The sequence below is a fragment of the Ambystoma mexicanum genome, chromosome 7p, assembly GCF_040938575.1.
Source record: "Ambystoma mexicanum isolate Mex_15411 chromosome 7p, UKY_AmexF1_1, whole genome shotgun sequence".
NCBI classification, from domain to species: domain Eukaryota; kingdom Metazoa; phylum Chordata; class Amphibia; order Caudata; family Ambystomatidae; genus Ambystoma; species Ambystoma mexicanum.
Genome location: NC_090939.1, coordinates 804,793,750 through 805,854,577, shown reverse-complemented (window position 1 = coordinate 805,854,577; position 1,060,828 = coordinate 804,793,750). Strand labels below are relative to the sequence as shown.

At 45.2% G+C, this 1,060,828-nt stretch overlaps 1 protein-coding gene across 1 annotated transcript; it reads left to right on the top strand.

The window, feature by feature from the left end:
- The first annotated feature begins 413,498 nt into the window (after positions 1-413,498).
- On the top strand, positions 413,499-1,058,478 carry IL18RAP (interleukin 18 receptor accessory protein). The gene is made up of 11 exons (XM_069636930.1): positions 413,499-413,770; positions 636,187-636,334; positions 744,341-744,611; positions 755,895-756,072; positions 756,197-756,374; positions 772,739-772,807; positions 786,781-786,904; positions 813,436-813,590; positions 815,976-816,119; positions 989,572-989,754; positions 1,054,538-1,058,478. The coding sequence occupies exons 2-11, from the start codon at positions 636,196-636,198 to the stop codon at positions 1,054,891-1,054,893; spliced, it is 1,797 nt and encodes a 598-aa protein (XP_069493031.1). The 5' UTR covers positions 413,499-413,770; positions 636,187-636,195; the 3' UTR covers positions 1,054,894-1,058,478.
- The last annotated feature ends 2,350 nt before the right edge of the window (positions 1,058,479-1,060,828 follow it).

The following is a 1,060,828-nucleotide window of genomic DNA, read 5'->3' as shown; positions in this document are numbered from 1 at the left end:
TTTTGCAAAGTGGAAACGTTCTTCTGGGTTCAACACATAGGGCCTCATTACGACCCTGGCGGAACGGGTTAACGGGCTCCGTTAAAGGAAGCGGACCCCTTAAACCCGCTCTGCCACATTACGAGGTCCCCTTGCGGGGCCCCCTAAGGACGTCTAGTAAAACCGGGTCCCGCAATGGGAAAAAGGAGTTTACAACGGGCCACTCGTAATCGGCCCGTTGTTAGCTCCCTCCCGCATTCCCATTCAGCCCTTTGGGGGCTGAAATGGGAATGGGGAAGGTCCGGCCCGGGTTCCTGGAGGGAGGAATTACCGGGCCCTCTGAACTCAGAAGAGCCCGGTAATTCCCCATTCTAGGAACCTGGACCCGATTTCGGCGGCTACCGCCGAATTTGTAATGAGGCCCATAGACAGTGGGAGGATCCACGGAGGAGAGAGCAGGCAAGGAGCTTACAGGCGCAGGATAATAGGCACAATGGCAGCGCAGCACAGCAGAAAGTGGGGGGCTGGCACAGATGGAGATGGGAGCCTTGAGTGCAGTAGAAGATGACAGCCTCGAGCAGAGAGATTTAAGTGAATAAAGAATGAGAAAGGAGATATAAGCTGGTGGAGGATGGGAGAGCGTGGCTGTTCACCTCAGACACGCTAAAGGCATGTTGGCGAAGAAGGGCACCACCGCCCTGGGTACAGAAAGAGAAAGCCTGTACACTAGGAGACTCCTGGCCGAGGCAAAGAGAAGATTAGGTGCAATTTGATAGGTGTGTTTAAATCACAGGCATGTGTGTGGGGACGAGGGGTGTTACAGACTATTAGCAGAAATGTGTATATCTATATCGCAAACTGATATAATATCCTAAAGACTTCTTTGAGATTGTAAGCATGAAGTAGCGGACAGGTCCCTAGGGCAACTTGTCGAGGGGCTGATGCCTCTTAGGTTCAGCCGGAGGCGACACTAGTTGACCCTAGGCCTGTTGGTATGACAACGGTTTGCAGACAGATGCTAATGACTCCCGGGTTGCAGCTGCTCTGCCTGCCTTGCATAGCACTCCCACGGGTCTACTTTAAATCTGACTTTAAATCTTAGTCCTAAAATAAACGGCATTCTGAAAACTGTCTTTATATGGGTGTGTTTAACGCTTTCAAGTATAGTGGTCAAGTCTCGAGGAGATTCTTAAAGCTCATGTCAATTTGCACTGTTAATATATCGACATATTTAGTATTATGATCAGATCCGATGCATACAACAAAGCAATATTTCTGTTCCTGAAAATTAAATATTCATGCATAATCGCAGCTTGCTATATGATTAGACCTCGGGAATTATGTATTCAAGTACCTAAATGTCCACGGCGCCACTTAACCTGTGTGATCATTTATCGCACTATGCCTTACCTTTCCAAATTGCAAGTCACTGCAGGTGATTGTGGCGCTATTGAAAGCCTCACTATAGTGTTGCTCCATAAATACAAGTACTAGTGACCATTGTTGTATATTGGGTTTAGTCAGAATGCACTGTGAATAGTAAGGGATACCATCATGTGTCTCATGCATGATATGATCTGATAGGTTATTTATAACATGCTTAATACCCAGAGGTTTCTAAGCGCGGACCCAGAGATAAAGCCTGTGTTGCTCGTTGTCTTCTTGCTTCCAAGGCGAGCATGTTGCCCCTGAGCTATCCTCCCGAGACTAAAAGGCATCGCATGAAAAGTTTCAGATATTAATATTTGGCATTTCTTTATTATTTTCATATGCTGACATTTAGTCCATTTAAAAATGCTCCAAATGTTTAAAGATAGCCAGAAACTGGTGCATGGAGGTACAGTGAATTTCCCAAGACTACACAACATGGTCAAGTGTAGGGAGTCAGGATTAGATGCCAGCTCTCATGAGACCACAGTCACCAATTTAGCACTAGATCCCGAAAATGAGGAGGCATACTGATTTCAATGAAAAACCCTACATTTCCCATACAGTTAGGATCTCTCAAACATCAGAAGGTCTAGGACCGCACTAGTTCCTTTGTGAGGCTAGTAGGGCTGTCGCTGAGCCAGGATATATGTGGGAACCACACCCACAGCTCATTGAAAGTACATTAATCTTTTCCCACCAACCTTCCAGTCATGCCACCTTTGCAGTGACATATGGACACTATAGTACTGCATTCATCTTGGTTCAGAATACCGAATGCAAAATAGACCTTCCAATTAACCCTGAATTTTTTGGGGTCACCTGCTCTGGAAGCAGTTGACCCCCATGGCATGTATTATACTCTTCCAGGGACTCCAATGGGTTCTCAAATGATAAACACAACACATGTCTCCCACCCTGACAACTCAACGGGTTGAGCGGTACAACATGATGTTAGTACCTGATATTCAATGGCAATACCTGCCATGTGTATACCTGACATAGGATGTGAGAGTCTGACATTTGATGATAATACTTGTCATAAGGAATAAGCACCCGGCAATTGAGGCAGTACTTGGCATATGAAACAAGTATATGGACATTTGATGGTGCTGCCTTTCTGCCAATGTCCGGCATTCAATGTGAGAACCATGCACAAATTGGCAATTACTTTCATCTAATATATACCTAGGCCTTTGGTTGGAGTAAAGGTGAGCAAAGTGAGCACTTTCCATTTAATGTAACAATCTGGATATTTTCTGTGAGTAAATAGCCTGACATCTGATTAGAGAACATGTTTTTTTAAGTCAATAATTGTCATTTAATGTGAGTGTGTGGGATCTAATCGAAATGCCTGGCATGTGTGTTCTCCCAAGGAATCTTTTGGGGAACTGGCATACAATAAAAGTCCCTGCTTCCTAATGGAAATACCCTGTGTATGAATTGAGTGTATGGGCATGTAATAGGAGTGCATGTCATATGAATTGTGAATATAGCATTGGAGGGCTAAACCAGACAGGTGACCGGTGAATAAGGAATTTCATGGAACTGCATGCAATATGATGCAAGTACAAGGCCTTTTGATATCACTGCCTGGCATGGTATGGGAGTACCTGACATCAAATGATAACACCTTGCATGTAAGATCTGTCATTTAGATGGCATACTTATCATGAGTACAGAGGCATGGTCTCAATACTAGATGTGCAATGTTTATCTGGGCATTCGATTGAAATAACCTACAAACCCGAACACAATTTCACTGTACAAAAAAATCAATCTGTTGACTTTGCCAACGCTAATTTATATATGTAGGTCCCATACTGGTTGAGAGCAATGGAAGAATGCTATACTATTTTACAGGATGTTGTTAAGGATTTCAATCAGGCGATACACTCTGCTCTTGGCCTAGTGTACACCGCAATGGAAAACTTATTTGATATATAGATTCAATTATTTGAAAGATGTACCACTTGTATCACACCCCTTACTTAAAAATACCCCAGGTCATGCAGGACCAGGAATCAGGCTGGATTGTAAAATGTATTATTTATTTATTTATTTAAGATCAAAATCACAATATATATTTTAATAGGTAAACAACAATCACCCATGGGGTGACAGAACTCTGAATAATATCTTCAATACACTAAGTAATGAGCAAACCAATGTAGCACAGATAATAATACTTTTGTGTTGGTTTCAGATCAGATAGCACTATGATTAGAAATTCCCCCTGCAACACCCCTCCACCCACCAGTAAGACAATTTAAATAAATGTGAGGAGATAGCAGGTATTCAGAAATAGTACAGATCAAACAGTGTCTCACTTACCACTTGCCCCCTTACAAAGAAAGAGAAAAACGAAGTGAGCTTTTCAACTGTCAGGATTACTATTAAAGTGGCTGAGCAAGAACTCTAAATGTGCGGAAAAATGCTTAAATTATTATAAATTCCTATGGGAGCTGCTTTGAACAGTTACACACAATCACCAGGAATGATTTAGTCCCAAAAAACATTTGAAATCTTAAAGTCCAGGTCGGAAACAAATGGAAGCTATTTCACTCATGTAAACATTTCTAAAATGGGAATTTGTGGCAAACTTTTCTGTGCGTGATATTCACGATAATGGGAGAATTGCACTGTTTTGAAATGCAGTATTGGGTTCTATTGATAGCTATGGATGTTAGGTACAAGTAGCAGTTGAAATTGTCTTTCTATCACAAAAACAGAGGGAGTTATAGAGGCTTTAGTAAAGGTCGTTTTTGAGGGATAGGCGTGAGAATGGAAAGAGGCTTCAGTTTTAAAATCAGAAAAATATTTACTATGGACTAGAGCATCCAAGCTAAGCCACCAGGACGGCACAACGTAAGAGTCAGGAGTGATTCGCGACTCAGTCCTAGTTCATCGCTGTCAACCTTGGAGCACTAGGCTGGTCACTCGAACGAAATTAATAGATCAAAGTTCACAAAATAACTAGGAGAAGGATGCTTTTACAGATAGACAGAATTAGAATTCACTATGGATTTATACAATGTTACTGATTATGGAAGTAAGGAGAAGTCAGAGGTTAGTAGAGGACAAGATAATGCATGGTAATCAACAGTTTGTAGCTTCCTGTTAATGCTGACAAAACAAATAAGATTTTGGACAGTCAGGATTCTGGACCATTGAATCAGATCTATCAGGGACGGACAGCTGGGCACATCGGACTGGACCGGTTCAGCAAGGCTGTCTGGTTACAGCACGGCACATGAGAGCATAGCATCTGCCCTTCTTGGTTCTCATTATATTTCAATTCAGCAGGAAAGCATTAACAGCACGCCCAGCTGTAAAATGATGCTTTGCCTATGCTTTTGGGATTCTTTTCTAGAATTTGAGGCCCAGCTGAGAATGGTTCAGCTATGCATAGGCCTTTGCTTTGCCAAGTTTCTGGAGTCTGGAACAAGGAAGATGTAGATTTCAGCAGCAGAGCACTCCGCCAGCAGTCAGGAGATGGAACAATTGTAGGAGTCCCTATGTGTTGTCAGCTGTCCCTATTTATTATAGAAAATGACATCACAAAGGGGGTGTGTGGGCGGCTTTGCTAAGCTTGCCCCTGTGAAAGGTGATTGGGTCAGTATCTACTCTCTGTCTTGATAGGAGGAGAGAAACAGAGTGTCATCTTTATGGTATGATTATACGATGCTGAGAATCCACCTCTAGCCACTGGAACACAAAGTCTAATTTTGGCAAAATACCTATTTATACATGAACAACCTCTATAAAAATCACATACACAGATTGCATATTTTATGGAGTATCTGCTTCTCAAAATACCACAGCTCTGTGACTTTGTTTTGCCTTTCAGCAGAATTTTGTCAATTTTGTAATGAGAACAGGTTCCAATATTTCTGTAGCTTTCCACAAATATGCATGTTTACCATGGGAATGTGGGTATAACGTTTCACAATTCTAGCAGAAATACAGTCCCCATAAACCACATTTCTTGCCATTCCTGTTCAGTATAAGCTACACGGTGGTACTAAGTTTTCAAAGGTAGTGCTAAAAATTAGGTTAATTAATCTGCCATTTTCTGATTTTGCATCCCTTCTGATAATAAGTTATACACCTTCTAAAAATGTCCATTACATATCCTGTTAACACCAAATGGTCATTATGTTTCACTCCTTGAAGCATGTGGCGCCCCCTCCTTAGGAATTTTCTTCTGTCAGCTAGGAGTTTCCTGAGCTGCAGCCGTTTTATGACCTTTTACACCTTCAATATCCTGGGTTGGAGGATGTCCATTGTTTTGTCCTGGGCTAACCAGCCATTAGCACCTCCCCGTGGGTTTCAGCTGAGACAAAGGCCCTCCTTCTGGGATAAAGCTGCTTTTCCAGTTCTTGCAGCTCAGCCAGGTTTAATTCAATTGTTAAATTCTTTTGGCTTTACTTTAGCACAAAACAAACTTGTTGCACCAAATAACAGATACAATTCTCATTCAAGATTTTAAACCTAGGGGATCAAAAACATCTACAATATGGGTTACTATCAGTAACAGGCCTCTTATATTGCAAACATTTGACTTTCAGTTTATAACATGTTAAAGTTTAATCAGGAAGGCCCCTGACAGCTGTCATCACAGGTAGCCTTCTGCTGCACAGATATATTTTTTTACAGATCCACAGACAAGCCACTTTTGCTTTGGAGATCTCTTTTGGCTCTTAGCCTTTCAGGACCTTGTAAGCTCACAGTGATTCCTTAAACTAAGTGAATTGTAGCACCCAGCGAGAATTTTGAATATTTGGAAGGTGTTCTGTACCGGTATTCTGAAGTTTCAGCATCAAAGAAAAGGTGATTTAATGCAATATTCTGAGTTTCATTTAGCAAAGCACTGCTTTTTCATTCTGCACTAGACGTTCAATTGTTGTGGAGCCCAGTGACACATTTCAGTAGTGAGAGCTCTGTTCCACCACTGACAACATGCATGGCAGATTGGGCAGTCATCTTTTTGTGCGTTGAAAAGCGCGATTTTCAGGGGTTTTGGCACGCACAAGGGTTTTGCAGCCATTTTGCTGTTTCTGGCACCACCATAACAGAGTGGTGCAGCATAGCAGAGCAAAAGTGGGTCAATACATCCCACAGAGCCCCCCTCCCAACTTGGTTTTGACCGCCCATCAAGTGGAAGTCGGGAGATTAGGATGTTCTTTTTCTGTCCGTGTGGAGAATTTCAGTCGCTTCTCCCATCAGTGCTTGAGGCGACACGCTCTCCTTGCCGGTTCTGGTCAGGAGGATTGCGGGTTCTGGTATGGTGTATTGCTGGTTCTGGTTGGGAGTATGGAGCGGCACTCCAAGCTCCTTGGATCTTTTCTCCCGGTGCCTGAGTGGTCCTCCTTGGTAATCCTTGGGATGATTCTTCGTCCAGATGCTAGAAGATAGAACAGTGCATGGTTATGGATATTTTCCCACTACTGTTTCCACACGTCATCTGGGGAATGTCAGCAGTGGGAAAGACATGTGCATTGATTATTATTGGTGATATTCTATGTTTACTAATGGTCCTAACACTCTTCTTGCACATACACAGCGAACATTTAGTGATTCTTCTGTTTCCGATTTCCCCCCTCTGGGTTTCCGGTTGACTCCTCTATTTGCCGCAAAGTATGCCTGGGATGGCAACTCTTCAGCTCGTTTATGTTGACCCACGTGTCTTCCCCCTCTGCCAAACTGCCCTTGGGGATGAGGATTCTGTAGGCAACTGTGAGAGTCTGACAACAATTTCAAAAGGACCCCGCCAACTCGGGAGGAATTTTCGCTCTTTGGCTTGGTTCCTTTGGAAATTGTACAAGTAGACCCAGTCTCCTACTTGATGATCCTTTTTAGTTGACTTAAGGTCATAGTGGGTCTTCATACTGGTTGCAGATCTTTGTAGATTATAGGCAAAAAGCATGTTGAATGTGTTTTCTCAGATTCTCAACATACTCATGAGTTGTGGAGGCATTTATCAAGGTCTGCTCTTGGGTTCTGTAGAGCAGATGCTGGGGTAGCACCATACTTCATCCAGTCATCAGCTCAAATGGAGACATTTTTATTGCAGAAGAAGGGGTAGATCTGATGGCCATCAGGACAAGGGGTAATTGAATGTCCCAACTTGGCCCAGAATGTGCCACAAACTTTTTTAATATGCTCACAATAGTTTTATTGTACCTCTCAACTGCTGGTAGGCAATGTGGAGTTTCCTTTTGAGCCCAAGTATCTCCCACATCTTTGTCATCACTTCACTGGTGAAGTGGCTACCTCGGTCTGACTCAATCCTTTGGTGTAGTCTAAAACGCGAGAAGATGTGATTGATGATCAGGGCAGCTGCTGTTTCTGCCTTGCAATTTGGGGCCTTGAGACATTCCACCCATTTAGTGAACAAGCATGTTACGGTCAACATGTACTTGTTCCCCGTAGAGGAGCGAATCACGTGCTCGATAAAATTGACTTGCAAATCTGACCAAGGCAGTGTCATTCCCCTCTTTTGGAGGGGAGCACAGTGTGTGAGTGATGTTGGCTGAAATTGTGCACACACAAGACATCCCTTCAAGTATTGGTCGAAGGTCCTGCCCCACGTGTAGACAGTATGCAACCTCTTGTAAGATTTCTAATGTTGTATGAAACCCCCAATGACTGGCTGTGGCCGCATCATGGGCATGACTTAGCATCAGGCTTCGGTATGAGGTAGGGACCACCCACTGGTCATGGCCAGATATGGATCTCCTCACCAGAAAACCGTCTTGGATTCAGAACATTTTTGGACATTTCATCAACACTCTGAGGTCCTCCTTCCCAATGTAATTGCTATCCATCAGGGGAAAGTTCTCAGGGTCCTCAATGTGTTGATAAAAATACCAATTATTGGATCCCCCTTTTGAGCCGTAATCAAATCAGCATCTGGGGTCTCCTTACTCCATTGTGCAGTTGACAGTTCATTGTGAGCATCTGTCTTGGATCTAGTGAGAGCAGTGACCTGGATTTTCCACAACAGGGACTCGATCTCAAGTAGATCCCCTTGGATGGCTCTGGTTTTGGCCAGCTTACCAGCTAGGTAATTTCCAGTTGTGTCTGGTCCCTCTACTTTAGAATGACCCTTTATCTTTTTCTAGTAGATGGTTATCCCATTCGAGGTGACCAGATAATCAATATTTTGTATCAATTTTCTGTGTTGTAAAGGTTTATTTTTAGCACATAGCATGCCTCTAGTTTTCCAGTTAACCAGGTGCTCCACGAACCCGTTCCGTACATAATTTGAATCAGTGATTATGACCAGTTCGTGGAGTTGGTGTTGGACGGCAGTGAGGATGGCTTGATGCACAGCCATCAGCTCTGCCACGTGACTAGTTCGGGACCGATTTTGTACCCAGCGGAGGGTTCTGGGGCATCATTCACCCAGGAAGGCGCACCCATCCACATAGACAGTGGGCATTCCCTCACACTTGTCTTCTTCATAGACTTAGTGTGGGGAATTAAGGTATGCCTCCATGCTGTCCTTGATTTTAAGACTTTGGTCCTCGAGACAGTTTTCTCTGGCACAATCATGCAAGTCAGCCAGACCTTGTGCAAGGGGACTCTTCTTGTTTTGGCCATATCTGACCTCCACAAGAAAGCCTTGCCTTGCCAGAATCCAGGAAGTAATTCGAGAATTACTCACATTTCCAGCCCAGATTCTGTCACTTTGAAGATATTTTGAAAAGGTTTGTGTGGAGTCTCCACTATGATGTGTTCCCCCTGGATGAACGGGCAGTAATTCTTCAATGCCCACACCATTGCCAGGAGTGCCTTCTCACAATCGTTGAATTTTTCCTCCACAGAGGATAAAGTCTTACTCAAATAAGAGATTACTTTATTGACCTTGTCATGCTTTTAATATAATACTGCAGTTAAGCATGTATTTGAGAACCCTGTCTCCAAGAAGAACTCCTTGTTTTTGACAAGGTAAGCTAGGCAAGGGGCTTGTGAGAGGCTTATTTTGAGTTGTCTTACTGCCTCGGCTTGTTCTGGACCCCACTCCCACTTGACCCCCCCCTTCAACCGATGGATCAGGGGTCTTGTGATCTCTGCGTAATCCTCAATGAACTTTCTGGTGTAATTAGTTAATCCAAGGAGGCTCCCTAGTTCCCACAGAGTTGTGGGGTCTTTTATTTTCTGGAGTGCTTCTTGTGCCTTTTGGAAAGAGAGTTTTGCACCAGCAGCCCTCAACTGGGTCAGAATATAAAGGATCTCTGCTATGTGTTCCTCCAAAGTCGAGCTTTTGATTAGAACATCATTTACACAGGCCAGGTTACCCCTTTCAACCAATTCGGGCATGGCCTTATGCAGAAAGATGTTAAATACATTGCTGGAGTTGATGTATCTGAAGGGAGTCCGGGACGAAGTGTACTACTTCCCCCCTGAAGGTAAAGGCCAGCTTGTATTGGTTCTGCCTACTGACAGGTACATTCCAGTACCCATTGGTCAGTTCAATTGCAGTGAATACCTTCGACCCTTGGATCTGGGCCAGCCCTTGGTCAATGTAGGGAAGAGGCCATCGGGAAGTATGGACACATTTGTTGAGCTCCCTTAAGTCAGCACAGAGTCTCCACTGGCTGTTTGGTTTCAAAATCCCCAGCACTGGATTATTGAAGGTGCTGTGGACTGGACGAATTATCCCACGGGACGTAAGGTTCTTTATTATTTCAGTAAGGGACTCCAATGATGCGAGAGGCAAGTGATATTGCTTCACAAACACTGGAGTCATGCCAGGGTCCATTGGAATTGTTGTTGGGTGGATGTTGGGGCGACCACAGTCATATGAGTCCACCACAAAGAGATCTTGAAAATCTAAGAAAACTTGTTTCAATTTTAGCTTTTGCTCCAGAGTATCACATGCATCAGCTAGGTTGACTCTCTCTTCAACCATCTGCCGGAAGCCCGGAAAGACTTCTGGTTTGGCTATCTCAGCTGCCTCCTCGCAGAGGGGACCTGGCCTAGCAGTTCGGGCTGGGCTGCTACCATTGGTGGCAGTACCTGACTGATTTGCATATGGCTGGACCCTTTTTGCAATGGCGCAGACAGGCTACAGAACGGTGGTGTGGAAGGTTGCCCAGTGCAATGCCAGTGGTACAGATTAATTCAAAACCTTCCACCCATCACTTTTGTGCTTACTGTTTGTCTCACTATGTGAGAGAGGGTATGCCCGGACGTGGGTCCCTTGCTCGCTGTGCTATAGGGAACCAGGCTGCACCTCACTGAGGAGGCCCAACAAGGCCGAAACATGTCTGGGGTTGATTGTGTTTCCGTGCAGAGGGGACCTGGCCTAGCAGTTAGGGCTGGGCTGCTACTATTGGTGGCAGTACCTGACTGATTTGCATATGGCTGGACCCTTTTTGCAATGGCGCAGACAGGCTACAGAACGGTGGTGTGGAAGGTTGCCCAGAGCAATGCCAGTGATACAGATTCATTCAAAACCAGCCACCCATCACTTTTGTGCTTACTACTGCAATTACTGTCACATCTGGGATTTGGTTATTCTGGAAGTGGAATTTAATTTGGTCAGGTTTTTGTTCAACCATGTGGCATGTGCCATTTAAACTAACATGGTTGACACTATGTTTTAATTTTATTGGTCGGTTAGTCTGGGTCCAAAGGACCTTGTTTACACAATATATGAGGGGCGACAATCTACGCAGGATGTCATTCCCTAATAAACATGGTGTGCCCTCTGGAGTCATAACTATGACTGGGTGCTTCACCTTGTGTTGCCCAATTTTAATGTCTAAATCTGCAGTCCCCTCGACATGAATTTCATTCCCATCGAAGTGATGAAGTTGTCCAGGAAGAGGGGTGAGAGGGATTTGGTATTTCTCCCCCTTCCCGAATTCAGCTGATCAAAGGCCCTTTTTGACAGAAGGGTGGCTTGGGATCCAATGTCCACCAGTGCCAAAATTGTACATTGCCCCTGTATTTGGACCGGGGCATAAAATCTTCCACCCTTTTCCTCAAGGGGGCAAAGATAATGCACATTTTTAGCCAATTGGTGGGTTAATTTCTTTGCTTTGTATTCTGACAAAGGGGTGATTTGGGCAGGATTTTGTTTGGGAGCTTGGGAACCTGTAAGAAAAAGGTGGCAATTGGATATGGGGGAAGTTTTGGGCCCCCTTGGTTCTGATTCTGGGCTGCCCCCCCTTTTTGGAGGCAGTCAACAGAATTGGTTTGAACAAAGGGATTTTCTTGCTGGTCATTCTGGGGTTTGATGATGGGCGGTTTTAACTCAGTCCCCACATCTACCAAGTCTTGATCAGGATCTTTGGAGACCCATTTTTGTTTGGGAGCAGTTCCCCCATTCCTGAAGGAGAAGATCATTTTCCCAGAATCCTCTGAGAACCCCCTCTCCTTCAAATTGGAAGATTTGCACATCCTCCACAAAATGGGCCTTTTTAGGCTCTTTATTTCTCCTACCCACCCTCTGTTCCTTAGTTTGACTTTCGGGGGCAGGAGAATATTTTCCCCGTTCCTGGGTTTCCAGGGGCTGTTCACATGTGGGGAAGGAAGCTTCCTCTAATACTTTACACCTCTCTTCACCCTGTGCCTCCTCCCTGGGAACCGGTGGGTTGTCGGAGTTCTTCCCCTGTCATTGTTCTGGAGCACCAAACCCTTGATTTGAGGAGTTCTGAGTCGCCATGCTCATCTGAGGTTTCTGTTGAGCCCTCAGCATGCGACCCAGATCCTGTGCCATGTTCTGGACCTGGTGCTCCAGTTGGGACACCCGCTCTGGCTGGTACGGGGTCCTCTGGTTTACCCTTGGTCACTGTCCTTTCTCCCATAATACCCCTGGTTAGGATAGTTTTGGTACTCCTCCACCCTTGGCTTCCCCTCTCCCAGATTGGGTTGTCTGGGCTCAGGAAAGTGGGGAAAGAAATAAGGGTTGTTTTGGGGGTTGGTGTTTGGCAGTTACCGGGGAAAGAAACTCAACCCGGCATTTGGGGGATTACTGCTCTCCTGAGGAAAGTGAGAAGGGAAGTTCCCTGGGTTGTCAGTGGTTGGATCCCCCCCTTGGGCTGGAGGAGTCCACACATAGCCCAGGATGGGTTGTTGCCCTTGTAACAGGGCTGATGTAGTCTGGGGAGTTAGGGGTCCCATTTGTGGGGTTACCTCCCTGAATCCCTGTTTGGGATTGGCCCGAGGGCCTTCTGGATCTGGGGCTGGTAGGATTCTGCGCAGGAATATTTTTAGGCCCCCCCATCTCCAGATCCAAAATGTGGGCAACCTTCACCTCCACCACCTTAGCAGCATCAGGGTTGTTGGTTGGTTTTGGGCCTTTGTTAACACTTTTACTTTATAGTGGATTCTGCACTTTGTAAATGTGAGTTGCTTGTTCAATGACCCAGTCTAGTGATCTTTTCTCATGAAAGTGCCTCACTAGCTGGGTCATAATGTTTTTAGGTAGGGCATGAAAGAAGGCATTGACAAATTCCCTGCTGTCTGTGCGCACCCTCCTGGTGGTCTGCGCAAAGGCATGTTTCAGTTCTTGGACAAATTCTTGTGGGGCCTGGTCTTCCCCACATTGCAGATTGTAGGTTGCCTTGCAGGCCTTTTGAGGGTTTCTATGGATTGAAAAATGCTTTAAGATGGCTACCCAACAGGTGGACCGTCTTGAATGGTTCTGATCCTCCAGCCCCGCAAAGAAGCTGGAGTATTCAGGTGAAAATGTCCACTTTACATACTGAATACAGCTTTGACTGTCCTTCAGGTGGAAAGTCTTCATCATTTGCTCAAACAATTTGAGGTGCTCCCAAACTGAATATTTGGCATTTTTATGATAGGGCGTGATGACGCTCCGAATAACCTTGATTTGCTTTAGGGGATCCTTCAGTAAGGCTCTCTTAACTTTGTTGGCCTTTTTAATTTTGGTCACCCTAGTCCACTCATCCTCTGACTCAGAGGCACTGCTACCAGAGGTGGCTGTTTGATCTTCTAGCCTCTCGTAATTCGACGGGCTTCGGAATGGCTGGCAGAATGTGAGGTCCTAGTCTCTTGAGACCTGTGGTGCTCAGAAGAGTCTCCTCACTCTCCCTTGCTCCCAGGATTGGCTGAGTATCCCCCCACCCCCACTGCCCTACCTGGGAAAAGGTTTTTAAGATTCTCTTAGTGGGCCTATCTTCATGGAATTCCCCAACAAATTTGACTGACTGATCTCTAGGTAGGTGATATTTTTGAGGATCCAGTTCTCAGATTCTCCCCTCACTGGAGTCTCCCTGATCAGAGAGGTTGGCCCTAATATTTGGGAACCTGTACATAGATGCCCTCCCATCCATTTCTGGGAGGTGTTGATCCATCAGTCCCATATTTTCCATTGTGTGGGATTCTACCATCCCTGTGGCCCTTGGTTCATATGAGCCGATGGAAATGGGGGTGGCAGAGTCCAAGGAACTGAAGGGATTAAAGTCCCTGATGCCAGGGCTCCTGGGTTATGCTCAGGGGATGCCCTCTAACATCGTACCTCGTCTTTTTCAGCCCCTATTTCCCGATGACATGGCAATATCTGACCTTTTTGCTCCTCTATTAAGGCCTTACTGGTCTGTATGAGTTGTTATTGCATGGCTATCTGTCTATGGAGCATGTCACTGTTTTCACAGAGAGCCTCATTGTCTCTCTGTGCTTCCTGCCTGAATTGGGAGTATTATGCCAATTTTTGCTGCAGGAGACTCACCTCCTGAGTTCTAGCATCTTTGGCCTGATTGCTCTCTCCCAAGGCATCTTCTACCCTTCTTGTATGCTCTTGTAGCTTTACATATTTGTTTTTGACTCCACTTAGGTCCTGGAGGGCCAACTTTCTTTCTTTGAACCTGATTTTTAACTGGCTCACTTCCTGGCCTTAGGTGTCCCTCTCTTGACATAGAGTTCCCCTCTGCTCAGCCAGGTCATCCCTTTGTTTTCTAATGGCATATCATTTCTGGTGCTCCTCATCAAAATCTGTTTGAGTGTGGCGCTCCTTCACTATTAATTTATTATTTTCCTCCTTTAGTTCATCAATCTGACTTTCTAGGGCAGTTATCTGCCCTGAACAGGCTCTATTATAATGTAATTACTGCTCCAGCTTTTGTTGGATCTGTTGTAGAGAATCCAACCTTTCTTGAGACTCTTTTTGCAGTGTCAGTAATTTGGTATCTTGCTCTGACATCTGTTTCTGCAGGAAATCCAGATCTTCCTTTAATTTTGTCAGGTGCTGTCCGGTTTCTCTCTCTGATTCTTGGATCTTTTGTAGCCTTTGCTCTGCAGAATCCAGATCAGTTTGGGTTTTCTCTAGGGATTGTACTTGCCTCTTTGCCAGATCTAGGCTTTCAGCATTATTTTCCTGTATTACTCCAATGTGGCGGTACAAGTAAGCTGCTATTTTGGCAATTTTACATTGCTCTTCTTTTAATTTTGGGGCCATATACAGTTCACTAAGTGCCTGGTGTAATGGACCCTGGTCCTGCCATGTATCTAAGTCTATGGCAGTGACTTGTTGTTTGATTTCCTGCAGCCAGACTTTCTCATCCTGCTCTGGCCACTCACCCCGGACAAACATTTTGTGAAGAAGGTGTTCCCTAGCAATAGTGATTTCCACTGGGGTTGTCATTTTGGAAATATCTATTTCCTAGATGAATTATTGCAGGGTAAATTTACTTTTTCAAACAGGCCTGATTTCTAGAGTATTTATTTTAGGGGTGCTTATACAGTGTAACACAGTACTCACACCACACAAAGTATTATTACTCTCGAGGTTAGACTGCTGTGTTAGACTGTCACGGGTGGCAATCAATCAAACCCCGGATTCGAGCCCCCAGATTTGTTAAGGATTTCAATCAGGCGATACACTCTGCTCTCGGCCTAGTGTACAGCGCAATGGGAAACTTATTTGATGTATAGATTCAATTATTTGAAAGATGTACCACTTGTATCACACCCCTTACTTAAAAATACCCTGGGTCACGCTGGCCCAGGAATCAGGCTGGTTTGTAAAATGTATTATTTATTTATTTATTTATTTAAGATCAATCACAATATATATTTTAATAGGTGAACAACAATCACCCATGGGGTGACAGAACCCTGAATAATATCTTTAATACACTAGGACTAAGTAATGAGCAAAACAATGCAGCACAGAAAATAATACTTTTGTGTTGGTTTCAGATCAGATAGCACTATGGTTAGAAATTCCCCCTGCAACACCCCTCCACCCACCAATAAGCAAATTTAAATAAATGTGAGGAGATAGCAGGTATTCAGAAATAGTACAGATCAAACAGTGTCTCACTTCTCCCTTCCCCCTTACACTGAAAGAGAAAAACTAAGTGGGCTTTTCAACTGTCAAGGTGACTTTTAAAGTGGCTGAGCAAGAACTCTAAATGTGTGGAAAAATGCTTAAATTATTATAAATTCCTATGGGAGCCGCTTTGAACAGTTGCACACAATCACCAGCAATGATTTACTCCCAAGAAAACATTTGAAATCTTAAAGTCCAGGTCGGAAACAAATGGAAGCTATTTCACACATGTAAACATTTCTCAAAATGGGAATTTTTAGCCAACTTTTCCGTGTGCGATATTCATGATAATGTGAGAATTGCACTGTTTTGAAATGCGGTTCTCTGTATAGCTATGGATGTTAGGTACAAGTAGGAGTTGAAAGTTTCTTTCTATCACAAAAACGGAGGGAGTTTTAGGGGCTTTAGTAAAGGTTGTTTTATCAAGATAGGCGCAAGAATGGAAAGAGGCTTCAGTTTTAAAATCCGAAAATATTTACTATTGTCTAGAGCATCCAAGCTAAGCCAGCAGGACGGCACAACGTAAGAGTCAGGAGTGATTCGCGATTCAGTCCTGGTTCCTCAATGTCCACCTTTGAGCGCTAGGCTGGTCACTCGAACAAAATGAATAGATCAAAGTTGACAAAATGACTAGGAAAAAGATAGACAGAAGATTTTGGACCGTCAGTATTCTGGACCATTGAATCGGATCTGTCAGGGACAAACAGCTGGGCCCATCGGACTGGACAAAGTCAGCAAGGCTCTCTGGTTACAGCACGGCACAGGACAGCACAGGATCTGCCCTTCTTGGTTCTTAGGATATTTCAATTCAGCAGGAAAGCATTAACAGCACACCCAGCTGTAATATGATGCTTCCCCTAGGCCTTTGGGATTCTTTTCTAGAATTTGAGTCCTAGCTGAGAATGGTTCATCTATGCATAGGCCTTTGCTTTGCCAAGTTTCTGGAGTCTGGAACAAGGAACATGTAGATTTCAGCAGCAGAGCGCTCCACCCGCAGTCAGGAGATGGACAAATTATAGAAGTCCCTATTTGTTGTCAGCTGTCCCTATATATTATATAAAATGACATCACAAAGGGGATGCATGGCCGGCTTAGCTAAACTTGCCCCTCTGAAAGGTGATTGGGTCAGAGTCTACTCTCTGCCTTGATAGGAGGAGAGAAACAGAGTGTCATCTTTATGGTATAATATTATGATGCTGACAATCCACCCTAGCCACTGGAACACAAAGTCTAATTTTGCCAAAATACCTATTTACACATGTGCAACCTCTATAAAAATCACTTACACAGATTGCATATTTTATGGAGTATCTGCTCCTCAAAATCCCACAGCTCTGCGACTGTGTGTTGCCTTTCTGCAGAATTTCGTCAATTTTGTAATGAGAGCAGGTTCCAATATTTCTGTAACTTTCTACAAATATGCACGTTTACCATGAGAATGTGGCTATAAAAATTCACAATTCTTTCTGAAATACAGTCCCCATAAACCCACATTTATTGCCATTCCTGTTCAGAATAAGCTACACAGTGGTACTAAGTTTTCAAAGGTCGTCCTAAAAATTAGGTTAATTAATCTGCCATTTTCAGATTTTGCACCCCTTCTGATAATAAGTTATACACATTCTAAAAATGTCCATTACTTATCCTGTTAACACCAAATGGCCAGTATTTGTCACTCCATGAAGCATGTGATCACCCCTCCTTTGGAATTTTCTTCTGTCAGCCAGGAGTTTCCTGGGCTGCAGCAGTTTTACAACCCTTCACACCTTCAATATCCTGGGTTGGAGGATGTCCATTGTTTAGTCCTGAGCTAACAAGCAATTAGCACCTCCCTGTGAGTTTCAGCTGAGAGGAAGGCCCTCCTTATGGGAGGAACCTGCTTTTCCAGTTCTTGCAGCTCAGCCAGGTTTAATTTAATTGTTAAATTATTTTGGCTTTACTTTAGCAGAAAACAAACTTGTTGCATCAAATAACAGATAAAATTCTCATTCAAAATGTTAAACCTATGGGATCAAAAACAACTACAATATGAGTTACTATCACTAACAGGCCTCTTATATTGCAAACATTTGACTTTCAGTTTTTAACATGTTAAAGTTTAATCAGGAAGCCCCCTGACAGCTGTCATCACAGGTAGCCCTCTGCTGCACAGAGATTCTTTTACAGATCCGCAGGCAGGCTATTTTTGCTGTGGAGATCTCTTTTTGTGCTTATCCTTTCAGGACCTTGTAAGTTCACAGTGATTCCTTAAACTAAGTGAATTGTAGCACCCAGCGAGAATTTTGAATATTCGGAAGGTGTTCTGTACCGGCATTCTGAAGTTTCAGCAGCAAAGAAAAGGTGATTTAACACAATATTCAGAGTTTCCTTTAGCAAAGCACTGCTTTTTCCTTCTGCACTCCACTTTCAATTGTTGTGGAGCCCGGTGACACATTTCAGTAGTGAGAGCTCTGTTCCACCGCTGACAACATGTGTGGCAGATTGGGCAGCCATCTTTTTGTGCGTTGAAAAGCGTGATTTTCAGGGGTTTTGGCGTGCACAAGGGTTTCGCTGCCATTTTGCTGTTTCTGGCACCACCATAACGGAGTGATGCAGCATAGCAGAGCAAAAGTCGGTCAATACATCCCACAATGTGTTCCTTTGATATTAAACAATATATGTTTCTGGATTGACTGTGCATATTCAATCCACAGTAGGTACAACTTAAGTGCTCTTTGAAAATATATACCTGCATCCTAAAATTATATTTGCTTTAAAATTAAAAGGTGTTTCAAAGATTATTTTATAGCTAGACTCATTTCTTTAAGGTCATGCTAGATCAACATTGTTGTTTTTCATTTTTAAAGAAATTGAATTTCTCTTAACATGAGTATTTATTTTTGCTGAGTATAAGAATTACTACTATGTTTTTATGTTTGCTATGCTTGTTTGTTTTGTGTGAACATTAATTTAAAATGGAACTTATTATTTTTGTGTTAAGACTTATTTGTTTAGGTCACATGACACAATAATACAATAAAAGTTGTGGTTTTAAAGCCCAGCCTGTTGGCCAAAACTTCTCCCAGCCCTATTTCTGGAGCCATTCTTTCATTCCCAGTAGAGGGATCTTCTTTCCAGGCTTGAGAGCCATTAAATAAACTTAGTGGGGCTGATTCATGGAATTATTTGCACGGAAAAATGGGGATTTGTGCACCAATCAGCCCCAGTGTGTTTACAGCACTGAGATGATGACAAAGTCAACACCCAGAGGGTGCTTAATACTTTTCAGATGGTGCCAAATTGTATTAGGAAATATAGCCACAGACGCATAACTACAGGGGGTGCAGTTGCACCAGAACCAAGATGGCCGCTCTTGTTTAGAGCCCCCGAGTTCGTGGCCAACTTGGACGAAAATTCTCCTGCTCTCGTTAATTCTGCAATACCTCGGAGCAAGTATTGTGTTGCCGACAGCTTCAGTGACAGTTCGGGGTGCCGGCGTCCTGGCTCATCTGAGGAATGGCACATATTTCATGTCGGCTTTGCCCTGGCAAGCCGCAGATACCGGCCAACTGGACCACCATACCTAGTGCGGTCTGCCTCGGTCCACTGAAGCCCTGCTGTCTTCCCACTCCCCCTTGGGGATCACCGGCTGCAGCATTATGCCTTGACACCTGGAGCACTGCCCGGCGGCTGCTATGTGATCCCAGTCACTGAGCTGCGGGATTAGGATCTGGCTACCTGCAGCAGTGTTTCCTTCGCGCCCCGAGACGTGCTGTTGGGGAGAAGTTGGGCCCCCACCAGGGCTTCTTGGGGTCCCAGCTATGGGAGGCCCCAACACCTCCCATTTTGCCCAAAGAAATGCAGCAGAGTCCCAAGCAGGCAGCTTTTTTTTTCTGGGCAGCAAAAAAAACACACACAGAGTTTCGTGCACAGTGAACATCCAGGCTCCGTCTCCCCTGGGGCTGGCTTGCAAGCCAGCTTTGTAACACACTGCAGGCTGACATCACAGAATTGGACCAGCTCCCAGAAACCTATCTCCTCCTGCAATTGGCTGCTAAGTGATAGGTTACCTATGGAGCCCTTATAGGAAGCCTGATCATTGGACATTAGGTCTTTGGCGTCAGTGGCTGGTTTAACTGTGCTACCCCCATTACATAATTCTAAAATTGTTGCATTATGAACTTGTTCCAATTAATTTTAGCTTGGACAGGCTTTTCACCCCTGGACCCTCAGCGTTCATTGGCCAGAGCTGAGCCATTCTTGTTACAATTATGTTTCAAATGATGTGGGGGTCTTTGCGAAAATGTCTTTCGTTCCCAGTGGATTACTCATATTTGTGAAGAATTAAAAATGCTTGTCTGCCAGAGATCACTGTCGTTCAAGGAAGGGAATCTTATCTTACTGTAAGACCTTGACTGCTGCTGGGTTTGCGAGGCACATTGCTGAAGGCAGCACGAATCCCCACTGCGGCTGGTGTTCAGTGAGACAAATGCACTTGGCTGTAATTTTCCTAAAACATGGCTTTACACTGTGCCATTAGATCAGGTTAATTCTTATAAGCATCTGCAAGCCTTTAAAGAGGAATTCTTGTGTTTTGTAGATTCTGGTATTGCTGCTTTGGGGCTAATGTAGCATGTAGGTTGCAATGTTGGTGAAGTGGGTGTCTTTCAGCATATTTGTCACCCATGGGTGCGCTGGGGCCTGGTTCAAATGATAAGTGCGTTCCTTATTCTTCCTGCTGTTCTTTCTGTCGATGTACCTGGGGTGAGGGGCAGGAGTTTGATCTCAATTTTCCCTCTTCAGTCCCCTCTCTGGTCGACTTGTCGACCACACCACCAAGCAACATTCACCTCCTTCCGGTCTGCATATCTTTTTCAATTCTCTGAAGTGTCCATAATTGTTCACATTATTGTCAATGAACAGTACATGCAGGAGTGTTCTACTTCTGCCTTCCACCACACTCACTTCCCTTCATACTTCCTCGGATCACAGGGAGTGTCCACCTTTATTACTGCTGGAACCATGCCGCACACCGCTATCTTCTCCCTTGGTCCGGCTCTTCCTTTCACCATGTCTCTTATTTGCATTCCGATCTCTTCTTCTGTTGATCTCTCACATCTTGCAATGGATCTTGATCTTGCACAATGATGCTGCGCTCGGTGCTAGTGCTTCAGTAATCACCTTCAATCGACCAGCCAGGCATGATGGCATCCATGACTATGGAAACGCTAGCCAGTTCTTGTCTTTCTCTGTTCACATGTGTTTTCTGCTGAACAGTCTTTTGTGTGCTGGTACTTCATCCAATGTTGCTTCTGTCTCGCTCGAGAAGTAGTTCCCCCCTCTTTTCACTCCTCTGTCTGTTTCTCTTCTTCTGTTGTTTGGGCTTTTTGTTCTTTGTTCAGTCACCTCCTCTTCCTTCTGTTGTTTTCCATCTTGGGGAATGTGTTATGCTCCACATCTTCCTTGGGCATCACCAACAAGGGCATGCTGATGTACACTAACAAACATTCTCCTCCGCAATTCGGTGGTAGTTTCTCTTGAGCTTTAGATGCATATGCTTAATAGTAGTCCATAAGCACTGATGTTCCTGCTCTCACCTCCCTACTTGTCTCAACCTTCTTGCATCCAGCATGTTTGTCCACTTCTTTTCACTTTTGTGCTGGTAACATAAGGCTGGTGCTTTCACAGTATATGTCCTTCTTCATTCTCCACCCAAGTCACCATCTTTGCACTTTTGTCCCACTCTGTTAGGCACTTATCATATTTCCTCTCTTTATTTTTTCTTCTCTTTTTTTGTTTCTCTTTTTTTTCCTTGCAGCTTGCTCACTGGTGCATTTGCTAGTTTTTTCTTATCTCTCTGGCCACTTGCTACATAGAGTTGTTCTTCAATGAGCTGCCAGTAGTTTTTCATCATGGGTAGTGTATTGATGTAATCTTCTTTCACAGGGATTGCCTCTTTTTACATCAATCTCAATGTTGCTGTCTTCCCTTGCAATCTTCTTCACGTTAGGAACACTTTGAGATACATGGGCATCGTGCTTTGCAGTAGGTATTTCTGTTGCAATCAATTCTCTCAAGGCACTCAAGGCATAGGTAATTAAAGAGCAGTCAGTACAGCTCTCCCTAGTGGTGTCCCTACCAATTTTGTACATCTGTGCATGTTGTTGGTTACTTCTGCTATGTGTGTGAGGTGTATGTTTTACTCCCTTCGTGTCTGCAGTTACACTGTGCTTACCTCTCCTTACTTTGGCAGCACAGTCTTTTCTTCACCCTCTGACACAGTAAGTCTTCCTGCTTGGGTTAGGGAATGTTAGTAGGTGGTACAGCGGTAATGCTCACTATTACATATTATTTTCAAATGACCACCCCCCCATTATTCCGTTCATCATTAACAGTCCCATCGTGATGATAAAAGTCCTTATTTGCTTGCCCATGACCACTTACGCTGCTGGGTCCTTGCAGCTGATGAGATGATAAAGTTGCCCGCCTGAAAATCCCAAGAAAGGCGTTAATACGTTAGTACTTGTTAGTAACAACATACTGCGCAAACTAAACAATCACTAAGGGCAAACATGAACCCTCCCCCGGACATTTCTCATTGAGGGTTTCTCAATGTGTGTCGGACAGTATATGCACTGTATTCAAGTTGGGGGAAAGTTTGGGCTTTGTATTCAATGGAAGCAAGGAAATATACTTCAGGGAAACATGCTCTAAGGGGTCTGAGTTTTCTGACAGAGTGTGCAAATTGAGTGGGTAAAGGCTTCAAAATGGTTGAATGAGTAGGCCTCAGGGTGACTAATGGGAGATAACATTAAGGACATTTCCTACACAATTCTAACAGCATACATATGCAACAACCTGCATGTGCGAAGAAAAGAGAAAGAACAAAAAGTGTTATAGCTGTCGGGTGCACAAAATATCATTTTAATCCTGTTTCGGCATGCAATGCACACTGGGGTGTTGGTCCCTATTTTAGCTGCTTGTGTGCGTTGTACCATAGGATGGCCGTGTGTCCCTAACTCGAGAGTGTTTGTGCTGTCTTGCAGTTCATGAAAATCTGTTGCGTTGGCCCTGTTTATCGTTGATCCCTTGTTGCCAGGGTGGCCACCGCCTTTGTAGGGCTTGACGCCTTGCACATCTAACAAAGTTTGTCAGGAGGGCAAAATGTCCCACTCTAGTCCCTAACCATTGGAAATGTAGTTGTCCGTTATCTCCACACCTGCCCTGGCTCCTTTGTATCTGGCAAGAAATGAAAAAGAAGCGTTTGAGACCTGAGAATTGACATATTCTTCAATTTCTTGACCTAACCTCTATGCACTACTCTTACACTATTCAGTGTCCTAGTGGGAGGAGCCAAGGGTACATTTATGCACCATCCTGGCTCCACCTGGTGGGTGTTCAATGGCAGTCTGACCGTAAATTGTTACACAATTCGAAATTTACCTGAAACATGGGTAGACAACCACTATCCTGTAGCTGTATCCTTAACACATCTGGATCATCTGCACTTAATTTAGGTGAATATACGCATGACACACTTGGATCATATATACGCAATTTAGCTGCTAGTGTACAAATGGGCCTTTGAGTCTTTATATTTACTGTACTTTTGCTTTAAGCTATTTATAGTGTGCGCCTTTGTCCCGGGGGACATTAGGCACTGACAAGCTAAGCAGGGAAACATCAGGGTGGTAAATCTGTCATATAGGGTGGCTGTGTGTCTAAATTAAGAGGATCATGTTCCTTAGTTAAGATAATCACAGGTTTTTTAAATCTTTCTTCTATGGCTCCTCTCACAACTTCTCAGGGCGTGCCCCGGAGTGAACTGCAGACACTTTAAGCTGGTACTAATGAAATTTGCTACCAAGTATTTGCTACCCTCCCTTTTTATCTCTTTTTTCTTTTTGTTTTTGTTCTCTATCAATCCTAACAATCACTATTTACTTCCATGCTCTGTATCCCACCCCATGTCCACTTGTTAAACCCTCCCTACTCACTCAATTACTCATTTAAGTCTAGTATTTTATTACTCCACTACTTTCATTACTGTTGCAGTTAAACAATATATTTCTCCCCCCATGATCTACTCCCACATTTTAATACCAACATTATTCTCCAATTCGTGCAGATATGACCTCTTTCCCTATATGTGTTGGCTAAGGCATTTGTTCCAGTGCTGTTTTCAAAAGCGCTAGTGGCATTACCACTTGCACTGTGTTATTTTGTCGCCAAATGGTGTCTGTTGGGAACATGGATCATCCACCCTTTAACCTTAGTTCTCTCCTCCCGTGGTGAACCATCAATGAAATGCACGCCCCACCCCCCTCAAGTGCATCTTTCCCCACCTTGTGTGTCTCATTGAAGGGCTCTGTGTTATTTGTGTATGCATGAGCCCAGTCTCCTCGCTGAAGGATGTGTGCTCATAATATAGCTCAATTTACTCTCTTTCAATGCACTATCTTTACAAACCCCCCTCTGTACTGTGCACCCCCAGCATGCCTAAACAATCTTCCTTACTTTCAGCATGTGTATGCTTAGTGTTAAACAAGGTGTGGCTTTGTCTGTGAATAAAATGGTCATATCCAGTCTACTCATGATGTCACAAATGTCCCTTAGTTAATGCATGGCCTAGTCACCCCACTGTCACCCAGAAAAGAAAGCTTTTTGTTACCTATTCCACCCCTATGCAATTGTTCTCTGCAGGATTGAGTGTGCGTGAGTGTGTGTGGCAGAGTGAGACAAATCAAGTTTGTCTTGGGCTGTCCTATTAAGAGTATAATGTCAATCTATTTCCTTTGAAAGGGTTGTTCCCCACCAAGATGACCCCTCCCAGTCATGTAAGCGGTGCTGTGCTATTGTGTCAGTGTTCCGTATGGGTGCTGACTGCTGTGCAGTGCCCCTGGGTTGTGATGCTTGTAAGCACTGGGGTAGTGGTGCTGTCATTTGTTGTGTCTGTGTCTGTACATGTAGTGGTGACAGTGCTTGTGTTGGTGCTTGTGGTGTCTGTTGAAATGATCCCGTCCTGCCCCATGTACCCTCCCCACATGGGTGGTGCGTATTGTGGTTTTTGTTGATACTGCTATTGTTATGCTGGTGCGTGTGAGTTTGGGCTGGATTTAACTGCCCCTTCCATTGCATACTTTAATAATTTATGTTGTACTAACTTGTCCTCATCTGCCTTTCTCTGCCTCTGCTTTTTGTTTAACCATCTTCTCTTGCCACAATCTACAATGCACATGTCAATTTCTAGTGTTATACTTCCTGCCTCCCTTCCATAACCCCAGGCATGCTGCACCACCCCCTACTGAGTCTCTATCATTTTTGGCTGTGACGTCTTATTCAGTCCTTCTCTCCTCCTCCCATCTCTTCCTTCCCATTCCAGTGCAACCCACTCACTGACCACTTTTATGGCCCGTTCATCCTCCTGCTTTTGTACCCATTCCCTTGCCATCTATCCCTTCTCCACGCTCTTTTCCCATAAGCTCCCTCTCTTCCTTCCTCCTCCATTCCTTTCTTCCCTTTCCAGTTTCCCCGCTCTCTTCCTCTCTCTCCCTGCACTACACTTTCATTTCCCAGTCCCTCTTCCTTCTCTCTTCTCCCTCCATTTGCTCTGCCCAGTCAAGCTTTTTGTGCTCCTTCTCCCCACTCTCTATTGCTATGGTTACTCCTTGCACCTCCCCCGTTATCTTCCCTTTAAATTTAATTCCTCTGTACCTGTGCCTTCACATCGGCTTTTATGCACTGCAGCCCTCCTTTGCTTGCTCATGTGCCACTATTGGGTTGTTCTGCACCTTCGTGTTTGTTCTCCTTAGTGTATTGTGATGGTTTGTATGTCGTTTTTAAATGTCCTTCTGCTGCTTTAAATTCTCTCATAGAATGCATTCCTTTCTTACCATCTGTGTCCTCAAATATTACACTCCCGGAGGTGCAGAAGGGTGAGACCCCTCTTCCCTCTGCTCATGCTGGTACAGCATCTGCTGATGCCTCGCCACTTTCCTTTCCTTCATGCGCCACAGTTTAACTGTAGTCAGGTGCGTTTCAGCCTCTTTCCCGTGTAAGTGCTGTGTATGTGTGTCAGTAGCAATTGGTGCACGCCTCTGGAGAAGCCCCCTGTGGGCAGCCATGGTGTTTTTTATTTTCCTTCAGTACTTTTGAATCATTGCACACTATATTTTACTAACTTACTTTGGCATGGAAGCTGTGTGCTACATAACAGGTGAAGGGGAGTAATTTCTCTGCTACCCCTAAATGCATTATGCTTTTACCTCACCTCAAGTTGATAATTTCAATAAGCTGCTGTTCAGGGAGCAAAAGTTAGAAAATAGTGTAACATTTCTCTTCTCTTTTTTTTCTTAAATTTCTATGAGCCTTCTTGGCTCTGCACCTTAGCCAGTGCACTCCATGTGCAGCCCATCTTCACCAAACCATTTCCTTCTCCAGCACACCCCCACAATCTTGCGCATGTGTCTTCCACACACCGCCTCTGGGTCACCTCTCCTTCCTCTCCAAAACCACAACTCTAGCTCCTCACCATCAAAAATCGGTACCCTATGCATCAATCTAAAGGTGATGTCACCAAACTAAAAACACCGTACAAATGAACAGACAAATGTGCATACATAGAACAACAACCCATTGCTTCCAACCCCACAAAGATCCCAAAATAAAACCCCACAATCCCCACAGCTGTCTTCCCACTTCAACTAGAGCAAGGTAATCCACAATAAACTCTTATAATCAACTGTGCATGCTGCGTAGCCTCGCATGTGATACGCCCCCCACCAGGGGGATCTCCACCAATACGCCTAATTTTGCGACAATGTACAATCACCCGCCACCCTATTTACAATACCTCCCCCCAATTCCTATCCAGACAATACAACTTAGAATTTCTGCAGTATACTGATCAACAATACATTCTAATACTTTAAACATTTGCCCATTGTTACCCCACACAATCACACCCTTCCCTCGGTCCATGTTGCTGGTTGCTTGAACTTGTACTTACATTTACTATGCTACACTGGCACTTGCTCTGCTACCGGACCCCGCATCAAGGCACTTCACCGGACCCCTTCTCATGCAGGGCTCTCACCTGCCCTCAAGCGGGGTATTTCCAAGTAGCCCCCGATGCCTTTAGCCGGTTATGCGTTTTCTGGTGGTCTTCAGGTGCAGACGAGGGTCCCACAGCTTCCTTGAGTCAGCGGCAGGGAGGGCAGTTCAATGGAGGGCTTGTGCAGGCAGTGCCCATTCACCAATGTCTACAATGAGCAATGAGCCTCACAAAGGGCATCAACTTGTTGGGGAGAAGTTGGACCCCCACCAGGGCTTCTGGGTCCCAGCTATGGGATGCCCCAACACCTCCCATTTTGCCCAAAGAAATGCAGCAGAATCACAAGCAGGCAGCAAAATGTTCCAAACTGCGTTTATTTCTGGGCAGCAAAAAAACCACACAGAGTGTTTCGTGCACAGCGAAAATCCAGGCTCCGTCTCCCCCGGGGCTGGCTTGCAAGCCAGCTTTGTAACACACTGCAGGCTGACATCACAGAATTGGACCAGCTCCCAGAAACCTATCTCATCCTGCGATTGGCTGCTAAGTGATAGGTTACCTATGGAGCCGTTATAGGAAGCCTGATCATTGGACATTAGGACTTTGGCATCAGTGGGCTGGTTTAACTGTGCCACCCCCATTACCTAATTCTAAAATTGTTGCATTATGAACTTGTTCCCATTAGTTTTAGCTTGGACAGGCTTTTCGCCCCTGGGCCCTCAACGTTAATTGGCCAGAGCTGAGCCATTCTTGTTACAATTATGTTTCAAATAATGTGTGGGTCTTTGCGAAAATGTCTTTCGTTCCCAGTGGCTTACTCGTGTTTGTGAAGAATTTAAAATGCTTGTCTGCCAGAGTTCACTGTCGTTCAAGGAAAGGAGTCTTATCTTACTGTAAGACCTTGACTGCTGCTGGTTAGACAAATGCACTTGGCTGTAATTTTCCTAAAACATGGCTTTACATTGTGCCATTAGATCAGGTTAATTAATGTAAGCATCTGCAAGCCTTTAAAGAGGAATTCTTGTGTTTTGTAGATTCTGGTATTGTTGCATTGGGGCTAATGTAGCATGTAGGTTGCAATGTTGGTGAAGAGGGTGTCTTTCAACATATTTGTCACCCATGGGTGTGCTGGGGCCTGGTTCAAATGATAAGTGCACTCCTTATTCTTCCTGCTGTTCTTTCTGTCGATGTGCCTGGAGTGAGGGGCAGGAGTTTGATCTCGATTTTCCCTCTTCAATGCCTTGAAAAGTCTGCTGCCTGGGACCACTGTGACCTTCTACCACCAATACTGTGGACTGGAAGCAGAACGCTGGAGCCTCTCTACACTGGCCCAATCATTAACTCCTACTGCAGCACACCCTCTAAGCAGGCGAGGCTGGCAGAGACAGTGGATCTCCGGGGTGCAACATAATGGTAGGCGAGAAACTTTGTCTCGCTCAGTTACCAGAAACCATTTTTAACAGTCTTTTCCCAGCATTATACTTGATTTTTGGGCTCTTTCTGCCTCCTAATTTCCCCTGCCCTGAGTACTTAACTCTAAGGTGGTGCCACCCCAGGCCATTACCTGTGGTACTGTGTGGGCCCCTCACGGTGCCGGCTTGTCTCATATTGAAAGTGGTGGACCCCTAAATGGGACATCTAGCACCTTGGTAAGTGTTTTGTGCTCCCTGCGCTGTCCCAACAAGCTCCCCCAACCTCTCTGGACCAGCATCACTGATTTGGCACCATATATTACGCTGGCCACACAATCCAGCTGGTTCCCTGAAAGCAGTCACTGTGTAGCAACCTACCACACCATCGGAACTCGTGACTGAGGAGCTTCACTTCACTCTGGGCCTGCATTAACCTGCGTTACCCTAGGACATCCATCTGCCTCATGGTGCAGGGCCCCCTGCCCCCAAATACCGGCCTGTCTACACTGGTGAGCAACAAACAGGCCACTGCTGTTACTCTGCTGCAGTACATTGCATAGCCCACACAGTCCATCTCAGGTTTTGAGACCTCGATAGCTGCCTCATTGAGGGTGGTGCAGCGGCCCACTCCACCGAAGTGTGGACCTGTTTCCGCTCTGTTCAGCCCTGTGGAGGTAATTGAACCATGCCTTGACCTACTTCATTTCCCTCACATCACTGCTGTGGGGCGGTACAAGACCACATGGATAGAGCCCACCACACTGGTGGACAATAACTGGCCTGTGATACCTACCACCGGGGGTGAGCTCCCGACCCACTGGCTGTTGTTCTAAATTCTTTACAATATGACAAAAGAGAGTGCCAAAAATCAATGTTCCATTAACCAATATACCAAATCTACTCCCAAACCATTGACAATTGGCAAACCGTCTACAGTTATGGATGCATCAGCATTCTCAGTGGAACCTACTGAGACTCAACTCATGATGGCTTGCATGCAGGAGGGGTTTGCCAAAGTGCACAGCAAACTCGATGATATAACCAGCACCATTGATTCCATAAAAACGCGTATCGACAAGACCAACCATTGGCTGGCTGAAGTGCGAGTGGGCACTGTGGAAGACGATGAGCCTCATTACAAGTTTGCCAGTCCGGAAACAACGGTGCCGGTAAGCTTACCAGCACTGTTGTTTCCGTACTGGCAAACTACGAGTCTGCGGGCGGGTTGCCTTCCCACCCGCCAGGTCTGCCCTGGTGGGCAGAACGGCACCCACCCACAGACTTTCACTGAAACACTGGCACCATCATTGATGGTAGCAGTGTTTCAGTGGCCCCCTTTCCCACTGAGTCCTATGGGACTCAAATGGGAATGGGTGTTTTTACCGAATGCCGCTGCCTGACTTATCGGACCGCCAGGGCTGTAATGCCCCAGTTATTCCAGCAGGTCAGGTGGCGATAAATCATCACAAGTCCGGCGGCAGCCTGCTTGTTTTACTGGCATGACTACTGCCGGACTTGTAATGAGGCCCAATGTGTCCATCATGAGGAATGAGCTTTCCACTCTGTCCAGGGGGTGCTACAGGTGGAGAAGAAGAACAACGACCTGGAGTCTCGCTCCCGCTGCATTATTCTACGCATTATATGTGTCCCTGAAAGTAAAACTGAAACATCACTGGAGCAGTGGATAGAGTCCACTCCACTGCCACTCCTGGGGAGTCCAACACTGTTGCCACAATTTGCAATTTAGTGGGCCAACATATCCCTGGCACCTAAACCCAGAACCGGTGCACCTCCACAACCCATCATAGCCTGCATTCTCAATTGCCGGAACTGTGATGCGCTCCTTCGTGCAGCTCGTGAGCATTGTGACTTGATGTTGGGCTCGAACAGGATACACATTTACTCCGACTTCTCGTGGCTTTCCAGCAAGAGAGGAAATCCTTCCTGGCAGTCAAGAAGCGACTCTGCGATGGCAAGTTGAAATATGCAATGCTATACCTAGCGAAACTGTGTGTTGAATGGAACAGCAGGACTTTATTTTTTACATTGCCTGACAAGGCTATTAAGTTCCTTGATGAGGTCTTGCCAACACCGTGAACACGGAAAACGCAACCCAAGATAGGCCTTGTAGATGCTCCTGACTCTCCTTTATACTTGCACGTCCTGTGGTTAGACCTACGTGACAAAATGTTACATACTTCCTCTTTCATGTCGGTGTCCCTGGGGATGTTGCAAGCACACTCTTTTCTACTTGCTTGATTCCAGCCGATAATAAGTAGGTTACCCCAATTGGGGTTATTGTCATAAGAAGCATGCAGACATTAATCCTTCTATCTGCATCTAGGTCCTAAATTGGCCCGATGGGTCCAAGTGGCCGCTTCCCCCATACAATATTGCATTGATAAGTTGGGGTGGTATTTGTGGGATTGTATCCCCCAAGTTTGTAGGAGGATGAGGGAGGGGGTGGTGAGGGGTGGTTGGGGTTATTAAAGTTGTTAAAATTACACTTGACAACCATGACACTTACAAACAATAGAAAGATGAGTGGGAGAGGCAGGCTGGCAGCGGGGGAATGGTTGGACCTAGACACTACGAGGGTGGACAGTGTTACTCTCCCTCCTCGCATCTAGATTGGGGACATAACCTGCTGTAGTTGTAATGTCCGGGGCCTGGATAACCCAATTAAATGACAGAAAATACACTTGTATGTCAAAAGGCATAAGGTTCAAATCCTATACTTACAAGAGACACATGCCCTCTCAGTAATCTTTAAGGGGTTTGCCAAAAACTGGGGGGAAAACGATTTTATACATCCTACTCATCACAGTCTAGGGGGTTATGATTTTGATTCACAGTTCTCTCCCATTTCAATGAAACCAGGCAAGAGCAGACCCATTAGGTAGATATGCCTTGGTGTATTGAACTCTGGCGGGCAAAGAGATCCTGCTGATGAATGTGTATGGGTCTAATGTGGATGATCCTCAATTTAATGCAGATACCATGCACAAGCTTCCTCGATACCCACTGGTCCCTATTTTGAGGGGAAGGGGATTTTAACACCATCCTAAATCTGGAATTGAATAGATCCACCCATGTCCATAGACCCCCACCCGAGCCGCCTTCACTATCAAAGAAAGTATACGTTCCCTAGAATTTGTGGATGCCTGGCGGGCACTGCATACTGACGACCGCTCATACACTTTATACTCCACTGTCCATGACTCCCTCTCCCACATTGACATGTGGATCATTTCTAGCACATTGCTTGGAGTGTGAAAGATGTAACCATGCTTCCTCATATCTACTCTGACCATTGTCCGGCTAGCATCTCCTTGACCCTGCCGATGCTCTCCAGGCCTTGCAGCAACTGGCGCTTTAAACCATTGGCCCTGCAAGATTCTGCATTTGCTCCCACTATCAACGATCAGGTCCACTTGTTTTTAAAAAAAATAATGTAGGCTCAATGCCCACATGAAGTATACTCTTGGAAGCTTTTAAGGTTTACATCGAAGGTATCGCGATGTTGGCAGAGTTCAGTGTCCTCAAGGCAATCCGATATAGCATAATACAATGCAAGAATAGACTGCGCTAACTTGAGCAGTTATTGACCGGTGACCACCCCGCAGCCATGCCTGCACATATTAAAGAGGTTGTAGACTCCTTTTGGGCCCATGCAGAAAGCAAAGTAAACATTTGTATTACTCCAATTGCTGCAAGGAAATATGTAGAAGGGGACAGGCCCGGCAGGCTGCTTGTATGGCACGGCTGGAGAATGATAGTGGAAGAATCCCGCTCGTACGGGGCACATCAGGTAACCTGGTCCACATGCATGCAGCCATCAAAGGGGTTTTCACAGGGTTCTAGCAAGACCTCTATACCAAATACCAATAAGGACACATGTACACGAGAAGAGATGGACAGGTTTCTTGACACACTCCCACTCAGTCAAATATCACAAGACACCATGGCCCTACTGGATCTTCCAATCTCGATAGTCCACATCACCCAGGTGATTGAACGCCTTCCACCTGGGAAGGTCCCGGTCACGGATGGCCTAATAGCTGAATTTTACAAGCGTTACAAGGAGACCCTTGCCCCATACCTCCTCCAGTTCTGGCGTGAGTCTCTTGAGTTCCAATCACTTCCATGCACCATGCAAGAGGCAGTCATCAAGGTCTTGCAGAAGCAGGGTAAACCCGCAGAACAGTGCGGCTCATATCAGCCCCTGTCCCTAATTAATACTGATTTGAAAATATTCACAAAGATACTGGCTATTCGATTGATGCCCGTTATGCCGTACTTTGTTCATGCAGATCCGTCGGGATTCATCCCTGGCAGGACCATGGCACTTAACCTCCGACACCCCTTTAATATACTGGCACAGATTGACCCTAAGGCCCACACAGTAGAAGCCACATTAGACATTCAAAAGGCTTTAGACTCCGTCTCATGTCAATTCATGTACGCCGTATTGTCAAAGTGCGGGTTTGGTCAGGGGTTTCTCACGGCCTTACACCTGCTTTATACTGCTCCAGTAGCCAGGGTCAATACAAATTACTGTGCTTGCCATTTAAGATAGGTTGTCGCACACATCAAGGCTACCCTCTGTCGCCTGTAATATTTGCCATTATAACTGAACCCTTGGCAGACTAAATAAAACTCAAACATAGATACCACGGGCTACCGATGGCGACTGAACCACAGATTATCTCCCTATACACATATGATTCATTAATATACATTCGGAATCCCCAGGAACATTTAGGGCCCATAATGAAATATATCCAAAATTCTGGAGAAATATCATGTCTCTGTGTGAATTGCAGCAAATTTGAACTCTTTCTGCTAACAGATATCAATCTCCATCCCGCCGACCTACAGGGGTTCCAGTGGGCCCTGGCATCTATACGCTATTTGGGCGTGATGGTAACTAGACACGGCCCCACACTGCATGACTGCAATTACAACACATATATGACTCAGCTGCAAGCCAAGCTTACCGGCTGGGCCCCGCTCCCCATCACAATAGCAGGCAAAATTGTGCTCCTTAAAAAGACAGTCCTTCCTAAACTGCTATATCTCTTCCTTAACCCCTTAAGTGCCAGGCTTTTTATTCAAATCTATGCAAAAAAGAACGAGCATACTCATCTATGGCACTGTGGCCCAGGCAGCCCTTTTTTCAGTAACTGGAGAGCGAGATCTGAAAATTCATATGGCACTCTGGGGTGGTACGATTGAAGTGGGACACATTAACACAACCATTTGACAGGGCAGGGTTTGCTGCCCCCAACTTTGAGCTCTACTGGATGGCTGCACAGGAACAGTACAATTCCCTTTGGTTTAGCAACAACCCATCCCCTCCTCACATACTGCTAGAGAGACATTTGGTGGGAAACAGGGACCTGCGCTCATTGGTTTTGCCGGATGTATTTGCCGATGATTGCTGCTTTGACCCTGCTACCATCACAGCGCTGGCCTAGTGCAACATATGGAAGTCAGTGGATGAACATGCCCCATTTCATGAGTATTTTCCCCTATGGAATTGTGTAATACGGAGGCCTGCGCAGAGATTTAAGAAACTATGGAGCTGCTTACCAACTAAGCCTGAGAACAGTACACGACTGGGGTTCACACTAACAGCGGGTGACAGTCGTAGCCGAGTGTCATCCCCATATCACTTAATCCAAACATGTTCGGGTGTAGTGCATCACAAAACACATACTAAAGGGGTGGGGGATCTTCAACTAGACATGACAGATGATCTCTGGTTTGACATGTGCAAACAGACCCAGAGGATATCATTCAACTCCAGTTTTCAACTGCTACAGTTTAAAGTGTTACACCAGTACCACTAAACTCCAAATATAATATGCATGTTTTCAAAGTAAGGTGCTGAGGCATGCCCACGCTGTATCCTCATTCATGCTGGATGCTTAGATATGCTGTGGGATTGCCCACAGCTTGCAACCTTTTTGGGCAATATGTGTGCAACACTGTCCGAAAATTCTGATACACACGTCCTCCCCGTTCCGCTGTCAGTGAATTTGTATGATTGTGTCTCCTTCTTGCCAAACGTTGTATTCTTTTGCGTTGGACAAGTGTTCATGCTCCTAACATAGATCATAGGCGGAAAGATGTATCATGGGCCAATGACATGGAAGAGCAGTGGGTACATTTGCAACCGCCCGAATCACAAACAAGAGACATTTGGAACCCCCTCAGACTGTACCTCTTGCGCGCAGCGACAAATGCAGACAGGACTCTGTCTCCGCAATTTACTTGAATTGTCCCCTCAGTGTTAAACCCCTGAAATGGGAACCATGTCATACCATCTTCCTTCTGTGATCATGTTTGCCCTACCAAACTGTGTTTGTTTGTTTGTTTGTTTGTTTGTTTGTTTGTTTATTGATTTGTATGGCGCACCTAACCCAAGGGCAACAGGGCGCAGGCAAAAGATAATTCGAAGCTTACAATGTTGCAGAAATATACACTTTGGAGTAGTAATAAAAGTAATCAGGATTACAGGAATAGGAAATATACAAGTCTTCATGCATACAAAGTCAATATCTAAACAGGGTAAGTATACAGATATGTACAGGGCTATTGGAGGCGGGTAATCCTGACAAAAAAATATTCAGGGTTACAGGATTGAGAGATATACAAATCTTCATACATAAAAAGTCAATATCTATACAGGAGGTGAATGTATAGGTGAGTGCAGGGCTGTTAAGGGCGAGGGCAAAATCGCGAACAAAGGTATCAAAATCTATACATAGGTGTAGAAAGTGCAGCTAGATACAAGGGTTATTGGAGTTGAGGTGGCTGATGAGGTGTCTTCTAAAGTGCAAATATGGTTGGTCAGCTCTTAGGTTGTGTGGCAGAGAATTCCAGAGCTTGGCAGCTTTCACCGGGAAACTGTTCCCGCCAATGGTGGAGAGTTTGAATCTGGGAATTATCAGACGGTTGGAGTTGATAGTTCTTGTTTGTCGGATGGAGGACTTTCTCTTTACCTTGTCCATCAGATAACTGGGGACGGCATTGTTGAGGGCTTTATGGGTTAGGGAGGCCAACTTTAGTTTGATTTTGTTGTCTGTGGAGAGCCATTTCTGTTGGTGTCTGGTGGCTGAGATATGATCTCTCTTGTTAATGCCGAGGGCAGCTCTCAAGGCATTATTTTGTAGGATTTGAAGCCTGTGGATAATGGCTTTGTTAGCACCGCTATAGAGGGCATTACAATAATCAAGCCTAGATAGTATGAGTGATCTTGCCAGGATCAAGCAGCTGTCATTGGAGAGGAATGGTCTGCCTGCCCTTATTAATTTGCAAGTGTACGCAGTGGTAGATGCTAGTGAGTTGACCTGTTTGGTGAATGACATAGTGGCATCCAGATAAAAGCCAAGGGTTTTTACTTCCCTGGATACTCTGATGAGATTGCCATCTATGTTGAATTCGGCATATTCAAGGCCTAGTTTGTTGATATTAGCAGGGGTACCTAAGATGATGAGCTCTGTCTTGTCGTCATTCAGGCATAGACCATGAGAAGCCATCCATGCCTGAATGATGAGATATACCCTGTTCACCAACTCACTGTCCTTACTATGATCCCCTGAAAGTGGGAGGAGAATCTGAGTGTCATCAGCATAGTTAGTGTAGGTGACACCCAGATGGTCCAGATCGTCGAACAGAGGTTTGGTGAAGATGTTATATAGTGTGGGGGAGACACATGAGCCCTGCGGGACTCCGCAAGTAATAGGAGAGGGGTCTGCTGCTACTGAAGGGGAGAAGACTCTCATGGTTCTCTCACTCAGAAAAGATTCAATCCATTTGATAGCTTCTGGGGAGAAATGGGCAGCTGAGTCAAGGTATCTGCAGAGGACCTTGTGGTCGACAAGGTCGAAAGCCGCGGAGAGGTCGAGTAGGAGGAGGAGTGCTGTCTTACCCTTGTCCCTCAGATCATCAATTTGGGTTTTCAGATCAATAAGGGCTGTTTCCGTGCCGTGTAATGGGCGGAAACCTGATTGTCTGGAGCCTAGTAACTTATGTAGTTCTAGGTATTTTTGAATCTGGACATAGGCAACTTTGTCCAAGATTTTCAGTAGGAAAGGTACCGTTGTGATGGATCGGTAGTTGGTGGGGATGAGGGGATCAAGCGTCTGTTTTTTGAGGAGGGGGAGCACCCAAGATTGTTTTAAGTTGGAAGGGATACTGCCTGAGGAGAAAGAGGCGTTTATGAGTTTAGAGATAAAGGGCGACAGGTCTCTTGCTGCGTCCTTTATTATGTGTGCAGGGCAGATATCGCCTTTGCAGTTTGATGGTTTAAGAGAAAGGATGATTTTCTCAACCTCCAGGGTGGTGGTTTTAGAGAAGGTGAATGAGTTGGTGTGTGTACTTGGTGAGGCATTGGGCGGAGAAGAAGGAGGGTGTAACACTTGTGTCTATACTCTTTTGTCCTCTCATCTTTACTGACTCTGTAAAAGGTACTGTACTGTGTTTGTTGTGTAATGTCAAGTGTTTTAATAAAGAAAGTTTAAAAAAAAGAAACATAACTGTATCCAACCATCAATAATGGACTCTGCGATAAAACTCACCACTTCAATAAATTCCCTCAAACTGCCATATCAAAACAACTTCCTTGTTTCTGTCACAACTCTTCCTGATCCCTGTACAAGGGCCTAGAAGCAAACAAGCCTAGGTATAAGCACCCCCAAAGCAGCAATTTGGAATTTAGGCAACTTGTTGAAGGAGTGTGAAGTGGATCAGGCAGTTTATCTCACTCCACATTGAAAATGCATCCATAGGATATGTCCTTTGCAGCCAGGGAAGACAGTTACTTTATGATATTTCATCTAAAAAAATAAACCTGCCAGGTTGAGGTTGGCCATGCACACCAAAGAAGATATATCGAACAGCAACATTGAGGATTTTGGTGCAAGAACACATTTCAAGTACTGAAACCACCCTGTAAGCTCTGCTTTGGCTCTTCTACGAATTAGATTTTAACCTGCAAGCCTGTAATGGAGCCCTGCACTCATAGCGAACACATTGACCTATTTTTCCAGCGTAAGTTATGTGTCATTAAACAACTCAAAGTGTCACTCTCTGCCCTACAAGCAAGACACTCTGACCCGCAAAGAAGAAACAATGCTGTTAGTATACATTTTGACATCTGCCTTTAAATGTAATTTTTTAAAATAATCAGTCAATTAACATTTTCTAAGTGGTTTACTCAATGCTTAGAGAATATTTGAACTGTTTCTAGAAGTCACATTCTCACCATTGCTTGATAACTGTTATTTAAACATTGTAATTGCTTCATAAGTGCTTGAGAAATGTTAAACAATCATTTCACTTTGTCTGGGTTTTGAAACATGCTTTGTATGTTTTGAAATATCCTGGAGTGGCTGTGTGAGAGCTGCAGGGACGAGGGCCTCATTACGACCCTGGCGGTAAGGGGTTAACGCCAGCGTTAGCTGCGCCGACCCCTTACCGCCAACTACGAGGTCCCTTAGCGCCATGGCGCTTTTAACACCTGCTTTTAGCAGGTGTTAAAATCCATGGCGCTAAGGGACCATGGAGTTAATTACGCCACCGTAATTTACGGTGGCGTAATTAACGCCTTCCCCACTCCCATTATGCCCTATGGGGCAAAAATGGGAATGGGGAAGGGTAAATGGGGATTGGGGACTTACCGCCCCGCCGACCTCGGAATGGGGCGGTAAGTCCGCCAACCACCATGGCGTAAACGTAGTTTACGCCATGGTGGTAAAGTCACGGCCCAGGCGGTAACTTACCGCCTGGGTCGTAATGAGGCCCTCTGTGTTTTGGCCTTAAGACAAATTCCGGTGCATGTGTGGTAAAAGATTAGGTCAGCCCGGCAATGATTCAAATGTGTGACCTGTAGCTGTTAGTGTTACCGCTATGATCAAGTGATCCTTCCATGCTGCATCCTCAGCCTACCGGACCACTGAACTAGACCGTCCCAATGGCCATCCAGGTCTGAAAAGACACGCAAGACGGAGCTGCTATGATATAACCTAGGCCACAGCTTTCCTTTCCTTCACCATTTCTTCCATTCAGGCCACCCCACATGAATAGGCGCCCCACCTGCTGGCTAACCTGCCTAGTGCAATTGTCAACTATCTCTGCATCCTATGAGGCAGACCCTCTGAAGTGATTTGGGTCCAATACCACATCTTCTGATCTTGATGTACAAGAATAAGAAAACCTAGGCACTGCCAAGTTATACACAGACCATCTGACCAATCCAGACTCTAGATGAAGTCGTTTTTAATGTCCCACCCCCAGATGAAGTAGCACCCCGAAGGCTCCTCAAAGAAATCGTAACAGCCAAGCCACAGACAGTTGCCGAAACATCACATTGAAAGACAGATAAGCCAAGGGCCATTGTCAAACGGTTGTAAAGGGTTCCCAAGTGGTAAACCCTCAAAATATATGTTTTAAAAGGTTGACCTGCATCATGATTCATTTCTTGTCCAGTCTAAACCAGTATCACAACCACCACACGTGTACTTCATATTGTGTGTCTACGAGTATTAAGACAATTTGTGTTTTTCACTGTAACTAATGTGATGAGTTATTGTACTCTTTTTAATTTGTAGATACCACAATGCACCTCAGACTTTTTTGTTTGCAAGCTCACTGTAACCATGAGCTAAGTAACCTGACTGTATCTAAGGTGATTTCATGCAACATCGCCTCGATGCCCTTGGGCTGTTAGTGCTCTTTACAAATCCAAATAAAATAAATAAATAAAATCCTGTTAGAGACCATTGCTTTTGTTCATTTATGTTCCAAACCACCTGTTTTTATTAATGCATGGGTTTATTGTTCTATAATATTTATTGATGAATAATAACACGTTTTGAAAAAATAAAGAAATACAAATATGTTCTTTGTTTTAAGTTTCTCTTTATGCATTCAAAACATTTGAAAATATGCTTTTTTATTATGCAAGCACATGTTGGGAACCTACCTATGTATGCTGACCTTTGAGACTGCCATAATTGGAGGCAAGGCATGCAATCAGTGGATTTCCTGTTGTTTTGGGCGTCAACTCCCATTGTCACTCACGGTTGGTTATGATGCAAAGTGGTTGCGGTCATAACTGAATTTTAACATTTTTCATGCCCCCAACATGCCCCATGCACTCCCTGGCATGTGTTAGCTACAAGACTGTAGTTGAAATCAAAACCGTTGCAAGATCATATAGCCAAGGAACCTAAAGATACTTCACTGAAACAACATGTCCAGATGTTGCAAGAACAAACTTGAATAAAAGCATGGGATATGTTATCCAAATATAATGTTACACAAATGTGTTTTCACACCTCAGTGTAGTATATACATTGGATATGTTGATTCTTAACTTGGTCCATACGTCATTGTTTAAGACTAAAATAGCATGTACAGTGAAATAGGCAAACTGGTAATTATAGGGCGGAGATAGCCACCCTATTGTTAAGGTGAGGCAGAGACGCATAGGAATCCCTCATAATTCTATTCTTAATAAACTTTCATTTGAGTAACAGATATGGCCGAAATATTGAAAGTGATTAAAAAGTCTGCGGGCCTCCCCAGACTGTAAAGTTTTGTTCAAAAATGAAAATGTTGTTATGCGTCAATGTTTTTTTCCCCCCAAAAGTGCAGCCTACTTCTCATTTAATTTTCCATAGAAAAAAAGGTAAATGTATGCCAAAGCGCACAGCCTAAACCACTGGACGGATTTGGACGAGGTCAGAAACAACTTGGGCACATAGCGTTGACTTGCGATCCTTTTGAGGTTTTGGGTTGCAGTGGTTATTTAAAAATTTGAGGTAAAAAGGCATGGCCCCTTCCCCACACAAATTGCAGTTATATCTCCCATGGTGTATTGCAGGATCATGGTTTTCAGAAGTGAAATGACAGTCATCTTGTTTTTCTCTCAATGCGAGAGATATGTGTGCTATAGCCGAAGCTATGGGAAAATGAAACACAGTAAAAAGCTATTTGCAGATCACGAACATACAAATGTCATCGGGGTACAGATGAGGGGATGGCCAAAGGGCACTGAGTGAAATTTGGCAGTTGTAGGGGCATAGGGACCGAGTTTGCAGCACAAAGCATTCTGTAGCCGGGGCTATAGCTGCGAATAGCCGACATCTCGATGAAAACTGTGTCACAGAATCAACGTGTGTTCTGGGGTGAAAGAGAGAGAGCAGGGGAGATGATGAGGCCATCTGTGGTGTGGCGGGAGCATGGCACAGAACAAGGGAGCAATTGGTGAAGGCCAGGGGGGCAGGGAAACATTTTTTCCTGCCGTTTTGATGATATTTGCGGCTATATTCGAGGCTAAAAAGAACTACAGATAGCCATGTGTATGTGTAGATCAGTATGTGCAACTATATAGTTTGGGGTGTCAGTGTTTTATATTTTTTGAAAGTATCTTGTTTAAGTATAGTCTTGTTGGGGGTGAAAAATCACTGGCCATGGCCATGATCAGAGTCTTGGTAGGTATTAGAGTGTCTTTTTTTATTGTGGATGTGTGTTTTCAGACTTTTGAGCATGTGAGACTTTGGAAAGAAATAGAAGAAAATAGTTTAAAAAATGTATATGAAAAGGAGGAATTGTAGTGCTGTTTCAGATGTACAATATAATCTATTTTAGGGTTTGTATTTTTATATTGTGTGGCTGTGGAATGTTAGCCTACCTAGTTTATTGTAAATTATGATATCTGCAGTCTTTCCATGTTTCCAGGTAAATGATTCCTACATTGAATTTCAAGTAGTTTGTATGAGTGGGGTATGTATGATGTGTGTGTTGTAGTTGCGAATTGGTTGATGGCGCTGTTGTTATTATTCGCTGCAATGCTCTTTACTGGTAGACATTAACACAGCACCCCTCTGTAGCCGCAGCTGTATTAGGACAAATGACATGTCATGTGTTTGTGGATGTGTAGCAGCCGTTGCTCAGGTAGGCATGCACACAACCCTTCTGTAGCTGCGGCTATATTAGGACAAATGACACGTGTGTTAGTGGCCGTGTAGTAGCTGTGGCTGTAGTTGTGGACATGTCTATAAACATATATTTTGTGTGCATTAATCATATGTTCCTGTCGACGATACAGTACAGATTTGTCTTTGTCTAGGTTATTTTATGTACTTTGTTCACTTATTTCATTCAAAGCTTTGAAGGCCAATTTATTTTGGGTTTGCAGAAACATGTTTGTGTGGCCGCAGGTACAAACCAAGACCTTTAGCTGCGTTGAATAGCCGCGACTATGAAAGAGGTTAGGTAGGGAGAACATAGATTTCTGTCAGTTTTATTGTTTGCTATTTGTTGTTATTACTTTTGCATTTCTGTAGGGCTTAGTGATAGTTTTTGCTGAAAATCTGTCAGCCATGTTCGTAGTTTAATTGGTACATAGTCTTCCTTTTGTGGTATTCATTTTGGAAAGTATGAAAGCCACCATTTTCTGCAGTTTTGTCCTTTTGATTTTTGAACTCTCACTGTGCACATGGCAGGAGTGTGACTGATGTGAAACTAAGTGTTAATCACCATTTACATTTTTGAAGGTTTATTTGCAGTGTTGTGTGTGATAGTTAAAGAGTGCACTGCTATCAGATGGTGTTATTCATTTGCTGTGTTTGAGTGGCAAGTATTTTTTATTGTGGAGATGTAGCTTTTGTATTGGTTATTAAGATTGAAAGTTGTTTGATTTTATTTCTTGTACTTTTAATGTATTCTGATTTGTGCAATACTTCTGGGTGTTTGGAGTGTCTTGTGAGGTAGTTCAATTGATGGTGTTGTGCACGTTTATTTTTGTAATGTGCTTATTTTTGTATTTTCTTGTAGCTGCATTGTTATGATCATCCCAGTGGATCTGCAGTAGATGGTGTACACATAACCCCTGTGAAAGGTGAACCTATATTCAAAAGACAGTGGTACTGCTGCTGCTGGACGTAGGAGATGGATGGAAAGCTTTCTTAGTGACCTTTCTAGGATTTGCAATGATGTTTCAAATGAAGTGGAATATCTCCCATTGCTTAATTGTGCCATCTCCCTTAAACACCCATTTTCAGCATCTTTTACACATGAATTACATCATGTTTAGAATGGGTGTCAGTAAAATGGGTGTCAGTGTAGTGGATGCCACTGCCAATGTAGAGGGTGCATTTCCAGTTGGTGTTGGAGGTGCTGCTGGTGGTGCTGATCTTCGTCTATAAAATTATTGGGACCGTGTATTTTTTCTTTTATGATGTTCATGTGCTTTATGATACTCATCATCGTCCCAGTGGATTCACATTAGATAGTTAATCATTATTGATGTCCCTAAACTTTAAGACGGGATATGGGAAGGTCCAGAGCATAGAACTTTGTTGCAGAAGGTGCACAGTACCTGCTATGCCTCTTTTCTTGAGCAGTGTTCCTTTACTTTAAAGAAGCGCCAACTGTCTCCATTTTTTTCATACCAGTTTGCTTCTTCCTACGTGGTGATGGATTATCGAACCAAATGATAACGTTGTCACTACTTGAGACTTGAATGGTTTCTTCATCTGTTCGAAAATATTAGAAATATTTTTAAACAATCGAAGATATAATACACATTAACAAGATTTGTGTTGGTTGCATAGTCATTTGAAAATAGTTAGATAAACTATATCTGTTTGGTGACTTGTTCTCCAAATTTGCTTATCTTACCCTATGTTCTCTTGTTCTCCAAGTTTACTTAACCTTTCCATCCTGTTTCCTGCATGCAACTAGTATACTGTTCTTTGTTTGTTTTCACCCAGTTTATATATAACAGTTTGTTTTTTGAAGTGGTATTTTCTTATAGTTTTTTATATTGTTGTATGTATATTTTTTAAAATTCAAGTTGCATTTATTTTCCTAATGACCCAATGATTCGTATGTTGAAAGAGAACAACAGTGTCCTATAGTTGTACCTTTCATATAGTGCATTTGATGCACTGCATATAAAATATGAGAGTTATAAAAACGTGTGCATAAAATTGTGTTTAGAAAAGTATGTGTGTCATTGACCTGAATCTGTTTTCTTTTTTTTCAGATAGGAGCATACACTTTTAAACATATATGTGTAGCCACGGCTACGGTTTAGCTGAATGGGTCATCGGCATTTGGAGACTTGGGTGACTGCAGCAACGACTGGGCGGTGTCCTAGGCACAATTCTATGACATATGTCTGTGGCTATGCGTGTAATGTGTGGAAAGTGCATTCTTTACATACTTATTTTTTGCAATGTCTTTTGTTATTAATATGTTGCAATAACTCCATAAGAAGAAACAAAGGCAATAGTATAGTCGCAGCTATAAGAATTGGGGCGTAGTTGGTTTTTTGGATAGCCGTGGCTATACTTCATTTTTGAAAAAAATTAATTAACTGGAATTTTTTTTTACATGTAATAATAATAATAAATTAGCATTTATATAGCGCTACGAACCCTCAAGTATTTGAGCGCTGCTTATTATTACCCACAGTGTGTGGGGCTCATTTATCGACCGTGGAAGGATGAAAGACTGCCGAGATTCAAACCTGCGTCAGCAGGCTCTGTACAGATGTCAAAGCAAGCACTCTACTCGCTGTGCTATCGGACCGGTTCGATATTCAGTGTAATATTCGTAAACAGTTTTTGTAAGAGTTACAATACTTTTTCATCATTAATAATGCATATAAATGTATATACTTCAAAAGGGTAAATAAATATTGAAAAACACTTTGTTGAAAACAAAACAGGTTTATTAGGAGGGATGTTGTTGTGTGTTTTCTTTTTCTTTGAGTTGGAACACATCTTCTTCCTTAGCCCAATTATCTGGATTTTTACTGTGCATGATTTGTTTTAAATTTTGATTATCTTTTTTATTTGATCCTGTTTGTTGTGTTGTTGAACATTAGATTTTTTATCTTCTGTCAATGAATCCATAATTACTGTTGTGGGTACTGTTTCTGGTTTCTGGTGTTTCTTGCTTGATTCTTCTTGATACTTTTGATAATTTGCAATATTTTTAAACACTTGAAGATATAATACACTTTAAAAAATGTTTATGTTGGCTGCATATACTTTTAAAAGTAGTTAGATAAACTATATCTGTTTGGTAACTGATGTTTGTTCAATAACATATTGTTACTTCTCTAAATTTCATACAAATAAAGAATGTACCCACAGTATCCTGAATGTGATGCATTTTCTTCTGGTTCCTTTTCTTGAGTATCTTCTTTTTGTATGTCTTCCTCTGTTGGATAGTTTTCCTCAAGCCATAGAGGAAGATTACATGAGGAGAGAAGGTGGAGATTCTTGTATTTATTCTCTGATTGATGTGGTTGTTGCCAATAGGATGACAAGTACTTCGGATGCTGTTGAATGTTGAAACTATCTCAGTATGTATTTCTTTGAGTGACTTTTAAATATGCCAATACAACAGTAGATTATATTGTTTTCTTATATTAAGATTTTTTCTACATAGTACATTTTCATTGTTTAAGGGCGAGGTGTACCTTCAGGAGATAGTGCTGTTTTTGTGGTAAATATATTGTTTTATTTGATATTTGAAAATGGAGTCAATTTCCGAAGGAGAGGAATCTGTTTGTTGAGAGGACTGTGGAAATGTTTTTGAGAATGGAGTTCATAGTGATGTTGAGAACATAGGTGATGAGTTGCCAAAGCATTGGCTTACAATGTTTTGTTGTTTTTACAATATTGTTTTAGATGAAGTGTTTGAAATGAGCGGTATATGCTGTCACTACTGAGAAATATATTTGACAGCGAGCACAGATTTTTTTCTCTTTGGGAAAAGGAAATTAATTAGTCATCTAAAGAAGAGCATAGAGAAGTTATTCAAAATTATCTGCATCATCGTATAGGGGAAGAATATTTTTCTGATTGAAAATATATTTGTTCATGATATGTTGGTAAAAGGAACCAAAGGCTCTTTTAAGAGCCACCTAGAGAACTTTTAAACTGTTCTTGAAAAAGAAAATACCCTTTGAAGTCTTTTTTTAAATAATAGCTGCTGTGTTGTCTCAATTAATACACTTTGGGAATATGTCTTGTTGAATGTGCCATAATGTTACGGGTAGCCACGACTACTGACGGTTGACTTGACCCGTGGCTGTACCAATCGTACTTCGGACTTTGTGAGCTTTGGTTGCAGCGGGTATGAACCCATTCATTGTACCTGCAGATACACCTTTCTTTATTTTGGTGCAGTGATCATATTATATCATGGATGTTTTTGCACAGATTTGTACATGTGTTTCTGTTTGGATATTCCTACCTGAAGGATAGTGTGAGTTTATTTTCAATTCTTTGTAATATGAGTTTTTCGGTACATCTGATAAAATGTACGTCTAGGCGCGTGTATAGGCAGACTTTCATTGTGTAGCGGGGGTTATAGCCCTGGCTATGAAATTTTTAAAAATTTGGAAAAAATAAAAGATGTTTTTAATGTAGTGGGCATATATATCACACACCAAGCTAGATTGCCAAAGGGTTTATAGAATGCTTACTTAATGTTGTTAGAACCAAAGTTTTAAAATATATGTTTTATATTCTTTGTTGATATAAACATGCAAAATAAAAAATTAAAATGGAAGAATAGGTTAATAAGTGTGTTATTTAAACTAGAAGATAGTTTGTTGCGAGGTGCAGACAGTTTATGAATTAATTAAACAGTGTTACAAGTGTACAAATAAGATAGCATTTGGCCGAATGGCTCTAAAAAGCAGAATGGTTACAGATTTTTAAAACAGTGTAGTTCTTTATAGGACCTGCATGGTTCATGGGTATGAAGATGAGCCTATGTGGGCTGGATACAGGTAGGATGTCTTGGTCCATCAGTATTGGTTTAACAACCAGGTTTTAAGCACTTTTTTGCTCTAACTACAAATAATAGTTTTATGGAAGGATTTAGATATGTTGGGCCTCATCATGAGTTGGGCAGAGTGGTAAAATGCAGCAGTAATGCTATTACCACTGCATTTGCTGGAGGTAAAAATCTCCCCTTTCTTTCTGTTTTCAGTGTTATTAGCATGGGGCTAATTACGCCAGCGCTAATCGTGCTAAGAAACCCCCATTCGGTCCAATTGACCCAATGGGAATGTGGATTTACTTCCCCACCTCAACTCGGGATGCGGCGTAAATTGCGCTGGACTGAGTTGCAGTAACTCTAATACCATTGGGTGGTAACCCAGCGCTATTAGCACTGAGATACCACCCAACCCCTGATGAGGCCCATTGTGTCTTACTTGTTTTGTGTGTAAGTGGCCTGAATAAGGACAGACAATATTTTTAAGACGTATTCCAATTCAATTAAGAAATTAAAATAGACTAGTTTAAGTGTTAGTTTGTTCATTGTTTAAAGACTTCTATTTGCAGTGTGGACTTTTATAGAAAAGTTGTTTAACATGTTGTGTCAACTTTTTTATTTTTATTGTTGTAGTTTATAGAAAATTGTCATTAGCTTCTTTTGTGTGTATGTTGCCAAAAAAAGGTTGCACACCAATTTGAAAAGAAGTATTCTAATGGCAATGTAGAGATAATTATTGTATTTTAAAATGAACTTTGATTTCATGAAACAAGTATTCCACACTGCACAAATATCTGTTCAAATAGAAGTTTTAAATAACAATTTCCATTTTTTTAAAATTTCAAAGAAGATGTGTATATTTTGAAATGTCATTATTTACTTCTTAAGTGTGTATGTGGCCAAATAAAGAACGCAGACAGATTTCACAGGAAGCATGAAATGGCATTTGTTAGGTTCTTAGTGTAGTTTGTGGCTTAATGCATTTGCACACACAGAAGTTTTTATTGTCTACGTAGTATTTGAAATATTGGTATGACTAGACTTCAAAAAGATTTAGGAGATCATCACGGCCTTGGCTGATTTCCTCCCAGCTCTGAGCTGGGGGGAAATCCGCCGAAAATGTGCCGATTTTCGGCACTATTACCGCCGGCGGGAAATCCGCCAGCTGTAATAGCGCGGAAATTCCCCATTGGGCCCAATGTGGAATGAGGAATCCCCAAATGGGCCCAATGGGGAATTGGAACGAACCACTGCACCAAACCCGTGATCCGGTGCTATTAGCGCTGACGGTTCCGCGGTAGCGCTGATAACCCCAGAGCTAATAGCGCTGGCCCTAGCGTTCAGCTTGTGATGAGGCCCTTATTCTCAAAATAATGTTACAAGGTTGGCATGTCTTCATACATTTATTTGTAAAACTGAAGACATACCTAGTTTATATTTCTTGTATTCCTGATTAAGGTTGCATAAATTAATCTGCAAATTTTGCATCATTTAATATAAAATAATGTTTATACAGAATTGAAACAAAGTTTAATTTATTGATATTATGATGTTGAAACATGTTTTGAAAAACAATGTAGTGAAATGCCTTTAAAGGTGCACAAATTATTTACATTGTGGGCAATTCTATATAGAATTTGCTGATGCAAAACCAGTTTCATGGATACCTAAATGGTGAGTGCAGTTGAAATAACCATACCACATGTATTTTATATGTACTTCACACTATATACACCTTCTCTTTGAAACTGTTGTTTTAATCTTTTTGACATAATGTTCATTTATACAATTGTTAACATTCTTACTAAACCTATCATATGGAGATACTTGTAGAAAGTGAGATAGAATATAATTTGTAAATTTATATTATTGTTAAATATTTTACATGCAAGTTTTTTCTCTCCAATGAGAAGCCTTTTTTCCCTCTGTAGCCTGATTGATGCATACAACCTTTATTAACTGTGTACTTGGAAAACATTCAGTTGAACCTTTCACTGCTGAATTTTTAAAAATCTGCAAGGAACTTGCCAATTTTACTTCTGCCTCTACTTCTCCTCTACCTTCTTAGGCCCACTGCACAGCCTTGGCCATCTACTTCACTACCAAAATGCAGGACAACCTGTCCTCTCTCGCTTCTACCCCCATTACCCCCATTGCCTGGCCTCCCTTGGCTCCTCTCTCTATTTGCTCTCTTCCGTCACACCCATAGCACTGTAAGAGGCCATCAAGACAGTCTGCTCTATGAAAGTCTTGTCCAAACAGATGCTCCTTTGTTCCTCTAGAACTATCAATGACAACATTGCCTCTTTCACTCCGACCTTGGCTGAGTTCTGTAACCATCCTTTGCCACTGGCTCCTTTCCATCACCCCTCAAGCACTCCCTTGTGCACCCCTCCTAAAAAATCCATCTGCAGACCCTTCCTGCCCGGGTAACTACCGCCCTATCTCCACTATCTTGGGCAATCTCTTGGAGAAGCTGGATATCTCCCAACTAATCCATCACACTGGATCTGTTGGCTGTCTACACAACGACCAGTCTGGCTTCAAAGCAGCCAGAGGCATGGAAACTGCTCTCCTGAACACCTGTGATGAACTGCTCTAAAACCTTGATTATGATTCTCCCTCCATTCCCATCCTCCTTGATCTATCCTCCTCCTTTCACACAATCAATCATTCCACCCTCATAAATCGGCTTTGTGAAACCCCAGGCATCACTTACTGGGCATTGGATTGGTTGAACGCCTTCCACTCGAATAGGCCCTCTCAACTTCAACTGGGCCCACTCCTCTACTCTATCTCACTCTCCACTTGTGGTGTCCCTCAGGATTCTATCCTCTTGCTGTGGCTCTTCAACATTTACTTTGCCTTTCTCGCCCACCTAATCCCCACCTCATTTTCAATGCTATGTTGAGGACACTCATCTCTCCTTTAAGCTTCCCTACTCTTGCTCCTCCCTTTTGTCTCTCATTCCTGACTGTCTGACTGCTATGTAGGCATGGTGTGCTTCTATTGTTCTCTGCCTTAATGTCGCTAATACTGAGAAGAGCCTTCTCATTGGGACTCGTGCTCCTCCTACTCCCACTCTCTGGCAACCTTCCTTGAGCCACCTCCCCTCACCCTATTGTGAGACAAAAAACCTGGATGTCATCTTCAACTCCTCTCTCTCCTTCTCACCTCACATCACTGACCATGTCAAGAAATGTAATTCTCAGCTTCACCTCGTCAGAGGCATTACCCCTTTCCTCACCTTCCCCCACAAACTCAATGTCTCCAGAGCTCTGGTTCTCTCTAGGCTCAACTATTGCAATAGCCTCTTCCTCAATCTGCCTCTTTCCTCCCTCCGCCCTCTTCAAGTAATCCATAATAGGACTACAAGACTTATCCTTGGCCTCAAGCCCATGGACCGCTTCTCTTCAGCCCTAAAACCTCTCCAGTGGCTCCCTATGGCTGAATGTATCAAATTCAAGACCCTCTGCATCATCCACAAGGCTTTATGTGCCCAGGACCACACTACATCCAACTCCCTCTCCCTAAATACCTCCCAGTTAGAATGTTTCTGTCTTCTAGCTCTAACTCTCAGCAAGCCAGGCATTTCTGTAAGCAGAGAGTGTGGGGTAGGTTTCTTTCCTCAGCAGGAGCCTTCCCCAGAAATGGCCTTCCTTCCCCTCTCTATCTTAAGCCAGATCTCCTTATATTTTGGAAGCTTCTCAAGACCTTCCTTTTCCTGTCCTCCTCCCCACTCCCCTGCTAGTTCCACCTGCTTCGAAGTCTAGTGGTCTGTAACCCTCATGGCCTTACTGGGGCAGGCCTTCCTTTGACCCATATCCACCCTTGACCACTTACCAGCACTTGCCCTTGGTCACCCTTCCCCGACCATCCTACAGGGTCTGTTGCACCTCACCTCACTCGCTCTAGTTAACCCCTGTCCCCTTCCTGAGCACTTGCCCAGCCCCTTGGGCCCCTTCCCCTTGTACTTCTCCCTCTTCTCCTCTCCCTGTACTTTCTGTATTGCACTTGCATGATCGAATGTCACAAGACCTGGTAGGAGCATTACTGTTATTTTCTCCCCTGTACCCCCCTTGTCTTGTGGCACATGGAACTTTTGATGCATAGACATCGTACAAATGCTCAATAAATACATACAAAAAAAATGATTCAGTAGTTATGGTTAAATTGCTGTTTCCATAGGAAGAGCACTTTTTGGGCGGCTTATAACTTTGCTTTCCCTGGACGAATCCTCACCAAACTGTGCAAAAAAAGTATATTGCCCACTCTGAATTTTTTGCAAAGTCTGGTGAGGTTTGGTCTAGTGGGGGCAAAGTTATAGGAGGGGTCCCAAAACTTCTTTTTTTCCCTTCGACATAATGGGAAAAAAATTGCTCACGCCTACAGCCCAAACCGTGGACGGATTTGCACCAAATGCGACAGGAGCAGCGGCTTGGTCCCAAAAGCGTGCTTTTTTTAATTTGGTGTAAATCCGTCCAGTAGTTTTTTTTTAAATGACAAAAATGTAATTCAAAAAAATGAGTGATATCTATGTCCGCTTCGCTCTGTGGACAGGACACGGATTGGTCAAGCGGCTTGCGTGATGTCCGTGGACATGTGATGCGCTCTTCCATTGGCTGCGGTGAAGCTGCAGTGCATCGTATTTTCAGAGACGCCCGCCATCTTTGTTTATCCCATCGAGAGGCTTTATTAAGAGGAGCGGGATCTGCCGCCTGCACAGTAAGTGTCTCCCTCCTGTTCCCCCACCCCCCGCTCATGTCCTGTGTCTCCTCTCATGCCCCGATTCTTTCTCCTGTTCCCCCCACACCCCCACTCATGCCCCGTGTCTTTCTCCTGTTCCCCCTACCCCCTGCTCATGCCCCATGTCTTCCTCCTGTTCCCCCCACCTCCCGCTCATGCGCTGTGTCTTCCTCCTGTTCCCCCCACCCCAATCATGCCCGTGTCTCCCTCCTGTTCCCCCCACCCCAGCTCATGCCCCGTATCTCTCTCCTGTTCGTCCCACCCCCTGCTCATGCCCTGTGTCTTCCTCGTGTTCCCCCCACCCCCCGCTCATGCGCTGTGTCTTCCTCCTGTACCCCCCACCCCTCGCTCATGCCCCGTGTCTTCCTCCTGTTCCCCCACCCCCTGCTCATGCCCTGTGTCTCCCTCCTGTTCCCCCACACCTGCTCATGCCCCGTGTCTCCCTCCTGTACCCCCCACCCCCCGCTCATGCCCTGTGTCTCTCTCCTGTTGCCCCCTAACCCCCGCTCATGCCCCGTGTCTCTCTCCTGTTACCCCCACCCCCGCTCATGCCCCTTGTCTCCCTCCTGTTCCCCCCACCCCCCGCTCATGCCCTGTGTCTCCCTCCTGTTCCCCCCACCCCCTGCTCATGCCCTGTGGTGTCTCTCTACTGTTCCCCCCACCCCCCGCTCATGCCCCATGTCTCTTTCCTGTTGCCCTCCACCCCCCGCTCATGCCCCGTGTCTCTCTCCTGTTCCCCCCACCCCCGCTCATGCCCCGAGTCTTTCTCCTGTTCCTCCCACTCCCCGCTCATGTCACGTGTCTCCCTACTGTTCCCCCACCCCCCACTCATGCCCCGTGACTCTCTCCTGTTCCCCCCACCCCCCGGTCATGTCCCGTGTCTTTCTCCTGTTCCTCCCACTCCCCGCTCATGTCACGTGTCTCCCTCCTGTTCCCCCCACCCCCCGCTCATGTCTTGTGTCTCCTCTCATGCCCCGTGTATTTCTCCTGTTCCCCCTACCCCCTTCTCATGCCCCATGTCTTCCTCCTGTTCCCCCCACCCCCGCTCATGCGCTGTGTCTTCCTCCTGTTCCCCCCACCCCAATCATGCCCCGTGTCTCCCTCCTGTTCCCCCCACCCCAGCTCATGCCCCGTGTCTCTCTCCTGTTCGTCCCACCCTCTGCTCATGCCCTGTGTCTTCCTCGTGTTCCCCCACCCCCCGCTCATGCGCTGTGTCTTCCTCCTGTCCCCCCCACCCCCCGCTCATGCCCCGTGTCTTCCTCCTGTTCCCCCACCCCCTGCTCATGCCCTGTGTCTCCCTCCTGTTCCCCCACACCTGCTCATGCCCCGTGTCTCCCTCCTGTTGCTCCCTAACCCCCGCTCATGCCCCGTGTCTCTCTCCTGTTCCCCCCACCCCCGCTCATGCCCCGTGTCTCCCTCCTGTTCCCCCCACCCCCCGCTCATGCCCCGTGTCTCTCTCCTGTTCCCCCCACCCCCCGCTCATGCCCCGTGTCTCTCTCCTGTTGCCCTCCACCCCCCGCTCATGCCCTGTGTCTCTCTCCTGTTCCCCCCACCCCCGCTCATGCCCCGAGTCTTTCTCCTGTTCCTCCCACCCCCCGCTCATGTCCTGTGTCTCCTCTCATGCCCCGATTCTTTCTCCTGTTCCCCCCAAACCCCCACTCATGCCCCGTGTCTTTCTCCTGTTCCCCCTACCCCCTGCTCATGCCCCATGTCTTCCTCCTGTTCCTCCCACTCGCCGCTCATGTCACGTGTCTCCCTACTGTTCCCCCCGCTCATGCCCGTGTCTCCCTCCTGTACCCCCCACCCCGCTCATGGCCTGTGTCTCTCTTCTGTTCCCCCCACCCCCGCTCATGCCCCGTGACTCTCTCCTGTTCCCCCACCCCCCAGTCAAGTCCCATGTCTCTCTCCTGTTGCCCCCCACCCCCCGCTCATGCCCGTGTCTTCTCCTGTTCCCCCCACCCCCTGCTCATGCCCTGTGTCTCCCTCCTGTTCCCCCCAACCCCCGCTCATGCCCCGTGTCTCGCTCCTGTACCCCCCACCTCCCACTCATGCCCTGTGTTTCTCTCCTGTTGCCCCCCACCCCCCACTCATGCCCGTGTCTGTCTCCTGTTCCCCCCACCCCCGCTCATGCCCTGTGTCTTTCTCCTGTTCCCCCACTCCCTGCTCATGCCCTGTGTCTTTCTCCTGTTTTCCCCCACCCCCAGTCATGCCCCATGGCTCCCTCCTGTTCTCCGACCCCCCGCACTTGCCCCGTGTCTCTCTCCTGTTCCCCCCACCCCCTGCTCATGCCCCGTGTCTCCCTCCTGTTGCCCCCATCCCCGCTCATGCCCCGTGTCTCCCTCCTGGTCCCCCCCACCCCCGCCAATGCCCAGTTGTGTTCTCTTTATACACCCCGCCTTCCCTTTCCATGGTGTCCATCTTGGTCAAAGATTTTCCTTCCTGACGTCCCGGTTTGGGAAGAAAAATCTTTTTTTTTACCACCCCGGGTTCCCACTTTGAGAACCGAGGATGCTAGTGGTCTTCATCCATTGAAAAGGACGTTGTGGTTACGTGGCACTAATAAAAACCTATGAAATTCAGTAAAAATAAATGTGTTAAAGGGACGTTATGGTTAAGTTGCACTAATAAAAAACTATGAAATTCAATGAAAAAACTTTGTTAAAGGGACGTTATGGTTAAGTTGCACTAATAAAAACCTATGAAATTCAATGAACAAACTTTGTTAAAGGGACGTTATGGTAAAGTTGCACTAATATAAAACTATGAAATTGAGTAAAAAGACTTTGTTACAGGGATGTTATGGTTAAGTTGCGCTACTAAAAACCTATTAAATTCAGTGAAAAAACTTTGTTAAAGGAACATTATGATTAAGTTGCGCTACTAAAAACCTATGAAATTCAGTGAAAAAACTTTGTTAAAGGGACGTTATGGTTCCAAGTTAAACCGAAAAACTCTTGAAATTCGCCAGTTATGGTAAGCTAAGCAACCATAACTCGCACTGCTAAGACTAACACCCAGGACATCAAAGATTACATCACAAATGTCATTGATGACATCACTGATGACATCACATGTCTGTCTCTCTCTTTTTTCCTTTGCTGACATATCTAGGCCACACGGTTTTCTTCAGTAACAGTCATCAACTAAAAATTGTAAACGTACTATATTTGTAGACTTATCCTTCAAGTATGTTCTTACAGTAATTCGCTTAGGGTCCAGTCATATAATATGAAACATATACATAGGGGAAGACACAAGCTTGAAAGACAGCAATCCTTTCTGTGCATTAAAATAATCAGTAGAGTTATCAGCACTTTCAGATAGTTCAGTTGTTTTCTTATTACTATACTTTCCCTGTATATGCTCATATTTGTATACATTGTACTCACACTACTTTCCTTAGGGTCCAGTCACATCATGTGATACATATACATAGGGTAAATAGCAGCTTTGAAACAGAGCAATCATTTATTAGCATAAAAATAATCAGTTATAGTTATAATTGTTTCTGCTATTACTTCTGCTTTTTTGCTTACTTCACTTTCCCTGTATATACCCATATTTGTATGTGTTATTGTGTCTTTATGTTTTGTCTGTAATAATGCAATTATATAATACTTGGGTTTTATTAGCTACTTATTACATATTTCACAGTACACAAAACTCTAATAAGAAAACAGTTATCATTTCATTATTCAACATATCAACATTATGAATATTATACCTTCATCATGTATGCTGCACACAATGCCTATGTTTCTGCATGAATAGCTTACTATACTGTAAAGAACTTCATAATAGAATGCTATTTATATCAATGAATTGTTTAATGCACTACGTAGCTCATGATATTTATTCCAATGATCGTTGACACTTTTTTCTCAACATTATAATAAGAATACCTTGTACAGACATTTCATGAAAGTAAATGCACATGTGATGTCATCAGTGATGTCATCAATGACATTTGTGATGTCATCTTTGATGTCCTGGGTGTTAGTCTTAGCAGTGCACGGTGGTGGCGCGAGTTATGGTTGCTTAGCTTACCATAACTGGCGAATTTCAAGGGTTTTTCGGTTTTACTTGGAACCATAACGTCCCTTTAACAAAGTTTTTTCACTGAATTTCATAGGTTTTTAGTAGCGTAACTTAATCATAATGTTTTTTCACTGTATAATATATATATATATATATATATATATATATATATATATATATATATATATATATGTATATATGTACAATGCACTTATGTATACACACAGATCCTATCTGTGGTTACAGGGCCGATTCAGCAACATTATAACCACAGTTAGAAGTTAACATTTTGGGGATTTGTGTTACTCAAAATGCATAAAATAAATTACAATAGATATTGTAACATATTTGTGCAGTCTGTGTTTAATTTCATCTATTTTTGTAACTAAAAGGGTGGCCCTTAAAAGTGCTGTTTTGGGGGGGGGACAAGGGGGTGGAATAGGGACGGAAAATACAAAAGGATGAAACATAAAACAAAGGGAATTAAAATAAAAGGGAATATACACATATTGGGGGTATTTTTTTATTTAATTACATTTTTTTAATCTTTTTCTCAAAAAATGGGGGTAGAAATGAACACTTAAAAAAATTAAGGATGACAACCTGGTGTTTAGATATGACCTTGCCCCAATCCTTTGTTGTGGCATCTCACGAGGCGACCTAATTGTGGCACAGGCAACACAAATCACTTAAACAACTGAAACATTGGGCGCCAGTAATATAGCAACAGGTGGAATTGACATTGCTGCAGAAGTTGAGAGTTCATTCAATGTTGGTGGTGTCCCACTGGTGGATGGAAATGTTAGAGGTGGTTCTGATTTCCGTGCACTTAATGGATGAGACCCATGTATTTTAATTGTGTGGTTCTCATGCATTTTTCAATATGCTTCGTCCACATCGTCCAGTGGACTCACACCAGATGATTTATCATCACTGATGTTCCAAGTCTTTGTGATGGAACATTTGACTATCCACATCTTAGTGTATTCTTGCACAAAGTGCATTGTATGTCCTCCATCTGTGTTTTAGAACAGTTTTTCTTTCACCTTGAAATATCGTCAGCTGTCTGCATTGGTCTTTATTCCAGTTTTTTTCTTCCGGGTGACGATGGATTGGGGACCCAGAAAACATCATCGCTGCTGCTATCAGTATTAAACAGGGGAGGAATATAAAATAACAAAAAATGCAAGACTAAATAGACAATGCCACAAAGATTTTTTAATAAAAGTAAAATAAGGTAAAACTAAAAATAGACAAATTGAACAAATCACATGACAAGGGAAGAGAGGATTATGTTAAAAGTGAGTACAAATGATTAAGAATTAAGGGTTAAGTCACCAAAAGTTCTTGCAGTTACTTTGATATCCATTTACCAACAAGCACTGATTGCAATGATCAATTTAAAGTACATTTTTGTGGGTGTGGTGATTATTGGCAATGCACTGCCGTGCGCCATAATTGGTCACTTTCGCATGAAAGCATCATGTCATATTTCGTGGGCAAAGCTGCGTCAACAAATTGCACTGTGTGATTGGTCCATTTGTTGATGTGGTTAGGGGTCATGTGTAGGGGCGTAACCACAGCATGTGATCCGACTAGCTGCTGCAACAGTTGCAGAAACGTGTTGCTGTTTCAATACAGCACGCTGTCTGATTGGGCCATTTAGCATGCATGGATTTCGGCACACACCTTTGTCATAGCCGTGTTGATACATCGCAGCATGCAATTTGCCCATTTGTTGACGCTGTTCGGAGTCATGTGTGGGTGTTTAACCACAGTGCCTGATCCGATAGGCTGGTACAACAGCCGTGGAGACACATAGCTGCGTCAATGAAATGTCTAGTGTGATTGGTCCTTTCCTTGACATGGCTTACGGCCATGTTCAAGAGCATAATCTTATTGAGCTGTGCAATTGGGCAATAATTTAGGTGCGAACACACTCTTGTGCTTCGGTGTACCCACGTGTATGGCAAACGATTCCCAGTCGGTCTAACTGTGTAAGCTCAGTTATACACCACACCCAAGCAACTTTTTCTTGTTTTCTCTCATTTCTTTTTGTATCTTGGTGAACTTGATTGGAAGCCTTCAGGAACTTTCAGAAAACAGTATCTTCATTTATTGATTCATTGTGTACCTTTCTTGTTCCTATACCTTTCTCCTCTGTCTTGTGATTTGCAATGTGTATTTTTTTTATTTCAATTTTTTTTTATATTAAATGACAGTCTATTTTGTGTTGTGATCTTTTGCAGTTTTAATTTTTCCTCCATGGTCTTACATTTCAAAATGTCTGGGACCAACAGGGAGGATGAGGTGGTGTGGGTAGCTTTGGCTTCACCTCCATGAAAAAGCAATGTGTGCAGAAAATAATTGCTGACAATTGGCAATATTTTCAGGTGAAGGACCAACACAGCAAGAAAGAGATTGAGGAATTGATGTGCAATTTCTCTGGAAATGTTTTGCAGAGACGACCTTCAAACAAGCCATCACAAATTTTAGGAACCTCAACATTGATTCAACATCTTGTCCGAGGACATTGGAATGGAGTGGACAAATCATATAGGAAGGCTCATGTGAAACTGAAAGTCAAAGGGCATGGTCAATATCAGCACACAAGTATCTGTCATCTGTGCTGTGCTACAGTCTTCCAATATTATCAATAGTTATTTTCCACAAACCAACACTGAACATCTTCCCATGCTGCCTGCACTTGATCTTTTAAACTGTTTGGTAATGTGCAAAACATGTCACAACTAAATCAAGGTTGGAGATGCCACCCTAGACTGTTTGGGCAGGGCTGTTTCAGAACACCAGGCCAATTATCAATGCTAGTAATGCTTCTTTTACCCCATTCTTTAGAAGAAAAAAAACACAAAAAATTGTACAAAATATAAAATGCAAAAAATAATAAATGTTCCTTTTTTTACATGTTGTTATATGTTTGAATCCTAATGTTTTTCCCTTCCCAGATCCTACCTCTATTTTCCTAACCCCCAAACCGGTGCTTTTCATGGCCAGCTTTTCAGTTATAAAAATAGGCAATAAAAAAACACCATATAAATAGATCAAAGATGTTTAATTGATCCTTTCAATACAGTGTGTGTTAAAGAAAGTACAAATGTATGTATAATTTAATGTAACCACAGGTATAATGACTGCCTACACCCAATTGGTAGCAACGGCTATGAGAAAATGTGTAAAAAAAGATATATAGACATATGTGTGGGCGGTACTCTAGCAAAGTTTTTATTATAGGATACATTGAGTGTAGTCTTAGTACACAGTTACTATAACACTTTAAAAATGTTGTAATCATTGATAATCCATATAAGTGAAAATATTTAAAAGAGGTAAATGTGTATTCAAACAAAGTTTTACTTGGGGGAATGTGGTTGTGCAATTTCTTTTTCTTTTACTTTGTACACATGATACATCTCCTTCATTAGCCCAATTGCCTGGATTATCACTGTCAATTATCTTTGGAATGACAAAACCCTTGAAATAGAAGGAAACAAAGTTTAATTGCAGGGACGTTAAGGTGAGAACTTAACTCAACAAAACCCTGGAAATTCAGTTAAAGCCACATTAACTTTGCACCGCCTGCTGCACAGCCTATGACCACAATGATGACATCATAGATGACATCACTAATTATGTTACAACAGGAACCGGCATTAGCATGGCCTTCAGCAATGGTCAGTGTGTATGGCCAAATATATTAATACATTAATACATTAATGGGCACTAATCATGGCCTTCAGTCATGGACACTAGCCATGGCCCTCAGCTATGTGCACTGTATATTTTAAAATACTAACTGGCCACCAACCATAGACTTTGTCCTTCACCAGTGGCTACAGCCTTCAATCGGGTCCACTGTATATTATATGCACTAACCAGCTACTAACCATGGCCCTTAGAACAATACTGGTCAGTAGCCACAACCTTTGCTGTGCCCGCTATATATTCTAAGATTTAAATGAGCTACTAGGCATGGCCTTTGACCATGAGCAGCTGTGCATCTTTTGTCAATGTCCACTGTATATTTTAAAATACTAACTTGTCAGAAACAATGGCCTTTGGCAGTGGCCACTGTGTATTATACACCACTAATTAGTCAGTTTATAGGGCTTACAGCCCTGCTCTGACTCACACGAGTCTCCTTGTGTTTCAGAGATAACAGCAGAATGCATATGGAGATTAACAAACAGTGTAACCTGACCATCGATCTGCGAGACATTGAAGAGGGGACAGCATCTGTCATGAACATGTATTGGATTTCTGGGTGTTTGGACTACACCCAATTGATGACACTCTGGAAGGGTGCGCGTTCCTTGGCAACCTCGCAGTCTCCCATGCTAATTGTCCCAGATGTCAATCTCACCACAATCAGTGGGCCTCCATGTCAAACCCAGTCCACCGCCTGCATCAGTGCCTGTAACGCTCTTAGAGCTTGCAACATCATTGATGCAGTAACTATTTTTCCCAGGACTCCAGTGACAGACTAAATGCTATTCCAGAGGAGTTTAGGCTGTTTAGTAAAACCAAGAAATTATTTTGCCCCCTTATTGCTCCAGGTCTACAGGCAGTGACAAATGCAAAATGGCTCCAAATATCACATTGGGAGTTGATTCCCTTGCAAACATCAGAGAAGAGTTCAGAACAATTAGGTTGACCACCCTCCAAAATAGATACATACTTGACTTACTCACCGCCATGGATGGTGGTGTCTGTGCAAAGATAGGTAGTTCCTGTTGCACTAACATACCTTCCAATGACGCAGATAATGGCATCTTAACTTAAGCTGTTCACTCACTACACACTTTGTGCACACAGATGGAGAAAGAAGGGGGGTCACGGAGCAAGAATGGTGTACGTCTATGTTTTCATGGGTTCTGTTGTGATGGGTAACATATTCAAAGTGCTGATTCCTGTCCTTGTTCTGTTGCTTATCCTTCTTTGTACCTGCCAACTGGTTATGGGTTGCTGAAGTAAATCATATTGACATGGGAATGCCTATGATGTCACTTATGCTTAAAAAAGGTGAGGCCATTCCCCCTTTGAAACATGTCCACACACAGACAGACAAAGGCAATGGTGAATGTTATGGTCCCCCTCCGACCCAGAGAACTATTGGGAAGAATATGTTCACTGCACAGGGGATGGGATGGGGTTGATGTTTGTTGATGCATACCCCAGAGGAATATGCAGAGCACAGAGGCAATCTGCATAATTTTAGTAAGGTATGGGTACCAAAGACTGATTTGACAAGATGAAAGAAGCAATTAAGATAGTTGATGAATTAACAAAAGTGGAGAATGTTGGGATGCAGGTGCAACACCCTAAGTATGTAGGGAAGTACAGGCTGTGGAAATTCTGTTAGCATGAAGATTTGTTCATTTTTAATGTCAGTGTTTCTGTCATTTGCCGCAGCATTTCAGCCCATTCTCAAACTGTATTTAGTTATGCCACTTTCTATCAAGAACCTAGTGGTGGAATGATGGGAGCAAAGCTATTGTTACTAGTTTCCATTAGCATAAGGGCCTCTTGGGACACTAACCAGACTACTACCATTTTTAAGTAGGTCCTGTTAGAGTATGTAGATTTCTGTTATTTAGGGCACTAGGATGCAGTTCTGAGCCTCTGTCTTTCCATTTAATTAAACTTTTTTCCTGCTTCTGCCAGTGAGTGTTCAGCATGCCACGGTCCTTGGAGGAAGGGTGAGGGCCAAGGCGTTCTCAGGAGCTGTGAGTGAAATTCAGAATATCAGTTTGTGTTCTTAAGAATAAACAAGTACAATAGTTGTGAAGGACATGTTTTGGTGTGAACAAGGCCTTGAGTAGAGACATTACCAAAGCGTCAAACTAGATCATGGTAATGCTGCCCCCTATGGAATGTTGAAACAACTGGGTCTGCAAAAGAATGGCTTGGTAGTACGAATACATGTGAGAAATTAGCATCCATGCTGTGGAGCCTCAGTTACATTTTTGTGAAGCCTTCTGGTTCCAAAGAGATAGCCAGAATAATGTGTGCTAGGGATAGCAACATGTTTCAAAATGGGAATAGCAAAATGTGTTGCAGAGTAAACTGCTATCAGTCCTGGGAAGTGTCTGAATTGACAAATTGGCTGAGCTCATGGGAGAGGATATTACTGTGCCCAATTTGCTTAATTCACTGTTCACACATCATTACATGATTGGGTCATTTTGGTGGGAATGCCCATCAGAAGTTACGTGAACTTGTTTTGACCAATGAGTGTATGCCATTGTAATAAATGTTATTTGGATAACTTTAGCCAATCAGGATAGAGTATTTCCTGCTTCCTTCACAATTAGGTAATTCGTAGGGGCCTGCACTTTGGATGATCACAGTATTGTATTGAGCAATCATGCATGCTAATGTATATTGTGTTTAGATTTCTGAATAGGTGGGAGCCAATAGGAAATGTGGGATTAACATGTACCTGATACCTCTCTTTACATTCTGTAACTCAAGTAACATTATGAGTTTGAATGGAGGCAACATTTTAAAATGGCTCATCCATGTCAAAACAATTCTCTCCAATTTGGATAGGGATGATCTCTGAAACAATCCGTGTGGCCGTATGCCTTATGCCACAGGGATTACGTGTGTAAAACTATGTATGAACCAGAGAGCTTGCAAGAATGTAATTGTTGATGCTGTTAATTTAAAATTGGTTTGAGAGTAGAATATAGAATGGAGTGAGGATTTAAATCTCATCTAGATATTATCTGCCTGCCTTTTGAGAGATCCTTGTATTTGTGTTTCTGTAGAGCCTGCCTACTGAGAAACAAAGCTTTAAAACAAGGTAGAATTGTAATTTGGGGCAGTGGCAAATCATTATATGCTGCAGTTAAATATCCATTATGCAATTTGATGGCATTTTGTACTGCTTGTCATCATGTCATTTTAACATCTGTATTATTTTAGCCATATGTATGCTTACTTATAACACCTGTTTGTATTTTACCTGTTTTACTTGTGTATTAGTATAGGTTGTTATGCTTGAAGGTTAAACACTGAATACAAACAAATTGACTGACTCACCTGTAAATCAAGGTGGGTGGGTCGAGAGTGTTTTCAGTTTTCGGTTTTTAGTTCTATGGAATGGGCTGACCCTCCTGGCCATAATTTGAATGTACTAAAGGTGTTTGTCATTGCAAATTGTGCCCTCCTTTGTTGTTTTCTTGGATTGATTTTTTCGATTGGTTTTTGGGCCTACCATACACACCGCTCTCCACTTTCTACTTTAAAGCTACAACTCAACTAACAACGCCTCTGCTTCTTCCAGTACTCATTAGCCACAAAGATCCACTCATTACCCAACTCCCTCACTACTCACACAATTCCTTTGCTACTTCCACACCCTCATTATTCATTATTCACACAATTCCATCTCCATCTATTTCTGGTTGGTAAAGGCTTCCTATTGGCTTTCTTAACAGTTTGGCACACAATTTAATTTCATAAGTTGATCATATTTTCCTCATGTGACAGGGGGTGTTTCATGAACATTTGGTCTCATAATCATATTTTCCTCTGTAACTCTAGACAGATATGTTTCCCATCAATGAGATATAGATTTCCATATGTGCACATTCAAGCCAAATTCAGGCATATGAAATTCAGGCATATGGGAATTAACGGTGCACAATTAATGTCGACTGACTTATTAATATTAACATTTACATCATTTATCAAAAATAATACATATTAATATATATATTTGGTCACACTTTTGGGGGGAGACTCTGACAGTTTCAGAACACTTATCTGTTTGTTTCTAAACCTGTGCATTATAAATATATACCCAAATGATGTTTAGATGCAACAAGAAATGCAATTTAAATGGTTCACTTTATTCCCGCTGAACCGTGCAAATGAAAATCTTTTGTTAGCATAATGAATCATGTCAGGATTCTCAGGAGCCCTCTGTGAAACTAATGATTAATAGGAGCATTTGACATGTCCCTGTGATTCACCTCCCATTCGCTCTTGCATATGGTTTTTATTTCTAAGCTAATGTCAATAGTTTAATTTTCATTGTTTTGGCTGCCTTTGAAGCTGCAATTCTGGAGAAAGATGACCCTCTACTTTGTGATCATCCCTTGTTGTATCAGATCAGGAGAGCACAGTTTGAATTTCATTGAAATGTAAAAGATATATTTTTTTCAAGGCCTAAGCATGTGGTATTTTTGTTGGACTGGGCTTAATGTATTTCTTTGATGAAAGATAAAGATATCTGTTTGTTCTCCAGATAGTCGACCTAATTTCCTGGGGGCCCAATCTCCCACCCCTATTCTTGTGCTTCTCATGCAAGTTGAACTGAGGTTTATCTAGTTAGATTATTTATAGAACAGGCACAAACTGTTGTTGGCAAATCCAACATTTTAGACAATGTTATTTTCAAAGTATGTTAAGCAACAATATACTCTCAGTACAATTTCTAACAGTCTAAAATGTAATGATGGATATTTGATTCCATTAAAAAAATGCTTCCCTGAAGTAACATTTGTATCACAATGACTTTTTTAACATCAATTCTTGAAATAATAATACTTCTGGATACATATGTTTGCTGCTGGAAAAATAAGTTCTTTTTATATTCAACCTTATTTCACCAGCTTTGAATGAAATTCATTGCAATTTAAAGACAGTGACCTTTTTCAAATGTTTATTTGTACTTGTAACAGGAGCTTTAGGATTTTCCTGTATGTCCATTTCTCCCGGTGTCACAGGATCCTGTGGTCCATTTGAAAACACATGGAATTATTTCCATGTGATTTGCTACAGAATGCAAGCTGTTTGACTTTCTCACATTCTGGGCATGTGCAATTCAATAGCTATTAATTATCTAATGTTTTTGCAGAAATGTGCTTCCTGTGCCTGGTGTTGCCTATTACATGAGAATGTATCTATCTGTGTTTCACAGTTACACAATGTTCATGGTTTTTGAAGACAAATGCATTACTTGTAAGTAAAACAAGGCACAAGTTTGCCACCTGATGTCATAGTTGTAAATGTGTGTATTCTATTTTTCGTGACAGTATCTAACTACTTTTCAACATTAACTACAACACAAAATGCATAGTTACCAATTTCAAAAAAAGTATTCTGAAATATTTATCCGTATTAGCTCTTTTTTCTTTTTACCCAAAGATTAGAAATGTGCTACGGCACCACAAATATAATACACATTCATGTTGTGCAACACATGTTACATACACTATCTTATTTTTAGTGTCAAACATGTGAATGGTTCTTATATTTTGCATATCATGTTCCACAACTAATGATATTTTCTTTTTTTACAGAAATACTGTGAAATATTACAAAGTGTTTCAGATTCTGTCTTTATCTGTGCAAGACAACACTGAGACTCCAACTTGAAAATGTGCACAGCTTCATCAAGTACGCTCTACTCTGAGAATCTCTGGAATGTGCTAACCAGTGCCAGGTTACACTGATCCTAGTGCTTCAAAATTCCCAAACCACACCCAGAAATGTATGATCATTCCCAAACAAATGTGGACCCATTACTAGAACACACAAGGCCCCAGACCTCCTTTTGAAATGCTCATATGCAGTACACCGTGCATCAACAGTGCCATGGAAAGTTGCCCACAGTACAAAACCTAATCTGTGCTACTCACCATACCTAACTTTAAAATATTCACAAACACCAATCACTACATCATCACTGCCATTAAAATGCAAATTCATCCATGTGCCCTTAAAAGGTGTCAGGTTATACTGAGCCTAGCAATTCAAAATGTTCAAACACACAAAACAATGTGAGTAATCATTCCACAAGAAGAGTAAACTCACTGACTTCTACCAGGCCACATTCCTACACATGAACAAATGTTCATTCTTTGCATCAAAAAGGTCAGGGAAAAGTTCTCCCGCTCCTGGCTGAAAACCCGCACCAGCAACTGGGTCAGGAAAAATACCCAGTGTGCTTAATATCAGCTTGGTGCCATTTAGGGATTGAGCCCCCTGATGTCCATTGATTATCTGTAGCTATTAACCACCTCGGTGGAAGGGCTACTAGTATCAACTTTTTCCCTTCAGATGCTTCAGCTAACTCAAACTAAAGGCCATGTCAAATTAATTGTGCTTTTGCTGTCCAAAGACAGACCTCAGTGTGTTAACATATCCCTGAGATCTTCAGCCAGCCCATAACCCATCCAGGAGAGCACCCATGTGAAAAGGGTTGAGGACGAATATCACCCAATCAGACTAATTGATGCCTTTCATAAAATGAAAGAGTATTTTGGGAACTTTGGGACAATCACATTTGCTTTATATATGACACATCTGTGAGAGAGATTGAAGCCTACAACCCTTCTGTTCACATCAATGAAATGTGCACAAAGGCAGGTTGCATTTTAATAACACCTGACAAGTAAACTGCATGACAAATGTGCAAATTTGCCTTAGAAGCCAGGCCCTTCCTGTCCTGCCTTGTAGAGAAAATGACAAAGAAACAGACGTTAAGTGGTCAATATTGAAAGGACATCATGTTGAGTAAAAATTCCTATCCATGGAACAAAGACTGATCTTCAAATCTCAATCACATATTAAAGGCCTCAATGAGGATCTATAATTTCTGTGAATGATTTAAAGAAGGTAAGGTCTTGTAATAGTATTAGTGTTATCCTGAGTCTCAGAGGATATTATGGCTTTTCACCATAAGCATTTATAGAAGTACTATAGATACACCACTATACCAAAACACTGCAGTATTTTGCTAGAAGGGGCTTATGCAAATCATTGCATGTATAAGAATAAGTGGAATGTTAATACATTAGAATGTGTAACAATGTCTAAAAATGATTCCATATACAGCTGTGTATAGACTTCACTAGCCTTGGTACATTTGTGATACACAGTTTGTTTCAATGTGCTGTCACAAAAGAGGCATTTCATGAGGAGAAAGGGGATTGAAGGTGTGTAGAGAAGAACACATGTAAACCAATAGAACCTTTTACCAATAACATCTGTTAAGAAATAATTGTGCTCATGAGTAGGCACAACTGTATGATACAAAGAAATGTTTCTACAAGTACAAGTGGTATTTATGTCAGAGAATTTCACACATTTAAGGAGTCCAACGATTGTAGTAGCGGCACACATTTTGGAATAACAAAGTTTTAAAAGAAAGGTCTGTACCTATGTATTTGGTACCGGAAACAAGATGTAACATCTTCCCACTATTACGGCCCACTAGAATACAAGAAACAGGATTTGGTTCTCACATGGTTTTATCAGGGCCCACATGGAGGATTGTATGTGTTTTGTATTTTGAGTGCAGAAAGTAGCCAGCACTGTTTCATTAGTTGTGTGGATACTCGTTGGTTGGCAACCTGCTGACATTCTCTGATAAGTATTTCTGGGTTAGTTCCCGCCCACAAGTACCTCAAAGTGAGCTGACGGTGAAGAGACCAGCCGTACATTTTGAACTTGGCTTGAGCACCAAACAAATTATAATCAAAAGGTAAACATATTTCCTTTCGATTGGGCTGCTCACATTTGCAGGCACCCAGACAATGAACCAATCACATGTATTGCTCTCCCTCAGAGTAGTAACAATGTTAATGCCGCTTTTCCCTTTTCCCTTCTCATTTATCTTTTAGATACCAGCGTGCTTGCTCAGTTAAATAGACACAGCACGGCTTTTACCACCAGAAGTGAAGTATAGCTCACTTTCCCTTCCACCCTAATCGGTGCATCTGCACTTCAGCCTAACAACGGGTAGTGTAAGTAGATATAGCATTTTATTTCCAACTTGGCAATACTCAGCCAGGCCCCATATTTGGTAGCCTGGTGGCCCTCCCCTCCACCCCCCATTTAACAACTCAAAGAATTATATATGCATTTTACTTTCTTTTGACAAGTCCCATTTTTTGCTGCTTCAGTTATTGAATCAAGGCTGCTTGTGATCACGTCAAGGAATCAACCCTGACTCCTATCATCATTTGTGTTGATAGACAGCCTTAAGATGTAACATTTGTATATCAAACATGTTTACTCAGAAGAGCACAAACATTGTGCATGTACTTACAACTGACTGTGGGTAATCTTGTTTTTATAGGCCCTTTGTCACACCAACTGATCAGAGCCCCTGAAGAAAATTCCAACAACCACCTGGGAATTGAAACATGTTGGGCAGTATTGTAGGATTTTGTAGCAGACTAATGAGTGTTGGACTATAAAGAAATAATTCCTCCCTTTGTATTTTATTCATTCAAACATCTGGGATTTCTGTTGTTTTGGGTGACAAGTTCCACATGTCGTGAACACAGGCATATTGTTTTAGTCACTTGATGTTAATAATGTGCATCACTGCATGTTCTGTTACACACAATGAAATATATGTGTTCATGTTTGTATGTATTTATTAATATATAAACCTTTTCAATTGTTCATATGTTCATGTAGTAACATTCCTAGTGTCTACAGGCATATTTGTTTCACCTGAAACACCACTTCAGGAAGGTTAATAATTTTGGAAGAGAGGTATTGGACCGGCTGCAGCAACATTTGTAGAATCTAAGACAGCTTCCCTGTACCACACTCACATCAGTGCTCTCGACTAAAATAATGGCTGTGTGCTACTCAGAGTGGACTGAGGGAACAGTAACAGTGCAGTATATCAAGTGTCTGGGTTACCTAAAGCCAGATGTTTTCATATATAACACAAGTGTAAAAGACACACCTTCGAAAAAGACAGAGTATATCACGTATGTGCTTTATTTTCACATACATTCCAACATTTTTCCCAATGGCTGGTACTTACCAGTAAGACCTTTGAGAAGGTCATAGGTGGTGTCCTACTTGATTTCTCATATGATGTCATCACTTATGGCAGCAGACATAGAGTTGTCCTATGTGATGTTATCAGTGACGTCCTTTGTGACATCACCAATGTGCTTAGGGCTGCACAATGGGATCCTGATAGTTAAAGCGGCATAGCTTCCAAAACCTGCTGAATTTTAGGGGTGTTGTGGCATTAAATCGGCACCTTAAAGTCACTTCTACTGAAGTTTTTTCACCTTCATAGTGCTTCCAATAAAGTTTTTTCACAGAATATATGTATGTTTTTTGTTTTTATGTGTTTGTATAACTGTCCCATGTGTAAAATACAACAGGCCTTTCATATGCTCATTACATAGCAGTCAATTCATGTTACAAACAACCCATTTAAAATTTTACAAAATGTTCTATTTAAGAAACAAAACAAGATATAAACAGGGTAATTCATAGAATTTCGCAGAAAAGTGTCGCAAGCGGCTGGCGCAGAGTGTCCGCGTGCGATTGACTGCGCCAGGCACGTGCGCTAAAACCGATTTCCGCGCACAGCGTATTCATGGATTTTAGGCTCCCAAACCAGCCGTGGCGCAGAGTATCGCAGCGACCCTGCAGCAGCGCCAGTAACGCCCCCAAGAACGCCCTCGCGCAAGGAAAAGCCATCAAAATCACTAAATCATCGCAAAGGGCTGCGCTAACCCTGGACCAGTTTACAGGGCTGGCAAACAAGGAACGCAAAGCGGGTAACGTGCATATCAGGGGTACGCGTGAAGGTATACACGCGATTAGCCAGGGTACGTGTATTACAGGGGTACGCGGGAAGTTTGACACGCGATTGGCCAGGGTACGTGTATTACAGGGGTATGCGGGAAGTTTAACATGCGATTAGCCAGGGTACGTGTATTACAGGGGTACGCGGGAAGTTTAACACGCGATTAGCCAGGGTACGTGTATTACAGGGGTACGCGGGAAGTTTAAAACGCGATTGGCCAGGGTACGTGTATTACAGGGGTATGCGGGAAGTTTTACATGCGATTAGCCAGGGTACGTGTAATACAGGGGTACGCGGGAAGTTGAACACGAGATTGCCCAGGGTACGTGTATTACAGGGGTAGGCGGGAAGTTTTACACGCGATTCGGCTGGGTACGTGTATTACAGGGATGCGATTTGGCCAGGTACGTGTATTACAGGGGTGCGCAGGAATTATCACACGCGATTTGGCTGGGTACGTGTATTACAGGGGTGCGTGGGAATCATCACACGCGATTTGGCTGGGTACGTGTATTACAGGGGTACACGGGAAGTTTTACACGCGATTCGGCTGGGTACGTGTATTACAGGGATGCGATTTGGCCAGGTACGTGTATTACAGGGGTGCGCAGGAATTATCACACGCGATTTGGCTGGGTACGTGTATTACAGGGGTGCGTGGGAATCATCACACGCGATTTGGCTGGGTACGTGTATTACAGGGGTGCGTGGGAAGTCACACGCGATTAGGCTGGGTGGGTCCTCACAGGTGTTCCCTGTACACCCTCCACGGCCCCTGCAGGCAGCCTACAAAACAGGGGACTACCCTGCACACCTGCTCATGTCCCCCTGCACCCCCACCCCCCAGCAGTGCAGGGGCAGCCTCCACCAGGCCCCCACCCATGCCTCCCACCACCCCCAACCCCCAGCAGTGCAGGGGCAGCCTCCACCAGGCCCCCACCCATGTCTCCCACCACCCCCACCCCACCGCCACCAGGGGCACCCTCCACCAGGCCCCCACCCATGTCTCCCACCACCCCCACCCCCCCCCGCCACCAGGGGCAGCCTCCACCAGGCCCCCACTCATGTCTCCCACCACCCCCAGGCCCCACCATCCAGGGGCACCCTCCACCAGGCCCCCACTCATGTCTCCCACCACCCCCACCCTCCCGCCACCAGGGGCAGCCTCCACCAGGCCCCCACCCATGCCTCCCACCACCCCCACCCCCCCGCCACCAGGGGCAGCCTCCACCAGGCCCCCACTCATGTCTCCCACCACCCCCACCCTCCCGCCACCAGGGGCAGCCTCCACCAGGCCCCCACCCATGTCTCCCACCACCCCCACCCCCCCGCCACCAGGGGCAGCCTCCACCAGGCCCCCACCCATGCCTCCCACCACCCCCAGCCCCCACCATCCAGGGGCACCCTCCACCAGGCCCCCACTCATGTCTCCCACCACCCCCACCCTCCCGCCACCAGGGGCAGCCTCCACCAGGCCCCCACCCATGCCTCCCACCACCCCCACCCCCCCGCCACCAGGGGCAGCCTCCACCAGGCCCCCACTCATGTCTCCCACCACCCCCACCCTCCCGCCACCAGGGGCAGCCTCCACCAGGCCCCCACCCATGTCTCCCACCACCCCCACCCCCCCGCCACCAGGGGCAGCCTCCACCAGGCCCCCACCCATGCCTCCCACCACCCCCAACCCCCAGCAGTGCAGGGGCAGCCTCCACCAGGCCCCCACCCATGCCTCCCACCACCCCCACCCCCCAGCAGTGCAGGGGCAGCCTCCACCAGGCCCCCACCCATGTCTCCCACCACCCCCACCCTCCCGCCACCAGGGGCAGCCTCCACCAGGCCCCCACCCATGTCTCCCACCACCCCCACCCCCCCGCCACCAGGGGCAGCCTCCACCAGGCCCCCACCCATGCCTCCCACCACCCCCACCCCCCCGCCACCAGGGGCAGCCTCCACCAGGCCCCCACCCATGCCTCCCACCACCCCCAACCCCCAGCAGTGCAGGGGCAGCCTCCACCAGGCCCCCACCCATGCCTCCCACCACCCCCACCCCCCAGCAGTGCAGGGGCAGCCTCCACCAGGCCCCCACCCATGTCTCCCACCACCCCCACCCTCCCGCCACCAGGGGCAGCCTCCACCAGGCCCCCACCCATGTCTCCCACCACCCCCACCCCCCCCTCCACCAGGGGCAGCCTCCACCAGGCCCCCACCCATGCCTCCCACCACCCCCAACCCCCAGCAGTGCAGGGGCAGCCTCCACCAGGCCCCCACCCATGTCTCCCACCACCCCCACCCTCCCGCCACCAGGGGCAGCCTCCACCAGGCCCCCACCCATGCCTCCCACCCCCCCCCAACCCCCAGCAGTGCAGGGGCAGCCTCCACCAGGCCCCCACCCATGTCTCCCACCACCCCCAACCCCCAGCAGTGCAGGGGCAGCCTCCACCAGGCCCCCACCCATGTCTCCCACCACCCCCACCCTCCCGCCACCAGGGGCAGCCTCCACCAGGCCCCCACCCATGTCTCCCACCACCCCCACCCCCCCCTCCACCAGGGGCAGCCTCCACCAGGCCCCCACCCATGCCTCCCACCACCCCCAACCCCCAGCAGTGCAGGGGCAGCCTCCACCAGGCCCCCACCCATGTCTCCCACCACCCCCACCCTCCCGCCACCAGGGGCAGCCTCCACCAGGCCCCCACCCATGCCTCCCACCCCCCCCCAACCCCCAGCAGTGCAGGGGCAGCCTCCACCAGGCCCCCACCCATGTCTCCCACCACCCCCAACCCCCAGCAGTGCAGGGGCAGCCTCCACCAGGCCCCCACCCATGTCTCCCACCACCCCCACCCCCCCGCCACCAGGGGCAGCCTCCACCAGGCCCCCACTTATGCCTCCCACCACCCCCAACCCCCAGCAGTGCAGGGGCAGCCTCCACCAGGCCCCCACCCATGCCTCCCACCACCCCCACCCCCCAGCAGTGCAGGGGCAGCCTCCACCAGGCCCCCACCCATGTCTCCCACCACCCCCACCCTCCCGCCACCAGGGGCAGCCTCCACCAGGCCCCCACCCATGTCTCCCACCACCCCCACCCCCCCGCCACCAGGGGCAGCCTCCACCAGGCCCCCACCCATGCCTCCCACCACCCCCAACCCCCAGCAGTGCAGGGGCAGCCTCCACCAGGCCCCCACCCATGTCTCCCACCACCCCCACCCTCCCGCCACCAGGGGCAGCCTCCACCAGGCCCCCACCCATGCCTCCCACCACCCCCAACCCCCAGCAGTGCAGGGGCAGCCTCCACCAGGCCCCCACCCATGTCTCCCACCACCCCCACCCCCCCGCCACCAGGGGCACCCTCCACCAGGCCCCCACCCATGTCTCCCACCACCCCCACCCCCCCGCCACCAGGGGCAGCCTCCACCAGGCCCCCACCCATGTCTCCCACCACCCCCACCAGTGCAGGGGCACCCTCCACCAGGCCCCCACCCATGTCTCCCAACACCCCCACCCACCAGCACTGTGGGGCACGTGGCCAGCAGAAGTGACAAAGCATGTGATTGGTGAAAATGGATCTACACGCAGGAGTGACAAAGCGTGTGATTGGTGAACGTACACGCCGCGTAAGTGACGCTGTACGTGTGGGCCAGTATATAAGGTACATGTAGAACACCATTTCCTTGTACGTGCTTTTCGTGGAGAGCGAGTGGGTGAATTCTGTACTTCTTGTCGTTTCACACGCGATTTACTTCACGGCGTTTCCAGTTCGTATTCCCTGTTACCTCTGACAGCTTTTTCTCTTTTTTCTCTTTTACTGGTTTACCTGGGCCTGTTCCCTCAAACAGTGTCCCCTTCTACTGTTGTCCTTGTCCTGTCTTCTCAGACAGCGTACACATCTTCTTTTGGCGGGGGTTTAGCCAGCCAAACGCGCTCATTTTTCACGCTCTTTTACCTGGCAGACGGTGAGTCACGCACATATCCAACTTCTGTGCTTGCCCCGTGTGTAGCCTGCCCCTTCAGAGGTCATTCTAGGCTGCGTGTGACACGCATACATTCATTCTTGTGTTACTGGGTGCCACAGCGTAGTGCAGGTTTTTCTTTCTGCACACGTGGTCTAGGAGGGGTTGCGTGCACGTCATCTCCCTTTTTTGGGCCTCCTGCGCGTTGCGTGACCCGTCATCTTTCCCCAGGGGTTACAATCAGCCGTGCTAGAGCACTAGGGTACAATTACCATCTGGTACCCAACCCCTTTGACCCCCAATTGCCCAGGACAATTGTCTACAGCCACTCCCATACGCACATTAATATCAGTGCCATGGCTGGGAGGCGAGGATTCCGTAAGGGTGGCAAAGGTGGAAGAGCCACAAGTGGTGGCCGTGGTGGATCCGGTAGGGGACGTGGTCGTAACTTGCAGGGTGAGCCTGTCCCCCCATGTGTGGAGGACCAGTCAAGGGCACCCATCATCCCCCCCCCTCCCTCCTCTCCCCCCCTCCCGTTGAGGCTGAAGTGGCTGACACCATCCATGCTCAGCCCTTGTTGGACCAGCCCATTGTGGCACCAGACCTGGCTGACTCCATGGCTGACTTCCAGGTCAGCAGGGCTATGACACGTGCGCTGGTGCACGTTGATGCCATCATGCCACGTGGATCTGGGGCAGCAAGGTCATCTGCTGCACCAAGGAGGCAGGGCGAAGAGGCTGCAGGGGCAGCTGCGGCTCCATCCACCCCAGCCCTCACACACCCAGCCAGGACAGTGTCGGTCCTAGTCCATGCTGCTGACATTCCCCCTGACACCATCACACTAGAGCCAATGCCTGCACCAACTCCCATGCTGAGTGTGCAATCCCACACTCCTGATACAGAGTCCACCAGGGCTCCTGCCCCTAGTGTCCAGAGCGGCGCAGGACACTCAGGATCACCACCACCTTCCAAGCGGAAGAGGAAGAGTGCTCGTCCGGCACAGGCTGATGCCCCAAGACACGGCTACACAGTCCGGCCCGCCCAGGAAGCCCAGCTTCACGAATGACGAACTGAATGCACTTGTCGAGTATGTGTCCGGACATGACAACGAGATGGTCATTGTTGCAGGATCCAAGACCACACCTGCACAACGCCAGGCACACTGGCAGACCGTTGCGGACATCGTAAGTGCCCTTGGAATCGTGAGGCGCACAGCCAATGATTGCTATAAGCGCTGGAATGACCTAAAGCGCAGGGCAAAGAGTAAGCTGGCCTCAAGTCATGCCGCAACTCTAGTGACTGGAGGTGGGTCTCCAGTAGTAGACATGGAACTCACTCCACATGAGTCAGTCGCTGGGACCTACGTCACGGAGGAACAGATCCAAGGCGTGGGAGATCTGGCTGATTACGAGGCATTGTCCGGTGAGTGCACATGCATGTGTGTGTCATCCATGTGCATGGTGTGTGTGTGAGGGCTTCTGTTCGGGTGCCAGGTGAGAGTGTGTGCGTCTGAGTCGTATGGGTCAGCCATGTGCTTCATGCAATCCTTCCTGCGCAGCTGCATTTGGCCATAGCAGTATCCCTTCTGCCAACAGTAGACATCTAGCACAACTGCACGCCAGTTGCCCTTGAAGTGTCACCTTGACACAACATATTTGCTTCTTTTTCACTGTTCATTCAGTCAGTTTGTTTGCATTCCACCACTTTCACTAGGCATGTCGCTGTCCACTAGTCACATGTCTGACATGGCTATGGTAAAGTGGAGTGACTTTGTTACCTGGATATCATTTGTACACACATGTCCCTGTGCAATTTGACCATTTCAGACTGGCAGCTCCAGGTGAAAAATCTGACCTGTTAGAATTAGAAAAGCTATTACATGCGGGAACTGGACTGAATGAATAGGTGCTGCCCTCCTCTCCATCTTCACTCAATAGCAATGGTACATGCCATCTGTGTGATGGCATGTGTGTTTCACCTGCCAATCACAGGCCAATGTGTGATGCCACTGCCAGGCAGCATGCAGACAATGTGTTCATCTTCCATCTTGGTGTCATCAGTGTGTGCCATTTGCCTGCACTTCATACGCAGTGAGGGTGCATGCATGGGAGGGTTTTAGTCATGTGGGACATGTGTCAATCAAGTACTGGTTCTCTTGCTTCTCAGCCCCCAATGTGTGCCATGGTGCTAATGCCTGTTTCCATTTCTTTGTTTACATGTCTTTGCAGGGGAAGACGCACCTGATACTGCTGGGGTTGTGGAGATGGCGCAGACCCAGGAGGTGTCCCAGGGCCGACCAACCACCAGTGAGGGATGTGGTGTGGTGGTGGGGGAGAACCCACAAGTGCTGCAGGTCGTGCTCTCAAGGGGTGTCTCTGGCTGCACCTCCCCCGAGCTGTACTCAGGTGTTGATTCGGATGAGACCTACGTGCCGTTGCAGGTGAGTGTTCCAGGGAGGGATTCTGTTCTGTCTCACCCACCTGCACCAGGGTCAGTACCCTCCATGGGGATGTCAGTGTTGGCAGCTACGCCTTCGATGGTTACGGATGCAGGGTCACACTCCGCGACATCTGATCCTGTTCCTGGGCCAGCAGATCAGAGGGGGAATGCAGTCCTGCAGCCTCAGGCAGTGCCGGCACAGCAGGGCGCAGTTCGCCTTGCCCCAGACAGGTGTGGTGCCCGCCGACGTGGTGGCCGTACGCCACCCGGCAATACCGCATGGGAGCAATCCATTTACGGTATGGCTACCCAACAGGCTGCATCATCCGAGATGATGGCTCAGGCCATGGATAGTGTGGCCACTTCCATTGTCCCCCCAGAAAGGCTGATGGAGCGACTAGAGCAGGCAACCGACTCCATCTGCCAGTCACACAGGGAGGACATGTTGGGGTCCAACAGGGACAGGCGGGCGGCACTGGCGACTCTGCAGGAGGCCATCTCCATTGAGTCCCAGGGCCACAGGGAAGCCCTGAGGCAGGAGCTCCTACACCTCAGGACGACTCTTGTTGAGCTTGAGGCTTCAACACACCAAAGGACAGAACAGCAGCTGGAGCGTCTCACCCGTACGCTCTCAGCTGAGATGCAGGCAATGAGGGCGGAGGTCCGGGCATCCCGTGAGTTGTTGCATGGGGACCTCCGCACACTCATCCTCCAGAACCAGACCTACCACACCCGCATGCTTGCAGCCATGGAGGAGCAGACTAGGGCCTTGCGTGGGCTGCCTCCCATAGTGCAACCACCTCCGGATGCAGCTGCACAGGGTGATAATAGCGACAGCAGTGATACTCCCACAATAGGGTAGCCGTGTGGGCCATGAGCCCATGGAGGTGTTTTATCTTCCCAGGATCCACGCAGGTGGGTTCTGGTGTGCATCCTGTCCTAGGACCTCCTGGGTGGCCTCCCCAACCCCCCCGGGCCCATCAATGGCCATTTTTGATTGTTTCTTATTTTTATTTTTATTTTGATTTCTTTTATTCCCAATTTTTTTGGGATGATCTGTTGGCTTCGATCTGTTGGCTTTGATCTGTTGGCTTCGATCTGTTGGCTTCCGTGGTTCCTGTGGGCATACGCTGCATTGTGGCTGGGCACATGCAGGCTTGTAATGTATTTGGTTCAGATGCTTGGGTTTGAGTCACACACACCCCTCCTGCTTCCCATTTCCATGGGCTTGCAAAGGGTGTGCCCAAGTGACAGTGAATTACACAGTGACGTTGGACTCCCATGAGCTGTGTGGCCAGTCTGTAGTCAATACTGTGTATACATTCATAGTGCATATTGCTGTTGTGTTGTACACTGCATGTTGCATTGATGTGTAACTCTTCTTCTGTGTCTACCTCCCAATTTGCAGGTCCCTTCCTCAAGTCCACACAAGGACCTCTAGTCTGGAGATGGGGACCATGTTGGCAGCAGTGCACCTACAACTCTACATGGCGCCAACACTGCACAGTTGGTAGTGGTGGGAGTGCAGGCATTTCCAGGGGGTGAGACTACTAATATGTAACATTTGTGATGTCATGTTAATGGTACTACGTGCTCAAGTATGTTGTTGGTCCGGCATTGCTGTGAGCATTTCAGGTGTTGCAGGTTTCTAATAGTGCCACTGTACATAGTGAGAGTGATGTCATGTTGTGGGGATTACTTTGTTTACCTGCAATTAGCATGACATGGCACGGTGTGTCGTGTGGCAGTGCTGGGGTTGGGTTGGCTGACATGGCACAGTCCTCTTGTTGCATTTTGCAAGTGGGTATTCATTTTAGCTGCTTCAATGTGTAACTTCACAAAACTGCATTGGTGGTGTCTGTGTGGGTAGGGATGCACACATTGTGACACTTCCAGGTGAACAATCTCAGGCTGACATGGTATTCCCGGTTCATTCTCCAGACATTCAGGATCAGTGTCAGGTTGAGTCATCATTGATTGTCAGATGGAATGTGCCAGGGCAGTGTGCACTCCACAGGGGTGTGATTTCTATGTGAAGTAATTAGCCACTAGCTGTGTACGGGCTGCCTCCCCCCATGCCCTTTCCCCTCCCATGCGCAGCGGCTGTGCATGTGGTTGGGGATGTGGGGCCACCACCATGTCCACGGCCAGGCCCCGGCGTGTTGCAACGTTGTGCAGGACACATGCTGCCACTATGATCCTGCACACTACTGGGGGAGCGTATAACAGCTGCCCGCCAGAACGGTCAAGGGAGCGAAAGCGTGACTTTAGCACTCCGAATGTGCGCTCCACTATGCCCCTGGTTGTAATGTGGGCTGTGTTATATCTTACCTGGGGTGGCGTGGTGGGGTTCCGAATTGGCGTCATCATGTGGGGGCTGAGAGGGTAGGCACTGTCCCCTGTGGAGGTGGGGATTGGTATCATTGGTGAGGTTGTGACCTTGCTCAGTATCCAACATGCATGCATGTGCAGTGGCATACATACTCACCAAGCAGCCATGTATCGCCATGCCGCCCAGCTTCTAGGTCCCGGCTTAGGGTGGACATTCGGTAAATGAAGCTGTCGTGGGTGGAGCCGGGATAGTTGGCATATACTGAGGTGATGATTCCCTTGGCATTACATGCTACCTGCACGTTGATGGAATGCCAGTGCTTGCGGTTCCTATAGATGTGCTCAGATGCCCTGGGGGGACGTAGAGCCACATGGGTGCAGTCGATGGCACCTAGCACTTTGGGGAATCGTGCCACTGCGTAAAAATCCAGGGCGGCAGCATGCCTTTCTGCAGGTGTTCTGGGCAGGTATATGTGCCTGCGGACTGATGGGCGTGCAGTCATGATGTTCAAGACCTGGTGTAGGCAGCGTGACTGGGTGGCCTGTGACACCCCACCCACTATGGCACTTGTCCGCTGAAATGATCCAGTGGCTAAGAAGTGCAGTACATTGAGGACCTTCTCCAGGGGGCTGAGTGCTTGGGAGCACAGGGTGGGTGATGTGAGGTCATCCTCCCACTCACTCACCAGGTCCAGTATGATGTGTGGTGGAAACCTGTACCTCCCATACACCTGGTCATCAGGCATCCCGAAAAGGCTGGTTCTGGGTGTGAATATTCTGGCCCTGACTATCCTCCTCCTCCTCCTTTGGTAGCCCACTGCCACTGCTGCTAGGAACAGTATGTTCATCCTGGCGTCTGAGCTTGTTATTGTTAAAGTCCGCAATTTTATGGTTTGCGCGTGTTCTAGGCGAGCGTGTGACCCGCGCACCCCTGGAATCCAGTTCCCAGTCCAATAGCGTGTGGAAATTCACACGCACCACGGGATACAGCGTGTGACCCGCGCACCCCTGGAATCCAGTTCCCAGTCCAATAGCGTGTGGAAATTCACACGCACCACGGGATACAGCGTGTGACCCGCGCACCCCTGGAATCCAGTTCCCAGTCCAATAGCGTGTGGAAATTCACACGCACCACGGGATACAGCGTGTGACCCGCGCACCCCTGGAATCCAGTTCCCAGTCCAATAGCGTGTGGTAATTCACACGCACCACGGGATACAGCGTGTGACCCGCGCACCCCTGGAATCCAGTTCCCAGTCCAATAGCGTGTGGAAATTCACACGCACCACGGGATACAGGTTCGCTGACGTACTTGCGTGTGTAAGTGGCCGCGCACCCATTAAATACACGTACATAGGCCAATCGCTTGTACGCGCACTTTTGTCCAATTACACGCGATGACACTCTGACGTGCAGTATCTCCACGTGTGCCCCGTCATCACGTGCTGAGTGGGGAACACCCGTGCGGGTCACGTCACAGACGCGCTTACGCGCTGAGGGACTCTGGTCCAATAGAATCGCGTATGCGTGCTGACGCGCTTACGCGCTAAGGGCCTTTCCTCGGATTTCACGCTGACGTGCAGGATATTCACGTGCCAAATCACTCCGTATCAAGCTGGCCACGCGAAAACACACGGAAGCCCACGCTCCTGCCCAGAAGGCCGAGTTACTGCCCCCCAGTGCCCCGAGCAGCCTCCCACGTGCCATCTGCTGCTACCTGCCTGCCTGCCTGCCTGCCTGCTGCCACCGTGCCCTGCCATTTGGTGCCTGCACATCAGCCATCTGCAGGGGTCCAGTTGCTGTGTCCACCCCTGCTGGAACTGAAGACTCCCGACTGGGATTACATCGCTCCACAGCCCAGCCCCAGGACCCAGTTGCCCACCCACACCTGCCTCTGGGGTTGCCATGTCGGGCACTTCCACATCTGGCACCAGTGGCAACCCCAGGCCAGAGGGGCAGAGGGGCACCAGCTTCACTGTCACCGAAGTTGGTGTCCTGGTGGAGCATGTCCTGGGGCAGTATGATGCTCTCTTTGGATCGTCCCGCGCCAGCAAGGAAGGACGGCAGAGGATCTGGGCCGACTGTGTGGTTGCCATCAACGCGGAGGGGGTGGCAACCCGCGACGTCCTGAAGATCAAGAAGCGCTGGGAGGACTTGAGGTCCAGGACCCTTGTGAAGGCCCGGCGCCTCGTGGAGGGGGGCCTGGGCCGCATGAGTTCCATCCAGATGAGGGTCCTGGAACGCGTACGCCCAGCGCTCCACGCCCAGATCCTTGAGAGGGAGGCCCGTCTGGAGTTGAGCGGTAAGTGTCCATGCATTACTGTGTGAGACAGGGCATGTTGCGGTGTGCTGGTTCTATGATACTTGCCTGTATGTGTGCCATAGGCCATGTATGCATGTATGTGTGCAGAGACATCATGGTAATGCATGTGCGACCAGTGATGTGTGATGCACATGGTTGTTGCATGTGTTGAAATGCCGCATGGGGAGCCCTATTCAGATTTTGAACATGAGAGCATGCCAGTCTCTGTACCTGGACATGGGTGGGGGTGAGGGATGGGTGCTGATGCCAGGTACATATATGGTAGCCATGTCTGTGTGCCTGACCTGCGTGTCTGTGACTTGTGCATGCCATGGATGCATGACACATGTGTGTGACAATGCAGAGATTCAGTAAAGCAGCCAAATTACACTTGTATCCGCTGTGTTTGGTGTGTTTGGGGCCAGATGGATGTGACTGAGGTGAAGTGTGTGCATGTGATGGGCATGAGCCATGATGCATGTGAGTTACATATCATTGAATGTTTCAAGAGTCCATTGGACATGCATGGAAATGTCCATGGCATGCACCATGCCTGTTACTGTGTGTGTTTTGCCTGGACTGACCCATGTGTTGTGGAGGGACATGATGGAAGTATACTTTGACAGTGGTGCTCATCTGCTATTGCTTCCTGTCTAGGGGACCATTGTACAGTGCCCTGATGCTTGTGTTCTTTGTCTCCCTCTACGCAGCGGCTAGTGAAGAAGAGGGCGGAGACGGCACTGTGGAGCAAGGCGGCGGGGATGCCCCCACGGCTGCAGCGGAAGGGGTGGGTGAGCCCCCACAGGGGCCTGCTACGGTCGGAGACGGTGAGGAGCCATCCAGGTTGGTGGTTTGCACAGAGGAGGAGGAGGCCGCCACTGGGGCACACATGGGGCCTGGTGGGGGCATCCCTGCTGGTGCAAGTGGTGCAGTCCAGGGCCAGGGGCAGGAGGCAGCACAGGTCACCGTGGAGGGGCCTGTGCATGTCGCTGTCCCTGACCCTGTGAGTGCACCACCATGCACCAGCAGGGATGCCCCGTCCCAGGCCTGTCCGCAGGTAGAGGGGATGTCCATGTCACCTGACTCCCCTCCACCTGCGGACGTGGGAACCCCTGGCCGTGCGGAGAAGGTCCTGATTGGGGTCGCGATGCGCACGGCTGTGATTCGTGATGCCGTGCGTGCTTCCCGGGAGGAGCACGCACGTCATCACGAAGTGCACCGTGCCGACGTGGCCCAATTGGGATCGGCCATGTTCGGGGGTTTCCTGCATGTGTTGGCCAATGTGGCGGCCCTCTCCTCCTCTGTGCAGGCTATCCACCAGTCGTTCTTCTTGCCGTCTTCCAGCCCAGATGCCACCAGGGCCCCCTGTGGACCTGCCCCGACCAATGCAGCCAGCTCGGTGGGGATCCCATCCCTGCCACAGTCGGGAGTCAGAGATCCAGCAGGGGTGGACACCAGAGCAACTGGACCCCAGCAGATGGAGGATGTGACGGCATCATCGGGCAGGGCACGTGCACGACGGCGTCGGTGGTTTCCATCAGCCTGGATGCCGTCGTGCTGGCACAGGCAGTTGCGTCGGAGGCAGCAGCAGGCTCAACGTGGGAGGCATCATGGCTCGGGGCCATCAACATCAGGGGTGCAGGCATCGGCCGGAGGGCAGGAGAACCCTGGAATGGGAGTGGCTTCCGTGTGGGAGAGGTTGTGCCAGCGGATAGGTGCGGAGCGGCAGCGGGCAGAGGAGGAACGGCTCACGATGGTCAGGGCGGAGGACTCCATGCGGAGGGCGCTGAGGCGGGCTGAGTGCCTCGAGGGTCTTCGCAGGGAGTTTGAGCTTGACACTGCGTTATCCCTGCGGGACCTCGGGGCCAGGGAACATGCCCGCCTCCAAGCCATTGACCAGGAGTTCGATGATGCCCTGGCCCATGACAACAACCAGTGAGCCGTCCGAATAGCCCGCTGCCTTTGTATATAGTTGTATAGTTAGGGTTAGGTTTCCTTTGTTTTTTTGATTTTTTTTTGGTTGCGATTGGACAATGCACCACTTTTTGGTTTAATTTGGTAGGGCTCATGGACCCAGGATGATCTTCTTCATTGGCTTATTTTAATTTTTCAGATTATTTTCTTGGACATTCATCTTGTTTTGTTTGATTTGCTTTGTGTTTTTTCTTATTTCATTTCCATTCTACTTGCTGTTAAATACATATTATTTTTTTAATCTTCAATGTGTCGTATCATCTCATTGCTTTCAGGCATGTCATGTTGGGTGTTTTGTCATTCACTTGCAGCCATTGTGTGTGACAGACATGTGTTAAATTGCATTATTTAAATTGGGGGTGTAACATGTAATTGCCTTTGATATGTGGGTGGGTGTGATAGTTGGTTGGGCCTTTTGGCAGGGGAGGATGGGCATTACGGACATGATTGGGGAATGTTGGGACCCAGGTGCAGGGGGGCATGGATTGGACATGGGTGGGGGCCTGCTGGCAGGTGCCCCACAGTGCTGGGGGGGTGGGGGTGGTGGTAGACATGAGTGGGGGCCTGGTGGAGGGTGACCCTGCACTGCTGGGGTGTGGGGGTGGTGGGTGACATGAGTGGGGGCCTGGTGGAGGGTGACCCTGCACTGCTGGGGTGTGGGGGTGGTGGGTGGCATGAGTGGGGGCCTGGTGGAGGGTGACCCTGCACTGCTGGGGTGTGGGGGTGGTGGGTGACATGAGTGGGGGGCTGGTGGAGGGTGCCCCTGGTGGCTGGGGGGTGGGGGTGGTGGGAGACATGAGTGGGGGCCTGGTGGAGGGTGACCCTGCACTGCTGGGGTGTGGGGATGGTGGGTGACATGAGTGGGGGCCTGGTGGAGGGTGACCCTGCACTGCTGGGGGGTGGGGGTGGTGGGGGACATGAGTTGGACATGGGTGGGGGCCTGCTGGCAGGTGCCCCACAGTGCTGGGGGGTGGGGTGCAAGGGGACATGAGTTGGTGTTCATTAGTTCAAGGAGACATGTGCCTTTGCTGGGGGGCATGCCCATGGTGGGTGGGCTGCCTGCGGGACATGACCAGGGATGCAGGGTAGTCCCCTGTGGTGTGGGCTGCCTGCAGGGGCCGTGGAGGGTGTACAGGGTACACCTGGGAGGACCCACACTGTCAAATCACATGTGGAACTTCCCGCGCACCCCTGATATACACGCGCCCAGGCTATTCGCGTGTGGAACTTCCCGCGCACCCCTGGAATACACGCGCCCAGGCTATTCGCGTGTGGAACTTCCCGCGCACCCCTGAAATACACGCGCCCAGGCTATTCGTGTGTGGAACTTCCCGCGCACCCCTGAAATACACGCGCCCAGGCTATTCGCGTGTGGAACTTCCCGCGCACCCCTGAAATACACGCGCCCCCAGCCTATTCGCGTGTGGAACTTCCCCCGCACCCCTGAAATACACACGCCTAGGCTATTCGCGTGTGGAACTTCCCGCGCACCCCTGAAATACACGCGCCCAGGCTATTCGCGTGTGGAACTTCCCGCACACCCCTGAAATACAGGCGCCCAGGCTATTCGCGTGTGGAACTTCCCGCGCACCCCTGAAATCCACGCGCCCAGGCTATTCGCGTGTGGAACTTCCCGCGCACCCCTGAAATACACGCGCCCCCAGTCTATTCGCGTGTGGAACTTCCCCCGCACCCCTTCCCGCGCACCCCTGAAATACACGCGCACAGGCTATTCGCGTGTGGAACTTCCCGCGCACCCCTGTAATACACGCGCCCAGGCTATTCGCGTGTGCAACTTCACGCGCACCCCTGGAATACACGCGCCCCCATACTATTCGCGTGTGGAACTTCCCGCGCACCCCTGGATCTTCCCGCGCACCACTGTAATACACATAGCCCGCTCCCCCAGGCCCGATCGCGTGAGGAACTTCACGCGAACCCCTGTAATACACGTAGCCCGCTCCCCCAGGCCCGATCCCGTGAGGAACTTCACGCGAACCCCTGTAATACACGTAGCCCGCTCCCCCATCACGCGAACCCCTGTAATACACGTAGCCCGCTCCCCCAGGCCCGATCGCGTGAGGAACTTCACGCGAACCCCTGATATACACGTAGCCCGCTCCCCCAGGCCCGATCGCGTGTGAAACTTCACGCGAACCCCTGTGATGCACGTACCCTGCTGAAATCGCGTGTTAGACTTCCCGCGCACCCCGGTATACACGCACACGTATTTTTTGTCAGCGGGTGTCCGTGTTTGTGGGTACCCCTTTGCACGTCATTTTTCCTGGAGGGCCACAGTATGGGACATTGATCATGGCAGTATATAGGTGCGATTTGTTGGCGCACCTTTTGGCGCACATTTCTTACAGCCGCAGAGACGCTACCGCCTGCTTTCTTGTGGCGGTCGTGTTTGTGCCTGTGCGCTGGTTTGAGCGTGCGCTTTTTTCCCCTATTCTATTCCATGAATACGTGTTGTAGGCGAGCGTGTGGGCGTTCCGCGCACTTGTGCCCTGTACTTCCCCCGTGACGCCCACGTTTTGGCAAGTTGTTCCCCATTCCGAGTGTTACGCCCGTGTTCCGCCTACTTTTGTTGCGTGCGCCGCGCTATGTGCGAATTTCGCTGTGGCCTGTCCAATTTTCGGTGTGACCTGGCGCACGCTGTTAGATGGCCTGTGCGCCAACGTGCGCCGCGCACTTTTTTATCGCACATCCGCTGGTTTTCTCGCGCACGGCCTTCCATGAATCGACGTGCGCTGCTTTTCGTGCGATTTTCGCAATTGCACTGCGATTTTCGCTATTCCACTGCGAATCGCACGTTTTTGCCCACTTGCGCCGCGCTAATTATTCCATGAATCGGCCTCAAAGTATGAAGATATAGTATTAGTAAAACTAATAACCATTAATCATTTACATTCATAAATTATATATTTATCCTCAATGATCTCTAATTATACATCTCCTGTCCTTGCAGACCCCTATCATTAATTGATTAATTTTATGTGTTCACTTATTGATGCTTCTCGCAATGTTGATACTAAATTCTCTATCCCCTGCCACATCCAAGTCATGTGGTATAGGAATGAGATATTGTTGCCTTCCACATATCTGTTTCATAACTCTGTTGGGAAATTTCCTTAGCATTGACCCCACTGTGTTGCGTTATGGGTTTCATGCTAATCTCATACAGTGCTTTGCACTCTGTCAGCAGGTGCTTATCATTTTCCATAGTCCAATTTTAACAGTCACTTCTGATTATATCAATGTTGTGCCAAACTCCTGTTATTTCCCCAGTGGGAACTAAGTTGTATTTTACAGTTAGATAATCTCTTCTATGTAGAGGATCGCACAACTAATCGACACACAGTGGTAATTGTCTATGTGTTGGGATACAATTGACGTTTTCTCTTGCTTGCTCATAGTCATACATTTTGTTAGTTTGTTATCATGTTTTTGCACATGCTGTGATTCATATGATTGTTAAAGTTACTAAAACACGGCTTCCATCTTGCAGCCATTTTGAAAGCAGATTGCAAGGTGCAGGGCAAGTTATGACATCCCATATAATTCACGTATGCTAGGGACTCACTCTCAGACATTTCGTACTTCTTAATCATGAAGAGTCTACATTGAATGACTACTGTATTGATAGAAGTTAACAGCTGCTCAATCGTGAGGTACTCCACTGGCAGACTCTTAGCTAAGTTAAGGATAGCTCTCAAGCAGTAGCTTGCCATCCTAGGAAGCTCTCTCTGTCTACCTAGCGACCTAGAGATCATATTTCAGTACCATATACCATGGTCGGCAAATCTTGAGGAGATAGATTTCCCTCAGCGTGTCAATTGTAGCCTGCCAATTATAAGTTAAATAGTATTGGGGCAAGTTCACACTCTAGTTTCATTCTGGTGTGAGTTGGTATTTCCTTGCTTAACAAGCCACTCTGTTTCTTTCTTACTCTAACTTGTCTCTTTCCATACCAAGCTCTCCCTATTTGTAATACGCCTGGGGAGATACCACACTTGTGTAACTTAAGTCAAGGCCCTTGTTGTTTGAACATGTTGAACGCGGCACTAAAGTCCATAAATGCAGTATATGTGTGTAGCTTGTATCTGTCTATCCCGTGTTACACAAAGGTGGCTAAAGCCATGAGATTAGTCATTGTAGACTGACCACTCCAAAATCCTGTCTGATTATTGGGGATCATTTTTCACTATTTGCCCATTCTGTTAGTTCTTTTAGTATAACTGTCCCAAAAATCTTGGCAGGAATTTCTAATATTGCCAGGGTCCAGTAACTGTAGTATAGTGTGTGCGAACCACACTATAACATAAAAATGAACAGTTGGTGAAGGATACTTCCCCATATGTCCTGCCTATCTTTCAGTAGCTTGTTACACACTCCATCTAGGTCTGGGGTGCGAGTATTGCGATAGATCTGATAATCTTGATTATGTCTTGTTTGGTGTTATTATAAGTCGAGCTGGCCATGCTCAGGTCTGGTAACACAATAGGTGGAAACAATAGTACCAACAGTGTTGTTAATGTATGTTGCTTGGTTTGTCTTTGGCACATCACAGCCCACATGATCCCCTAAGGCACTTATGTGCCGGGGCTGGCGTCTGTGCAGCAGCTGCCCGCAAGATCGTTTGAGTGTGCAGGTTTAGACTGCCTGCTGTTTATTGATTATTCTAAAATTGCAAATCCTTTAATGGGAACAGTGCTTGGGTGTAGTTGTGCTTTGTTTATTGATTATTCTAAAATTGCAAATCCTTTAATGGGAACAGTGCTTGGGTGTAGTTGTGCTTTTAGGAAATATTTGTATCAGCTTGATTGGTTTATCTACTTATCTTCAATCATGCAGATTTGATAGGGATCAACAATTTTGAAATACATTAAGATGTAACAGATGTTGTAAAACTCAGACGAATGCTGACCAAGAAAGAAATCTCTACACTTGAGAACCTATACTCATCTGCTCCATAAATGAAAACATCTTAATATTATGGACAGCTACAAAAGGCCTCAACACGAGTTGGGCTGTAGCCCTTAAATGCACCTGTAACACAGTTACCACCTCATTAAAGGACTCGCCTGATCACGAGTTGGGTGCTAAATGGTCTGTATTACCTCCAGCTTTTTGCTAAAACTACATATAGTGCCCGTTTTCTGCACTTTTTGTGCTAATAGTGCTCCCCCCAGCCCCTTTGGGTCCAATGGACCTAATGGGGAATATGGATTTCCAGCCTTACCACTACTCGTGATCCGATGCTAATAGTTCTGAACCAAGAAGCGGTATCGCTATGTGTTTTGGGTGGTATACCGGCGGTATTACTGGCGGGATACCGCCCAACTCGTGCTCAGGTACAAAGTGTTTTAGGCACACAGAAAGACATATGAATCATGACAGTGTGGCTAGATGGAATCAATGCATATCAAACAACAGGCAATACCCACATTATGTGGCCCAACATGTTGGGGAAAAGGCTTCCATATTGGAAGTATAAACAAGAACATCTGTGTGCCACATTTTTAGGAAAATTACCTACAGCAATATAAAGGCACAACATCATTGTAATAGCACACATCAAAGTCTTGGTGGAAAGAATTTATTTGTGATTGTTAATGAGTGTAAACTTTTTAATATACTCATTAAGTCCTCATTTCTTTTTAGTTGAAGAATCCAATGTTGTTCAAGCAGCGATAGGTGGTTTTCAAATGAAACATTTTTTGTATCTGCATGCATGCTGTTTATCACACACCAAGAAAAGTTAACTTCAGAATGTTGATTTCGCTGGTAGCGTTGTACTAATGGTCCTTGACAATTAATGGTGTGAGTGTTGGATTGAAGTACACAAACATGTGCACTCACTGTGCTTGTGGCGATTCTCACATATATTTGTTTTCATGGACATACCATTCAGTAGATCACATTTCCTGTTGCCAATTAGTGTGATTTTGAAGTTCACAGATGATATTATTGGACTGTAATGAAAGGTACTTCTTTGTGAAGGTGAATACTGTGAACACCCTCAAGAAGAATCCCCTTTTCAAGTGGAAGATTACACGCTTCAAATGTGTTTCCTTTTTTTTCTTTATCTGTTGTGGTCATGTAGACATTTATCTCTCAAATTGAAGCACCTTTTCAGGCCAAACACAGATTTGGGTGAGGGAGTTTTCAGTTTGGAAAATCATTGGCAGTATTTGAAGATGGTGGCTTTAATTTACCCCATGTACCATGCAAAGGTGTAACACAAGTCTAAGTGCCTCTTTCTGGTTTGCTGTTATTTGTGGCTAGATATACATCACATTTGTAGTTGCAGCCTCTTTTGTCTACCTGCTTTAGCATAAAACCAGGATAACCTCTGTTGATTACATTCTTACAGAGGGCATTGAAATTAACCAAATAGTCACTCATTTTTTAGCATTTTTTATTCCTAACATTTGTGTAAAAGGAATATTATCTTGTTGGAATTAGGAATGGTGACTAGAATAGAATAGCTACACATGTCTGCCCATGCACCTGTTGAAGAGGATGGTTTGGAGAGTATCTTCCTGATGATGAATCACAACATATAAACACTGAATTTCTTGTGCATTTCAATGCATGTTGAACTCCAAGGGACCTGATTTACAGAAGCGATTTATAATGGCACAATCCCATGTAGATTAAGAGTGTTCAACCATTGAATACAAATTGTTACCAGTGTAATTGTCCCACACCATGAAAATGTCACCTATATAATTTTTCCATGTGAGCATTTATAGATGACATTTATCTCAAATTTTGACATAATTATATTTGTAGTAATGGTGCAAAGGAAGTATCCACAGTAGCCTTAATAATTTGAAGGTAAAAACCATCACCATGTTTTCAACAATGTAATCAAATATACATGAGAACCTCAATTGGTTCAGCCCGGTTCTGAAATCCATACTGATTTGTATAACACTATCTTGGAGTTAGGCTTGAATTTAATGTAGTTATCATTTACAGATTATTCAATTTCAATTAAGTGTATTTTAAGAGATGTTTTCCTCACAAAAGCCCACATTGCAATACCAGATTTATGGCAAGGAAGTGTCTGTATGGGGACAAAGGTCAAAGCCTTCAATAGCATGCTCATTTTATCAAATGTTAAAGAGCATGGACAAATTAACAATTGGGCATTTGATCTTTGGTATACTTTGGGGCATGTTCAAAAGATCTTGGGTTGGGTTTCCTACATTGTTTTAAAATTACTTAAAACCCCTGCCCTTCCCTATGCCTAAATAAATCCCATTTGCACTTGAGTTTTGCCCTAGGGTTATTACTCTGTGTATCTGAATATGTCACCCACCTCTGTCAGTTCTTTCTGTTTTGACCACTTCTGTTTTTAACTGTGTGGTTAAAAGAGGAGATCAGACTATAATCTTCTGAAATACAAGGATACATCTCCTTAGTGGATTAAAGAGTGTTTTTTTGTAATTTGGTTGATTTCTTTTAAAGATGAGTGCCTTTAAATGGTTCTATTTTCAGATTGATGTTTTCCAATTTGTTTTACACCTCAGGGGTCAGATCATAGACACCTTGCACTGGTGCAAGTGCTATTGTGTATGGTATCAGCACTACATCAAAGTTTGCTACAGTTCAAAAAACATCTGCTTTGAATTCATTAAAGAATGGGTTTTGCCCTTGGGCAAGTGTGCCCTAGTGCTAATACAATACAGAATTGCACTTGCACCGGGGCAAGGTTTCTGTAATCTGGCCTCAGGTGTTGGAGGATTCTCAAGGTATGTATGTTCTGTTGTCTCTAGCTCCACTTGTGAATTCAGGGAAATCAGAGAGGATGTGTTAATAGTGTGGTCCATCAGTTCCATAAAATATTTGTTAGCAATTTGGCTAAATCCTATTATGCAATCATCATCATCTCGAAGCAACATCTTGGATCAAATTGACTTCCATATACTCTATAATAAGGGCACCATGCAGTTCAGTGCAAAAAATGTATTTGTCAATTAATTTAGTGTGTTGCACGTAATTGTCTGGTCCGTATCACAAATTATTTGGCCAAATAAATGCGCAAATTTCCCTTAAAAAAGAATTCTACTTCTGCCCGTGATATTTGCCAGCATGGCACTGAAGAACTTCACCATGGTGTGCTGGCTGCTGCTCTCAATATAATTTACTGCTGCCCTTTTTTACTATCCCATGCTGCCCACTGGTGTCCCCCAATATATCGTGATTGGAGTTCGTATTCGACCTTCCTATTCGGCCTCCAAGCACAAATGTTCTCACGTACTATAGGTGCAAACAAGGCCCTGAAAACACTTCATTGTGCATCCAGTGACCAGGTATACATGGGCATGCCGAAGTGAAATCTCTGATGTGTCGGCCCACAATATATGCCAACATAGCCTGTTAAACACGTGCTCAAACTAGATGTTGATATCCCCAATACACAACTGAAATGTAGACATAGGTATCTGGATATGATCTACAATCCTAAGGTAAGTATACCCCAATGCGTATTTTACGGTTTTAGAAATTCAAAAATGATCAAAAATGATCTCTCAAATACTTCAAATATAGGAGTTTTGGAGTATTCCCATTTGATATGTGTACCTATTAAAACACATATATTGATTAGACTACAAAAAAAAGACATATACAAATACTATTGTATAATCAACCACACAGGTACAGCCTCATATTGTTTTTCTCATCACAAATATAGATAGACACATGTCAAACAATCAGAATACACATTTAAGAAACAAATCACATACTAAGGTAAAAGATTCAATTTCACTGACTATAAAGCTTGTTCTGGCAGAATGTCCCCTCTGCCTCTTTCTGATATATACTGTCTATACGCATGTTCTGATATATTTTCTTTATAGTTATAGAACCCTAGCAGTTTGGTTGAAGTTAGATCTTATGTTAGATCTTATTTTTGAACCAGCAAAGAAAATAAAAAACAACAGCAGGAAAACATGTTGAAGTCGGCATTATTAGAGGTTGTTGGAGTGAAAGCACAGCACTGCAATGCATTGGACCATTTTGTGCTTTGCTTACTTTAAAGCCAGGTCTCGCTGAATTTTCTAAAAGGTTTTTCATTTCAGGTGAAGACTACCGGGGCTGCTGCAATCTTAGCTGTACTCAATGGGTTGTGAAGAATTGCAGATATTATTAAACTAGAATGACTTCTGTGATTACAAATATTTTAGTAAGAAAATCTGCCAATATGTAATGCAGGTAGTGCTTTAAGTGGGCCTGGCCCCGGCAGTGTCCAAAAAATGGGGCCCCCGGTCCCACTACAACAATGGCGAGACACATTATGCCACTGCTCTGGCTGGCTGGCACTTCTCTCAGTCAGTGTAACTTCCTCCTGTGAACTCTCGCGTGAGGGGTCACAGGAGGAACTTACTGTCCTTTTGTTTCCCCTCCCCAGGACACTGAAGTGTCTTTGACCCTCGGTGAACCTGGGGACTCCATGCCATATTTCAAGCATTATAAAAGATGGCTTGAAAAGTACACAATTCAAGCCATCTTTTATAAAGCTTTTCCGACTGACAAAGACGACTCAGACATCATGCATTTATATATTTGTTTGCGTACATTACTATGGTTTGTGTACTTACTTGTTTAGCCACGCCCATCCCCAAGCAACACCCCCAAATTAGGCCCCCCCTCGATGTCTTGGCCAACTTAAAGCCCTGAATGCAGGTGCTCTAATTTGACGTTGTCCCAGACCATTATCCCTAGCATACACACTCACTCATCAAACACACGTATAGGAGAATGCATACACAGCTACACGCTCACGTACATACGCACACTGTGAAGGATTGTCATCTGCCTGGGTATAAAAATCCTGACTTTTTTGATCTGTATCAATAATAAAACTATGTGGGTAAACCATCTCAGATAAAGTGGTCTGCTAAGCAGACCCCTGTCCAGTAGACGCCATGTCAAAAGCAGATTGTACACCTGTGCCCTGCTGCCATACGTTCCTGAATTGCAGCCAATGCTCTCCTGTGACACATCAGGTTCAGAGGTCACAGGAGCCCTGGTTGACAACTGCTGTCATAGCCATATCACTGCAGTACAACAATTGCATTTAAATCTACACCACTGTTCCTAATTCAATATAAATTATAATAAAATACCGACATGGTGTCAGGGTAATATGGAAATATAATCCATACCTAGTTTTGGTATGGTGGTGGAGAGTTCACATAATTATCAAAGACTCATCTCATTTGTAGAATAGCCTGTGAGCTCAAACCTATATGAGAGGCTATGTAGATTTCAGGAGCCTGCCTTTCTGCTTTCCAGTGGATGAAAAAGGGAAAGATACATGCATCTACTGACTCAGGGACGGGTGTTAATGCCCTCCTTAATAAGCTTGGGATCTCACAGTTAGAGATGCCCTGAGAGCCTATCTTCAAAGAGCCAAGTTCCATCACCTAAGGCCTACATCAAGGCCCATTCCCTCATTCCCTCTTCCTTCTTCACCCCGAGGACCTGCAATGACTATTCTGGAGGCTTCCTGCTGCCTCACCCTGCTCAACTACAGTGCTCAGCTGTACCTGGATTAAGCTGGATTTAAAACTGAGTGAACATGTTGTTAAGGCATCATTATTGACAAAAAATCGAAAGTATGATAATCACTTGTTTTGTTCCTCTGCTTCTCCCTCTACTCCAACCCACTCCCCTCCCCCACCTATTGTTAAATTCCAGCGCTACCTCAATTGTTGCCAGGCACATTAATGTAGCCGCTTGTCTGTCTCACTCTCCTTGCCACCTCCCCCTCCTCTCATCATTGTCAATAGCACTTACACGATCTGAAATGTTGCTAGGCTGATTATGATAGTTATTTTCACATTCTGAATGTATCAAGGACTTGTAAGAATGTCACTGTACTCTGCCTTGTCCTCACCCTGCCTTAACGCGCTTTGAAACACATTGTATAGGCGCTATATAAATAAACATTTCAATTCAAAAGTTATGACAAAGGCTGCTTCACACAAGGGTTCTGGACATGAGATAGCCTTTGAAGTTGCAAGCTGGGGAAGGGGTGAAGTTAGGAGCCAGGGAACACAGTTGGGTTGGTAAAAGTGTTCCTCCATTTTACTTTTCTGTGGGATTTTCCCTCCTTCCTGTCCCCTCCACTTCCTGTGGAAAAAAGGCACTCTGGGAATTGCATCAAAAGGCAAGGGTTACGTATCACAAGGACAGGGATCAAACCACTTAAATCAGGATTGCTTTCCTTCAATCCCATGTGGGAGCTTTCCTATAAAAGATGGGGTCTCTCACCCGTTCTTTTCTTTGAATTACTTTTGGACCATCCAGGACCAAAGAGAGAATTCACTTAGACCTCTCTCTTTTGGGAGAGTTGATCTTTCCAGAAACCTCAGCCATTGACGCAAAGAAGAAGTGTTTCAAGGAAGAGGTAGGCTCCTCTCCCTGCCTACCACCAAGTCCCATTGGGAGTGAATATTGCTGAGGACCAAGGCCTACCACTCTGCTTGCAAACCTCCATAGGGTGGGAATGCAAAGGCTGAGAAAAGACTTACCTTTTCCTAGAGACCCCTGCAGTTGGTCTCACAGCATCCTCAGATCCACGATCCCTGTTTTCATCACATTTAGCTGTTCAATCCATGTTTGCCACACTCAAACCAAAAGCCCAATGGTGCTCTTTTTGGTACTCTCTCAGATTTCAAACCACAGCTGTTTCACATCTGTCAAACCAGCACACTGTCACCTTGCACAAAGCAAAATACATCTTCTCTTCATCTCGAAAAATGAGCTCACTGTTCCGGATTACTTCCATCTGTTTACTCTTTGAACATCGCACTGGAGTATCAGGATTACAGCTTTGAACTGGCTGACCTCCAGTCGAACTGCTGGGGCATTGTGTCACTCGTTGACCTGCACTAGCAGTAACCAAACAATTCTAGCCAACTCAACATTTGAACCGACTCTGGTGAGCCATATGAACTGCATTGCTTGAACGCTGCACTTGAAATGCACCGAGCGCCTGCTTCGACCCAAATCAATGCCAGGATTGTTGTCTGTTGTCTGTCTCCTCTCTTTCGTCTGTGTGCGCCCTGAGGCCTTTGGGTTAGTGGCGCAATACAAGAAGATAGATAGATAGATAGATAGATAGATAGATAGATAGATAGATAGATAGCTCACTGCGTACACCAGTAGAGCTCGCCACAACTGGCCGAGGTTGGACCTGCACCTTCAGCACATCAAAGCCTAGTTCAACACCTTCGAACCACTGACATTGGAATCGGGTACTTTCAAAAGTGATCATGTCCCACTAGTTCACCTTTTGAGATACAAGAGACTGGTTCCCCTTTGCAACTTTTTCTAGCCCGACATATCTGTTTAAACACATTGTTGCATTTCTTTGCAAACAATTGGCCTAACTGACAGACGTATTTTATAATGGCCAAACCCCATTGGAAAACAATCTGTGAATAAGGGCCAAAGTATCCAGTGTGCTTATACATTTCAGTCCTCCATCTTCTGCCTTCTTTTACAAGGGTGGGCTTTTGATACCGTTGTTAGCAGTTGTATAATTGATTTGTTTAATTAAAGTGTATATATTTTAAAAACTTGGTTGGTCAATCTTTTATTTAGGAACTGTGAGCTATTGCCGGTTGCAAGGCTACAGGCCCTCCTTCTGAGAGTATAGACTTCCCTCGGCGACATTTCTACAAAAGGCGAAGGAGGTCTATCTTTTAGCTCTGCACACACACCCACGCAGCCAGCATTTCCCACACAAACCCAGATGAACGCGTTTATCTGTTTCGCTTTCATCAGAATTTATATTGAGACGCAGGCGGCTGATACTCAAGAAAAAGCGCTTTTTTAACAAGCTCGTTTGCAGGTGCCTCCTTCCCCAACATAGCAACATAGCAGGGAATGCATCATAGGCGGGTCACCTTCCAATTGTAATCAGTGGCGTCACTAGAGGGTGTTTATGGGGGGGCCGGCCCCCCCTGTGAAACCCTGTGCACCCCTCTTGTGCCCCCACTACCTAAGACGAGCGGTGACCATGTTCGCCCCCTACTTTTGTCTGTGCCCCCCTACTTTTGTCTTTGGCCACCCTCTGTGCCCTTCCTAAATTTGATTCCTGGCGACGCCACTGATTGTAATGCTATCCTGCCCACATCTTGAGTGCTTTGACATTTTTAGAAATATGCACGTTTTTGACATGGCTGATATTTTAAAACACCAGAAGTCGAAGGGGAGCTTAATAGGTGGGGGCTGTGTCAGCAAAAGGCCATCGAAGTTTGGGATACTTCTGACGGAGGACTTCGTGTGCTGAACTGAGGGCGAATATTGACAGTTCATTCCATGCATGGCGCCTGCCGCACAAGTAATAAGATTCCTATTAAAAAGACACTCATCCAAGGCATTGTGCAAACTAAATCTAGACGTGTTTCTTCATTCTGAAAGCGTTTCCCAACCTAGAGGTCACTGTGTCATTCTGGGCTAATTGAATTCAACCCAGTCTTCTGCAAAATTCAGCTGAGCTGTATCCATGTCCTTCTTCACAGACCACGTTTCCTCTTCATAAGTGTGTAACAATGAGAAGGCCACTATATAAAGCCTCAATGACGGTCAGTATTTAAATGCAAGAATTCCTAATTGAGGCTAAACCACGTCAAGAAAATCGGCTCACATTTTAGTCGTTGCCAGTAGAGTTTACTTCTGTGGGCTCTGCAGAGGTTGTGGACCTCGGAAGCATAGTTTTTCTCTTTTTCTTAAAAACCATGCCTCATGTGGTACTTTAAAAAAAAAATAGTTGAAGACTATGCATGCAAATAAACATCTCAGCTATACAGACTTGGCTTTGATGAATGTTTGACATTATTATACTACCAATGGCTTTTGTGTAACATTCATATTGAGTAAAATGATCTTCCAATAAATAATGTATGTGCTCTAGTTTGGCTTTGCCCCACATCCCTGCCTACAACTCAGCACATACGCATTCACTCATCACACACGCATGCACTTGTATGCACAGAGACACAAATAGGCACTTAATCTTAGGCATATTGTACTTGCTCGCAGACACCCGCACCTCTCACATGCCACACCTCACCCTCTCTCACATACACCATATAGTTTCTTTTGCTGAGACCGACACAGTAAGTGCGTCGCTCTGTTCCCTGTGACCTCACCCACCTCGCCATTGCCCAGAGCTCATGTGCCAATTTCCAGTGCATCCAGGAGACCCTTCCTCGCTTTTTCTGCTAGGATTGACTCTTCCATGGGTTAGTTGACCCGGAAATCCACAAGCCCTTCTCAGAGCTACCCACCACGCCTGCTCACTACAGAAGACACAACAGGATGGTGGGTGTTTTGGGGTCGGCCAGTCCGACCCCATGGTGGTTGTTGTGCACTTAGATGCTTGGTGGCCCGTGTGGGCCATGACGCAGCGGGCAGCATTGGGGTGCTAAAAGTCACGCAGACACTAAAGATTAGTATCGCAGCAACTGCTGAGCGGGAAACCGCTTGGACCTTTTATTAGCTTGGTTACAGCACATGTGACCATTCAACATCTGACTCAGCAAGCACCCTCCGGTGGTTTCATGTGTTAATATCCCCGCAAAAATATTGCCATACAAAAATATCGCCATATTTTTGCAGCAATATTAAGGCATGGAACCATGGGTGACATCCCCGCAACCGCTGCATTATCTTTAAAGGAGCGGGGGACAACCCCACAACCCCCGCTCCCAAAAAAACTAAAAATGCCCCCCCCCCCAAAATATCTCCTATGGCCGTTCCAGACGACCATATATATATACGGCAATATTTTTGGTGGGGATAATATGTAGTTATACCCCATCGGATGTAGTGGAGAGGTCACAACATCCCATGCCAAGGGTGTAAACCCATTGAATTACACCATAACAACATTAAGTAGCCAGCATTTTTTGTCACACATACAGTCTGCTCTGCGATGATAGTAAAAACGACAGAGCACGTACGACAAGTCTCCGTACAGGGCCCTCTTTATGCATGAGACCATGCAGGATCGCAGCATTGGATGATCATCAATGTCCCTAGTTGCACCTGATGCACAATGTCATATGATACATCTCTACGTTTAACAGTTCTTTAATTAGTTTGGCAGTCGGTCAAATGGTCGCAACAAACATGAGGGAAAACTTAATAAACAGGGGTATGGGAACTCCCACAAACAGCAGGGTACCCAGCCACTGGGTCCACTTTAAGCATGCTGATCATGTGCAGGATCGCAGCTCCCAACATACATAATTACTGGGACTCCTTTGAGCCTGTTAAAAACAATACAAGCTCACAGTATCAAATGCGCATCATTACAGCGTCCAGTTGAAGCAGTTAGAGCAATGCAGAACAACTGCTTGACATAGCACACACCATTGTTTGTCGGGAGCAGGGGACATCACAGGTTCCTGACACATGCTGAGGTCACAACAGTGGGGACATGAGAACCCTCACAATATACAGTCTGTGACGGAGCTGCCCCATTCACACTCACAAGCTGGTGCCCACAATTACATAGTTGCCAATATCACCCGTTCCAATCTGTAGCTGCTTAGTCAGTCCTGTTTTTTTTCTTTGCATTCTGGGACTTGTAGTCTGAGTTTTATTAATGGGAATGGTGGAACTACAAGCCCCAGAATGCTCATACTCAAATCAAAAGTTATTAACAATTTTTTGAGGTTCCTGTGGGAGTCCGACTCACCTTAACTATAGGGCAGCTATCGCCGCCCTATAATATGATTTAGTTTTTTTGAACAAAATAATAGAGATAGGACTGAGAGTGGTGTGGTGCATCAGCCATTTTTGTCTCTCCATTGTAATTCATGCAGCTATTGACCCTTGTAGTGTGGAGGTATCATAAGCCTGAAGGTAATGGCATAGTTGCAAACATGACCAATTCCAATCTGTAGGTGCATATCCAGTCTAATCCTTGATTGTTTTGTACTCAGACACCATTTTATTGCCTTTTGCTGAATTGCATTTTGATGTTTGTAGTCTCCCAGCAAAGACAGAGGGAATTATGCCACAATTGTATACTTTTTGCCTAACATAGTTCTGCAAGGATTTAATTCTTTGAGTGACAATATGGTATGTGTACTTTTCAAGTTATCTTTATGAAGCAGAGTATTGTTAAAAGCCAGAAATGGGCGTGAGGAAGGAAACTTATGAGAGGGCAAGTAAGTCATGAGTATTTGCCCACAATGTAGCAGGAGAGTTTGCAATGCTGGACACTGGTGCAGTTATTACCCCCGGATTGTGGCTGCTTTTCAGGGCAAAAGTAAAGGACACATGTGTGTGGACAGTGTAACATTATTTTTTAGGTTGGCAAGCTCGCTCAAGTATTTGGCTACCAGGATCTTAATCAGTTTGTCATGCTCCCAGTGCAGACGCTTACTCACAAGACCGCAGGGACTGGTTTCATATTGTGATTTTGTTTTCCAGGCAAAATTTCATGATAGATTGCTGGGTTTAAAAGGTGAGCACATGTTATACTTTCCCAGCAAATGGTATTGAAACATTTCCTCTCTCAGGTAATTTTTCTGGTGTTCATTACTTTTTTTAAAAGTACATTGCTATTTTGTCTTGCACACTTTCTTCTAAGGAGAAGGTCTAATGAACTACATTTGTATATTTAACTTTACGATATATGTTCACTTACTGTGCGTATATTCATGGGTACCAGCATTTGATTTGGCAGCAAAAGTGCCAGGCCATATGTTATTCTTGCAGCCGGTCATTTCTTTCCCTTTTCCGTGCTGCTTAAATGGGGTTAGTTGGGGTTGTGCGATGTATCTCAATGGACACCAAAAGACAAACCATAAAACAAGGAGCTTGTAGCACGCTGCTTAACCAAAGTGTGTGATCCTCTGCAAATAATTTAATCTCACTGCGCATTGCCTAAACACAGTGAGGTCTCAAAGCCTACAATCGTTTAGACATAGTAAAAAAATCAAAAATGCAATTTTACAGCTACAATGGGATTCCCATCCATGCAGTAACCAGGACCAACCTTGATTAGCTTCAAAGCAACGAAAGGGCGAGCCCCCTCAGGGCATGCAGCCTAATAAATGAGCCCACCGTACAAGACCACTTAGAGCAAAATGGCCTGAGGGGACCGGATATTTCCTCATTTTGAAGCTAAGTAGGGTTGGCACAGGTTACTCTATGGATGTGAGATGCTGTATGTTTTCATAGTTTTAACTATCTCATAACACATAATCAATATTTCTTTTTTAAACTGTGATACTGTCAGTCCTTGATTGTTTTGCACTCAGAGACCACTAAAGTGCCATTTGCTGAATTGCATTCTGTCATGTGTAGTCTCCCTGTCAAGATGAGTGGAATAAAGCCAGAATACACTTTTTGCCTTACATGGTTCTATAAGGATGTATATATTTGAGTGAGACTATGTTATGTGCAATTTTCATGTAATCTTTTTAAAGCAGAGTATTGTTGAAAGCCAGACACAGGCATGATGAGGGGAAATGTGAGGGCAAGTAAGTCATGAGTATTTGCCCATGATGTGCCAATAGAATTTGCAATCCTGGACACTGGTGCAGTTATTTTCCCCTCGTTGTGGCTGTTTTTCAGGACACAATTAAAGCACCCATGTGGGTGGACAGTGTAACTTTTTCAGAGGGTTGATGCAACCCCTTGGGCTTTTTAAGGTTGATTAGCTTGCTCATCTATTTGGGCTATAAGGATTTTACTCAGGTTGTCATGTCCCCATTGCAGACGCCTGCTCACAAGACCACAAGCACTTGTTTCATATTGTGATTTTGTTTTACAGGGAATATTTCATGACAGATTGCTGGGTTTAAAAGGTGAGCACCTTTTAATACTTTGCAGCATATTTGTTGGAACATTTCCTCTCTCAGGTTATTTTTCTGGTGTTCATTACTTTTTTTAAAGTCAGGTAAACCTCCTTCCCCTCTTGTGGTAACGTGGGCCGAGGGCAGGCTATTCACTTCAGGAGTGATGATGGATAGACAGAAGCAGTCCAAACAAAAATAATAATTTTGAACCAAAAAAACGAAGAATGCCCAACCAAGGTACTATAAATACAGGATATTTAATTAACCTAACAAAAATCAACACAACTTATAAAAACACTGAGAAAGCAGACCTTTGAATGAAGGAGCGCTCAGGCAAAGATGTCAGCAGCAATTGTCAAATGTATTCAAGATGTCTTTGAAAAGGTAAAGAAGGTTATGTTATGTTATAAGAATTTGTTAAGTGCACGTTTGCTGAAGGCATCATGGCGCTGGGCGCCGAAGGCAGAGAGAAACAGAAAGAAGAGTTTAGAGTAGTAACATTTCAGTTTACACTGTAATATGAGATGGTCAACAATACTCTGCAATCTAAGCAGGAGTTCATTCCAGGCGATGGCGGCCACGATAAAAAAGGCACACCCCCCTGACCGGGCCAGCCAGAACTAAGGGATGTCTATAAGAAGAGCTGATTGAGAGCGAAGGAGCAGAGTGGGAGAGTAATGCACACATATGGCTTGCAAATAGTCTGCATCGATACCATAGAAGGCCCCGTGAACAATACACATAGATTTAAACATAACACAGGCCTCAACGGGGAGCCTATGGAGTTGCCTCAGAAGGGGGGACATGTGAGTACCAAAAGGAGGGCGAAGGGTAGATCTTGCTGCAGCATTTTGTAGAAGTTGTAGCAGCTTAATGAGGTAGTGAGATTGCCCCAAGTAGAGCGAATTATAGTAGTCCAGACCACTTAATACTAGTGTGGCCGCCACCGGGGCTTGACAGGCTGTAGGGATAAAAGGAAGGACATTCCTCAAGACCCAGAGTTTGAAATAACCAGTCTTACAAACTGCCGCCACCTGTTCCTCCAAGGTCAAAGAAGCCGAAATTTTAACCCCCAGGTTTTTTACTGACAGCACGGGTGTGGGACGAGGGCCAAGTGAGGTTTTACTAGCATTGATCTGAAGCCAGTTAGATGACATCCAGCTACTCAATTCCTCCAGGCATTTCCTCAGTCATGCAGCAGTCTCGGTCTGAGTCAAGTATAACCGGAATAGAATCTTCCTGTAATCCACATAGGAATAATAGAGGAAGCCATGGCCTTGGAGAGGAAGGAGAAGGAGTCTGCTGTAAACGTTTAACAGGATCGGGGAGCATGCCGATCCCTGTGGGACCTCACAAACAAGGGAGATAGGAGGGGACCGAAAAGGTGGGAGAGATACCGACTGGGTCCTATCAGGAAGAAAGGCAGTGAACCAGTCAAGACCATGACCAGAAAGCCCAGCGGCAGACATGCGGGTGAACAGGGTAGAGTGATCAACCATGTCGAAAGCTGCTGAAAGATCTAAAAGGAGGACGGCTCCGACACCACCCTGGTCTACCAGGCGTGCTAGGTCGTCCACCGTGTTCAGGATCGATTCCGTGGCACACCCCAGCATGAAACCAGACTGAAATACATCAAAGTATAAGGAAGATTCAAGGAAATCGGAGAACAGCGGGGAGACAAGAACTTACATTACTTTCATCATGCAAAGTAGAAGAGAAATAGGCCGATAATTGGCCAATATTTCAGGGTCCAAGGAGGTATTTTTTAGCAAAGGGATGACCAAAGCATGTTTAAGAAAGGGCAGGATATCGCCTGTGGCGAACAAATGGTTGACCACAGACGAGATGTGACAAATCATATCACCAGATAATTCCTTTTAGAGAGCCAGGGGTATGGCATCCGCTGGAGTGGCAGACATGAGGTGCTGGATAGCTGATAAAATATCAGCATCTGAGACGTGAGGAAAAGTGGACCACATCCCTAATGGAGGGAAAGGTTCAATATTAGCAGTTTCAATAAAAGACGCCTCAGCTTTTATGTTATCTCTAATAGTGGATATTTTTTCCACAAAAAAGGAAGACAAACAATCACAAAGGCTCTGTGAGGGGGGCACTGAAGGGTGACCTGTCTCAGGAGCAGAAAGGGAGTGGACCAGGTCGAATAGGGCCTTGGTTTATTCAAGGCCATCTCAACTGTGTGGCTAAAGTAAGCTTTCTTAGCAGTGAGGATTTCTTTCTGGTATGAGGAAAGGGCATTGCACTAGATAAGTTTGGCTTCCTCCGAATAGGAGATGCACCATTTCTCCTCAGCTTGTCTACACTGTAGTTTAATGCATCTGAGCTCTTTAGTAAACCAAGGTTCAGAGAGACGTTTTTTTTGTTTGCACATTTTTTCAGGTGCTAACATTTTAGCTGTTGCTATAAAAGCGGCTTCCAAAGAGTCTATGGAGCAGTTAACTGCCTGCCCACAATGTGCTTGCAGGAAGCAAGTTACTTCATGATTAGCCACCCCACGCCAGTTGCGTTTGCTGATGGCGGCCTTAGGCTGGTGGTAGGAGGGGGTCTTTTCGAAAATCGAGAGGGGAAAAGAAAATGGTTGGACCAGGCCATCGGGATAGGATGGGCTGTGTCAGTGCTTGTGTCTGGCACGAAGATAGGATCCAGTGTTTGCAAGACAGTGGGTAGGTTCAGTTACCCTCTGAGGAAGCCCAATGTCAGACATAAGGGCCATAAAATTGGCAGCTTGCCCAGCAATTGCAGAGTTGGTGGGCAGGTTGAAGTCACCAATGACCATCACACGAGGGTGTGTGGTTTGTAGTTCCAGCACCAATGCAGGAAATTGGGTGCAGAAGGCGTCATCAGTGCCTGGAGGATGTATACCAGCAGAATTGACAAAGTGTCATTAGGTGATGCTAGGATATGAATCAACATGCATTCCATTTTGAGGGAGTTTTTCAGGATCGTGCTAGATACCTCATATTTAATATCATGGATCAGGGCCATTCCCCCACCAGTATGAGTAGCTACACGGTCCAAATGGACCAGAGCATAGTTAGCTGGGAGTGACTGAACAATAGAGGGACCTGACATTTCTCTTAAACGGGTCTCAGTGAGAAAGAGAAACTCGTAATTGTTATGGGATAAGAGATCATAGCAGCCCATAGTGTGGGCCACTATGCTACGGATGTTGAGAGGCTACATTGCAGAGCCAGTACTCGTTTAGTCCCAGTGGCAATAGAGGGTAGTAAGAAATCACTAGGCCATTTCGTAACAGGAGGTGTCAGTGATAGTAGGACTTTGCGTTCTAACTTACTTACTAATTTAGTGCTTAAGGTTGGGCTTACAAGTCATTAGCACATTTAAGCCTGTTGTGCTTCCCAATGGCAAGTTGACATTAAGATGATCTGATGTGATTGCGTCCAGTGGATCGAGTTGGTGTTAGAGATGGGTCATGTTGATGGCCGTTGAGCTGTCTGATTTTCACTATTTGGGACTAGGCCATTTCCCATACTTTAATGACATATAGTTATGTCATGAGGCTCTGTAATTGTTTATACAATATACACATTTAGGAACCGAATCACATACTGACAGAGATAGAGCAAGAGTCTGGGCATTTCTATCCTACGGAGGCTCCTTTGAAATCCCAATATACCTCAGCACCCCAGTAACCAACATTTGGGGAGAAGGAATGGACTGGTCTTTGAGTAGACCTTCCCTCCCTAAACCAAAACCTGTCTAGTGCTGGGTGAACGACGGAATGTGTCAGCTGTGCTTCAGCACCTGTGTTATTTATTACTATTTTGTCTGGGGCTGGCATTGTATTGGTACAAAGTTTTAAAATGACCCTTCATAATGCATTCCTATATAGATCCTATTCATGACAAGTATTCTCAACAGAAAATGGCACACTATCCTAGGCCCAACCTATAAACATTGGACCATCCACACCCTCCTGACCTCTTAGACCTGAACCTTTTGTAAGTTGATGGAACTAATACACGTGGTAAGTGCACATGTTGATGGCTTCCAGTGGGGTGAGTCACTGTTGAAATGATGCTGCTGCAGGATTGAATCAGCGTTGAGATATGTTAAATTGATGGGTCCAGCAGATCAAGTCAGCATTCCAATCAGGTTGCACCAATTCTGCCATTTCATCAAGTTGACATTGAGACAGCAAAAAAGCAAATAAGTGGTTTGAAACGCAAGATTACCAAAGGCATCATTGCAGGTTCTGTAGCATCTCGTAGTCAGTCAAGCCCAGTTGAGGTCAGTCTAAAAGCATCTTGTGGTGGGGGCCAGGCGTTGGACTGCATTGGGTGCTCTGAGTAGATGGGAGACCCAGTTCTGTATATTCAAGGGTAAGATGAGTCCTTTGTTTTGCTTCTCCATACCACAAATGCTACCAGAGAAAACCTGCCGGCATCATTGAACTCCATTAAGCAAGATCCTTATTTCAGTATACAGGCAGAAGAAAGGCATTGGTCCACATCAGTCACCTCTATATGCCTTTTGGATGGTGAAGAGCATGCCTTTTCTTTGGAGATCTGTTATTGCCTCTACGTCACAGGGAGTTGGAGCATTCTGTACTCCTAACAGCGTTCCAGATGAATCCTTCTTCAAGTATGGTCCAAGATGAATCCTAAAAGAGGATGGTCTCAGCCTTCCTTATATAGGCAAAATACAGGATACTGTAAGAAGCGTTTGCCATCTGATGTCATACCCAGAGTTCACTTTCTGCAGGAAGTGGCTATGGAGTCAGAACGTTTGAGAGCCCTGACAAGAACCAAGATGGTGTGGACTCTCTTTGGACTGAAGCTCCCTCCAAGGACAAGCTAACTCCAACCCTTTGTCCTGCCTGCCTACATCAAAAGGACTCAAATAATCGGCACCCTCTTTGAAGCAACATTTCCCAGCTGAACCCACAGGGAGTGTTTCTGTTCCCTGGAGAATGTGAGGAGTCTTTTCAAGAGGATGAAAGAGAAGACTTCCGGGAGGGATCTACATGGAGATTTAGGTATGGCCAGTCCAAACAGCTGGATATGCACCAAGCCCTTGTTTGTCTGTTTTTTTATTTGTAATGCACAACAGACCTGAGGGTATCAGGGAGCAGGAAACATGAATATTTTCAGCTTAGGGTTACATGGTTAAAAGCGTTACACAAATATAATACAGTCAAGGTTTGATTACAACAACACAATATATACATAAAGTAACCAGATTGGAGGACAGTGCATAGAGAGGGAGGTACAGCATCATATAGTCTATTTACAGTTTATTGTCTGTTGTCCATTAGCAGTGCAGCTAAGTAGGGATAGTAGGTCAGTAGCTGTCGTTTATTTAATGGTAATTTTCTTTGAACCAGTTAATGATATAATGCCTGAAGTGGGAATATGAATGGTCTGCCCTCAGGAAGGGAATTCTAATGAGACACTAATCTGTCATTACAATTGATTGAGTATGGCTGTATAATTGTGTAACGCAAGAAAACACCATGTCAAAACCAGGCATGGACTATATTTAGTTTTTACAAAGTGCTACCAGGCTTTTGAGGCACATAATTATTATATTTTGAACCAGAGGTGTGTAAAGTTAAAGAGCCACCACTGTCTGTTGTAACCTTGCATTCCAGCATCTGTGTTCAGGAATGTACATGTCACATGTGGGCCTACTATGTTGTCACTATATGGCAATTGATGGGGGATGTCAATAGAAAGTCTCAACACAGATGCATGTGTGTACTATACTTTTTGGTATGGAGTATTATGAGAGTGAGGCATGCTTTGCAGATCTCAATTTCAGAGGCAGAAATTTCAGGATAAATGTATTGCTATTTTTTTTCATATATCAGTCTTTTTCACCCTCACAGACAGTAATACATCACAATTATATATAAAATAAATGTTGTAATATTTGTATTTTCTCTTTTGAAGTCACTCTGAGATATTATGCCGTTGAGCTGTCTGATTTTCACTATTTGGGACTAGGCCATTTCCCATACTTTAATGACATGTAGTTATGTCATGAGGCTCTGTAATTGTTTATACAATATACACATTTAGGAACCGAATCACATACTGACAGAGATAGAGCAAGAGTCTGGGCATTTCTATCCTACAGAGGCTCTTTTGAAATCCCAATATACCTCAGCACCCCAGTAACCAACATTTGGGGAGAAGGAATGGACTGGTCTTTGAGTAGACCTTCCCTCCCTAAACCAAAACCTGTCTAGTGCTGGGTGAACGACTGAATGTGTCAGCTGTGCTTCGGCACCTGTGTTATTTATTAATATTTTGTCTGGGGCTGGCATTGTATTGGTACAAAGTTTTAAAATGACCCTTCATAATGCATTGAATTTTTCTGGAGATTCCCCTGACCCTGCTTTACCAAATTCTAGTAACGTGCGCTTTGACAAAATTGCCTAGTATAGTTATTAAAGATGCAAACTAAATTGTAATTTAAATGTATTGTAAGGTCTGACATTGAAGAACTGTCAGCCTGACATTGCAGTGCATTGAGCCAATACATGTTTCGGCACAGCGTCTGCTTCATTGCGAGGTTGGAGGTAACCTTGACGGACTACCGACAAGGCTACCTCCAAACTTGCAGTTGGGTCCGGCACCTGCGAATGGGCAATTACCGGGCTATTTCGGCCAAGCCGGACCCGGTAATTGCCTTTTTGCGGGTGCCAGGCCCAGTACATCCCCATTCCCATTTGGGAGGGTGGTAGCACCGGTAAAGTTAATAACGGTACCAGTGCTACCATCATGTTCAGCTCACGGGTGCCAGTACAGCCACCAGGTCAGACCTGGTTGCTGCAAGGGCACCCACAAGCAGAACTCATAGTATGGAGGTACAGTAGCAACTGTGCCGGTAGCGATACCAGCACCATTGTTGCCTTACTGTAATGCTTGTAATGAGGCCCCTCGGAGTATCGGTACTCCCATGCTGTCATTGCTTCCAGTGAAATGCAACCGTTGCAGTTTCTCAGTTAAACATCAAGTACTTCATTTGATATGTTCAGTGTTCCCCTGACACTGGCTTGGGGCTGCCTCCTTTTCAATTCTCATTTTGATTGTACGCCTACATAATTTAAGCATGACCCACATTAGTGAAGATATCTACGTTTTCCATCAACGGTTTTGTGAATCAATTTTCCAGTGTCAGACTGATTTAAAATGCAGAATTTGCCTCACCCTAAATTCGTGAGATTCACAAGCCAGCTTTTTATCAGTTTATGAGAGGTACTGAACTTGCTTCTGAACCTTCACTTCCTAAAAGCTGGAAAAGCTCTGCATTTGTAACTGAACAGCCATGTTCAGCCTGGAGGCTGGGCTACTAAAATCTTGGCCCAGGTTATCTAACATTTCACTAGTGGCCTGGTTATATTAAATTTACCCGTGTCCAGAAAATAGAGTAAGTCAATTTAGCAAGCATTTTATATATAATTGTTATTCATAATGATGAAAATGCACCAGACTTGCTTTTTACTATGTTTGCTGAGGAAAATATAAATGTAGGAAACACAGTTCTTATCAAGATGTACAGCAGAACTATTACAAAAATAGACTGAATCCATGTGCAAACCCTAGTACAAGCATTTTTAGATAACAAGGATTGGGGCGAGGACTGTTTGCTGAATTTCATATGAGCTATGCAGAAAAATCAATGCTAAGAGCATTCACTCAATTTTTGTAACATGAATATAATGAATATAATGAATATAATGATAGCTAATATGTATAATATTTGCTCTATTTTTAGGAGTGGGACAAATATTACTTAATTAGGTCCCAGTGTTCCTGCTTAGGTAATAAGGAAATTGGGCAAGCAGGATTTGTCCAAGGCCATGATATCTGAAAATGTTTGTGTAGCACAAAGAAAGCGTGTTTGTTCTAATGATAGCATGGTTAGATAACATGTATTGGAGCAACACCCATTTGCTCCATTCCCTATTGTATAACCGTTAATGTTGGTACTAAATTAATATGCTCCATGTTTTTGCACAAGGGCAACTTTTCGGTAATCTGGTACCTGAAGTGCAGCAACATTGCCATGGATATGGGTGTTGGGTAGGTTATGTGAACAGCAGCGATTTTCATGACAACACCTATGTTTTGTGACTGTTCACTGCCACAAACTTTGCTTCTAATACGCATTGCAACAAGTTCTGTCTTCAGTTTGAATTGCTGTGTGTCTTGGTTTCCTGAATTCAACAGGTGGTGGGAACTCCCTTTCACGGATTTTTAAGGTTCATTAGCTTGCTCATGTATTTGTGCTATAAGGATTTTACTCAGGTTGTCATGTCCCCATTGCAGACGCCTGCTCAAAAGACCACAAGCACTTGTTTCATATTGCGATTTTGTTTTACAGGGAATATTTCATGACAGATTGCTGGGTTTAAAAGGTGAGCACCTTTTATACTTTGCAGCATATTTGTTGGAACATTTCCTCTCTCAGGTTATTTTTCTGGTGATCATTACTTTTTTTAAAGTCAGGTAAACCTCCTTCCCCTCTTGTGGTAACGTGGGCCGAGGGCAGGCTATTCACTTCAGGAGTGATGATGGATAGACAGAAGCAGTCCAAACAAAAATAATAATTTTGAACCAAAAAAATGAAGAATGCCCAACCAAGGTACTATAAATATAGGATATTTAATTAACCTAACAAAAATCAACACAACTTATAAAAACACTGAGAAAGCAGACCTTTGAATGAAGGAGCGCTCAGGCAAAGATGTCAGCAGCAATTGTCAAATGTATTCAAGATGTCTTTGAAAAGGTAAAGAAGGTTATGTTATGTTATAAGAATTTGTTAAGCGCACGTTTGCTGAAGGCATCATGGCGCTGGGCGCCGAAGGCAGAGAGAAACAGAAAGAAAAGAGTTTAGAGTAGTAACATTTCAGTTTACACTGTAATATGAGATGGTCAACAATACTCTGCAATCTAAGCAGGAGTTCATTCCAGGCGATGGCGGCCACGATAAAAAAGGCACACCCCCCTGACCGGGCCAGCCAGAACTAAGGGATGTCTATAAGAAGAGCTGATTGAGAGCGAAGGAGCAGAGTGGGAGAGTAATGCACACATATGGCTTGCAAATAGTCTGCATCTATACCGTAGACGGCCCCGTGAACTATACACATAGATTTAAACATAACACAGGCCTCAACGGGGAGCCTATGGAGTTGCCTCAGAAGGGGGGACATGTGAGTACCAAAAGGAGGGCGAAGGGTAGATCTTGCTGCAGCATTTTGTAGAAGTTGTAGCAGCTTAATGAGGTAGTGAGATTGCCCCAAGTAGAGCGAATTATAGTAGTCCAGACCACTTAATACTAGTGTGGCCGCCACCGGGGCTTGACAGGCTGTAGGGATAAAAGGAAGGACATTCCTCAAGTCCCAGAGTTTGAAATAACCAGTCTTACAAACTGCTGCCACCTGTTCCTCCATGGTCAAAGAAGCCGAAATTTTAACCCCCAGGTTTTTTACTGACAGCACGGGTGTGGGGCGAGGGCCAAGTGAGGTTTTACTAGCATTGATCTTAAGCCAGTTAGATGACATCCAGCTACTCAATTACTCCAGGCATTTCCTCAGTCATGCAGCAGTCTTGTTCTGAGTCAAGTATGACCGGAATAGAATCTTCCTGTAATCCACATAGGAATAATAGAGGAAGCCATGGCCTTGGAGAGGAAGGAGAAGGAGTCTGCTGTAAACGGTTAACAGGATTGGGGAGCATGCCGATCCCTGTGGGACCTCACAAACAAGGGAGATAGGAGGGGACCGAAAAGGTGGGAGAGATACCGACTGGGTCCTATCAGGAAGAAAGGCAGTGAACCAGTCAAGACCATGACCAGAAAGCCCAGCGGCAGACATGCGGGTGAACAGGGTAGAGTGATCAACCATGTCGAAAGCTGCTGAAAGATCTAAAAGGAGGATGGCTCCGACACCACCCTGGTCTACCAGGCGTGCTAGGTCGTCCACCGTGTTCAGGACCGATTCCGTGGCACGCCCCAGCATGAAACCAGACTGAAATACATCAAAGTATAAGGAAGATTCAAGGAAATCGGAGAACAGCGGGGAGACAAGAACTTACATTACTTTCATCATGCAAAGTAGAAGAGAAATAGGCCGATAATTGGCCAATATTTCAGGGTTCAAGGAGGTATTTTTTAGCAAAGGGATGACCAAAGCATGTTTAAGAGAGGGTAGGATATCGCCTGTGGCGAACAAATGATTGACCACAGACGAGATGTGACAAATCATATCACCAGATAATTCCTTTTAGAGAGCCAGGGGTATGGCATCCGCTGGAGTGGCAGACATGAGGTGCTGGATAGCTGATAAAATATCAGCATCTGAGACGTGAGGAAAAGTGGACCACGTCCCTAACGGAGGGAAAGGTTCAATATTAGCATTTTCAATAAAAGACGCCTCAGCTTTTATGTTATCTCTAATAGTGGATATTTTTTCCACAAAAAAGGAAGACAAACAATCACAAAGGCTCTGTGAGGGTGGCACTGAAGGGTGACCTGTTTCAGGAGCAGAAAGGGAGTGGACCAGGTCGAATAGGGCCTTGGTTTATTCAAGGCCATCTCAACTGTGTGGCTAAAGTAAGCTTTCTTAGCAGTGAGGATTTCTTTTTGGTATGAGGAAAGGGCATTGCACTAGATAAGTTTGGCTTCCTCCGAATAGGAGATGCACCATTTCTCCTCAGCTTGTCTACACTGTAGTTTAATGCATCTGAGCTCTTTAGTGAACCAAGGTTCAGAGAGACGTTTTTTTTTGTTTGCACATTTTTTCAGGTGCTAACATATTAGCTGTTGCTATAAAAGCGGCTTCCAAAGAGTCTATGGAGCAGTTAACTGCCTGCCCACAATGTGCTTGCAGGAAGCAAGTTACTTCATGATTAGCCACCCCACGCCAGTTGCGTTTGCTGATGGCGGGCTTAGGCTGGTGGTAGGAGGGGGTCTTTTCGAAAATCGAGAGGGGAAAAGGAAATGGTTGGACCAGGCCATCGGGATAGGATGGGCTGTGTCAGTGCGTGTGTCTGGCACGAAGATAGGATCCAGTGTTTGCAAGGCAGTGGGTAGGTTCAGTTACCCTCTGAGGAAGCCCAATGTCAGACATAAGGGCCATAAAATTGGCAGCTTGCCCAGCAATTGCAGAGTTGGTGGGCAGGTTGAAGTCACCAATGACCATCACACGAGGGTGTGTGGTTTGTAGTTCCAGCACCAATGCAGGAAATTGGGTGCAGAAGGCGTCATCAGTGCCTGGAGGATGTATACCAGCAGAATTGACAAAGTGTCAATAGGTGATGCTAGGATATGAATCAACATGCATTCCATTTTGAGGGAGTTTGTCAGGATCGTGCTAGATACCTCATATTTAATATCATGGATCAGGGCCATTCCCCCACCAGTATGAGTAGCTACACGGTCCAAATGGACCAGAGCATAGTTAGCTGGGAGTGACTGAACAATAGAGGGACCTGACATTTCTCTTAAACAGGTCTCAGTGAGAAAGAGAAACTCGTAATTGTTATGGGATAAGAGATCATAGCAGTCCATAGTGTGGGCCACTATGCTACGGATGTTGAGAGGCTACATTGCAGAGCCAGTACTCGTTTAGTCCCAGTGGCAATAGAGGGTAGTAAGAAACCACTAGGCCATTTCGTAACAGGAGGTGTCAGTGATAGTAGGACTTTGTGTTCTAACTTATTTACTAATTTAGTGCTTAAGGTTGGGCTTACAAGTCATTAGCACATTTAAGCCTGTTGTGCTTCCCAATGGCAAGTTGACATTAAGATGATCTGATGTTATTGCGTCCAGTGGATCGAGTTGGTGTTAGAGATGGGTCATGTTGATGGCCGTTGAGCTGTCTGATTTTCACTATTTGGGACTAGGCCATTTCCCATACTTTAATGACATGTAGTTATGTCACGAGGCTCTGTAATTGTTTATACAATATACACATTTAGGAACCGAATCACATACTGACAGAGATAGAGCAAGAGTCTGGGCATTTCTATCCTACGGAGGCTCCTTTGAAATCCCAATATACCTCAGCACCCCAGTAACCAACATTTGGGGAGAAGGAATGGACTGGTCTTTGATTAGACCTTCCCTCCCTAAACCAAAACCTGTCTAGTGCTGGGTGAACGACGGAATGTGTCAGCTGTGCTTCAGCACCTGTGTTATTTATTAATATTTTGTCTGGGGCTGGCATTGTATTGGTACAAAGTTTTAAAATGACCCTTCATAATGCATTCCTATATAGATCCTATTCATGACAAATATTCCCAATAGAAAATGGCACACTATCCTAGGCCCAACCTAGAAACATTGGACCATCCACACCCTCCTGACCTCTTCGACCTGAACCTTTTGTAAGTTGATGGAACTAATACACGTGGTAAGTGCACATGTTGATGGCTTCCAGTGGGGTGAGTCACTGTTGAAATGATGCTGCTGCAGGATTGAATCAGCGTTGAGATATGTTAAATTGATGGGTCCAGCAGATCAAGTCAGCATTCGAATCAGGTCGCACCAATTCTGCCATTTCATCAAGTTGACATTGAGACAGCAAAAAAGCAAGTAAGTGGTTTGAAACGCAAGATTACCAAAGGCATCATTGCAGGTTCTGTAGCATCTCGGAGTCAGTCAAGCCCACTTGAGGTCAGTCAAAAAGCATCTTGAGGTGGGGGCCAGGCGTTGGACTGCATTGGGTGCTCTGAGTAGATGGGAGACCCAGTTCTGTATATTCAAGGGTAAGATGAGTCCTTTGTTTTGCTTCTCCACACCACAAATGCTACCAGAGAAAACCTGCCGGCATCATTGAACTCCATTAAGCAAGATCCTTATTTCAGTATACAGGCAGCAGAAAGGCATTGGTCCACGTCAGTCACCTCTATATGCATTTTGGATGGTGAAGAGCATGCCTTTTCTTTGGAGATCTGTTATTGCCTCTACGTCACAGGGAGTTGGAGCATTCTGTACTCCTAACAGCGTTCCAGATGAATCCTTCTTCAAGTATGGTCCAAGATGAATCCTAAAAGAGGATGGTCTCAGCCTTCCTTATATAGGCAAAATACAGGATACTATAACAAGCGTTTGCCATCTGATGTCATACCCAGAGTTCACTTTCTGCAGGAAGTGGCTATGGAGTCAGAACGTTTGAGAGCCCTGACAAGAACCAAGATGGTGGGGACTCTCTTTGGACTGAAGCTCCCTCCAAGGACAAGCTAACTCCAACCCTTTGTCCTGCCTGCCTACATCAAAAGGACTCAAATAATCGGCACCCTCTTTGAAGCAACATTTCCCAGCTGAACCCACAGGGAGTGTTTCTGTTCCCTGGAGAATGTGAGGAGTCTTTTCAAGAGGATGAAAGAGAGGACTTCCGGGAAGGATCCACATGGAGATTTAGGTATGGCCAGTCCAAACAGCTGGATATGCACCAAGCCCTTGTTTGTCTGTTTTTTTATTTGTAATGCACACCAGACCCGAGGGTATCAGGGAGCAGGAAACTTGAATATTTTCAGCTTAGGGTTACATGGTTAAAAGCGTTACACAAATATAATACAGTCAAGGTTTGATTACAACAACACAATATATACATAAAGTAACCAGATTGGAGGACAGTGCATAAAGAGGGAGGTACAGCATCATATAGTCTATTTACAGTTTATTGTCTGTTGTCCATTAGCAGTGCAGCTAAGTAGGGATAGTAGGTCAGTAGCTGTCGTTTATTTAATGGTCATTTTCTTTGAACCAGTTAATGATATAATGTCTGAAGTGGGAATATGAATGGTCTGCCCTCAGGAAGGGAATTCTAATGAGAACTAATCTGTCATTACAATTGATTGAGTATGGCTGTATAATTGTGTAACGCAAGAAGCCACCATGTCAAAACCAGGCATGGGCTATATTTAGTTTTTACAAAGTGCTACCAGGCTTTTGAGGCACATAATTATTATATTTTGAACCAGAGGTGTGTAAAGTTAAAGAGCCACCACTGTCTGTTGTAACCTTGCATTCCAGCAGCTGTGTTCAGGAATGTACATGTCACATGTGGGCCTACTATGTTGTCACTATATGGCAATTGATGGGGGATGTAAATAGACAGTCTCAGCACAGATGCATGTTTGTACTATACTTTTTGGTATGGAGTATTATGAGAGTGAGGCATGCTTTGCAGATCTCAATTTCAGAGGCAGAAAATTCAGGATAAATGTATTGCTATTTTTTTTTCATATATCAGGCTTTTTCACCCTCACAGACAGTAATACATCACAATTATATATAAAATAAATGTTGTAATATTTGTATTTTCTCTTTTGAAGTCACTCTGAGATATTATGCCGTTGAGCTGTCTGATTTTGACTATTTGGGACTAGGCCATTTCCCATACTTTAATGTCATGTAGTTATGTCATGAGGCTCTGTAATTGTTTATACAATATACACATTTAGGAACCGAATCACATACTGACAGAGATAGAGCAAGAGTCTGGGCATTTCTATCCTACGGAGGCTCCTTTGAAATCCCAATATACCTCAGCACCCCAGTAACCAACATTTGGGTAGAAGGAATGGACTGGTCTTTGAGTAGACCTTCCCTCCCTAAACCAAAACCTGTCTAGTGCTGGGTGAACGACTGAATGTGTCAGCTGTGCTTCAGCACCTGTGTTATTTATTAATATTTTGTCTGGGGCTGGCATTGTATTGGTCCAAAGTTTTAAAATGACCCTTCATAATGCATTGAATTTTTCTGGAGATTCCCCTGACCCTGCTTTACCAAATTCTAGTAACGTGCGCTTTGACAAAATTGCCTATTATAGTTATTAAAGATGCAAACTAAATTGTAATTTAAATGTATTGTAAGGTCTGACATTGAAGATCTGTCAGCCTGACATTGCAGTGCATTGAGCCAATACATGTTTCGACACAGCGTCTGCTTCATTGCGAGGTTGGAGGTAACCTTGACGGACTACCGACAAGGCTACCTCCAAACTTGCAGCTGGGTCCGGCACCTGCGAATGGGCAATTACCGGGCTATTTCGGCCAAGCCGGACCCGGTAATTGCCTTTTTGCGGGTGCCAGGCCCAGTACATCCCCATTCCCATTTGGGAGGGTGGTAGCACCGGTAAAGTTAATAACGGTACCAGTGCTACCATCATGTTCAGCTCGCGGGTGCCAGTACAGCCACCAGGTCAGACCTGGTTGCTGCAAGGGCACCCACAAGCAGAACTCATAGTATGGAGGTACAGTAGCAACTGTGCCGGTAGCGATACCAGCACCATTGTTGCCTTACTGTAATGCTTGTAATGAGGCCCCTTGGAGTATCGGTACTCCCATGCTGTCATTGCTTCCAGTGAAATGCAACCGTTGCAGTTTCTCAGTTAAACATCAAGTACTTAATTTGATATGTTCAGTGTTCCCCTGACACTGGCTTGGGGCTGCCTCCTTTTCAATTCTCATTTTGATTGTACGCCTACATAATTTAAGCATGACCCACATTAGTGAAGATATCTACGTTTTCCATCAACGGTTTTGTGAATCAATTTTCCAGTGTCAGACTGCTTTAAAATGCAGAATTTGCCTCACCCTAAATTCGTGAGATTCACAAGCCAGCTTTTTCTCAGTTTATGAGAGGTACTGAACTTGCTTCTGACCCTTCACTTCCTAAAAGCTGGAAAAGCTCTGCATTTGTAACTGAACAGCCATGTTCAGCCTGGAGGCTGGGCTACTAAAATCTTGGCCCAGGTTATCTAACATTTCACTAGTGGCCTGGTTATATTAAATTTACCTGTGTCCAGAAAATAGAGTAAGTCAATTTAGCAAGCATTTTATATATAATTGTTATTCATAATGATGAAAATGCACCAGACTTGCTTTTTACTATGTTTGCTGAGGAAAATATAAATGTAGGAAACACAGTTCTTATCAAGATGTACAGCAGAACTATTACAAAAATAGACTGAATCCATGTGCAAACCCTAGTACAAGCATTTTAAGATAACAAGGATTGGGACGAAGACTGTTTGCTGAATTTCATATGAGCTATGCAGAAAAATCAATGCTAAGAGCATTCACTCAATTTTTGTAACATGAATATAATGAATATAATGATAGCTAATATGTATAATATTTGCTCTATTTTTAGGAGTGGGACAAATATTACATAATTAGGTCCCAGTGTTCCTGCTTAGGTAATAAGGAAATTGGGCAAGCAGGATTTGTCCAAGGCCATGATATCCGAAAATGTTTGTGTAGCACAAAGAAAGAGTGTTTGTTCTAATGATAGCATGGTTAGATAACATGTATTGGAGCAACACCCATTTGCTCCATTCCCTATTGTATAACCGTTAATTTTGGTGCTAAATTAATATGCTCCATGTTTTTGCACAAGGGCAACTTTTCGGTAATCTGGTACCTGAAGTGCAGCAACATTGGAATGGATATGGGTGTTGGGTAGGTTATGTGAACAGCAGCGATTTTCATGACAACACCTATGTTTTGTGACTGTTCACTGCCACAAACTTTGCTTCTAATACGCATTGCAACAAGTTCTGTCTTCAGTTTGAATTGCTGTGTGTCTTGGTTTCCTGAATTCAACAGGTGGTGGGAACTCCCTTTCACACCTTCCTGTTTCAATCATTTAGACGTCTTATTTCTTTCTCCTCAATATGACCCAATGTGGTAACATATTCTTTGCTTTTCTCACACCTTGAGTGCCATCTCCTCCTTATAATCTGTTGCTCCTTACAAATGGTTGGTAACATCTGCAATCGTGGTGAACGCGTGTGAAATAGATATATGCAGCAAGACCTTCCTTCTAATCAAACAGCACATTTCTTACCTTGCATAGTTAGTTTGGTTAAATGTCCTCTTAGCCACAGTTTAACATCTTAGTTTACTAATCTGATACAATTGTCTCTTGGCCCGTGTGGATTTCTCAGTAGTGAGCAATTGCCTCTGACAGGTCAATTGTCACTACGCCCATGTGGATTTTTTACTAATAAACACTTGCCTCCGACATGTGACCAGAATGCACTGCTCAAAATGTAATGCTGAAGCATGTCCGTCTCAGCCAGTCCCCCTTCCAGGCTGTATAGATTAAGTACAATTAAATTGTGTAATAACAACATCTTTTTTTTTCTTCGCTTTCATCCAGGAGCAATACTGCATGAAGGACTTTCTATCTAAGAACATGCATCATTGTTATTACAATTGTTACACAGCAAAGAGTTTTGGAATTTCTTCCACTGACCCTAAGCTTTTTCAGAAATAGGAGAAAGCTACTATATGAATTATCCTTTAACTAAAGCCCATAGGTGCAGCTATATAGCCTGCATTCTTCCCTTGCACATGTAAAACCTCGTAGCTCTTGATTTCATTTGTTGCCGACATTTAATAAATCAATTTCTTTTTTTAAATGTATCTTATTGAATGTGGTGAAATGCTGGTTACAATTACTTTAGTAAACAAAATAAAAAGCAAAACAAAGGACAGTAACTACATTACCAGTAGTACAGGTAGGCAATCATAACCCTCTGAAGTGCACATGAAGACACCATATACAGAAGCCAACAGGGATTCGGTCAAGTGGCACAGCGAGTAGAGCGCTAGCTTTGACATCCGTGCCGAGCCTGCTAACGCAGGTTCGAATCCCGGCAGGGCCAAACTCAGCCTTTCATCCTTCCGAGGTCGATAAATGAGCACCATACACCGTGGGTAATAATAAGCAGCGCTCAGATACCTGAGGGTTCGTAGCACTATATAAGTGCCAATTTTTATTATTATTATTTCTGGGCACCTGCACTTATTGTGCAAGTCTTGAAGATGCTACATCATGCATCTGAAACATAAGGCAAGGGCAAGTGGGCAGGTATATGGGAGGAGGGAAAAGGAACCAACAATGTTCAAACATTAGCATTGCCAATACATTAAACTCAATGTCAAGTGATATTGCTGCAGGCATATTTGTGGATACACACAACACAGTTATGCCTCCGAAGGCCCAAATTAGCCTTTAGACAAAGTACAGCTAATCTTGTCACTAAACAAGGTTATTTGCATGTTCGAGGGGCATATATGTCAGCATACAGAGCATGTAGCCACATTTCTAAGAGGGGATCTCTTGATGTGCACACATCCTGGGTGAAGGCCAAAGCTGGTTTTGAATACCTGTGTAGTACATTGTTGGACAAATCCTGACATTTCCCTTTTTGCCACAGTTTTACCACATGATCTTAGCTAAAAATCTACAGACTTTGTACTGTGCATTTCATTCCAGATGCACACTTACTTGTCGGTAAAAGCCAAAAACAAACTAGACACAAAAATAACCGCCACACGCTTTCACATACACCTTTATATTCACTCATCAGAAAGAACAGATAGACAAACCAGTTCATAGTTGGCAAGCATGGAAACATTTGCAGCACGTGTTTGCATTAGACACATGTGAGAATATAAGAAAACACATTTTGCAACACCAATCATTTTGCATTGGGTCAGCATAGCAATTCAAATTTCAGTGATTTCCCACCAACCTGAGACGTCTTACTTAGCACTCATTGGCTATGAAAGTAATGCAGCATAAATACAGTTTCAGCTCTCGATTACTCCCTTACCCTTGCCTAACACTTTATTAGTAACAAGAATATGAGATCATTAGATTGGTGATTTTGAGATTCTGACCCCTTCTGCATTAATGAAGAAACCCTTCAGGCACATGCTTTGGATTCTGGCTACTTTGTTAATCCTTTGGTACTAGAAAGATTAAAACAGTTCTGCCTTCTGTGTCCGGTCTGACACTTTGCCAATTAAAAGACCCTGCATTGTCTTATTTATACTCACACTGCGCTCTCAGCTTTTTTGGAATGATCGTCACGCTTTGACTCAACAGACACTTCTTGCAGAATACAATTTCAGCTAATTTCTGCCAGGTCATTGACCCTGATTAAAAACACGGACTTCAAGAAACACTCTCTGCCGTTGCACCGATCACTACCCCAGTGGAGAAAGCCTAAGAGCCAGCTGTGCAGGATAGCCCCTACTTTCAGTCAGCCAGCAGCCTTTCTCTTTTTCACCAGCAGTTCCCCGAACAAGACCAAAAGACCAAAGGGCCAAGACCAAAGACACCTCCTGCTTCCTTTCTCCCTTTTTTAAACCTCTCAGTGAAAACCACCTCTCAAACTATGTCTCCAGACATTTCGTTATCATTTGCCAGGCTCTTTGCGAGTGCATCTGTCATCTGTCATACCATGTGCCAGAATTTGCCCTGGACCGATTCTGCCCCCTTATGATTCTGCTCGCTGAACTGTCCAGCCCCTGGTTTAAATGACCTTTGGATGGCATTCTGCTTACCACAGCCTCCTAATAATGTGGAACATCTTTCCTCTCAACAAGCTCCACACAATGAATATTTATTCTCAAGGCTCATTGCGCCTTTGCACTGCACATGCTGCCTTGCGAAGCACTGCTGTTCAGCTTTCAATTTTACATTATATTCTGAAACTGGCAAGGATTATCCAGTGGTGTTTGTGCACCTGCTGCCCATTAGTGCACTCAGATCCTGTGGCCTAACACATCTACCCACTCAATTCACCCCTATTCTAAATGTTAAAAGCCAATGTCACCCCTCCTGTTGTCCCCAATACTAAATGTTGGTAACCAATGTACTACAGTTTACAGAACACAATATGCTGTACATGATTTAGCTTTCCTACAGTATTCATGCACACATACATTCACATTCAAAGAAATAAACTCAGGAGACTCCCATCTGGTGGAGTTGCACAGTGTCCTTTCCACGTGGAAAAGTTGTCATGGGAGCCCGGTTTTCCAAAATATAATAATTTGACAAAAGTTCCAGATTAAAGTCAGTAATATCAATATGGTGAGACATGCACACCATGCTCCACCAATAAACTTTGTTTATTTCTAGAAATGTTTACTGTTGTTGGTTGCCACTTAATGCTGATTGTGATCAAGAGGATGAAGAGTCTGGGTTTGCTTTTAGTCAATCTCTCAATCCCAACAACTCGTGATGAGGCCCAGTGTATGATAGTTTCTGCGATGAGAATATCACTACTCTTTCCTCTACTGTCCGCTTAATATATGGTGACCACATTTCTATCTCATTTAGCATCACCAGCTTTTCCAAAACCCTCCAAAGGACCCCCAATACTCACCAGACAACAGAGAAGGATCCTACCACGCCATCCTCCTGTACATTCTCTAGCCATTCAAACCTGATGTTGCAACTGAAGCTCAGAACAGAACACCAGATGACCAACTCAATGACATTAACAACTAGAGTAACACATTCTTGGATAGCATATCACCAAACATGTTTTTGAAATATCCACAAAAAGGTAAGTCTCCAAATAGTTTACTTCCAAAATGGATTGCATACAAAAGAGACACTTGAGAAAATCTCGAGAAGATGAAACTTCTGTACAGTAATTTGTGCTTACCCTTGACTATTGTGCTGAAATCTAGTAGCAGAAACTAATAGAGAAACAAAATGCCATTATTCAAACCAGTGCAGCATGGCCAGAATGATGTCTTCATAATCATCCAAGAATTCAACAAATATATAAGAACAAAATGTATTTCAGCAACAAAATTCAACACATACAAGACCATATAGATAGGAAAGTACAAACAGTAATATACTAATCTATGGATGAACACCTATAGATTCTTCCATGACATTTTTCACTCCTTTCAAATCCAACAGGCTTTCTAGGAGACCCTGCTCCCCTACATTTACAAAACTATAACTAAGTAAACATGATTTGCACCTGCCCTTCTATCTCATTTCAATGCCACTATCAAGCAGGGGACCATGTTGCTTGCCTTTAAAACAGCCTTCCATAAACACATCCTCAAAAAACCCACTACGGTCCCAATTGAGCACAGCCTAATACCGCCTTGTCCCTAACACAGTTTTCAACGTCAAACTCCTTGAGATATTCATTTACCAATAGCTTCAGGAATGTGCTGAGATTAAAAACCATCATGGATTCAAGCAAATGAGAGAAACAGAATCCACACTTTTCTCAACTTGGAACATGCTAGAGAACAATGCTGAAAACAACTGAACCAGTGAATTAATCCATCAGGAATTTCTTCTACATTTGCCATCATCAGTCATGAAATTTGCATAATACGGTGAGAGCACATAAGGGTAAATGGAGACCCTTTGCTGGCTCATGTCCTTCCTGACAAAGAGAACAGAACAACTCCCATGCCCCTGTTAAGATCATCTCCTTGTAACCAGCAATGCAGAATACTACAATGTTCCAGTCTCTCACCTCTTGTCTTTAGCATACAAATGACCTCCCACATGGAGATCATCAACAAAATGAGCCTACCATGATTCAACTGTGCAAATGACATGCATATTGTTTGCTAACTCACCAGCGACCCAATAACGAACAACGTCAACTCATGCCTTGCACATGTGAATGATTCAATAACCTCTAACAGAATTACACTCAACCACCGCAAAACAGAATTCATGATTTGTGGTGCAATACCAAGTACCCTGCTGTGCTTTGTAAAATGGACCCTTACCCAAAACCATTGTTTGCTTTCAGGGAATCTTGGAAGCACATTGGGCAACTATCTTACACTATCTTACAATAAAGCCACCATCTTGAACAGTTGGTCTTCCACCTTCTCACCTCACAATGCATCATGCCTGACCTGACCTTCACTGACATGACTATGCAGTAATAACACATTGCGAATCCTTCATATTAAAGATTTGAAGAGGAGGTGCCAAGCACCTTCCACACTCCAGCTACCCCCTTCGAAGTACCAGGTATGTTCACGCCAAAATATGTGATATATGGAGAACAGATAAACCAGCAGAGAGCAGCAGTTGGGCTCTGCCAAGTGCCTATCAGAATACAAGCACCTTTTGAAGTACCGACACCTAAGGAAACCTAGACAGTAAGGTACTGATTGGGAAAAATATATCTACAGGCATGACAAAATGACGGTTGTCAGAATTTATTACCCAAAGAAGCCAAGAAGATACTAAAGGAAGACGAATGGTGACATCATGAGAAATCAGACTGACACACATATAGAAGATATAATGACCTAAGAATACTGACAAAGAGACTAAATATAATGGATAGGTGACATCTTGAGCCTAATGTGAAACAATTGATTTGAAGATGAAGAAACTTATGCCATATGCACGATGAAGATATTCAGTTAGTTTAAATGTGTACAGATGCAGGAAACCGCAAGAAGCGAAGAAATTGTGAAGCTTGCTTATGCTTAGTAGTAAAATAGATTGTGGCATGCACCAACTATACATACATATACCTCAAAGGCACTGTATAGATGAGTGAAAATCCACTATGCACATGAGCAGAATGGAACAGAGGTTACTAAAGATCTCAAGAGCTGGAAAAGGTCAACAGTGGATACAATTAGAGAGAAAAGAAGTTCAAAAAGGTCAAGATAAGCCACAGATGGTGGAAGACTGGCAGAATTAAATCGAATACACACAATTGCATAAAGAAGAAGTCGATTTCACAGTGTCCTAATCACATGGCAAGGCAGGCAGGAAGGGATGAGACTTTCACACCTACGCATGGATCCTTGCCATACCCATACTCCTTAACTTTCTCAGACCAAGAAGCAGACTCGAGGCCAAACTACAAAGAAGTTATTGACAGATGACCACTGAGGTGTTGATTGATTGTAACATAATTGGAGTGAAGCTGGGGTGCAGACACACTCCCTGCATCTGGCTGACTGTTCTGCATGCTGCTAGATGTGAGTGGAAATTGGGGTTGATGCCAACCCAATCATGGTGGACCGTGTAATCTAGGGTACTATAGTAAGTAGAACCAATGAAACATCATACTTTTAGTGATGTTTACAGTGGCCATTTTGAAGGAAGGGCTTAGTTGCCCCACCTGACGTTGATTATTCAATCCCCTCTCCCGTTACCACACACATTTACAGTACCTATGTTAAAGTTACCTTCCTATAACCGATCACGTTGCATGTTAGGTTTTTAGGATTACGCATCAGTGATGATGAGTTTTTGATATAAATACTGTGTTTTTTCTGAAATTAAGTGGAGTTTGAGTGGTTGGTGATGTTCATTGAACTCCCTGTTTTTTATACTTCTCATTAAAAGGACTACCTTTGCCAAGCTATTGAGTTGTCATTATCATTTGGTGCAAGAGTATGAATCTGCATCCCCATCTATCTTGAGGGTGCTGCTGCTCATCTTAAAGTGCTGTTTGGAGACCCCCAGTTTTATGGGCTGGCTGGAGTCCATCCAGTTCAGATTCTAAAGTAAACATGGCACATCATTATGATTTCATGCCCAAGTAAGTGCCCTAAAACCTAATATGTGTAGGTAAGCCAATACATTATCCTTAAACTCCTATAGACTAACGGATCCTTAGGGACTTTATATGTATTTTCTTGCAGATTATTTAAAGTGGTGCTCCCAATTGTAATTAAACAACGTTCAAATTGGTAAGATCGGCAGAAAATATCTATTTTACTTATTTAAAATATGTTTGAACACATACAAACTTATTTAACCAACATTGCTTTTTTTATTTTTCTACCTCATTGTTCCCTGTGTTTCTCTCTCCCTTTCTTCTCAGAATTGTGTTTTACTTTCATTTTTTTCGCTTGTTATCCATTTCACAATTTGACCTGGCAATCTCTATGGTGCCGATTCATGGAATTATTTTCATCGAAAATTGGAGATTTGTGTGCCAATCTGCATTCAAATTCCCATTCAGCGTTTCATGGAACCGAATGCGTGAAACTTTTTTTCCGGGACTTGCATGGATTCCATGCAGGCCTGGCACGTCTCTGCGAGTGGACAATCACCTTGCGCGAGACTCCAAGCAGAGAGTAGGCCAGGCCTACGCTGCAATCCAAATAGGCGAATGGGACATTCAGAATGAGGAACAGCACTTAAAAATGTGAGCGTGTTGAGGGATGGTCCATGACCAAGCAATCGCACACCCATACCAACGCAAATACAACCGTATTCATGGATTTGAACTCAGAACATTGCTTCGCGAAAAATCACATGCAAACCCCAGGCCCCATACGCCACATGATACCAGGCGTAAAGTCCAAAGGCCCATAGGAAACAACAAGCAGCCAAAACACTGATAATACAGGTGACAGTACGTACAATCGCATGGGTGCCCCCAGTTATGAACACTCATAATGTGCATGCCCTCTGTAAGTTACAATCATCACCAGTCAACTTGCGATCAGCACTACTCAACTTGTGGGCTCTCTATAATGTACGGTCAGCAACTCATAACTCGGGTTCACACAAGTTGAGCGGTGCTGATCGTAAGTTGAGTGGTGCTGATCATAATTACAGAGGGCATGCAAGTTGAGTGATGCTGATTGTAAGTAGTGTCACTGATCGTAACTTATAGAGGGCATGCAAGTTGAGTGGTGCTGATTGTAAGTTGAGTGGTGCGGATCATAAGTTGAGTGGTGCTGATCAAAACTTACAGAGGGCATGCAGGTTGAGTGGTGCTGATCGTAAGTTGAGGGGTGCTGATCGTAATTTGAGTGGTGCTGATTGTAAGTTGAGTGGTGCTGATTGTAAGTTGAGTGGTGCTGATCGTAACTTACAGATGGCATGCAAGTTGAGTGGTGCTGACCGAAACTTGGGTGCACCCAAATTAATGGGTGATCACACGCAGTTCTAAGGGGTCCTGGATGGTGGGGCGAAGATAGGCGCAAAGGTTGTTGTGTGCTTTGTGTGGGGGCGTGTTGTGGGTATTCCGGCCATGACTTGCATACACGGTTACTTTGTGTGAACAATTCCATGAATACGCGGAGCGTGCAGAAAACCTTCTCTGCACAGGCTTGCCCAGAGTTATTCTCAGTGCACAGGATCTGAGGGATCAAAGCACCCTTTTCCATGAATCGTGCCCCATGTCTTTCTACCATAAAAATAGACTACATGGGTCAAAACATATGTTGGCTATTTCACAATCTGTGACTATCTATGTATACATCATCGTTTCTGGAATAACTTCGTTCAGTCCGGGGATCGAGCCCTTTTATTAAGCAAGCATATCAGGGAGCATTGAAGAACTATTAATGTGACAAGTCTTCTTCATTTTTCAACTACATTTACGCAATTTCGCCTTGAGGACGACCTATGGTCAAAACACGTGTCGGCTGACTTTGTGTGGAGACATGCAATTAAATAGAACCATTACTTTCAATATTATGGATCCAATTTATCATTTTACAGGACATTAATTCAGGGCAGAGCGCGTTTCTGTGTGTAACTTTTATCTTTTCCAATTATTTACTGGGTAATTGGTGGGAACCTAGTACAAAGACACGTGTAACTCGGCTCAGTGCACCCAATTGAGTTCAATGAGTATAGCGCACATTCAAGCCTTTACTCACCCAAATCTCTTTTCAGTATACATCATATGCACACATTTTCAGCTATTATGCAATCCCTATAAAAGCATTATGCTATAAGTTATTTTCTGTATTATGTTATATTTCTACCTTCTCATGACTAGCTGCATGTTTTTTTGTATTATGACTCTTCTTGCACTAAGGCGACAATCCCAGACATTTAAGCAGCATATTTCATTAATCTTTGGTACCAGAAAGAATAAGGAAATAATGCTCTTTGTGCCCAATTCGACACAGAGCCAATCAGCCTACAGAAAGAGCCTTAGTTACATATTTCTTTTGGCTGCAAACAATACTCACCAATGCAAATTGTGTCTTTTAGATGGGCCTGCTTCTGCTCTTGCCCCAGGGGGCACAACCTTCCTTCTTCTTAGCTATGCACAACGCATTCCTCGATTGCCCAAACTCTGCCCAGGATCACACCTGCAGTACACAGTACTTGTTCTTGTTAGGACGCCGCCCCCGAGATCAGACACTGTCTTTAAGGAATTCCCTGCACCGCTCTCTCTGCCATTTTCCAAAAGATAGTGAGTAGACGCATTCACCAGCAGCTCAAGGCACCAGGTTTTCGCAACCTCCCAGTTTCAACCAGGAATAGCAAGACAACCAAAGACTTTATTTGTGGGAGTTGCAAAATTAACAAACCAGTGCAAAGGTTTCTCAGTTGATTTGATCAGAGGCAGCAGAGCAAGTCTACTAAAAAACCCAAAGATTTTCAACTCACTGCAGCAAAAAGCTCAGACAACTTAATCCAAAACAAAGTCAAAATCCTCATTTTTGTGTCCTGCACCTTTTAAACTCTTTTCAGCCAACACTATCCCCATCATATGGGTCTCTCTGTGTTCTTCAACATTTTCCCTCCTACGCCATGATGTCACCTATTACCACCCCTCCTTGGTGGAATATGCAAATGTTTTACTTCCTTCTATCTGTGAAGGGTCAGGAATGAAACTAGGACACAGGTGATTCAGGAGTTTGTCCATACACTTTTATCAAACGAAAATGGGTGTGGAAAATGTTTATTTAATTTATTAATGGGGTATTTATGATGCACCTATATGCAATGTGCACGATTCATGGAATTAGTTATGTGGGAAATTGGGAATTTGCGTGTCAAACAGCGTGTGCAAGTAATTTTTCCGATTAATGGAATTGTCTGTGTGGGACGTTCCCATACATTGTGGTGGCTTTGCGCAGGTTTAGCACGACTCTGAGGGAGGCAAGTGCATTGTGGAAGACACCTTGCAAAGCGTGGGTGTGGCCTATGAAAGGACCAGAGTAGGGGGCGGAACACGCAAAATGACGAAGGACAAGGAAAAATGTGGGCATTACGAGGGATAGCCACAGGGAGTCCATAGAATGTCCCATTTTCGCACAACCAAGCGTATTCATGGATCTGTTTATGTAACCTTTTGTTGAGGAAATGGCAATTACGGGGGACCCCATGTACCCGCACAGGGATGAGGCCTGGTTGGTGGGGTTTGCAGGCAGTTTTTCTGGTGTGCATTGCTTTGCACACAAGGTGTGCGCAAGATCTGTTTCCAAGGCTGGTATGGCTCTGCATGTGGGCGTGTTGTGGGTGTTCTGGCCACGGCTTGCGCATAGGGTTACTTTGCATGAACAATTCTGTGAATACGCATGGCACGCACATTTTTGTGACGGGCCACACAATGTTGTTCTTGGCACACAGGCCTTGCAGGATATATGCTCACCTTTCCATGAATCAGACTCAATGTGTTTCGAGGCGCAACAAGACGAGACAAGGGGGAACAGGGACAACACAAAAACCATCCTACTTGGTCTTGTGACATTCGGATTGTGCAAGTGATGTAACGAGAAGTGCAGATGAAAGAGGAGGGGGGCCCATGAGCAAAGGAAGTGCCAGGGGAGGCCGGGTCGACAGAGCCAGGGGAAAGCATAGATTGCAGGAGAAGGAAAGTCCACAAGTTAAGTGCGAGGTAGAGGGCTGGAAGGGCTACAAGGCTGCAGGCCCAGCCAGGCTAGTGTTGGGGAGGGGCCCAGAAGGGCAAGTGCAGGTTGAGGGGGTGGGGTTCAGGGGAGTTGAAGTGCAGGGGTAAACTGGACTAGGGGGGCCAGTGCCCTATAAGTCTCTGAAGGAACCAGGCAGCCAGTCAAGGGCATACAGGGACATTAGAAGAGGAGGGGGAGAGGCAAGGAAGAAGAGAAAAGGAAGGTCTTTAGAAGCTACCAGAATTTAAGAAGATCCGGCTCAAGTCTGAGAGGGTCAGGGAGGCCATTTCAGAGGGAGGCTCCTGTAGAGGAGAGTGATCTACCCCCTACTCTCTGCTTGGAAAGCCATCTGATCTGCAGAGAGTTAGAGCTAGGCGACCAAAGGGCTAGAGCAGGGAGGTATTTAGGGAGAGAGAGTTGCATGTAGTGGGATCACAGGCCCCAGAAAGCCTTGTGGATGATGCAGTTGGTCTTGAACATGATCCTTGTAGCAACGGGGAGCCAGTGGAGAGATTTCTCGGGTCCTTGAGCTTGAGGCCAAGAATAAGCCTCGCTTTCCTGTTCTGGATTAGTTGAAAGGGGCGAAGGGAGGAGTTAGGCAGATTGAGGAAGAGGCTGTTGCAGTATTCCAGCCTGCAGAGGACAAGAGCTCTGGAGACAATGAGTTTCTGGAAGTAGGTGAGGAAAGTAGGTGAGTAAATTCGTAATATAGTTACGAATGCCTCTGAGGAGGCACAGCTGAAAGTGGGCTTTCATGGCAAGATCTGTGATTTGAGGAGAGAATGAGAGAGAGGAGTCGGAGATGACATCAAGGTTTTTTTGCCTTACAGGAGAGTGGGGGGAGGGGTCCCATGGAGGGAAGCCAGAGTGTGGAAGTGAAAGAGGGAGCAGGGGACCCAATGAGAAGGATCACTGTCTTACTGGCATTAAGGCAGAGATTGTTAGCAGCACTTGAAGGAGAGCTGTGTGTCATCCGCATAACACTCGAAGTTAGGAGAGAAGGTGGAGATCAAATGGGCTAGAGAGGCTAGGTAGATGTTGAAAAACCTATACGAGAGGATAGATCCCTGAGGGACCCTGCAGGTGTAGAGTAAGATGATGGTGAGAAAAGGGCCCAGTTGAACCTGGGAAGGTCGTCACATGAGGAAGGCGGTCAAACAGTTCAGAGCCAGGTCTGTGATGTCAAGGGTATCACAGAGCCAATTTATCAGGGTGGCATGATTAACTGTGTCAAAGGCAGAGGAGAGGTCAAAAAGAATGAACATGGAAGGCGATCTGGAAACAAGGTTAAAAAGCAAGTCTTCCTGGGTTTTCAGGAGAGCAGTTCCCATGCCTCTGGCAGCTCTGAAGCCAGACTTGGCGGTCTTGGAGACAACCAACAGATTCAGTGTGCCAGCTTCTCCAAGAGTTTTCCCAGGAAGGGGGTAATGGAGACAGGGTGGTAGTTTGCCAGACAGGAAGGGTCTACATAAGACTTTTTGAGGCAAGGGTGCACAAGGGAGTGCTTGAGGAATGAGGGGAAGGATCCAGTGGCAAAGGAGTGATTGCATGAATTGGCCAAGACTGGAGCAAGGGAGACAATGTTGTCCTGGACAGTTCTGAGGGAGCAGGGGAGCACTTGTTTGGATGAGACTTTCATAGAGCGGACTTGTCTAGAAACCTCATCAGGTATTATTGTAGAAAAGAGGAGAGTAGGAGGGGAGAGAAGAGGGGGAAAAGGGATGCCTGAGAGTGGGAAAAGGTAAAGCGTGTAGAGTAGAGGAGCATGAGGACAAGATGTCCTGAGTTTTAGAATGAAGTGAACGGCCAAAGAAGTGCAGATGGCCAGGTAAGGCAGAGGAGAAGTGGAGACTGCAGTAGGGTTGGTGAGTTCCTTGCAGATTTTGAAATGTTTTGCCATGTTGTTAGTGGCCACAGAGATGCAGACTTGGATATAGGACATCTCCTTCAAGCAGGTGGAGTCTGTATTAGCTTTGGAGCAGGCAGCAGGCCAGTTTGTCAGAGGATGTGCTCGAAGCCTGCCACTTCTGCTCAGCTGCTCCACACTTGCATTTAGTTTAGTTTAGTTTAGTTTAGTTTAGTTTAGTTTAGTTTAGTTTAGTTTAGTTTAGTTTATTTATTTATAGAGCGCGTCCGAACCCTCGGGTAGCTGGGCGCATAATCATATGGACAACATAGTTACGTATCGTTGTGCACAGCAAGAAAAGTACATACATTCAATGGTACAGACAGATGGGTGAAGTACATAACAGGTAAAAAAATACAATAGATAATAGCGGACCGGGTTACATGGTGATCCGTTTCAAGGTATAGTTAAGACCTAGAGGCGCGTGAGTAATTTCAGAGCGGCAAGGTCGGAGTCATACCAGGAGTTGCACTTGGAGGCTGATTTCATGCGGATCCAAATGACAGGGGAAAGGATACACAGAGTGTTGGAGATGGAGAGTTGAAGGTTATTAAGGGCTGTGTCACAGTGAGAGTTAGTGGCAGAAGTAGAAGGGGGAGTGACAAAAGTGGCAAGTGACACTCGTTTCATAGGGCGAATGATGAAGACAGGGGACCCAGGAGGTTCAGGCGAGCGGACAGGAGAGTATGATCAGACCAGGAGACAGGAGTAATGAGAGGGTTGGAGTTGGGGATGTCTGAAGAGATGCGAGCTGCCAAGGTGTGTCCAGCTGAGTGCATTAGGCCAGACAGAAGAATGGAGAGGGAAAGAGAGTCACATAGGTTGCAGAAGACCCCAGAGGCCACATCAGAGGAGTCAAGGTCAATATTGACGTCTCTAAGGAGGAGAACCTTGGAGGAGGATGCCAGGAGAGAAGAGGTCAGGCCAGCCCATTTAGCAAGGAAGTGGGAGACCTGGCCCAGGGGCCTGTAGATGGTGGCGAGAGTCAGAGAGAGACCAGTAGAGACACCAGGCCTGTGGGTATGATAGTACCAGGGACCCACTCAGGAAAGAACAGGGCCACTCTGACCACAGGATCCTGTAACCCTCAGGAAGGAGAGTGTCAAAACTTGTGACAGAGCTGACAGTGAACCATGTCTCGGTGAGAGTGAGGATGTCTAGGTCAAGGTCTTCAAGCAGGTGGCAGATGTCAGAGGAGTGTTTGACAGCAGAGCAAGAGTTGAGGGTAGCTAAGCGAAGCTGGTTCCCACTTTTGAATGTCTTCCAAGGAGGGTTACAGGATTTTGGTATACCTGACTGAGCTGGCAGAGGGGCCAGAGGGGTGGCAGAAAGGGGAGTGGCAGTAGAGGGGAGGACGTTGATGAGAGATGGAAGATGTCTATCAAGAAGGAGTAGGTTGGGCTTTGAATCCCGGACCATGACTGTGCCATTTAGATAGACAATAATCATGACCCTAGAGGACAGGAAGGATGCCAGGAGTACCTCCCAATGGGTACCACCATGGATGGAACAGGAAGAAAAAGGGGAGACCACAGAGACAATTAGAGGAATCCAAAGGTATGCAGAAGGAACGACAAAGAGGATGTCAGTGAAAGTCTACCTGGAACAAGTGTTGATATAGGTGTCAGCGATGGACAGGCCTGGATCTGAGACCAGGAGATGTTGTTTGAACTTGTTACTTCCATACATCGACGGATGGATAAGATAGGTGATACAAAAAGCAATTCGAGAAGATAGGTGAGATTGAGAGCACCATTGAGGAAGGGTGCAAAGAGAGAAGGAAGGGGGAGAGAGGGAGGAACCGCAGGGCACATACCAACTACAACCATACAGCAATGCAACAATCAAGAGTCAAGTGTTCAGGGAGGTAAAAAAAAGGCCTAGGCTACATCATACAAAAAGCCTCTCTGTCCCTGCTCTAGAGGTTTTTTCGCTGCCTAAAACAAAACTAATGGGTCGGTCCTTTATCAAGTTGTGTAGAGTAAACTGTCATGTGTCCAAAGTACTATTCTGACCATCACATTCTAAAAATAAACTATAAGGTGAAAAGGGAAATTTCCTTGGCCTTCGAAAGTGTACAAATGTTTACAAAGGAACATGATTAACTCCAACTCAAAAGTTCCAGAAGGATAAAATTCAAAATTCCAGAGGATGGTCCCCTCTGGATTTTTCTTCAATTAGCTATTACTGGTTTCTTTAAGTTCCTTTCAAACAAATATATTTAATATACAAAGTATCTTGACTGAGAGTCTGATTTCTTATAGACTATCTGGTGTGCTCTCTTGTCAGTTTGTCTTCTTATATCTTGACAACTCTCAATCACACTCTTTACTTCCTGATGTTTCCTAATGTTGCACTAGTGGCCTATCAGTAATTTCATGAGGCCCTATACAGTCTCATTTTTCTATGAATTACCTATTTATCGCATAATAGACCCAACCTGAGAGCTAGCCTGCAGAGGGTATAAGATGTTCTTTTCTTCCATCCAGGTCTCCAGGTGGGCCAACAGTTACTTACTCCCTGCATCAAGCAATGATATTGGGTGGTAGTTCCTAGGGTCGTCTCTGCTGCCCTTTTTTCACAAAGGGACAATTTCGACCTGGGCCCATGTCTGAGGGACAAGGTTTGCAAAAAGAGCTGTGTTAAAGAGCTTGGTGAGATAAGGGGCCCATGTTAGGGGCTCTAATTTATAAAAATCTACCAGTACCTTATCTGGGACAGGTGCTTTTTCAGCTTTTTGACTATTAAGAACCATATTGGGAGTGCAGCACAGAGGCTCTCCACATTCCAAAATCTATCCTCATCCTCAGAGAAATCCCCACTGAGTAATACCTTCGGGCTACTCAAAAGTCTCATTCTCAAGATATTAACTCTAACCTTGAGAAGATCAAACAGTTTGAGTTCTGTAACTTGACCTGGTGTATTGTACACAATAATAGTATTTCAGATCCATTCCTAGTAATCAAGTGAAGCTCCAATGGCTCCTTACATGTGCAGTTGATCTATTGTACTTTTGTATCTAGACAAGCTTCAATCCATATTAAAAGACCCACTCAGTCTCCCATGCCTTCCCTTTACTACTGGGTTCACGAACGTTTTGTAGCCCTGGAGATGGATTGCCTCTGTTCCTCAGGTCTCCTGCAGACATATAAAGTTGTGGCCTCTTACAAACTTTAACCACTGGCTATCTATCATGTTTCTGGACAGCCCTGCTTTGTTCTAAGATAAGATGTGCACCACTTACTCCACTGACTGACTGAATGCTGATTCCAATGGGGCACCTGCAGCAGCACGTTGGTGTCCCATGTCCTTCAGGCTCACTGCCTCTGCTTAATGGTTCCCGTCCTTCCCGCGGCTCTCACTTGCCTATGCCGCACACCCCTGAGCTCCAACAATGCAAAGGCTGCTCTTTGGTACAGATGCCGGCCAGGAGGCCATCCCACCTCCTTTCGTGTTCCTGCGACATAACGATCTCTGCAGGCTGCCTCCCTCAGTTTCTGCCATTGGCTGTATTAGCTCCATGGACCTAGCATTCGCCCAGCCGTCACTCAGTCTGCACAGAGAGGACTTGACCTCTCCAGCCAGCTCCTCCCTGTCAGCTGTCTTTGCTGTTTAAATGTCCCGCTGTCAATATGTGCTCAGAACAACAAGAGCGTGGTTTATGTTCTGGGCCTTCACTTATCTTCATAACTTCATAACTTCCTCCTGGCAGTACTTCTATCCTTAGAAGTCAGTTTGTGATAACTTGTAAACCGAGTCTGGGAAGGGGTTCTTAGCAGTATTAAATGTCCAGTGTGATGACTTGTATGCACAGTTTGAAGAGGTATTTTCAGTATTTTTAAAGTATGAATGAGGAGAGCTATACTAGTATGCCATAAAGGCATGGGGGATTTAAGGTGCATCCTCAAAAATATTGGAAAAGGAGTGATGACACAATCAGATTCATAACATATCCTTCCTTCATTTGCCTTGGTATTAACAATAAGTGTGCTCTTTTCAAGGACTGTTGCACGGTTACATCGCATGCCCTCAATCTTTTGCTCCACGTTCAGCTTTTTAATTCTGCTTTATTTTGTGCCTGCACTTTCGTGGCTTAACAATTCTAACCCACTCCATGCCCAAAAAGTAAGTGGTAGTATCAGTGTACTAAACTACACACAAAATATACTGCATATATGCTTTAGATCATAAGCTCTACTGCACTCTTTTGTAAGAAAATGGACCAGAAATTGTGACTTGATTTGGAGTTACTGGTTTTCCATCTCGTACCACTCTGAGTATAACTGGAAAAATATTTGTCACATTTGTGTTTTAATTGGACTAAGAATTGGGATGAGTTGCTGATGCATATCATATGATTACTATACATTCTATTACAGAGGCTGCATGTAAAACTCAAAGTCTTAGGGCCTCATTACGTGGAAGACGGTAGGGGCGTAATGAGGCCGGTAGAGCTGCCGGCCCCGTTAACCCCCTACTGCCTCATTACAAGGTCTGCTCAGCAGACCAGGATGCTAACAATGGGCCCGTCATTAACGGGCCTGTTGTTAGCATCATCCCCATTCTCATGGAGCCCTATGGGGGCTGAAATGGGAATGGGGATGTACCAGGTCTGGGTTCGCTGAATGGGGAAATACTGGGCCCTACAAGGTCGCAATGGCCTGGTATTTCCCCATTCAGGGAACCCGTACCCGGTAGCCGGAATGGGGAAAGCCATGCCACAAAAAGCAGCATGGTTGCCTCCAGGGTCGTAATGAAGCCCTTAAACTTGTTTCTTAACCAATTTCCGGGGGACTGGAATAGCCACCATTTTGTGTTTAATTCTACAGCCAGGTAACCCTAATACGTGAAAGTTTGGCGTGACCGATCTATATATTTCCCACTTCTTTAACAAATTCTAATATCACATCCAATCAGTTCATCTCCACCAAGAAAGCATTAGCCAAGGCTTATAGCAAGAATAGGAGACTCCAGAAACTGCTAAATATTTGTGCTAACAATATGCTGACAAAAAGAGAAAAGGGTACCAGAATATTAGGTTTAGGACATAACATGCTGCTCCAGTGACAACCTGAAGATACCAGGTCCTTCTACATTGTTCCCCCACATTATTGGACCCTGTTCCTGCGGACAGCAGGGTACGTTCAGTGACAATAGGCCTCCAGTTACCATCCCGTATGTGGGATAACAACGTAGAAGGACTTGGTATCTTCAGGTTTTCACTGGAGCAGCATGTTATGTCCTGAACCTAATTAAAGAAGTGGGAATAGTTTAGATCGGTCACGCCAAACTTTCTCGTTTTAGGGTTACCTGGCTGTATTGGGGGCCAACCACAATGGTAGGGAGCATGGCAGCCTCCTTGCCACACTAGCTAAGACTTATTATTATTATTATTATTATTATTATTATTATTATTATTATATTTATATAACACAGACCTTAAAATAGGTTTGACCACAGAGCTAGGATCAGGGTTACATTAACAGTCAAGAGGGTTGAGGGGCAGACAGTAATAGTGTGTCTGCACACAGACCAATTCACGTACTTGCACTGTGTTGAGTTGCAGATTTTCATTCAGTGGCTGGTAAGTAGCCTCAGAGTCTAGGCATTGTCAAGGTATAACTGAAATAACAAGATTTTCAGCTCTTTGCAGAACAGGAAAAGGGAGTGACTGGTCTGGAATTCTACTGGGATGTAATTCCAAAGGACCGGATCATAGCATGAGAATGATGGGCTCCTGGTTATCTCCTCATGGGCCTCTCTCGTTTTGAGCCTCTCAAAGTCCTATGTTACAATCTCCAGAGGTGATGAACTTACCTTCCAGGTTCAGTGATTTACTGGTAACAGAAACTTTGTATGTGTAACATGACTTTTAAGCAAGCAGGCTTTTTGATAGTATGGGTCACCAGTGCAGCTTGCAAATGTTGGGAGAGAGTTGGTCAAACTTGCTTGCCCCTTGAAGTCACTGATGATGAGGTGCACATGGTATGCCTCTGTGTTAGAAGGCTGTTTCCACCATTTTTGTGAGGGATTACCATTGCCTGCACTACCATTCAGAAGTCCTGGTGTGTGCCTTTGTAGCTTTGTGTTGTGAAGCTACATGGAGAAAGACACAGACAACAGATTCAAAATTCTACTAAAAGTAATTTATTAACCTTTAAGTCAGGAGGGTTGAAGGTCTAAGTTGTCTTATGCTAAGGTGGAATTTCCCTACCTAAAAAAATGAATGATAGTCGTAGTCAGTAAGTTCAACTTAAAAGGCTGTCTGTGTCCAAAACCTATACGAGCCCTCACAACTAAAGCTAAACAATGTGTAGGCATGTCAGCATCAAAATAAATAGTGTTCCAAATAAAGTTCTGAGGTTCATCTAGTTTTGGGCTTACTTTCCAGCTCCTCTTCCCCAAGATCAAGACAGCTCCAAAAAGTCTCAAAAAGGAATCTCGTGGGGGGCGGGGAGGGCGGTGGTTTCAGGGGGCGTAATGGGGGTTTCCTTCCCCAACAAAACAATACAGTTCCAAAATGAGTCTCTGGAGCCTCCTTCGCCAAGACAACAGCTTGCTCGGCTTAGCAACTTGTACTGAAGGTCAATCTCTCAATATTCATAAACCAGTTTCAGGTCATCTTTATACTCCTTCTAGTTATTGATAGTTCACACAGATTGCTTTCTTCTGCTTCACTTCAGCAATCTGTTTCAGGCACTTGCTCTTTTCCCTTCACCACATTGCTCTTCTGCTCCTTAGCAATTTTCCATATTTGTCATTTCATCAGATTCGCTCTTAACTTGCAATATATGGTATTCGTCTGTTTGAGGTATTTTTGGGTGGTATTTGTGGTTGGTGGTATTTTTGGTATTTCGTGGTTTAGTGGTGAGCCTAACTTCAGAGTACCACCTAATACCTGTTCTTGTACCAGGGCCACTAACTTAGTCAGATACTCCAGTTTATAGCGATTTTGAGATCTCGCAAAATGCAGGGGAAACAGCCGTTTTGCTCAAAATGCTGCAAAAATGGCAGTTTTGTGCAAAAACAGCATCTTTAAAAAGGCACGTACAGCGAACTGCTGGCCCTACTCACCTTTAACCCATGCTGAGGGACGTCGCTTACGCACTTAGGCCCTTTCCTCGAATAACACACATCTCCACACGGACGTGTGGTTTTTTCACGTGCTGATCCACTATGCACTCGTGTTGAGGGAAATGCCCGTGCGCGATACGTCACAGACGCGCTTATGCGCTAAGGGCCTTTCCTCGAATTACACGCTGATGTGCACTTTTTTCACGTGCCAAATCACTCCGTATCAAGCTGGCCACACGAAAACACACGGAAGACCACGCACCTGCCCAAAAGGCCATTTTCCTGCCCCCAAGAATCCCGAGCATGCTCCCACCTGCCATCTGCTGGTGCCTGCCTGCTGCCCACGTGCCCTGCAATTTGGTGCCTGCACGTCAGCCGTCTGCAGGGGTCCAGAAGCTGTGTCCACCCCTGCTGGAACAGAAGACTCCCGACTGGGATACCATCGCTCCACAGCCCAGCCCCAGGACCCAGTTGCCCACCCACACCTCCGTCAGCCAGAGAGACAGAGGGCCCCCAGCTTCAGTGAGAAGGAAGTTGGTGTCCTGGTGGAGCATGTCCTATGGCATTATGATGCCCTGTTCACACCATTGCGTGTTGACAAGGAAGGATGGGAGAGGATCTGGGAGGACGTCGTGGTTGCCATCAACGCGGAGGGGGTGGCAACCCGCGACATCAAGCACATCTGGAAGCGCTGGTAGGACTTCAGGTCCAGGACCCTCAACAAGGCCCGGCCCCTCGTGAAGGCAGAGGATGCAGAGGGGTGCAGGGACCACCTGAGCAACATCCAGATGAGGGTCCTGGAATGCATAAGCCCAGCCCTCCACGCCCAGATCCTTTGGAGGAAGACCCGTCCGGAGTCGAGTGGTAAGTGGCCATGCATTGCAGTGTGAAACAGGGCATGTTGCAGTGTGCTGGTAGTCAGATACTTGCCTGTATGTGTAACATAGGCCATGTATGGATGTGTGTGTGCCAGGACATCATGGTAATGCATGTGAGACCAGTAATGCGTGAACCACATGGATGGTGCATGTGTTCCAATGAGACATGGGGAGATGCATGCGGAATGCACACATGAATGCATGCCAGTCTCTGTTCTTGGACATGGATGGGGGGTGAGGGATGGGTGCTGCTCTCATGTACATGTATGGTGTGCATGTCCGTGTGTCTGAGAAGTGTGTGCGTGACTTTGAAACGCCATGGATGCATGACACATGTCCGTAACGATGTGTAGATTCACTCATGCAGTGCTGTCACCGCTGTATCCACTGTGTCTGTGGTGTACGAGTCATGATGCATGACCCTCCGGTGATGTGTGTGCATGGGATCAGTATGAGCCATGATGCATGTGAGTTTTAAGGCAACATTTTTGTTAACAGAGGCCCTTGTACATGGATACTGATGTTGAATGCATGCGCCGTGCCTGTTTCTGCATGTGTATTGCGTGCATTGACCCATGTGTTGTGGAGGGACAGGATGGAAGTGACGTTTGACAGTGCCACTCATGTGTTATTGCTTCCTGTCTAGGGGACTATTGTACAGTACCCTGATGCTTGTGTTCTATGTCTCCCTCTACGCAGCGTTGAGTGAAGAAGAGGGCGGAGACGGCACTGTGGAGCTAAGCAGTGGGGATGCCTCCACCGGGCGGCGACGCAAGGCCCAGCCACCCTCTCAGGAATTGCCATCATCCGGGAGAGAGGGGACTAGTGCCGCGTCTGCCACTACGGCTGTAGCGGAAGGGCCGGGTGAGCCCCCACAGGGGCTTGCAATGGCAGAAGACGGTGCAGAGACATCCAGGTTGGTGGTCTCCACAGAGGATGAGCCCGATACTGAGCTGCACATGGGGCCTGGTGGGGGTAGTGCCACTGGTGCGAGTGGTGCAGTCCAGGGCCAGGAGGCAGCGCAGGTCACCGTGGAGGGGCCTGTGCATGTCGCTGTCCCTGACCCTGTGACTGCACCACCAGGCCCCAACAGGGATGCCCCGCCCCAGGCCCGTCCGCAGGTAGGGGTTAGGCCCACATCATCTGCCTCTCCACTACCTGCAGAGGAGAAGTCCCATGACCGTATGGGCTCCGTCCTGATTGGTGTCGCGCACGTGTGTCATTCGTGATGACGTGCGTGCTTCCCGGGGGGAGCAGGCACACCATCATGAAGAACTGCGTGGCAACGTGGCACAGTTGGGAGGGGACATGGTCAGTGGGTTCCGACATGTGTTGCGCACTCTGGCGGACCTCTCCTCCTCTGTAGAGACTATGCACCAGTTGTTCTCCCTGCCGTCTTCCGGCCCAGATTCCACCAGGGCCCCCTGTGGACCTGGCCTGACCAACACAGCCAGATTGGTGGAGATCCCATCCCTGCCACAGTCGGGAGTCGGTGGTCCAGCAGGGGTGGACATCCCAACAACTGGAGACCAGGAGATGGAGGATGTGCAGGCATCATGGGACAGGACACATGGACAGCAGCAGCAGCAGGCTCTAGGTGGGAGCAATGATGGCTCGGGGCCATCAACATCAGAGGGGCAGGCATCGGCCAGAGGGCAGGAGGACCCTGGAATGGGAGTGTCTTCCATGTGGCTGTGGTTGGGCCAGCGGATAGATGCGGAGCGGCGGCGGGCGTTGAGGCCCGGCTCACCATGGTCAGGGCAGAGTTCGCCATGCGTCGGGCGTTGAGGCGGGCTGAGTGCCTCGAGGCAACTCGCAGGGAGTTGGAACAGGCCATGGATGCATCCCTGCAAGACCTCAGGCCAGAGCAGAGGCCAGCCTCCAGGAGATAGACATGGAGTTCGATGATGGCCTGGCCCACAACATCACAGAGTGTGCCACAGGACTTGCCCGCCGCCATTGTATATAGTTAGTTAGTGATATGTTTCCTTTCTTTTTTTTTTCTTTTGGGACGCTTGGACAATGCCCCACCTTTTTGTATATAATTGTAAATTAGGTAGGTTTTTTTTTATATAGGTTTCATTTCATTTGTTGGGCTCATGGACCCTTGTTGCAATATTTGTACATAGTTGGACAGTGGATTTTTTTAAATACATAATTTATCCTCACCATGGATCAATGGATTTTTGAATTTTGATTCCCTTTGGATTTACTTTGTTGGACAAGGATTTTTGACAAACTTTATTTTGGATTCATTTGGATTGTGTCATCATTATTATTATTTTTTTGATATTTTTGTGCACAATACATTTTGATTTCTTACTTCCATGTGTGGTATTTGCTCTTTGGTTTACAGCATGTCACAATGTGGGTTTACACAATCACTCGCACCCAGTGTGTGTGTGTGACGGACATGTGTTGATGTGCATATTTGACTTTTGGTTAGTGACAAGTAATCAGCCTTTCAGTGTAGTGTGGATGGGAAACTCGGTTGTGTCTGAAGAATGGGGTGGTGTGCAGTGGGATTTTGTTGGACATGAGGCCCATGAATGTGCATCTTTATGACATGTTGGGTGGGGACCTGAGTCGGTGTCTCCTGGCAGGTGCCCGTCAATGCTGGGTGGGTAGTGGTGCTGGGGGACATGAATCGGGCCTGCTGGCAGGTGCCTGGCCATGCTGGGTGGATGGGGGTGCTGGGGGACATGAGTCAGGGCCTGACCCTCAATGTTGGGTGGGGATGCTGGGGAACATGAGTCGGGGCCTGCTGGCAGGAGCCCGTCAATGCTGGGTGGGTGGGGGTGCTGGGGGACATGAGTTGGGGCCTGCGGGCAGGTGCCCGTCAATGCTGGGTGGGTAGGGGTGCTGGGGGACATGAGTCGGGGCCTGCTGGCAGGTGCCTGGCAATGCTGGGTGGGTGAGGGTGCTGGGGGACATGAGTCGGGTCCTGACCCTCAATGCTGGGTGAGTGGGGGTGCTGGGGGACATGAGTCGGGGCCTGCTAGCAGGTGCCTGGCAATGCTGGGTGGATGGGGGTGCTGGGGGACATGAGTCGGGGCCTGACCCTCAATGCGGGGTGGGTGGGGGTGCTGGGGGACATGAGTCGGGGCCTGCTGGCAGGTGCCCGGCAATGCTGGGTGGGTGGGGGTGCTGGGGGACATGAGTCAGGGTCTGCTGGCAGGTGCCCGGCAATGCTGGGTGGGTGGGGGTGCTGGGGGACATGAGTTGGGGCCTGACCCTCAATGCTGGGTAGGTGGGGGTTCTGGGGGAAATGAGTCGGGGCCTGCTGGCAGGTGCCCGGCAATGCTGGGTGGGTGGGGGTGCTGGGGGACATGAGTCGGGACCTGCTGGCAGGTGCCCGGCAATGTTGGGGGGGTGGAGGTGCAAGGGGACATGTGTCAGTTCTCACTTGTGCGTGGTGACATGTGGGCTGGCTGGGGGGCTTCGACAGGGTGGATGGGATGCCCGTGGGGCATGGCCAGGGGTGCAGTGTGTTCCCCTGTGTTGTGGTCTGCCTGTATGCTCTGGGGAGGGGGGAGAGGGCACAACTGGGAGGACACATACTGGCAATTCATTGGGGCACCTCCGAAATACACGTACCACACTCGCACAGGGCCAATCACATGGAGAACTTCCCGTGCATCCCCGAAATACACGTACCCCACTCGCACAAGGCCAATCGCATGTAGAACTTCCCGCACACCCCCGATATACACGTACCCCGCGTGCACAGGGCCAATCGCGTGTGAAACTTCCCACGCACCCCCGAAATACACGTACCCTGCTCACACAAGGCCAATTGCATGTGAAACTTCCCGCGCACCCCCAAAATACACGTACCTCACTCGCACAAGGCCAATCGCGTGTAGAACTTCCAGCGCACTCCTGATGTACACGTACCCCGCTCGCACAGTGCCAATCGCGTGTGAAACTTCCCGCGCACCCCCGAAATACATGTACCCCGCTCGCACAAGACCAATCGCGTGTAGAACTTCCCACGTATCCCGTAATACACGTACCCCGCTCGCACAAGGCCACTCGCGTGTAGAACTCCCCACGCACCCCTGTAATACACGTACCCCGCTCGCACAGGGCCAGTCGTGTGTGAAACTTCCTGCGCACCCCCGAAATACACATACCCCGCTCACACAAGGCCAATTGCGTGTAGAACTTCCCGTGCACCCCCGAAATACACGTGCCCAGCTCGCACAAGGCCAATCGCGTGTGAAACTCCCCACGCACCCCCGAAATACACATACCCCACTCGCACAGGCCCTATCATGTGTGAATCTCCCCGCGCACCCCTGAAATACACGTACCCCACTCGTAGAGGGCCAAGCGCATGTATAACTTTCCGTGCACCCCTGAAATACATATAGCGCGCTCACACAAGGCCAATCGCGTGTGAAACTTCCCGTGCACCATCGAAATACATGTAACCTGCTCGCACAAGGCCAATCGCGTATAGAACCTCCCGCGAACCCCCGAAATACACGTAGCTTACTCGCACTGGGCCTATCGCGTGTGATTGTCCACACGCAGCGGGGTACTTGTATTCGGAGGGGTGCGCAGGGAGTTTTATAGACATTTTCGTGGTTGGGGGGCTGTATGCTGGTCCACTGGCTTGTGCGCCATGTACGGGATTTGTGCGCTGTTCATGGCGCACGGGGAGGGGTTGGGGGGGTAACTGGCGCTGCTGCAGCGGCGCTGCGCCACTCTGTGCCACGGCCGGTTATGGATGTTAAAATCCATGAATATGCTGTGCGCGGAAATGGATTTTGGCGCACACGGCTGGCACAGACTGCTGCACGCGCACACTGTGCAACAGCTGCGTGCGCCACTTGTGCGCTGAATTCTATGAATTACCCCCAGAATGTCATGTGCAAAGCACGATATCTCCTTGACATTTTAAACCTGTGTTTCAAAGATGAAAAGGAAGCATGATAAGCACAACTCATTTGCAGATACTTTTCCTGTGATGAATGATGTGCTTCAAAATGCTCTTCTCTATAAAACGGAGCCTTTCCTGCAATGGCTAAATCTTACTTTCACAAAAAATAGAAATGTCTTCCTCTTCCAGTGACATCATTCCATCAGAACCACCTCCCTTTGTCAATCATCTTCGAGCATGTGATTATTCTGAGCTGCTTGGAATGGCAGCAAAACAGATGAGTTACGTTTCCCTTGCCCTGTGCTTTCCTGTTTTGCAAACTTATCAATGGGCTCATTTCAAGCCACAACGAGACGCAAAACGGATCTTCTTTTCATGTTTATTCTTCCTGCATTTCAAATTAACTTATCACAGCACCAATGCCTAAACATTCAGTTATCAATCTGCACCAAAATGCTTACACAACAATCATGAACTGATTTGCTATGAATGTTAATAGGGGATGTGTCTCATAAGTTAGGTGGATAAGGTAAATTAGTATATGTTAGTCTTATGGTCCAAAACAATTCAGTCCATGACTGTGATATGGAGTAAAATCCATGTAGTGCAGCATCACATTCAAATTCATATTTAGCAGGCATGTGTTTTGCACATCCACAGTATTGACATCTACTAGATTCAGCCTGAGTCCCCCACATGAGTATCACACTACTGATTACTGCCAGGGTCAATGTCTTATCCTTGTTCAAATGTGTAGCCCTAGCTAAAAAGTTGAAATTCAGCGTCACCTCTCCCTACACGTTGGGAAATAACCAAAATCACTGCAGAAAAAAAAACATACAGTTATCCCAGCTTCAATACAACTATGTGATCTTGGGCACACACAAAAAAAATCAATTGTACCATGATTTTAACAGCTAACTCAATCAAATTAAGTTCAGAAACATATATATGTTTAGAATTAGCTTGTTCCTTTCAAACCGAGTGAGCAGCACTCTCCACAGGATCACCAAATAAAATGATCAGGATTCGCTTTTGTTGATTTCTCCATTTCTTCCTTTATTAGTAACAAAAAAGTCGGGGAAACAAATCACTGCTCATAAAAAAAAAATATTTACGAAAAAAAGAGTCAAAACCATCATATTTCCGTCCTCCCAAAAAGTAGCAAAAAGATTTTGCTGAGGCGTCTACACGCTTTGCGGATAACTTTCCGCTTGCTCACAACAACAAATGCCTTTTTCACACAGATCATTTAAGGAAAAAGAGAAGGAGAGTGTTGGTGTTAGCTGGCCAACAACCTTTCGTGTCAGCCATGTCAGCCATCTTTAAATGCGGACATGTCTAGTCTATTCCTACATGTTTTCTATCGTCTGCCTTTGAACACAGTGCCATTTCTCCAATAATCATAATGATAATGAATATGGTGAACATCAAACACATTTCCATCTGTCGTGAAAAAGGCCCAATAGTACTGTATGTTAGGTGTATTTTGCCACTTAGGTCTAAAACACTTTGCCTCTTTGTTACCAAGTGTAGAAGACAAACAAAAATAAGTTAGAAGGCCAACGGCTATCACAGCATTAATACCAGCCCACAATGATGACATCACAAACACATCACTGATGACATCACTAATTACATTGCATCAGTAACTGGCATTAAGCATGGTCTTCAGCCATGGTCATTGTGCATGGGCAAATATATTTTAACACATTAATGGGTACTAGTCATGGCCTTCAGTTATGGACAGTGGTCACAACGTTCACCCATGTTTACTGAATATTTTAAAACACTAACAAGCTACCAACCATAGATTTTGGCCTTCACCAGTGGATGCAGCTGTCAACAGTGTCCACTGTATATTATAAACACTGAACAGGCACTAGCCATGGCCTTTAGCACAATACTGGCCAGTGGCCACAACTTTGACTGTGCCCACTATATATCCTAACATAAATGGGCCACTAGCCATGGCCTTTGATCTTAATCAATTTGGACATCTTTTGGCCTTGTCCACTGCACATTTTAAAATAATAAAATGCTATAAGCAATGGCCTTCAAGCATGCCCACTGTATATTATATACACTTTCCAGCCACTAGCCTTGGTTTTCAACACAATACTAGCAAATGGACACAGCCAGACTGTATATTCTGACATATTAATGGGCACTAGCTATGGCCTTTAACCCTGGCCACTGACTACAGCTTTCAACATTGCCCACTGTATTTTAAAACAGTGATAGCTACCAGGCATGGCTTTTAACAATGCACATTAGTATGTTTGCACACTAACCGACAACTATCTATGGCCTTTGATGCTGGCCAGTGACCCAATCCTTTGTCATGGCCAAGTCCACGACCTAAATTGTTATTAAAGTGATCAAAGTTTTCATGAGCTAACTTATAAATGATGGTGTGTCGAATTCCATTATTGATGTAATCAGTTATATACAATGCAATTTGTGCTGTCACCAGTGATGGCATCAGTGACGTGATGTGTAATGTTATCAGTGTTCCCATACAACATGTAATTAGTGATGTTATCTGTTAGTCATCATTGTGGTCATGGTCTGCGCAACAGGGGGCGCAACGTCAAGGTGGCTTTAGCTTAATTTCCAGGGTTTTCTTGCATTAAGTTCTCATTTTAACTTCCCTGCAACTAAAGTTTTTCCTTGAATTTCAAACGTTTTATTACAATGTATTGTACACCTTTATGTCCCTGCAACTTAAGTTATTTTGTTGAATTTCAAAGATTTTGTTACAACGTATTGCTCTCCTTAACGTCCCTGCAACTAAAGTTTTTTCCTTGAATTTCAAGGGATTTGTTATTGCATATATTTTTAGAATGCTTACAGACCACTAGCAATGGACTTCGGCCATGGACAGTGGGCATGGCCTTTGGCCGTGCCCACTGTCCATTTTAAAATGCTACCAGACCATTAGCCATGGCGTTCGAATTGCAGGCTTTGAGAACTCACAATTGTTTTAGGCAATTATTTGCCATGGAACACACACTTTGGTTAAGCAGCATTCACCAAGCGGTACATCCCTTTTCGGGACGATCGTTTTGGAGCGGGCTGATTTGGTACGTCCATTCTGCCGCAGCGCTCATTTTGGCCTGCCCTTTATGGCACGAAAGCCATTTTGGCACAATGGATGTTTGAATGTGGCTGATATTGCAGCCACCTCTAAATGCCCTCATGCTAAATAAGATCACAGGACTGAAACGAAACAAACCTTGCCACCTCCCACTTGCGTTGCTTTTTAAAAATTAAATTAAATTAGTTACATTAAAAAAAAACATACAGCCTTTCACCCTGGCCTGCCAGAGTTTGAGGCCCAGCATTTAACCACTGGGCCACAATGGCTTGGTGCTTCGCACGTCATACATTTCATAGTTAGCCTATGACTTATTATGTTCACTGATAAAAGGCTAGGTATGAAACCTGTGAAAATCCAAACAGTAACATCATTGTAGCATAACGGTTAAGTGTAGCGTCTCAAAAGCCTTAAGGCCAGGGTTCTCTGATAGCAGCGTTCAACATAAACATGATCATTTTTATTTCATTTTTTCTGTTTTATAATGTTGCCTAGAGACAATGTAGTCCTCATTTTGCGTATATGCAGTGTAAGGGGGAATGAGTGGTGTGAGGGTGTGCAGGTCATCTGAGAGGTTGTGCCGGCAATGTGTGTGTGTTTGATGTGAGTGCGTGTGTGTGCATGGTGTGAAGCTGCTTGTGAGGGATAGTTGCATGCAGTTTATAATGTTGCAGTAAACAAATGTGTTTCATGTTTAATATATGTTCAGTTCTACAATGACTGTGTAATATATATGTCCCATCCTGTTTATAAGCTTGCATTAAATAAATATTTTTCATGTTTAATCCATATTGCAAAATGCAAAGTGCCTGAAGGTTCATCCCAATTGCGACCTCTCGCACCAAAACATCCTTTTGCCATGAGGTACAAAATGCAAACTGCCTGCAGATTTATGCCACGCCAATTGCGACCTCTCATGCCAAAACATCCTGCCCCAACTGGCCACGTCTAACTGGGCACACCCAAACAGAACCTGCAGTGAAACAGTCAAGCCGTAAGGGCGTGCACATAACTGGCCATGCCGAAATGTCCTGTCCCGTGATCCATGCCCCTTCTTTTATGACTGGTCTCTTAGTTACTGTTGTGATACATCACACAACCCCAACTAACCATATTTAAGCAGCACGGAAACTGAGAAAAAATGACCGGCTGCAAGAATAGCATCTGCCCAGGTACTTTCTGCACCCATAGCGAAAATCAAAAGTAGGCACCCATGATTATATGCATGTCAGGGTTCCGTCTCAGAGGACACACCGTTGCTTCAGATCTCCTTTCTCATGTGTTGGAAAATCGATGCACCGAAGTAAACAACCCGATGTCTCTGGGAAACTCTACTTCCCTGTCCAGACCTTTTGGAGTTAAGCAGCACACACATAAGCCTCAGTCTATGGCTTCCTATACGCACGCTCATTCTTTCAGAGAACGCTATGGGTTGTTATGGAAACGCTGGCTACCAATGCACAGACGTTTCCCACTTGGATTACAGTTACGCGCTGTGCGTGCTATCAGCTGTTAGTGATATAAGCTCCGCCATTCCTGCACGGCGCTGCTTCTGAATTTGTTTCTGTAAGCTGCCCTACGTTTGAACTCTTGTTTCCTGGTATCTTGACTCCTTGGCCCATCTATTGGACTTCCTCTTCTGTCTCCTGTCTGGCTATGGTATTTGACTCGGAACGTTACCTGGACTGCTCCGGTTCCCCTTTGTGCTACTGCTCTCTTCTGTTGCCGACTTCGGACGGCTATACTGGAATGCTTTAGGATTTCCCTTTTGGATTCTGCCTGTGTACTCACCTGACTCTACACTTCAACGGTGCTTGGGTCTTCGCATTAGCGTTGGGATTTCTGCAGACTCTTTCTGTGGACATTGGCGCATCAGCGCAAGGATAAAGGACTTGGTTTTAGGCGTCCTCGTTTCGGCGGTATCAGGGAACCTGTTGTTTTTGGACCTCCTTCACAGACGTCTTCGTGCCATCGGAATAGGGGTGCTACAAATATCCTGGAACCTTGTTCTTCTTCTACTGCTACTGTTTCTACTTGGGTCACTCTTCGACTCTTTCCAACTTTCGGTAAGCAGAGTGCACGTTCACCATCATGTTATTTTGTTTAGACATATTGCCTGTGTAACAGTCTGTTCTGTTTCCCAGGGTTACACCATACGTCCTTGCTTGAAACTCTAGACTCAATTAACAACGTTCTAGTGAGTACTTTGTCATTTCCTGTTTAAATTCTCCATCTGTCGCTGCCATTGTACTAACCATTTGCTTTCCTTTGCAGCCAGCTATGTACCAGGGTGTAACTCATTTTTCAGGCAATACTCACCTCAATCTGTCCTTTTATACTATTGAGGGGTATATTGTCAGGAATACTAAATTGCTTCACGATGTGTCAAGCCACCACTTCTGACTTAGCCCTTGGGTATAACAATGCACAGTACTTCTTAGCTTCAAAGTGAGGAAGGGCCCAGCCCCCTGTTGCTCTAAGTAGTAACTTTGCCTCTTTTATTAGGCACCATGGCCTGAAGGGGCTGGCCTTTTCCTCAGTTTGAAGCTAAGCACGGTCTGTCCTGGTCACTGCATGGAAGTGAGTCCTCGGTCACCAGTGATTTTTGACCTCAGTGTTACTGTATGCTGTAAAAATATCTATTTTTTGTATTATGTATAAAACATTGCAGGCTTTGGGAACTCCCAAATGTTTTTAGTTAATGCCCTGTGTGATTAAAGTATTTGCTGAGGATCACACACTTTGGTTAAGCAGCATGCTACAAGCCCCTTGTTTTATGGCTGATCTCTTGGTGACTGTTTTGATACATTGCATGACCCCAACTACCTACATTTAAGTAGCAAAGAAAAGGATCAAGGTTGGGCCTAGTAAGACCTTTGTTTTGTTTTCCCTTATTTCCCTCCTTTGCCACATCGCGCTCTGAAACACTTGTGTGAGAGCGCGATAAAAACAAATAAAATATCAAATATCAAATAAATACCAAAAATGATCGACTGCAAGACTAACATAAGCTCAGGTACTTTTGTCCCTGTAGCGAAAATCAAATCCTGGCACCCATTAATATACACAAAGTAAGTGGTCACATATTTTAAAGTGAAACATACAAATGCACTTCAATTGACCTTCTCATTAGAAGAAAGTGCGCAAGACAAAATAGCACTGGATGTTTAAAAAAAGTAATAACACCAGGAAAATAACCTGAGTGAGAAAATATTTCAATAAATATGCTTGCAAAGAGTAAAAGGTGCTCACCTTTGAAGCCCAACCAAGTAAAATTAAATATTCCATGGAAAACAAAATCCCAATATTAAACAAGTGTTTGTGGTCTTGTGGGTAAGCGTCTGCACTGGGAAGATGACAACCTGAGTAAAATCCTGGTACCAAATACATGAGCAAGCTTGCCAACCTCAAAAAAAAAACAAGGGGTTGCATCCACCCTCTGAAAAAAGATTACTCTGTCCAACCACATATGTCCTTTACTGATACCCTGAAAAGCAACCACAATCAGGGGAAAATAACTGCATGAGTGTCAAGGATTGCAAACTCTCTTGCCACATCGTGGGCAAATACTCATCACTTACTTGCATTCTCATCATCACAATGACGTGCTCCGATGCCTGAGGGTGCCAGTATTCTGCATCTGCTTACCAACATGCAGTTCCAGGCTATGCCTGTGACCTGCAGAGTGCATTTGCATGCCGGTGATGTGTAGCACATCTAAAATTGTGTCTGCCTCTTTGAAAATCACAATTTGCATATGAGCGCACGTAGCTAGCAGCATCTATGCCTGAAACTGCTGTTTGCACACTTTCTGTCTGTTTCGTGCATCTAAAGCAGCACACAAATTGAACTCAAGGCCTTTCAGGATTCTACTAGCCTCCCTCCTTTGGCCTGTCCTGGCTCCCCCTCCCATTGGTTGCCTTCAGCTTCATCAGCCAATCGTAGAAACCGGGAGGCAGGAGCCGGCCCATTCTTCTATGGCCCTCTATGAATGCCCGTGTCTGCTACAGGTATGTCATGGTCATCTGTCATGCTGTGAGTGCCCCCATGTTCACCTGTGTTGCTGTGAGTGCCTCCCACTCCCCCATGGTTGCCTGTTTTGCTGTAATAGCCCCCCACAACCCCGTGGTCACCTGTGTTGCCGTGAGTGTCCCCACCATGATTTCCTGTGTTGCTCTCAGTGCCCACTAACCCCCCATGGTCGCCTGTGCTGCTCTGAGTGCCTCCCACCCCCTCATGGTTGCCTATGTTGTTGTGAGTGCCTCCCCATGGTCGCCTGTGTTGGTGTGAGTGCCCCACCCTCCCTTTCCCTGTCCTCCCCCTTTCACTCTCCATGTGTTTGTATGTTGCTGCTGTCTTGCAACATGGGGTTGGGCAACATGTTTGTGCCACCTAAACTGACTCTGCATTTGTATTCTGCTGCTGCCCTGCAACATGGGGTTGGGCAACATGTCTGTGCCACCTACACTGACTCTGCATTTGTATGCTGCTGCCGCCCTGCATCATGGGGTCAGGCAAAATGCTTGTGCTATCTAAACTGACTCTGCATTTGTATGCTGCTGCTGCCCTCCAACATGGGGTTGGGCAACATGTTTGTGCCACCTTAACTAACTCTGCATCTGTATGCTGCTGCTGCCCTGCAACATGGGGTCAGGCAACATGTTTGTGCTACCTAGACTGACTCCGCATTTGTATGATGCTGCCTGCTGCAACATGGGGTCAGGCAACATGTTTGTGCTACTTAAACTGACTCTGCATATGTATGCTGCTGCCACCCTGCAGCATGGTGTCAGGCAACATGTTTGTGTGGTACCTAAACTGACTCTGCATTTGTATGCTGCTGCCACCCTGCAGCATGGTGTCAGGCAACATGTTTGTGTGGTACCTAAACTGACTCTGCATTTGTATGCTGCTGCCACCCTGCAACATGATGTTGGGCAACATGTTTGTGCCACCTAAACTGACTCTGCATTTGTATGCTACTACACACTGCAATATGGGGTTAGGCAACCTGTATGTTTTTTTCAAGCACTTAAGTAACTAAGCATGCCGCCTTGCAACATGGGGTAAGGCAACATGTATGTTTTGGTGAGTTTTTGCAAGTACTTATGTAATTAAATATGCCTTTTGTAACAGTGATACGATGCCCAAGAGCTGTTGTGCGCTTTATAAATGTAAATAAATAAGTTCCCCTCCTCATTGACATGTCTGACTTTCAACAATACTCTTCATTATAAAGCTAACTTTAAAAGTACACATACCATAGTGCACCTCAAATGTATAAATCCTTATAAAACTGCGTTAGGCAAAAGTGTACAATTGTGCCATTATTCCTCCCATCTTGACTGTGAGACTATAAATACCAGAATGTAATTCAGCAAAAGGTTAAAAAAAATGTCTCTGAGTGCACAACTTTTAAGGACTGACAGTAGTACCATTTTAAAAAAAATAATGCGGATGCTGTGTGTTATGAGATATTTAAAACTCTGAGAACTCACAATGTTTTTAGGCAATGCGCAGTGAGATACAATTATAAGCCATGGAGCACACACTTTGGTTACGCAGCGTTCTCCAAGCAGTACACCCCTTTTCAGTGCCATCATTTGTCTTGGGGCATTTTGGGATGCCCATTCCGCTGCAGCACCCATTTCGGCACGCCCTTTTTGGGGCATAAACCATTCCGGCGCTGTTATTTTGATGCAAGGGATGTTTGGATGTGGCTGAGATTGCAGCCACGTCTAAATGCCCTCATGTTAAATAAGATCACAGGACTGCTCTGCAACAAACCTCACCTCCTCCCACTTGCATTGCTTTTCTTTTAATGAAATTGAATTGTAAAAAAACATGCAGCCTTAAACACTGGTCTGCCGGAGTTCGAGGCCCAGCACTTACCCACTAGGCCATAATGGCTTGGTGCTTCCTAAGGCATACATTGCATTCTTTCCCTTTAATTTAAAATGGTCGATGATAAAAGGCTAGATATGAAACTTGTGAAAATCCGAACAATGACATCATTGTGGCATAATGGTTATGCACTGTGTCTCGAACTCCTTAAGGCCAGGGTTCTCTGTTAGCAGTGTTCAGCATAAATGTAATTTTTTTTCAATTTCATTGTTTCTGTTTTAAAAACATGTGGATGCTGCGTGTTATCAGATATTTAAAACTTAGAAAACATACAGCATTCAGGACTGTGGACTGTCTGGCATCCATGCAGTAAACAGGACCGACCCTGCTTAATTTTTTCACCTGCAAATCGCTTTTTAAAGTGTTTCATTTTCCCATAACCTCTGATATAGCCACAAATATCTCAGGCATCTAGAGAAAAACAGGATGATGGTCGTTTCATTTCTGAAAACCATGATCCTGTAATGCACCATGGGAGACATAATTATAATTTTTGGGAAGGGCGCACTATCTCTGTCAAATTTTAAAATAACTGTAGCATGGAATAATTCCAAACCAAGCATGGATCACAAGTCAGTGCTTCATGCCCTAGTTGTTTCAAACCTGGTCCAAATCCTTCCAGCGGTTTAGGCTGTGCGCTTTGGTAAAATGTGACTTCTTTGTCCATGTGAAAATTAATGGGAAGTGGGACGCATTTTTGGAGAAAAATTAATATTGGACACTTAATATATATATATTTATTTTAACAAATCTTTACAAAACTTTGCAGTCTGGTGGTGCCCACAGACTTCTAATCACTTTCAGAATTTCAGCCAAATCCGTTGCTCAAACCAAAAGTTATTATCAATAGAATTTGGGGGGTTCCTATGTATCTCCGGCTCACCTTAACTACAAGGCGGTGACCGCCGCCCTATAATATATATTAATCTTCTGATCACTTTTGCCTTTTCTTTTTTAAATAAGTGATATCCTATTTAATTTCTTCTTTTTTCTTTTTTATATACTTTTTTATTTTTTAGAATCTTTTGTATCTTTTATTTTTTTTAATAAATAAGTAATTAAAAATAAAAATATCATTACATTCAAAACAACCATGAATCCATATAGTTGTACCATTGGCAGCAGTCTAATCCTGAAAAGTCAGTGTAAAAATAATAATAATAAAATAAGATGTTTAAAATCTCTTCAGGCCAAACGAGAGTTCAGTCAGAATATTAAGACTCTTGTCCCGAAAATGATCTTTGGTGCAGTCAACCTCCATCCTCTGAAAGTGGGACTTCCGTCTGGGGTTATCCTCTTCACCCTCTTTTTCAAGGGGGCTGCATTCCAACGGTTCTTCAGAGATCTGGTGCACTCCAACTCTCAGAGCACTGGTGGGATAATCAATTAATTTCTAGAGCAAAGAGAAAAAGTCTGATTAAGAATAAAGTACATCGATGCATTCATTTTTCCATTTTCATTTGGATATCTGAAATAAAACAAAATTAATTATGTATATAAATGCAGAATATGCACCAAAATACAATACAATGCAGCTGGGACACCTCGTCAGGACCGTCTGAAAATAACATTAATTAAGCACAAAAATAAAACACAGCACTTTTCTAGACATATGCTTCAAACACATCCAATCTCAACACAGCATTTAATAAAAATAAAAAAAATGTATCTAATCATACTCACCCTGTGATACTACATTCCACCTTACCCGTCTTTTATATGTACATCTTAGTTACCTGCTATACCCTCTTTTTTAATTATCTATTTATATATTTATTTACTCCAATACTCACCTCAATCTGTCCCTTTGTACTCTTGAGGGGTATATTGTCAGGAATACTAAATTGCTTCCCGACGTGTCAAGCCACCACTTCTGACTTAGCCCTTGGGTCTAACAATGCACCGTACTGCTTGGCTTCAAAGTGAGGAAGGGGCCAGCCCCCCTCAGGCCATGTTGCTCTAAGTAGTAACTTTGCCTCTTTTATTGGGCACCATGGCCTGAAGGGGTTGGCCTTTTCCTCAGTTTGAAGCTAAGCAGGGTCTGTCTTGGTCACTGCATGGAAGTGAGTCCTCGGTCACCAGTGATTGTTCACCTAAGTGTTACTGTATGCTGTAAAAATATCTATTTTTTGTATTATGTATAAAATATTGCAGGCTTTGAGAACTCCCAATGTTTTTAGTTAATGCACTGAGTGATTAAAATATTTGCTGAGGATCACACACTTTGGTTAAGCAGCGTGCTACAAGCCCTTTGTTTTATGGCTGACCTCTTGGTGACTGTTGTGATACATTGCACAACCCCAACTACCTACATGTAAGCAGCAAAGAAAAGGATCAACGCTGGGCCTAGTAAGATCTTTGTTTTGTTTTCCCTTGTTTCCCTCCTTTGCCACATCACGCTCTGAAACACTTGCGTGCGAGCGCGATAAAAACAAATAAAATATCAAATATCAAATAAATACCAAAAATGATCGACTGCAAGACTAACATAAGCTCAGGTACTTTTGTCCCTGTAGTGAAAATCAAATCCTGGCACCCATGAATATACGCAAAGTAAGTTGTCACATATTTTTAATTAAAACATACAAATGTACTTCAATTGACCTTCTCATTAGAAGAAAGTGCGCAAGACAAAATAGCACTGGACGTTTAAAAAAAGTAATGAACACCAGCTAAATACCCTGAGTGAGAAAATATTTCAATAAATATGCTGGCAAAGTATAAAAGGTGCTCACCTTTTAAGCCCAACCAAGTGTAGTTAAATATTCCATGGAAAACAAAATCCCAATATTAAACAAGTGTTTGTGGTCTTGTGGGTAAGCGTCTGCACTGGGAAGATGACAAACTGAGTAAAATCCTGGTACCAAATACATGAGCAAGCTTACCAACCTAAAAAAAAAAACAAGGGGTTGCATTCGCCCTCTGAAAAAAGATTACTCTGTCCAACCACATATGTCCTTTACTGATACCCTGAAAAGCAACCACAATCAGGGGAAAATAACTGCATGAGTGTCGAGGATTGCAAACTCTCTTGCCACATCGTGGGCAAATACTCATCACTTACTTGCCTTCTCATCATCACAATGACATGCTCCGATGCCTGAGGGTGCCAGTATTCTGCATCTGCTTACCAACATGCAGTTCCAGGTTAAGCCTGTGACCTGCAGAGTGCATGTGCATGCCGGTGCTGTGTAGCACATCTAAAATTGTATCTACCTCTTTGAAAATCACAATTTGCATATGAGGGCACCAAGCTAGCAGCATATATGCCTGAAACTGCTGTTTGCACACTTTCTGTCTGTTTCGTGGTGCATCTAAAGCAGCACACAAATTGTACACAAGGCCTTTCAGGATTCTTCTAGCCTCCCTTCTTTGGCCTGTCCTGGCTCCCCCTCCCATTGGTTGGCTTCAGCTTCATCAGCCAAACGCAGAAACCGGGAGGCAGGAACCAGCCCATTCTTCTATGGCCCTCTATGAATGCTGTGTCTGCTACAGGTATGTCATGGTCATCTGTGTTTCTGTGAGTGCCCCCATGGTCGCCTGTGTGCTGTGAGTGCCCCCATTCCCCCATGGTTGCCTGGTTTGCTGTGAGACCCCCCACAACCCCATTGTCAGCTATGTTGCTGTGAGTGGCCCCACCATGATTTCCTGTGTTGCTCTGAGTGCCCCCTAACCCCCATGGTCGCCTGTGCTGTTGCGAGTGCCCCTCAACCCCTCATGGTTGCCTATGTTGTTGTGAGTGCCTCCCCATGGTTGCCTGTATTGGTCTGAGTGCCCCCACCCTCCCTTTCCCTGTCCTCCCCCTTTCCCTCTCCAAGCGTTTGTATGTTGCTGCTGCCCTGCAACATGGGGTTGGGAAACAGGTTTGTGCCACCTAAACAGACTTTGCATTTGTATTCTGCTGCTGCCCTGCAACATGGAGTTGGGCAACATGTCTGTGCCAACTACACTGACTCTGCATTTGTATGCTGCTGCCGCCCTGCAACATTGGGTCAGGCAACATGCTTGTGCTACCTAAACTGACTCTGCATTTGTATGCTGCTGCTGCCCTGCAACATGGGGTTGGGCAACATGTTTGTGCCACCTTAACTGACTCTGCATCTGTATGCTGCTGCTGCTGCCCTGCAACATGGGGTCAGACAACATTTTTGTGCTACCTAGACTGACTCTGCATTTGTATGATGCTGCCTGCCTGCAACATGGAGTCAGGCAACATGTCTGTGCTACTTAAACTGACTCTGCATTTGTATGCTGCTGCCACCCTGCAGCATGGTGTCAGGCAACATGTTTGTGTGGTACCTAAACTGACTCTGCATTTGTATGCTGCTGACACCCTGCAACATGGGGTTTGGCAACATGTTTGTGCCACCTAAACTGACTCTGCATTTGTATGCTGCTGCCACCCTGCAATATGGGGTTAGGCAACATGTATGTTTTTTGCAAGCACTTATGTAACCAAGCGTGCCACCTTGCAACATGGGCTAAGGCAATTAAATAAGCCTTCTGTTACAGTGCTACGATGCCCAAGAGCTGTTGTGCGCTTTATAAATGTAAATAAAAAAATAAGTTTCACTCCTCACTGCCATTTCTGACTTTCAACAATACTCTTCTTTATAAAGCTAACTTTAACAGTACACATACCATAGTGTTCATCAAATGTACAAATCCTTATAGAACTATGTTAGGCAAAAGTGTACAATTGTGGCGTTATTCCTTCCATCTTGACTGTGAGACTATAATTACCAGAATGTAATTCAGCAAAAGGTAAAAATAATTGTCTCTGAGTGCACAACTTTTAAGGACTGACAGTAGCACCATTTAAAAAAAAAATAATGCGGATGCTGTGTGTTATGAGATATTTAAAACTCTGAGAACTCACAATGTTTTTAGGCAATGCGCAGTGAGATACAATTATTAGCCATGGAGCACACACTTTGGTTAAGCAGCGTTCTCCAAGCGGTACACCCCTTTTCAGTGCCATCATTTGTTTGGGGCGTTTTGGGATGCCCGGTCCGTCGTAGCACCCATTTCGGCATGCCCTTTTTGGGGCACAAGCCATTCTGGCGCTTTTATTTTGATGCAAGGGATGTTTGGATGTGGCTGACATTTCAGACATGTCTAAATACCCTCATGTTAAATAAGATCACAGGACTGCTCTGCAACAAACCTCACCTCCTCCCACTTGCATTGCTTTTCTTTTAATGAAATTGAATTGTAAAAAAAACATGCAGCCTTGAACACTGGTCTGTCGGAGTTCGAGGCCCAGCACTTACCCACTAGGCCATAATGGCTTGGTGCGCCCTAAGGCATACATTGCATTCTTTCCCTTTAATTTAAAATGTTCGATGATAAAAGGCTAGATATGAAACTTGTGAAAATCTGAACAATGACATCATTGGAGCATAATGGTTATGCACTGTGTCTCGAACTCCTTAAAGCCAGGGTTCTCTGATAGCAGTGTTCAGCACAAATGTAATTTTTTTTCAATTTCATTTTTTCTGTTTTAAAAAAATGTGGATGCTGCGTGTTATCAGATATTTAAAACTTAGAAAACATACAGCATTCAGGACCGTGGACTGTCTGGCATCCATGCAGTAAACGGGACCGACCCTGCTTAATTTTTTGACCTGCAAATCGCTTTTTAAAGTGTTTCATTTTCCCATAACCTCTGATATAGCCACAAATATCTCAGGTATCTAGAGAAAAACAGGATGATGGTCGTTTCATTTCTGAAAACCATGATCCTGTAATGCACCATGGGAGACATAATTATAATTTTTGGGAAGGGCGCACTCCCATCTCTGTCAAATTTTAAAATAACTGTAGCATGGAATAATTCCAAACCAAGCATGGATCACAAGTCAGTGCTTCATGCCCTAGTTGTTTCAAACCTGGTCCAAATCCGTCCAGCGGTTTAGGCTATGCGCTTTGGTAAAATGTGCCTTTTTTGTCCATGTGAAAATTAATGGGAAGCGGGATGCATTTTTGGAGAAAAATTAATATTGGACACTTAATATATATATATTTGTTTTAACAAATCTTTACAAAACTTTGCAGTCTGGTGGTGCCCACAGACTTCTAATCACTTTCAGAATTTCAGCCAAATCCGTTGCTCAAACCAAAAGTTATTATCAATAGAATTTGGGGGGTTCCTATGTATCTCCGGTTCACCTTAACTACAAGGCGGTGACCGCCACCCTATAATATATATTAATCTTCTGATCACTTTTGCCTTTTCTTTTTTAAATAAGTGATATCATATTTAATTTCTTCGTTTTTCTTTTTTATATACTTCTTTATTTTTTAGAATCTTTTGTATCTTTTATTTTTTTTTAATAAATAAGTAATTAAAAATAAAAATATCATTATATTCAAAACAACCATGAATCCATATAGTTGTACCAGTGGCAGCAGTCTAATCCTGAAAAGTCAGTGTAAAAATAATAATAAAATAAGATGTTTAAAATCTCTTCAGGCCAAAGTGAGAGTTCAGTCAGAATATTAAGACTCTTGTCCCGAAAATGATCTTTGGTGCAGTCAACCTCCATCCTCTGAAAGTGGGACTTCCGTCTGGGGTTATCCTCTTCACCCTCTTTTTCAAGGGGGCTGCACTCCAAGGGTCCTTCGGAGATCTGGTGCACTCCAACACTCAGAGCACTGGTGGGATAATCAATTAATTTCTAGAGCAAAGAGAAAAAGACCGATTAAGAATAAAGTACATCGATGCATTCATTTTTCCATTTTCATTTGGATATCTGAAATAAAACAAAATTAATTATGTATATAAATGCAGAATATGCACCAAAATACAATACAATGCAGCTGGGACACCTCGTCAGGACTGTCTGAAAATAACATGAATTAAGCACAAAAATAAAACACAGCACTTTTCTAGACATATGCTTCAAACACATCCAATCTCAACACAGCATTTAATAAAAATAAAAAAAATGTATCTAATCATACTCACCCTGTGATACTACATTCCACCTTACCCGTCTTTTATATGTACATCTTAGTTACCTGCTATACCCTCTTTTTTAATTATCTATTTATATATTTATTTACTCCAATACTCACCTCAATCTGTCCCTTTGTACTCTTGAGGGGTATATTGTCAGGAATACTAAATTGCTTCACGACGTGTCAAGCCACCACTTCTGACTTAGCCCTTGGGTCTAACAATGCACCGTATTGCTTGGCTTCAAAGTGAAGAAGGGGCCAGCCCCCCTCAGGCCATGTTGCTCTAAGTAGTAACTTTGCCTCTTTTATTAGGCACCATGGCCTGAAGGGGTTGGCCTTTTCCTCAGTTTGAAGCTAAGCAGGGTCTGTCCTGGTCACTGCATGGAAGTGAGTCCTCGGTCACCAGTAATTGTTCACCTAAGTGTTACTGTATACTGTAAAAATATCTATTTTTTGTATTATGTATTAAATATTGCAGGCTTTGAGAACTCCCAATGTTTTTAGTTAATGCACTGAGTGATTAAAATATTTGCTGAGGATCACACACTTTGGTTAAGCAGCGTGCTACAAGCCCCTTGTTTTATGGATGACTTCTTGATGACTGTTGTGATACATTGCACAACCCCAACTACCTACATGTAAGCAGCAAAGAAAAGGATCAACGCTGGGCCTAGTAAGATCTTTATTTTGTTTTCCCTTGTTTCCCTCCTTTGCCACATCACGCTCTGAAACACTTGCGTGCGAGCGCGATAAAAACAAATAAAATATCAAATATCAAATAAATACCAAAAATGATCGACTGCAAGACTGACATATGCTCAGGTACTTTTGTCCCTGTAGTAAAAATCAAATCCTGGCACCCATGAATATACGCAAAGTAAGTTGTCACATATTTTAATGTAAAACATACAAATGTACTTCAATTGACCTTCTCGTTAGAAGAAAGTGCGCAAGACAAAATAGCACTGGACATTTAAAAAAAGTAATGAACACCAGCTAAATAACCTGAGTGAGAAAATATTTCAATAAATATGCTGGCAAAGTATAAAAGGTGCTCACCTTTTAAGCCCAACCAAGTGTAGTTAAATATTCCATGGAAAACAAAATCCCAATATTAAACAAGTGTTTGTGGTCTTGTGGGTAAGCGTCTGCACTGGGAAGATGACAACCTGAGTAAAATCCTGGTACCAAATACATGAGCAAGCTTACCAACCTAAAACAAAAACAAGGGGTTGCATCCGCCCTCTGAAAAAAGATTACTCTGTCCAACCACATATGTCCTTTACTGATACCCTGAAAAGCAACCACAATCAGGGGAAAATAACTGCATGAGTGTCGAGGATTGCAAACTCTCTTGCCACATCGTGGGCAAATACACATCACTTACTTGCTTTCTCATCATCACAATGACATGCTCCGATGCCCGAGGGTGCCAGTATTCTGCATCTGCTTACCAACATGCAGTTCCAGGCTAAGCCTGTGACCTGCAGAGTGCATGTGCATGCCGGTGCTGTGTAGTCCATCTAAAATTGTATCTGCCTCTTTGAAAATCACAATTTCCATATGAGGGCACCTAGCTAGCAGCATATATGCCTGAAACTGCTGTTTGCACACTTTCTGTCTGTTTCGTGGTGCATCTAAAGCAGCACACAAATTGTACACAAGGCCTTTCAGGATTCTTCTAGCCTCCCTTCTTTGGCCTGTCCTGGCTCCCCCTCCCATTGGTTGGCTTCAGCTTCATCAGCCAATCGCAGAAACCGGGAGGCAGGAACCGGCCCATTCTTCTATGGCCCTCTATGAATGCTGTGTCTGCTACAGGTATGTCATGGTCATCTGTGTTTCTGTGAGTGCCCCCATGGTCGCCTGTGTTGCTGTGAGTGCCCCCATTCCCCCATGGTTGCCTGGTTTGCTGTGAGACCCCCCACAACTCCATTGTCAGCTGTGTTGCTGTGAGTGGCCCCACCATGATTTCCTGTGTTGCTCTGAGTGCCCCCTAACCCCCATGGTCGCCTGTGCTGTTGCGAGTGCCCCCCAACCCCTCATGGTTGCCTATGTTGTTGTGAGTGCCTCCCCATGGTTGCATGTGTTGGTCTGAGTGCCCCCACCCTCCCTTTCCCTGTCCTCCCCCTTTCCCTCTCCAAGCGTTTGTATGTTGCTGCTGCCCTGCAACATGGGGTTGGGCAACAGGTTTGTGCCACCTAAACAGACTTTGCATTTGTATTCTGCTGCTGCCCTGCAACATGGAGTTGGGCAACATATCTGTGCCAACTACACTGACTCTGCATTTGTATGCTGCTGCCGCCTGCAACATGGGGTCAGGCAACATGCTTGTGCTACCTAAACTGACTCTGCATTTGTATGCTGCTGCTGCCCTGCAACATGGGGTTGGGCAACATGTTTATGCCACCTTAACTGACTCTGCATCTGTATGCTGCTGCTGCTGCCCTGCAACATGGGGTCAGGCAACATGTTTGTGCTACCTAGACTGACTCTGCATTTGTATGATGCTGCCTGCCTGCAACATGGAGTCAGGCAACATGTCTGTGCTACTTAAACTGACTCTGCATTTGTATGCTGCTGCCACCCTGCAGCATGGTGTCAGGCAACATGTTTGTGTGGTACCTAAACTGACTCTGCATTTGTATGCTGCTGACACCCTGCAACATGGGGTTTGGCAACATGTTTGTGCCACCTAAACTGACTCTGCATTTGTATGCTGCTGCCACCCTGCGACATGATGTTGGGAAACATGTTTGTGCCACCTAAACTGACTCTGCATTTGTATACTGCTACCACCCTGCAATATGGGGTTAGGCAACCCGTATGTTTTTTGCAAGCACTTATGTAACCAAGCATGCCACCTTGCAACATGTGGTAAGGCAATTAAATAAGCCTTCTGTTACAGTGCTACGATGCCCAAGAGCTGTTGTGCGCTTTATAATTGTAAATAAATAAATAAGTTTCACTCCTCACTGCCATTTCTGACTTTCAACAATACTCTTCTTTATAAAGCTAACTTTAACAGTACACATACCATAGTGTTCATCAAATGTACAAATCCTTATAGAACTATGGTAGGCAAAAGTGTACAATTGTGGCATTATTCCTTCCATCTTGACTGTGAGACTATAATTACCAGAATGTAATTCAGCAAAAGGTAAAAATAATTGTCTCTGAGTGCACAACTTTTAAGGACTGACAGTAGCACCATTTAAAAAAAAAATAATGCGGATGCTGTTTGTTATGAGATATTTAAAACTCTGAGAACTCACAATGTTTTTAGGCAATGCGCAGTGAGATAAAATTATTAGCCATGGAGCACACACTTTGGTTAAGCAGCGTTCTCCAAGCGGCACACCCCTTTTCAGTGCCATCATTTGTCTTGGGGCGTTTTGGAATGCCCAGTCCGTCGTAGCACCCATTTCGGCATGCCCTTTTTGGGGCACAAGCCATTCCGGCACTTTTATTTTGATGCAAGGGATGTTTGGATGTGGCTGACATTTCAGACATGTCTAAATACCCTCATGTTAAATAAGATCACAGGACTGCTCTGCAACAAACCTCACCTCCTCCTACTTGCATTGCTTTTCTTTTAATTAAATTGAATTTTAAAAAAACATACAGCCTTGAACACTGGTCTGCCGGAGTTCGAGGCCCAGCACTTACCTACTAGACCATAATGGCTTGGTGCTTCCTAAGGTATACATTGCATTCTTTCCCTTTAATTTAATATGCTCGATGATAAAAGGCTAGATATGAAACTTATAACTGATAGCAGTGTTCAGCATAAATGTATTTTTTTTCAATTTCATTTTATCTGTTTTAAAAAAAATGTGGATGCTGTCTGTTATCAGATATTTAAAACTTAGAACACATACAGCATTCAGGACCGTGGACTGTCTGGCATCCATGCAGTAAACGGGACTGACCCTGCTTAGTTTTTTGACCTGCAAATCGCTTTTTAAAGTGTTTCATTTTCCCATAACCTCTGATATAGCCACAAATATCTCAGGCATCTAGAGAAAAACAAGATAGCGGTAGTTTCATTTCTATCATGATCCTGTAATGCACCATGGGAGACATAATTATAATTTTTGGAGAAGGGCGAACTCCCTTCTCTGTCAAATTTTAAAATAACTATAGCATGGAATAATCCCAAACCAAGGATGGATCACGAGTCAGTGCTTCATGCCCTAGTTGTTTCAAACCTGGTCCAAATCGTCCAGCGATTTAGGTTGTGCGCTTTGGTAAAATGTGCCTTTTTTGTCCATGGGAAAATGTACGGGAAGTGGGACGCACTTTTGGAGAAAAATGAATATTGGACGCCTAATATCTTTTTTATTTTTTAACAAATCTTTACAAAACTTTGCAGTCTGGAGGTGCCTACAAACTTCTAATCACTTTCAGACTTTCGGCCAAATCCGTTGCTCAAACCAAAAGTTATTATCAATAGAATTTTGGGGGGTTCCTATGTATCTCCGGCTCACCTTAACTACAGGGCGGTGACCGCCGCCCTATAATATATATATTAATCTTCTGATCACTTTTGCCTTTTCTTTTTTAAATAAGTGATATCCTATTTCATTTCTTCTTTTTTTCTTTTTTTATATTCTTTTTTATTTTTTAGAATCTTTTGTATCTTTTATTTTTTTTATAAATAAGTAATTAAAAATAAAAATATCATTACATTCAAAACAACCATGAATCCATATAGTTGTACCAGTGGCATCAGTCTAATCCTGAAAATTCAGTGTAAAAATAATAATAATAAAATAAGATGTTTAAAATCTCTTCAGGCCAAAGCGAGAGTTCAGTCAGAATATTAACACTCTTGTCCCGAAAATGATCTTTGGTGAAGTCAACCTCCATCCTCTGAAAGTGGGACTTCTTTCTGGGGTTATCCTCTCCACCCTCTTTTTCAAGGGGGCTGCACTCCAAGGGTCCTTCGGAGATCTGGTGCATACCACTCTCAGAGCACTGGTGGGATAATCAATTAATTTCTAGAGCAAAGAGAAAAAGACCAATTAAGAATAAAGCACATCGAGCCATTCATTTTTCCATTTTCATTTGGTTATCTGAAATAAAACAAAATTAATTATGCATATAAATGCAGAATATGCACCAAAATACAATACAATGTAATGCAGCTGGGACATCTCTTCAGGAGCATCTGAAAATAACATGAATTAAGCACAAAAATAAAACACAGCACTTTTCTAGACATATGCTTCAAACACATCCAATCTCAACACAGCATTTAATAAAATAAAAAAAATGTATCTAATCATACTCACCCTGTGATACTACATTCCACCTTTCCCGTCTTTTATATGTACATCTTATTTACTTGCTATACCCTCTTTCTTAATTATCTATTTATATATGTATTTACTCCCTGAACACTTTGGGCTCATAGTTCCATTTATGTACTCACCTGTTTCACCCCTCCTTTCCTCACATACCATTACAAAGATATACACAATTACCTAATCTTTCTCTGTTTTTGACCCCTTTACATTCGAAGTTGATATTTTTCAAAAGATTTACACCTACTTACCTGTTATGGTGAGTCTATTTGATATGCATGTGCTTCATTTCTAAAACATAACTACATTTCTCACTCCCTGGTTTCTCCAATTTGTTCAAGCCTTTTTACTTCATGTTATGGGTCGAAGGGCTTAATCTTGTTAACATGGACAAATTGTTCCACTTTTAACTCTCTTTCATGTTTGGTGATTCTCTAGATTACAGATGAAACCTTATCTACAATCTCAAATAGGCCACACCATGATGCAATACATTTGGAGTTTTTATGTTTACCTTTTCAAAATTGAACTTGTATATCTGGTCCCCTACCTCATATTCTCTCACAGACGTGTTCTTATCATAGTATGATTTTGCACTGTCAGTGGCTTTTTCCAAATTGCTCTGCCAAATACAAAAGCATATTGCAAGTGCTTTCTCACTTCTTCCACACATTCATAGATTGTGGATGCATTTACAAGGACCTGTTCATTTTTTCTGTAAAGTAGGTGTTGTGGCAATACAATTTTCCTACCTGTCAAAATCTTGTGGGGTTTGACATTTGCCGATATAGATGGTGTTGACCTGATAGCCATTTACACCAAATGAATTCACAGATCCCAGCTAGATCCTGCTTCAGCTACAAACTTTTTTATCATGTCAATTATTGATCTATTACACTGTTTCACTCCCCCTGAAGAGGAGGGTTGGTATAAAAAGTGCAACTTCCTTTTCACAGCCAAGATTTGCCATATTCTTGTCATTACTGCACTAGTGAAATGGCTTCCACAGTCAGATTCATTTCTCTGGGGTAAACCAAACCTTGGAAAGCTATGATTGAATAACAAAGTGGCCATGGTTTGGGCACTGCAGTCTGGGGCTGGAATATATTCCACCCATTTGTACATTAAACAAATGACCATCAACATATACCCGTTTCCCCTTGATGAACTTTGCACAGGCCCTACAAAATCGACTTGCAGATCTGAGCATGGGAGTGTCAAACCTCTTTTCATTAATGGTGCTCTGTAAATCGGGGAAGCAGGCTGAAATTGCACACACACTAAGCATCCCCTGGTGTAGAGTTCTATATCCTGTGACATGTGTTTCCAAAAGGCATAATCTTTTAAAATGTCCAAAGTTCTCTGAGAACCTCTGTGGCCTGCAGTTATGGCATCATGGCCATGATCTAACATCAATCTCTAAAATGATAAATACAGTACTCACTGGATATGGCCTGAAACAGATTCCCTAACCATCAGCCCATCTTGTAATCAAATTCTCTTTTTATTTTTTAACAACACCTTCAGCCCCTCTTTTGCTTTGCAGTCCTCTTCAGTCAGAGGATTGTGTTCTGCATCTAGCCAGTGGTTGTAAAATGCGTCTAAAATAAGATCCTCTTTTTGTTCCATAATCAGATTTTGATTAGAAGTATCAAAACTCCACTGTGTCACAGGGCTGGCCAATTGTTTTCGGAGATTTGGAGCATCCACCTGGATTTCACCCATCAGGTGTTCAATGGGAAATAACTCACCCATCACAGCCACAATTTTGGATAATTGATCTTCCTTATCATTTCCTTCTTTTTCTTTCCCTGATGTTTTCAAATGACCACTTTTGTTCCTCCAAAGGATGACCATGTCATTTACTGAAACAAGTATTTCATTGGCTTGGATAATTTTGCCATGTTTCAGTGGTTTCTTGTTATGTGAGAGCATCCCTTTCAATTTCCAATCGGGTAAATACTCCACAAAACTATTTTGTGTGTAATCAGAATCAGTGACTAAAACTATTTATTTAAGTCTATTATCTACTGCTGTAGATATTGCCTTATAAATGGCGGCTAATTCTGCAACTTGACTGTTTTTTGGGCCTATTTCATTCAATCCACCAGTTTCCTATGCCTGCCACTAGTTCTTATTCAGAATAACTTTCCACCTGATATGCACCTCCATCTACACACACAGTTCGGAGATCCTTAAATGTTTCTTAATTGAAATCCTTGTGTGGGGATTGCTTAAATTTACCTAAATCTGTTTCTATTTATTTGTCTTCAGGTGCACAGCTGCACAGTCATGTAATACTGCTAACCCTTGAGCAACTGGGTTCTTTTTGTTGTGTCTATATTTCACCTCCACTGGAAATCTCTGAAGTGCTAATTTCCTTGATGTGATTCTGTCATGGCCACTGGGCAAGAGCCCATGTCTTCATCACCTACAGGGTCCAAATGGAACCAGTCCTGGCGCCTCTGGTACCAAGCTCATAGAAAAGTGTGCTTTGCATACTTTGTGCCTAAGGCCCGTGCATCAGGGCTGGGCGTGGCCATAGAGGATCATTGGGGAGCACGTGCAAGCCCCTCTGGGACTGGCAAGGTAGAGCCATGAGCAGTGCCAAAGGGAGGGGCCGGGGCCAGCCTATTTAAGGTCAACCCACCCACGTACTGGCGCTTCGTGTTAGTCTGCTTTCTGCAGCGTAACACTTACCGCCGTCCTTACCTGTTTTCCCTGCTCTTCTCCTCCTTGTGCATCTTACCTGATTCTAGCTACTCTGTTGCTGAAGGCGCATTTAACCTGATTCCAGCCACTCCATTGCTGAAGGTGCATCTTACCTGATTCCGGCTACAACATCGCTGAAGGCGCATCTTACCTGACTCCAGCTGCACCATCGCGGAAAGTGCACCTTACCTGTCTCCAGCTACACCATCGCTGCACGCGCATCTCACCTATCTCCTGCACTCTATAGTCTGCAGCGCATCACATCTTACCTGACTCCCACCAGCGTTGGAGCGCTTCTTCACCTGATCCGGACGTCCAGCTACACGGGAGCTTATCTTCCATTCTTCATCTTCGCAGAACCTCCATCCTGCAGCCGCGAACCGGCCTCTGAACAGCCAGCCTCTGCTTGACGCTGCCAGACTTCTCCTGCAAGAAAAAAGAACACAACAGGTTAGGAGCCATATAAATAACTAACGCTCGGCCGTGCCATACCTAAGCCTAGCTTCATCATCCTCTGGGGAATCACTGGACTCGCTCCAAAAATCGCGACTCTGGGCAGCCATCTTCACACCTATAGAGGAGAGAAAAAACATCACAAGCATTAGGAACTATAATCACAGCAAAATACATTGCAAGAATTACAAAAGACATTAATTAACGAACAATAATCATTGCTAAAAGACTCACCTTCTAAGTGGTTGGTCGCAGCCGGTATGGATCGCCAATTCCATGGGCCAGTGAAGCAACTAGGTCCACTCCAAGCGCCCCTGCTACAAGAAGCAGGACGGAGAGCTCAGCATTACAAATAAATAGGTGAGCTTGCATGGGTAAACGCTTGCGCAATTTGTTCTGGCACAAAAGGTTCGAGGGGAATCATGACACCACCACACCATTCTCATTGCCTCTCATCTTCTCTCAGGGGCAATATCATCACCCAGAGCAGTGGATTCCGCAGCAGCTGGGGGAGAGAGTCGATCCAGGGGAGCCAAGTCAAGGGAGGGCTCCAACCGTGCCACAACGTCCCTGCAGAGACCAGGTGAGCGTAACAGAACGCAAAGCCTCTCTGAATCTCTGCCTGGGCCTAATGGAAACCTCTGAAACCGACCAGTTGGCCCAATTACTGAGGGAGCTGCAGGCTGAAGTGTATGACTCTAGGCAAGAGACCAATGCATTGAGGAGAGACCTTATATTAGCCCAGGAACAGATGGATAATTTGGCAAGGCAAATGCTCCAGACACATGCAGCACAGGTTCCGTTACCTGGGACTGCACCAACTCCTTTGCCACAACCCTCACCACCAGTGCAAGTGGTACTTCCAGGGGCAGCCCCACTGGCTCCACCAGAGCATTTCTCTGATGACCCAAACAAATATGCTGTATTAATGAACCAGTGGCGTCTCCACTTTTTGTGTCGACCTGGGGCCTTTCCTAACGACAGCGCAAGAGTTGCCTTTGTACTTTCATATTTGGGATGCGGTGCAACTGACTGGTCCATACCATTAGTAACCCAGGATGATCCAATACTTCGGAATTTTAGGGAATTCCAACGGGAATTGAAAAAATTGTTTGCCAGACACACCCAAGGACAAGCCTCAGATAACAAATGATTGTCTCTCAGACAAGGAAGCCACGACTTGTTGACTTACATTGCCACCTTCAACCATCTCATAGCACAGACTAATTGGCCTGAGGACAAATGTACTACACTTTTTTACCGAGGGCTACGTGGTGAGTTAAAAGATGTACTAGCTCAAGTGGTCAACCCGCCCGAGTGTTGTACTGAATATATTAACCTGACAGTGCAATTGGACCATCGGTTACTGGACCAAAAAATGGACCGCACGAGGGCTGAAGGAAGGTCAGTTTACATGTGACCTTGGGACAATCAAACCAGAACTCACTGAACCCATGCAAATTGGGGGATTACGAGACCCTATTTCTAAGGCTGAAAGGGAGAAAAGGAGACAACAACAACATTGTTTATATTGTGGTAAAGCGGGACATTTCCTCCAAGATTGCCCTATAAAACCCCATAAGAAGATGGTAGATGCCACGGACAATGGCAATGAAGAAAAGGAACAGAAGTCGGAAAACTCGGACGCCTGGCAAGTTGAGGGGTCCACTTGTTGAGCGGAATAAAGAAAGTTGTACAGACCTCACACCTGGTCATCCCGGTGTTATTAATCCATCACCAGCAACCATCAATGTACATGCTCTAGAAGCCTAGATTGATAGTGGATCAGAATTTGACCACACAGATAGGCCTTCCGCTTCAGCAAAAACCACAACCGGAAAACGTCACTGCCGTGGATGGCTCTCAGTTGTCTTCCAGTCCAGTAACACAACACACTGATAAGGTGATGCTGATATGTCAGGATGGTCATCGGGAAAGCATTTCTTTCGATATTATAGGGGCCCCCCAGTTCCAAATGCTCCTAGGAATGCCATGGCCTGAAAGCCATAACCCAATGATTGACTGGCGCAAAAGGAAGCTGACCTTCTCTCAAGAATGTGCAGAGCGTTGCTACCACAGGGACGTGAGGAATCTACAACTCAAGGTGAAACCCATCCTAGGAATTTCTGGTTCATTACCCTCCGAATACCAAGACTTTTTGGATGTGTTCCAAAAGGAACAAGCAAACACTCTGCCTCCACACAGAACTTACGACTGCCAAATCGATCTGGTCCCAGGAGCACAAATCCCTTGCAGCAGAATTTACGCTCTGACTGAGCAAGAGAATCAGCATCTGAGAACATACCTAGATCAGTACCTAGCCAATGGGTTCATCCGCCCATCCAAGTCCTCAGCCTCCTCAGCTCTCTCCTTCGTACCAAAGAAGGAAGGGGACCTCATAACTTTTATAGATTATAGGGCATTGAACCAGATTACTGTAAAGAACAGACACCCTCTGCCACTCATTCCAGAGTTACTCGATCAAGTGAAGAATGCTCGAATCTATACAAATTTGGACCTAGGAGGAGTTTACCATTTGGTAAGAGTGAAAAAGGGTGATGAATAAAAGACAGCATTCCAAACGAAATACAGGCTTTTTGAGTATCAGGTTATGCCCTTTGGATTATGCTATACACCAGCAGCATTCCAGTGCTTTATGAACAATGTACTTCATGAACTGTTGGACGTCTTTGTCCTAGTATACATCAACAACATTCTCATCTACTCAGCATCCAAGTCAATATCATGTGGGCCATTTAAGGGCTGTTTTGGAAAAACTTTGTAAGCATCGGCTGTTTGCGAAATTGGGAAAATGTTATTTCCATGTCACGGAAGTCGAGTTCTTGGGCTTCATGCTTATCCCACGAGGGGTTCACATGGACACTTGCAAGGTGGAAGCTATTCTTCAGTGGCCATCTCCAACATCGACCAAGGGAGTGCAGAGCGTACACGGATTTGCCAATTTCTACCGGTGGTTCATCCCGAGATTTTCTCAGATTGTTCATCCTATCACTTCTTTATTAAAAAAGAATAAAAAGTTTCCTGGTCTCCTAAAGCTGAAAAAGCCTTCCAGGAATTAAAATTGGCTTTCACATCAGCACCCGTTGTTCAGCATCCTCGACCCAACCTGCCCTATGTAGTTGAAACCGATGCCTCCAGCGTGGCCATGGGGGCGGGATTTATCACTAAAAGACCCGGACACGGGGCAATTACACCCCATAGCATTTTGGTCCCGTAAGTTTACTGCACCGGAGATGAACTATGCCATACCGACAAAGAGTTACTAGCAATTTAAGGAGCTCTTAAAACCTGGACACACTACCTCCAAGGAGCTAGACATGCTGTTACAGTTATCACGGACCACCGTAATCTGCAATATTTAAAAACTGCCAAGTCCCAATCTTCACGTGAGCTTCGATGGGCTCTTATCTCCGCAGAGTACGATTCTGTGATTACATACAGACCAGGAGTGGGCAACGGAAAAGCAGACGCTCTGTCGCGAATGGGAGAGGACAAGGACGCATTTATAACATCAGAACCAGTACCCATCATTCCTGAAGAGCAAATTCAAAACCAGATCACAGTAACCGCCTGCTGGGAAGACTTGAAGGTCGACCTCCAGTCTCAAATGGACCAAACAGCCCAACAAGAATGGTTAAATAAGGGGGACCAGTACTACATCAAGGACAGTTTACCCTATTTTCAGGGGAGACGATATATTAAAGAAAAAGGAACACAAAAAAATTAAAGCACATTACCACAAGTCTTTAGTGGAGGGACAACCCTGAATTACTAAGACATGGGCCAAAATCAGGAAGAACTATTGGTGGCAAACCTGGAGAAAGAACGTTGTCCAATTTATTGCAACCTGCGGTGTTTGCACGCAACAAAAATCCCAAAAGTCAAGTCCCACAGGATTATTGCGTCCATTGACTATACCACCAGCTCCATGGCATACGCTATCCATGGACTTTATTACAGATTATTACAGATTCACAACCCTGTGACGGATTCAACACAATTTTAGTCGTGGTAGATTTATTCTCCAAGATGGCATACTTTATTCCACTAAAAGGACTTCCTACTGCTGGGACTCTGGCTACTGTATTCTTAGAACAAGTAATCAAACTACATGGTTTCCCCTCGGTACTGATTTCAGATCGAGGAACGCAATTTGTCTCAGCCTTCTGGAGGAGTTGTTGTAAGATAGCGCAAATCGATCTTCGCCTATCCACCAGTCACCATCCCCAAACCGATGGTGGAAGTGAGAGGACCAATCAGACGCATAGAGCAGTACCTGAGATGCATGCTGCAACAGATGGAAGGATCCTGGAAAGACATTCTCTGGTTGACTGAATTTGCCTACAATAACTCTACCCACACTAGTACTGGACAAACCCCATTCTATATCATGAATGGTCGACATCCTCGGATGTCCTCCTTTGATCCGCTTGATGAACTAGAAATGCCTGTGATCACTTCTCTACATAAAACCATTATTCAAACTCTTAAGGAAGCAACCAAGAATCTAACCGAAGCCAAGGAACAACAGAAGAGGTTTGCTGACAGGCATAGAAGGGAAGCTCTGCATTACCAAATTGGCGATAAAGTATGGTTGGCATCCAGAAATATACCTTTAAAAGGACCTTGGGTCTTCCGTCCAAGATATCTTGGACCTTACCCCATCAAGGCCATCCTCAATCCTGCTGCTGCAAAATTAGATCTACCCACCAATATGCAAATTCATCCATTGTTTCACATTTCCCTCCTGAAACCTGTGAAACCAGAGACTACAATAAAAAAAACCACCTGAGCCTGAAATTATCGAAGGGGAACCTGAGTACGAGGTTAAAGACATTTTGGACTCCAAGATAGTATGATCAAAACTGTACTACTTAATCAACTGGGAGGGTTATGGACCTCAAGATTGCACTTGGGAACCTGTTGAATTTGTCCATGCACCTCAACTAATCAGGCGGTTCCACCGTAATAATCCTGCCATATGAGGACCAGAGAGAAGTACGCCCGGGAGAGGGGCCATGAGGGGGAGTGCTGTCATGGCCACTGGGCAAGGCCCCATGTCTTCATCACCTACAGGGTGCAAATGGACCCAGTCCTGGCACCTCTGGCACCAGGCTCATAGAAAAATGTGCTTTGCACACTTTGTGCCTAAGGCACGTGCATCAGGGCCGGAAGTGGCCATAGAGGATCATTGGGGAGCACGTGCAAGAACCTCTGGGCGTGGCAAGGTGGAGCCACAAGGCAGGGCCAAAGGGAGGGGCCGGGGCCAGCCTATTTAAGACCAAACTGCCCACATACTGGCGCTTCACGTTAGTCTGCTTTCTGCAGCGTAACGCTTACCGCTGTCCTTACCTTTTTTCCCTGTTCTTCTCCTTGTCGCGCATCTTACCTGATTCCACCTACTCCATCGCTGAAGGCGCATCTTACCAGATTCCAGCCACTCCATCACTGAAGGTGCATTTTACCTGATTCCGGCTACTCCATCGCTGAAGGTGCATCTTACCTGACTCCAGCTGCACCATCGCGAAAGGCGCACCTTACCTGTCTCCAGCTACACCATTGCTGCACATGCATCTCACCTATCTCCTGCACTCCATAGTCTGCAGCGCATCGCATCTTAACTGACTCCCATCACCATCAGAGATGGAGCGCTTCTTCACCTGATCCGGACGTCCAGCTACATGGAGTTTATCTTCCATTTGTCATCTTCACGGAACCTCCATCCTGCAGCCGCGGACCGGCCTCTGCACAGCTAGCCTTCACTCGATGCCACCAGACTTCTCCTGCAAGAGAAAAGAACACAACAGTTTGGGAGTAATACAAAAAACTAATGCTCGGCCGCGCAATACCTAAGCCTAGCATTCTACATTAAAAGCCAAACTACCATCTAGTTCAAAGGCTTCATCATCCTCTGAGGAATCACTGGACTCACTCCAAATACTGACTCCGGGCAGCATCTTCACACCTCTAGAGGAGATAAAAGACATTGCAAGACTTACAAACTACAATCACGGCAAAAGACATTGGGCCTCATTACGACCCAGGCGGTAAGGGGTTTACGGCGGCATAAACAGCGCCGACCCTTACCGCCTGATTCCGAGGTCCCTTAGCGCCATGGAGGATTTAACACCTGCTTTTAGCAGGTGTTAAAATCCATGGCGCTAAGGGACCTTGTTGTTAATTACGCCACCGTAATTTACAGTGGCGTAATTAACGCCTTCCCCACTCCCATTATGCCCTATGGGGCAAAAATGGGAATGGGGAAGGGTAAATGGGTTAATGGGGACTTACCGCCCCGCCAACCTCGGAATGGGGCGGTAAGTCCGCCAACCACCATGGCGTAAACGTAGTTTACGCCATGGTGGTAAAGGTACGACCCAGGCGGTAACTTACCGCCTGGGTCGTAATGAGGCCCATTATAATTAACAAACAATAATAATTGCTAAAAGACTCACCTTCTAAGTGGTTGGTCGCAGCCGGTCTGGATCGCCACTTCCATGGGCCAGTGAAGCAACTAGGTCCACTTCAAGCGCCGCTGCTACAAGAAGCAGGACGGAGAGCTCAGCATTACAAATAAACAGATGAGCTTCCATGGGTAACATACCTCGTTCTGGCACGAAAGGGTCGAGGGGAATCACGACACCACGCCATTCTCATTGCCTCACATCTTCTCTCAGGGTCAATATCAGCATCCAAAGCAGTTGATTCTGCAGCAGCTGGGGGAGAGAGTCGATCCAGGGGAGCCAAGTCGAGGGAGGGCTCCAATTGTGCCCCAATGTCCCCGCAGAGACCAGGTGAGCATAACAGATTCTTGACTAGTCCAAATTTCCTGACTTGATCCTTTTACTTTGCAAAAATTGAAGAGGCTGGAGATCTGTTTTAACAATCTCTCACTCCCTTGAATTATGGGACAGAAATGTTGTAATGCCCAGACAGTGGTCAGAAGTGCTTTTTTACATACACTAAATGTTTGCCTTGTATGTATGCCTTGTATGTATGCCTTGCTGGCATATGGAATGGTTTTGTTATCTGCATCATGTTTTTGGTATAACACTGCTGACATGCATTGATCTGTGAATCCTATTTCTACAAAGAAATCCTGATTCATTTTACTGGATATGCCAAACATGGTGCTTTCATTAGACAGCCTTTTACTTGGCCACTGCCTCACTTTGTTTCATTTCTCATTTCCAGGGTACAACCTGCTTCAGTGACCTCATCAAAGGTTTTGTAATCTCTGCATAATTTTCAATACATTTACTGCTGTATCTTGTCATCCCTAATAGACTTTATAAACCTTTCAAATTTGAGGGATCTTTTCCTTTCTGAACATGTCTGTCACTTCATCGCATAGGAAGATTACTCTTTTCCTGCACCACTGCTTTCTGTAGAGATGCATTTGCCTCAGACTTCTGTAGCTGGCTGAGTACATTCCTAATTTCATTGAAATGGCTTTTCAAATTGTCATTATTGATTAGCACGTCATACACATAAGCTTTTGTTCCTTTACAACTGCATCTGGGAGTGCCTTGCTCAGGAATATGCCAAACTCAGTCCCACCATTGACATACTCAAAAGTAGTCTGGGACCATGTATATTGTGATTTGTCAAATGAAAATGCAAAGAAATGTTGTATGTCTCCAGCTAGTGGCACACACCAGTATCCTCTTAAATCTGCACACAAACACCATTGGCCATTGGGTTTTAGAACACCTAATATGGGAGTATCTGATTGTACTATGAACAGGCCTAATAATGCCTCTGCATTCTAAATGTTTAATTATTTTAGTCAGTGACTCCAGTCGTGCCAGGGGCAACATATATTGTCAGACAAATACCAGCGCCATACCATGTCCTTCTCGTAGTGTGGCAATATGTAAATCGGTTAGCCCACATTCATAGGCATCTTTCACAAAAACCTGTTTGAAATCCTTAAATAATTTCCTCAATTGTTTTGTTTCTACTTCAGTTGCTCAAGCATCTGCAGCCTGAATCTGCTCCTCTACCAATTTAGAAAACTCTGGGAAATCCTCCAAAGGAGGAACTTCTGTGCTTTCTTATAACCATGTGGCAGTGTTTATTTAGAGATCCACTACCCTCAAATATTTTGGAATATTGACTTCCACTTCAATATGCTTCTTTTCTCTTTTAGCTTCACCTAATTCAAATAGGACACCAGCATACTGAATACAGCGTATAATTGCACTTGGCTCTAAAGGGTACACAGACTGAACTTTGAAGATTCCATTTGGCTCAGAATCCAATGATTATGGTAATTCACCCTTTGCAGTCACAAAGCTTTGAGGAATATTCCTAATCACTGGGTTACTGAAATCATCAGTGTAATAAGATGCCTGTACTGCCATTCCTAATGCTGTATGTTCTACCAAATGAATGTATTCACACCCTTTATTGTCTACCAGGATTTGAATTGGACCATCCCCAAAGGCTACCAATGTTGTATATTCACATCCTAATCCTTGCTGCTTTATGGATTCTTCTAGGCATATACATGCATCTGGATCTTTCATCTGTTATCCCGTACTGTATTTTACTGCTATTGTAAATTGTGTGGTAAATCTGGGAATGGTAAAATCCTTTTTGACTTGAAGTTTAATTGCATATGGCATTATTTGGACTCAATGGTAAGCTTGCCTCTTGTTTTATTCAGATGAAGCTCTACCCAATCTGGACCAGACCTTTTGATTTAGAAAGTACAACACCATACACATTCTATGCATGGTGTCATTTCCCATATATAATCCGTTTTGTGTCCCGCTTACAATCCACACATTTTGAGAATGCTTTTAGAAACAATTGTGATCTTTAGCATGTATCCTCCCACAATTCTTTGTCCCAATTGAAGGTCATCTAGGCCGAAGGATATGTTGATTTGTTTTATTTTAAAATGTAGGATCTCCTCTCTGTCAAGTATTTGCCTGAGTACCGTTTCATTAATGAAACTCCTTTCCTGCTCACGTGCCAAAGTGGCTTCAATCATTTCTGAATGCCCATTCACATGGATAGGCATCCAGGGTTGTCCTTCTCCCATGTGTATCTCCGAAATTGTTGAAATGCATTTTTCCTGATCCGACTCTGGAGTAATATTTGCAATGTGTTGTCACCTATTTCTGTTTGGCAGTTTTTCATAATGTCTAAAAAAATCTCCAAAGATGCTTCTCTTTTTCTCCTCGCATTTCATCCTGACATATGAGGATGACAGTGATAACAACAGTCTGCCATTCTTTTACACTGTTGCTTTGGGTCATTATTAGCTTAGGCTTCAGTGTTTATCTGGCTAAGGACCACAATACCCTATTTACCCCATCAATGAGGGGTGTCAGTCTCCTCAGGCAATTTCTTCCTGTGTGTAATGGTATTTCATTGATGGATGTGAGCAACACTTCCAGTCTCATCCTATGCTTCCCTATATTTATGTCAACCTCAGTGACACCTTTGATGGGTATTTCCTCCATATTGAAGTTGTGCACAGGACCTTCACTTTGCCTCACATTTACATAGTTTTGTGAGGATCTCCCCTCTTTGATACTTTGCATCAGTTCCTTTCACACTATTGTTGCTTGGGGACCTGTGCCAATCATAGCAAACAAGTTAAATTTCTCTTAAATGGTGAGGGGAGCATAATATCTATCTTAAACGTCTTCTAGTATGCATACCAAGTGTGTATTGTTACAGATATTGGCACTTACTTTTCTCAGATCAGCCTGGCTTTTTGCTAGGCCAAGGGGCATATGCAATGACTTTTTACCCTCCTCTTTGCCATTTCTCTTTGTATTTCTTTGTCTATTTGTCTGAGCTCACAGCCCATTTGAAGTGTAGCCACTGGTTCATTTGGGACCACCAGTATTCACACCCTAATTTCCCATTGTTATTTCCCCATTGTCCGGGTCCTCTCTCCTTACCTCCACTCTGAAACCTATTGGCTATATCTTTTCAAAAGTGTCATGTGTCAGCATGTCAGTCTCTGGTGTGTGACACTTATCTGCATTGTGCACAGTGCCTGTCATTTCTGTCTCTTGTAATATCTGCGGTTCAAAATACTCCTCAGGTTACTGACCTCAACCTGCCTTTTGGGGAATTGTTATTTATTTGGGGTTAGCAACAGTATTTTGATTATCAGGTAAGGACAAACTGGGCCTCATTACACGGATGGGCCTCATTACACGGTAAAATACCAGTACCGGTAAATCCTTACCGCCTTACTACGAGGTCCCTTTGCGGGTTGGGGGATTTAACGCCTGCTTTTTGCAGGTGTTAAAATCCAACCCGCAAAGGGACCTCGGAGCTAATTACGGCACCGCAAAATTGTGGTGCCGTAATTAGCGCCTTCCCCATTCCAATAGAGCCCTATGGGGCAGAAATGGGAATGGGGAAGGGCAATGGTGGAAGGGGGATTTACCGCCCCTCCAACCTTGGAATGGGGCGGTAAATCCCCTTTCCACCAAGGCGGTGCCGGTATTTTACCAGCATGAGCCATGGCGCTGATAGCGCCATGGCTCACCGCCTACCGTGTAATGACGCCCACTGTGTTGATCCTGACTCTTTGTTTTGTGTTACATGTTCACATTGCATATTCTTTTTAAATCTACCTCTCTGTTCTTTGGGTTTTTCTTGTTCCTTTTCTCCTATTTGCTCTTCATCTTCACAGACCTGAATGGTCTGGTTCAACGCCAAGTTAAACCACACTTGTGTGTTATAATTCCCTGGTTCACTTTCATTCGTTTGTTTTCTTTTTTTTTTTTTTTAATCGGCAAGACATTCATTATTTTTATTCACAAATTATTCATGGGCATCTGTGTTTTCATCAGAGGAGAGGTGACGAGCCAGTCACTTGTTGTCGCCAAGTGCAAGATCACTCCTATGACCTTCTGCACCTTCACTTGTTTGTTGCTTTTTAACGGCACATAATGTTCCTATTTGTTCAGGCAACATTTTTACTTTGACCTCTAAGCACTGAAACCTGTCTGTGTCTCTAAATTCCGCTCTTTGTGTTCTGGGCCGGTAATGGTTGAATTCACACTGATTAGGCCTGTTCTGGTACCTTTCAGGAGACTGATTTCGGTTTGTGTTTCCCTGAATTGTCGTGACTCAGGAGGTGGAGAATGTGGGGTGACAATCCTCTGACCATGGTCAAACCATATATTGGCGGTGTACATATTTCATATTTTGCGTTTCATTTGGTGGGACCTGCTGATTTCTATTCTCAATGAATCTATCCATTTACCTTGGTCTTTCTTTGTGGCCACACACCATTATGTTTGGGACAAATCTACTCAGGTGCCCGAATTTCTGGTATGGGCCGTTGTACATCAGATTTCTATTGTTATTTAGGCCTGGTATATCATGGCAAAACCCCACTCTGAGAGAAATATCTAGGTAACAAGGAGTAATGTAAGAACATCTGTTGCTGGTTTCAATGGATTGGAACATAGGAGTCTGACGGGGTGTTCTCTGTGGAGACACGCTCCTTTGATTATGTGTCATATCATTCTTTGTCTGAATTTGGGCTGATTCAAGCAGCATCTTAACAGACTTTACCTCCAAAATCACTGGTGTGGATTCCTTAGACCTTGATGTTGCCTCTTTATCTCTAGGCCCCTCCTCTTTCTGATTAAATATTACCTCATAGAGTTTGGTCGCCCATTCAAATATCAATTCTAATGGTTTTTCCCTGTCGAATTCACAGATTAATTGGAAGACAATTTATTTTTGGAGCCCATAGAAATACGCAGTGTTAAATTTGACTGAGTTAGGGTTAAAGGTCACATCAAAACGTGAGAATGGCCTTTTTAAGTTTTCAAATAGCTGGCAAGGTGATTTATTTTGTCGTGCCATCATGCTATAAGCAGCTTTCTTGGCTTGCTCTATAGACTGGTAGGGCGAAAATTGGCATCTAATTTCTTTCTCAAAATCTGCCCATGACAAATGTTCCTATTCATTCAGACCACGGGTAACACTAGCAGAAGCTGCCTCTAGAGTGAGGTGAACATACCGTCCATATTGTTCCCTAAGAAAATGAGGGGTCTTTAATATATTATGGACTGCCTCCAAATGATGTCCTATGCAAAAATCTCTGCCTTTTTTGAACTGTCTAATAAAAGTCTTGATAGAATTCATAATTTTTAAAGAAGTACATGGTGCATTCTGGTATTCTATATGCGCTCATTCATGTTCTCTTGTGGTTCAGAATGTGTGTGAGCAGTTGCAGGTGATTCAGACCCCAACATTGGTTCATACCCATGCCTGGTCACGTCGACAGCTGCTGGTAAATTTGCCTGGCTAGGGCTATGACCAAATTCAGTTTTAGTGAACCTGGTACATTGCCGCTTTTCTTGAGACTTAAGTACAAAGATTTGCTGTTTCAATTCCCTGCACTGCATTTGAAGCTGCTGTGCTTTGTTTAAAAAATTAGACTTCTCATCCCTCACTATATTGATCATCACTTGCAATTCTTTAATCTGTGTCTGACAACAGTGAACTGTTGTTGCTTTTTCTTCATTCACATCCAGTAATTTAAATATTTCCTGCTCCATGGTACGGAATTCCTTTCTCTTTCACTATCATCTTTTCTAAGGGTCTGAATTTCTGAAATTGTGACCTCTTTATCCTGTCTTGCATCATCCAATACTGTTTTAAAATTATTTAATTCTTGCTCACTTCCAGCAAATTGTTTGTCCCTCTTTTAGGAACTGTCCGACACCCTCATGCGCGCTGCATGCCTTGCCCTGTTACTACTCAGACGCTTATCTGGTACGGAGGAGAAGGCTGAGCACGGTTCGTGAGTGGGCAGTTGCCAAGCTACAGCCAAAGACGCTGATGGCACAAAGTGTGACCGTCCACATCAGCATGTAGCGTACTGAATTTGATGACATGACCAGGAAATACAAAAGCCTGCTAATGAAGATGGTGCAGTATTGGTGCAACTGTTTCATACCGTTGAATCCAGGAACCTGTGACTTGGCTCTCAAGTCTATTGCAAGTAGGTCATTAGTGTAGATGTTAGGTTATTACTTTGTTATTGAAATCCTTCCTCAATTGATTGACTCTGGATTGATTCCTGAGGATAGGTACAACACAGTAGTGCAGGTCTAGAAAGGTAATCCTAAAGTTCTTTAATGATCTCATAGAATATAGAATATATACTGTAGAATATATGTGTATATACTGGGGGCTTCATATATTACAGTATTTACCTTATTTTCCATACAGCTCCTGTACTCCCCATTTGATGGTTGTTAGGAGGTGTGTCACGTAGCACTTCCGCCAGCTTAAAAGGTGAACACTGTATTTCTCTGGTTTGAAGCACATACCTCTGTGCTCCTAAGAGACTCCCCAAGCTTTCTACACTATGACCAGGTGAGTGTAACACTCTCTGAGCTAGCCGGGCATTAAACTTGGTACATTTGGCCTGCAATTGCATGTCTAATTCCCCATCTAAATCATCTTGCAATTTGCTAATGACCTCACTGTTTTTTCTTTGCAGCTTTATGGATCTGTGTAGCAGAAATCAAAGTTTTGCGCACAGTCTTATGATGCAATCTTTTTCTTCCTTGTGCCCCAATGCTCGGAGCGGTCTAAGGAGGCATGTTTGCACAATACGTCTGTCATCAAAAATACCTTCAGGTGCCTCTTTTCCCACTTCAGTGCTAATCGTATTTTTCCATGTCATCACATTTTCAGATGGCCAGGTTGCATATGCATATAGTTTCGCCTCGAGGTGATCTGATAACTCAAAAAATTCTGTGTGAATCTAAGAAATGGTGGTAATATTGCCAATAACACTATGGGCCTCATTACACGGAAGGCGGTAATGGTTAACGGCCACCGTCAATGGTAACGGTGACCGTTAACCATTAACGCCTTACTACGAGGTCCCTTAGCGGGTTGGTGCTTTAACGCCTGCTTTTTGCAGGCGTTAAAAACCAACCCGCTAAGGGACCTTGGTGCTAATTACGGCACACCAAAATTTCGGTGCCGTAATTAGCTCCTTCCCCATTCCCATTATGCCCTATGGGGCAAAAATGGGAATGGGGAAGGGCAATGGTGGAAGGGGGAAAAACCGCCCCGCCAACCTTGGAATAGGGCGGTAATTCCCCTTTCCACCAAGGCGGTGCCGGTAATTTACCGGCATGGTCCAGGGTGCTAATAGCACCCTGGATTACCGCCTTCCGTGTAATGAGGCCCTATAACAAAAGTCAGATGTGCACACAGCACTGCACTAGCTCACAGCTCTAACTCAAAAAATGAATGCACAATATGGTTGTGCTTTATGATGGAAGGCCACGCCCAGTAATTACTTTACCACTTCCTGGCCAACGCACCAAGATGTTACAGGTATTTTTGGGTGGTATTTGTGGTTGGTGGTATTTTTGGTATTTTATGGTATAGTAGTGAGCCTGAATTCAGAGTACCGCCTAATAACTGTTCTTGTACTGGGGTGACTAACGGTAAGCAATGACTGGACTTTGTGCTCTCTAAACGATGATTTCATGCCCTTGTTGTATTATATTTACAATACCCTGTTATGCCCTTTTGGCTTGCATCTCAGAATACATTTACCATGTACTTAAAATGCTATCATTCACTTAGAGCCCCAGAGAAGAACTCACTTCACAGTGATCAGTTTGTTTTATATTTTTACCACATGTGATAAAATGAATGACTGCCTGCGGTAAAATGAATGTACCACCTGCTCTGCATCAATCTGTATGCCAACCCAAGAAACCTGAACACTGAATAAGTACATTGAGGCTATGTCAAGGTTTTCCTGGATTCTTTATCAAAAGTTAAAAATATGCAAAATAAAGAACGACATGTGCAATCCATGATATTCACAAGACATTTTAAACCTGCATTTCAAAGATGAAAAGGGTACATAATAAGGACAACTCATTTGCAGACACTTTCCCTGCAATGAATTATGGGGTTCAAAATGCTCTTCTGTATAAAACCAAGCCTGCAATGGGTTTTAAAACATTAATTTGCGACAATGCCCAGAGTTCTGCCAAAGTTACATTTGACCTTTGCAACTAAACTTGGTAGATTATAAGCTTCTGTCACATCTGAATGTTATCGCATTAATGGAGAAACAGGGACACGGCTGTCTACATTTAAGGTATACAGTGCAGCACTTAAAAAAATGAATTACCCACCCTACACTATCTGATCTCACATCATTCACTCCCTCACACCTCAATTAACAGAACTCACCAAAAGTTGACTGTGTGTTTTGCTCAAACTGCCCACAACCCCAGTGTAGTTGCTGGACAGCAGAATTCCTTTTCTGGTTCACTCCCTCTGCACTTGAAAAGAGCCCACAAAGTTCTCTAGTTCTCTGCCAGCCTTTCTGCCTTTTTCTGCCAAACGCTTCTCCCTGGGTCAGTCAAAGATTAAGAGTGCCAGAGACTGCAAACTCTTCTGATAAAACTGCCAGCCAAGGAGCCAGAGAGAGAGAGGCAGCCCTCCTGCACCGTGCTACTTAAACCCTCTGAACTAAGACTTCTCCTAATGTAATCTTACTTTCATAAAATTAAGAAACGTCTGCCTCTTCCAGTGACATCATTCCATAAGAACTACCTCCCTTTTTCAATCACCCGCTAGCACGTGATTTTTCCGAGCTGCTTGAATTTGTCTGCAAAATGGATTAGAGAGTTACATTTCCCTTGGTCTGCTCTTTCCTGTTTTGCATACTTAACAAGGGGCTCATTTCAAGCCACATGAAAACAGCAAAACGGACCTGTTTATTCTTCCTGCTTTTTATAATTAACTTATCACAGCACAAATGCCTAAACATTCAGTTATCCATCTGCACCAAAATGTGTACACAACAATCATGAGCTGATTTGCCCTGAATGTTAATAAGAAATATACTATAAGTTAGATGGATAAGGTAAATTAGTATATATTAGTCTTATGGTCCATGACAATTCAGTTCATGACTGTGATTTGCAATAAAATCCATGTGGTGCAGCATCAAATTTGAATTCTTTTTTAGCAGCCATGTGTTTTGCACATCCACAGTATTGACATCTACCAGATTCAGCCTGAGTCTCACACATGAGTCTCACAATCGTACTCTTATTCTTGTTCAAATATGGAGCCCTAGCTAAAATGTGGAGTCACCATTGACATTCTGAGTCACTTGTCATTACAGCTCTTCACACCAACTTGTTGTTTGCACATTTGTTTATTAAAGCTTTCATATGCTAATCAAAAGCTTTCACTCAGTTTGGTATTCAATATGTTCCAGTTCTTATTAGCTCAAACTTTGCAGTCATCATCAAAACCATTTACTTTGGTTCCTCGTATCTTGCACTTTGCGTCTCGTTCATTTGGCATTCCTTTTTTGCCACATAACAGCCCCAGGAACGCTCCTGTTTGAGTGATCCCTTGTCCTCACTAACCGGTATTCAGTGTCTCCAATGGGTGGCTGTCGCCTCCTGCTCTGCTTCGCGTACATGTCCTCGGTGGACGGTGATCCCCGTTCATAATTCCCTCCTCTCTCTCTCTGTGGATTGCCAGAAGACCCGCTCACATCCGGCGGACACTGCGGTAATTTACAATGATCCGTTTTTTTCTCCAGCCCACAGCTTGCAGCAGGCACCATGCAGTAAGGCTCCCAATAGTGTGGCCATCGCACAACCCTTCCTGGCCCTAGTGCCAGTTTCTTCCAGTTCACGCTGGTGTCCTGGTTTGTTGACAGGACCCCCCTCAGCTGCCTCATACTCTGCAGGATTTCTACCTCTACAGGCCTCCATGCTGGTCTCTCTGTTCCCTCACAATCCACCTTTTATACACCTGCAACCCCTTAACAGGTTGCAGATGTGAGCATTCAGGGCCAATTGCCTGATCACAATTAGTGAAGCATTCTGGGCATGCCTGACCCCGGGGGATGTTGGTTCTCAGGTGGAAAAGGGGGATACCATCTCTCACCTGTGGATATCCTATCCCCAAGGACCCTCCGCCCAGGTGATCCTCCCTGGCATCTCCACCCCTAGGGTCAGGATTCAAAAGCAATGGCCTTTCCCTGGCCACATGAGAAGAGGAACCAAGGGGAGTAGGTGTGAGGATTCCCCTTAGGTTTCTCACAGTGTTGTTCAAAGGATAGGTTGCTGTCCACAATAATCTGAGAGATTTTTCTGAGTTGGTGAGTTGTGGGGTAAGTCTGTCCAAGATCATACCATCCAGAAACCAAGGAATGGGAGCCTAAAAGACTTTGGTGACTAGTGACACACATTATGTCTCTAGAGTTAAGCTTCTTAGCAGTCACTTAACATACTTTTTTATAAATGGAGCAAGGCCTAGGCTGGCATGGCTAGGGAACCCTAACTTTTATGCATGTAATGTTGTCTTGCATTTGTATGGTGCCTCCTGCCATAATTCAAGGTGTTGAAGCGCTGTGCATGTCCGACTGGCTAAAAGAGGAGTATAAGGGAGCATTCAACAATAGGAGAGAGGAGAAAGATTGTTGTATGTAGTTGGGATCAGAGGGAGGATAGATAGGAGGCTGTTGAAGAGATGAAAAAGATGGAAGATCTACGTGTGCAGCTGGACTGAATGGATCGTGGTACCCAGCTGTATTCTATGTGGTTCAGCAGAGGAAAGGGGAGATAGCCAGAGAGAGGTGTATGCTTATACAAAGGGCATCTGTCTGGATTTACTCACTCTGTGCCATGCGCAGGGTCATGTGACCATGAGTTACGAAGAAGGGAGCTCACAAATTATAATATGGAATTCATGGAAGAATATATGGCAATGAAATGAATGAGTTGATTCATCTTACCTGCAGTCTGGTGTGCCAATTGAGAAAGGAACCCATCCAGAGTCCACTCAAGCAGTACCACACGCAAGAACTGCTGAAAGGAGAATCCCACAGGTCACAAAACCCCCCATCCACCCACACAATCATGGAGAAAGAAAACCATACAGGGACAACTCAGCTACTATCCTCCAAAAGATCCTCTGAAGGAGAATTCTGCCGAGCAGCACGTGGTAAGCCTCCCTCTACCTATACCACATGCTAAACTGTTGTAAAAGGAAAAACCTGCAGAACTCACTATACCACCTTCGAGACAATGCATACATGTGATCCCCTGAAAAACCTCACTGTGTTTCACTCTCCCAGCCCCATGGTAGTGACACTCCACGCATATCACTCATATGACTCTTAAGGAAGGCACTCCCTCAAGTGCCACTGCACACATACCACACACAAGACTCTGTGAGAAAGAGTGTCCTCCAGAGCCCACTGCACATATACCACCCATAAAATGCTGGTGGGAAGGACAGCCCACCATACAAACCACTTATGACACTCTGCATTTGGGAGAGACCCCCACAGCCCACTCCAGAAACACTATCCATTGGACACTGTGGGAAGGATATCCCTCCACAGTCCACTATAAATACCACCCATTAGACTTTGGGGGAATGAGAGCCCTCCACAGACCACTATACATACCACCCATGACTGACATTCTGTGTGAAGGAGAGCCCTCCACAGCCCACTATGCACACTCCACCCATGAAACTCTGTAGAAAGTAGAGCCTGTTCTGTGTGTTTCACTTAAAGAATCCCTGATGATAGGAGGCAACTTCAGGCCCCACTCCATAAATACCACTCATCACTGTATCCTGGAGAAAGATGATCATGCAGGAACTCACCTGCAATGCCCTCAGATAAGGAGGGCTATGAAGGCCCAATCCCCCCATACCACTCATGAGTGTCTTTGAAAAGAAAATTCAACAAGTCATACACCAACTGTACCACCTTCAAGACCCTGAAGGAAGGAGATCCGTATAGGGCCAACACTTCCTGGGCCCACATGGACCCTGAACCTCTACATTTGGATGCTCAAAATCTAAAATCCTGATCTCAAAGTCCTGCACCAAAACTCTGCACCTTTGACACCCTGAGGTTAGTCTTTCCAATTGTGGACAAATGCACTACACCCACAACCAAAAAACATATGCTATTTCCCTGCTTGCTTGACAACCCAAATCCAGGCCAACAAGACATTGTCCTTCCTATTTGGCACCCTTATGCTGAACCTAAAAACCATGCACCTGAGTAGGGTATACATCTATTGGTATAGCTGAGTGTCATCCCCCTATTATGGTGTATTGGGATCTCAGAGTCAATTAGGAGTGCATCCAGGGGTTCCATGTGTAGAAGTAATAAGACTCTAACAAGGATTGAGCCATAGGGTACACCACAAGTCACTGGGGAGCCTTCCAACCTCGGAGAACCCAATCCGAACAGCCTGTCAAATTTAATTTGGTCTGCAGGTAATGGACACTCTGTTAACGTAACTCTCCTCACTTTCGTATATGGATATCAAGTCCTTAAGCCATCCCTGGGGTGTGGGGCCTCTCTTGCCTTCCAGCATTTAAGTATGTTCCTTTTGGCCATTGCACCCGTCACTGTGAATAGTCTGTGCAACTTGACTGCCACTTTTCCTATATCTCCTAACAGGTATTTCAGTGGAGTGGCTGAGATATGTATCTCTAGTATGTCGCTGAGGATGGTGGCCACCTCTTTGCAGAAATGACAAATCTGTGGGCATTCCCAATACATGTGTATAGAGTTTGCTTCAATGGCGTTGCATTTGGGGCAAAGTGCTTGTTTGGATCGGTTGAATTTAGCCAACTTACTTGGGGTTGATGTGTAAATGATTTAGCATTTTGTACTGTAGCAGTCCAAAGTTGTCACAGAGGGAGATAGACTTGGTGTATTGACAATACTTCGCCATTGTGAATCTGCGATCGTTACGTTCAGGTCCTTTTCCCACTTAGCCTTCATTGTGTTTTTGGAGGGGGTATGTAATTGTACGACGTTGTATAAGGTGGAGATGCTGCCTCTGAAACCCTTGTGAGTCATGACGCTTCTCAAGAATGGGTGGTGGGTTGGCTCGGATTTGAATGACGGCCATTTGTTTCTACAAGCTGCTCTCAGTCGATAGTATTGTAGTGTTATAATAAGTCCTGCCCCGACCTTCCCCTGAACCTCTTCTAAGTGTACAAACCTTTCTTCTGGGATTAGGTCTCCCAGCAGCATTTCCTTCCTAGGGCCCAGCCTTTCTGCAGTATCGTGTCCAATGTAGGCACTAGGTCTGGGTAGTGCCATAAGGGGGAGAAAGGCCAGTGTGTTTCTGTGCATTCCATTCTATGGAATAGTGCTGTCCAGGCCCGCACTGTGCAGGATTCCGGGTATACCTCACCCATGTCTTTCTTTGCTTTGGCATAGATCATGGATTGCAAATTCATGGGAGCAACTGCAAATTTCTCTGCCTGTGTATGGGCGTATTGTTCTGTATTGTGAGTCCAGCATTTTACGAAGTGTGCTTGTGCAGTATGGTAGTATGGCAAGAAATCAAAGTTGGAGGCGAGCTTCTGTAATTTATCTAAGAATTTCTGTCCGGGCCGAATCGGGATATTACCGAATAGATATAATAATTTGGATACTAACCATTTTAAGCTGAGCTATTTGGCCGTATAAAGATATCGGGAGTTTGTTCCAGACATTCAATTTGGTCTCGAGTAGCGTTAGGTAGGGATTTGTGTATTTCTTGCATCACCGGAGGGAGGTTGGTCTCGGGATCCCTTATGTATAGCATGGTGTAATCGGCATAAAGCAAGATGAATTGAGGGGGGGGGGCTGATGCAGCTACATCATCATGTGTGTTTGTGTCGTAAGCCTGCCGCCATTCCCTCTATAGTGAGGGCCAAGATAAGGGGGAGAAAGCAGGCAACCATGCTGTGTGCTTCTATGTAATGTGAATTCAAGTGATAGTGTCTTGTTGATACTAATTCTGGCCTTAGGATCTTCATATAGCAGTTGACTAAAGCTCAGGAACCCGGGTCCGAACCCCATTTTACATAGTTTGGCATACATTTACCTCCAGGAGACCAAATTGAATGCTTTCTCAGCATCGAGTGCGATTGCCACCGTTATATAATAGCGAAAAAACAACACAAATTCAAGGAGGTAGATCATGAGGGGATGAATCCAGACTTATCTGGATGTATCAGTTTATTCATGTAAGGTAAGAGTCGATTAGCGATCGCCTTGGTGAATATTTTGGTGTCCGCCTTTATCAGGGATAGGGGGTGGTATGAAGTGGGCTTGTGCGGGGGCTTAAGTGGTTTGAGTAGGACCGTTATGATGGACTCTCTCAGGGACCCTGGGAGCTTGCCTGTCCCGAGGGCCTCCTCCTATACTCCAGCATTATGGGGGCAAGTTCCATGGTAAAGCTTTTAAATAGGTCTACCAGGAGCCCATCCGGACCAGGTGCTTTACTGGCTGCCAAGTCTTTAATTGCCTGCCCGACCTCTTCTGTGGTGAGGGGGAGATCTAGGATCTCTCTTTCGTCCCGTTCTAGCAGAGGTAATGGAAACAAGTCCATATATCGAACGAGTTCTTCTGCTGTCACTTGATCTGAGTTTGCGTACAATGTATTGTAGAACTCCCTGAACACCACATTAACCTTTTTGGGCATCTGTGTATACTATTCCATCTGACCCCTTCAACCCTGTGATAAGCCTAACCCCCTGTTCAGCTTTGATGAGGTTAGCCAGGGATCTACTTGCTTTATTACTTCCCCAATATCTCCTAGCCCGAATCAGGTGTGCAATATACAATATGTCCCTTTCAGCAAGGGATCTAAACCTTGTTAGTTGTACTTGCAACAGCTTGAGTGTGTCGATCCCAGGTGATCGTGAGTATGTATTTTCTAGGGACTTCAGTGTGTTTTCTGCTTGGTTGAGTTCTCTCCTTATTTCCCACAATGTCCCCATTGAACTTGACAATAGGTGTCCTCTTAGCCAGACCTTAAATGATTTCCACACAGAGGCTACCGATCCCACTGGGCCCATGTTGCATTCGAAGAAGTTGGCTATGTCTGCCCGTAGTGGCTCTATCACCGAGTTGTCCCTCAAGAGCGCTGGCGGCATTCGCCAAAACACCATGGACTGCTGTCATTAGGTCTAATAGGACTAATGAGTGGTCAGACATTCTACAGGGTAGTATGGCACATTCTCTCACCCCAGGGATGTACTCGGGGGAGCACAGCCAATAATCTGTATGAGAACTGGAGTTATGCACATGTGAGTGAAACGTGTACTCTTCCTGTACTCTTCCTGGGTGGGATGTGTCTCTCTGCATGCGTCAGACAGGGGCAGTATGGACATACCTTGCAAAATTGTCAGTGCTGCTTTAGTATGACTTTTGTGGCCTCTGGACATCCTGTCTTTCTGTGGATCGAGGATTGTGTTTAAGTCCCCACCCATATTGCCTTGGTCCCTCCCAGTGGTGTGATCAGTGCAATAATCTTTAGGTAGAACTCCGGGGAGTCTATGTTTGGACCAGAACTAGCTCTTCATTGTTCATTACACCCCATACAATTACGTATCTGTCTCCTTCATCCACCTTCGACCCTGTTAGCTGGAATCCGGTGCGTTGATGAATAAGGGTCAAGACCCCTCTGGCTTGTGAGGAAGAGTCAGTACTGATTCATATCGGACCCCAGTCACAGGCGAATGATTCCACTACTTTTTACTGGCATGTGTCTCCTGCAATAGAAGGATATCAACCCTGAGCCTTTTGACGTAAGCTATAATTTTCCTTGCTTTTATTGGGCTTGCTAGCCCTCTAACGTTCCACACAGGAGCCTAGTCCCCTGGTTCAGCCTGGGTGCCGCCATATCATATCTGCATACATATCCTTATTCAGTACATGGACCTTCTGCATATTTTGTGCCTTATGAAACCGTCAGCTTTTTCAAATAAACAAATTCCCCCGCTAATCCCTCTCCTCTTGTCTATGCTCCATTTTGGCTGTGAGTTATGGTCCCACTGCCCCTTTATTCTCCTTAGGCAACAGGCCTCTCCCTTCCCCTTCAACCTACCCTCACCATCCCCCCAACTGGACAGTGTATCTGTCATGGGTATCAGGCAGGTAGTTGGGGCAAGCTGGGTGGAGGCTTGGCAGGCCTGGCAAAGGCACACAAAGAACCCACAACAAATCCCTCCCTTCATTCCTTCCTAGTGTTTGTAGTAACTTACTGGTTACCACTTCCTGTTGCCAAACAGGAAGTGCATGAAAACTCATGAGCTCTCTAGTGTTTGGGTGTGGCTGGCTATATAAGCCACACGCAAGATTCTTCCAGTGCTTCGTGCTGCTTACTGTGAGCTGTATCAGCAACACACTTGCCGTGCTCTGGATCAGCCAGCATCTGGTTACCTGCTCCGGATCATCCTGCTTCTGCTTACCTGCTCTGGATCATTCAGTTTTAGCTTACCTGTTTCTTATTCCATGCCACAGCTATCTCCAGTCAAGAGGGAACTTCTACACCGGCACCTGTAAGAACAAAGAAGAACAGCGTTAACACGCGCACATCAGTAATGCTGTGCATACTCACCGAATCTTCCCGTGACGCTGGAATCCAGGTTAGTTGCACGAGCGCACAAACCCCTGTAAGAAAGAAGAGACATTATTCACTGCGCTCGGTCTAATAACGCAGACACTTATTTCACTGCGCTCTCTCTCTCTCTCTCTACGCAGTGCATACTTACCAAGAGCCTCTGTGCAAACTTACCTATTCACCAAGTCTACAGTAGCGCTAAACTCGGACTTGAGTCGCTAATACTACATCATTTCTCCTGCAAGGGAAAGGGAGAGACATTACCAGGCGCGCTCGAATTGAAGGCGCTGCGCAAACCTACCAGCAGCTAGCTTCTACACGCAGCGCTACTCTCCTACAAAAATATTGGCAAACAAAGACAATATGGACAATTATGGACACTCAACATTATCCGCGCAATGTTCACTTGTGGGAAAATCTTTCTAGCCAGTAAAGAAACTGGCACCTTGAACTCTCGGCCTCGCTGTGAAGGCATAAAACAGCGTTTGGCATTTGAACTCAGCCTATAGACATTGGCACCAATCACATGAGTGAATCGCACCCCTGCAAATGCAGGATGGAGTGCACACTCTACTAAAGATCAAGGTAAGCCCATAGGGGGACATCACAGCACACAGTAAAGAGAAGGGAAGGGTGCAAGGGAATCGGGTGAATTCAGGTCTGAGTGTACACCTTGTATTTGACAGGTATCCCTCCGGTTTAAACAGGGGAAGTGAAGACTCAGGGTCAAGGGAGGCTCGTCCATCGCTCCTGCAGAGACACAGGTGAGTGTGACAGAACATGAAGCCATTCTCAATACCTCTGCCCGAGCGATGGAAACCTCAGAGGTAGACCAGATTTCCCTATTGTTAGGTGAACTACGGGCCGATCTGCATGCAGCCCGCTCAGAGACAAATGCCTTAAGGTGCGAACTGGTAGTCAACAGGGACAAAACAGGGGATTTGGCAAGACAGCTCTTACAGACCCAAACTGGTGTAGCACCCCTACCAGGTGGAGTTCCACAAGGGCAGCCTACTGTGGTACCTGTAGCCACACCCGTTCAGGTATTGCTTCCAGGCAACATCCCTTTAGCACCCCCGGAACGCTTCTCTGGGGATCCTAAGAAATTTGGAGGGTTCATGAATCAATGCTGGCTACATTTCAATATGCAAACCAGACACCTTTTTGAACGACCAAGCTAAAGTAGCTTTTGTCCTCTCCTATTTAGGATGCCATGCGGTGGACTGGTCTGTCCCGTTAGTGCTTAGGGATGACCCTTTACTGAGAAATTACCCAGGTGTTCAGCGTGAACTGGAAAAACTATTTGCCCATCGGACTCGAGGTCAGGCCCTGCATGATTAGCTACTCTCTCTGCAACAGGGTGATCAGGATCTAATCTCATATGTCGCCACATTCAATCGCTTAATAGCCGAACCAGGTTGGCCAGAGGAGAAACAAATAACATTATTTTATTGAGGACTGAGAGGAGAATTAAAAGATGTCTTGACGCAAGTAGTTAATCCTCCCGAAGATTGCAGTGAATACATTGACCTAACTATGCAACTAGACCAGCGGTTACAGGATCGCAAGGCCAACTGAACCAGATCAGCGCATAGACCAGTGTATGTCCGACCAAAGGAATCGTCCCATCGACAGGCCTCAGAAATACTCTCAGAGCCCATGCAATTGGGTGTTCTCAGGGGACCACTCACCAAGGCAGAGAGAGAACAGAGGCATCAGGAAAAACTTTGCTTATATTGCGCCCAATCTGGTCACTTCCTCCGGAACTGCACGATTAAGCTCCCACAGAAGACAATGGTGGTACTAGATAACATAGGGAAAGACACAGGTGCGGTAGCAGAAAACTCCATCGCCCGGCAGATGTAGAGGTTGGTCTGTCGAGCCAGGAACGGAACACTCAGATCTCACATTTCAGTATTCCTGTGGTTTTGGTAGACCCTTCACAGCCCACCCAAATGCATGCCCTCAAGGCTTTCATTGACAGTGGGGCTATTGGGAACTACCTGGACATAAACACTGCAAAGACCTTGGGATTAGCATTCCACCGTAAGGACACCGCAGAAAGCGTGACAGCTGTGGATGGCACACAACTCCTTTCGGGACCAGTAACACAGTGTACTTCCACCATAACCTCAATCTGCCAAGATGGCCACAAAGAAAGTATTAGATTCAACCTTATCCCTGCACCACAATTCCACCTGATTCTTGGGATACCGTGGCTAGAGATGCACCACCCAAAGATAGATTGGCAAGATAGAACCTTACTCTTTTCCACGGAATGCGCCTCTTGTTACGACATCAAAGGGATAAAATGAAGCCCATTGTTAGCTTCACAGGAAAAGATAGCAGGTTTGGGCTTGGTGGGCACTTTACCAGAGGAATACCAGGAGTTCCAGGATGTGTTCGCGAAGGAGCAAGCTAATACTCTACCACCACATCGAGTTTACGACTGCCATATTGACCTACAACCAGGGGCAAAAGTACCGTGCAGCTGCATTTATGCATTAACCGACAAAGAAAACACTCATCTATGGGCCTACTTGGATCAATACCTGGCCAATGGCTTCATTAGACCATCTAAGTCAACAGCCGCCTCCCCACTCTTCTTCGTACCGAAGAAAGAGGGAGGCTTAAGAACGTGTATTGATTACCGGGCCCTAAATCAGGTCACCATAAAAAATAAGTAGCCGTTACCTCTGATACAAGTACTCATAGACCAGGTGAGACAAGCGAAGATTTTCACCAAGCTAGACTTATGTGGCGCATATCACCTGGTACGCATGAAGAAAGGGGATGAGTGGAAGACTGCGTTCCGTACCCGCTATGGCTTGTATGACTACCTGGTCATGCCATTTAGGCTTTGCAATGCCCCGGGTGCGTTCCGGAATTTTATGAATGATGTGTTACGGGAACTCCTCGATGTCTGCACAGTCGTCTACATCGATGACATTCTGATCTATTCCACCACTCCCCAAAAGCACGTAACCCACGTGCAAGCTGTACTCCGCAAACTGTGTGAAAACCAACTATACGCAAAGCTAGAAAAATGCTCCTTCCACGTCACCGAGGTGGAGTTTCTGGGTTATGTACTGAAACCTCAGGGGATCAGGATGGACAATAGAAAAGTGGAGGCAATCCTCACTTGGTCCTCACTCACGTCTGTAAAGGGAGTACAGAGTTTCCTAGGGTTTGCAAACTTTTATCGATGCTTCATACTAGGATTCTCACATATTGTACATCCAATAACATCCTTGCTGCGCAAACACCGAAGGTTCGAATATACACCAGTGGCAGAAGAAGCTTTCCAAGCTCTCAAGGAAAAATTCACCTCAGCCCCAATTCTGCAACACCCACAGCCCGATTTACCATACATTGTGGAAACGGACGCTGCAAGCATTGCCATGGGGGCCGTATTGTCTCAACAAAATCCTGAAAGCGGATGCCTTCACCCCATTGCCTTTTGGTCAAGGAAATTTTCCCCAGCAGAATGAAACTATGCAATTTCTGAGAAAGAACTCCAAGCAATCAAAAGCACACGGTGCGAATGGAGACATTACTTACTAGGAACAAAACACACCATCACAATAATAACAGATCATCAGAACTTGCAATACTTATGCTCACCAAAAGCTCAGTCTTCTAGGCAGCTCCGTTGGGCCCTATCCTTAATGGAATACGGAATACGACTTTGTAATCACCTACCACCCGGAGTTAAGAACGGGAAAGTGGATGCGTTATCCCGCATTGGCACAGGAGAGGAAGTCTACAATGCCCCTAGCCTGGTGGAGATCATACCCATCCATAAAATTATCTGCCTCTGCATCGGCCCATCTCTGTTAAATACTCTGCAGGAAACAATAAAAGAAAATATGTCTCAAGAAGACCTACTGGCTTGGGACCCAAAGGGAGATCAATTCACCATTCAAGACAAACTACCATACTACCAAAAACACCTCTACGATTCAACTAAGGATCTGCAACAAGCAATAATATCAGACTACCATGACTCGCTGTTAGAAGCCCATCCGGGTATAGCCAAAACCATGAAGAGAGTAAGCACATCTTATTGGTGGCCAAATTGGCGAGAAGATATTGCCACCTACATAGGCACCTGTGAGGTGTGTGCACAATACAAAACATCCAAGCAAAAACCAGCTGGCCTCCTTCAGCCAATCACCATTCCGCCAGCGCCCTGGCACACAGTATCAATGGACTTTGTCACTGATCTACCTGCTAACTCAGGTTATAATACCATCCTCGTAGTAGTGGACCTCTTCTCCAAAATGGCCCATTTCATAGCTCTAAAGGGTATTTCCTCGGCTCAGACCCTGGCGCAGGTTTTTCTAGATCGAGTCGTCAAGTTACATGGATTCCCTACCATAATCGTTTCTGACAGAGGCAGCCAATTTGTATCTCAATTTTGGGAAAAATGTTGTACCCTGGCAAGAGTAGAAGTCCGTCTGTCTTCCAGTCACCACCCTCAAACAGACGGCCACACCGAGCGCACAAACCAGACCATGGAACAGTATTTGCGCTGTCTATTACACCATACAAGCCAAAGCTGGACATAAATTATATGGATGGCAGAGTATGCCTAAAACAACTCAACACATTCATCAACCCAAGCAACACCCTTCTTTACTATATACGGTCGAAACCCCAGAACGTCGGTCTACAATCCGCCAGAAAATATTGAAATGCCCGCAGTAAAGAATCTACATGCCAGCATCATGAAAGCAGCCAGAGAAGCCAGCAGGAACCCACAGCAAGCCAAAGAAACACAGAAAAGAAACGCTGATCGCCATCAACGAAAAGCCCCAGATTATCAAGTGGGAGACTTGGTCTGGCTGGCAACTAGACACATTGCTTTAAAGGGTCCCAAGAAATTTGAGCCTAGATACATCGGCCTGTATACAATAGAAAAAGTAATTAATCCAGCAGCCATGAGACTGGCGTTACCTGAACATATGCGTAAACATCCCGTATTTCACGTGTCACTATTAAACCCAGCACACCCAGGAACCCAAACTTCCACACCTCCCGCACCCATACAAGTGGGTGAAGAAGCACCAGAATATGACGTAAAGAACATATTAGATTCCAAACAAGTACAAAAGACGCTGTATTATTTGATTGACTGAAAGGGGTACAGACCCCAGGAAAGATCATGGGAACCCAGCAAGCACGTGCATGCCCTCGATTGGTGTGGAAATTCCATCGGGACTATCCTGAGAAACAAAAGCCCTCATACACACCATTGGGAGGGGTCTTGAGGGGGAAGACTGTCATGGGTATCAGGCAGGTAGTTGGGGCAAGCTGGGTGGAGGCTTGGCAGGCCTGGCATAGACACACAAAGAACCCATAACAAATCCCTCCCTTCATTCCTTCCTAGTGTTTGTAGTAACTTCCTGGTTACCACTTCCTGTTGCCAAACAGGAAGTGCATGATAACTCATGAGCTTTCTAGTGTTTGGGTGTGGCTGGCTATATAAGACACACCCAAGATTCTTCCAGTGCTTTGTGTTGCTTAGCGTGAGCTGTATCAGCCGCAAACTTGCCGTGCTCTGGATCCGCCAGCATCTGCTTACCTGCTCTAGATCATTCAGCTTTAGCTTACCTGGTACTTACTCCACGCCGCAGCTATCTCCAGTCAAGAGGGGACTTCTGTAAGAAGGGAACCTGTAAGAACAAAGAAGAACAGGGTTAACACGCGCACATCAGTAATGCTGCGCATACTCACTGAATCTTCCCGCGATGTTGGAATCCAGGTTAGTTGCACGAGCGCACAAACCCCTGTAAGAAAGAAGAGACATTGTTCATTGCGCTCGGTCCAATAACACGGACACTTATTTCACTGCGCTCTCTATCTCTACGTTGTGCATACTTACCAAAAGCCTTCATGCAAACTTACCTAACCCGACTCGAGGCATTAATACTACATAATTTATCCTGCAAGGGAAAGGGAGAGACATTACCAGGCATGCCCGAATTGAAGGCGCTGTGCAAACCTTCCAGCAGCTAGCTTCTACACACAGCACTACTCACCCACAAAAATACCGGCAAAGACAATACAGACAATTTTGGGCACTCAATAGTCTCTGCGCAACGTTCACTTGTGGGAAGGACTTTCTAGCCAGTGAAGAAACTGTTGCCTTGAACTCTCGGCCTCGCTGTGAAGGCATAAAACAGCGTTTGGCATCTGATCTCAGCCTACCGACATTGGCACCAATCACATGAATGAATCGTGCCCCTGTAAATGCAGGATGGAGTGCACACCCCACTAAAGATCAAGGTATCCCATAGGGGGACATCACAGCATGCAGTAAAGAGAAGGGAAGGGCCCAAGGGAATCGGGTGAATTCAGGTCTGAGTGTACACCTTGTATTTGACAGGTATTCCCCTGGGTGAAACAGTGGAAGTGAAGATTCGGGGTCAAGGGAGGCTCGTCCATCACTCCTGCACAAGACACAGGTGAGTGTGACAGTATCCCCAAACCAAACTCGCAATAACTGCAACTGTGGGTGCTCTGTGTGGCCACAACTGTACATTTTAGATCAATCCGCACATAGGGAGCTGCTGTTCTAGCCTCTTGCAGATTGGGAGTACCTCAGATTCTCTGGCCATTAGAATATGTTTGTGTGTCACCCTGAGATGATAGGCTGCCATTGTTCGCTGGTGCCATAATATTGCATTCTATGTACAACATGGCCTCCTCTGGTGTCTCGAAGAAATGGGCTCGACCGACATGTTGTAGGTGGAGTTTTGCCAGGAACATCATGGCATAAGGGATGGATCGTACTCTAAGCACCTTCTTGACTTGGTTGAAGGTGTGCCAGGCTGCCTGCACCCTGTTTGAGAAGTCTGGGTAAATGTGAATCCTTGCTGAATGGTATGATAGTGTGCCCTTCTCACGGGACAGGCGGCAGAACAGGTCTCTGTCCCTGTAGTTAAGTAGGCGCGCATAATAGTGCGTGATGGGGCGCGAGGTTTGGGTGGAGGGGCAAGCGGTCTATGGGCCCCCTCAATGAGGAATTGTTGTAAAAATTCCTCCGCGTATGTCTGCGGGGCACAGATACCTTTACGTTATTGCACCTCTTACGAGGTGCCCAGGTGCAGTGAACCACGGCTCTTGCATGGGATTAGTTGTGGTCTTTTGCCGTGATTTCTGTATTTATAGAAGCAAGTCCACCGATTTGTCATGCCCGTAGTGCCTTTGAATGGCCCCCTCTTCTGTTCTGTTGCTGGGTGCGTTCTGCGCTTATACTGTGTGGACTTGGGCGGTTCTGAACTCCTTGGGTCTCTTGGTTGGATATGTCAGCATCTCTTTTGTGGCATTAGCTTAGGCATATTATGGATGCTTGGTGATCGATGCCTGTCGCCCCGCGTGTGGCTATGTGGTCTTGGCCAGCACTGCGTAGGAGGGAGCTTGGCGCGGTGTTAGGCACATGGTGGGTGGCTCACTATCTTATTACTGAAGCCCAGACACTGTCTTATGAGCGATGTCTTGTGTCTGGTATCTGGTGTGGGCTCGGTACAGCCGTCGGGTTCTTCCCCTCTGCGCTCCGGGCTCAGATGAGGGTGCTGCAGTTTCTGCCGTGTCTGCCCCGGGGGTGTGTGGCAGGGGTGGTGAGGGGTTTGCAGCATGTTCTGCTGCCTCCTTTGTTCGTGACTTTATCTATTATAAGCAGGTATGAGCCAAAAGTGCATAGCATGAGTCGTGTATCCGGGAGCCACTGCCACTCCTCCTCGTCCCACTTCAACATGTGTCTTATTGGGTTGCACTGTGCACCGCTACACCTGTGCCGCTGCTGCGGTTAAGCGGGCTTGTGACACCCACCCCAGCAGTTATCTATGCTAGTCCGTACCTTCATGCACCGCTTGTTAGAGAGATCCTTCTATCCTTCCATTCCGCCGTCCCCTGTCTTCGGAAAAAAGGGTATCGGACCCCAGCACCTGCACTGCCTGTGTGATGTGGGAGCACCCACTATACTGCCTGGATGGGATCAGCGGGTGCAGTTCGCTGCTCCGTCTGGTGGTAGATGGGCCGTAAGGATCACCTGCATTCATCCCGCTGGCCGTTTGGGGCTTGACGAGGCGCAGAAAACCTCTGTCGGGTCTTTTTACTTTTACGCCTTGTGGTTTCACTCTGGTTTTGCACAGCAGGCGCCCACAATGTTCCGTCACCAGGATCTGCCCGCAAAGTCTGTCAAAGTTGCACCGATCCGCAGCATAGTTTTATAAGGATATTAGTGTCAGCGCAGATCTATAACTAGGTGGCCATCTTTGTTGGCGCACAACAGTGCCCCCGAGGGGAACCATTTTATAATTGTTCCTGCAAAGCCCATTCTGTGAGTAGACAGTGAGAGCAAGAGCAGTGTGTCATGGTTTGCCATGTTAAATACAGCCAAAAGGTTGCAGAGAACTTAAAGGCATGTATTATGTTTATCAATAATTTAACAGGCTTTATAGACCACCGTTATCATGGCTACATTTGGGGCAGAAGACGGAATGATAATCACTAATCATGTCAAGATGGTGAATCCTAGCCAGCAGGTGATTGGTCAATACTTTCTACATGATATTTTGAATGACAGGGAGCTAGTTAGTGGTTGGTAGTTTGTCAGATCCTGAGGATGAAGGTTCGTTTTTTTTCAACAGGGTGCATATCAGCCGTTTTTTTAATGTGCCTGGAAAAAGGCCTTTGCTAAACGATACATTGACTATCGTGAGAAATGCAGTCATGTTGACCTCACTAAGTCTTGTTGTGCATTGCAGAAACACCCAACTCAATTTTGCTTGCTGGACAAAAGAGTAGTAAAAAGCTGTGGCGTTCTCAGCAAGAGTATCCACCACGGGTCAGGGATTTTTTAAAATCTCCCTGTGAATGAACAAGACCCTTCTTGGTGGAAATGACCTAATCTCACCACACATGCAATGAGAATTCAGCCACTGTTTCTCAATGTGTCACCACAAACTGAATTGCAATACAAATAAGCACATTCAGTATTTAGGTGACCCACTATTTTTGGGAAAATGGATATAACAAATGTCAAATTCAATTTTCAGTATGGTATTGTATGGTAATGTTTAGTTGTATAGCGCTTATACCCAAGACAGTGTTTCAAAGCGCTCAAGGAGGGCCCCAAGGAAGGAGAGGAAAACAACGGTCATTCAGAGCCCTTGAATTTTTGAAGTACCCGAAGTTGTTATAAACTCTGAAAGAAGATGAGACATCAAAGTGATTTTAAGAAAGACCAGAGGATTATTGGACCAGAGCTTGATACAAGTACATACCAGCTGAGTATAAATGAACTGTTGGAGCTACACTAGTTTATCGAATTGTATTGGGTTCCTTTATGAAGGGCTTTATAGAAGGCGAGCAATGCCTACCAATTGACAGTCTATGAAGTATCACTTTTAAACATTACGATGTTCTTGGGTGATATATGAATGAGTTCCTTATTCAATATGTGTTCAATGTACAATTAATTGGACTGATTAAAACATGGATTTGCTATGATTAGGGCTGGGTGAAATTACCACTGGCAAAATGGAATCAGGTGTATTTTTATTATTTCCCTTTTCCACAAAACTTCAGAAAAAAAACGAAATTTAAATGGGCAAAACACCCCCTTTTCCACATATGATTTAGTTTTTCCAAAATGAAAATGAAAAAAATATGATTTATTGGATAGGAATAAGGCCTAAAACTGCCAATCCGCAAGTGAATTTAGCATATTTCCCACATTGTGCCTGGGTTCTTCCAACTTTTCCACAGGATGTAATTTACCATTTTGGCCGACCCCTAGCTATGATCACTAAAGGTTTTTATGGGCATTAAGTGATGTTTTATGACAGGCTAGCTACTCATAGGCCATTTGCTGATCGGCATGTAGGGTCGTCTGCATCACAGTTGGGTCACACGTGTGACAAGTGCTGGTCAGTAATGGGGGCAGAAGCTGACAATACTTAGTCACAGCTGTTCCTTTAGACAAAAGCGGTAGACACTGGGCTTTCTCCCATTCGGGAAGGATGAAAGTATATTTCTCTAAGGTACCAGATAGAGCTTCACCTAATTACAGCTTATTCAGATGGACTTCTTCAATTGGTTTTGGGTTAGCCTCTTCTTCCAAAAATGGACAAGGCAAATTAAGTCTCTCCACGTTTATGGGGAAATTAGGTGAGGGGACAGAGCTCAGCCGAGGAGATTCATAGCCAAGTCAGGAATAGCTAAAATGTTTAGGAGGATATTGCAACAAGAACGTTACACATTACCATGCATTAAGTTATGGCACACTCTTAGTGTACCAACACAATTTACTGTTGGAAATGTGTCAACTCTGCCAGGGAACTGGTGCTCCGTTTAGACTGTTGAATAATGACAAGAGGGTACACTGGGCACAATAACTCAAAAAAACTATCAGAGAATGATAATATTGTTGTCAAAGTAGGCAACAAGTATACGTTTAGACAAATACAAACGTATGTGCATGCATAAATAATTGTTCCAAAAGCAAACAATGCATTGATGCTTTATCTGGCCAACAAAGTTATAGATTTTTGTACACTGCTTTTGTGGTGGTCATATTCCTAACACAACATTTTAACGGAGGAAACCAAGAACATTAAGCTAAAAGAAATGTATTTTGCAAAATTGCGACACGTGTAAGGTTTATGCTTTAGCATTTGTTCTCGAGCAAAGAATCAAACGGATAGCAAATATCTCCAAAAGTCCTTAAAATGTAACATTTAAAATAAAAAAAAGGGAATAAAAACGGAGGCTCGTGCTACTGCCTGTGAAGGATAAAGTGAACTAGGTTAGTGGACAAAAGGGAAGTTCCTGTGGCAGGTCCTGCCATTTGTGGTCAGTTTCCAAAGCGGACTGCACAACTACATTGGTTTCAAAAGCTAAAAATGATTAGGAAAGTGCATACGAATCATATCAATGCTTTCACATGCTGCATCAGGCAAACAAGAGCATGTGGACTTCACTCTGTAGAGGTCTGAGATATGAGCAATGTCAAATTGTACCACCCTGCTATTCTAATACCACTCAGCGCCATTCGAAAGTTGAAGGTGTTTGATTTACTTATTTTTTTTTAGTTCGAAAAAAAAAAAGATATAAAAGAAAATCGATTTTTAAAGACAGCTCGGAGACCGCTCCATGGGATTTTTCTAAATCGAACTGTCACACCGATGGACGCCCCTAGGATAGTGGGAGTTGTAGCTAAAAATATCTAAAGTGCAACAGTTTCCAGACAACTGCATAGTAGATTTCCAAAGGTTCAGAAAGTTCAAATAGTATTAATGGCAGATAGTTCCAAGCTCCAATCCTCCTGATTTCAGTTACTAAAAGTTCAGCCAGTTCAACGCCTCTCCAAAGCTGAAACACAGCCTGTTGGGAATGTAAGATATCGTGCTTCTATATACTGATGAAGTTTTAGTTTAGCAGTCCTGACTGTCTTCAAGAGTTTTCTAAGAAAGGGTGTTTGCTGGATCCAAAGAGGCCTTAATTCAGAATCTAAAAGACTGCAATTGAGTTCTAGGACCAGATACAAGACCAAAGAGTTATTGATAATGACTCTAATCCAGTCTTCACAGCAGGGAATAATAATTGAAAGTATTCTGGCAGGCCAAATTCTTTTGGTTGTCTGATGTTTTGCTTTACAGATTGGTATAAGAGCATCTGCTCGAGAAAAGGTGTCTTATCCACACCTGTAGTGCCAGTCTAAAGTTAAATCCCACAACAAATGATTTAATTCATATCTTCAATGGCTCCAGACAAACTCAGATCCAGAATTGTATTTGCTCACTGTTATGAAGCTTGGCTGATTCACACCCCAACATTCATGAAATGTTCTCCGTCGGATTAGCCACAAGCATTGTACTTCCTTCAGGATGCATCACCAAAGAAACCCACGCCACATAGTACAAACTCTGGTTCAAAACTCTGGGAGCCACACTTAAAAAGCATCTTCTTATCAAGTGTGCGGGCACATGTGGGAGGTCTAAGTGCCCTTCTTACTGGAGTTTACACCACTCTGATGCCTTTTTAAGAGAATCCTGCAGGGCATCACCATGCTTCTTAAGAGACAGAAAGTAACAATCATGTCACCTACACTGTAACTGAACAAGACTGGCAAGTCTTCTTTAAGACCTGCTGCATTGCCTGCCTAGCTATCCTGACCAAAGCAAGTTCCTAATTCGCAGAATAATTGACCATATGAGCAGGCCCATGCAACAAGCCGAACATCATCTAACTTGAAATTAACATGAAATAAGGCCCAGCAAACAAACCTTCTGAAAGTATGCACCATGACTTTGGAAACATATTCCACCGAACATGAAAATGCATCTCTAGAAGGATTAGCTCACTAGCTCTACACAAGGAACCATTTAGCTTGCCGGGTCCCTGTGCTGCATTACACTCTTTCACTGCAACCACACTGGACTTAAACACCTCTCAAGAAACTGCCTTGAAGACTATCCACAATCCTTTCTTCAAGCAGTCGATAGCCATTCAGACAGAGGGAGATCAGCACCTTTCTCCTTCAGAAACATGTCTCTAGTAAGGAGATCTGAAGGGTAGCCACATGGTTATTTTGCATGCATTCTTATTCTTAACATGTCCAATGAGCATATGCCATCACTACTTAGTGGATTTATTTGTTACTAATGGTTGGAAATGTACAAGAGCAGGGACTTGCATGTAGGGAAATGTTAATTCTAGTCAACTACAGCTTAGGACAGTGCTTCTCTATTGCCATTACCAGGCTCCCCTCAATGCATCATTGGCTCAAATCTTCCAGTGCTGTATTCTGTGTTTTTGTATCATGTTCAGGTGGCCCTTTCAACATAACATCTTAATATAGTATCTATCATTATTGTGACCACAGTGTTCTTTGCAGAGCTTGATCCAATACACAAAGAGAAGCCAAATTGAAATCAGGCAGTGTCAGGCTGCATCGTCGCCAATCCTGTGCAACAAGAACACACTGGTTTCCATGGAGGCTGCGTGCTGTTTCTCAGCGCAGAGGGTGATAAGACTAGCATATCCAGCAGATGTCATGGGTGCACATTATGAAGGCATGTCATGCGACCCACTCAACGAGCGGCCGGTACCATCTGTAAACTAGGTAGAGGAAATGGGAATGGTGCTTCTCAACATTGCTGTCCACCACAGAGTGGCGTTCTTGAGTTTGTATGTGTTGTTTTTGTTTTTCTGCATAACTAAACCCTGTGCCTGGTGACAAGGATTACTGCAAATCAGACCTTCCATGCGCCATTCTGCTTGGAGATTGTTCAGACCTCAGCCTGCTCACTTGGATTACCTATGGTTTGTCCTGCTTGCTTTTTTCCCCTCTCAAGTATATTCCTTGGAATTGTTTTGCCCACCTTTCTTTTTTAACTCGTTGCTGTGTGCAATTTTTTTGATTTCCTTTGTCTTCGGTGGAGTACTTACTTTGGAACTATCTCCAACTGGCTTTTATGTCCAAGAGAAAACCTCACTTTGAACCATCCGGTTTACTGGACATCTTGGCGCTCCACCCTATCTTTTGTTAGATGTGCACTTTCGTGCCGTTCGGCCATTAGGACCTTCAGGATTTGTGTTTTTTTCTTTCCACTAGTTAGAGAAGCAGGATTTCTTTGCCTATGAACTGTACCTTACTGCCCTTTCTGAAAAAAAGTAGTAAGAGTATCTCTTTCGCTCTAGTACATTAATGTAAGGTATAGAGGGCTAAGGCGGAAGGGTAGGGCATTTTCCTGGGATCTTAGTTGTTTGGTAAGATCTTCCCTGCACGCTGAGCTACACTGTAACTAGGAATCTCGTAGTCATCTTCGACTCCTCCCTCTCCTTCGTCCCTCATATTCATGACATTTTCAAGAAATCCCACTTTCAGCTCTTTCTTCTCAAAGGGACTCTACCCTTCCTCACATTCCCACAGAGATTCAATGTTACCCCTGCTCTGGTTCTCTCGAGGCTAGACTAATGCAATAGCCTCCTCCTTAATCTTCCTTCAGCCACCCTGTGTCCCTTCAGCTAACCCAAAATTGAGCAGCAAGACTTATCCTTGGCCTCAAGCCCAAGTCCGAATCTCTCAAATCCTACAAAGCCTTCACTGGCTCCCGGTCTCAGCACTGATTAAATTCTAATCCCTCTGTATCATACGCAAGCCTATCTGGGGCCGGGGACTGCTCTACCTTCAATGCTTTCTCACCAAATACTCTCCTTCTAGACTCCTGCGTTCCTCTGGCACCAGCTCCCTGTGTGTTAAATGCTTTGCTAAACAGAGGGCTTGGTTGGCTCCCTCCTGTGGAACAGCCTCTCTCTCCCTCTGTGTTTTGAGCAAGACCTTAAGTTCTGAACGAAGACTCAAGACCTTTCTCTTCCTTCTCCTCCTCTCTTCCCTGCTAAGCTTACAGCAGTGTTACTGATGTGCAAGTCCCTTAAGTGTCCTCAGGGCATTGACCCCCCACATCTCTCATCCCAGCCACTGTCTTTCAGCTGCACTTAATTGGACTCACCCTACCCATGGGTTGTTGCACTTACTTTCTTCTCCTTTTAGCACTTACCCTTAACACTTCTCCATGAGCATCATAGCACCTTATCCCTCACCCCTCCCCCTCTGCACTTGCACGTTCTGAACACTCACAAGGCATAGTAGGTTTGTCTCCCCCTCCTTTTATTCTCATTATATGTTGTACTATTAATGCAATTATTTATCCTTGCCGTAATTCATTGTCTACCTTCCCCTGTTCCCACCCTGTTTGCCCTGTGGGTGCTTTGAAAGAGTTTTTTGATAACTGTATAAGCACCTAATAAGTGACCAATACATAAATAAAGTAGTAACCCCTCGGTATCTTTCCTTGCAGTGATGGGTGAGTGCCTTCTTGCATTCCTCTGCCTTTTCGCCTGACTCCTCTCCACACATATGTTTCCTCAGCATGTGTGGTTGGGTCTGGAGGAATGGCTGCTTCCCATAGAGCAGTGTTAGCCTAAAATAAGACAAGGAGAGGCACACATTTAGCTCCAGCCACTGCGATTTACCATGGACGTCTTTTCCCAAATCTTTCACCACTTGCCGGGGTGAAACTTCTTTTGCCGCATAGCATATTCGCTACAACATTTTTTTCTGGAACAAAGATATTCCTTTATCTGTCGCTGTGTGGCTTTCTTCTTGTAATAGACATTCTGTAAGTAAGTAAGATGGGCTTCAGGAAGTGTCTTAATCCATTTCCTATTCCCAAACTGGCATGCACAACTTGTGTGCCTTCAATGCTTTGTTCCTGAGCACCACTTGCCTAGTTATAGGTTTGTTTGGACTTACATGCACAAACAACAGCATTTTCTTAGCAGATTTGCATCATGTTGGGACATGGGATCAGTGAGGTTTAGGAGACCACACTCACAAAAAAGTCAGTCAGGGTCCAAATCAGTCAGCAGATGTCCTGGAGCTCCTATTGAATTAAGATGTGGAAAGTTTCAAAAAAGCAAACCTTTCCAAACAACTGCAAAATCCCTCCCATTAACAATTAGCCTCAAAATAGGTCCTCATGTTGGCAAGTCAAAAAACTCTGTTAGATTTTGATGACAAAATGCCAAAGAGGAAATGAGTAGTGTAATCCTCCAATGTTCACAAAATGTTTAATAAGCAGAGCAAACATTCTTCTACAGCTTTCCAGTTAAGTATACTAAAAAAACATAACCTACTTATTTTGGTGAACTAGCCTTCAACAGTGCCCTAGAATGACCTTTCACATGACTCCTGATCTGTTGCCAGTGTTGTCTCGTGGATTGTTTCTTTCCATTCACTCAATCCATTGTTCCTCTCTCATGTACTTCTGACTTCAACCTGCAACCCTTTCTTTGATTTGGTAGAGTCCACAACTGTTACTCTTGAAAGCTGTATATCATGTTTGTTCGGAAGAACTAAAATAGGGGGTTTCTTCCCATTCCTTTATCACAGAAAATGGTGGTCTATTGAACGAACGAATGAAGGGCTACAACATGTACATTCCAGACAAATTTAAAATGATGACTCCACTTCAGATTCAATCATCCATTATTAAGTGGACTGACTGTATTCTCTAGATCTGAAGACCATCACCTCTCCCCTTCTTCTAACCCCGCTACAACTTAACCAATATTTCACCATGCATAACCCTATACATGTGATCTCTTGCTTCGGGAACATCTTGCAAACCCAGTGCTCTTCCCTAATAGAGCGATTGTTTCTGATAAATAGATATGGTGAAAGCGTCAAAACTAGTAGGCCCTTTTGAGCACCTCCCAAATACATCATGAAACCACTCATGAGCTACACTTAGCAATGAGACCTTCTCTCAGGCATACTAACTAACCACATGTCTGACACATGCATTTCTACTACCACAATCATATACCATCTCTCTCCTAAAAATGAGTTTGCTCTCTGAATATTTTTGTTGGTTTTGTCTAATCTATTCTTTCTATGACCTCCGACCCCTACTCTTTCCTATCCACAGGGTGTCTGGCGACACCCTAGCGGGGTCACAAAATGCCACCTTTTGGACAATACCAGATGCCCTAAGACAGCTATGATGGGGGCTGTATAAATATTATCTAACATAACATATATCCAGAAGCATCCACAGGGTTCCCAGTCATTTGTCAAACACCATAACCAGCCTTCATAACATGCAAGTGTGATGGACCATGATCTCACATCACAAATCTAAATAGCTAAACAGCCATATTTGGATCATTTGCCATCTACCCACCGTAGGAAGGCAAATAAATTATACAAATGACAAAATATAAGTGTGTTTCAAACATGCAAGGACGAGTTTCTCCTAGGCCACTTCTCCGCAACATTTAACACATTCAGGTTTCTCCTAGTCCTCTTGGTGCTTCTCAGCATTCATGTTTCAGTTCACACCTAAAACTGAGTTCTCAGCATTCAATTTCAGGTCTCGACTAGAAATCGTTGGCATCAACTGTACCATAGACATCTGTTTTTTCAGCACTACCTTATTCAGGTTTCTCACAGAACTCAAGTTACTCAGAATTCAATTGCAGGTTTTTAGACCTCTGATTTCTCAGACTGCAGTTTCAATTCTGACACAGACCACTGGCAGTTATCACACATAGGTTTCAATTACAGGTATCATGCATCGACTTTAGCAAAGTGTCTACCATATACCAAGTGGCAGCCTGCAAGTCTCAGCAGGTAATGGTGAGGAATATGCCCCTCTCCTCTCCTTCCTTTGCCCAGGCTGGGATTACCCACCCTGTATGTTCATGAATTAATTGTATGTCTTTGAGGTTGATCTTTCTCACTTCTTCTGTTGAGGTGCTGCAAATGTTGAAAATACAGAAGTAAACCATCAGTAATACACAATCAGGGATAGGAAAGCTTTAATGTATTTCCTTCTAGTGAGAATATGAGTATTTCTTGCAGCTTATCCTTTCATTTGTTGAGGATGAATCAGACTATTTCCCCACATAAAACACAACATATTTAACAACATTCTGGGTTAAGGGGCACTTGCAGGGATTAACTGTGACTCTTGCCACTCTAAGGGCCAGTACTTTAACATGTAGGCGGTACATATGTTCAGCCCAGTTGTTGCTATATATGTTGAGTCCAAACCTCTTCCTGCTCTCACAGTCTCCTATAGGAATGTTACCTCCTCTAGCTTATTTATAGGTTCCACCTCACACTTCAGTGATTGAATAACAGACATTGCTGTGAGCTGCTAGAGATTCCCCTCTATAGTCAGAATCTATCACCCTTACTTTCGCATCTACTGAATGCAGGAGAGCCAAGTAGGACTTCTGGGTTATCCCCCCATATTTTTCAGTGGGTAGCTGGATATCAACTCTAGCCTTGGCTTACACTTCTCACAGCCAGAATAGTGATCAGTTCTGTACTAAACACGTCCAGCACAATGAAACCTGGAGTGAGTCACAGTGGTAGTTTCACATTCAGGAAGATATGGGTGAATTTCAAGATCGTATCAGGGGAGTGGCATTGGTGTCACAAGTTTCTCCCCTTCTCACCTCTTACTCCTTACTTGCGACCTTCTTGGAAGTGGCTTCCTTCATTCTTACTGTCTGGGACTTGTACAGACCTGGACGCCGGTCTTCGGATTCCAGTATGAGGTCTGTTGCCTTCCACTTGGAAGCGTTCAGTATTCAGGACGTGGAACTTGGAAGGAGATGACCCGGCTCGGAATGGAGCTGAAGCGCCGTAGGACCAAGCACAAGGTTAATCCAGGAATTGAGTACGCAAAGGGAAGGAAAGGGAACGAAGGAGTACCAGGAAGGAGGGAAGCAAAGGAATCAAAAAAGGGAGCGCGAAGCGAACTTCGATAACGCACGTCTAACTACACCAAGCAGTAACGCTGAGACGCGCAGTGCCGCAGGGGCGTGGTTCTTTTCTAGGAAGTCGAGAATAGCGTGGAAGGACTGGTGTGCAGCGTTTTGGAACTGTCAGCCATGCTGGTAGAATCACAGAGTTCATACCGCGGTGCATCATGGACCATGAAGTCCAGAATGGACGAATTCGGCGGTTCATGACAATTGGATTTGTGTCTTTGTAGCAGAGATTGAATCCGAATTCTAACAACACCTGCAGAAAGGTAGAGTAATGAGACAAGAAATGCAATATATGTGTGTTGCAAACAAGTGTTTTTATTCCACGTTATGTCAGGGAAGTATTTGGAACAAAGATATTTAGGTACTTGGGAATTAACTGCAAATAAAAGGGATTTTACAATAAGAATGTGTCAGGGATAGGGAAGAACATTGTGTTTTACTCCCGGTATGTCTAAAAACGTCAATGTTTCTTTCCCAGATCAGGAAGTTCATAACCTACTATGAAAGAGCCCTTGTCCCACCGGCTACACCTGATTCTACAAAGCAAAGCCCAAAGATGTAACCAACAGACAGATCCAAACCTAGTTTTAACAAGTCCTTAACTTCCTGTCTAACCCTGAGCTAAAACATAAGAGATCTCATTTTCGATGAACTCGTAATTTGGCAGTGGTGACTTGGTATGTTTGCACTCAGGCATAACCAGGTCCCTGCTGCCAAATTCTGGTTATTTGCCTGGCAGAGTGCAAATATACAGGGAAGAAGGCAGGGTACACCTTTAGTTGCTCCACCAAAGTATTAGTAGGCTGAAAGATGAAATTCAGAATAATGAAAGTATATGTTGAATGAACTGCATCTTTTAGTTGTTACCACAATATTAAATAAAAATAAAAAAGTGGCCACATTGCACCAAGTTGCAACATCTGTGTCTCAGCAGGAAGTGGTGAGCAGCAATTCCTTCTCAACCTGGTCTGCGTTTACCTCTGCTCCATTCACTCAGTCTCTTTTAGAGTGGCTTAAGGTGTGTATCTTCGTACCACCACGTGTGATTGTTTGGTGTTGCTAGAGTGCTGTGTCAAGTATCAACAGTGTGCTCTTCCCTTTCTTCCCCTTGTCTCTCAAATGCATAACAAGAAAATTATCTTGGTGGTTAATTACCAGACTACTCTCACCTGGCTTTATTTTTGTGCTACCTTGTCTGCGACATCTTTGATTCGCACCAGTAGCAGGTCTCTTTTCTGAGACATCCTGCTTTACCCCATGCTCGGGGATTGTTCTGTGGCATCACTGCTTGACTGTACACCTTGCGGTCATTCTGCTTTTTGTTTCTCCTCTACGGGTACACTTTGGACATATTCCTATTAAAGCCTGTGGGTTCTTTGGGCCTGAGAATAGTTGTGGTACACTTTAATGTTGTCTTCTCTCTTATGCAATGTCTGCAAGTCCTAAAGCGATATAAATGACATACTCCGAGTTGGGGATTGAACCCATAGAGGTCCTAGGTGGGTTAATACTGCATGTTAGTGTAGGTGGTGAGCCTGCACCATCCCACTCCATCCATCCTTTGAGTGGCACATCTGGTAGCAGCTGGACCAACCCAGACCCTAGGGGCTTGCCACAAGCATAAAACAGGATGGGTTCTGAGTACAATAATACCTGTGTACAATAGTTTTCCTATCAATCAGGAGACACATAAGGATAAATACTGCCAGTACCAGTTCAGAACATTCACTGTACCCACAATTATTGACACTATTGCCATTAGGTTGGGTTGAACTGTGAGAAGAACAAAGTCAACAATTTCCATATGACCAACTGACTTCAAGCATAAGAAATACAAATCCATGCCATTCAAAACAAGCAATAGACAGATCACTGGGTGCATGAAACACAGGATGCAGGTACTAGATGCCCCTTGTGTAATCACTACACTCTTCCGCACACGGTTTGTTTTGAAATGCCTGCAGATTGCATGACTGTAATACATACCCATCCCTTTTTGAACACTGGAAGTGACAGAATGTCACATCCTTCACAACAGGTAAACAAAAGCCAGGAGAAATAAGTAGACAACAGAAGAGCAGGCACATCCCCATCTGCCACATCTTCCCCAGCAGCGCTAGCCTCCTCTCACACCTCCACACTGCTGGCAGTCACCAGTAAACAATGTGCAACACACGATTTACAGCCTCCTTAACTGTGGACAACACCATAAAGCACTTGGGCACACTGAACGCCAGCACCACCCCCATCGTTAGTGCCAATGATACTGTTGCTGCTAATACACCACTGTCATCACCAACAACTTGCATTTTTTCATTCAAAATTACAAATCCAATTCAACTTGTGCTATACTTTCCCTTTCAATGAAACAGTTTGTGACAGGGTCTCTCAAAATACTTTTCATTACTATCTGGGATTAAATAAATCACTGGGACATTTGAATACATACTTTGGGAACATTGCACTCATGTTTGGTTTGTCTTTCAAAGATGCAGGACAGTTAAGGAGAACTGGTTTCAAACAGCAGCTCCATGTGTGCGCCTCCTTTCAGTCTTCCCACCTGCTCCTAAAATCCTTTTCAGGTAATATGGTTCCGTCTATGGTAACATCTTTTGAAGAAACAGTTTTGGGTGGATCAGAGCCTGAGAGTGTTTCCCTTCAGTTTCTAACCCCAGCCCCCAAGGGCCCTCTCCTTGCTGTAACTGGGCCATTGCATTATCTATGTCATAAGGGGATTTACCATATACGAGTTACCCCTACCCTCAGGAGGAGAAATCAAAATGTGACTGAAATATTCATTTGTCCTATTATTCCTGTTATGGACGTGTGATATCAATAAGAATTATATATTCAAAATCGCTAAAATATTCTGAATCCAGAAACATCATTTATTTTTTGTTCAATGCATGCATAACAAAGTTATTAAAATATGGCATTGTGTGCATAATGCAAACATGTGTGTGTATCTTTGCTGCGTACTTGTGATCTGTGCTTTCCCACTGAATCTAATTATGTGTCTTGTGTTTTAATCAGTCGAAGGGTTCCAGAGTTGTCAATAAAAAATGTATTTCCTCTGGACCTCTGTGAATGCACATTTGTAAAAGGCTGATTTTGGAAATGTGCTATCTGATTTAATTTTAATTGTGTTGGCTTGTCCCTCTAGCCCTCTAACAATAGAAACAATATTTCGGAACACTAGAATGAATTAGGAATTTATAATTTAATGGCTGAAGCTTAATGTAACAGAAATGTTATTTATGGAAACTTAATGTCCTGCAACCTTGTGGGTTAGTGTCTGTGTAAGCATCTGCTACTTTGCAGGTGGTACCAAATGTGAAGCAGACACATATCCATCTATTCTGAAGGCAGCCTTCCACATTAGCTTTTAAAAATAAAACCACAAGAACTCTGAACCAGGAATACATTGGTCTTGTTTTTCATATTTTTGAAAGTAGACCCATTTTCCAAGTTGACACAGCTGGGCTCAAAACATGCTCTGCCCCTTGATTAAAGTGATTAGTAGTGGTGCTTCGCCATACCTGTTTTCCAGAAAGTTGACACTTGCACAAGCATGCAGTTTTAGGTGAACCAATGTTCAGAGCTTAGTTTCACAGAATGTATAAGCTACATGAGATTGTGTCCCATTTAGGAATGCTATTCACATAATTTGTATTTGTAATAACACTTAAATATTGTATTTCTCTGTTTATTCATAATAATGACATCATTCTAGTTTAATATAGAGCTACAAACCAACCCGTTTTTAAATGCTGACATAACAGTTGATGTTATTATGCAACTGCGTTGTACTCAATTTATCAACCCCCTCTAAGGTTGATAAATTGATTACGATGCAGATGGATAATTATGAGTTGGCCTACCAGGATTCAAACCTGCATCAGAAGGCTACCCACAAATGTCAGAATGAGCACTCAGCTCTCTGTGCTATCTGCCCAGCCAATATATTAAGTATATACTAGACACCCTATGTGGTTCATAATACATGTCTACTTTCTCTGTCTCATTCCTTGCAAAATACTAACATTCAAGTTGAATAATTTTGCATTTTTCATTTCACATGATAAACATACAAAAGCACCTGTACATTACGTAATTTCATTAATGATAAAGTCTACAATCATAGCATGTTTGCTCTGATTATTTGGTATTGCCATGCTTAACATTAATAACAAGATAATTCAGTGGACAGCCATTCTGAGTTTGATTTATTCATTAGAGAGCATTACATTTGATCAAATAATATATAACGCAGGGATGGAGACGAGGGTGGTGGGAGGAAATCGTCTTGTTGCTGCCAGGAAACGTGATAGCGTTCAGAACATTTATCCAGTGATCATTTCTGTTGCTTCATAGATGTGATTTTAGTGATGTATACTAGCATAGTAAAGGAATAATGAATGTGTTCAAAAATTATTGTCAATACCTTTCTGCCAGATCATGCATACTTCTGTTCTGTCGGCATGCCCTCCCCCATTAGATTGTGTGGGAATTGTGGGATTCAGTCCCTTCTCCCGTGGGGGGAGCCTATCCTTATGAGATTAGGGAGGTGAGCCTGCTATGCCATATTCCCCCTAGGGATGGTGGAAAGCGGGATCTCACCGGGAGTGACTCCCCTGAAGATAAATATCTATCTGGCACTGAGAACTGTAAACACCAAGGAGTGGGAAAGAATAAAGAACTGCCTGACACAGGGATGAAGAAACCCAATGGAATTAGGCTGAGCAAAACACCAACATAAAGAAAATAATTTTGCTGGAAACTGGGGAAGCCTTATTATGGCATCATAAACGTGGTAGGAGAGAAGCAGACATAGAGATGAACCAAGTAGTTGCAAATGGGCTAAAGGGAGGCAGAGATGTTGACCTCCAAACAGCCAAGAAGCAAGGGGGAACGGTGCCCAATGAGCACTTGTGTGGAGAAAGCCTACAAAGAGGCCACAAAGTGGATGAGCATCCCAGCAAGGGCTCACTTGTAAAAGGTGGTGGCCAGAGGATGGTAAGAGAAGAAAAACCTCTCCTTGCCAGTACCATCAGTGGAGGGGTATCCCAAGTAGTCACCAAAAAGGAACTGAAGCAGGGAAGTGAAAGTTTCCCGACGCATGGTGCCCAACAGGAGAACAACGAGAGAAATCCTCTCTGAGCTGACACCACAATACATGAAGTATGCTGAAACGGACTTGGAAGTAGAACAAATGGAGTCATGAGAACCATCCTGCATCAACAAAGTGAATTCCTGAAGAGGGACATCAACCCAATGACACAACCCCAAATCCAGGAAGGTATCTGGAATAGCTGGAGACCTGGGTGAGGGGAGGCTAAAGCAACTGGCTTAAGTGTAATTGGCAAGATAAGAAGACTGAGAATAACTATGGGCCGCTTCCTAGTTGTCCCAGTAGTACTGAGAATCATAAGAAGAGTGTAACGCTCACCTGGTATCCATGGGGACGTCACTCAGCCTGTTCTGACCTCTTACGACCTCAAACCCTTCACTGGAGGCTATTCGACTGGATACTGGGCCTTGTTTTCTTGGATAGTGTGCTCTCCGTCCTGCTTTCAGCGCAGGGGCGCATTGATTGATGCGGGCTCGTTGCTGCCTAGTTACTTCACTGGCAAGAGTCCGACATGTAAGTATAATGAGTCTTTTGAACAGTTCTCTAACTTCGTTCCTTTCCTTCCTTAGATGATCGCCGGCATCCGGGGATGGCGGCGCGCTGCTGAAATGAGTAGCGCTGAAGGTGAGTGAGAGCGCGATGTGCGATGCACCCCTTTCGTATTTGCATTGAACTGAGTTCTTTTTCTGTGTCTTTTAGGTGCCGCAACGTTTTCAGCATGGATGCCGGTTATGAAGAATAAATGCAGTGGGTAAGCGCAGTATGTGGTGCCTCTAGATGTTTCCACGCTAACCTGGGGTGTCTTTTCCCTCTTGCAGATGGATGAGAAGTTCCGGAGACAGAGTTCCCCCAGAGTGGCTGGGATTCAAGTAAGCGTTTGAGGCTCATACAGTATTTAAAAATATGCGAAGATTTGCAGAATGCTTACTAATGCCTTTTTTCTGTTCTTTTCCCTTTTCCTTATAAAGCGGCGTGCCGGGATGGGAATGACACCGCCGAAGATGCCCACAGAACAGAAGGAGCGATGAATGATGGGCAGAAGCGCTGCAAGGTAAGGCTGTTCCTAGCAGTGTTCTTGTTCTTGCAGGAGCTGAGCGCAGAAGAAAGATGCAGGCCTTCTGGAGACCAATCCGAACACGGTGAGTGTCACGCTGCAGGTGCAGAAAATGCAAAGCATGTTTCTCAGCCTGGGTGTGGCTTAAATAGTCTCTGGGTATCCCAGGTGTCTCTGGGCTGAACCACACCCAAAAGACTAAACCCCACATGGAGTTCTGGGAACCGAAACATGCGGGGGCATCCATCATGTCCCCATCAATGCACTACAAGTCCAATCCCCAATGTTATCCAATGGGAGTGAGTGAGTCTGGTGCCACAAGCGCCAAGTCTGACTCGAAGTGGGTCTTTGGAGGGATGGAGAGGCCCTTGAGGGCCAAGTAGGTGATCGTGGCATGGCTCCAGCCTGATATCTTGAAGGGCTGGGAACATGAGGGGCAGGCATCATGACAAAGAGTGAGAATAACTACGGGACTCTTCATACTCATCCAATAGTTTTTAAAACCTTAAGAAGAGGGAATCTGACCCCTGAGTGCAATACACAGATCATACGGAGGACACAAGGAAGCAAAGCCTGCAAGTAACAGCACCTTGATGCCTAAAGGCTGCTGTGCGCTATACAAATGTAATAAATAAATAAAATAAAATGTGAATTTGTCATGGCAGTTTGTCTACATGCCCAAAATACAAGTACTCTCCCTTATGTGGGTGTACTTGAATCCTGGCAGGGTGCTGGTATGTAGCACCATGGCATCATTAGTTGAACCTGGGAGCTGTGCACAAAAGTGGGTCATGATCAGATTGGCTTCATACATCATCTGTATGTTTATGGAATTGTACTGTTTTCTGGTCTAGTGAAAATGCACACTACTTCCTGGTTTGGCATCAATGATGCATGAGGCTGCAGTCATTTTTGGTATGTGGGCTGTCACTTAATAACATGCATTTGTGGCATACATCTGAGGTAGGAGGGTTTGCATGGAAATGTGATTTAACTCATGTCTCATGAGTGTATCCAGTTCTTGATATGATAAGTCATTTATAACGTGCCTGTGCACATGTGTTTATAGGTGTGACAAGACAAGGAAGGGAAGACAGAGGGAGGACAAGACAAACAATCTTTCTAAGCCTTGTGTCATTCAGATAATGCAATTGAAAGAACGAGAACTGCAAGGGGAAAGGGGGAGTGCAAGGGAGAGGGGAGGGGAAACAGGGCAGCAATGCTCTGAGTAAGTGCATCCAGGGCGACGCTGCTATGGGTAGTGCAAGGAGAACAAGGGACTCTAGGGTTCCAGTTTCAGCCGCTAAGTGCATGGTAGGCCCAGATGCATTGCAAGGGTGACTGATCAAGAAAGAGCCTGGTACCTAGTGAGACTCTGTGGATAGTTAAGCCACCAGTTGTTACAGCACACAGGTAGGTCAGGTAGGTCAGTGGAGGGAGAGGGAGAATGCAGGGGAGAAGAGGAAGGTTTTGAGCTGCTACCGAAAGTTCAGGTGGTCTGGCTCAAGTTTGAGAGGGGTAGGGATGCCATTCCAGAGGCATGTACCTGCAGAGGAGAGGGATCAACCCGCGCACTCTTTGCCTGAAGAAGTGTCTAACCCTTAGAGAGTTGGAGGTAGCAGAGTGAAGGACTCAAAAAGGAAGACATTTTGGAAGAGAGCATTGGATGTAGTGTGGGCCCTAGCCCCAGAAAGCCTTGTGGACAATGAAACAGGCCTTGAAGTTGATCCTTGCAGCCACCGGGAGCCAGTGGAGAGATTTCAGGGCTGGAGAGATATGTTCCCTGCACTTGAGGCCAAGGATAAGTCTTGCACTCTAGTTCTGGATTAGTTGCAGAAGGCGGAGAGCAGAGGACGGCAGACTGAGAAAGAGGCTGTTGCAGTAGTCCAGCCTAGAGAGAACGTGGTCTCTGGAGACACTGTGCTTCTGGTGGAAAATGAGAAAGGGAAGAGTCCCTTTGAGGAGGTGCAGCTGGTAGTGGGACTTCTTGGCGACGTCCAAGATTTGAGGAGAGAAAGAGAGAGAGTGGAGTTGAATATGACAATAAGGTTTTTTGCCTCCCAGGAATGCGAAGGAAGAGGGCCCAAGGCGGGCGACCAGAGTGAGAGAGGGAAAGGAGGGGCAGGGTTCCAAATGAGAAGGATCTCTATCTAACTGGCATTAAAGCAGAGATCGTTGGAGGTGCACTAATCCTGAATCACAGATAGACAGTCAGGAATGAGCGAGAGACAAACAGAGGCTGAGGGGAGCCTGAAGGAAAGCTCAGTGTCCTCCGCATAACACTGAAAGTGAGAGGAGAAGGTAAACATCAGGTGGGCCAAGGGGGCAAAGTAGAGGTTGAACAATCAGAGTGAGAGGATAGAGCCCTGGTGAACACCACAGGAAGAGAGAGAGAGGTGGCAGAGTGAAAAGGACCAAGTTGGACCTGTGAGGGCCGGTCAAAGAGGAAGGAGATGAGCCACTCCAGGGCCTGATCCATGACGTCCAGGTTCTCATAGAGTCGATTGATCAGGATGGAGTGGTTGACCATGTTGAAAGCAGAAGAAAGATCGAGGAGGCGGACAGAAGGAATGCTGGAATCAAGGTTATTGAGAAGATCTTCATGGGTGTTCAGGAGAGCAGTTTCCATGCCTCTGGCAGCTCTGAAGTGAGACTGATGGTCATGGAGACAACCAACAAATTCAGTGTGGAGCGTAAGCTGGGAGATGGTCAGCTTTTCCAAGAGTTTCCCCAGGAAAGGGGTGATGTAGATTTTGCAAATGTTTGCCGGGCAGGTAGGATAAGCAGATGGCTTCTTGAGGAGGGGTTGCACAAGGGAGTGCTTAAGGGGAGGTTGGAAAGTTCCAGTGGCAGAAGAATGATTACAGAAATTGGGAAAGGCTAGCGCAAGGGTCTCAATATGGTCCTTGATGTTCTGGAAGAGCAGGGGAGCCAAGGTCGGGCTGGGCCTATCGGACATTCGGCCACAGGCTGAATCACTTGGAGGCCCAGAGGGCCAGTTTCATAACCCACCACCCTGGACCGGTTTTTGTTTACAATATTTTTGTAACCTACGTTACTTTAAGTTATGTAAATTACATTGCTTGCAGCTTGCCTGCAGGCTGCTGGCTGCGGGCTGCTCCACCAGCCAGCTAGAGGCGCGGATGCATGAATGAATGCAAGGTAACACCTAATTGTTAACTTGCTTTAATGAATGCATCAAAATAGAGTAGGGCCCCCCGCAGACCGTGCTAGTGTGCCCCTGAGCCTGCCAAGCCATCCGCCAGTGACACCATTGCACCAGTCAGGATGCCACTGAGGCAGCTGGCCCACTCCTACAGTGTGAATTTTAACATATACATTTTCATGTTGCTTCAGTTGCAACTTGCAAGTGCAACAATTTGTTCTGGGTGGTGGGTGAGGTGGGTTTGGCTGATCCTGACTTGTGTAAGCCGAGAGGCTAAGCTTGTGTGCCATGTCATTATCAAGTCAACTCAAGATTGCTTTTAAGGGGGTGGGAAGGTTGTTGTCTGTTGCTGGGATGGCCCGGAGGCCCCGGGCTGTGCCTGTATGAGCGTGAGTGCTCCAGGCTCACCTCCAGGCCTGAGTCCTGCTATATTATCCTCCCTCAGGGTTCACGGCCGAGTGGCATCATGCCTCCTCCTGCAGTGACACAGCATCACGTGTGCCTGTCCCGTGATGCGCATTGGTGGTGTGAACAGAGGCAGAGCTGTGCCTGGATTGGTCTGGGTACAGCCATAGTAGTCACACCCCACCATGAGGCAGCAGTGCATGCAGGAGCGCAGGACAGAAGGGGACTGGGAGGGTGCACAGGTCAGGTGGATGGAACACTCTGTCTGGCTGCATTGGCTGCCTAGCCAGAGGCCAAACAGATGCCTGCTGCCAGTGCAACCAACGCAGAATAAGGCCTAGCTGTTTGCCAAATTGGCAAATGAGGAGCCCAACTGGTAACTGGAGCTGCCTCTGGCCCTGGCTGCTGCAGCAATGCCCCACCAGCCTGCGCCCAGGCCCTCCAGGCCCATCCGAGGACACTGGACTAGCACTGTGTCTCACACCGGGCCAGCGTGTTTAGCCTCAGCCAGTGAGTCAGTGAAGTCACACACTAGAGGTAAGCAAAAAAACAACAAAACAAGGGGCCTACTGGGTTGCTGCTGCGGGTGCCGGGTGGGTGACACAGGCAGCTAGGCTTATCATGGACAACGAATGTGGCAGAGGAAGAGCTGGCAAATACTAACAGGTGTCTGGCCATTGATCCAATAAGACCTCGAAAAGACTCTCTATGCTTACCTGAGATTGGCCCTGGGTTCCCCACGTCTGCTCTAAGAATGAGTTCTCTGGATTGCAAATTAAGGGGCTAATAGTGGAGGCAGAGGGAGAGCTTGGGTAGGGGGTTGAACGGGTGCCAGCCAGCTGGCCACGGAAGGTGCTTCTTGGCGTCCTATGGATGGAATCATGTCTGTGGGACACAGACTATATATGTTGACGCAGCCAGCTCTCTCACATGATCGAGAAACAAGTGTTAAATCCTCCACATGTGTAACATGTCAATGTCTTTAAAACGAGTATGTGCTATTTTTATCAATGACCACTTTCCCAAATATGTGGTGGATTTGAAAGGTGCATGACATTTTCTGTGTAACATTAATTGTTGAGACCTGGTTAGCTTAACTATCATGCCAGGGACCGAGGCTGACTGTCCCCACTAAGCTACCTTGTGATTTAGTTATAGACATTGTCATTGCATTTTTTGAGCCAGGATCACCTGTTTAATTTACTGCTATTGCTATGTCCTTGTTTGGCATTTGGATATGTCAGCTTTCAACCATTATAATGTTTTTGTTTCACATATGTAATAGCACATTCACATGCATACATTTGTTTGCCACATGGCAGTGATTGCAGTGACTACCAGACTGCGTGGTGTGCTTTTGAAGGTTATATTTGGGCACTTTATGGTAAATGCTAGAAACAAGGGAGGTGCAAATTTAAAATGGTAATCTTCTAAGAAATTCAATACACATGTGTAGATGAGGAGCCAAATGCCTCTACAGAATGTCCGGCACCCATACTACCTATATGTTGGAAACCGGAAGTCGTGACCTGTACAACGCCAGTAATGGTACCTATACCACAAAGAATCTTTGAGGCAAGATATCCATTGAGAAGACCCTATGTGAGGTATCCTCAAAGAACGGATGGGCTCTTAGGGGAAGCATCTGAAGAAGTATAAATATGCAAACAGAAGAAGCTGGTGACGTCACGGAAGGTGAATATGATGTACTAAAAAGGATGATCAGAGGAGAAAATGCATACACGATAAGGAATCTAAGGTCAAATTGAAGAATCTAGTAAGCTTTATGTGTGGAACGAAGATTGCACGTGTGAACTTAAGATGTTTTACAATTGTACAGACGCTGCAACGCAAGTAGACAAAGTATTCTTAAGGCTCGCTAAAGACAATATGGAGACTGAAGGCGGTGCTGCCAACATGTTATTAAGTTTTGGACATTCAATTACATCATTTAATAAGCGAGCTTCCATATAAAAAGACGGATTAATGATATGTGGGCTGCAGCGAAGAAAAGGTTCAAACTCGAAGCAAGACTGAAGAGGTTGCCTGGCTTGGTGTCAAGGGTTGAAAGCAGCCAACAAATCAGCTGCGAAGAACAGTAGACGTGAGAAGCCAAGGCATCCCTTGTTAAGTTACAAAGAGAACACAATGAGTGCCAAGTTTTTACGTTAAAGACTATTAAATGCTAGAATATGAGCAAATTCACGGTCACTGAACATGTGAGCTGAGGATGAAAATAGACGAAGAGCATGGTGAAGCAGAGTGGAGCTAGTGAGTCCCTATACTCCCTTTTATTCCCACAGGCGAGAAGCTACTACAAGGCCGCGTTCAAAGGCAGAATGAATGGCAGATTGCATGAGTGATGGGAGATACTAGGCTAATTGGGTGGGGAGATATGGTAAGGCTCACACACCACCAGCTGTGGTGCCAGTTTATGTGCTGCTAGAGCAACGAATATTCCAGAAGGGTACAAGATAGCCAACCAATTGTAGAAGGCTGTATAATGGAGTGCTTTATAGTTTGAGAGCCAATGAAATGTTGTGTTTCTAGTAGTTATTGAGGATGACTTGCACTATGACTTGCACTTGGGGAGGGCAAAAGTGCCCACCTTAATATAGAGGCTTAATCACAATCCCATCCCCATATAGAACGTATACTTAAATGTTCCCCTTAAACCAACCACAGTCCCACATAGGTTTTCTAGTTTGCCACGTAGTATGATGTCATGAAGGATGAATTTTCATTATATAACTGTGATTTTTACAAACTGCGTTGAGAATTGCTGTGCAACGTCTGTTGTACTCCCTCTTTTAGATAATTGTTAATAAAACAGTAACATCTGCAAATTTTCTGAATCAGTCTCATTATTTAGTCTGAGAGGTTATTCTCTGTCCCATCCATAGTACGACATATTACCTTGAGTAAAAGGGCCCTCAGGTTCACATGCTTTTGCTTTTTTTGGGGGGGTAAATGTTTATTATTCACAGATTTTTTATGATTGAACTGAATCAGTGAAAAGGGTAGGAAACCTATCAGTGAGCATGAAAATACACAATATCACATTCAGAAAAGGGGCTACTTGTGTAAATTGGCAAACATTTCCTGACCCATAATTCCCATGAAACATCAAAATAAAAAAATAAGTATTAAATTTGCATGTCTGCAATGGTGACTTTATTCCATGTATCTCCAAAGACAAGTACCGATACATTATTCTGTATTCACTGACTAACTGGGCACATACTTTATAAAGTTAATTTGTAGAAACATGATACTTGAGCCATTGTGGGTGGATATCGGGAGAAGACTGTTTGGTGCTTGCCTGCAAATGAGGGGCTCTAGGTGGGTGGGTTTCTCCAACTGAGATCCTACACATGATGAGCATACAGGGGAAATGTGGGTAAAGCTGGGGTGATCAGAACAGAAGGATCTGTCAGAGAGTGTCTAATGATGCGGTTGGCACCAGCCACTGTTGTACCACCTGACACAGTTGTGCAGTGCCTGAGAAGGTGCTCCTATATGGGGGTTTTGTAGCCAAGCCCCAGCTCACTTGGAACCTAAGCTTGAATTCTGAATGCCCCTCCAGTGCTCTGGTTTTGAAGCTGTCCTTGGATTCTCAGTCTGTGGGATTTGATTTTGTGACTGACAAAGTGAGGTTATATCATGTTATTATTTGCCACAGGTGCTGCATAGGCTACTGCTAAAACTGGGTGTTTGCAATTGCTGCTGCTGAGTCACATGTTCTGTCAGCCCTGGTTTTTCCCCGCTATTGGTCATGGTGCCTTCCTTCTTCCATGAGGATAGTGTGTGTGCTGCAGAGTTTTGGGTTTGTGCTGCATGGATGTAAGGTAACCTCCTGTTCCTAACCTTCTTGTAATGCACAATATTACGACCCAGGCGGTAAGTATACGATATTACCGGCATGGCGTAACTAACGTTTACGTGCTGGGTCAAAGCCGTAAAAAGTGGGACATTACGACCCATCGTGCACGAGCATTACGCCATGCCGGTAATGTAAACTGCGCCATGGCGTTAATGCCCCCAAAACGGCACCTACCGGCATCGTATGCCGCGCAAGGTGCACTACCGCCACCCCGACCACCGTTCATAGCGGTGACCGTAGTTAGCGGTCACCTCAATTAGCGGTGACCATAAATAAGCGGAACCGGAAGTAGTGTCATCGCGGCGGAACGGGAAAGAGCACGGCGGCCATCTTTGAAAACACAATCCAGTGGCATCCTCCGCAACGAGTGGACATCCGAGCCTGAGACCCGACAAATACCATCAGCAACCTTCTTCCTGCAAGAAAATGCCTAAAGTTGTTAAAAAAGCCTGTGACCATCAGCGGCAAGACCGTTTCACCAGGGAGGAGCTTAACATGCTTGCGGAGACCCTCCAGGAGAATGCCGCAGTGGCATTCTCAAACCAAATGACCAGACCGGCCATAGCAAAGAAGAAGGCCATATGGGCCCTAGTAGCTCAGCGGGTTAGTGCTGTGGGAACAGTACCCCGCAATGTGAGACAGTGCTGCAAGCGGTGGGACGATCTCTGGCTCTGCGTCAGGAGCATCCTATCGGCAAACAGGAACCTGGGCATGGCAACACGGGGAGGATCTGAGTCCCCAATTAAATTCCAGCCCTGGGAGGAAATCTGTGCCTCCACAATCGGCATTGAGAGCATAGAAGGAGTAGGAGGAATGGAGAGAGGAGCCCCGACATCAGGCGATGCAGGTAGGTGGCTCAAATCAAGCCATGCAAAAGTCACCAAAGTCCATTCATGTGAAGTACAATGTTGCCCTATAGTGTAAATGCAACACATCAGAAGGAGACTGCCCACAGACACATCCGATCTCCACCCTGTACACATGCAGTATGCACACCCCTAACTGCAGGCACCCACATACCTCCATGCTACTTCCACACAAAAGGGAGACAACCTGTATGCCCCTGCCTCAAATGTGCCGCATGTACTAACTGATAAGATGTCAGTCGTCACAATGCCCGCCCAATGTCCGCAGACCCATCAATAACACTTTCCCTCCTTTGCTCCACCACAGGCTCAAATTCCGACCTTGAGGATGAGGACACCACTGCCTCCACACCTGCCAAGAGGGCCAGGACAACAGTGCCAACACCACAACAGTCCACCTCTGCCGTACCGAGGAAAACCCCACAGCAGCCAAAATCCGTGCCAAGAAAACAGGACAGGGCACTGACAGCCACCCCAGCAGGCAGCACAGTAGCAGCAGCGGACATTACCCAAATGGTGGCCACAGAAGGGACAGGCTCTGCTGCAAGCAGCACTATTGGGGAAACTGCTGCCATTGCAGCCTCCTCCGACAGCGATGCAGGGATTATTGAGGAGATTGATGTCGGAAGCCCCACTGCCCACCCTCATTCCCCCTACCTGTCCCAAAGCAGCCCGCATGCGGGTGCCACACAGGGGCAGTTAGAGGATGAGGATTGGCCAGGCTCTCCATCCTCGGTGCAGGAGGTGAGCAGCCCAATGGGAATACCACTCCCATTATCCATGGGCCAGAGAAACCAACAAACACTGGAGGAGATCGTCACCCGGCAGCAGCAACTCTCCTCGCTCCTTACTGAGCATGTTGCCGAATGTGGGGGGGCAAGGGCAGCAATGGAGAAATGCGCGGAGACAGTGAAGGCTGCTATAGAGTCCTCCACAAAGGACATCTGCGCAGAACTCGCCGCAGTGTGGCACGTCATCTCTGGACTAGTTCAGACAATTCGGGACATGCGTCCAAATGAGCATGCAGGAACCTCCTTGGGTGCCAGTTCGACACCAAGCAGCCCCATCCGCCGATCGGGGAGAAACCTGCGTAGCACAGGCAGGGGTGCCCCGGGGGCCAGGGGAGGGGGCTGCCAATAGTGGCCGCACAGTGGAGAAATCCAACATCAGACACTGCATCACAGACTTTCTCACACCTTTTTAGGGATTCCAGGGGGGAGGGGGGAGGGGGGAGTGGGTGTGTTGGGGAGTTCAGGGGTGAGGGGTGAGGGGGAGTGGGTGTGTTGGGGAGTTCAGGGGGAGGGGGGGAGTGGGTGTGTTGGGGAGTTCAGGGGGGAGGTGTGAGGGGGGAGTGGGTGTGTTGGGGAGTTCAGGGGGGAGGTGTGAGGGGGAGTGGGTGTGTTGGGGAGTTCAGGGGGGTGGGGGGAGTGGGTGTGTTCAACAAAATCACTTTTACATTACACTTTTCCTATTTGCACAAATCACATGTGTGGACATTGCTCATTGCGTATGTGTGATTTATTGGTAAACAGTCCCCAGTGTCCATATAACAGACGCACACAGTGCCACAATCATCATCTCCAGGTGACACCCCCCATCCACGTGTGCTAGAATAATTGGTTGATCAGAGTACTACGCATTTCACGCCCCTCCTGTGCATCGCCGCCTCCATGAGGTGCTGCCCCATCCCCACCCTCATCATCCTCATCGTCAGGTGGTTGCAGTTCTGCGTCAGGGGGCAGGGGCACATTTCGTCTGACGCACATATTGTGTAGCATGACACATGCCATGACGATCTGTGCCACCTTCTCATGGTGGTACAGGAGTGCCCCACCAGACATGCTGAGGCAGCGAAAACGGTGCCTTCAATAGGCCGAATGCCTGCTCAATCACCACACGGGTACGTGTATGTGCACGGTTGAAGTCCTCCTCGTGCTGGTTCTGTGGGTTCCGGACTGGTGTAAGGAGCCACCTCTTCAGGGGATAGCCTGCATCACCTGTATGTGGGCGAGAATGTATGTGTCAGTCATGACGTCTATTTCAAAACATGACGTGCCACCATGGCTTGCATCCAACTGTTACTTCGGACCTCTATTAAATGCACTAATTGATTCACACTATGCGACCGGTATATGCTCATGGCTCTTATGGACTGTTGTGCATGCCATCAACCAATGTATGCAGGGGGGTCAAGTGCCTTGTGAGTGCCCATCCACTGTGTTCGTTCATGCCGTTTGTTTTGGTGGCCTGGCACGTGTCCTGTGATGTCAATGCTCACATCATTGCAACATTGCTGTCAGCCTCATCATGACCCCAGTGAGCAATACTGATGTTGATAGGGACATTTTGTGGGCCTTGCTGTCTGTGTGATGGTGTTTTGATGTTTCTGTCTGTCATGTGCCTCCTTCGTGCGCAGTTATGGGGGACAGGCCTTTCAGTTGATGGTGTTTGGTGACGTGCATGTAGGTGCATTTCGTTGAAGTCAATGTGGTGTGAATTGGTACAATGCACTTGCAGATGGTTGTGTCATGGTTGGGACACACCTTCATTCACGTGGTAGGGCTGCATACATCGGGCATTAGGTTTAGTGGTGTCAGCTGAAGTTTGTGCTGCTTTAGGCTATGATCTGGCTCCGTTCTCTCTGCTACTCACAGCCAGGTGAAATATGCATCATTCCCCCCCCTTCCAGCCAGGTGAAGTATGCATCACCCCCCTCCCCCTTTCAGCCAGGTGGAGTATGCATCACCCCCCCCCCTTTCAGCCAGGTGGAGTATGCATCATTCCCCCCCCTTCCAGCCAGGTGAAGTATGCATCATTCCCCCCCCTTTCAGCCAGGTGGAGTATGCATCATTCCCCCCCCTTCCAGCCAGGTGAAGTATGCATCATTCCCCCCCCTTTCAGCCAGGTGGAGTATGCATTGGTACGTCGTTCACCTACCCACTTCACATTTCCATGGTCATGATATGAGACTCACTGAGTAGCCAGGATCTTGGCCCTGCATGTCGCTCCATGTAGCGTGGTATTGTGGAGTTCGAAGGACCATTGAATCATGGGATGCTCCGGGGAATCGGGCACAGCAATGTGTGATGATCCTGTTGGAGTCACAGACCATTTGCACGTTGATTGAGTGAAATAGTTTACGGTTGCGGTACGGTACCTCCATGGCATGTGGGACCACCAATTCCACATGGGTGCAGTCGATGGCACCAATGCAACCAGGTATGCTGGCTAGTGCATGGAAACCCTTCTTGGTGTTTGCAATCTCCTGGGCAGACCGTGGTAATGAGATGTAGTCATCTGTGTGCTTGAGGAGGGCATCGAGCACTTGGATCAGTGTACGTGAGAATAATGGTTGTGAAATGCCATGCAAGTGTCCCACTGTGTGCTGGTAGGTGCCTGTGGCCAGGAAGTGGAGTACAGACACTACCTTCAGTAGGGGTGGGATGGCGGTTGGTGTTTCTATCATGCTGACGATGTCATTGTGTGTCATGTCTACGATGGCGGTGATGGTGTCCCGGTCCAAACGGTACAGGGTGTTGATCTGCTCAGCGGTGAGGTTGAATGGACTGGCTCTGATGCGTGGGATTTTGGGCTGCCTGCGTGGTGCCACTGGCTGTGCTGGTGGGGCTTGCTGGCCCTGCCTTGCCCTCCTTCTCCTCCTGCGTCTCCTCTGTGCAGCCTGTTGTTGTTGTTGTTGTTGTTGTAGTTGAAGTTGTAGCACTTGCATTGCTATCAGGTCCTCCAGCGCCAACATTGCTAGTCCTATTGGAATCATTGTGGAGTGTGACTGGGTGTGGGAAGGGGTGGGGTGTGCTCTTTTTGTACTTCCTGAGTCTGTATTGCCTCCACCTGTGCTGATTCTGTGCACCTGTGGCAGCTGGATTCACTGCACAAGGCCCTTTACGGTTGGTTCGCGATGGCGTAAATAGCACCATGGCGGTAAGGTACTTAACGGGCTGGGTGATGGCGTTAGGTGCATGTCCGCTTGGGTCGTCATTCGCGTAGCTTTGCGTCATGCCAGTATTTACGGTGTGGCAGGTCGCGTGCGCGCGTCCTTTGTGCAGTTAGCGGCAGCGTTAACTACGATGCCGCTAATGGCATCGTAGTTAACGGTCATGGGTCATGATCGGACCTAGCGGAAAACGATGCCGGTAATCATTTACCGGCATCGTTTTTCACTTACCGCCTGGGTCGTAATGAGGGCAACTGTCTTCTTAGCGTCGTGATACCTCCGGGTCTGGGCGCTACCGACAAATACAATAAATAAATACATAAATAAATGGAGTCTCTGCACGTCATGTATTTGCCCAAATAATAAACACGGGGCCTTTTGAAAGCTGCCGATTTTATGAGCCTTGGTCTTTGGGTGTGAAATTGTCCTGCATTTTAAATGTAACATTCTGTGACAGAACCGTGACCAGGTCTCAAGTTGTGGTTACACGCGAGTGGACAGAGAGTTCCCCCACTTTTTTTCAGAGGACACCTTGATATTCTAATTTCTGGTGATGCCACATTCAATATTGGTATGTTATTGGGCCCCCACATTTCTTTAGGACTTGAACCCTGAGGAAACCTAACACAGCTTGAGCGGGATGCTCTCTCTGCCCCCCTTTGTGGGGGGTTTAGACTTTAGAAAAGATGCATACTGTATTTTTCTTAGGTACCCCTTGTGATGCCTAGAAACTTAATTATTATAGCATATAGGGAGTCCAAAAAATGCAGCCTACTGTGCATGTTTAGTAGCTAACTGCGGCCTCGCTAAATCTCCTGCATGAGTACATGCACGTGAACAGCCACATGCGGCCGTGTTAGACATATCCACTAATAGTAGCACTCTCTTGCAGCATTTGAACAGCTACTATGACACATCCTGGCACAACAAAATCGCAGGAGACAACACTCTGGGGAACAACTAAGCTAAGTGCTGCACTACCTCAAGCGTGTTTATTATGCTGCTGTTCTTTTGTATACTGTGATAGTGATATTATATGTGTGTGTGTAGAGTCAGAAGCAGGGATGCATGTTTGTAGGAGTGCTGTGTAATAGCTTGCTGGAAGCGTGCGCAGTGGTGAAAACCGTACCATAACATCCCCAACTTATCCGTAACCTCTCCCTAAACTTCATTCCGGTATTCCTACTTCCCCCCTTCCTATCCAACCATTGTCACCTAACCCTCCTTCCCTGCTGGATTGCGGAGCCCTGCATAAGCATCGATTTACAGGTCCCAGAACCGCAGTGGGGGTGGTTGGTTCATGCCATTCCTGCGCCTCAGAGCTATGGACCCTGTCACAGAACTGTAAGTGTGCAAAGTTATGTTATTTTATGAGTTGTGTTGTCATGTAATATTCGAGCATAAATACAACCGGCAATGTACTTCCGGTGTCATCATATGTCTGTTCTGCTTATTAAATGCAACTCTATTTTCATTACTGGTGGCAAGGAGTAGACATGCTTGGAGTCTGGTTGTGAAAATAAGTATTTAGCTATGTGATGATGTTGTTTTTTTTAAAAGAACAAAAGGAATGTTATCACTTTCTGAAGCTTTTACACAAAACATAACATGCAACAAAAACATTAACCCTTCATAAGTATTATCTTCTGTAAAGTCGTGAATTGACGCTATTCGCGGATCATGGTTTGAGGGGCACTTATTTTGAGGCGAGGGTTGGCAACTTTTATTTGGGTGTCCACACCTATTTCTTATCCCAGTCGGATCCTGAAGGGAGCAGCTGTGTGGACGACACTTTCATGGATCGGACAGAGAGAAAGAGGAGAACAGAGGAGGAGAAGGAGAGATGGCCAAAGGAGGGCTGAGAGAGGAAGAGGGAGAGGAAGAGGAGATAGAGGTCAGGACTTGGACCAGCACTTTGAGGAAGGGTGACTGGGACCTCACATGCATCATTCTACCAGTGTGGCAAAATGTGCCCAGGGCACAAATGTGCAGGAGAGCCACAATCATAACCGTGGGTGGGATTGCAATGCCCATAATGATCCCATTGTGGAATTTTGACTAAATCAGGGTTAGCACATTTTAAATGGTATCCTTGTTGAATTGTTAGCGTGTTGTTATTTGGGCACAGCTTAGTGTACATGTGAAAGATCTGAAATGAGGTATAGACAATCTCCATTCACAGGTCTCTTTTTGCCAATTGAATTCCAGTATATTTGGCTGCAGCTGCGCTGTGCAGCTTTGCATATCAATCAACAATAAGTAGCAGGTCGCGGATGCAAGTGTGGGTGGGAGGGTATGTATGTTGCTTGTAAGTGTGTTGGGGAAACAATTGAATGCACTCGTAGCAAAACCTTTCCTCACCTCCATGCATTAATCTCCATCTCTTAGGTGCAGTTAACAGCATTCTTTTTTGTGGAATTAAGACGCATTTGATGGTATTTTAGCAGTATTTCACCTCACAGTATTCGGTATTTCACATTTTCATTTTTGGTGATAATTCTTCCATAGGAGTGGGAATGAATGACAAACGATCTGTATGGGTGATTTTTCCTTTGCAAATTCCCTCATCAGAATTAACGATGGAGATACAGACACCTGATTTGTAAAACTTAGAATTAGGATGAAAGTTCAAAAAGGTGGTCATTACTTTTACTTATACATTTCTGATTTTAGACAAGACTTTTAAACACACTCATAGCTCCCCATCCAAAATTAATAAACATGCATATCCACTAGTTGGGATACGCGGGCGATATTGTCATTCTTGATAGAACTGCTGTCGGCCTACAAAGGCCATTAAATGCATTCACGGATTGTTCAGAATCGAATCAATTTATGATCAATCAATTTGCAACGAAAGTGATGTGTTGCAAAAGGTGAAGAAGCATTGACAGAAACACCTGGACGACGAAGGAATGAAACTAGATAAGATTTGCATACCCCGGAGTACTGATCACCCATGACACTAATCATGATTTACTAAGGAATCAGATGTTAAAAAAAATAAAAAAAGAGATTCTTTAATATTAGGATTTGTTTCCAAAAAGAAGGCAGGATGTCTATATTGGGGATTGAAAAGTTTTTCAAAACGTGCATCCCGGCACATTATATGGAATTGAGATATGCATGTCTGAAGATACTGATTGGCTAAAGATCTTTGAAGGACATTTTTGGCATACCATACTAGGCCTGTGGAAGGGCACTCCAATTGAGACAGTTTGATTGGAACTAGGTCTCACTTCATTATTAACTATTTGTAAGATTAAAAAAAGATTACTATTGCTCAAAATGTCGAATGATGGTGAACACAAAGTATTAACCCTTTTTGGAAATTACATAAAAGAGGACAAGTTCAAAGATTCTTGAAGGAGTTAATTAATCCATACCTTGCATTCCATAATGAGAAAGACTGGAATGGAGACCTTGAATTGAACTATTGGTTTGCCAAAAAAGATATAACTGAAAAGGTATTTATCTTGGATCACATTGCGAATATAAACTATGGGCCTCTTTACAAGTCTGGTGCTAACCCTGCCGGTGCTACCGGCAGGTTGCTGCCGGACTTACAATATTTATCAGCGCCTGACTTGCCGGAAACACTGGGGGATTATGAACCTGGCATTCCGGGAAGTCAGACGGCGGTAAATAGTTAATTCCCATTCCCATTTGATTCCCATACGACTTCCGTGAAACTCTGCGGGCGGATGCTGTTCCGGCCGCCATGTCTGACCCTGGCAGGCGGGGTGGCACCCGCCCACAGAGTCGTACTGTGCCGGTCTGGTAACAACGGTGGCAAAAGGCTTACCAGCACTGTTGTTACTAGACCGGCACAGTTGTAATGAGGCCCTATGTCTCTAAACTGAGTAAACTGAGAGAATGTATTCACAATGATGGTCCCCTTACCTTGTCCCAGTCATTTACCTAATAGTCACCACCAATGGAAAATTATGAAGATTTAGTCTTCATTTGAGATTAAAGATGTCGGATCTTTGATGGACACAGGGGCATGGAGTAAAATCCCCACGAAATTGAGAATATGCTGACTGTTTTACACCAATTGGGAATGCACTTGCCATCGATTGAGCCAATATCCGCTTGTTAATCAAACATTGTTTTAAACACTATAGTAAACATTCACATGAAATGTCACTTGTCGTCTTATATTTTCTCTGCTAGATCGATTGTATTTTCGAATCTGATATTTGGACTCAGGAAGTTGATTTTACCTAAACTGTCTTCGGGATAATAATCACGAGATAACATTGATCACTAACTGCTGTTATTTTATTACATCTGAGATCACTAAATGATTACATTTATTAGGATGCTATGACATTAATTGATGTCTGTTTATGTGTGTTCGTTTTTAATAATAATAATTTGGCACTTATATAGTGCTACGAACCCTCAGGTATCTGAGCGCTGCTTATTATTACCCACGGTGTGTGGTGCATTTATCGACCTCGGTAGGATGAAAGGCTGAGGTTGGCCCTGCCGGGATTCGAACCTGCCTTAGCAGGCCCTGCACGGATGTCAAAGGGAGCGCTCTACTCGCTGTGCCACTTGACCGGCTTGACCAGCTTTGTATGTTATTACTTCTGATTTTGTTTATCAATTTATACTGATTTATGGTGTTTAAGGCTAACTTGCTTAGCCATATTACACCTAATAAAACTAAAGAAAAACGGCATTAATACGATTGCTGTGACTTTTTGCCATTACCACAAAACAGTTGATGCAGCCCAATGTGTTCATTTACAATAAATGCAGGTTCTATGTTATAAGACAGGCTGGTCTTTCAAGCAACAGCTTTGCAAAAGCTCTTTTTGTTTTCCGTAAGCATGTGTATTTGCTGTGATAGTAATGATTTTTGTCTCACTATGTGACTATAATATAACAATGTTGCTACCCAGCAATATAATGTCTTCAGAATGACTACAGAGGCAGGGTTATATTTCCCCTTCATCATCATCGTTGCCTCTCACACCTGTGACCTAATTAAAACCTTCTCTGAACAACCTCATCATGACCTGAAGATATCCGGAATAAAGATGTGGTTGGTGGTTTTGAGAACGTCATGACTCTTAACAGGAATGAATATGTGTGTCACCATGCGCCACCCACCTCGTAGTGGTTTATCTCTGCCATCTTGCCTCGTCCCCTTTATCTCCCTGTTGCCACTGATGAGGTTTATCATTCATCCCTTCAACAGAGTTGCTCTTGTTGAAAATGTATACCTGTTCTTCTGCCTTGCCTCATCAGGAAAACAAGCTGATACACTTACAAATCTGAACTAAAAAATCTTCTTGTAAAAAAAATAATGGCACCTGATTTATCGTCCTACAGATACAATGGGCTTGACAAATTCTGCAATAAATTTGGAAAACTACTAAGCAGCGAAAAGATAACAAGATGGAGGACACATGTTGCTGCCGACAGCCAGACTCAGCGGGCTGGGACACAGATGCCCTGTGGATTTCCAGTCCAGGTGCTTATTGGGATTTCAGATAGGTCAGCAATGTTGGCACTTGACCACATTGTTTCTCATTTATTTTTGTATAGCTGGATGACACTACTTGGGAATGTTTGACTTTCAAAAGCTTAAATAATACCCTGTTTTGCAGACCTGACTTGGAAAGTACACAAATAACGTGCTAAAGCAGCATGACAATAATTTGAAAAATAAATCCATTTGAAGCATGCTATACAAAAAGAGCATGACTGTAGCTTTATTTTGTCCATCTTAAATGGAAGTCTACAACTACCTTAATAATAACTGATCTACTGCTGCATATCAAAAATGTATATACACCCAACTAAAGAAACTGGACCTTCTTACAAGTTCAGTGTTAAATTGTCTTTTAATGCACACATCTACAACTAAATTAATTTAGTGTTACTGCCACTTTGTCCCATGGCATTACCACTGGATTTCAAATGACACCATTGGGGATTTTTGGTGGATTTAAATCTGCAGTTAAAATGCCATTTTTTGCCTCAACACCAGCAAAACAGGGATTCTCCCTATTGGGTCCCTGCACCCTACTTCTTATGACATGATATGATACGATATGATATAATATGGCATTTATAACGTGCCTGTACACAAGTGCTTGCCTTCACACTGGTCTTCCTCCATGGGCTATCCCCCTGCCCCCATTCTGAAGCTAGGAATCTTTAAGTCGTCTTCATCTCCTCCCTTTCCTTCATCCCTCATATTCAGGACATTGTCAAGAAGTCCCACTTTCAGATCCTCATTCTCAAAGGAACTCTACCCTTCCTCACCTTCCCACAGAGACACAATGCTACTCGTGCTCTGGTTCTCTCCAGGCTAGACTACTGCAACAGCCTCATCCTTAATCTTCCTTCGTCCACCCTGCGACCCCTTCAGTTTACCCAGAATAGGGCAGCAAGACCTTTCCTTGGCCTCAAGCCCAGGGACCGCATCTCTCCTGCCCTACAAAGACTTCACTGGCTCCCAGTCTCAGCACAGATTAAATTCAAATCCCTCTATATTATCCACAAGGTTATCTGTGGCCAGGGACCACTCTATCTTCAGCGCTTCCAGATCAAATACTCCCCTTCTATACGCCTGCTTTCCTCTGGCACCAACTCCCTGCATGTGAAGTGGTGGTCGATCGCTTTCTTAGGCGGGCTCCCTGCTTTGGAATGGCCTCCCTCCCTCCCTGCGTCTTGAGCAGGACCTCCTTACATCCTGAAAAAGCCTCTAGACCTTTCGCTTTACCTCGTCCTTCTCCTCTCTTCCCTGCTAATCATACAGTAGCGTGACTGATGTGCAGGGCCCTTATGTATCATCGGGGCCCTGACCCCCCCACATCTCTCATCCCAGCTGCTGTCTATATACTGCACTTGCTGAGGCTGACCCTCCCACGGGAGGTTGCACTTAGGTTTTTCTTTTTCTTTTCTTAGCACTTCACCCCGAGCACTTCTCCATGAGCATCACAACACCTTTCCCTTACCCCTTATCCTCTCTGCACTTGCACATTCTGAACACTAACAAGGCATAATAGGTTTGTCTCCCCACCCTGTTATTCTCATGATTTGTTTGTACTATTAATTCAATTATTTATCTCTGTTGTAATTCATTGTCTATCTTCGCCTGTCCCCACCCTGTTGCCCTGTGGGCACGTTGAAACAGTTTTACTAATTGTATAAACGCATAGGAAGTGACCAAATAAATGTAAATAAAATAAATTAGGTGGATGATTACCTCCAGTTTATGGTGGAGGTACATTCTCCACCTTCCCATCCTAATGTGTTATACAGTAGTATAATGAGGTCCATTGAATGATATGATCACCGGATTAAAATCCTTGTTTGACACAGAATTGTAGATTTGTATTCATAATGAAAAGAGAAGAATTTGAAATTCTAAAATAAAACACACTTTATTTGTGTCGAACAAGCAGGTATGAAAATACGCTTGCTGGAAACATGTGGCACTTGGTCGGTCCAGTGCATCTTCCACTCGAATGCTCAGCCTAAAAAACAAGAACAGCGATGGGCTAATGAATGGAACTGGAATGCTAGAAGGCAATCTTTTTCATCAAATAACGTAAAGCACTATACTCTGAGTGAGACAAAGTAGTCATTCCGAGCTTGGCAGACACATACCTAAATTGAGGACATGCAGTAGTGACTGGGACTGCACTGTATGGCTGAGGAACATTGCCTGGTTAAAAGAAGCATTCAAATATGAACACTGCGTGCAGTGTATAACTGGAAAGCAGTCACTGAATGTGCCCATTCCATTGCTGCATGTGCTAAGGCAGCACCTTTGCAGTAGAACATAAAATGGCGACCATTACTATGCACTAATTCATCCAGAATCCCCTCTATTTAGTATCACCCATGAAAACTCAACGTCTTTTAATTTCTTCCTTAAGATATCAAGTGAAAGAACTGTATGCAATTAGAGAGCACTCCAAAGCTTCAGTTCCCGCATAGAGAATGCCTGGCCATCTTTGAGTGCAAAACGGAAGTGCAACACCGCCAAACAGCCAAGATGCTTAGATCTGCAGCATTGAGAGTGAGCATTCATATCTAATATATACCAGAAAAATGGTGGCGTCAACGAGAACCAACAGTAGTAAGTAAAGCAAATGGTCTTGAATGTAACTCTCTGCTTCTCTGGAAGCCAGTAAAGGTGAGTCAAAAGTGGTAAGGCATGCAATGTTTTCCTAACTCCAAAAGACAGAAGGGCAGCCACATTTTGAAGGCTCTGAAGACGGTATGGATAACAGTCAGGCAGTCTCAAATACAGAACTAGCATTATCTAAACTCGAAAGGACAATTGCAGAGGCTGCCACGAGTGTCAGAAAAGGGAACGCTTGCTGAAGAACAAAACACGTAAAAAGCATGGGTAATATGTGGTTCACAGGAAAGTTTACAATCCAACTTTACTGCCAAGTTCGTAAATACTGGGTTAGACAATGCCTGAGGAGACATAACCAGGAGCCAAAAAGAGTGAACTCCAGAGGTCCACTTGCTTTCCAAAAACCATAGCCTAAGTCTTGGCTGTGTTGAGGCATAAAAAATGCAAATGCATACAATTACCAATAACTCACAGGCTTCTCTGAAAGGTATTTGAAATGGTTTCTTGATCTTCATCTAACTGAATAAGGAGTTGTGTATCGTTTGCATTTGTTATGAATGCAAATCCGAAAGATGTTATTAGCGAATTTAATGGTTGCACATAACTGTTAACTAATAAAGGTGACAGTGTGGATCCTTGCCATACCCTACATTTGACAGGTCCTGAGGATGAGAAACATGGAGCTATAGGGACGACATTTTGCCTTTCCAACAAAAAGCAGGGAAACCATCTCAGACCCATTCCACTGACACCTGCCCTATTAAGCCGATAAAGAAGAAAATCACAGTCCACACTGCAGGGGTGCACAACTGATTTTGACAGAGGGCCGAAAGTACCTTACATGATGGCTATAGTGGGCCGAAAAGTAAATGTGGGCGGGGCGGTAGGCAGGGTGTGGAAGGAGGCTTTTTCAACCCCCAATTTGTATTAAATACATGGAAAAAGAACATGTTTTTGAGGGGTAACGATTTTTATTTGTATTTCAAACTTACATTTTGTACTACACATTTTCCATTGTTATAATGTATTTCTATTTAGTTATTGTATGTCATCTGTTTAATTAAATTATATATATTTTATTGACCCTTGATTAGACATTCTGTTATTTTGGACTACTATACTTTGCTGTTTGGGTTGCGCAAGAGGAGTATGGCCTTCACTGAGTCAGGTTTCCTCAAAAAGCAAAGGATGTACATCTCCTAACTGCCTGTTTTAGCTTTATGATTGGGTTCACACTTGGAGTGCAGCACTATGCCCCATGGCCCCCACCCTCAAGCAAACACTATGCCCCATGGCTCCCACCCCTCAAGCAAACACTATGCCCCATGGCTCCCTCCCCCAACCAAACACTATGCCCCATGGCCCCCTCACCAATGATGAGTCAGTCACATATTAGAACGAGAGGCACCAAAGCCAGAGGGCCTCAGTTGTTATATATCCATGGCTATGTACATATTTCCCTACAAATCTAACATATATATATATACACACGGCTGGCATGGTCAATAAGGCTATATATATATATATATATATATATAGATCTACAAGAGGTTAAGACATGTTGTCGATTCGTTTTAATGGCATCCTGACATTTGCTGAATCAACAGCATTTATTTGTAGTATTCCCATTTTGCCATTGCCCGCATACTTTCAAAGTGGGAAGTTACCCCTTTCTAGGTAGCATAAAACTTCATCTGAATTTAGGGGAGGGTAATTGTAGCAAATATAAGGAACGTAAGTTCAAGTCTAATAAACCTTTTATAAGTTTTCAGCTCTGCTAAATGTTGATGAGAGGTCAGCCAGTCATACTGATTAGCTTTGATAATAAATTCCTTTTTAAGGGTATACAAGTCCTTACTGCAATCAGGAGCCCAGTTTACGACCTCAAAATATAGTGTAGCTGATATTCATAGTAAAATATACAGACCTGTACCCCCACCCCCCAACTCAGCACACAAACTCTCAAGCATGCACCCATACAGACCCGAACCCCCCATCCCCCACCTCAGCACACAAACTCTCCAGCATGCACCCATACAGACCCGTACCCCCAACTCAGCACACAAACTCTCAAGCATGCACCCATACAGACCCGTAACCCCCAACTCACCACACAAACTCTCAAACATGCACCCATACATACTCTAAGCCCCACTCCAGCACACACACTGAAGCATGCACCCATACAGACCCGTACCCCCAACTCAGCACACAAACTCTCAAACATGCACCCATACAGACACAAAGCCACAACCCCAGCACACACCCTCAAGCATGCACCTATACAGACCCAAACCCTCCACCCCTCAACTCAGCATACAAACTTTCAAGCATGCACCCATACAGAGCCAAACCCCCACCCCCCACACCCCAACTCAGCATACAAATCCTCAAGCATGCACCCACACAGACCCAAACCCCCCAACCCCCAACTCAGCACACACACTCTCAAGCATGCACCCATGCAGACCCAAACCCCCACCCCAACTCAGCATACAAACTCTCAAACCTGCAACCATACAGACTCAAAGCCCCCACCCCCAACTCAGCATACAAACTCTCAAGCATGCACCCACACAGACCCAAGCCCCCTCGGCCCAACTCAGCATACAAACTCTCAAGCATGCATCCATATAGACCCTGCATCTCAACATACACCACACTTACACTCCAAAACAAACATTCAGGCAGACCCGACACCCCTGCATCTCAACATACACTGCACTTGCAGTCAAAAACCAACATTCAAGCAGACCCGACACCCCCCAACCCCAACATACACCACACTTAAAAACAAACATTCATGCAGACCGAACCCCCGCCTCCGCATCTCAACAAACACTGCACAAATATACAAAAACAAACATTCATGCACACCCGACACCCCACACCCCGCATCTCAAAAAAACACTGCACAAACATGTTATGTTATGTTAGCGGTACTTGTATAGTGCACCGTCACCAATGGAATTGGTCCCCAGGTGCTCTGGCGGATCTGTAAAGAAGAAGGGTGGGGTTAGGGTTAGTCGGGAAGATGGGAGAAGGAGAGTGGGAGAAGTGGTGTGCTGTTGACAGCTTCAGCTCGATATACACCGAGTGCTGGGCTTTTGTGCTAGTATCGGATCGGATGAAGGCCTCGAGTGCTGTGGGTGAAGTTTATGTGTTGTTGCTGCAGTGTTGTCAAGTGCGTGCAGATTGCTGGGAGAGAGATGGTTGTGTGGTTTGTGTGGGTTTAAGTATGCAGAAGATTGAGGGTTTGGTTAGTGGGGTCTGTATCCTGGTTCAGGTACTTATGATTCCGTTAGAGTTGTATACCTGTGGGTTCGGATGTCGCTGGTTCCTCATGGGCCGACTTGATTAGGTGGTGTTGCGCTGATCCAGCTGTATCCTATTGAGTAAAGTTTGGATTGGTGGGTGTGTCTGAACCTAATCTTCAGTTGTGGGACTGGGTGGGTGATATCTATTCTCAGGTGATCTAGTGTGACCTTGGTCGGGTAAGGCTTTGAGTGGTTCAGGGTCGGGGTCGTGTTGAAGTGTTGTCCTAGTGGATCCGTCTTGGTGAGTGTGTGTATTCAGATGTTCGTATCCTTCTTTCCTGACTGGTTCTTTGATTTCCGTGGGGTGAACATCCTTGGGACTGTTGTTTAGTTGTAGTTTTGTATGGTGGGGCATTGTGCTTCCTGCTTTGTATTGGTAGAACATGTGTAGTGATGAAACATTTTGTTTCTCACCCATTACATTGGGTCCGTGACGCAGTGCTTCCTTTCCCTCTCTATGTTTGTTCTAAGGGCTATTGGGGAAGGTCATAGCTAGGTCCTGGTTCACATGATGATTTGTTCTAGTCTTTCTGTCTTAGTTTGCTATGTTTACTGTCTTTGGTCGTATTGCGACTGTCTCATTTTTGGTCCTTTTAGTATGCCGTGGGATATTTACCTCAGCTTTTCCCATTGATTGATCCGTGCGCATCGCGGTTGCTCTACGTTCATTGATGTTTTTAGTTATGTCGGTGCCCCTGTGGCCAGTCTTTCTAGTTATGACGTGAAGAGCCAGGTTTTGAGTAATTTCCTGAATAATAGGTGGTTTCTTGTGTTACGTATGTACTTTGGAAGGTCGTTCCAGGTTTTCGGGGCTTGGTGAGAGAAGGAGGATCCTCCAAGTTTTCTTTTGTTGTAGGGCTTCGGTTCCAGGCGGATGTCCATGCTTGATCTGAGCGTTCTTGTTGGTTGATGTAGGCGCAGTTTGTCTCTTAGGAACTCAGCGACTTCATTGTGTACTGCTCTGTGCGTAATGCACATTGTTTTGAATTTTATTCGTTGTTTTATTGGTAGCAAATGTAGTGCTTTCAGCGCTGGTGCGGTGTGTTCTCTTTGGGGTAGTTTCATAAAAACATAAAAAACAAACATTGACCCGACACCCTCCCACCCCCGCACTTCAACAAACACTGCACAGACATACAAAAACAAACATTCATGCACACCCGACACCCCCCACCCCTGCATCTCAACAAACACGGCACAAACATCCAAAAACAAACATTCATGCACACCCAACACCCCCCACACCTGCATCTCAACAAACACTGCACAAACATACAAAAACAAACATTCATGCACACCCGACACCCCCACCCCGCATCTCAACAAACACCACACAAACATACAAAAACAAACATTCATGCACACCCGACACCCCCCACCCCTGAATCTCAACGTACACCGCAACAAACATACAAAAACAAACATTCATGCACACCTGACACCCCCCACCCCGCATCTCAACATACACCGCACAAACATACAGCAGAACAGACCCGACACACAAACACAAAGAAACAGACCACTTACATGACGTGCTGGAAGGCAGACTAGCTGGAACACTGGCGAGGTAACTGGAGTAGTACTACGGCTGGCGTGGCAAGGCTGAAATGCCTTCCGGCATCAAGCCTTATTGACCATGCCAGCCGTAGTGCTGGCACTCCATTGGTGCAGCACACATGCACCGCGTGGCTCGTAGGAGCTACGTGGTGCATGTGTGCTGAGACAATGAGGGCCAGTGTTTTGTTCTGCCCAGAAGAGAAGAGATTCAAAGACTTTCCTAATGGAGGGCGGCCGATGCTGATTGTGGGCAACGCTCCATTAGGAAAGTATTTGTGCCTCGCGAGCCGGACTAAATGGCATTGCGGGCCGCAACTGGCCCGTGTGCTGTATGTTGTGCACCCATGGTCTACAGTGTCAAAGGCAGTGGAGACATCTAAAAGGAGAACTACTGCTCGCCTACCTTAAAATGACATTTTAATGTCATCGAGAATGACCAACAACACTTATTCTATTCCACATTAAGTGTTGAACGCAGCTTGTCCATAATGTAGTACACCAACTTTCTCAATATGCTTTTGTAATTGGGTCGCTACTGTGGCCTCCAGACCCTTCGTGGATGCTGGAAGTCATGACACAGGACAGCTGCCATCTGAGAATGTAGGATCTAACTAAGTTGTTTTGTTTTAAAGGAGATTAACTATGAGTAAGTAAATTATAGAAGTACAAAAGTCACCACAAGGACAGTAATTTTTGTAAAAAAATGTTATTGTAAAATTTAGTTTATAACACACTTTTATTACAGTACTTTCATTAACACAGAGAGTTTATCATCTTTTTCCATTTTGTTAAACCTACACCCCCCCATTTAACAAAGATTATTCTTCATCAGTGTAAAATTCAGTGAATTTCATTCATCAACTGTCAAGATCACATCTAGGTAATCAATTACTGCACATGTTAGCTGGAAGTTGTTGCCTGCTAGCATCATGAACCAACACTCCTCCATATTTCCATTTAGGGGGAGAAATTTACTTAGGAAGGTGTTTCTTTGATTAATTAACTCTGCACATTCAATGATCAGATGTTTGGACGATCCAACTGCGGCATTACAAAACCTACATAAGTTGTTCAAAGTGTCTTTATCATGTTTGGAGAAGATGATCTTCTTTGTTTTATATAGATTTATCTGCAATCTCAAAAACTCATCTCTGTGATAGCATGAGGGAAATGTTGTTAGGTATGTTGGTGTCTGATCTATTCCTCGTGCAACAGGACCATTGTGGAGTGAAGAAGCTAGTTTGTTGCATTTATCACAATTTTGAATCCAATTCCACCTCCTTAACTTTTTCTTTGCAGCTTGAGGATTAAATAGGACTGTGTCCATGGAGACATCTTCCTGATTGAAGTTTTTGTCGATCTTTGCCGCCCAATCCTTTAACAGTCCAATATGCAATATCTCTGTTGTTGAGGATAGAATGCAATAGGAGGGAGGTGTCGAGATTATTTGCATCTTCCTTAAGGCTGGCACAGATTTCCATCGGACAGTTCCGTGTAGAGATTCCTGGCACAGTTCATAGCAGATTGATTTTATTGACACATTAGAAGGTAGTTTAAGAGGTTTCCGTCAAAAGAGGCCTTCGAAATAGCTCCAGAGCTCTTGACTTATGTTCAATCCAGCTTCCCTTCCAAAAGTGATGGTTGGTACTACTTTTTGAGTGTAGAACAACAGTACAGGTTTTAGAGTAAATTTTCCTCTGGGACCTCCATATACAATTAGGGCTACAGGTGTAAGCAAAAACAAACCTTTGGTAGAAGTCTGTACTACACAGTTTAGTGGTAGCAGGGCTGAGCAGTCACGCTTATCTCAAGAGGGATGTGAGCATTACAAGATATCACACAGAGGATTTACAATCACAGTGGTTCAAGTAGACACTTATACTCAAGGTTTCTTGGTAAAACACGTATTAATTTATTTACACAATCATTTATGAAACATTCACTAGTGTTAGGCAACTTAATAATATACACAGATATACTTCAGTACTAAACCAATAAGTTTCTGAAAAAGTTAGGCTCCCATGAAGTGGGAGCAAAATGGCACTTCAGTAACTTCCAAAAGGAGTAAAAAGGCATAAAGTAGCAGAATAGATTACATATACTTAGTTACATATACTTGGTAGACAGTGCAAATGGTTTCAGGTCACCAGAATAGTTCAAATCAAGTCAATAGGCCAGGGCAAAGTCAATGTGCTAGTGTTCTGGATAAGAAAGAGCAGTTTTAGTATCAAACGGTAAAGTCTCTGAAAAAGTTCTTAGAAGTAGTTTTGGCGAAAAAGAATCATATGTTGAAACCTGAAACCTCCATCTCTGTCTTCCACAACAACCTCAAGACCACTTTCCTCAACGAGTAATGCAACTTCCTACCCTATTCCTGTCATGTATATTGTAATATAAACACAAATGTAATATAACTATATTGTAAACTTGTATATATACTGTATCCCTGCCCAAACTGTTCATTATGTAGCATATGCATTATTCATGACTCTGTAACTAAGCATTGTACTGTAACAAGTGCCACGATGTCCTCGGGCTGTTGTGCGCTATATAAATATCAATAAAACAAAACAAAACAAATATGTTGGGTCACAAGCTGATTAGGCCTGTAAGGTGGGAAAGTTCCACAAACTTTCACTGTGAGAGAGAGGTTTTCTCAATCGAATGGGCACAGTACCTTATTTTGAAGAAACGAATGCTGCTAAAGTCGTGATTTCCTAGCAGTTCCAGCAGGTCTCACTGTTCCTGAGCCTCAGTCGTGAGGACAAGAGGGAGGATGTCAGGGGACTCCTCCACTGCACAGGATCATCGAAGAAAGCAAACAAGATGGAGTCACTTCAGTTTCCAGCACTTTACTTTAAGACATTTATTATGTGCATACATGGACCCTGGGGCTTTAGGGTGTGGCAAGACACACTCAAGATGAATTCAAGTAAACCCTAGGGGAAACCTATTTCCAACTATCAATGTGTAAGTTATCTATGAGAACAGGAGGGTTTTCAATTTCTTTTTAAATATTTCCGTAGATTCCAGACTTCTTAGATCTGGGGAAGATTATTCCATACTTTCGGAGCAATTACAGAAAAGACTGTGTTCGCCATTTTGGCCGTGCAACATTTTGGGATGGTAAAAAAAATTCTGATTGTTAGATCTTGAAAGAAGCTGGTGTCCCTCTTCCTGGTTGATCCTAACCAGCCTTGAGAATGGTATCCAGGTGTCTTACAAGTTGATTGGTCCCTCCAAGTCAAAGGAAGAAGCCGTCCTTGAAGGAGCTTCTCTGTCGAATGGAGTTTTGGCAATCCGGACCTGCAGCAGGGCTTCACTGGGCAAACCAATGGTCCAGGAGTTGCAGCAGCGGCCCTCTTACAGCTCGTCTTTGGTTCTTTCATTCCAGTGGTCGACTCTGCTTTCCAGTCCAGGAGACTCGACTTTTAAACAGTTATCTCCCATTCATTCCAGCTTACCTGTCACTCACCCAGCAGGGTGGCTGTCCTTGCCGGACAGTCAGCCAGCCAATCACGTCAGAGTGCATTTGGGTCTCTTAGGAGACTAAGCACAGGGAATTTCGGGCACCTCCCTCACTTCCTGCCCACTCCAGACACTCAGAAGCCAGAGGCGGTCTTCACTCCTGAAGCCTGCCAAAGGCACACTAACAAAGGGACCAAACCTGATTTGGCGCGCAGAGACAAACTCTAGAAGGACCTTTCCAAAAAGAATCAGTGAAAAAAGAAGACCGGGATCTGTTTAACCCCTTAAGTGCCACCAACGAGCCGGCTCGTCGGTGACAAGCGCTCCAGGTTTCCACCGACGAGCCGGCTCGCCGGTTTAGGCACTCTGTTTTGCTCGATCCCTGCAACACAGGGATCGAGCAAAACTGTAATCCAACCCCCGGGCTATGTGAGGGGGAGGTCCCCCCTCACTGCCAGGGGGCTGGATTACCTTCAGTTTCATGTCAGCGTGCGTAACGCACGTCGGCGTGAAACTGAAAGTAAATTCCCCGCAGTAGCCATTTTCGGCTGCTACGGGGAAGATAGAAGGTAAGAGACCTTCTTGCTCTGCCTCGATCTCCGGCTGTATTTCAAGCCGGAGATTGAGGCAGGTATCGTTGGAAAGGGGAGATCCTCCCCTTTCCAACGATACCCCATGTGTGGCATTGCTGCCCACGGATCAGGCGCAGGGCGTGCGATCCGTGGGCAGCAATGCCACCGGATCAATACAGATCCGTTTGTGACGCGGGGGAGGGGGGTTGCTTACTAGGTAAGCGGCCCCCTTCCCCCGTGGCCTCAAAGCATGGGGCCACAGCACCAGAGACCCCTGGGGGCAGATGATCACTGCCCCCAGGGGTGAAAAAAAAATAATAATCGAGGGATGGGGGGAGGTGGGAGTGCGTTTGGGGCCCTGGGGCCCACTAGACCACCAGGGATATGACAAAAAGTGGTGTCCCTGGAAAGGGGAGGTTCTCCCCTTTCCAAGGACACCACTGATATCACGCATTGCTTATCACGGATCAGCGCAGAGCGCTGATCCATGACCAGCAACCCACTGGACCACCATTGATTTGTTTGTGAGTTGAGGAAGGGCTGCTTCAAGTAAGCAGCCCTCTCCCCCCCAGCCCCCAAAGCATGGGGGCACATGCACATGAAACCTGGGGCAGATGGCTGACCATCTGCCCCCAGGGAATGTAAAAAAATAAATAAAAATGATGGGAAAAGGGGCTGGGGTTAGGGGTGGGGGTCGGGGGCCACTAGCCACCATGGATTTTTTACTGATTGAAAGGGGGGGTGGCCCTTGCACCCCAACCAAGGTAGAAGGGGGCACCACTTGTAACCCTCCCTGGGGGCAGATATCTGCTCCTACGAAGGGGCATCTGACCCCAGGGAGGGATGCATGAGGTGGGGCCCTCCATTTGGGGTGGGGCCCTCCATTTGGGGTGGGGTTGGGGGCCACCCCCCGTTGCAGTACATCATTTGCTGCCAATTTAGGGTGCTCCTAATCCCCCCTAAAATGCAGCCTACAATTTTGTATTATTTGTTTTGTTTACCCAAATTCGCTTGGCACAGATGGCCACATTAGTGTGCCAATCTGCCCCCAGGGTGCCCAAACCCTACTGCCCCATCTATTGGCTGGGGGGGACACCTCATGCAGCCCTCCCTGAGCCTCCTAGGAAGGGTGCATGATGTGCCCCCCCCTCCGTTCGGTGTGGGTGAGGAGAGGGCCACCACAAATGGTGGGACAATCCCCCCAATAGATGGGGCAGTAGGGTTTGGGCACCCTGGGGGCGGATTGGCACACTAATGTGCCCATCTGCGCCAAGCGAAGTTGGGTAAACAAAGAAAATAATACAAAATCGTAGGCTGCTTTTTATGGGGGGCTGAGGGCCACCCTAAATTGGCAGCGAATGTTATACTGCAACGGGGGTGGCACTCACCCCCCCACCCCAAATGGAGGGCCCCACCTCTTGCATCTTTCCCTGGCGTCAGAGAGGGGGGCCCCACCTCATGCATCCCTCCCTGGGGTCAGATGCCCCTTCCTAGGAGCAGATATCTGCCCCCAGGGAGGGTTGCATGAGGTGGGGCCCACCATTTGGGGTGGGGGGTGAGTGCCACCCCCGTTGCAGTATAACATTCGCTGCCATTTTAGGGTGGCCCTCTCCCCCCACCCCAAATGGAGGGGGGGTGTACCACACGCAGCCGTTTGTAGGAGGCCTGCATGAGGTGTCCCTGCCACCCATTTGGGGTGAGGGGGAGAGGGCCCCCAATTGGGTGGGGCAGTAAGGTTTGGGCACCCCGGGGCCAGATTGGCACACCAATGTGCCCCTCTGCACCAAGGCAAGTTTCGTAAACAAAGAAAAAAATGGAAAATGGTGGAACGCTTTTAGGGGGGCTGTGAGGCACCCCAAAGGGTCTGGGAAGTTTCTAATGGGATGGGGCATTGACCCCCTCTCCCCCCAGCCACAATGGAGTGGGTGCCATGTCATGCAGCCCTCCCTGGGACCAGATATCTGCTCCTAGGAACGGACGCCTGAGCCCAGGGAGGAGTGCAGGACAGCCCCCCCATAATCTGCCCCTGGGGAGGGCTACATGAGATGGGCCACCCCTCCAATTGGGCCATGTGTGGGTTCCCATGGGTATCCTCTTTTGGAAAATGCGTGGGGTTCTCTGTTTTCCTTGCTGGCTTCGACACCCTAGGCCCAAATCTGTACGTTGCCCACATGAACAAATTGGGCAGTGGCGAAAGGCTTGGGGTTACCAGTGGGTTACCCTTTTCCTTTTGCGCCCCCGGTAGGTGCACCCACACATGTGAGGTACCGTTTTCATCGGGATACGTGTGGGGACACGGGAAGGTAGGCCATGTGTTGTTGGCCGTGTGTTTCGGTGGGTGGCCAGAGCGAAATGTCTGAGAATTGTCTTCATTTCCAGCCAATTTCAGAGACATTTCCCTGTGTCCACTCACCGAAACACGTCGCCAACAACAGATGTCATACCTTCTCGCGTTCCCACAGGTGTCCAGACAAAAAAGGTACCTCACATGTGTGGGTGCACCTACCGGGGGCGCAAAAGGAAAAGGGTAACCCGCTGATAACCCCAAGCCTTTCGCTACAGCACTATTTGTTCATGTGGGCAACCTACAGATTTTGGCCTAGGGTGTCGAAGCTAGCAAGGAAAACAGGGAACCCCATGCATTTCCCAAAAGAGGACACCCGTGCGAATGCACCGAGGTCTGACTTGCGCGAAGCGGCCCAGAATTTATTACCCAGAACCCCAGACAAAGTGAACATTGTGTTTTTTCCCCACCAAATATCACACTTTGTCGGGGATTGTGGCTAATAAAAACAGGCGCAACTAACCACAAAGCTTAGCACTGTAAAAGTTAATTTTGAACAATTCAAACTATGGAAAGTTACAGCCAGGAGTCCCTTTCTGCAAAAACTGCTGATTGTTTAAGAGTTCTTTGTAGACATAAGGATCTTCCTGTTAAAGGCAAGAAGATAGAACTAATAGAAAGATTGTTAGAAAACCAAAGTCTGGGCAGTGGTTCAGAGGAACCTATCTCCCCAGCAAATGTAGACAACAGTGATGAAGGTAATATGGAATAAAGTATTGATAATGTTGTTGTAGATTCAGAAGAGGAAAGTGAGGCTAATGTAACTGTCCCCACTGCCCCTCTGCCTGCTCTAGCACCTCAAGCTATGTCTACTGGACCTGTGTCAGGTCCCACATTAAGTCCTGAATTCATTGAAATAGAAAAAAAGTCACTTGAATTAGAGTTCAAAAGAATTAGTGCCCAATCTGAACAAAAGCACCAAGAACTAAGGCTCAGAGAAATGGAGCTTAAGCATGAGCTAGAGATGAAGAAATTGTTTGTTGAAAATACTTCTCTCCCCGGATCCTCTAGGAGTTCCAGTGCCAAAAGACCCCAGATGCCTAAAGAGATTGTGGGTATGTATGAACCTAAGTTGGATGTGTTACATTGGTTGGCTATATTTGAATATAATCATGGGCTCCAGGACATCACAGGGAATCAGTTGCTTCCTTGGTTGTTCTGTAGACTCCCCCCTGTTGCATCTGATGTGGTAATGGAGTTGGGAGAGTTGGATAGGATGGATTATGAATGTGTGAAGCTAGCTTTAATAGCTAGATTTGGGAAGACCCTTCCCCAGTACCTTAAGAGGTTTAGGACCCTCAAAAAGCATGATGGTACCCCTTGGGCTACCTGGGTTAATGAAAGTTTGAAGAACTTAGAGGGATGGTTTAAGGGTTACAGAGTGAACACTTATGAGGGAATGAGAATTCTTGTGATGTTGGAGTCAATTTATGATGCCTGCTCTCCTGAGCTCAGACAGCACTTAGCTGATTCAAAGGAAATAAATTCTAGAAAGCTAGCTAAGGCTGCTGACTTGTGGGTTGCCAACAGGGCTACTCGCAAGGATTCAGGGGTCCCTCAGAAAAAGGATGAGGGAAAGCAGCCACCAAAGTGAATCCAGAGAATTCCAATACCTCCCATACCAAAGAGGGCCACAAACAACAAAATAACCAGGGTAAGCCACCAGGGAAACCCTATCAGGCTAGTGTACCCTCTGGTCACAAACCAGAAGGAGGACAGAACAAGCCACCATTCTAGAGAGCATTTGGAACATGCTATCTCTGTGGGGCAACTGACCACATCAAAGGAGATCCCAGATGTAAGGGTAAACCTGCAGGGATCAGCACAGTCTCCTTAGCCTTCACTCCTGAGGAGGAAGTACAAGTGGTTAGTGCTCACTTTGAAGTCTTTGCTGAAGAACCCTTGGGTCTTCAAGCAACCGTATTCTTAGAGCATATGGGTCTTGTTAGCAACCAGAATAGGGAAATCTATGACTCCCTCCCAGCAAACTCTAAGATATATTATATGGACAGTGTTCTTGTCAATGGCCAGGATACACCTGCCAGGAGAGACACTGGGGCTAGCAGAACAGTAGTGGATGAAAGCTTTTTCAAACCTGAGGATGTGGCTAAGGAACCCAAAGGTCCCACTAGAAATTCTGGAGGCCCTGTCCAGATGGTTCCTATTCTACCAGCCCTCATTCAGTGTAATAACATGACAGTGAGGATCCCTGCCAGGGTTCAGGGTTACTGGATACTACTTTAGGAGTAGCATCCAGTAACCCCAGGCCTCCCAGTATGGAGACACAGAACCTAACCAAATTGGCTAGAGAGGCCACCTTAAGGGACTACTCTAAACCTGTGGGAACCTCTACTGATAACCCGACTACAAGCCCTGGTGTTAGTAAGTTGACCTCTAACCCAGGCACATTTCAGGCTAACATGTTAGGGAAATGGGAGCCCGAACCAAGCTCCATCATTATTTTCCCAGTTTTAGAGTCTCTGACTCCCCCTGCTTCTGAGGAAGAGGAGGATAGACCATCTGGACCCCTACCTAGGCCGAAGAGAACTGGTAATTCTCAGTGCTGGTGGAAAACCAGAAAACAAAAGTCTAAGGCCAAAAACCTTCAGACTGTTGGACCTTCTACTGAAGACTCCAAATCAAATCCTCGTATTGGGAGTGAAACTCCTGAAGTAGGTAAGGTAAGATCTAAGAGGAATGGGAAGCAGGTACATTGCCTAACCCCAACCCCTCCAACCAAGAGGCCTGAGATCCAACCTGCTCCCAACAGAGAGGTGGTGAGGAACCTTGGAGGCCCCTCTAGATCTAAGGGAATCCTATATAAGGACCGCTTGGAAAAGCCTAACACAGGTTCAAAGGTTGTGCCAACTTCTGAGGGACTGGTCAACCAGATCCCCTATAGATTTAACCAGGATGATGTTCCTCAAAGGGTTTGTAGGTAATATAGCTTACAAAGGAAGACCTTTGATTTATTCATTGAACACAGGCCAAGGTGTCACCACCAAAATGCTGATGGTCTCTGTAGGATGTTTTTAATCGACTAGAGGTATGAGATTCATCCAGGAGTGGATTCAATCCTCCTGTCCCTTAGTCTGGGGGGCGGGGGGTTGAGTGTTAGCGAGAATTCTCTTATGAGGCTAATTTCCCAAACCTAGTAAGTCCCCCAGCTGCTTTGCTGGATATTTGGGGTTTGTTTTTTTCTCCTGCTAAGAGTGAGACTCTTTTCCTCCCACTCTTAGGCATGATTTGAGTGTCTTTGACTCTGTATGTGCTTATGGACTATGGGGTTTCTTTCTACTACATAGGGTATCATCTATTTCTTTTATGTGTGTGTTACACAGCACCATCAGTGCAGTGACACAGGGGTGTCATAGTGACCCCCAAACATAGACTCCATAACCTGAGACTGACTACTGTCTCCCAGGGCATGTAAAGTGACCATTGACTTTACTAGTCTTAAATTGTGAACAGAACCAGTACAAAGCATCATATTGTGGAAGTACTGGAAGGGGTTAATTATATTGCTCCTGGGTCTGTTTGCAAGAGGGCACTGTCCAGTCCCCCCTTGCCGAGTTTCTGGCTGGTGGCAGTTGTTACCACGTGAAATATTTCACCCGAATATTCTCTATGGGATTTTCCCATTGATTTTAAACGCACCACTTTTTGGTGCAATGTTAAAGATACCGCTGGTTTATTAATTTAATATTAAATCACTGGTTGGGTCTTTTTGCCAGAACTCGATTCTAAAATGGTGTTTGTGTCAGTCTCTGTAACTCTGACCAAGGTCGAGCCCTTTGTTCCACTATTTTGGCGGGCTTCTCCACAGAAGCCCTCCAAATGGTGCCACGGGTGGAGGGGGGAATTGGCACCCTGGACTGCATTGCCTCGGCAACCCAAGTCGCACTCTACTCTGATTGGCCCAGTGGTGAGCCGCCCGGCTCACCACTTAGCATGTGTGATTGACAGCTAGGCTGATGAATTGCGGTTTTTCTGCATAAAAGCAGGGCCTTTGGGACTGGAACTTCAGAAGTCGCCACAGGCCCTAAGAATCCGAAGAGGGCCAAAGCTGAGCCATCTGCAACGACGACACCACCGGTGAAGCCCTGCTGCAGCTACCTCACCACTTTCCCGACGACAAGAGAAGATCTTCTGCTGGATGAGTCTTCTTCTCCTGAGCTGGTGGGATCAACCAGTTCACCCTTTTCGCCTTCCAAAGACGGCCCTTGGTCGAATCGCCCGTGCCAAGCACCCCGGCGGCTGGATAGCCAAGCTCATCACTTTTGACCGCGAATAAAAGGACCGCACCTTTTAATCGGGAACTCCGCGGCTGGTTTCATCCCTGTGCAGTGCAACGACTCCACGTTTCCTCCACGATGAGATTTTCTCTTCCCCTGGTCGGAACCATGAACTTCAATCACTGCCAGGAACAACTGCCCCCGCTGGAGCTTCCTTCCCCTTTAAGGTACGGTGTCCTACCTGGCCTCCCTTTCTACAGATTGCTAAAGGTGCCACTTAAATCCTTGGCTTCTAAACTGGGTTGGCTCCAGGCCTTCTAACTATATCTTTTGAATCCACCCAACCTCTTTTGAACACTCTGCAAAGACTTTCAGTGCACTTTAAACCGTGTGATTCTGGGCACATTTCGCTTTGCTCCATTTAAAGTGGGCCTGGCCTATGAACTTAGGCTCTACAGTATAACCTGCCTTTCCCCCCTTGCTCTGAACTCTTAAAAGTGTTTGTGAACTGTTTCATTTTATACTATTGTATACTCTGCCTTTTCTCTCCCTTTTTAACTTAAACTATTGGAGTGCCATCTAGGTTAAGCGCTCGCTTCTGTCTTAACAAATAGTTGTGCTTTAACCCTGACTTGTCTGATAGTTACTAAGGGAGGTGTGTATACTTACCTGTGTTTTAAAATTACTTTTCATTGAGAGTGCTAGTGTATTACTTAAAGTGTGTTTTAAATAAATAATTATATACTTTTTATACAAAGTTCTGGTCAGTGTTTGTTTGCTCTGCTGTGTTTTGGCCTTATTGTGTATACTCTACACACTTCCCTACTCTTCTTGAGAGAGTTCTGACTGCTCAGCCACAGCTACCAGGTAAATCTGGGTGGTGCAGACTGCTACCAATTGGGTTTACTGCTTTCTCCTGTAGTCGTAATCGTTTTGCAGTGTTCCCCAAGGCAACTGCACAGGATTCTGCCTAACATGGAGTTATCTAAAACCCCATATTCAAAGAACGCAAGTGTAAAACACACATCAAAATACATGAAAGAGTGGGAAAAAAAGCTCACACTCTTTCCAGGTAAAAAAGAATCAAGTCCTCAAAATCTAGCAAAGTTGCTGGGGGTCTCTAAGGTGAAGGGAATTAGCACATTTATGAGAATTCTCCCTAACAGAGTGTCAGATTTCTCATTCTAGTTATTAAATCTTGAGACCACTCCTATTCGCAAATGGATTTATTGAACAGGAAGCCTAAATAGCGTATACAGTGGGTGCTCTCCAGGTATTCACCTGCAATGCTCCATTTAAAGTTCTTGCTTCTTTTCCCCAAGTTTGATCCAAAAGTCAGAATTTTTTAGTTCATTATATTTATTTCAAGGTCACTTTGGTGTAGGTACTCTTGAAGATTGGTTAGCAGCCTTTGCAGCCCAATTTGAGTTGCGTCCATTCGGACGAGATCGTCAGCATAAATGGCCCAACTAATTTGTTGCTCATTTATTCGAGGTGGGAATGACTTTGTCTCCTTCAGAGCTGTTGGCAAGTCAGCAATATACAATTTGAAGAGTAGGCCTGCTAATGGGCATCCCTGCTTTACATCCTTTTTTGTTGGGATTTTGTTTGTAAGATCGCTTGCCAAGGTCCACAAAAGTGAGGAATAGCTTCTTTCCCCCTTTTAAGGTCTCCAATTTTAATAGGTTGAGCAGAAGTAAATCCAGCTCGGTACCTACGCCCTTTGTGAATCCTGTTTGACGGCAATCTATATTACCAGCATTGGCGGCCCACAATGAAAGTTTTTGGGGGAGAAATGCTGCAAAAATCTTCCCAATGATGTCCAGTAGGACAATCGGGCGATAGTTGGAATGATCGCCCCAATTGCCCTTCTTGAAAATCAGTACTACCACTGCAGATTACCATGACACAGGGAGTTCTTTTATTATTGAAATCTTTCAAAATAGGACCTCTATAAATGACGCCCAGTGATTTTTATTCAGCTTTAACATGATGTTTGTGAGGCCATCTGGCCCAGAAGCTTTTGAATTTTTTAATTTTCTATCGCCAATGAAATATCCTCAGTTGACTCGCATACATTCCATTCTCACAAGTTACTGTTGCTAAGGCCGAACTTTTAAATACATTGGCAAAGTGAGTAACCCATGCATTTGCATTGACACCATTGGTCATCATTGCATTTTAGTTCAGTGATCATTCGTTTAATATCGTCCAGATGTGTTTACTGTGAAAGTTTGCAATTAATCTCAGAATCACTTCGGCTCTCTCTTGGTCATGAATTAGGGCAAATGATTTCAGTCAGTTTCGATATTTCTGTCGCCTTTTCTTGATTAACTCAATTGTGTTGCCAGCAACAAACAGTCTTTTAAAAAATGTTATATATTTATGCCTTTACTAATCTTCGCACTAAATGGATATTTATTAATTTGAGAAATGGTTTTAAACCCACATTTCCTGGTATTGAATTGTACAAGGTGCGGGGCATAATTTACTTTAGTAGTCGGGGAAATATTGTCAGAGGAGATGTTTGCACTTAAGACTGCTATTTGTTGCTTATTGATCCATAGGCTATTTGCTCCTTGATTGATTTGTAGGTTCTCAGAGTAACTAGCCAATGGGTGACTAGTGTTCATTTGCCATATTAACTTGACCGCATCATGATCACTGCTGGTTAATTTGATTGTTGACAGCTTGACTATTTTGCTGATCAAGTTTCTTGAGGACCAGATGTAATCCAAAGATTTATGACTCTGGTTCTGATGCCAAGTATGGGCAGCAGGGATGCCTCCTCTTGTGTGGACATTTAGCATTAGGCAGTTTCTGATATCTAATTCCAATTTCCACCGTTGCCCTCGCTCGGTTTTAAGGTTGTTTTGGTTTACGTCCAAGATTCTCAATTGCCTGTTGTTATCAAACCATGAGTAGTTCAGATCGGCACAGATGATAATAGTGGGAATGTTGAATTCAATCATGCAGTGATCTATGATGGTACTAACTGATGTAATGAACTTTTCGGATGATATCATAACCGGATTCCAGTATGTGTTCACTATAAGAATCTGTCTATTCGTGTTAGAGTCCAGTTGAGTGCTTTGTAACATTGGGCCTCATTACGACCCGGGCGGTAAGGGATTACCAGTACCGGTAAGGGCACTGGTGCCGGTAATCCCTTACCGCCCAATTCCGAGGTCCCTTTGCGGGTCCTCCCTTAACGCCAGGCGTTAAGGACAGGACCCGCAAAGGGACTTTGGAGCTACTAACGGTACCGCAATTTGCGGTACCGTTATTAGTGCCTTCCCCATTCCCATTGAGCCCTATGGGGGATCAAATGGGAATGGGAAGGGCCATGGTGAATGGGGAATTATTGCCCCCACCAACCTTGGAATGGGGCGGTAATTGCTCCATTCACCATGGCGGAATCGGTAAGGTTTTGGAGGCAACCATGGCGCAAATAGCGCCATGGTTACCGCCTGGGTCGTAATGAGGCCCCATGTCTCTTGCACAAACATATTTGGATTGACAGATTTGACCACTTTTCAATTTTGATTGTTCTTTATCATTGTCACCAATCCAGAAAAAGGGAGGCCTGTTAAATTTTCCCAGCAGCATTGTCAGGTGTCTTGACCCACGTTTGAATTATTATGCTACAACATTTGGTGCTGTGGGCTTAGAAAATCCAAGATGGCCGAAAAGCCCACATTGGCGCCAGAATCCAGGAAAACTGCGCAGTTTTGGGCACACCAAAATGTTCGCCTGACCTGCCACCCACCAGTGCGAGCGTGATGGGCCAGAAGCACCATGAGTGAAACGTGGTGCCAAAGGAAAAACAGCAGTGCCTGTTAGCTCAAAAAGCGCTTTGAAATCACATTTGTTTCTCTGAAATGCAAGCTCAAAATGCCTATTTCAAACATTGCAAGATATTCAAAAATCTTATTGAACACCAGCAGACGTCTGGTAGAATGAAGTCTTGTGTGCATACGAAATCTGGAAAGATGAAGAGCCTAAAATAATGTTCATAACAAAACTGGCTGAGCTGTGGATGTCAGCAGCTTAAGTGAAATTGGACTTAAAGCCACTAAAATCGAAATTGGTTAAAATAAATGAGTGATTTACTTTGGAGTGTCACATAGGATGCAACTGTTTAAATGTCATAGTTTTCAACTTAGAATCAGCATTCTAGTTGCATGTGTCAAAATTGTATGTTTGATTTGAATGAAGAAAAACTGGAACAAAAGTGACATTTGGCTGAAGCCTGGCTTAAAGAGATTGAATTCTGCCCGGCAACTACCCCCGACAGACGTTGAAACATGCCCAGCAACTGCATTCACAGGCCTGGCTGCCTTCTGCTGTTCCCACCAAAGGAGATCCCACCTCTTTGATTGAATTAGGGGAGGATTACCTGGGACTGCAGTAAACAGAACAATGAACTTTCCTTGGCTCAGGCAAATGCTAAATCAGGGGGTCGTAAATGGCTTCCTCTTGGAAGGAAATGGGAGGGGCGCTGCCTCTGGGAGCCACCTGAGCTGGAGGCGGGGACAGACAGAAATTACCCCATGTGCATTGGAACCTAAACCACACCTGTCTGGGCTAGAGCATAATTTTAAAAAGATGGATAATTCATAGTACGGAAGTGTCAAAATGATGTAAATAATATCATTATTTCTGTGATTTATCTGTGCACATTTTATGAGGTGCTAGGACTCTGTGGTATGTTCCGGGGAGTAGAAGCGGAAAATAGGGTGTTACTCCAAATGTACGTATGTTAAAAATCTGACACTTCATCATCTGATGCCCATATTCCGTGCGCACATTTGTGTAAATTCTGGAAAAGTTTAGAGGTTGTGTTCTGGATGAAAAGGGCAGAATTCTGTCAGAAGTGAACACAGCATCTTACAAAGACAGGGATTGGATGGTTTGGCGCTACAGAAAATATGTTAACTGGACATATAATATTAGAAAAATTGTACATAGATAAATACGCATTTGGATCAAAAATAGATTTGTGTGCAAAGTGACAAGGGGAGTGTTCTTTCTGTATGCCATAAAAATGACACCGGATGACTCACAACTCTGTTCTCCAGTGAGAGCACAGAAAATCCGCTAACCTATCAGGATCTTCGGAGGGTTGGGCATAGAAAGTCAGCCTTCCAACCCACCTTCAAAAGACATAAAAAGGACCACTGAAACCCAGGTAGGGACACTCACTTCCCACTTCAAACTGATTTCCTGCGAAGCGCTTTGCCAGAAGACTCCAGAACCAGAACTTAGAATCCAGACTTCAAATCCAGAAGACTCCATAACCAGAACTTAGAATCCAGACTTCAGAACTTGTAGCAGAGAGGCCTAGTCCACAAGCTGAATCCTTCAGAGGCCTCAGAATCCAGCAACCTAACCAAACTATTTAACAGCCGGGCAAGCTGTTTGATTCTGGCCTAGAACCCTGTGCCAGAACCCAGAAAGCAGAGATGATCCAGACCGCCATGCAGTGCCGATAGAAGACCAGACCCAGACCAGACCGCTGTGCAGTGCCAGAACTTTTGCCAAAACCAGAGACCCAGACCAGATCGCTGTGAGCAGAACCGGTACCAGAGACCGTCCGTGGCGAGTGAAGCCCAAACATGACCAGATCTTGACGGCCTATTTCAAATTTATAGTGTGAGTACCCACAGAACTGTGCATAGTCATCTCTTAGTTTAAAATAATCTAATTCAAACCATTTCCACCTATTTAAAACTGCATCATAGAAATCGTGTGTCCATTCTGTGATTTCAAACCTGTGAAAGTGTCAATAGCCATTCTGAATCATTATTTCATTTCTGAAATCTACCGCCACAAAATCGTTCGTATCGTTTGAACCGCGTGTGCTAGGAACGAGATTTAATTTTCATATTAAAGCTAAGATCCTCAGCTTTCCAACAAGCCCGACTTTCCACTCCTTATAGTTTTTCTGTAATCGCGCTCGATGCACTCGGAAAAAGTGCAGCGAATTGCAATTTGAATCGAATTTCTCCACCTGTCAAAATCGCTGTATTTTGCTTCCATTGCTGAAATTCGTTTTCAACCTGATAATCCCTCATGAATCATTGCTAGTGTTGACCTGAACCAATCTTAAGTAGCTATCACCTACCCTGAATTTCCTATAGGGAATTAAAATTTAAAAGCATACCGGTTGATCTAAGCTTGCTAGGGGGGGGAACTAGAATTTGTATTGCATTTGATTATATTCCTGAAAATTGTGTGCTCTTTTCCATCTCTTTATATTGCATAGGGGGGGAGTGAATTGTCAAAAGAAAAAGTGATTATATTATCTCTTGTTGAAACCATATTAGTTTATTTCTGTGCTGCATTCTTTTTCATCATTGCATTTCCTTGAAACCATAAAAGTATTCTCAGCTAGCTTATCCTTTCTCTACCAACTCCTAAGTGATTAAAAAAGTGTGCTAGTGTAATATTATCCGCTGTTGATCACTGTCATATTCATAAGGGTGCTATCAAATATTAATTTATTCATAAAAGTGTGATGTATATATATATTGTTTAATTTGTAAAATAAATCTTTTAATTTGCAAAACAAACCTACTTCTTGGCTCAGTGAGGTCAGGGGGATTCAAAGAGAGGGGCGTTATACAAGGGTTTATCATCCAGATCTATGAACTTGTCGTAAAAATATATAAATAAGGGCTTCCCTTGGGCATCCCAGGCTAGGCATTGACTCAGTTGGAGTGCTGAATTGAAGTCGCTTAACAGCATCCGTTGCGAGTTGGTAATTTTCTGAGCCAGGTTACCTGGAGGTAGATCACAAAGTTGTTTTCAAGCATCTGGCAAGGTTCATGAAATAAGTGCATGAACCCTCGTGCGTTCCAAGAGATCAATGAGCACAGGTCACCTTTCTGATCGACATTTAGCTAATTTTGGTTTTCATGCCGTCCAGTAGCAGCGGTCATCTTTTGTAGCAGGGCAGACCGCTGGAGTGATGCGCTGTTGTCAGAATGCGTTGCTTTTATATGGTTCCACAAAACACTTCTTTGTTGTTCATTAGATGACTGAGCGACCGGACCATGTCAGGGACTCACAGAACGTTTTTCATTTGCAACACTAACAGAGGATAATTCAAAACCAAAGAAAAGGAGTTCATCCTTTGCTTCCCTTAATATTTTCTCAATAAATTGGTATTTGACATGTAGAAAAACCGAATCGGAACGATTTACGGAGGGAAATTCTACAAGGGCAATGTCTCCTGATGTGATAGTGCACAGCGAAGGAATACAGTGAAGCAAGTTCATTTTATTGCGCCTATTCAGATTGACCTCTTTTTTGTCTTTAAGTATGTTCTCCAATTGTAATTTCTAATAAGGGGCTTCTAGGGGATGCTTGAAGGGATAGTCCACATTTTCTAGTCATACTCCTTGTTTTTGTATTTAGGCTGTATTAAGCTTTGGATTCAGACTTGAAATCAAACTTTTCGCTTGAATGTCATTATGTTTACCTGAGGCCTTCTGCCTATTTCCAGACGAGGAGAGACTTGGAAAAATCTCTTTTTGCTGGCATCTTAGAGATTCAATGTTGCCTTTTGAGGATTCGACGGTTTTTCCCGTCGGTGTTTGTGATCTTCTTACAGTAACAGAAATCTGGCTACTATTGTTGATGGACTTGTCAACAACTGTGTAATCAACACCAGAGACATTCTCAATGTCAACCGAGTATGTGGATAGATTGCAAAGGTCGATTGAGGTTGGAGAGTCTGAATTCGATGTATCTTCAAACTCCGCTCCTGCTCTTTTGTTAGGGTTACACTGATCAGTCAATAAATGCTGGGACGGACTGATGGTTTTGAGAGATCTTTTCATTTTGGACTGGAGCAAGGTCTTGGATGGTCGTTCAAATATTTGAGGTGGAGTTGACAGATTTCTAATACATTTTTTGGAATTGCTTGAACGGAATTTAGGGCCAACACTTGCCTTCTCCTTTCTTGGTTTTGAGGGTATCTTTGGTTGGCCATGCTTCGTGGTATTTCCATTAGACATCAATGTTTTCGAGGCTCCAGAAAAAATTCTGAAAGAAGGTTTGGTAGTCAGATTGGGCAATACAGGAATATCTGGATTGCCTGGATTACCTCCATGTGGACGTCTCGCCTCGGCCGAAACAGGAGGAGTAGATGAATCTAAATTTTGCCTCAAATCTTTCGCATCTCTCAATGCCGGTTGTGACGATGAATTAGAACTTTGAGCAAGTTCTGTCATTTCTTTCCAATTTTTTTAGTGCAATTTTTCAGGGCCATATGCGACAGCGTTTGAGATGGTCATCAATAAAGGGTCACGGTTTCAGCCTGTTGCTGCCAAGAACGTGTCAATTTTTGGCAGGGTGACTGGCTTTAAGTTATTTATTTGCAGAGGAGCCAAAGAAGTTAACATATTGCATTTTGGATTACATGGCCAAAGATGGATTGATGTTTCTGAGGGGGGCTTAAAGTTGTGTCTCATCCATTTAGTGCAGTCAAGAACAGCTTCTATTAAATCAGATTTTTCTGTTAACTTATTCCTTGCTAAGTCACTTAAACTGTTTTGCCATTTTAGTGAAAATTCGGCTTCTCCATCAAGTCGCTGTTGTAAATGAGTTGTAAAGTTTTCCAAGTTAGAGAGTTTGGAATTAAAGTTGGCTAACAGATACCCATGGTCTTTCAATGTGTCGTTAAGTGACTCATATAACTTCACTTCACAAATGGAATGAGCGTGATGGATGTGGCAGCTAACACATTGTTATGTATTTGAATTCCCACAGCTATGGATACATTGCTTTTGTTACTGGCTTCATTGTCAATGTCAGCTTGACTAGGAGCCGCTGGGATACAGTTTGATTTCTGCTCCAAAGTCGACCAAGCATCATGTGAAAATCCGATCCGAGACGCAATAGGGTCTTTACTCATTGAAGCTACCAGAGCTTGTTGAGCCAGACGTTGTTTTGGTGCGGGTGTCATGCGTTTTGGTGCAGATGACGTTTGAGACACAGTCCCAGCGTGCAGCGTGCTCATCAGCTCTTTTAAGGTATCTTACCAACTCCGCCATGGAGAAAGGGGGAATTACCACCCCATTACAAGGTTGGCGGGCGGTAATTCCACCTTCCTCCATGGCCCTTCCCCATTCCCATTTTTGCCCCATAGGGCTCAATGGGAATGGGGAAGGCGCTAAGTACGGTACCGCAAATTGTGGTACCGTACTTAGCACCAAGGTCCCTTTTGCGGGTCCCTACTTTAACGGCTGGTATAGACCAGCCGTTATGGTCGGGTCCCGCAAAGGGACCTTGTAATCAGGCGCTAATGGGTTAACGGCACCGCAGCCTTTTACGGCACCATTAACCCATTAGCGCCAGGGTCGTAATGAGGCCCATTGTCTGCCACAGGGCTACGCCTGTGTTTCGTCATGAGATCTGGTCCCATGCCATCTTTATGCCTTGTTGGAGAACTAACATTCATTCCAGAGAAACTTTCATTAAGTCGGTCTTGTAACATTAAGAAATCTGTTTTCAAATGTTCTGAAAGGCATGCTTTGTGAACTGCAGGGTCGTAACAAAGCAGACTGTTTTGTGAACAAGTCTGCGCAGCTGGTGTTATTAGGCTCGTCAAGGAAGAAGGTTCATACAAAGATGCCTGGAGAACGTTAACAGAATTACTTTTGTCCGATGGAGGAATATTTTCAGCGTTTCGAGCTGTGCCATCAGCACTCATGTGTGGTATCTGTGTTGCCATGTATGAAAAAAACACACAATGAGGTTACTGATGCAGAAGGTGAGTGTCTATCTGGTTATTCATTTGATGAGTCAGCTTTTTCCCACACACTGCATGTCAAATTTTCTGTGGAAAAGGAAAAGCCGCTGGTATAGTAGGCATGAATTTGTCAGTTGTTAATTCATTGAACGTGTATCTGTCAGTCACATCAAATTATTTTTCACTATGGATAGAACACTGTTGGAATACAGATTTCTAATAGTTCTGTGTCAGTAATATCAAACAGGGATTGAAACAGTTATGTGTTTACTTCAACCAACTGAACAAATACAGTGTCTGAAATAGCATCTGTTACACCTAAGACTTTTACCCCGTGCTCGTTTGAGTCTATGGTTGAATTTAAGGGAGCCAGAATGTTTGAGTATATTGCAGAATTCAAGTCCGTGAGTTGAGCTGCTGATAAGGCAGAAAGAGACAAAACCGGCGGAAAAACCAAAGCCGTGTCGACAATGTTTTTTGAGTTGCTCACCTCTGTTTGGAAGTCTTGGGGTTGGTCAGTTTCCAACCCTACGTCGATGAAGCAGAAGCTTTCGACGGGTCAACGGGCTGGGAGCATAAGCCATATGTGATCGTGCCTCACGTTCTAAAGCGGACTGGAGCAGACTGGACTCTCCACAGACACACGCATGGCACGAGGCGCCGGGAGTCAGCTTTTGAAGGAGGTCCTTTCTGCTTAAAGGAACAGTGCACAATTGCAGTGATGCACCGTAACACATAGCTGCAGCTCTTCACAGTAACAAAAACCCAAGAGGACTGGAGCAGACTGCACTCTCCACAGGCTCACGCCCAGCGCTATGCGCCGGGAGTCAGCTTTTGAAGGAGGTCATTTCTGCTTAAACAGGGCACAATTGCAGGGATCCACCGTAGCACGTAGCTGCAGCACCTCACAGTAACAAAAACACAAGAGGACTGGAGCAGACTGGACGCTCCACGGACTCACCAGTAGAGTAATTTAAGTGGCATGCTTTGTAAAATAATGGCAGAAAGCCAGTCAAATTATAAACTAGCCTACTTTGCAGACCACAGTGCTCTTGCATTACGCACTACACATCCCAGAATGCAACAGCAAAACCACACATATATCATTATGAATGGCATCCATTTGTCAATCAAATGAGTATTGATGAAAAGGTAGGCAATAGTGCAAGGAGTAAACATCACACACGTGGGAGGATGTGAACAAGGTTGTATACTAATTGACCTTTTCACAATTGACCTTGGGAGAATTGACCTTGGGAGAATTGACCCAATTTAGAAGGTCAATTAGGACATATATGCGGGGGGGAAACCCCCCGCAACCCCACACCCAATCCAAAACCCCCCTCAACCCCTCACCCAATCCCCTATTATTTATAATCCAAAACCAACCCAATACATATATAACATAAATAAAATAATATAAAGGTCAATTGTGCAGAAGGTCAATTAGGAGCACTATAATTAGGTCAATTGTGCAAATGGTCAGTTGTAAAAGGTCAATTTGGGTAATACCGTGAACAAATATGTAGTTCCTATCCATGCCAAAGGGGATTCTGTCTAGAGGCAGATGAATACACCATTCATGATAACTGCCCTTCCGCCAGCCCAATATCATGAAGGTCAGAAACGCTTTTCACTGAGAGAGCCATATCAGCCATACCCCAAGAGCAAATTACGAAATCAATGTAAGGTGAAGATGACAAAAATTACCAGACTTACGATAAAAACATACATGCATCCATTAGCCATGAAGCACACATGCACACAATATGAAGAAAACACACTTGGTCAATTATGCATTTAATCATGAAGAATATTGCTTGCAACCATATTGACACGAACAACATAACTTAAGCAATGTATACGCTGGAACGCAACACGAACAAGATATGTATGTAGCCCACTAACATAGAAACACAACAGTAATGGTCAGCCATCTTTTTCAAAATGGAAGCAGTAACACACATTAAATTTAATGGAAAGCTTCAAGGCTTCATGAACGTTAAACTGTTGAAATCACTGGAATACGGTTTTGTGCAGAATGCAGGCAGTGCTGCGCGGCCCCTTCCAAGGTTACTGAAAGATTAGGAAGGATGTGGATGTGCAGAAGAAAACATGAGATAACAATTCCCAAGGCATGAAACATATTTCTCTAAGATTAATTAAAGAACAACCAGCCTTTGAATGCCAGGTGCTGAAAAATTAGAAGTTAAAGCCTCATAAGGAATGGATCAACTAAGTCTCTAGTGGTTAGAAAGGTAATAATTCAGAGCCTGGTCCCCTCACACATGACCCATAATTCAAGAACAATGTGTATTCATTAGCCCCAGACACAGATACACACCTGCATTGCCTCCCCACATATTCCCAAAGGTATGGTGCTGTGCAAGGCCATCTACAAAGAAGTTGCCCAAGCTTATGTCCTAGGAATAAGAGATGCTATCTTTTTCAATTGAATAAAAGCAGTTTCCGGACCCTTTTCCCCTCTACCCCCATGTTGGCCTCATGTGTTGATAACCTGTCAGTTATTCAAGGTTGGTCAGTAAGATGACAACCAATGAAAACACTCTTATGCCGCCCAGTATATGTTGCACTAACCAATGAACTACTTTAAAGATTACATTTATTCTCTATTATCAATCTAGAGGTTGTCCCAGGTGGAGTCATAAGATATACAATCGCCAATTAAAGAACAAACCCATATACAATGTGTTTATATAGTCTATTCCCGTAACCATTCTCTCATCCCCATAGGTTTTTGTAACCAAGATTGTGATGTGACGTCAATGTTGATGTACTTTTCATTTTTAATCCAATGTTGTGTCTAAAAAAGTCTGAGAGCTTCAAGAGTCTGTTTGCTTTTATGCTGTCCCTGCTTTATTGGATTGTTAATAAAGCAGGTTTTGCCATTTACCTTCAGTATTTCCGTTATTGAGTCTGGGATTTCCAGGCCTACCCTTTCCGCTTAAACTGGGGTTTTACAGAGCATCATTACAATTCTAAAGAGACTATTCAGGCACGGAGTATCCCTCCACCATTTGCTCTAGTCATGGATTGCACATGTGTGGCCACAGAATGCACAAATTATCATGGATGGTATTTAGTTTGCCCCATGTCAGGCAACTCGTAGACAAGTTTCACTGCTCAACAAACATTCTCAACACTTTACTTTAAAAGATATGTCACTCTTATTGGCAGCTTTATGTGAACATGTGTGCAATGTTTGACATGTCTTAGCTAAGTGTTCTTACTGTCGGTAAACTTGAACTCAGAGGAGGAGACCCGGTTTCTTAACTGCACTCATCGAACTGTATCATGTGATATTTGAATATGTTGGCTTTTATGCGACATATCAGGAGGTGGGTATTGGTGCACACAAGGGTGCATGCCAGACAGCTAGCGCACCAACAAGAGTGCACAACACCTGTAACTTCAGAAACCGACCATGAAGCGACTAACAATGAGGCGGTAGGTGAAAAATAATTATGTGGACTGATTGTCAAAGTATAGTGAGATAAAAAGACACTGCAGCCTTGGCCAACAGCCAACCAAAAGAATGGAGGCAGAAAGCCCAGAAAGGGAGGTGGGTGTTGGGAACTTAGCCTGCTGGGGACCACAGGCAGAGTGTCAATTGGGTGGGGGTCAGAGCCTGGAAAAACAAATCCCTACATGGGTGTTTGAGGGGGATCCCCAAAACTATTCCTAATGCAAACCTTGCTATAATGGGTAAGTGAGTGGGGGCTCACAATGGGTACGTGAGGCAACAGTGCTAATCCAGGGACCATTGGGGATCATTCAAAATAATTGTGTAGAAATACATTATTCATATCATTGATAAGTGAATCTAGTCTCAATCATCAAAATCTAGGTGACAGCAATAGCCTTTTTCTTTTATAATTTTCCCATATTGTCCTGTCTTCCCTGGGGATAACATAGTGACAACGAGAAGGGGTAAAGAGGAAAGGTGATAGTCCAAAGAAATACAAACAAATGGACCAAAATATTCCCAACATATCTTGCATAAGTCATGTATGGACATGGTCAGAAAAATGTACAGTCTGTCATGACAGTACGTATAAGAGGAACAAAGTGGCAGTATTAATTTATTTGATTTATTGTGATTATACATCAGGTAAATTGTGTTTCAAAGTGCCCACAGGGAGGGAACATGGGAATGAAAATCAAATAAAGCAATGAAAGATAGAGACGGACCTACTGGGCCTTGTGAGCATTCAGAACATGCAAGTGCAGAGAGAGAGAAGGGATGAGGGAGTGGGGGGTAAGTGCTAGGTGTATCAAGAAGGAAGAGCTAGGGAGTGAGCAGCTGTAAGTCCCTATGTGGAGTGGTCAGCTGCCAATGAATATGTGCAGGCCTATGGTGGCATAGGCCAGTGGGTGCCAAGGGAGGCTGAAGGCGATTGGGTGTGGGAGGCCAGGACCCAGAAGGACACATAAGGGCCCTAGTTGCCAATCTCAGAAACTGTGGGGTTTAGCAGAGGAGGGAGGAAGGGAAGGAGGAGGTGAAAAGAAAAGTCTTGAGGAACTTCTGGAATTTGAGGAGATCCAACTGAAGATGAAGAGGAAGGGAAGGCTGTTCCATTGGAGGGAGCCTGCTGAGGAAACAGATTGGCAACCAGCTTGCTGTTTTGTGAAGCGCTTGACACATCTGGAGGGGGAGTATTTAGTGAGAGCAATTTGTAGACAGTGTGGTCTCCATCCCCAGACAGCCTTATGGATGATGCCGAGGGATTTGAATTTGATCCTTTGAACAAGCGGCGGCCAGTGGATCATTTTTAGGGCTGGAGAGATACGGTCCATGGGCATGAGGCCAAGGATAAGTCTTGCAGCCCTATTCTGGATTCGCTATAGGGTTTGTAGGGTAGAAGAGGGTAGATTAAGGAAAAGGCGATTGCAGTAGTCTAGCCTAGAGATAACCAAAGCTCTAAAAACATGGAGCTTCTGGGGGAAAGTGAGGAAAGGAAGATTCCTTTGAGGAGGTGGAGTTGAAAGTGGGATTTCTTGGCAAGGTCCTGAATGTGAGGTAGGAAGGAGAGAGAGGAGTCGAAGATGATTCCAAGGTTTCTGGATTCAGCGGAAGAATGGAGAGAGTCCATAGAAGGTGGCCAAGGTGAGGGGAAGAAAGAGGGTGCAGGAGTCCCAGTAGGAAGGATTTCAGTCTTGGTGGCATTGAGACAGAGATCATTGGATGTATACCAGGTCTGGATGGAAGATAGGCAGTCTGGAGTGATGGAGGAAGTAAGGAGAGGGACAAAGGGAAGTTTGAAGAACAGTTGTGTGTCATCTGCGTAACACTGGAAGTTAGGGGAGAAGGTAGAAATGAAGTGTGCAAGCGGAGCAAGATAGGTGTGAGGATGTTGTGAGGATGGGCTGCTATCAGGATTATGAGGTAGGCATCTTTCATATCCAGGCAAGTCAAGCAGCCCCCAGAGTGCAGAGTACCAGCAAGAGGGAGCCCCCATCCACCTTTAAAAGACTTATGACGGGTTGCATATTTGATTTATTTATTTATTTATTTATTTTAATTTTTAAGCACTGCGCTACATGACTGAAGGCCTCAGACCGCAGCAAGCGAGAGGAAAGGAAGGCAACAATAGTGCAGAAGATCAATCAACAAAAGGAAGTTAGTCAGCCAGATTAAAAAGAAGAGTTTTTGTACTTTTCTTAAAGACTGTCAGAGAGTGAGAAGCTTTAATGGCAGGTGAAAGGGAATTCCATTCACACACGGCATGGAAATTAACGGTAGTTTCTCAACATTTTGGTCAAGCGAAAGTGCGGTTGAAGTAGCTGAGAGACATCAGAGGAGTGCAGCCCCCGACGGGAGAGTTTGGATGGTAGTCTCCTGGAAATATAAAGAGGTGCTTGCTTATGCTGACATTTAAAGGCAAGAGACAGTGTTTTATGCCTTATTCTCTGCCTGACTGGAAGTCAGTGTAGTTTCCTCCTAAATACAGTTACATGGTCACACCTAGAGTGCCTGAATACTGCTCTTGCAGCCCCATTTTGTGTGGTCTGGAGGTGATGGAGATTAGCTTGTTAAGTGCCTAGTAGTAAACTATTACAATAGTCTAACCTTGAGTTCACAAGCGAAGAGGCCAGAAGCGCTCTATTAGCAGTAGAAGGAGAAGGCCTAATCTGATGAAGCAGCTTCATAGCGTGACCACACGATGAGCGTAGCTGTGAGACCTGTTTCTTCATAGATAGTTCTGCATCAAGATACACCCCAGGGGTTTTCACAGAATTACAGACTGAAATGACAGTGCTCACAATTACAAAATGGGAGTATTGGGTACGGAGCTTCTTAAGGTGAGAGCTGGACGCCATGATAAGAAGCTTGGTCTTAGAGTCATTAAGGGCGAGAGAGTTTTCCGCCATCCATATCGGAATTTTATGGCAAACACATTTTTATTGTTTCTGTGTCCTTAGTGGATACTCCAGATAGTTTAAAGAGGATCTGGGTGTCATCTGCATAATTGCCAATTAGACACTGTAGGGTATTTTGTGGAGATTTGGGGCCTGACGGTATTTTCTTACCGCCGAAAAATAATTTAGCAACAATCACTCCTTGTATTCAGATTGGGCCATGTACAACAATAATACAGTGGACATGCATTATTTCAGCACCCAGACATGCATATTTGGTATGCGTGGTTGGTATGCGTGGTTGGTGGTATTTTGGTGAGCATAATTCCCTTGTTTTATTTGTGGCCCCAATGTCCAGAATCCCTTATCTTTGCTTAGATTTTTCGTGTAATCACTAGAGAGACCTCAGGCCTACATTTCAGGAATACCACATTTTCAGTGTTAGTGTTAGTGTGCCACCATGGGCGATCTCACTGACTTATTTACGACAGAGAGCTATATGTGGTAATTTTGTGGTAATTTCCACTACCTTATATACGGTAGGGAACTATGTCCAGAGAGTCTCTCTTCCCGTTGGCTCATGTACCTCCAACGAGCTATGCTACAAACAGTCACTCACAACTGTCCATACTGAATATGATCATGCACACATCTGTCTTAAAATGACAATTGCACTGTTTAAAATCTCCCCACATCATCAGCACTGTATTGGTAAATATAAAACACACCACCCGTCTGCTTTCAAATATTATTCTGTATTATAAAAGTTGCATTTAAACACGATCTCACTCTTTACAGAAATAAATAAAATAGCACAGTAACAGCATTGTCTGTGATACACTGAAAAGAGAGTGGCGGAGAAAAGAACTCAATTTGCAACATTAACATGTGATTAAAGCACAGGAATCTCCTTTCCTACACTGACTGAATATTCTCGTACACACTCAGCCCCCACACTTCTGTAATTAACTTATCTGTTCAGCCCGAGTTTTCTTCAGCTGTTCTCTTTCTGAATGTGGCTCCCTTGAAGATTAACCCCGGTGAAAACAAGCGTCTTTCGTTCTCAAACCGGGGTTATTGCCTGGAGCTCTCAGCTTTTTCATCAGAAATGCTCCAACCAGGAAAACAGGTCCTTCTCCCAGCTCTCCAAATCCCGACTGTCCTCCCTCTCTCTTCAAACTCCCCCCAGCAAAACCCTCATCACTGCCTCTAGCATGATACTTGCTATGACGCTGCTCCAATCAGAAATTAATCATGCCACATCCTCCCTCTCTACACAATGGCTCCTTTTTACAGTAACCATTTGTAACCAACTGATTTCCTGTATCTTCGGGCCCTTGGCTTCCTAAGTTATGTGGACAGAGCAGCAGAGAAAAAGAAAAAAAATGAATGTGCGTTTAAAAGTTCACTTTCAGAGTAGGCCTATTTCTGCAGTGGAGACACATTTTTATTAGTGGGTTATGTTAAATTCAGTTTTATTAGTCAGGTTAGTTATGAATACTGTTAGTTATTATTATATGTTAAAATCGTTTTTGACTGAATAGCCTGTCTTTCCATGTTAATCTGGTAACACATATAGCAATGCACCGCACCCATGTGGTGGTGCTGCATAAAAAAAATTGCTACCTGTGCAGTAGTGCTGTACTCTGTGCTGTAACACGCCAAATATCCTTACATACCGTCCTTTTGTTTTTAGAACTGGGCTACAATCCAAGCCAATTCCTAAAAACAACTTGTTCTTTCTTTTTTCTTTTAAAATGCATGTGTATTGGGATATCTTTCTCTTCCTGGCGTAGCTAGTAAAATCAGTAACATTTTCATTTTTACTGATAGCACAATCAACCATCCACCCATGATTAGCACCAGGACAGCCAAACCCACTATTGAGCGTTCCCCCCAGGTTCCCCAATTAAATCTTTACACTTCTATTATCCCCAGATTACTAATTGTAATATTGTTTTTTCTCAAATTCATTTTTATAACATGTCTTTCTTTGTGATTCAATAAATATTCCACATCCGGGTCTATTGGAAAAGTATCCCTTTGAAAAAAATCGATATTTTCCACTTGGCTTTTCCAAACATCATTTGTTACATGAAACAATGTTAACCCCCCAATTGACACAATTGTATCCTTTGGAACCTGTAAATAAAAAACATTATATTTCACCTGTTTAACCACGTATGTTCCATGGTTTAAATGTACTACCGTCATGTTCTTTAAACAGGTGCTGATCAACCATTTACCTCTGACCATCTTAGCCTGTGCCATTTCTTCACTCCCCATATTGCTAATAATCACTTCACATCCCTCTGATATACTTGGGTGAGATTTCAAACCACAAATAGCATCTGTGGCATCAGGAACAAACGGTTTACCTGGACACATATAATTTTGTTCTTTAAATTTTACACATGTTTCCAGGCTTGGTATTAAATAAACTTCAGGTTCCCATGACTGAAATGCCACCACTTCTGGAGTCTTAATCTTAATAAATGTGTCCTCTTGCCAAAATCCCACGTTGTGTACCCACTTCGTTTGATAAATAAGTTCAGGGGCTACATATGGGATGCATAGCAAAAATCCGATCTCTAGTCTTTCCAAGTCCACATATAACGGCATTGCATTACCCATTTCGAATGCAATTTTTACCTGTATTATATCAATTTCCCTCCTGGTCAATCTTTCTATCATTTGACGAATAATATCCTGCGAAACAAAATACAAGGGGATCCTTGAATCAATCAGGACAATATGTCCTTGAATCAATTGTGAAACTGCAGTTTGAACTTCTCTCATATAATTCGTTAATGGTCTATCAACAGGACTCATTGTGTTCAATATTTCATTTAAAGTTCTGTCATGCTTAAGTATTATTTTAGTCGCCCGTTGCATTACATCCGCGTGTTCATTTAGAATGATTGCAGTTTCATTTATGAATCTTACTTGTTCATCCAGTCCCCCTCTAATTCCATCTAATGTTTTTTGTATTATTTCTAGGTCAATACTCAGTTGTTGCGCTTTAGTACTCAGTGTTCCTACCGAAATAGAATTGGCTGTTGATATTGTGGTACCTATTATGGCTCCAACTATAGACATTACCATTGATATCGCGAGCATCACCGCACCTCTCTTTCCTCTCTTCTTCTTAATGTCTGCTGAATTCACAAATGTTTTTTCCAATTGCATTAATATATCTCTTATTGACTGCTTAGTGTCCTCTTTTCTTATTTCCAGCCACTCTTTAGTCTGTTCAATCTTAATTCCGGTATTGTTCAAGTGTTTTTCAATCAAAATCTCAGGATTCAATGGTATGTATATATTTTGGAAAATCATCCTTCTATCACTCATGATGAATCCTGGTGCCTCTTCCACCGCGATACCAGATGCTGGTCCAGGTTCAATGACAACCTGTGCTTCTGAATTCTTGAAGATCCCTCCAAATATCATCATCATTAACCATATCATCGGTATCATCTTCAATGCTGATTGCTTTGCAGTCTTGGTCTTCACCCCTCTTTGGGGCTTTCCTGGAATCCGTCCACGTGGGCTCCAGGACTCCATCGTCTCCCGTGGGCTCTGATCCCGGAACCTCCGACCAAATAATGTTAATTTTCTAAATCAAATAGAAAATAAACAAATTAAGTACATAGCACAATACTAACTTCACCCTTTTGCCAAAAATAAAACATGCTTGGTAAAAATATTTCGTTTTTTTTTTTTTTTATTTTTCTTTCTGAAATTAAACACAAGTTAAAAGAAAACAAGCACATATAAAACAGCATTCAATATTTAATACATTTTCTCTCTGCACACCAACCATGAGCGTCCATTATATATTTTTATTTATTTATTTATTTATTTTATATTATATATTTTTACATATATTACAGTCTTTATGTGCCATTATAACAATCAACTTTTTAACTTCTTTGTCACTGCCTCCGAATTGTACCCATTTATTTTCTCTTTTTGTGTTCAAGGGACTTTATCTGTTTCTACATGCTCAAGCTGCCTGATCTCATGTCTGGGATGGCATGGTTTGATTTGATTTACATGGACAAACTGCTCTATTGCCGTTTCACCTTCATTTTTCAAAATTTTATAAACTACAGGAGAGACCTTATCTATAATTCGAAATGGCCCCTGCCAGGCTGCTAGAAATTTAGAATTTTTCTGTTTACTTTTTCCAAAATGAAACTTGTACACCTGATCCCCTACACTGTATTCCTTTAATGATGTCTTTTTGTCATAATAAGACTTTGCACTGTCAGCAGCTCTTTCCAGATTTCTCTGCACAAAAGCAAATGCATGTTGCAAATGCCTCCTCAGTTCATCAATATATTCATGAACTGTGGATGCACTCACAAGTGTCTGCTCATGTGTTCTGTATAGTAGGTGTTGTGGTAACACCATTTTCCTACCTGTCAAGACCTCATGGGGGCTAACACCTGTTGCCTTGGCAGGAGTTGATCTGATTGCCATCAAAACCAACGGTAAACGTAAATCCCAGCTGGAACCTGCTTCTGCCACAAATTTCTTTAAAATATCCACAACAGACCTATTGCTTCTTTCAACTGTACCTGAAGACGCCGCCCGATATGCGATATGTAGTTTCCTTTTCACACCTAGTATTTGCCATACCTTACTCATTAGAGTACTTGTGAAATGACTTCCTCTGTCTGACTCAATTCTTTGTGGCAACCCAAACCTTGAGAACACATGGTTCACCAGCAATGTGGCTGCTGTTTGCGCACTACAATCTGGTGCAGGAATGCATTCAATCCACTTCGACATCAAACATACCACACTCAAAATATAACGGTGTCCCCTGCTCGACCTTTTTAAAGGACCTACATAGTCTATTTGCAAATCTGACCATGGGAGAGTTAGGCCTCTTTTCATAAATGGTGCTCTATGCATTGGTGAAGCAGGTTTAAATTGGGCGCATACTAGACATCCTCTAGTATATAATTCCACATCCTGGGACATATGTGGCCAGTAAGCATAATCTTTTAGTATTTCTAATGTTTTTTGTGAACCTCTATGGCCTGCAGTTATGGCATCATGTGCATGGTGTAGCATTAGTCCTCTGAATGAAAGGGGTACTACCCACTGTATTTGTCCTGTTATGGACTCTCTAATCATGAGTCCATCCTGTAATCTAATTCGTGTTTTGTTCTTTAATAACACCCTCAACTCTTCTTTTCCCATACAATCATTTTCTGTCAAAGAATTTTGTTCGGGATCTATCAAATGATTATAATAGATTCCCAAAATTTGATCATTCTTTTGTGCCTCAATCAAATCTTGGTCTGGCGTGTCATGACTCCACTGCACCACCGGTTGATCTACCTCCTTTGGTGCTTTAGAATGTGTGACTGCATCAATTTGTATTTCACCCATTAAATAATCAATAGGTAGCAATTCTCCCATCACAGCCCCAATCTTAGCCAGGTGGTCTGCCTTATCATTTCCCTCCTTATCCTCTCCTGGTGTTTTTAAATGCCCACACATTTTTCTCCAGTATATTGTTAACTTATTCTCTGACACCAATTTGTCTATGGCTTGTATCATTTTTCCATGCTTAAGTGGCTTTTTGTTGTATGTAACCATGCCTCTTGCTTTCCAACCAGGCAAATACTCCACAAAGCTATTCCGTGCATAGTCAGAATCAGTCACCAGGACAATTTCACCGAACTTTTTATCAACTGCAGTAGCAATTTCTCTATAAATGGCTGCCAATTACGCCACCTGACTGCTCCTATCTCCAATCCTCATCCCTATACTGGGGACACCTTCACATTTCAACCAGACATTTCCTATTCCTGCCACTAACTGTTTATTACTGTCATTTCCAATGTGAAAAGCACAACCATCCACATATACAGTTGGCAAATCCTTGCATGTTTTTTCATCAAAAGCTTTGTGTGGTGATTGTTCAAATTCCTGCAAACTAGTTCCTACTTCCATTTCATTTGGTATTTGTTCAGCTGCATAGTCATGTAAGTCAGCTAACCCTTGAGCGATTGGGTTCTTTTTATTTTGTCCATATCTCACTTCTACGGGAAGACCTTGTAATGCCAGCGTCCATGAAGTGATTCTGGATTGCGCTAGATTACCTGATCTAATTCTTTTACTCTCTAACAATTGCAAAGGTTGGTGATTTGTTTCAATAATCACCTTTTCTCCCTGAACAATGGGGCGGAAATGTTGTAGCGCCCACACAGTGGTTAATAGGGCCTTTTCACATTCATTAAATTTCATTTCAACTTGGGAAAATGCCTTACTTGCATATGCAATGGTTTTGTGATTCAAATCGTGTTTTTCTGATAATACTGCTGACATACAATGTTCAGGAAAACCTATTTCTATAAAGAAATCCCTGTCCTTTATGGGGTATGCTAAACATGGTGCCTTTCCAAGACATTCCTTTAATTTAGCCACTGCATCAGACTGCTCTTTTTCCCATTTCCAGGGAGTATTCAGTTTAAGCAGTTTAGTCAATGGTTGAGTGATTTCTGCATAATTTTCAATGAACTTTCTGTTATAGCCTGTCATCCCTAATAAACTTTTTACTCCTTTCACATTTTTAGGATCTTTTAATCTGTGTATGGCCTCTATTTTCTTCTTTTGTGGATTTAGCCCATGTTCAGTCACTTCATGCCCTAGAAAGTTCACTTTTTTCTTGCACCATTGTGCTTTTTGCAAAGATACTTTGGCGCCTGCTTTCTGCAATTGGCCAAGTACATGTCTTATTTCATCAAAATGGCTTTTCAGGCTTTTATTTTTTATCAGGACATCGTCCACATAAACTATTGTTCCTCTTTCCGCTGAATCCGGCATGGCCTTTCTCAAAAATATGCCAAATTCACTCCCACTATTGATGTACCCGAACGGAGCTCTAAGCCAGGCATATTGAGTCCTGTCAAATGTAAAGGAAAATAAATGTTGTATCTCCTCTGCCAATGGCACGCACCAATATCCAGAGGTGAGATCTAATGTGGTAATTACATTTGAACCATGTATCTGAGCTAGGCCCTGATCAATGAATGGCAGTGGCCATCTAGATACTGGTACTCTTTTATTTAACTCTCTCAAGTCTGCACACAGCCGCCATTGACCATTTGGCTTTAACACACCTAAAATAGGTGTATTGGATGTGCTATGAATGGGCCTGATTATTCCCCGCGATTCCAAATTTTTAATAATCTCTGCCAATGATTCTAAACATGCCAGCGGTAGTCTATACTGGCGTACAAACACTGGATTTCTGCTACACCCTTCTGGTAGTGTGGCCACATGTAAATCAGTTAAACCACAATCATAAGCATCTTTTGCAAATACATCCTTAAGCTCCATAAATATCTCCCTCAGATTGTCCCTCTCTTCATTGCTTTCACACGCATTCGCTAAGGAGATCTGTTCTTCTACCATTTTGGAAAATTCTGGAAAATCTTCTGGTAAGGGAATCTCCGTGCTTTCCTCTAACTGTGTGGCTGTGTCTTTTTGGAAAGCTGCCACTTTTAAATATTTTGGCATATCAGCTTCCACTTCAATGGGCTGATTTTCTGTTTCATTTTCATTTAAATTAAATATTATGCACTCCTCTTGATGGCAGCACACTGTCTCATTTGAATCATAAGGATACACAGAATGAATTTTAAATATTCCTTTGGGCTGAGAGTCCAGGTGTTCTGGCAACTCACCCTTGGCATCTACATACTTTTCAGGAATATTTCCAATCACCATGTTATTTAAATGTGCCGTATAATGTGATTTTTGTATGGCCATTCCTAATGGGGAGTTTTCCTCTAAATGAATATCCTGACAACCTTTATTATTTACCATAATTTTTACAGATCCTTCACCAATATCTACCAATGGAATGTATTCATAATCCAGGCATTGCTGTTTTATGGATTCATTCAGGCATACAAATGCATCAGAACCTTTCATCTGCTGTCCATTTTTGCATTTCAGTGTTATTGCAAACTGTTTTGTAAATGCAGGAATAATAGTATCTTTCCTCATTTGTAATTCGATTGCATAAGGAACCAGTTGTGCACAATGATAAGCCCTTCTTTTGTCTTCAAATTCAGGTGCCGGACTACCTAGGCGTGACCATATTTTTTGATTAAGGAAATCTAACACCATACACATTCTGTGCATGATGTCATTTCCCATGTAAAATTCATTTTGTGCTCCACTCACTATCCATACATTATGGTAAATTGTTTTCTGCCCAATGCTAATTTTAAGCATGCATCTGCCTGCAATTCGGTTTTCAAAGTCTGGACTGTCCAAGCCAGAAACATATTGGTTTTTAATCCTAAATCTCGGGATTTCTTCCCTCTCCATTATTTTTTGCAACAATTTCTCATTAATGAAACTCCTTTCATGTTCAAGCGCTAAAGTGGCTTTTATTGTTTTAAAATAGTCATTTATACTAACATGAACCCATGGTTGCTCATCTTCCATGTGTATTTCTGCCAGAGTGGTAATGTGTTTTTCTGAATCTGTTTTAGGAGTAATATTCTGTTTGCATGTTTGCTCTTTTAAATAAAAACGTAATGTGTGCTCATCTATGGCAGTCTGCCAATTTTTCCTTGGGTCCAAGTATATTTGTACAGGTAGTTTTTCATTGTTGCTCTGCATTTTGTCTTGACACATTAATATAACAGTGACACTGACAGGCCGATTCATGGAATAATTAGCGCGGCGCAAGTGGGCAAAAACGTGCGAATCGCAGTGGAATAGCGAAAATCGCAGTGCAAGTGCGAAAATCGCACGAAAAGCAGCGCACGTCGATTCATGGAAGTCCGTGCGCGAGAAAACCAGCGGATGTGCGATAAAAATTGCGCCGCGCACGTTGGCGCACAGGCCATCTAACAGCGTGCGCCAGGTCACAGCGAAAATCGCACAGGCCACAGCGAAATTCGCACATAGCGCGGCGCACGCAACAAAAGTAGGCGGAACACGGGCGTAACACTCGGAATGGGGAAATACTTGCAAAAACGTGGGCGTCACGGGGGAAGTACAGGGCACAAGTGCGCGGAACGCCCACACGTTCGCCTACAACACGTATTCATGGAATAGAATAGGGCAAAAAAGCGCACGCTCAAACCAGCGCACAGGCACAAACACGACCGCCACAAGAAAGCAGGCGGTAGTGTCTCTGCGGCTGTAAGAAATGTGCGCAAAAAGGTGCGCCAACAAATAGCACCCATATACTGCCATGATGAATGTCCTATACTGTGGCCCTCCAGGACAAATGACGTGCAAAGGGGTACCCACAAACACGGACACCCTGACAAAAAATATGTGTGCGTGTATACCGGGGTGCGCGGGAAGTCTCACACGCGATTTGGCCGGGTACGTGGATTTCAGGGGTGCGCGGGAAGTTCCACACGCGATTCCATCAGGGTAGGTGTATTTCAGGGGTGCGCGGGAAGTTCCACACGCGATTCCATCAGGGTACGTGTATTTCAGGGGTGCGCGGGAAGTCCCACACGCGATTACAGCAGGGTACGTGTATTTCAGGGGTGCGCGGGAAGTTCCACACGCGAATAGGCTGGGCACGTGTATTTCAGGGGTGCGCGGGAAGTTCCACACGCGATTCCATCAGGGTAGGTGTATTTCAGGGGTGCGCGGGAAGTTCCACACGCGATTCCATCAGGGTACGTGTATTTCGGGGGTGCGCGGGAAGTCCCACACGCGATTACAGCAGGGTACGTGTATTTCAGGGGTGCGCGGGAAGTTCCACACGCGAATAGCCTGGGCGCGTGTATTTCAGGGGTGCGCGGGAAGTTCCACACGCGATTCCATCAGGGTAGGTGTATTTCAGGGGTGCGCAGGAAGTTCCACACGCGATTCCATCAGGGTACGTGTATTTCAGGGGTGCGCGGGAAGTCCCACACGCGATTACAGCAGGGTACGTGTATTTCAGGGGTGCGCGGGAAGTTCCACACGCGAATAGGCTGGGCGCGTGTATTTCAGGGGTGCGCGGGAAGTTCCACACGCGAATAGCCTGGGCACGTGTATTTCAGGGGTGCGCGGGAAGTTCCACACGCGATTACAGCAGGGTACGTGTATTTCAGGGGTGCGCGGGAAGTTCCACACGCGAATAGCCTGGGCGCGTGTATTTCAGGGGTGCGCGGGAAGTTCCACACGCGAATAGCCTGGCCGCGTGTATTTCAGGGGTGCGCGGGAAGTTCCACACGCGAATAGCCTGGGCGCGTGTATTTCAGGGGTGCGCGGGAAGTTCCACACGCGAATAGCCTGGCCGCGTGTATTTCAGGGGTGCGCGGGAAGTCCCACACGCGATTACAGCAGGGTACGTGTATTTCAGGGGTGCGCGGGAAGTTCCACACGCGAATAGGCTGGGCGCGTGTATTTCAGGGGTGCGCGGGAAGTTCCACACGCGATTCCATCAGGGTAGGTGTATTTCAGGGGTGCGCGGGAAGTTCCACACGCGATTCCATCAGGGTACGTGTATTTCGGGGGTGCGCGGGAAGTCCCACACGCGATTACAGCAGGGTACGTGTATTTCAGGGGTGCGCGGGAAGTTCCACACGCGAATAGCCTGGGCGCGTGTATTTCAGGGGTGCGCGGGAAGTTCCACACGCGATTCATTCAGGGTAGGTGTATTTCAGGGGTGCGCGGGAAGTTCCACACGCGATTCCATCAGGGTACGTGTATTTCGGGGGTGCGCGGGAAGTCCCACACGCGATTACAGCAGGGTACGTGTATTTCAGGGGTGCGCGGGAAGTTCCACACGCGAATAGCCTGGGCGCGTGTATTTCAGGGGTGCGCGGGAAGTTCCACACGCGAATAGCCTGGGCACGTGTATTTCAGGGGTGCGCGGGAAGTTCCACACGCGATTACAGCAGGGTACGTGTATTTCAGGGGTGCGCGGGAAGTTCCACACGCGAATAGCCTGGCCGCGTGTATTTCAGGGGTGCGCGGGAAGTTCCACACGCGAATAGCCTGGCCGCGTGTATTTCAGGGGTGCGCGGGAAGTCCCACACGCGATTACAGCAGGGTACGTGTATTTCAGGGGTGCGCGGGAAGTTCCACACGCGAATAGGCTGGGCACGTGTATTTCAGGGGTGCGCGGGAAGTTCCACACGCGATTCCATCAGGGTAGGTGTATTTCAGGGGTGCGCGGGAAGTTCCACACGCGATTCCATCAGGGTACGTGTATTTCGGGGGTGCGCGGGAAGTCCCACACGCGATTACAGCAGGGTACGTGTATTTCAGGGGTGCGCGGGAAGTTCCACACGCGAATAGCCTGGGCGCGTGTATTTCAGGGGTGCGCGGGAAGTTCCACACGCGATTCCATCAGGGTAGGTGTATTTCAGGGGTGCGCAGGAAGTTCCACACGCGATTCCATCAGGGTACGTGTATTTCAGGGGTGCGCGGGAAGTCCCACACGCGATTACAGCAGGGTACGTGTATTTCAGGGGTGCGCGGGAAGTTCCACACGCGAATAGGCTGGGCGCGTGTATTTCAGGGGTGCGCGGGAAGTTCCACACGCGAATAGCCTGGGCACGTGTATTTCAGGGGTGCGCGGGAAGTTCCACACGCGATTACAGCAGGGTACGTGTATTTCAGGGGTGCGCGGGAAGTTCCACACGCGAATAGCCTGGGCGCGTGTATTTCAGGGGTGCGCGGGAAGTTCCACACGCGAATAGCCTGGCCGCGTGTATTTCAGGGGTGCGCGGGAAGTTCCACACGCGAATAGCCTGGCCGCGTGTATTTCAGGGGTGCGCGGGAAGTCCCACACGCGATTACAGCAGGGTACGTGTATTTCAGGGGTGCGCGGGAAGTTCCACACGCGAATAGGCTGGGCGCGTGTATTTCAGGGGTGCGCGGGAAGTTCCACACGCGATTCCATCAGGGTAGGTGTATTTCAGGGGTGCGCGGGAAGTTCCACACGCGATTCCATCAGGGTACGTGTATTTCGGGGGTGCGCGGGAAGTCCCACACGCGATTACAGCAGGGTACGTGTATTTCAGGGGTGCGCGGGAAGTTCCACACGCGAATAGCCTGGGCGCGTGTATTTCAGGGGTGCGCGGGAAGTTCCACACGCGATTCCATCAGGGTAGGTGTATTTCAGGGGTGCGCGGGAAGTTCCACACGCGATTCCATCAGGGTACGTGTATTTCGGGGGTGCGCGGGAAGTCCCACACGCGATTACAGCAGGGTACGTGTATTTCAGGGGTGCGCGGGAAGTTCCACACGCGAATAGCCTGGGCGCGTGTATTTCAGGGGTGCGCGGGAAGTTCCACACGCGAATAGCCTGGGCACGTGTATTTCAGGGGTGCGCGGGAAGTTCCACACGCGATTACAGCAGGGTACGTGTATTTCAGGGGTGCGCGGGAAGTTCCACACGCGAATAGCCTGGCCGCGTGTATTTCAGGGGTGCGCGGGAAGTTCCACACGCGAATAGCCTGGCCGCGTGTATTTCAGGGGTGCGCGGGAAGTCCCACACGCGATTACAGCAGGGTACCTGTATTTCAGGGGTGCGCGGGAAGTTCCACACGCGAATAGCCTGGGCGCGTGTATTTCAGGGGTGCGCGGGAAGTTCCACACGCCAATAGCCTGGGCGCGTGTATTTCAGGGGTGCGCGGGAAGTTCCACACGCGAATAGCCTGGGCGCGTGTATTTCAGGGGTGCGCGGGAAGTTCCACACGCGAATAGCCTGGGCGCGTGTATTTCAGGGGTGCGCGGGAAGTTTAACACGCGATTTCAGCAGGGTACGTGTATTTCAGGGGTGCGCGGGAATTTCCACAAGCGAATAGCCTGGGCGCGTGTATTTCAGGGGTGTGCGGGAAGTTTAACACGCGATTTCAGCAGGGTACGTGTATTTCAGGGGTGCGCGGGAATTTCCACACGCGAATAGCCTGGGCGCTTGTATTTCAGGGGTGCGCGGGAATTATCACACGCGATTTGGCTTGGTACGTGTATTACAGGGGTGCGTGGGAAGTTACACACGCGATTAGGCTGGGTGGGTCCTCACAGGTGTTCCCTGTACACCCTCGACGGCCCCTGCAGGCAGCCCACAAAACAGGGGACTACCCTGCACACCTGCTCATGTCTCCCACCACCCCCACCCCCCACCATCCAGGGGCACCCTCCACCAGGCCCCCACTCATGTCTCCCACCACCCCCACCCCCCTGCCACCATGGGCACCCTCCACCAGGCCCCCACTCATGTCTCCCACCACCCCCACCCCCCCAGACCCCAGGGGCACCCTCCACCAGGCCCCCACTCATGTCTCCCACCACCCCCACCCCCCACCATCCAGGGGCACCCTCCACCAGGCCCCCACTCATGTCTCCCACCACCCCCACCCCCCCAGTCACCAGGGGCACCCTCCACCAGGCCCCCACTCATGTCTCCCACCACCCCCACCCCCCACCATCCACCATCCAGGGGCAGCCTCCACCAGGCCCCCACTCATGTCTCCCACCACCCCCACCCCCCTGCCACCATGGGCACCCTCCACCAGGCCCCCACTCATGTCTCCCACCACCCCCACCCCCCAGCAGTGCAGGGGCAGCCCCCACCAGGCCCCCACTCATGTCCCCTATCACCCCCACCCCCCCGCCACCAGGGGCACCCTCCACCAGGCCCCCACTCATGTCTCCCACCACCCCCACCCCCCCAGTCACCAGGGGCAGCCTCCACCAGGCCCCCACTCATGTCTCCCACCACCCCCACCCACCCCAGTCACCAGGGGCACCCTCCACCAGGCCCCCACTCATGTCTCCCACCACCCCCAACCCCCACCATCCAGGGGCACCCTCCACCAGGCCCCCACTCATGTCTCCCACCACCCCCACCCCCCTGACACCATGGGCACCCTCCACCAGGCCCCCACTCATGTCTCCCACCACCCCCACCCCCCAGCAGTGCAGGGGCAGCCTCCACCAGGCCCCCACTCATGTCTCCCACCACCCCCACCCCCCAGCAGTGCAGGGGCAGCCCCCACCAGGCCCCCACTCATGTCCCCTATCACCACCACCCCCCCGCCACCAGGGGCACCCTCCACCAGGCCCCCACCCATGTCTCCCACCACCCCCACCCCCCAGCAGTGCAGGGGCATCCTCCACCAGGCACCCACACATGTCCCCCTGCCCCCAGGTCCTGACGATACTCAATCATGGCAGTAATGGGCAGCATACCCAGCACAAACACCCAGGCAAGGATTGCATCCACCCACATAATGAATGCAATTACATGATACAACCCCAATGGCAAGTATGTAAATGAACACATGTCCGTCACACACACATACACAACGGGTGCAAGTGAATGTCAAAACCCATATCATGACATGTATGAAACCAATGAGAAAATACCACAAGTGAAAGTTAAAAAAACATGTATTAAAGATGAAAAATAAGTAAACAAATCAAACATACAACAATGGGGATAACAAAATAAATGGTCCATGTCCGAGAACAAATGTAAAAATAAAAAAAACAAAGTAATCCAAAAACAAATGTTGTCCAAAGCAATGTCATGTGGAAGGAAAATAATGAAAAACCATTTCCTCATGGTGAACACAATAATCAATAAAAAAAATGTTTCTTCAAAAAGCAAACTATATACACGAATATTCCAGGGTCCATGAGCCCAACACCATAAATGAAACCTACTACTACCTAATGAAAAAAATATCTACAAAAAAGTGGCCATTGTCCGAGCGGTCCAAAAAAATAAAAATGAATAAAGGAAACATAACACTAACTAACTAAATAACTATATACAAAGGCAGCGGGCAAGTCCTGCGGCTCACTCAGTGATGTTGCCGGCCAGGGCATCATCGAACTCCATGTCGATGTCCTGGAGGCGGGACTCTGTCCTGGCCCCGAGGTCTCGCAGGGATAACCCCATGTTCAGCTCAAACTCCCTGCGAGCTTCCTTGAGGCACTCAGCCCGCCTCAACGCCCGACGCATGGAGAACTCCGCCCTGACCATGGTGAGGCGCTCCTCTTCCGCCCGCTGCCGCTCCGCACCTATCCGCTGGACCAACTGCTCCCACACGGAAGACACCACCATCCCAGGGTTGCCCTGCCCTCCGGCCGATGCCTGCCCCTCTGATCTTGATGGCCCCGAGCCATGATGCCTCCCACGTCGAGCCTGCTGCTGCCTCCGACGCCACTGCCTCTGCCAGCACGACGGCATCCAGGCTGATGGAAACCACCGACGCTGTCGTGCACATACCCTGCCCGATGATGCTGTCACATCTTCCATCTGCTGGGGTCCAGTTGCTGTGTTGTCCACCCCTGCTGGACCTCCGACTCCCAACTGTGGCAGGGATGGGATCCCCACTGAGCTGGCTGCATTGGTCGGGGCAGGTCCACAGGGGGCCCTGGTGTCATCTAGGCCGGAAGACGGCAAGGAGAACGACTGGTGTATAGCCTGCACAGAGGAGGAGAGGGCCGCCAGATTGGCCAACACATGCAGCAAAACCCCGAACATGGCCGATCCCAATTGGGCCACGTTGGCACGGTGCACTTCGTGATGACGTGCGTGCTCCTCCCGGGAAGCATGCACGGCATCACGAATCACAGCCGTGCGCATCGCGACCCCAATCAGGACCTTCTCCACATGGCCAGGGGTTCCCACGTCCGCAGGTGGAGGGGAGTCAGGTGACATGGACATCCCCTCTACCTGCGGACGGGCCTGGGACGGGGCATCCCTGCTGGTGCATGGTGGTGCACTCACAGGGTCAGGGACAGCGACATGCACAGGCCCCTCCACGGTGACCTGTGCTGCCTCCTGCCCCTGGCCCTGGACTGCACCACTTGCACCAGCAGGGATGCCCCCACCAGGCCCCATGTGTGCCCCAGTGGCGGCATCCTCCTCCTCTGTGCAAACCACCAACCTGGATGGCTCCTCACCATCTCCCACCGTAGCAGGCCCCTGTGGGGGCTCACCCACCCCTTCCGCTGCAGCCGTGGGGGCATCCCCGCCGCCTTGCTCCACAGCGCCGTCTCCGCCCTCTTCTTCACTAGCCGCTGCGTAGAGGGAGACAAAGAACACAAGCATCAGGGTACTGTACAATGGTCCCCTAGACAGGAAGCAATAGCAGATGAGCACCACTGTCAAAGTACACTTCCATCATGTCCCTCCACAACACATGGGTCAGTCCAGGCAAAACACACACAGTAACAGGCATGGTGCATGCCATGGACATTTCCATGCATGTCCAATGGACTCTTGAAACATTCAATGATATGTAACTCACATGCATCATGGCTCATGCCTATCACATGCACACACTTCACCTCAGTCACATCCATCTGGCCCCAAACACACCAAACACAGCGGATACAAGGGTAATTTGGCTGCTTCACTGAATCTGTGCATTGTCACACACATGTGTCATGCATCCATGGCATGCACAAGTCACAGACACGCAGGTCAGGCACACAGACATGGCTACCATATATGTACCTGGCATCAGCACCCATCCCTCACCCCCACCCATGTCCAGGTACAGAGACTGGCATGCTCTCATGTTCAAAATCTGCATAGGGCTCCCCATGCGGCATTTGAACACATGCAACAACCATGTGGGTCACACATCACTGGTCGCACATGCATTACTATGATGTCCCTGCACACAAACATGCATACATGGCCTATGGCACACATACAGGCAAGTATCATAGAACCAGCACACCGCAACATGCCCTGTCTCACACAGTAATGCTTGGACACTTACCGCTCAACTCCAGACGGGCCTCCCTCTCAAGGATCTGGGCGTGGAGCGCTGGGCGTACGCGTTCCAGGACCCTCATCTGGATGGAACTCATGCGGCCCCGGCCCCCCTCCACGAGGCGCCGGGCCTTCACAAGGGTCCTGGACCTCAAGTCCTCCCAGCGCTTCTTGATCTTCAGGACGTTGCGGGTTGCCACCCCCTCCGCGTTGATGGCAACCACACAGTCGGCCCAGATCCTCTCCCGTCCTTCCTTGCTGGCGCGGGACGATCCAAAGAGGGCATCATACTGCCCCAGGACATGCTCCACCAGGACACCAACTTCGGTGGCAGTGAAGCTGGTGCCCCTCTGCCCCTCTGGCCTGGGGTTGCCACTGGTGCCAGATGTGGAAGTGCCTGACATGGCAACCCCAGAGGCAGGTGTGGGTGGGCAACTGGGTCCTGGGGCTGGGCTGTGGAGCGATGTAATCCCAGTCGGGAGTCTTCAGTTCCAGCAGGGGTGGACACAGCAACTGGACCCCTGCAGATGGCTGATGTGCAGGCACCAAATGGCAGGGCACGGTGGCAGCAGGCAGGCAGGCAGGCAGGCAGCAGCAGATGGCACGTGGGAGGCTGCTCGGGGCACTGGGGGGCAGTAACTCGGCCTTCTGGGCAGGAGCGTGGTCTTCCGTGTGTTTTCGCGTGGCCAGCTTGATACGGAGTGATTTGGCACGTGAAAATCCTGCACGTCAGCGTGAAATCCGAGGAAAGGCCCTTAGCGCGTAAGCGCGTCAGCACGCATACGTGATTCTATTGGACCAGAGTCCCTCAGCGCGTAAGCGCGTCTGTGACGTGACCCGCACGGGTGTTCCCCACTCAGCACGTGATGACGGAGCACACGTGGAAATACTGCACGTCAGCGTGTAATTGGACAAAAGTGCGCGTACACGCGATTGGCCTATGTACGTGTATTTCATGGGTGCGCGGGCACTTACACACGCAAGTACGTCAGCGCACCTGTATCCCGTGGTGCGTGGGAATTTCCACACGCTATTGGACTGGGAACTGGATTCCAGGGGTGCGCGGGTCACACACTCGCCTAGAACACGCGCAAAGCATACATTTGCGCACTTTAACAATAACAAGCTCAGACGCCAGGATGAACATACCATTCCTAGCAGCAGTGGCAGTGGGCTACCAAAGGAGGAGGAGGAGGATAGTCAGGGCCAGAATATTCACACCCAGAACCAGCCTTTTCGGGATGCCTGATGACCAGGTGTATGGGAGGTACAGGTTTCCACCACACATAATACTGGACCTGGTGAGTGAGTGGGAGGATGACCTCACATCACCCACCCTGTGCTCCCAAGCACTCAGCCCCCTGGAGAAGGTCCTCAATGTACTGCACTTCTTAGCCACTGGATCATTTCAGCGGACAAGTGCCATAGTGGGTGGGGTGTCACAGGCCACCCAGTCACGCTGCCTACACCAGGTCTTGAACATCATCACTGCACGCCCATCAGTCCGCAGGCACATATACCTGCCCAGAACACCTGCAGAAAGGCATGCTGCCGCCCTGGATTTTTACGGTGTGGCACGATTCCCCAAAGTGCTAGGTGCCATCGACTGCACCCATGTGGCTCTACGTCCCCCCAGGGCATCTGAGCACATCTATAGGAACCGCAAGCACTGGCATTCCATCAACGTGCAGGTAGCATGTAATGCCAAGGGAATCATCACCTCAGTATATGCCAACTATCCCGGGTCCACCCACGACAGCTTCATTTACCGAATGTCCACCCTAAGCCGGGACCTAGAAGCTGGGCGGCATGGCGATACATGGCTGCTTGGTGAGTATGTATGCCACTGCACATGCATGCATGTTGGATACTGAGCAAGGTCACAACCCCACCAATGATACCAATCACCACCTCCACAGGGGACAGTGCCTACCCTCTCAGCCCCCACATGATGACGCCAATTCGGAACCCCACCACGCCACCCGAGGTAAGATATAACACAGCCCACATTACGACCCGGGGCATAGTGGAGCGCACATTCGGAGTGCTAAAGTCACGCTTTCGCTCCCTTGACCGTTCTGGCGGCCAGCTGTTATACGCTCCCCCAGTAGTGTGCAGGATCATAGTGGCAGCATGTGTCCTGCACAACGTTGCAACACGCCGGGGCCTGGCCGTGGACATGGTGGTGGCCCCACATCCCCAACCACATGCACAGCCACTGCGCATGGGAGGGGAAAGGGCACGGGGGAGGCAGCCCGTACACAGCTAGTGGCTAATTACTTCACATAGAAATCACACCCCTGTGGAGTGCACACTGCCCTGGCACATTCCATCTGACAATCAATGATAACTCAACCTGACACTGATCCTGAATGTCTGGAGAATGAACCGTGAATACCATATCAGCCTGAGATTGTTCACCTGGAAGTGTCACAATGTGTGCATCCCTACCCACACAGACACCACCAATGCAGTTTTGTGGAGTTACACATTCAAGCAGCTAAAAAGAATACCCACTTGCAAAATGCAACAAGAGGACAGTGCCATGTCAGCCAACCCAACCCCAGCACCGCCACACGACACACCGTGCCATGTCATGCCATTTGCAGGTAAACAAAGTAATCCCCACAACATGACACTAGTGTCACTATGTACAGTGTCCCTATTAGAAACCTGCAACACCTGAAATGCTCACAGCAATGCCGGACCAACAACATACTTGAGCACGTACTACCATTAACATGACATCACAAATGTTACATATTAGTAGTCTCACCACCTGGAAATGCCTGCACTCCCACCACTACCAACTGTGCAGTGTTGGCGCCATGTAGAGTTGTAGGTGCACTGCTGCCAACATGGACCCCATCTCCAGACTAGAGGTCCTTGTGTAGACATGACGAAGGGACCTGCAAATTGGGAGGTAGACACAGAAGATGAGTTACACATCAATGCAACATGCAGTGTACAACACAACAGCAATATGCACTAGGAATGTATACACAGTATTGACTACAGACTGCCCACACAGCTCATGGGAGTCCAACGTCACTGTGTAATTCACTGTCACTTGGGCACACCCTTTGCAAGCCCATGGAAACGGGAAGCAGGAGGGGTGTGTGTGACTCAAACCCAAGCATCTGAACCAAATACATTACAAGCCTGCATGTGCCCAGCCACAATGCAGCGTATGCCCACAGGAACCACGGAAGCCAACAAATCGTCCCAAAAAAATAGGGAATAAAATAAATAAAAATAAAAATAAAAATAAGAAACAATCAAAAATGGCCATTGATGGGCCCGGGGGGGTTGGGGAGGCCACCCAGGAGGTCCGAGGACAGGATGCACACCAGAACCCACCTGCGTGGATCCTGGGAAAATAAAACACCTCCATGGGCTCATGGCCCACACGGCTACCCTGTTGTGGGAGTATCACTGCTGTCGCTATTATCACCCTGTGCAGCTGCATCCGGAGGTGGTTGCACTATGGGAGGCAGCCCACGCAAGGCCCTAGTCTGCTCCTCCATGGCTGCAAGCATGCGGGTGTGGTAGGTCTGGTTCTGGAGGATGAGTGTGCGGAGGTCCCCATGCAACAACTCACGGGATGCCCGGACCTCCGCCCTCGTTGCCTGCATCTCAGCTGAGAGCGTACGGGTAAGACGCTCCAGCTGCTGTTCTGTCCTTTGGTGTGTTGAAGCCTCAAGCTCAACAAGAGTCGTCCTGAGGTAAAGGAGCTCCTGCCTCAGGGCTTCCCTGTGGCCCTGGGACTCAATGGAGATGGCCTCCTGCAGAGTCGCCAGTGCCGCCCGCCTGTCCCTGTTGGACCCCAACATGTCCTCCCTGTGTGACTGGCAGATGGAGTCGGTTGCCTGCTCTAGTCGCTCCATCAGCCTTTCTGGGGGGACAATGGAATTGGCCACCCTATCCATGGCCTGAGCCATCATCTCGGATGATGCAGCCTGTTGGGTTGCCATACCGTAAATGGATTGCTCCCATGCGGTATTGCCAGGTGGCGTACGGCCACAACGTCGGCGGGCACCACACCTGTCTGGGGCAAGGCGAACTGCGCCTTGCTGTGCCGGCACTGCCTGAGGCTGCAGGACTGCATTCCCCCTCTGATCTGCTGGCCCAGGAACAGGATCAGATGTCGCAGAGTGTGACCCTGCATCCGTAACCACCAAAGGCGTAGCTGCCAACACTGACATCCCCATGGAGGGTTCTGACCCTGGTGCAGGTGGGTGAGACAGAACAGAATCCCTCCCTGGAACACTCACCTGCGACGGCACGTAGGTCTCATCCGAATCAACACCTGAGTACAGCTCGGGGGAGTTGCAGCCAGAGACACCCCTTGAGAGCACGACCTGCAGCACTTGTGGGTTCTCCCCCACCACCACACCACGTCCCTCACTGGTGGTTGGTCGGCCCTCGGACACCTCCTGGGTCTGCACCATCTCCACAACCCCAGCAGTATCAGGTGCGTCTTCCCCTGCTAAGACATGAAAACAAAGAAATGGAAACAGGCATTAGCACCATGGCACACAATGAGGGCTGAGAAGCAAGAGAACCAGTACTTGATTGACACATGTCCCACATGACTAAAACCCTCCCATGCATGCACCCTCACTGCGTATGAAGTGCAGGCAAATGGCACACACTGATGACACCAAGATGGAAGATGAACACATTTTCTGCATGCTGCCTGGCAGTGGCATCACACATTGGCCTGTGATTGCCAGGTGAAACACACATGCGATCACACAGATGGCATGTACCATTGCTATTGAGTGAAGATGGAGAGGAGGGCAGCACCTATTCATTCAGTCCAGTTCCCGCATGTAATTGCTTTTCTAATTCTAACAGGTCAGATTTTTCACCTGGAGCTGCCAGTCTGAAATGGTCCAATTGCACAGGGACATGTGTGTACAAATGATATCCACGTAACAAAGTCACTCCACTTTACCATAGCCATGTCAGACATGTGACTAGTGGACAGCGACATGGCTAGTAAAAGTGGGGGAATGCAAACAATCTGACTGAATGAACAGTGAAAAATAAGCAACTATGTTGTGGCAAGGTGACACTTCAAGGGCAACTGGCGTGCAGTTGGGCTAGATGTCTACTGTTGGCAGAAGGGATACTGCTATGGCCAAATGCAACTGTGCAGGAAGTATTGCATGAAGCACATGGCTGACCCATACGACTCAGGCGCACACACTCTCACCTGGCACACAAACAGAAGCCCTCACACACACACCATGCACATGGATGACACACACATGCATGTGCACTCACCGGACAATGCCTCGTAATCAGCCAGATCTCCCACGCCCTGGATCTGTTCCTCCGTGACGTAGGTCCCAGCGACTGACTCATGTGGAGTGAGTTCCATGTCTACTACTGGAGACCCACCTCCAGTCACTAGAGTTGCGGCATGACTTGAGGCCAGCTTACTCTTTGCCCTGCGCTTTAGGTCATTCCAGCGCTTATAGCAATCATTGGCTGTGCGCCTCACGATTCCAAGGGCACTTACGATGTCCGCAACGGTCTGCCAGTGTGCCTGGCGTTGTGCAGGTGTGGTCTTGGATCCTGCAACAATGACCATCTCGTTGTCATGTCCGGACACATACTCGACAAGTGCTTTCAGTTTGTCATCCGTGAAGCTGGGCTTCCTGGACGGGCCGGACTGTGTAGCCGTGTCTGGGGCATCAGCCTGTGCCGGACGAGCACTCTTCCTCTTCCGCTTGGAAGGTGGTGGTGATCCTGAGTGTCCTGCGCCGCTCTGGACACTAGGGGCAGGAGCCCTGGTGGACTCTGTATCAGGAGTGTGGGATTGCACACTCAGCATGGGAGTTGGTGCAGGCATTGGCTCTAGTGTGATGGTGTCAGGGGGAATGTCAGCAGCATGGACTAGGACCGACACTGTCCTGGCTGGGTGTGTGAGGGCTGGGGTGGATGGAGCCGCAGCTGCCCCTGCAGCCTCTCCGCCCTGCCTCCTTGGTGCAGCAGATGACCTTGCTGCCCCAGATCCACGTGGCATGATGGCATCAACGTGCACCAGCGCACGTGTCGTAGCCTTGCTGACCTGGAAGTCAGCCATGGAGTCAGCCAGGTCTGGTGCCACAATGGGCTGGTCCAACAAGGGCTGAGCATGGATGGTGTCAGCCACATCAGCCTCAACGGGAGGGGGGGGGGGGATTATGGGTGCCCGTGACTGGTCCTCCACACATGGGGGGACAGGCTCACCCTGCAAGTTACGACCACGTCCCCTACCGGATCCACCACGGCCACCACTTGTGGCTCTTCCACCTTTGCCACCCTTACGGAATCCTCGCCTCCCAGCCATGGCACTGATGTTAATGTGCGTATGGGAGTGGATGTAGACTATTGTCCTGGGCAATTGGGGGTCAAAGGGGTTGGGTACCAGATGGTAATTGTACCCTAGTGCTCTAGCAAGGCTGAATGTAACCCCTGGGGAAAGATGACGGGTCACGCAACGCACAGGAGGCCCAAAAAAGGGAGATGACGTGCACGCAACCCCTCCTAGACCACGTGTACAGAAAGAAAAACCTGCACTACGCTGTGGCACCCAGTAACACAAGAATGAACGTATGCATGTCACACGCAGCCTAGAATGACCTCTGAAGGGGTAGGCTACACACGGGGCAAGCACAGATGTTAGATACGTGCGTGACTCACCGTCTGCCAGGTAAAAGAGCGTGAAAAATGAGCGCGTTTGGTTGGCAACACCCCCGCCAAAAGAAGATATGTACGCTGTCTGAGGAGACAGGACAACAGTAGAAGGGAACACTGTTTGAGGGAACAGGCCCAGGTAAACCAGTACAAGAGAAAAAATAGAAAAAGCTGTCCGAGGTAACAGGGAGTACGAACTTGAAACGCCGTGAAGTAAATCGCGTTTGAAACGACAAGAAGTACAGAATTCACCCACTCGCTCTCCACGAAAAGCAGTACAAGGAATTGGTGTTCTACACGTACCTTATATGCAGGCCCACACGTCCAGCGTCACTTACGCGGCGTGTACGTGCTAGGCCCATTCCCACCAATTACACGCTTTGACACTTCTGCGTGTAGGTCCATTTGCACCAATTACACGCTTTGACAATTCTGCGTGTAGGGCTATTTCCACCAATAACACGCTTTGACACTCGGACGTGTCACGCAACTTTTTCCTACGCGTGCACGTGACTTCATAGACGCGTATACGCGTTTACGCGCTAAGGGCCTTTCATCGATTTACACGCAGACGTGTGGGATTTTCACGTGCAAAATCACTCACTATGTATCAAGCTGTCCACGCGTTTACACACGAAAGACCACGCTCCTGCGCAGGAGGCCAAATTACTGCCCCCCAGAGCCCTGAGCACGCTCCCACCTGCCATCTGCTGCTGCCTGACTGCCTGCTGCCCACGTGCCCTGCCATTTGCTGCCTGCACATCAGCCAGGGGTGCTGTTGCTGTGACCACCCCTGCTGGAACCAAAGGCTCCCGACTGCTTTTCCGTCGCCCCACAGCCCAGCCCCAGGACCCAGTTGCCCACCCACTCCTGCCTCTGGGGTTGCCATGTCGGGCACTACAACATCTGGCACCAGTGGCAACCCCCGGCCAAGGAGGCAGAGGGGCACCAGCTTCAGTGCCAGGGAAGTTGGTGTCCTGGTGGAGGATGCCCCTAGTGGCTGGGGGGTGGGGGTGGTGGGAGACATGGGTTGGACATGGGTGGGGGCCTGCTGGCAGGTGCCCCACAGCGCTGGGGGGTGGGGGTGGTGGGAGACATGGATGGGGGCCTTGTGAAGGGTGCCCCTGGTGGCGGGGGGGTGGGGGTGATAGGGGACATGAGTGGGGGCCTGGTGGAGGCTGCCCCTGCACTGCTGGGGGGTGGGGGTGGTGGGAGACATGGATGGGGGCCTTGTGAAGGGTGCCCCTGGTGGTGGGGGGGTGGGGGTGATAGGGGACATGAGTGGGGGCCTGGTGGAGGCTGCCCCTGCACTGCTGGGGGGTGGGGGTGGTGGGAGACATGAGTGGGGGCCTGGTGGAGGGTGCCCCTGGTGGCTGGGGGGTGGGGGTGGTGGGAGACATGGGTGGGGGCCTGGTGGAGGGTGCCCCTGCACTGCTGGGGGGTGGGGGTGGTGGGAGACATGAGTGGGGGCCTGGTGGAGGGTGCCCCTGGTGGCTGGGGGGTGGGGGTGGTGGGAGACATGGGTGGGGGCCTGGTGGAGGCTGCCCCTGCACTGCTGGGGGGTGGGGGTGGTGGGAGACATGGATGGGGGCCTTGTGAAGGGTGCCCCTGGTGGCGGGGGGTGGGGGTGATAGGGGACATGAGTGGGGCCTGGTGGAGGCTGCCCCTGCACTGCTGGGGGGTGGGGGTGGTGGGAGACATGAGTGGGGGCCTGGTGGAGGGTGCCCCTGCACTGCTGTGGGGTGGGGGTGGTGGGAGACATGAGTGGGGGCCTGGTGGAGGGTGCCCCTGGTGGCTGGGGGGTGGGGGTTGTGGGAGACATGGGTGGGGGCCTGGTGGAGGGTGCCCCTGCACTGCTGGGGGGTGGGGGTGGTGGGAGACATGAGTGGGGGCCTGGTGGAGGGTGCCCCTGGTGGCGGGGGGTGGGGGTGATATGGGACATGAGTGGGGGCCTGGTGGAGGGTGCCCCTGCACTGCTGGGGGGTGGGGGTGGTGGGAGACATGAGTGGGGGCCTTGTGAAGGGTGCCCCTGGTGGCGGGGGGTGGGGGTGATAGGGGACATGAGTGGGGGCCTGGTGGAGGGTGCCCCTGCACTGCTGGGGGGTGGGGGTGGTGGGAGACATGAGTGGGGGCCTGGTGGAGGGTGCCCCTGGTGGCTGGGGGGTGGGGGTGGTGGGAGACATGGGTGGGGGCCTGGTGGAGGGTGCCCCTGCACTGCTGGGGGGTGGGGGTGGTGGGAGACATGAGTGGGGGCCTGGTGGAGGGTGCCCCTGGTGGCTGGGGGGTGGGGGTGGTGGGAGACATGGGTGGGGGCCTGGTGGAGGGTGCCCCTGCACTGCTGGGGGGTGGGGGTGGTGGGAGACATGAGTGGGGGCCTGGTGGAGGGTGCCCCTGGTGGCTGGAGGGTGGGGGTGGTGGGAGACATGGGTGGGGGCCTGGTGGAGGCTGCCCTTGCACTGCTGGGGGGTGGGGGTGGTGGGAGACATGGATGGGGGCCTTGTGAAGGGTGCCCCTGGTGGCGGGGGGGTGGGGGTGATAGGGGACATGAGTGGGGGCCTGGTGGAGGCTGCCCCTGCACTGCTGGGGGGTGGGGGTGGTGGGAGACATGAGTGGGGGCCTGGTGGAGGGTGCCCCTGGTGGCTGGGGGGTGGGGGTGGTGGGAGACATGGGTGGGGGCCTGGTGGAGGGTGCCCCTGCACTGCTGGGGGGTGGGGGTGTTGGGAGACATGGGTGGGGGCCTGGTGGAGGCTGCCCCTGCACTGCTGGGGGGTGGGGGTGAAGGGGGACATGAGCAGGTGTGCAGGGTAGTCCCCTGTTTTGTGGGCTGCCTGCAGGGGCCGTGGTGGGTGTACAGGGAACACCTGTGAGGACCCACCCAGCCTAATTGCGTGTGATAATTCCCGCACACCCCTGTAATGCACGTACCTGCCCAAATCGCATGTGAGAATTCCCGCGCACCCCTGTAATACACGTACCCAGCCGAATCGCGTGTAGAACTTCCCGTGTACCCCTGTAATACACGTACCAAGCCAAATCGCGTGTGATAATTCCCGCGCACCCCTGTAATACACGTACCTGGCCAAATCGCATGTGAGAATTCCCGCGCACCCCTGTAATAAACGTACCCAGCCGAATCGCGTGTAGAACTTCCCGTGTACCCCTGTAATACACGTACCCAGCCAAATCGCGTGTGATAATTCCTGCGTACCCCTGTGATACACGTGCCCTGGCTAATCGCGTGTAGAACTTCACGCGTACCCCTGTAATACACGTACCCTGGCTAATCGCGTGTATAACTTCACGCGTACCCCTGATATGCACGTTACCCGCTTTGCGTTCCTTGTTTGGCAGCCCTGTAGACTGGTCCAGGGTTAGCGCAGCCCTTTGCGATGATTTAGCGATTTTGATGGCGTTTCCTTGCGCGAGGGCGTTCTTGGGGGCGTTACTGGCGCTGCTGCAGGGTCGCTGCGATACTCTGCGCCACGGCTGGTTTGGGAGCCTAAAATCCATGAATACGCTGTGCGCGGAAATCGGTTTTAGCGCACGTGCCTGGCGCAGACAATCGCACGCGGACACTCTGCGCCAGCCGCTTGCGACACTTTTCTGCGAAATTCTATGAATTACCCTGTAGGTATGCAGCTATTCTGGAGATATACCTCCACAGCATCATTTGTTTTGGCAACGGTGTGACATTCATTTATATTGCTGTTTTGTGATTTTAGTTTCTTAGGCCTCAATGGTTTTTTGGTTAAGGACCACAGCACTCCATTCACCCCATCTATTAGAGGAGACAATCTTTTCAGACAATCTGTCCCCATCAGAAATGGAATTTCACAAATAGATGTGATCAATACCTCTTGTTTCATTCTGTGCTTTCCTATTTTTATGTCAACCTCAGTTACACCTATGATGGGCACCTCCTCCCTATTAAAGTTATGCACTGGGCCTTGATTTTCCTTCACTGTGATCTGACTACGTGGGGGTCTCCCTTCATTGATACTCTTTACCAGCTCCTTGGACATAATTGTGGCCTGTGCGCCGGGGGCAATCATAACAAAGGTGTGGCATTTTTCTTCTACAGTGATGGGCGCATAATATCTGTCCTCAACTTCCTCTAATACACATAAGAAATGTGAATTCTTACTTATTTCATGGCTCACCTTTCTCAGGTCTTTTTCACTTTTGGCTAAACACATTGGTAAATGGAAAGACATTTTTCCCTCCTTTTTACCCATTTCTGCGCGAGAGACTTTATTCATTTCTCCATGATCAGAGGTTTTTTGGAGTGTGGCCACTGTTCGCCCATCCATCTGGGTAACATCAGAGACCACATTACAACCATCCAACTGAACATGTGTAACAACATCATTCATCAATTTGTCATTTTTTAATTCTGTGCATTTGTGATCATTTATTGTGATACCAGCCCTTTCAGCCTCTTCAAAAATATGTGGCTCAAAGAATTCTTCAGGTGATTGACTTGTACCCTCCTTGTGAGTATTTCCTTTTTCTGTCTGTGTTTGGTCATTGTTTTGCTTGCCCAGGGAAGGAGCTATAGCATCCCCACTTACTCCCTGTCCACTGGTATTCCCCATGCATGAGTCATTTTTCTTAAGTCTGTCCCTTTTTTCTTTTGGAATTCCTAATGTTTCTTTTTCATTTGTACACATCTTTACTGTTTTATTTAGCTCTAGATTAAACCGTACCTCTTTTTTAGAATTATTTGCACTTCCTGTCACAAGTTCATTTACTGGCACTTTCACATTTAATCCATTAGGCATCTCAGAGTCGTTATGCAAAATTTTATCAGAGCAATCTGTCATTTTGGCACTGCAGTTATCATGAGTACTTAGTCACTTTTCGGAAGCCCCCCGGTCATTGCTATGGCCATCAGCCCCCTCTTTGGAAGGTTGATTTTGCGCTGTACAGAGCTTTCCTATTTGCTCAGCTAACATTTTCACTTGGGCCTCAAGGCACTGGAACCTTTCCATCTCTCTAGGATCCTCTTTCTGTGGTCTAGGTCGATATTGGTTGTTTTCCCCCTGATTGGATCTATTCTGATACCTCTCAGGTGAATGATGTCGGTTGGGATGGTTTCTGAACTCTTGATTCATTTGTGGAGGGGAGCGGGTTGCACCCATCCTTTGATTATAATCCCCTGGTGGGGAATCATTGTACTGACGTGGATTGTAGTTCACGTTTTGCCTCATGTCCTGTCTCTCAGATTGTGGGTACTGGCCCCTAGGTTGATTTCCATTATCAGTAAATCGATCCACATATCGGGGCCTATCCTGATTACCATATATCATGGTGTTGGGATCAAATCTGCTCTGTGTCCCCAATGACTGGTAGGGACCATCATTTCTTTGATCTTGATTTTGTCTCTGGTTATTGTTCATACCTGCCATATCAGGCCGATATCCTACCCGGGGTCTGTCCCCTAAATACCTAGGGCTGATGTACTTCTCTATTACTAGGATCATGTGATTGGAACATTGGTACAGGAAATGGCGATCTTTGTTGATTACCCCTTTGTTCAGGTGTCACATTATTTTTACCTTGGCTTTGAGCAGACTCAAGGGACATTTTGGCTGACCTGATTTCCATTACTGTGGCTGAGGGTTCTTTAGATTTAGGTCTAGTATCTTTCATTTTATCACTTTCTCTACCCTGACAATAGAGTACCTCATATAGTTTTGTGCTTTGATGTGCAATCCATTCAAGGGACTTGTCACGGTCAAATTCACGGACCAATTGGGATATGATGTCTTTCTGTAGCCCATAGAAGTATGCAGTTTTAAACTCATTGGATATGAGTCAAAAGATACATCAAAGCGAGAAAATGCTCTTTTTAAGTCTTGTAAAAATTGGCGAGGGGATGTATTAGGTCCAGCAGTAATTGTGTAAGCGACTTTCTTTGCCTCCTGCAATGACTGAAAAGGAGAAAAATGACGCTTATTTCTTTTTCAAACTCCAACCATGTCATATTCTGCTGTTCATTTAATCCCCTTATGATGCTGGCCGTCGGGGCATCAAAAGTTAAATGAAAATATTGTCTGTACTGTTCCTTAGGTATCTGGAGTGCTTTAAAAATGTCATGCACCGCTTCTAAGTGATCCTCAATGCAGCATTCACCTCCCTTTTTAAATGGTTTGATCAAGGCTTTAATAGATTTCATTATTTTTATGGGGCTACTTGTTGCAATGCATGGAATTGCACTATTTTGTGATTCAATCCTGTTTTCAGGTGTATGAGATTGGTGGCTGCCCCCAATGGGAGTATCAAATCCCCCAAGGGCGCTGCAACCAAGTTCAGTCACCGGCCCAGTCACTGGAGCACTAGCTCTTTGGGCAGAGCTAGAATTCACCTCCACTCCATTGAATGTGGTACCCTGCCGCCTCTCCTGGGACCTGGGAATGCACATTTGCTGTTCTAAGTCCTTACACTTTTTAAGGAGTCTGTTGGCTTCATCTTGCAAATAGTTGTTTTCACCATTCATCTTATTAATCACCTCCTGCATGTCGCACATTTGCATTTGGCATTCATTGAACTCTTTATTTCTCTTGTCTCTTTCTTGAATCATTTTAATCATTTCTTGTTCTGCGCTCTGGAGATCACATTCTTTTTCACAATGTTCTTTTTGTAAAATCTGCATCTCTGAAACAACCTCATCTTTATCCTGTCTAATGTGATCCACTAAGGCTTTTAAATGTGCCAATTCTTGCTCACTATCTTCAAATTGTTTCTTGCTTTTGGATAACTGAGTATCAAAGTCTCTGCATTTTAATTGCATGTCTTTTTGGCATACATCCAATTCCGCTCTCAACATTTCTTGATTTTTACTTGCCCCATCTAATTCAGTCTTTAACCTGTTAATTAGCTGAGTATCATTCTCTTGCATTCGCAGGGACTTGTTTAAAATAAACCATATTTTGCCGCATAGCCGTATTAAACAGTCTTTCTCTGCACTTTTATCGGCTGCATTCAATAATCTTGTAAGGCAGACCTGAATTATGCTGCCTTCTGCAAAAATATTGTCTAGTTTTTCTTTCTGCACCTCACCCTGAATGCGGTTACTCCATTCTAACGTGCTATTCGACGACCAATTCCCATGTGCAAACAACTTTGCCTCTAAATATTGCACTAGATCTGAGAATGTGGTTTCCCTTTGTGACTTCTGAAATTCGCTTTTAGTGGCACACTGCTATTATAAAATGGATTCCCTTTAATGTGCAAATGGCAGTGTGAGACAAGCTTGCCACGCCCAGTAGGTACTCTATGATCACTTTCCCGGCCTGCAACGCACCATAACGATGTAGGGTATTTTGTGGAGATTTGGGGCCTGACGGTATTTTCTTACCGCCGAAAAATAACTTAGCAACAATCACTCCTTGTATTCAGATTGGGCCATGTACAACAATAATACAGTGGACATGCATTATTTCAGCACCCAGACATGCATATTTGGTATGCGTGGTTGGTATGCGTGGTTGGTGGTATTTTGGTGAGCATAATTCCCTTGTTTTATTTGTGGCCCCAATGTCCAGAATCCCTTATCTTTGCTTAGATTTTTCGTGTAATCAATAGAGAGACCTCAGGCCTACATTTCAGGAATACCACATTTTCAGTGTTAGTGTGCCACCATGGGCGATCTCACTGACTTATTTACGACTGAGAGCTATATGTGGTAATTTTGTGGTAATTTCCACTACCTTATATACGGTAGGGAACTATGTCCAGAGAGTCTCTCTTCCCGTTGGCTCATGTACCTCCAACGAGCTATGCTACAAACAGTCACTCACAACTGTCCATACTGAATATGATCATGCACACATCTGTCTTAAAATGACAATTGCACTGTTTAAAAATCTCCCCACATAATCAGCACTGTATTGGTAAATATAAAACACACCACCCGTCTGCTTTCAAATATTTTTCTGTATTATAAAAGTTGCATTTATACACGATCTCACTCTTTACAGAAATAAATAAAATAGCACAGTAACAGCATTGTCTGTGATACACTGAAAAGAGAGTGGCGGAGAAAAGAACTCAATTTGCAACATTAACATGTGATTAAAGCACAGGAATCTCCTTTCCTACACTGACTGAATATTCTCGTACATACTCAGCCCCCACACTTCTGTAATTACCTTATCTGTTCAGCCCGAGTTTTCTTCAGCTGTTCTCTTTCTGAATGTGGCTCCCTTGAAGATTAATCCCGGTGAAAACAAGCGTCTTTCGTTCTCAAACCGGGGTTATTGCCTGGAGCTCTCAGCTTTTTCATCAGAAATGCTCCAACCAGGAAAACAGGTCCTTCTCCCAGCTCTCCAAATCCCGACTGTCCTCCCTCTCTCTTCAAACTCCCCCAAGCAAAACCCTCATCACTGCCTCTAGCATGATACTTGCTATGACACTGCTCCAATCAGAAATTAATCATGCCACATCCTCCCTCTCTACACAATGGCTCCTTTTTACAGTAACCATTTGTAACCAACTGATTTCCTGTATCTTCGGGCCCTTGGCTTCCTAAGTTATGTGGACAGAGCAGCAGAGAAAAAGAAAAAAATGAATGTGCGTTTAAAAGTTCACTTTCAGAGTAGGCCTATTTCTGCAGTGGAGACACATTTTTATTAGTGGGTTATGTTAAATTCAGTTTTATTAGTCAGGTTAGTTATGAATAATGTTAGTTATTAATTTTCAAATGTGTCTCTTGCACCATAGGCATTTCAGGTGAAAAATAGTGTGCATTTTTGAATGTGCATGTGTGCTTTTAACTGTAAAAATAGATTTGCATCTTATATGTTAAAATCGTTTTTGACTGAATAGCCTGTCTTTCCATGTTAATCTGGTAACACATATAGCAATGCACCGCACCCATGTGGTGGTGCTGCATAAAAAAAATTGCTACCTGTGCAGTAGTGCTGTACTCTGTGCTGTAACACGCCAAATATCCTTACAACACCCAGATCATCCAAAAGGTCAATAAATGATTTTATATAAATGTTGAACAAAAGGGGCAAGAGACAAGATACCTGCGGTACACCGCAGGACAGAACTATAGGATTGACCAGGGCTCCAGGCACTGCTATTCTAGATGTCCTAGGACCAAGGAAAGAGGCCAACCAGTTGGCAGCAGTTTCCAAGCAATTTTCCACAGTCAGCAATCTGTTATGTAGAAGTTTCTGGTCAATAATGTCAAATGGTGTGATAGGTCTAACAATAGCAGAAGCGTTGGATGACTTTTTTCAATAATATCAGTTATATTAGATTTAAGATCTAAGAGAGTAGTTTTTTGTGTGCCATAATGGAATCTAAAATCTGACTGATGGCTGTTTAGCAAGTTATTTTCCTCTATGAAATTCTGGAGCTGTAAATATGCAACACTGTCCAGAATCTTCAAAAGATAAGGCACATTAGTGATGGGCTTGTAATTTGTTCGAGCTGCAGGATCCATTGTGGGCTTTATCAGCAAGGGAGTAACCCAAACATCCTTAAAGATGTCAGATACAGTGCCAGCTCTGAAGGATACATTAATCATTTTTGTGATTCAATGGATCAGAGCATCTAGAGAGCCTTTCAAAATGTCAGAGGGGCAGGGGTCCCACAGACACGAGGTAGATTTCATGCTCTTAAATATTTCTAGAACCTCATCCTCAATGCAAATATGAAAAGTGAACCTGGGAGTAGTTGTAATTGAGTCTGTATGTGCGTTATCTGTAATAATGGGCTCATTGTTAGAGACTAATCGAGTCACTTGTTTAGATATAGACAAACGATGACCCGCAATTTTATTAGCAAACTCATCTCATGAATGGACTCGCACCATAAGGAGTCTTTGACGATAGGTGGAAAAGATCATGAGTGACTTTCAAATTCCTTCATAATTCTAAAAAGTTCTTTAGAATTGGATTATGCATAATTGATACCTGAATTATAGGTTGTCTTTTTTGCTTCAAGAATAGCATATTTTATAAAGTTGAACACTTTTTTTTATAGCTCTCAAGAGTGGCAGAGCAGACATTTTTCCTCCATTTATGTTCTAGAGCTCTTTTTACCCTTCTTGATTCCCAATCTCATCTTTGAACCATGTTTTCTTCATGGTTTCCATTTTCAATGTCTTTACTTTTTCAGGAGCAAGAGTATCTTATTGTCTTCCTAATAGCAGAGGATAGATGAGAGGCCAGAGCAGAAGAGTTGACACTAGCATCGATATGCCCAAATTTTGATGTAACAATAGCAGAGAAAGCAGTAGCCAAGATGTTCATAGTATCACAACATGTTATTTTAACGCTTGGGTTGTTGTCAAGTCCAGATGGGACGTGGGGAGGATGATATCAGTATTGACAAAAAAGTGGTCAGACCAAGGACATAGTCAAGTACTAATGGCGGTGTTTAGAACATTATGCGACAGAATCCAGTCCAGTATATGGCCATCCTGGTTAGTAGGGCCCTTTACCAGCTGTACAAATCCTGCTGCTTCCAAAGAAGAGAGCAGAGATACAGATGAAAGATCTGTTGGATCATCAGCCCATAGGTTAAAATCACCCAACAATATTACTGGGCCTTAGCTTTAATATTATAGTTGAGTAATTGCAGTAATTGTTCTTCAAAACACGGTAGGGCATGAGGAGATTTATAATGAGTAAATAAGGTGAGAGATGTATTTGGATTTATTTTCATTTTAATAACAAGGAGTTCACAACCATCCAAACACAAGTTGTTGGATGAGTAGCAATCAAGGTGAGTTTTCACAATAAGCGCAACACCACCACCCCGTTGGTCAATACGATCAGCACAGTAAATTTTATATCCAGCTGGCAAAGAATTTTCAATGGCAATCTGTGCAGCATTGTGTTGTCACGTTTCCGAAAGGGCATTAACATCAAGATCATGAGTTACAATATAGTCTTCAATCTCAAAGGCATGTTTTACCAGGGAACGGGTGTTAAGTAGAGAGATATGTAGATGATTATTTACATATTCTTTCGCAATATGACCTTTGCTGGAGTTCAGTTCCAGACGAGCAGTCCCCGGCAGTTCTAGGAGAAGGGTGGAGGGATTTGACAGTGGGGCACAACTAGCGTCCAAATAAGTCAGCCCCTCAGACTTATCCTTGTGTCCGAATCTGGTAATTGCTTGGAAATCTAGGATTTTAGGGGGTGAGAGTTCAATAGAGTGAGAGTCAATGGTAGGGATTGATTAACACTTTTGAGGGTGTGCCACAACACGGTTTTCCGTTGCAGTAACATTTTTCGTTTGAGCGCGTGTTCTGGGCTTACCGGGCATATTTAAGGGGAATGACGGCGAAGTAACAAATTAAGAATACCTTTGTCACTTTACTAAAGATGGAAGCTCGAGGAGACTAAAGAAAATGTCACGACGGGTCTCCAGCTGCGTCCTCCGACTCCCTGCACTTACATCACACGAACCGGCACAAACTGGCTCATTCATGCCTGTGAACTAAATAAGAACACAAAAGAACAACAGAGGGAACAGGGAACTGTAGTTCCTAATATTCAGTGCATGCACAGACTACTAGGTTCTGGTATAAATTGCACAAAATACACAACAAAAGTAACTACGAAGGTGTAGACCCAGGGAAGGCAGGAAGGGGACTAGCAAATATTTAAAAGCGCATAAGAAAACATACAGAGCTGTGATAGAATACAATACAATGTAACAGTGCAATCCATGTTGTTTCTTACTCTGTCACCAATCAGGCAACAATCAGCAATACCTTTGTGCCTAGGACTCAGGGACCTAATGTTTGCACTAACCACTTTAGACAGAGCCAATATACATTCCGATCCATCCACTAATAACAGGTTTAACTAAGAATTTACATTTGTTTTGTCGAGTAACATCACCCGACACCTTGATTTAAAGGGGTTCAGCCCAGGACACAAATATATTTAGTGCTGAACAAATAACATGCTATGAGCATTTCCGTGAGTCATCTTGTGTTTTAAACTAAACTATTTGGCAGCACAACAGCCTTCTGAGACATAGAGCTATACTGCTTCAACACGTTGTCTGCAGCAGCATGAACAAGCCATAGGGCAGGCACGCCATTTGTTGCATTGTGACCCCTCCTGGGAGCATGGTAGCTCCCAGGATGTTGTAAGGGGTCATGTGACAGTAGCCACGTGACCAAGATAATAAAAGAAGCGAGCTGCTTCCGGCTCGGCAGTCTCACCACCATCTGGCTGACTCCAGCGTCGTTCTTGGTTAGGCACCATGTTGGTGCTGCGCTGCATGCGCTGGGCCCAAAGACGGGGCCCAGTTTGAGCACGGTGCCCCTGCCAGGCAACGCCGTCCGGACGGTGCCCCTGTCGGGCAACGCCGTCTCTGTGGGTCCCCCAACCATGTGAGGCGGGTTGGGGATGCAAGCCGGGGCCGCGGTGATCCAGTTGCACCCGGCCATGTGCGGAGATCCGGATCAGGTGGGGTGACCCCCCCCACCCCTTGTGTCCACGGCATGAACGCCGCCCCTGTGGATCCCATCGGGTGCCCCCCGACATGCGTATGGGGCTGCCCGGTGACCCGGAGCAGCCCCCAACAATGGAGACGAGGGTATGGGCCCCGTGTGCCCCAATGAAGATATGTGGCGGGCCCGATTCCAACTGGGCCCACAAGAAGGCAAACAACGATGGTGAGTTGCCTGTTTGTCCCCTGAGGGGGACGGAGGAAGTCCGCGGCCGTGCCGCAATGATGTGAGTTGGCCTCGGGAGGAGGAGCTGCTGCTGTTCCCCGTGGGGAGGAGGAAGTGCTGCAGTGGCCGCGTGAGCTGCCCCCCCTCGCCCATCTGTGGGGGAGGAATGTCCCAAGGAGGGGATAGGCGGTGCGGACTGCGAAGTGACCAGCGGCGAATGGGGGGCTGCCGCATAGCAGAGATGGCCCCGAAGCACGAGCAGCGTCGGCCGCAACGCGTTCACCGCGCTGTGGCCGCCAAACAGATGAGGCGGCCCCCTCGGGAGAGGGAACTCGCTGGCGGCTGTGCCTGAGCGCGGAGGCGCTGCCCCTCCCCCACCAGGAGGGTGGCCGCCCTGAAATAAAGGGACAGGGGAGATGCCCGGCGGCCTCTCCCCAATCGCAGTGAGAGGTGAGCTGCCCTTTCCCCAGCATGCCCAACAGCACTGCTCGCGTTTCACCACAGCGCTGGGCCGCATGAAGGAGGCACACGAAGCGGTCCCACCCCCAACTGGGCCTGCAAGAACAAAGGGAGAGGCTGCAGCGATGAAGAGGAGCTGCCTCCTCACCCCCTATCAGGAGCCGCGCGGCGATGTTCTCTGCCCCTCCCCCACTTGCTGGCTGCGGCGATGGGCGCTGCAGGAAAAAAGATTAGGCGGGCCCAGCACCAACTGGGCCCGCAACGACAAGGAAGGGTTCGCTCCGAGGAGCGGGAGGAGGACATGCCCGGCTGCCCCTCCTGCAACTACAACGAACGGGTAAGCTGCCTGCCCCTCAACGGCATCCCTGCCAACAACAGTGGCCGAACCGCGAGAGCCATGCGGAAATGTCCCACCCCCATGGTGAGAGGAGAAGTGCTCCGGCGGGAGCCAAGGAAATCAAAAGGGAGCTGGGTTGCGGCCCCCATCCCGCCGAACAATCGGAGAAGTACGGGGCTCGCCGAACAGCTGAGGCGGCCCCTTCCCCCACTCACGGGAGGCAGGCCCAAATTCAACTGGGCCTGTTAGGAAAATTCGGCGGCAAGCATGGCCGGCAGAGGCCCCGAAAATGGATAGAGGAAGCGGCCCATTGCCACCTGGGCCTGTGTGCAAAAGAAAATGAGGGAAGAGGGAGTAGAACGAGTGGCCTGCTGCCATGGCACCATCACAGGAGCACCCAAAACTGTGGACCTGGCCGATGTGGCCCCTGGGCCTCCCCAGGTGCGGCTTTGCCGGCCCTCGTGTAACTTTTGGTGGGTGTCCAGGGTGAACATTGGGGAAGACCCGAACTGGTCTCCTGCTGCTCCACCAGTGCAGAGGATGGGCATCGTCATCGACACCCCGGGAGGTCCGAGAGCCGGCCGACACTGCCAGGCTTGGAATGGCCCCATCGGGCGGAGAATGTTATGTGGTATACATCTGCACATAGAGAATGTTTTGTGTGGTGCCAGTGACTTGAACTGGTGGTTGTGTGTTAGTAGGACCACTCACCCAGGTTAATAAAGGGTGTTTTAGTAGAGTGGTCATAGGAGCAATAGTGCATAGTTAGTGGTATATGTCTTGTGTTGTTGTTCATTAAAAAAAATGGAGTGGTGTTGCATTGTGACCCCTCCTGGGAGCATGGTAGCTCCCAGGATGTTGTAAGGGGTCACGTGGCAGTAGCCACGTGACCAAGATAATAAAAGAAGCGAGCCGCTTCCGGCTCGGCAGTCTCACCATCATCTGGCTGACTCCAGCGTCGTTCTTGGTTAGGCACCATGTTGGTGCTGGGCTGCATGCGCTGGGCCCAAGGACGGGGCCCAGTTTGAGGACGGTGCCCCTGCCAGGCAACGCCGTCCGGACGGTGCCCCTGTCGGGCAACGCCGTCTCTGTGGGTCCCCCAACCATGTGAGGTGGGTTGGGGAGGCGACCCTGGCCTGGGTGCCCCCAGAGCCGGGGCCGCGGTGAGCCGGTTGCCACCCAGCCATGTGCGGAGATCCGGTGATCCGGATCGGGTGGGTTGACCACCCCACCCCTTGTGTCCACACCGTGAACGCCGCCCCTGTGGATCCTGTCGGGTGCCCCCCCCAACATGCGTTTGGGGCTGCCCGGTGACCCGGAACAGCCCCCAACACCATTCACGCCCCCTATGACGTATGAAGAACGATCTAAGCTCACGCTGTATGGGACACAGCTGTTCCTGCCAGCAACAAGTGGAGAGGCAAGCGAGATGATTCGGCTTTTAACACAAGTAAGCGGCCGGGAACACAAGGCTTTAAGTAGCATTAGCTAACTCTGGTTCTATCAAAAAATTGCCCAAAAATTGTTGCGAAGTGAGCACGAGATGGGCAATAGGGCTATCAATAAGAACAAATGACTGTGGATTTTTCTGTGTCATTGCAGACTATGAAAAGCACAAATTAACATGCGTGATGCACTAACTGTATGTGCTGCCTCAACCACCAGTACCCACCAGCCTCCAAGCAGAAATCAGTAGCTTTTTAGGTAGGTGCTATGCGAACATCCATAATGGATTTTCCTTCATGGGCACCTCTAGGGTTAATAAGCACATTCATGCCGAAATTGCAGGTGCACACAATTGGAAGTTGGATCTTTCGCCTCTTCACAACCTCCCCCCACACCCTCAGAACCCCTATTCCTGCTCTGCAGTATGGGCGTTTGTAATGATTAAGGCACCATATGGTCTTGATGGCAAGACACAAGCATATAGTTGCATTGTAAACAACACAGCTAAAACCATGGCGACCATGGCTAAGATGGTAGACTGCAGCATGTGTGAGTAACTCATTGCTTTCCCATCCGTCTCCCTCTAGGGGACCGAGGTGACCGCCATATCTGTACAAGCGGATACATGCTGGAGTAATACCATTGTCTAGAAGCAATTATGACATTATCCACAATCTGTCATTGAAAATGGTCGACCCTATGGATCGTGAGTTCCTCTCATGATCATAAAGATATCCATAGAATATATCTAGGACACTTAAGAAATCAGATACACTCACTGGTTGTGAGTGTTCCATTTAAGTTATCCCTACACAGAGGGACATTTTAGTGCCCAAGTGTACGATTTGCCATCATTTGGAGCCTTCAGATCAGAGGGTGAATAAAATCCCCAAAAATCCTCTTGTAGTACGTCTCCCACAGATGCAGACAAGACATGATCTAATAACAAGTCCAGTCTCATGTTTTCCAGGCATGCTTTGGGTTTTTATTTGACAGTATGATACAATGAATGTGAAAAGTGGCGATGAGGGACAGATTCTCTCCTGCTATCCCTATTAGATAGCAGCGCACCACCGACCACCTAGGGAGAGCACCCCCCACAGGGTCAGGGCTTGGTTCTTTTAGGGACAGTTTGAATGTTGGTTTGGTTTGACTGTATGTATGAGTATGCTATTCTGAGGTAAATGACTTGCTGCATGAACAGTTTTTCTGTGTACAAATAGACGATAATAACGGCAGGATAGCAAATTGGGCTCTTTGATCATTGAATCACCTCTCCTGATGTTTTTCTAGAGACTGACAGCAGTACATGGGGACTGTGTTTCTCTTTGAACTTGTGTCTTATAGTAACAGACACTCTTGCTCGCTGATTCCAGTGATGTCAGCAGTGCATGGTGGTGCCTCCACTCTGTGACAATGATGACAAACAAGTTATGACTCAGGGAAGTCTTTGTCCTATTGTTCATTCCACATTGCTGCACTGACGTTCTTGGAGGGGTTTCTTTTTCTGCATACTGTGAGGAATCTGAACATCCTCACAGTAGGTGTGTGGTCACCTGGTATTCTTTGAACATTGAAGCCCTGATGAGTCACTTACTGACACCAGGGACTGATGCAATTCTTCAGTTAACTCAAGAGGAAAGTCCCGTTTATAAGAGCATGAAGGTGGCCCATCTCAGGAAGATATGTACAACCCCACCAGGAGGGTGGCCGCCCTGAAATAAAGGGACAGGGGAGATGCCCGGCGGCCTCTCCCCAATCGCAGTGAGAGGTGAGCTGCCCTTTCCCCAGCATGCCCAACAGCACTGCTCGCGTTTCACCACAGCGCTGGGCCGCATGAAGGAGGCACACGAAGCGGTCCCACCCCCAACTGGGCCTGCAAGAACAAAGGGAGAGGCTGCAGCGATGAAGAGGAGCTGCCTCCTCACCCCCTATCAGGAGCCGCGCGGCGATGTTCTCTGCCCCTCCCCCACTTGCTGGCTGCGGCGATGGGCGCTGCAGGAAAAAAGATTAGGCGGGCCCAGCACCAACTGGGCCCGCAACGACAAGGAAGGGTTCGCTCCGAGGAGCGGGAGGAGGACATGCCCGGCTGCCCCTCCTGCAACTACAACGAACGGGTAAGCTGCCTGCCCCTCAACGGCATCCCTGCCAACAACAGTGGCCGAACCGCGAGAGCCATGCGGAAATGTCCCACCCCCATGGTGAGAGGAGAAGTGCTCCGGCGGGAGCCAAGGAAATCAAAAGGGAGCTGGGTTGCGGCCCCCATCCCGCCGAACAATCGGAGAAGTACGGGGCTCGCCGAACAGCTGAGGCGGCCCCTTCCCCCACTCACGGGAGGCAGGCCCAAATTCAACTGGGCCTGTTAGGAAAATTCGGCGGCAAGCATGGCCGGCAGAGGCCCCGAAAATGGATAGAGGAAGCGGCCCATTGCCACCTGGGCCTGTGTGCAAAAGAAAATGAGGGAAGAGGGAGTAGAACGAGTGGCCTGCTGCCATGGCACCATCACAGGAGCACCCAAAACTGTGGACCTGGCCGATGTGGCCCCTGGGCCTCCCCAGGTGCGGCTTTGCCGGCCCTCGTGTAACTTTTGGTGGGTGTCCAGGGTGAACATTGGGGAAGACCCGAACTGGTCTCCTGCTGCTCCACCAGTGCAGAGGATGGGCATCGTCATCGACACCCCGGGAGGTCCGAGAGCCGGCCGACACTGCCAGGCTTGGAATGGCCCCATCGGGCGGAGAATGTTATGTGGTATACATCTGCACATAGAGAATGTTTTGTGTGGTGCCAGTGACTTGAACTGGTGGTTGTGTGTTAGTAGGACCACTCACCCAGGTTAATAAAGGGTGTTTTAGTAGAGTGGTCATAGGAGCAATAGTGCATAGTTAGTGGTATATGTCTTGTGTTGTTGTTCATTAAAAAAAATGGAGTGGTGTTGCATTGTGACCCCTCCTGGGAGCATGGTAGCTCCCAGGATGTTGTAAGGGGTCACGTGGCAGTAGCCACGTGACCAAGATAATAAAAGAAGCGAGCCGCTTCCGGCTCGGCAGTCTCACCATCATCTGGCTGACTCCAGCGTCGTTCTTGGTTAGGCACCATGTTGGTGCTGGGCTGCATGCGCTGGGCCCAAGGACGGGGCCCAGTTTGAGGACGGTGCCCCTGCCAGGCAACGCCGTCCGGACGGTGCCCCTGTCGGGCAACGCCGTCTCTGTGGGTCCCCCAACCATGTGAGGTGGGTTGGGGAGGCGACCCTGGCCTGGGTGCCCCCAGAGCCGGGGCCGCGGTGAGCCGGTTGCCACCCAGCCATGTGCGGAGATCCGGTGATCCGGATCGGGTGGGTTGACCACCCCACCCCTTGTGTCCACACCGTGAACGCCGCCCCTGTGGATCCTGTCGGGTGCCCCCCCCAACATGCGTTTGGGGCTGCCCGGTGACCCGGAACAGCCCCCAACACCATTCACGCCCCCTATGACGTATGAAGAACGATCTAAGCTCACGCTGTATGGGACACAGCTGTTCCTGCCAGCAACAAGTGGAGAGGCAAGCGAGATGATTCGGCTTTTAACACAAGTAAGCGGCCGGGAACACAAGGCTTTAAGTAGCCTTAGCTAACTCTGGTTCTATCAAAAAATTGCCCAAAAATTGTTGCGAAGTGAGCACGAGATGGGCAATAGGGCTATCAATAAGAACAAATGACTGTGGATTTTTCTGTGTCATTGCAGACTATGAAAAGCACAAATTAACATGCGTGATGCACTAACTGTATGTGCTGCCTCAACCACCAGTACCCACCAGCCTCCAAGCAGAAATCAGTAGCTTTTTAGGTAGGTGCTATGCGAACATCCATAATGGATTTTCCTTCATGGGCACCTCTAGGGTTAATAAGCACATTCATGCCGAAATTGCATGTGCACACAATTGGAAGTTGGATCTTTCGCCTCTTCACAACCTCCCCCCACACCCTCAGAACCCCTATTCCTGCTCTGCAGTATGGGCGTTTGTAATGATTAAGGCACCATATGGTCTTGATGGCAAGACACAAGCATATAGTTGCATTGTAAACAACACAGCTAAAACCATGGCGACCATGGCTAAGATGGTAGACTGCAGCATGTGTGAGTAACTCATTGCTTTCCCATCCGTCTCCCTCTAGGGGACCGAGGTGACCGCCATATCTGTACAAGCGGATACATGCTGGAGTAATACCATTGTCTAGAAGCAATTATGACATTATCCACAATCTGTCATTGAAAATGGTCGACCCTATGGATCGTGAGTTCCTCTCATGATCATAAAGATATCCATAGAATATATCTAGGACACTTAAGAAATCAGATACACTCACTGGTTGTGAGTGTTCCATTTAAGTTATCCCTACACAGAGGGACATTTTAGTGCCCAAGTGTACGATTTGCCATCATTTGGAGCCTTCAGATCAGAGGGTGAATAAAATCCCCAAAAATCCTCTTGTAGTACGTCTCCCACAGATGCAGACAAGACATGATCTAATAACAAGTCCAGTCTCATGTTTTCCAGGCATGCTTTGGGTTTTTATTTGACAGTATGATACAATGAATGTGAAAAGTGGCGATGAGGGACAGATTCTCTCCTGCTATCCCTATTAGATAGCAGCGCACCACCGACCACCTAGGGAGAGCACCCCCCACAGGGTCAGGGCTTGGTTCTTTTAGTGACAGTTTGAATGTTGGTTTGGTTTGACTGTATGTATGAGTATGCTATTCTGAGGTAAATGACTTGCTGCATGAACAGTTTTTCTGTGTACAAATAGACGATAATAACGGCAGGATAGCAAATTGGGCTCTTTGATCATTGAATCACCTCTCCTGATGTTTTTCTAGAGACTGACAGCAGTACATGGGGACTGTGTTTCTCTTTGAACTTGTGTCTTATAGTAACAGACACTCTTGCTCGCTGATTCCAGTGATGTCAGCAGTGCATGGTGGTGCCTCCACTCTGTGACAATGATGACAAACAAGTTATGACTCAGGGAAGTCTTTGTCCTATTGTTCATTCCACATTGCTGCACTGACGTTCTTGGAGGGGTTTCTTTTTCTGCATACTGTGAGGAATCTGAACATCCTCACAGTAGGTGTGTGGTCACCTGGTATTCTTTGAACATTGAAGCCCTGATGAGTCACTTACTGACACCAGGGACTGATGCAATTCTTCAGTTAACTCAAGAGGAAAGTCCCGTTTATAAGAGCATGAAGGTGGCCCATCTCAGGAAGATATGTACAACCCCTGAGCAATATCTTACGAGCTCAGAGAGCTCAGAAAGAAAAGTAGGCAGACATTTGAAGTGTTCACACACTTACTTATCATTGAAATATCTGAGCGGGTGGGTGTCTGGTAAAAAAAAAAAAATTGACACATTTAATGGGATACACAATTTGATTGCGTGTGAGCATGTATTGAAGAATTGTGAGGTTGACCTACACCAGCATCTTGAGGACAAGACTATTACCAACACTAGGGAGCTTGCAAAGGCTGCTGACAGGTTTGTAAGTACTCAAGCCCAGAAAAAGGCTCAGGTGAGCACACCTAAACAAGAAGAGAAATCTTAAGACTAAAAAGGTAACAAGTGGTGGGGGGGACAAAGGTCCAACCCACTCCTTTTCGAAGTCAGGTCCCCAAAAGAATGAAGGAAAATCCCAAAACCTTTGTTCAGCCGTACACACCGAAAAGGAGAGTGCATGTACCCCTAGCACTGGGACACCTACATTCTCACCACCAAAGGTTGTTTTGTGTGTAAGGAGCTGGCCTTACCCAAGCAAGCCAAAGTGAATGTTGGACTCATAGAGGAGGCCATCATTAGTGTGGGCCTCCTAGAGGAGGACTTCTGACTAGGCCAGGGAATGACTGAATGTGGATTGGTTACACTGAGGTCCAATGGTACCGGCTCTCCAGAAGAGAGCCAAGTTACCAATAATACTCAACTGAATTTAGAACAAGTGTATAAAAATGGACACAAAACTCCTGCGGCCAGAGACACTGCAGCTACCCTCACTGCTGTTACCTGGTAGTGGGTACAGCCAGGCCAGTACATTGATGGGCCTGATTATAGCATCCATGGGTTTGATGGAAAGAATAAGTGCCCCTTGGGGATAGTAGAGTTCGACTGGTGAAGTAAAATGAACCAGCACTGTGTATCGGTGAAAGACTCCATCCCTGTCCCTTAACTGTTGGGTAATGACCATCATGAGCCCGAGATAGTCGTGGTGGCTACCAGATTGAGGACCAAAGAAGCCGCCAGATTGAAGACTCTCAGAGTCTTAGGGCCTGGAGTGCTTCCAAAGGGCTTGTGTGAGTATCCCCTGGTCCAGTTCCACAGACAACTGAGTCACCTACTCCTCTGCAAAAGACTCAGTAACTCCATAGTTGCCTGGCACAGCACAGATACCTGAGGTGAAGGACCAGGTGAGGTCATATCATAAGGGCCTCCCCAAGCTGGATAAGTTTGCATCAGCTGGGGGACCAGATCAGACTGGCTTATGTCCAGAAAGAGTGTCCCACTCTGGTGTGCCTCCAGAAGCAGGTGGAGGTGCAGGCTAAGGGCGAGGCCCCTAAGTGGTTCAAAGTTTATTGAGAGGATTGACTCCTGTACAGTGAGCCAAAAGACTTTGAGAGTGTGGACGCCAGAAGGTTGGTGATACCAATGTTACAGTTCCTTTTGGATTTGGCTCACCAAATTCCTTCAGTGGGTCACTTGGGAGTGACTAAGCCATTGGACTGGGTGTGCGCACTTTTACTGGCCACAGTTCAGTATAAAAGTAATTTGTCCAGATCTGATTGATTTGTCAAGTCAGGCTGTGCCACAAAGGCCTCCTTAATTCCACTACCTGTGGTTGGGCAGTCTTTTGAGAGAATAGGCATCAACATTATGGGTCATTTGGATCCTCAAATTAGTTCAGGAAACATAAATCTTGGTAAACCACGCCAAAAGTTACCCTGAGGCTCACCCTCTGAGGAGCATCAAAGCCTCCATGGTTGCGAAGGCTTTGATTGTGTCATGCCTTCAACAACGCTGCAGCCACGGAGTCGGCTTACCCTTCGCCATTCGGCTCCTCGCTGACTCTGTATGTATTCTGGCCCAGCTGCTCCCCCGCTCCTGCCTCTCCTCGTAGTGGGCTTACTGATCCGTTGTGGAGACCTTGCCATTTGCGGTTCAAGCTGCAGTCCCGTTGGTGTTTGCCTAGGTGACTGCTTGACGCTCAGAGAGCACTCGCTGCTGCTCACATGATGAATAGGAGGTCACGTATTCTGTCACATATTTTGCAACCAGTACAAAATATGCGCATGGCATGACATCCGCTGCTTCTCAGCTGTGTCTACGGCTGTCTTTTGGCATTCCTGGTTACTCATTTTGAATCTTTATCTCCTGTTTACCTGACCTATGGCTACGTTTTCCTGGATTTTTCTACTGGATTTTCCAGATTACTTCTTGTGCTTGACCTCGTTGACCTATTTTTAGTCCACACAGTAACTCACGTCTTGACAGACTGAGAAACCTTTCTTACCGTGTGAACTATGGATACAGCCTTGAGGGATCCAGTGGCTACGTTGGTACAGGCTATCACGGTATCAAGGGCGGACATTTCTGGTGCTACTACGGCCATACATCAATGCCTAGATGCCATACAGAGCGAGCGCCATGTCCTTCTCACCGATCCAGATTTTGCCTTGGCCGTCCCAGAGACATTTCATGTTGACCCCAGGAAGTTCCATACTTTCATCAACCAGTGTAAGTTACACTTCTTGTGCCAATCTCAGGCGTTCCCCAATTCCACCACCAAGGTTTCCTTTACCCTTTCACATCTGAGTGGCATAGCGGCAGCATGGGCCAACGCCCTTCTAGAAAGCAACAGTCCTGTTCTTTACGATTTTGACCAACTGGTGGCTGAAATGACCAGAGTTTTTGACATGCGCTACAAGGCGCAAACTCGGGATCTCAAACTACTGGACTTGGTGCAGGGCAAAGCTAGTCTCATAGAATACATCACTTGGTTTAATCAACTGTCTGTTGAAACCTCTTGGCCTGAAAACAAAAAGGTCATGGTGGTCTACAGAGGCCTTAGTGATTGAATGAAGGACACCTTAGCAGTAGTACCCATGTTACCCATCCAATAGCCAGAGCTAGTGGACCTAGCCCTTCAGGTAGACGCCGGTAGATCAGAGCAAAAGGCTGAGTCTAGTAGGTCCACTTTTCTCCCGTTTTCGGCTCATTGTCCTTCTGTTGAGTCCTTAGGGGAACCAATGCAGATCTGGGATGTATACGGTCGGCTGACTCCCACTGAATGAGAACAACGCCGCTTGTCCAATGCCTGATTTTACTGCAGTCTGAATGGCCACCATGTGAAAGAATGTCCCAAGCTGCCTAAAAGACTGACAGTTTTTCATAAAGCTCATCCCTAGAGAAGGGGGCACCGATGAGCCCAGTTCCAACCCCTTCTGCTCCTAGGCACACCACCAGTCCCACGGCTCCAATGGTGCTTCAGGCCCTCCTCTTGTCCTCTGACGACACCAAACACACTGTTCGTCTAGTAATAGACCCAGGAGCCATAGGCTACTACATTGACACGTCACTGAATCTACCCCAGCAAAATAAGAGCAGACCAGAACCTGTACAAGCTGTGGACGGATCCCTGTTAATATCGGGTCCTATTAAACAGCAGACTCTGCCTCTTACACTTATCATTTACGATACACATAAGGACATTTGACCTAATAAACACCCATCAGTTCGGAATCATTTTAGGCGTCCCCTGGTTGAGGGAACACAATCCACTGATCGACTGGTCTCAGGGTCATATTTGCTTTGAATCTCCGTACTGCCAAACTTTAGAAGTGTCATGTCCATCTCTCACCCATGTAGTAAGTGCCATCATACCAGACATCCCTCCGGAGTACCATCACTTTGCCATTGTCTTTGACAAGGGATGTGCCGAGCTCCTTCCACCTCATCGGCTGTACGATTGCCCCATAGATCTAATCCCGGGGGCTGAGATACCATGTGGTCCTCGGATATACTCACTATCACCGTCTGAAGAAATGGAGAGTACATAATGTTGTCCTCCGCTTAGACCGTATCAGGCCCTCTCAGTTGGACGCTGCAAGCCTTATCTTCTTTGTATCCAAGCGGGAAGGTGACCTTCATCCTTGTGCGGATTACAGACGTATGAACCAGATCACCATAAAAGACTGGTACCCTATCCCACTGATCTCCCCTCTACTCAAACAGTTAGGCCTCGCCACGATCTTCACTAAAGTGGACCTAAGGGGATCAGAAGTGGCGATGAGTGGTAAACAGCCTTCTGCACTCGGCACTGTCTCTTTGAATATACCGTGATGCTGTTCCAGTTGTGCAATGCCCCTGCTATATTTCAGCACTTCATGAACGATATATTTCACAACATCATTGATTCCTATGTTATAGTTTACCTCGATGATAGCTTGATCTTTTCCCCGTCAAACCAGACTCACATACAACATGTTCTGGAGCTTCTCACCCGTCTCAAGGCCAATTCCCTTTATGCAAAACCTGAGAAATGTCTCTTTCATGTGACCGAAATAGACTTCCTGGGGTTCCTCATCACCCCACAAGGTCTTTCTATGAACACTGCTAAGGTAAAAGCCAGCCTAGAATGGCTCGTTCACACTACCATCAAGGCACTCCAGTTATTTTTAGGCTTTGCAAACTTTTACAGATGCTTCCTTTCTGGCATTTCTACCATTGTTTCTCCCCTGACAGAACTCACTAGTCCTAGGAACCCTTTCACTTGGACCACGTTGCATCAAGAAGCCTTTGATACATTGAAGGTGGCTTCACTACAGCCCCCATACTGCAACATCCTAATGCTGATCAGCCATTCATAGTAGTGGCTGATGCCTCATCCTTTGCTTTAGGAGCTGTCCTTTCACAGTCCTGCCCGACTACCGGCTTGTTGCATCCAGTGGTGTACCACTACCGTAAATTCACCCCTACTGGAGCGCACTACACAGTCACTGAAAAAGAGTTGTTGACCGTGAAGGATGCTTTTGAGGTCTGGAGACAACACTTGCTTGGGGCTAAGTGGCCTGTGACAGTTTATTCGGACCACTGGAACATCCAGGATTTGGCTCCCTTGAAGTGTGTCAACAGACACCAGGTCCGATGGCACCTGTTCTTTTCTGCTTTTGAGTTTGTCATGCGGCACCGTCCAGGTGTGGTTCATGGCAAGGCAGATGCCCTTTCACGCATGGTTTGGGGGACATGCTCCCTGTGTTTCCTGATACCCTTCTAGACAAGTCACATATCATTTGCTTATGTACTCCTCCCTTGCCCTGGCTAACTGATGTACGTCAATGGACCTCCTAACATCCAGAGAAAATACAAGACTCGAATCCTGTACTTCTTGAAGGCCTTCCCTTTGTCCACGACTGGTTGTTTTAGCCCACCATAAACACACAGCTACGAGCCTTGGAATGGTCCCATGATGCTGCTGTCAATGGTCATCCTGGGCAAAAATGCACCCTGTCCCTTCTCCAGCATTGGTGTTGGTGGCCCACCATGCTGCGGGATGTTAACAACTATATTGACAACTGTTCCATCTGCTCCCAATGTAAAAACCTCAAATCTAGACCACTAGGGCTCCTACAACCCATGCCACTTACTCAGAAGCCCTGGGAAATAGTTTCCATGGATTTTGTCACTGTTCTACTGAAGGTACAGGGTTACAACACCATTTGGGTGGTGTTAGAGAGCTTCACTAAGTTGGCTGGCTTTATCCCTTGTGTAGGGATCCCGTCAGCACCTGCCTTAGCCAATCTCTTTTTTCGTAACATCTTTTGTCTCTTTGGTCTTCCTTCCACCCTGGTATCAGACAGAGGCTCCCAGTTTGCTTCTCGGTTTTGGAGGGCTCTCACAGCACTTCTAAGCTTCAATTCACATTTTTCCTCGTCCTATCATCCAGAAACAGACAGTCAGACAGAACACGTGAATTAAACACTTGAACAATACTTACAATGTCTATATCTACAGTATCAGGGTTCCTGGTATCTGATTCTTCATCTTGCAGAGTTTGCATACAACACACCACATTCTTCCACAGGTTTCTCGCCATTCTACTCTCTGTACGGCCAACACCCCAGTATATTTCCTTTATCCAATCTCCTCCACTCCCGCAGCCTGATGCTTGTCTCAGAGATTTCACAGTGATTCATGAACAGACCCTTGCCCATCTTCAGGCCGCCATGTGCTGTTCAGCTGGCAAGAGGTGGAGTCCAGCTCCGCTCTATGAGGTCAACGACATGGTGTGGTTATCTACCAAATACCTCAGCATCCTTGGGTGCCGGAAACTGCTTCCTCGTTTTGTGGGTCTATACAAGGTCATCAGGGTTATTAATGCAGTCTCATATCATTTTGCCGTACCAGCATTCTGGCGAGTTCATCCCATTTTCCAGACTACCCTCCTTAAACCCTGCTCTCCTACCACTTGAATAGTGCTACCCAATGCACTCCCTTTGCTAGGTTCTGCCAATGAATATGAGGTACATGCCATCATGGACTCTTGCATCTGTAGGGGTCAGCTTCAATATCTCATTGATTGGAAGGGTTACAGTCCAGAGGAATGGTCCTGGGAACCCGCTGATAATATCCACACCCCGGTTCTGGTTGCCCATTTCCATCGGGTTCACCCCTTATGCCCATGGGGTCGTGGGCCATTGAGGGGGGATTCTGTCATGCCCTCAACAATGCCCCGGCCACAGGGTTGGCTTAGCCTTTGACATTCTGCTCCTTGCTGATTCTGTATGCATTCTGGACCAGTTGCTCCCCCCGCTACTGCCTCTCCTCATATTGGACTTGCTGATCCATTGCGGAGACCATGTTGTTTGTGGTTCAGGCCGCGTTCCCATTGGTGGTTGCCTTGGCGACTGCATGACGCTCGGAGGGCACTCTCAGCCGCTCACGTGATGCATAGGAGTTCACATATTCTATTGCCAAGGCAACCAGTATAAATGCGCGCACGGCACGACATCCGCTGCTTCTCAGCTGTGCCTACGGCCGGCGTTTGGCGTTCCTGCTTACTCGTTTTGACTCTTGATCTCCTGTTTACCTGACCTCTGGCTACGTTTTCCTGGATTGCTCTACTGTATTTTCCTGGACTTGTTTTCATCAGGTTGTTCGTCCTACTGGATTACTTTTTGTGCTTGACCTTGGATTGTTTAATGGACTGCCTCTGGACACCCTCAATTGAACCTTGCAATTGAACTTCCTTTTCTGCACGTTTTCTGGGACCTTTTTCTCAGCTCAGCTGGTGGGTCACCTCTTGCATCCAGTCACCCTGGAGCTCCCTCTGGTCACTGGAACCAGTTGCCACCTGCACTGCACCACGTTGGGTGGGGAAGCACATCCTGTACATCGGGAGTTCTTCAACATTCCCCATTTCGGCGCCTGTTCACAGACTCTGTGCAGGTCGGTCAAAGGGCTGGTTTTGCATGTTATCAGCTCATAGCACACCTTGCATAGTTACTTACCTGCTCTGTTTCCTTTGCAGCCATCTGGAGAACCAGTGCTGTTGTTCCAGTCACCTGTGATCTCAATAACCGGTCAGAGAGTGATCATAATCTCTCTAACTGGTGCTTGGGGCCGGAGGTATTTTTAGTCCACATGGTAACTCACTCTTGACAGATTGGGATATTCTACCCTGCTGGCTTCCCCAAGGAAGTGTTTCTGACAGGGGATTACACTTCATATCAGCATATGTGAAGGCTATGTGGGAAGAGTGTGGAGTAACCTACCAGTTCCCTACATCCTTCCATCCACAAACGGATGGGCTTTTTGAGTTGTTGAGTGGTTTAACAAGATCCTGGAAGGCATCATAGGTGTCTTGGAAGAGCACCTAAGGAGAAAATGGGATATTCTCTCGCCATTTCTGCTGTTCGCCTACAGTGAGGTGCCACAGAACGCAGTAGGGTTTAGCCCCTTTAGACTTCTGTTTGGACACCCTGTACAAGGTACACTCAGTTTAGTGAAAGAGGGATGGGAGGGCAAACGCTTATCTTCCACACGAGATGTGGTGGACTATGTACTTGGCCTTCGGTCTAGAATGACAAAGTACATGGAACAGTCAGCGAAAAACCTAAACGCCAGTCACGAGCTGATGAAGCACTGTCACGGCCAGAAATCCACAGTGGTGGTCTATTCTGCAGGCCATTGGGTGTGGATTATGGAGCGTGCTAAACCCAGTGCCCTTCAGGACAAATTTAGTGGGCCTTACTGTGTGCTGGAAAAAATCAGTGAGGTAAAGTATCTCTTTGAGGTGAAAGGACCGAAACAGATGTGCAGGGTCTTTCACATCAACCAGCTAAAACTCCATTACAGCTGGGATGGCTTGGTCATGGCGTTGGTGACAGATGGAGAGACTGAGGAGGAGACCAATCCACTCCCAGACCTCCTGCTCACTGAAGCCACAGATGGATCACTTGAAGGTGTCAACCTTGCAATAGACCTGTCAGAACAGCAACTGACAGACTGTTACTGTTTACTGGGACAATTTGCCAGTCTGTTTTCACTGACTCCAGGTTGCACAGATTGGTGCACCCATGATTTGGACACTGGAAACAGTAAGCCGGATTCACTGGATATCCGATAAGGTCAGGGACACCATCAAGGATGACGTTTCCAAGATGCTGTCCCTAGGAGTGACAGAGCTATCCCACAGCCCGTGGGCTAGCCCAGTAGTACTCATCCCCAAAAATACCAGTGGTGGGAAGACTTAAGTCTGCTTTTGTGTGCACTACAGGGGGCTCAATTCTGTCATGAAGACAGATACTCACCCCATTCCTTGGGCAGATGAGCTCATTGACAAGCTTGGTGCTGTCAAGTACATGAGTACCTTTGACCTCATGATGGGGTACTGGCAGGTCGGCTTGATAGAGGGAGCGAGAGAGAGGTCAGAATTTTCAACCCCAGAAGGGCACTATGAGTTTACTGTGATGCCCTTTGGATTGAATAATGCCTCTGCCATTTTTCAGAGGATAGTTAACCAGGTTTTGCCTGGACTGGAAAACCTCAATGTCACCTATTTAGATGACATTTCTTTGTTCAGCCACACTTGGCAAGATCACTTATTCCACCTGAAACAAGTGCTTCAGGCGCTGCAGAGCGCAGGTCTGACTATCAAGTCCACAAAGTGACATATAGCGCACGGCACAGTGACTTACCTAGGCCAACTGGTCAGTGGAGGTAAGAAACAACCTCCCGAAGTAAAGGCACTACCGGTCCTTCATCAAGGGGTATGGGACCAATGCCATGCCCTTAAATTAAGTAACTTTCAAGAAAATGCCAAAGAAAGTAACTAGGACCTCCACCTGTCAAACATCCTTTCAGGATTTCAAAGATGTATTCTGCAGGGCCCCAGTTCTGAATGTGCCAGACTATGGTCAGCAGTTCATTTTGTAGACCAAAGTCTGTGATTTTGGAATTGGAGCAGTGTTAGCGCAGCTGAATTCTCAAGGGGTAGAGCAACAAGCTGGCTACATTAGCAGGTGATTGACAAAAAGGGAAAGGAACTGGGCCGTCATTGAAAAAGAGGCTTATGCTGTTATGTGGGCAGTATAGAAGCTTAAACCCAACATCTTTGGGTCACACTTTACTACCCAAACTGACCACCCACCTCTTCAATGGTTAATGTCCCTAAGCTTTTGCGTTGGGCCATATCCCAGGATTGGATATGGACATACAGCACATGCCAGGCTCCCAGCCTGGAAATACAGATGGCCTCAGCCAGTACTTTTGCCTAGATGATGAACCAGATCCTCATTAGAGTGTTGGTTTACATGTTGATGCTTGGGGGATTTCGACATCCACACAGTGGGTGTGCGCTCACCTGGGACTTTTTGAACTTTTTAAATAAAATGGAAGGATGGCAGACCAACCTCAAGAAAATATGTGGGGCTAATCCATACACATTTTTCTATGCTCACAGAATGACAATCTCATACACCCGTGTACTCTAGCTGGACACGGCCTACAGGCACAGTCCACCCTGTCATATTTAGTTGGCATATGACAGCCAGGGATATAAGATGCATTTCCAGAAGGGAAAGGACCAAGTCCTCCCCAAGCCATGGCAATCCTGATTAACTAATAAAGGCTCCATGGATCTGCCCTGCTCTTTTGTTGGTCCCTGAAGCTGGTGACATTCACATACCAATTTGGGGGTAATTCAAACAGGCTCACATGGGGCATGGCTGCAGAGGTTTACAAAGGAGACAGGAACCACCAACAACATTTCATATGCAAAAGTGCAAATCTGAAGACATTTCCCACCCTCAGTATCAATGACAGTGAAGTGTCATGTCTGGGACTGCATGTTTACAGTAGTCCACCACGCATGGGGACTCCATTTATAAAGTATGATAATGTTGTTGGTAGGCGCCAGAGAGCCTGGTCTGACCGCAGCTTCAAGGGAGACCTGCCCCTTTAATCAAGAACCACATAGAGATCCATTAGCCAGAGAGACTCTTTGATCAACAACAGACAGGAAGATGGGTGGGACTTAGTATCACATGTTTTTACCTTTCCTGTGGCAAAGCACTATGGTTGGGACCTCACTCATACAGGAGGTGGTTAGTGGGGACCACAGGATCGGTTCATTAAGGTAGGCTTAGCCTACATCAATCACTGTGGCCCATTTGACTTTAACTGATGTCTGAGACCCTTTTTCAGCAGATCATCTAAAGGCTTTGCAAGAAGTAGCAACAAGAACTCATCATTGGACCCTGGCTGACAGTACAGTCTGCCTTACATCTTCCATCAGTGAAGGAAGGTCAGGACCTCCAAAAGGGAAGCAAGATCCCACCACTAAACATCTTCCAGGGAACAGAGGGAGAAACTGAATCAGAGTACCCTCTAGCCACTTGAGAACCAGCACCGAGCCAGCACACAGCGTGCCCTGCTAGGCTCTGCAGCAAGATTCCTAGTGTCATGATTTTGCATTGCCATCCATTCCTTTCAGCCTGGAGGATTTGTCGCCAATTGGCGGCGTCCATTTCTACTTCAAACATGGCTGCTGCACAAAAGAAACTAGTACGCTCTAGTAGCGGCTTTGTTAACATCGTCATCATTTAAGCGCCGTTGAGACATATGTTCAGTGCGTCTCACCGCTCAGTGTGGTTTGCCGTGCTCAGCGCTTGCTTGTGTTCCCTTCTTGTCTTTCATGGTAGTGCTGCTCCTGTGTTGCGCTGCTTACCTTCTGTACTTCAGCTCACTCTCGCGTTGCCGCTATCTTGCTACTTCCTTCTTGTTACTACATCGCTCCTGAACTTGAACCACTGGACTTGAACATTTAATCATCTTCTGGCGGCGGTGGCGCCGCTCGCCTGTGTGAAATTCTATTGTTTCTTCCTGGACTCCTGGATTTACCCTTCCTGGATATCCTTCCTGGAATCAAGACTGCATGGACTTCCCGGGCGCTTCTCAGCTCTGCCTTACTTAGGTAGTTAACCTCAGTGCTAGCCTTGTTGGTTCTAAAAAGCAGGTTGGCATCGGGGGAGCATCGCCCTTATCTCCACAAACCCCAGTCTACAAAAAAGAAAGAGAAGACTCCCGTAAAGAAGAAGTCCTCCAAGACGAAACAGGTGAGAAGAGAATCTAATTCCTCTGATTCTGACACCTAGGTAGGAAGTGCCAGAAGGTCTCTAAACCTGAAATCAAGGACAAAGCTGCTGCTTGCAAAACACTCCTCAGGTTTGGACAACCTAGAACTGTCTGTGGTATAAACGAAGTAGATGTTTTGAATGCAATCTTGACTGGACAGTCACTTTTATCAATGGTTAATAATTGTATTTTCGCTGTGTGGCAACTAACCAATGATCCACAACCTTTCAGAGATAAACCTGCCATTCCATCCACATTATCAAAAATTGGACAATCAGGTTTGGAATTTGCTTTTGTTTCCAATCTGTTCGGATCCCTAATGGTGTATTAGAGGTTTTGGGCTGATTGATGGTTTAGAAACCGATATGTATCCCTGGATCACTGGTGCCCCAGAAGATGATTCCTCACACATACCATAGCGATACCCTAACTTTTTGCATTGGGAATTTAACATTATAATTGGGGTCGCCTTCATCCGTGGCCATTTGATATTCTAGTGACAAATGAGTGGATTTGAATTTCTTTATCCCCCTTCAATGCATCGTGGCTCTTAAAATCTGTGTCATGAGGGTTTAATGATCAACGTGCAAATGAGCTCAAATACTGGGTCTTCATCCTGTATGGAAAAAGCAGGAGTGGAAAGATTTATGATGAGCACTTTCACTTCCCTCCTATAAACTTTCTCTGGGACTTCTTCTCGTATGTGGATCCTAGGATTCAGGACAATGCAGACATGCACTATTCTCCCACTTGTCTCCAAGAGTTGTACCTTTAGATCAATCGAGAAAAAAAGAAAGTCTCAATGAGCATGTGCTGCTACTCTTTTGGCATACCTGTCAGTACCCGCATCCCACAGACTGGTGTGGGTGCAGAAAATCACACAGGCCATTTCTCTGTTAAAACCAGATTATGATATCTGCAGGCTCTCATTCATGGAATCCAGTTACTTCAGTGGCATGCAGTGGTTGTTCCGTTTTGGATTATTGATCACAAACCATTTGTTCCGTCTAAAAGAAGTCCTTGTCTTATTATTTTACACATATCCTGGTATTTACTTTTTTGAAGGGAGCATTCTTTTTTCTATGTATTGCTTATAATTACAAATGTGGATTTACTCTCTCCAGGGCCAGTCCAACTCATACATTCTGCACACGTATGGGTAGGTGTTTCAATAGCTCACATGTTGACATGCAGCCATTAAACCAATGTTTCTATTGCTAGGAATGGGAGATAGGGGACTGAATCAGGACTACATATCAGGTATGGTATGCCTTTGGAGGACAGAAGTATCCCAGATTGGGCATAATCATAAAGAATGCCTGGGTACATTTCAGACTGTGCAAAAGTAGGCCGGTAGGTAGGGGTAACAAAGTCCCTGCAAGTGACAAAAGCAGAATAGGGCTGTTTATGGATAATAGAAAGCCAGTCAGAGAGTGTGCGATTCAGGGAGACAGGAAATGTGTGCTGCTAGACTGAAACATCAATCATGGGACTCATCTGAATTCCACTGGCAAAGGTGATGTATGATATGAGAGCAGGTAGTGGGTGATTGCAAATTTGTGTGGGTGGGAGTCCATAACATGTGAGTGACACAGCAATCTACCATCCAGTGCACAAGTGATGTGTCCAGTCCACCCATCCACAGTGATGCCCCATCTCACCACAACAACAAAGCTAAATGCCCACAACAGTGAATGAAGTGTGGACAAATACACATTGTATAGCAAGTGCCAAAGGAACACCTAAACATCAGTAGACAATTAAGGAAATTAATGTACAATAAACATCACCTCCAGTAGGAAATCTGCAGAGGCAAATGAGATGACAGTAGATAAAACACACAATGAAAACATGTCGGACATGTGGCAATGCGCATACACAAGTGAGTATGCATCCCCAATGAGAGACTACAAACACCATCACGAGACATCTCACACATCTCCACCACCATACGCGTGTGTACACCATTACACACACAACAAAAGACTTCACTCCAACAACACCAACACACTGACACCACACGCGCAGTGGCCCTGCACACGGAATGGAATCAGATAATCATATGGTGCCCCATCAAGCTGTCTGATGTATACAGTGTGAAACAAGCTATTTGTGCTTTTAGACCCGTTGTTTTAATTATTTTCCTCTCAAATCCATTTATTAGCAACTGTGTGCAATTTTTGACTATCATAGTGAAATCGTTCCGTTATTGTTTTAAAGTATCCATTTCATCTGTTTGATCTTTGTTTGAAGCAACTACTACCTCTAACTTGCTTTAGCAGATTTGAACTACAATACCCAGGAGTATTGTAGTCCATGTGCTTTTGTATTAACTGAATGGCGCGTGAGCACCATTGCGTGACAACAAGCCGGTCTGTCCCGGTCCGCAACGCATCTGGGAGTGTCGGTATTTGTCTGGATGACTCATAAGGATTTTTTGGCACTTTCTGCATACTTTTATTACTTTTAAGTCTAATATGCATCCTTTAGATGCCATTGCTGATACTGGAAATAAACTTACCACCCAGCCTACTCTGCAACCATCATTAAAAGCCCACGGCCATTACATTAAGTTCCTGAGACACTTTTCTTCACCTCGCAATGCCATGCTAAAGTCGGGCATAGCACATGATACTAACGTGCCAGATATTTTTCCCTCTACTCCCTCGACCATGTATCTGTACCTAGATCCACATTATGTTGCATCCCACTGCTATAATAGAGAATCTGAATGCTAAGCAGGATACTATTACTCATGGCAGCCTGCTATCTAACACACTGGACGAATCTCCTAATAATGCTTTACCTATTTCCTCTCCCAAATGTGATAAAACTGACATCTTAAAAGTTGCTCTCCTCAACACCCGATAAGCAGTCAGAGATGCCACTGAAGTGGCCATTTAACCCTCATGCATGACCTGGAAATGTGTTGCTTGAAAGAAACATGGTTCCCCAGTTTCACTAATCATACTGCCCAGCCAGCTAGCTACCTTCCCTGGTTCCCTGGTTATAATATTACCCACACTGCCCGGAGGAAGGTAGGGGAGGTGGTGTGACAATCATTTTAAAAAGTTGCTTCAACATTCACTCTCTCACCCCTAACACCCTGGACAATTGTGAATATTTATCTATAATGCTACAGATTGATCACAATACCTCAATTAATATTTTAACTCTCTATCGCCCAACATCTGCCACAACTACCTTTGAATAACAACTTCTAGCCTTGATTGCAGACCTTGCTAAGCCATCATTCCCTGCTATTATCTTGGGTGATTTCAACCTTTGGGATAACAATAGTAAGGACCATCTTGCTGCTTCTCTGCACTCCTCCCCCCAGACTATTGGTTTCAATCAAATCATTAGTGAGCCCACTCACAATGCAGGCCATATACTTTGATTAGATACTGAATTGCAATTTGGAAACTTCCATGCCCAACATCTCATTATACCCCTGGTCAGATCCCAGTCTCATAACCTTTGAACTACTATCTCCTGCTCATTACCAAAAGGTTAATATTAATCAAAGACAAACAATCTGAACAAGAAATTTACAAAGAGTTACTCCTGAGGCTTATGAACAAGTTGGTACCCCCATGTTAGCTATTCCTACCCAAACCAATGATATAAATACTTTCACTCATACACTCATATTTGTATGCATATTACTGCTTTGGCTATTGATAAACTCACCCAACTGGTAGTCAAAATACTTAAAACTGCAGTGTGTAACTAATCCTGGTTCTCATTAGACATCTTAAATCGTAAAACAAACAAGCGGTTGCAAGAGAGGATTTGGAGGGAACATCCCTGCCCCTCCGCCCATGCCACATATAAAGCCACCGTCTTGGATTTCAAACAGGCCATCTTGTCTGCTAAAAAGGATAGTTTTAATTCCAGAATATCCAAGGTAAAATCTGACAAGAAAGAGCCCTTTCTAATTCTTAAAGAATTGGAGAGTAAAACAACTCCTTATGCCGCAATTCAATTTAGTGATACTCAGTGTATGAGAATCCAAGATGGCTTCTCCACTAAGCTCAAATCCCACTAGGATATTATCAATGCTCGGCGCCAAGATCATGTCAACCACAACTTGTCTACCCCTGCTAACCACAACGCATCTACCCTTGATTCTATCAATGTCTCTGTTTCTGTTCCTATCATTTTAGTCAGCCCCATTACTAACAATGCTTTTCTTGACATCATCTCAAGGTTGAAAGCTACCATCTGTCCCAGCGATATCTGCCCAGGCTCTATAATCAAGAACTGCATTCAGTGCCTTGCCCCTTTAGTTGTGAGCATTAATAATTCTTCCTTTTCACATGCTGTGGTTCCTTAATGTTTCAATTAGGTCTGGATCACCCCTGTTCTTAAGATGATAACACTCGACCGTGAGGTTTTATGGAATAACTGCCCTATTACGACCATTCCCTTTTTATTGAAGGTCCTTGACAGGGCTGTGTATCTTCAAATCCAAAAGCACATTAATGAGAATAAGTTATTGGGGGCTCATCAGTCTGGTTTCCGTGCCATGCATGGGACAGAGACTACAATGTTAAATCTTAGAGACAACTTGGTCAAAACCGCTGAAAAGGGTAAAATTGCCCTACTGATGTTACTCGATCTTTCAGCTGTTTCCGATCTGGTGGATCACTCTTTGCTCTTAGAAGTTGGGCAGTCTAATTAATTGCTCCATGCGGAACATAGCATGGATGTCATCTTTCCTTAGTCCAAGATCACCAGAGTTGCCAATGGGGCATTTCAATCACAGCCGGAGATATTAGCATCTTACGTTCCACAAGACGCATACCTTTCACCTACTCTTTTCAACATCTATACACATGCTCTGTTTTACATGCTTGATGGTATAGATATAAAATACACAAATTATGCTGATGACACCCGGCTGGTGTTTCAGCTCTCAGGCAATTATGACCTTGACAGTGCCAAGGTGAACAGAGTCTAGGACCTCATCCAAAATTGGATGGTCGTAAACTCACTTGCCTTAAATAATGAAAAAATTAAGTGATGCTTGTTGGCTCAGCCAATTGGTTAAAGAAGATGGACATGAGATATAGCAACCTAAGAATCGCCAACTGCTCCATACAAATGTGTTCTCAAGTTAAGACACTCAGGGTTCTCTTGGATTCTGGGCTTAACATGGAGAAACACATCCTACATGTGAAAGCCTCTTGTGCATACGTAAGTAAACATTTGCTTCACATCAAACTATATCTCACTACTTCTAAACTCGCATCAGCTGCTACTGCCCTAGTAAATCCCCACATTGACTACTGCAACAGGCTGCTGATAAGTACTTCCAAACCCAACATGAGAAACCTTCAGGTCGCTCAGAATGAGCCAGTTAGAGCTGTTCTTGGAAAAAATAATTGAGATCATATAACTGAAGCCAGAAAATCCTTGCACATGCTACCGTTTGTCACTGCATTACACACAAGATCCTCACACTCACCTACAAGTGTATTACAGGAAAGACTTCTGAATACCTTAAAAAGCACATACAAATGGCACCTGAATCAAAAAATCTACATTCAAGCGGTAGTAACAATCTTGCCATACCAAGACATAAGTTCAAATGTTTTGGAGGCACAAGCTCCAATGTGTGTGCTCCTTTGCTTTGGAATCTGATTCCCCAAAGCATGAGCAAAATATCATGTCTCTCAATTTTTTTTTTTTTTTAAAAGGCAGTTAAAATACATCTATTCAATTCCAAGGACTAATAGGAGTCCCTCCCTGTCTTCCACCCTCCTGACCTGACCTGCTTTGCCTGTTAGTTTGGTATTTGTTCTTTGTGCGCACTGATGCCTCCGGGCGTGTTGCACTCTACAGGAAACTTAATCATAATAACATAACATAATAATAATAATGTCACGCACATGCACACACCTCCTCCAGCAAACATCACATTAACAACATGACACAAACAGTGAGGCCCCAATCCACATGACCAAAATCAAACATATGCACTCCGAGAAACTAAAACAAGTAAATGTGCACACAGACAAAGAGACTGCAAGAAGCATGGAATGAACTGAATCTAAACTTGTATTAAAATACAAGTATATACAATAAAATCATGGGAAGGGAAAAAGTGTCCAGGGATAAAAATAAAGAACAATATTAAACCTAATCCTAATTAACTATATACACAGGCAGAAGGCTAATCCTCTCCAATTTCAGACAAGGCCTCCACCAGGGCTGAATCACATTCAACATCCTCATCCCTTAGGCAGACCTCCGTTGTTGCCTGCAGGACTTGCAGAGTGGACACCATCTGCCTCTCTGCATCCTGCGCCGACCTGCAATTATAAGTCAGGATGGCAGCCCACCTCCTTGCTTGCATCAGTACCACCTCATCCCTGGCCATGATTACAGCAAGTTCCCTTGCATGCTGCCTCTCTGCCATCAGCTGTCTCCAGCAGTGATGGAACAATGACCATAATGCCTGCAGGTCCCCCTTTGTACCACCTGCCTCACTAGTTCCAAATGCCTCCTGGCAACTGGTAACTCCTGCTATACTCTGCCTCCTCATAATCACCATCAGTAATGACATGATTGCCATCAGGGCCTAATGGCACCTGCACTGCTCTGAAGTGCCTGCTGTCCCTCCACTGCTTATGCCCATGCTGGTGCCTGAGCAGGTACAGTGACCACCTCCTCTGCTTTATCAGGGATTTCTACCTTGGGCAGGGACAGAGGTGCAACCAGACAGGGTGGTGGTGGTGAGACCGGTGCACAGAGGGACGTGCTGATATGTGGCCCGGAAGGCTCCCTGGAAGATGACTGGGGCATAGAGGAGGAAGTGGAGGAGGGGGACATTGTACCGCAATGCCCAGAGAGCCCACCTGAGAGCAGTGCTGTTGCCAGCTGGCTGAGGAAGTGGCACATCTCATTGTGATGTTCAACATGCTTGTGACAAGAAGCTCGTACAGCATCATGAATGGATGCAGTCCACCTCGTGACACCAGTCAGCAGGGGTAGAACCTGATCCTGGATGGACACATCGGCTTGAACCGCAGCAACAATCTAGGTGGAGGAATCTAGGAAGGTGGACACTGCTGCAGCAGAAGCCCCAGGGACAGGAGGTGGTTCTGAACACTCAATGGTGGACTGGAAATCCCCATGTCCCTGGGCAAGGGGTGCAGCCTGAACAAACACCCTCCTCAATGCCCCCACCTGACCCCTGGGGCTGTGCTGTACTGGCCTCCACTACCATCTCCATCAACCAGGATGACTCCAGAGAGTCTTCCCCGTGGATGGCCCCTGTGTGACCGTACCCTGTCCCATCATTGCTGAGTTGTCGCCCGCCACAATCACCTCCTGGGACTTAACCCCAGCAGCCTCACCACATATTACAGGCCCTACCTCCACCACATTGCCCTCAGAATAGCAGGTGTTATTGGTATGTGGGTGGGGTCTGCGGCTTGGTCTGGAGGCCTGGTCCCTTCATCTCCACTCCACAGCACAGCTTCTTCCCTCTTCGCCAGCTGCAGCAACTGTGGGAAAGCAGGCAAAGAACATTGACATTAGACAACAGTGTCAGAGCATGTGTGGCATATACAACATAAACAGTAACTTTAAGTCAGCATGGATCAACAAGCAACAGCCACATGCACACACGGCCATGCAATTTCCATGAATACTGACACACGAATGTAGTGACAATGATGAGTTACAATCATAACACTTAAACATGTCAACGCAGCACATTGACTTGTGTCCACAAACACATGGACCAATCACCCTGGCAAAGCACAGCACCCCGGCTGCGTGGATCCGGGAGTCAGAAGACAGGAGTGGCCAGTGAGTCCCGAATTAGGATGGCCAACCACTGAATGCATGGAAGCATAGCAGGCCATGGGTACTGCTGAGAGTATTTTGGTGTCAAGACAACCAGTTGTATGCAGGAACCCAGGCACCAGTCATAATCTGACTATGCACAGCATGGCCATGCAAGCACCTGCCTGGGCATCTGTGCACCCAATTACATGTAGCGATATGCCTCCCTGACAACTTGACCTGTGAGCATGCAACACGTAAGGCACACATTGCAGAGGTACAAGCGCGTATGCTGTCGCCCCAGAAGAAGCATATGGCATATTCACACCTCAAGTCTGGCATTACATGCAGTGGGACGACAGATCACATCACTGTCCCTGTGAGGTCAATGCACCAACATGTCATTTACCGGTACGACGTCCTTTCATCGCCTGCCTTTAAAACGGGCACATTCCATCGAATGTGCTCATCACATTTTTTAGGGGGGGTGGGATAGGTCAGATAAGGGTTGGGGCGGGTGGGAAATAGCAAAAAATAAGTGTGGGAGGGAGGTTTGGGGGGGTACCCCCCCAAAAAATAAAAGAAAGAAGCACATGTGATGGAATGTGCAAGTTAAAAAGCCTAGGGATGAACAGGCAGACGATGAAATGACATGGAACCCATTTACCGACATCCATACCCGTGGATGAGAAAAAGCACAAAAATGCCTGCACTTCTTTGCGCCAAAATGAATAAATGAAAGATTCCAAAAAATCCGTTGTTTCTGATAAAAATAATTCTTTGTTTATTTTTATTTTGATAAAGGTTAGGCCCTTTTTAGATGACACGTGTTTCGGCGACTGTGCCTTTCTCAAATCCAGGCCTTTTTCAATGGGGTTGCAATTCACCCACTGTAAAATAACTTTGCCGTCCTATTAGTGACTTTTAAGTCCTGGGTTCAATCCCACCTACAAATTCATTCTCTCCTGCTCCAAGTGGAGCAGGAGAGAATGAATCACATTTTATTTTGATAAAGGGCCTAACCTTTATCAAAATAAAATTAAACAAAGAATTATTTTTATCAGAAACAACCGATTTTTTGGAATCTTTCATTTATTCATTTTGGCGCAAAGAAGTGCAGGCATTTTTGTGCTTTTTCTCAAAACTTGCAGATGGAGTAGAGGAACTCAGTGTCTCCGTGGCCTACACTCATGCAACAAGTCTCAAAATAATAGACAAAGGAATATAATACACAAGGCAAGACTCAAAACTACAAGGAACACACAATAATAGGTTGCGAAGGTACAAGCATAGGATATCTGTTCCAAAAAAGTTCCTCAATGTCAAAAAACCATACACGTGGACGGCTTCAACTGAAAAAGTGCAGCACATAGGGGTTTCCTGCATGCATGCCCCACGCATGACCACAACACCGTAATCTGGCATCCGTACTGTCCAAGCACTTGTTCCTAATAAACTTACATTACATGTGCACGAGTGTCCCAAGTCAACGAGAACCAACAGTGCCCACATCAAAGCATGCCCAATCCACATATGTCTGCCATCACACATGTCTAGCATTGACAGGAGGCTGCATGCCACTGTGGAACACTGCAACACACATGCGTCATACAGAATGGAGTACCTGCAATCATGCATGTCCATGCACAACACACATACACTGTAGAGCAGTGCACCACCTGGGAACTCATCATCAGCTTCCAGACGTCATTGCCACTCACAGATCTCGGCATGGAGGGCCTGGTAGAACCTCTCAATGACCTGCAGCTTGACAGATGACATCTTGTAGCAACCCACACATTGCACATGCACAGTGGCACTTGCCTTGAGGGATGCTACCTCCTTGGTGTGGCTCCGGGTCTGGAGGTCCTACCAGTGCTTTCACACTGGGGTCATTATGACACTGGCAGTAGCCGTGCTGGTAAATACCGGCATGGCTGCAGCTGGAGACATGAATTTTCTGGCATCCAGGAATGGGCAATTACCGGGGCATTACAGCCCCGGTGGACCCAGTAATTGCCCATTCCCAGGTGCCGGAAAATATTACTCGCCATTCTCATTGAGTCCGATTGGACTCAATGGGAATGGGGATGCCGGATGCACCGGCACCATCTATGAATGGTGCCGGTGCATCCGTCGAGGTCTGTGCGCGGGTGTCCTTCCGCCTGCCAGGTCAGACCTGGCAGGCTGAAAGGCACCTGCTCGCAGAACTCGTAGTTTGCCATCCAGAAACAACAGTACCGCAAGCTTACCGGTACTGTTGTTTCCGGACCGGCAAACTTAAAACGAGTCCCACTGTCTTCTCAGAATGGACTGGCACTCCCTTTGCATTGATGGCAGCCATGATGTGCGCCAAAATCTGGTGACGTCCTTCGTGTCCCCGCTGCGTTGTTGGGTTGAAGAGGGCATCCTGATTTTCCGGAACCCGAGCCACAAGGATGCCAACTTCGGTGTTGGTGAAGTTGGCAGCCCCTTCCTCAATGCCATTGTGGTGCTGCTCAGTGGTGAGGAGGATGGAGCAGACATGGCAACCCCTGGGGCAAGCGTGGGTGGGATAACTGGGTTCTGGAGCTGTGGTGGTGGAGTTGAGAGGTGGAAATCACAAACCAGCAGATGAGATAGTCACAGGGTTTTACAAGCCAGCCACAGGAGCACAGGCAATGGGGGGAGGCGTAGGCACTCCAAGGCAGTGCTGGCGAGAAGCAGGCACTTGCACACAACAAGGCAGCAGCAGATGCTGAGGTGGGAGGCAGTACAGGGCAGGAGGAGTCGAATGCAATGGCACAGAGGCAGGAGAAGGGTCATGTAATGTGTTGCATTGACGGTATCAGATATCATAGTAAAGGGCCTTAGTGCATGAGCTACGGGGAACACGTTGCACACAACATGCCTACGCTCATGGAAATGACAGGGATATTTAAGAGATGCAACAATCACAAGTTGTGTGCGAGAAGGGGAGGGGGAGGCAGAGGATCTGCTCCTGCAGACACACATTTGGGGTACTTTGCAAGCCATTGTCTTCTTCTTACGTGTACCACATGTTTTCATTTGGGGGTGCCGATTGCGTGTGTAGTTTTTGGTTTTGGGGTGCCTCTGTGTATCACGTAATGCTTTTGTTTTTTATTTTGGGCTACCCAGACGGTATCACATATACATTTATTTGTATTTGAGAGGATTTCTGCATATCGTGTACCATTTTTTTTCTTTTTGGGAAGCTCTCTGAGTATCACGCATGTATTTTTTTGATTTTGGGAGGCTTCCTGCATATTGCGTGCCGCTTCTTTTGGTTTTGGGGTGCCTTCGAGCCATGCAGGACCACTCATCTGCGTAGCCTGATTTCTTTGGTGTGATTTATTTTTGTGGGTGCTTGTAATTTTGCCTGCAACATCAGTGTAAAGGCTCCAAAAGAGAATGGGAGAGGACAGGGACGTGGTGAGGACACATGTGTCCCAGACCCAGGAAGAGGACTTGGTGAGCCTCAGCACACACGTGACTCCCCACCTGGACGAGGACATTGTGGGATGCCTACAGGTGGCCCAGCACTACAAAAGGCCACTAGGGCCAAGAGGGGACACCTGCAGATCAGGAAGAAGCACCACCCCATGATCAGGCACAGGTGAAGGAGAAGGGGCTACTAAGGAAGAAGCGCTTCACTGATGAGGAGCTTGAAATCCTCCCGGCATTTGCAACGGAACACAGTGTTGACCTCTAATCTTAGGGTGGCAGCACCCATACTCCCAGCCAGTCAATGAGGATACGGCAGGAGGTCATGGACCAAATCAACGCATAGGCTGTTGAGAGGCACACTGCTAAAGAGGTCAACAAGCGGATGGGTGACCTCCTTTGAAGGTCTAAGCTGAATCTGAATGGCAACCTGGCCTCTGCCCAGGCCACTGGAGGGAGGCCACCAGAGGAGAAGGATCTGACTCTCTTCGAAGAGATTTTTAATTTAATGTATTAGTTTGTTTCTTACACACAGAAAATCTGATAGGCATCAGGGCATGAAATATACACACATGACACAAACACATGCATGGGACAACTTAGGGCAGAAGAGGATAAGGGATTATTTAAATAGTATTGTTTTTAGTTCTTTGTGGAAGGGCAGCATATTTGTTTCCATTCGCAATGCTTGGGGAAGCGAATCCTACGCTGTTGCTGCAAGGAAAGTGAAAGATCTTCAATTTCCCCAGACACAGTTTGGCTTGAGGCAAACCAAAGCTGACTGCTGCTTGATCGCAGCTGTGGTTGACAGTTGTCCGATTTTCTTTCAGGTAATAGTTAGATTTACCTTAAATACAGTTGTGTACCAATGAGAGGATCTTGAAGTGTACCCTGGAGCTCACCGGGAGCCAAATGAAGTTGTTTTCTATGTTCAGAAATGTGTTCACATCGGTTCATGCTTTTGATTATGCGGATCGTATTGGTCTGGCATTTTTGAAGTTTGACAAGATTTCCTTTAGTTGCACCCCCTAAGAATGCGTTACAGTAATCACGTCAGGAAAGGATTGCTACTCTTGCCAAGGTTTTGCAAGGTTTTGCAATTCTTCTTGGAAATTAAAGGTTTGACTTGCCTGAACAGCTTCAGATGGTATTGCGTCGTCTTTACTAGATCATTGACCTGGGTGTCAGAACTCATGGAGGAATCCACGTAGGTACAGAATATTTTGACCTTGCTCTGTTTCGGGATGATGCAGCTGTCAATAACAAAATTAGCATAACAGGGGTCTAGTATAGCTCTGGCACAGGTCGGGCAAAATAGTAGGAGCTCGGGTGCACCGTCATCCACTGCTTTACCTTTTGATCAGTGATGTTGAGTTTGGTGGAGTCTAGATCATCATCACCATCCAGATTAAGTAATAATTGTGTATCATCTGCGTAGTTTGAAAATCGTGAGCCGATTTCAGCTAACAGGTCACACCCAGGCTTTATGTACAAGTTAAAGAGTGCTGGGGAGAAGCAGGCTCCCTGGGGAACTCTACGGCAGTTAGTAGCGGGATCTGAGCAGGGTCCACCCCAGTGCACTGCGGAAGCCCTACCAGATAGAAAGCAATGGACCCATGCTATAGCTTTGCAAGACTATTTGCCAATCCTTTCTAGTGTAAGTATAATGATGTTATGGTCTAGCAGGTCATACTTTAGTACAAATGAAGTCATGGGGTTTTCAAATTTTGTCCCAACCTATCAATCTTGTAGCACATCACAGACAGAATACATTTATTACAAAAGTTATTCCTCTACCTTTGTTCCCTTGTACTAGCTAACTGTCCCTACCAAGGAATTTCTCTCTATCCCTATAGGTGTCCTATCCCTAGTGGGGTGCTGGTGTGTCACCTGTCTAGTTGAGGGGATAGCAGAGAAGTATTTCCCTATCCTAACTCACTACTTTCATAAGTCGCTAAAAAACAGAGTGCCCTGATTGGAAGTCAAAAAACAATTTTTTTCATGTTGCTTCCATTCAGTGTGACCTATCACTAACACAGTCTATACCTATAAGGATGAAGAGTGTGATTGCTTCTTGTCACACTAGTGCTTCCTCTTGTTAAAATGATGAAATTCAACCTGGCCCACTGTTGGTATGTGAGTCAAGGGGGTCAGGGCATCACCCTGAAAGTTTTTGTGTCGACCGGTTTCAGCGGGCCTTTACAATTAGCAGCTTTCTTCAGGACTCAAAATTATGGCAACAATGTGTCATTTATCACTTTTAAAAAAGACTATATTGTTATTTCTTGTCTTGGGCTTCCATTTTGTTCTTCTGGACAGGGTGTCTTGCACTTTTTGGGGGACGTCTTATCTGGTTACACAGTCCCTATAAGGGAATACATATAAATGGAACCATGAGACTGCATTCTTATTTAATTATATCTGTATCCCCATAGTCTCACATTGATCTTACTTGTGTGGTTGTGCACACCAGGTTACATCAATTCTCTCGTGAGGGTCATCTCTGTCTTGACCGTCTACTGTGTGTCATCTCCTGGAAAAACAAGATCCCAGGTCACCATTTTGTTTAATGAGTTATATGTGTATACAAGGTAAGCCTAGCTGTATCTTATTGACCCCTCTCTTGAATGCAATGTTTCATAAATTGCAATTTAATTTCCAGTGTTTGCCTTGTCCACTGAATGTCCAAAGGTTTGTTCATTAGTCACCCCTGCTGTTTTTTCCACTGGTCACCCAATTATGTGTCCGGTAGTTCTGCCTACGCAGAGTAAATAAAGGAGGTTTGGATTCAGTACTTCATCGTCACAGCTACACATGTTTAATGCAGTGAATAGATGCTGCATTAAACATGTGTAGCTGTGACGATGAAGTACTGAATCCAAACCTCCTTTTGCAAGGGCACAAAGGTAGAGGAATAACTTTGGTAATACTTTTATTCTGTCTGTGACTAGCAGATCATGCACCGCTGATAGTCCCGACAGCACCAACAATCTGCACCTGCTATTATTGATAATTTCAAGCATATTGGTTTAGCGGTCCAGTAGGGCACTCTCAGTGCTGTAGTGAGCCCTGAAGCCACACTGCCTGGGGTGTAAGATAGAGTTTTGGACCAGAAAACATTGGAACTGCCTGATGGCGATTTTACCACTATCCTAAAGAGAAAGAAAGATTTGGTGATTGGTCTGAGGTTGGCAGTGTTTTCTGGACTAAGCCCAGCTTTCTTAACAAGGGGCGTACCAGTCACATCTTCAATGCAGTCCGGGACAATGTTATGCTGGAAGGAGGAGATTACAAAGCAGATAAGGAATGGGGTAAGAGCTTCCTTTAGTTCAGGAGTTGTTGTATCTCTGAAGGAAAACACTTGATATTCCACTGCCTGCTCCTGTCTTTCTAACCTGGAGGTGCTCTGATTGGTGCAAGCTGGGGAAACTTGGATATTTGCCTCAGAATTGTTTTTTATCTTATTCCGTGCAGCCACATTTTTTGTCATCGAAAGCTTGCTGTACCCTGGAGCAGTCTTCTTTGGTTGGCATGAAGGTCTGAGATTGGACTTTGGGTACTCCAACATTTTTTCAATATTAAAGAGTTGTTTGTGACAATTTTTGGCTTCAATTATTTGCTCATCCAAGAAATTCTTCTTGCCGTAATAGATGGCTTTTTTAGAGGATTTCTCTTGGGCCTTTGTGGTTCTCCGAGTTGTTTTTTGCCAGACACATTCAACTTGCCTTTTCTTAGTTTTTTGTTCTTCCAGTATTGATGTTAACCAACTATTATGAGAGCTCCCATCTCGCACTGCCACAGCTTTGAGTGATGCAAGTCTATCAAGTATGCGATTAAGGCGCAGCTTATAGGAGGCTGCTGGGGTCTCAGGATAGTCATCATCAGTGGTATCCCTACGTAGGAGGGTTGTCCACTGGGCAAGGTCGGAGGTAGTTTTTTTTTTTAATTCTGAGTCAGGACTTTTTTCAAAGGCTTAGACCGCTTTTTCAAAGTTTGCAGAGGGTGAATTTGCGGTTCAATGAAGGAATGGTTGGACCAAATGCATACCCACGTTCCCAAGATCCTGACATCCAGGTTCCAGCTAATCACTGGGATGAATCCTACGGATCCCTCACTAAACCCCTGCCTAAAGTCTCCTCCAAGGTGGCCAGGGAAAGGCAGACATTTCCTGATCTTGACCTTGTGGGTGGTGTCCTGCAGGAGGATCATCTGGGAGGAGAAAAGGCTCAGGGAAGTGAGAAGAATCCGTGGGGTGAGACACAGTATTTACCTTCCTCTAAAGAAGACATATCACAAATACCAAAGTATATAATCACTTGCTGCCACAATATCCTAGCTGTTCCACACATTGAACACTTTAATGCAGGTGAAATCAGTCACAACTTCTGTGACATGAAAAGGAATAAACCCATTCACAAACCCATAGACCTAGAAATGTTCCTAACTCCAAAGGGGGTAATGAAAGGAAGTTTGTGAATAATAATCGCCAAAAGCCTAGAATGCCTTTTCCCTCTTTCCAAACAAGACTGGTGAATAATGTAGAAAACTGAAATCAAATCATGAATACAGAAAAGGATAGGAAAATTAACTTTGTTGACAGGGACTTCGAGTCCCATAATTCCCTCAGTACAGGGATGAGGAAGAGGGATGCAGAGGAACACTGCTATAGGAGCGGCCAGCTAATTAGTGAAGCTGACCAACACCTGAGGGAGACTGAGAGGCTTAAAAAGCCCCCTCAAGTGCATGCATTAAAGCAGCAGGAGAGGAGATAGCAGTACAGGCCTTCTAGGCAGCTGAAAGTGAAGCCGGAGGCGAGAGAAGGTGCCGGAAACAATGTAACACCAAAAGCGGTGGCAGATCCTGAGAGGGTCTTTGTCTCGAGATACAGAGGTCATGCAGCAGGAAACATAACAAAAGGATGCTTGCCCATTGAAGACTTGTTGTGCAGAGTTTGTGCAGCGCAAGGCAGAAGTAGCGAGTGAAGGGTTCCATCTTTAGAGGTTTCAGGTGGCTGGGTTGCACCGCAGCATCTCCGGAGTGTACGAAACTCCATTTTGGAGTGGCACGAGCAGAGGTGGACCAGAGGAGTCTGTTCGCCAGATTGCGAGGAGCCACAACAACAACAGAAGACCTGCGAACACCAACTGGAGAGTGAGTGAGTGACTCAACCAGTGAGCTGACAGCTTGCAAGTGACTCCGGAGCTCTCTGACGCTGTCTGCGTGTTCACTGCAGGCAGTTTCACTTGCGTATGAGTGAAAGAAGCAGTAATTACAAATTTGAACACCTAGCTATTCAGATCCATTAGTAAATTACTCCTAAAAAGTATATTTGCAGGCAAAATTTACTTTTGCATGAGATGGAGTGGAAAATTAAAAGAGTAAAAGTGAGTTTGCTACTCTTACCTTGTCAACTCCACCTCATGGCCATTTTAAATTGCATACAGGGGACAGGCTGTGAGTGATGCAAAGTGAATTTGAGGTGTCAGTGGCAGTGAGAAGGGAGGTTGCACGAAACTGATTAGTTACAGGCCCTGAATTTATCAGATGGCATAATGTTGCCTGACATAGCCTCCACTAGCCTTGCAACACATCTTGGGACACAACTCCAGTAGCAAAAACAACACAGGAGAACAGGCACACCACTAACCTAAACACCACTCGAACCCACCACATATAGATGAAGACAATTCTCCATACTCTTTAAACACCACTCTGACAACGACCACACAATTGATGTTAGGAACCTCAGTGCATACTAACCACTGCTTTAGACAAATCACAAAATATCTAGATCTTACACACTGCAGACAGCCTTAACCTTTCAGATCTGCACACCATGAAAACTGCAACACAGCACCCTTGCCCTGATCCTGTGTTAGTCCTCTACGCTACTGCTTGTATATTGGGAAGCTCCAAGAAACAGCAAGAAAGAAGAAGATGTTCTATGCAACATTTATTAACATAGCATAACGGAGAAACATCAATCAGCTTCACTCATTTTCATTTAGGGTATTTCTCTGAATGGCACTGGGAAATACAGTGACTTTCAGTAATAGGGCAGGAAATTAACATCAGACTAATATGCTCTAATCACTGGTGCAGTGACTAGCTGGTAAGTACATATTTATCTGCATGTCAAATTAAGTGATATGGGAACTGAGGGACAGTCACTGCAACAATAACACAATTCAATATCATTGTACCATTATCTTCCAGATCCTGAATGTAAAACTACAAGTGATAGAATTCAAAATAATGATAGCCTGAAAAATCTTCTATTGCACAGCACTGTGCTTTCAGCATTTTAGAAAATACAAGGGGTGCTTTGTTTTAGAAGTGTAAATTGCTTGCCATTGACCTGGTACATGTGCACTTAAGAGAAAACATTTCCTCTGCATGTATTGTACACATTTTCACTATGAAGTGCAAATGAAAGGTGTAAATGCAATGAAATTGCCTTCGTTTTTTTCACTTTCAGTGCAAATTGAGAACATGCTGTCTGCCTGTTAAACATAGCAGGCAGTGTTTGCATTGGACTCCTCTGGAATACACCTTCTTATAGCTGCTGTAACAACTGGCAGATTCCAACAGCATCCAAAACAATTGTGCCAGTGAATCAGAGGTCCTCCAAGGCAAGTAATGACTGGAACACTACAGTAATCCAAAAAGGAGAGTACAGCAAGCATGGATGTAATGCAGTTTTATCACAGGGCCTGACAAAGCTGTGAGAGCACAATTCAAAAAGCAGAGTCAAACAAAATTGAATTAAGAGACCTGTCGTCCCCTATAGCTAAGCATATATTACCTACTCATGACTGGAACAGGCAAACATTACCCCCGCCGACCAACACCACCCTTCGTGATGTCACAAAACTTCCCACGCTGCCCAAAAATGACGTTCATTACACTGTGTGATTGTGTTGAACACTGGAACTTCATTGTCCTGCCAGTGGCCAGTTCTCATGAGACACACAAAACAACCTGAACTTGTCAAAGGGTAGGCATTCACAGAGCATCCAACAAATGAGTTGCCCCGCGGACATCAGCAAGGGAAAAAAACATTGTTGCTTCCTAGGGACTCAAAACCTTCTAGTAGATTGGTCTCATCCTGTCTCATTCCCCTTGCCTCCGGCCCTTTTCCAAGGTTCAAATGCCAAGGGGTGATTTAAAACTGCTTTATCCCACCATGTTTTGAATTTATTTGCCTGTATGTATTTGTTAAATCCCTACATGTCCCAGCGAGCGGCAAATTGGCTGGATTCTGACCTCGAAAGTATCGGCTGATCACATTTCCCAGTGGCTACTGTCTCCTTGGAATGGCCAGCTTGCAACATTTCTCCAGCACCCTGCTGAGCACTTGAGAAATTCATGTCTGCCCAAGACACATGGCCTGTGGCTGTGCCAAGACAGACGGGTTACTTACCTTCAGCCTATGCTCCAAAATCGCTGTGCTGTGGTTCATATTGTACTACCCTGTATGAGAAACCTGAGGGTATTCTCACTTCTAACCCCCTTGGATACTCTGTGCAGGTGTCCAGCGAAAGGCCATCGCTATTGGATCCTGACCCTGTGGGCGGAGAACCGAGGGAGGATCACCAGGGTGGGGGGTTCTTTGGGATTGGAAGTGGGGTGCCCTTGGGTGAGATATGTTATCCCCCTTTCCTACCCATCTTCATAGGCTTTTATATGCCAGTTCCCCTCATTTCTCCACAATTGACACTTGACAGTACTGGGATGAAGAAGAAGCAACTAAGATCAATGTAAACTATGCTCTTTCACCACTGTGGTACTGGGATGATGACAATGCCTGCTAAGAGCTGTAGGGGTCAGGCATATCCCTTTGATTGCGGTCACACAGGGCTAATTTGACCTTCTCACCAGCAGCCTGTCAAGGGGCTGCAGGTGTATAAAAGGAGACCAGCTCAGTGGGGAAGAGAGCAACAGGAGAAGCAGCAAGTAGGCTGGTGCAAGCAGCAGAGATCCCAACTGGAGCAGGACACCAGGACACTGAGGACTACGGAGAGAGGCAGTCCATGGAAGCGTGGCGTGGGAGCTGGGACTACTTGGAGCAGGCTGAAAAAGGTGAAGGGAGCCGTGTGGGAAGGCTGCCCCTTTCCCTTTTGCTCGAAGTGCTTGTTCCCCTGTGTTGGTTGACCAACACAGGAGTGTCTGAAGGCCAGGAGCTGAAGCCCTGACACTAAAAGCAAAAGACTGTGTGATCAGCGCTGCACCAGAACTGTTAAAGTGAGCAGTGACTTTCTGATGAATGAGAAACCAGGTGCACGAGTGTATGAACTTTATTATTTTCTGAATACTTTGTATCACAGTGGTCCCATGCTTTGAATGAGCTTGTTTTCTAAAGTCTCTGGTCCTTTCATTGTCAATTACCAAACAGCTGGGAATACGTTGCATCGGAATAGTCACGTGTGTCAAGGAACGCGTTTTCGACGGTTTCCGAACACTGGGCAATTCAATTATAAAGAGAAACGAAAGAATAATGAACAACAGATAACGTGAAAATGAACTATAAGTAAAACCCATAATTATTGAATACCATTATTTGTTGAAACTCAAGAATTGTATATAACTTTAAAGGATAAGCAAACTACAGTATGTTAAGTTCCAAAATAAATGTGACTTTAAAGAACATGCAAACAAAAGATACCGAAGCTTGATTTACAGTGGAACTTCAAAAGTTAAAGGAGTATTGATAACGATTTGTGTGAAAGCTACAAATTATAGGAACAAATATTTGAAAGCAAAACTAACTGAACTTTTGCACGTAAAATATAGAAGACAAGGATACTTTGTATTTCAACTGTGCAGCTTAAATCTTTGGGAAGGGAACCCCAAGTTCTGACTAAGACTATTTTCATCTTATTTTCAAGGTAGGTAATTTTGAGACTTTTTTGCGGAACTGTTTCACACTATGGAACCGAGCTGGAAGGAAGCTGTGAGCTGGAAGAAGCTCAGAACTTTGTTTTTAAACACTGCTTTCTTTTTTTGATGACATCCCCACACTTTGTAAAGATTTAGTTGTGAGGGGAAGTTTAGGTTTTGAACACAAACAGATCCATAAGTTGAACTCTTCGACTCAGACTTTCCTTATTTTTATTTAGGTTTGCAAATCCCACCTTAGTATAGTTAGGCCTTTTTCCATCCTGACTTTAAGTTAATAAAATATTTGTTTTTGAATTCTGAATGTTGTCTGTGTCTTGCTTCATGATACCTTCACACCTGCCACTTCAACCCATTGCCCCTGCCCCTGCTCCCCATCTCCCATGTGCCCCCTTTACCCCATGCCTCCCTGGCTCCCCCCAACCTGACTCTTTGCCCACTGACTTCTCTAGCTCCACCTGCACACACAGAGCCTAAGTGACACTGTGCAGCTGTCAATGATGTCCCCAGCTCTAGGAATGCCCCTCCCCCTTTCCTGTCGATTCCCACAACTGGTAGGTGCTCCTCCATTGGCAGCACCAAATCTGCACCTTTACCGCACCAGCATGAAGATTTCATGATGGCATACGTGCTTGGGCCTTTGTATGAGGTCGAGTATGAAGCAGGGTGAAAATGGCAATTCTGTTCTCTGTCCCCTCTCCTCCCTACAAATGAATGAACATTTGGGACAGTATACAAAGCATTCACAAATGTTTTAGGCATACTTTTTACCCACGCTTTATGTGCTAATTCATAGTAAACATGGGGCCTCATTACGGCCCAGGCGTTAACCATGGCGCTATTAACGCCATGGCTGACGCTGGTATTTTACCAACTCCGCCATGGTTGACGCTGGTATTTTACCAACTCCGCCATGGTGAATGGCGGAATTACCCATTCACCATTGGCCCTTCCCCATTCCCATTTTTGCCCCCATAGGGCTCAATGGGAATGGGGAAGGCGGTAATTACGGTACCGCAAACTGCAGTACAGTAATTACCTCGTAAGTCCCTTTGCGGGTTCCTTCCTTAAAGGCTGGTAAAATCAGCCCTTAAGGTCGGGACCCGCAAAGGGACCTCGTAATTAGGCGGTAAGGGTTTAACAGCGCCGACACCTTTTACGGCGCCGTTAACCCCTTACCGCCTGGGTCGTAATGAGGCCTATGGTCTTGACTCTAAACGAAATGATTGAAAAAGGCCACCTGGTATAGATATTGTTTAGCACAAAATGTATGTTAAGGTTATGCATGATTTTAAAAAACATTTGATATGCACATGAAAGCAAACCCTTGTGTTATTCACTTGAATTGACTTGGACGCAGGAAAATTCCCCTTTGCACTGCAAATTGCCGAACGATTCACGAACAAGCAAGATGCTGTTGATAACCAAAGAACAATGATTGTGCAGATCGTGACCCCGAGCATCATCTGCATTGCGTCCTGCTCTGGATGGCTCTGAGAGTCAGCAGGTTCCTTTAGAAATGGCCCAGATAGTGTGTAGGTGGTGGGCCTGCAGACCAATCAGCTCAATTGTGCTGGGCTCTTGATTGGAGCAAACTGGAATAGGGCCCGATTCACATGGAAACATCTCGTGCAACAGTTTTACTATGTGCATGTTTTTTGCTCACAGTTGTGTTGTCTGTGCTTCAGCAGTGATGAACCACCCTTGAGGACGGACAGACAATGTGCAGAGCAACCGAATGGTAAACAGTGACATCATCGAGAGTGCATTCAGAGCATGGGCCACACGTTTTTGCACACTTGTTGCGCGACGGAAAAGGCTTGTGGGTCTGATTCATGGCATTGTTCGTGCAGTGCAAAGTGACTTTGCACTGCTGCAACGTCACATTGCACTGCCAGCAAACACCCTGATTCACAGAGCAGTGCAAAGTGTATTTTTGCAGCGCAAAGTGACTTTGCACTGACTTCACATTGCACTGCAAAAATACATTGTGCACCGCTCTGTGAATGAGGGTGTTTGTAGAAAGTGCGAAATGACTTTGCACCAGTGCAAAAAGTCACTTTCACCTGCACGGACAATTCTACGAATCAGGCCCCTACAATGATGCCAATTTGAGCCCGATTAGGAGGCCCCAACATATCCTTCCTCTTCGTTTGGGTGGCAAGAGGAGTGGTGCGGAAGTGTTGTTGCTTCATAATGACTTGTAAAGGTGGTGCAGACAGAGCACAGCAGAGTTTGCTTGGGCAGAGAACAACCAGATCCAAAACCGCACATTTCCTCACGACGGAAACACTTGATTCGTCTGCAGACCCTCGTTTGCACTTTTTGTAAAGTAACAAAGTTAGACTGCACGAACGAAAACATGCTTCATTAACATAACTCTGATGTTCTGCAGTGCGTTTAAGTTTCCTGACATAGCCGTGGAATTCACTGTGCATGACAACATATTCCAGCTATTTACTCATACACTTTGTATATTTTTTAATTGCATTCAAGTTGTGTTTGACAAAATAGCATCAAAGGATTTTCCTTAGACAGGGCTGCTGTGCCCTCTTGTAGCCTACCTTTGTATTACCGTTCACGAAACGGATACAAACGTTTTAAAAAAATCTATTTGACAATGAACACTGCCTTTCTTTTCACTTACAAGGCCACACTGGAGGCCCCATTGTGAGCTCCATGTAAAATAAGAAAAGTGTCATTCTGCGATGAAGAGATACTTTTGTTAATTGCTCCATTATATAAATATAGAGGAAGAATAAGTCATCTGGGCCAAGTTACACATGCCACATGTCACCCTGTATCCTTCAATGGAAGTTCACCTGCAGTTTAGAGACACAAGAACAAAGCATTGCGGCTATGCAAATTAGCCCAAAATCCAGAAAATTGTCTTTGTTTTACCAGGCACTACTATTTTATGCATAGCTTAATCAACCCAATACACACTGTTTTCAAAGCTGCAGACAACTGCAAACCTGGTTTCACCCTTCTTAGGGATTATCAGTAAATTATAGCCCGACAACTTGGTGTATAGGCAAATGATATGGAGCAAGTAGGGGCCATCACAATTACCACCAGCGAATTAGCATGAATTGGTAGCTTTGTGGTTGTTTTGGCCAGTACGCTGAAAGGTGACAACATGGATAAGGGAAAAAAAGTTACAGACTATGTCCTATCCACCACGTACGGATTTCAAATTAATCTGGTGCATTTCAGAAAAATATAATTTCTCAAAGGAATTACATTTTTTTAATATTACATGCACCTAAGAATCAGGCCCTCAGGCTGGGTGCACGGATGTCAATTCACCAAAAAGCCAGGGGTAGCAAAAGTGACATCACTCACCTGATGATGACATCACAGAAAGTGGCATCAAACAACCAGTACCCCGGATGTCTTCACATGAAGAAGCAAAAAACAAGGGGGGGGGTCCCTCTGCCAGCCAATAGTCCTGATTAGTAGAGACTTACCCAGGGTCTTTAGCTCACTATCTTTCACAGAGGAGAAATATCTAAAACATGACAGTCTTTGTCCTGCCCTAAGGCAGTTCAGCACCGAAATGCTAAGAAATTCTCCTCTGGTTGGACCTCATCAGTAGGGTGGAGCTGTGTCTCGCTAAGAATAGTGAGCAAGGGGTCTGTTAGGCAGAATTGCATGCAGTACCCTCTGGGAACACCACACACAATTAGGACTACAGGTGTAAGCAAAAACCAACCTTTGGTATAAGTCTGTACCACAAACTTTTTGGTAGCGAGCGGAGCAGCCAGGCTTATCCCAAAAGGGAATGTGAGCAGTAAAGGTAGTTACACAGAAGTATCACAATCACAGTGGTTCAAGTAGACACTTACACTCAAGGTTTCTTGGTAAAAATACTTATACATGTATTTACTCAATCATTTAGAAAACTTTCACTAGTAGAAATCAACTCAATATTAAACACCAAGACACTACAGTAACAAACTCTAAGTTGTAGAGACAGTTTGAGCTACCCTGAAAAAGGAGCCAAATGGCACTTCAAGTACTTTCAATAGGAATAAAAAGACATAGGTATTTACAATGGGTTAGAAAACACTCCTTTTAGACAATTCAAAGGTTCTGTGTAGCAGGAAGGTCAGTTCAATTCCATAGGCCAGGCCAAAGCCAATAGTCTAGTGTTCTTGGATAGGACAGATCAGTTCTGGTACAAATGGAGAAGTCTTTGTAAAAGTTCTTAGAAGTAGTTTAGACATAAAAGAATAATATGCTGGGTCGCAAGCTGATTAGGCCTGCAAGTTGGGAAAGTTTCACAAACTTTCACCGCGAGATTTACGATCTCTCAACCGGATGGCACAGTACTTTAATGTGAACAAAAAGATGTAGCTGAAGACATTGGTTCCTGGCAGTTCCTGCAGATCTCTCTGTTCCGAGCCTCAGTCGTGGGGACAAGAGGGAGGACGTCGGGGGACTCCTGCACTACACAGGATCATCGTCGGAGCAAACAAAATGGAGTCACTTTGGTTCAGTAGCCATTGTTTCAAGACACAAACTGGTTTATCTCTCCCTGGCTAAAACTTAACCAGCATTTAGAATTGTATCCAGGTGTCTTCTGAGCTGATTGGTCCCACCAACTCAAGGGAAGAAGCTGTCCTTGAAGAAGCTTCTCTGTCGAATGGAGATCTGGCTATTCAGATTTACAGCAGGGCTTCACCGGGCAAACCAACGGTCCAGTGGTTGCAGAAGCCGTCCACTTCCAGCTTGTATTTGGTTCTTTCGTTCCAGTGGTCGACTCTCCCTTCCAGTCCTGGAGACTTGCCTTTTAAACAGTTTTCTCCCATTCATTCCAGCCGAGCTGTCACTCACCCAGCAGGGTGGCTGTCCTTGCCGGACAGTCAGCCGGCTAATCACATCAGAGTGCATTTGGGTCTCCTAGGATATCAGGCACAGGGAGTTGTGGGCTCCTCCCTCGCATCCTGCTCACCCCAGACACTTAGACACCAGGGACAGACTTCAGTCCTGAAGCTCGCCAAAGGCTCACGAACAATGGGACCAAACCTGGTTTGGCGCACAGAGTTAAACACCAGAAGGACCTTTCCACAAAGAAACAGCAAAAAAAGATGACCGGAGTCTGGTTTTACAGAGGGGTTTTAGGCGCCATATTGAAAAACAAGGCAGCCCTGATTTTTAGCTAACGATGTTCGCGGTCCGGAAAAATCATGGTAGTTCAGTATAAAACCACTGCCACCTGCCATTTCAATCAGAAAGTGTAGCTTTTGACAGCTAGAAGAGTGTTTTATTCATAGGGGATACTAAGTAACCTCTCCAGCACTCTATAGGAAGATAGTGTGTGCTGGGTATAGGAATCTAAAAAGATTGGTAAAGTCAATTTCACTTTACATACTCTGGGGAACAGTAGTTCATCCCAGATAAGGTATTTAAACCTTGGGAAGTCCAAAGGACATCCCTGTGCCACTGCACTAAAGGTGCTGTGTGACACAACAATGAAAAGATGATGCCTATGGGGTTATCTAAAACTCTATAATCAAAGAACACAAGAGTAAAACACACATCAAAATACATGAGAGAGTGGGAAAAAGGCTCACACTCGTTCCAGGTAAAAAAAAATCAAGTCCTCAAAATCCAGCAAAGTTGTTGGGGATCTCTAAGGTGAAGGGAATAAGCACATTTCTGAGAATTCTCCCTACCAGGGTCCACGTCGGGATTCGCCTAGTAACTTAGGGTGAGACCCAAAGTTACTTGAATATGCAAAAAACAAGAGGGGACCCCTGCCTGCTGGGCCTAGAGACCCAAGATACTCGGGATGGACTGGCCCTTTTGGGTTAGAATCATGCCTGATTTGCAATATGGTCTTTCCCCGTCTGTAATGGCTTGGCAGGTGAACAACAATGGTCTGGAGGGTTACCCAGAGCAATGCCAGAGGTTAAGATTAATTCTAAACCTTCCAGCCATCACCTATTTGCTTTTGCTTTGTCACCCCAAGTGGGACAGGTATGCCCAGAGGTGGGTCCCATTCCTGCTGGGCCTAGAGACTCAAGATACTCCTAATTGATTAGGACCAACAAGGCCAAACCATGTTTGCGGATGCTTGTGGTCTTGTGCAGAAGAGATGTGACCTAGCAGTTCGGGCTGGACTGCCCCTTTTGGGTGGGACCAAGCCTGATTTGCATATGATCTTTGCATATGATTCATTGTAAACCTTCCAACCATTGCCTCTTTGTTTTTGCTTTCACAGGAAGAAGCACAATGAAGTCTTTGTCCCTAATAACATCACAGAAAGTTAAAACTCAGATGCAAAAAATACAATTAATATGGCCATTGTTAAAATAACAAACACCTATGAAAGTAGGCAAAATACTATAGTTACCAACCATATTTAAACTCGAGGGTTGCCTTGATATACCATTGGTAGGATTGTGATATGCCAGAGGTACTGTGTTATAAGAAACATGTGTCTGCAGGACTGCCTTCAGATGCCAGTGCTGCTATTTCCATCCCATGTCATTTGAAAAACACATCATGAGTGTGGACTTTATTATGTGGGTACTGCGGTCTAATGCAAGTCATAGCCTCACATAACAGAGTTTTGATATGCATCACATGTCTAGATAGGGCTGAAGTATGCCAAGCACAGTATTTTAAATGACCCTAAAATGTTGAAGCAATCCCATCTGATGCCATATAAATCCTCCTTTGTCTGTGATAGCCATACATTAAGTCACAGCAACTGGCATCCAAGAGCTGCATCACATGGCAACGCCATCCACTAAATGCTATCTTATATGCCAGTGTGCAGCCATCATATACCAAGTGCAGCCTTAAATGCACAAGTAATGATATCTAATGAGAGTCAATGGCTCATATGAATGATACACTCCTCCTATGTACATCTTAACATGTTCTGGTTCTGTCATTATGACATACCTTCCCCTGCCATCAATCTTACCTCAAAGGGTCTCCCCATTTGTGCACCACCATGCAAATCTCAAAGCAAAGGGGTGGGGATTTGCACCATTTAAAGATTGAAGAAAACAGTGCGATTCAATTTCAAAGTACATGCACTGCAAGCTGACAGCTACCTCTGGACACTATAATTGTACAATAAGTACTTGGGAAGTTGCACCTTACAGGCAAATATTCTGATGCTGGACTGCACTGCTTTTGCAGTGTGTTAGATATTGTGTGTGGTAAGACATTCTGGAGCTGACATAATGTATTACAGACTGGCTCAGAAAGATAAAGGCATAGGGCTTGATTTACAAAAGTGCTTTACAGTGGTGCAATCCTAATGAAAAAAAGCTTTGTAAATTGGGCTCATAGTATATTACAGACTGCTTTAGAAAGGTACAATTTCTTTGTTTTTGATATTAGGCGCTAATAAAGTACTGCCTATAGGCCACCACTTTTGTCACAGGAAGTGCATTGACAGGAGAGATGAGATGTGATGAGGGACACAGCCTGTGGGCTTTGTTTGGTTATTAACTCACCACCTCATAGCCATGCATGTCCCTATGACCATTCCCACTGACGACCTCCCCCTCGCAGCCCATAACTCAACCACATTGGATCTCTTTGAGTCGAGTCCTCTGCATTCTGAGTAGCCTTCTGAAATGTAATGGCTTATAAACCAGCCAAACTTGCTCCTGATGTAATATAAGTGTCTTAACCAAGTGTGCCTTTGGCCACTTGATTTGCAAGCATTATGTGTGTCCTTGCAACTGTGCCTTGCACTGAATCCTTGATTAAAACAAGCATTAGCAAAGCCAACAGTTTTGGCTACTGTGTAGGTAGGCATTTGCCAAGCTCCACTGTTATCTTCTGTTAAGGATTTCAATCAGGCAATACACCCGGGTCTCGCCTAGCATGTAATGCACAGATGAAATACTTATTTATTGTGTCTATAGGTTCAATAGTCTGAGTGATATACCACTCATATCACACCCTTCTCAAAATACCCCAGAGGTCACAATTGTATTGTATTTATTTTGTTTATATAGCGTTTTACTCCAAAGCCCTGAACATTTTAACAACTTGATACATATAACATTTTAACAGTAGAAGCAAATTACAATTATGAATCATTCCAAAAAACAGTAAGAATAGCAATTAAACTGAAGGCAATAGGGAGAGTAGTGCAGTAGGATTGAGAGGAAGAGGGAGGGGTGAGGAGAAGAAGGAGGAGGGAACGGAAGGGGAAAGGGTGAGAGTGGGTGGTGGGGGAGGAGAAGGAGATGATCAAGAGGAAAAAGATAAAGGAAGGAGGGGAAGCAAAAAGGGGGAGGGAGTCTCAAGGTGGGGAGTGAAGAAGGAGAGATTTAAGGGAAGTGCGAAATGAGGATAAGGTAGGAATAGAGCAGATTGAGAGAGGTAAGGAGTTCCAGTGCAGGGGGGCTAGGAGCTGGAAGGAGCGGAAACGGGAGGGGGCACTAGGGGATGGAGGAACTGTGAGAAGGAAGTGGTCAGCAGAACGAAGGGAGAGGGAGGGAATGTAGAAAAGAGAGGGGGGAGGAGAAATAAGGGGGAGCAAGACCATGAAGAGATTTAAAGACTAAGCAGAGAAAATTAAATTTAAGTTGGGAGTGAAAAGGAATCCAGCCAAGGGAGGAAAGGGAAGCAGAGATGGAGTCACGGGAGGTAAGGAGAAAGACGGTACGGACAGCAGAATGGTAGATTGATTTGAGGGGGGCGAGATGAGAAGTAGGTTGTCCAAAGAGTAAGGAGGAGCAGTAGAAGAGGTGAGACAAGATAAGGGAGGAGATTAAAAGTTTAGTAGCATGGAAAGTGAGAGAGGAGAGGACTTTGTGAATATTGAAGAGGTGGTAGCGACAGGCACGAGAGGTGAGGGAGATATGGTGGGAAAAAGCGAGAGAGGAGTCAAAGTGAATGCCTAGGTTGCGAGCGTGGACAGAGATAGGAAGATTAGTAGGAGGAAAGTGAATGAAAGGTGGAGGAGAGGGAGGGGGAAGAGAGTTGGAGGGGAAGAATACGACTTCAGTCTTGTCAGTGTTGAGGGAGAGAAAGCGGGAAGACATCCAGTTCTTTATGGCAGTAAGACAGGAAGAGAGTTTCATGTGTAGGTCGGTAGAGAAGGAAGAGAAGGAAAGGAAGAGCTTAGTATCGTCAGCATAGGAATGGTGGGGAATGGACCAGGAATCAGGCTGGCTGGTAAAGGTAAATATGTATTTATTTATTTATTTAAAATTCAAATCAAACCGAAATTAATATATGGGGCAGCAATCACCAATGTGGTGACAAAACAATTCAGAAAGTAAGTAAGGCAATACAATTCACTTGTAGCAATACAGAATATAAAACACAGGAAAAAGAACAGTTTTGACTTGTGAAAAGATAGCCCTTAAATTGATATAATTCCTATGGGAGCAACACTGAACAGGTCCTAACAAACATAAGCTACCATGTAAGCGACAGTACACACTTTAAATCAAAAAGGAAGTTGGGAAATACTTTGAATGGGAAAACACACGTGGAAAACGTTTGCAAAATTGCGAATTCCCGCCTAATTTTCGCTATGCTATTTTTGATAAAAATGGGTCAAATATACTGTTTGAGGTAGCTACACATCTTAGGTTTAAGTGAGAGTTGAAATTAAGTCTCTAGTTATAAAATTGAAGAAGTTATGCACGTTTGAATCAGAGGTGTTTTTGAAAATAAAGGCGCAAAAATGAAAACAGAAATCAGTTTTTACAATGACAATTATGCTCTAAACTAGGGTATTCAGGCTGGTTACCAGTTTTAAACACAGTAAGCTCAAAAGTGGTCCTCGAAAACCAACCCCAGCACCTCCGTGTCCGCCTTGGAGCACTTAGTTGGATTACTTGTGGCATGATTTTAAGGGTTTAGGATTTCACAAGACAAAAAGGATTTTAGGAAATTATCACTATTACAGGTTCTTAAGTTAAAGAGAGGATGGGTTGAGATTGTGGTAGGACAAGACAAATATATTATGGGTTACTATGATTCCTGTTTATACTTACAGTCCACTGTAAATTAAGATTGGACCGTCAGGTTCTGGTCATCACGGATCGGGTCTACAGGCAGCATGGCACTTCTGGCAGGATGGTCAGCTGGGCTGTTCTGGTCAATTGGACTGCACCTCACATTGGATTGGATTGGATTGGCCTTTCTGGTCACTGGCCACTGTAGATTAGTGGGATGGCAAGTTTCAGCAGGCAAGCATAAATGGTAGCAAGCCAGACAGGATCAGAATTATTTTCCTTATTAAGTTTTGGGATGGCTTCACGATTTTGGCCTAGCTGAAAAAGTTCAGCAATTGATGAGGCCTGGGTTTTGCAAAGTAGTCTGGAATCAGGACAAAATGAAACATTCTGGAACAGGATGAAGAAATCAGGAGCAAGGCGTCACGCAGAAATCAAGATGTAGTCAGGAATCAGTCCCTTTCTGTTGTGAGGTTCCCATATTTATCATGCCAAGTGACATCACTAAGTTTATGGTAGGGGCAGAATTACAATCCACACCCCCAAGGCTGTGAGTGGTCAAATGCACTAGCCTTTTTCTGGTTGGAAGCCAGAAAGAGCTGTCATATTTTATGATGTGACTTGGGAACTCCCACAATTATTTGAACCACAATTTAACTTTCCTACAAATACACATTTCTATAATTGTGCCCTTTAATAAAACTGGACACATGCATTACATATTTTGTGGGTTACCCTTACGTCCAATGCCCATCTCAGTGAGAGCTGGTTCGGCGTTCTTTGGAATTTTGTCAAATTTAATCATAAAGGTTTGGCCTAACAATTCCTAATTCAGTACATATCTGTGCAATCACCCCTAGAACATGGGTATACAATATTATATTTGCAGCATCAATAGTTTTGGCACAATTATTCTTTCTGTGTAACTTTTGTCCTGATGTAGTACAGGGTTCAATCACATCGACACAGAAAGAGCGTAAAATTAGATTTACCACTACCAATTTTTAGATTTGTGCTCCTTCATATGGCAAAGTTAAAATTTTTAAAGCTTAATTACAAATAGGCATTTAAACACTAAAAGCCCTTTAGCAGTTGTTTTCTTTTACTTTTCTTTCACTGGCAACAGCTGTCAAATTCCTTTGATCAGGGTGGGGTGTCCTCTTCCTTGAGAGGGAAGCTCCCGGCCCCTACCCTATAGGGATGAGTGTTCAGCCTGTCATTGTCTTTGGCTAGGCCACAGACGAATGTCTAATGAGTTCTTTGTTCTGAGTATGCAAGAACCTTCCAGCAGAAATTAGTCTTTTCCTGTCAGTAGCTAGGTGTCAACCATTGACACCTAGCTGAGGCTGTCAGCCCAGAATTAAATATTTTAATTAACTCAAGACTAGGTTTTGACTTTAAGTTACCTACATCTTTCATTAACACATATAAAATGCACACAGTTACCAGTGTATTTTGACATTAGCAATCCTTTGACTTTTCTTCAAGAATTAAACCTTTAAACCAAAACATGCTTTTATACAGGCGATTTTGCACTTTCTTCATGGAAAAAAGCACCTTAAACTGAGTTCTTTTAAATCCAATTTTCTTATGCAGCACACACACATTTGATTCAGAATTATTTCTGTCCTTGAGTGCTGGGATTTGTCTGCAGTCTGTATGCATGTATCCAGCCTTTGCTTGGAGATCTCTCTGTGCAGCTGAAATTGTTACATGTTGCCATTTTAGCTGCATTTTTCCCTGTGGGCTGCCTTTTTCATGAAATACATTTCTTAGCTGCTGTCAGTCAGTGAGGCCCGGCTCCTCTGAGCCCCTCAACCCAACACTGGAAGATCTGTAACCCTTTTACTGTCAACGATTCACTGGAAATTCAATGGATATAGTGCCAAAACAGAACTTTGAAAGTTGTAAAGCTGCATTTTAAAAGGCATTTTCAGTTTTTAGCCCAATAATGCGGCCTTGCTTCATGTTAAATGTAACAACACCCACTGGCATTCTCCTGCAGTGAGAATTCAGTTTGCCCCCCACTTTGACTGTGTGTGGCTGGGGTGTGCAGCTTTTTGTGATTGTGACCCATACACAGTTTTGCAGATTTTTTGTGCGTACAGGGGTTAGCGCATCCATTTTTGGCTGTTTCTTTCCCCATTTGTAAATTGATGCAGTGGGTCATATCAGAATGGGTAAAAATATCCCACACTTCACAGGAACTGCCACCACTTGCAGGTTGATGCATTCTTAGGGCCAGATAATAATATTATTGCAGTTACTGGACAATGCAGATCTCATGCCTACACAAAAGCCAAAGCGGTTGGCTTTGTCAATTCTTGTTATAAGTAGTATGCAGCCCAACAGACCAATGTCATTTGGGAGATGGTCATTTTATTATTGTTGGTACGTCCCAGGACTGCTAGATTTGCTTATCCCATTATAAATCCAGGACTACAGCTCCCAGCATGCACAGAAAAACAGGAGGGAATAAGCACCTCTCAAGATAACATAGAGCTTGTTGACATGTATGCAACAACAAATATTTACAAATGCAAAGTTATACATGCTCTGAACTCTTACTCCTAAGAGCCCTTTAAGATGAGGTTGTAATACTCTGAGGCGGTTGGGGATGCAGAAGTTACTCAAACATCAATAATCAAAACGACTCAGGAAGTCTGGCAAAGTGCATGTCTGTTTTAATATCAATTGTCTAAAACAGGGAGTAAAACGGGCATCATTCGACACTGCACAGATCGATCTCGAAACATTCCATAAAAAACAGCTCTTTTATTACAAAAATGTGTCATTGCTGATGTCAAATTGAGTGGCAAACTACATACATTATGAGTACCTGTGGTTGGCACTCAGTGAACATCTACGTATACGTTCTATATAGCCACTGGCTATGTTTGGGTACCTAGGTCAGGTGGGCATCAAAACCCACCACCAATAACTGGTCATCATTGTCGTCACTAAATACAGGACTATTAATTGCTTCTTTAAACTATAGGGCTCTTCATTACACAGCCCACTATGATTGGTTTGGCACCCTTGCACCCCTCTAAAATATTCCACAGGCTAGCAGCACGTAGGCTACCATTCCAGGTGCCTGGAAGCTCCGCGTGATCATGCCTCTCCTACAATTAACCCTCCTTCAGTGTGTCAGACCATTAGGCTTTTGAACTTGGCCTTGTAACTGTTGACTTCATCTGGGAAATAATGGGCGTATGGCTTCACTCTGTCTTCTAGTTTCGGCGCAGCCTGACCCAAGCTATTTCGATCTCACCCATGCGACTTGAAGATCACTCTTTTCGAGCCTTTTGCAGCATTTAATCCTATTAAATGGTGAACTGTAGAAACCATTGGTGTTTTTTTCATGCTGCTTCAAACAGAAGTGTGTTCCCTTCTCACATTCGTTGTATCCTTCTTGACAAGCATCAGTTTCACTGTGGTCTTATTTCCTTGGTTCTTTGCCAGCACCATCTAATATGAAACCTGCCTTTCCATCAGTTATTTCCAACTGTGCCACTCATTTGAAATTATTTTTCTTGTTCATGAAATTTCAAGCCTGATAAAGCACGTTATGCAACATCCAGGTTATATACATTCCTATGTATATACCTTGGTGCATCGCCGCAATCTAATTCACTATGTAGCAAACCTCATGAATACTTTTCCCTACTTGTGTTTCAGCAACTGTACACCTGTAAACTGGTTTACATATTCTTCAGCGTTTCTCTAGCATGAGCATCTTCAACTTGAGCCCAGAATGTTGCTCGTCTGTACCATTTGTTCTTCAATGCTTAGAGAATACTGTTTATGTTTCTTGTCTTCATCCTACCTTTAGATACGTCAACTTCTATTTCATGTGACATCATCATGCTTCTTTCTTTGATCAAATCCACATTTCCTCCGGTACTTCATCCAAAAGAATACTATGTCTCTGTGCATTTAGGTAGGGTTTCCTCAAAGGATATCTTGTCTCGAAGGTTTTCTGCAGTATTAGTATACTGACTGGGACTGCACATGTCTTCATCTCTGGTTCCCAACATATAGGCAACATAGGGGCGGAGCTTGGAGTGAGGATGTCTAACTGTACCTCTACTTCTCGGAATCAGGTCTTCGTGCCTCATCCAGCAAAGCAATTTCACCCCCACCAAACAAACTTTGCCTGTTTAAAATGAATGCCAGTATATATATTTTTTTTAATGTGACAGTGAAGATCTTTGTAAATTCCTTCATGAAACCCTATGCTGCCTTATCAACCCAACCCGTAATTTTACATTTTAACAATACACATCCTATCGTAGCTGCCGAGTCGATATACTAGGTCAGCAAGTCTATTGCATAAAGAAGACTCAAACATAGCCCCCCATGTTGCCTAGAAGAGTCTACAAGGGTAGCTAGTCTTTCTATCCACAAACTTTCTTTAAACATAGCAACATCAAAGATAAGTTCCATCGGCACTCTTGTTTACATATAAATGCACCACTTTGGTGGACATCTGCCGTGACCAATGACAACATTTGGGCTACCTGGACACTTAGTGTTATTTTAGCCTACTAAGATCAGACTATGCCTCAGCACTTCTGACATCAGTATGCAGTGAAGACATATGACAATTTCGGGCACGCTGGACACATAGCGAGTCTCTAGCACTCATGCCATCCCTTGACCCCTCAGCACCCATCCACATGCCTGATCTTCATGGGTTGTTCCTACCATAGCCAGGCGAGCCCTGCTAAACCTTATAATTGCCAAATGCACACACACACACATTCTAATCCAACTCTGTGATTTCCAATATTCTGGACTTCGATCCACCGCAGACATTCCCACTACCAGTGCTTTGAGACTATGCTAATGGTAAAAGGTGCTATATAAATGACAAATAGAATACAATGCACATCTCTCACCTGTGGCTGCTCTCTGGGGTTGCTGAAACTGCTACCCAGTTTCAGAATGTAAACATTTGGCTCTGAGCTGTGTTTTTCATTGTGTTAAAACACTGCTTTTGTGACCTCCGTCTGTTCCAGGGGATGGAAGAACAGAGCCAAGGGTTCCAAGGAGGAAGCCAGGCATTGCAGCAGCAGCCCTTGGTGACCGCCAAATGACCAGCATTGCTGGCTGTCATTCTACAACAAAAGAGTTGCTGGAGGCAATGCTACTCCTGAATTGTATAATGTTCTTGGTATTTGAACACAATTAACCATGCAGGTGAGCTCTGTGATGTTTAATATTATTAATTTTGAAATGGTCTCCGAGCCACTCAAGCATTCTATGATTTTACAATTTTAAAGCTATGGCCATCCTGAAAGGTAATCCTCCTTGGAACTCATGGTCCACCTCCACCTAAATTGCGTGTAGGGGACCATCTACATTTACATTTACACTTACGAGCAAACACGTCCCCTTTGTGAAATTCTTGTCATTTGCACTGCAAAATGCAAAAGGGGGATGTAAAAAACATGCAAAATAGCCTGTAAACCTGTTCAGAGGAAAATGAAGCTGTCATTCATAGCGTTGGCCCTTTCTCTGCCTCTATGCCATAGAAATGAAAGGAGTGCCTCATTTATGGTGTCTGTCCCCTCTTCGCTACCCTACCGCAAGCACTAAAGATGGTACTCAATACGAGAACCCTACTGACCTTATCCCGGAGAGATCGAAGAAGAGATGAATCTGCAAGTTCTAGCAGACTTAGACATGATGTAACCAAAGAAGATGAAAGCAAGTGACGCCACTGCTAACACTGACATACGTAGACGCATTAGACATGAAACAGCTACGCACTCATCACCAAGTTACACAGACACTAGGTCAAACAGTATTTAGACATTTTGAATGTTACCTGCATTCAATAGACAACAGAAAAACATGCTCAACGTATATGATAAAATGCAATACTCAGAAGAATACACATAATGCTTGCTTAATTCAGAAACACAACAATAATGAGAGGCCATTTTGGATAAAATGGACAGCGCAGCCACGTTTGAGTGAATGGGAAGCATTGAAGAAACCTTGAGGCTGCAGAGAGGTTTGACTCACTGAATTAGCTGAAAGCACAGATCCGAGCAGACCAGACAGCAGATGCACAACTCCTGCCAAGGTTACGGTAGAAAAGGGAGGATTGGAATAGCACTGAGGTGAACAGAAGATAATAATTCCCAAGCACAAGGCACATTTCTCTTAGATTAAATAAAGAAACAAAGCGCCCTTAAAGAGCAGGTGCTCATTAATTAAGGCTTAATACTGGAAAAAGAGTAACTCAAACAAGTCTGTAGTGGACAGGAAGGGTTGGGACACCCAAACTAAAATAGGATAAAATCTGATAAAAAGATGAGCAGAACAATCCACACGTGGTCTCCTCACTTGTGACTTGTAGCTGGAGAACAGGGGTTATTCATTAGCTCCAGACTCAGATGTACCAAGGCCTTCACTCCCCTCAAATTCTCAGAACAAAGTTACAAGACAATAGCCAAGTTCAAAGCTAAAAGCAGCACCTTGATGCCGCTCCCACTACCAGTATTGTTGCTTGTGTGCTGATGAACTGCCAAATAGTCAAGGTTGGTAAACCCACTGCCAACCAGTCATATCAAGCAAACAATGCTGTTTTATAACTGTTGCACTAATCAATCAAGCAGTGTAGAGATGGCATCTTTTCACTGCTATCAATTTAGAGGTCGTCTCAGGTGTAGCCATCCTATAGAGCATGACCAATGAGAAGACTGTCCCTTATAGACTGTATACAAAGATGATTCCCGCACCAATCCCACCCTCAAGTAGGTTTTTGTAATGAAGGGAGTAATATGACTTCAGTTGTGACATATTTTGTGTTTTTAAACCATTGTCAAGCAAAAAAACGATAAGAGCGTGGAGATTTTTCTATGCTCATTGCTGTCACTGTTTTATCTGGATTGTTAATGAACAGTCCTTTGTCATGTCCCTTGACTCTTCCGTTTTTGGGCGTGGGATTTCCCAAAGCATCTGGTCTGCTCAGGGCTGGGACTTTCCACCCCACCAGTACCCTCAGGATTATTGAGTCTTCCCACTGCAAGCCTGAGGACTGCGGAGTGAGCTGTGGAGACCAGAAAATCATGTGTGAACTAAGACGATCATTTGGAACCCCCTTTGAGAAAATCCTGTCCGATCACCGTGGGGTGCCCCACAGGGCAAAAGGCAGAGTGGCCGATGGAGGGAGGATAGATTCCGAAGGCCTCGGCTGATCCATGGATGTAAGTATAAGAGCACTGAATTGACAAACAGAGGTGGGAGGGATTTGTTTATATAACATTGGGGAAGAGTGATAAAGATTTTCATTTATGAGAGGAAACCAATAGCCAGGTTTATAGAAGCTAGCACCCTAAACCCTGAGATAGAGTATTAGTTATTGAGAAGTAAGAAAGATAACCTGCAACAAAGGGCCTCATCACGAGTTGGGAGGTAACGCCGGCACTATTAGCGCCGGCGCTAATAGCCCTAGCACCAAACCCCCCGGCGCTATTAGCGCCGGATCACGGGTTTGGTGGAAGGGTTATTTCCCATTCCCCATTGGGCCCATTCAGAATTCCTCATTCCCCATTGGGCCCAATGGGGAAAATTCGTGCTATTACCGCCGGCGGATTTCCCGCCAGCGGTAATAGCGCTGAAAATCAGCAATTTTGCCGCAGATTTCCCCCCAGCTCAGAGCTGGGGGGAAATCCGCCAAAGCTATGATCTGGCGGACCCTTAAATGTGGCGGTAATAGCACTACCACCACATTTAAGGGTTACCGCCAGACTTGTGATGAGGCCCAAAGTCACGGAAGAGGGCGCCATGCCCTGTTTGGGCAGTTTTGAGAGATAAGAAGATAACCTTACCATAGTAAGACAGGAAGACAGATGTATGTTTTTTTTGTTATGTGTTGTGTCATGTTAAGGGTACACCCAGATGTGTAGAGATTGCTAGCACCAGTGGAAGGGTGAGGAATGGTTCAAGTTGTGAAAACAAGGCCTTGTGAATATTGGTTTATATCATAGAGCACAAAGAGCTTTGGTGTGGACTCATGGACAGCATTTGTGGTGCGTGCTCAAACAGTTGTTGCTGAAGCATAAAGGCATGGGCAGATGTGTAGAATGTGTTGGAAATTAAAGAAAATATTGTTGATAAGAGATTTTGAGGGAGCAGTGAAGGGACAGTGGGTTTGAAAGGTTTTTTTAGTATCGGCAGTCAAGAGCATGACATGCCATCTTGGGAGGAGATACTACCCTAATGCAACTGTGCAACTCCCTGCCAAAATCCAGAAGTATCACACGCAGTGAGCTCGGGGCACAGCAGCTAAAATGTTTTTACCCTGTCCCCAAGAGGGCAGGCTATCAAAATCAGTGCTGCAACACTGCAACACATGACCACATATTTGCATGCTGCGTATAAAAGAAAAAACTGCAGAAAATATTGACTATTTTAGGATTATGGAAGCTGTTAGGGGATGAAGTGGAAGATCCTCCCCAAAGGAGTGGATGCTTAACCAGCCCGAAAGGGAGGGCACAGTGCCCTTGTCTCCTCCTCCTCCTCAGAGCATATATCAATCAGACGTAGGTCAGGGAATTCTATCCAATGAAATAATTAACAGCAGCAGCAGAATAGACTAACCCCACATATGTGTCACCTGCTTACAGTAATGAAGATGCTTTAAATGGAGCCAAGTTAAATAATCAAAAGATAGTGCCTTTGTGCAATGAGTATTGTGAATGCTTTGAACTACAGGCAAAGCTAACAGAAATTAAAAAAGAAATGGAAAGACAGAAAACTAGACAGAGTAATATGCAAAAGAGCAATCACTCTGAATGAGTGGGTGGGAGGACAGATATTACTTAAATTGGATGGAAGTAATATAGACAAATCTAAAGACAAAGAAGTGGAAGTTAAAAAGAGACAGGAAAAAGCGGAAGCAGAGGCACAACAGAGAAGGAAGTTAGAGGCGGAAGAAAGAGAATTGGATGACATAATGGAGAAAGTGAAAGAAAGGGAAGGAAACAGAGCAAACCAAGAAAAGGAGCAGAAACAACAGGAAGTAATGAGAAGGGTACTAGAAGAAAGATACAAGGAAAGAGAGAGAGAGGGCAGGGAAAGTGTGAGAAAACAAAAGGAGAACAGGGAAAGGCAAAATGAAGCAGAGGAGACGAGAGCAAGGAAAACAGAAGAAGAAAGAGAGAGACAGATATAACAGAGCTGAGAGAGAGAAATGGTGAAAGGAAGTTCAGAGGCTTGTTAAGGAGCACATACTTTGGGGCAAGGAGAAAAGCAAGGAACAGGAGCAGGAAAGATAAAGGAGTTTAGAAAGATGCTTAAGAGAAATGGAGGAGATAATGAAAAATCATACTCTCCCAGACGAAGATGAGGGATCCGCAATACAGAGTAAGGTTAATAACCGTACAGAAGCAGGAGGGAAAGTGGTGAGGTGAAAAACAGTTTAGTAGGATCTCCACAGAGATGAGTACCAAATATATTGGGAAAAGGCACTGACTGGAATGTACAGGGCAAACCCTCTAAAACAATTAGATTTTGAGGACAGAGAAGATGAAAGGAAGTGATGAAAATTGTGGGAAAATTTGTTCAGATAGGGAAGGTTTGAAAGTGAAAATGAGGAAGAGGAGGGAGCCATGCAAGGTCCATCCATGGGTGTGAGCCCAGAGAAAGTGACAGAGTGGCCTGATCTGGAGAAACAAGAAGGGGAGAACCCTGAACCTGTGTCATATCTCAAGCATACAAAAGGACAATTGCACAGTTACGAAGAGATGATTCCATATGAAAAAAGGTTAAGAACATTACCAAGATGAAAGAAAGTGAGCATGGCAGGCGCCTCCACAAAAACAAAGGGTACAACTGGACCTGACTATAATGCAGAATTAACACAATTCCCATTGCTATAAAAGGGGGAGGACAACCACAATATATACTATGGCCACAAATGGACAAAGATTATTTGAGATGCAAGTTACCAACATTAACATCTGGGATGAAAAAATTGATTTATGAGCTAGACAGGATGACATCAGGAATGACGTTATCAGTTGGTGACATAAAAAGGTTTCTCGTTGCAACCATCAGGCAGAGAACTGATGACATTTGAAAATGAGCAGGGTATCCCGGGGTGACCTCGAAGAACACAGCTCATGACAGGGCACCATTTAATAATTGCAGGGCAGATGTATGGAGAGCGCTCTAAATGCAACATCCTGATGCATCAGACATGAGTGTGATCATGACGCGCAGGTTTTTTGATGACGAAGACCCTGTTGCTTACATTCGAGAGATTAAAGAGCGATGGCGTCTTGAGAACCGAGAGCCATGAGACAAAACTATAGCTATTTTCTATCATATATTGTGTCAGTGATTGCCCGAGCCAGTGCAGAGATAATTGAAAAAAACTATTGGGAATGGAAGCGTAACCATGGCCAGAGATTCCATTGACTACAGTACATCATTGTTGATTGCTGAAAGAGAAAGCTAGAAGAAAGCTTGAGGAAAGACGGCTAGAAGAAGCAAAGTAAGTTCAGAAAAAGTTTTTGGTGGAAGGAGCTATGTAGTGGAGAGGGGGTGGTTACACAAGACACGCAGCAGGTAGAGCCAATGGCTAGATGGAATTTTGCAGGAAGGGAAGAATATAATTATTGGCCACGTGAATGAGCGGTTGCACTGAGAGGAAGAGGGGTTAGAGTTCAAGCTCTGCAATGAGGAAGGTTTAATGAGGGACATTCCAAATTTAGAGGACCACCTCAGCAGTGTTGGACATTTGGGAAAATGGGACATATCCCTCGAGTATGCAGAAGCAGGGGAGGGATGCAAACAAAAGAATTGTCAGGATTCAAGAGCAGAGACGGCATATCTGTCACCACACAGTGTAGAGCCACTCAAATATTATGCCCAAGATAACACACAATATTGGGCACATGCGCTGCAAATGCAACCAGCACAGCAAGCACTGAAGCAAACACAACAGCCACCAATACAACCACAGCAAGCCCCCATACATGCAGAGCAAGTGCAGATGCAACCGCAAGCATCTGGTACAACAGAAGACCATGGCAACTTGGAACACGAATGCATGAGCACAGACACCTACACCCAGAATAGGGAGTGTGACCATAGTGGGGGGGGGGGTTTCACTCGGACAGGGTTGAACTTATATGCGCAATAGGACAGCCCACAGACTGACTTGATGTGTTAAATCATATCTGTTACACCAGACCCAAAAAGGAACCATGGGTCGGAGTAAACCATAAGTGACAAAACATTTTACTTCTTTTGCCTATTACTAAAGGAGAACATGACCTTTCCATGCCACTATTATACTCCCGCCAGACACCAGTCAACATAATGGGGCGGGATATGATGAGCAAGCTTAACATGACCATCTCATTCACTGATCAGGGAATAGTGTGCTCCACTCCAGGGATTCATTATATGAACACAGAAGAATTTATATCTGCATTTTTAGGGCAGAAAGCACAGCAACATGTGTCCATGGATCCTGAAGTATTTCAATATGGAGTGAACCATTTACTAGCATGGCTTCCTGGGATAAGGGGCAAAATATTGTGGTTATCTGCAGAATTTTTATTCAGGCTAGAAGTTCCCAGGGATGAGGAGGAAGGACACGTGTTTGCAATAGAGTTAGAAGCATTTATAGTGGGAGAAGAGGAGGAGATTATTCACGGGACTGATGACCAAGGAAAGGCATGGCGAGCAGTAATAGCCATTGACGAAGGACACAGGTTGACTGATTTGACAGATGAGGAATTATTAAGACACAATAACTCAGATGATGAAGCAGTATTCTTAATAAGCCTCACATATTGGGTGAAGATTGAGAACAAGGAAGGGCCACAGAGGATGGCCCTGATAAAAAAGACATAATCATTTTATCGAGAAGATTTTGCACAGGTACCAAGCACAGTGTAGACCAGCAGTCCTTAGCACCTTGGCCTGCTGAAAGGAGTAGGTGCAGTTCACATCAAATTGAAGCCAACAACATTCTTGCCAAGAGAGAAACTATATCCCATGTCAGAAGAAGCAGATGAGGGTATTTATGAGACAATTTCTGCGCTAGTGCAACATGGAATATTAGTTTCATCAGAGTCTCCATGTAACACAGTGGTGTATCCAGTTAAAAAATGTTTGTCGGGTCGTGGAGATTTATTCAGGGTTTACGCCCCAAAAATAATGTTGTTGAAGTAGAATTCCCGTTGTTCAGAACACAGCTGTGATATTGTGCAATATCCTATCCAAAGCCAAATGTTTTACAGTAATCAATTTAAAGAAAACATTCTTTCAACCCGCCTTCATGAAGAGTCACAAGACCTGACCTCGTTTTCTAATACAGATAAAAAGAGGAACACACTTGTTTACCACAGGTGTACTGTGAGTCCCCCTCGATAATCAACAGGCCCTCCAGATAGACTTAGGAAATGTACACCTTGGCACTAGAGTGATACAGTACATTGATGACATTCTGGTGTGCAGAAGGACAGAAGAACAGTGCAGAAAAGACTCAATATAGTTGATGATAGTTTTGGCAGACACAGGATACAAGGTAGACAAGGAGAAATGACAACATTGCCAGGAGGAGGTCTTGTACATTGGGAAGTTGATGTCTCAGGATTACAGATCCCTGAAAGAGCAGAAGCAAACACAAAAACACCTCACAAATGATCTTGAGAGAAATGCAACCATTTCTGGGCCTTTGCAACTACTGTAGGGCATTGGTCTTTAATTGCAGTAAATGCATCACACCTGGGTTAAATGGACTCAAACAAGCTCAAAGAGATTACAGTAGCGTAGCCTGGACAGGTGAAATGACAGAAGCATTCAGCAAATTAAATAAAGCAATATACACTTGACCCATTATAGGTATTCCTGACTACATTGCAGAATTCTTTCTATTTTTGCATTCAGATGGGGGTGGTAATGACAGCAGAACTCTCACAGAAGACTACTGTCAGACACAAACCACTAGAAAATTACAGTGGGATCTTAGATCCAGTTATGAGAGGCCATTAAACTTCTGAATAATCGTTGGCTACAGCTGCCTTTGCAATCAAGACTTCGGCCAGTAGTAGGCTGGTCTGCGAAGTAACGTTATACATGGAACATGCCTTGTTTGCCATTCTTGAGAAAACCAAAAGCACATTGACCACACAAGGAGCATCTGGTTATGAAGTGATCATCTCAAACCCAGCAATCAAGATAGTCAGATGTAGAGTAGTGAACCCAGCTATGTTCATAGCAGAGCCAGTGGAGGAAGGAGATCACATGCATGATTGCACCAAGTACACTGAATATTATGACGATATGTGTCCTGTCAGAGAAAATTCCCTCTTTGGGGGGAAGTGCTCTTCGTTGGTGGATTTGTGTCAATTGACCTGAATACAGGGGAAAGGAACACTGGGAATGCAGTGATACAATGAAAACAGAGTAGCAATTGTGAGATAGTGGCAAGAGCAAGATTGCCATTACATTTGTCAGCTCAAGCAGCAGAATTAGTATCACTTATTGTAGCTCTTGCAATGCATGAAGATGAAGAAATCACAGTGTATTCCGACTCTGCCTATGTGACATCAACAGTACACGCAAAATTATCATGTTGCAAAAGGCAGGGGTTCTTACGATTAGACAGCACGTCAGTACAGCACGTTCTATTATTGGGCAGGCTCACAGATGCGCTCTGACGGCTAATTCCCTGGTGAAGTGCATAGCCCATACTATAGAAGGAGACTTTATTTCCTGCTGCATCAAAGCTGCCGAAACAGAGGTAAAAAAAACAGCATATTTTCTAGAAATATCTGGATTTGACATACCACTTAATAAGCGCACGTGAGTGTGCAGCATTGTAATGGAAGAAGGCTTTCATTCCCTGCCCATAACACAGATGACAGAATTACTGGGACGCATGACACCAGAATAGCAGGAGCTGTGGAAACGGAGGGGTTGTTCACTCTCCCAAACCAAATCAATGTGGCAACAGGACAGCACCAGCAAACCGGTCATGCTCCTCACATTACTTAAAGTAGCGTTAGACCAGCTTCACTATTCTGCACACACCACATGAGAGAGTCATGCAGCTCTGATCACGGAAGACTGGTTTACACCCAACCTTGCAGAGCATGTTGCTGCATTCATTATGAATTGTGTAATCTACCAGACATTCACGTTAGGACGCATGCTGTGACTAGCGAAAGGAGCAATAATCCATCCTACTCGACCTTTCCAGCATTTGCATATCGATTATGTGGATATGCTCCAAAGTTGTAATAGCCACAGGTACATGTTAGTAGTCGTATGCCCGGTCTCTCGATGAATTGAAGCAGGTCCGTGCACACATCCTAATGCTACATGTGCTATAAAATTCCTAATATGTGAGATGTTCCTGAGGTGGGGAGTGTGTGAAGTCCCGTGGTTGTTTGACCACATCACAGTCCTACTGTGTATTGGGCATAAATTCTCCTCCGCTTATCACCTGCAGGCAAACAGAATTTTTGTGAGTACCTCAACGGCCTTCTCAAAGAGAGAATAACCAAATTAAAAATAGCCCTGAAAAAAGTATGGCTCCATTGCCTACACTTACCCCCATTTGTATTATGCAATCAACCAGGCTCAGACCATCACCTCACTCCTTATGAGCTGGTGATGGGACACCATATGCATATACCTCTTGCTCCTCACACGAGAGTGCAAATTGATGCCCATAGTGTTGCTCTTGTTCTTGGATCTGAAATGCATGAGTACCTGGCTGCTATGACAGCAAGTGTCGCTTTTATGTCTCAATAGCTTTGAGACCAGGAGGAGGAGTCAAAGAAGAATGATGAAGAAAATCCACAGCTCGATTTACAAACTTTTCTCAAGCCCCCCCACCCTATATCCTGGTCATAAAATGTATATAAAGACATGTACTAGGAATTGGCATAAACCCTGGTTTTAGGCCCCTAGATGGTGGAAGAAGTCACTCCCACCGCGCTCAAAGTCCAAGGCAAACATGCATGGCTCCATCTCGGTGACATCAATCCCTGCAAAGGCGAGACCCCCCTGGTCCTGTCCTATAGCACCAGGTATTTTGGTTTTATCCCCGGATAGAAGCTTAGGGGCTACAACCAAAAGACTGGCTAGCCCTGAGTTCTGACAGTCCAAGCATTAGCGTAGCCCCGGATATTTTCCAGACCTAGCAATACCCTGTTTCGTACTACTCATATAGTATCATTAAGGTGATGGATATTCAGACAGCTACAATACCTTTCACACATTCTGCATCCTTTCCAAGTTTTCAGAGTCCCATTGGACATAGACCTTATCAGATTGTATGATAACTCTCTGCTATACAAACAGGTTTTCACTGAACACTTGTATATTCCTACCCAACAATATTTGGTTTGGAGATGTTGCACACAATCTTGTATGCACTGCACAATAAATATGTGTATGCAAATTGAGAAACACCTGGGGGTTTTCTCACAAGTAATTCCCAGGGATCGTTTATCCAGTTAACCAGGGAAGTGCCATCGCTCTTGGATCCCAACCCTGGGGGCAGACAAGCGAGGGGGGATTCATGGGAAGCACAAGAGGAGGACCCTCAAGCGAGATGGGGTATTCCGCTTCTTTCAGACAAGGGGACACAGCTTACTCTGGAACTTTTATAGGATATTCTAATACCCAGCCCATTGAACCTGATCTTAAAAACAAGAAAGGAAGATTAAGAAACCCACCAGGTCAAATCAGAGAAACATTTGGATCCAAGATCAATCCAAATCTATCCTCCTCTCCGTTAGTCTCTCCAGATTGTTGTGGAAACTCATCATTTAATTCTCTAATATCTCTCTCCAAGAAAGAAAAGTCAACGGAAGACATCACATTCTCATACCATTATCCCTCCGATGATCGTTATGAGGTGGGGACTAGATGATAGAAATCAAAAAGGTCATCAGTTCGACGACTGTGATTTGCCCAACGTCTTTCCCAAACACCCCACTGCCCAACATTCCCTAAGCCTACATGGCGTATTTTGTGCCTGACACCTGTTTTCCCCTGTATTTTCCTTTTGCAATGCTTCATACCATCGAAACAGAGAATATACATCCCGAGGCACTCTACCATGTTTATGAATGTCCCATTAACAAGATCAGGCAAAGTCAGGCAATGAACAAAAGAGAAAGACTCCTAAAGTCTGTTAATTCCTCATGTGTATAAAAGGAATAACCGTGTGAGACAAGACTAATGAGTTGGAACCCGAGAAGGAACCAGAGGCAGACATGGAGCGAGCAAACAGCTAGAAGGGCCTGGGCACCCCGAGTTCTACTGTCAGAGAACAGAGCGCTGAAATGCTAGGTACCCATGGCTGGAGTGGGCTAGAAAGAGCGTAGGGAGGGAGGTGTGTCTCCAAGGACCCAGAAGGGGACTGCGTGAGGAGCTAATCTATAGAGGGCCACCCTTGAAGGTGCTCTTTCCCCTGGGCCAGCAAGGCTCCCAAGAAATGTTGGAAGGGCGAGTGAGGAGTCCCTGACCTCAACACAAAGAAATTGCAACAGCTACGCTGATCACAACCAGTAAGTTCAAAGGCAGAAGGGAGCCTCATTGGTGAAAGACACGAAGTGTGAGAGATATGAAAGGATTAACAAGAGGACAAGCGTAGGAGAAAGAGACGCGCTGAAGAGAAAGCTTCAATTGTCCATTGTGTTACAATATGCAAAATCCAGGTTGAGAGATTCTGTTAAAGTGAAACTTCCTCTCTGAAAGTGTAGGGGAGCTGTGCAAGGCTAAAAGTGGAAGCTAATGGAAAGTATGGGAGGGGTGCTGCCCGAGACAGGAAGAGCGAGCTGAAGCCCCAAAGTAATGAGAGATAAATAAGCCAAATAGTGTCTGGGGCACAACCCTGTTGATGAACTGTGATTTGAGATGTGAAAGAGTGCCAGGGGCACGATCCCAGAAAGGTCAAATGGCAGAGTGGTCACGCATAGAGCTAACTAAACTGTGCACATTCGAAAATCTCTGAAACAAAGACTTGGTGAAGTGTTAAAGTTGTGCAATTTTTGGGGACGGGAACCCCTGTTGAATCATGAGCAACAGAATCATGTGCCAAACATACAAAGTGAACTTTGTGAAACTGTGGTCCAAAATGGAATTGGGGCTCACGATGGAAAGCATTGGAGATGTGTTATAAAAATGTGAACTTTGTGAAAGTTGGGAAACAAAACCCTAGGGGAAGTTAAACCTGTTTTGTGAATATAACTTTGTGAGCGGAAAAGAAATCCCTGTGAGAAGTATAGTCTGTTATGAGATAACTGACATTAAGAATCTTTGACCAGATGAAGGCTTTGACTGGGAAAGGGACCTGGAAAGCCTTACCAAACGATTACGACTCTTTTGAACTTTGCAGGACTTTGTTGATCCCAAGTCGTTCAGATTCTGGGAAAGGAGCTGTTTGAAAGCTTCAACATCATCTGATGAACATTGAGAAGAAGGGTGCAGAACCTCTGCAGTGCCATCCTGATATTATTTTGCTACACCCTTTTTTATGTAGTCCAAATGCCTACACAGTTTATTTCTAGTTAGTGAGGGCAGACATAGGTTACATACAGACTTTCTTTTGATTTTCACTGACAGACTTTGGACTATTATTTTTTTTCTTTTATAGTCGAGACTACTCCCAAATAGAATAGTGCAAGTTAGGCATTTATTTCAACCCTGTTTTCTTAGATAAACGGAATCCTTGTGTCTGTGTCTATCTCTTGTAACCATGGCAATCTCACAAAATTCATTACCTTTTCTTAAACTGCCTATACCATCATGGTGCAGCTGTGTTTTCTGCTAGCAATGCATTGTGAGTATGCAAATACCCCAGTGAATGCTTTACTGCTACATTGCTCACATTTTTCAGAGCCCTATCAAATAGTATTGGAGCACAGCACAGGAGCGGGTGGGGCTTTGTGTGTGGGGGTGGTTGAAGGGGACAGGACAGCACTTCTTGGTAGCAAAGAACAAATCAGAATCTTTAAAAATACAAGTCAGATCTTTGGGCAGTACAGTAAAATGAATGACATGTGTTGTTTGTTTCCTTTAGAGGATAGGATACTCTAGTAACTGTCAAGGAAACAGCATCTTCTGTTTCTTTTGATGCTGAGCTGATGAGAGTGTATCCAATATAATCATGTGTTCTCTTTTTTTCAGTGCCCATAACATCCCCATGCATCTTGTTTAACTGGTAACAGTGTATTGCAGAAGTGTGGCCACTAGTTACAGGAGAAGGCACTCAGTTTATTGTACCTCTGTGCATTGCTTCTATTGCTTTAAAAAGCAAATCTATGTGATTTCCTTCAAAGGGGATCCATAAGAAACCTCAGGGGGGATCTTGTTAAATTTCGTCTAGGCCGTGGTGAGGAATAGTTGGCCAAACTATAGGCTCTATTATGTGCCCTATCATTTCAGTTCTACGTAAGGATTACAAGCAGGGCTCCGATTCAGAGTAAACAAGTAATTAGCTTTGCCAATAGGAATATGTTATGCTTATTAAAATATCTTCTTTCCCCTTAAAGTTCCCCTTGAGATCGGTCAGTAATATTATTAGAGTTCCTTCCTTTGCCACTGCTCTGCTGGTCACTGATTCATAAATATCAGTTGAACTTCATGGTTATAGGTAGACTGCTATGTATTTGTTGTTTCCCATTTGTTGTTGGGCTTATTATTTACTCCTTTTTGTGTGTAGTAAACAGAGGTACAAATATTCCGATTAACAAACCTTATGGTGCAGTTATTCTGATTCAGTTATCACCCTGACACAAATGATGATCAGCATGTTCTCCTGGCCAGCAAATTACTTAATTAAAGTGCCACACAAACTCCAATTTGGAAGTATTGTGCCTGAATATTTTGCTAGCCACATCAGTTATGAGAAATATTTGTTTTTTTGTAATACACATGAGTTTTTTCCAATGGCATGAAACAAAATGTCTCAGAAGTGTCGACAAATGAATAACCACAGCTAAACCTATTGTTTGTATGGAGCATACCATGTTTTTTTATCGTGCATACACACATTTTTCTCAGCATAGGAGAATGAATGCTCAGTTTTGTTTTTAAGCATCCTGCTGTATACAATTCTCTCTCTTTTATAGTAGATAGCTACTGTGCTTTAAAAACAAATAAAATACAGTTTTGTGCTCTTTTAGTAGATCCCAAGACAAGGTTTATTTTTGAAAGAATCATCAAAGCTATCATGGTGCAGTTTTTCTTGTAAGGTGCCAACGTCTTGGAAATCGACGTGAAAGTATAAAAAATTTTTTAAAAAGTGTTCTTTTTAATTGTGTCAAGCATAAGCCTCTGGCACGTAGACCGATTAACGGACATACCCCCTTACAGCATGTGGACATATTAGCAGTAATGGTTGTAGCTGCCTTTTTCCCCTTCTGCTTTATCTATTTATTTATTCTTCTGGCTTTACGAGAATTAGTCCTTTATAATGTACCCAAACCAGTGTATACTAACATGACCCACATTACCATGTTAGATAAAGCAATAACCCAACCTTTTTCTATTGCTATTAAACAGATGAGAAGACTAAAAAGAAATGCTGACAATAATTTCTGACATGCAAACACCTACATGGCTGACGCTGCCCAGATTACTAATGGCATGTGGTATGTGTAGTCTTGCATTCCCTGCTCTATGAGTGCTTCCAAGACATTTGTAGACAGAGAAGTACCTGCACATGATGCATATTGCTTAGCCGATTTAGCTTCGGCTACGTTGGATGACCCAAAGATGAAAAATAAAATGATGCAATACGTTTTAAATGGCCCAAATAAAGGAGACTGTACAACAGTAGATCAAAGGTTGTTGCAATGCCAAATATTGTAGGGAAAGTGATACAAGGGCTACCAGGATGCTGGGAGAGACCCCAGCTACTGATATATGGACAGTTATCCACTTCAGTTGGATGGGTATGATGGGGTGTAAAGCCCAAGCACTCCTGTCAGTATCAGTAGAAGTAGTGCAGAATGCAAATGATAAATGACTCAACGAATGGACCAAGCAGTGCAAACTTCTCATATGAGTAGAGATGAAGCAGGCCCTCTAATCGTAGTTCCCATGGAAAATGTCACATTATGCTTCAGAAATACTGGCCCTGTGAAAGTAGGAGAAATACAAGGGTTTAAACTTATTTTTAATGTGCCTGGCATGAAAATAGGCAACGCTGTATTGATGGACCACCATTGGACTTGTGGATCCAGAGCATATATGAAGCTGCCCCCAAATTGGGGAGGGCTGTGTACCATAATGCTGATAACCAAACCCACACTGGTAGGCTGGTAGTGCCCAAAAGCAATGCACACATTGCAGAATGCACTAAAATGTATGCACATATGAGAAACAGAAGATCTCTCAGTCTCGAACAGGAAAGAATAAGTAGTTACTATATCTCTAGAAAATTGAAAGAGACAATAAATACCACATGAGCACAGATTGATGAGCGGGACATAAATGTTCTTTGTCTCTGTTTTTCCTAGGGTGCAAGTGCATTCAAGTGCTACGTGGTTGCAGATTACCCGTTAGGAGTTGCTACAAATAATTAACACAACAGTGAAAGGCTTCAATGCCACAAAAGACGAGCTGAGAGCAGTAAGACTCATGCCTCTTCAAAACAGGTATGACCTTGACTTGATAACAGCCAATGGAGGGTGGCAAATGCACAAAGATTGGCCTGCCTTGCTGTACTTACAAACCTGCTCATAATGAGGAAAATGGAACCCTCACAGAGGCCATACTCTACTGACAGATTTCCACAACAAAATAGTAGAAAAAGAGGATGAAGCAGAGCCTTGATGATGAATGGCTCTCATATCGATTCTCGTCGATCCCCTCCTTGCTAGCTAATGCATTCAAAGTACTAATAGCAATATTAGTGTTAGTACTGTAAGGATTTGAGTTTGTGTCCTGAGAATAGCTATAAGCCAATGCAAGAAGTTGCTAAAAATACGGTAGGATTGAAAATAGTGATAAACATTGCCACCAGGATGCACAAGTGCACACAAACCGATGTTCTACCTCACTTGGATTTAAGACAAAATCCTATCGTCCCTCCAGGCTAAAAATAATGTTATCCCCACGACCCTCATAATCCCATGGGACGTTGGGTATTATGCAAACCAGATGGAGAGTTCTGCAATATGGTCTGGATTATAGATGAGCAGATAAAACATTCAGGTTACAAGAGGGGGAAATGTCGAGAGGCAAATTAATGCGTCAATCACAGCATTGGACACACCTCTGCCTCCATGCCATAGGAATTAAAGAAGTGCATCATTTATGGCATATGTCCCCTCTCCACTGCCATAGCGCACGTGTGAAAAACAGTACTCACTACTACAACCCTAGTGACCTTACCCCAGAGTGATTGAAGAAAGGATGAATCTGCAAGCACTAGCAGACACGGGCATTCTATAACCAAAGGTGCCAAAAGCAAATAACATCACTGCTAAAACTGACTCAGTTGTGAACTCACAACAAAGTTACATCAGAAACTAGGACAAACCACATTTAGACATGAAGAATGTTACCTGCATTCAATAGACATTAGAAAAACATATATTTAATGTATACGCTGAAATGCAAGATGCATAAGAATACACATAATGTTTGCATAATGCAGAAACGCAACAATAGTGAGTGGCCATTTAGGATAAAATGGATGGCTCAGCAATGTTTGAGTGAATTGGAAGCATCAAAGAAACCTTGAGGCTGCAGAGAGGTTTGACCTGCTGAATTAGCTGGAAGCTGCAATCCAAGCAGACCAGACCGTAGTTGCACAACTCCTGCCAAGTTTATGGTAGAAAAGGGAGGCTTGGACTAGCACCGAAGAGACCATAATTTCCAAGCGCAAAGTACATTTCTCTGAGATAAAATAAAGAGGCAAACAGCCCTTGAAGACCAGGTACTCATTATTTAAGGCTTAATACTGGAAGAGGAGTAGCTCCAACCAGGGGCGTTGCTAGGTTTGCAAAAGATCTGGGGCTAGAGCCCATTGCAAGTGTGGAAGTCACATAACTACATGATATAAACACACACGCTGCGTTGTGATTTCAAGCGTTAATATTGCAAACTATACTGCTCAGAGTGCACATACTCATTTGGAAGATGTGCCACCACAAAGCCTGAACATTCATCCAGTAGTGCTATGTAATATTATTTTGAGGTCATATAAGACAAAGAAAAGCCTTTGGACAGGACGAGCCAAAGACTTGGCGTGGATTGAGAAATTGTATTTAACAGCAACTGGAGAGATATCTCTTTGCTACATTAACCATAAAGTCACTTACTGCTGGTTGTTGGACGGACAAGGGGTAGCTAGTGGTCTTACGAAGGGGTGGGACATAATGAATGCAAATATTCAATGTAGTGAGCGAACGAGCCTCAACTTGACCAAAGTGGTGTGGGCGTAGGGGGATGCTCCCCCCACAAGAACATTTTTGAAAAATGCTGTCAAAAATCACACACATTTCAGCAAAATATTTCAAAATAACCATAAAAGTACATATGGTTCTTAGTGATCTAAATGGCTGCCGAATACTGTACCACTAATAAGCTGCAGCAAGCAGGTGCGATACAAATACCCAGTATAACATAACAACTAACAAATGAATAGCATTTTCAATTCCACTATACCTGTTTAAACAATTACATTTGTGGTTTAATTCCATTTGCATTTACATTCAGTTGCATTTAGTGGAAATGCAGTATGGACAGAACATATGGCAGTAAAAATGAAAGACACATTTCCAATTCCAGTGGTTTTAAATTCAGAGATACTTAATACAAAACAAATATGATCCTTTGCAAATACTGAACTGTGCATAGATACTGCATTGGGTTCCTATACAAACCAATTAAAACATACTATGTGAAATATAATTTAAAAAACTGTATAATATCACAATCTCAAATAGCTTAGTTTAACATTTTGATGAGTAACAGTAAGGGCTTACCGTTGTGCGTGCATGCCAGCAAAACGATCAACAATAGCACTCAACGTGCCTGCCAGTGTTTTTTTTAAAGCATTGTGTGAGAATGAATGACTTAAATGGAGTTGTAAGTGCACTACTGATGTACTAAACATGTCTTAACCAGGTCTGCCTTCAACCACTCGATGTATAAGCAGTCTATGTGTCCTTCACTGAAGTGCTGTTAAAACAAGTATTGGCAAAGCCAACAGTTTTGGCGTAGTCATAAGTATTAGGTATTTGCCAGCCACTGCTATTAGAAGCCCACTTTGTTCCTCACACTCTGTAACTCCAGGTGTCATGTCGCAGATTGCTGAGTCACAAAACTAGTTTCCATGAATCTGTGAGTTGTTGCAGGGGCTGGCTGCAAGCACAGGGGACCCTACATGCATACATGATTATCGGGCACGTTCCCAACTTCTCAACACTCAAGTATTGAAATTTGCTTAGGGGACCGATATGATGGAGGGCTGCTGTGTCATTGTGATCTGCTTTCTACCAATGCAAGGGCCAGAATGCCTTTCTATGTGCGATCTGCAATAAAATGAAAACGGAAATGTACATGCAACGCATGCTGCTTTCTTTTTCCAGCATGGAAACCTGGTTTGGGGTGTGTACGGGACAGTAGCAGCATTGCGCTGTCTTTCCGCTGCAGGCTGCAGCCAGTCTCTGACAAGGGGAACCAGGTGCCTGGGGAGGCAAAGCAGTCTGGCTGCATGGCAAGAGTCATAGCTTTGAGAAACCGCCTTCCCGTGTGGAATCCTGCCCATTCCTAAAGAATTTAGGGGCTACCCCAAAAGTAATGATGAAAACCACGTCTGCTGTCTTCAGCCCCTTCCATGGTCTTGTCTTGTAACAATGTAGGTCAGTCCATTTGACCTCACTAACACATAAGGCTGATTCTTATCCAAACCTCGAGCCAAAGGATTGAACTTTAGGACAGTTACTTTCCCTGCTTATTTCCAACCCAGCACCCCATAAATAACTCCATGTTTAAAAGGGCAGCCGACGACCGTCCTTCACAATTAGACATCAGGGGCCAGATTACAGAAGCTTTGCACTGGTGCAAGTGCAAAGTTTGCACGGTATTAGCACGAGGGCAATGTTTGCCCTATTTCTGAAAACATTTGCAAACATTTGAAAACCATTGCACCATGGAAACTGCATTTTGGCGTGCCATAAGCAAAAAAGAAAAATGCTCACTGTATTTTTGCACCAGGGCAACCTTTGCACCAGTGCTAATACAGAAAGGTATTAGCATTAGGGCAAATTTTGTCCTGGTGCAAACATCATCTAAAAATATATATTTTTTTTCACTTGGCTAATTTTGGCCATACTGCTTATGACATGCCAAAATGCAGTTTTCATGATGCAATGCTTTTCAAATATTTGCAAATGATTTTAGAAATAGGGAAAACTTTGTGCTAGTGCTAATACTGTGCAACTTTGCACCTGCACCAGTGCAAAGTTTCTGTAATCTGGCCCCAGAGGTGTTTATTGCAATGAGGCTTGGACGGCTTGAATAACATTTTATTGTACTAAAGTCTGACATGAGAAAAAGAGCAATAATCTTCAGAGGCTGAAAAAACGGAACTCCGGGTCAGAAAAGTAAAACGACGCTGGTGCTGAAGCCGCAAACACGACCCTACTATAGGACATAAGAAAGGCACCCCACAGACCCCAGCCCTACCCAGTCCCCCCAGACCATCACACCGCCCAAAAACGCTCAGCCAGAGAGGAAAGGAAAACACATCGAGGTAATATCCAAAGATTAACTGGATTGTAAAAACAACACAGCAACTGCACAGAGAGAACCCCAAACTGATGCCATGAACAGGAGTCACACCGAGGTCCCATCACTGGAGCCCTGAAAAATAAATGTGAAGGGACACCTACACTGGATCCTGTCACAGATCCCACGCCAAGAACACAACAGTGAAACCAGGGATGTCATTTCACCAAAATGCCAGGGGTAGCGGAAGTGACATCACATGACCTTTGCCCTCTGATGACATCACAGGAAGTGATGTCATTTGACCCCCCACCCCAAAGTGACATCACGGGAAGCGATGGAACACAACCTTTCACCCTGTGACAAAACAGGAAAGGACATCACAAATTGTTCCTAAGTACATTACAAAAAATATGGTTGCAATATCACTATAATGTTAAATACATTTCCTACAAGAATGGATCACCATATGTATCATTAATGTCAGTGTGTATAGGACCATATTACCAAATTACTGAGAATGCAAGCAGACCTCCAAGGCCAAATGATAATGATATGATATTATACAGCACTTACGCTAAAGCGCTTTACATAGATCAAATGTACATACAATATCAGCCAACCTGTTTTGGTACTCATTTATCGACCTCAGAAGGGTGAAAGGCTGAGTTGAGGTGTTTAAGAACAGGCTAAATCAGAGACTCACCACCTGAAGTGCCCGGAAATAACCTTTATGAGTCTAGCAATTATTTGATAGAATTCCAGAAAGACAAATTATGTGTTATTCCTATTCTTTCTAGTTTAGCGTCACTGCTCACAGTGATACACCTGTGGAACCCCGTTTTTTTTAAGAGGCCTGCACAAGAAAATCAGTCACTCCAAAAATAAAGAGCCACATTACACTGGCCACAGCCTGGAGCTTACATTTAAAAAAAAAAAAAAAGTAAAAAATAAATAAATATATTTCTTCTAGGGGTAGCAAGGGATACCACAGGGGTAGCAAGTGAGACCTCAGGGGACTCCCAAATGACGTCCCTGAGTGAAACCCTGAACAGAAACAGCACAGTGCAAAGGCGACTGCCTGGTCACACACGCAGGTGGTGGAAGCTCAAGCTCTGAGCTCCTCGTGTAGAGAGCACCACTGTCTTCAGGCACGCACGGGCCATCTCTCATACCTGCTACTGTGCAAGTGAGCATGCGAGGGAGAGACTCAGAGCACATCCGTGTGGGCCCGGGTGGGGGCTCGGCTCCCTATGTGCATGCACAGCCACGGATAGTCAGCAGCAGCAGCATGAGTAGATGCAGGCCGGCCACTGTGATTTTGCAATATACAGCTGTTCACTGCCCCTTGTAGAAGTTAACATAGTACCCTGTACCAACAGCAGTGTAGCCAGGTAGAGGGGGCCACAGAAAGTGGGGACGCCTATGAAAGGTAATGTGTGACGTCACAGCAACTACACACACCCCACTGAACTTCCCCTACCATCAGAATGCAGGCACAAAACTATATAGTAGAGACACTTCGGACTGTATAGGTGTGAAAGATGACGCTCAAAATATGACTCACGAGATAGAGTTCTGGGCCAGGGCATGGCTTTGCTACTTTCTGTTCGACGGGGAGAGGCCAACATTGGTGGCTCTGCCTTAATTAAGCTGTATGTTGCATTCATTAGCTTCTCACTAGCCTCCAGCTCCGGGCCGGGTGCACGTGTTAGAATTTGCAGCTTTCCCCGACTGCCTGTGATGCCCGTTCACGGGACCACGGGCCGATAAGCAGTTTTTATTACTTGCCAGTAAACTTGGAGCCAAGAGACGCAGGTCTCCTCCCCTGTCTTCCGTGAGTAGCTGGAGGTAGAAAAAGACCCTGAGGCAGGTGGGGCATAAAATGGCCAGAAATGATTAATGCGATTAATAGTTATCAGCCACGATTGCTGAGGGGGCATTTCTCCGTTGCAATTATTACAGTGCTGCCTTCATAAGCGTAAAGCACGTTCAGTAATGGATTCATTGCCCTCCACATTCAGCACAGATTGCTAGTGCTCAGTGGAGGTGAACACTATGGGTCCGATTTACAAAATCATTCTTCAATAGGAAAACCCCATTGAAAAACGTGTTGTAAATCAGGCCCTGTGTCTTAGAGCTCTGCAGTGACCGTGACTAAGATCACTCAGTGTGTGAATGGGGTGACCTCATTACCTCAATCCTAAAATGGTAGCACGACCAAAAGACTGCACAAGTGCACGGTAATGCACAAGTATATATGAGATATGCATAGCGAGATCGATGGGGCAGGGCGGTGTGTGTGTAAGTGGGTGTGATAAACAAATTTGGCACACAATAGTGGGCATGGTAGCTGTCAAAATATTGGCATGATTCCAATAAAATAACGAAACCATAATAAACACATATAAGACCTAGAAAACAGTCAATAGTAAATGTTTTAATCTCAGCAGAAACATGTATTACAAGTTACTTACAATTCGGCATGTGATTTTTTGCAGCATGGGGAAATGAAGCGAGCTGCACAGGAGTGCACAGTGCATCCGTGGTAGCAGTATTCATTTGTTCATCATGTTTTTGAGCCACCAATAGTTTTCAAGCTCCAGCTTGTCACGTCGTTTATCATAAAAGAGCAAACCGTATGCTACTTCCCCCAAAATACTTGTATGCCGTGTGGCCAGCCGAGGAGGCAGCGATGTTCGTGTGTGTTTTTGATTCACAATTTCTAATCACAAACGTTGCTGCCTCCTGGCCTGCATCTACCTGTGCCGTCACTGCATGTGATGATCGATGGACATGATGACATTAGCCTAGTAATTTTCCAGGTGTCATGTTCAGGGCTAACCTTTGGTTGTAGGCCCGTGATCTTCACACGCCTGCCCTAGTGACGCCTCTGGCTCCAACAAGTCTCCAGTGAACAGGAAGGGTAGAAACAGTCACAGTAAAATAGGCAAAAATCCTAGTAAAAGGTGAGTAGAATAATCAAAAACGTGGTCTCCTTACATTTGACTTGCAACTGGAGAAGAGGGGCTATTCATTAGCTCTAGACTCAAATAGATCAAGGCCTTCATTTGCCTCAAATGCTCAGAACAAAGACACAAGACACAGCCAAGTTCAAAGCTAAAAGTCCTGACTTGAAGCCTAGGAAATAAGAGATGGTGTCTTATAATTGGAAACAGCAGCAGGTTGATGCCGCTCCGCCTACCAGTATTGTTGCTCATGTGCTGATGAATTCCAGGTTAAGATGGATTTCTATACTCTGACCTGATGGACAGATGTTTATTAGGCCACTCGAATTTAGTGGAACAGGGGAACCTTCAGGACAAACCAGACCAATCTACGGTCGCTTCGGCAGGCGGTCAAGACGAAGTCTCAGAAAGGGTGAGAGTGATCGGAAGCCCAAAATGAGCATACACAGTAAAACTCCACAGATTACTCTTAGACAGATGTATATCAAAAACACATTTACTATAGGTCTTTATAAGTAAACAAAGAAACCCCAGTAATAATACAACAGTTACCACACACAGTTACCACACACACTTTTCATAATGTACCATATATACAAAATTCAATTAGCCTAATTTTGATGAAAGAGGAGAAAATGACCATAATCTGCAAAAGAAGAGGTAATTTCAACATAGAAATCACATTAGGCAGTTCTTCAAAGTGAATCCCTATCTTATGCAGTCAAGTCCTAAGAAGTGAGGAGCCTGATGCTCAAATGTATTGTAGTGTGTTAACAGTGTGCCGTCGTGCAAAAAGCGAAAAGCGGGGTCTCTTTATGGAGCTGTAGCTGTTCAAGTAGGGGGTTGAGGCGATGAAGAATGAAGCCCTACTCCTTGAGCGGGGTCCACCCTTGCAGATAGAGTGAGTTACAGAGTACTGGCATAGCTGGAGAGCGCAGGCTAGCTCTGCTAAGGTGAGGATCTCTTCAGGGATTCTTGTGCGTAAAAACAGATGGATGTGCCAGGGGGCAACCGGTAAGTGATGCAAGCACTCACTGTCCCTCGACACAGTCTGGGCCAAATTTTGCCAGTCTCGTCCAATTTGCTAGTAGGTTTCACTGCTACTGGTACAGGATGCTCCGGCTCTCAGCGGCTGCGGGAAATGATGATCATCTGTGGCAGGACAGTAGCCTTTTTGCAGCTCTTGAATAAAGGAGAAGGTTAGTTTCACTGCAGCATGTCTCAGGGCATGGGGGAAGGTCTGCAGGCACTAACAGTGACAGTCACCACAGCAGAGCAACACAGGGACCACATTTGCTCATGGCACACTCTCATAAATCACAACCCAGAGGAGCCAGGACAATGAGTTTTGATGGAAGAGGGTCCAGGACCACAAGTAAGTGATTCCCAAAGTCTCAACTTTGAACGGCGGCGCTCCTGTAGGATACCCTGGGTTCGAGCTGGTCAGTTTGCCGGATGACAAGGAACACATCCGTAGAGGCTGTTTGCGATGGTAAGCAGGAGGTGCCGAGAGTAGTTGGTCCCACTACTACAAATGGTCAAAGCGCCCTTGCAGGCCTTCTTGGTATGATACAAAAGCAGGGGTTCGACCGGACAACAGCAGGGTCAGGGTGCCAAACCTTCGTAGCACGCCTCAGGCAGTTCCACGGGTCTGCTTTTTCATCATGATACTTGGCTCCTTCTGTAGGTCTTCTGTGAACTTCAGGTGATCAACCTGGAATGGATGCAGAGCCTCTTCTCTTATCTAAGATTCGTTTTGTGCACAAATCTTGGATAATCAATGGAAGATCTGCTCTCTTGGAATATCATCTTGTTAGAATAGCTCAGGAGCAGCGTGCTCACCTTGGAAGCAAGATGACATGGAGCAACACAGGTTCGATTCTCGGGTTCGCGCTTAGAAACCGCTGGGTATTAAGCGTGTTACAAATAACCTATCATATCATGTCAAGTCTCTTACATGCACGTCAGGCATGGGTCATTTGTGGCCCACTGTGGTTACAGTCATTCAGGCCTACTAGAATGTTACCTGGATTCAACAGACAATAGAAAAACATATGCTCAATGTATACGCTGAAATGCAAGACTCATAAGGATACAGTATCCGATCATTGCATCTAAAACAAAGCATCGACAAACCATACAATTGAAAAAGAAAATCCAAAAAAAAACATCAAATGCATTTTTTTCAATGGTAAAGGGTTTAGTTTTGTAAAAATGTGTTTTAAACCATTAAAAAGGGGGTTGGAGGGAACCTCCATACATTTCTTTTTATTTAAAATGCATTCAATGTTTTTTTTAGATGTTTTTCTGTTAATGGTATGGTTTGTCGATGCTTTGACTGTCGATGCAATCACTAGGAACCAAGAATACACATAATGCTTGCTTAATGCAGAAATGCAACAATAATGAGTGGCCATTTTTGATAAAATGGACCGCACAGCCACGTTTGAGTGTATGGGAAGCATTGAATAAACCTTGAGGCTGCAGAGAGGTGTCTCTCGCTGAATTACCTGAAAGCACAGATCCGAGCAGACCCAATGGAAGCTGCACAACTCCTGCCAAGGTTACAGTAGAAAAGGGAGGCTTGGAATAGCATCGAGGTGAACAGAAGCTAATGATTCCCAAACTCAAGGCACATTTCTCTTCCACTAAATAAAGAAACAAACAGCCCTTGAAGATCAGGTGCTCATTAATTTAGGGTTACTACTGAAACAAGAGTAGCTCGTACAAGTCTCTAGTGGACAGGAAGGGTAGAGACACCCATAGTAAAATAGGCTAGAATCTGAGTAAAAGACGAGCAGAACAATCCAAAACGTGGTCTTCTCACATGTGACATGTAGCTGGAGAACAGGGGCTATTCATTAGCTCCAGACTCACATAGACCAATGCCTTAACTCCCCTACAATTCTCAGAACAAAGATACAACACAAAATCCAAGTTCAAAGCTAAAGGTACAGGCTCATAGCCTAGGAAATCAGAGATGGTGAGTTGTAATTGATAAAAGCACCAACTTGATGCCACTCCCACTACCAGTATTAATGCTCCTGTGCTGATGAACTGCCAAATAGTCAAGGTTGGTAAAACCCCCACCAACCAATCATATTACTCATACAATGCTGTTTTGTAACTGTTGCAATAATCAATCAAGCAGTGTAGAGATGGCATTTATTCACCGCTATCAATTTAGAGGTGGTCGCGGGTGGAGCCATCAGATAGAGCATGACCTATGAGAAGACTATCCCTTATGGACTGTATACAAAGATGATTCCCGCTCCAATCCCACCATCAAGTAGTTTTTTGTAACAAAGAGAGAAATGTGAGATCAGTTGTGACATATTTAGTGTTTCCACCTCACCATTGCAAACCTCTCTTAAGGATTTCACCTGCTATATACGCATGGTAAGCAGTGTTTACAATGGATTCCTAAGGAATCTGCCTGCTGTTTGATGATGTAAAAATCAGGTGGATTCCATAGGATTTTACACCACTTACACCAGCATGAAAATATCATACTTGCTTAAATGCAGTCACATTTGTATGGCGAACAAGAATGGAGGCAGAACGGGATATTCCACTCTGTGCCCATGCTCCACCATACAATGAATGAAAATCAGGGGTTGTGTAAAATACATACATAAAATGTGTACACATATATTTTCTATACTATGCAAGGCTCAACGTGAGCCCCTTGTGGCATGCTTTTCCCTAAAAACCTACAAGTTCACACTACTGACTTCTGTTTTCATCGCAAAATGCCATATGTCTCCAATAGAGGTTCTTACATGCTGTCAATGGGGACAGATTTGCAGAACGCAACACATTACTTATTTTAGACAAGTGCTGTGGCAGAGGATGTCATTCCCAACTTATCAGATTCAAGAAATCTGTAAATTATCCTGCATTAACACTCCTCACTAAAAACAAAAATGCACCTGGTGTACTCCGACTTACATTTCCCTCAGAGATTGGAATCTAGGTAAGATTTTCAACAATGAGAATGTTTTGCCCAATTTGTTGAAGTTGATAATACACATGGACACCCTTCCGGCTCATAATGTACTCATGACATGTCTCACTATGACATCCAGTCTTCCATTGCCAGACGATATCCCGCCTTCAAAATTTCTACAACACTGCCTCAACACAGTTCTGTACCACCCACAGAGGCTCCCTTCACTAATCCTTAATTTGGATTACGTTGACCATCAACCCAAATTTGTGTTGCCGCATGCCACAGCGGCTAAACCACATGCCTTGTTGCCTCCAGATGGCTCTACTATCAAGTCACTCCAATTATCTGTATGCTCCCCCATAACTAGTATCAACACCTCTATTCCTATATCGCTGAGGAACTACAGACTTGGCTCTAGATCATCACGCCTACACACATGGGCTAACAAAGACAACACTACAACCACCACTCCTAATGACAACTCTACCTCGAGACCCACGAAACCAGTTAACAACTGAGAATTACAGACGCCTACACCTAGTAGCCATGCTAACACTATCAAAGCAGGACTCATTAATGCCAGATCTCTCCAAGCACATGCTTTGGACATAGTTGACATCATAACACTCCATAATCTTGACTTCATTGCCATCACGGAAACATGGCTGAATCCAACATCAGGCCCCTCACTAGCGTTGGACATAAGAGACAGCTACATTATGTTACGCTCGGATAAAGATGCCAATACTTCCAAGGGAGGAGGAATCACATTCATCCACAAAACAGCATTAGATCTAAGAATGATGAACATGCAACACCTACCATCCGCTGAACTACTATCCAACAAACTATCCACATCTACTACATCTACTATCACCATGGATTTGATTTACCGACTCCCGGCAAAACCTCTACCTTTGAAAATGATGCATCACACTTATTGCCTGCCAATACCAAAAGTAACTCCCAAGTCATTATTTTGGGAGACTTTTATTTAGGCCTCCACGATCCTAAAGATTTGAAAGCTTCTGCCCTTAAAGACACCATCACTGAGCTAGGGTTCACACATCACATAAATAACCACACCCAAAACAAAGGAAGAATGCTAGATTGGCTAGCAGACTTCAACTGCAGCATCAATGTACTTTCTTATATCCCATGCACGTGGACTGACGATCACCTTCACCATCGACAAGGCAGCACCGCCCACACCACAAACTCAAGCTCCTGCCATGATGACGAGAAGCAAACATAATCTCACATTAGAGACTGTATTACCTGTACTACGATCGATCACTCATTCAATATCAATATTGCATTCGGACCCATCAGTATTAGTGGACTTATATAATGAAACTATCTTCAAGGCTATTAATACCATAGCACCACTTAAACTGCACAAACCTAAAACCTGCGCTCACATCAACAAATGGTACACTCCCCACCTTATGACTCTTAGGAAAATGAACGAACAGTGGAATTCGCATGGAAATACTCACCTTCGGAGTCTAACAAGGACAACTTTACTGCAGCCTCATTCAATTACAAGACAGCCATTGTCCAGGCAAAAAAGGTAATTTCAATGATCGCAAAGCCAAAGCCAATTCCAGTACAAAGGAATTATTTAACATCCTGAACAAACTTGAATCTCCTGCCCCGGTACCTGATACCAGCACAAAACAAACCTTATGGTGCACCAACATACAGAATGCTCTCCAAGAAAAAATTACCTTGCTGTTAAACAAAATAAAAACTAAGAAAAACCTCATTGATAATGCCATCCCACAGGACCTGCCCTCTCCCCCTTCACCCAATATGCCACATTTCAACTTCAAGCCTCTCACTATTAAAGAAGTGGAGATGATTATTCTAAAATCTAAACCATCTAATTGCCAGGGTGACATCTGTCCTGCCATACTTATCAAGGAGGCGGCCAATGCACTTGCCCCTTCATTAAATCCTTTATTAGTGCATCATTTGACTCTAGTACCATACTCATTAATCTGAAAAGCGCCTGGTCACTTCCACTATTAGAAAAGCCTTCCCTAGACCCCAACAACCCATCTTACTACAGACCTATTGCAACAGTCCCTTTTTTATAAAAAAAATATTGGACCGTGCAGCCTACCTCCAGATACAGCAGTATCTGGAAACAAACAATCTGCTAGGACTGAGACAGTCAGGATTTAGACCTAGACATGGGACCAAGACGGCACTCATTGACCTGAAGACACAAATTCAAATCCTGAAAGACAATGGATAATCTGCCTTACTCTATTACTGAACTTATCAGCGACATTTGATTTAGTGAACCATGAAATTCTATGTAAACGCTTGTCATCTGCTGCACACTTCTCAGACCCAGCTAACACTTGGATTAAATCCTTCCTTAGCAACAGATCCATGAGGGTATTCGTACCCTCTGCATCCGCCTTACCATTGTCAGTAACTTGTGGAGTCCCACAAGGATCTTGTGTATCCCCAACCCTCTACAATGTGTTTACCAAACCTCTATTTGATATACTTGACTATCTGGGTATCAGGTACACCAACTATGCATATGACATCTAGATACTCATCCCAATCACTGGTGACCACATTGTAGAAATTAAAACCGTTAATGATATCTACAACACCATATGAATCTGGATAGCAAAGCAAGGTTTATGTCTAAACGACAAAAAAAACGAATTACTCATTCTTGGCTCTCCAACTAAACTGAACAAACTAGGGACCTTATTCAAATCCTTTATTATTAAAGTAACCAACGATGTGAAAACTCTAGGAATTTATATTGACTCAGCACTCTCACTTACGAGACAAAATATTGCCTTAGCATCGTCCACAGCCTATACATGCAAGCTCATTACAGCCTGCTGCCCTTACCTGACGACAACTAACTGCATCTAAGTAGCAAGAGCCTTAGTCTTATCAAAGCTCGATTATTGCAATGCGCTCTACCTGGGCACATCCTAACAAAACATTAACAAAACGGAATTTATGCAAAATAACGCAATAGATCGGCATGTAACATTCCTAGCAAACAGCACATCACCACAACTAGACAGAACATAAATTGGCTTAACATCAAGCAAAGAATAGACTTAAAGTCACTCTCACGCACAAGTGCTTCCACAACCAGGCACCCACATACCTATCTGAGACCTTCTCACGTCATACATCGACGCGACCCACTAGAATGGCGCTATCGCACTGCATCGCCATCCCATGATTCAACCAACAACATGCTGGTGGAGTCAGCTTCCCAGTCCTTGCTGCAAAGAAATTGAATGCTCTCCCTATCTCCATAAGAGAGGAACCTTCCATCTCACTTTTCCACAGCAAAGTTAAAACTTGATTCCATGAGCAGGACCTCAAACCATCTGCACCATAAAACAAACTGCACAAATAATTAGCTCGCTATTCAAGTGCACATGTATTGCTTGTAAGTTCATGCCTTTGTAACTTGTAAAATTGCTAGTATATTCATGCCTGTGTAACCTGTAAGATTAGCGCTCAGATGCTTCAGGGCTCGGCTGTGCTTTACAAATAAATAAAATACAAATACAAATGATGACACGATTTGTTAGGCATTAGAAAATGAATTATATTCCCCAACGTGGGTAATGTTTTAGGTGGCTAAAATACATTTTAGCTATAAAACGAATATCATTCTGTAATCCAACTTCTTTGTACTTAGTAAATTATGCACTGCATTTTTAAACCTAACAGTTTTTCTTCAGTACAGGCAATAATAATTCCTGATGCAGTGCTTTGCTTGTATCACTCTGATCATATTTTTATGAGACTATGTGGGTGAAAACAGAGGTGAAAGAGTAAATCGAACCAAACTTTTTATCTACAGCGTTTTCCACATCAATTATGGCATGGGAGGAAGTGGAAGGTGTACAGCATGAAGTTTGCGGGGCATGCTGCAGCCTAAGTCAAGCAGCACCCATTCTATCAAGGAACCAAATCAAGAACAGGTACGGCTGGAGGGGGCCTGCCGGAGGCACTGGTCCTGGTGATTTGCATAAAAGAAAAGAGCATTTTTAGAGGATAAGAACGACCACAAAATGTTTTACTGTGAGGGTGAGGAATAGCCATCTGAGAAGGGTGAAAAGCTATGACTTTTTTTTATTTGTATTAATACATAAAACTATGCGGGTAATTCCATCTCCAAAAGGGTAATCTGCTAACCAGACTCCCCTTTTTGTCATCTCCATACCAATAACATAATGCAGCCTGATCCGCAATGCCTGCTCTACTTCTGTCATAGAGCAGGTTCAAAGGTCACATGATGCACACTCAACAGCTGCAGCGACAGCCAAGACTCTGCAGCACAGGGTGGCATTTAAGATATGACCCTCGTACCAAAACTATGATGATCATAACTAACTTATGTGGATGGCAGGGTAAACACTAAATAAAGCTATGCCTAAGTTTAGGCATGATGCATGATACTACTTTTGATCATTACCGCCACATGCCAATTGATATCACGCATGCGTTAGCTCCAGTGAGTCAGCTCTGCTGTGGAATGTGATGTGTATCCTGGTCAACTAGGTGGAGACTACCAAATGACAGGACAGGAAACTGGAGGATGGGCCTCATCTTTGATATGTTTGTGATGGCAACTAACACCCCCTGCCAGAGACAACCACACAGCAGGCAACTGTTCTGGGCCCGGGCATCAAAGGAGCACACCCATTCAAAAGGAGAAGCCTCACACCAGGGTACTGCATCTCTAAAGGCCTTTGTTGTCATTGAGAAGGGAAGGGATGGATTTCAGTAGGCAGGAGTGTTCTGGTCAATGGAAGGAGACTTCCACCATCTTGTTTCTCTCTGTCTCTCTTTATCTTTCCTGTCCCCTCCAATTCCTCTGGAGCAAAGTACTTTGTGTGTGACATCAGAAGAGCAAAGTCCACGCCATTCAAGAGGAGGGATTGGACCACTAAAGGCTGGCTAGCTTTAGTCCAATCACCTGGGGACTTTTGCCTTTAAAAGAAGGGGTCTCCACTTAGATCCAATCGGATCCTCTCACGACCAGCAGATTTGCTCTGGAATAACTATCTGGACTTCTGTTGGAAAAGCTGTACTTTCCAAAGCCCTCAGGATGAGGAGGAGAAGGAACCATCCAAGGCAAAAGGGAGATAAGACCACTACCCACTCCCAGTTCTCACCAGGAGTAAGCTTTGTTGTGGATCAGGACCTACCGGTCTGCACTGGGATCTCCTAAAGCTGGGAGAGCAAATCCTGAATGCAACCATCCTGTTTTCGAGTCCCACTGAGTGGGCCTCACAGCAGCCAGAGGGCCAGACCAGCCGAAGCTCCCTGTTCTACCGTACCAAACCACTTTCTCCAAGTTCATTGCACCTTGAACGAGAGGGAAGGTACCAGTGCTGGCTTTTGCATGCTTCCACCAAATCAAACTTGCTTGCACTTCAAACCAGCTTGATGCTGAATTGTGCTCCAGCTAAGCCCGTCACCTGCCAGGCCTGAACTGACTTCTCAGTGCCGAAGCCTGATCCAAATCACTAATGAGTCACACACCGACTCTGACCACAAGTTATAAGCAGTGCTCGATCTGGTAAGTCCTTGAACTGCTACCTCATCGACCTGAACATCAACGCCCTCAAATTCACCTCTCACACGACTGTCACCCGCTGACTTGAACCACCGGTGCATCACTCATTGACCCTTTCCAGTGGCTAAGCCCCATTAGGCCTGGTCCAACTGCGAAGCGATGTTGTGACCACCCAGACCTGCATCGTTAAAAGACACCCTTCTAGAGCACAGAGCAACCGCATTCGCCGCTACTTGATGCCAGCATGCCGCTTGGCCCTAGATGATCCAGTGTGCCTGTACTGAGCATGATCCAATCACATCAACGCTTGACACCAGGTCTGATTGCGTCAGTCCACCGAGAACTGAAACCAGTTACTGTGACCCTGAACTTCCCCTCTGTCCACTTGGGTCAGAGAGACTGATCATTTTTGTGGCTGGTAACTTTCCTACCACCAGTGGAACTATGTTCAGAGTGCTACATTTCTCAGTCTGTCGCAGCTTCTCTGTTCTTCCTTTGGGGTGGGTTTTTCTACAGTATTTTCAGCGTATTCTACTGCAGGTGCTGTTTTTGATTAAAGTAAATATATATTTGATATGAACCTTGATTGGAAATTCTCTTTATTTTGGATTGTGATACTTTGTTGTTTGGGTCACTACTGGTTAAACTTCACACACCCGTTAAGAGCAAAGCCTTCCCTCGCCCTTAAGAGCAAAGCCTGCCCTCGCCCCCACATTACTACAAACGTTGAAGGAGGTTTATCTCTTAACTGTCCCTGTGTTGTCTTGCATTGAGTTTTGCTTTGTAGAAGTGTGAGGGCTGAGTGGGCCATTTTACCACTACTCATCCTTGTACTCCTTTGGAGTGGAATACAGTTGGTCAGAGTGGGGTCATGTTCAATGACCCATAATGTAAATTTAATACATTAAATTATATTTACATCACTGCTCATTTTCAGTCTTTTGTATGGAAGAGAGGATTGTATCATAAATTAAGATTCTGCCTCGCCCTTTCTCTCTGCCATGAAAATACACCAACATTTGAAACAGCATCTTATTTAATTCTGGCGCAAATTCTGCGGATTTCCAATGAAATCCGCCTGCTTTATATAACAGCAAAAAGCCAATGCATGCAATAGGAATCGAGTGTAAATGCTGCCTGAAATGATTAAATGGCAATTGGTGTTTACTCATTTTGTAAAGCAGCGTGCAAAAGGGGGTGGGGGGTACAAGCACGCACACCATCTTTTTACTCTCCATTTTTCACTCTGCTGTGCAACTGTCGAAAATTACATGGAGGGTGTTACAGGTCTACATGTACCTGGAATAAGACACAGACTCCGTGGTACGTCTTAACTTGTTCATTATTAAACTCTAACTGCCAGCTCTCCCTTTCCTGCCTCCCCTCCTCCCGCCCCGCCCCCTTCCTCCTTCTATTTTCGCTTTGCTTTATAGGGACCCGTGTCCTTTTTCTACCACAACACCCCCCCCCTTACTTATGGATTGAGTCTGTGCTCTACATTTCTTCGATGAGCCGGGTGGGTCTTCTGGCTGACCTATGGGGTTGTCCGGTTTGTTTGTTTCCTTTGTCGTCCGGGCCTGTTGGCCAAGGTGCCTCAGGTGTGTCTGGGGGAGTCTCTGGGTCCTTGGGGTCTTCCCATGTCCTCAGTCTGATCTTCTTGGAACATTCGCCTGAAATATGATGCGTTTCAGGTTATTTCGCCTTGGTCTCCAATTGCGGTGACCATGGGTCCCTTTACTTCCGTCACTATCATGGGCTCGGGCCGATGTCTCGAGTCTGTTTTCCGATGCTGGGCTTGCTGGACCAGTACGGTCTCTCCTACTGGGAATAGGGTTTCCCTCGCTTTCCGTTTCCTATCAGAGCATTCTTTGTCCTTTTGTCTTTTTTCCACTTCTCGCTGTCGTATCTCATCGTCCTCCTCTGGCATATAGTCCTCAAGTTGGGGAAGTCGGGATCGTGGCTTGTGCTTGATCATGAGTTGGGCCAGGATGTGGCCTGTCGCCTTGTGTGGGGTATGCTGGTAGCTCCGTAGCATATGTGAGATGGCTTGTGGCATCAAGGCTTGGTCTTTCGCCGCTCTCTGGTGCGTGCGCTTGATGTTTGCCATGAAGCTTGTCTACTATGCTTACCACGTAATGGAAGGCTGTGGGCTGCATGTGCTTCACCAGTGGGAATCGTGAGTACTCATCTATGGACACTAGTAGGTGGCCTCCCTCTTCCATTGGGCCTTAAAAGTCGAGTGCTACACGCTGCCATGGTCCATCAGGGAGCAGAACTATCTGCAAAGGGCGGGGTGATGAGCTGGCTGCATTTATTTGGCACGGGTTGCAGTATCTTAGTATGTCGTCCACAATGGTGTCCATGTGGGGAAACCACACTTGGTTCTGCAGTATCTTTTTCATGTTGGCCACGCCTCGGTGGCCTTCGTGTGCGATCATGACTAGTGGCTTCCTTAGGCTTTTGGGTGCTACCAAATGAGTCCATCTAAGTAGCGTGCCTTGGCTTGTTGTGGCCAGTTCGTTGTGCATTTTCTCCATTCTGGCTAGGTCCCTTCTGTCCACTTCCCCCTCCTCCCCGGCTCAAAGTGTTCATTGGCTGCCTGTCACCACTTGTTTGTGTTGGTGAGGTGTACTGCTTCCCTGATGGTGGGGTCTGCTATGCTCTTTTCCGCAAACAGTTGTGCTGTGATGGCTGGGGGAAGGGCGTTTAGTGACAGGTATGCGACGTATCCCACGGCTTCTCCCTGCGTCGTGGTGTCAGACGCCCCGTCCGGGTGTCGCGACAGGTAGCCTGCTGGGTTTGCGTCGCCTCCAGGTTTTTGAACTATTGTGTAGTCATAATCCTGGAGGCGGATGCCCCATCGTTGGATGCACGGTGGCATTTTAATTTTCGGATTGCCGAAGAGGGCCAACAGGGCCTGGTGGTCCGTTATGAGTGTGAAGGTGTGTCCAATGACGAAATGGTGAAATTTCTCACACGCCCACATGGCCACCAAGCTTTCACGCTCCGCCTGCGAGTATGCTTGTTCGGTTTCGTTAAGTGCACGACTGGAGTATCCGACGATGTGAGTTTTGGCGTCGTGCTGTGGATCAGTTTGAGCCAGTATTGCGCCCAGCCCTACCGGACTAGCGTCTACGGTGATTTCAGTGTGCCATCTCGGGTTGAAGTATGCTAGTTGGCGATTGGTAGCCAGTCCTCCTTTGATGGATGAGAATGCCTGTTGGCACTGGTCTGTCCATGTGAAGGGTTGATCTTTCTTCAGCAGCTGTCGGAGCAGGCACGTGAGTGAGGCGTATTGTGGGAGGTAGCGGACGCATTACCCTGCCATGCCCAGGAATGAGCGAAGTTCAGATGTGTCCTTCGGGTTGGGTACATTCGTTATAGTGTGGATTTTGTCCGGATCGGCTTTGATGCCCTGGTCTGAGAAAATGTGGCCGAAGAAGCATAGGGTGTGGGTATTGATCTCACATTTCTGGCTGTTGAGTGTGAGTCTGGCATCCTGGAGTATGTGGCAGACCTGATGTAAAGCTGCATCATGTTGGTCTTGGGTGACTCCGAATATGAGGATATCATCACTGTAATTGAATGTGTTGGTGACCAGGCTGATTTATCTGTGGATTGTTTTCTGGAAAATTTCAGTGGCAGATGAGTTCCGAAGTTTAACCGTTTGTAGCAGAACAGGCCTTCGTGAGTCGTGAATGTGGTAATGGGTCTTGATTCGGGATCAATAACAAGCTGGTGGTATCCTTGGTTGAGATCCAGCTTTGAGAATTTGGTGGCTTGGTTGAGCCTTATTAGCATGTCTTCGATGTTTGGGCCTGGATGCCTCTCCCGTTGGATGGCTGTGTTGGGGATTCTCATGTCAACACAGAGGCGGAGGTGTCCGTCTGCCTTCGGGATGGCTACAAGTGGGGACACCCACGGTGTGGGCCCTGTCGCTCTCTCTATGATGTTGTTGTTTAGTAATGTTTGCAGTTCATGGGTGACTTTCACTTGTAGGTGAAAACCTTTCCGCCTGGGGTGTTGTGGCACCGGTCGTACCATTGGGTCGATGTGCAGCTTGATAATGTTGTCTTTCAGCATGCCCACTCCTTCGAATAGGGTTGGATAGGTGGTCTTTGGTATTTCGATGTTTAGGGGTTTCTGGTCAACGGCTTGTGTGAGTTGGGGGGGATCCCTTGAATTGCTTCTGATTTGTCATGGTGGATGTCGATGAGAAGTAGGGCGACAGCGGTTTTGTGGCTGAGCAGACACCTCCCTGTTGCTGGGCTGTGGATGACGTGTATCGTCGTCTGGGCTCTTTTGCCCCTGTGGATAAGATCACACGCGAACTGTCCTTTGGAAGTTAGTGGTTGCATAGCACCCCATTGGAATATGTGGGCGTGTGATGGTTGTAGTGGGAGCATATCTGCTAGGTGGCTGTATGTCAGGTGGCTCATGACATTGACGGTGGCGCCGGTATCTACCAGGAATGGAGTGTCAATCCCTCCATGGTGGACCGCCACCCAGGGTGCAGTGCTATCGTCTGAGGCTTCAGAAATGAGTAGGACATACTCTCTGCTATATTGGTCATATTCTGTGTTTTGGCCCTGTTCTGTTGGTCGTTCTTCGAGTGGTGGGTTCTTGTAGGGGTCCCTGATTATGCTCTCCATCTGGCGTTCCTCTTCTGGGTAGGATTGCATGTGGAATATTTGTTCTTGATTGGCGTATGTCTCATTGGCTTGTTCTACTTGTAAGTTCGCTACTGCTCTGATAAACCCAGTGTTGGCTGTGGGTCTGGGGGTGGTGGCAGTCTTGGTGTACTCCCGTTCAGGGTATTGTCGTGGGTTGAAGGGTCTCAGTGCTTCAAATCTCCTTGCTGGTGTTTGTTGGTTGGGCGGTCGATATGCAGGCAATGGGGGTGCCTTTTCCTGGCACATGCTCTGGAAATGATTTTCCTGGCCGCACTTCATGCACATTTGACCTATGGAGGGGCAATGACCTTTGTGTGGGAAATCAAAGCCACAGCGGTAGCACTGTCTATCCTGTGGTGTTTGTCTCGTGGGGTTCCACTGATCCTGTCTGTATGTGTTGCCGGGTTGGCGACTTGGTTGGCTGCCGGTAATGGCCGCTATAGAGTCTGTCTTCTTTGGGTTCTCTATGTGGGCGGCCTGGATGTCTACCCTTTCATATACTCTGGCTAGTTCAGCTATCTCCTTGAGGGGTAGCAGCTTCTTCAGGAGGTGTTTGCGGAATATTGAGGACAGGCAACACTCAATAACTCTCAGGCTGATGGTTTCGTCGTCATTAAAGTTGGCAATGTCGCAATATGTGATTTTCCTCTGGATGCGTAGTATGAACTGTCTGACTGTTTCTTGGGGCATCTGGGTGCACTGATTGAAAATATAGCGTTCGTAGTCTCTGTTTGGGACTACTACTAGACAACTGTTGATGGCTTCGATGAGTTTCGGGTATGTCGTCCTCTCTGCTTGCGGGATGGTCTTGATGACGCTCTTGATGTCTTTCCCAACCAGGTTTGTGAAGATGTCTAGTTTGTTCGGTGCGTCCTGGTTTCCTACTGCCCTCATGAATTCTTCAAACTCGTCCATCCATTCCTGCCATCTCTGGCCTTGATTGTCCTGCGGTTCTAGTGTGAATGGGTTCAGGCGGCGTAGGAATGATACGGCGTTGGTGGGTGTTACCCCTGGGTTTGCAGGCGCTGTGGTGTCCACTGCTGCGCTTCCTGACTGTGACATGTTGTGAAAACAAAATCGAAATATCGAGGCTGAGTACCCCAAAAGGAAATACACCGAACACGGGTTACAAAGGAACATACAAAGTACTTTATTTTATACTGAATCCAGTTACAAAATCAGATAGCTATTGGCCCCCAGTACAACACAACGAACTCCAGCGTGGTTCAATGTGTTCAGTGAGAGACGCTGTACATTAGAATGCATTCGCTTTGTATACACTTTGTGGGCACGATGTCCAGCCCCACTTCGGGTTAATATTCCACTTAATACATCACCGATCTAGGGTTCATGCCAAGTCTCGAACAACCGCATATAACTGGTTTGCCTTTAATACATGTATCAACAAGCGTATGCAATAACTGTGTGATCTGGGATTTTCCATGCTAGTCTTCTTAAACATTAATACAAATGCGGTTAAACAAGTGTTCTATGTTCAGTATTTGAATACATTGTTTTCATAGTATACTCGTGGCTTAGTTTCTTTACACGAGTAATCCCTTACACACAAGTCAACAAAGGACAAGGTCTCAGTTCACGACTTCAACAAGTGGCCTGCAGGCAAGATACATATTAGCTAAGTACAGAGGTCAAGATGGCCATGTTGTTTTTTGGAATGGCATTGTCCACCATTTTAACTCACAGGGTGACTTTTACAAAGCGAATCCTAAAATGGCGGCTTATATTGATTTTAAGGTCAGGACCTTGCAACACGGATTCTTTTGCAAGCGACTTTCGAGCAGCTTGGCGTAGGCCAATATACATATATTTATTGCAATAGGAGGCAAAATATAATTTCCTTTTTGACAAACTTTCCTTTTTGCCTATGCCAAGTGCTAAAACTGCTTTGGATCTCCTTGCAAATAACTCCACGCATCATCGTCCATGCACCCTGAATCACTGTCAGAAATATCTATTGTAACGCTCACCTGATTCCCACGGAGGCGCAGGTCTGGCTTCGAGTGCTGATGCTTCTTCAATGGTGAAGCGCAGGGCTCTGAAGATGGACAGGAAGGGCCCTCTACTCTGGCTTCTCCGGCTCGCAGGAATATTCCCCTGTGCGTGAAAAGGGAGTATTACCTACTGACTGAGTTATGCTCGAGCCTCCCACTCTCTTCCAACCCTCCACGATACCCTTCCACGATTCCCCGTGAAGTCTCACCTTAGGGTCAGGAAGGACGAGCTCTCCATCCTGCTTCTGATGCAGGGGCGCGTTGAAACCCAGTTACTTCACTGGATTGAGGATTGGTGGGAGTTCAGGTAAGCTTAACTATTCAGGTAAGGCTTTGTAAAAGTTCTGTTGCAAGTTCAAAAGTCCAAGCTTAATAATAATGTTCATTGTCTTTTGCAGCAAGCGCTAATGCTTATGTCTTTTTTCCCCTTAGGGGCCGGGGTTTGGAATGCCGGAGATATGGCACCGACCCGAAGTGAAACGTGCAGTTCCAGTTCCAGTAAATGGCAGGTTAGATCTGGATGAGCGCTCGGGAACTGTCTTTGCTTACGCTCATTCTATGTCTTTGTCTTTTTTCCCCATAGGGGCCGGGGTCCGGAAAATGCCTGGAAGCGGCAAGACCCGAAATGAAATGGGAATGACCCAACAGGTAAGTCTTATTCCCTTCCTTCTCTCACCTCTTATTCTTGTATTTTTCTCTAGGCTCTGGGAAGTGGCTGTGTATCCGGATGATCGCTGCTGAAGATGGAGGAACCCAGGAAAGGTGAGTGAAATGCAGCGCTGCAGCGATCGTAACGAAATGCTTTTAAAAAATAATGTCTTCCCTTTCAGGATCGTCGGTGATGTCTCTGTGGTGCAGATTCAGCTGGTAAGGTCTCTTGTCTCCCTTTGCAGGTGATCCAGGATGCTTTTCCTTCTTCTGTTCTCTTGTTCCCTTCCTTTGCAGGTGATTCAGGATGCTGACAGGCGTGGCTGAAGTCCAGATGCAGGAGCTGACACGGTGAGCGTCCAGCTGCGAGGAGCAGAACAACGCGAAGCATGAGTTGCTGATCGGGTGTGGTTTAAATAGCTTTGGAGAGAAGTTCCCAGTGTGTATCCTTCCACCGATCAGGTATGTATCCTTCCCCGACCACACCCGGGTGGAAAGTAGTCCCACAGGTAAAGCAGTTCCATTCAGGCCTCAAGAGGGCCTGGATGTAGCAGCATGGTCTGCATCAGGTAAGTGCACATTAAAACACTTGAACACATGCCTAGCTTTATGAGCCTGGTGCCTAAGGCGCCAGGACAGGGGTCCAACATGAGCCTGGCGCCTAAGGCGCCAGGACTGCGTCCAAAAGGCCCCAGCTTGGGCCCGCTGGCACTCTCCTGGGGGAAATGATGCCTGCCTCTGGGGTTGCTGGGTGGGACCTGGCTCCTTGGAGGTAGGCATCATGACAGTACCCCCCCTCAAGGCCCCTCCCAAGGTTCTTCCCTCCGGGGGTTTGGGCTTGTTCGGAAATCTCCGGTGAAACCTTTGCACTAATCGAGGTGCGTGGACATGGTTACTAGGCTCCCACGATCTCTCCTGAGGTCCATATCCCTTCCAGTCAACAAGATAGAAGAGTTTCGACTTTACCACCTTGGAGTCTAAAATGTCTTTAACTTCGAATTCTAATTCCCCTTCAATTTGAACTGGATCTGGAGGCTTGGACAATCGGGTTCCTGGTTGTACTGGCTTCAAAAGTGATGCATGAAAAACTGGATGAATACGCATGTTGGACGGTAGATCCAGTTTAAAGGCCACTGGGTTGATTATAGCTTTGATGGGATAAGGTCCTATGAATCTGGGATTGAAGGTTCGCGGGCCCTTGAGGGGTAAATGTTTAGTTGCTAGCCATACCTGGTCTCCTACTTGGTAAGGAGGAGTTTTACTTCGGTGCAAATCAGCGTTTTCTTTATACTTTTTCTTGGCTTGCTGTAAATGAGTTGCTGCTTCTTTGAAGGCTCGGGTTATTGTGGAATGCAGATGATTTACTGCAGGCATTTCCAGGGTCAGAGGTGGATCTAGATCAGAGGTCCGAGGATGGTGACCATACAAAGTATAAAAGGGGGTTTGTCCGGTTCCCGAATGCACTGAATTGTTGTATGCATATTCTGCGATCCAAAGGATGTCTTTCCAATTTAACTCGGATTGGTGTAACATGCACCGAAGATATTGCTCGAGAGTCTGATTGGTTCTCTCGGTTTGTCCGTCGGTCTGGGGGTGGTGGCTGGTGGATAACCGCACATCTATTTGTGCTAGTTGGCAACACTTCTTCCAAAAATGTGAGATAAACTGACTTCCACGATCCGAGACTAATATGGAAGGGAAACCATGTATGCGAACTATATTCTCCAGGAATTCCTTGGCCAAGGTGGAAGCTGAAGGCAAACCCTTTAAAGGGATAAAGTGGGCCATTTTGGAGAATAGGTCCACAATTACAAGGATTGTGTTGTAACCAGCACAAGGAGGCAGATCTGTTATAAAGTCCATTGACAGGGTGTGCCATGGCGCCGGTGGAATATCCAAGGGTTGAAGTAGGCCGGCTGGCCTTTTTTTTTTTAGCCTTGTTTTGGGCGCAAATTCCACAAGACAGTACAAAAGACTTTATGTCTTTTCTCCAAGAAGGCCACCAGAAGTGGCGTTTGATTTTTTCCTCCGTTTTAGCGATACCAGGGTGTCCTTCCATTAAAGATTCATGATGATGGGCAATAACAAGTTCTTGCAATTCTTTACTTGGCAGAAACAACCGCTCCTGGAAGTAGGGTAAGTCATCCTTAACGGTGTAATGAGGACCCTTTTGACTCCATTCCAGTAAGGTTGAAGAGTCTTGCGTTTGGATATCCTCAATACTTTGCAATGAAGTTAAGCCTAAGATTCTTTGCTCAGGTATGATGGGCACAGGTTCTAAGCTCGAATTAGGTTCTTCCATGCCAATCCGGGATAAGGCGTCCGCTTTTCCATTCTTGCAGCCAGGGCGATAGGTAATTACAAAATCAAATTCCGCAAAGAATAGAGCCCATCGGAGTTGTCGTGAAGATTGAGCTTTGGCCGTTTTTAAATACTGTAAGTTTCTGTGGTCCGTAATTACGGTGATGGTGTGTCTTGCCCCGAGAAGGTAGTGACGCCAAGCCTTGAAAGCAGATTTGATGGCCAGTAACTCTTTATCGGTAATTGCGTAGTTGATTTCAGGAGGAGAAAATTTTCTGGACCAAAAGGCCACTGGGTGTAGTTGGTTAGTTTTTGGGTCTCTTTGCGACAGGACAGCTCCCATGGCCGAACTGGATGCATCGGTTTCCACTATGTACGGGAGATCTGGGTGCGGGTGCTTCAATACAGGTGCAGAGGTGAATTTGGTTTTCAGGTCCTGGAAGGCTTGTTCGGCCTCAAGAGTCCATTCGAAGCGTTTGTTTTTCTTTAGGAGAGCGGTGATGGGTTGGACTGTTCGTGAAAATTCCGGGATGAATCTTCGATAGAAATTGGCAAAGCCGAGCATGCTTTGAACTCCCTTCACCGAACTTGGAGATGGCCATTTGAAGGTGGCGTCCACCTTTCGCGAGTCCATTCGGACTCCTTGAGGTGTCAGGATGAATCCGAGAAACTCAACTTCTGTGGTATGAAAAACGCATTTTTTGAGTTTTGCAAATAATCTGTGCTGGCGCAGTTTCTCAAGAACTGCCCTAACATGTTTTCTGTGATTAGATTCTGAAGAAGAGTACACCAGGATGTCGTCAATGTAAACAATGACACAGACATCGATAAGTTCCCGAAGAACATCATTCATAAAGTACTGAAAGGCGGCAGGTGCATTGCACAAACCGAAGGGCATCACCTGATATTCGAAGAGCCCAAACTTGGTGCGGAATGCAGTCTTCCATTCATCGCCTTCTTTTATGCGCACCAGGTGATAAGCTCCTCGGAGATCTAACTTGGTGTACACACAAGCGTCTTTCACCTGGTCGATAAGCTCAGGGATCAAGGGCAGGGGATAACGATTCTTAATCGTTATTTGATTTAGGGCGCGATAGTCTATACACGTTCTAAGGTCGCCTTCTTTTTTCGGCACGAAGAACAGAGCTGAAGAGACAGGAGACTTGGACGGGCGAATAAAACCATTGGCTAGGTACTGATCTAAATACTGACGCAAATGCAGGTTCTCAGGTTCCGTAAGAGCATAAATCCTACTACAAGGTAGTTGAGCATTGGGTACCAGATCGATTTGGCAATCATAAGACCGATGGGGAGGTAACGTGTTAGCCTGTTCTTTCTGAAAAACGTCTTGGAATTCTTGGTATTCTGACGGTAGCTGTACAGGGGTGGAAGTTGCTGAGGCTAAACCCATAGCTGGATTTCTTGGATAACAAGTTGGTTCACAATCAGGAAAACTTATCTTCTTTGCTCGCCAGTCAATTCTGGGATTATGTGTTTCTAACCAAGGAATTCCAAGAATTACTTGAAATTGTGGGGCCTTGATCACATCAAACACGATTGCTTCCCAATGTCCATCCTGACCCACCAGTGTCACTTCAACAGTGGAATGCGTTACAGGCCCTGAGGCTATTTCGGTTCCATCTACTGTAGTAATGACATCTTGGGTTACTTTCGGGCGGAGAGGAAGCTTAATCCTGGAAGCCAATTCACGGTCTATGTAATTTCCAATAGCTCCACTGTCGATGTATGCTTTTATAGCATGCAACTGTTGAGGCTGTTTTGGGTCCACGAGCACCATTGGCATGACAAAATGCGAGGTCAAAGAGTTCGTTTTCAAGCTCGGCAAGCGGACCCCTACGCTTGCCGGCTAGGTCGTTTCCCGAATCAGGTGTCACTAATTCGTTATCAGTAGCTCCAACCACCTTCTTCAGTGGTTTAACTGGACAATTTCGAAGAAAGTGACCGGAAGTCCCGCAATACAGACAAAGTTGCATTTGCCGCCTTCTCTCTCGTTCTTTCTGCGTTAATGGACCTTTAACACCACCGATTTGCATAGGTTCAGATACGTCGGTACTCTTGGAGTTAGCGTGAGTTTTGATCGGTGCTCGGTTTTCATAATTGAACCGATCTGCTTTTCTATTTTGAAGTCTGTGATCAAGTTGAACCACCAAGTCAATGTAGTCTGCGCAGACCTGGGGTGGGTTTACTATCTGAGCTAGAACATCCTTAAGTTCTCCGCGCAGGCCTCGATGAAACAATGTGATCCTTTTGCTTTCTGGCCATCCAGTTTCCACAACCAGTCTGTTAAAGGTGGCTATGTAGGACAGAAGATCCTGATTACCTTGTCGTAAGGATAGCAGTTCGTTATCAAGGGCCTGTCCTTGAGAGTGTCGAGCGAACAATCTTTCCATGCTGTCCTGGAAGCCCTGAAAATTCCGGAGAATGGGATCATCCTGATTTACCAATGGAATAGACCAATCGGCAGCACTGCCACTGAGGTAAGATAGTATAAAGGCTACCTTGGTCAGGTCGTTAGGGAAGGCTCCGGGTCTGCATAGAAAGTGTAAACGACATTGGTTCATAAAGACGGCATATTTCTTGGGATCCCCCGCAAAACGTTCAGGCGGGGCCAAAGGCATGTGTCCAGGTAGATTAATTTGTACCGGGTTACTCAAACCCATTGATGTGGAAATGTCTCCGGAATTAGGTAAAGGAGTGTGCCCTGCCTGGGCCTGTAATAACCTTTTGGCTAGGTCATCTGTTCTTTCCTTGGATAAGATCAGTTCTCTTTTGAGAGCGTTAGTCTCCTGGCGGGCTTGAGTGCACCTCTGGCCGTAATTCCCCCAAAAGCTGGGCCAGCTGGTCAGTCTCGGAAGTCTCCATAGCGCCCGGGTGGGAAATTGTGGGTAGGCTTCGCGTTCTGTAACGCTCACCTGATTCCCACGGAGGCGCAGGTCTGGCTTCGAGTGCTGATGCTTCTTCAATGCTGAAGCGCAGGGCTCTGAAGATGGACAGGAAGGGCCCTCTACTCTGGCTTCTCCGGCTCGCAGGAATATTCCCCTGTGCGTGAAAAGGGAGTATTACCTACTGACTGAGTTATGCTCGAGCCTCCCACTCTCTTCCAACCCTCCACGATACCCTTCCATGATTCCCCGTGAAGTCTCACCTTAGGGTCAGGAAGGATGAGCTCTCCATCCTGCTTCTGATGCAGGGGCGCGTTGAAATTCAGTTACTTCACTGGATTGAGGATTGGTGGGAGTTCAGGTAAGCTTAACTATTCAGGTAAGGCTTTGTAAAAGTTCTGTTGCAAGTTCAAAAGTCCAAGCTTAATAATAATGTTCATTGTCTTTTGCAGCAAGCGCTAATGCTTATGTCTTTTTTCCCCTTAGGGGCCGGGGTTCGGAATGCCGGAGATATGGCACCGACCCGAAGTGAAACGTGCAGTTCCAGTTCCAGTAAATGGCAGGTTAGATCTGGATGAGCGCTCGGGAACTGTCTTTGCTTACGCTCATTCTATGTCTTTGTCTTTTTTCCCCATAGGGGCCGGGGTCCGGAAAATGCCTGGAAGCGGCAAGACCCGAAATGAAATGGGAATGACCCAACAGGTAAGTCTTATTCCCTTCCTTCTCTCACCTCTTATTCTTGTATTTTTCTCTAGGCTCTGGGAAGTGGCTGTGTATCCGGATGATCGCTGCTGAAGATGGAGGAACCCAGGAAAGGTGAGTGAAATGCAGCGCTGCAGCGATCGTAACGAAATGCTTTTAAAAAATAATGTCTTCCCTTTCAGGATCGTCGGTGATGTCTCTGTGATGCAGATTCAGCTGGTAAGGTCTCTTGTCTCCCTTTGCAGGTGATCCAGGATGCTTTTCCTTCTTCTGTTCTCTTGTTCCCTTCCTTTGCAGGTGATTCAGGATGCTGACAGGCGTGGCTGAAGTCCAGATGCAGGAGCTGACACGGTGAGCGTCCAGCTGCGAGGAGCAGAACAACGCGAAGCATGAGTTGCTGATCGGGTGTGGTTTAAATAGCTTTGGAGAGAAGTTCCCAGTGTGTATCCTTCCACCAATCAGGTATGTATCCTTCCCCGACCACACCCGGGTGGAAAGTAGTCCCACAGGTAAAGTAGTTCCATTCAGGCCTCAAGAGGGCCTGGATGTAGCAGCATGGTCTGCATCAGGTAAGTGCACATTAAAACACTTGAACACATGCCTAGCTTTATGAGCCTGGCGCCTAAGGCGCCAGGACAGGGGTCCAACATGAGCCTGGCGCCTAAGGCGCCAGGACTGCGTCCAAAGGGCCCCAGCTTGGGCCCGCTGGCACTCTCCTGGGGGAAATGATGCCTGCCTCTGGGGTTGCTGGGTGGGACCTGGCTCCTTGGAGGTAGGCATCATGACATCTATTACGATTAGGTCATTTGCTAAAATTTCTTTCAACACATATTCTTTTGAAGTTTTGTCTGGGGCATACACTTTATGTCCTATCGAACCTATCGCTTGTGCGCAACATCCCCCTAGCATCGAACACATACCAGGTAGACACTGAATACAGCAACAAAGAAACAACAGGGATCCCAAAATAATCAGCATGACCAAAAGTACCTTCCAACCCCAAGATCGCAAGAAGTCCCAGAACCAAGCGCTAAGATCCCAGTTTCCCTCGGGAACATGCACTTCGGAACTAAGGACGTGCAGATTCTGTATTGCCTTGAAGATAGTTGGGGAGGAATCTGGTACAAAAACACAGCAAGCGGACCCCACTAATTTACACACTCCACCACGCTCAGCCAGAATGACATCTAATGCCATTCGGTTCTGAAGTGCTACTAGTCTTATCGCCTTTTGGTCTAACGTCATATTATAGAGTATGTCCGTGGTCCGGTTGATGGTTCTCTCCCGTACTCTCGCTAGCTTTCTAATGTCTTCCGAATTCGCTATCTGCCCCCAAAATGGTACAACTGATTTTGCTATATCTCCCAAAATTTGTGCTGGGGTGTCACCATTCTCGTCCCGCCGTGGACAAGCCTTTGAAACTTCTCTTGTACTAGCTATAAACACCCCAGGTAACAGAATCCCTAAATAACAGGTTCCCTGCCAATCCCTGGGCAACCATGGGAATGCTAAATTACCGCAGACAAAATAGACAAGTTCGCCTACATACAAAGGTCTGTTCTCCCCAGTCAAATTGGCAACGTTGGCACAACCTAGAAAATTTCCCATTGACTGAGTTCCATTCCTCTGTATGCAAAAGGAAACTGAATGGGGGCTATGATTAACAGTGTAAGAAGGAGGCATGGCATCCTTATTGCCTATTGGAGCCATCTTAAAGGAAATCAAAGATTGGAAAGGATGAGACAGTTTATCAGAAGGCCTAATAGAAGCAACATTCGGTTTACTCCTGTTTGCAAAAAGCGAGCATCCCAGGGGAGTTAAAACACGTTTCTCAAAACTATTCAAATTGGTGCCATCAAAGTTCCCTGAGATGCTATCATTCCACCGGCCAAAGAACAGTGCTCTAAGAGAAGCATAGCAAGCAGTTGTCAAAGGTAAAGGATGAATATACCAACCTAGCCCCTTATCCCCGTGTTGCGGCAAATGTGAGCAAACCCAATAGTTAGACTTATTAAAAATGGCATGCGTAGCATTCATGATAAGCAGTAGAGTGTTATTGTGGTACCTTTGTCTATGCTGAGAATCCCTAGGGGATAGAGTATGCAAATGTACAAAGGGAGTAGGAACAATAGGTGTACTTTCAGTAGGTAACAAAAGTTCTAAAGAATGAGTTTCCTCAAGGTACCACAATCCTAAGGCAGCGACTATTAAAAACTCAAATATCATTATAAAAATACAGCAATACATTTTCGGGGCCCAGGCATTTTGTCCATCATCCGGGTTGGTCACCCCCCTTATTTACAAGTCCCATACGAGCGGTAGCAGGCATTGTAGTCTTCAAACGGATACCTCAATGTTAGTTGCTGGCGACCTCCTGGTCGAGCGACTTCTTAGTTATTCCCAACCCTAGCCAACAGAATCCCCTTTCTCAAATGTGGGCGAAAACAAGCCCTCGATGATCCTTTTCTTCTTCAAATGCACAGCCGAACCGTGCCGTAAGTCTATCAGATGCACAGCAAAACAGTGCCGTAAGCCTATTTTCTTGGACGCAGATTGTACCTTACTTTTCCCGATACTGATTGATCCGGAAACAATATGTCGTCACTTCCTGCTGGAATCAATGTGTCGGAAACAAGTGAAGATGCCGAATTTGAAATAGCAGTTTCCGGATGCAAAACTTTTGGAGAGTGTGGAGACAAAATGGCAGCTTCCCCAGGCCTCACGGGCTCAGAGAGATTCTCCGACACACTCTCCGTGCTACTTACTGCTTTGGGATCGTTGGTTGCAGTATAAGCGAGGGGTTCTGTTTCTTCTGTAACGTGTGGCAAAAGGTGAGGAAGTTTCTTGACGTGGGACGTGTGGATCCAGTTCTTTCTCCCAGCGACCCACACCGCTGTCTAGGTGACCAAGAGGACTTGGAACGGCCCATGCCAGCGAGGCGCAAGGCAAGAGGAGCAGTCAAATACCTTGACGAGCACCCAGCTTCCAGGCCGTATACTGTGGCCCGGGCCGTCGTATCGCACAGGTAAAGCTTCTCGTACCTGTTGATAAATCAAATACAGATCTTTAGTCAACTGGCTACAATAATCTGAAAGTAATACATTTTCAACATTTCTCAATGAATTGCATTTAGGAAGGTTCCAAATATTGACAGGTCTCCCCGTTACCACCCCAAATGGAGAGAGCCCAGTCTTAGTTTGAGGGGTTGTGCGCATGGATAACAACACGATCGGTAAGGCGTCCGGCCACTTTAGTTTGGTGCCGGCACACGTCTTAGCGAGCTTGTTCTTAATGATACCATTGTGTCTTTCTTCTAGTCCAGCACTCTGAGCATGTCTGGCCAAATAGAACCGCTTGTCAATTTGTAATGCTGTACATATCTGAAGAATTACAGCAGCGACAAAATGTGGACCATTGTCCGACCAGATAACTCTTGGTAGGCCGAACCGCGGGAAGTATTCCCTTAACATGATTTTTGCAGTAGTCATGGCTGTAGCATCTTTAACAGGGAAAGCCTCCACCCATTTACTAAAAGCGCAGATAACCACCAGCACATATTTTTTATTATCACAGCGTTCCATTTCAATAAAGTCAAAGTGGATCACTTCGAAGGGGACAGAGGGTGGCCCAAAACTTCCCCTTAGAGTTACTGTCCCCTTTCCCACATTGTGTTGTAGGCAAATCATGCAATCCTGGACGTAGCTCTGGGCAATTTTCGAAATTTTGTCATTCACCCAAACTTTCTCTAACATTTTGTCATCTTCTGGGCACATACATGCGTAGGACCCTGGGCCATGATGACCATCATCATTATATACGCATCAGGTAGTAGCCATTTCCCTTCTGCCATATCTACCCAACACCCGTCATCATCAAGTTTCCCCAAGCCTTCAGCCCACCTTTTGGATTCTTCTAACGTGGCATCAGCTTGGATATCCTGTACAGACCCAACACCCTCATCCATTGCATAAGCATTTATAGTCTCCCTTGAAACATACATCTCCGTAAGGAGATCGGTAGCAGTTTGTCTAGCTATCTGATCAGCGAAAGCATTCCCCTTCCCTATATCATCTGTAATCCTTCGATGTGCTGAACATTTCATAACTGCTAACTGATTAGGGAGCGCAAGCGCTGAGAGTAGTTGTACTATTAGGGAGCCATGTTGGATTTTGGTGCCATGTGAAGTTAGGAACCCTCTCTCCGACCAAAGTCTCCCAAAGTTGTGAACCACCCCAAAGGCATACTGACTATCAGTATATATATTTACTGCAAGCCCTTCGTAAAGTTCACAAGCTCGGGTTAATGCTATAGTCTCTGCGGCCTGAGCAGAATTATGCGTGATTCTCTTAGTTTCCACAACCGTGCTTAATGTAGTAATCGCATAAGCGGCTGTGGATGTATCATCTGGAAGTTTGGAGCATGAGCCATCACAAAACAGCTCTCCTTGCGGGTTATCCAAAGGAGTATCTTTCAAATCAATTCTACGCTTTGTCTCTTGTTCGGTCGTATACAAACAATCATGTGGCACTTCATCGCCACAAGTAGTATCTTGCGGGAAAGGTAGGAGTTCAGCCGGATTAAGAACACAACACCTCTTAATTTGAATGTTAGGAGCAAACAAGATCAATTCATATCTTGTCAACCGTGCAGAAGTGAGGTGTTGCGTTTGAGCTTGGTTCAGTAGAACATCTACAGAGTGAGGCACCATCAGGGTTAGATCATGGCCTAGGACCATTCCCTCACTCTGTTTTACAGACGCAGCAGCAGCAGCGACAGCTCGCAAACATCTTGGCAAAGCGCATGCTACAGGATCAAGGGCGGAAGAAAAGTAACCGCACGGCCTATTCTTCCCTCCATGTTCCTACGTTAATACAGCCAAAGCACATCCATCACATTCATGCACAAACAACACAAAGGCCTTTTCATAGTTTGGTGTACCCAAAACTGGTGCAGAGCATAATGCAGTCTTAAGCAAGTCAAATGATTGCTGGTGTTCCACGTTCCATGGCAATGGTGAAGAAATGCCCTTCTTCGTCAACGCCAACATCGGTTTGATCACAAGTGAAACATTTGGGATCCACAACCTACAGTAAGAAGCCATACCTATCAAGGCTCTAACTTCCTTCTGTGTATTTGGGACATACATGCCAGAAATGTGTTTTATTCTTTCAGGTGTCAATCTTCTTCCCTCCTTTGACAGGAGATAGCCTAAATAGGCGACCTCCTGGCAACAATATTGACATTTTTTAAGCAAAGCTTTGTGACCATGCTTAGCTAAATGGATAAGCAATAACACAGTGCCTTCCTTACAGGCACTCTCAGAGTCAGCAGCTAAAAGCAAATCATCAACGTACTGAAGCAAAGTACAGGTAAAGGGCAATTCAAGGGTATCAAGTTGTTCTTTCAAAGCCCTACTATAAATGCTGGGACTCTCTGTGTACCCTTGAGGTGCACAAGTAAATGTGAACGAGTGTCCCCCTAAGGTGAACGCGAACAAATATCTACTATACTTGTGTATAGGAATACTAAAGAAAGCATTCTTTAGATCCACCACACTAAAGTAAGTAGATGTAGCTGGAATCATGGTTAGGATTGTCGTTACATCAGGCACAATTGGAAATTGTGGAGCCACTACTTTATTAATGGCACGTAAATCAATTATGAAACGGAATGGAATTGCATTATCGCTTTTCTTGTACACGGGTAAAATCGGACTGTTACACAAACTTCCTGAAATTTCTTCAATCACCCCTCGATGCACACAATCGGAAACAATGCATTTCAAAGTTCGCTCGCCCTCAACTGAAATCTTATACTGAGGAATGCGTGGCAGCTCAATTCCATGTTTCAAAACTATCTTAACAGGTTCAATCTGTAAAACACCGACATCATTGTCGTCAACAGCCCATAAGCTCTCTGGTACATTAATGAATTCTGGCGGCAAAGGTCTAGTCAAGAATTGCGAGACAGAAAATTGCTGTGGTGAAATCATCAAACGCACTCCATCAGAAGAACAATAAATCACTGCATTTAATTCTTTTAACAGATTCAACCCCAGCAAGTTCTCTCAACAATTCGAAGTCAACAGAAATGGACAGTGGTCCATAAAGAGACCCAAAGAAATGGGTACCGGCAAAAAAACGGACAAACAACTGGTGTGCCAGAAAACCCTACAGAAACATTGGTTTGCTCTGACAATGGAATGTTTGGAACCCGTGAATGATCAATGGAACACTTTTGTGCTCCAGTGTCTATCAAAACTGATTTTTCCTATTTCCAACCATCATTTCAACGTAGGGACCTTTCTGATTGATGGGAATAGGCGTACGTTCCAAACCCTGCTTCGGGCAATCCTAATGAAACAGAATATCATCAAAAGGAAGCTCTTCAGATAAATATGCGCGGAAGGATGATCAAATATGTTCCTGGTGTCCACACTCGAAATCTGATTATCCTGCGAGAAAGGTTGCTGAGGGTCCTGTGCAAACTGGCCTCTACCAGGGCCCCCTACACCCGGGCGACCTCTGGGTAGTCTACCCATATTTCCGAATGTATTATTTGACCTTCGCTGAAGGACGGGGCATTGTGCTCGCCAATGACTCTCTTGACGACAATAAGCACACTGGTTAATGTTCACAGGACCCAAGGGCACATTCCCTTGTGGGACATACTGACCTCTTACCTGAGAACTACCCCCTCTGGGGCCTCTAACAATTTGCTGCAATAGCACTTTAGTTTTCAATTCGCCTTTTTGTTTTTCAACCCTATTTTTTTCATTATTGACACGGTTCTCGTAGTACTGAGCCATGTGCAGTACTTCTGATTGTGATTTCGCCTGCCAAGCGCTCTCAGAAGACGTAATTTGTGACTGGATGTCAGGCAGCAATCCACGCACAAATTTTTCCACGAACAACCTTTTCCCAGACTCTGTGCCTAGGTCTAGTCCACTAAAATCCGAGAATACCTGTTCAAACCGATTAAAGAACTTGGTAGCACCCTCTGACTTTTCTTGGACACAGGCCGTAAGTTTGTCCCATATAATTATTTTTTTGTGGAATTATAGTTTTTAATTTTGCAATAATTCTATCAGGCAAAGTTAGTATCACCTGAGGCGGCCTTTCACCAGCTGGCCTTCCTCCATCGAGTCTAGTTATATTCACCCATGTATCTCCCAACCCTGCTACGTCGGCTATAGTTCTAACTTGTTTCCACAAATATATGGGCAGGAGACCCGGGAAAAACAAATCAATATCGCCTAAGGTGAATACTGAGGATTGCAAGATGGACTCTATTTCTTTATAGAATCCTGTCGGATTTTTCCTAATATCAGGAATAGATTGCCTAATGGTATTCACTTCCTGTCTTGAGAACGGGACGTGAACGAAATGCGATACATAATGTGCAGTAATGTCCACAGCGACTATATTTCGTGCAACATCGGCCGCAATCTCAACCTTCGGGACAAATGTCGGAGGAACCTCTCTCATAGGCAACTGAGAAGTAGGTGACTCCGAACGCTTACTAAGCAACAGAGCTAAATCGAGCGCTAAAGCAGTCGAAGAAGTGTCAAATGAAAAAGCTCTCTTGTAAATACTCAATAACTCTGTCGGGCAACTCATTTTTCTTTTTACACAATCATCCTGTAGGTACTCTATCATTACCTGTATCACTTTCCTCTGCATTTCTGGAGTATACGGACTATACGTGTCATATACTTCAATTGGAGTTATCGACATATCCGAAATCCATCTAAGTGCATCCTTCGTACAAATTCGTGATTCCTCAGATATCGATTTACGACAAGGAAGGAACCGTTTCTGTACATACATACTTTCCTCCTCGTCATCCTTATTCTGTAACTTTTCTAACTCTCTTCTATACCCAAATAACCTCTCAACATGCTCATTTACCTTCTCCACAGTGTCTCTAGAAAACGCTAAAGTATTTAGATCCCTTAACCCTTGCGGGAGATCTGCAATTTTTAATTTTCCCCACATTACACATAACTGAATCCCTAAACCTTCAATAAAAACATTTTTCTCAGGAAAATTATCCATATTATAAAGTGTGGCAAAAATATTAGCATGATCATCCCTCTCCATACAATGCTTAGCCCATGCAATTAACTCACGTTTCTTCTTCGGTGGTACAGTATTGCGAGTAACAACCTTTGACCCTGCACCTCAATCGATTACAAGCGGCTCAGAACCACTTGGAAGAGAGGGAGCGGGCAAATTCAATGGAGGTACTGTAACTTGTGCGATAAGAAGAGGTGGAGGAGCTGGAGGAAGGGGAACATTAGGAGGAGCAGGAACAACGGGAACAACAGCAGGTAGAGCAGGAATAACAGGAGGGAGAGGCAAGGCAGCAGGAAGAGGGACATACGGAGGTGGCGCAGAGGCACCAGGCCTTCGTTCATTTAATAATTTATCTATAAATTCATCGGAAGCATGGAGGTCTTTGGACGGATATATTTTTTGAATTCCAAGTGAGAAAGCCCTGTCCATATTTCTAGTCGATTCAGAATGTTTATCTTGGTCATACAATAATGCTTTTTCGGCATTCGTTTTATGATGGCGTGCATGCTTCTCTCTACTTTTAAGTTGTTGCAACATTTTTTTTTTCCAAACATCAAATTCTGCAGGTCTAGCCTTTTTCTATAATAGATTTGACTCTAAATACTCAATACGAGGGATTCTGAAACTACCATTGATTGGCCACTGAAGTTCGGAGGCATGTCTGGTTTGTCTGTGCCAAATGTCATTAAATACTATACTTCCAATGCCATGCTTACAGTACATAGTACATGCCGGCGACCCCTCCTGTGGTGCCGGACGGCTAAATTCCAAAGATTGTCTATCGCTGCAGAACAATGCCCTGAAGCAGATAGACAATTTCCCAGGCATATCAAATTATTGGTGTTACCTGGTCAATAATTGTGTCTGCAGATACAATGCGCCAAATTCAAATTTTCAGGGTTGAATTAAGAGTCGGGTCACGACTCACCTAAACAAAACTAAGGAGGTCAATCGGATTTCAAAGAATCTTACCTAATTAATCTTGCCTCGTGCATGGTGATTTCGGCAAATCTGTCCACCTTGATAAGTGTACCCTTGTCAAGATGCCGTCTCAGACCACAAGCTAATCGTCCAGGGATCGGGTTGTGCCACGCTGCTGAGGTGTCACGTCTCGTTCAGTGGGGCCCCTTTTTGTCACACCGTCCGATCCCGGTCCGATAGCCTGCGTCAACCTTCAACAATCCGGCATCAATCTTGAGGGTCCCTATTCGGGCGCCAGCTGTGAAAACAAAATCAAAATATCGAGGCTGAGTACCCCAAAAGGAAATACACCGAACACGGGTTACAAAGTAACATACAAAGTACTTTATTTTATACTGAATCCAGTTACAAAAACAGAGCAAAATCAGATAGCTATCAGCCCTCAGTACAACACAACAAACTCCAGCGTGGTTCAATGTGTTCAGTGAGAGATGCTGTACATTAGAATGCATTTGCTTTTTATACACTTTGTGGGCATGATGTCCAGCCCCACTTCGGGTTAATATTCCACTTAATACAATACCGATCTAGGGTTTGTGCCAAGTCTCCAACAACCGCATATAACTGGTTTGCCTTTAATACATGTATCAACAAGCCTATGCAATAACTGTGTGATCTGGGATTTTCCATGCTAGTCTTCTTAAACATTAATACAAATAGGTTAAACAAGTGTTCTATGTTCAGTATTTGAATACATTGTTTTTATAGTATACTCGTGGCTTAGTTTCTTTACACGAGTAATCCCTTACACACAAGTCAACGAAGGACAAGGTCTCAGTTCACAACCTCAACAAGTGGCCTGCAGGCAAGTTACATATTAGCTATGTACAGAGGTCAAGACGGCCATGTTGTTTTTTGGAATGGCATCGTCCACCATTTTAACACTCACAGGGTGACTTTTACAAAGCGAATCCTAAAATGGCGGATGAACCTAAAATGGCGGCTTACATTGATTTTAAGGTCAGGACCTTGCAACACGGATTCTTTTGCAAGCGACTTTCGAGCAGCTTGTCGTAGGCCAATATACATATATTTATTGCAATAGGAGGCACAATATAATTTCCTTTTTGACAATGTCGGCGGTGCTTGGTCGTGGTTGTTTTGCAGCACTCAGAATCTTCTTTTCCACGTGGCTTTCACTATAGCTGGTGTGTGCCCTTGTTCCCTCGTGTTCAAGTGGCTTGTAATGATGAATGACGCATGTTTCGTGTCCTCATTTTCAAATGGCTTATGACTATCACCGATGCTTGCCTTTGTGTCCTCGCTTTCAAGTGGCTTATGATTATGACTGATGCTTGCCTTAGTGTCCTCGCTTTCAGGTAGCTTGTGATTATGACTGATGCTTGCCTTAGTGTCCTTGGTTTCAAGTGGCTTATAACTGTGACTGATGCTTGCCTTTGTGTCCTCGCTTTCAAGTGGCTTATAATTGTGACTGATGCTTGCCCTTGTGTCCTCACTTTCAAGTGGCTTATGACTTTGGTTGAGGTATCACTGTTGTGCCACCCTTTGCCTGTGCCAGGCCCTCTATTCTCTGTACCTGCATGCTTGTTGCAGACCTTTCCGGGCGTCCTCTGCTGCAGCGTTGATGCGCTCCTTTTCCCGGACACAGGCTACGTCTCCTTGCTTCTTGGTGAGCGATGAGGTCCGGGTTCCTTTTCGCATGCTCTTACGCGTCTGGTCTGCTCCTCCGTATGGCTCTGCAGTCTTCTGGCGTCCCGCCGTGCTGCACCTCCTCGGCTCCTCCTACGCCACAGGTTTCCTTCGCCCTGGGGCACCGGGTCCCTCCTCGACTACGGTTGTCTCTCCTCCTGCGCCACAGGTCTTCTTCACGCTGGGGCGCCGAGTCCCTCCACGACTCTTGCTGCTCTCCTCGTCTCTCCTCCTGCGCCACCATTCTCCTTCGCGCTTGGGGCGCCGGGTTTCTCCTCAACTCCGGCTGCTGCACGTGGTTCTCCTCGCTCCGCTCTCCTGTGGTGGGGCCGCCGGACCTTCTCACCGGCGTTGCCGTCTCTCGCCTGCAGAGTTGAGTCACTCCTCGACTCTGCTGCGCACCTCGGTCCTTCTCCTCCCTGCAGGCGGGTTCCTCCATGCTCGTCGTCAGTTGTTATGGGTCTACATATACCTGGAATAAGACACGGACTCCGTGGTATGTCTTAACTCGTTCTTTATTAAACTGTAACTGCCAGCTCTCCCTTTCCCGCCTCCCCATCTCCCACCCCGCCCCCTTCCTCTTTCTACTTTCGCTTTGCCTTAAAGGGGCCTGTGTCCTTTTTCTATCACAACAGAGGGATCCTGTTTGCTCAAACGTGTAAACATGACAGGAACGCGGAACTGGAACATGAGCTTGTATGTCTCTGATAGTGATTCAAGCAGCATGCGACCCTTCTATGCAAGCAATGCCAGCTGGGTTATCTGCTCATTTAATTTGTCACAATAATGGAACATATGTGTTCATGGCTTTGGGATGTGGTCAGTTTCATTGCCTTACAGTGGGTCCACTGAAGCAGTGCGCTCTGTCACCACAGCTCGGGAACGGATCTTGGAGATTCCAGGCTGGCTGTGGAGGGTTTGGGTCATGGGCCATCTGGCAAGACATATTTTGGAAACGCTTTCAAAAGACGTGGAAAGTGTGATCATTGTCAAGAAGAGAAAGGCACCTGCCCCGGGCATGAAAGTGCACAGCTTGCATGACAAGTGTGCCAAATGCAAACATCACTGGCTCACTAACACGTTCACCCACTTCCTCAATCCACTCCCTCACTCACAGAAAAGGTCGTACTGGAAATGTAACCGTAACATAACACTTTATTTTGTAACCTTGAAAAACTCGATGAGTCATATTTTACGAAACGTGTGAGAGGAAATGGAATAGGAAAAGGTCTTGCTTCTTTCCTTTAACATAAAAAAAGATAGTGATAGAAAAAAATAGTGTGTCAACATATTTGTGCAGAGTGAAGAAAATGAGAGGGGGTGTGGAAAGGCAGAGTTTCGGTACAGGAAGTAGGTTAACAAAAACCACAAACAATTGAAAGAAACGCCTTACCCTTGCAACTGTTTTTCTTCGTTTGTACTTTTAGAAACCCTTTGCTTTGAATCAAGAGAAGCATTGTTTTAATGATTCTTAGCCTATCCCGTGGGTCTACATTATGCCATACCCATGCCCAGAGAACACATATTTGACTTTTGCAGACCAACGGATTTACCGCGTTTTTTAAATCGTCTTCAATTAAACTGGAAACGTGGATTAAAATACATCTGTGCAGCTTTTTTAACATTCAACATCTTGGAATTAAGGTAAGGTTGCGGCGTTGTTTGTTTGCAATCATTTGATATTTGTTGAGTGTTTAGTAGATCCAAATTTCATAACTTCAGCAAAATATGATCACACCTCAGCGGAAAACATCTAATTGAAAAGTCGCTGTAGGTAATTTTCCTAGCGGACTTAAATTGCACGGGAAGAGGGGCCAGTTGTGTTTGTAGTTAAGTGGAAACAGGTCCCCTTGGGTAATTATGTGCATTTGCTCTGCAAAATGCAAAACAAAGGTGAAAATGCAGATGCAACGGCCTGCACGCCTTTGTTTTTGCACTTCACAGTGCAAATAATGTATATGGTGACTGTTATGTACACATAGGAGCTCCTTTTGCTCATATCTGTCATTTGATGGCAAGGATCTGGTAGGTTTGCTCTCAGGCATTGCCAGGTCTCTGCTGCCATATTTTCATCATTTGCATGGTGGAGTGCAAATGTGCAGGCCAAAAGATGGCGTACATGCGTGAATGCTGCCTTTCGCCCAGCACTTTTGCCCTCCAGTGTGCAAAGTGAGTAAATGCTACCAGGCATGCTTGCAGGGACTGTTTAATTGTAATTGTGAACATGGCTTACAACGCAGGCATAGCAAGAAGCGTTCACAATTATGTTGGGTATCGTTTAATTTTAATTGTGAACACTGCTTGCCACGTGCGCATGACAGACAGCGTTCACAATTACAATTAAACCCTGCCCAACATATGAGCATTTCAGGCCAACTTTAACTGTGATTGTAAACATTTTCTTCCATACGAGCATGGCAGGCAGCAGTTACAATGGTTCCCTATGGGGTCCGCCAGCTTTATGCAGCTACATGAAGCAGGCAGACCCCATAGGGATCTCAGGAATTTGCGCTGGCATGAAAATCCATGCCGGCGGAAAATCTGGAGCATTTGTATGCTAGAGAGGAAGGTGGTAAATTGCATTCTGCCCCTCCTCTCTGCCATACAAATGATTGCAAATCTGGTGTGACATTAATGGAGAGCGTTAAAGCCTAAATAAAGGTTTTTATGCCTTCAAATTTCATTACACCCCTATGAAACATGAGCTCCAAGAGAGGCAGCATTTATAAATGATTGCTATGGAATCTATCTGCTCTTTGCTTGTGTAAAAAGTAGACAGATTCCACAGGAATCTTTTGGTTTTACACTAGCATGAAAATGTCAGGCTGACATAAAACCAAGGCCAAGGGGAAAAGGGAGACAGAAACAGAACTTCCATTCAGTGTCCCCTCTACACCTTCAATATCCACAATATGGCCCTTTAGAACTTTACGCGTTCTTATGCACCTTTATTTACGTTCCTTAGAAAATGAGCACCAATGTCTATTGAATATGATCCTTTTTGTTTGAAAAGTAATGGATTTCAGAATTTGAAAGCAACTCACACACAACAAAAGCTACTGGTAGCAACTTTGAATTACTGTGGACCTACTCCTGCTGTCTTAATCCGCATAAATCGTTATGTATTTTCCACATTGCGTTACAGCACTGAGCCTTTCAGAAATATGAGAGATACCTGTGGTATATTACAGGAGCCATAAAAGAAAAGGGCAAAAAACAATTTTTGGATAAAGGGAAGGTGTAATTTGGGGGAAAGAGGACCACATTTCTGGTTGGAACTTTGGTAATTTTTGAAGAGCCTGTTAGGAGGCAGATCATTTTCATTTTACCTCAGGGGTTTCTGCAGTATCCAGTCATTGCATCGACAACCAAACCTTCTAACACCAAACCATCATTTTTTTTCCATTGAAATACCATTCCATAGAATGGCCATTTTGTTGAATACAATTTGATGGATTCATTGAAATGTAATGTTAAGATTAGGGGTTACATTAGGGTTAGGTTAGGGATGGGGCTATGGTCAAATGAAGGGTTACATTAGGGTTAGGGTTGGGTTGGGGCTAGTGTTAGCTTAAGGGTTACATTAGGGTTAGGGTTGGGGGTTAGGGTTGGGGCTAGGGTTAGATTAAGGGTTATATTAGGGTTAGGGTTGGAGCTAGTGTTAGATTAAGGGTTACATTAGAGTTAGGGTTAGTGTTACATTAGGGCTAGGGTTAGGGTTGGGGCTACGGTTAGATTAAGGGTTACAATAGGGTTAGGGTTGGGGCTAGGGTTAGATTAAGGTTTACGCTAGGGTTAGGGTTACATTAGGGTTAGGGTAAGGTTTACATTAGGGTAAGGGTTACGTTTGGGTGTTAGGGTTGGGGCTAGGGTTAGATGAAGGTTTACATTATAGTTAGAGTTGGGGCTAGGGTTAGATTAAGGATTACGTTAGGGTTAGGGTAAGGGTTGGGAGGTGGGCGTGGGGGTTGGGAAGACTAGGGGGGTAACCCCCATTATACAAAAAACTAATTAAAACATTACAAGGGGCTGGCCAGTGCTGAAATTTCAGCACTGGACAGCTCCATTTAACGTTTTAATGTTGCAAAAAATGTATTGAAATGCCATCTTTTACATGTAAAAGTGCATTTCCATTGAAACCAGTCCATTTATATTTTCGATGGACTGGTTTAGATGGAAAGGCACTTTTCCATGTTAAGGTTAGACTGTCGATGCTTTGGCATTAGATGCTTTGTTTTCGATGCTTCGGTGTGTCGACCCTTTGTTTTCGATGCAATCACTATAAACCGTTTCTGCAGAATTCTGGAGGGAGCATTGCAAGATGGGCTCAGAAATAAAACCCTCTTGTGAACTGGTCAGTGAAAGGGGACATGCATGAGTTAAATAGTGGGGAGGGCTCTTGAGACCTAGAAAGAATGAGTGGTGGACATGACGAGTGTTAATGGGAATGATGAATACTTTACAATTCGTCAGGGTTTGCCCTTAACTGTGATAATTAGCAGATGCTACATTACCACGTGAATGAGTACCACGGTAATACAAGGATGTGTCGAGCTGACTATGGTACGTTTCCTTGGTAATTTGCTTGGGACACTACCACACTAAGGAAAAGAGGGGGGAAAATATGCATTGTGGGACACTGTCAATGTCTGAAGGGTGAGGCCAGTGGCTCAGCTTCTTTTACTTGTAAATGGTGCAACATGGACAGTGACCGTGGCCGAAGGCCGTAGCAGGTTAGGTCTGGTGATTTATTAATAAGGGGGATATGGACTATGGCTGTCGGTCAGTAGGTGATGCTATTTTTGTCAAATTGTTGTATAATGGAGAGCGGCTGAAGGTTATGAGCAGTGGAATCTGGATATGTATTAGTTAGAGGGCTGTGGGTTGGCCAGTGTGACACATTCTTTTCATCTAAATTGTTGAAATGTAGAAAGTGGGTATGTCCATAGGCCATGCCTGGTGGGATCTGGTTAGTTTGAAGTGATGAGAATCTTAACTCAGTGTCCACGCAATAGAGGTCACCCCGTTGTGATTTTTGATCTCCTTGTTGGTCCCTGCTGTACTCTGAAGTAGGTGCTCATGGGCTGTGTAATGGGGTGCTCTCAATATTAACCTGAGGGCAAGTGTTTCCAACTAAAGGGGAGTTCTGCACCAATATACAAAGTTACATGATGTTGTATCATTGTACGGAGTGATGGGGTCAGGTAGGGAGAATGCGGGCTAGGGCAAGGGGAGTACCCTCTTTGCATGGAGATGGAGTTTAAGTCAGGCTGGATTTGATTGTGATGAGCAGCTGGTTCTTGTTGAGTAAGTATTGAGAAAGAGTGGAAGCGAGAGGTGGGAAGGGGTGCATGGGTCAGAGAGGTTGAGTGTAGAGGCTTAGCAAGGGGTTCAAGTTGAAGTTGGTGAATAGACTACAATCAGACAGGTATGGAGGAGCAAGACCATTGATAGCTTTGTAGAGTAGGTGAAGAAACTTGGAAAGAGAGCAGGCATGCATGGAGATCCAACCATCATGGTGTTTGTGGGTAGATTTTGGGAATTATGTGGGTACGTTGTAGAGAGTGCAGGTAGTGACATTGGTGAGTTTCTCTAGAGGGAAGAAGGACTAAAGATGAAGATCAAAAAGTAGGCTCAAGTAGTTGTTGAGATTGCTGAGCATGAGGGTGGGGTCAGAGTTTTCATTGACTAGTTAGGCAGAAATGGAAGAAGATTACACATTTTGGGAAGGATAACTTGAGAAGCAGAGGTGGTGGTAGTGATGAACGGTTACAGTTGGAGGTCACTATAAAATAGTCAAACAAAATGGTTCCAGGACCCAATGTGCTGCATCTACTAACGTTCCTACAAACAATCAATACATTTTGAATAAACGTTGCAACAGCAAGTCTATGTTTTCTCTGTTTGTGTTTTTTGATGGTATGCCAACTCTTGTTTCGATTACTCCATGAGGTCCTCTTCAGGGCTATAATACAGAGCAAATTCATCAAAATAGATTCCCATAACATTTTCCAAAGTTCCACAACATGGATAGTATATCAAATCCTAGCATAGGTTGCAGAGGAAAGCAAGAGAAGACACAAAACAACATATTATATATTTATAACCCACATTATAGCCTTTAACCCTTCACCATTCCTGTGTGTTCACCAGAAGTGGGAATCAGTACATACAAATCATAAGTGACGTAGTCCCACAACTAATTACAGATCTTTACATATGCCAAACACATCTCCCTCACAAAATACAAACCAAAGGTGCTTGCCCTTTCTTAATTCCAACCAAAATCTTGATGTACTCAAACCTTCCAACCTCCCTGTAGAGGAAAGATACATAAGGACTCCTCAACCTGAAGGTCCTCATTTTTGACTAGATTGCCATTTAATCCACCCCTCCAACAGACCTAAACATATCACCAACCTGATAACTACAACATTACCTTATTGTCTCCTAACAACAAATGATGCACCTTTCAAATGCCATAATTCAGTAGGGTCATTCCATCACTATTTCATATGGTCCCAATGCCTGTAAAACATCCCAAAACCGACCTTATTGTTCATTTTAATTGTTAACTTAACCACTAATAATCAACACGTAATCTCCTTATGTTTAAATACATGTGCCCCACTCACACCAAATTAGTACTGCTTATTAGAGAACACAAATAAAACCAGGACCAACATCATTCATAGACTATTGGCTACACTTCCAAGGGCTTCCTCTGACAAGGAACAGTGTGACCAACTCCTCGTTAAACAGTATTCTATGAGCACTCACAAAATACTTACTAGTTGCTCTAAGTAATGTAATTCCCAGAAGGCCTGATGGCACAACCTGCAGCGATCCGCACAAAGCGAAAGGCAGCTTCCACTACTAAAAAAATCCAGCCCACAAAAGTACAAACTCTATATCCTATTCCAATTCCACTGCAGCATGATGATGTCCTGCCGCCTCTGACGTCCACCGCGTCCACAATAATGCGTCCATGCAGGCATCATATTTATGAACACAGACCCACAAGCCAATGGGAGGTACTTGTAAAAACCATCATATAGACCAAATGGGACTCCACTCATTCAAATACGTTATTAAAGTTATTAAAGTTATTTCTTGAACACCAAATAATAGTAACTTGCACTTTATTGCCCAGATTTGAGAAAGGCACATTAAAGGTGCCGAAACACATGTAATCACTATGGGCTACTCAATAAATTCTGAACGAAAGCAAAATCCGTGTGTGGCGCAGTAATAGATGTGTGCAAAAACCCTCTTTTTTCTGTACTGACAAACGAAGTAGGGGAACTCTGTGTCTTCGTTTTCTGCATGCACCATTGCGACACAAAAAAGCTGGTATTATATTTTGAGTCGCGGAGGTCTAAGAGTGACAAAAAAGTCCTCCACAAGTTGTTTAGACCAAATTGTTAATTCCCTTCATACTTCGAACACCACTTTTGCAGGTTTCAGCTCAACATTGCACCTTCCAACACCTCTAGTTGATTATCCAACTCATCCCATAACTGCATGACTTCTACACTCGGTGTCTATGAGGCAAGTGCTTCTCTTCCAATAACTGTTCATAATGAACCCCCACCACATAACTAATTACTCCTTCCCATAAACAGGACCCAAATGACCCCCACCCTGACTGCACGCAAACTAGACCACTTTGGTAATGTAGGAAATTGATTGGATATGCCTTATAATCAATGTTGTTGATGAATTTGCACTGGTATTATAGACCTGAACAGGGCCTCATGGAGATGTTGAAACACATGTAGGCATACCATTAAACAAGACAAACAGAGAAATCATAGACTTTTTGTTGCAAGGTTTATTAAAAATGTATTGATTGTGCATAGGACATTAGTAGATGCAGCACATTGGTTCCTGGGACCATTTTGTTTGATGTCATTGTATTTGGTGACTTTGGGCTTAAGTCACTTCTCGGTGACCATGCTACTATACACCACCTAATTTAGTTTTCGATTGTGGATATAGGTACCAAGCTTGTTGGGGGAAGAGCCTAAGAGGGCCATTCCGAGGTTGGAGGTAAGTAACGGTCCTTACTGGCATGGCGCAAATAGAGTGTCCGTGTAGTCAATAGTCCGCTACTAGAGGGCTATTACGACTTCACGGGCACGAGCTTTGCGCCATGCCGGTAAAGGCATTACCGCAATGCCGTTAAAGGCACGAAAAATACCCTTAGCGGCATCATGCATAGCGCAGATAGCACTACCGTCATGAACCAATGCGGCATTAGCGGTGACCGCTGTTAGCGGTCACCGCTAATAACGGTCACAGTAAAGAAGCGCAACCAGAAGTAGCGTCATCGCACAGGAACGGGAAGGAGCATGGCGGCCATCTTTAAAAACTCAATACATTGCCGTCCTCAGCACACAGGACCTGTGGGACTCTGCTGTTTGTTAGAAAGCCTTCATCCAACACACCACAATGCCCAAGGCCCTTAAGAAGGGAGCTGCCTGCCAGTGCAAGGAGCGCTTCAATGAGGACGAGTTGGAGATGCTAGCAGGAACACTGCAGGGACATGCTGGAATTGTGTTTGCCAACAGCATGAAGAGGGAGGCCATTTTAAAGAAAAAAGAGATCTGGGCACTTGTGGCACAGAAAGTTAGTGCAGTTGGAAACACCCCCTGCACCACAAAAGACTCTCGTAAGTACTGGGACGACTTGCGGCTCAGAGTACGGAACATTCTCTCTGTTAACAGGAGCCAGGCAATGGCAACAGGAGGAGGTGCCAGCTCACCCATCGGAGGACATCTGCACCAGCATGATTGGAATGGAGGGGATAGAAGGTATCAGCGACATGGTGTGTGGCGCCACAACATCGGCCGATGGCGGTGAGTGTCCTAAGAAAACACTGTAATGCAGAGTATGATGAAAGTCAACCAATATGTCAGTCCAAAGAGGCAAGCCATGGCCCAACACACACACACTCCCAGCAAAGTAGCTGGACGCATCACAGACACATGAAGATGCCTGCAGCAAGGCAATGCTGTGCCTGACACATGCCACACAAAGACATAAATGCCATAAGTCACACAGCATGCAGGCCCCAACAAATATGCATTTCACATAGCATATGTCTTGGCCAACATGATTGACCCCGATGTATGCCTGCATAACCCACCCATGTACCAAACAACCAATTCATCCAAACTCAAATGCCTATTACCCTCGATTGTCTGGATGATCAATTGTCCAAATGTATGTATGATGTCTATCAAAACATCACTCATGCCAACCCTCTCTTCGACCCCCACAGGCTCTGACCATGACAGCGATGGCCAGGACTCAACCCCCGCGAAGACCACACCCAGGAAGAGGTCCCAGGATGACGCCAACCGCCCTTCCACCTCAAAGGGCCAACCCAGGGGCCTGTCATGATGCCTACCCCTGGGCATCCAGACCAAGTCCATCAACCCCGGAAGCAGGCATCATGTTACCTGGACCAAACCCAGCAACCCCTGTAAGGGTTATCTGGGTACAGTCCTGGCACCTATGGCACCAGGCTCATGTGGGACATCAGTCCTGGCGCCATAGGCACCAGGCTCATATGTTAAAACTTACCTGATGCAGACCATGCTGCAAGGGATCCAAGCATCCAAGCCCATGTGAGGCTTGAAGGGACTATTTTATCTTAGGGACTATTTTGTTACTCGGCTGTGGCTGTGGAGGAATACTTACCTGGGACTACTTTGAAGGCTATTTAAACCACGACCGAAGAGCAGCACATGATTTGCGTTATTCTGCATCCAGCAGCGTAACGCTCACCGTGTCTGCAGTCAGCATCCAGCATCCTGCCACCCCCGCCTCGAGTCCAGAGCGCCTAGAAAGAAGGGAAAGAAGAAGAAAGGTTAGAACAAGAACTTTACTGGATTTCTTACCTGATTTTGGATTCAGCACATCTTCGAACCAGAAAAAGACTTCATTTTAAACGTGTCGTATCGCCAGCAGCAGCGCTGGGCTATACTCACCGTTCCTCGCAGCATCTCTACGATCTGGTGCTGTCTCCATCACCTGGTTGCCGCATTCCAGCGCCTAAGGGGGACAAGAAAACAACAAGGTGAGCCAAGGGAACAAACAAGGACAATCTCTTGCCACCATATGCTTACCTGATTTTACCGCAGGAGGTATTATCCACCAGCATGCCAAATCTTCCTACGCTGCACCTGCAAGAAAAGAGAAAGCAGCGAGTTAAACCTTGGCATCATTTACCGGACAGTGTTACAAAACACAGACTCTTACCTGAACGCTTTCTGCTGCCACAAGACGATCATCTTTTGAGTCTAAGCTGCAAAAGAAACAAGGAATTGGACAAGAGTGATTAATCAGACATTTTGAACTCATTGGAACTATATACTTACGGCCTTTCGCCCGGAGGTTTGGAGCCAAGATTTGTCCAGAACTCTTCCAATATCCTCAAGCCAGTGAAGTAACTGGCCATCAACGCGCCCCTGCATTCTTCGCAGGATAGAGAGCTCATCATACAAAACTATTAGGTGAGCTTTGTGAAAGGGAATGTCAGAAGTGATAAGTGGGGACGCAGTGAGGTGTTAATACTCAAATCCACGGGTGGCTAATTCCCTTTCCCCGTCTTTAGGAGACTACTTCTACGGGTCAAGCAGACAAAGCTAGGTGGGCCAGTCCAGTCTGTCATCTCTGCACTACGCATCACGTTGGTGGAGACCGTGGCTGTCCAGTTCCGCTCGACACCCCTGTGGGAGCCAGGTGAGTGTAACAGGGCCGCCGTGCACCACCAGTCAAGACACCCCAGGTTGCCAGTGCACCGGTGCTGCCAATGGCCGAAGAGGCGGAAGCACCAACACTCATTGCCCAGCCTGAGGAATCAGCCGAGGCACCACACTCAGAGGAATCAAGTTTGTCTGGGGAGGTGGCAGTCACAGAATGAGGTATGGGTGCCCGCTGATTCCTCAGAACTGCCCCGCACGCCCAGTCCACAGGCATCCCCCCAAATTCCTTGAGACAGACCATGCCACCACCCCCGAGCAGTCTGGGCGGGAGCAAATTGAAGGGCACTTTAGTCCGATAGTGGCGAGTTTTGAGGCTGAGCAAGACACCCAGGAACCATCCACCTCCACAGGTGCGCCTGCAGGGCCGCAGTGTGCAGAGCAGCTGACTGCCCTTGTTCGGCAGTTTGTTGAGGACAACACACAGGCTAGGCAGGAGTGGCGGGGGAACATCACCTCTCTAGGCAGGACCATCTCAGAGACACCACCTCCATGGGCAAAATATTTGCCGAGAACACTATCCGACTCTGCGAGGCGGTATCCGCCCTGCACCAGGTACTAAGCCGCATAGTCGATGCCACGGAGTCAGGGCATCCGGCAACCCAATTCGAGCAGGCGGCCACACCGTCATCGTTTAGCTCAACCCAGACGAGCCCGCTCCGCAGGTCATCACGCACCCTGAGCTGGCCAGATATGCCGCCACCTGTTCCAAGGAGTGCAAATGAATAGTCTGGACAGCCTGATGTAGGCATTAGAGACTTGATGGGACATGTGTGGGGGAGTTGTGGGGGGAGGGGGTTAGGGTGTGTGGGGGAGTTGTGGGGGGGCGAGGGGGGGTGAGGGTGTGTGGGGGAGTTGTGGGGGGGTGGGGGGGAGGGTGATGGAGGGTTATTGCATTGTTTTCATTGTTAAATTTAATACACCCGTTGTGTCAAAAGCAAAACCTGAGTGGACATTCATCATTGCGCATGTGTCATTTATTCATATACAGTGCATATTGTGCATGTACCCACACACCCAGTGGCCTCTGTCAGAATATCATGTCACCCTCTGCAGCCATGTGTGTCAGTAATATTGCGCAATCACTGACTGGCGCACAGCACATCCCTCCTGTGCATCGGCACCGCAATGATGTGCAGCCACTTCTTCTTCATCCCCTTCATCATCACCAGGTGGTAGCAGTTCAATGTCAGGGGTCAGGGGCACGTTGCATCAGATACACATGTTGTGCAGCATAACACATGCCATGATGGTCTTGGCCACCTTCTCATGCCTGTAGAGGAGTGCCCCACCTGACGGGCTAAGGCAGCGAAACCATGCCTTCAACAGGCCAAAGGTCTGGTCAATGACCACATGGGTAAGGGTGTGGGATCGATTGTAGTCCTCCTCATGCCTGTTCTTGGTGTTTCGGACAGGGGTGATGAGCCACGGCATCAAGGGATAGCCACTGTCACCTGCATGTGAGGCATAACAAGCTATATGTCAGTCGATTGATGATGGACAGCTGTATTAGTCACACAAGTCGGCAGATTATCGTTGGTCACATGCACATGTCCCTGGTTGTATGCATGCCATTTTTAGGCCCTCAGTGTGTCCTGTGCCATGGAATAATGGTGTGGGTTGCATCTTCAAGATGGTACACAGTGTGCTCTGTTGTCTTGTAGCTCATGCATTGTGTACGCATACAGCTGTGTTTGTGTAAATTTAGTGATGTGTTGTGTTTTGTAGGATTTTCTGATGGGCAGTGTTGGCAATAGGCTCTGCAATGTTAGGCATTCTGCGCTGATTTTTACCATGGTGACATGTAGCATTCCTGTGGTTGATCCGGGATATCGGGCACAGCAATGTGTGATGATCTTGCTTGCGTCGCCTCCCATCTGCACCTGTTTGTAGTGATATTGCTTCCAATTGCGGTAAACCATCTCCATGGCATGGAGGCCACTTTTTGTTTCAAGAATCTCCAGGGGAGTCCGTGGTAAGGATATGTATTCTGTTGTGTGCTTGAGGAGGGCATCCAGCACTTGCTTCAGGATGCAAGTGAATAAGGGCGGTTATATGCCATGTATGTACCCTACCGTGTGCTGGTAGGTGGCGGTGGAAAAGAAGTGAAGAACCAACACTACCTTCCGTAGAAGGGGGATGGCGGTGTGTATTTCTATGAGGCTGACAATCAGGTATCATGTCCACGATGGTGTTGATGGTGTCCCGGTCCAGACGGTACAGTGTGTGGTTGTGCTCCGGGGCTGGGTTGGAGGGACTGGCTCTGATGTTTGGGATTGTGGGCTGCATGTGTGGTTACGCTGGCTGCACTGGTGGCGCATGCTGGGCCTGTCTCACCCTCCTTCTCCTGCTGCGACTCATCTGTGGTGCCTGCTGTTGGTGTTGGTGTTGTTGCTGGTGTTGCAATGCATGTATGTCCTTCAGCTGAAGTGTTGATGCTACTATTGGATTGATCTTGGTGTGGAAAGGGGTGTGGTGTGTGGGTGTGCTCCTTTTGGTCAGGCCCAAACTCCATTGCCTCTACCTGTGCTGATGGTGTGCACCTGTGACAGTTGGGAACACTGCACATGGCATTTTGCGGTTGGTCAGAGATGCCGGTATTTACGCCATGCCGGAATCCACTTTTAACGTCTTCATGATGCCGGTATTTGCATGTCCGGTTCACTTGTGATCTCCTCCAGTTTACGGCATGCCACTGTTTCCGGTATGATGGCCCGCGTGCCCACGCCCATGCCGCTATTAGAGGCACCGTTATTTACGGTGCCGCTAATAACGGTTAAGCTGGTCGGAATAGCCCGGAGCGGTAAGCCTTTACTGGCATCGTTTATCCCTTACCTCCAACCTCGGAATGACCCATTAAGTCTTATTGTTGTACACTATACAAGAGTAGATCAAGCTTATAAGCCTTATGTGAGGGAGCAAGAATGTCAGGAAGGAAGGAGCTGTGAGAGGAGAGGACAGAACTGGCATTCGAAGCCAAGAGAAATATCAATTCAATTTTTAAAGAGATCAGCATAAGTCATCTGAGAACCATCCAGTGATGAATTGCAGTGAGACAGTTGGTAATCTGAGATGAATCTGGTGAAGCAGCGAAAGGATAAAACATATGTGATGATTGTCAGCAAAGAGGTCATAATCAAAGCCAAAGATGATATAAGTCTTCCTGGGGAAGTGGGATAGAGGGTGAAGGGCAGAGGTCCAAGAACTGATAAGAACTGACAGGAAAAAGGATGGGGCCATAGGTTTGTGAGTTCCAGACCTCTTTAAAGGAGTAACGGTCCAAATAGGAGTAAATTGAGGTGAGGGCGGATTTGCAAAATGCAAGATATGTCCTAGAGATTCATGAGGTGAGAGCAGTGTTGACATTGTTGAAAGTGGCAGAGAGGTCTAATAGGATGAGTGTTGAAGAGAATTTGAAGTGGTGACCATCAGGAGGCATGCATGAGTGCAGTCTCTGTGGAGTGTCTATCCAAGGCTATTAGTATCAAGGTAGACCACAAACTCAAGGATCTTTGAATAATGGATAATGAGGGAAACTGGACATCAGTTTGCAAGGATGTTTGGGTCAACAGATGGTTTCCTCAAATGGAGTAGGGCAGTTGCAGATTTAAAGGAGGGTGGGAATTGTCCATAGGCGAGTTAGGGGTTACATAGCTCAGACAGATAAGGGCTGGTGGTTGAGGTGGTTGAGACTAAGGGCCTGATTACAAGTTTGGTGGTAGTGGTGAAACATCTGGTAAATCATCTGGTATTCTTTTTATACTAGATGTATATCCACTCCACCAAACTATTTATTAAGTTATTGGTCATTTATAATGCGCCTATACACAAGTGTTTTGAGGTGCAAAGGTTTCATTGATGATTTTCAACTGCTTTTGTGTGGTGGTAATTACCTTCACACTACATTAATTACCTCATGCAGGAATTACTGGCTGTAATAATAAAAATCCCCATGGAATCTTATGGGACTCCAAAATGGGGAATAACCTGTGAGTCACATGATTTGTAATCATGCACACCTGAAAAGGTACTGTGTGATTACTGCATGTTGTAACAATCTTACAATTTTTCTGTATTTTCTGAGAAAATATTGCTAAACCCACAATCATGTGCTAAGTCATTGGCTGTTTGAGAAGCAATCTGGTTGATAAGTGCACAATATTGGGTGACTCTATGGCTAATTCAGTGGGAGAGGCAGGAGAGAAACGGTTGAGCATAGAAGATGAAGGGGGAGTGGTGTTAGGCAGAAGGAGTTTGGGGGAGGGAGAGAGAGGAAGGTGTCATGAATTTGGGAGATTTTATTGGAAAGTAGTGAGAAAAGAGAATAGTGGAAAGGGAAGTGGAAATTAATATTGCCTTGGAAAGTGTGAGCAAAGCTTGAGGGCAGATGAACGTCTGCCTGGGTGATTGAGAAGGGAGGAGATTAGGTTTGTGAAGTAGAAGTATATAGCAGAGTCCAGTGCTGAGGTGGGGTCAGCAAGATAATATTTGTAGACTAGAAGTAATTATAAGAAATTGGTTACTTACAAAGTGCTTAATACCCAGAGGTTTCTAAGCACTGATCCTAGGATCAAACCTGTGTTGTTTTGCATTGTTTTGTTTGTACTGCAAGCGTGTTGCCCCTGAGCTATCCTCCCGAGACTGTGAGGGGGTCTGTGATTTGTACCAGCATCATAGATAAATATGTACGTCTGTGTTGAAGGGCTGGACCTGGGGTGATTTATGGCTGATAATGGGGGCAGGGAAGGTGTTAACGTACATGCAAGATAAGGTTGGTCAAAGGTAGTCATAAGTGCATAGTGATAGAGAAAGCACAGTCAATGGTAGAGGCATGAATCAGGGAGTGAAGCAGATGCAAGTTTTTACTCATTATCAGTGTAAATGGTTTTAAACAAAAAAAAGGAGAAGGTACAGATCAAGCAAGTGGTATTTGATAGAACCGGGGGGGCAGATAAAGTGTCACAACAGTCAGAGAAGTAGGAGGGAAGATTTAAATAGTGGCATATTCAAAAGAGGAAGAGGTAATGTCATGTCAAGGGCGAGCAAAGGGGCAGTGATGAGGACCTTTTTGATAAGGAACCCCACATCACCACCCTGCCCAACATGTGGGAAAGAGTGGGATAAGGTAGCAGTATCAGTCTGGAGAGGCTCTAATCTAGCAATTTCCTGGTGGAATATCTAGGTTTCTGTAATAGCAAGCAATGCAATTTGAGGGTGATAAGAGTCAAATTGGTAATTGGTGTGGGAAGGCTTTGGGAGAGGGATTGTGCGCTACGAAGGCCAAGTGAAAGAGTGATAGACGTTGGGGTAGAGGAACAGGTCTTGTGCAGTAGGTGAGGGGGATAGATGAGGTTTGAGATCCTGGCAGAATGGGTGTGTTGTGTTTGTGCAGTGCGTGTGTGGGGAGGAGGAGTGAGCTGTGGTGGGGGAGAGTGAGGTAGAAGTTAGACTGAGCTATGCTGAAGGCTATGAGGAAGGGAAGAAGAAGAGTGAGTATAAGGAGGAATCAAGCATAATCAAGGTGTATGACAGAGGATTGAAGAAATAGGTAAGTGGAGACAGTGAAGGAATCAAAAAACAGTTAAGAGGCACATAACATGGATTTCAGGAAACAGCAGATCCACTGTTTGATCACTGGATCAAATGAGCCCTCTATATGGAACCGGGAGTCAGGTAAAGGGCAAGCACTCCAAAGTCATTGCAAGAGCAGGGGATTAAACGCTAGGCAACATACACAGAAAATGGTGAGATCTTCCATCTGTTATGTCTCTTTGTTCTGTTTGCTTATAATGGCAATTCAAATTGAAAGAAAACAATGTTGAATAATTATTATTTTCTGACTATGCTCTGTAGAAAAAACGTATCATATTTTCAGAGAATCTGACAGGTGTTTTACTTGCATTTTCTTTACATGACACATCTATATCATATATAACCCGCATTGGCAAAGCCAATCATTTTGGCATTTGTAGTCAACTGCATTTTACATTTACAGGCATGGATACAGCAAAGAGCTTGGCCCTACATAACACACAAAGAAATCCAATAGATGGATGCCATGTCAGCAACGTTACATAGGAGCATTGTCCAACATGTCCATGGTCTCTGTGCCCTTATTATTTACCTGCATGGCACTGTAAACATGTGTGCATGCTGCCTGTGCCTAAACATATGCCAGCATTGTAGGTGTGACAAAGTTTATGATAAACATCGCACTATGTGCCATCACTATTACTATAAAGCACATTTACATGATGGCTTATCCCACAATCTATTTTATCATGGCCTTGTAAAAGACATTTCCATGCTACCTCCGCCCACACATATGCAGGCAGAGCTGCCGCAAAACACTTGGTTGATAGTGCCCATAGCACCCAATATATGCACCACTGCCACTGTAAAGCAGATATTCATGATACCTTAGTCAGCAATAATTGAGAGCATGAGCTAGAAAACAATGTGTTCCGCTATTTGTGTCGAAATTATGCCTTTACGAGTGTCTGCAATATATCACAGCACTGCCAGCATAAAATACAGGTTCATGAGGCTTGTTTCTACAATATATGTCAGCATTGGCCTGCGAAGCAGTTTCTTTCCCATGGGGCGATGGATGCCGGTCTCCACTCACCCTCAGATCTGTCAGGCAGGCAGACGACCAGCTAGAGAGGGGCAGGTATGGAACATGGTTCAGCTCCGGGAGGGTGCAAGATGTGGGGTCCAGTCTGGGGTTAATGGGGGTATGTCTTGGGGCCCAGCCAAAGGTGCGGGTTTGGTGCCCTAAGGTGTGTCAGGAGCATTGGGGTGTGTACAACTCAGATCCCGGGCCTGAGTGGGAGGCACGGTTGGTGCACTTGGCTGTACCAGGAAGGGGGAAATACTGAGTGTGTGAGGACACTCATACACACATGGTGTAAACAATCAGATATGGTCAATCGCAGAGTAGAATAGCTATTAAAAGTGAAAAAGGACTGGAACATCAGAGACAGCCAAATATTATACTTGACTGAGTATTTGGGAATGCAGTGAGTTTGATGATGCTTACAATGCAGAGAGGGGAAGTGTGAGAAACAGCGGAAGGAGGGTCGGAGGATGTCTCTGAACAGGAAGCAGATTTGGTCACTGCAGCAGCCGGGCTGGGAAATACTGAGCATATACCGAGGAGAGCATGATTGGCCGAACCTCTGAAAAAGAAGATCTCATTGTTGCTCATGGACACATGGAGGATAATATGAAAACATCTAATTTAGCTAATTCATGCCACAAGCATTGCCAGTTGCATTGCTAGCCATGTGTTCTGTGTTCACGACACCCCTTTCGTTCTTTAACATGCACCATTGGTGTCAGCCTCCTGGTTCCGCTTGGTGCCACCAAATGAGGCAAAACCAAAAACCTGACAACACTGCAAGGAGAAACACAAATGATCGAATGAAACACAAAAAGCACATTGAGTTGTCAAATAATGGCACCTGAAATATTGTTTCATGTTGGCGTCACTTGCAGAAGCATTGGTCATCTTTACTTAAAGAGGAGACCTATTCAGGACAGGATTTCCCAAATGAGCTCTCACGTCTTCTGCACTATCTCCATGCATTGCACATGTTCTGTTTTCTGTCCCTGTTCTTCGATTCCAGCAAGTCGGTGCTTCATCTCAGAGATCACGCGCCTTTGCTCTGAATACAGAAAAAACCCATTTTAGCATGCTGTTTACACAAAGATGGGCTCTTTATGTGGCAGCACAGGAGCAGGATGTGTCACCTGATAGTGGCTATCCAACCTTGCACACACGTAAACAATGAACATTGGGAGCACAGGCAGCTTCTGCCTTGAGCACCGCTGATAGGTAGCACAGGCCAATCATACTCTACGCCCGTACCGTCTCCTCCCCCCAAAAGCACCTATCCAGAAGACTAATTGGATGTCGCATGGCTTCCTCATCTGTCTGTAACAGGTGCAACTAGTAATCACATCTCTCGACAGTACTACTTTTGTCGCCCCAGATGGTTGAACGCCTGAGTCGTAAAACACGGGATTCAAACCTATGTCTGGCATTGTCTTGCAACCTGTCTCTTTTGGATTGATGTCACTCACCTGCAGAAGATTTCTTCTGATCCAATACAGATTAGGCTGGATTGCTATATAAACCATAGCTATGGTGAGGAAGGGTAAAGAGGGTCTGGATGGTGTTATGTCCTGGCCTGCGATCACGCAGGCTAGACAGACCAAGGCCGGGGGCACCCAGCAGACATTTCAGGACAGGGGCACCCAGTCAGCCCGTGAGCACACAGGCTCTTACATGGCCTGGGGGCACCCAAGCTAACACTTGACACTGCAACGGAGTTGCCTAGCAGGGGAACCGGTACCTTCACGCTGAGTTGCACGGCAGGGGCTCTGCTAACCTAGGGATGCAGAGTTGCCCGGCAGGGGCTCTGCTAACATGGGGTGCGGGAAGCAGGGACTGCATCGCCCAGCATGGGTACAGTCCGGGTGGAGGGTCCTGCAGCAGCAGGCCCTCTGCCTGCTATGCAGCGCCAGCATCGTGCTGCTATAAGGACACGCACAGCAGGCAGGCTTCCATATTATCGACTGACTAGCCAGAACTGGCTAGTCCCTATTATTGTGTAGGTCACATGGTCACAACCATGTGACCATAGCACGAGGCCTGGGAGATACCATGCTCCCAGGAGGGGTGAGACACCACCAATGGTATGTGTGTCTGTGATATGTCCCTATAGGAAATGAAGCATTTGTTTAATAATCTTTTGTCCATTTAAAAATTGTATTCAGGCTGAACCTTTAAATCCAATGTACCTACACTGGTTGCACCAAAATGCCAGTCGAAGCAATAACAATCATCAAGAAGAGAGCACACATTAAAGCCTGCGTCTCCGCGGCCTCTACCAACACGGTCTAACTTTTTAAAATCTGCAAGGAACTGGTCAATCCTGTTGCAGTCTCTACCTCTCCTGTTCCCTCCAAAGCCCTTTGTTAGGCTCTGGCCTCTCACTTCTCCGCTAAATCTCAGGACATCCTGTCCTCTATCTCCTCTTCCTCTCCCTCTTCCTCTATCGGCCCCTTTTGGCCATCTCTACCTCTCCCCCTCCCTTTTCCTCTTTCTCTCTGACAGCACCTGACGAGGTTTCTAGACAAGTCTGATATAGAAAAGCATTGTCCAAACAGGTGCTCCCCTGCTCCTCCAGAACATCTAGGGCCATATTGACACCCTTGCTCCAGCCTTGGCCGATTTTTGTTATCACTCTTTAGCCACTGGAACGTTCCCCTCTCTCCTTAAGCACTCCCTTGTGCACCCACTCCTCAAGAAGCTGTCTGCTGATCCTACCTGCGCGGTAAACTATTTACCAATCTCCATCACCCCTTTCTTGGGCAAACTCTTGGAAAAGCTTGCCATCTCCCAGATTACTCTCCACACTGAATCTGTTGGTTGTCTCCATGACCATCAGTCTGGCGTCAGAGCTGCCAGAGGCATGGAAACTGGTCTCCTGAACACCCATGAAGATCTGCTCTCTAACCTTGATTCCAGCATTCCTTCTGCCCTCACCATCCTTCTTTCCTCTGCTTTTGACACAGTCAACAATGCCATCCTGATCAATCATCTCTGTGAGAACCTGGGCATCACGGATCAGGGCCTGGAGTGACTGACCTCCTTCCTCTTGGATCACCCCCCACCCCAGGTCCAACCTGGTCCCAATTTCTCTGCCACTGCTCTCTACCTGAGGCATTCCCCAGGGCTCTATACTCTCACCCTGGTTTTTCAAACTCTACTTGGCCCCTTTGGCCCACCTGATCTCTACCTTCTCCTCTAACTTTCAGCGTTATGCGGATGACTCAGCATTTCTTCAGGCTCCCCTCAGGCTCCTCTCCTTTCTTGCTCATTCCTGGCTGTATATCCGCCATTTCTGGATTGGTGCACCTCCAGCAATCTCTGCCTTAATGCCAATAAGACGGAGATCATTCTCATTGGGAACTTGGCACTAGTTTTCCCTCTCTCACTCTGGCCATCCGCCTTGGGCCCACTTCCTTCACCTTCCTGCGAGGCAAAAAACCCTGGTGTCATCTTCGATGCCACTCTCTCTTTCTCTCCTCACATCTTGGATGTCAGCAAGAAGTTCCACTACCAGCTGCTCCTCCTCAAAGGGACTCTTCCCTTTCTCCCTTTCCACCAGAAGCTCACTGTCTCCAGAGCCCTGGTTCTCTCAAGGCTGGACTACTCAGCCTCTTTCTCATTCTGCCTTCCTCTACTCTCCGTTATCTGCAACTAATCCAGAACACGACTGCAAGACTTATCCTTGGCCTCAAGCCCAGGGATCATATCTCTCCAGCCCTGAAATCTCTTCATTGGCTCCCCGTGGCTGCAAGTATCAAGTTCAAGACCCTTTGCATTGTACACAAGGCTTTCTGGGGCTGGGGCCTGCACTACATCCAACGCTCTCTTTCAAAATACCTTCCTTCTTGAGCCCTTTGCTCTGCTACCTACAACTCTAAGGGTTAGATGCTTCTCCAGGCAGAGAGTGGGGGTAGATCTCTCTCCTCTGCTGATGCCTCCCTCTGGAATGGCCTCCCTGCCCCTTCAAACTTGAGCTGGGCCATCTGAAGTTTCGGAAGCAGCTCAAAACTTTCCTTTTCTCATTTGCTTTCTCTCTCTCCCGCCCCTGCTGACCTATCTGTCTGCTGTACCGACCAGTTGCTTGGATACCCTCAGAGTCTCTGAGTCCAGGCTCTTTCTTGATCAGTCACTATTGCACTCTCTCCGTGCCTACCATGCACTTAGGTGCAGTAACTGGAACCCTGCAGCCCCTTATTTGCCTTTCACTACCCATAGCCGTGCTGCCCTGGCTGCACTTAGAGCATTGCAGCCCTGTTTTCCCCTCCCCTCTCCTTTGCACTTCCCCCATCCCTTTCCTCTTGCACCTCTCGTTCTCACAATGACATAAGGACTAGTAAGATCATTTGTCTTGTCCTCCCTCTATCTTCCCTTCCTTGTCTTGTTGCGCATAGAAACACTTGTGTACAGGCGCAGTATGCATGACTTTTATCATATCATTTTATCACAGATGCCCAGAAAAATATACAATGCCACTGTAAGAAATGGCTAGACTGACAGCACCCAAATGCCAATCTAGCCAGGTAATTAAAGTCATACCAAACTGAGGAATGACTAGACTGGCTGCACCAAAATGCCTCTCTAGCCACTAATATCACATATTATGCCTGCTTAGCCTGGATATGGACAACCATTATGATTTATCGCACTGTCCTGCCCCGCACATCCCCTCTCCTTCCCACCCTGTATCCAACCTCCAAAATCAGCTCCTTTGCCAAGATTTAACTCCACGTCCCTCGTCCTTGTCCCAGAGCTTACGTATGAGGCGCCTTGCTTCATAGGTAAGTACTGGGATGAGGAAGAGTTGGACTAGGAGTAATGATGATTACAGGTAGCTAAGTCAAGCATTACCTCCATGTACCTGTACCTCATCCCAGAGTACACAAGTACTGCCTCGTACATAAGTACTGGGATGACAAAGAATAGGGCTAGGAGTAATCAAGGCATTAAACACAAGTAGTGGCGCAACACCATTGAGTTGACTGGGCTTCAGCACTACCCCCCTGACATTTTGGGCTATGTTGACTCGACCTGGCTGACCTTTAGAGAAGTTGCTGGACAGAACAGGACACAGGTGTTAAACGGCACCTGGGTTTTGCTGTTAATAAGGGCCAAGCAATTACCAACGTAAAGCATTTCACTGCTAGTACCTGCATTCAAATGCCACATTTTTTAGGCAATTGAAATTTCGATGTGGTTCTAGTACTTGCGTGTCAGGGGAGTGATTGGAAGGGTAGAGAGGGAATAGGAGACGTTAAGGAGAGAGTTCACTGCTTGTAACATTGAAGCTGCACTACAATAGTCTCATTATAACGCGTAAAGAAGTTAGATGCCCCTACGCAAAGAAGTTTGCCCCTCCCCACCACCTGTGAAATTAGCGACTCTCCCAACATTTGAAGGGTTAGCCCCCCAAAATGTAGGTTTTGTTGTGCCCCTGTACACAAGCACACACACTATTTACCATATAAACACCCAACCATCCATACAGCCCCTGTAACGCCAGTGCCAAGGAGTTGTATGACAAAAGGAGATGGGCTGCCCTGAGATGAGGTGTGTGTGTGTGTGTATATTTTAATACCTCTCTCAGGCGTCCTCCGGCAACCCTTCCCGCTGCTTCCCTTCTCTCCTCTCTCTCTCTCTCTCCTATTACACCTGATGATGTCTCTACACTACTCCGGTCTGTGAAAGTTTCATCCAAATAGGTGCTCCCCTGCTCCTCCAGAACCATTAAGGACACAAGTGTTACTCTCACAACAGCATTGGCTGATTTCTGCAATTACCCCTTTGCCACTGAATCTTTCCCCTCTCTGCTCAAGCACTCCCTTGTGCACCCCCTCCTGAAAAAGCCCTCTGCTAATACCTTTTGCCCAGCCGACTATCGTCCAATCTTTAGCACTTCTTTCCTCAGAAAACTCATTGACAAACTGCTCACCTCTCAGTTTAACCTCCACACCGAATCTTCTGGTTATCTCCATGACCATCAGTCTGGCTTTGGATCGGCCAGAGGTATGGACACTGCTCTCCTGAACTCTCGTGAAGCTCTGCTTTCCAACATTGACGCCAGCTCTCACTCTGACTCCTTTACCTCTCCTCTGCCTTTGACACGGTCAATAAGGCCACCTTGATCACCCGTCTCAGTGTGAACCTTGGCATCACTGGTCAGGATCTGGCGTGGCTGACCTCCTTCATCTCGGACCGACCCACCCAGGTCCAACTTGGGTCTTTCTCTCCACCACCTCTCTTTCCACATGTGGTCCCCAGGGCTCTATCCAATCACCCTGGCTCTTTAACGTCTGTCTGGCCCCTGTGGCCCACCTGATAGCTACCTTCTCCTTTAACTTTCAGTGTTATGCAGATGACACTCAGCTCTCATTCAGGCTACCCTCAGCCTCCTCTCCTCCTCGCTCATTCCTGACTGTCTATCTGCCGTTCAGGGATTGTGCACCTCTTCCGACCACTGCTTTAATGCCAGTAAGTCTGAGATTCTTCTCATTGGGACCCCTGCTCCGGCTTATCCTCTCTCCCTCTGGCCGCCCACCTTGGGCCCCTTCCACTTACCTTTCTGTGAGGATAAGAACCTTGGCATCATCTTCGACTCCACTCTCTCCTTCTCTCCACACATCATGGACCTTTGCCAAGAAGGCCCACTTCCAGCTGCACCTCCTCACAGGTACCCTACCTTTTCTCACTTTCCCCTAGAAGCTCACTGTTACCAGAGCTTTCGTTCTCTCCAGGCTGGACTACTGCAGCAGCCTCTTTCTCAATCTTCCCAACTCTACTTTTCATCCTCTTCAACTAATCCAGAACAGGACTGCCAGACTTATCCTAGGCCTCAAGCCCAGGGACTGCATCTCTCCAACCTTGGAATTTCTCCACTGTCACCCTGTGGCCACAAGGATCAAGTTCAAGGCCATCTGCATCGTCCACAAGTCTTTTTGGGGATGTGGTCCTCTCTATAGCCAACACTCTCTTCCTAAATTCCTCCCTACTAGAGCCCTCTGCTCAGCTACCTCAAACTTTCTACGGGTCAGACACTTCTGCAAGCAGAGTGGGGGGTAGATCTCTCTCCTCTGCAGGTGCCTCCCTCTGGAATGGCCTCCCTACCCCTCTCAGACTTGAGCCGGACCACCTGAAGTTCCAGAGGCTGCTCATGACCTTCCTCTTCTCTTCATGTTCTCTCTCCCTCTCCCCTGCAAATCTACTTTCTGCTTTCCCTGACTGGTGGCGTGGTTGCCCTCAGAGTCACACAGGGTATCACTCCCCCTACCAGTCACCCTGCACTGTCTTCTAGCCTACCCTGCACTCAAGTCTGGTACTGCACCTGTATATTCCTCTGCCGTCATTACACTTACTCAGAGCCCTTCTACCCTGACTGTACTTCACCCGTAACTCCTTCAACGCACTTCTCCCCTGACCCTCTCCCCTGCACTTCTTTGTCGCACTTGCACGATCTGAATGTCACAAGACCTAGTAAGATAGTTTGTCTTGTCTTCCCTCTGTCTACCCTCCTTGTCTGGTGGCACCTAGAAACACTTATGGAAAGGCGCATTATAAATACCAAATCATATCATATCATACACATATTGGCCTTTTCACTTTTGTTCTGCTTTAAAGCACCATATGACCATGTGATGTACCAAAAAAGAAGCAACACATGCATGTTAGTTATATTAAATAAACAATTGAATAGAATCACACATACATTCTCCATTATTCCAGAGGCATAAGAGAGTTCCACAGAAGCGCAGTAATACACTTTGCATATGCCTACTTAAACATACAGTGGGCGATGCAGCAATGAAGGGACTTGAGTTCATTGACAATAGTCTGGCATGTGATCTACCTGTCAGTGCACCATAGATGTTGAATGTTGCTTTAAAGAGCGTGTCCTTTCCCATGCTGCTTGAAATATTGAAATGTGTTCCACTTTTGAGCTGCTGTACATTGTCTTCTATGGTTGCCATGGCTTAAGTGGTAAAACATATTCTAACAAGGTACACAATGAAAAATGGCTACCAATTTTGTTTTGGCAGTCTTTTCTCTAGCTTAAAATGGAGGCCGTTATGGATTAGTAGTCTCGTACATAAAAACCTTTATGAGGCTCCCAATCCGTTATGGCTGTCATTATGAAAATAGAGGAAAGACTGACTGTCCCTGTTTCCTACCTCTGGGCGTAGAAGTTGATAGTTATACCACCCCTCACTTCGGGTGCTCACACACGTTGACAATGGTGAGTGCTTCATAGACCAGATAAGGCAAACCCTAACCTTGGGCTAAGGATTTGGCTTCTTTTGAGACTACGAAAGCTGTGCTCGATGTATTTATCTACCACCCAGATATCAGCCTTTAGCACCAGTCTCACTGACACAATTTTAAAGAGCAAAGCATTTTTAGTGAAAATATTATTTAAAAAGTGGCAGCCGTAGCAGGCAGCTCCTGCAGTGTTTGGCAGAGAGTGCACAGAGAGCAGAGAGTTTACTTTTTGGAGTACTGGAGGAGGAGAGGTCAGAGATGGAGCCAAGCAGCGCAATTATGCTTTTCTAGGGAGCTGGATGTTAGAGTCAGCCATAGCAGGAAGTTCTCTCTGTTCCGCGTGGGACCACGCCAGGCCAATGAACAGCAGTAATAATCTGATAGTGGATCTCGGACTTCTGCCTCCATCAAAACATTGAGAAGTGTTAAACGGCGATCAGCGAGCCGTAAGGTATGTGTCCTGAAAGGAATCCTGGAAGTTGTATTGCCCAGCCCCACAAGTGTGTGGTTAGCCGAGGGAGAAGCCAATGAACAAGACCCTGAGTGATCTGCAGTCTGTGATGCTGATGCAGAAAGAAGAATATGGGCCACTCCATCACACCAATTGTTTCCGGACTGGTGTAAGGTACTTGCTTCTCTCGTCTCTATTAAACTGTACATTCAAATAAGGCACTTTCATTATTAAAAATGAAAGGTCCAGGCAAAGAGTATAACCCGAGAAGCAAAAACATGAACATACCCAATTCTGGTAAAAGCAAAGAGCTCCCTGTGCCAGATTGTGCAACTGTGGTTACCAGACCTACTCCAGTTAGTTCTTATAGTGCTATTATATCTAGGGAGCCCTCGCCTCTCCATTCAATAAGAACAAACTATTTTGCTAATCAAGCAGTATAGTGAAGCTCATCAGGTGGTTGAGGCAGAGCACAATCAGCCCTTTTCTCCGCACACTAATCTAGTGCTTGAATCGACTTGCTCACAGCAGAAATCCCACTTGCAGGATGTTTCCTTTCTTGAAACGTGCCGCCTCAATTTAGAAAAGAGAAATATCAGACCTCAGTGAGGCCTATACAACCCTGAGTGTGTCACCGGGTTTAATTATATCATAAAGTGTGCTGCAGAAACAAAATCAGAACAGATGCTCATGAAACACTAGCTGTTTTATTCCTGTATACATCCAGAAAGTTGTCAACTTCTGTATACAGGAATGTATACAGGAATACAACAACTAGTGTTATCGAATAATGATTAGAAACAGATACATCGCTAGTAATTTGCTGAATGTACTTTACAATTTCTGTTAACTCACCAATTGTTTGGAATTGACGAAATCCTTGTGTTTTTTAGATGTTAATTTTTGATATGTTAATCAATACAAATACTATGTATAGGAATTATTAATAGTAGATGTTTGAGTCATAAATTCTTGATGTGTATTAAGTTTATACACGGTATTTTATGAACCACATAGTTGTGTGCAACCTGATTTACTGAGCTCTGTTAAAGATACACTCCAGCTGCTTGCTATCTTTTGTAGAGCCAGTGATGAAGATGTGCAGCAGAGCACCAAACCTCAACTAACGCCCTATGTCCACCTCAAAACAACAGAGACATTGATGAGCAGAACCAGCCCTCCCAGATTCCGTACATACATGGTGGCACCAAGGATAGACTGAGAAAGAGAGGGTGGCATGGCTGGGACCACGCAAGCACATGGCAAGTAGTGACTTATGTCCAATCCTCGACCATTAGGGACATGAGAGAGGGGCCATACACCCCCCTCAGACTTAACTAATAAGGGAGCAAAAACACCATGGGAACCGAGGCACAGAGAAATGGGGTGGAACTGTCATGATGCCTACCCCTGGAGCACCAGGCCAGGCCCAGCACCCCCGGGAGCAGGCATTATGCCCCCGGGTAAAAGCCCAGCGGCCCCTTATAGGGGCTCTTTGGAGTCTGTCCTGGCGCCTTTGGCGCCATGCTCATGTTGGACATCAGTCCTGGCGCCATAGGCGCCAGGCTCATAAAGGAAAGTGTTTGGTGCACTTACCTGATGCAGACCATGCTGCATACTCACCTGATGCAGACCATGCTGCATGAAGACCCAAGCCAAATGAGGCTTAGGAGGGACTATTTTACTGAAGGGACTATTTTGTTACTTGGGTGGGGCTGTGGAAGAATACTTACCTAGGACTTCTTCCAAGGCTATTTAAGCCACGCCTGGACAGCCACACGTGCTTCGCGTTGTTCTGCATCCCAGCAGCTGAACGCTCACCGTGTCTGCTCCTGCACCTGGACTCCAGCCACGCCCGCCTCGAACCTGGAACACCTGTAAGGAAAGAAGAGAAGAGAAAGGTGAAAACCACGAACTTATTCAAACTTCTTACCTGCATCCGGAATCTTCACGCCAGCATTCTTGAAGAAAGACTTCCATTTAAAAGCATTGCGTTGCTCGCTGCAGCGCCGCGCTTCACTCACCTGTCCTCGAGACATCTCCCGGCTCCATCGCGGCTGTCAGCACCGGTCACCACATCTCTGCACCTAGGGGAGAGAAGAAGAGACAAAAGGTGAGCAGAGGGAACACAGGAGGAAAGCTGAATTTTCAGCCATAATATTTACCGGCTTTTCTTGGTGAACCATTCCACATTTCGGGTCGGTGCCGCTTCGTTGGCAGGTACCGCACCCCGGCCCCTATGGGGAAAGGACAAAAGACATTACTGGGGAATTATAAAGACATTTAGAGGGGTCGCTCTCATCACTAACTCACCTGATTTTACCATCGGTAATTTAACCCCTCAACGCATCGCCTTCGTTCTGCACCTGAAATAAAGGACAGATCACAGGTTAGGAAGACAACATAAAAAGAGGCTCACACTTGAACTTTTGAATCTTCATACTTACGGCGTATCGCTCAGAAAAGTCAAGTGGATTTTGCCAGCGCCATTCTGAAAACCAGTGAAGTAACTGGACGAACGCGCGCCCCTGCACCAGAAGCAGGATGGAGAGTTCATCCTTCCAAACCATAAGGTGAGCTTAAACCGGGGGTTTTGGAGGAAGTCAGAGAAGAACGAAGGGGGGAGCAAGCACACTATTCTGCAGACAGTTAATCCCCTTTCTCATCTGCAGAAGGATATTCCTACGGGCCAGACAAGCAAGATTTGGGGGTCCTGTTCAATCGGTGGTCCGAGTTCTGCGCATCATGCTTGAAGAGGCCACAGCAACCCAGACTAGACCAGCGCCTCTGTGGGAGCCAGGTGAGCGTTACAGGAACTTAGTCTCATTTTCATGCTTTTCTTGCACATACATGCCCTGGGAAGGAAAAGAGGGAAGCTAGAAAGAGCTGACCAATGGCAGGAAGAGGGGCAGTATAAAGGAGGAGACAGGAAACAGGATGTTGTGAGTTATCTGGGTTAGGTCAGCATTGGAGGTAGAGATGAACCAAGAGACCTGCAGGAGGACGGAAGGAGTGGTTGAGTATGTAGCTGTTTATGGGATAAGGTGAGGTGTTTCTTTAGGAAGTGAAAGGCTCCTGTGGTCTGAGTGTGCATGCTTGCGTGGCAAGAGTAGTAAGGAGGGCTAGGTCTCTGAACAGTCTGGTTGCAGGGTGATATAAGCTTGTTTGAGAGGGAGCACTGGTTGGAGGGAGGAGTAATGTTTGGAGGGAGTAGTGGTTGCGGGCGGCGTAGTGGTTGGATGAGAGAGTAGTGATTGTTATGAGGACATTTCATAGGAGATGAGAGAGAGTGGGATGTCCCTAAGACCTCAAATATTTTACTAAAACCCTTGGACCTTCAGGAATGATTTGTGGGTACCATCTATGTCACATATTATCTATGACAAATTCCAGAAAGGAAAAGCCTTGAACCGCGTCTGAATATTGAATGCTCTTGTCAGGAGTCATACATTTTGGTCACATCTGCGAAATCACCAACTCAAAATTTCTTAGCTACATGTATATTTCTTCAATCCTGGTCTAAAGCTATAAAGTTGTCCCAATTTATGAAAAGTGAGACAACTTCACCGGATAATTGTAGACCAATCTTTCAGAAAGACACTTGTAGTAAGATTCTGGCAGCATTTGTGTTAAAAGAGCTATCTGTGTGGCGGTGAAAACCACTGGTAGATTTAGGGGGTCATTATAAGTTTGCCGGTCTGGGAAACTGCCCGTGAAAGTGCCAGGAATTCCGTGACCAGCACTTTCCCAGAACGACAAACTAGTAATTTGCCGGTGAGGGTTCAATGATTTACCTCCAGCCAAGATCTGGATGTAAACAGGCACCCATCAGCAAAAAAACAGTTGGTATTTCCGGCACCAACTGGTGCCACAAATACCAGCAATCCCCTCCCACAGAGTCCTATGGGACTCCATGGAATGGGGATTTACCACCCTCTCCGCCTCCTGTAATATCCGGGTAATACTGGGATATCAGACAACGAAAACTGTAGGTTAGTTTGCCAGTGTGCCTCCGGAATTACCGGTGGGATACCAGCATACTTATAACGATCCCCTTAGTGCCTTTCAGAAGGGCTTTCAGAAAAATATGGGAACATCACTGAAGGGGTTAGTTGATTATATGTGCTAAAGGCAAGCCGCAAATATCAGGGCTTATTATTATATTCTGTATGTTTTGATTTTACTATGGCTTTTGACCGTAATATTTTTTATTTTCAAATAACAAAACATAGTACATAGAATCTCGTCAACCTGTGCAACAGGTTTAAAACACAGATCATGTATTAAGTTAACAGTAGTCCTTCTCAAAGGGTATATCTATGTAAGGGTTAGCCACAGGTCACAATGTGTGAGAGGTGAAGGAGAGAAGTGATTGCAAAAAAGGTGTTAGAAGGTGGTATAGTGGTGTATGACAATGCATATAGTGATTTATACCCAATTCAGCCATACAAGTCCAGGAATTAACTCCAATTAGCTTGGAATGTGTCTGAGTCTCCTTTATTTAAGAAAAGACTCTTTCAAAGGTTGCTAGAGTTAGAAAGTCACAAATCCAATCGTCAAAGCTCAGACCGCCAGTCGACTTTCAGGCGCGATGGATTACTTTTTTCGCGAACATGTATCCCCTAAATAATCAGTCTTTGCTGGTTTTTGATACCATTCACACCGCCCTGTCATTACCCAGGATGAATAAGGAAGCCTTCATGGGAACTTCAGTTTCCAACAGCAAGTTTATTCGTTCAGATACCCCTCTTCAGAACTCATTAGACCATCAGCACTAGACAAAATACAAAAAATACAATACCGAATATCCAATCTATATAATAAAAAACAATGCATACACATGTAAACGATATAAAATAAGAAGAAAGCCCCAAGCAGATCAACTAGAATGCAAATGCTTAATTAAAAAGTTCCTACTTAGCTAGGCTCGATGGATACATTTTGCGACAAAGTATACATCGTTGGTTAATACAGTTGATTTACACAATACGATGGCATCAATGACATGAATAACACCAGCTTTTTTTAGGAGTGGCAATATGTACACTCTCGTCAAATCTTTGTATGCATCACAAAAAAACATAAAGTGGTTCATATTCTCGCTACGTGCACCACAAAGCAGACATAGTTCTGAATTTCCTGATTTTCAACCACAAGTAAATTTTGATGTCCTTATATGACTAAGCGTTCCCCTCTCTTTTTGCATTTCTAGCATATGTCATCCTCGGGCAGGTTCCTTTTATGCATCCACTCTGGTGTCCACTATGTTTGGTAAAATAGTTTAACCGCATAGGCCCTTAGGCCCCCATCCAGTGATGTTAGTTTCACATTATTAAAACACGTCTTGAAGCATCCTGGTTTCAGATCCTCTCCCAGTTCTCTAGCCCATATTGATGGGTTTCTATGTCTTCCTTGCCAGTTGTCGCTAGAAGTCTGTAGAAGGGTGCTGCCGGATAGGCAGTAGACATGCATATTTTCATCTGTGAACGGACCTCCTTTTGAAGGAGCAAGTGAGGCAGGTGTTTCACAGTCTCATTTAGGATCCCTCTCAACTGTCAATATTTTGTATATTAACAATTGGGCAGGTTATGTTGCTGAAAGGGTCAGTTATAGGGAATCAATTTTCCATCTTCGAAGAGGCCTCCAACATAAATGGTATCCCCCAAAAACAAGCTATGCCAGAGTAGGCTATTCCCTTGAAATGGGAATATAGTATCATGTTTCATCTGTCTATGAATATGCCTCAATGAGAGTGCCTAATGGTATCTGGAGAATCTGGAGACATTCATACCCCTGGAGTTTGTTGACAACTGTAGCTTCCTGAGTGCTAACCATGGGGACCAATAGGAATTTTTGCATCAATGCATTGATATCTTTGAAGAAGAATAGAAAGAATATAAGACATTATTGGTGCAATGCTCATTGTGATGCTGATGATCTTTCCCCAGTAGGAGAGCTTTAAGAACGGTTATCTCTGTAGATCCAACTTGAGTTAAAGTAGTGAGAAAAACTAGAGAGTGTTTCAAAGCCTACTCCCCATGGATCCCGTACTCAGGTGTCCAGGAATAGACCATCGCCTTTGGATCCCAGCCCTGGGGGTGGACAAGCGAGGGAGGATCACCTGTGTAGGGGGTCCTCAGGGAGTACGGGTGAAGCATGTGAAGGTGAGACATGGTATCCCCCGTTTCCCCTAAATTATCTAACCCATATTCCTGCTAATTTTATGGGACACTGCAACTTGCATAATTCCTCTCCACATCACACTGACAACACTACTGCAAAGAGAAAGTTGAGGAATGAGGCCTGGACGATTACCTCTACTGACTTGCGATGGCTCAGTCCCTCTAATGAGATCAGGCAGAGTCAGGCACGTAATCCAAATTACATACACCTGCCACTTCCTAAGACTCCCTGTCAGGTTAAAAGGTGGCATGCAAAGGCACACTCTGAGGGAGGCTGGGTGCGAGAAAGAACAGCTCTGTCAGGGCAAGATATAGAAGTTGGAATGCTAAGGGGCTGATCGGCTGCTCGGTTGAACTAAAGAGAGCCAGGTGATAATTCAATCCTTTTGGGAATCCATAAGCATTCTACGATCGAAAACAAGTGCACAGAAAAGAGAAACCTTCAAAGTGCTTCCAAGTGGCCCGCTACCCTTCCGGATGAATGACATAGTTGGGGAGGAGCAGAGGAGGCCTTGGTAATGGCTGCAACTGCTATGAGAAAAGCCTTGAAGACAGAAGCCCAATTAACACGACCAGTGAGTTATTGAAGGCAAACAAAAGCCTGGTTTGTGTTAAGAGTAAAAGAGGCATGCAACAAGAGCTGAAGGTTGCACGTGTGCCGATAAAATGCGTAATGAAGAGAACAATGAATGAATGCTGAAAAAAGTATACAAAGTAACAGAGTGCTCCTGCAAATCAGAATCACACTTTTGAAAGTTTCTGTGAAATGTTGTGAGTTATGGAAAACAGGAAACAAAGGCAAGAAAGTACCCATGATTCTGAATACAGTTAATTGAAAGGAAATCAATCTATACAAACTTTCAAATCTGCCAGGAGGACAACAGTAAAAAGAATACATGAACTTTGAATGATGCAGAGAGGGCAAAAGTAAAACTACAAGTACAAAGATGCATTGGTGTTGTTGTGAACTTTGAAAGATGCCAAGAGGGCAAAAGTAAAACTACAAGTACCAAGGAGCTTTGGTGTTGGTTGTCAAATTGTTTAAAAGGAGGTGGAAGTGGTCAAGCACAGGTCTACGTACAATCTTTGCAGGTTCGAAAGTCTTTGACAGTGAACGTTATGTGTGAAGGACCAAATGTGGAGAAGGGAACCCCCCAACAAAGGGAAAGACAGGCTCAAGCCCGGCAGAGGGAAGCCTGAGTTGAACTGTGATGAAGTAAAGAGTTGAATGTGAAAAGAGAAACAGGCTCGAGCACGGCGTAGGGAAGCCTGCGTTGAACAGTGGCAAAGTGAAAGCCAAGAGCAGAATTGTAATAGTGGCAAAGTGAAAGCCCAAAAAGCAGAACTTTGTATTTGTGATATGCGGATGAGGCATAAAGAATTGAGGAGACTGTCAAAAGCTGGATGCCCAAACCTTAACTGTTGAATTGTACCAGCAAGCCAGAGTGTGCAAGACTAATAGAATTGTGCCATCCACCTATCCTTTTTAAGAAACACTCGAGACCCTGTGGTTCTGAATGTGGGGAAAGGAGTTGTTACATATGCCATTCTGACATTTCTTTTAAGACACTATTTTTCCTTTTTGTATTCCCTTTACACATTTTTCATTTGAGAAGGAGGGCAAGGTTAGGTTTTCTTAGTATAGGTCTTATTTTTTTATAAGACTGATCGGGACTTGTTTGTTGTTTATTTTTATGGTTTAGACTACTCCCATTTTAGAGTTAGGAGTTAGAGCCAGTTAGGAATTTCACCAAACCCAGTAAACTACAAAATAAAGGTTTTGAAACCTGCATCTATTGTGTCTGTGTCTACTGTTGATGCCATGCCTTCCTTATAGTAGCAATATCGAGAAATGTATTTGCATTAAATCAGTTACATACAAAGAGATCGATAGCCCCAGGCATTTCATCTCGGAGACACACCATGTGAAGCTCCATTGATCAAACGTATGTTTCATGCCAGATGTGGAAACTGGTAGGATTTCTGATTTCCTACAGTGCACTTTATAGTCAGAGATTTCGGAGAAGTTTTCTATGACATCCCTCAACGCAGTCATGCTCTCATCAGGATCTTTAACCACCACCTGGAGGTCCCCGTATACAACCAGATTTTCCCTGATTCTCCCCACAGCCATATCCTCAGGCATCACTATTTTTCCTAAAGATAATAGCTAGGGTTTTCTTTGCAAGAATGAATAGCAGCAAGGATAAAGGGCATCCATGGTGGGTGCCCTTTTGGTGGCTAACTTCTTTGACATAAGGCCATTTGTAAGTACACTTGCAGAGGGATCCTTATAGAGTAGGCTCACCCATCATTGGAAGCTGGGTCGAAATCCCAGTATTTCTAAGAGACATGACGAGGTATCACAATTTGATCCTATCAAATGCCTTCTCTGTATCCAAACAGACTGTGACAATAGAGTTTGTTGCCCAATGCCATTAGTATATGGGACTCCCTCATTTGCAATGGTACATTTATGGTAGGTGGGCCTGCACCCTGATTCCGCCCTTAGGGCCTGATTACACGTTGTGCGGTAAAAATAGGAATTTACCGGCATGGCATAATTAGCGTGTCCGCCCTCGCAAGAGGCAGCCAATTGCGTGCCATTACGAGTTCGCGGGCACGAGCATAGCGCCATGCCGGTAATAATCCTACCGCCATGCCGCAAAAGTCCCCCAAAAGTCCCTTAACGGCATCGTCGAAAGCGCTGTTTTCACTTCCGACAATCCTGCCACATGCAAATAGCGGTCACCGCAATTAGCGGACATCGGCATTAGCGGTCACCGCTAATAGCGGTGACCATTATTTTGCGGAACCGGAAATAGCGTCATCGCACAGGAACGGGAAACAGCACGGCGGCCAACTAAAAAAACACAATCCATTGCCATCCTCCTTATCCAGGACACCTTACCAGGAAACACGTTTGAAAATCCTTCCAGGACACTGTAAAGATGCCCAAGGGCGTGAAAAAATCGTCAGAGCAGCAACGCAAGGAGAAATTCACTAAGGAGGAGCTCATAATGCTCACTCAGACACTAGCAGAAAATGCACAGGTGGTCTTCTGCAACGACATGCGGCGGGAGACCATCCTGAAGAAGAAGGCCATCTGGGAAGAGGTAGCCCACAAGGTCAGCACGGTAGGCACCACCACCTGCACAGTTAAAGACTGCCGAAAGAGGTGGCACGACCTCCGGCTCCGTGTGAGGAACATCCTATCTGTAAACCGCAACCTGGCTACGGGCACAGGAGGAGGCAGCGATTTGCCGATTAAGCTCAGTGAGTGGGAGGAGACCTGTGCATTGAAAATCGGCATGGAATCCATCGAGGGAGTTGGACAAATGCAACATGGCGTGGCCAGTTCGTCTGATGGAGGTGAGTCCATGCATCAAACAATGCACAGTGAAGTGTGATGGTCCCCCCAATCATGTGTCCATATGAATGCCGTGTATCCAGCCACAAACAAACATGCATGCATCACCACATACCCGTTCAACACAGAGCCATTCATGCATGACCCACCCAACATCCCCATTACCTGCATCCACACCAAAGAGCCCTAAATGCATAGAACGGCATGACGTATTCATTCAGCATGAGGCAGGTCGACCCATAAATTATGATTTTCCCCATTTCTCGCCCGTACAGGATCACACACAGAAACTGAGGAGGCACGCACTTCCACATCTGCTCCCACATCCAGCAAAAAACCCAGGAGGGATGCCACAGGGGACACCGCCACATCCTCAAGGGCAGCCAGGAGGAGTGACCATGACCACAGGGACAAAGGCAGCAGGAGCACCAGTTGCACGCAGCCACAGGCCATGCCTGCTGCCATCGTGGCACCCACGGGAGTGTGTCTCCCAGCAAGTGAAGGCAGCATTGAGGGAATGCACTCTGCTGCCACCAGCTCAACAGTTGAGGCAGCAGCCACTGCCCCACTTTCGGATGAGGAGGAAGCACCTGGCATTGAGGATCTAAGCCAGAGCCCCAGACCAACACGCCCCTTACTGGCAAGCCCGACATTGTCATCAGGTCCGGATAGCCAAGGAGAACCACCCACCCCCACCCTTGAAGGGCCATGGAGCCCCCAGGTGTTCTCACCTGATGCAAGTGCCATGGATCCAGGCACATCAGCCATCCCACCAGCACCCACCATGCGACATGACCTCTCTTCCATCTTTCAGAGGCAGACCGAGATGACTGGTCTAGTAGGGCAGCATGTGGCTGAGACAGGCCGCCTGAGGTAGGACATCGGTACATTTGCACAGCAGACGAGGAAGGCCATGGAGGCATGCACCAACAGAATCTGCAATGAAATGGCCCTACTCAGGCAGGCCATGAACCGCATAGCAGATGCAATTGAGCGCCGATGCCCACTCCCAACCTAGGATGAACTGGGCCCCACCTCCTCTGGGACTTCACGGCAAAGTAGCCCCCTACGCTGGTCTCTGCGCAACCTGCGGCGCACCACTTCACAACCACCAGATGACGGAGCAGGCACTGACAATTAGGGCCAGCAAGGACTGGGTGCCACATGTGGAGAAAGACACATTCACGCCATGAGGCTCACATGGGGGTGTTGTGGGGGGAGGAGGGTAAGGGTGATTTTGGGAGTGTTGTGGGGGGGTAAGGGTGATTTTGGGAGTGTTGTGGGGGAGGGGGGTAAGGGTGATTTTGGGAGTATTGTGGGGGAGGGGCAAAGGGTGATTTTGGGAGTGTTGTGGGGAGGGGGGTAAGGGTGATTTTGGGAGTGTTGTGGGGGGAGGGGGTAAGGGTGATTTTGGGAGTGTTGTGGGGGTAGGGGGGTAAGGGTGATTTTGGGAGTGTTGTGGGGGGAGAGGGGGTAAGGGTGTTTTCACAGTTGGGGCCCTGCACTTATTGTTGTCTTTTGTTCACAATACACTGTTTGAAAGTCTACACTGGCTTGGTATTCATCATTGTGTGTGTGTACTGTATTGGGGAGATGGTTCTTTGTGGTACTGACCACATGCATCAGGGCAGTAATACCCATCTTTATCCATTACAGTCATACCTTGTATGACATGCTATCTGATGCATCAGATGCTGACGCACATCGTGTCCTACCTGGACATTGCCACTTGCATGTCCCTGCGGGCCTTTTGAGCCATCTTCATCACCATCCACATCATCCTCATCTTGTGCTTGCATGTCAGGTGGAATAGTCACATTCCGCCTGATGTAATTTTAGTCCCGCAAAACACATATGCCATGGTTTACTTCGGCACTTTGTCATGGCCGTACAGGAGGGCTTCACCCAGCATGCTTAGGGACCGGTGCTGTGTGTTGTAGAGGCCGGATGCCTGCTCCATCACAGCGCAGGTACGGCTATGTGCAATTTTCTTGTCCTCTTCCTGCTGGTTCTGTGGTATTTCTGGGTGCCCTGCTGGTGCTTGCTGCGCCTGTCTTGCCCTACTCCTACTCCTACTCCTCCTGCGTCTTCTCTGTGCTTCGTGTTGTTGATGGTACCGCACTACAATCACATCCTCCAGCCCATGTAATGCGGGCAGTATTGGAAGCATTTTTGTGTGGGAAGGGGTGTGGGAAGGGGTGTGGTGTGCCCTTTTGTGCTGCCACAGTCTCCATCCCCCACACCTGTGCTGGATGTGTCCACCTGTGGCAGGTGGACTGCTCAGGTCTCTTAACGGGTGGTTCGCGATGCCGGTATTAGCGCCATGGCGGTAGGGTGTTTTGGGGTCTTTACCATGCCGCTATTACCATGCCCGCCTACCTTGTGATGGGATGCTATTATCGACATGCCGCTATTTCCGACCTGGGGGTCGCGCGCCCACGGACTTGCCGCTATTAATGCCACCGTACTTAACGATGGCGCTAATAGAGGCAAGTCCGGGTCGTAATTGGATAGGAAATTTAGCGTTACCGGTATTCACTTACCGGTAACGTTATTTCCTTACTGCCATCCGTGTAATGAGTTCCTAGTCCTGCCTTCCCATTTTTTATATGATTTTGTATATCAATTTATTATAAATTTAATATAAAATATATATCAAAGACGATATCTATTTTATATCAAATGTATACTTCTTGATATAAAGTGTTGATATGATGTGGAGATGATTTCAAAGTGAATATAAAGTTTGTATAAAAATATGCGCTTGGAGTGCTCATGTGCGCTTCTGCCTGCTGGTAGGCTAAGTGAGTTGTAAGGAGATAGACTGCGAATCATAGGGTTTTGTCATGGTGCCACGTTGATGACGAAGGAGTGGGTTTGTTTTTTAAAGTTATAGTTGACGTCATTATTTTATAATAGATTTTATATACACTAGGAATACATTTGATAAGACCTTTGTAATTGTATATAAACGGTATATGTTTTATATTATTTTTATATAAAGTTGGTGTAAATTTGATAAGAACTTTAATCATTTTATATAAAAGTAATATATGTTTTATATTATTTCTACATAAGGTTTGCAGACAGTTGATAAAACGTTGAATAATGTGTATATACACTTTATATTATTTTTATAACAAGTGGGGGTGAATTTGATACAACCTTTAATACATTTTATATGAAATATATATAGTTTAAGAATTTCAAGAATGTTTGATATACATTTTGATTGACAGGGCCGGCTTAAGACGGACTGTCTCGAGGGTTGGAAAACACAGCGCATTTTGAGCTTTCCAGGGGTTATTCAGGAAACAGCTATTATGAACTGCTACAGTTACGACGAGGGGAAAACAGCCCAGGAAGCCCTGGGGGTTTCCGAGTTTAGTTATATCCCTTATTGTTTTATGGAGAATGATGATCTGGAGATTGCTCGGGACTTGTTGTCAGATGGCGAGACCGGTGACCTCTGCAAGACCATGTCCACACGTTCTATTGGCAGCGAACCAGCGCTTACTGTTACGGTTATTTGGGAGTCTGTTGGAGATTGCATTCAAAACATAAAGGAGCATGTGCCCATAACACTTGCTTATCTGGAAATGGTGGCCTGGCCTGGAATGGGGATGATGTGGTTTTGGAGCAACCAGCTGCAACCAATGGGGGTTCTGAGGACAGTGGATATGGATCTATGGTTTTGCAGGCGGATACAGCCTTGACACCGCAGACCGATTATGCTCCATTGTGTCAGCAGCAAAAATGGGGAGTCAAGCACCCCGGCTTTCAGATGGCCTGTTATCCGGTGAGTAAATCTTAATTTGAGCATAGTATTTTATAGGGAATAAGAACTACCTACAGTAACAACTATGCATATTGTTTCGTCTACAGCATCTAAACAATAAAGTGGATGGTGCTGAGGAGAATCAGGCTGTAGCAGAGACTATCAATATTTACTCTGCTGTTCAAACCAACTTGACAACTCTTGGGATTCTGAAAATGTATTGTTCAAGGGCTGCATTTTGCTAATGGCTACCGATAGCGTTATAAATTATACAGTTACACTGACTGTGACCTGGATCAATATTTTGGCATCAAGGGTTTTACGACCATTGTGAAAACGTGTTTAAAACAATACTTTAACAGGTTGATCACCAACACATACTAAACGGACTGTAAAAATGATCTGTTTAATAAAGGTGCTGACACAGCTATGGGTTGGTGTAGGGACAGCATGATGCGTGTCTAAAACATTGTGGGCTATACAAATGGTGAATAATCCCCTTGAAAATATAACAATTTAGACGGGGGTTTCCGATGTGTGTTAGAAGCATTATTGAGAAAACAGTTTGCAGGCGGAGAGATAAGTATATCAAAGACAGTATAATAGAGCACTTTGCATCGAACCCTGTAAACTGACCTGCAAGGATTAAGACTGTAGATGTTTTCATATGTATTTGCACTTATTTACAGAAAATAAAAAATGACCACCTGCTGGATAGTGATCAATTTAATGTGAAACCTGCATTAGATGCGTACAATGATTATTGCTGGATTTACTTAAAGAGCATCTGGGTAGTAAATGCCCAGAGCTGTTATGTTATCTGAAAGCACCACCGGCATTATACAAAAGAGAATGTAGCAATCTTTTATGCATCGCAAACATATGTTTCAACATCAGTCATCGGCTAGTGGACAACTATTGGGAAAAGCACCACAAAGGGGCTTTTGGTGATTTAAGGTCACCGGCAGGATCATCATTGCGGGTGGAGTTAGGCAACCGGCAACAGAGTTTTTTATGCATTAAAGGCCAGTGGCTGTTTGACAGGGAGCTTTATGAATTTGTGTCAACCATTCTTTATTATGTATGTTTGCTTATCGATGCAGCGAAAGACAATCTGTGTATGAAGTAATTGTTGGTACATCAAAATGTGAGCTATTTAATGTGAATAAAAGCTGAACAAAATGTTTAAAATGTCAATAAAAAATGTGTTTTTATAAAACCTGGTTTGTGTCTTCATGTTGAGCTGGGGTGAACATGCCATGCATAAATCTGTCCTAAATATATTATGATAAATGGGTTGAGCTTGTAGCATCATCTGTGAAAAGAAAAAGTTAACATTTGAACCAAGAAAAGAGTTCTCAATTTATAGCATGGGAATAAAAATTGTTTCTTTAAAAATTGTTACCCCCGCCACAACCAAGCTGTATGAAAGAATTCAACTATAAAAAGCAACAAGTGATGTGTGTTATTATACATAATAAAGATGAACACGTAACAAAGACTAAGACCATTGTTTGAATTGTAAAAATATTTGTTTATATAAAAAGACATATTTAATACAGAAAAGGCAAACATTTAATGCAATTGAAAAAATAAACATGCAGATTCAAATACCCAACATTCAGACAAACAGATCGAAGGATATGTCACTTATATGGAGTAAATGATTTAGAGGTCGAGATATGTCAGGTGCACTGTGGAATAGTGAAGGGGCTCATAAAGATTGACATTAAAATATTTAATAGCCATAGGGATGCATCAATCCACCTCGTATCAATGTTCTTTTATCAAACACAGCACAGGATATTTTGTAGAGTGACGGTGCTAATATCCCAATGTTTTTTTTATTGCACACTATACCCGGATGTGTAACGACGATAGACTGTGGGATGTTACCTGCATCTTTTTGTACAAAGGATTGTACAAGCTCTTTTAAACTGTCAAACTGTATTGTAGCCATGTTGTGAACATTTAACGTTACACCTTTTACTTTCATGCTGACGGCTCCTAGAGATGTGCTATTGGTGTATGTTATGCAGCCTGCGGATACAAACTCCACAATGTATTCATCAGTAGCTAACTCAGAAGTTAGAATCCTAGATTATTGCTGGTGGGTTGACATCCCCAGGGCGGCTGACAAAAAATGATGCTATGGGTATTGTGATAGAGAACTCGTTCCTGTAATTGATCCCTCACAGAAAACACTTTCTTTTTTTTCAAATTGGTTTTATTAACAGTTTTGGAATTAACATGGAAAGTAGCATATTTCACAATAATTCTTCCAGTAAAATGCCAGAACCACTCCGTTTGAATTGTTTTCCCCATCCCAACTTAAACTCTTCCCTCCCCCTTCCCAAAGGTAGCAAACTTGTCTTAATCATAAGACCAGTGTGTCCCGCTTCAGTTGCCATGTTAAAAGTGCCATGCAGTGAGGAGGCACTTTCTGTGTGCGGAATTGGAGTCTAGCCTGGGACCAAACATGTCTTTCCAACCGCATTGCATACCCCCCGTATATGGGCATTACGTTGTTTAAAACCAGTGGATACCCTCATCATTCTGGGCCCCCTCAGGACCTCTATTCAAAACCTATCCATTGGTGCCCTCCTGGACCACTTGTCCTTCTTTACTGGGGCCTTAATTGCCCAGGAACGCAGACCACTCCAGTTCTCTTGACGGAAGCGGTCGTGTAGTAGCCCTGTTAGGACTTCCATTACATATATGTCTCGGGCCTTCTCAGCCCATTGTTTTTCACTTGGGAGGGCCTCCCTTTTCCAACCCCCTGCCAGGTATGCCCTTGTTGCTAGCAGCAGAAAAAGTAGCATCTGAGGTAACAGTCTCCATTCTCCCTCTATTTCTTCCATCCCAAAGAGCACTAGCATGGGATACATGTGTCTGTCCTTTCCATCTAGGTCTCTTACCCACCCCAGGACCTCCTTCCAGAATCTCTGCATCTCTCTACAAGCCCACCACATGTGCCAGTAGTCAGCCTTCAGGCCACAGCCTTTCCAGCATCTGGGGGCGTCAATGCCTGTGAACATTGTTGATAGTCTGAGCAGGTCCAACTGCCAGCTTTATGCCATGTAGTTTATATTGGCATGCTATTGACATCCGGTGGGCGTAATGATATGATTAGATATTTCATTTATATTGCACCTATACACAAGTGTTTCAACCGGCGAAGAGGCGAGGGAGGGGAACAAGAGGGAACAAGACAACGATATTACTAGGCACAGTGACATTGAGATCGCTCAAGTGCAGAGGATAGGGAGGGGAGAAGTGCCAGGGGAGGGGGAGGAGGAGCAAGTGCAAGACATAGGATAAACATTGAAAATATTGCGAAATAGGAAGTGTGGCCAGCAGGGGGCAGTGCAAGGGTCAAGTGCAGAAAAATATGTGATAGATAAGAGCAGGAAAGGGTGGGTTGTAAGGTTACAGACACAGCCCTAAGTGCAGGGTTGAGTGCAGGTGTGCAACTGGGCGGGAAAGAACCTGGGCCCATGGTACAGAGAGTAGCCAGGTAACCAATGCAGTATCAGACAGCAGGGTACCGGAAAAGAGAAGACAGAAGCAAAGAGGAAAGTCTTGAGCTGCTTCCAGAACCAGAGATGGTTCTGCTCAAGTTTCAGAGAGGCAGGGAGGCTGTTCCAGAGGGAGGTGCTAGCCGAAGAGAGAGATCTGCGTTAACACACATCATTTTCCACTTCCATAAGTCCAGGCCGAGGCCCATGGCCCATTCTCATCTTTCCCTGTATGTTTCAACCCATCCCATCTGTGCCGTCAACAGTGCCTGATACAGTTTTGATATAAGCCACTTTGTCAGTACTGCAGTGCTCAACACCTTTTCCGTGTTGGTCAGCTCCCTCTGCAGGACCTCTTTCCATCCCTGGGACATTAACACCCCCCTTGAACTGTAAGTACATGAACACAGAGAGAGATCCCATTCCAAGGCACCCTTCCAGCTCCCCTATGTCCAAAAAGACCTACTTTTTCGCCAGTTGGCCCACCCTCTCCAAAGCCTGCTTCAAACCAACCCTGGAACTGAGTATGGTCAGCTATATGCTCCCTGAACAGGGGGGCCCATATGTGACTCAAAGGGGAGGTCCAGGTAGTAACCCTGACCGTCTCCCTCTTAACCCTATAGAGTGCCAGCAGCGGGCCCATTATGTGGTGTGACTTCACTATCCTCGGGACAGTGTTTGGTGGTGCCCATAGCCATTCCCCCAGGGTGGCTGGTTTCCATAAAGAGTTTTCAATGTGTACCCATTGCTTTTGCCGGTCCAGTCAGAGGTGGGGGATCAGAGCTATAAAATTGTGCTGCTTTATAAAAGGTGTGCATGTCTGGCAGTCCCACCCCTTCCCATTCCTTGGGCTGCACCATAACTCTATAGGAGACCCTTCGCTTCTGTCCTTGCTATATACATTTATTTATCCCATGTGCCAGCTCTATGAAATGGGTGTCGGGCATTGCAATGGGGAGCTTTTGGTATAGATACATCATTCGGGGAAGGAAAACCATTTTCACTGCGTTTAACCTGCTCAGCCATGGCAGAGTATGTCTCAACCAGATCTCTAGATCTCTGAATAGTCCTTGCACTAGCGGGGGGAAGTTAACCTCATACAATTTGCATAGGTCCCTAGTTATTCGCACTCCCAGATATTTAATATTGCCCTCCCCTACCGGAAACCCAAGGCTCTGCCATTCCTCCTTATGCTCATGCACGCCTTTGCCTATGGGGAATAGAATGACTTTCCGGCATTAACCTTAAAGCCGATACCCGCCCGTATTCTTCTATGGTTTGGAGTGCCTCCTTGGTAGAGTCAACCACTTTCGAGATATGAAGCAGGACATGGTCCGCATACATGCCTAGCTTATGTTTCACTTCCCCCCAACCCACTCACCCTGCCTTATTTTAATGCTCAGTGGTTCCACAGTTAATGCAAAAAGCAAGGGGGAGAGAGGGCAGCCCTGCCTAGTGCCTTTTTTTCCAATTCTAATGACCCTGGACTTTTTCACGTTCACCACCACTACCGCCGTGGGTTCCGTGTACAGTGGCTCCACAGCCCATTGTATTCTTTTCCCAAAGCCCACTTTTCTTACTACCGCTGACAGAAACCCCCATTCGACTCGATTGAACGCCTTTTCGGCATCCAAGATCAGGAGCGCCCAGTCCCTCGAGTCCAGAAACATGTTCCACAAGGTCTAGGGTCTTCCTTATCGCATCTGCTCCCTGTCTTCTGGCTATAAACCCGACTTGGACTGGATATACCAAGCGTGGCATCAAACCCTGTATGTTTGTGGCCAGGACCCGGGTAAAGGTTTTTTATCCACGTTTAGTAGGGAAATAGTGCGGTATGAGGGTCAATGTTCTGGATCCCTCCCTTCCTTGGGTATCACAGTTATCAGTGTCCTACTAAAGGACGCTGGGGCTGTTCCTGTCTCCAGTATGTTATTGTATACCTTTACCATGCGGTCTAGGAGGACCCTGGTAAACCTTTTATAGAACCCGGTAGTGCAACCATCTTCACCTGGGGCCTTGCCATTTGGGAGGCAAGAAATCACCCCAGAACCTCCATGGGTATAATTGAGGCTTCTAGCTGATCTACCTCTGTTTCTGTGAATCGGACCATGTCTTTCTCTTCCAAATATGCATCCGCTTTTCCTACCATGCCTGGACAGTCTGTCTTATATGGGCCCTCATAATAGTTCTCAAAGCCCTCTGCTATTTCCCCGGGTGTGGTTCTTGGGGTCGCCCCTGTCTCTTCTAGTTTGGTAACCCATCTTGCTGCCCTTTGTGTGCGGAGCCTTGCTGCTAAGAGTGTGCTTGCCTGGTCCCCCTTATCATAGTACTTTTGTTTGAGTTATTTAAGTTTGTAGAGGGTTTCCCCACCTTCATCTCCGCCTTTTCTCCTGTATACCTTCCCTCAACCCTTCTCCATCCGCTCCCCCTGCATGCATCTGCGCTGCTGGGGGGTGGCTGGCAGCCCTCAGACTTGATTCACTCCTTGTTTTAGGCCCATACAGAGCTTCCTCCAGTGCTTGTGTGATCCTGCAGTTTAGGGAGGTCCCTGGAGGGTCACGGGGCTACTGAAGGGCCCCTTCCTTCACCCTATGGTGATGCGAGCAGTCTGTTTGTGTCCCTAGGGGTGTGGGGAATCTATATGCAGTGTAGCACACCCTCCACGCATGTGTTAGCCCTTTTGGGTGCACTCACAGTGTCTGCTGGGTTCCTCCTCCCACATTTGCATCTGGACCATCGGTATGTCGTGCAGTACTTTCCTCTGTGGGCCTCCGGGGGGGACTCACCCTGAGAGCTGTCAATCTGGGCTTCACTTCCTTTGGATGTCTCCAGAGGGGGTTGGGCAACAGCGCGATTGTTTCAGGTTTTAGATATAGCTGACTGTAGATCTGCATACAACTAGCCAGCGTGATATTTTGAAAAGGATCAATGTATGACACGTGTATCCTACCCTTTATAGGTGCTTCACAACAAGTCATTTGAATGATCCCTTCCTTGAAAAAATTACAAGCGTGTCTTAAAATGTTGACATCTTCTTGACAGTAGGCCCTTAACTCTTGGCGAAAATTAAACATGTGTTTATTTGCAGTGTACATCTCCATAAACTGGTCTTTCTCGTTAGGCATCATGCATTGAACGCCGTATTGGTCCGGGGTAGGAATTGGCCCTTTGCAATTTTGGTTAGCAGCTGTGTTTGAAATGATGGGGAAAGAAGCTCTTTGAACTGAGAAAACTAAAAGCTTTTGGAAGCTTGCTGAGTTTCATAAGCAAACAGTTCAAGGAGTCAATAATGCATATCTGTAGAGCTACCACAAAGATGGCCATAAGCTTGGCACCCTGGGCAATAAGTCTTAATCCCATTTTTTCCAGAACCTATTCTCACAGCACAAAGTACCCATCATAGGATTTGGAATGATGTGCTAGAAAGGTGTAGCCCGTGAATTTGCTTGTTACAAAAGAGCTCATAAATGTAGCCACACAGGAGTCTTCTGTAAATTCCCAATAGCTGTCTCCTGTTAGATGTCTGGCATAGATATAGTTTGGTTGGTGGGTTACATTGTCTTGATGAGTCTCCATGTCATAAACGATGTAGATCCGGGTATTATTTTGAATTCTGCCGGCTGTCATGCAACACATTAGTTTGGCCGTGTTAACAATTGAAACTACGCACACAGATTCCAGTACAGCTATGAATCTCAGGATTTTTTTTTTTACAGGTGGAAGAGTCAACGCGCAGTTCACACAAGACCGCCGCCAATGCCACTTTCTGAATGTGTGTGTGTCTAGACAGCTCCGAGACCTTGCGAATGCGTGTCACTTACAACATTTTGCAGGTTTTTCCTTAAGTGTTTGACACTGCTTTCTTAAACACAGACGACAGTGTTATTGACAACTGTGTCTATGTTTGTTTTTGGAAATGTGGTGGCAGTGCCAACAGAGATGTTTAGCCCCCAGGAATCCTTTTAGATTGATTATACCATGGAAATGCTCATAGTGGTGTAAAACATACAAAGTGTTTCTGGCTGTTTTAGTTATTAGTGGAAAATACTAACACATATCATTGTTAAAATAAAGTATCTTGATGGGTCTATCAAAATATTCCTCAAAGATGGACAGCTGTCCAAAGCCTACTGAAGTTGCTGTTGGGAGCCCCAGCTCGGTGTGGACTTTCAGAGCTTTCACACATATATCAGTGTCTGTTATGCTGCGTGTTTCGATGAAACCTTTGAAACTAGACACCAGGCAGAGATATAAGGGCCTGCAATGAAAATATGACAACCATCTGCCTTTTGATTTTATGATGGAACTGTGCAGAACTTAGCTCTAAGGTTTATGAGCACCGCCGGAGCGTGACATGAGAACTAGCATCACACTTTTAAATGGCGCAAAATGCAAATAATCATTCTTACTCTGCATAAGCCTTGCGACTTCTCCAAAATCTGCGAAATGAAGAAAGTATCATGAGGTGATCGCCTTGTAAACAATGGTCTGTTTAAAACCTCAGCCTCAATTCTTATTTGAACTAAATCACTGCGGCCAACAGTTTCCGAAATCTAACAGACCAGTGTTTCCAAAGCATCTTTTATGACTGTTAGCCCATGACCTAGGGAGTGCAACTGTTTCAATTCCAGAAATCTAAATTCCTCATAATGTTCCACGGCTGAGAATGATTTATAATTTCTTTGATACGTTTGCACCCTTCCCAAATAAACAGATGAATCTGCTGTCTGGGGGTTTAGTGATTTATTTTAATTGGTTATTTATGGTTGGTGCCTGTGTTGTGCTAGGCAGAATGCGTTAAGATATAACCAATCAGGCCTTGTTAAGATGTTAAATAGGCGACACCTCTGAGCACGTGCTCTAACCCTTTTTAAGTTGTGTCTCCTGTTTTGAGAGCTCTGTCGAAACAAATATCCATCTCTGCTTTGAACAATTAGCCCATATGTAACAATGGTTTTGACAGTAGCTATGTTTTTTTATTTTACATGATCTCCTGGCGCATTGGGTGTATCGGTTCGTTCTTGAGTGGTTTTAAAATTTTCTAATAGGGATGGTTTCCACCGAATCATTAGTTGCTAATCCTAACTTTTTATGTATGCCTGATATGTCTGGTTTTTTGAATATTTCATGATCGAGTGTTGATAGAGATCTGGATATACTAGGTTCCCGCAAATGTTTGTTGAATTTCAACTAGACAGTGTGCTTAAAAAACATCAATGTTGTGCTGTGTTCAACAGCTGAAATTGTGTTTAGCGTTGTAGCGGGCTATGCCAATGTGAATGTTTCATGAAAAGCATTATAAGACCCATCGCTAACTGCTGTGTTATGGTGAACAACTGCACCACTGCCTACCATAATATCTGACTTCAACCCTGTGGCTAATTCACAAGCCTCCCCGCTAATGTCCTAGTATCACCCCTCAAATATTTTATTATCATCAAAACAGCCCCTTCCATATTTTCAAAAGTACTTTGAACCATAGATTGTACAATCTTCTTCTTCTAGCACTTATTTCTGAGCCCAGATTGATTACGTAGTGGTATTTTGGCAACTTTATTATTTTAATTTTTCAGACAAACGCAGTAACACAACCAGCTACAACAGTGTGGCCTAGGTTGGCAGGTCATGGCTAATTCTCCATTTTCATAATTAACAATGATTTGGAAGGTGTCAATGCTGGTCACTCATGCTAGCCATGCCTGCACACTGCTACACTCAGACTGCATGCCATTGGGGCATATTCACTACTTCAATAACCAGCAAAACTGCTGTAGCTGGGTGGGTTGGCAACAACAGGGCAGTCACCAGTGAGCAGCCCCAAAACAGGGGCAAGACCAGTGAAAAGGCTAATGTTGAAGAGAAGTGGTTGCCAGGAGGGGCACCCTATACAAGAAGACCTTAATGCAGTGTTTGAAAGGATATTGTATTAGTTCAATAAAGATTTTGGGGATTGGAAGAAAATAACAAAAACAAATTCTGAATGCACATTTTGTGCACATTCGGCATAGTAGATCATTTGGAATCCCCTAATGCCCAACAAAGGGAGCGAGGTTTGCAGGGGGGTAACCCACTACCCAAGTACGGCATTATGGGCTTCAGGTGTTGCAGAAGTGTACCCCGCTTACATTACATGAAAAGCGGGGGAAATGTAAAAAAAAAGAAAAAAGCATGCAGCTTTTTCGAAATGCATAGATGTCAGCTTAGCACTTTGGGGACCCAGGCATTTCCGCCTCATAAATTTCACATAGATCCTGATTTTGCCTATATTTGTCCATCAATTTGCCATAGGAAAAAACATGCTTGTTGTTTTGTTTCTGGTTAGATGGTCAATATGTTCCACTTGCCATTTATGAAATGAGAGCAAAATGTTAACGATGAAACACTTAAACATGTATCTTATTTCGTGCTTCAACTAAAATGTTATGTCAACATTGCCAGTGTCAGATCATTCATCACCTTCCAAGAGCCTGTGCGAGTAGCACATTTAACCCCAAATATGTCGAAACTGTATGGAGCAGACATGGTGGTGTCCACTTCGTTGTGTCACAGGCATGGTAGCAAATATTTGGGACTTGGTGCTTATTTTCTTACAAATTAAGCACTGGATCCCATGCTCCTGGTGTCAATTTAAGATTGTTGGCCCTGGGTGCTCATTCAAGGGCGCACAGGGCAATGAATGCCAGGCCACATCTTCAAGACTGGTCAGAGGTTCACACAGATTTCTGACCTCCATCAAATTGCTGTGTGAAACGTTCACTCCTTTTTTGGCCATATCATTCCTCTAACCTTTCCCAGAAGGCACAACGTTGCACTAAAAAATGGTACTCTCCAAAAGTTGGTCAGTTGAGCCACTCTGAGCTATATTCCAGACTCTATATTGTACTTGGTATCATTGCTGCTTGCAACTATAGGGTTAGGCAGAGGCAAAGACCCAGAGTGTTGAAAAAAGTGACTCAATGGAAATGCCAGCATGAAGTTGATCTTTTTTCTCCAATAACTCATCCTTTTTAAGATATTGTGGACTTATCGAAGGGTCTAAGCAGATTATCACCACACAGTCCCCAGGTAACGACTTGTTTGACTTGCCAACCCATTCAACTCTCCTTGCCATCAGTATATGGCAGCTTGGTTCCAAACAAAGGACAGTTCTGATATTAATGACATTTGTTGATTTCAGGATCATTGAACTCCTCCTGAACTGGTCTTAGTTTGGGTACCTGTAGCAGGAGGACGACTATAGGTGCTGCTTGGTGTGAAAAATGTAATGACAAATAGTGCCCACACTTTCGGTTTAGTTCAATGTAGGTTTTGGTACCACATTTTTCATGTTTGCATCTTTAGTAGGTGCTTTCTTCAGTTCAGAGTCTTTGGATCTGCTATTTGGTCTCTTGGTCCTAGGTCAATCACTGGTTGATTATCGGTCACTGGTCAGATCATTTTATTAGCTTTTTCTCCTTTATTAATGCTAGGAAAATATACAGGGCTTGATTTACAGCACTAATCAGTGCGCAGAACTCCTTCCATCGATTCATGGAATGGATTTTGCGTACATTTCTGGGACCTTGCAGTTGTGTTTGCTCTTTGCGTGCAGTCAGCACCCTGCGGGAGACTCCACGCTAAGTGTGGGACAAGCCTATACAGAGAAATAAGTAGGGGGCGGGACATGCATATACCCCATTTTCCTGGCAAAATGATGAAGAAAATAGGCGTTTTGAGGGATGGGCCATTCAGTGTTTTTGCATGCCCAGTTAAGCGTAAACCAAACCAAATTCATGGAACCCAATGCACAACGCCACATCAGGAAAAGTCACCCACAAACCTTGCGTGACACCCGGCCACATGATGGGAGGCACAGAGCACTGTGCACTATTGGATCCAACGCACAGAGGTAGGGTTCATGTAGCAATTTAGGGTTGATGCATATAGTTGAGGTGCTGGTTTAAGTTAGGGGTGTGCGAATGCAGATTAGCAGGGTGCAGCCATCATTTATGGGGGTTCACAGGCCGATTCACTGTAGGCCGACTTGACATGTAATACATTTTTTCAGGGTTTAGTCAGGAGTTACGAGTACCGTATGAATGGGACCGGGGTGCTGGCTTGATTGAAGGGGGATGACCCGCCGTATTGACTGGGTGCATGATGGCGGGGAAGCAACCCGTGCATAGGTTGCCATATGTGGCTGGATCTGCTTGAAGTGGTGGTGTGTTGTGGGAGTTCTGGCCTCTACTTGCACACAGGGTTATTTTGTGGTTGGAATTCCATGCATATGCGGAACCCGCTTAACATGCTTTTGCATGCAGGTATGCGCAAAGTGGTGCTACATGCAGAGGACTTTGCAGAGTCTATGCACATTTTCTGTAAATCGGGCCGAAAGGGTCAACCAAGAGATGGCACTGCTATGTTACCGTAGAAAGAAAGATCTGGGATAGATTGAGCCAATGCTTCTGCAACTGTTAATACTACTGTGGATAGTGATGATTTTTTGCGAATGGTTCGAAAGTGCTGAAACTAATTTGTGAAGTCACTGTTCCCTGCCAAACTAGAGCCCCAGAAAACATCCAAAACCATGGTATTCTTCTACCATAGCCACCATGAAGACACAGTATCAAAAAGCAGAAAGAGCATGGAGGAAATCCAAAAGCATAACTACAAGGGAAAAGGTGAAGAGCGCCATAAAAACATACAAGATACTGAAATTTGAGGCTAAGTCAAAGATTCTTCATAATAAGATTTTAACCTCAATGAATAAACCTAGAGGACTCTTCTCCTTTATCTCAAAATGTCCAATACTACAAGCTCCTCTTCAGACATAAAACCCTTGACACAACAAGCCAACGCTTCAAACACATTTTTCGTGAACAAGATTAAATCCATTCAAGAGAGAATTGGCCAACTTTATGCCCAGCTTCATTCTATAACAGGGTTAACCCCACAGACAGATGTATGGTTTGACTTCAGTCCAGTTACCCCTGAAACTATTATCTCACTTCTAAAAAACTTGAAACCAACTTGCAATCTCTTTTAAGTTCACCCAGCGGGTGTGACACAGGTAAATGCCACGTCCCTGGCCCAGTTCTTCACTACTTTTGTCAAACTTTCCCTAGACCAAGGCTCCATTCCACCTGAACTGAAACTGTAAACATTCTCACCACTGTAGAAAAACACATTGCGTGATGCTAATGATCCGCAGAACTATTGACCAGTGGTACGCCTGCTTGGCATGCAAAATGCCTGGAGAAATTTGTCACTGATTAGTACATGTCAAAAAGTTGCCATTGCTCAACAACTTCCAATCAGGATGTTGCCCCATCATGGAACCAAGACTGCATTGGTGTCAGTTTGGGATGAATTCCTTAAAGCGGCTGACAGTGGGGATCTAACCCCACTGGTAATGCTTGATCTCTCTGTAGTATTAAATACTGTGTCCCACAAGATCTTTTTTTGTCTAGACCGGTGTTGGTCGGTGCCATCACAGATCATGCACTGAGTTGGTTTAGCTTATTTCTATCCAATCGTTACCAGCGAGCTAAATAGCAGGTCACCTACCCGATGCAATTCAATTGGACTGCAGAGTCTCACAAGACTCTTCTCTTTAACCTCTGTCGGTTAACCTATATATGCAGCCTCTGTTACGACTGGATTTCTAGTCTATATATCTATCACTAGGAGGTCAATCTAGTTAGTGAACCGGGATGACTCTGGGAGCTGCAGACAAACCAATCAAAGTAGCCTGGAGAGTGGCCAAGCCTAAGGCCCTCATTATAAGTTTGCCTCTATCCCACCGGTAATTCGGGTGGGAATTCGGCAAACTGACCTACCATTTCTGACGCCTGATATCCTCTTATTATCAGCATATTACAGGTGGTGGAACGGGCGGTTAATCCTCATTCTATGGAGTCTGAATCGTAATTGCGATGCTGGAAATATTGGCTGTTTTTTGCCAGTGGGAGCCTGATTTTCCTCCAGCTCTTCCCTGGAGGTAAATCAGTGAACCCCCACTGGCAAACTTGCAGTTTGGTGAGGCAGTAAACATGCCAGTCAACAAATTACTGGCACTTTTATGGGCACTTTTCCTGCACCACCAAACTTATAATAACCCCAAAAATTCTCAGGAAAGGGGTGAGCCTTGGCATGGGTCCACAATGAGTCCATAAGATAAGTAATCAAGGATTGCAATTAGACAAGTAGTTATACAAAGACTATATTCACTTATGGCCAAGCAAATACTATAAAAAAATAACTACAAGCAAGTAGGAATATCACAGAAACAAATAATACAATACATATATACAGTCCCAGTAGCCAATGCAATAAAATCACAATAACCCACTCCACACTACTGAAAGGAAAGGTATGGTTAGATTAGCAATGGCATTCCCCAAGATTAACAACCCTAACTTTAGAAGTCTAAACCTTGACCGGGGCAGTTGAGAGGTAATACTTTAAGGCAGGAAAAAGTTAGGAGGAGGGTCTTGTGGATGAGAAAACAGTTCCAGTAGTCAGGTAAGTGTCTAGTCTAGTGAATAAAACTGGCCCAAGCTTTCAGAGTGCGTATGCCAACAAGAAGTGGCAAAGTCAAACTATTGTAAAAGTTTTAAAAGTTCGGAAAATGTTCAAAGGAGGGAGATAAGGGTTCAGGTAAGTACAACTGTTAGTTAACCCCTGTACTCTAGTTTCTCTTGGAACTTGACAGGTCTTCGGAGGGTCATCAGAGGTCATGTTTTCTGCCGTTTCTTTTGAAACTTGATGCCCAGGAGTTGTAGGCTTGAGTGAATCCCCGGTAGGCCACGGATGCTGGTGCCACGTGTTCTAGTTGAAGAATGCATCTCAATCGGGTGCAGGCCTCCTCTCAGCACATGACTGGATATGAGAAAGCAGTTTCTGGTGATTGACACTGTTACAGGGCGACAGGAGAGAACACAATTGGCAAGGTTGCATTCAGCCTCTTATATCGGGTCCCTTGGATGGTGGAATGCTGAAATTTGGCAGAGATAATCTCTGTAGGACCAGCTCACAGTTCTCAATGTTCCTTGCCAAAACTTGGAACAGTGGCGAATTCAGCATGGTAGCCCAAATTCTAGCTGGTCTGCCACTGGGTAGTTCGGTGGCACATCCGGGGGCTTTGGTTCTCAAGACTCTTTGCTCACCTCTGGAATGGTTGACCGACCACTTCAAGGGTGAAAGCTCTTCTAAAGGACTTCTAAAGATCACTTTCCAGGCACGCCTCTTCCAGGACAGCAGCAGACATTTGTCAGCAGTAATACACAAAAACTAGTACTGCTACTTGGAAGGCTTCATCTCGATTATGAGTCATTGAATAAAGCATGACTTAGTTTAAGAAATCAAGGAGCCTTCCCTGTTTTTTTTACTAATGGAATGGATCATAATTGAAGTATTTGGCCCAGAAAAAGGATAAATCCAGAAGAAAAAATACCATATACTCACTAGGGGTTTGTGTAAATATATAGGTTGTATTAAATACACATATTTACAGTTTTGTGTGGAACATAAAACATTAATTGTGAAAAAGACTGAACCATAGTATTTTCAAATAAAGAAAAAATATACACCTTGAACATAGTGTGCTGAAGAGAAAACAGTAAATTTTAAGACATAAAACAGAAAAATTGTTGTTGCTTAATCAGCAATTTGAACTCTTCATAAGTTTTCACATTGTAACAAATTCATAGGTTGATCCAGTGGTCTAAGCGTTGTCCATCTGGGTGGATTGCGTGTAACTCGCAATGGTTGAAAGTTAATATTGGGACAAGTTTGTCCCGGCTGATTGAATCCCAGACAGTTCCAACTGGATGTATGCCAACGTTGCAGGGGGTAGTGTAAGTGGGAATCCCACTTTCTGTAGTGTTGCAATCTGAGTACAGTATTGTATCACTTGACCAAATTGAGTTGGTGCAAAAGTCCCCCTTGCTTGCAAAATGACGTTTCGGCGGCCTTGGCGTCTATCTTGTATCTAAGATTAGAGGGACGTGGAAGCTGCCTTCTTCAGAGCGGTTAGGTGAACCCTATTGAGGAGAGACCAAGAGAGAAAAAACATTGTTCAATTCTTCTCATGGTACAGTGGTGTTTCTCTGCTGGACTTACAAGGACGGATTAGTAAAAATTTGGCTGGATCAGAACTGGAAGGGAAATAAATCCCCACATGTTTAAAAGTTTTTTGGGAGGGAAGAAGGAATCTTTAATGGAAAATAGAGTGAACTAGGTGTGGACTCTTGTCTCTATAGGTCTGTGGTGGGCTTAATAAATGGAAATCTCACCTTGTGGACGCTCTCTTAATATTGCAGACTCTCCGGACTGGGCGTAGCTGGATGGAGAGTTGGTTGTAGTAGTCGTGCGTGGGGAGGCAGGTAGAAAGAAAATTTGTTGTTGTAGCTGTCTTGCTGAGCTGCTAAATGCAGCTGACATTTGTCAGCAGGCCTTCTTCGAACAGATCCACCGTTTCTTCACTGGTCTTCAGCAGCCCAGAATAGTTGGCTCTTTGCAGGATTTCTTAAGGATCGCTGGGGCATGACTGTAGGTCTCCTCCAAAGTCAGGTGAGTGTTCGGAATCAACCCTCCAATGGCTAGATCTGCCCCACTCATGCACACCAGCAGTGGTCCGATCAATGTCCTCTGTGGGTCTCATGCAAGCATGCACACCAGACATCCAGGCACCAGTATATGGATAGGGACCAGACAGTCCCAGCCAATAGTCCACAGAAATTAAAGTTGAAAGTGGAGATTTTTACCTCCAGAAAAAACTGGAGGTAAGACTACAACTTTCTGCCTAACTCGTGATTGGGCCATCCCTTAAATGAGGGGGTAAAAGCGGTACCGCCACATTTAAGGGCTTCCGCCCAACTCCTGATGTAGTGCTATGTGTGGTTTCTGAAGGGATGTCACAGGTAATTTGTTTTTGAATACATTGTAAAACAGTGGCATCACTGTCATGGCCAAATCTGGGAGCATCTTGCATCCACAATGTGCGGCACTCCTTTAGATTGGAATTATTTTCTCCAAAAGAAGTGTTCTATTTCTCTGAATGTCTGAGTAGTTTTATTGCAGATGAAGTGCAGCATGGCAATGAAGTGATGGAGAAAGCATCTTGAAATATTGACAGAGGCAAGAAAACAGAGTTCGCGTGTTGTTTTAATGTCTATTACCTCTTTATTTTGGTTTGGATTGCATAAGAAGCCATTTAATTAATCACTTTCATATTCTGTACAATTTAACAGAACAAACAATGTGGGTGGGCCTAGGTTCCTTAGCATGCAATGTAGATCAGTGTGACATCGGAACCAGTATTCTTTTGTAACAAGCAATGCAGATCAGCGTGACATCGTAACCGTATTCTTTTGTACCACACATTTTTGTAAAGAGATGTGTGATGCTTGACTGCAAATCTCATCTTGTCTTTTATAATTTGAAGCAGTTGGATAGCTGACATGTTTAAGAAATGAAAGACTGTTTCTAATGTGTGCGCAACTCCATAATATAGAGTTGGTAGTTTGAAAAGGAGGTGGAAAATGTATTCTACATTTTGTCTGTATCTGGGGTCTTCAGAATACATTTGTAAAGAATTATCTCAACTTGTGTGGCTCTTTCATCACACCTTCCTCCTTTTCCTGTAGGAAAGAGTAGAGGAAAAGAATATGCTTTAACACTTTTCTCCCATACCCTCATTGGATATCTTTTGGCTTGACGCATTTGATATGTTTCTAATGCATCTTCTATGGTGTCTTTGGAATCTAGTGGATGAACTCAATACTGGTCTAAAATGTTGGCTGCAGTAACAGGATTCACACATTCAAATTGGCCAGTTTGTGGTGAATCTTCAATTATTAGGGTGGTTACTCGGTTTCTCTTATGTTTTCTTATACGTTTATTTCTGTGTAGTATTCAATGTTTTCTTTAATATATTCTAGAGCTTGCCTAACTTTATTTAAGTTGACTAGTTATTGCGAAATCATTTTGTCTTTTGTTGGTACACCATTAACTAGTAAAATCAAAGATTGTTCTATTGACCATCCTGTTCCTAGAGTTTCTACATTTTCTTTAAGATCTAATGGCATATATACTTCTTGGCCACTAATGCCTTTTAGTAACTCAGAAGGAGGCAATTTGGCACTTTTGGGTTCACAATGTACTATAGCTTGAAATGGGTGTATTGTTTGGATTATGATGCTCTCATGCAAGTTAGGCTGTTGGAGAGATTTTGCAAGTGGGACGATTACTAAGTTATTAGCGATAGCCCATGATGGCATTTGGCTATCAGGTTTTGTATTGCAATATGTGAAAATGATTATTATTATTATTATTGTTGTATTTATTTTCTGCTGTTAGATATAAAGGTAATTGGAAGCAATGGAATTCCTCATTGTCTTGTATTTTCTAGGCCATTTCTACTATTTTTGTACTAGTTTGATAAAAGGTTCTGAGACAGCAGACACATACTTACTCTGGTATTTAAGCAGATGTGTTTTGAAACTTTGCTATTTCTTTTTTGTATATATTTGTAAGGAGGTTGGTGTTTGCTAGGTTTTCGCTAATGTTTTCGAAAGTTACTACATTTTGTAAGTCAACTTCACTTCCAAAATATTTACTTTGGATGTGTTCTATTTCTCGAAGGAGTTCTTTGGCTGTTCCGTGTAGGTGCATTTTTTTTTATTATTGCAGTTATAGAACAGGACTTTTTGCATAGTACAATCTATGGAGAATGTTTTGCTTAGGGGAATGGTGTGGTGCTAACATTTTGATGTGATGGAAGGTGCTTTGTGAAGCAGTTTCAGAAATACAGGCTAATAAACGTCCCCGCTGACCAGTGTGGCTGTGTACTGGGCAGGAGTCCATGGTTTGCAAAATGTTGATTATACTTTTAGTTTCACGTAGTGATTGAGGAATTGTTGTAAATATTTGACCTATTGTTGGCATATGTTACATATTGAGCTGCAGGTCCATTTGTACACTGGATGGATTGTTTGGACAAATGAAAAATGTGGTTAAAGGTTTGTTGGGGAAGGTTTTTCTATAAGGGTTTCTTATGCCTTAATGGTGTCTCCTACCCATTATTGCCCATGGCAATTGGATTTGTTTGTTCATGTGTATAATCGTCTTGATGTAAATAGGGTTCTGTGCTGCTTTTGTGAAACCATTCACTTTCACAGAAGCTGCAAAATGTATCTATATTGATATTGTACATGTTTAGAAGTACTTTATGTAATGTGTTGATTAAAATAGTTAGTGGTTTCATTCTCTTTCAAGTGAATAAAAATAACTTTTTCTTTAGTTGAAATGTGTTGCCAATGTGAGCTTTGAGGATTCGTTTTCTATGGTAGTTTGTAAAATTGACTTTCTGGAACACTGGTAAATATAGTGTTAGGTTCATATTTAGGTCTAGTTACATTTCTACATCTTTTTGTACTTTTATTTTTTGAAAGAAGGGGCTTAAATTTTTAGTGCTGACTGGTTTAATTTCATTGAGTGAAGTTACTAGGTGTTCTGTTTTAATATTTTCCATACATTGTTTTAGTGGCAGATGAATATATGTCTTGTTCTTGTTTTTATCTGCTCTATATTTTGTTTCAAAGTTGTGGAATGTGTATGCTGTATTAGTCTATAAAAAAGATGGGTGTGTGAGTGTGATTGTAGACGGATGAACAAGAGTGCTGGGCAATTGAGTAGTGGGATGATAGTTGTGGTTGTGAAGGTTGTAAGAGTAGGAGGCTGGGTGTGATAGGTTTGGGTAACTATAACACTGAAATTGCGTGCTGTTGTATAAAATAAATATATTCATGTGACGGGGAATAGGTGATAGAGTATTGATAGAAGAATGTGTTGAACAGCAGTAGGGTTAGTGAGCAAGGGAGTGGTGGTGTGATTCAATAAGTAGGAATATTATGCTGCGTTGAGGAAAACTGTGGTTTCTGTAAAGGTGTGATTTAGTGTACAGGTATGAGGTCTGTGTGGGTGTAATTGTAAAGGGATGAGAGTGTGTATGAGTGGAAATATGTGTTAGTCATTTGTAATGGATTGAGTGTCAACATTTTTGTGTTGGAATTTAGGAGTTTAGATGAATAGGGGTAAGGAAGAAAAAAGAAATGACATTGAGGTTGAGCAATGTACGAGAGACAGTTGTATTGTTATGCAATAAGGAATTGGTGAAAGGATTAGAAAGAGTGTGAATGCTGCAATAGAATGACTAAGAGTGAAATGCAAAATTGTTGAGTAGAAAAGAATAGTTTAGGCTAATACATAGTGAAAGTACATTATTTCAATTAGAGACATATACATGCTATATTAATATACTTACTTTGTATGACATGAAGAAATTTAATTGTTTGGTAGCCGTGTTTGTCAATCTTCTTTTTTCCTGTAATTGTAAAAGAATGCTAATTGGTATATGTGGTAGGTTCAGTAGCATAGGTTATTTGAGGTAGGAGGAGTTATTGGAAAAATGAGTGAATACTGTTGTGTTATATTTGGAGTGCTAAATTATGTTTACTATGTTGTTACAAAGATTGCACTATGACAAGTTCAGTTTGGCATATTATAAGCAACAGGGTGAAAATTGGCATAGTGTAAAAAGGAAGCACTTTTAGTGCATTCTTGCAGCACAGGAAATGCTTTTAATGCTTTTAATATGGAAACTACATTTGTCATGGTGCATGGTATTTGTAAAGTGCTGTAGTGTTCTTAAAAATTAGGACACACTGTGACAAACTGTGACCTAATGATAATACAGTGACACCTTGCAGTTGCAGCAGTGTATGTTGTTGGTATATGGCGTACTGTAGTAGTGGTTGCAAAATACCAGTCATTTTTATGTAAGGTTAAGCGTTGCATTTAGGTTTGCGTTTTTTTAGTAGTAATTTATAGAAAGGGAAAACAGTATACATAAATTGACACTTGTACCATGTTTTTAAAGGAAAGAATATGTGTTTGCAAAATATTGCAGCCACTGTGTTGTAAGTGATTCCAATCCGGCACACACTCAGGTCAAAGCTCAGCATGTAGTGCACAACTGAAATCCTTATTTATTTTTGTGTTGGTTCAGATCAGATAGCACTGTGGTTAGCAGTTCTCCCAGCAACACCCCTCAACCCCCCCAATAGGCAATGTAAAGAGATAGGAGGAGAGAGCAGGTATTCAGGAATGGCACAAATCAAACAGAATATCAGTCTCACTTTCCCCCTTTCAAACACAAGAGAAAACGGAGTTGACTGTCCAGCCGTCAGAATGGCTTTAAGATTGTCTTTAGAATGGAATGGGCAAACACCAAATCTGGTCCAAAATACTGAAATGGTTATAAATTCCTATGGGAGCCGCTTTGAACAGTTGGACACAAGCACAAGCAATGATTTGGTCAGCAGAAAACAATGGACATCTTAAGGTCCAAGTCGGAAGCAGTTTAGAGCTATTTTACACGTGCAAAACTTTCAGATTTATAAAATCGTGGCACAATTTTCATTTCACGATATTCTGAGACAACCACACCGAGTAAGCTACAAGTAGGAGTTAAAATTTTGCTTCTATCACAAAAACTGAGGGAGATATGGATGTTTCAGTAAAGGTCATTTTTGTAAAATAGGCGCAAGAATTGAAAACAGAAATGCACTTTGAATTAACAGATAGGTTTTCTTATTCTATATTAAAGACTACCAAAAAGTAGAATGCCACACAGGAAGGTCATTCACGGCCGCTCATAACAGTTCAAGTGTGATACTCTACTTTCTCTGTGCTTTGGGAATTACTTTCTTAATCAATCAATAGGAAGTTAGGGTTTAGGAACACATATGAGAGAAGAGTCCGTGCAAAGATATTTCTAACAATACTGGTTCTGAAGGAAAGATAGGATGGGTCATATAGGGGCAAGACTATTGAAATACACAATGGGACACAGTTCTTCCTATTCATACTAACTGGATACGTTTTTAAATGGGACTGTCTGTTCTGGTTATGGTTTGGGTCTGGTCTAGGAAAAACAGCACATCAGGCACGGGACTGGATCCTCTAGGCCGATCGCCGGATTGGCACAGGATCTGCTCTCCTAGTCTGTGGGTATTTGGATCAGCTGGATAGCGAGTTCCTCAGGCAAGCCTAGTGGTGGCAAGCCAGAGAATTTCTGGATACTGGTTCAAATGGCCTTCTCACACCACACAGCGCTTTACTGAGTTGGGAGAATAAATTTGAGGATTGGGGCCTTGCTGGAAATCAATAGTCTCTATTGCTGACAAGAGATTTGGCATCTGGATCTGGAAGAATGTTTAAAGCTGGATGTAGGAAGCTGGATCAGAGTGCTTCGCCGGAATCAAGAAATTGGCTGGATCTGTGTGTGTCTATCTGCTGTCAGCTGTCTCTATTTATGCTCTAAAATGACATAATAAAGGGGTATATGGGCCTGCTTAGCTAAGCCTGCCCCTGTGAAAGGTGATTGGGTCAGATTCTACTCTCTGCCTTGAAAGGAGGAGAGAAACAGAGTTCCATCTTTATGGTACAATTTTATGATGCTGAGAATCTACCCATAGCCACTGGAACACAAAGTCTAATTTTTGCAAAATACATATTTACACATGGGCAACCTCTATAAATGTAACATACACAGATTGCATCTTTTATGGAGTATCTGCTCATCAAAATCTCACAGCTGTAGGATCTGGTATCAACTTTACAGAATTTTGTCCTTTTCGCTATGAACACAATGTCCAATTTTTAAGCAACTTTCCACAAATGTGCGTGTTTAACATAGGGATTTGCGTGTAAATGTTCACAATTCTAACAGTAATACGTTTTGCGTAAAATCATATATCTTGCCATTCCTTTCCAGAACATTCACACGGTTTTGCCTCCTCTTCACACGTGTAGCCAGAAATTAAATGAACAACTCATTTTTATATTTTTCACCATTTTGAATAGCAAGTTATAAGTCTTTTAAAAAGTGCTATGTGTTTATGTTTAGCAACAGATGGTCGCTTGGCTCCACCCAATGGTCTCTCCCTGGAGTCCAGGAACACCCCCTCCTTGGGGAATGTTCCTGCCAAGAGCCATTTACGATCGCCTTCACACCTCCAGTTTCCTGAGCTGCAGCTGGTCATTGTTCCTTTGCTCTCTGTAGACCAGTTTCTGTCCTACCCTGCAATTAATACCTCACAGTGAGTTTCTGCTGACAGGAAGGCCCTCCTTCTGGTAGAAAAACCTGCTTTTCAAGTCCTTGCAACTTCAGCCAAGCTAATTAACTTTTTAAACTTAGAAAAAAAAACACATTTGTTGCATCACATACAAATACATTTTTTTCTTGGCCTTAAAATTTGTGAAATCAAAAACACAACTCAAAGCTGCATTCCTTTTTGGCAACAATCCTGTTTATGCTTGCTAATTCAGCAGACTTTTGAGAGTTAGGTCATTTTAAAGCTGCCTTAGTACTCCTCTGACAGCTGTCATTCAGATCGCCCCGGGTACTGCACCCAGATTTTGGCATAGAGGCTGTCAGTTTTCTCAGACTTTTTATGTTTCACAATGTTTCATTTGATACATGGATATTAGCACCAGGCAAGATTGTGAATGTTGAAAGTGTTGTGTTATAGGCAATTTGGAGTTTTTGGGCAACAAAGCAAATGACAATTGTAGGCACATTTTGGGGTTTCACTTGCAAAGTGTTGCTTTCCTCTCTGCACTCTGTTTGCTGGCCATGGAACCCACTGGCAAATATCTGCAGGGTGTGCTCTATTCCACTGCACTTGCACCATGGGTGGCAGGTTGTGCATCCCTCTTTTTGTGTGATAAAGCACACGGTTGTGGTAGGTTTTTGGTGCACACAAGGGTTTTGCCCCAATGTTGCTGTTTCTTTCCCCATAACTGGCACGGTGATGCCGCATAGCGGAGTGGGTCAATACATCCCACAGAGCCCTCCCCTCCCGACTTGATTTTGACTGCCCGTCAAGGGGAAGTCGGGAGATTGGGATGTTCTTTTCTTTTGTCCATGTGGAGAAATTCAGCTGCTTCTCCCGTCAGTGATGAAGCAACACGCTCTCCTCGCCGGTTCTGGTCAGGATCTTGTTGGTTCTGGTTCAGAGTATGGACCAGCACTCTGGGCACCTTGGGTCTTTCCTCCCGGTCCCCGAGTCGTCTTCCTTGGTAATCTTTTGTATAATTCTTAGTTCAGATGCTAGAAGTTAGAACACAGGATGTTTATGGATATTTTCCCACTACTGTGTCCACATGTCATTTGGGGATGTCAGCAGTGAGACCAACACTTACATTGGTTCTAATTGGCACTATTCCCCATCTCGGTTTCCGGTTTGTTCCTCTAATTGCTGCAAAGTATGCCTGGGATGGCAACTCTTTAGCTGAAATATGTGGACCCACTTGTCTTCCCCTTCTGCCAAACTGCCCTTGGGGATGCAGATTCTGTAGGCGACTGGTGAGATTCTGTCTACAAGTTCAAAAGGGCCCCACCAAGTTGGAGGAATTTGCACTGTTTGGCTTGGTTCCTTTGGAAATTGTACAAGTAGACCCGGTCTCCTACTTGGTATTCTTTTTTAGTTGGCTTAAGATCATAGTGGCTCTTCATACTGTCTGCAGATCTCTAGATTCCGCTGAGCATAGTCAAAAGCATGTTTAAGGTGTTTTCTCAGATTCTCAATATACTCATGAGTTGTGGAGGCATTTATCGAGGTCTGCACTTGGGTCTGTAGAGCAGATGCTGGGGTAGCACCAACCTTCGTCCAGTCATCAGCTCAAATGGAGACATTTTTGTTGCAGAAGAAGGGGTAGATCTAATATGCTCACAATGGTTTTGTTGCACCTCTCAACCCCACCACTAGAGGCTAGCCGGTAGGCAATGTGTAGTTTCCTTTTGACCCCCAGTATCACCCACATCTTTGTCATCACTTCGCTAATGAAGTCGCTACCTCGGTTTGACTCAATCCTTTGGGGTAGTCCAAAACGCGAGAAGATGTGATTGATCATCAGGGCAGCTGCTGTTTCTGCCTTGCAATTTGGGGCCGGAAGACATTCCACCCACTTAGTGAACAAGCATGTTACGGTTAACATGTACTTGTTCCCCCTAGAGGAGTGATGTTGGCTGAAATTGTGCACACACAAGACACCCCTTCAAGTATTGGTCGAGGTCCTGCCCCATGTGAGGCCAGTATGCAACCACTCGCAAGATTTATAATGTCGTATGAAACCCCGATGACCGGCTGTGGCCGCATCATGGGCATGACTTAGCATCAGGCTTCGGAATGAGGTGGGGACCACCCACTGGTCATGGCCAGCTTTGGATCTCCTCACCAACAAACCGTCTTGGATTTGGAACATTTCTGGACATTTCATCAACACTCTGAGGTCCTCTTTCCCAATGTAATCGGTATCCGTCAGGGTAAAGTTCTCAGGGTCCTCAATGTGTTTATAAGACTTAACAATTATTGTATCCCCTTTTTGAGCTGTAATCAAATCAGCATCTGGGGTCTACTTACTCCATTGTGCAGTTGAGAGTTCATTGTGAGCATTTGTCTGGGACCCAGTGATAGCAGTGACCTAGATTATCCCCCAACAGGGACTTGATCTGAAGTAGATCCCCTTGGATGGGTCCGGTTTTGGCCAGCTGATCAGCTAGGTCATTTCCAGTTTTGTCTGATCCCTCTACTTTAGAATGACCCTTGATCTTTTTCCAGTAGATGGTCATCCCATTCAAGGTGACCTGATCATCAATATTTTTTATTAAATTTCCGTGTTTTAAAGGTTTATTATTAGCACATAGCATGCCTCTGGTTTTCCAGTTAACCAGGTGCTCCACAAACCCGTTCTGAACATAATCAGAATCAGTGATTATGACCAGTTCATGGAGTTGGTGTTGGACAGCAGTGAGGATGGCTTGATGCACAGCCATCAGCTCTGCCACTTGACTACTTCAGGGACCGATTTTGTACCCAGCGGAGGGTTATGGGGCATCATTCACCCATGCATTCCCTACGCCGGCCACAAGTTATTTTTCCCCGTTGTTGTCAACATGGTATGAACACCCGTCCACATAGACAGTGGGCATTCCCTCACACTTGTCTTCTTCATAGACTTTGTGTGGGGAATTAAGGTATGCCTCCATGTTGTCCTTGATTTTAAGACTTTGGTCCTCGAGACATTTTTCTCTGGCACAATTATGCAAGTCAGCCAGACCTTGCGCGAGGGGACTCTTCTTGTTTTGGCCATATCTGATCTCCACAGGAAAGCCTTGCATTGACAGAATCCAGGAAGTAATTTGGGAATTACTCACATTTCCGGCCCGGATTCTGTCACTTTGAAGATATTTCAAAGGTTGGGGAGGAGTCTCCACTATGATGTGTTCCCCCTGGATAAACAGGCGGTAATTCTTCAATGCTCGCACCTTTGCCCGGACTGCCTTCTCATAATCATTTAATTTTTCCTCCACAGAGGATAAAGTCTTAATCACATAGGAGATTACTTTATTGAACTTGTCATGCTTTTGATATAATACTGCAGTCAAGCCTGTATTTGAGAACCATGTTTCCAAGAAGAAGTCTTTGTTTTTGACAGGGTAAGCTAGGCAAGGTGCTTGTGAGAGGCTTCTTTTTAGTTGTTTAAGTTACTCGGCTTGTTCGGGACCCCACTCCCACTTGAATCCCCTTCAACAGATGGATCAGGGGTCTCATGATCTCTGTGTAGTCCTCAATGAACATTCTACTGTAATTAGTTAGTCCAAGGAGGCTCCTTAGTTCCCGCAGAGTTGTGGGGTCTTTTATTTTCTGAAATGCTTCTACTTTCTTTTCCTGGGGACAGAGAACTTCAGGAGTTATCTCATGCCCCAAGAAATGGACACGGGTTCTGCACCACTGTGCCTTTTGGAAAGAGAGTTTTGCTCCAGCAGCCCTCAACTGTGTCAGAACATAACAGATCTCTGCTATGTGTTCCTCCACAGTTGAGCTTTTGACTAGAATATCATCTACATAGGCCAGGTTACCCCTTTCGCCCAAGTCGGGCATGGCCTTATGCAGAAAGATGTTAAATTCATTGCTGGAGTTGATGTATCCGAAGGGAGTCCAGGTCCAAGTGCACTGCTGCCCCCTGAAGGTAAAGGCCAGCTTGTATTGGTCCTCTCTACTGCTAGTACAGTCCAGTACCCATTGGTCAGGTCAATGGCAGTGTATACCTTTGACCCCTGGATCTGGGCCAGCCCTTGGTCAATGTAGGGAAGAGGCCATCGGGAAGTATGGACCCGTTTGTTGAGCTCCCTTATGTCAGCACATAGTCTCCACTGGCCGTTTGGTTTCAAAATCCCAGCACCGGATTATTGAAGGTGCTGTGGACTGGACAAATTATCCCACGGACTCAAGGTTCTTAATTATTTCAATAAGGGGCTCCATTGATGCGTGAGGCAAGCAATATTGCTTCACAAACACTGGAGTCATGCCAGGGTCCATGGGAATTGTTGTTATGTGGATCTCGGTGCGAACACAGTCATATGAGTCCACTGCAAAGAGATCTTGAAAATCTAAGAAAACTTGTTTACATTTTTTTGCCTTTGCTCCAGAGTCTCACAGACATCAGCTAGGTTGACTCTCTCTTCAAATATCTGCCTGAAGCCCAGAAAGACTTCTGGTTTGGCTATCTCAGCGGCCTCCTCCAGCTGGGTGGAGAAGTACTGATTTGGACTGATGGCTTCAGGAGGGGAAGGCAGCACTTGTGGACTTGAAAGATCACCTCATCCCTCCTGAAGTCACAGGTCACATCTTCCTTACCATAAGGGCAGGAAGAGTACACCAGGAGGTTCCCCCCATGCCGGGTGAAGATCCTGTCTCGTGTTGTGTCATCGTCACTATCACTGTCAAAGCAGTCCTTGGGGATTGGTCCTAACAGTTCGTTACCTAAATCTATGGAAAAATGTTGGTCATCAACCACCATTCCAATAATGGTGCTTGCGCCCAGAGTGATACTCTTTAGGTCGCTGTTATTCACCTCTATTGGAATGATGTTGTGTTCTATACTGACTAGTGGTGTTGGGTTTACCCCCTACCCTTGCTGTTGGAAATGAGCATTGAGATGAACATAGGCGTCAGGATTTTTCAGTTTCTGTCCTCTTTTAATTTTAAATTCCACCGAGAATTGTCGGGTCCCTTCTGGGAAAATGACTTCCTCTCCAATCTGAATTTCAACTGCATATGGCAGCAGTTGAGCTGACAGAAATGCTTTCTCTGGGTCATGAACGTCCATGGGATTACCCGCTAATCGGGACCATGCTTTGAAGTTTATTAGGTCTAAACTAATGGCAAAGCGATTGAGAATGCCACTGCCTAAATAACATGCAGCAGGGACATCTCGCACGACCCAACAGTTATGGACTATGCTCTTGTTGCCTATGGATATTTTGAGCATACACCTGCTAGGCAGGAGATGTTTGGAATTGGGTGTTTCCAGGTCCATTTCCAATTTGTCTAACAGTTTAAACATGGGAATGCTTGGATCTTTTGGGAGTTTGAGGAACATGGCCTCGCTGATGAAGCTCTTACCGTTGTTCACACACACTCTGGCGAGGACAGAGTCCTTCCCTTCATTTAACTGCATAGGGATGAACAACTGCTCTCCAATTTCCTGAAAATCAGCCAAGCTTTCAGCTGATTTCTCATCATTTTGGAGTGGGATTTTCTGATTGTGAATTTGTATAGAATTTCAGAGTGTTTCCTTCCAGTATTTAATGCCAGCTTAGACTGGAAGGAAGGTTGATTTTCAGAAATATGGAGGACTCCCCATCATTAGTTTGTTGTCCTACTGCAATGACTGTCACGTCTGGGATTCGGTTATTTTGAAAATGGAATTCAATTTGGTCAGGTTTCTGTTCAACCATGTGGCATGTGCCATTTAAGCGAACATGGTTGACACTATGTTTCAATTTTATTGGTCGGTTAGTCTGGGTCCAGAGGACCTTGTTTACACAATCTATGAGGGGAGACAATCTATGCAGGATGTCATTCCCTAGTAAACATGGTGTGCCCTCTGAAGTCACAACTATGACCGGGTGCTTCACCTTGTGTTGCCCATTGTTAATGTCTAAATCCGCAGCCCCTCAACAGGAATTTCCTTCCCATTGAAGTTCTGAAGTTGCCCAGGAAGAGGGATGATAGGGATTTGGTATTTCTTCCCCCTTCCCGAATAAAGCTGATCAAAGGCCCTTTTTGACAGAAGGGTGGCTTGGGATGCAGTGTCCACCAGTGCCAAAATTGTAACATTGCCCCTGTTTTTGGACTGGGGCATAACATCTTCCCTCCTTTACCTCAAGGGGGCAAAGATAATGCACATTTTTGGCCAATTGGTGGGTTAATTTCTTCCCTTTGGATTCTGACAATGTGGTGATTTGGGCAGGATTTTGTTTGGGATCTTTGGAACCTGTAAGAAAAATGTGGCAATTGGATATGGGGGAAGTTTTGGGCTCCCCTGGTTCTGATTCTGGGCTCCGCCCCCTTTTGGAGGCAGTCACCAGAATTGTTTTGCACAAGGTGATTTTCTAGCTGGTCATTCTGGGGTTTGATGATGAGTGGTTTTAACTCGGTCCCCACATTCACCCAGTCTTGATCAGGATCTCTTGGGACCTGTTTTTCTTTGGGAGGAGTTCCACCATCCCTGAAGGAGAAGATCCTTTTCCCAGAGTCCTCTGAGGACCCCTCTCATTCAAATAGGAAGATTCACATTCTTGGCGGTTTGTAGGGTGACTACCTGCTCTGCGCAGGCTCTGTTAAAATCTAACTATTGTGCCAAATTTGTTGACGCTGTTTTATAGAGTCAAGCCTTTCCTGACTCTCTTTTTGCAGTTTCAGTACCTGGGCATCTTGCTCTGCCTTCTTTTGCAGTAAGAGCGTCAGTTCTTCTTGTAGTTTGGTGGCATACTGTCTAGCCTCTGTTTCAGCTTCTTGGCTACTCTGGAGCCTTTGCTCTGCAGAGTCCAGATTAGTCTGTATTTTCTGCATTGCTTCCCCTTGCCTCTTTGTGAAGTCAACATGGTCTACGTACTTTTCCTGTATGACTCCTATGTGGAGGTACAGGTAGGCCGCTATTTTAGAAATTTTGTTTTGCTCCTCTTTTATTTGAGGGGTCATGTACAGCTCACTGAGTGCTTGATGTAATGGCCCCTTGTCCTGCCAGATATTAAGGTTGGCTTCAGTGACTTCTTGTTTTATTCCCTACAGCCATACCTGTTCGTCCTGTTCTACCCATTCACCCCTGACAAATAAATTGTGCAGTAGGTGTTCCTTTGCAATACTGATTTCAACTGGGGTCACCATTCTGGAAATATTAATTTCCTTCTGGCTTATCTCAGGGTTGCTTTACTTTTACAAACAGGCCTAACTCCTTTGAGTATTTCTTTTGAGGGTTGCTTCTACAGTGTAGCACAGTATTGTACCCCAACAAGGTGTATGTACCCCTTTGGCTAGCACGCTGTGTTAGACTGTTATGAGTGATATGTCTAATTCAGGATCTCGCGACGAGCTCGCAAGCTGTAAGGGATTTCAATCCGGCACACACTCAAGTCAAAGCTCAGCATGTAGTGCACAACTGAAATCCTTATTTATTTGTGTCTAAAAGTTCAATATTCTGAACGATATACCACTCATATCACACCCTTCTCCTGGAACCCCACCAGTCACACTGAACCAGGAATCAGGTTGGTTTGCAAAGGTAAATATTTATTTATGTATTTAAAATGTAATCACAATATGTTTTAATAGATAAACAACAATCAACAATGGGGTGACAGAACACTGAATAATATCTTTAATACACAAGGAGTAAGTAATGAGCAAAACAATTGCAGCACAGAAAATAATACTTTTGAGTTGGTTCAGATCAGATAGCACTGTGGTTAGCCGCTCCCCCTGCAACAAGCCTCAACCCTCCAATAGGCAATGTAAAGAGATAGGAGGAGAGAGCAGGTATTCAGGAATGGCACAAATCAAACAGAATATCAGTCCCACTTTCCCCCTTTGAAACATAAGAGAAAACGGAATTGACTGTCCAGCTGTCAGAATGGCGTTTAAGATTGTCTTTAGAATGGACTGGGAAAACACCAAATCTGGTCCAAAATACTGAAATAGTTATAAATTCCTAAGGGAGCCGCTTAGAACAGTTGCGCACAAGCACAAGCAATGATTTGGTCAGCAGAAAACAATGGAAATCTTAAGGTCCAAGTCGGAAGCAGTTTAAAGCTATTTTACATGTGTAAAACCTTCAGATTATTTAAATCGTGGCAAACTTTTCATTGCGTGATATTATGAGAGAACCAAACTGGGTTGCATGTTCTATGGATATCTATGGATGTTGGCTACAAGTACGAGTTGAAATCTCATTTCTATCACACAAACCGAGGGAGTTATGGAGGTTTTAGTAAAGGTTGTTTTTGTAAAATAGGCGCGAGAATTGAAAACAGAAATTCACTTTGAATTGACAGATAGGTTTTCTTATGCTATATTAAAGACTACCAAAAAGTAGAATGCCACACAGGAAGGTCATTCACTGCCCCTCATAACAGTTGAGGTGTGATACTCTACTTTCTGTTTTGTTTGGGAATTACTTTCATAATCAATCAATAGGAAGTTAGAGTTTAGGAGCACATATGAGAGAAGAGTCTGCACAAAGATAGTTCTAACAATACTGGTTCTGAAGGAAAGATAGGATGGGCTGGATAGGGACAAGACTATGCAATTACACCATGGGACACAGTTCTTCCTATTTATACTCACTGGATAAGTTTTTAAATGGGACTGTCAGTTCTGGTCACGGATTGGATCTGGTCTAGAAAAACAGCACATCAGGCACGGGACTGGATCCTCTAGGCCGATCGCCGGATTGGCACAGGATCTGCTCTCCTAGTCTGTGGGTATTTGGATCAGCTGGATGGCAAGTTCCTCAGGCAAGCCTAGTGGTGGCAAGCCAGAGAATTTCTGGAAACTGGTTCAAATGGCCTTCTCACACCACATAGCACTTTACTGAGTGGGGAGAATACATTTCAGGATTGGGGCCTTGCTGGAAATCAATAGTCTATATTGCTGGCAAGAGATTTGGCATCTGATTCTGGAAGAATGTTTAAAGCTGGATGTAGGAAGCTGGATCAGAGTGCTTTGCCGGAATCAGGGAAGTGGCTGGATCTGTGTGTGTCTATCTGCTATCAGTTGTCTCTATTTATGCTCTAAAACGACATCATAAAGGGTTGCATGGGCTGGATTTGCTAAGCCTAACCCAGTGAAAGGTGATTGGGTCAGAGTCTACTCTCTGCCTTGATAGGAGGAGAGAAACAGAGTGTCATCTTAATGGTATAATTTTATGATGCTGAGAATTCACCCCTAGCCACTGGAACACAAAGTCTAAATTTGACAAAATACATATTTACACATGTGCAACCTCTATAAAAAATCACATACACAGATTGCATCTTTTATGGAGTATCTGCTCATCAAAATCTCACAGCTGTAGGATCTGGTATCAACTTTCTACAGAGTTTTGTTCTTTTAACTATGAACACAATGTCCAATTTTTAAGAAAATTTCCACAAATGTGTGTGTTTAACACAGGGATATGCGTGTACATTTTCACAATTCTAACAGTAATACATTTTGCGTAAAATCACATATCTTGCCATTACTTTCCAGAACAAGTCACACGGTTTTGCTGCCTCTTCACACGTGCAGCCAGAAATTAAATGAACAACTCTGTCATTTTTATATTTTCACCATTTTGAATAGCAAGTTATACGTCTTTTAAAAAGTGTTCTTTGTTCATGTTTAGCAACAGATGGTCGCTTGGCTCCACCCTTGGTCTCTCCCTGGAGTCCAGGAATACCCCCTCCTTGGGGAATGTTCCTGCCAAGAACCATTTAGGATCACCTTCACACCTCCAGTTTCCTGAGCTGCAGCTTGTCATTGTTCCTTTGCTCTCTGTAGACCAGATTATGTCCTACCTTGCAATTAACACCTCCCAGTGAGTTTCTGCTGAGAGGAAGGCCCTCCTTCTGGTAGAAAAACCTGCTTTTCAAGTCCTTGCAACTTCAGCCAAGCTAATTAACTTTTTAAACCTAGAAAAAAAACACACATTTGTTGCATCACATACAAATACATTTCTTTCTTGGCCTTAAAATCTGTGGAATCAAAAACACAACTAAAAGCTGTATTCCTTTTTGGCAACAATCCTGTTTATGTTTGCTAATTCAGCAGACTTTTGAGGGTTAGGTCATTTTAAAGCTGCCTTAGTACTCCTCTGACAGCTGTCATTCATGTCGCCCTGGGTACTGCACCCAGATTTTGGCATAGAAGCTGTCAGTTTTCTCAGACTTTGTATATTTCACAATGTTTCATTTGATACATGGATTTTAGCACCAGGCAACATTGTGAATGTTCAAAGTGTTGTGTTATGGGCAATTTGGGGTTTTTGGGCAACAAAGCAAATGACAATTGTAGGCACCTTTTGGGGTTTCACTTGCAAGGTGTTGCTTTTCTCTCTGCACTCTGTTTGCTGGTCATGGAACCAACTGGCACATTTCTGCAGGGTGTGCTCTATTCCACTGCACATACACCATGGGTGGCAGGTTGTGCATCCCTCTTTTTGTGTGCTAAAGCACACGGTTTTTGTAGGTTTTTGGCGCGCACAAGGATTTTGCCACCATTGTTGCTGTTTCTTTCCCCATAACTGGCAGGGCGATGCCGCATAGCAGAGTGGGTCAATACATCCCACAGTCTTAAGTGGCATTTGTAATGAGGTGTAATATTGTGCCACTACATGAAACATGGTAGTAGTGGGTGTAAAGCACTGTATATTTAGATGTAAGGAAAAGTGATTCATTTTAGGTAATACCTAATTTCATTTGTATTATAATAAGAAATGTATAGTGTGCAGATAGAACGAAAATGTTAATATATTTGTAAAGAAAAGGAAATGCAGTTGGTAAACACTAATATGGCACTACTAAGTGGTAGTTAATGTGAGCAGGTGGAAAATGGTGGTACTACAAGGGTGGTAGTACAAGGGAAGTCATAGCAAAGGTTGAAAATATGGTATTTCTACTTAGGAAAAAAGGCTCTTCTTAAAAAAAAAATCTTTTTAGAAGCATTTTATTGAAAATGAAAAAAATGCAAATGTACATTTTAGAGCTGCACCATTTGTAACTTTATTTTACAAGCAATATAAATGCAGTTGCAAAAGATTTGGAGAACATTGTTAAGTGGCAGTTGGTGTGAGGAAGTCCAACATGTTGGCAGTACATGTAAGTAACTGTCACTTACTACCTGGGCCATCACATCGCCCCTCGGGGCAACTGACCACTAGATGACACCCGACCCGCTCTTCCCTGCCATCCGGTATAGCTCTACTCCTCCATTCCTCCACTGTGCCCATCTGTATCCCGCTCTCGCTGTATATCTGTTCTGTTTCCTCTGAAAAGTGCTCTTTTATGCATCTGTACTGTTGTATACCTCTGTAAAGTACTCTGTTATGTATTTGTATTGTTGTATACCACTGTAAAGTGCTCTGTTGCTTCTTGAAGCTAGGTCTGGGCTCAATAAATACCATAATAATAATGTGAGCAGATGCCGAATGTTGCAATACATGGCATGGAGAGTCTCACAGTAGTTTTTGATGCATGAGGCTGGGAAGACATGTACTCAGAGAGTTGAAATGTACATCTGTAGTATTGAACTGTAACATGTAGAGTTTTCGGATGTGATTGGTGGATGGATGTATGATTGTTTGAAAGTAACCAATGAGGCAGTGTTCCAAACATAAAAGTAAAAAGAGCAGAAGGGCTGCCCTATGCACCGATGTCTGTGCATATCTGCGATAGTCCGCAGATGCACACGTGGCATCCAGGTCTTTTTAGGATGCTCTGCATGGAAAGAGGACTGCAGATGCTGCAGACAAACATGATCTTCCATGGGCAGTGGGGATTAGCCAATCATGGTTAGCAGTTGTTGAGCAGGAGTAGAAGTGTACAGGAGCACAGGGTAGCACGTATTTTCTTTCTTGTGTAAAGTGGTAGAAAGATGGCTTTGGCTATGAAGAAGCAGAGTGTGGATGCTGAGAGATTCATATGTACACTGGTTAAAGGTTTACATGGAGCACTGCGGCATCTCTGCTAATCATGGATTGGAATAAGTGGAAGTCTCTGGGTATGGAATTTGATGATTAAGCTGGGCACCATTTTTGCCATTGTGCGAGAATACGGTTTGGTTTAAAAATCCCTAAAATTATTTAAATAAATTGTGGAGCCAACAGTTTGGGGTATGTGACTGGAGAATAATTGCAATTTTCTTTGAAGGACACATTTAAAAGACTAATGGAACTGTTTCCAGTTTTGATTATTATTTTTTCATGATAACTCAAAGGCAAATGTGGAAAGGTTCAAACTTGTTTTGTCCCCAAATTGAAAAAGCCAAGCAGAATGTGGATAAATCTGTATGCACTTTTTTTTTTGCAGGATATAGGAATGGCATATTTCCACAATGAGAATATTATATGAAAATGTTTCATAGAGATGGAGTACATTTAACAGATGTTGGAAATTAGATTGTTCTTTCAAATGTTCAGAATGCCTTTAAACCCTAAACATTTTTTGCAGCAGTTTTTGCAAAAGTTATAAAAAAAAATAAATACAGTAAAGCATGTGTTAGTATAGTGCATAAAAACAAAGAAATTCAAAAAATTGGTCTTTAAAAAAAATATACCCCAAAAGGTTCTGTTAAGAGCCACCATTGTGGAACAAAATAAGTAAACCAAGTTTACCCCCCCCCCCAGCCTCCCACCACCACCCTTTAAATCTCCAAGACATTTGCCGAGAATAAAACGGGCTGTTTACTATATGAATGGGGAAATTGATTTGAGTCATTTTTGATGGTAGTGTTATATGAGTGCGAAGTGTGAAAACTATAAATAATGGTTAAATACTTCCTATGCATATTACACTTTGTGTTAACATTTTGTATGGCAGAGAAAAGGGGTTTGGACAGAAATCTATCACTGTCAACTTTCTTTGCTCTGCAAATTGTCTACAATTTTCATTAGCATAAAATGTAATGCTGATGAAAATGTTAGATGTTCTTATAGACTCGTACTACTTTAAGTATAAATATAAAGACGATGGAGTCTATAAGATTTTATTTCCTGATTGTATTTGTAAACTTTGAAAGGTGGTTCAACATGGAATCTTTTTTTTTTTTTTTTGCAGAGGGAAAGAGAGAGAACACAGAGAGTTAAGAAGCGAGTAAAGGGGCACCAGCCACCATAAGGGAGGGGCAGATGGACGAAGGAAGATGTAGGGCTGCAAAAAACAAAGGTTGGGGCAATCCTATTCATGCGCCTTCATAGCCGCCTCAAAGGCACTTTGGATTCCCTCCCCCCAGCAGATGATTGTGTGCCAGTGAACACAACATACTGTCGACTGTGCAAGGTACAGGTCAACAGTCTCCTGCATCACCTGTGACACAGCAGGAGAAACCCTGTGTCCCTCTGTGGGGTCCCGAGCTGGTAACAGGAGTGGTCAAGCAGGGTGTAGTGGCTGAAGTAATCCTACTTGCTGAGTAGGGAATCTCCTTTCTCATATTTGCGGGGTGGAAGGTGCATGTGTAGCGGCACATGGAGGAAGTACTAAAGGAGTACTGCCCTTTTGGCAGTGACTGAGTACAATTTTGCACACAGTGCCACGCACATGCGCAGCTTGAGTCATTGGTACTCCTCCAATGGTGGTAGTCCTCCACACCCATGACTACTTCTGCACACCCGACATAGTGGACACTGTCTCCACTACATCTTCTTCGTCCTCTTCCTCCTCCATGCCATCTGCTTCAGGTCCCCTGTTCCCCTGTCTGGATCCCCCAGGTGGTGGTGTTGGTGGCCCCTGGTGAGGAGGAGGAAGCATGGCCATTGCAGTTGCCATTGAAAAGCTAGTCTGCTGTGCTCTCACAAAAACGGGTCCTCTGTGCTGGTGTGCCAGGTTGTGAATGAAATTGGTGGGTGCCTTTGGAGGAAATGTCCACAGGCGACCATCCTGTCCACAGACTTTGGCGCCCAAATTGGGTCTTGAAAAATTGTAAAAAAGTTTAGGAATGAAGAAGGGAATGGTTCTCGGGGCAATGGAAGGGCAGAGTTTTCACTTGAAAGTCCCTAGAGTGGCCGTAGACTGAATTTACATATGTCCGTGAAGCACAAACACAAACCGCAGACATGTCATCATGGTGCACAGGTGGACATCTGTGATGACGTTACGAGACCACAGACATCTGGTACAGCAAAAAGTGCATTAAGATTGTAAAAGCCTATGGAAGCACTGGCAATGGTTATAGGAGGTGTGCAAGGGCAACTTTTAAAATTTAAAATCCCTATTTTAGCCAAAAATTGAATTTAAAGATGTCCGAGGATCACGTACACATCATTGCGCTGCATGAGCGTGGTCACATGATGACTTCTGAGGATGTTTGTGGGTACGTACAACATCTGCGGGCTACCCCGTGACCTATGGTATATTTTATGAACTTTGTGGCATCCGCACCGGGACAATGATGTTTGCAGACAAATTAAAAGCTTGTAGTTTGCTCGGCAAACTTGGCGGTACGTTTATGGACACCGGAACATCCATACAACATCATTGTTATGTAAATCTGCAGACACTGACATTATTATAGTCCGTGGACATCAAAATTGGGTTTTTAAAAAAACTTCTTTACAAACATTGCAACATTAGATTTTTATATTTACATTATATATTTATAAAGAACAATATTTGTGGGACTAACATATACAGATCAGATTTATTATCTATTTTAAGAAAGGGATTGGGAAGCAGAGTAGGAAACATAAATAGGGGAATTTGGAAGTTGCATGTTTTCATGTTAGGGAGAATTTTGGATAGAAATGTCATCCAAATGTTTATTGTGATAATGTACTGGCAATGATTGGGGTGATTGTTCAGGAAAGGGGTCACACGTACCTGTGGGGCAATGAAAATTAATATTAGGGATCACATAATTCTTTATGCAATTCGCCAGTTCAGCAACTTGTTCATTTAATTCAGACATCTGAGTGCATCATTTATTAACTTTTGTTTCAACAGCTTCTATTTGTCCCTCGTCGCTATTTACAATTGCATCTTCATGATTATTGTCTTCATTTTTTCCTCTTGGACTTTGTAGAGAATAAAATATATCAAAACATGTATTTTAATAACTGTAAATCAACATGCATTATTTCAGTCATTTTAACATTCATGTGTGTATTTACCATTAATATTGTTCATCACTCATGCAATCTTCAGGGAAGTACTCCTCCAGCCATTCAAGTATGTTTGAAATTTCTGTACAAATATTGAATGAGTAATTTTAGTTATTAAAACATTATTATACATTTATTTAGTTCCTATGGAAAACATTTACAATAAAAGGGAAGGGAATATTATGTTCAGAGAGTTTGTTTTCTTGTGCTTTGTTCTACTTCAGTTCCTAAAAGGTGTTGATCTGCTTTGCTTTCATAAGGTGTACAGTTATGTTTAATATTTGGTATAATCGATAAGATTGTTGAATGTGTGCAAAAATATGTTTTACATTTTGTGACATACACATGAGTTTAAATATATGTTTGAGTTGTATTCATTGTTTGTAACGTTGGTGTATGTATATTGTTTGTGTAAAAAGGAAATATGAACATTGTGGTGTCCCCTGTGTTTTTGGGGTCGGTTGCTGCCACCTGCTTCCAGGTATGTCGGACAGAAGGTACAGTCTGCAGACTTTTAAACTGCTGCATGTTTGGTAGAATACTTTTTAATGCAAAGTATGTTTATAGTACTGTTATATATGTTTAAAGGGGTATTATAACTCCAATACCATGGTGTAACATTACGAAATATTTTGATTTATAAAAACCATTGAAAGTCAGTGAAAAAACGTTGTTATGGGGACGTTATAGTTAAGCTGCACTAATAAAAACATATGAAATTCAGTGAAGAAACTTTGTTAAAGGGACGTTATGGTTAAAAGTAATATTTGCCAGTTATGGTAAGCTGTTTAACGATAACTCGTGCCACCACGTGCAATGCTAAGACTAACAGCCAGGACATCAAAGATGACAATACAAATGGCATCATTGATGACATCCCCATTGAAACCTTTCCCAACATCTATCTGTATCAGGGAGTGTGGGCAAGTCTCTTCTGTGGTCAGGTTTGTTGTGAATATGTTAAGTTGGTTCTAATGGAATGCATCTCTAACGAAGATTAAACTTTGTTGCCTGTTAATTATTACAGTTTAAATAGGAATGGATAAGTTAGTCAAAATGATAATTGTCAATATTTAGTGATCATTTTTAAGGAGTGAAATAAGTCTAAAAGGTTCATAGTGTAAGTGCATCGTTCGAAATAACAGACGTAGTCAATCTGATCATTTTATTGATGAGGGGAGAGAAGTATTTCTTTCAAAGATTATAATACTCTTTTGGAAACTCATCTGGGCTCAGTACATATGCATTTTTTCAAATGTCAATAGTAAGTGTTCTTCCAACAAGAAGTGTTACTCAGGCACAGCTATTAGCACTGTGTTCAATATTAATAATATATGGAGGTTGTTGAACTCTTCTGTGTCCAGCTAACAGTGGCGCGCATTGTCCATCCACATAATAGAACATTTCCCTATGGTATAAAATCTCATTGTAGCAGAATAATTCTTCCCTCATCTCATTGTTGTAAGTAATTCATTTCCATGAGGTAGGTGACAATGCTTATTTCTGTGTTCTGTGAATTTCTGTGTTCTACGCTTTGCCTTGTGACTGAATACTGAGTGAAACTGGGTCATCTTTGACACCCATTATAAAACAGCAGTGGTGGCTGGTGAATTTGTAAATATTTGCCACAAATAGGCACAAGCGACCGAGAATAGCAAGGGAGCCCAAACCATCCAAGCAGGCTTCGGTGGTGTTCTCACCCAGGGAAATGTTTTTAATAATGTTTAAAATAGTGCATTATACAGCAGATTTTCTGTGAAATAGTGGTTAAAAGCCAGTTTGCAATTGATTGTTACAGGGTCACGGTCGAATAAATGCAATAGATCCAAGTCACCAACAGAGCACATCTGCATTTCCCAACACATTTTCATGATGGCCTTCCCGACAATATATGCCAGTATAAAAAATAAAAAAACATGTTCACACTGCATGTGCCCACATATTTCCATGCTGGCTGCACCTATACATGCCAGTATTACCATATAAGAGCATACTCATGTTTGCTTTGCACATAATTTCAGCAATAAATAATACTATAAGAAAATATGTCAAATCTGACTCTATCAATACCTTTCAGAACCTGCACACCTAAAAGCTCTCTTGCCACAGTAATAAATGGCTGGTCTGGCTACACGAAAATGGCAGACTAGCCACATGCTAACAATTATTATGATTGCTGTTTCATAGATGCCCAGTAAAGCATTTCATGGTACAGTTAGAAATGTCTAGACTGGCTACACCAAAATGCCAGTCTAGCCACGTATTAACACTTGTCATGCATGATCAATGTTGTTACATGGATGATAAGTGTTGTTCATGACTAGTCTGGACTGCATTGCTGCAGCTGGTCTCATTATTCTAGCATGACATTATTTACTGAGCATCAATGTTTGCTTTAACATAGATGGAAGAACATACAAAGAGGGCCCACAGTCAATGGATACCTGCATCTCCCGCACACCTTTTGCAAATGAATACCATGCAAGCCTTCAGAAAATAGGTAATCTAATGTAAATATATGACCCCCTAATAAATAATCACATCCGCATTGTTTTTGAAAAAGATTTTGTTTTGTATATTGTTCTTATTTTGTCACAATTTAAATAACCAAAGCATACAGTTAACTTTCACATTTCTCAAAATCAAAGTGATCGAATTATAGTTATCTCTACGCCTTTCGGGGGGACCACCCTTCCTCAGGAGCGATCACTCCTCATTATGCCCTTTGTGCACATTGTTCTGCTAAAATGAAAGATTCCCTATTAAGGGGGCGTAGATTTAAATTAGATTATCTATTTTCTGAAGACTTGACTGGTATTCAGTTGTAAAAGGTGTGCAGGAGACGCGAGGGTGCGATTGATTGAGGGCACTCTTTGTATGTTCTTTTTATACTCAACCGAGTGCCAAGGTTGTACTTCTCTTACGCACCCTCTATAGTCATTCCATTTTCTTAAACATATTGAAGTTAGGTGTGCTCCTCACCACACCAGAATTTGCGGCGTTAACGTAGATGACCAGAAATAAAATGCACCCCCAACCTGCATGTCCAAATCAGAGCCCTGCTCATAGGCCTCTGATATGTCCTGCTCACGTACAGGGTGAGTACCACTCACAGTGTTGATGAACAGGCCTCTGATTCATCCCCAAATCAAAGACCTGTTTACCAGCATGGTGAGCTCCACTCACGGTGCTGGTAAGCGGGCCTTTCTGATTCATCACAAAATCAAAGGCCCACTCACCATTACAGTTAGCAGCACTCACTGTGCTTGTGAGCTGGCCTCCACTATACTCATTCCCCAAATCAAAGGCCAGCTTTCCAAAATGGTGAGCGGCATTCACTTTGCTGGTTACCTGACCTCTAATTTAGGGGCTACATTTTTCACACAAATACACATTCACGCAAGCACCCATACTACACATCCACACTACAAACACTCTTTCATTCACACATCCATGCACACATTTTTATGTGTATCTGCTCTCCTGGTCCAGACTTGCTCAACTAGTTCCCGCAACACTTTCCTGCGCCTTAGCATGAACAGGAACTAGGAAGCGGGGAGTGCTTTCTGGTTCCTGCACATGCACGCATGAGCCTGAGTGTCCCCTAGAGAACTACTGGCAACTCTGAAAGTCAGGGGGTGCAAAGGGGTGCCCCTTCGCACATTCAGAGCTGCAGTACCACCGCCATCTTTCCCAATGGGCCATGCAAGGATGGGGACGCAAAACGCCCATCGTCTTGCATGACCCACTGGGCATGCACTATGGGGTATGAACTGCCAAATAAAACCACATTTCTTTTTGACAGTTCAAGCCAGACTAGGAAGAGCTCCTTCAGCTACACCAAGCAGCTGAGGCAGCGCTTAGTAGAAGCTCATCCAAAATGGATGGTTTTGACACCCATTCACCCATTTCGGACAAGCCGCACTGTAAATCAGAGGTCAACATGTGGCTAAAACGTTGTGTAGACCCTCCTGAGTGGAAGAAATACATTCAATATTATAGGGTATTTGACCCATGGTAGTTCTCAGCAGAGGGGCTCCCACACTTCTTTTCAATAGTATATTACTTGTTCACTGTTAATACTTAATTGTTTTTTTATAAAGCACAGTAGTCCTAAGAGAAAAAAATGTAAACAAACACCATTTTGTTGTACTCGCATGCACTTATCCAAATGGCCGTTCCTAAATAGCTGGTTTTGGTGTGTCCCAGGAAAGGGACTGGGGGCCTGATATACAAAGGTTTTTTAAAATGTTGCAATGCCACATGTACATCGAGCCCTAAGTGTCCTCCCTGAGGAAACCATCTTTATCCTAGCTGTCCCCCTTTTGGGTGCAGCGTGGAGTTGTGCAGCCCAGTGGCTTCCAAAATAAGGAAAACCAGCGTTTTTCTGGCCTTAGGGGGTATGGAGAGATATGATCGGGTGGACGGTCCTTCCTGAGCAGTCCAGTCAGCAGTCAACAGGTCTTGCCTGGGCCATGTAGGGTGAATTGTGCAGGGGAAAAAAAAAGAGAGACATAGGATGACCTGAGTGCACCGGGCGCACTTGTTGGAAAACAAATGAGTGTAAACAATTGCCCTGAGTCGCCTCGTCCTGTTAAATGAAAGCTTTGTGCTACCCTGGGCCTTGCTGTTCACTATAGCATGCTCATAGTATGAGACAGAACGTGGCTCTTCCCATGAGTTATGAAGGTAGGTGTGCTGCAGGTTAAGTAGCCACTCTTGCATGAAGTGGGGCTCTCTCAAGGTGTACACCCGAAACACTTTTGCTGGCTGTCTCCGGTCCGTTCGGTCCTTATGTACCACTTCATTAGCCAGGTGAGCTCCACTGCCACGGTTAAATGAGCCACTTTGCAAAGTGTTCCCATGCTAGTCTCAGGCAATACGAGTCCACAGACTCTGTAAATAGTGCATTCCAATTGTAATGGAAGAAAACAAATCGAAGGTGGAATAAACTTCGGGTCTGACCGCTCCACTCTAGTCACGGTAGCTTTGGCGCCATGGAGCACATCTTTTTTAAACAAAAAGAAAATGCTCCCATCCTGTTTCTGTGTCTAGAGCTCTCCTCACCACTAGAAAAAAGGATATATTTCAAAGCAAAGACAATTTGTCCCCTAGGCAGGATAGCCACTCACCCTGAATGTTATAACCCAACAAGCAAACAGTACCCATTCTCCGAATGGGTTCTGTCTACAGACATGACAGCACTCTCATCAATTGTTGAAAATAAATTATCCTGTAGGTTGCTGTTCCGATTCGCTTATTGCTTGATGTGCTTTGCACTCTGAAGTATACTGCACTGAGAATGGGCACGTGGGACTGGCTGACATGCCCGGAGCAGACATTAGGGGGGAGGCGAGAGTTGGTGTGCTGCTGCATACTGGGACCTTCTGTGCTCTCTCCCCTCCTGTCACCTCACCCTGGCGTGGTGCAGTTCATTGTGGTGCATTGTGGTGAAATAAGCTCGGGAAATAGCTTGGTTTTGTTCCTCGTATTGAGACTGTTCCTTCTCTGACCACATTGATCTTTCGCTCATTTCAGGCAGCCGTCCCATGTGTGAAGAGGCTGAATATGGGGGAAGGGTTGTAGTGTCCAAATGCCATGCAGCCAGTAATGTCCAGAGGGTTCTAACAGGTAACTATGGAACATTTCCTGCAGATTGGTGAAACGGTGTGGCTTTGTATAAGGAACAACGCTTCGCCAAGCCACTAACCCACAAACAAATTAAGGGTTTTGCTCTGGTTCAGGGAAACAGGTGTGGTGTCCAAATGTCATATAGCCAGTAGTGTCCGGAGGGTCCTAACAAGTAACTATTCAAATTGTGGTGCAGTTTAGGGAAAGTGTGTGAAATTGTATAAGGAGCAACGCTTCGCCAAGCCACAGACGCAGCCACAAACCCGCACATGTTCACTTTCATAAATATAGATTAATACATTAGTAACAAAGTCCACAGTCTACTGATTATCCCTTCTAATCCAGAATTCATGTTGGTTTACACTGTTATTACTCAGGAGATTTTTTTCTCGAGGATAAAAACATCACCACCATCCAAATAATAAGCTGCTCTCCTGAATGTGCACAGCACAGAAGGGGAAAACAAAGTACTGGTCTGAAGCAACACCTATGTTTTGCAGTTGTGGTTTTACGAGATATGGGTGACAGGAGAAATGAAAAGCTAAGAGAGCATACAGTATTATAATTATATAAAGTGTTGCAGCTCCCGCTCAAGAAAATAGTCTCTTCTGTGCATCAGTTCTCAAAGACCCTTTGGGTGTACAACAAAATAAACGGATTCCAAGGGAATTCTCTAGAAAAAGAAATTAGACAACATAAACACTTGCCTGCCCTGAACTGTTACAACCTTCACTGCATTGTATCCAACTGAGACATAAAAAGAGAGAGTTGCTGTAATTAGGAGAACACTGTCCCCATTCTTCCAGCACCCCCTTGAAATCTTACATCTCCTTTTGTAAGGTACACTGCAATCTAAGAAGAAATTGGCCGCAAAGAGGGAAGTGGCGTAACCACCCCTGCCAGTCTCATTATGCCCTAAGCTATCGGCAGCATCCAACACAAAAGAACCAGAGAAGCCTGCAGACAGAAAGCACAGTCCTGTAACCAGGTAAATCAGCACAGGAGCTGTTGCTTCACCCAGCCCCTCCGTCCTGTCTCCCATTAAGGCCATCTTCTGCTTGCAGAAGCCACTAGCAGACCATCTTAGCATCCAGGAGCAGGTAGAAAGGTCCGGGAACGTCAGCTTGCTTATATTTTTTATTCTCTTTTTTAAATTTATGTCTCTTCCGGTCTGGTTACTTTTGCAATTTTGCGGTATCTTTAAAAAAAGATCAGATAGTCTACGGCCACCTATTTTTGATATAAGGTATTGTTTTTAAATTTATAGTAAATCAATCCCCCACTTAGTCAGTGTTAGCGTTCTTAGAAAGTGGATGGTTACTTAGGTGACACCGGTTAGGAACTGCATTTGCTAGCGCCTCAGGGCACCAAGGGATCTAAACTTTATACCAGAGAAAGGAGCTTGCATATAAAGGTATGAATTCATTCACTCACCCTATTTGTATATTCTGAAATCCATTGACAGTGCATGGTGAAACTAGAATTTTAAGATGAATGATTGATAGTTTGTTTTATTTTCCTACTAGTATTTGAATCCCACAAATACTAACCATTAGTGTAGCATTGAGTACTGCATATTGCAGCATATGCTCCTGTGAACTGTGCTTTCAACTTCACATTTCCCTTCTCCCTGGCTTCCTCGCTGTTCACCCTGTATTGAACCATGCAGCTTTTCTTTTTCTGACACTTCTTCCAGTGACATTTCCATGATTCTCCCCCCCATTAAAAGTAATCTCCCTTTCAGCCACTGCGCCTCTCTTAAAATAGTCATCAGGATATAGTGATTAATTCACAGAACTGTGACAGATTGCCATTTGGCAAGGGTGTAGAAACTCTGACTGTTTTGATTTGTATTTATTTAATACAATTATGTGGTTACGTCCATCTCTGAAAGGGTAATTTGCTGATCAGATTCCCCTTTTATAAGCTGTATGCCAAAAGCATAGTGTTTACTTGTGCGCTGCTGTATCTGTAGCCTCATCTGCAGCAACTGCTCTACCAGTGGTACAGAGCAGGTTCAGAGGCCACACATGCCCAACAGCTGCAGTGACAGCCAAGTCTCTACAGCGCAGGGGATGCATTTAAGATATGCACCTCTGTTCCGAAACCCTATAAGTATGAGTCTACATCCAGGTGGTAGAATAATCTTTGATACATAAGCCCATACCTGAATTGGTGCTTCAGTGAATGGTATTCTCATAATTATTATAGCCACAGCAAGTTGATTTCAAACATTTGTGAGCCCTGTGAGCCCATCATCAGCCGTGCAAGGATTGTGTGTATTCTCCCCAGACAGGGTGGACCTTGCCACTACTGGCAGGACTCTAGCCTTGGGGATTGCCTCTCTTTGTTCATTTGTAAGGGTAGGTAACACCCATCCCTGAAGATAGCCACTCTACAGGTAGCTAGCCTTGGAACAGGAACCGAAGGACACACCCATACACAAAAATCTTAGTATCACACCAGGGAGTTGTATTTCATAGGGCATTTGATTCTATTGAGAAGGGATGGAGGGGGGCTAGTGTAGACAGTTGGTGCTCTGTACAGATTATGTCATCTTCTTTCTCTCTGCCTAGATCTCTCCTTCCTGTTCCTTCCACTTCCTTTAGCACAAAGCATGTTGGGTGTGTTGTCAGAGGGGCAAAGTCCACTTATTTAAAGAGCAGGGATTGGATTCCCTAAAGCAGGCAAGTTTTAGTCCAAAAACTGGTGGATTTTTACCTTTAAAGGAAAGTGTCTCACATCACTTCTTTAATTCACTATGGAATAACACCCGAGAAGGACTCTTTGGACCTCTTTTGGGAGAGTTGTACTTTCCAAAGTCCTCAACAACTGAGGTGAAGAAGAAAGAGTCCAAACCAGGGGAAAGCTCTGTTCCCAACCCACTGCCAGGGTGACACTTTATCTGGACCAGGACCTGCCATTCTGCATCATAATCTCCCAGAACTGGGAGAGAAGACCTTGAAAGGACTCACCCTGTCTTTGAGTCCCTGCATTGGGGCTCACAGTATCTGAAGGACCCAATCAGCTAAGGCTTCCTGTTTCACTACCTCAAAACTGATCATTCTGCATTTAAAGCAGAGCTTAACACCATCCATGCTGAGGGATCCTACCAGTGGTTTTTTCAGGCATGTTCCTGAATCTTCAAACAAGTGACGGCATCTTCTGACTGCTCAACACTGCTTCATACCCTTGCTGAGGCCATTGCCTGCTAGACTCAACTCAACCACTCAACACCAGACCTGACTCAGACATCTGACTGGATAGTCACTTGCCAATTTGAACCAGGAGTTACCCCACGACTCAACCCGACCTGCCCTCGAATTGTTGCTTCGCCGAACCACACATTGGAGCAATAGAATCACCTTTTTGACAACCGCCGACCTGAACTGCTGGAACATCACTCATCACCATTCCCAGCAGTTACAACCCGACTCGACCAGGCCGGACCTCAACAGATTCTGGTGACCGCCCGTCGTACTTCACCAAAAGCCAACTTTGAACAGTACATAGCTACTACATCTGAACCTGATGGATGCCTGCTTGCTGCTTGGGCAAACACAATGCAATTTAACCATACTGAGCTTGATCCACTTGCACCACTCCTGCAAGTAGTGACTGGTTCCGCACTGTTGACCACCAAGAACTTCAAGACATACTATTAACTATTAAATGCCCTTTTGGTCCAGTTCTCGTCCCTAGAGACTGGTTAGGTGACTAAATTCCTTTTTGAATCCAAGAAATAAACCCAATTTGTCATAACATAATCCTGTTTTTATTCATATTGTGAAATGTAGGTGTTTCATATGGTGCCAGCTTCCACAAAGAGCTGCTTCATAGACCTGCAGAGGAAAAGGGGAGCATAGGATGGGGCTTGGTAACGGGTAGTGAAATAAAAGGAAAAAGACTTGTAGGGGCAATTTTGCATGAAGGGAACCGCAAACACTCGGACATATGTGTTTATGGTCCCTGCATGCAGTTTTCAACAGTCACAAAGCAGACTAATCACCTTTTCTCTTCACTTATACTCTGCTTTATAAGAAATAAAATGCTGCCTGCAAATCACACGTTGTAAGTGGTATTTTATAATAGGCTCCTATGAAATGTGCCAGGTCTTCATCAAGTGCCAAACCAAGGCATATTGCATAAGAAGCCATTGGTTTTACACCTGCATGCAAGTCTCACGTTGGCATAAAAACAAGTGCTTTTAACGAGACAGAGGAGGAAAGCCTTCTTACACATACAAAGGCAAAGGAATGAGATGGAACATGAAATGGAAATGTAGTGCCACTTTTACACTTTGATTTTGCACCCCACTCATTACAAAAAGGGCACCCTTATTGAGAACCAGATCTTGTGTATCGAGTTACTGGGAGCAGACGTGCAAAGGTCGCAAACAGAGCGGGATCAGAATAGCAAGCCCCATACGTAAAGCCATGCCACGCGGGAATTGCCAGAAAAGGAGAGGAAGTGGCAGTGAGCTTAATTTCCAAATTTAGTTGAGTTGCAGCAGCCCTGAATTCCAGGGTAGAAGCGTGAGAGTTCGGAGGAAATTGGATCGGTGAATCCTTTTGTAGCGACATGGGACATCTGCTGCAGTATTGTCTGACTACTCTGCAACCTTCATCAAGGAGCACCAAAAGCTGTGTCCTCTGTTAATTCCTTTTTTCTTCTGTTTTCCTGCCCCCTCGGTAAAATGAGATATTTCACCCTAGATGTAATGAATCTACTAGAGCTGTTAACTCTCTCCATCTGTTAGCTGTTAATCTAGCTCATTACTTCCTGTAGCATCCTTGATGTTATTCGGTTCAGCAATGCAGCCCCATCTCCAGTGATGATGAAGCGTGGCGTGACAGTCATTATTAACTTCTGTCACATGTGTCCTGGAGTACACCAAGTTCCCTAATTCCTAAAATTCGGGAATACACTTAATACTATAATTCCTTCTTTGCTCCAGTGATTTTTTACTAAGGTCTTGGTAAAAGATAAGGGTAAGCATTTTATTTCTATCGGTTTCAATCAATGGTTTGCCAAGTTGTATCTATTGCTCACTTGGGTTACATTTCCCAACGTAGCTTACAAATGGTCTCAGCAGCTGTACCTTTGTGTTAAGGTGAAATGGTGTGTTATGCTCTTGCTGGAGTTCACATCAACAGTCTTATTGTATACTATACTATGCAGGGCCATCTTTGGAGATTTTGGGGCCCACCTTTGGACTGCCCCCTGCCACCAAAAAAGAAGGCACCCAATAATCTCGGATCACCCTGTCCCACCCCCGTTTGTCATGTTTGCAACACATAGCTTGATATGTTGCCCTGGCAACAATTTTCAAAAACATGGGAATTCCTATAGGAATTCTCATGACCACCTATGACCCTTTGGAATGTGAATAATAAACAACTGTCATTTGAAGCACAACATTAGATGTGGATAGTTGTGTTCTAGCATAGCTACATAACACGATTTAGTAAATTCAGCAGTAATTCTAACAGCTCAAACCCACCTTTTTCCCTTGCGGGGGCAATATTTCAGAAGCAGGGGTTCCAGAGGAAAAGATATCTGAGGTAATATTTATTCAGGTTGAGTCGCCAATTGTTACACATAGGTTTTACTTTGTGTGTGGTATTCTGGATTTTACTTAGAACTGGCATGGTGTTTTCTAAGATCCCTGGGGTATCCAGACTCTGATGGGGTTTAAGTTGCATTTTCTTTGCCCCTCTTTGACAGGCTTTTGTCAGATCGGACATATCAGTTGTGTAGGAGGGCCAGAGCTGATTTCACAGGTTGTCAAGGAGTTGCTTCAGAAAAGGGTAGGGAAGAGGTGCCCCTTCCTGCCCAGGGATATAGTGTGCAATATTATTGTACTAAGAAAGAAAGACAATGGTTTTTGTCCAGCTATCATTCTCAAGACCGCAAGCATTTTCTTGTCTTTCATCACTTCAAGGGGAAGACAATTGCTCATTGAGAGCTGTGTTGGGTCCCTGAGTGTGGCTTATAAGACTACACTAATGATGCCTATTTAAAATGCCCAAAGGAAGTTCCTTCAGTTTTCTTGAATAGGGGCACAATATTGTTTTGCTGGCATCAGCTTCTCAGTACTTCACCAAGTTGTTGAAGCCAATGGCAGCATTTCTGATGGCAAGGAGTGTCCAGATACTGGACAACTTTCTGATGATCGTGGCTCCCTCCAGGGAGTAGGCCCTCTCCCAACTTCTATTGACAGTCTGTCTGCCTCCTCTTACAGTTGGTGTTTGTATTCAGTTTAGGAGAAGTCAGAAGTTATTTCATCCCAGTCTGTACTATTTCTGGGCTTTCCGATTGATTGCAAAACCTCCACATTGTGTCTCCCATTAGCCAAGGTGTGTCAGATATCCAGCGAGATCAAGATCATGTTGTCCCCTATAGACATGCAGGTCATGCTTTTGACTAGTATAATTGGCCTCCTGGATGCTTTTATTTAGTCACTTTTTCTGGCTGTAGTATGTAACATAGCTCTCCAAAGGCTGAAGATTCAGGCTCTAAGAAAAGAGCTGTGTTATTCAAGATGGGTACAACTTGTGATGGAAGCAAAGTAGGAACTACAATGGTGGTTACTAAACCTAGAGGCCTCGTAAGAGTGTGCAATTATTCCTCCATCTCCTGGTCTACTCTTAGAGAACAATGCAAGTCAGTACAAGTGGAACTGGGTTGGGTTCTGACTGAACTGGAGGTCCATGGTCTCTGAGGGGGTCAGCTCGGCACATCATTTGTTTAGACATTTAAGCAGGATCATTTTCTTTCTAGAGGTTCACCAGAAATCCATCAGGATATGTGCTGAGTGTTCTCATGAACAATATGTCAGCAGTTCAGTATATCACCTATCTGGGGGAACACGTTATCATAATGTGTCAGCTACTGCTGCGACCTTTTGGCAGTTTTGCCTGAAGTAGTAGAACAAAATGGAAGGAGATGTCTTACCAGGTGCAGCCAATCTCATGGTGGGCTGGTGATTGATTAATCTGTGAGACTCCATCAGCTGAACAATCTGCAGATCAGTGTTTCTTTAACTTCAGCATGCCTGCGGTCTGCTTCACATGGACCATTGTGTGTCTTTCCTCAACAAGCAGGTGCCCAATATTTTCACGTGTAGCCTGGATCTTTTCTAAGGGGCCTCAAATAGCTTTCTCAACATTGGAGGCCAGGGATTCAGCATACCTTTCCACTGTTCTCAATGGTGTCCTTGAGTCACGTTCAAATGCCAGGTGCCTGTGTTTTCTAGTGCCCCCATCTTGTACTGCCTAAATGAGGTTCCAAGTATCCCTGGACTGTTCTTGAGATTTCCTGATGCTGTTGCGAGTTAGCACAATTTAGTATAATAGGACAAAATATATGTAAATGTAGAGCAAAGTATATATAAGTATTGCACCTGTCGGCCAAACAGTATGCAACATCCTTTAACTAACTAAATTTAACAGAGGATACAACAAGGGAGAAAAAGCAGAAACAAGAGGAAATAAAATGGTGGCGCAACAACCAATAACACCCACACCGCCACTCCCAAAGACAACCAAAGCTAGATGACACCACGTCAACAAAGATCCAATTAGGAGATCACAAAACGAAAATCTCCATTAGAACAAACCCAATGAGACAGCAAATCCACTTAGCCTTAGGATGAACGTAAGCAATCCTAAGACCTGGATGATGACAACTATTATGTCCAGCTGCCACAATACAGTGCGCAGATGGGATAAGCCAACACTACACTCAACCAAGGTCAACTACACTCTATGCCACCATAGGTACCACAGGGCAAGGAGAGGATGACAATGAACACTCCTCAAATTGTTGCATCCAACCTTGGAGGACAGGTAGCTCCTTGACACCACACAAATTACACATATAGTGTAAATAGTAAAACTGACAAATGGTCACCCACAAATGAGGATTTAGTCCCGTCAGGATTTAGTCCCACAACAGGATATAGTGCCCTAAAATTAAAGTCTTGCCCTCCCCTGGGCAAGGGTATAATTCTCTAGCTATATTTCCTCACCAAAACAATGATGCCCCCTGTGGGAATTTTAGTTACTCAGTAAACACAAAACAGGGTTTAGTTTGCTAAAAATAAATGAATGCCACCATTGGTCTCAATAATACTGTCAGGCCCCACTTGGGTAAGTTTCAGCGTGACTGCCCCTTGGACACATTTCAGCATGATGACCCCTTTGGGCAAAGGCTGAGTTCCTTAATTCTAGTTCCTAAATAACACAGTATGCTCCACTTGGGCTAATTCCTTTATTAGACCAACATACAGAGAACGCCCCCCTTGGGCAAAGTGTTTAATTCCCTTATTAGACCGTGAAGCCACCCATGGGCAACAATAAGACAACCCCTGACTCAAAAAACACTGACCCACCATCCTTACACAATACATGGCGAAGGGTCATCTCACAACAGATGGAACTCGTAAGTCACCCGAACAATGGCCCTCGTCACACAAACATGTGAGAGGAACCCTTAAGTCACTATTGAAACTCATAGGCTACCAATTCACACCACTACAACAAGCACAGGTCAATGACCAGACACATCCAAAACAGGGCTCATCATCCTCCATACACACAGAGCGATGAAAATTAATTGAGGCACATGTACAGAACATTACACCCAAGTAGTCCCACAAATAAGTCTCTGCAAAACACGATTATGCTTTGCCTAGAAATCCCTGCTCAGCCACACACTATGGAACAGTTAGAATGCATGAAATACATAAATCCCAGCGTAAATGCTTCCATTACACTTGGTCTCATATATCCCACTTATCGAACATTTCAAACATTTCCCAGGTACCCATGCTTCCTGGAAGAAAACTGGAAGTTCAATGTATGTGGTTCACAATTACATGGGAGCCCAGACCCAGTTAAATGGAAAAACGAAATCTTGACAGTTAACATTTCACATATCGCACATTGAATGAGACCTAAAACATGGGTGCATTACACACTAGGTATTTAAAATGACTACAACATTTTCAGCTGACTGAGTTGCGTCCACTGCCTGTTACGAAGGCATTATTAACATTAGCACATCTGCTGGAAAAATGTCACCTTCGGTACATCTACTCCCGGCACACATGACAGTGCCTGCATCCACAGCCTGAGAAGTGGCAGAACAAATTCAAACAGCAGCACTGGAAATGTTTCACACTTATTGAACATTGCAAAAATGCACACGCTACAGCCCTGGTGTGCTCGGGGTTGCTCCCTGCCAAATTCGGATGTTCGAAAGCGAAAGTTCCTTCTCTCCAAACGTCTTTCCAGCGTGGTTGCCACTGTGATGATCACATGACATGGGAGAATGTGGTCATGGGAGACCACGTGATGTCAGTAATAAATGGGAGTCAGAAAGCCCGCAAAGGGATTGCAGCTCCGAGACTGGTAGTGACTGTGCGTGTGTCAGAGCATCACATTAGCAAGGAGAGGTTGTGAAATGACCCCACCGCTGCCCGCCCCTTAAGCCACATTGCATGATGACGCACTAGTTTGCAGACGGACCCAGGCACCCACAGGCCCGCAGACTAAACCGCAGAGTAGTGCCTGTCGTATACTGTGCCTGGGTGCTGAAGACAGCTGCGACACACGTGGGGGATAAGCTGTGAGTACGATCACAGTGCCAGCGCTACCCCAGCCCCCCATATCTGTCGCAGAGGCATCCATACCGTTGGGCTGCGCCACTAGCTGGCCGTACCTCGCTGCAGATCACCAGCCACCATCAAATCATGCAGGAACCCATCACGGGCACCACTGGCACAAGCCTAAAGCCTGCATGTGCGTCACAGGCTCTTCAAGGCTGCTAGTGCCAGCACACCACCAGACACCAGCAAAGGATGGTGCAGTTCCTCCCCCTGAACACCCCAACAAGTGGGACACCCCCAACTGCACGTGACACATGCCTTGGGCCAGCACGCGTGCTGCTCCATCCATCTGGCATATCCTGCATCAGCATAAAGCCTTCTCATGGCAGCCGACCCCACCGCATCACTAGCCAGGTCGCATAACCAAAACCCAAACTCCAGCACATGGTTGGACACGACACAGGACACATTTATGAAGCTGTTGGAGTCTTTTGGCCCGAGAGCAGCACTATACTGGGAACTATGAGTCCAACAATTCGAACTGAGTCTGAAATCACTGAAGATTACTGATGATGAATAGAAAAGGACGCTGCTAATGCTCAACTTCGGCACCATGCTGTTAAGACTTTTCAATGCGCTCCCAAATAGGGGCACTGAAGAGGACTATGACAAAGCAAAAACTGTATTAACAAAAAAGTGAAAACCTGAGCTAAACCCAGACTTTGAAAGTTTCGAAATGAGACCAATGAGACAGCGCCCGCAGGAAAATATTCATGATTTCCATGTCTGAATCTGGGAAATGGCCATCGGATGCGTCTTCCCCAACAAAGAATTTGCAGTCAGACAACAGGTCATACATGGCCTTTCCTTTGAGAAACTTCCCAGAACCATACTATTGGAGACCAATCTCCAGATGGAGACCATCCTCACCATGGGGCGGCAACGTGAAAGGATGGATGAGCACATGGTGAAAATGGAGCAGATAATCAGCCGCCTACCACTCGACACCGAAACGCCATGCAACAGCATGACTACCATCAACGCACTGCGGTAGAATAGACCCCCAACATGAAATGCAGCAAGCAGACTTAGAGACTGTCTATGGTGTGGCAGCCAACAACATAAAGAAGAGTCATGCTCAGCGTACAGCACTAGGTGCTACAAATGTGGGAAAGTAAACCACTGCACGTCGGTATGCCTCAACACGGAGAACAGCAGAACAACCGCCACAAGAAAGAGCCTGAAAATGGAAAAGTGATCCATTAAAACCTGCGACACGTCCAGAGAGAGAGCCTGCATAGTCGAAGGGGATGGCACTGACAGCAGCAGCAATGACGACGACCACTCGAGCAAGCAATCATACCCAATTTGAGCAAACCGCTACCACAAGTCAAGAAGAGAAAAGGGCCACATGATCTCAGCAGTCAATACAGCCAGTGGCAATCAACCACACAAATCACACCGCACCTGCATGGTAACAGTTACAGATAATCCTGTAAAATTAATGATGGACACTGGCACCACTGTAAATGTAATGCCAACCAGAAAGTTTGACAAGCTCCATCCCAGAACATCCTGCGGCGCAGACCTGTACAACTATTTGCATATGGATGTAAGAAACCCCTACCAGTCATAGGTTACTTCAAAACCACCCTCACGTATGGTGGGAAATGCTGCAAAACACACATCTACGTGGTTGACATCGGAAGTGAGATGCTACTCAGCTGCCCAACCGCTGAAAACCTACAGCTAATATTGTTCACTTTTGCGATCCACTCCAGAGAAATCGACCAGTTGTTAGCCAAGAAGCTGTTCCAAGGCATTGGCTGCCTAAAAAGAAGGACAGTAAAACTCCACATTGACCCTACGGTGGAACTAAGAGCCGTCTGGCACCAAAGGGACCCCATTTCACATGAGAACAGCAGTCGAAGATTAACTCAACAATTTCTAAGACCTAAGGATAATCCAGCAAAACCACAGGCCCCACACAATGGGCCCCCATGGTTGTAACAGCGAAACCCAAACAGCCACAAGTTGTACGAATTTGCATTGACATGTGCGTGCCCAATGTGACTATAGGGCGTGAAAGGCACATTACCCCGAAGGTGGATGAGCTAATTGTAGACCTCATTGGTACCACTGTATTCAGCAAACTAGACTTAAGATCAGGGTACCACCATATCCATTTGGCAAAAGAGTCAAGGTACATCACAACCTTCTCATCACACCTCAGGCTGTGAAGATACCACCGACTCAACTTTGGAATCTCCTCCGCAGCAGAGGTATTCCAACATGAAATAAGGAAGGTTCTCCAAGACCTACCAGGAGTCACCAATGTAGGTGACGATATACTATCCTACGGCAAAACAGACGAAGAACACAACAAACAATTAGCAGCAATGGTAAGCGATTGGAGGAGTCCGGGCTGACTGGCCATGAGGGAAAATGTGAATTCGCGAAGTCAACACTACGTTTTTCTGGATACATATTCAATGAAAAATGGGTGTCCACAGACCCTGCCAAAGTTGCTGACATCAAAAATGCCCATTCTCCCTCCAATACAATTGAAGTAAGGAAGCTCCCTAGGCATGGCAATGTACTGCAGGCGATTCATCCCCGACCATGCCACCATCACCACTCCACTGTGAGAATGCACTAAGAGGAAGTCAACGTGGGAATGGAGCGAAGTACAAGAGACATCATTTCAGAAAATAAAAGACTGTTTGTCCAGCGATGCCACCATGGCCTTCTTTGACACGTCACAGAAAACAGAACTAATAGTCGATGCTAGACCAGTTGGCCTTGGAGCAGTACTAACACAAACTGAGCTGGAGGGAACGATAGTCTCTATCGCCTTTGCCAGCAGGGCGCTCACTCAAACAGAGAGGAACTATGCCCACATAGAGAAAGAAGCTCTTGCTATATCTGGGGTTGCTGAACTTTTCACGTATACATGCTGGGCTACCTGGTGAAAGTACTGACAGACCACAAGCCTTTAGTCCCAATCTTCAAAGGGTCTGCACCACACCCCCTAGCCAAATTAGAGCGCTGGATGCTTCAATTGCATCAGTTCGATCTGGAAGTACAATATCAAGCGGGAGCTGACAACCCCACAGACTTCCTGTCACAGCACCAGACACCTGCCAACGTAAAATGGAATGAGAAACAGCAAAAGAGACAGAAAAGCGTGTATGCCATATCATCACGTGTGCCAAGCCAAAGCCGATGAGGCTGGATGAAACAGCATTGGAAACAAACAAGGGCACCTGCCTCCAAATCACCAAAGAGCACATACTGACAGGTTAATGGGAAACGTTTCTCACGGCCGTCGCCTATCGAACACCACAAGCACAAGAGCTGATGCATGCACTATTTGGGATCAGACATGAGCTGTCCGTCTCCCCAGAAGGCCTGATCTTCAAAGGACACTGCAACATAGTACCATCCAATCTACAAGAGTGAGTGCTCCAACTCACGCACAAAGGGCACCAGGGGATCGTGAAGACATAGACCTTCCTAAAATCATGTATATGGATGCCACAAATAGAGCAGAAAGTCATAGCCCTTGTGAAGACCTGTGCCTCATGCGTACCCACCCGCCGGCCAGGACCACCAGAACCCATGCCCTGCCCACCAAGAAGTGAATGCAGACGGGACACGGTGAGTGGTAGACAAATACACACGATAAACCAGTCAACTCCACTGGTACAGCATCTGTCACAACCACCCTTGAGAAATTGTTTGCCGTCCACGGCATTCCATTGTCGCTCAAAAGCAACAACGGCCCACCGATCAGAAGCAAAGAATTCCAATGTTTAATTGACAACATAGGAGTCTGACACCACCACATCACAGCGTACTGACCCCAAGCCAATGGAGGTGCTGAGACATTCATGGCATCTATCAACAAATGTGTGCAAATTGCTAAGGACAAAGGGTGGTCATGGCTACCAGAACTATACCGGTTCCTCCGGTCATAACAACAGACTCCTCACTCGGCCACGCAAGTGAGTCCCGCAGCCCTGATGTTCAGGGTGCCCATCCAAGCAGGGATTCCCCTATACCACTCTTGGTGACCTCCCATCAAGCAGACTTAGAACAGATAGAACAGAGGAGACAGGAACACAACGCAAAAGAAGATTGCACCAGGAGAGTGACACCAAGCTACCTACACGTAGCGGACACTGCGCTGATCAGGAACCGAACGCCCCCAGGAAGATTGCACTCCCCTTTGAATCACTACCTTTGACCATCACCCATCGAGACCATGGACTAGTAACTGCATCCTGAGGATCAGAGACAGTCACAAGGAACGTGTCCCATTACAGGCAGATACCATGCACCACGTGACAAGAGACTCAAGAGGAAGGAGCCCCCACAGGAGCAAACCCCCCCAACAACGGTACATGTGCCCCAGGCGGAAGACAGGAGAGAACCACCAGAGGTACCACCAAGAGAGAGTGCAGATGCAGAAGGGACTTTGACAAACCCCACCGAGTCAGCCATCCCGAGGAGAGAAGATGGGGAACCATACTCGCTCTGAAGGAAACCATTACCCTCCACTCAGCTACGGGGATTCATCCTGAATGGCATTTACTGACAGGCAAGAGCAGGGGAAAACTCACACCAGAAGTAATGAGACTGTGAAGCCATAAGTTATAAGGAAGAAGCAGTTTGTTTTGAAACACAAGATTGCAATTATGACTTTGAAGAATATGTGTTTGTTGGTTATCCTAGTTGGGGAGGGATGTGATGATCACATGATATGTGAGAACGTGGCCGCGGGAGCCCACGTGATGTAAGTAATAAATGGGAGTCGATAAGTCTGCGAAGCGATTGCCGCTCTGAGACTGGCAGAGACTAGATGTGTGTCTACTTACTTCCTCCGACATGCGCCTAGGCCGCTGCGCCTAGACGGCACCTGTTCGGAGCATCAAAGTCACTAAAGCTGACAAGCCTGAAAAAACTTGACAATGTTCTGGGTTCTTTCCTTCAAACGGGCAGCCAGTGCCACAGGTGACATCACCATTCGCAGAGAGGAACGGTTGGGTGAAGTACAATGTCCCCAGGACATCTCAGGAAACTGCCAACCGACACCTTCATGTTAAGAGGGAGGGACACGGTCAGTGGGTGACTCACCGGTCCCCAGCAGATGCTAGATGAGGCAGCTCTTAGCTCATGTCAGTGGGTGACTCACCGGTCCCCGGCAGATGCTAGATGAGGCAGCTCTTAGCTTAGTCCTCTGCCTAGCCAACTTGCATAGAAGGCAGAGGGGCTGCGGTCACAGCCGCCGCTCACACACTTTGCTGCCTTGCACCCACAGCAGACAGCTCGTCAGGATTCTCAAAGGCGGTGGCTTCAGGAAGTTAAAGTCTTGCTGCCTCCCCCTGGGAGACACTCCTGATGGTTCTCTTTGGCTGCTCAGTGCTCTTAAGTGCAGCCAGTATAGGGACAGTGAGCGTGAGCACTGGTGCTTCACCCTGGGTGGTGGGCTCACTTCTTCATGGGGGACGGTGTATCCCCTGTCATCTGCCTCCCCGCAGCAAACCTCTAGATCTTTCCAGCATCTCCTCTCCTTCCACTCCACGGAAGAGAAGACCACTTGTCACCAATGTTATAAGCTGATTTATGGGTATTTCCAGGTTGCAGTAGGGAGAGCAGCTGACATTTAGGTATAGGTTCTTTTTGATTCTTCCCAGTGCGGTTTCATTTTCATGGATATAGAGATGGCTTACAGTTGACTTGTAGATGACAGTACTATGATAAGATACACCATCGCCCACCACCCAGGTGGACATCTTCAAAAACTGACTACTTAAGAACCCTCGGTTCACAAGCTACTGCCTGGGTTCTGACAGTGACCTCGGCCATGACATCACACACTAGGCATAAGCCACAACACACTTTCCCCCTTAAGGGACACATGACAAGCCAAATCAACCGGCTTCATGATATTCATGGCTAGCCCCATCCTCTGGTTCTCACATGTTCATTATAGCTGGTGACTTGGCCACTCTCAGAGTCAAATGGGCCACATCAGGCCTTTCGTCGACTGCTTTGTCTTTCATCACCAAAGAATAGGCTCTCAGTTCCATAAGACCTTGACTGCTTGGGGTACCTAGATACCCTGGCGCTGGAAGGGGAATGTATCCTGTGTATGTAAATGTTGTGAAGGTGCTACATTTTTGTCTTCGAATGCCTGTTCAAAAACATATTGTATGTTTTTTTTGTATAGGTCACATATTTCTTCCTAGTGAATGGCTGGACCATTGGGGATAATCCTCTGGTTTGTCAATTGCTCTATTGGATTAGAGCTCCATTCCACTTAGTCCTGGGCACTGCTCTACGTGGGTTGTCAATTTGGTTCTCTCAATGTTTAAAAGATGGTTTGAGAATGATTTACTATTTCTGTAGGAGTTATCTGCCAAACTGACATGAAGGCTCTGGATCTGTTAGGTTGTAGATTAACCCTTTGGCCTTTGGGGTCACCTTCAGGGTTCATTGAATTACCAAGTCATATTCTAAACTCATTGCATTCCCACCCTTTCTGACTATCCCTTCGTTGTGTGTGGTTTCAAGTGTACAGGTCTATGAACACAGAGAGGCACCTCTAAGAATGTCTGAAGATCACTTTTTAATTTCTTTTTGGAAGCCTTATTTGCCTGTTTCTTCTCTGAGCTTGGCTTGGAGAGTACATTTTGTCATGTGCATAGCAGGGGTTGACATGTCTGCCTTTGGGGCTCATTCGGTTATGGATGAAATGCCTTTCGAAGCCTTTTGGGCTGGGGACTGGATTAAGGACATTCTTGGGGCAACTGGTTGAGATCAGATAAGGTTTTACATATTGTAGACTGAATTAAGAGACATAGAGACTGCCTCAAGTTAAAACTGAAGAGATTCCAGAAAAATGCGTCATGTCATTTCTGATTTACGCTTCACACCATCTAGCACGACAAGGCTGCAATTATGATGAACAAGTAGTCACATGCTCCCTTGTGAAATAGCACCCCACAAATGGCAAAAGGTTTGACACATAACAGGAACACATATTTGAACTGGAGCAATGACTGAGTTTGGAATAACGTTAAACAAACAGCTGAAAATGTTGAAAGCTCAGACCTTACAAATCATGTAATTGTATACCCAAAAATTTGAATTGCCCTAGTGTGTCAGAAATGTGATTTAGCAAGCAAGAGAACACAGCCCGTGCTATTGAAATATTCCTGTAGATGTTATAAAAGTCAAGTGAATTATTCTGTAATTGTATGGTATGTTGCCATGTTATCCAAAGAAGCACTTTTGTGCTGCACACAAAGAAATGACCCAAATACAGAATCTAAAATGTGTACCAGAGAAGACAGGTTTAAACGATGGCCTTCATTTAAACTGCCAAATGTGGATGTTCTAAAGGTTACAAAGGCATTAGTGTCAACTTTACATTGTAAAATATGTTGGACATTTTCACACTTACGCTTGTTTTGTTCTAAGCCCTCTAATGTGACCATTTATTTGATGTAAAACAGGTGAAACAGGTAAATGGAATCAGTATATTTCTTTCCAACAACAGTAAGATTGTGTAGTATAGCCATGTGCTAGATTTCATACACAAATTCATTACAGTCTTATGTCTACATGGCCCAACAGAGGTTTCAATGTGGCTGTGGTAATGTCGAATGTGTGTGCATTGTCAAGTTAACAGAAGAACATGTTAGACCTTTGCATAAACTAGGGTGTGCATCAGGCATGGCTGTCCTCTGACATTCCTGTCCTACGGGGGAAGGCATATTTATCACATCTCACATCAGACAAACACATTAAAACCCCCAACATAAAGAGAAGAAGTTTAAGAGAAGATTCCTGCAAATGCATTTAATTGAATTCCAGTAAGCTGAAATCCATGTTGTTTGCAGATATTAAAATCTGAACTAGCCATGTGGTTATTTTTTTTTTTAATTTATTGGATATTTGTAAGGCAACTATACAACAGATGGTGTTTCAAGGTGCCACAAGACAAGAAAAAGGGGGGGAACAGGGAAGAAAGATACAATAATGGTGCTACTAGACCATGTGCCATTCAGAATGTACAGGTGCAGAACAATACGTGCGAGGTGGTGCATTAAGTGCTGGTCTGCGCAAAACATGTGCTAAGGTGGGAAGGAAAAAGTGTGAAGAGGTGAGGTGCAAGTGCTAAGTGCAGACCTGAGGGCAAGTGCCAACACATGCAAGTAAGGGCAGGGAAGAGGGGACTGGGTGGGGGCACCTGCTTGCAGGAGACTTCCATAGAGAGGAGTAGTCATCCGGTACTATGGGAGAAAAGGAGGGGAGAAATATGGAAGGGGTGAGGGGGTCAAGGGAGGAATGACAGATGGGGAGGTAGGAAGGAAGCGAGAAGAGGAGAGTGACGACAGAATGTCCTGAGTTTTGGAAAGAAAATGTGAGGCTAGAGAGGTAAAGAGGGTCATGGAAGGCAGGGAATATGTGTAGACTGAAGAAGGATTGGCAAGTTCCTTGCAGATTTCAGACAGTTCACCAGAAATGTTAGTGGTCCCATAGATGCAGGCTTGGATGTGAGCTCTGTTCTCCCCACTCCCAGGCATTAAAGAAACTTCATTGCACTTAGTATGCATATTTGAACTGTGCCTCTCAATAAAGCCAGCCAGGTGGTTGGACTAATGGACTAATGGAAGGATACAAAGAACAACTATAATATTACTCAAATCAATAATCAATTGAAAACAGTACAAAAAGTTGCTCACCCGAGTCATTGTGCTGAACAAGAGATGTTATGGCCACAGTTTAAATGGGAAGCATGTTTTAAAAGGTTGCAATATTGTGTACCATACAAACATGTTTTTTAAGATAACTCTCAAATTCTACGATGTAGGATCAAGGGGGAAGGGTGCTGTATTATCAAGAGATTCCCCTCCATCTTACCAGTCTGAAATTGGATTTCCTATGCTTATTAAAAAATAACAAAATATGTAATCTTGATAACTTCATGAAAGTTAACACCACACATAATATGCAACATACACAGATTTGTGTGTGTTCTGGGTGACTACAGAAATACATGTTTTATCATTGTGTCATGTTGCTGTGATTAAATGTAAAAGAAAACACTGATTTAGAATTCAATTTTACTCCTAGCAAATCCGTGCCCTCCTTTTGCATATTCAGATTTATGAACCTTCAATGGAATATGAGGGGTATGTTGACTGATTGATAAGTCAATGGAAGAACTTTACTAATCAAAAAGTGTTTTATAATCATAATAAAATGTGGGAATAGGGGTGATTATAAAAAGCAAAAGCACCTAGTGTATAAGGAGCTGACTCTGGAATCAAAGGCTGTACAGAAGATATCACGGGGGTAATTCATAGAATTTAGCGCACAAGTGGCGCACGCGGCTGCCGCACAGTGTGCGCATGTGAATCTCTGTGCCAGCCGCGTGCGCAAAAATCAATTTCCGCGCACAGCGTATTCATGGATTTTAGCTACCAAAACCAGCCGTGGCGCACAGTGGCGCAGCGACCCTGCAGCAGCGCCAGTTACGCCCCTAAGAACGTCCCTCGCGCAGGGAAAAGCCATCAAAATCCCCAATCCAGCTCAAAGGTCTGCTCTAACCCTGTATCAGCACGGCAAGCGGGGTACGTGTATTACTGGGGTTCGCAGGAAGTTTCACATGCGATTGGCCCTGTGCGAGCGGGGTACGTGCATTACTGGGGTTCACGTGAAGTTTCACACGCGATTTCAGCAGGGTACGTGTATTTCGGGGGTGCGCGGGAAGTTTCACAGGCGATAGGCCCTGTGCGAGTGGGGTACGTGTATTTCGGGGGTGCGTGGAAAGTTTCACATGCGATTTCAGCAGGGTATGTGTATTTCGGGGGTGCGCGGTAAGTTTCACATGCGATTTCAGCAGGGTACGTGTATTTCAGTGGTGCGCGGGAAGTTTCACATGCGATTTCAGCAGGGTACGTGTATATCAGGGGTGCCCGGGAGGTTTTACACGCGATTGGCCTGGGTACGTGTATTTCAAGGGTGCGCGGGAAGTTTTACACACGATTTTGCTGTCAGGGCGGGGAACGCATATTTCAGGGGTGCGCAGGGAGTCCTACATGTGAATTGGCAGTGTGAGTCCTCCCAGGTGTCCCCTCTACCCCCTCCACGGCCCCTGCAGGACTACCCTGCACCTTTGGTCATGTCCCCCAGCACCCCCACCCCCCCAGCAGTGAGGGGCACCTGCCAGCAGGCCCCGACACATGTCCCCCAGCACCCCCAACCCTCACCAGTGAGGGGCACCTGCCAGCAGGCCCCCACTCATGTCCCTCTGCACTCCCACCCCCCCATCATTGACAGGCACCTGCCAGCAGGCCCCGACACGTGTCCCCCAGCCCCCCCACTCCCTCATCATTGACAGGCACCTGCCAGCAGGCCCCGACACATGTCCCCCAGCACCCCCATCCCACAGCAGTGAGGGGCACCTGCCAGCAGGCTCCCACTCATGTCCCCCTGCACCCCCACCCTCCCCAGCATTGACAGGCACCTGCCAGCAGGCCCCAACATGTGTCCCCCAGCCCCCCCCACTCCCTCATCATTGACAGGCATCTGCCAGCAGGCCCCGACACATGTCCCCCAGCTCCCCCACCCCCTCATCATTGACAGGCACCTGCCAGCAGGCCCCGACACATGTCCCCCAGTGCCCCCACCCCCCAGCAGTGAGGGGCACCTGCCAGCAGGCCCCCACTCATGTCCCCCTGCACCCCACCCCCCCAGCATTGACAGGCACCTGCCAGCAGGCCCCGACACATGTCCCCCAGACCCCCACCCACCCATCATTGACAGGCACCTGCCAGTAGGCCCCGACACATGTCCCCCAGCCAACACGTCATCACAATCTAGATCCCTGGCTCTTATGGCCACCCAAATCCCACCCCACGCTACCCCAGTCCAAACACCCAACCAAGCTTTACATCCACTCCAAATTGAAATCCCCATTACATGATAGATCATAAATAAGCAGTATGCGCATGAGTACAAGTCTGTCAGACCCAGACAATGCAACACATGACTGAGAAAACCCACATTGTGACATGCATGAAACCAATGAGAGAAGACCACACATTGAAGTAAGAAACAAAAATGTATTCAAGTCAAAATGAAGGGAATGAAATCAAAACACACAATAATGCCAATAATAATCAAAATGCAGCATGTCCCAAAAAATGATAAATAAATAAAATGAGAATCCAAATTAATCCAAATGAAAATGTGTCCAAAGTCACCGTCCAACAAAGCAAATCCAAAGGGAAAGAAAAGCGTAATATCCATTGCTCCATGGTGAAGAAAAAAAAGATGAAGGAGAAAAATCCACTGTAAAACTATGTAGAAATAGCAAATCCAGGGTCCATGAGCCCAACGACATAAATTAAACCTACAATGAAACCTACCTAATTACTAACTATAAACAAAAATGTGAGGCATAGTCCATGCGCCCCAAATGAAAGGAAAAAGAAATGAAACTTAACACTAATGAACTATATACAATGGCGGCGGGCAAGTCCAACGACTCACTTGTGATTGTCATGGGCCAGGGCATCATCGAACTCCAGTTCAATGTCTTGGAGGCGGGCCTCTTCTCTGGCCCCGAGGTCTCGCAGGGATAACGCCATGTCCACCTCCAACTCCCTGCGAATTCCCTCGAGGCACTTAGCCCGCCTCAGCGCCCTGCGCATGGAGTTCTCCGCCCTGACCATTGTGAGCCGTGCCTCCTCTGCCCGCCGCCGCTCAGCACCTATCTGCTGGCCCAGCCGCTGCCACACAGAAGACACTCCCATTCCAGGGTCCTCCAGCCCTCTAGCTGATGCCTGCCCCTCTGATGTAGATGGCTCCGAGCCATGATGCCTCCCACGTTGAGCCTGCCGCTGCCTCTGACGCAACTGCCTCTGCCAGCACGACGGAATCCAGGCTGATGGAATCCACCGACGCCTTTGTGCACGTGCCCTGCCTGATTATGCCGGCACATCCTCCATCTGTTGGGGTCCAGTTGCTGTGGTGTCCACCCCTGCTGGACCTCCGACTCCCGACTGTGGCAGGGATGGGATCCCCACCGAGCTGGCTGCGTTGGTCAGGGCAGGTCCACAGGAGGCCCTGGTGGCATCTGGGCCGAAAGACGGCATGGAGAACGACTGGTGCATAGTCTCCACAGAGGAGGAGAGGGCCACCAGAGTGGCCGACACATGTACAAAACCCCCGACCATGGACACTCCCAACTGGGCCACGCAGGCACGCTGCTCTTTGTGATGACGTGCGTGCTACCCCCGGGAAGCACGCACATCATCACGAATGTCACGCGTGCGCAACGTGACACCAATCAGGACTTTCTCCATACGGCCAGGGGTCCCCTCGTCCGCAGGTAGAGGAGTGTCAAATGACATGGACATTACCCCTACCTGCGGACGGGCCTGGGATGGGGCCTCCCTGCTGGTGCATGGTGGTGCAGTCACTGTGTCAGGGACAGTGACATGCACAGGCCCCTCTACGGCGACCTGTGCTGCCTCCTCCCCCTGCCCCTGGACTGCACCACTTGCGCCAGTGGTACCACTCCACCAGGCCCCATGTGCGACTCAGTAGGGGCCTCCTCCTCCTCTGTGGAAACCACCAACCTGGATGGCTCCACACCGTCTTCCGCCATTGCAAGCCCCTGTGGGGGCTCACCCACCTCTTCCGCTGCATCTGTAGTGGCAGACGCAGCACCAGTCCCCTCACTCCCGGACGATGGTAAATTCTGGGAGGGTGACTGGGCCTTGCGTCGCCGGCCGGTGGGGGCATCCCCGCCGCTTTGCTCCACAGCGCCGTCTCCTCCCTCTTCATCACTTGCCGCTGTGTAGAGGGAGACATAGAACACAAGCATCAGGGTACTGTGCAATGGTCCCCTAGACAGGAAGCAATAGCAGATGAGTGGCACTGTCAAACATCACTTCCATCATGTCTCTCCACAACACATGGGTCAGTGAAGGCAAAACACATGCAGTAACAGGCATGGCGCATGCAATGAACATTAGCATACATGTCCAAGGGACTCTTGAAACATACAATGCTGGTTTGAAACTCACATGCATCATAGGTCATGCCTATCACATGCACACACTTCACCGTAGTTTCATCCATCTGGCCTTGTACACCCCAGACACAGTGGATACAAGGATGAGTAGGCTGCATCAGTGAATCTGAACATTGTCACAGACATGTGTCATGCATCCATGGCATTTACAAGTCACAGACATGCAAGTCAGACACACAGACATGGACACCATACATGTCCATGACCGCAGCACCCATCGCTCACACCTCATCCATGTCCAATAACAGAGACAGGCATGCATTCATGTGTGCATTCCGCATGCTGCTCCGCATGTTGCATTGTAACACATGCACCTACCATGTGGTTCACACATTACTGGTCTCACATGCATGACTATGATGTCCCTGCACACACACATAAGTACATGGCCTATGTCACACATACAGGCAAGTATCAGACAACCAGCACCCTGCAACATGCCCTGTCTCACACAGCAATGCTTGGCCACTTACCGCTCAACTCCAGACGGGTCTGCCTCTGAAGGATCTGGGCGCGGAACGCTAGGCCTATGCATTCCAGGACCCTCATCTGGATGGTACTCATGCAGCCCCGGCCCCCCTCCAACGAGGCGCCGGGCCTTTATGAGGGTCCTGGACCTCAAGTCCTCCCAGCGCTTAATGACTTGCTTGATGTTGCGGGTTGCCACCCCCTCCGCGTTGATGGCAACCACAAAGTCGTCCCAGATCCTATCCCGTCCTTCTTTGTTGATGCTCCGAAGAGGGCATCATAATGCCCCAGGACATGCTCCACCAGGACACCAACTTCCTTCTGACTGAAGCTGGTGGCCCTCTGCCCCTCTGGCTGGGGGTCGCCAGTGGTCTCAGATGGTGTTTGCCCCGACATGGCGACCCCCGAGGCAGACGTGGGTGGGCAACTGGGTCCTGGGGCTGGGCTGTGGAGCGATGGTATCCCAGTCGGGAGTCTTCTGTTCCAGCAGGGGTGGACACAGTAACTGGACCCCTGCAGATGGCTGATGTGCAGGCACCAAATAGCAGGGCACGTGGGTAGCAGGAAGGCCCTTAGCGCATAAGCGCATCAGCACACATACGCGATTTCATTGGACCAAAGGCCCTTAGCGCGTAAGCGCGTCTGTGATGTATCGCGCACGGGCGTTGCCCTTTCGTGTGTAAAACTTCCCGCGAACCCCAGGAATACACATACCCCACTCGCACAGGGCCCTTTCACATGTGAAACATCACGCGAACCCCAGGAATACACGTACCCCACTTGCACAGGGCCCTTTCGCGTGTAAAACTTCACACAAACCCCTGAAATACACGTACCCTGCTGAAATCGCGTGTGAAACTTCCCGTGCACCCCTGAAATACACGTACCCAGGCCAATCGCGTGTAAAACTTCCTGCGCACCCCTGAAATACACATACCCTGCTGAAATCGCGTGCAAAACTTCCTGCGCACCCCTGAAATACATGTACCCTACTGAAATCACATGTAAAACTTCCCGCGCACCCCTGAAATACACCTACCCTGCTGAAATTGCATGTAAAACTTCCCGTGCACCCCTGAAATACACATACCCTGCTGAAATTGCGTGTAAAACTTCCCACCACCCCTGAAATACATGTACCCAGGCCAATCGCGTGTAAAACTTCCCGCGCACCCCCGAAATACACGTCCCCTACTCGCACAGGGCCTATCACGTGTGAAACTTCACACGAATCCCAGGAATACACGTACCCCACTCAGTATATGCATGCTTTTTATTTGTGCACACTTTTGTAATGCGCAGGGACGCTACTGCCTGCCTTTGTGTGGTGGACGTGTTTAGGCCTGTTTGTGTCTTTGCCCGTGGGCGGGTTTGCCCTATTCAATTCCATGAATATGCGTGGTTCTCGTGCGTGTGGGGGTTCCGTGTACTTCCCAGCAGTACTTCCCCTGTTACGCCTTCTTTTTCACATGTTATTCCACGTGTTACGCCCCAATGTTCCGGCTACTTTTGTTGTGTGCGCTGCGCTATGTGCGCTTTCGCTGTGCGCTTAGCGCATGCTGTTTGGAGACGTGTGCGCCAGCGTGCGCCATGCACGGATTTGGCGCACAACCAGTGGGAAAGTAGCGCAGCACCTTCCTTGAATCGCACACGTGCGTGTGCGCTTGCTTTCTCACGCTTGCGCCTCCTTGCGCCTGCTTGCGCTGGGATTTTCGGCGCACATTTGTTCCATGAATCGGCCCCCACATGTTCCAAATTTACGTGTGCTGAATCTGTAAATTATCTGGCAAATCAGGCCCTACCCATGAGGTGAATATTACCTGGAACATATTTGATTTTTGAGAGCAAGGAGAAGTTGACTAGGAGATCTTTTGAAAACTCAAGAGGCCCATTATGACTTAGCTCCTTAAAGAATATTTCAAAGTGAGTATGAAAACACCTCAAATCTAATGTTAGATAAGTCACATAGAATCATTGCTCCGCTAAGTCCCTGCTAAGTCCCTGGGTAGCTACTAGGAGGCACTCATTCAACATAGAATATCTTGAGTTTTGTGTGAAATATACCTTGCATTCTCAATGCATTGAGATGTTATTTCGAGTTGTGTGTGCAGTGTAAAACTGATAGCACGTGTGTGCAACACAAGCACATTTCTTTGTAAATAAAAATCGAACTCAATTGTGCCCAAAGTGTTTTCACAGAAATAGGCAACATTTCGCTATTTTTCAAAGGTGGTTCACACCATAGCCTATTGAAGAATTGCTTGACAATGTGTGATCTGTGAAAGCCATAGATACGTAAACAGAATTTGGAAATGAGAGGGAGCTTACATTGTATCACTCCCACTCCAACAGAAATATACACTAATGTACATATCAATCACCCCTCACTCTTTACCTTGCACAGTGGAACAGGGTTTATGAGGTGAAAGAGGAGGGGTGTTTATCCCTGTATCAGAAAATCCCCAAATCATTCTTCTAAGTTTGGTGGATGAACCAAGATTCTATGTGTTCCAAATTACTAGCACTCTTTTTGTAATCCAATCCTGCAGAATCAGAAGAAACTAATTACAATCTACATTTAAACTGAAAGCACATGCCAGAACTCCACAACCCAATATTCACATGTTGGACGGGGGGGGACTAATGTAAATATGTGTACTATGCAACTTTTATCTGGTACAAATACTTGTTTTGATACTGTATGAAATATAATGTTCTCGACTTACAATGTATTGGCTGAAGTTGATTTTCTATACATGCTAACTGATGAGATATTTAATATACTGGCTGATAAGTGGCATTATGATCACAGAATTAAGCACTGCTTAGGTGCGGCATAGCATTATTTAGGACTAGAAAGAATATAAATATCTTTATGAGACATTAGGGGGATTCAATGTTTGTATATCACCCCAAACACAACTGTCACAGGTAGCCTACCTGAAATGGGTAAATATGTCATTTTTAATGTATATCTGATGTCTTGTGGTGACCTCCACTGAATAACAATACCACCTTTGATTTTGTTCTGTTTAAATACAATCAAGTTTTGATTAGGAGCAGCCTGTTTATTGTCCAAATATTTTAGGGTTGGGCTGTATATTAGTAAATGTTAGATTAGAAATTGCCATTTAGTGAAAAGAACCAAATATCAACAAATATATCTCTACAAAGGTTTCTATTGCAAACCTGTCCTTTATGCTTCTGACTTGGTTATGGCAAGTTTTTGAACTTGCATAATTAGAGGCCTATGTGCCATGGCATAAAATGTGTATTGCTCTAGTTCTTATTAAGCAGAGCGTTGATTCTGGTAATAGATTAGCCCACCCTTGTAACTCTCAATTTTATTTTGCTTGATATGAGCGCCAGCTGAATGATACAAGAGGCAGAATTTCTTCCAGAGGCCAGATACTTTGTTTACATTTTGGGTGCTGTGGCTTTCTTGTTATTCTTCCTGAGATTGGTGGCATTTTCAGAGCAGTGACAAACAGAGGAGGAGTTTTGTGGGTGCACATCTAAAATAGGCCCAGGCAAATAGTGGTTGGAAACATAAGCTTATATGCCAGGAATTTGGAATTGTGGGTGTTGTAGATTAGGGGTAACTTAATTTTCTATTTTTTGTTGCACTTCTCACTGCTGGTAAAAAATAAATGAACACGTTGCATTTATTATATTCAGTACCATGCCAGTCTCCTTCATAATAATTAGGAACAATTAACATTTTCAGACTGAATTTGCTTGGTCTGTCGGATGTACCTCTTGATTATATGTTGTTTTGTGGCACATGCTGGGATTGCCAGAAAGCCATGTGCGAACGGAAACTAACCATTGGGATCTTCTCTGCATATTCACCCTGGGAACTCAGGGTGTGTAGTGCATTATAAAAATGAAAATAAATGAATAAATAAATAAATAAATAAATAAATAAATAAATAAATACATAAATTATTCTCTTTTCTCTTTGGTTCCACATTAACCTACATTCTCTTTCAGGCACATTAAAATGGACATTGCTGCTCAGTGGCAGCAGTTCTATCCCCACTTTAACTGGATGGATTGAATTTGGTTATAACAGCACTCGGCTGGCGACCTTACCTTGGTAGGTCCTTGAATTCACGCTAGGTCCCTTGAAGAGTGTTTTTCTGCATGCTCTGCTACCTATTTATCCCCAGTCTGTCTTTGTCAGGGTCAATGTAAGGTTTACTCAGCAAAACACCAGTAGCCAAAGGTTGCAGATCCCTGCTCTAAATAGCATAGGGAAACTGGTTGCAAGGATAGCTCTGTGGGTGGAAAGGACAATTTAGCATTTAAATGTCACATTTAGAAAACAGTGTGCTATACACAAGAGATCTCTACATTTCTCTTATTAAGACATGTTTTCCTTCCGTTCCTTAATGTACTTACTGCAAGTACTAGAACAATTTACTCCAGTTGTTTTTCTAAATGTAAATGGACCAGAGGGTTCTGTTAGTGGATTGTTTGATGTGTCTGCAGATGATTCTGGAGAAGAGAGATGTGTGTGTTTCTTTTGTGATGGATGTGCAGTTGATTTTGTACGAGACAGTGTTGTGGTTGTATTGTTTGATGCAGGAGTTGGTCATTGTTTTCTTTGTGGTATTGTTGGGAAATCTGCTATAGCTTCTGTTTCTATAGTTTGACTTTTAAAAGGTTTCTTTTTTAAGGTGCAGGGTACATATCTAGATGGGGGGTATATTGTGCCCGTAGCTTCCAGGATGCAAGGCATGTAAGCATTGACTTTGTTGGCATCAAAGTTATCTAGGAATAGACCATTGAATGTATGCAGATGTGAAAGTGCTACGTAACTTAACTTCTTTAAAGACTGTGCTGCCAATGTCAATCAATGCTTGATCTAGGGTTAGACCTTGTGATTTGTGAATAGTGAGAGCATAAGCAAGAGATAGAGAAAATTGCTCTCTGCGTACGTACATGTTGTTGAAAATAAGGAAACTTCCTATTGTCCGGCAAATTATTTTAACTTCAGCAAGTTTGTCAAAGTAGATGTTGACAAACTGAATGTTGTCATGCGGATATGTTTGGAAGCCAACAACTGCATCAATTGCTCCATTGACTAAACCTTGCTCCACATCAAGGTTATGTTTCAAAATTACTCTGCAGTTCAAACACAATGTTAACATTTTCTCCTAACCAGCTGTGTGGGAGATCAATTTTCCTAAGATATTTAGTCGTTCTGTTGCTTGTTAACACATAGGAACTGTCATGCCATGCACTTCTAGTTTGTCTGTGGCGCTGATATGCACTATGGGTTGCATTTTTCTTTTTTCAACATTGTCTCATTGAATTGACTTCAGCTTGCGAGGGTTGGCAATAAGGACATACATGTTCGATTTTGTTGAGTTAATTGTTCCATGTCATCAGGAGCAGATGTGTTTCATCCATATAGATCATGGATCAGTCTCCTATTTAATATGGATGTTGCATCTTTAGTAAGCAGCCCTGTTCTAATTTAAATTAAATTGTTAGTATAGGTAAGGTTGGCAGACTGATACATGTTTTGAGTTAGTTCTCTGTATTGCAAATGTTGCCATAGATTTACATTTCCTATTCTGCCAAGTGTGTTGCAGCACTATTTGTGTCTTACGGTTTTAAAAATAGGTTCACCTTTCACTGGTGTTAATTGTAGAAGATCTCCAAAAACAATAATTTGTTTTCCTACAAAGAGTTCTTCGTAGTCCATTTTAAGGACTTCTTGTATTCTGAGTGAAATAAAGTCAACATTAGGTTAGAGACCATGCTTACCTCATCTATTAGGAGCATTTTCATTTGTTTCAGAATTCTGCGTACTTCAGTAGCAGCTTCTGTTGATAGATTTTAGTCCTCTAATTTGTTTTGCTGTTCTACTGGAAGGAGCAGTTTTCGATGTAAATCAACACCTTCTATGTTGTAGGCAGCTAAACCTATGGGGGCTGTTGCAACAGCTGAAAGGTTGTTTGTTAACTTTTGTCGGAATTTGCAAATGATTTTTATGAAGACTTTCATGCTTCAAACCATGTTCAATCTGTTCAGTCACTTCAAGGAAAATGCTAAGTTTCTCATCATTTAGCTGCGATTTGAGAGCTGACACGTTTTCTTCTGATTGCTCATATTGATATATGGCGTTCTCCACTTCAGTCATGGCTAATTCTACTTCATTTACAATGAGTGGCTATCCAAGTGGTTTTTGGCTTCCTGTACAGAAGGTTGACCGCCCTCAGGTGTGTCTTCAGTTAGTTGTGCTTGAACTTCTTCCTCTTGTTGGTGTTCATTGTCCAACATATTTTTGTATTGCTTTACATTGACATTTGATATACTGCTTTCATTTGCAATGAATGAATGCAGCTTAAAATGAGTCATGGGTGCCTAATAAATCATCTTCTTTTCTCCACAGTTTAAAAGGTTACAGTAGAGCCATGATATACTGCTTTCATTTGCAATGAATGCAGCTTCAAATGAGTCGTGGGTGCCTAATAAATCTTCTTCTTTTCTCCACGGTTTAAAAGGTTACAGTAGGGCCATGTAGTAATGTTCTCTACGTTGAAGAGTTTTAAATGATAACTTCATATGATTTATTAGGCTGGGTATGGTAAGTTTGACGATTGCTGCCTTCACAAGCTGAGACCACATACTTTCCAATTTTTTTTATCTGGTTTAACATGATTTTGGTAGGAGACATTTTGGGCTATGCAGTACAGGCACATGTTTTCCAAAGCAGTACTTCTGTTTGGGTATTATGTGTCTAGCAAATTGTTTTTCAAAATGTCCTGGCTGTTGGGATCATTTTGGCTATTGTTTCTATGTCTTGGTACGATTTTAAAACTCTTTTTTTTTTCTGGATACAGCTGAACCACGGCTTAGCCAGACTATGGGCCTCATTACGAGAATCCCGCTAAAAATGGGCCCATTACCAGCAGGGAGGAAATAGCGGGCCCGTGCTCGTTTGACGCCGCAAATAGTGGCTGATTATGAGTGTGCGAGCACGTGCAAACCCCCATGCCGGTAATGGCCATACCGCCATGCCGCTAAAGGCCCTCCAACCCCCTGATAGTGGCATCACGGGACCCGCTGATACCGCCTCCGCCTAGAAGGCACGCCTTAATACCGACCCGTTAATGATATCATGTAAATACTGTGCTCATAATACCGGACCCGGAAGTAATGTCATTGCGTCGGGACGGGAAATGCGCCGGTGGCCATCTTTAAAAACACTATCCATTGCAATCCTCCCAATCCACCAGTGCTGCATAGGAGAGACCAGGGCCATTGAATTGAACATATCCAAGGCTACCCGAAAATCCAACCCCCACCTGCGCAAGTAGCGCTTCTCAGATGAGGAATTGAATATGTTGGCAGACACCCTTGCTGCCCATGCCGATGAGGTATTCACCCATAACCTCAAAAGGGAGGTGCAGGAGAGGAAGAAGGAGATATGGGAGGAGGCAGCACACAAGGTGTCTGCAGTTGGCAACACCCCACGCACAGTCAAAAACTGCAAAAAAAGGTCAGACAACCTCTGCCTCAGGGTATGCAACATCCTGGCCAGCAATCGGTGGAACGCCATTGCCACAAGCGGGGGTGCCCACTCCCCTGTCAAACTCATGCGCTGGGAGGAGACATGCAGCACAACCATGGGCTTCGGGGAGATTGAGACGGGTGCCGCAACATCTGGAGATGGAGGTGAGTGACCCTGTAAACCCCAGTAGGGCAAACCATGACGTAGGACAAGTGATGTGGAATAGAGCCTGGGCAAGGCAATGCATGGCCCATCACACACACATTAACATATCCATGGTCAGATGGAGGCCCAAACCCTGCCACACTGAAATGCCTCCTGAGTGCCAATCCCATTACCAACATACAGCTAACACACAGGGACCATTCCCATGTCATACATTACACAAACCCCAATGCAATGGCATACCACCTGGCATGCATCATTGCCTAATTGAGACGTCACGGCTAATGCCAAAATGCCGCCCCCTTCAAACTACCCTGTGTGAAACACCTGTAAAATATCAATGCATGAGAAATGAAAAACTCCACAGCACCATCTCATGCATCTTGCATGTAACACCATCACTGATGCCCTGCATCTCTTCTTCCCCCCCAGGCACCGATGGAGAAGATGGCAGTCAAGACCCAGCCGCAAGGCCATCCACGTACCAGGCCAAACCACTTAGCACTGGCAAAACCACCTCTGGGGCAGCATCGGGGCCCACAGTACAAGCAAGGGCGAGTGCACAGGCCAGGCCGGCACATGAGGGCCCCACAGCAGCGGATGACACTGCAACCACAGAGCTGCCAACAACAGTGGAAGGGGAGGCCAGTGGCACCCATTCCGCTGCAACAAGTTCAGTGGGTGAGGCAGCAGCCACAGCCCCACTCAGTGACATTGACATAGGAGCGGGGGAGTATGTGGACCAAGAAGATACAATACAATATGTGGCTGATGGGGAGGAGACAAGGCGGGAGATCCGTCAGGCCATAGCTGGGAACACTGCCGCAATCAATGCCTGTGCTGTGATGATCCGTGACAGTTTGGGGCAGTCACGCAGGTCCTGACCGGCATACTGCAACACATGCAGCAACACCAGCCTGCGCCAGCCGTGCCAATCCCTACAGCATCCACCCCATCCTCAACACCCTCATTCTCCACACCCTCCAGCCCTGTGCGACTGACAAGGCGGAGTGTGAGGCAGACTGAAATGCTGCCCCCGGACAGCAAGAAAGCACACAAATAGTGTGGGGTAACAATGCTATTGGGGGAGGTGGTGTTGGTGGTGTATGGGGGATTAAGAGGGTGTTCATTGGGGGTATGGGGAGTTCATTTGGGGGTATGGGTAATTCATTGGGGGTATGGGGAGTTTGGGAGTGTTGGGGAGGTGGTAGGAGGGGTGTGAGTGGTGAAGGGGGAGGCATTTTTCTGTAGTTTTCATTAATACACCTGTTGTGTGAAAAATAATTTCATGCCTGGACATTGTTCATTTCATGTGTATTCATTTTATTCATGACAGTGCACAGTGCCCAACTCCCCATATACCCTGTGTGCATGTCCACATGGACCCAGTGCTCAGTGTAGCACTGACACATATCCATCAACGTCCCTGTGGTTCAGAAGTATTCGTCAATCAGTGATTGGCATACAGCACGGCCATCTTGTGCAGCACGTACTGGCAGGGGTGCTGCTTCTCCTCCATCATCATCCACATCATCCTCACCCGGTGAATGCATATCAATGTCAAGTGGCAGTGGTACATATCTCAGGATGCGCATGTTGTGCAGCATGACACAGGCCATGGTGATCTTTGCCACCTTCTCAGGCCCATAAAGAAGTGCTCCACCAGACCTGCTTAGGCAGTGGAAACGCAACCTTCAACAGGCCAAAGGTCTGTGTACTGCAATATGGTCTGGTAATCTGGATAGCATTGTACAGATTATGCAGGGTGTTCACTTGCTTGCTGATGCGGATGTACTGTGGATGCGGAACAATGTCTTGCCTCCCATGATTGCAGTATATACTACTATGTGCCTTATCACACTAGCGACATTGGCACAGTTGTAAACATGTTTAGTCATGCATCGCTTGACATACCCATGGTGGCCTGGTTGTGCGTCTTGCATGTTGTCATTGATGTACGGCATTGGTCTAATGTATGGCAGTGATATGTCATGTTTGGGTTGGGAGGTTCAGGTCAGAAGTGTTTAGCTCTGAGTGCATTGTCCACTCACTTCCCATTCCCACCGAGGTGGAGTATGCATCCCCCCACATCACAACCCCGATACACTGCCATGGGCCAGTCAGGCAACTCACCGAGCAGCCAGGTACATCGTCCAGCATGTCGCTCCATGTGACGGGGTAGCATGGAGTTGCGCAGCACCATGGCGCCATGTGTTTATCCGGGATATTGGGCAAAACAATGTGTGATGATCTTGCTGGAATCACATACCATCTGCACAATGATGGAATGGTATTGCTTGTGATTGCGGTACACCGCCTCGATGGCATGAGGGACTACCAATTCGACATGGGTGCAGTCCAGGGCAGCGACGCAATTGGGCATGCCTGCCAGTGCATAGAAGCCTACTTTGGTGTCAGCAAGCTCCTGGGCAGTCCGTGGTAGCGATATGTGGGTACTAGCATGCTTCAAGAGGGCTTCCAGCACTTGGGTCAGCATGCGTGAAAAGAGTGGTTGTGATATACCATGCAGCTGGCCCACTGTGTGCTGGTAGGTGCCTGTGGCCAGGAAGTGGAGCACAAACACCACCTTTAGTAGCGGGGGGATGGCAGCGTGTATTTCAATGAGGCTGACGATGTCGTCATGTATCATGTCCACAATGGTGTTGATGGTGTCCCAGTCCAACCGGTACAGGGTGTTTATCTGCTCAGGGGTTAAATTGCATGGACTGGGTCTGATGGGAGGGATTGGTGGCTGCCTACGAGGTACTAATGGCTGCACTGGTGGTAATTGCTGGGCCTCTCTCACCCTCCTTCTCCTCCTGCGTCTCCTCTTTGCTGCCTTTTGTTGTGGCTGTAGTTGTTGTTGTAGTTTCTGTTGTTGCCGTAGTTGTAGCAGTACAGGCATGTCCTCCAGCCCCATGATTGCAACAGCTAGTGGTATCATTTTGGTGTGGGAAGGGATGTGGTGTGTGGGTGTGCTCCTTTTATACTGGGACAGGCTCCATTGACTCCTCCTGTGGGGTTTGTGTGCACCTGTGGCAGTTGTCTTCACTGCAGGTTGCTATTTATGGGTGGTCTGCGATGCCTGTATAGCCACCGTCATGCAGGCCCTAATTACCACCTTCGGGATTCTGCTAAGTGCATGCCCGCGTAACTTGTGATGTTCTCCTATTACCGGCATCCCAGTATTTCCTCCGCGAAAGGGGCACGTGTATGCGCGCATGCCGGTATGAAGGGGAACATTACGGGCGGTGGCGGTATTGGCGGGTTGTTGGGTCGTAATGCCCCGAACCCATTAACGATGCCGGTAATACCATTCCGCTTTCCTATTTTCATTAGCTCCATGCTCGTAATGAGGCCCTATGTGTTCAGATTTGCAATATAAGGCTGTGCCTGTTAAACGGTCTGTAGCTGTCATGATGCCTACTCCCAGGAAGCCAGTTCAGGCCCTGCGTCCCCGAAAGCAGACATCATGTTCCCAGGGAGGGACCCAGCAACCCCTTATAGGGGCTCTTTGGACATTGTCCTGGCGCCTTTGGTGCCAGGCTCATAGAAGGCATCAGTCCAGGCACCATAGGCGCCAGGCTCATTATGGGAGTGCCTGGATGAACTTACCTGATGCAGACCATGCTGCCGGATTCAGACCTCCTTGAGGTCTGAAAGAAACAATTTTACCTATGGGACTATTTTACCACTCGGGCGTGGCTGAGGAAGAATACTTACCTGGAACTACTTTGGGGGCTATTTAAACCACAGCCAGACAGCAGCTCACGCTTCGCGTTGTTCTGCATCTAGCAGCTGGACGCTCACCGTGTCTGCTCCTGCATCCTGGCTCCAGCCATGCCCGCCTGCAACCTGGAACACCTGAAAAGGAAGAAAAGGAGAGAAAGGTGAATAATTGAACTTTACCTACCTCCATCCGGAGTCCGAAACCATCACTCCGACGATCCTGAGAAAAGACATTATTTTTAGAAGCGCATCGCATCGCTCGCTGCAGAGCCACGTTCCACTCACCTTCACGAGGCGCCCTCGGGCTCTCCAGCGACCATTGGCACCATCCGCCGCCTTTCAGCGCCTAAAGAGAAAAAGAGACAAAACAAAGGTGAGCGAAGGAACAGATTGAGGAAGGCCTGATTCTTCCACCTTAAGACTTACCTGATTATTGTTGGGACAATCTTTCCTCACCTCGGGTCGGCGCCGCTTCTTTGGCACTTCCGTACCCCGGCCCCTAAGGGGAAAAAGACACACGCATTAGTGGGTGAAAGCAAGATCACTAAGGGAACCATCCATCAAAAAGACTCACCAGAGTTTACCTTCGGCGAATCCATTCCTCTATGCGGATTCTTCATCCTGCATCTGAAATAGAGAAAAGGACAACGGACAATTAAGGCTTGAACTTTTGCAACTGAATACTTACGGCGTCATATCGGAAAAGTCAAGCGGAGTTGAATACTCACCAAACCCGAGATCCAGTGAAGTAACTGGAAATCAACGCGCCCCTGCATCGGAAGCAGGATGGAGAGCTCGTCCTTTCAGACTCTAAGGTGAGACTCTACGGGGAATCGCGGAGGGGGTCGAGGAGTGTGAAAGGGGGAAGGGGGGGAATCCGACACATTATCCAGCAGACAGTTAATCCCCTTTTCCATCTACAGAAGGATTCTTCTACGGGCCCGACAGGCGAGGTTTGGGGGTCCGGTCCAGTCCGTCTTCCGAGTCCTGCGCATCACCTTAGAAGAGGTCATAGCAGTCCAGAACAGGTCGGTGCCTCCGTGGGAATCAGGTGAGCGTTACAGAACGCGAAGCCTACCTACAATTTCCTACCCAGGCGCTATGGAGACTTCCGAGTCAGACCAGCTGGCCCAGCTATTGGGGGAATTACGAGCTGAAGTTCATTCCGCTCGCCAGGAGACGAATGCCCTCAGGAGAGAGTTAATTTTATCTAAAGGACGAACTGATGATCTTGCCAGACAGCTATTACAAGGTCAGGCTGGTCAAACTCCTTTACCAGGTTCTGGGGGTAATTCCGCCCCAGTGGTTTCAAATAACCCTGTGCAAATTAATCTACCTGGAAATACGCCACTGGCCCCACCGGAACGTTTTGCCGGGGACCCCAAAAGGTTCGCCGTATTCATGAATCAATGCCAATTGCACTTCCTCTGCAGACCTGGGGCCTTCCCTAACGACCAAACCAAGGTTGCTTTTGTACTATCATATCTCAGCGGCAGTGCTGCGGATTGGTCAGTTCCACTGGTTATTCAAGATGACCCAATTCTTCGGAACTTCAAGCCTTCAAGACAAGCATGGAAAGACTTTTTGCGCGGCATTCTCAGGGACAGGCCCTGGACAACGAGCTTCTATCCCTACGACAGGGTAACCTGGACCTCTTAGCCTATATCGCAACCTTCAATAGGTTAATTGTGGAGACTGGATGGCCGGAGGATAAAAGAATCACGTTATTCCATCGAGGTCTACGTGGAGAACTTAAGGATGTCCTGGCCCAGGTCGTAAATCCACCCAAGACTGCTCTGAATATATAGACTTGGTGGTCCAATTAGATCACAGACTTCAAAACAGAAAGGCAGATCGGTCCAAGTTTGAGACCCGGGTTTTGGTCAAAACCCATGTTAACCCCAAGGGTGCCGATGTTACTGAACCTATGCAAATTGGAGGCGTTAAAGGACCTTTAACTCAAAAAGAGCGTGAACGAAGACGGCAAATGCAATTATGCCTTTATTGTGGTGCTTCTGGACACTTTTTACGAGATTGTCCTATAAAACTGTCTAAGAAGGCGGTAGGAGTCGCTGATAAGAACCTGATGGAATCTGAGTCGGGAAACGACCACGCCCGACAAGCGTAGGGGTCCGCTTGCCGAGCTTAAAAACTAACTCTCTGACCTCACATTTCATCATGCCAATGGTCCTTGTAAATCCGAAGCATCCTGGGCGGTTACATGCCATTAAGGCATACATTGATGGTGGGGCTATAGGAAACTATGTGGACCGTGAATTGGCTTCCAGGATCAACCTCCCTCTTTGCCCTAAAACCAGTAAGGATGTCATCACCACAGTGGATGGAAGCGAAATCGCCTCTGGGCCGGTAACACACTCCACTACTGAAGTGACTTTGTTGGGTCAAGATGGACATCGGGAGGCAATTGTGTTTGATGTAATCAAGGCTCCGCAATTTCAAGTAATTCTAGGAATCCCTTGGTTGGAAACACATAATCCTCGAATTGACTGGCGAGCAAAGAGGATAACCTTTCCAGATTGTGCACAAACCTGTTATACAAGAAATCCAAATATTGGCCTAGCTACAGTAACCCCTGTCATTTTGCAAATACCGCCAGAATACCAAGAATTTCAAGACGTTTTCCAAAAGGAACAGGCCAACTCTCTACCGCCTCACAGGTCGTACGATTGCCAGATTGATCTATTGCCCGGTGCACAAACCCCTTGCAGCAGGATCTATGCCCTTACCGAACCCGAGAATCTTCATTTGCGACAATATCTAGATCAGTACCTAGCCAATGGTTTTATTCGCCCATCTAAGTCTCCTGCATCCTCGGCTTTATTCTTCGTGCCTAAAAAAGAAGGCGACCTCAGAACTTGTATTGACTACCGCGCATTGAACCAGATAACTGTTAAAAACCAATACCCTTTGCCCCTGATCCCTGAACTCCTTGACCAGGTGAAGGATGCCTGCATATACACCAAGTTAGATCTCCGGGGGGCTTACCATCTGGTGCGAATAAGGGAAGGCGATGAATGGAAAACTGCCTTCCGCACCAAATATGGGCTATTCGAGTACCAGGTGATGCCTTTCGGATTGTGCAATGCACCGGCTGCCTTCCAATACTTCATGAACAATGTCTTTCGGGAACTCATCGACGTCTGTGTTGTCGTATATATCGATGACATTCTTGTGTACTCCTCTTCGGAATCTGATCATAGAAAACATGTCAGGGCAGTTCTCGAGAAATTGCGCCAACACAAACTATTTGCTAAACTTGAAAAATGTGTTTTCCATGCCACAGAAGTCGAGTTCCTTGGTTTCATCCTGACACCTAAAGGAGTCCGCATGGACTCACTAAAAGTGGATGCTATCCTCAAATGGCCATCGCCTAGCTCCGTGAAAGGTGTTCAAAGCATGCTTGGCTTTGCCAATTTTTATCGCAGGTTTATCCCGGAATTTTCTCGTGTGGTTCAACCCATCACTGCACTCTTAAGGAAAAATAAACGTTTCGAATGGTCTGAAGAAGCCAAGCAGGCCTTTCAGGAACTAAAAGCTGAATTTACCTCCGCACCTGTATTGAAGCACCCGCGCCCAGATCTCCCTTATGTCGTCGAAACTGACGCATCCAGCCTAGCCATGGGAGCTGTCCTGTCTCAAAGAGATCCCGAAACTAACCAACTGCATCCCGTTGCATTTTGGTTCAGAAAATTCTCGGCACCCGAGGTTAACTACGCAATCACTGACAAAGAACTGTTAGCCATTAAATCCGCCTTTAAAGCCTGGCGGCATTATCTACTTGGCGCTAGACATACCATCACGGTGATCACCGACCACCGGAACTTACAGTATTTAAAGACCGCCCAGGCTCAGTCATCTCAACAGCTTCGTTGGGCTTTGTTTTTTGCGGAATTCGATTTTGTAATCACCTACCGTCCTGGGTGTAAGAATGGCAAAGCGGACGCTCTATCCCGAATAGGAATGGGAGAAACTGATACTAACTCAGAACCTGTACCGATAATTCCCGAACAGAGAATTTTGGGCATGACTTCTTTACAAACGCTTGAAGACATTCAAGCTAGAGTTAAACAACTCCTGGACCCTACAGACTTACAGGATTGGGTACAAAAGGGATCTGACTTTACTATAAATAATGATTTACCTCGTTTCCAAGGGCGCTTATTTCTGCCACACAAGGAATTACAAGAGCTTGTTATTTCTCGTTATCATGATACACTAATAGTGGGGCAGCCCGGTATTGTCAAGACGGAAGAAAAGGTGAAACGACAATTCTGGTGGCCTTCTTGGCGAAAAGATGTTAAATCATTTGTGATGTCCTGTGGTGTTTGCGCCCAAAATAAAGGCCAAAAGAAAAGACCAGCCGGTCTCCTTCAACCTTTAGACATTCCGCCAGCACCTTGGCACACCCTGTCATTGGATTTTATTACGGACTTACCTCCTTGTTCAGGATATAACACTATTCTTGTTATTGTGGATTTATTTTCCAAAATGGCCCACTTCATTCCATTGAAAGGTTTACCTTCAGCTTCAGTTCTAGCCAAAGAATTCCCTGAAAATATTGTTCGTTTACACGGATTCCCGTCTGTACTAATCTCAGACCGGGGAAGCCAATTCATTTCCCACTTTTGGCGTAGATGTTGTCAATTGGCACAAATCGATGTAAGATTATCGACTCGTCACCACCCTCAGACCGATGGTCAAACAGAGAGGACGAATCAGACCCTTGAGCAATATTTTACGGTGTATGTTGCAGCAATCTGAAAGTAACGGGAAAGACATTCTTTGGATAGCCGAATATGCTTACAATAATTCGGTACACTCTGGAACTGGGCAAAGTCCTTTTTATACTTTATATGGGCATCACCCTCGAACCTCAGACCTCGACTCGCTTCAAGGCCTCGGAATGCCTGCAGTGGACCATCTGCATTCTACAATTACCCAAGCCTTCAAAGAAGCAACTACACATTTACAACAAGCCAAGAGAAAATACAAGAAGAATTCTGACCTGCATCGGAGTGAAGCACCTCAGTACCAGATTGGGGACCAAGTATGGCTGGCTACCAGGCACTTATCGCTCAAGGGACCTCAAACTTTTAATCCAAAATATCTGGGGCCTTACTCCATTACGGCCATAATCAATCCAGCGGCCGTTAAACTTGATTTACCAGCTAGCATGCAAATTCACCCTGTTTTTCATGTGTCACTTTTGAAACCAGTGCAACCTGGAACCAGACTAATCAAGCCTCCAGAACCCATTCAAATAGATGGAGAACCTGAATTCGAGGTGAAGAACATTTTAGATTCAAAGATGTTAAGGTCAAAACTTTTCTATCTAATCGATTGGAAGGGATACAGGCCTCAGGAGAGGTCGTGGGAACCCAGTGACCATGTACATGCACCTCGATTAATTAAGAAATTCCACCGGAAAGATTCAGTCTAAACCTTCCTGCCATCACCTCTTTGTTTTTGCTTTGTCACCCCGAATGGGACGGGTATGCCCAGACGTGGGTCCCGTGCCTGCTGGGCCTAGAGACCCATGCTACTCCTCACTGATGAGCCCCAACAAGGGCGAAACATGTTTGGGGATGCTTGTGGTCTCGTGCAGAAGGGATGTGACCTAGCAGTTCGGGCTGGACTGCCCCTTTTGGGGTGGGGCCAAGCCTGATTTGCATATGGTCTTTCCCCTTCTGTAATGGCTTGGCAGGCGAAGAACGATGGTCTGGAGGGTTGCCCCGAGCAATGCCAGTGGTTAAGATTCAGTCTAAACCTTCCAGCCATCACCTCTTTGTTTTTGCTTTGTCACCCCGAGTGGGACGGGTATGCCCAGACGTGGGTCCCGTGCCTGCTGGGCCTAGAGACCCAAGCTACTCCTCACTGATGAGCCCCAACAAGGGCGAAACATGTTTGGGGATGCTTGTGGTCTCGTGCAGAATGGATGTGACCTAGCAGTTCGGGCTGGACTGCCCTTTTGGGGTGGGGCCAAGCCTGATTTGCATATGGTCTTTCCCCTTCTGTAATGGCTTGGCAGGTGAAGAACGATGGTCTGGAGGGTTGCCCCGAGCAATGCCATTGGTTAAGATTCAGTCTAAACCTTCCAGCCATTACCTCTTTGTTTTTACTGAATATTACATATGTATATATTACAGGGACTGCAGTAGCGGCTCTATAGTAATTTATGGTTACGTTTCTCAACCCATAGACAGAACAATCCTCACTAAACTTTGAAAATGCAGTATATGGCCCCACCGAATGATTCTCAGAAGTTTGGTGTGGTTTTGTCAAGGGGGGGCAGGGCAAAGTTATAGGGGTGTTCCAAAATGTGTGGAAATCCTCTTAGATGCAGTTGTTCTTTGTTTCGTTAGTGGCATAGTTGGGAGATGCGCTAAAGCTTCTGTTTGTATGCATTTTCTTTTTAAAAGTTTTGTTTTTTGAGGTATGGTTTATATAGCGCTTTTCAGCAAAGCGCTTCACATTACAACAACATGAATACAATAGAATAAAATAGAAGCATAAAATTACAAAACATGAGACAAACTATCAAAAACGGTATGTAGAACAATTTACCTAGCTCAATAAAAGAGAAATAGAGCAGAGGAAGAATGAGAGGGAAATAGTGAGGGAAGTCAGGGTGGGGGAAGAAGATGAGAATTCAAGGGGGAGGGGAAAAAAGCATAAGAGAGAATGGAGCAGATAGGAAGAGGTGAGAAGGAGGGAAAGAAGGGATGTAGAAAAGAAGTAGGGGGAAGTAAAGAGGGATGCCAGGATGGGGGGATGAAGAAACGAGAGGGAGTGTAGAAAGAAAGGAGAAAGGAAAGGTAGGGGGAGCGAGATCATGAAGAGATTTAAAAATGAGACAGAGGAAGCAAAATTTAAGTTGGGAGTGAAAGGGAAGCCAGCCAAGATAAGAAAGCAAAGAGGAGATGGAATCATGAGGAGCAAGAAGACAAAGGGTATGAATGGCTGAGTGGTAGAGGGATTGGAGGGGAGCAAGATGAGAGGTGGGGAGTCCAAAGAGAAGACAAGAACAATAGAAAGGACAGGAGAAGATGAGGGAAGAGATTTAGTGTTTGGTAGCATGGAGGGTGAGGGAGGAACAGATTTTGCAAACATTGAAGAGGCGGTAGCGACAGGCACGGGAGGTAAGAGAAATGTGGTGGGTAAAGGAGAGGTTGGAGTTGAAGTAGGAACCTTGATTGGGAGCAGAGTTAGAGATAGGGAGATTAGTAGAGGGAAAGAGAATAAAAGAAGGGGGAGAGGGACGAGGAAGCGTGTTGGAAGGGAAGAATATGACTTCAGTCTTATATGTGGTGAGGGATAGAAAGTGGGATAACATCCATATCTAGATGGGGTGCACAGTGAATGTAGCCTGTTATATTCTCATTTACTTTGTTTGTATCAAAGTTGACTAGAAATAGACCTTTGAGTGTACATAGACGTGAAAGCACTGTGTAACTCATACCTTCTTTAAAGACTGTGCTGCCAATGCAAATCAATGCATGATCTAGGGTTAGACCTTGCGATTTGTGAATAGTGACAGCATTTGCAAGAGGTATAGAAAATTGTTCTCTGTGTACATACATGTCTTTGAAAAGGAGTAATCGTGCTATTGTGTGACCTATTTTTTAACTTCAAGTTTGTCAAAAGGGATGTTGACAAATGGAATGCTGTTGTCATGTGGATATGTTTGCAAGCCAACAACTGGACCAATTGCTCTATTGACTAAACCTTGTTCTAACTCAAGGTTACATTTTAGAAATACTCTGCAGTTTAGAAACAGAGTTACAATTTTTCTAAACCAGCTGTGTTGGAGATATATATTTCTAAGCTATTTAGTCATGCTTTTGCTTGTTTACACATGGGGGTGTCATGCCGTGCACTTCTAGTTTGTCTATGGAGCTGATGTGCAGTATGGGTTGCATTTATTTTTTCAACATTGTATCATTGAGTTGACTGCAGTCAGACGACGGTATATTTGTTAATACCCATTCCCATAGAGTCCCATATGACTCTATGGAAGTGGGGACATGGAAGTACTGGCATAGTTGCTAACGGTGTCCGTGTTGCCGTGAAGGGTTAACCTACTGTGACCACTGTGCCCAACAGGGTCAGTCCTGTCAGGCACAGAGGCTCCAGCAGGCAAACACGTAGTTTGTCGGTTCCAGAACCAAGGGTGCCGGTGCGCTTACCAGCACCCTTGTTTCTGGACCGGCAACAATGTAATGAGGCCCATGGTATTTTCTACCTCAGTCATGGCCATTTTGGCTCTATTTAGAATGAGTGGTTCTTGGCTTCCTGTAAGGGAACTGCCCTCAGGAGTGCCATTATCTAGTAGATCTTCAGTTTCTTGCTCTTGTTGGCGTTCATTGTGTAACATTTGTGTAACATTTGTATGTTTTATTTGAAATTGACCTTCGTTGTACTTCTTTCATTTGCATTGAATGCAGCTCCAAATGAGTCATGGTCACCTAATTACTCTTCTTCTTTTTTCTATGGTTTAACAAGTTGTGTTAGGGCCATGTAATAATGTTCTCTATATTGCTGATTCTATATTTAAATCATAACTTTATATGATTAATTAGGCTGTGTTTGGTAAATTTTACTAGGCTTCTTGCATAAGTTGGGACTGCATTTTTGTGTATTTACCTTTGTTTTTATACCTATGTTGGCTGTATTTGCCACACTTATGTTTTTAGTACATAGGATTTTCGTATTTAGATCTATATGTGTGGTTTCTGATTGGATGTTGCAGGTTATGTATTTTTCAATAAACTATAACTATAAAACAGTGGCATCACTGTCATGGCCGTATTTGATAGCATCTATCATCCACAAAAGCATATGGATGTGTGGTGCTACTCTGGATTGATATTCTTTTCTCCAAAATAAGTGTTTAACTTCTCTGAGTGGAGGGGTAGCTGTACTGCAGATGAAGTGCAGCATGGTGAAAGTACCTTGATACACTGACAGGGTCAAGAGACCAAAGTTCTCCTGGTGTTTTTTGATCTAATCCCTCTTTATTTTGGTTTGCAGTCCGCAGGAAGTCATGCAAGTCATACCATGTGTATTCTGCACAACTAAAAGTAACAAACCATGTCGGTGGGCCTAGGTTCCTTAGCATACATAACATACATCGGCATGACGTCAGAACGTGTATTCTTTTTTAACACGCATGTTTGCCAAGATATTTGTGATACTTGACTACAAAACTTCATCCTTGTCTTTTATCTTTTGAAGTAGTTGGTAGCAGATATGTTTAAAAAATGTGGGCCTGTTTTTAATGTGTGTGCAACTCGATAACATAGAGGTGCTAGTTCATTTTGGAACAGGAGGTGGAAAATGTATTCTACATTTTCTCTGAATCTGGGGTTTTCAGAATCCATTCATAAAGAGCAATATTCTGATGCAGTTATTTGTGTGGATCTTTCATCATATCTTCCTCCTTTTCCTGTAGGAAAGAGTAGAGGAAAAGAACATGCATCTGCACTTATCTCCCATATCCTTATTGGGGATCCTTTGGTTTGGCACATTTGATATGTTTCTAATGCATCTTCTATGGTGTATTTGGAGTGTAGTGGGTGAATTGTATACTGGTCCAAAATGTTGGCTGCAGTAACAGGATCTATACGTTCAAATTGTCCAGTTGCTAGTGAATCTTGAATTATTTGGATGGTTTCTCTCAAGTTTTCCTCTTTTTTTAAATCTTTGTAGTATTCATTCATTTTCTTTCAGATATTCTAGGCCTTGTCTAACTTTGTTTAAGTCGACTAGTTGTTTCCAAATATCTGTGTCTGTGAAAACAAAATAAAAATATCGAGGCTGAGTACCCCAAAAGGAAATACACCGAACACGGGTTACAAAGGAACATACAAAGTACTTTATTTTATACTGAATCCAGTTACTAAGAACAGAGCAAAATCAGATAGCTATCGATCCTCAGTGCAACACAGCGAACTCCAGCGTGGTTCAGTGTGTTCAGTGAGAGACGCTGTACATTAGAATGCATTGGTTTTTATACTCTTTGTGAGCACGATGTCCAGCCCCACTTCGGGTTAATATTCCACTAATACATCACCGATCTAGGGTTCATGCCAAGTCCGCATAAAGCTGGTTTGCTTTTAATGCATATATCAACAAGCATATACGGCAACTGTGTATTGTGGGATTTTCCATGCAGATCTTCTCAAACATTAATACAATGTAGTTAAACAAGTGTTCTACGTTTAGTATTTGAATACATTGTTCTTAACGTATGCTCGTGGATTAGTTTTATTGCACGAGTAATCATTTACACACAGGTCAACGAAGGACAAGGTCTCAGTTCATGACCTCAACAAGTGGCCTGGAGGCAAGTTACATATTAGCTACATACAGAGGTCAAGACGGCCATATTGTATTTTGGAATGACATCGTCCACCATTTTAACTCGCAGGGTGACTTTACAAAGCAAACCTAAAATGCAGATTGACCTAAAATGGCGGCTTACATTGATTCTAAGGTCAGGACCTTGCAACACGGATTTCTTCACAAGCGACTGACAAGCAGCTTGCCGTAGGCCAATATACATATATTTATTGCGATAGGAGGCACAATATAATTTCTCTTTTGACAAACCCTCCTTTTGGCCTATGCCAAGTGCTAAACCTACTTTGGATCTCCTTGCAAATAACTCCATGCATCATCGTCCATGCACCCTGAATCGCTGTCGGAAATATCTATTGCCATTAGGTAATTTGCTAAAATTTCCTTCAACACATATTCTTTGGAGGTTTTATCTGGGGCATACACTTTATGTCCTATCGTACCTATCGCTTGTGCACAACATCCCCCTAGCATCAAACATATACTAGGTAGACACTGAATACAGCAACAAAGAAACAACAGGATTCCCAACATAATCAGCAAGACCGAAAGGACTTTCCAACCCCAAGATCGCAAGAAGTCCCAGAACCAAGCGCTAAGATCCCAGTTTCCCTCGGAAAACGTGCACTTCTGAACTAAGGACGTGCAGATTCTGTATTGCCTTGAAGATGGTTGGGGAGGAATCTGGACAAAAACACAGCAAGCGGACCCCACTAATTTACACACTCCACCACGTTCAGCCAGAATGACATCTAATGCCATCCGGTTTTGAAGTGCTACTAGTCCTATCGCCTTCTGTTCTAACGTCATATTATAGAGTATGTCCGTGGTCCGGTTGATGCTTCTCTCCAGTAATCTCGCTAGTTTTCTAATATCTTCAGAATTCGCTATCTGCCCCCAAAATGGCACAACTGATTTTGCTACATCTCCCAAGATTTGTGCTGGGGTGTCACCATTCTCGTTCCGCCGTGGACGAACCTTTGAAACTTCTTTTGTACTAGCTATAAACACACCAGGTAACAGGATTCCTAAATAACAGGTTCCCTGCCAATACCTGGGCAACCATGGGAATGCCACATTACCGCAGACAAAGTAGACAGGTTCGCCTACATACAGAAGTCTGTTTTCCCCAGTCAAATTTGCAACGTTGGCACAACCTAGAATATCTCCCATTGACTGAGTTCCATTCCTTTGTATACAAAAAGAAACTGAATCGGGGCTATGATTAACAGTGTAAGAAGGAGGCATGGCATTCGTATTGCCTATCGGAGCCATCTTAAAGGAAATCAAAGATTGGAAAGGACGAGACAGTCTATCAGAAGGCCTAATAGAAGCAACGTTAGGTTTACTCCTGTTTGCGTAAAGCGAGCATCCCAGGGGAGTCAAAACACGTTTCTCAAAACTATTCATATTGGTGCCATCAAAGTTCCCTGAGATGCTATCATTCCAACGGCCAAAGAACAGTGCTCTAAGAGAAGCATAGCAAGCAGTTGTCAGAAGTAAAGGATGAATATACCAACCCAGCCCCTTATCCCTGTGTTGCGGTAAATGTGAACAGATCCAACAATTAGACTTATTAAAAATGGAATGCGTAGCATTCATGATATGTAGCAGAGTATTATTGTGGTACCTTTGTCTATGCCGAGAGTCCCTAGGGGAGAGAGTATGCAAATGTACAAAGGGAGTAGGAACAGTAGGTATACTTTCAGTAGGTAACAACAATTCTAAAGAATGAGTTTCCTCAAGGTACCACAACCCTAAGGCAGCAACTAATAAAAACCCAAATATCATTATAAAAACACAGCAATACGTTTTTGGGGATAAGGCATACTGTCCATTGTCCCGGTTGGTCACCCCCTCATTTACAAGTCCCATATGAGCGGTAGCGGTAGCAGGCATTGCAGTCTTCAGACGGATACCCCCAATGTTCGTTGCTGGCGAGCTCCCGGTCGCGCGACTTCTTAGTCCTTCCACAACCCTAGCCAACAGAATCCCCTTTCTCAAATTTGGGCAAAAACAAGCCCTCAATGATCCTTTTCTTCTTTAAATGCACAGCCGAACTGTGCCGTAAGTCTATCAGAGGCACAGCAAAACCGTGCCGATAGTCTATCAGATGCACAGCAAAACCGTGCCGTAAGTCTATTTTCTTGCACAAAGATTGTACCTTACTTTTCCCGGTACTGATTGATCCGGAAACAATGTGTTGTCACTTCCCGCTGGAAGCAACGTATCAGAGACAAGTGAAGATGCCGAATTTGAAACAGCAGTTTCCGGATGCAAAACCTTTGGAGAGTGTGGAGACAAAATGGCCATTTCCCCATGCCTCACGGGCCCAGAAAAATTCTCAGACACATTCTCAGCACTATTTACTGCTTTGGGATCTTTGGTTGCAGCATTAGCGAGGGGTTCTGTTTCTTCTGTAACGTGTGGCCCTGGATGAGGAAGTTTCTTGACGTGGGACGCGTGGATCCAGTTCTTTCTTCCAGAGACCTGCACCGCTGTTTGGGTGACCAACAGGACTTTGAACGGGCCACGCCATAGAGGCGCAAGGCAGGAAGAACGCTCAAATGCCTTGATGAGCACCCAAATTCCAGGCCATATACTGTGGCCCAGGCCCTCGCATCGCACAGGTAAAGCTTCTCGTACCTGGTGATAAATCAAATACAGGTTTTTAGTCAACTGGCTGCAATAATCTGAAAGTAATACATTTTCAACATTTCTCAATGAATTGCATTTAGGAAGGCTCCAGATATTGGCAGGTCTCCCCATTACCACCTCAAATAGTAAGTCTTAGTTTGAGGGGTTGTACGCATGGATAATAACACAATCGGTAAGGCGTCCGCCATTTTAGTTTGGTGCCGGCACATGTCTTAGCGAGCTTGTTCTTGATGATACCGTTGTGTCTTTCTACTAGTCCGGCGCTCTGAGCATGTCTGGCCGAATGGAACCGTTTGTCAATTTGTAATGCCACACATATCTGCAGAATTACAGCAGCAACAAAATGTGGACCATTGTCCGACCAGATAACTCTTGGTAGCCCGAACCGTGGGAAGTATTCCTTTAACATGGTTTTTGCAGTAGTCATGGCTGTAGCATCTTTAACGGGGAAAGCCTCAACCCATTTACTAAAAGTACAGATGACCACCAGCACATATTTTTTATTGTCACATCGTTTCATTTCAATGAAGTCAAAGTGGATAACTTCAAAGGAGACAGAGGGTGGCCCAAAACTTCCCCTTGGAGTTACTGTCCCCTTTCCCACATTGTGTTGTAGGCAAATCATGCAATCCTGGACGTAGCGTTGGGCAATTTTCAAAATTTTGTCATTTGCCCAAACTTTCTCTAACATTTTTCTCAACTTCTGGGCACATACATGCGTAGGACCATGGGCCATGATGACCATCATCATTATATATGCGTCAGGGAGTAGCCATTTCCCTTCAACTATGTCCACCCAACACCCGTCATCATCAAGTTTCCCCAAGCCTTCAGCCCACCTCTTGGATTCTTCTAACGTGGCATCGGCTTGGATATCTCGTACAGACCCAACACCCTCATCCATTGCATAAGCATTTACAGTCTCCCTTGAAACATACATCTCCGTAAGGGGATCAGTAGCAGTTTGTCTAGCTATATGATCAGCGAAAGCATTCCCTTTCCCTATGTCATCTGTAATCTTTCGATGTGCTGCACATTTCATAACTGCTAACTGAGTAGGGAGTGCAAGCGCTGAGAGCAGTTGTACTATTAGGGAGCCATGTTGGATTTTAGTGCCATGTGAAGTTAAGAACCCTTTCTCCGACCAAAGTCTCCCAAAGTTGTGAACCACCTCAAAGGCATACTGACTGTCAATATATATATTTACTGCAAGCCCTTCGGAAAGTTCACAAGCTCGGGTCAATGCTATAATATCTGCGGCCTGTGCAGAATTATGCGTGATTCTCTTAGTTTCCACAACCATGCTAAATGTGGTGATTGCATAAGCAGCTGTGGATGTACCATCCGGAAGTTTGAAGCAAGAGCCATCACAGAACAGCTCTCCTTGCGGATTATTCAAAAGAGTGTCTTTCAAATCAATTCTACCCTTTGTCTCTTGTTCGGTAGTATAGAGACAGTCATGTAATTCTTCATCGCCGCAAGTAGTATCTTGCGGGAAAGGTGGGAGTTCAGCCGGATTAAGAACACAACACCTCTTAATTTGAATGTGAGGAGCAAACAAGATCAATTCATATCTTGTCAACCGTGCAGAAGTGAGGTGTTGCGTTTGGGTTCGGTTCAGTAGAACATCTACAGAGTGAGGCACCATCAGCGTTAGATCATGGCCTAGGACCATTCCTCACTCTGTTTTACAGACGCAGCAGCAGCAGCGACAGCTCGCAAACATCTTGGCAAAGCGCATGCTACAGGATCAAGGGCGGAAGAAAAGTAACCGCACAGCCTATTCTTCCCTCCATGTTCCTGCGTTAATACAGCCAAAGCACATCCATCACATTCATGCACAAACAACACAAAGGCCTTTTCATAGTTTGGTGTGCCCAAAACTGGTGCAGCGCATAATGCAGTCTGCAGCAAATCAAACGATTGCTGGTTTTCCGCGTTCCATGGCAATGGCGAAGAAATGCCCTTCTTCGTCAAAGCCAACATCCGTTTGATCACTAGTGAAAAATGTGGAATCCACAACCTACAGTAAGAAGCCATACCTATAAAGGCTCTAACTTCCTTCTGTGTATTTGGGATATTTTATTTTTCAGGTGTCAATCTTCTTCCCTCCTTTGACAGGAGATAGCCTAAATAGGCGACCTCCTAGCAACAACATTGAGATTTTTTAAGCAAAGCTTTGTGACCATGCTTAGCTAGATGGATAAGCAATAACACAGTGCCCTCCTTACAGGCGCTCTCAGAGTCAGCAGCTAAAAGCAAGTCATCAATATACTGAAGCAATGTACAAGTAGAGGGCAATTCAAGGGTATCAAGCTGTTCTTTCAAAGCCCTACTATAGATGCTAGGACTCTCTGTGTACCCTTGAGGTGCACGAGTAAATGTGAACGAGTGTCCCCCTAAGGTGAACACGCACAAGTATCTACTATCCTTGTGTATAGGAATACTAAAGAAAGCATTCTTTAGATCCACAACACTAAAGTAAGTAGCTGTAGCTGGAATCATGGTTAAGATTGTTGTCACATCAGGCACAATTGGAAATTGTGGAGCTGCAACTTTATTAATGGCACGTAAATCAATTATGAATTGCATTATCGCCTTCCTTGTACATGGGTAAAATCGGACTATTACACAAACTTGCTGAAATTTCTTCAATCACCCTGCGATACACAAAATCGGAAACAATGCATTTCGAAGCTCGCTCACCCTCAACTGAAATCTTATACTGGGGAATGCATGGCAGCTCAATTCCATGTTTCAAAACTATCTTAACAGGCTCAATCTGTAAAACACCAACATCATTGTCATCAACAGCCCATAAGCTCTCTGGTACATGAATGAATTCTGGCGGCAAAGGTCTAGTCAAGAATTGCGAGACAGAAAATTGCTGTGGTGAAATCGTCAAACGCACTCCATCAGAAGAACAATAAATCACTGCATTTAATTCTTTTAACAGATTCAACACCAGCAAGTTCTCTCCACAATTCGAAGTCAACAGAAATGGACAGTTGTCCGTAAAGGGACCCAAGGAAATGGGTACCGGCGAAGAAATCGTACAAACAACTGGTGTGCCAGAAAACCCTACAGAAACATGGTTTTCCCTGACAGTGGAATGTTTGGAACCCGCGAATGACCAATGGAACACTTCTGTGCTCCAGTGTCTATCAAAAACTGATGTTTCCTATTTCCCACCACCATTTCAACGTAGGGACCTTTCTGATTGACGGGAATAGGTGTAGGTTCCAAACCCTGCTTCGGGCAATCCTAACGAAACAGAATGTCATCAAAAGGAAGCTCTTCAGATAAATATGCAGCAGAAGGATGATCAAATATGTTCCTGGTGTCCACACTCGAAATCTGATTATCCTGTGAAAAAGTTTGCTGAGGATACTGTGTAAACTGACCTCTACCAGGGCCCCTTATACCCGGGCGACCTCTGGATCGTCTACCCATATTTCCAAATGCTTTATTCGACCTTTGTCAAAGGATGGAGCATTGTGCACGCCAATGACCCTCTTGACGACAATAGGCGCACTTTTTAATGTTCACAGGACCCAGGGGCACATTCCCTTGCGGAACATACTGACCTCTAGTCTGAGAACTACCCCCTCTGGGGCCTCTAACAATTTGCTGTAATAGCACTTTAGTCTTCAAATCACCTTTTCGTTTTTCAACTCTATCTTTTTCATTATTGACATGATTCTCGTAGTACTGAGCATGTGCAGTACTTCTGATTGCGATTTTGCCTGCCAAGCGCTCTCAGAAGACATAATTTGTGACTGGATGTCAGGCAGCAATCCACGCACTAATTTGTCCACAAATAACCTTTTCCCAGACTCTTTGCTAGGTCTTGTCCACTGAAATCCGAGAATACCTGTTCGAACCGATTAAAGAACTCGGTAGCACCCTCTGACTTTCCTTGGACACAGGCCGTAAGTTTGTCCCAAATAATTATTTTCTCTGGAATTATGGTTTTCAATTTTGCAATGATTCTATCAGGCAAAGTTAATATCACCTGAGGCGGTCTTTCAACAGCTGGTCTTTCTCCATCGAGTCTAGTCATATTCACCCATGTATCTCCCAAACCTGGCACGTCGTCTCTAGTTCTAACTTGTTTCCACAAATCTACGGGCAGCAGTACAGGGAATAACAAATCAATATCACCTGTACGATTTTTCCTAATATCAGGAACTTATTGTCTAATAGTATTCACTTCCTGCCTTGAGAACGGGACGTGAACTAACTGCGATACATAATGTGCAGGAATGTTCACAGCAACTATACCCTGTGCAACATCGGCCGCAACCTCAACCTTCGGGACAAATGTTGGAGGAACCTCTCTCATAGGCAACTGAGAAGTAGGTGGCTCTGAAACGCTTACTAAGCAACAGAGCTAAGTCGAGCGCTAAAGCAGTTGAAGAAGTGTCAAGTGAAAAAGCTCTCTTTTGATACTCAATAACTCTGTGGGACAACTAATCTTTCTTTTTACACAATCATCCTGTAGGTACTCTATCATTACCTGTATCACTTTCCTCTGCATTTCTGGCGTATACTGTCTATATGTGTCATATACTTCAACTGGATTTATCGACATATCTGAAACCCATCTAAGCGCTTCCTTCGCACAAATTCGTACTTCCTCAGATATTGATTAACGACAAGGAAGGAACCATTTCTGTACATACATACTTTCCCCCTCGTCATCCTCATTCTGCAACTTTTCAACTCCTTTCTATACCCAAATAACCTCTCGACATGCTCATTTACTTTCTCCACAGTGTCTCTAGAAAACGCTAAAGTATTTAGATCTCTTAACCCTTGCGGGAGATCTGTATAATATAATTTGCCCCACATTACATATAATTGAATCCCTAAACCTTCAATAAAAACACTTTTCTCAGGAAAATTGTCCCTATTACAAAGTGTGGCAAAAACATTAACTTTATCATCCCTCTCCATACAATGCTTAGCCCTGCAAACAAATCACGTTTCTTCTCTGGTGGTACAGTATTGCAAGTAACAACCTTCGACCCTGCACCTCGATCGACTACAAGCGGCTCAGGACCACTTGGAAGAGATGGAACAGGCAAATTCAATGGACGTAATATAACTGGTGCGATAAGAAGAGGTGGAGGAGCTGGAGGAAGGGGAACATTAGGAGGAGCAGGAACAACGGGAACAACAGCAGGTAGAGCAGGAATATCAGGAGGAAGAGGCAAAGCAGCAGGAAGAGGAACATACGGAGGTGGCGCAGAGGCACCAGGCCTTCGTTCATTTAACAATTTGTCTATGAATTCATCGGAAGCATGAAGGTCTTTGGAAGGATACATTTTCTGAATTCCAAGTGAGAAAGCCCTATCCATATTCCTAGTCGATTCAGAATGTTTATCTTGGTCATACAATAATGCCTTTTCAGCGTTCGTCTTATGACAGCGCGCATGTTTTTCTCTACATGTAAGTTGCTGCAACGTTTCTTTTTTCCAATTCTGCAAAACATCAAATGCTGCAAGTCTTGCCTTTTTCTTTAATGTAATTGACTTTAAATACTCAATACGAGGGATTTCAAAACTACAATTGATTGGCCACTGAAGTTCAGAGGCATGTCCGGTTTGTCTGTGCCAAATGTCATTAAATACTATACTTCCAATGCCATGCTGACAGTACATAGTACATGCCGGCGACCCCTCCTGTGGTGCGCGATGGCTAAATTCCAAAGATTGTCTATCGCTGGGGAACCTGAACAAATCTAAGGAGGTCCGATCGGATTTCAAAGAATCTTACCTAACTAATCTTACCTCGTTTATGGTGATTTCGGCAAATCTGCCCGCCTCGATAAGTGGACTCTTGTCAAGATGCCATCTCGGACCACAAGCTAATTGTCCAGGGATCAGGTCATGCAGCGCTGCTGAGGTGTCGCATCTCATTCAGTGGGGCCCCTTTTTGTCACACCGTCCGATCCCGGTCCGATAGCCTGCATCAACCTTCAATAATCCGGCATCAATCTTGAGTGTCCCTATTCGGGCGCCAACTGTGAAAACAAAATCAAAATATCGAGGCTGAGTACCCCAAAAGGAATTACACCGAACACGGGTTACGAAGGAACATACAAAGTACTTTATTTTATACTGAATCCAGTTACTAAGAACAGAGCAAAATCAGATAGCTATCGGCCCTCATTGCAACACAACGAACTCCAGCGTGGTTCAGTGTGTTCAGTGAGAGACGCTGTACATTAGAATGCATTGGTTTTTATACTCTTTGTGAGCACGATGTCCAGCCCCACTTCGGTTTAATATTCCGCTAATCCATCACTGATCTAGGGTTCATGCCAAGTCTCGCACATCCGCATATAACTGGTTTGCTTTTAATACATATATCAACAAGCCTATACGGCAACTGTGTATTCTGGGATTTTCCATGTAGGTCTTCTCAAACATTAATACAATGTAGTTAAACGAGTGTTCTACATTCAGTATTTGAATACATTGTTCTTAACGTATGCTCGTGGATTAGTTTTATTGCACGAGTAATCCTTTACACACAGGTCAACGAAGGACATCGTCTCAGTTCACGACCTCAACAAGTGGCCTGGAGGCAAGTTACATATTAGCTACATACAGAGGTCAAGATGGCCATATTGTATTTTGGAATGACATTGTCCACCATTTTAACTCACAGGGTGACTTTACAAAGCGAACCTAAAATGGCGGATTGACCTAAAATGGTGGTTTACATTGATTCTAATGTCAGGACCTTGCAACACGGATTTCTTCGCAAGCGACTTACAAGCAGCATGGCGTAGGCCAATATGCATATATTTATTGCGATAGGAGGCACAATATAATTTCTCTTTTTGACATGTCTTTTGTTGGTACACCATTAACTAGTACAATCAAAATTGATCTTTTGGGCGTAGTACTCCTAGAGTTTCTAAATTATCTTTATGATGTAATGGCAAATATACTATTTTGCCACAAATGCCCTTTGGTAACTCAGATGAAGGCAATGTGTCTGTTTTCAGTTGAAGGCATATATTAGCTTTAAATGGGTTTACTGTTTGGATTATAAAACCCTCATACAAGTTAAGTTGTTGGAGATCCTTAAGAAGTGGAAATACCTCTATGTTATTAGTGATGGCACATGATGGCATTTGTTTATTGTTAAGCTTTGTGTTGCAGTATGTGCAAACTATTGAGGGGTCAGTTATATTGTATTTATTTTTTGTTGTTAGATATAAAGCTAATTTGAACCATTGGGATTCCTCATTTTCCTGTATTGTGTAGGACATATCTACTATTTCTTTGATCTTTTTATGAAAGGTTCTTCTTTGTAAGTGTTTGTTAGGAGTTTGATGTTTGTCAGGTTTTTACTAATGTTCTCTCAAGTTCAGTTAAAAAATATTTACTTTTGGATGAGCTCTATTTCTTGAAGGAGTTCTTTGGCTGTTCCTTGTAGGAGAATGATATTTAAATGTAGCAGGTCTTTTTGCATAGTACAGCCTATGCACACAATTCTGTATAGCGGAATGGTTTGTTGTTAACATTTTGAGGTGATGGAAGGTGCTTTTGCACGCAATTCCTGAAATGCAGGCTAATGAATGTCCTCACAGTGAAGTGCGGCTGTGAACTGGGCAGGAGTCCATGGTTTGCCAAGTTTTCATTCTACTTTTGTCTTTTAGTTTCACATAGTGATTGAGGAAATTGTTTTAAAGATTTGATGGATTGTTGGTTTACTTTATACATTGAGCTGCATGGCCATTTGTACACTGGACGGTTTGTTTGGGCAAAAGGAATATTCGGTTGAACGTTTGTTGTTTTTCTAAAAGAGTTTCTTTTGCCATATTGGTGTCTCCTACCATTTCATCCCCTCTGGCCATTACTGTCTATCACATTTGTTTTTTTTTTTGTTCTTGTTTATGATATGATATAATATGATATGATATGGCATTTGTAACGCGCCTATACACAAGTGTTTCAAGGCGCGACGAGGCAGGGGGGGGAAGGGAAAAGTGCAAGGGGAAGTGGAGGGGGGGGAAGTGCAGTACAAGGTAAGTAGCGTAAAAATTAATAAATAAGGCCAGCTGGTGGCAAGTGCAAGGTAGATGCAGAACAAGTGCCGGGAAGGGGGGGCTGTAAGGATACAGTGACAGTCCCGCAGTGCAGGGGTGTGCCAGGGAGGCAGTGCAAGTGGAGAGTGGCTGGGCCCTGGACCGAGGTCACTGAGAGTGGCCCAGTTGCAGATTCAGAGCAGATTCAGTGAAGAATTAAAGCTGTTCAGCAGGGGAGAGGGAGAGAGAAAGCAGAAGCAAAGAGGAAGGTTTTGAGGTGCTTCCGGAACCGGAGGTGGTTCTCCTCAAGTTTCAGGGAGGCAGGAAGGCAGTTCCAGAGGGAGGCCCCTGCTGCAGAGAGAGATCTACCCCCAGCTCGTTGCTTCGAGAAGCGGCTGACCCTGAGGGAGTTGGAGACGGATGAGCGAAGGGCTCGGGAAGGAAGATATTTAGGAAGAGAGAGTTGAAGGTATTTGGGCCCCAGGCCCCAGAAGGCCTTGTGGACAATGCAGAGGGTTTTGAACTTAATCCTCGCAGCCACTGGGAGCCAGTGTAGAGATTTCAGTCCTGGAGAGATACGGTCCGTGGGCTTGAGGCCAAGGACAAGTCTCGCAGTTCTGTTCTGGATGAGTTGCAGAGGGCGGAGAGTGGAGGCAGGCAGTTTAAGATAGAGGCTGTTACAGTAGTCCAGATTTGAGAGAACCAGGGCTCGGGAGACAGTGATCCTCTGGGGGAAGGAGAGGAAGGGAAGAATACCTCTGAGGAGGTGCAGCTGGTAGTGTGACTTCTTAGAGACGTCTGATATATGAGGAGAGAAGGAGAGTGTGGAGTTGAAGATGACCCCGAGGTTTTTTGCCTTGCAGGTAGGAGCAGGAAGGGGGCCAAGGGAGGCCGGCCAGGGAGTTGCAGGGAAGGAGGGAGTGGGTGTGCCGATAAGTAGAATCTCAGTCTTACTGGCATTAAGGCAAAGGTCATTGGCGGCACACCATTCCTGGATAGCAGACAGAAAGTCAGAGATGAGGGAAGGAGAGGAGGAGGCCGAAGGTAGCCTGAAAATGAGCTGGGTATTGTCCGCATAGCACTGGAAGTTGGGGCAGAGAACGGCATTGAAATATGGTTCTGTGCTTCTTCTGATTAAAAAGGGTAGATTGTGACTTTTTCGGTTGTCTTTATAAGATTGTGAAGAACTCTATGGTGGAACATTTTTTGTCAAATTATTTTTTTGTCATGCTTTACTTGGCTACATTAACATTGGCAGCAATAGTGTAAGGTTCATTAGTAGGTCTGCTTTTGTTTGTAAATATTGTTTTTACTTGTATTTTTTTTGCAAGATGGGCCTTACTTGTTTTAGCGGTGGCTGGTTTCATTTTATTGAGTGAGGTTACTAGCTGTTTCGTTTTAATGTGTTCTATGCATTGTTTTAGAGGTGGATGACCATATGGCATGCTTTTATTTTTATCTGCTCTATTTATTCTTTGTTTTCTATGGAGTTTGATTTTAGTAGGCATGCTGTTCTGTCTGTTGTGAAAAGATAAAGTTTGTGTTTGAAAGTTGCGGAATGTATATGCATGTATTATGTATGGGTGTGTGGTTGGGACTGTAGAGATGAATATAGTGCTGTGTGAATGTGTAGTGGGATGATAGGTATGGTTGGGAAGGTTGTAAGAGTGTTTGTACATGTGTGATGGGCTTGGATTAGTGAGTGAGGGAGTGGTGGTGTTTGATTTAGTGAATAGGTATGAGGGTTCTTGGGTGTAATGGAAAATGTGTTCGAAGGTGTGTGTATGTGTGGCAATGTGTGATAGTGATTTGGAATTTAATGAGTGTGAAACTTGTTGGGTTGCAATTAGGAGCTCATGTTGTTAGGTGTTCATGAGAGATGAATGTGCTGTAGGCCCGTAAGGAATGGGTGGTGTATTGATAAAACTTAAAGACTCTGGGCCTCATTACGAGTGTGCCGGAACGGCACACTCTGAGTCTGCGGGCAGCTGCCAGGCAGCCCGCCAGGTGAGACCTGAAGGGCGGGATGGCACCTGCTTGCAGACTTTCACGGAAGCACCAGCACCATTATTAACGGTGCTGGTGCTTCCGTCATCCCCATTCCCATTGAGTCCTATGGGACTTAAATGGGAAAGTGTATTAACGATTTTCCGGTGCTAGACTTCCAGGAACACTGCACTTTCCGTGAAGCCAGGAGCTGGAAAAATACACCAGTCCGGCAGCAGCCTGCCGGTTTTATCGCAGGGCTACTGCCAGACTTTTAATGAGGCCCTCTGTCTCTGTCAAACCTTAGCTTGCCCACACCTTCTAACTTAACAATGTGTTGTTTATTGGTCAAAATATGTGTTTCAAAAGAATATCAGGATGGTCAGGGAGTTTCTTCCCAACTCTGTTCCCCAAGTTGAAGACTCTCGCGATCTATCGTCAAAGCCATCTAATAAAACAGTTCTCCTTTAACAATGTTCCTCTTCTCAGGCTTCCCTTCCCTGAGTCAGTGCTTTTTAGCATAACACAGTTCTGACTTAGCAATGTTCCTGGGCAGATCTTTCGTGCTTTCCTCACCAAAGCTTAGACCCTGTTTTCTTTTCACTTTAAAAACTTTTATCTTTCAACATTTCACCATCTTGGTACACAGGGATCCCTTCCCCACTCTTCCTGCTTTCATGATGCAGTTTTATGTCGAAGACTTTCAAAACAGCACTGCTGTACTTATCCCCATGCTTGACCACTCTGACACTGTAGCTTTCTGGTTGTTGTATTTCTTATACTTTGTCTACTGTTTAATTCGATTCCCTCGGGATGCTGTTTTACTCAATGTTTTCTCTGTTGCTTTTCTAATTGTATTTCACTCTCATCAATTTCTTTCACTCACTTTTCACTTTAGCAAACTCATACTCAATTTTGCATTTCACAGAGACTTTCAACAATGTAGTTTTCCACAGGACCATTCTGCTACTTTGCTGCCCCACAATTCAAAACAATCAGAGCTTTCTGTCAACATGTCTCGCTCCTTACGTGTAACCTTGCTTGCTTGCAATTGTAATCATTCACGTTTCTACAAACCGGGCTCTATCATCACTTTGAACTCACTGGTTGTACTTTAACACGCATCTTTCACATTTATATCCGAGGTCAGGATCCCTCCCCTCATGCTCCTCAGACCATCCCGGGAAACTCGTGGTCCCAGGGAAACACATAATTTCTTGACAGTTTCTTGACCCAATTTGGAACAATGAAACAATGTCTCGGGTTCCTTTGATGAACCCATTCAGTTTCTTAGAGACATTGCCCCCTCGCCACCCTTTCTATTGCTTTCACCTGCAGCTTTAAGTGTCTCGGCGTCCCGTTCTCTCAAGCCTGGTTCTCGACAGCCCTTGCTCAACTGCTCGCAATCTCGCCTGATCTCCTTCCCAATCTCACCCTTGCCGTCCTGGCTGCTCATGCTCTCTTTGTACATCTGGGTTCTACCTTTTATACTTAGTGTGGTCTTCAAATGGATTCAGGTTTTGGTGGTTGTAATTAAGTGTCTGACTTCACCAGAGGGACATGTGAGAAGCATTGCTGGCTACAGGGAAATCAGGGGTCTGACTGACAGTAGGCTTAGGGGACATGGGGCACAGGGTTATTTGAAAAGGGAGAATACTATGTCTCACCCCCAGGTATCCCACCCAATTCCAAGGACCCTCCACCCAGGTGATCGTCCCTCACTAGTCCGCCTCCAGGGTCGGGATCCAACAATGATGACCCTCCCCTGGCCACCTGTTTGGAAGGCCACCCTGGAACGGGAAGGGAAAAACACCCAGGTTTTTCATACCCTTGCCCTATGCGATTAGGATGGGACTGCTTCACAGTAGGACCTCGAATGGAAGTCTGCGTTACCTTGTTTGTTACACTTTCTGTGTTTAGCACTGAGAAGCCGTGGGGTTGTAAGTCCACGGTTGGACTCTATGTGCTGGCTGATCCAGACAAGGGGAGAATGGTCAGTGATCAGTCGAAATTGACACCCCAGTAGGTAATATTTTAAATGGAGAATAGCTCATTTGATGGCCAAGGCCTCAAGTTCTATGACAGAGTAGTTATTCTCCCTTGGGAATAATTTACGACTGCCCCTTTTATTTATACACTTCTGTCACTGCACAATGCATATGTACATTTATATGAGTACTGTGTACAATTTGTTTGTATAAGTATAGGAAATGTAGATGCAAAAGATTTGTAGAACAATGTTAACTGGCAATTGGTGGGTGGACGTTAATTACGCTGATAGGCTATATGTAGAGTTTTTTAAGTGATTGATGGATATATGTGTGAATGGTTTAAAGCAGGCAATGAGGGAGTGTTACAAACATAACAGTAAAAAGAGTAGGAGGGCTGTGGTGTGTGATGGCGTTTTCTAAAAAGGCATGGGCTAGATAGGGGAATGTGGAGACTGTGGATAGTTATAAACGGCAATGGATTATGGTGTTTATTGTACGTGACAGAGAAGAATTTCGACCATGAATTTGCTTCTGTGCTTTTTTCTTTTTCTCTAGTATACAATTGTCCATTATATCCTTTAGCATAGAAGAAAATGCTAATGGGAATGTTTATCATTTGCAGGGTAGCTGGTGGGATTTTGTGTCCGACAGAAATAGTCAGTGTGGTTACAGCATTGGTTGAGGAATATGAGGTAGTGGAAGACAGCCTTCTACTTCCTAAGAAAGGAACAGCCTTTCTGAGAGCATTGCAGTGGTTGGATTTGGTGTGGCGGCACATGAAGGTGGTCCCCTAGGAGTACTGGCCAAGTTAATCCGTGACTTAGTACAACGTTGCACTCAGTGCACTTCACTTCGATAGCTTTAGCCTTTGGTACATTTCCAATAGTGGTAAAGAACTGTCACACCCAAGATTCGGTCTGGGTGCTAGAGGCAGGCACTTCTTCTACCTCACCCTCCTGGTCTTCTTTATTGTCTTTTGAAGCATTTGACTTTTTTCGTTGTGTAGGTCCTCAAGCTGATGGTGGTGGTGGTTCTTGGGGAGGAGGGATGGCAAGGTGTAAGAGCTGTGCAAGGGTACATTTTGGGCTTCAAAGTTCCTGGATGGGCTGAAAAAGGCAGTTCTGAACTGTTCGCGAAGCATGGACCTGCAAGCGAAGTGCGAACAAGTTCATGAACACATCATCATGCCGCTCGCATGTGCGTGCTCACGTGATACTGTCCAAAAAAAGTCTGCTATGACATCAGCCATTCACAAACATCGGCAAACACAAAAACAGTGGAAAAAGCTGCAAAAAGTGTATAGAAGTGTTAACAAGTATGCTAAAAGGTGGTGAATGGCGCAGTTGTACGTTGAAACTTTCTAAATTGCAGAAAAATATTGCTATATTGGGGTAAGTATATAAGTTGAAGCAGATTAGGGTGCACTAATAAAAACCCATGAAATTCAAAGAAAAAATGATGTTAAAGAGATGTTATGGTTAAGTTGCAATAATAAAAACCCATGAAATGCAATGAAAAAACATTGTTAAAGTGACATTATGGTCACAAATAAAACCAAAACCACCCAGAAATTCCCCAGTTATAGTAAGCTATGCAACCAGAACTCAGACCACCACTGTGCACTGCTAATACAAACACACATGTCTGTTGTGTGCAAATAGGCAAGATAGGCTATAGTTTCTGACCACTTCTGTCAAAAGTGTCCCCACCCGGACAGATAAAGCCAGGTGCGACAGAAGGCACTGATCGTCAGTGTGCTAGTCTAAGAAGCTGGTTCAGCCATGTTCCTCAAAGAAACCCCCAGTTTACTCTGAACACTCAAAATAGACTGATATTTTCAGTGCACACTTTCTTCAAAGACGTGAGGCGGCTACCACTTTCAATTATTCCAAAAAACGTTTTCCCACACAGTGGGTGCTTATGGTTATGGGCCATGGTACCGGCCCCTTAACTAACAAACCAACAGTTCCAAACGCTACCGGTAATGGTAAATATGCCAGTACTTTCACCAAGGAATAGAAATTAACCAAAGTACTCGGTCAGATATATATATGGTTACAAAAGTTAGCACAAAAAAATGGCTTTGACAGGTGCAATGGTTGTAAAATGTGTAGATATGCGGACAAAAAAGAAAGTGTACAGTATGGCAAGCATCAACAAAAATGCTGGCATATATCGCATAGAATCAACTGTCTGACTAAATGTGTAGTGTATGCAATTGTATGCCCTTGTAAATAAATGTACATAGGCTAGACCATTTGCCAGCTTAAGATCAGAATATTGCAGCATTATCGTGCCATCTTGAACAAAAATAAAAATTACCCTATGGTAGTAAACTTTACAGACATGCACAACAGTGATACTAGACTAATACGGTTTTTTGCAACTGCCCATATACCTATATACAAGAGAAAAGGTAATAGGGAAAGGATATTATGAACGTTGGAATCCAAACTTATAGTGGAATTCAAAACCCTATGGGTCTTAACTCTGATGAGGAGTTGGCAATCCATTTGATACTACTGTAACAAAGATATGAAAAAGATGTTTAACAAATGTGTGGACATTAGGATACCTGGTGATTGTAGGTAACAATGTGTATGTGAGATAACGGGCCCAGGATAATAGAATAGAATATTGATCTGACTTTGGGTCTTTGGAGACTAAGTAATTTACATGTTGTCGTCAGTTCTTTGCATTTCATATTAATTATATAACTGAAGTATATGACATTTATTGTACATGTTCACAGTAATATTGCATTAAGCACGAGTCACTTTAGTGGTATTAAGACATAGGAACATCTTGCCTATTTGCAAATAATTAGCACATGTCACTTTCACAGTTACCTTGGAGCTGCAAATGTGAAGGAATGGAATGTCTAGAGTATTGATTAATGTAGTGATATTCAATGTTGAGGCAGTGTTATGTAGGAAGTGTTGACTAGCTAGCCCACTGGGGCATAATTAGAGAACCTTTGAGACTCAATGTAACAAACTATAGTGGGTGACAGCTCTCATATATTTACACAGGAACATTGTACTTAACACTAGCCACTTTAGTACCTTTTAGACATAGGGACATCTTGCTTAGTTGCACTTAGCTACCAGCACTTGTCACTTTCAGATCCAACTTAGAGGAATAACTGGGAAGAAATGGAACGCCATGAGTGCTGGGAACTGTAGCCCACTTGGTCGATATTGATTATTGATATGATGCCTCATAATGGTATACATTGTGTACATAGATACTCAATGTTGTGCAACATAGGAAGTGTTGATTGGTCAGCCCACTGGGGTGCAATTCTAGAAATGTTGAAACTTTACTTAACATCCAATGCAAACAAAGAATGAAGTTTTACATACTACAATAATGGTTTTACTGAATTAAATACATATTAAATTGTCTGCTGTGAATCTCATGCCTCTTAAAACATAAGTAGTCCCATCTGTGCGACGCATATGACATTTTGACAATTTGGAAAATAAGGACATATGCTTTTCGAACTATACTGATGATTTGCAGTGTCTTATCACCTTGTCTGGAAACTATGATCAGGATGCCACGACCGTAGCAGAAATATATGATTTCATCCATAAATGCGAGGATGCGAACGGCATGGCCCTGAATCCCGGGAAAACAGAGCTGATGTTGATCGGTTCTAAACAAAGGCTTGATAAATTGACATTAGACTATCAATCTTTCAGTATTGACAACAATGTCATTCAAGTTAAGGATAAAATAAAAATTCTTGGAGTAACCTTTGAGAAATTGTTAAGTATGTCAGCCCATGTAAACAATCTAGTTTCCTCATTGGCATATTACATTTGACTCCTGGCACATATAAGAACATTTCTGTCACGAGCAGGATGTGAAACCATTGCGAGAGCCATCATATCTGCTAAATTGGACTATTTTAGCTCTTTGCGTATTGGTATAAACAAAACTGAACTGAACAAGCTCCAGGTAGTTCAGAATAGCTCAATAAGAGCTGGCATGGCTGTAAGAAAATATGCCCATGTTTCAGAGATAAGAAGGAAGTTGCACTGGCTGCCCATAGAGCAAAGGGTGAAATTTAGACTCATAACTATCACGTTTTTGGCTCTGTCCGGTGATGCGCCTCCTCACATAATTAACAGGTTAAAACCTAAGCAAATGAAACGTCCACTCTGCTTAAGTAGAGATCGAAATCTTGATGTTCCTGAAACCTCCTTAGAACTTGTGAGAAAGGGTTCATTCTGGGGTAGTGTCCCTATTACATGGAAGGCATTACCATCCAATATAAAAAACTGTGGACCAATTGGAGAATTTAAAAACAAACTCAAAACTCATCTCTTTAGATAATTTCCCAAGATGTCTGCTTAGAGTGACCTACTCTAACGATCTGCACCCGTATGCCTCCGGACCATTTTGGTTGCGCATAACAAATAATAATAAAAAAAAACTGTAGTGGATTCCAGTTATGGCGATCAGCCAAGCCATTTGGCTTAAAGGGCATAACACTGGAATTCTCTATATTAAAGAAAAAAACACACCATGAGTCTAAAATGAAAGGAATGGATGGGTGATCATTAACATCATTTGATCCAATATATCAAGGTATAATGGAATTATTACTGTGATAAAATCAGGCTAAGATGGCTGCCAGATTTACTGAGGTAATAGGAGCACACCAAAAATAGGTCACATGACCAAAGAGCAGGTGACTCTGAAGTATGTTTAAATAAAAGATGCCCAGAACATTTATTTGTAATTTTGCCTGAAGAAGTCCCAGAGGTTGGGGTGGAAAGCGTGGCGTTAAGTGAAGCATTGGGGACTACCCAGATTGCTTGCAAGCCCATGTTGGTTGCAGGAATATGAAGGTATTTTAACTTGTAGATGTAAAAGTAAAGATGTTTTTCAGCACATATATCTGACCGAGTGCTTTGGTTAATGTTTGTTCCTTGGTGAAAGTACTGGCATATTTACCAATACCGGTAGTGCTTGAAACTGTTTGTTTGTTAGTTAAGGGGCTGGTAGCATGGCCCAAAACCATAAGCACCAACTTATAGCAGGCTGTGCACCATGAGTATGGGAAAACGTTTCATGATATATATATACATTGCATGGCCTGGTAGCAGCCATGTTGTTATGGTTAAGTTGCTAATCCATAGGAAGATCACTTTTTGGACGGCTTATAACTTTGCTCTCCCTGGACGAATCCTCACCAAACTTTGCAAACAAAGTATATGGCCCACTTTTGCAAAGTTGGGTAAGGTTTGGTCCGGGGGGGCAAAGTTATAGGGGAGTTTTTTTTTCCATAGACATAATGGGAAAAAACTTTGCTCACGCCGACAGGCCAAACCGCTGGATGGATTTCCACCAAATTTGTGGCAGGAGCGGCGGCTTAGTCCCGAAAGTGTGCTTTTATTAATTTGGTGTAAATCCATCCAGTATTTCTTTTTTAAATGACCACAACATAGGGCAAAACATTTACTGATATCTATGTCCGCTCCGCAGACACATTTCCATGTTCCCTCCACGGACAGGACACCGATTGGCTAATAGACTTGCATCATGTCTGCAGACACGCAACGTGTTCGCTGATTGTCTGGAGTGAGGCATGAGGTGCGTCACATTGTTTCAATGCGCCTGCCATCTTGGATCCACATTGCGGCGGCGAACAGAGGCAAAATGCAATTTTGGGGAGTGTGTTGGTGTGTAGGTGTGCTTGGGGAGTGTTGGGGAGTAAGAGATGGGTCAAATACTGTATTTGTTTAGGAGGCAGATGCCCCTGATGTGTTTGCCATGTCCGCGGTCTTCGCGGCTGTCCGCGGACATAATAAATACACTACTAGCTATTTTACTTTTGTATGATGTTGGTTTTGGGTTGTTGTAGAGCCTTGGTTGTAATTAATATCCCCTATAAGCAGCCGCATACCACAGTCAAAATGTTTGGTAGCATAGGTGTGTTATGCTGCAGTGGTTGTGGCCATGCACCTAAACCTCTAGGTCCTGGCCACAACCACCGCAGCATAACACACCCATAGAATCAAACACCCATCAAATATCCACAATGCAAAGGTTTGTTGAATGTGAAGTTTTGGATAGGCTATACAGTTTACCCATGGAAGTAAACATTTTGGATTGTGGTGTATGGTTAGATGTTTGCTTGAATGGGTGTTTTATGCAGCAGTGTTTGTGAGTCCATTTATTTTATACTTACTGGTTGAGTTTTTTGTGGTTGTGTGCAGTTTTTTCATTACATGGGTAATTGGACCTGACATACTTTTTCGATCTCAGTGATGAAAGAAAAGATCAGGGATGTGTGCGCCATTCTGCCCGCAAATCCTGATTTGTTAACCAGGGATTTGCGGGCAGAATGGCACACAAATCCCCATTTTTCGGCACACAAATCACATGAATCAACCCCTATAGGTTAGAGTAGGTAGTTCATATTGAGTTATTGCATTGCATAATAGACATTTCTGTATTTGTTTACCCTCATATTTAGTACTTTACAAGTAGTGTAGTTCAAACCAGTGTACTGCGCAATTTGCTCAATTTCTGTGTTTGTTTTCTAAATCATTGGGTCTGTGGGAGAAAAAAATCGATGCTGGATTTTAAAAAAACTTCTACGTTGTGGTACAATATATTTATTTCATTGTTTTACTGTTTATTTCTTGTTTCTTGCTAATCTTCTATCTGTTGGCTTGTTGCAGATTTTTGGGGCAATTAGATACCTGTTGGCATATTCTAATTATTTATTTTTACTTTTATGCTATTCATCTATCTGTTGGGTTGTTGCGGATTTTTTGGAGCAGTTAGATACCTCTTGGCGTATTCTAACTGTATATTTCTTTTTTTATTTTGGTGGTATTTATTTATCTGTTTGCTTGTTGCAGAATCTTGGGAGAGTTAGATACCTGTTGGCGTATTCTAACTGTGTATTTCTTGTTACATTTAGTGGTATTTATTGATCTGTTTGCTTGTTGCAGAATCTTGGGGCAGTTAGATACATGTTGGCGTACTCTAATTGTGCACAGTTTTGAAGTTGAAGTTTTGCTTATGTTCATACACAGATTATGTATACAATTTTGGTTTTAAGAATATTAAGAAAGCGTTTACAAGATTTGCTGGTAATCTCTGCTTTAGAGTAATGGTACTATCATTACATTCGAACCATCCACAATTCTTTTTTATATATGCAGTGTAGTGACCTGCATTAGTTGTGGCTCCTGCATGGTAGATTATACCTATTGTTGTGAAGGTTTTCTTACCAAGTGATACTTGACCATTTGTGAATCCAGTCAGTTTACAGCTGTTTTTGGCACCATATTCATTGTAACGTAAAAGCATTACTACTACATATTTACTATGTGTCTGTATTTGTAAGGTGGAGCAATTATCTGAATTGCAGGTAGTACATATTCTGCCCTGGTTTGCATTTTGTACAAGTTGCTGAAATTGAATGTATTCACAGTTAGGTATGGATACATACACAAAATGTTCATTAGGGACTTGTTCCAGTGCCACATGGCTGCAGAGAGGGCATGTATGTTTCCACATGTATGAAATCTGGAAGATTTCACTTATATGTATGTTTTTGTTTTCCAGTCCTTGTAGTAAGTACATTAGAAATTCTTGTGGATCTTCTTGTGAGTTTATAGTGAATTTGACCATTCCAGCACAGTAGTCCGATTCTTGTCTTATTCCATGAACACTGTAAGTGTTGTCAGGATTCTTGGTTGCATTTCTATGAAGGACTAACATTTGCAAACACAATTGGTCTGTACTGTGTAAGTAAATGTCAATAATTGGCGGTAATTGGAATAGAATATTAATTGCTACATTTGCAAAGCAATTTACACCAGTTGTATTTCAACATTTTAATGGACCTGACAGTTCTGTGTCAAAGTCATTTGTTCGGAGTATGTGTTGCTTCTTTGAAGAAGTAGTTGAGTTACTTTGACCAGCAGATTCTTCTTTGGTTGTGGTACTTGATGAAGTATTAGTTTATTTTTTTTCTTTGGAGGTATTGCAATGAGATCCTGTATCGTTTCAGTTTGAAGTAGTTTTCTTTTACAACGTTTTGCTTTTTGTGGTACAGAATAGGTTTTTAGATAGGGGTGCAGAGTGAACACAGTCTATTGTATTCTAGAATGCAAGAATATTAGCATTTACTTAACTTGCATCAAAGTTGATTAGAAATAGCCCGTCAAGTGTACGTAAGCGTGATAGTGCTACATAGTTCATGTCTTCTTCAAAGACTGTACTACTAATATCTATCAATGCTTTATCTAGGGTAAGACCTTGTGATTTGTGAATGGTAAGTGCGTATGCTAGAGTTAGTGAAAATTGTTCTCTGCGTACATACAAGTCGTTGAAAAGAAGGAAGCGGGCTGTTGAGCGTCCTATCCTTTTAACTTCTGATAGCTTGTCAAAGAGAATATTGACTAATTGAATGTTGTTGTCACGTGGGTATGTTTGAAATCCAACAACCGCACCAAGTGCTCCATTAACTAGTCCTTGCTCCAAGTCAAGGTTACGTTTAAGCATTACTCTACAGTTTAAAGATAATTTTCATATTTTCTCCAAACCTGCTGTGTTAGAGATAAGATAAGATAAGGTATTTAGTCTCTTTGTGGCTTGTTGACACATGTGTAGTGATGCCATGTATGTCCAGTTTATCTGTGGAGCAAATTTCAAATATTGGTGCATTTCTTTTTTCAGCATTGTTTCATTGAATTTTGAACAGCTTGCAAGAGTTGGCATCAAGGACATACAATGGACATTTTTGTGTGCTAATTGTTGCATGACATCAGTAGCACATGAGTTGTGGCCATAGAGTGCATGGATGTGCCTAGATTTTAATATTGATTGTGCTTCTTGAGATAGTACACCAACTCTGATACTTTTTAAAATGTTGGCATATGTTATAGCTGGTCAAGTGGCACAGCGAGTAGAGCACTCAATTTAACATCCGTGCAGAGCATGCTAATGCAGGTTTGAATCCTGGTAGGGCCAAACTCAGCCTTTCATCCTTCCGAGCTCAATAAATGAGCACCACACACCGTGGGTAATAATAAGCAGCGCTCATATACCTGAGGTTTCGTAGCGCTATATAAATGCAAAATTATTATTATGTGAGGTCTGCAGACTGGCACATGTTTTCTGTTAAATCTTTGTATTGGAAATGTTGCCAAAGGTTGACATTTCCTATGCTGCCTAGAGTTTTACGGCACAATTTGCGCCCTAAGGTTTTAAAAATAGGTTCACCTTTCACTGGTGTCAATTGACGAAGATCTCCGAAAACAATAATGTGTTTTCCTCCAAAGAGCTCTTCGTAGTCTGTTTTGAGGACCTCTTGTAATCTCAGGTGAATCAAAGCTAACATTAGGTTGGAGACCATGCTCACCTCATCTATTAGCAGCGTTTTCATTTCTTTGAAAACTCTGGGTAGTTCCATTGCAGCTTCCGTGGAAAGTTTATAATTGCCTAATTTGTTTTGGTGTTCTACTGGAAGGAGTAGTAATCGGTGTAAAGTGACACCACCTATGTTGTAGGCAGCTAAACCTGTGGGGACAGTTACAACAGCTGACAGTTTGTTGTTTGTCAATTGTTGGAAGAACCTGCTGATGATTTTGATTAAGAATGTTTTGCCTGAATCAGCTTGACCACTCACGTATAGCAGTATAGGTCTGTAGTCTTGCCAGGTACAGTTTTCATTTTCATGTTGCACTCCATGTTCTATTTGTTTTGTTATTTCTTGGAAAATTCTACGCTGCTCATTGTTCAGTTGTGATTTCAGTACACCAAAGTCTTCTATAGCTTGTTCATACTGACACATGGGGCCTCATTACAACCCTGGCGGTATGGGGTTAATGGCGCCATACAAGGTGCCGGCGCTGTTTACCCCGTACCGCCTCATTACAAGGTCCCGTCGCGGGACCCAGGAAGTAACGCCTGTTCAAACCAGGCATGCTTACCCGGTCCCGCGAGGGGAAGAGGGACCAAACAACGGGCCAACTCATAATGGCCCGTTGTTTGCTCCCTCTCCCATTCCCATTCAGCCCTATGGGGGCTGAAATGGGAATGGGGAAAGACCGGGTCTGGGTCCTTGGAGGGAGGAATTACCGGGCCTTCCAAGGTCGTAATGAGGGCCATGGTGTTTTCTACTTCTGTCATGGCTAAATCTGCCTCATTTTCTATTAGTGGCTGTCCAAGTGGTTCTTGGCTTCCTGTTACAGAAGATTGACTACTGTCGGGGGTGTCCACTTCTAGTTGGGCCTGGAGTTCTTCTTCATGTTGCTGTTCATTGTGCAACATTGTTTGGTACTTTCTAAAGTTTTCGTCTGTTATAGTGCTTTCATTTACTTTGAAAGCGGCTTCATAGGAGTCATATGTATCCAGTAACCCTCCTTCTTTTCTTCATGGTTTAAAAAGTTGTAGCAGGGACATGTAATACAGTTCTTTATGTTGAGGAGTTTTTAATGACAATTTGATATGATTAATTAAGCTGCGTTTGGTAAGTTTCACTAAGTTGCCTTCACAATTTACAAGTGTGTATCTGCACTTTTTTTCATGTGCTTTAATATTATTTTTGTATGTGAAGCTTTGGGCTACGTGGTAGAGACACATGGTTTCCAAAGTGGCGCACCAGTTTGGGTAGTATGTGTCTAGTAAATTATTTTTCAAAATGTCTTGGCTGTTGGGATCATTTTTGGCTATTGTTTCTATGTCCTCATATGATTTGAGAAGTCTTTTTCTAGATTTAGAAGGACCAGGACTTAGCAATACTTTATGTCAGATTTTCTATACAATGCAGTACCAGTTAAACAGTCTGCAGCTTCACAGCAGCCACATTCTCTATGAAAGAGCATTTTTATGCCTAAGCTGTACAATGTCTGTGATAGTGTTTTGTCAGATGATATGTCATCCCAGAGGGGTTGAAGTTCTCTTTTCTCTGCTTTGGTTAAGTAGGCTGTGACATATCGTGCAACTGCAGTGGAATTGTCTGCAATGTACTGCACATCTATGTTTGCATTCCATAGGAGGGCAATGATTACACTGTAATCATTGATGTATTTTGATTCTTCTGTTCTTTTTATGTAATATGTGTTTTTAGGTTATTTACCTTTGACACTATGTCTGACTGAAGACATGAAGTTGTTTACTTGACTTGTTGCTGAAACTGGTCTAAGGAAACCAAAGCGGCATTTGGTGTAGTATTTCCCTTTTTTTGTAAAATATTTGCAATTACAATATTTCCTACATTTGTGTCTTTGAAATTGTAAAATGTGTGCATGAAGGTCACTATGTGTTGTTTGTGAAGGGATTTCACAAGTGACATATTTCTGGATGAACTGCAAAACAGTGGCATCACTGTCTTGACCAAATTTAAGAGCATTGTTAATCCATAATAGCATGTGGATGTGTGGTGCTCCTCTGGCTTGGTATTCTTTTCCCCTAAAGAAGTGTTGAATTTCTCCAAAGGGAGGAACAGTCTTATTACAAATAAAGTGTGGCATAGCAATGAAGCGATGATGGAAATATCTTGATACATTTACAGAATCTAGAGAGCAGAGTTCTCCTTGTGTTTTTATATCTATGCCTGTTTGGTTTTTGTTTGCTGTGCATAGGAAATCGTGGAAATCTTCCAATGCATATTCTGCACAACTTAATTTAACAAACCAAGTGGGTGGGCCAAGGTTTCTTATCATACAGCGTACATCTCTGTGATGTCAGAACCAGTATTCTTTTGTACCATGCATGTTTACTAAAAGATTTGTAATACTTGACTGTAAAACCTCATCTTGTTCTTGCACTTTTTGTAATTATTGTGTAGCTGACATATTTTGAAAGTGGGTTCCTGATTTCAATGTGTGTGCCTCTCTGTAGCATAGAGTTGCTAGTTCACTTTCAAAGAGAAGGTGGAATATGTATTCCACATTTTGTCTGAATCTGGGGTCGTCAGAATACATTCGTAAAGAGCAATATTCTGATGCTGTTATCTGTGTGGGTCTATCATCGTACCTTCCTCCTTTCCAGTAGGAAAGAGTAGAAGAAAGAACTGTGCTTCTATACTTTTTTCCCATATGCTGATTGGAGATCCTTTGGCTTGTCGCATTTGGTACGTTTCCAGTGCATCATCTATAGTGTCTTTAGAGTGTAAAGGATGAATTGTATAATAATCTAAAATATAGGATTCTGTAGCAGGATTTAAAAGTTGAAATTGACCAGTTTCTGGTGACTCTTGAATTATTTCAATGGTTTCTCTCAGGTTTTCTTCAATATTAATTGCTTTGTAGTATTCATTGTTGTTTGTTAGATATTGCAGGGCTTATCTAATTTTACATAAGTCCACGAGTTGTTGCCAAATCATTTTGGCTTTTGTAGGTACGCCATTTACTAAGATAATTAAAGATTGATCTATTGGCTGTTCCACTCCTAGAGTTGTACATTTTCTTTGAGATCTAATGGTAAATAAACTACTTTGCCACAAATGCCTTTCACTAATTCAGAGGGAGGTAATTTTGCTGTTTTTGGTTGAAGGCGTATTATTGCTTGAAATGGGTGCACTGTTTGAATTATGATGCTCTCATATAAATGTAGTTGTTGAAGGGGTTTTGGTAGTGGAAATAATTCCAAGTTATTTGTGATAGCACGTGAAGGTGTTTGGTTGTTGACAAGTTTTGCAGTGCAGTAATTGCAAAGTATTAAGGGGTCAGTAATTTTGTATTTGTTTTCTGCTATAAGGTAGAGAGCTAATTGGAACCATTTGGAATCTTCATTGTCTTCTATTTTGTATGTTATGTCTACAGTTTTTGTGCTACTTTTATAAAAAGGCCTGCACCAACACACACACACACATGGTTTGGTACTTCAGCGAAGGTACTTTTAAGCTTTAGTATTTCTTTTTTGTATGTGTTTAATAGAAGTTTGATATGTGTACGGTAGTTGCTAGTTTGTTGTAAAGCTATTGCATTTTGTAAGTGGCTTTCACTTCCAAAATATTTTCTCTGGATATGCTCTATTTCTTCGAGCAGTTGTAAGGTTGTACCATGTAGAAGATTGTTATTTAAATTGGCTAGTATAACGCAGGACTTTTAGCATAGAAGAGTTTATGGACCAGATTTCTTATAGTTAAATGATGTGTGGACATCATTTTGATATGATGGAAGGTGCTTTTGCAAATAGGTCCTGAAATGCAGGCTAATGAATGTCCTTGTAGTCCTGTGTATTTGAGCACTGGACAGGCATCCATATTTTGTAGTATTTTCATTTTGAATTTGTCGTTGCTTTTTACATACTGATTGAGGAACTAGTGTAAAGATTTGAAAGATTTTTTGGCAATGTTACACATTGATATGCACAGCCATTTGTAGACTGGACGTTTTGGTTCAGTAGAATGAAGAGGTGATACTTAGTTTTATGGGGATATTTTTGTGAGCACATGTTCCATAATGCTGTTATTACGTTTTTCATACCCTCATTCACTTCTATGTATGGCAATTGGGTTTGTTTGCTTTTGTTTATATGCTTCTTCATTAAAATATGGTTCTGTGCTCTTGGGGAGACTCCATTCACCTCCACAGATGTTTAAGAAATTATTTTTGTTGATATTCCATTTATTGAGAAGTCTTTTGTGTAGTTTAGTGGTTAGTTGTGTTAGCGGTTTTATTATGTTTAAAATTAAAATAAATAACTTCCTATTGAGAAGGATTGCACTGTCTATGAGAGCTTCTAGGATTAACTTTCTACGGTAGGTTTTAACGGTTGTGCATGATTTCTCTCCTGTTTTTATAAGTTTCCAAAGGACTCTGTGGTGGAACATTTTTTGTAAAATATGTTTTTTTGGTATGGTTACTTGCCACTACATCAAGATGTATAGGTGCAGCGTTAGCAGTAGTGGTAGCTGAAGTCTTGTTAATCACTTTCTGTTTTGTTTTACATTTTGATAGCGGAGGAAAAGTTTCTGTACTGGAAGCTTGTTTCGCTTAATGACTGTATTAGCTGTTTTGTTTGAACTTTTTGTACAAAATCTGCTAGAGATGGATGCTTATTTTGGACACTTTTATTTTGATTTGCTCTACTTCTGCATTGCTTTTTGCAGAGTTGCTTTTTGGTAGGAATTCTTTGGGGTCCGATGGAGAAAAAAGAAAGTGTGGGTTGGGCTGTTGTGCAGTGTATGCATGCTTTGTGCATGAGTGTCTGAGTATGATGGTAAGGATGATTGTGGAGGTGTATGATTGTGCAATGGGCAGCTACATCAAGTTGGGAAGCCTATTCTTGTATTTGTGTGTTACTATGTTGGGCTTCAGATGGCAATATAAAGTATGCAGCTTGTAAAGGGACACACTAATACTTCATCGAATGGTAAAGGGTTAATACACTTGTTTTTTCTACAATATTTAAATGCTAGTCTGTTTGAGTAACAGTTAGAACATTATGTTAGTATTGTACTTACTTTTTTATATGGAAAGAGTAGGTTTCTTCTAAGTCTTTGTTCGTACATCAGACACTGCTGCTTTTCAGGAGAGTTGTCTTCAATGCAATTGTAAAAGAAAGATGTAAGTGAATATGTGTGTTTATAGCACATTTCTTAATGTAGACATTGTTTTTTTTTGTTTTTGTAGTAGTAGTGTTTTCTTATAACTGAGCATAGCATGCACATGCACTTTCCTTTGCCTATGTGCATCCTGTATATTTTATTCAGAATATGTTAGTTGAATATGTTTTACAAATGAGTATAATAGTAAACATATAGAGCACACTTTTTTAATGTTATGTTATTGGATGTTAAGCGATAGAAAAAATAATCATATGCATGTTTTGCTATTTTTACAGGGTAAATGGCAGAGATTGTACAGAAAACATGCAATGTATGCACTTATGAAGGTGTGGGAAATAAAGCAGAAGGATTTCATATAGAGGCAGTGGTGTTGTTTGAGTTGGGAGCCTTTCTAATTATATTGTCTGTGTGTGTGCTTGAATGAAGATGCATGTACTCATCCTGGCTGGGTGTAATTTTATTACACACTGGACAGCCTTTTTCATAATCATACTATTATTTCTCCCATCTTTTAATATGAAATACAAATTTTTTAGATAGCTGTGTGTGTAAACAAAAATTTGGAGAGCAGAAAGTTTAGCAATGGACACTTCATCATAGCAGATGGGAGAAATGACTGTAAGTTCATTTTACCGTTTATACAGAGTAAGTGACAGTTACTCTGTTTATATGTATTCCTAGAAGAGATGTACATGCACTGTGTAGAAAATATTCATACCTGTCGTCTGTGTTCATACATGTGGATGTGCATGAATCTGCAAGTGGAAATATTGGGGTGTATAGTAGTTGTTGCTGTAGGTCCTTTGCAGTCACAGCACAATTGTACTGAGAATGTTCAATAGTACATCTAAAGTGCTGATCTGTGATGATAGAGTTGGATGTAGAGTTCTTGGATGTGATTGGTGAATGTGATGATTGTGTGACTGCTTAACAGTAGCCAATGAGGAAATGGTGCAGAGAGTGAAGTGGAAAGGGTAGAAGGGCTGCCCCAGTGTTATGCGCCCTGCGGACACTGCAGATTTCCACAGACAGAGTGTGTCACATCCAGGGTTTCTCAGCAAATCCTGCATGGAAAGGGGACTGTAGGGATCAGCCAATCAGGGGCAATATGGGACAATAGTTTTGTTTTTTGTCCTCAGCAAAACATTGCTAGGTGGGCAATCCACCGAGGCATGTTTGCTTTCATGCTTAGAGCTAGTATGTTCTTTTGCAAGAATGAGAACATTGATTCTGGTGAAGTTTATTTTAAAGAAGATGGCATTTCTTTATCTTTTATGGGAAATGCCATGTTGTTTTGGAACATAAGGGTTGCTTTGGAGAAGCTAATGTGAAGATTTTTAGAGAAAATAATAAGAAAAAATCAAAATAAAAGGTGTTTCTGAAGCATCTGCAAAATAAAAGGCTCTTTTCAGAGCCAACCTCAAAGGGGAAATGGGGCACACTATTTAAATTTTCATTCCCCACGTTCTGATTTTTTGATTTGTCCGCAGACACTGCGGTTGTCCGAGGGCAATGTGTATTACATACAGGGATTTTGGGGTTGAGAGGTATGCAAATGAGACTGAGCAGAGCAAGGGATTGGTTAATAAGGTTTACTGGGTGTGTTGTGTAAGGAGAGAGTTTGTCAGTAGGTATTTTTCCTGAGAGAAAAGCAGATAGCTATGGCTGTGTGTTTCAGAAAGCAGATTGATTGGATTTTGGGAGATTCATGGATAAATTGGTTGGAGGTGCATGCAGATCGCTGTGGAGTGGCTGCACATCTTGGATTCTCTCATGTGGAAATGCAATGGCATGGAGTGCCTGGAATGAAGTGGCTGGATTTGGTACCTCTCTGTGCTACTTTGGTGACACAGCGTCATCCAGACATTATTATTATTCATTGTGGAGGGAACAGTTTAGGACATGTGTCTTGAATCTCTTTGCAATTTGCAATGAAAGAAGGACTTGGGAAAGTCATGGACATGTATCCAAACTCCAGAGTAATTCTTTCCTGTATTGCGCAGAGACAAATGTGCCTGCGTTCTTTTTCATTTGGTCCACAAATGGACAAAACAAGGTGCAATGTTCACAAGGCTGGTTGTGCCTTTTTGAGAGATGTTGGTATGTCCTCTTTTCAGGATGAAAACATTATTTTGTAGCACACACATTTTTTGCAGAGATGGAGTACATCTTACTTATGCAGGCAATCAGATTTTGCTGCGAAATATACAAAATGCATTGCAGCCTTTTTTGGAATTACAGCAATCCATTTTGCAGTAGATGTTGACCATTTGAAGTTTTTGAAACACAAAAAAACCCCACAAAAAGGCTCTTTTCAGAGCCACCACTTCCTCACATAGAAAAGTGCAATGGCTCTGATAGGGCAGCACCCCAAAAAAATAAATGTCCACGGACTGTCCGCTGACTTCTAAAAAATGCAAAGGGCCCTGCAATATTTATTTGTCACTTCTATTTTTAAACTCTGAAAGGCGGCTCTGAAAAGACCCTTTTTTTGTTGTTTTTTGTTGTTTTTTATTTTTTGTTTGTTTTTAAACACTACACATAAGGAAAGGAGGGGAAAGGAGGCTAAGGAAGGGACACCAACCACGGGCATGAGAAAGGGTAGGTGGAGAGAGGAAGTTGTAGGGTGGGCCTTATTGAGGTAGGTCGCAGACCTTCTCATGCTCCTTGACCGCAGTCTCAAAAGCACTCCGAAGGTTCTCCCCCTGCAGATTACTGCGTCGCAGTACATGCACAATATTGTGACCCTCGAAAGGTAAGTGTCAACAGCATCATGAATGGTCTGCGAGGCAGCTGCAGGGCTGCACTGTCCCACATGAGTGTCTTTTGTGGTGACAGGAGCAGAAACGGAGGATGATGAAGAGGAACTCAACCTACTACCTTTATCAGAAGGTACAACCTTACGAATAGCCCCACCGTGGAATGACTTTAGGTGTTGCTACATTGATGTAGTACCATAGCTATATGAACCAGGCTTGCCATGACTCAGACCATGCGGCACTGAGTGCAGATCACCTTGTTTGCACAAGCTTTTGCCTTTCCATCAACGGTGGTAAATATCTGCCATACCCAAGACTCACGATGAGTGCTAATAGTAGGGACTTCCAGTACCTCATCCGCTTCATCCCTCTCCTCTGCATCCTCACGCCTGTTCCTCTCTGCAGGCCCTTGGGGACATGGTGGTGGTGGGGAGGTGGGGGGTGGATGCCGAGGCAGTAGCAGCAGAAGCAATTTGAGATGCCATCTGGAAGGTTAATTACCAGGAACAGCAACCTGCACAATTGTCCTGTTGTAAATTGTGGAAATCCAAAAGCAGAATGAGGATCAGCTTCGGGGTGCAGGTGTGTGCTTCGTGAACACCCGCGCTGTCAGCGGACATGTCAAGCACCAAGAAATGGCTCAAACATTTCCAAAAACTATGTAGATCGGAAGAGACATTGTCTGGGACATGTGCAATGGTGAACTTTTGCTGTAAAATACCTTGGATTGCTCAAAAAACACTTTTTAAATTTTCAGGGGCCCGGACAGCGTCCGTAAATAAGAACACACGCTTAGCTTGGGTGTGGTCACATGATGACGTCGCGGACACATTTGCGAATGGGACGGCTGTCCGCAGGACAACAAATGTACAGGGATGGTTATGCGCATACGCACGGGTGTCTACGGACAGTGTTCAGGTCCCTGTACTAATTAAAAGTGCGACACACGTGCAGCTGACAGTTACAGACAGGCGCAATGTTTGTAGGACCCAAGTGTGTGATGCGCATGTGTGCGGGTGTTCTACGAACAGCGTTGAAGTCCCTGAATAAAATAAATGTGTGTCAATACTTTGCAGACAGGCAGACAGGATATGTGTTCTACACATATATTCATTTTGGTTGCAGACATTACAAGCAGGGGGGGTGCTCTTAGGAAACCCCCATTTTGGGTGATTGCGGACAGGCAGACATCTTGTGTGTTCTAAGGACACCTCCATTTTAATTACAAACTGGTATATTGTCCTTAGGACACCCCCATTTGGGTTAATTGGGGACAACCGGACATCTTGTGTGTTCTAAGGACACCAGCATTTTAATTACGAAAAGTACGAACAGGTATATTGTCCTTAGGACACCCCCATTTTAGTTAATTATGGACAGGCGGACATTTTTCCGTGTTCTAAGGACACCTCCATTTTAATTACAGACAGTACGGACAGGTATAGTGTCCTTAGGACACCCCAAATTTGGTTGATTGCAGACATAACGGACACCCGTGTTGTCCAGGGACACCCTACCTGCCTTTTTAAAAAAAAATAAGACACAGGCATATACTAAGAATGGACTTAAAATGGTATTATCGTTTAACAGTATAAACATTACGAAAGAGAGGGGGAAGCAGAAACTGAAACAAATACAGTGGAATTAGGGGTTGGACATGATGTATGGGAGGGTAGGAAGAGATGGAAGTTTCATCGTAACGTTTTTCTTGCTGGGGAGGGTTTGGGGATAGTTGGCTGGGACATGGAGAGGGGAAATGGGTACGTGTGGGACAGTGCTATTTAATGTTTTCTTTAATGTGGTTCTCAATAAACTTTTTTAGAAGATTGACATTTTTCATTAACATATCCATTTTTAGTTCCATTTGTCTCATAGGATCTTCTAATGTCTCTTTTGGTATATTATATTTATTGTCTGTCTGGTCAGTTAAAAAAAGAAATGTGTTAAGTACACATAAAGTAATGGTTATTAATTGGCTTATATAGAGAAATGTTGTGTCTACCATTAGTATCACTGGGCTATTAGAGCCATGGCTGCCCCCTTACCGCATTCCGGGTCCGGGTTCCCGAAATAGGGACTTACCGGATCATTCCAAACCTTGGAGGACCTGGTGAGTCCCCATTCCGGGAACCATTCCCCATTCCCATTCGAGCCCCCATAGGGTTCAATGGGAATGGGGATGGAGCCATTTGCGGTACCGTTATTAGCTCTGAAGTCCATTAATGGGTCCCTTCCATAACGCCTGGTAAAACCAGGCGTTAAGGAAGGGACCCGCTAAGGGACCTCGGAATAGGGTTGTAAGGGATTACCGGCACCGGTGCCCTTACCGGTGCCATTAATCCCTTACCACCTACTGCGTAATGAGGCCCACTGTCTTCACTCATTTCATCTTGTGGGAAATTTTCTTCCAGCCATTCCAAAGTACTGGATATTTCTGTGTAAAAAGAAAAATAATATTAGTTTTAGTGTACCTAATACAGAACATGTATAAATATATGAAATAAATATAGTGTACTCACTAGTTTCTTACACACTGTTGGTGTTACTGCTGTGTAGGTATACTCTTGCTTTTTGCTGCACAGTTTCTGTGAGGTAATTCTGTTGGAGGCATATTTGTTTTGTGGTATATTCCATTATATTGGAAACGCTATTTCAGTGGATGGTTGGTGTCTAACATATACAGTTTCCACTTCTTATTTATTACTAAATGTAATGTATTTGTGTGGTGCTTTTTGAACATGTTTGGTATTTTGTATTGTATGATACAATAATGTAAGATACCCCCTCAGTTTTTGGATAGTGTTGATGGTGACCGCGTCCGTCCGCAGACATGCGCACAGTCCGCGGACATCAAAATCACTAGCAGGGGCAGGGGGTTCAGTATTTTCAATGTTATATGTATGTAAGCTAAGGGAGTCTTAGTAAACATTTATCACATTTACATTATGTATATCTATAATTCTGTGAAAAAAACTTTGTTAAAGGGACTTTATGGTTAAGTTGCGCTTCTAAAAACCTATGAAATTCTGTGAAAAAACATTGTTAGAGGGACGTTATGGTTCCAAGTAAAACCGAAAAACCCCTGAAATCCCCTGAAATTCGCCAGTTATGGTAAGCTAAGCAACTATAACTTGCGCCACCACCGTGCACTGCTAAGACTAACACCCAGGACATCAAAGATGACATCACAAATGTCATTGTTGACATCACTTTGATGTCCCCGGACATGTTCGGACAACAGTACCACTACCTAAAAACTCTGGCGGGTTATGTTTAATTGTTATATCATAACATAGTTACATTTATTCACAAAGTAGCACATATACATATTATGTGTAGTAATACATAAGAAATGTAACCCATATATGTAACACACTAACCATTCATTTAAATACAATATGTTCTAAAATGGAATATACCAAAAGAAGATAAATTGGCTTCCAACATAATTACCTCACAGACAGTCCAGAACTAAGAGCAAGACCAGACCTACAGAGTACTAAGAACATATCTTACCTGAAATAGTAAGTGTACTTCATTTTACTCATATATTTATAAACCTTCTGTATTAGATTAAAAAAAAATATATATTATCTTTTTTTTCTCACAGAAATGTCTATTACTCTGGAATGGCTAGAGGAGCATTTCCCACATGAGGAAATGTCAGAAGATAGTGAAGCTAATGGTACACACTTAACAATATAAACCATCTAATTATTATTATTTTATATATATTTAACATAAATATTTTTTTTCTACAGAGCATTCCAAAATAGAAAATACCTCTGAAGAAACAGTTACGGATAACACTCTTGAACGCATAAAAGAAAAAATTGATTCATTGTTGACCAATTTTAATAATTTGAAAACTTTTGTTGAGGATCATTTTAAAACAAAAACCTCATACCATTGTCCCACATGTACTTGTCCCCCCTCACCATATCCCAGTCAATTATCCCCAAACCCTCTCCATAACCCAAAATGTTTTGATGAGACTTCCATCCCTTCTTCACCTGATACCAATCATGTTGAAACCCCTAATTCTCCTGTTTTTGTTTCTGTTTCTGCCTCACCTTCTCTGTCATAAATTGTTAATATATGTTAAATAAAGTTACATTTTTATATTGTGTTGTAATTAGTTTCAGTTTAAAAAAAAAAACAATTTAGGTGTCCGCGGACAGTGCGGTTGTTCTGAAATGTTCATAAATAAATGAAAATGGAGGTGTCCTGAAGAACACTATACCTGTCCGTACTGTTCGCTAACAAGTTGAAACTGTTCTAGAACACACGCGGTGTCTTGAAATGTTCGTAAATAAACGAAAATGGAGGTGTCCTGAAGAACACTATACCTGTCCGTAATGTTCGCTAGCAAGTTGAAACTGTTCTACGAACACACGCGATGTCCTGAAATGTTCGTAAATAAACAAAATGTGGGTGTCCTGAAGAACACTATACCTGTCCGTATTGTTCGCTAGCAAGTTGAAACTGTTCTAAAAACACATGTGGTGTCCTGGAATGTTCATAAATAAATGAAAATGGAGGTGTCCTGAAGAACACTATACCTGTCCGTACTGTTCGCTAGCAAGTTGAAACTGTTCTAGAACACACGCGGTATCCTGAAATGTTCGTAAATAAACGAAAATGGAGGTGTCCTGAAGAACACTATACCTGTCCGTAATGTTCGCTAGCAAGTTGAAACTGTTCTACGAACACACGCGATGTCCTGAAATGTTTGTAAATAAACAAAAATGGAGGTGTCCTGAAGAACACTATACCTGTCCGTACTGTTCGCTAGCAAGTTGAAACTGTTCTAGAACACACGCGATGTCCTGAAATGTTCGTAAATAAACAAAATGTGGGTGTCCTGAAGAACACTATACCTGTCCGTATTGTTCGCTAGCAAGTTAAAACTGTTCTAAAAACACATGTGGTGTCCTGGAATGTTCGTAAATAAACAAAAATGGAGGTGTCCTGAAGAACACTATACCTGTCCATAATGTTCGCTACCAAGTTGAAAGTGTTCTAAGAACACAAGCGGTGTCCTGAAATGTTTGTAAATAAACAAAAATGGAGGTGTCCTGAAAAACAGTATACATGTCCGTACTGTTCGCCAGCAAGTTGAAACTGTTCTAAGAACACACGCGGTGTTCTGAAATATTCATAAATAAACGAAAATGGAGGTGTCCTGAGGACACAATGTCTGTCCGTATTGTTCACAAGGAAGTTAAACTGTTCTAAGAACAAACGGTTGTCCGTACTGTTCGTTTGACGTGTGACGCACTTTTAATTACTTCAGGACCCGAACAGTGTCCGTAGAACATCAACGTGCATGCGCAAACCAATGTCCGTGCATTTGGTGTCCTGCGGACAGCCGCTTCCTTCGCGAACATGTTCGCGAAGCGATCATGTGACCGAGCCCACTCTGATCGCGTGTTCTGAATGCGGACACTGTTCGTGTCCTCGAACAATTTAAAAGTACATTTTCAAGTAATCCACAATATTTCTCAATAAAAACTCACCATAGCACAAGTCCCACATACTAATCCTGAGTTTCTCCATAATTTTTGAAACCTTTTCAACCTTTTTTTGTGTTCGATCTGTCCGCAGACAGCGCGCATTTCCGCGAACCGCATACAAGCACCCCTATAAAAGACCACGCCCTAGAGCTTATTCTCATTGTGTTTCTGGCTATTCTTCAGAACACAGTGATTTTTGCTGCCACCTGCAGATTACACCATCATCGAGATGGCATCCATGGCAGAACTACTGCCACCTGGTACTGCACCTGCTTCAGCACCACCCCACCCCCTCCACCACCACCACCTCCCCAAGGGCCTGAAGAGGGGAGTGAGTCTTGGGTGTGGCAGTTATTTACCATTCATGGGAATGGTCCTAAGGCTTGTGCGAACTGAGTCACCTGCAATGAGTGCAAAATGGTACTCAGTCACAGGAGGCATGGTTCATACTGCTTTGGGACCACTACCATGAAGCGACACCTCAAGTCATTTCACTCTGGGGCCGTTCGCAAGGTTGTACCTTGCGAGGAGCGTAGTAGGTTGATTTCTTCTACTTCATCCTCCGTTTCCGATCCTGTCACCACAAGGAACACCTCTGTGGGACAGCGTCTTCCTCAAGCCGCTTCACAGGCCATACATAATGCTGATGACCCTTACCTTTCGAGGGTCACAGTTGTGTGTATGTACTGCGACACAGTACTCTGCAGGGGGGAGCAACTTTGTAGTGCTTTTGAGACTATCGTCTCAGAGCACAAGAAGACCTGCTCACTACCCAAATAAAACCCACTCTACATCTTCCTCTCTCAGCTCGCCCTTTCTTATCCCTGTGGTTGGTGTCCCCCCCTTTCCCCTCCTTTCCCCTCCTCTCCTAGTGTGTCGTGTATAAAAAACCAAAATAAATATAAAATAACAAAAATCAAAAAAATAAGGCTCTTTTCAGAGCCGCCTTTTACAGTTAAAAAATAGAAGTGAAAATAAATGAAGCAGGGCCCTTTGTATTTTTTAGAAATCCCTGGACAGTCCGCGGACATCTAAAATTTTGCGGTGCTACCCTATCATAACCATTGCAATTTTCTCTTGGAGGAAGCGGTGGCGCTGAAAAGAGCCTTTGGGTGGTGTTTGTGTTTCAAAAATAATAAATACTCAACACCTACTTCAAAATGGATGCTGTACTTCTAAAAAAGGTTGCAATGCATTTTGTATGTTTCTTAGAAAAATCTGATTGCCAGCATAAGTTAGATGTACTCCATTTCTGCGAAAAATGTATGTACTACAAAACATAATATTTTCATTGTGAAAAAAAGACATGCCAAAATCTCTTAGAAAGGCACAAACATCCTTATTGACATTGCGCCTTGCTTTCTCCATTTGTGGACCAAATGAAGAAGAACGAAGCCACATTTGTCTCTGCGCAATACGTGAAAAAACTACTTGAGAATTTGGAAACATGTCCATGACCTTCCCAAGTCCTTCTTTCATTGCAAATTGCAAAGAAATTCCAGACACATGTCCTAAACTGTTCCCTCCACAATGAATTATAATTATATCTGGATGTTGCTCTGTCTCCAAAGTAGCACAGAGAGGTAACAAGTCCAACCACTTCATTCCACCTACTCCATGCCAGTGTACTTCCACATGTGGGAATCCAAGAACTACAGCTACTCCACAGTTTTCTGCATGCAACTTCAACCAATGTATCCACGAGTTTCCCAAAATCCAAACAATCTGTTTTCTGAAACACACAGCCATAGCTATCTGTTGTTCTCTCAGCAAATAGAGTATCTGAGAAACTCTCTCCTGGCACAACACACCCACTAACCTTTCCTGACCAATCCCTTTCAGTGCTCATTCTCATTTGCATGACTTCTGAACCCATAAATCCCCGGATGTAACACCCGATGTCTGCGAACGACCGCCATGTCCGCGGACATATCGTAACATGAACAGCCCTTCTACCATTTCCACTTCACTCTCTGTGCCATTCCCCCATTGCATGTAGCTAAGAAGTCATATGACCATCCACCAATCACATTCAAGACCTCTACATCTAACTGCATCTTCATAGATCAGCACTGCAAATGTACTGTGAATCTCTCTGAGTACAAGTGTCATATCATTGGCAAGTACCATCTATAAGAAATACTGTACAAATCTCCAAGATTTATACTTGCAGCTCCATGCATATCCATATGCATGAACACAAACTACAGGTATGCATATTTTCTGTACAGTACATGAACACATTTTCTAACTGACTTTTAGCTTGTATAATCTGTGAAATGATTCTACAATCTTTTTTTTTTCAATCTCCTAAAATCAACTGTCACTTACAAACCTTTATACTATTTAATATCTTTATACACACACACACTCAAATCATGTTAAACTAACATTTTTTAAATGAAATATATAGACTACATATAGCCAAACAAAATTGCATGCACACTCAATATTCAAATCTCAAATAATAAAACTTGTACAATTACATATTTTTTTTCTTCTTTATTTATTTAATTACTTACATTTACATAGGACAAGCAGCCCATGACATTGAGGCACTATTACTTGGAAGAGCTTAGTTACAGGAATAATGGTATTCAGTGCTACATTATGAATTTCACAAGACATAGTAAAGATATTTTGTTTGCTACAGTAAGTAATTGCAATACTATTTGTTCATTAAGAACATATCATATGTATTCAGCTGGTGCAACGTATCTTATGTAAATAAGATAGTTTTAATGGTTTTGAGGAAGGCGCTGAGGATGCCAATTAAAAATTAAAAACAGTGCTTTATACAAACAAAATTACTAATTTGTTTCTTTTACAATTGCAGTGAAGACCATTCTCCTGAAAAGAAGCAGCCGAATTTGAAGTACAAAGAACAACTAAGAGGTAACCTGCTAATTTTAGAAAAAAAGTAAGTAGAATATCACCATAATATTTGTATTATTACTCAAACACACATTAAGGTTAATTCATGCCATTTATGTGCCTAAAAATAGAGATTCTGCACCATTCTGTCCAAAAATACCCATGTCTTAAACAGCGATTTACAGTCAGAATGGTCCACAAATTCCTATTTTTCGGCACAGAAATTACCCAACTCTTCCGCTGGAATTTAGATGTTATAGAACAAACAACTGTTTTAATTGTATAGTATTAGATATACTGTTTATACTTCTCCACACCACTAGCTTACTTTTTTCTGTCCTCTGAACCCCAGTTTAGTAACACATTAATTCAATAATACCCATCCCTACTAGTTGTAGTTCCCAATGCACAATCACACACCATTCCATACATCTTTATCATCTTACTCAAACACTCATGCACACACCACACATACATTGAAGAACACCCCGACTCATACCTTCTTTATTTTTTTCAACAGACCCTAAAGAATGCCTACCAAAAATCAAGTCCTTAGAAAGCAACGCAGAAGTAGAGCAAATGAAAATAAAAGTGTCCAACATAAGCATCCATCTCTAGCACAATTTGTAAAAAAAGTTGAAACAAAACAGCTAATACAGTCATTTAGTGAAACAAAAGAAGTTTCAAGTACAAAAACTTTGCCTCCTCTATCAAAATGTAAAGCAAACCAAAAAACAATTAACAGAAAATGAGCTATCACTACAAATAAAACTGCTTCTTTAAATCTTGATATAGTTCAAAGTAAGCATACTAAGAAAAGTATTTTAGCCAAAATGTTCCGTCACAAAGTCCTTCAAAATCTTATAAAAACAGAAAAGAAACCAGGTTCAACGCTTAAAACCTATCGTAGTAAATTAATCTTAGAAGCGTTGATAGACAGTGCAATTCTTCTCAAAAGAAAGTTATTTATTTTAGTGTTAAACAAAATTAAACCACTAACAAAACTAATAACTAAATTACAAAAAAGACTTCTCAATAAACGAAATGTCAACAGAAATAACTTCTTAAGTATCTGCGTTGGTGAATGGAGTCACACTACGAGCACAGAACCATACTTTAATGAAGAAGCGTACAAAAAAAAGCAAACAAATACAATTGCCATACATAGCAGTGGTCGAGGTAATGAAAAAGTTAATAATACCATAATGGAACAAGAAGTACTCCTTACAAAAATATGCCCTGAAAACTTAGAATTACCCCTCCATTCAACTGAATCAGACCGTCTAGTGTACAAATGGCCATGCACGTCAATGTGTAACATTCCCAAACAATTTTTCAAGTCTTTACGCCAGTTCCTTAATCAATATGTGAAAAGCAAAGACAAAATCAAAATTAAACTACTGCAAAATATGGATACCTGTCCAGTACGCAAGTACACAGGACTACAAGGACATTCATTGGCCTGCATTACAGGACCTACTTGCAAAACCACCTTCCATGATATCAAAAGGATATCAACACATCATTCAAGTATAAGAAATCTAGTTTATAAACTGTACTATGCTAAAAGTCCTGCTTTAGCACTAGCCAATTTAAATAACATTCTTCTACATGGTACAGCAAAAGACCTACTAGAAGAAATCGACTATATCCAGAAAAAATATTTTGGAAGTGAAACCCACTTACAGAATGAAATAGCTATAAACCAAATTAGTAACAATTTTACACATGGCAACCTTTTACTACACACATACAAAAAAGAAATACTACAATTTAAAAGTACATCAGCTGAAGTACCAAACCATGTGTGTGTATGTTGCCGCAGAACTTTTTTATAAAAGTAACACAAAAACTGTAGACTTATCATACAAAATAGAAGACAATGTAGATTCTAAATGGTTTGAATTAGCTCTCTACCTTATAGCAGAAAACAAATACAAAATAACTGACCCCGTAATACTTTGTAGTTACTGCACTTTACAACTTGACAACAACCAAACTCCTTCATGTGCTATCACAAATGTTTTGGAATTATATCCACTACCAAAACCCCTTCAACAACTTAATTTTTATGAGAGCATCATAATTCAAACAGTGCACCCATTTCAAGCAATAATACGCCTTCAACCAAAAACTGCAAAATTACCTCCCTCTGAATTAGTGAAAGCTATTTGTGGAAAAGTAGTGTATTTACCATTACATCTAAAAGAAAATGTGCTCACTCTAGGAGTGCAACGTCCTATGCAACAATCTTTAATTATCTTGGTAAAAGGAGTACCTACAAAAGACAAAAAAATGTGGCAACAGCTGGTAGATTTACTTAAAGTTAGAGAAGCCTTGCAATATCTTAAAGAGAATAATGAATATTACAAAGAAATTAATATTGAAGAAAACTTGAAGGATACAACTGAAATGATTCAAGAGATACAAGAAGCTGGTCAATTTGAGCTACTATATCCTGCTACAATGTCAAACACTTTAGATCATTACACAATTCATCCATTGCACTCTAATGACACCATAGAAGATGCACTGGAAACGTATCAAATGCGTCAAACAAAAGGATCACCAATCAGCATATGGGAAAAAAGTATCGAAGCACATGCTTTTCCTCTACTCTTTCCTAGTGGCAAAGGAGGAAGGTGCGATGATAGACCTATTCAAATATCAGCATCAGAATACCGCTCATTACGGATGTATTCTGAAGATCCCAGATTTAGACAAAATGTGGAATACATATTCCGCCTACTCTTTGAAAGTGAACTAGCAACTTTATGTTACGGAGTTGCACACATATTAAAATCAGGATCACAGGCAATGGCGGCGAACAAAAGCAGATCCAGACAGGGCCAGGATCTGACCCAAATCTGGGGAACGGGAAACAAAGGGTCGAAGCGAATAAACAAGCAGAAGAACTCAGAGGCAGACCCAATAGAGCAGCACCCGGACACAAACATGGCCACGAGGGACGACATGAAAGCCTGGTTTAAGGAATTTCAGGATCAGCTCCTCACCTCCACGCAGGCACAGTTTGATAACATGAAGGGCGAACTGAAACAAGCTGTCCATGAACTGAAGAAGGACATAGAGAACCTAGAGGAGAGAACAGACAACTTGGAAAGGACGGTCCAGAATATGGATGAGGAAGCACTTCAACAAGCAGAGGCCCAAGAGCGCCTTGCACGATTGGCGCTGGAACTGGAATCCCAATGCGAAGATTTAGAAAACAGGTCCAGAAGCTCGAACATAAGAATTAAAAACATGCCGGAATCCGTAGAAGAAAAGGACCTCCGCTCAGCGACACAACAAGTATTCCAGGATATACTAAACGACGACACCGGGGAGGACACCCACTTCGACAGAATACACAGAGTGGGCCCACGAAGAACAGGGCAGCCCGGATCCCGCCCGAGAGACGTTCTAGTGGCCATGACTCGATACGCACAAAAGGAACAAATCCTAAGGAAAGCCAGGACCTTGGAACAAATAAGGATGAACGGGAAAGAAATACAGTTGTTCCAAGACCTAGCTCAATCCACGCTCAGAAAGAGAAGAGAAATGAGCCAGCTCACCAAACTCCTAACCGAAAATCAAATCCGATACAAATGGACATTCCCATTCGGCCTTCTATTCACATGGGAAGAAAGACAACATCGAATCACTACCTGCGAGGAAGGCCTCAAGATAGTGGGAAATCAGAAACTTGAACCAGACCCCTCAAATACCAGCAAACCCCGGAGAGAAAAGAGACAACCGAGGGGATGGCAGACATAGAAACGGAAAACTAGACCCAGATCCCGCAAACCGGAGGAAAACTGAGAGCCCCCCGGAAACGAAACAGGCATGCACGAACGAAAGGAGGGAGAGGCAATTAATCCGCAGCCAAGCAAGCCAGGGCAGATGCCCACATGAAGGCGCGGCAGAGCCAAGGGACCGCCATGGAATCCATACCACAAGCAGGGTTTAGGAATCCCTGCGAACTGGTAATCCTGAGATGTTAGAGGGCATGGAGCAAAGGCACAACGCTGGAGCAACCATAGGGCCCAGAGCCCTCCTCAGGGACAAAGTTAGGGGAGAAAGGGGGGCGGGGGGAGGGGGAAAAGTTAAAGGGGAAGTTCGGAGGGGAAAAGACACTAACACCGGTACTAATGCGCACCACTGCAATCCACAAGGGGAACCATATAAGAATTCTCAAACAAACACAAAAGAATGGGGCTAAAAATTTTAACATATAATATCAGAGGGCTGAACACGCCAGTTAAAAGGAAAAAAATGGAACACTTCCTGCACAGAGAGAAATTTGACATAATTACTCTCCAAGAAACCCACATACAGAAAAAAAGGAGAGGCCTAACTCGGATAAGAGGCTACAAGCAAATCCTCCAATCCAATGACGAAGAGAAAAAAAAGGGAGTTCTTATAGCATTCGCTAGCCAACTGCAGGTCCACATCAAAGCGACACAAACGGACAAAAATGGCAGATATGTTTTTGCGAAGGCTCAGATAGACAACCGCCAAATAACAATAGCTACCCTATATGCTCCAAATACAGGCCAGGAAGGATTTATCAAAGATACGATCAATAAACTAGAGAACTTCGCAGAGGGAGAGGTGATCCTGACAGGTGACTTCAATCTAGCATGGAACCAGAAGGAAGACCGATCAAACCCTAAAAATAGCCCACAGGGGTCCCCCACTCAAGCGGTTAAACAGGCAATGCAAAATATGGCACTAGAGGACGTGTGGCGAAGACTCAAAGGAACAACGAAAGGCTACACATTCCACTCACACGTTCATGATACCAGTTCCAGAATCGACTATATATGGGCGACAGGGACCCTAGATGGAGAAATCCAGGACCTCGAAAAAGGCCAGATCTCACTGTCGGATCACGCTCCGCTATGGATAACACTGCCCAAATTAAGAAAAAGATCCGGGCTATGGCGATGGACGCTCCCCAGAGACATCATACAAGATCCAGTGGCAAGGGAATCTATCAGAGAAAAGATAGAGGAATACTTTGGGGACAATGTCACCCCGGAGGTCTCCCCAAGCATGACATGGGACGCCTTCAAGGCAGTGATAAGGGGACAACTAATAGCAATGAAAGCACAAAAAGATAAGCTCGCACATGAATGGGAAGACGAACTGGGGAAAAAATTGGAGGAAATAAGAGAAGAAATGACAAAGAACTCTTCCAGGAAAATAAAGAGGGCATACCGACACATCCAGAGCCAGATAGATCTGATAAGGACCAAGAGAGCAGAGACGCAACTACTGCACACAAAACATTGGTACGCGATGAAATCGAATAAAGCAGACAAGCTACTAGCAAGACAATTAAAGGGCAAGCAACAAGAGCAAATGGTACAATCCCTGCTGGATGGACAGGGAGCGAAGAAAACACAAACGAAAGACATCAAGGAAATATTCCGGGACTTCTACCAGAACCTATACTCCTCACAACGCCCGAGAGTGGGGGAACAGGCGTCATTCCTGAAACATATTACTCTTCCAACGGTTACCCCAGCAGAAAAAGCGGCGCTGGATGAGCCAATAGCACCAGGAGAAGTAACAAAAGCAATAAAAGACCTCCCCAAGAACAAAGCTCCAGGCCCGGATGGCTTCACGGCAGCCTTCTACAAAACATACGCTAACCAACTAACACCATATCTAACCACCATGTTCAACACCTTCAAGACCACGAACAACATCACCACCTCCATGAATGAAGCGAAGATACTAGTTTTCCACAAAAAAGGGAAAGATCCAGAAAGCCCGAGCTCATACCGCCCAATAGCCCTAATCAACGTGGATGCCAAGCTCTACACGAAGGTACTCGCGAATAGGCTGGCACCCCTGCTTCCTAAGCTGATCCATCAAGAACAAGCAGGATTCATTCCCAATAGGAAAACCCACGACAACATCAGACGCATAGTACATCTAATAGAGAAGGCCGGAATGATGAAACTCCCATCAGCAATAATATCGCTAGACGCCGAGAAAGCGTTCGATAGGGTAGAATGGACCATGCTTTTCGCGACACTACAGAAAATGGGCATGGGGAAAGAGTTCATACAAATGATCAGGGCGAACGACAACTCCCCTGCGGCCAGGATCGCGGTAAACGGGGAACTGTCGGAACCCATCAGAATAGGAAGAGGCACAAAACAGGGATGCCCCTTGTCACCCCTGCTCTATGCAATCTTCCTAGAACCCCTCCTGGCCAAAATCAGAGCATCACCAGATATAAAAGGCATAGAGATGGGGGGACACATGCATAAGACGGCTGCATACGCCGATGATATGCTGATGACAATAACGGAACCAAGTAAAACACTCCCGCGACTCATCCAGCAGATAGACGACTATGGGACAATCTCGGGGCTGAAAATAAATAAGCAGAAATCATCAGTAATGGCACTGGCGGGAGACATAGACGAAATCCACAAGAAAACGAAAGACCTACATCTGCAAACGGCGGAAGAGGGAGTGAAATACCTTGGAGTGACACTGACCCCAAAGATAAAAGACTTGTACTTGGGGAACTTTACAAAACTCTTAGAAGACGTAAAAAGAGACCTGAACAGGTGGAACCCACTGACCATCTCCTGGTGGGGCAGAATAACGGTCATCAAGATGTCGATTCTACCCAGATTGCTCTATTACTTCCAAGCACTCCCCATTCGGATTCCCGCATCATTCTTCAAGACACTCAGTAAAACAATCACAAAATATATATGGCAGAATAAAACTCCGAGACTATCACAACAGGCACTCACAGCACATAAAATAAACGGAGGAATGGCGCTCCCCCACTTCATAAAGTACTACGAGGCGGCACAGCTGTTGGTTCTTAACGAATGGATCACAAACACATCAGAAAAATGGTGGGAGGCTCAGGACAGAGCCGTCGCAAGATCAAACCACTGCCACCTCCTGTGGAGGAAACCAGAGCACAGACATCAAAACATCAAAATAAGCGAAGTCATGGGTACAACCATGGAAATATGGGACAAAGCAACTAAGAAAGAAACCCTCATGATAAATCCAGCCCCATTCATTCCAATCTTCGACAACCCAGACTTCCCCCCGGGAATGGAAAAAGGGACATTTCAGAAATGGCGAGACGCCGACTGCACAAAAGTGGGAGATATGTTCGAGAACCTGCAAATCAGAACCTTCACAGAATGCCAAGATCTGCTGGGTCTCACGGAAAAGGATAGATTCCAGTACGAACAGATTCACCATTGGCTCACGACTCCAAGAATAACAAAGGCCATGACAAGGGATCCCACACCATTCGAGACCTACATGATGACCCACACGGGAGAAAAGAAATTTGTCTCAAACCTCTACAAATTTATGAACGCCCAGAACGAAAACATAACTTGGCAGTACATGAAAAAATGGGAAACCACGATAGGAAAACAAATCGCGAGGGATCAATGGATATACCTATGGCAAATAATTCCCAAATGGACACGGGCGATACAGACAAGGGAAGCATGGACCAAAGTGATGATCCAATGGCATTACACTCCGGAGAGACTACACAAAATGTTCCCGACAACGACGGGGAAATGCTGGAGGGGATGCGACACCAAGGGAACTTGGAGGCACATTTGGTGGGACTGCAGAGAGATACAAAAATTCTGGGTGGAAGTGAAAACACAGATGCAAGAGATATTCAAGGGAGCTGCCGACCTGGGAGAAGAAATATGGATGTGCGGCATGTGGGCCCCCCGAGACAGGTCGCTCACAAAGACGCAAAAGCCAAACTTCATGGGGTTCCTCATCGCAGCATGGATAGCCATAGCACAAAAATGGAAACAAAAATCTCCTCCAACAACGCAAGAATGGCTACACAGGATATGGAACTATCTGGCAATGGAAAGAATCACATATAATCTCCAAGGAGAAAGGCAGAGCTTTGCTACAGACTGGGGAGACGCCATAGACTTCCTGCAGAGTGACTATATGATGCAATGGTGCCCACACAACATTCACATCCTGGACATGTTCACAGGCTAGGATCGAAACACCCTGGGAACGCAGTGGAACTGCAGGGACTATAGAACCGGTGGGGAGGGAGGGGGGTGGGCTGAGGGGGGATTAGGGACACTGTTGAGTCCCGATGCTCATGTTTAAATAATTGCCAATACAAATATATAAAAAAAAATCAGGATCACACTTTCAAAATATGACAGCTACACAATTATTACAAAAAGTGCAACAAAAAGATGAGGTTTTACAATCAAATATTACAAATCTATTAGCAAATATGGGTGGTACTAAAGAGTACTGGTTTCGACGTCATGGAGATGTACGTTGTATGATCAGAAACCTTGGCCCACCCACTTGGTTTGTTACATTAAGTTGTGCAGAATATGCATGGGAAGATTTACATGAATTCCTACGCATATCAAACAAAAACAAAACAAACATAGAACCTCGAGAACGTTGTTCTCTGGATCCTGTTAATGTTTCAAGATATTTTCACCATCGCTTCATTGCTATGCTACATTTTATTTGTAATAAAACTCTTCCTCCCCTTGGAGAAGTGCAACACTTCTTTTGGAGAAAGGAATACCAAGCCAGAGGAGCACCACATATCCACATGCTTTTATGGATTAAAGAAGCTCCTAAATTTGGTCAAGACAGTGATGCCACTGTTTTACAGTTTATTGAAAAATATGTCACTTGTGAAATTCCAACGGAATCCAAAAATAGTGATCTTCATGCACAAATTTTACAATTTCAAAGACACAAATGTGGCAAATATTGTCATCGCAAATACAAAAACAAAGGGAAATACTACATTAAATGCCGATTTGGTTTCCCTAGACCAGTTACAAATACAGGTCAAGTCAACAACCTCATGTCTTCATTTAGATATAGTGTTAAAGGTAAGTCACCTAAAAATACATATTACATAAAAAGAAAAGAAGAAGAAAAATATATCAATGAGTACAATGCAATCATTGCCCACTTATGGAATGCAAACATAGATGTACAGTACATTGCAGACAATTCTACTGCAGTTGCACGATATGTCACAGCATACTTAACAAAAGCAGAAAAGACAGAGCTGCAAGACCTCTGGAATGACCTGCCATCAGATAAAACAGTATCTCAAAAATGATACAGCTTGGGCATAAAAATGCTGTCCCATAGAGAATGTGGATCCTATGAAGCAGCTGACCGTTTAACTGGTACTGCACTGTATGGTAAATCTGAAAATATAGTATGGCTAAGTCTTGGTCCAGCTAAATCTAGAAAAAGAGTTCTAAAATCATAATAAGATATAGAAACAATAGCCAAACATGATCCCAACAGCCAAGACATTTTAAAAAACAATTTATTGGACACATACTACCCAAACAGGAGTACCACTTTGGAAATCATGTGCCTATACCACATAGCCCAAAACTACACATACAAAAATAATATAAAACCTGATGAAAAAAATGGTAAATACAGAGCGACAAACTGTGAAGGCAGCTTAGTAAAACTCACAAAACCAAATTTAATTAATCATATCAAATTGTAATTAAAGACTCCTCAACATAAAGAAGTATATTACATGTCCCTGCTACAACTCTTTAAACCATGGAGAAAAGAAGAAGAAATACTAGATAACCATGACTCATATGAAGACGCTTTCAAAGCAAATGAAAGCACTAAAACTGATGTAAACTTTACACAGTACAAAACAAAGTTGCACAATGAACAGCAACACAGAGAAGAACTCCAGGCCCAACAAGATAAGGAAACTCCTGACAGTAGTCAATCTTCTGTAACAGGAAGCCAAGAACCACTGGGAGAGCCACTAATAACTAATGAGGCAGAATTAGCTATGATAGAAGTAGAAAACACCCTGGGGCCAATTCATAGAATTCGGCGCACAAGTGGCGCACGCGGCTGGCGCACAGTGTGCGCGTGCGGTAGTCTGCGCCAGCCGCGTGCGCCGAAACACATTCAGGCGCACAGCGTATTCATGGATTCCAACATCCACAAAAAGCCGTGGCGCAGAGTGGCGCAGCGACCCTGCAGCAGCGTCAGTTACGCCCCCAAGAACGCCCCTTGCGCAGGGAAAAGCCATCAAAATCCCCAATCCAGCGCAAAGGGCAGCAGCAAACGCAGAGCGGGGAGCGTGTATTTCAGGGGTGTGCGGGTGTCCCCACACGCGATTGGCCTGGGTACGTGGATTTCAGGGGTGCGCGAGAAATTCTACACGCGATTGGGCTGGGTACGTGGATTTCAGGGGTGCGCGAGAAAATCTACACGCGATTGGCCTGGGTACGTGGATTTCAGGGTTGCGCGAGAAATTCTACACGCGATTGGCCTGGGTACGTGGATTTCAGGGGTGCGCGAGAAATTCAACACGCGATTGGCCTGGGTACGTGGATTTCAGGGGTGCGCGAGAAAATCTACACGCGATTGGGCTGGGTACGTGGATTTCAGGGGTGCGCGAGAAATACTACACGCGATTGGCCTGGGTACGTGGATTTCAGGGGTGCGCGAGAAATTCTACACGCGATTGGCCTGGGTACGTGGATTTCAGGGGTGCGCGAGAAAATCTACACGCGATTGGCCTGGGTACGTGGATTTCAGGGGTGCGCGAGAAATCCTACACGCGACTGGGCCTGTGCGAGTGGGGCAGTGTATTACGTAGGTGTGCGGGAAGTTGAAGAGGTGAATTGCCAGTGTGGGTCCTCCCAGGTCTCCCCTCTACCCCCTCCACAACCTCTGCAGGCAGCCCACACCACAGGGGACTACCCTGCACCCCTGGTCATGTCCCACAGGCAGCCCATCCACCATGGGCATGCCCCCCAGCCAAGCCACATGTCCCCTTGCACCCCCACCCCCCAGCAGGCCCCCACCCATGTCTCCCAGCACCCCCACCCCACAGCAGTGCAGGGGCAGCCTCCACCAGGCCCCCACCCATGTCTCCCACCACCCCCACCCCTCCAGTCACCAGGGGCAGCCTCCACCAGGCCCCCACCCATGTCTCCCAGCACCCCCACCCCCCAGCAGTGCAGGGGCAGCCTCCACCAGGCCCCCACCCATGTCTCCCACCACCCCCACCCCCCCAGCAGTGCAGGGGCAGCCTCCACCAGGCCCCCACCCATGTCTCCCACCACCCCCACCCCTCCAGTCACCAGGGGCAGCCTCCACCAGGCCCCCACCCATGTCTCCCACCACCCCACCCCTCCAGTCACCAGGGGCAGCCTCCACCAGGCCCCCACCCATGTCTCCCACCACCCCCACCCCCCCCAGTCACCAGGGGCAGCCTCCACCAGGCCCCCACCCATGTCTCCCAGCACCCCCACCCCTCCAGTCACCAGGGGCAGCCTCCACCAGGCCCCCACCCATGTCTCCCAGCACCCCCACCCCCCCAGTCACCAGGGGCAGCCTCCACCAGGCCCCCACCCATGTCTCCCACCACCCCCACCCCTCCAGTCACCAGGGGCAGCCTCCACCAGGCCCCCACCCATGTCTCCCACCACCCCCACCCCCCCAGTCACCAGGGGCAGCCTCCACCAGGCCCCCACCCATGTCTCCCAGCACCCCCACCCCTCCAGTCACCAGGGGCAGCCTCCACCAGGCCCCCACCCATGTCTCCCACCACCCCCACCCCTCCAGTCACCAGGGGCAGCCTCCACCAGGCCCCCACCCATGTCTCCCACCACCCCCACCCCCCCCAGTCACCAGGGGCAGCCTCCACCAGGCCCCCACCCATGTCTCCCAGCACCCCCACCCCTCCAGTCACCAGGGGCAGCCTCCACCAGGCCCCCACCCATGTCTCCCACCACCCCCACCCCTCCAGTCACCAGGGGCAGCCTCCACCAGGCCCCCACCCATGTCTCCCACCACCCCCACCCCCCCAGTCACCAGGGGCAGCCTCCACCAGGCCCCCACCCATGTCTCCCAGCACCCCCACCCCTCCAGTCACCAGGGGCAGCCTCCACCAGGCCCCCACCCATGTCTCCCAGCACCCCCACCCCCCCAGTCACCAGGGGCAGCCTCCACCAGGCCCCCACCCATGTCTCCCACCACCCCCACCCCTCCAGTCACCAGGGGCAGCCTCCACCAGGCCCCCACCCATGTCTCCCACCACCCCCACCCCCCCAGTCACCAGGGGCAGCCTCCACCAGGCCCCCACCCATGTCTCCCAGCACCCCCACCCCTCCAGTCACCAGGGGCAGCCTCCACCAGGCCCCCAACCATGTCCCCTTGCACCCCCACCCCCCAGCAGGCCCCCGCTCATGTCCCCTTGCACCCCCACCCCCCAGCAGGCCCCCACTCATGTCCCCCTGCACCCCCACCCCCCAGCACTGTGGGGCACCTGCCAGCAGGCCCCCAACCATGTCCCACTCATGTCCCCTTGCACCCCCACCCCCCAGCACTGTGGGGCACCTGCCAGCAGGCCCCCAACCATGTCCCACTCATGTCCCCTTGCACCCCCACCCCCCAGCACTGTGGGGCACCTGCCAGCAGGCCCCCAACCATGTCCCACTCATGTCCCCTTGCACCCCCACCCCCCAGCAGTGCAGGGGCAGCCTCCACCAGGCCCCCACCCATGTCTCCCACCACCCCCACCCCCCCCAGTCACCAGGGGCAGCCTCCACCAGGCCCCCACCCATGTCTCCCAGCACCCCCACCCCTCCAGTCACCAGGGGCAGCCTCCACCAGGCCCCCAACCATGTCCCCTTGCACCCCCACCCCCCAGCAGGCCCCCGCTCATGTCCCCTTGCACCCCCACCCTCCAGCACTGTGGGGCACCTGCCAGCAGGCCCCCAATCATGTCCCACTCATGTCCCTTTGCACCCCCACCCCCCAGCAGGCCCCCACTCATGTCCCCCTGCACCCCCACCCCCCAGCACTGTGGGGCACCTGCCAGCAGGCCCCCAACCATGTCCCCTTGCACCCCCACCCCCCAGCAGGCCCCCACTCATGTCCCCTTGCACCCCCTCCCCCCAGCACTGTGGGGCACATGCCAGCAGGCCCCCAACCATGTCCCACTCATGTCCCCTTGCACCCCCACCCCCCAGCACTGTGGGGCACCTGCCAGCAGGCCCCCAACCATGTCCCACTCATGTCCCCTTGCACCCCCACCCCCCAGCACTGTGGGGCACCTGCCAGCAGGCCCCCAACCATGTCCCACTCATGTCCCCTTGCACCCCCACCCCCCAGCAGTGCAGGGGCAGCCTCCACCAGGCCCCCACCCATGTCCAACTCATGTTCCTGTCCCAACATGTCATCACAATCCAGAACCCTGGTCTCTATGGTCAGCCCCCAAATGCAAAACACCCACCCGAGTATTGCAACCACCCACTCATAATTTGCAATCACATCACAGAACACCAATTGCAAGTTCCGAAACAAACACATGTCCCTCACATACACCCAATGGGTGTCAGTGAATCTCAAAACACATAACATGAAATGCATGAAAACAATGAGATACCACACAATGAAGTTCAACAAAAAAATAATGTATTAAAGGAAACATGAATAGAATCAAAAATGAAGAAACAGAAATGTGAATGAAAAAAAATTAAAAGAAGCATGTCCGTTCAAAATAAAAAAAATAAAAATATATTGAAATCCAAAGTAATGTTGTACTAAGTCAATGTCCACAAAACAAAATCCAATGGGAAATAAAAATAAAAGCCATTGATCCATGGAGAATGTTAAAAAAGAAAGTATGTACAAGTCTACAACTATGTACAATGCAAGAAGCCAGGGTCCATTATCCCAACAAAATAAAGGAAACCTATCTAACTACACTAACTAATAAAAAAAATATATACAAAAATGTGGCCAATGTCCAAAAGGTCCAAATGAAACAAAAACAAAAATGAAACCTAACACTACCTACATAACTATGTACAAGGGCAGCGGGCTAGTTCCACGGCTCACTTCTGGATGTGCCGGGCCAGGGCATCATCGAACTCCTCCTCAATGTCCCGGAGGCGGTCCTCCTCCATGGCCCCGAGTGTCCGCAGGGCCGTCGACGTGTCCACCTCCAAACCCCTGCGGATTGCCTCGAGGCACTCGGCCCGCCTCAGGGCCCTCTGCATGGAGTTCTCCGCCCTGACCATTGAGAGCCGTGCCTCTTCCGCCCGCTGCCGCTCCGCATCTATGGCGTGGCCCAACCGCTGCCACACGGAAGACACTTTTTGTCCTGGGTCCTCCTGCCCTCCGGCCGACGGCTGCCCCTCCGATGTCAAAGGCCCCGAGCCTTCATGGCTCCCACCATGGTGCTGCTGCTGCTGTGCCTCTGCCCCTGCACTGCCTCCTGCTGCCTGCACATCCTCCGCCGGCTGGGGTGCAGTCGTTGATGTGGCCACCCCTGCTGGACGTCCGACTCCCGACTGTGGCAGGGATGCCTCCTCCACCAGCCTGGCCGCACCGTCAGAGGCAGCTCCACAGGGCACCCAGGTGACTGATGGGTGGGAAGATGGCACAGAGTACGACTGGCGCGTAGGGGGTCCAGCTGAGGAGGTGGTCGTGGCAAGCCCCATCAGACGGAGGAATCCGGCCTGGGTGACCTGTCCCAGCAGGCTGACGTGGTCAACGAGCCATTCGAGATGACCTGCAGTCTCTTCATGAAAAGACTGCAGGTCACCTCGCATGGCCCGTTGACGCAACGCCACACCAGCCAGGACAGGCTCAACCCGGGCCTGGATAGCCACGTCCGCAGGCAGAGGAAGGCCAGTTGACGTCAGCTCATCCCCTGCCTGAAAACTGGTCTGGACATAGGCATCCCTGCTGGTGCAAGATGATGCAGGGACGGGATCAGGGACAGGATTGCACACAGGCACCTCCGCGGCGGCCTGTGCTGCCTCCTGTCCCTGGTCCTGCACTGCACCACTAGCACCAGTGGGATCCCCACCCCCAGACCCCGTCTCTGGTGCTTGCACGGCCTCCTCCTCCACCAAACCCCCCACCAACCTGGATGACTCTGTGCCATCTTCCCCCGTTGGGCCCTGTGCGGTCCCAGCTGCCTCTTCTGCTGCCGAGGAGTCCAACTGCAACCTCCGCCTCTTGGACCTCCCCCCGGCAGCTGCGGCCTGGGACGCGGCACCGGACTCCTCACTCCCCGACGAGATGACAACATGGGAGGGGAGCCGGGCCTTGCGTCTCCGGCTGGCGGTGGGATCTCCGCTGCTGTGCTCCACAGCACCTTCTCCGCCCTCTTCATCAGTTGACGCTGCAGACAGGGAGAAACAAAACACATGCATCAGGGCAATGTACAATGGACACATACACACATGACAGTTGTACATGAGTGGCATTGGCAAACCTCAGACATGTCATCACGATCCCCAACACACATGTCATTACAACTCGCACACACGAGCCATACCACAGCCATATCGCAACTGCCAACACCATCCATACACATACAACAGCATGAGCAGCCAAAGGTGAGCCAGACATCACATGCAACACAGGAAGTGCACCACACATGTACACACACCACCACACTTGCATGCATGTGTACACCTCTGCCAAGTGTCGCAGTGTTCAGACGGGCATCCATGTCACATCTGCCCATCAGGCTTCCACATACCGCTGTCACATGCATCCATGTTGCATCACTGTTGCACCCTTGTCAAATACACACACATGCACATGTACACAGCGCTGATACATGCAGCTGAAAACAACATACATGCGTGACATCACGGACATGTCTACTCACCTACACATTCATACAAACTTGTGTGCCCACACAACTGCATTTGGCATGCAAGCCCACACACACAGGCACCATCCATGTCTCACACATTACAGCCCTCGCATGTGTCAGCCCCACGGACCTGAACACCCGCACCCATACTCGACCCCATACAAACAGATGTGCAACCTGCACACTACTGAACAATCACCACACGCACTGCTCACAATCAGGATGCATGTACACTCACCGCTCGACTCCAGACGGGTCTGCCTCTCAAGGACCTGGACGTGGAGCGCTGGGGATATGTGTTCCAGGACCCTCATCTGTTCCTCCGACAAGTGGCCCCGGCGCCCCTTGGCATCCGCTGCCTTCAAGAGGCGCCGGGCCTTGTTCAGGGTCCTGGACCTGAAGTCCTCCCAGCGCTTCTTGACATGTTGGAAGTCGCGGACTGCCACCCCCTCCGCGTTGATGGCAGTCACGATGTCAGTCCAGATCCGAGTCCGTCCTTCCTTGTCGGCGCGGGAACTTCCGAAGAGGGCATCATACTGCCCCAGGACTTGCTCCACCAGGACACCAACTTCGGTGGCACTGAAGCTGGTGCCCCTCTGCCTCTCTGGCCGGGGGTTGTCAGTGGTCACAGATGGAGTTTGCCCCGACATGACAACCCCAGAGGCAGGAGTGGGTGGGCAACTGGGTCCTGGGGCTGGGCTGTGGAGCGATGGAATCCCAGTCGGGAGTCTTTGGTTCCAGCAGGGGTGGTCACACCAACAGCACCCCTGGCTGATGTGCAGGCAGCAAATGGCAGGGCACGTGGGCAGCAGGCAGTCAGGCAGCAGCAGATGGCAGGTGGGAGCGTGCTCGGGGCTCTGGGGGGCAGTAGTTCGGCCTTCTGGGCAGGAGCGTGGTCTTCCGTGTGCTTACGCGTGGCCAGCTTGATACGGAGTGATTTGGCACGTGAAAATTCTGCACGTCAGCGTGTAATTCGAGGAAAGGCCCTTAGCGCGTAAGCGCGTCTGCACGCATACGCATTTTCATTGGACCAAAGGCCCTCAGCGCGTGAGCGCGTCTGTGACGTGACGTGCGAGGGAGTATCCCTCATTGCACGTGATGACAGAACACACGTGGATTTCAACCAATCGCGTGTGAAAGTTCACGGCACCCCGGAACACACGTACCCAGGCCAATGGCGTGTGGAACTACCCGCGCACCCCGAAACACACGTATCCAGGCCAATGGCGTGTGGAACTACCCGTGCACCCCGAAACACACGTACCCAGGCCAATGGCGTGTGGAACTACCCGAGCACCCCGAAACACACGTATCCAGGCCAATGGCGTGTGGAACTACCCGCGCACCCCGAAACACACGTACCCAGGCCAATGGCGTGTGGAACTACCCGCGCACCCCGAAACACACGTAGCCAGGCCAATCGCGTGTACGCTCGCTCCCCTCCGATCACATGCGATGACACCCGAATACGGGAAACCAACGAGTCCGCCCACACGGAGGCGTCCCGCGCCCGCGCACAGCATAAAAGTGCGCGCAAACAACTAACGCGTATATACAGCGACGATGAATGCCCCATTTGTTGCTGCACTGATTGTGGGACACCGCAGGAGGAGGAGAATAGCCAGGGCACGCATTTTTGCACCACGGACAAGCCTTTTTGGGATGCCTGACGACCAGGTCTACGGCAGGTATAGGTTTCCACCCCATATCATCCTAGACCTGGTCAGGGAGTGGGAAGATGACCTCACATCCCCCACCCTTTGCTCCGAAGCATTGAGCCCCTTGGAGAAGCTGCTCAATGTCTTGCATTTTTTGGCCACTGGGTCGTTTCAGCGGACCACTGCCATAGTGGGGGGGGTCTCACAGGCCACGCAGTCACGCTGCCTACACCAGGTACTGGCAATCATGACAGCGCGCACCTCAGTCCGCAGGCACATATACATGCCCAGAACACCCGCAGAAAGGCAGGCCGTTGTCCTGGATTTTTTCAGGGTGGCACACTTCCCCAAAGTGCTCGGTGCCATAGATTGCACCCATGTGGCCCTACGTCCACCTAGGGCCACTGAGCACATCTACCGAAACCGCAAGCACTGGCATTCCATCAATGTACAGGTGGTATGCGATGCAAAGGGAATCATCACCTCTGTCTATGCAAACTACCCTGGCTCCACCCATGACAGTTTCATATACAGAATGTCCGCCCTGAGACGGGCCCTGGAAGCTGGGCAGCATGGCGACACATGGCTCCTAGGTCAGTACAAATGCCCTTGCACATGCATGCAAGTCACACACAGACAAATATCCCAACCCTAATAATCTCAATTATTATCACCTCCCCAGGGGACAGTGCCTACCCTCTGAGCAACCACATGATGACGCCAATCCGGAACCCCACCACACCACCCCAGGTAAGATACAACGCCGCCCATATTGCAACCAGGGGCATAGTGGAGCGCACATTCGGAGTGCTCAAGTCACGTTTCCGCTCCCTTGACCGCTCTGGTGGGCAACTACTCTATGCACCACCAGTAGTGTGCAGGATCATTATGGCAGCATGTGTCCTGCACAATGTAGCAACACGGCAGGGTGTCCCGGTGGACATGGTGGTGCCCCCACATCCCCAACCACAGGCACAGGCGCTGCCCATGGGAGGGGACAGGGCACGTGGCGAGGAAGCCCGGACCCAGCTAGTGGCCACATTTTTCACCTAAACTCCCACCCCTGCGGAGTGCACACAGGCCTGGCACATACCAGGTGACAATCGATGATGACAAAGTGACAGTCAACTGTCACAACCCTACCACCCTGAGATAGTTGCCATGGAAGTGCCACATCGTCTGCATCCCTAGCTACTTAAACACAAGCTATCCTGTGCAACCAAAATGCACACATATGACATGTGACATGACATGGGCCATACACAAGTATTCCAAGGCCGAATGAGGCAGGGGGGGGGAACAAGGGAACACAGAGAACGGTACTACTAGGCCAGGTGTCATTGAGATTGTGCAAGTGCAGGGGTAGGGGGAAGGGCAAAGTGCAAGGGGAAGGGTGGGGGGGAGTCCAGTACAGGGGAAGTAGGCCAAAAGAATAATACATAGGTCGCCTGGTGGCAACTGCAAAGATAAGTGCAGACAAGTGCTGGGAAGGGAGGGCTGTAGGGATAGAGAGACAGTACTGCAGTGCAGGGGTTGCCAGGGTGGCAGTGCAAGTGGACAGTGGCTGGGCCAGGGACCGAGGTTGGTGAGAGTGTCCCAGTAGCAGCTCCTGTGCAGTTCCAGTGAAGAATTCTGCAAGGGAGAGGCAGAGAGTAAGCAGAAGCAAAGAGGAAGGTCTTGAGGTGCTTCCAGAACTGGAGATGGTTCCCCTCAAGTTCAAGTCAGCCAGGAAGTCTGTTCCAGGGGGGGGGCCCTGCTGCGGAGAGAAACCTACCCCCAGCTAGTTGCTCTGAGAAGCGGATGACCTGGACATGCAAGGTGTGCATCACACACACCTGCAAAACAGGCCATGGCCATCACTGTCATGTCACTCAAACACTCCCAAACATCAACATGACATGGCAAGCAATACCCATACACTGACGCAGTAACAATAAGGAACACATTGCCATGTCCTAAATGTACAGTGGCATCGGACAATGATGCCTGACCCGGAATCAGATGAAATGACAGACCAACAAAATGTCCCACCCAAAATAAGTCGTTTCCAAATGCATTGCAACAGTCGTAGACGTAACATCACAATGAATGCCTGTCTATATGCACATTATGCATTGCAAAATCAACACTGCAGCTCATGTGTGCAGTGTCCCACTCCTGCATCACACTGCTCAGCGCACAGCACAGTGAACAGCCATTGCGTGTGATGCACACCCTGAGCATCACATCTAAGTGACAGACTACATCAAACATCAAATTTGGCATGTACTGGAACCATAATCTGTCACAGAACATGTGCTGCCGGGACACAGTGGGCACCAGAAGGCAAACAGTGTACACGTGGATATGCAAGGGTGGGAGTACATGGAGTGCATCCGAGTGCAAGTGTGTGGTTCTGCAGGGACATGCACTCCACATATGCATGTGCACTCAAGTGACCATCAGTGTTCCCTACACATCACATGTGAACATCCACCATGTGTACACCCCAGCATGTCAAACCACAACTATCCCCTCGCACCTGAAAGGAAAACACAACACATGAACAGGCATTGATCAGCAGAACACAACATGTACATAGGACAACAACATTACAATGTCAGAGTTCCCATCACACTGCAGGGCAATGCAACTATCACCAACAACCCCCCCTCCCGCACAAATGACCATGACCCGCTGAACAACTGCACCTGGGTCATGGAGCCTCCAACCCTCATTTCCACCTGGCCACAGGATCACCTTTACCCTTCGTGTCCATCTCCCACCTTGTGTGTAAAAAGATGCCTGAACCCTCAGAATCCACACTCATTTACAAAATCACAAAATCCAAGGCATGAAAATGAACCCAAACACCCTCCAGTAGATGACTTGACGTAGCAGTACCTCACAAACGCCAAGTACTACCACAATGATGCAACAACCAAGGTAGCACAGCAGAACAATGTCACGACAGGATGTGAGACATGTGTGGTACATGACATAGGATGATGCACAATGAATGGATGTGTACTGTCACAGGTCCCCTGTACAGGCGCGGGAGTCTCATGAAACAACCACCCACACCATGTCCCGGGTGCCTGCAAGGTCAAACTCACACAGGCCCCTGAGATCATGGTGGGGAATGAGGTTCAGGGATATGGAGTCGGGACAGGTGTAGACACACTGGATGACTGGAATGAGTGGCAGGTGAGGGGAGGAGGAATGACACATGAAACTAGGGAATGCACGAAAATGTACAACCTGCATGAACACATACACAATCCAAACAAACTTGGACATCATTGTCATGACAATCTGTAGTCCAGGCTCAGGAGTGGTACGAACCAACCACCCCCTCTAGGGTTTTGGCGCCTGCAAGTTCGGGGCTTACACAGGCATCCGCAACCCCAGTGGGGAAAGAGGGTCAGGGAACGTTGCTTGGATAGGCAGGGGAAGCAGGAACACCGGGTAGAGGGTACAGGTTTCATAATTGCATAGGATCACGGGTGAATAGGGAAAAAAACATACCAAAAAGGACCACACATACATCCGTGCATCAGTACACTCCCCAGCAAGCCTATGCAGGGCAGTTTGTAAGGAAAACAACAAGACACTTAGCTCTGGTTTTGAGTGCTGGCCTCCTGCCTGCGCACTCTCAGGGCCGGTTACAGGAGCACTCCAATGCTGCAAAGAGAGACACAGTCAACAACCTGTATGTGCCAATTACACGAAAACACAACACAAAACATGCCCCATAGCAACAAACTACTCTACAAACAGACAATCAGTGCTCGATGCTTCGTACCCATATATAACATCACCCCTGTGACGGGTCATACACAGTCAATGCAGTGAGTCAGGCGCTGGTGGGTGCGTGGCAAATGGAACACCAATGTGTCACAATTCACACAACATGCAATGTTCCCTGGGTAAGCAGACAGACCCATATGGCAAGATATGACTACAGAGCAAGTTGCGTACCACCATGACCAAAACAAAATTGGCAGTGCATTTATCATGAAGTACGTGGAATAGACATGCACTGCACCCAAGTATGTCCCTTGCTGTATGTCCCTGTGAGCTGCCCCTTTCCATGTCTCTGAAGGCTACATGGTTGATACAAGTGCCTCAATGAACCTTGGTGTACCGCAGGGTATGTGCCACTGCCCCTGCATGTGTCCCAGACAACCCTACTATCAACAGCCATCAGTCCACAAACAGATCTGAGCTGCATTGTGTGCTTCCACACCAATATTCGTCTAAGCTCTCCCTCAGTGCTGTGACTAAGCCTGCATGTGCAACTCGCCTGGTGCAAGCTTTGCTGTGTCGTGGCCCCCCTGTGATGCTCACCTTGCCTGGAGTTCCTTGGAACATGTCAGCAGTTCTAGGATGTGGGTCTGCAATCACTGTGGCTCTGCTCGTGCACACATGTGCATGTGGGCACCAACAAACGGGTCAGGAATTCCGTCGTCCAATGGGCCATGTCTGCAGGCAAAGGTGCTCTGGTGCCTCATCCCCCTGCAGAAAGTGCATGAAACAAATGATTAATGCATCAAAGTGATCTGTGTGTGTCTCATCAGGCATCTCATTACTTCACCATGTCAGAGAGTCACATCACAAATCCATACGAAAAGTAAGCGGTTTATTTTATATGATCTCAAGCTTAACAACAAGGTCCCAGACCGGATAAAGTCTTGCGATTCAGTACATTACAAGTGGAATTTCTAAAAATGCCGTAATTAAGTAAATAACGTAGAAAACTTAGAAAATGAAATTAGCGAATCGAAGCGGCAAGGTCCCGCCATCTAGAATTCCACTATTTGAACATCGAATAATGTTGGTGAAAAAATATAATATAACAATGTAGATAATAAGAAACTGAAACTACCAGAAATGAACTGCTAATTAGCCGTAGGAAGATAGATGTGGGGGTAGTTTGATCCATCTACTTATTGTACTCTCTCCCTCTCTCTTTTTTTTCTGATAATAGAAACTTGGACTGCAAGCACGGGAAATGACCGCAGGAACTAGACTGAATAAATTAACTAAAATAAAATTTTGCAAAGACAGGTATGTCCGTCTCCCTTCTAGACTCACCATAATCATCTGGACGATAAACCACATTAACGGAGTAAATAGATTTTCCTGTTTTTCTATGTAGATCTAGGTCCGGCTTAAGCCTCTTGTACTCGATACCGAACCTGACCAAATAGAGGACTACAGACGAAGCTTCAATTGAACACTGAATAGTGGACAAGGTCCGAAGGGTGAGTGACCGGTTGTCGCTCATGTTAAGAATGCTTAAAACATCAGACAGGTCTCAAGTAAAAAACATGTCTATCCGCTTCCGTTGCCTCTGACCACGGCTTTATATCCAGTTTGTAGTTAATAACCAGATGTACCGTAGAGTAAACTCCCGATGACAGAGCCTTTGCTCTATGTGGATCAATTGCCATGATTTAACAATGGTTAAGTGCAGTATGCAGTAAAAGAGGGGGTCACTAATATGCCTACTCTTGTTTTTTGTGTCTTGCTGCTCCTCAATAGGTGGTGGATCGTGACCTTCCCTTCTGAAACTAACGACGAAGGCCCTTAAAAATTCGACCAAGAAAAATTAAATTGAAATTTGAAAGTCGATAATATAAAACTGTTTTTTTAGAGATTGATTTTATGAGTAATAATCACTACCAAATTAGAGATAATTGCGTAGGGTACACCTATCCTTTTAGCAAGCCCCTGATGAATTTCCTTAACAATCATTGATAGTTGCACATTATATGGAAAGAAACATGTTGGGCAATAGATGTGTATGTTTTGAATGTAATTTTTATAAGATTTTTGTGAGTGAGTGAGCATGAGAACAAGTGAGCTGTGTGAAAATATGTACGACCGTGTGTGAAACACTATACAACACAATATGCTTTCACAAGCCTCTCCTAATTAAAACCACGAAGTGTTTTAGAAATAAGGATTGAAGGTGTTACCTACGACATAGTGATCGACTTTTTAGAGATTAACTGATACTGCTTATGAATTAGGCAGCTATTGCACATTTGCGGTGTTATTAATAATGTATGTATCTTTTTGTACATTGGAATAATAAAATTTGTTTACATTTATAAGTAAATTCGTACTAAATTAATTCTTTGTTAATATAGAGCAAAGTAGGAAACAGTATAAAATAGGGACCACCCAGAGTGAGCAGCTATGAGTAGTACTAGCTGTGTTGTTTTACAATAATGAAGGGTTAACCCCTTGAACTTGAGGGTATGCTAGTGCTATATATCCCTTTATCTCCTTATATTGTTTGAATGAGTTCGAGTACGGTGGATTAACCGTGAGATTATAAAACCGCAACCTTAACCGGACTACTGCTTTGATTCCGCAGGCTTTGGAAATAGAACAAGGGCTGAAATGCTCAAGAGGGAAGATTTAATTACATCTAGCTACTAAATTGGAATTGTTTAAGTTCGTGAAAAGCTCGTGAAATAAAGGGACTACGATCCTGGTTCGTACGCATACGTTTAAATGCAAAGGGCTAAAATGCCCTAAAACCTCTACAGGACGTGCTTCAGCAAGAATTCAACTAGAAAAATAAAAAGCTATTTACGATGGCCCTCGATAAATGTAAAAGCTATGACGAGAAATATATTTCAGAGCTTTTAGCTAAAGCCTCCTTTTTAGGAGGATCCGCAGAAGCCACTACAAATATCACCAATTGGGATGAGCTAAGTAACATGAAAAAAAGACTAATAAGAACTGAGCTCCACGGCTCCATAATGCTGGAGTACCTGAGAAAGGGAACACTACCACAAGGTTTGGTGGTGAGAAATGAACCTAGACTCTTCTTAGATAACCCCAGATTTATACTGGAATGGAGCTATATAGCGAATAAATGCGGTCGGGATTGGGTAATCCTTATAATAGATACCGCCAACGAAATGACTGAAAAAATACTGATAGACCTGAAAAAACTGGAAGAAGAAATACAAAAAACGGTACCCCTCGATCTCTATAAAAAAAGAGTTGATGAGCTCCTGATGGAAATGAATACCTTCAAAGACGACACGCTGCGTGAACGAGTTAGAAGGATGAATAAAGATCTCACGAACTTTAGTCATGATAAAGCCTTTCCCTATACACAAGAGAACTATTTTACACAAGATACAACAGATCCAAATTTCGCTCAAAATGGACTGGATAACAAGAAAAAAGTGTCCTTCAGAAACACATCTTTTAGCTCCAGTGACGGTAGCACATTCGGAGACAATAAATCTTACCGCGGCAGAGCTAACCGACGCAACATGAGGAGAGGGAACTCCCGAGGTAGGAGAGGAAACCGAGGTAGAGGTAACCAAGGTAGCAGACCAAATGATCAGCAGCATTTTTTAGAGAACGGTGTAGAACCCTGGGATCTAGAACCCAGGATAACACGAAGCATGGCAGCCTTGTGGTGAACCTTTCAGAATATCTACCGACAGAACAAGAGATGCAGGTGTTAGAAAAAGGGTTGGGCTTTGTACCCACTAATCATCATAGCCCATTTACTTTTCGACAAGAATTCAATCAATTTATGAGAAAAGTCCATTTACATCAGTTTTTTGAACAGAATATATATGACCGTGAAATTTCCGATTCAGGGCTAAGCAATAAATCTACGTTTTGTGTACCCACGGCAGCTCACAGTGCAGAAGCAGTAGTCTTCCAAAAAAGAGTACTGAAAGAAATTAAAACTTTAGAACTACGAGCCAGAGGCAGGGACGTGTATCAAAATATCAGCAAAAGCGAAAATCTTGCTTTAAAACATCTATTTGATAACCAAGATATTATAATACGCAGGGCTGATAAAGGAGGAGCTACAGTCATTTTGAATCGCATTGATTATATAAAAGAATGTGACCGCCAATTGTTAGACCTTTCATGCTATCAACCACTGACAGAAGACCCTACTTCTCGCTTACATAAAGTGATCACAGACAAAGTCCTTAAAGCACGAGAAAGAGAGTGGATTAGTAAGAAAGAATGCGAATTCTTAATCAAAGACAAACCCCAGATCCCGCAATTCTACATCCTGCCTAAAATCCACAAGGCTACGACTAATCCACCAGGGAGACCTATTGTCTCCAGTATTAACTCAATCCTTGAACCATTATCCAAATTTGCTGATAAATTTCTACAACCACTAGTGAGAAAGATGGCTTCATTTGTATTGGATACTACCCAAATCATCTCTGAGATGGAAAATCTTCATTTCGACCCACAAAATGATTTTCTCGTGGGCCTCGACGTAGTGGCTCTTTATACTAGTATCCCACAACGATTATCCTTAGAGGTACTGGAGGAAAAACTGTTAAGAGACCATACTGTTACAAACACTCCGGTATCATTTATTTTATGGTGTGCAGAGATGGCTCTAGTAGAAAGTTACTTCCATTTTAACGGAGAGTTCTATAAACAGATACAGGGAACCGCAATGGGTGCCACACTGGCACCCAGCGTAGCTAACCTGTACATGGAGGGATTCGAAACTACCATTATCATGAACAACTCCAACCCCTTCATGGAACACATTAAAAAATGGCGTCGCTATATAGACGATATCCTTCTGATCTGGACAGGTAGTGAACAGGAGCTAATAAAGTTCTTCAAATGGATTAACACACAGAACGGTTTTTTGAAGTTCACGCATCAATATAGCAACACATCTTTAGATTTCTTGGACATTACCATCCATTCAGATTTGGAAAAGAAAGTACTTTTTATCAAACCATTTAATAAACCAACAGACAGAAACTCATTACTGCACTATTCTAGTTTCCATCCGCGCCATGTACGTGACAATCTACCCTTAGGACAGTTCTTGAGACTAAAAAGAAATAGCACAAATAGAAACGACTTCCAAAGAGAAGCAGCTAAAATGAAAGACAAACTGGAAGAAAGGGGCTACCCAAACAAAATCACAGAAGCAGCCTGGAAACGAGCAAATAATAACAATAGAGAGGCACTCTTAGAACACAGGGAACAACGCATGGAACGTGCACAAAATGAACCGAATAAACGATTAGTGTTTGTGAATACGTATAACCACCTCTCTAATGATATCAAAAAGATCATAGGTAGGAATTGGCATATTCTAGAAAATGGGGATCAGCCAATTGCAAGACCAATAATTGCTTTCAAACGAAGCCGTAACATCAAAGAACTCCTAACCAGAAATGATATCAGTAGAAAGAAGGGAGTCCAAACCACACTACCACAACAATGGGGGCTACGAACCCTGACAGGCCACGTACAATGTGGTAACTGTCGCTGCTGCTCTACGACCTTTAAAAGTATATCAGTTGACATCGGTCTCTCAACGATGTGGCAACAGAAACAGTTTACTAACTGTAATACAAGAATGGTCATTTATGCAATCTGGTGCCCCTGTAAGAAAATCTATGTGGGTAAAACAGAGAGGAAAATAAAAATCCGGATAGGAGAACACAAAAGTTGCATTCGAAATAGAACCCGAAATGCACCCTTAGTAGACCATTGGATTGAGTTTAACCACAATGTGGAAGATATCAGCTGGACTATACTATACAAGCTTACACAAAGTATGGATAATAATAGAGACAAAAGAATCCTTTTGAAGAAGGAACAACGACTGATCTTCTTAACTAATAGTGTAACATGTGGTCTGAACGATAAAATCGACTGGTGGGCGTAATTAACCCAGCTAAAAGATTTTACGTAATGTAGTTCTCCACTTGATACAGAATGGAGACTGCTCCACTATACGACACTATAAGAGGCGTCAAACTAGTAAAATAACCATATAGCTAGGGACACAGGAAAACTGAATGTTATAAGACTACTAACTGAATGTCCTAATCTGCTTAATAAAAATGTAGCAGTTAGAAGTAATTGCATGCCTTACATCTAAAAGGCGTCAGAATAGCTACCGCCTCGAGATTAAACAAAAACGGATACCTGTTATCCCTTTCTCTTTTTTCTCTCAAACAGGGAGCCTTCTAGAGCTACCGCGATCAAGTAGGAATCCAGATTCGACCAAGTTTTCAAGACGTTCAAATGCATGTTGCTTTGCGGTGCGCACGTTTTCATTAGAGACATTACTCTATATAAACAGAGGTCGGTTGCTATAGAAATGGACACCACCACGCAAAAACGGAAGGACGGATGACGTAATTGGCCCAGCGACACACTCACGTGACACGCCAGTTTGGAAAGAACCAGACGAGCCATAGACGCGAGGATAGCTCGACGAGTGCGTACTCCATACGAAAAGTAAGCGGTTTATTTTATATGATCTCAAGCTTAACAACAAGGTCCCAGACCGGATAAAGTCTTGCGATTCAGTACATTACAAGTGGAATTTCTAAAAATGCCGTAATTAAGTAAATAACGTAGAAAACTTAGAAAATGAAATTAGCGAATCGAAGCGGCAAGGTCCCGCCATCTAGAATTCCACTATTTGAACATCGAATAATGTCGGTGAAAAAATATAATATAACAATGTAGATAATAAGAAACTGAAACTACCAGAAATGAACTGCTAATTAGCCGTAGGAAGATAGATGTGGGGGTAGTTTGATCCATCTACTTATTGTACTCTCTCCCTCTCTCTTTCTTTTCTGATAATAGAAACTTGGACTGCAAGCACGGGAAATGACCGCAGGAACTAGACTGAATAAATTAACTAAAATAAAATTTTGCAAAGACAGGTATGTCCGTCTCCCTTCTAGACTCACCATAATCATCTGGACGATAAACCACATTAACGGAGTAAATAGATTTTCCTGTTTTTCTATGTAGATCTAGGTCCGGCTTAAGCCTCTTGTACTCGATACCGAACCTGACCAAATAGAGGACTACAGGCGAAGCTTCAATTGAACACTGAATAGTGGACAAGGTCCGAAGGGTGAGTGACCGGTTGTCGCTCATGTTAAGAATGCTTAAAACATCAGACAGGTCTCAAGTAAAAAACATGTCTATCCGCTTCCGTTGCCTCTGACCACGGCTTTATATCCAGTTTGTAGTTAATAACCAGATGTACCGTAGAGTAAACTCCCGATGACAGAGCCTTTGCTCTATGTGGATCAATTGCCATGATTTAACAATGGTTAAGTGCAGTATGCAGTAAAAGAGGGGGTCACTAATATGCCTACTCTTGTTTTTTGTGTCTTGCTGCTCCTCAATAGGTGGTGGATCGTGACCTTCCCTTCTGAAACTAACGACGAAGGCCCTTAAAAATTCGACCAAGAAAAATTAAATTGAAATTTGAAAGTCGATAATATAAAACTGTTTTTTTAGAGATTGATTTTATGAGTAATAATCACTACCAAATTAGAGATAATTGCGTAGGGTACACCTATCCTTTTAGCAAGCCCCTGATGAATTTCCTTAACAATCATTGATAGTTGCACATTATATGGAAAGAAACATGTTGGGCAATAGATGTGTATGTTTTGAATGTAATTTTTATAAGATTTTTGTGAGTGAGTGAGCATGAGAACAAGTGAGTTGTGTGAAAATATGTACGACCGTGTGTGAAACACTATACAACACAATATGCTTTCACAAGCCTCTCCTAATTAAAACCACGAAGTGTTTTAGAAATAAGGATTGAAGGTGTTACCTACGACATAGTGATCGACTTTTTAGAGATTAACTGATACTGCTTATGAATTAGGCAGCTATTGCACATTTGCGGTGTTTTTAATAATGTATGTATCTTTTTGTACATTGGAATAATAAAATTTGTTTACATTTATAAGTAAATTCGTACTAAATTAATTCTTTGTTAATATAGAGCAAAGTAGGAAACAGTATAAAATAGGGACCACCCAGAGTGAGCAGCTATGAGTAGTACTAGCTGTGTTGTTTTACAATAATGAAGGGTTAACCCCTTGAACTTGAGGGTATGCTAGTGCTATATATCCCTTTATCTCCTTATATTGTTTGAATGACATCACAAATCACACCATCAGTCCGTCTTTGACTTCCAAAGTGTGGAACACTATCTACAGCATTAATTGCAACAGGCATGTGTACAGGAAAGAAATGAGACATAATACACAATGCATAGCAATCAATGTCCACATTAATCATGACACACCCCATCTAGCAAAAGCTGAACAGTGGACAATTACACCTAAATCATCCCCACTAGGGGTGTCAACACAAGTCACAAAGCACCAGACATGCCACAGATATGACAGTCCAAAGCCCTTGTGTAAAAATCTGTAACACCGAACCATCCTTGCGAGCCCATGGATAAGGGAGGCAGGAGTGGCATATGTGAGTCAAGGAACCCAAGCAGCAAACACATACACAAGACAACCATGAAGGGCCCAGCTGGAACAGACAGTGGATGCCTTCAAAAACCACAAGGCACCGCACTGTCACATGAAAGCACAATAGACTACAAATTTTAAACTAACTCAACTATTAACTAATTACACTAACTATGGAAAACCTACATTACCTATTTAAACTAACTATCAAACAGAAACTTAACTAACTAAACTAAACGAAAAATCAAAAATGGCCACATACGACCCGGGGGGGAGGGGAGGCACCCAGGAGGGGGGAGGTACAGGGTGCTGCTCAACATCCACATGCGATGATGCTGAGCCAAAAAAAAATACCTCCATGGGCTCAACGCCTGCACAGCACGACCTATGTGGGAGATAGATGGTCGTCCGAGTCTGGCTCATCCCGGAAAGGAGGACGTGGCACAGTAGCCTGGCCACGCCTAGCCGCAGCTTGCCCCTCGTCGGCAGCAAGTCTGCCGGACAGGTGAGCCTGGTTCTGTGTGGCGATGTTACATAGGTCTGCATGCAGAACCTCACGTGATACACGTGCTTCCTCTTGCAAGGTAGCACGTGTAACACGGAGTTCCTCCTGCAAGGCCTGGCTGGACAACCGCTGCACCTCCCGGCAAGCCTGTAGCTCAGCCGAGATGGTGCGCTCAAGCTGTGCAAACCTCTCCTCTGCCTGCTGCCTCTGGGACATCATAAGGACACCCAGAGTGGATCTGAGGGAGGCATACTCCTCCCTCAGGGCATCCATGTGCGCCTCTGCATGAGCAGCAATTGCTTGACGCAGAGACGACATTTCAGCCTGGCGTGCCCTGTCTGAGGCCGCCATGCCCAGCCTGAGTGAGCGGGCCGTGGACCGTGCCGCCTGCTGCTGGAGAAGCACCTGCCTAGCAGGGGGGAGCACAGATCGGGCCACACGCTCCATGCTGTCAGCGATGTTCTCCATTGCTGCCCCCTGCCGTTCGGAATTGGCAGTCATGTCTTGCTCCCACTCAGTATACAGCGGTTGCGCGCGGCGACCGCGTTGCCGGGCTTGACCCCTGCGGGACCCAAGGACCGGAGGTCCTCGCTGTGTTGGCACCGCCTGCGGCTGCACGACTACATGCCCCCGTCGACGTGATGTCCCAGGCACATCAGTGACTGGTGTGGAGGGTGACCCTGCGTCCCGATCCACCATGGGCGGAGGAACCAAGACTGTCTGATCCCTCAGTGCAGGTGTCGCAGACAGAGGAGTGTCCACATCAGAATCACTCACCCCTGACACATGGACTTGATGGTCATCCAACTCAACATGGACGTCAGAGTCGTCATCAAGGCTGGACTCATAGGCAGCCAGAGACAGGATGGACTGCAGCACTTGGGGGTTTTCGTGGCCTACCACCCCACGACCCCCACTAGTGCCGGGTTGATGTGGTCTTACCAACCCTGTGTCTGGCGTGACAACACCATCCTCTGCATCCATTGCGTCATCACCTGAAAAATAGAGAGGAAAAGGTCACTACACATGTCAGAAGCACACAACACACACACACCGACAGCAAAGGCATCCGGCAGACATGTGAAACACAACATATGACCTGGCATGCATGCTGGGTCTACTTAGAATAGCCACTGTGATCAGACCTGTTGAAAGGTGGCAGTTTGCATGGAAGTGGGTCTATGCAGTGCTGAAAATGTGTACGCCACTCACTACCTACATGTACAAGCACTCCATGGTGTGTGCCAGGAAATGTGAAGGCAGTGCAATGTCAAATTCAGACATCACGTGCATTGTGTATTCAATGTGTACCATGTCTAGCAGCCAAGCACCCCTCCACCCCAGTACCAAAGCAGGGATGCCTAGCATGGTATCAAAAGGCTGCCCATACACCTGTGTATTGACAAGCAGTGTTGACTGGCATCAACAGCTTAATGTGAATCAAATTACAACACTGCTAATGATGCTGGGACAGTGGGCAGGACACATGATGGAAGATCCGGAGGCCAGCCACGTGTGAAGAAGACACGACAAGAGTTGGACAGAGTCATTGGCCATTGAACAGGCTGAGGCCTGTGAGCCACACAGATTGTCATTGCCTAAACATGTGTGCAACGCAGGACTGAGCCACAGTTGACATGGGGAGGCCGATAATATGGCAGGCAATGTATGTAACCAAGGACTCATTTTACAGTGATCATCCAGTCAAGGACACATAGGGGCATGCGTGCAATGCACATGGAGCATGAATGGGCACTCATGTCCCTGCGGGACATCTGACCCATGCACAGTACAAGTGGGATACCCTGCATCGAGTACTAAGGCTGTACCACACGGCATATGTCTGGCAGTTTCTAAGCTGGAAGTTAGCATCTACACAGGACACATGAACAAGAAACTACACATTGGCAAGAATGTAGCAGACCAGTGCAAAGGTGGAACTGGGGTGCAGAGTGGCGGAGGAGGGGCAAGGGAGCATGCCCACATGGAGTCCCGCATGCAGGCAGAGGAGACATGCATGACGGTAGCATTGCATTACTTACACCCCAGAACCATGTACACGTCACATGTAGCAGCAATCATGCACAACACATCCCACAAGTGAAACACACACGTCCTCAACAACTAGGCTTCAACACTCACTGGACTGGGCATCAAAGTCCAGCATCTCTCCCACACCTTCGACCAATTCTGGTGGTATGAACTCCGCAACGAGAGCCTCATGCGGAGTGAGTTCTTCCTCCTCTGGTGCAGGCCCACCGCCAGTCACCAGAGTCAAGTTGTAATTTGAGGCACGCTTAGCCTTAGTGCTGCGCTTGATGTCATTCCAGCGCTTTTTGCACTCCTGCGCTGTGTGCACCTCATGGCCGAATGAACTGACATGTTCCGCAACATGCTTCCAGTGGGTGTCACGTTGGGCAGCCGTAGTCTGACTATTGGCACCCACTAGCATGTCACGGCTGTGTCCCCGCACGTAGTCCACGAGGAAGTCCAGTTCCTGCTTACAGAAAGGCTTCTTCCTCGACGTGCAGGAGGTCGTGGCTGTGTGTGGGGTCCCAGCCTGTGCTGCAGGTGCAACCTTCCTCCTCTTGGACTGTGGCGCAGACCCTGGCTGGCTAATGCCGCCCTGACCAGTATGGCCAGTGGGTTCGGTGGATTGAGCCGAGGGAGTGGCAGGTGGAGGGATGACCAAAGGCCTGACTTGTGTCAGTGGCAGCTGGGTGCCCACTAATGGACCCTGCGCAGCAACATCAGCTGTGGCAGGGTCATTGACCGCAACGGTCCTGGTTGGCAGACTCACAACCGGGGTGCTGTTGGGTGCATCTGCCCCTGCACTTGCCAACACCCGGCTGTTCGGGGCAGCAGATGACATGACTGCCCCAGGGACACGTGTCTTGGTCTGAGCAGCCCGGCGTGCCCCTATGGTTTCCCCCCTGGCCTGTTGGAGATCTACCAAGGGCTCTTCAAGTGCCAACGCAGCCTGCGCTGGCAGACCCTGAGCCTGGGTGGCGGTGTCCACAGCTGCACCTGCAGCTACCGCTACCCTTGGGCCCGTGGCAGTCGATGGAACGGACTGCTGGGTCATACGGGTGCCAGTGCCAGATGCAGGAGCTGCATCCCCCAGAACCACAGGGGGTGGTGGCATGGCTGCACCGACACATGGCACTACATTGTGCTCAAGTGGTGCACCCCTGCCTCTTCCCCCTCTGTGGCTGCCCTGGACACCCTGGAGTCCCCCTACTCCCTGGTCACCCCGGCCACGTCCCCGACCACGCCCGCCACGAGGAGTACGCCCAGCTGAGGCGCCCCTCACCTTTGGTGGCCTCCCAACCATGGCACAGATGTAATAGTGCTGGCACAGATGGAGTGGTGCCAATGGGAGGTGTACACCACAATTGTCCTGGGCAATTGGGGTGAAGGGGGTGGGAAGCAAGATGTTAACAGCCCCCCTGCACCTGCAAGGCTGTATGTGACCCCGGTGATGTGGTGACGGGTCACGCAATGCTCAGGCACCCCAAAACTGCAGTAAAACCGTGCACGCAACCCTGCAGCCTACGTGCGTGGATTTGACCTCCCGCAGTACGCGGTGGCACCCAGTAACACGAATAACGCGTACGCGTGGGACACGCAGGCTACGATGACATCGAAAATGGGTGCGATACACAGGGGCACCCGCAGTGGGAAAAGGAGCGTTTGCGACTCACCGTCTGACTAGCGCGATGCAGAAAAACACGCGTAGCCAATACCCCCGCCAAAAGAAGAGATACGTCCTTGAGAGCTGTGAAGTAGATGGCGCGCGAAACAACTGGAAGCAGCAACACACGTCGGTCTCCACGGAAGGCACGTACAGCGAACTGCTGGGCCCTCTCACCTTTAACCCGTGCTGAGGGAAACGCACGCGCGCGTCACGTCACATGCGGACGTGCAGTTTTTCATGCGCGATTACGCGCTTTACACGCAGACGTGCAGTTTTCCACACGCGATTAGCCTGGGTACGTGTTTTTCCGGGTGTGCGGGTAGTTCCACACGCAATTAGCCGGGGTACGTGTGTTCCGGGGTGGCGTGAACTTTCACACGCGATTGATTGATTGTAATCCGTGCGTTCTGTCATCACGTGCAATGAGGGATACACCCTCGCACGACACGTCACAGACGCGCTCACGCGCTGAGGGCCTTTGGTCCAATGAAAATGCGTATGCGCGCAGACGCGCTTACGCGCTACGGGCCTTTCCTCGAATTACACGCTGACGTGCAGATTTTTCACGTGCCAAATCACTCCGTATCAAGCTGGCCACGCGAATACACACGGAAGACCACGCTCCTGCCCAGAAGGCCGAATCACTGCCCCCCAGTGCCCCGAGCAGCCTCCCACGTGTCATCTGCTGCTGCCTGCCTGCCTGCCTGCCTGCTGCCACCGTGCCCTGCCATTTGGTGCCTGCACATCAGCCATCTGCAGGGGTCCAGTTGCTGTGTCGACCCCTGCTGGAACAGTAGACTCCCGACTGGGATACCATCGCTCCACAGCCCAGCCCCAGGACCAAGTTGCCCACCCACGCCTGCCTCGGGGGTCGCCATGTCGGGGCAAGCACCATCTGAGACCAGTGGCGACCCCCAGCCAGAGAGGCAGAGGGCCACCAGCTTCAGTGAGAAGGAAGTTGGTGTCCTGGTGGAGCATGTCCTGGGGCATTATGATGCCCTCTTCGGAAGACCACGCGCCAACAAGGAAGGACGGGAGAGGATCTGGGACGATGTAGTGGTTGCCATCAACGCGGAGGGGGTGGCAACCCGCGACATCAAGCACATCAAGAAGCGCTGGGAGGACTTGTGGTCCAGGACCCTCAATAAGGCCCGGCGCCTCGCGGAGGGGGGCCGGGCACGCCTGAGTGACATCGAGATGAGGGTCCTGGAACGCGTAGACCCAGCGCTCCACGCCCAGATCCTTCGGAGGCAGACCCATCTGGAGTTGGCCGGTAAGTGGCCAAGCATTACTGTGTGAGACAGGGCATGTTGCAGTGTGCTGGTTGTCTGATACCTGCCTGTATGTGTGACATAGGCCATGTACGTATGTGTGTGTGCAGGGACATCATGGTCAGGCATGTGAGTACAGTGATGTGTGAACCACATGGTTGGTGCATGTGTTCTATTGCAACATGGGGGGCTCTGTGCGGAATGGACACATGGAAGCATGGCAGTCTCTGTTCCTGGACATGGGTGGGGGTGAGGGATGGGTGCTGGTCCCATGTACACGTATGGTGCCCATGTGTGTGTGTCTGAACTGCGTGTCTGTGACTTGTAACTGCCATGGATGCATGACACATGTCTGTGACAATGTTCAGATTCACTGATGCAGCCTAGTCATCCTTGTATCCACTGCGTCTGTGGTGTACGAGGCCAGATGGATGGAACTACAGTGAGGTGTGTGCATGTGATGGCAAGACCCATGATGCATGTGAGTTTAAAACCAACATTGTATGAATCATGTGTCCCTTGGTCATGTATGCCAATGTCCATGGCATGCGCCATGCCTGTTACTGTATGTGTTTTGCCTGCACTGACCCATGTGTTGTGGCGGGACATGATGGAAGTGATGTATGACAGTGCCACTCATCTGCTGTTGCTTCCTGTCTAGGGGACCATTGTACAGTACCCTGATGCTTGTGTTCTATGTCTCCCTCTACACAGTGGCAAGTGAAGAAGAGGACGGAGAAGGCGCTGTGGAGCAGAGCGGCGGGGATGCCACCACGGCTGCAGCGGAAGGGGTGGGTGAGCCCCCACAGGGGCTTGCACCGGCGGAAGACGGCGTGGAGACATCCAGGTTGGTGGTTTCCACAGAGGGGGAGGAGGCCGCTACTGAGCCACACATGGGGCCTGGTGGGGGCATCCCCGCTGGTGCAAGTGGTGCAGTCCAGGGCCAGGGGCAGGAGGCAGCACAGGTCGCCGTGGAGGTGCCTGTGCATGTCACTGTACCTGACACTGTGACTGCACCACCATGCACCAGCAGGGATGCCCCATCCCAGGCCCGTCCGCAGGTAGGGGAGATGTCCATGTCATCTGACACTCCTCTACCTGCGGACGAGGGGACCCCTGGCCGTGTGGAGAGGGTCCTGATTGGTGTCGCGTTGCGCATGGCTGGCATTCGTGATGAGGTGCATGCTTCCCGGGAGGAGCATGCACATCATCACGAAGAGCACCGTGCGTACGTGAACCATTTGGGAGCCGCCATGGTCGGGGGTTTCCTACATGTGTGTGGCCTTCTGGCGACCCTCTCCTCCTCTGTGGAGGCTATGCGCCAGTCGTGCTCCATGCCGTCTTCCGGCCCAGATGCCACCAGGGCCCCCTGTGGACCTGCCCCGACCAACGCAGCCAGCTCGGTGGGGACCCCATCCCTGCCACAGTCGGGAGTCGAAGGTCCAGCAGGGGTGGACACACCAGCAACTGTCCCCCTGCAGATGGAGGATGTGCCGGCATCATCTGGCAGGGCACGTGCACGACGGCATCGGTGGATTCCATCAGCCTGGATGCCGTCGTGCTGGCAGAGGCAGTGGCGTCGGAGGCAGCAGCAGGCTCGACGTGGGAGGCATCATGGCTCGGGGCCATCAAGATCAGAGGGGCAGGCATCGGCCGGAGGGCAGGAGCACCCTGGATTGGCAGTGTCTTCCGTGTGGGAACAGTTGGTCCAGCGGATAGGTGCGGAGCGGCAGCGGGCGGAAGAGGAGCGGCTCACCATGGTCAGGGCGGAGTTCTCCATGCGTCGGGCGTTGAGGCGGGCTGAGTGCCTCGAGGAAGCTCGCAGGGAGTTTGAGGTGGACACGGGGTTGTCCCTGCGAGACCTCGGGGCCAGGACAGAGTCCCGCCTCCGGGACATCGACATGGAGTTCGAGGATGCCCTGGCCAGCAACATCACAGAGTGAGCCGCAGGACTTGCCCGCTGCCATTGTATATAGTTCTTTAGTTAGTTAGTGTTAGGTTTCCTTTATTTTTTAAGTATTTTTTGGACCGCTCGGACAATGGCCACTTTTCTGTATATATTTTTAATATTAGTTAGTAGTAGTAGGTTTAATTTATGATGTTGGGCTCATGGACCCTGGGATATTCTTGTACATAGTTTGATGTTTGGAAAACATTTGTTGGATTTATATTTGTGTTCACCATGAGGCAATGGTTTTTCCTTATTTTTCCCACCATTATTTTGCTTTGGACTACATTATTTTTTGGATTCCTTTGTTTTTTGATTTATTCTATTTGTTCTCGGACATGGACCATTTGTTTTGTCATCCCCATTGTTGTGTGTTTTATTTCTTTACTTCATTTTCATCTTTAATACATATATTTATTACTTACATTTGTGGTATTTTCTCATTGGTTTCATGCATGTCATGATATGGGTTTTGACATTCACTTGCACCCATTGTGTATGTGTGTGTGAGGGACATGTGTTCATTTACATACTTGCCATTGGGGTTGTATCATGTAATTGCATCTACTATGTGGGTGGATGCAATCCTTGCCTGGGTGTTTGTGCTGGGTATGCTGCCCATTACTGCCATGATTGTGTTTCGTCAGGACCTGGGGGCAGGGGGACATGAGTGGGGGCCTGCTGGGGGGTGGGGGTGCAAGGGGACATGGTTGGGGGCCTGCTGGCAGGTGCCCCACAGTGCTGGGGGGTGGGGGTGCAAGGGGACATGGTTGGGGGCCTGGTGGAGGCTGCCCCACAGTGCTGGGGGGTGGGGGTGCAAGGGGACATGAGTGGGACATGGTTGGGGGCCTGCTGGCAGGTGCCCCACAGTGCTGGGGGGTGGGGGTGCAAGGGGACATGGTTGGGGGCCTGGTGGAGGCTGCCCCTGGTGACTGGAGGGGTGGGGGTGCAGGGGGACATGAGTGGGGGCCTGCTGGGGGGTGGGGGTGGTGGGAGACATGGTTGGGGGCCTGCTGGGGGGTGGGGGTGCAAGGGGACATGGTTGGGGGCCTGCTGGCAGGTGCCCCACAGTGCTGGGGGGTGGGGGTGCAAGGGGACATGAGTGGGACATGGTTGGGGGCCTGCTGGCAGGTGCCCCACAGTGTTGGGGGGTGGGGGTGCAAGGGGACATGGTTGGGGGCCTGGTGGAGGCTGCCCCTGGTGACTGGAGGGGTGGGGGTGCAGGGGGACATGAGTGGGGGCCTGCTGGGGGGTGGGGGTGCAAGGGGACATGGGTGGGGGCCTGGTGGAGGCTGCCCCTGGTGACTGGAGGGGTGGGGGTGGTGGGAGACATGGTTGGGGGCCTGCTGGGGGGTGGGGGTGCAAGGGGACATGGTTGGGGGCCTGCTGGCAGGTGCCCCACAGTGCTGGGGGGTGGGGGTGCAAGGGGACATGAGTGGGACATGGTTGGGGGCCTGCTGGCAGGTGCCCCACAGTGCTGGGGGGTGGGGGTGCAAGGGGACATGAGTGGGACATGGTTGGGGGCCTGCTGGCAGGTGCCCCACAGTGCTGGGGGGTGGGGGTGCAGGGGGACATGAGTGGGGGCCTGCTGGGGGTGGGGGTGCAAGGGGACATGGTTGGGGGCCTGCTGGCAGGTGCCCCACAGTGCTGGGGGGTGGGGGTGCAAGGGGACATGGTTGGGGGCCTGGTGGAGGCTGCCCCCGGTGACTGGAGGGGTGGGTGTGGTGGGAGACATGGGTGGGGGCCTGGTGGAGGCTGCCCCTGGTGACTGGAGGGGTGGGGGTGCAGGGGGACATGAGTGGGGGCCTGCTGGGGGGTGGGGGTGCAAGGGGACATGGTTGGGGGCCTGCTGGCAGGTGCCCCACAGTGCTGGGGGGTGGGGGTGCAAGGGGACATGAGTGGGGGCCTGCTGGGGGGTGGGGGTGCAAGGGGACATGGTTGGGGGCCTGCTGGCAGGTGCCCCACAGTGCTGGGGGGTGGGGGTGCAAGGGGACATGGGTGGGGGCCTGGTGGAGGCTGCCCCTGGTGACTGGAGGGGTGGGGGTGGTGGGAGACATGGTTGGGGGCCTGCTGGGGGGTGGGGGTGCAAGGGGACATGGTTGGGGGCCTGCTGGCAGGTGCCCCACAGTGCTGGGGGGTGGGGGTGCAAGGGGACATGAGTGGGACATGGTTGGGGGCCTGCTGGTGGGTGGGGGTGCAAGGGGACATGGTTGGGGGCCTGCTGGCAGGTGCCCCACAGTGCTGGGGGGTGGGGGTGCAGGGGGACATGAGTGGGGGCCTGCTGGGGGGTGGGGGTGCAAGGGGACATGAGTGGGACATGGTTGGGGGCCTGCTGGCAGGTGCCCCACAGTGCTGGGGGTGGGGGTGCAAGGGGACATGGGTGGGGGCCTGCTGGGGGGTGGGGGTGCAAGGGGACATGAGTGGGACATGGTTGGGGGCCTGCTGGCAGGTGCCCCACAGTGCTGGGGGGTGGGGGTGCAAGGGGACATGGGTGGGGGCCTGGTGGAGGCTGCCCCTGGTGACTGGAGGGGTGGGGGTGGTGGGAGACATGGTTGGGGGCCTGCTGGGGGGTGGGGGTGCAAGGGGACATGGTTGGGGACCTGCTGGCAGGTGCCCCACAGTGCTGGGGGGTGGGGGTGCAAGGGGACATGAGTGGGACATGGTTGGGGGCCTGCTGGCAGGTGCCCCACAGTGCTGGGGGGTGGGGGTGCAAGGGGACATGAGTGGGACATGGTTGGGGGCCTGCTGGCAGGTGCCCCACAGTGCTGGGGGGTGGGGGTGCAAGGGGACATGAGTGGGACATGGTTGGGGGCCTGCTGGCAGGTGCCCCACAGTGCTGGGGGGTGGGGGTGCAAGGGGACATGTGGCTTGGCTGGGGGGCATGCCCATGGTGGATGGGCTGCCTGCGGGACATGACCAGGGGTGCAGGGTAGTCCCCTGTGGTGTGGCTTGCCTGCAGAGGTCATGGAGGGGGTAGAGGGGAGACCTGGGAGGACCCACACTGGCAATTCACCTCTTCAACTTCCCGCACACCCACGTAATACACTGCCCCACTCGCACAGGCCCAATCGCGTGTAGGATTTCTCGCGCACCCCTGTAATACACGTACCCAGGCCAATCGCGTGTAGATTTTCTAGCGCACCCCTGGAATCCACGTACCCAGGCCAATCGCGTGTAGCATATCTCGCGCACCCCTGAAATCCACGTACCCAGGCCAATCGTGTGTAGATTTTCTCGCGCACCCTATAATACACGTACCCAGGCCAATCGCGTGTAGATTTTCTCGCGCACCCCTGAAATCCACGTACCCAGGCCAATCGCGTGTAGATTTTCTCGCGCACCCCTGAAATCCACATACCCAGGCCAATCGCGTGTAGATTTTCTCGCGCACCCCTGTAATACACGTACCCAGGCCAATCGCGTGTAGCATTTCTCGCGCACCCCTGAAATCCACATACCCAGGCCAATCGCGTGTAGATTTTCTCGCGCACCCCTGTAATACACGTACCCAGCCCAATCGCGTGTAGCATTTCTCGTGCACCCCTGAAATCCACGTACCCATGCCAATCGCGTGTAGATTTTCTCGCGCACCCCTGAAATCCACGTACCCAGGCCAATCGCGTGTAGATTTTCTCGCGCACCCCTGTAATACACGTACCCAGGCCAATCGCGTGTAGAATTTCTCGCGCACCCCTGAAATCCACGTACCCGCTCAATCGCGTATTTAACTTCCCGCGCGCCACTTTTTTGATGCGCTGGGACTCTACCGCCTGCCTTCGTGTGGCGGCCGTGTTTCAGCTTGTGCGTGTCTTTGGCTGTGCGTGGCTTTGCCCTATTCGATTCCATGAATACGAGTGGTTCGAGTGCGTGTGGGCGTTCCGTCTGCTTCCCTGCAGTACATCCCCAGCTACGCCCTTATTTTCGCGTGTTGTTCCCCATTCCGCGCGTTACGCCCCATGTCCCGCCCACTTTCTGGTGTGTGCGCTGCGGTTGTGCGCTTTCACTGTGCGCGTCGCGCACGCCTTTCACGATGTTGCAGTGACGTGTGCACCATGCACGGGTTTGGCACACATCCCGAGGAAGACACGCGCAGGGACTTCCATGAATCGCACGCGTGCGCGTGCGCCTCTTTTTTTCCGCTTGCGCCTGCTTGCGCCTGCTTGCGCGTAGATTTTCGGCGCACGTTTGTTCCATGAATCGGCCCCCATGTGTCAGTATGAAGATAAAGAAGACGTAACTATACTACAATCAAAACTAAACAATGAGCAACGTAGCATTTTTCAAGAAGTAACAAAATAAATTGCACATGGTGTACAACATGAAAACAAAGAATGCATCTGCCAAAATTACAAACCTATACTATTGTATGTCAGTGGTGAAGCTGGTTCTGGCAAAACATTCCTAATCAAAATAATCAGTAAGTTCCTTCAACAATTGACAAACAACAAACTGTCAGCTGTTGTCACTGCCCCCACAGGTTTAGCTGCTTACAAAATAGGTGGTGTCACTTTACACCGATTACTACTCCTGCCAGAAGAACACCAACACAAATTAGACTATTACAAACTTTCTACAGAAGCTGCAATGGAACTACGCAGAGTATTGAAACAAATGAAAATGCTACTAATAGATGAAGTGAGCATGGTGTCCAACCTAATGTTGGCTTTGATTCACCTCAGATTACAAGAAGTATTCAAAACAAACTATGAAGAGCTCTTTGCAGGAAAACACATTATTGTTTTCGGAGATCTTCTTCAATTAACACCAAGAAAAGGTGAGCCTATTTTTAAAACATTAGCACACAAACTCTGCTGTAAAACTGTTGGCAGCATTGGAAATGTCAACCTTTGGCAACATTTCCAATACAGAGAACTAACAGAAAACATGCGGCAATCTGCAGATCTCACTTATGCCAACATCTTAAAAAGTATCAGAGTTGGTATACTTTCTAAAGAAGCAGAAGCAATATTGAAAACCCGACACATTCATGCACTTTATGGTGACAATGCATGTGCTACAGATGTTATGGAAGAATTAGCCCACAAAAATGTCAATTGCATGGCCTTAATGCCAACTCTTGCAAGCTGTTTAAAATTCAATGAAATAATTGTAAGTAAAGAAATGCAACCAACAATGAAAATTAACGCCACAGACAAATTAGATGTACATGGTATGACACTACCCATGTGTGACCAAGCCACAACAAGACTAAATAGTTTCGAAAAATCAATCTCAAACACAGCAGGCTTGGATAAGATATTAAAATTATCCTTAAATTGCAGAGTAATGCTTAAACGTAACCTTGATGTGGACCAAGGACTAGTTAATGGAGCACTGGGTACAGTTGTTGGCTTTCAAACATACCCACGTGACAACAAAATTCAGTCTGTCAATATTCTCTTTGACAAACTTTCAGAAGTAAAAAGGATAGGACGCTCAACAGCTCGATTCCTTCTCTTCAAATACATGTATGTACGCAGAGAACAATTTTCTCTAACTCTTGCATACGCAGTCACCATTCATAAATCACAAGGTCTTACCCTAGACAAAGCAATGATAGACATTTGTAACATAGTCTTTAAAGAAGGCTTGAGCTACGTAGCACTATCACGCTTACGTACAATTAACGGTCTATTTCTAATCAACTTTGATGCAAGTAAAGTAAACGCTGATATTCCTTGCATTTTATAATACAATAGACTTCGCTCACTATACACCCCCCATCTAAACACATATTTTGTGCCACAAAAAGTAAAACATTCTAAAAGAAAACTAAATCAAACAGAAATGCAACAGGATGTCACTGCAAATCCTCCAAATAGAGTAAAAGAAACTAAAACTTCATCAAGTACCACAAACATAAAAGAACCCATTAGGGAAAGTAAACCAGGTACTTCATCAAAGAAGGAAGACAACCTAAAAAAAAATCAATCAGATACAGAACTACCTGGTCCATTTAAACTCTCAAATATAGTTGGAGTAAGTTGCTACGCAAACGTAGCAATAATATTCTATTGTTGACAACATTTACTTACACAGGAAGAAATCCCCAATGAACGCTTCATATATATATCAATACCTAATTGTGAATCAATCACATTTCAGCAACTTGTACAAAATGCAAACCATGGTAGGTTATGTACTACCTGCAATTCGGATAATCGCTCCGCGTTAGTAATACAAACACATAGTAAATACGTAATACTAATGCTTCTATGTTACAATGCAGATGGTACCAAAAACAACTGCAAGCTGACTGGATTCACACATGGTCAAATATCACTTGGTAAGAAAACCTTCACAACATTAGGTATAATCTACCACGCAGGAGCTACAACGAATTCAGGGCACTACACTGCATGTATACAAAAGAAATGTGGATGGTTTGAATGTAATGATAGTACCATTACTCTAAAGCAGAGATTACCAGCAAATCTTACAAACGCTTATTTAATGTTCTTAAAACCAAAATTTGATAACTAAACTGTACTTAAACCTTAAGTAAACTTGTAGTAAAAAAAATATAAACTGTTAAAATATTCCAAAAGCTATCTAACTGCCCAAAGATTCTACAGCAACTAATCTGATAAATGAATACCACTAAATTAGAGCAAAAAATAGACAGTTAGAATACGCCAATTGGTATCTAACTGTCCCAAAATTTAACAATATCCAAACAGATAAATCAATACCACTAAAATATATAAATAAAATAGACAGTTAGAATACGCCTACTGGTATCTAACTTCTCCAAAACTTTACAATATCCAAACAAATAAATAATATGTTACTGCTCCAAAAAACTGAAACAAGCCAATGTATAAAGCATTAGCCAGAAGCAACAAGTGAACACAGAAAACAAACAAATAAACTGTAGCATAACAGAAAAAAGTTTTTTTTTAATCCAACATGGATTTTTTTTTCTCCCTCAGACCCAATGATTTTATCAACAAACACAGAAACTGAGCAAATTGCACAGTACTCTGGTTTGTAATCTACTAAATATGAGGGTCCATAAAAAAAATGTTGATTATACAATGTAATAAGTCATTACAAAATACTAATACTAACATGCAATTTTCTTTTATCACTGAAATGTACAAGAAATACATGTACTCCAGTTACTAAACCAAACAGTAAGTATATTATAATAAGTACAATCATTGCAGCATATCACACCCATAGTGGCTTATAACGTTGTTCCTTATAAATTTGTTTTTGACTCAAAGTTATAAGCAACTATGAGTGTGATATGCTGCGGTGGTTGTGGCCAGGGCATAGAGTCTTGGGTGCATGGCCAAATGGCCATGCACCCAAGACTCTATGCCCTGGCCACAACCACCGCAGCATATCACACCCATAGAGCCAAACATTTCAACTATGGCCCATGGAAACTTTTAATGTCCGCAGACATTATGAGTGTTCTTAGAACACTTTCAACTTGCCAGCAAACAATACGGACAGCGTCCTCAGAACACCCCCATTTTTTCATTTGCGAACATTTCAGGACACTGCGAGTGTTCTTAGAACACATTCAACTTGCCAGCAAACACTACGGACAGCGTCTTCAGGACACCCCCTATGAACATTTCAGGACACCGCAACAGTTCTTAGAACACTTCCAACTTGACAACGAACAATACGGACAGTGTCCTCAGAATACCCCCATTTTGTTTATTTGCGAACATGTCAGGACACCGCGAGTGTTCTTAGAACACATTCAACTTGCCATCGAACAATACGGACAGCGACCTCAGGACACCCCCATTTTGTTAATTTACGAACATTTCAGGACACCACGAGTGTTCTTAGAACACATTCAACTTGCCAGAGAACAATACTGACAGCGTCTTCAGGACACCCCCTACGAACATTTCAGGACACCACAAGTGTTCTTAGAACACATTCAACTTGCCAGCGAACAATACGGACAACATCTTCACGACACCCCCTACAAACATTTCAGGACACCGTGACAGTTCTTAGAACACTTTCAACTTGACAGAGCACAATACGGACAGCGTCCTCAGAACACCCCCATTTTGCTTATTTGCGAACATTTCAGGACACCGGGAGTGTTCTTAGAACACATTCAACTTGCCATCGAACAATACGGACAGCGTCCTCAGGACACCCCCATTTTGTTTATTTACGAACATTTTAGGACACCACAAGTGTTCTTAGAACACATTCAACTTGCCAGACAACAAAACGGACAGCTCTTCAGGACACCCCCTACGAACATTTCAGTACACCGCGAGTGTCCTTAGAACACTTTAAACTTGACAACGAACAATATGGACAGCGTCCTCAGGACACCCCCATTTTGTTTATTTTCGAACATTTCAGGACACCGCGAGTGTTCTTAAAACACATTCAACATTCCATCGAACAATACGGACAGCGTCCTCAGGACACCCCCATTTTGTTTATTTACGAACATTTTAGGACACCGCGAGTGTTCTTAGAACACATTCAACTTGCCAGAGAACAATACGGACAGTGTCCTCAGGACAACCCCATTTTGTTTATTTGCGAACATTTCAGGACACCGCGAGTGTTCTTAGAACACATTCAACTTGCAAGAGAACAATACGGACAGCGTCTTCAGGACACCCCCTATGAACATTTCAGGTGTCATAAATCACCAAAGTATCAACTGAAAAGGATACAGTAACCAAAAAAGGATACAATTTGGTAGGGCTTTTCTGGATCCTATCTTCACACGACTTGATTGTAGGCAGGTCAAATTAGACCTTCCAAATGATACAACTCTCTGACTGAATAAAACAGGCAGAGAGATGGATCACTGGAAAGGGCGTGGGAATTGTATAGGAAGTATGCCTAGAATAGATAAGTATCATAAGACACTGTCGCAAGTCAAATACTAAGAAACACAGAATTGAGATTAATTCAGACACTGACCTTAAGGCTAAACTGAAGAATTCCAGGACAGTTTCTTGAAGAGTTCCAAGAGTTAAACAAACGACAAAGGAAGGGAAGATTAGTAAGGGAGACTTATCCCGAACGGCACGAGGCTCTCGCTAGATACCGGGTTGGTGCATCACAGGATAGCGTCCAATGTACTGTGCACAATCACCTTCCAATAGTTCATGAAATACTTCCTTTCCCACGAAGAATAAAATAAGAATCTCACCTGTTGACTGTCACAGGTACCAAAAGTTCTAAGTAGTTCAGAAAAACACGTGCAGATTTGCACGCGACAGCATACACACAGCCAAACCAGCCGCGCGTGTAGACAGCGTTTCCGCCTGAAGATTTAGACACGCGAACAGGATTCACGCAGCTCTGGACAGCCGCGCTTGAAGACAGCGTCCGCGTGGAGATTTGGCACGCGAACAGGATTCACGCAGCTCAGGACAGCCGCGCTTGCACACAGCGTCCGCGTGGAGATTGGCACACGAACTGGATTCACGCAGCACAGGAAAGCCGCGCTTGCAGACAGCGTCCGCGTGGAGATTTGGCACGCGAACAGGATTCACGCAGCTCTGGACAGCCGCGCTTGCAGACAGCGTCCGCGTGGAGAATTGGCACGCAAACAGGATTCACGCAGCTCTGGACAGCCGCGCTTGCAGACAGCGTCCGCGTGGAGAATTGCCACGCGAACAGGATTCACGGAGCTCTGGACAGCCGCGCTTGCAGACAGCGTCCGCGTGGAGAATTGGTACGCGAACAGGATTCACGCAGCTCTGGACAGCCGCGCTTGCAGACAGCGTCCGCGGGGAAATTGGCACGCGAACTGGATACACGCCACCCAGGAATTAGCGTGTGGAGGAAAGTAGGCTCAAATTAGACCAAAGAAGTTTGCTGACACGAATGCGAGAATGCAGGTCCGGAGTTCAGCTACAAACGTCAAAATTGACTTAATCAGAAGCAGCGAATGGAGTTTCCACGCTGCTTATGTACGCACTGCCGTGATACACGTTACGGGCCTAAGTCACGTGAAAATTAACGACGTGAAAAATGCAGACGTCGTTTTCCGGGCAATGTATCGAACAACCTCCATTTTGAGTAAAAAGGTCTACTGGATCTATGGGCGTAACTCATCTTGTATGGAGAAGTTGTTCCTGGTCCAGAGGTATGACCGGCAGGCATGACATCAGGACACCGCGAGTGTTCTTAGAACACATTCAACTTGCAATCGAACAATACAGACAGCGTCCTCAGGACACCCCCATTTTGTTTATTTACGAACATTTCAGGACTCCGCGAGTGTTCTTAGAACACCTTCAACTTGCAGTCGAACAATACGAACAGCGTCCTCAGAACACCCCCATTTTGTTTATTTACGAACATTTCAGGACACCACGGTGTTCTTAGAACACATTCAACTTGCCATAGAACAATACGGACAGCGTCCTTAGGATACCCCCATTTTGTTTATTTGGGAACATTTCAGGACACCGCAAGTGTTCTTAGAACACATTCAACTTGCCAGAGAACAATACGGACAGTGTCTTCAGGACACCCCCTACGAACATTTCAGGACACTGCGAGCGTTCTTAGAACACTTTAAACTTGACATCAAACAATACAGACAGCGTCTTCAGGACACCCCTATGAACATTTCAGGACACCGTGAGTGTTCTTAGAACAGTTTCAGCTTGCTTGTGAACAAAACGGACACATATTGCATCCTCAGAACACCCCCCCATTTAGTTTATTTAGAACATTTCAGAACAGCCGTTTTGTCTGCAGACAAATCGAACAACAAGACCGTCTACCACATGAATAAACACAACATTTAACCTATCTCAAACTCTCCCACCCTCCCCAAACACTCTTACACACCAACACACTCTACTAAATACAAATTATAAACCAAATTTCACCGCGCTGTCCACGGACGTCCGCGAATCCAAGATGGTGGCACTACCAAAAATCTGACGCGTCCATGCTCTGCATCGTCCAATCAGTGAACACGTTGCATGTCCGCGGACATCACACAAGCCGATTGGCCAATCAGGACACTATCCGTGGAGCGAACAGGGAAGTGTGTCCGTGGACCAAACACAGATATCACTATTATTTTATGACCTACTTTTTGGTCATTTTTAAAAAAACTACTGGACGGATTTTCACCAAATCTGCAAAAGCACGCTTTTGGGACCAAGCGGCTACTCCTGGTCCAAATTTGGTGTAATTCCGTCCAGCTGAAGTTTTTTCCCCATTCAGACTATGGGAAAAAAAAGTTTTGGGACCCCCGCTATAACTTTGCCCCCCCTGGACGAATCCTCACCAAACGATAAGATTCAGAGTGGGCCATATACTTTTTTTGCAAAGTTTGGTAAGGATTTGTCCAGGGGGAGCGAAGTTATAAGCCGCCCAAAAAGTGCTCTTCCTATGGAAACAGCAACTTAACCATAATTACATGGCCACTACCGTGGCCATGTAATTCAGTGAGAAAACTTGGTTAAAGGCTTATTATAGTTAGGTTGAGCTAGCAAAAACCTATGAAATGTAGTGAAAAAAACATTGTTAAAGGGACGTTATGGTTAAGTTGCGCTACTGAAAACCTATGAAATTCAGTTTAAAAACTTTGTTAAAGGGACGTTATGGTTCCAAGTAAAACCGAAAAACCCTTGAAATTCACCATTTATTGTAAGCTAAGCAACCATAACTCGCGCCAGCACCGTGCACTGCTAAGACTAACACCCAGGACATCAAAGATGACATCACATGTCTGGCTCCCTCTTTTATCCTTTACTGACATGTCTAGGCCAGTAACAGTCAGGAACTAAAAATTCATATACTCATAATTCATATTCAAGTACTATATTTGTAGAGTTATACTTCAAATATGTTCTTACAGTAATTCACTTTGGGTTCACTCACAGCATATGAAACATATAAATAGGGGAAAACACAGATATGGAAACAGTAATGCTTTGTGGGTATAAAGATAATCAGTAAGGTTATCAACACTTTCTTATTGTTCTGCCTTTTTTTAAATCACTTTAATTTCCTGGATATGCTCATATTTCTATACATTGTATGCACACTACTCTCCTTAGGGTCTAGTCACATTATATGATAGTTATACATAGAGAAGTAGTAGCTTTGAAGCAGAGCGTTCATTTCTGTGTATAAAGTTAATCATACTGTTGTTTACTTCATTTTCCCTGTATATGCTCACATTTGTGTGTTGTTATTTGTGTTTTGTTTCAAATAATGCAATTATGTAGTAAGTGTTTTTTATTGGCTAGTTATTAAATGTTGCACAGTAGACAAAACTGTAATAAAAAGCATGTTAGGATGTGCAGTGTTTCCAATGTTTACCTGTTAAACCATGAGTGTATAATATTTCCTTCACTATGTCTATTGTCACTTAGATACTTAGAACATAGAACTGCATCTTATGTAGCAGGGTTCCAAGGAGAGCCAGTGAAGAAGCAGGGCCTTAGTGGGAAGATTGTACTCCTCCTGCTGGGGGTCGTCTTATGTCATCATTTTGCAAATAAAAGGTTCTTTACCTTTAAACTACTGGTTATGTGAAAGCCTCCCTTTGTACATAACATTTGGCGACGAGGATGGGATTGGGACCCGGAGGACGACCCCCAGCGCCTTTTCTACAGATCTAGTGTGCTGGCTGTGGAGCGGAGCCAGCCTGACTTGCCTGAGGGAGGGCCTTTTTCAGTGGATTATTGACGGCCTGACATCCAGTGTGTGGCATCCACCGGAGGGACATTGCTAGCACCAGAGGAAAACCCCTGGAGGCTCCGTGGTCTGTGGGAGCTGGAATTGGACCCCTGCAATTTTGTTGAACTTGTGGAGACCGGGCTGGCAAAGACACGGCTTTGGCACTTTTATAATTGGATTTTGGGTTGTGTGTTTTCCGAGCGGCCATTGGACACCCTGGCCCCACACTGAGCAAGGTTGAGAAAGGAGTCGCCGCCGATGACCCTGGTGAGGCGCTCCAGGGTGAGTACATAACCAAGCAGCTATCTTTTAATTAGTGTCACCTACCTGTTTGGGTGGGAGCTCTATTGGTTAAACCAGAATTGCAAGCTTGTTATTCTATTCTGCAACTTTGAGACATGGCAAATGTGCCTGCTCCTGTGTTTTTTCTGGCAGTGCCAGGTGAACCCAGGGTTAGATGGGAAGACTGGAAGGAAGGATTCAGCAAATATGCCTTAGCAGTGTTTGGTGCCAACTACTCCAATGAGCGCAAGGAGGCATTGCTATTTCACTGTTTGGGAACTGCAGGCCAAGAGGTCTTAAAGAGATTGCCGGAGCCTTCTGACATTTTGGATGCTGGTCCATATGAAAGGACATTAGCCAAACTGGACAGGCATTTTAGAGTGGAGGAGAACATTATATTGGAAAGATATAAATTTGCCACGAGAGAGCAGAAGAATGGGGAAAGTATCGAGGATTTTGTCACGGCTTTAAGGGGCTTAGCAGTGAAATGCAAATTCACTCACTGTCAGGATGAGCACTTGAGAGACCAGCTAATGATTAAATGTTCCAATGACAGTATTAGGAAAGAACTATGGAAAGAGAGGAACCCCACTTTGGATCGAGCAATTGAGATAGCGAAAATGGTGGAACACACAGATAAGTGCATTGAAGTTCTTCAATCGGATACTGTGAACAATGGTAAACCCAAGTTGGATGAGAGTCAGGGTTCAGTGCTGAAGGTGTCAAAGGTTGTTCAGAGGCAGAGTATGTGGAATCCAAGACGCGTCTCGCAGAATGCTAAAAGGAGCGAAGAGAACAGACCGGCTACTGACAGAGGATGGCGTCAATGGGTTCCTGCAAAAGATAGCAGAGGGATTCCCAAAGACATGAATTCTTTCAAGATGGTTAGGGATTTAGGACAATCCAGAGGTTTTCCAGGGAGAAGATGCTTTAGATGTGGAAGCTTGTCGCATATAGCCTCGGATAAGGATTGCTTTGCTATTCATATCATATGCAATGAGTGTGGTGTGAGAGGGCACATTGCCCGATGTTGTAGAAATTTTAATGCTGGGTCAAATCAAGTGCATGAAATAAGTGCAAGTTATGAAGATGAGTCATATTGTGAGGATGGCAGAGAAGTGGTATTTACAGTGAATGCTGTCAATGGCAGAGTGAAAATGCAGAAACCTTATGCTGAGGTTGTAATTCGAGGTGTACCCGTACGCATGCTAATGGATAGTGGTGCTGACTACACCTTGATAAGTGTGGAAGTGTGGAGGAACAAATTCGATAGTTGTACTCTGTGGGAAAATACTGTTAAAGCAAATGCTTATGGAGATGTTCCCATAGATATTATAGGTTGCTTTGATGCTGAATTACAGTTTAAGGACAGGAAGGCCAAAGGTTGTGTGTATGTTACCAACAGAGGGGGTGAATTGTTGTCATGGAGTGATCAAGCTGAATTGAAGATAAGGCTTGAGGCAAGTCATCCCGAGCAGGTAATGTCTGTTGCGGGAGGAGAGCCCACAGAGATACAAACCACGTTATCTGGGAAATTGGGGTGTCTTAAGGGCTTTGTACATGTAATTCGCCTAAAGAAAGGAGCTGTCCCTAAGATTGCAAAACTGCGAACTATTCCTCTTGCTCTTAGAGGAGATGTAGAGGAAGAACTCAAGAGAATGGAAAGAGATGGTGTCATTGAAAAGATAGAAGCATCTGAATGGGTCAGTCCTATAGTTGTAGTCAGAAAAGGCAATGGGTCTTTGAGGCTCTGTATAGATCTTAGACATCTAAACAGCATGGTTGTGGCAGACAGGTTTCCTCTTCCCCGAATAGATGATTTGATGGTGGGAGTAGCTGGGTCAAAAGTGTTCTCCATACTAGATCTTAAATCTGCCTACCATCAGGTTGAATTGCACCCTAATTCCAGGGATCTCACCACCTTCATCACCCCGATTGGATTGTTCAGGTGTGTTCGCATGCCATTTGGTTTGGTCTCAGCCGCAAGTGTGTTTCAGAGTATTATGCATAAATTACTTGGGGGTGAAAAAGGGGTGATGTGTTATCAGGATGATGTTCTTGTATGTGGGAGCGATGAGAAGGAGCATGATGTTCGTTTGAAAAGAGTTTTGGATATTTTGAAGGAGGCAGGCCTCACCGTTGCCTTGGAAAAATGTACTTTTAAAGCCAACAAAGTGGTGTACCTGGGTCATGAGATCACTGGGGAAGGGGTTAGACCCAAGGAGGAGGCTATTGAGGCCATAAAAAGAATGGAGGAGCCCAAGTCTAAAGGGGACATACTATCATTTTTGGGACTGGTGGAGTTTTACGGCAAATTTGTCAAGGGGTTAGCAGAAATGTCGAGGAATATGAGATTTCTCACTCGCAAGGGAGTCGTTTTTAAATGGTGTGACCGGTGCAAGAAAGAATTTTTGATGATAAAAGAGGCTATTGTCAATGCTCCCATTTTGAAAATATTTGAGGAAAGTAAACCCACATTGCTTTTTGTTGATGCCAGTGATTATGGTGTTGGGGCTGTTCTGATGCAGGAGGATCAGACAGGTTTACAGACTGTGGCTTTTGCGTCCAGGTCTTTGAAGGGCCCAGAATCTAGATATTCAGTTATTGAGAAGGAGGCTCTAGCATGCATTTGGGGTGTCGAGAAATTTAAAAGATTCTTGTGGGGAAGGAGTTTCACCATTTGCACTGACCATAAACCCTTGGTTGGAATTTTTACGAAAGGTGGTTTGGAGGGAGTGTCAAGACGCATTATGAAATGGGTCACGGCATTGCAAGGGTTACAGTATACCATGCTCCACGTAAAGGGGGAGGTTAATGTGGTTGCAGACGCCTTGTCTAGATCTGTCCAGAGGGAAATTTCTGACGATAGTGACTTTACAAGTTCAGAGGAGAGTGCAGAAATATTCCAGGTGCATGAAACATTAAAGAAAAGTGAGTGGGATGTGTCTTGCACGGAGGATGTTGTATATCAAGGAGTACTTACTCTGGTTGCAGAAGGTAAAATTAAGAGCCACAGGGGCGAGATGAATGGTTTTGCCAAAGTGAGGGAGGAGCTATGGATTCAGGATGGTTATTTATACAAGGGTCACCAGATGGTTGTGCCAGTCGGTATGAGGAAGTCTGTCTTGGAGTTGGCCCATGTTGGGCATTTAGGTCTGGCCAGGACGAAGGGACTTGTGAGGTCTGAATTTTGGTGGCCTGGTATCGACAAGGACATAGAGGAACAAGTCAAAGACTATGTGGAATGTATTGAGGGAAACAAAGGCTTGAAAGTGCAAAAAGTTCCCATGGTAGTGAGGGAGTCCCCGCGTGTCCCTTGGGACGAAATTGCGTTGGATCTCCTCTGTCCATTTAATATTGGTGGTGGCAGAGATAGCTACCTATTAGTAGTCATGGATTTATTATCAAAATGGCCGGAGGTATGTGTACTCAAGGACATATCCAGTAGTAGTATAATCAGATTTTTGGAACAACTGTTTTGGAGAGAAGGGTTTCCAAGAAAGTGTTTGTCTGACAATGGGACCCAACTTGTTTCCAGAGAGTTTAAAGAATTCTTAGAGAATCATGGGATTGAGCAGGTGAATACTTCTTTATATCATCCCCAGAGTAATGGGTGTGTGGAACGATTTAATAGGACTCTGATGGAGGCTATTAGGATAGCGGTGGCTACTGGAGGAGATTGGGTGAGAACAGTGATGGAACGCACGTTCCAGTATAGGCTAACTACCCATAGTGTCACAGGCGTGAGTCCATTTGAGATCTTGAGAGGAAGAAAACCAAATACTCATTTATGTCCAGGTTGGATGGACAAATCAAAAATGGTGGATGTGGATCTAGAGAGTGTAAAAAGGAGAATTTTTGAAGCTGGAGTTAGATCCAAGGAGAGGTATGATCAGAAGAATTGTTGTAGGGAACTCAAGGTCAAAGAGGGTGATTGGATTAAAGTCAAGCTCCCCACCAAAGTTCGTAAAGGAGCCTCGTTGTTTTCTGAACCCAAGCAAGTTGTGAAAGACTTGGGTTCGTCAGTGTTGGTCAAAGGAGGAGCTATTTGGAATAAGGAAAGGGTGGCTTTTCCGTTTCAATGTTAATTTGTCTTCAGTTAGTTGGAGACAGGGACTTTCTTGTGACTCTACCTAATCAACCACTAGATGTCATATATCTATGCTCTTGATTTGTGCCAGGACTTGCAGCGCATCCAATGTTTTACCTGTTAAACCACGAGTGTATAATATTTATTTTACAGGTTTCAATTTCAGTTGTTCAATATGTGTTTTACAGGTTTCAATTTTAGTGGGTCCTCACCCACACAGTTACTTGTTATGTTTAAGGAGGAGAGGTGTTAGGATGTGCAGTGTTTCCAATGTTTACCTGTTAAACCATGAGTGTATAATATTTCCTTCACTATGTCTATTGTCACTTAGATACTATAGAACATAGAACTGCATCTTATGTAGCAGGGTTCCAAGGAGAGCCAGTGAAGAAGCAGGGCCTTAGTGGGAAGATTGTACTCCTCCTGCTGGGGGTCATCTTATGTCATCAACTTGCAAATAAAAGGTTCTTTACCTTTAAACTACTGGTTATGTGAAAGCCTCCCTTTGTACATAACAAAGCATTTGTCATTTTACTATTCAGCATTGTAAGATTAATAATATTGCACATCCATCATGTATGTTGCACACAATGCCTATGTTTCTACATGAGTAGCTTAGTATACTGGAAAGAACCTGATAATAGAATGGTATTTGTATCAATGTATTACTTAATGCACTACGTACCTCATGATATTTATTCCAATAATCCTTCACACTTTTTTTATTAACATTACTATAAGAATCCCTTATACAGACTTTTCATGAAAAGTAAATGCACATGTGATGTCATCAGTGATGTCATGAATGATATTTGTGATGTCATCTTTGATGTCATGGGGGTTATTCTTAGTAATGCACGGTGGTGGCGTGAGTTATGGTTGCTTAACTTACCATAACTGGCGAATTTCAAGGGTTTTTCGGTTTTACTTGGAACCATAACGTCCCTTTAACAACGTTTTTTTCACTGAATATATATATATACACTAATAACTTTGCACTGGAGTCATTCCTCCTTCTTTTCCTTTTTCTGTATTCATGTTTGACTTTCCATCTGAAGTAAAACTCACTTGGAAGTTAAGAGAAGAGAGGAATGGGCACAGTCAAAAAAGGAAGCATGCCTTGACATAACCTCAAGCCCTTCCTCAAGGGTTTGGGCAAAGAAAAGGAGGAATCACTCAGCAGCACACAGGTGTAATTTATACAGCTCTGGGATTCTGGTCTACCTCAAGTAGCAAAATAACAGTGGCCCTATCTGTCACCTCAGACATTAGTCTACAACTCATCAGCTCAGAAACAGCCAATGCAGCCCCACTATCAGTATTGACTGCTGTTGTCATGGGTAAGAACGTGGGAGGACAAAGGAATTGAGGAACCTATCAAACCAACTGTATCCTTACACGAATCCTAGAAACGCACTCAATAGTATTATTTTGACAGCAGAGGTCTTCACAGGGGCACAATACAACAAAACCTAAATTTGGGGGTGGGGCTGACTGGTGATGGGAGACGCCACTTCAGAAACTTGGCAGGGAAAACTTGGAGGATCTGCTCCTTCTGTTCTACACCAAGGGTTGTATGGCGTGGGGCCCAGGTATCAAATGGTAGCGGCCCAGCATTACACATAAGTGCACACACACACAAAACAAAACGCTAAATCATGGCCGGCTTTTCGGCGACGTCATTCAACATTTCGATAGGAACATTGTGCAACACAAGTTGTTTTCAGGTCATGAACATACTGCTTTTGTGTATTTTAGAGGACGAGGATGGGGAGTCGCCTTTGCCAAGCATCTTTCACCATAGGAGAAACGTGCGAATCAGCACACGCTGGCCAAAGTGTCATCTTTCATTGGATACTTGTTCTGTTGCTTATAAGGCCGCCAAGGGTTGAATCGTCTTTGCCAGGTATGCATTTTTTTTTTATATTTTACATTCTGAAGCCAACTTTAAAAACGTAGGCAGAAGGACAATCCAGCGCCAGACCATGAACATTTTCCAAGATTTCTGAGGTGAAGTGTATATGGCCATAAAGCATTGGTTTACTCAGTGGACTTATGATAAAATGCATTGGTACATGTCTGAAAGGTACTTCTTCTGTCAGTCTCAAGGTCAACACGAGTGATAATTTTTCAGTGTCATTAGCATCATTTGTGAGATGTCGTATTTTCTATTTCAGGACAGATTATGAAAAAAACGCCATGTAAATATGTTTTCTAAACGTTGTATTCTTACTATATGTACCGAAATATTTTATGATACCATTTTGTTAGACAGAACATGATCATGCAAAAACATGACATAGGCCCAAAGGGAGAGATAGCTCAGGGGTAATCTCCCAATAAACAGCCCTTGGCAACAGCAAACACCATGCAACAATGGTTCAATCTGTGACGAGTGCTTAGAAGCTGAAGGAGTCCGTTATGAAGTGCTATATAAACAGGAGTCAAGTCCTAAAAATTAAAGTGGGGGGACTCATCAACAAACGCAATGGGATGTGACGTCGCCAGATATTTGCATATGAAGGTGAAATATGCACATTTCATTAAATTGGCTTTGCATAACCACCCAAATTGAACAAGACGAATGGCGTTTGCCTTCCATAAAATCAACACAAATAACCTAGACAGGATATTTTCGTCTAATAGTGTTTTTTGAAAACTTTAAAAGGTGTGCATGTTTTAAACTCCAAGAACCAATACAAATGTTTTCCCTGGGACTTGCAGTACCGAAATGGGATATTTCACCTTTAGTTGTTTGTTATTTTACATCAGGTTATATAGTGCAGTGGTGAAGTGTCCAGCCTACAAACCTGATGACTGCAGTTTAATCCCTGAGGGCGGCTTTAATTCATAAATTCAAAGAGGACATCCAATGCTTCTCTTTTAGCAAGGGGAGACTGAGTTCCACCTCTGAATAAAGTGGGTGGACCCCGTTCCCCCGTGTGTACCCTCGACTTGTGCCCTCTATTTAAATCATACATAAAATAACTTAAATACTGTTTTTCAATAAACATCTATCCGTATACTGAATATAATGTAATGGACCACTGGCAATTGAACCCAATCCCTGCACAGTGTGTATGCCCGGTCACAGAGGGAAGGTGGCTCCTCAGGGGCACAGCCTTCAGAGGCCGATTCATGGAACTAATGTGAGCTGAAAAAGCCCGCGCAAGTGTGCGGAAGCGTGCAGAAGCGTGCGAATCGCAGCGCAAGTGCGAAAATCGGAGCGAAACCCGTGTGCAGCGATTCATGGAAGTCCGTGCGCGTGTAAATCCATGGATGTGTGCTAAAATCTTGCGTGGTGCACGCTGGCGCACACTTCTTCAAACAGCGTACGCTACGTGCACAGCGAAAGCACATATAGCGAAGCGCACACAACAAAAATAGGCGTAACACGGGGCGTAACACGCGGAATGGGGAACAACGCGTGAAAATGTGGGCGTCACAGGGGAAGTACAGGAGGCAAATACGTGGAACGCCCACACGCGCGCCTACAACACGTATTCATGGAATCGAACGGGGCTAACGCGTGCGCAAAAAAAGACGCAATAATCTGGAAACACGTACGCCAGCAGGAAGCAGGCGTACGTGGACCCGCGCAGCATAAAAGTGCACGCAAACAACAAACAAGCTCAGACGCCAAGATGAATATACCGTTCCTCGCAGCAGTGGTCGTGGGATACCGCAGGAGGAGGAGGAAGATAGTCAGGCCCAGAATTTTTACACCCAGAACCAGCATTTTTGGGATGCCTGATGACCAGGTGTATGGGAGGTACAGGTTTCCACCTCACATAATACTCGACCTGGTGAGTGAGTGGGAGGATGACCTCACATCACCCATCCTGTGCTCCCAAGCACTGAGCCCCTTGCAAAAGGTGCTCAATGTACTGCACTTCTTGGCCACTGGTTAATTTCAGTGTACTACTGCCAAGAGTGGGGGGGGTATCACAGGCCACGCAGTCACGCTGCCTGCACCAGGTGGTGGCCATCATGACTGCACACCCATCAGTCCGCAGGCACATATACCTGCCCAGAACACCTGCAGAAAGGCAGGCTGTCATCAAGGATTTTTAAGGGGTGGCACACTTCCCCAAAGTGCTAGGTGCCATTGACTGCACCCACGTCCTCCCAGGGCAACTGAGCACATCTACAGAAACTGCAAGCACTAGCATTCCATCAACATGCAGGTAGTATGTGATGCCAAGGGAATCATCACCTCAGTGTATGCCAACTATCCAGGGTCCACCCATGGCAGTTTCATTTACAGAATGTCAACCCTAAACCGGGACCTAGAAGCTGGGCGGCATGGCGATACATGGCTGCTTGGTGAGTATAAATGCACATGCATGCATGTCAGATACTGAGTAATGTCACAACCCCACTAATTATACCCATCATCACCTCCCCAGGGGACAGTGCCTACCCACTGAGCACCCACATGATGACGCCAATTCGGAACCCCACCAGACCACCTGAGGTAAGATACAACACAGCCCATATTGCAACCCGGGGCATAGTGGAGCGTGCATTCGGAGTGCTCAAGTCACGCTTTCGCTCCCTTGACCACTCTGGTGGGCAGCTGCTATACGCGCCCCCAGTAGTGTGCAGGATCATAGTGGCAGCATGTGTCCTGCACAATGTTGCAACACGCCGGCGCCTGCCCGTGGACATGGTGGTGCCCCCACATCCCCAACCACAAGCACGGCCGCTGCACATGGGAGGGGAAAGGGCACGTGGTGAGGCAGTCCGTACGCTGCTGGTGGCTAATTACTTCACCTAAAATCACACCCCTGTGGAGAGCACACAGCCCTGGCACATACCAGCTGACAATCAATGATGATGACATAAGGGACAGTCAACTGTCACAACCATACCAGCCTGAGATTGGTCACCTGGAATTGTTACATTGTGTGCATCCCTACCTGCCGAAAGACAACCAATGCTGTGTCACAAAAAAAGCACACATTTATGTTGCATGAATGACTACCCCCTTGCAAAATACAACATGAAAATAGCGCCATGTCACCCAACCCCTCCCCAGCTCTGCCACCCAACACACCATGGCATTTCATGCAATGTGAAATCAAACAAAGCAATGCACAAGACCTTACACAAGTGTCACAAGTGCACTGTCCCAAATGAAACCTGCCCACAGACAATATGCTCCCAGTAATCAATAACAAACAGCACACATGAACAAATACCACCAACACACCATGAAACATTGCAAAAACATGACAGTACTAAGTCAAAGTAGTGGTAGTCTTACAACCTGAATAAGCCAGCACATCGACCCCTTCCAACTGTAGAGTGTTGCTGCCATGCAAATGTGTCAGTGTACTGCATACAACATGAACTCCATCTGCAAAGGAGACAGCCTTGTGAAGACATGAGGAAGGAACCTGCAAATTAGGAGGAAGACATGGATGCACAAGCACCTATCAATACACCATGCAGTGTACAATACAACAACAATACCCACTAGAGATTTACAAACAGTATTGACTACAGACTGCCCACACAGCTCATGGGAGCCCAATGTCACTGTGTAAGTCACTGTCACTTGGTCACACCCTTTGCAAGCCCATGGAAATGGGAAGCAGGAGGGGTGTGTGTGTCACAAACCCAAGCATCTAACCCAAACTCAGGACAAGCCTGCATGTGCCCAGCCGGAATACAGTGGATGCCCATGGGAGCCACACAAGGCAACGCACTGTTAAAAAAAAAAATGGCCATGTTGGGACCAGGGGGGGTGGGAGGCCACCCAGGAGGTTCGAGGACATGGTTCACACCAACACCCTCCTGCGTGGATGTTGTGAAAAAATAAATACCTCCATGGGCTCATGGCCTGCACGGTTATGCCATTGTGGGAGAACTGCTGTCGCTCTCTTCACCCTCTGCTGCTGCATCAGGAGGTGGTGGCACTATGAGAGGCAGCCCACGCAAAGCCCTGGTATGGTCCTCCATGGCAGCAAGCATGCGGGTCTGGAAGGTCTGATTCTGGAGGATTAAACTACAGAGATCCCCATGCAGCATGTCACGGGTTGCCTGTACTTCTGCACGCATGGCCTCGCGGGATGCCTGGATCTCCTCACGTGTTGCCTGTAGCTCAGCTGAGAGCGATCGTGTGAGCTGCTCCAGCTGCTGTTCTGCCCTAACATTTCGGGAAGCCTCAAGTTCAAGCAGACTCTGCCTGAGGTTATGGAGTTCTACCCTCAGGGCTTCCCTGTGGCCCTGTGACTCTATTGATATGGATTTGCGCATAGTCTCCAGTGCCGCCCGTCGGTCCCTGTTGGACGCCAACATGTCTTCCCTGTGTTATTGGCAAATGGAGTCTGTTGCCTGCTGTTGTTGCTCCATCTGCCTTTCAGGGGGGATAATGGAAGTGGCCACCCTCTCCATTGCCTGAGACATCATTTCTACTGATGCTGCCTGTTGGGTTGACATACCGTACATGGAGTTTTCCCATACAGTATTGCCTGGTGGCGCACGGCCACCGCGTCGGTGGGCACCACACCTGTTTGGGGCAAGGCGATCTGCACCTTGCTGTGCTGGCACTGCCTGAGGCTGCAGGACTGCATTCCCCCTCTGATTTGCTGGCCCAGGAACAGGATCAGATGCTGTGGAGCGTGACCCTGCATCCGTAACCGGCAAAGGCGGACCTACCAACACTGACATCCCCATAGAGGGTTCTACCCCTGGTCCAGGAGGGTTGGACAGAACAGAATCCCAGCCAGAAACCCACTGACCTGCGATAGCACATAAGTCTCATCATCCGACTCAGCACCTGAATAGAGGTCTGGGGAGCTGCACCCAGAGGCACCCCTCAACAGTATGGTCTGCAGTACCAAAGTGTTTTCACCCACCACCACACCACGCCCACGACTGGTGCCTGGTCATGGCTGAGAATCCTCCTGGGTCTGCACCATCTCCTGAACCTCACCAGCATCAAGTGCAACGTCACCTGCAAAAACATGAAACACAAGAAATGGAAACAGGCATGAGCACCATAGCACACACATAGGCCTGACAAGACAGAGATCCTGTACATGGTTAACACATGTCCCACATGACCATAACCCTGGCATGCATGCACTGTCAATGATTCTGAAGGGGCATCAAAAAGGCAGACAATGAGGACACGAAGATGGAAAAGCAACACATTCGCAGCATGTCGTGTATCACTGGCATCACACATCAGCCTGTGAGTGGCATGTCCAATACACATACATGACACATGCCAGCACACAGATGTCATGTAGCATAGCCATGGTAAATTAGACAACTACAGCGATATGTCAGTGAATGATTACTGTCACACATCCATATCACATGGACATGATGAGAAGATTAATGCAGAATAGTGTTGCAAAATATGCATGTGCCGCACACTGCAACACATCCTGTGTACAAATAGACAGTGATTGTAGGCAGATGAACACATCAATGGTTGCTCACTTGAACATGACAGGAAACAACTATCATGTCCCACATGCAAACAGGCCCTAAAAATAAATTTCAGCAGACCAATACTCCCTCGCCCTGAATGGTTTAAACATTCACATAACCAGGTAACTAAAGTGGCACAATGTGGGGTGTAAACAATGACAGAAGCATGTCACATATGTGGCATTAGGGATGAAAAAAGCATTTGAAAAATGGGATAATTTAAACAATCAGCCTGAATGAACACAGAAAAAATCAGAATAATGTTGTTGCAAGATGATAGTTCAAGTGCAACAGCAGTAATGTGGGGCTAATTGGCTACTGTGGGCAGAAGGGATACTGTCATACCCAAATCAAAGGCACATAATTGTATTGGAGGAAGCACATGGGTGACCCATAACACTCAGGAGTACACACCCTTACCTGGCACTCAATCAGAACCCGTCACCCAAACAACATACACATGGATTACAAACACATGCATGGGCACTCACCGGACAATGCCTCGTAATCAGGTAGCTCTCCCACGCCTTGGATCTGTTCCTCTGTGATGAAGGTCCCAGCAACAGACTCATGTTCAGTGAGTTTGTTGTCCTCTGGTGGAGACCCACCGCCAGTCACCAGAGTAGCGGCATGATTTGAGGCCAGCTTGTTCTTTGCTCTGTGTTTCAGGTCATTCCACCGCTTGTAGCAATCATCAGCTGTGCGCCTCACAAATCCAAGGGCGCTTATGTTGTCCGCGATGGTCTGCCAGTGTGCCCTACGTTGACCAGGTGTGGTCTTGCACCCTGCAGTCACCATCATTTTGCGGCTATGTGCCGACACATAGGTCACAAGTGCATCAAGTTCGGGGTCATTAAAGATGGGCTTCCTTGATGTGCCGGACTGTGTAGCCGTGTCTGGGGTCTCAGCCTGTAGTGCCAGAGCACCCTTCTTCCTCTTTTTCAAAGGTTGAATAGAGCCTGAGTGGCTTGTGCTGCTCTGGTCAGTAGGGGCAGAAGCGGTGGTGGACTGGGTACTGGGAGTGTGCGCATGCACAATGACCATAGGTCTTGGTGCAGGCATTGGCTGAAGTGTGATGTTGGCAGGGGCAACGTCAGTTTGATGGACCAGGACCGACACTTTCCCGGCTGGGAGACTCAGAGCTGGGGTGGATAGAGCTGCAGCTGCCCCTGCAGCCTCCCCACCCTGCCTACTTGGGGCAGCAGATTACATTGCTGCCCCAGATCCACGTGGCCTGGTGACACCAACTTGCACCGGCACACGTGGCTTAGACTTGCTGACCTGGAAGTCAGCCTGGGAGTCATCCTGTGCCGGGTCAGGTGCCACAATGGGCTGGTCCAACAAGGGCTGAGCTGGGATGGTGTCAGCCACATTTCCCTCAACCATGGGGGGGAGCATGGGTGTTCCCTGATTGGTCCTCCACACATGGGGGTATAGGGGCATCCTGCAAATCCTGGCCACATCCCCTACCGTGCCCACCACGCCCACCTTTTGGAGGTCGGCCACCTTTGTCTCCCTTACCGCTTGGTCACCTCCCAACCATGGCACTGATGTTGTTGTGCGTATGGGAGTTGCAGTAAACAATTGTCCTGGGCAATTGGGGGTGAAAGGGGTAGGGTACTAAATGGAATTCGTACCCTAGTGCTCTAGCAAGGCTGTCTGTGACCCCTGGGGAAGATGACGGGTCACGCAATGCACAGGCACCCCGAAAACAAAAAGTAACGTGCACGCAACCCCTCGTAGACCCCGTGCATGGAGAAATGAACCCGCACTACGCTGTGGCACCCAGAAACACAAAAATAAGCGTACGCGTGTTACACGCAGCCTACAATGACCTCTGAAGGGGTACGCGACACACGGGGCAAGCACAGTTGGTAAATGACTGCGCGACTCACCGTCCACCTGGAAAAAGAACGTGAAAAAAACGTGTGTGTGCGCGTTGGCTACACCCCCGCCAAAAACAGATTTGTACGCTGTCTGAGGAGACAGGACAAAAGAAGAAGTGAACGCTATTTGAGGAAACAGGCCCAAAAAAAAATGAACGCTGTCAGAGGTAACAGGGAGTGCGAACTTGAAACGCTGTGAAGCAATCGCGTGTGAACTGACAAGAAGTACAGAATTCACCCACTCGCTCTCCACGAAAAGCACGTACAATGAAATGGGGTCCTACACGTACCTTTTAAAGCGGCCCACACGTACAGCGTCACTTACGCGTGTACGCGCTAAGGCCCTTTCCTCCAATTACACGAGCTGACACTCGGACATGCAGTTTTTGGACGTGTACGGTGAACATGCACCCATGTTGATGGAAACACCCGCGCACGTCACGTCACTTACGCGCGTAGGCCCTTTCCTCGGATTACACGCATTCACACGCGGACGTGCAGGTTTTCACGCGCGCTGAACCACTATGCCCACGTCACGAGGGAAATTCCCACGCAAGTCACGTCACAGAAGTGCTTATGCGCTAAGGGCCTTTGGTCCAATGAAACCGCGCACATGTGCTGATGCGCTTACGTGCGAAGGGCCTTTCCTCAAATTACACGCAGAAGTGCAAGATTTTCACGTGCCAAATCACTCTGTATCAAGCTGGCCACGCAACAACACACGGAGGACCACGCTCCTGCCCAGAAGGCCGAATTACTGCCCCCCAGAGCCCCGAGCACGCTCCCACCTGCCATATGCTGCTGCCTGCCTGCCTGCTGCCCACATGCCCTGCTATTTGCTGCCTGCACATCATCCATCTGCAGGGATGCAGTTGTTGTGACCACCCCTGCTGGAACTGAAGACTCCCGACTGGGATACCATCGCTCCACAGCCCAGCCCCAGGACCCAGTTGCCCACCCACACCTGCCTCTGGGGTTGCCATGTTGGGCACACCACCATCTGGCACCACTGGCAACCATCAGACAGAGAGGCAGAGGGCCACCAGCTTCAGTGCCAGGGAAGTTGGTGTCCTGGTGGAGCAAGTCCTGGGACAGTATGATGCCCTCTTTGGAAGTTCTCGCGCCGACTATGAAGGACGGACCAGGATCTGGATGGACATCGTGACTGCCATCAACGAGGAGGGGGTGGCAGTCCGTGACTTCAAACATGTCAAGAAGCGCTGGGAGGACTTCAGGTCCAGGACCCTCGACAAGGCCCGGCGCCTCTTGAAGGCAGCGGATGACAAGGGGCGCCAGGGCCACCTGTCCGACCACCAAATGAGGGTCCTGGAACGCATATGCCCAGCGCTCCACGTCCAGGTCCTTGGGGCAGACCCGTCTGGAGTCGAGCGGTAAGTGTACATGCATACTGATTGGACGCTGTGCGTGTCGTGGTGTGCCAGTAGTGTGCAGGTTGCACATGTGTTTTTGTAGGGCCATGTATGGATGTGTATGTACAGGGGCGTGAGGCTGACACATGCGAGTCCTGTCATGTGTGAGACACATGGATGGTGTATATGTGGCTAAGCATGCAGGCCAAATGCAGATGTGGGAGCACACATGTTTGAATTACTGTGTATGCACGTTGGCATGGTTGTGGTGTCACACATGGATGTTTGTTGCAGCTGCATGTATCTGCACTGTTTACATGTGCATATGTGTGTATTTGACAAGTGTGCAACTGTGATGCAACATGGATGCATGTGGCACTGACATGTAGAAGGCTGAATGCCAGATGTGACATGGATGGCCATCTCATCACTTTTTACAGTTGGTGGACATGCACACATGCATTTAAGTGTGTTGGTGTGTGTGCCTGTGTTGTGTACACCCCGTGTTTCATGTGACGTCCGGCTCACCTTCGGATGCTGATGCTGTTGTATGTGTATGGATGGTGCTGCCTGGTGCAATATTGCTGTGGAATAGCTCATGTGTGTGAGTAGAAATGACATGTGTGTCAGGGAGTGTGATGCCATGTCTGAAGTTTGACACTGCCACTCATGTACAACTGCCATGTGTGTATCAGTCCATTGTACAGTGCCCTGATACCTGTGTTCTATCTCTCCCTGTCTGCAGCGTCAACTGATGAAGAGGGCGGAGAGGGTGCTGTGGAGCAAAGCGGCAGGGATCGCACCACCAGCTGGAGTCGCAAGGCCCGGCTCCCCTCCCAGATTGTCATCTCTTCGGGGAGTGAGGAGTCTGGTGCCGCGTCCCAGGCCGCTGCTGCCGAGGGTAGGTCCAAAAGGGAGAGGTTGGAGATGGACTCTTCAGCAGCAGAAGGGGCAGCTGAGACCCCACAGGGTCCAATGGAAGAAGATGGCATGGAGTCATCCAGGTTGGTGAGGGGTTTGGAGGAGGAGGAGGCCGTGGAAGGGACACACGGGGTCTTGAGATGGGGATTCCACTGCAGTGCAGGGGCAGGGACAGGAGGCAGCACAGGCCGCCGCGGAGGTGCCTGTGTGTAATCCTGTCCCTGATCCTGTGACTGCATCATCCGGCACCAGCAGGGATGCCTACGTCCAGACCAGTTTTCAGGAAGGGGATTGGTGCACAACAACTGGCCTTCCTCTCCCTGCGGACGTGGCTATCCGAGACCATGTTGAGCCTGTCCTGGCTGGGATAGCGTTGCGTCAACGGGGCATGCAAGTTGACCTGCAGTGTTTTCGTGAAGACACTGCACGTCATCTCGGATGCCTCTTTGACCATGTTGACCTACTGGGGCGGGTCAACAGTGCTGGATTCCTCCATGGGCTAAACCTTTTTGCGACCCCCCTCCTCACCTGAAACCCCTACGTGCCGGTCGTCCTCCATGCCATCTTCCCACCCATGTATCACCTGGGTACCCTGTGGAGCTGCCTCTGACCCAGCGGCCAGGCTGATGGAGGACACATCCCTGCCACAGTCGGGAGTCGGACGTCCAGCAGGGGTGGCCACCACGAAAATTGCACCCCAGCCGGAGGAGGATGTGCAGGCAGCAAGAGCCAGGGCACAGGCACAGCAGCAGCAGCAACATTGTGGGAGCAATGATGGCTCGGGGCCTTCAACATCGGAGGGGCAGGCATCAGCCAGAGGGCAGGAAACCCAGGATTGGAAGTGTCTTCCTTGTGGCAGCGTTTGGGCCACGCCATAGATACGGAGTGGCAGCGGGCAGAAGAGGCACGGCTCACAATGGTCAGGGCGGAGAACTCCATGCGGAGGGCACTGAGGCGGGCCGAGTGCCTCGAGGCAATTCGCAGGGAGTTGGAGGCCAACATGTCATCGTCCCTGCAAACCCTCTGGGCCATTGAAGAGGTCCGCCTCCAGGACATTGAGCGGGAGTTAGATGATGCCCTGGCCAGGGACATCCAAAAGTGAGCCGTCGGACTAGCCCGCTGCCATTGTAAATAGTTAGTTAGTTAGTGTTAGGTTTCATGTTGGTCTTCATTTTTTTTTGGGGCACTTGGACAATACCCCACATTTTTTGTATATAGTTCTTCATTAGTTAGTGTATTTTTGTAGGTTTCATTTGGACAGTTGGTCTCATGGACCCAGGATTTCATCCTTATAAATAGTTGGAGTGTGGATTTGTCGGCATTTTCTTTTTTTGATTTTTCCGTGGAGCAATGGATTTTACTTTTTCATTTCTGTTTGGATTTGCTTTGTTGGAAGGAGACTTTGGAGACATTTTTGATTTCATATATTTTGGATTATGATTTCCTTTTTTTATCATTATGTGACATTCCGCATTGTTTTCCTTATGTCCATTGTTTGGTATTTGATATTTCTTTGTTTGGTATTTCTTTCACCACATTTATTGTTCAATACATTTGTTCCCGTACTTCAATGTGTTGTATTCTCTCATTGGTTTCATGCATGTCACGATGTGGGTTTTCACATTCATTGGCACCCATTGTGTGTGTGTGACGGACATGTGTTGATGTACATACATGCCATTTGGGTTGTTTCATGTAATGGGCATTTCAATGTGGGGTGTATGTTATTGGTTGGTTATTTGGGCAGGGGTGGCGTTCCGTGGTATTTTGGTGGCCATGAGGGCCATGATTGTGGGTCATGTTAACATGTTGGGGGGGAAATGAGTGGGGGCCTGCTGGCAGGTGCCCCTCACTGCTGGGGGGTGAGGGTGCTGGGGGCATGAGTGGGGGCCTGCTGGCAGGTGCCCCTCACTGATGGGGGGTGGGGGTGCTGGGGGACATGAGTGGGACATGAGTGGGGGCCTGCTGGCAGGTGCCCCTCACTGCTGGGGGGTGGGGGTGCTGGGGGCATGAGTGGGGGCCTGCTGGCAGGTGCCCCTCACTGATGGGGGTGGGGGTGCTGGGGGACATGAGTGGGACATGAGTGGGGGCCTGCTGGCAGGTGCCCCTCACTGCTGGGGGTTGGGGGTGCTGGGGGACATGAGTTGGGGCCTGCTGGCAGGTGCCCCTCACTGATGGGGGTTGAGGGTGCTGGGGGACATGAGTGGGACATGAGTGGGGGCCTGCTGGCAGGTGCCCCTCACTGCTGGGGGTTGGGGGTGCTGGGGGACATGAGTGGGGGCCTGCTGGCAGGTGCCCCTCACTGATGTGGGGTGGGGGTGCTGGGGGACATGAGTGGGACATGAGTGGGGGCCTGCTGGCAGGTGCCCCTCACTGCTGGGGGGTGGGGGTGCTGGGGGCATGAGTGGGGGCCTGCTGGCAGGTGCCCCTCACTGATGGGGGTGGGGGTGCTGGGGGACATGAGTGGGACATGAGTGGGGGCCTGCTGGCAGGTGCCCCTCACTGCTGGGGGGTGGGGGTCCTGGGGGACATGAGTGGGGGCCTGCTGGCAGGTGCCCCCGACTGATGGGGGTAGGGTTGCTGGGGGACATGAGTGGGGGCCTGCTGGCAGGTGCCCCTCACTGATGGGGGGTGGGGGTGCTGGGCACATGAGTGGGACATGAGTGGGGGCCTGCTGGCAGGTGCCCCTCACTGCTGGGCGGTGGGGGTGCTGGGGGACATGAGTGGGGGCCTGCTGGCAGGTGCCCCTCACTGATGGGCGTGGGGGTGCTTGGGGACATGAGTGGGGGCCTGCTGGCAGGTGCGCCTCATTGATGGGGGGTGGGGGTGCTGGGGGACATGAGTTGGTGATCACTAGTGCAACGTGACACGTGGCCTGGCTAGGGGGCATGGCCATGGTAGACGGGCTGCCTGCAGGACATGTCCAGGGGTGCAGGGTAGTCCACTGTGGTGTGGGCTGCCTGCAGGGACTGTGGAGGGGGTAGAGGGGACACCTGGGAGGACCCACACTGCCAATTCACATGTAGGACTCCCTGCGCACCACACTGGATACACGTAACCCGCTCTGACAGCAAATTCACGTGTGAAAGTTCCCACGCACCCCAGTAATACACATACCCCACTCGCACAGGGCCAATCGCATGAGAAAGTTCCCGTGCACCCCAGTAATACATGTACCCCGCTCGCACAGGGCCAATCGCGTGTGAAAGTACCCGCGCACCCCAGTAATACACATACACCACTCGCACAGGGCCAATTGGGTGTGAAAGTTCCCACGCACCCCAGTAACACACGTACCCTGCATGCACAGGGCCAATCACGTGTGAAAGTACCCGCACACCCCAGTAACACACGTACCCCGCTCGCACAAGGCCAATCGTGTGTGAAAGTACCCGCGCAACCCAGTAACACACGTACCATGCTCGCACAGGGCCAATCGCGTGTGAAAGTTCCCACGCACCCCAGTAACAACCGTACCCCGCTCGCACAGGGCCAATCGTGTGTGAAAGTTCCCGCGCACCCCAGTAATACACGTACACCACTCGCACAGGGCCAATTGCGTGTGAAAGTTCCCACGCACCCCAGTAACACACGTACCCCGCTCGCACAGGGCCAATCGTGTGTGAAAGTACCCGTGCAACCCAGTAACACACGTACCATGCTCGCACAGGGCCAATCGCGTGTGAAAGTTCCCACGCACCCCAGTAACAACCGTACCCCGCTCGCACAGGGCCAATAGCGCGTGAAAGTTCCCGCGCAACCCAGTAACACACATACCCCGCTCGCACAAGGCCAATCACTTGTGAAAGTACCTGCGCACCCCAGTAACACACGTACCCCGCTCGCACAGGGCCAATCATGTGTGGAAGTTCATGTGAACCCCAGTAACAGACGTACCCCGCACGCACAGGGCCAATCGCATGTGAAAGTTCCCGTGCACCCCAGTAATACACGTACCCCACTCGCACAGGGCCAATCGCGTGTGAAAGTACCCGCACACCCCAGTAATACATGTACCCCGCTCGCACAGGGCCAATCGCATGTGAAAGTACCTGCGCACCCTAGCAACACACGTACCCCGCTCGCACAGGGCCAATCGCGTGTGAAAGTTCCCGCGCACCCCAGTAACACACGTACCCCGCTCGCACATGGCCAATCGCGTGTGAAAGTTCCCGCGCACCCCAGTAATACATGTACCCCGCTCGCACAGGGCCAATCGCATGTGAAAGTTCCCGCACACCCCAGTAATACACATACCCTGCTGGCATAGGGCTAATCGCGTGGGAAACTCCCCGCGCCGGGGTGGACATGTATTCGGAGGGGTGCGCGGGGAGTTTTACTGACGTTTTCATGGTTCGGGGCCTGTGCGCAATGTACGGGATTTGTGCGCTGTGCATTGCTCACGGGGAGGGGTTGGGGGCGTAACTGGCGCTACTGCAGGGTCGCTGCACCACTCTGCGCCACGGCTGGTTTTGGAGGCTAAAATCCATGAATACGCTGTGCACGGAAATGTATTTTAGCGCACGCGGCTGGCGCAGAAAGTCACACGCGCACACTGTGCGCCAGCCACGTGCGCCACTTGTGCGCTGAATTCTATGAATTACCCTGTCAAGGTCGTTGGTGAAAAATGAGCACTTTTAATGGAGAGGTATTCATATTTGCCCTAAATTAGCACAGCCGACAGAGGGCCATTAAGTTGATCCAAGTAATGTGGCATGTCTGGAGAAGGGGTGGTGGGCTGTCCCCCCAAGTAATGTTTTAAAATCATTGCTTGAAATGGTGCACAATGTTTGAGAACAATAGAGTACAAAAACTCTAAACACCAAACTGGCTCTCTTACAACCAATTGACAATCCTCCACCCGTACCGGCCAGCCCGTCAACTACAACCTCAACTCAACCAACATTCGAATCTTTTAGTCCAATATCACCAGAACAATTTCTCAAACTCCTATCTGCCCGCAAACCATCTGGATCCCCTCTGGACCACTGCCCAGCCACAACCCTTAAAGAAATCTTTGCCTCCACCTGCGCAGGAGAACACGCAAGATCTATCATAAATGCCTCCCTTTCCTCCGGTATCTTTCCCGAAGCATTCAAAATGGTTCACGTCAAACCTCTAATTAAAAAACCCTCGCTCGACCCCCTCGAGCCCAAAAATTACCGCCCAATCTCAAACACCAGATTCCTCGCCAAACTCATTGACCGAACCGCCTACTCCCAACTAAACGCCTTTGTTGAAGCCAACAATCTCCTTGACCCCGCCCAATCGGGATTCAGAACACGCCACGGAACTGAAACCACCTTAACCTCGATCTGGGACGACCTTAAAATGACAGCAGACTCCGCGGGATGTGCCGCTCTAATCCTTCTTGACCTATCCGCTGCCTTTGACACGATCAATCACTCGATACTCCTAGACCGCCTCCACTCACTAGGAATTCGTGGAACCGCTCTTAAATGGATAGCTTCATTCCTCAAAGACAGGCACCAAATAACGACACTCTCCAGCTTTACCTCCCAAGCCCGACCAGTCAACACGGGAGTCCCTCAAGGAGCATTTCTATCCGCCCTCCTATTCAATCTCTACCTGTTCACCCTCCCACCAATAATTCGTTCACACAACATCCTATGTTACAACTACGCCGACGACACTCAACTTATTCTAAAATTCCAGAACTCGAAACCCAACTCCCAACCCGACCTGGCATCCTGCCTCGTAAACATAGAGCGCTGGATGACCCAAAGCCACCTCTTGTTAAACCCCTCCAAAACAGAAATCATGGTTTGCGGCAACTCCGACCTTCTTCCGCACCCGCTACCCTGGCCACCCGCCATGGGCAACTCACCTACACCCTCCAAAACAGTAAAAAATCTTGGTTGCACCCTAGACTCCGACCTAACACTCTCGCGCCAAGTCAACAATGTCTCAAAGTCCTGCCACCACCACCTTAAAAACCTAAGGCGCGTATTTCCATACCTCTCTTTTCCCAACAGAGTCTCCGCTGTCCAAGCAATCGTTATATCCAGACTGGACTACGGAAACCCCCTTTACCTCGGAATCCATACCTACCAACTGAATAAACTCCAAAGAGCACAAAACGCAGCGGCCAAATTACTACTTGCGCTCAGTCCAAGAGACCACATATCCCCAGCCCTTAAAACACTGCACTGGCTTCCTGTAGCCCGTAGGGTAGCTTTCAAAACCTTATGCCTCTCGCATCGAGCACTGCATAAAACTGGACCGCAATATCTTCAAGACAAACTAATACCTTATCTTCCCACTCGCACCCTAAGATCAAGCTCAGCCGGCCTCCTAGTAATTCCCAAGACAAACTCAGTCAGGCTAGGCGGATCATCATTCTCTGCCCTGGCTCCAACCCTGTGGAACTCACTCCCACCCCACATCCGCTTAACTGAAGACTTAACGTCCTTCCGCAAACTACTGAAAACCTGGCTCTTCCCATAAAACCAATCCAGCATCACCACAATAATACCGACCCATCAAACTACCTGAAGCGAGAATGACAGCTAAATAAACTCGGATGTAAACTAGAAAGACAAGCAGGCTTAAACGAGTAAAGTAGATCAAAACAATGAAACAGAGAATACGAATAAATCATTGAGAAACTCAGGAAATCTGAACCGATCAAAACGACATAATAAACGAGAAGGGAATACAGTGAATGACATAAATGAAACAGTTAGAATGGATGAAGCGTACAGAACAGACAATTACACTAAACGGAAGCATGTGGATGTGACTGGAGAACAGATGAGTTGTGGAAAGCGGTTGAGTGTGGAAAGCGGTTGAGTGTGGAAAGCGGTCGAGTGTGGAAAGCGGTCGAGTGTGGGGAGCGGTTGAGTGTGGGGAGTGGTTGAGTGTGGGGAGCGGTTGAGTGTGGGAGCGGTTGAGTGTGGGAGCGGTTGAGTGTGGGAGCGGTTGAGTGTGGGAGCGGATGAGTGTAGGGAGCGGATGAGTGTGGGGAGCGGATGAGTGTGGGGAGCGGATGGGAGCGAGAGCGTAGTGCAGATGAGAGCGAGAGCGTAATGCCGATGAGTGTGGAAATCGGGTGAGTGTAGAGAGCGGGGGAGTATGGTGAATGTGGTGATTGTGGCTGAGCGGGTGAGCGTGGAGAGCGGATGAGCGTGAGGAGCGGATGAGCGTGGGGAGCGGATGAGCGTGAGGAGCGGGGGGAGCGGATGAGCGTGGGGAGCGGAGAGTGCATGAGTGTGGAGAGCGCATGAGTGTGTGTGAGCGGACAAGTTGTGGGGAGCAGATGAGCGCGGTTGAGCGCGGAAAACGGTTGAGTGGATAGTGCGGCTTAGTATGATGAACCGAAATGAGCGGAGGTCTGTGGAGAGCGGAGGACTGTGGAGATCGGGTGAGTGTGCGGAGAGCGGTTTGAGAATGGAGAGCGGACGAGAGTGGAGAGCGGGTGACTTTGTGAGCGGATGACTTCGAGAGCGGATGATTTTGAGAGCGGATAAGCGTGGGGAACACATGAGTCTGGGCAGCGCATGAGTGTGGGGAGCGCACGACTGATTATGGACTGAACGAATGTCCTACCTGGACCAGTATGTAGACTGGACGAGTGGATAAACTACACGAGCATATAGTCTGGACAAATGTCTAGACCTGACGAAGTGTGCGGCCTGGACGAGGGTGCGGTCTGGACGAGGGTGCGAACCAAACGTAGGGTGCGGACTAGACGAATGTGTGGAGCGGTCAAGTATGAGGAACGGACGATTATGTGCAACGGACGATACTTAACATGCCTTGGAATGAAGGAAACTCTTGAAAACATACATCACGCCACACCCCACGCTTACCCTCTCCCTTACACCACCACTCATCTAGAACGCAGAGATACTATGACACCATTCGGTATAACTGTTCCCATATCTACATCTCCCGCTTACTCCACATCACTCTAAGTAAACATTGCTTGTTTCTCACCACCCAGCCAGGCGTTCTTCTCAGGCCTAACGCAGCCAAACTCGTTCCGGATAAAGCCGACCAGAACGAACACATACTCCTGATCTCTCAACCACCACACCTACAGCTAAGAAGCAGCTACCACTTGTTTTCGCACTAGCTGCACACATACATGGTGCGCACACGCACTTTTTGACTCCCCCCTACTCTCTCTACTGACCTGAACTTCGGTTCCCAAGGGCGTTCAACCTACCAGCGCCTTCAGACCATACCAATGGTATATAAGGCGCTATATAAATGCAAAATAACATAACATAACATAACATGCCCTTGCAAACTGCTCTGTAGGGACAAAACTATATATTTTTTTTATTTCAAGGTTTGATTTGAAACAAAGTAAATAACATTTTAGACTTTGACATCAGATAACAGCACCATAAATCAGGATAAACCATACAGTCAACAAAGCACAGTGGGTAGGTTGCTACATGATCATTAACCACTTCCATTCAGGGCATGTCCTTTAAATGTCACCCACATCCCACAAAACTTCCTTACTTCACCTCGGTACCTGAAAACTACCAACTACATGTAATACACATTTTTTTTCATTTTTTTATTTGCATCAATTGATTTAAAACAAAACCATATTTGCAAAACACAGAGACATCAAACTGAAATGACATTAAAAAAAAGCAGTAACATTTTTAAGAAAGAAAGAGAGAAAAGAAAAGGGGGAAAAGAACAAGAAAAAGAATCATAAGAATCAGAAAACAAAAAGTGTTACTCTCAGTTGTGATTATGATACAAAGTTTCAAATTTCAGAAGTTAGAAAGTTTCACAAGGAGCCAGGCCACCGAAGTTCAACGAGTGAGAGGCTGTCTTTTATGTCTTTTGTGTGCGTTAGCTCTAAAATGCCAAAAATCAACTTCACCAATTCAGGAGCGCCAACGTCGTAGACATCCCCCCCCTCACCTTAGAATTGGCCACCATTCTTCCAATGGTCTGATAGCTGATTCTTGAAAGAATTTTCCCAGGAACCTGGCTCTCGTGTCTGTTAATGGTTCGCAGAACATAACTAAGTGCTTGAAGGTTTCAACCCCTTTTCCACAGATTCGGCACGTAAGGGTCCTGTCCTCCCGGGCCTTCTTTCTTCTTTCAACCGTCTCCCTGGTAGGGAATAGGTTTAAGCGGAATCGCAAAAAGTTCTGCCTTTCCACCTGAGATGGAAACCTCCCCAAGTATGGTGGGACAGTACGTCTTTTAAAGTGTTCTTCTGGACCCTGATCTGCCATCTTGTAGGACTTTAATTTATCCTTCTTAAGGATCCTGTCCTGGTCCAACAGCTTTGTCTTGACCCCAGTCGGATTGACCAGTAGCAATTCTTCAGACTGTCGATGTTTTTTAATATGGAAAGACACGCTCCTCACCAGATGTTTAAAGTAGGTACCACTTTGCCCTCAAATGCTAGATTGAGCATTGGGAAACCACATTTCCCTGGCGGAGCCAGACATTTCCGATAAAGTCACAGTGATTTCCACACCAGTGAGTTTGATAGCTGCATGACTCTCTTCCAAAATAACCCCTTCAGGCACGGCCACACCTTTGGACTGATAAAGAGGTTTGCTTCAGCTGCATAAGTGAGAATGGAAGCAACTTTCATTTTGTAAAAGTCAATCAACGGCAACCACGAAAATTTGCAGTACTTGTGTTTGATCAACAGTGCATGAGAGGCCACATTTTTCGCTTTGCTTCTCACTGGGCTACACCAGGGGCATCGTTCCAACTGTCATTCAGGGTTATCCCCAGGTACACCATCGATGAGACCACATGGATTAGGTTACCGTTCAACTTGCAATGGAATGTTTTGAGCTTTCTCGACCTTCCACCATCCCCCAGAATTAAGACTTTAGATTTCTTTGTGTTGATCTTAGGTGCATTTTTTGTAACATATGTATCCAGTGCCGCTAACTACCTCTGAAGGCCTATTTCAGTTTGGTCCAACAGCAGAAGGTCAGCTGCAAAAAGTAGACGACCAACAGCAGTCCCTGCAATCCTCGGCGGGAAGCATCTCAGTAACTCAAATGCCTTTTCCATGTCTGATATAAAAAGGCTGAAGACTGCAGGTGCAAGGCAACAACCCTGATTCAGCCCATTCTCAGATTTAATTCCATTGGACAGCGTTCCCCTTCTGTCCAGCCTGATTTTCAGTGAGGTGTCGTTGTGTAGAGCCTCAATTGCTTCTCTCAAGTCAGGGGGACACCCCCACCTTTTCAGTTTGCTCCAGAGAATTCTCTGGTCAACTGAATTGGAGGCCTGTTCTAGGTCAATCGATGCAATGTAGATGGATTTGATGGTGCTCCGTTTTACCATACATTTCAGTACAGTAATGATAAAAATGTTAAGGGCTGTGCCGATCCTCTTGCGGAACCCTGCCTACTGAGTGACCTCGTCACCAGAAACCAAGCTCCACTCATTCGGGTGCCCCAGAATGACTGCCGCAAAGATCTTGCCAACCATGTTGAGAAGGGTGATAGGGATTAGACCTATTGCCCTTCTTGAAGATCGGAACGACAATTGATTGTGTCCAAGACATCAGGATCTTTTTTTTCTACCATAAAAGTTGCCCATTTGTCTGGATCATTTCTCAGAATTTCATTGGTCAGGCAATCCGGCCCCGCCGCCCTTGACACGTTGGATTTGTTTATAAGGTGTAGAATGTCCTGTTTGTCAAATTTAAACTCCCATGGAGTCTTTGAGATGATGTGTAGCTTGCTGGGACCCGGGACACTAATCTCATACAATTTTCTAAAATGATCCTCCCACTGCGTTGCTGAGACTGGGTTTACAATTCTTAAATACTCGGGGGTATTAAGATCGTTGATCAGTTTCCACACTCCGGCAGTGTTCTTCTTAGATGCTAGATATAGCATTCTTTCGCTGTTGTGTTGGTAAACTAAGCACCTATGTTGACGCAGCCAATTTTTAAAAGCGATTTTAAGTCTTTTTAATCTGGATAGGTTGTCCAGTGTCTGTTTCTTTTTTTTTTTTTTTAGCAATATTCTTTGTTTATTAACAGCTCTTTTTTTGGATGCTATTTGATCATCGAAGGCGTGCCTGGCTTGAAATTAGGGCCTTTTGTTGTGCTGGCCTCTTTCCTTAAAAGCGAGAAGTGTTTCCGGATAATTAAGGATGCCCCCTCTGTCACTTGAATTCCCTGAGCTCAAAACCATTAGGGAGTTCATTCGGGGTAGCATGTCTCTTGGTCTTTTTCTTAAACCTCATACCTCATAGTGACCTCATGACCTCATAGTGAATGCCTTGTTGGTGGTAGACTATTGAAGAGGTCTTTGTCACCCAGTGATTGACCTTCAGCTCCAAGAGTTTGTGGTCGCTTTGATCCGTATTTTTGACAGTTAGGGATAGAAGTTTTCCAAACAGGCCTTCAGTAGCAAAGATGTAGTCAAATGTGCTACCTTGTGCCCCCCCGTTGCCATGTTATGGCTGCCGGCTTGTCGCCCACAACGCTACCATTTGTCATATGGATGTTTCTCTCTGAAAGTCATTTTTCAAGGTTGAGGCCTCTTTTCACGTTGTCAGGCGCTTTTAGGGGTAGTGTTGATGTTTTGAGACCTTGTTTGTTGAAGCACTCCATGTTCATGTCCCCACACAGTAAAACGTCCAGGTTTACCTATTCCGTCCTTGCATCGTCAGTAGTTCTTATATTGAGTCTCTGAAACTCTGACCTGACCCCTGGCCGGCCCTCCAGTATATGTTGCAGATCAACAACTTCCAGTAGTCAGGGAGATTAGAAGCCATGTTAGTTTTGACTGTTGTTAGTTGAGTCCATGGGTTTGGGTTTATAGATGAGAAGAAGGTCTCTTTTTGGGAATCTGAGTAGCACATCTGCTGGCATTATGATTTTGTTGCCAGCAATCCCGCCAGCCAGCTCCAATCTTCACAGCTGCCCACCAAGATGTTGTTACATTTCTTTAAGTGGACTGATCTCTTTCCACTTTGAACACCAATTGTGAAGTCTTCCTTGACCACTTCATACTGCTTTTTTAGTTGACAGAGACCTCCTAGGGGGCCGTGAGGTGTAGCACTTTTCACTTCCCCCTCATCCTCAAATGGAGTGATGTCCGTACCCTTTATTTCCGTGGCCAGATCCTTCAGGACAAAGCCATGGGTGTTCAATTTATGCCCTTCATTCATGAGAAGGGTCTTGATTTTCCAAGAGTCTATGTGCAGAATGACGTTGTCAGAACAAGCTTCATTGGGAAATTCGATTAAGTCGATGTCCTTAGAACTGACTGAGGCAAGAGATGGTACACTGGACAACAGTCTCATTACATTAGCCCTATTCATTTCAATGTTGTCCTTGAGGGCCAGTGTTCATGTCCTTGATCGTTCCAATTTTGGAGCAGGGATTTGCTATCCTCTTGTCCAGATCGCCTTTTTCTATTTGACCTTTGTCTGCCCATGAAACAGATCTTCTTGATGCCCTGTCTAAGTTGAATCTATGCGTCGTGTGTGGGCGAGTTGCCTCTGCAACTTCCACCTTCGTTGATTTTAAGACGCACCTCCTTTGTTCCAGGGTCAAGAAAGCTTGAACGAATTTGGGAGGGGAGTAACACTCTTCGGACTCAGAGGACAAAACCCTGTCCTCCATGTTCTGGTGGACTCTTGATTTCCAGCTCTGGCCCATGTTGGCCACTTTACATGGAAGACCCGAGACTGTCTGCTGCATAGCCCTCTTGAGTGTGGCCCCTTCCTTGTAGTTTGTAGGTTCAGCATGTTTACTCACTTTCCAGCTTTTGTCCAGATGTTCGTTTCTGTCTGGACTACTATGTGCGTTGTAGCCAACATTTTCTCTGTCAAACCCTTCCATGTCGACACCATCTGAGTAGGTAGACAGATTCATTAGAGAATTAGCTTTACACTCGTGGACTGTGTCACTTTCGGGGTTGTCATCACTCACCACACTAGATTCCAACCTTGTGGAGTCCAGGGAGACACTACAGTTGGACCTTTGTCTTCTGAATATTGCTGGCTTTTCCGGCCTTAAGATGTTCCGTGGTAGGCTAGGGCTGCTTGTACGAGTTGAGCCTTTTGTTCAGTGTTAATCAGCCCATGTGTATCTCTCTTCGAACAGTTGCCTGAAAGAGAGGCTCTAGGCCTTGAGTAAGTGGTGGAACCCTTTTTGTTCACCACTAAGGTTTCTCCGAGGTTTTTGAGATGACCCCCTTGGTGCTTTTTAAACATGTCAAATACTTTAAGTGGTAGATATGGGGCTCCATTCCCTGTTGCCTCTGATGGCCTTGGCAGCTCCAAAGATTGTTTAGCCTTGGGGGTTTCCATCTCGAATAATATTGCGCTGGATGGTGGACCCGATTTGACCTGACTGTTTCCCATATCAGAAGTGACTCTGTGGACGTTGATTTATCTTCTATTAGATGGATCATGCCCACTACAGGGGGATCTACGATGGGAAGTGAAATACCAGGTGGGGGAGGTAAAGCTTTATCCTGTCTCCGTGAAGAGACTACCTGTGTTCCTGCCATGGTTAAGTTGGAAGAGCTCAACCTATCTGCTCACCTTTTTTCCTTTTCTAAAATGAAAGGGTCAAGTATGCTCTTCAAGATATGCGTAATATGATCCAGGTTTTTATCCATATTGGCTTGTATTGCAGTAATGAAGCCTTCAACGTAAATTAACTTTGAATGCAGCATTGCTATGACCGTTGTTTGATCTCGGAGCTGGTCCATCGATTCGATCAGTTTCATAAAAGGGGCCATTGTGATTGCAAAAGCCAAAATCATTCTTGCATCAATAACCAGCTCCGTCTTTGCTCTTTCCTCCACCTGTGGGGTTGCCATGTCCATCAGGAGGTCTTCATCAGAAGGTGGTAAAAACCCTTTGTTGGCGTTTGCTGGAAAATGGAGCTTGTTGCTGACTTAAAACTGTAGGGGCCCTATTAAAGGGGTTACACTCTCGCTGTTGTTGCCGCTTTTGGTGTATAGTCCTGCTAGAGTGATTGAAGGCCAAGGTTCTGCCCTCCGACTCCCCCATAAGGGGAGCCATGAGCAAGTGGGGGCCATGTTGATTGTTGGGGCCCCCATTGGGCTTTCTTTTGTAGCTTGCTTGTTTTTTTTGGTAGCAAGCCATAGCTGAAGTTTTGCTGATTGAGTAAGGGCGTAATACTGTGGGGTTTCCACCCCTAATCCACTTTGTATTGGTATGGCTGCTGGTGCCTGGGGAATAGGGCAGAACCAAAAGTGAATATGTCAGCAGAGGGAGTGGTGTCTGCTCTCCAGCAATGTCCTCTTCACTTTGCTGGCCCAGCCCTCCCCTCTGTAGTTCGCCAGACTCCTCGGGCTGAGGATCCCTTAAGTCCGTTGACGCGGTATTAGGTGAGACCATCGGAGGAGCTGAGACTGAAGCAGTGCTTCTCCCTCCCCCATTCAGCCCCTCACACTTGCCCGAGGATGACGGGTCCTAACACGTGGGGCTGTCCAAAGTGGGAAGGTCTCCTATGTCAGACAAGACCACCTCAGCTTCTGGGACCGAGCCTCCAAGGTAAGATTAGAGGATGGTGCATCTGGTATAGATTGCAAAATGTTTTCATGGGAAGACGTAGAGTAGGCGATCTTAATCACAGGAAACAACGGGCAGGGGGTCTCCATAGTAAGTCCTTATGAGTGCCTATGAGTTTCCACCCCATGACCCTCCAAGATTCAGGTACTAGGGCAAGAGACGCACTAGCTACATACCACACAGCGGCCCACAGCACTCAGGGCTCGCACACCTCACTTTGGCCCCCGCCTCAGGAACTCCTCCGAGATAAGAAAGGAGGGGGGAGAGGGGGAAGTTCACCCTAGTTCACCCCCCTAACTGGGGCTCAAGCTGTGTGCTCACGCTATGGCTCAGTGCATGGTGCACTGTAATCAGAGCTAAATTGCTAAATAGCTCACATCCACTGCACTGCCATGTCACTGGTACAGTCGCTGGCACGGTCGCTGCCATGGTTTGCTGTCTGGTGTCTCTGTCAACAGCGCGTCGCACCCTTCAGCGGCGAGAATCTTTTTTTTCCTTCACCACATCACCGCCGCCGCTCCAGTGCTCCAATGCTCCTAAGCTGAATTCGAGGTTAGGACCTAACCAAAATCTACGTTTCTGGCTGTCAAGCCGCACTGAGCCCACCCGCTTTCTCGGGACAGCCGCTTCCGACAAACACATTCCTTACACGTCTTTAGCCAACGGGTAAGTCTGCTCCTCATTTCATTGTGAAGAATTCCCTTTAGGGTTGCAGAATAATTGTAACACACAAATTATAGAGCTTCCTTTACACGGGGTGTTCGGTTGCTGGTATCGTTGGGATGGATTTAATTTTGGCCTGTAGCTGTGTGCCCTGTGTTAGAGGATTCTTAGGCTGTGAGACACTGGGGTAGACCTCTGGGTGAAACAACTAGCAACCTGAGAAAGTTAGAGTGTTTTTGTGACTACTCTTACCCTACCAATCAATGCAACAAGAAAAGTGAAAAGAGAGAGACAGAGGGAGAGAGAGAGAGAGAGAGAAAGAGAGAGAGAGAGAGAGATTGGTAATGGCAATGTGAGAAAGTGAAATGAGACCTGTCTGCAAGGGGACTGTAGTAGCCGTGCAGGCATGACACCAGGATTGTTTTGCTTGTGCAACTTCCTACTCGCCTCTTCCTCCTAAGTCCGCTCTAAGATCTCCTGTCACCTTACACTACACAGTCCCTTACAGACACCACAGGCCCAGCTGTTAGCACATCAACTCTAAACATGCTACAAATTAGCTTTCTCCTTTAGCTCTATTACACTACCTCACCTCAGAAGCTAAGCAGACTCAAAGCATTGTAATGTCTCAATCCTTGGGCTCTCCCCTTCATGCTACAATATGCTCTCCCCATGTACTTATGACCTTTATCAGTACATTCTACAGGTTTCACTTGTGCCTCTCTCACTATTTCACCACATTTCTGACAGAGCCTTGTTAAATGAGGCCTACAAAAGAGGCAGAAGGAAACTATACAAGACCTCGTTTACTACGTCACTTTACATTAAGTCTATACATGCATTACCAATGTATAGGCTTATATTACATTACTTTACATCACTTCTGTACATGCAATATCAACTTACAGGCTAACATGATGGTCCTGCTCCTGAAACCAAGCTTACCCCGGTACATGACACATAGCTTATACCTGTCTGGGTCGAAACCCATATTGTTATCTGCTACTATAATTAACAGTTCAGCAGTACTGGGCATCTTTTTGCCTGATATTTGTCTAATCATCAATCTCACTGAATCCTATAAGTACCCACGCCATCACAGCCCCATACCATGTGTAGCAAAGTTCCTGTTTCCTGGTTCCATATCAATCGGATGTTAGAGTCTGCCAGGTCCCCTACTAAAGAGTTTCTGTGGATTTCATTATGTTCTGTAGTAAATCCTGGCCTGACATGCTCTGATATCACTGACAATAAGGGCATTGTTCATATCATTATTATATATTCCGCATGTCTATTTCAGGGAGAGACATTCGTCATGAGTCACCTCCCGGCCCAGGACAGAGGTCCGAGCCCAAGGAATTGTCCCATCAGAACTGACAAGCAACAGTAATAGCCTGTAGATCATGGATGCACCATGATCTTGACAGATGGACGTTAGTCAATGGTCTCCAATCAACTCGATAAAGATGTTACTGGTCCCCAAGTTCAATGATGTGCTGTCATTATTACTCCTACCTTTCCCAAGAACGTTTTTTCAAAAATGATAACACAATGATGCAGACGTGTATTTGGGTTTATACAATCCTCAGGATTATTCTAAGGAAATTAAAGTTGCTGCAGGCTGAGGGATTAGCCTTTTGAGTTTAAAAAAAAAATATAACCCTGCTGCTTTCTGCCTGACTCCTGAGTGAATAGCTGTCAAGGGCGAAGGAGGATGAAGATGTGCAGATGCAAATGCACATGGCACACTGAGCAGCGGCCTCTGTGAACCTGGTGGTTGTTGGCTGTCCTTTGAAGAACTGAAAAGAAGACACAACTTGCCTGAATGCACATACGGTGAGTTTTGCAAATTGCATAGTGTGCTGACCGCTATGGGCACCAAGGGATGCAAGGCAAGCATGTGAGGTTGGGCCTGGGAAGATGATTAAAGTCTGTGGGCAACAATTAAAATAATCTAATAACTGCCTGGTCACCAACAGTAGACAGGTTCATTCTATGACATTTTCACGATGTCTCTGGCCATAATATATGCCCCCATTTCCACTATAACACACCATCATGATGTTTCACCCAAAATGTATGTCAGCATTCCCATGGCAAACATTTTTATGATGCTGTCCCCATAATATTGGTCTGCTAGCAGTGCTATTGTAAGTCACTTTTATGATGTTGCACCCACAATTCAGTCTAGCATTTCCATTGTTGAACATGTTTGTGATGTTACCCAAATTAAATGTCAGCATTCCCACTGTAAAACATGTTAATGATGTTGTGCTCAAAGTAAATGACAGCTTTCATACTTAAAACACTTCAATGGTTCAGCACCTACAATATATTTAAGACAGCAGTGCTGTTCTATTACTTTGATAATACCGCCACACTATATATGCCAACATTCCCCCAACATGTTTTAATGAACCTGTGCCCACTATATACCAGCATTTGCATTGTTAAATAGTCTTCTGGTTCTCTGCCCGAAAAACATGCCAGCATTACAACAAAATATTTTCATAATTATACCCACCTAAATACCAGCATTCCCACTGTTAAACAATGTCCAATGCTGCATGCACAAGTATCGGCATATTCATGGCAAACCGCTTCTGTATACTACGCCCACAAACAGCATTAACTCTACTGATGGAAAAGCTCTGTTTTGTTACATTCACTTTATTATTGTTTGAAGCATTCATAGGCAAGATATTTAGTTATGGTAAGGATTAATAGAACCATAGTTTTCAGACCTTCGATAGCACCATCAATCCTACCTAGTCTCCACAACAGCTTTGCAATTCATTCTTGAATATATAATATATTCATAGCTTAAAAGATATTGATGGCAGACATGGGCCATGCCCATCTAAACAGTTCATGTCCTTGCTGCTACATCGGCAAACGCTCTACCTTCAGAATTTCTAACCATCCTTTGGCAGCAGCGACATATGGTTTACTGACATGGGGCTTACTGAGACATATTGTGTGTGCTACAAGTTTCAGAAAACAAACAGCTATACGTTATTCATTGTGTGTATTTGAACCTCTACTGATCATGAGCATTACAAATAAACATACACAATTCCAATCAAATGGACTATATTACAAACCAAATACAAATGTATTTAAGAAAACCTTCACAGCACTGCTTGGTTCAATGAATGCAGTAGGGTTTAAGATCAATCAGTGACCATTTAAGGTGTCTGAGTGGTGTCGTATTTTGTCACAACCATGCAGTGGTCGAAGTGCCCCTTTTCTGAGCCTGCTATGAGATTTCCTCTGCACAAACCCTGCCATCCTTTCAGTTAGGACTCTTAAAATGTAACTGAGAGTGATCTAGCCCTCACGATTATTCAGTCGTTGGCCTTCCATGTTAGTCAGGCTTCCCCAGCTCTACAAGTCTTTCAGATGTGATCCTGAAGTTGTGGATTGTCCTTCCACACATATGATATAAACTTTGCAAGTATATATTTTCCGATTGTAATATGTGTGCTTTATTTAAAGCAAACATGCATTTTATATTTACTTGCCTTTCAAGGCATTGTTTTAGTCTGCCGAATGGATGAAATTCTGTCATCCCTGCACAAATAAAAAGAAACAATGAATGGATCGACATCTGGCAGGCATTTAATGACAGAAAAAGAAAGTATGCTTATAACTTTGCTGTAGGAGGAAAAATAATTACAGTGAAAACCATGATAGATCGTATTCAACAAAAATGATGCCACTCCCAATGACATGTTAAGAAAAATCAAAACAGCTGAAACTCTGCAAAACGACTGATATGAAAGGTACGGTTATGTTTAGAAAGATGTCATGAAGCCAAAGCACTGTCTGTATCTGACAGTTTATTAAATGACTCATGATACCAAGTGGGACAAAGCAAGACTCTCACTTTGTCTGGTTCTTTGTGAAGACCCATTCCATGGCCTTCTGGACATTATCCTGGAGAGGATGTTTTTCACCATCACTGACCGGGGGACCTACGCAAGTTACCATTCCCTGCTCTATGCTGAACTCTGTTGGCTTGACAGTCAGACCTTGTTTGAGGTGAAACAGATCATATTTTCAAGTGTGACTGAGCACTGCAATCTCGTTTATGTAGGCAACAATGAAAACCCTCCATCCTCACCAGGGACTGTTTTACCATCCTTTGAAACAATGGAGGAATTTTTTATAACCCAAAGGGCACCACAGTAACCTGTAAGTGCCCCCCAGCTGTAGAAAATGCTGACCTCTCATTAGTTACATCCACTAGACCCACATGACAGTCAGTACCTTGCAGTGAGGTCTCAGGTACCTAGAATCCGGCAGTGCCTAATTCATCTGGAAAACCTGTCAACTCTGGGCATGGTGTGAGCATCTGCCTCTGTGCCAACATTGAAACCTCTGTACTCTACTCAAAATCAAACTCATGTGGTTCCTTTCAGGCTACAATTCTTGGGTACCAATATTTACAGGACTAGCCATGTATGGCGGGATGGCTCACTCCACCGAGGGGCAACATTGTTTCAGACTTCATCCTTTAAGATTACCCTCGCCCTCTGGGAAGTTCTGTGAATCCTGCTCTTTAATAGCTTGCTGTCTCCCTTGTCGATGTCATGATCACATTCATGTTTTAATCCAGGTGCTTGTGAGAAAAAAACAGGCAAGTGCTCCAGCACACAAGGACAGCCCTAAGCTTGTCTCCTCTCGGTGTGGAAGATGTACACACGTACCCCTGAAGGGTTACCAGACATTTGGTCGATAAAAATTGGTCGACCAGACAAATGGTCGAACCAATTTGGTCGAAAACCAAATGGTCGAATTTTTTTTATTTTTTATTTTCATTCTTTTTTTTATTTGGGGGGGTCCCCCCCAACCCCCTTTTTTTTCTAAAAAACCCTTTTTTTTAAAAACGAAAACCCGAAAAATAAATATATAATTAAAAAAAAAAATTCGACCATTTGGTTTTCGACCAAATTGCGTCGACCAAATGTCATTCGACCAGTTTTAATTCGACCAAATGACTGGACACCCCCCTGAAGCATCAGTGAAATCTAAATGTAACAGGCCAGGAAGCAGAGCACTATTCTCCTCTGGAACATCATCTGTTACTAGATGCATCATCATGTACTAATATCTGTACCGTGTTTTTAACATGCTGACATGAGCTGGCTCATGGTCTTGCTTGGTTATCTGGGTATCAAAGAGGAAGTTATCCTCTCTGATGGTCTAAACCTCTGAACTACTCTGAAGTATACAGTCCACTTAACATGGAGGGTGTACGGTTTGACAGGCACCATGATTTTAACTAGCAGTCCTGAAGTGTTGCTGTCTGTTAGGGAGAATTCTCCAGAATGGCTAATTTCCCTTACCTACTGAGTCCCTCAGCAGCTTTGCTGGATTTCTAGGATAAATATTTTTCACCTGGTAAGAGTGTGAGCCTTTTTTCCCACTCTTACATGAGTTTTGCTGTGTGTGTTTAACATTTTTGTGTTCATAGCCCGTGGAGCTTCACTTACTCGATAGGCATCATCTTTTTACTGTGTGTTACACAGCACCTTTAGTGCAGTGACACAGGGTTGTATTTTTCAAACTTCCCACTTTAAACTCAATTTTCTGGGACTGAGTACTGTCTCCCAGAAACTGTAAAGTTGCCATTGACTTTATTAGTCTTTTTAAATTCACAGACCCAGTACAAACTATCTTGCATAGAGTTCTATTAACGGTTAATAGTTATCCCTTTTTGTCTGTTTCTCATGGAAAACTATTTCTTTAAGATTTGGTTGGTGGCAGTGGTATCTACCCTATTTTTACTACTGTGGTCTATTTAAATAGCCTTGGTACTGTTTAAGGCTAAGTTATTAGCCTCAAACTTAAATCCGCTGGACTCCATTTACTTTTGTTTGGTTCTGGCCGGGTTTATTCACCATTTCTTTTTGTAAAGGTCTTTCTCGTGTTTTACTCTGCGCGCCAAACCAGGTTTGGTTCCTTTGTTCGCCGTCCTTTGGCGGGCTTCTGCACAGAAGCCCTCCTTAGGCGCCTGAATGTCTGAGGGGGACATGATATGAGGGAAGGGTTTGAGACTACCTGCACAGGGTCTCCTTGTAGACCCATGTCGCACTCTGTATGATTGGATGTGGTGACTGTCCTCTCGGGACAGCCACCCTGCGGTGTGATTGACAGCCATGCTGTGTGAATGGGGGAAAACTGCATAAAAAGCAGGTCTCAGGGACTGAGAAGGCAGAGTCGCCACTAAATGATGAGAACCGGAGAGAAGCTGTCAGAAGAGGACCTCTACCACGACTTAACCTCCCGGTGAAGCCCTGCTGTGGGTTTGAATCTCCAAACTTCGACGAGAGGGAAGATCTGCAAGGAATCTTCTCCCCTTTAGCTGGTGGGACCAACCAGTTCGCCAAACTGCAAGCCAGGCCTACCGACTCTGGTCGAATTTGCTGTGCACAGCTACAGTGAACCGGATAGCCAGAAGGACCGGACCCTGCTTGGGTTTTAAAAGCGCACCTTTTATTTACTACTTTGCTCTGCTGCTGCTTTCCTCCCTGTGGAGTGCAAGACCCTCCAGTCTTCCTACTTTGTGTCATTCCGACAGTCGCTTCAGGAACCGTGAGCCTGCAGGACCTGCCAAGAACTTCTGCCTCAGCTACAGCCTTCTTCTTCATTTAAGGTACTGTTCAAACCCAGTTGCTCGTTCCGTCCGACCGCGGTGAAAGTGTTTGAAATCTTTCACCAATTTGAGGGCTTGTCCTTCTCTACTCTTTTAAGTATCTTTTCTTCCGACCAACTTCGTTTTGAACTCTTGGCAAAGACTTAACCGCAAACTACTCTGAACTGTGTGATCCTCTGCAAAGACCCTGGTCCATTGACTTTGGCTCAGACCTCTTGATTTGATTTCTTGACCGTAGTAGCCTTTTCTAGATTGCCCTGCTTACTTGCTTGTTGGTGCTGCCTAATTTTTGTCTAACCTTGTGTTTCCCTCCCTTTTAAATTGCTCGAGTGCCATTTTGCTCACACTTCATTTTGAGCTTAACTTGTCCAGAATCTATTGGGTTGTGTGTAGCATATTAAGAGTGTGATTTTTCTACTGCTTTACTTTAGTGAATTGTTTTACAACTGATGTGTAAATAAATGTATATTCTTTTACTCAGAAACCTTGAGTCAGTGTTTGTTTGAACCATAGTAATTGCTGTCCTTTGTGTAACTATTGATACTGCTCACTTTACTCTTGAGATAAGTCTGGCAGCCATCGCTACCACTTTACTGTGTAGTACAGGCTTGTACCACAAGGCTAAACATCACTAAAAATCAATATTAATCATGTCTGATATGGAAAGCTACAGTCAGGAGACCCTCCTTAGTTACACTGTGGATTATCTGATAAAATCTGTGTAGAGATCGGAATCTCTCTGTTAAAGGCAAAAGATCAGAATTGATTGAAAGGTTATTAGAGAAACAAAGTCTGGAGGGTGGGATTGAAATACCTAACCCCTCATCCAATGTGGACAATGAGGATGATAACGTATCAATTGATGAGTTAGATGAGGCAGATGTGTCTCACAATGTAGGCCTCACTGCTCCTCTGCCTGCTCAGCAACGTCAACCTTTGTTCACTGGGACCCCTACAGGTCCTACATTCAGTCCTGAATTCATTGCTCTAGAAAAGATGAGGCTTGAATTGGAATTCAAACGTAATAATGCTCAAACTGAACAAAAGCATCAAGAACTGAAACTCAGAGTTGAATCATGCCTTAGAAATGAAAAGTTGTCTTTGGAAAATGCTTCTCTCCCATAGTCTTCTAAGTCTAACAGTCCAAAGAGATGCCGTATGCCTAAAGAAATTGTTGGTATGTATGAGGCTAAGCTTGATATTTTGGATTGGTTGGCAAAGTTTGAATATAACCAATGGATTCAAGACATTACAGGGAATCAGTTGCTTCCTTGGCTCTTCTCTAGGCTACCCACTGTTGCATTTGATGTTGTCATGGCATTGGGGGAGGTGGATAGGATGGATTATGAGTGTGTGTGAAGCTAGCTTTAATTGCTAGATTTGGGACTTCCCAGTACCTTAAGAGGTTTAGGGCCCTCAAAAAGCATGATGGTACCCCTTGGACTACCTGGGTATGTGAATGTTTGAAACACTTAGATGGTTGGGTTACAGAGTAAACACTTATGAAGGTATGAGAAATCTTGTTATGTTGGAGTCAATTTATGATGCCTGCTCTCCTGAGCTCAGACAGCACTTGGCCGATTCTAAGGAGATAGATCCAAAGAAGTTAGCTAAGGCTGCTGACTTGTGGGTTGCCGATAGGGCTACTCACAAGGATTCTGGGGCAACTCAGAAGAAGGATGAGAGAAAGCAGCCAAAGAAAGATAACAAGGAGAATTCTAATACTTCCATCCAAAAGAGGGCCCCAAACAGCAACATAAGGGTAAACCACAAGGGAAACCGAATCAGGCTAGTGTACCATTTGGACCCAAACCAGATGGAGGTAAGAACAAGCCCCCAATTCCTCAAAACATTTGGGAAATGTTATGTTTGTGGGTCAACTGACCAGGTGAAAGGGGATCCCAGATATAAGGGTAAACCATCAGGGGTTCTCACTGTCTCCTTAGCCTTCACCCCAGAGGAAGAAGTACCTATAGCAATTGGAAACTTTCACCTACTGGCTGATGAACCCATGCGAGTCTCAGCCAGTGTTTCTTTAGTGTGCCTGGGCTTGTGGGAACAACAGAATTAAGATGTCTATAATTCCATCCCCGATAATACTAAAGAGTATTATAAAGATAGTGTTCTTGTGAATGTCCAGGAGACTCCTGCCATCAGAGACACTAGAGCCAGCATAACTGTGGTTAATGAATCATTTTCCAATGTGGATGATGTTGCTAAAGCACCCAAATGCCTAACCAAGTTAGCTGGAGGCCCTGCACAAATGCTTCCCCAGTTACCACCTCTCATCCAGTGTAATGATATGACTCTCATCCAGTGTAATGATATGACTCTCAAAATACCTGCTAGTGTGCAGAGTGAAGTGCCTTGGAGAGTCCTGTTGGGTAATGTCCTGAAAACTCTTGGAGTTGTGTCTAGTACCCCCAGACCTCTCAGTAAAAGGAGACAAGAGCTCACTAGGACTGCAAGGGAGAGGACCTTGAGAGGCTCTCGAGAGGAATTGGTAGAGGAAACTATCACTCCCAGTTCACAGGAGTTGCTCACTGCTATTTCTGGATAGAAAGAGGCAAAGGGGAAACCCAAGACCTCCAAGAAAAAGACAGATAGCACCCCACTGCTACCAACAAGGACATCCCCAAGATTTTCCAAAGTCACACCTGTGATTCCTCCACCTGCTGAGGCTGAGTGTGAGGTACAACCCTGTGTGGTTGATCCAGTTTCTGAAGAGTCAGATATGGGAGAAGACATTGTTTTAGTTGGAGAACTGGACCCTGTTGACCATCGGGAGCTGCAGTCTTTGCTGGCAGAAGGTGGACCCAACAGGGCAGACTTCAGCAGAGGACAAAGAGAGTGTCCCACTCTTGAAGGTCTTCACCTACAGGCAGCTCAATAGGCACGAGCCTGGGAAGCATATGTTGCACTGGGAAGATGGTCCCTTCTACAGTGAACCGACTGAGTCTATCCCTGGGGACTGCAAAAAACATGTAGTGCCCCAGGCAAACAGATTCCAATTCCTACAGTTGGCCCATGAGATTCTTTTGGCTGGTCATTTGAGTTTCAAAAAGACCAAGGAAAGGCTCTCCCTATACTTCTACTGGCCTAAAATGGGTTCAGAAGTTGAAAAATGCTGTAGGAGCTGTCACACTTGCCAAACTGGCAAGAGTGGGGCCAAGAATGTGGCACCCCTGGTGCCTCTCCCAGTGGTGGGAGTTTCTTTTGAGAGGGTGGGCATCGACATTGTTGGTCCTCTTGACCCTCCCACATCTTCAGGGAACAGATTTATCCTGGTTGTAGTAGACCATGCTACTAGGTACCCTGAAGCTTTACCTATGAGGACTATTATGGCTCAGGCTGTGTCTAAGGCTCTACTTGGTATTTTGACCAGAGTAGGGTTTTCTAAGGAAGTGATATCCGACAGGGGATCACATTTTATGTCCCCACTACATGCAAGCCAATGTGGAAAAACTGTAGTGTCACTTATAAGTTCTCTACAGCCTACCATCCACAGACAAATGGACTGGTAGAGAGGTTTAATCGTACTATGAAGAGTATGATAGGTGCTTTCGAGGAACCCCTTAAAAGAAAGTGGGCCCTTCTACTGCCATGCCTTCTCTTTGCTTATAGAGCAGTCCCTCAGGAGGAAGTTGGTTACAGTCCCTTTGAACTTTTCTATGACCATCCAGTCAGAGGTCCTTTGGCCCTGATTAAGGAGGGGTTGGAGAGTGCTCCTTCCCCCAAGCCAGTTAGAGTGACTGACTATGTGATAGGTCTCTGGAGGAGAATGTCATACATGATTGTGAAAACAAAATCAAAATATCGAGGCTGAGTACCCCAAAAGGAAATACACCGAACACGGGTTACAAAGAAACATACAAAGTACTTTATTTTATACTGAATCCAGTTACAAAAACAGAGCAAAATCAGATAGCTATCGCCCCACAGTAAAACAAAACGGACTCCAGCGTGGTTCAATGTGTTCAGTGAGAGACACTGTACATTAGAATGGGTTTTCTTTTTATATTTTCTGTGAGCATGATGTCCAGCCCCACTTCGGGTTAATATTCCATTAGTACATCACCGATCTAGGGTTCATGCCAAGTCTTGAACAACCGCATATAACTGGTTTGCTTTTAATACATGTATCAACAAGCCTATACAGCAACTGTGTATTCTGGGATTTTCCATGTAAGTCTTCACAAACATTAATACAATGTGGTTAAATAAGTGTTCTATGTTCAGTACTTGTGGATTAGTTTCATTACACGAGTAATCCCTTACACACAGGTCAACAAAGGACAAGGTCTCAGTTCACGACCTCAACAAGTGGCCTGCAGGCAAGTTACATATTAGCTATGTACAGAGGTCAAGACAGCCATGTTGTATTTTGGAATGACATTGTCCACCATTTTAACTCACAGGGTGACTTTACAAAGCAAATCTAAAAATGGCAGATTGACCTAAAATGGCAGCTTACATTGATTTTAAGGTCAGGACCTTGCAACACGGATTCTTTCGCAAACGACTTTCGAGCAGCTTGGCGTAGGCCAATATCCATATATTTATTGCAATAGGAGGCCTGATATAATTTCTCTTTTGACAAACCCTCCTTTTGGCTTATGCCACGTGCTAAAACTATTTTGGATCTCCTTGCAAATAACTCCATGCATCATCGTCCATGCACCCTGAATCGCTGTCGGAAATATCTATTGCCATTAGGTAATTCGCTAAAATTTCTTTCAACACATAGGGCCTCATTACACGTTGTGCAGTAGGGACTAAACGTTACCGGTAAGGGAATACCGGTATCGTTAAATCCCCATGCCAATTCCGACCCGGCTCAACGCTATTAGCGGCACCGCTAAGTACGGTGCCACTAATAGCGGCTAGTCCGCGTGCGCGCGACCCCCCATCCCGTAAATAACGCCATGCCGCTAATAGCACACCATCACAAGCCAAGCGGACATGCTAATAGAGGCATGGTAAAGCCCCCAAAACCCCTTACCGCCATGGCGCAAATACCAACATCGCGAACCACCCGTTAATAGAACTGAGCAGTGTTCCCACCTGCCACAGGTGGACACAATCAGCACAGGTGGAGGCAATGGACACTGTGGCAGCACAAAAGGAGCAAACCACACCCCTTGACACACGCCTTCCCACACCAAGATGGTTCCAATACTAGCAGCATTACATGGGCTGGAGGACATGATTGCAGTGCAGCACCAACAACAACAGGCAGCACAGAGGATACGCAGGAGGAGGAGGAGGAGGAGCAGGGCAAGACAGGCGCAGCAAGCACCACCAGGGCACCTAGTCATACCACAGAGGCAGCCACCAATCCCCAGGATCAGAGCCAGTCCATTTAACCTAACCCCTGAGCAGATACACACCCTGTACCGTCTGGACTGGGATACCATCACCAGCATTGTGGACATGATACATGACGACATTGTCAGCCTCATAGACATCCGAACTGCCATCCCCCCTCTACGCAAGGTGGTGACTGTGCTCCACTTCCTGGCCACAGGCACCTACCAGCATACAGTGGGGCAGATGCATGGCATCTCACAACCAGTATTCTCACGCACGCTGAACCAGGTACTCAATGCCCTCCTGAAGCATGCACCTGAACACATATTCATGCCACGGACTGCCCAGGAGATCGCAAACACCAAAGTTGGCTTCTATTCACTGGCAGGCATCCCAAGTTGCATTGGGGCCATCGACTGTACCCATGTGGAATTGGTGGTCCCACATCACAATGAAGTAGTCTACCGAAACAGGAAGCAATTCCACTCCATCAATGTTTAAATGGTATGTGATGCTAACAAGATAATCACTCATTGTTGTGCCCGATTTCCAGGATCAACTCATGATTCCATGGTCCTGCGGAACTCAACCATACCACGCTATATGGAGCGACAAGCCGGACTACCTTTGTGGCTACTTGGTGAGTAGCAGGGCAAGCACATGGCAGTGTGATTGGGGGGGAGAGATACATAATCCAACTTGGTGTGATTGGGGGGGGAGATACATACTTCAACTGGGTGTGATTGCGGGGGGATACATACTCCAACTGGGTGTGATTGGGGGGGGGGAGATACATACTCCAACTGGGTGTAGCCTGTCGTCCGTAGGACAAATGGACATACAGATGTACACCAATGTCCATCAGGGAAGGCCACAATGTACTTGAGAAGAACCTGCATGCAATTATGAGCTACACAACAATGAGAACAATCCAGGTCTACGAATATTACACATCCAACCACATCCACATTGCACATTATGCCACACCACATAATACACGATTCAGCAACGTGGCGTCAAGATGGTAATACAGTATCAGTGCAGCACAACATCAATTCAATACAGAAATGTGCCCTTGAATGCATGCAAAGGGATCACCCCTAGCCATAGCATTGAACAACACACCTATATCACCAGTGAAGTGATTCTACACAGCATGGCGACATCAATGTCGGAATGGCAGTACACTAGCAGTGTGATACCAAATATGCCTGGGCTCAGGGACACCTAAGACTGGCCTCACCCAGGACATGTCAATTGCTGTTGGAGGCATGATTTGGGCATGTCCACTTGCAGGGTCAAGTACACCTTTGCACATTGCAGTCACACAGATCGTATGCATCCATGCTGGTAGTCGTGGATCACAATCAGTATGCATAGTTGATTTGTGTGACATGTACATGCCACTCCAGAGTTGAACAGTAACAGGTCCCCATTCTTCCCCCCATACAGGTGATGCCGGCTATCCCCTGAAGAGGTGGCACCTTACCCCTGTACAGAACCCACAGAACCGGCACGAAGAGGACTACAATCGTGCACATACCCGTGTCGTGATTGAGCAGACATTTGGCCTTTTGAAGACACGGTTTAGGTGCATAAGCAGGTCAGGTGGCGCTCTCCTGTACGGCCATGAGAAGGTGGCCAAGATCACCATGGCATGTGTCATGCTGCACAACATGTGTATCAGACTGAATGTGCCACTGCCCCCTGATGTTCAAATGCAACCACCTGATGAGGATGACGGTGGTGATGAGGACGGAGGTGACGGGGATGCAGGTCATGCAAGGGGCAATGGCCAAGAGGGACGTGATGTGAGACAGCATCTGATCAACCACATTTTCTGAGTAACATGGTTTCACTCTGTACGATGGATATGGGTAGAAATGCACTGGTGTCTGTGTTGAAGCGCATAATGGACCATGTCACCAATAAAGTACACATACACAATGAAGAAGTCCAAGCCTGTGTTTAATCACCAGTGTATTATGGAATTTAAAGATATATAAGTGCATGTCCCCAACCATCCCACCACCCTTCCCAACTCCCCCACAACAGTCCCGAAACACCCTTCCCCACTCCGCCCACAACAGTCCCGAAACACCCTTCCCCCCTCCCCCCACAACAGTCCTGAAACCCCCTTACCCCCTGCCCCCACAACAGTCCCGAAACACCCTTCCCCCCTCCCCCCACAACAGTCCCTTATGTGTCTGGCACAATGTAGTTGTCCAGATGCACACGTGGAAGGTTCACCCTGCAGTCCCTATTCCCCATTGCCACCACTAGCATTAGGAGGCTGGGTTGACGTGCGCCTGGTGGTGCGCGTTGAGCGGTGGAGGGGGCTTGTCTGCCTCGAACTAGCGGATGATGATGTGGCTGTCTGTCCGGGTGGTGGTGGTGGGAACTGGCGGTTCATCACGTCCGCTATCCGCGTGAGGACCTGCCTGAGTTGGCCAATCTCCCCACACAGCCTGTTGTACAGACCTCAATCGCCTCCCTTGAGTGCCTGGCAGTCTCTGATATCTCCCCCCTGAGACAGGCAGCCTCTTCCACATGCTGCCCAACCAGCACAGTTATGTCCTCTTGGCGCTGCCTGATGCTGGCCAGGTCAAGGGCACTGTGGAATTCTGGTGGTGTGGCTGCTGTGCCTTCCTCTGCTACCAGGACATCTGGTGAAGCCACCGGTGGGCTACTGAACCCTCCCATGTTGTCCTTGCCAGACTGGCCATGGACACTGGACCCAGGTGTTTCCTGTGGAGTTGCCTCTGGGCTTCCTGGGTGGGTTGGGGTGTGAATTTCCATGGGGAACTCCATTGGGTCCTCCACATCTGAGAGCGGCGCTGTGGCTGCCTCCTCTCCAGTGGAACTTGTTGCAGCAGAGGGTGGGCCTTCCGTGGCTGGAATCTGTGGTGGGGGGTTGACTTCAGAAGGTGGGGAAGTTGTTGCTGGTGTACACAGTTGTATGTTAGCAGTGGCGCTCCGCCGATGTTTGGCACTCTGCATGGGGACTCTTCTCCCTTTGCCCCTTGATGTCGTGGGGGTGTCCCCTGTGTCCTGTAGCCTTGGTTTATTCGTGGCAGGGGGTGCCTGAGTTGCAGTGCCAGGATCTTCACTGTCTGTATGTGAGCCTGTCGGGGACAAAGAGGGGGCTGGCATTGGTAACGGTTCTATGCACTTCATGCAGAATACCTCAATCATGCTGTTGTGAGCATTTGGACTTCATTAGTAGGGATGCAGGTGATGTGTCTGTTGAGTGGCTCATCCATGCATGGTTGTGTGTGGCACTTGTCTCTGGTGATGTGTGCATGTGTGTGTGTTTGGGTTTGACACTGACATGGCCAGGGTTGTATGCATGTATGGATGAGGTGATTCTGGGCTCACATTTGGGGGGACCTGAACATTCACAGTGCATACTTTCATGTGTACACTCACCTCCATCTGATGTAGTTGCCACACCATGCTCCATGGTCCCGACTCCCTCAATCGATTCAACTCCAATCATGTTGGCGCAGGTCTCTTCCCACTCCTTTAATTTTATCAGCGAATCAGATCCACCTGCTGTGGCTATGTTGTGGTTCGCAGACAGGATGCTTCTGACCCGGAGGCGGAGATCATCCCACTGCTTTCTGCACTCCCAGACAGTGCGGGTGGTGGTGCCAGCTGCACTCACTTTCAGGGCAACCTCTGCCCAGATTGCCTTCTTGCGGATAAGGGTCTCCTGACGCATGTCGCTCGCAAATACCACGTCGGCATTCGCTGCAAGAGTCTCTGTGAGCATTGTTAGCTCTTCGGTGATAAAATTCTCCTTGCGCTGGCGGTTGGTTGTTTTTTTAATAGCCTTAAGCATGGCGAGGGTATCTTTGTGGCTTTCCAATAGTGAAGTACTCAAAACAGGTCGAGGGGGCAGAGGATGGCAATGGATTGTGTTTTTAAAGATGGCCGCCGTGCTCCTTCCCGTTCCTGTGCGATGACGCTATTTCTGGTTCCGCTATTTAACAGTGACCGCTAATTGCGATGGCCGCTAAGGGTCTTTTTGGGGTCTTTAGCGGCATGGCGGTAGGGTCATTACCGGCATGGCGCTATGCTCGAGTCCGCGTACTCGTAATGGTACGCTATTAGCGGCCTCTTGCCAAGGCGGACACGTTAATAGCGCCATGCCGGTAAATTGCGATTTTTACCGCACAACGTGTAATGAGGCCCATAGTCTTTGGAAGTTTTATCTGGGGCATACACTTTATGTCCTATCGAACCTATCGCTTGTGCGCAACATCCTCCTAGCATCGAACATATACCAGGTAGACACTGAATACAGCAACAAAGAAACAACAAGATTCCCAAAATAATCAGCAAGACCGAAAGTACCTTCCAACCCCAAGATCACAAGAAGTCCCAGAACCAAGCGTTAAGATCCCAGCTTCCCTCGGGAACATGCACTTCTGAACTAAGGACATGCAGATTCTGTATTGCCTTGAAGATGGTTGGGGAGGAATCTGGTGCAAAAATACAGCAAGCGGACCCCACTAATTTACACACTCCAGCATGACATCTAATGCCATCCTGTTTTGAAGTGCTTCTAGTCTTATCACCATCTGTTCTAACGTCATATTATAGAGTATGTCCATGGTCCAGTTGATGGTTCTCTCCAGTACTCTCGCTAGTTTTCTGATATCTTCTGAATTCGCTATCTGCCCCCAAAATGGCACAACTGATTTTGCTATATCTCCTAAGATTTGCACTGGGGTGTCACCATTCTCGTCCCACCGTGGACAAGCCTTTGAAACTTCTTTTGTACTAGCTATAAACACCCCAGGTAACAGGATCCCTAAATAACAGGTTCCCTGCTAATCCCTGGGCAACCATGGGAATTCTACATTACCACAGACAAAGTAGACAGGTTCGCCTACATACAAAGGTATGTTTTCCCCAGTCAAATTTGCAACGTTGGCACAACCTAGAAAATCTCCCATTGACTGAGTTCCATTCCTCTGTATGCAAAAAGAAACTGAATCGGGGCTATGATTAACAGTGTAAGAAGGAGGCATGGCATCCTTATTGCCTATTGGAGCCATCTTAAAGGAAATCAAAGATTGGAAAGGACGAGACAGTTTATCAGAAGGCCTAATAGAAGCAACGTTAGGTTTACTCCTCTTTGCGAAAAGCGAGCATCCCAGGGGAGTCAAAACACGTTTCTCAAAACTATTGAAATTGGTGCCATCAAAGTTCCCTGAGATGCTATCATTCCAACGGCCAAAGAACAGTGCTCTAAGAGAGGCATAGCAAGTAGTTGTCAAAGGTAAAGGATGAATATACCAACCTAGCCCCTTATCCCTGCGTTGCGGTAAATGTGAGCAAACCCAACAGTTAGACTTATTAAAAATGGCATGCGTAGCATTCATGAAAAGTAGTAGAGTATTATTGTGGTACCTTTGTCTATGCTGGGAGTCCCTAGGGGACAGAGTATGCAACTGTACAAAGGGAGTAGGAACAGCAGGTATACTTTCAATGGGCAAAAAGGATTCTAAAGGATGCATTTCCTCAAGGTACCACAATCCTAAAACAGTGACTATTATAAACCCAAATATCATTATAAAAACACAGCAATACATTTTCGGGGCCCAGGCATTTTGTCCATTGTCCCGGTTGGTCACCCCCTTATTTACAAGTCCCATACGAGCGGTAGCGGTAGCAGGCATTGTAGTCTTCAGACGGATACCCCAATGTTCGTTGCTGGGAACCTCCCAGCCACGCTACTTCTTAGTCCTTCCACAACCCTAGCCAACAGAATCCCCTTTCTCAAATTTGGGCAAAAACAAGCCCTCGATGATCCGTTTCTTCTTCGAATGCACAGCCGGACCGTGCCGTAAGTCTATCAGATGCACAGCAAAACCGTGCCGTAAGTCTATTTTCTTGGACGCAGATTATACCTTACTTTTCCCGGTACTGATTGATCCGGAAACAATATGTCGTCACTTCGTGGTGGAAGCAACGTGTCAGAGACAGGTGGAGATGCCAAATTTGAAATAGCAGTTTCCGGATGCAAAACTTTTGGAGAGTGTGGAGACAAAATGGCAACTTACCCAAGCCTCACGGGCTCAGAGAGATTCTATGACACACACTCAGTGCTACTTACCGCTTTGGGATTGTTGGTTGCAGTTTCAGCGAGGGGTTCTGTTTCTTCTGTAACATGTGGCACAGGGTGAGGAAGTTTCTTGACGTGGGATGCGTGGATCCAGTTCTTTCTCCCAGAGACCCAACCCACTCTTTGGGTGACTAACAGGACTTGGAACGGCCCACACCAGCGAGGCCCAAGGCAGGAAGAGCGCTCAAATTCTTTGACGAGCACCCAGCTTCCAGGCCCTATACTGTGGTGCAGGCCCTCGTATCGCACAGGTAAAGCTTCTCGCACCTGGTGATAAATCAAATACAAGTTTTTAGTTAACTGGCTACAATAATCTGAAAATAATACATTTTCAACAGTTCTCAATGAATTTCATTTAGGAAGGTTCCAAATATTGGCGGCTCTCCCCATTACCACCTCAAATGGAGAGAGCCCAGTCTTAGTTTGAGGGGTTGTACGCATGGATAATAACACGATCGGTAAGGCGTTAGTTTGGAGCCGGCACACGTCTTAGCGAGCTTGCTCTTAATGATACCGTTGTGTCTTTCTACTAGTCCGGCGCTCTGAGCATGTCTGACCGAATGGAGCCATTTGTCAATTTGTAATGCCGCACATATCTGCAGAATTACAGCAGCGACAAAATGTGGACCATTGTCCGACCAGATAACTCTTGGTAGCCCGAACCGTGGGAAGTATTCCCTTAACATTTTTTTATTATCACATCGTTCCATTTCAATAAAGTCCAAGTGGATAACTTCGAAGGGGACAGAGGGTGGCCCAAAACTTGCCCTTGGAGTTACTGTCCCCTTTCCCACATTGTGTTGTAGGCAAATCATGCAATCCTGGACGTAGCGCTGGGCGATTTTCGAAATTTTGTCATTTACCCAAACTTTCTCTAACATTTTTGTCATCTTCTGGGCACATACATGTGTAGGACCATGGGCAATGATGACCATCATCATTACATACGTGTCAGGGAGTAGCCATTTCCCTTCCGCTATATCCACCCAAAACCCGTCATCATCAAGTTTCCCCAAGCCTTCAGCTCATCTTTTGGATTCTTCTAACGTGGCATCAGCTTGGATATCCCGTACAGACCCAACACCCTCATCTATTGCATAAGCAATTACAGTCTCCCTCGAAACATATATCTCCGTAAGGGGATCGGTAGCAGTTTGTCTAGCTATTTGATCAGCGAAAGCATTCCCTTTCATTATATCATCTGTAACCTTTCGATGTGCTGCACATTTCATAACTGCTAACTGAGTAGGGAGCGCAAGCGCTGAGAGTAGTTTTACTATTAGGGAGCCATGTTGGATTTTGGTACCATGTGAAGTTAGGAACCCTCTCTCAGACCAAAGTCTCCCAAAGTTGTGAACCACCCCAAAGGCATACTGACTATCAGTATATATATTTACTGCTAGCCTTTCGGAAAGTTCACAAGCTCGGGTTAATGCTTTAATCTCTGCGGCCTGCGCAGAATTATGCGTGATTCTCTTAGTTTCCACAACCGTGCTTAATGTAGTGATTGCATAAGCAGCTGTGGATGTACCATCCGGAAGTTGGAAGCAACAGCCATCACAGAACAGTTCTCCTTGCGGATTATCCAAAGGAGTGTCTTTCAAATCAATTCTACCCTTTGTCTCTTGTTCGGCAGTATACAAACAATCATGTGACTCTTCATCGCCGCGAGTAGTATCTTGCGGGAAAGGTAGGAGTTCAGCCGGATTAAGAACACAACACCTCTTAATTTGAATGTGAGGAGCAAACAAGATCAATTCATATCTTTGTTGTGTTGAAGTGAGGTGTTGTGTTTGAGTTTGGTTCAGTAGAACATCTACAGAGTGAGGCACCATCAGGGTTAGATCATGGCCTAGGACCATTTCCTCACTCTGTTTTACAGACGCAGCAGCAGCAGCGACAGCTCGCAAACATCTTGGCAAAGCGCATGCTACAGGATCAAGGGCGGAAGAAAAGTGACCGCACAGCCTATTCTTCCCTCCATGTTCCTGTGTTACTATAGCCAAAGCGCATCCATCACATTCATGCACAAACAACACAAAGGCCTTTTCATAGTTTTGTGTGCCCAAAACTGGTGCAGAGCATAATGCAGTCTTAAGCAAGTCAAACGATTGCTGGTGTTCCGCGTTCCATGGCAATGGTGAAGAAATGCCCTTCTTTGTCAAAGCCAACATCGGTTTGATCACTAGTGAAAAATGTGGGATCCACAACCTACAGTAAGAAGCATTACCTATCAAGGCTCTAACTTCCTTCTGTGTATTTGGGACAGACATGCCAGAAATGTGTTTTATTCTTTCAGGTGTCAATCTTCTTCCCTCCTTTGACAGGAGATAGCCTAAATAGGCGACAACCTGGCAACAATATTGAAATTTTTTAAGCGAAGCTTTGTGACCATGCTTGGCTAGATGGATAAGCAATAACACAGTGCCCTCCTTACAGGCACTCTCAGAGTCAGCAGCTAAGAGCAAGTCATCAACATACTGAAGCAATGTACAAGTAGAGGGCAATTCAAGGGTATCAAGTTGTTCTTTCAAAGCCCTACTATAAATGCTAGGGCACTCTGTGTACCCTTGAGGTGCACGAGTAAATGTGAATGAGCGTCCCCCTAAGGTGAACGCGAACAGGTATCTACTATCCTTGTGTATAGGAATACTAAAGAAAGCATTCTTTAGATCCACCACACTGAAGTAAGTAGCTGTAGCTGGAATCATAGTTAGGATTGTCGTTATATGAGGTACAATTGGAAATTGTGGAGCCACGACTTTATTAATGGCACGTAAATCAATTATGAAACGGAATGGAATTGCATTATCGCCTTTCTTGTACACAGGTAAAAACGGACTATTACACAAACTTCCTGAAATTTCTTCAATCACCCCGTGATGCACAAAATCGGAAACAATGCATTTCAAAGCTTGCTCGCCCTGAACTGAAATCTTATACTGGGGTATGCGTGGCAGCTCAATTCCGTGTTTCAAAACTATCTTAACAGGTTCAATCTGTAAAACACTGACATCATTGTCATCAACAGCCCGTAAGCGCTCTGGTACATTAATGAATTCTGGCTGCAAGGTCTAGTCAAGAATTGTGAGACAGAAAATTGCTGTGGTGAAATCGTCAAGCGCACTCCGTCAGAAGAACAATAAATCACTGCATTTAATTCTTTTAACAGATTCAACCCCATCAAGTTCTCTCCACAATTCGAAGTCAACAGAAATGGACAGTGGTCCGTAAAGGGACCCAAAGAAATGGGTACCGGCGAAGAAACCAGACAAACAACTGGTGTGCCAGAAAACCCTACAGAAACATTGGTTTGCCCTGACAGTGGAATGTTTGGCACCCGTGAATGATCAATGGAACACTTCTGTGCTCCATTGTCTATCAAAAACTGATGTTTCCTATTTCCCACCACCATTTCTACGTAGGGACCTTTCTGATTGACGGGAATAGGTGTAGGCTCCAAACCCTGCTTCGGGCAATACTAACAAAATGGAATGTCATCAAAAGGAAGCTCTTCAGATAAATATGCAGCAGAAGGATGATCAAATATGTTCCTGGTGTCCACACTCGAAATCTGATTGTCCTGTGAGAAAAGTTGCTGAGGATCCTGTGTAAACTGACCTCTACCAGGGCCCCCTACACACAGGGACCTCTGGATCGTCTACCCGTATTCCCAAATGTGTTATTCCACCTTTGTCAAAGGACGGGGCATTGTGCTCGCCAATGACCCTCTTGACGACAATAGGCACACTGGTTAATGTTCACAGGACCCAAGTGCACATTCCCTTGCGGGACATACTGACCTCTAATCTGAGAACTACTCCCTCTGGGGCCTCTAACAATTTGCTGCAATAGCACTTTAGTTTTCAAATCACCTTTTCCTTTTTCAACTCTATCTTTTTCATTATTGACACGGTTCTTGTAGTACTGAGCCATGTGCAGTACTTCTGATTGCGATTTCGCCTGCCAAGCGCTCTCAGAAGACATAATTTGTGACTGAATGTCAGGCAGCAATCCACGCACAAATTTGTCCACAAAAAATCTTTTCCCAGACTCTGTGCCTAGGTCTTGTCCACTGAAATCTGAGAATACCTGTTTGAACCGATTAAAGAACTCGGTAGCACCCTCAGACTTTCCTTGGACACAGGCTATAAGTTTGTACCAAATAATTCTTTTCACTGGAATTATGGTTTTCAATTTTGCAATTATTCTATCAGGCAAAGTTAATATCACCTGAGGCGGTCTTTCACCAGCTGGCCTTTCTCCATCGAGTCTAGTTATATTTACCCATGTATCTCCCAACCCTGGCGCGTCGTCTATAGTTCTAACTTGCTTCCACAAATCTACGGGCAGGAGTATAGGGAATAACAAATCGATATCGCCTAAGGTGAACACTGAGGATTGCAAGACGGACTCTATTTCTTTAAAGAATCCTGTCGGAGTTTTCCTAATATCAGGAATAGATTGCCTAATAGTATTCACTTCCTGTCTTGAGAACGGGACCTGAACAAAATGCGATACATAGTGTGCAGGAATATCCACAGCGACTATATTTCATGCAACATCGGCCGCAATCTCAACCTTCCGGACAAATGTCAGAGGAATCTCTCTCATAGGCAACTGAGAAGTAGGTGACTCCGAACGCTTACTAAGCAACAGAGCTAAATCGTGCGCTAAATCAGTCGAAGAAGTGTCAAGTGAAAAAGCGCTTTTGTAAATACTCAATAACTCTGTGGGACAACTAATTTTTCTTTTTACACAATCATCCTGTAGGTACTCTATAATTACCTGTCTCACTTTCCTCTGCATTTTGGCGTATACTGACTATATGTGTCATATACTTCAACTGGAGGTATTGACCATATCCGAAATCCATCTAAGTGCGTCCTTCGTACAAATTCGTGCTTCCTCAGATATCGTTTACGACAAGGAAGGAACCGTTTCTGTGCATACATACTTTCCTCCTCGTCATCCTCATTCTGCAACTTTTCTAACTCCTTTATATACCCAAATAACCTCTCGACATGCTCATTTACTTTCTCCACAGTGTCTCTAGAAAACGCTAAAGTATTTAGATCCCTTAACCCTTGCGGGAGATCTGTATTATTTAACTTTCCCCACATTACACATAACTGAATCCCTAAACCTTCAATAAAAACATTTTTCTCAGGAAAATTATCCATATTACAAAGTGTGTCAAAAACATTAGCTAGATCATCCTTCTCTATACAATACTTAGCCCATGCAATCAACTCACGTTTCTTCTCTGGTGGTACAGTATTGCCAGTGACAACCTTTGACCCTGCACCTCGATCGATTACAAGCGGCTCAGGACCACTTGGAAGAGAGGGAGCAGGCAAATTTAATGGAGGTACTGTAACTTGTACGATAAGAAGAGGTGGAGGAGCTGGAGGAAGGGTAACAGTAGGAGGAGCAGGAACAACGGGAACAACAGCAGGTAGAGCAGGAATAACAGGAGGAAGAGGCAAAGCAGCAGGAAGAGGAACATACGGAGGTGGCGTAGAGGCACCAGGCCATCGTTCATATAGCAATTTATCTATAAATTCATCGGAAGCATGGAGGTCTTTGGAAGGATATATTTTTTTAATTCCAAGTGAGAAAGCCCTATCCATATTCCTAGTCGATTCAGAATGTTTATCTTGGTCATACAATAATGCTTTTTCGGTATTCGTTTTATGATGGCGTGCATGCTTCTCTCTACTTTTAAGTTGTTGCAACACTTCTTTTTTCCAAACATCAAATTCTGCAGGTCTAGCCTTTTTCTATAATAGATTTGACTCTAAATACTCAATACGAGGGATTTTGAAACTACCATTGATTGGCCACTGAAGTTCGGAGGTATGTCTGGTTTGTCTGTGCCAAATGTCATTAAATACTATACTTCCAATGCCATGCTTACAGTACATAGTACATGCCGGCGACCCCTCCTGTGGTGCCGGACGGCTAAATTCCTAAGATTGTCTATCGCTGCGGAACAACGCCCTGAAGCAGGTAGACAATTTCCCAGGCATATGAAATTATTGGTGTTACCTGGTCAATAATTGTGTCTGCAGATACAATGCGCCAAATTCAAATTATCAGGGTTGAATTAAGAGTCGGGTCACGACTCACCTGAACAAACCTAAGGAGGTCCGATCGGATTTCGAAGAATCTTACCTAACTAATCTTACCTCGTGTATGGTGATTTTGGCAAATCTGCCCGCCTCGATAAGTGGACCCTCGTCAAGATGCCGTCTTGGACCACAAGCTAATCGTCCAGGGATCGGGTCATGCAGCACTGCTGAGGTGTCGCGTCTCGTTCAGTGGGGCCCCTTTTTGTCAGACCGTCCGATCCCGGTCCGATAGCGTGTGTCAACCTTCAACAATCCGGCATCAATCTTGAGGGTCCCTATTCGGGCGCCAACTGTGAAAACAAAATCAAAATATCGAGGCTGAGTACCCCAAAAGGAAATACACCGAACACGGGTTACAAAGTACTTTATTTTATACTGAATCCAGTTACAAAAACAGAGCAAAATCAGATAGCTATTGGTCCTCAGTACAATACAATGAACTCCAGCGTGGTTCAATGTGTTCAGTGAGAGACGCTGTATATTAGAATGCATTGGCTTTTTATATTTTCTGTGAGCACAATGTCCAGCCCCACTTCGAGTTAATATTCCATTAATACATCACCGATCTAGGGTTTATGCCAACCTTCGAACAACCGCATATAACTGGTTTGCTTTTAATACATGTATCAACAAGCCTATACAGCAACTGTGTATTCTGGGATTTTCCATGTAAGTCTTCACAAACATTAATACAATGTGGTTAAACAAGTGTTCTATGTTCAGTATTTGAATACATTGTCATTATCGTATACTCGTGGATTAGTTTCATTACACGAGTAATCCCTTACACACAGGTCAACGAAGGACAAGGTCTCAGTTCACAACCTCAACAAGTGGCCTGCAGGCAAGTTACATATTAGCTATGTACAGAGGTCAAGACGGCCATGTTGTATTTTTGGAATGACATCGTCCACCATTTTAACTCACAGGGTGACTTTACAAAGCAAATCTAAAAATGGCGGATTGATCTAAAATGGCGGCTTACATTGATTTTAAAGTCAGGGCCTTGCAACCCGGATTCTTTCGCAAACGATTTTCGAGCAGGTTGGCGTAGGCCAATATACATATATTTATTGCAAAAGGAGGCACAATATAATTTCTCTTTTGACATGATGGCAGAAGCTAGTGAGAACTTAAAAGCAGGTCAGGCTCTGTCAAACATTAGCATGACCAGAGGGCCAGCATGGTTGAGTTTATTCAAGACCAGCTTGTACTAGTTATGGTGCCAACAAGGCAGAGGGCCTTGCAGGACAAATGGATAGGACCCTTCAAGGTTGTGGGCACACATGGAGAGGTGAGCTCTTTGGTGGACTTAGGCAGACCTCAGGATGCTCCCAGAGTCTTTCACACCAACCGCTTGAAGGCATTTGTCTCGAGACCAGAAGTAGGAGCTTTGCTTCTAGCTTCAGCTCAAGAGGAGGAGGAGAGTGAACCTCTACCTGACCTCCTCAGTGACCAACCTTTGGATTGGAACATAGAAGGAGTCAATTTCTCTTCTAATTTGATATCTGAACAACAGGAGGAGTGCAAGGTACTGTTAAATCAGTTTCCCTCCCTGTTTTCACTTTCACCAGGTTTGACCCCTTGGGGCCAGCATGATATTCTCACTGGTGACTGTTTACCTGTAAAAAGCAGCGGTTACAGAATGCCAGAACATGTGAGATCACACATCAAAGGAGAGGTCAACAACATGCTTGATCTCAGGGTTATAGAGCCACCTACAAGTCCATGGGCTAGTCCAGTGGTTCTAGTACCAAAGGCAGGATCCAAGGAGTTGAAATTCTGTGTGGACTATAGAGCTCTAAATGCAGTCACTAAGACGTATGCCCTTCCTTTGCCAAGGACAGATGAGCTGGTGGATAAACTTGGTGCAGCCAAGTACCTCAGTACATTTGATCTGACGTCAGACTTTTGGAAAATAGCCCTGAGAGACCATGCCAAAGAGAAAACTGCATTCTCAACCCCAGCAGGCCTCTACCAGTTTACGCTCATGCATTTTAGATTAAAGAAGTCACCTGCTACATTCCAAAGGATGGTCAATCAAGTGCTGAATGGGATGGAGGACTTCTGCATGGCATACTTGGATGACATTGCAGTGTTCAGCCCTACTTGGAAATAACATGTTGATCACTTAGGATATGTTTTGCATGCTCTTGACCAGGCCCGTCTGACCATAAAGGCAAGCAAATGTCAAATTGGTCAGAGCAAAGTGGTCTACCTTGGTCATGAGGTAGGACGAGGTGAAATAAGCCCATTGACTAGCAAAGTACAAGCTGCTCAAAACTGGGCCATCCCTTCTACTCAAACCCAAGTGAGAGCCTTCCTAGGCCTCACTGGGTACTACAGACATGTTATTGAGAACTATGGGTCCATAGCTTTTCCTTTGAATGTAATCTCCACTCCAAAATTCCCTAAAAATGTTAGATGGAATGAGGAGTGTACAGATAGATGCATCCAATACAGGTTTAGGTGCAGTCCTTAGTCAACTGGATGAGAAAGGTAGGGAGCACCCCATTTGATTTATCAGTAGGAAAGTGTAGGAATCAGAAACAAGGTGGGCAACCATAGAGTGTGAGTGTTTTGCCATTGTGTGGTCCCTGAAGAAGTTTAGACCATACTTGTATGGATCTACTTTTGTGATTCAAACAGACCACCAACCCTTGAGATGGTTAATGCAAATGATTGGGGAGAACCCCAAACCTCTAAAATGGTCAATCTGCCTGAAAGCATTTGATTTCACCATTGAGCAGGGGTCAGGATGTCACCACCAAAATGCTGATGGTCTCTGTAGGATGTTTATAACGGACTAGAGTGAAGAGATTCATCCAGGAGTGGATTAAATCCTCCTGTCCCTTAGTCTGGGGGACGGGGGGGCGAGTGTTAGGGAGAATTCTCCAGAATTGCTAATTTCCTTTACCTACTGAGTCCCTCAGCAGCTTTGCTGGATTTCTAGGATTATTTTTTTTCACCTGGTAAGAGTGTGAGCCTTTTTTACCACTCTTACATGTGTTTTGCTGTGTGTGTTTAACATTTGTGTGTTCATAGACTGCGGAGCTTCACCTGCTCCATAGGCATCATCTTTTTACTGTGTGTTACACAGCACCTTTAGTGCAGTGACACAGGGTTGTCTTTTTCAGACTTCTCACTTTAAACTCCATTTTCTGGGACTGACTACTGTCTCCCAGAACCTGTAAAGTTGCCATTGACTTTATTAGTCTTTTTAAATTCACAAACCCAGTGCATACTATCCTACATAGAGTTCTGGAAAGGGTTAATAGTTATCCCTTTTTGTCTGTTTCTTATGGAACACTATTTCTTTAAGATTTGGTTGGTGGCAGTGGTATCTACCCTATTTTTACTACTGTGGTCTATTTAAATAGCCTTGGTACTGTTTTAGGCTAAGTTAGTAGCCTCAAACTTAAATCCGCTGGACCCCATTTACTTTTGTTTGGTTCCGGCCGGGTTTATTCACCATTTCTTTTTGTAAAGGTCTTTCTCGTGTTTTACTCTGCGCGCCAAACCAGGTTTGGTTCCTTTGTTCGCCGTCCTTTGGCGGGCTTCTGCACAGAAGCCCTCCTTAGGCGCCTGAATGTCTGAGGGGGACATGATATGAGGGAAGGGTTTGAGACTACCTGCACAGGGTCTCCTTGTAGACCCATGTCGCACTCTGTATGATTGGCTGTGGTGACTGTCCTCTCGGGACAGCCACCCTGCGGTGTGATTGACAGCCAGGCTGTGTGAATGGGTGATAACTTCATAAAATGCAAGTCTCTGGGACTGAGAAGGCAGAGTCTCCACTGGATCGAGAGAACCGAAGAGAAGCTGACAGAAGAGGACCTTTACCACGACTGAACCTCCCAGTGAAACCCTGCCTCGGGTCCGAATCTCCCAACTTCGATGACAGGGATGATCTGCAAGGAATCTTCTCCCCTTGAGCTGGTGGGACCAACCAGTTTGCCAAACTGCAAGCTAGGCCTCCCTCCTCTGGTTGAATTTGCTGTGCACAGCTACAGTGAACCGGATAGCCAGAAGTACCGGACCCTGCTTGGGTTTTAAGGAGCGCACCTTTTATTTGTTGCTTTGCTCTTCTGCTGGTTTCCTCCCAGGCAGTGCAGGAACCTCCAGTCTAACTACTTGGTGTAAGTCCGACAGTCGCTTCAGGAACCGTGAGCCTTCAGGACCTGCCAGGAACTTCTGCCTCAGCTACAGCCTTCTTCTTCATTTAAGGTTCTGTTCAAACCCGGTTGTTCATTCCGTCCGACTGCTGTGAAAGTGGTTGAAATCTTTCGCCAATCCGAGGGCTTGTCCTTCGCTACTCTTTTAAGTAGCTTTTCTTCCAACCAACTTCGTTTCGAACTCTTGGCAAAGATTTAACTGCAAACTACTCTGAACTGTATGATCCTCTGCAAAGACTCTGGTCTATTGACTTTGGCTAAGGCCTCTTGATTTGATTTCCTCACCGTAGTAGCCTTTTATACATTGCCTTGCTTACTTTCTTGTTGGTGCTGCTTAATTTTTGTCTAACCTTGTCTTTCCCTCCCTTTTAAATTGCTGGAGTGCCATTTTGCTCACACTTCATTTTGGGCTTAACTTGTCCAGAATCTATTGGGTGGTGTGTAGTATATTAAGAGTGTGATTTTTCTACTGCTTTACTTCAGTGAATTGTTTTACAACTGATGTGTAAATAAATGTATATTCTTTTACTCAGAAACCTTGAGTTTGTGTTTGTTTGAACCTTATTAATTGCTGTCCTTTGTGTAACTAATGATACTCCTCACTTTACTCTTGAGATAAGTCTGGCTGCTCAGCCATCGCTACCACTTTACTGTGTAATACAGGCTAGTACCAAAGGTGAATTTGTACTGTCACTTGTCGTCTTAATTGTGTGTGGTGTTCTCAAAGGGTTCTGCATATGATTCTTCCTAGCACTGTCTTAGATGTGGCTTTGAGGGTTCTTTTGATTTATCTGTGTACTGGACCATCTGGGTACTAAGCCCTAGCAGATAGCCACAGTGTCATCAGTAGGGGAAAATGTTTTTGTCTCGCTTTTCTCTTCCATAGTAATGTGATCTCTCAGTGATGTCCAAACAGAAGATCAAAGGGGCGGAACTTACTTTGTTTTGTGGCATCTCTCTCTAGGCAAACACGCCTGATGCTGATATGAAGTGTAACTTATTTGGGAACGCATACAGCAGACTCACCCAATCAGAATTCCCACTACAAGGACATGTTTGCTCAATAGGAGTAATGCTTCAGGTATCTCATAGCATGGTCTGGTAAAACCAGGTTTCACCTGTTTCCTGATGCTCTCTGGTATTTAATGGACCAACAGTGGTTTCTCCACTCCAGCTTAACTCTCCCACAGTCATAGGCTTGCTCTGGGGCCATCCCTTCACTTCCAGATACTGTTCTAGCTCTACTGTAACTCTTTCATTATGAAAAGCTGACGTCTCGTTGCCCATTTATGAAGGTATGCTCCATAAAAAGTTGCATGTTCCCTAGGACTTCGGTTGCTCCGGAACGTCGTTGAGGGCCCCACCAAAAGAGAACATATAGTCTGCCACTCCTTTTCTTAGTGGGATGCCTTCTGCTAGGAGGCTTAAATGTGTAATTGGTTATTGGCCACAGCTGGTTGTTCTGTTATCGCTTACAAATAGTGACTCTAAAGACACTTCTTCAGTTCCAAATATTATGTAAATTGGGTGTGTACCCATCAATTAGTGCATCAGTGCTGGTCACAAACATATGGCTAAGGAAAAAGACCAAGACTATCTAGCCTTCGGTGTGGGCTGTACTCCTTGATATCCACTAAGTGGTTTTGTTGAAAGATCTGATACAGTATCTCGTATTGTTTAAAAAAGAAAAGTTCATACAATTCTCAATTCTGTTTTATTCCATATGTTCTTCGGGTTTATGCATTCATTTGTTAGTGCAGATGCAACAATTGCCAATGTATTTCAAACTTAAATGCAGTCCTTCATCAGGGCATAACTAAATAATCATCATCACCATGTCAAGCAGTGTTTTGTCGGGATCCAACATAACCACCACAGCCATGTATCAGCGAATCATTAAAGTAATCATGTGTAAGCAAACCAGCATATATTGTTACATATGCAACCGTGTCAACATTGAGGTTGTAGTTTGCCAAATTAAAGATATAAAAAAGGTTGTGTCAAATCATAACAAATTCTCATAAGTAATCAACCTCAATGTAATTCAACGCACAATACAATAAGCAGTCGTCATGTGCAGAAAATAAATTAAATGTTATTCAAGGCTGGTCACAAGACAGAACAAACAACAAAAGAGACAATATTTAGAGAAAAAATCGAAATTCGAAATTCAAAAAAGCAAACGGGACAGACTGTCAGTATTTTTTCTACAATGCCAACATTCATTCCCTAAATGTTCTTCCCAGGTTCACCTATGTGTTGGTGGATCCAGACATGTGGGCTCGCACCCTCTGTCCTGCAGAGTGCACTGGTTCAAAATATTACTGGAACATACACACGTATGTGATAGTACTCTCTGTTCTTCAGAGTGCATCTGTTATAGTGCACCTAAATGTTATTATTTAGAGGTGTGTGCTTTTATATTCCCCTTGGTTCATGCTGTTGGAAGATTATTAATCTCCATAGGTGGGGCGCTGGTGATGGTGGGATAAGGAATGGAGGGCTATTTCAATATTCCAAATGTCGAGCATCCAACCTGTGGTAGTACAGTTCTTACAGGTACTGCGTGTTCCTCTCAGGCGTGTCAATTCTCTAAAGGATAACATGCTTAGTTAGCTAAATTGTCCTAGGTACAAATGAGTACATCTCCAGACTCAGCATGGGTGTATTTGACTTTCCTCTACCATTCAACTCAATGGGGGAAAGATCGGTCGGGCATGTCTCTATTGGAGTAGCTCTGTGCCCAGCGCGAACAATGTATTGGCTCTATTATCATGTGGCTGTCTCCATCGATGCGCAGCTTTGGTCATGTGACACATAAGCACGGTCTCGGCATAGAAAAATGTGTTGGCCATCTTGGAAAGGGATGTCTAATGTTGTCTAAATCAAGAGGGGCTGATGTCAGATTTAATGAGGCACGTAGTATCCTGAAAAGCGTATCCCATAGCTTAGCCACCTATGCTCATTGACTGAGAAAGTTTTGTGGGGTTAAACAACTTCTGAGTACAGGTCATGTTAGAAAAAGTGAAAACTCGCACAGGCTGAAGAATAGAAATTATAATTAAACAGGATGAAATACAAAGAGCAATACAAATACCCAAAAACCTAATTAACTTGAAAATGAGAACTAAATAGATAAATGGAAGCTAATATGACAAATTAGTATAAATCAACTTAAGATACTCTAAACAATACAAAACAACAACAAAAAAACTGTCAGAAATTCATAATTCCGGAGATGGTGCAGATTTGGTTATGGGGAAGGTTCTCTTACGTCCAATCCCATCACAATGACCGGTATGTATGTGATGGCAGTATGTCTGGATTGAAATAAGCTTGGAATATCTTTTCAATAGTAAATTAAATCTTCTGAAATGAGTATTGATAGGGACACATATCTGTTACCGTATATGTGAGGTGATGAGTGTAAGTTTCAATTGCTGTATACAGAATCATTATTGTTCCCATTGTTAATCTTGTTATATTCCACCGGTGGGCTTGATATGTCTCATCACTTACTAGTTCAAAGGCTGGCCACAGCGTCTGTCTTGCACCCTGCATATTAGCTTCTAAGTTACACAAAACAGTTCACATCTTATTCCTCATTCATTCCGTTTAGCGCAAGTGCATCCAAACTGTCAATCCAATAGGTTTCATTTTGTGCTCTTCTTCTTTTCGTATCTTCTTTTTGGCCTTTTGTCTTAATAAACTCTAAAACCTAAAACTTAATTTGAGCAATGCTGTAGCCTTTTTTGTAGAAATGTCTTGCCACTACGTAGGTCATATTGGTATTCCTAATACAGGATGTGTGTCCATTCATTGTTATTCTGATCTTCCTTGTAGTGTCGCCAACGTAGTAGACAAAATTGGCATTTTATGCAGTATATCATGTTTTCAGTTAAACAGGTTGCAAAATGATTCAAGTTTAGCTTTTCACCTGTTATTACTGGGAATAATTGCTGTTTCTTTGATCATATTATTGCAATTTCCACAATTGAGACACAAGAAGGTTCCTGTTTTTTTTGTCTTTTGTGGGTTGTTGAGATTCACTCCTGGCGTTCACTAAAAGATTTCTATGGTTATCACTCCTCTGATAGGTGAAAACAGGAGAGTTAGGAAAAAGGTGTTTGGTGTGTTCATCGATGGTTAATATACTCCAATATTGATAAATGCATCACTTGGTCTATTGACTTTCAGTCGAGTATTTGGAAAGGAACACCATTGATGGCGAATCACTTTTGGTCTTCTTTTGTAACAGATTTTTGTGTATATGTTAAGTTATCTTTGTAGCTGCTGTCGTCAGGTCTTGTTCTTTCTTCCAGTTTCTGAGTGCTACTTCTGCTTCACACTCTATTGGGTAACTCACAATCCTTTTAATTCTGAGGATCTGCCCATAAGGTAGGTGCTTAAGAGTATTCTGAGGATGAAAGCTCAGTCTATGAAGCAAGTTGTTCCTGTCGGTTACCTTAGTATACACTGTGTTGAACATCTTGCATTCATGTACTCTAATTTGGACATCTAAAAAGTGTACATCAGGGTTACTTACTTCTGCTTGAACTGGATCCTTTAGCCTATTGCAGTGATGTATAGTAGAAAGATATACAACGTTTCACTGCTTCCATGCCAGACTCCAAAGATTTTGTCAATGTAGCGTATACACTTTTTGATGTATTGCTGCCAAACTGGATGTTTCAGCATGTGTGTTGTTTCGATCTTATACAGAAAGCTGTTTGCATATGCTGGTGCCATGGTGGCTCCCATGACTGTCCCTGATGTTTGAAGAAAAAATGTTTGTTATGTTCGAAATAGGAATTGAGTGAGATAAAATTCAGTAGTATTATAATGAATTCTTTCAACGCTCTGGTCGACTCTTTGTGTAGTAACAAAGATTCAACAGCCTCCTGTCCTTGATCATGTGGTATGTTGTGTATAAACTAATTAGATTAATGGTAAATAAAATGTCTTCATGCATCAAGTTAATATTATCCAATATGAGCAAGAAGTGGGTGCTGTCTTTGATGTAAGTGGGTGTTTTCAGTATAATCGTTTGCAGAAACAAAGTTGAGTTAAATTTCTAGGGGTTGCAGGATTCTTTCCGTGCCTACAACAATGGGTAATCCTGGTGGTTCCTGCAGACTTTTGTGAATTCTGGGATGTAGATTAAAGTGTGGCGTCTGTGGCTACTGGGTGGATAAAAATGCTTTTCTCTTGTGTGAGATCCATTCCATTTCTACAGCAGTTGCTAAAACGTTCTCTAGATCGGTCATGATCTCAGTTGTAGGGTCGTGGTCCAGGACTACATAGATTGTCTGGTCGTTCAATTGTTGATCGCATTTGGTCATGTATTCTTCAGGGTTGAGAATTACCAGGTGACTGCCCTTGTCTGCTGGGTGTATGGTGATAGTTTCATCTGAATACAAAGTTCTTATCTGAGACAGTTCTCATAAACTGAAGTTGCTGTTTTTAGGTGTGCCAAAATGCAGTTTCTTGAGATCAGACAGTACAATTTTCTGAAAAATGTAAATTGATTGAAGGAGTAAACATACTTTTAGGTTAGAATTATATGTACTGGTTGTCCATCTCAATTGGGTCATCTTGAGGAGGTCATTCTGCAAAGAACACCTTCTGTTTTAATTTGCTAATTAGTTTGTGTAATTCAAACCTGGTGTTGAATAGTTCATAGCATAGGTTGTGTAAGAGGATTCAATTCAGCACTACAGCTAAGTTAACGCCTAGTCTAGAATACTGAATGAAAACCCTTATTGATATATCTTTAGGTCCAGTTCATGCGTTCTGGATGACTACCCTTATATAACACCCCTCTCTTGGAATCCCCCTGACCCCACTGAGCCAAGAAGTAGTTCTGTTTTGCAAGTTTAAAAGGTTTATTTGATAAATTAAAATATATATATCACACTTTATAATAAATTAATAATTGAATATCACACTTAATCTGATATGGTAAATATTAACAATGGAGAATCTGGCACTAGCACACTTCTTATAATGACTAATGAGTTGACCTGAAATGGATAAGGTAGCACACTGGTAAATAGGAACAAAAGTATAATGTGGTAGAGGATGCTTTATGTAGCTCAGGTGGATGCAATATTCAATGAAGGCAGTACAGAAAATACGCAATATGATTCAACCAGACAATGTAATCACTTTTCTCGGGCTATTCACTCCCCCCCTCTTTATGCAATGCAAGGAAATGGAAGGAAAACACACAGTCCTCAGAAATGCAATCAATGTAATCAGTTCAATCCAGCAAGCTTACAGAAAACAGATAGGAGTTTTGAAAACACAGGCAATGCTTGGATATGTGCTGGCAATGAATGAGAAATATGCTAAATTTGCTTTTAATTCCCTTATAGAGGTTCAGGGTGAGTGGTATCTAGTTAATATTAGTCCAGGCTCACACTAGCAATGATGCAGGGATAGTTAGCAGGTTAAACGAATTTCTGGCAAATGGAAAGCAAAACTGCTGTCTTTTTACACGTGAAGAAATTTGCAAATCGCGGCAAAATTCGCGGATGCGCCGAGCGCTATTACAAAGGAACCGCAACGGTTGCGGAGATATGAGTAATTTAGTAAAGGTCGTTTTTGGTTTTGTAAATTTTAAACGCACACTTTTTCAAAATGACAAGTGACAAATTTTTGCAGCTAGAATGACAGGTGACAGCTAGGAGGCAGTTCTACTTAGGTTAAATAGATTGAATTAGATGAATTTAAACTAAGAGATGTGTTCTGAGTTTTGCTAAGTACTCACAAGAGATTTTGAACAGGAAAGCGACTTGGTCACGGACTTCAGTCTGGTCAGGTCTTCCCGGGTTCTGCTCACAGCGCCTGGCCTCTGGAACTGCTCACAGGGGTCTGGTCTCTGCTAGGCACCGGTTCTTTGGGTCTCTCTGCTCTGGATAGATTGAAGTCTCTAGTTTAGCTTTCTGGAGTTTGATGGAGGTAAGTATGGATTTTTCTGGCAGAGCTTTCAGCGGCAGATGAAAAATGAATCTCTCTATCTGTCCTGTCTGTCTGCTTTTATGTGTTTAGAATGTGGGTGTGTTCTAGCATCACTGACCCTACCTCTCTCTCAGCTTCTAATTGGTCAAACTTCCATTTCTTACTTGATTGGGGGAATGAAATGAAGTGTCATCATGATGAGGTCTGTTTATGATACAGAGAACCCACCCCTGTCAACTTTACACACAATCTATATCTGACCTAAAAACATATTTGCACAGGTACACATTTGTTTAAAATTACATATACATGGTGTGGCTGAATTTAGCCATGTCTATGTCCAAATCTGCTCATTCTCGGAGCTTGCATTCAAAGAGTGTACATAATTGACTTTTTAACTGCTTTTCCAATTTCCGACATGGACCCAACTTTACATACATGTGTGCAGGGGGTAGGGACATTAACTGATGAAGTTTCAGATTTTTAACATGCACACATTTAGAGTAATATCCACTTTTCCGCTAAAACCCCCCTGAACATACCACCGGTTCCTACCACGTCTTAAACTGTGGGCAGAAAAATCACAAGAATTATGGTATCATTTATAAAATTTTCACATGTCCGCTCTATGAGTTATTCATCTTTTTATAAAACCATATCCTTGCTGCAGGGGTGTGTCTTTTCAGGTCACATGGTACAGAAACCAGTCTTTCCAGTTTCTGCCAAGCCAGCTTGCTTCTCACAGGCAGTGCTCCTCCCAGCTTCTCCAGGAGGAAGCCACTTTTTACGACGTCTGTAATAAAAAACCTTTGCCTGAGTGGAGAGGGCTTTGTTCACTCTCTGGCAGAGCACAGGAAATTCAATTATCAGATAGATGGCATATCCTTAGCCTGGGCAGCAAAAGGAAGGTTGGCCTGGGAACACAGTGGTGACTCAAGTTTCACTCCTGATGGGTAGTTGCTAGGCAAAATCAAGTTCCTTAAGCCAGACCTTCAGCTAACTTTTTGTTGCTTTTAAAATAACTTGTAATTTTACACATGCAGCTAGAATGCTGATTCTAAGTGCAAAACTATGACATTTCAACAGTTACAAAGGCATGTGACACCAAACATAGGTCACTCATTTAATTTAACATTTTCGATTTTGGTGGTTTTAAATCCAGTTGCAGTTAGGCTTAAGCTGCTGACTCCATAGCATTTTTGTTATAAGCATTGTTTTTGGGCTCTTCATTTCCCAGATTTTGTAGGCACACAAAACTCCATTCTGCCAAATGTCTGCTGGTGTTCAGTGAATATTTTGCACATGTTGCAAGGTTTGAAATAGGCATTTTGCTTGCCTTCAGAAAAACACACAGAGTGGTTTTAAAACGCCGGCTTTTGGATAGTGGTGAGTACTGGTACTGCACCCATTTTTGGGATTTAAGAAATGAATTCCCCACAATTCTAGGTTGCATTTGGCAATCAGCATTGCCATTCCCAATGGTTTCAGACTACTGTGCGGGTAGTCCAATGGTGGTTTTAAAGCGCTTTGAAGCTAACCGGCGCTACTGTTTTTCCTTTGGCAACCCATTTCCCTCATGGCAACCCGGCCTTTCATTCTCGCACTGGTGGGTGGCAAGTGAGGCAACCATTTTGGTGGGCGCACAAACTGCGCAGCTTTCCTGGATTTCAGCGCACATGTGGGTTTTCCGCCATCTTGAATTTTCTAAGCCCACAGCACCAAATGTTGTAGCAGGATAGCTTAAACGTGGGTCAGGACACCCAACAAGTCCCCCCCACGCGACTGCACTTTGAATTTGAGTCGATGGGGAGTCGCGTGCACAAGGGTTTTGACCCATGCACCGGTCTGTCCGCATAATCTTCTTCCTCTTCTGTAGATGGCACAGTTCAGCATCTTCTTCTCCATCCGGTACTGATCGATCGGTTCTCCTCACCGGTCCTGATGGGAGTATTGGGCGGTCCACTGGGCCCATTGGATCTCCGTTCCCGGTCTCCGGATCGTCCTTCTTGGCCCGTCTCAAGGTTTTCTTTCTCCTAGGACGACAAAGGAAGAGCGGCAATACCTATTCATAGACGTTTTTCCACCACCGTTGAGATAGTGGGGCAGCATATGCATTTTATCATAACGAAACATTACATTCTTATTTTGAGAAAAAAAACAGTAAGACTAAGAGACAGTTTCATACAATCACAGTATGTTAGAGACTAGATGTGGTATGTTTTATGATTGGAACTGAATTAGTCTGATACAGTACCCGCTAGGATTCCAGAGGATTCCTCCAGTTGTTGCAGAGTGTGCCTGGGATGGCAACATTTCAACTGGTTTATGTGTACCCACTTGTCTTCCCCCGCTGCCAAAGGACCTTTGGGGATGTGGATTTTGTAGGCCACAGGGGAGATCTTATCGACGATCTCAAAGGGTCCTTTCCATGTAGGCAAAAATTTGCGCTGCTTGGCCTGGTTCCTTTGGAAGTTGTATAGATAGACCCGGTCTCCCACCTGATATTCCTTCCTGGAAGTTTTCAGGTCATAATGGGTCTTCATGCTATCAGCCGATCTTTCTAGATTCCGCTGAGCATAAGCAAAAGCATGTTGGAGGTGTTTCCTTAAATTCTCTACATACTCATGAGTAGTGGAGGCATTTATCAGTGTCTGCTCCTGGGTCCTGTAGAGCAAATGCTGAGGAAGCACCATCTTGCGCCCAGTCATCAACTCAAATGGTGACATTTTGGTTGCAGATGAAGGGGTAGATCTGATGGCCATTAGGACCAGAGGTAATCGGATATCCCAACTTGGCCCAGAATCTGCCACAAACTTCTTTAATATGCTCACAATTGTCCGGTTATATCTCTCTACTGCCCCAGAAGAAGCTGGTCTATAAGCAATATGCAGCTTTCTCTTGACCCCCAGTATCTCCCACATCTTTGTCATTACTTCACTGGTGAAGTGGCTACCTCTGTCTGACTCAATCCTTTGAGGTAGACCAAAACGGGAAAAGATGTGGTTAATCATCAAGGCAGCTGCAGTTTCTGCCTTGCAATTTGGGGCTGGGAGACATTCCACCCACTTGGTAAACAAGCATGTCACAGTCAACATGTACTTATTCCCCCTAGCCGAGCGAATCACGGGGCCTACGAAGTCGATTTGTAAATCTGACCATGGCAGTGTCATTCCCCTCTTTTGTAAAGGCGCCCGGTGCGTGAGGGATGATGGCTGAAATTGTGCACACACAAGACACCCCTTCAAGTATTGGTCGAGGTCCTGCCCCATGTGTGGCCAGTATGCAACCTCTCTTAAGATTTCCAATGTTGTGTGAAACCCCCTATGACCGGCGGTGGCCGCATCATGGGCGTGACTTAACATCAGGCTTCGGAATGAGGTAGGAACCACCCACTGATCGTGGCCAGCTTTGGATTTCCTTACCAACAAACCGTCTTGGATCCGGAACATTTTTGGACATTTCATCAACACTCTTAGGTCCTCTTTCCCAATGTAATCGGTATCCGTCAGGGGAAAGTTCTCAGGGTCCTCAAGGTGCTGGTAAAATTTACCAATTATTGGATCCCCCTTCTGAGCAGTAATCAAATCAGCATCAGGGGTCTCCTTACTCCATTGTGCAATTGAGAGGTCGTTGTGAGCATTTGTCTGGGACCTAGTGATGGCAGTGACCTGGATTTCCCCCAACAGGGACTCAATCTCAATTAGATCCCCTTGGATGGCCCCGGTTTTGGCCAGCTGATCAGCTAAGTCATTTCCAGTTTTGTCTGGTCCCTCTACTTTGGAATGACCCTTGATCTTCTTCCAATAGATGGTCATCTCATTCGAGGTGACCAGATCATCAATGTTTTGGATTAACTTCCCATGTTTCAAGGGTTTGTTGTTAGCACATAACATGCCTCTGGTTTTCCAATTAACCAGGTGCTCCACGAACCCGTTCCGTACATAATCCGAATCTGTGATTATGACCAGTTCGTGGAGTTGATGCTGGACAGCAGTGAGGATGGCTTGATGCACAGCCATCAATTCTGCCACCTGACTACTTCGGGGACCAATTTTGTATCCAGCGGAGGGTTCTGGGGACTCATTCACCCATGCATTCCCTACGCCGGCCACCAGTTCTTTCTCCCCGTTGTTGTCGACATGGTAAGAGCATCCATCCACATACACAGTGGGCATTCCCTCACACTTGTCTTCTTCAAAGACTTTGTGGGGGGAATTGAGGTATGCCTCCATGTTGTCCTTTATTTTTAGACTTTCGTCCTCGAGACAGTTTTCTCTGGCACAATCATGCAAGTCAGCCAGACCTTGCGCGAGGGGACTCTTCTTGTTTTGGCCATATCTGACCTCCACAGGAAAGCCTTGCATTGACAGAATCCAGGAAGTAATTCGGGAATTACTCACATTTCCGGCCCGGATTCTGTCACTTTGGAGATATTGCAGAGGCTGGTGTGGAGTCTCCACTATGATGTGTTCCCCCTGGATAAACGGGCGGTAATTCTTCAATGCCCACACCGTTGCCAGGAGTGCCTTCTCACAATCGTTGAATTTTTCCTCCACAGAGGATAAAGTTTTGCTCGCATAGGAGATTACTTTATTGACCTTGTCATGCTTTTGGTATAATACTGCCGTCAAGCACGTATTAGAGAACCCCGTCTCCAGGAAGAACTCCTTGTTTCTGACAGGGTAAGCTAGGCAAGGCGCTTGTGAGAGGCTTCTTTTGAGTTGTTTTACTGCCTCGGCTTGTTCTGGACCCCATTCCCACTTGACCCCCCCCTTCAGGAGATGAATCAGGGGTCTGGTGATCTCTGCGTAGCCCTCAATGAACTTTCTGCTGTAATTAGTCAGTCCAAGGAGGCTCCTTAGTTCCCGCAGAGTTGTGGGGTCTTTCAGTTTCTGAAGTGCTTCCACTTTCTTTTCCTGGGGACAGAGACCCTGAGGAGTAATCTCATGCCCCAAGAAATTAACACGGGTTCTACACCACTGTGCTTTCTGAAAGGAAAGTTTTGCTCCGGCGGCCCTCAACTGTGTCAGAACATAACGGATCTCCGCTATGTGTTCCTCCACAGATGAACTTTTGATGAGGACATCATCTACATAAGCCAGGTTACCCCTCGCACCCAGGTCGGGCATGGCCTTATGTAGGAAAATATTGAACTCATTACCGGAGTTAAGGTATCCGAAGGGAGTCCGGGTCCATGTGTACTGCTGGCCCCCAAAGGTAAAAGCCAGCTTGTATTGGTCCTCCCTACTGACAGGCACGGTCCAGTATCCATTGGTCAGGTCTATTGCAGTGAATACCTGTGACCCCTGAATCTGGGCCAGCCCTTGGTCAATGTAGGGCAGAGGCCATCGGGAAGTATGGACCCGTTTGTTGAGCTCCCTGAGGTCAGCGCAGAGTCTCCACTGGCCGTTTGGCTTCAATATTCCCAGCACCGGATTATTGAAGGTGCTGTGGACTGGACGGATTATTCCCCGGGACTCAAGGTTCTTAATTATTTCAGTAAGGGACTCCATTGATGCGAGAGGCAAACGATATTGCTTCACAAATACAGGAGTCATGCCAGGGTCCGTGGGGATTGTTGTTGTATGGATGTCAGTGCGACCACAGTCATATGAGTCTACCGCAAAGAGATCTTGGAAATCCAAGAAAACTTGTTTCAACTTTTGCTTTTGTTCCAGAGTCACACAGGCATCAGCTAGGTTGACTCTCTCTTCCACCATCTGCCTGAAGCCCGGAAAGACTTCTGGTTTGGCTATCTCCGCGGCCTCCTCCAGCTGGGTGGAGAAGTCCCTGGTCAGAGTGCTGATTTGGACCGGGGGCTTCAGGTGGGAAAGGCAGCCCTCATGGACCTGGAAAATCACCTCATCCCTCCTGAAGTCACAGGTCACATCTTCCTTACCATAGGGGCAGGAAGTGTACACCAGGAAGTTCCCCCCATGCCGGGTAAAAATCCTGTCTGGTGTTGCGTTGTCATCACTGTCACTGTCAAAACAGTCCTTGGGGATGGGTCCTAACAGTTCATTTACAAGATCAATGGAGAAATGTCGGTCATCAACCGCCATTCCAATAATGGTGCCTGCGGCTAGAGTAATACTCTTTAAGTCGCTGTTATCCACCTCTATTAGAATGGGGTCATGTTCTATGTTGACTAATGGAGTCGGGTTTACCCCCAACCCTTGCTGTTGGAGAGAAGCATTTAGATGTATGTAAGCATCAGGGTTTTTCAACTCTTGTCCCCTTTTAACTTTCACTTCCAGGGAGAATTGTCGGGTCCTTTCTGGGATGGTGACTTCCTCTTTAACCTGAATTTCAACTGCATAAGGTAGCAATTGAGCTGACCTAAATGCTTTTTCTGGATCATCAAAGCCCATGGGATTATCCGCTAATCGGGACCAAGCTTTGAAGTTTATTAGGTCCAAACTAATGGCAAAGCGATTGAGAATGTCACTGCCTAAGTAAAAGGCGGCAGTGACGTCTCGCACGACCCAACAATTGTGGACTATGCTCTTGTTGCCAATGGAGATTTTGAGCATACACCTGCTTGGCAGGAGATGTTTGGAATTAGGTGCTTCCAGGTCCATTTCCCATTTGTCTATCAGTTTGAAGGTGGGAATGGCTGGATCTTTTGGGAGTTGGCGAAACATGGCTTCGCTGATGAAGCTCTTACCGTTGCTCACACACACTCGAGCGAGAACAGAGTCCTTCCCATCATTTAACTGAACAGGGATGAACAACTGCTCTCCAATTTGCTGAATATCAGCCAGGCTCTGAGCTGATTTCACATCTTTCTGGACTATAGGAGTGGGAGTTTCAGATTGTGGATTGGTATAGAATTTCAGAGTGTTTCCTTCCAGCGTGGAATACCACCTTAAACTGGAAGGAAGGTTGATTTTCAGAAATTGAGAGGACCCCCCATCACCGGTCTGTTGTCCTACTGCTATGATTGTCACGTCTGGAATCTGGCTATTCTGGAAGTGAAATTCTACTTGGTCAGATTTTTGTTCAACCATGTGGCATGTGCCGTTTAAACTAACATGGTTGACACTCTGTTTTAATTTTATGGGTCGGCTAGTCTGAGTCCAGAGGACCTTGTTTACGCAATCTATTAGGGGTGACAACCTTCTCAGGAGGTCATTCCCTAGTAAACAAGGGGTGCCCTCTGGGGTCACAACTATGACCGGGTGTTTCAACTTATGTCGCCCGATCTTAATGTCCAAGTCTGCCGTCCCCTCGACGGGAATTTCCTTCCCGTCAAAGTTCTGCAGTTGTCCAGGAAGAGAGGTGAGAGGAATTTGGTAATTCTCTCCCCTTCCTGCATTCAGTTCGTCAAAGGCCCTTCTGGACAGAAGGGTAGCTTGAGATCCAGTGTCCACCAGTGCTGAGATTGTACCCTGCCCCTGTACTTGTAGCGGGGCATAATATCTTCCCTCCTTCTCCTCAAGGGGGCACAGATAATGTACATTTTTGGACAACTGGTGGGCTAATTTTCTGGTTTTGGACATCGCGAGAGAAGAATTTTGGGCAGAATTCTGTGGAGAGCCTTGGGAATCTGAAAGAAAAAGTTGGCAGCTGGAGATCAGAGCCATTGTGGGTTCCCCTGGTTCCGTTTCTGGGCCGCCCCCCCCTTTTTGGAGGCAGTCGCCAGGATGGGTTTGAACCAGGGGATTTTCTTGCTGTTGGTTCTGGGATGAGATGGTGGGCGGCGGTAGCTCAGTCTCCACATCTCCCCAGTCTGGATTTGCATTCCTAGGGACCCATTTTTCTTTGGGAGGAGTTCTCCCCTCTCTGAAGGAGAAGATCCTTTTCCCAGGATCCTCTGAGGATCCCTCTCCCTCAAATTGGAAGATCTGTACCTCCTCCTCAAACTGAGTCTGTTTGGGTCTTTTGTTTCTCCTACCCCCCCTCTGCTCCTTAGGAGGCAGACTTTCAGGGGCAAGAGATTTTGTTTCCGGTTCCTGGGTTTCCAGGGGCTGTTTACAAGTGAGGAAGGAAGCTTCCTCCAAGGCTTTACACCCCCCTTCCCTTTGTGCCTCCTCCCTGGGAACCGGTGATTTATCGGGGTGCTGCCCCCGTCATTGTTCTGGAGCACCAGGTCCAGAGTTGGGTGCGTTCTGCGCCGGCATGCTGATCTGAGGGTTCTGCTGTGCCCTCAGTATATGACCCATATCCCGCGCCATGTTTTGAACCTGGCGCTCTAACTGGGAAACCCGCTCAGGCTGATACGGGGCCCTGTTTTCTCCCCTGGGCTGATCCCGGGAAGGGTAGCTGTCCCTCCTCTGGTAGTACCCCTGGTTGGGAAGATTTTGGTACCCCTCCACCCTTGGCCTCCCCTCTCCCGGATTCAGTGGTCTGGGCTCAGGGAATTGAGGAAAGAAGGATGGATGATTTTGGGGTTGGAAGTCGGGTGGATATCTGGGGAAAAAGTTCTGCCCAGGGTTTGGTAAATTTCTGCCCTCCTGTGGGAAGTTTGGAGGGAAGTTCCCTGGGTTAGGTGCTTGTCTGGATCCCCCCCCTTGGGCTGGAGGAGTCCACACATAACCCAGGATGGGTCGATTACCTTTGTAGCGAGGACTTACATAGTCAGGAGAGCGAGGGACCCCATTTGTGGGGCTGCCTCCCTGGCTCCCTGTCTGCGACTGGCCCGAGGACCTTCTGGGCCTAGCATTATTAGGTGCAGGTAGGTTTTTAGGCCCCCCCATCTCCAAATCCAAAACGGGGGTGACCTTTACCTCTGCCACCTTGGCAGCAGCAGGGGTGCTGTTGGCTTTGGGGTTTTTCTGGGCATTGCTTTTATTTTCTATGGGCTTCTGCACCTCATAGATCCGGGTAGCCTGTTCAATGACCCAGTCTAAAGATCTTTTCTCATGGAAATCTCTCACGAGCTGGGTCATTATATATTTGGGCAAGGCATGGAAAAATGTATTGACAAACTCTCTACTATCTGTGCGCACCCTTCTGGTGGTTTGCGCAAAAGCACGCTTTAACTCCTGCACAAATTCTCGTGGGGCCTGATCCTCCCCACATTGCAAATTGTAGGCCGCCTTGCGAGCCTCTTGAGGATTTCTGTGAACAGAAAAATGTTTCAGGATGGCCGCCTTATATGTGGACCATCTGAAATGATTTTGGTCCTCCAGCCCCGCAAAGAAACTGGAGTATTCCGGGGAGAATGTCCACTTTACATATTGAATACAGCTTTGGCTGTCCTTCAAATGGAAAGTCTCCATCATTTGTTCAAACAACTCTAAGTGCTCCCAAACAGAATACTTAGCGTTCTTATGGTAAGGCGTGATGACGCTCCTGATCGCCTTAATCTGCTTTAAGGGGTCCTTAAGCAAGGCCCTTTTTGCCTTATTGGCCTTTTTGGTTCGGGTAACCCTTGTCCATTCTTCCTCGGACTCAGAGGCACTGCTCCCAGAGGTTCCCGTCTGTTCTTCCAGGTTTTCCCGGATTCTGCGAGCCTGGGAATGGCTGGCAGAATGTGGGGACCTGGTCTCCTGTGTCCTGCGCAGTTCAGAGGAGTCTTCAGATTCCTCCTTGCTGCCAGGATTTGATGGGTACCCCCTCCACTGACCTAACTGGGCAGAGGTTTTCAGGATGCCCTTAATGGGCCTACTCTCCTGGGGTTCCCCACTGAACTGTATTGTACTTGGGTGCCCATACCCGGATGCCCACCCCTCCATTCCTGAGTGGTACTGGCCTATGAGCCCCATACTCTTAGCTGGATAGTAATCTGCCATCCCTGTGGCCCTGTGCTCATGTGCGCCAGGGGACATAGGGGTGGCAGAGTCCAGGGACTGGGGGAGATGAAGGCCCCTGGGGTTAGGGCTCCTGCGGTTATGGTCAGGAGTCTCTCTTTCCCAGCGGACCTCATCTCTATCCGCCCCTGCTCCCTGTTGCAATGCAAGAGCCTGCATTTGTGCCTTCAGTTCTTCAGTTAAGGCCTTACTGGACTCTATCAGTCTCTCCTGCATCGCTACCTGTTGCTGGAGCCTATCATTGTGTTGACAGAGGGCCTCATTCTCCCTCTGTGCTTCCTGGTTGGTCCTGGAGAACTGGGCCAGTCTTTGCTGCAGGAGGTTTACCTCCTGGGCAATGTCCCTATTGGCCTGCTCCTTTCTTGCTAGAGCATCTTCCACCCTTCTGGTGTGCTCTACCAAGTTCTGGTTTTCTTTTTGGAGATCACCCAGCCCCTGGTGGGCCAGGTGATTTTCTTCCATTTTTCTTTTTAAATGGCAGACTTCCTGGCCTAAGGCGTCTCTTTCCTGACTAAGAGCCTGCATTTGTGCCGCCAGGTCGTCCCTTTGCCTTTGGAAGGCACCAGCATTCTGGCGCTCCTGATCAAACTCCGCCTGGGTATCCAGGTCTTTCAGAATTAGTTTGTTGCTCTCTGCCTTCACTCTATCTAGGTGGCCTTGCAGGGTGACTACCTGCTCAGCACATACCCTGTTGAAGTCCAGTTGTTGCTCCAGCTTTTTCTGGCTTTGCAGTAGGGAGTCCAAACCTTCTTGGTGTTCCTTCTGCAAGGCCAGAAATCTGGTATCCTGTTCTGACTTTTCCTTTTGCAGCACATCCATATCCTCCTTTATTTTAGTGATGTACAGTCTGCTGTCATTTTCTGACTCCTGGCTCCTCTGCAGCATCTGCTCAGAAGAGGCCAGGTCAGATTGGACCTTCTCTAACACCATCTGTTGCCTATTTGCCAGATTTTGGCTTTCAGCACATCTATCCTGCATGTCTCCCATATATAGGTACAGGTATGCTGCTATCCTGGCAATCTTATTGTGTTCCTCTTTGGCTTTAGGAGCCATATATAGTTCACTCAGGGCCACATGTAATGGACCCTGATCTCTCCATGAGTCTGACCCTGTTTCCGTGACCTGTTGTGTGATGGCCTGCAACCAGACTGTTTGGTCCTGGTGAGTCCACTCACCTCTCACAAATAACTTATGTAAGAAGTGCTCTCTGGCTATTTTCATGTCTACTAAGGCCGTCATTCTAGAGATTGGTCTCTGTCCTGACTTACAGAAGTTAGTAATTTATTTTTGCAGAACAGAACTTTTCTTGGAGTGTCCCTTTTGAGGAATGCTTCACAGCGTAATGCAGCGTGGTGATCCGACCGGATGTATGTATCCCGTCAGTTAGCACACTGTATTAAGCTGCACAACTGGTAAATCTAACCCAACGTCTCGGCTCGAGCCCCCACTTTGTAAGAGGATTCAATTCAGCACTACAGCTAAGTTAACGCCTAGTCTAGAATACTGAATGAAAACCCTTATTGATATATCTTTAGGTCCAGTTCATGCGTTCTGGATGACTACCCTTATATAACACCCCTCTCTTGGAATCCCCCTGACCCCACTGAGCCAAGAAGTAGTTCTGTTTTGCAAGTTTAAAAGGTTTATTTGATAAATTAAAATATATATATCACACTTTATAATAAATTAATAATTGAATATCACACTTAATCTGATATGGTAAATATTAACAATGGAGAATCTGGCACTAGCACACTTCTTATAATGACTAATGAGTTGACCTGAAATGGATAAGGTAGCACACTGGTAAATAGGAACAAAAGTATAATGTGGTAGAGGATGCTTTATGTAGCTCAGGTGGATGCAATATTCAATGAAGGCAGTACAGAAAATACGCAATATGATTCAACCAGACAATGTAATCACTTTTCTCGGGCTATTCACTCCCCCCCTCTTTATGCAATGCAAGGAAATGGAAGGAAAACACACAGTCCTCAGAAATGCAATCAATGTAATCAGTTCAATCCAGCAAGCTTACAGAAAACAGATAGGAGTTTTGAAAACACAGGCAATGCTTGGATATGTGCTGGCAATGAATGAGAAATATGCTAAATTTGCTTTTAATTCCCTTATAGAGGTTCAGGGTGAGTGGTATCTAGTTAATATTAGTCCAGGCTCACACTAGCAATGATGCAGGGATAGTTAGCAGGTTAAACGAATTTCTGGCAAATGGAAAGCAAAACTGCTGTCTTTTTACACGTGAAGAAATTTGCAAATCGCGGCAAAATTCGCGGATGCGCCGAGCGCTATTACAAAGGAACCGCAAGGACTATCTCTACCGTTTTGGGGTCCTAGAAAAGCCTGGGATCTCAGCTTCCAAATGAAAGTTATTGCAAGTCTCTAGCCCAAACGGTTGCGGAGATATGAGTAATTTAGTAAAGGTCGTTTTTGGTTTTGTAAATTTTAAACGCACACTTTTTCAAAATGACAAGTGACAAATTTTTGCAGCTAGAATGACAGGTGACAGCTAGGAGGCAGTTCTACTTAGGTTAAATAGATTGAATTAGATGAATTTAAACTAAGAGATGTGTTCTGAGTTTTGCTAAGTACTCACAAGAGATTTTGAACAGGAAAGCGACTTGGTCACGGACTTCAGTCTGGTCAGGTCTTTCCGGGTTCTGCTCACAGCGCCTGGCCTCTGGAACTGCTCACAGGGGTCTGGTCTCTGCTAGGCACCGGTTCTTTGGGTCTCTCTGCTCTGGATAGATTGAAGTCTCTAGTTTAGCTTTCTGGAGTTTGATGGAGGTAAGTATGGATTTTTCTGGCAGAGCTTTCAGCGGCAGATGAAAAATGAATCTCTCTATCTGTCCTGTCTGTCTGCTTTTATGTGTTTAGAATGTGGGTGTGTTCTAGCATCACTGACCCTACCTCTCTCTCAGCTTCTAATTGGTCAAACTTCCATTTCTTACTTGATTGGGGGAATGAAATGAAGTGTCATCATGATGAGGTCTGTTTATGATACAGAGAACCCACCCCTGTCAACTTTACACACAATCTATATCTGACCTAAAAACATATTTGCACAGGTACACATTTGTTTAAAATTACATATACATGGTGTGGCTGAATTTAGCCATGTCTATGTCCAAATCTGCTCATTCTCGGAGCTTGCATTCAAAGAGTGTACATAATTGACTTTTTAACTGCTTTTCCAATTTCCGACATGGACCCAACTTTACATACATGTGTGCAGGGGGTAGGGACATTAACTGATGAAGTTTCAGATTTTTAACATGCACACATTTAGAGTAATATCCACTTTTCCGCTAAAACCCCCCTGAACATACCACCGGTTCCTACCACGTCTTAAACTGTGGGCAGAAAAATCACAAGAATTATGGTATCATTTATAAAATTTTCACATGTCCGCTCTATGAGTTATTCATCTTTTTATAAAACCATATCCTTGCTGCAGGGGTGTGTCTTTTCAGGTCACATGGTACAGAAACCAGTCTTTCCAGTTTCTGCCAAGCCAGCTTGCTTCTCACAGGCAGTGCTCCTCCCAGCTTCTCCAGGAGGAAGCCACTTTTTACGACGTCTGTAATAAAAAACCTTTGCCTGAGTGGAGAGGGCTTTGTTCACTCTCTGGCAGAGCACAGGAAATTCAATTATCAGATAGATGGCATATCCTTAGCCTGGGCAGCAAAAGGAAGGTTGGCCTGGGAACACAGTGGTGACTCAAGTTTCACTCCTGATGGGTAGTTGCTAGGCAAAATCAAGTTCCTTAAGCCAGACCTTCAGCTAACTTTTTGTTGCTTTTAAAATAACTTGTAATTTTACACATGCAGCTAGAATGCTGATTCTAAGTGCAAAACTATGACATTTCAACAGTTACAAAGGCATGTGACACCAAACATAGGTCACTCATTTAATTTAACATTTTCGATTTTGGTGGTTTTAAATCCAGTTGCAGTTAGGCTTAAGCTGCTGACTCCATAGCATTTTTGTTATAAGCATTGTTTTTGGGCTCTTCATTTCCCAGATTTTGTAGGCACACAAAACTCCATTCTGCCAAATGTCTGCTGGTGTTCAGTGAATATTTTGCACATGTTGCAAGGTTTGAAATAGGCATTTTGCTTGCCTTCAGAAAAACACACAGAGTGGTTTTAAAACGCCGGCTTTTGGATAGTGGTGAGTACTGGTACTGCACCCATTTTTGGGATTTAAGAAATGAATTCCCCACAATTCTAGGTTGCATTTGGCAATCAGCATTGCCATTCCCAATGGTTTCAGACTACTGTGCGGGTAGTCCAATGGTGGTTTTAAAGCGCTTTGAAGCTAACCGGCGCTACTGTTTTTCCTTTGGCAACCCATTTCCCTCATGGCAACCCGGCCTTTCATTCTCGCACTGGTGGGTGGCAAGTGAGGCAACCATTTTGGTGGGCGCACAAACTGCGCAGCTTTCCTGGATTTCAGCGCACATGTGGGTTTTCCGCCATCTTGAATTTTCTAAGCCCACAGCACCAAATGTTGTAGCAGGATAGCTTAAACGTGGGTCAGGACACCCAACAGTTGGTAGACAATTCAATCCTTTATGTAGGTTTCTTACTTCATGGTCTAACAGTATTCTGTTGGATACATTTGCAACTATGTTTGTTGCATCTGAAACCATGTTAGCATCCCTTGATTTCTTCCTCTTCCCCCTCCTCGTTATTTTCCTCTGAGACCTGCTCCTAAAAAAGGTCTTGGAAATTCTGAAAGTACTTGTTCTTGTCAGCTGATTCTCAGTGCTTGAAGTGCTTGCGATCTGGTTGTTAGATTGTGCTGGGGCAGAACTTGTTGCAGTATCTGAGTCTGAGCTGCTGTTTTCTGGTTGACACGATAATGACCAGATTATTTAGTTATGCCCTGATGAAGGACTGCATTTAAGTCCGACATTTGTCGGCAATTGTTTCATCTGCACCAACAAATGAATGCATAAACCCAAAGAACTTATGGAATAAAACAGAATCAGCAATTTTATGAATTTCCTTTTGAAACAATACGAGATACTGTATCAAATCTTTCAACAAAACTACTTATTGGATGTCAGGGAGTGCAACCCACACCAAAGGCTATACAGCCATGGTCTTTTTCCTTCTGCTAGGACACTCTCACTGACACCAGTCAGGTTTGGTTTTCCCTTGTAAGATGACTTGCAACAAAGCAACAAAAAAGCTAAATAAAAGAAATGATTATGGATGGTTTAGAATTAATCTTAACCTCTGTCATTGCTCTGGGAAACCCACCAGACCATTGTTCTTGGGTTGCCAAGCCTGTTAAGAAAGGGGAAAACACATATGCAAATAAGTCTTGGTCCTACCCCAAAAGGAGAAGTCCAGTCTGACTTGCTGGGTCACACCCCTTCAGAGCAAGACTGCATGCTCCTTCCAGCCATCACATCTTTTGTTTTTCTTTGTGCCACATCTTGACAGGACCAGCACCCACACAGTGTAGTGAATGTCAGTTAATGGTTTTAGGGGCACCATCACCTTTATTTTCTCCTGAGGCCTGAGTCTCATTCATCAAAGATATTCTGCCAGATTTTTGGGAAACTGTTTTGCAATCATTGTGTGGCTCTTTGTCCTTGCTGTCTTCACTTATTTTAGAAATATGCTTTCTCATATTTGTGTACTCACTTGAGATTTCTTCTCCACTGAATTTCTCACATACCTGTCAGCATCATTTGCAATCTCCCTGGCTCCACTATCTCCTTGTCTAGTAAGTGAGGTTATGTGTCCTCCCTACAATGCATTAGTATATCACTGTAGCAACTACTTTGCACATAACATCAAGGGTTCCATGTGATAATGTCCCCGCAAAAATGTCACCATGCAAAAAATGCTGAAAGATTTCAATTTTTTGCAGAGACGTTATTACATGGAACATGCAGAGACAGCCACAAGATCTCCAAACACTTATCCCCTTATCCCTCCTCATCCCTATATATATGGTCACCTATATAATGTCAACACAAACTTTTACCGGCAACATTATGTACCGTTACCATATATATAGGGGCATTATTACCTGATACCACCTCAAGATGGTCAACATCATTAACACTATCCATCCACTAAGCGACTTCAATGACAAGCACAGACATTCTTTAAAAGTTTGGTTACCCATCTTGTAGACTTCAATAAAACTCCTCCAGAATCGCTCCAGGGTGGTATCTTTCATTTTGCCATGAATGGATAAACTGGATGATGGCATGTTTGTTCTCTCTCAGTAGACAAGACAGAGGCTTCTCTCACAATACATCCTTCACTGATTTAGTAGTAGAAGTAATACAGTTATTTATTAAGAACAAACATATTACTGGGGAACCAATTTCAAGGCGCTTGCCGACCAATTCACTGAAAACAGGTAAAAATAACAACAACAACATAATTATACAAACACTAATGACACCTTTAAGAACTCCAACCAGTCTTTCTTTCATTCCCTAGTTCAATATAAAAAGATGATATATGCTGTTTCAAACTAAACTTAAAAATGTGTAAGAAAACACTGGGCCTCATTATAAGTTTGGTGGTAGCCTTGCCATTAAAACCAGCAGGCTAGCGCCAAACCTGCAATATTTTTCGGCGCCCGTGAATGGACATTTACTGGGGCATTCTGACCCTGCCAGACCTGGTAATTCCCCATTTGCGGGTGCCATAAAAAAGATGCTCCTCATTCACATTCGGCCCCATAGGGCTGAATGGGAATGTGGAGGTCGGATGCACAGGCACTGTCTATAACGGTGCCTGTCCATCTACATGCTGTGCTCGCGTGTGCCTTTCTGCCCGCCAGGTCCGACTTGGTGGGCAGAAATGCACCCGCAAGCACAACTCGTAGTTTGCCAGTCCGGGAATTATGGTACCGGCAAGCTTACCGGTACCGTAGTTCCCGGACTGGCAAACTCATTCTGAGGCCTACTATCTTGAATAAAAATTGGAAGGTCATTCCACAAACAGCAGCCTGAAGTACAAATGTGTTTGTCACCATAGCGAGAGTAGGAATGTTTGGCCACCTGCAACACATCTTTTACACTGGTTGAAGGGGCAAACTGCTTAGCAAGGGTAGACAGCGATTTAGCTGCCAATCCCTGTGTTATTATCCAAATCTGTGTAAGAACTCAATTTTTTATTTGGTATTCTAAAAATAACCGGCACAGTGAACTGTGATCCAATGAAATGTTCTCGCATTTTTTCAGTCCAAAGGTTATTTGCAACGTAGTATTTTGGACTGGTTGGAGCTTGGTTAACTGTTTCTTGGCAAAACCCAAACAGATGCATGAACAATATTTTATTCTAGATAAGACCACTACCTGAAATAATGTCTTTGCATAGTCTTTATCTAGTAGGAAGCTACATCTGTTTATGTTAAAAAGGTATCACCCCATTACTTTGCAGAGAAAAAAATTGAATAATTTCCCAAAAATGTATGCAAAAATATAGATGGGGTGTTGTGTTGGCGTATTCATTAAAGTGGAGATATGTGGGGGAGGGCCTGCAGAGGCTCTCCCATCGCATAAATTCATTATAAGAAATGTGATGTTTTTGCATTCTCAGTCGTTGATGCATTGTTTTCACGTAGATCTGTTAAATAAGTGAAGGTGCACATTTTTCATGACAGAATCTACCTATGGATCAAAAGATAATTGACTGTCAAACAACACACCCAAAAGTCTAACTACCACCACATTGACAGATGGAGCACCTAAACTGATAGGACACAAAAAAGGAAGAGGGGTCTCAAAAACACACTAAACATTCTGTTTTATCACCATTAAGCCTCAGGTAGTTGTTTTGCATTCAACCTTGTACTGAACCTAAACATTCTCCCACCTCTCTACCTTCATCATGTCTCCCACGTAAATCTGCTAAAATCTGGGTGTCGTCGGAATACAGCTGGCATCAAATCCCCTGCTTTCAATTATTTGCACCAAAGCGGATAGATAGACATTAAAATAGAAGGGATCACAGTGCACAGCCATGTGGCATGATGCATGCTAGTTAGCGGCTAGCAGATAGACAACTTCCCAGCTGAACCCCATGACCTTTTGGGTAGAATTCTAGTCAGGCTAATACTGCTCCAGAAATTTACATTGGAGACTTACAACATAGTACCAGAATGTTGTGGTCTACCGTAACAAACACAGCCGACAGATCGAGGAGGATTAATGTTGCATCCCTCTTATAGCCAATAGATTTTCACGGGTGTGAATAATCGAGGTTTCTGAACTGTGATTTTGCTTAGGAAGGGGAGGTTAGATATAGTTCTAAAATTGGTCAAGTTTGCTGGATCTAACATCCCTTATTTCAAAATAAGCGTAACTTGAGATTCTGTCAGTAAGTAGGCAAGATTCCTCTCTAAAAATAAAGAGATAGTAATAATATTAGGTACATTTTCAGCTAACACTAAGATATGCTCTTTTCTAAATCTGTGTTCCCGCTTTTAGCCAATAGATTTTCCTGGATGTACAAAATCAAGGTGTCTGTACTGTGAAATGGGTGAAAGCATGCTTGAGAACTTGCCAAGAGATTGTTGTTTTCTAAATTGTTATTTAGTTGGGAAGTAACTTCTCCTTGCATGATTTTGCTCAGTAAGGGAAGGTCAGATATAATTCTAAAATATGTCTGATCTGCTGGGTCTAGCAGCGCTTATTTCAGAGGAAGCATAACCTGAGCTTCTTTCAGTAAACTAGGAAAGATCCCTCTCTGGAAAGAGAAATTCAGAATATTAGCTAATTCTTCAGCTAACACTAAGATAGCTCTTTTTTTAATCTGGGCAGAAGATGATTTAGTAATGCATAAGAGACTTTTATAGCACATACTTATTTTATTATATCAGCATATGTAAGAGGTCAAAACATTAAAAGGCTGAAGACCTTTGCATATGGACAGTAGCAGGGTTATCATGTGTTTTAGTTTCATTTGCTAATGTTTCTGTCATCTTGATACTTTTAGCTAGAAAAAGTATTCTAGTTCATCACATCTTGTTTGTCTAGGAATAACTTTACCCTTTGCACCTACCCATGCTTTATATATCTTGTTTTTATAATAATTTAAACATCTCTGAGAATACGGTAATATATCATCCCCAGAAAGAGTAGACTGTCAACCCCTTTCCAAATGATAACCCACTATTTTTAATTGGGTGAGTCAAAGGTATGCCAATTGTATTTTGAGTGGACATTATATTAAGCATGTGGCTGGGTTAAAGGAGTCAGAGAGTCAAGACACCATGTTACTTCATTATAGAAATAAGAAAATAGGCTTTCAGGTTTTTGAGCTGAGTCATATCCAGGGGTGGGGGTTGAGAGGGCATGGGGTGGTGATGTCTTGGGCTCCCTGTGCGAGGTGCTGGGGAAGGGAGAGCTGAGTTTACAGATGGATGATCTTTGGGCCTAGTAAAAAGATGGTGTCTCTGCCACTGCAAAATGGTGTCGGTTCTCAGGCTTGTGAGCAGTGCTATTCATATTAGTCTCTATGTTCCATCATAAGGGGATGTGCCAAAGGGGGTGGGTGTCTCTCCCCTTCGGTCTACATGTGATCTACTTATGGCGGGAAACACTAGGGGGGATGGGATAGGACCATCTCCTTCCCAACATTCCCCCCTTTTGTACTCCTAAAGTAATGAATACCCTCCCCCAGTATTTATACATTCCTTAGCTCGTTTCACTGCTTCGTCCCATGCGGGGGTACCGTCAATGGGCATCCATGCTCTACACACACTTCTTAAACTTTCCCCATGTCATGCATATTCTTCAGGAGTATAGGTTATGTAAATACATACACCATTACCATCCAGGTCAACCTATACCTCCTTGTAATTTTCGAGATGCTTGGGGCTGTTTGATAGTAGTATGATAATAGTTATCTACCTCATCCCCTGTGTGGTATATTGCCACCCTGCGGTATTTGAGCTCATCATTTCCACCAGAGCTTTCATATTATCATGAGACACTTTATTATTAACATTCCTGTTGCCAATTGTCATCATCATTATCACACTATTCGGAACCACTTATGTGCAGCATCAGAGGCCTAACTGGCACACACAGACAATCAGCAGGAAGAACACAATGATGGGTATCAGCAACTTCATGATAGTTCCAAGCCACAACGTTACCCTGCTGAACGCCATATTGAAGAAGGCATTTTCTTGCACTCCTCCTTCCTTTCTCATCTGTAGACCAAGTTCATGCACTGCTGCAATCACGTGTAATAGTGTCCCGTTTTCAGCATCTGAGAAAGGTACGAATGTGCAACATGAACTTCTGATTTTCTTGCAAACACCACCTTCCATAGAAGTGAGAAGGTCTAATACATAGCAATTCTGCATTGTCATTAGTCGGAGGGCTAGTAGTTCCACCGTGAAGACATTAAAGCCCTCCTCAGTATCATTTGCCAGCTGGATGAGCTCCCATCTCACTATTTGCAACCATTTGGCATTTGCTCTTGTCTGAACCTGGTCACAAGTGATGCGAAAAATGTCTCTGCTGAACTGAAAAGTTTGTATTCATCAGGGATCTGTGTGAAGAGGTCAGAGGACTCCCGAGACAGGTACTTAGAGGCTGGTACAGGTGATCTTGTTGCTCCTCTTCAGGGAATATGTGAAATATAGGGGGTTGGGCTTCTATTGGCCGTGGTGCCCTTTGTCATCCTGAATGCACCACTCCCCCCTTAATGTGTTCTTCAGGTATCACCAGCAGCGCGCCAAGTGCAGTGTTGCAAGCATACAATACAATAGCACCTTCATGATGGTGGGATGTGCAAGTATGCCTGCTTGGCGCACACCCAGTAATAGTCCATTAGGGCTGCAGTGCCTTTCCAAAGATCAGTGTTGATGAGGCTTCTGTTGCAACGTGTGTTAGACCCAATAGACACCTTGCCTTCCCCATAGAAACAAAGTTTGTAATTCTCTTCTTGCTGGAACTTAATCAGCTTTTTGAGGGCTGTGACCCATGTCAGCTTGCCGATATGCTCTGTCCATATTTGTGCACATGTCTTGTTCATCCATTCTAGACTTTCTTCTGACTGGCCACAGAGTCCTCCAGCTTTGCGCATGTATGTTGAGTCCTGCTGTTTGTTTTCCACAGAGCTCGTGCCCTCGATTGCCAGAATTGGTTCCTTGAAGCAATTTTTCACCTTTCAATCCCTCTTTGCAAAGCTTTTCGTCTGGCGGTAGGTGCTTCATTCTTATCGTGTGTTCCTGAAAGGAGCTTTGTATCCTACATAGTGCAATGTGGATGAGACATTGGGCTTCTACTAAGGGGACTTCTTGGGGCACTAAAACCTTAGGTGTCCCAGAAGCATGGAGTGTTAAAAAATACACGTAGCAACTGCCATTGGACATTTGTTTTCCTGTTGCACCCATATCAGAATGCCAACCATTAGACTGCCCAGGAAGACAGAGGTCCTCTAGTTTATCTAGTCACGACCCATGGTATGCATTGTATCAGTGTTGACGTGCTTGTCTTTTCTTCCTTCTATTATGCAAGGGAGATTGTCTTTTCCCTGTCAACCTTTTACATAGTGTATCAGTAGTGCATAGTGATCTGTGTCCATTTGCAGGCTGTTGACTGTACATTGGGACAATACCAGTATCGATATTTCCAGTAGTATCTGTGGCTTCTTGTCGGTATACCACAGTGGGGGAGGAGGGACTTAAAATTACATTGGAAACTGGTGTGTGGAACACATTGTATATTTCACTATGCATTGAGGTAGATACTATGTTAGGTTGTAAGGTAGCTTGTGAAACTGTAAACATGGTGGGGGTTGGTAGATTCACAGTTAATGCAATCAATGTACTTTCAGTTCCCTTGTCCATAAATAATTCAATTTCTGGGGTCACATTCTTATGCAGACTCATTAAATGTATGGACATATTGCTGTTCCCTTCCATATCACCTCCTTCCCCCTTCTATTACATGGGCCACCCATATAAAAGATGTTTCCCAGCATATTCCTAAAACCAGCATAGTGATTGTGAATACTATGGTAACACAATTAAGGCCACAATCATAGCAGTATGCTTGCCTGATGCTTATCCTACTCCTACTGCTATCTAACTGGACATTATTAACGTTAAGTGGCATCAGCTCAAACATTGTTGCACCTATAGAAAAGGATAAAACGGGGTGGGCATTAATAAAGTTTTAGATGGGTCAAGATATAAGGGTGATAAAGGAACTTGAGAAAGAAGAAAATAGATCAAGGGAGAGAAAGAGAGAAAGAGAGAGCACTTTAATATATGTATATATAATCTATTTCTGTACTGCTTATCACTTTTAGTATTTTCATTTTTCTCATGGAACTCTTATCCCCAGTAACTCTCTAAGGTACTGCAACGTTTGCTTTGTTGTTATCCAACATTTCAGGTGCTATCCTGTCGTGTGCCTTCCTGACGTCTGAGAGGTGGATCCAGTACCGTAATCCCTTTACTTTTACGGCCAGGGGGGTACAGTAGATCACCTGGTAAGGTCCATGGAATCTCAGTGAGTTTCATTTTTGCAGAAAACTCTGCACATATACTATCCCCCTATGCATTACTGGTTGTGCTGGGCTGTCTGATGCTGCAGTTGTTGTATCTGTCTCATTGTCTCTTGTGAAGAGTGGGGCCATTTATTTGGCAATGCATTTCACTGCTCATGTGAGCTGTGTCAGGTATTCCTGAAATTCTTTTCCTAGTACAGTTGCTGTTCTGTGTGCATCAGGCACTCTTCTTACTGTGACAATGGCATTCTGTATGCATTGGCCAGTTAGTATTTCATAGGTGAATAGGTGGTGGTCCTTGCTAGGCTGGGTGCACAGCTAGAAAAGAGCTAAAGTCAGGCAATACACCCAGTTCTTTTTTTGGGAGTGGCACAGTTTTGACAACCTACTCTTAAGGAAGACGTTGATTTTCTCTACCTGCCCGTTTGCTTGAGGTGTTAAATCGAGCACATTTTGTGTTTTATTCCTAGCAGTGAGCTTACTTCTTTGAACAAATCATTTACAAAGTGTGTGCCGTTGTCGGAACATATGACATCACATATCCCCCATTGGAGGAATACCTCTCTGACGAGGAACTTAGCTGCACACTTCGCGTCTGGGCGGGTACAGGGCCCTGCTTCCAACCATTGCAAAAAGGGACACACCACCACAATCAAGTATCTGGCTCTAATACATCTTTCTCCCATGTCTGCGTAAACAATATGCAGCTCATGCAAGGGTCCTACATGGTGGGGTAATATCACCCTAAGTGTTCTGAGAGTTATCCTTGAATTAAATACTTGGCATGTCGTACATTCGAATATCATTTTGTTAAGGTACTCCTGGAGGTTTGGGATAAACCAATCTTCCTGGTGATCGGCAGCAATTTGTTGTTTTGAAGTATGTGCTGGAAAGTGCAATTGTTCGAATGCCACGTACAACAGTTCTACGGGCATAACCAGTGGGTGACTGTGTGCACCCTCGTTTGACCGATAATTCTTGCTGTTTTGGTTGTGCTCTATTATCTGTTCAATGGGTAGTGTATTGTAACCTTCTGTGTTTGGCTCTTCTTGTTTGCTTTCTAGTATGCATTCTGTAGTCTTATGCATGGGGAGATATGCTGCTTCTTTTTCTGCTGTGTCTAGGGCATCATTTCCCAAAGATATTTTGTCATCATTATGGGTATGTGCTTGGCATTTCACTAGCGCCACTAGAGAGGGTTCTGCAAGTGCTTCAATCAATTTATTCAGTAACTCTGCATGTTGGACCAGGGACCCATCAACTCTCCTGAACCTCCTCCTTCTCCATCTAGATAGTCCAGCATGTACAGTAGTGGTCACGTACACCAAATCTGAATATATTGTCACTGCACACCCTTTTGCTGCATGGATGGCTTCAATCAATGCCATTAGCTCTGCGGCTTGGGTGGAATAATGCATGGGCAAGCGTTTCTTAACCAGTACCTCATATTGCCCATGTTCCAGTCTCGCTACTGCTGCACAAAACATGTTTTTCACCTGTTTCTTGGAAATTGGATGCGGATCCATCTAATACAAATCCTTGTATTAATGGGAGTACTTAGAGAAAATGAGTTAATACATTGGCATTCCGACCCCTAGGGGTTTGATCTACTATTTATGTTCCCTGATGCCTCATGATACAAACAGACATATGTTGTTTTGAAGGGAATACACTGCTGCACATGATTAAGTCTATGGTGGGTGTTCTGGAATGGTCAGTGTGAGGGGGTCAGATGTGTATCAACATGAAAGAGAGAGGAGGGTCAGGGACTGTGGGCCCTGGTGCGGTGGGGCTTGAGAGGGCCTGGACAGAAGGCCCAGCTCCAGAAGGGGGTTCGGGGGGCTAGGCCCCCCCAAGACCACCCCATGGCCCCCCTAGAAACAAGGCCTCAACATTTTTGTGTGTCTTGAGCCAGTTGACTTTATAGGCAATATATGTGTCAATGCCTCTATTCCTTACACAGGAGTACTGTCTAAAACAAGAAATCACAAATCCAGCAGTTTTGGCTGGTGTATATATATTAGACAGATATTTTCAAGGCAATGTCATCATATGCCCAGGTTAGGGGTGTCACGGTATTAGTTTTATGGCGGTACGATAACCTTCTTGCCAAATGACGGTATATCATGGTTATCGCGGTATAGCAGGTGGAGATAACTAATCTTAACAAATATTTTCTTAAAATATCATACATTTTCAGATTTATCATCAGAAACAAAACCAGGCACCCAGGGCCAGAATTGGGCTTTTCAACATTCTTTCCACTAAAATGCCACCCCTTGCTTCCACCAAGAACACAAACACATGTGTGGAGTGGAGGAGGGGGGGGCTGCTGCGACTGGAAAAGCAAACTTAATAGCTTTTCCTAAGTGGTCATTTAGGATTTCAGCTGCCCCACTGGCTACTGGTGAAGATGAACATGTTGCCATCTTGATAATCTGCATGCCACAGATCAATGGAGGCTGATGGTAGTATGCGCTTGTGCGCATACACGCACACGCACTCTCTCTCTCTCTCTCTTTACGTTACAGCCTTTAGTTTACTTGCGGCCAAAAGGTGTTCAGTAATCACGGACATGTTACCCTTTGGTATGGCAGCAGAGAATACTAGCAGAGATGAGTGAATTTTGTGGTGTGACTTATATGTAAATTCAATGATAGAACCAGGGAAATCCCCCATTGTCATATGTTTAGAAAACATTATCCATTATAAATCTATAAACCTCAAAGCCACCAACCCAAACTAAATCCTTTTCCTTCTTGGCACTGTATTTATTCTTCCTATTGCTAACATATTGATTTTGTGTCAGGCACGTGTGGTTTGCGGAATGGCATTAAAAACTGCTCCAACTGAAAGTACTTGTACCAAAAAAAATGAACTTTTATTTTTACATTGCCTTTTTGCATTTGGAGTTCTTTAACTTACCAGTAAGTCAATGCTTTTTAGTTAACTTACGAATACACAGGTAGGATTTTCCAGTTGTAGCAAGGTGGCATTTTGAAACTTGTCTCTGCACATATTTAGCTGATCCTCCAAGAATATAAGGCAGCTGCAGAATTGGTCTTTCATGGCACTCACTCAGTGATTGCCTTGAATGAAAGAGTGACTAGTAGAAGGGTTATAATGGACATTTTGAGCAATGAGCTTGATGCTCAGTCACAGGTCATCGCTTTGAAAATTGGCCTCGACTTGCATTTTTTCAGAACCACATGGCATGGGCATCATGATCACTTGCTGAGACAAAAAGTTTGTTTTGACAACTTTGTATCCCATTAAAGGGAGAAAAGTCACTCATGAGCAGTCTGAAATGTCTCAAAATGTCATAGCCAACACAGACACACCAAATGGTTGCATAGTGATCTAATCACTATAGCTTATTTACCATCTGCCTGGTGTATTATGAAGGCCTGATGTCAGAGTCACCACTGACCATTTAATCCTAAAGGGACAGCGTTCAGTGGGCGCCTTCAATGTCTTTCTTGATTCTTGCAATACATGTTCATTTACCATCTTAAAGATAGAGGCAAAAAAAAATGTTGAAAATGACAAAGTTAAAATACATATCGGCACAAATATGGCCTAGACCACTACCTCACCACAACCCCATCAACACCATTTTCCCAAGCTCGGAGTGCATTAGGACCCTTGTGATGTGAATTCAGAGGGAGGAATGCTTTCACGGGTGGTGTCACAAATTTAGAATAGACCTAAGAAATATCTCACCCCCATTGCTCTGGTCCAGTGCCATATGCAGAAGGCAGGTGGGTGAAGGATCAAGCGAAGCAACAACTCTAGTGCCAATGTGCAAATCTACACAGAGGACTGTGGGGGGGCAGTTTATTGACTAGCAGAAAGCACTGATAGGCCCAGTGTTCACACAGTCTACAGCAGGGTCGGACTGGGGCATAAAATTGTCTCGGGTACCAAAATAAAAGTGGCCACAGTTGCAAATGGGAATTCGTTCCTTTTGGAACACTGAATAGTACCCAAGGGGGAGATTTTTGATAACATGTGATGCAAATTGTACATTTAAAAGACTATTTATTCAGCAACAGTGGTCAAAACTATTAGCCGCATAGTGAAGTCACTCATCAAACTGGCCCACTTTGGCCAGAAAAGTGCCCCACTTTGACTAAAAAAACTGGCCCACACAAGCATTTTGCATTTTTGGTTCGGCCATGGGCCTATTGCCTTACAGGCCAGTCCATGCCTGGTCTACAGAGCTAAAGTTGTTTGTGGACATGCATCAGAAGGGCATCCAGTTCATTCCCTCCTTTGAATTATGGTATGTGTAGTTCCCCATCTTTGAAATTGGTGGGAAAATTACAAATCCCAGAATTCTAAGTTAAAACAGAACTGGATGACTATCCGATCCATGACCATGAGAAACTTAAGTTCTTTGAATCTAAACCTTCAGGAGAGTAATTCCTTTTTTTTTACAATTTGCACAGCCTGAGCAAGAGCTGTTCCAATGTGTGTGTGCTCAGTGCAGTAGGACCTTAACTTACTGAACTAATGGCACATGATGCTGGGCCAGGCTGAATCGATACATTTCTGCTCCTGCTGGGTGAGTGGTTGCTAAGCAAAGTGCTCCTGGCTCCACTGTTTTGCAAGTCACTGAACGTTTTGTTACATTTGTTTACATATGAACAAAAGTAAAAATAAAATGCTCACTTTCAGTTCAGGCCCTCAGCTCATCCTTGTGATGTCCCTGTGGTCTTGCTAATTGCAAATTGAAAATCAGGACAATCTCCATAGAAGATCTGACGTGTAGCGCGGAGCAGCATGACTGTGTGAAAATGTTTAAATTCTGTATGCTGCCTTTCAAATAAATAATGCCTGAAACAAAATAAGTTTGTTCTAGTTGGCCCTTGAAATCCATGTCTGGCAGAGTCTATGAACTAGAATCTCCAGTATGCTTATAGAGCCAGTCAGTCAGCTCATTGTTACTGGCTTTGCATGTGGAACATGTGGAACACAAAGGTTCAGGCACTCGGCAGCTTTCAACACAATTTGCGCAAAGTCGGCTGATCTTTGACCTGACCCTACTGATTACTAATGTGGCCTCACTTTCCCTATGCTCTTGTCTGCCAAAAAAGGCCCTTTGGCAGACGGCACATCCAGTAGTGCAAGACCAAGAATGTGCAGTACTTGCTTACTACAGCCTTTCCAAATCAGATCGAAAAGCACACTTAACGGTATAAACGGTATACCGGTATAAACAATGTGACGGTTATTATTGTTCAATTAAGTTGTTCATGGTATCTGTGATGGTATACTGTTATACCCTTACATCCCTAGCCCAGGTACTCGCACAAGTTTCCCTGCTGTTCCCATCTTATGACCAGGTGACACTCTTGTGGCAGTGCCTAGCCATGCCTAATCAAAAGCCGAAACTGTTGGCTTTGCCAATTCATGTTGGTTTCAGTTTGTCTCCATGTGTGAAAGTGTATCTGCACAGATGTGGCTGCTTTATTTGCTATGCCTAGGGATTTAAGCTGCACCTCACTAAGTTGGTCCAAAAAGGCCCTACCTGAAAATGACAAGGCTAGAATGGCAAGTATGGACCAGTTTTAGGTCTTCTTCTCATGAGTACTTGCCAGTGGGGTTCCGACCTAAATAGAATGTATCTTTGTGTGGAAGCCTAGCCTGAATTGCCAGAATGTTCAATGATTCAAACTGACAAGTACTTACTTGATAACCTCATACTGTTTGAGTAATTTACCAGAGTGTGCATGCAAACAGAATAAGTCATGCGTATTGTGGGTCTTGTTTGGAAAGTTTGGTGTAAATCCTGGCTGCTGGGTGTTTAGGCAGTGTCTGAAATGGAAATTATTTGCTGTGGGACCCCACCAGTTATGGGGAGGGGAGCAGGTTGGGAGGATTGCCCACGCCCATAAACATTTCCCTCTCTGAAGATTATCCTGAATACCTGGAAAATAACAGAAGAGAAGAGCCTCTCCTTTAATGTTCCGGGCACAGTATGATATGATATGGCATTTATGACACGCCTATACAGAAATGTTTCAAGGCGCGAAAGAGATACATATTTTAAAACTAAAATATAGTATTTAAATATTTCCTAAAGAATGCAATCAGAGGTGAAATTAACATCTGGCCAAGAGCCAAATGCCCATGACCCATTCTGCCCCCCTACTCTGCCTCCTTCCCCTCAAACACAAACAGCCAGGGCTGCACAGGCCCCCCAGTAAGGTCCTAATGTGTAATGTGTCTCAGAAGCAGATTATTTACAACAGGAAGTGATTAGAGATGCAAAAACACTGGCAGTGACCATTGCTGTGACACTTTTTTCTTTAAATTATTTAAGGTGTGATTGTTGGGTGATTCGAAATTAAGGGGATGCAGAACAAGCTGTGTGAAACAATAACCTTGTCATGCATCGCATTTCACTTAGTTTCTTATGACTTTTTTTTTTTATAAATTCACATTATTTTCTATTCTGGAGCTTGTAGGCTTCGTTCATGAGGAAAATAAAGCTACAATTATATGGGGTCATTTTCCAAGTCAAGCGGTGTGGAAAAAGTGGGAATAAAAGCATTAATCACCACTTTTTATGCACTGTGGATTTTGTATGATTTGGCAGGCGAAGCTGGAGAGCAGATCGGACTTAACATGTTTGCCTGTTCTGCATGTCCCACCGCCAAATCTGATTGGTTTTCCACCAGCATGTATTGTTAGATTGGTTGAACACCAGTGGATTCCTATGGAATCCGCCTGACTTTTACACCCCAGTAAAAGCAGGCAGATTCAAAAAGAAACCACTATGGAGTGCACCCACAATTGTTAATTGTGGGAGGGATTTACACTTTTCTAGACTCGTATTGGAAAAGTGAAGATAAGACGGGATATTTACCAGTGTTTTATGGTTTACTTTACCAGTACCTGGCAGAATACATTCAAATTGCATGCAGGTGCCCTTTTGCAAAGAAGTTTAAATATGAGTGGTCCCCTCTGCACATTTTAGGATTCAAAATCAATTGACTTGTTTACCCTTTTTCATCAACACGTTTCTACAATGATGTATACATTTTCAGATTGGTTTATCGTCTAACTGTTTAAAGTAATTGTTTACAATTAAGCATTATTTTCGGTATTCAAAACCAAACTGCAAAACATATTTGCCTCAACTTAAGCTTGGAAGATGTGTGGTCAAGTATCTAAATTTCAAGCTGGCCTCGAATTCTGGCTTTACCACTTAACCAAAGTGTGTTATCCTGGGTAAATCATTTAATCACAATGTCCCTCACATGCAAAAATCAGGTTCCTCTAGAAGTGATTTCGTTCACAGTATAAGCTATTTTAAAAAAGCCTCACTTAATGTTTAATAGATGGGCAGTGCATATTTCAGGACCTACCATGTACACACACACATGCCTTTCTTTGAAAATATCAGCCCACATTATTGAACAAACAAATTAAACAAAAAGCCATCATGGATAATTGAATATTATAACCAGTATATAAACAGTAAATACCAGATAATGATGTACTGGGGCATTGCAGGGGGCATCCATCTCTGAAATCTCTCCACTGGCTCCGAGTGGATGCGAGCATTAAATTCAAAACCCTCTGCATTGTCCACAAGACTTTCTGGGGCCTGGGTCCAAAATAACTTCAGCTATCCCTCCGCAAATACCTTCCCTCTCGAGCTCTTTACTCCTCTACCTCCAACTCCCTCAGGGTCAGTCGTTTTTCAAAGAAACGAGCTGGGGGTAGATATCTGTCTTCGGCTGGGGCCTCCCTCTGGAACAGCCTCCCTGCCACTCTAAAATTTGAGGAGAACCATCTCCGGTTCCGGAAGCACCTAAAGACCTTCCTCTTTTCTTCTGCCTTCGCTCCCCCTCTCCCCTGCTGATCTGTTCTCTCTTGGCACTGTGCACCTGGCCACCCTCTGTCCTTCGGGCCCAGGTACCTGCTCACCCTGCCACCCTCCCGCACTGCCTCCGGGCCACCCCTTGCACTGCGGTCTGTACCTGTACCCATACAGCCCCCCCTTTTTCTTCCTGCACTTATCAGACCTACCCTCTCTGCTGCCTTAAACCGAGCACTTGCAAATTGCTGGCTGCAGTACCACTGTTTGTTCCCTTTATTATTTATTTATTGTTATTTATCTGTTTCTCCTCTGCTTCGCACTTTCGACTTCTCCCTCCTTCCATGCACTTTTCCCCTCCCCCTCTCCCATGCACTCGCATGTTATCAATGTCACTGGGCCTAGTAAGGTCCCTGTATTGTTCTCCCCTGTTCCCCTCCCTTGCCTTGTCGCGCTCTGAAACACTTCTGTACGAGCGCGATAGAAATAAAATATCAATCAATCCTCCCTGCCAAGCCCCACCGGGAGTGATACCAGGAAGCCAGCAACCCCTCAACCAGCACTGTCTGCCTACTAATCCCACTCTAGCTCTCTCTCCTGCATGCTAGCACTCCCTTGTGCACGCAACTCAATTAAAATGTTATGCAAAAATGCAACAAAAAAATTTAATTTTGTGCTTCAAATTGTCATTTTGTATGAAACAACATTTCCTATTCCTTGCTTCAGTATTCTGGAGTAGCTGCTGGGAGTAGCCACAGTATTCAGGGTGGCATTGTTGACCGTACACCATCTGAGATGGAACAATGACTGGGGGCCTCAGTGCTCAGCCCTCGCAGAGGAGGAGGAAGCATCACTCTCTATTCTCCACAACCAGGCCAAGGAAGACATGTGGCCTCATTATGAGCATGAAGGTAATGAAACAAGGAAGGCAGAATGGTATTACCGGCATCGTTAATGGGTCCTGGCCATTACGAGCCAACAACCCGCCAATACCGCCACTGCCTGTACCGTGCCCCTTCTTACCGGCATGCGTGCGTACACGTGCCCCTTCACAGCGTAAATACCGGGATGCCGCTAATAGGAGGACATCACAAGTTACGCGGGCATGCACTTACCGGCATCCCGAAGGCAGTAATTAGGGCCGGTATTACCCAAATTGTTTGTTTACAATTGTTCGAATGAACAATTGACCGAATTTAAAGGGTCACAATTGACCTTCTCACAATTGACCGAATATATATATATATGGGTTTTGGGGGGTTTGGCATTGGGTGGGGGATCGTGGGGGGTTTCCCCCCACATATATGGTACAATTGACCTTCACAATTCGGTCAATTGTGAAAAGGTCAATTGTCATTCGAGCAGTTGTAAAACGAACAATTCGTATACAACCATTAGGGCCTGCACGACGGTGGCAATACAGGCATCATGGACCACCCGTAAATAGCAATCTGCAGTGTAGGCAACTGCCACAGGTGCACACAATCACTGCAGGTGGAGTCAATGGAGCCTGTCCCAGTACAACAGGAGTACACCCACACACCACACCCCTTCCTACACCAAAATGATACCACTAGCTGTTGCAATCATGGGGCTGGAGGACATGCCTGTACTGCTACAACTACAGCAACAACAGCAACAGCAACAACAACTACAGCTACAACAACAGGCAGCACAGAGGAGATGCAGGAGGAGAAGGAGGGTGAGACAGGCCCAGCAAGTTCCACCAGTGCAGCCAGTGGTACAACGTAGGCAGCCACCAATCCCTCGCATCAGACCCAGTCCATTCAATCAAACCCCTGAGCAGATCCACACCCTATACCATTTGGACCAGGACACCATCACCACCATAGTGGACATGATACACGACAAAATTGTCAGCCTCATAGAAATATGCACTGCCATCCCCTGCTACTAAAGGTGGTGTCTGTGCTCCACTTCCTGGCCACAGGCACCTACCAGCACACAGTGGTATATCAATACCATTCTTTTCACGCATGCAAACCCAAGTTCTGTATGCCATCCTGAAGCACGCTAGCACCCACACATCCCTACCACGGACTGCCCAGGAGCTTGCCGACACTAAAGTAGGCTTCCATGCACTGGCAGGCATGCCCAATTGCATCAGTGCCCTCGATTGCACCATTGGTTGTCCCTCATGCAATAGAGGCGGTGTACCGCAATCGTAATCAATACCACTCCATCAATGTGCAGATGGTATGTGACTCCTGCAAGATCATCACACATTGTTGCGCCCGACATCCCAGATCTACACATGATGTCATGGTGCTGCGTAACTCCATGCTACCCCGTTTCATGGAGCGACATGCTGGACGACGTGCCTGGCTGCTCGGTAACTTGCCTGACTGGGCCATGGCAGTGCATCAGGGTGGTGAGGTGGGGGTTGCATACTCCACATAGGTGGGATTGGGGGGGTGCATACTCCACCTGGGTGGGATTTGGGGGTGCATACTCCACCTGGGTGGGATTGGGCGGTGAGTGGACAATGCACTCAGAGCTAAACACTGTTGTCGTGAGCATCCCAACCTGAACATGACACATCAATTGCATAGATAACACCAATGCCGTACATCAATTACAACATGCAAGATGCACAAGCAGGCATTAGGTACAGACTAGCATACACTCAATTATGGGTGGCAAGACATCGTACCGCATCCACAGTACATCCGCATCAGCATGCAAGAGAAGACCCTGCATCATCTGTACAACGCAATCCACATTAGCAGACCATAGTGCAGTACACAATGCATCCAATGAACCTGTGTACATACATACAGGTACATGTGCATGTCAACACCAAATAGCTCCAGCCATGGCTGTGAATCCTAAAAGTGTCAGCTCAGATTGACTTACACCTACCTCTTTGTGCTCCCATGCAGGTGATGGAGGCTATCCCTTGAAGCCGTGGCTACTTACCTTTGTGCGGAACCCGTGTAACAGGCATGAAGAGGAGTACAATTGGGTACATACCCGTACTTGTGTCGTGATTGACCATACCTTTGGCCTGTTGAAGGCACGGTCCCACTGCCTAAGCAGGTCTGGTGGAGCACTCCTTTATGGCCCTGGGAAGGTGGCAAAGATCACCATAGTCTGTGTAATGCTGCAGAACATGTGCATCCGGAGAAATGTACCACTGCCACCTGACATTGACATGCATGCATTGGTTGAGGATGATGAGGATGGTGTTGGATGAGAAGCAGCACCCCTCCCAGTACGTGATGCACAAGATGGCCATGCTGTACGCCAATCACTGATTGACGATTACTACTGAACCACAGGGACGTTGATGGTTATGTGTCAGTGCTACACTGAGCACTGGGACCGTGTGGACATGAACACAGGGTGTGTGGGGAGTTGGGCACTGTGCACTGTCGTGAATTGAATGGACACACACGGAATGAACAATGTCCAGGCATTAAATGATTTGGAACACAACAGGTGTATTAAGAATATTTACAAAACAGTGCTTCCCACCTCCACCACTCACATGCCCTCCCCCATCCCCCCAAAACACCCAAACACCCCATACCACCCAAACACCCCATACCCCCAATAAACACCCCATACCCACAAACACCTCATACCCCCAACAAACACCCCATACCCATCAATGAACACCCCCTTAATCCCCTCTACACAAACAACACCACCTCCCCCATCACCCATTGTCATCCCCCACTATTTCCGTTTTTTTTTTGTGTCCGGGGGAAGCATTTCGGTCTGCCTAGCACTGCGCCTCGTCATCCACACAGGGCTTGAGTGAGCGAAGCTTGCATGTGCGGACAATGGGGTGGATGCTGATGGGATTTGCAATGCTGGTGCAGGTTGTTGGCACTGCAGTGTTGGCACATGCTGGTTAGGACCTGAGTGATGGCCCCCAAACTGTCATGGATCATGACTGCACTAGAATTTATGGCCTCAATGGTCCCAGCATTGGCCTCACGAGCTCTCGGCGTGTTTCCTCACCGTCAGCCACATATTGGTGCACCAGCTCGATCATCGAGTCCTGCCGGGCCTCTACCCTTGACAGGTGTGCCTCAATATCAGTGGGGGCTGTGGAGGTAGAGGGTGCTGTGGCTGGGTGGGCCATTGCAGGGCTGCCCTCTGGGGTGGTTGTGAGTTCTGGACTGTGCAGTAGAACCGCAGAATCCAGCATGGGCTGAACAGTGTGCCCTGAGTGGTGTGTTGGAGGGTGGACAGGGGGCTTGGGGTGTGGGGACATTACACATGGTTTGTTCCTTCAAGGTCCGCGTACTCCTCCGCTTCCACATCCACATCACTGAGTGGGGCTGTGGCTGCTGCCTCACCCACTGAACTTGTGTCAGCGGACTGGGGGCCATCAGCCTCCCCTTCAGCTGTTGTTGGCAGCTCAGTAGTCGCAGTCTCGTCCATGCTTTGGTTTTCTCATGTGCCTGTCTGGCCTGTGCACGTGCCCTGGGTTGCACTGTGGGTTGCGGTGCTGCCTCGGAGGTGGAATGGCCAGTGCCCTGTGGTCTGGCCCTGGATGTAGATGGCCTTGGGGCAGGGTCCTGACTTTCACCTTCTGCATCAGTGCCTGTGGCGGAAGAAGAGATGCAGGGCATCAGTGATTGTGTTACATGCAAGATGCATGAGCTGGTGCTGCACAGTATATCATTTCTCATGAATTACAATCTTATAGGTGTGTCACACAGGGTAGTTTCAAGGGGGGGAGGCATATTGGCATGAGCGGGGGCGTCTCCATTCGACACTGATGCATACCAGATGGCATGCCATTGTATTGAGGTTTTTGTGCTGTATGACATGCAAATGGTCTCTGGGTGTTGGGTGTCTGTTGGTAATGGGATTGGCACACAGCATGCATTTCATTGTGGCAGGGTTTGGGCCTCCATCTGGACATGGATCTGTATATGTGTGTATGATGGGCCATCCATTGCCTTGGCTTGGCTCACTTTCACATCAGTTGTACTACGTCATGGTATGTCCTACTAGGGTTTGCAGGGTCACTCACCTCCATCTCCCGATGTCGAGGCACCCGTCTCCATTTCGCCGAAGCCCTCTATTGACTCCATTTGGATGGTCGTGCTGCAGGTTTCCTCTCAGCGCATCAGTTTCACTGGTGAGTAGGCACCCCCACCTGTGGCCATGGCTTCCCTGCGATTGCTGGCCAGGATGTTCCGGACCCTGAGACGGAGGTCATCCCATCTTTTTTTACAGTCTTTGACTGTGTGGGGGTGGTGCCGACCGCTGACACCTTGCGTGCAACCTCCTCCCAGATTTCTTTCTTCCTCAGCTGGACTTCCGTTTTGAGGTTATTAGCAAAAACCTCTTCTGCATTGGCTGCAAGGGTGTCGGCCAACGTGTTTAGCCCTCATCGGAGAAGCGCTTCTTGCGCAGGCGGGGGGTGTTTTTGCGCGTAGCCTTCATCATGCTGGGTGGTATGGCACTGCTCTCTCCTTTGTATCACTGCCGGATTGGGAGGATGGCAATGGATTGTGTTTTTAATGATGGCTGCCGGCGCATTTCCAATTCCGACACGATGACGTTACTTGCGGGTCCGGTATTAGGAGCCCGGTATTACCATGATGTTATTACCGGGTCGTTATTAAGGGGTTGCTCCTTGACGGAGGTGGTATCGACAGGTCCCGTGATGCCGCTATCAGGGGGTTGGAGGGCCTTTAGCGGCATGGCGGTATGGCCATTACTGGCATGGGGGTTCGCGCGTGCTTGCGCACTCATAATCAGCCGCTATTAGTGGCATCAAGAGAACACGAACCTGCTACTTCCTCCATGCCAGTAATGACTCCGTTTTTAGCGGGATTCTCGTAATGAGGCCCATGGTCATTACGACCTTGGAGATAACTATGCTGAAATTTGCGGCATGGTTACCACCTTACCGGGTACCAGGTCCGGGTTCCTTGAATGAGGAATTACCAACCTTGGAGGACCCGGTAATTCCTCATTCAAGGAACCCAGACCCGGTAAATCCCCATTCCCATTCGAGCCCCAATAGGGCTCAATGTGAATGGGGAGGGAGCTAACAACAGTCCCGTTAATAACGGGCCCGTTGTTAGTTCCCTGGTCTGCTAGCGGGACCCGCTAAGGGCACCTGGTTTTACCAGGCGCCCTTTGCGGGTCCCGCGAGCAGACTCATAATGGGGCGGTAAGGGGTTGACCGCTCCGGCACCATTACCGGCACCGTTAACCCCTTACCACCAAGGTCGTAATAACCCCCATGGTGTTGATTTTTGGTGTTGGTGGGATTGGGGATAAATGGGAAAGGTGGTCAGGGGACCTGACCTGATTGAAGGTGACTACGGGGTGAAAGGTGAAGGAAAAGTGGTTATAATAGAAACGGGAGGAGCAGATGGCAAGGAAAGGTAGGTAGATTGATGATGCAACATTATTTTCCTTGGTTCTCTTTTGCTCAATAATGTTTTTTATAGAGCTGAGCAAATGTATTTTCCGGATCGGGAAAGGCGTTGTTTTTCTGGATCACGGATAAGGGAAATCTGGATTCATGCCAGGACTTTGTTTAGGGTACTCATACACTCACACCCAGTAGAAATTGGGGCCCCTTGATCACAAACCTGGCCACCCAGATGAAAATTCGTGGAGCCGGACCTGATTGGCAGTTTTGTGGAGATGAATGGGCACTTGTGCTGGGGCTTGCTTCAGTCTTACGCTCTGCAGGGAGCACATTCTGTGGAAGTGATACTAAACAATTGCAACAGTAGATTGCGGGACTTCCATGAGAACAAGGCTTGCACGGAGCTGTCAGAGGGTGGCGATGTCTTGAGCCTTCCGTGCAAGGTGCTGGGGAAGGGAGAGCTGAGTCTACCTAGGGATGATTTTTGGGCCTAGTAAAAAGATGGTGTCTGCGCCACTGCAAAACAGCGTTGGTTCTCGGGTCTTTGAGCAGCGCTATTCATATAAATCTCTATGTTCCATCATAAGGGGACGTGCCAAAGGGGGTGGATGTCTCTGCCCCCTTGGCCTACATGTGATCTACTTACGACGGGAAAGGCTAGGGGGGTGGTATAGGACCATCTTCTTCCCAACATGATCTAACTTTTAAGCGACCCATCTTAATCCTATTAGAAGGTCTAGTTAAGTGTCCCTTGCTCTCAGCAGAGATGCTTATAATAGGTGCTAGTACCTCTCCTTCTTCTTGCCCCATTTTATATATATATTTTCAGTAATTGAAATAGAAGGTTTAGGGCAAGACATATTGCTGAAGGAGAAGTATATATAGACTCACTGGCTCAATCAGGCTAAACCTGGCACCTAACTACCAAGACCCTTATAAAAAACAAAAAAAACAAAAACTGCTGTTTAGCCAATATTCATCCACTATATGGAACTATCAGGCTACAATCTCTTGCTTAATCAAATTGCATTAATCCGTTTTTACTAGGCCATATGCCTATGCTCTCAGTGACCCGTTCTTCCTGTTGAGGTCCTCTTACTTCTGCATTGTTTTTTCTCACTTCAGCTTCTTGCACATCCTATCTGGAATCATTACCATGTTAAAAATAATGCATGTTGTCTATGATTCACTATATTAATACTTATGTGATGGTTTAATCACTACTCAAGATCAAAGCGCCTCAAAACTATAGGTACACAGTATTTTGTAAACAGTCCCTTCACAATTGCCCTTTACGTCTCTAGACAGCTATTGTCTACCAATTCTATTGTTTATAATGCGTGATTAAAACTCACTATTTGTAATATCACAATTCCTGATAAGCTCACACATTTAATTTTATGTTATACCTCACACATTTCTGATGTAGACCACTTGTATCTCCTTAGCTGCCACTTAATGCAATGCACAATGGACTTATTCATGGAACTTTTAGCGTGGTGTAAAGTCACGTTGCCCTGCAAAAGTACTCTTTGCACCACCCATTTAGCGTGGTGCAAATAGTACATTTGTAGTGCAAAGTGACTTTGCTCTGCAAAAATACACATTGCCCCGCTCTGTGAATCAGGGCTGGTTCAATGTGTTAGTTGGCAGTGCAAAGTCCCTTTGCACAGCGCTAAAAGTTCCATGAATTAGGCCCATTGTGTCTATAACAGCTGTGTATCAACTCACTTTATGCCACTTGACAATTTCGTTCCGGCCGTTTTTCCAACCTTGTGTTAAAATGATTTACTGTTGGTCACTTTTCATAATTTTTTTAATCTACACTTTCATCAAGAGTGCCTCTCTGTTGTTGGATAACTGTCCAGCTGAACTCTTTATGCCGATGACTCAGTGCCATGAAATGTGTCATCATGCGTGCCTCCTCCACTTTGTTCTTAATACAGCTACTGTGTTCCATTGTGCAAGTTGTAATTCTCCTGACCATCTTCCCTATATATGTATTTCCACAGGGGCACTGGATCATATACATCACACATTCTGTGAATCAAAGTTGGTGAAGCTATTCTGCACCTAATTTGTTTTCAGACCAATATCTATCTCTGTTGTTTTCTTGGTAAGGTGGCACACTCCACATTTACCACAGGGGACGTGTCCTTTGACCAGGAGAAGGCCCCATATTTCTGTAATACTGGGTTATGCAATACCCAGTGTTCTATTGTCATTCCTCATCACCAGATCTTTAATATTAGAACTTCTTTATAAAAATAGGAAATCAGTCTTTCTGATTTTGAGTCTGGTTTATAGAGCACTCTCCAGTCTTTCATTATAATTTGCTTGATATTTGTGAGGGTATTTACACGTACAAGTGAATTTTGTTTCTTAGTGCTTCTCTATTGTTATTGTTCTTGAAGACTCATTTGGCCGCCTTTTTTACTATCCTCTTAGGGTCGCCCCTGCTTCTCTGCTTCTTGCTTAGAACTTCTGCCTCTTTTCAAAGCTTTCAGGTTCTGCTACTGTTAAGTTTAATTCTCAAAAACTGACCAAAGGACAAGATTTCACTTAAATGTCTGGGATGGTGGCTTTTGAAGTACAACCAAGCATTCCTATCAGGACTTTTGTGATATGGTCCAATTCTCAATTTACCTTTATCATGAACAATGGTGATATGCAAAAAATGGATTTTGCAATTATTCATATTATGAGTGAGCTGTGATTTACAAAATGTGGTGTAGCTGATCCAGTGCTCCTGTGGAAAAGGTATATAGGGTAGGCGATCAGTGGAATTACAACTTGCATAACGGAACACAGGAACTGTATAAAGAACAAAGTGGAGGAAGCACTCATGGTGTTATGTTATAGGAATTTGTAGAGCACAGCGTTCTCCCGAGGGCATCCTGGCACTGACCAGAAAGGTGAGCCGAAAGGGAAACAGACTAAGTGGCAGAAAGATTAGAAAAGATAGGTTTTTAACGCACAAGGAAAAGAAAAATGATCCTCCCTTCCGCATAAAATGTAGGATGTTCCAACCTTTTGATGCAGCCACAAACAAGGCGTGTCCACCAACACAGCAGAGCTTGGTCTGGGGAATTTGGATGGTCAGAGAGGTTTGAGAGCGGAGTGCTCTAGATGGAGTACAGGGGAGAAATTTAGCCAGAAGAAATTCAGCTCCTTGTTTGTATGAGGCTTTATGCACAATACAGAGAAACTTGAACAGCACCCTCTCTCAACCGGAAGCCAGTGCAGTTGACAGAGAATAGGAGACATGTGCAGACCATACGGAGGGTGGGTGATAGCTCTAGCAGCCATGTTTTGTAATAACTTATTCGGCATAATAGATATGCAGGTTGTGTCAAACAGAGCGCATTGCAGTAGTCAATGACGCTCATTACCAAAGAGCAGACTACAGGTGGATGAAAATATGCAGGGATATAAGGAAGAACCTTAAGGAGGACCATCAGCTTAAAATGACCGGATTTGCAAATTGCAGATTTCTGAAATCACCCATGTTGAAACATTTAATGGCACTGAACCATCAACATGAGGAGGTCAGCTGGACAGTTATCCAACAACTGAGAATCACTCTTCGTGAAAATGTAGATAAAAGATTACTGAAAAGGGAGCAACGGTTAATGTTTTTAACACAAAGTTTGAAAAATGGGCTGAGTGAAAATGTCGAGTGGCATGAAGTGTGGTGAAACACAGTTGTTATAGAAACAATGAGTATCGCATTAAGTGGCCTCTAAAGGGATATAAGCGGTCTGTATGTGGAAAGTGTGAGGCATAATGTAAAATGAAATTTGTGAGCTCATGAGGAATTGTGATTTTGCAAATAATGAGTTTTAATAATTAATTATAAACAATATAAGTGGTAGACAATAGCTGTCTAGTGAAGAAAAGGGCAACTGAGAAGGAACTGTGTACAGAACAGTGTGTGCCTATAGTTTTGAGGCGGTTCACTCTATTAACACATAAGTATTAATCGAGTGATTATTAGACAATAGACATTATTTTCAACATGGTAATTATGGCAGATAGGATGTGCAAGAAGCTGAAGTGAGAAAGGTGATGCAGAAGTTAGTGGACCTCGACAGGAAGCATGGGTCACTGAAAGTATAGGCATATCGCCTAGTAAATATGGATTAATGATATATGATTAAGTAAGAGACTGGATCGTAATAGTGCCGTATACAGGACTATTGGCTACACTGCAGTTATTACATTCAAGATGGAGCCCGAATCTTGACAGCGAGAAATAATAGCTGCAATGTTGAATATATAGGAAGATTCAGCAGGAAGTTATAAGAAAGTACAACTGGTAGGAAAGACAACACTTCCCGCAAGCTGATGTGACACACAGAAGGATCAGCACTAAGGTAGGTTGAATGCAGAGAGTAGACCTTAGGGAGAAATGTGACATGGTTGCATCGCGTCAGTGATGGCTGCTATTTTATATTTAATAGTAGCAGTTTGTGAACCGGAACAGACAAAAAGGATATGAGGGTATGAGGGTGCCATATAGATCATAGAGCATGGAGAGATTGGAAGAAGTAATGTAAGAAACGTTTTTCATTGCATTTATACAAATGCATAATGTTATGCAATTACATTTTTGTATTTTGAAAATAAATATTTGAATCTGAATTAGTAGTATAACAAAGATTTGTACCGAAATCAGGATTTACACATAATATTGGTCGCAGGTTATCCAATAGATAAAGATATTGTGGATTTACAACAATCCTTAAAGATAGCCAAAGTTCTGAAGATCTCCTCAAAGGCATAGATACCTTTATTAAAATCACAAGGAGTGTTTTGCAGTGACACCACAGTTGCACATATTCCTCAGAATTAATACCAGTCCATCTATATTTATTTACAGATTTGACTAGCCTTTCCAATTAACGGAAGATAACTTCTTAATTTTCCTTGAATAAGAACAAGGTATTTGGAAACCTATGAACCTGCCCATATTAAACGGTGTGGAGATTTTACTTGATTTATATCATGTAAAATGTATTTCAATGATATGTCATCTGCAGGTTCTTTCAGAAGAAGTGGGCATTAATAGAACTATAAGAGGAAAGGAAATAAGATTTTTTTTTCAATATTGTTAATGGGTGTGGGGAAGTCAAACATTTTTAGCGCATGGTGGAAAACCTAGTGGGTTTGTTTTAAAAACATTTGTGTGAGTAGGATCTGGTAGAATGTGATATGAAACTTCTGAAGAATATTCTGTATTGAGTATGAATATGCACAGAAACATGTTGAGAACTTAAAATGACATACAATGGATTGCCAGGTGAAAACACAATCTATTTGGCCTAGAAAGGATTTCACCATGAGGCACAATGGTAATTGTAAAGTCCTTGATTTCTCTAGCCTTTGTGTCTTAGATTAAAATGTATTTTTCTACAATTTGAAAGCTGGAAGGGGATATTTTCATGGACACGGTGCAGGTGAAGAATTTAGAGCAGCACACAGCATTTTTTCAAATAAATGTTGATTTTAAATTTATATTTGTAATAAAGAAGTATATATTTTGTATGAATAAATCGGTTTGATAGAATTTTTGAACAGCAAATGAATGGTCAATAAGACCAATGTAAGTCCAGGTGCTGTAATTACATGCAGTGACAATAGGTACCTGTGGTGGTGGTCCCTTGTGTTTTGTTGTGTAGAAATTCCAAGCAACCACACCATAGGTTACGAAGTCTCAGATTCCTCTTTGTTATGAATGTCAGCCTAAAAATGAGGACAATAAAACAACATGTGCATTTCAGGAGTGACAACCCTAATGAAAAATAGATTATATTGACCCAAAAACATAGTGCTAGTTCATATATATGTATCCTTTTACAAACAGGCTGACTAAAACTGGACAAGGAAGTGCTATTTGCTTGTTTAAATCTTGCTACATAATTTTGACAAGCAACATATATTGGAAATTACATGTATATTGAACACCACATTTTGTAATATGTTCTTTAAAGTCTAAATACAAATATGAATTACCATTCAGAATATTGATGCTGGGTGATGTTATTATTGAATTCAACATGGGTTAACAGCATGTACAACGTCATTCAATGCTGATTTAAGGCCTTTGCACAATTATCAATATAATGATAATTGAACCTTGTGAAATAATTGAATTCCTGCATTACACAAATGACTATTGAGTTGTATTTAGTTATTTTGGTAAAAGGCACTCTGATTTCTTTTGCATTTTAATAGTTCCTGTTCAACAACGCGATTGAAAAACTGAAAATTATGTTTAATTCCCTTGTAAGCCTGATGGGGCACCAACTGAAAAACAAATCTTATTGTTTTCTGATCTTCATTCAATAATAACTTCACCCCAGCCATCTATGAGGTATGAAAGAGAATTTTTCTAGGTGTGTTATCTGGTTAATGTATCCACCGGCACACGATTAAAGAAGTTTTAAATCTTTCCATTTCCATTTGAGGCCATCAAGGGTTTCTGCAAGCAAGCATGAATTAGGTCACTACGGTCACTGTCCATGATAACCTAGGGGAATTAATTAATTAAGTCAGTCAACATATGTTTTAAATGATTGTTATTATAAACAGGGTAGCTGCACAAATGATTAGTGGGTAGTTTTGGGGATTTCTCTTTCTAGGCCTGATTCTCTCTGTCTTACTATCCGACAGCACTGTCTTCTCTCTGTAGGATATGCCTGATAACTACAGAACCCCAGATTAGCTTGGTTATGGAAGAAAAGGGCCTTTGAAAATCCCTGCCTAAATGAGTGTGAGCATAGCCACAGCGCGCTAACATTCCCCACTGTTCTATTTTACATCTTGCTGGTGAGTCCTGATTAGATGTTTCTTCTCCCAGTACATTCTATTTACTGATGTTCTTTTTTTCTTCTTTTTTTCTTCATTCCCTTTGGTCAGGACTTATATAGTATGATTACCCCTACCAACATATTGGTTCTACAAGGGACAGCTAGGCAATTCTCCCCTGAATATGCGTACCATCAGCAACACCAGACCCATGTTTTGGATTTGTTGGGCCTCATCTGTGAGAGGAAGCTGGGCCTTTCTAAGGCACAGTGAGCAGGGAGTTCACATCTGGTTTGCCCTTGGGGAATTAGGGTAAAGGTCCCATGTTTAGAAACACATTCAAAGTTCTGGGAGCCTGTCTACTGAAAACTAAGATAGTCCAAAGAATGTGTTCCATGTGATGTATCTTACTCAGGAGGGTCTACAATCACATTTTAGCTCACTCTAACCTTCACAGTGGAGAATCAATGCGCATATCAGTCCGGTTCTACCCCAAAGGACAGTCCTATCCCAAAATGCTAGGCAATTGTCCTCTGAGCAAGAGTACCATCAGCAACTCTAGACACATGTTTCAGCCTTTGTGGGCCTCATCAGTGAGGTGAATTTGAGACTCTCTAAAATACAGTGAGCAAGGGGTCTATGCCGGGATTGCCCTTGGTGACTAACCCCAAATTGTACCTAATTTACAGAATGTGGGAGCCCCTCTAACGGGCACAAACATGGTTCCACTAACCCATTGTCTGGGTGTTAACCCACTCAGGAGGTTCTACAACCATGTTTTAGCTCAATGTGTTCCCTTGCTCCCAGTTCTGAGAGAGGCAGAGCTTCACCTCACTGATCAGAACTAACAATGCCAAATTACATGTTTGGAGTTACTGGAGCACCATTGTTCTGAGTTGCAACTATGGGTGTAAAAATGGCTTGGAGTATTAATGCAAATGAATGGTTTTCTGAGAGTTCCGCTCTTGCATCCAATCACAGGCTCTGTTTGTCAGCACTCAGAGTTCCCTCCTCAAGCCAAGGAAACCACCACTTACCTAATTCTGCAATAAGTAATGACTTGGTGTTCCTGGGTGGTGGCAACTACCGCACTAGACAATATGACTCAAGATGGAAGTAATTTCAGCCAGTGGAGCTGCAAAAGAACCCATTTGTGAATTGCCCACACATGATAAACTTAATTTCCCTTGGTATAGCACATGAGCAATTACACATCTTGCAGCCATTCCATATGAGGATAAAAGGGGAAGTAGTCACAGAGAAGTTTGAGAACCTGGAGTTTGGAGTGGGAGTATTACATGAATGATTTGAGATCAGAGGCAGAGAATGGGAGCAAGTTATGTCCAGAGATATAGGAGGTTAAGAATAGTGTAATGGCAGAGATGGGTAGGAGTTCAGACACAGTTAGTGTGGTGGGTGAAGAGCAGTGTGAAGGAGGGGAATTAGCTAAGACATTTGGTGAAGGAGGAGAAAACGAGCATTAGGTGGAAAAGGAGAAAATTGAAGATCTGAATGGAAGGCAGGATGGACAGGATCAAGGGAGAGAGAGAAGGAGCAGTAAAGAAGGAGCGGTCTAGAGTGTTGCTGAACATTATGGAGGAAAGGCAAGCAGAGAGTAAGGAGGTTTCAGAGGAGCTGGAAATAAAAGAGGAGGAACGAGGAAGCAACAAGGAACAAGATCAGCCCAATGAGAAATATGTGATGAAGTCTACTGCCTGACCGTAAGTGTGGATGATGGGATCGGCAAGGAGGCCAGTTGCCACAATGAACTGTGTGATGCCGGCCCAAGGTCTGTGTTTGGAGGAAAGGAAACTGGCTCATGTGCTACACAAGCAACAATGTCCTTTTAAGTAAAGGTGCAGAAAGTGTTAGTACACGGGGAGCCCCAGGCCAGGAAAATGTGGTTTGTGCAAACGTAGAATATCTTTTGTTCTCACCGGCAGACAACTGGAATCATAGAGGGCGAGGAACTCAGTAGAGTGAACACCATGAGCAGATGTTGTGAACAGGCCTACCCACTTTCCTGCATGCCTGAGCCACATGTGGATTCCGATATGTCAACCAATATGTTTATAGTGTCAGTACGTGCACACCACTGGCCACTTGCTACAGCATAAAAACAAGTACCATCAACCTATCCCAAATACAAATGTGTAACAATCCCCAGTTCTCATCAATTTCAAGTTCACCAAGCAGGAGGAAGGGGATGGACCCTATATAGCCAGAGAAAGTGAAAGGGTTGTTGTGGGCATTTGGAGGTAGATGGCAACAGAACTCGGAGAGGATGAGGGGAGGCCTGAGGGTGCAGTTAGAAGACAGAAAGGAAGGAGGAGTTGGAGAGATCTAAGGTACAGCTGGAGAAGATTAGACCTTAGTAGGATGCAGAGAGCATTAAGGAGGAGGCGCGCAGATAAAGCATAGGCAGGAGGATTTGGAAAGAGCATTGGAGGTGGGGATGGCTATAAGACCAACAGAGGAGAGGAAGCGATAGTGTAAGGAGGAAGAGCTAGATAGAGCTTAAGTTAAAGTGGGTTAATAAAACTTAGGGAGGGGTAAATGAGAGAGAATGACAAGAGGGTTGAGGAGAGAACTAAGGTGGGAAGTTGGACAGCAGATCAAAAAAGCGGAGGGAGCAGACAAGGAAGCTGACGTTGGTGAAGATAACAACTAAGGAGGATGCATATTAGTATAATAAGAAACAGTAATGAAAAGAGCTAAAGAGGAGGTGGTTGAGATAATATCTGAGAAAGAGGAGGGAAGAACGAATATGGATGAGGTAGTAGAAAGAAAAGTGAAGGAGATAGATGGACGGCCCTCCCCAAACCTACAGGGTGTATAAGAATGTGTGGAGGAGTAACATGCACATAGTGGAATATTTAGTGGAGTTATCCAACAGCGCAAAAGTCAACACAATGTCATCTGGGTCCCCTTTAGCAATGGGTCAGTGCTGGCTATCAATAAGGAGAGGGTAGGCTGATGGTTAAGAAGAACAGGACCGTGGGCTGAGGAGCAGTTCCGGGCCTAGAGAACAGTCTAAAAAGATGCATTTGTTAATTCTTATCTTGCAGAGGATTTGGGCTTGACTGAGCCAGTCACACAACACCATATACCAAAGTCCAAGTCAAAGCCATCTACAAGTGGCCAGTGTTTGGCAAGATTGTGGAACTTTGATGTTTCACTTGGACCAGATGATGACACTTAAGGGCCACCAAGGAGTGGAGGAAACATATGCAGAGGAGAGCAGGAGTGACACCAGGAAAGGCACCACAGGTTTGATCCCCGAGTCCACACATAGAAACCTCTGGGTATTAAGCACTTTATAAATAACCTATCATATCATATCATAGCCACTTGCCTATTCCGGCAGCAGGAACAGGAGTCATCTGCTGCATCTTTTCTTCATTTTAAAGGTACTGCACGAAGTCTAAGAGAACTTACCTCTTGCTCTAGAGTTGCTTGCATCTTCTACTACTCACAAGTCTAACAGCGTGTGGCCCTACATTGATTCATCTTTTTCTTCAAAGACTTCTGAAACATTGTGCAAAGACTTTTCTACTTACCCCCAAAGAAGGGCTTTAGCCTATCTAGACTCTTGCCTATTGACTTTGGCTTAGCCTATTTTAACTGAATGACTCTTATTGGAGGATCTGAAAGTATTTGCCTGCTTAAGAAATATTTGTGGTAACTTGTTTGCTGTACTAATCTTTTCCTTTTTACTTGCTCTTAACTAATTCTGAATGCCAACAGTAATACATTAATGTCAACAGCATCCTAGCAATTGAAGTCATCTGGGGATGTAGGTCTCTGCTCTATGCCATCCCAACTGGATATTTACTGATTCTGAACTAAGAGATTGTGTAATGTTGAAGTCTATTTCTGTGGTGTTTTACAGTGCTGCCTTCTGAAGAAGGCTTACGTTAACTGGCTGGTAAATAAGTTAATCATTGTTTTATCAAGAAACCCTGTGTGTAAGTGTTTGCTTGGATACTTGTCACTGTGAACCTCTGTGTAACTCCCCTACAGCTCACATTGACCCCTCTTGTGAAGAATGACAGATGACTGGACTTAATTGGCAATTAATGGCCTGTGGAGGGGAATGAGGGCCGGGGTGCTGTGTTCTCTACCACAACCCGCATTTGTGCTTTAGGCGTTTTGAAGGCGATCCGGCTTGCCAGATTGCAAGGTCAGGTAGAGATCACTGCCATTGTTGACGTGTGAGCAGATAATGTTGATTAATCCACGAACAAATATTTACTGTCATGGAAAATTTCCCCTCAATGAATTGGCACGTGGGAATATCCTTAATATACTAAACAACTCTAAACAAAATCCTGCATTAATCGTAATTTCTATGGATGTTTGCCAGGTGTTGAGATCTGGTGATTTCTAATCCGCCCTCTAACCTTTCAGATTGCTCAAACGATGAGCCCAGCTGGAGATATCGCACTTTCAACGAAGAAGGTGTTTTCTTCCAATGTGCCTTACCATCCTCTAACCCCAAAACCATTGTCAATGCATCATCAGCCTATGACAACGAGGTCGAGTGGTTCCAGCAACACGATGATGGCACTCTCTTAGAGGTTGACTTCAGCGGTGACACCAAAGTGACAAAGAAAGGCAATGCACTGTGGTTCTCCCAAGTAAACATTCAGGATTCCGGGACATACATCTGCACTATAAGGTATGTATTTGCATGAGAAACAAAATCATTTGGGCATGTTAAGTTACAGAATGCATATCGTGCTTACAGTTACTGCAGATGAACGGTAGTGCTGTGAATTCAAGCCTAGGGTGTTGTTCTCACAGAAACAAAATCGATATTTACCGACAACATTCAGATACTGAAGACATGTACAGGTAACTCCTGCATTGTGCATTTGGGGATCCTATTTTTTCCAATCAGAAATTAACTCATGCACTAAAAGTCATGGCTGTCAAAGGAGGGATGCCATTTCTCAACAGAGTTAGAGCGAGTTCATAATAGCACATATATTATATCGGAGCCAGTTCACTCGAACGTTTCACTTTAGCTGAAAGAAAGATAAGTAAAAGTGGTTGTTTTAATATTTCTTTCGTCTTGCTGTTTGTTAATGTAACTCCTGCCTGCAGAGGAAGGAGGTGAAAAGGCAGGTAGGTAACCCAGGAGTAAGATCCACAGAAGATGGGGCATAGGGGGTTGGGAAGGATATTCTCAAGAAAGACAAAGAAGAGATAGGTATGGGAGGATCTGAGTGGGAAATACAGTCAAGCATCAACACAGAGAAAAAAGTATAAAACAGTAGAAGACCACTGGCAAGGTGAGATCCACAATGTTTTACCACCAGTCCTTCAGGTGCTGCTGGATGCCACAGAGTTTAGCCAACTGCCCTCTCCCTGTCCTTTTCCACATCGTACCTGAGTCCCCTAGCAGCACAATATGGATCCCCAACTATACATTGATGACACTCAGATCTTTCTTAGCCTTGAAGGGAGATGTATTACCTACAGGTCAAGTCATATAATTAACCCTAAGTTAATGTGGAAGTGAATGGTAGAGGTACAAAGTTAGATGCATGACTAATAGTTTTGTTTAAATGTCATAAATGTCCCAGAGGATAGCCCAGCAGCAACGTGCGCACCTTGGAAGCAAGACAACACAAAGCAACACAGGTTCTATCCCCCTGTCCAGGCTTAGAAACCTCTGGGTGTTTAAGCGCATTATAAATATGCAACTAAGACAAAAACAATTATGCAACTAAAAAACAAACAATTCCTGTAACAGTGCCTCAATGCCCACGAGCTGTGTGAGCGCTTTAAAATGCTAAATAAATAAATAATGAGGTACACCACATAATCTGCCCTGTCAGCTTCTACTACCTGTGTGGTTGCACTGGTGCGTCTCGCCACTTGCACCCAAAAAAGATGCACCGTGTTCACAAAGTTCTTGCATCATAGCTATGGACGTTCAGCTTCCCTTGTTCATCCCCTTTGCAAACAAACATGGAGGCGCTTCAGCACGTGTTAATGTCCATACTGAAAGCAGAAACAGGATGCACAGAACAATGTGCAGAAAACAAACATATTCCCCTGTACCTCTATGGAGAATGTGCAGGGGACTCCCAATGCATGACAGGGTATTTTCTGAACCGTTATTATCATTTGTTTTCGAAGTATTGAAAAGCAGTGGCATGGTCTGCTGACGTCCCTCCTGCATCACTGTCCCTCAAACAGGTATAAAAATACTTTTTTCTATGTTATATTCACAGTGACATGCATGCTCGCGACACTAATATATGCAAAGTAGCTGGCCAGTACAGCATCTGCAATGCAGCACATCCGCCTGGAAATGCGCTGTGCATCTTTGGGAATAAGGTGACCTGCACATACTCAAAGTAATGCAAATAAGGAATAAATGCTTCCCCTGCACATTTCATATTTGAATTATGTATTTGGCAGCAGGTGTTATTACCCATTTTCGTCAGCTGTAAATAAAGAGTTGATTTTTGTTTCTTTATTTAAGAAACATTAAGTTGTGAGGCATTAGTCCTTTAGACATTTCACTTTGAACATCCTTGGCAGGAAAGGCAGAGACGTCATTTAGGGGTTGCCAGAGATCGCAACTGCGACCTCCGAGGTCTCCCTTGCGACATCTGTGGTCACCCTTGCGACCTCTAGAAAAAAAAAGAAAAAAAAGATTTTTTTTAAAAACTTGTTTTTTTTTTGTAATGCAAGCTCATGGGCTGTGGCCAGCACCATGTGGCTTTTTAGTTCTGGAGTGGCTAGCGTTCTTGTTCAGGCCCCTTAAAAAAAGAAGAAAAATAAGAACATGAGGGCCACAAGTCTAACACTTTCAGCACTCACCCTAAATAAGAAAGATTAGGAATACCAAATAATGTGTCTTTCTGGAATTCTATACAATAATTGATAGACTCATTAAAGGTTTATTTCAGGCACACTTCAGGGGGTGAGTCACTGATTTAGTCTGTTCTTAAACGCCTCAACTCAGCCTTTTATCCTTCTGAGGTCGATACATGAGTACCAACACAGGTTGGGTGAGATTGGGTGTATATTTTTTCTATATAAAGCCCTTAAGCGTAAGTGCCATATAACAACACATCATTATCATTTGGTCATGGTGCTTGCATTCACAGTAATTTGGTAATATGGGCCTATACACACTGATCTTAACAATACTTATGGCGATCCATTCTAGTATGAAATGTACATCACATTATAGTGATATCGTAACCATATTTTTTGTAGTGTACAATGCTATGCTGTAGCACTTCCTGTTTTGTCAACGGGTGAAATGTCGCGTTCCATCGCATCCCGCGATATCACTTCGGGGTGGGATCAAATGACATCACTTCCTATGTTGTCACCAGGGGTAAAGGGTTGTGTGATGTCACTTCCGCTACCCCAGGCATTTTGGTGAAATGATGTCCCTGAGGAAAGGTTCCGAATTTCCAGCCAATTTGATTGACTTTATACTTAGCTTGCTTTGATTATGCACTGGCATGAAAGGTTCAGACTTTGTCAATACAATCTTTACAGCAACATTTCATTAACATGAATTGCATGAACTTGATGCAAACAATATGTCTCCCGAATCTCTTAAAAGTTTGTCTGAACCCACATTTTATATAGTGAAAATGTGGGTGATTCAGGGTTTGGCCCAATGTATTCATCCAGATTTACTGAGGAGCAACGCTGCTATGAAAATTTTGTGTTGACTACCAATCCAATTAATATTGGAATTTATGTGTCTATCTGCTAATTTAAAGCATGCTTCTTGGAAGGGGGTTTCAACATCTTTCCACCATGGTTTTGCAGCCTGCCTGATTTAGCAGCATAGGTAGCAGAAGATCGACTTCTGCGTCGCCCCCACCCTGCGCCACACAATTTATAAGTGTGTTAGGGGAGCTGGTATGTGACAGTGGTATAGGAAGTGTTTCTCGAAAGCTGTCCATTCACATTATGGATGTGTGCCATGGTACTCTTCACCTTCTACAATAAAACTCTACGCCGTGGACATGCTAATTTTCCATTGAAAAAGTCTAGGAACATCAGTAATGATTAATCCATCATAAAAGAAAATGCATGGGTCCCATTCCTTACATAGACAGAGATCGGCACAACCTGCAGCACCTCCATCCAATAATCCAACAATGTCAACAGCGGTATCAAATGCACAGACTCCTCTTTTACCAACTTCTCTCATCACTGGAGCTGTGAGCAGTGGTTGTACAAAATCAACCTCCACACATTGAAGGTGCTGCCACCAGCAGCCAGAGTCTTAAAATACCTGAACCACTGCATTTAAAGAATCATCCAAAATGCTAGAAAGGTCACAAAGGAGGCTTTTCATGAACAGTCTACAGATGTGCTGCTCCCATCTCTGACAGTACCACTATGTTTTGAACATAGGTTGACCTTTCACGGGAGTTAACTGTACAACATCTAGTGCAAATCCACTGTGATGATGATAACAATGCAGCTACATGAAAAAACTAAAATAAGCACATTACAAAAATTAACTTGCACAACACGACCAATTGAATTACCCCCCAAACACATGAAAGACCTACAAGTAATGCATAGCTCAAAATACATTAGAAGTACAAGAGGTATAATCAAAGAAACCATCAGCCTTAATGACAAATACAAAAGCTACATGACCACATTTTTCAAACTTAAAAATTACAGTAAAAAATACTTCACACTCAAACACAGCAACTGAATAAAATAATAATGAACACTATCGGATAGCAGTGGTCACTACAACTAACACACACAACACTGCAAATAAACCCTGAAATCTGTAAATACACAGTAAGACTTAATTTCACATCAGCCACACTCCTGCCATGTGCCATGTGCATGTGCATAGTTCAGGAATCAAAAGGACACAACTGCAGAAAATGGTGGCTTTTATACTTTCCAAAAGAAACAGCAAAAGAAAGAGGACTATATACCAATAAAACTACTAATATGGCTGACATATTTTCAGCACAGCCTATCACTAAGCCCTACACAAATACAAAAGTAACAACAATCAATGACAAACAATGTAACTGACACAAACCCATCAAGCATCATTCATAGCCGCGGCTATTCAACGCAATACAGATCCTGATTTGTACCCGAGCCTACACGCACATTTTCCTGCGAGCCCCAAATCAAACTAAATTGGCTTTGATGTCATCCATGTAGGTTGCAGCATAATTCTGAATGGATCTACAAATTAGCTTCATAACCCTGGTAAACGCTGCAGTCTTTAGGACCTGTAGCAAAAGGAAGGGTGATACTGATCATACAAAAAAGAGCTATCCTTACTGTGGCAGGAGCAATGGTAACACCTCTACACCATAAATGGATCACTAAGGAATGAGCACATCATGGTGACATCACTGTTGATCAGATGTAGAGGCACTTTGTTAAGTCACATGTGAAGGAGCTGGCTCTGTGAGCAATGAGAATGCTGATTACATGTGCAGGGACATGATCATAGTAGTGTCAACAGTTCTAGGAATGATCAGAGTGGATGAAAATGACAACATGTTCTGATATAGGCATCAAAGATGTAACTAAAAGTTCATATACAATTGTTATTATCAAAAGAAGTCACAGGAGTGTTGAACGCAAAACAAGTCAAGGATGACAGGGTCACTTTGCAGAGCAAGTTAACATCATTATGATATGATATAAGATAGAATCTGATAAGTCATTCATAATGCACCTGCACACAAGTGTTTCTAGACGCGACAAATAACATTTCTGTGCATGGTTGCCTTGGTGTGCACAATGCCGCTGTTAGGCTTCGAACCGAGGTCATAATGGTGAGAGGCAAGGCACTTAATCACAAGACCATGTGAATCATAGATGCAGGAAGGCAGTAATGCCTTGGTGAAAACTCAAAATGTGTGTTAAGCTACTCAATGGACTCAGAGGCAGCCATATTGCTACCAAACTGGACTATCACTTGAGTAAGGTATTCACTTTTATATGGCAGTTACAATAGTAGCAGTCAAGGTTATGTTGTTTACAGTATTTAGATGAGTTATTAAATAGATGTTTACCAATGTGTACTAGTAGTCATGCATATGCATAATTGGTGCCCAATTGATCACATTGTCACCATATACTGTGGTCATATGTTTGGTCTGGCAATGTGTGTGGTCAAACAAATGCCAATTAAATGGGCCATGTTATGTTATCATTTGTTATGTTGATTAGACCTGTATAGAATAGTTCTTATTTCTATAACTAAATCCTCTTACCTATAGATGAAGCGGATGGGTTCTACCCATGTATTTTCCATATATATTTTGTAGAATTACGCAGAGCCTCTGTCACATGATCCATCTATATGGAAAATACATGAGTAGAACCTACCCACTTCATCTGTAGGTAAGAGGACTTAGTTATAGAAATAGGAACTATTCTATACAGGTCTAAACAGATTTTAGATAGTCTTTTTCTGTGTTTTTGCTGTTTGCAGAACAAATAGGAGGTTGGAGGGATCTTCCCTAATTGAATAGGAAATCACTCCTATTTTTACCAATTCATTGGTACAAGACTGTGGAATTAAATACCACAATCTAAGAGGTATATAAGTTAGAAACATACTGAGAACCGTATTTGGATCGGGGTGCCTTTTTGAAATCTAATAATAAGATAAGAAATGTAAGAAATAATTTGGTAACAGTGTTGTCTTTACCTACAGGGTTCACCATTGCTTAAAGAAGTGGCAAAAAGAGAGTGATAGGAAAGGAAAACTTTTATCACCATCTCAACACAAGCAATTTTACCCCTGATGAATGTCCTACATTTGTCTGTGTTTTAAGGGCAGAAACTTGTACAAGTTGGGTTTGGAAAATACACTTCTAACATCTTAGAATATGACTAAATAGTCCAGTGTGAAAGTTTGCACAAAGAAGTGTCACAATTATTGAAAATCAACACACAGTATGTGTTTTTCTTGTGCTCTGTAAAGTGTATGGGCCTCATTACACGGTAGGCGGTAAGGGTTTACCGGTACCAGTAAGGGCACCGGTACCGGTAAACCCTTACCGCCTTACTACGAGTTCCCTTTGCGGGACCCGACCTTAACGGCTGGTTTTACCAGCCGTTAAAGTAGGGTGCCACAAAGGGAATTCAGTGCTAATTACGGTACCACAATTTGCGGTACTATAATTAGCTCCTTCCCCATTCCCATTATGCCCTATGGGGGCAAAAATGGGAATGGTGAAGTGCCTTTGTGAATGGGGAATTACCGCCCGCGCTCACCTTGGAGTAGGGCGGTAATTCCGCCATCCACCAAGGCGGACACGGTAAAATACCGGCGGCAACCATGGCGCTCATAGCGCCATGGTTACCGCCTACCGTGTAATGAGGCCCTATGTCTTATCTGTTTTACATATCACGTTTGACATTGAGTTTTATATAATATGATCATTTTTAAGATTGTTAAAATTAAATAAAAATATGTTTTAATATGGAAACTTTATGGACCATTAGCCTTGATCAGATTGTTGTGGTATAGACACCTGTTAATATATCTTCTTTTTGAATATTATATAAATTCAGAAGCAGCATTAACTAAGTATAATTGTATTGCAGTCAAATTAAAAAGTAGGAAGTTACAATTCTAGGGTGGCTAAATTCAAAAGCAGCGGGTTGAAATTCTAGTGGGGCTAATTTCAAAAGCAGCGTGTTGCAAGTCTAGTGTGGCTAAATTCAAAAGCAGTGTTAACTAGCTCAATACAATTCTAGTGTGAATAAATTCAAAAGCAGCGGGTTGCAATTCAACTGTAGATGAATTTAAAAGAAGCAAGTTCAAATTCTAGTGTGGCTAAATTCAAAAGCAGCGGGTTTCAATGCTAGTGTGGCTAAATTCAAAAGCAGCGGGTTACAATTCTAGTGTGGAAACATTCAAAAGCGGTGTTAACAAAATCAGTTCAATTCTTGTGTGGGTACATTCATAACAAGCAGGCTGCAATTTGAATTTAGAAACAACATTAACTAACTCATTGCAACTCTGGTGTGGCTACATTCAAAAGCAATGTGTTGCAATTCTATTGCAGCTGAATTCAGAAGCAGAGTTATCCAATTCAGTACAATTCTAGTGTGGCTAAATTAAAAAGGAGTGGGCTGTAATTGTAGTGAGGCTACATTCAAAAGCAGGATTAACCAACTCAGTTCAATTCTAGTGAGGCTAAATGCAAAAGCAGTGGGTTACACATCTAGTGTGGCTAAATTCAAAAGCAGCATTAAACAACTCAGTTCCATTTTAGTGTGGCTAAAATCAAAAACAGCGTTAAAATACTCCTTCAATTCTAGTGTGGCCAAATTCAAAAGCAGCATTAACCAATTCAGTTCAATTCTAGTGTGGCTAAATTCAATAGCAGCAGGTTACAACTCTAGTGCGGCTAAACACAAATGCAGTGGGTTACAACTCTAGTGTGGCTAAATTCAAAAGCAGTATTAAACAACGCAGTAAAATTCTAGTCAGGCTAAATTCAAAAGGAACGGGTCTCAACTTTAGTGCGGATAAATTCAGAAGCAGTGTTAACTAACTCATTACAATTCTACTGTGGCTGAATTCAAAAGCAGCGGGTTGCAATGCTAGTACAGATGGATTAAAAAGCATTATTAACTAGCTAAGTATAATTGTTATGTTATAAGATTAAAAAGCAGCAGGTTAAAATTCTACTGTGGCTAAATTCGAAACCAGCAGGTTTCAATCCTAGTGCGGCTGAATTCAGAAGCAGCGTTAACTAACTCAGGTTAAAATTCTGTTGTGGCTAAATTAAAAAGCAGCAGTTTACAATTCTAATGTGGCTCAATTCAAAAGCATAGGTTTGCAATTCTAGTGCAGCTAAATTCAAAAACATCAGGTTATAATTTTAATGTGGCTAAATTCAAAAGCAGCGGGTTGCAATCCAGGTGCAATTTAATTCAGAAGCAGCATTAACTAACTCAGTACAATTATAGCATGGTTAAATTAAAAAGCAGCAGGTTGTAATTCTAGTGTGGCTGAATTCAAAAGCAGTGAGTAGCAGTTCTAGTGTTGCTAAACTCAAAAGAAGCATTATACAATTCTACTGTGGCTAAATTCAAAGGCAGTGTTAACCAACTCAGTTTAATTCTAGTGCAGCTGAATTCAGAAGCAGTGTTAAATAACTCAGTAGAATTCTAGTGTGGGTACATTCAATAGCAGCAGGTTACAACCCTAGTGTGGCAAAACTCAAATGCAGCATTAAACACCGCAGTAAAATTCTAGTGTGGCTAAATTGAAAAGCAGTGGAGTATTTCAAAATCAACAGGTTGCAATCCTAGTGCACCTGATTTCAGAAGCAGCGTTAACTAACTCAGTACATTCTAGTGTGGCTAAATTCAAAAGGAACAGGTCTCAACTTTAGTGCGGATAAATTCAGAAGTAGTGTTAACTAACTCAGTACAATTCTACTGTGGCTGAATTCAAAAGCAGCAGGTTGCAATGCTAGTACAGCTTGATTCAAAAGCATTATTAACTAGCTAAGTATAATTGTTATATGGTAAGATTAAAACACAGCAGGTTAAAATTCTAGTGTGGCTAAATTCAAAATCCATGTTTCAATCCTAGTGCGGCTCAATTTAGAAGCACTGTTAACTAACTTCGGTTAAAGTTCGGGTGTGGCTAAATTAAAAAGCAGTAGTTTATAATTCTAGTGTGGCTAAATTCAAAAGCAGAGGTTTGCAATTCTAGTGTGGCTAAGCTCAAAAACAGCAGGTTATAATTCTACTGTGGCTAAATTCAAAAGCAGCAGGTTGAAATCCAGGTGAAACTTAATTCAGAAGCAGCATTAACTAACTCAGCACATCGCTAGTGTGGCTAAATTAAAAAGCAGCAGGTTATAATTCTAGTGTGGCTGAATTCAAAAGCAGTGAGTTGCAGTTCAAGAGTGGCTAAACTCAAAAGACGCATTATGCAATTCTGTTGTGGCTAAATTCAAAAACAATGTTAACCACCTCAGTTCAATTCTAGTGCGGCTGAATTTTGAAGCAGTTTTACCTAACTCAGTGCAATTCTAGTGTGGCTAAATTCAAAAGCAGCAGATTGCTATTCTAGTGTGACTACATTCAAAAGCAGCGGGTTACAATTCTAGTGAGGCTAAATTCAGAGGTTTCATTGAAGAAATAAGTGCTATTCTAGTGTGGCTAAATTCAAAAGCAGTGTTAACTAGCTCAGTACAATACTAGTGTGGCTAAATTCAAAAGTATGGTTAACCAACTCAGTTCAAATATACTGCAGCTGAATTTAGAGGCATTGTTACCTAACTCAGCACAATTCTAGTGTAACTAAATTCAAAAGCAGCAGGTTACAATCCAAGGGTGGATGCAATTCAAAAGCACCGGGTTGCACTACTAGTGTGTCTAAACACAAAAGCAGTGGGTTACAAATCTATTGTGGCTGAATTCAGAAACAGCATTAACTAACTCAGTAGAATTCTAGGGTGGATAAATTCAATAGCAGTAGGTTACAATTCAAAATTAAAAGGAACAGGTCACAACTCTACTGTGGCTGAATTCAGAAGCAGCTTTATCTAACTCAGAACAATTCTAGTGTGGGTAAATTCAAAAGCAGCGGGTTGAAATGCTGGTACAGCTGAATTCAAAAGCAGTGTTAACTAACTCAGTATAACTGTAGTGTGGTAAGATTAAAAAACAGCCAGTTAAAATTCGATTGCGGCTAAATTCAAAAGCAGCATGCTTGAATCCTAGTGCGGCTGAATTCAGAAGTAGCGTTAACTAACTTGGTACAATTCTGGTTTGGCTAAATTCAAAAGCAGTGGGTTGCAATTCTACTGTGGCTAAATTCAAAAGCAGTGGGTTGCAATTCTACTGTGGCTAAATTCAAAAGCAGCATGATACCATTCTATTGTGGCTAGAATCAAAAGCAGTGTTAACCAACTCAGTTCAATTCTAGTTCAGCTGAATTCAGAAGCAGCGTTAAATAACTAAGTACAATTCTATTGTGGTTAAATTGAAAACAAGCAGGTTCGAGTTCTAGTGTGGCTAACTTTGAATTCAGGGGGTTGAAATTCTAGTGTGGCTAAATTCAAAAGCAGTGGGGTACAATTCTAGTGTGTCTAAATTCAAAAGCATCATTAACCAACTCAGTACACTTCTATTGTGGCTAAATTAAAAGAAGCATTGCATGAATACATTCCATTCTAGTGTGGCTAAATTCTATACTATCAGGTTACAGTTCTAGTGTGGCTTAATTCAAAAGCAGCATTAACTAAATTAAAACAATTCTAGTGTTGCTAAATTCAAAAGTAGTGTTTACCAATCGGTTCAAATCTAGTGTGGTTGCATTCAGAGGCAGCGTTACCTAACTCAGGTCTTGTGTGGCTAAATTCAAAATCAGCAGGTAACAATTCTAGGTTGGCTTAATTCAAAAGCACTGGGTTGCCCTTTTAGTGTGTCTAAACCCAAAAGCGGATGCTACAAATCTATTATGGCTAACTTCAAAAGCAGCATTAAGCAACTCAGTTCAATTCTAATGTAGCTGAATTCAAAAGCAGAGCTAACCAACTCAGTCCAATTCTAGTGCGGCTAAATTCAAAAGCTGTGTTAACCAACTCAGTTCAATCCTAGTGTGGCTAAATTCAAAAGCAGGGTTAACCAACCAATGTGTTAAATTCAGGGTTTTTTCAGTCAGGGTGCAGGGGTTAAATCTGCTGCAAGGGATGTGTCCATTGACCGGAACGGGGTTTAAGCTAGATCTGATTGCATGCCACTGCAGATGTCATGTATTGTATATCTTTCAGTTTACTGCCTCGTTTGGGGGGTGGGGTGTTACCAGTCTTGATGTCCACACATGTTAGCAAAGGGCCATATTGTTGCTGCAGAGATATAGGGTGGCAATATGCATATCACACTAGTGCACTTCATTGCATGTTTAAGTATCTGTTTTTCTTTCTTCAATACCATTCAGAAAGGAACACCTTTGTCTCAGAATCATTCTTGATGTTCAGGCAAAAAAGGATGCAAACTGTTCAAGCTATGGAGAGAGTAATAAAGATGTAATTGTTTCAACTGGGGATTCCCTATCGTGTCCTACACTGAGCTGCTCCAATGTGCTGCTGCACAGGTCTCCCGTGACATGGTATAAGGTAACAACATCAACGTGCATGAACACAGAAATAATTAACTATATTAGGTGATATGTGCATCATAATAAACCTGCAATTTTGGCTGTAAACTTAGTTTCTTTATTGTCACTCTTTTATTTACTAGGGAGGACGTGTGGTGGTCAAAGATAAAAATAGATTCAGTTTGCTGCTTGAGAATAATCAGATCATCTGGCACGTCATCTATGAAAGGGATTCTGGCATTTATACCTGTGACTACACCCAATTTACCAATACAAGCCAGCAGTGGTTGGTGAGAGCTTTAATTTCGCTAAGAGTTATTGGTAAGTAACATATTGATTCCAGGCATGCACTTCCCTTTCTGTTTTGGCCTCCTTTCAAATATTTCAACCACTTTTTATGACTTTTTTTTAACAATCCAGTGAGTTATGGGGTCTTCACTGATTTAATTCTAACCTAAAATGAATCCTTATGCATGTTTCTGGTGTGTGGTCGGGCTGATAGGTGGAGTTGTTTGTTTGACTGGCAAATGCCTCAGTGTCTTCTTTATATCGGGAGCACCATGGAGGTAATGGCAGATATATAGACTTCAAAATAACCCATCCTTCACCAAAGCTACCTAGCGGAATCAGCCTTTGTCAGATACAAGATTCCTAACCTACACTATAGAATTTTCTTAAACAGTATATTAGGTAGTGCTATAGGGCTCTATAAGGAGTTTATTTTGTATCCTGTTGGTAAATGCACCGGGATACAGCCCAGTGCTTTAAATGTTACAGAAACTCAGTCCGGCACAATTTGTGCCACATCCTGAGTTGTGGTGGGGAGGTAAAACCCCATTACCATTGAACCCAATGGGAGTTTCTTGGCTCTATTAGAGCTGGTGCAATTAGCACCACACTAATAGCACCGAAAATCAGTGGAGAGGGGAGATGTTTACCGCCAGCAAAAAGATGGATTTAAACCTACTTTCTGACCAACTCAAGATTGGGTGGAGCAGTAATGCGGTGGTAAAAGCGTTACTGCTGAATGTTTACCACTCCACCCAACTCCAGATGATCCCGATAGTAAATTATAAAACACACAGTCTCCAGGAGGTTTTAGAAGTTTAGTCAAAGTATCAGAGAGAGTGGTTATAGACTAAATAGACAAGAGCGAACAAGGTTTTAACGTGTGGGCGGAAAGGCAGATGATGAAATTGAAGGTGGAATTAAATGATTGTTGCATTCTTGAGCAGAAAGTGCAGAAAAAGATTGACTGACACTTCAAGAGCCGTTGAGTTTGGGGACATGAAGAATCAGGAGCGGACATGAGTGAATGGTCTGGGTTGGAGTGTATTTTTCAAAATGGAATGTCAAGAAAGCAGGGTCATATTACTATCTTTCCAACAAGCTCAGTACTCTTGAGAACATAAATCCAGCATGTTCATGACTAGGATTTATTTACATTAGGAGAAACTGTCCTAGATCAACAAAATGGAATAGGTTATGTGGACATAAAAGGTAAGCAATACCCTTAATAATTAATTCATGGCCATGCAGCGAGCTCAGTAACTTTGCATCCTACAGGAGCAACCTAAAACCCTATCCTTTGCTGTGATTTGATACCTATTTTTTTGGCAACTCCAGCTGAACACACTCGTTATAGCCAAGAGATTTGTGCTGCGAGTTGCAAATATCCCTTCAGGAGCAGGAGAAGAGGCTAACTCGCCATATCATGTATGCAATTCTTGGCAGAGGTTCCACTAACCATGGTGGCAGCAATTCTGAGACATTTATCTAGGAGGTAAGGTTTGAGGGGGTGGGGCTCACTGTTGCCAGAACTGGAAAAAAAATAATCACATCTGGGTTCAGAAGTAGGGAGTATCATGGTTAATCATCCTATAGGACCCTGGTCACTCAGCATTAAATGAAAGCTACCTTCGATGGGTGAGGGCACTAGAGCACATAGCGAACCTTGTTCTGAGTTTGGAAGTATTTCTGATATAATTTGGTGGAAATACCGCCAGAATGGGTGGATAGTTCAGCGGCAACATACTTGTCTTGGAAACAAGACGACACAGGTTCGATTCCAGGGTCCGCGCTTGGAAACCTCTGGGTATTAAGCGCGTTATAAAGAACCTATCATATCACTTGCTGCAATGGATTTGCCAACAGATTACGAGTGGCAGAATGAGGTTTTAATTTTGTGTTCATGGGACTCCATTGGGGATTTGGCAGATGAACGGAGGGCGTAATCTTGCGATTTTTGAGGTTTAACTGGAGGATCTACCACATAAATCCTCCAATTTAATGTCAATCTCAAAATATGGTGGGGGTATAAAATTGGTGGTAATTCTGTTTCTGTCAGAAAAAAGTGTCAATAATGGAATTACCACAACAAGGAACTAAAAATAAGGCTGGCACAGGGATAGTAAATGGTCATCACTTTCTATTTGTGGATTAGTTTTGTGTTTTGAGCATTGCGTTGCTAGAGACCCTCAGTCCACTCATCACATGTTATCATTCCCTGATTTTTCCTAGTCTCAAATGGAACACTCTTGTGTGTGTAGATAATGTACACAATATTTTATAGCTGTCCTGTACATTAACATTGGGTAACTCTGGTTATAATGAACTCTTTATACCTGCAGGGTCTGCACCTGCCACTTCACACTCTAATTCACAGAAAAAATATACAGTGACCTGAGAAAGCACATTTTTGGAGGATCTATCCCAGACACAACCTGGAGACTTACCTACAGCAAGTTGTATCCAACTCTCACACCTGTAGCCAGGCGAGTCTCTGTTAATGAATAGCACTACCAATTATAAGGATGTGATGAATATAAGAACAGAGACCTTTAACACATCACACTAGTCACTGCACACGCTATGTTCCTCACACACTATTTCAACATAATTTAGTCACAGCAAGAAGCTGGTGGACGAGTCTGACTTAACCTTACTGCTGAACATCATTGCATACAGACAATCCATATCCAATACACAATACAGCCATACTCAAGATTCAAGACTACCTGACAACTAATCTGTGCAGCAAATCCACTTCTGTACAAGATTACAGTGCCAAGAAGCCATGCCAGCGGTAGATGTCAATGACATAAGAGGTATGTCCACGCAGTTAGGACATTAAGGTGCTAAAAGGCTTCAATAGAATGTGGCAGGCGGCAAGGAGTTAGTGAAAGAAGAGGGCTAACATATCCTGTTTCTAATAGCCTTCTACTTTAAAGCCATAGAGCAGAAATCACAGATCCAAATAAAACAATTCTCTTGAGGTTGCCATTTACATTTACATGTATTGTGATGCTCACAAAAGTCAATCCCAACCACGCTTCCCCACTTCGCAGATATATTGTTTCTCACACAGAAATACCAGAAAGTAATGCCTTACTTAGTACTGACCATCTGAAAATCATTTTCTTCAAAAAAACAGTATGATATTTGCAGTTTTAAGTCATGTGTGATATTGTTTCATGTAAAGGAGCAGTTGAGGAGAGTGCTCCTCATGTCTGTTTGTTGAAAAGGGGCTGCAGGAGTGTGGTGACAAGTGAAAGGAGCAGGATTTGGACATAGCTCCCTTACCCACAGTTAGAGTGTTGATGGTGACAGGACGAGGGTAAGGTCTCCAGGGGAGGGGATGGTTCTCATCCTAGGGTCAGACAACCCACTTTGCATTTCTGAATCGTTAAGTAATGGTTGAGGAAAATACCCTTTATTTATTTAATTTTTTATTGGTCATTTATAAAGCGCCTATACACTTGAACAATCGTTTCAAAGCGCTCCACACAGGGAAGGTAAAAGGTTACATGGATTAACATTCTTACTAAGCATTGGAATATTCTGAAAGGGCAAATGCAATGCGTTTAGAGGTACAACATAATACAGGAGGAATACAGTACTGTTACAACATATGACAGGAATATTGAACATGCCCGACGGCCGTTACAAACTGCCATAGCTCAACATGAAGAAGGAGAGAGGGGAGGGTGTGTGAGGGGTGAGACGCACACAACAAAAATAAGTGCAAGAGACATAAAGAAGGAGAGGAGAGGTGGTATGAGAGGGGGTGAAGGGGGAGGCACACTCTGCACAACCAGGTACAGAAAAAGGCTGCAGATGTAAAACGCCTACGTTCGATTTTCAGGCAGAACACACTAAAACACATGTTACAACAGTGGCTGGGGTGTAAAATTCCTAAATTCGATTTTCAGGCAGAGCACACTACAACACTGCAGATATCAAAGTCCCGGTGATGCTATTGAAGATGTGTTGGCTACTCACAGGGACGAGCGCAGGTGTGCCATGCATTCAGGCCAGGCGTGGGAGGTCTCATCAATCCAGAATCTGGATGATTTAGCAGGGATGTGCTCAGTTGGAGATCGAGGGCAATAAAGGGTGCCCAACCAGACAAGCCAGGCCCAGACAGACACAGAAGGACCTAGACCGTGGGCCTTGGAGGCCGGCCGGCATACATCTGCCGGTTTGCCTGATTGGTCATAAACACTGACGGAGGGACCAATCCCAGTCGTGAAGGCGCAGAGCCAAGCACACCAGCATTGCAGGAAATGACATCGGCCAAGATGTAGGAGGCCGATGTAGGAGGCCTGGTATGTGAAGGAAGGTGGTGTTCTAAACACCATTCCTGCAATGCGGCAGTGCGCAGCAGAATAATAAACACTGGTTGAAATATTCTTTTGTTTTAAGTGAAACGTGGCGATGTTGAGCAGAAGAAAAAGATTTCAGGCAGGCGCCCAGTGCACATCACGATCAGTCCCCATATTCGCCCCGGGGGCTTACCTTCAGAAAAGTGGTGGCAGAGGGTGTTCAATAGGCCTCCAGGCCACGAGTTGGGAGAGTAGCCCATCCTGCATCAGGGAAAACGGTTTGAGTTGCCACATTCTTAAAGGCAGCGTGAGAGTATGCTGGGGCCCTGATTTATGTTTACTACTTTTCCCCATCTTCTCAGACTACCTGTGCCTGCATCTTAATGCTGGATATCTGGTGGGTGACATGGTGTTAGTGGAGGAAGCGGGTGGATAGAAGGTTATTCTGCTACTTCTGATTAGTATCCAAATATAATTATATTCTGCTAAGAAAGTGGCAACACTTGTCAGGACAAGATCAAAGACTGCAATCATCTGTTTTGTCACTGTTAAATATAATATGCATATGCGAGTGGCTATGTAGCTACAAAGGAAAGCAACAACACGGCTCTGCAATATTTCAATTGGCAACATGCTTCGCTTGCCTTACAATGGGCCTCATTCCGAGTCCGGCGGTAAGTAACAGTAATTACCGCCATGGCGTAAATACCATGTACGATGTGGTTGGAAGGCGCTATTTCCACCATATTCCGACTTCGCGTGCACGAGTATTCTGCCATGGCGGTAAACTCCCTTGCGGCATAGCGCAAAAGGTCCTGTCAAACCCCTTACCGCCATAAACCTAGACGTATTTAACACCATCGCCTTCGATGGAATCCGTAATTAGCGGAGACCGTAATTTACGCTTACCGTAAATTACGGCCACCGTTAAATACCGGAAACGGAAATAACGTCATCGCACAGGAACGGGAAGCATCATGGCGGCCATATTTAAAATCACAATCCATTGCAATCCTCTCCATACAGGACATACAGGACTCCATACAGGACTCAGATCGACCAAATATACAACAGAGAACATCATCATGCCTAAAGCTCTGAAAAAGGGCGCTGCGCGCATCCGAAAAGAAAAATTCACCCAGGATGAGTTACAGGTCCTGGTCGACACTCTGCATGAACATGCAGATATCGTATTCTGCAGCGACATGCGTAGGCCCACCATCCTCAGAAAGAAGGAGATATGGGAGTTGGTCGCACAGAGGGTGAGCGCCGTTGGGAACACCCCCTGCAGCACAACGCATTGCCGCAAACGCTGGGATGACCTCCGTCTCAGGGTGCGGGCCATCATGTCAGCAAACCGTCAGCAGGCCCTGGAGACAGGAGGAGGCCCAGGCTCACCCATTAAAATGATGCCCTGGGAGGAAACATGCGCGGAGATGATGGGCACAGAAGCCATTGAAGGTGTGGGCGAAATGGATTGCGGTGATCCCTCATCCGCTGATGCAGGTGAGTGTCATGAGTCCAAACAGTACATGCATCCCTAATGTAATTCACCGCAAAGGGCCGGCCAAAGAGTCACATCATGTTTGCTTTGTAGCCCCCCCCCTGCAACCATGTCGTAACAAGTGGGACCCAGGATGATGTCAGGTGCAAGGCTGACACCCATATTGGCCATGCCACACAGAAAGCTGGTCAATGTCACTTACCACAGTACTCCGCCAACATGATTGACCCCGCCAACAGTATGCTTTTACCATCCAAGCCAAGTTCACTCACCGACCAAAATATCACCAAGACGCTGCTCTCCCAATGTGTTACCATAGGCTTGAAGTCATGATGACCCCCAGATCATTGATCATGCTGTCTCTCTCTTGCCCCCCACAGGTAGCGGTCATGAAAGTGAGGAGCAGGAAGGCTCCCGGCCAAGTACCTCCCGGGACAGGGGCAGGGTACAGCGCATACCTGCTGGCAGACATAAGGCCCATACTACACCACCTGCTCCAGCAACCCCCATGGAGGGTACACAACCCCCACCCGCGCACCTGGACATGGCTGCAGTTCCGCCGGAAACATGCCCCACGCTGCACCCTGAGGAATCCAGCATGTCAGGGGAGAATGCTGCCATGTGCCTCCTTAGTGTGCCAGACAGCCCCACATCCTATTCCGTGGTCAACGTGGAGGAGACCAATGTCTACAGCCCTGAGTCACCATCGTACAGCCAGGTTGCACACAGCGACTCCGGGTCGAGTGATGGCCCAGGTCTCACAGCCGGAGGGGTAACACCTGTCTCACATCAGCGCACTTCCCCTGCCGAAACACCTGAGAGGCCTGCAGGCCCAATACCGAGCCTGCCAACCACATCCCCCACATCGGCCGCAGAAGCTGTGCACTCCCAGAACCTCACGACCATGATTGAGGTGTTTCTCCGGGACAACCGGGATTCAGGGTTGGTGCATCACAATGACCTGCAGGCTCTGGGCGAGGTCATCACTACATCCACAAACCGGCTCTGTGAGGTGCTCGGCAGGATTGCTGATGCCCTGGAGGCAGCAACCCCCAGACCTCAGCCCCAGCAGGAGGAACCACCCTCCCAGTGCTCCTCCACGCAGACCAGCCCGGTCCGCAGGTCACAACGCACAATGCGAAAATGATTCCCCAGGCTCGGGGAGTGCCCATTGACTATGAAGCCACACACATGTGGCCTATGTAGTATTGATGGGACCATTGTGGGGCTGTTGTTGGGGGAGTGTGAGGGGGGTGAGGGTGGAGGATTATTTGTACAAGTTTTCACATGATTATACAATACACAGTTTGGTGTATCCTGGAAAACAGAGTGGACATTGATCATTGTGCATGTGTCTTTTAATGTCTCACAGTGCATGTAGTACATGTATCCCCACACCCAGTGCCCAATGTCCTGTCATCCTCACCCCCTCAGCTGACTTGTGACTCAGAAATATTGGTCAATCAATGCTTGTCGCACGTGACGTCCCTCCTGTGCATCGGCCCCGTGATGCTGTCCTGCCATTCCTTCCTCCTCCTCCTCCTCATCTGGTGGTAGCAGACCCACGTCAGGGGGCAGTGGCACGTTCCGATGGATGCACATGTTGTGCAGCATTGCACATGCCATGGTGATCTTGGCCACCTTCTCGTGGCTGTAGATGAGGGCCCCACCTGACCGGCTGAGGCAACAAAATCGTGCCTTCAAAAGGCCGAAGGTCTGCTCTATCACCACCCGTGTACGGGTATGAGATCTATTGTAGTCCTCCTGGTGCCTGTTTTGTGGGTTGCGGACCGGGGTCATGAGCCACGGCTTCAATGGGTAGCCAGCATCACCTGCATGAGAGTGGAATGAAGGTAAGTGTTCGTGCAATCATGGTGGAGAACTGTGCTAATCTGACATTGCAGCAGGTGTTCACTGGCCATGCACACATGTCCCAGGATACAGTCACCCCATTACATCGTACAATGGTGTTGACTGTCCCACCCTTATGCATCTCTCTACCCCACCCTTTACCACCCGGGTGGAGTATGCTGACAGCCTATCACAGCCCCAATGGACTGCCATGGCCCATTCCGGTTACTCACCAAGCAGCCAGGTACGTCGTTCAGCATGTCGCTCCATGTAGCGTGGTAGTGTAGAGTTGCGCAGGACCAAGGAGTCATCAGTTGATCCGGGGTATCGGGCATTGCATTGTGTGATGGCTTTACTGGCATTACACACCATCTGGACGTTGATGGAGTGATATTGCTTGCGGTTGCGATACGGCACCTCCATGGCATGGGGAACCACCAATTCTACGTGGGTGCAGTCGATGGCACCTATGCAATTTGGCATGCCTGCAAGTGCATGGAAGGCAGCTTTGGTATCATATGTCTCCTGGGGAGTCCGGGGGAGGCATATGTAGTCCCTTCTGTGCTTGAGGAGGGCATCGAGCACTTGGTTGAGCATCCGGGAAAATATGGGCTGTGAAATGCCATGCATGTGCCCCACTGTATGCTGGTAGGTCCCTGTGGCAAGGAAGTGGAGCACAGACACTACCTTTAGTAGAGGGGGGATGGCAGTGCTGATTTCTATTAGGCTCACTATGTCGTTATGTATCAGGGCCACTATGGTGGTTATGGTGCTCGGTCAAGCCGGTACAGGGTGTGTATCTGCTCTGGTGTGAGGTTGAAGGGGGTGGGTCTGATGCGTGGAATTGGGGGCTGACGGCGTGGTAATGGTGGCTGCACCGGTAGGGCATGCTGGGCCTGTCTCTGCCTCCTTCTCCTCCTGTGTATCCTCTGTGGTGGGGGCTGTGGTTGCTGGTGTTGATGTTGTCGTAGTTGCTGCCTTGCAAGCAGGGCTTCCAGCTCCATGAATGCTGCGAGAATTGGTATCATCTTGGTGTGGGAGGGGGTGTGGTGTGTGGGTGTGCTCCTTTTGTGCTGTGCCTGACTCTATGGACTCCACCTGTGCTGATTGGGTGCACCTGTTCCTCTTTCTGGCACTGTTCAGGGTTGTTAACACCTTCTCTGCGATGCCGGTATTTACGCCATGGCGTTAAGGTACTTTGCACCCTTGTGGATCCCGTTTTTACCGTGTCCGCTTTACTTGGGATCAGCACTGGTTAACGCCTTAGTGTTATTTCCGACGTGGTGTCTTGGGCGCGCGACACTGGTCAGCTATTTACGCCGTCGTACTTTACGGCGGCGGTAATTACGGTGTGATGGGTCGGAATAGTCCACGGCGGAAAAGGATGGCAGTATTACTTTACCGCCATCGTTTTTCCATTAGCGCCGGACTCGGAATGAGGCCCAATGCCTTGCTAAAACGTGTAGCAATTTCAGAACTACTCTCCAAATTGCTGTTTGTGTCTCTTCAAGACAAAACCACATCTGTGTATGCATATACATCCAGAACATTTGTGCTGCACTGCATTTGCAAAGATACTCATCTTAAATACTTCAAGCAATGCCACAATATTTCTAATCAATGATCTACAGTTGATGTTACATTCCTTCTAAAGATCTTTGAGAAAGAGCTCACTGCCCGTTTAACTCGAGAAAATCTATGTTTTGGTTGGTTTGTATGCTATGTTTTAGATCTAACAGAGAAATCAAGATGAGTCAAGAACAGTCTTCATTTTACAAACTCAACCTTATCTGGTTATCACCTCAAATTTAGAACTGTCTCACAATTGTTTATCTTCTTTTTCTCTGAACAATCGTTCTGCAAGTAGGAGGTCTGCAATAATTACATTTCCTGGTGGAATACACTAGTTCTTCAATGTTCTTTGAATACACCAGGCTTTGTAATGTCTGCGTTCTGTTTGTCCTTGAGATATTGCTCCACTAAGGTGTGCAGTGCACAGTTATTCCTCCTCAAACACATTTGTATGATATCGTTTCATCCTTTTGGAGTTCCTGCTGGCCATAACGGCTGGCCATAATTGCTTTGGACATGATTGCTGCAAAGAAAGAATATGGAAGCAGTACCCTTTTCAGGGATAGTCTGGAAGCAAACACTTAGGCAGCAATTAATTCAGAATTTAGAAACCAATGCTCCATTACACGACTCAAATACATTAGGCTACTGTCTGATTCAGAGTTGTCCAGAGACACCCTGAACTCTTTGGATTGTAGCCTGCTTTGCGATCATCCATCACTTAACTTGGTGTTGCAATGGACACACTTTTTGAGTTCTGGGGTCAAGCAGGATCAACCCAATGGTCACATGTTCTGTCAAAACTTTCTATAATTGAGAATCATTTTGTAGTCAAGCAGGGTATTCAGAATTATCAGATTTAATATGCTCTTTGTTCATTTCTCTCTTGACTTCCAAAATCTCTTAGTGACTGAATGTCCTATTGTGGATAGAAACCACTATAAATACTTTTAGTAATAGACATAAAGTCTTTGAGACCAAGTCAACGCAACAATTATGCAATGCAACCACAATGAGGCAGAAAGCCTGCTTGGTTTATATACTGGCCTGACAAGGGGGTGATTCCTTTCCTAAGGATATGCAGTCTAACATAAGTGCTTCCATGGTGTGCATTATCTTTACAGCCAGAGAGCTAACAACAATAGCCTGGCAGATAAGTGGACGGTGGCCTGCAAGCGGTTGAGCTTACTGGGGTAGCACCCTCCAGTCTCTCTTCTCATCCACAGAGAATACTGGGATTGCCTCTCCCTAACTGAATATGTGCAGCAGAGCAGTATAATCCAAGAACGAGACCTGGGCCCATAATGGAGATTGGAATGGTGGCTACCGCCAGTCCAGAAAAGATGGTGATCGGAGCAATGCTTTGTCCATACAATGGTACCATGGAACAGACTTATTAAATTCAATTAATTCAACCAACTCAGAAACCACTATTATATTACACCATAACTACATACTCAACATTTCAGTGTCACACCATACTGTCATTGATCCAATGCAAATAATATTGTCTTTAAATAGATTTGGCCAGCTAGACAAAAACAATGAAAACACAACAGTGAATATTACACAAACCACATTTTAATTATGCACAGCATGAATGAAGCGTGGCCTACTAATTCTGGAAAAAGTGCCAACTTTATTAGTTATATTTCAGTAATCCCGAAGTAGTGAATACAAGTTATCATCGTGAATGTGACACATTGTGTTGATATAAGCATTTTATGTTAAATATTTTACAAATTCCCATGCCATTTTCTCTGTAATCCTACGCTGCCAGATTTTAGCAGTCCCACACACCTGTGGGCTGTATGGGTGATGAGAGGGATCCGCAAAAAAAAAAAAAGATCAATTAAAGTTCAAGGTGGCAGTCACAAATCCTCTTTACATACAAACCTAACCAGTGTGGTCATACTGTGACCCTCATTACAATTTTGCTGTTATCCTGCCAATAATTTCCGGCGGAATATCGGCAAAACTGCCTTACCGTTTCCACCGCCCGATATCTCTGTATTACTGGGCCATTATGGCCAGAGGAGAAGCCGTAAACGTCTCATTCATTGGATCCCATGGGACTCCATGGGATGGGATTACTGGAATTACCAGCACAGGCAGTACCAGTGCCAGTGATTCAGACATTCATTTGCTGGTAGGGGCCTGAACTCCCGGCAGTTCAGGCCTACCGTTAGTTCACTGCCCCCACAAGCAAACATGTGTTTCCCCGGTCTGGAAAAAATGCTGGTGCCGGAGTTACCCTAATTTTTTCCAGACTGGGGAAATTATAATGGCCCCTATGCGTTTGTGGCTAAACTAGCAGGTCATGCTTCCTTGACACATTGTGTAATATACATTTGGCTTATTAACATTATTATTGCTGATTTATATAGTGTATCATGCCAGACTCAAGGTTTGAAGCAAAGGACTGGGTCCAACCCATGTTGCATGGCATTGTCCTGATTTAGGATGAATTTGTTGCCCCTCAGCTATACTCCTAGCTCTAGACTGAAATATTCAGTGTTGATTTGTCTTGCAGGTCAACTGTATTTAAAGATAGTATTCTAGATGTTGGTGTGACAAAATGACTGCTGCTCTGCACCAGCACAGGGATAGTTAGTGGTTTCTAAACTTCTACTCAGCCCCGCATCACACCCAACTGTGATTTCAATCATAAAGGTGATATAGGCAGGTAAAATAGGCACCACATAAATGGAATAACAAATTTGCCTCTTCACAGTAGCTTGGGCCGAAGGAAGGCAACACTCTTGAAGAGAGTTGGAGCCAGCAAGGAAGCAAACAACAATAATGGACGAAGTACCAAAGGAAAATACATGTCTATTCAAGGTTCTAAAAAGAATAAGACTTTAATTAGACTGAAAGGACAAACAAAATATTAAAAACCCAAGCAGCCCACCCCTGTGAGGATGTACACAGATAATGTAGACTTTTGATGGATAAGGGGACTCTTCTTAATGAATAACAGGGGTCTGCAGGCAAATGGCTTTTGAAGAAAATTCAAGTGCTAGAATGTTTCTTTAAATGTATAATTGGTGTCTGAAACATCACTACGGCCTGTTAAAAAAGTATAGGGGGACAGAGCCAGTATAGATATCTTATCGTTTTTCAGAAGCTCAATACCAGCAATTCAGTCTTCTGGGCACTTCCAGATGGGTTGTGCTGGGTTTTAGTTAGTCAGTGAGTTTGACAAGATTCAGCAACGTGGTGATATACAACAAGCGGTAATGGCTCAAGAAGCTTGGGACAAGTGGTGTTGTTGGGATCCATGTGGTTCGATGTAGTGTCATTGAGGCGTTCCACTTTGGTGGCCAGCTAGTTTGTTGGATTCAGATAATACATTGCAGTTTGACAAAGAACAGCAAAGAATTCTGGAGGAGTTGACGTGTGGTTTGGCTGGTTCAAAGGCAGCTCCTTTGGGTCTTTGCAGTGATTCAAATGGGTTAAAAACAATCAAACTGGCTCGGAATGGTTTCAAATTGCAGGTAGAGCCAACGCTTCTTTTTGATGCTTGGGTCTCTGAGGAAAGGCAAGTCTACCTTCTTCCCTTCCAAGCTAGATAGAGCACTAGGGATACCTGCAGGGACCAGTATCCAAGCGGTTCATAGTCAAAACAAAAGGTCGAAAGTCAAAATATCGAAAAAAAAAGGTTGGGGAAAAAAAAAGTCGCATTTTTTTTAATAACTTTTTTTTAATGGGGGGGTTTCCCCAAACCCCCCCTTTTTTTGTTTTGCCTTTTTTTTTTACATACGAGAGCCAAAAAATAAATATAAATAAAAAAATAAATTATTCGACTTTTTTTTTCCGACTTTATTTTCGACTTTTTTGTCTTTCGACATTTTCTTTCTGATATTTTGACTGCACACCTATCAGAGCAGCACTAAGGATTTCCATCAGCAAGTCAGTTAAAAGATCTTCTGAAGTGGGTAGAGAGAGGATCTGCAATTGCCTTCGAAATGTTCTAGCAAAATGTTCCAAGATGACTAAAACATTATTCAATTAAAGGGGGTGTGTGGGTTTCAGCCTTTTATAGCATCATTTTTTCCACTGTAGATTGCTCCACTACATACCTTCTTTGAAGGAAAACTCCTTGCTTTTATTCCTGGTGATGTAAGCTCACAGAGTGCCTTGTCTGCTTGGAGCCAGGGGATCTCCAGAAGAAAGTGTAGCCTGGGCATATTCAAGATGGATGGATGCTTCTCCGATGTTCCTGTTCTCTCCCTAGCTACAATATACGTCCCTCCTCTCTTGTCTGCCTGTGATCAAAAGGACTCTAGTAATTGACTTCCGTGTGTGATGTCCCCATTGTGTATCAGAGGTCTCTTTGAAGCCACCAGCCCTTACACTACCCCTGTAAGAAGTATTTCCTTTTCTCCCCGGAAGGTATGAAGCCTTTGTAGCAAAGAGCATTGAGCTTCTTGGGCAGGTCAACAATAGGTTGTGGATGAGCATCCCAAGAAAACACTCAACATAGAAATGTCTGTGCTGCTTCAAGGGTCACAGAGAACTAATTGATAAGAAATTACACCAGATTGGGGTTCGGCAGTTTAAACTGAATCTACTCATATGCCACAATATGAAACTAAACATGGGCCCCATTATGAGTGTGGCAGTGTGGCGAAAATGTGTTGGTATGACCTCATACCAGCACGTTAACTGACCGGCTCACTCCAAGTTTGCTGGCAGGGCGGTGGATTTACCTCCAGATCTGATCTGGAGGTATATCCACCATTCTACCGGCAAAAAACTGCCGGTATTACTGTGCCAGTAAAGCCAGTACTAGTAATCCCGGCAAATCCCCCATGGGGTCCTGTAGGACTCCATGGGATGGGGATTTATCAGTGTTTGCTCCACTTGGAATCTGCTGGTAATTCCGGTAGACAAAGTGGCAGACACAGTATTACAGTTTCCCTCTCACCGGTAATACTGGCGGGATACCAGCAAACATATAATGAGGCCCATAGTTTTATTTTTGTATTTTTTATATATAACCAACGTTCTGCCACAAGTTCATGAGAGTACACAGTTAATACATTTTGATTATTGGATGTGTTAAAGGAAGCCTGGCTGCTGGAATTAATTTCTAGAATGCTTATTTAACTCTCTAACTTCCATGTTGCCAAATCCCTATGCAGCTCTCAGTGCATCTGTAGAGAAGGTCCAGCAAAGTACACACATGTGCAGTATGCTCATTTAGCATTCAACTTTGGAAGGTAAGGCATGTTTAGCATGGCTTACTTTCTGAGAGAGAAAACTAGCATCATGTTCTATAGCAATATCTATAAAGCTCAGGTTTGCAGAGCCTCACACATTATAGTGTGATTATTTTCTCATACCCCTTTGACAAGGACATATTGATTGAGGAGTATTGTTAAAACAATTGTTACTGAATTGGAAACATGAGTTGAATGTGACATGGGTGCTCTGTGGTACAGCTGCATGGATGGACATGATACGTTTGAAATGTACATACATGAAATTATGAAAGAAAATGGAAATGAGCAGATGATTTGTGAACACTGACTATCTTTCCATGTTTAAATGAGGATATTAGTGTTCATTGATCCATTTTTTTCAGAACTGACACAGCAATTCCAGCCGTTGAATCTGTTGGGGTGGGTTGAATCTATGAGCCATTGAAACTAGTTGGATTCCACGTGTTGAAGAGTACAGCTCCTAACACCTACCCATCTGGGGAACTGGGAGAAGATAGTGTCAGAGTGAAAGTTGGAGAGTGCGGCTGTGTCACTGATATACATTTGCACATGCTGGGTGTCATGGGTGGCAAAATGAGCAGTATAGAAAGAAGTCTTGTTACCAAGAGATCAGGATGTATAGGACACAAGACGGAGTGCTGTGGTTACACAGAGGGAGAAAGGAGGAAGATGCAGTTAATGGAGGAGAGGCAAGAGGGCTAGATTAAGCTGTGGTAAGAGAAGCAAAGGGGGTCACATTCTTGGGTGGTGTTAAGTTTCAGGAAGGGCAAGCAAGGAGAACGGGAGACAGCCAGGAGTTGAGGGAGGGGATAATGTTGTGATAAGTGTAAACTTCACATGAGAAGGGTAGAGAGAGGATAATGAGTAAGAGTATGGGAGTGTGGAAGTGCATGATAAGGAGTGTGGTGGTTGCCCTCAATGTGCAGTTTCTGAGTCAAATTCTGAGTCACATTTGAATTACCCATGGCAACAAAAATGCAATTACAGAGTGTCAAAAGGAATTACAGATTGTAAAAATGCAATCGCACAAAGTACAAATAAAACTACATGTGTTAAAAATAGCAATTACTCAGGTTCAAATTGCAGTTGCACAGTGAGAGGAGAGGATAGGAGTGAAGAAAGGCTGCTGTGAAGTGAAGTAAAGGCCATGTGAGGAGATGGTGCTGGCCCGCTTTAGTAAGGGGCTAGGAAGTTGAACCAGGTAAAAACAGTAAGTGGGGACATGCATGCCAACACCTTTCACCTGGCTGCCTGAAGGACTGAAAGTCCTCATAACTTTGTAATAGGTTCATCCAGTAAGTGGAACAGATCTAACCAATCAGGGACTAAGGATTGGGCTGTTGAGCAAGCTGGGGCATGCCGGGGCCTATGCTGGCAGGACTGGTGTATGGTTTTGGTGTGAGGCTTATGATGATTTGCTCAGCCAATTCCAAGGTACTGGCAGCACGGGAGGTGAAGGGTCTGAATTCAAGGGTCACTAATTCTTGGTCACTTGGAGACATTCAGCCTATTAGGGCCTTCAGAACGGGCAGTGGATCGTGTTGGAATGGGCTGAGGCAACTGCCTGCAGGGATCATGTGAGGGATGCGTCTGGAAGCCAGTGGCTGTGATCCATGTCCAGGGGGCACTGATCATCTCCACAGTCCCTTGCAGGATACCTTCAACTGAAACTAAAAAGTGTTGCTGTTTATGCAACCAGAATTATCTGTGGCAATTTGCAAAAAAAATGTGTATTACATTTGGGGCAATGCTTATTTTACAGAGATCATTACAGAGTTTATGCTGTCATATTCGCATAGGAAACCTAATATAAAAGGATCAAATCCTATAAGGTGTAATCTCTGATTTACTTTTATTCTACAATCTCCAGTAGAATGAGGGCTCACAGCCATACTGAAATTCAGTTAATGTCTGTTTCTGTTTCAGACCGTGATACCACTAAGGTGCCAATAATTCTGGATCCTATTGACAGGCAAACGCAGGAGGTGGAACTTGGTACGTGTATTTAATTGTATTCATTATTATTGGAGAAAATACAAACATCATATCTCTGGTTCTTTCTGACTTATTCATCCACATTGCTAGCTGCATGTATCTTTGCACTATATAAAGTCTGTTTTCTAACATAGCATACACTCTGCACTGATTCTTCCTTTGGATGTGTCTGTGAGTTTATCCTAATTAATTAATTGTCAATCCTCATGAAACATTTCTCCATCCGGAATTCTAAGGGAGTATTCTTGGAAAGGGAAACCTGCATGCTGAGGTCCCTTCATGCCCATCCAGGAATCGGCATTGCAACCACATCAAGCCCATGCAAGCCTTTAGAAACTATACAGTCTTAATTCAGAAAATTCACAGAGGATTATTCCAGCCTGGTCTGTGCTTGCAATGAGACTTAGTATGATCAATAGGTGTGGGGCATGGCAAAGCAGGCTGAAAACTATACTTGCTGTGCGAAGTAGTAGCACTGCATGGTTGAAGTCTCTAATCACAATACATATCAGCAGTTTGTGAACCCTGTTCCTTAACACAAAGCCAGTTTCAAAAAACCTCTTTTTTATTATCCAGCTAGAAAAATAATGATTTCATAACCTCTTTGTGAGAGTTCATTAAAACAAAATACAATCAGTTAGCAAACAAGCTCCCTCTTTTAGACAGCCACATCTATCATCTCAGATCTCAACATACTTTTTCCTTTCCATCATAGTTTATTTTAACATGATTGTAGTCGAATAGACCTACAATTGTTCAGTTATTTAGCCACTTATCTATATACGCCTTACTGTATGCCTCAGCGTTCGCACCTTGATTTGGGATCTCTGATTAACAGTACGCCAGTGTAGTCACTGAGAAAATGAAAGCTCATGCTGATATCTCTTAAGCACTAGCACCAGCTACTGCCAAAATATTGCAATGGTTGAAAACTGCTAATAAACCCATTGTTTGCTCCTCTTTGTGGGAGTTGCATTCATCTATTTTAGCCAACAACAAAGTAAATACTTCTGACTTTATTTGAATTGTGTTGTTTGATTTTACCAATGTGATGGTGTGATGGATTGCAATCTGAGAGGGTGTGTGAACCCTGTAGGTAAATCTGTTTTTGAGAGGGTGGTCTGCTAATCATACTCCCTTTTCAAAATGTTCCATTCAAGTGTACAGTGCAACCATGTGGCTTTGCCGAAACAGCCTCCTGGTACGCTCAGCATCTGCCGTGCAGTGGCATAGGACACGTTCAGAAGTGATTGTATGCTTTCCGCCATCTGATGGCAAGTAACTCTTTACATATAAGCCATGCCTGGTTGTGCCATGGGATTACTAAGAGCACACTAAGAGCACCCAATTATACAGTCACAGCAATTTTATATCACAACGGCATCAGCTCTGTGAGCAGGGCCCAGCTATGATAGGTCTGATGTGTATTGCTTTATTGTCTGACTGTCTCCACAACTGCCATGGGGAGCAATGGCCAAGATCCTGCCTCTTTGATCCCACAGAGGAAGGCCACCACCTTACTCCCAGGGCACAGGAATCCCCCCAGGCGGTTTACTGGGAACTGGTGCCTCAAAGGCAGTACTGATATAACAAAGCCAATCTCATGCCAGGACACAGACCACTGGAATCCCTTTGAAGTCAGCAGGCATTGGAACGGGACAGAGTTGGAGCAGCCAGGTAGGGGTTGCATTCTGCATTGTGTTCTCACTAGTGCCCCGTGGGTGTTCCCAGGACTCCCACTGTCTATCCCTAAACATGACTTCAGACCTCAATGAAGTAAGTGCCTATTGTGGTTATTCCACTATTCCTTACTCTCACCCTTTACCTTCAGCACTACTGTTACTCTCCAATTGGTGCCTCACAAACACATTTCTCTCTTATATTTTTTAGAGACAAGAAATCCATTCCTGAAGAAAACAAACCCCATCAGGGCTTGTGTTGAAACTAGGATTTTGTAGGCTTCACTTGAATTTGGCCAGAAGACAACTATCTAATTAATTGTGTATTGTTTCTCCTAGTAGATGATCACATATGACAGTACTTGACTGCATATGTTTGTATTTCTGTTAAACTTGTACGACTTGGATTCCATTGATGGCAACAAAATCAGAGCTCACCTTTGTGGCTGTCAATATTTGGGCAACCCCCATTTAGAGTGTGAACCAAGAGGAGTATCTTGTTCAAAACCCCATTGAATTGTTTATGACATTGATGTGATGTAATTTTCGGTACTTTTGCATATTGTTCTCCAATCTTGTGTATCTTTAACCTCTATTTCTTCCACTCTTTTCTGTATTTTCTGTATTGTATGCCTATTGTGTTGATCAATTGTTTTTAGCATGTTTGTGTAGAAGCTAGCAAATTGCGGCAATTTGTAATTATTACGTGAGATTTTTTGATCATTGATTTGTATGATACTCACCCTCATTTCTTTTCTTCTGTTGGATCAATGTGTAATTGGCCCTTGCAATGATGGTATAAGGGCCTGCCTACCTTTTGTTCCACAAAACACAGATATGTATTCATATATCAGGCACTGCAATATGTAAAGGAAAATACAGGACAGAAAGAATAGGCTTTACTGAAATCTATCATAGAGATGGATATAGATAGATGTATTTAGAACACTGTATAAGAGGAGTGCACATTGTCAAGATTGATGGAAAATGATACATGCAAACACTAACAAGAAGAATAAGAATAAGAAAAAAGAGAAAAAAAGCATAAAGAACAATCAAATAGACTCACAATTAAACCTGCACAAGAGAAGACAACAATAAAAACATGAGATTCGAGAAGTATGAACAGAGCATTTAAGAAATGGTCTAACATGGTTGATCAGTGGCCGGGTGTGTTTAATGCATATGTTTCAGCATAAAAAACAATATACTAAAGGAAAGACCTATACCAACTCTATAGACCAACAGACTATCTCCATAGAACACAATCCTGAAAAAATTGACTAGTTCCACCAGTGTCAGAAATAATAACAAACTACTTTAATGTGACAAATATACAGAATATACAACATTAAAATGTAAGTAGAAATTACTTTAGTACAGCAGAAAATCAAAAAGGCACTTACATTAGAACAAATATTCATATGTAGCCCAAGAAGGTTACTGAGGCAGATAATCTTGGAACAAACATAAAGTTACATGTAAAGACATCAGTCTGTGGTGAGGAGTAGCCCAACATGTTTCTGTCCTTCAGTAGTAAAACACATACTGGACATTCCTAAGGGTAAGGGACAGCACAATTACTTTCAGATTCAATAGAAGTGCCATAAACTTCATAGGCTAAAAACAAAAAGGAGGTATACTGTCTTAGGTTCAAAAACCTCCAAGATTGTCATTCAAATGTATTCTTGGACTTGGAGCTCACTCCATTTTACAGCATATATGTGTAAGTACCTAGCAAATACTCCATGGTACAAATCAGATTCTTCACTTTCAATGTGGACATTTTTCACCAATTGCCAAAAATATTTTTGTATGTTCTGCAACCCAAAATATAAGAACACAGGGTTTGTTTTAATACATTGTTTCATCACAATTAGAGTCTCATTAAGGAATGGATACAGACCATGGCAAAGGCTGTATATCACTAGGCGACTATGCATCAGAGATGTCATTACAAGTGATGATGTCATCACGTAACGTTAGGCTTTATTTAATAAAGAATGTCCATTTTGAATTCCGATCACGGACTTCCATGCCTGTACATCCCATGAAGACATTTATGCCATTCTATACCGATTGGCAGGTGAGTGGTTAATTATTGCACTTGAGTGCTTCCACTAGCAACACACTTTTTTTCCCACTATGCCTTTCATAGGCCCACTTTTTTGACAAATGATCCCTATTTCTCCAACTTTAGAGCTAAACTGTGGGAAACAGCCTAAAGACGTTGTAGCCCCATATCTACATTTGCTAACCATTCTACTCACTCTGTTGCCTTTCCAGACCCTTTAATAGGTACACATCCAATTCTGGTTTCCATGTAATGAGACTCTGATTATGATGAAACAATGTTCTAATGAAAGTGCCTTTTTTGATTTTCTGCTGTACTAAAGTAATTTGTACTTAAATGTTAATGTCATATATTTTGTATATTTGTCACATTAAAGTATTTTCATATTATTTTTGACACTTGTGGAACCATTTCTTCAGGATTGTGTTCTATGGAGATAGTCTCTTTCTCTATAGACTTGGTATAGGTCTTTCCTTTAGTTTACTGTTATTGTTATTGTAATTGCACCCCAGGTAGTAGGAAATACCTACCAACCTCCGGCTAAGTCTTGGCTGCACCGAACGGGGGTTAGGGTGAGAAAAGACTATAGGTACTGATTACAAAAAAAGCCATCTATGATGAGGAGTCCCAATCTTCAGCCAGCATTAGGAGAGCTGTATCCCCCTCTGTCTTTCATTATTTTAAGGGATATTTATTAGCAGTGTCACTTATTGCCACTATATTTTTATTGATTTAGTATGGACATTGTCCTGAGCAGATCTCATGTCCTGGAGCAAGGGCCCAAATAAAATAAAGTCACCAGAATAAAATGTGATTTTAAATATAGTTGTGTCTTTGAAGGTTTTATGTGATATTGGACTAAGGCAAATTGTCACTGTCCATGTTAACCTGGTGACTTCATTCAGAATTGCATATGTCCTACAAAGGCATATGGAGTAACATTGGTATTAAAGACATTCTGGTATCATTTTTTAATAGATCTCCAGTCAGCTGGTTGAAAACTAGATATACCTATGCAAGTAGAAATTGTCTTTAGAATCATGTAACACCTGTCATGTTGTATTGAAGGACAAAGGCAGCATTCAGCAAATTGAATTGTGAAATGTATAAACAGTCCAAGGAAACAAGACCTACCCTTAGCGCCTGAGATTGCAGCAAGTCAGATGATTCCCTCTGGCAGATATTCAGATTCTTGGGTCTAATGTGAATTTGAAGTAGTCCGCTAAACCCTGTGCACACATAGAGGGAACTCCTAAGCATAGCATGTGCCACATCTAGATAGAATTGTAAATGTTAGCATATGCCGCACTTAGATGGAATCCTCAACGTAGCCTGCATCGCATCTAGATAGAATTGTAAATGTTAGCATGTGGACACATAGTGGGAACTCCTAAGCTTAGCATGCACCACATCTAGATAGAATTGTAAATGTTAACATATACCACACTTAGATGGAATCCTCAACGTAGCCTGTGTCGCATCTAGATAGAATTGTAAATGTTAGCATGTGCACACATAGTGGGAACTCCTAAGCTTAGCATGCGCCACATCTAGATAGAATTGTAAATGCTAACATATGCCGCACTTAGATGGAATCCTCAACGTGGCCTGCGTCGCATCTAGGCAGAAATGCCGTTCAATGATTGATATACGAATCTCCTGCCAAGCCCAGACCAAACATGCAATCATGAATCAATAACCAACCCATTAACAATCTCACCCCTATGCATACACCTCTCAAACTCGAACCAAACACAACCACAAGCCTTAAATGCAGCAAACCGCACAAACTTCACTACACTGCGACAACAAAAGAAACCGCACATAGATATGCACAACAGCACACGACGACTACCGACCGGAAAACACCCCAAGCCCAGCCAACAGACTCACCGGGCTGAGGCGGCCAACAGCACATCACTGCTATCTTGCACTTTTCCAGCTCATTCCCACTAACTCACCCCCCCCCCACCTTTTCTTTCAGAACCACCAGAGTGCCAGGGGACCACTCCGGTGGTGATAGTGTGCAGTACAAATATCCTTTAACATTAACATTAACATTAACAATGCAATAATTTGGAATCAATGTATTTATACATTCCATTAGACATGAGTAAGAAGTAAAATACATTCTACCCCCTACTCCATGCAGTCGGGATAGAAACCTCCCCAGTGGCTACCTTTAAAAGCAAATAGCATGGATTAGGACCATTTACCAACACCGCTAGCACATCCATGCCCGACAAGGAGTCGGTGCAGTGTTACTGAGACATTTTTAAGAAAACAATGGACGTGAACCAGGCCACGGAGTGGCTTCAGAATTACTTTATCATGTCAAAAGGCTTCATCATGCAGTTCTGCTGTGGCAAAGCTTATATTCCAATGCTTTATAGCCCTTGCAATGTTTGTGAATTTCTTGAATCTGCTTGATTTCCATGTATATTAGCATAGAGGGTTCACTACACAAAGGTTACTGTTAGGCATGGCTGGGTGACATGGGACTCTGTTCAGGATAACAGTGTTTCATGTACAAGCAAGTACCATCCATCCACATCCCTCCAATGTGAAAAGTGTGGCAGAAACATCCTTATTTCACAGTTATAATGTAACAGCAAAATGTCACATCCACCCTTAGGAGCCACACAATGTACACTGCACCATGTGACCAAAAAATAGAATAAGGACTTACTAAAACATTCAATGAAAACTGGAGTTCAAAGAGCCCATGTTCCCTGCAGACATAAAACCCTGTCACCTGGTCACACTACAACATCCCTTTCTCCATTCACTCCTCCTTACACCCTGAAGTCGCGGCCCAGTAGCCCCACTACTGGGTTGAGCAGATGAAAGCATGTCACAAAGGACTCTGGCACACAGTTCTGACCCGAAATGTGTTGTTGCTGTAGCATTGTTTCACTTTAAAGAAGTACAATGGATTGTAAGAAGCGTTGACTGCAGTTGAAGACGATGGATGATAGCAAAAAGAGAGCCAAAACCCAACATCACTTGGCTCTCTTGGTGCTTCACCATGCCCGAAGTGGATTTGCAGGTCAATTGGGGGTGGAACCCAAACAGTAAGCTCAGCATCACATGCAGACAAGTACAGTTCCATATGTGCTTTCACCCCCAGAGCAGAAATCCGCCATGTGCCATGCAGGTGTGTATATGGATAACAACTGCTGCCCTGCCCCCTCAGGCAGCATGTTCATAATAAGGCCCATGGATGGACGTGAAGAGGGAAGACATTGCCATCCTCAATGCAACATCCATGAGCACTCATAACTAACTCATAAAGGGGTTGATGGCACATGTGTGATGTACTATTAAGGTTTGAAAGATATCATAGTCCAGCTCTGCAACTGAACACATGCATTTGGGTACTTCGTAAATGCCAGCAAAAGAGAACACAAAGACTAGCAGGGGCGATGCGAATGATGATGTGCTGCATGGTCATGTCCTGCATGATGGATGTTCTGGACACATTACCCACAAAGAGGTCATAGACATATTCTGCTTTAGTCAACTACAGTAATTGACAGCATATGGCACTCTACATAACTCACATCCTTAGTTTACCTGCACTTTGAGCTGAACCACTTAAATGAACACATACCGTAGTGGATGCATACCAAATTTCTTTCTTTCTTTTTTATTGTGCATTTGGTTATTTGCAAACCTTTAACACTTATTTATAAAACATGAATACATACATCACTATAACCACAAATAAAAATAGTAATTACAGCATTATGAAATTAATACACAAACGAACCTATTCTAATTTTGTAAAAAAACATTTTTTCAAACTCTTTCCAGATATGAAATGCTGCAGATGCAATAACTAGTGACTCTCCTGAATATAAAAACTAGCTTTATATAACCCATGTCAGTATTCCATAATGCATATCCCTTCTTAAACTAGGTGCTTAATTGTGTGGAGTTCTTTAATTCATGTCTAATTATTTCCACTTCAGAATGGCATGAAATACATACACGTTGGTCAGAGAGGATCATTAGCCATTGCTCCTAAAATGTGAAAGGTATAAAGCAAAGTGAATCTAAGCTGCGTAATAAAAATGCTTAATAGAACACATTGTGATTTGATTAAATAACTAAAACAGTGCAGAAAAGTAAAGCCCTGTCTGGCATAAGCCTTGTATTTAGTTTTCAGAAATAATTGTATAATAAATGTATTACCCTTTATACAATCTAACATCCAAAACAACTCCCATTTGTCACACCCCCTCTTTCAAATGTGCTGATCCTACTCCCCCCCTATCCAACTCTCAATATAACATTTCCCTGCCATATTGCCAGTTCCTATCCATCTCACAGTAACCCACATCCCTGCCCTATTGGCTTATTGTAACTCTTCCTTCGCTCAACACCCACAAGCAACATCCCTAGGTGAGTGTCATGATCTCTGCTTCCAAAAGGTCAGGGTTTTCCCAACTCCCTTGGAAGCAGATCCATAACCCAGGTTCCGAGTGCCAACCAGCCCCAATTGGGACCTTTTGGACCCAGTCCTGGCGCCAGTGGCACCAGGCTCATAATTATGCCCAGTCCCAGTGCTGGAAGCGCCGGGCTCATAATGCTTGGGTGGACTTACCTGCAGCAGACCATGCTGCTTACTTGCCTGCCAGTTGAGCCTCTCATCCTCTTCTGTTTGGAACTACTTTTCCTGTTGGGTGGGGCAGGAGCCACTCCCTAGATTCAGAACACTGGAACTCTTCTGGAAAGCAGGAACTCTTTTCTTACCTAGGCGTGGCTGTGGAAGGAGACACCTAAGCACTACAGGAGGCTATTTGAACCACACCCGATGGATGAATCTTGCTTTGCGTTATTCTGCATCCTCTGCAGCAGAACGCTCATCGTGTCTTCTGCATCTGATCCTGGGCCTAAGGAAAAAGGCTTACCATCCTGAATCCAGTCTTCAGCAACACCTATAAAGACAAGAAAGAACAGGTTAGCATTACGGTCTTCAGTGACAGCTCTTCACTTACCTGGTCCATCGGCTGTCACCAACGCCTCGCGCTGCATTCCGGCATCTGAAAGACAAAGGCTTACCTACTCTTCGTGCGCTCCGGAGGTCTTCACACTGCATTCCGGCATCTGAAAGACAAAAGCTTACCAACTCTTCGCACGCTTCGGAGGCCTTCGGCGCTGCATCCCGCATCTGAAAGACAAAACAAGGTGCGTTTAAAGACATTGGGGAACTTTAATACTCACGTGCCATTACTCCTTTCCACATCTAACCCAGTGGGTATTCCGGCACCCTGCAGCCGCTCCGAACTTGTACCTGCAAAATAAAAAGACAGTTAGAGCGCATCGTGAAGCAGGCAACAAGCGCTTACTTACGTGCTTCCAGGCGCTTCTATTCATCACACGGGCTCCATCTTCAACTCACTTCAGCCCGTCATCCGCCATCGCCGGAACCCTGCAAAACAAGAAACATCATTACTAAAGACTGTAAAGACATTAGAATTACTCGAAACTTACCGTTCGTGCAGTAAACGACGGACAGCAGTCCTCTGAAGTCAAGAGGCCTGCTCCCCTTATCCAGTGAAGAAACTGGTTACAGCACCCTGCCCTGAGGCAGATGGAGAGCACGGCGTTCCCTTACCTAAAGGTGAGAGCGTTAACCTTTGGGTTTCTACAGGAGAAGAGAAAGGGAAGAAGAGAGACATTCAATAACCCAGTTCCTTAATCCCATATTTTCTATCTGCAGACATCTTACCCTTCAAGTCAGACATACAGTGCACAGAGGTCCAGCCCAAAGAGCCAGCCGTGTGTTACACATCACCTTTGCAGATACGGTATACGCCCAGTCAAGACCGGCGCCTCTACGGGAATCAGGTGAGCATTACAGTGAGTCCCTCACTGGTTTACTTCTTTCCATACCCTTTTGGCCCGACACTTAGAAGGGGGATTTTGACAGCTTTTGATGACCGTGACTTCACGGGCGGTCTTTGAGGTTGATGACTCCTCCTGCATCTCATCTGGCCCATTATTCCTGCCTCTTCATTTTCTCCAGGATGCTTGACAGCCGTCTCAAACCCTGGGCCATGCTGAGAGTGACCCTCCATTTCTGCTGGGATTGTAGAGTGAAAGACATCATACTGACTACCTGCAGCTTGACAAGAGGACTCAAACATTGTCAGATCGCTCACCTTGTTTGCTAGGCTGATGTATTTGCTTGTCCCCCTACTCTTCAATATCTACCTTAGCCCTTTCCCCGCACTAATCCGATCTCATAACCTCATCTGTTACAACTATGCTGATGACACCCAGATCACACTGAAGATCCCAAAATTGCCAGCCTCTGCCTGCCTAGACCGCTCCTCCTGCCTTTCTGATATCCACCTCTGGATGGCAACCATCCACCTCCTCCTCAACCCTAGGAAAATTGATATACTAGTATGTGGCAAATCTGCTCTCCTTTGCCAACCGATCACCTGGCCACATTCCCTAAGACGCCTCCAATCAACATCCAGTTCTGTAAAAACCTTGATTGCACCCTGTACTCAAACCTATGCCCAGTGCTCAATTTGCAAGAAAATAAGTGCTAGGGCCCAAATATTTCCTAGAATACATGTGACACATTGGGTCAGACTGCTCTGCACCATTGTTACCACCACCCAGAGCTAACCCCCACAGTATCATCATATTTTGGGTTAATTATGCAAGTCACACCTGAATATTGTTGATGCATTGACTATGACAGATATGTGATTAACAAATAAAAATCAGCAAAACCTTCTACTTATGATTTGAAATGGGACACATGATTAAATGCTTCTTTAAACACATTATGTTGTTATGTTATTGAGGCAATAAGCTCGCGACGGCAGGCCATTTCCGGCCAAGGTAATGCCCCCAGGGCCCATAGTTACGAATGCCTTGGGGGCATTACTGTGGGTGCTAATGGCCTGCAGTCGAGGGGCGTATTACCATTAGCAGTTAGCAGTACCCTCGTCTATTGCCTGTTAGACCAGGGTACTAATGTTTTTTTTTTCCCGGCTGCGAACCACGTTGCATTTTGCAGCTGGAAAAAAAGTTTTAAAACGTTACAAAAAAATGGCCAGAGCTGACAGAAAACATAGTCTGTTTTCTATTTTCATGGCACCCATAGTAAACAAAGAAAATGCCTAATAGGCGGGGGAGAAGGAAGTATGCATCGACCCTTCTCCCTTTCCATGGCGGCCATTCACTTACATTGAAAAGAAAGTAAACACAAAAAATTGCCTCCTTGGGAAAGGGACTACGTGTGGTCCCTTCTCCCTTTACATGGACGTCTGAAAAAAAAGATGATGACACCCGCGCACAATGCACGCAAGTGTGTCCACGGGATTACACTGTGGTATGGCTAGGAAATGAGCCAATCCACATGAAGTGTATTCTGTGGATTTGCCGCGCCGGGTACTAATTGTTATTTATATAGCGCTCTATATATCATTGGTATGACCTCAAAGAGCTGGTTGGTTGAATGCCCTCAGGGACGATGTCCAGATTATTTGAGACAGTAAGGTGGCATAGGGTGCATGGGTGAACTGATTATGTGTGCAGCTGAAGCGATAGCCTGATGGTAGCTGCATCCTAGCATTATGTGTGGTGGTATTTGACATCAGTAGAATGTTTGGAGTCTTGGTGATGGTCACCAGGACTGGGTTCTGGTTGCGTTAGGCATGTTTAGGACTCTTATGTATGCAGCTAACTCGAATTTGAGGGTTATAGCTGCATCTTATCAGAGTGTTGAGGGTCAAAATGTATTTTCTATAATGACGCCTGATAGTAAATATGGGCCTAAGCACATTCGCATTGCACTGTACTATCGCATTGAATGAACCTGAAACAGGCTGACTATGCAGCGATTTTGAGTTGTCCACCATTTTGATCACCTCCTGCTTTCTGTTCCATGTTCAGAACTTGTGTTTTCGGCTTCAACAGAGCAAGATGAACTTTGTGCTGATTTATGATGTTAACTTAGATAAGAATGTTGAAGCTGCTAAGGTGGATGGTTTATCCTGCACTGAAGAACCTTGAAGCTAAACAAAAACTGTACTAATCAGTAATGCAGATGCCATCTGTCCCAACAATGCCTTTGCTGTTCAAACAGTAAAGTAGAATAGTGAATAGATGAATGTGCTCTTCTGCAGAAATCCTTGTTTTCTCTTCTTGGAACTAACTAACTTTAAGCTCAAGAACAACTGGTAGACAAATATAAGTGAGTAAAATGTGGAATGTTACCTTGTTTCTTGTATTTGGAAAACATGTGAATTTTTTGATGGAAAATAGCAAACCATGCAATGATGTTTAAATATGAATTAGTTATGTAGTTAGGTCACAAACCCTTGGTTATGTATTATGTGAAGAGGGGCTGGACGATGTGTCCAAAGCTGTGAAGAATTTGTATAAATATGTGTACTTTTGGAATGTTCAGTAGTCTCTCATCTCACGGTTCTGCTTGCACATATTGTGTGGTGTTGAGAACCAAGTGGCCACTTGCTAATAAATACAATTGTAAATTTGAACTTGTGACTGGCGTATTTCTATTATGTGGTAGTAAGCCTTGATATATTTAATCTTTCATTGAGGTGTTCATGAAGTATTGTTCTTATGTGAGCAGCTAGGCCAAATTTTATCAAGGGGTGTAGCTGCATTCTAATTGTGTGTTGGTGTAGAGAGGAGAGTGAGCGTAGTTATATGTGAGGTGAGTGTATTGGAGGAGGGTTTGATCTTGCGAGCTCGCTGTTACGGATGTATGGTTCGCGTTTGCAATTGCCATGTTCAGAGTAAACTTATTTGTGATTTAGTAGCAGCATTCAGTGGCGATATTGCCCAGGATTTTCTGAACATTTGTCATCAGGTAGCAGGTCTTAGATGGTCATATTCGGCATTATGGAAAGAGCCAGTTTTGCTGAAGGCCATTTTAACCATTATCATGGTTAACAACTTGCAATGATTCTTTAGGTGGCAAAAGGAACTTATTGAATGTCTAGCCACAGAAAACAACAAACATGCTTTCCTCCTATGGTTAATTGATGTACACATGCATGAAAAACTTCAAACAAACTCTTCCGTCTAACACTGCACCACAGTCTTCTTGTGTAGGTTGGCACTCAGGAAAAAAATACTCCTCCTTGGCAACAGCCTTTTCCCTGGTATTGCCCTGAAGTTGGTACTGCTGGCTTTCCTGTTGTCAACTCACCCTGCTGTGACATTGCTTTTGTTTATTACAGTAGTGAGCTGCATCAATGTTATGCAGGCTAACTGGAGCGGTCCGCAGACTTGGCCAGCATGAGTGCTGGCATTGTCCCTTTCCACCTCATTGATTCATTAAAATGAATAACTAGCACTGCCACTCCAGTGGGGTCATCATGTTTATGAGTTACAATGAGCCAGCTCAGGGTGCAGAGACATGTGAACTGGGCAAATTGTTGTTGCTTGTTTTGTGACTACTACTGATTGATAGTTAAAGAAACAAAGTTGTTAAAACAGTGCATCATTATTAAATTGATTCTGGGAAATTAAGGGCAGGGACTCAAAAATAAGTGTACGGGCAGAGACTTGGCAAACACTCCTACACATTCAGCTCTCAGCCCTCTCCCAACAGATCCACTCTCTCCAGAACCTGCTTCTTCCACCTATGCATCGTCATGCAAATCTTCCCGTACCTCATTTAAACACACCAAATCTCTGCTATAATTGCCATCATCCTCTCCCGCTTAGACTATGCAAACTGCCTCTTTCTAGGTGCCCCAGCATTCCAGCTCAGCAAGCAACATAGAATACTGAACGCTGCTGCCCGTCAACTCATCGGCCTCTCACCAAGAGAACATATCAGCCCCGCACTCAGAGTGCTACACTGTCTCCCTATCAGTCGACGGACTACCTTTAAAGCCATGGTAATGAAACTGATGCATATGTACATGCGTGGGCAAATCCCAACACCCCACACAAATCCTATTTTGAATAGACCTTAGTACAGTGTATTTGCGAATCTGTCACCTATAGCTATTTGGCAGAGCGTTTCCAATAAGAACATCTTTTCATATGTTATTTGCATTCAAATGGGTCACTGTAAAAATGATTCTTGACATAGAGTAGCAACTACATACTAAGCATGGAAACTTTAGGTGTTGCTTGTGTTTTGGACTAAATTGATGTGTCCAGTGGAAGTCAATGCCGTAATGTAATGTCTAACGTTTTCTCCAATACAGGAAAACCATTCCAGCTAAAGTGTAAAGTTGCTTTTGGTTTTGAAAGGAACCTAAGTGCTCAAGTGACATGGTTTAAGAGCAGCCTGGGATCCGCAGTTGAAAAACTTGAGCAGGAAAGTATACGGTGAGGCTTTTAAAATTACTAATGGGTGCATTGTCCAGGCTGGGGCCACTGAGCCAGCTTATGTTACATACAGTTTTGTTGAGCAGGGTGTTGCTTGTGGTGTAGGTTTGGGTTGGGAGTTAAGTGTGCCATGCTTCTGAATGTACAGACTTGTAGCTGAAGTATAAAAAAACATTTTCGTGGGACACATGATAAATAGAAATAAAACACTGAATTTGCAAGATGATTAATAGCTCAGTTGGAAAATGTCCCGGTATAGTGTGAGTAGAAGATGGGTATTGCTGATGTTGAACTGTACCTGTACTTATTTGGACATTAGCACCGTCCTGCGAATGCGCTGCCTTGCTTCGACAATTAGGAGCGACGATTCTGAGTGAATTCCAGGAACTATTGCACAATGCCCACTTGCAATTCTCTTTTATGACTAGCTTGGCCAAGTGGACATGTCTGTGCTGTCTACGCCCTGCCTCTAACGATGACTGTCCTCTGCCAATCTTCTTCCCCTAGTGTTTACCGCATCCTCTAGCTCACCTTTACTCAACGGCCAAAAAGCCTCTTGTGGGGATCCACTCTCTCCCACAGGGTGGTGCCTGTGGCTTTCCCTGCTACCATCGGCTCACCTCCCCTATGTGTTTAATCTTCCCTCTTGCTCCCCAGCTTCTGGGGCGCTGCCTGACACATAAGGCCCTCTGGCCTTTGCCTCATTCTCCGTCGAGGGCTCTACACTCCCTCCTTACCATGAAACTCTGCCCACCTCTTGCTGTGTGCTGCCCCCACCAAGCTGACGCCAGCATTGCTGTCTTTCGTGTCTGTGTGTGTGTGTAATTGTGTGTGTTGCCATAGAAACCCAGTTCCTGTGGGAAACATCAGCTTCTTTTTTAGTTTGGGCTATTAGGTGGCGTTTAGCACCACCAACCCACCGAAACTATTGCATTAGTGTACAGGTAGGGAGAAATGACATATGAGGAGGGACACAAAGCTGTATGTGTTGTTTGATTATTTGCGCACCCACTGACTGTGCATGGCCATGCTAATCCCTATGGCCATTCCTCCAAGTTGCTGCCCTCCGAGCCCAAAATACCTCCTCATGGGAACGCTTTAAGCTCGTTTTACTCAGGCCTTACCATCACACCTTGTACTAAATGCCTGCTAGTGTGTTCTCAAAACTGGCCTCTGAGAGTTGATTACTTCATTGGAGTTGTAAACGTGCTACTGGTGTAATACAAATGTATTAGCCAAGTCTGCCTCCAGCCACTCGATTTGTAGGCACTATCCGTGTCCTTCAGTGAAGTCCTGTTAAAAATAGAAATGGGCAAATCCAACAGTTTTGGCTTGTGTATAAGTATTAGGCATTTGCCAGGTACTGCTATTAGATGCCCAGCTACTTGCACCCTTTTGCACCTGCTACAATCAATAGCCAGGTGATACCACTACAGGAGTGCCTGGCAAGTGTCTTTCCCATGCCCACACAAAAGCTCAAACTGTGGCATTGCAATGTTTGTTTTTATTTGCACAAGCTACTGTTAATCAAATGCACCCCAGGGACAGAGCAATGATTAGGCTGAAGTGCCCTTTGCCAGTCTTATCAGGCCTCAAATCCCTGGCATTTCCTTGCTCAATTGGCTTCAAAGCCTAAATGCAATCAGAAGAAATATCCTAGAGTAGCTCTATCTGTACTGTCTATAGTATGTACCTGAATAAAGGTCATTCATCTCAGAAAGGTACCTGTCCAGACACTAAAATGTATCAGCAAAGCAATGTCTGCACTAGCAGATGTGCCCAGATGCCAGAGGGCTAGGTGCACTATATAAATAAATAAATAAAATCATTTAAAGCTGAAGAAATTGACACTTTCCGAGAATGAACAGGAGGACTGGCATGAGAGGACCTAGATACATCTCAAATATATATCTCCAGATTCTTTCTTTTCACTAAGTCCCTGCCCCCCCACCCCAAAATCTCACGTTATGATATGATAGGTTCTTCATAACATGCTTAATTCTACGCGCAGACCCAGGGATCGAACCTGTGTTGCTCCGTGTCGTCTTGCTTCCAAGGCACGCACGTTGCCCCTGAGCTATCCTTCCGAGACATTTTTGTGCCTCATCGGTTCCCACCTCTAGCAAAAAGCAGTCAAGTGTCTTACTTTGTCCAGAAGCATGCAAGACTGATATCAAAGTTGAGAAAGTATAGTGTGACACAGAACATTTGAATCATGGCATGGGTTGCAACCTTCAAAGATCCTTGTAGTTTTTGTATGTAGCTGCAAGTAGTGGCTGGTGGTGACATGTTAGTATGAATAGGGTAGATTTAAAACATCTGTCAATGTTAGCATACTCAGATTGAATGTAAACAGGGTCTATATCCGTGACCCTTAGCAACTCCCCTGTGACCTCTAGCACTGTCTCTGTGACCCCTGGTCAAGGAGTGCAGTGGCAGCGTGCAAACAAAAATAAAGATGGTTCTTAGAGCCCGTTTTAATGTCGAAAATGACCCAGTGAAGTGAAGTTTAGCTTTCTCTAATGTGCTTTATTTGAAAAGGTGCAGCTGGAGATTATCGTTTCTCTATGAAGGCCAGGAAGACTGGATGCCACAGACCCAGAGTTTCTTAATTAGAGTTAATTTGATTGTTTTATGTTTCTGAAGTCTATAATTGTGCAGTTAAAATAGTTATTTTATTATCATTTTATGTATACCTCTTCATGTCTGCCCCTGACTCCTTCTTCTTGTAAGTGCTGTAAAATAGGTATTTTTTATTACAAAATGCAATAGTACTTCATTTATTAAATTCAGAAGGATGAAGGGCTGATTCAGCCCTGTTGAAATATAAACTTGAAAAGTGTAGGCAGGCTCATGTCAGAGTTGAGCTTTTGACCTGCTAAAATATTCAATTGCAATAAGCCATGTTGTTTAATTAATTTTGCAGTTAAAAAGGAACATTTATAAAGATATCTACCCAAAACCCCCACCTGTTACTTTCAGTCCATATTTAAACCAAATATAACACTATTATTATCAGGTTTACTATTGAACCATGACATATTTCTCCTGCTTATAAGCACTGTAACTAAATGTGTTAGGTGACTAAAAACGGCAACCCCTCAAAGCCAGTGCAGTACTAAAGGCCTTGGAATGCACAGTTAAGGAGTTATAGCTGGAAGATAGCTCAGCAGGTTAAATGCTCACTGCTGTGATCTATGTGTGTTCTGCAAGCCGCAGGATTGAACCTTAGCACAGTCTACTCAAACGTTTATTGTTCTGAGGTTGACAAATTAACATTCAATTCATTGCCGGGTAACATTAACTTTTATATAAGAGTGTTTTATGTAAAGTGCGTTGGAGAAATTGCTATGTAAGTAATGCATTATTAGAAACTAGTGTACAAGTCTGTGTAAATGGGCCAAAGCTATCATTGAAAAAAACGTATGTGTGGTAAATGTTCATTACCAATAGTGAACAGTACAGCATGAAAGGCCGCTTTCTGTTCGATGTTGAGTGTGTCTTGAATTTGTGCTCTGATTTGGGCTTCCAAGTCAGAAACATAGTTGAATTGCATGTCTAGAAGGAGGTTTGATGGATTGGGAGTCCAGAATCTTCACATCGTTTACCATTTACAGTGCGAACATCATGAATGTCCCTTATTGCAAATTCTTTACAACTTTCACAATCATCCATTTGGCCTTCATGACATAAATAATATTCCTAAAGATCCTGTTTGTATTTTTCAAACAGTTGTGGCACCTTAGCGTGGTCAGCAAAGATGCACAAATACGAAAACAGTTGCCTAATTTCTTTGGGCATTTATTGAGATGTTGATTCGTTAATGTAAGATCCCAGGTAGCTTTGTTGTGTAAAAGGGAACTTTTTGGGCAGCTTCTTTGAATGTGTGGCATTCTTGTCCATTTACAGTCCATAGGTCCCTAATGGATTTTGCTCCTTTTACGTGGAGGAGTAGTAACCTCAAACAAAGTCTCTCAGAATCCGATGAAAGATTAACATTGTTGTATCAGCTCCTCTTTGTCTTGGATTCCACTTATGGGTTTTGGAATCAAATACATAATGTTGAGCAATGTCAGAGTATATCCTAAGGCAACAACTCCCTCTAGCCGTGACAACAGGGGAAACTATGCAAATTTGCATTTTCTCCATGTATACTAAGGCAACAGCTTCCTCTAGTGGTGACAACAGGGGAAGCTATGACTGCATCGGACAAACATACAGGGACAAACACACGTCTGGCCTTTTTATTATATTGTTAGATTAGATTACTAAATGTTACCATTATAAATCCAAGCATAGACTGAGAATAATGTTATAGTTTTAAATTAGTGTTCTTTTAAAAAGTGTTTCTTTGCTTCCTTGAATTATGTGTGAATCTTTTTTTATACTGGCATGTCTGAAGCTGAATGAGACTGGGTTAATGTTATGCAGACTTTGTTGATGCTGTCTGTGCCCCTCCTGATTTTAAATCTCCCATCAGCCTTACACAGTATGGTCAATTGTGATGGGAGGCATTGGCCAAGAAATCTGTTTAGCCACATGCTGCAGGCCACCAATGGTAAAGATGCCACGCATACAAGGAACTAAGTGACATTTTGTTGGCAAAGGACACAGCAACTGGCATGTGGTTGCACATTTATGCAGTGACATACCATTTGCATGCAGTACTCACTGTCATTTTCTGGTGCATTTCAGACTGCATATCACCCATGGTAGAGATACCATGCATGCAACTAACTATGTGATGTTAATGAATCAATTGCAGTTGAGTTTGGCACATGATGTAATCAATTACATATGACGCTGCACATATGGTATCTTATACCATGCATAAAAAAGCACTGAATGTCATTATTGTAGCCATTGAGGTTGGACTTCAAAATTATGGTAGAATTGCAAATGGTGACCGTACACGGTGTTTGAGGCACTTATGTTCATTGGGTGGCACTACTGGACATTTACGGATGCATTTGGCATATGGTAGAAGCAACTGTTACCAATATATTTTGTCTGTACCGACGAAGTAGGGCTGAAACAGACCAAAGATGCAGTAACCTCAACAAAAGGCTACATTTGGCATACTGTATTACGAAACCACCTGACATGTGCAGCTATAAAAATGAATAAGATGACTGTAAATGGATGTAAGGAATTGCCATCTGGCAAGGGTGCAACATCCTAGATTTTTTTATTTGTATTAACACTTAAAATGAACCAGGTAATTCCATCTCCAGAGGACTAATCTAATAACCAAATTCCACTTTTCTTCAACTCCATGACAAGGCAGGGACCTGGGGGTCTGTGCCTCTTCTTTGATCTATTTGTGAGGATAGGTAACACCCTCTGCCTCAGACAGCCACACAGCAGGCAGCTGTCCTGGGCCTGGGCATCAAAGGAGCACACCCATTCAAAAGGAGTAGATTCACACCAGGGTACTGCATCTCCAAAGGCCTTTGTCCTTAGCAAGAAGGAAAGGGGTGAGATTAGAGTGTGCTGGAAAGAGACTTCCAGCATCTTGTTTCTCTCTATCTCTCTTTCCTTTTCCTGTCCTCTCCACTTCCTCTGCAGAAAGCACTTTGGGTGTGACATCAGAAGGCCAACGTCCACTCGATGCAAGAGCGGAGATTAGACTGCTAAGGCAGGCCATCTTTAGGCCAATCACTTGAGGACTTGTGCGCTTAAAAGAAGGGATCTCCCACACCTTCAGAAGATTCTCCCAGATCCTCTTGGATCCTTTCAAGACACACACATTTGTTCGTAAGCACGTAGCCTGAGGTGAAGAATGAGAGTTGAAGGCAGAAGGAATATCAGACTCCTACCCACTCCCAGGGCAAGTAGGAAGTGATCTTTGCTGTGGACCAGGACCTACCACTCTGTACGAGAATCTCCTGAGCTGGGAGAGCAGACCCTGAATAGTACTATCCTGTCCTCGAGACACACTGAGACACTCTGTGTTCATCGTACCTTGAATGAGAGGGAAGGTGCTGGTGCGGAATTCTGTGCTAGTCCTCCATTTCAAACTGTTGCCTGCACTTCAAAGTAGCTCAACACTGCATCATGCCCTAGTTGAGCTTGTCTCCTGCTAGGCCTGAATCAACTGCTCAATGTCGGGACCCAATCTGAATCACTGGTGAGTCACACACCGACTCTGACCAGAGGTTACAAGCACATCCAAACCCAGCTAGCCCTTGAGCAGCCACCTCAACGGCCTGCACATTGATGCCCCTAAGGTCACCACTTCGAAGACCATCGCCCAATGACTCTAACCGCTAGACCATCACTCATCGACCCCTCTTAGTGACTAAAGCCGACTCACCTGGCCCAGCTGCGAAGTGATCCTAGAACTGTCCGACCTCCATCCTTGCATGCTACTGCACCAAGTGACCGCATTCGCGCCTACTCAATGCCCATTTGTTGCTTGGTCTCAAACAATCCAACGTACTTGAAATGAGCTTGATCCTCTCACATCAATGTTGGACAGAGTGTCTGACTCCTTCAATGCACCAAGAACTGAGTCAAGACACTGTTGACTCTGAACTGCTCTATTGGTCCACATGGTCCCTAGAGACTGGATAGGTCATGATCAACAACACCATATAAATGTTGTGGCTTGTAACTTTCTTTCCACCCCTGGAACCATGCTCAGAGTGCTACTTTCCTCAGTGTGTCACATCTTCTCTGTTCTTCCTTCGTGGTGGTGTGTTTAATTAAAGTTTATATATTTGTATAGAACCTTCAATGGACATTCCATTTATTTTGGACTGTGTTGTTTGTGACACTACTGGTTCACCTTTCCACCACTCTTAAGAGCATAGCCTTCCCTCGGCCCAAGTTACAAGAGAAGATGAAGGAGTTATATCTCTTAATTCTATCTGTTTTACCTTCGTGATTGTGTTGGGTCTTGGTTTGTGGAAGTGTGATGGTTGAGCAAGCCATTTTACCCTTAATCATCTTTGTACCCCTGCGGATCAGGATCCAATTTGTCACACTGGCAACATGAGGCTGTAGAGGCATATGCATGGCAGTGCCCCTGGCCTACGTTGGTTTTACTGGGTCTAACCCCACAATAACATGCCCCCCTTTATGACATATCAAGGCAGCACCCTAGTTAAAATGTGGTTGGTTTCTACAAAAGTGTTGTCTGTTTTAGTACCAGTTTGATATTTTCTGAAATTAAGCTTATATTCCTGTTTTCACACGTCATTCTCTTCAAGTGATTGCGTCAGGGTTAATTGTCATATGATGTTATTTCATCATGGTAAAATGTGATATGGCATCATAGAAATGTCATTGGGTGTCTGAGTTCACTTCTCCTCTCAGAGGCATTTTGGTCAATTGATGTCCCTGGTAATAGATGGGGGTGTATTCATTGTCTGTTGGTTTAGACCTACTCCCAGGTACAACCTACTCAAGAAGGGCAAAGAGCACTGAAGAGCAGAAAGGAATTTTACCAGTTAAACAATATCCCCAAACAAACCAGAATATAACAAAGTGAATATAATGCAAGTTTAAAAGCAATAGATAAAGATATCAGTAGGCTGTAGGAAAAACAGTCGGCTTTTAAGAAGTTTTGAAATTCAAAGCAGAGGGCAGCTTATGAAAAAGAATACCGACATTGCAACCATTAGTAACTCAGACACTCCAAATATTCCTTTACTGTCTGATATCCCCAAACCGACAGGTAAAATATGCTGGTTAGGCCCAGGTAAATTTACATGTGGGCAGTGCAGCAGATCTTAAGAAAAGTGTGCATATGAAATGAGTGTCACTGAAGTGAGATGACAGTGGTTGTAATATGTTCAGATGTATGTAAACAGGTGATCTACACAACCACAGAAAGGAGAAACAATTGTAATGGTGCCAGAGAGAATCTTTGCAAACTCGGAAGCATGGGATATCCTACATTTAGCATGGACAACATGAAAGCTTGGATGGGTGTAAACATATATGAGAGATAAATAAGTCCTTTGTTCTTTTTGAGAAGGGATATTTGAAAACGGCAAGATCTAGTAGAATGAGGGAATTCAGACTTGTATTTATGATTTGAATCAAGAATATAGCACAAATGTTGTATAGATAACCTCAAGGTAGCAGAGCTACCAAGAGTAAACAGGCAAGATAGTCAAGTCTGACCAGGAGGACATGTGGACGAAGTGGAGACCAACATACACTCTGTTTTGTGGGGTTGCATTTTGGTGAAATCACTGACAGTCCGTGGTGGCAGTGAGGCAAACCACTATGCGAGGAATGTATTGAAAATATGACAATTTATAATGGAGATGTGGCCCTTCTACATACTGGTATATTGAGAGGCCCTACACATTGACCTGGTCTAGTTGCTTCATGTAGATGGTAAAAAAGTGCAGCAATGAGAATCGAATCCTGAGAAACTCCACTCTGCATGAGGAGGGAGTCTGACATGTTGGATACCACCTGCACATATTGTGCACATTCTTTAATAAAGAAAGATGTTCTACTCAAGAGACATAAACAACCAAACATGCTAAAATGTTAATCATTGCCTCAAGGCCAGGACTGTCAAATGCAGAGGAAATATCGAGAAGCACAAGCGAGCAATACATCCAACATCAAAATGTGCATGGCATTGTCCACCCCCTGCAAGCTGCCAATAATGGTGCTATGCAAAGGGCAAACTCCAAACTGCATCATCACAAGCAATACACTACTGTTCATATGTCAGTGGAGTGATGTATGTGTCAGATTAAGTAGCTCACACCTGTTTTGAAAGATCTGAGACCCAAATTAGAGAAGGTTCTTCAGTAAAGTGTCATGAAACATACATCTAGAAAGATACATGGATTGCAAAGTGGTCAGACCAGTCAAGCGCAAAGAGAGCTCACACTTTACTAAAGGATTTCTAGAAACCTTGGCGAGGAGTGGCGGTAGGAACATACCGCAGGAGCACAAGACCAGCCAGTGTGTTACGTCAAGTGGAGATGCAATATATCCTCAGAGTTGTTCTAGTGGGGATACAAATCAGCCAACAACACAATATTGAACAATACACCCACATATAAATTCAACTGTGAATCTGGAACATGCAATAGGTCAGACTCGAATCTATACAAAGGGCGCTATAAAAGAGCAAGTGATGAAGACACAGTGGTGTCAGCCTGAACAAAGTTACCAGAAACAAACATAAACCACAACTTTTCATAATTACCACCAGATTACTACCATGCCAATCAGGACGGGCAGCATGTAAATATAATAACTGCCAGATGGTAAACAGTCAACAAAGATAGGAAGAGCACTTTAACAAACTCGCTGTAATGAGAGCCTCTAATTTAGTAAAGCCAATGCAGTCGTCAAAGGCAACAGTCATCCATCAAATTAGGAGTATGCAAGTTAAAAACAGACATCCTTTGAATTGGATGGTAAAATGCCATAAAAATCAGGGGTAAAAATAGTTATCCTTTCAGGATTATATTTAGGTCTGTACCCTTGTACAGTTATGTGAACATGAACCAGATGGCTGCAACAACACACAATTGTTCAACAATAGCCAATGCCTAACATTCAGATGGCAGTCAGGAGCTGTCTAAACCATTAACTCAACCCCCTTAAATGAGGATGCCCTGCAAACTAAGAGCATTAACAATAGTAATACAGTCACGACTCTCTTGTGAGATCCTAGTGATCTTTACATCCCCTCCCCTGCTATTGCCTTGGAGCCAAGAAAATCACCATCTGTGCTGTGGGGCGGGGGTCTTCCTTGTGGTCCTCTATGGTGCGGAACTCTTTAGGCTCAGCACATGCTGCAGTTATTGTGCAATCCCTTGAGCAACATGCAGACTATATAGGGAAATACTACTACAGTCTATCTAGCCATTCTTAATGCTGCAAACCGACTGAGGTTAATGCAGCCCATTTACAAACTAAGAATGGCTTTCCTTGCAGGATGCAAACTTATGTATTACAGAAGGAGATTTGATGTGGACACACCAGGGGACTTTTAATTGGAGCTGTGATACTGATAAACCCCCTTTCATAGTGCACCGACCTCTCTGCTGTACAGATTGCTTCTACGCAACAGTGCCACTGTGAAGCGAACATCCACACTATTTGCTGTTGCAGAAGCCCACACTTACCCCAGGGTTCCACCAGGGTTCGGCGTGCAGTATAAATAAAGAAACTAAACTACACTAAAGCGCAGTGGTGGCACAGAGATCCCCTCTAATGCAGCGACTAGTATTATTGAAGCAGCCCAAACTATTTCCGTTTAGGAAAAAGCACAGCGTGTGTAAACCCTGCTTCAGAAATCTGTATGTTTTCCTTGTGGGTGTCACGTGGTTTTCCCATGCAGTGTTAGGTTGCTTTGTTACACTTCCTGGAAGACCAATAAGAAGAAGAGTTTGGAAGGGGTCAGAACCTTGTCTCTGAGGATTGCAACAAAAGAGCTTAAGCTGCATAGAACAGATGTGCATGTGGGTATTGCAGATCTAGTCTTACTTTCTGCAAAGCTCAATATAATCAGAATATGTAAACACCTCCAGTGAGAGTTCAGTATGGGGGTGCCATCTAACTAGGCAAACCAATTACTCTGAAATATGTCTGGTCTGAATTTTAAATGTGTAGGAAATACCTCTCCTTTTAATACACCCCCAGGTCTTTTCCTTTAAACTTTTCAATATTTGCAAGGTCCGCATGCAACTATCATGCCACACTACTCAACTGTTCATATCTTCTCTTGTCCATTCAAGACTTGACTATTGCTTGTCTCTGCTTACTGGTCTTCCCACCTACCATCTTACTCCTCTGCACTCTACCTACAATTTTTCAATCTATCCCTTATTCTTACTCCCTCCATGCGCCTCCATTTCCAATGCAATACTCTCCAATGTCTGGTTGTCTTTTGAAACTCGTCTCCTATTCCATTTCCTGTATATTGTATTTAAATGCAAATACGGTCAGGCATTCCCTTACTTAGCCATACTCATAGCCGTTCCTTATTTGTATTTTGCATTTGTATGTATTTTATTTGTATAGCGCACCTAGCCCTCAGGCATCTGGGTGCATTGTTTCAGTTACATTAGTGCAGAGTTACAAGTTACAGTGACTAGGTACATACATAGGAATAAACAGCAGTAATATATACAGTAAAGGTAGGGAACATATAATCAGTTTACATCAATAAAATACAGTAGTTGCTAGGTGATACAATGGTAAGATAAACAGTTGGGTTTTAAGCAAGATTCTGTTTGTGATTGATAGCCTGCCGGTGTTACGTTGGGTTTCAAAGATATGATGAGATCAAGGCATGTTGAAGGCCACTTTGAGGGCGTTGTTTTGAAGGACCTGTAGCTTGTTTAATTAAAATTTGCTTGTGCATAGGTAGAGCATGTTACAGTAATCCAGTTTGGATAATATCAGTGCCCTCGCTAGTGTGGAGCAACTTGCTGGTGAGAGGAAGGGTCTGCACAAGTTTATTAGTTTACAAGAGTACGCTGTAGCTGAGGCTGTAGCATTCACTTGTTTTGTCAAGGTTAGGGTGGAGTCAAGATAGACGCCAAGTGTCTTGACGTTTTTGGTAACTGGGATGATTATGCCGTCCATGGTGAATGAGTTAAAGGAAGTGTCTAGTTTGTTTAGGTTGGCTTTGGAGCTGGTCAGTTTTCTCATCATTGAGGCAGAGGCCATGTGTGGACATCCACGCCTAAATGATGAGGTAGATTTTGTTCAGTAATGTAGAGTCATCATGGTTGGCAGAGATCAAGATGAGAACCTGGGTGTCATCTGCATAATTGCTGTAGGTGACACCCAGACAATCCAGGTCTTCAAACAGTGGCTTGTTGGCGACACACAGGACTCTTGTGGTACTCCACATGTTTCTGGTGCTGGGTCTGCCACAGCTGTTGAAGAGAAGACTCTCATTGTTCTTTTGTATAGAAATGATTGTATCCAGAAAGTGGCTTTCTCTGAGAAATGGGCTGAGGAATGAGATGGTTACATAGGACTTTGTGGCTGACAAGGTCAAACGCAGTCTAGCAGCAAGAGGAGAGTTATGTTGCCTTAATCCTTTTGGTCATCAATCTGCATTTTAAGGTCAATTGATGCGGTTTCCGTGCCATGTCTAGGTCTGAACCCAGATTGTCTGAGGCCAAGGAGGTTATTTGTTTCAAGGTGAGCCTGTATTTGCAGGTCGGCTGCCATGTCCATAATTGTCAATAGGAATGGCACTGTGGTGATAGGCCTGCAGTTAGTAGGGATATCCGTGTCTAGGTTAGGCTTTTTCAAGATTGGAAGGACCCAGGAATCTTTTAGGTTGGTAGGGACCATACTGGTTTCAAAAGTGAAGTTTATGAAGAATGAGATGGCAGGTTCCAGGTCTTTCGCGGCCTCTATAATGATAGTCGCAGGGCATTTGTCACCTTGGCAACAAGATGGTTTGAAGCCAAGGATTATGTTTTCCACTTCTTGTGTGGATAGAGGCGAGAATTTGAAAGGGATGCTGTGTGTTCCTGTTGGGCTTTGAGACTTAGGAGGGTTTGTGCCAGAACTACTGTTAAGTTTTTTCATTTCTATTTTAGTCTGTAGCAATGACATTTTGTCTAGTAGGTCTGCTTGTATTTTGGAGCACCAAGTCTTGTCTTTGGTGCAAGTATCAATAGGATGGATGGGTGATTCCAACTCTTGGAGAATTTTGAATAATTATTTGGTGCCAGATTTGGCGTTGTTTATTCTGTTGTTGAAGGATTCACTTTTAGTTTGTAGAATGGCTAGCTTGTATTCCTTAGCAGTTTTTAGGAAGGTGTCTCTGTTAGAGTTTGAAGGCTGACTTTTCCAGTCAGTGTTGGCCTTTCTTTTATTATCACATAGGATTTTAAGGCTAGGGGTGAACCATTTGTTAAGGTGTGCCTGAGGCTTAGCTTTCCTTAGTTTTTCGGGAGCAATGGCATCAATGGCTCTGTGGATCATCTAATTTTAAAGGTTACGAAGGTGGCTGGGTCCATTTCAGTGTTTGTATGATTTAGCATAGGTTGTATGTGAGGAAGTATGTTGTTTAATGTTATGTTTTTGTTGTTTCTTGTTAGAGATGGAAGAGCTATGGCTTTGGATCTGCTAGGTTGCATGCTGGATTGTATGGTTAACAGTATCGAGTGATGGTCTGTCCAAGCGCATGGTGAGTTGGAGATGAAGTTGGTTTCGCAATTAAGGTTGGCAATCCAATCAAGGATTGTGCCTTTGTTATGCGTAGGTTTGGTGATGCAGTGGGAGAATCCTAGTTCAGAGATAGAGCTAGCTAAGGTAGTGGCAGTGATGTCATTGGTGTCGAGGAAGTCAAGATTGAGGTCGCCCAGTAGTCAGATTTGAGAGGTAGGTTTAGTGTCAATCGCAAGGAGTTGAAACATATCATCTTCAAATGAGGATATAGGTCCAGGTGGTCTATAGGCCAGATGACTCTTCAAGGTGCGAGAGGCTGAGAGAGGGAGTTTTAAAGAGAGGAGTTCGGCAGATGGGAGTGGGTGGTGGGGTAGGGCTGTCAGTCCAAGGGCAGTCTTACTGATGACGGCAATGCCGTTACCTTTGGAGGTTTCTATGTCAAGTCTAGTAATCATGTAATTATCTGGGATGGCTAGGGGCCTGCTGCAGCATGCAATAAATTCAGTCACATCTAGGGCATGTGCTATCAATGATCTGGCATTGATTAGTGCTTCTTTAATTGGAATATTATTGTTACTAGTCTTATTCAGGCCAGTTAACGTCTTTGTGGAAGGGGGTAAGATAAGGTTTGTAGTAGTCTTATCGAGCTTCAATGTTTTAGTAGTTGTGGTTTTGGTCTTGATTGAGCGTTTAGTGGTGGGGGATTGAGGTTGGTAGTGTAATTTCAGTCTAGATCCTAATCTAAGATTTCTGATGGCTAGGGTGCAGGTTTGATTCAGCGTAGGTCTAGAGGCATAGCGTAGGATCATAGGGCTGGTGAGAGAGTGATGGTGTAATTCGCTGTTGTGGAGGCATGATAAGGTTGAGGGGTCAATGGAGGCAAGAACTGTTTATGCGTTATAGTATCGTGGCGAGGTAGGGCAGCCAACATGGATAATGAGATACTGTTCTTGTTGGTGGGAGAGGCAAGGTCTGTTATCATGCAAGTATTATGCTCCATCTTGCAAGGGCTAAAGGCTATTGCTTGCAGGAGGCTCAGTATAGTCACAGTGAGGTTGTAGAATGGAGACCAATTGTGTAGAGGGCTGGCACTATGCATAGGCATGGCTAGTTGTTCTTGGTAGTTGGATGTGCACATTGATTGAGTACCAGGGTATTGGCAGCAGCGAAGGACAAACACTGCTATGCTGAGGCTGTATGGTTAGGGGTACTTTTAAACTGTTTGGGAGATAGCTTAGGACAATAAGGGACAATGTGTGTTAGGACACAATTTGTAAATATTCCTGAACTGTGATTACATAGTGTTCTAAATCAACAGCAACAGGCAGTACATATCACACTGGAGAGCTATCTTTTGTAGTACCCACACAGTATGTGAAGCAAGTAGCTAAGTGCTGGCAACTATCGTATCAGATGTAATTTAGAGAAACAAAACGTATATGCCTAACGATGGTAGCATGCATGGATACTTCACAAAAAATGCATAAGACTAAGCAAAGGCGTTCACCCTGACTGTAAATCGCAGTATGTTTGTAAGCTATTTCGTACAGCGGCAATGCAAATAAAACTCCTTAACTGCAGTGGAATTATTACAGGTATCAATTTTTCGGTCAGGCAGGCAGGAGGTAGCGGTGCCTCGTGTAGATTGCTAGTTTGTGCAGCAGCTATACCAGTGGGATATCTATGGTAAGTTTGGAGGCACAGGTGGGGCGAGTGTGCACTCTATTTGGGGATGGGCGATGCCGCAGAGAGGAGCTCTGGAACGTGTGGTCTCGGAGGTGGTAGTCTCCAGTTGAGAGACACTGTAGGGGCTGATGTGAGGGTACACTGATGGTTAAAGAGGGGCATAATGTGAGTGGCATAAAGGGACTCTTACCATGAGGTATGCGGTCAGCAGGAGTCTCGGGTGCAAGCGGGAGCCTGCAGTGTTGGGTCTTGTAAATAGGGGGGTCGCAGAAGACAGTTCAATCATCAGAAGGTAGAGTGTATGCGAAGGTCTACTGGTCCGCCTGGCTCCGACAGCCTTGGGAGAGGGCCTTTATCTGAGGGCCTTCATCGTGGGTCCGGCTTCCAGTCTTTTATTGGATAAATAGTCAACGTGACACAGACAGTCGCTCAGCAACCTGGTAAACAATTGTTAGATGGTGATTGTAGAGCGTTAAAATGCAGCAGCCATCTTATTATAGCAACAAAGGAATGAGTTTACGAGGCCAGGGGATCACACACAGAGTCAAGGTGCTCCACGTGGACTCCAAGCACAAAGGTGCTAAACAAGCAACAGTTTGTGCGCAGGGGCAGATTAAAGCGCAGAAGGGCGTGTTGTGCACAGCTGATGTCTCATAGGTCTTATGTTCTCAACCTCCCTGTGCAGCCTACATTTATGCTCTTTCTCTGTTCATGATCCCATTTTTTGAATTATTTGACACTCTCTGTCAACTCCTTTTCGTTTCTCTCCTCCTTTCACTCCTCTCTCAATTCTCTACTACTCTTATCTTAATAAATGTTGTTGCCTATATATCATACATTTCTGTTCCTCAGCTGAAGATTGGCAACTGCCTGTTTTGCCCAACCTCTTCTGTGATACAGCATCTGGAGCTTGCATTTGCCTGCCAAAGGTCAATTTAAAAAAACGACTATATAAACTAAACGTGGCCTTTCTCCAATGTTGCAATGTTTCTCTTTGTTTAATCACAATAAAATGTAATGATCGTAATTCGTATTACATTCACTTAACGGCATACAAATCATGCTGCCTCTATGATTTAATTTGGATTTTTGACAGTATTTGTGAAATGGGAGCTTTGATGAGGGTAATAAAGAGACCACTTCTCCATCAACTGCTATTACATCTATGTGTATAGCTGACTGGAGAATCCCAGATAAATTCAGAGGAGACCATTTCGGATGTTTTCATTATCGGGTCATTTTTTTATGTCTAGCCTTTTTCTCCCTAATTGTGACATGAGTACACTTTTAAGGAACAGCGAAATAGAACAAAGCCACAGGGGCATTATACCTAACAAGTGTCAGATAAGTAAGTGAAAATATGTAACTAAAGAGTCCCAGCATGGGTTTAGAGGGACAGTCACAGGAACCCCTCAGAAATATTCAAGACACAGTAGCTGAATCTTATACATTACTTTATAACTCTTTTATAGTGCTCCTATCAGCACCATAATGATCTTACACTGCTCGTTCCTTGTTCGAGAAATGTATGTATTATGACTCTGACCACATGGTAGTTTGTGGAGGAACGAGAAAGGAAAAAGGGTCTAAGTGAGAGTAGGGAGAAGCAGGAATAGGAAAGGGGTGCAGTAAACTAGCAAATTGTGAAGTTATGAAGCAGTAAACTAGCAAATTGTGAAGTTATGATGGGTTTGATGCTTAATGTGCTTCCATGAGGTTGACACTGTGTCAAATGAAAAGCTAATCACGACAGAGGGAAGATAAGACATCTTGTGGTAACAGCCCGTCTTTAATTGACCGCTGTTTATTGTACCTTGGAAGGAAGTATCTGAACTGGAAGTTTAAGTGCGGTTGTGTAAAATTCCCAAGATGTGGTTGTGAAGCCCTTGAAGTGCTGAGGCCTGAGTTGCCAAGTAGTGTTTTTAGGCACCACCTGCAAATAGCGGGGATATAATCTGGTGCTGCCAGTCGAACTGTCAGACCTGACAAAGTCAAGGATTGTCTGCATGAAGATGAAAGAAGGTGAATGTGGGAGAGAGTTGCAAGAGTTGTATCTACCCTGCTTTTTGGTATTCTTTCCCTTTCTACACCTTTGGAGGCAGAGTACAACTCAAAAACTGAAGCTCCAAGCGGGAGTTTGTTTGTTTGTTTGTTTATTTGGTAATGCACACCAAACCCGTAGGTAACCAGGCGCAGCAGATAAGAAAACTTTAGACTTAGTTACAACAGGCATCGATACAGTGCAAAAAAAAAAAACAGGACAGATACAGGTAGGTTGCATTAATGATACATTGGGTTACATAGATTCAAGTCAAGGTGGTGCAATGGGAGAAGTACATAAATGGTTAGACGTACTGGTCGGTACATAGGAGGCCAGTTATATGTCATTGGATTGCAACAAGTTTAGTGAGTTGTGTCAGAAGCTGAGATAGGACTGATCAGTTCTAAGGCGCAGAGTTAGTGCATTCCAGTGTTGTGCAGCTTTAACTGGGAAGCTACCTCCTCCAGATTTGGTTAGTTTAAACCTAGTTATCTTTAGACAGTGGGAGTTGGCTGCTCTAGACGGGGGAGTCAAGGTATTTCTGGTGATTCTTTTTTTGAGATAAGGGGTAGCTGCATTATTGAGGCATTTGAAGGTGAGTATTTGTATTTGTATTTTTTTATTTGTATTGCGCGCCTTGCCCAGTGGCTTGCGGGCGCATGTTTAGGGGAAGTTACAGGTTACAGAAGGGAAGTTACGGGTTACAGAGGGGGTGATACAGTATACAGTTACAGGTGATAGTAACAGTGATAGTAACAACAATGTAGAGGTACCTGGTTACAGGAGAAGGTACAAGCTGTGTGCAGTTACAAGTTACAGGATATATTTACAACAAGTCAGTTTACGTTACAACAGAATCGCCAGGGTGGCGAACCTATACACGTTAGGCAAATATGAGTGCAGGAGTCACAAGGTGCAGTCAGCCATGCAGAAAACAGCCCTAGCAGCAGATGGATGCAGGGATGGAGGCTGAGGTATCTTGTTCCAGTAACCAAAGTTTAGTTTTGGCTTTAAAGTCGTGTCAGTGCGGAATGTTCCTTAGGGCATTGTGAAGTGAGTTCCAGAGCTTGGCAGCAAGGACTGGGAAACTCGACCTTCCAGCAGAGCGTAGTTTGAAGCTGGGGATGTCCAGTGTGTGAACCTGGGTGGATCTCAGTGGTCTGGTGGCTGTCTGTTGAGAGAAGCGTGATACTAGGTAGGCAGGAGCTGTGTTGTTCTGTGCCTTGTGGGTAAGCACAAGTGATTTGAGTGAAATGCGGTGAGAGATAGGTAACCACTGAATGTTGCGTCTAGTAGTGGAGATGTGATTCCGTCTAGGTATGTTGAGTGCTGGCCTTATGGCGTTGTTTTGCGTGATCTGGAGTTTGTCCAGGTTTCTTTGGCTGGTTCCAAGGTAGAGGGCGTTACAAAAGTCAATTTTCGATAGGATGAGGGTTCTAGCAAGTGTCAGGCAATTGTCCGGAGTCAGGAATGGCCTGCAGGCTGTAATCAATTTACAAGTGTAGGAAGATGCAGAGACAACTGCATTAGTTTGTCGAGTGAGGGACAGGGTGGAGTCGAGGTAAATTCCTAGAGTTTTGGTGAAATTGGCCACTTTGACGTCATTCCCATCAATAGTGAAGGATTTGTAGTTGGCGTCGAGTTTCGAGAGTTTAGTTTGGGAGCCCAGGATGATTAACTCTGTTTTTTCGTCGTTAAGGCAGAGCCCATGATTAGCCATCCAGGCCTGGATGACTGTGTAGACTGAATTAAGAGATTTTGAGTCAGTTACAAAATCACCAGTGATAGGGATGAGTATCTGGGTGTCATCCGCATAATTAGTGTATGAGACACCCAGATAACCAAGGATATCAAAGAGTGGTTTAGTAAACACTTTATAAAGTGTGGGAGATACACAAGATCCTTGAGGGACTCCACAAGGGACGTAGGATGGGTCAGCCGCTGCTAGTGGAGAGAAAACCCTCATGGTTCTGTTAGCAAGGAATGAGCTAATCCAGGAAGTAGCTGCGTCCGAGAAGTGGGCGGCAATTTTGAGATGGTGACAGAGGATTTGGTGGTCGACCAAATCAAAGGCTGCTGAAAGATGAAAGTGAAACGGTTTTATGTAGAATCCTATTGCTTATTTTTAGCCAATCGTGGTCTCTTCTGATGTTAGAGATATGTTCTCTGTTGGTTAGATTAAGGGCATTTCTAAAGGCATTGTTTTGAAGCATTTGTAGTTTGTTGAGGATATATCTGTTGGCTCCTAGATACAGGGCATTGCAATAATCTAGTTTTGATGGTATGAGAGCATTAGAGCATTGGCAAGGCAAGGGTGCTGAAGCTAGCTTCTGTTAGATAGGGTCGGCAAGCTCTGATAGGTTTTCCTGTGTAGGCAGTAGAGGAAGCCAGGGAATTAACCTGTTTCCTTAGTGGCAAGGTGGAATCCAGGTAAATTCCTAGTGTTTTTACCTCATGTACGGCTTTGATTATGTTACTGTCTATGTTAAATGAGGCATAGTTAGGGCTTAGTTTATTTAGATTGGCTTTGGATCCAAGGATCAGGATCTCTGTTTTATCGTCATTCAGGCAGAGGCCATGGGATGCCATCCATGCCTGAATGAGGGTGTATATTTCATTTACCAAGGCCATATCCTTATCAAAATTGCCCGAAAGGGGAATGAGGATCTGGGTGTCATCTGCATTATTGGTTTAGATGACACCTAGTCTGTCCAATTTATCAAATAGGGGCTTGGTAAATATATTATACATAGTGGGCAAGACACAGGATCATTGTGGGACACCACACATGGTTTGAATCGGGTCAGCTGACGCTAGTGGTGAAAAGACTCTCATTGTTCTGTTATCTAAAAAGGACTGGACCCAGGCTATTGCGTCGCTTGAGAAGTGGGCCGCCAAAGCTAAGTGTTTGCACAGGACTGTGTGGTCAACCAAGTTGAAGGCCGCAGAGAGGTCAAGGAGGTGTAGCATGGCAGTTTTGCCTTTGTTCTTCAGCACACCTATTTGTGTCGTTAGGTCAATTGACGCCATTTCGGTACCATGTTGTGGTCTGAAACTGAATTGGCGGGAGCCTAGGAAGTGGTTGGCTTCAAGGTAGTCCTGGATCTGCAGGTATACTACTGTGTCAATTATTTTAAGGAGGAAGGGTACCATATTGATGGGTCTGTAGTTGGTAGGGATGGATGGGTAAAGAGTCTGTTTCTTGAGGAGTGGTAGAAGCCAAGACTCTTTTAGGCTTTTAGGGACAGTGTTTTGTTTTGAATGCAGCATTAATTAATTTTGATATAAATGGCGCTAGATCTCTCTCTGTGTCTTTGACTACTTGGGCAGGGCAGTTGTCACCTTGAAAGTTGGAAGGCTTTAGAGATAGGAGGATTTTCTCTGTTTCCGGGATGGAGACTTTAGTGAAGGTTAAAGGTGTAAGCAAGCTAGGGCCTTCGGCAGGAGTGGGGACATGTGGCTCGGTGGGAGGCAGTGAGGCTTTTTTCTTGGCAATTCTAGTTTGGAGGGATAACTGGATATGGCATTCTGGATGCTCGTGCACCATTGTTTGTCCTTAGGTGCGTTATCTAAAAGAGGGTACGGGGATTCAAGTTCCCAGAGGATTACAAAAGCTCTTTGGTATTAGAGCTAGCTTTGGAGATTCTTTCATGAACACATTTTTTTGGTACTGATTATTTCTTTCTTGTATTTATTCGCTAACTGGGTCAGCTACAGTTTGTTTTCCTCTGAGGGGGAGTGACGCCAAATGGATTGCAATTTCCTTTTCTGGAGTCTTAGCTCTTTAAGATGAGGGGTAAACCAGGAGTTGCAAAGAGTTGTATTGCAGTCAGCGCAGTGCAGCGCTCTACCCTTCTTTTTGGTATTATTTCCCTTTCTACACCTTTGGAGGCAGAGTACAACTCAAAATCTGAAGCTCCAGTGGAGCAGAGAAGGAGTTGCAAGAGTTGTATTGCAGTCAGCGCATTTCACGCATGGAGGTGTGGCGCTATGGAGGAGGCTTACACCCTCAGAAGTGCCAAAATCTGGAAAGACACCGACATTCCCAAGCTTCATCTTACACAAGGAATAACGCCTTCTCTGAGCTGCACCCTGCTTAAAGTTGTGGCAATGACTTCACCGGGTAAGCAAGCAAATAACACCACTATTCTAAACATTTCCCTGCTTCTTTCACCCCAACCTCTGTTCACTACAGCGATCATCGTCTTTTTCAACAATACAATCTTTGTGCAGAGTTTTCCCGACAGCCTCGGCCACTGGGGCTGGAACGATTTCCTTGTAACTCGGTAATGAATCAGAGTCTCCTAATCAGAGGGTTACTGTACCTGAGAACATTCCACTATCTGTTGCTCCGTTTGTATTTAGATCCTCTGTGGAACAACACAAAGATTGTCATAAAGACGGTCCTCGAAGCCCACTAAAGGATACCTCGGCAGGCTCACTGGACTTCCACGTACAAGTCACTAAATAAACTTGGAGGCCTGTTGCAGTGGGTGAGGTAGCCCAAACAGCTTGATCAGCTAAAGACAAACCCCCAAATTACAGGTACAGAACTAGTTGCTTTGCCGGAATCCTGTGAGATCATGACGATAACAACCCCTACACAGTCATTGATCTCAACAGGATCCCAGGTGCATAGCTTCCCTTGTTCGGTTATGGTAACCACTAAGGATGCCTCGTTAATCACTCCTAAACATCATGTGCCCAACATGGCTATGACCAACATAACTCATGACAAGGATTTAGGAAGCCCAGGATGAGGTGCTTGTTTAACAAAGGAGAGGAAGCCTGCGGATTCCTCACTCACCTTGGGCTCTCCATTGTCATCATCAGAGCTGGAAACTTAACAATCAGCACAAATGTTGCTCAGGAAAGGACAGGGAAACTCATAAAAAGAATGTCCATATCCTGTCAGCATCACAACCTAAAAATGACCAGATGTAAAATCTAAAAAATGAAAGACTCTTCACCCCCCCTTACAGATATTTTAACTCGAACACCAGGGAAGCACCAACAACATTGAACCCATTGAGAATATACCACAAAAACAAATCAAAGGGAATCAGATCAGGTGCTAATCTGTCAACATTTTTCCTTTCAAAAACAAACTTGGATGCTGTTGTTTCGGGAGAACTTTCAGATGCTGAAATGCTTGAGGGTTCTGATGCCCACAGCGCAGCTCTCAACGACGGTGTCTGCGAATGGGGAACTACGGTCTCAGTACAGATCATTGGGTAAACAACCACTTGTTACTTTGTCGGTTCTGCCTTTATATGAAGAGGACCCTTGAAGGCATAACAAAATCACGAACGAAAAGATGGAGGCATTTGTGCTGGCTCCCTCAGTGATGAGAAAAATTATATCAGATCTCCGCAGAAAATGAACAGGTGCAAATCTGGATCATGATCTCGAGAATCATCATAAAACTAAGGCCTCAAGTGACAAGACCCTTCCAGAGAGAAAGACAAATGAGGAGGGGACTCAGAGGCCCCAGCAACAAACCAGAAATGGTTAAAAGCTGGGAGAAATGTCTTCTCCAGTCCGCACCAGGACCAGTACACCTGCCAAAGAGGCCTCTTGCAGGACCTTGAGAACCCAACCTCCTTGTAAACCTCAAGTCTGGACTCCTCCAATGTAATCACAGTAGAGAAAAATAAATGAGCAGAACAAATCCATCCATCGACAAGAAAAAAAATAAACCAGACTTGCTAACAATGATGTCCTCACTAACTACCGCCTTGACGCCCTTCACAAAACTCTATGAATCTATAAACAACACACTGAAGGATCATACTACATTAATGGGGATGATGCATTATAAATTGATATTTATGGAAGGCTACATTATGGCAAAGAAGTCGAGAAACTACCCTAAAGATCCTGCAAAGCCACAGAGTAGTTGTGTCATTTTAACTAAAAACTCAACAACTCCATTAATGTACGAACAAGCCACACAGACTTTATACATTCCTCAGCAAATCAATACAGATGAATAAATGGTTAACACCAATGTGAAGCACACAAACCCAATGGCAAGGGTGGTCTCTTTCAAACACCCTAAAATGATGCAAAGATCATAGGTACTATCAGAGAATGAAGCGGACATAATCCAGTCAGAGGTCCAACGACCCAATAGAGCAATTCATCAGGAGTTCGCTATTTTTTCCCATAGGATAAACAAGACCAACACCGAGAGAGATAGGACGGCAAACTCAGCAAGTTCCTCAACAGAACTAACACGACCCATTGTAAAAACCATTCTATTACAAACAGGTCGGAAGGTCCCTCCGAAACCAGAGATCAGGAAGTGTGCTCCAGCAAAATCCCTACTTCCTCCCAAACCACCTTTACTGCTGGTTCACACTAGAGAGGTTGAGCTGGTGGACTGTCTGCCTAAAGACAAGTTAATTAGCCTAACATTGCAAGCGCTGATGGACCTATCGACATACACAATGAAGACACACATTTTGAACCGACGACAGAGGAATTGACTTTGGGGATTTCTGCTCAAAAGCCAACCGATGTCAACATTACTCAATCACCATCTAGAGAATATAAGTCTTCATGCTTCCTCACTCTCTCATGGAAAAGAAAGAAAGCAGCAAATAAACTTAACCTCAGACATTTCAGTGATCCTCTACATCCATCAGTGGGGAAAAACACCACCAAACTGATAACAGACAAGATCTAAAGCGAATCTAAAGCGAATGACGGCTGCTTCATTCTCATTAAAAACTTCAAACTCGGGTCGAGAAGCCCTAGAAAGAGAAAGGATTCCTTCCAGTGAACATCTCCCACTTCGAAACAGAGAACCAACCACTAAAAGATTGGTGGATTGAAGACCACCCAGGGATAAACACGTACTGTCACGTACTTCCAGGTCAACCTCCATGAGAACAAAAATCATTAGCAAGCACTCTCTAAAGTTAAAGAGAATCCTTGAAAAGGATGTTGATCTGATAATTAATAGAAGAACGGTGATGGAACTGCTGTTCTGCATCCCAAATCTAAGACAATTGTCTTCTAAAGACCTGAAGATCATCGAATTTGGAGACAAAGAGCATACCGATTCTATCTTCATTCACATAACCGGTAGTTAAGGGTATGCTGGTAGAGGCTGCTGAAAGCTTGCTAATGCTGGTCTTTGACCTGACACAGGTAAAGATGCCAATAGAGGCGGACGCCTCCCCACAAATGCAAAAATTGGTACCCAGGAGTGAAACAGAATCAACAGGAGCTGCAAACAGCCAACCGCCTCAAGGGAATTCGGATTTAAGATCCAGACCTAATTATCGGGATGCCCTACAGATGGGTCAAGTTCCTGAAGGTCCAGGATCAAACCTGAGTGTGACCATCAACCGGACCAGTGCCTGCAACAAGTCAGGAACATCAGAACCACTACTCAGGCTCCACTAGAGAGTGGAAGTCTGTGGACTGGTCATGGCTTCCTATGGCTTTAGCATTTCCTGAACAACCGTAGTTACTCAAGAAGCCTTATGATCCCTCTCCAAAGAGACTTTACAAAAAACAGGATCTGACGAGGATGACAAAACTTAAAATGAAAAACAAAAAACAGTATAACTGAGGTGCGCCAGGTAATTGGAAGCGCTTGAGCTTAATTGTCTCATCAAAACCCACTCTTAAATCAAACAAAACTAGCTGCTGCACCCTTATGGAACATGTAGGCACCTCTAACCTACTCCACATTAAAGAGAAACAGTAATTGTTCCACCGTTGGATGCGCTGCCAGCTCACACAAATTTTACATATGCTTAATTAGTAATGATAAGTGTCGCCATTGCTACAAATACTTTTCGAGGGAGACTCAGATAGATTTTTTTCCTCTTTATTTATGTTCATTTACCCTGTTCAAATGTCAGAGTTGTACGCCAAATGTCAGAGTTGTATGCCCAAGGCAAAGCTCCAATATGAAGTCTCTCTGATACGGCTTGTGGAAAAATGCAATTGTCACAGTGGTCGTAATACTGACGTCCTGCACAGCTTTATTGCTGATCTGTCTCAATGAACTTGTGGAGATCTATATCAATGAAGTACAGACAGCCCTTAATGGGACTTGCTTTTGTTTGGACATATTTACGCAGACGGCAGTACATTGGGATATTGCCGGACATGGTACCATTATTGGTGGCAGTCATGTCGCAAATAGCGCCATGACTACCACCAACCTCAGAATGAGGTCCAATGTGTTGTGCTTTTGGTTTTTCCTTCAAAGAGAGTTCAGACTTAGGCCTGAAATACCATAAGAGCTGTTGTTTCTTTTCCAGATGGCAATCAGGAGTGTTAAGCAAGGAATGCCTTCCCACTTGAGGGTTTCTCCGGTACCCCCACCTGCAGCTTGGAGAGGGGGTCCCTGCACAATCTCCTTTCTTCTCACCCGATAGCTGGGGACAGGCCTCCCTTAATATGTGCACAAGCCTCTGACAGGGAGATCAGAGTCTCTGGTTGGATTAGGATAGACTTTGATTCCACTGGTCAGATGGAGCTGATAAAAATAGAATTAGGGATGGCATAATGATTCTCAAATCAGTTAAATAAATTGACTAACTTACTCTTTAATATGTGTAGCATTTACAGCCTTAGTGTTAATTCTGAAAACTCACATTCAAAAAAGACTTACTAAGGTTCTTGAGTCCTGACAGATACCAGTACTGACCAACACATGGTTGCTATCCCATTTCCCTTGCAGAAAGGGAGTTCAGTAGTTATAGAAGAAGTCACATCAGAAATTAGCCCTCTCAGAGAGGTCATTTTTAGATGGAAAAATGGTGTCACATTTGAAATGTAGTGGTGTATCTGCCCACCACCTGGGATCAGCAAAAACATGAAAATGTATGGAACTGATTATAACAATTAATAATCAAAAATGAAATCTTAATCAAGACCTTGTCATTCACAAAAGATGTGCTTGTTTTGTGGGCCTTTTGGTCCCATATTGATGAGAAATGTACATGGCATTATAAGTTTTCAATAGACAAGTAGTTTCATATTTGGGTTTCTTGTAGTGAATTGGCACACGTGGAGGCATTGTACGCATATGTAATAGAAATTCAATTAGGAGAGATTGAAGCCTGTTGGTAGAGGAAGATTCGAAAGATGCTCTGGAAGCCCTGCTAGATGTCCTTATCCTACACAGGTGGTGTCATAACACTCATAAAGGTGTTTCTGGATGGAGGTTGACAGCTGGGATTATCTAATGGTTACCCCACCACCCACTTCCATGTTAACCAGTAGAATACATTGCACCGGGCTGAGGGAAGGGACAGCATAGGACATCCAAGTCTTGCACCTCGTCTGGTGGAATTTACTCTGATCTATGGGTTGACATTTTGTGTTGAGTAGGACATCTATTGCTGCAAATAGTGTGTTGTGTCATGGGCCATGTTGGGCTAATTCCATACTTGTGAGGGTGAACTAATAAATGAAGGAGTAACATGTTTTGCATCCATTTTAGTGTTCAAATGTTTCACCCACATTTCTGCATTGGAGATTTGAAGCAAAGCAGAAGCAGCCTTGAGCTTTTACATTTTCATATTTTTAGGCAGAAATAATTATCTTACTTTTTTCTTTGTTTCTCACATGACTATATATATATATATATATATGTGTATATATATATATATATATAAACAGTTCACAGATTTTCCTCTTTCCCTTTCAGTCTTCCTACGAAGGTATTAGAAGGAGCGAAATACCTGCATATTGCAAAATTGGAGAAGGTCACTAAAGATGACCTAAAGGAGACATTTGTCTGCTTTGCTCGGAATTCCGTGGGAAACTCTTCCGTTCTGCTAAAGCTTGTAGAAAAGAGCATAGGTAAGGACTGAAAGCATTACCACATTTCATATACCACTCAGGGCCTGATTTACAAAAGCACTTTACATTGCCACATTTGGAAATGTGCCTCTTTAGCAAAGCACACTTTCCTTCTGAAGAAATAACCTCACAAAAACTAAACATTATCAGAAGAGGACAGTACAATGTTGTAAATGCCAATGTGTCACACGCATGTTTGCATTGTTTTCATAGCAAACTAAACTGCTTGACTGCCCTAACGCGGATGTGAGACCAAAGCAGTTAAAAGGCTATTGTTAAGGTGAAAATCAGGAGGAATGTAATAAAGATATGTTTCGTAAATACAGCCTTGTCCATAATATTGACACATACAAAGGCAAAAAAGTGTACATCACATGAACACCTTCCCATCACCACCGTCCCCTTCCTACTAAAAACCTTTGACTGGGCTGCCTACATTTAAATTCAGCAACACCTTGAATCAAACCACGTCCTCAGCCCTGGTCACTCTGGATTACGCCCAGGAACGGCATGGAATCAGCCCTCCTCAACCTCAAGAATCAACTGGATAACTCCAGAGACACTTGTAGCCTTGCCCTCCTCATGCTCCTTGACCTATCTACAGCCTTCATTCTTGTGGACCACTCCACCCTCTGCCACCACCTTGCCACCTCCTCTTTTATCTCCACCGCAGCCACCAAATGGATTGCCTCCTTCATGACTGAACGCACATCTAGAGTCTTCTCTGTAAAATCCACTGTGTCCCCCACTACAACCTCCTGCGGAGTTCCGCGAGGATTTTCTACCTATCCCACCCTCAACAATGTTTATACAAAACCCCTCTTCGACCATCTCAAAACAGTCGGCATCACATGCACCAACCACGCTGATGGCACCTAGATCCTTATCCCTCTCACTGGCAACCACCAACTCAACACAAACAAAGTCATTCACATCAATGAAACCATTCAACTCTGGAAGGTTAATCATCCCCTATCTCACAATGATGACAAAACGGAGATCCTGTTGGTGGGTAACCTATCTTGCCTTGCACAACTCAACCCAGCCTACCAATCATTCCTCAATGACGGACATACCTTCCAAGTCTCATCCACTGTAAAATCTCTGGGCTTCTACATTGACGCGACCTTGTCCATGACATGCCACGTCAATTCCATCACCTCTTCAGCCACCTATGCCATGAAACTCATCAATGCTAGCAAGCCCTACCTCACCTCTGACAACTGCCTCGACATTGTACATGTCATCATTGGAGCACAGCTAGATTATTGCAATGCGCTCCTTTCTGGCACCACTGAAAATAACCTAAATAAGATCCAAACAATCCAGAACAATGCCCTTCGTGCTGTCCTTGGTCTCAGCAGACTCAACCATATAACGGAAGCAAGTAAATAGGCTCACTGGCTCCCTATCAGAGAAAGAATCAAGTTCAAAATCCTAACCATCAGACACTGCTGTCTCTCCGGCGCTGCACTAAGTTACCTCTCCCACAAACTGACCAAACCAGTCAACACTAGGCCAATGCGCTCTGCCTATTGCAACCGCCCAACCGCCTCTCCATTCCCTGGTACAAGCACTTCACCACCGCCGCTGCTACACTATGGTACTCGCTCCCTCCCGCTATATGTACAGAATCCTCATACTACGCCTTCAGGTAGCAACTGAAGACCTTCCTCTTCAACTAACCCTGTCTTTAAGCCTGACCTGACACTGGAGGTAGTCAAAACTTCTCATCATCCTATAACCAGTGCCTAGATGCCTACGGGTTAAGTGTGCTTCTAAAAATGTAAAAAAAGACTCTGTAGGCAGAAAGCAGAACTTGATTACTGCTGATCTGCACATATCCCTTGGCAGGGACGGGGTTGCACTATGCTGGTACCAATAATATAGATCACTTCTGCAGTGGGTAAAAAGTCTTAAAGTTGGACAGCTTGCATAACTCATGCTTTTAGAGTCTGCTCATTCCAAATCCAGTGGCAGCCACACATAAACTGAGATAAACAGAGGTGTACAAAATTTACACTATACATAAAGTACAATTGTTTTAGAGTTGTATTTTTTATTCACATTTGAAAGACATTGTTTGCTGGAGTCAATGCAAATGAAATATTGTGTGTTCATTAATAATGACTTATCCAACAATATTTCTTTCTGAAGGGTTTGCTGGCACAGAAAACAGTGGACCATGTGAGTTTCATGGTTTATAGTCATCACAATCTCTCACACCATGCATGCCCTGATAATTCATGACCCCCATCATGTTGTTTTTTTGTATTTTGCATGTCTACACTGGCATATTATTTTGAAGATGAATATAAGGTGATGTGCAGAATGCTCACAAACATACACATATTCAGTATTAATGAATGATATTTGTTTTAACAGATAAAGTTGTGCTTATTTACATACTGTGTATCACCATTGCACTGTTGCTCGCAATGATCCTTGGAAGTTGCATAGTGTATAGTTATTGGATTGAAATCGTACTGCTGTTTCGAAATTACATCTCATTGGATGAAACGATTGGAGGTAAGAGGAGTAAGCAATCCATCGTTTTCTTATGTGTGTCCTTTGTCACTGGGTTATCTTCCTCTAAATGATTCTACGTTACAGTTGCTTGTTAAATTAAAATTGTTCACCATCATCATTTTAAGAAAATATAGCAGAGAATGAGTTTTCAAAACTTTTACTTGAAGAAAGTGTAATATAGCCACAATATGATTAATGACTAACACTTGTGTGCCATATGTTTCCCAGGCCCAACTCTCAAATTGTCACTGCACATATTTTACTTCATTTTCAATACTAAACATCTGTGCATCATTTGAAACATGTTCAACACCTACACATGGATTTGTACCTACATCCCTACTTGGGAATGTACATGTATGCCCCTATGTGTACCTTTTTAATGATTGTGTAAAGTTTAAAACCATGAATTGTTACTAATGTGTCTTCAACCAACATTCGTCTAAAATGTAACTTTTTATTTTCTCTCTTGTAAAGCTATTTTTTCAATTTGTGTACGTTAGCACGCATAGTCATTTGTGCTATAGAATACTGGTCAGAATGACTCATTGATGTGCCTTTATATTTTCAGTCAGGTAATATCTTGGTTTATCATGTATTAACAATACTGAAACAGTTGCAATTATCTCATAGGAAACACTGCAAGTTCCATTTAATTGAAAATGCAGAATGGTTTATGAATGTCTTCACGTTGAAAGAATGTTAGAAACGTACTACTCGTAGAAAACTATCACCATAATTACACTCTCACGGGTTCTGCTAAATAGATTATGAACACAGCAAATTTACCATCATAAAGTAATGTACTTTAAATTAGTACCTGGTAGGGGTGTGACTTTGGCATCCTTGCCAATGGGGAGGCTCGGAGCATGGGCATTACCATATGGTAATTCCACTGCTCTGAGCCTCCTCAGGTCTGGAGATTGCCATCTCCGCCGCCGGGAAACAAGGTAAGAGCTCCCACCCCCCCTTTACAACAGATTTCTTACCCTTGCCCTCCTGACGGATTTACCTTCTCCTTTCGGGTCCTTTTTGGGAGCAGACAAGCTGGAAACACTTCTGTCCCCGACGCCTGTGCTCCTGTTCTGCCACACACCACCATGGAAAGGGAAAAGGGACTACGTGTAGTCCCTTCTCCATTTCCATGGTGGCCATCTTCTTTGTTTACTGATTTTACTGTTTTAAATGTCTGCCATGAAAAGTGAGAACAGACTTTGTTTCCCATTCAATGGCGGCCATTTTCTTTTCTTTTTCGGTTGCAAAACGCCAGAGCTAATACTAATATCAATAAGCCCCTTGACGGGGTAGCATTATCACATCTGTTAATGCCCTGGGGCCATTGTTAAGGCCCTTGCTTTGCTCAGGCCTGTAACTATGGGCCTGAGGCATTACCTGTTGCAGTAATACCTACCCGTCACTGGGATTATTGCTTAATTAATATTTGCTTTGAATTAAAGGAAATTGGTTGAAGGCATGACAAATCATGCTCTGGTGGTGCCAATACATCTGCTTTGCTTGTTCTGTGAATTCAGTGCAGAGGTCTTGGGAATTCATTGGCAATATAAATTTAAGACTGGGATGTGTGCAACGAAGAGTGACTTAAAGAGTATTTTACAGCTTAAGATAGGATGTACATGAGTAATGGTAGTATTAAAAATATTTCATTATGTTGAATTTATTGGGGGCCTTTATAGAGCAGTACTGGTAACGATAAGAACATTATTGTCAGAAGGACTGGTAAAATACACAGCAATAGCAGTTATAGAGAGGACAAATATGTTTGTAAGAGCGATGTGTACGTAGGAGTGGAAATTAGAGATTGGATCCAGATGTGAATACAATGAGAAAGTGCAACTATTGAAACACAAAATCAAAGTGTTGCCTTAAATGAAGATTGTTTGATGTACAGCATGTGAAGACTGGCATCTGATTTTGCATTTACATGAAAACGATTATAGAAAAACATGTAGGCTCACATTACCAACAACACTTAAAACAGGTGTTATTAGGTAAACCACTTATTTTGAAAGAACCATGTGATCATACAGCAGATAGCGTTTAAAGAAATATGTATGCGGTATGTATTGCCTCATTATAAGTTGTATAACTGTCTGAATACCTGCAAGATTTTACAGTAGCCCTGCTGTTTTGTGAAGAGGAGGTGGACGGTTTTTCCCAGCCAGTGAGTCACGCTCTACGCCCTACGGTCCCCGTTGCCTGTAATCCCTAAAGCAGCAGAGCAGACAGCGGCGTAGGCTGTTCTCGCTGTGTTGTGTAGAGGAGGAGGAGGGGCTTTCCCAGCCAGCGATCCACGCTCTACATTCTATTCTCCCTGCTGTTTATAATCTCTAAAGCAGTGCAGCGAAGCAGGACGAAGCAGAGCAGGCAGTGGCGCAAGCTGTTCCCACTGTGTGGTAAAGAGGAGGTGGTGGATATTTCCCAACCGGCAAGCCACACTCTACATTCTACGCTCCTCTCTTCTTATAATCCCTAAAACAGTGGAGTGGAGCAGAGTGTGCAGCGACACAGGCTGTATCAGCAGTGTTGTGAAGAGGAGGAAGAGGATCTTTCACAGGCGATGAGCCACACTCTATGCTCCCCACTGGTTATAATTCACGAAAGCAACAGAGCGGAGAAGGCAGAGGCATGGATTGTTCCTGCAGTGCTGACAAGAGAAGGATGGTATTTCCCAACCGGCAAGCCACACTCTACATTCTACGCTCCTCTCTTCTTATAATCCCTAAAACAGTGGAGTGGAGCAGAGTGTGCAGCGACACAGGCTGTATCAGCAGTGTTGTGAAGAGGAGGAAGAGGATCTTTCACAGGCGATGAGCCACACTCTATGCTCCCCACTGGTTATAATTCACTAAAACAACAGAGCGGAGAAGGCAGAGGCATGGATTGTTCCTGCAGTGCTGACAAGAGAAGGATGGTATTTCCCAGTTGGCAAGCCACGCTCTACGCTTCCCTCTTTTTAAAATCCCTACAGCAGCGGAGAGGGCAGCAGCGTGGACTGTTGCCACTGTTCCCCACTGCTTTCCCTCTGTGTCACAACAGAGGGACCCCTTTTAGTTTGCTGGGAAGCCTCTTAGACATCCAAATTGCCTCTGAGGCTGGAACGTAATGACGTTGCTCGCTGCCACCTGGGATTTAGCTTTCATCTGAAAACTGATGTGATTATTTCAGCAGAATAATTTCTTTGCAACACCTTGGAACACGCAACCAGTACAACAATTACAGTCTGAAGAAACCCACAGAGCCTCCCGCCCCACGTATTTGCATATTTTCAGAGTGGGCAGGTAGCACAATATTGTCAGTAAGGGTCTAACTGCTTAATTCCAACTGCAAACAACACATTTGGACCAGAAGATTCCCTGCGTTACTATTGAGTTTTACTAGGTGCTGAGTGGTGCGCAGAGGTCTACCAGACCTGTGTGGACTTGCAAGAGCTGGTTATCTCAAATTATCAGTAAATATGTCATGGAGGGAGGTCTACACAGCAACACTTTATTATCACACATAATTCTGTCTGGGACACGCCTGTGTTAATTCCTTGGAATTCCTTAGCATGCTGGTTTACTTGCTTCTTTGTTCGTGGAAGAAACTGAGATCTGAAACATAGTGGTGACTGATAAAAGAGAAGTTCGGCAACCGGTATGTGCTCCCTGTAGTAAAATCCTGTTTTAACTGCTGCTACTTCTCCTGCTGCAGAATCTGCTAGATTCAAGGTTTCTGTAGCATGTGAAGCCCTAGCATTACACTTTATACTGTGAAAGAGGGAGAGGAGATCATCACTACAGCAGCTCTGAGCAGCACTGCAACAGGCAGCAATGTAATCTGTGGGAGAGCGTAAGTAGATTACAGTTACACCAGTGCTGGTCAGCACTATAGCAGGTGTAAGGAGGAGAAGGGGTTTGGAGTGCAAGATCAACTATGATCAAGCTGTTGCGGCATGCCCCACCCCATTCCACTACTCTGTATGTTTTTTGCTTACTTACTCATAGATCCGGCGAGTGCAGGTTCCAAGCCACAGTAGCATTGTCTTTTACAAAAGTGATATAATCAAGGATACCATATGGGATGAGACTTCCCTGTTGGTTAATTACCATGTCAAGGAGACTTCTTTTCAGTGTCAACATTATTAAATTGAAGGCTAATACTAGGATGGAGGAAGCCCAGTGCAAAACAGCCAAAAGGAGTACTGTGCCTATGCAAGATAAGCACATCCAGTCCCTTTGTGACTCATATCTTCAAGAGATTTCCAGGAAACTAGCGGAAAGATACTGGACGCGGAGAAAGAAATGAAGGCTAACAGACAATGCTTAGTTACACCTTTGCCCCAAATAGTTGTCATACCTTCAGAACCGCAGATTGATATTGTACACCCTGAGAGCGCCGTTTTCCCCAACCCAGTATTTTGAACACTGGAGAGTGGGGAAATTGTCAATATATCAAGGTGGTTGCTTACTCCAACAAAGCCACAGCATGAAGCTTCCAGTACTGTGACTTTGGAGATAAATTAACGTCAGGAAGAAAACTAGGAAGATCATCCCTTAAATCCCTCCACTGGCTCCTGGTGGCTGAAAGGATCACTTTTAACACCCTATGAATCGTCAACAGGGCGTATTGGGGCAGTGGCCCTCACTACCTTCAACTCTCTATTCCTAAGTACCTTCTGCTTAGAGCCCTTTGCTCGTCTACCTCTAACTCTCTGCAGGTGAATCGCTTTTCCAAGCAGAAATTGGGGGTCAAACTCTCTACTCTGCAGGTGCCTCCCTCTGGAATGGCCTCCCTGCCTCTCTCCGCCTTCAGCCAGACCTCCTTAAGTTCCAGAAGCTCCTCAAGACCTACCTTTTCTCCTCTTCTTTCTCTCTCCCTATACCCTGCTAACCGTCCTTTGCTCTTGCTACATCTGCTGACTGGCTTCCTGGTTTTCCTCTGAGTGCTCTGGGTGCACTTCTTGTTTGTGCACCTGCATGATCGCAATGACACATGGCTTAGTAACAGCATTGTCTTGTCCTCCCTCTGTTCCCCCCTCCCTTGCCTTGTTGCGCCTTGACACACTTGTGTATAGGCGCATAATAAATAACAAATCAGTCAATCAATCAATCAATCAATCACTCTATAAGGGGAAGGCACCACTTATACAAAGCAATCCGAATAGTGTACAGGTTGCCAGAGGAAACAGACAGAGCGGGAAAAATCATCAAAACCCTAGTCAGAACTCTAAAGAGGTAGGGATCGGGGCACTGTTTTAGAGAGCAAACAAAACACAAGTATAGAATTTATATATAAAACTTGTTGAGCATTATTCTGAGTCCATTGGTGTAGTTTTAAAGGAGCAATTGCAACCCAAAAGACCATTTTAACGTTCTCGATGTGATGAATGATGTTGCGAGGCAAACATAAAAAGATGCTAGTCTGGAGAATGAAATGCTATGGGCAGCTAAATGAGTACATTTGGAAGTGACTTTCCATGCTAGAGCACAGAACCCATAACACAAACAAACCCAGTGCAGGGCCAGAATCTATCTGTTAACTACAGCACATGTTCTACAAAACTATATGATTACAACTCACGCACAATATGGAGGGATACATGATACCGTACCTAGGACAGGTTTGGAGCATCAAAAGTAATAGCTTTTTTAAAATGTTCTCAGTTCAAAATTAACCTTTAACAAAAACAAAACAACATTTTAAAAGGGAATTGATCACAATTAAAAAATAAAGATTGTAAAAAAGTGACAATCTTTAAAAGTACATTCATATATAAATACCCACATAAACAATTAATTTGTAAGATACTCAAATAATTGATCTAACAATGAAACCGATATAGTCGTGAAACACAAGTTAAACATGAATTAAACATACATTTTAATGTGAATTAAAACAATCCCATCATATTAGCTTCTTTACCAATTTCATTCAAGTGATAGTGCACAAAGAAATCCAACCACTGCCACCACATCGGATGTTACAGAGACTCCTAGACATTTTTCCCACAAAAACTGCATCTCAATAAAGGACACAGAGTAAAAAAAGATTCAAACCAGAAGATCCACTTTCTTGTATCTGAATCATAACGGTCTTAATACATAGCATTCTAAAAGAAGGGGTGGTATAGTTTCCAAACCACTCATACAAAACCTACAAGCAGTATCTTACCGCGTTATCATATTATACCTATACAGAATCTCTTTTGTCCTAATGCAATTCCACCAAAATCTAATAAATAGCCTGCAAGCTGCTTTTCCAGGATAGATAGTTAGAATGGGCCAACAACACCCAGTTTTTTGTGATCTGCAACTATTTGAGACAAAGAAACATAGTCATGCATCTTCGCCAGAGTGGGTGACCAGTCCCACAAGACCATTCGTTTTCTAGAACAGGTCAGGTGGTTCATCAGTTCTTCTCGGTTTGACCCGATATCAGCTAATAGTTCATCACAATAAAAGCAAAATTGACTCAGTGACAAAGAGGTGGCTGCCATTGAATATATTTCAGTAATGGCATTACAATCCTCATGCAATGAACCTGGCAATGCATCTTAAATTTTACAAAAGAAGTTTAAAAAAACACCACATTAATGAGCTCAGTCCCAATTCATAACCTATTGCAGCAACAGGGATGGAGCTAGGTGATTTTAAAACTCTCCTCCAAACCACTACTTTGATATCATTCAACAAGTTTAAATAAGCAAAATCATACAATGCCATATCATAAGTAGGTTTTGGCATTATCCTACCCTTATAAAACTTTAATGCTGGATGAATGGAAACTTGACCGTATTTTCCATCAATTTTTAACAATTGGTTTCATAATCCCTTTGTTTTTTCAATAAGTGACTCCTTTATTGCTATTTTATTTTGTTTTTTTGTTACTTGACTTTAATCGAAAAGTTTCGATTTTTACAAGGACCTTTTTCTTCAGAAATTACTTCAACGCTATATAACTAGATGAATGATGGACGATGATCAATCTTCTGTCTCGTGTTTTGCTCACTGATTGCTATCCTAGAAACAGTCTTAAAAATCGGAAAACCCAATTAGACAAAAAGTGATACAAATTCCAATTTTTCTCCCCCACAATAGAATATATAATTGGTATTAAGTTGATTTGAGGAGCACTGCATTACTTTAATTTTTCTGGTTTTAATTTGTAAAATTTTTATGATGCATAGGTTTGAAAGGCCTGAATGAATCGCTGAAGCCCCACAGGAGTTATGTTGAATAATAAAAAAATCCTCTGCATAGGATAGCCATATTAGTTTCTGAATATTTAGTTTAGGAGAGGCTAGGGCCTCCTTCTCCAAGATCTCACCTATGTCTGACACATATACATTAAATTAGCTTGGGGCTAGTATACACCCCTGTCTTACTGCATTGGCGTTAACAATCTTTTTTGTTAAACCACCCTGTATTTTCATTCTCACCCTTATACTGGAATTAGCATAAAGTGTGATTAAAGGGCTCAACAAGCCATAGGGTAAACCCATTTATCTAGTTTTTTTCCATAATAGGTTTCAAAATACCTTGTCAAAGGCCTCAGATAAATCAAAGGAGAGGACACATAATGAAGACACTTTTTACTTTTTATGAGATTTTGTGCAGATCTTAAAAGGAATCCATTCAATGTTGTACTATGATTTTTAGCCTTACTGTACTTAGAGACCATGAAATCAAATGTTGTAAAATGATGGCCGCAACATTTACTATCTGCATCCAGCAGTAATGTTGGTCTATATCAACTAGGATCCATACGGTTGCCTCTCTTAAAAATTGCTAAAATCCAAGACAACATAGAGGGATTATTTTTAAATTGTACATTTGGAAATGCATTAGGCCCAGGAGCTCTTCAGCTACTGGCCTTTAAAATAATATCATATGTCATCAATTGATCATATTCTATTTTCCATTCACACATCAGTACTTCTTCTGGGATATCAACACATGCAGCTTCATCATGTGACTGGGCAATCAGATTTAGCATAACGTCCACCTGTGACTTATCACAGCTATTTATTATTCTCCAAAATGAGATGTCAGCATTACATACCAAGTCCATCATCACTTGAGCATCTTTTTGCAATAAATGAACTTTGCAACGATAAGACCAATTATGGTGCGCTTGTTTTACCCTTCCAATCTCTTTCTTTGCAAGCCACCTGTTTCCCCATGTTGTCCACAATCATTCTAATTTTCGCCATGGTTTTATGTTTCTCTAGTACCACCTGCCAAACAAAATGATGTTGGTTTCTAGTCTGACTGCAATTGGACATAACCCTCCTTAGGTGATCAGTGATGTAATGATCACAATACATTAAACTGAATGTATCATATTTCCATTCTATTGTGGTTAATATCATAGATTCATTTATTTTACTATTAAATATTGTTGTTTTATATTCTGACCAGCAAATCCGATGTCCTCCCTGGGTCACTGAACAACCCTTCTCCAGCTTCTCAGCATAGGTATATCTCCACATTTCAAAAATAGCAGTTAATATATTATGATCACTCCACTGACATTGCCTAACCTCACAATCTCCAGAGCAATTAGAAAACAAAAAGTCCAAAATGTATTCCCTGCCATTCCTTGACCAAGTAAATTGGTACGGTATGTCACCAGGAAAAACACCATTGAGACAATGTAAACCCAACTGTTCCAGACATGTCCGCCATTTTTGTCCTTTCTTAATTTTTGTTGAGCTTACACAACTCTCAGCTCTGCAATCAGAATTTTCAGGACAAGATGAATTTAAAACTCCTCCCAAGAGTCTGAACCCATTATCAACAGTTTCCAGCCAAAACATAATGCAGGGCATATATACACATGGCAATAAACATTTATCAATAACAATTCCCTTCTCTGTTCATAAATTTAATAGAGACCTGGAGTGCCAAATAGCCCCTTTCTGAGGATATGACATGTTTGAAAGAAATGTTGTCTAGTGACTTGATGGCAATTAGCAGTCCACCAGAGGGTCTGCCATGGGTCTCTTTAGTGGCCTGTTGAACTAATGTATAAAAGCCTGCAAAAACTAGACAATACAATAGCCATGTTTCTTGCATAAAGATTATTTAGTATTGTTTTAAATTCTTCTCCACCTCACGATTCAGCAACACATTCAGATGGCCACAACTATTCCAAGAGTCTATTTTTAGTGGGGAAGAAACACCCTCAAACTTGCTGCTTCATATGGTTGTTAATCACTGTTGATAACCACGCCCAATTTTCTATATAGTTCTACCTGGAGGGTCTGAATTCATCCACTTTTCTTGTCTTTGATCAGACCTTTCTTTTGGTATATTTACCCTTACTTCATTACCCCACCTGTCCCCTAAACATCTTGTGGCTTGGCTTTTGGATGGCTTTTGCCATGTACATTTTAATATTGACTCCCTCTCTTGTACTCTTGCAGTGGAATCTCCCACTTGTCCAACTAGTGTAAACTCATAACCATGCTGGCAAAGTAGAGCTTCTTCTTTTAGTATCAAATCAAACATCATTTTAGAGTGTACATTCTACTATTGCCACATCACTTCTCTCACAAAGATAAAATCCACCTGATCTAAATCTTTATAGGAGATTGCCCATAGTGGGGGAATTACCCCAATCAAAGAAATAAAAGAAAGTATGCAAGAACGTTTTTAGACTACATTACAATGTTCTGGTAATAGACTGTCAATTCCTATCTGCCACTGGGTCTCACTGTTTTAATCATTTGAGATTTCAACATTTCCAACCCCCTTATCATGCCCAAACTCTTCTCGCACTCAGAGGATGGCTCCCTCGAGGAGATCACCCAGTCCACACTTTGAGCCCTTTTCAATACTGAGCTGGTGTTCTGTTCTCTAAGATCTTTCTCTGCAAATCAATAGTATTAACACATACAGGGGCCCTTCTCCTATCAATATTTGTACCTTCCCGTGGGAACGTATGATCATTCTCTGCCACTGACCGTAAAGGAGTGCCAGGCAATGTACATTGAATATATTAATGATGTCGACCCACAGTTTGAATTGCCACATCCTTCCTCCACTCTCCTTTTTATGCATTCCGTTGCCCCACTTATATATTTTTTTAACATCATTAGACACAACACCATTTTTTACTGAGAGCTTTACAGTCTGTTGCTTCTCTCCGACTATCATATATTCTGATGGGGTTAGTGAAATAGATTTTAAAAATGTGCAAGTGCTGCCAGTACTCAATGTGGCTGATTTTCATTATTTTATTTATTTTTCTTACATGCTTTCCTTACTTTATTCAAAGACTTCTTAGCTGTGAGATTTTGTGCACCACTCGATTGAGTTTTTATGCCTCCCATTTTGTTTACAGAGTGATCTCTGGTCATATCATAGTGTAAATAAGAAATCAAGAAGGGGAGGCCGCTTCCTCATTTTTTACTAACACCTGCTTTGCAAAGACAACTGGCTCTTTTAGAGAAACCCATGGTGGAAATTGCCCATCATTTTTTAAGGTTGCCAAAGTCTGATTTTGTTTTACCAGAATCAATTCCAATAAAGAGCAATGTGTGTTTACGTCATGTTGTAATTCTTCGAATAAGTTCAAAAGTGCACACAATATCTGATTTGTTTCTTTCACAAGTGGGTCTCTCGATCTCCCACATTTTGGTCTGTATTTTTTTATCAAAAGTGATCCTCTCTTTTGTTGAGCAGGTGCTGGTGTTGAGGTATCTGTCTCCACTGCCTCAGAAAATATTGGTGGTGTATTTAAAAAGTCCTCTTGATCTGGCAACAGATCAATGGATCCTTACTCAGTCAGCCTACCCATTGTGTCTAAAAGTGGCATTTCTTGATCTAACGCCATCATGGATTGAGAATTATTCACACCAGGATTGCCAATGGGCTCACAATCCAATACAGTCAGGCCGGTTAGTGCCTGAGCATGAATGCTACCTTTTTGAACTGATGCAAAATAGTCCGTATTGACTCTCGAGACAGAGTGTGAGACTTTATTTTTCAAAATATCTGAAATCACACTGACATCCTTGCCCCGCTCTGAAATGAGATCAGAGAAAGAGTTAGTTGGCCAGGAAACCCTATTGATATCAGCAGGTGAGAGTGGCAAGCTAATGCCCATGTCTAACGTGACTGAAACATTCAGTATTTGATTTTGCGATATTGGATCCCCTTTCAGTCCCATTCTTAAATCATTTACCATTTTATTTTTTCTCCAAAGATCATCCCAGCATGTTAAGAAATCAAGGAATCTTCACAGAGGGTGTGGAATAATGAAATGTTGCTATTTGCAAATTAGGTTTTCGATCTCCCGAAATGAATGATAAATATATGTGAGGACTGGAGGAGACTAGTAACACAGTACCTGGAAGTAGTTTCGAGTCTGCTTTGCTGACTGCAGACTATACCGCAAATCACTCTGCCCCACTCTGCCACACGCGTGTGCTATGCGCAGCACATCCCATTATGAGGAGATCCCTTCAGGCCATGTAGAAGATTGCTCATCTAGACAAAAGCAATCCAACGAGAAAACAACGGGAAACTCACTGGGGTGCAGAAGGCTACCTCCAATGAGTTTTCCACGTTAGTTAGGTAATTGTAGATTCACTGCTGGATAATTATCACAAGGCCACTCTATCACTGAAAACTGTACCGCAAGTCACTCTGCTGCTGCTATAGGAAGATTAAGTGATCTATCGAGGAATAGAAAGGCAGAAACTACTCTAAATGTACAACCAGATGCAATTCCTTTAGTGGGTATCTTACAAGCTGTTGACCCTTGAATAAAGAAGCGTATGAATCTATGAATCTACTCTAGCCAAAGGATGGTGTTAATTGCTCCTGGGTGTGCCAAAAAGGTGCAGTGGTCAATATATATGGCTACATTGATGTTACATTAAACACTGCATGTAAAAAAAAATGTATAACGCCTAGTCATTCATTTGCAACAAAGTGGTAACCTACACATTTTACCACAGGAGATAAAGCAAAGATTGGCTGGTTAAGGTAGATGAATGCAACAATGCATGTCTGACAATAACTGGCTGATGACTCCAAACAGGGACCAGAAGAAAGCAGTCACCTATAAAAGGATTAAAAAAAAATTGAGTTGTGATGGCAAAGCATAACGCAACATGTATGTGGCTTCAGGTGCATGGGATCATGCTGGATATTGAGAGAACTCTGGAGGCAAGACAAACAAGGAAAAGGAGAAAGCTGGCCCACAGGAGATTGAGGATATGATATGATATGATCGTTTATTTATATAGCACCTATACACAATGTGTTTCAAAGCGCTTCAAAGCAAGGGAGGGAACAAGGGAAAATACAACCAGATTCTTACAGGCCATGAACAGTAAGGATGTGAAATTAACTATCGTACTCGGCCTGATGACATTTCAGATAGTGCAAGAGCTAAGACGTAGATAAGGAAGGGAGCGGGAGAGTGGGAAGGAAATTGAAACAGACAGGCGACTACCGTACTAGGCCTGACGACATTTCTGGTAGAGACGGAGAAAAACAAAAGGTGAGGGAGAGGGGTGCGGAAAGGGAGGGGAGGAACAAAACAAGCGACTATCATACTAGGCCGGACAACATTTCTGGAGGGGTGGTGGGGAGGAAAGCAGATCCCTGTCCCAAGGGCAAGACCATCTCCTGGGTAGCACAGCAATTCGCTATAGCTGACATTGTTCAATCCTAACAGGGAGACCATTATGTTCAGAGGCCAGTTCATTTAAGCAGACAAAGACATAAGCACTCACATTGTCTGATGATTTACATAAATCCATTGAGCAATAACCCCCTTAGGGATGTTTGAAAGGCCATCCCGAAACAAGATACTCACAATTTATGTTTAGGTTTGCTTGTCCTCTGTTGGACAACCTTTAGTCTAATAATTTAGAAAGTAGCAATACTATCCAGTGTCTATGGGCCTCATTCTGAGTATGGAGGTAATCATGGCACTATTTGCGCCATGACTACCTCCAATACCGGTACCGAGTCTGCCCTGGTTCAATGGGGACTTACCGGTCTATTCCGACCTTTGCAGGACCGGTAAGTCCCCATTGAAAAAGCCATTCCCCATTCCCATTTGAGTCCCGATAGGGCTCAATGGGAAGGGGGAAGGCGCTAATAACGGTACCGCAAATTGTGTTACCATTATTAGCTCTATAGTCCCTTAACGGGTCCCGTCCATAACGCCTGGTAAAACCAGGCGTTAAGGAAGGGACCCGCCAAGGGAACTCGGAATAGGGCACAAAGGGATTACCGGAACCGGTGTCCTTACCCGTGCCCAGTATCCCTTTGCGCCCAACTCGTAATGAGGCCCTATGAGACTAGAAACAAGCTAAAATAGCAATGTGTTTAATTCAATACAATGGCATCAATATAATGTGATAGCTCATCCCATACTTGAACTACTATGTGACTACGCCCACACTTCAAAATAGATCAAGCCTAATGTTTGACTTCACTCTAAACATATGCACACAAATCAACATTTCATTTCCCTACACATAAATTAGATCATAAAATCTACAGTTGAGAATTATTTCTGTTTTAAATAAGTGTCCATCCTGAAAGAGGTGATGCTGTTCTCCAAATAAAGTTTCACATTGCAACAATTAACTGTAAATAATATTCTAAAAAAACAGATTGTCTAGTTCTCAGACTGATTTATTTCTAAAATGGTGAACACTATCATTTACAAACAATTTGATTATCAATTTTTGCATGGATACTGCTGAGCTACCAACACTTTGATGTTTGAATTGTTGCACATATTTGTAAGGACTTGAGTTTCTGAAGTCTTTCATTTGCTTTTGAAATATTGGGACAGAAGGGCACACTTGATTCACTATTTTCAAGCAACCAGGTTTCACCTCAAACCACTCAAGTTCCATGTATTGATTAAGACATTAATCTCAGTTACTTTATTGAGTATGGCAAAACCCGGTTAAAAGAACTGTGATTTCACAGTTCAATTTGAGATGTCTAGCCTACCAGAGCTTCCAAACGGCAGGAGAAAATGAGCAATGTTGATGATACCTAGTGTTTAAAATGTAATTAAAAATAGACAAGCAAATATGTCTAGAACTATACTCCCCTTTTGCAGTGATGTAGCTTTTAAACAGGGATTGCCAAAAATGATTTAAATTGTTATCTGGGATTTAAATACTTTCGCGGCATTTGTCTAAATAATCTGGGGATATCCTACTCACTTTTTCTATAGTCTTAGAAAGGACCAGGACATGGACAGTTCTTAAAATGAGATAATTATTGAATACAATTGAACGTGTTTTACATATTGAATATTGTCTGAACCATTGACTGTCTTTTAACAGCATAACATAGTGTGCAGGGGATGGGGGGCTCCCAATGTGGATCATATGAATCTTCTTATTCTATGTAATACTGGTCTTGTGCCAACACCATCTTTTCCACCCTGCACCTTAAAATTCTAGAAATGTAGATAGCCATATATGGAAAATTGACTTTAACCCATTAGTGTGCACTGATAACCCCAAGTTTTCTTGCTTCTTGTTCACTGGATCACACCAGTGTGGCACACTTCACTTTTGGTAGCACCTGTATTTATAAAATACTTTCAGCAAACCAATATGTCATTTTCTTGAATAAATGAATTAAGGACAAACATGCCACCACATTGGCATTCGATGCAAAAGAAGCAACCCACATTCTATCTCTAATAAAGGACACAGAAAACACTTTACAAAGCAAAACCAATACAGACAAATTGATATCACAACTGGAAAAACTCATAAGACGTGAAAAAGCTCAGAAACTTCATGAGACAACGCTTGTGGAATACTATAAATCACAAAGGATCCCGAGAGGATTAAGGTTTTATCTTAGACCAACCCTGTGCAGTGAAAGCAAGACATTCATAGCAAAGTGGGACCAGATCCTTAACAAGAGCTCGCTCGATTTAATCCTACTTACAATCGAAGAGCTCTCTAAGTCCTTGACAACAATTGACACAGATATCACTGCATTGAAAACACAACTACTGGAGTTTAAATGAGAACAAGAACCATCTCACCTATTAGAGGAGGTGAACTCAAAACTCACAGGATATAAGGCTGATATCGAGCAACGTAAATTAAGAAAATTCAAAAGAGACACCTGCGACTACTTAAATGATATTGTGTATAACTGGCAAGAATACTACCACCATCGTAACCTGAATAGAGGGAGACCACATAATTCCAATCCACCTAACTCTAATACTAGCAGCAGTAGTAATAGCAGTATTGGGGACCCCATTGGCACTGAAGGATCTCACAGACCGAGAACAGAAAACACTTACAACAACGAGACTGCAGAACCACGGGTAGTGAGTCCATCAAGAGTGATGGAACTGGCAACATCAGGACCCTTAGGTGGGGCTTTTTTAGGCCTTCAAGAAAAATCTAAAGAAAAACAAGGCGTAGCAAGCAAAAGTCAAAGAAAGAAAAACAAATAAGTGAGAACTGAGTGGTTAATATATCTAGCAAGAACTTAACGGGAGGGCAACTGGAGATGCTTAATCGAGGTCTATCTTTTGTCCCCACAAGCAATACATCCTTTTTCAAAGCGAAGGTCTGCCTACACAGACTCCGCAGAAAACTTTGACTTAAAATCTTCTTTGAATCAGACTGCGACATGGAATCTATACACTTGGCCGAGGACAGGCTAGAACTTTGCCCTAAGAGTTATTTTGATCCTCCTACACAGAATTTAATTGTGGACATGTTTGAGAAAAATGTACTGACAGATCTCAAAAGGATTAATTATCAAAGGACCATGCCCAGTAACATTAAACATTGCCAACTAGACCACATCGAAGCATTGGCCAAAGTTGAGAACATCACGATCAAACCAGCAGACAAAGGTGGTGTCATCGTGATTATGGACACCGACGATTACACCAAAAAATGCATGAGTCTTCTAAATGACTCATCCACTTACACTAAAGTTGATGGTGACCCTATACACAAGATCAAGGCTACAATAGAAAAAATGATTAACGAAGCGCTTGAAAATGAATGGATTAGCAAAAAAACAAGCAAATTCCTCTTTAACCAACATCCTATAACACCCGTCTTCTGCGGTCTTCCAAAGATCCACAAAAAACGGAATTCTCCACGACTTAGACCAATAGTAGCCGGGACTGACAGCATCTTTGATCCCCTTGCTATCTACATTGACCGTTCTCTTCATCCTTTGATACAGAGAATCCCCACATACTAGAGGGACACCACCGACTTTTTGAATTGCATCAATGAGGTCAAAGCTTTAAACTCTGACTGTATACTCTTTGGCATGGATGTATGCAGCTTATATATGTCAATCCCCAACAGGGAAGGGATTTAGTCAGTCAAATGGCTTCTCCTTAATTCACCATCACCCAGTGGCAATCCGAAATTTACACTAGAATTACTAAATCTAATATTGTACAACAGCTACTTTAGATCCCAGAATGGATTCTTTTTACAAACAACAGGAATGTCCATGGCGTCATCTATGGCCACAGTCTACGCGAACACATTTATGTATCACTTTGAAAAACAATTTGTATTGGATCACCCTTGGTGGTCATCATACATATTAATGTGGAAATGCTTTATAGACAACGTATTTGGCATATGGTGTGGCCAAGTGGAAGATCTCTCGCTATTCCTGGAATTCCTCAACTCTGTACATAACAGCATCAAATTCACCATGGAGGTGGGGAATCCATTACTACATTTCCTGGATATAAACAAAGAAATCAAGAACAACACTTTATCAACAACAGTCTATCATAAACCAACAGATGCCAACAACCTTCTCCACTTCACGAGTTTTCATCCAAAAGCAATGCTCAAAAGTCTTCCTTCCAGTCAGATGCTAAGACTTAAAAGGATCATTTCAGACCCAGCAGGATTGGACATGTGGTGCTCCACACTCATTGACAAATTTGAATCAAGGGGCTATCCGTCATCGGTATTGAGTGAAGCTAAGGAAAGATCTGATCAAAGAACTAAGGAACAACTATTGACTGTAAAAGAAAAAGAGAGGGAACCACCACTCCTATACATATCCAAATTTTCTCATCAGAGCTTCCAGATTAGTAAGACAATTAGAAATTTGAATACAAAATGATCCAGCATTCCCCAAACTATTCCCTAAAGCGCCAATGATGGCATTCAAGAGAGGCTGCAACCTGCGGGACAAACTGGTCAGGGCAGAAAGACCACCTAAAGAGAAACAACTATATCTGACAACAAAGAAAAAAGGCACATTTCCGTGTCTAACTTGTTCACACTGCAACAACGTGGTGAAAGGTGACTTTATTAACCATCCCCAGACCGGGAAAAAAATCCAATTTAAAGACTATGCAACAAGTCTTACACCTTGAGCATTTTACTCCATCAAATGTCCATGTGGACAGCTACATGTAGGTCAAACAACTAGACCTGTCAAGGAGAGGTGGACCAAACACAAATCAACCATTCATTGCAAAAACACTAAATCACTGTTAGCAAGACACTTCTTGGAACACCATCATTCCATAGCTCAACTAAAATTTCAAATTCTGGAAGTGGTGAAACGCCCCCACAGAGGAGGTGATTTTCAATCAATTTTATCAAGATGAGAAAAGTACTGGATCCACTGCTTGGATACACTTGATCCAAAAGGTTTGAACAAAGAGTTTTCACTACAATGCTTAATTTGATTCATGTTGAAATTCCACTTGTTTCCATACAGATGTCGCATTTCGAATTGATGGATATTACAATTCTTATGAACACGTTTTGCTCATAAACATTCTACTATCTCTTTTTCCGCACTATCAACTAGGTTTCTAAAACTAGAGTGTTCCTGCAGATGATGGCATTGCCTAGCGGGCCATTTAGAGAATGAACATCACACACCATTGTCATAATGGTGGTCTAGATTGAGATCAGATTGTCAACTTGTCAAAAAAACTCTTATGAACCACTAGCAGTAACTCATGACAAGGTCTTTCCTGTGATGTATCTATACAGTTGGGAACTTTAAACATATTGACATATGGCTATTAACTGATCACTAACTGTGTTGTACTTGCTATACTTTCATTCTAAAGAAATTAATTGGGACCCCTACTGTCAGAGCACCAATACTGGACAGTGCATTTGAATATGAAACATATGATACTACAATACTAGTCAATGTAAAAGGGCACCCACTCCACACCAATGTATAGCATTAGACCGATATGGGTAATAACAAGACAAATCCTTCTTTTTTTCCAACTCATTTATTTTCTGTAATAGGGGACATTGTCCCCACAGCATCCCCCAGCTTGTCTGCCCCTTGGATGGTGATTGAGGGCATATGACGTATGCTATTTAATTTGAACAATATGGTACACAGGTTTAGGATGAGTCAGACTATTCTGTTTCGTACCACATGTATCTTTATACATACACATCTTGATTTGTTCAATGTTCTGTATTAAAGTCTACTTTAGAGTAGACTCTTCAATATGGAACCCATGTTAGAACCCCGTAGCACAGAGTCCCTTTTCGGTCTTCATGACCTATCCAGCAGTTCACTTTACTGATCCAATATGGCGGCTACCTACACAAGGTTTACAGACTTCCATTACCGTGGCAACCGCCACACATCCTGGAGTGCAGCTTCGCAAGATACAGCGGATGCTGGGCACAGACAGGTAAACTCTTGATCAGCACATACTGCTTAGAGACATTTTTTTCGCGGACCCAACAGTGATCAATCTTTTCTCTTGATCACTATAGATACTGGCTAAGAGATACTGAACACTAGTGACATACTTCTACGAACGGCAGCGACCGTACTACAGCTAATGACTGGCGTTTGCAGTGACGATCACTATAGCAACCATCACACACTATGCAAATGCGCTCAAAGCATACATGCTTGCAAAAAACAGGTATTTTACTTCAGTGATCCAAGCCACTCTATAAGAATTTTCTGCCAGACCCATAAGAATTATTTGTGTTACATAGCATATATTTGCTCTTTCCAATTTAGAGCATGCATTAAGCTACAAAACTGCATGAAAGAAAATAAGTCTTTCAACATGTTGTGTAACCTATTTCCAGCCACAAGTTTTTCTGCATTTGTGTGACTTCCTGAGCACTACACGAGTGAGTTTTCTCGATTTCCTTAGTTATCTTATCTTTTTCGAACACATTGTGCTAAACAGTTGTTCCGACTCTACCTGTGAGGTGACACATAATCCTCTTTCTTTTAAACCCACAGATAAGGTTAGCTTTATCGAATCCATCAGAATACAATTTTACTGTATTTCCTGCAATTAAAGGATTTACTTATTAAACACCAAGAGAAAGATACCTATGTTGATTTCTCTTCAGAAAGTGAGTAATTAAATCCACCATTTATTATGCTGCTTTTCGTCTGATTAGTCATTATCTCTTAGGGCATTAATTGTCGGCCCTTTATGCCATTTAATCGCCCAGACTCCATGACTATCACAATACTGGTCACTTATTAGTCCTACATACAATGGGTCATTATTGTTTACTTTGACAAACCTAGTAAACTTATGCTTGGCGAATTGGTGCTCACCGGGTGCCCTTGAGACACTGAGTGTCTAAAACCAGTTGGATACTGGACACTGGAATTACCGCCCAGAAAATGTATAGTATGTTATATTACGATTATTTGAGCACTCTGTAGTTTCTGCACTTAACCGCTGGGCGTTGACCTCTTATCATCTGCTTTGCATTCTTTGTCATACATAACTATGAAAAACATTCTCATGGGAACTACTTTTTCCTTGTCGTTTTTTCCCCAAACCCCCCCCCCTTTTTCCCCCCATATTTTACCTTTCTCTACAATTGTCATGAATATGCCTCAGTTCAATTCGGCTCAAGAAAAAGAGGAAACAACCTCGAAACGTGTCAGCCAAGTATATTGAACTTATGGGTGTTCTTCTTTGCATTGAATATCGACATACTTACAACTGAAAAAAATCTTTTTGTTTGATTAAATTTCTCTATTTTCTTAAACTGAGATCATTATTGAATACAATTGAACGTGTTTTACATGTTTAATATTGTCTTAACCATTGAATGTCTTTTGGTAGCATAAGTGTGCAGGGGACGGGAGGGCTCCCAATCTGGATCCTCTGACTCTTCTTATTCTATGTAATACTGGTCTTGTGCCAACACCATCTTTTCTCCCCTGCACCTTAACATTCTAGAAATGTATATATCCATATATGGAAAATTAACTTTAACCCATTAGTGTGCACCGATAACCCCAAGTTTTCTTGCATGTAGGCACAATTACCAGCTTCAGGCTGCTCTGCCAGCTAAGATCTTCCTTTCAGTCTGTCCACTTGCTCCCAAATATTTCCCTGGGCATCTAGTTCTGCATTACGGAAAGCCTCTACATTCAGTCCAATATGTGAAAGGCCATTTTTAGGCAATTTCCCCATCAGTCACATATAGCTGGAATCCAAATCTGCTACTCTCTTCTCAGTCAGGCTCTCCTGTGCCACTGTTTTCCCAAAACTCCACCATCTTTCTATTTGTTTGAGCTTAAATACATAGCAAACTCCACTGATAAGAGGGGGACAAGTCTAGCTGGTTCATATTGGTCAGTGTATTTGATTGGTCTTTAGATCCATGGGAAAATTACACATCTCAAACCTACCTCTGTCCTACTGGCTCTATCCAATATTAGGTCTGGATACATGATTGGATGACTTACATTTTTATTTCATTTCCCTATAAGGCAGTCCCTTAGTATCTGGCATCACCCCGTTACACATTCTAGGCAGACTAATTCCACAATTGTATGAAAAAAGGTGTGTTATATCTAACACCTCATAGACTAACATGTTCATGAATCTCGCACTGTGAAAAATAAATACAAATTCGTCATATTACTCTGGAATGCATAGTTGGATAGTTGTGATGTTCAGATTTTAGTTGGAAAACCTCACATAATGCCAATATTTTCATATTATTTGATGTAGCATAAGGTGACACTAATGTAGATATGCTTGTTTTTGCAACAGGACATTGTGAGGCCAAGATATGGCATGTTATGCCATTCTGCTTTTTGAGCAGATGTAATTTCACTTTAACATGTGACTGTCATCGTAACAAGCTGAGGTTGTTTTGCAATTCTTCTGTGACAATATCCTAGTTTCATGATTTCATGTGACCTATGATAAAGGGACACCTGTTCCTTCATGGTTTGCTTTGAAAAGCCATATGCCTTTATGGAACGATTTTAAACGTTACGTCCTGTTAAACCTAGTGACATTGTGGTCAACTGAACGCAATAGATTCCTTTTGGTCAGGTCTTCCATACATAGTCAGTAAGCACCAAAAGGTTAGACGGTCAAGCAAATATATCTTAATCAGAAAACAGCCATGATTTCTAAAAACAGTTTGCATGTTTGTATGCATCGGATCTCAGCTCAAATTATTCATGAGGGTGTCTGTTTTTTTATGTGCTTATTTTATTGAATGTATTTATTATGCATTTGTAAGGTGCTTAACTTCAAGTAAATTGTGTTTCAAAGCGCCCACAGGGCAAACGGGGCGAGAGCATGGTAATGAAAGGCAAATATAATAACAATGACGAGAAAGAAAGATGCAATCCTACTAGGCCTTGTGAGCATTCAGAATGTGCAAGTGCAGTGAGAGAGAAGGAACAAGGGAGGAGGTAAGTGCTAGGAGTTCCACAGAGGGAAGTGCTGGGGAGTAAGCTGCAAGCAGCTGTTAAGTGTCTGGCAGAGATCACTTGGTAAGAGTGGTCAACTGCCAATACAAAAAGTGCAGGCCTGTGAGACAGCAGAGGCCAGTGGGCACCCAAAGGCAAGTGCTGGGAGTGACAATGAGCTGTTAGCCAATGAGCTGTTCAGTTCATTTTGACATATGAGTCATGGATGACTTTACAGTGATGTAGCTTTAACAGATTTGTTTTATTGAACTAAAGCCTGCTTTTAAAAAAAAGATGTTAATACATGGGGCCTTACTAAGAAAATAAAATGGCATTTACAGAAGACTGTTTAAATTAAATGCAAACTAAATTAGTGGCTGTAAATATCATAACAACTGTAGTTAGAGTTCTAACTTGTATATATGCCAGCATTTGTACACCAAAGTACACAAGATATATATGTACACAATCAATAATACAAACAATCTTTACTTTGTGTCCATGCATAGAAGCTGCATTTTGGAAAAAATATCTTCCAGCAGGACACAGCTGTGGTCACTTTATGCAAAGAAAAATGACTGTGCATTTCGTGTTTGCTTTGTGTTGTCATTTTAACATTTATCACTTGATTCTTTAGCACAAAGTATCTTTCTTACAATCTGACATTTAATAGAAAGCATATATTCAATCAGATAATACCGTACAGAATATGGACCTCCATAAACCCTCTATAAAAACTGCTGGTGATTATGTACTCCTTTCCAAAGGGACATTCTAATGTGCTTTTGGACTCCTGCATGGAATAGCACAGCCAATGTAATTTGTGGTGCTGAGTCAGGTCTTGGATGCAATCTTGCCCCATGCATAACAATGCATTTACCTGAGCACCACACAGGGTGAAGTCAGCAGTGCCATTGCAGCTTCATTTCCATTGACATTTTTTCAGTTGTGATCAGGGCATTTGACTGCTCCAGTACCTAGCAGACAAAAAGTATGGTTTTAGGAACCAGTAAAGAAAGCACCCACCAAGACAATGAACGGAGAGCATTGAAGGAATTGACCAGATCTGGCTTAACAACGGGCAAGAACAGGAAACTGAGCCCCAGCATAATTTCACAAACAGGTATACCACTAGGATACTAGGCTTGATAAAGACCCGGAGGAGTTGAAACACGTGTTGGCTGATAAACAACATTAACAATGATATTAAAACATAACTAACCAATATAAAACGGAATATTAAGCATCATTACTGCCCTCAAAGTTCAAGGCAACAGGACCAAAACAAAGTCAGTAAATAAAGCACACCCTGCAAGGCTGCCTGTACAACACACACTGCTAGGCCTACTTTCTTGGATTTACCCATGACTGGCTGATCTTCCAGAACAGCACCTCAGCCAGGTTCATTAAGTCACACAGCCAAACCTGGACATGGCTTCTAGGTACATCACAAGAGCAAATCACTCTGGAACATTCTACCTCTCCTCCCCTATTTCTTCATGACCTCCTTAACCACCTTCTGATTTCTGGAAAAATACTCACATACCCACATTGCTTCCAGCTCCCATTGTTTAAAATGATGATAACCGTGGTATCCCATTGGACTGTGACTGATAAAATTGGTGGAAGGCAGAATGCATTGACAGTCAATTTATATCTATTTTATCTGAGTATGATTGATTGCATGTCTGGTTGTGGCATCATCATGACCAATACAATTGAACCCCACAGGTGATACTCGAGACCCGCTGCAATCATTCTGCTTCAGCCTCACAGTGGCACAAGATAATAGAATTAGAATCATTATAACAGTGCATAATTTTAACAGTGAGAAAGGTTTGGGAATTGTGGGAGACAGCAGGTTAGAACCCTGGGCAAAACAAGCATAGATTCATGACCCTCACCTGGCCTAGCTGGGTAGACCTCTGGGTGAAATGAGCATGAATTCTTTCCCCCGCCCTGACCAATGACAGCACAGTAGACCTCTGGGTGAAATGAGCTGGGATTCTGGCTCCTGCTCTACCCAATACCAAATGAACACCAGAAAAATAGCCCTACCCTGCTTCGACAGTCCCTGCCCCAATGGGAAAGTCCCAGCAGGCCCACTGAGCATAGCACCTGAACATGTTAGATTAAGGTTTGAAGCAAATCTCAGCCTGCTAACCAACATACTAAGAAAGGTGAAATGGGAGACTGTGGTCCTCAAATTGCAAACAGTCCTGCCTCTGAACCTACATTTCTTGCCTTCAATAACCCTTGGCAGGTAACTTATGTAAGTTTTTGAGACAGAGACAGATAAGAGAGAGAGAGAGAGAGATAGAGATTTAGTGAGATGAGTCAATGAAAGCTAGATAAATGGGATCTTTCTGCGAATGGCCAGAGATTGTAGTGCAGTTTTGCGGGTTGTCTTGCCTTGTAGAGCATACTCCCTCTCTCCCAACTAACTGACACACGTCTAAGGTCTGATTCCACCTTACATTACACATCCAAACCCCCACAGACAACCACCACAGGTCTAGCCATTAGCACATCAACACTAACCAACCGACGACTAAGCTCTCTTCTATGGCCCTGTCGCACTCTCCTACATCAGTGTCAAATTAGACCCAAACAGCTGTACTCTACTAAGTCTTGAGCTCTTCACCATGGATAACACACCCCCAAGTGTCTCTAACAAATCCATAGAAAGCAGATTGACATTCAGGAACCAGATTCTCCTGACCTGCACCCATCAAAACCAAAGGTTTTGCATCTGCCTCTCCCACTGTCAACTTATGAACCAGATCCTCCTTTGCTTCTAATGGTTTTCCCCCAAAAAGCGAAAACCAAAACAATGAGGATGAAAATAATGAGTTTTAAAAGTCGAATGATTGTGGGATTTTGGTACCCTTTATAAATAAATAAATAGCGGGTTGGGAAATGGTATACATTAAGGGCTATAATGTTCATTTATTGCCAGTCCTTTTTTCAATGGTTTTTTTGCGACAATTGTTTTTTGAAAAAACAAATTGAAAAATATATGGGGGTATGGGGGTGTGTAAGTGTATATAAGGGGTGTGGGAGGTAGGGAACAGTTTAAAATTAATAGGGGAAGGGTGGTGAGGGGAACCCCCAAAAATAAGAAAATGAACATTTTTGATGAGTTTAAAAAAAAATAATCGGGGAAGAAACATCAAAAAAAAGACTGGCAATGAAGGAACATAGAACCACATTAAGGGAGAGGGAAGTGGGGAGGAGAGGGTTGTGGGGGATCTCCCACTGTAATTGAAAAAAATCTGAATTCGACTATAGAAACTCATTATTTTTCGTCTCATTATTTTAATTTGGCTATTTTAACGAGGAACCAAGCACACCATGGCTGCCAATAGTGACAGAATGGAGCTATACAAGACCACTTACATTAAATTACATTACATGGTTCAGACTAATGAAAATGCTCTCTCCCTGTTTTCATCTTAGATGTGCTGAAATGCAAAACAGCCACTGAAGGTTGACAAAATAGTCATCCCGTGATGCATATTGCTCAATATATTGTACTCTACGCAATGATGAAATTCTGCATTATACGATTGTTAGCGATTTGTTTTTAGCACTGCCATGGATATGTCCATTCATGACAATATGTCATGCCTTTTTCCAATCCACCCCAAATGCTTATTTTCTGCAAATAAACCAATGGACACTAGCATGTTGTGCTAAAAATGTTTATTCTCAACCCTCCCTGATCTTCAACTCAGACATCGCAAACCAGACTCTACCCACCCCCTCAATGATCCCCGTCCATATGAACCCCCTCCATAATCCCCAGCTTCAACCATCCTATTCCTAATCCCCAACTACACCATTCCCTCTGTAATCCCCAACATCCACCCCTTCTAAAGCCCCCACCACAGCCAACTCCTCCATAATCCCCAACTACACTTAACCCGACCCTACTCTTCAGTTATACCCACCCTCCTGTGCTATATCCAATGACCCAATGCAACCTTTCACATCCAATTTACATCTCCCTTCCCTTTTTCTCAGCCATATGGAGTTGAAGTGGGTAGACTAATAGACATTTGTAGTTTACAATGGGGGCTGATGGTAGTAGGGTCCTTCATGGTGGACTAGTAAGGGAAGTAGACCACTCCTGGACAGCCTGTTGTCCAAAGATACAGTCCATCCTCTCCTGGAACCAAATGTTGGGGGTAAAGCTATAGGTTATGGCCTGTGTGCCCTCGCTCAATCTCTGGATCTTGAGAGCAGTTGTCAGCACTGCTATGACAGGTATCATTTCTACATGCAGTCATTTTTGTGTGAATGTTGGATAGAACCTCCACTCTCTGTGAGGTCAGGGGTTCATGGCTGTCCTGCTTCTGTTCCATCACCTGCAGTTTCTCTTACACTGCTTCGCTTTGGTGTTACAATGTTAGGATACCAGCACCATGCGGTCCTGACCCATCACCCCTTTAGGCGGTGATGTGGAGACATGAGAAGGGTTGTGTGGGGATGTTGTTTTAATGTATGGGCTTGCGCTTGTCTCTCTGCCCTGCCTAATAGGGAAGACCTCTCTTGCGTGACATACACATCTGCCTCACAACTGCGACCTTTGTATTTTATAGACGCCTGGAATTTTTCAAGAACCTTGATTTTCACATTTCTGTACGCATATGGTTCAATCATGTGTTCATTCAGATGTTCTACATTGCCCTGTACGCATCCTTCATACATCTTCTTAGATATAAGAGTCCATGGTGAGCAGCTTTCGACTTTCATTGTCACAACTCTGCCTTGGATCAAGAAGACATCAGTTGGTCCTTTCCCTTCGGGATATAGGTCGGCAACCTCCAATACATGTTTGCCCTGGGCGGAATTGCATGGCTTTCTTCCTGTTCAGGAAGACCTACATCAACACTGTTGACTTGTCCTGATTCTTTACAAACTCTAGCGAAATATCCTCTTTTCTTGCACTTTAAACAGTTTATATTCCTTGACGGACAGAACACACTCGAGGCTACGTGACAGTTGCTGCCACACTTGAAACACTTGATCTCCTTGGAGGCATTTGTTCTTCTCGAGCTATAATTTTTTATCGCAGCAACTTCACTTCCTGACTTCTCCGCTTTCATATTTATCATATACTTGCTCGTTTGTTCCATACTTCGTGCCATTTCCACTGCCGCCTCCAGTGGAAGATATCTTGACAACAACCTTCCCTGTATTTTTGCGCTATTTGTGCAACGTACGAATTGATCCCTCATCAATGAGTCAGTAAGAGGACCAAAGTCACATGAATGACTGAGTGTTCTTAATGCAGCTATGAAATTCTCAACTGGTTCTTGGGGTTCTTGCACCCTTCTGAAGAATTTATGTCTCTCAAATGTAATATTTTTCTTGGGTTCAAAATGGATCGCCAGTTTCTTCTCAGCTATGCTATAGGAGTCAGCCTCTCCCTGACCCTCTTGTGGTGGTTCAGGTAACCCATCGTACACGCTGCGTCCTTCCGCACCCAAATTGTGCAAAAGAATGGCTTCTTTTCTTGCAGATGAATACTTATCTCCATCTATAGCAATGAGATAAGTATCAAAAAGTTTCTTCCACCTGTCCCATCTGATAATGGGTGTGCCAGCCTCTGGTAGAAACGGTGGAGGTGCTGCCATACTTGCTGCTGCCATGATGTACACTTGTGCCCGGAATCAAGCTTGAATAACTAAACACAGCAGTTCACCAAACTTTAAAATGTTTCTCTTGCTAAGATATATGATCCTTGTCGAACTTCCATGTACTAGACTTCCAATTTATATATGTGTCCAAAATACAGAGGCACCCTCTAATTGTTTGGTGAACAACAGAAAGGAACTGTGACGAGATTGTAACAGTAAAGTTACACAAGCCTTTATAGTCCTTCTTCAAGTCAGGCTCCTTTTGCTTCAGTGTGGGCTGGTCTTTTTCTTGGCCTCTTAGGGCTCTAGCCTACCCTCGCTTTTCTCCTCACCTCTGTGTAGCACTCTCCAGTAAAAGGGTGGCGGGGCTGGTCACAGCGACGTCTTCTTCATGAAATGAAAAAGAAAGAAACCGGAACCAGCAGTAACTCCCCGCGATCCTTCGCAGGGGAAGGCAGTGTGCAGTCTCTCGGCAGCAACGCTCCCCGTAAACACTCCGGCACCAAAGCAGAGGGAGACCTCCCTGCGATCCTTTGCAGGGGGAGGCGGGGCCGTGACACAGCCACGAAGCTTAAACGAAGCTCTGCAAACTGGATCCCTCAGTGCTTTCGTCTCCCGAGGGCCTGCATCCCATCCTCGTCGCCATTGAAGAGATGAGGCTGACACAGGTGGATGAAGTTAAAGCATAAGCTTTATTTCCAGCAGGCCCGCATGGAGAACCTGTCAAACTGCGACTTGCCAACCGTCTCTCTGTCCTGCCTCGCGTCCGTTCCAAGAGGAAAGTAAACACAGGCGCGAGGCAGGGCAGAGAAGCAAGCGCGAGCCCATACTTTAAAACAACATCCCTACAAGTTGCTTACAACAACTGCATGTCCAAGATCATCCCCATTTGCATAACCAGTAGCTTGAAAACCCTCAGCCTGAGGAGGAAGAAGATTGAAGTCATTCTCAGATTGTTATCTCCCTTCATCACAATGGCCCCTGTGCCTACTTCCTTCTCTGCAGCTCTCTACTGGCACAGCTCCCGCAGCCTGCAAGTGGCTCAGGACCTCGTAAGAGACTGTCAGTGTTATTGGCAATGAAAAAGGTGCACACAAGGGTTGGAAGTCAAAGGAACCACCTGTCAGGTGGCTTTGTGGTGTCCAGCTAAATTGCTGAGGCTGTTTCTATATGGGTGGGAGAAAGAGCCTCGAGATGAGACAGTGCTGATGATGTTTGATGAACACTCACAACTTTGCATCAACTGAACCGGGTTGACAGTGCATCTTGCCAAATGGAGAATGTTACACATTTTGGCACCAACATCCTGTTCCCCTCTGCAGACCAACTCGAACCACTGCCTCTTCGAACCCTACATTGGATCACCAAGGTCTCTGCATCGAACTGAGTGACCTAAACTCAAATTGCTGGAGCAGCTCCTCAATTGTTGACTTGAAACATCGGTTACCAATATCTCTAACTGACTGGAGCCTCAAGCTGACCCTGGCGAGCAATCTGTACCACACGAGCCGACGCCACACCGGAGTCGCTCTGAGCTCCCGCTTCGAAATGAGTAGACATCAGATTGCTGCTTTTCTCAGCACAACTTCCTACACCCAAACCTGGTTTGACCTTCAATGCAGTACAGTCGGAAACATGGATCAACACTGTAAAACCATCGAACAATGGATTAAGGTATATTTAACTGACATTGTAACTTCACCCTAGTTAAGCCTGTTTAGCACCCGTTTCCACTGAAAGACATGCTTTTGTATTCCTATTGAATTTCTTGCCTGCTGTACCCCATTTCAGAAAACCCAGATTGCTGCACCACTACACTTTGCATTTCTCTGTATTTCATTTAGAGGGTGGATTTGTATCGTGTTTTAATAGTTATTTGTACCTTGGTCTGTTTAATTAAAGTATATTTAATTATTTTTAACACCGTTTTTTACTGTTTAAATTTAAACATGTCACACTATAAATATTCATTTATATTCACAATGTACAAAATATAGCTGACATTTTAAAATATAATATATACTTTACCTATAATGCATTAAATAAACATTCATTCATGAACAAAACATCTAGGAAAAAAAGGAGAATTTGATTTATAAACTTTTCCAATGATACGCCTTATTTCCTTAATTCTCTTAATTCTCATAATTTTGGTAAATTCTTCCTCTATACTACTGTTTTAATCTGCACCAATATTTTTACATATAATGATCGCTTAATATCATAAAACTGCTGGCAAAATCGCTAGCATTACACTATTTGCTAGGAATAATCACGTTATGTTTCACTTCTATTCGTGTAAGAAACATCAACAATTATCCTCAGCAATTATCATCTACCTTCAACATGTTTAAGTCCTTATCTAAATTGAGCCATAACCTCACCACAGTCAAGGTAAAATAGAGTCTCTAGCGTAATCAACCTAAGCAACGCCTCTTTTACTCCTTCCCCACATATTTTATAGAAACTTGATTTGATGTTCCTGTCATTCTGGATTGTTGCACTTTGCTATTTGGGTTGCTAGTGGATGAAATTCACACCCCTTCTGAGAGTATAGCCTTCCTTCAGTCAGCTTTAGCACAAAAGGCGAAGGAGGAGTATCTCTCAGCAATGCCTGTTTTTATATGTTTGGGGTTACTGTTGGTTTTGCAAGGGGTGGGCTTCAGTAGGCTGTTTAGCCTCTGCTCAGCCTTTTACTCCTGCAGAAAAGAAGTCATTTTTGTCACACGTTTTCTTTCTCTTTCTCGTTCTTTCTTTCTTCAGTCTCTGCACCCTGTTTCCCTAGATCACCTGTTCCATGCACAAAATGTGGCATTTGCAGGTTGTGTGTGCATGGAATTTGACATGTTTTGCTCATTCATGCACATTTCCGTACACGTTCTGAGATCCTCATGGAAAGCCGCGTGAGGCACGACAGTGTCCTCAAAGTCACATCGTGAGTAGTGATCAATTTATGCATGCACAACATGCTGCCCTAATATGTTTGTATCACAAATGTTCCCTTAATAAATATGAATAAGACGGTTCTATCACTTCATCTGCAGTGGCGTCACTAGAGAGGGTCCGGGTGGGCATGGGCACTGTGGGATGTTTTTACCCATGCATCCAAGCCCTACAATAAAACTGTGCAGTACTGGCATGGACAACATCATGATGGCCAGAACTCCCCAGAGAGTGCACAGGGAAAACATGAAGAATAGGCTGCCACCCATTTTTGCCTATGTTGTGAGCACAGGAGGGCACTGCCTAAAACCACCAGTGGGCTACACACACAGTAGCCTGAAACCATTGGGAATGGCAATGCTGATTGCCCAAAAAGCAACTCAGAACTGTGGGGAATTCATTTTCTTAATCCCAAAAATGGTTGCATTACCAGTACTCACCACTATCAGAAAGCCGGCGTTTTAAAACCACCAGACTTTTGTGTAAAACTGAACAAATGAAACAAAACCAGACCAAGGAAAGACTTGCTAAGAGGTGGATACAATGTAAAACTATATTCTGAAATGACTTGAAGGAAGAAATTATTTAATGTATATGTAGAAAATTGTAAGTGATTTAAACTGGGAACAAAAAGTGACATTTAGCTGAAACCTGGCTTAATGAAACTCAATTCTGCCTGACAACTACCCCCGACAGGAGTTGAAACTGGATCAACAGCTGTGTCTGCCAGGCCTGGCTGCATCCTGAGGTCACATGACCCTGTTGATTGAAAGGGGAGTGGCAGCTGGGGACTACAGGGAGTTGAACAAAGGCCTGTCCTGGACTCAGGCAAATGTTATATTGGGGGGCCGTAAAGTGGCTTCTTCTTAGGGGAAACTGGGAGGGGCATTGCCTCTGCTAGCAGCTGAGCTTGGGGGAAGTGGATAAACCAGTTATTCCACCCTGTGATGTGGGAAGCCACACCTTTTTGACCAGGGCATAATTTTAAAAAGATAGATAACTCATAGTGCGGACTTGTCAGAATTATATAAGTAATATCATTATTTTTGTGATTTTTCTGTGAACATTTTGAGAGGCATTAGGACCCTGTGGTGTATTCTGGGGGGTTGCTAGCGGAAAATAGGGTCTCACTCCAAATGTCTGCATGTAAAAAATCTGACACTTCATCAAATAATGTCCATACTCCTTGCGCACATGTGTGTAATTTTGGGTAAATGTCCGATATTGCAAAACCAGTTAAAAAGCGCAAAATGTTTTCATTTTTGAATGCAAGCCCCCAGGAAGATCAGAGGCGGACAAGCATGGACCATAAGGAATATATAATGTGCACATGTAATTTCAACAAATTGTATATCTGGGAAGGATGTATTTGAATCAAATATAGATTTGTGGGCAAACTGACCAGGGGAGGATCCTCTGACCCATAAACAGACTTCATCATGCTGACAATCCATTTCCTTCCCCCAATCATGGGAGAGGGGAGAATTGGGCCAATGACAAGTAGAGATGGGCAGGCTTAGCTAGGCCCGTGCACACACCCATTTTCAAAACACATAAAAAGAGACTGCTGGGACAGGTAGAGACATTCAATTCCATTTGCTGCGGAGCATGCTGACCGACGACTTCACATCCAGAGATCCAGACTTCAAATCCATCAATCTCCAAAGACCAGAACTTTACTTCAGAACTTAAAGCAAGGGCCTAAACCCACAAACTGAGAACTCTTCTCAGCAGGCCTCAGCAACCATAAAATCATTTGCGAACTATTCCACAGCCGGGCGAGCTGTTTGAATTCTTTTGCCAAGAACAATTGCCAGAGACCAGACCAGAGATCCAGAGTGACCCAGACCGCTGTGAGCAGAACCAGAGAGCTGACCCAGATCACTGTGAAGTGCTGAGACCAGAACCGGTGTCCAGTCCAAAACATGACCAGATCCGTGGCGAGGCCTATTTCAAATTTATATTGTGAGTACCTAGCAGAACTGTGCAGAACCAATCTCTTAGTTAAAATAATCTAATCCAAACTATTTTAACCTAAGTAGAACAGCCTCCTAGAAATCGTGTCATCTGTCATTTGTAAAGCTGCACAACTGTCACCTGTCAATTCTGAAGCTGCAAGCTGTCACCTGTCATTTTGAGTTTACTTTAAATCCGAAAAACTACCTTTATTTAATCGTCCGTATCTCTGGAACCGTTTGGGCTAGGAACTTGGTTTAACTTTCCTCTGAAGTATTTTTTCCGCAATCACGATTCACGCACTCGCAAATTTTGCCGCGATTTGCGATTTGGCCTGATTTATTTACCTGTAAAAAGATAGCAGCTTTTTGCTTTCCTGTGCTAAAAATTTGTTTGCCTCTTAATAACCATCCCTGAATCATTGCTAAAGTGAGCCAGAGCTCATCCCAAGTATCTCTCACTCACCCTGAACCTCCTAAAGGGAATTAAAAGCATTTTCAGCATATTTCTCACTTCATTGCCACCACCTTCAAAGCACTTGGGCCTGTGTTTTAAAAATCATACCGGTTTTCACTAAGCTTGCTGGGGGGGAACTGAATTTCGTATTGTATTTGATTGCATTCCTGAGAACTGTGTGCTCCTCTTTCCATCTACTTCCATTTCTTACATTGCATAGGGGAGGGGGGTGAATTGCCGGAGAAAAAGTGATTATCTTATCTTTCGCTAAAATCATCTCAAGTATTTCTGTACTGCATTTTATTCCTCATTGCTTTTCCCTTGAAATCATAAAAGTATTTTTGCTACTTGATCCATCCTATACTAACTCCTCATTGATTATAAAGAAGTGTGCTAGTGTCAGATGACCCATTGTTGATTAACATTATATTTATAAGGGCGATATCGATTATTAATTTATTATAAAAGTGTGGTATCTATATTTTGTTTTATCTCTCAAATAAACCTTTTAAACTTGCAAAACAGAACTGCTTCTTGGCTCAGTGGGGTCAGGGGGATTCTAAGAGAGGGGTGTTATATAGGGGTAGTCATCCAGAACTCATGAACTGGACATAAAGATATAGCAATAAGGGTTTCCATTCAGTATCCCAGACTAGGCATTGACTTAGCTGTAGTGTTGAATTGAATCCTCTTACAAATTGGGGGCTTGTAGCCGGGGATTCCGGATTAGATCTATCACTTGTGCAGATTAATACAGTGTGCTAACTGACAAGATACATACATCCGGTCGGATCACCACGCTGTGTTACGCTGTAAAGCACTCCTCAAAGGAACGCTCTAAGGAAACGGTTGGTTTTGCAAAAATAAAATACAAACTTCTGTAAGTCAGGAAGGAACTCAAATTCCAGAATGACGACACTGGTAGACATCAAAATAGCCAGAGAGCACTTCTTTCATAAGCTATTTGTGAGAGGTGAGCGGACTCATCAGGACCAAACGGTCTGGTTGCAGGCAATCGCGCAACAGGTCACTGAAACAGGGTCAGATATATGCGGAGATCAGGGTCCCCTACATGTGGCCCCGAGTGAACAATATATGGCCCCTAAAGCCAAAGATGAACATAATAAGATTGCCAGGATAGCCGCATATTTGTATCTATATATGGGAGCCATACAGGACAAATGTGCTGAAGGCCAAGATCTGGCAAATAGGCAACAGATGGCGTTAGAGAAGGCCCAATCTGATCTGGACTCTTCTGAGCAGAGGCTGCTCAGGAGCCAGGAGTCAGAAAAGGACAGCAGACAGTACATCACTAAAATAAAGGAGAATATTGATGTGCAGCAACAGGAAAAGGCGGACCAGGATACCAGATTTTTGGCCTTGCAGAAGGAGTACCAAGAAGGTTTGGACTCCCTACTGCAGAGCCAGAAAAAGCTGGAGCAACAATTAGATTTCAATAGGGCATGTGCTGAGCAGGTAGTCACTCTGCAAAGCCACCTAGATAGGGAGAAGGCAGAGAGCAATAAACTGATTTTGAAAGACCTGGATACCCAAGCACAGTTTGACCAGGAGCGCCAGAAAGCTGGTGCCTTCCAAAGGCAAAGGGACGACCTGGCGGCACAGATGCAGGCTCTTAGTCAGGAAAGGGATACCTTAGGCCAGGAAGTCTGCCACTTAAAAAGGAAAATGGAAGAAAATCGCCTGGCCCTCCAGGGACTGGGTGACCTCCAAAAAGAACACCAGAACTTGTTAGAGCACACCAGGAGGGTGGAGGATGCTCTGGCAAGAAAGGAGAAGGCCAGTAGGGATGGGACTGAGGAGGTAACCCTCCTGCAGCAGAGACTGGCCCAGTACTCCAGGACCGATGAGGAGGCACAGAGAGAAAATGAGACTCTCTGTCAGCACAATGATAGGCTCCAGCAACAGGTAGCCATGCAGGAGAGACTGATAGAGTCTAGCAAGGCCTTAACTGAGGAACTGAAAGAGCAGGCTCTTGCATTGCAACAGGAAGCAGGGGCGGATAGAGATGAGGTTCGCTGGGAAAGAGAAACTCCTGAGCATAACCTCAGGAGCCCTAGTACCAGAGGCCTTCATCTCTCCCAGTCCCTGGACCCTGCCACCCCCATGTCCCCTCGCGCACATGAGCCCAGAGCCACGGGGATGGCAGATTACTAACCAGCTAGAAGTATGGGGCTCATAGGCCAGTACCTCCCAGGAATGGATGGGCGGGCATCCGGGTATGGGCACCCTAGCACAGTGCAATTTAGTGGCGAACCCCAGGAGAGTAGGCCCACTAAGGGCATCCTGAAAACCTCTGCCCAGTTAGGTCAGTGTGGGGGATACCCAGCAAATCCTGGTAGCAAGGAGGGATCTGAAGACTCCTCTGAGCGTCACAGGACACAGGAGACCAGGTCCCCACATTCTGCCAGCCATTCCCAGGCTCGCAGAATCCGGGAAAACCTGGAAGATCAGACGGGCACCTCTGGGAACAGTGCTTCTGAGTCGGAGGATAAATGGACCAGGGTTACCCGAACCAAAAAGGCCAATAAGGCAAAAAGGGCCTTGCTTAAGGACACATTGAAACAAATAAAGGCAATAAGGAGTGTCATCACGCCTAATAATAAGAACGCCAAGTATTCTGTTTGGGAATACTTGGAACTCTATGAGCAAATGATGGAGACTTTCCATTTGAAGGACAGCCAAAGCTGTATTCAATATGTTAAAGTGGGGTGGTCAGTCAAAATCTCGAAAACAAAATCTCGAATGACAAAAAGCCCGAAACAAAAATCTCGAAAAAAAAAATATCGAATTTTTAATTTATTTATTTATATATGTTTTTGGGGTCAGGTAAGTAAAAAAAAGGGGTAAAATAAAAAAAAAGGAAAAAAAAGGGGGTTTGGGGGGGAACCCCCCCATTTTGAAAAAAAACACATTGAAAAAAAAATTCGATATTTTTTTTTTCGGCTTTTTGTATTCGAGATTTTTGTTTTCGAGATTTTTTGATTCGGTATTATCACTATGAACCGTAAAGTGGACCTTCTCACCAGAATACTCCAGTTTCTTTGCGGGGCTGGAGGATCAAAACCATTCAAGGTGGTCAACATACAGGGCGGCCATCTTGAAACATTTTTCTGTGCACAGAAATCCTCAAGAGGCTCGCAAGGCAGCCTACAATTTGCAATGTGGGGAGGATCAGGCCCCACAAGAGTTTGTGCAAGAATTAAAGCGTGCTTTTGCGCAGACCACCAGAAGGGTACGCACGGATAGCAGAGAATTTATCAATACGTTTTTCCATGCCTTACCCAAATACATAATGACCCAGCTCGTGAGAGATTTTCATGAGAAAAGATCTTTAGACTGGGTCATTGAACAGGCTACCCGGATCTATGAGGTGCAGAAGCCTATCGAAAATAAAAATAACGCGCTGAAAAACCCCAAAACCAACAGCACCCCTGCTGCTGCCAAGGTGGCAGAGGTAAAGGTTGCCCCCGTTTTAGATTTGGAGATGGGGAGGCCTAAAAACCTGCTTGCACCAAATAATTCATAGCCCAGAAGGCCCTTGGCCAGTCACAGACAGGGAGTCGAGGAGGTAGTCCCACAAATTGGGTCCCCCGCTCCGCTGACTATGTAAGTCCCCGCTATAAAGGAAACCGACCAATCCTGGGTTATGTGTGGACTCCTCCAGCCCAAGGGGGGGGATCCAGCCAAGCACCTAACCCAGGGAACTTCCCTCCCAACTTCCCACCGGACGGCAGAAATTCTCCAAATCCTGGGCAGAACTTTTTCCCCATGTATCCACCCAATTTCCTGCCCCAAATCATCCATCCTTCTTTCCCCAATTCCCTGAGCCCAGACAACCTAATCCGGGAGAGGGGAGGCCAAGGGTGGAGGGGTACCAAAATCTTCCCAACCAGGGGTCCTACCAGAGAAGGGATAGCTACCCTTCCCGGGATCAGCAAAGGGGAGAAAATAGAGCCCCGTATCAGCCTGAGCGGGTTTCCCAGTTAGAGCGCCAGGTCCAAAATATGGCACGGGATCTGGGTCACATACTGAGGGCTCAACAGAACCCTCAGATGAGCATGCCACCGCAGAATGCCCCAAACTCTGGACCTGGTGCTCCAGAACAATGACGGGGCAGCACCCCGATAACACACCGGTTCCCAGGGAGGAGGCACAAGGGGAAGTGGGGTGTAAAGCCTTGGAAGAATCTTCCTTCCCAACTTGTAAACAGCCCCTGGAAAACCAGGAACCGGAAACAAAATCTCCTGCCCCTGAAAGCCTGCCTCCAAAGGAGCAGAGGGGGGTAGGAGAAACAAAGGACCCAAACAGACGCACTTTGTGGAGGAGGTACAGGTCTTCCAATTTGAGGGAGAGGGATCCTCAGAAGATCCTGGGAAAATGATCTTCTCCTTCAGAGATGGGGGAACTCCTCCCAAGGAAAAATGGGTCCCAAGGGATGCCAATTCAGACTGGGGAGATGTGGAGACTGAGCTACCGCCGCCCATCATCTCATCCCAGAACCGACAATACCAAAATCCCCTGGTTCAAACCCATGCTGGTGACTGCCTCCAAAAAGGAGGGGAGCGGCCCAGAACCGGAACCAGGGGAACCCACAATGGATCTGATCTCCAGTTGCCAACTTTTTCTTTCAGATTCCCAAGGCTCTCCACAGAATTCTGCCCAAATCTCTTCGCTAGCAATGTCCAAAACCAGAAAGTTAGCCCACCAGTTGTCCAAAAATGTGCATTATCTGTGCCCCCTTGAGGAGAAGGAGGGAAGATACTATGCCCCGGTACAAGTACAGGGGCAGGGTACAATTTTGGCACTGGTGGACACTGGATCCCAAGCTACCCTTCTGTCCAAAAGGGCCTTTGAGGAACTAAATGCAGGAAGGGGGGAGAATTACTGAATTCCTCTCACCTCTCTTCCTGGACAACTGCAGAACTTTGACGGGAAGGAAATTCCCGTTGAGGGGACTGCAGACTTGGACGTTAAAATTGGGCGACACAAGGTGAAACACCCGGTCATAGTAGTGACTCCAAAGGGCACCCCTTGTTTACTAGGGAATGACCTCCTGAGAAGGTTGTCACCCCTAATAGATTGCGTAAACAAGGTCCTCTGGACCCAGACTAGCCAACCAATAAAATTAAAACAGAGTGTCAACCATGTTAGTTTAAATGGCACCTGCCACATGGTTGAACAAAAATCTGACCAAGTAGAATTTCACTTCCAGAACAACCAGATTCCAGACTTGACAGTAATAGCAGTAGGACAACAGACTGGTGGTGGGGGGTCCCCTCTATTTCTGAAAATTAACCTTCCTTCCAGTTTAAGGTGGTATTCCACACTGGAAGGAAACACCCTGAAATTCTTTACTAATCCACAATCAGAAACTTTCACTCCTATAGTCCAGAAAGATGTGAAATCAGCTCAGAGCCTGGCTGATATTCAGCAAATTGGAGAGCAGTTGTTCATCCATGTCCAGTTAAATGATGGGAAGGACTCTGTTCTCGCTCGAGTGTGTGTGAACAACGGTAAGAGCTTCATCAGCGAAGCCATGTTCCACCAACTCCCTAAAGATCCAGCCATTCCCACATTCAAACTGATAGACAAATGGGAAATGGACCTGGAAGCACCTAATTCCAAACATCTCCTGCCAAGCAGGTGTATGCTCAAAATCTCCATTGGCAACAAGAGCATAGTCCATAATTGTTAGGTCGTGCGAGACGTCACTGCCGCCTTTTACTTAGGCAGTGATATTCTCAATCGCTGCGCCATTAGTTTGGACCTAATAAACTTCAAAGCTTGGTCCCGATTAGCGGATAATACCATGGGCTTTGATGATTCAGAAAAAGCATTTAGGTCAGCTCAATTGCTACCTTATGCAGTTGAAATTCAGATTAAAGAGGAAGTCACCATCCCAGAAAGGACCCGACAATTCTCCCTGGAAGTGGAAGTTAAAAGAGGACAAAAATTGAAAAACCCTGATGCTTATATACATCTAAATGCTTTTCTCCAACAGCAAGGATTGGGGGTAAACCCAACACCATTAGTCAACATAGAACATGACACCATTCCAATAGAGGTGGATAACAGCGACTTAAAGAGTATTACTCTAGCCGCAGGCACCATTATTGGAATGGCGATTGATGACCGACATTTCTCCATTGATTTAGGAAATGAACTGTTAGGACCAATCCCCAAGGACTGTTTTGACAGTGACAGTGATGACAACACAACACCAGACAGGATTTTCACCCGGCATGGGGGGAACTTCCTGGTGTACACTTCTTGCCCTTATGGTAAGGAAGATGTGACTTGTGACTTCAGGAGGGATGAAGTGATTTTCCAGGTCCATGAGGGCTGCCTTTCCCACCTGAAGCCTCCAGTCCAAATCAGCACTCTGACCAGGGACTTCTCCACCCAGCTGGAGGAGGCCACTGAGATAGCCAAACCGGAAGTCTTTCCAGGCTTCAGGCAGATGGTGGAAGAGAGAGTCAACCTAGCTGATGCCTGTGTGACTCTGGAACAGAAGCAAAAGTTGAAACAAGTTTTCTTGGATTTCCAAGATCTCTTTGCGGTAGACTCATATGACTGTGGTCACACCGACATCCACACAACAACAATTCCCACGGACCCTGGAATGACTCCAGTGTTTGTGAAGCAATATCGTTTGCCTCTCGCATCCATGGAGTCCCTTACTGAAATAATTAAGAACCTTGAGTCCCGGGGAATAATCCGTCCAGTCCACAGCACTTTCAATAATCCGGTGCTGGGAATATTGAAGCCAAACGGCCAGTGGAGACTCTGCGCCGACCTTAGGGAGCTCAACAAACGGGTCCATACTTCCCGATGGCCTCTGCCCTACATTGACCAAGGGCTGGCCCAGATTCAAGGGTCACAAGTATTCACTGCAATAGACCTCACCAATGGATACTGGACCATGCCTGTCAGTAGGGAGGACCAATACAAACTGGCTTTTACCTTTGGGGGCCAGCAGTGCACATGGACCCGGACTCCCTTCGGATACCTCAACTCCGGCAATGAATTCAACATTTTCCTACATAAGGCCATGCCCGACCTGGGTGCGAGGGGTAACCTGGCTTATGTAGATGATGTCCTCATCAAATGTTCATCTGTGGAGGAACACATAGCGGAGATCCGTTATGTTCTGACACAGTTGAGGGCCGCCGGAGCAAAACTTTCCTTTCAGAAAGCACAGTGGTGTAGAACCTGTGTTAATTTCTTGGGGCATGAGATTACTCCTCAGGGTCTCTGTCCCCAAGAAAAGAAAGTGGAAGCACTCCAGAAACTGAAAGACCCCACAACTCTGCGGGAACTAAGGAGCCTTCTTGGACTGACTAATTACAGCAGAAAGTTCATTGAAGGCTACGCAGAGATCACTAGACCACTGATCCATTCCTTGAAGGGGGGGTCAAGTGGGAATGGAGTCCAGAACAATCCGAGGCGGTAAGACAACTCAAAAGCAGTCTCTCACAAGTGCCTTGCCTAGCTTACCCTGTCAGAAACAAGGAGTTCTTTCTGGAGACGGGGTTCTCTAATACGTGCTTGACGGCAGTATTATACCAAAAGCATGACAAGGTCAATAAAGTAATTTCCTATGCGGGCAAAACTTTATCCTCTGTGGAGGAAAAATTCAACGATTGGGAGAAGGCACTCCTGGCAACGGTGTGGGCATTGAAGAATTACCACCCGTTTATCCATGGGGAACACATCATAGTGGAGACTCCACACCAGCCTCTGCAATATCTCCAAAGTGACAGAATCCAGGCCGGAAATGTGAGTAATTCCCGAATTACTTCCTGGATTCTGTCAATGCAAGGCTTTCCTGTGGGGGTCAGATATGGCCAAAACAAGAAGAGTGCCCTCGCGCAAGGTCTGGCTGACTTGCATGATTGTGCCAGAGAAAACTGCCTCGAGGACGAAAGTCTAAAAATCAAGGACAACATGAAGGCATACCTTAACTCCCCACACAAAGTCTTTGAAGAAGACAAGTGTGAGGGAATACCCACTGTCTATGTGGATGGATGCTCTTACCATGTTGACAACGACGGGGAGAAAGAACTGGTGGCTGGCGTAGGGAATGCATGGGTGAAGGAGTTCCCAGAACCCGCCGCTGGATACAAAATTGGTCCCCGAAGTAGTCAGGTGGCAGAATTGATGGCTGTGCATCAGGCCATCCTCACTGCTGTCCAGCATCAACTCCACGAACTGGTCATAATCACAGATTCGGATTATGTACAGAACGGGTTTGTGGAGCACCTGGTCAACTGGAAAACCAGAGGCATGTTATGCGCTAATAACAAACCCCTGAAACATGGGAAGTTAATCCAAAACATTGATGATCTGGTCACCTCGAATGGGATGACCATCTACTGGAAGAAGATCAAGGGTCATTCCAAAGTAGAGGGACCAGACAAAACTGGAAATGACTTAGCTGATCAGCTGGCCAAAACCGGGGCCATCCAAGGGGATCTAATAGAAATAGAGTCCCTGTTGGGGGAAATCCAGGTCACTGCTATCACTAGATCCCAGACAAATGCTCACAATGATCTTTCAACTGCACAATGGAGTGAGGAGACCCCTGATGCTGATTTAAATACAGCTCAGAAGGGGGATCCAATTATTGGTAAGTTTTACCAACACCTTGAGGACCATGAGAACTTTCCCCTGACGGATACCGATTACATTGGGAAAGAGGACCTAAGAGTGTTGATGAAATGTCCAAAAATGTTCCGCATCCAAGACGGTTTGCTGGTAAGGAAATCCAAAGCTGGCTACGATCATTGGGTGGTTCCTATCTCATTCCAAAGCCTGATGTTAAGTCACGCCCATGATGCGGCCACCGCCGGTCATAGGGGGTTTCACACAACACTGGAAATCTTAAGAGAGGTTGCATACTGGCCACACATGGGGCAGGACCTCGACCAATACTTGAAGGGGTGTCTTGTGTGTGCACAATTTCAGCCATCATCCCTCACACACCGTGCGCCTCTCCAAAAGAGGGGGATGACACTGCCATGGTCAGATTTGCAAATCGACTTTCTAGGCCCTGTGATTCGCTCGTCTAGAGGAAACAAGTACATGTTGACCGTTACATGCTTGTTTACCAAGTGGGTGGAATGTCTCCCAGCTCCAAACTGCAAGGCAGAAACAGCAGCTGCCCTGATGATTAACCACATCTTTTCCCGTTTTGGTCTACCTCAAAGGATTGAGTCAGACAGGGGTAGCCACTTCACCAGTGAAGTAATGACAAAGATGTGGGAGATACTGGGGTTTAAAAGGAAGCTACACATTGCTTACAGGCCAGCTTCTTCTGGAGCAGTGGAGAGATATAACCGAACCATTATGAGCATATTAAAAAAGTTTGTGGCAGATTCTGGGCCAAGTTGGGATATCCGATTACCTCTGGTCCTAATGGCCATCAGATCTACCCCTTCATCTGCAACCAAAATGTCACCATTTGAGTTGATGACTTGACGCAAGATGGTGCTTCCCCAGCATTTGCTCTACAGGACCCAAGAGCAAACTTTGATAAATGCCTCCACAACTCATGAGTTTGTGGAGAATTTAAGGAAACACCTTCAGCATGCTTTTGCCTATGCTCAGCGGAATCTAGAAAGATCAGCCGAGAACATGAAGACCCACTATGATTTAAAAACTACCCGAAAGGAATATAAGGTGGGTGATCGGGTCTATCTATACAATTTCCAAAGGAACCAGGCCAAACAGCGAAAATTCTTGCCTACATGGAATGGACTGTTTGAAATTGTAGACAAAATCTCCCCTGTGGCCTACAAGATCTGCATTCCCAAAGGCGGTTTGGCAGAGGGGGAAGACAAGTGGGTCCATATAAATCAGCTAAAGTGTTGCCATCCCAGGCACACTCTGAAACAACTGGAGGAGTCCTCTGCAATACCAGAGGGGGCCGCTCCAGAGTAAGTCAGTTAAAACTCTAAAATATTCCACATATCAAAAATATAGTAACGTAATGCAAATGTGCCCTGTTATATATTGTTTTTAAAATCAGACTGCAAAATGCATTTGGATGTATAAAATGTACATGTTCGCCACACCATTAATAGTGGTGGAAAAATGTCTAGGAATGTGTATTGCTGCTTTGCTTTGTCGTCCTAGGAGAAAGAAAACCTGGAGACTGGCCAAGGAAGACGATCCGGAGACCGGGAGCAGAGACCCAAGGGGCCCGGGGTACCGCCCAATCCTCCCATCAGGACCAGCAAGGAGAACTGATTGATCGACTGGAGGGAGGAAAAGATGCTGAACTGTGCCACCTATGGAATTGGAAGAAGAGGAGGCGAACATCCCAGATCTTGCGAGTTCCATCAGTGAAAGGACAGAATGGCCATCGCAAGAGCGGGGGCTTGTGGGATGTTTTTATCCAAGCCCTACAATAAAACTGTGCAGTACTGGCATGGAAAACATCATGATGGCCAGAACTCCCCAGAGAGTGCACAGGGAAAACATGAAGAATAGGCTGCCACCCATTTTTGCCTATGTTCTGAGCACAGGAGGGCACTGCCTAAAACCACCAGTGGGCTACACACCCAGTAGCCTGAAACCATTGGTAATGGCAATGCTGATTGCCAAAAAAGCAACTCAGAACTGTGGGGAATTCATTTTCTTAATCCCAAGGAAAGACTTGCTAAGAGGTGGATACAATGTAAAACTATATTCTGAAATGACTTGAAGGAAGTAATTATTTAATGTATATGTAAAAATTGTTAGTGATTTAAACTGGGAACAAAAAGTGACATTTAGCTGAAACCTGGCTTAATGAAACTGAATTCTGCCTGACAACTACCCGCGACAGGAGTTGAAACTGGATCAACAGCTGTGTCTGCCAGGCCTGGCTGCATCCTGAGGTCACATGACCCTGTTGGTTGAAAGGGGAGTGGCAGCTGGGGACTACAGGGAGTTGAACAAAGGCCTGTCCTGGACTCAGGCAAATGTTATATTGGGGGGCCGTAAAGTTGCTTCCTCTTAGGGGAAACTGGGAGGGGCAGTGCCTCTGCTAGCAGCTGAGCTTGGGGGAAGTGGATAAACCAGTTATTCCACCCTGTGATGTGTGAAGCCACACCCCTTTTTGACCAGGGCATAATTTTAAAAAGATAGATAACTCATAGTGCTAGGAACTTGGTTTAACTTTCTTCTGAAAGCTTAGAATCTAAGCTTTCCAACAAACCTAAAACCGACTTGCTACTCCTTATACTTTTTCCGCAATCACGATTCACGAATTTTGCCGCGATTTGCGATTTGGCCTGATTTCTTTACCTGTAAAAAGATAGCAGCTTTTTGCTTTCCTGTGCTAAAAATTTGTTTGCCTCTTAATAACCATCCCTGAATCATTGCTAAAGTGAGCCTGAGCTCATCCCAAGTATCTCTCACTCACCCTGAACCTCCTAAAGGGAATTAAAAGCATTTTCAGCATATTTCTCACTTCATTGCCACCACATTCAAAGCACTTGGGCCTGTGTTTTAAAAATCATACCGGTTTTCTCTAAGCTTGCTGGGGGGGAACTGAATTTCGTATTGTATTTGATTGCATTCCTTTCCATCTACTTCCATTTCTTACATTGCATAGGGGAGGGGGTGAATTGCCAGAGAAAAAGTGATTATCTTATCTTTTGCTAAAATCATCTCAAGTATTTCTGTACTGCATTTTATTCCTCATTGCTTTTCCCTTGAAATCATAAACGTATTTTTGCTACTTGATCCATCCTATACTAATTCCTCATTGATTATAAAGAAGTGTGCTAGTGTCAGATTACCCATTGTTGATTAACATTATATTTATAAGGGCGATATTGATTATTAATTTATTATAAAAGCGTGGTATCTATATTTTGTTTTATTTCTCACATAAACCTTTTAAACTTGCAAAACAGAACTACTTCTTGGCTCAGTGCGGTCAGGGGGATTCTAAGAGAGGGGTGTTATATAGGGGTAGTCATCCAGAACTCATGAACTGGACATATATCAATAAGGGTTTCCATTCAGTATCCCACACTAGGCATTGACTTAGCTGTAGTGTTGAATTGAATCCTCTTACAGCCCCTCCTCTGAAATATTAAGCTCCCCCTTGGACTGCCCCTACGTCAGCTGGGCTACTCACTCTGCACTGTCTGCAGTGCTGTGTTCGCCCACATGGCACACACACAGGGCCGCAATCAACAATGAAGAGCTGTTAACTTCCCTCTGCTGTCAAGACCAGCCCCTCCAATCAGAATGTAGCGCACAAAACTGTGAATGATGGGCCATTAGTGACTTATTGCTTTTCTGCCTACATTCTGATAGGAGGGGAGGTGCAGTGGGGTTTGGTAGTTGGTGTGCACAAAAGCTTCTATGCAGGAGTGCTTGTGACGTCACACATTCCCATTCATAGGCAGCCCCCCTACTTTTGTCTTTGGCACCCTCTGTGCCCCCCCTAAATTTGACTCCTGACGACTCCACTGTTCATCTGCCCACCTACTTGCGCCTTTTCCTACGTACAGATGCTTGTGTACAACCTTAGCTGCACGACTCAACATTGGGCAAGCTTATCTTTTGGCGTTTTCCACTGTGTGAATCAGAGATACTTGCTCATTCAGAAGTGCTGCGTTTTGTAGACACATTCCCATTTGTAAATAGAAAATCACACCCTCCTTTTGTGTCTCTCATATTAATTGTGCGTAGCTGTGGTGTTTATGAACAATTGCTAAAAAGGGAATGCACCAGCTAATGGCTTAAGCGGAACCTAACAGTTCTTATTATGACAATTTTAAAATGACACATTAATAACGCGTTTTCGTCTCTCTTTCCTTCTCAGAGGATGTAATTATTTGAACACATCATCTCGTCACATAATTTGCGGGCCGACATGTCCTTCGTTGAAACACTATTGCACACGATAGTTCTATTTGTTAAGTGGCCACTAATTCTAAAATTAAAAACGTTTTTTATCGATGTCACTGTAAACAATAATATCCGACTCACCGTAGCTTTGCTAGATATTTCACCTAATCTACCTCTACTTGGGACCTTTGTTAATGTTGAAACGTGTTTTGCGCTTAAGTAAGAAGGATTCTTTAATGTAATGCTAGAGCGCCCTCGAGCGGTAATAAATATAAATGTTTTGATTTAATATCCTTAGATTCCTACTTTAGTTTTTCTCAGTGGCTCGAATTCCCAATAACATATAATCAAGCTGAATTGATAATATAAAGCAAATATAATGTGGCGCACAACATGTACACTCTTCATGTAAAGTTATTTCGTAATGAGCAATCATTGAAAGTAGTGTAACACAAGTAACTGTACCAATGGGTTTTCGACTGACTCGAGCCTATCAGCGTAAACTGGGTGTCAATAAGGAACTTTGAGTCCAAAACCACAGCCAGACTGATTCTGACGGGTCTCAAAGTTCTGTCTCATTCTGAAACCTTAACTGTAGTAACTGTAGTAACTGTAGTAACGAACACAAGAGATCTAGACACGCCTCTATTCATCTTTTGATAATTTGCCGTAATCCCCATTAACAACGATTTCTATCCTTCCCCGGCCTAGTCCAGATTAATGAGGAGAACACACGTCCAGAGACAGATAGTTCCACAAAACCCACACTATGTACCAGGGTGAGAGGTATGAGTAGTAGGACTGAACGAGGAAGAGCAGGACTCTTGGATTAAAGCAAGTAATGCCTTACTGCACCATTACTCCTGCTCCCAATACTAAGGACCGAGGTTTTGAATAGATACTAAGACAGAATGTCACACTGAGTCAATTTATACTAGACTTCTGTTAAAATGATCAATTCACAATCGTACATAATTGACAAACACAATGAAGAGCAGTGATCTCAAACCGGGCAATGGATCCAAAGAAGGACAACCCCAGTGGTCTACAAACCTGTGGTCTATAAATCCCATTATCCCTCACCATTGACCATGCTGACCAGGACAAATGGGAGTTGTAGTCCAAAACATCCGGAGAGCCAAAGGTTGCAAAGCCATGACCTATAATGGGGAACCAGGTGATGTCCACTTGACTGCATAACATATGTTGCCCATTAGTATATCATTGAAGGCAGCCAAAGAGATAGCCGCAACTCTGATAGAGTGACCCTAAATCCATAAAAGATGAAATATAGTAAATTCATGGGCCAAAGAAATTGTCAGCCAAATCAAGCAAATGAGGTTCGGGTTGAGCCCACCAATAGGGAAGTGGCTGCATTAATCACAGCAGTCCTATATACACCATGTGTGGCCTTATACAGATCAAAACAATATAAAACGAAATAGAAAATAAAACTGTTCAGCAACATCCTGAATCCCTAAGGATCAGGTCATTGGAAATAAAAAGTGTTTACAGAATAACGTGTACATTAAGATGAAAACATTAATCATCCTTAAATATGAATAAGTGGAGGTCTCCGAACCAATCCCTTGGGGAGAAAGAGGAGATTCAGAGCTATACACAGGTGCCCCTCGCTCCCCAAGCTGTCCATCCGGGTAATGGCAAGGATGAATTAGGTTTAAGATTACAATAACCAGAGTGAAATGTTCTCAAGATCCAGAAATCGAGGGATTTCCAATACACCGAGTCCAGATTGGCAAGAATAAGATAAAAACGGTCTGGAAATGTGGAACTCCTTATAAAAAGCAGAAAGCTTAGTTCTCAAAATCCACTCTTCCAGCAAGGGGCCCCTAAAGGGCATTTTGGCAGCTTGCTGGCTTCATAATGTGGAAACAGATGAACCCAGATTAAATCCACTTCTGGGGAAATCCACGATGTGAAAAGGAAAATAATAAAAGGGCATATAACCCCCACCCTCACATCACGAGGAATGTGTTTCCTATTCCTAGAACAAGCCTTTATAATGGATGGTGTCTTGATTTGCTACATGGTGTCCGTCATGACCCCTGGCTTACCCATGATACCTAGCCCGCATTGTGCTGTTTACAGGCCATCAGTTGTAATTGGGACGGGACATGGTCGGAAGAGTTGACCATCACAGTGGAGATATCTGAATCCGGACGGCGCACATGACAGCTGTTGACACATGGAGGACTATATGTTACCAAGGGTTGCAACTCTACAGGGACACCATCAAAAGTATCCATATTACCCTGTAAGAGAATTCTAGCCAATCAAATGACGAGATTACCACATAAATTACCACATATAAGAGGAGTTGGGCCACACAAGAAACGGAAAATGAGGGCAGAAGTTAACCCAAACTGTGGGTCAATGTAGTGGAAGAAGAACATGTCTTTGCATAAGGAAAGATCTAATCTCCTCTTACCAATTCATTATTGGCAGATCAGAGAGAAGATGGCAGGTTCGAGGCGGTAATCTGTTAGAGATCATTCTATCCAAAGCAAAGAATAATGAGCATGAATGCTGACATTTGTAGAGAACCGTTTTGGGTGTTCTTGTTTTGAGTTTAATAGTTTAATAGTTAGGCCCAGCATGTACCCCTCTTCTGCCATGTTCACTATCTCAATCAAATTGCAGCCAAAACGCTGCTGTTGTAAAAGTTTTAGGTAAACCCAGATCGGTTTCTATGAGATCTCATTCTTCAGTGCACTTGGTAAAATTCGTTACCTACCTGCTACAACCAAAATCTTTTTGAAGCCCAGATCATCATAACTTACATGAAACGTCAGAAACAAACATCAGTTTCCTGAGGTTGTAAATGAGATTGCCTCAATCAGGGCACTAATAAAGAACCGGGAGCAATGCCTGAACATTCAGAGACAGAGATTGAGGTGTGTAGGCTACATGGGCCCTAGGATAAAGGGGAGAGCGAGAGGTGAAATTAGCTGTATAGAAGACTTCTTCATCCCACTTATACACGTGAACAGTAAGTGAAGTATTTTTAGAGGACACACGAGGATGGCTAGGGAAGCAGGAAAGGATGAAGTCCACTTTAACAAAGTCAGGAAATTTCACCTCAAACCCATTTAATTCACCTCAGGCCATTGTCTCAGAATAGTAGGAATGCTTTAAGAACAGTATTGCAAATACGCTGCATGAAAGACATGCCAGCAGCGAAATAAGGAATGTCATTTATATTTTTTTATTTTTTTATTAAAGCATTCAATATTTACAAATAAAACCTTTTAATTTTTTATTTTTTGTATTGTGATATATTCAAAAATATACATTCTAAACACTACACACAACTAAGAAATGTTTACACAAAGAGGAATACATTATCATTACACATCATTAATAAAATAATTCTCACTTTTGTTATACATAGGTTAAGAGTTTTTCCATTAGATCCTTTTCGATTACATTTCATATTGTATCTCATACAAACCTCTGTGAAATCAGTGCATAATTGTCATCACTGATCTTTTTAGATAACTACTGCCATATTACATGGCCGCGGTAGCGGCCATGTAGTTATGGTTAAGTTGGTGTTTCCATAGGAAGAGCACTTTTTGGGCGGCTTATAACTTCGCTCCCTCTGGACGAATCCTCACCAAACTTTGCAAAAAAAGTATATGGCCCACTCTGAATTTTTGATGTCATCTTTGATGTCCTGGGTGTTAGTGTTAGCAGTGCACGGTGGCGGCGCGAGTTATGGTTGCTTATCTTACCATAACTGCCGAATTTCAGGGGTTTTTCGGTTTTACTTTGAACCATAATGTCCCTTTAACAAAGTTTTTTCACTGAATTTCATAGGTTTTTAGTAGCGCAACTTAACCATAACGTCCCTTTAACAAAGTTTTTTTTACTGAATTTCATAGCTTTTTAGTAGCGCAACTTAACCATAACGTCCCTTTAACAACGTTTTTTCACTGAACATACAATATATTAGAATTTAAAACACGGTTCTCTACTGAATAGATATACCCCAAGATTGATCACTCTCTAAAAAGCTAATACCCACGGTTTTTCGCTAACCCTTCTTGTACAATTCTACACATCCTGTACGTAAGTGTCTTGATATTTCTGGTTCTTTATTGCATATTTTACACCGTCTTCTTTCTAATGGTATTTTCATCCATGCACCCATGTGTTCAAAAGTCAGTAGCTATTCAAGTCTTTGCATGAATATAACCTCAACCAAGATTTGAAAGCTATTGGTACCATATTAACAGATAGCATATCTGAGAAAAAAGAATACATAGATTTTACATTCTTTTTTCTATTAGGATCTTTAGTAGCGATATTCCCAATCGCTATTTGTTTTCATAGTATACATACTCATCGAACCTAGTTCACTTCAAATAACCTCTTTCAGTGTAGAATGAGAGAGTCCTAATGGAAGTCGCCAAAGTTTAGCTTCCAGTTTGTGCAGCCAAGTTGCTTCTTTATCTAGGTAGATTTATAATTCATATAGATCACTTATGAACTCTCAGCCTATTTTTATAACAGCATCTGAGTTGGGATATGTTAACTCCTTTGTCTACGTCTAATATCCTTTCCTTCTTAATTTCTCTAATAGCCACTTTTCTCGTTTTTTCATGCCCACTATTGTTACATCATTAATCAGATTATTCCTTTTATTTTTGTACAAAGATATGTTCGGCTTATTATACACATTTTTTAATACATTGGGCCTCATTCTGGGTTTGGAGCTAACCATGGAGTAATTAGCTCCATGGTTGCCTCCGAAACCCGCCCAAATCCGGCATGGTGAATGGAGTAATTACCGGTCCATTCCCGGGTTGGAGGGACCGGTAATTCCCCATTCACCTTTTACCCTTCCCCATTCCCATTTCTGCCCCATAGGGCTCAATGGGAATGGGGATGGAGGTAATTACGGCACTGTAAATTACGGTACCGTAATTACCTCCGAAGTACCTTTGCGGATCCCGTACTTAACTCCTGCTAAAAGCAGGAGGTAAGGAAAGACCCGCAAATGGACCTCGGAATACAGAGGTAAAGGATTACTGGCATTGGCACCCTTACCGGTGCCGGTAATTCCTTACCTCCAACCTCGGAATGACCCCCACTGTCAGCCATGGTCCCAAATTCTGCTACATTCTTAAAATTAGAGATACCATCCATTAATAAATTATTTAAAATAAGCTCATAAAAATTCAGGAAATTATCGTCAGTCCAGGTCGCACGTTTTCCAGCGGTATTAATTTGGTATTGCCCAGCCATTCTATTATCAATCTTAACAGCGTTTTGCAAATAAGCAATTTGCAACATTACCTGGTCACTAAGACATGTTCGAGTTTGTCTAAATTCTACAATATGGCTTTACATTTGTTGAGGCATCAGTATATAATCTATCCAAGACTGCCCAATAAACCATGTATAGGGTGACATAGCCTCCCCTCTTGCCAATTAACAAGTTGCAGCGCATCATATGTTTTCATAAATGTCAGCCAATTTCCCAGATTATTTTTTAATTCCCCAGAGGCGGAGAGCAGGATTTTTACTCCATGGTCATTTTCCCCCATTCAGCAATTTAAATCTCCCACAAGTAGGTAACTTCCATCTATTTTATCAAAACGCCATTTGTGTATGACCTCCTCCACTCTTTTAGTGGTTGCTTCTTTTATAATATTATACAGCGGATTATATACATTCATTACCAGTACCCTCTGACACTTCTCCACATGTTCAATTGTAATTACTGCTGCCTTGATGTTTATATGACTATCCTGGCAGTCAAATTCTTCTGATGGTATTTGATTTTTAACACCCATAATGAGGCCCCCTGAGGGTCACCCCATACCATTATGATGTACTTTTTTTCTGCATACTCTGATAGCCATACAGATAATACTTCTCCAGCATCCATGGGACTCACTACGACCCTGGCGGTCCCTTAATGAACAGTGCCGGTACGGGACCGGCACCATTCATTACGGGATGTCTGATTACAAAGTCTCGTAGCGGGACCCGGAACAGACATCTGGTAAAACCAGACATCCATTCTGGATCCCCCGAGGGCACCAAGGAGCTAATAATGGGCCTGTTATTAATGGGCCCTTTATTAACTCCATCCCCATTCCCATTGAACCCTATGGGGGCTCAAATGGAAATGGGGAATGGTTTTGTGCATGAGGAATTACCGGGTCCTCCAAGGTCGGAATGACCTGGTAATTCCTCATTCACAGAAACCGGTATTGGAGCCTGGTATGGAGGCAGCCATGCCCTTATTAAGGGCATGGCTGCCTCCATACCCGTAATGAGGCCCCATGTCTCCTGGAGAAAAAAGAATGTCGGAGGATAACAAGTATTCAAGGCCCACTATATTATAAATGAGGCAAATCCTCTGGTATTCCAGCTCAGCCATTTTATATAAGGTTTTGTCACTGAATGTAATCATGCCACTGTTTCCGAGTCATTATTCTCTTGATAATGGCTTGTGCAATTTTGAGCTATATGGCAGTCATTACCAATGGCTGCCAACACCGCCAACACATCAACATCCATCTGGGACATCATGGGGACCTTTTCTATTATACCACATGGTTTACTAATATTTCTTATGAGGGTCTGCTGTTTTCTTTCTACCTCCTCAATTTATGTTCATGCCACATAATTAACTCTAACACAATTGGTGAGACCATATGTAGCACCGCCAATTCACGTCTAAAGGAGAATGAGACACCTCCATCAGACTAATGTCCCTAGATGTCATCACCCTCGATAAATCACAGAAATGTAGTAATTATAATACATTATTTCTATTTAGATATGGGCTCCTTGACGTGGCCTCTGGTTCACATATCTTCACTGTGCTGGACAAATATTTGGCGCCTGATGGTTCTTCTAATGTCTGATGTAGTTCATTAGTAATTAAAACGGGGGTTGGCTTCCTCCAACCACCGTGTAGCTTGTAAGATATTTTGTCTTACTGGGGTAAATTTGGGATTTGGCAGTATTTCTTACCGTAAAAATAGTGGCGTTAATTTGGTGGTAAATTAGTCTTGCACTTAGATTGGATTTGGCATCACATTATTTTAGTGACCATACCTCATTAGCTTATATTGGTGGTAATTTTAGTGGTATTTTATTTTGCGGTAACTACTTCTGTGGCATAGTGATAAGCATGGTTCTCTTCCTTATACTATAACCCCATCATAAAACAAAACGTTCCTTTCTATTAGAATACCTCCCAGTAGTCTATAGAGAGCCTCGGACTTATACACTGTTATAACCCAATGATATTATTTGGAGCGCCACCTTTAGTTTGTGGCTGGTATCACTGGCTTATATACATCCAGTAATCTATGTGTCATAAAGTATCATTGGCTTATTTACAACCAGTAATCTATGCCTTTCCATCAGCATGCAAGAAAAGGGCATTCATCATACTGCACACAAACCTTCCCTTATCTGTTACTTTACTTGCATTGGTAAATTGGCAAATGCATTACTGCACTAATATGAGCCTCCCCTTTTGACATCGTCTATTGAAAATAATTCACAGATGCATGAATGACACAAACTCCCATTTGTTTTCATAGGTAATTATTGTATTGAATTACATTTACATGTCATCCAGTCTTACCATGGTTATTTACAGCAGCCTCTGGAATACAAAATAAATCAAAACTGAACAATCAGGTCTATTTGAAAAGTAGATTAATGTTCCCACATTCTGAAAATGACGAGAATAAATATGCAGTCGCTTCCTAACCTTTCTACACTGTATTACATCTTGCCAAAAATACGGCATTCAAATGATCCTCACTTGGCTCAAATGTTACCAATATTAGCACTTCTTTGAAGTTCTCAGCGTTACCTTGCTCCACTCGCAAAAGGCAGGCCCAGTGACAGCACAAAATGCTTCTGTAAATCTTGTGTATGTGGGGAGCACCAGTGAGATATCTTCTCATATCATCTTATCTTCCAGCGCTCTATAACCCCTTGGAACTCTGTCTGTCTTCACAGCCCAGTCTGAACTAACTCCTTTCCGCAATTTTTGCCATTAGCAAAACTAGGATCCTTCCCTTTGTTTACGTAGCATGTCTGCCTATAATTCTCCCTCAATCAGATTAACAAGAATGTGTTCTGTAACCACCCTCATGTTCCAAACAATGAGAGCTTCAGAACAGAATTATTGTATCTCTTTGGTTTCCTGCTGCATCATTCCTTCTGCACCCTGCAAGCTAAAGTAAACGCCAGTGTACATTTAAAATGCATTTCAGTAGTGCAACCAAAACATGTATTTTCACCTCATTTTGCACATGAGAGTACATTATAATGTTATGGAGGTTAGAATTAGTATTTAGCAATGTTAATTAAGTTTATCAGTTATATGAATAATGTAGTCTCTATGTATAAGGCATCAAATAAAATAAAGAATTGGTGCACTTTAATGTTTGGCCTGGCAGCACTAAGCTTTTCTATGCGTGGATTTCATTTCATTTCATTTCATTTTGGTAAAATATATATATGCCCTTACATACCTCCTTTTCCGACAATTCTGGTTATCCAAATCCACAATTGGAGGAAACCCAAATTATTGTTCTTTCTTTTCATCATATGAATCACAATTGAAATAATAGCAACTTAATAAAATGAACATTGAAATATTTCATAATAAACCACTGCTTAATCATAATACCAAATGTGTGCATGAGTCCTTATGCAAATGTGCATATGTATGTATAACTTTTTTTTTAAACTAAGTGTCCGCCATCAACATTTTATGTATAATAAAAAATACAATAAAATAAAATAAATATATAAAATAAATGACTAATATAATTAACTGAAACAACAAATTATAATAACAAACATGTGATTCTCCACCACACTCCTTTTCAGTTCCATAGAATAATACTATGATTCATCAGGAACGCAGTAGAATTAAGTTCAATTCACTACTGTTCTTTTAGAACGTTTATCATTTTTATGATTGACATGCACCTCTACGATGTTCTGATCATCAACTTTTCGTTATCTGGTTCATTCAGTGAAATCCATCCTGGCACCCTTGGATTCTTTTCCATAGAAGTCATCTCTCTGGGCATCCCTGTTACTTTGCCTTCACCTCCATATTTCGGTCTGAGGCATTACTTGAGCTTCATCCCGTGGACTCCAAGACACCATCATCTCTTGCGTCCTCCGGTCCTGCGACCGCCGACCTCAAAAGATCAATTAGTTGTTCTAAATTAAATAGAAAAGTGACAGATTAAGTACATAGCACAATACCAATTTCACCCTTTCAATCATAAAAAATAGTCCAAAACACTCTACTTCATTTCTGAAACTAAGCACATGTTAGAGTGAAAACAAACATATACATGAGACACCGTTATACATCAACATATATTTCAACATTGCACCATAATAATTCAATCTGCTTCACCCCCTTATGTCACTGTTCATCACCTATGGTATTTTATTTACATTTATCTCTACAATAAGGACCTCAACTATTTTTATTTCTATGATGTGGGATACTATGAAAACAGCCACTGTGTCTTCCTTTCCATGTGTTTAGGGCACTTAAGCTGTTTCTATTTGCTCAAGCCTCCTGATTTCATGTTTGGGATGATAGGGCTTGATTTGGTTAACATGAACAAATTGCTCTGTCACCATTTCACCCTCTATCTTCAATATTTTTTAAACTAATGGAGACACCTTATCCACAATTTTAAATGGCCCTTGCCAGGCTGCAAGAAATTTAGAAATTTTATGTTTACCTTTTCCAAAATGAAATTTATATACCTGATCCCCCACATTATACTCTTTCGCAGACGTCTTTCTATCATAATATGACTTTGCACTGTCAGCAGCCCCTTCCGAATTTCACTGCACAAATGCAAATGCATGTTGTAAATGCTTCCTCAGTTCTTCCACATATTCGTGAGCTGTAGATGCACTCACAAGTGTCTGCGCATGTGTTCTGTTTAATAAATGTTTTGGTAGTACCATCTTCCTACCTGTCAACACCTCATGAGGGCTGATACATGTTGCTTTGACAGGAGTCGATCTGATTGCCATCAAAACCAGGGATAATCGCAAATCCCAGCTGGAACCTGTCTCTGCTACAAACTTCTTTAATATCTCCACAACAGATCTGTTGCAATGTTCAATATTCCCAGAAGAGGCGGGTTGGTATGCAATATGCAGTTTCCTTTTCACCCCCAGTATCTGCCACACTTTACCCATTAAAGCGCTTGTAAAATGACTTCCTCTGTCTGACTCTATTCGTTGTGGTAATCCAAATCTTGAAAATATAGGATTTATCAGTAATGTAACTGCGGTTTGCACACCACAATCTGGTGCAGGAATACACTCTATCCATTTCTACATTAAACAAACCACGCTCAAAATATAACGGTTCCCCCTACTCTACCTTTTTACAGGCCATACATAGTCAATTTGCAAATCTGACCATTGAAGGGTTAAGCCTCGTTTCATCAGTGGAGCTCTATGTATTGGTGAAGCAGGTTTAAATTGGGCACATACCAGGCACCCCCTAGTTTATAAATTCACATATTGTGACATATGTGGCCAGTAAGCATAATCTTTCAATATTTCTAAAGTATTTTGTGAACCTCTGTGTCCTGCAGTTATTGCATCATGCATATGGTGTAGCATTAGCTCTCTGAATAAAAGGGGTACAACCCACTGTATTTGTCCTGTTACGGATTCCTTGATCATGAGTCCATCCTGTAGTCTAACTCGTTTTTTATTCTTTAATAATACCCTCAACTCCTTTTTTCCTGTACAATCATTCTCAGTTAAAGGATTTTGTTCTGGATCCATCAAATGATGGATCCCGAACAAAATATCCCCAATATTGGATCAACTTTTTGTGCCTTAAGCAGATCTTGATCTGGTGTATCATAACTCCATTGCACTACTGGTTGTTCTACCTCTTTTGGAGCCTTATAGCATGTAACTGCATCTATCTGTATTTCACCAATTAAGTGTTCATTGGGTAACAACTCTCCCATCACAGCCCCAATTTGGCTAAATGATCTGCTTTATCATTTCCCTCCTTATCTTCTCCTGGAGTTATAAAATGCCCACAGACCTTCCTCCAGTATTTTGTTAAATCATTCTCTGATACACATTTTTCTATAGCCTGTATCATGTTTCCATCTTTGAGGGGTGTTTTATGATATGTAAGCATGCCTCTTGTTTTCCAGCTTGGCAGATACTCTGCAAAGCTATTTCATGCATAATCAGAATCAGTAACTAGGACAATTTCACTGAATTTATTATCAACTGCAGTAATAATTGCTTTATAAATAGCTGACAATTCTGCTACCTAACTACTCCTAGCCCCAATTCTCATCCCTATACTGGGAATGTCTTCATATTTCAACCACACATTTCCTATCCCTGATACCAACTGTTTGTTGCTGTCATTTTCAATGTGAAAGACACAACCATCAACATATACAGTTGGTAAATTCTTACATGTATTTTCATCAAAAGCTTTGTGTGGTGATTTTTCAAACTCCTGCCAACCAGATTCTACTTCTATTGCATTTGATACACATTCAGCTGCACAGCCATGTAAATCTGCTAACCCTCGAGCAACTGGGCTCTTTTTATTTTGGCCATATCTCACTTCTACAGGAAAGCCTTGAAATGCCAATGTCCATGAAGTAATTCTGGACTGTTCTAGATTGCCTGACCTAATCCTTTTACTCTGTAAAAACTGCAATGGTTGATGATTTGGCTCAATGATTACCTTTTCTCCTTGAACAATGGGGTGGAAATGCTGCAACACCCACACAGTAGTCAAAATGGCTTTTTCACTTTCACTGAATTTAATTTCAACTTGAGAAAATGCCTTACTTGCATAAGCAATGGTTTTGTGGTTCAAATCATGTTTTTGAAATAACACTTCTGACATACAATGTTCAATGAAACCTATTTCTATAAAGAAATCTCTGTTTTTTTGGGATATTCTAAACATGGTGCCTTTATGAGACATTCCTTCAATTTAGCAACTGCCTCAGATTGATCCTTTTCCCATTTCCAGGGCGTATTCAGCTTCAATAGTTTAGTCAATGGTTGAGTAATTTCAGCATCATTTACAATACATTTCCTGTTATATCCCTTCATTCCTAATAAACTTTTTTAACTTTTCCATTTCCAGGATCTTTCAATTTCTGTATGGCCTCCACCATTTCTTTTGTGGATTTAGCCCATGTTCAGTTACTTCATGGCCTAGGAAATGTACCTTTTTCTTGCACCATTATGCTTTCTGCAAATATACTTTGGCACCCGCCTTTTTGCAATTGGCCAAGTACATGTTTAAATTCATCAAAATGGCTTTTTAGGTTTTCATTTTTTATCAGGACATCATCCACATAAACTATAGTTTCTCTTTCCACTGCATCAGGCATAGCCTTTCTCAAAAATATGCCAAATTCACTCCCACTGTTGACGTAACCGAATGGTGTTCTAGCCCATGCGTATTGCGTTTTATCAAATGAAAATGAAAACAAATTCTGTATATCCTCTGCCAGTGGCACACACCAATATCCAGATGTGAGTTCTAAGGTAGTAAACACCTTTGACCAATGCACCTGAGCAAGGCCTTGATCAATGAATGGCAGCGGCCATCTGGACACTGGTACTCTTTTATTTATCTCTCTCAAATCTGCACACAGGCGCCATTGCACATTTGGCTTTAACACACCCAAGATAGGAGTGTTGGAGATGCTGTGAATGGGCCTAATAATTCCCCTAGACTCCAAATGTTTAATTATCTCTGCTAATGACTCTAAACATGCCAGTGGTAACCGATATTGGCTCACAAATACTGGATTTCTACCACACCTGTCCGGTAATGTGGCAACATGTAAATCAGTTAGGCCGCAATCATGTGCATCTTTGGCAAAAACGTCTTTACATTTTTCCATAAATATTTTTATCAATTCATTTTTATCCTCTTCGCTATCACATGCACCTGCTACCAAAATCTGCTCCCCTACCATTTTTGAAAATTCTGGGAAATCCTCCAATTGAGGAATCTCTGTGCTTTCTTCCAACTGTGTGGCTGTATCTCTCTGTAAAGCTGCCACTTTTAAATATTTTGCCATATCAGCCTCCACTTCAATGTGCTGATTTTCTATTTAATTTTCATTTAAGTTGAATACTATACAATTCTCTTGGTGACAGCACACTGTCTCATTGGAATCATAAGGATACACAGATTGAATTTTAAAGATCCCTTTGGGTTGCTCCCTGTGCATTTACATATCTCTCAGTGATATTTCCAATCACCATGTTATTGAAATCTGCGGTATAATGTGATTTTTGTATGGCCATTCCTACTAAAGAAATCTCTTCTAAATGAATATCCTGACATCCTTTATTATTCACCATAATTTTGACAGACCCTTCTCCAATATCTATCAATGGCGCGTATTCATAATCTAGGGCTTGCTGTTTCATGGATTCATTCAAGCACACAAATGCATCAGAATCTTTAATTTGTTGTTCATTCTTGCACTTTAGTGTTATAGCAACCTGCTTGGTGAATGCAGGAATAGTAATATCCTTCTTCGCCTGTAATTCAATCGCATATGTTACCAATTGTGCACAATGATAAGCCTTTCTCTTGTCTTCAAACTCGGGCGCAGGCCCACCTAGCCGGACCATATTTTTTGGCTAAGGAAATCTAACACCATACACATTCTGTGCATGATATCATTCCCCATGTAAAAATCATTTTGTGTTCCACTCACTATCCACACATTGGCCCTCATTACGACCCTGGCGGAATTCCAAAAACGAAGGCGGAAATGAAATACCGCCATCGAATACCGCTCGTTGCGATCATGACCCGTCACCGTAAAGTACGATGCCATTAGCGACACCGTAGTGAACGCCAACGCTAACTGCACCAAGCACGCGCACGCGCGCCTTGCAAAACCGTAATTTCCACCATGGCGCAACGGTACGCAAATTCTGACCCTAGCGGACATGTACTCAACGCCATCAAGCATGGCGGAAAGTACCTTTCCGCCATGGTGAGAATTACGGCATCGCGAACCAACCGTACATGGCCCTACTGAGTGCCTGTACTCCACTCCCTGCCCACATTGCACAACTCCTCGTAGGCAAACGCGGCCAGTACAGTACCACACAACTCCACTCAGAAGCCGGAACCCAATGCAGATCATCTCACAATACATTGCGCCACAAATCGGAATATGCTACATCACTAGTAAAGAATAAGGCCACACGGTCAATATCTGAACATAATTTTAATGCACATCCAAATCACCAAGCCCATACAGCTATTTGCAAACTAACTCCCAAATGATTTCCATCACTGTGGGCTGCATCCGCAATGAATGACCAGCTTCTACTTGTGTGACGCCCTGTTCCTTCATGGTACACAGGGCCTACATTTACGACCAAAAAGGCAACACGGAAGCGCCTAGAACCGCAGGGCAGTCCCATGAAGTAGGCACTAGTCCAGCTGAAAGGTACATATGTTGCTCCTAGCCACTAGTACTGCGTAAGGGCATGTGGCCCATTGGCGATCGTCCCATAAGATCATAATGGTGCTCCACTGATTAACTAGAAGCTGCAGGTGTCGAGTGAAAAACCCATCTGCAGGAGTGGCGTACAGATGGCAGCAGCAAAAGGGGAGGAGATACCTGTCACCCAAAAGAAAAAAATAATAGCATGGGCATCCGAACTTCATATGAATTACTCAGTTCATTCAACACACTAAATATACAACCATATGCATGCTAGCCCACTCAAAAGGATTAATGTCACCAAAACATCACTTGCGAATCATAACGACATAAATCGAGCTCTATACACTATTACTAACGAGTGTATGTGTGCATGCGTCTGTCAAAACAGAATCCATTAGATGTGATTAGTAACGTGCACAGACACAAGTGTTTGAAGGCGCGTCGAGACAGGGAGGGTTCAACAAGGGCAGACAGATGATGGACCCACTATGGCAGCTTTGCATCACATAGCGCAGGGGAAGGGGATAGATATCAAAAAGCCATGCACATGACAAACTCTCAATTAAATCATCTGTCCATGCATCCATCCATCATTCCCTCATCCCGGAATAGAAACGCCTGAATATTTACTCACATTACATTTGAAATTTCCATTGAGTCTGTGCGTAATGCAGTCTGCAAAGTCCACTGTGCTCCTGCCCGGTTCACTAGTGTAGTGAAGTAACATGTATTTGGGGACGTCCTGCCTCATCGTCCACTACGCTATTGCGCATCCCATTCAATTCACATCAATCATTGCATTCTCGTCATGGGCCCTGTCCCAAGGACATTCAACAATAGAACGTTACATTTCCAGTCAGACCTGTGGGCGTCTCCTCGCCGCTAGTTGAAAAGCAAAAGCGCTGTCCTTCGAATTCCTCATTTGCAACATCACGTCGAAAAGGCATTTGTGAACGCTTGGATTCACAAATACATCTATGTAGTGCGGCTGTGTGTGAAAATGGTAACTGGCTTCAATCACTAATGGGACTCCCCGCCCGTCGGTGAACGTCGGTACAGTGCTGCATGAGGGACCACCGTTGATCGAGTACTACATTCCACTGACCCTACACAAGTTCGTCCGCGACTGCAAAAATAGTATGTGAAACAATGGGACCATAGCAGAATCTACATATTAACCAATATTTCACTGCCATCGGGATCATATACATGATTGGAATTGCAAGATGCCATGCGTCAAATGGCAGCGTTGTGTGCGGGACGTGCTCGCCCAAAAGTAATTGCAGCTGGCACAGGTGAAATGAATCACCACAGGTGGAGGCTATACAGCCTGAGAACACATAAATTGCACACCCAAACCCCTCCCACAACCACACCCACTCCCAAATGCTACCGACAGGACTAGCGATGTTGGGCCTGGGGGACCTGATAGCACTGCAAGTACTCCAACTTCAAGAAGAAGGCGAACACCAACGACTGCAACAACCGGCCGCACAGAGGAGACGCAGGAGGAGGAGGAGGAGGAGGGCAAGGCAGGGGCAGCAAGGCCCACCAGCACAGCCACTACCACCAGGCAGGCAGCCCGCAATCCCACGCCTCCGTGCCAATCCGTTCAACCTCACTGCTGAGCAGATCCACACCCTCTACCGTTTGGACCGGGACACCATAACCGCCATTGTCGACATGACACACGCTGACCTTGTCAGCATGATAGATAGCCCAACCGCCATCCCCCCCCTACTGAAGGTGGTGTCTGTACTCCACTTCCTGGCCACAGGCACCTACCAGCACACAGTCGGACAGTTGCATGGCATTTCACAGCCACTATTGTCACGGACACTATTCCAAGTGCTTGATGCCCTCCTGAAGCACGCAGACGACTACATCTGTTTACCACGCTCGGAGCAGGAGCTCACAAACGCAAAAGTGGGATTCCATGCACTTGGCGGCATACCGGGTTGCATTGGTGCCATCGACTGCACCCATGTGGAATTGGTTGTCCCACATGCCATGGAGGTCCAGTACCGCAACCGGAAACAATATCATTCTATCAATGTACAAATGGTGTGTGACTCCAACAGGATCTTTACACATTGTTGTGCCCGAAATCCAGGATCAACCCATGACTCTATGGTCTTGAGGAACTCTACTGTACCACGCTACATGGAGCGACACGCAGGGCACCGATCCTGGCTACTCGGTGAGTCTCATTTAATGCATGTGAATGTGGGGTAGGTGATGCGTCAATGACGTGGCAGGAAGGGGGGGGATGCGTACGTAGCTATGTTATTCCACAAACATCCTTCTTTGTCCACATACAGGTGATGCCGGGTATCCACTGAAGAGATGGCTCCTTACACCAATCCGGAACCCACAGAACCAGCATGAGGAGGACTACAACCATGCCCACTCACGTACCCGTGTAGTCATAGAACAGGCATTCGGCCTACTGAAGGCTCGTTTCCGCTGCCTCAGCAGGTCTGGCGGGGCACTCCTGTACCGCCATGAGAAGGTTGCAAAGATGGTCATGGCATGTGTCATGCTACACAACATGTGCGTACGTAGAAATGTGGCCATGCCCCCTGACGCAGAACTGCAAGCACCTGAAGATGGTCATGATGAGGGTGGGGATGTGGCAGCACCTCAAGGAGTCCGCGAGGCACAGGAGGCCCGTGAGATTCGTCAGAATATCATAGATGCATGCTTCTAGCACTCACGCCTGGTGGCTGTTACATGGACACGGGACTTGTGGCACTGTGTGTGTCGGGAACATGCACAATGTGGCCTGTACGCCAAGAAAGGCCTCGTACACAAAGATCAATGTCCACACATCTCATTGGATTAATGTGTATATATGTACTGCAAATGTGAAATGGTATTACACACCCAATCGACCCGCCACCCGGAAGAACCCTACACACCCCCTCCACCCTCCTACCTCCCCCCAGAACACCAGTGTCCAGAGATGCTCATTGTCATTGGTCAGACGCTATTGCAAGCCCCCTCTCCGGGTATCAGGGGCACCCCTGCCTGTGGAGCGCAGGTTCCTCCCAGATCTGCGTTGGGGGCTGCCCTGGACGGAACTTGCAACGGATGATGTCTCTGCCTGCTCACGTCCATGCATGTCCCTAAGGGTTTGTGAGAGCTCAGTGAGCACACGGCGCACAGCGGCAAGTTCACCACATACATCTTTGGACGTCGCATGCAGTTCCCCCCTCAGGCTCTCGGTGCTTCTCTCCATTTGTCCCCTCAGGCTCTCGGTGCTTCCCTCAATTTGTGCCCTTAGTGTCTCTGTACTTCGCTCCATTTCTGCCCTAAGTGTCTCAGTAGATGTTTCAATGGCTGCCTTAGAATCCCACATTCATCAGCATGCTCCTTGAGGAGCGTGGCCAGTTGCTGCTGTTGCACTATCATCTGCTCGAGGGACTGTTGCCTCTGCTGGGCCATGGCCATTTGCGGTGGTGTCACAGAGGGGCTGATCACCTCATGTTGCCTTGCCACAGGCCTTGTGGGGGTTGGCCAGTCATCGTCTTGTGGGTGCCCCTGCGTGGTTTCCTCATGTTGTACAGGATGAAACATACAGGGGGATTGGGACAGGTCATGGATGGATCCTACATCTACAGCACCGTTTTCTGTGTCGGAGCATGCTGGCATGAAAGCAGTGTCACCTATGGTGCTGCTGCCACCAGAAGCAGTGCCTTCTGTGGCATCCATTGGGGGGACCTGTGGTGCTGCTGTTGTGGACATGCTGGCTGCTGGGGTGCCTGTTGATGTCCCCTCCAGTGTGCTGCCACTCGATTCGTGCTGCTGACGTGTCTTGATCCGTGCAGCTGAGGTGGAGGGTCTTTGGCCGTTGGTCTTGGACCTCTTTGCAGGTGTGCTGGTAGGGGTGTCCTGAAGCTCGTCGTTTGATTCGGACCCTGTGGTGGAGTAAAGGAGGGCAAGCGTTATTTATGGGTCTGTTGTAATTGGAATGGCAATGTATCACATGCATTGGGGTGGTACCTGAGGGTGATTTGGGTCAGGGCCTTGGGGGAGGTCACATTTTCGTGTGGATTGAGGGTGCAGTTATTTTGCAGCCTGCAGTTAGGGTGTGCATGCTGCACATGCAGAGGGTGTTTTTAGGATTTTAACTTATTTATGTATTTATTCTGACTTTTACAGGGCGCTATCATGGCAATGTATGTGGACGTTCTCCTGGACATGTGTTTCTATTGCACTATGGGGACACATGGTGCTTCACATGATTGGACTTTGTGGATTTAGCATTGTTTAATTTGGCCCACCTACCTGATTCTTCGGATGTCTGCACTCCTTTCTCCATCCCTCCGACTCCCTCTAGGCTCTCCATTCCAATGGTGGAGGCACAGATTTCTTCCCAGGGGGTCAACTTGTTGGGTGATTCAGATCCTCCCCCGGTAGCTGTGGCAATGTTGCGGTTGGCTGAAAGTATGCTCCGGACGCGTATCCGCAAGTCGTCCCATCGCTTCCTGCATTGCTGTGGGTTGCGGGGTGCGTTCCCCACCGCACTTACCCGCTGTGCCACCAGGGCCCATATGGCCTTCTTGTTCGCAAGTGCCGTCCTGGTCATTTGCGTGGAGAAGACGACGGCAGCGTTCTCCTGGAGGGTCTCTGTGAGAACGGTGAGTTCCTCATGGGAGAAGTGGATCTGCCGCTTGCGATCGCACGCTTTTTTAGCAACTTTTCCCATTTTTCTTTTTTATTATGGGGTGGCTAACGGGTTGGGATGTGTCTCAGGGTCGGTTTTTAATGGTTGTGTTGGGATTCTGATTTTATAGGTGTACGGCGTCCTGTTTCCCGTTCCGGCCCCATGTTTTTACTTCCGTTTCCGTATATTTACGGTGACCGTAATTTGCGCTGACCGCTCTTTACGGTGACCGCTAAGATGGGTGGCGGAATTGCACCGAGGGCGCCGTACGACGGCGGTATGGGCCGTTTTGGGGTCATTTCCGCCATCGCGGACTTTGCACTTCCGCCATGGCGTAGTGCTCGTGCCCGATGGGTCGGAATTGGCCGCACTTTGCTCCATCGTGCAATGGCGGAAACGCTATTTACGCTATGACGGTCATGTCAGTTACTTTCCGCCAGGGTCGTAATGAGGGCCATTGTGGTAGATGGTGTTTTGTCCAATATTAATCTTTAACATGCACCTTCCTGCAATTCGATTTTAAAAATCTGGGTTGTTCAAACCAGAGACATATTGGTTTTTAATTCAAAATTTTGGGATCTCCTCCCTCTCCATTATTTTATGCAGTAATTTCTCATTAATAAAGCTCTTTTCCTGTTCAAGCGCCAAGGTAGCTTTAATCACTATAGAATGATCATTTATACCATGGCTGCTCATCTTCCATGTGTATTTCAGCCAGGGTGGTAATGTGTTTTTCTGTGTCTGTTTAAGAAATAGTGTTCTGTTTGCATTTCTTCTCTTTTAAATAGAAGCACAATGTGTGTTCATCTATTTCAGTTTGCCATTTCTTCCTATGATCCAAATAAATCTGCACAGGTTGTTTTTCTTTTTCATGTTGCATTCTATCCTGACACATCAAAATGACAGTGACACTAGGCACACAGCTATTCTGTAGGTATACCTCCACTGCATCATTTGTTTTAGCAACAGTGTGGCATTCATTAATACTATTGTTTTGTGATTTTATTTTCTTAGGTCTTAATGGTTTTTTGGTTAAAGACCACAGAACCCCATTTACCCCATCTATGAGAGGAGACAATCTTTTCAGGCAATCTGTTCCCATCAGGAATGGAATTTCACAAATGGATGTGATCAATACTTCCTGTTTCATTCTGTGTTTTCCTATCTTTATGTCAACCTCGGTGACACCCATGATAGACACCTCCTCACCGTTAAAGTTATGCACTGGGCCTTCACTCTGCCTCACTGTGATCTAGTTCTGTGGAGATCTCCCTTCATTGATACTTTTTACCAGTTCTTTGGACATAATTGTGGCCTGTGTGCCTGTGTCAATCCTTGCAAACATATTGCATTTCTCTTAACAGTAATGAGAGCATAGTATCTGTCTTCAACTTCCTCTAACACACACAAAAAGTGTGAATTCTTACTAATTTTAGGATTTACTTTTCTCAGACCTTTTTCGCTTTCGGCTAAGCACATTGGTAAATGAAAGGACATGTTTCCCTCCTATTTGTCCATTTTCATTTGAGAAACCTTACTCATCTCCCCATATTCAGGGGTCCTTTGGAGTGTGGCCACTGTTCGCCCTTCCATCTGGGGATCATCAGAGTTCACACTACAATCCTCCAACTGAATATGCGTAGAAACATTACTTGATAATTTGTCATTTTCTAATTCTGGGCGTTTGTGGGTATTTGGCATGATACCAATCTTTTGAACTTTCTCAAAAATCTGTGGCTGAAAGAACTCTTCAGGTGACTGATCTGTACCCTTCTTTTGAGTACTTATTCTTCCTGCCCATATTTTGTTAGTGTTTTGATTGTCTAGGGAGAGCGTTCTAACATCCCTACTTACTCCCTGATCAATTGTATTACCCATGCATGAGTTGTCTTTCTTAAATCTGTCTCTTTGTTCTTTTGGAATTTCATGTTTTCCTTTTTCATTTGTGCAAACTTCCAACGTTTGATTTAACTCCAGGTTAAACCGAACTTCTTTTTTAGATGTATTTGTAATTTCTGTCACATGTTCATTTGCCGGTATTTTCATTTTTAATTCATTAAGCATCTCAGAGTCATCATGCAAAACCAAATCAGGGCAATCTGTCTTTTTAGCATTGCGGTATCATGTACATTTAGTCACTTATTATCAGAAATCACACTGTCATTGCTATGGCCTTCTGCCCCATCCTTTGATGACTGTTTTTGTACTGTACATAGTTTTCCTATTTGTTCAGCCAATATTTTCACTTGGGCCTCGAGACACTGGAATCGTTCCATCTCTCTAGAATCTTCTCTCTGCGGCCTAGGTCGATATTGGTTGTTTTCCCCCTGATTGAATCTATTCTGATATCGCTCAGGAGAATTATTTCTATTGGTGTTGTTTCTGAACTCTTGATTCATGTGTGGAGGGGAGCGGGGTGCACCTATCCTTTGGTTGCAGTCCCCTGGTGGCGGTGATTCATTGTATTGATGTGGGGCATAATTCATACTCTGCCTCATGTCCTATCTCACATTTTGTGAGTATTGTACCTTATGATGATTCCCATTTTCAGTAAATTGATCCACATATCGGGGTCTATCCTGATTACCATATATCATGGTGTTAGGGTCAAATCTGCTCTGTTTCCCCAATGTCTGCTAGGGACCATTATTTCTTTGATCGTGGCTTTGTCTCTGATTATTGCTCATACCTGACATATTAGGCTGATATCCTGGCCGGGGGCTGTCTCCTAAGTACCTAGGGCTAATGTAGCTCTCCCTGTTACTAGGATCATGTGATTGAAACATCGGTGCAGGGAGTGACAACCTCTGTTGATTACCCCTTTGTTCAGGTGTCACATTATTTTTACCTGGACTTTGAGCAGACTCAAGCGACATTTAAGCTGACCTGATCTCCATCACTGTTGCTGAGGATTCTTTAGATTTTGGTCTAGTGTCTTTTATCTTACCACTCTCTCTGCCTTGACAGTATAGCACTTCATATAGTTTTGTACTTTGGTGCACAATCCACTCAAGGGACTTGTCACGATCAAATTTGCGGACTAACTGTGATATAATGTCTTTCTGCAACCCATAGAAATAGGCAGTTTTAAATTCATTGGAATTGGGATCAAAAGATACGTCAAAGTGAGAAAAAGCTCTTTTTACTTCTTGTAAAAAATTGCAAGGGGATGTATTTGGCCCAGCTGTAATTGTGTAAGCAACTTTCTTCGCCTCCTGTAATGACTGGAATGGAGAAAAATGATGTCTAATCTCTTTTTCAAGCTCTAAGAGTTAAGTGGAAGTATTGTCTTTATTGTTCTTTAGGTATCTGGAGGGCTTTAAATATATTGTGCACCACTTCGAAGTGGTCCTCTATACAACGCTCCCCTCCTTTTTTGAATGGTTTGATCAGAGCCTTGATTGATTTCATTATTTTGATAGGGTTACTTGTTGCTATGCATGGGATTGCACTACTTTGTGATTCAACCCTTGTTTCAGGCTTATGGGATTGGTGGTCAAATCCCCCAAGGGCGCTGCAACCAAGTTCAGTCACCGGCCCAGCAACTGGGGCACTAGCTCTCTGTGTAGAAATAGAATTCACCTCAGCTCCATTGAATGTGGTGCCCTGCCATTTGTCCTGGGACATGGAAATGCATATTTGCTGTTCCAAATCCTTGCACCTTTTAAGGAGCCTATGTGCCTCCTTACGCAAATAATTGTATTCATCATTCATCTTATTAATCACACTTTGCATATCGCTCATTTGCATTTGGCATTTATTGAGTTCTTTGTCTCTTTTGTCTCTTTCTTGAAACATTTTAACTATCTCTTGTTCAGCATTTTGAAGATCACTTTCTTTCTCAAAATGTTCTTTTTGTAAAATCTGCATTTCCAAAACAACCTCATCTTTATCTTGTCTAATATGATGTACCAACTCTTTCAATTGTTTTAACTCTTGTTCACTATCCTCAAACTGTTTCTTTCTTTGGGACACTTGAATGTCGCGATCTTTACATTTTGATTGCATGTCCTTTTGACATACCTCTAGTTCTGCTCTTAACTTTTCCTTTTGTTCACTAGCTCCATCCAGTTCAACTTTTAATCTGCTAATCAGTTTGGTATCATTTTCTTGCATTCTCAGAGACTTATTTAAAATGAACCATGTCTTGGCGCATAGCAGTATAAGACAATCTTTCTCTGCATGTTTATCAGCAGCATTTAATAATCTCAAAAGAGAGACCTGGATTATGCTACCTTCAGTAAAAATGCTGTCCAATGGTTCTTTCTGCACTTCACCATAGATACGGTCATGCCACTCTGTGGCATTATTTGATGACCATGTGCCATGTGCATATAACTTTGGCTCCAGATATTGCACTAACTCTGGGAATGTGGCCTCCATTTGAGACATTCTAAAATTCACTTCTAGTGTCACACTGCTCTCATAAAATGGGTTCCCTTTAATGCACGTATGGTAGTGTTAGACACACTTGCCACACCCAGTAGGTGCTCTACAGCCACGTTCTCGGCTAACGCACCATTATTTATAAGATATTTTGTCTTACTGGGGTAAATTTGGGATTTGGCTGCGTATTGTTACCGCAAAAATAGTGGCAGTAATTTGGTGGTAAATTGCAATTAGATTGGATTTGGCATCACATTATTTTAGCGACATACCTAATTAGCTTATATTGGTGGTAATTTTAGTGGTATTCTGTTTTGCGGTAACTACTTCTGTGACATAGCAATAAGCATGGTTTTCTTCCTTATACTATAACACCATCTCAAAACAAAACTTTCCTTTCTATTAGAATACCTCCCAGTAGTCTATAGAGAGCCTCAGACTTATGAACTGTTATATCCCAATGATATTATTTAGAGCGCCGCCTATAGTTTGTGGCTGATATCACTGGCTTTTATACATCGGGTAATCTATGTGTCATAAAGTATCACTGGCTTATTTACATCCAGTAATCTATATGCCATAAAGTATCACTTGCTTATTTATATCCAGTAATCTATGCCTTTCCCATCAGCATGCAAGAAAAGGGCATTCATCATACTGCACACAAACCTTTGCTTATATGTTACTTTACTTGCATTGGTAAATTGACAAATGCATTACTGCACTAATATGAGCCTCCCCTTTAGACATTGTCTATTGCAAATAATTCACAGATGCATGAATGACACAAACTCCCATTTGTTTTCATAGGTAATTGTTGTATTGAATTACATTTACATGTCATCAAGTCTTACCATGGTTATTTACAGCAGCCTCTGGAATACAAAAGAAAACAAAACAGAACAAGCAGGTCTATTTGAAAAGTAGATTAATGTTCCCACATTCTGAAAATGACGAGAATACACATGCAGTGGCTTCCTAACCTTTCTACAATGTAATACATCTTGCCAAACATAGGGCATTCAAATGATCCTCACTTGGCACAAATCATACCAAGATTAGCACTTCTTTAAAGTTCTCAGCACAACCTTGCTCCACTCGCAAAAGGCAGGCCCAGTGACAGCACTAAATGCTTTTGTAAATCTTGGGTATGTGGTGAGGGCCAGCAAGATATCCTCTCATAGCTAGCGCTCTATAACTCCTTGGAACTCTGTCTGTCTTCACAGCCCAGTCTGAATGAACTCCTTTCCGCAATTTTTGCCATTAGAAAAACTTGGATCCTTCCCATTTTTTACGTGGCATGTCTGCCTATAATTCTCCCCAATCAGATTAACAAGGATTTTTTCGGTAACCACCCCCATGTTCCAAACAATGAGAGCTTCAGAACAGAATTATTGTATCTCTTTGGTTTCCTGCTGCAGCATTCCTTCTGCTCCCTGCAAGCTAAAGTAAACGCCAGTGCGCATTTAAAATGCATTTCAGTAGTGCAACCAAAACATGTATTTTCACTGCATTTTGCACATTAGACTACAATTATAATGTTATGGAGGTTAGAATTAGTATTTAGCAATGTTAATTAAGTTAGTCAGTTATATGAATAATGTAGTCTCCATGTATAAGGCATCAAAAAAATAATAATAATTGGTGCAATATTTGGCTGGCAGCACTAAGCTTTTCTATGCGTGGATTTCATTCTCTGCAGTTTCAAGTTGGGCTTGGCTGTGTTGTGAAACCTGTACCTTGCATGCCACCAACAACATATTTACATGTTATACTGGCAATATATATATAGTGGCTGTGTAGTTATTGTTAAGTTGCTGTTTCTATAGGAAGAGCCCTTTTTGGGTGGCTTATAACTTCGCTCTCCAAGGACGAATCCTCACCAAACTTTGCAAAAAAGTATATGGGTCACTCTGATTTATTTGCAAAGTTTGGTGAGGTTTGGTCCAAGGGGGGCAAAGTTATAAGGGGGTCCCAAAACTTTTTTTTTCCAATAGACTGAATGGGGAAAAAAGTCACACCTACAGCCCATACCGCTGGACGGATTTTCACCAAATTTGGACCAGGTGCAGCGGCTTGGTCCCGAAAGCGTGCTTTTGCAAATTTGGTGAAAATCCACCCAGTCATTTTTTTTTAAATGACCAAAAAGTAGGTCACAAAAAAATTGTATTATCTATGTTCGGTCCGCGGACACACTTCTCTGTTTGCTCTGCGGACAGTCTCCTGATTGGCTAATCGGCTTGCATCATGTCCGCGGACATGCAACGTGTTCAGTGATTGGATGGTGAAGAGCGTGAAGTGCATCAGATTTTTGGAAACGCCCGCCTTCTTGGATTCGCGGACATCCGCGGACAGCGCAGTGAAACTTGGTGGAAAAATACTATTTAGTAAAGTGTGTTGGCGTGTAAGACTGTTTGGGGAGGGTGGGGGAGTAAGAGATGGGTTAAATGTTGTATTTATTTAGGTGGCAGGCACCCCTGTTGTGTTAGTTCTTACTGCGGACAACACAGGTGTTCTGAAATGTTCGTAAATAAATGAAATGGGGGTGTCCTGAGGACACTACACCTGTATGTATGGTTCGTAGGCAAGTTGAAACTGTTCTAAGAACACGTCAAGTGTCCTGGGATGTTCATAAATAAACAAAATGGGGCTATCGTGAGGACGCTATACCTGTTCGTAGGCAAGTTGAAACTGTTCTAAGAACACATCAAATATCCTGGGATGTTCATCAATAAACAAAATGGGGGTGTCCTGAGGACGCTATGCCTGTCCATATTGTTCATAGGCAAGTTGAAATTGTTCTAAGAACACATCATGTGTCCTAGGATGTTCGTAAATAAACAAAATGCGGCTGTTCTGAGGACGCTAGACCTGTCAATATTGTTTGCAAGCAAGCTGAAACTGTCCTAAGAACACACACGGTGTCCTGAAATGTTCGTAAATAAACAAAATGGGTGTGTCCTGAGGACGCTATGCCTGTCCGTATTGTTCACAGGCAAGTTGAAACTGTTCTAAGAACACAAGCGGTGTCCTGAAATGTTCGTAAATAAACGAAATGGGGGTGTCCTGAGGACGCTGTCTCTATTGTTTGTAGGCAAGTTAAAATTGTTCTAAGAACACATCATGGGGCCGATTCATGGAACAAACGTGCGCCGAAAATACATGCGCAAGCAGGCGCCAGGGAGCGCAAGTGTGAGAAACGCAGCGCACGCGCATGCGTGCGATTCAAGGAAGACGCTGCGCGTGTTTCCCGCTGTCTGTGTGCCCAATCCAGCCATGGCGCACGCAGGCATACACGGCATGCGCCACGCGCACAGCAAAAGCGCACATAGCGCGGCGCTCACAACCAAAGTGGGTGGAATAGTGGGCGTAACACGCGGAATGGGGAACAACTCTTGAAAAAGAAGGCGTAACTGGGGAAGTACTGCAGGGAACTACACGGAACGCCCACACGCACGCGAACAACCCGTATTCATGGATCCGAATATGGGAAACCCACGCACGGCAAAAGACGCGCACAGGCGTCAACGCGTCCGCCACTCGAAGACAGGCGGAAGCGTCCCCACGCACAGTACAAAAGTGCGCACAAACAACAAACACGTATATACAGCTACGATGAATGCCCCATTTGTCGCAGCACTGATCGTGGGACACCGCAGGAGGAGGAGAATAGCCAGGGCACGCATTTTTGCACCACGGACAAGCCTTTTTGGGATGCCTGACGACCAGGTCTATGGCAGGTATAGGTTTCCACCCCATATCATCCTAGACCTGGTCAGGGAGTGGGAAGATGACCTTACATCCCCCACCCTTTGCTCCCAAGCATTGAGCCCCTTGGAGAAGCTGCTCAATGTCCTGCATTTTTTGGCCACTGGGTCATTTCAGCGGACTACTGCCATAGTGGGGGGGTCTCACAGGCCACGCAGTCACGCTGCCTACACCAGGTACTGGCAATCATGACAGCGCGCCCCTCAGTCCGCAGGCACATATACATGCCCAGAACACCCGCAGAAAGGCAGGCGTTGTCCTGGATTTTTTCAGGGTGGCACACTTCCCAAAAGTGCTGGGTGCCATAGATTGCACCCATGTGGCCCTACGTCCACCTAGGGCCACTGAGCACATCTACCAAAACCGCAAGCACTGGCATTCCATCAACGTACAGGTGGTATGCAATGCAAAGGGAATCATCACCTCTGTCTATGCAAACTACCCTGGCTCCACCCATGACAGTTTCATATACAGAATGTCCGCCCTGAGCCAGGCCCTGGAAGCTGGGCAGCATGGCGACACATGGCTCCTAGGTGAGTACAAATGCCCTTGCACATGCATGCAAGTCACACACAGACAAATACCCAAACCCTAATATTCTCAACTATTATCACCTCCCCAGGGGACAGTGCCTACCCTCTGAGCAAACACATGATGACGCCAATCCGGAACCCCACCACACCACCCCAGGTAAGATACAAAGCCGCCCATATTGCAACCAGGGCCATAGTGGAGCGCACATTCGGAGTGCTCAAGTCACGTTTCCGCTCCCTTGACTGCTCTGGCGGGCAACTACTCTATGCACCACCAGTAGTGTGCAGGATCATTGTGGCAGCATGTGTCCTGCACAATGTTGCAACACTGCAGGGCGTCCCGGTGGACATGGTGGTGCCGCCACATCCCCAACCACAGGCACAGGCGCTGCCCATGGGAGGGGACAGGGCACGTGGCGAGGAAGCCCAGACCCAGCTTGTGGCCACATTTTTCACCTAAACTCCCACCCCTGCGTAGTGCACACAGGTCTGGCACATACAAGGTGACAATCGATGATGACAAAGAGACAGTCAACTGTCACAACCATACCGCCCTGAGATAGTTGAAATGGAAGTGCCACATCGTCTGCATCCCTAGCTACTTAAACACAAGCTATCCTGTGTGACCAAAAGGCACACATATGACATATGATATGATATGGCCTATACACAAGTATTTCAAGGTGCGATGAGGCAGGGAGGGGGGAACAAGGGAAGACAGACAACGGTACTACTAGGCCAGGTGTCATTTAGATTGTGCAAGTGCAGGGGTAGGGGGAAGGGAAAAGTGCAAGGAGAAGGGGAGGGGGGGAGCGCAGTACAGGGGAAGTAGACCAAAAAACAAATACATAGGTCGGCTGGTGGCAACTGCAAAGGTAAGTGCAGACAAGTGCTGGGAAGGGGGGGCTGTAGGGATAGAGAGACAGTCCCGCAGTGCAGGGGTTGCTAGGGAGGCAGTGCAAGTGGAGAGTGGCTGGGCCAGGGACCGAGGTCGGTGAGAGTGGCCCAGTTGCAGCTCCAGTGCAGTTCCAGTGAAGAATTCCGCAAGGGAGAGGCAGAGAGAAAGCAGAAGCAAAGAGGAAGGTCTTGAGGTGCTTCCCAAACCGGAGATGGTCCCCCTCAAGTTCAAGTGAGGCAGGAAGGCTGTTCCAGAGGCAGGGCCGTGCCGCGGAGAGAGATCTACCCCCAGCTAGTTGCTCTGAGAAGCGGATGACCCTGACATGCAAGGTGTGCATCACCCACACCTGCAAAACAGGCCATGGACATCACTGTCATGTCACTCAAACCCTCCCAAACCACAACATGACATGGCAAGCAATACCCATACACCAACACAGTAACGATAAGGTACACATTGCCATGTCCAAAATCTACAGTGGCATCAGACAATGATGCCAACCTGGAATCAGATGAAATGACAGACCAACAACCTCCCACCCAAAATAAGTCATTTCCAAATGCATTACAAGAGTTGCAGACGTAACATAACAATGAATGCTTGTCTACATGCACATTGTGCATTGCAAAATCAACACTGCAGCTTCTGTGTGCTGTGTCCTACTCCTGCAACACACTGCTCAGCGCACAGCACAGTGAACAGCCATTGTGTGTGATGCACACCCTGAGCATCACATCTAAGCGACAGACCACATCAAAAAGCAAATTAGGCATGTACAGGATCCATAATTGGTCACAGAACATGTGCTGCAGGGACACAGTGGGCACCAGAAGGCAAACAGTGTACATGTGGATATGCAAGGGTGGGAGTACATGTAGTGCATCAGAGTGCAAGTGTGTGGGTCAGCAAGACATGCACTCAACATATGCATGTGCAATCAAGTGACCATCAGTGTTCTCTACACATCACATGTGAACATTCACCATGTGTACACCCCAGCATGTCAAACCATAACTATCCCCTCGCACCTGAAAGGTAAACACAACACATGAACAGGCATTGATCAGCAGAACACAACATGTACATAGGATACCACCATTACAATGTCAGGGTTCCCATCACACTGCAGGGCAAGGCAACTATCAACAACAACCCCCCCTCCCTCACAAATGACCATGACCCACTGAACAACTGCACCTGGGTCATGGAGCCTTCAACCCTCAATTCCACCTGGCCGCAGGATCACCTTTACCTTTCGTCACCATCTCCCACCTTGTGTGTAAAAAGGAGCCTGCACGCTCAGAATCCACACTCATTTCCAAAATCACAAAATCCAAGCCATAAAAACGAAACAGAACACCCACCAGTAGAAGACTTGACGTAGCAGTACCTCACAAAGGCCAAGTACTACCACAATGATGCAACAACCAATGTAGCACAGTAAAACAATGTCACAACAGGATGTGAACCATGTGTGGTACATAACATAGGATGATGCACCATGAACGGATTTGTACTGTCACAGGTCCCGTGTACAGTCGTGGGAGTGTCACGAAACAACCACCCCCACTGTGTCCCGGGTGCCTGCAAGGTCAAACTCACACAGGCCCCTGAGACCCTGGTGGGGAAGGAGATTCAGGGATATGCAGTCAGGACAGGTGTTGGCACACTGGATAACTGGAATGAGTGGCAGGAGAGGGGAGGAGGAATGACACATGAAAGTAGGGAATGCACGAAAATGTACTACCTGCATGAACACATACACAATCCAAACAAACTTGGACATCATTGTCATGGCCTTCTGCAGTCCAGGCTTAGGAGTGGTACGAACCAACCACCCCCTCTAGGGTTTTGGCGCCTGCAAGTTCGGGGCTTACACAGGCATCCGCAACCCCAGCGGGGAAAGAGGGTTAGGGAACGTTGCTTGGATAGGTACGGGAAGCAGGAACACCGGGTAGAGGGTACAGGGTTCAAAATTGCATAGGATTCCGGGTGATTAGGGGGAAAAAAACATACCAAATTGAATCACACATACATCCATGCATTAGTGCACCCCCCAGCAAGCCTATGCAGAGCAGTTTCAAAGAAAAACAACAAGACACTTAGCTCTGGTTTTGAGTGCTGGCCTCCTGCCTGCACACTCTCAGGTCTGGTTACAGGAGCACTGCAATGCTGCAAAGAGAGCCACAGTCAACAACCTGTACGTGCCAATTACACAAAAACACACCACCAAACATGCCCCATAGCAACAAACTACTCTACAAACAGACAATCTGGTGTAGATGCTCCGTACCCATATATAACATTACCCCTGTGACGGGTCATACACAGTCAATGCAGTAAGTCAGCCGCCGGTGGGTGCGTGGCAAATGGAACACCAATGTGTGACAATTCACACAGCATGCAATGTTCCCTGGGTAAGTAGACAGACCCATATAGCAAGCCATGACTTCAGAGCAAGTTGCGTACCACCATGACCGAAACAAAGTTGGCAGTGCATTCATCATAAAGTACATGGAAATGAAATGCACTGCACCCGAGTATGTCCCTTGCTGTATGTTCCTGTGAGCTGCCCCTTTCCATGTCTCTGAAAGCTACATGGTTGATACAAGTGCCTCGATGGACCTCGGTGTACCGGAGGGTATGTGCCACTGCCCCTGCAGGTGTCCCAGACAACCTCACAATCAACAGCCATCAGTCCACCAACATATCTGAGCTGCATTGTGTGCTTCAACACCAATATTCGTCCAAACTCACCCTCAGTGCTGTGACTAAGCCTGCATGTGCAACTCGTCTGGTGCAAGCTTTGCTGTGTTGTGGCCTGCCTGTGCTGCTCACCTTGCCTGGAGTTCCTTGGAACACGTCAGCAGTTCTAGGATGTAGGTCTGCAATCCCTATGCCTCTGCTTGTGCACACATGTGCATGTGGGCACCAACAAACGTGTCCAGAATTCCGTTATCCAATGGGCCATGTCTGCTGGCAAAGGTGCTCTGGAGGCTCATCCCCCTGCAGAAAGGGCATGAAACACATGATTAATGCTTCAAAGTCATCTGTGTGTGTCTCATCAGGCATCTCATTACTTGACCATGTCAGAGAGTCACATCATAAATCACACCATCAGTCCATCTTTCACATCCAAAGTGTGGAACACTATCTACAGCATGAATTGCAAGAAGCACGTGTACAGTAAAGATAAGAAACATACTACACAATGCATAGCAATTATTGTACACATTAATCATGACACACCCCATCTAGCAAAAGCTGAACAGTGGACAATAACACCAAAATAATCCCCACTATGGGTGTAAACACAAGTCACACAGCACCAGACATGCCACAGATATGACAGTCCAAAGCCCTTGTGTAAAAGTCTGTGACACCGAACCATCCTTGCGAGCCCATGGATAAGGGAGGCAGGAGTGGCATATGTGAGTCAAGGACCCCAAGCAGCAAACACATACACAAGACAAGCCTGAAGGGCCCAGCTGGAACAGACAGTGGATGCCTTCAAAAGCCACAAAGCACCGCACCGTCACATGAAAGCATAATAGACAAGCAATTTTAAACTAAATCAACTATTAACAAATTACACTAACAATGGAAAACCTACATTACCTAATTAAACTAACTATCAAACAGAAACTTAACTAACTAAACTAAAAGAAAAATAAAAAATGGCCACATACGACCCGGGGGGAGGGGAGGCACCCAGGAGGGGGGAGGTACAGGGTGCTGCTCAACATCCACATGCGATGATGCTGAGCCAAAAAAAAAACCTCCATGGGCTCAACGCCTGCATAGCCCGACCCATGTGGGAGATAGATGGTCGTCCGAGTCTGGCTCATCCTGGAAAGGAGGACGTGGCACAGTAGCCTGGCCACGCCTAGCCGCAACTTGCCCCTCGTCGGCAGCAAGTCTGCCGGACGGGTGAGCCTGGTTCTGTGTGGCGATGTGACGTAGGTCTGCATGCAGAACCTCACGTGATACACGTGCTTCCTCTTGCAAGGTAGCATGTGTAACACAGAGTTCCTCCTGCAAGGCCTGGCTGGACAACCGCTGCACCTCCCGGCAAGCCTGTAGCTCAGCCAAGATGGTATGCTCAAGCTGTGCAAACCTCTCCTCTGCCTGCTGCCTCTGGGGCATCATAAGGAGACCAAGAGTGGATCTGAGGGAAGCATACTCCTCCCTCAGGGCATGCATGTGCGCCTCTGCGTGAGCAGCAATTGCTTGACGCAGAGACGACATTTCAGCCTGGCGTGCCCTGTCTGAGACCGCCATGCCCAGCCTGAGCGAGCGGACCGTGGACCGTGCCGCCTGCTGCTGGAGAAGCACCTGCCTAGCAGGGGGGAGCACAGATCGGGCCACACGCTCCATGCTCTCAGCGATGTTCTCCATTGCTGCCCCCTGCCGTTCTGAATTGGCAGTCATGTCTTGCTCCCACTCAGTATACTGCGGTTGCGCGCGGCGACCGCGTTGTCGGGCTTGACCCCTGCGAGACCCAAGGACCGGGGGTCCTCGCTGTGTTGGCACCGCCCACGGCTGCACGACTACATGCCCCCGTCGACGTGATGTCCCAGGCACATCAGTGACTGGTGTGGAGGGTGACCCTGCGTCCCGATCCACCACGGGCAGAGGAACCAAGACTGTCTGATCCCTCAGTGCAGGGGTCGCAGACAGAGGAGTGTCTACATCAGAATCACTCACCCCTGACACATGGACTTGATGCTCATCCAACTCAACATGGACGTCAGAGTCGTCATCAAGGCTGGACTCATAGGCAGCCAGAGACAAGATGGACTGCAGCACTTGGGGGTTTTCGTGGCCTACCACCCCACGACCCCCACTAGTGCCGGGTTGATGTGGTGGTAACAACCCTGTGTCTGGCATGACAACACCATCCTCCGCCTCGATTGCGTCATCACCTGAAAAATAGAGAGAAAAAAGGTCACTACACATGTCAGAAGCACACAACACACACACACCGACAGCATACGCATCCGGCAGACATGTGACACACAACATATAACCTGGCATGCATGCTGGGTCAACTTTGAATAGCTTCTGTGATCAGACCTGTTGAAAGGTGGCAGTTTCCATGGAAGTGGGTCTATGCAGTGCAGAAAATGTGTACGCCACTCACTACCTACATGTACAAGGACTCCATGGTGTGTGCCAGGAAATGTGAAGGCAGTGCAATGTCAAATTCAGACATCACGTGCATTGTGCATTCAATGTGTACCATATCTAGAAGCCAAGCCCCCCTCCACCCCAGTACCAAAGCAGGGATGCCTAGCATGGTATCAAAAGGCTGACCATACACCTGTGTATTGACAGGCAGTGTTGACTGGCATCAACAGCTTAATGTGATTCAAGTGACAACACTGCAAATGATGCTGGGACAGTAAGCAGGACACATGATGAAAACTCTGGATTCCGCCCATGTGTGACGAAGACACAACAACAGTTGGACAGAGTCATTGGCCATTGAACAGGCTGAGGCCTGTGAGCCACACAGATTGTCAGACCCTAAACATGTGTGCAACGCAGGACTGAGCCACAGTTGACATGGGAAGGCTGATGAGATGCCAGGCAATGTATGTAACCAAGGACTTGTATTACAGTGATCATCCAGTCAAGGACACATAGGGGCATGCGTGCAATGCACATGGAGCATGAATGGGCACTCATGTCCCTGCGGGACATCTGACCTATGCACAGTATAAGTGAGATACCCTGCATCGCGTACTAAGGCTGTACCACACGGCACATGTCTGGCAGATTCTACGCTGGAAGTTAGCATCTACACAGGACACATGAACAAGAAAGTACACATTGGCAAGATTGAAGCAGACCAGTGCAAAGGTGGAACTGGGGTGCAGAGTGGCGGAGGAGGGGCAAGGGAGCATGCCTACATGGAGTCCCCGCATGCAGGCAGAGGAGACATGCATGACGGAAGCATTGCATTACTTACACATCAGAACCATGTACACGTCACATGTAGCGGCAATCATGCACAACACATCCCACAAGTGAAACACACACGTCCTCAACAAACACGCATCAACACTCACTGGACTGCGCATCAAAGTCCAGCATCTCTCCCACTCCTTCGACCAATTCAGGTGGTATGAACTCTGCAGCGAGAGCCTCATGCGGAGTGAGCTCTTCCTCCTCTGGTGCAGGCCCACCGCCAGTCACCAGAGTCAAGTTGTAATTAGAGGCACGCTTAGCCTTAGTGCTGCGTTTGATGTCATTCCAACGCTTTTTGCACTCTTGCGCCGTGCGCACCTCATGGCCGAATGAACTGACATGTTCCGCAACATGCTTCCAGTGGGTGTCACGTTGGGCAGCCGTAGTCTGACTATTGGCACCCACTAGCATGTCACGGCTGTGGCCCCGCACGTAGTCCACGAGGAAGTCCAGTTCCTGCTTACAGAAAGGCTTCTTCCTCGACGTGCAGGAGGTCGTGGCTGTGTGTGGGGTCCCAGCCTGTGCTGCAGGTGCAACCTTCCTCCTCTTGGACTGTGGCGCAGACCCTGGCTGGCTAATGCCGCCCTGACCAGTATGGCCAGTGGGTTCGGTGGATTGAGCCAAGGGAGTGGCAGGTGGAGGGATGACCAAAGGCCTGACTTGTGTCAGTGGCAGCTGGGTGCCCACTAATGGACCCTGCGCAGCAACATCAGCTGTGGCAGGGTCATTGACCGCAACGGTCCTGGTTGGCAGACTCACAACCGGTGTGCTGTTGGGTGCATCTGCCCCTGCACTTGCCAACACCCGGCTGTTCGGGGCAGCAGATGACATGACTGCCCCAGGGACACGTGTCTTGGTCTGAGCAGCCCGGCCTGCCCCTATGGTTTCCCCCCCTGGCCTGTTGGAGATCTACCAAGGGCTCTTCAAGTGCCAACGCAGCCTGCGCTGGCAGACCCCGAGCCTGGGTGGCGGTGTCCACAGCTGCACCTGCAGCTACCACTACCCTTGGGCCCGTGGCAGTCGATGGAATGGACTGCCTGGTCGAATGGGTGCCAGTGCCAGATGCAGGAGCTGCATCCCCCGGAACCACAGGGGGTGGTGGCATGACTTCCCCCTCTGTGGCCGCCCTGGACACCCTGGGGTCCCCCTACTCCCTGGTCACCATGGCCATGTCCCTGACCACGCCCGCCACGAGGAGGATGCCCAGCTGAGGTGCCCCTCAACTTTGGTGGCCTCCCAACCATGGCACAGATGTAGTAGTGCTGGCACAGATGGAGTGGTGCCAATGGGAGGTGTACACCACAATTGACCTGGGCAATTGGGGTTAATGGGGCAGGAAGCAAGATGTTAACAGCCCCCCTGTACCTGCAAGGCTGTATGTGACCCCGGTGATGTGGTGACGGGTCACACAATGCTCAGGCACCCCAAAACTGCAGTAAAACCGTGCACGCAACCCTGCAGCCTACGTGCGTGGATTCAACCTCCCGCAGTACACGGTGGCACCCAGTAACACGAATAACGCGTACGCGTGGGACACACAGGCTACTATGACATCGAAAATGGGTGCGATACACAGGGGCACCCGCAGTGGGAAAAAGAGCGTGTGCGACTCACCGTCTGACTAGCGCGATGCAGAAAAACACACGTAGCCAATACCCCCGCCAAAAGAAGAGATACGTCCTTGATAGCTGTGAAGTTGTGATGGCGCGCGAAACAACAGGAAGCAGCAACACACGTCGGTCTCCACGAAAGGCACGTACAGCGAACTGCTGGGCCCGCTCACCTTTAACCCGTGCTGAGGGAAACGCACGTGCGCGTCCCGTCACTTACGCGCATGGGCCCTTTCCTCGTATTAGACGCGGACGTGCAGTTTTTCACGTGCGCTGAAATGCCCATGCACGCCTGTGCGCGTCATGTCACAGGGGCGCTTGCCCTTCAGGGGCCTTCTGTCCAATGAAATTGCGTTTGCGTGCAGACGCGCTTACGCGCTAAGGGCCTTTCCTCGCATTACACGCTGACGTGCCGAATTTTCACGTGCCAAATCACTCCGTATCAAGCTGGCCACCCGTAAGCACACGGAAGACCACGCTCCTGCCCAGAAGGCCGAACTACTGCCCCCCAGAGCCTCGAGCACGCTCCCACCTGCCATCTGCTGCTGCCTGACTGCCTGCTGCCCACGTGCCCTGCCATTTGCTGCCTGCACATCAGCCAGGGGTGCTGTTGCTGTGACCACCCGTGCTGGAACCGAAGACTCCCGACTGGGATTCCATCGCTCCACAGCCCAGGCCCAGGACCCAGTTGCCCACCCACTCCTGCCTCTGGGGTTGTCATGTCGGGCACTGCAACATCTGGCACCACTGACAACCCCCGGCCAGAGAGGCAGAGGGGCACCAGCTTCAGTGCCACCGAAGTTGGTGTCCTGGTGGAGCAAGTCCTGGGGCAGTATGATGCCCTCTTCGGATGTTCCCTCACCGACAAGGAAGGACAGACTCAGATCTGGACTGACATCGTGACTGCCATCAACGCGGAGGGGGTGGAAGTCCGCGACTTCCAACATGTCAAGAAGCGCTGGGAGGACTTCAGGTCCAGGACCCTGAACAAGGCCCGGCGCCTCTTGAAGGCAGCGGATGCCAAGGCGCGCCGGGGCCACTTGTCGGAAGATCAGATGAGGGTCCTGGAACGCATATCCCCAGCACTCCACGTCCAGGTCCTTGAGAGGCAGACCCGTCTGGAGTCGAGCGGTAAGTGTACATGCATCCTGATTGTGAGCTGTGCGTGTGGTGATGTTTCAGTAGTGTGCAGGTTGCACATCTGTTTGTATGGGGTCGAGTGTGGGTGGGGATGTACAGGGCCGTGGGGCTAACACATGCGAGGGCTGTAATGTGTGAGGCATGGATGGTGCTTGTGTGTGTAGGCTTGCATGCCAAATGCAGTTGTGTGGGCACACATGTTTGGATGAATGTGTATGTAAGTAGACATGTCCGTGATGTCACGCATGTATGTTGTTTTCAGCTGCATGTATCAGCACTGTGTACATGTGCATTTGTGTGTATTTGACAAGGGTGCAACAGTGATGCAACATGGATGCATGTGACAGCCGGATGTGGAAGCAGATGTGACATGGATGCCCATCTGAACACTGCGACACTTGGCAGAGGTGTACACATGCATGCAAGTGTGGTGGTGTGTGTACATGTGTGGTGCACTTCCTGTGTTGCATGTGATGTCTGGCTCAGCTTTGCCTGCTCATGCTGTTGTATGGGTATGGATGGTGCTGGCAGTTGCGATATGGCTGTGGTATGGCTCATGTGTGCGAGTTGAAATGACATGTGTGTTGGGGATTGTGATGGCATGTCTGAGGTTTGCCAATGCCACTCATGTACAACTGTCATGTGTGTATGTGTCCATTGTATAGTGCCCTGATGCCTGTGTTTTATTTCTCCCTGTCTGCAGCGTCAACTGATGAAGAGGGCGGAGAAGGTGCTGTGGAGCACAGCGGCGGGGATCCCACCGCCAGCCGGAGACGCAAGGCCTGGCTCCCCTCCCATGTTGTCATCTCGTCGGGGAGTGAGGAGTCTGGTGCCGCGTCCCAGGCCGCAGCTGCCGGGGGGAGGTCCAAGAGGCGGAGGTTGGAGTTGGATTCCTCGGCAGCAGAAGGGGCAGCTGGGACCCCATAGGGCCCAACGGGGGAAGATGGCACGGAGTCATCCAGGTTGGTGGGGGGTTTGGTGGAGGAGGAGGCCGTGCAAGCAACAGAGACAGGGTCTGGAGGTTGGGATCCCACTGGTTCTAGTGGTGCAGTGCAGGACCAGGGACAGGAGGCAGCACAGGCTGCCGCGGAGGTGCCTGTGTGCAATCCTGTCCCTGATCCTGTCCCTGCATCATCTTGCACCAGCAGGGATGCATACGTCCAGACCCGTTTTCAGGCAGGGGGTGAGCAAACGACAACTGGCCTTCCTCTGCCTGCGGACGTGGCTATCCGGGTCCGGGTTGAGCCTTTCCTGACTGGTGTGGCGTTGCGTCAACGGGCCATGCGCGGTGACCTGCAGTCTTTTCATGAGGAGACTGCACGTCATCTCGAATGGCTCGTTGACCACGTCAGCCTGCTGGGACAGGTCACCCAGGCCGGATTCCTCCGTTTGATGGGGCTTGTTACGACCCCCTCCTCAACTGAACTCCCTACGCGCCAGTCGTCCTCCATGCCATCTTCCCACCCATCAGTCACCTGGGTGCCCTGTGGAGCTGCCTGTGACGGTGCGGCCAGGCTGGTGGAGGAGGCATCCCTGCCACAGTCGGGAGTCGGACGTCCAGCAGGGGTGGCCACATCAACGACTGCAGCCCAGCCGGTGGAGGATGTGCAGGCAGCAGGAGGCAGTGCATGGGCAGAGGCACAGCAGCAACGTGGTGGGAGCCATGTAGGCTTGGTGCCTTCAACATCGGAGGGGCAGGCATCGGCCGGAGGGCAGGAGGACCCAGGACAGAGAGTGTCTTCCGTGTGACAGCGGTTGGGCCACGCCATAGATGCGGAGTGGCAGCGGGCGGAAGAGGCACGGCTCACAATGGTCAGGGCGGAGAACTCCATGCGGAGGGCCCTGAGGCGGGCCGAGTGCCTCGAGGCAATCCGCAGGGGGTTGGAGGTGCACACGTCAACGGCCCTGCGGACCCTCGGGGCCATGGAGGAGGACCGCCTCCGGGACATTGAGCAGGAGTTTGATGATGCCCTGGCCCGGGACATCCAAAAGTGAGCCGTCAGACTAGCCCGCTGCCCTTGTACATAGTTATGTAGGTAGTGTTAGGTTTCCTTTGTTTTTTGATTTATTTTGGACCTTTTGGACATTGGCCACATTTTTGTATATAGTTTATTTTATTAGTTAGTGTAGTTAGATAGGTTTCATTTATTTTGTTGGGATAATGGACCCTGGCTTGTTCGTCTGTACATAGTTCACTGTTGGATTTTATTTTTCTTTCACAATTTACCCATGGAGCAATGGCTTTCAATTATTATTTCCCATTGGATTTTCTTTTGTGGACAGTGACTTTGGACACCATTACTTTGGATTATGATTTTTGGTTTTGCTTTTTTTCACGGACATGCTTCTTTTCATTTTTGTACATTCCCATTTCTGTTTCTTTATTTTTGATTCTATTTGTGTTCCCTTTAATACATATTTTCTTATCGAACTTCAATGTGTAGTATCATCTCATTGGTTTCATGCATATCATGATGTGGGTTTTGAGATTCACTGACACCCATTGGGTGTATGTGAGGGACATGTGTTTGTTTTTGGGTGTTTTGCATTTGGAGACTGACCATAGGGACCAGGGATCTAGATTGTGATGACATGTTGGCTGGGGAACATGAGTTGGGGCCTGCTGGCAGGTGCCCCACAGTGCTGGGGGGTGGGGGTGGTGGGGAACATGAGTTGGACATGGGTGGGGGCCTGCTGGCAGGTGCCCCACAGTGCTGCGGGATGGGGGTGGTGGGGAACATGAGTTGGACATGGGTGGGGGCCTGCTGGCAGGTGCCCCACAGTGCTGGGGGATGGGGGTGGTGGGAGACATGGGTGGGGGTCTGGTGGAGGGTGACCCTGCACTGCTGGGGGGTGGGGGTGGTGGGAGACATGGGTGGGGGCCTGCTGGCAGGTGCCCCACAGTGCTGGGGGGTGGGGGTGGTGGGGAACATGGGTGGGGGCCTGGTGGAGGGTGCCCCTGCACTGCTGGGGGATGGGGGTGGTGGGAGACATGGGTGGGGGCCTGGTGGAGGGTGACCCTACACTGCTGGGGGTGGGGGTGGTGGGAGACACGGGTTGGGGCCTGCTGGCAGGTGCCCAACAGTGCTGGGGGGTGGGGGTGGTGGGGAACATGAGTTGGACATGGGTGGGGGCCTGCTGGCAGGTGCCCCACAGTGCTGGGGGGGTGGGGGTGGTGGGGAACATGAGTTGGACATGGGTGGGGGCCTGCTGGCAGGTGCCCCACAGTGCTGGGGGGTGGGGGTGGTGGGAGACATGGGTGGGGGCCTGGTGGAGGGTGACCCTGCACTGCTGGGGGATGGGGGTGGTGGGAGACATGGGTGGGGGCCCGGTGGAGGGTGCCCCTGCACTGCTGGGGGGTGGGGGTGGTTGGAGACAACGGTGGGGGCCTGGTGGAGGGTGACCCTGCACTGCTGGGGGGTGGGGGTGGTGGGAGACATGGGTGGGGGCCTGGTGGAGGGTGCCCCTGCACTGCTGGGGGTGGAGGTGGTGGGAGACATGGGTGGGGGCCTGGTGGAGGGTGCCCCTGCACTGCTGGGGGGTGGGGGTGGTGGGAGACATGGGTAGGGGCCTGGTGGAGGGTGCCCCTGCACTGCTGGGGGGTGGGGGTGGTGGGAGACATGGGTGGGGGCCTGGTGGAGGGTGACCCTGCACTGCTGGGTGGTGGGGGTGGTGGGAGACATGGGTGGGGGCCTGGTGGAGGGTGACCCTGCACTGCTGGGGGGTGGGGTGGTGGGAGACATGGGTGGGGGCCTGGTGGAGGGTGACGCTGCACTGCTGGGGGGTGGGGGTGGTGGGAGTCATGGGTGGGGGCCTGGTGGAGGGTGCCCCTGCACTGCTGGGGGGTGGGGTTGGTGGGCGACATGGGTGGGGGCCTGCTGGCAGGTGCCCCACAGTGCTGGGGGGTGGGGGTGGTGGGGAACATGAGTTGGACATGGGTGGGGGCCTGCTGGCATGTGCCCCACAGTGCTGGGGGGTGGGGGTGGTGGAGAACATGAGTTGGACATGGGTGGGGGCCTGCTGGCAGGTGCCCCACAGTGCTGGGGTATGGGGGTGGTGGGAGACATGGGTGGGGGCCTGGTGGAGGGTGACCCTGCACTGCTGGGGGGTGGGGGAGGTGGTAGACATGGGTGGGGGCCTGCTGGCAGGTGCCCCACAGTGCTGGGGGGTGAGGGTGGTGGGGAACATGGGTGGGGGCCTGGTGGAGGGTGCCCCTGCACTGCTGGGGGATGGGGGTGGTGGGAGACATGGGTGGGGGCCTGGTGGAGGGTGACCCTGCACTGCTGGGGGGTGGGGGTGGTGGGAGACATGGGTGGGGGCCTGCTGGCAGGTGCCCCACAGTGCTGGGGGTTGGGGGTGGTGGGGAACATGAGTTGGACATGGGTGGGGGCCTGCTGGCAGGTGCCCCACAGTGCTGGGAGGTGGGGGTGGGGGTGGGGGTGGTGGGGAACATGAGTTGGACATGGGTGGGGGCCTGCTGGCAGGTGCCCCACAGTGCTGGGGGGTGGGGGTGGTGGGAGACATGGGTGGGGGCCTGGTGGAGGGTGACCCTGCACTGCTGGGGGATGGGGGTGGTGGGAGACATGGGTGGGGGCCTGGTGGAGGGTGCCCCTGCACTGCTGGGGGGTGGGGGTGGTTGGAGACATGGGTGGGGGCCTGGTGGAGGGTGACCCTGCACTGCTGGGGGGTGGGGGTGGTGGGAGACATGGGTGGGGGCCTGGTGGAGGGTGCCCCTGCACTGTTGGGGGGTGGGGGTGGTGGGAGAGATGGGTGGGGGCCTGGTGGAGGGTGCCCCTGCACTGCTGGGGGGTGGGGGTGGTGGGAGACATGGATGGGGGCCTGGTGGAGGGTGCCCCTGCACTGCTGGGGGGTGGGGGTGGTGGGAGACATGGGTGGGGGCCTGGTGGAGGGTGCCCCTGCACTGCTGGGGGGTGGGTGTGGTGGGAGACATGGGTGGGGGCCTGCTGGCAGGTGCCCCACAGTGCTGGGGGGTGGGGGTGGTGGGGAACATGAGTTGGACATGGGTGGGGGCCTGCTGGCAGGTGCCCCACAGTGCTGGAGGGTGGGGGTGGTGGGGAACATGAGTTGGACCTGGGTGGGGGCCTGCTGGCAGGTGCCCCACAGTGCTGGGGGGTGGGGGTGATGGTAGACATGGGTGGGGGCCTGGTGGAGGGTGCCCCTGCATTGCTGGGGGATGGGGGTGGTGGGAGACATGGGTGGGGCCTGGTGGAGGGTGCCCCTGCCCTGCTGGGGGGTGGGGGTGGTGGGAGACATGGGTGGGGGCCTGGTGGAGGGTGCCCCTGGTGGCTGGGGGTGCAGGGGGACATGCGTTGGTGGGCAGTAGTGCAAGTTGACATGTGGGTTGGCTGGGGGGCATGGCCATGGTGGATGGGGTGCCTGCAGGACATGTGCAGGGTAGGCCCCTGTGGTGTGAGCCACCTGCAGGGGCCGTGGAGGGTGTAAAGGGAACACCTGGGAGGACCCACACGTGCAATTCACGTGTGGTGCTCCCCGCGCACCCCTGTGTTAGGCGGAAACCTGTGCAGTTCCCTCTGGGACCACTGCAAAAGATTTAGGACTACAGGCGTTGGCGGTGAACCCACTTGGTAGCAGTCTGTACCACACAGATTCCCGTGGTAGCTGTGGTTGAGCAGTCAGACTTTTCTCAAGAAAAGTTGAGCAGTATGTGGAGTATACAACATAGGGCAATTCTTCACAGCAAGACAAGCAAACACGCAACGAGGCTTAGTGTAAAGATATTAAGGTATTTATTTATAACAAAATGTCTATGAAAAACACTAAGGCAAATCACGGCAAACAAATCAAACACAATTACTCTACGGGGTAGACGAACAATCCCCCTAGCAATATCGACAACTCTAGGTTCTACTGGTACCACTTATTTTCAGACAGAGGTGTATACCTCAACCCAGATGACACTCGAATATTAGTTAGGAGGGGAGAGAAAAAGATAGGCAGGTTAAGAAATCAACACAGTTCGATCCTATCGGATAAAATGCAAGGCAGGAAGGCAAGAATCACAATAGATCGTAAAGTTCAGAAGCCAGGCCCACTCGGAGAGAGGCAAGGCGCGATGTCCCAAAAAGTCTCTAGTGGAGATGCATTCAAGTTGTATTGCAAATTGTTATCGGTGGATAGAACCAGTTCAGAACAACGAATGAGAAAAGCTTTGGAGGCGACCCAACGGAACGGAGAGGATTAAGACACCTCACTCGAACCGATCGAAAGGGAAGCCAGGCGGACACAGTACCTTGTTGTGGAGGGCAGCTCTGGCGGGGGCAGTTGTTCCTGGTGGTGGATGCAAGTTGGTTCTTTGCCAAGAGTAGAGATGATCTCGTCGTCGAAGAAAATGAAGTCCGGTGCACCACCAGGGAAGAGACCAGCCGCGGAGTGCTCCGTCACAAGGCACCACCTTTTGGTTGCAGTTCAGGGGTAGTGGCTATCCGGTTGCCGAGGTGCTTCTGCACTGGCAATTCGACCACTGTGTCCTGAGGCGAATAAAAAGCAAAGGGGACTGGTTATTCCCACCAGTCAGGGGAAGAGACTCTCCGGCAGGGAGATCTCCTCTGTCGTCGGGAAGTGGTGAGTCGGTTCCGCAGGGCCCCACCGGAGGTGTCGTCGTGCAGGTCGGCTCAGCGTTACCCTCGTCGGATTCTTAGGTCCTGTGGCGACTTCTGAAGATCCAGTCCCAAAAGCCCTGCTTTTATGCAGAAAACCCCCATTCATTCAGCCTAGCTGTCAATCAACACATGCTAAGTGGTGAGCGGGAAGGCTCATCACCTGGGCCAATCACTCCAGAGTGCGACCGGAGTTGTCAAGGCAACTCGGTCCAGGGTGCCTAAACCCCCTCCCACACCTCTGTGGTAACCCAGACAGAATGGCACCACTTTGGAGGGTCTCTGTACAGAGGCCGCCAAAAGTGGAACAAAGGGCTCAACCTTTGGTTTAGGAGTCACAGAGACAAACACAGACGCCATTTTACAAACCGAGTTCTGGCAGAAAATACCACTTGATAAACCTATTTAAGATAAGCAGATCGGTGGTACGTCAGAGATAAATGAGAAAAAGTATCAATCTCCAACAATGGGACGAGTCCCATAGGGTTATGCTTGGGGTCGAACATAACAAGTAGTTTCCACTGCCACCAGCCAAAACTCGACGAGGTGGGACGGGACAGTGCCCCCTCGAGTAACAGATCCAGGAGTAATCGAATTACCCCTACTAGTACGTCCACAATAAGATGGTTTGTACTAGTTCTGTTAGTAAATTTAGGTCTAGTAAAGCCAATGGTGACTTTACATGCCCGGGGAGACAGTAGTCAGTCCCCGGGTATGGAGTCTATGGTGGGGGACCCGCTAGGGCGCCCCCGTGATACGGCACGTAGGGTGCGGTGTAACACACATAGAAAACATATGAGACCCTATGGAGTAAAAGACCCCATAGCCCATCGAACACATTGACATTTCAATAGGAATTACTCACATACATGTCCAAGAGTGGGAGAAAAGAGTCTCACTCTTGGCAGGATGGAAAAAACAAACTCCAGAAATCCAGCAAAGCTGCTGGGGGACTCACTAGGTTAGGAAATTCAGCCTAAACAGAGAATTCTCCCTAACACTCGCCCCCCCCAGACTAAGGGACAGGAGGATTTAATCCACTCCTGAATGAATCTCATACCTCTAGTCGATGCCATACATCCTAGAGAGACCATCAGCATTTTGGTGGTGATACCCTGACCTGTGCTCAATGGTGAAATCAAACCCTTGCAGGCAGATCGACCATCTCAGTAGTTTTGGGTTTTCCCCTTTCATTTGCATTAACCATCTCAAGGGTTGGTGGTCAGTCTGAATGACGAAAGTAGAACCATACAAGTACGGCCTAAACTTCTTCAGAGCCCACACGATAGCAAAGCACTCTCTTTCGATTGTTGCCCACATTGTTTCAGGATCCTTCAGCTTGCGGCTGATGAAGCAAACGGGGTGCTCCCTACCTTTCCCATCCAGTTGACTGAGTACGGCACCTATTCCTACATTTGAAGCATCTGTCTGCACAATGAAGTGTTGGCGGTAATCAGGAGCTCTGAGTACTGGGGCTTGGCAAAGAGCCTTTTTCAGGTTTTCAAAAGCCCGATTGCACTCCTCGTTCCATTTAACCTTTTTAGGGAATTTGGGCGAGGAGATGACATTCAGTGGAGAAGCTATGGTCCCATAGTTCTCTATGAAATTCCTGTAATACCCGGTGAGGCCTAGGAAGGCTCTCACCTGGGTTTGAGTAGTCGGTGTTGTCCAATTTTGCACAGCTTCAATCTTACTGAGCAAAGGCCTTATTTCTCCACCGCCTACCTCATGCCCAAGATAGACTACCTTACTGTGTCCAATTTGGCATTTACTCGCCTTTATGGTCAGATTGGCTCGTCCAAGAGCCTGCAAAACCTCTCTCAGGTGGGTTACATGTTCTTACCAGGAATTGCTGAACACTGCGATGTCATCCAAGTATGCCATGCAGAAGTCCTCCATCCCATTTAGAACCTGGTTTACCATCCGTTGAAACGTAGCAGGTGCATTCTTCAGTCCGAAAGGCATTACCTTAAACTGGTATAAGCCAAAGGGGGTACAAAATGCAGTTTTCTCCTTGGTATGGTCTGTCAGGGCTATTTGCCAATAGCCTGACGTCAAGTCAAATGTGCTGAGGAACTTGGCGGCGCCAAGTTTATCCACCAACTCATCTGTTCTTGGCAAAGGGTGGGCATCAGTCTTGGTGACTGCATTAAGAGCTCTATAGTCCACGCAGAATCTAAGCTCTTTAGATCCGGCCTTTGGTACTAACACAACTGGGCTAGACCATGGACTAGTAGAGGGGTCTATTACCCCGAGATCGAGCATCTTGCTGACCACGCCTTTGATGTGGGTTTGTACGTTTTCTGACATGCGGTATCCTCTGCTTTTAACTGGCAGACAGTCACCAGTGAGTATGTCGTGCTGGCCCCAAGGGGTCAAGCCTGGTGAAAGCGAGAACAGGGAGGCAAACTGATTCAACATATATTTGCACTCTTCTTGTTGCTCGGGTGTCAGATTGGAGGAGAGATTCACTCCTTCAATTTTTTCATCTAAAGGTAAGCCTCTGAGGAGATCCCGAAGAGCTTCACTCTCTTCTTCTTCCTCGGATGAGGCTAGAAGCAACGCTCCTACTTCAGGTCGCGAGACATACGCTTTAAGTCGGTTGGTGTGAAAGACTGTCGGAGCCTCCTTGGGATTGCCCAAGTCCACCAGATAGTTAACCTCTCCGAGTTTACCCACTACTCGGAAGGGTCCCATCCACTTATCTTGCAAGGCCCTCTGCCTTGTTGGGATCATAACGAGAACGAGCTGGTCTTGAGCGAACTCAACCATGTTAGCCTTTTGATCGTGCCAGTGCTTGACCAATGCTTGTCCAGCTTTCAAGTTATCACTTGCTTCCGTCATCATGTGCGACATTCACCTCGGGAGACCTATCACGTAGTCAGTCACTCTGACTGGCTTGGGGGAAGGAGCACTCTCCAACCCCTCCTTAATCAGGGCCAATGGACCTTTGACGGGATGACCATAGAGTAGTTCGAAGGGAGAGTAACCTACTCCCTCCTGAGGGACTTCTCTATAAGCAAAGAGAAGGCATGGCAGTAGAAGGTCCCACTTACGCTTAAGGGGTTCCTCTAAAGCACCTATCATGCTCTTCATGGTTCGGTTGAACCGTTCTACCAACCCATTGGTTTGTGGGTGGTAAGCTGTTGAGAACTTGTAAGTAACTCCACAGGTTTTCCACATGGCTTTCATGTAGTGGGACATAAAGTTTGACCCCCTGTCAGAGATTACTTCCTCAGGAAACCCGACCCTAGTAAAAATACCAAGGAGGGTCTTAGCCACAGCCGGAGCTGTAACAGTCCTCATAGGAATTGCCTCAGGATACCTAGTAGCATGATCTACTACAACAAGTATAAACCTGTTGCCTGAGGAGGTTGGAGGATCAAGGGGACCAACGATGTCAATCTCTACTCTCTCAAATGGGACTCCCACAACTGGGAGAGGCACTAACGGTGCCACATTCTTGGATCCAACCTTACCAGAGATCTGGCAGGTGTGGCAGCTCCTGCAGTGTTTTTCTACTTCGGCCCCCATCTTTGGCCAATAGAAGTAGAGCGAGAGCCTTTCCTTAGTCTTCTTGAAACTCAAGTGACCAGCCAAAGGAATCTCGTGGGCTAACTGCAAGAACTGTGGTCTGTTCTCTTGGGGTACTACAAGTCGTTTGTAGTCTCCAGGTGCAGACTCGGTCAGTTCACTGTAGAAGAGGCCATCTTCCCAGTGTAACCTGTATTTCCCAGGCTCTTGCCCTTCAGCCTGAGCTTCTGCCCGGTGGCGAAGACCTTCCAGAGTTGGACATTCTCTCTGTCTCTTACTGAAGTCTGCCCTGTTGGGTCCACCTTCTGCCAGTAAAGACTGCAGCTCAGGATGGTCAACAGGATCCAGATCTCCAATGAGTTCCTGGCCTTCCATTAGCTCTTCCTCAGAGTCTAATTCTACCACACAGGGTTGTACCTCCCTCTCAGCCTCGGCTGGAGGTGTAGTTACGGGTGTAACTTTGGACAACCGAGGGGAAGTACGTATTGGCTGCACTGGAATGCTGGCTGCTGGTTTCGGGATAGAAGTCTTAGGTTTCCCTCTCGCTTCTGATTTCTTGGAGACAGTGGCCGACAATTCCAGTGGCGCAGGAGTGATATCTTTCTTCATCATCTCCTGGAGAGTTCCGCGCATGGTCCTCTCTCTTGCGGGTCTGGTTAGCTCCTGTAACCGTTTACTAGGAGGTCTGGGAGTATGCGATACAACTCCGAGAGTTTTCAAATCGTTACCCAACAGTACGCGTCCTGGTACCTCACTCTGTATGCTGACAGGTATCTTCACAGTCATGTCGTTACACTGGATGAGAACTGGTAATTGGGGAAGCATCTGCACAGGCCCTCCAGCTAACTTGGTGAGGCGTTTGGGTGCCTTAGCAACATCCTCGGCCTGAAAAAACGATTTATCCACCACAGTTATGCTGGCCCCAGTGTCCCTAATTTCAGGAGTCTCCTGACCATTCACCTGGACACTGTCCTTATAATACTCTTTAGTATTATCGGGGATAGAATTATAGACATCTAAATTCTGTTGTTCCCACAACCCCAGAGATACTAAAGAAACGCTGGCTGAGACTCCAATGGGTTCGTCAGCTAGCAGTATAAAGTTTCCACTTGCCATTTGGACTTCCTCCTCTGGAGCGAAGGCTAAGGAGACAAGCTGGACCCCTGAAGGTTTACCCTTACATTTGGGATCTCCTTTCACGTGATCAGTTGAGCCACAAACAAAGCATTTACCGAATGCTTTCTGGAATGATGGATTGTTCTGACCTCCTTCCGGTTTGGCACCAGAAGACACACTATTCTGCTGTGGTTTTCCCGGTGGCTTACCCTTCTGGTTTTGTTTGGGGCCCTCTTTGGAATGTGAGTTATTCGAATTCTCTTTTGAGTCTTTTTTAGGCTGTTTCCCTCATCCTTTTTCTGAGTTGCCCCAGAATCCTTATGAGTAGCCCTGTTGGCAACCCACAAGTCAGCAGCCTTAGCTAGCTCCCTGGAATCCAATTCCTTTGAATCAGCCAAGTGCTGTCTGAGCTCAGGAGAACAGGCATCATAAATAGACTCCAACATAAAAATATTTCTCATACCCTCATAAGTGTTCACTTTGTAACCCTTAATCCATCCCGATAAGTTTTTCAACCCTTCACTCACCCAGGTAGCCCAAGGGGTACCATCATGCTTTTTGAGGGTTCTAAACCTCTTAAAATACTGGGAAGGGGTCTTCCCAAATCTAGCTATTAAAGCTAGTTTCACACTTTCGTAATCCGTCTTATCCGCCTCCCCCAACTCCATTACCACATCAGTCCCAACAGGAGGGAGCCTAGAGAACAACCAGGGGAGCAACGCATTCCCTGCGATGTCCTGGAGCCCATGATTGTATTCAAACAGTTTCAACCAATCCAACACATCCAATCTCGGTTCATACATACCCACTAATTCCTTCGGCATCCGGGGTCTTTTGGGACTGGAGCTCCTAGAGGAACCAGAGGAGAGAGAAGCATTTTCGATAGACAACTTTTTCATCTCTAACTCGTGATTAAGTTCTATTTCTCTGAGTCTTAACTCAGCTTGCTTCTGCTCAGCCTGGGCATTCATCCGTCTGAACTCGAGCTCTTGGTTTCGTTCAGATTGAGCCAAGAACTGTTTATATTCTAGTTCGAGCTTCATTTTTTCAAGTTCAAAATAAGCAGGGTTACTTGTGGGACCTGGTATGGGCCCCATAGGCACAGCTGGTAAGGCAGGTAGAGGAGCAGGGGAGACAGTTTCGTTAGCCTCTCCGTCCTCGTCAGCCTCTTCATCGCTATCATCAGAATCATGATTCAGATCAACACCATTACTGTTTTCCACAGTTGCTGGAGAGATTGGTTCCTCTGAACCAGTACCCAGACTTTGGTTCGCCAGCAATCTCTCGATGAGTTCTAACTTCTTGCCTCTTACAGGAAGATTCTCTTGCCTACAGAGAGCTCGCAGACTCTCAGTATTTTCACTTGACAAAGACTCTTGACTGTAAGTTTCCATCGTAGACATGTTTTTTGAAAGTTGCTTTTTTGTGCAAAGTTTTGTGGTTAGTTATCCTACAGTGTCGAAAAGCACGCTAAACTGTATACTCGATACAAATCCAACCGCTGTACACCAGTGTTAGGCGGAAACCTGTGCAGTTCCCTCTGGGACCACTGCAAAAGATTTAGGACTACAGGCGTTGGCGGTGAACCCACTTGGTAGCAGTCTGTACCACACAGATTCACGTGGTAACTGTGGCTGAGCAGTCAGACTTCTCTCAAGAAAAGTTGAGCAGTATGTGGAGTATACAACATAGGGCAATTCTTCACAGCAAGACAAGCAAACACGCAACAAGGCTTAGTGTAAAGATATTAAGGTATTTATTTATAACAAAATGTCTATGAAAAACACTAAGGCAAATCACGGCAAACAAATCAAACACAATTACTCTACGGGATAGACGAACAATCCCCCTAGCAATATCGACAACTCTAGGTTCTACTGGTACCACTTATTTTCAGACTGAGGTGTATACCTCAACCCAGATGACTCTCGAATATTAGTTAGGACGGGAGAGAAAAAGATAGGCAGGTTACGAAATCAACACAGTTCGATCCTATCGGATAAAATGCAAGGCAGGAAGGCAAGAATCACAATAGATCGTAAAGTTCAGAGGCCAGGCCCACTCGGAGAGAGGCAAGGCGCGATGTCCCAAAAAGTCTCTATTGCGAATTGTTATCGGTGGATAGAACCAGTTCAGAACAACGAATGAGAAAAGCTTGGAGGCGACCCAACGGAACGGAGAGGATTAAGACACCTCACTCGAACCGATCGAAAGGGAAGCCAGGTGGACACAGTACCTTGTTGTGGAGGGCAGCTCCGGCAGGGGCAGTTGTTCCTGGTGGTGGATGCACGTTGGTTCTTTGCCAAGAGTAGGGATGATCTCGTCGTCGAAGAAAATGAAGTCCGGTGCACCACCAGGGAAGAGACCAGCCGCGGAGTGCTCCGTCACAAGGCACCACCTTTTGGTCGCGGTTCAGGGGTAGTGGCTATCCGGTTGCCGAGGTGCTTCTGCACTGGGAATTCGACTACCGTGTCCTGAGGCGAATAAAAAGCAAAGGGGACTGGTTGTTCCCACCAGTCAGGGGAAGAGACTCTCCAGCAGGGAGATCTCCTCTGTCGTCGGGAAGTGATGAGTCGGTTCCGCAGGGCTCCACCGGAGGTGTCGTCGTGCAGGTCGGCTCAGCGTTACCCTCGTCGGATTCTTAGGTCGTGAGGCGACTTCTGAAGATCCAGTCCCAAAAGCCCTGCTTTTATGCAGAAAACCCCCATTCATTCAGCCTAGCTGTCAATCAACACATGCTAAGTGGTGAGCGGGAAGGCTCACCACCTGGGCCAATCACTCCAGAGTGCGACCGGAGTTGTCAAGGCAACTCGGTCCAGGGTGCCTAAACCCCCTCCCACACCCCTGTGGTAACCCAGACAGAATGGCACCACTTTGGAGGGTCTCTGTACAGAGGCCCGCCAAAAGTGGAACAAAGGGCTCAACCTTTGGTTTAGGAGTCACATAGACGAACACAGACGCCATTTTACAAACCGAGTTCTGGCAGAAAATACCACTCGATAAACCTATTTAAGATAAGTAGATCGGTGGTACGTCAGAGATAAATGAGAAAAAGTATCCATCTCCACCAATGGGAGGAGTCCCATAGGTTTATGCTCGGGGTCGAATATAACAAGTAGTTTCCACTGCCACCAGCCAAAACTCGACGAGGGGGGACGGGACAGTGCCCCCTCGAGTAACAGATCCAGGAGTAATCGAATTACCCCTACTAGTACGTCCACAATAAGATGGTTTGTACTAGTTCTGTTAGTAAATTTAGGTCTAGTAAAGCCAATGGTGACTTTGCATGCCCGGGGAGACAGTAGTCAGTCCCCGGGTATGGAGTCTATGGTGGGGGACCCGCTAGGGCGCCCCCATGTTACGGCACGTAGGGTGCAGTGTGACACACATAGAAAACATATGAGACCCTATGGAGTAAAAGACCCCATAGCCCATCGAACACATTGACATTTCAATAGGAATTACCCACATACATGTCCAAGAGTGGGAGAAAAGAGTCTCACTCTTGGCAGGATGGAAAAAACAAACTCCAGAAATCCAGCAAAGCTGCTGGGGGACTCACTAGGTTAGGAAATTCAGCCTAAACAGAGAATTCTCCCTAACACCCTGTAATACACGTACCCTGATGGAATCACGTGTGGAACTTCAAGCGCACCCCTGTGATACATGTACCCTGCTGAAAGCGCGTGTGGAACTTCCCGCGCACCCCTGGAATACACCTACCCTACTGACTTCGCGTGTGGGACTTCCCACGGACCCCTGAAATACACGTAGCCTGCTGATATCGCGTGTGAAACTTCCCTCACACCCCGAAATACACGTAGCCAGGACATTCGCGTTGGAACTTCCCGCGCACCCCTGATATGCACGTACCCTGCTGATATCGTGTGTGAAACTTCCCGCGCACCCCGAAATACACATAGCCAGGACATTCGCGTGTGGAACTTCCCGCGCACCCCTGATATACACCTACCCTGCTGAATTCACGTGTGAAAATTCCAGCGCACCCCTGATGTACACGTACCCTGATGGAATCGCGTGTGGAACTTCAAGCGCACCCCTGTAATACACGTACCCTTCTGAAATCACGTGTGGAACTTCCCGCGCACCCCTGGAATACACGTACCCTGCTGATATCGCGTGTGAAACTTCCCGCGCACACCAAAATACACGTGGCCTGGACATTCGCATGTGGAACTTCCCGCACACCCCTGGAATACACGTACCCTGCAGAAATCGCGTATGAAACTTCCCACGTACCCCAAAATACACGTAGCCAGGACATTCGCTTGTGGAACTTCCTGCGCACCCCTGGAATACACGTACCCTGCTGATATTGCATGTGAAACTTCCCGCGCACCCCGAAATACACGTAGCCAGGACATTTGCATGTGGAACTTCCCGCGCACCCCTGAAATGCACGTACCCAGCTGAAATGACGTGAGGTACTTCCCGCGCACCCCAGTGATACACGTAGCCCGCTTGCCCTGCTGGTAAAGGGTTAGCGCAGCCCTTTGTGCTGGATTGGGGATTTTGATGGCTTTTCCCTGCGCGAGAGGCGTTCTTGGGGGCGTAACTGGCGCTGCTGCAGGGTCGCTGCGCCACTGTGCGCCACGGCTGGCTTTGGTAGCTGGAATCCATGAATACGCTGTGCGCGGAAATGGATTTTAGCGCACGCGGCTGGCACAGGGATTCGCACACGCACACTGTGCGCCAGCCGCGTGCGCCACTTGTGCGCTGATTTCTATGAATTACCCCCCATGTGTCCTGGGATGTTCGTAAATAAACAAAATGGGGGTGTCCTGAGGACGCTATACCTGTCCGTACTGTTCGGTGGCAAGTTGAAACTGTTCTAAGAACACATCAAGTGTCCTGGGATGTTCGTGAATAAACAAAATGGGGGTGTTCTGAGGACGCTAGCCCTGTTTGTATTGTTTGCAAGCAAGCTGAAACTGTCCTAAGAACACACGCGGTGTCATGAAATGTTCGTAAATAAACAAAATGGGTGTGTCCTGAGGACGCTAGGCCTGTCCGTATTGTTCGCAGGCAAGTTGAAACTGTTCTAAGACCACACACAGTGTTCTGAAATGTTCGTAAATAAATGAAATAGGGGTGTCCTGAGGACGCTATACCTGTCCATACTGTTCGTAGGCAAGTTGAAACTGTTCTAAGAACACTCATAATATTTGCAGACATCAAAAGTGCCCATATGGCATAGTTAAAATGTTTGACTCTATGGGTGTGATATGCTGCGGTGGTTGTGGCCAGGGCATAGAGTCTTGGGTGCATGGCAGTACGGCCATGCACCCAAGACTCTATGCCCTGGCCAAAACCACTGCAGCATATCACACCCATAGTGGCTTATAACTTTGGGACCCAAGAACAAAATTATAAGCAACAAAGTTATAAGCCAGTATGAGTGTGATATGCTGTGGTGGTTGTGGGCAGGGCCTAGAGTCTTGGGTGCATGGACAAGACCAAATTCATAAGCACCAAAGTTATAAGATACTATGGGTGGGATATGCTGCAGTGGTTGTGGCCAGAGCCTAGAGTCTTGGGTGCATGGTCAAGACCAAATTTATAAGCACTGAAGTTATAAGTCACTATGGGTGTGATTTGCTGCGATGGTTGTACTTACTATAATATACTTACAGTTTGGTTTAGTAACTCGAGTACATATATTCCTTGTTAATTTCTGTGATAAAAGAAAAGATCATGTTAGTATTGGTATTTTGTAATGACTTATAACATTGAATAAACAACTTTTTTTTTTTTACCCTCATATTTAGTAGATTACAAACCAGTGCACTGTGCAATTAGTTCAGTTTCTGTGTTTGTTTCTAAAATCATTGGGTCTGTGGGAGAAAAAAAAATCCATGTTGGATTAAAAAAAAACTTTTTTTGTTATGCTACAGTCTATTTGTTTGTTTGTTTTCAATGTTCACTCTTTGTTTCTGGCTAATGTTCTATATGTTGGCTTGTTGCAGATTTTTGGAGCAGTTAGATACCTGTTGGCATATTCTAACTGTCTATTTTTTGTTATAATGAAGTGGTATTGATTTATCTGTTTGGATATTGTAAATCTTGGGGCAGTTAGATACCAGTTGGCGTATTCTAACTGTCTATTTTTTGTTATAATGTAGCGGTATTGATTTATCTGTTTGGTTATTGAAAATCTTGGGGCAGTTAGATACCAGTTGGCGTATTCTAACTGTTTATTGTTTGATATAATTTAGTGGTATTCATTTATCTGTTTAGTTGTTGTAGAATCTTGGGGCAGTTAGATAGCTGTTGGCATATTCTAACAGTTTATCGTTTTTTAATAGAAGTTTTATTAATGTTTAAGTACAGATTAGTTAATACATTTTGGTTTTAAGAAGATTAAATAAGCGTTTGTAAGATTTGCTGGTAATCTCTGCTTTAGAGTAATGGTACAATCATTACATTCGAACCATCCACATTTTTTTTAATGTATGCATTATAGTGACGTGCATTGGTTGTGGCTCCTGCGTGGTAGATTATACCTATTGTTGTGAAGGTTTTCTTACCAAGTGATACTTGACCATGTGTGAATCCAGTCAGCTTGCAGTTGTTTTTGGTACCATCTGCATTGTAACGTAGAAGCATTAGTATTACGTATTTACTATGTGTTTGTATTAGTAAGGTGGAGCGATTATCCGAATTGCAGACAGTACATAATCTACCATGGTTTGCATTTTGTACAAGTTGCTGAAATGGAACGGATTCACAATTAGGTATGGATACAGATACGAAGCGCTCATGAGGGATGTGTTCTTGTGTCACATTGTTGCAGAGAGTGCATGTATGTTTCCACATGCATAAAATCTGGAAGATTTAATTTATAGGTATGTTTTTGTTTTCCAGTACTTGTAGTAGGTACATTAAAAATTCTTGTGGATCTGCCTGTGAGTTTATAGTGAATTTCACCATTACAACACAGTAGTCCAATTGTTGTCTTATTCCATGAACACTATACGTGTTGTCAGGATTGTTTGTTGCGTTTCTATGAAGTACTAACTTTTGCAAACACAATTGGTCTGTACTGTGTAAGTAAATTTTGTCAACAATTGGTGGTTATTAAAATAGAATATTCATTGCTACATTTGCGTAGCAACTTACACCAGTTATATTTGAAAGTTTAAATGGAGCAGGTAGTTCTGTATCTGAGTGCTTCTTTTGGAGTTTGTCTTCCTTCTTTGAAGAAGTACCTGGTTTAGTTTCCCTAATAGGTTCTTTTTTGCTTGTGGTACTTGATGAAATATTAATTTCTTTTACTCTCTTTGGAGGATTTGCAGTGACATCTTGTTGCTTTTCTGTTTGATTTAGTTTTCTTTTACAATGTTTTACTTTTTGTGGAACAGTATATGTTTTTAGATGGGGGGTGTATAGTGAACGAAATCTATTGCATTCTAAAATGCAAGGAATATCAGCGTTTACTTTACTTGCATCAAAGTTGATTAGAAATAGACCGTCAAGTGTACGTAAGCGTGATAGTGCTACATAGCTCTTGCCTTCTTTAATGACTGTGTTACCAATATCTATCAATGCTTTGTCTAGGGTAAGACCTTGTGATTTATGAATGGTGACTGCGTATGCAAGAGTTAGAGAAAATTGTTCTCTTCGTACATACATGTCTTTGAAGAGAAGGAATCGAGCTGTTGAGCGTCCTATCCTTTTCACTTCTGAAAGTTTGTCAAAGAGAATATTGACAAACTGAATGTTGTTGTCACGTGGGTATGTTTGAAAGCCAACAACTGTACCCAGTGCTCCATTAACTAGTCCTTGATCCACGACAAGGTTACGTTTAAGCATTACCCTACAATTTAAGGATAATTTTAAGATTGTTTCCAATCCAGCTGTGTCGGAGATTGAATTTTCTAAACTATTTAGTCTTGTGGCTTGCTCACACATGGGTAGTGTCATACCATGTATGTCTAGTTTGTCTGTGGCGCTAATTTCAATTATTGGTTGCATTTCTTTTTTTAACATTGTTTCAATGAATTTGAAAAAGCTTGCAAGAGTTGGCATTAAGGCCATACAATTGACATTTTTGTTCGCTAATTGTTCCATAACATCCGTAGCACATGCATTATCGCCATGAAGTGCATGAATGTGCTGGGTTTTCAATATTGCTTGTGCTTCTTGAGATAGTATACCAACTCTAATACTTTTTAAGATGTTGGCATAAGTGAGATCTGCAGATTGCTGCATGTTTTCTGTTAATTCTCTGTATTGGAAATGTTGCCAAAGGTTGACATTTCCTAATCTGCGACAGTTTTACAGCAGAGTTTGTGTCCTAAGGTTTTAAAAATAGGCTTACCTTTCACTGGTGTCAATTGAAGAAGATCTCTGAAAACAAATAATGTGTTTTCCTCCAAAGAGCTCTTCGTAGTTCGTTTTGAGTACTTCTTGTAATCTGAGGTGAATCAAAGCCAACATTTGGTTGGAGACCATGCTCATTTAATCTATTAGTGGCATTTTCATTTGTTTTAATACACTGCGTAGTTCCATTGCAGCTTCTGTAGAAAGTTTGGAATAGTCTAATTTGTTTTGGTGTTCTACTGGCAGGAGAAGTAATCAGTGTAAAGTGACACCGCCTATGTTGTAGACAGCTAAACCTGTGGGGGCAGTGACAACAGCTGACAATTTGTTGTTTGTCAATTGTTGAAGGAATTTGCTGATGATTTTGATTAAGAATGTTTTGCCAGAACCAGCTTCACCACTGACGTACACTAGTATAGGTTTGTAATTTTGGCAGGTGCATTCTTTATTTCCATGTTGTAGACCATGTGAAATTTCTTTTGTTACTTCTTGAAAAATGCTACGCTGCTCATTGTTTAGTTTTGATTGTAGTACAGCTAAGTCTTCTTTATCTTCAAACTGACACATGGGGGCCGATTCATGGAACAAATGTGCGCCGGAAAAAGTGGCGCAAGCTGGCGCAAGCTGGCACAAGCAGGCACAAGCGTGAAAAAGGAAGCACACGTGCACGCGTGCGATTCATGAAAGTCTCTGCTTGTGTTTTTCTCGGGATGTGCGCCAAACCCGTGCGTGACGCACACAGGCGCACACGTCATTGCAACATCCCGAACGCTGTGCACGATGCACACAGGGAAAGCGCTCAACGTCCGCGCACATACCAAAAAGGGGGCGGGACACGGGGTGTAACGCACGGAATGGAGAACAATGCGTGAAAAAGAAGGCATAACTGGGGAAGTACTGCAGGGAAATACACGGAACGCCCACATGCAAGCGAACAACTCGTATTCATAGATTTGAACATGGAAAACCTGCGCACGCTAAAAGACACGCACAGGCATCAACACGTCTGCCACAGGAAGGCAGGCAGAAGTATCCCTGCGCACAGTATAAAAGCGCGCACAAACAACAAACACGTACATACCGCTACGATGAATGCCCCATGTGTCGCAGCACTGATCGTGGGACACCGCAGGAGGAGGAGAATAGGCAGGGCCCGCATTTTTATGCCCCGGACAAGCCTTTTTGGGATGCCTGATGACCAGGTCTACGGCAGGTATAGGTTTCCACCTTGTATCATCCTAGACCTGGTCAGGGAGTTGGAAGATGAGCTTATATCACCCACCCTCTGCTCCCAAGCATTGAGCCCCTTGGAGAAGGTGCTCAATGTCCTGCATTTTTTGGCCACTGTGTCATTTCAGAGGACTACTGCCATAGTGGGTGGGGTCTCACAGGCCACGCAGTCACGCTGCCTACACCAGGTGTTGGCAATCATGACTGCGCGCCCCTCAGTCCGCAGGCACATATACATGCCCAGAACACCCGCAGAAAGGCAGGCCGTTGTCCAGGACTTTTACAGGGTGGCACACATCCCCAAAGTGCTCGGTGCCATAGATTGCACCCATGTGGCCCTACGTCCACCTAGGGCAACTGAGCACATCTACCGAAACGGCAAGCACTGGCATTCCATCAATGTGCAGGTGGTATGCAATGCCAAGGGAATCATCACCTCTGTCTATGCAAACTACCCTGGCTCCACCCATGACAGTTTCATACACAGAATGTCTGCCCTGAGCCGAGCCCTGGAAGCTGGGCAGCATGGCGAAACATGGCTAATAGGTGAGTACAAATGCCCGTGCACTTGCATGAATGTCACACACAGACAAATACACAAACCCCAATAACCACAACCATTATTACCTCTCCAGGGGACAGTGCCTACCGTCTGAGCAACCACTTGATGACGCCAATCCGGAACCCAACCACACCACCCCAGGTAAGATACAACGCTGCCCATATTGCAACCAGGGCCATAGTGGAGCGCACATTCGGGTGCTCAAGTCGCGCTTCTGCTCCCTTGACCGCTCTGGCGGGCAGCTACTCTATGCACCCCCAGTAGTGTGCAGGATCATTGTGGCAGCATGTGTCCTGCACAATGTTGCAACACAACAGGGCGTACCGGTGGACATGGTGGTGCCCCCACATCCCCAACCACAGGCACTGCCCATGGGAGGGGATAGGGCAAGTGGCGAAGCAGCCCGGACCCAGCTTGTGGCCACATTTTTCAACTAAACTCCCACCCCCGCGGAGTGCACACAGGCCTGGCACATACCAGGTGACAATCAATGATGACAAAGAGACAGTCAACTGTCACAACCTTACCACCCTGAGAATGTTGCCATGGAAGTGCCACATTGTGTGCATCCCTAGCTACTTAAACCTAACCAATCCTGCGTGACCAAAAGGTACACATGCAAGGTGTGTATCACACAGATTTGCAAAACAGGCCATGAAAATCACTGGTATGTCACACAAAGCCACCAAAACCACAACATGACATGGCAAGCAATAGCAAATCACCAACAAAATAACAATAATGTACACATTGAAATGTGAAAAATGCAAAGTGGTGTCAGACAATGATGCCTGACATGGAATCAGATGAAATGACTGTCCAACAACCTCCAACACAAAGCAAGTCATACCCAAATGCATACCAACAGTTGTAGATTGAACACAACAATGAATGCCTGTTCACATGCACATTGTGCATGGCAAAATAAACACTGCATAATATGTGTGCTGTGTCCATCTCCTGCAACACACTGCTCAGCACACAGCATAGTGACCAGTCATTGTGTGTGATGCACACCCTGAGCATCACATGAAAATGACAAACTACATAAAAAAACAAATCATGCATGTACAGGGTCCACAAATGGTCATAGATCATGTGCTACAGGGACACAGTGGTCCCCAGAAGGCTAACTGTGTGCACATGTGGACATGGAAGCGTGGTTGTACATGTTGTGGATCATAGTGCGAGTGTGTGTGTCAGTAGGGACATGCACTCAATACATGCATGTGCAATCAAGTGGCCATCAGTGTCCTCATCACATGTGAACATTGCCCATGTGTACACCCCAGCATGTCAACAACTATACCCTCACACCTGAAATATAAACACAACACATGAACAGCCATTTATCAGCAGAATACATCATGTACATAGGATACCACAATTACAATGTCAGGGTGCCCATCACACTGTGGGGCAAGGCAACTGTCCAACGACAAAATACCCACCTCCCTCACATATCACCATGACCCACTGAACAACTGTGCATGAGGTATATAGTCTTCATCCTTGAAGTTCACCTGGCCACAGGATCACCCTTCCCCTTTGTCTTCACCTTCCACCTTGCGTGTAAAAAGTGTCCAACACCCTCAGAGGCCACCTTGACTTGCAAAAAAAACAAATCAAATAGAACTCAAAGCAGGCCAACACATAAGCCAAGCAAAAAACCTGGAGGCAGCAAAACAAACCAGAAGAGCCTCCAGTAGATGACTTGAAGTAGCAGTATGTCACAAAGCCCAAGTACTAGCACAATGATGGAACAACCAAGGTAGCACAGTAAAACAATGTCACAACAGGATGTGTACCATGTGTGGTACATAATATCGAAGGATGCACCACAAACTCATGTGTACTGTCACAGCTCCTGTGTACAGGCGCAGGAGTGGCACGAACCAACCACCCCCACCGTGGTCTGGGTGCCTGCGAGGTCAAACTCACACAGGCCTCTGAGACCCTGGTGGGGAAGGAGGGTCAGGGATATGTAGTTGGGACAGGTATTGGTATACTGGATAACCGGAATGAGGGGCAGGAGAGGGGAGTAGGATTGACAAGGGAAAGTAGGGAATGTACAACAACATAATAATCACATTAACACATACATAATCAGACCAAACGTGTACATCATGCACATAGCACCAAATCACTCAAATTGAAGTCAAAGAGAAACTTATCTCTGGGGTGAGTGCTGGCCTACTGCCTGCACACTCTCAGGTCCGGTAACATGACCAGTTCAATGCTGCAAAGAGAGCCAGAGTCACTAATCTGTGTGTGCCCATAACACACACACACACCACCATGCATGCCCCAAAGTAACAAGATACTCTATAAACTATCTGGTGTGGTGCTTCATACCCATATGTAAGATTCCCCCGTGATGGTACATACACAGTCAATGCAGTAAGTAAAGCACTGGTGGGTACGTGGCAAATGTAGGACCAATGTGTCAAGATTCACACAACATCCAATGTACCCTAATAAGCATCCAGATGCATTTAGCAAGGTACGACTTCAGTACAAGTCGTGTTCCAGCATAACCTAAAAAAAGTAGGTAGTGCATGTGGCAATTCAAACCTGTAAATGAAATGCACTGCACACAAGTCTGTCCCTCGCTGTCTGTCTCTGTGAGCTGCTTCTTTCCCTGTCTTGGAACGCTACATGGCTAATAAAACTGCCTCAATGGACCATGTTGGACCGGAGGTTATGTGCCACTGCCCCGGCATGTGCCCCTTGCAACTTTCCCAACAACTACCCATTACTCCACCAACGCATCTTAGTTGTACTGTGCACTTCAACACCAATATCTGTCCAAGCTCACCATCAGTGGTGCTACTTAGCATGCATGTGCAACTGTCCTGGTGGACGGTTGGCTGCGGTGTGGCCCCTTTGTGCTGCTCACCTTTCCTGGAATTCCTTGAAACACGTCAGCTTCTGTATGATGTATGAGCGCAATCCCTGTGGCTCTGCCTGCGCACACATGTGCATGTCTGCACTACCAAACGTGGCCAGCTTCCAGACATCCAATGGGCCATGTCTGCTGGGAAAGGTGGTCTGGAGGCTCATCCCCTGCAGAAAGGGCAGAAAACACATGATAAATGCATGAAATTTCCCTGTGTGTGACTCCTCAGGCATGTCATGAGTGGACCATGTCAGAGACGTACATCCGAAATCACTCCATCAGTGCAACTTTCCCAGCCAAATTGTGTCAGCCACTATCTACAGCATGAATTGCATGAAACACGTGTACAGCAAAGATAAGAAACACACTACACAATGTATAGCAATTAATGCACACATGAATCATGAAACCACCCATATAGCATAGGAAGAACTGCAATCAAAATCACCCCTATCATCCCCACTAGGGGTGTCAACACAAGTAGTACAGCAGCAGACATGCCACAGATATGACAGTCCTAAGCCCTTGTGTAGTAGGCTGTTACACTGAACCATCCTTGCGGGCCCATGGATAAGGGAAGCAGGAGTGGCATATGTGAGTCAGGACCCCAAGCTGCAAACACACACACAAGACAAGCTTGAAGGGACCAGCTGGAACAGACAGTGGATGCTTTCAAAAGCCACAATGCACCACACTGTCACATGAAAGCACAACAGACAAGCAATTTTAAACTATATTAACTAATTACACTAACTATCAAACACCTACATGACCTAATTAAACTAACTATCAAACCGAAACTTAACTAACTAAACTAAAAGAAAAAACAAAAATGGCCACATACGACCCGGGGGGGAGGCATCCAGGAGGGGGAAGGTACATGGGCTCAACGCCTGCACAGCCCGACCTATGTGGGAGATACCTCGTCGTCTGAGTCTGGCCCTTCCTGGAAAGGAGGACGTGTCACAGGAGCCTGACCACGCCTAGCCGCAGCTTGCCCCTCGTCGGCAGCAAGTCTGCCGGACAGGTGAGCATGGTTATTTGCGGCGATGACACGTAGGTCTGCATGCAGAAACTCACGTGATATGCGCGCTTCCTCTTGCAAGGTAACACGTGTAACACAGAGTTCCTCCTGCAAGGCCTGGCTGGACAACTGATGCACCTCCCGGCAAGCATGTAGCTCAGCCGAGATGGTACGCTCAAGCTGCGCAAACCTCTCCTCTGACCGCTCCCTCTGGGACATCAGAAGGACACCCAGAGTGGATCTGAGGGAAGCATACTCCTCCCTCGGGGCCTCCATGTGTGCCACTGCGTGAGCAGTAATTGCTTCATGCAGAGACAACATTTCAGCCTGGCGTGCCCTGAGCGAGTGGGCCGTGGACCGTGCTGCCTGCTGCTGGAGAAGCACCTGCCTAGCAGGGGGGACCACGGATTAGGCCACACGCTCCATGTTCACAGCGATGTTCTCCATTGCTGCCCACTGGCGTTCAGAATAGGCAGTCATGTCTTGCTCCCATTCAGTATACAGCGGTTGCACACGGCGACCGCGTTGCTGGGCTTGACACCTGCGGGACCCAAGGACCGAGTGTTCTCGTTGTGTTGGCACTGCCCGCGGCTGCACGACTACATGCCCACGTTGACATGATGGCCCAGGCACATCAATGACTGGTGTGGAGGGTGAACCTGTGTCCTGATGCACCACAGGCAGAGGTTCCAAGACTGTCTGACCCCTCAGTGCAGGTGTCACGGACAGAGGAGTGCCCACATCAGAATCACTCACCCCTGACATATGGACCTGATGCACATCCAACTCGACATGGACATCAGAGTGGTCATCAGGGCTGGACTCACTGCCAGCTAAAGACAAGATGGACTTTAGCACATGTGGGTTTTCGTGGCCACCCCCACTTGTGCTGGGTTGCTGTAGTGATAACAACCCTGTGCCTGGCATGACAACACCATCCTCTGGCTCCATTGCGTCATCATCTGAAAAGTAGAGAGAAAAAAGGTCACTACACATGTTAGAAGCACACAACACATGCACAGATAGACATCACACAGACTCCAAACACATGAAGCAGACATGTCACACACAAAAGAGAACCTTCCATGCATGCTGGGTCAATTTGACATTGCTTCTGTGATTAGGCATGCAGAAGGGTGTTATATCGCTCTGAAGTGGGATGATGCAGTGCAGCACATTTGTACGTTACTCACTATCCACATGTACAAGTACTTCATGATGTGTATCAGAAAATGCGAAGGCAGTGCAAGGTCAACTTCAGCCATCACGTGCAATGTGCATGCAATGGGTAGCATGGCTACAAGCAAACCACCCCTACCCCCAAGTGCAAATGCAGGGATGCCTTGCATGGCATCAAAAGGATGACCATAGACCTGTGTATTGACAGACAGTGTTGACTAGCATCAATTGCATCATGTGAGTCAAGTGACAACACAGCAGATCATGATGGGACAGTAAGCAGGACACATAATGAAACCTCAGGAGTACACCCGCGTGTGAAGAAGACACTACACCAGTTGGACAGAGTCATTGGACATGAAACAGGCTGAGGCATGTGACCCACACAGACTGTCACACCCTAAACATGTGTGCGACGCAGGACTGAGACACAGTGGCCATGGGAAGGCTTATGAAATGCCATGCAATGTAGGTCACCCTGGACACGTACTACAATGATCATCCAGTCAACGACACATAGGGGGCATGCTTGGAATCCACATGGAGCATGAATGGGCACTCATATCCCTATGGGGCATCTGACGTATGCACAGTCCAAGTGAAACACCCTGCATCAAGTACAAAGGATTTACCCACAGCATATGTCTGGCAGATTGGCTGGTGGAAGTTAGCATGTACACAGGACGCATGAACAGGCAAGTACTCAACGGCAAAATTGAAGCAGACCAATGCAAAGTTGAAATTGGGGTGCAGAGGGAGGTGGAGGGGCAAGGGAGCATGCCTACGTGGAGTACCTGCATGCAGGCAGAGGACACATGCACGTCAGTCATGCTATGACATAGTCCCAGGGCTGAGAGGAAGGTCACCCCAGGCTACATGCAGAAGGGCCAGTGAGCTGGAACATGGACCGGAGGGGCATCCTGGTGACCAGCATGTGAGTAGGGTACAATAGTGGTGATGCGGACAGTCCCCATCCGCTTCACATGTCCACCATCCTGCAAAGCAGCCATGCATCAGTGAAGCATTGCATTACTTGCACATCAGAACCATGTACACATGACATGTAGTGGCAGTCTTGCAAAACACATCACACAAGTAAAATACACATGTCCTCAACAAACACGCAGCAACACTCACTTGACTGGGCATCAAAGTCTGGCATCTCTCCCACTACTTCGACCGATTCAGGTGGTATGAACTCCGCAACGAGTGAGTCGTGCGGAGTGAGGTCTTCCTCCACAGGTGCAGGCCCACTGCCAGTCACCAGAGTCAAGTTATAATTTGAGGCACACTTAGCCTTAGCGCTGCGTTTGAGGTCATTCCAACGCTTTTTTCACTCTTGTGCCGTGCGCACCTCATGGCCGAATGCAGTCACATGTTCCGCAACTTGTTTCCAGTGGGTATCGCGGTGGGCAGCCGTAGTCTGACAATTAGGCCCCACTAGCATGTCACGGCTGTGGTCCCACACGTAGTCCACGAGGAAGTCCAGATCCTGGTTGCAGAAAGGCTTCTTCCTCGACATGCAGGGGATTGTGGCTGTGTGTGGGGTCCCAGCCTGTGCTGCAAGTGCAACTTTCCTCCTCTTGGATTGTGGCGCAGACCCTGGCTGGCAAATGCCACTCTGATCAGTATGGCCAGTGGCACCGGTGGATTGAGCCAAGGGAGTGGCAGGTGGAGGGACGACCAAAGGCCTGACTTGCGTCAGTGGCAGCTGGGTGCCCTCTAATGGACCCTGCGCAGCAACATACGCTGTGGCAGGGTCATTGACTGCGACTGTCCTGGCTGGCAGACTCACAACCGGGGCGTTTTTGGCTGCATCTGCCCCTGCACTTGCCAACACCCGGCTGGTCGGGGCAGCAGATAACATTACTGCCCCAGGGACACGTGTCTCGGTCAGGGCAGCCCTGTGTGCACCTACGGTTTCCCTCCTGCCCTGTTGAAAATCTTTCAAGGACTCCTCAAGTGCCAACGCAGCCTGCGCTGGCAGACCCTGAGCCTGGGTGGTGGTGTCCACAGCTGCACCTGCAGCTACCACTACCCTTGGGCCCATGACTGCCGGGTCACACGGGCATCTCCCGGAACCACAGGGGGTGGTGGCATGACTGCACCGACACATGGCACAACATCGCGCACAAGTGGCGCACCCCTGCCTCTTCCCCCTCTGCGGCCACCCTGGACATCCTGGAGTTCCCCTACTCCCTGTTCACCCCAGCCACGTCCCTGACCACGCCAGCCACGAGGAGGATGCCCAGCTGAGGCGCCCCTCACCTTTGGTGGCTTCCCAACCATGGCACGGATGGAGTAGTGCTGGCACAGATGGAGGAGTGCCAATGGGAGGTGTACACCACAATTGTCCTGAGCAATTGGGGTTAAGGTGGTGGGATGCAGGATGTTAACAGCAACCCTGCACCTGCAAGGCTGTATGTGACCCCGGTGATGTAGTGACTGGTCACACAATGCTCAGGCACCCCAAAACTGCAGTAAAACCGTGCACGCAACCCCTGCAGCCTATGTGCGTGGAATTAACCTCCCGCAGTACGCGGTGGCACCCTGTAACACGAAAAACACGTATACGTGGGACACGCAGGCTACTATGACCTCGAAAACGGGTATGCGATACACAGGGGCACCCGCAGTGGGAAAGATAGTGTGCGCGACTCACCGTCAGACTAGCGCGATCATGAAAAACACGCGTAGCCAATACCCCCACCAAAAGAAGAGATATATCCTTTATCCGCTGTGAAGTTGTGATGGCGCGTGAAACAACACGAAGTAGCAACAAACACATTGGTCTCCACGAAAGGCACGTACAGCGAACTGCTGGCCCTGCTCACCTTCAACCCGTGCTGAGGGAAACGCCCATTCCGCGTCGTGTCACTTACGCGTGTAGGCCTTTTCCTCGGATTACACGCATTCACACGCGGATGTGCAGTTTTTTCATGCGCTGAACCACTATGCACACGTCAGGAGAGAAATGCCCGCGCGCGTAATGTCTCAGACACGCTTACGCGCTAAGGGTCTTTCCTCGGATTTCACGCTGACGTGCACTTTTTTCACATGCCCAATCTCTCTGTATCAAGCTGACAACGCAAAAACACATGGAAGACCATGCTCCTGCCCTGAAGGCCATATTCCTGCCCCCAGAGCCCCGAGCACGCTCCCACTTGCTACCTGCCTGCCTGCTGCCCACATCCCTTGCTATTTGGTGCCTGCACGTCAGCCATCTGCAGGGGTCCAGTTGCTGTGTCCACCCCTGCTGGAACAGAAGACTCCCGAATGGGATACCATCGCTCCAAAGCCCAGCCCCAGGACCCAGTTGCCCACCCACGCCTGCCTCGGAGGTCGCCATGTCGGGGCAAACACCATCCGAGACCACTGGCGACCCCCAGCCTGAGAGGCAGAGGGCCACCAGCTTCAGTGCGAAGGAAGTTGGTGTCTTGGTGGAGCATTTCCTGGGGCATTATAATGCCCTCTTCACACCATTGCGTGCCGACAAGGAAAGACGGAGCAGGATCTGGATGGACATTGTGGGTGCCATCAATGCAGAGGGGGTGGCACCCCGAGACCTGAGACACGTCCAGAAGCGCTGGGAGGATTACAAGTCCGGGACCCTCAGGAAGGCCCGGCGCCTCTTAGAGGCAGAGGATGCAGCAGGGCGCCAGGGCCAGCTTACCAACCAGCAGATGAGGGTCCTGGAGCGCAATCACCCAGTGCTTCACCACCAGATCCTCAGGATGCAGGCCCGTCTGGAGTCGAGCGGTAAGTGGTCATGCATTGATGTGTGAAACAGGGCATGTTGCAGTGTGCTGGTAGTCAGATACTTGCCTGTATGTGTAACATAGGCCATGTATGGATGTGTGTTAGCCGGGACATCATAGTAGTGCATGTGAGTCCAGTAATGCATGAACCACATGGATGGTGCATGTGTTCCAATGAGACATGGGGAGCTGCATGCAGAATGCACACATGAATGCATGCCAGTCCCTGTTCTTGGACATGGGTGGTGGGTGAGAGATGGGTGCTGCTCTCATGTACATGTATGGTGTGCATGTCTGTGTGTCTGAGAAGCATGTGTGTGACTTTGAAACGCCATGGATACATGAGCCTCCGGTGATGTGTGTGCATGGGGTCAGCATGAGCCATGATACAAGTGAGTTAGAAGGCAACATTTTGGTTAACAGAGGCCCTTGTACATGGATGCTGATGTTGATTGCATGCGCCATGCCTGTTTCTGCATGTGTGTTGTGTGCATTGACCCAGGATGGAAGTGACATTTGACAGTGCCACTCATGTATTATTGCTTCCTGACTAGGGGACTATTGTACAGTACCCTGATGCATGTGTTCTATGTCTCCCTCTATGCAGCGTCCAGTGAAGAAGAAGGCAGAGACGGCGCTGTGGAGCTTAGCGGCTGGGATGCCTCCACCGGCTGGCGACGCAAGGCCCAGTCACCCTCCCAGGAATTGCCATCATCCGGGAGCGAGGGGACTGGTGCCTTGTCTGCCACTACGGCTGTAGAGGAAGGGTTGGGTGAGCCCCCACAGGGGCTTGCAATGGCAGAAGACGGTGCAGAGACATCCAGGTTGGTGGTCTCCACAGAGTTGGAGGAGCCCGCTGCTGAGCCGCACATTGGGCCTGGTGGGGATAGTACCACTGGTGCAAGTGGTGTAGTCCAGGGTCAGGGTCAGGAGGCAGCACAGGTCACCGCGGAGGGTCCTGTGCATGTCGTTGTCCCTGACCCTGTGACTGTGTTAGGGAGGAATTCTCCATAGTAGCTAATTTCCTTCACCTAGTGAATCCCTCAGCAGCTTTGCTGGATTTCACGGGTTATTTTTTTTCATGTTCAGATTGTGAACCTTTTTATTCCCTCTCTAACCTCCATTTTTGTGTTAAGTGTTGTTCTTTTTATGTGTTTCATGGACCCAAAGGCTAACCAACTCTGGGGGCATCATCTTTTCCAGTGTGTCACACCGCACCCTCCGTGCAGTGTCACTGGGTTGTATTTTCGACTTCCCTAAAACTCCATTGCTGGGGCTGACTACAGTCCCCCAGCAAAGGTAACATTGCCATTAACGTTATCAGGCTTTTTACAAATTACCGGACTCAGCACACCCTATCTTCTATAGAGTGCTGAAGTAGTCACTTTGTGCCTCCTGTGTCCAAAGTCCTTTTTGACTTACAGTTGGCACCCATAGTTAAAAGAATTGGCTGGTGGCAGTGGTACTACTACTCTTGTCTTTCTTTATCATATTACCTTTATACGCGGTAACAGTAAAAGCTACATGTTAGCTCTAACCCTAAAACCTGCCGGGTCATAGTGTTAATAACTTTACCCCAGTCGTGTTTTTCGCCATTTTCTTTGCTAAGGTTCCTTCTCGAGTCTTCCTTCATGAGTTTCACTCACCTTTGGTTTTTCTTTGTTTGCCATTTTTGGCGGGCTTCTGAACGGAAGCCCTGCCAAAGGCTCCTGGAAGTCTAGCGTAGGCAGGATGTGAGGAGGGGGTTTGAGACCCCATGCCCTTGGTTCCCTTGGGAACCAATTCGCACTTTGGTGTGATTGGTTGGGGCACTGTCCGGCCTGGACAGTGACCCCCTGCTGAATTATTGACAGCCAGGCTGTCTGAATGGAGGAATTTAGCTTAAATACCCACCTCTTTGGACTGGAAGACAGAGTCGCCACTGGATCGTGGGACCCGACGAGGAGAGACGGAGAGGACAGCTGCAGATGACATCAACACCGGTGGAGCCCTGCTGCAGGTTCGAATTCCTGACCTCCAACAACAGAAGCTCTTCATCAGAATCTTCAAACCCTTAAGCTTGTGGGACCAATCAGCTTACTCAGTGCCTGGACCCTCTTCACCCTGGTCGAACTTTGGTAACGTCTTGCCATCGCCAGATAGCCAGTGGGAGAGACCCCAGACCGCACTTAAGGTACCGGAGCCTTTCTATTTGCTGACGCTTAACTCCTGCTGCAAACGACCGTCCCGTGTGGCGCAGGACCATCCAGTCTGCCTCCTCTCTTTTAAGTGAGACGAGTGGTGGACACCGGAACCTGCAGGAAACCTACCTGGACAACCGACGCAGTGGGAACATTCGTTGTCATTCTTAAGGTACTGTACACCCTTGTTGGCTTCTCGGAGCTAACGCGAAGGAAGTGGCTCCCGCCTTCCATTTTCAGAAAGGCTGATAGGCTGCTTTTACCTCGACTAACATTATCCGCTTGTAACGCTCACCTGATTCCCGTAGAGGCGCCGGTCTTGACTGGGCGTATACCGTATCTTCTAAGGTGATGTGTAACACACGGCTGACTCTTTGGGCTGGACCCCTGTGCACTGTATGTCTGACTTGAAGGGTAAGGTGTCTGCAGATAGAAAATATGGGACTAATGAACTGGGTTATTGAATGTCTCTCTCTTCTTCCCTTTCTCTTCTCCTGTAGGACCCCAAAGGTTAACGCGCTCACCTTAGGTAAGTGAACGCCGTGCTCTCCATCTGCTTCGGAGCAGGGTGCTGAAACCAGTTTCCTCACTGGATAAGGGAAGCAGGCCTCTTGACTTCAGAGGACTGCTGTCCGTCGTTTTCTTCACGCACGGTAAGTTTCGAGTAATTCAAATGTCTTTAAAAGTCTTTAGTAATGTTGTATCTTGTTTTGCAGGGTTCCGGCGATGGCGAAGATGGAGCCCGTGTGATGAATAAAAGCGCCTTGAAGCACGTAAGTAAGCACTTGCTGCCTGCTTCACGGCGCGCTCTAACTGTCTTTTTCCTTTGCAGGTATAAGTTCGGAGTGGCTGCAGGGTGGCCGAATACCCACTGGGTTAGATGTGAAAGGAGTAATGGCTCGTGAGTATTTAAGTTCCCCAAAGTCTTTAAACGCACCTTGTTTTATCTTTCAGATGCGGGATGCAGCGCTGAAGGCCTCCGGAGCGTGCGCAGAATTGGTAAGCTTTTGTCTTTCAGATGCCGGAATGCAGTGCGAGGCGTTGATGACAGCCGATGGATCAGGTAAAAGGAGCGCTGTCACTGAAGACCGTAATGCTAACCTGTTCTTTCTTGTCTTTATAGGTGTTGCTGAAGACTGGATTCAGGATGGAAGCCTTTTTCCTTAGGCCCAGGATCAGATGCAGAAGACACGATGAGCGTTCTGCTGCAGAGGATGCAGAATAACACAAAGCAAGATTCATCCATCGGGTGTGGTTTAAATAGCCTCGTGTAGTGCTTAGGTGTCTCCTTCCACAGCCATGCCTAGGAAAGAAAAGAGTCCCTGCTTTCCAGAAGAGTTCCAGGGTTCTGAACCTAGGGAGTGGCTCCTGCCCCACCCAACAGGAAAAGTAGTCCCGAACAGAAGAGGATCAGAGGCTCAACTGGCAGGTAAGTAAGCAGCATGGTCTGCCGCAGGTAAGTCCACCCAAGCATTATGAGCCCGGCGCTTCCAGCGCTGGGACTGGGCACATTTATGAGCCTGGCGCCACCGGCGCCAGGACAGAGTCCAAAAGGTCCCAATTGGGACCGGCTGGCGCTCGGAACCTGGGTTATGGGTCTGCTTCCAAGGGAGTTGGGCAAGTCCTGACCTCTTGGAAGCAGAGATCATGACAGTACCCCCCCTCAAGGCCCCTCCCAAACCGGGCTTCTCCGGGGGTTTGGGTTTGTCAGGAAATGTTCGATGAAATTTTTTGATTAGGCGAGGAGCGTGGACATATTCAGCAGGTTCCCAGGATCTCTCTTGGGGGCCGTAGCCTTTCCAGTCAATTAGGTAAAATAGTTTAGATTTGGAGATCTTGGAGTCCAGAATGCTTTTGACTTCAAACTCGAGTTCTCCATCAACTAGGATAGGTTTTGGAGATTTAGTTAGTCGGGTTTGAGGTTGCACGGGTTTTAATAGAGAGACGTGGAAGACCGGATGAATCTTCATGTGCGGGGGCAAGTCCAACTTGACCGCTACTGGGTTTACTATGGTAGTGATGGAATAGGGACCAAGGTATCTTGGGTTGAATGTACGTGGCCCTTTTAGAGGTAGATATTTGGTAGATAACCAGACTTGATCCCCTACTTGATATTGAGGGGCTTCCTTCCGATGTTGATCTGCTCCTTTCTTGTATTGTTCTTTAGCCCTTTGAAGGTGAGAAACAGCTTCCTTAAAGGCTTGGGTGATTGTAGCATGCAGGTATTCTACTGCTGGTGTTTCAAGATCTTGGAGGGGATCCAACTCCGAGGTTCGAGGGTGACTGCCGTATAAAAGAAAAAACGGGGTTTTCCCAGTTCCCGAATGGACAGAGTTATTGTAGGCATATTCGGCTATCCAAAGTATGTCTTTCCAAGTTTTTTCAGTTTGTTGCAGCATGCAGCGTAAATACTGTTCCAGAGTTTGATTGGTCCTCTCGGTTTGTCCGTCGGTCTGAGGGTGGTGACTGGTCGATAGTCTCACATCAATTTGAGCCGACCGACAGCAACTTCGCCAAAAATGAGAAATAAATTGACTACCACGATCCGATATTAGAACCGAAGGAAAACCGTGCAGTCGGACGATGTTTTCCAGAAATTCACGGGCCAGAGTTGCTGCTGTTGGCAAGCCTTTGAGCGGAATGAAATGCGCCATCTTGGAGAATAAGTCCACGATTACTAGAATCGTATTGTATCCGGAGCATGGAGGTAGATCGGTGATGAAGTCCATAGAAAGCGTATGCCAAGGGCGAGGTGGGATGTCAATAGGGCGTAAGAGGCCTGCTGGTCTTTCCTTTTGACTCTTGTTTTGGGCGCATACTCCACAGGACATTATAAAGTCTCTGATATCTTTTTTCCAAGACGGCCACCAGAAGTAGCGCTTGATCTTTTCTGAAGTCTTGGTCATACCGGGATGTCCTTCCATTAAAGAATCGTGATAACAAGAGATTACTTTTTTCTGTAAATCTGTGCTGGGCAGGTATAATCGTTCTTGGAAATACAACAAGTTGTCCTTTACTGCAAAGTCCTTTCCCTTTAAAGGCCAATTCTGTATGTCTGCTGGAGTTACAAGTTGCCTGGCTTTATCCTTAACTTCCTCTATGGATTGTGTGGCGATTACACCCAGGATTCTTTGTTCGGGAATGATAGGTACAGGTTTAGGGTTGATCAAGTGTTCTTCCACTCCCATTCGAGAAAGGGCATCGGCTTTACCGTTTTTTGTACCGGGTCGATAGGTAATTATAAAGTCAAATTCGGCAAAGAATAATGCCCAACGAAGTTGTCTAGAGGATTGGGCTTTTGCAGTTTTCAAATATTGCAGGTTTCGGTGATCCGTAATCACAGTAACTGTGTTTGCGGCCCCCAGCAGATAATGCCGCCAAGCCTTAAAAGCAGACTTGATAGCCAGAAGTTCCTTGTCAGTAATCGTGTAATTGATTTCAGGAGGCGAGAATTTGCGGGACCAAAATGCCACAGGATGCAACTGATTGGTTACCGGGTCCTTTTGTGATAGAACTGCCCCCATGGCAAGGCTTGAAGCATCAGTTTCCACGATGTAGGGGAGTTCGGGGCGAGGGTGTTTTAAGATTGGTGCAGAGATAAATTTAGTCTTCAAATCCTGGAAAGCTTGTTCCGCCTCGGTAGACCATTCAAAACGTTTGTTTTTCTTTAACAAGGCAGTGATGGGCTGGACTATTCGAGAAAATTCGGGGATAAACCTACGGTAAAAGTTAGCGAAGCCTAACATGCTTTGCACACCTTTTACGGAGGATGGTGATGGCCATTTGAGAATTGCATCGACCTTCTTTGAATCCATACGTACTCCGCTAGGTGATAATATGAATCCCAAGAATTCAACTTCAGTCACGTTGAAAACACATTTTTCCAACTTAGCGAAAAGTTTGTGTTGACGCAATCTTTCGAGGACCATTTTTACGTGTTTCCGATGTTCAGATTCCGATGAAGAATAAACGAGGATGTCGTCAATGTAAACAACAACACACACATCTATGAGCTCTCTGAGGACATCGTTCATAAAATATTGAAAGGCGGCCGGGGCATTGCAAAGTCCAAAGGGCATGACCTGATATTCAAATAGTCCATATTTGGTGCGGAAGGCCGTCTTCCATTCATCGCCCTCCTTTATTCGAACCAAATGGTAGGCTCCTCTAAGGTCCAACTTTGTATATATGCATGCTTTTCTGACCTGGTCCAAGAGTTCAGGGATCAAAGGTAATGGATATCTATTCTTGACGGTGATCTGGTTCAGGGAGCGATAATCTATACAAGTTCTAAGGTCTCCTTCCTTTTTTGGAACGAAGAACAAAGCTGAAGAAGCAGGGGACTTGGAAGGACGAATAAACCCATTTGCCAGGTATTGATCCAGGTATTGACGAAGGTGAAGGTTCTCAGGCTCGGTGAGGGCATAAATTCTATTACAAGGAGGAGTAGATCCAGGTATCAGGTCTATCTGGCAGTCATAAGACCTATGAGGAGGTAGAGAATTAGCCTGATCCTTCCGGAAAACATCTTGGTATTCTTGGTATTCGGGAGGTAACTGGGGAGTCGTCTCTGAAGAAGTAGCTGCCAGTGCAACACCAGGTGGAGGATGACAAGTAGAGACACATTCTGGAAACTGGACCGTTCTTGCTCGCCAATCGATCAGAGGATTGTGTTTCTCTAACCAAGGAATTCCTAGAATAACCTGAAACTGAGGGGCCTTGATCACATCGAACACGATCTTCTCATGGTGTCCATCTTGACATACGAGCGTCACTTCTTGAGTGGTATGCGTTACTGGTCCGGAGGCTATCTCCGTTCCATCCACCGTAGTAATGACGTCCTTTACAGCCTTGGGACAAAGAGTTAGATTCATCCTCAAAACCATTGCATGATCCACATAATTGCCGATGGCACCGCTGTCGACGTAAGCTTCAATTGCATGTAATCGATCCGGATTATCAGGGCTAATGAGGACCATAGGTATCACGAAATGCGAGGTCACAGAACTGGTTTTCACGCTCGGCAAGAGGACCTCTATTCTTGTCGGGCGAGGTCGTTTCCCTGCTCAGAGTTTGTAACTTTGGTAACTGCAGCTCCTACTGCCTTCTTGGCAGGTTTCACCGGACAGTCTCGAAGAAAGTGCCCTGAGTTTCCGCAATAGAGGCATAATTGCAACTGTTTTCTTCTTTCCCGCTCCTTTTGTGTTAGAGGACCTTTCAGGCCCCCTATTTGCATGGGTTCCCCGGAGTCTACTCCTTTGGAAGGAGTTGGCGGTTTGGAAAATACTCGAGCATCAAACTTGGAATGATCAGCCTTCCTGTTCTGCAGTCTGTGATCTATTTGAACAACTAAATCTATATAGTCCGAACAATCTTGTGGGGGATTCACTACTTGGGCTAACACATCTTTGAGCTCTCCACGTAGACCTCTATAAAACAGCGTAATCCTTTTGTCCTCAGGCCATTGAGTTTCCACTATCAGTCTGTTGAAAGATGCAATATAAGCCAAAAGGTCTTGATTACCTTGTCGCAACGAAAGAAGCTCATTGTCCAAAGCCTGCCCCTGTGAATGTCTTGCGAAAAGTTTTTCCATACTGAGCTGAAAAGCTTGAAAATCATGGAGGACCGGATTATCTTGATTTACTAGAGGGATCGACCAGTCTGCCGCATTACCACTAAGGTACGAAAGCACGAAAGCTACTTTAGCCTGATCAGTTGGAAATGCTGCTGGCCGGCATAAGAAATGCAACCGACACTGATTGATAAATACTGCAAACCTCTTTGGGTCACCAGAAAATCGTTCGGGCGGAGCCAGAGGTACATTCCCAGGTAGGTTGATCTGCACTGGACTCATAGAGGATGTAGAAGGAAGATTTCCCCCAGATGCGGGTAACGGGGTCTGTCCGGCTTGTGACTGTAGCAATTGCCTAGCGAGATCATCTGTTTGCTCCTTGGAAATAATCAGTTCCCTTTTTAGAGCGTTGGTTTCCTGACGGGCTGCATGCACTTCTGCCCTTAGTTCCCCAAGCAACTGGGCTAGCTGGTCGGTATCCGAGGTTTCCATAGCGCCTGGACGGGAGTTTTGTGGTAGGCTTTGTGTTCTGTAACGCTCACCTGATTCCCGTAGAGGCGCCGGTCTTGACTGGGCGTATACCGTATCTTCTAAGGTGATGTGTAACACACGGCTGGCTCTTTGGGCTGGACCCCTGTGCACTGTATGTCTGACTTGAAGGGTAAGGTGTCTGCAGATAGAAAATATGGGATTAATGAACTGGGTTATTGAATGTCTCTCTCTTCTTCCCTTTCTCTTCTCCTGTAGGACCCCAAAGGTTAACGCGCTCACCTTAGGTAAGTGAACGCCGTGCTCTCCATCTGCTTCGGAGCAGGGTGCTGAAACCAGTTTCCTCACTGGATAAGGGAAGCAGGCCTCTTGACTTCAGAGGACTGCTGTCCGTCGTTTTCTTCACGCACGGTAAGTTTCGAGTAATTCAAATGTCTTTAAAAGTCTTTAGTAATGTTGTATCTTGTTTTGCAGGGTTCCGGCGATGGCGAAGATGGAGCCCGTGTGATGAATAAAAGCGCCTTGAAGCACGTAAGTAAGCACTTGCTGCCTGCTTCACGGCGCGCTCTAACTGTCTTTTTCCTTTGCAGGTATAAGTTCGGAGTGGCTGCAGGGTGGCCGAATACCCACTGGGTTAGATGTGAAAGGAGTAATGGCTCGTGAGTATTTAAGTTCCCCAAAGTCTTTAAACGCACCTTGTTTTATCTTTCAGATGCAGGATGCAGCGCTGAAGGCCTCCGGAGCGTGCGCAGAATTGGTAAGCTTTTGTCTTTCAGATGCCGGAATGCAGTGCGAGGCGTTGATGACAGCCGATGGATCAGGTAAAAGGAGCGCTGTCACTGAAGACCGTAATGCTAACCTGTTCTTTCTTGTCTTTATAGGTGTTGCTGAAGACTGGATTCAGGATGGAAGCCTTTTTCCTTAGGCCCAGGATCAGATGCAGAAGACACGATGAGCGTTCTGCTGCAGAGGATGCAGAATAACACAAAGCAAGATTCATCCATCGGGTGTGGTTTAAATAGCCTCCTGTAGTGCTTAGGTGTCTCCTTCCACAGCCATGCCTAGGAAAGAAAAGAGTCCCTGCTTTCCAGAAGAGTTCCAGGGTTCTGAACCTAGGGAGTGGCTCCTGCCCCACCCAACAGGAAAAGTAGTCCCGAACAGAAGAGGATCAGAGGCTCAACTGGCAGGTAAGTAAGCAGCATGGTCTGCCGCAGGTAAGTCCACCCAAGCATTATGAGCCCGGCGCTTCCAGCGCTGGGACTGGGCACATTTATGAGCCTGGCACCACCGGCGCCAGGACAGAGTCCAAAAGGTCCCAATTGGGACCGGCTGGCGCTCGGAACCTGGGTTATGGGTCTGCTTCCAAGGGAGTTGGGCAAGTCCTGACCTCTTGGAAGCAGAGATCATGACACCGCTACAGTCCGATTCGTTTTCGCCTGCACAAAGACATTCGTTATTACAGAGAACCGTGTGATCTTGGGCAAATTGACTTTTACCATTGACTTTGGCATAGGCCTTTTTGTAGATCTACCCCGTTGGTTAATGCCCTTATTAGACTGCGCTGCCTCGATCCGTTAGGACTGATCTTTTCGATGTTACCTTACTTTGCTTTATCTTACTTTATCCCTTCCATAGATAGGATTGTAGAGTGCCATTTATCGGTCTCCTTGCTTGGGACCATAGACTTGTCTGCAATCATTAGAATTGTGTTTCGAAGTTACATTGTTGACTATTCTGATTTTAACTGCTTTTCTAGTGACCTGTTCGAAAATACTTGCCAGAAAGAAATAAATATATATTCTTTTACAAAGTAGCCTTGTAAGTGTCTATTTGAATCACTGTAATTGACGTACTCATGTGTAATCCCCTGTACTGCTCATCTAACTCTTGAGATAAGTCTGGCCACTCGACCTCGCTACCACTTTACTGTCTGGCACGGACTTGTACCAAAGGTAAATTTGTGCTAACACCTGTGAGCCTAATCCTGTGTAGAGGGTACTGCATAGGATTCTGTCTCAACAGACTGCACCACCATGCACCAGCAGGGATGCCCCGTCCCAGGCCCGTCCACAGGTAGGGGGGAGGCCCACGTCATCTGCCTTTCCACTACCTGCGGAAGAGGAGTCCCATGACCGTATGGGCTCCTTCCTGATTGGTGTTGCGTTGAGCACGCGTGTCATTCGTGATGATGTGCGTGCTTCCTGGGGGGAGCACGCACGCCATCACGAAGAGCAGCGTCGCGTCGCGGCACTGTTGGGAGGGGCCCTGGTCGGTGGTTTCCTACATGTGTCGTGCACTCTGGCGGACCTCTCCTCCTCTGTGGAGATTATGTGCCAGTCGTTCTCCCTGCCGTCTTCTGGCCCAGATTCCACCAGGGCCCCCTGTGGACCTGGCCCGACCAACACAGCCAGCTTGGTGGAGATCCCATCCCTGCCACAGTCGGGAGCCGACGGTCCAGCAGGGGTGGACACCCCAATAACTGGAGACCAGCAGATGGAGGATGTGCAGGCATCATCGGACAGGGCACATGGACAGCAGCAGCCCTCTCTCATCAGAGGGGCAGGCATCGGCCAGAGGGCAGGAGGACCCTGGAATGGGTGTGTCTTCTTTGTGGCTGCGGTTGGGCCAGCGTATAGATGCGGAGAGGCGACGGGCAGAAGAGGCACGGCTCACAATGGTCAGGGCAGAGGCCTCCATGCGAAGGGCACTGAGGTGGGCCGAGTGCCTTGAGGATATTCGCAGGGAGTTGAAGTCCAACATGGCATCGTCCCTGCGAACCCTTGGGGCCATGGAAGAGGACCACCTCCAGGACATTGAGCAGGAGTTCGATGATGCCCTGGCCCGGGACATCAGAAAGTGAGCTGTCAGACTAGCCTGCTGCCATTGTAAATAGTTTTTAGTGTTCGGTTTAATTTTCGTTTTCATTTCTTTTGGGGTGATTGGACTATGTCCCACACTTTTGTATATAGTTATTTCTTAGGTAGTTTCTTAGATAGGTTTCAGTTCTTTTGTTGAGCTCATGGACCCTTTCAAAATTCCTTGTACATAGTTGGACTTTGGATTTACGTGCACATTTTCTTTGGATTTCACCATGGGGCAATGGATTTTGATTTTTACATTTCCTTTGGATTTGTTTTGGTGGACAGATAATTTGAACCATTTTTCTTCAGGACTTATTTGGATTCTTTTTACATTTCATTTTTCGTATTTTTGGCCATGCATTTCATTTCATGTTGGTATTATTTTTGTGCCTTTCATTTCATTACATTGATTTTGTTTATAATACATTTTGATATTTTAATTCCATGAGTGGGATTTGCTCATTGGGTTCATGCATGTAAAATTGTGGTTTTACACAATTTATGGCAAACAGTGTGTGTGTGTGAAGGACATGTGTTGATGTACATGGTTGACTTTTGATTTGTGTCCTGACATAGGCATGTCGGTGTGGGGTGGATTGGTGAAATCATTGCATGGCAAGACTGTAGTTGCGTGCAGTGGTATTTTGGTGCACATGAGGCCCATGATTGTGCAGCTTCCTTTCGTGTTGCAAGGGGACATGAGTCGGGGCCTGCTGACAGGTGCCCCTCACTGCTGGGTGGATGGGGGTGCTGGGGGACATGAGTCGGGGCCTGCTGGCAGGTGCCCCTCAATGCTGGGTGGATGGGGGTACAGGGGGACATGAGTCGGGGCCTGCTGGCAGGTGCCCCTCACTGCTGGGTGGTTGGGGGTGCTGGGGGACATGAGTCGGGGCCTGCTGGCAGGTGCCCCTCAATCCTGGGTGGATGGGGGTGCTGGGGGACATGAGTCGGGCCTGCTGGCAGGTGACCCTCAATGCTGGTTGGTTGGGGGTGCTGGGGGACATGAGTCAGGGCCTGCTGGCTGGTGCCCCTCACTGCTGGGTGGATGGGAGTGCTGGGGGACATGAGTCAGGGCCTGCTGGCAGGTGCCCCTCACTGCTGGGTGGATGGGGGTGCAGGGGAACATGAGTCAGGGCCTGCTGGCAGGTGCCCCTCAATGCTGGGTAGATGGTGGTGCAGGGGGACATGAGTCGGGGCCTGCTGGCAGGTGCCCCTCACTGCTGGGTGGTTGGGGGTGCTGGGGGACATGAGTCGGGGCCTGCTGGCAGGTGCCCCTCAATCCTGGGTGGATGGGGGTGCTGGGGGACATGAGTCGGGCCTGCTGGCAGGTGACCCTCAATGCTGGTTGGTTGGGGGTGCTGGGGGACATGAGTCAGGGCCTGATGGCTGGTGCCCCTCACTGCTGGGTGGATGGGAGTGCTGGGGGACATGAGTCAGGGCCTGCTGGCAGGTGCCCCTCACTGCTGGGTGGATGGGGGTGCAGGGGAACATGAGTCAGGGCCTGCTGGCAGGTGCCCCTCAATGCTGGGTAGATGGGGGTGCAGGGGGACATGAGTCGGGGCCTGCTGGCAGGTGACCCTCAATGCTGGGTGGATGGGGGTGCTGGGGGACATGAGTCGGGCCTGCTGGCAGGTGACCCTCAATGCTGGGTGGTTGGGGGTGCTGGGGGACATGAGTCAGGGCCTGCTGGCATGTGCCCCTCAATCCTGGGTGGATGGGGGTGCTGGGGGACATGAGTCGGGGCCTGCTGGCAGGTGACCCTCAATGCTGGGTGGTTGGGGGTGCTGGGGGACATGAGTCAGTGCTCACTTGTGCATGGTGATATGTGGGCTGGCTGGGGGCTTCGCCAGGGTGGATGGGCTGCCTATGGGGCATGGCCAGGGGTGCAGTGTGTACCCCTGTGTTGGGGTCTGCCTGCAGGCCCTGGGGAGGTGGGAGAGGGCACACCTGGGAGGACACACACTGGCAATTTGTTGTGGCACCTCTGAAATACACGTACCCTGCTTGCACAGGCATAAACACATGTAAAACTTCCCGCGCACCCCAGAAATACACGTACCTCGCTCGCACAGGCCCAATCGTGTGTAAAACTTCCCACGTACCCCCGAAATACATGTACCCCGCTTGCACAGGGCCAATCGCATGTAAAACTTCCTGCGCACCCCCGAAATACACATACCCCGCTCTCACAGGCCCAATCGTGTGTAAAACTCCCCGTGCACCCCCGAAATACACATACCCCGCTCGCACAGGGCCAATCGCGTGTAAAACTCCCTGTGTACCCCCGAAATACATGTACCCTGCTCGCACAGGCCCAATCGAATGTAAAACTTCCTGCGCACCCTTGAAATACACACACCCCGCTCGCACAGGGCCAATTGCGTGTAAAACTTCCTGCGCAACCCCGAAATACACATACCCTGCTCGCACAGGCCCAATCACGTGTAAAACTCCCTGTGCACCACTGAAATACATGTACCCCGCTCGCACAGGCCCAATCGTGTGTAAAGCTTCCTGCGCACACCAAAAAATCATGTACCCCGCTCGCACAGGCCCAATCGCGTGTAAAGCTTCCTGCGCACACCCAAAATACATGTACCCCGCTCGCGCAGGGCTAATCGCATGTAAAACTTCCCGTGCACCCCCAAAATACACGTACCCCGCTCACACAGGCCCAATCGCGTGTAAAACTTCCCGCGCACCCCCGAAATACACGTACCCCGCTCGCACAGAGCCAATCACGTGTAAAACTTCCAGCGCACCCCCGATATACACGTACCCCACTCGCACAGGCCCAATCGTGTGTAAAACTTCCCGCGCACCCCCGAAATACACATACCCTGCTCGCACAGGCCCAGTCGTGTGTAAAACTTCCCACGCACCCTCATAATACATGTACCCCGCTCGCACAGAGCCAATCGCGTGTAAAACTTCCCGCACACCCCCGAAATACACGTACCCCGCTCACACAGGCCCAATCGCGTGTAAAACTTCCCACGCACCCCTGAAACACGTACCCCGCTCGCACAGGGCCAATTGCATGTAAAACTTCCTGCACACCCCCGAAATACAGGTACCCCGCTCGCACAGGCCCATTCGTGTGTAACACTTCCCATGCAGCGGGGTACGTGTATTCGGAGTGGTACGCAGAGATTTTTATGGTCGTTTTCGTGGTTGGGGGGCTGTATGATGGTCCACTGGGCTGTGCACCATGTACGGGATTTGTGCGCTGTTCATGGCGCATGGGGAGGGGTTGGGGCTGTAACTGGCGCTGCTGCAGGGTTGCTGCACTACTCTGCGCCACAGCTGGTTATGGATGTTGAAATCTATGAATACGGTGTGCGCAGAAATGGATTTTGGCGCACGTGGCTGGCGCAGACTGCCGCACACGCACACTGTGCACCAGCCGCGTGCGCCACTTGTGCGCTGAATTCTATGAATTACCCCCATGGTGTTTTCTACTTCCATCATAGCTAATTCTGCCTCATTTGCTATTAGTGGCTGTCCCAGTGGTTCTTGGCTTCCTGTTACAGAAGGTTGACTACTGTCAGGAGTGTCCTTATCTAGTTGGGCGTGGAGTTCTTCTTCATGTTGCTGTTCATTGTGCAACATTGTTTTGTAGTGTGTAAAGTTAACATCTGTTATAGTGCTTTCATTTGCTTTGAAAGCATCTTTGTAGGAGTTATAGTTATCTAATATGTCTTCTTCTTTTCTCCATGGTTTAAAGAGTTGTAGCAGGGACATGGAATATAGTTCTTTATGTTGAGGAGCCTTTAATGACAATTTGATATGATTAATTAAATTTGGTTTGGTGAGTTTTAGTAAACTGCCTTTACAATTTGTCACTCTGTATCTACCTTTTCTTTCATCGGGTTTTATATTATTTTTGTATGTGAAGTTTTGGGCTATGTGGTATAGACACATGGTTTCCAAAGAGGTACTTCTGTTTGGGAAGTATGTGTCCAGCAAATTGTCTTTTTCAAAATGTCTTGGCTGTTGGGATCATTTTTGGCTAATGTTTCTATGTTGTCGTATGATTTCAGAACTCTTTTTCTAGATTTAGCAGGACCAAGACTTAGCCATACTATATGTTCAGATTTTCCATACAAAGCAGTACCGGTTCAACAATCTGCTGCTTCATAGGAGCCACATTCTCTATGGGAGAGCATTTATGCCCAAGCTGTATCATTTCTGAGACAGTCTTTTGTCTGATGACAGGTCATTGCAGAGGTCTTGAAGCTCTGTTTTTCTGCTTTGATTAAGTATGCTGTAACATACTGTGCAACTGCAGTGGAATTGTCTGGAATGTACTGCACATATATGTTTTCATTCCATAAGTGGGAAATGATTGCTTTGTAATCATTGATATATTTTTCTTCTTCTGTTCTTTTTATGTAATATGTACTTTTAGGTGATTTACCTTTAACACTATGTCTAACTGAAGACATGAAGTTATTCACTTGACCTGTTTTTGTAACTGGTCTAGGGAAACCAAAGCAGCATTTGGTGTAGTATTTCCCTTTGTTTTTGTATTTACGATGACAATATTTGCCACATTTCTATCTTTGAAATTGTAAAATTTGTGCATGAAGATCACTATTTGTTGCTTCCGATGGAATTTCACAAGTGACATATTTTTCGATAAACTGTAACACAGTGGCATCATTGTCTTAACCAAATTTAGGAGTATCTTTAATCCATAAAAGCATGTGAATATGTGGTGCTCCTCTGGCTTGGTATTCGTTTCTCCAAAAGAAGTGTTGCACTTCTCTGAGGAGAGGAACAGTTTTATTACAAATAAAGTATAGCATAGCAATGAAGTGATGATGAAAATATCTTGAAACATTAACAGGATCTAGAGAACAAAGTTCTGCAGGTGTTAATATATCTATGTGTGTTTTGTTTTTGTTTGATATGCGTAGGAAATCATATAAATCTTCCCATGCATATTCTGCACAACTTAATGTAACAAACCAAGTGGGTGGGCCAAGGGTTCTTATCATACAAGGTACATCTCCATGACGTGGGAACCAGTACTCTTTAGTACCAAACATGTTTGTTAATAGATTTGTAATACTTGATTGTAAAACCTCATCTTTTTCTTGCACTTTTTGTAATAATTGTGCAGCTGACATATTTTGAAAGTGGGTTCCTGATTTTAATGTGTGTGCAACTCTGTAACATAGAGTTGCTAGTTCACTTTCAAAGAGTAGGTGGAATATCTTTTCCACATTTCGTCTAAATCTGGGATCTTCAGAATACATCCGTAACAAGCGGTATTCTGATGCTGTTATTTGAATAGGTCTATCATCGTACCTTCCTCCTTTGCCAGAAGGAAAGAGTAGAGGAAAAACATGTGCTTCTATACTTTTTTCCCATATGCTGATTGGTGATCCTTTTGTTTGTCACATTTGGTACATTTCTAGTGCATCTTCTACGGTGTCATTAGAGTGCAATGGATGAATTGTATAATGGTCTAAAGTATTGGATACTGTAGAAGGATCTAGAAGCTCAAATTGACCAGTTTCTGGTGACTCTTGAATTATTTCAGTGGTTTCCTTCAAGTTGTCTCCAATATTAATTTCTTTGTAGTATTCATTATTGTCTTTTAGATATTGCAAGGCTTGTCTAAATTTATGTAAGTCTACCAGTTGTTGCCAATTTCTTTTGTCTTTTGTAGGTACACCATTTACTAAGATAATTAAAGATTGCTCCATTGGACATTGCACTCCCAGAGTGTTCACATTTTGTTTTAGATCTAATGGTAAATACACTACTTTGCCACAAATGCCTTTCACCAATTCAGAGGGAGGTCATTTTGCTGTTTTTGGTTGAAGGCATATTATTGATTGAAAGGGGTGCACTGTTTGAATTATGATGCTCCTCATAAAAATTGAGTTGTTGTAGTTGTTTTCGTAGTGGGAATAATTCCAAATTATTTGTGACAGCACGTGAAGCAGTTTGGTTGTTGACAAGTTTTATAGTGCAGTAACTGCAAAGTATAAAGGGGTCAGTTATTTCGTATTTGTTTTCTGCTATAAAGTAGAGAGCTAATTCAAACCATTTATAATCTTCATTGTCTTCTATTTTGTATGTTAGGTCTAGTTTTTGTGTTACTTTTATAAAAAAGTTCTGCGGCAACATACACACACATGGTTTGGTACTTCAGCAGATGTATTTTTAACTTTCAGTATTTCATTTTTCTATGTATGTAGTAGAAGGTTGCCATGCATAGAAGTGTTGCTAATTTGTTGTAAAGCTATTGCATTTTGTAAGTGGCTTTCACTTCCAAAATATTTTTTTCTGGATATAGTCAATTTCTTCAAGTAGGTCTTTTGCTGTACCATGTAGAAGAATGCTGTTTAAATTGGCTAGTGCTAAAGCAGAACTTTTAGCATAGTGCAGTTTATAGACTAGACTTCTTATAGTTGAATGATGTGTTGATATCATTTTGATATGATGGAAGGTGGTTTTGCAAATAGGTCCTGAAATGCAGGCCAATAAATGTCCTTGTAGTCCTGTGTACTTGCGCACTGGACAGGTATCCATGTTTTGTAGTAGTTTCATTTTGATTTTGTCTTTGCCTTTCACATACTGATTGATGAATTGGTGTAAAGACTTGAAAGATTTTTTGGGAATGTTACGCATTGACGTGCTTGGCCATTTGTATTCTAGACGTTCTGGTTCAGTTTAATTGAGAGGTAATTCTAAGTTTTCTGGGGATATTTTTGTAAGCAGTATTTCTTGTTCCTTCATGGTATTATTAACTTATTCATAACCTCGTCCACTGCTATGCATGGCAATTGTATTTTTTTGCTTTTGTTTGTATGCTTCTTCATTAAAATATGGTTCTGTGCTTGTGGTGTGACTCCACTCACCTCCACAGATATTTAGTTATTTTTGTTGACATTTCATTTATTGAGAAGTCTTTTTTGTAATTTAGTCATTAGTTTTGTTAGTGGTTTCATTTTGTTTAACACTAAAATAAATAACTTTCTTTTGAGAAGGATTGCACTGTCTATCAAAGCTTCTAAGATTAATTTCCTACGGTAGGTTTTAAGGGTTGTGCATGATTTCTCTCCTGTTTTTATAGGATTTTGAAGGACTCTGTGGCGGAACATTTTTGCTAAAATACTTTTTTTGGTATGCTTACTTGGCACTATATCAAGATTTATAGGAACAGTTTTAAAAGTAGTGTTAGCTGAATTCTTGTTAATCATTTTCTGTTTCGTTTTACATTTTGATAGAAGAGGCGAAGTTTCTGTACTGGAAGCTTGTTTTGTTTTGCTAAATGACTGTATTACCTGTTTTGTTTGAAATTTTTGTACAAATTCTGCTAGAGATCGATGCTTATTTTGGACACTTCTATTTTCATTTGCTCTACTTCTGTATTGCTTTCTACGGACTTGATTTTTGGTAGGCATTCTTTAGGGTCTGTTAAAAAAATAAAGAAGGTATGGGTTGGGGTGTTCTGCAGTGTATGTGTGTTGTGTGCATGAGTGTCTGAGTATGATGATAAAGATGTATGTGATGGTGTGTGATTGTGCATTGGGCAACTAAAGCTAGTTGGGATGGGTATTCTTGAATTTATGTGCTACTAAACTGGGGTTCAGATGACAGTAGAAAGTAACCTAGTAGTGAGGAGAAGCACAAATAGTAAATCTCATGTTATAGAATTAAAACAGTTGTTTGTTCCATAATATTAAAATTCTAGGTGCTGAGTTATATCATTTGTGCGCCGAAAAATTGGGATTTGTGCGCCATTCTGCTGGTAAATCCCTGTTTAACAAATGGGTTTGTGGACAGAATGGTGCACAATCTCTGTTTTTAGGCACAGAAATAGCATGAATGAACCCCACAGTGTGTTTGTTAATAGCAAAAATATTATGGTGGCATTTAACTTACTTTTTTTTGTGGAATGAGCAGGTTTCTTCTGAGTTGTTGTTTGTACTTCAAATGCTGCTGCTGCTTTTCAGGATGGTTGTCTTAACTGCAATTGTAAAGGGAACAAATTAGTAATTTTGTGTGTTTATAGCACTGATGTTAATTTAGACATTGATTTTTATGTTTTTGTACAAGTATTTTTGTTTGATATCTGAACATAGTGTGTGCATGCAATTTTGTTTGACTATGTGCAGTCTTTATATTTTCCTTTAAATATGTTAGTTCAACATGCTTTGCAAATGTGTGTGTAAAAAGAAATTAAATAGCAGATTGGTTTGGAAGTGACAGTTGATTATAGTAGATGGTAAATTGACATTAAGTTAATTTTATAGGTTGGAAAAGTTAAGTCAGTTAATCTGTTTATATGAATTTATAAGAATTGTACATGTACTATACATAAAATATGCATACCTGTAGTTTGTGTTCATGCATATGGATATGCATGCAGCTGGAAGTAGAAATCTTGGAGACGTGTACAGTATTTCTTGTAGTAGGTGCTTTCCAATGATATGACACTTGTACTCAGAGTGATTAACAGTACATTTGAAGTGCTGATCTATGATGATGGAGTTAGATGTAGAGGTCTTGGATGTGATTGGTGGATGGTCTTGTGACTGCTTAGCTATTTCCAATGAGGGAATGGCACAGAGAGTGAAGTGGAAATGGCAGAAGGGCTGTCCATGTTACGATATGTCCGCGGACATGGCGGTAGTCTGCGGACATCATGTGTTACATACAGGGATGTTGGGGTGGGGAGGCATGCAAATGAGAATGAGCAGAGCAAGGGATTGGTCAGTAAAGTTTAGTGGGTGTGTTGTGCCAGGAGAGAGTTTGTCAGATAGTCTTTTTCCTGAGAGAAGAACAGATAGCTACGGCTGTGTGTTTCAGAAAACAGATTGTTTGGATTTTGGGAGACTGGTGGATACATTGTTTGAAGGTGCATGTAGAAAGCTGTGGAGTAGCTGTATATATTGGATTCCCACATGTGGAAGTGTACTGGCATGGAGTACGTGGAATGAAGTGGTTGGACTTGCTACCTCTCTGTGCTACTTTGGAGACAGAGCACCATCCAGACATAATGATAACTCATTGTGGAGGGAATAGTTTAGGACATGTGTCTGGAATTTCTTTGCAATTTGCAATGAAAGAAGGACTTGGGAAGGACATGGACATGTTTCCAAATTCTTAAGTAATTTTTTCTCGGATTGCGCAGAGACAAATGTGTCTGCGTTCTTCTTCATTTGGTCCACAAATGGAGAAAGCGAGGCGCAATGTCAATAAGGCTGTTTGTGCCTTTCTAATAGATGTTGGCATGTCCTCTTTTCTTCACAATGAAAATATTATGTTTCGTAGCACATACATTTTTCGCAGAGATGGAGTCCATCTTACTTATGCTAGCAATCAGATTTTTCTGAGAAATGTACAAAATGCATTGCAACCTTTTTTGGAATTACAGCCATCCATTTTGAGGTAGGTGTAGACCATTTCAAGTTGTTCAAACATAAACAAAAACAACCAAAAGGCTCTTTTCAGAGCCACCACTTCCTCCCAGAGAAAATTGCAATGGTTATGATAGGGCAGCACCCCATAATTTTAGATGTCTGCTACCTGTCCGCGGACTTCTAAAAAATACACAAGGCCCTGTTCCATTTATTTTCCACTTCTATGTTTAAACTGTGAAAGGCGGGTCTGAAAAGAGCCTTTTTTTATGTTAGTTGTTTTATTTTTTTTTTGGTATTTTACACATGACACACTAGGAGAGGAGGGAAAAGGAGGGTAAGGGGGGACACCAACCACGGGGATGAGCAAAGGTGGGTGGAGAGAGGAAGATGTAGGGTGGGCCTTACTTAGGTAGTGGGCAGGTCTTCTCGTGCTGTGAGACCGTAGTCTTGAAAGCACTACGAAGTCTCTCGCCCTGCAGAGTACTGTGTCACAGTACATATACACACTGTGACCCTTGAAAGGTAAGGGTCAACAGCATTATGAATGGCCTGTGAGGCAGCTGGAGGGATGCGCTCTCCCACAGGAGTGTCCCTTGTGGTGAGAGGAGCGGAATCAGAGGATGTAGTAGAGGAACTCAACCTACTACACACCTTGCAAGGGACAACCTTGGAAAAACTTTAGGTGTCGCTTCATAGTTGTTGTACCAAAGCTGTACGAACCAGGTCTCCCGTGACTGAGCACCATTTTGCAATTGTTGCAGGTGACTTTGTTCACATGCGCCTTTGGTACGTTACCATTAATGGTAAATAACCGCCGCACCCAAGAGTCACGGCATGTGCTGGTAGTAGGGACTTCCACTACCTCATCCTCCTCATCCTCTTCATCCTCCTCTACATCCCCACTCCTGTTCCCCTCTTCAGGCCCTTGGGGAGGTGGTGGTTGTAGAGGGGGTGGGGGGTAGTGCTGAAGCAGATGTAGCACCAGGTGGCAGTGGAGGAGCCTTGGATGCCATCAGGTTTCAGATGTAAATCTGGAAGTTGGCAGCAAAATGCACTGTGTTCTGTAAGGTAGCCAGAAACACAATGAGAATGAGTTCTGGGGTGTGGCCCTTTATAGGGGTGCTGGTGCCAGTCTGTGGACACCCGTTCTATCCTCGGACGGATCGAACACCAAAAAAAGGCTCAAAAAGTCTCAACAAGTAGGTACAAAATCTGGATTATTGTCTGGGACTTGTGCTATGGTGATTTATTATTATTAAAAAAATGTGGATTGCCTGAAAAAGTAGTTTTAAATTTTTTGCGGACACGAACAATGTTGGTAGTCAGAACACACGCTCAGCGTGGGCGCGGTCACATGATGGCATCGTGAACATGTCCGCGAATGGGAACAGGTGTCTGCAGGACACCAAATGCACTGAAACTGTTTTGCGCATGCGCGTTGGTGTTCTACGGACAGTGTTTTCGTCCTCAAACTAATTAAAGGTGCGACACATGTGAAACAAGCAGTTATGGACGGCGTTTGTTCTTAGAACAGTTTCAACCTGCCTACGAACAATATGGATGGGCCTAGTGTCCTCAGAACACCCCAATTTTGTTTATTTTCAAACATCCAAGGACACTTGATGTGTTCTTAGAACAATTTCAACTTGCCTACGAACAATACGGACAGGCATAGCGTCCTCAGGACACCTCCATTTTGTTCATTTACGAACATTTCAGGATACCACCTGCTTTCTTAGAACAGTTTCAACTTGCCTAGGAACAGTACGGACAGGCATAGCGTCCTCAGGACACCCCTATTTTGTTTATTTATGAACATCCCAGGACACTTGATGTGTTCTTAGAACAGTTTCAACCTGCCTACGAACAGTACGGACAGGTATAGTGTCCTCAGGACACCCCCATTTTGTATATTTACAAACATTTCAGGACACCACCTGTGTTCTTAGAACAGTTTCAACCTGCCTACGAACAATACGGACAGGTATAGTGTCCTCAGGACACCCTCACTTTGTTTATTTACAAACATTTCAAGACGCCACCTGTGTTCATAGAACAGTTTCAACTTGCCTACGAACAGTACAGACAGGTATAGTGTCGTCAGGACACCCCCATTTCATTTATTTATGAACATTTCAGAACACCTGTGTTGTCCGCGGACACAAAAACTGACAATAAAACACAAAGGACTAAATTAACACATGCATAACATTTATTTTTCATTATATTATACATATGTACAATTTATGATAGAGAAGGGGTAGCAGAAACTGACACAGACATAGGGGAATAGGGGTTTTCAAAAGGATGGACAGGAGAAGATGAAGGGATGGAAGTCTCATCAAAACGTTTTTGTTTGTGGAGAGGGTTTGGGGATAATTGACTGGGATATGGAGGGGGGGCAGGTACATGTTGCACAATGGTATCTATTTTTTTCTTTTATATGGTCCTAGTAAAAACTAAAACTAGATGTGCATGTGATGTCATCAGTGATGTCATCAATGACATTTGTGATGTCATCTTTGATGTCCTGGGTGTTAATGTTAGCAGTGCACGGTGGCGCGAGTTATGGTTGTTTAGCTTACCATAACTGCCAAATTCCAGGGGGTTTTCGGATTTACTTTGAACCATAACGTCCCTTTAACACATTTTTATTTACTGAATTTATTAGGTTTTTAGTTGCGCAATTAAACAATACGCCCCTTTAACAAAGTTTTTTTACTAAATTTAATAGGTTTTTCATAGCACAACTTTGACGCTACATTTTGCAATAAATGCAATAAAAATGCCATCATATTTTTGGTAAAATATATATATGCCCTTACAACCACCTCAGAGCGTTTCCCTCTTTCTTCCTCATCACCAATAATTACTCTGCCAATACGCATGGGGTTTATATTGTTTTCTTTCGTTGGACCAACAATATTCTTTCCACCCAGCCATGCATCCATGTTAAGTGGGATATTTCCTTGTTTACTTCCTTAAATGCAGGTATTGGGGGGTTTTCATACTCCTCTCAGGTATACTCAAAGGTCTGTCAACTTGTAACATCTCACACAGAGTGGGAGTTTCCAGACAAGTCCTATCACTGACAATATTACGTGCCAGTGAGTGTGCAGTTCTGGCTGGTGTCTTCTTCTCAACTGTACCGACTTCTCTGCTCTGGCCAGTCACCCTTTTTGCTTTACCATGCCTTGTTCTTCATTGTGCATTCATCAATGTTCTATATTAACAGATTTCAGTATTTGTTATCACATCTCTTATTAGGTGAATCTCCAGCAATCTCATTAGCTGAGGTTTCGAATATATTTTCTTTGTTGGAATCTTTTATGCATATAACAGAGGTGTGTTCTCATAAATCTGAAGAACATCTCTCCAAACTATTCTGCATGTTCTTCACACCCCCTGTATTAGTATTTGATTCCAATAATGTGTCCACTGAGCACGGAAGATCCTCCTTGGTGCTCTGCTGTTCTTTATGCAGTTTATTGCATAGGCCCATCAGTGCCGTCAGCATAATAAGCATTTCAGGTTTTTGGTAGCAGTCCTCTTCAGTTGATTCAGATGCGAAAGATGCTCTAAGTGTAGGGAAGATGCATATACTCTTTCTGCAATCTGCAATCTGCAATCTACAATTCCGGAGATTTGGATAGGTTTACCATAGTTTCTTGCGTGTTTACCATACATATTTCATCAGACTCAATGTGGCATCTATGGTCTCTTTTATGGAGACTCACGCACAAATTCAATAATGAATTGTTATCAATTGGAGAAAAATGTATTATGTACTCCATCCATTGTTTTCTTGGCTCCAGTAGTTCTTCTGCTGTATCTTGTATTTCCATATTTAATGTTTGGGCTTTTAGATAAGTCGGGATTTTATTTTGTTTGTTAACCATGATGCCTTTCTTTGCATTGACAGCGTCTATAAGGCCTGTCGTGGCTCCTGCCAGTAGGAGGCATAAGATGAAGTCAGCCAGTTCCGTTTCTAACACAGTGCATGGGAGTGTTGTAACAGAGATTATAGCAATATTTATATCATTATTATATTTGCCAACTCTTTGATCATCATTATGACTTTACCCCACACATACCTTATCATTTTGGGTAAGTTTTAGCAATCTCACAAGAGCTGAAGAAGGGGTATACAAATACAAATTTGGCCATACATTAACAGCACCCCACCTCTGATTGTGAACCTTATTGTCTAAGCCCCCAGCAGGTTGCCTGTTTGTTCTTTTTATATTCCTCATTATTTGGGAATTTCAACAGTGGCAGTCCTTTAATAATTACAGAAAAATCTCCACGCTCAGAAAGGTCAAGCCACACTGGAACCAGCTGCTTCCGACGCGACCGTCCATTAATCAGTTCCCCTCAGTCTTTTCTATATTCGTAGTCTATTGGTGCTTTGTGTGTACCGCTTGTCTCTATCAGAAAGGTTAAGGTTAGCTGTTTGTGATTTCACCAGTCTGATTATCGTTTTAAAAAAGGTTTGACCAGGTGGATTATTAATTCAACCGTCATCTCACTGATTTTGTTCCAGCAACCCAATCACACTTTTCATTTTTCAGTACTCCATGCACTATCACTATAGAGATCAGTTTGATCGGCTATTCCTTGTGTGGGTTGAAGAGTATATCAAGCTGTTACCGCCTCCACTCATTTCTATACTACCCACATACTAAGGGCTTTTTATCATGCAAGGAATCCAAGGACATCAGTGGCGCTTAACGCTTTCTCAGTCAGCGCAACAATTTCACTAAGTCAGAAGGCGATATAGTAGCTCATCAGAGAACTCACGCACACCACTGCTAACCAACTCACTCAGGGGCCGATTCATGGAACAAATCTGTGTGGAAAATCGCAGCGCAAGCAGGCACAAGCTGGCGCAAGAGTGAAAAAGCAAGCGCACGCGTGCAATTCAAGGAAGGGCCTGTGTGCGCCAAATCCGTGCGTGGCGCACACGGGCGCACACGTCATTGCAACATCCCGAACGCTTGAGCACCCCTTGGAGAAGGTGCTCAATGTCCTGCATGTTTTGGCCACTGGGTCTTTTCAGCAGACTACTGCCATAGTGGGGGGGTCTCACAGGCCACGCAGTCACGCTGCCTACACCAGGTGTTGGCAATCATCACTGCACGCCCCTCAGTCCGCAGGCACATATACATGCCCAGAACAACCGCAGAAAGGCAGGCCGTGGTCCAGGACTTTTACAGGGTGGCACACTTCTCCAAAGTGCTCGGTGCCATAGATTACACCCATGTGGCCCTACGTCCACCTAGGGCCACTGAGCACATCTATAGAAACCACAAGCACTGGCATTCCATCAACGTCCATGTCGTATGCGATGCTAAGGGAATCATCACCTCTGTCTATGCAAACTACCCTGGCTCTACCCATGACAGTTTCATATACAGAATGTCCGCCCTGAGCCGGGCCCTGGAAGCTGGGCAGCATGGCGACACATGGCTCCTAGGTAAGTACAAATGCCTGTGCACATGCATGCATGTCACACACAGCCAAATACACAAACCCCAATAATCACAACCATTATCACCTCCCCATGGGACAGTGCCTACCCTCTGAGCAACCACATGATGACGCCAATCCGGAGCCCCACCACACCACCCCAGGTAATATACAACGCTGCCCATATTGCAACCAGGGGCATAGTGGAGTGCACATTCGGAGTCCTCAAGTCATGCTTCCGCTCCCTTGACCACTCTGGCGGCCAGTTACTATATGCACCCTCAGTAGTGTGCATGATCATTGTAGCAGCATGTGTCCGGCACAATGTTGCAACACAGCGGGACGTACCGGTGGACATGGTGGTGCCCCCACATCCCCAACCACAGGCAAAGGCGCTGCCCATGGGAGGGGAAAGGGCACGTGGTCAGGCAGCCCGGACACAGCTTGTGGCCACATTTTTCACCTAAACTCCCACCCCGTGGAGTGCACACAGGCCTGGCACATACCAGGTGACAATCGATGATGACAAAGAGACAGTCAACTGTCACAACCTTACCACCCTGAGAATGTTGCCATGGAAGTGCTACATTGTGTGCATCCCTAGCTACTTAAACACAACAAATCCTGTGTGACCAAAAGGAACACATGCAAGGTGTGTATCACACCCCCCCGCAAAATAGGCCATCACAATCCCTGGTATGTCACCCAAACCCTCCCAACCCACATCACCCTTGTCTGCCACACCATGACATGGCATGCAATAGCAAAAGGCCAACACATGACCAACAACAAACAAAGTGACATATCATAAATGAAAACTGGCACGAGATAATTATGCCTGACATGGAATCAGATGAAATGACTCACCAACAACCTTACACACATACAAAGTCAGACACAAATGCTTTCCACCAGTCGTAGCATGAACACAACACTGAATGCCTGTTCACATGCACATTGGGCATGGCAAAATCCCTACTCCCGAACCTGTGTGCTGTGTGTGTCTCCTGCAACACACTGCTCAGCACACAGCACATTGAGCAGCCATTGTGTTGCTGATACAACTTGAGCATCACAATAACCAAATGACGCATGTATAGGATACCCAAATGGTAATAGATCATGTGCTGCAGGGACACAGCGGCCCAAGAATTCTATCTGTGTGCACCTGTGGCCATGCAAGGGTTGTACGTGTGGTGGATCATTGTGCAACTGTGTGTGTCATTAGGGACATGCACTCAATATATGCATGTAAAATAAAGTTACCCTCAGTGTCCTGTACACATCACATGTGAACATTGCCCATGTGAACACCCCAGTATGTCAAACCACAACAATGCCCTGACACCTGAAAAGTAAAGACAACACAGGAACAGGCATTGACCTGCACAACACATCATGTACATAGTACCCCACAATGACAATGTCCGAGTGCCCAAAACACTGTAGCCCAAGCCAACTGTCCAACCACAAAAGGGCCTCCCTCATTTACACATCACCGTGAACTTCTGAACAACTGTGTCTGGGTTATGTAGCCGTCTTCCTTCAAGTCTACCTGGCTACAGGATCACCCTACCCCTTGTCCTCCATGTTCCAGCTTGGATGTAAATTGGGTCCAGCTGCCTCAGAGGCCACCTTGACTGGTAAAAATACCAAATCGCAGAGAACTCCAAGGAGCCAAAGCCACAAACGAGGGAAAAAGCCTGTAGGCACCAAAAAACCCAGGAAGAGTCTCCAGTAGATGACTTGAAGTAGCAGGAAATGTCAAAGCACATGCACAAGCACAATGATAGAACAGCCAAGGTAGCACAGTTGAACAATGGTCCTACAGGATGGGTACCATTTACGGTACATAACATGCAATGAGGATGCAACAACTGATGGGTAGTGTCACAGCTCTGTTGTCCAGGCGCAGGAGTGGAACGAACCAACCACCCCCTCTGTGGTCTGGGCGCTTGCAAGGTCAAACTTACACAGGCCTCTGAGACCCCGGCGGGGAAGGAGGTTCAAGGATATGTTGTTTGGACAGGCATTGGTCTGCAGGATAACCGTAAAGAGGGGCAGGAGAGGGGAGTCGGATTGGCAAGGGAAAGTGGTCAAAATCCATAAATACATTTTCACAATAACACATACTTAATCTGAGAAAACATGTTCATCATGCACATTGTACCAAATGAGTCAAATGCAAGGCAAAGAGAGACTTATCTCTGGGGTGAGTGCTGGACTCCTGCCTGCGCACTCTCAGGTCTGATAACAGGAGCAGTTCAATGCTGAAAAGAGAGCGTGAGTTACAAAACCGAAATGTGTGTTAACAACACACACACACACCACCATCCATGCCCCAAAGTAAGTGACTCCTCCACAAACAAACACTCCTGTCTGCTGCTTTGTACCCATACGTTAGCTTCACACCCTCATGGTACATACAATGTCAATGCAGTAAGGCAGACGTATGTTGGCGTGTGGGAAATGGAAGACCAGTGCGTCAAGATTCACACATGACACAATGGTCCCTGGGTGAGCTGCTACATGCATATAGGGAGGTGCAACTTCAGTACAAGTTGTGTTCTGGCAGCCACGGATTACAATAGGTAGTGCAGGTGGCAATTTGCACATGCAAATGATATTCACTGCACGCAAGTCTGTGCCTCGCAGGGTGTCCCTGTGCCCTGTACCAGTTACTGGCTAGGAACGCTACAGCCCCAATAACTCAGCTTCAATGGAGCAGGGGGTACTCAAAGATATGTTAGATGGCCCCTGTGTGTGCCCCTGACAACTTGTAAAGCCACTTTGCATTTGGCCCTCAACGCATGTCAGCTGTACTGTGCGCTTCTCCAACAATACCTGGCAAAGCTCCCCAGCACTGGTGCTACTTAGGATGCATGTGCAAGTGGCCTGGTGGAAGGTTGGCTGCGGTGTGGGCCCTTGTGCTGCTCGCCTTGCCAGGAGCTCCTGTAAACACGTCTGCTTCTGTCAGACGTCTGAGCACAAGCCCTGTGCTTGCACACACATGCACACGTCTGCACCACCGAATGTGGCAAGTCATCAGGATTACTTGTCCCTGTGTCTGCTGGCAAAGGCTTATTTTCCTGCAGAAAGGGCATACAAGATAATAATAAGCCTGAAAGTACCCTGTGTGTGTCTTCATGCTGGTTGTCACAGGGCCAGGTTACAGACCTACATCCAAACTCCCCCACCATCAGTGTGACTTTGACAGGCCAAGGGTGCAGGCTACTGTCTACCGCATGAAGGGCATCAAGCACATATACAGGCAAGAAAAAAAACATACATCATTATCCACATCAATTAATGGAAACATCAATCACATACTCACCCAAATTGATTACAGACATGGGGTGGATAAAACGCTACAATTCCCCACTAGGGGTGTTAACACAAGTAGTACAGCAGCAGACAGGCCACAGTTATGACAAAAGTCCAAAGCCCTTGTGTAAATGTTTGTTACACTGAACCATCCTAGCAAGCCAATGGATAAGGGAAGCAAGAGTGGCCTATGTGAGTCAGGACCCCAAGCTGCAAACACATACACGAGACAAGCTTGAAGGGCCCAGCTGGAACAGACAGTGGATACTTTCAAAAGCCACAAAGCACCACACTGTCACATGAATGCACAATAGACAAACAATATTAAACTATATTAACTAATTAAACTAACAATGAACAACCTACATAACCTAATTAAAATAAACTATCAAATAGTTAATATAAACTAACTAAACTGAAATCAAAAATGGCCACATACGACCTGGGGGGGAGGGGAGGCACCCAGGAGGGGGGAGGTACAGGGTGCACCTCAACACACACGTGCAATGATGTTGAGAGAAAAAAAAACCTCCATGGGCTCACGCCTGTCTAGTCGTCCGAGTCAGCCTCTTCCTGAAAAGGTGGACGTGGCACAGGAGCCCGGCCACGCCTAGGCACAGCTTGGCCCTCATCGGCAGCAAGTCTGCCGGATGGGTGAGTCTGGTTCTGTGCAGCGATTACACGTAGGTCAGCATGCAGATCCTCCCGTGATACAAGTGCTTCCTCTTGCAAGGTAACACGTGTAACACAGAGTTCTTCCTGCGTGGCCTGGCTGGACAACTGATGCACATCCCGGCAAGCACCCAGCTCAGCCGAGATGGTACGCTCGAGCTGCTCAAACCTCTCCTCTGACTGCACCCTTTGGGACATCAAGAGGACACCCAGAGTGGATCTGAGGGACTCATACTCAGCCCTCAGGGCCTCCATGTGTGCCTCGGCATGAGCAGCAATTACTTGACGCAAAGACATTTCAGCCTGGCGTGCCCTGTCTGAGGTCGCCATGCCCAGCCTGAGCGAGCAGGCTGTGGACTGTGCCGCCCGCTGCTGGAGAAGCACCTGCCTAGCAGGGGGGAGCACGGATTGGGCCACACGCTCCATGCTCAAAGCAATGTTTTCCATTGCTATCCTCTGGCGTTCTGAATTGGCAGTCATGTCTTGCTCCCAGTCAGTATACCTCGGTTGTGCGTGGCCATCGCATTGCTGGGCTTGACACCTGTGGGCCCCAAGGACCGGCCGTCCTTGTCAGGTTGGCACCGCCCGTGGCTGCAGGACCACATTCCCCCGTCAACGTGATGTCCCAGGCACATCAGTGACTGGTGGGGAGGGTGACCCTGCATCCTGATCCACCACAGGCGGAGGTCGCACCACCATCTGGCCCCTCAGTGCAGGTATCGCAAACAGAGGAGCGTCCACATCAGAATCACTCACCCCTGACAAATGGACCTGATGCACATCCAACTCGACATGGACGTCAGAGTGGTCATCTGGGCTGGACTCATTGCTAGCCATAGACAAGATGGTCTGTAATATGTGTGAGTTCTCGTGGTCTACCACCCCATGACCCCCACTTGTGCCGGGTTGCTGTTGTGATAACAACCGTGTGCCTGGCATGACAACGCCATCCTCTGGCTCCATTGCATCATCATCAGAAAAGTGGAGAAAAATAACATCAGTACACATATCAGAAGCACATGACACACACACACATAGACATCACACAGACAGCCAACACATCAAGCAGACATGTCAGACACAACTGAGAACCTGCCATGCATGCAAGGTTACTTTGATATGGCATCTGTGAGTAGGCATGTAGAACGGTGTAACACGGCTCAGAAGTGGGTTGATGCAGTGCAGTACATGTGTACGTAACCCACTATCTACATTAAAAAGTGCATCATGATGTGCATCAATATATGTGAATGCAGTGCAAGGGCAAGTTCAGGCATCATGTGCAATGTGCATGCAATGGGTTGCATGGCTACAAGCAATCCATCCCTCCCCTAAATGGAAATGCAGGGATGGCTTGCATGGTATCAAAAGGATGCCTAGAGACATGTGTATTGGCAGATAGTGTTCACTAGCATCAATTGCATCATCTGAGTCAACTGACAACACAGCAGATGATGATGGGACAGTAAGCAGGACACATGATTTACCCTCAGTAGTACACCCATGTGTTCAGAAGACACTACACTAGTTGGACAGAGTCAGTGGGCCAGAAACAGGGTGAGGGCTGTGCCCCACACAGACTGTCACACCCTAAACATGTGTGGGATGCAGGGCTGAGCCAGAGTGGGCATGGGAAGGCTGATGTAATGCCATGAAATGTAGGTCACCCTGGACACGTACTACAATGATCATCCAGTCAAGGACACATAGGGGCATGAATGGAATGCACATGGAGCATGAATGGCCACTCATGTCCCTGCAGAGCATTTGCCATCTGCACAGTCCAAGTGTAACGCTTACCTTAGACTCCTCGGGGACACCACGTGATATTCTGGAACTTCTCAGGGTGCGCAGTTATCTGTTGTTCACTACCCCAACTGGACTCTCTTTCTATACCACAGAAAACAAATCACAACACAAGAACAATTGGAATGAGTCCTAATGTAGGGAAAATATAATAGGTCAAAAAATCCCACCAACTGTATTGCTCAATTACCTTAGTTGGTGATTTGGTTAGCTCTCCATCCTGCTTCTGCGCAGGGGTGCGTGTTCTGAAGAAGGGCTAGATTGGGAGTGGACAAAACAAGGGGAGGAGGACAGCCCTATATGGAATGTAGGGTGTAGAGAAAATGCCTAATAGTGAGGTGGAAAAACATTCAACCTATTCCAACAACACAACTGTAACTGGAGAGGTAAGGATATTCTCTGGTTCTCCAGGAACTACCTCAAAAGTGCTATTCCTGACAATTCCCGGCCAGAAATAATATAGCTAACGAATTCCTTGCAAGAAACACTCTAATGTGTCTAAAACTGAACGTTCGCAAACATTTAACCTTTAAGGCACGTTCATGTGTAGAATTCGTGTACCTAACTGTGACAGAAAAAACGGAACACCTCTGTTCCTAGAAACAAAATCTCCACACAAAACCCCCGAGCTCCATAATACTAATACAATTACTAGGCGGTGAAAACATACACTTGCCCTTGGAGAACGAATGCAAGCAGAGCACTCGCCATTAAGAACGGATAATCAGTGGAGACAGCTAATGAGGTAAATGATACTTGCTGTGGAAAGGAGACAGAACAGGAATGAGTGTCTCGAAAACTCCTCACAGACGAAACGCCAAAAGGAATGCGTCTCCCGCCAACTCCTCACTGACTAACGCCAACTCCTCACAGAGCTCACGGAATAGTAGTTCCTCTGATGCCCCCATGCTAAATGGCAAAAAAATAACAAATTTGAACTATGCTGACGACATAGTTCTTATTTCAAAAACTCCGAAGGGCCTCCAGAGCTTGATTGATACCTTTAGTAAGTATCTACAGGAGAATCAACTCATTGTCAACACCAAAAAAACACAGATTGTAGTTTATCAAGCAAATCGCCTTCATAAATATAAGTTAAAGTGGGTAATAAATAATATTCCCCTAATGACTGTTTCAAACTATACCTACTTAGGCATTGATTTTGATGGGTCCATAACGCCATGTAGACAGGTTGAGCACCTCGAGGTTAAGCTGCGCACTGCCATCTCTCAAACAAAAATTATATTACATAAATTTGGTAAATTTACTATCAAACCGGCCATCACCTTTTGGACCATGAAAGCGATCCCTTGTATTTTATATGGCACTGAAACTCTTTTGAATTGTAAAAACCTGACTCTGATTCTAGATAGATGCGAAAGTAAATTTTGGCGGGGTGTGCTTGCTCTGCCTAATTGTGTCCCAGGTTGTTGGTTGCGTTATGAACTTGGCCTTATTTCAATGCAGGTGGTTTATACGTGGCGTTGCTGTATGCTCCTGCGCAAATGTGTTCTGGCTCCACCCAAAATATCCATCCTCTCGATAATTGCTGATTATATGTTAACAACTGACAAGCATTTTGTAAAACAATGGATTGATTTTTGTTTAACAGCCCTAGCGGAGGCAAATGTCTCAATTGATCTATTGACTGCGAATCCAGAGAAGTCTAGAAACCTTATATTCCAACTTGACTGGCTTAAGACCCTCGAAAAATGCCAAAGGTATCGTCAACCATGCCGCTTTCGATTCTGGCCCAAACCAGTCAAAAGCCCTGAGTCTTATCTCTTGCAATCGCCATCAGCATTATTCCGAGGAGGCCTTCTAAGAGCCCGTTTTGATTTATGGCCGACCTACGAAGTTCTAACAAGACGAAATTTGAGACCGCAAATGCTTATAATATGTAGATTCTGTAAGGATGCAACCACAACTGAGTCTCTCGAGCATCTAGTTTGTCATTGTGTCCAATTGGTAACCCTCAGATCACGGTGCTTTTCAAAAGTGATGAGCATCTTAGCAACTATCGACCCTGAAATGCTATGGTCGTTTTTATTGTGTTTTAATAATCACTCTGTTCAGATAGCTCTATTCAATTTTTTATCTGCGATGAATTGGGACATTGATAAATGAGGAAACTTACACTCTCAGGCAGCCTATATATGATACATGATACATGAGTAATGATTTACTGGTGAAACTTAGTTCTTATTAAATCATTTGATTGTAGTGGACTCAGAGCTCAATGCTCAAGCATAATTCGCCAGAAGTTTGTTGTTGTATGCTTTGGGCTTGGCCTTGGTCTTTTGGTATTTTATATCGCCATGACATCTAGGCTGCTTGGGTATATACAATATCAATGAATGTAACCAAATGAATTGTGTATTTATCTTTTTAAAGTATTTAATGTTGTATATTGAAAGGTTGTTTATAACAGCTAACTCAATAATAATAAAAAAAAAAAAAAAAGTAGTTGCGGAATGGCACGGGAAAACAATGACAATGGCAATATAGAGAGGGTATCTCTGAATTACAAGGGAACTGAGGAATTCCTGTCAGAGGGATGAACCACGGTAAGCGTCCACTGAACACAGCTGAAGACGCGAAGCGCCGTTGAACGAAGGGGAGGGGCTTAAGTACTCCAGAGTGACAGAAAACTAGACCGCTTGCCCAATATAGGGTTGTAACATCAGGCGGCCATGTTGGTTGATGAGGAAGAGCCCTAGTAGCATAGCCCAACCCTACCTATCCTTAGACCCGGAATTGTAAGCGGCCACCCAGCAAATTTTGGAAATTCTTTTGAGGGGGGACCCAGTAGTCATGACAGTATTCCACCCCAAAGCCCCTCCTAAACTGAAATTCCCCCTCCCTGGTTTGGACGGGTGGTTGCGGTGAAAGATTCTGAGTAACCTAGGGGCATGAACATTCTCGCAGGGTTCCCAAGTTCTGTCTTGAGGGCCATAACCCTTCCAATCCACTAAGTAGAATAGCTTATTACGCACAATCTTGGAATCTAAGATGGCCTTGACTTCATATTCTAGCTGGTCATTTTCCACAACCATAGGGGCTGGTGCTTCGGAAATTCGTGTGTTTGGATAGACAGGTTTTAAAAGAGATACGTGAAATACCGAATGGATTTTCATGGTTTTTGGAAGGGTTAGCTTCATGGCCACGGGATTGATGATTTTTTCAATGGCAAAAGGTCCTAGGAAGCGGGGAAGGAATTTTCTTGATCCCTTCAAGGTCAGATTTCGAGTGGCTAACCAAACCAAATTTCCCACATTATACTCTGGTGCAACACATCTCTTGTCATCAGCAAATTTCTTCTGGGATTCTTTAGCCACAGATAATTGTTCTCGAGCTTGAGCTATGGTAGTTGTGATTTTTTCATGCAGAGATTTTACTGCTGGCATTTCCAACGGTTCAGGTGGATCGTAAGCTGAGGTACGTGGATGTCGACCATGCAAGGTGTAAAAAGGACTCAAACCAGTGGAGGAATGGACAGAATTGTTATATGCATATTCAGTTATCCACAAAACGTTTAGCCAGGTGTCTTCTAGTTGGTGTAACATACATCTAAGGTACTGTTCCAAGGTTTGATTGGTTCGCTCAGTTTGACTGTCAGTTTGGGGATGATGACTGGTGGACAAACGTACATCTATTTTAGCCAACTCGCAACATTTTCTCCAAAACTTAGAGACAAATTGGCTTCCTCGATCAGAGATTATCACCGTAGGAAAGCCATGCAACTTCACAATATTCTCCAAAAAGGTTTTTGCCAGCACTGAGGCTGACGGCAATCCTTTCAATGCGATAAAATGTGCCATCTTGGAGAACAAGTCCACCACACCATGATCGTGTCAAACCCTTCACAAGGAGGCAAATCTGTGATGAAGTCCATGGAGATGGTATGCCAGGGGGTTGGTGGCACATTCAAAGGAAGAAGCAAGCCAGCAGGTTTCTTTTTTTGATTTATGTTTTGAGCGCAGTTCCCACAAGTTTTCAAATGTTGAATGACATCCTTTCTCCAAGTAGGCCACCAATATGACCTCTTAACCTTCTCCATGGCCTTTGTGATTCCGGGGTGACCTTCCAAAAGAGCATCATGATAGTTTGTAACCACTATTTCTTGTAGTTCGGGCATGGGCAAGTACAACCGTTCCTGATAAAAGGGAAGGCCCTCCTGCACTGTAAAACCTTCTCCTCTGGATTCCCAGTTCAACAATTCGTCCTGCATAAGGTGGGTTCGAATTTCCTCTCTTAATTCTTCAAAGGCAGAGTCTGTTGTGTTCAGTACTCATAGGATCTTTTCTCCAGAAATTATCTCCACAGGATTCACCGGTACATAGGCTTCTTCCCCATTACCAATTCGAGATAAGGCATCAGCCTTTCCATTTCGCACTCCTGGTCTGAAGGTAATAACGAAGTCATATTCAGCGAGAAAGAGAGCCCATCGTAACTGTCTTGAAGATTGTGCCTTCGCTGAGCGTAAGTATTGCAAGTTCCGATGGTCGGTGAAGATGGTCACAGTGTGTCGTGCGCCCAGCAAGTGATGCCTCCATTCCTTCAAGGCACAAATTACAGCCAAAAACTCCTTATCCGTAATGGTGTAATTCAATTCTGCAGCAGAGAACTTCTTTGACCAAAAGGCTACTGGGTGCAATTCTTGGGTGCCAGGATCACGCTGAGACAACACAGCTCCCATAGCTACATTTGAAGCATCAGTCTCAACTACAAAAGGAAGATTGGGTCTCGGATGTTGGAGAACAGGTGCAGCAGTAAATTGCTCCTTTAGTTTCTTAAATGCCTCATCCGCTTCATTGGTCCATTCGAATTTCCTGTTTTTTCTAAGTAGTGAGGTGATAGGATGAACTAGGCGAGAGAAATCAGAAACAAACCGCCTATAGAAATTTGCAAATCCCAGAAAACTCTGGATTCCTTTGACAGAAGTTGGAGCGGGCCAAGACAGGATGGCATCAACTTTTCTGTTATCCATTTTGATTCCACTTGAAGATAGAATGAACCCCAAGAATTCAATTTCGGGGACATGAAATTGACACTTCTCCAATTTCACATACAGAGAATTTTATTTGAGCCTTTGAAGCACTGATGTCATGTGCTTAACATGATCCGCCAGGTTTGCAGAGAAAATTAGAATGTCATCCACATAGACCACCACACAGATGTCCAGTAGTTCTCTAAAGATATCATTCATAAAGGACTGAAAAGCAGCAGGAGCATTGCAAAGCCCGAAGGGCATGACTTAATATTCGAAGAGCCCGAATCGCGTTTGAAAAGCGGTTTTCCACTCCTCACCTTTCTTGATGCAAATGAGATGATAGGCACCTCTAAGATCAAGCTTGGTGAATATTCGTGTCTGCTTCACCTGATCAAGCAAAGTCGAAATAAGGGGAAGAGGATAGCGGTTCTTCACAGTGATTTGATTCAGTGCTCTGTAATCTATGCAGGTTCGCAAATCATTTTCCTTCTTGGGCACAAAAAAAAGAGGAGATGCCACCGGTGATTTGGACGGTCTGATAAACCCATTGGCCAGGTATTGATCCAGATAAGACTTCAGATGAGCATTTTCTTTTTCAGTGAGGCCATAAATTCTGCTGCAAGGAAGCTGAGCCCCTGGAATGAGATCAATTTGACAGTCATAAGGTCTGTGTGGGGGCACAATTTCCACCTGTTGTTCTTCTTGAAAAATATCCTGGAATATTTTGTACTCTACTGGTAACGAACCTATGAGACCTAAGGTAGTGTTGCTAGTTATCTCAGGCTGCCTGACGTTTTCCGAACCTTCTGCAGAAAAACACATACTCTGGCATTTGGAGTTAAACGTCAATGTCCGGGAACACCAATCGATCACAGGGTTATGCTTCTGCAACCAAGGTATCCCCAAGATGATCTGGAATTGAGGAGCTTGAATCAGGTCAAAAGAGATCCTCTCCCTGTGTCCTTCCTGGCAAAGCATCATAAGGGGGTCAGTGCACTGGGTTTTGGGACCTGACACCAAAGGTGTGCCATCCACCCCGGAAACATTTTCAGCTTCTAACTTATTCCTCAAAGGGAATCCCAATTTACTAGCCAGATGTTGATCCATGTAGTTGCCAATGGCCCCACAATCTATGTATGCAACTAATGCATGCCTCTCAGTGGGGTTCTTCTGGCAAAAAAGGACTATAGGACACACAAAGTGTGAGGTCGCTGCAACCTTTTCCATGCTCGACAAGCGGACCTCTAGACTTGTCGGGCACTGGAGTTTTCCGCCATCTGTTCTTTTTTATCCGGATTAATTCCCCCTAAAGGCTTCCGTGAAGGTTTTACCGGACAATCCTTTAAAAAGTGACCAGCCTTGCCACAATACAAACACAACTGCAGTTGTTGTCTCTTCTCTCTCTCTGCTTGGGATACAGGGCCTCGAATTCTGCCCAACTGCATGGGTTAATTGTGAACATCTAATCCTGACTTCGACACTGGTTCCCTTGAACGGACTACAAAGGGTCGATTGTCCTGACGCGCTTGATCCGTTCTCCTATCCTGAAGACGATGATCCAACTGGATTGTCAGATCTATGAATTCTGTGATACATTCAGGTGGATTGACAACTTGAGCAAGAACATCCTTCAGCTCATTGCGCAGACCACGATAAAACAACGTCACTCTCTTTTCTGTAGGCCAATTAGTTTCTGCCACTAATCGATTAAAAGTGGCTACATATGCAAGCAGCTCCTGATTGCCCTGCTTGAGTGACAGTAACTCATTGTCCAATGCCTGGCCTTGTGAATGACGAGCAAACAGTTTCTCTAGCTCTCGTTGGAATTCTGAAAAGTTCTGTAACACTGGATCATCCCGAATAACCAAAGGAATGGACCAATTAGCTGCATGACCACCTAAATAAGACAACACAAAGGCAACCTTTGATTGGTCGGTGGAGAACACGCCAGGTCTGCACAGAAAATGTAGTCTGCACTGATTTAAAAACACTGCAAACTTTTTTGGGTCCCCCGTGAATCGTTCGGGAGGAGCCAAGGGAATATTTCCTGGAATCACCACTTGGACTGGAACTGGGGGTGATGTAGATGAGGAAGCTTGGGCATTACTTTGGGGAAGGGGAACATGTCCCGCCTGATTCTGCAATAATTGGCGAGCCAATTCTTCAGTTTGTTCCCTATTGATTCCCAGTTCCCTTCTAAGAGCACCGGTTTCGGTCCGGGCTGCATGGACTTCAGCTCTAAGTTCTCCCAGTAATTGAGCTAACTGGTCTACCTCAGAAGTTCCCATGATGCCCAGGCGGAGTATTTTTTATGGTAGCTTCGCGTTCTGTAACACTTACCTTAGACTCCTCGGGGACACCACGTGATATTCTGAAACTTCTCAGGGTGCGCAGTTATCTGTTGTTCACTACCGCAACTGGGCTCTCTTTCTATACCACAGAAAACAAATCACAACACGAGAACAATTGGAATGCGTCCTAATGTAGGGAAAATATAATAGGTCAAAAAATCCCAGCAACTGTATTGCTCAATTACCTTAGTTGGTGATTTGGTTAGCTCTCCATCCTGCTTCTGCGCAGGGGTGCGTGTTCTGAAGAAGGGCTAGATTAGGAGTGGACAAAACAAGGGGAGGAGGACAGCCCTATATGGAATGTAGGGTGTAGAGAAAATGCCTAATGGTGAGGTGGAAAAACATTCAACCTATTCCAACAACACAACTGTAACTGGAGAGGTAAGGATATTCTCCGGTTCTCCTGGAACTACCTCAAAAGTGCTATTCCTGACAATTCCCGGCCAGAAATAATATTGCTAACGAATTCCTTGCAAGAAACACTCTAATATGTCTAAAACTGAACGTGCGCAAACATTTAACCTTTAAGGCACCTTCATGTGTACAATTCGTGTACCTATCTGTGACAGAAAAAACGGAAAACCTCTGTTCCTAGAAACAAAATCTCCACACAAAACCCCCCATCTCCGTAATACTAATACAATTGCTAGGCGGTGAAAACATACACTTGCCCTTGGAGAACGAATGCAAGCAGAGCACTCGCCATTAAGAACGGATAATCAGTGGAGACAGCTAATGAGGTAAATGATACTTGCTGTGGAAAGGAGACAGAACAGGAATGAGTGTCTCGAAAACTCCTCACAGACGAAACGCCAAAAGGAATGCGTCTCCCGCCAACTCCTCACTGACAAACGCCAACTCCTCACAGAGCTCACGGAATGGTAGTTGCGGAATGGCACGGGAAAACAATGACCATGGCAATATAGAGAGGGTATCTATGAATTACAAGGGAACTGAGGAATTCCTGTCAGAGGGATGAACCACGGTAAGCGTCTGCTGAACACAGCTGAAGACGCGAAGCGCCGTTGAACGAAGGGGAGGGGCTTAAGTACTCCAGAGTGACAGAAAACTAGACCGCTTGCCCAATCTAGGGTTGTAACATCAGGCGGCCATGTTGGTTGATGAGGAAGAGCCCTAGTAGCATAGCCCAACCCTACCTATCCTTAGACCAGGAATTGTAAGTGGCCACCCAAGAAATTTTGGAAATTCTTTTGAGGGGGGACCCAGTAGTCATGACACCAAGTGAGACAGCCTGCATGAAGGACAGAGGATGTACCCCACTGCATGTGACTGGCCGGTTTGCAGGTGGTAGTTTGCATGTACACAGGAGGCTTGAACAGAGCATTGCATCATGGCAAAATGATGTACACCAGTGCAATGTTGAAATTGGGGTGCAGGGGGGGTGGAGGGGCAAGGGAGCATGCCTACGTGGAGTACCCACATGCAGGCAGAGGACACATGCACGTCAGACATGCAATGACATAGTCCCAGTGCTGAGAGGAAGGATACCCCAGGCCACATGCAGAAGGGCCAGTGAGCCGGAACATGGACTGGAGGGGCATCCGGGTGACTAGCATGTGAGTAGGGTGCAAGTGGGTGATGAGGACAGTCCCCGTCTGCTCTACATGTCCACCATCCTGCACAACAGGCATGCATCAGTGAAGCATTGCATGACTTGCACATGACAACCACGTACACATGACGTGTAGTGCCAGTCATGCACAACCCATCACACAAGTAAAACACACATGGCCTCGACAAACACGCACCAACACTCACTGGACTGGGCATCAAAGTCCTGCATCTCTCCCACTCCTTCGACCAATTCTGGTGGTATGAACTCCGCAACGAGTGACTCGTGCGGAGTGAGGTCTTCCTCCTCAGGTGGTGGCCCACTGCCAGTGACCAGAGTCATGTTGTAATTTGAGGCACGCTTCGCCTTAGCACTGTGTTTAAGGTCATTTTGCACTCTTGCGCCGTGCGCACCTCATGGCCGAATGCACTCGCATGTTCTGCAACTTGCTTCCAGTGGGTATCACGATGGGCAGCCGTAGTTTGACAATTCGGCCCCACTAGCATGTCACGGTTGTGGTCCCGCACATAGTCCACGAGGAAGTCCAATTCCTGCTTGCAGAAAGGCTTCTTCCTCGACGTGCCGGAGGCCGTAGCTGTGTCTGGGGTCCCAGCCTGTACTGCAGGTGCAACCTTCCTCCTCTTGGACGCTGGTCCGGACTCTGGCTGGCAAATGCCGCCCTGATCAGTATGGGCAGTGGCGCTGTTGGAATGAGCCAAGGGAGTGGCAGGTGGAACATGGAGTGAGGCCCTGACTTGCATCAGTGCCTGCTGGGTGCCCTGGAATGGACCCTGTGTAGCAACATCCGCTGTACCAGGGTCATTGACCAGGACTATCCTGATTGTTAGACTCACAACCGGGGTGTTGTTGGCTGCATCTGCCCCTGCACTTGACAACACCCGGCTGGTCGGGGCAGCAGATGACATAGCTGCCCCAGGGACACGTGCCTCAGTCAGGGCAGCCCTGCGTGCACCTACGGTGTACCTCCTGACCACCTGGGATTCTGCCATGGACTCTTCAAGTGCCAACGCAGCCTGCGCTGGCAGACCCTGAGCCTGGTTGGTGGTGTCCACAACTGCACCTGCAGCTACCACTAACCTTGGGCCCGTGGCAGTCGATGAAACAGACTGCCGGGTCACATGGGCACCAGTGTCAGATGCAAGGACTGCATCTCCTGGAGCTGCAGGGGGTGGTGGCATGACTGCACCAACATGTGGCACAATATTGTGCCGAGCTGGCGCACCCCTGCCTCTTCCCCCTCTGCAGCCAACCTGGACACCCTGGAGTCCCCCTACTCCCTGGTCACCCATGCCACGTCCCTGACCACACCCACCACGTGGCGTACGCCCAGCTGAGGTGCCCCTCACCTTACGTGGCCTCCCAACCATGGCACAGATGGAGTAGTGCCAGCATAGATGGAGTAGTGCTAATGGGAGGTGTACACGACAATTGTCCTGGGCAATTGGGGTGAAGGGAGTGGGATACAAGATGTTAACAGCACCCCTGCACCTGCAAGGCTCTATGTGACCCTGGTGACGAAGTGACGTGTCACGCAATGCTCAGGCATCCCAAAACAGCAGTAAAACCATGCACGCAACCCCCGGTAGCCCATGTGTGTGGAATTAACCTCCCGCAGTACGCGGTGGCACCCAGGGACACGAAAAACATGTACGCGTGGGACACGCAGGCTACTATGACCTCGAAAATGGGTACGCGATACAAAGGGGCACCCGCAGTGGGAAAAATAGCATGCGCGACTCACCATCAGACTAGCGTGATAATGAAAAACATGCGTAGCCAATACCCCCGCCAAAAGAAGAGAAACATCCTTGATCCGCTGTGAAGTTGTGATGGCGCGCGAAACAACATGAAGTAGCAACACACGCGTCGGTCTCCACGAAACGCACATATACAGCGAACTGCTGGCCCCGCTCACCTTTAACCCGTGCTGAGGGTGATGCCCGCGCGCGTCACATCACTTAGCGCTTAGGCCCTTTCCTCGGATTGCACGCATTAACACACAGACGTGTTGTTTTTTCACGTGCTGATTAACTATGCACCCATCACAAGGGAAACACTCGTGCGCATTACGTCACAGACACGTTTACGCGCTAAGGGCCTTTCCTCGAATTACACTCTGACGTGCAGTTTTATCACGTTCCAAATCACTCCGTATCAAGCTGGCCACGCGACAACACACGGAAGACCACGCTCCTGCCCAAAAGGCCATTTTCCTGTCGCCAGTGCCCTGAGCACACTCCCACCTGCATCTGCTGCTGCATGCCTGCTGCCCACGTGCCCTGCAATTTGGTGCCTGCACATCAGCCATCTGCAGGGGTCCAGTTGCTGTGTCCACTCCTGCTGGAACAGAAGACTCCAAACTGGGATTTCATTGCTCCACAGCCCAGCCCCAGGATCCAGTTGCCCACCCACACCTGCCTTGGGGGTCGCCATGTCGGGGCAAACACCAGCCGAGACCACTAGCGACCCCCAGCCAGAGAGGCAGAGGGCTACCAGCTTCACCGATAAGGAAGTTGGTATCCTGGTGGAGCAAGTTCTGGGGCATTAAGATGCCCACTTCACACCATTGCGCGCCAACAAGGAAGGACAGGAGAGGATCTGGGAGGACGTAGTGGTTGCCATCCATGTGGAGGGGGTGGCAACCCGTGACATCAAGCACTTCTGGAAGCGCTGGGAGGACTTCAGGTCCAGGACCCTCAGCAAGGCCCGGCGCCTCTTGAAGGCAGAGGATACAGAGGGGTGCCGTGTCAGTCTGAGCAACATCCACGTCCAGATCTCTTAGAGGCAGACCCGTCTGGAGTTGAGCGGTAAGTGGCCATGCATTGCTGTGTGAAACAGGGCATGTTGCAGTGTGCTGGTAGTCAGCTAATTGCCTGTATGTGAGACATAGGCTATGTATGGATGTGTGTGTGCAGGGACATCATGGTGCAGCATGTGAGACCAGTCATGCGTGAACCACATGGATGGTGCTTGTGTTCCAATGCAATATGGGGAGCAGCATGCGGAATGCACACATGAATGCATGCATGTCTCTGTTCTTGGACATGGATGGGGTGTGAGAGATGGGTGCTGCTGTCATGGACATGTATGGTGGACATGTCTGTGTGTCTGAGAAGCGTGTGTGTGACTTTGAAATGCCATGGATGCATGACACATGTCCGTGATGATGTGTTGATTCACTTATGCAGTCTAGTCATCCTTGTATCCACTGTATCTGTGGTGTACGAGCCCTGATGCATGCCCCTCCGGTGATGTGTGTGCATGGGATCAGTATGAGCCATGATGCATGTGAGTTTGATGCCAACATTTATGTCAATAGAGGCCCTTGTACATGGATGCTGATGTTGATTGCCTGTTTCTGCATGTATGTTGCCTGCATTGACTCATGTGTTGTGGAGGGACAGGATGGAAGTGACATTTGACAGTGCCACTCATGTGCTATTGCTTCCTGTCTAGGGGACTATTGTACAGTAACCTGATGCTTGTGTTCTATGTCTCCCTCTACGCAGCGTCGAGTGAAGAAGAGGGCGGAGACGGCACTGTGGAGCAAAACGGCAGGGATGCCTCCACCGGGCAGAGGCGCAAGGCCCAGTCACTCTCCCAGGAATTGCCATCATCTGGGAGCGAGGGGACTGGTACCGCGTCTGCCACTACAGCTGCAGCGGAAGGGCCGGGTGAGCCCCCACAGGGGCTTGCGATGGCAGAAGACGGTGCGGAGCCATCCAGGTTGGTGGTCTACACAGAGGAGGAGGAGGCCGCTACTGAGAGACACATGAGGCCTGGTGGGGGTAGTACCACCGGTGCAAGTGGTGCAGTCCAGGGCCAGGGGCAGGAGGCAGCACAGGTTGCCATGCAGGGGCCTGTGCATGTCACTGTCCCTGACCCTGTGACTGCACCACCATGCACCAGCAGGGATGCCCCATCCCAGGCCCGTCCGCAGGTAGGGGGGAGGCCCACGTCATCTGACACTCCACTACCTGAAGGACGAGGAGACCCATGACCGTGTAGGTTCCGTCCTGATTGGTGTCGCAATGCGCACAAGTGTCATTCGTGATGATGTGCGTGCTTCCTGGGGGGACGACGCACGCCATCACGAAGAGCTGCGTGGCAACATGTCACAGTTGGGAGGGGCCCTGGTCTGAAGTTCCTACATGTTCGAGCACTCGGGCGGCGCTCTCCTCCTCTGTGGAGATTATGCACCAATCGTTCTCCCTGCCGTCTTCCGGCCCAGATTCCACCAGGCTGGACCAACGCAGCCAGCTGGCCAGACCAACGCAGCCAGCTTGGTGGAGATCACATCTCTGCCACAGTCGGGAGTCGGAGGTCCAGCAGGGGTGGACACCCCACCAACTGGAGACCAGCAGATGGAGGATGTGCCAGCATCATCGGGCTGGGCACATGGACAACAGCAGCAGGCTCAAGGTTGGAGCGATTATGGCTCGAGACCATCAACATCAGAGGGGCAGGCATTGGCCGGAGGGCAGGGGGACCCTGGAATGGGAGTGTCTTCCATGTAGCAGCGGTTGGGCCAGCGGATAGATGCGGAGCGGCGGTGGGCGGAAGAGGCATGGCTCACCATGGTCAGGGTGGAGTTCTCCATGCGCAGGGCATTGAGACGGGCTGAGTGCCTCGAGGCAACTCGCAGGGAGTTGGAACAGGCCATTACTGCATCCCTGCAAAAGCTCGGAGCCAGGGCAGAGGCCTGGCTCCGGGACATCGACATGGAGTTCGATGATGCCCTGGCCCGGGACATCACAGAGTGAGCCGTAGGACTTGCCCGCCGCCATTGTATATAGTTAGTTAGTGTTAGGTTTCCTTTCTGTGTTCATTTCTTTTGGGGTGCTTGGACAATGCCGCAAGTTTTTGTATATATTTCTTCATTAGGTAGAGTTTTTGTAGGTTTCATTTCAAAGGTTGGGCCCATGGACCCTGGACTTGTACTTTGTAAATATGTCGACACTGGATTTCACTTCTTATTTTTTTTTTTTTCCATGGATCAATGGTTTTGTCTTGTTTTTTCACTTTGGATTTGTTTTGCCGGAATGACACTTTGGACACGTGCTTTTGGATTGATTTGGATTCTGCTTTCATACATTTTTATTTTCTATTTTGGACATGCAGCTTTTTATTAATCATTTCCATTTTTGTGTGTTTCATTTCATTCCCTTGCTTTTGTGTTTAATACATTTTTATTTCCTACTTCAATGTGTGGTATTCTATTTTTGGTTTCATGCATGTCACGATGTGTGTTTTCTCAATCACATGCACCCATTGTGTGGGTGTGACGGAAATGTGTTGATGTGCATACTTGCCATTTCGGATGTGTCATGTGATGGGGATTTCATTGTGGGGTGGATGTAATACCTGGTTGTGTATTTGGACTGGGGTGGAGTGGGATGCGATTTGGGTGGCCATAAGGCCCATGATTGTGGAACGTCATGACGTGTTGGGGGGGTACATGAGTCGGGGCCTGCTGGCAGGTGACTGTCACTGCTGGGTGGGTGAGTGGGTGGGGGGACATGAGTCGGGGCCTGCTGCCAGGTGCCTGTCACTGCTGGGTGGATGAGTGGGTGGAGGGACATGAGTCGGGGCCTGCTGGCAAGTGCCTGTCACTGCTGGGTGGATGAGTGGGGGTGCAGGGACATGAGTCGGGGCCTGCTGGCAGGTGCCTGTCACTGCTGGGTGGGTGAGTGGGTGGGGGGACATGAGTCTGGGCCTGCTGGCAGGTGCCTGTCACTGCTGGGTGGGTGAGTGGTGGTGCAGGGACATGAGTCGGGGCCTGCTGGCAGGTGCCTGTCACTGATGGGTGGGTGAGTGGGGGTGCTGGGACATGAGTCGGGGCCTGCTGGCAGGTGCCTGTTACTGCTGGGTGGGTGGGGGTGCAGGGGGACATGTGTCAGTGCTCACTTCTGCATGGTGACATGTGGGCTGGCTGGGGGGCATGACCAGGGTGGATGGGCTGCCTGCGGGGCATGGCCAGGGGTGCAGGGTATTCCCCTGTGTTGTGGGCTGCCTGCAGGGCCTGGATAGGGGGGAGAGGGCACACCTGGGAGGACACACACTGCCAATTCGCGTTGGGGCACACAGGAATACAAGTACCCCTCACACGGCAGTGAAATCACGTGTAACCTGCTCGCACAAGGCCTCAAAGCCTATCGTGTGTGATACTTCACGCGCACCCCAGAAATAAACATACCCCACTTACAAGGCCTATCGCATGTAAAACGTCCCACGCACCCCTCAGAATACACGTACCCGGCTCGCACAAGGCCTATCGCATGTGATACTTCATGCGTACCCCCGAAATACACGTACCCCGCTCGCACAAGGCCTATCGCGTGTAAAACGTCCCACGCACCCCTCAGAATACATGTACCCTGCTCGCACAAGGCCTTTCACGTGTGATACTTCACGCGCACCCCCGAAATACACGTACACCCGCTCGCACTAGGCCTATCGCATGTAAAACGTCCCGCGACCCCTCAGAACACACGTACCCCGCTCGCACAAGGTCTATCACGTGTGATACTTCACGTGCACCCCCGAAATACACGTACCCCGCTTGCACAAGGCCTATCATGTGTAAAACGTCCCACGCACCCCTCAGAATGCACGTACCCGCTCGCACAAGGCCTATCCTGTGTGATACTTCACTCACACCCCCAAAATACACGTACCCCGCTCGCACAAGGCCTATCGCATGTAAAACATCCTGCGCACCCCTCAGAATACACGTACCCCGCTTGCACGACGCATATCGCATGTGATACTTCACGAGCACCCCTGAAATACACATACCCCACTCACACAAGGCCTATCGCATGTAAAACATCACGCGCACCCCTCAGAATGCACGTACCTGCTCGCACAAGGCCTATCACGTGTGATACTTCACGCGCACCGCCAAAATACACGTACCCCACTCACACAAGGCCTATCGCGTGTAAAACGTCCCGCGCACCCTCAGAATACACGTACCCCACTCGCACAAGGCCTATCGCATGTGAACATCCCACGCACCCCCCAAATGCACTGTACCGGCCCTGTGGTCTGGTGCAGGGTTAGCACAGCCCTTTGCGCTGCATTGGGGATTTCAATGCCTTATCCTTGAGCGAGGGGCGTTCTTGGGGGCGTATTCCATGAATACGCGATACGCCGGAATGCTGTTTGGCGCACACGGCTGGCGCACGCTGGCGCACGCTACCTCTCTGCGCTTCTCTGAGCTGCTCAGGTGCACTGCCTCTGTGCTGAAATCTATTAATTACCCCCTCAGTGTCAAGGAATGTAATGGCTGTAAGCATTTTCAGAGGTAACAGGATCAGTGAATTGAGTGGCAGAAGATTCCACCAGATCTAGGTTCAATATAGGGATAGGCACTGACATTAATGCATGTATTAGCCAAAGGATTTGCAATCACCCTACAGATTGGAATCCTAAGTTTATGTAAGAATAACAGTACCCACCATAACGTATTCTTGGCCAGTAGAGGGCCCATGACATGAAGAGGAGTAGGGTGTAGTCTCCTATCAATTTCTGCATTCACAGTTTCTTCAGTCATACTTTTAAATTTTGCAGCCAGTATAGTATGTTGGTAGGGTACACTATAGAGTAGCAAAATGTTGTTCACATTTACCCCTCAACCACAAAATAACAGGATAGCGAGGAGGAGGGTGTGGCAAGTTTTGCCATACCAATTTGTGCAGAGTCTCCACTCGGCTGTTTTTAAGAAGGAATGGCCATGGAATTAAAACTAGACCCAATATTATATAAGGTCATTAAATGGACTTAAGTTATATGGTCAGACAAAAGTAACTTTTAATGTAACTCCTCCCATTACAGAGATAAGCGATGAGCTGTTGAGAGAAGGGGATATATTATTTTTTACGGCCACCAGTTGGTACTGCCTATGTTGCTCAGAGAGCGGCTTATTGAGGCAACTCATGTGGTAAATCCCAACATTACCAGTACAAAGAGAAAAGTGTGAAAGAAGTATTGGTGGCCAGGATTGTACCTCCTAGTTGTACACAGTGTAATGTATTGCCTCCACTCTCTTAACTCAGACAACAGTATCAGGTAAACAAAGAGTTAAATCCAATATCTCCTTCCTGAAGGGGAATGAAAACATGTGGTGATTGATATTCTGAGCCCATGTAATATGCAAGGGCTGGCAACAATAAAATGCAGTTACTTGAACAAGCTTTTAGGAGGGCAAGGAACCCCTCAGAGATAACAAACAGCAGTTGGCATCAATTCAGAGGGATAGAAGCTGGGTGCTACACCAGGAACAGGAGGATAACATGGAATATTATCTCCAAATACCATCCTGAACCCAACGGCTTGGTCGAAAGATTCAATCGAATGATACAAGGCACCATTGACTAGGCCGTAAAATTTGGAGGGTGGACTCGATCCCCAATTGTGTCACTGGAGTGTCCCCATTCCACCTTATGTGTGGCAGTGACCCCAACTCTATGCTGAACCCAAGTTGGGTTAACAGCCTAGTATGAACCAGTCAGGTTTCCTTACAGATGTTAAGGACTGCATCAGCAGAGCTCAGGAAAAATGAATAATCTATTTGATCATAGAATCGTGGTAACAAAGTTAAACCTGCCCAGGAGAGTTTCTAAGGGTGGGAAACGGTGGAGAGACCATCAAGGGTGAATCCAATTTCAATGATTTTGAGAGAGATGCTGAAGTTGTCCCCAATGCTGTGAAGTTGGATAATGGAACTATTTTGAATTGTAATAGTGTCTAGGTAGGTTGGTGGTGCGACCACGTCTGTACACTTTGACAAAGGAAGCTAAGCCCAAAATTGGGGTCACAACATGTGGCTGAGTTTCAACAGAGATATGTATTTGGATGGTGTTCGCAGCCCGATGGCAGAAGAGACAGTATGTCATCCTGACTCTACACTGATAAGAGAGGATTTCAATCCCATTGGGTTGACTCAGAATGGGAGTTCAGCATGCATGCCATTAGGCTCTGGTTGGCCTCAGTTTACTAATCCAGTTCAGAGACTATGAAATGTCAGGTTCTGTTTCATACTGTTTGGATCTTAAATTTGGAATCACTCTTGAATTTGTCAGTGTCCCCTACCACCCTCCTCCCACCCCTGATCATTACCCTATATCTTGCTTTTCTCTCCCACCCATGGACCCATGCATGCCGTTTGATGTGTCTTGAGACCAGCACAGGGGTAACGTGATGGTCTTGGAAGCAAGACAACTCAGAGCAACAGAGGTTTGAATCCCGGATCTGCGCTTTAAAACCAAACTCAGGTATTAAGCGCGTAATAAAAAATCAAAAAAATGGAATTGAAAGAAAATCCCTTGCTCCCTGCCTCTGTGGATAATCTGTGGCCATACAAACTATAATGGGCAGGTACATGTTCCCCAGGAACACGATAGGAGTGGGATAAGTAGGGGGAAAGCTGTGAAGAGTCCTTAATCTTCAAAAAAGTTTAGCTTCTACTGAGCTTGCTTGCCTCATTTTTCAATGAACCAATACCTCATCACAGTGAAAACAACACATATCAATGATGCAGAAACTCCATAGAAACTGCATTAATACGTACACAAAATTAAAAGGTCATAGACGATATCAGTACCACAGAAACTTTCTCACAAAGCAATCAAATTACCTGTGATTGAGTATTAATTATTTCAAAACAAGAAAACAAAAAAACACAAAAATGGCTCTGCTTGAGAATCACTGCAACAATAATTAGAACAACTTTTGTCAAACTTGAATCCAGCACTCCGAAAGGCAGACTAGGCAGCTTAGAAAGGTGTTTTAAGCAAGAAACTATCCACATATTAATAATTTTGAAGACATCCTACAAACAATAATTGCAAAGCAAAATGCTTGAAAAACCTAGGTGAAGGAGGGCCTAAGTGGCCAACAGAATGTACTTTTTTATGAGACCAGGACTATTTGCATTCACAATTCTGAAGATATGTTTTGAATGATAATTTGTTTTACTGTATTTATACCACTCACATTAAGCACAAATGAGCACTGTGACTTACAATTGGTGGATCAAGGCAAAGGAAACGTCAAGTTCATAGACTGCAATGAATGCCAGACAAAAACCTGCATTCAAACAAACTCCATGACGGTAAGATCAATAAAACCTAAAATGTATCAAAATAACCCAAACACAGAGCTCCAATTTCTCCTTAGATATAAATATGCATTCAAAATACCAGAAGCATATACATTCCAGAAGCTACCTTCTTCTTGTATCCAATCATACAGTGTTACCTAATAGTCCTTCTATCTTACCAAGCTATGAAGATAGGTGAAAATAAGGAAAGTTCCATGATGGAAACATTTGTAATATCTGCTAGACTCCCCATAGAATAAATCTCAACCAAAACATTACAAAGACAGAATTCAAATGTTTTTAGACCACAGCATATCTCCAAATGATGACTCAAAATAAGACTAAAGATTAGTATCTAAAAGACACAATGGGTAAACCCACAAGAACAAAGCAGCTCCTGTCACAATACATGTAAAATCCAAATGATGTAAATATGACTCGAAGCCTATTAATTTCAAATGGGTTTTTTCATAGGATATTTCATAAGTGAATATGTTTTTAATCAACTACTTTTCAGGATTTTTTCACAGTGTAAGATATTTAACACTGTTGGTCTCAGTGATCATTATGGTTATCAGAGAAATAGAAAAGGAGGATTTTTTTTAAATGAAAACAATAAATGAAGTGTAGAAAAATGAGATACAGAGGAAGTCAATAAATGCTGTAAAGATTGTGTACATAGCTATTTTGCATCAAAGAGAAATGAGGCAGAAGTATAATGAAATTCTGAGATTGTCACAGATTTCACACAAACCACTCTGATTGTCAAGGGTGGTTTCAGTGTTTGTATTGCCAATTTTGTAAGCCCTTGGACCGTGCCTCTCTCACTCACCTCCCTTAGCATGTCCTCCCTATAGTTGTCCTTAACCCCAGGTCATTTCTACTGATTGGTAACCGCTAATGTCTGGTGCCTGGCTCAATCTATGGTCTTTTCCCTAATAGATGGCTCTCTAAGGTCCCTCTGGGACTTACTATCTGTCCCTACTCTACCCAGTTGTTAGTGTTCTATGGGGTTTTGCAAAGTTACTTGCAGTTATTCAGATGGACTCAGACTTGTTGCCTCATTTACATGATTATCTCTTCCCTTCTCTATCTTACTGTCTCCCCTCCACCTAACTTGACCCTGACTCTTCTGTCTCTCTGAGGGTTCACTCCTCCTAGGTCTCACCTCCTTCCTACAATAGTATTTTTTTATCTCCCTCCTCCCACACTTGTACTGCTCCTCCTTGTCCACACTACTACTACTACAACAGCACTAATTCTACTCCTCCTCCACACTACCCTCCTTCCACCTCTACCACTTTCCTCCTACTACCACGACTCTCCTCCTACCACTACCACTCTACTCCTCCCACCCTGTTATCCACCGACTCTTCTTTTGCTCTGTAACAAGCACTTCACATTCACATCATATTTAACTGTATTCTACTGTTCAACACACAATCCCATCCAATCACATTGCACAACCACTTTTCCTCCTAAATCAATACACCATCTGCTGTGTAAATCTCCTCAACATACAGCTGCACCCTCCTTCCTTCTGCTCTTCTTTTGTTCCACCTCCACAGCTTTCCTCACTTGAACAATCTCCACTTCTTGTTTCCTTTCTCCTGCTTATGTACCCCTACTCCAGTGCTGATTGGTCCTCTTTTCCAACCCAATCTAGCCCTGTCTTCCTCTACATGGCCAGTGTATGTGTGTGTATAGGTAAGTCTGCAAAATGGGGCTAATCCACCACCCTTCCTTTGCGTGTATCTGTCGATCCTCCACCACGGCAGCATAGAGATGTCACTGCACCTGCGAGGGCTCCGGGTTCCCCTCCTCTTAAAGTTTTGGGGACAAGAGTTTCATCTTCCAAATTTGTTTCTGTTGGATCCATGGGATAGGTTCTACATCTCTGACTGTCCCTGTACTTGCTGCCTGTCTTGCTATAAATATCACTCCCTGGGTGCTGCGCTGTCTTTTTCTCCCATGCTTGCATTCTCCGGCGGTCCGATGCTTATGGAGATATGGTTTCTTGTGGCTCCCCCTTATTCTCTGCGAACAAGAGGAATACTGCTGCACCTTCTTTGCTTCAACTGAGGCAGCAGCATTTCTCCTCCTGTGTTTCTCAAATAGAAATGTAACACAGGACAGGTTCTAGGTTCTGAGGTAAGGTTGTAGGCAAGTGTCTGTAGAAAGAAAGGCCCTCCTTCCGAGTTTGGAGGTAACCACGCCGCTATTTGCGGCATGGCTGCCTCCAAAATCGTTCCAACTCTGGCCTGTTGAATGGAGTAATTACTGGTCCATTCCGAGGTCGGGGGGACCGGTAATTCCCCATTCACCAGGGCCATTCCCCATTCCCATTTGAGCCCCAATAGGGCTCAATGGGAAGGCGGCAATAACGGTACCGAAAATTGCGGTACCGTTATTGACCCGGTGTCCCTTTCCGGGTTCCGTCCTTAACGCCTGTTAAAAGCAGGTGTTAAGGAAGGACACGCAAAGGGAACTCGTAGTAGGGCGCAAAGGGATTACCGGCATCAATGTCATTACCGGTGCCTGGTATCCCTTTGTGCCCTACTTGTAATAAGGCCCGTTGGCACATGAGGACGGGGTAAGGTCCTTGCTCATCCCCTAATTCACTGTTCCCTTTAAAATCCTACTATTGTGTATGTTTTATTTAATGCTTCTCCTTTCTAACTGGCATGAGTTCCTCCTTGACACAGCCAGTGTACTGGCTTTGTCACAGTATGCAATATAAAAAGAGTGCTAAGGTAAATGAAGAAGACAACTATTTTGCAACATTAATTAAACCTTGAGTCAAAAGGGTCTAACCCAAGTATGTGTAGTCTGGATACAGGTAGGAGAACCTATACATGAAAAACAGGGAAGTGTCACTTTTGTGAACTATCTTGGTCAGTTCAAGGGGTAGTTCTACTCTTGTAAAAGCATGTTGCCAATATTCATAGGTTGAATGTCTAATCTGGTTGGCAACTAGACCAACACTAAAACATGTTCAGAGCAACCATATTGAAGGAAGAAATTATGGTGGGTTCTATGTTCTTAGTGAGAAAATCATGTATTCACCCACTACAAAGTGCAGGGATAAAAAAAAAAACAAATATAATGTGGGATAAAGAAATCAAATGCTGATGTGGGCCTGTCTTGCGTGAGAAAATTCGAGTCAATTGTCTCATCCTGAAAAAATATATTATAGAAGGACACAAAAAGCAACCATATTTAAAGGAACATTATCTGGGCATTAGACAACCAAGAAGGAAAAATAAATTGTGTTTTGACATAGTAATATAAAAGGGAGGGCATAGATGATATGGGTATATTGGAAGGAGAATTGGGTGGCCTGCCATTATTGATGCAGCAGTGGTGCATGGGTATTCTTAAGATGGAAGTCATGATGGAAACATTCACAGTAGACTTAACTAGAGACATAAATCCTACTGCCCCATGGAGAATATAGTTGTAATTCCAGCAGATTGTAAACACAGGAGTGTGGTCAGCTAAATCCTGTTTTGTTGGCCAATACTTTGACCAGTACTATTAGAGAAATGATTACTACTCAAAGGGACAAATATAGATCCATGTAAAGGGTTCTAATTACTGTGTGAGTTCTGTGAACAAAAGACTGCAATGAGATTAAATTAACGGTGAAAGAAAGAATAATAGGAAGACATAGTTAGGTTACCAAAGGTAAGGATCATAAAAATAATCTTGCATGTATATCCAAATTGTTACCAACTTCTTTATCAATGAGTACATGTAGTATTTTGGTCACATTGAATCCAATCATGCTAGTTGGAAGTGTTTGAATATGTCAAGCTTCCTTCAGTCTGGGCTAAGATGGGTCAGTTATACCACATTGAGATTTATTTTACAGGTTCCACACCCATACATGTGATATTCTATGGACTGAAGTCTGTATCTTCCCTAGTTCAGTGTTCTGACAGGGGCAGGCGTGATTACCCATTTGTGTAGCTTGCACATATTCCTGTATATGGGTTTTTAATGATGTAATGATACTGCCAGATCGAATTGTGAGCATATGCATTCAATGGTAACAACCAGTAAGGTTGCTTGTCAATTGGTGAAACTATTTATCTTCATTGGTTTCTGGTAACCAAATGAATATATGTTTGTGGTGTGTTTAGCCAATGTACACATTTTTCAATGTTAACATTTGAGCAAAACAAAAATATTTGTGTTAAACTATGTTTTGTTTTCATAGTACATCTAGTAAACTTGGAAATATAATATTAGGGAGATTGGTTGCTAATTTATATGTCATGTGTGGTCTGGCCCAATGTGTTTGGACATATCATTATACAATTGTAAGATATTTCCTTTTCTCTTTCAAATGTTCTAAATGTGAGGATTGCATTTGTCATCTGTTTTAAAACATGTGATTAGTGGAGTTCTTTCAAATAGTTTTTTTCCCTCTCTAACAAGTTTCTTGATGTTTGTTTGCTGTGATTTCTAGCATGGCAGCATTAAGGATGTTAACCTATGCCTACTGTGTATCAATCTATTAATTATTCCACTCGCTTGTCCCAGAAAGTTGTTATCTTTACTGTGGTTTACTGTGCAGTCAAATGTACCAAATGGTATATTATATTTAAGACATTTGGGATGTGCACTGTTTGCCTGCGGGACTGACTCTATTTTTTCTATGTATCTTTGAGCGTATTACTTGATTACGAATATAGATTTGTAAATCAAGAAATTAATACTTTCTTTGCCAAATTCTCTGGTGAGTCTGATATTATGGTCAATGTTACTTAGCATTTGTGCAAAGTAATCAAGTTGTTCTAAATTACTATTTCAGATCAGAACAATACCATTGCTAAACCGCTCCCAGTGGGTGCGAGGATAGGATGGCCTATACGAGTGCTCTTTGTGCCTGATTTACAAAAAGCTGTTCAATGTGGTTTTCCCATTGAAATACGTTTTTGTAAATCAGGCCCTTTGTGTTTCTCAAATGTCCCTTAATAGATTTGTATAAGCGGGGCAATTTTGTACCCCAATGAAGTCTCTTGAAGTTGTTCATACAGGGTGCCATGACAAATGAAAAGGTTCTTTATCAAATTAAAGTTGAACATTGTAAAATCAACATATTGAAGGGGAAATAACTTACCGATTTGATGTTCTCTAATAATAGTTTTGTCACTGTGTATATGTGTGTATTGTGATACTACATTAAAGTTCAGCAGCCAGGCGTCTATAATGCATTCATAATAATTGTTTCAAGTCACAGGGCACATATGACACCTGACGGTGGAAAGCACTCTTGGTAGCTACCCGTCTATCCGCTAGTTCCATCATTACCAAACTTGCAGGGTAAAGCAGTACTAAATGTGTCTTCTTTTGGCTCTCCTTTCTGCTTTGACTACCATGACCAATTGTTAGCCTCTGTAGTATCTAATATTATAATAGAAGCTGCCTGATGACTGTGGGACATGCCTGACCATATTATGGTGGCTTATATTAGAACACTTGGAGCTCAGGTGTAAACAGAGTTCTAGAAGGGAGGACTGGAATTGAATTATAACTGTCCAGCTCCCTCTGCTACTAGTTGTCTCCCTCCTCCATTTCCTACATTGTAATCTAGTTATACTATTATATATGAACTTACAATAAATCCATATAACTTTATATAGTCTCCTGCTCTTCATAATATTTACCGCGGCTACTTCGGCCTCTTTTCCAACAGGCTAATAAGTATTAATGACGTAACGTTCAGTCTCTAATTACGCTAATTATTGATTCTTGCGTTTGTCTCAATCCAATAATTGAAGGGATAGTGAATTCCAAATGTTAACGTTAGCAAAATCCACTGGAATGTTCTTTTCCTTCCTCTCCTCTGCAAGCCTGACTACATGCCATTCTTAAGCCATCGGAATATGTAGTACTTATGCTCTACTTATTGCCTAAAATATATCCCCCTAGCTGCAAATTCCCTCTATTCACCTCTATCACTTTTGAGGCACCTTTGTTCACGTGGGCATTTTACAAGCACAAGCAAATAACAATATACATTGCATACAATAAAAATGATTGAATATGGCTTTCGTTTTTCCGATTGATATGTTTTTCACTGAGTGTGGGCTGCAGCAATGGGAGAACCGCAGAGGTTGCTGCATGGCAGTACACCCCAATCTGAAGCTTTGAGTGCTCTTTACCAGCGCGCGCCAGTGCGCATGCCAAAGCCAACACCAAAGGCACTGCTGGTTGGATGCGGCTGTGGTTATGGTAAAATGTTGGAGGAAGCTGCTTGACTACGCCCTCCCTCTGATGATTTGAGGGCTCTTCTCTGGTATGTCGGCAGTCGTGTTGAGGCCAGTGCAAAATTCAGTGATGTTTGGCTAGAGCTATGCGTTACAGCTACGGGAAAATGCTGTAAGCCGGTGCTTGGCCACACCCCCACCGGAGGATTTGGGCTCTTCACCATGGCGTCGCCAGGAATCACATTTAGGAGGGGGAGGGGCACAGAGGGGGCCAAAGACAAAAGTAGGGGGGGCACAGACAAATGTAAGAGGAGAACATGGTTACTGTTCGTCTTAGGTGGGGGGGGTGTAAGGTGGGGCACATGGTTTCACAGGGGGGTGCGGCCCCCCAGGCCACCCCTGGCGACGCCACTGCTCTTCAACAGCCAGCGTATCAGCATCAACTCCAAAGCCAGCGCAAAAGGCAGTGCTGTTTAGCTGGGCCTGTAGTCTGTGGCAATGTCGGAGGCCGCTGCTTGGACAAAACTTGAGGATTTGAGGGCTCTTCACCAGTGAACTGGTACCCACACGGGAGAGGAGCCGAGTACTGAGGTTGCAAGACCGGGCAGTTAGCAATAAAGCCTTCTGAAGGTGGATTTCTGAATAGTTAGGAACTATAGAGAACGTTTTCATTATAATGACCTTACACCAAAACTAACAATACCAGAACAAAATGTTCATTTATTTGTATTTATTGATTTTAAAATGGCCTATGACAGCATGGACAGAAAGCAGTTCTAGGCATGTTTAGAAGATGTAAGCGCTGTGGGTGGTTTGATACTATCACTTATAATATTTCACCTGGAAAGATGCAGCTAGGGAGGTACATGCACGCATTCTTTGAGAGGTGAGATGGCAATGCAACACGGTTGCGCCGCGTTAGTTCAACTTTTCTTTGTACTCTATATTACTAGTCCACAGACAATATTGATAGGGTAGATTGTGATGCACTGATAATAGGGGAAATGGGAGGGAGTGGGGGGTCAGGATTTTAATCTATGCATATGATGTTGTTTTTATTACAGAGCCATCAATGCATTTTAGAAAACGAGATAGGGTTTTAAATACATTTTGCACAGAATGAACTTTCTTTTTTTTCATTATCTCACCATTAGGATGAAGGAAAATGTAATCTTGTCTGCGCATACAGAGCACAAAAGGTCTTTATTTTTTCACAGAATGTGTGCTATTATAGGGTTTGTCGCATTTTGGAAATGTAAATTGACAGGGTGAAAGCTCGATCGGTAGCTAAAAATGGGGCTGAGCTCTGGAGGTACCTCTATGCAAACCTTTTCGAAAACAATGTTATGCCTTCCTGAAAATTCAACTTCCAAGCAATGTTTTATGAGGCTGGGCTTCCATCCTCTGTGCTCTCTGAAGCTCAGTTGAGGCCAATCCTGATCTGTCTGAGAATATATGGTTACAAGGAATTAGATATAGTCAAGCACATAACCTAAGATGTCTGTCTAAATGTTGCTGGTGGTGGGATTGGTTCAATCGTGTGACGTTCATGTGACATAATATTGGTTTTTGGAATCGTTTTTAATCTAAAGTAAGAACTTCTCCACTGACATTAAGGCCATTAGGCAGCCTGTGATCGATGGACATTGAGCCATGGTTAGCAGGTAGTAGGGTTTTTGCACCAACATTGGCGTGTTTATCATTACAAACAAGTTGGGCTGTGAACAGTATTTTAATTGGTTGCCTAATCCCCATAAAGGTTTGTTGTTTACAAAGGTTTATTTAAACCGCTTTGGACTTCAAAATGGCAAAAGCGAGGTTCTCATCACTGCCCATTATGTACACATGTATTGCAATTGGCAGTTCTTTGTATTCTTCTCTGCCCCTTTAATGGGTGAAGTAGTTTGGAATGGGTTCTTAAAACGGCCAGGGATTTGGCAAACTAGTAGGGCCATCGCAATTTTGAAAAAAGTTGATACCCCATATTTGGTGTTATGTGTTGGACATTTGTTAAATATAGAGAAATATAGAGGCAGGTGTATTTAAAATAACTCGCTATAATTATATTGTGTGATTGTATGAGTTGTGTGGTGGCTTTTTAAAAGAATATTTTGTAAACTATGTTAAGTCTTATTATGTTTATATTTTTTATATTATATGTACATTATGGAAATGTGATATTTCCGAAAAAAGATTGATCTTGATGACTACTTCTAAATACGGGCTGCAGCAGGGAAGTTAATGTTTTCTGCAGTACACAACAAAACATGACATGAACACAACCATCTCAAATACATGGTGTGCCTCTTCATGCTGCATTTCCTCGTAAAGCATAATCCAGAATGCCTGGATTTGTATCCAATAATCCAATCTCACACACCAAATTCGAACACACCACTGCACTGTCTAACTCATTCCCATACTCAGCCCTTTCTCGCAACTAAGAAAGGTTTCGGATGCTGATCAGCAATATGCCATGTGTGCATTCTAAGTAGTTATTGCATTGTTATTTATAATAGCCAACATGCATTGTGATTTCTTTTAGAGAACCAATAGAGAGGAGGACCTGAAAAAACCCCGGTTTTCCGGGAATCACGGAGGCGGAATGGTGTTAATCCCCATTCCCATCGAGTCCTATGGGACTCGATGGGAATGGGGATCATGGAAACACCGGCAGCATCCTCGTCCGCCTGCAGGCGGGCGGTGTTAAACCCGCCAGGTCAGACCTGGCGGGAACATCACCTCCCGCCTGCAGGGGTCGGACTCAGGCGGTCCGGAAACAACGGTGGCGGCGGGTTTACCGCCACCGTTATTTCCGGACCGCCTGGGTCGTAATGAGGCCCATTGTGTTACTGGGCAGATCAGGGATCTATCTAGTCATGAATTTTATGTATTTGCAAAAGGCACGTGATGGTCTTTGGTTTAATACCGCATTGCAACTTTTAACCAATTGTTATTACCATTGATAAATGTACGGTTAGCAATGACTGAAAATGGCACACTGTAATAAAAGGATATTAATGTGAACTAAACTTTCTGACATCATTTTCCCCAGACAGCAAAGAATTTGATGCATTTGTGTCCTATGCAAAACCCGGCACATTTCAGATTGAAAACTTGATGAAGGAAAATGACTATGAAGAGGAGAGGTTTGCACTGGAACTCCTCCCTGAGATGTTAGAGAACAAATATGGGTTCAGGTTGTGCCTGATGGAAAGAGACATCCCACCCGGGGGAGGTGAGAACCTTGTTTGATGGGCAGCCATAAGAAGCTGTAATAGTATAATGATTTTGAAAGATGTTCCTTTTTCAATGTATACACTTGGCGGTTAAACATGCAGAAAAAGGGGGGATTCATTTTCATTTTATAGAGTAAAACAGACAATGTTGTACTAAGTCTGAACTGGAATCTAAGAAATTCACAGTGACTGTGCTGACATACTTAGAACACGATATAATAGAGAGTAACATATGACTTAGTTGGTGAGCACATATAATTGAATGTTCAGCCATGACTTGAGCTCTACTTAATAAATAAAAAAACATAAACTGTGGTCTTGATATCTATATGCCCATAGCTGTGAGACCTTACAGATTTTGGTAAACTGAAACACTGCAGCTGGTTTTGCAATGTCACCACACATTTATTTTTCACATTTATTTATTTAAAAATAAAGGCCAAATAATGCATTTCTGGCACAGACATGTGTACAGAACCTGTAACATTGATTTCCTGAGTGGAAGATCATTGTCTTTAGCAATGGGAGAGATGATGTGGATATAAGACCAGCTGATGCAGGGGTGTTAGAAACATGAACCAGGGACAATGAAAGTAGTTCATGATATAGGCTAGGAATAGTGGAGGACGTTCTAAGTGTTATGATGAAGGGGTAAGTGAGAGGTGCTCTGAGGTTGTCATAGAGAGGTAGGGAGAGAGGGCAAAAGGGAGATGTGGTGTAGAATGCTTTGCAGTGGTGATTCAGAGAGGAGAGCTCAGAGGTTGGATTTAAATACAGATAGGGGTGGGAGTAGTGCAGAGAGGAACATGGAGAGGAAGAGAGCAAAAACGAGAGGGAGAGTATGAGACACAAGAGGTGGCAAGAAGGTGAGCTGAAGGTGATCATAGGGAGGGAGTGAGTGGGCAGTGAGATGGGCCAGTAGTTAGGGTGAAGCACATCTGTGTATAGTTTTGAAGATTATGAGAATTAGTTTATACATTGTCCTCTGTCTCATAGATAACCAGCCTAACCAACGACTGGCTGGGGAGGTGGAGGTGAAGTGGGGAAGGTTGAAGAGTATGCAGGTAGTATTTGATGGTGGAGTGACAGTTTGAAATGTTGTGAGTGTCATCAGCAAAGAGTTGATAGGAGAAGCAATAGGAGGAGATCAAGGTGCCAAGAGAGTGAAAATAAGTGGACCCAGGACTGACCCTTGGGTAACACCAACAGTAAGGGGGTGAGTGGAGAAGTAATTCTGCTCCTGGACACCTACAAATGGCTTGGGATGGGATACGATGAAAACAAAGTGAAGGCCTTGTCCCTGATGCCTAGGAGAGCTAGTGTTCAGAGAAGGTCATAATTATTGATGGTATTGAAGGCAACAGAGCAGTAAAGAAGAATACGAATAGATAAATGGTCAGCATGACAAGCTAGACGGATGTAGTTACTAACATTGAGGAGAGCAGACTCGGAAGCAAGATTGAAGAGGAACCCAAGAAGTTGTGTCTGTCAAGGAACTCAGTAACTCGGTTCAAAAACTGCATGCTCTAGGATTTTGGAATAGTGAGGTAGAAGAGAAACAGGACAAAGTTTGGTAGGACAGTTAGGATCTAGGCCAGGTTTCTTAAGGACAGGGATAATAGTAGCTGAATTGTGGGATGATGGAAATGCAGCATAGCCAAGAGAGGAGCAGAAGAGGGAAGTAAGATTTGGAGCAACACTGTGAGCTGTGAGTTTCACTATGTGTGGGGATAGAGGGTCAATGAGGGCACATGAAGGGTTAGCCCTGCGGAGAAGGTCAAGATTTTGATCAGAGTTAGTGGGGGCAAAGGAAAGCATTGTCACGGTAGAGGAGGGTAAAGGTAATGAAACAAAGTAAGTGGGTGGGGGATAGAAGGTAATTTAAAAGGGTATTTTGAATGTTGGACATTTTTGAAGTAGAAAGGTTGGTCATTAGCAGATAGAATAGAGGAGGCAGAGGAGGGTTTAGGCGGTGAGAGGATTATGTTGACAGATTTTTGGAGGCACCTAGGTTGAGATGATTGTGACAAAATGAGAATGACATAGAAGCCACATCATGAGCAGAGGAGTAGTTTTGAAGAGCAATGGAGTTGGAGATCCAAGTAACTAGATCTTTGCCAAGTGCAAATATTTTTTCTCATTGTTGTTTTCAGGGTGCGGATAGTACGTGTAATCCAAAGCCAGGAGGGGAAGGTTTAGGAGTGAATGTGGTCAGAGAGATGTGAGAGGAGAAATGAGTTTTAAGCACAACATTAAAGTTAGTGAAGACTTTATCAGTGGATTGAACCATTAATTTTTCATTGGAGGAGTGAGAGTGGTGTAGGTCAGAGAGGTAAATATTGAACTTGGAGGAGGGAAACTGCACTTGGTAATGGAAGTGGTAGATAGAGAGAGTAGGGTGGAAGTAGGAGTCAAGATTGAGGGAGAGATGATGGAATGGTCAGAGGGAGAAGGAGTGCTGGAGATATTGGAGGTGGAGAGTAGAGAGGAGATGAGACTAAGGTCAACGGAGTTACCATTTGAATGGGTGGTCACAACATCAGAGGAGATGGATACTTCTCTGTCTCCACTTCTTCTTCTGACCGTGGCTTCTCGGTCAGATAGGATGCCAGCCTGCTGGCATCCGGATTGCATTTGGCTCACTCCCCATGATACCACAGGCTCCGCGACCCAGCCTGACTCTGTCCCTTCTGAACGTCCTGTCTCCACAACTCGCGCATGCATAGGAATCACCCGCTTCCCTGCTTAGGAGTTTCCTTCTCCCGATTCACATTTTCTCTGGGGTTTATATGCGTCATCACGAACAAAAAGGGGGTCTCTTTTTTCTTTTACTGTGGCGCTCAGAGGAAATCCAGTATACTTGAAGCCAAAGAGATGGATGGAATGTCAGGGGTTGGTCTAGTCAAACCAGGAGTAAAAACTGTTCTTCCCAGACCCATGTCGGCAGGAAATGTATACCGGACTGGGAGGTCCTTCACCGACTGAGAGTCTTATCTCTGCAAGGAGAGTTACTCCAGTGGGGTTCTACTTGCCCAGACTCCTATGGAGGGTCTTGTGGAGTGGGCTCACCTCCCCAGCCTCACATCAGGTTGCTCCCTTGTGGGGAGAATTGTAATTGTAATTGTAATGGGTTATTTATGACGGGGCTTATTATCCAAAGGTTTCTAAGCACGGACCGGGGATCGAACAAGTCTTTCTGGCGTCGTCTTGATTCCAGGATGAGCGTGTTGCCCCTGAGCTATCCTCCCAAGAAGGGACAAATTGACCAGATTGCTCACAGCCTTTTCATTTACTGTGAACCTATACACTGTTGTTGTACATGGGAGGCTGATATCACCATATTTCCTTGCATGTGTTTCTTTCAAATGCTTTGTGCTGAATGCAGTTTATATATTTATTTTTGTCAGTGGAATTTTCATTTGGATCCTTTCCTTTTGTATAGATTTCCCTACATATTAAGACACGTATGTGAAGGAGCTTCCTTTTGTATTTGCAGGTGCATGCTGTGCACTCATTCTTTGCATATTAAGTGTCCCCTTTTCACTATACTGTGTAAAGTTTCAGTTCGACTTGTGGAACTGTGCATGTATCCTGACTGTACCAACATAAAGCATTAAGCCAAATAAATGTGATACTGTAGATTAGAAATATTATTCAACTTTGCAGAACATTATACCATTATGTGGGCGTGACCCTGTGGAAGGAAAATTAGTACATAGATCTTCTGACAAAATCCTCCATGTCACCTATTTATATAGTGTTCAATGTAGACATAACAGGGAATAATGTTGTTGAATATGCAAGTTGGCAAGATATAAAACAATTGGCATTCATGAGATACATCTAACAATATCTTACCTTTATCTGTTTCTAAATCCAACAGCGTAATCATTCCAGTTAATGCAGTATTGCATTGATAATTAACTGCACAATTGTATATTTTGAGTTTTCATAAAAACCCTGAATCAGCGTTATGATTTCTCTATCGTCTGTATAACATATTTGCTACTATTACACAATACGTTTGGTGGTATTTCCCATGGAAATTACGGAAAACCCATTTAGTCGTACTGTCAATTTACCACCTCCGAATAGGAGGATCATCCCGATGATTCTGAAATAGTGTTGTTCCCATTTTTGCGGTCTGATACGACTGCATTAGGGTTTGCAGGATTTATCCCCAGTGGTAGAACTCTGGTGGTAATTCCTCAATTATTTGGAGGCAAAGTCGATGAGAACTTTCCAGACAAGTGCCAGTGGTATTTCCTCCACTTTAACTCTGAATTCACAATATAGCAGCACAGTAAAAGTGGTAGTAATATTTATTCAATGATAGTGAATACCACTTAGACAAACCTTTACGACAGGGGCTACCACTTCAATTTCACAAATTCCTCCCTAGGTCTTGCAGCATTGATATGCCTGAAATAAACTGTCGCAACGTGGAGTGGGCAGTGTGATATTGTCAAGTTATCCCCTACTGTCACTGAAAATCGTTTTGATGTATTGCATTTGCGTTCACTGTGGTACATGTACTCTTTAAATATGTCCATAGCCCTAGGATTGGACTTTCTGGTTTACTTACATATAGAAAGCATTCTCAGTGTATTTGGTAACCCTATTTTCTATTTCAACAGGCCTGAAAATCTTCTTTAGAACCAGATCACGTTACAGCCATTCAGCACTCATTTCCATGAACAAAAGCAGGGTCAGAGGAGGCAACCCTAGTCGGTACCCCTGCTCAATGGGGAATTCTCTGTGGTGCATCCATTTACACGCTAACAAAGTATGTAGTAGCTGTAGGTAACCCAAGATAACAAGCCCTTCTACCATGGGATTCAACAATGTCCACATGAACGACTACTCAATAGAACCAACATACCTACAGGAATCCAGTGAGAGTAAGACCCTTGGATGTTAGAGCAGAGAAATAGAAATTACCGTTGCAATAAAGCACCTTCTAAGGTTCATCAGCTTGGACTAGCCAGAAATGAAACTGCACTATTCAGTGCAGACCAGTGAAGGAATCACCTCATGCACACAATTCAGCAATAGTTTTGGTAATAACTTTGTAAACAAGATTGGCCTGTTTGATTTGCATACATTAGGAGAACCCTCTGCTTTACAAATTACCACTGTTGTTGGAAATCTTTAATCTGGGAGGAGTGCCCTTGTTCCGGCTGGCAATGTTTCTTCACGTGACGAGTTGGATTCTGCTCCACATCAGTGCAAGTGCAAAATGACCCACACAGCCCTCACACTTTTACAAACCAAAGAACAATGTGATCATCAAGGTAGAACAGGGACAGTAAAGATATATACTTCCTTAAACGTTTGTGCTAAAGTGGGCAGAGGGAAGGCTATGTTATTAAGAGGGGTGAACTAGTAATGACCCAAACAACACAATAAAGGGAATGTCCAATCAAGATTGTATGCAAATATAAACACTTTCATTTAATACACCATCTGCACATAGAACAAGAGGAGATTGATACACAAAACCCCTCCCAAAAGGAAGAACAGTGAATATGCAACAGACTGCAGAAAGTACCACTCTGAGCTTAGGTCCAGAAGTGGTGGGTAAGGTACCACCATAAAAAGGGTATCTTCACTGAAAACAGGATCAATCGTGACCTAACCAGTTTCTACTCTCCAAGTATACCATGGGGTCAGTTCAGGGTCAACAGTACCTGGATTCAGTTCTTGGTGGGCTGCTACATCACACCCGGGGTCGAATGTTGATGTGAGCGGATCAGGCTCAGTTCGGGCATGTAGGATTGTTGAGACCCTGGCAGCAAGCAGGAATCAAGTAGGGGCGAATGCAGGTGCTTTGTATGGTAGAATGGTTGTTCTTCAAAGAGGCAGGTTGGGTGGTCCCAGGGACGATTTGCAGTGGTCCAGGCCTAGTCAGGCTTTAGCTGCTGGGAGGGGTCTATGAGTGACACTCCAGCGACTCGAGTTGGCGGCAATGGCCTTCGAAATGGTTATCTTGGGTTCGTCAATGTTTGATCATTGAGGCAGCTATTCATGAACTAGCTGGGCTGAGCTGTGGTGGCAACCCTCCGGTTATAGTCAATAAGTGACTCTCCAATGATTTGGTACGGATCCGGGCATTGAGCAGTCTCTTCAGGCCTTGCAGGTGAAGTGCTTTGCTGGAACGCGACACAGTGTCAAGCTGGTTGAGATGCAAGCAGTAGTTTGTCTGGCTGTAGGAATGTAGATACCAGTGCCAGTGCCTTCGCTCTTGTTCAAGATGCTACGAACTCAGAGCAACAAGTTTAGTGTGGTAGAATAGGGACCATCTCCTGGTTTAGCCCTCTGATTGCTGTGAGGTCTCAAGAGAGGACTCAAGGAGAGGAGGCTTCCGCTCAGGGTCTGCTACCCTAGCTTAGGTGATTTGTTGCAGATTGATTGGTCCTGGTCCACAGTACAGTTCATTCCCGATGTTCCCTGGGAGTGGTTAGAGGACAGATCTTCTTTCTGTCTTGGATGGTTCATTCACAACAAGCTCAGGGCTTTGGACAGTACAACTATCCCAAAGGAAGTCCAGTCAGAATCTTCAGAACAAGTCTTCGGCCTTAAAGGTTCCTTGAGGAAATGAGAGAATCTGCTGAAGGGTAAAAACTCCTTGCGTTTTAAGATACAAGTCTCCAGGTGATTTGTCTAAAGCTAGCCTGCTTTAGTGGAGCAATTCATGCTCTTGGCCAGAGTGGACTTTGCCCAGTTTATGTTACACCCAAAGTGCTTTGCTCCAGAGGAAGTGGAGGGGACAGAGAGACAGTGAGAAATAAGATGGTGGAAGGCATCTTCCAGTGACCATAGTCCTCCTACTTATTCCACTCCCACCCCCTTCCCTCGTTACTGACAACAAAGGTCATTAGACATGCAGCACCCTCGAGTGAACCAATTCCTTCTGAAAGGGTGTGCTCCTTTGAGCCCTTAGCCCAGGACAGTTACCTGCTGTGTGATTGTCTCTAGGAGAGGGTTTTACCAGCGCTCAAAAAGGGAATCAAAGAGAGGCTGGGTCCTTGGGCTGTCGGAACGTCTGACCTGAATACTCATTCACTGCCACAGCAGAGCTGAATCCCAGGAGCTGACACATGTATGATACCAATGTGGATGTGGTGGCCATGGTCATAGGTAGTGCCATGCACTATGAGTAAATTCAGGCATAGCTTATTCTTAGAGATTGCCCTGCCACCAGCATAGGTTATTCATGATCATCATGGTTGTGGTACAGGGGCCATATCTTAAATGCCACCCTGCTCTGCAGTGACTCTGTCACTGTTGTGATTGAGTGGGCATCTTATGAACTTTTAATCTGTTGAACAGATCAGGGTATGTGGATCAGGCTACTGATGCAAAAGGACACAAGTACCCTATGCTTTTGGCATGGACTTGGCGACAAAGGGGGATCTGGTTAGCAGATTAACCTTTGGAGAAGAAATCCCCCAAATAATTGTACATATTAATGAAAATCAAAAAAGACAGGGCTTTGCACCCTTGCCATATGGCAATTCCTCACATGCACCGGCAGCCAAAAAGGTTGAGAATCATCTTTCTAAGGGTCTGGCTCATTCTCCTGGTTGAATGAACCTACTGAGGCCATCTGCATTGGAGTGCTGTGCCCCAGGCTTGTTTGTGATGTCCATGTCCAATCCCTGTAAAATATGGGCCAACACAGTAAACGTGGGGTTCTCTCCTCGCATGGCTTTACCTAGAAGCCACCTCAGAGTTCAGTGGTTGGTTTGGAGAGTGAAGTGTGAACCAAAAATGTAGTGCTTCAACTTGCATACGGCCAAATCTACCTCAAATGCCCTTTTCTCAATGGTGGACTCGTTGTTATTTCACTTGGTATGGTGCCTTCTCAGGTACACACAAGGTTGTTCTACCCCTTCTGAGTTCAGTTGTACTAACACTGAACTGATGCCAACTTCACAAGCGTCTGTCTGGATGATAAACTCTTGGTGAAAATCCAGGATCCTCAGAATGGGGGCCTGGCAAAGGCCATCCTGTCCAAGTGATCGTCTTCAGCTATTTCTTTAACAAGATGTTGTTTACGGGGCAGGGAATGGTGCCATACCCCTTAATAAAAGGCTGGTAGTTTCCTGTGAAGTCGAGGAAGGCCCTCACTTGTGTCTAGGTGGTGGACATGTCTCCATATTCCACTGCCTGGACTTCAGCCTGGAGAGGTTGTTTCCTACCCCCACCGACATGGTGACCCCGGTACTTCAGAGTACCCTGTGCTATCTGGCATTTGGATGCCTTGTTGGGCAAGCCAGCCTTCAGCATGTCTTGAAGCACCTGTTCCAGATGGGATAAATGGTCTTTCCAGGTGTTACTGAATGCTGCCACGCTGTATAGGTAGGTGACTCTAAAGTCATCCACCGTTGTTAGGACCTGTTCTCCATTCGCTAGAAGGTGGCAGTGGCATTTCTTAATCCAAAAGGCATAACCGTGAACTGGCAATGTGTGGCCTGGTTGGAGAATGCAAAGTTTGTTAGGCATCAGTGAATCCTCCTCTTCAACGGTGTACTGTCTCTGGCGTCGATTTCATGGACAAGACAATAATTCTTTCTAGGAGCCAGTGAGAACAGTCCGGTGAATGGATCCAGCAGCCACTGGCAGCCCTGATGTTGCTGTTTGGTGAAGTCTGGAGAGATGTGCATTCCCTCAAGAGACCCATCAGTGGGATTTGCGTGCAAGAAGTCGTGGATGGGGTCTGTCCCCTACTCTATCCCATCATCCTTGACCAGAGGCATCACTAAGTCACCCCAGCTGTGATGGGGTTAAAGCCGGTTGACGTGGAAGACCTGATGCATCTTCCTCAGGGTCTTCATATCAATGAGGTAGTTCCCCTCACAGATCTTTTCCAACAACACATAGGGCCCTTCCCACTTGTCTTTCAAGGCACTGCATATGGCACGATCAATCACTCCATCATAAAATGGCTCCATTATACCCTGGGTATATCGGAATGGGCACTGGACTGCCTGACCTCTTTGCTGAGTAACTGTCAGTCCCAGGTTATTATGGGCACCTTCTCCTCCACTACCTCTTTCGCCACCTATGGTGCCCCCCAGGGCTACAACCTCTCCCCATGTCTCTTTAACACATGCCTTGGTCCACTGGCTCGCCTCATGTTCACCTTTCCCTCTAACTACCAGTGCAAGGCATATGACACACAACTCTTCTTCAAACTACCCGCTTACCCTTCTACTTCTTCCATCATCCCTGACTGCCTATCTGCCATACAGTCCTGGTGCACTTCCAACAATCTCTGTCTCAATACCACCAAGACAGATATCCTTCCTATTGGGACCACTGCTCCCTCTTTCTTCCCCTCTGGATATACACTATGGGCTTTCCCCTTATCCTTGATCTGAAGCCAGAAATCTTGGAGTCATCTTTGACCCCTCTCTCTCCTTCCTCCCTCACATTCAGGATATTTCCAAGAAGTCCCACTTTCAACTCTTCCTTCTCAAAGGAATTCTCCCTTTTCTCACTTTCCCCCTGAAGCTCAATGTTACCAGAGCTTTGGTTCTGCTCTAGGCAATTGCATTCCTCTTGAATCTACCCTCTTGCTCCCTACGACCCATCCAAATAATCCAGAATAGGGCAGCAAGATTTATCCTTGGCCTCAAGCCCAGGGACCACATCTATCCTGCCCTAAAAACTCTTATGTGGCTCCCGGTCGCTGCAAGGATCAAATCAAAATTCCTCTACATCATCCATAAGGATGTCTGTGGCTGGGGACCACACTGTCTGCAACTTGCTATTACTAAATACTCTCCCTCTAGACCTCTATGTTCCTCTGGTACTAACTCTGGTGTGTCAAGTGTTTAACTATACAGAGTGCCGGTGGCCGATCTCTTTCCTCAGCTGGCTCTGTCTTATTGAACAGCCTTCCCCTTCCTCTTCGACATGAGCTGGATCTCTTCAAATTTTGGAAGCTCCTCAAGACTTTCCATTTCACCACCTCATTCCCTTCTTCTCTCCCCTGCAAATCCCACAGTTGCTGAGATTGGCGACCAGGGCCCTTATGTTTCCATGTGGCCCAGGCTTCCAACACCCAATCACCTTCAGGTGTGCACTTACCAATTTATTGCAGCCTAACATCCCTAGCACTTCCCACATTGTTCATTCACACCTGCTGCTTACCACCCACTCCCTCTCCTCCTCTCCTCCTCTAGACTTGTACATTCTGAATGCTCACAAGGCTTTGTAGGTCTGTCTTTATCCTCCAGTGTATTCATGTGTTTTAATCCTGTGTTCCCTCCCTGTTGCCCAGTGAGCGCTTTGAAACACAATGTATTTGTTGTATACGCGCCTTATAAATGCACAATAAACAAACAAACTTGGTTTGACAGGTTCCATAATCCAGACCATGTTGCCCAGCATCAACTCCATCATGGTGGCCTTCTGGTCATACCAGTGCTTAATGAGCTCCTGGTTTACCTCAGGTTCTGCTTGCTTTGTCCCCTTTACTTGTCCATCTTGGATCAAAGACCAAGTGCATAGTGTTAGGCAGAATTATATGCAGTACCCTTTGGGAAAACCACACACAATTAGGACTACAAGTGACAGCACAAATTCACCTTTGGTACAAGCCTGTACTACACAGTAAAGTAGTAGCGATGGCTGTGCAGCCAGACTTATCTCAAGAGTAAGTGAGCAGTATCAATAGTTACACAAAGGGCAAGAAATTACTATGATTCAAACAAACACTGACTAAAGGTTTCTGAGTAAAAGAATATATATTTATATACACATCAGTTGTAAAACATTTCACTAAAGTAAAGCAGATGAAAAATCACACTCTGAATACACTACACCACACCCAATAGATTCTGGACAACTTAGGCTCAAAATGAAGGGTGAGTAAAATGGCACTTCAGTAATTCAAAAAGGGAGAGAAAGACAACGCTATCAAAAAAGGTAGCAGTACCAACAAGTAATAGGCAGGGAATTCTGGAAAAAGGAGCTACAGTGAGGAAATCAAGTCAATAGGCCTGGGCCGATGTTAAGGAGTCAAAGTCTGTTGCTCAAGATCACACAGTTCAGGGTAGTTTGCGGTTAAGTCTTTGCCAAGAGTTCAGGATGAAGTTGGTCAGCAGAAAAGTTAGCTTAAAGAATGGAGAAGGACAAGCCTTCAGATTTTCACTGCAGCTGGACGAAACAAACAACCGGATTTGAACAGTTCCTTAAATAGAGAAGAAGGCTGTAGCTGAGGTGAATGTTCCTGGCAGGTGCTGCAGGCTCACGGTTCCTGAAGTGACTGTTGGACAGACACGAAGTAGGAAAACTGGAGGGTCCTGTACTGCCCAGGGAAGAAACCAGCAGCAGAGCAAAGCAACAAATAAAAGGTGCGCTGGTTAAAACCCAAACAGGGTCCGGTCCTCCTGGCTATCCGTTTCACTGCAACACCGCACAGCAAATTCGACCAGGAGAGGGAGGCCTTGCTTGGAGTTTGGGTGAACTGGTTGGTCCCACCAGCTCAAGGGAAGAAGATTCCTTGCAGATCTTCTCTGTCGTCGAAGTCTGAAGATTTGGAGCTGCAGCAGGGCTTCACCGGGAGCTTCAGTCGTGGTAGGGGTCCTCTTCTGTTAGCTCCTCTTCAGTTCTCTCATTCCAGTGGTGACTCTGCCTTTCCATACCCAGAGACCTGCTTTTTATGCAGTTTTCCCCTATTCACACAGCCTGGCTGTCAATCACACAGTAGGGTGGCTGCCCCGCCGGACAGTCACCAAAGCCAATCAGATCAGAGTGCGACATGGGTCTCCAAGGAGACCCTGTGGAGGGAGCCCTAAAGCCCTCCCTCACATCCTGCCCCCCTCCCAGACATACAGGCGCCTAAGGAGGGCTTCTGTTCAGAAGCCTGCGTAAGGACAACGAACAAAGGAACCAAACCTGGTTTGGCACACAGAGTAAACACAAAAAGAAAATGTTTTCATACATGTTAAGTGCTGTCATGCACAGTCGAATAACATGTCACTTCTACATACCTTACATTATATGGCAACACCCATGGCTGTCTCTAAGATACAGTCACCACCACTACTAACAATGAAATTAACATAACAGAAGTGTACATCGCTAAAGGATGTATATTTCCTTATCTCTAGGCGATCCTGTCTAACACTCAAAATCTATCTACTGTTACAACGACGATAGATTCAGTCTTTATCAGCCTGGTCCAAAAGCAAGCGCCAGGTATGTGCTCCTCACATTAATAATTTTTACTGCTGAAAGATGCATACATGTCAGCCAGTAAGGTAGATCGACTATCTAATAGGATCCAACTAATCTCGCCAGAACCACAAGTTGCTGACGTCTAAGCATTTAAGTTCATAAGACGACAGTATCAAGATAGGTTTTTGACCTGCAGACCCCCCCTTTTTTGATATATTTGCAATATCTTCTTGGTCACTCACCCCTGACACACATCATGTCATCTTTTTATATAGGTACTTTACACTACCAGTTCTCCTACCATCCTCGTCCTGATGACAGTTTGGTCCATTCAGTCACCTTGCTATAACACAGCAACTCCTGAGTGTCAATAGTATCCCAAACCAGAAACACTGATTACCTAATGTGTCGACAGCAATAGTGTACTATTATCATTAAGTAGTACATTAATTTGCACAAATATCTATGTTACTAACCTTTACTACTATGTACAGCTAAAACGTATTTTTGTATTTTGTCTCTAGCCCCTTTGGGCTCATGTGTCTTTTAAGGCCTTATGTGGTATTACAGGCCTGTTCTTTTTAGATGTGTTGTCAGTATATGAATTAAAGTACAAAATGTGTTTGAACTCCATTTCTCCTGTTCTGTGACCTTCTGGCTAGTATTTGTTAAACCTAGATTGCTGCAACTCGTGCCTACCGCAAATACGCCTTTTTGAACAGGGGTAGCTTCTACCTCCCTCTCTTCCCTATATAGGATTTTTATAAAGGACACAAGCACCAGCTTGTGTCCCTTTAGTCAGAGTGGGTTGCCCTGGACACCTCTATGTGCACTCCAATGCCTTTCAGCGACTGTTTGGATCAAGGTAAGCAATACATTTTTCCTTCCTCACAGTACCTTTGCTAAGAAGAAATCTTTGTGGCTCAATTCTCTTTGGTTTGATGATGAGAGGCAGGACAATGGAGGGGATCTCTCAACAGCAGTCTTGATCGAGGACTTCTGGCATGGATTTCAGCAACTTCTCTGGTCAATCTGCAATTTGGGAACCTTTTCTGCAGCACCAACAAAGGTCTGATTCGCCCAGACACTCTTCTTTGGTTTCTGAAGTTCTGCACTGTGTTGTGGGGTCTTGGATGGGTTGGACTGTGTCTGTGGAGGTTCATCTGGTGCTCAGCAAAGACTCGGAAGGATTTGCCCTTTCCACAGTGCTGTACTCAATTGGATCGGAGGTCTCCTGGCATTCGGATTCCACAGCTCTGGAGAGGCACAGCCCCCCAGGAGATGGCTCAGATTAAAATTGTCTTGGGACTTGTTGTTCCCACCAGTCAAAGCGAAGGAGTTGTCCTCTCAGAGTACCTCTGTCCCACAGAAAACGGGGTCAGGACAGCATTGGTTCTGCAGGCGTCACTGGTCACCTTCTTCTTTGGTTAGTTCAGTTTCCAGTGTTTGACTTGCCTATCACCTCAATGACCTCAACTTTTATACAGTTTCAGCACACACTCCTCTGCAATCTCTCTCAGCAATTTATAGAAAGGGGCGAGTGGCTGCCCAATCAGGACATCCAACCCCTCATTAGTAACAGGATCCATTCAGGCACTGAGACAGACAAAGAACATGGGAGTGAAAAAACCCTCCCCCACTTCCTGCCTGTCGAGGCGCACTGGGGCTTGGGCGGGGACACTCAAGTGTTCCTGCCAAAGGTAAATCACTCACACAGACTTCCACCTCCCAGGAAAGTAGAAGAAGGGCTGACAAAGAACAACCACACTAGTAATGGCAAAAAAAGAAAGGAGTCAACAAATGTGAACTCGGGTGACCCTATTGTGCTTAACCGGGGATATGAACATAGCCTGCGGTAGAACATTACACAATAGTTGGTAGAACACGTTCCCTGCCACCAGCCACAATTAGGAGATTGCCTATGTGACATAAAAGTCACTGGAGCAGACAGAAGGGGGATACTGAGTATTCCTTGACACTCCACATAAGGTGGAGTGTGCCAATCTCTCAGACAATAGCGTTTTAGGAGAGATACTAACCTTAACAACTGTAGTTACTCTGGGATATCGAAAATAATCTCAAAGGAGAACCCAAAGAGTTACCAGCAACACTGCCCATAAGGAGCTGTGTGCTGCAAATGTAAAACAGAGATGCCTTAAAAGAGATATGGAGGAAAGTATACGCCATAGGACAGTAAAACACAAAGGACAGAGTTCTAAAAGACAGAGCCCATAAGAAAGAATAAATGGAAAATGGCTCCACTCATTCAGGAATAAAGAAAATGGTCCAGAAGTCCAGCAAAAAGTGCTGGGGGTCTCACTAGGAGAGGGTGTGAAGCATAATAATGATAAATCTCCCTAACAGTACACAACCTCCTCCTGGTAATATTGTAGTTGGTCCGTATCTACTTTATCCCATTTGTCTGCTAGAAATGTCAAGGGATGCACTGAGTGGGCCGTACACTGTTCCTTGTCTCGCTGAACACCAATAACTCGTCAACCTATTGTATCACTGAGCTCGACATTCGAAAGTTGCTTAGGTCCATTTGTATCGCTCTGTTAAAAGTTTTGGATGATTCCCAGTACCCTGGCAGCAGCCTATTGGGTTCAAATCAGGCACTCTGATACATAAAGGCTGTCAAATATCTAAAGTCTGGGTGTAGTGAGATGGAAAAGAAACCATTCCTTAGGTTGATGACCCTTAACTACTTTGCCTTCGTTGGAATGTCCCATATTATTGTAGCGGGGTTTGGTACCAGGGGAAACTCTGCTTCAACAACATCATTATGAGGGTGTAAATCTTCCATAAATCTTCACAACCCACCCTTTTACTTCTTTATCAGGTATATAGTGGTGTTGCACGGCAATGTAGATGTCTGTATTATGCCCTTCTGCCACAGTGCATGTAGGGCCAAGCATATCCCCTCATCAGCTTCTCAGGACAATGGTTATTGTTTTGCTCAGGGCAACAGTAGCGGCGCCCCTTTTATACTCATACATCATGGGGCCCTTTTTCCCATTTAAGATCCTCATCTATGTATCTGCTTCCCCTCTTCACCAGTTGTGTGAGTGTTGCACCAACCTTTCTACTACTTCTACTGGGTAGTGTATCGCTGAAATGCCATTTCTCCCTCCAGCTCCCCATCGGAGAACAATTGTTCATCTGTTACTCCTGTTACATTTTATACATTATAGTCAGTCGTGGACAACCTGGGCAGTACTGTTATGGAACCACCTTGTTGCGCCGCCACACCAAATCCAACCACTGAGATGCTCTGAGAAAGGCTGTTCCATTTTCAGGAAACAGTAGGCTGTCTTCCTCTACGGCATCCTCCTCAGTCATACTGCCACCACACAGGGTACCCCTGTGGGGCAGCAGATCCCACCAGCTACTTTGCAAGCCATAAAGGAGGCTGTTGATCCATATCTTTCCAAGACAACTTGTTAGGCAAGATTGTATGCAGTACCCTGTGGGAGACTGCACCAGCCTTGTTCTCTTGGCAATAGTTAACCCAACCTTTGGCATAAGCATGTACAACACAAGTTGGTAGAGTGACTGAGAAGCCAGGCTTATCTCAAGAGGGGTCAATGTGAGTTGCAGGGTTGTAACATAGACTTCCACAGTGACAAGCATCCAAATAAAACTTAAACTCAAGGTTTCTTGATTAAATATTTATTTATTTATTTATTTATTTGACTATCAGTTTGAATAAACCTTCTTTAGAAGGGAGCAGATATGTAACACTCAAAATATATTTGTATTGTATTGTATTTGGTTATTTATATAGTGATGTTTCCCCACTTATGGGGCCTCAATGTGCTTTCTGGTGGGAACGCCCTCAGTGACCGTAGTCAAGGTGGTGAAAATTCAAAGGGGTTGAGTTTAGGAGATGCGTGTGTGCATTTTGCCGATCTAGGACTTAGGTGGCTGGCTAGGCTCGAAAAGGAGCCCAAAGAGAGGCCATGCACGTGGGTGGAAGCTGTTGGTAGATTGCGATAGATTGCTATTGTGTGGAGAGTCGATGTGTGCCAGCTATACTGTGTTCCTTTCAGATGTTAGTCGCTGTATGCTAGTGGCAGAGGTGTTGAGGTAAGTTTGGTGTTTCAATCCAGACTGCTATGTGTGTTGCTAGACCGGATTTGCTTGGCCATAGCAGTATTCTACGGTGCATGGGTGCATGACCGTGCCTGCGGCCTGTGTCCACACTAGTGATGTTTATGTGTACCATAGGTTTGGTAGTTATTTGGCTGGAGATTTCATGATGTAATAAGCGGAGAAAGAGACTAAGGGCCTCATCATGAGTTGGGCAGTATACGCGGCGGTATTACCGCTGGGGCTGTTAGCTTTACTGCCAAACCCCCCCAACACTATTAGCGCCAGATCACAGGCTTGGTGGAACAGCAAGTCCCCACTCCCCATTTTGCCCATTCAGAAATTTCCCATTCTCTATTGGGCCCAATGGGGAATTGTTGGCGCTACTACCGCTGGCAGTATTAGCGCAGCGGTAATAACACCGAAAATTGGCAAAATTGCAGCCGATTTGCCCCCAGCTCAAACTGAGGGTAAATCCTGCCAAACCTGTGATTGGACGGACCCTTAAATGTGGCGGTAATTGCATTACCACCACATTTAAGGGTTACCGCCAAACCCGTGATGAGGCAGTAAACCTAAATTTGGACTTCCTGTATAGTTGGAGAGAGGCCTATGTCCCACAATGCAGTTCAAGTTTCACAGTGCAGTTTGAGTACAAAGTTGCAAGGGACAACACAGGTAGATTTGGGAATCCTGTGTAGCGAGATAGAGGGCTAAGTTTCACAAAGCAGTTTGCATACAGGATTGCAAGGGACAATATACCTAGACTTAGGAATCCTGTATAGTGCTAGAGATGCCTAAGTTTCACAATGCAGTTTGAGTGCAAGATTGCAAGGGACAACACACATAGGGCCTCATTCCGACCCTGGCGTTAACCAAGGCGCTATTAGCGCCTTGGTTGACGCCGTTATCTTTCCGATTCCGCCATGGTGAATTCCAAGGTTGGCGGGGTCGGTAATTCCCCATTCACCAAGGGCCCTTCCCCATTCCCATTTTTGCCCCATAGGGCTCAATAGGAATGGGGAAGACGCTAATTACGGCACCATAAATTACGGTGCCGTAATGAGCTCCTAGGTCCCTTTGCGGGTTGGTTTTTTAAAACCTGCAAAAAGCAGGCGTTAAGTACCAACCCGCAAAGGGAACTCGGAATAGGGCGGTAAGGGTTTAACGGCACCGGTCTCGTTAACGGTGACCGTTAACCCTTATCATCCTACTCGGAATGACCCCCATAGATTTGAGGGTCATGTATAGTGGAAGAGAGGCCTAAGTTTCACAATGCAATTCAAGTTTCACAATGCAGTTTGAATACAAGTTTTCAAGGGACAACATAACTAGGTTTGAGGGTCATGCACAGTGGGAGAGAGGCCTAACTTTCACAATGCAGTTCGAGTATAAGAGTAAAGTGGGAGAGAGGCCTAATTTTCGCAATGCAGTTTGAGTACGAGAGTATAGTGGTAGAGATGCCTAAGTTTCACAATGCAGTTTGAGTACAAGATTGCAAGGGACAACACACCTAGATTTCAGAGTCCCGTATAGTGGGGGAGGCATAAGGTTCACAGTGCAGTTTGAGTGCAAGAGTATGGTGGTAGAGATGCCTAAGTTTCACAATGCACTTTGAGTACAAGACTGCAAGGGACAACAGATATAGATTTGAGGGTCAAGTCACCTAAGTTTCACAATGCAGTTCAAGTTTCACAATGCCGTTTTTAGTATAAGAGTATAGTGGGAGAGAGGCCTAATTTTCACAATGCAGTTTGAGTACAAGATTGCAAGGGACAACACACCTAGAGTTGAGTGTCCCACATAGTGGGTGAGGCCTAAGTTTCACAATGAAGTTTGAGTGCAAGAGTATAGTGGTAGGCATGCCTAAGTTTCACAATGTAGTTCAAGTTCCACAAAGCAGTTTGAGTACAGTATTGCAAGGGACAACACACCTAGGTTTGAGGGTCATGCAAAGCGGGAGTGAGGCCTAAGTTTCACAATGCAGTTCAAGTTTCACAATGCAGTTTGAGTATAAGAGTAAAGTGGTAGAGATTCCTAAGTTTCACAATGCAGTTTGAGCACAAGATTGCAAGGCACAACACACATAGATTTGAGGGTCATGTATAGTGTGAGAGAGTCCTAAGTTTCACAATGCAGTTCAAGTTTCAAAAATGCTGTTTTTAGTATAAGAGTATAGTGGGAGAGAGGCCCAATTTAAACAATGCAGTTTGAGTACAAGATTGCAATGGACAACACACCTAGATTTGAGAGTCCCACACGGTGGGGGAGGCCTACGTTTCACAATGCAGTTTGAGTGCAAGATTGCAAGGGACAACACACCTAGGTTTGAGGGTCATGTATAGTGGGAGAGAGGCCTAGGTTGCACAAAGCAGTTCAAGTTTCACAATGCAGTTTGAGTGCAAGATTGCAAGGGACAACACACCTTAGATTTGAGAGTCCCGCACGGTGGGGGAGGACTATGTTTCACAATGCAGCAGGCTTCGGTATATAATACAGTAGGTTTAGTTCATAGCAGACACAGATGGTTAGACATACCTATATCTGAGAGCAAATTTTCAATGGGCGATTGCTAGTGCTGGGTGTTCCCTAAGAGAATGAAGCAGGTGACATTTACCTGGCAAGCTATGTTGTAAGGTAAGGTAATGTAGAGTGGCAGGGCATTCTGGAGTAGAGTAATTGCTCTACTCCCCACCCATGCCACACTTACTTTTGGTGGTTGCTGCTGGTTGATGGCTGGCAACTGGCTTCCCCTGCTGACACCTGCAGACACTTTCTGGAGCCGCCTCAGTTGGAGGCACCCTTTGCTTCAGAGCCTTTAGCTGTAAGGCACTTAGCTGCAGGGGATGCCGGGCATAGGGCTGCCCTGGCAAGGTGTGTATTGAGTCCTGGCCTGGCCAATCAGGGTCCAGAGGCGGGCTGGGAGGTCGGAGGAGGAAGGGAGAGGGAAGTGAAGCTCCTGGGAGTTGCAAGGGGCGTGGGCTGGTACTGGGCACAAAGCAGTGGCTAAAACAAACAAAGCAGGCGCAGGAGGGTTGCTTGCCCAGTAGAACTCACCTGCACACACTCCAGATGTAAGATGAGCATGCAGGGAGACGCTGGTTCATACAACCAGGAAACAACGCAAGGAATAGGGGCAGGCTGGGAGGTGCGGGGAGGGAGAGGGAAGTGGAGCTGCCGGGAGTTGCAAGGGGTGCTGGGCAGGTCTGCGCACAAAGCAGTGGCTAAAACAAACAAAGCAGGGCCAGAAGGTTTTCCTGCCTAGTAACACTCACCTGCACACGCTCGAGATGTGGGATGAGCATGCAGGGAGATGCTGGTTAATAAAACCAGGCAACAATGCAAGGAATACCCAATCAGGGTCCGGGGGCGGGATGGGAGGCGGGAGGAGGGAGGGAGAGGGAAGTGGAGCTGCTGGGAGTTGCAAGGGGCGTGGACCGGTTCTGGGCACAAAGCAGTGGCAAAAACAAACAAAGCAGGCCCAAGAGTGTTGTTTTCCCAGTAGAACTCACCTGCTCACGCTCCGGATGTAAGATGTACTTAAAAAATCCACACTCAGTTTCAATACATCAGTAGAAACCCATTTGGGATGGCACACATACACTTCCTACACCCTGAGGTGCCTTTAATAACTAGGACACTGTGGACATTGATATATCAATGGTATATTTAGAGCAATGCTGAGTTTGGTGTTAAAAGGAAATGTGTAGAGGGAAGTAACAATGGTTAACACGTTTCTCAAACTGGTAAGTACTTTTAAACCCCCAATGCAATTTAGATTAACCCTTTCCCACCTACACAAGTTATACAATGTGTGACTTTTTGGGGGGAAAGTGAAAGCACAAAAGTCAGAGGTTAGAAGAGTCGTCAGAGAGGCAGGAAAGTTAATGTTACTTGAACAAAGTCTAGGGGAGCTGGAGTTCTTCTTGAAGGTAAGTAAAAAGTCTTGCACAATGTTATAGAGAGTTTTTGTTTAAAAATAACTTTTGTTGGGCTACAAGCTGGAAGGCTTGTGAAAGGCAAAGCTGCAAGCAATTCTTCAAAGGCAACAAAGGCAAGTCTCAACAGAGAGCTAGCAAGGCTACACAACAAGAGGTAAGCACCCCTAGGTCTGAAGAAATTGGTTCCAGCTGGCTCCTGTTCCTGTTGTAGGTCCTGCAGATCTTGTTGGTCCTGGGCCTCAGTGGTGGGGACAAGAGGGATGACATCTGGGGACTCCTGCACTACTGTTCGATGGGCGACGGCAGCAATGGGCAAACTTCAGGTCAGCGGCACTCTGCGGTTTCAGCTTCTTGCGAATAGCACCACTGTGGTTCTCGGATACCGTATAGACTTTACTTGCATCTTGGGTCAGTCACTCTATTGAGGTGGCTCAGGCTTGGTCAGTACTGCTTCACAGGAGTCCGGGGGATATTCCTGGAGCTCGGGTCAGACTTAAAGAAAACACACTTGATTCTGGTGTTCCTCTCCCTGGCAATCGGTTTCTCCAGCAGCAATGGAAGGGCAGCCAGCTCCGAGAGGATTTCCAGATGAGTTTGTCTTGGGGTCGATTGGTCCCACCAACCCAAGGGAGAAGTCATCCTTTGCAGGGCTACTCTAGTCGAGGCAAATTTGGAGCTTCAGCACTGCAGCAGGGCTTCACCGGGCAAACCAATGGTCCAGGAGATGCAGCAAGGATATCTTCCAAGTTCTTCTTCAGATTCCTTCATCCAGTGGTCGAATCTGCCTTCCAAGCAAAAGATTTCGCCTTTTATGCAGGCTTCTCCCATTAATTCGCAGCCTAGCCGTCAATCACACAGCAGGGTGGCTGTCCTCAAATGACTGCCAGCCAATCACCTTTGGGTGCATTCCTGTAACCAAGAGGATTAAGGACAGGAAGTTTGTTGGCACCTCCCTCACTTCCTTCCCTGCCAGACACGCTGCAGCCATAGCCGGGCTTCACCAGTGAATCCCGCCAAAGCCAAAATGAACAAAGGGACCAAACCTGGTTTGGCACGCAGAGTAAATCTGAAGAAGGAACTTTCCAACAAGAAATGGTGAAAAAAGAAGACCGAGCCCATTTTGACAAAATGGGCACCCTTGGGTGCTTTACTGCATCTGCAATTGGAGCCCACAGTAGAAATACTCAATGGTAGAAGAAAGTAAACCGCAGCCACCAGCCATTCATTGTAGAAAGGGTAACATAAACATGTTACATGAGAAATGAGACAAAGGGGATAGTAAGCAACCCCTCCAGCACCCTTTTGTAAGATAGTGTGTGCAGCGTCTAGAAAGTCAATTTCACTTCCCTGCTCTTGGAAAAATTAGTTATCCAAGAGAAGGTATTTAAACATTAGCAGAATATGGATTTCTATATGACACTGCACTGACTGTGCTGTGGGTCACAATGTAAAAAGATGATGCCTACGGAGTTTGTCAGACTCCAAAACCAAAGGAAACACAGTGTTCAAATCACAGAAAAATACATGAGAGAGTGGGAAAAAGGTTTCACTCTCTCCAGGATAAATATTCAAAGTCCTTAAGTCCAGCAAAAGAGCCGGAGGTCTCTAAAGTAGAAGGGAATTAGCACATGTATGAGAATTCTCGCTAACACAACTGTACTCTGTATATACCACTCTGCTGGGGGGAGCAGTTTCAAAATGCTTTCGAGGCTGCAATCAAGGAGCATGTAAAACATAGGCCCTTACCTAATATTTAAGGCACACACACCTTTAGCAGTCGACTCCCCTGTATCTTTCACTAGAGCCCCTTCCCTCATTTCCCTCCCCCACCTTACTTCCTGGCCTCTCCTGCAAAAAAAGAAAAAGAAAATACAAACTCAAACAACACCAAAAAAAGTTTCCTTTAGGAATGACCTTTCACAGTTGAAAAATAGAACTAAAACAAATAATCTTTTATACTCCATCTATTTTACATTTTTTCAGAAAAGTACTTAGACTATATAAGATTCTCTAACATGTTCATTAGCATTTTATGGTAAGGTAAAGGTAATAATGGACAATTGCATACTAGAGAAAAACATAAAAGGACATGAATTATTTTCTGTCCCAAATACGTTTCTCTAGTGTACAAAAAGCACAATAATCCATGCACCTTTATAACTAACCGCAGTCTCTGCGGTCCCTTTTCCATGCCATACATCATTAAAAGACCGAGATGGCATGTGCACACCATCGCACAGGACAGCCCTGCTGCCCATTTTACTTTTATATTTGTAACACTCCCTCATTGCTTGCTTTCGCCAAGTTACACATCCATCCCCCAATCACTTGCAAAAAATCTACATATAACCATATCAACATATTTTACACAGAGCAACTACCACTTAACAATGCTGTACAAATCTTTGCATCTGCATTTCCCTTAATTGTACACAGTTCTCCTATACATGCACATATGCAGTGTGCAGTGACAGAAGTGCATACATAGAAAGGACAATACGGATGGGCAAGTGAGGGAAATGCCTAGGGATGCCAAGGTGGGAGACCTCTAGCTAACTGCTGGGGAGGAGGAGTCCCAAGGGTGTGATGCATTCTAACTATAAAAAATCCCTTTAACAATGTTTTTTCGGTCAATTTAATAGGATTTTATAAGTAAAAATATTTCTGTATATAAGTTATTAATTCCTCTTTTAACATATATACAAGAACTATAAACCACCTTTAACAAACATATTTTTTGCACTGCAAAATCATGACCCCATTAATAGTCATGATTTCTGTGGTGTGATCCTTGGTTCTTAATCAGACACATTTGCTATCTCTCCGGCAGGAAATACCAGCATTGGCAGGTATTCACTCAGGAGTTTTTGAAAGACTTTATTTTCCTAAACAACACAGATATGATCAAGTTGTGATCACCTTAAAATCAAAAATTGTCATGGATATTTTACTCTAGGAATGTGACAATTTGAGGCTTGTGGTCTATGATCTACTCCCTTACACTGCAACAATTCAGCAGGGTGACAGAAACAAGAATGAGTCATAAAAGACCTGGGCCAGACTGTGTCTTGGAGGACCATGTTGTATTGTTATAAAGGAAGGTTATGGCCTCGGAAGAAAGCCAGGATTGGTCCTGGCTCATGACTTAATCTTTTAAATAGAATGTTCGGCAGCAAGCCTGTGAATCTGATCATTGTGGTGAATCTGCTTACAGGTGTTGGACTGCCTCTCCTTGTTCTCATTTAACGCCCGGGCCACTTCCACCTATTGAAAAATGTCATGTTGATTCAGCAACTGATGAAACATACCTTCATTATTCCCCAGGAAACATGGCTCAAACCTCAGACTGCATTTGATGGTTATGCCCTATTACATCAGGTCACTCATCAGGGTGAATGTGGCTGGCCTTACAGTTGCCTATTGACATTGGTGAACATTTCCCCAAATATTAAGGTTATTGCCATTTGTGATGTGTAGTTTGTGTTCTTAGCTGCCTATATCAAGATCTTGACTAAGTACGCTCTTGATGTCCTAATTGTTAACATATATTGGCATAGCGGCATCTGTTCCCTTGCTGACACTGTTGATCAGTTGTCATGTTATGTGGCTGAATGGTATCATAGTGCACCGAGCAGACACGTCCTCCTGGCAGGTGACCTTAATGCAGACTGCATTTCCGCTATGGAGTCAAGGGAAGTGTGCTAGGGCCATAATGCTTTGAAAAGTAGGAATGAAAGAGTGTGGGCAGAAAGTCTAATGGGGATGGGACTCTCATATTTAAATAGGATGGTTGATTGGGACATCCCTCCCCTACCAACTTGGTCCAATGGCTCTGGTTTTTCGATCATAGATTGTTTTTGTGGGGTCTTGGCTTTTGGGGAAATGCACCTAATTTTAAATAATCAGGTCTCTCCTCAGTGATCATTCGTTATTGGTGGCTCGGTTTGACATCATTGTCACGAGGGAGGGCCATGTCATTGTGAATCCTGGTTGTGGGACTGTTACTCTGAACACCAAAGGTAATCGACTCCGTTGGTCTCCGGCTTTATTATCGAGAGTCAATTAACAATCACAACCTGTATGGCTTGGAGGCTTGAGTCTGAAAGGCTGATAGCCTTCTCGGTTGATAACTTCGAGGCCTTTGTGACTGGCGCAATTGTTTCTAATTTAGCATCACGGGCAGTAGGAAGCCCCGTTTTACTCCACAGACCCGTCCATTTAATATTGCTGTAGATCATAGGAGAGGAGAGTTGAGGCATCAGATTAGGCTGATTAAAACGATCCTACTACAACTGACTCTATTAAAAACATTTACATGCATAAAGCTGGTCAGTCATATAAAAACTGTCTGTGCTCATCTCGAGTGCACCATTCCCAATTGAATGCGAAAATAATGCTATCTGTTGTTTTGTAAAAGAACTCAAAGTCCTTTTGGGCTCTGATCAGTGCCTCTGGCACTCCAGAAGCAGGCAGGCTGGTTAACGCTGTCACTGAAGAGGGTTGGGTACAACACTTTGCATCTCTCTATGCTGCACCTTCCCCTTTGCCTATCATCAAGCTTTTAAATAATATGCCTGACTTTCTTCCCGTTGGGATTGAGCTAACAAAGATTACAAATCTTCAAATAATTGGGGCTATCAGCTACTCTAGGGTACCAGGAACGAATGGATTATCGAATTGTGTTTTTAAATTTGACCCGTGACTTTGGTCAGAGATCCTATTCTTTTTTTTTGTTTGTTTTTTATTTGGTTTATTACAAACCTTTAAAAACTGAAAAATCAGAAAACAAGTTTCAATATTTCCATATCCATTATCAGAAGTAATACACAAACTAAAATCATGTAAATTGTCCATGAAATTAAAAATAACTCTACTAGAACATAGCTTATATTCCATACAAGGTCTGTGGACTGAGAGCCTGACTATCCTTGTTTGTTTGATTCCTCGTTTATAGAGTCATCTCTCATGTTACGTTTTTCCACTATTGTCTCTATAATCGTTGTCAAAGCAAATATCAATTTGTTATTTTCGCAAAAGTGCATCTGGCTCCACCATTCCTCGGCAGTATAAGTGGTACATTTATCCATTTCTTTCATCATGCATCTCGTTCTTGCTTCTCTCATGTCTGGACAATACAAAAAAGTGTTTCAGAGATTCTTCCGCACCTCGACCGAAACTGCATAGTTGGTCAAGCACGCAGCTCTGCTTTCTCTGGTACAAGGTATCCTTCGTCACCCATGCTTTTAATCTAAATTTAAGGGAAGTAATTCTCCTCCTTTTGCACAGGAACTGAGACATGTACTTTGGGAGGACATTCAATTTTCTTGCTTCAGGTGGGTTGTTTTTCATTCTTGTATGTTGTCTTCTCCTGTCACATGTATCAATCCAGTCCTGTTGAAGAAGTTTATTTTTACCCATACTGGGTTCTGTAGTAATGTTTCCTTATCTACATTAAGCTGCTTAAGGATCGTCTCACAGGAAGATCTCCAACAAGCTAAGAGGTATTCACTAAAAGGTTTTCTTTTAATATGTGAAATTGGACAACGTTTTCTGCTCCAGATATTTTTCTATATAGAGTTAAAGAATTCCATGTTACAGTCACATTTTTAGAAGACAGACTCATTTCATACCGCATACAGGCAGTTGGAAAGCCTTTGGGCAGTTGGAGTATTCTTCGCCATGTCACATTTTCACATCTTGAGCACAAACTACAAACTTCCGTCCCATTACAACGGTACCTTTTCTTCTCAAAATAATTGACCGGGTAACATACCTTCAGATTCAGCGCTACCTTGAAGCTCACCACCTGCTGGGATCTCATCAATCAGGTTTCAGACCCCAACATGGCACTGAGACAGCACTGATTGACCTTAAGACGCAAATTGATGAGCTTAAAGACAAGGGAAAATGGCAATTGTATTGCTCCTGGACCTCTCGCCCGCCTTTGATTTAGTGGACCATACAGTGCTCTGCAAACACTTAGTCTCTGAAGCCCACTTCGCTTGCAATGCTATTGCCTGGGTTCAATCTTTTCTTGCTAACAGAACCATGCAAGTTTTATCCCCATCTGACTCAGCAGACCTGATTAACATTTACATGCGGTGTCCCACAAGGATCTTGTGTTTCACCTACTATGTACAATATTTTTATCAAGCCCCTATTTGACAAATTGGACAGACTGGGTGTCACCTACACTAATTATGCTGATGACACACAGATCCTCATTCCCCTTTCTAGCAATTTTGACAACAATACGGCCTTGGTAAATGAAATATACTCTCTCATTCAAGCATGGATGGCCTCCCATGGCATTTGCTTGAATGACGAGAAAACTGAAATTATGATCCTCGGTTCCATAGCCAGCTTAAAGAAACTAATCCCTAACTACGCCTCATTCAACATAGACGGAAACACTATCAAAACAGTAAAAGAGGTAAAAACCTTAGGTTTCTATCTAGACGCTACCTTAACCCTGAGGAAGCAGGTGAACTCATTAGCTTCATCAACATCATTCACAGCCAAACTCATTTGAGCATGCCGCCCGTTCCGATCTGAAATGAGTTGCATCACCCTGGCTAATGCCCTCATATTATCTAAACTTGATTATTGCAACACACTTTATCTAGGAGCTGATTACTATATCCTCAATAAACTGAAGATATTGAAAAATAATGCCCTAAGAACAGCTTTGAACTTAGCCAACAGAGAGTACATTACTAATTGCAGAGGAGACCACCACTGGCTAAAAATTAGCAACAGAATATTGCTCAAAACTATTTCACTTACACACAAATATCTTAACGATGCTGCCCCCATACCTAGTGAACAGAAAAAATAGGAAAACCTCCTTGCGACCGACTAGAGTTACAAACCCCCATTGCCTCGAGATACCAAGATTTAAACTGACCAAAGTGGGAGGGACTAGCTTCCCAGTCAAAGCCGCTCACGCCTGGAATAACCTCCCACTGCACCTCAGAATAAATCAACCTTACACCAGCTTCAGAAGCAAAGCACTAACCTGGCTCTGATCTGCTGACACCTAATGTCTACCCAATCACTATACCAAGAGGTATCCTGATTCAACTGCTGTTCTATTTTGTCTACCTAATCACTATACCTAGTGATACCCCTGGATTCAACTGTTATTTTATTTTGTACCTCTATGTGTATCTTTATTTCTATCATCTTCGCACATGTAATTATCACTGTAATTATTCTTCTTTTCTTGCTACACTGTCTATACTATGGTGTAACTAAGCTGAAAGTATTCTTTTCTTGTTGCGCCCAGCTACCTACGGGTTTGGTGCGCCCTACTAAATGAATAAACAAACAAACAAACAAACAAACAAACAAATCGTGGTTACACCCAAATAGAGTTTCAGCTCCGAAAGCCAACACCGGAATGATTTTGTTTCTATAAAAACGTACAACTGGGGTCATTGTGAATTTGCCATATTTTTCATGTAATTCGGCAGCTTGTGCAGCAAATTGGTTGCATTTCGAAACCGGCTTCTTGGTCATAGGTTCGTCATTAATGCTTGCACTGATCATAAGCACTAAATATTTTGCCTCTGCAATCACTTTCAGAGCATCATTTCCCAGCTTCGAATCACATTCCACATTTTTGTCTTGCTGGCTTCCTGCAGGTTTTTTAAGATCTCTGTTTTTTTATATTGATCTCCAAATTGTTATTTTCAATATAATCTTTGAGAGCATTGATCTTCCTCTGCAAGGCCAATGGGCGTTTGATCTAATATTGCGATGTCATTTGCATATATGATCATGTTTATGGTCTCTCAATTAGTCTTTGGTAGATATGAATTCACACTGTCCAAACCTTCAGCAACGTACGAAAAAAAGAAATTGAAAAGCGTTGCACCCAAAGGCTAACACTCTGTTTAACACAGTGTGAAGTTCTTATCGGGTGTGTTGTATGTCCGCACTGATCTAAACGACCTTGAACGGATGTCCCGGAATAGAGAGCCTGTATCGCTGCCAGTAGGCTGGGAGGACATCCCTTATTGATCATTTTAGACCACAACAGTTTCCGGTCAACTCCGTTGAAGGCATGAGCCAAATCGATAGATGTAAGATAAACAGATGTTTTTTTCTTAATCGCCTCCATTTTCAAGATGAACAAGATAAAAAGATTAAGGCTACAACCCACGCCTTTTACAAAGCCTGTTTGCCTCAAGTCCGCCACACCAGCATGTTGAATCTAAGCTGTCAATTGCTTCAGCAGCTGTGTGGCAAACAGTTTTCCTACTACATCTAGTGGTGCGATGGGCCTATAGTTGTTAAGTTCTAGTCTCAAACCCTTCTTGAAGATGGGGACTATTATGGCTCAATTCGAATTCGTTGGTACTCTTCCTTCTTTAAGTATCATCCCAAAAAACTTAAAACAGAAATCAGTCCATTCTTCTGGATTTTGTTTAAGAATGTAATTGGTCAGACCGTTGTGTCCTGGAGTACGGGAGGCGCTTAACTTATTGATGGTACTGTATATGTCGTCCCACTCCATCATGATATTCCACGGAAAGTTTTGCTTCTTGATCAGATCAACAGTGGGCTCAGCTTTCTGAAAGATAATAGTATAATGTGCAGTCCACAAGTCCTCAGTTACCATGTTGCACAGTTGCACAGGCTCATATTCTGTGGTCTTTCTAGCTCATTAATTGCCGCCCAAAAATTCCAGTCCTTTTTTTTTACCACTTCCGGATCATATACATGCTTGTTCAAAATGAACTTTTGGTTGCCTCGTTCCCAAGTGACTTGTGCGGGTATGTCTCCTAACGTCTTTCCGTTAAGCATTTCCATGATTCTAACTTCTAGTTCTTCCATCGTTTTCTTTATGTTATCCTTTCGTTTGGTCTTTTGCTGTGGCTTACCTTGTTTTTTTGAAGTTCCATATTAAAATCTCCACACAGTATGATAGTTGTATTATCTTCATTTTCTAATATACTGCCCATGAGTTTGCATAGCTGGTCAACGAACTCCAAATCTCCAACTGCTTTATGATGCCAATATATGTTTATCACATGCATCCGGCTGTTTGAAATTTCTGTGTTCCCATTCTAAGAGATGGTCATCACTTGAACATAGGCAGATGGATTGAAGAAGTCAGTTATTTGCCATCCACTATTTCTGTTCACCATTGTGAGCATGCCGTACATAGGACGACTGCACCCTTGACAGATGGCTGGATTGAAGGCTATATCAAAGCCATCTACAAGGGAGAGCTCACCCAACCATGTTTCTTGAAGACAAATTATATCAAGAGATTGTAAGAGTTTGTTGGACTTAAGGGTGAGATGGGAAAAGCCCTGCGTATTCCACGAGCCTAAGGAGATCGTTGTTATGGGGCTCACTTCAATGAGTTAGCTTTCTTTTTTTGCATGAAGAGCCCCCGTAACCCAATCCCAACTGTTGTCAGTCGTTGGTCTTCATACACAATCTTCATTGATTTTCGTAACATTTTTTTTTTCCCTCTTGGGTCATAATTGTGATTCTGCAAGTTTTTTATTTCTATCACAATCTCCATCATTCGTTTGTGATCAAAACCTAACTCATCTAAATCATCTTTTGGATGAATTTTATTTCCAGAATTCTTCATCAAAGCCTACATAGAAACAGAAGGACAGTATTGGAGGGCGTCATGTTTGTCTGATTTATCTGTCAAGTTTCTTTCAGCAATGCCTTTCATTTTGATCTCTTTTATGGTGAACCCAAAAAAAAGTAGTGCTTCGGTGTTCTCTAAATTGAGATCATAAACAATTCTTGAATGGATATGTAAGACTACTTGATCCAAAATGTGACCAGCAATAAATTCAACGGCCTTGATGTCGATAAATGAGATGGACTTCATCGAAGGTAAATGATTAAAAAGATGCATCACATTGTAACGATTTAAAATCAAACCGTCTTTTTTTGGCACAGTTCTCTCAAGCAGCAGCCTAAACCCCGTCTTCAGTTGTTCCAGTTTATTGCTCCCGACTTTATTCATATTATTTACTCTTTTATCCTGCTTCCAAGACTCAGCGTTCTCCAGGTTCACAGCCTGAACTCTTTTGCTGTTGAATGCAGGATCCATCTGCGGATACTGATGTTTTTTAGAATCTGTCTGTTTGTTTCTTTGCTCCCCTTCTTTGTTAAGCACTAATTTTATTTCTTCATGCTTCTTTATTCCAATAGTCCTCTCTCTTTTGTCTTGCATAGTCAAGAAATCTTTACGGATATTTGACTTTCCACCTTCTGTATCATTATCTTTTAACTTCCTTCTTTCTGCACTCCTCGGAGACATTCTTTCTGAGGAGAAAACTCCTCTTTGTCAGCAGAGTCAAAAGTAGATGCTCTAGTGTCACCATCACTTATGATGTCCTTGTTGCTTTCATCATCGCCATAATTTATTTAATATGTAGACATGTTTAATAGCTCCTCCATTATTGTGGCCTCTGATTTGTCTTCAACAGACAAGTTCTCTTGGGTATTCGAGCTGACCTTCTTGACCATTTCTGTTACTGGAATACTGTAGGCCAACTTTAGATTTTTTTTCCAGTAGGTTAGAGTTAGTTGTTTGGATAGTGACACTCAAAGCTTTCAGGTTTCTCAGGAATTTACAGGAGTTCTTCGCATTAGGATTTTTTGGTTTGCTCATGTTCTTTTTTTCTTATTATTTTTCACAGATTCTTTTAGTGACCCACAAAACTGTTAATGGAATTAGGCATTTTTTTGGTTCATTTCCAAAGATGGCATAACTTTCCTTTAGAGCATCTTGTGGTAGTTCATTCACTTTAGATTCAGCATTTTTTTCAATCAATAACTTGTACGATGACTCCAGATCCATTTCAATCTGGAGGCAGGCAGGCACTGACCCTTATTATTTTTAGGGGCCACCTCTGGTGAGTCTTTATCTTTTTCAGGGTCGTAGGACATACCGTCGGCATCTCTAGATGTCGAGGGAACAGCAGAGTCGGCTGTGATTTTGGGGCAACTCTCGGTTGTGGTATCTTGTTGATAACTTTATTAACTCGCTCTGAAATGCACAGGGCAAAATTCCCGAGTCCATTTGGCATCTGTCCGGACTCTTCTCAACAAGTTGTGAATTATCTTGAGAGGGTGGGAGAGTTTCTTTTCATTCTTCCATCCTCTGTTGTGGATCATGATCTTTGATCATGTCCCTTTGAAGGTCGACATTAGTTACACTTCCTTTGCCACTTTGGCTAACAATTTTTTATCTTCTCCTGTACTTTTAGCGAATCTTTCAGGACCTTAGCTGCCAGCTCAACTTTATTTTTGTCCTTTTGAAGTTGCACTTTCAATTTGTTAAGAATCATCTCAAGGTTTACGATTTTGGTATTAAAGGAGCGCAATTAGTGTATTTTGGTCTGTATAGTTCTCATTGAATTGATCATACATTTTTGCCAACAGACTTATAGCAATAGCAGTAGCAGACAGCAAATTTGGTTGTAGTTCATACATTACAGCTTCAGTAACATCTTGTATACATTTCTTTTGTATCATGCCTCTATTGTTGGCTCTTTGATTTAAGTTGTAAGAGGATCTTGCAGAGCTGCATTTAACTTGGTTGTCAGACAGAGCAGATGACGTATCATCTGAGGAGGAGTTATCTGATGTTGATTCGGAGTTAGGTTTCCCCAATTTCTTTCCTTGTCTCTCGGGTATGGTGCCTGTAGACCTCTTATGGCATTGGCCAGCCATCTCCAGACCTTTTTTTGGGGAGCTTCCCGATTCTCTCTGGGAATTAGAATCTAATCTTCTTCTTTTGGCCACATATGCACCTTCTGGAGGCACAAAGAGTGTTTCTCATTCCTCATCTCTCAAAGGCACGTTGACGCCAATTTTGTTCCACTTGAGCTTGTTGTATATCTCAGATGGGACTACATTGCCTATACTGTTGCTTTTTTTCCATTGACTAATTTCGGGCAATCGCCTCTTCATTAAGTGTGTTCACTTTTTCGGTCATCTCCATCAAATCTTTAATCAGTTGATCAGCCACAGCCAGTGAATTCCTCCTCTCCTTAAAGAGGTCTGGTTTTTGCCATGTTTCTGGGTCCAGTTTGGGATGGTTAAAGAGCAGCTTGCCCATCTCAATGTTGCTTACATAGATTGTATTTGTAAAAGTAGGTATATTCAAGGTGCAGTCATTGGTTAGAAGATTTTTTTTTTGTGGCTGGTTCATGTTGAATCTCATCATATTTGTCAAATTTCTCATCCAATCCATCCAAGGTACTTGACACAGTGCATGGAGGTTCAGCACCAATAGGCACAAATAAAGGGTTCACTTTTTGTATGTTATTCTCAGAGCTCGACAGCAAATTTGGTTGCGATGCAGCAAAGTCACAGCCTTTTAAAACACAGACAGTCAGCTGACCGGTGGCTGCAGGATGAAAACCAGACAGCAACAAGCTAACAGCGTCTCTCTCGTTCTGGACATCATCTTGAGTGTTATTAGCTGACTGAAGCTGGGGCCAGAACAAGTCAACGGCCAGGGTGGGAGGATCAACGGAGTCACCTGCGCACAAAGTCAGTTGACTCAAAGCGACCTCACATGCCGGTATGGAGGGACCTGCTACCGACACAGGACGTACATCTTCAGACCTAGACAAGGTAGATAGGCCAGGTGGAAGTCAGGTGCAGGGAGGGGAGGATTCCCCTGGGCAATCACATCTTTACACGTGGAACATGTGAGATACCCGTTTCTCTACCACATAAAGACAGTGCTTTTTTCGTTTTTCTGACAGCCCGTTCAGTTCTTTCCTTTCGCACCACATCACCGGCACCTTCCCCTTCCTCGGACATAAGAACCTCAATCTGCTTGTTTTCATTTTCACTTACTTGTACACTTGGTAACGGTTTCCTTGAAGTCCGCGCCGGTGCGGATTCACAACGAGACAGCTTGGATCGAACACAGAGCTGCTGCCTCATCTCCATAGATACCCCTTTCTTCTTATTGGGTGCTTACTTCTATTACAACTCCCCTTCTCCCCTTCCATGGTAATCATGGAGCACAGAAGAGTTGGCTCCTCGGTTGTAGTTTTTTTTTGCTGTTCTCTGCAAAATACTCAACTTCTAGTGCAGCTCTGGTTGGCGGCACCTTCCACAGTCTCCCCAGCCTCCAGAGACTCCAGTGACTCTACAGGGACTCTGCTCCACTCCGCGGGTCAAGGTGCTTTTTGAGTCCTGGAACCTCCTGCTCCTCCGAGTAGAAACGTAAAAAATACTTGCTTTTTCCAAAAAGCTGCACAAAAAAAGCAAAGTCAACATTGCTCCACACTCCAGTGAATCTGCACCGACTCCGACAATTCTTTCGATTCTCAGACATTCGATGGTTGGAGCAATTCCCTCCAACGTGGGACAAGGCTCTCATCATCCCTATTTATATGAGGAGGGATTGAGCCCATCCAGGAAACTAGTGCCCTATTGCGATCCAGGACGCGGATTCTAAAATGTTCTCCTGTCTATTGCTCCAACAGAAAAAATATGGGTAGCCAGTTAAATGGAATTCTGATAAAATGCTTACAGTGCTTAGCATGGACAAAAACTAGTAACCCAGTTTATCTGGCCTCAGTTGATTTGGCAGATGCCTTTGATGCCATTGATCGTACTCTCCTATCGCTTGAATTTCACCGGGCCTGTTAAGATTAATAATTGCTCTTCACAGTCAAACCACTATTCAGGTGAGTGTAAATCAACAAGGTTTGTTGTCATGACCGATAAAAACCTTTAGAGGCATGAGGCAGTGGTGAGTATTAGCCCCCTGCCTATATGTCTGTACATGGCAGATTTAGATCAGTATCTGCGACCTTTGGCCTTGGCAACATCCAAAATGTCACCAATGAGACCATTATGGCTTGGCTATGCCGATGATTATCTTATCTTTGATAATACACCCATAGGTCTGCAAAATCTGATGGATGGTTTTTCAATTTTTGTGAAAGCCCACTCGTTGTCTGTTAATCCAGTGGAGACAAAGGTGCTGCCATTTTGTCACACTCTGGGAAAAGGCATGTTTTAAATTGCAGGTTTATTAAGAACCCATGGAGAGGATGGACTCTTTTCTTAATCTGCGGTACATGATTGACTCAGAGCATTCCACCACAGATACTCGCTTATGGCTCCTCATCAAGGCCAAAAACTTAGGAAATCAATTGGTGAGGGATGACTCTTAGGGGCCGATTCATGGAACAAGCGTGCGCCTAAAATCCCAGCGCAAGCAGGCGCAAGGTGGCGCAAGCGTGAGAAAGCAAGTGCACGTGCATGCGTGCGAATTAAGGAAGGCGCTGCACGTGTATACCACTGGTTGTGCGCCAAATCCGTGCGTGGCGCACGCGGGCGCACACGTCATGAAACGGCGTGCGCTACGCACACAGCGAAAGCGCACATAGTGCGGCGCACACAACAAAAGTGGGCGGAACAGTGGGCATAACACGCGGAATGGGGAATAACGTGTGAAAAAGAAGGCGTAACTGGGGAAGTACAGCAGGGAACTACACGGAACGCCCACCCGCATGCAAACAACCCATATTCATGGATCCGAATACGGGAAACCTGCGCACGGCAAAAGACGTGCATAGGCGTCAACGCGTCTGCCACAGGAAGGCAGGCGGAAGGTCTACGTCAGGTATATGTTTCCACCTCGTATCATCCTAGACCTGGTCAGGAAGTGGGAAGATGACCTTACACCCCCCACCCTCTGCTCCCAAGCATTGAGCCCCTTGGAGAAGGTGCTCAATGTCCTGCATTTTCTGGCCACTGGGTCATTTCAGCGGACTACTGCCATAATGGGGGGGTCTCACAGGCCACGCAGTCACGCTGCCTACACCAGGTCTTGGCAATCATGACAGCGCGCCCCTCAGTCCGCAGGCACATATACATGCCCAGAACACCCGCAGAAAGGCAGGCCTTTGTCCAGGAGTTTTGCAGGGTGGCACACTTCCCCAAAGTGCTTGGTGCCATAGATTGCACCCATGTGGCCCTATGTCCACCTAGGGCCACTGAGCACACCTACTGAAACCGCAAGCACTGGCATTCCATCAACGTGCAAGTGGTATGCGATGCAAAGGGAATCATCACCTCTGTCTATGCAAACTACCCTGGCTCCACCCATAACAGTTTCATATACAAAATGTCCGCCCTGAGCCGGGCCCTGGAAGCTGGGTAGCATGGCGACACATGGCTCCTAGGTGAGTACAAATGCTTGTGCACATGCCTGCATGGCACACACACACAGAAATACACAAACCCCAATAATCACAATCATCATCACCTCTCCAGGGGACAGTGCCTATCCTCTGAGCAACCACATGATGACGCCAATCTGGAACCCCACCACACCACCCAGGTAAGATACAACGCTGCCCATATTGCAACCAGGGCCATAGTGGAGAGCACATTCGGAGTGCTCAAGTCACGCTTCCGCTCCCTTGACTGCTCTGGCGGGCAGCTACTCTATGCACCCCCAGTAGTGTGCAGGATCATTGTGCCAGCATGTGTCCTGCACAATGTTGCAACACGGCAGGACGTACCGGTGGACATGGTGGTGCCCCCACATCCCCAACCACAGGCACAGGCGCTGCCCATGGGAGGGGAGAGGGCATGTGGCGAGGCAGCCCGGACCCAACTTGTGGCCACATTTTTCACCTAAACTCCCACCCCTGCGGAGTGAACACAGGCCTGGCACATAGCAGGTGACAATCAATGAATGCAAAGAGGCAGTCAACTGTCACAACCTTACCACCACGGAAGTGTCACATTGTGTGTATCCATAGCTACTTAAACATAACCAGTCCTGTGTGACCAAAAGGTACACATGCAAGGTGTATCACACAGACCTGAAAAACAGGCCATGACTATCACTGCTATGTCACCCAAACCCTCCCAAACCACAACATGACATGGCAAGCAATAGCTATACACCAACACAGTACCAATATGGTACACATTCACATGTGAAAAATGTAAAATGGCATCACACAATGATGCCTGACATGGAATCAGATGAAATGTCTGACCAACAACCTCCCACCCAAAAGAAGTCATACCCAAATGCATTCCAACAGTTGTAGTTGTAACATAACAATGAATGCCTGTCTACATGCACATTGTGCATTGCAAAATCAACACTGCAGCTTCTGTGTGCCGTGCCCACCTCATGCAACACACTGCTCAGTGCACAGCATAGTGAACAGCCATTGTTTGTGATGCACACCCTGAGCATCACATCCAAGCGTCAAACTACATCAAAAAGCAATTTATGCATGTACAGGATCCACAATTGGTCATAGATCATGTGCTGGAGGGACACAGTGGGCACCAGAAGACAAAGAGAGTGTACATGTGGACATGGAAGGGTGGTTGTACATGTAGTGGATCATAGAGCGAGTGTGTGGGTCAGTAGGGACATGCACTCAATATATGCATGTGCAATCATGTGACCATCAGTTTTCTCTACACATCACATGTGAACATTCACCATGTGTACACTCCAGCATGTCAAGCCACAACTATTCCCTCACACCTGAAAGGTAAACACAACACATGAACAGGCATTGATCATCCGGATACATCATGTACATAGGATACTGCAATTACAATGTCCGGGTGTGCATCGCACTGTAGGGAAAGGCAACTGTCAACAACAAAACACCCCCCCTCCCTCACAAATCACCATGACCCACTGAACAACTGCACTGGGTTATCTAGCCTTCATCCTTGAAGTTCACCTGGCCACAGGATCACCCTTCCCCTTTGTCACTGTCTCCCACCTTGTGTGCAAAAAGTGTCCAGCACCCTCAGAGGCCACCTTGACTTGCAAAAACACCACATCAAAGAGAACTCAAAGCCAGCCAACACAGAAGCCAAGCAAAAAGCCTGCAGGCAGCAAAACAAACCAGAAGACCCTTCAGTAGATGACTTGAAGTAGCAGTACGTTACAAAGCCCAAGTACTACCACAATGACGTAACAACCAAGGTAGCACAGTAAAACAATGTCACAACAGGATGTGTACTATGTGTGGTACATAACACAGAATAATGCACCACAAACTGATGTGTATTGTCACTTCTCCCGTGTACAGGTGCAGGAGTGGCACGAACCAACCACCCCATCGTGGCTGGGTGCCTGCAAGGTCAAACTCACACAGGACTCTGAGACCCTGGTGGGGAAGGAGGGCCAGGGATATGCAGTTGGGACAGGCATTGCTATACTGGATAACCGGAATGAGGGGCAGGAGAGGGGAGTAGGATTCACATGAGAAAGTAGGAAATGCACAAAACTGTACTACTCACATTAACACATACACAAGTACACCAAACCTGATCATCATGCACAAAGTAACAAATTACTCAAATGGAAGACAAACAGAAACTTATCTCTGGGGTGAGTGCTGGCCTCCTGCCTGCGCACTCTCAGGTCCGGTAACAGGAGCAGTTTAATGCTGCAAAGAGAGCCACAATTACTAATCTGTGTGTGCCTATAATACACAAACACACCACCATATATGCCCCAAAGTAACAAAATACTCTACAAACAAACAATCTGGTGTGGATGCTTCGTACCAATACGTAACATTACCCCTGTGAGGGTTCATACACAGTCAATGTAGTAAGTCATGCGCCGCTGGGTGCGTTGCAAATGGAAGACCAATGTGTCACAAATCACACAACATGCAATGTTCCCTGGGTAAGCAGCCAGACGCATATAGCAAGGAATGACTTCAGAACAAAATAAAGTAGGTAGTGTATGAGTCAAATTCTACATGGTAATGAAATGCACTGCACACAAGTCTGTCTATTGCTGTCCGTCCCTGTGAGCTGCTTCTTTCCATGTCTCGGAATGCTACATGGCTAATACAAGTGCCTCAATGGACCATGGTGGATCGGAGGGTATGTGCCAATGGCCCTGCAGGTGCCCCAGACAACTTTCCCATTAACTAGCCATTAGTCCACCAACTCATCTCAGCTGTATTGTGCGCTTCAACACCAATATTTGTCCAAGCTCACCGTCAGTGCTGCTACTAAGCATGCATGTGCAACTGGCCAGGTGGAAGGTCTGCTGCGTTATGGCCCCCCGGTCCTGCTCACCTTGCCTGGAGTCCCTTGAAATACGTCAGCTGTTTTCGGATGTATGAGCGCAATCCCTGTGCCTCTGCTTGCGCACACATGCACATGTCAGCACCAATAAACGTGTCCAGCTTCCAGATGTCCAATGGCCCATGTCTGCTGGCAAAGGTGGTCTGGAGGCTCATCCCCCTGCAGAAAGGGCATGAAACACATGATTAATGCATTAAAATCATCTGTGTGTGTCTCTTCAGGCATTACATGACTGGACCTTGTCAGAGACGTACAACACAAATCACACCATCAGTTCGTCTTTCACAGGCAAACTCTTGAACACACCATCTACACCATGAATTGCAACAAGCACATTTGCAGTATAGATAATAAACATACTACACAATGAATAGCAATGAATGTACACATCAATCATGAAACCCCCCATTTAGCGAATGAAGAACAGTGGTCAATAACACCCCTATCATCCCCACTAGGGGTGTTAACACAAATTTCACAGCAGCAGACATGCCACAGATATGACAGTCCAGAGCCCTTGTGTAATAGGCTGTTACACCGAACCATCCTTGCGTGCCCATGGATAAGGGAAGCAGGAGTGGCATATCTGAGTCAAGGACACCAAGCTGCAAACACATACACAAGACAAGCTTGAAGGGCCCAGCTGGAACAGACAGTGGATGCTCTCAAAAGCCACAAAGCACCACACCGTCACATGAAAGCACAATGGACAAACAATTTTAAACTATATTAACTAATTACACTAACGTTGAAAAACCTACATTACCTATTTAAACTAACTATCAAAATGAAACTAAACAAACTAAACTAAAAGAAAAATCAAAAATGGCCACATACGACCCGGGGGGGGGGGGCACCCAGGAGGGGGGAGGAACAGGGTGCTGCTCAACACCCACATGCGAAGATGTTGAGGAAAAAAAAACTCCATGGGCTCAACGCTTGCACAGCCCGACCTATGTGGGAGATAGATTGTCATCCGAGTCTGGCTCTTCCTGGAAAGGAGGACGTGGCACAGGATCCTGACCACGCCTAGCCGCAGCTTGCCCCTTGTCGGCAGCAAGTCTGCCTGACTGGTGAGCCTGGTTCTGTGCGGCGATCACACGTAGGTCTGCATGCAGAACTTCCCGTGATACACGTGCTTCCTCTTGCAAGGTAGCATTTGTAACACAGAGTTCCTCCTGCAAGGCCTGGCTGGACAACTGCTGCACCTCCCGGCAAGCATGTAGCTCAGCCGAGATGGTACGCTCAAGCTGCGCAAACCTCTCCTCTGCCCGCTCCCTCTGGGACATCAGAAGGACACCCAGATTGGATCTGAGGGAAGCATACTCTTGCCTCAGGGCCTCCATATGTGCCTCTGCGTGAGCAGCAATTGCTTTACGCAGAGGCGACATTTCAGCCTGGCGTGCCCTGTCTGAGGCCGCCATGCCCAGCCTGAGCGAGCGGGCCATGGACTGTGCCGCCTGCTGCTGGAGAAGCACCTGCCTAGCAGGGGGGAGCATAGATTGGGCCACACACTCCATGCTCTCAGCGATGTTCTCCATTGCTGCCCCCTGCCGTTCAGAATTGGCAGTCATGTCTTGCTCCCACTCAGTATACTGCGGTTGCGCGTGGCAACCGCGTTGCTGGGCTTGACCCCTGTGGGACCTAAGGACTGGGTGTCCTCGTTGTGTTGGTACCGCCCGCGGCTGCACGACTACATGCCCCCGTCGACGTGATGGCCCAGGCACATCAGTGACTGGTGTGGAGGGTGACCCTGCATCCCGATCCACCACAGGCGGAGGTTCAAAGACTCTCTGACCCCGCAGTGCAGGTGTCGCGGACAGAGGAGTGTCCACATCAGAATCACTCACCCCTGACATATGGGCCTGATGCTCATCCAACTCGACATGGACGTCAGAGTGGTCATCAGGGCTGGACTCATTGCCAGCCAGAGACAAGATGGACTGTAGCACATGTGGGTTTTAGTGGCCTACCACCCCACAACACCCACTTGTGCCGGGTTGCTATAGTGATGACATCCCTGTACCTGGCATGACAACACCATCCTCTGGCTCCATTGCGTCATCATCTGAAAAGTAGAGAGAAAAAAAGTCACTACACATGTTAGAAGCACACAACACACACACACACACACACACACAGACACCAAACACATCAAGCAGACATGTCACAGACAAAATAGAACCTGCCATGCATGCTGGGTCAACTTGAAATTGCTTCTGTGATTAGGCATGTCGAAAGGTGTCAGTTTGCACTGAAGTAGGTTGATGCAGTTCAGCAAATATGTACGTTACTCACTATCTACATGTACCAGAACTTCATGATGTGTGTCAGAAAATGTGAAGGCAGTGCAAGGTCAACTTCAGGCATCACGTGCAATGTGCATTCAATGGGCAGCATATCTACAAGCAAACCACACCTCCCCCCAAGTGCAAATGCAGGTATCAAAAGGCTGAACATAGACCTGTGTATTGACAGACAGTGTTGACTAGCATCAACTGCATCATGTGAGTCAAGGGACAACACAGCAAATGATGATGGGACAGTAAGCAAGACACATGATGAAACCTCTGGAGTACACCCACATGTGAAGAAGACACTACACCAGTTGGACAGAGTCATTGGCCATTAAACAGGCTGAGGCCTGTGACCCATACAGACTCTCACACCCTAAACATGTGTGTGATGCAGGACTGAGCCACAGTGGAAATGGGAAGGCTGATGAAATGCCATGCAATGTAGGACCCCCTGTACTCCTACTACAATGATCATCCAGTCAAGGACACATAGGGGCATGAGTGGAATACATATAGAGCATGAATGGGCACTCATGTCCCTGCGGGGCATCTGACCTAAGCACAGTCCAAGTGAGACACCTTTCATCAAGTAAAAAGGATGTACCACACAGCATATGTCTGGCAGATTGGCTACTGGAAGTTAGCATGTAAAGAGGACGCATGAACAGGGAAGTACTCAACAGCAAAATTGAAGCATACCAGTGTTAAGGTGGAATTGGGGTGCAGAGAGGGATAGAGGGGCAAGGGAGCATGCCTACATGGAGTACCCGCATGCAGGCACAGGACACATGCACGTCACACATGCTATGACATAGTCCCTGGGCTGAGACGAAGGTCACCCCACGCTACATGCAGAAGGGCCAGTGAGCTGGAACATGGACTTGAGGGGCATCCTGGTGACCAGCATGTGAGTAGGGTGCAATAGTAGTGATGTGGACAGTCCCCGTCCGCTCCACATGTCCACCATCCAGCAGAGCAGACATGCATCCGGGAAGCATTGCATTACTTGCACATCAGAACCATGTACACGTGACATGTAATGGCAGTCATGCACAACACATCACACAAGTAAAACACACATGTCCACAAACAACACGCAGCAACACTCACTGGACTGGGCATCAAAGTCCGGCATCTCTCCAACTCCTTCGACCAATTCAGATGGTATGAACTCTGCAATGATTAACTCATGCAGAGTGAGGTCTCCCTCCTCAGGTGCAGGCCCACTGCCAGTCACCAGAGTCAAGTTGTAATTTGAGGCACGCTTAGCCTTAGCGCTGCGTTTGCGGTCATTCCAACGCTTTTTGCACTCTTGCGCCGTGCGCACCTCATAGCCGAATGCACTCACATGTTCCGCAACTTGCTTCCAGTGGGTATCACGGTGGGCAGCCGTAGTCTGACAATTAGGACCCACTAGCATGTCACGGCTGTTGCCCAGCAGTAGTCCACGAGGTAGTCCAGTTCCTGGTTGCAGAAAGGCTTCTTCCTCGATGTGCTGGAGGTCGTGGGAAGGCTGATGAAATGCCATGCAATGTAGGACCCCCTGTACTCCTACTACAATGATCATCCAGTCAAGGACACATAGGGGCATGAGTGGAATACATATAGAGCATGAATGGGCACTCATGTCCCTGCGGGGCATCTGACCTAAGCACAGTCCAAGTGAGACACCTTTCATCAAGTAAAAAGGATGTACCACACAGCATATGTCTGGCAGATTGGCTACTGGAAGTTAGCATGTAAAGAGGACGCATGAACAGGGAAGTACTCAACAGCAAAATTGAAGCATACCAGTGTTAAGGTGGAATTGGGGTGCAGAGAGGGATAGAGGGGCAAGGGAGCATGCCTACATGGAGTACCCGCATGCAGGCACAGGACACATGCACGTCACACATGCTATGACATAGTCCCTGGGCTGAGACGAAGGTCACCCCACGCTACATGCAGAAGGGCCAGTGAGCTGGAACATGGACTTGAGGGGCATCCTGGTGACCAGCATGTGAGTAGGGTGCAATAGTAGTGATGTGGACAGTCCCCGTCCGCTCCACATGTCCACCATCCAGCAGAGCAGACATGCATCCGGGAAGCATTGCATTACTTGCACATCAGAACCATGTACACGTGACATGTAATGGCAGTCATGCACAACACATCACACAAGTAAAACACACATGTCCACAAACAACACGCAGCAACACTCACTGGACTGGGCATCAAAGTCCGGCATCTCTCCAACTCCTTCGACCAATTCAGATGGTATGAACTCTGCAATGATTAACTCATGCAGAGTGAGGTCTCCCTCCTCAGGTGCAGGTCCACTGCCAGTCACCAGAGTCAAGTTGTAATTTGAGGCACGCTTAGCCTTAGCGCTGCGTTTGCGGTCATTCCAACGCTTTTTGCACTCTTGCGCGGTGCGCACCTCATAGCCGAATGCACTCACATGTTCCGCAACTTGCTTCCAGTGGGTATCACGGTGGGCAGCCGTAGTCTGACAATTAGGACCCACTAGCATGTCACGGCTGTTGCCCAGCACGTAGTCCACGAGGTAGTCCAGTTCCTGGTTGCAGAAAGGCTTCTTCCTCGATGTGCTGGAGGTCGTGGCTGTGTGTGGGGTCCCAGCCTGTGCTGCAGGTGCAAGCTTCCTCCTCTTGGATTGTGGCGCAGACCCTGGGTGGCAAATGTTGCCCTGATCACTATGGCCAATAGCACCGGTGGATTGAGCCAAGGGAGTGGCAGGTGGAGGGTCGACCAAAGGCTTGACTTCCGTCAGTTGCAGCTGGGTGCCCTCTAATGCACCCTGCGCAGCAACATCCTCTGTGGCAGGGTCATTGACCGTGACTGTCCTGGTTGGCAGACTCACAACCGGGTTGTTGTTGGCTGCATCTGCCCCTGCACTTGCCAACACCCGGCTGGTCGGGGCAGCAAATGACATTACTGCTCCAGGGACACGTGTCTTGGTCAGGGCAGCCCTGCGTGCACCTAGGGTTTCCCTCCTGGCCTGTTGGAAATCTTTCAAGGGCTCTTCAAGTGCCAACGCAGCCTGCGCTGGCAGAACCTGAGCCTGGGTGGTGGTGTCCACAGAGGCGTGTGTGCATGTCTTGTGCACTCCCCCTGTTTCATGTGATGTCAGGCTCACCTTTGGCTGCTCATGCTGTTGTATGTGTATGGATGGTGCTGCCTGGTGCAATATTGCTGTGGAATTGCTCATGTGTGTGAGTTGAAACGACATGTGTGTTGGGGATTGTGATGCCATGTCTGAAGTTTGACACTGCCACTCATGTGCAACTGTCATGTGTGTATCAGTCCATTGTACAGTGCCCTGATGCCTGTGTCCTATCTCTCCCTGTCTGCAGCGTCAACTGATGAAGAGGGCGGAGCGGGTGCTGTGGAGCAAGGCGGCAGCTGAGACCCCACAGGGTCCGACGGAGGAAGATGGCACGGAGTTATCCAGGTTGGTGGGAGGTTTGGTGGAGGAGGAGGCCGTGGAAGGGACAGACATGGGGTCTGGAGGTCGGGATTCCACTGGTGCTAGTGGTGCAGTGCAGGGGCAGGGACAGGAGGCAGCACAGGCCGCCGCGCAGGTGCCTGTGTGTAATCCTGTCCCTGATCCTGTGACTGCATCATCCCGCACCAGCAGGGATGCCTACGTCCAGACCCGTTTTCAGTGAGGGAACCGCTTACAACAACTGGCCTTCCTCTCCCTGCAGACGTGGCTATCCGGTACTGGGTTGAGCCTGTCCTGAGTGGGATGGCGTGCGTCAACGGGGCATGCAAGGTGACCTGCAGTGTTTTTGCGAGGACACTGCACGTCATCTCGAATGCCTCGTTGACCGCGTTGACCTACTGGAACGGGTCACCAGGGCCGGATTCCTCCGTTTGCTGGACCTTGTTCCGAGCCCCTCCTCGCCTGAACCCCCTATGCGCCAGTCGTCCTCCATGCCATCTTCCCACCCATGTATCACCTGGGTACCCTTTGGAGCTGCCTCTGACCCTGCGGCCAGGCTGGTGGAGGATACATCCCTGCCACTGTCCGGAGTTGGACGTCCAGCAAGGGTGGCCACCTCAACAACTGCACCCCAGCTGGAGGAGGGCATGCATGCAGCAAGAGCCAGGGCACAGGCACAGCAGCAGCAGCAACAAGGTGGGAGCCATTATGGCTCGGGGCCTTCAACATCGGAGGGGCAGGCATCGGCCAGAGGGCAGGAGGACCCAGGATTGGAAGTGCCTTCCGTGTGGCAGTGGTTGGGCCAGGCCATAGATGCGGAGCGGCAGCGGACGGAAGAGGCATGGCTCACAATGGTCAGGGCGGAGAACTCCATGCAGAGGGCTCTGAGGTGGGCCGAGTGCCTCGAGGCAATTTGCAGGGAGTTGGAGGCCAACATGTCATCATCCCTGCGAACCCTCGGGGCCATGGAAGAGGACCACCTCCGGGACATCGAGCAGGAATTTGATGATGCCCTGGCCCGGGAAATCGGGAAGTGAGCCATCGTACTAGCCCGCTTCCATTGTAAGTTAGGTTTCCTTTTCCTTTGATTTGCGGTGAATGGATTATGCCACACACATTTGTATAGAGTTTTTTCATTAGGTAGTTTCTTAGGTAGGTTTCATTTCTTTCGTTGGGCTCATGGACCATTGACAATGGATTGTACATAGTTGGACAATGGATTTATTTGAATTTTTTCTTTTGATTTCACCATGGATCAATGGATTTTTCTTTTTATGTTTCCTTTGGATTTGCGTTGGTGGAGGGAGGGTTTGGACTATTTTTCTTTCGGATTTCTTTGGATTGGTTATACTTTTAATTTACTCATCTTTTGCACATGCTTTTCATTTCATGTTTGCTATTTTGTTATGTTTCATTTCATTGCTTTATTTTTGTACATGATACATTTTGATATTTTAGTTCCATGTGTGGGATTCGCTCATTGGGTTAATGCATGTGAAAATGTGGGTTTACACAATCAATGCCAACCAGTGTGTGTGTGTGACGGACATGTGTTGATGTACATAGTTGGCTTTTGTTTTGTGTCTTGAGATAGGCATGTAAGTGTGGGGTGGATTGGGAAATCATTGCGTCTCAAGAATGGGGTGGCGTGTTGTGGTATTTTGTTGTAGAAGTGGGCCATGATTGTGCATCTTTATTTCATGTAGGGGGGACATGAGTGGGGGCCTGCTGGCAGGTCCCCCTCACTGCTGGGGGGTGGGGGTGCTGAGGGACAAGAGTGGGACATGAGTGGGTGCCTGCTGGCAGGTGCCCCTCACTGCTGGGGGGTGGGAGTGCAGGGGGACATGAGTGGGACATGAGTGGGGGCCTGCTGGCAGGTGCCCCTCACTGCTGGGGAGTGGGGGTGCTGGGGGACATGATTGGGACATGAGTGGAGCCTGCTGGCAGGTGCCCCTCACTGCTGGGGGGTGGGGGTGCAGGGGGACATGAGTGGGGACTGCTGGCAGGCGCCCCTCACTGCTGGGGGGTGGGGGTGCAGGGGGACATGAGTGGGTCCTGCAGGCAAGTGCCCCTCACTGCTGGGGGTGGGGTGCAGGGGGACATGAGTGGGGGCCTGCTGGCAGGTGCCCCTCACTGCTGGGGGTGGGGGTGCTGGGGGACATGAGTGGGGGCCTGCTGGCAGGTGCCTCTCACTGCTGGGGGTGGGGGTGCAGGGGGACATGAGTGGGGGCCTGCTGGCAGGTGCCCCTCACTGCTGGGGCTTGGGGGTGCAGGGGGACATGAGTGGGACATGAGTGGGGGCCTGCTGGCAGGTGCCCCTCACTGCTGGGGGTGGGGGTGCTGGGGGACATGAGTGGGACATGAGTTGGGGCCTGCTGGCAGGTGCCCCTCACTGCTGGGGTGGGTGTGCAGGGGGACATGAGTGGGGGCCTGCTGGCAGGTGCCCCTCACTGCTGGGGGGTGGGGGTGCAGGGGGACATGAGTGGGGGCCTGCTGGCAGGTGCCCCTCACTGCTGGGGGGTGGGGGTGCTGGGGGACATGAGTTGGTGATCATATTGCAACGTGACATGTGGCTTGGCTGGGGGGCATGCCCATGGTGGATGGGCAGCTGCGGGACATGACCAGGGATGCAGGGTAGTCCCCTGTGGTGTGGGCTGCCTGCAGGGGCCGTGGAGGGGGTAGAGGGGACACCTGGGAGGACCCACACTACCAATTCACGTGTGGGACTCCCCGCGCACCCCATTGGATACACGTACCCCGCTCTGACAGTGAAATTGCGTGTGAAACTTCACGTGCACCCCCGAAACACACGTACCCCGCTCTGACAGCGAAATCGCATGTGACACTTCTGTCAGTGAAATCGCGTGTGAAACTTCACGCGCACTCCCGAAATACACATACCCCGCTCTGACAGCGAAATCACGTGTGAAACTTCACGCGCACCCCCGAAATACATGTACCCCGCTCTGACAGCGAAATCGCTTGTGAAACTTCACGCGCACCCCAGAAATACACGTACCCCACTCGCACAGGGCCAATCGTGTGTGACACTTCTCGCGAACCCCAGTAATACACGTAACCTGCTCGCACAGGGCCAATCGCGTGTGAACCTTCCCGCGAACCCCAGTAAAACATGTACACCGCTCGCATAGGGCCAATCGTGTGTGAAACTTCCCGTGAACCCCAGTTATACACGTACCCCGCTCGCACAGGGCCAATCGCATGTGAAACTTCCCGCGAACCCCAGTAATACACGTACCCCGCTCGCACAGGGCCAATCGGCGGTGAAACTTCCTGTGCACCGCCAAAATACATGTATCCCACTCCAATCGCGTGTGAGACTTCCCGCGTACCCCAGTTATACACATACCCCACTCTCACAGGGCCAATCGCGTGTGACACTTCCTGCGCACCCCCGAAATACACGTACCCCGCTCCAATCGCGTGTGAGACTTCCTGCGCACCCCAGTTATACACGTACCCCACTCGCACAAGGCTCTTCGCATGTGAACCTTCCCACGCACCCCGGAATACACGTACCCCGCTCCAATCACGTGTGAGACTTCCTGCGCACCCCAGTTATACATGTACCCCACTCGCACAGGGCCAATCGCGTGTGAAACTTCCCGCACACCCCAGGAATACACGTACCCCACTCGCACAGGGCCAATCACGTGTGAGACTTCCCGCGCACCCCAGTTATACACGTACCCCACTCGCACAGGGCCAATTGCGTGTGAAACTTCCTGCGCACCCCCGAAATACACGTACCCCACTCCAATCGCGTGTGAGACTTCCCGCGCACCCCAGTTATACACGTATCCCACTCACACAGGGCCCTTCGTGTGTGAAACTTCCAGCGCATCCCCGAAATACACGTACCCCGCTCCAATCGAGTGTGAGACTTCCCGCGCACCCCAGTTATACACGTACCCCACTCGCACAGGGCCAATCGTGTGTGAAACTTCCCACGCACTCCAGGAATACACGTTTCCTGCTTGCTGTGTGCTGTGTGGCGGCCCTGTATACTGGTCCAGGGTTATCGTAGCCCTTTGCGCTGGATTGGGGATTTTGATGGCTTTTCCTTGCGTAAGGGGCGTTCTTGAGGGCGTAACTGGCGCTGCTGCAGTGTCGCTGCGCCACTCTACGCCACGGCTGGTTTTGGTAACTGAAATCCATGAATACGCTGTGCACGGAAATGGATTTTAGCGCACACGGCTGGCGCAGACAATCGCACGCGCACACTGTGCGCCAGCCGCGTGCGCCACTTGTGCACTAAATTCTATGAATTACCCCCTTATTGTGGAACCATTGCTTGTCAGGTTCCAGTCAGTTTCCACGACCTCTATAGTTAATGCAGTAGTTAGTTTCATGAGTTCATTGGCTTTAGAGACTGAACTTGACATGTTTTATGTTTTTTCTGATTGATTTTTAACTTTTTCTTTCTATGTGGTTCTGTTTATTGTATTGGATTTTGTTAAATTGTATCTTCATTGGTTGTAATGTTAAAGGTTGAATTGATATTTAACCAATAAAACACGGACACATTTGCGAAACCATGCTTTCGGGTCATTGCCAATGCTCCTTGCACACGTTTGCTGCAAATTCGTCTGTTTTATTTTTTGAAAAGTATCAAAATATATGTTTAAAAAAAAGTCATATAACTTATCCATATCGACACAAAATCCATTCAGACATTCCATGAACATTCAAGGTTGGGTCTACAATATTTCTCCTAACTTTTCTTTAGATTTTTGAAACAGCAACAAAGTTGTAAGCCATCAAAAAATGTTGATTCCCCCCTCTAATGTTGCCCGCGCTTCACAAAATCCCACCAAACTTTACAGAAACATTAAAATCTGTACATCTTTTTCCACATATTTGTGCAGATTTGTTAAACGGCATCACAGTTATAAGCGTTTAAAATATTTTGTGGCCCCCTCTAATTAAATGTCATGCATATTCAATGAGTTGCACCAAAGTTATAAGCCATGCAAAACTCCTTTTCACCAGACCTATAATCAGAAATAGGCATGGATGCCCATGAACATCTCAAATGTCCATAAACATTGCACAAAGGTCCCAGACATCTAAGATGTTTGCACACATCAGAGGGCAATAAATTGACACATTTATCGCTTCTTATGGCCATATCCCATCCCATCCTCATCAACCCTTACCTCCCCAGACATAGTTTCATGAGTTTGACAAGTGCAATGTTGTGTTTTTAAATATGTTTTTACTGTGATGTCAATGTGACAATGGCAGCAGTTCACAGATCCAATATGGTGTCCGTTTTAAAATATCTGACACATCTCACGTTTTTCAACATCCAATCAATGGGCATGCTTGTTCGCGGACATCAAGCCAGACCCAGAGGGGTGTCCATGAAGCAAATAGGGAAGTGAATCTGCGGAAGGGACCTGTTGCCTTGGAGAGGCCTTACGAAGGAGGACGCGCACACACGGAGATTGCACCTTGCTTCCTTTATTCCCCAAATACAAACTCTAACTGGCGCTCGAGGCGCCTTCTCCCATAATCCCCGTTTCCCTTTCCTCCTCCCGCCGTGTCAATAACTCCGCCCCCACAACGGTGGGGGCAGCACTCCTTAACCCATGAGTGCTTGGCAACATCACCCCCGAACAATATATTCAAACATCAACATTCTTCAACAAGTCTCGTAGGTTTTCTTACAGTTCTCCGTGGCCTCTCCTCTTGGTCACCTGCCTCTTGCAGTTCCGTGGTCCTCACTTCTCTGCTTGTCCCTCCTGGGTCTCCTCCTGGTGGGACCCACAAATCGTCCTGCGGCTCTCGAGGCTCTGGAGAGGCCGACCGATATAGCGGCTCTGTTCCTTCTCGTCTGGAGTAGTGTCTGAATTGTTGACAGTTCCTGGTGACAGCTCTGCTTTGTCACCATCGTGCCTTTCACTGCGGTTACTCTCATGGGACTTGGAGCGAACCGCGGATCTGTCTTTCTGGGCGTTGGTTGCTGGACGAGTACTTCATTTCCAATGTGGAAGTCTTGCATCACTGCATGACGGCGGGCATCTGTCTCTCGTCTCGCTCTCTCCTTGGCTTCTGCATCCTTTCGGAGCACGTCCATGTCAAGCGGCTCCTCATCGGCTGGGTTGTACGGTATGCGGGTTCGTACTTTGTAGCGAAACATGAGCTCGGCGGGTGCCTTGTTGGTGGCTTCGTGAGGAGTGTTTCTGTAGTCCCGTAGGAGTCGGCACAGCGCCTGGTGTGGGTCGACCGCTTCTACTCTGGCTCTTTGTCTCGTTTTTTTGATTGATGCCATGAATCGTTCAGCCATCCCATTCGCTTGAGGGTGGCGAGGAGTTATCTTCGTATGTACAAACCCTAGATGTTCTGCTAGTGTTCCGAATTCATGTCCACTGAACGGGGGCCCATTGTCGGATTTGACTGTCTTGGGGATCCCCCACTCGCTGAACACTTCTTCTATCGCCGCTGCTACTTGGGGGAATGCGGTGGTGGTGACCGTTCTGACGATTGGGAAACGTGAGTGTTCATCTATTATGAGCAAGAGGTAGTCACCCTCTTCCGTGGGTCCATAGAAGTCCATGGCTACACGTTCCCATGGTCGTTCGGGTATCTGTGTGTGTTGGAGCGGGGGTGGATGTTCCGCGGGGGCAGTGCACTGACAGGCGTGGCAGTTCTTCACCCATTCTTCCACTGCCGCGTCCAGGAACGGGAACCAAACATGGCGCCTCAGCTGCCTCTCGGTGTTTTCTGCTCCTCTGTGACCCTCATGGGCCGTGCTTACCACTTCATTCCTGAGCGTGGCGGGGATGACGATTTTGCACCCTCTGAGGATGATGTCGTTGTCCTTGACGGCCAATTCGCTGTGTACCCTGGCCAGTCTTTCGATTTCTTGTTTGCACGCTCCTGGGTGTGCCAGCGTTGCTCTATGGTGATCTCTCCATTTGCTGGACAGTGTGAGGCTGATGGCGAGTGCCATGGTGGGGTCAGCAGCGGATGCGGCAGCCACTCTCTCCAGGGACAACGCCGGTGGTAGCGAGTTCGACGCTATGTACTGTACATAAGCGATGTCTCCCTCACGGGTCAGTGGGGCCCCCACTGGGTGACGTGACAAGTAGTCAGCAGGGTTAAGGTCGCCCCCGGGACGATGTATGATGTCATAGTCGTATTCCTGTAAACGGATTCCCCAGCGCTCGATTCTTGGAGGCATCTTGGTGTGAGGGTTGCCAAACAGCGAGAGCAGGGCTTGGTGGTCCGTTATTAGAGTAAACTTTTTCCCAATGATGAAGTCATGGAAATGTTCACACGCCCAGACGGCGGCTAAGCTCTCTTTTTCCGCCTGGGAGTAGGCCAGTTCTGGGGTGGACAGGGCTCTGCTCGCGTATGCGACAACGTGTCTCGGGTGGACATCCGCCCCGCTAGTTTGGGCTAGGATGGCGCCAAGGCCCACCGGGCTCGCGTCCACCACGATTTCAGTGTGCCATGCGGGATTGAAGTATGCCAGGCGGTGTGCTTCCATCAGGACCCGCTTGATGTCGGAGAAAGCCTGGAGGCATGCAGGGGTCCATTCAAACACTGTATCTTTCTGGAGGAGTGTCCGTAGAGGGTCGGTGAGGGATGCGTAGTGCGGTATATATCGCGCATAGTAGCCAGCCATGCCAAGAAATGAGCTGACGTCAGCGACCTGTCGTGGTTCCTCCAGTTTGGTGATGGTGTCAACCTTATCAGGATCCGGCAGCATACCCTCGCTGGAAAAGATGTGTCCAAAGAATTTGAGCTTGGTCTTGCTGAAACGGCATTTTGCAACATTGAGGGTGAGGCCTGCTTCTTGGAGTGCTGCGCATGTGGCGAGCAGGGCCTTGTCGTGAGCCTCCTTCGATGAACCGAAAACGAGGATGTCGTCACTGTAATTCAGTGTGCCTTTGATTGGTCTGATCACCTGCCGGATGGCCTCTTGGAAGATTTCAGCGGCTGATGAGATGCCGAAGTTTAGGCGCTGATATCTGTATAGAACGTCATGGGTCGCGAATGTCGTGATGGGTCTGGATTCCGGATGCAGCTCCAGCTGATGGTATCCCTGGTTGAGGTCGAGTTTGGAGAACATCTGGGCGTTGTTCAGTTGCACTATCATGTCCTCGATGCAAGGGCCCGGAGGTTGCTGTGATGGAGTCTCCCGCCTTCACGTGTATTTCTATTAAACCCAGACGGGACGCCGTGTGGTAACTGAGCAGGCATCGGCTTCTAGCAAGTGACCGGATGATGTGTATTGATGTGTCTACTTTCCGGCCATTCAGGAGAAGGCGTTGTGTGAAACATCCTACTGTCAGTAGGGGGGTGGTGGCACCCCACTGAAATATCCTTGAGCGGGACTGTTGAAGTGCAGGTGGGTTCGGTAGCATGGCGTAGTCCTGTTCGCCCATAATGTTAACGGTAGCGCCTGAGTCAATCATGAATTGGAATTGTCTATTCCCCATTTTGATGGGGATCTTCGGGGCTTCTCTGGCCTCTTCAGTGTCGAGTATGAGGTTGACAAACTCATCTTGGTCGTATGAGTCATATGGTATGTCATATGCAGCTCCCTGCACCTCCTGGTAGAGAGGTTCAGGCCCATATTCTTCTGGTGGATGGTCATATTCGTCGGTGAAGTATTTGGTCTGATCAGTCTGCTCTGGCTGTGGTGGGAATCCCGGCGTGTGGTATTCGTCAATAGCTCTGACGTATCGCCTCTGTCCTTGGCTTTGTTGGTGGTATCGGGGTTGAAAGTGTCTAGGAGGTGGCGGACGGACGAACGTCCTGACTGGCGTTAGGGGTCTCGCGGGAGGAAATGGTACGCCTTCGCTGCACACCGAGTGGAAATGGCCTTCTCTTCCGCAGTTTGTGCATCGTTGAGACAGAGCAGGGCACGATCCTGTGTGCGGGAAAGACATCCCACAGCGATAGCATTGTCTCTGTAGGCGGGGTGTTTGGACGTTTTGAGTTCTGTATGGCTGTGGCCCCCTGTCACCTGGACGAGATGGTTGCATGGTTGCGATCAGTTCCGCAGCGTCGTGTCTGGGGTTGCTTGGGCTGGCAATGGATGTGGCTTGAGCATCGACCCTCTCATGTATGCGAGCGAGCTCGCTCACCTCCTGGATGGAGAGGGGTTTCTTCAAGAGCTGTTTCTTGAGGGCAGGGGATAAGCAACCTTCAATGACTCTTAATCTTATGGCTTCTTCCAGAGAAAATGCGTTGAATTGACAATTAGCACCCTTTACTCTCAGGCGGGTTATGAATTCATCAACTGTCTCCTGTGGCATTTGAGTGCACTTGTTGAAAAGGTAGCGTCCGTAGTCGCGACTGACTTCTATGATGAGGAGTTTGTCTAGGGCCTTTAGTAAGTCCTTGAAAGTGTTCTGTTCAGCTGCAGGAATAGTCTTGACCACAGTCTTTATCTCGCCTCCCACTAGATTAAGGAAGATGTCTCTGATGTTGGGGGAATTTCCATCCCCAGATCCCCTGACGTAATGCTGGAAATCTTCCATCCAAGCAGTTGAATCGGCTGCACTACGTGAGCCGGCGTAGGCGATCCTGGGTTGGACCCTGACGCGGAGGCCAGCGTGCTCATGATGCCGGACACAATATGTATTGAATGCTTTAGTTGGGTAGCGGACTCACCGGCCTCCGGCGTGTAGGGTGTCGCAGCAGGTGTCCAAAACGCTTCCCTGCACTGTGGTGTGCTGTGCCAAAGGCGTGTGGTGGTCCCGCAGGCTCCTTTGATCCACCGACGACCTTCTTGACCTTCTGGAGGTGTTGAGGAGAAAGGATGTCCGGATAGGAAAGGATGAGGCCTGGAGGTATTCAGGGCGTGTTGGTGAAGTACTGCGAGGAGGAAGAGGGCTTCCACTTGTGTGGGCTACCGGGATGCAGGAGGAGGAGGCCCGGGGCGTTCCCGGTGAGAACATTTTGGCGGATTGCCAGAGGAGGAGGCCCAGGGCGTTCAGGGCGAGAACGTTGGCGGACTGCCAGATGTGGATGCCTCGTGTGCGCTCGCGGCGCGGCGAGTGGCGGACAGCCAAAAGGGAGGAGTGGCGGATTGCTTTATGCGCGCTCGCGGCGCGTCGGGTGGCGGAAAGCCAAAGGAGGAGCGGCGGATCGCTGCGGAGGACTCCGTGGGCGCACGAGGAGAAACCTCGTCGCCAGTGTTGCCTCGGAGAGGCCTTAAGAAGGAGGACGCGCACACACGGAGATTGCACCTTGCTTCCTTTATTCCCCAAATACAAACTCTAACTGGCGCTCGAGGCGCCTTCTCCCATAATCCCCGTTTCCCTTTCCTCCTCCCGCCGTGTCAATAACTCCGCCCCCACAACGGTGGGGGCAGCACTCCTTAACCCATGAGTGCTTGGCAACAGGACCCAGATATCATCCATTTTTTGTACCTACTTTTTGGCCATTTTTAAAAAAACTACTGGCCGGATTCACACCAAATTTACAAATTCATGCTTTCAGGACAAAGATGCCACTCCTGGTGCAAATTTGCAAAAAAACAGCCAGTGGTTTGGGCTGTAGGCATGAGCAAATTCTTTTTTCCATTGCATTTTTGAGGAAAACCAAACATGGAAGAAACCTCACAAAACTTTGCAGAATCAATCTCTGGCTGCCATATCCTTTATTTTGCAAGGTTTGGTGAGGATTCGTCCGGGGGGGGGGCAAAGTTATAAGCCACCCAAAAAGTGCTCTTTCTATGAGTTGAGCAACTTAACCAAAACTACAGGGCCGCTACCGCAGGCCCTGCAATCCAGTGAAAAAAACGTGAAAAGGATGTTATGGTTAATTTGCACTAATAAAAACCAATGAAATTTAATGAAAACACTTTGTTAAAGGGACTTTATGGTTACAAGTAAAACAGAAAATCCCAGAAATGTGCCAGTTGTTGTAAGCTAAGCAACCATAACTTGTGAGACCAACATGCATTGCTAAGACTAACACCCAGAATATCGAAGATGACATCACTGTTAACATCACTCATCTGTGCCACTTGTTTTTATTCACTGACATATCTAAGCTAGGCAGTTTTGTTCACTCACAGTCAAAATATGAAAATTTAAAAGGTCTTGTATATCTAAACGTTAACCTTCTTTTATGTTCTTAAAGTACTTTTCACATGGTTTAGTCTCAGCTCAATGTGCACGCATATTGGGCAATAAACTAAGCAGGCCTCATACACACATTCCATTTGTATTCATGATGATGAATGTTAATGTTATTGACATTTTCTGGTGATGAAGTTTCTTTCTACCGTACTTTAGTTTCCCTAAATATGCCTCTGATTTGAATGCATTGTGCGTCTTCATATGCATTGTTTGTAATTACACAGGTATGTAGTACGTCTTGAATTATTAGCTATTTATTTCATGTTTAACATTACTCAAAATTCTGATAGGGTAGCATTCATTATTTTACTACCGAAAATTGCCAGATTAAAACAATTGTACTTCTATGATGCATGCTGAAGCCATTGCCTATCTGTAGGTATGATTAGGTTCCTGCATTAACAACAACACTCGAATATAATGTTGTGTCTAGATGAGTACATTCTTTAATACATTAAGTAGCTCATGATAGGTCTCCGGATCACCCCTGACATCTTGTTACCAACATTATAAACACAACCGCTTGCAGGGAATTATCATCAAAATTAATTTAATATATGATGTCTTCAGTAATGGCATTTGTGATGTCATCTTTGATGTCCTGGGTGTTAGTCTTAGCATTGCACGTGGTGGCGCAAATTATGGTTGCTTAGCTTACCATAAATTACACATTTCTGGGGGTTTTCGGGTTTAATAAATAAAACACAGGATAGATTTGCAAACCCATGTTTTGAGGTCCTTGCTGATGCTCCTTGTGAATTTATTTATTTTATTTATTCATCAGTTGTAAGGTCCTTTACTCAACAGAATTGTGTTTCAAAGCACCACAAGGCTAAATGGGAAGGGAACAGGGGAAATAATAACTGTGACAAAAACAACGATAATATATATACATTTGTGGTTTTACCAGGCCTTGTGGCATTTCGCCCATGCAAGTGGATTGATGAGAAGTGCAGGGGGGGCTGGAAAGGTGGAGCAGAGGAGTGGACAAATGCTGGGGGAGCACCCACGAGGGAATTGCTAAGGGGAGTTTTCTGCAATCCTGTTCAGCACTTCGGGCTGTAGCCACAAGCGATTATCTTTATTCTATCCCTATTTTGAAAAATGTTACAATATAGCTATGCCCTGGCGGCAATGGCCATGTTAACACCATTGCCTGTCCCTCATGTTCATGGCCAGTAGCCAGATTGTCCGGGTCAGTGCAATGGCCCGGACAATATGGCCACTGCCCATGGCCACAGGCTTTACCTCAGTCACCAAAGGTATATCACTATTTTTTGTACCTACATTATGACAGTTTTACAAAAAAAAACACAGACACATTTGCAAAACCATGCTTTCGGGTCCTTGCCAATGATCCTTGCATGAGTTTGCTGAAAATCCATAAATGTTTAATTTTTGGAAAAGTATCAAAATAAGCATGCAATCAATTGGCATATAACTTAGCCCCTTCTTGACAAAATCCATCTAGACTTTGCACAAACATTCAAAGTTGGGTCTATAATCTTTCTGAAAACATTTGTGCAGATTGGTTAAATGGCAACAATGCTATGAGCCATCTAAAAATGTTGAGACCATCCCCTCCAAATTTGCCGCTTCTTGACAAACTTTGCAAAAACATTCACATCTGGGTCTAAAACATTTTACAAATGTTTGTGCACATTCACCAAATGACACACAACTTATAAGCCTTTCAAATCTGTTGCCCCCCCCTCTAATTGTGCCCCCTTTTGGCAAAATGGCACTAAAATTTGCAGAACCATTCAGGGTCAGGTCTAGAATGATATTTCATTGGGTGGAGCCAAAGTTATAAGCCATCCAAAAACTGATTTTCACTGAACCTCTAGTGCAGAAATATGCATGGATGTCCCCAAACTGACATCATAGAAGAAAAAACACCTGATTTTGGGCTTTTTATGGCCATATCCCATCCCATCCACATAACCCCTTACCTCTCCAGAAATATTTTAATTTGTTTGACAAGTGCAATGTTATGTTTTTTAATGTTTTTACTGCGATGTCTGCGGAATATGGCACTGTTTGCGAATCCAACATGCTGTGTGTTTAAAAAATGTTGACACCCCTCATATTTTGAGAGGACAATTTAGCGAGCCCATACAACTCCTTGAACGTCACGCTGCTCTCTGATTGGTCCATGAGGGTGCCATCGACCGAACAGGGAAGGAAGTCTGCAGACCGGACCCAGATAGCACTAATTTTTTTATACCTACTTTTTGGACGTTTTAAAGGAAAACTACAGGACAGATTTACACTAAATATACAAAAGCACGCAGCTCGTGGAGCAAATTTGGTGAAGATTTGCCATCGGTTTGGGATGTGGGCATGAGCAAACTTGTTTTTCCTTTGATTTTATGAGGATTTTCACACATTTTGGAACCCCCCCCAACTATAACTCCCACCCCCCCAGATGAACCGCATCAAACTTCACATAATCATTCTGAGGGGGCGGCCATACACATATTATGCAAGGTTTGGTGAGGATTCGTCAAGGGGGGGGCAAAGTTATAAGCCACCCAAAAAGTACTCTTTCTATGAGTTGTGCCATTTAAACATAAATACAGGGCGGCTACCGCAGGCCCTGTAATATATGCACATACACATACATACATACATATGCATACATATAAACACATACCTTTTGCAGAAAAAGCTCCACAAGTTTAGATATGGGATTCACACATTTAAACATGATACATGCCTCCTTAGTGAGGAAACAACCCTCTAGTCTATGGTATAATACTAGATCATGTATGTTACCTTTAAATGTTTTAAACAGAAAATGGTCTTTCAAACGGCTCTCCATACTTTTCTGAGGCCATTCCTTGTGAGCAGGCACCAATTCCCTTCATAAACAACCCATGAAGCCTAAGGGCGTAAGATATTTAAAGTGACTCAAAACAGCTCATTAAGGCCAATACAGACTTAAGTTGTGCTAACGATTTCTGGTAAATTTACAATCATATAGATCAAGCATTAGCAAACTTGTTTTTAAATCCCTGCTTCAAAAGACATGTTTCTAATGTTATGCCCTCAAATTCAAATATGATGCTCACAAAGATCCACGTTCAAAATCATATCACCTGTTACAGAGCTGGCACAGACAAATCCTTACATTTCTCGTATCCAGTCAAATGATAATACAGTGATACGTATCATTTTAATAGGCACCTTCATTATGCAGGAGTAGGCCATTGAAACTATAGAGAATGCCTTAGTCAACTGGTCTTAATACAACTCCTTCATTCAGTATGGATCATTTCCTAGAAAACAGGACCTTTACTCATCAAGATTCCAGTCAACAGGTTCTATTTCGATCAAAATAATGGTCCAGGGGCTCTCTTTCCATCTGTGGTTACCACATCTGTCACTGTCTTTAATACATTCATGGCCAACTAACTAAAAGCCCAATTGAAGCCTCTTTGGCATTCACCAAAATGGAATGCGACTGGACTTCAGGTGTTCTGGGGTTTAATTGCTCTAATTAATGTGTTCTTGATTCCATTATGGAAATGGCCTGATAATGGAACCCACATGCTGTTCTTAACATGGGCAGGTTATCATGTAGATGCCATGTGAACAGTCAAGCATAAACTGTACAATGTGAAATTCACAACCTATTACCATGCACCCAAAATGGATGAGGAGTGAATAATGAGACATTTTACAGTACCTACATAAAAATAAACCTGGATTGGTTGAGTAGCCTAGAGGTTCCAGTGCCTACACTAATTCTTCTATGTTAATTGGCAAACATTCTATCCATATGCTAGTTGGCCTTCTGAATGAGGTTAATAGATTAGCTGGAAACTTTAAATTGGCCTCATGGTATATTTTAGGTGCAGGTGTTCCTCGCGAATGTACACAACATTATGCAACACTACAATATGAATTGGCAAACAACTTGGAGGTTATTGTCTTTGAAGTGCAAATTGCAAATAAAAGCACCCATTATGTTTCCGTTTGCTTATACAAAGCTCCCCCATTAAGGTGCAAACAAATTTAAAAATCGACAAAATCGCCCTTACACCGTCTTTTTTCCCTTCATTGTGCAAGACATGTAAATGCCACCCGTGGAAAAAGCCTATTTTTAGTAGTTGCTAGAAACACATTTTGCCTGATTTACAACAACAAAAACATCAGTGGAACTTTGCATTATTAAAATATGTGTGTAAATCGGGCCCTTGGATTCTTAGGAATCAAATTAATTGCCAGCTGCCTTAAAATCAGATGCTAGCAGTAATACGGGCAGAGATTTTATGGTAGAGCAGATAAGAGGGTCCAAGTTGTAATTCCACTATATGCCTCTGCCACACCATAAACATCATTAAAAATCTGGCTGAATATAAAAAGCATATCTAACAGTTTTACAAATGAGGTCTACACATTATGTTTATGGTCTAACAGATGGGAAATTAGCTCATGTGATAATTCTTCGCACCTCCTCTTCAGTGCCACTTAAATTGAGAACAGTAGTCATATCTTGAAAAAAAGGAGACTCCAGCTGGAATCAAATCCTCAAATATATATCATTATACGCTGTAGAATAGTGCACTTCGCATATATAGCACATCTTCATTTTTTTCATAATAAAGGTAGACGTTTTAAAAGGATAAATGTCTGCATCTCATTAGAAAGTTGTGCAAAAGATATGGGCCTCATTACGAGTCTGGTGGTATTCCGCTTGTAAATCTGTCGAAATACCACCAAACTCAAATACCGTTACTGCAAAGTTACAAGTGGTGTTAATTCTCCATGTTTGGACTCCTTGGCAAATTTTGGCAGATTTACGGCTAATGTAATTACCTTGAGATAAATCCACCGATTCTTGGACGTAAAGTGCGGGGTTCAATGCCAGCAACCTCCAGCAGCAAGGTGGAGAGGAAACTGCTTATTCTCCTCCAAAAATCAGCAGATTTACTGGACAGTAATTCCACTGGCGGTAAATCTGCCAAAAATAATAATTTGGCAGTGCAAGAAAAGTGGCGGTAACGAAATTAACACCACTTTTTTTCCCCTGACCATCAAACTTGCAACACAGCCCATTCTTTCCACTTTAGTGCATTGAAATTAAATAGCATTGCTTTTTAAAATTAAATGACATTTCATTAAATTAAAATATGGAGAGCGTAAAAGAGGGGAAATCAGTGAACAATGCAAGAAAGTGCAAAGTTTAATAGTGGTGTGGAGGATCCATTATCTGTTCTTGGCTGCATGTACATCCCATAGGGTTAAGACATAACTCATAGGTGGGTTTAAGGACTCTAATGACAAGCTGCAGTATTAAAATAAATATTATGGAAAAAATGTCCTATCAGTTATGGTTAAAGTGAATTACAAGCACAACGATGCAGTACATTTTTAGGAGTGCACCACTGTGAAATGACCAGTTACATAATACTTTATTATTTGAGTGTATGTTAAAATGCAGTACTTTTTGAGTGAATCAAGATCAGATTAATATGGTACTATGCATACTGTAGGTGCATGGCTGATTATTATTATTATTATTAGTAGTATTGATATTATTTGCTTTGTTATTAGGATATTTATTGAGCACAGACCTAGCTTCGGCAAGAAATGTCACTCTTTAAAATCGTAGGGGGGAAGAACACAGGGAGGGAAGCAGAGAAACAGGGGAGCATAGAAGTTAGCAACTGGGAGAAGTAGGGTGGGGAATGTGGCAGCAAGCGTTATACAAGCAACCAGGGGAGAAAACCATGGGGATCAAATCACCAAGCTTAGGTAGGGTGAGGAAGGATGGGTTTGTGCAGGTAGTTGTTAGTCAGAAGCTGTTCCTTGAAGAGGAGAATCTTGTGCTCCTTCTTGAACTGTAGAAGTGAGGGGATGAGTCTGATGTTGACAGAGAGGAGGTTACAGCGTTTCGGGCACAGACAGAGAAGACCTGACTTCTGGTTGTTTCCTTCCTACACTGGCTTACATCTGGTGGATTGTAGGCTTCAGGAGATGCTTAGTTTCTCAAGTAGGTAGATTGGGGACATCAGGGGGGCAGTATTGTTGAGGATGCAGCAGGATTTAAAGATGATAAGGACTTGCAGTGGGAGGCAGTGAACTTTGATGAGGGAAGGGGTGATGTGTTCGATTTTGCACAGTCCTTTGATGAGTCATGCAGCAACATGCAAGACACATCCCAGAGGTGCCAATGTAGTCTCTGGAAGGCCTTCCAAAAGGACATTGCCACCATCCAAGTGGGAGAAGAGCAAGGATTTGCAGCAGACCTAAAGTTGGTTTCTGGGATGAGGGCTTGATTTTCTGCAGGAGAGAATGTTGGTACCAAGCCTTTTCATGTCTTCCTTGCTATGTGCTGATTAAAGGAGAGGTTCCTGTTGATGTTGAACCCAAGGCACTAGGGGCAGATGGCCATCCGGGGAATGATGCCCTCCAGGTTCAACGCCAACATGATGCCCACATCAACACCACCAAAAGAAAATGTGCCAGTTCCACCTCTCACCAAGAGCAGGAACACACCTTTCAGAAACGCTAATGGGTGAGTCACAAGAAATCAACAACAGCAGTCTTGGATGTCTGAGCTCTAAAGGTTGACATGCAGACGTAACAATAGACATGGAATCATTCAAACATGGGAAACATATTTTGTGCATGCCACAGGTGTGGGTCCTAGGTTTCAGTGATGCAGCTGAATCATTCCGCCAATGTTGACAGTTGGAGACATGGAATGAGTAACCTGTTGTGATGGAGTTCCCAGTCTGCTCTTTGCAAGCTAAATCGGAACATAGTCTGTAGTGCTAAGGTATTTATGAGTACTGCCAACCCTTAGCCTGAGCATGTGGAGTGCAATCTCTGTGAAATTGACCTCTTATGAGACAGGGAACATAGAGCTAAACATGAAATGAAGATGAGCACCAGTCAACAACAGCACCCAGGGTGCAGCCAGCGTTGAGTGCTACACACCATGTTGAACTATAGGTGACTGTAGTCTTGGATCAAGACAGGGGGTCTCGAGTTGCTTATCTTTAATACTGAGAACACTTGTAAACTTCATTAATTTGTCGCTAAATGGTGACTTATCTTGGCCACCATTAGCAGCTGTGCAGAAACATCTAAACTGCAGGATCCACATCTGACCCAGGTGCATGAATTGCTGGTTTTGAGAGCAAAGCATGCCGAATATATTTTGCTTTGCATTATCCAAGATTCAGGAGGGCCAGAAAGACCAATCAAATTGAACAAAAATTGGATTTCCTGGTCTTTCCAGGCTCCTTGCAAAATGACTGACTCACTGTGACAGTGCAATCATTTATTTTCATTATTAGCTGCTACACAGAACTAGAAGCAGAATAGTCTTAAATGTGAACGAATAAAACAATGGACTAACGTAATGTCTGGATGCTGGCAGTGGGTGTGGGAATTTGTACTTTATACAGCTTAGTTAAAAGCAATGAGGAAACCATGTGCGAGCTGGAGACATATCAATGCAGGCAGCAAATTCTGCTAATGGTCAAAGCAAGTGAAATAGTTGTGATAACAGATGGATTAGAAGTTACTGAGATAAGGACAGGCTATCCACCGGCAAGATGTCGCGCCTAAGTCAATTGCATGGCTTTCAGAGGGAAGCTCTTCCAATCATTTTAATGAGGGTCAAATGACTGTTAATTAAGCAATAAACCCTGAGCCGCAGGGGCATTACCGAGTCAGGTAATGGCCTGGGGCCGATAGTTATAGGCCCGAGTGAAGCGACTCGGCAATGCCCCCGCGGTGAGGTGTTTATATCTATTAGTACCCCAGCCCGCCAGGCCAGGGTAATAATAGCTTTGTTTTTGTTCCGAAAAAAATGTCCAAGAAAATGGCCGCCGGGAAGGGAAAACGGAGTCCGTTTTCCCTTTCCTTGGTGGCCATCGGGAGCTGACTCGCAGGGGCACAAGTGTTCCCAGCGCGTTTGCTTCTGAAAACGAGAAATACGAAGGTAAGTGGGGTTGGGAGGGTGGGGAGAGGATTTTGTGCAGGAGACCGGGGAGGGGAACAAAAAAATGTACCCGAATCCCCGGTGGGGGACGATGGTAGCCTCGAGCTGTGTGGCGGCTCGGAGCGGGTATGGCCACCGGGAACAAAGGAGTGGAATCCCGGCTGAGGGATTGTCGGCCGGGTAAAACCCTGGCGACGGCCAATCAGAATGGTTGTTACATTTTGGTTGACCCTCTCTGGGAAATAATAAAGCTTATTGTGACAGTGGTGAATATGTAAAGCAAGGCAAAAAGCAATGTAAATCAATAAAACACACATGTAATTAACTTTCTTAAATTACTTATGGAAAGGTAATGTACTCGAGTGCATGTACCCAGCAGTTGCTATTGGTACCTGTTCAGATATTGTCATACCCTTATGTGTGCCTTATAGTAGTTCAAATAACCAAAAGAGACACGTGTGAAGCATGTTAACTGTTTATCGATCCGGCAAGTGACATTCAGTACATATGCTAAGGTGTCTTTTAGAGAGGGGAACCACTGCTAGAGGGATCCTATAGAGGATACCTCCACTCTGATCACAGGCGCCTTGCTGCCTTCAAATGGAGATGTAGCTGTAAGAGCTTTGCTAACAGTACTTTCATGAGCATAGCATCCAGCTCAACCTTTGGAGGGGCCGGAACACCACGATGAGTGTGGTTGCTGTCTCGCACTGCACACCCTCCCCGGAAGTGGCCTTGACATTCAGCTCGCATGTTGGAGAGGGGAACTAACCTTCTGTGTATTCCAAAGAACAGGCACACTACAGTGCCGGCATGGGAGTATGGCAAAACGTGTGCACTTGCGCACATGATCCTACCATGTCTACCTGCCAGATTAGTTACCACGGCCCCTGATGCCTATCATTTCTGTAATAACCATTTATGACATTTTGTCTGACTTTTCTGGAGGAATTAACCCTTTTTCATTGTGTTTGGTATGAAAATAATTGTTTTTATTTTGCTCTACTTCCATGATATTACATGACTATTAGGTTTTGTAAGACAATGTTTATGTCACATTTGAAGTACTTAAACCAAAGAAAACTGAGAACAATGGCGTTTCAGCGGGTTTGGCTTTGACAATAACCTTGCTAAAATCTAATACTGCAATAAAGTGTAGCTGACACTATTTCTATTGAACGTCCTATTATGCCTATGGTGTGACTGTAAAATCATGTGCTATTTTAAATACCTCCTACTTTTAAGTTATCACCTCATTATAAGTTGGGACTGCATGGGATTTTTACTAAATGAGGTACATAAAAATTGATGAAATGGTGAAATAATCCATATTTACCCGTGCAGTACTTCCTATGTACCCCATAAGAGAAAACCTCATGAGACTCTACTCATAATTAGATGGTATTTTGAGAGTATGAGGTATTTACAGGACCACATGTTTTTAGCATGGCCAAGATAATGATATTGATGTCCTATGTAGAAATTATTGCAATCTATATCCAAACAGTAGAGAGATTAATTAATTATTTGAGTTTTGTAAAAACAGATCCTTTCAGAACGTTTCTTTTCTCCAAACATTAATAACATTTTTTTTCACATCCCCTTTTTTCAGCCTATGTTGAAGATATTGCCCGGATAATTAAGAGGAGCAGGAGAGCCATATTTGTCCTTAGCCCAAGGTACATCAATGACACAAATCTATTTGAACTGCAAACAGCAATCAAGTGTAATTTAGAAGATGACTCTTTAAAATTAATTTTTATCGAATACAAACATTTCGAGGAACCCAACTCTCTGCCAAATGTCATAAAGAAAGCTCTTCATGTTTTGCCAGTGGTTTCTTGGAAAGAGAAATACGGCAGATCACCGTCATCAGCTTCAAAATTCTGGAACACCATTCGATATCATATGCCTGTTAAGAAGGGTCTTGTGTCAAAAAAGACATATTTTGATGTATCCCATTGCTAATCTATCCCTCTCTGAAATGCAAGCTATACCAATTAGAAAACACAGCATACCTTGCATCATCGTCATGTCTCACATAATCAACTCTATGGTTAATCCCTTCATCCACCTGCAGAGATGGGGCAAATTACATTATTTGTGACTAATACATCTTTTGTTTGATATTTATATCAACCTTCTATTGCCAATGCCTTGAATTATGTTATGTTCACATCACAGCAGTAAATGACCATTTCTGTCTTTCATTGCCTCGCTTCAGGCTGACTTCAGGATATCTAAAAAAAAAAAAAAATGTTTTCTGTAGCATCAATTTTTATTTGCAAGTAGTGTCTCTGCAAATGCCTGGCAGATCAGAAGAGAACAATTGTTCCATGGAAGCGTGGCTTCTCCAAAGTGAAATTTAAAAACATTAATTAACAATATGTGCATCTGCAGGTTTAATGACTCATTTATTTCTGACTTTTAACGTGGTGTTTGCCACAGAGGTGGCTTCAGATTGCAATTGCAAATGGGAGAGTGAGAAGGAGCAGTGTAAGAGGACCGAACGTACAGGCCAGCTTGATCACGGGGTGATGTTAAGCATTCCATGAACTTTAGGTGTTCGGGTTCATGAGTAAGGACAGTTGCAGTAGAGTTCCACTCTTTCCCTCTGTGGATAACGAATGTCAAGAAGAAATGACGATTTCGAGACTATTTCCATAAAAGATAACCAAACAAAAAAAAAAGTACAGTAATACGTATAATAGGACAATATGCTAAACATTCTCAAATAAAACAAAAACAGGGAAATAAGAGACGGATTCAGCTCCCCCAGACAATCTGAAGATGCTTGTGACTTTAAAACCCATGTCATCAATATTCAGAGGCATCCAGACCCAAGAGCACAGCAAACATGTCTACTAAACATAACATGTTTGGAGCACGAATAACAGCATAGTTGATTGTACATTATTTGGCCTGATTGAGCATGTAGCACGTGACCATGCTATATTGGTCAAAAACGTCATAATACAGTTAGGTAAGCATATTTCATTATTATTAAGGAAGTATGGTATAATTATAATTAAAGTGCCCAACAAACTGCTTCTTTGGGTATTAGTTGTATGAGTAAATGGTGCAGATGTCAGTGAATACATGCTCTGTTTCTTAAGTGGTGCTAATGTGGAACCACAGATAAGTGCATATTTTGGTCATAGTACAATAAAATGCAATACCGAATCCACATGTTTGTATAGAATAGACATACATGTATTGTACTGGTTGAGCCTTGCCACCCAGCCAAGGTATCATCAATTGGTAGACATGTGAGTCCCAAACTAATTAACCATCTTCTGTTTTTAGGCGCATGGATACATTTCAAATAGTTCTCAATGGCACCTTGAGAATTGGTAATGCTGCCTGTATAGAATGAAAAGTGTCTCTGTCCGCCCTCCTGGTGTTACCTGGCAGTTGAAGAGTGTGGGGCATTTAACTATTGTCAACCATTATTGACGCCTATCAATTTAAATTAAATATATCATGAATTATTTATTTACTTTCTTGAATTTAGAAAGTAACAATACATGTATGACACTTGCCAATAATTTCAAATTGATGGTTTCCCAATAAACATAGACATTGCAGAACCGCTCTCCTCCAGGGTCTTCCTAGCTGTAATGTGTGGGGCCAATCGTTATGAGACATAGAAATGGTTTATTGATGTTGATTATAAGGAGTCCATTGCAATCTAAGTTGCTTGTTAGCTCCGAACGAAAAAGGTAGGAAGGAAGAAGTCTAACATTTTTTCATAGTCCTTCATTCAGATTGTGTCATTGCAGAGGGTGATGGGAGGTGGCAGCAAAGGCAACATTCCGATGTCAGCATATCAATACTGTAGGCAAAATCATTTAACAATCAATATTGGTGAAGACCCCAATGCTGACCTGAGGCAGTTGACACAAAACGCCCACTTGTATGATGGTTTGCCAGGATAGTACAGGGGGTTGCCGAGTTTCTTTCTCTGGGGTTAGGTCTCCTGCCTCGGAGGGGAGGGGGCGCTCAATTGCCATTAGTTGTGTGGAGGAGCATTCTGTACTTTAGCATGTTTTTCTCTTGATATGGGTTGATTCTCCACATAAGGCATATAGCAAAACGGTTGTGTCTTCAGCTTTTTATGGTTTGCATATGGCATAATTGCATGACCTCTACCCTGGGGTAAGCTGGTGGTTGCAGAAAACGGTTCTGGAGGTCATTGATACTTTTGGGGCCAGGCTCTGATGCTTCCCCTTTGACAGCAGTTTTGAAGCACTTCTGAAGAAGAGGTTGTGTTAAAATCACTGATCTACATGAGCAGACTTTGGCTGAACCCAAGGGCAAGGGTACACTAAATGCATGTTCACAGAGTCTTGGGGAAAATCTTGTGGCGAGAGGTCTCCCTTGGTATCGACAAAATGGTTCTCCGGCTAAGATAATTCAGACCTTTTTATGATTCTGGAAAAAATGTCCACTATGGACCTTGACATTCTTATTGCCATTACTGTGTGGGTCAGAATCTGGAGGAAAGCATCCACCTGCTCTACGGACTGGGTTGACATTCCATGGAAACTCAACATGAAAAAAGAGGAGTACCTATGGCATGGGCGATGCTTGCAAACAAAGATCCTCTACTGAAAATGAGGTTGTGGGTGCCTAAAGATTGCAAGAATTTTGTTAAAAATGTAAAGAGTCTGTAATGGTAGTCCTTTGTGTATTTGTGACAAGCTTTCTCTTTAGACTGTGATGTATCTGTTCTTGTAATGCCCGTCTTATTATGGCATGCCCATTATCCCATTGATATCAGCATTTGATCAGTTTGAAGTGCACACTGTAAAGCCAGTCTTGCATTTCGTATTCACGAATGACATTCACTCTCATGAAACTCATGCATTGGTAATTATTTATTTTTTGTAGTGAACATGGAAAATAGGAAATGGGGACAGGCGAAGAATGACCATGGTTGACTGTTAGCTATCCTTCCACCATCTCTCCCTATGAAGGGTAAATACACCATCATACTAAATGAACATACATTTGTGGGGATGTCTCCCCTAAGAACACATTTCATTGGATAATGTGGTTATTGGGGTTCCAGATATAAAGACACCTGGGAAAAGGTTGCCATGGGGGGGGGGCTATTTGCCAAAATGTTAACTCCCAAGAAAATCAAGCACTTTCCCCAAACATTCTAGGACTGGATTTAAATAGTAAATAATAAAAAAATACCCATTTTAGCCTATGTGGAGTAATACTTTTACGGGTGCAAGGAAAACAATGGCTACCTGGTGCCTTTTACCCACTGGAAAGTTTCACATAGAACTGGATATTGTTGCAAGGGATTGGCTCATAACTATGCTAGATGGATATATTTTCTGTTGCAGTTTGTCTTCAAATCATGTATATTTTACTGTTTGCATTTTTAGAAATATTGTAAATTGGTATTTAATGGAGTCAAACCGCATCTTGTCGATGGTATTATGCTTTATGCTATATTTTTTTTTAAAATGTTATTTTAATACACTGTTCAAAATGTGATGTTTTAAATATATATCTTTATGGACATATTTGTGAAGTTTTGAGGATGAATACAATCTTTAAAATACATATTTTCTTAATTTTTGTATTTACTTTGTGTGTAATTGCATTGCAATTTTTACAAGAGTGTTGCAGATCATAGTTAAAAGAATGTTGCAGATCAAGGTTAAAAGAGCCACAAAGTAGAGAACAGGACAACAAGGAGGAAGATGAGCGAAAAGGAATAGGAAAGTGATGATGAAGATGAGGCATAAAATGCATGGATAAAGGACCGAGGCAGCGACTGTTAGAGCCAAGACTGACGGGCATAGTCAGAAGACAAACGTTTAGTTCAAATGCGGTCTTTCATCCGGAACCTGGCCTGGACAGTTGTTTCAAGGGCAGTCTGTGTGGCGATCTTTTAAAAGGCCTTTTCCAGGATTTTTACTGTGGCTATTGTCCATTTCGTTTTCTCCCCTGACATCAGCCTGTTCCACCATGCGGTTTCTTCTTCTTCTGTCATTCCAGGGAGATCTATGCACAGGCTGTTCAGGTATGTGGCTCTTGTCTCTCTTAGCTCTGGACATTGTAGCAGGATATGTTTTATTGTTTCTGGATTATTTGGCTGGGCACATAGTTTACATTCTTTGGTATTTGCTTGCAGCCTGATTGCCTGAATTTCACGTGTCGGAAAGAGGTTTAGGCGAGCTCTCATGTAAAATTTCCTTGGTTGTTTGTTTGGAAATGTGATGCAGTATGCCATAGGTACTTTCAGTCTATTGAAATTTGGAGAAAGATGCTTGTTTAGTTTATTTGATTGGGCTTTCTCAAGGGTCTCTATCCAATCCTGGGCAGCCATTTTGGATTTTACTCTTACTGGGTTAGCTTTTAGATCATCTTCGGTACATGCAATCTCGTTTAGCTTCTCTCTGAGCTTGTCTACCCACCGGTTTAGGACAGTTAGATGTCGATTTGCTATTTCGGTAGCAATGATTTTGTAGATGGGCGGGCTGTCGGGTACGAGGGTATTTCTAAGCAGTTGCATTGACCATTGCAGCACTGTCGCTTCCAGGGAGAGTAGACCAAGCTCTCTCCTGATGATGTCCATAGAGGTAGCGTTGGGTAATCCTAGTACCGTTTTCCATATGTAGCCCTCCAGTTTCCGCCAGATTTCATTTGGCATAGTCATGGTTGCGCCCATTCCATAGGTAAGGGTTGGTACAACCTTACCTTTGTAGTACTCTAACGCTGGTACCAGTGAGAATTTACCATATTTTTTGTCAATAATTTTCATTTGGGCTGCAAGGTTTTTTGTTTTTTCCCATAGTGACTTTTGTATTGCTGATTCGTTCTCCGAGTGGTCGATGAGCACTCCTAGGTATTTGAAGCTCGTAACTACTTTGATTCAACTTTGTCCAGAGCCCACTTGTGACCACAAAAGTGATGGGTGGAAGGTTTCGAATTAATCTAAACCACTGGCAAATGCTCTGGGCAACCTTCCACACCACTGTTTTTAGCCCGTCTGTGCCATTGCAAAGGGGACCAGCCATGTGCAAATCAGTCAGCAGCTGCCGCCACCGAAGGTAGCAGCCCAACGCGAACTGCTAGGCCAGGTCCCCTCTGCACAGAAAACCAAGCAACCCCAGACACGTTTCGGCCTTGTTGGACCTCCTCAGTGAGGTGCAGCCTGGTTCCCTGTGGCGCATGATCTTCATGGTGCTTTTTCCCAGGGTTACTATTTTCATTTTCAATGTGTTTATTTTTAGATTGTTTCGATCCATATATCAAGGCAGGTTGGTAAATTGGTGTTGTAAGACAATTTGGGTTTGATCTAAGAGTATAAGGTCATCAGCATACAGTAGGTGCAATATATTTATTTTTCCCAACTTGGGTGGGAATGTTCTGACTGATGCTTCCATTTCTTTGAGATCCCTCAAGAAAGCGATAAACAATGCCGGGGCCAGTGGGCAGCCTTGCTTCATTTGCCGCTCCAAGGGTATCTCTCTTGATAGGAGACCTTGGTTGTTTAGACGTACTCTTAACTTTGTGTTTGTATGTAGGGCCATCACGGGGTCCAGCACTTCTCTTGGGCACTTACATTGATCCAGTTTGGTGCAGAGAATTTGCCTGTCTACTGTCGAAGGCCTGTGACAGGTCTACAAATGCCAAGAAGACCATGGGAGCGCCTTGTTTAACCTTTAATTTTTTAAGGTTTAAGATTAGAATGTTGACTGTAGTGCTCCCTTTCTTTAGAAATCCCATTTGGAATGGGTCGTTGGCCGGTGACGTTCTAGCCCAATTTCGAAAGTGTGCCAGGAGGAGGGTGGCAAAGATTTTGCCTATTATGTCCATCAGGGCGATGGGACGGTAGTTACTCGGATCTTCTCTATCTCCTCGTTTGAAGATCGGT

Excerpts from the sequence above, each read along its gene's own strand:
- IL18RAP (XM_069636930.1), top strand. The coding sequence starts at position 636,196 with ATGGGGAGTCGCCTTTGCCAAGCATCTTTCACCATAGGAGAAACGTGC. Across the intron at positions 636,335-744,340 it reads GGTTGAATCGTCTTTGCCAG|ATTGCTCAAACGATGAGCCC; the intron begins GTATGCATTTTT and ends CTAACCTTTCAG. Across the intron at positions 756,375-772,738 it reads AATTTCGCTAAGAGTTATTG|ACCGTGATACCACTAAGGTG; the intron begins GTAAGTAACATA and ends TTTCTGTTTCAG.